This window comes from Oncorhynchus gorbuscha, linkage group LG21, assembly GCF_021184085.1.
Source record: "Oncorhynchus gorbuscha isolate QuinsamMale2020 ecotype Even-year linkage group LG21, OgorEven_v1.0, whole genome shotgun sequence".
Taxonomy (NCBI): domain Eukaryota; kingdom Metazoa; phylum Chordata; class Actinopteri; order Salmoniformes; family Salmonidae; genus Oncorhynchus; species Oncorhynchus gorbuscha.
The window spans coordinates 37,070,199-38,223,631 of record NC_060193.1 but is presented as its reverse complement, the minus strand read 5'-3'; the positions used below and the strand labels follow the sequence as shown (position 1 = coordinate 38,223,631).

The following is a 1,153,433-nucleotide window of genomic DNA, read 5'->3' as shown; positions in this document are numbered from 1 at the left end:
CTTAACCGTTATGTCATTCAGCCCTCGATAATCCACGCAGGGGCGCAGAGTACCGTCCTTCTTCTTAACAAAAAAGAACCCCGCCCCGGCCGGAGAGGAAGAAGGCACTATGGTACCGGCGTCAAGAGACACAGATAAATAATCCTCGAGAGCCTTACGTTCGGGAGCCGACAGAGAGTATAGTCTACCCCGAGGAGGAGTGGTCCCCGGAAGGAGATCAATACTACAATCATACGACCGGTGAGGAGGAAGGGAGTTGGCTCGGGACCGACTGAAGACCGTGCGCAGATCATGATATTCCTCCGGCACTCCTGTCAAATCGCCAGGTTCCTCCTGAGAAGTGGGGACAGAAGAAATGGGAGGGATGGCAGACATTAAGCACTTCACATGACAAGATACGTTCCAGGATAGGATAGAATTACAAGACCAATTAATAGAAGGATTATGACATACTAGCCAGAGATGACCCAAAACAACAGGTGTGAAAGGTGAACGAAAAATCAAAAAAGAAATAGTCTCACTGTGGTTACCAGATACTGTGAGAGTTAAAGGTAGTGTCTCAAATTTGATACTGGGAAGATGACTACCATCTAAGGCAAACATGGGCGTAGGCTTGTCTAACTGTCTGAAAGGAATGTTATGTTTCCGAACCCATGCTTCGTCCATGAAACAACCCTCAGCCCCAGAGTCAATCAAGGCACTGCATGTAGCACCCGAACCGGTCCAGCGTAGATGGACCGACATAGTAGTACAAGATCTAGATGAAGAGACCTGAGTAGTAGCGCTCACCAGTAGCCCTCCGCTTACTGATGGGCTCTGGCCTCTTACTGGACATGAATTAACAAAATGTCCATCAAATCCGCAATAGAGGCACAGGCGGTTGGTGATCCTCCGTTCCCTCTCCTTAGTCGAGATGCGAATCCCTCCCAGCTGCATGGGCTCAGTCTCAGAGCCAGAGGAGGGAGATGGTTGCGATGCGGAGCAGGGAAACACCGTTGATGCGAGCTCTCTTCCACGAGCCTGGTGACGAAGATCTACCCGTCGTTCTATGCGGATGGCGAGAGCAATCAAAGAGTCCACACTGGAAGGAACCTCCCGAGAGAGAATCTCATCTTTGACCACTGTGTGGAGTCCCTCCAGAAAACGAGCGAGCAGCGCCGGCTCGTTCCAGTCACTAGAGGCAGCAAGAGTACGAAACTCTATAGAGTAATCCGTTATGGATCGATCACCTTGGCATAGGGAAGCCAGGACCCTAGAAGCCTCCCCACCAAAAACTGAACGGTCAAAAACCCGAATCATCTCCTCTTTAAAGTTCTGGTAATTGTTAGAACAATCAGCCCTTGCCTCCCAGATAGCTGTGCCCCACTCTCGGGCCCGGCCAGTAAGGAGTGAAATGACGTAAGCAACCCGAGCTCTCTCTCTAGAGTATGTGTTGGGTTGGAGAGAGAACACAATCTCACACTGGGTGAGAAAGGAGCGGCACTCAGTGGGCTGCCCGGAGTAGCAAGGTGGGTTATTAACCCTAGGTTCTGGAGGCTCGGCAGGCCAGGAAGTAACAGGTGGCACGAGACGAAGACTCTGGAACTGTCCAGAGAGGTCGGAAACCTGAGCGGCCAGGTTCTCCACGGCATGGCGAGCAGCAGACAATTCCTGCTCGTGTCTGCCGAGCATGGCTCCTTGGATCTCGACGGCAGTGTTACGAGCGTCTGTAGTCGCTGGGTCCATTCCTCGGTCGGATCCTTCTGTCATGCTGGTGAATGAGGACCCAAAAGCGACTTGGCGAAAACAGAGTATTTAATCCAGAATAAACTTTACAAAACAAAAAGCATAATACTACACGTAAAGACGAGAACAGACTGGAGACTTGATCGAGAACTGCAGGTTGCCTCGGGAAGGCACTTGAACCTAGCAGACTCAGACACCTGCTCACCACGCAGCATCTGAGGGAAACACGACACGACAGGGCAAAACATAGACACAGCACGGTGAATTATAAATGAGGATCCGACAGGGCAGGTACGGGAAACAAGGAGTGAAATAGGGACTCTAATCAGGGAAAAGGATCGGGAACAGGTGTGGGAAGACTAAATGATGATTAGGGGAATAGGAACAGCTGGGAGCAGGAACGGAACGATAGAGAGAAGAGAGAGCGAGAGAGTGAGAGAGGGAGGGGGAGAGAGAGGGCTAGAAAGAGGGAAAGAACCTAATAAGACCAGCAGAGGGAAACGAATAGAATGGGAAGCACAGGGACAAGACATGATAATAAATGACAAAACATGACAAAATTAGATTTTATTTGATGATTGACAGTATTGTGAAAAAGTAGTTGCCCCCTTTCTGATTTTCTCTATTTTTTCATTTTTTTTATACTCAATGTTATCAAATCTTCAACCAAAACCTAATATTAGATAAAGGAAACCTGAGTTTATAATAACAAAAATAATAAGTATACGTATTTGATTTATTTAGTTAACTAAGTTACGCAACACCCAAAGCCCCTGTGTGAAAAAGTAATTGCCCCCTTTCACTCAATAACTGGTTGTGCCACCTTTAGCTGCAATAACTCCAACTAAACACTTCCTGTAGTTGTTGATCAGTCTCTCACATCACTGTGGAGGAATTTTGGCCCACTCTTCCATGCAGAAGTGCTGTAACTCAGCGACATTTGTGAGTTTTCAACCATGAACTGCTCGTTTCAAGTCCTGCCACAACATCTCAATTGGGATTAGGTCTGGACTTTGACTAGGCCATTCCAAAACGTCAAATATGTTGCTTTTTTTTAGCCATTTTCATGTATACTCGATTGTGTGTTTTGGATCATTGTCATGCTTCATGACCCCGCTGCACTTCAGCTTCAGCTCACAGACGGATGGCCTGGCATTCTCCTGTAGAATTCTCTGAAACAGAGCAGAATTCATGGCTCCTTCTATTAAGGCAAGTCGTCCAAGTCCTAAGGCAGCAAAGCATCGCTAAACCATCACACCACCAGCACCACGCTTGATCGTTGGTATGAGTTTCTTACTGTGGAATGCAGTGTTTGATATAATTAGACCCATCTCGCCCAAAGAAGACATAGTGATGAATCTACTAATTCATAAATGTGTTAGTTGGCAGGCATATTGATTGAGGTACAGTGCCTTCAGAAAATGTAGACTTTTCCCACATTTTGCTGTGTTACAGCCTGAATTTTAAATGATTTTGTGTCACTGGCCTATACACAATGCACCATAAGGTCAACAAAAAAATTAAAAGCTGAAATGTCTTGAGTCAATGAGTATTCAACCCCTATGTTATGGCAAGCCAAATATATATTCAGGAGTACAAAATATGCTTCACAAGTCACATAATACATTGCATGGAATCAGTAATAATAGTGTTTAACATGATTTCTGTGGGGGTTTAACAAAATACTAACCTAAATGACAGCGTGAAAAGAAGGAAGCCTGTACATAATACAAATATTCCAAAGCATGCATCCTGTTTGCAATAAGGCACACACAATATATGGCAAAGAAATTAACTTTATGTCCGGTATACAAAGCGTTATGTTACGGGCAAATCCAACAAAACACATCACTGGGTACCACTCTTCATATTTTCAAGCATGGTGGTGGCTGCATCATGTTATGGGTATGCTTGTCATCGGCAAGGACTAGGGAGTTTAAAAAAATAAAAATAAATAGAATAGAGCTAAGCACAGGCAAAATCCCAGAGGAAAACCTGGATCAGTGTGCTTTTCACTAGACACTGGGAGACAAATTCACCTTTCAGCAGGACAATAACCTAAAATACAAGGCCAAATATACACTGGAGTTGCTTACCAATAAGACATTGAATGTTCTGAATGTTATTTACAGTTTGAAGAGCTGAAGAGCTCAGTGACTTTCAACGTGGCACCGTCATAGGAATGGAAGGTCCCCGCAGCAATGTTCCAACATCTATTGGAATGTCTTCCCAGAAGAGTGGAGGCTGTTATAGCAGATAAGCGGGGACCACCACCATATTAATGCCCATGAATTTGGAATGTGATGTTCAACAAGCAGGAGTCCACATAATTTTGGTCGTGTAGTGTATTTCGGTTTTTCATTTTCAATTCATTTGCTAATATTTCTACATGTTTTTACTTTGTCATTATGGGGTTTTGTGTTTAATCCATTTTGAATTCAGGCTGTAAAACAAACTGTGGAATAAGTCAAGCAGTATGAATACTTTCTGAAGGCACTATATATTTCAGTTTTGAGTTATAAAGATTCTAGAACATTAAGGGTGAGGGCACTGTTCCCATACTGCTCCCAGTACACATTCACGCACTCACGCATGCACAAACACTGTTCCCAAACTGCTGGTAGCCAAATGCACACACAGAGTGATAGAGAAACAGTGCTCATGGGAGAGAGATGGAGAAAAGGGGATGAAGACAGACAGACAGACAGGGCTGCAGGGGAGGTCACATGGATTACACATGTGTGATGATGAGGGAGAAAGTGAAAAAAAGGTCTGCAGGAGTTTTGGCAAGTAAAGGGAGTTTTCTGTGAATCCTAAGGGGAATATTACTAGGAACTCTGCAACTGTGACGAGAGAAAGGGGTGAGCAGAAAATGAAAGAGGGAGTGTGGGGTGGGGGGAGCAGAGAGAGGGAGAGAGGTTAATAGTAGTGGAAGAACTCAGTCGGGACCAATGCCATAGTATTTATTTTTAGGACTGCACTAACATAGATAGACAGAGAGAAATAATGAGGGAAAAGAGAGGGGGAGGGAGGGAAAAAGAGAGGGAATGGAGAGCTGTTCCAGATGCCAGAGGAGTCTTATGACTGTATGTTCAGCGTGGCACATAGCTGCCTGGTGTTATGCGAGACCTCGCCATGTAGGGCAGAGCACTGGCAAGGAACCATACTAGTCAGTTGGTGCCAGCACTTGACCCAAAACCTGACACCATGCGTGCCAGCGACATTCACAACCCCAGTCATTCATTGGGTGAAGTTCTGAGAAACACTGAGGCCAGTCTTATATGGCAAACTGCAGCTGCTTGTGAGTGTCACATGAAATGTAACAGCGTATGTGCTGCAATAGCGGCCCGATGAAATATGGTTTGCCAATGGAACTATGCACATAGGAGCTTTGCAGACTCAATTTGTTTATTACAAGCTTCGAAACTTAATTATGGGTTATCAAGACAAAATTATATTGGCAGCGATGTAAACTGAAATGATTGATGTACTTGATGACAGAAATTGATTGAATATCAATCATTCATACGAATACGTATAAAATGTGTCCAATAACAATAAAATGCATGGAAAGCTGGATGGAATTCTGATTTTAAAAAGTACTCTGGGAGTAAGAAGATTTATTGTGAGAGTTCACCTGAGTTCCTCCAGGAATGGGAGGGACAGGGAGCTCAAATTCTGATGACTCACTGAACTCCTAGCATTTCACAGCCTATTTCACACAGAGAGAAGGGAGGTCCACAGGGCACTCTGGCCTAGCACTGCTGGATACTCTAGCCTTGCTATGTGGTTCCAAATTATGCTAAAAAATTAATACTCTTTAGCATTTTGCCTTAGCTTTCCATTTCCATTTTTAAGTTGCTTAAGAAGAGTTAGCTCAAATACCAATAAGTTAATAGGCATTTGAACTTACTCTTATGCAACATAAAAATGTGACATACTTGATATTTACGAATGCACTCCATCTCAAATAAAAACGGATTCCATGTCAAAGTTATTCTTAAATGTAAGACGCTAATATGGTAAAAATATGTAAAAATGGAACAGCTGAGGCTCTTCTCTGCCTATAGAAAGCAGTTAGTTGTGTTAAAGAAATCTGTATAAAGAGGGGGGAAATTGAAAGCTGTAAGCGCTCTCAGAACAGGCTCGTAAACGTTCCTACTTTTGTACCTAATTGCAGACTGTATCGCGACTGTAATTCAATGCCATAGGAGGTAGGAGTCACTTGATGCTTCCAAAATGGCACCCTTATTCCCTACATAGTATACTACTTTTGACCAGTGTGCACAAAGCCTGTCTTCTCTTGAGAGCCAGGTGTGCCTTCAGCGGCCTTTCTCAATAGCAAGGCTATCAAATCAAATTTTATTTGTCACATACACATGGTTAGCAGATGTTAATGCGTGTGGCGAAATGCTTGTGCTTCTAGTTCTGACAATGCAGTCATAACCAAAGAGTAATCTAACCTAACAATTCCACAACTACCTTATACACAGAAGTGTAAAGGGATAAAGAATATGTACATCAAGATATATGAATGAATGATGGTACAGAACGGCATAGGCAAGATGCAGTAGATGGTATCGAGTACAGTATGTACATATGAGATGAGTAATGTAGGGTATGTAAACATAAAAGTGGCATAGTTTAAAGTGGCTAGTGATGCATGTATTACATAAAGATGGCAAGATGCAGTAGATGATATAGAGTACAGTATATACATATACGATGAGTACTGTAGGGTATGTAAACATTATATTAAGTGGCATTGTTTAAAGTGGCTAGTGATACATTTTTTACATACATTTCCATTATTAAAGTGAGCTGGAGTTGAGTCAGTATGTTGGCAGCAGCCACTCAATGTTAGTGGTGGCTGCTTAACAGTCTGATGGCCTTGAGATAGAAGCTGTTTTTCAGTCTCTCTGTCCCTGCTTTGATGCACCTGTACTGACATCCCCTTCTGGATGATAGCGGTGTGAACAGGCAGTGGCTCGGGTGGTTGTTGTCCTTGATGATCTTTATGGCCTTCCTGTGACATCGGGTGGTGTAGGTGTCCTGGAGGGCAGGTATTTTGCCCCCGGTGATGCGTTGTGCAGACCTCACTACCCTCTGGAGAGTCTTACGGTTGTGGGCAGAGCGGTTGCCGTACCAGGCGGTGATACAGCCTGACAGGATGCTCTTGATTGTGCACCTGTAGAAGTTTGTGAGTGCTTTTGGTGACAAGCTGAATTTCAGACCTCACAACCATAAAGGGCAATATGTTCCATAACTGACTCAAGTATTTTTTGCCAGATCCTAATTGGTATGTCGAATTTTATGTTCTTTTATTGGCATAGTAGGCCGTTTTTGCCTTGGATCTCAGAACGTTAACAACTTTCTGGAAGTTACCTGTGGTGCTGATGTTTAGGCCGAGGTATGTATAGTTTTTTGTGTGCTCTAGGGCAATGGTGTCTAGATGGAATTTGTATTTTTGGTCCTGGCAACTGCACATTTTTTGGAACACCATTATTTTTGTTTTACTGAGATTTACTGTCAGGGCCCAGGTCTGACAGAATCTGCACAGAAGATCTAGGTGTTGCTGAAGGCCCTCCCTCCTTGGTTGGGGACAGAAGCACCAGATCAGCAAACAGTAGACATTTGACTTCAGTTTCTAGTAGGGTGAGGCCAGGTGCTGCAGACTGTTCTAGTGTCCTCGCCAATTCGTTGATAAATATTGAAGCGGGTGGCATAAGCTGCATCCCTGTCTCACCCCTCGGTCCCGTGGAAAGAAATTAGTGTTTTTTTTGTTGCCAATTTTAACCGCACACTTGTTTGTGTAGATGGATTTCATAGTGTCGTATGTTTTTCTCAACACCACTCTCTCCCCCACTCATGCACATACCCAAGATCCTTAGCCAATCAATAAAGCTTTGTATATCATCCATTGTTTCATTTCTGTCCTGAATTCCCTCTTACATCCCTGAAAGACCCCCAATGCAAAACTGCAATCAATTCGGAATGCATTGAGCATTAAGGGTAGGTAAGCTGTTTTAAAATGTTTACCCCCCACTACCTCTCTGTCTTTTCTCTCTCTCTCTTTGAACCCACTGCCCTTTGTTTTGAAGAGGTTGTGAAGGCTGCATAATCTGTGGTCTGGTCACTTTGTGTAGTCCCCCCATCTGGGTATTCATTCAAGATTGGCCTCATAGATTACAAGGATGCCCAAAGTCAAATAGCACTTTAAATGCAATTTGATTCCCCTGGAAAATCTATTGCCATAGCGATGCTCGTCATGGATCCAAATCCTGGTCATAGATTTCCAATGATATATGCGCTTGATATGCAGCACTCGTCCAGGCATGACGTTTGTTGTTGTTCATCTGAAGGCCACAATCACCTCCACTATAAAATGACTGGCCAGTGTACTAGCATTTGCACTGCTCCTGCAGTGAAGAATCGTTGTACTACTGAGTGCACATTTGATTTATTTAACTGTAACACTGGAGCTAGATGCTGAGTTTCTGGTTTTGGAAACATACAGATGGCATAGATTTTCTTGTGGCTCACTCTTCTACATTTCCTAAATGAAAACAAAAGAGTATGACTATGTCGTGTCTTTGGCTATGCCGGATTAAGTGATATGACATGCTATTCTATAAAATAATTTCTCCGTAATTAATATTACCTGATTGAGCTAATCATGTAAATGTATTTAACTAGAGTCGGGCACCACAAAATAATATTTATAGAGGTGTTATCTTCCAAATAAACTCTTAAAGACCTAGTAATATTTTACATCAATAGCAGTCAATATTAATCGTCATCTTAATTCAGTCTCATCTGAAAGTTGTAAATTCTTAGTTATCTGCACGAACCCTGGCTAACAAGTTGAATCAGCAATACAAAATTGGGTTTAATTATTTATTTACTAAATACCTAACTAATCACACAGAATTACAGATACACATATTTAAATCATAACTTGATTACAAATTACGTCAAAGGAAACCGTCCCTAGCGGGCGGAACAGATATGACAGCTGGTTACACAAAAGAAAAGGGGCTGAGTGGAAGAGTGGGAAGACTGAGGATCAAAGGGCGAAGCTGTGCTATCGTAAATACAGTATCTTATGCATTCTACATTACCGCCCATTTGGAAAAGGAAAATGCAATAAATATTTACTCTGAGCTGCGCTCGGTAGGTTGGTGGTACATGGAAGGCCATGTTGCCCAACCAAATCCTTTGAAGAATGTCTCTGCTGGGAAATTGAATACGTTGTAGTAACGTCGTTGTGTGGTAGCCGGGATACTCTGCCTGTTCCTTCCTAACCCTCATTTGCAGCAGCTGTTGCTAACTTAACGGCTCGGAGGTATCACTTCTGTAGTGAATAAGAGTTCAAAATTCATACCATTCGCAACCAAAGCTCACGCTGATGTTGGCTTCGTCTGTAGTTATTATCTGAACCATTCTGACATCAGACCGTCGTCATCCCGTTCTCGGAACAGGAAGTTATATTGTCGTCAAGGCTTTATATAGGAAGGGAGAGGAGGGCGTGTTTGAAAAGTTTTATAGCCCATGTCCCTTCACAGGGGCGGGCCACTGATTGAGCAGAGCCCTAACTTATGAAAACTAAAATTTCACATTTTAGAAGCTAAAATCACATTTCATCCCATCACAAATAATTTCATATTCAAACATTTAAATTGAACAACAATTCCATGTGAATCCAATAACTCTGATGTGTAGACTTTCCACTGTAGAGTTTATGTCATCTTATCATTGATGAGAATGTCTCAGATGACAACCGAACTGACATCATATTCATTAAGTACCACCGCATATGTTCAATTGGTCGGATTACCAGAATATAGTTAATTTCCCCCCACCTTCTGATGTTCCCAGAATCTCTATGTTAACCAAGGGTTTTGCAAATGTAACACCAATAGGGTAGAGAGAGGAAAAAGGGGGGGGGGTATTTATGACTGTCATAAACATACCCCCAGGCCAACGTCATGACAACTAACTGGAGAAGCCCACTAACCCGTAGAGGCACCTTTACATCTTCATTCATATACGAGGCCCCATTTAGCCTAGTGTTAATGTGTTAAGTGTTAAGCCATACGGGGCGGCAGGGTAGCCTAGTGGTTAGAGTGTTGGACTAGTAACCGAAAAGTGGCAAGTTCGAATCCCCGAGCTGACAAGGTACAAATCTGTCGTTCTGCCCCTGAACAGGCAGTTAACCCACTGTTCCTAGGCCGTCATTGAAAATAAGAATTTGTTCTTAACTGACTTGCCTAGTAAAAAAAATACATTGCTCATCTGTTCAAAGAAATTGTCATATTTTTTTATTTGTGAGTGTATTCAGTTGCTCTGTGTGATATTGGGTAACATAGCTGTGAAAGTGATGTCTCGCATCTGTCACAGGGAAGTGACTGAAGTCAAAGTTTTAAGTCAGCAAAACCCTACACTTCATAGGCTTATACCTTCCCTTCCTTCCTCCATCCTCTATGCATTAGAGCTGTAGTTCTCAACATGGGATATTAGCACCCCTGGGGTTACCGTTCTCCCTCACAGTTCAAATACGCCGGCCATGATGGGCATGAGCCAGATTCACTGACATGGCCTTTCCTTTCACCAGACTTTGGGTCATAAGGCTCCCAGCTAAGCTGGAAAAAAACATCCGCAGCTTTTCAAAGCTGTTTGCTTAGTGCCCCTCATGCTCTGGTGTGGATGATTGCATCACAATCCAGTCGACAGGATGTGGGAGTTAGAGCAACGGAAAAGCAATACCAGCTGTAGACTCCCCAGAAAATTAGTATTGTCTGAGTGTAACTAAGAATAATGCACTTATTCAGGCATAGTGTCTCAAAATCAGGCCCTGTATAAAAAAATAAGGCTTTCAAGAGCAAAATGTCTCATAGATACGTGGCCGTGACACATATACAGGAAGTTACTCACAATAACGTTATTCAGCTGTTATTACCACAATTACTAGTGTACTCAGGAGTATATAAGACCTACGACTCCCCCTGGTGGCTGAAACATTACACCTCAGACCAACTGGAAAGGATATTGAGCAGTAGCCTACTTTGACAAAGACATAATTGAAAGGAGGCCACTATAGTCACGTGCAGTGATCATTGTTTGTAATCTCCTCATCCCAAGGCTATTCCACATGAGTTTAGAGGAAGTATAGTGCAGAAGAATTATCATTGACATTCCAGAGATCAGTACAGTGCCTTGGCAACAGACTCCAGTGTTTTATTTTTTCCTCATGAGTATGTCAACTAGATAAGTCAATTTGTCAAGAGTGATGGTCTCAAATTTAGTTTGTATGATCAATAAGAAACACCTAACCCAAATAAAGGGTCCCCTTTAGCTATATATAGCATCATTCATTCTATGGACAAAGACCATTCAAGTGTTCAAGATCTCAGATCTTGGGGTCACTTAGCGATGTCCTTGTTTTTATAAAAAGCACATTTTTTTGTTCAAAATAACAAATTGATCAGAAATACAGTATAGACATTGTTAATGTTGTAAATGACTATTGTAGCTGGAAACGGATGATTTTCCTGTTTCTGGCCATTTTGAGCCTGTAATCAAACCCACAAATGCTGATGCTCCAGATACTTAACTAGTCTAAAGGACCGTTTTATTGCTTCTTTTATCAGCACAAGTTTTCAGCTGTGCTAACAATTGCAGATGGGTCCAATTGGCCTTTTAAAATGATAAACTTGGATTAGCTAAAATGCCATTAAAACACAGGAGTGATGGTTGCTGATAATGGGCCTCTGTACGCCTACGTAGATATTCCATATTTTTTATTTATTTATTTAAATCTGCCGATTACAGTTACAATAGTAATTTACAACTAATGTCTACACTAATTTCATGTTATTTAAAATATTTTTTTTGTCAGTGCTTTTCTTTGACCCCATACTTTTGAACCGTAGTGTATATTTTACTCAGTTGTTCCTGGGACAGGAATTGGACAGAGGACACTGTACACAAAATATCACAAATTACTACATTACAGGCTGGTGTATTCAACATTTATTTTGTCATTTTAAAAACCGTTGAGGATTCTCAAAATATAAATACCTCTCCCACACACACAATAAACTGTACACATGCGCTCACACACACACACACTTTCCCTCAACCCCACACACACTTTCACTCAACACAGGCACCTGTATTTGAATCTCAAAATGTGCAATCACAACAAAAGAACAATAAACTGCATCATTTGGTCTCCTTAAGTAGTCCACTCAACGACGGTCAGAGATTCCATCAATCTGGGGTGTATTCACTAGGAACCAAACGAGACAAAACTGGGAGGGACCCAAATTAATTTTCAAATAAGACTCATTTCAGTTGCAAAAAGTATTCTATAGCAAAACGTTTTGCACTAATGAATACACATTAAAAAAACACATTCAACCTGCTCGGGTCCAATGTCATAGCAAATAATTATGTAAATGAAGGGTCCATGATTGATCAAAGAGATTAGAAATTAAAGGGATGGGATAAACATGTCCACGACAGTAGATTTAGGATAGATGAGAATGGCAGAAAGGTATATACACTGAACAAAAATAAGCGCAACATGTAACGTGTTGGTCCCATGTTTCATGAGCGGAAATACAATATCCCAGAAATAAGCACAAAAAGTTTATTTTTCTCAAATGTTGTGCACAAATTTGTTTACATCACTGTTTGAGCATTTCTCCTTTGCCAAGATAATCCATCCACCTGACAGGTGTGGCATATCAAGAAGCTGATTAAACAGCATGATCATTACAAAGGTACAACGTGTGCTGGGGAAAATGAAAGGCCACTTAAAATGTGCAGTTTTGTTACATTATACAAAACCACAGATCTCTCAAATTTAGGGAGTGTGCAATTGGCATGACTGCAGGAATGTCCACCAGAGCAGTTGCCAAAAAAATGTAAAGTCCATGTTTTAGAGAATTTGGCAGTATATCCGACCGGCCTCGCAACCACGCCAGCACAGGACCTCCACATCCAGCTTCTTCACCTGTGGAATCGTCTGAGACCAGCAGCCCAGACAGCTGATGAAACTGTAGGTTTGCACAACCAAAGAATTTCTGCACAAACTGTCGGAAACCGTCTCAGGGAAGCTCATCTGCATGCACGTCATCCTCACCACGGTCTTGACCTGACTGCAGTTTGGCGTTGTAACTGACTTCAGTGGCCACTGGCACACTGGAGAAGTGTGCTCTTCATGGATGAAACCCGATTTTAACTGTACCGGGCAGATGGCAGACAGTGTGTATGGCGTTATGTGGGTGAGTGGTTTGCCGAGTGCCCCATGGTGGCGGTGGGGTTATGATTTCGGCAGGCATAAGCTACAGACAACACACACAACTGCTTTTTAAAGCAGTAATGAAGACCTTGAGGCCGATACATAAAGCTTAATAAAGAGCAGTGATACTAGCAAGAACATTGCGCAGGTTTCTTCTTTTTTCTCACCGATGGCAAGTTGAATGTCATGACAAGATCCTGAGGTCCATTGTCACTCCTGTTTCAGCATGATAATGCACAGCCCCATGTCACAAGGATCTGTACACAATTCCTGGAAGCTGAACATGTCCCAGTTCTTCCATGGCCTGCACTCAGACATGTCACCCGTTGTGCATGTTTGGGATGCCCTGGATCAACATTTAAGACAGCATGTTCCAGTTCCTGCGAATATCCAATAACTTTGCATAGCTATTGAAGAGGAGTGGAACAACATTCCACAGACTGCAATCAACAGCTTGATCAACTATGGGAAAGAGATGTTGCTCTACATGATGCAAATGGTGGTCACACCATATACTGACTGGTTCTGATCCACACCCCTACCTTTAAGGTATCTCTGACCAGATGCATATCAGTATTCCCAGTCATGTGAAATCCAGATTAGCGCCTAATGAATTTATTTTCATTGACTTTTCCTTTTATGTACTGTAAATCAGTACAATCTTTGAAATTGTTCCATGTTGTGTTTATATTTGTTACGTCTATATGGGAAGCAACTGATAGATACAATGTGCTTGGACTGGGGATGAATCAAATGTGATCAAAAACATCTGTTAAATCACTCCTGTCCAGTGAGTCGGTCTTTCATTCTTTGTATGGATAAGGGATGTAAAAACAAAAATAACTAATGGGAGAGTTAGCGGTCAAATTTCCTTTCCATATTGAGGGAGATTATTCTGATTTTGTTTATTGCCATGTTAGTTAGCATCAGTTTGTAGTCACTTCCCTTTTACAGATAGGCCCATCCGGAGAATGATGAACAGTCTGGTTTGCCCTTGTGCAAAACACTCCACTAAGATGCCTTGCCCAGTTCAATCTTCTTCTGGATGGCTTTTGCCGAGTGGTATATCAAGGAATCAATTAGTCCAGCCACTGGGAAAAAAGATGCAAGATAAAGCATTTAACATGACAAATATAGCTGGACCACCATCCAAAAGGCTCATTCCAACAAACTGTACTAGTGCCTTGCAAAAGTATTTCAGCCCCCTTGGCATTACTCCTATTTTGTTGCATTACAACCTGTAATTGAAATGTTTTTTATTTATTTGGATTTCATGTATTTGGACGTACACAAAATATTCCTAATTAGTGAAGTAAATAAAATTATGGAAAAGTGGTGCGTGCATATGTATTCACCCCCTTTGCTATGAAGCCCCTAAATAAAATCTGGTACAACCAATTACCTTCAGAAGTCACATAATTAGTTCAATAAAATCCACCTGTGTGCAATAAAAATATATATAAAAAAAAACATGTTCTGAAAGACCCCCCTTCCCCCAAAGTCTGCAACACCACTAAGCAAGCAGCACCATGAAGAGCAAGGAGCTCAAAACAGGTCAGGGTCAAAGTTGTGAAGTACAGATGGGGGTTGGGTTACAAAAAAATATCAGAAACTTTGAACATCCCACAGAGCACCATTAAGTCCATTATTTAAAAATTGAAATAATATGGCACCACAACAAACCTGCCAAGAGAGGGCCGCCCACCAAAACGCACGGACCAGGCAAGGACGGCGTTTATCAGAGAGGCAACAGACCAAAGATATCTCCGCTGTGGAGCTTTGTGGCTCCTTCAGGGTTTGGAGTATCTGTCCATAGGACCACTTTAAGCCGTACACTCCAGAGCTGGGCTTTACAGAAGAGTGGCCTGAAAAAAGCCATTGCTTAAAGACAAAATGAGAAACTCATTTTAGCAAACACCAAATGTGTTGTGGGAGACTCACCAAACATATTGGAGAAGGTGCTCTGGTCAGATGAGACTAAAAATTGAGCTTTTTGCCATCAAGGAAAAAGCTATGTATTGCACAAACCCAACACCTCCCATCACCCCGAGAACAACATCCCCACACTGAAACGTGGTGAGAGCATCATGGTGTGGGGATGTTTTTCATCGGCTGGGACTGGGAAACTGGTCAGAATTGAAGGAATAGATAGCGCAAAATACAGGGAAACCAGTTTCAGTCTTTCAGAGATTTGAGACTGGGAAGGAGGTTCACCTACCAGCAGGACAACGACCCTAAGCATACTGTTAAAGCAACACTCAAGCGGTTTAAGGGGAAACATTTAAATGTCTTGGAATGGCCTAGTCAAAGCCCAGACCCCAATCTAATTGAGAATATGTGGTATGACTTAAAGATTGCTGTATACCAGCGGAACCCATCCAACTTGGAAGGAGCTGGAGCAATTTTTCCTTGAAGAATGGGCAAAAATCCCAGTGGCTAGATGTGCCAAGCTTATAGAGACATACCCCAAGAGACTTGCAGCTGTAATTTCTGCAGAAGGTGGTTCTACAAAGTCTTGACTTTATGGGGGGGTGTGTGAATAGTTATGCACACTCAAGTTCAGTTTCTTTGTCTTATTTCTTGTTTGTTTCACAAAAAAAAATATTTTGCATCTTCAAAGTAGTAGGCATGTTGTGGAAATCAAATGGTGACCCCCCCTCCCCCTTAAAAAATAAATAAATACATTTTAACTCCAGGTTGTAAGGCAACGAAATAGGAAAAATGTCAAGGGGGTGAACACTTTCACAAGGCACTGTACCTCCAGTAGTGCACAGTATACACTACCTTCAAACTGAGAAAGCCATCACTAATTAAAAACAATATTAAAATGATTAAAGATGTATTGAGTGCCATGTTTGCTGCATTTGAAATATGGGATTGCAGAGGTGCCAACCTGTAAATACACCTCCTACAATGGCACACAGTCCTGTAAGAAAATGAGTGAATGATCTGAAAAAAAAGAGCAAAACACGTTTGATATAACACACAGCTTACCATTTAATCTGCTACGCAGACTTTCCATTGAGGGTCATGGACACCACACGTTGAACATCTCAAGCCAAAATTAATACGGAGTTGGTCCACCCTTTGCTGCCATAACAGCCACCACTCTTCTGGGAAGGCTTTCCCACTAGATGTTGGAACATTGCTGCGGGGACTTGCTTCCATTCAGCCACAAGCGCATTAGTGAGGTCGGGCACTGATGTTTGGCGATTAGACCTGGATCGCAGTCAGCATTCCAATCCATCCCAAAGGTGCTCGATGGTGTTGAGGTCAGGCCTTTGTGCAGGCCAGTCAATTTTTTCCACAGAAAAATCGACAAACCATTTCTGTATGGACATTGTCTTGTGCCATGCTGAAACAGGAGGGCTTTCCCCAAACTGTTGCCACAAAGTTGGAAGCACAGAATCATCTAGAATGTCATTGTATGCTGTACAGTTAAGATCACTGTACAGCATACACCTTCACTAGAACTAAGGGGCCTAAGCATGTGAAAAACAGTCACAGACCATTATTCCTCCTCCACTAAACTTTACAGTTGGCACTATGCAGTCGGGCAGGTAGCGTTCTCCTGGCATCCTCCAAACCCAGAATCGTCGGACTGCCAGATGGCGAAATGCAATTCATCACAAAAACGTGTTTTCACTGCTCCAGAGTCCAATGGTGGTGGGCTTTACACCACTCCAGCCAACGCTTGGCATTGCACATGGTGATCTCAGGCTTGTGTGCACGGCTACTAGGCCATGGAAACCCATTTCATGAAGCTCCCGATGAACAGTTCTTATGCCGACATTCCTTCCAGAGGCTCGGTATTGAGTGTTGCAACCGAAGACCGGCAATTTTTACACGCTACGTGCTTCAGCACTCGGCGGTCCCATTCTGTGAGCTTGTGTGGCCTACCACTTCTCAGCTGAGCAGTTGTTGCTCCTAGAAGTTTCCAGCTCTAGCAGGGCAGAAATTTGACAAACTGACTTGTTGGCATGGTGGCATTCTTTGACGGTGCTACGTTGAAAGTCACTGAGCTCTTCAGTAAGGCTATTCTACCGCCAATGTTTGTCTATTGGGATTGCATGGCGGCACGCTCAATTTTATACACCTGTCAGCAACGGGTGTGGCTAAAATAGCTGAATCCACAAATGTTAGTGTCCACACACACAGACACACACACACACACACACATATATATATACACACCAAATGATGTTTGAAGCTACCTACCTCTGTTTCTCTGTGAATTTGACCATCATAGGGGAGAGTTCATATAATACAAACACACCAGGTAGGCCCTGGTCTCCGATCAACCCATTGGCTACTTTCTCATGTCGCGTTACAGAGAATTGGTTTGTTTTAACCACCTGTAAGACAAGTAATACAACAAAGTCCTTGTTTGATGCCCAAGTACCTTAACATGTAAAAGGAAATATAAAATACAATTAACTTAATTTAATCTGATATAGCGATAAGATTAACTCTATGAAATACCTACATTTCATTGCTGTCATGTACAACATACTCACCTCTCCATCCCATTTCACATAGATGGTTGGGACAATCTTCACAAAGTACTGATACATCATGGAAGCTGGAATAAAACAAATAGATTTTTCTATCATTTGCTGAGGTCGAGCACATGTAGTCTGGACAAATGCAACATTCCACTCTGCATGAACACAAAGAGGTGCGATAGCTTTAACATCACATTATCTGGCTACAACACCACCTCAGCTAACTGTCGACTTAAAGTAATGGCCGCCTGCTAGGAAAGCATTTCAAACATCGAAAAAGAAAAGGTTGTCTTCAAGTGACTGATAACCATAGAATTAGAACTTAGGCACTATGCTGATAAAACCTATTCTTAGCGTGGTCATTAAAATATATATATATTTATTAATGACCACGCATAGATATTTCATATGGAACAAGGATATTTTGTATAGAAACTAAGAACTGGTTTAGTAGTCATATGCTGCTGGTGAGTCAACTTAATGCAGAAGGATTGTTACTCAATTACGAGGAGATATAGATCATTTTTTTTCTCGTTACAATATCCCGGTTACACTTAGAGTTCGCCATAGTCTTGATAGTACTCCATCTGTAACTCAGGTTGTTCAGAGGTGTAACAAGACCATGTCTTATTGAGATAACTGGATTAAGAGAGGGTGACTCTACAATGGGAAACATACGTTTCTCCTTGCTCCCTCAGAACAACAGATCTATAAGTGCTTTATTTCAAAGGGATTTTGTATCAATACCTTGTCACAATTTACTGGAATACATTTGTCAATAATATCTGTTGGAAAAAAAGTAATTATTACTACACAAATACCTGCTTGTTATTAAAGTCAGAGGCCTCAGAATTATTACCCGAAGAAACTCAAAAAAAAAAAGTCATTAACTGTACTTTGTGTTGAGCATCCAGAAAGAGTTCGGCATTTATATTGGCATTGTCAACATGTAAAGAAATTATGGAAAGATATCTATTGTTCTATAATTGTTAATACTCTTGATGACTTGTTTGTTATGGGAAAATGTGCTGCTCGGTTTCCTTAACTATAATAAGGATAAAGAAAAACAAGTATACATCTTAAATCTAAATTGTTCCAACAGCAAAATGTCATTCATAAATGTAAATTCACAAAAATATTAAACTTTTCCATGTTTTCTATAAGGAGTACATTAAGACCATTCTACTTCCAATAAGAAAGCTGTTAAAACAGTCAATACTTGTGTCTTAAGGGTTTTGTATAATCTGCAATTAGTTGTACCCCTAGCATATGTTATCATTGTCTGTTTGTATACTTGTATTTATGGCTGTCAGCCATTTTAAATAATAAGAATAAATTAAGACTTCCCTAGTTAAATAAAATATGTTCCTGCAAAAAACAAAAAAGTGTACACACATATCCTTTCAAGGTCTTCAAGGCCACACCAAGGTGACATGCTAACCAGTTAGCCAGCCAAAACGCAGCTAGCTGGGTAAACAGAAGCTTGAGATAAAAGTTTAAAAGTCTGCATGTAGCCATGCACGTCGCTACACATTAGTTAGCTACATATCAAAATCTGCTTTCGGTGTGCAAATAACGTTGCTAGCTAACTCCGCTAGCTTAGTTTGTCACTTAAACTTAGCCACTTGTAATCTGCTTTTACAGTACACGATTCAAATATCTAGCTGATAAATTTTTTATTTTATTTTTTTATTTTACCTTTATTTAACCAGGTAGGCTAGTTGAGAACATGTTCTCATTTGCAACTGCGACCTGGCCAAGATAAAGCATAGCAGTGTGAACAGACAACACAGAGTTACACATGGAATAAACAATTAACAAGTCAATAACACAGTAGAAAAAAAATGGTGCAGTCTATATACAATGTGTGCAAAAGGCATGAGGAGGTAGGCGAATAATACAGTTTTGCAGATTAACACTGGAGTGATAAATGATCAGATGGTCATGTACAGGTAGAGATATTGGTGTGCAAAAGAGCAGAAAAATAAATAAATAAACAGTATAAAAAACAGTATGGGAATGAGGTAGGTGAAAATGGGTGGGCTATTTTCCTATAGACTATGTACAGCTGCAGCGATCGGTTAGCTGCTCGGATAGCTGATGTTTGAAGTTGGTGAGGGAGATAAAAGTCTCCAACTTCAGCGATTTTTGCAATTTGTTCCAGTCACAGGCAGCAGAGTACTGGAACGAAAGGCGGCCAAATGATGTGTTGGCTTTAGGGATGATCAGTGAGATACACCTGCTACGGATGGGTGTTGCCATCGTGACCAGTGAACTGAGATAAGGCGGAGCTTTACCTAGCATGGACTTGTAGATGACCTGGAGCCAGTGGGTCTGGCGACGAATATGTAGTGAGGGCCAGCCGACTAGAGCATACAAGTCGCAGTGGTGGGTGGTATAAGGTGCTTTAGTGACAAAACGGATGGCACTGTGATAGACTGCATCCAGTTTGCTGAGTAGAGTGTTGGAAGCCATTTTGTAGATGACATCGCCGAAGTCGAGGATCGGTAGGATAGTCAGTTTTACTAGGGTAAGCTTGGCAGCGTGAGTGAAGGAGGCTTTGTTGCGGAATAGAAAGCCGACTCTTGATTTGATTTTCGATTGGAGATGTTTGATGTGGGTCTGGAAGGAGAGTTTGCAGTCTAGCCAGACACCTAGGTACTTATAGATGTCCACATATTCAAGGTCGGAACCATCCAGGGTGGTGATGCTAGTCGGGCATGCGGGTGCAGGCAGCGATCGGTTGAAAAGCATGCATTTGGTTTTACTCGCGTTTAAGAGCAGTTGGAGGCCACGGAAGGAGTGCTGTATGGCATTGAAGCTCGTTTGGAGGTTAGATAGCACAGTGTCCAATGACGGGCCGAAAGTATATAGAATGGTGTCGTCTGCGTAGAGGTGGATCAGGGAATCGCCCGCAGCAAGAGCAACATCATTGATATACACAGAGAAAAGAGTCGGCCCGAGAATTGAACCCTGTGGCACCCCCAGAGAGACTGCCAGAGGACCGGACAGCATGCCCTCCGATTTGACACACTGAACTCTGTCTGCAAAGTAATTGGTGAACCAGGCAAGGCAGTCATCCGAAAAACCGAGGCTGTTGAGTCTGCCGATAAGAATATGGTGATTGACAGAGTCGAAAGCCTTGGCGAGGTCGATGAAGACGGCTGCACAGTACTGTCTTTTATCAATGGCGGTTATGATATCGTTTAGTACCTTGAGTGTGGCTGAGGTGCACCCGTGACCGGCTTGGAAACCAGATTGCACAGCGGAGAAGGTACGGTGGGATTCGAGATGGTCAGTGACCTGTTTGTTGACTTGGCTTTCGAAGACCTTAGATAGGCAGGGCAGAATGGATATAGGTCTGTAACAGTTTGGGTCCAGGGTGTCTCCCCCTTTGAAGAGGGGGATGACTGCGGCAGCTTTCCAATCCTTGGGGATCTCAGACGATATGAAAGAGAGGTTGAACAGGCTGGTAATAGGGGTTGCGACATTGGCGGCAGATAGTTTCAGAAATAGCGGGTCCAGATTGTCAAGCCCAGCTGATTTGTATGGGTCCAGGTTTTGCAGCTCTTTCAGAACATCTGCAATCTGGATTTGGGTAAAGGAGAACCTGGAGAGGCTTGGGTGAGGAGCTACGGGGGGGGGGCGGAGCTGTTGGCCGAGGTTGGAGTAGCCAGGCGGAAGGCATGACCAGCCGTTGAGAAGTGCTTATTGAAGTTTTCGATAATCATGGATTTATCGGTGGAGACCGTGTTTCCTAGCCTCAGTGCAGTGGGCAGCTGGGAGGAGGTGCTCTTGTTCTCCATGGACTTCACAGTGTCCCAGAACTTTTTTGGAGTTGGAGCTACAGGATGCAAACTTCTGCCTGAAGAAGCTGGCCTTAGCTTTCCTGACTGACTGCGTGTATTGGTTCCTGACTTCCCTGAACAGTTGCATATCACGGGGGCTATTCGATGCTATTGCAGTCCGCCACAGGATGTTTTTGTGCTGGTCGAGGGCAGTCAGGTCTGGAGTGAACCAAGGGCTGTATCTGTTCTTGGTTCTGCATTTTTTGAACGGAGCATGCTTATCTAGAATGGTGAGGAAGTTACTTTTAAAGAATGACCATGCATCCTCAACTGACGGGATGAGGTCAATGTCCTTCCAGGATACCCGGGCCAGGTCGATTAGAAAGGCCTGCTCACAGAAGTGTTTTAGGGAGCGTTTGACAGTGATGAGGGGTGGTCGTTTGACTGCGGCTCCGTGGCGGATACAGGCGATGAGGCAGTGATCGCTGAGATCCTGGTTGAAGACAGCAGAGGTATATTTGGAGGGCCAGTTGGTCAGGATGACGTCTATGAGGGTGCCCTTGTTTACAGAGTTAGGGTTGTACCTGGTGGGTTCCTTGATGATTTGAGTGAGATTGAGGGCATCTAGCTTAGATTGTAGGACTGCCGGGGTGTTAAGCATATCCCAGTTTAGGTCACCTAACAGAACAAACTCTGAAGCTAGATGGGGGGCGATCAATTCACAAATGGTGTCCAGGGCACAGCTGGGAGCTGAGGGGGGTCGGTAGCAGGCGGCAACAGTGAGAGACTTGTTTCTGGAGAGAGTAATTTTCAAAATTAGTAGTTCAAACTGTTTGGGTATGGACCTGGCAAGTATGACATTACTTTGCAGGCTCTCTCTGCAGTAGACTGCGACTCCGCCCCCTTTGGCAGTTCTATCTTGACGGAAGATGTTATAGTTGGGTATGGAAATCTCTGAATTTTTGGTGGCCTTCCTGAGCCAGGATTCAGACACGGCAAGGACATCAGGGTTAGCAGAGTGTGCTAAAGCAGTGAGTAAAACAAACTTAGTGAAGTAAGATGTTTGATTTGTGTATATCTTGTTTCATCCATTGTTGCTATTGTCCTGGCTGGAAGAAGGTTGAGTAAATGGGGAAGTCAAGCGTGAGGTAATACAGTAGGGGGAGAGAGTTGTTCTAAAATACACTGCTCAAAAAAATAAAGGGAACACATCCTAGATCTGAATGAATTAAATATTTGTATTACTTTATTCTTTACATAGTTGAATGTGCTGACAACAAAATCACACAAAAATGATCAATGGAAATCAAATGTATCAACCCATGGAGGTCTGGATTTGGAGTCACACTCAAAATTAAAGTGGAAAGCCACACTACAGGCTGATCCAACTTTGATGTAATGTCCTTAAAACAAGTCCAAATGAGGCTCAGTAGTGTGTGTGGACTCCACGTGCCTGTATGGCCTCCCTACAACTCATGGGCATGCTCCTGATGAGGTGGCGGATGGTCTCCTGAGGGATCTCCTCCCAGACCTGGACTAAAGCATCCGCCAACTCCTGGATAGTCTGTGGTGGCGTTGGTGGATGGAGCGAGACATGATGTCCCAGATGTGCTCAATTGGATTCAGGTCTAAGGAACGGGCGGGCCAGTCCATAGCATCAATGCCTTCCTCTTGCAGGAACTGCTGACACACTCCAGCCACATGAGGTCTAACATTGTCTTGCATTAGGAGGAACCCAGGGCCAACCACACCAGCATATGGTCTCACAAGGGGTCTGAGGATCTCATCTCGGTACCTAATGGCAATCAGGCTACCTCTGGCGATCACATGGAGGGCTGTGCGGCCCCCCCAAAGAAATGCCACCCCACACCATGACTGACCCGTCGCCAAACCGGTCATGCTGGAGGACGTTGCAGGCAGCAGAACGTTCTCCACGGCGTCTCCAGACTGGCACGTCTGTCACATGTGCTCAGTGTGAACCTGCGTTCATCTGTGAAGAGCACGGGCGCCAGTGGCGAATTTGCCAATCTTGGTGTTCTCTAGCAAATGCCAAACGTCCTGCACGGTGTTGGGCTGTAAGCACAACCCCCCACCTGTGGACGTCAGGCCCTCATACCACCCTCATGAAGTCTGTTTCTGACCGTTTGAGCAGACATGCTCATTTGTGGCATGCTGGAGGTCATTTTGCAGGGCTCTGGGAGTGCTCCTCCTTACACAAAGGCGGAGGTAGCGGTCCTGCTGCTGGGTTGTTGCCCTCCTACGGCCTCCTCCACGTCTCCTGATGTACTGGCCTGTCTCCTGGTAGCGCCCCCATGCTCTGGACACTACGCTGACAGACAGGGCAAACCTTACAACAGCTCGCATTGATGTGCCATCCTGGATAAGCTGCACTACCTGAGCCACTTGTGTGGGTTGTAGACTCCGTCTCATGCTACCACTAGAGTGAAAGCACCGCCAGCATTCAAAAGTGACCAAAACATCAGGCAGGAAGCAAAGGAACTGAGAAGTGGTCTGTGGTCACCACCTGCAGAACCACTCCTTTATTGGGGGTGTCTTGCCAATTGCCTATAATTTCCACCTGTTGGCTATTCCATTTGCACAACAGCATGTGAAATGTATTGTCAATCAGTGTTGCTTCCTAAGTAAACAGTTTGATTTCACAGAAGTGTGATTGACTTGGAGTTACATTGTGTTGTTTAAGTGTTCCCTTTATTTTTTTGAGCAGTGTATATTGTTATGTATTCTCCACACATTCGTCCTCACAAGAACGTACTCAAGAGAATGCACTCGAAGCATGAGAATGTGGAGCACAGTAAACTGCATATTGAGAAACATCCATTGACTTCTCAAACCTCAGCCTGGTCTGTTTCACAAACGTTCCCAGGAAGTATTGATGTTGCGCCTCTGGCTTTAGAAACTCTGTGGCTATATGGAGCAATTTTAAATGGGATTCGTGATGGGTTTTGCAGTTGGGATGGCAGCTGGTGTCATGTTTGGAACATTTTCCTGTATAAGGTATGTTAGTGAAGTGAACAACTTACCTTATACACGTAGGCCTACACTGAAATTCAAGACATAGAAAGAATGCCATATTCTACTTGGGCATCACCGATTTCTTTACTATATCAGTTTTGATAAGACTATTGCAGCCATCCAAACTGCATATTGTAGATTGTTCAATAGAAGTCCATAGTGTTATGTGATTTTGTTCAAATGCTGTATCCTTACTTCCCTCAGGGTCGGCATGAGCGACAGAGAGTAGATGGGAGGAGTTGGGAAGATGATGATGCAGAGCAGAGGCATGTTTGGTAGATTCATGTCCATTGGGATGGACATCTGCTGCAGAGACCACCTCTACGGCACTTACTTATAATTACACAACGGGACTTTTGTAACAACTCTTATTCCCATGTCACAACTTCTCCATAGTTCTTGGACAAAGTATGTCAAACACTGATTTCAATTGCTGGTAGTAGGTCTAAGTCAAATGTTCGGTGTGGGGAATTTGACAAATGGGATAATTACTAACCTTGTGGAGCCGCAACATCAGTTCCATCCAAAGGATTGACGATACCAGGGTAGTCCCTCCCAAAGGATAAATGCTTGATCAAGTGAGTCATGTTGATCTGTAGGACACAAGAAACACAAATAAGCGCTTAAAGGGGTATGGATAACACTGCCTTGGAAAGACAATACTTAAACATTTTTTTAAGTACTTACGTTGTCTAGTCCAAAGCTCTGCAGATCATGAACTGAAATTAAAATGAGACAATATGTCAGTAATGCTGTGATCTGATAGAACATCAGTTACTGTATATGTTCTGTATACTCAGAGTATGAGGGTTTACTAGCCTCATCAAATCTACAGCTCTCCCATTGCATTTGAGGGCTGTGTGCTCAACAATAACTTGTAATGTGTTCTTGATTACTGCTTGTACCACTTCAATTAAAGATCAAACCAACAATCACATGCTGGTTATTCAAAAGGACAGTTTCAAATCAGTTAGAAGCAGCTTTGGTTGTCTTTACTAGCCTTTAAGTAACAGGGTGAATTCTGACAGACAACCTCTTCAAATACGAAGTTTCATATTTGACTGGACAATTTAGAAGGCAGTGATGTGAGGGGGATGTGGCCTGGGTGCCAGTCTGTTTGTGCCATCATGCACAAACATTTGAGCAGAAGTCCAGCCTCTCTCCTCCATGACCCGGAAACTGATGTGGTCGAGGAGAGTGTCAATTTGTTAGTAGATGAATGGATAGCCATCTTTCATCGAGAATAATGTGTATCCTACTAGAGTCCTTCACCTGAAGAGTTTGGATATCTTTGAAGCAGTTGTTTTTTCGAAGGAGAAAAGCATGCAAACATTTAAAAAACGACATCCTACATATACCTTTGTACATATAAAATATCATGCACAACTAACTAAATGTACTCACTTCACACATTTTGGGATTCAACCCCTGTAAACTTAATTTGCCTGATGACGCGTGAGAGGAGAAAAATTTAACACAAGCTCATTTTTCATCCACGTTCCTTCTCCTCGATTACCTTTGACTTTTGTTTCTCAAAAGGAGGCGAGAGAGGACGCAGGAGTTGAGCAAATCCAATTGAGAAAAGGCACGGTCATGCCAAACTTGGTCTTTGGCTGGACAAGGATAGCAATGGAGTAGGCAAGAACACAAAACAATCTGGGACCAGGCTGGGAGGGGGGGGGGTGATGTTTACTACAAAAATAAAAGCTACAAAATGATGGACTTACTTTCCACAGCGTGCACTGCAGAAAGAAGAGAGAAGAGTCACTATATGACGCATTTTGGGCTACACAGAAAAAGCCAGTCCTAAGAGGCTGGCCAAAGGCAATAAGCCTCTGAAGGGTATTTCACTGGTATTTCATTACGGCCAAATTCTTATCACAAGGAGATTGTCTGCTTAAAGGCAAAAACCAGACAGAGAGTAGTACTAGTCTACCGAATAAAATGGAAAATTAAAGCAGCTTTAGGCTGGTGAAGCATTTGCTCTAAGCTTCCGGTACATGTTGTTCATAATGACAAAGGACACATTTCAATGCCTCCAAGCAAGTTGAGAGACTAGTACTTAGGGCTTACAACTTCATCTGGTTTATGTACCATGTTACTTTATCAGCAATTGACAAATTCTTAAGGTAAATCCTATGAAAACAGTACCTTCTATTTTTCTTCAATCACAAATGCATACTTTTAAATTCATTTGGCCTGTCTTCACAGTAACAAAGGTTACATCAGTGACATTGTAGTAACTTTTGTCAAGAAGCTCATCAAGATGACACCAATTGAATTTAAAAAAATATCCATTGGCAAACCGATTGCAAACAAATTAATACATTTCACATCATTTAATTTTCAAAGAGTGTAAGTGTCAATGCAAAATAAGTATATTGGTGTTATTAGTAGGCAACATTTATGATAAAACAAGTGAGTCTATCAATTTACAATCAAAATGTTATTTATAAGTGGGGGGAAAATAGCTACTTAGTTTGACACATTTCACCTGTGCCACAAAGATGTCAGATGTTTTCATGAAATAAAAAATAAAGATACAATTAATGCCTAATGATTGATCCGGAGGAGGAAAGAATGGAAGAAGTCGAGAAAATGAAAGGAGTTATGAAAGAGAAAAAGACCATTTACCAAATGTTTCACTTCAGTGTTTAACTGGAAAGACTAGTAACGGATGCACTAGAAATGTCTTTACTGGTCTAGTGACAAAGTCTACACTACAAGAGGGTCTGTACCCAAATCTGGTCTGAGACAGACTGGTTTAATAAACCACAAGGTGTTTCTAGTAGCAAGTAAGCAATTTTAGAATTCGAACCCAAATCAGTCAACCTGCTTCATCTCTAAGCAATTCAGAGGATTGATAGAAAGCACAGAACTTCTATTTTCCTTAGGTAGATCATTGATATCAGGTCTTACCATGAACATGGGACTGCTGGAAACTCTTTCCAGGGGCAAAGTGGAAATTTCCTGCCACCTAACAACAAAAAAAGACAAATTGAAGAGTTCAGAAAAAAGTCTAACAATGAACGTAATATTTGCAGATTGAAAATGTATGAATGCATTAAAGCAACTCATAAAATATTACATCTCAGTGGCAGCACATTTCCATCCCTAATTTTATTTAACCACATCTAGAATTCTGTTCCCAAAAAGTGAAGATTAATTTCAAATCACGTTGTTTTCAACACTGTCTGACCATTTGAAAGCCAGGCAATTGAAATTCGAAACATTGTCAGCCATTAAATAAAACGCATTCCTTCTATGAAGTGTTACCAGTGTGTGAGTACTGACTATTTCTGATTATGAACTTATCCAAAGAGTCAGTCTAAGACTAGTTACCTTGTTGACCTCAAGAAAGCCATAAATCTGGCAGCCCTCGTTCTTCTGCTCCTGCATCTTCTGGCTGAAGCCCTCCCTCTTGCACTGCTCTATGGTGTCAGGGTTCTTGAAGGCCCAGCCCCGCCTGCGATACGCTTCCCGAACGTCATCACAGGTGTTACAGCACCTACAAAAAAGCAAAAGCATAAGTAATATGTCAATGTAACACGTACTATCACAATCACATTTTGGACAAAGGATTAGCTAATTTGGTGATAGCTTATGTTCTGCAAAAGAGTTCAGGACTCAAATAAATACAAGCTTTCATGGATTCTTTCTAACAAGTCCAATTTCACAGGAAAGGAATTGAAGCTATGAGATTGACAGGGAACCCTCATTGTCTGTCTTTGGTCATGGGAAGTATGATCTGTGAAGCCTGGGAAGGCATTCTGGAGGGCATTCCGGTTATGGAAACTCACTTCAAATCCTCTGTCTCTGCTCCATAGCAGCTTTCACACCGCTCAGGATCTAGCTTACTAGGGTCAAAGATTTCACCTTCCTCTTGTCCCAAATCTACATGAGAGATGACAAAACAATATCCACGACCCAGTGAAAACATGAACTATTCAATACAATTCATACATCTTATTTTCCCAAGAGGGAAAACCTATGCTGTATTACATGGTGTATAATGGTCTTCAAGTAATAGAACATAATTACAAGCAAGCTATTAGAAATATGGTTACCATGTTTCTCTGCCTCTGTAGTGACAGGATTGCCATCCTTGTCGAGCCTTTGCTTGAACAGGTTGTGTTCCACATCCAACTGCTGCTCTCCAGCAACATCCATGGCATCAATGCTGAGATCTGAAGGTCACGGTGATGTTACAAACGTCATATACTTCAACTGTGAAATCCCCATATTGCTTCATGCATAACCCCCCAAAAGATTACTTCAGATTTTACAGAAGCATTTTGTCAATTTCTGAAACTGTTTGATAATATCACAGAAAAACGCACATATAGGGGTTAATTGTGCAGGTGTAAGTTTGTCAAAATGTGATGATGCATGCTAGGTTTTCTAACGTTACTTACAGGCACACGGCATGTTAGGAAATATCACATTAATGTTGATTTTCAGTTTGTCTCCTCGTGATGTGTCCACAAACAATTCAGGATGGACCTGTGTTGGCAGAACAAACATTCATATTTTGCAAGTAATAAAACAGTAGTATTTAAAATGCGGACCGGGCCTCATAGATTAAGCAAACGTTATGACAGATGGCTAAATAATTATAACAGAACATAAGGTGATAGTGATGTTCCAATTATCCTCAAACAGGCTAGCCAAAGGGATTCGACTCGTTCATTTCTCTCGGTTGGAAAGGCCCTGTGCCGGAATGTGGACAGCCAGAGCTCAGCGCAGTAACGTTATATGGCTGGAAGAACCTACCTCAATCCCGAAATGATTAAAGTTGAATCGAGAAAATTGAAATAGTGCTAGTTTAAATAAACATCAGTTTTCGTCAGAATGCTAGGCTAGGTAATACCAAAGCAACAAACTGCATTCAACACTTCCGGTAGTTACTCAACCAAATGCTAGGTGTACCATTTTAATGGAATCTAATGGGTGTTATAGCATTAGCTAGCCTAGCATGCTGGCATAAACGGCAATTTAATTCAAATCTAGCAGTATTTCAATCTTCTCGAGTCACCTTTCACAATTTCGGGGTGAATATGTACAACGACATATTCCATCCCGTGATTGAGGTACATTATCCCAGCCTAACGTCATCATTGACAGCTGCTTTGAAGGACACAAATACAACATGCTGTATGCTATTAAGATCAGTGAAATGTGAGCTAAACTGACAACGGAGTGAAGAGCAGAAATCCCAACTAGCAAGCAAGTCACAGCAATTAAGAATATAGTGTGCGGGGGAGATTTTCAGCAACAACACCGGCATAGCACCATTCCGACTCAAGAGACAAATTAACTTGAGTATGATCCTTTTGGCTAGTCATTGCATTTCAGCACCATGTCCACCATTGGAATGTTGCGCATTCCCAGTTGCCCTGGTGGCAATGAACTACCTTTGATTACAAAAAAATATAATTGCAATGGGATCAGCTGAAAAAGATTTAATACCACTGTTATAAAGTATACAAACCACAATAATTGTGGCATGCAAAGTTGGCTAGGCTTGCTAGCTGTTATAGTTACTTGTTGTCATAGTTCTCCATTAGAATATCCTTCCGTTTACAAGTGTGATCCATACAGAACTAGCTTCTTACCCACATATTTGACTGGCACACTTAGCATGTTCCCTGACTATTTTTAGAAGATGTAACGTTACATTAACCTACCTCCTTAGTAAGATAATACTGCAACTCTGAGAAGAACAGGATCAACATGATGAGACCACTTATGATGGTGACTTCAAAAAGAGGAAAGAAAAAGTCAGAATATCACCAAATCCCATAGAATTTTTGCAAACTACATAGTAATATGTTCTGTTCTCTAGTCTGACAGATCTAGAATGCTAGTCCAAACACAGTGATCTTAGTCCTACTAACTAGCTACTGGGGACAGTATGTGTTCTGCAAGTAGCTAAGCGCTATCAAAAGTCTACCCAAAACCACTCACCCGTAGCTCCACCGCATGTTTTAATTCGGAAATCCTCAAGAGTTTTCGGATAGGCATCAAATTGTTTTAGTTTATGTAGTGTGTCCATCTTCTTTCACACCGTAGGCTTAAATAATTCCCGATACAAATCAGTTCTCAACATTTACTTCCGGTACACAAGGCATACATATTGAACCAATCAGCGCCAACCACGTGCGGCCCGTGAGTACCACCAAAGACGTTCTATTATTTTGACAAGATAGTCGAGTAACCAGTCTAACAATAGAGGAGTTGACGTACGATGCCTCCCGGCTGCCATGTTGGAAGACCACCGCATTAATTATTCGACAAACACAGCAGAGTAGCCTAGTGGTTAAAGTGTTGGACTAGTAACTGGAAGGTTGCAAGTTCAAATCCCCGAGCTGACAAGGTACAAATCTATCTTTCTGCCCCTGAACAGGCAGTAAACCCCCTGTTCCTAGGCCATCATTGAAAATAAGAATTTGTTTGTAACGGACTTGTCTAGTTAACTAAAAAATACACCAAACTGCATGGTAACAGTGCCTAAAACAAGTTGATTCATTTTGAGTAGTTGCCTGCAGGAAAGACAATGGGGAAAAAATCATGTTTACAGATTCCCTGCAATCATAAAACACCATTGGTGACACTAAGATAAGACTCAAGAACTGTCACAATAGCAAAGAAACCTTTTGCCCGTCAAGACCTGAACTCAGACAGCTGTCAGTAACGTAAACTCACTCACTTTTGTACATCACCTTGGTTACAATTGCCCTTAGTTTAGCGCCCAAAAAACGTAATACTTCCAGATCAACTGTAATGACAATACCATTGTTAAGCACAATTTCTCCCCTTTCCAACATAATCAATTACATGACCTAAACGCTGCCCGTTTCTGCATAATTAGAGAATGCAATGAGCCCTGTCGTGTCTTTTTAAAAATGGAGGGTGGGGAAGCGAAACTAATGTGTGACAGTGAGAAGGAGAAATGTTGTGTGGGAAAATTGCTTTTTTTCACTCGATCTGTCCAACTTATCACCTTATCACCTCTAAAATGTAAATAAAACACTATAAAGAGTTTATATAATGTGTGATTAACCTATTTGAAGGTTTGCGTCGAATTTGAATCGGGTTTTTAGGGCGGTGCTAAAGTGATCTTAGAAGTAAACAGCAGCTTTGAGAATGATGATCGCATGCAATGATGATGCAAAAAAATGACTAGGTATCCCCCTCTTACCCCCGTCACTGTCCATTTCTTGTTTTTAAAGGATGATAGAAGTGCAACACCTGGTGGTGAGAAATTGTAAGACAGAAATAGTTGCTTTATGCGTGCTGTACGTGTACGTTACGACATGACACGTCACGATGTAATGGAGGGTCCGTTTTTTCATCTTCTCTCCAATACTATAGAGCCATTACCATGTCGATCAACGCTTGAATAGAAACCTAGTTCACACCCCCAAGTCAACACAGTCGCTACAGTCCCATTAGTTTTCTTTGTAGCCTTGTGTGAATTTTGCGGTTGTGCACATTTGTACAGTATGGGCTGAGTTTACGTTAACTGGTCTGCTACGATCATTTCAACACTGTTAAATCAAGTCTGATCGATTTCGAGTTTAGTTTAGCTGTTAAAATAACCAGTTAACAACAACATTCAGTTATCCAAAATTAGCTGGCTAGATAGTTTGTAGTCTATCATCGCATTTGCAGACAAATGCAAGCATACTATTCCTAATGTTATGAGTAAATTGGATAGTGATAATTTAGGTTATTAATAAGCGCGTAGTGTCAGGGTTATAGGCTATATCTTACTTTGGTCCCAGCTCTCTGCAGGTCATTCACTAGGTCCCCCCCGTGTGGTTCTGGGATTTTTGCTCACCGTTCTTGTGATAATTTTGAGATCTTGCGTGGAGCCCCAGATCGAGGGAGATTATCAGTGGTCTTGTATGTCTTTCATTTCCTAATAATTGCTCCCACAGTTGATTTCTTCAAACCAAGCTGCTTACCTATTGTAGATTCAGTCTTCCCAGCCTGGTGCAGGTCTACAATTTTGTTTCTGGTGTCCTTTGACAGCTCTTTGGTCTTGGCCATCGTGGAGTTTGGAGTGTGACTGTTTGAGGTTGTGGAGAGGTGTCTTTTATACTGATAACAAGTTCAAACAGGTGCCATTAATACAGGTAATGAGTGGAGGACAGAGGAGCCTCTTAAAAAGAAGTTAAAGGTCTGTGAGATCTTGCTTGTTTGTAGGTGACCAAATACTTATTTTCCACCATAATTTGCAAATAAATTCAGTAAAAATCCTACAATGTGATTTTCTGGATTTTTTCCCCTCATTTTGTCTGTCATAGTTGAAGTGTACCTATGATGAAAATTACAGGCCTATCTCATTTTTTAAGTGGCAGAACTTGCACAATTGGTGGCTGACTAAATACTTTTTTGCCCCACTGTATATATTTAGTATTTTCTTATTTATACCTGTGTTTTGTTTTATTTGACATGTTTGATGTAGGGATGTAAGTTGTTGATCGATGATAATTTTGTATCATAAATAAATACAAAATAAAATGTCCTCAAAGATAGAAGGCAGGTGGGAGTTTGCGAGATTGGGTGGTACCATTCTAGCCAATGAGATGGCAGAAACGCACGTGAACAAATCATATCTTGTCACATGTCCTGACGACAACTAGTATAGACTTTACTGTGAAATGCTTCCTAACAATGCAGAGTTTAAAAATAATACAAAATAAAATAGTAACACAAGAGGAATAAAATACACAAGAATGGAGCTATATACAGGGAGTACCAGTACCAGATCAATGTGCAGAGGTACAAGGTTATTGAGGTAGATACAGTGAATAATTTTGCACGCCCAATTTTTCAGTTTTTGATTTGTTAAAAAAAGTTTGAAATATCCAATAAATGTCGTTCCACTTCATGATTGTGTCCCACTTGTTGTTGATTCTTCACAAAAAAATACAGTTTTATATCTATATGTTTGAAGCCTGAAATGTGGCAAAAGGTCGCAAAGTTCAAGGGGGCTGAATACTTTCGCAAGGCACTGTATGTACATGAAGGAAGGTTAACGACATGACATATAATAATAATAATGAGTAACATAACGAACAAAGTAGCAGCAGCAAGTTATGAGTGTAAAAGTGTGTGTGTGTGTGTAATGTGTATGATCTTGGAACAAGATGACGCCGAAGAACATAGCTGACGTTTTATGTTCTCCCAACTAAATGTGCTATTGTTGTTGTTTTTTTGCATTTTGTGTAACTTATTTTTTTACTTATTGTGTACATAATGTTGCTTATGACCGAAAATAACTTATGGACACCGCGGGCTGGATAAAACTTTTTCCTTTAACGAGTCCGACTGGAAGGATATCCTGCTTTCACTGGAAAAGTCCCAGATCCACTCCTTTTGTGTGAAGAAAAGATGCCGGAAAAGGGGTTCGCAGATCGGGCAACCTTCTGAGAATCAGTAGTCAAGCGAGTCAACTCCCACTGTCATCTGTTCTTCTTGCTAATGTGCAATATTTGGAAAATAAAATTGATAACCTATGATTAAGATTATCCTACCACGGGACATTAAAAACTAACATTTTATGTTTCACTGAGACGTGGCTGAACAAAGATACGATACAATATAGAGCTAGTGGGATTTTCCATGCACCGGCAGAACAGAGACGCTACCTGTGGGAAGACGAGGAGTGGGGGTGTGTCTCCGTTTGTCAATAACATCTGGTGCATGATGTCTAATATTAAATAAGTCTTGAGGTATTGCTCACCTAGGTAGAGTACCTTATGATAAGCTGTAGACCACACTATCTACCAAGAGAGTTTTCATCTGTATTATTCGTAGCTGTCTATTTACCACCACAGAACGAGCAGGGACTAAGACCGCTCTCAACCAACTCTATAAGGCCATAAGCAAAGAAGAAAATGCTCACCTCCTAGTGGCCGGGGACTTTAAAGCAGGCAAACATAAATTCGTTTTACCACATTTTACCTGCATGTCACATGTGCAAACCAGGGACAAAAAAATCATAGACCACCTTTACTCCACACACAGAGATGCATACAAAGCTCTTCCCAGCCCTCCATTTGGCAAATCTGTCCATAATTCTATCCTCCTTATTCCTGCTTACAAGCAAAAACTAAAGCAGGAAGTACCAGTGACTCACTCAATACAGAAGTGGTCAGATGAAGCGGATGCTACACTACAGGACTGTTTTGCTAGCACAGACTGGAATATGTTCCGGGATTTATCCAATGGCATTGAGGAGTACACCACCTCAGTCATTGGCTACATCAATAAGTGCATCGCTGACGTCTACACCGGATATGACGCTTGTCGAATGTGGCAGGGATTGAAAACTATTACGGACTACAAAGGGAAACCCAGGCTGCCCAGTGATGCGAGCCTACCAGACGAGCTAAATGTCTTTTATGCTTGCTTCGAGGCAAGCAACACTGAAGCATGCACAAGAGTACCAGCTGTTCTGGATGACTGTGTGATAACGCTCTCGGTGGCCGATGTGAACAAAACCTTTAAACAGGTCAACATTCACAAAGCACCTGGGCCAGACGGATTACCAGGACGTGTTCTCAAAGCATAGGCAGACCAACTGTCAAGTGTCTTCACTTTTCTTCACTGCACATTTTCCCTGACCTAATCTGTAATACCTACATGTTTCAAGCAGACCACCATAGTCCCTGTGCCCAAGGAAGTGAAGGTAACCTGCCTAAATGATTACCATCCAGTGGCACTCACGTCGGTAGCCATGAAGTGCTTTGCAAGGCTGGTCATGGCTCACATCAACAGCATCCTCCCTCACACCGTAGACCCACTCCAATTCGCATTCCTCCCCAACAGATCCACAGATGTTGCAATCTCAATCGCACTCTACACTGCGCTTTCTCACCTGGACAAAAGGAACACCTATGTGAGAATTCTGTTCATTGACTACAGCTCAGCGTTCAACACCATAGGGCCCACTAAGTTAAGGACTCTGAGACTAAACACCTCCCTCTGCAACTGGATCCTGGACTTCCTGACGGGCCACCCCCAGGTGGTAAGAGTAGGCAACAACACGTCTGCCACGCTGATCCTTAACACTGGGGCCCCTCACGGGTGTGTACTTAGTCCCCTCCTGTATTCCCTGTTCACCCATGACTGCATGGCCAAACACAACTCCTACACCATCATTAAGTTTGCTGATGACACTGCAGTGGTAGGCCTGATCACTGAAAACGATGAGACAGCCTATAGGGAGGATGCCAGAGAACTGGCAGTGTGGTGCCATGACAACAACCTCTCCCTCAATGTGAGCAAGACAAAGGAGTTGATTGTGGACTGTAGGAAATGGCGGGCCGAACAGGCCCCCCATTAACATCGACAGGGCTGAAGTGGAGCGGGTCGAGAGTTTCAAGGTCCTTGGAGTCCACATCACCAACGAACTATCATGGTTCAAACATACCAAGACAGTAGTGAAGAGGACACAACAAAATATTTTCCCCCTCAGAGGACTGAAAAGATTTGGCATGGGTCCCCAGATCCTCAAAAGGTTCTACAGCTGCACCATCGAGAGCATGGTTGCATCACCACCTGGTATGGCAACTGCTCGGCATCAAACCGTAAGGCACTACAGAGGGTAGTGTGAACGGCCCAGTACATCATTGGGACCAAGCTTCCTGCCATCCAGGACCTATCTAATAGGTGGTGTCAGAAGGCCCAAAAAATTGTCAGAGACTCCAGTCACCCAAGTTATAGACTGTTTTCTCTGCAACCACACGGCAAGCGGTACCGGAGCACCAAGTCTAGGACCAAAAGGCTCCTTAACAGCTTCTACCCCCAAGCCATAAGACTTCTGAGCAACTAAACTAATCAAATGTCCACCCAGACTATTTACATTGACCCCATCCCACCCCCTTTGTTTTTACACTGCTGCTAATCGCTGTTCATTATCTATGCATAGTCACTTTACAAATGAGCTCGACTAACCTGTGCCCCCGCCCATTGACTCGGTACTGGTACCCCCTGTATATAGCCTTGTTATTGTAATGTACATTTCTTGTGTTACTTTTTGATTGATTTAAAAAAACATTTTTGACTTTATTTAATTTAATTAATATTTTATTAACTCTATTTCTTGACTTGCATTGTTGTTTAAGGGCTTGTAAGTATACATATGTATTCGTCGCATGTGACAATTTGAAGGCCTATTGTAGGCGATTCTGGTAGGTTAATAAAAGCATGTTGTTCACAGCATAAACCAGCCTATTACCTCTGAAGTGCATTCATTTATTGGTGATGGATACTTTAACTGGATGTTTAGGCTACTGTTAAAGAGCTCACATAGGCTACTTCTCTGCCAGAGCACATGAAATAACTAGTCATACTGATGAGTTGGTAAGCGCGGTGTAAGCAATTCCCTTATGATGTCAAGTTACCTCCCTAAATATAGGCGGCGTGTCCATAAGGCCAGGGGAAGCTAAGCTTTCCCTAAAGTAAATTTGATTAAATTGCCAAAATGATATAGCCTAATTAGCCTACTCCTTTCTATACAGAAACAAATCAAATAATTAAAAATAGACTACTAAAGCATGATTTGGCCAAAGTGGATCATTAGCTTCTTACATTTTTGGTTATTGTTGTTGATTCAATCGCATTAACTACAGTTGGAAGGAAAGGCAGCGCGAGGAATTTAGGCAGCTTGTATGGCAAATACCAAATAGATGATTGTTGAACTGTGACTGTCAGTGAAAAGTTGAGGCCAGCCAAGCATATTGCTATTTTTCAAAACACAATCATGGGAAAACATAGTTTGCAAAGCAAATGGCTATTGCTGTAAAGAGAATATAATGAAAAGTCTCATCTGTCATTTAGTTATCAAAATAGTTAATTGAGCGAACAACAGTATAGCATATCTTATTGGCATAAGAAGAGAGCATCCGCCATATCCCCGGTGAGTGCGGACTGCGCATATTCACACTTGATAATTGTTGGGTCAGCGCCACTTAAAAGTTTGTTTTTGGACAATAATTTCCACCTCCTGTTAAGACGGACATATTCTATTTGTGTCTCCCCTTCTTGTAGTCCCAATATAAGGGAAGAACCGTAGGGTTTCATGTCACAATCTGTGAAGACTCAAAGCATTAACTCATGAATTATTAACAACTCAGGGAGTAAAACTATCAGGAATCAAGGTAAGTGTGAAGTAACAATGTTTATTATAACCACAGGGGCAGGCAAATGACAGGTCAAGGCAGGCAGGGGTCAATAATCCAGAGTAGGAGCGAAGGTACAGGACGGCAGGCAGGCTCAAGATCAGGGACAGGCAGAGTTCAGTAATTCAGAGGTGGAGCGAAGGTACAGGACGGTAGGCAGGCTCAAGGTCAGGGACAGGCAGAGTTCAGTAATTCAGAGGTGGAGCAAAGGTACAGGACGGTAGGCAGGCTCAAGGTCAGGGACAAGCAGAGTTTAGTAATTCAGAGGTGAAGCAAAGGTACAGGACGCAGGCAGGCTCAGGGACGGGCAGAATGGTCAGGCGGGTACAGGGTCAGGACAGGCAAAGGTCAAAAACCAGGAGGACGAGAAAAATAAAGGCTGGGAAAAGCCAGGCGCTGATAGGACGCACGCTGGTAAGCTTGACAAACAAGACAAACTGGCGCAGACAGACAGAAAACACAGGTTTAAATACCCAGAGGATAAGTGGGGAAGATGGGCGACAGATCAGGGTGTGACAGTACCCCACCCCCTCTAGGGATGCCACCCTGGATGATCAGCTTTCATGCTCAAGTCGTATTTACAAAGTTGTTGTGAAGATGGGGAGAGGTGTCTGTTATAAATACATGTTCTGAGTTTTGACACAAAGATCAACTGTACTAGTTGTTCAGGCTCTGGTCTTGTCCCGTCTTAATTACAGTCCGGTACCATGGTCAGGATCAGCAAAGAAAGACCTAGCAAAGCTGCAGCTTGCTCAAAACAAAGCATTAAGCCTTGCTCTTAACTGCACACACAGAACTAACATCAACATCACGCATGATAGTCTGTCAGGGTTGTGGAGAAATTTACTACGTCTCTTCAAGTCTTTTTAAGAAACATTTTTGTATTGAATATGCCTAACCACTCGTAGAATCAGTGCTTAATTTGAGCCCAGCACCATTCAGATTTGACTTGGTTTGTTCTGGCACCTATTTGCCCAGATCCGGTACCACTCGCGGCATGATTGATTTATTATTTCACTGTTCGCACTGTAGACCTTTTAATAAAAGCAATCAGTATTTAATCAAGTTGCCTCCCCATTTTTTTCTCAATGTGTTCCGGTACCTCAGAGTCACCCGGACTGCGTAGTCTATTTGTATACACTTCATGGAAACAGACATACCGTGTCATCATGGAATGCTCTGCCACCAGAGGTTACAGTTATGTATAGAGCCATACCCCACCAGACATGCCACTATGGGTTTCTTCAGAGTACAAGTCATCATGGAATGCTCTGCCACCAGAGGTTACTCAGTTATGTATAGAGCCAATACTCAGTTATGTATAGAGCCATGTCATCATGGACAGTTATGTATAAAATCAGATTTCATGTGTCGCTCAGTTATGTATAGAGCCAAGTCATCATGGAATGCTCTGCCACCAGAGGTTACTCAGTTATGTATAGAGCCATGTCATCATGGATTGATCTGTTACCAGAGGTTACTCAGTTATGTATAGAGCCATGTCAACATGGAATGCTCTACCACCAGAGGTTACTCAGTTATGTATAGAGCCATGTCATCATGGAATGATCTGCCACCAGAGGTTACTCAGTTATGTATAGAGCCATGTCATCATGGAATGATCTGCCACCAGAGGTTACTCAGTTATGTATAGAGCCATGTCATCATGGAATGCTCTGCCACCAGAGGTTACTTGGGCAAAAAGCAAGTTTAGCTCTAAAAAAACAGATAAAAATCATATTGTATTACAGCCTCTCTTTTTTTCTAAAGATCTAACTTAACTGTAATGTAAATAAGACTATGAATACATGAAGTGTGTAAATAGTATTTTTGTTGTCTCTTGGTGTCTTTCCTATATACACTGAACAAAAATATAAACGCAACATGTAAAATGTTGGTCCTATGTTTCTTGAGCTGAAATAAAAGATCCCTGAAATGTTCCATAAGCACAAAAAGCTAAATAATCATAACATTTAAAACTATATAAATATAAAAATAAGACTCATAAATATCAAAAAGTAAGAAAGTCAAATAGAAACTAATTTTAGTATATAAATACAATAAAATTATTATTTAATTATTACCCTATTGCTAGTTAAAAAGGTTAACTAAATAAAAATAATAATGGTAACACTATTACCCTATTGCTAACAAAAAACACAAATAAAACTAAATTGCACAAATCCTATATCACACAAATACAAACAGAACCTGATTATTACACATCGAACAAGAAACACAAACTGTCACACCCTGACCTGTCTTTGTGATTGTCTCCACCCCCCTGTGTTCTCTGTTTGTCTGTTGCCAGTTTGTCTTGTTTGTCAAGCCAACCAGCATTTTTGTGTCTCAGCTCCTGCTTTTCCCAGTCTATTTCTCACCCTCCTGGTTTTGACCCTTGCCTGTCCTGACTCTGAGCCCTTACTAAGACCATCACATTGTTCTGTCAGCTCCTCATTTTAGAGACTTTGGAAGGTTGACAGCACTCAAAAACTTCTCTCCCACATTTTCCAATGTGGAAAATCTTTCCTGAATGGCTAAGGTTGCAGCATCAACGACATTGAAAAATGTCACCTCCAGCTTCTTCAGGGCATCACTCAAAGGCTCATCGAATGATTATGAAAAATGCCGCTTTGTGGACCTCAGCCTATTCTGTTGTAGAATGGCCTCTACATTCATACCCTCGCAATTATCCTTGGCTGATGTTTGTGCAGTCATAAAGCCCATTGACCTGGAGCTGCTGAGACCTCTGTCTTTCTGAGAAGACTGACTGCAACATCCACATGCATACTGGGAGACTGCATCAGCTTGATCACATGTAGGATCTGGCTCAAGATGTCATACCACACCCCTGTACAGATGCTGAAGTGGTATAATGGCCCATCACTGTGTGGAGGCCGAGAACATGGTGTACAGTTTGGGTAAGATGCCAAAGTAACCTGTGGCATCGACAGAACTTTTGGCAGCATCAGCCACAACCAGGTTCAATGTGTGAGCCCCACATAGAGCTCTTGGATTCATTTCCAGGAGTCTGGCTTGGACACCTTTGTTTTTGCCTCATGAGGGGCCATCATCATAAGACTGATGCAGTCCTCAAAATAAAATAATTGCTCCTCTAATCTTTTGAGAATCAGGGATACCAAATGTTGGCCTGTGGACTCCATAAAATGTTCCTTTATGTGGGGCTTCTCCTTTCTAATCACAACTGGTCCAGCGTCGTCCGGGTTTGGCCTTCATTGTAAATAAGAATTTGTTAACGGACTACCCTAGTTGTCACGCCTTGGTCTTAGTATTTTGTGTTTTCATTAATTATTTGGTCAGGCCAGGGTGTGACATGGGTTTATTTTGTTGTATTTCGTATTGGGGTTTGTAGTATTTGGGATTGCTGCCGAGTGGGGGTGTTGTATAGGCTTGGCTGCCTGAGGCGGTTATCAGAGTCAGGTGATTCTCGTCTCTGATTGGGAACCGTATTTAGGTAGCCGGGGTTCACTGTATTTCGTGGGTGATTGTTCCTGTCTGTGTAGTTTCACCAGATAGGTTCACGTTCCGTTTGTATTTGTATAGTTATTTCATGTATCGCGATTGTTTCATTAAAGACATGAGTAACCACCACGCTGCATTTCGGTCCGACTCTTTCTACAAACGAAGAACGCCGTTACACTAGTTAAATAAAATAAAGTGATCAGCAGAGTGCACACGTTTTGATTAGTTTACAATTTAGTACTCTGGTGTTTGCCTGTCCCGCTAGCAAACAAAAGAGGAGAGAAGCGTGGTGTAGGTGCATTGCAGAATAACATTGTCACACGTAGTATCGGATTAAAACATGGTTTATTCAGTACACCAGTGTTAATTAAATATTTACACACCAAAGTGTAGAGATCCTACAACGTGACAGATCCACAACAGCACAAGAAGGTTGCAGGAACATACAATGACTCCGGTTGATAAATCCCCTCAAAAGAACTGGTTAACCACTATACAAGTGTCTCCCACCGTTGGGGTTACTGGAGTTGGGAAACACTAGACCACAACCTGGACACGTTTCGTTTGATTACAGTTCAAAACAAGTTGAGGTTGTGTTTACATCCTTCCCATTTGGCAGAGAATACCTCTTTTTGAAAAGACCCCCGTCAAGTGAATTAGGGCAACCATATCTTAAATGCATGTGAGGTTGTTTTTTTTAAATTAAAGATGGACAATTGCAAATCAGAGGGGTCAGAGTTCGAGCCGAGCAGCCAAATGGGCAGGCAGAATGCAACTGTCCAGGTCTTTACTTGGGGGGCCTGTAAGCAATCTTCCTGCTCTTCAGCACAGACCACCTGTGCCTCTTCATGTAATAGACCAGAGGGACCAAGATGGCGGAACCCATGAGCAGCTGGGGGAAGAAAGAGTTTGAGTGAATTGGATCACTCCAGTCTTTTAATTATTTTAAATGTTAGATACATATTAAATTAAATGCAATGAATATATGAAAGCACTACTTGTCATGTATTAAAACAGTGATCACCAACCCGTGATCTTAAAGGCATTCTTAGTCAATCACCAAACATTTCAGTAAAAAAAAAAATGATAAAGGCTTGCACTCCTATTTTTTTATTTGTCTTGCGCTGTTGGCGGTAGGTGCACTTGATTCAGAAGCCCGACGCATCAGGTAGGCAAAATGTTCCCATTTGTCTGAAGGGACAAACTCCACCTGATAAATCAAGTGTGCCTACTTCGCTGGGCAATTGGACAGCTCAAATCACTGTGCCTAAAGCTTCCACGACCCAAGAGCAAAGTTCGATACGAGCCTACATGAGATTTTATAACTAAAAACCATGAACAGAAAGAATAAAACATAGAGCTGCTGTTTATGAGTTCATGTTTAAGTTCTCAGCACTGTCATTGTTTTTATTCAAAACATAAAAATACACTTCTCCCTACTCACTCTGCAATTAATTATTTGCAGCTCGTCGTGTCCATTTGAATAAAGGAATAACATGAATTTGTGAATGAAGCAAAAATAAATGCGGTGAGACTCGAGTTTCACCATCAGGTGGAAAGTGTCCCCTCTCTGGCCAGTCTCACATGAGGAAAGGAGAGAGCGCTCTCCCTTCCTCTCAGCTGAGATGGACCATCAGATGCAAGTGTACCGTCTGTCCAGTAAAATAAAAAAACTAATCATTTATGCTCAGCCTCGCAAGTGGTATAGCAACTGATCTATTTTGTCATCAAAGCTTGAGTTTTGAAATATAATATGGTCTGAGAAGAACAATATTAGCAGGCCAAGCATAAATCATATTTAACCATCTACATTTGATAAACCCGACTGCATTTTATATTATAGTAACACCATTAAGTTACAAAATAATTACAAGGCATGCCTCAAGAGTCCCTGGGGTGGAAAAAGCAAGAGTATCTCACCAGCGCAAGTCAGGAACAAAGAAAAAGGAAGATAATGAATCTAAGCATCCAAGTTGTTTGGATTCAGAATCGGAATTGTTGACCAAAAGGATACTTTAAAAGTCAACTTCCAATGAGATAGACTTAGATGATGTAAAGACAACAGAACCTCTACTACCCAGAGGTATGACAAAAGGCGGTTGGTGAGATAATGCAGCATTCCTAATGCAGCAAAGGAAATTCTGGTATACAGTGTAAAGCAGTTGTGTCAAACTCATTCCCTGTAGGGCGTAGTGTCGGCAGATTTGTGATATTTCCTTTCAATGAAGACCTCTACAACCAAGTGAGGGGAATGATTGACTAATTAGTGACCTTAATTCATCAATGAAGTACAAGGGAGGAATGAAAATCCAAAGATCTTCGGCCCATATGCTGTGATAATGTAATGTAATAGACCTACTGCACAAACCTCATTCGTAGAGAACTGTTTTTATTAGGTTAATGTTGCATAGGCTTACATTTATCATGTTTTAAACAAAGAAATCTAAGCGGTAGATCTCCGCTTGCTTCTAGTGACCAATATATATATATTTTTTAATGAAATAAAGGAAGCACTACTGAGGCAAATCTCCTCTTTGGATTGCTTGACAGCAAGCAATAACCCACATAGATCTACCACTTCTCAAGAGTGCTAAGTGATTGTCATAAACAGTTGAAAGAGGTGTATTTACTAAAACCAAACGGAAGTAAATGGACCGAAATAAAGAGGGACAACCTGAATTTGAAAATAAACTTGTTTTCATCGGAAACGTTCTGCTACGGATTGCACTAATGAATACACCCCAGGTTGAGAATACATTTCTGATGCTAGTTCTATTACGCCAGAGGGCGGCGCCCCCTCCCAGCTTACCTTCAGGCCCATGCGTTTGCGCTGGTCATGCTCAGGCTCGGCTGCCCACCGGAGGAAGGTGCACACATCCTTGGCCACCTGGCTCATGGTGGCTGGGGTTCCTGTCACATAATGGAAGGCTTTACTTGCAATGATTGTAATATGTGGTTGTCTTATCTACCTTAGTTGAATGCACTGACTAAGTTGCTCTTGTTGAGAGTGTCTGGTAAATGACCAAAACAGAAAATGCCACTTTCACTATATCAAATCATAAGTATGACTCTATACAGACACCAGAATCTAGACATTCAGCCTGTCAGGTCAACGGTTAAAACAGAGTCCTAGGAGCACAAAGTATAAAAATTACTTTATGAATAGATTTATACATTATTTCAAGTTAGTGATCCCAAGGGGGAATTCTACTGACCGTCCTCAAATTCCAGGATCTCATTGTAGATAGGAGGAGCCATGCCAATGGCCTGGCCTGGAAAGTAGGGGTTGTAGTAGAGGCCCTCTCTCACCTCCACTCCAGCAGGGGGCTCACAGTAACCCGTCAGCAGGGAGAATACATAGTCTTCACCTCCATGTCTAGAGCAATGGAGAGAAACAACTTAGGACAAGGCAATCTAAGGTACGATATCATTGTATGATTAATAGGAGGAGTGTCTTGCTGTGGATTTACAAAAGTATATTATCCTGCTCCATAGACAGTAAAAACATATTTTGGGTAAGAAAAGGTGACAATATATTGTACCTTAAATCCAACGTTTAGTTTACTGTCGATATGACCCATCACCAGATACTCTGACGTTAGCAACAAAGTACCTGGCATTGACGATGTAGCTGAGATCTGGTGGCAAGGCTCCGCCGTTGGCCACACGGGCAGCCTCTGGGTTGGAGTATGGCTTGGGGAAGTAGTCGGAGAGCTTTCCTGGACGGGTAAACATCTCTCCCGACTCGTCAGGGCCATCCACCACCTCAATCTGAGCGGAGAACACAGACGGCGGTCAGTGACTTGAAGGACCAAGATGTCCCTAGAAACTGATCGGTTTGCATTTCCATAATGGTCAATGTTAGGACAGGGAAAACTGATCCTGGAACTGTGCTCAGGTGCAAGTTCTAGCCAGAGCAACTGATGAACACTCATCTATAAGGTCATGACCTAGTTTAATCTAATGGCCAAGGACATAGCCTTACCTCCTCAGCCAGAACCTTAACTTCAGCCTCTGTGTGCGACACTCCAACCAAGTTACGGAAGGCCAGGTACTCCATGCTATGACACGCTGAACACACTTGCTTGTACACCTGATATCCACGACGGATGCTGCAATATAACGAAACAGTTACAATCCATTTCAGCCAGTCCTCCTTGTGAGGCAAATATGATCTAGTATGTAATAACAAGATTCTGTAACACTACTTGACACCCAGTCATAACATGTTATGACACGGTCATTACCATGTGATAACAGTTGACGAACTTGTCATAACCCATTATAATATGGTCATAACACTGTCAACACATTTCTACCAGTTGTGACATATTGCGTTATTTTATGGCGGGTTATGAGACAAACATAGGAGTGTCAAAACCCACAACTTCCAACACAAGGTAAAACATTCCATTACACCATAGCCTAACAGTGTGTGTATATATAAACAAACTTTTTTTTTTTAATTGATCATATTAAATCATCGTAATTGAGCACACATCGATGTCAGACATGACCAACACAATGCTCTGTTGCTGATGGATGAATACAGGAGCAGATTTCAGGAGCAGGACAAGACACCCTCTTTGTGATTGATATCTGGGCATGTACGTGATAGGCCTATCTGGCTTATATGATTATGATGACCATAATGCTTTTTAACAGTGTCAGTTTATTTTCCATAAGTTAGTTAAAATATTATGAAAAAAACATGAGAATTCATTATAACAAAGGATTTAAGGAACGAACTTTCAAACGAAAGGAATCTTCTTGGCAGAAAAAAAAAAACTGTGTTTTGACTCTGTAGTAGGTGTCATAACCAGCCATAAAATAAAGCAATGTCACAACAAGTGTAAATATATGGTTCATGACAGTGTTATGGTCATATTATGAAAGGTTATGACAACTTACACCAGCTGTTATGACATAGTTATGACAGTCATAACATGTTGACACTGGGTGTCAAGTATTACTGAAGAATTCCTAAGAAAAATTATATTTCCCCAAAATGAACAGAAACAAAGTATCAAATTAAATGTTTCATTGCAAGCACCGGAAAAAGCCTACGTGATAACATTACTGTACAATGTTACATGCAATTACACAATTGTGTGTCCTTCTTGGTTAGGAGTTAGCTTGTACCTGCCGTGGTCAAGGGCTGACAACATGCCGCTGTGGGTCCAGGGGTAGTTGGGGGGGTGGAGCTCAAGGTCTGAGGCCTTAACAGACTGCTGTAGCATCAGAGCAACCCCAGCCCCACTGGTTGTCAACACACCAAACATTGTCAGGGCCACCTTCTTTGACCTGGGTAAACTGGCAAACGACATGTTGACCTGTCGAGGAAGAGAGTTGACATAAGATGACGAATGTTGCTCGCTACCGACACCCCCGGGGTTGCATAATTTGTCATCCAAAGCATCCATGTGAGGTGTTCTTCACAATAACTTTTGATGTGACCAAAATTACTTTAATATTGGGGTCAATCTTTGTTGGTTCATGATATCACTGAATAGGCATCTAATGTCAAGTCAAAGGCATACAGCCGAGTGGTTATGAAACTGCCCTTATACCCTGGGTCTCACAGACACCAAAGGAGTGAGACTTCTAGCATCACAAGTAGCAACATATACGCACAACTAGCTAGATAGCAGTGATTAATTTACAGATGCATGAAGTCAGAGCGATATCATATACTGGCTGGCAATAAATACCCTGCATATGGCCAACGTTAATGATAACCACACATTAACAAGTGTTGTCATGTAGTTAGGAAGACGTTTCCCAGTTTAGAGCCTCACCTATAGATAGTAGTGTATGTAGCCAGTCTCAAATCAGTCGTTTTTATAAATAAAATCTAGCTAGCTATGTCAATTCAAACTACACATCTGGCTCTGTAAACTAACGTTAGCCTGATACAATCACATTGCTGGATAGCTGGCTAACGTTACCTGGGTTTTGCTTTCCAGCTAGCTCCATAATGAGCTAACGTTACTTTTGTAATCAACCCGATTATGAAACGGCAAGAAAAGCAGACATTAGCTAACTAGACTGTTAAGGGAACCTGACATGGTATTACCCCCCCCATCAACTGGCGACGATCTATGTTCGAATGCTAACAAACACCCCAATACGATGTTCAATCTGCCATCGCTTCAAAATAGCAAGGATAACATACTGGGTAGTGCCTTAAGATGGAGCAAGCTAGCTCACATTAACGTTAGCATTGCACGAGTGACCTTGCCTGTTAGCTACAGTACTAGCTAGCTAACGTTACCCGGCTAGCGGTCAGAGTGGCTTTGAAAGTGTTATCTTTCCTACAAAAAAAGCAGGCAGAAGCGAGCATAATCCCAATACAGCATTGAGAGGATAAACATATCATACCCGAGGGGCCTTGATCGTTTTTGGCGTGCATAGTAGGGCTCTTCCAGTCCCCGACAACACGACCAGTCGTAGCGCCGCCATCTTCCTGCCTTTTCCTGCCTCGAAAGACAGCGTAACGCCAATTTATGTGAAGCCAGCCACAATTACGTCAGACATTGCGTTGCGCGTTATTCTGCCTGAGCCTGATTCTGGGATGTCACTAGTTACACACCGGCATAAACCCCGCCTATTTCTACAATTTATCTTATTGACATGGGATTTTAAACCTAACCTTAAATTAAGACCAAAAAGTACATTTATGTGTTTTTACGATATAGCCAATTTTGACTTGATGGCTATGGTAACTAGTGGAAACGCTGATTCCGTTGATGCCGCGTTCAAGACCATTACGAACTCTGAAATCTCCGACCTCAGCGCTGTCACGACAACTGGGAATTGGAAAAAACAAGCACCAAATGGGAGAAATATTTTGAATGGTCATCCAACTCGGAATTCCAAGTTGGAAACTCAAGAGTGCAAATTATACAATGACGTATCTTTTTCTTCTCTATTTTTCCACGGACCTACTATGCAGGCTTACATTTGTTTATGGGCATAATAGTACATGTGCATGTTGGTCCACTCCAAAATAATTTAACTCGTGCCATTTGATGAATGGAAATAAATAAACATCTGCTATAAAACAGGAATGCAGTGTAATGACATTCCCTGCTGACAAAAGTACATTTTTTTGTAGAAAGAAAAGCTGGGACACCTGAAAAGGGACTGAGATACGGGACCAGAGACAGAACAGGGAGCGAGACACCCCACTCGCTGTTTTTTCACCCATTTTTATAAATCATGAATAATGATGATTGATAAAGTTACAGAGGCATAATTATCACCCCCCCAAAAAAAAAAATATATATTGTAATGGTGAGAGGTTAGCATGTCTTGGGGGTAGCCTATGATATTTGTTCGTCTGTAACTTTGTCACTCATCATTATTCACAATTCAGTCATGTGTCACAACTATCATGATATGACCCAGATACAGACACGGGCAGCGGATAGTATAGCTCTTGGATAATTTATTATAAATACGGGTCAAGCAAAGGGCAGGTTGAGGGACAGGCAGAGGATTGTGATCCGGTCAGAGTCAGGCAGGTACAGGACGGCAGGCAGGCTCGGGGTCAGGGCAGACAGAATGGTCTGAACCAGGAAAAACAGAACTTGAGCAACAGGAAGACGGGAATGCACGCTGGTAAGACCTGACAAGACAACATGACCTGGCAACAGACTAACAGAGAACACAGGCATAAATACACATGGGAAAATGGGGCAGAGAGGCGACACCTGGAGGGGGGTGGAGACAAGCACAAAGACAGGTGAAACAGATTTGGGTGTGACATCATGATTATCCGTAATCATGGCTGCATCCACATTTATGTAGAATTCTTTAGAAACATATTCTATTCTTATTTACAATAAAAGTGACTCCAAAATTCCCTTATGATAAATGTCCATGGGATTCCGTATCGAAGTCATGGGATGTCAATGTTAGTTCATGGGACACTCATGAGTCACCATCAGAATACCATGTAAACTCATGGGGCCACCATGGCAGACCCATGAGATGCTATGGGGTACCTATAGGAGATCATGGGATACACATGGGACTCACAGGAACAGTCATATAGCACCCATGGGACCCCATGAGCTTTATATGTACAGTACCAGTCAAAAGTGAAGTAGCCTTATTCAACCTATTTAGCCCATCAGCAGGACGGTTGCAGTTAGTACTGTATATACAGTACCAGTCAAAAGTTTGGACACATCTACTCATTCCAGGGGTTTTCTTTATTTTCACTATTATCTACATTGTATAATAATAGTGAAGATATCATTGTAGAAAAGGCCCATGGAGTTGGTGGAATACTCCTTTAATTAATTGCCATTTACTCAGCTGGGCCAGGGGCGCTTTAATTAGGTCAGGTGGAAATGTCCTACAGATCTCAACTCTATAAAATGAGGAAATTGCCATCGCCTGATCTCGCTGCTTTCTCTTCCCTAAATCCATCTGATCCAGAAGTTCTGTGCGTCCATGAATCCACGTAAGTCCACCGACTCTTACCTTTCATCAGAATGATCTGTGGTGATCGGGAGAGTGGGCCATTCAGTTATTGTTTATAGTTATCACCGCGGAGCGCGGCTTGGAGCGCACGCTTGAAACATATTGTGTAATGTGAATTGTTAATAATGACTGCTATGATTTGATCTTTGATTATGAATTTGATTGTATACATGTTATTTGTTTCCTTTGTGATGCAGCACAGACTACCAGTAAATATACCACTTTATGGTTAAAGGAATTCCTGCCTCAGTCTCATACATTCCTCTGTCACCTGACACGTGACCACCTGTTCACCTTCACTGTCAGTCATCCTACCTGTCCAGCTACCCACACAGATTTCACTAATCTTTCAATCATGAAGTAACCAAAAAGTGTTAATTTAAGATTCTTCAAAGTAGCCACCCTTTGCCTTCATGACAGCTTTGCATTCTCGTGGCATTCTCTCAACCAGCTTCATGAGGTAGTCACCTGGAATGCATTTCAATGAACAGGTGTGCCTTGATCAAAGGGTATACAGAATATATCCCTATTTGGTAAAAGACAAAGTGCATATTATGGCAAAAACAGTTCAAATAAATAAGCAAAGAGAAACGACAGTACATCATTACTTAATGACATGACGGTCAGTCAATGCATAAAATGTCAAGAACTTTGAAAGTTTCTTCAAGTGCAGTCGCAAAAACCATCAAACGCTATGATGCAACTGACTCTCATAAGGGCCGACATAGAAAAGGAAGACCAAGAGTTACCTCTGCTGCAGAGTATAAGTTCAGTAGAGTTAACTGAACCTCAGAAATTGCAGCCCCAAAAACATATTCAAAGAGTTCAAGTAACAGACACATCTCAACATCAACTGTTCAGAGTAGACTGTGTTTTAGGCCGTCATGGTCAAAGCAAAGAAGAAACCACTACGAAAGGACAGCAAGAAGAAGAAGAAGATACTTGCTTGGGCCAAGAAACACGAGCAATGGACATTCGACCAGTGGAAATCTGTTCTTTGGTATGGAGTCAAATAGGAGATTTTTGGTTCCAACCGCCGTGTCTTTGTGAGGTGCAGAGTAGGTGAACGGATGATCTCCGTGTAACAGGGTTGGTTATGTTTCCACTTGCCTCTAAAGAAAGGTGTATTCTATGTTCAAGCATTTTTATTGGTTGGTTCAACTCTGATGACAATAAGGCATGTTGTGATTGGCCCCGCATGCAGATAGGGGGAGATCGCAAACGTCAGGTCTCCCCAGTATGAAAATGTGATGCAAGGGGTAGGTCACGTTCTGAATGCTCTTTTCTATTTTGCAATGTGTTCAAGTTTGCTGTACATTACTGATATATACATACAGTGGGGCAAAAAATTATTTAGTCAGCCACCAATTGTGCAAGTTCTCCCACTTAAAAAGATGAGAGAGGCCTGCAATTTTCATCATAGGTACACTTCAACTGTGACAGACAAAATGAGAAAAAAAATCCAGACAATCACATTGTAGGATTTTTTATGAATTTATTTGCAAATTATGGTGGAAAATAAGTATTTGGTCATCTACAAACAGGCTCTCACAGACCTGTAACTTCTTCTTTAAGAGGCTCCTCTGTCCTCCACTCGTTACCTGTATTAATGGCACCTGTTTGAACTTGTTATCAGTATAAAAGACACCTGTCCACAACCTCAAACAGTCACACTCCAAACTCCACTATGGCCAAGACTAAAGAGCTGTCAAAGGACACCAGAAACAAAATTGTTAGGAAATGGAAGACATACAAGACCACTGATAATCTCCCTCGATCTGGGGCTCCACGCAAGATCTCACCTCGTGGGGTCAAAATGATCACAAGAACAGTGAGCAAAAATCCCAGAACCACACGGGGGGACCTAGTGAATGACCTGCAGAGAGCTGGGACCAAAGAAACAAAGCCTACCATCAGTAACACACTACGCCGCCAGGGACTCAAATCCTGCTTAAGCCAGTACATGTCTAGGCCCGTCTGAAGTTTGCTAGAGAGCATTTGGATGATCCAGAAGAAGATTGGGAGAATGTCATATGGTCAGATGAAACCAAAATATAACTTTTTGGTAAAACTCAACTCGTCATGTTTGGAGGACAAAGAATGCTGAGTTGCATCCAAAAAACACCATACCTACTGTGAAGCATGGGGGTGAAAACAACATGCTTTGGGGCTGTTTTTCTGCAAAGGGACCAGGACGACTGATCCGTGTAAAGGAAAGACTGAATGGGGCCATGTATCGTGAGATTTTGAGTGAAAACCTCCTTCCATCAGCAAGGGCATTGAAGATGAAACGTGGCTGGGTCTTTCAGATTAGGATAGAAAACACTAGTTTCCAAAACTGTCAAAATATTGTCTGTGAGTATAACAAAACTGATATTCCAGGCGAAAACCTGAGGAAAATGCAACAAGGAAGTGCTGTTTTTCCTGAAAGCTCTCTGTTCCACTGCATGCCTTCCCTCCATTTAAAGGGATATCAACCAGATTCCCTTTCCTATGACTTCCACATGGTGTGAACAGTCTTTAGACATAGTTTTAGGCTTTATTTTGAAAAAATGAGCGAGTAAGATCACATCGTGTCAGTGGATGGCTGAGTGCCAGCAAAGTTTTGCATGCGCCAACAGAGTGGAGCAGACATTTTCTCTCTCTCTCCTATTGAAGAAGCTACAGTCCGGTTTAAATTTGATCGATTATATATTGTAAAAACAACCTGAGGATTGATTATAAAAAACGTTTGAAATGTTTCTACAAACCCTACGGATACTATTTGGAATTTTCGTCTGCCCCGTCGTGACCACTCAAGCCTGTGGATTTCTGAACATAACGTGCCAACCAAATTGAGGTATTTTGGATATAAAAATAATCTTTATGGAAGAAAAGGAACATTTATTGTGTAACTGGGAGTCTCGTGAGTGCAAACATCCAAAGATCATCAAAGGTAAGCGATTCATTTTATTGCTTTTCTGATTTTTGTGACCAATCTACTTTGCTGCTAGCTGTTTGTAATGTTTTGTCTGCTGAGAGAGATGTCCTTACATAAACGCTTGGTATGCTTTCGCCGAAAAGCTTTTTTGAAATCTGACACGCCAGGTGGATTAACAACAAGCTAAACTGTGTTTGGCAATATTACACTTGTGATTTCAATAAAATTAAATATTTGTAGTAATTTAATTTGAATTTGGCGCTGCAATTCAGCGGATGTTGACGAAAATGATCCCGCTAACGGGATGGGTGCGTCAAGAATTTAAGGAGGGAGCAGGTGGAAAAATAGTTTCCTAGGGGGAGCAGCAGAAGCATGACATTTAGAGTGGTAGAAAGTGACTTTAGTTGTGAATACAGAGGAAGAGAATGTGGAGGGGAGGGAGTGAAAGGATAATAGGTCCTCCGGAAGTCTAATTTTCCTCCATTTTAGCTTAGCTGCCCGCCACCCTGTTCTGTAAGCTCGCAAAGATTCACTCAGTCACAGAGCAGGAGGGGAGGGCCGTGCCAGCAGTGAGGAAAGGGGACAGCGCGAGTCATAGGATGCAAAAGGGAGGAGAGTAGAGTCAAAGAGGGAGAACCAGGAGACTGGAGGGAGAAGGATTTAGCAGCAGGGAGAGTGATAGGATGGAGGAGGAGAGTAGTGAGAGTGAAAGAATGAAGATTGCGACAGCGCATGACCATCTGGCTAAGGGTTGAGTGGTTAGGGTTGGAGGAAAGGAAGACAGGAAAGGAAACAAAGTAGTGATCAGAGTCCTGGAGGGGGGTTGCAGTGAGATTAGTAAGTGAGCAGCCTCTAGTAGAGATGACGTCAAGCCTATTGCTTGCCTTGTGAGTTGGAGGGGATTGGGAAAGGGTGAGATCAAAAGAGGCAAAGCGGGGAAAGAGATAAACAGATTAATCTAAGGCTGATGTTGGGAGGTCGAAGTTGCCAAGTACAAAGAGTGGTGAGCTATCATTAGGGTATTAGCTTATCAAGGTGTCAAGCTCATTGAGGAACTCTCCATGGGCACCTGGTGGGCGATAGATGACAACAATGTTAAACTTGAGTGGACAAGTGATGGTATGGAATTCAAATGAGGAGATGGACAAGTGAGAGAGGGAGAAAAGAGAAAATCTCCACTTAGGAGAAATGAGTAGCCCTGTGCCACCACCACGACGACCAGATGTTCTTGGACTATGAGAGAACTTATCCAGAAAAAGAGAGCAGTGTTCTCTGGGATGATCCATGCCTCCGTCCGGGCCAAAATGTTAAAGGACTGAAGGTCAGTTGACTGAGATGAACTCAGCATTCTTGACTACAGATCGGCAGTTCCAAATGCTGCCAGAAACCTGGAATTCCACATGGGTTGTGTGCGCAGGGTACACTAAATTAGAAGGCTTGCAGCCAAGGGGTGGGCGTCGGACGGGCCAGTTGTAGCTGCGCCGGACTGGCCAGTTGCAGAGGCGTTGGACGGGTCAGTTGCAGCTGCTGAAGTTGTGGCGGCAGGACTACGTAATAGGGGGTTTTAATACTTCATCCAAATTACACAACATACTATGAAAGGCATGGGAACGAAGCCCAAAACAAACACATACAACACAAACAGAGATGTAACCCAAACAAAAGAGTGAGGTTAAACCTCTAATAAATACACGGGACGAGACCTGTAATAACAATGAATGGGACGAGACCTGTAATAACAATGTACGGGACGAGACCCGTAATAACAACGAACGGGACGAGATCCGTAATAACAATAAATGGGACGAGACCCGTAATAACGATGAACGGGACGAGACCTGTAATAACAACGAACGGGACGAGACCTGTAATAACAACAAACGGGACGAGACCCGTAATAACAACGAACGGGACGAGACCTGTAATAACAACGAACGGGACAAGACCCGTAATTACGATGAACGGGACGAGACCCGTAATAACAATGCATGGGACGAGACCCGTAATAACAATGAACGGGACGAGACCCGTAATAACAATTGCACAAAACACCCAGTAGGAAAGCCGAAACAACAACACAGTTACTCACAGGACCAACGGACATGGAAACAATAACAGAACAGGACAATGGGGAACAGAGTGTACATATATACAATTACTAATCAAGGGAAATGGGAACCGGAACTGGTGCACGGAATGAGTAGCAGTAGGGGGGAATCCAGTAGGGGGGGAATAACAACGGTCATAAAAACAAAACCATTCATCAGTAATAAAGTCCCTCAATCATCTTTCTGAATTGCCCTAGAGGCACCAAAACATCAAAGAACATTTTGAAGATTGTTCTACAAATAAGCTGCAAAAAAACTCAAAGCTGATTTACTTAACTCAGCAGAGACCAAAGGAATTTCCAGAGTTAAGCATTGCTGAGACCGGATGTGGTAATTTGTGTCTAAAGTAAAAGGGCTTTATAAATGAGAACATAGCAATATATCAACCTACATAACATCAAAGTGGGCCAAACAACTTTCTGGTGGAGAATGCAGTGATGAGTACTAAAATTGTCGCCCGTAATAAATCGCAGTGTGCTATGATAAACTACAGCTAACGACTTTAATAAAGTGGAAGCTGTGTTCATATACAGTAGATGATGTCGCCATAATCTCGGTTGGACTGAATAATCTGCTTTCTACAATTGAGTGAGAGGCAGGACCTATTTCTATAGAAGCCCATTTTTTATTCTCAGCTGAAAACTAACTCATCAGCATGTTTTTTAAAAGACAGCTTTTCATCTATACAGATGCCCAGATATGCTTAAATCATCAGAGATACTTTCATGTGTTCTAGAGAACAACATATACTTAGTTTACCTGCATTCAATACATATTTCAGGTCAATAACGTTTTTCTGTAATAAAATGAAGGTAGACTGTAGTTCAGATAGAGACTGGTCAACCTTGGGGGCAATAGCAAATACATCGGCATTCAAGTGCAGGTTACAATTTTTTACAGACAAGTCGATATTGTTAACGTAAACAGTAAAAAGTACAGAACCCAGAACAAACCCCACCTTTTGTAATATCCAGGAAACCTGATTTTAACACCATCAGTAGATGCCCATTTAGTTCTATCTGTCAAGTTATTTTTAAACCAGTTACATGTAGCTTGGTCTAGGCCAATTGAGGAAAGCCTCTGAATTAGCAGTGAGTGACCAACAGTACCAAAAGTCTTTGACAGGTCAATGAAGAGGGCAGCACAATGTTGCCTTTTATCCATACAGTTAACCACATAATTTATAACTAGGGATAAAGCAGAGATAGTGCTCTTACCTTGTCTAAAACCAGACTGATGTATATTTAAAATACATTTCAAAGATAAGAAAGATGTTAGCTGAGAATTAATCAAGGATTCTAATATTTTAGCTTGCAAGAAAGTTTAGTAATAGGGAGATAATTATTTAGGTCACAGGGGCCGCCTTCCAAGCCTTGGGGATAGAACCAGATACAGTATAATCGTCAGGTAAAAGAATATGTGTTTATGATTCAAGCATATCAGCCTCGGTGGATTTTTTAAAACATAAATCGTAAGCAAGGCACCTATCACTTCACAAATTGTATTTATTTATTTTTACCTTTATTTAACTAGGCAAGTCAGTTAAGAACAAATTCTTATTTTCAATGATTGCCTGGAACAGTATGTTAACTGTTCCTAGGCCGTTCATTTAACTAATGTTAAATTGTCTAAATGAAAACCTAGAGGCTAGCAGAGGGAAGAGCTGTCGATTGACTGACTAGGGTCAATTAAACCACAGTTTCTCTCAAATAAAAAGCCTGCCGTGATAAAAGCATTACTTCAAATCAAATCAAAGTTTATTTGTCACGTGCGCCGAATACAACAGGTGTAGACCTTACAGTGAAATGCTTACTTAAAGGCTCTAACTCATATTGCAAAAAAGGTATTAGGTGAACAATAGGTAAGTAAAGAAATAAAACAACAGTAAATAGACAGGCTATATACAGTAGCGAGGCTACATACAGACACCGGTTAGTCAGGGTGATTGAGGTAGTATGTACATGTAGATATGGTTAAAGTAACTATGCATATATGATGAACAGAGAGTAGCAGTAGCGTAAAAGAGGGGTTGGCGGGTGGTGGGACACAATGCAGATAGCCAATGTGCGGACGCACTGGTTGGTCGGCCCAATTGAGGTAGTATGTACATGAATGTATAGTTAAAGTGACTATGCATGTATGATAAACAGAGTGGAGCAGCAGGGTAATAATAGGTGTTGGCGGGGCACACAATACAAATAGTCCGGGTAGCCATTTGATTACCTGTTCAGGAGTCTCATGGCTTGGGGGTAAAAACTGTTGAGAAGCCTTTTTGTCCTAGACTTGGCACTCCGGTACCACTTGCCATGCGGCAGTAGAGAGAACAGTCTATGACTGGGGCGGCTGGGGTCTTTGACAATATTTAGGGCCTTCCTCTGACACCGCCTGGTGTAGAGGTCCTGGATGGCAGGCATCTTAACCCCAGTGATGTACTGGGCCGCACACACTACCCTCTGTAGTGCCTTGCGGTCAGAGGCCGAGCAATTGCTGTACCAGACAGCGATGCAACCAGTCGGTTCGATGTTGCAGCTGTAGAACCTTTTGAGGATCTCAGGACCTATGCCAAATTCTTTTAGTTTCCTGAGGGGGAATAGGCTTTGTCGTGCCCTCTTCACGACTATCTTGGTGTGTTTGGACCATTCTACTTTGTTGTTGATGTGGACACCAAGGAACTTGAAGCTCTCAACCTGCTCCACTACAGCCTCGTTGAAGAGAATGGGGGCGTGATCGGTCCTCCTTTCCTGTAGTCCACAATCATCTCCTTAGTCTTGGTTATGTTGAGGGAAAGGTTGTTATTCTGGCACCACCCGGCCAGGTCTCTGACCTCCTCTCTATAGGCTGTCTCATTGTTGTCGGTTATCAGGCCTACCACTGTTGTGTCGTCAGCAAACGTAATGAGGGTGTTGGAGTTGTGCCTGGCCATGCAGTCGTGGGTGAACAGGGAGTACAGGAGGGGACTGAGCATGCACCTCTGGATGTGTTGCTACCTCCCCTCACCACCTGGGGGCGGCCCGTCAGGAAGTCCAGGATCCAGTTACAGAGGGAGGTGTTTAGTCCCGGGATCCTTAGCTTAGTGATGAGCTTTGAGGGCACCATGGTGTTGAACGCTGAGCTGTAGTCAATGAATAGCATTCTTACATAAGTGTTCCTTATGTCCAGGTGGGAAAGGGCCGTGTGGAGTGCAATAGAGATTGCATCATCTGTGGATATGTTTGGGCGGTATGTAAATTGGAGTGGGTCTAGGTTTTCTGGGATAATGGTGTTGATGTGAGCCATTACCAACCTTTCAAAGCACTTCATGGCTACGGACGTGAGTGCTACGGGTCTGTAGTCATTTAGGCAGGTTGCCTTTGTGTTCTTGGGCACAGGGACTATGGAGGTCTGCTTGAAACATGTTGGTATTACTGACTCAATCAATATTGAAAATGTCAGTGAAGACATCTGCCAGTTGGTCAGCACATGCCCGGAGCACACATCCTGGTAATCCGTCTGGCCCCACAGCCTTGTTATGTTGACCCGTTTAAAGGTCTTACCTTTAAAAAGGGACAGCAGGGTAGCCTATTGGTTAGAGTGTTGGACTAGTAACCGAAAGGTTGCGAGTTCAAATCCCTGTTCTGCCCCTGAACAGGCAGTCAACCCACTGTTCCTAGGCCATCATTGAAAATAAGAATTTGTTCTTAACTGACTTGACTAGTAAAATAAAGGTAAAAATAAAAATGTCGGCTACAGAGAATGTGATCACACAGTCATCCAGAACAGCTGATGCTCTCATGCATGCCTCAGTGTTGCTTGCATAGAAGTGATTTAGCTAATAATAATAATAATAATATATGCCATTTAGCAGACGCTTTTATCCAAAGCGACTTACAGTCATGTGTGCATACATTCAACATATGGGTGGTCCCGGGGATCGAACCCACTACCCTGGCGTTACAAGCGCCATGCTCTACCAACTGAGCTACAGAAGGACTGTCTGGTAGGCTTGTGTCACTGGGAAGCTTGTGGCTGTGCTTCCCTTTGTAGTCTGTAATATTTTGCAAGCCAGCCCTGCTACATAAAATGAGCGTCGAAGCTGGTGTAATTCAAATTAAATTACTAAAATTCAACATCCAAAGATCATCAAAGGTAAGCGATTCATTTTATTGCTTTTATGACTTTCGTGACCAATCTACCTTGCTGCTAGCTGTTTGTAATGTTTTGATTGCTGAGAGAGATGTCCTTACATTAACGCTTGGTTTGCTTTAGCTGCAAAGCTTTTTTTAAAAATTTGACACGCCAGATGGATTAACAACAAGCTAAACTGTGTTTTGCTGTGTTGCACTTGTGATTTCATGAAAATTAAATATTTTTAGTAATTTAATTTGAATTTGGCGCTCTGCAATTTAGCGGATGTTGACGAAAATGATCCCGCTAACAGGATGGGTGCGCCAAGAAGTTAAAGAAAAAGTATTCCTCCAGTACGGAGTGAGTAATCGTTGTCCTGATATCTAGAAGCTCTTTTCGGTTATAAGACACGGTGGCAGAAACATTATGTACTAAATAAGTTACAAATAACGCAATGTTTGCACTCACGAGACTCCCAGTTACAAAAAACATATTTTGTACATAATGTTTCATGAAATCACAAGTCAGTCAATCACATGCTGACACTAAGACCACACTCAATGAACTGTATATGGCTATAAGCAAAAAGGAAAATGCTCATCCAGAGGCGGTGCTCCTAGTGACCGGGGACTTTAACGCAGGGAAACTTTAATCCCTTATTATTATTATTTACCAGCATGTTAAAAGTGCAACCAGCGGGAAAACAACTCTAGACCACCTTTACGCCACACACAGAGACATGTACAAAGCTCTTCCTCATCCTCCATTTGGCAAATCTGACCATAATTCTATCCTCCTGATTCCTGCTTACAAGCAAAAACTAAAGCAGGAAGCACCAGTGACTTGGTCAATAAGAAAGTGGTCAGATGAAGGAGCAACCCAGGGATGTGTGTGCTTTGGGGACCTTTAACAGAATCATTAAGTTTGCCGATGACACAACAGTGTCGCCGACAACGACGAGACAACCTACAGGGAGGTGGTCAAAGACCTGGCCGTGTGGTGCCAGGACAACAACCTCTCCCTCAACATTATCAAGACAAAGGAGATGATTGTGGACTACAGGAAAAGGAGGACATAGCATGCCCCCATTCTCATCGACAGGGCTGTAGAGCAGGTTGAGAGCTTCAAGTTCCTTGGTGTCCACATCATCAACAAAGTAACATGGTCCAAGCACACCAAGACAGTCGTGAAGAATGCATGACAAAACCTATTCCCCCTCAGGAGAATGAAAATATTTGGCATGGGTCCTCAGATCCTCAAAAGGTTCTACATCTCCACCATCGAGAACATCCTGACTGATTGCATCACTGCCTGGTATGGCAACTTCTCAGCCTCCGACCATAAGGCACTACAGAGGGCAATGCGTATGGCCCAGTACATCACCGGGGCCAAGCTTCCTGCCATCCAGGACCTCTATACCAGGCGGTGTCAGAGGAAGGCCCTAAAAATAAGATTATTCTTACGATTATTCGTCCATTTACTTAGCTATATCAACTGCAGTTGTTCAATTACCAGTTTCTCTCTCTTTGATTTCTACTTCTCAGATGAGGGTGTTGTTTAGGTAAGGGTGGTATCTGTACAAAAACAAAACAGGCTCTTTTAAAAAAAAAAGTAGGACAATTAGACACCCTATAACCCACACATACACACTCGTGTATCGATCTGATTGATGGATTGTGTTGTGCAGTAAGCAGGCTCAGGTATATTACTGTGGCTCCTTCCACCTTCAAAGAATAAGAGGACCAACCATGGAGAATAGTAAGACACTTCATTATTTCTGTAACTACGCTACATTGTTTGTCCTTGTGTGTCTGTGCATGTTTTTAGTATAAAGTACTCTGCAGCCACTTAGTGTGGACACAGTCTCTCTCTTTCACTTTATCCCTTTCCTCTGTCGGTGAACCCCTCCCGCATCAGAGCTGGCTACATAGAGGGCACAGCATGATCAGAGGTGAGAGGTCAATTGGTCAGGTCAACAGGAAGTATTATTAAAGAGATGCTTTACATTGAAATACAGATAGAGATGTAGTAGTCCCAGAGCTAATGATCCAAGGTCAGTTTTGCATTTCACCTCCTGATGATTATGAAGACTGACAGTGTTAGAATAAAAAAAACACAAGGCTTAATCATTCTCTCTCTCTCTCCATCTGTCTGCAGGTATGTTTTGTTATGAGAGGATGCCAACCCCTACTCCTGTCATCGAAAATTAGATATTGAGATGAACCGGTTTCAGAGTATTTACATGATGGATAGGAAGTGTAGTGTACTGTTTTTTAAATTCCGTTTACAAATCAGCCTTGAACTAAATCATGTTTCTAGTCTATTTCATAGTTACAGTGTGTAACCATTGATGTCCCAGGACCGGGATTGGAAAACACGGTTGAAGTTTATAGTTGAAAACATACATGCAGGCACAGCATCATTCAAAGACTGGAGTTTAATACTCCTGGTATTGGACATGACTGAAAACTAATGCCTCACAGACATTCATACATGAACTGTACCTTTATTTGCCAAGGTAGAGTACATGATCAGTGAATATATTAAATGTACAGGCTACAATGTGGGGATCTCATGCTTGGTAATAACTACATGTATGTACGACTTGCATCCTTAACACAAAGTTATATTATATTCTACTCAATCCACAGGCTTCATTAATGTCATTCAGCTGCCTTGCATGGCAAATATCAGCAAGGCAAGCTTACAAAAATGTACATTCAATTTGCTGTAAATGCTTTAGCTTGCTAGTCTTTACATCCACTGTTTCACACGACAAAAGCCTGGTTTGCTGGTTGTTTCAGTAGTCTCGAAAACATTAATAACCTCTTATAGCTACCCCCCTACTTTTTTCAATTTCTGCCTGAAGACATACCCAAATCTAACTGCCTGTAGCTCAGGCTCAGAACCAAGGATATGCATATTCTTGATTTCATTTGAAAGACAACACTCTGAAGTTTGTGTAAATGTGAATTGAATGTAGGAGAATATAAAACAAAAGATCTGGTTTAGATAATACAATGAAAAAAACATATATATATATTTTTTTAAATTGTTGTATCATCATCTTTAAAATGAACAAGACAAAACAAACATTCAGATAGGATGATGGGGACAATTTCAGTGAAAAACATAAGACGGCAACAGTACATGTGCAAAGTTTCAAAATGATAACTTCCAAAATGAGTGTGCTACATGACATTTATCATGAAGTCCCCCAGGTGTCCCACACAAGTAGCCCAAATGTACCCAAGTGGCCAAATTGGTGAAGTTATACATTTTGAATGGAATAACTATATACAAAATACCAAAATGGTATTCTAACACACCCCCCAAAAATGGAGAAAAAACATATATATATACACTGTACATTTACAAAATAACACTTTCAATATTTGGAAGACCCTCAGTCCTCTACACAATATTGTGCTGCTGATGCCAGGTGCCATAGCAGTCTCTTTCTGCTGTAAAGCAGAGGGTCACCAAGCATGTGGTGCAGGTGTTGGGGGACTTCATTTTGCAAAGAACACAGCGACGCCTCCATGCTGTGCCCTTTTGGTCCTGAGGCACAGCCATGCCTGCAGAAATACATTTGGGCAGATGAACACCACTTGTGGCAGAAGCTGGATGAACCAGCCCCAGTGGGGGATGGACACCTTGGCACTGGGGGCTCCCATTCGGAGTCAGTGTCACTGTGAAAGAAAATGTTCAGTTAGAATAGCTTCACATATGAGCCCTGTATCAACAGGTATAATAAACAGATACAGTGGGGCAAAAAAGTATTTAGTCAGCCACCAATTGTGCAAGTTCTCCCACTTAAAAAGATGAGAGAGTTGTTTATTTCTGAAGATCACTTGAGCACCGCCCTAAAAACCGATTCAAATTCAACACAAACCTTCAAATAGGTATGAATGACACATTATTAAAACTCTATATAGTGTTTTATTTACATTTGAAAGGAGATAAGGTGATAAGTTGGACAGATCGTGTGAAATAAGCCATTTCCCCACATGACATCTCTCCTTTTCACTATCACGCAATAAGTTTCGCTTCCCCGCCCACCCTTTTTAAAAAGACCCGAAGGAGATCATTGCCTTCTTGAATCGTGCAGAGATGGGCATCATGAAGGTCTCATCATTGATTTTGTTGGAAAGGGGAGAAATTGTGCTTTACATTGGTATTGATATTACAGTTGATCTGGAAGTATTACATTTTTTGGCCGCTAAAATAAGGTCAATTGTACGGACCAGCGCAATGTACAGAAGTGAGTGAGTTTACGTTAGCTGTCTAGTGTTCGCTAGCTTGCTAAATATTGATTTTATGACAAAAAATATGCATCATCGTTTACCTCTACATTAACTAACATGTTCCACTCAACTGTACATTTTTTGCATGATTTGTTATGACGTTATAGTCACTTACATTTGCTTCAATCCTAGTATTTTTGTCAGCCATCTATGTTGAAGAAAGTCTGCAGCCTTGTGTCGCATACCGCCAAATTCATCATGGGAACCACGATATGATTGGTCATTGCCCAGTAGTCGAGGCTGGTGATTTGCATAAAGTTGGGAAATGTACTTTTAGACCGCCTCCCACGCCACGTTCGCTCCACCCAGTGGTCCCCCACCCACTCCACTTCTCACTGGTTTCCTTCCATTAAAAATGAATGGAAAGTGGTGTTTCACCATGCGGCACCACATGCAAGTGTACACGAAGGGTCACTGGACATGTTAGCTAGCTAGCTATGTCAACCGGGTACTTTCTTGTCTAGTCTTAGCTAGAATACTGATGTTTTACAAACAAAACACTAGCTAGCTAAATTAGCTACCTAATATCACATAGGCCAGAACCTAAACATATTGATTTAGCGAGCTAATATCACTTTGCTCTAAAAGTTACTGTCCCTAAGATACAGTAGCTAGCTAGCTGACATTAACATTAGCTGACGTTAACAGAGAAACTTTGACAACAACCACGACCAGAAATTAATTAGCAACTGCGATGAAATACACTACTACAAATAACGTTATAATAGCTACAATTACCTATTTTGAACTTTTTGAAATTTTCTCTGGCTGGCCGTTGGAAAGTCAGGCTACGAGGCAGGCTCGAGCTGCAAGGCAGACGGCTCGAGTAGCAGAGGCCACCACTGCTGGATCATGTGTTTTTGGTTCATTTAGAGGTAATGCTAGCTCCTTAAGGATCCCTTTAAATTTTTTTGTTGTTGCCTAATATGACATCCCCAAATCTGCCTGTGGCTAAGGACCTGAAGTAAGGATATGTATATTCTTGATACCATTTAAACATAAACAATTTGCAGTTTGTGGAAATGTTAAATTAATGTAGGAGAATATAAGACATTAGATTGGGTAAAAGATAATATAAAGAAAAATAATGACGTAAAAAAATATTTGAAAGGCCACAACATATTATTCCAGTTTAGGCGCAATTTCGAGTGTGTGTGCAAAGTTTTTAACTGATCCAATGAACCATTGCATTACTGTTCAAAATGTTGTATCAAGTCTACCCAAATGTGCCTAATTGGTTTATTGATACATTTTCAATCTTCAGTACATAACTGTGCACACTCTTCAAACAATAGCATGCTATTATTTTACTGCAATAGCTACTGTAAATTGGACAGTGCAGTTAAATTAACAATAATTTAAGTTTTATGGCCATATCAGATATACCTATGTCCTGGGAAATGTTCTTGTCATTTACAACGTCATGCTAATCACATTAGTGCACGTTAGCACAACCTTCCCACGGGGACGAAACCGATCCTATAGAGGTTTTAAGGATACTTCAGCAAGTATTGATGTTGGCAATTGAAGATACATGTATGCGGCCATTTGTTATGTTGAAAATTACAATCAAAGACTTGTAAAACAGACAGGAAATAGTATATGAGGCGTTATACAGTTGTAAGTCGGAAGTTTACATACACTTATGTTGGAGTCATTAAAACTATTTTTTAACTACTCCACAAATTTCTTGTTAAACTAGAGTTTTGGCAAGTCTGTTAGGACATCTACTTTGTGCATGACACAAGTATTTTTCCAACAATTGTTTACAGACAGATTATTTAACTTATATCACTGTATCAATTCCAATTCCAGCACAATTGTAGTGGGTCAGAAGTTTACATACACTAAGTTGACTTTGCCTTTAAACAGCCTGGAAAATTCCAGAAAATGATGCCATGGCTTTAGAAGCTTCCCATAGGCTAATTGACATCATTTGAGTCAATTGGAGGTGTACCTGGGGATGTATTTCAAGCTGACCTTCAAACTCTGTCTCTTTGCTTGACATCATGGGAAAATCAAAAGAAGTCCACCAAGATTCAGAAAAAATTGTAGACATCCAAAAGTCTGGTTCATCCTTGGGAGCAATTTCCAAACGCCTTAACGTACCACGTTCATCTGTACAAACAATAGTACGCAAGTACAGTGCCTTGCGAAAGTATTCAGCCCCCTTGAACTTTGCGACCTTTTGCCACATTTCAGGCTTCAAACATAAAGATATAAAACTGTATTTTTTTGTGAAGAATCAACAACAAGTGGGACACAATCATGAAGTGGAACGACATTTATTGGACATTTCAAACTTTTTTAACAAATCAAAAACTGAAAAATTGGGCGTGCAAAATGATTCAGCCCCTTTACTTTCAGTGCAGCAAACTCTCTCCAGAAGTTAAGTGAGGATCTCTGAATGATCCAATGTTGACCTAAATGACTAATGATGATCAATACAATCCACCTGTGTGTAATCAAGTCTCCGTATAAATGCACCTGCACTGTGATAGTCTCAGAGGTCCGTTAAAAGCGCAGAGAGCATCATGAAGAACAAGGAACACACCAGGCAGGTCCGAGATACTGTTGTGAAGAAGTTTAAAGCCGGATTTGGAAACAAAAAGATTTCCCAAGCTTTAAACATCCCACGGAGCACTGTGCAAGCGATAATATTGAATTGGAAGGAGTATCAGACCACTGCAAATCTACCAAGACCTGGCAGTCCCTCTAAACTTTCAGCTCATACAAGGAGAAGACTGATCAGAGATGCAGCCAAGAGGCCCATGATCACTCTGGATGAACTGCAGAGATCTACAGCTGAGGTGGGAGACTCTGTCCATAGGACAACAATCAGTCGTATATTGCACAAATCTGGCCTTTATGGAAGAGTGGCAAGAAGAGTAACACAGCTCATCACCCTGAACACACCATCCGCGCTGTCAAACATGGTGGTGGCAGCATCATGGTTTGGGCCTGCTTTTCTTCAGCAGGGACAGGGAAGATGGTTAAAATTGATGGGAAGATGGATGGAGCCAAATACAGGACCATTCTGGAAGAAAACCTGATGGAGTCTGCAAAAGACCTGAGACTGGGACGGAGATTTGTCTTCCAACAAGACAATGATCCAAAACATAAAGCAAAATCTACAATGGAATGGTTCAAAAATAAATAAACATATACAGGTGTTAGAATGGCCAAGTCAAAGTCCAGACGCTAGCTAGCTAGCTGCATGCAGCAGTTTTGACTTGTTAGCGCGATAGGTATGGGTGGGTGTTCCGCTCCAAATTGCTCAAACTCAACAACCATTGGGAAGCAACTATTTCGTTTTCCAAAAGAGCCTATACGCAAGAATAAATGGCTTGTAAACTGCCGGCGTAATTTTGTACCAACTCCACATTCCAGACTGTGCCAGGCAAGTTTATGGGTGACTAATGTTAACCTTTACTGGCTAGCTAACGTTAGCTAGCCGGTTCCGGTTGGAGCGAGTGGTCGCATCTGCACTTCGCTCCCGCGGGTAGTATAACTTTTTCATTATATTTCATTATAGCACAACGGTTTGATTTGTCTAATCTTAGCAATTTCTTCTCAGCTAGCTACATAGCCGTCTTTGTATCAAAGATAATTGCGTAATTATCGTATTTCGCCGTCCTAACGTAGTCTTCACTAGCCAGCTAGCTAACGTCCACTGATTAGCTGCACTGGAGAAACTATTACACTCAACTGAACGACTTGATTAGTGTAGTGTTAGCTAGCTACATAGCTGTCTTTGCTGTCTTCGTATCATCGTATCCAAGATAATTGTGTTGTTTAGGTTTAGAGTGTGTAGTCTTAGAGTGATTATCTTAATTTACCGAGGTTAGCTAGCCAGCTATTTGTCGTCCTTAACGTAGGTGACTCTGCTAGCTAGCCAACGCTAGCCAACGTCTTCTGTATAGAACTCAACAACCCGGTCGCATTCACAGGTAGTATCACATTTTCACTTCATTTCATTACAGTACAACGGTTTGATTTGTTTGATCGTAGCTAGCTACATAGCTAGCTACATAGCCGTCTTTGTATCAAAGATAATTGTGTAGTCTAGAGCGATTTTTCTAGGTTCGCTAGCCAGCTATTGTCGTTCTTTTAACGCAACGTAACGTAAACAACACTGCTAGCTAGCCAGCTAGCCCCCGAATAGCAACACTGCAGAAACTATTACACTCAACGGAACGACTTGATTAGTGTAGTGTCAACAACGCACCCACTGCCAGCTGGCCTACTTCAGCAGTACTGTATCATTTTAATCATTTTAGTCAATAAGATTCTTGCTACGTAGCTTAACTTTCTGAACATTCGAGACGTGTAGTCCACTTGTCATTCCAATCTCCTTTGCATTAGCGTAGCCTCTTCTGTAGCCTGTCAACTATGTGTCTGTTTTTCCCTGTTCTCTCCTCTCTGCACAGACCATACAAACGCTCCACACCGCGTGGCCGCGGCCACCCTACTCTGGTGGTCCCAGCGCGCACGACCCACGTGGAGTTCCAGGTCTCCGGTAGCCTCTGGAACTGCCAATCTGCGGTCAACAAGGCAGAGTTCATCTCAGCCTATGCCTCCCTCCAGTCCCTCGACTTCTTGGCACTGACGGAAACATGGATCACCACAGACAACACTGCTACTCCTACTGCTCTCTCTTCGTCCGCCCACGTGTTCTCGCACACCCCGAGAGCGTCTGGTCAGCGGGGTGGTGGCACCGGGATCCTCATCTCTCCCAAGTGGTCATTCTCTCTTTCTCCCTTACCCATCTGTCTATCGCCTCCTTTGAATTCCATGCTGTCACAGTTACTAGCCCTTTCAAGCTTAACATCCTTATCATTTATCGCCCTCCAGGTTCCCTCGGAGAGTTCATCAATGAGCTTGATGCCTTGATAAGCTCCTTTCCTGAGGACGGCTCACCTCTCACAGTTCTGGGCGACTTTAACCTCCCCACGTCTACCTTTGACTCCTTCCTCTCTGCCTCCTTCTTTCCACTCCTCTCCTCTTTTGACCTCACCCTCTCACCTTCCCCCCCTACTCACAAGGCAGGCAATACGCTCGACCTCATCTTTACTAGATGCTGTTCTTCCACTAACCTCATTGCAACTCCCCTCCAAGTCTCCGACCACTACCTTGTATCCTTTTCCCTCTCGCTCTCATCCAACACCTCCCACACTGCCCCTACTCGGATGGTATCGCGCCGTCTCAACCTTCGCTCTCTCTCCCCCGCTACTCTCTCCTCTTCCATCCTATCATCTCTTCCCTCCGCTCAAACCTTCTCCCACCTATCTCCTGATTCTGCCTCCTCAACCCTCCTCTCCTCCCTCTCTGCATCCCTTGACTCTCTATGTCCCCTATCCTCCAGGCCGGCTCGGTCCTCCCCGTCCCGCTCCGTGGCTCGATGACTCATTGCGAGCTCACAGAACAGGGCTCCGGGCAGCCGAGCGGAAATGGAGGAAAACTCGCCTCCCTGCGGACCTGGCATCCTTTCACTCCCTCCTCTCTACATTTTCCTCCTCTGTCTCTGCTGCTAAAGCCACTTTCTACCACGCTAAATTCCAAGCATCTGCCTCTAACCCTAGGAAGCTCTTTGCCACCTTCTCCTCCCTCCTGAATCCCCCCCCCCCTCCTCCCTCTCTGCAGATGACTTCGTCAACCATTTTGAAAAGAAGGTCGACGACATCCGATCCTCGTTTGCTAAGTCAAACGACACCGCTGGTTCTGCTCACACTGCCCTACCCTGTGCTCTGACCTCTTTCTCCCCTCTCTCTCCAGATGAAATCTCGCATCTTGTGACGGCCGGCCGCCCAACAACCTGCCCGCTTGACCCTATCCCCTCCTCTCTTCTCCAGACCATTTCCGGAGACCTTCTCCCTTACCTCACCTCGCTCATCACCTCATCCCTGACCGCTGGCTACGTCCCTTCCGTCTTCAAGAGAGCGAGAGTTGCACCCCTTCTGAAAAAACCTACACTCGATCCCTCCGATGTCAACAATTACAGACCAGTATCCCTTCTTTCTTTTCTCTCAAACTCTTGAACGTGCCGTCCTTGGCCAGCTCTCCCGCTATCTCTCTCTGAATGACCTTCTTGATCCAAATCAGTCAGGTTTCAAGACTAGTCATTCAACTGAGACTGCTCTCCTCTGTATCACGGAGGCGCTCCGCACTGCTAAAGCTAACTCTCTCTCCTCTGCTCTCATCCTTCTAGATCTATCGGCTGCCTTCGATACTGTGAACCATCAGATCCTCCTCTCCACCCTCTCCGAGTTGGGCATCTCCGGCGCGGCCCACGCTTGGATTGCGTCCTACCTGACAGGTCGCTCCTACCAGGTGGCGTGGCGAGAATCTGTCTCCTCACCACGCGCTCTCACCACTGGTGTCCCCAGGGCTCTGTTCTTGGCCCTCTCCTATTCTCGCTATACACCAAGTCACTTGGCTCTGTCATAACCTCACATGGTCTCTCTTATCATTGCTATGCAGACGACACACAATTAATCTTCTCCTTTCCCCCTTCTGATGACCAGGTGGCGAATCGCATCTCTGCATGTCTGGCTGACATATCAGTGTGGATGACGGATCACCACCTCAAGCTGAACCTCGGCAAGACGGAGCTGCTCTTCCTCCCGGGGAAGGACTGCCCGTTCCATGATCTCGCCATCACGGTTGACAACTCCATTGTGTCCTCCTCGCAGAGCGCCAAGAACCTTGGCGTGATCCTGGACAACACCCTGTCGTTCTCAACCAACATCAAGGCGGTGGCCCGTTCCTGTAGGTTCATGCTCTACAACATCCGCAGAGTACGACCCTGCCTCACACAGGAAGCGGCGCAGGTCCTAATCCAGGCACTTGTCATCTCCCGTCTGGATTACTGCAACTCGCTGTTGGCTGGGCTCCCTGCCTGTGCCATTAAACCCCTTCAACTCATCCAGAACGCCGCAGCCCGTCTGGTGTTCAACCTTCCCAAGTTCTCTCACGTCACCCCGCTCCTCCGTTCTCTCCACTGGCTTCCAGTTGAAGCTCGCATCCGCTACAAGACCATGGTGCTTGCCTACGGAGCTGTGAGGGGAACGGCACCTCAGTACCTCCAGGCTCTGATCAGGCCCTACACCCAAACAAGGGCACTGCGTTCATCCACCTCTGGCCTGCTCGCCTCCCTACCACTGAGGAAGTACAGCTCCCGCTCAGCCCAGTCAAAACTGTTCGCTGCCCTGGCCCCCCAATGGTGGAACAAACTCCCTCACGACGCCAGGACAGCGGAGTCAATCACCACCTTCCGGAGACACCTGAAACCCCACCTCTTTAAGGAATACCTAGGATAGGATAAGTAATCCCTCTCACCCTCTCACCCCCCTTAAGTTTTAGATGCACTATTGTAAAGTGACTGTTCCACTGGATGTCATAAGGTGAATGCACCAATTTGTAAGTCGCTCTGGATAAGAGCGTCTGCTAAATGACTTAAATGTAATGTAAATTAATCCAATCGAGAATCTGTGGAAAGAACTGAAAACTGCTGTTCACAAATGCTCTCCATCCAACCTCACTGAACTCGAGCTGTTTTGCAAGGAGGAATGGGAAAAAATGTCAGTCTCTCAATGTGCAAAACTGATAGAGACATACCCCAAGCGACTTACAGCTGTAATCGCAGCAAAAGGTGGCGCTACAAAGTATTAACTTAAGGGGGCTGAATAATATTGCACGCCCAATTTTTCAGTTTTTGATTTGTTAAAAAAGTTTGAAATATCCAATAAATGTTGTTCCACTTCATGATTGTGTCCCACTTGTTGTTGATTCTTCACAAAAAAATACAGTTTTATATATTTATTTTTGAAGCCTGAAATGTGGCAAAAGGTCGCAAAGTTCAAGGGGGCCGAATACTTTCGCAAGGCACTGTATAAATACCATGGGACCATGCAGCCATCAAACTGCTTAGGAAAGAGACGAGTTCTGTCTCCTAGAGATGAACGTACTTTGGTGCGAAAAGTGCAAATAAATCCCAGAACAACGGCAAAGAACCTTGTGAAGATGTTGGAGGAAACAGGGGCAAAAGTATCTATATCCACAGTAAAACGAGTCCTATATCGACATAACCTAAAAGGCCGCTCAGCAAGGAAGAAGCCACTGCTCCAAAACCGCCATTAAAAAAGCCAGACCACGGTTTGCAACTGCACATGCGGACAAAGATGCTTTTTGGAGAAATGTCCTCTGGTCTGATGAAACAAAAATAGAACTGTTTCACCATAATGACCATCGTTATGTTTGGAGGAGAAAGGGGGAAGCTTGCAAGCTGAAGAACACCATCCCAACCATGAAGCACGGGGGTGACAGCATCATGTTGTAGGGGCGCTTTGCTGCCCGAGGGACTGGTGCAATTCACAAAACAGAGGGCATCATGAGGATGGAATTTTATGTGGATATATTGAAGCAACATCTCAAGACATCAGTCAGGAAGTTAAAGCTTGGTTGAAAATTGGTCTTCCAAATGGACAATGACCCCAAGCATACTCCCAAAGTTGTGGCAAAATGGCTTAAGGACAACAAAGTCAAGGTATTGGAGTGGCCATCACAAAGCCACTCCCTGACCTCAATCCTATAGAAAATTTGGGGCAGAACTGAAAAATCGTGTGTGAGCAAGGAGCCCTACAAACCTGATTCAGTTACACCAGCTCTGTCAGGAGGAATGGGCCAAAATTCACCCAACTTATTGTGGGAAGCTTGTGGAAGACTACCTGAAACGTTTGACCCAAATTAAACAATTTAAAGGCAATGCTACCAAATACTAATTGAGTATATGTAAACTTCTGACCCACTGGGAATTTGATGAAAGAAATAAAAGCTGAAATAAATAATTCTCTCTACTATTATTCTGACATTTCACATTAAAATAAAGTGGTGATCCTAACTGACCTAAAACAGGGAATGGATTAAATGTCAGGAATTGTGAAAAACTGAGTTTAAATGTATTTGGCTAAGGTGTATGTAAACTTCCGACTTCAACTGTACGTGTATATACCTCGATTGTAAAATGTAATATTCAACTACCAAATAAGGCAATTTCCGCAATAGAGTGAATGTTGACTTGGTGATGTGAGGTCTTATTTTCAGGTGTAGCAAAAATGTGGCATGCAACCTTCGGTTGTGATGACAAAGAAACACTATTATCAAAGTTACACAGTTAGTGATAAAATTCATAACTTACCCGGTTGAGTTAAGCAGTTTTATTTTCTTCTGTCTTCTCAGAATGTACTACAGTCAAAAGTTCCATGCAGGAAAATGTTCAATGTCTTACAAATATGAGGTGTGCAAAATTAACACATTGAACATTAAGCAGATGCTTTTATCCAAAGCAACAGTATACATGCATTAATTTTCCATTTGTGGTCCCAGGAATCAAACACACAGTCACGTTTTGAGCGCCATTATTTCTTCCATTGACTTTCATGGTCGTTATTTATTTAGCTATTTTAATAGGCTATAGACTACATCTGTAACATTTGAATAGGCTGTTGAAATAACTCAACATGCATGGTTGTAGGCTGCATCAATCCTTCCGCCGAGGTAGCAGATGATCAAATACAATGATTCTACCTCCTAGACTACAACAACACTGCAATGAGGAATTCATTATTAGTAGTACACAATTATTGTCTAAACTGTAAACAGCAGTGATCTAGGTTCATTTGAATAACCATTCAAATGTCCTTTTGTGTTTCATGCCGAAATAAAGCCCTGATTATACAAATGTTTGGATCAGTTATGGGTTTATTCTCAACTGTTTACAAGGTCCAGAAAATTACATTAGGCTGTATCAGCGTTTACAGATAGGTCTACCATAGAAAAATAGGCTGTAGCCTATGACACTGAGATGTGCTGTCAGTCATGGATCATGTATCCCAAGTTGTCCTATAATTAACATGGCCACCAACATATGCCTGAAAATCGCTAATGTCATTATATTAAGCCAGGATTGGCCGAATGACAGAAATGAATAGAATTAGTGTGGTGTTCCCCCAAAAAATCTGTAGTAAAATTGAATTAATTTATAACATAGATTCTCTAGGATCCTTCTCCATCTAATACCATAATAGGTAGGATTTTCGCTTGCAAATGACCTTGCAAATTTGAAGTGAAATTATTACCTTAATTCGTTTTTTCATTCTTCCATCAACTGCCAAATATAGCCTTACTTCTGAAAAAGTTAATCAGCCCAGATATGATGAAGTGGACTCGGCCGAGTACCATTAGGCGGAACCCAGAGTAATATGATTATGCTGGAGCCTCAAACTGAATAGGCCAGAACCCACCATGTTGTCTGGGAAGGGCATCAGTGAAATAACTGTGAAAACTGTGGCTTCCTAATGGCTATTAGAAATGGAACAGATGGCAGCCTCCCGAGTGGCGCGGCCTGGGGTTCATCCCGACTGTGACCATAGTGCGGCGCACAATTGGCCTCTAGCAACTTCTTGTGGCGGACGCCTGCAAGCTGGTTTTGGTCATCAGTCGAGCAGTGTTTCCTCCGACACATTGGTGCGGCTTGCTTCCGGGTAAAGTGAGCAGTGTGTTAAGAAGCATCATGGCTTTGCGGGTAATGTTTCAGAGGACGCATGTCTCGACCTTCACCTCTCCTGAGCCCATTGGGGAGTTGCTGCGATGAGAGAAGATCGTAACTACCAAAAATGTCCTGAATTACCCAGAAACATTAACACAGCAGGGTTTCTAGGTAATGAATATATGAAATAGCCTCTAAATAGTTCCAATACGGTTTACATTATACCATACACTGAACACAAATATAAGTGCAACAATTTCAATAATTTAATTTAATTTAACAGTTCATATAAGGAATTCAGTCAATTGAAATAGATTATTTAGGCCCTAATCTATTGGTTTCATATGACTAAGAATATAGATAGGCATCTGTTGGTCACAGATACCTTAAAATAAAGTTAGGGGCGTGGATCAGAAAACCAGTCAGTATCTGGTGTGAACACCATTTGCCTCATGCGCATAGAGTTGATTGTGGCCTGTGGAAAGTTGTCCCAAACCTCTCAATAGTTGTGCGAAGTTGCTGGATATTGGCAGGAACTGGAACACACTTTCATATACATCGATCCAGAGCGTTCAAAACATGCTCAATGGATGACATGTCCATGAGAATGTAGGCCATGGAAGAACTGGGACATTGTGTACAGATCCTTGCAACATTATCATGCTGAAACATGAGGTGATGGCGGGGGATGAATGGCACAGTAATGACCTCGTCACGGTATCTCTATGCATTCAAATTGCCATCAGTAAAATCCAATTGTGTTCATTTTCCATAGCTTATGCCTGCCCATACCATACCCATTCAGCCCATACCATACCCATTCTGACAGTTTGTGCAGAGATTTTTCGGTTGTGCAAAGCCACAGTTTCATCAGCTGTCCAGGTGGGAGGTCTCAGACAGGTGAAGAAGCCAGATGTGGAGGTCCTGGGCTGGTGTGGTTACACGTGGTCTGAGTTTGTGAGGCCTGTGGGATGTACTGCTAAATTCTCTGGAGGTGGCTTATTGTAGAGAAATGAACATTGAACAAGAACATTCAATTCTCTGGCAATATAGCATGCCAATTGCACACTCCTTCAAAACTTGAGACATCTGTGGAATTGTGTTGTGTGACAAAACTGTATATTTTAGAGTGGCATTTTACGGTCCCCAGCACAAGGTGTACCTGTGTAATGATCATGCAGTTTCTTGATATTTCACACCTGTCAGGTGGATGGATTATCTTGGAAAAGGAGAACTGCTCACTAACAGGGATGTAACCAAATTTGTGCATAATATTTGAGAGAAATAAGCTTTTTGTGCGTATGGAAGATTTCTGGGATCTTTCTGGAATAAACACTTTACATGTTGCGTTTATTTTTTGGTTCGGCGTATTAATACCATCAGTGGGACTGCATTCCACATGGTATGCAAACCTGTTGCTAACTGAATGGTTAGAATATGCTACCATCTAGTGGCACACACTGCAAATGACATTTGTGCAAAGCCAAACACAAAGTGTTCCAATGTGAAGAATAAGAAAACCTTTTTGTCCACATAACATGGAAGTGCTTCAATGCACAGCCAGTCTTGCCCAAGCTGTCCCTCATGACTTTTTAAAAGTTAATCTTTATAACTAGGCAAGTCAGTTAAGCACACATTCTTATTTACAGCAAGTCTACCGGGGAACAGTGGTTAACTGCCTTGTTCAGGGGTAGAACAACAGATTTTTTACCTTGTCAGCTCGGGATTGGATCCAGCAACCTTTCGGTTACTTGCCCAACGCTCTAACCGCTAGGCTACCTGCCGCCCTATGATAGCAAGGACCACAATGGAAATAAGTCTGTAGTTAGTTGTACTCAATGAATGAGGCAATTTAATATATATTAATATGTCCAATAAAATACATTTCATGAATCAATTAATTCAGTAATAGTAGCATAGAAACCAGAAAAAAACAGGTTTGTTAAAACAGTGTAATACAAATGATAAAAATTCTGTATATCAACAATGAAAAGAACACACAAGTACATTATAAAAACCTTATAGCCACCTGCATCAAACTGTCCATTCTTGCTGCCCACATGATAACGGTGATGATAACTGTTTGGATGACAATTTTCATAAAATAAACAAACAATCCACAACATCTCATAATTTGGTAACAGTGGGGAGGAACGATTTACAGACAATTTTGACAAAAATAAACTATTCGATTCTCTGAAAATATTGCATCTTTTCTATTGATCTGTCAGTGTTCTGCTGATTTTTTTTCTTTTAAAAAGTCATTAAAATGATTAAAGGTTTAAAAGACAAACCTCTGGCATGGAAAAGACTGATGGATCACTGGTCTTACTGCCTTGTTTAGCAAGTGCTAAGGAACCATAGCAAACCATCTACATTGTATTCTTGCATAACAGACTCATAGGGATGTCTTGAAAAAGACTATCAATTGTTACAGTAAATGAGTGAAGAGGTGTGGAGTCAGGCGCAGAGAGCAAAAGATGTGGGAAAAACAACACGCTTTAATGTCCCGGAAACATAACATGTACAAAAGTGAAACACAAATGAACAGAAATATAAACGGACAGCGTGAAACCCAAAGCCAACAAAATACACTCAAACAACAAAACAGACGAACAAGCCCGCACGAAACAGAAGCGGGCTAAACAGACTATATATAACCCTATCCTAACAACCAAACTAGAAACAGGTGCAACCAATTAGAGAAAACTAAACGAACACAGAACAACGGATCGGAGATAGCTAGTAGACCGGCGACGACGACCGCCAAGCGCCACCCGAACAAGAAGGGGAGTCACCTTCGGTAATATTCGTGACAGTACCCCCCTCCTGACGCGCAGCTCACCCGCAGTCCAGAATAGCCGACGCCGGGGACCCCCGATGTCGGTGGGGACGACCCATGGGAGGCCGAGGCGCTGGGCGATAACAAACCTCATTTATCCGGATGGAGGCGATGGAATCGAGAGCCAGACCCTGACATGCCCAGGATGCTCAGGTTAGTGTAAACCCCCCTGCGTTAGAGAACCGATTAGCGAATGGGTCTAGAATATCCACCGCCCTCACCTGGACTCTCCACCGTTGTAGCACCGATGGAAACCCCTACACACCTGCCTGAACACTCATCAGACCACCCCTGTAGAGTTCCCTGTTTCCACGAAATCGTAGGATTATGAATAGCTTAGCCAGGGAATCCCCAGAACAACTGGAAACGCAGGCGTACTTCCTCTCAAATCACGATAAGGAACAAACTAACAGCCGCTCCTTGTGATTCCCCTGCGTAATCATCTCCAACGAAATTGTGGCTCTCTTCACCAGCCCTGACCCTAATGGTCGACATATCTAAAGACTGCACGGGAAAAGGGGGTTTACTTTTACTAACGGAATCCTCAACCTCTGAGCGAGTCCGCGATCTATAAAGTTTCCAGCTGCGCCTGAATCTACCAGTGCCTTATGCTGGAGAGAAGGAGAATAATTTAGGAAACAAATTAATAGGAACATGTGACCAACAGGAAACTCTGGGAGAGTGTGGTGCTTACTCACCTGGGGTGACCGATGAGTGTTCTGCCTGCCCTCATGATTCCCAGATGAATTCCTCCAGCACCGACCAGCGTGTGCCCTCTCCGGCCACAACTGGTACAGGAGGAGCTTCCTCCTCCGATCTCCCTTGACTTGTCATGGAAAAGTTGGCGGTACCTCCTAGCTCCATTGGGATAGGGGCAGGAGGATCAGGAGGTAAAACTGACAGGACCCTTTCAGAACGTCCACGAGCAGCTAGCAGATGGTCCAACCGGATCGACACGTCTATCAGTCCATCCAGGCCAAGTGTAGTATCCCGACAGGCCAACTCCCTACGGACGTCCTCTTTCAGGCTACACCTGTAATGGTCTATCAGGGCCCTGTCGTTCCACCCTGCTCCCGCAGTCAAGGTCCGGAACTCCAGTGCGAAGTCCTGCGCGCTCCTCGTCCCCTGTCTCAGATGGAACAATCTCTCACCCGCCACACGACCCTCTGGAGGGTGATCGAACACGGCCCTGAAACGGCGGATGAACTCCGGGTAGTTGTCTCAAATTAATAGGAATGAAACTGGGAGAGTGTGGTGCTTACTCGCCGAGTCGGGCCCATTCCAGACCGCATTAGCCCACTCCAGGGCTCTACCGGTCAGGCAGGTGATGAGGACCCCTACTCTCTCCTCCTCCGAGGGGGCCGGTCGAACGGTGGCCAGGTAGAGGTCTAATTGCAGCAGGAATCCCTGGCACCCTGTCGCTGCTCCATCGTAATTCCTCGGAGGCGTCATGTGCAGAGCGCTGGAACCGGATCCAGATGGGGGAGATGGTAGAGTTGCTTGTGGGAGGGTCGGTGGGGTAGTAGGGAAACCATTCCTCTCCCAACAATCCATCCTCTCCATCATCTGATCCATCGCTGATCCTAGGCGATGGAGGATGGATGTGTGATGATGGACTCTCTCCTCCATAGTGGGAAGAGGAGTGGTCGCTGCTCCTGCTGACTCCATATCGTGGTGCGGGCTTCTGTTACGGTAAATGAGTGAAGAGTTGTGGAGTCAGGCGCAGAGAGCAAAAGATGTGGGAAAAACAACACGCTTTAATGTCCCGGAAACATAACATGTACAAAAGTGAAACACAAATGAACAGAAATATAAATGGACAGCGTGAAACCCAAAAGCCAACAAAATACACTCAAACAACAAAACAGACGAACAAGCCCGCACAAAACAGAAGCGGGCTAAACAGACTATATATAACCCTATCCTAACAACCAAACTAGAAACAGGTGCAACAAATTAGACAAAACTAAACGAACACAGAATAACGGATCGGCGATAGCTAGTAGACCAGCGACGACGACCGCCGAGCGCCACCCGAACAAGAAGGGGAGTCACCTTCGGTAATATTCGTAACATCAATGTCTTGAAAAAGACTATCAAAGTGCTGCTTTTAATGTATTTGTGATCTAGTTTCGCAACTATTTTTCTGGTTTAAACTCTTTCTAGTTGACATATTAATAGTCTCTTAAGGTGTCTGTTAATATATGGCCTCTACAACTTTACAACAAATAATTCAAAAGAACATTCTAGGCTTTCAATACTCTTTTTGTACACCTGTGGAGTAATATCATGGCCATGTTGCAAGCTTGAGGTGGCCACCAAGTGGTTTGTATATGAAGTGCATGTACTGTACACACTGTAAATTTCCAGTTTGGTGATTATATAATGTTTCTTCAGGCACTGTCTCGTAATCAAATGCTGCTGAGGCAATAACAGAAGCTCAGGCTATACAAGGCGCCATTTGGGCAAACATGTACAAGAGAAAACATGGATAGCACAAAAATCCTCTCTGGATGACAAAAATAGTTTCCCCAAAGCTTAATAGCTGACAGTACACTTGGTCTCCACAACCCAGACCCACATCAGTGAGAACGTAGCAATGGAATGTAGGTTTGATGTTCAATCTGTACGTGAACAACATTAAGCAAATGAAGCACTTTACGAGTGATGTGTGGGTCAGGGTTGTCAAGAGAATGAAAATACAACATTAGCTACTTAACTTTCAGGAAACTCACCCCAGATTGGTGAGAATGCAAGTCAATAATAGGCATATGGGTCTAAAAACATACACTACCGGTTCAAAGGTTTGGGGTCACTGAGAAATGACCTTGCTATTCCAAGAGCACAACCCCCAAAAATTGTCCATTAAAATGACATCAAATTGATCAGAAATACAGTGTAGACATTGTAAATGTTGTAAATTACTATTGTAGCTGGAAACGGCCGATTTTTTATGAACTATCTACATAGGCGTACAGAGGCCCATTATCAGCAACCATCACTCCTGTGGCACGTTGTGTTAGCTAATCCAAGTTTATAATTTAAATGGCTAATTGATCATTATAAAACCCTTTTGCAATTATGTTAGCACAGCTGAAAACTGTTGTGCTGATAATAATAAGCTATAAAACTGTCCTTCTTTAGACTAGTTGAGTACTAGAGATGACTTAACAACTCATACCATCATTGAACACTACATGGAAATATCAATGATATACTAGAAGAAGACAACCAATACATGTATGTACACAATCAACTTCAATGACTGTTCTAACCTACATCAGAATCTTAATTCTACTTATCAGGATTTTCTGTTAATCTTCATGATAAAATAGTCTATATATTGAAACAAGAAAACATCTAAATTTGCTAAACATCACATATGGTCTCCTCGCGAGTGAAAGGATCCGGATTCTTCTATTACATCCAAGCCATGTATTTTGTATTCCACTGGTCAGAACTTAGGATTGGTCCATATATCACCATCTGAAGTGTCATTGATTTCTCCAGAGTCCTGTAAATGATAACTTTCAAACACGCAATCAAACACATCCGCCCAAAACTAACACTGTCACACAGGTGAAGGTAGCCCATAACACAGTAATCATAACACTTTTCCATCTTCCAAACACACTGTCAACCCAATTAGTCAGAGAAGTATCCACCCCTGAGTTTACTGCCAACTCGTGAACTAGGGTGTGTAAACCAGACAAGGCATTAGGTCCCCCAACCATACAGCTCAGGATGGACAGCTCACCTATAAAGCCCCACCCTCTTCTAGAAAACACATCATTAGCAAGAGTCAGACACACTTTCACTTCTATGAACAAGAACAGTGAATGACAGGTAAGGTAATCTTCATTCGAGAGATGGCCCCCAGAATTCAGTTAATTCCAGTTCTCCTCTCGAACACTGTTATTGCTCGACAGTGTCAGACAGTGTGGACAGTGTCTTACCCTCCCGCAGTGTGATATGAATCCGGGTAGTTCTTTCAGCTAACTGTCACCAGGAGTCCTTGGTATGGTCCCCCCAACAGGCCTCAGGGACTGGATTGAGTGACTTCACATGTAATTCACCTGTAGTGCATAAAATCATGGACATACAAGTTTGGTTAACAAACATTTTCTCATTTGTTCTATCTGATTATTTCTTTAACTTCTATACCTACTTGTTAGCTATTTTTATTTATTTTATTAGTTAATTATCCCGTATGTCACATCCTATCCTAGAACACAATTTACCCATCCCCCCTTTGTTACCTGGCTCTGCCCAGCTAACAACCTTGCCTACTCTAAACAATAACTTAGGTAAGATTAGTAAATTATCCTTATGTTTGACTTCATCACGTAGGAGCTCCCCTTTCATTTTCCACATGTCCAATTCTCCCTTGGGCGTCCATTCATGTCAATCCTGTACCAATTCTCTGTCAAGTGTCTTATCTACTTTAAGAAGTATCTGTGCTACTTATATATTTTCTTAAATATATATATTTACCGATTTAAACAGTAACCCTTTTCTCTCCTATCTCTCAAATACCACAGCTTCTCACTGTTTGACTGTATCTAAAATCATTGATTTTAGAAAAAACATGTCTATGAGTGGCAATCTCTAAAGTCCTTACATTTCCTTAATCAATTTATCTTAATCCTAACAACAATCCTAAATCATCACAGATGTCATATAGTCTGTTAAATTTAATACTATTTAAATAAAACTCCTAATAATCAAACAAAGCCAAAACTGTCACGACTCCGACCGAAGGTGGTTCCCCTTCCCGTTTGGGTGGCGCTCGGCGGTCGTCGTCGCTGGCCTACTAGCTGCCACTGATTATTTACTCCCTCTCCTTATGTGTTTATTGAGCGCACCTGTTTTGAGTTGGGTATAATTAGTGAGGCTTTATTAGTCAGCCGGCCCACCTGGTTCCTTGTGCGGGATTAATTATTGTGACCTTCTGTTTTGTGTAAACTTGTGTGCACGTCTATGGGTTACGTGTTTTCCCATTTCGTGGGTTTTGCTGGACAGTTTAAGTCCCCCTGTTTGGGGCGTTTGTTGTATTATACACCCTGTGTTTTCGTGGGGTTGGCTTATGTTGGCCGTTTTTTGTGCATTAAAGTAGCACTCCCCTGAACTCTCTTCTTCCTGTGCCTGACTTCTCACCCATCACACTCAGAACGTTACAAAAACAAATGCTAACCATATCAAATCCTTCCTACACTAATAAGCTCTTTCCTTCCGGGATCCTCAGTATTCTATCTGACAATAACATGAATTTAATATATGTTGCATAGTGTGGAATACCTTATCTACAAGTAATTTATCACCCCTAAGAACTGAAACGTATTTTTCTATGTAATTCCCTGCCCTATTAGCTTAATATATCTCCTATCCAAACCTCAATATATTTTATCTCCCCCTATTTATTCTCAATTATAAATAGGATTTTTTTTCTGTTGTAATACCAAGTCAATAATAGCCAATTCAAAAACTTCACAGCTAATATTGTAAAACAGAATCCTGAAACACTTTCTCATCACTGATTCAAACAATAATTCTAACCCCAAACTAAAACTCCATTATGATTAATTTAGCTTAAAACTAGTAACCCAAATGACCACAAATTCATTATACAAATGGCTCTCCCCTGAGGCTGATCAGACCCCAAAAGATAGCCATGATAAGGTCAATAGGTCATACCACCCTTTTATAGTCATGTTCCATACTACATTAGACATATTAAAGAACCTTAATGAATAAACAAAACTTCCAGGCCTTTTTCAATTTGGTCATTTATGGCCTCAATCTCACCCACTCTCCCCAAGATTATAATAATCTAAAAGTGAGACACCTAAACATCAATTTTCCCAGAAGAACACAAAACGCCTAACTAGCATTCATTATGCTACTTCACTTCAGAAACTCAAAAGTGAACTATAAACTAAACGTAATGATAATTCCCCTTTAACTCAAATCATGAATCATAAGATTTGACCTCTTGCGATGAGCAATCCCGTATCCGGGAGCATAATCATAGCCTCAAACGTATTAGCATAACGCAGCGGATATAAATACCCCTAGAAACTTTTCCTATTCATGAAAATCGCAAATGAAATGAAATAGATATATTCAAACACAAGCTTAGCCTTTTGTTAACAACACTGTCATCTCATATTTTCAAAATATGCGTTACAGCCAAAGCTTGACAAGCATTTGTGTAAGTTTATCATGGCATAATGCTATGCTAGGCTCTGCTGGCAGCAGGCAACATTTTCACGAAAATAAGAAAAGCAACCAAGTTAAATCATTTACCTTTGAAGAACTTCAGATGCTTTCACTCAGGAGACTCCCAGTTAGATAGCAAATGTTCCTTTTTTCCAAAAATATTATTTGTGTAGGCGAAATAGCTCCCGTTTGTTCATCATGCTTGGCTGAGAAATCGACCCTAAAATGCTACAACTATAACGCCAAACTTTTTTCAAAATTTGCTCCATAATATCGACAGAAACATGGCAAACGTTGTTTAGGATCCATCCTCAAGGTGTTTTTAACAAATATATTCGATAATATATCCGTCGAGGCAGTTGGTTTCTCATAAGAAGCGATTGGAAAAATGGCTACCTCAGTATTTTACACAAGGTTTTCTGCGGGAGACACCATGTGACCACATGCCATATATGGTCCCTTACAGCCATTCTTCAAGGGAAATGCCTAAAAAGACGTCGAAATGCTGTAGACACCTTGGGGAAAACGTGAAAAACGTAAGCTCATTCGTAGCTCATTCACAGCCATATAAGGAGTCATTGGCATGAAGCGGTTTAAAAAAATGTGGGCACTTCCTGGTTGGATTTTTATCTGGGTTTCGCCTGTAACATCAGTTCTGTGGCACTCACAGACAATATCTTTGCAGGTTTGGAAACGTCAGAGTGTCTCCTTTCCAAAGCTGTCAATTATATGCATAGTCGAGCATCTTTTTGTGACAAAATATCTTGTTTAAAACGGGAACGTTTTTCATCCAAAAATTAAAATAGCGCCCCCTAAATCCAACTGGTTAATGATAATCAGTATGTATTTCTCCTTTCTGGAAACCTCATCTATAGATGACTTTTGATCGGACATTAAATTTCACCCGTATACAATTATAAGCTCATTATAAACTATTGTTCCTTGGGACTTTCAACGTTAATATCTCATATCTCACTACTCCAGAATCGGTTTCCCTCTCCACCCCTTAGATATGAATTTCTTTCAGTAATAATTTATTCTCACCTGTTTTAATATATCTATCTGCTACTTTTCATAGTCAGACTACTTCCCATATACAGATAGACTACTTAGGTTAAAACTTTGTTTAGGTATGTCTTTTGAATTAATGGCTATCCTATTTGTACAGATCGACCGTCCCATCTAACAATACGTACTATATCTCACCCTTAAAAAATCTTTCGGCTTGTAAGACCAAAATTTATTAAGTCCTAGTTTAGTTTTGGTAGTGCACGTTACCACGAGTAATTTCAGACCTGTTTCCTTCCTAGCGATTTTGGTTAAAACACAAAGTAGACAGCCATTGTATTTGTTCAGAATATTCAAGCACCTATCATTGATTAAATCCAAACTCCTTTAGCACATTCAATCAAAAATATGTTAAATAATTCCTCCTAAATTCGAGAATAAAGACTATTTACCTTTGTCCTGTAGACTGGGAAAAGCAATGCCGGTTCGATTCCGTCACCTTCTCTGTCGCCTTCAGATCAATACCGGGCTGTTTTTCTAAACCTCAATCCAGAGGCCATGTCTTTAAATAACGAGTCAGACCCGTTTCCGTTTACGGCTTTCGGCTTTCCCTTCGGACGACAGAGGCAAGTTTGTGGAATCCACTCGAAGGACCAATTGTTACTGTAATTTAATTATGCTAATGTGCTTTCATTAATTGAAAACCCTTAATCTATTTAATGAGAATTTGTAAGATTCTTGTTTGCATAAAATAGACGGAGAGCAGTCTTTCAATAATAGGTAACAGAATTTATTCTCGGAGCGCGCTCCCACTTTACCACGAGCAACAGTTTATATACAAATCATGACGTCATTTCATTGTTTTAACAGAATCCCCTCCTCTCGACCGGGACAAAGTGATGTGAAAAGTTCATTCTAACTTACTAACACACTCCCAAGTAACTTTTGACCCCTCAACATTATCGATCACCACTGAGCTGACAGTTCTAATTAACAGAAAACCTAGGAATGCACTCACTGTCTTATCTAAAAACCCCAGAGCTAAGTTTCTGTAGGTTCAACCATAGGTTAACGACCTTATGTGTTTACACAGTCCACAACCCATTTGTTTCTTCCTAGTTGTAATGGTGTTCATTAACTTTAATTACTCCTTGTTCGTGTGACACAATCCCATCGTATGAACTCATATTGTTAATCAGATATAATAAAACAGAGTATAAGTTTACTTAGTTACAGTTCCATTTAAAATGATTTGTTCAGTCATTTAATCATAATTTTACCAAAAATTATGCATGAAGCCTTGAACGTACAGGTCCCTCCACCATTGCCTCCTGCCTCCCGTCCGGCTGATGACCCATCCCGTGCCCCCCAGGACCCACCCCTTGCCGTCCTGGACCAGATCCCCCTGAATTCATCCCAGGCTCCTGTCCTTGTCCTGTTGGGGCAGAGAAGAAGAGGAGGATGTGCCCCGGCTGTCCTTCCTGCCTCCAAGGCCTGCCCAAGAAAGTGCTGAGGTGAATAAAAAATACATAAATGGTAATTGGATATTTATATTGGGTCGAACTGGAAAGTTAATCTTCCAATTCTAGTAATTTTAACTCTTTCTTTAACTCCTCTCTCTTAAATGTAGCTGCTGGATTGGCAGGACGCTGTTTACCAGGAGCAGGTCCCAATTTCATCACAGACTTGCGTCCATGGTGGTACCCTCCCCAACCCCGGCCGGTCTACAATCAGCCACCCGCATCACCCGACCCCTTCTTTGCATGTACGCTGTTCCTCTGGATGCCCGTTTGTATGTGGGCATTCAAGCAGATATGCACCCAGCCTGGGTGTAACACCACCCTCACCAAGGCTGTGCTGTACAAGACTATCCGGAGGGTCTCGGACATCAAGGATTGGTATCTCCTGGCCACTGAGTACCTGGAGTGCCCTCGGTGTAAGAAGAACGTGGTGGGCTGGTCGCTGGACGTCTCGACCCTGCGCATCGCTGCCAGTTTCCAGCGATTCTGAACTACAGGTAAGTGTAGAATGCATTTTAAATTTTTATTTTCAGTGTTCATATACACAATTAGAATTAATTGTAGTAGTTTTTGTTCTTTGTTGTAGTAGTAGTACAGTACAATTGAGTAGACTAAATGTCCCTCACCCTTTTCTCACTGCCCCTCTCTCCAGGTGTTCCTGTGACCTGGCGGTTGTGGGAATGCTGAGGGAGCGCACTTTGGGGAACAGCATCACTCAGCTATACACCAAGCTGTGTGAGGGCCACCGCGAAGCCTGGATGCGGCGGTCTAAACAGTACTGCGGCGAGTGTAAGCACTTCCTTGCCTCGTGCGCCATCCGGCCACAGTTCCCACCACTACCAGAAATGCCAGTGGTGCCCTCACCCGTCTGGCTGCTGACCGTGTACAGCATGGATGTGCTTTTGTGGCTTGACAAGGTGAAGGCCAGGTTCACCTCTGTCTTTCGGCCCATCTTAAAGATGGACTCCACGAAGATGGTAACACTTGTCACACCATATTGAAAGTATACCATACTTTCATCCCCCTGCAACCCACTGACGCCCTCTCTCTTTACAGGTGACCAAGAAGCTCGCTGGTTACGCTTCGGACACGGGTGCTTGGGCCACAAATTGTGGGGAATGAACACAGGTGTGACAGGAAATATTCATAGCCTGTTATACATTAAAAAGTATTAGTAAGTTCATAGTATGTGAGGATCTTAAAACATCGAAGGTTAAAAAGATGCATTCAGTATTAGTTGATAGAGATTGATAACATTCATATAATGGTGTTAAAGTTAAAATCCGTCAAGCGTACATTTACATTACATTTAAGTCATTTAGCAGACTCTCTTATCCAGAGCGACTTACAAATTGGTGCATTCACCTTATGACATCCATTGGAACAGCCACTTTACAATAGTACATCTAAATCTTTTAAGGGGGGGGGGTGAGAAGGATTACTTTATCCTATCCTAGGTATTCCTTAAAGAGGTGGGGTTTCAGGTGTCTCCGGAAGGTGGTGATTGACTCCGCTGTTCTGGCGTCGTGAGGGAGTTTGTTCCACCATTGGGGGGCCAGAGCAGCGAACAGTTTTGACTGGGCTGAGCGGGAACTGTACTTCCTCAGTGGTAGGGAGGCGAGCAGGCCAGAGGTGGATGAACGCAGTGCCCTTGTTTGGGTGTAGGGCCTGATCAGAGCCTGGAGGTACAAAGGGTACGAATTGTGAGAGTAATGTGTAAACATTATATTGATTACTTTATTTTGTGGTGCCTAAAAGTGTTAATCTGTGATCTACGAAATGCTCTATGAGCCGGAGATCGATTGCTCTGGTCTCCACCCATATTCCTGGGGAAATCGCGGTCTTTGAGAAAATGACATCGTATCACTCTCGTGATTATTTCTCCCGTTTTCAGGTACTTTATTGATGATAAAAAAAGTAATTTAAATGTTATAACTCACTAACATGTCAAAAGTGTTTAAGGTGTGTCTTAGCAACATCTTGAGGAAGTTAGAGTTAAGTTTGAAGAGAGTAATATGAGCCCTGCTCGTTTGTAGCAAAGAATAGCATCGTACTGAGAGTAGCTGCCATTTTATATTGATTGTGAATGAACATGTGCGTTGTTAATAAGATATTTTTCTGTGTTACTTGTATAATGGTTTTTCTGTTGTTTTGTAATGTTACTTTTGTAAAATGATTGAACTAAAAGTTGAATTGAGAAAACGACATCGTATCACTCTCGTGATTATTTCTCCCCTGTTTTCAGGGGCGTAACACAGGCATGTCCTCAACTGTGTCCTCACTGCTGGTGAGGGCGAGGGCCTGCTAGCCACGGTGGCCGGCCTTCTGAAGCGGTACCGACTCGCTGGGATACCAGCCCCCCAGTTCATGTAGTGGACCGGGACTGTTGCTCCAGCAGGTCCAAGACGGTTGCCATGTTTGGGCTCCTGAGTGGCGCAGCAGTCTAAGGCACTGCATCTCAGTGCTAGAGGTGTCATTACAGACACCTTGGTTCGAATCTAGGTTGTATCACAACTGGCCGTAATTGGGAGTCCCATAGGGTGGCACACAATTGGCCCAGCGTTGTCTGGGTTTTGAGTCTCATAGCAAAGGGTCTGAATACTTATGTAAATGTGATATTTCATGTTTATTTTGAATACATTTGCAAAATAAAGCTGTTTTTGCTTTGTCATTATGGGGTATTATGTGTAGATTGATGAGGGGGGGAACAACAATTGAATCAATTTTAGAATAAGGCTGTAATGTAGCAAAATGTTGAAAAAGTCAAGGGGTCTGAATAGTTTCCAACTGCACAGTCGTCACGTGTTGCTGATGAAACCGAGGTTTATTTCCGAAGAGTGGCGGAGGGGATCAACTTCGGAACACACTCCTGACTTGAGTGATGCAATTCATGTTCCACTTTTAAATAAAACAATGAAATTCAAATGAACAAATTCCCCATGCCGTTTTACAATTTAAACTTGAGTAACAGTTGTTTTATTTGGGAGGTATTTCATCTGTTATGTGTCAAGTCACAAAATCAGACAAACAAATGCATGTAGAATATAATCAGGCAAGCATCTCCATGAATTTGTAAGAAATTGTGCAAATTTGGGATATCCCTTCGCTCTGAAGCCTGCAGCCTTGGTCGAAGTGGCTACACCCTTGAGAATTCACTCCCTCAGCTTTGGGACACTTGTGCAAATGAGTTGTGCAGGTGAGTATGAAAGTGCAAATGGAGAGCCAAGGGAAGGGGGTGATTTGGATTCAGCCATAGACAGAGGGTCTGCAGGGGCTAATGATTGGCCAGAAGGTCAGCTCTTGATGACTTCAGCTGATCAATTTACTGCTATGGATTAAAATGGGTGATCCAGTAGGCTACTCCAGAACAGGTTTCCAGTGTGCTGCACATGTCTACCTGTATGCTTCCAAAAAAAAACCCTCAAAAGCCTGTAATCTAGTCATCATTCATAGCCACTCATTCAACAAATGGAACATGATATGTTTTAAAATCACCCTGGTCTTTAATATCATGAAGAAAAAACAAATACAGAAACATATCAAAACAATTAGAAAATTATAGAAGAAAAATGTTGAACAAAATTAGTGCTTTCAAATAAATACTGTATATGTACACATAAAAATGGCATACATGAACATTCATGCTGGATCACATTCAACAAGCAGAGTGCATCACGAGAGTTCAGATTGTGAGGAATCTAGATCATATCTAATTTTCACTGGGTAGAGGGTTATCTGACTACATTTTTCTCAGATAAGACACTCCAGTAAACAGGTGTCTTATCCCAATATCTTTTTTCCTATAGTATTGCAAATAGTGACAATGCAGTAGTTAGGCCCATCAGATATCCATTGAGAGAAGAGTGCCAACTTACCAACATGTGGTACACAGTTATTGTAGGACAAAGTGTTAAGTGTATTAGTAAAACACAAAATAAAGGGTTTTGTTCATTAGGCACTAAACAGAATACAACATACTGGAACAGGTGAACTACTTGGACAATAAGAAATGCATTATATTTTTTACACATTTTCAGTTGCGCGCCCTAATGAACACGACCCAGATGTGGTGGCTGTTCCAGTAAACACTAGATTGACTGACAAGCCCCTGTGGTTTTCATGTTCAAGCGACGCCCTCTGCTGGTAAACAGCCTAAATGCAGAACTGTCTGGTTCCTGTGTACTCCATGTACCCAAAGGCTCACATCTGCTCAAGTCATGTGCTTGTTTTCAATGAGTGACAGCAATTCCTAAAAGCATAAGAAAGGAAATCCAGGAAAAAAACTATGACCAAATGAAGCAAAAGAAAAGGACAAGCAACATCATCACCTACCCGCCACAACAAGATTTGTCATCTACTCACTGGAGCGACAGAGCATGGAAAGAGCAAAAGGGATCCATCTTCCATCCCACCCTCGTCAACTCCATGTCTGCTCCATCCTTAATTTCTGTACCAGAAGTAACTTCAGATACACTATGGCTTTGGTCTATGGGGGTGGCAGGTGGTTGGTTGGTTGGGTGGGTGGGTAGATGTTTGCTTAAACGTAAGACCTCAGAAATAAGAACTCAAAGGGTGGGGTAATGTTCAGAGTCACTGACAGTCAGGTATGGGTCTGTCACCCATGTCCAATCCCTGCCTGCGTGCGTGTGAGAGTATGACGTCTACTTGAGAACCAGAGTGGCCTCGCTGCCGTCTTTCCTCTTCAGGTACAAGCCATGGGTCAGGTGGTGCTCTCGCCGCAGGTACGCGTAGAAGTAGTCCGACACCAGCAAGATCTGAGAAGAAACAAAGTAATATCCATCTGTGATTAGTTGAATTTCAACAGTTATAGGTACTGTACTCCCATCAAACTGATTTCACAGCTACAAGCTACAGTGGGGCAAAAAAGTATTTAGTCAGCCACCAATTGTGCAAGTTCTCCCACTTAAAAAGATGAGAGGCCTGTAATTTTCATCATAGGTACACTTCAACTATGACAGACAAAATGAGAAAAAAAAATCCAGAAAATCACATTGTAGGATTTTTAATGAATTTATTTGCAAATTATGGTGGAAAATAAGTATTTGGTCAATAACAAAAGTTTCTCTCAATACTTTGTTATATACCCTTTGGCAATGACAGAGGTCAAACATTTTCTGTAAGTCTTCACAAGGTTTTCACACACTGTTGCTGGTATTTTGGCCCATTCCTCCATGCAGATCTCCTCTAGAGCAGTGATGTTTTGGGGCTGTTACTGGGCAACACAGACTTTCAACTCCCTCCAAAGATTTTCTATGGGGTTGAGATCTGGAGACTGGCTAGGCCACTCCAGGACCTCGAAATGCTTCTTACGAAGCCACTCCTTCATTGCCCGGGCAGTGTGTTTGGGATCATTGTCATGCTGAAAGACCCAGCCACGTTTCATCTTCAGTGCCCTTGCTGATGGAAGGAGGTTTTCACTCACGAACATGGCCCCATTCATTCTTTCCTTTACACGGATCAGTCGTCCTGGTCCCTTTGCAGAAAAACAGCTCCAAAGCATGATGTTTCCGACCCCATGCTTCACAGTAGGTATGGTGTTCTTTGGATGCAACTCAGCATTCTTTGTCCTCCAAACACAACGAGTTGAGTTTTTACCAAAAAGTTATATTTTGGTTTCATCTGACCATATGATATTCTCCCAATCTTCTTCTGGATCATCCAAATGCTCTCTAGCAAACTTCAGACGGGCCTGGACATGTACTGGCTTAAGCAGAGGGACACGTCTGACATTTTGTCTGTCATAGTTGAAGTGTACCTATGATGAAAATTACAGGCCTCTCATATTTTTAAGTGGGAGAACTTGCACAATTGGTGGCTCTTACATCTTATATAACCTGTACATTTTAAACATTGCAACATAAAAAGTCTGGGAGCATCTCCAAACCATGTGTGGAATGGTTAGGCCTCCTCCTTTGAAATGATGTAATCTCAGGCAAAGTCAACCTGCACACTATCAGAGAAATTTGAAATATAATTCAGCCAAAGTGGTCAGCTAGCAAAACTGACCAGGTTGATCTCAGATTGTTTCTCTCAAAACTGACAGGCAGGTTTACCCCAATCTCACACCGGTCATCTAAATACCATTCACAACTACGAAAACAACATATGTTAACAGATCAGTTTTTATAAATAGTCTGCTCAAGTGTATAATTGATCAGACTGGAAAGTCTCTGAACAGGCTTCATCTGGGAATCCTTCCATAATAGTCCAAATGGCCAGAGTTGTGTGTGAACCTAAGAAGTGCCTTGTTTTGTTCGAACCAACACCGTCAAATTATGAATGACCCCCCCAAAACACCAGTATCGTCCTTTTCTGCTCCGGACATGAAAATAGAGTGTTTGTTCAGTCTTTGCGGATCCTGCTTATGTCCTTAGCTGAGAAGACCAGGAAGAAAAGTCTCAATGGACTAAAATGAGCTATTTTATCCCAAAGCGTCTTGCACCCAGTTTACCTGCCTCTCCATTAAACAGTGTTAGACAGTGATATCATAGTCATACTCTGACAGGTAACCAAAAACCTTGGTTTCTACAGAATATTCCAGAGCAGATGAATTAGTGAAGGACATGGTAGAGGACAAACAGTCCTGCATTCCGGTCCCCTCTGTAACTAAGTCTTCGCTCTGTATTACCATGATTTCAACTCCAGACAAGGGATTTGAGAGTGTTAGCTGACACTGAAGGAAAAGATATCTGCGGTTGTCAAATGCAAAAAGGCTGCCGTTTATTTAGAATGTCTATCTGTGAGCTTGGGAAGGTCCCCCAATAAGTCTACCTGTTTTACTGCCTCCACTATTCATTATAGGTGACATCATAAGCCTCTTTTACATACAAACTTGACAAATTCTGGTCCGTAGCCAGACTCACTGTATCACTGATCTTGGTGAGATGCCCCAGGGGTGCCATTTGGGTATAGCAGGCTGTGGCAGTTAACATACCCTAGCTCAAGACCAACAATGTTAAATATGATACTACTAGCATTTCAATCCCAAGGCAAAAGACTTGGCCATACCCAAGGACAGGGTCCCCAACTGATGGCCCGTGCGCCAAATTTGGCCCAAGGGTGGTTTTATTTGGCCCCCAAAGATGAGCAAAAAACATAGTTTTATTGTTGGACATAAGACTTTATAAACACCAGGAAATATTTACATTTGAGAAATCTGTTTCCAACTATTCCCACATATAAGAGAGCGACACGTGATTGTATACAAATGTAAGCAAGGTTTGAAATTATTATGTTTTTGTCAAACATATCTGTTTTGGCTTTGTGCGGTCAATTTGCAGTCTACAAATTATTTGTAATTATGTTTCGGCCCTCCGACCATCAGTTCAAGAAAGAAAAATGGCCTGTGGCTGAATCTAGTTGATGATCCCTGAAGTTGCCTGTCCCCATGCTAACTTACCCTTTGCTGCCTATGCCAGCCCACTCACCTGTGCCACATTGAAGAGCAGTGTGATGGCGTAGTAGAAGTTGGAGTTGGCGCTGCCAGCGTAGATCCAGAGGTGCCAGAGGACGGGGAACAAGGCGGAGCAAGCCAACAACACAACCGACACCAGAAATATATTTCTCAAGACTGGAAGACACAAGGAAAACAAAGACATCAAATAAATGGACAATATACAGTGTACAAAACATTAAGAACACCTTCCTAATATTGCGTTGCACCCCCCCAACCCCCTTGCAGTCAGAACAGCCTCAATTCGTCGGGGCATAGACTACAAGGTGTCGAAAGCAATGCTTTCCACAGTTGTGTGAATTTGGCTGGATTTCCTTTGGGTTGTGAACCATTCGAGACACACGGGAAACTGTAGTGTGAAAAACCCAGGAGCTTTGCAGTTCTTGACAAACTGGTGCGCCTGACATCTACTACCATACCCCGTTCAAAAGGCACTTAAATATTTTGTCTTGCCCAGTCACCCTCTGAATGGCACACATACACAATCCATGTCTCAAGGCTTAAAACCCCTTCTTTAACCCGTCTCCTCCCCTTCATCTTCACTGATTGAAGTGGATTTAACAAGTGACATCAATAAGGGACCATAGCTTTCACCTGGTCAGTCTCATGGGAAGTGCAGGTGTTCTTAATGTTTTGTACACTCAGTGTACTGAACAAGAAGACAAACACAACATGGTCCCACGACCAGACGGCCGACAGGGAGGAGGTGAGGGCCCTCGGAGTGTGGTGTCAGGAAAATAACCTCACACTCAACGTCATCAAAACTAAGGAGATGATTGTGGACTTCAGGAAACAGCAGAGGGAACACCCCCCTATCCACATCGATGGAACAGTAGTGGAGAGGGTAGCAAGTTTTAAGTTCCTCGGCATACACATCACAGACAAACTGAATTGGTCCACCCATACAGACAGCATCGTGAAGAAGGCGCAGCAGCGCCTCTTCAACCTCAGGAGGCTGAAAAAATTTGGCTTGTCACCAAAAGCATTCACAAACTTCTACAGATGCACAATCGAGAGCATCCTGGCGGGCTGTATCACCGCCTGGTACGGCAACTGCTCCACCCACAACCGTAAGGCTCTCCAGAGGGTAGTGAGGTCTGCACAACGCATCACCGGGGGGCAAACTACCTGCCCTCCAGGATACCTACACCACCCGATGTTACAGGAAGGCCATAAAGATCATCAAGGACAACAACCACCCGAGCCACTGCCTGTTCACCCCGCTATCATCCAGAAGGCGAGGTCAGTACAGGTGCATCAAAGCTGGGACCGAGAGACTGAAAAACAGCTTCCATCTCAAGGCCATCAAGACTGTTAAACAGCCACCACTAACATTGAGTGGCTGCTGCCAACACACTGATTCAACTCCAGCCACTTTAATAATGGGAATTGATGGTAAATTATGTAAAATATATCACTAGCCACTTTAAACAATGCTACCTAATATAATGTTTACATACCCTACATTATCCATCTCATATGTATACGTATATACTGTACTCTATATCATCTACTGCATCTTTATGTAATACATGTATCACTAGCCACTTTTAGCCCTCTGACGAACCATCAAACAGGCAAAGCATCAATAGAGATCTAAGATCGAATCGTACTACACCGGCACCGACGATCGTCGGATGTGGCAGGGCTTGCAAACCATTACAGAATACAAAGGGAAGCACAGCCGAGAGCTGCCCAGTGACACAAGCCTACCAGATGACCTAAATTATTTCTATGCTCACTTCGAGGCAAGTAACACTGAAACATGCATGAGAGTATCAGCTGTTCCGGACGACTGTGTGATCACGCTCTCCGCAGCCGACGTGAGTAAGACCTTTAAACAGGTCAACATTCACAAGACCACAGGGCCAGACGGATTACCAGGACGTGTACACCGAGCATGCGCTGACCAACTGGCAACCGTCTTCACTGACATTTTCAACCTCTCCCTGTCTGAGTCTGTAAAACCAACATGTTTTTTATTTTTATTTCACCTTTATTTAACCAGGTAGGCCAGTTGAGAACAAGTTCTCATTTACAATGTTCTCATTTACAGTGCTACAAAAACAGAGTTACACATGGGATAAATAAATGTACAGTCAGTAACACAATAGAAAAATCTATGTAGTGTGTGCAAATGTAGTAAGATTAGGGAGGTAAGGGAATAAATAGGCCATAGTGGCGAAATAATTACAATTTAGCATTAACACTGGAGTGATAGATGTGCAAATAGAGATACTGGGGTGCAAAAGAGCAACAACAAAAAATAACATGGGGCTGAGGTAGTTGGATGGGCTATTTACAGATAGGCTGTGTAGTTACAGTGATCAGTAAGCTCTGACAGCTGATGCTTAAAGTTAGTGATGAAGATAGAAGTCTCCAGCTTCAGTGATTTTTGCAATTTGTTCCAGTCATTGGCAGCAGAGAACTGGAAGGAAAGGCGGCCAAAAGAGGTATTGGCTTTGGGGATGACCAGTGAAATACCTGCTGGAGCGCGAGCTACAGGTGGGTGTTGCTATGTTGACCAGTGAGCTGAGATAAGGCGGGGCTTTACCGAGGGTAGTGCGTACGGCCCAGTACATTACTGGAGCCAAGCTTCCTGCCATCCAGGACCTCTATACCAGGTGGTGTCAGAGGAAGGCCCTAAAAAAATCAAGACTCAAATCAAAGACTCCAACCATAGACTATACTCTCTGCTACCGCACGGCAAACGGTAACGGAGCGCCAAGTCTATGCCCAAGAGGCTTCTAAACAGTTTCTAACCCCAAGCCATAAGACTCCTGAACAGCTGATCAAATGGCTACCCAGACTATTTGCATTGCCCCCCCCCGCCCAGTCACTTTAATAACTCCACCTACATGTACATATTACCTCAATTACCTCGAGTAAAACTGCATCATTGGTTAGGGCATGGAAGTAAGCATTTCACTGTAAACATAACTGATTTAAATGAGACATTCGCAGTTTCACTGTACCGGCCATGTGTACTTAAACTTGCATGGCTTAATCTTTGAAACAGATATGGTGAAATTTGTAAATCCAAGAAATAGCCATTTCCTTCAGTACGTACTACGAATGAGAAAAACGCAAATGTTCCTTCAACCTTTAAGCATGGGAATCTTCACCCCCAAAAATGTGACTACTTTAAAATAAAAAGTACAATAAAGCCTCTGAAATCAGGCCAAGCGCCTTTTGTTTAAAAGGTTAAACAAATATATACAAATAAAACTATCATAAAAATAGCACATGGGCGGCAGCGTAACCTAGTGGTTAGAGCGTTGGACTAGTAACCGGAAGGTTGAGAGTTCAAACCCCCGAGCTGACAAGGTACAAATCTGTCGTTCTGCCCCTGAACAGGCAGTTAACCCACTGTTCCCAGGCCGTCATTGAAAATAAGAATGTGTTCTTAACTGACTTGCCTGGTTAAATAAAGGTAAAATTAAAAATAAAACATGAGGCTAAAAGAGAGCAGGTCCAACTTAAGGGCATCCTGATCATCTGCTTTCCAGAGCCCACTCTGGTCTGTGTGGTTGTTGTATTTGTGTACCTGTTGTATTCGGCACGACAAATAACATTTGATTTGATCTAATAAACATGTTTACAAAACTCTCCTTGAGATCAGTAGGTACAAAAAGGAAGAAAGCGCTTTGAAAAGTGGGGAGGTCCTATCTAAACTTGTCCAATAAGTAATGCTTTTGTTCATCTTCTGTTGCAAAACAGTTTGCTATTGTGTGCCCTATCGAACACAACCCAAGGGTCATGGGAAGGAACCATAGAGAATGATAGCGGCCAAAGGCCATATTAGCATGGGCAGCTCCATTGAGGGCTTCCACCATTTTAATGTAGTCAACTGGGTGGGACTTCCAACTTCATTGGCTGATCCCTCCTGGTGACTGTTGGAATCATGTCCAAACAGGTCATCAGGAGGGATCAACCAATCGTGAAGAAGAAAATTGACTACTTTAAAATGCAGACAGCCTCAATGGCGCTGCCCATGCCGTCTCAGACGCTATAATGGCACAGATACAAAAATAAGTCCTCTATCTATCTCTATGGAAGGAACCACTCACATCTGTATAAGTGATTCCATGCAGGCAGGAAGGCCATGTAGAGGGCGATGTCGCCCACGGTGGGGTAGGACTTGAAGATGGAGATGATGGCAATCTGCATGAAGATCAGAAAGATCGGGTGCTCCCTGGGACAGAGAGAGGACAGCAGAGTGTTACTACTGTACGGCAGCAATTTTAAGACAAAATAATTTACAGGATGCATAGATGTCACTCGTTTAGATGGGATACATTATATACACACAGATGTGGTCTGTGTGGCACAGTAGAGCATAGCCGTTATAACAACGCTGGGGCCACCCACACCAAATGTATGCATGCACTACTGTAAGTTGCTTTAGATAAAATTGTATGTGCATTAATATACGTTAATACATGATGTTTGTTAGGTTCTAAGTTCTGGTTCAATGATCCAGACGAATACCAAAGAAAGCTCAGACTAGACCTATTCACCACACTGAGTTATGCAGCTGCAAGAAAACCATACAAAGTCTCAAGCAACTGTGTTTATAACGTCACACTTGGCCCCCCATCCCAACTAGACCCCCCTTTTGTGTCAAGGATGAACAATCGATCTCTGTTGCTGGGCAGGTGGTGCTATCATCCAAGCTTGAGTCCGGAACCTTCATACTCCTCAACGCCTCTCAAGGCTTCTTATCAGACAGGAAAGGCCTCGAGTTAGGAGAGTTCACATTCTTGCAGTCTACCGCTGTCCACTAGATAATTAATATACACAAAGAGCTTGAACCTAACACTACTTCCTATCCCTAATAATATATAAAAGTTCATTTCTATTAGGAGTATATAATGGTATAAATCAGTAAAGATATAAAATGGTAATTTACGATCTACCAGCTCTAACTCCAGACATATGGCTCCTATTCAACCCTAATGGAATCATTCTTGCCCTCAGAGACAGGCTCCCTTTGTACTTTCCTTCTACCCAAATACAATAAACAGAGCATTCCATCTAACACCTAACACTAGGCTAATTATACAATTATAAACAGGTGTAAGTCGCTCTGGATAAGAGCGTCTGCTAAATGACTTAAATGTAAATGTAAATGTTAAAATGGGCTCAAGTCCATATTCAACAATAATAATATACATAATAATACCCAGGAACATCAATGGAAATTACATCCACTGAAATGGAAATTAATGTATACTGAAAGAAATATATAAAGCACAACATGTGAAGTGTTGGTCCCATGTTTCATGAGCTGAAAAAAAAAAGATTACAGCAATGTCCCATATGCATAAAAATCTTATTTCTCTAAAATGTTGGGCACAAATTTGTTTACATCCATATTAAATGAGCATTTCTCCTTTACCAAGATAATCCATCCACCTGACAAGTGTGACATATCAAGAAGCTGATTAAACAGCATGATCATTACACAGGTGCACCTAGTGCTGGGGACAATAAAAGGCCACACTAAAAAGTTGAGGGAGTGTGCAATTGGTACGCCGACTGCAGGAATGTCCACGAGAGCTGTTGCCAGAGAATTCAATGTTTCTTCCATAAGCCGCCTCCAACGTCATTAAAGAGAATTTGGCAGTAAGTCCAACCGGCCTCACATTGCAAAACCACGTCTAACCGCGCCAGCCCAGGAACTCCACATCCAGTTTCTTCACCAGTGGGCTCGTCGGAGACCAATAATCCGGACAGCTGATGAAACTGGATTTGCACAACCGAATAATTTCTGCATAAACTGTCAGAAACTGTCTCAGGAAAGCTCATCTACGTGCTCATCGTCCTCACGAGGGTCTTGACCTGATTGCAGTTTGGCGTCGTAAACAACTTTAATGGAGAAGTGTGCTCTCCATGGATGAATCCCGGTTTCAACTGTACCAGGCAGATGGCAGACAGCGTGTACGGCATCGTGTGGGCGAGCGGTTTGCTGATGTCAACGTTGTGAACAGAGGTGGCAGTGGGGTTATGGTATGGGCAGACATAAGCTACTGGCAACGAACACAATAGCATTTTATCGATGTCAATTTGAATGCACAGAGATACCATGATGAGGCCCTGAAGCCCATTGTTTTGTCATTCTTCCGCTGCCATCACCTCATGTTTCAGCATGATAATGCAAGGCCCCATGTCGCAGGGATCTGTACACAATTCCTGGAAGCTGAAAATGTCCCAGTTCTTCCATGGCCTGCATACTCAGACATGTCACCCATTGAGCATGTTTGCAATGATCTGGATCGACGTGTACGACAGCGTGTTCCAGTTCCCGCCAATATCCAGCAACTTGGCGCAGTCACCGAAGAGGAGTGGAACAACATTCCACAGGCCACAATCAAAAGCCTGATCAACTCTATGCAAAGGAGATATTGCGGTGCATGAGGCAAATGGTGGTCACACCAGATACTAACTGGTTTTCTGATCCACGCCCCTACTTTTTTTACATTTCTGTGACCAAAAGATGCTTATCTGTTTTCCAGTCATGTGAAATCCATAGATTAGGGCCTAATTTATTTATTTCAATTGAGTGATTTGCTTATATTAACTGTATAGTAAAATCTTCGAAATTGTTGCATGTTGTGTTGATTTTTTTGTTCAGTATATTTTCTAGGTCTGATTTGTTTTCTAGGTCTGATTTGTCAGAAATGTTTGTTTTGATGAGTAGAAGTTGTACCTCTGTTGTTACACGGCAACAATCCAGGTGCAAGGTGATCACAACGTAGGCAAACATGATTACATAAAACAGCATGAAGCTTACGCAACTGTAAAGATTTGCAAACAAACCCCAACTGTGTTAATCTTATAATAGGCCTCAAAACAGGTCTAACTGTGTAACCTTACGTAACCATTGTAGACTGTGGGGCGGTGTTAGCTCAAATACACTGTTAACAAACAAATACATACAGTTGACATAATTGCAATGACCACAATCAGGTCTAATAATTCTAAGTACCTCAATGGGTATCTACATTGTGGTTACTAATTCATTAACCTGACTATTAACTACCACACAAGTGGTAGTATAATATCCACTTCATAGAAAGGAGACCAAACACTTGGGTGACATTTTCATCCGTGCAAAGAAACACCATAAACCTAATTGCAATCGGGCCATGTGATCTAATTTAAAACTTTTCTTCAACAATGTGCATTATAAGGAAGCAATTATTTAACTAGTTTATTGAACTGAGCAATGCGCATATATTGAAGAAATCTTTTAAATTAAAATCAGACTGCCAGATTATAATGAGGTTTACTGTATTTTCTCGCCACAGAACTGTGCTCTTTTTAATCACGAAAACAACTCCCTTATTCTCACTATAGTGTGAGTTAAAGAGAAGAGGGACTCACTTTAGCTTGATGGAGAGTGGAATGGTGTAGAAGAACACGTTGATCTGAAAGACGCAGATGAAGAAGAGGCGGAAGTGCTCAAACATCTCGGCAAAGAAGTACCAGAAGAGGCCTATGTTGGGGGTGAGGTCTGGAACGGAGAGGCTGGGGGGAACACATAAAGGAACACATAAAGGACACCTATTCATAACAGATATAGACTGATTAGTGAATCCTCAATGCACAAATGAACAGTAATTGTATGCTAAGGTCTACAACAACAAGCTGAAAAACACTCCCTTAGTAAACGTGTCCATCAGGGTTGGGGTCAATCCCATTTCAATTCGGTCAATTCTTGAATTGAAATTACCCCAACCCTGGTGTCACTCACATGAATCCGTAGACGGAAGACAGGAAGTCCCAGGAGCTGAGCAGGAAGAAGGACAGACAGACCATGACACATAGGCTGCCCAGGTACATGAAGGTGTACTGCGTTGTGAAGAGCCAGAAGCTGGATCTTTGCCAGTTCACTGGGATGTACAACCTCTGTGGGAAAGATAGAAACATTAGGGAGAGAATTAATGTTGCAAATGCTTAAAAGAATCACAGGCAGAATGTATCTAACATCTCAGAGTAGGAGGGCTGATTTAGGATCAGTTTTTCCTTTTATCTAGATCAGAATGAATAAGGTAACATGGACACAGAAGACCTGATCGTAGATTCATGTTCTACTCTCCTTAATTTGCACTGATGTGGAAAAGACTTGAAAGGTGGAAGCTCATTATTAGGCTGCCTGTGACCTGTTCAGTTCTTACAGATCAGTACAATGAAGTAGACGGGACAAGGATAGGACAGATTTTTGAATGTTCACCAGGGGTGCATCTCAATAGTCCAACTTGGCCGCATCTCTGTGACTCCTTCAAGTGCAATGAATTGAAAGCATAGGCTAGAAGCCATATTGTGGATGCCAATCAGCCTGCCCTACTTGGGCAGGTGAAAGTTCTCATGTCTATGCATATAAAGGAAAGGCGACAAGGGGAGGAAGACACTTTGGACTATAGTGACTGACCACATATCACTAACCACGTTTCAATCCGCAGGTCATAGTGTATTAAAAAAAAACTGCTGTGATGAAATAGGAAGACTCGGTATAATTTCAGAAATGTCTACAGAATGTTATTTTTGTGTCGGTACAACTAATTATGCTACAAACTGTGGTGGAAACTATGTATTGGACAATTGTTGATAGAATAACCTTGCCTGGCAAGCCAAACGGTACGCCACACCCGCGGAACAGGTTCTAACCGGTCTGACCGGTCCCAGAAAATGATGGGTTGGGCCATAGCAAAAACACCCGTGAGTAAAGCGGTGTTTTAAAAATGTGTCATTGGTTAGAGATGATACAATCACTGATTGCTTTATTTTGTACAAATCCCCTCATTTTGACGTCACCACAAACAACTTAAAGGGTGGCAGTCTCAAACTGAAGTATGAGCGAACATAGAATGACGGAAGAATTCAGTTTAGTCGTCAGGCAAAGATTAACCATCACGTCGAGGTAAATTTGCAGTCACACAATGCTACACTACATGACCAAAAGTATGTGGACACCTGCTCGTCGAACATCGGATTCCAAAATCATGGACAATAATACGGAGTTGGTCCCCCCTTTGCTGCTATAACAGCCTCCACTCTTATGGGAAGGCTTTCCACTAGATGTTGTAACACTGCTGCAGGGAGCTGCTTCCATTCAGCCACAAGAGCATTAGTGAGGTCGGCACTGATTTTGGTCGATTAGGCCTGGCTCATAGTCGGCGTTCCAATTCATCCCAAAGGTGTTTGATGAGGTCAGGGCTCAAGTTATTCCACACCAATCTCAACAAACCATTTATGTATGGACCTTTCTTTGTGCATGGGGGCATTTGGGGTGGCAGGTAGCCTAGTGGTTAGAGCGTTGGGCCAGTAACCGAAAGGTTGCTAGATTGAATCCCCAAGCTGACAAGTTAAAAATCTGTCGTTCTGCAAATGAACAAGGCAGTTAACCCACTGTTCCTATTTACAGAACGTAACTGTAAATAATCATTTGTTCTTAACTGACTTGCCTAGTTAAATAAAAGGTCAAATCTAAAAAATAAAAACACACTTAAAAAATTGTCATGCTGAAACAGGAAAGGGCCTTCCACAAAACTGTTGCCACAAAATTGGAAGCACAGAATCATCCAGAAAGTCATTGTATGCTGTAGCATTAAGATTTCCCTTCACTGGAACCAAGAGGCCTAGCTCGAACCAAGAAAAACAGCCCCAGACCATTATTCCTCCTCCACCAAACTTTGCAGTCGGGCAGGTAACATTCTCCTGGGGACCACTGATCCCTGTCACAAATTGGATGGAAACCTTGTGAAAAGTGAGGCAAACTTTAGTCTTTCAGCTGAGTGATACGAACGTACCTGTAGTAGGTATAGCAGTGCCGGGGCAAATAGTGTGAGGGGGTAGATTGACTGGTATGTCGCCAAGGCCAAGAATATCGCACTCATCAAGGAACTTCCTTCAATATCAGAGAATAATTTAGTTATTGACATGACAAGCAAATACATGGTTTGGGTCACACCAAAATAGTTTTTATTTTGTCATTTGTTGCTGTTCACATACCTTTTACTGTACAGAGAATGAAGAGTGCGATGACTGCATTGTTAAGCCCGCAGGTTGACTTTGCCACACAGGAGAGGATAGTGAAAGGGTTCAACAAGTAACTGCAGGGTGAGAGAGCGAAAACTAAAGGTCACCATTAAGTTGTAAACACTTTGTTTACCAAAACTGGCAGACACTCATAGGTTTCAAGGTGTAATTGAATGTCGACAGAGCTGTTTTTTAAGCTGACTATGTTGAGCCAGGTGGAGTAGGATGAAGTTAACCCTGGATTTTGGTCTAGTCAGTTTTATGTTTTCTCCTCTAATGGTTAAGGTTAGGACTGGGGAAAGTATGCTGATCCTAGATCTGTGCCTTCTCTGGTACTTACAACATGGCCACTTTCAGAGGGATGTAGTACATCTCTTTGGGGGTGCGGATGAGCTCCAGGCAGTCCAGAGGATAGCGCTCAGCCTCCAGGGCGTACTTCTGTTTCCTGAACTGGAGCAGAAACACACACCCCACTAGCCGTGTCACTACACCAAGTCTGTGTTGTTCCTGAACCCATAATGAAACAGCAAAGTCAAAAGTCTCTGGGATTCTTCAATATTGCAGTCGACTGCCGACTGACTGATCTACAAATCTCTTTGCATCATAAATAACTACTCACTATTATATGTAGATCAGTCAGTCACAATTTACCCAATCCCAGGATATCTTGAAACATAAAAAAGACGCCACATCACCCACCCTGTTAACATTAGACAATGACTGTGAAGGAATACTCCTGCCACATCCAACTTTAGTAAGTTTGTTTGATAAGTGAAAACATGTTTTGTAGTAGAAGACAAAATATAGCCAGGACGTGATACTCCTTTCAGTTTTTCCTGTTGTTTGAATTCACTGCACACTTGAGGAAGTGACTCGACTTATCAGACCCCTGTGTTTGTCACAACAGCTGACAACCAGATACGGGGGCGGCTTAGCAAACATTTAGCCTATGTTCTAAAATAGTAGGCCTATGTAGCAAATAGGCACAGTAAATATTTTTAGTAAGCAGTATTTATTAGGTCACAAACCAAGGCTTGTTGTTCCTGTACCCATAATGCAAGTGAAATGTCTAACACCCAATCCCAAGGCACCTTGAAGCACATTTTTAGGTCATGCAGACATGCATAATATCCCATGACACTGTACATCATCATGATCGGCATTATATTTATTTTGGCATTATTTGTCACTTACCACAGTCTTGTTGTAGTCCTTCACTGCTAGGTATAGTGCCACTGCAGTGAGTGCATCTGCCATCTATGGGGCAGGTTGAGAGAGGGAAGATAACACAATTGATGGATGTATGGATGGATTTGACCTTTGGGAATCAAACTCAAATGATGGTTTCTCGGTAGCATCCATGTATGTTCCAGCTAATTGTCTATGAGCAAAACTAGCAATCAAATTACACTGGACCCTCAATTTGATACAGGTATCAAATTGTATAGTGACATAATAGACAGTGTTATTACTGAATAAGTATATTTATTAAAGGTTGCACTCACCATAAACACAATCTCTGCATAATCAATAACAAAGTGAAAGAAGTATATAATGAGGGGCGTCTGAAAGAGATAAGATGACATCATGATTATACCACTTTGTGAATGTATTAATTTATGAAGCAACACATTGTGATAGAATGTTACTCGTTTAATGGAATCGAGAGGGGACTGACCTCATGGAACACATCCCCTGCATATGGAGATACTCCCAGGTCCAGGAGAGCCAGGCCTTCCACAACTACAAATAACAAACCATAAAATATCATCAACCTATGGAAACAAAATAATGTATAGGCTGTTGTGTCCACATTGTTCTCAACCATGATAGCTGGGGCTAGTTCTTTTAAGTCCAAAAACTGGTCCTGAACATTTTACATTTTGAGTGCAATATCAAAATTAAAGCCAAAGCTATCATAAGGCTTGACTTGCACTAGCTAGTCAGCTAGACTTGCACAAGCTAATGTACTGTCTGATTAATAATTAATATACCGCCCTGTCATTCCGTTTCTTTACAGGATATTGAGGTTAAAGACAATAGATAAAGGGAACAACAGCAAATTACATTGCAGCATGTATTAGAAAATACTGCAAACATGCATGAATCACTGTTGCAGTAGCTACCCATCCTTGCTTCTTGGCTTTTTAGTTAGCCTTCCATTGATTGCCATTCCAGAAGGCATCAAATCAAGTGTTGGTCACATAAACGTGTTCAGCAGGCGTTATTGCGGGTGTAGCGAAATGCCTGTAACTGCAAATACCATGATTTGGCAGCTAACTAGCTTTGATTATTCTCTGGCTTCCCATGTATTTTACTATATTCCTTTGTGGAATCACTAAAACTAGCAATACTAGAACTCTCAATTACACTTTTAGTGGTGCAGTCCAACCACCTATCTAGGTTTGCATAGCAAGCTAGCCGAGCGGGGTCATCATACTGACAAGCAAGCGCAAGACAGAACAGCAGCAATTCCCTACAAAGATAATCAATAAAACGCCTACCTCTTTTCCAGGCATTTAGTGGAGACACTACCTCAACTCTTTCTGGTATAAGCTCAGCTAAACTTGATCTAAATAACACTGCTCTTATTGTTACAGCTACAATTAAAAGCAGGGTTAAAGGAGCTGCCATCTTTGTTGGGAGGAAGAAGCCATCAGCGGCTCGTCAGCAACACTAACAAAGTAAGTCCGGGGTCACAGAATTTCGAACATTTTCTCAATAAAAGTCCCCCACGTAACAGTGGAAAAAATATCAATAAACCTGTATTTATTCATGATATATGAAACATAATTGTCGAAACATGAACAATGATTCATATTTGTTCATATTTAAGTGACATTTGCATTACATTTGGGTTTTAAAACATTTTCCAAGGTCAAAGAAATGCCCCAATGCTGGTTTATAAAGCAAAAACTATTCTAGGTGCTGCAGTAAAAGTATTGTAGGGAATCCTCAGTAAAGTCTATAGAATGTAAACTGAGTATACCAAACATCAGGGAGACCTTCCTAACATTGAGTTGCACACTTAATGTTGATTTTTGCCAGGTATTACCTAACCTACCATAATTAATCCTACCTCCTGGGGTGGTGGTAAAGGTGGTTGCACTTGGCTGGCAAAACTTAAAAAGCGGTCTCTCTTGTTTTCAAGCCTCCGACATGACTTAGTTGTTTGTTGGTGATGATGAATTAGATGTTTTTCATATAGCTGGTTTCACATGCCCCTTATTTGTGATTGGCCAACATTTGCATATAGTTTACGCATTGTTATTTAACGTGTATCTTTTTAACACGCAAAGACCCAAACAGCGTTCCATACCCTTTTGCCCTCAGACCAGCTTCAATTCGTCTGGGCATGGACTCTACAAGGCGTCAAAGGCGTTGAACAGGTTGGTGACCCCAACCAACCTCACTACTCACTGGACCCTTTTGATCACTCGACTAAGCATGCCTCTCCTTAATGTCAATATTCCTTGTCCATTGCTGTTCTGGTTAGTGTTTATTGGCTTATTTCACTGTAGAGCCTCTAGTCCTGCTCACTATACCTTATCCAACCTATTAGTTCCACCACCCACACATGCGATGACATCTCCTGGTTTCAATTATGTTTCTAGAGACAATATCTCTCTCATCATCACTCAATACCTAGGTTTACCTCCACTGTATTCACATCCTACCATACCTTTGTCTATACATTATACCTTGAAGCTATTTTATCGCCCCCAGAAACCTCCTTTTACTCTCTGTTCCAGTAGTTCTAGACGACCAATTCTCATTGCTTTTAGTCGTACCCTTATCCTACTCCTCCTCTTTTCCTCTGGTGATGTAAAGGTGAATCCAGGCCCTGCAGTGCCTAGCTCCACTCCTATTCCCCAGGCGCTCTCTTTTGATGACTTCTGTAACCGTAATAGCCTTGGTTTCATGCATGTTAACATTAGAAGCCTCCTCCCTAAGTTTGTTTTATTCACTGCTTTAGCACACTCTGCCAACCCGGATGTTCTAGCTGTGTCTGAATCCTGGTTTAGGAAGATCACCAAAAATTCTGACATTTTCATCCCAAACTACAACATTTTCAGACAAGATAGAACTGCCAAAGGGGGTGGTGTTGCAATCTACTGCAAAGATAGCCTGCAGAGTTCTGTCCTACTATCCAGGTCTGTCCCCAAACAATTTGAACTTCTACTTTTAAAAATCCACCTCTCTAAAAACAAATCTCTCACCGTTGCCGCCTGCTATAGATCACCCTCTGCCCCCAGCTGTGCTCTGGACACCATATGTGAACTGATTGCCCCCCATCTATCTTCGGAGCTCATGCTGCTAGGCGACCTAAACTGGAACATGCTTAACAACCCAGCCATCCTACAATCTAAGCTTGATGCCCTCAATCTCACACAAATTATCAATGAACCTACCAGGTACCTCCCCAAAGCCGTAAACACGGCACCCTCATAGATATCATCCTAACCAACTTGCCCTCTAAATACACCTCTGCTGTCTTCAACCAAGATCTCAGCGATCACTGCCTCATTGCCTGCATCCATAATGGGTCAGCGGTCAAAACAACCTCCACTCATCACTGTCAAACGCTCCCTGAAACACTTCAGCGAGCAGGCCTTTAGCATCAGCATTAGCATCGAACAGCCCCCTTGATATGCAGCTTTTCAGGGAAGCTAGAAACCATTATACACAGGCAGTTAGAAAAGCCAAGGCTAGCTTTTTCAAGCAGAAATTTGCTTCTTGCAACACTAACTCAAAAAAGTTCTGGGACACTGTAAAGTCCATGGAGAATAGTACACCTCCTCCCAGCTGCCCACTGCACTGTCAACACTGTCACCACTGTCACCACTGATAAATCCACTATAATTGGCGAATTTCAATAAGCATTTTTCTACAGCTGGCCATGCTTTCCAACCTGGCTACTCCTAACCCGGTCAACAGCACTGCACCCCCCACAGCAACTTGCCCAAGCCTTCCCCATTTCTCCTTCTCCCAAATCCAGTAAGCTGATGTACTGAAAGAGCTGCAAAATCTGGACCCCATATAAATCAGCCGGGCTAGACAATCTGGACCCTTTCTTTCTAAAATGAATTGTTGCCACCCCTATTACTAGCCTGTTCAACCTCTCTTTCATGTCATCTGAGATTCCCAAAGATTGGAAAGCAGCTGCGGTCATCCCCCTCTTCAAAGGGGGGGGGGGCACTCTTGACCCAAACTGTTACAGACCTATATCTATCCTACCCTGCCTTTCTAAGGTCTTCGAAAGCCAAGTCAACAAACAGATTACCGACTATTTTGAATCTCACCATACCTTTTCTGCTATGCAATCTGGTTTCAGATCTGGTCATGGGTGCACCTCAGCCACGCTCAAGGTCCTAAATTATATCTTAACCGCCATCGATAAGAAACATTACTGTGCAGCCATATTCATTGATCTGACCAAGGCTTTCGACTCTGTCAATCACCACATCCTCATCGGCAGACTCGACAGCCTTGGTTTCTCAAATGATTGCCTCGCCCGGTTCACCAACTACTTCTCTGATAGAGTTCAGTGTGTCAAATCTGAGGGTCTGCTGTCCGGACCTCTGGCAGTCTCTATGGTGGTGCCACAGGGTTCAATTCTTGGACCGACTCTCTTCTATGTATACATCAATGATGTTGCTCTTGCTGCTGGTGAGTCTCTGATCCACCTCTACGCAGACGACACCATTCTATATACTTCTGGCCCTTCTTTGGACACTGTGTTAACAACCCTCCAGGCAAGCTTCAAAGCTATACAACTCTCCTTCTGTGGCCTTCAATTGCTCTTAAATATAAGTAAAACTAAATGCATGCTCTTCAACCGATCGCTGCCTGCACTTGCCCGCCTGTCCAACATCACTACTCTGGACGGCTCTGACTTAGAATACGTGGACAACTACAAATACCTAGGTGTCTGGTTAGACTGTAAACTCTCCTTCCAGACCCACATCAAACATCTCCAATCCAAAGTTAAATTTAGAATTGGCTTCCTATTTCGCAACAAAGCATCCTTCACTCATGCTGCCAAACACACCCTTGTAAAACTGACCATCCTACCAATCTTCGACTTCGTCGATGTCATTTACAAAATAGCCTCCAATACCCTACTCAACAAATTGGATGCAGTCTATCACAGTGCCATCTGTTTTGTCACCAAAGCCCCATATACTACCTACCATTGCGACCTGTACGCTCTCGGTGGCTGGCCCTCGCTTCATACTCGTCGCCAAACCCACTGGCTCCATGTCATCTACAAGACCCTGCTAGGTAAAGTCCCCCCTTATCTGAGCTCGCTGGTCACCATAGCATCACCCACCTATGGCACGCGCTCCAGCAGGTATATCTCTCTGGTCACACCCAAAACCAATTCTTTCTTTGGTCGCCTCCCCTTCCAGTTCTCTGCTGCCAATGACTGGAACGAACTACAAAAATCTCTGAAACTGGAAACACTTATCTCCCTCTCTAGCTTTAAGCACCAGCTGTCAGTGCAGCTCACAGATTACTTCACCTGTACATAGCCCACCTATAATTTAGCACCAAACAACTACCTCTTTCCCTACTGTATTTATTTTATTTTATTTATTTATTTTGCTCCTTTGCAATCCATTATTTTTATTTCTACTTTGCAAATTCTTCCACTGCAAATCTACCATTCTAGAGTGTTACTTGCTATATTGTATTTACTTTGCGACCATGGCATTTTTTTTGCCTTTACCTCGCTTATCTCACCTCATTTGCTCACATCGTATATAGACTTGTTTCTACTGTATTATTGACTGTATGTTTGTTTTACTCCATGTGTAACTCTGTGTTGTATGTGTCAAACTGCTTTTCTTTATCTTGGCCAGGTCACAATTGTAAACGAGAACTTGTTCTCAACTTGCCTACCTGGTTAAATAAAGGTGAAATTAAAAATAAATTAAAAGTTGGCTTGATGTCCTTTGGGCGGTGGACAATATTTTGTCTTTCCCATTCACCCTTTCCCATTCCCCCTCTGAATGGTGGCAGGGTAGCCTAGTGGTTAGAGCGTTGGACTAGTATCTGGAAGGTTGCAGGTTCAAACCCCCGAGCTGACAAGGTACAAATCTGTCGTTCTGCCCCTGAACAGGCAGTTAACCCACTGTTCCTAGGCCATCATTGAAAATAAGAATTTGTTCTTAACTGACTTGCCTAGTTATAAAGGTAAAAACATACACAATCCATGTCCCACTAATAGAAGCATATTTAACAAGTCACGTAAGCAAGGGATCATAGCTTTCACCTGGTCAGTCATGGAAAGAGCAAGTGTTCTTAACATTTTGTACACACAGTGTATATAGTTTCATTTCATGGGGCACTGGATAATACAGAGTGTTGCTGGCCTTTTACTCCACCCATTCCATTGGACACAATGTGAATAACTGTATATGGAATACATATTGGCTTATAATGCAAAAACTATTCTAGGTGCCGCAGTAAAAGTCCCCCCCCCCCCGTCCCTGTCCCGTCCCTGTCCCGTCCCCCCCACGTAATACTCAGTATGGCCTGTAGAATATATACAGTGCTGTGAATAAGTATGTATTTGGTGTGTTTTGGTTGAAGGTAACATTCAGTATCAGAAATATGCAAAAATAGAGAAAATCAGAAAGGGGGAAAATATTTTTTTCACGCCACTGTATACGGTGTCATTTCATGGGGCTTCAAATAATGCTGAGTTTTGCTGGACTTTTACGCCGCCCATGACATTGGCCACAATGCAAATCACGTGCTTAGAGTAGAGTATATAGAAAAAAACTATTCTTTGTGCCAATGTAGAAGTGGGGAGTACTCAGTAGGGTCTGTAAAATCTAGATATGGTGTCATTTCATGGGGCATTGAATAATATAGTGTGTTGCTGGCCTTTTACTGTGGTCAAAAACAGCTTACAGCAAAAACTATTCTTTGTGCCGATGTTCAATTCTTAGGTTTTTCTTTCAGTAATTGCAGTGACTTGAATATCAGAATCCCAAAAGTTAGTTGTGTGTTGTTCAGATTTTATATTTCTCAACACTGATCCATCTACTTTAACGCCACTCTGTTCTGAGCAGCCAAACATTGGCGGTCGGCATTGGCTATTAATTCCCTGTGCACCTTATACGCGGCAGTTTTATGTAACGACAATGCAAGTTGCTCCCTTTCTGGTGTTTTTCTTCCTATCCTTTTCTGAGCGACTGAAAATGTATGATTTGGAAAATGTACTACACAGTAAGGATTGGACTTTTCAATATTTTCTGCAAATAGGCTTACCCATGAGAACCTTTTGAACTACCTACCACTTTTCTCATGAATGTACCCTCTCCCATTCACCACGAGTCAATATAAACACAACATTACTTGGAGTGTTATGCCTGTACCTTCAAATTAGCCTCATCTGCCAAAACACATTTCAGTGTATCCTTACTTATTTCATACAGCTTATCTGATTCAGTTTTCATAGAGCATACGATTTCCTGATCTAATATACCTCTATCACCACTTTTTATCTCTAAGTGGTAGTATTCATTCCCAATAGCTTGGGTGTCAGATTTGAGCTGCACCACTGACACGTCCTCACACAAACTCATAGCTACATAAAGATGAAAATCAGACGCAAGTTCTTTATCCTCAAAAGTTTGTACATTTAGCATATTGTTGCATACTGTTGTTGACGTTCCCTCGTTTAAGAGGTTTTGAACCTGAGCCTCATATACATTCTCTGTTTGTACCATTTTGTTTCATTTCACATTTTTGTCACTAAGAATTGAATGTACGAATGTGTCACTGTCATACTGGTATGACAGACCATAATTGTAGCACTCTTAGAAGCAGTTTGCTTCTGAACTAATCTGCTATTAATCTGTATTTGGCAAGGCAAGAGTGCATGAAGGTCATGTATGGAATGGCGTTTTATTTCACACTAGGGTAAGCAGTTTGTTTTTCCAACTGATATTCAACACAAAAATAGTTGATTAATTTATTGTTTTGGAATTATTATTACATGCATGATGAAATGTAGGCTGCTCGTCTATGAAAAGCCAACTGACATTTACTCCTGAGGTACTGACCGGTTGCACTCTCTACAACCACTGTGATTATTATTTGACCCTGCTGGTAATCTATGAACATTTGAAGAACAATCTGGCCTTAAATGACCATGTACTCTTATAATCGCCATCCGGGAGAGCCAGAAGAGAACTGGCCACCCCTCAGAGCCTGGTTCCTCTTGGTTTCTTCCTAGGTTCCTGCCTTTCTAAGGAGTTTTTCCAAGCCACCATGCTTCTACGTCTACAATTCTGGTAGCTGTACTTCTGTACAAAGTAATATATGTTGTCATCTAGTGGCGAATTTGGGTACTGTAGCTTTTAATTGGCTAACTTTTCATTGAGAGCCATTTCCTGTCAGAACAATCTGAGTGAAAACAACTGACAGACAAGCTCAATTTCAGAGGCTGGTAACTCCAATGAGGGCCTCATGAGATCCAGTTACATCATAGCGCTTGATGGGTTTTGCGACTGCATTTGAAGAAACTTTTAAAGTTCTTGAAGTTTTCCGTATTGACTGACCTTCATGTCCTGAAGTAATGATGGACTGTCGTTTCTCTTTGCTTGTTTGAGCTGTTCTTGCCATAATATGGACTTTTACCAAAAAAGGCTATCTTCTGTATACCACCCCTACCTTTTCACAACACAACTGATTGGCTCAAATGCATTAAGAAGGAAAGAAATTCTACAAATGAACTTTTAACAAGGCACACCCGTTAATTGAAATGCATTCCAGTTGACTACCTCATGAAGCTGATTGAGAGAGTACCAAGAGTGTGCAAAGCTGTCATCAAGGCAAAGGGTGGCTTTTTGAAGAATCTAAAATCTAAAATATATTTTGATTTGTTTAAGACTTTTTATTTCTACATGATTCCATGTGTTATTTCATAGTTTTGATGTCTTCACTATTATTCTACAATGTAGAAAATAGTAAAAAATAAAGTAAAACCCTTGAATGTAGGCCCGATTACCAACGATGATGAGACAGGGAGGAGGTGAGGGACCTGGAAAAGTGCCAGGAAAATAACCTCTCCCTCAACGTTAACAAAAAGAAGGAGCTGATCGTGGACTTCAGGAGACTACAGAGAGAGCACTCCCCTATCCATATCGACAGGACCGCAGTGGAGAAGGTGAAAAGTTCTTCGGCGTACTCATCACCGACAATCTGAAATGGTCTACCCACACAGACAGTGTCGTGAAGAAGCATCTCTTCAACCTCAGGAGGCTGAAGAAATTTGTCTTGGCCATTAAGACCGCCACAAACGTTTAAAGATGCACAATTGAGAGCTTCCTGTCAGGCTGTATCACCGCCTGGTATGGCAACTGCACTGCCCGCAACCGCAGGGCTCTCCAGTGGGTGGTGTGTTCTGCTCAACGCTTCACTTGGGGCACTCTGCCTGCCCGCCTGGACAACCACAGCACCCGATGTCACAGGAAGGCCAAAAATATAATCAAGGACATCAACCACCCGAGCCACTGCCTGTTCACCCCCTTACCATCCAGAAGGCGAGGTCAGTACAGGTGCATCAAAGCTGGGACCGAGAGACTGAAAAACATATTCTATCTCAAGGCCATCATATTGTTAAATAGCCATCACTAGCCAGCTACCACCCGGTTACTCAAGCCTGCACCTTAGAGGCTACTGCCCTATATACAGCCTTTAAAAGTTGTGAGCTTACATTGAGCGACTCAGAGGTTCCCAGCGTCACTGCTTCATTGCTCCAGACCACCGCAAGGGGGAGTTAGCGCACTCATTATGCATTTAGGTCCCAAGATTTTTATATGACCAATCACATTGAGTGGTTCCAATGACGATTTTGACTCGAGCCACCCATCCCTGGTGACATTCTTCAGCAACGATGGCTGACAAAAGCAAATGTTATGACATTATAATTACTTACGAGTCAAGAAGAACATGTACAAGTGAGAGGAATATGTTAATGTAGAGACAAACGATTGTGCAGATATTTTTTGTCATAAAGTTGATTTAAGAAAATCCCCATTTAGCAGGTTTTTTTTCCATTCATATCCAATACCAGGTGTATCAAACTCCATTCTTTGAATGATGCTGTGTCTGCATGTATGTATTACAATTATATACTTTAACAGTGTTTACCACTCCTGCTCCTCGGACATCAATGATTACACATTGTAAGTATGCAATAGACAAGAAACATGATTTAAGTAAAGGCTGATTTGTAATTCATATATACAGAAAGAAAACAGTACACTACACTTCCTATGCATATCTAACTCCCTTCATCTGCATTAATCTGAGAAGGTTCTCCCAGCCATGTGGATAATTGAAAACAGGGTAGCAAAGTTTGTTTGTCACCAGAGCGGTTTAGAGCATATCACTATTTGCCTGTGAATAACCAGACCTTCATACAAACTTGCTATGCTGAATTCTTGACTCATAACCAAAGGTGCTGTCATATCCTGCCAGCACGTCCACAAGCGAGCCACCCAGGAGGAGAATGACGCGTGGAAGAGGGCGAGATGGGAGTAACAATCCAGGCTATTTGTTCTGAGACCGGCATGATAATTTAATGAAACAAGCAGGGAGCAGGTTACGAACCCTCAACATTCTTGCCCAAAGTCCAGCACGCTATCAACGGTGCCCAAATGTATTAATTGGGGTTGGGGCCGATTGTGGTTAAAAATACTTTATCAATTGGAATCTTTAACAATTTAATTTTGAAAAAATTATTATTATTATTAGTTTTTCACAAGCGTAACAGGATGGGCTATTAGCTGAACAATAGACTGTTCAACCTTTACTAAAGAATTGTCTAATAGGTGTGAACACCCCCCCTCCCCAACTTGGAACAAATCGTTTGCATCTTCCTTTCCACATCTGCCTACATACGTTGAATGTTCGGAGAAAAAAAATACATACAGTATATACATATATATATATACACACACACACACTGCTCAAAAAAATAAAGGGAACACTTAAACAACACAATGTAACTCCAAGTCAATCACACTTCTGTGAAATCAAATTGTCTACTTAGGAAGCAACACTGATTGACAATAAATTTCACATGCTGTTGTGCAAATGGAATAGACAACAGGTGGAAATTATAGACAATTGGAAAGACACCCCCAATAAAGGAGTGGTTCTGCAGGTGGTGACCACAGACCACTTCTCAGTTCCTATGCTTCCTGGATGATGTTTTGGTCCCTTTTGAATGCTGGCGGTGCTTTCACACTAGTGGTAGCATGAGACGGAGTCTACAACCCACACAAGTGGCTCAGGTAGTGCAGCTCATCCAGGATGGCACATCAATGCGAGCTGTGGCAAGAAGGTTTGCTGTGTCTGTCAGCGCATTGTCCAGAGCATGGGGGCGCTACCAGGAGACAGGCCAGTACATCAGGAGATGTGGAGGAGGCCGTAGGAGGGCAAAAACCCAGCAGCAGTACCGCTACCTCCGCCTTTGTGCAAGGAAGAGCAGGAGGCGCAAATGCTCAAATGGTCAGAAACAGACTCCATGAGGGTGGTATGAGGGCCCAACACTGTGCAGGACATTTGGCATTTGCCAGAGAACACAAAGATTGGCAAAGATTGGCAAATTCGCCACTGCACAGATGTGCACTTCACAGATGAAAGCAGGTTCACACTGAGCACATGTGACAGACGTGACAGAGTCTGGAGATGCCGTGGAAACGTTCTGCTGCCTGCAACATCCTCCAACATGACCGGTTTGGTGGTGGGTCAGTCATGGGGAGGATTGGCATTTCTTTGGGGGGCCGCACAGCCCTCCATGTGCTCGCCAGAGGTAGCCTGACTGCCATTAGGTACCGAGATGAGATCCTCAGACCCATTGTGAGACCATATGCTGGTGCGGTTGGCCCTGGGTTCCTCCTAATGCAAGACAATGCTAGACCTCATGTGCCTGGAGTGTGTCAGCAGTTCCTGCAAGAGGAAGGCATTGATGCTATGGACTGGCCCGCCCGTTCCCCAGACCTGAATCCAATTGAGCACATCTGGGACATCATGTCTTGCCCCATCCACCAACACCACATTGCACCACAGACTGTTCAGGAGTTGGAGGATGCTTTAGTCCAGGTCTGGGAGGAGATCCCTCAGGAGACCATCCGCCACCTCATCAAGAACATGCCCAGGCGTTGTAGGGAGGTCATACAGGCACGTGGAGGCCACACACACTACTGAGCCTCATTTTGACTTGTTTAAGGACATTACATCAATGTTGGATCAGCCTATAGTGTTGTTTTCCACTTTAATTTTGAGTGTGACTCCAAATCCAGACCTCCATGGGTTGATACATTTGATTTCCATTTATAATTTGTGTGTGATTTTGTTGTCAGCACATTCAACTATGTAAAGAAAAAAGTATTTAATAAGAATATTTCATTCATTCAGATCTAGGATGTGTTATTTTAGTGTTCCCTTTATTTTTTTGAGCAGTGTATATTGGTCATGGCTCCCAAGTGGCGCAGCTCTTAAAGAGTGTGTGAATTTTTTCAGCTTTTTGTTAAAAATCGCGCAAAATTTCAACGTCCTGCTACTCATGCCAGGAATATAGTATATGCATATGATTAGTATGTGTGGATAGAGGAAGGAAAACTGTTCACAAAAAAATATATATATCCCTCCGCCAGTTGTCTGTATTGTCTATGGCAAGGGAAAATAGATAACGCCCAGTTTACAATTCCTACAGCTTCCACACGATGTCGCCAGTCTTGGCAATTGGGTTGAAGTTAATCCTTGGTGAAATGAAGAATACGCACTTCCTGTCATTGGGTACACCGGAGGAAGTTATGAAAGAGAGAATATCGACCATTATTTCAAGACCTGCTGCTATTGAATACAGATCGCCTCGTGATCAATTTGATCGATTATTAACGTTTACTAATACCTAAAGTTGGATTACAAAAGTAGTTTGAAGTGTTTTGTCAAAATTTATAGGCAACTTTTTTAATTTTAAAAATGACGTTGCGTTTTTGAAAGCTGTTTTTTCCTGGATCAGACGGGCTTCATAAATGGACATTTTGGGTATACATGGATGGATTTAATAAAAAAAAAAGACCCAATTGTGATGTTTATGGGACATATAGGAGTGCCAACAAAGAAGCTTGTCAAAGGTAATGAATGTTTTATATTTTATTTCTGCGTTTTGTGTAGCGCCGGCTACGCTAATTCTTTTGTTTACGTCCCCTTCAGGTATTTCGGGGGGTTGCATGCTATCAGATAATAGCTTCTCATGCTTTCGCCGAAAAGTATTTTAAAAATCTGACATGTTGGCTAGATTCACAACGAGTGTAGCTTTAATTGAGTACCCTGCATGTGTGTTTTAATGAAAGTTTGAGTTTTATCGAGTACTATTAGTTGTCACTCTGAAATTTCCCCTGATGTTGATCCCTGTACAGGGACAGCAGCCATAACAAGTTTTAAGGCAATGCATCTCAGTGCAAGAGGCTTTATTACAGTCCCTAGTTCGAATACAGACTGTATCACATTCGACCGCGATTGGGAGTGCCATAGGGCGACGCACAATTGGCCCAGCGTCATTCGGGTTTGGCCGGGTAGGCCGTCATTGTAAAAAAAGGTTTGTTCTTACCTGACATGCCTAGTTAAATAAGGTTGAATTGAAAAAACAACTGGCTGCAACCGCAGCGCAATCAATAGCAGGTGAACAGTGGCTGGTGCTGAAAATATAGCTAACTTGTTATGCAGGTGTTGCACACCAACAGATGGAGAAAACCTACACTAGTCGAGCAATTCTTCATTTTAATTTGACTTTACAAACAACAAGAGGACTTAATTGAAGTCTATTTCTTCAGAGCCTAGACCTATATAAAATAACTTAAGCCTCATTGCCTACCTCAGCCAGTTAACAGCCTAATGCTAAAGTAGGATTGCTTTTATTAGGCTGGTCCAAAATGTAGCATCCTACATAATAAACCAATAATTTAAAGACAAAAAGTATGCACGTTCGAACTAAAACAATGTAAATAATAATGAAAAGTGCACATTTGTAAATCCCAAACTCTAAAAGTAATTGGAAAGGTAGATCCAAATTATTTGTGACATTGTGGTTACAATAAAGAATGTAAACAATATGCTGTGTTTTTATTTACAGTATTGATGGACAGCTGGAGGCAATTTGAAAAGAGGTTTTCAAACACTTGTTTTTCACAAGTTTACTGTAGTACTGTAGCAGGTTTAGCCCATCATGTAAATGTTTCCTATTAGCAGGACAATATACTTTTTATAGCCTGGCTACTGTTGTGAGAATCCCTAAATGTGCAATGTATTTGATGCTTAAGTACTCTAAAGCGTTACATTTCTAACTCAAAACAGCAGTACAGTATTTCTTCATCAACATCTTTACACTTTCGTTAATATAATAATGAGAAAAAAGACATTCCAATGCAGATGTTTATTTAAACTACATTTTAGTCGCACTTCCAACCAGCTCCACAACTACAGGTAAAACCTTGCTGAGATGATCAATGTAATTGTTGCATCATCAACTTCTCCAGCCAGAACATCTTGATGGCCTTGACCAGTTCATCTTGGCAGTGTTACAGATGAATCTTTTCAGTTGATGCCAAAACAGTTTGATTGGGTTTCAATCAGGAGACCTACATGTAGAGATTAAAAACATATTTTTATATATACTGTAGGCCTACCAAAGGTGTTGTAGGTATTTTATTTAACCTTTATTTTACTACATAAAGTTCTACTTACTCTGCTGGCGTCTTGACCCAGTTTATGCCCTCAATTGCAATGCAAAACCCAGGTAAGCAGTGTGTGTTGTGTCATTGTCTGCATTTGGAGAAGACAAAAATACATTTAGCATAACAGCCAACATTAGGTACAATACTAGAAATATACTGTACATGTAAATAGACCTAAACGTAACAAAATATTGCTATAATTGTACCTTGAAAGAAATGTGGTCCCACAAACACCTCTCTGATATCGGGTCCAGCATATCTCTTAATGATTTCTCCCTCAAAGTAATCTCAAGCCATGGTACCTGAAAAAGGAAGCAAGAGTGAATTATTGCGGAACACATAACAGTCAGTGTTGTGTAGGCTACAATATTTCATGTACCCTTTGCTTTGTAAATATTCAAATGTATCACCGAAAATCAAATATGGGCTTGGTCCCTGGCGAGAAATTGCTCCCGACACATGGAGTTTGAGTGGATGATTTGGACTTGATCTTGCTTGCTTGATCTTCTTCATTTTTTTCTGTAGCAATTTTGAGCAAATTGCTCAAGCAGGACGCGAAGTTCTTTGTCAGATGAATCATTGTGTCGAAACAACAGAACAGTACAAAATAAGCGAACACACATGGTTAATGTTCTGATAATTTTATATATATATAAAACATATATAAAAAATATTTCCTACCCGAGCCTTTCCATAAGTCCACGTTTCTTAAACTGTCTTCTGTGATTAGAGCGATGTTGATGTTGTACCGTGATGCCAGCAGATTACAGACTGCTTTTGCCGATCGCTCATCATCGTCATTCATCAATGAGTCGATGGCCCAACACCACCATTCAATAATGAGCTGTTTATCTAAAATAATGACATTGTGACCAAAGAGAACAGACAAAATGGACATTGTTTTCATCAAGCCAGCTTCTTTCTATGGTGCTACCCGTTCCACCAAAACTAAAGGTATTTTGGTGTCAGTGCATTTTATAAAATAAAAAATGTGTAGGCCTCCCTCTGGTAGGTTCAACTTGGAAGGATTCTGCATGTTGCAACCCACCATAATAATGACCATCGGATGTCCTGGTTTGTGGATCATCATAACAGTCCCCCCCCCGGTGGTTTACCCTGGTAGGATTTCTGCAAGATGCAGATTACAACCAGAATGGACCTGGGAGGTCGGGCAGTGGCTCTTTGTTCCGGCCCGTCGTCCAGTTGATCCTAGTGGATCTAGGCAGTAACTAGTGCAGACGTTAATAATGCACAACACTCAGACAATACATCATTACATTTCCTCCCCAAACGAGTGGCATTGTGGCAATAACTGGTGGTTGTATGGGGAACTTGTTTATGGCTCTATCACTTCCTAAGTGTCAAAGGAAATCAAATAAAAATGGAATAAAAACATAAATAGACAATACTGAATACAAAATATATCTATCACACCGTAGTCATCTAATTTGGACTATGTTCTACATATGTCCAAGGTCTCTATCATGGCATTGTCTCTAATGTAATATCTAGGGGGATCCTACTTGAAGGTGGGTAGTTAAGGCACTTGGAAAAATGGCCCCTGAAGGCCAAAGCTTAAATTGGGGACATTACTGGGCTGACCTAGCGAATCTGGGAGAGGAGGCTGTGGATGGACCCCCTGATGGAGTTTCAGGATCTATTGCCAAAAAAATAGAATCGCTTCTGCCCCATGGGTGATCCTAGTATAAGACCTCATTAGGTCTTCCATTGCACATGTGCGCCTGTGTACGTAATAGGTATACACGCCAAGGGCCAGGATCAGACCAAGGATCAGGCTAACAGTCAGGATACTGTCCAGCACCATCCAAGAGCGGGCGACAGACCAATCTTTTGGTCTGTAGTCAGTTGGTTCAACTAAAAGTGCCTCATCCAGTACGCTAAGATCAACAGTCATTGGTCCTTCATACTAGATTTGTTTTGAATGGCTCGTGGTAGCTCAAGGGAATGCTTAGCAAAAGCAGCAGGCATTTCAATCTCTGCGTTTATCATGAGGTTGGGAAGTTGTTATTGAGCGAGTTTGTCTATGTGGATAATCGTCCTCTCTGGTACCTTAACAAAAACACTCTGGTTGGGGAGGTTCAGTTGGGGAGTTGAGTCAAGGCGTTGGTAAGTCATAGGGGCAGACGCGAACGGTGTGTTGACCAAACATCGGTTCCCTACCCCCTCCACGTGTGTGGCACCATCCCTTACTGTTAGTTTGGCTCTAGCGTTCTTTGCTGGTGATAGGCTTAAGACCACAAAGACGCTCTGACGATCGTTTTTCTTAGGACAGAGGTAGTGGACATCTTTGGTTAGAGAACACATTAGGTTAGGGGTGATATAGAAATCTTTTTTGTTTTCCTGATAAGCCACAACTGGGGGTGGGGCAATTTTTACGTGGGTATTGTCGGGCCAAAATCCTACATTTAGAACTGTTTTCAATCTATAGATATTCTCCTGTTCAACAACCGGCAGCATCAGTAAAAATCCCACTTCATTACGATCAACGTGTATTGGGATTGCCGACCCCAGACTATAGGCCACATCTGACTAACGGTCTTATCGTGGTTGTAGTAGCTGAGGTCAATATGTCGTGCACCATTGAGAGGGGCACTAGATATGAGGGGATTCTATTCATGGACAAGTGGTCCATAGAAGAGCTAACTTCACAGAGAAAATCCTCCAATAACAATCAAACCTATTGGGCATGGGCATAGTCATGGGTCATGACCTCTACCAGCTTTCCTACAAACAGGAGGGTTTTGTTTAGGAGAGTAGTGTTGGGGTGACCACCAGAAATGTGTCCTAGAGAGACTTTCCCACGTTTCATTCCCGTAGGGGTTCCGCTCGTGATTACGTCTGCTCTGTTGGTTTAAACCAGGGCGCAGAGTGTCACGATTAGCCAAAAGAACTCCATCCTACAGAAACGCATAATCAGAGATATTGTTGGATTATTTCAGTTATTTGCTTTTGTAAACGAAAATGTTTTGACACAATTTTTCTGGTTTTCTTATTTTGAATCAGCACAGCGCAGGGCAATATGAATAGAGACAACAACGTATGTATATCTTGTAGCTGGGAAGAGAAGAAAAGATGTTAAGTGCAACGTACTAATCTCCTGGAAGGGATCAGCTGAGGATACTTAAGAATTTTCTTCGTACCTGACTTTGCTAAATGTCTATCTATTCCGTGCTGGCTAGCACCCCTTCTATTCCCATAGGGGGAGTGTACATTTTGATTTGGTTCCTGTGGACCCACTTTAACGTGGCGTTTTGTCGACCTTTGTTGATTCTGATCTAAATGTCTATCACAGTCTTCCCCGCAGACAAAGGCAGACCGGTAATGAAGTCTACATAGGGGAGTGAGACCATTCGAAGGAATTTGGTTCGGTCTGATGATCTACAGGTGACAGCTTCACCACGATCTCGTGTGGCCCCGTCCAGTGGGGCAGGAGCTTTGTTGCGACACCTGCCAGTTTGGTGTATATGTAGTACCACACCTTATCCCCGAGCTCAAACACCTGGTGTGAGGCCTTTTTGTCGTAATAGGTCTTGTCACCTTCTGCACTTCTTTCCAACTTTCCTTCAGCGTATGCTGTGTCATTGGCCAACAAGACGGAACCAGTTTGTTGAGTTGTCTAACTGTAAGATGCCATTTACCTTTTGGCTTCAGAACAGACCACATTCTGCTGTGTTCACATTGGGCTGTGCCGTGGCGGAGATCTTTGTGGGCTATACTCAGCCTTGTCTCAGGATGGTAAATTGGTGGTTGAAGATATCCCTCTAGTGGTGTGGGGGCTGTGCTTTGGCAAAGTGGGTGGGGTTATATCCTTCCTGTTTGGCCCTGTCCGGGGGTGTCCTCGGATGGGGCCACAGTGTCTCCTGTCCCCTCCTGTCTCAGCCTCCAGTATTTATGCTGCAGTAGTTTGGGTCGGGGGGGCTAGGGTCAGTTTGTTATATCTGGAGTACTTCTCCTGTCCTATTCGGTGTCCTGTGTGAATCTAAGTGTGCGTTCTCTAATTCTCTCCTTCTTTCTTTCTCTCTCTCGGAGGACCTGAGCCCTAGGACCATGCCCCAGGACTACCTGACATTGCATTTACATTTAAGTTATTTAGCAGACGCTCTTATCCAGAGCGACTTACAAATTGGTGCATTCACCTTATGACATCCAGTGGAACAGTCACTTTACAATAGTGCATCTAAATCTTAAAGGGGGGGGGGGTGAGAAGGATTACTTATCCTATCCTAGGTATTCCTTAAAGAGGTGGGGTTTCAGGTGTCTCCGGAAGGTGGTGATTGACTCCGCTGTCCTGGCATCGTGAGGGAGTTTGTTCCACCATTGGGGGGCCAGAGCAGCGAACAGTTTAGACTGGGCTGAGCGGGAACTGTACTTCCTCAGTGGTAGGGAGTCGAGCAGGCCAGAGGTGGATGAACGCAGTGCCCTTGTTTGGGTGTAGGGCCTGATCAGAGCCTGGAAGTACTGAGGTGCCGTTCCCCTCACAGCTCCGTAGGCAAGCACCATGGTCTTGTAGCGGATGCGAACTTCAACTGGAAGACAGTGGAGAGAGCGGAGGAGCGGGGTGACGTGAGAGAACTTGGGAAGGTTGAACACCAGACGGGCTGCGGCGTTCTGGATGAGTTGTAGGGGTTTAATGGCACAGGCAGGGAGCCCAGCCAACAGCGAGTTGCAGTAATCCAGACGGGAGATGACAAGTGCCTGGATTAGGACCTGCGCCGCTTCCTGTGTGAGGCAGGGTCGTACACTGCGGATGTTGTAGAGCATGAACCTACAGGAACGGGCCACCGCCTTGATGTTAGTTGAGAACGACAGGGTGTTGTCCAGGATCACGCCAAGGTTCTTAGCGCTCTGGGAGGAGGACACAATGGAGTTGTCAACCGTGATGGCGAGATCATGGAACGGGCAGTCCTTCCCCGGTAGGAAGAGCAGCTCCGTCTTGCCGAGGTTCAGCTTGAGGTGGTGATCCGTCATCCACACTGATATGTCTGCCAGACATGCAGAGATGCGATTCGCCACCTGGTCATCAGAAGGGGGAAAGGAGAAGATTAATTGTGTGTCGTCTGCATAGCAATTATAGGAGAGACCATGTGAGGTTATGACAGAGCCAAGTGACTTGGTGTATAGCGAGAATAGGAGAGGGCCTAGAACAGAGCCCTGGGGGACACCAGTGGTGAGAGCGCGTGGTGAGGAGACAGATTCTCGCCACGCCACCTGGTAGTAGCGACCTGTCAGGTAGGACGCAATCCAAGCGTGGGCCGCGCCGGAGATGCCCAACTCGGAGAGGGTGGAGAGGAGGATCTGATGGTTCACAGTATCGAAGGCAGCCGATAGGTCTAGAAGGATGAGAGCAGAGGAGAGAGAGTTAGCTTTAGCGGTGCGGAGCGCCTCCGTGATACAGAGAAGAGCAGTCTCAGTTGAATGACTAGTCTTGAAACCTGACTGATTTGGATCAAGAAGGTCATTCTGAGAGAGATAGCGGGAGAGCTGGCCAAGGACGGCACGTTCAAGAGTTTTGGAGAGAAAAGAAAGAAGGGATACTGGTCTGTAGTTGTTGACATCGGAGGGATCGAGTGTAGGTTTTTTCAGAAGGGGTGCAACTCTCGCTCTCTTGAAGATGGAAGGGACGTAGCCAGCGGTCAGGGATGAGTTGATGAGCGAGGTGAGGTAAGGGAGAAGGTCTCCGGAAATGGTCTGGAGAAGAGAGGAGGGGATAGGGTCAAGCGGGCAGGTTGTTGGGCGGCCGGCCGTCACAAGACGCGAGATTTCATCTGGAGAGAGAGGGGAGAAAGAGGTCAGAGCACAGGGTAGGGCAGTGTGAGCAGAACCAGCGGTGTCGTTTGACTTAGCAAACGAGGATCGGATGTCGTCGACCTTCTTTTCAAAATGGTTGACTAAGTCATCTGCAGAGAGGGAGGAGGGGGGGAGGGGGAGGAGGATTCAGGAGGGAGGAGAAGGTGGCAAAGAGCTTCCTAGGGTTAGAGGCAGAAGCTTGGAATTTAGAGTGGTAGAAAGTGGCTTTAGCAGCAGAGACAGAAGAGGAAAATGTAGAGAGGAGGGAGCGAAAGGATGCCAGGTCCGCAGGGAGGCGAGTTTTCCTCCATTTCCGCTCGGCTGCCCGGAGCCCTGTTCTGTGAGCTCGCAATGAGTCGTCGAGCCACGGAGCGGGAGGGGAGGACCGAGCCGGCCTGGAGGATGGGGGGGCATAGAGAGTCAAAGGATGCAGAAAGGGAGGAGAGGAGGGTTGAGGAGGCAGAATCAGGAGATAGGTTGGAGAAAGTTTGAGCAGAGGGAAGAGATGATAGGATGGAAGAGGAGAGAGTAGCGGGGGAGAGAGAGCGAAGGTTGGGACGGCGCGATACCATCCGAGTAGGGGCAGTGTGGGAAGTGTTGGATGAGAGCGAGAGGGAAAAGGATACAAGGTAGTGGTCGGAGACTTGGGGGAGTTGCAATGAGGTTAGTGGAAGAACAGCATCTAGTAAAGATGAGGTCGAGCGTATTGCCTGCCTTGTGAGTAGGGGGGAAGGTGAGAGGGTGAGGTCAAAAGAGGAGAGGAGTGGAAAGAAGGAGGCAGAGAGGAATGAGTCAAAGGTAGACGTGGGGAGGTTAAAGTCGCCCAGAACTGTGAGAGGTGAGCCGTCCTCAGGAAAGGAGCTCATCAAGGCATCAAGCTCATTGATGAACTCTCCGAGGGAACCTGGAGGGCGATAAATGATAAGGATGTTAAGCTTGAAAGGGCTGGTAACTGTGACAGCATGGAATTCAAAGGAGGCGATAGACAGATGGGTAAGGGGAGAAAGAGAGAATGACCACTTGGGAGAGATGAGGATCCCGGTGCCACCACCCCGCTGACCAGAAGCTCTCGGGGTGTGCGAGAACACGTGGGCGGACGAAGAGAGAGCAGTAGGAGTGGCAGTGTTATCTGTGGTGATCCATGTTTCCGTCAGTGCCAAGAAGTCGAGGGACTGGAGGGAGGCATAGGCTGAGATGAACTCTGCCTTGTTGGCCGCAGATCGGCAGTTCCAGAGGCTACCGGAGACCTGGAACTCCACGTGGGTCGTGCGCGCTGGGACCACCATGAATAACATACAGCTGGCGTGTTATACATTGTAAAGGCAGGATAGAACAGCAGCCTCTGGTAAGACAAGGGGTGGCGGTCTATGTATATTTGTAAATAACAGCTAGTGCATGATATCTAAGGAAGTCTTGAGGTTTGCTCGCCTGAGGCAGAGTATCTCATGATAAGCTGTAGACCACACTATCTACCAAGAGAGTTTTAATCTACATTCTTCGTAGCTGCCTATTTACCACCACAAACCGATGCAGGCACTAAGACCGTGAGCTGTATATGGCCATAAGCAAACAGGATAACACTCCTAATGGCCGGGGATTTTAATGCAGTGAAACTTAATTCCATTTTACCTAATTTCTACCAGCATGTTAAATGTGCAACCAGAGGGGGAAAACTGTAGACTATCTTTACTCCACACACAGATATATGTACAAAGCTCTCCCTTGCCCTCCATTTGGCAAATCTGACCATAATTCCACCCTCCTGATTCATTCTTACAAGCAAAAATTAAAGCATGAAGCACTAGTAACTCCGACAATAAAAAAGTGGCCAGATGAAGCAGATGCTAAGCTACAGGACTGTTTTGATTGCACAGGCTGAAATATGTTCTGGGATTCTTCTAATGGCATTGAGGAGTACACCACATCAGTCACTGGCTTCATCAATAAGTGCAGCGATGACATCGTCCCCACAGTGACTGTACGTACATACCACAACTAGAAGCCATGGATCACAGGCAACATCCGCACTGAGCTAAAGGGTAGAGCTGCCGCTTTCAAAGGAGCGGGATTCTAACCCGGAAGTGTATAAGAAATCCCACTATGCCCTCCGACGAACCATCACACAGGCAAGGCATCAATACAGGACTAAGATCAAATTGTAATTCACCGGCTACCAGGATGTGCACTCAGAGCATGCGCTGACCAACTGGCATGTGTCTTTTACACAAAATGTATTTCAAGTCTTTTTTTCTACTGTGTTATTGACTTGTTTGTTTACTTCATGTGTAACTCTGTGTTGTTGTCTGTTCACACTGTTATGCTTTATCTTGGCCAGGTCACAGTTGTAAATGAGAACTTGTTCTCAACTAGCTTACCTGGTTAAATAAGTACCTCCAGGCTCTGATCAGGCCCTACACCCAAACAAGGGCACTGCGTTCATCCACCTCTGGCCTGCTCGCCTCCCTACCACTGAGGAAGTACAGCTCCCGCTCAGCCCAGTCAAAACTGTTCGCTGCCCTGGCCCCCCAATGGTGGAACAAACTCCCTCACGACGCCAGGACAGCGGAGTCAATCACCACCTTCCGGAGACACCTGAAACCCCACCTCTTTAAGGAATACCTAGGATAGGTTAAGTAATCCCTCTCACCCCACCCCCCCTAAGTTTTAGATGCACTATTGTTAAGTGACTGTCCCACTGGATGTCATAAGGTGAATGCACCAATTTGTAAGTCGCTCTGGATAAGAGCGTCTGCTAAATGACTTAAATGTAAATGTAAATGTAAATAAATAAATAAAAGGACAACATCCTCTCCCTCAACGTGATCAAGAATTAGGAGATGATCGTGGACTACAGGAAAAGGAGGGCCGAGCACACCCCCATTCTCATCAATGGGGCTGTATCAGAGCAGGTTGAGAGCTTCAAGTTCCTTGGCGTCCACATCACCAACAAACTAACATGGTCCAAGCACACCAAAACAGTCGTGAAGAGGGCACGACAAAACCTATTCCCCCTCAAGAGACTGGAAAGATTTGGCATGAGTCCTCAGATCCTCAAAAGGCTCTACAGCTGCACCATCAACAGCATCTTGACGGGTTGCATCACTGCCTGGTAGGGTAACTGCTCAGTCTCAGACCGCAAGGCACTACGGAGGGTAGTGTGTAAGGCCCCGTACATCACTGAGGCCAAGCTTCTTGCCATCCAGGACCTCTATAACTGGCTGTGTCAGAGGAAGGCCCTAAAAACTGTCAAAGACTCCAGCCACCCTAGTCATACACTGTTCTCTCTGCTACCGCAAGGCAAGCGGTACGGAGCGCCAAGTCTAGGTCCAAGCGGCTTCTAAACAGGTTCTACTCCCAAGCCATAAGACTCCTGAACATCTAATCAAATAGCTACCCAGACTACTATAGCTACCCCGTCCCCCCTCTGCTACTCTGCTGCTACTCTCTGTTATTATCTATGCATAGTCACTTGAATTAATAACTCTACCTACATGTACATATTACCTCAATTACCTTGTCTTACCGGTTTCCCTGCACATTGACTCTTGCACCAGTACCCCCTCTATATGGCCTCACTATTGTTATTTTTCTGCTGCTCTTTAATTATTTGTTACTTTTATTTCTTTTTTAGGTATTTTTCTTAAAACTGCATTGTTGGTTAAAAACTTCTTATGGCTGCAATCCCGTTAACGGGATGATATGAAAACAGCCCAATTTAAAACATCAAAAATCTCATAATTAAAAGTCTTCAAACATACATGTATCTTATACCGTTTTAAAGGTAGTTTTGTTGTTAATCCCACCACAGTGTCCGATTTCAAATAGGCTTTACGGCGAAAGCACCACAAACAATTATGTTAGGTGACCACCAAACCACAATCAAAAACAGCCATATTCCCAGCCAAAGAGGAGTCACAAAAGCACAAATAGAGATAAAATCAATCACTAACCTTTGATGATCTTCACCAAATGACACTCATAGGACTTCATATTTATCAAAATATGAGTTTACATTGGCGCGTTACATTCACTAGTTCCAAAAACATCCAGTGATTTTGCATAGCCACATCATTCAAACAGAAATACTCTTCATAAATATAGATGATAATACAAGTTATACACATGGAATTATAGATATACCTATCCTTAATGCAACCGCTGTGTCTGATTTCAAAAAAACGTTACGGAATAAGCAAACCATGCAATAATCTGAGATAGTGCTCAGAAGAAATAGTCACAATAGCCGCCATGTAGGCGTCAACATAAACAAGAAATTACATGATAAATATTCCCTTACCTTTGATGATCTTCATCAGAAAGCACTCCAGGAATCCCACAATAAATGTTTGTTTTGTTTGATAATGTCCGTTATTTATGTCCAAATACCTCCGTTTGTTAGCACGTTTGGTATACATATCCAAGCGCTCATTCTGGTCAGCGTTACGTCAGACAAAAACTTCAAAAAGTTATATTACAGGTCGAAGAAACATTTCATACTAAGTACAGAATGAATCATTAGGATGTTAACATATAGCTTCAATAAAGTTCCAACTGGAGTATTCCTTTGTGTCTTGATGGAATGCAAGTGGGAATGTGAGTGATCAGAAAATGGCTGACTGCCAGTCACCTGATAGATTCTGCTCTTATTCAGTCCCACAACACAGTAGAAGTCTCATTCACTTTTCTATAGACGGTTGACATCTAGTGGAAGCCCTAGGAAGTGCAACATCATTAATATCTCAAGGGGATTTCAATGGGAACCTTGGTGAATACATACCAAGCTCAGATTTCTCACTTCCTGTTTTGATTTCTCCTCAGGATTTTGCCTGCCATATGAGTTCTGTTATACTCAGACATCATTCAAACAGTTTTAGAAACTTCAGTGTTTAGGCAATACTAATAATAATATGCATATATTAGCAATTGAGACTGAGGAGCAGGCCGTTTACTTTGGGCAACTTATTCATCCAAGCTACTCAATACTGCCCCCAAGCCATAAGAAGTTTTAAGGGCTTGTAAGTAAGCATTTCCCTGAAAGGTCTACACCTGTGTATTCGGCGCATGTGACAATTAAAATTTAATTTGATTAATATGCTTTTAAGCCACATATTTGCCACATTTAGAGATTGCAGTGACATAACGTTCTAAAATGGTAGCTGTCCATGGTGCTGATATGTGTCTCTGTTCAAATGACAACATAAAGCTTCCTTTGACCTAGCTTTTTGTTCAAACTCACCTGTTTAGTATTATAGGGATTATAGTGAGTAGACTGGACCCTGGTTTTAGTGACACAATCTGACACAGTGCTATATTTGTACCGTATAGTGTCCAAGCAACCCACTTTAAGCTATTTTACCTCAGTGAAAGTCCAGTAACAGTCCATATTATTCAGAGCCCCCTAAAATGACCACATACAGTGGGGCAAAAAAGTATTTAGTCAGCCACCAATTGTGCAAGATCTCCCACTTAAAAATATGAGAGGCCTGTAATTTTCATCATAGGTACACTTCAACTATGACAGACAAAAATGAGAGAAAAAGAAATCCAGAAAATCACATTGTAGGATTTTTTATGAATTTATTTGCAAATTATGGTGGAAAATAAGTATTTGGTCAATAACAAAGGTTTCTCAATATACTGTGGTACAGGTATGCCCGGAAAAGAGGTAGATGTTTGTTTCACTGTAGCAAACTGCTGCTGCTTGTCTCGCGCTTGCTTGCTCAATATTGTCAGTGATAGCAGTTCAAGTCAGATTTGTTTTCAATTTATTCCATGTGTTTTGGATAGTGTCAGATGGGGGTCCAAGTAGTAGGCTATAGCGACACCAACCTTTGTGTGTGTACTTGGACAGGTTAAGGTCAAGTCTGAAATCACCATTGCATTGCTGTGAGTGAACCATCCAACAGATGTAGAATGTCTTGTATACTCCAGCTTGTCAATGTTTTGTAAGGAAAACTTACACTGCAGGTTAGGAGACAGAGGTTTTAAGGTTAGGAAAAGGGTTAGCGAAATTGCTCCTCACCTACTACGAAAATCACGTTTTATCAAAGTGGAGTGAAGAGTGTGTCCCACTTCCAGACAGCATCAAAAACCTATATTCCTCTTCATTACCAGTAGATGGCAAGATGGTATACAGTTGAAGTCAGAAGTTTACATACACTTGGGTTGGAGTCATTAAAACTCATTTTTCAACCACTCCACACATTTCTTGTTAACAAACTACAGTTTTGATGAGTCGGTTAGGACATTACTTTGTGCATGACACAAGTCATTTTTACAACAATTGTTTACAGACAGATTTCACTTCAATATATCCACAAAATGATGTGGATATATTGAAGCAACATTATCACAATTCCAGTGGGTCAGAAGTTTACATACACGAAGTTGACTGTGCCTTTAAACAGCTTGGAAAATTCCAGAAAATTGTCATGGGTTTAGAAGCTTCTGGTAAGCTAATTGACATAATTTGAGTCAATTGGAGGTGTACCTGTGGGTGTATTTCAAGGCCTACCTTCAAACACAGTGCCTCTTTGCTTGACATCATGGGACAATGAAAATAAATCAGCCAAGACCTCAGAAAAAAATTGTACCCCTCTACAAGTCTGGTTCATCCTTGGGAGCAATTTCCAAATGCCTGAAGGTACCACGCTCATCTGTACAAACAATAGTACGCAAGTATAAACACCATGGGTGTCAGGACCCGGTTACGAACTCAGGTCTCCGGTGGGAGAAACAGTCACTTAGTAAACTGAGCCACTAGTAGTCGGCAGAAACCAGAAGATGAGGCAGACACAGCAGTACTAGAGACTGTGATTTAATAAAGAGAAAAGGAAAAGTTCAGGCAAAAATATAAATCCACAACGTCAAAAGTAATTCCAAGAGAAAAAAAATGTATATCCTCCAAGACACAAGGAAAATCCACAAAGTGGTAAGAACAGCAGGGGGAAAAAAAATAAACAAGAACAAAACTAGAGTACCTCAAGAAAATCCAACTAGAGACACAAAAGTTCACAGCATGGCTGGGTGCTATCATACAGACACAGAGCAAAGAACTGAGGAACACTAAGGGTTTAAATGCATCCAAGGGAAATGAGGCACAGGTGCAACTAATAACTAGAACAAGGGAAAAACGAAAGGGTAAAAAAAGCACAATGGGGGCATCTAGTGACCAAAACCTGAACAATCCTGGCCAAATCCTGACAATGGGACCACGCAGATGTAATACCACTCAGGAAGGAGACGCGTTCTGTCTCCTAGAGATGAACGTACTTTGGTGCGAAAAGTGCAAATCAATCCCAGAACAACAGCAAAGGACCTTGTGAAGATGATAAAAACACAGGTACAAAAGTATCTATATCCACAGTAAAAACGAGTCCTATATCGACATAATCTGAAAGGCCGCTCAGCAAGGAAGAAGCCATTGATCCCAAACCGCCATAAAAAAGCCAGACTACGGTTTGCAACTACACATGTGGACAAAGATCGTACTTTTTTGAGAAATGTCCTCTGGTCTGATGAAACAAAAATAGAACTGTTTTGCCATAATGACCTTCATTATGTTTGGAGGAAAAGGGGGGAGGTTTGCAAGCCAAAGAACACCATCCCAACTGTGAAGCACGGGGGTGGCAGCATCATGTTGTGGGGGTGCTTTGCTGCAGGAGGGACTGGTGCTCTTCACAAAATAAATGGCCTTATGAGGCAGGAAAATTATGTGGATATATTGACATCTCAAAGTTAAAGCTTGGTCGCAAATGGGTCTTCCAAATGGAAAATGACCCCAAGCATACTTCCAAAGTTGTGGCAAAATGGCTTAAAGACAACAAAGTCAAGATATTGCAGTAGCCATCACAAAGCCCTGACCTCAATCCTATAGAACATGTGTGGGCAGAACTGAAAAAGCGTGTGCGAGCAAGGATGCCTATAAACCTGACTCAGTTACACCAGCTCTGTCAGGAGGCATGGGCCAAAATTCACCCAACTTATTGTGGGAAGCTTGTGGAAGGCTACCTGAAACGTTTGACCCAAGTTAAACAATTTAAATGCAATGCTTCCAAATACTAATTGAGTGTATGTAAACTTCTGACCCACTGGGAATGTGATGAAAGAAATAAGACCATTCTCTCTACTAATAAAACCATTCTCTCTACTATTATTCTGACATTTCACATTCTTAAAATAAAGTGGTGATCCTAACTGACCTAATACAGGGAATTTTTACTGGGATGAAATGTCAGGAATTGTTAAAAACTGAGTTTAAAGGTATTTGGCTAAGGTCTATGTAAATTTCCAACTTCAGCTTTATATATTTTCCACACTCTCCCATGCAGATAGTGGCAACAGGTGGATACTTTCAGATCAGGATTTGAGTCAATTCCTTTTTAATTAAATCAATTCCAATTCCAATTTTCCTCAATGGTTCTCTATAATGTTTCCATCCACAGTTTTATGCGCGTAAAGTCATGGCATATAAAACAAATTCACGACAGGTGTAATAAAAACATGAAGTGTCGATACAAGTTCATGAATGTCCACAGACAATTCGTTCTTTTGACATGGTGGGATATTTTTGTGTCTGTAAAATTAATTATGCGACAATTACAGTGGAAACTCCGTTATGTGTAAATATTGATATAATAAACCATCATGTTGAAGTAAACTTGGAGTCATGCGAGGATATGCTATGTGGTACGACCACTACGATGTGGAAAAGCAAAGAGTTTATAGGTAGATGAAATAAATTATGTTAATCTTAATGGTGATGAAGTGATATACGGTGATCAGCTTGATGATAATTTCCAATACATTTTGGGGTTTTATTTTAATGCTGGTGACATGATGATTGATGCTTGGCTATCAATTATCCACATCTCATCAAAACCTAGTCTGCCACTTTATCGGTGAACTGTTGTCTAGAGAGCTTGCACCAAAACCAGATTGGGCAAGTTTGTGGCAAAACCATCAGTAGAGTTAAAAATGTGATGGATCGCATTGAACTTCTGCTCTTTTTTCGGTCCCATGTAAACTAAAGCACAAAAAAATATTTGTATGTGCACTACATCATCACTCACAGCATTTTATCCGCAACAAGTCAGTTTGATGGAAAATGGGAGCAACAGTGCCATAATGGCTTTAAAATGAACTAATTTATTTTTTACTTTAACTTAAGTGATGCATGACGTCCATCATGCATGCATCTTAGGATGTTGCTTGTGACATAATCCATGTTTTTAACATGTGCAAATGGTGCCAATGCAGACAAGTGAGATCATTACACTGATTTGCGTCACATTTGAATGCAATAATTGATGCATAGAGTAGACACTGGATATTACACATGTAAACATCAAATCAACCAAATAACCAATCATTCAAACTTGATTGATTGGTCTATATATCGAAATATCTATTCTCTATATCATCCCTGGGATCTTGCAGTTTATTTTCACAGTTCTTGTCAGTCCATTTTTTTGTTTGGTACTCGGGTTACTGTACCAAAATATCACGGAATAGGTCATAATGAACTCAAGGATCTGTAAAAGAGTCATCGATATTAAAATAGGTCTGCTTATCAATGGTGTGAAATGTGCCAGCTCAAAACGTTATTGTAGAGAAAGTTATTGCAGAGAAAGAGAAAGTTACACAAAATAGGAACCTATATCAAGAATGAGATGAGTAATGTCAACAGCGATATGAATTTGTTTGGAGGCACCAGCCGAAGAGCTTTCTCCTTGAGTGTAAGACATCAGCTAAGCAGGCAATATAGTGGGATTACACCTGACACTACGCTGGTGGGTCCTAATCACTTCCTTGTCTTCCCAGTAAGAAGCTTATGAAGTTATTCCTCACTAATCATTTCACTTGTTTTTTTTCAAATATTTGAATGCTGTCCTCAAATATGGAAAGCAGTGCAATCCCCCTGCACCCTATTGTGAGTGTGACTTAAACTGCACCAAGCTGTTGCATTAATTGTCTTTTACAGTAATTTTCCACATGGTCTTTGCTTTGTTTGGATTGTTTGTTTGGAAAGTCAACACCATTATCTAGACAGGAAGGAAAGTCTGCTTTGCAGCAGGGTCCAAATAAGTGCCAACAGCTTAGTATAATTATTAGATAACATTTGTGGGTATTGGAGCTAATATGTTTTCGAAATTAGGCAAGTTAAGAGGTTGACAATGTGGTGATGTGTATGATTTTGGTTTTAAGTGACAATCAAGTCCTTATAAATGCAATAGCTTGGGACTATTTAGAATATTTTGAATGTGAGCTTGCAGTTATCAATGGTAGAAAAAGTGTTTGAAGTGAGATTACATCGTCTTATGTACGCAAGTTGGCGTCGGTCCTGTGTGACAGTCAAATGTCACACTATCTCGCGATGATGAGACTGGTGATGCAATATGCATGTATTCAGGAGCCAACTGTATGTAAGCATCACTAATTTAGTTACTCTACTCAAATATGTGTTTGATTGAGGCATATTGGGGTGTGAGGAATTAATTCAGCTGACCCATTCAGCAGCTCTGGCAGTTTTAATCAGAGGCAGTTCGCTGAACAAAATAAAAAATGAACTAAATGAACTACTCAAGTAAGTACAACAGATTGGCCAAATCAATTAGCTATTGGCAGGAGTGAGAGATGTTTTGTCCCCTTCTCCAGGGAAGCCCGACACAGAGGCACAGCTCCACAATTGTTATTTATATTTTCACTGCGATGTAGACAAATGGGGCACGTCTTTGTCACACTGAACAAAAACAGAGTTGGCGCTGTCAACTAATGAATTAGGCCTACTCATCAAAATAAATGGCAGAGAAGCTACCCCTTATTTGAAATTCTCTACCCTGTATTTATCCATTTCTGATTGCACTATTGTTGTGCTCAGACATGACGCACTGTTTTGCCCATGGATTCTGTAACACGAGCAAGTAATGACTTACATTAATTGTGTGCTTCATTGGTTATCTGTCTTCGGAAAATGTACCACGTTTATAGTTAATTGGGAATCACACGAGGTGCAGACCATCTTTAATGTAGAGGCAAGTACAGGGGACAGTGAGCGTGTACAGTAGAACAGAACGTCTGGTCTGGCGACTTTAGGATTACTAGAGAACAGATACTTCCTCATTGGCTGACAAAAGCCAACCCAACAGGTGTTCCAAGGTTTGTGGAGAATCGAATCTTGGAAAGGGATGAGGACAGAAGCTGCATCCAAAAATGTGTCCTGACCATCCTTGTGTCCATAATGTTGTCCGCTAGAGATAAATGTCAATTTGGCTGATGAGGAAAGCTTTTGTTCTGGCTATTAGGAAGTATCTATGTCCTACACTATTCAATGGATTCTGACATTTTGTCTAATTTCTATCGCTCTCATCCTCACCAATAATTTGCCTATAAAATTGGTTAGTAAAGGAGATCATTCTGCATGATTAGGAGGATGCATGGGATGTTTGAATATGCAGTATGGCAAACAAACAAACAAGACTGATCTTATAATCAGGTTACATCTAATCGCTTGCTTGTAGTGAGTGAGATCATGAGCATCTGATAATAAAGAAAGAGGGCATTGCAGGACACAGAGACAGATTTTAAATTAACTTTGAGCTGCAGTCCGTTTCAAAAGACAGCACAATTATGAACGTGAAACTGAAATTGAATTAAGGGATTAAAGCTTACTGTACTGCCAGATAAAATGAGCCCCTAGGACTGTGAATGATATAAAACCTACTTAATTGTTTCTCTCCAAATGAAACTATTATAAGGTTAATTTAGATTTTGTGCCAGTACAGTAACAACAGAGGACATAATTCCTGTGGAAGATTCTACCTTATGTCCTTCTCATGTGGTTTTAGCTTATTATTTTGTGGAAATGTGATAACAATGGAGAGACCAAGAGAAAGGGATAAAAAAGAGCTCAATTTAAATAGCAGGCTCAAGCAGTCTTCTTTAGGCGTCTCTGATTCTTTGGAAAAGAGGTGCACAAGTTCAATTCTCTGCAAGCAGGCACAGAGAATGATTAAATTGTTAAAAGTTTTCACATTCAAGCTGAACAAGCAATTTGCTAACCACCTCATTTGCCACCAGAACAAATTGCCTTGTATTTGTCAGCCTGCAGTCAAAGGCGTCGAGAACAGCAGGTCACGTCAGCTGGTATCTGACGCTTGTCTACTCAGACAACATTTTGGCAGATTTGCTGTGGTGGCTGTGCAGTGTTGTACAGCTTGAGGGGAGGGAAAAGCAATCGATGGAAATTGAAAGTCCAAATGAAGAGTTGATCACAAGCCGGGGTGCACCGTGGCTCTTTGTGGAGATTGACATTTCACCACGGTGCCAATCAGACAATCCGAGGCCTGCTAGATTAAAAGCTTGTACCAAATCGACCAGACGCCACCTGTGTAGGAACGGCAAGCCTCTTGGAAGTGATATATCAGTGAGGAGGCTGTCAGCTAATCGATAACCCCGCCGAGCCCACGGGTGGCCACTGCTGTCGGGGTCGTTTTTCAGACCGCCCCACTCGCTACGGCATCTTCTTACTGGCATTGCATTATAGCACCAGCCATCCAAGCACTTCGAGTCTCGGGTTTAGAACGGGATTAGGCAATAAAGATTCCCCAAATGTCAAGAGTGGGGCGGGCGAGGAGAGGAGAGGCTTTGGGGTGTGGTGGTTCTTGGTGAGGGGATGTGAAAGTCGCTGACTTGCTCACTTCTGAGGGCTTCCTGCTGGGACTTTAAGCATGAGGAGGCCCCTTACTGGCAGGAGATCAGTCATGAAGCTGGGTCTGATTCAGCATGTAAGACAAACACTTTAAATCTCTATATCTTAGTTTCCCCCCCATCAGTGGTTCAGGCTGTCTGATGTGTTGGGCACTGAGAACAACTTACTTTCTTTCTTTTTTCATCCTCTTTGAGGAGTTCAGCAACTCATAACTTCTCTCTTATTTTCACCTTTTCTCCATATTGATATTTGCCAAATAATTTAGCTGCATCCACTTCTGTTTGCTTAGAAGATAGGGCAATGATTTTTGTGTGTTTGTGACACAGACGATTTCAAGCAATTAGTTGTGAAATGTTACCCATGCTCTCATATTCCTCAAACACTTCCTGGTGGCACATCCACCATGATTCCCACTCGCCGTAAGAGGCAGCCACACATTACCAGATGGCATCGAAAAACAGCCAGCAGCGCCTAAACGAACTGAGAGATGATGGGCTATGTCTCAAATGGCACCCTATTCCCTATATAGTGCACTAGAGCCTGACCAAAAGTAGTGCACTATGTAGGGAATAGGGTGCCATTTGGGACAGAACCATGGAGATTGTGATGGGTGATGTGTTCCCTCAATGTGCCTCCTCCTGGACAGGGGCAGACCCCTTTTCTGCTGTTCCTCAGGCCGTGATCTCTGAACCGTGCAGCCAGGCTAATGTACTGTTTCACAGCTGTGTGTGTGTGTGGTGGGTGGCACTCCAGCTGAGTTTGTTTACCTCAAATGTGTTGATCTATCAGGGGTTGAGACCTTTGCCATCTTGAGCCACGTATAGACCAAAACACACACACACACCCTGTCTAAATGCAGCCTCACCCTAACACTTAAAGACGTCCTCCAGTGATTTTTGAACTTTTCCTTTTGAGTACCACAGTATGAGTCATAATACCCAGAAATTCATTTTTCCACCATACATTTTTCCATGGGCGATTTTAGAACTACTTCATATAAGGTCTATGTTTCGTGTAGGTTGATGTTTTAATAACTGCGCAAATCTCTCTCGGACACAGTAAATTGAGTACCACAGTATGAGTCATAATACCCAGAAATTCATTTTTCCACCATACATTTTTCCATGGGCGATTTTAGAACTACTTCATATAAGGTCTATGTTTCGTGTAGGTTGATGTTTTAATAACTGCGCAAATCTCTCTCGGACACAGTAAATTGTACCAATATATTCGCCTGTAAATCCCCCACAAAAATGAAAAGCTAATTTATCCACTGATGTGGCTATCATACAGAACTACACAATCTGTCACAAGCATTGACGTCATAACTCAAGGAGCTGATTGGGAAAACCTCCACATTTCTTAATGCAAACTCGCATCGACAAGTAGCAAGTAGATATTATAGCCTTTTTAGTTTATTGTGTAAATAATTGGTATTGTGTATTTCTCATGTGTATTCTTGTTTAACCTATTTTTATTACTAGGATTTGTTTAATCACACTGGCCTTCATAGCTAGCTAGCTAACCTTAGGTATCTCTGTCGATCAGAAGCAAGGATGGTTCTGTGCTATGTATTGTATTGTAACCAATACTCCGATAAGTACACGGGCATTTTATAATTGTCTGCCCTCTGTAAGCGAGAGGCATCGCTGGAGCTGTGTGATGAGGTAAACCCTGTTTGCTAGCTGCTAACAAGCTTTTTTATAGTTAGGTCAAAGATCTGTGGTTAGCTAGATGTTTATGAAAATTAGCTAGATAACCACTGTCTGTAGTTGTGTACAATGCACGTTGCCTTCCTTACAAGTAAAAAGAAAACCAGCGTAGGCTAGCATAATGACTGTTGTGACCTTTTGTTATTGATAAGTCCTTGTGAGCTAGCCAGATAGTTAACTCATGGTTTGTGTAGTCATACTTTTTCATGTTGTGACATGGTAGCTAATGTTAGCTCAGCAGGACAGGGATATAGTTAGCTAAATATTGCCTGGTAGCTAGTTAGGCAGCTTGGTTGGCTACATTAGCTAGCTAACGTTGCACCGTATCTCACTGTGGTTTAATCAGACTTTCCCGACAGGCAGTGACATGCTAGCAAATGTGCCTAACGTTAACACTAACTAGCTAACGTTAAATATGAAATATTCCTGCCCTGGTGACCTAGACGAACGAACTAGACTACACGAACGATGAGCTAATGTAACTAGGTAGCTAAACTTTAGCTGGCTAGATAGCGCACAAAGGACTTGTTGGCTTAATGTTTTCCCATAAAAAAACACAAACGGTTTTGTTCCTCGAGTGCATCTGTTGTACATGACTAATCAAATGGCCTGTGAAGTCAGTTATACATGTCAGCAGGGATGGAATTTAAGCTAGCACGAGCCTGTGTCTTTTCAGACTGGGCTAGTATACAATGTGCCAAACTAGCCTGACACAATAGTGAAATTTTGCATGTACAAACATTGCATGCCACATATTTAGGACCTGAATGTTACCCGGGCTAGTAGAAATTGGGGTCTGCTGGCCAATGTCCAAAATCCTTATTTTCCATCCCTGCATGTCAATCCCTTTCAGACGAGCCCCCTATCACTACTGGTCTTCCTCAGTGACCTCAGTGACCTTATAATTTTCCAATTGAGAATTAAAACCAGAAGTATCACAATACTTCTTTGTGCAGATCAAATCAAATTTATTTATATAGCCCTTCGTACATCAGCTGATATCTCAAAGTGCTGTACAGAAACCCAGCCTAAAACCCCAAACAGCAAGCAATGCAGGTGTAGAAGCACGGTGGCTAGGAAAAACTCCCTATAAAGGCCAAAACCTAGGAAGAAACCTAGAGAGGAACCAAGCTATGTGGGGTGGCCAGTCCTCTTCTGGCTGTGCCGGGTGGAGATTATAACAGAACATGGCCAAGATGTTCAATTGTTCATAAATGACCAGCATGGTTGAATAATAATAAGGCAGAACAGTTGAAACTGGAGCAGCAGCACGGCCAGGTGGACTAGGGACAGCAAGGAGTCATCATGTCAGGTAGTCCCAAGGCATGGTCCTCCGAGAGAGAGAGAAAGAAAGAGAGAAAGAGATAATTAGAGAGAGCACACTTAAATTCACACAGGACACCAAATAGGACAGGAGAAGTAATCCAGATATAACAAACTGACCCTCGCCCCCCGACACATAAACTACTGCAGCATAAATACTGGAGGCTGAGACAGGAGGGGTCAGGAGACACTGTGGCCCCATCCGAGGACACCCCCAGACAGGGCCAAACAGGAAGGATACAGCCCCACCCACTTTGCCAAAGCACAGCCCCCACACCACTAGAGGGATATCTTCAACCACCAACTTACCATCCTGAGATAAGGCAGAGTATAGCCCACAAAGATCTCCGCCACGGCACAACCCAAGGGGGGGGGCGCCAACCCAGACAGGAAGATCACATCAGTAACTCAACCCACTCAAGTGACGCACCCCTCCTAGGGATGGTATGAAAGAGCCCCAGTAAGCCAGTGACTCAGCCCCTGTAATAGGGTTAGAGGCAGAGAATCCCAGTGGAAAGAGGAGAACTATGTCTTGACCTGGTACAGTTCTCAATCAGGGACAGCTGTCTATCGTTGTCTCTGATTGAGAACCATACTTAGGTACCCTTTCCCTCACCTGTTTTGTTGGAAGTTAACTTTGTAGTTGTTCAGGGCACATAACCCAAAGCTGTAGTCTTAGAGTGATTATCTTAATTTACCGAGGTTAGCTAGCCAGCTATTTGTCGTCCTTAACGTAGGAGACACTGCTAGCTAGCCAACAGCTAGCCAACGTCTACCGAATAGAACTCAACAACCCGGTCGCATTCCGCTTCGCTCCACAGGTAGTATCACATTTTCATTTCATTTCATTACAGTACAACGGTTTGATTTGTTTGATCGTAGCTAGCTACATAGCTAGCTACATAGCCGTCTGTGTATCAAAGATAATTGTGTAGTCTAGAGCGATTTTCTAGGTTAGCTAGCCAGCTATTGTCGTTCTTTTAACGCAACGTAACGTAATCAACACTGCTAGCTAGCCAGCTAGCCCCCGAATAGCAGCACTGTAGAAACTATTACACTCAACGGAACGACTTGATTAGTGTAGTGTCAACAACGCAGCCACTGCCAGCTAGCCTACAAAGTCAACAATGCAGCCACTGCCAGCTAGCCTACTTCAGCAGTACTGTATCATTTTAATCATTTTAGTCAATAAGATTCTTGCTACGTAAGCTTAACTTTCTGAACATTCGAGACGTGTAGTCCACTTGTCATTCTAATCTCCTTTGCATTAGCGTAGCCTCTTCTGTAGCCTGTCAACTATGTGTCTGTCTATCCCTGTTCTCTCCTCTCTGCACAGACCATACAAACGCTCCACACCGCGTGGCCGCGGCCACCCTAATCTAGTGGTCCCAGCGCGCACGACCCACGTGGAGTTCCAGGTCTCCGGTAGCCTCTGGAACTGCCGATCTGCGGCCAACAAGGCAGAGTTCATCTCAGCCTATGCCTCCCTCCAGTCCCTCGACTTCTTGGCACTGACGGAAACATGGATCACCACAGATAACACTGCTACTCCGACTGCTCTCTCTTCGTCCGCCCACGTGTTCTCGCACACCCCGAGAGCTTCTGGTCAGCGGGGTGGTGGCACCGGGATCCTCATCTCTCCCAAGTGGTCATTCTCTCTTTCTCCCTTTACCCATCTGTCTATCGCCTCCTTTGAATTCCATGCTGTCACAGTTACCAGCCCTTTCAAGCTTAACATCCTTATCATTTATCGCCCTCCAGGTTCCCTCGGAGAGTTCATCAATGAGCTTGATGCCTTGATGAGCTCCTTTCCTGAGGACGGCTCACCTCTCACAGTTCTGGGCGACTTTAACCTCCCCACGTCTACCTTTGACTCATTCCTCTCTGCCTCCTTCTTTCCACTCCTCTCCTCTTTTGACCTCACCCTCTCACCTTCCCCCCCTACTCACAAGGCAGGCAATACGCTCGACCTCATCTTTACTAGATGCTGTTCTTCCACTAACTTCATTGCAACTCCCCTCCAAGTCTCCGACCACTACCTTGTATCCTTTTCCCTCTCGCTCTCATCCAACACTTCCCACACTGTCCCTACTCGGATGGTATCGCGCCGTCCCAACCTCCGCTCTCTCTCCCCCGCTACTCTCTCCTCTTCCATCCTATCATCTCTTCCCTCTGCTCAAACCTTCTCCAACCTATCTCCTGATTCTGCCTCCTCAACCCTCCTCTCCTCCCTTTCTGCATCCTTTGACTCTCTATGTCCCCTATCCTCCAGGCCGGCTCGGTCCTCCCCTCCCGCTCCGTGGCTCGACGACTCATTGCGAGCTCACAGAACAGGGCTCCGGGCAGCCGGAGCGGAAATGGAGGAAAACTCGCCACCCTGCGGACCTGGCATCCTTTCACTCCCTCCTCTCTACATTTTCCTCCTCTGTCTCTGCTGCTAAAGCCACTTTCTACCACTCTAACTTCCAAGCATCTGCCTCTAACCCTAGGAAGCTCTTTGCCACGTTCTCCTCCCTCCTGAATCCCCCCCCCCTCCTCCCTCTCTGCAGATGACTTCGTCAACCATTTTGAAAAGAAGGTCGACGACATCCGATCCTCGTTTGCTAAGTCAAACGACACCGCTGGTTCTGCTCACACTGCCCTACCCTGTGCTCTGACCTCTTTCTCCCTCTCTCTCCAGATGAAATCTCGCGTCTTGTGACGGCCGGCCGCCCAACAACCTGCCCGCTTGACCCTATCCCCTCCTCTCTTCTCCAGACCATTTCCGGAGACCTTCTCCCTTACCTCACCTCGCTCATCAACTCATCCCTGACCGCTGGCTACGTCCCTTCCGTCTTCAAGAGAGCGAGAGTTGCACCCCTTCTGAAAAAACCTACACTCGATCCCTCCGATGTCAACAACTACAGACCAGTATCCCTTCTTTCTTTTCTCTCCAAAACTCTTGAACGTGCCGTCCTTGGCCAGCTCTCCCGCTATCTCTCTCAGAATGACCTTCTTGATCCAAATCAGTCAGGTTTCAAGACTAGTCATTCAACTGAGACTGCTCTTCTCTGTATCACGGAGGCGCTCCGCACTGCTAAAGCTAACTCTCTCTCCTCTGCTCTCATCCTTCTAGACCTATCGGCTGCCTTCGATACTGTGAACCATCAGATCCTCCTCTCCACCCTCTCCGAGTTGGGCATCTCCGGCGCGGCCCACGCTTGGATTGCGTCCTACCTGACAGGTCGCTCCTACCAGGTGGCGTGGCGAGAATCTGTCTCCTCACCACGCGCTCTCACCACTGGTGTCCCCCAGGGCTCTGTTCTAGGCCCTCTCCTATTCTCACTATATACCAAGTCACTTGGCTCTGTCATAACCTCACATGGTCTCTACTATCATTGCTATGCAGACGACACACAATTAATCTTCTCCTTTCCCCCTTCTGATGACCAGGTGGCGAATTGCATCTCTGCATGTCTGGCAGACATATCAGTGTGGATGACGGATCACCACCTCAAGCTGAACCTCGGCAAGACGGAGCTGCTCTTCCTCCCGGGGAAGGACTGCCCGTTCCATGATCTCGCCATCACGGTTGACAACTCCATTGTGTCCTCCTCCCAGAGCGCTAAGAACCTTGGCGTGATCCTGGACAACACCCTGTCGTTCTCAACTAACATCAAGGCGGTGGCCCGTTCCTGTAGGTTCATGCTCTACAACATCCGCAGAGTACGACCCTGCCTCACACAGTAAGCGGCGCAGGTCCTAATCCAGGCACTTGTCATCTCCCGTCTGGATTACTGCAACTCGCTGTTGGCTGGGCTCCCTGCCTGTGCCATTAAACCCCTACAACTCATCCAGAACGCCGCAGCCCGTCTGATGTTCAACCTTCCCAAGTTCTCTCACGTCACCCCGCTCCTCCGCTCTCTCCACTGGCTTCCAGTTGAAGCTCGCATCCACTACAAGACCATGGTGCTTGCCTACGGAGCTGTGAGGGGAACGGCACCTCAGTACCTCCAGGCTCTGATCAGGCCCTACACCCAAACAAGGGCACTGCGTTCATCCACCTCTGGCCTGCTTGCCTCCCTACCACTGAGGAAGTACAGTTTCCGCTCAGCCCAGTCAAAACTGTTCGCTGCTCTGGCCCCCCAATGGTGGAACAAACTCCCTCACGACGCCAGGACAGCGGAGTCAATCACCACCTTCCGGAGACACCTGAAACCCCACCTCTTTAAGGAATACCTAGGATATGATAAAGTAATCCTTCTCACCCCCCCCACCTTAAAAGATTTAGATGGTCTATTGTAAAGTGGCTGTTCCACTGGATGTCATAAGGTGAATGCACCAATTTGTAAGTCGCTCTGGATAAGAGCGTCTGCTAAATGACTTAAATGTAATGTAAATGTAACATTCCACATTAGCTTCAGAGACCGCCGGAAGCTTCTGTTTACCACAGTGAGTGTTTGATTCAATATGTTCTATACCTTTCCTGGCTGGCAAAGTACCAGGATGTTGTCTGCTTTTGAATTTAGAGAATTTAAAATAAACTGAATCCATCTGAGAGGTTGCTTAAATGAAACTTTGATTAACTTGAAATTATAGTTTGTAAATTTGATTCACAGAAAACGAATGCAGTCTCTACCATATGAAACAGAACAGTCAATTAAATTGAATTTTAAAACTGAATGCAATATACACTCAAAATTTAGGAATTCAATGATTACATTTTTGTATTACAAATGATAAATTATGGAATTCAAATACATGTATTTTTTTGTACGATTTGATTTAATATTTTATAAACAATAAAAACATACACATGCACCGCCGTCACTTAGAAATGTCCTTGTTTTCCATGAAAACATACATGAAATGAATAGGAAATATAGGCAAGATGTTGACAAGGTTATAAATAATGATTTTTAATTTAAATAGTAATTGTGTCCTTCAAACTTTGCTTTCGTCAAATAACCCTCCATTTGCAGCAATTACAGCCTTGTAGATCTTTGGCATTCTAGCTGTCAATTTGTTGAGGTAATCTAAAGAGATTTCACCCCATGCTTCCTGAAGCACCCCCCACAAGGTGGATTGGCACTGTTTTGCTCCCACAACAGCTCAATAGGGTTGAGATCCGGTGACTGTGCTGGCCACTCCATTATGGACAGAATACCAGCTGACTGCTTCTTCCCTAAATAGTTCTCGCATAGTTTGGATCTGTGCTTTGGGTCATCATCCTGTTGTAGGATGAAATTGACTCCAATTAAGTGTCGTCCACAGGGTATGGCATGGCGTTGCAAAATGGAGTGATAGCCTTCCTTCTTCAAGATCCCTTTTACCCTGTACAAATCTCCCACTTTACCACCACCAAAGCACCCCCAGACCGTCACATTGCCTCCACCATGCTTGACAGATGGCGTCAAGCACTCCTCCAGCATCTTTTCATTTTTTTTTAATCTCACAAATGTTCTTCTTGTGATCCAAACACCTGAAACTTAGATTTGTCTGTCCATAACACTTTTTTCCAATCTTCCTCTGTCCAGTGTCTGTGTTCATTTGCCCATCTTAATATTTTCTTTTTGTTAGGCCAGTCTGAGATATGGCTTTTTCTTTGCCATGCTGCCTAGAAGGCCAGCATCCCGGAGTCGACTCTTTGGTGTTTTACGGGTACTATTTAATGAAGCTGCCAGTGGAGGACTTGTGAGGCGTCTGTTTCTCAAACTAGACACTAATGTACTTGTCCTCTTGCTCAGTTGTGCACTGGGGCCTCCCACTCCTGTTTCTATTGTGGTTAGAGACAGTTTGCGCTGTTCTGTGAAGGGAGTAGTACACAGCATTGTCCGAGATCTTCAGTTTCTTGGCAATTTCTCGAATGGAATATTCTTCATTTCTCAGAACAAGAATAGACTGATGAATTTCAGAAGAAAGTTCTATGTTTCTTGCCATTTTGAGCCTGTAATCAAATCCAGAAATGCTGATGTGCCAGATACTCAACTAGTCTGGATGTCATAAGGTGAATGCACCAATTTGTAAGTCGCTCTGGATAAGAGCGTCTGCTAAATGACTTAAATGTAAATGTAGTCAGGTCAGGTTTATTGCTCCTTTAATCAGTACATGTTTTCAGCTGTGCTAACATAACTGCAAAAGTGTTTTCTAATAAACCTTTTAAAATTATAAACTTGGATTAGCTAACACAACGTGCTATTGGAACACAGGAGTGATGGTTGCTGATAATGGGCCTCTTTTTCCATTTTGTTAATGATGACGGATTGATTGATTTCCAAGTATTTTTCAAGATGAGTGGTGAGAACAGAATCATCCAACCCATCGGATATCTCACTACATATGCCAAGTCTTTAAATATGCAGACAGACAGATTAAAAGTAAGTTTACATTGTAATACTTCTGACAGCCAACTCTCTATCTCTGCCCACAACTTCCAGACGTTATAGCATTACCAGAAGCCATAGATTATTGAGTCATTATTAGTTTAAAACTGAAGTCATGACTCTGCCATATAATTTGTGAATTTTGCCTCTTGTATAATACATTCTATACATTATCTTATACAGGATATGCATACATTTTTATAATTTTTTAAGTTATTTTGTTAGTTATGCTCCAACTTTCCCTCTATCTTGTGCTAACATCAGTTATTTTTAAGTCTTGGTTCCAATGTTTAAGATTTTTTCTAAGAGACTGTCAGTTGGATATGCTCTTTGCAGGGTGTTTTTGCACCTTGTATCCCCATGCACCATGTCAGGAGGATACCTGGACCACCTATTGAGATGTGCCTTTGTTATGTAAATCAGGTGTTAAGTGTGCTGAAAAGGAGTAGGACCTTAATGAATGCAAGCGCTCAAAAGTGTCCCTCTCATCTGACACTATGGAAGGAGTGAGTTGAGGGGTGATAAGCTTTCCTCATGGCCCTTGTTGTTCTCCCCGGGCTAGCCCTGTGCCATTGTCGGGCTGTGAAAGTAGACTCAGCTGCAACACCCCAGCTCAAACGGGATAATCTGCTAATCGTTTATCTGCTCAGGCACGGAGGTGGCTGCCTGTGTGTGTGATGGGCCCTTAATTATCGACGATGGAGTCTTTCGGCAGCGCAGGGCGACTGCAAGAGGAATTTTGGGCTGCAGGTTTCTCTTGCGCAGCAGCAGTGCTATTCCACCATGGCTGTAACCTTGTGTTGTATTGTGACACACCGGGTGACAAGTCTGGTGCCACCGCTCTTGTGATGCCACTGGTGCCGCTCGGTGAGAACTGTTGGACGCAACAATAGTGGAAATAATATTAAGGTAATGCCCGCTCTTAAAAACACTATTTTCCCTTCCATGATCTGTGCCTATTCAATGTTGAGCATCAGGGTGAGATGTCAACGCAACTTCATCAAAATCATGTCAAAATAACACCCGACAGTCGATTCAGACACTTTCCCATATTCCCATCCCTTCCGGGCTGTGGCATAACCTTGGGCAATAGACAGATGATGCGGGTGGCGGGCAACGTGCGTTGAGGAGCAGGAGCCTGGAGGTGCCGTGGGGAGAGGAGTGTCGGTATAGGAGGGGATTAGTATTAGAGAAAGGATTAGGCCATGGGTTGCTTCTAAGTGCTTGTTGTGTCCATCCTCAGCCATGGCATCGAATCACTGTGCCAAGTGATGAAGAAGCCTCTTTCTCATTGTCTCTCTCTCAGCAGAAGGTGTCTGAAATGACCAACCTTTTGGCACATGAATGGCTTGACCAAGCCACAAGATTATGTCTTAGGAGTGGTGCCAACTCTCCTTTTAACCTCTTGCTCTGTTGTCCAACACCTAACAACCCAGAGCCGGTCGACACACGTTCCTCTATGTATGGCACTAAGCTGCTGTGAGGAGTGTGTCTACTGGAGATAGTTTGGAGAGCTAGGTTTGTGGGTAAGCACCGGAAACCCCAGAAATAACATCCAGGTTTTAGCTGCAACCGACAACCTGAGATCGAAACCAGGTTGGTTATATAGGCCATGGCTGTGTTCACACAGATGAGTAGCTTCAGAGTTTGATGGAGGTTCAGTTGAAAAATCCATCTAAAGTTTCTCAAACAAACAGTTCCAATGAAAACCAGCTGTACAGCTCAGTTGTAGTATACAGAAGTTGTTATTGTGATAGTAAATGAGTGAGATCAAATAGACTACAAATACAAGCAATGGAACAATCTATTTCATTCACTTCTGGGCTGCAGTAGTACAATAACACACAATAGATTATCCACAAAATAGATACATGTGAAACAGTTGGAGAGCTGAAAAATGATTATTCAGTCGTTTTTTTTCCACCACAAAGTGAAGCAATGAACAGCCCCCCGAATGTTATTACTTCGCATTACTTAAAGTGAAGTCGGGATGAAATCAGATAAAAATGCTATTTACTTTTCATCTTCCCCTTTCATATTGCACAGGCAGGCGTTCCTCTCTCTCTATCTCTGCCTGTGTATGCGTTCGTTATTCTTTGCGGTAGCTAATGTGCTTCTACACCTGCATTGATTGCTGTTTTGGGTTTTAGGCTGGGTTTCTGTACAGCACTTTGAGATATCAGCTGATGTACGAAGTGCTATATAAATAAATTTGATTTAATGTTGCAGGCATAAAATGCTGACACAGAGGGTCGCAAAACCTGTTCAGTGGGATCACACTATCAGATGTGCTTTCAGGTAGAGCAAAAGGATGGCCTAACAACAGAGTGGGAGTTCCATAGGAAGTGTGAAGTTGGAGGGAAATGCCATACAAAGTATGTGTGCTCTGGGGTGACGTTTCCCTAGGTACAGATGTAGGATTAGCTTCCCCTCCCCTAAATCTAACCATAACCATTTTTATTACATTTTTTTAAGGATTCCCATTAGCTGACGCCATAACGTCAGCTAATCTTCCTAGGGTCCAACAAAGAACTAAAAAGACATTACAAATAATTACATTAAGACATAAAACATTTAACAAGTAGACGTTAGAGAATTAAAATACCTGACAGGTAATACATTTAAGATTCAGTGGGATTAAAGTGGGATTTAGTGTCCAGTCATACGGCCAATCGCATTAGATGTTGTTTTTATGGTTTTCTTGAAGGTGTATTTATATTTTGCCAGATAAATGTGATTTGGTAAAGAATTCCATTAAGTGTGATGTAGATTTGAGGAGATTCTTGGTCTGAGGGATGACCTGAACTTGCCTGTCTGGTGGTTACGTTTGTTGCTAGTGTGAGGTGGGAGAGACAATACTGTAATTGTAGCCGATTCTACACCACCATAAGTTTTAACCCTATTCTCAACAGGATGGCAGAAAATATTTTGACAGTGGATTTAGAAACAGATATGAAAAAAATATTCAATTGAACTTGGTCAACTCCCTCAGCCCTTTTTAAATGTTTAATGTTCTTTTTTAAAAACCTTTTCATTTAAATTGCCAACATCAAATAAAACATATTTATAGACATCAGCTTACATCAGCTGTTATCTCAAAATGCTGTACCAGCCTAAAATCCCCAAAAACAAGCAATGCAGGTGTAGAAGCACTGTGACTAGGAAAAACTCCCTAGAAAGGTCAAAACCTAGGCAGAAACCTAGAGAGGAACCAGGCTATGAGGGGTGGCCAGTCCTATTCTGGCTGTGCCGGGTGGAGATTATAACCGAACATGGAACAAGATGTTCAAATGTTCATAAATGACCAGCATGGTCAAATAATAATAATCACAGCAGTTGTCGAGGGTGCAACAAGTCAGCACCTCAGGAGTAAATGTCAGTTGGCTTTTCATAGCCGATCATTCAGAGTATCTCCACCGCTCCTGTTGTCTCCTAAGAGTTGAAAACAGCAGGTCTGGGCCAGGTGGACTGGGGACAGCAAGGAGTCATCATGCCAGGTAGTCCTGAAGCATTAGAGAGAGCATACTTAAATTCACACAGGACACCGAATAAGACAGGAGAAATACTCCAGATATAACAGACTAACCCTAGCACCCATACACAAACTACTGCAGCATATATACTGGAGGCTGAGACAGGAGGGGTCAGGAGACACTGTGGCCCCATCTGATGATACCCCCGGACAGGGCCAAACAGGCAGGATATAACCCCATCCACTTTGCCAAAGCACAGCCTCCACACCACAACAGCGATATCTTCAACTACCAATTTACCATCCAGAGACAAGGCCGAGTATAGCCCACAAAGATCTTCGATATGGCACAACACAAGGGGGGGGGGGCGCCGACCCAGACGGGAAGATCACGTCAGCAACTCAACCCACTCAAGTGACGCACCCATCCTAGGGACGGCATGGAAGAGCACCAGTAAGCCAGTGACTCAGCCCCTGTAATAGGGTTAGAGGCAGAAAATCCCAGTGGAAAGAGGGGAATCGGCCAGGCAGAGACAGCAAGGGCGGTTCGTTGCTCCAGAGCCTTTCCGTTCACCTTCACACTCTTGGGCCAGACTACACTCAATCATATGACCTACTGAAGAGATGAGTCTTCAGTAAAGACTTAAAAGGTTGAGACATGTGAGTCTGCGTCTCTCACATGGGTAGGCAGACCATTCCATAAGAATTGAGCTCTATAGGAGAAAGCCCTGCACCCAGCTGTTTGCTTAGAAATTCTAGGGACAATTAGGAGGCCTGTGTCTTGTTACCATAGCGTACGTGTAGGTATGTACGGCAGGACCAAATCGGAAAGATAGGTAGGAGTAAGCCCATGTAATGCTTTGTAGGTTAGCAGTAAAACCTTGAAATAAGCCCTTGCCTTAACAGGAAGCCAGTGTAGGGAGGCTAGCACTGGAGTAATATGATCAAATTCAATTAAAGTGGAACTGACAGCATTTTAGTAAAATTAAATCTTATTCATATCTGTTCATATACACCCCCAGGAAAAATATGACACCTTTTTCTGACAAGCGAGCTCTTAGATATGGACATTTTCAAAAATCCATAGAAAGTTTGGGAATGAAGTAGAGTAAGGCATTTGTGACACTTCTATAGCAATATGGAGTGGGAAAGCGGCCTTACGTTTGGACAATTAAAGTTGCACTATACAGAAATCGCTCTGCCATTCCCTGGTTGCTAAAACTCTAATAGTTCGCCTAAATTTAGTTTGTGACAAGATAAGCTATTATATTGTAGATCATAATTGTACTGTGAAATATAATTTCCATAACCAAAAATATTGTTGTTTCAGCTGTTTGAAGCTGGTCTACAAAATGTAAATGGCGAACATAGAACAGATCTACCGTTTCTTAGAATGATAGAGCTATAGCTTACATTTCTACCTGAATTTGATCGGGTCGCCCAAAAAGTTACATATTGCCACTTTAATCGACACTGCAGTATTAAAACCTAATAAAATCATACAGTTGAAGTCAAAACTTTACATACTTAGGTTGGAGTCAATAAAACGTGTTTTTCAACCACTCCACGCATTTCTTGTTAACAAACTTTAGTTTTGGCAAGTCAGTTAAGACATCTAACTTGTTAGGACATCTAACTTGTGCTTGACACAAGTAATTTTTCCAACAATTGTTTACAAACATTATTTCACTTATAATTCACTGTATCACAATTCCAGTGGGTCAGAATTGTACATACACTAAGTAGAATGTGCCTTTAAACATCTTGGAAAATTCCAGAAAATGATGTCATGGCTTTAAAAGCTTCTGATTAGGCTTATTGACATAATTTGAGTCAATTGGAGTGTACCTGTGGATGAATTCAGCCAAGACCTCTGAAAAATAATTGTAGACCTCCACAAGTCTGGTTCATCCTTGGGAGCAATTTCCAAACGACTGAAGGTACCACATTTATATGTACAAACAATAGTACACAAGTATAATCACCATGAGACCACACAGCCGTCATGCCGCTCAGGAAGGAGAAACGTTCTGTCTCCTAGAGATGAACGTACGGTGGTGCAAAAAGTGTTAATCAATTCCAGAACAACAGCAAAAGACCTTGTGAAGATGCTGGAGGAAACAGGTACAAAAGTATCTATATCCATAGTAAAATGAGTCCAATATCGACATAACCTGAAAGGCTGCTCAGCAAGGAAGAAGCCACTGCTCGAAAACCGCCATAAAAAAGCCAGACAACGGTTTGCAACTGCACATGGGGACAAAGACCGTACAAATGTCCTCTGGTCGGATGAAACAGACAGAACGGTTTGGCCATAATGTCCATCGTTATGTTTTGAGGAAAAAGGGGGAAGCTTGCAAGCCGAAGAACACCATCCCAACAATGAAGCACGGGGGTGGCAGCATCATTTTGTGGGAGTGCTTTGCTGCTGGTGGGATTGGTGCACTTCACAAAATACATGGCATCATGAGGAAGGACAATTATGTGGATATATTGAAGCAACATCTCAATACATCAGTTAAAGCTTGGTCGCAAATGGGTCTTCCAAATGGACAATGACCCCAAGCATACTTCCAAAGTTTTGGAAAAATGGCTTAAGGACCACAAAGTCAAGGTATTGGAGTGGCCATCACAAAGCCCTGACCTCAATCCTATAGAGAATTTGCGGGCACAACTGAAAAATTGTGTGTGAGCAAGGAGGCCTACACACCTGACTCAGTTACACCAACTCTTGTCAGGAGGAATGGGCCAATATCCCCCCCAACTTATTGTGGGAAGCTTGTGGAAGGCGCAAGTTAAACAATTTAAAGACAACGCTATCAAATACTTATTGAGTGTATGTAAACTTCTGACCCACTGGGAATGTGATGAAAGAAATAAAATCTTTCTCTCCACTATTATTCTGACATTTCACATTCTTAAAATAAAGTGGGGATCTTAATTAACTGACCTAAGAGGGAATTTTTACTAGGATTAAATGTCAGAAATGGTAAAAACTGAGTCTAAATGTATTTGCATAAGGTGTATGTAAACTTCCGACTTCAACTGTATCTTGTCCTGGACCAGAGTCTATGCAGACAGGTGCGCCATAGCCAATCAGAACTACAGTAGGCCTTAATGCAAATAATCCATTTGCCACACGGCCCTACCACCATTCACTTTGAACTGGACGGTGTGTTTACAGGCAATTGCAACAGCACAATTTTAAAGCATTAGATTGCATTCGCCGAAACCCACAAAATATACCTGATTTGAATTTCTGCAAATATGTAAATACCACAGGAGTCCTCTTAAATTTGGGAACGTTACAGTCCTATTGATCAAACAACCATGAAAAGGTAGGTTCTCTCTCCTTCAGCTATGTACATCAACAACCACAATATCTACAACCACAGCTAATGCTAGCCAGAGCGAGATGGGCTAAAATCTAACGAGGGAACATTAGATAAACCCTCAGTCTTTCAGCTAGTTAGGTGTCAAAATTGCACTGATAAACGACGGGGAATAGTAAGTAGCCGGCTCTTCCTTCTGCAACTGGCCTGCCAATGCATGCTTGTCCCGATCCACGTTTTGACAACTGAATGGGAACTTGCCTGCCCTTCCATTTAATCAACACCAAATACACTTGATTGACAACTAAGGGTGCGTTTGTAAATTGCCTCCAGTGTTACAGAATGCGCTCTGGGTCTTCAGTAAATTCAAAGTGTTGTCATATTTTCTGTTTGTAAATTCAGAGCATTTCGCTCTTGACACTAGATGCTCTGGCCGAGGCGTATGGTTGATCCAAGCATTTCTCACAATTACAGTGAAGCACCCAAGCTAACTGGCTGAAGTTGGCTTTCATGCTAGTTACTTCCAGACACAAATGCGAGAACACCTCACTGACAGTTTTACTCGCCTTTATTCAGACGAGAGTGCTCTGATATCGTAGTAGATGGCCAGAGATAATATATGAAAGCAAGATATATGCTAACTGGATAACAGTCATTCAAGTTCAGCATAGCTAGCTAGCAAAGCGATTCACCCTAAATGAGACTTGCATTTCTAGCTGTAGCCACCGAAAAACGTTATGAGGGGTAAAAAGTTGGTCACTGACCCTCTCTTCCAATGACATGACATCTTCCCAACAGCTAGCTAGTTAGCTAGCTAACGTTAGGCTCAGTGTTTTTAGCTTGCTAAATAAATACCTACATAAATAGATACTAGTATAATAGCCATGTTATCATTGCCCTAGCTTGTTTGATTGTACTGACATTCCCAGCCTTAGTGACATTCGTCTGTTTTTGTCCAGAATATTGAGCCATTGAAACTGAAACAGTGCATCACAAATAGGTGGAGGCAGCAAACAATGCTGCACCAGACAAGCTGTGATATACAACCTGATATTAATAATTTATGTACCAAGAAATGTATTGGTGAATTATATTAATCATGCATTGAACTGCATCCATATATTCTGGTAACAATGCCTTACTGTACATCATGGAATTTTGAGTCTAATAGAACCTGTTTTTGAAACCTCTTATGAAGTTGGTTTTGTAGCATGAACTGGGAATTTGATATTTTTCACTGACATGTTTGTCTGTTTCATACACTACACGACCAAAAGTATGTGGACACGTGCTCATCAAACATCTCCAAAATCGTGGGCATTAATATGGAGTTGGTCTCCCCTTTGCTCCTATAACGGTCTCCAGTCTTCTGGGAAGGCTTTCCAGTAGCTGTTGGACCATTGCTGCAGGGACTTGCTTCCATTCAGCCACATGAGCATTAGTGAAGTCGGGCACTGATGTTGGATGATTAAGCCTGGCTCGCATTCAGATTTCATCCCAAATGTGTTCGATGGGGTTGAGGTATGGGCTCTGTGCAGACCCAGTCAAGTTCTTCATACCGATCTCGACAAAACATTTCTGTATGGACCTTGCTTTGTGCACGGGTACATTGTCATGCTGAAACAGGAAAGAGCCTTCCTCAAACTGTTGCCACAAAGTTAGAAGCACATAATCATCTAGAATGTAATTGTGTGCTGTAGCGTTAAGATTTCCCTTCACTGGAACTAAGGGGCCTAGCTCGAACCATGAAAATCAGCCGCAGACCATTATTCCTCCTCCACCAAATTTTACAGTTGGCACTATGCATTGGGGCAGGTAGCGTTCTCCTGGCATCCACCAAACCCAGGTTTGTTAATCGAACTGCCAGATGGTGAAGCGTGATTCATCAATCAAGAGAAAGCGTTTCCACTGCTCCACAGTCCAATGGTGGCGAGCTTTACAGCACTCCAGCCGGCACTTGGCATTGAACATGATGATCTTAGGCTTGTGTGCGGCTGCTCGGCCATGGAAACCCATTTCATGAAGCTCCCGACAAAAAGTTATTGTGCTGACGTTGCTTCCAGAGGCAGTTTGGAACTTGGTAGGGAGTGTTGCAACCGAGGACAGACCATTTTTACGCACTACACGCTTCAGCACTCGGCGGTCCCATTCTGTGAGCTATTGTTGCCTACCACTTCGCGGCTGGGACGTTGCTCCTAGATGTTTCCACTTCAAAATAACTGCACTTACAGTTGACCAGGGCAGCTCTAGCAGGGCAGACATTTGACAAACTCACTTGTTGGAAAGCTGGCATCCTATGACGGTGCCACATTGAAAGTCACTGAGCTTTTCAGTAAAGCCATTCTACTGCCAATGTGTCTATGGAGATTAGATGGATGTGTTCAATTTTATACACCTGTCAGCAACGGATGTGGCTGAAACAGCTTAATCCACTAGTTTGCAGTGGTGTCCACCTATGTTTGTATATATAGTGCATCTGCAAATTAGTTAAAATTCTGTCAGCTCCACTTTAAGAACAAATTCTTATTTACAATGATGGCCTACCAAGAGGCAAAGTGCCTCTTGCGGGGACAGGGACTGGGCTAAAACATTTTAATGTAGAACAAAACACACGTCACGACAAGAGACTCAAACACTACATAAAGAGAAATCAGAAGCACATGACAAAACAGCATGGTAGCAACACAACATGACAACAACATGGTAGCAACACAACATGGCAGCAGCACAACATGGTAGCGGCACAAATATGGTACTAACATTTAGGGACAGACAACAGCACGAACGGCAAAAAGGTAGACAATACATCACACTAAGCAGCCACAAGACAAGTGTCAGTAAGTGTTCATGACTGAGTCTTTGAAGAGAATACAACTGTCCAGTTTGACAGTTTTTTGCAGCTTATTCCAGTCGTTAGCTGCAGCTAACTGAAAAGAGGAGCAAACCAGGAATGTGTGTGCTTTGGGGACCTTTAACAGAATGTGACTGGCAAAATGGGTGGTGTATGTGTAGGATGAGGGTTGCAGTAGATATCTCAGCTAGGGGGGGAGTGAGGCCAAAGAGGGTTTTATAAACCAGTGGGTCTTGCGCCGGGTATACAGACATACAGAGTAATATAGAGATGGCCTTTGTGGCAAATCTGATGGCCGAATGTTATAGAACAGCTAGCCACTCGAGAGCACCCTTACCTGCCGATCTATAAATTATGTCTCTGTAATCTAGCATGAGCCTTGGTTTCTCAAATGATTGCCTCCCTTGGTTCACCAACTACTTATCTGATAGAGTTCAGTGTGTCAAATCTGAGGGTCTGTTGTCCGGACCTCTGGCAGTCTCTATGGGGGTGACACAAGGTTAAATTCTTGGACCGACTCTCTTCTCTGTATACATCAATTATGTCGCTCTTGCTGCTGGTGAGTCTCTGATCCACCTCTACGCAGATGACACCATTCTGTATACTTCTGGCCCTTCTTTGGACACTGTGTTAACAACCCTCCAGGCAAGTTTCAATGCCATACAACTCTCCTTCCGCGGCCTCCAATTGCTCTTAAATATAAGTAAAACTAAATGCATGCTCTTCAACCGATCGCTGCCTGCACCTGCCCGCCTGTCTAGCATCACTACTCTGGACGGCTCTGACTTAGAATACGTGGACAACTACAAATACCTAGGTGTCTGGTTAGACTGTAAACTCTCCTTCCAGACCCACATCAAACATCTCCAATCCAAAGTTAAATCTAGAATTGGCTTCCTATTTCGCAACAAAACTCATGCTGCCAAACATACCCTTGTAAAACTGACCATACTACCAATCCTCGACTTCGACGATGCCATTTACAAAATAGCCTCCAAAACCCTACTCAACTAATTGGATGCAGTCTATCACAGTTCCATCCATTTTGTCACCAAAGCCCCATATACCACCCACCACTGTGACCTGTATGCTCTAGTCGGCTGGCCCTCGCTACATGTTCGTCGCCAGACCCACTGGCTCCAGGACATCTACAAGTCAATGCTAGGGAAAGCTCCGCCTTATCTCAGTTCACTGGTCACGATGGCAACACCCACCCGTAGCACGCGCTCCAGCAGGTGTATCTCACTGATCATCCCTAAAGCCAACACCTCATTTGGCCGCCTTTCGTTCCAGTTCTCTGCTGCCTGTGACTGGAACGAATTGCAAAAATCGCTGAAGTTGGATACTTTTATCTCCCTCACCAACTTGAAACATCAGCTATCTGAGCAGCTAACCGATCTCTGCAGCTGTACATAGTTACATTTACATTCATAGTAAATAGCCCACCCAATTTTACCTACCTCATCCCCATACTGTTTTTATTTATTTACTTTTCTGCTCTTTTAGACATCAATATCTCTACCTGTACATGACCATCTGATCATTTATCACTCCAGTGTTAATCTGCAATATTGTAATTATTCGCTACCTCCTCATGCCTTTTGTACACAATGTATATAGACTCTCTTTTTTTCTACTGTGTTATTGACTTGTTAATTGTTTACTCCATGTGTAACTCTGTGTTGTCTGTTCACACTGCTATGCTTTATCTTGGCCAGGTCGCAGTTGCAAATGAGAACTTGTTCTCAACTAGCCTACCTGGTTAAATAAAGGTGAAAGAAAAATTGGATATGTGCTGAGAGAAGGACATGACCTTTGATTTGGAGGTGTTCAGAACAAGGTTGTATTTAGACATAGCCTTTTTAAAACAAGTTGTTCCATTATGTTTAGAATTTGAATATAATTATTTGCTCTCTTTTTAGGCCTAAACAATAATGAATTTAATGTTGCTTATTGTTGCTTATTGACAATTTGGCATGCCACAATTTGGCATGCTCAGCCATAATGCAATTTGCAGTAGGCTTAGCCCCTATATCAGCCCCTATATCAGTGTGAATGCTATGTACTATATATATTTCCACATTGAAGGCATACAATTAATTACCTAGAACAATGTGGATTGCAAACAGGTTCAAGTTAACTAACATTTAGCATGGGATAGGTCTACATGTTGTGATTTTGTTTCTGTAAGCTGTTTAACAAACTATAACGGACTAACATTGAAATTGGAGTTGATTCCAAAGCAATAGATAAAAGACCATGAATGTGACTCACCACCTGGATTCGGTCTTGTGTAGCAAAATTTGAAATGGTGTTTTTTACATTACATAAATGTAGAGACTCAGACCTACAAAATTGTATATCATACACTGCATTTGAGGAACAATGGGAAAGTAATTCTCCTTTGAAAGTTGATAAATTGTAAACTCCCTTTTGAGAGAATCGCCTTTAAATGTTTTGTTATCTAGTGAAGAGCTCTTCTTTGTCTATACCCACATTCAGCATCGTTCATACCCTCACCCTAAGCTTTAGCCCCAACCATCTTGTTTACGTATCGAAGCGCACACTTGATTCTCTGGCCGATGATTTGTTTACCTCTGGATAATATGAAAACAGCCTAACCAGCTCTGTTGGCAACAATTTCATTATGCTTTTTTGTAGACGTTTACTGACACCGGCCATATTCAACGGGTGTTGTACACACGTTATGTAACATTAGCTAATGAGCTAGCCAACATTAGATAGTTAAACAACAATGAACAGTGCCAACAATTCCACAGTGCTCGGAGCTAACCAACCATGTTCAATGTTAGCTAGCTAACATTAGGCTCTAACTTGAACAGCACACAGCTCTGGGATACAAATAATAACGTCAGCTAGGGAGCCAGCCAGCTAACATTAGCGAGCTAGTTAACAGTACAGTTTAGCTTGAGACATAAACAACGTAAACAACGTACCTATCTAGGTAAACAAAGTGTAAGTTCACATGTCACATAACGTTAGATAATGAGCCAGCCAGCTAACGTTAACTAGTTAAACAATGAACAGTGCCAACAATGCCACAGTCCTGGGAGCTAACCAACCATGTTCAATATTAGCTAGCTAACATGAGGCTCTAACTAGAACAGAAAATGGCTCTGGGGAAAGGATAATAACATCAGCTAGCTAGCTAACAGTACACTTGATTTTAAAATGAAACCACTTTATGTCAAAATGAGAAAACATGTAATATCTGAAAATGTAACAATAGCTAGATATCTTACCTGTATACATCATCGTGCATTCCCTGTCAGGAATACCATGGCACGGTTGCCCTTAGTTTGATGATGTAATCCGGAGGTGTTTCCTTCATCTCTTTAGCTATCATAATCTGATTCCAATTATATCAAAACTTGATCCTCCAGAAAGTGGAGAGCCACACTTATGCAGCTCCACTACACAATCATTTTTTTTAAAGCCGCCTTGGACAGGATTACCAACACAGACTGACGAGCTTCTACAGCAAACCAATCCGAACTCATCTCTCGGGCATTTCCAGCCCACTCATTATCTCCAATCATGGCTAGTGGAAAGGTTGCTCACTTTTTCTGTGGCTTAACCAACAAGGCTCAACATGTTATGGATCATGTGCATTTTCGCAGCTTTTTGTTAAAAATCGCGCAACATTTCAGTGTCCTGCTACTCATGCCAGGAATATAGTATATGCATATGATTAGTATGTGTGGATAGAAAACACTCTGACGTTTCTAAAACTGGTTAAATCATGGCTGTGACTATAACAGAACGTGCGTTTCATCGAAAAGCGCAGGAAAATCTGATCACTGAAAATGGGAAAATATATCCATGCACCACTTGAACCTATTGTTGAATGGGAACCACATTAAATGGGGCCGAGGTTGCAATACCTACAGCTTCCACACGTTGTCAACACTCTTGTAATTTGCCTAGGATTTGTGTCTTGGTCAAACGGACACGAGGCAGCGCATTTCTTCCGGTCACCGACAGGATGTTTTGGTTGAGAAATATTTGGACATGATATCAGGACGTGGAGCTATTGAATATACATCGCCCCGTGATCATTTTGATACATTATTAACGTTTACTAATACCTAAAGTTGCATTATAAAAGTATTTCGAAGTGTTTTGTGAAAGTTTATCGTCAACTTTAAAAAAAAAAAAAAAATGACGTTGCGTTATCAAACTCAGTTTTTTCCTTGATTACACAGTCTTCATAGATCGATATCTAGGCTATATATGGACCGATTTAATCTAAAAAAAGACCCAATAGTGACGTTTATGGGACATCTAGGAGTGCCAAGAAAGAAGCTCGTCAAAGGTAATGAATGTTTTATATTTTATTTCTGCGATTTGGGTAGCGCCGGCTACCGCAAAATCTGTCGTTTTAGGTGATGTTGCAGTACTTTGGGGGTGTATGCTATCAGATAATAGCTTCTCATGCTTTCGCCGAAAAGCATTTTACAAATCTGACTTGGTGGATAGATTCATAACGAGTGTACCTTTAATTCAGTACCTTGAATGTGTGTTTTAATGAAAGTTTGAGTTTTATAAAAAACTATACGTGTCGCTCTTGAAATTTCCGCTGATTTGATCCTGACAGCGGAACCCACTCCCTAAAAAGATTTAACAATTGTATTTGTATTTACAGATGGCATACGAGTTTGTTATTAACCCTTTCACACGTACCATCACACGGGTGTGATCGTTCTACATTGGTCCCTGAAGCGTACGATCACACCCGTGTGTTTAGAACACTCATTTAGAATGCTCGTTGAGAACGGCAGTTTCGAATGACGCAACAATCAGCGTTTGAGCTGGCCACACTTTTTTCAGAAACTATTTACACAAACACAGTCCTTACAAAGTTATGTCCAGAATGTCAGCAGTTTATTTTTGGATGCATTGTTCAGATATTCACAGAAAAAGATATAGCATAACACAATCATCCTAACCAGAAAAAATGTAGGCTACATTTGTCCTAGCGCTGAGGAAAGATTGACCCAACACAAGCAGTCATATTTTCTAACTCTCGGCTGATGTAAACTACAATATGAATTAGCTAATAGCAATTACTGTATATAATTAATCACATCACGGGTGAGTGAGCTCACCATTGATCGAAATAACTAGGTAAAACACTTTATAGAAATCGAAAGTAATCCGACGATTAGTTTCAGCGAGCAGCCATGCATTTTTCCTCACAGAAACCTAAGATAATAAGAGAAGACGAGATGAGTTTGGTCTGTTTGTAGTATGCATGTTGAAGGGGTGTGTCAACTACCGTCGTTCACATCCCACCATTCATTTCCGGAAGTCCTCAAAAAATTAGTGAACTCTTACTCACCTCATTTTGTTATAACATCTTTGGTCAAACAGACGTGAATCCCAGAATGCATTGTATGTCAACAAACATTGCTTCACAGCTGGGATTAGCTTAGCTCATCATAATCAGTACAACCTTCAAAAAGGTATTTTACACACATAATATGTGCCCATTACAATCTGCAAGAATCGGAATGCATGATTTTTCACCTAGAATTGAAAACGTGAATAAAATCGTAAATACACAAATAATTACCACACAAAACATTTTCTGATAGTGATTTATTGATACAAGTAGCGCGTGTTGGCAGTCAACCAGTGTTGTTGCAGCCATGATACTATGCCTTAGAGATGGGGGTGGAAATGCAGTTGTTGTTCAGTCACTGCATGGATATTAAATATGGGTTATGCGTATTCAGTTTTTTGTCCTCTAGTAAAACAAGTTGTTGAACCAACTACCAGTACTGCAATAAAATAGATTAATATTACATATTGGCATATGTGTTTTCTTGCTGTGTTTTCATCCAGTACAACTGTTAAGGAGTGTACGTTAGCATACAAAAGCTGTCCTCATTCTTCAGCTCCAAAGATGTCCAGCTCCAGTTATGATATTGGCAAATAATGTTTCTGGTTTCTGAAAGTACAGAATAAAGAGGAAAGAGGAATTATTCATTAGAATACAATATAAGGATATAGCAATAAAACAATACTACAAAGAAGTAACATAATAAACACTGCTATAAAAAAATAGTTTATTGCATTCACAAAATCATAGATTTCAGTTATAACAGTAAGAAACAAACTTTTGAGCTCCACAAGGGGGCAAGGCAGGGCAGAACAGAGCTATGCTGAATAGACCAAATAAACAAACCATGGTCATATTATTTATTTATTTATTTAACTAGGCAAGTAATTTAAGAACAAAATATTATTTACAATGATGGCCTACACCGGCCAAACTCGGACAACGCTGGGCCAATTGTGCGCTGCACTATGGGACTCCCAATCACAGCCAGTTGTGATACAGCCTGGATTTGAACCAGGGTGTCTGTAGTGCCATAGACCGCTGCGCCACTTGGAAGTCATAAGGCCAGGGTAACTTAAAAATACAACACATGCTAATAGTTTTCTGACGCAACTAGCATCGTTTTACAGAGCTAATAGAATAATGTAGCTAGGTAAGCATGATTGACAATAACACCATAAAGGTTATAACATGTGTAACGTTACCTCACGTGTCCGCAGTTATAAGGAATATATTATGATCTACAGCTACAGCAGAAACCGCATACGGAAACTATTATTATAACTATTATAACGTAATAAGGCACTTACTTTGATGGAAACGCAGCCTGGATTTGAACCAGGGAGTCTGTAGTGACGCCTCTAGTACTGATGTGCTGTGCCTTTGACCGCTGCACCATTTGAGAGTCATAAGGCCATGGTAGCTTCAAAATGCAATACAAGATAATACTTCTCTGACACATTTAGCATTGTTTTACAGAGCTAATAGAAGAATGTGGCTTCATAAGCACGATTGACTATAACACCATAAAGGTTATAAAATGAGTAACGTTACCTCACGTGTCCGCGGTGATAAAGAATATACACAAATATATTATGCTCCATACATACAGTACGCTACAATAGAAATGTGGAATAGAAAATGTGAACACGTGTGCAGATCCTGTTCTGACGGGAGATGAGCAAATGTCTGCAGACGTGAACTGCACAAACAATTGGGAAGTGCTTGGGGAATTTTGTCCGTTTCAGAAATGTCCCAAAAATGTAATTATCCGCAAAAGTAAAAATGACTATTTTTATGTGAATGAATGAGGAGGCTGAACACACCTAAATTCAAACTGTTTTTAGAAAATAAAAACTTGTTTGAAAATCATTTGAAATTGAAGTTAAAACAACCTATAAATGTAAACAGGCTGTGTGCTTTAGTTTGAGGGCAGCGCGGATCAAATGTACTGTTACGTATCAATCACATTCTGGAATGGAGAGAACATTCTAACATCACGTGCATAAAAAAACTCACGCTGGGGCGACCGTTAGAGATATTTGGAACTCACGCATGAAAGGGTTAAGGCACATGTTCAAGAAGGCATTTCTGCCAAAAAACGCATTTTGACGTTTTACGTTCAAACAGCTCTCCTGTGAAGTCGTGACTTGCGGCATATGCCTAGTTTCCTGAATCGGGTCACAAATACACAACTTCAAGCAACCACATATTTAGCCATGGCGAATGTTCTGATTGGCCAGTGAGGGGCCAAGGCTCGAAACACCCATAACTTGTTTATTCAAGAAAACCAAACCCTTTCGCTCCAACGCCAGCAACTACCCCGATAATTGTGGTTGTGAAAATGGCTAAAATACTTATGACAATCCCGAACTTATAGCGCTCCTGTCAGCGATTAGATTTACCATTGCGTTAGGTTTGTTAAAATAGAGCCCAGAGGGTGAATGGCCAAGAAACAAATGTAAGTGCCTTTAGAACGGGGTATGTTAATTTGTGCCAGGCGCACAGTTTTGAGTGTGTCAAGAACTGTAATATTGTCACGCTCAACAGTCTCCCATGTGTATCAAGAATGGTCCACCACCCAAGGACATCAAGCCAACTGGACACAACTGTGGGAAGCATTTCAGAACATGATCTTTACTGTCCTAGATGAGTGTTTAAGTTCTGGTCAGATAACCAAAAAACAACTACTTTTTGGCTATTCAACACCCTAAAATGTGTAAAGGACACCAGCAGTATGATCTCTATTGTTGAATCTCTTGATCCTCTCCCTGAGAATACTTTGTTAGTTACTTTTGACGTTGAGTCGATATACACAAATATTCCACACGAGGGCGGTATTGAAGCTATGGAACATTTTCTTCCGCAACGTGATCCTAATGAACTACCTTCCAGTGCATGCATTATAACATTGACTGAACTAGTACTCACACACAACTACTTCATCTTTCTAAATTATTTCTTTATTCAGACGAAGGGTACTGCTATGGGATCCCCCATGGCTCCTAACTATGCTAATTTGTACGTGGGTTACATGGAGAAACAGTCTATTTTCAATCCTCTAAAAAAATAATTATTGCCTAACATCATTATTTGGAAATGGTATATTGATGATATTTTAGTTCTATGGAGGTGTGAATCAAAACGGCTACAGATGTTCCATGCTTTTCTTAACTCTTGTTCTGAGCATCTGAGATTTACTGATACACGTCAAATCAGTTCTTGTGTGAAGATAATGTTCTATACACTGATCTTTACAGGAAACCTACTGATCGTAATAGTTTGAGGGCTGATAGTTTTCACCCACTTCCCTTGAAACAGTTTGCCTTACATCCAATTCTGTCAAATCAAAAGAATTTGTAAAAAAAAAACAAATCAGATTTCGACAGATATGGCTAAGACGCAAAGAAAATTCAAGGAGAGGGGGTACAAAAATGGTCAGATTATACTGCCATTGATGAAATTAAAAACAAAACATGACCTTTTTCAAGGTCAGTCTCACCAAAAGACGCATGATTTCGTTCTAACTACCCGCTATTCAAAGTGCTCTGAACAAATTAAGGGAATCGTTCACAAATATTGGCACATTCTAAGATCCGATGATGGACCGAAAACACATTACCGATACTTTCCCTTGGTCGTATTCTCACGGGGCAGAAACCTCAGAGATCAGTTGGTTAACTCTGATTTACCACCCCAAGATATCCCTGCACAATGTGTATTTGCGCCCCTACTGGATGGAAACTACAAGTGTAGTGGCTGTGCTCAATGCAATGGCACTTATAAATGTAGATCCTTCAAACAGGGAAACAGATCCCAATTAAATATGCTCCACTAAGGCAGTTATTTATCTTATAACTTGTCCTTGTGGTAAAAATTATGTGAGTAGAACAAAGCGTGAATTCAAAGTACGTATGTCAGACCATTGTGGCACCATTTGGTGCAAAAACCTGAGTTACCCAGTTGCGGCCCACTTTTTGGAAGCAAACCACTCAATTTTGTCTCTACATTATATTGGCATCGAACATGTCACCCTCCCTAGGAGAGGGGGTGACCTCGACAATTTATTGTTAATACGAGAGGCTGCCTGGATCTTTAATTTAAAGACCCTTGCTCCCTTCGGTCTCAACGTAGACTTTGATCTGAAGCCATTCTTGTGATTATTGTGATTTTGCTATTGTAAATGTTTGCAGGCTTATGTAGCCAAATTGTATCTATGATCCTACGGTATCCATTTATGTGTTTTGTATGCTATTTTAATATATGAAAATTAACCAATGATATCAGGCCACACCCGGCCATGATTACTGACACCTTATAAATGAGTCACCCCGCAGTGTTTGTCATTATACCCTGATGAAGACAGCTGTCAAAATGTTGGACATACATTTTTTTGCATCTGAGCTCCTAGAGTGTACGGCGCTCCTTTGTTTTTTAAAGTGTTCCACTCCTCTAGCCAACACCTCACCTAAATAGGTGTGCGTTTCTTTCGCCTATGGAAGCATTGGAGTCAACACGGGCCTACATCCCTGTGGAACACTTTCGACATCTTGTAGAGTCCATGCCCGGACGAATTGAGGCTGTTTTGAGGGCAAAATGGCATGCAACTCAATATTCGGAAGGTTCCTAATATTTTGTGTACTCAGTGCATATGTGTATGTGTGTGTGTTTGTTTTCCTTCATTATCAGGACTACAATGTCTTAACAATTCACCTGAATGTCCTGAAAAGATAGGAAAACAATAACGTTTCCGAAAAGTCTGGAATTTGTTCAAATGCTAATTAAAATGTAAGGGTTAGGTTCAGGGTTTTGGAATTTAGGTTTATGGATTTGGGGGGTAGGCTTAGGTTTCAGGGTTAGGGAAAATAGGATATTTAATAAGCAAACATTTTCACACTCCAAAAAGTCCAGAATTGTCATGAAAAACGAAGGTGTGTGTGTGTGTGTGTGTGTGTGTGTGTGTGTGTGTGTGTGTGTGTGTGTGTGTGTGTGTGTGTGTGTGTGTGTGTGTGTGTGTGTGTGTGTGTGTGTGTGTGTGAATACATAGGCGTGTACAGTAGGCTTGGGCAGTATCCAGATTGTCATACCTTCACACTGACCTTGTGCTATACTTGGATAATCCGTAATACTGGCACTGAACACAAGGGGCGCTATTTTCAAACCCCACTGAGTCTCTGTAATCCGAAGTTAGAATAATATCTAAATACTAATTTGCACATTGCGAACATTTTATACAGTCTCTGACCTAAATTATTTCCAGGCCAGACAGCCCAGCTCATAAAGTTATACAAAGTAACTATAGTTTGCTGCACAAACAAAACAAATATTAGACAGCAAGGCTCTTGATCTAGGATGGGATGTTCTGCTGTTACCAAGCAAAGCTTGATTTTGGAAGAAGCTAACCACTTAGCTAGATAGCTACTAAATGCATAACTACAGAGCATTTAACACATTTTACACAGTTAACTTAATAGTTATAAGATATCTAGCTGGCAAACATTTAGTTGTGAATTCCATACTGTACCTAGATCACCTGGCTTGTGCTCCACAACAGTGAGTGACTCACAAGGCTCCGGTCGTTCATCATGGTGTGCTTGTAAACAAACACCACATGACGGGAGACAGCTGGTAATCTTCATAATGAAAAATTTTGACAGGTGAAATGAAGAATGCAATGCTCAAATCAAATCGGTCAAATACACATGGTAAGCAGATGTTATTGCGGGTGTAGCGAAATGCTTGTGTTTCTAGCTCCAACTGTGCAGTAATATCTAACAAGTAATATTTTACAATTTCACAACAATACCCACAGTACACACACGTCTAAAGTAAAGGAATTAAGAATATATAAATATTTGGACGAGCAATGTCAGAACGGCATAGACTAAGAAACAGTAGAACAGGATAGAATACAGTATATAAATATGAGATGAGTAATGCAAAATATGTAAACATTATTAAAGTGACTAGTGTTAAATTATTAAAGTGGCCAGTGATTTCAAGTCTAATATGCAAGTGATGGCTATTTAACAGTCCTATGGCCTTGAGATAGAAGCTGTTTTTCAGTCTCTCGGTCCCAGCTTTGATGCACCTGTGCTGACCTCGCCTTCTGGATCATAACGGGGTGAACAGGCAGTGGCTCAGGTGGTTGTTGTCCTTGATGATCTTCTTGGCCTTCTTGTGACACCGGTGCTGTAGATGTCCTGGTGGGCAGGCAGTGCACCTCCGGTGATGTGTATCACCCCCTTATGGGCAGTGCACTTGCCGTACCAGGAGGTGATACAGCCCAACAGAATACTCTACTCTACTCTGTAGAAGTTTGTGAAGGTCTTTGGGGCCAAAACAAATTTCCTCATCCTCCTGAGGTTGAAGAGGCGATGTTGCATTTTCTTCACCACATTGTTGGTGTAGAGGTCCTCAGTGGTGTGCACGGTGAGGAACTTGACACTTTTGACCCTCTCCACTGTTTCCAGTAGTCCACGATCATCTCCTTAATTTTGCTAACATTGAGGGTGAAGTTATTTTCCCGGTAGGAAGTCTTTGTTTTCAGTAATCAGTCCTCCCATTGATGTGTCATCAGCAACCTTGATGATTGAGTCGGAGACGTGCATAGCAACATTGTCAGGTGATCTGATCCTTAATTAGCCTCTGAAAGCGCTTTATGATGACAGAGGTGAGTGCTATGGGGTGATAATCATTTAGTTCAATTACCTTTGCTTTCTTGGGTACAGTAACAATGGTAGACATCTTGAAACAAATGGAGACAACCGACTGGGATAGGGAGAGATTGAATATCATCGCTGTTTGATGAAAACCTCTAAAATCCTCTAAAATCTCCAAACAAACTTTCAGGAAATTGAAAAAACTGCCATGTTTTCCCATAAAAATAAACATACAATTATAACATTTTAGAAGTTATTTTGAATATAGTTTCTTGGTCCTAGAGTCTTTAAATGTTCAGAGTACATTAAGGGGAGTTACTGCTTTCAATACATGTAAAAAAAAGAACATTGGCAAAAATGGAAATAAAACGTTTATCAGACAGCAACAATAACACTCCAGCCAGCTGGTTTGCGCATGCTCAGAGGATGCGGCTTGGGATGCCATCAAGGCCAGCAGTACGCGGCGTAGCTGGCGTTCCCTTTATAATCCATGATTGTCTGGAGTCCCTGTACTGTTGTTTTGCCTCAGATTGCCTTACAGAGGCCATAGCTGGTCTGTTTGTACATGTCCGTGTTCCCAGTCACCTTGCCTTGATTAAATGCTGTAGTTCACACTTTCAGTTTTCCTCAAGTGCTGCCATCTATCCACATTTTGGGGTTTGAATAAGTTCCCTGCCACCAGTATCTGGTGCATCTGGATCCCCTAACAGTGTTGGGTCCGCTACACCTGGGGCTATGAGGAAGGAGGTGGTGTACATCCAACACGATCATAAAGCCCCCACGTTTTCATGAAAACTGGACAGAGCAGACTCTCTAACAAAAGAGGAATGAATTGCAATGATAGAGGATCAGATGTATGCAAAACCGACTGAGAAAGAGAAGGCCAATTGGGTGTAGAATATTTTAGAAGGTGCAGCTTGTACTGATATCAAATATGTGCCTGTAGGGGAGAGGGAAAGTTGCTGTGATTTTCAACGTTTTGATGGAAATGTATGGTTGTTTGCATTCCCACATTTCTCTGCAGCACATTTTTTAATCGTAAGCAATGAGAGGGAAAGTCCTTGATGGCACTAAAGGATCAGGTTGTAAAAACTGATTAAAAAGCTAGTGTTAAATCTCAGAATGTCCTTGGTGATACATTTTGTGATGGTATCTGTGACCAGACCCTTGGTGAATGGCTGAGGGACAAAGTGAGCTCAAACCCTCCATGGACAATTTGTGACGTGAGGAAAGAAGCTGCCCAGTGGGTGGCATAGTAAAAAGGCAGGTCATTTAAATCCAAGTATAATCCGTTCTCTCCTGTGTCTAATGAGGCTACAGATGCAAACCAGTCTGAATATTCAGAGCTAAAAGCCTTCAATAAATCCCATCAGAGCCAGCTAGAAATTTTAATGAAGGCTCTTGGGTCCTCAAAAGCAGTGACAAACAGTGACCCCCATCCACCAGATTCAGAAAGAATCCAGATGGTAAACCAATTTGTTTCAGGGGTGACTAGGGTAGGATACAACGCATTACTGCTCAGTTTTCAATTAAAACTTTGCTCACCTTCAAAATGGCCACATTGAAGATTTGGGCTGGGTCTCAAAGCAGCAAATGGTTTAGAGATCCAATATATTGGTTACATTACCATATTGGGAAAGTGTATGCCACGCAGAGGTGTTCTGGGAGTTAGAGACCCTATTGACCAGCACACGAAAAGCAAGAAAATGTGGACCCCAGGATGAATGTGATTAACATGAGTTGTTTGAAAATTGCAATCGGAAGCTCCCGGGAGGAGATGAGCTTTCAGACACTGCTAGATGGCACAGGCAGTAGCTTTTCCATCCAAGGCCACAAGGTCAGGGTACAGGTTAAGGGTTCCAGTCACCAACGCTGGGTACTTTGATGTTGACTGACCCCTCACAGGGTTATCTTGTTATGGCTGCAATCCCGTTATTGGGATTGATATGACAACTACCAGTGAAAATAGAGGGCGCCAAATTCAAACCACAGAAATCTCATTACAATTCGTAAAACATACATGTGTCTCATACCATTTTAAAGCTATTCTCGTTGTTAATGCCACCAAAGTGTCCGATTTCAAATAGGCTTTTCAGCAAAAGCACTACAAACGATTATGTTAGGCCTCCACCAAACCACAATAGGCACAGCCATTTTCCAGCGAAATATAGCATTCACAAAAAGCAGAAATAAAGATAAAATGAATCACTAACCTTGAATTATCTTCATCAGATGACACTCATAGGACTTCAGGATACACAATACATGCATGTTTTGTTTGATAAAGTTCATATTTATATAAAAAAATCGGAGTTTACATTGGCATATTAGATTCACTATTTGCAAAAACAGTGATTTTGCATAGCCACATCGTTTCAACAGAAATACTCATCAAATATATTTATTTCATTTCATTTGGGATTTTCATGAATAGTTAACGTTGCGTTATGGTAATGAGCTTGAGGCTATAATTACGCTCCCGGATACAGGATTGCTCGTCGCAACAGGTTAAGCCCTTTCTGACGTCATTCCCAGCCTTCAAGATACCACAGATGTGTTGAACAATATAGGTTCAGCTTCCTTTTTAGTCACCATGGATGTGGAGTCTCTATACACCACCACTGAGCATGAACAAGGTTTGGAAGCCATGCACCATTTCTTGAGTACCCGGCCTGAAACGGAGATGCCTCCTACAGTCTTTCAGGACACTATTTCTAAACAGGTCAAAGGATGTGCCATCAGAGCTTACAGCCCTTTCTACGTTGGTTTGTACTTGGGTAAATGGGAAAATGACTTCATTTTGGATCCTTCTAATAAGCATTTCTTTGACCGGATTATATGGTGGGGACGCAATATTGATGATGTTTGCCTGTTTTGGCCCGGCTCAGAAGATGAACTTATTTCCTTCCACCAATACCTTAAACAACATTAACGCTAACATTAAACACCAACTCAGCAGATCTCTGCTATTTTCTGGCATTTGCCGGATGTTCACAGCAGGTTTTGCCAAGATGGCAGCACACCTCCACCAAGTAGTGGCCAAGCTGACCCCTCCAGGTAAAATGGGAAAGAACCCTAAGAAACCACTGGCAGTGGCTTGGACAACAGAATGCAAGGCATGTTTCCATCAGCTCAGACAAGCTTTGAACTCAGCACTTATTCTAGCTCTAAGATGTTCAACCTGTGATATTTTTTTAAATGCTTAAAAATATAAATTAATCTTTGGTAAAAAAAAATATATATAAATTATTTAAATTATTTGATTTTATTCTATTTCTATGTGACTTTTTGCAAATAATGTTTCAAAACATCCTTCTGTGGATGGCCTGTACATTGTGCACAACGTGAAATTGACAAAGGCATAGCAGCCCACCTGAGAAAGCACATGTGGTGAAGTGGCCTGTGTAAGTGGTGCAAGCTCAAACGAAAATTAGCTAGTTAGTCAAAGAAATCCAAAATGACGAGGTGGTTAGAATCAGGTTAGAGTTAAAGGAAAATGATGATTGTGATCTCCTAGAACCAGCAGAAGTAGTTCACAACCAAAAAAACAAAAAGTGAGGGGAAATTACAACAGTGAGTACTTAGCGCTGGGATTTACTTACACAGTCACGGAAGATGAACCGATGTCATCATGTGTGGTATGCACTGAAGTTCTCTCGAAGGCAGCCTTAATAGGAGCGAGAGAAACAATGGCCGCATTTGTCTATTACGCACAAATCACTCTGAGAGCCACCAGGTGACCACTTACGCAATGTTGTCGCTCACGCTCATTTTTCGAAATAAAAGCCTGAAACTATGTCGTGACACATTAGGGAAGCCATAGAAAAAGGAATCTGGTTGATATCCCTTTCACTGCTCAATAGGGACGCATAGGAACGCAGAGGTTTCTAAATAAGAGTCACAGACAATATTTTTACAGTTTTGGAAACTTTAAAGTGTTTACTATCCTAAGCTGTCAATTATATGCATATTCTATTATCTGGTCTTGAAAAATAGCCGGTTTACATTGGGAACGTTATTTTTCCAACCTCAAGAGGTTAAGAAGCCAACTGACCCGGTTGATATATTATCGAATAGATATTTGAAAAACACCTTGAGGATTGATTATAAAAAAGTTTGCCATGTTTCTGTCGATATTATGGATCTAATTTGGAATATTTTTTCGGCGTTGTCGATTTCTCAGCCAAAAGTGAAAAACAAACAGAGCTATTTCGGCTACAAAAATAATCTTTATGGAAAAAAGGAACATTTGCTATCTAACTGGGAGTCTCGTGAGTGAAAACATTTGAAGCTCATCAAAGGTAAATTATTTAATTTGATTGCTTCTCTGATTTTCGTGACCAAGCTGCCTGCTGCCAGCTAGGCATAATGCTATGCTAGGCAATCGATAAACTTACACAAATGTTTGTCTTGCTTTGGCTGTAAAGCATAATTAAAAAATCTGAGATGACAGGGTGATTAATAAAAGGCTAAGCTGTGTTTCGCTATATTTCACTTGTGATTTGATAAATATTAATATTGTCTAGTAATATTTATGTCTGTTGCATTATGCTAATTCGTGTCTGTTGATGACAATTCTCATGAGCGGTAGTTCCAAGAGGTGAAACCCGGCTAAGTTTTGTCGTCCCCTTGAGACTAAACATCGTGAATATATATCCAAGTCACTTTTTTGAAAACAAGCTCTGAGTTAACCTGTAGTGACACCCCATCCCGTGAACGGGAGCGTTGTCATCATCTGACACTAATTAGCATAATGCAACGGACATAAATCTTCCTAGAAAATATTCCCATTCATGAAAATCACAAGTGAAATATATTGGAACACAGCTTAGCCTTTTGTTAATCACCCTGTCATCTCAGATTTTCAAAATATGCTTTACAGCCAACGGTAGACAAGCATTTGTGTAAGTTTATCATAGCCTAGCATAGCATTATGGCTTGCTAGCAGCAGGCAACCTTGTCACGGAAATCAGAAAAGCAATCAAATTAAATAATTTACCTTTGATGAACTTTGGATGTTTTCACTCACGAGACTCCCAGATAGACAGACAAAGTTCCTTTTTTCCCAAAATATTATTTTTGTAGGCAAAATAGCTCCGTTTGTTCTTCACATTTGGCTGAGAAATCGCCCGAAATTGCGGTCACCACAACGCTGAAAAATATTTCAAATTCCAAAGCTCCATAATATCGACAGAAACATGGCAAACGTTGTTTAGAATCCCTCCTGTTTTTCTAATATCTATTCGATAATATATCCGTTGGGACAATTCGTTTTTCACTAGGACCGATTGGAATAAGGGCTACCTCTGTATTTTACGGGAGAATCTCTCTCGGAGCCACCATGTGACCACTTACGCAATGTGGCCGCCTATGGCTATTCTCCAACAGAAATGCGTAAAACGTCACAATGCTGTAGACACCTTGGGGAATACGTAGAAAGCGTAAGCTTGTTGATGGTACATTCACAGCTGAATAGGGAGTCATTGGAATGCAGCGCTTTCAAAACATGGGGCACTTCCGGATTGGATTTTTCTCAGGCTTTCGCCTGCAACATCAGTTCTGTTATACTCACAGACAATATATTTACAGTTATGGAAACGTTAGAGTGTTTTCTATCCAAAGCTGTCAATTATATGCATATTCTATTATCTGGCCCTGACAAAATATCCCGTTGAAAACGGGAATGTTTTTTTTCTCCAAAAAATTAAAATACTGCCCCCTAACACCAAGAGGTTAAGAGTAGAAAGAACTGTGTGATATGCATCAAATGGCAGCGATAACTCAACTCAAAAGCGGTGGAGGCAGAAGGATGTTTAGACATTGTTTGCAAAAAGTCGCCTCGCTTCGCGTTCTCAGGAAACTATGCAGTATTTTGTTTTTTATGGATTATTTCTTACATTGTTACCCCAGGAAATCTTAAGTCTTATTACATACAGTCGGGAAGAACTTTTGGATATAAGAGCAACGTCAATTTACCAACATTACGACCAGGAATACGACTTTCCCGAAGCGGATCCTCTGTTCGGACCACCACCCAGGACAATGGATCTGATCCCGGTAGCCGACCCAAAACAACGACACCGCAGAAGGGGCAGACGGAGCGGCCTTCTGGTCATGCTCCGTAGACGTGCTCATCTCTCACCGCTCCCGAGTATACTACTCGCCAATGTCCAGTCCCTTGACAACAAGGTAGATGAAATTCGAGCAAGGGTTGCCTTCCAGAGAGACAGAGATTGTAACATTCTCTGTTTCACGGAAACATGGCTCTCTCGGGATATGTTGTCGGAATCAGTTCAGCCACCGGTCTTCTCCATGCATCGCTCCGACAGAGAACACCTCTCTGGGAAGAGGAAGGGTGGAGGTGTATGCTTTAAGATTAACAACTCATGGTATAATCATATCAACTTACAGGAACTCAAAACCTTCTGCTCACACGACCTAGAATTCCTTATAATCAAATGTTGGCCATTTTAACTACCAAGAGAATTCTTGTCAATTATAGTTACAGCTGGGTACATTCCCTCTCAAGCGAACACCAAGACGGCCCTCAAGGAACTTCACTGGACTCTACTTAAACTAGAAACTATATATCCGTAGGCTGCATTTATCGCAGCTGGGGATTTTAATAAAGCAAATTTGAGAACAAGGCTGCCTAAATTTATCAGCATATTAATTGCATGACTCGCAGGGCTAATACTCTTGACCACTGCTACTCTAACTTCTGCGATGCATACAAAGCCCTCCCGCGCCCTCCCTTCAGAAAATCTGACCACGATGTCATCTTGCTCGTTCCATCTTATAGGAGGAAACTCTAACAGGATGTACCAGTGACGAGAACCATTCAAAGCTGGTCTGACCAATCGGAAGCCACGCTTCAAGATTGTTTTGATCACACGGACTGGACTATGTTCCAGTCAGCCTCAGAGAACAACATTGCCACCATTGCGGCTCGCTAACAAAGACGGCATCCTCCCCTCTCCTTCTCCGTGGCTGACGTGAGTAAATAATTTAAACTTGTTAAGCCTCGCATGGATGCTGGCCCAGACGGCATCACTAGCCGCATCCTCAGACATACGCAGAGCAGCTGGCTGGTGTGTTGATGGATTTATTCAATTGCTCCCTATCCCAGTCTGTTGTCCCCACATGCTTCAAGATGGCTACCATTGATCTTGTACCCAAGAAGGCAAAGGTAACTAAATTAAATTACTACCGCCCCGTAGCACTCACTTCTGTCATCATGAAGTGCTTTGAGATGCTAGTCAAGAATCATATCATTGCCACCTCACTGGCCACACTAGACCCACCTCAGTTTACATACCGCTCCGTGTTGAGGATCAGTGGGGTGGAGATGTTGTTACCTACCCTCACCACCTGGGGGCGGCCCGTCAGAAAGTTCAGGACCCAGTCGCACAGGGAGGGGTCAAGGCCCAGGGTCTCAAGCTTAATGACGAGTTTGGAGGGTACCATGGTGTTAAATGTTGATCTGTAGTCGATGAAAAATATTCTCACATACAGTGCCTTGCGAAAGTATTCGGCCCCCTTGAACTTTGCGACATTTTGCCACATTTCAGGCTTCAAACATAAAGATATAAAACTGTATGTTTTTGTGAAGAATCAACAACAAGTGGGACACAATCATGAAGTGGAACGACATTTATTGGATATTTCAAACTTTTTTAACAAATCAAAAACTGAAAAATTGGGCGTGCAAAATTATTCAGCCCCTTTACTTTCAGTGCAGCAAACTCTCTCCAGAAGTTCAGTGTCCCACTTGTTGTTGATTCTTCACAAAAAAAATACAGTTTTATATCTTTATGTTTGAAGCCTGAAATGTGGCAAAAGGTCGCAAAGTTCAAGGGGGCCGAATACTTTCGCAAGGCACTGTAGGTATTCCTCTTGTCCAGATGGGTTAGGGCAGTGTGCAGTGTGGTTGCTATCGCGTCATTTGTGGACCTATTGGGGCGGTAATATCCATTCTGTTTTTATGTAATTCTGTGTGATTATTTAGGTATTTAATAAATAAATAATTAAACCAAAGTTTGTATTGCTGATTCAACTTGTTAGCCAGGATTTGTGAAGATAACCAAGAATTCTACGATGTTCAGATGAGACTGAAATAAGGTGACGGTTAATATTGACTGCAATTGATGTGAAAGATTTCTAGGTCTTTAAGAGTTTATTCAGAAGATAACAGCGCTATAAACATTATTTTGTGGTGCTCTGACTTTCTAGTTAATTATCTACCTGATTACCTTAATCAGGTAATATTAATTACAAAAAAATATTTTATAGAATAGCATGTCATATCACTTAATCTGGCATAACCAAAGACACGACAGTGTGATAGAACCAAAGCTTGAATCACCTGATTCAGAATGCTGGATATTACATACTCAGAAAATGTTCTTGTTATAGTAATGACCTTACCAATTTTATTTACAATGTTATCTATATGTTCAGACAAGGATAAAGCTGTGTCCAACATGACGCCAAGTACTCTGGATAGATAGCTTTCCATCCAGGATAGAGCAGCAGACACCATTAGTGGAAAAATGCTAAAACTGACACACTCTAAACCTGTATGTCCAGGGGCCATCAAATCCAAAATGTCTGCTCGTTTCCCTCTCTCTTCGCTAGGCTACTGATCAGTTGCTTTATGTTGGCTCGCTAGAGTCCACATACCGTGTCTAATCAACAATTCCAAGTTCGGATTCCAATTTCTAAATAGGTTGCTGGCAAAAAAGGCAAGGAAGGAAACCAGTGGGTATTAATGGTCCTTCTGTAGCTCAGTTGGTAGAGCATGGCGCTTGTAACGCCAGGGTAGTGGGTTCGATCTCCGGGACCACCCATACGTAGAATGTATGCACACATGACTGTAAGTCGCTTTGGATAAAAGCGTCTGCTAAATGGCAAATGGCAATGGACTCATCAGGATCATGGAATCTGGGCGTAATGACTTAACTCATTAAGTGTAGCAACCATGTAATGTTCAATACCATTGGATTATTTTCGTACCAAAAACTAATGTCAATGGTTGCATCCTAAATGACACTATATTCCCTGTATAGTGCACTACTTTTGACCAGATCCATATTAGCTCTGGTCAATGTAGTGCACACTATATAGGGAAAAGGGTGCCATTTGGGACACATCCAATGTCCCATGTTTAGCATGTCTACAAATAACTTCAAACCAATTTGTCAGTCAACAAAAGCTATTTAAGAGATGATTTGGGCAAGAAATGCCAGAGATGCTAAATGAGGGACACTGACTTACATTGGGTTTTGGCCCAAAAATGCTAAAATAAGCAGTTGGTGGCATCAATAAACAAAGTGCGGATTGTAGTCTCCTCACTGATGAGTTGAAGAAAAGTCTGAAACCGATGCATTACCACTGATACTACAGTGGAAGTGCTGCTTTAAATAAATTGTACAGATCGGAAAATAAACTGAGTTAGAAACCATAATGGAAAAATCTGAGATTAATTTAAATATGTGTAACAGAGTTGAGATTGTACCGTATTCTCACTCCACAGCGTGAAATGTTGGTATCTTTTCTTTGGTGCAACTGGTTTGTACGTTGTCAAGCAGGGTGGTCGTGTCTGTTGGCAAGCAGACGATCACTCGTTCGACTGTCCACGGACAGGGACAGTGACAGTGAAGGATGTGATCCTGATAGCAGCACGGTGACACCTGTTACATAAGGTCACTATAACAGATAGTGGCAGTGTAATCTATGGGGGGAGTAATGTGCCAATCACAGCCATGGAAATGAATCTCATTAGCAGCGTGACTTAGTGCTACTTACAGGATCATTTGGTGGATAGTATTACAGGCATTCGAGGACATGGTCATGGAGTGGAGAACTTTGTCAATCTTGCCAATGCTTCACATAAGGCTGTCTTCTACCATATCGTTATTCAACTGCATAGGTGCGTGAGTTTGAAAATAAAAATAATAATAATCACCTTTACGATAAAGTATTGTATGCATCAATCATCGTATTTGCAGATTTAATGTAAGATAGCATACTGTTCCTAATTTGATGAGTAGATTGGATAGTCATAAGTTATTCAACAGACTCACTGTTTGCAAAAAAGACCATTCTGCTTTTCTTCTTTCTTTATACACATCCGAATCAAAAGAATTGGTCACATACACATGGTTAGCAGATGTTAATACGATTGTTGCAGCCACAGCTAGAGGGACATTTTTAAGGAGGATCCCGAGAAAAATATTTCCTTTTACATACACATTTCATGCAATTCTACGACACATTACTCTCCATAACTGGAGACAATAGCATCATTTTTAATACCACAAAAATGACATGGTAGGCTACTCTGCTGAGAATGACATACTGAGATAAATAAAAAATGACCTGGTTTTGAATGCAACAAGCTATTCGAGGCCTATGAAAAAGGGGAAACACATAATGTAGGCAATGGCGTCCATCTAGCCTGGTGGGGGAAAATTCTGTGTCCGAATACTCATACTAGCGTACTACATACTTAAAACTGTATACTATGTACTTGCAATACTGGAGTGGACAACATTATATATCTTTTTTTTAAATCCATTCGGATGTCCACATAGTCCTAAAGCGCACTGTTGCCTAATTTTGTATCACATTCCAATGATAAAACTGGGGGACAAAAATGCTATTTCAGAATGTGGGGGAGAGGGGGTATGTCCCATCCCCAGTGAAAGTTGCACCCTTGCACAATACTATTTAGCACATAGCATTTAGTAAAGAGTCGCCTATGCAGTAAGCCACAACCACAATGCAGTAATGAAGGCAGGTGGATTTTTCCAAAGTGCAGTAACTTACATAAATTAAATCAAATAGCTTAGTACACACACCAAATCCTCAAATGTTCAAATCAAAAGGTGCTTTGCAAATTCAGAACCGCTGGAAAGGAACACAATAATCAAAACCACTGATCAGAATGACCCATTCAGAAATCAAAATATGGTTAATTATTTAGTTTAAAAGCTCTGACGAAGGCCAAGAGAACAATAAATAGAAATCCACTGTTTTTTTACCGAGAACTTTCATTTTCAAAGAAAGATGTATCCTACGATGAAATACTCGTGATCATTTTAAGGAGAACAAAAACTACTCAGCCTATATTTAAACACCACCACAGAAGCTTCACTATTTGGCATCTTCCCATTTAAGTAGCCTAGTTGTGTTGTTTCCCTACTTGAAGAGAACTACTATAGGGCCTATAACTCACAGCCCAACTCTTCCAATGCACTGTGGAAAAGTGTGCATAGAATTCTACTAGATGAAGAGCCAAAATAAGTATAACATCCCGGCATTTAAACCATATTCGATTTTCATACCATAAAACAAAACGTTTTCGCATACTGAGTTTGCAGTATGCATCTCTATATCTAATTGATCAGCTGTGGTGAAAGCCAGAATCAATATGACATCCGGGCATTTAAACCATATTTGATTTTCATACCATAAAACATAACTTTTTCGCATACTGAGTTTGCTCTATATCTAATTGATCAGCTGTTTTGAAAGCCAGAATCAATATGACATCCGGGCATTTAAAGTATCTTTCTTTGTCGCCGCTCTTTTCAGCCTGATCTCATAGACTAGACATAGTAAATATCAATCCTGGACAGTGAAATTAGTATGGCATTTTATGTTTGGTTGGGGCGGATGTGTAGGCGTATAACGCAAACTTCCAGCAACCCAAAGCTTGCATGTTTAAATCTCATCACGGACAGCTTGAGCTTTTTTTAAACTAATTAGCAACTTTGCAACTACATATTACTTTTAAGCTACTTTGCAACTATTTAGTATGTTAGCTAACCCTTTCACTAACCCTAAATCTTAACACTAACCTTAATCCTAACCCTAAACCATAACCCCTAGCTTAGCTAATGTTCGCCACCCAGGTAACGTTAGCCACAACAAGTTGGAATTTGTAACATATCATACAAAAGGGATGGTAGACATCCACAAATGAATGCATAGAAATGCATACAAAATGGAACAAATCTTACTAATTGGATTGTCCTGGATTTACTTTTACGTTCTGTCTACCCCTGAGTCCAGGTTGCTCTTTTGTGTTTTTTCCAGAAATTTTCATGAGCCTATTTTTGATGATTTTCTCACATGTATTATTGGACAAGTCCAGGTAGTCCCTTCCTGTTTCAGTATGTTTGCTTCCATTTGGTGCCAAATTAACATGACTCAGGTCAAGGCCCTGTCTTACCCCTAGGGGGAGTGCCCCGGCACCCCATGTCAGCAGATCAAACGGGTCTACATGCCAAGGATTACTGCTCCTGGCTGATAGGATCTTGCCTGACTCAAATTGAATTCCTCCACTGCTCTATGTTCTCTACATACTTCAGTCTGAGATTGCCATCGTTGAAGTAATTTGTGGTGACGTCAACATGAGGGGTGTTGTACAAAAAAAAGTCATCAGCGATTGGGTATCAAAGCCAATGACGATTTTCAAAACGCTGCTTTACCCATGTGTATTCTTGCTCTGGCCCAGCCAATCAGTTGGTGGGACCAATCAGAATGTTTAGAATGTGTTTGCATTCGAGAAATTGTCAGGGAGGTACTCCGATCCAGATTCACTGCGGAGAATAAACTAACGTCCTTGGGTGTGGCGTAGCGTTTGGCCAGAGCAAGGAGTTTGAGTACACAGGCAAGACAGGAACCATGACACAAAAAAACGGCAACTGTTTATTTGATTACAAAATCATTTTTGGTTAAAAATATGATCTACCTTCACTTGCACCAGGTTGGGAGTGCATAACCAAGTGTTTATGGAAGTCAGACTCAATTGCATTTTACCAGTTACTTTTGACGTTTATTCCATTATTGACAGGCTCTTCTATTCTCGAAGATCCTGAGATGCCATTTCCTTCATTGAGTGCCTTCACGTTAGAGGACTCTTAATATCCGTCAAAGGTATTCATTACCCAGAGCCTACACTTAGCCGCCATGCCACCCAGCAGTGGAGTCGGGTGGGCCCTCATGCTCCCATCAGGAAAAAAGCCCACGTCTATATCAAAAGGCCACCGAGGCCGTTAGCATGCTATCATGCTCCGAGGGGATAATCTTGAACACATTAGTCATCCTATTAAATGGTTATGCAGGGCAAGTGTTGTTAAAGATTTTTAATTGAAAGAGAAGTCCATGGAGAGAGCAGGAAGTCCTTGTGATCATATTTTAGCCTCAATGGGGAGATTCCAGGATCATAGTAGTAAACAAATACTGGCCACATTAACCTGTTGGTGTGAAGTCTCGTGGAGTGGAATGAGTCATCGCCATTGGACAATGCGGTTCGGTGGGTCCAACTTTATATTGACTAATAGTGGCACGGCCCCAAATTATGATATTTTACTGCAAAAGTGGTTAAATTGATAGACATTGTGACACACACCCTTAAAACTTCTTAGGTCTCGGCCCCTTTTTTTCTCAATTTCCTGCCTGAATGACGTGCCCAAAGTAAACTGCCTGTTGCTCAGGCCCTGAAGCCAGGATATGCATATAATTGGAACCATTGGAAAGAAAATACTTTGAAGTTTGTCGAAATGTTAAAATAATGTTGGAGAATATAACACAATACATATGGTAGGAGAAAATCCATCGAAAAACCAACAAGTTAATTTTTTTGAGAGAGAGACCATCCTCTTACAATGGCAAGTACAAGGGCATACTGAAAATTAGCTCCAAAAAATTAGCAGTCTACGTTCAAGGTTGCAGGCTTGTAATTTCAAAAACAAATAAGAAATGTCAGTTTTAGTACAGGGACATAATCTTGGATATTTATATTTGCACGCGCCATGAAAAAAGCACACACCCGCTAAAATCTGTATCCTATTGAACATACATAGATATTATAGTTTGATTACAATTTAGGGTAACTGAGGAGTAAAGAGAAATGTATTTTGACTTGTTGAAACAAAGTTTAGGGGTAGATTTTCAGATTCCTTTCTCTGCATGTTGAATGAGTGGAGTACTCTTAATCGATGGTGCCAACTAAACAGACTTTTTGGGATGTAAAGAATGATTTTATATAACATAACGACACTACCTGTAATAGCTGGAACCCTTTGGATGACAATTCAGAGCAAGATTTTTTTTAAAGTAAGTGAATATTTCATCGCAATTTGTGAATTTATGAAACCTGTGCCGGTGGAAAAATATTTTGATGTGGGGCGCTGTCCTCAAACAATTACATGGCATGTTTTCCCTGTAATAGCTACTGTAAATCGGACACCGCAGTTAGATTAACAAGAATTTAAGCTTTCAAGCGATATAAGACACTTATTTTGTTATGCTGGTGAATGAGGACCCAAAAGCGACTTAACGAAAACAGAGTCTTTATTCCAGTATAAGACAAAAGTAATAATCCTGGATATAACAAGGAGAAAACAAAACAGGAAAAACTTAAATCCACTCGTAGTAGCGAGGACTGACTGGAGACTCGACCATAGACTGCAGGTTGCTTAGGGAAGGCACCGACCGTAGCAGACTAAGACACCTGCTCACACGCAGCATCTGAAGAAGACAAAACACGACAGGGCGAGACCAGGACACAGAACAGCGAACATCATACAAGGATCCGACAAGGACAGAAGCGGAAAACAAGGGGAGAAATAGGGGCTCTAATCAGAGGGCAAAATAGGGGACAGGTGTGAAAAGAGTAAATGAGTGAGTTAGGAGAATGAGGAACAGCTGGGAGCAGGAACGGAACGATAGAGAGAAGAGAGAGAGGGAGGGGGAGAGAGAGGGATAGAAAGAGGGAACGAACCTAATAAGACCAGCAGGGGGAAACGAACAGAAGGGAAAGCACAAGGACAAGACAATATATGACAAAACATGACAGTACCCCCCCACTCACCGAGCGCCTCCTGGCACACTCGAGGAGGAACCCTGGCGGCAACGGAGGAAATCATCAATCAGCGAACGGTCCAGCACGTCCCGAGATGGAACCCAACTCCTCTCCTCAGGACCGTAACCCTCCCAATCCACTAAGTACTGGTGACCACGTCCCCGAGAACGCATGTCCATGATCTTTCGTACTTTGTAAATAGGTGCGCCCTCGACAAGGACGGGGGGGGAGGGAAGAAGAACGGGGGCGCGAAGAAAGGGCTTGACACAGGAGACATGGAAGACAGGGTGGACGCGACGAAGATGTCGCGGAAGAAGCAGTCGCACAGCGACAGGATTGACGACCTGGGAGACACGGAACGGACCAATGAACCGCGGAGTCAACTTGCGAGAAGCTGTCGTAAGGGGAAGGTTACGAGTGGAAAGCCACACTCTCTGGCCGCGACAATACCTAGGACTCTTAATCCTACGTTTATTGGCGGCTCTCACAGTCTGCGCCCTGTAACGGCAAAGTGCAGACCTCACCCTCCTCCAAGTGCGCTCACAACGTTGGACAAACGCCTGAGCGGAGGGAACGCTGGACTCGGCGAGCTGGGACGAGAACAGAGGAGGCTGGTACCCCAGACTACTCTGAAACGGAGATAGCCCGGTAGCAGACGAAGGAAGCGAGTTGTGAGCGTATTCTGCCCAGGGGAGCTGTTCTGCCCAAGACACAGGGTTTCGAAAAGAAAGGCTGCGTAATATGCGACCAATCGTCTGATTGTCCCTTTCTGCTTGACCGTTAGACTGGGGATGAAAACCGGAAGAGAGACTGACGGAAGCACCAATCAAACGACAGAATTCCCTCCAAAACTGTGACGTGAATTGCGGACCTCTGTCTGAAACGGCGTCTAACGGGAGGCCATGAATTCTGAACACATTCTCAATGATGATTTGTGCCGTCTCCTTAGCGGAAGGAAGCTTAGCGAGGGGAATGAAATGTGCCGCCTTAGAGAACCTATCGACAACCGTAAGAATCACAGTCTTCCCCGCAGACGAAGGCAGACTGGTAATGAAGTCTAAGGCGATGTGAGACCATGGTCGAGAAGGAATGGGAAGCGGTCTGAGACGACCGGCAGGAGGAGAGTTACCTGACTTAGTCTGCGCGCAGTCCGAACAAGCAGCCACGAAACGGCGCGTGTCACGCTCCTGAGTAGGCCACCAAAACCGCTGGCGAATAGATGCAAGTGTACCCCGAACGCCGGGGTGGCCAGCTAACTTGGCAGAGTGAGCCCACTGAAGAACAGCCAGACGAGTAGAAACAGGAACGAAAAGAAGGTTACTAGGACAAGCGCGGCGACGCAGTGTGAGTGAGTGCTTGCTTAACCTGTCTCTCAATTCCCCAGACAGTCAACCCGACAACACGCCCATCAGGAAGTATCCCCTCGGGATCGGTAGAAGCCACAGAAGAACTAAAGAGACGAGATAAGGCATCAGGCTTGGTGTTCTTATTACCCGGGCGATAAGAAATCACGAACTCGAAACGAGCGAAAAACAACGCCCAACGAGCTTGACGCGCATTAAGTCGTTTGGCAGAACGGATGTACTCAAGGTTCTTATGGTCAGTCCAAACGACAAAAGGAACGGTCGCCCCCTCCAACCACTGTCGCCATTCGCCTAGGGCTAAGCGGATGGCGAGCAGTTCGCGGTTACCCACATCATAGTTGCGTTCCGATGGCGACAGGCGATGAGAAAAATAAGCGCAAGGATGGACCTTATCGTCAGACTGGAAGCGCTGGGATAGAATGGCTCCCACGCCCACCTCTGAAGTGTCAACCTCGACAATGAATTGTTTAGTGACGTCAGGAGTAACAAGGATAGGAGCGGACGTAAAACGCTTCTTGAGGAGATCAAAAGCTCCCTGGGCGGAACCGGACCACTTAAAGCACGTCTTGACAGAAGTAAGAGCTGTGAGAGGGGCAGCAACTTGACCGAAATTACGAATGAAATGCCGATAGAAATTAGCGAAACCTAGAAAGCGCTGCAACTCGACACGTGACCTTGGAACGGGCCAATCACTGACAGCCTGGACTTTAGCGGGATCCATCTGAATGCCTTCAGTGGAAATAACAGAACCGAGAAATGTGACAGAGGAGACATGAAAGGCGCACTTCTCAGCCTTCACGTAGAGACAATTCTCTAAAAGGCGTTGGAGTACACGTCGAACGTGCTGAACATGAATCTCGAGTGACGGTGAAAAAATCAGGATATCTTCAAGGTAGACAAAAACAAAGATGTTCAGCATGTCTCTCAGTACATCATTAACTAATGCCTGAAAAACAGCTGGAGCATTAGCGAGACCGAACGGCAGAACCCGGTACTCAAAATGCCCTAACGGAGTGTTAAACGCCGTTTTCCACTCGTCCCCCTCTCTGATGCGCACGAGATGGTAAGCGTTACGAAGGTCCAACTTAGTAAAGAACCTGGCTCCCTGCAGAATCTCGAAGGCTGACGACATAAGGGGAAGCGGATAACGATTCTTAACCGTTATGTCATTCAGCCCTCGATAATCCACGCAGGGGCGCAGAGTACCGTCCTTCTTCTTAACAAAAAAAAAACCCGCTCCGGCGGGAGAGGAAGAAGGCACTACGGTGCCGGCGTCGAGAGAAACAGACAAATAATCCTCGAGAGCCTTACGTTCGGGAGCCGACAGAGAGTATAGTCTACCCCGAGGGGGAGTGGTCCCCGGAAGGAGATCAATACTACAATCATACGACCGGTGAGGAGGAAGGGAGTTGGCTCTGGACCGACTGAAGACCGTGCGCAGATCATGATATTCCTCCGGCACTCCTGTCAAATCACCAGGTTCCTCCTGGGAAGAGGGGACAGAAGAAACAAGAGGGATAGCAGACATTAAACACTTCACATGACAAGAAACGTTCCAGGATAGGATAGAATTACTAGACCAATTAATAGAAGGATTATGACATACTAGCCAGGGATGACCCAAAACAACAGGTGTAAAAGGTGAACGAAAAATCAAAAAGGAAATGGTCTCACTGTGGTTACCAGATACTGTGAGGGTTAAAGGTAGTGTCTCATATCGGATACTGGTGAGAAGACTACCATCTAAGGCGAACATGGGCGTGGGCTTCCCTAACTGTCTGAGAGGAATGTCATGTTTCCGAGCCCATGCTTCGTCCATAAAACAACCCTCAGCCCCAGAGTCTATCAAGGCACTGCATGAAGCAGCCGAACCGGTCCAGCGTAGATGGACCGACATGGTAGTACAGGATCTTGATGGAGAGACCTGAGTAGTAGCGCTCACCAGTAGCCCTCCGCTTACTGATGAGCTCTGGCTTTTACTGGACATGAATTGACAAAATGTCCAGCAGAACCGCAATAGAGGCAAAGGCGGTTGGTGATCCTCCGTTCCCTCTCCTTAGTCGAGATGCGAATACCTCCCAGCTGCATGGGCTCAGTCTCTGAGCCGGAGGGAGGAGATGGTTGCGATCCGGAGAGGGGGAACACCGTTAACGCGAGCTCTCTTCCACGAGCTCGGTGACGAAGATCTACCCGTCGTTCTATGCGGATGGCGAGTGCAATCAAAGAGTCCACACTGGAAGGAACCTCCCGGGAGAGAATCTCATCCTTAACCTCAGCGTGGAGTCCCTCCAGAAAACGAGCGAGCAGCGCCGGCTCGTTCCAGTCACTAGAGGCAGCAAGAGTGCGAAACTCTATAGAGTAATCCGTTATGGATCGATCACCTTGACATAGGGAAGCCAGGGCCCTAGAAGCCTCCCTACCAAAAACTGAACGATCAAAAACCCGTATCATCTCCTCTTTAAAGTTCAGGTAATTGTTAGAACACTCAGCCTTTGCCTCCCAGATAGCTGTGCCCCACTCTCGAGCCCGACCAGTAAGGAGTGAAATGACGTAAGCAATCCGAGCTCTCTCTCTTGAGTATGTGTTGGGTTGGAGAGAGAACACAATATCACACTGGATGAGAAAGGAGCGGCACTCAGTGGGCTGTCCAGAATAACATGGTGGGTTATTAACCCTAGGTTCCGGAGACTCGGAAGACCAGGAAGTAGCTGGTGGCACGAGACGAAGACTCTGAAACTGTCCTGAGAGGTCGGAAACCTGAGCGGCCAGGGTCTCAACGGCATGACGAGCAGCAGACAATTCCTGCTCGTGTCTGCCGAGCATTGCTCCCTGGATCTCGACGGCAGTGTAACGAGAATCCGTAGTCGCTGGGTCCATTCTTGGTCGGATCCTTCTGTTATGCTGGTGAATGAGGACCCAAAAGCGACTTAACGAAAACAGAGTCTTTATTCCAGTATAAGACAAAAGTAATAATCCTGGATATAACAAGGAGAAAACAAAACAGGAAAAACTTAAATCCACTCGTAGTAGCGAGGACTGACTGGAGACTCGACCATAGACTGCAGGTTGCTTAGGGAAGGCACCGACCGTAGCAGACTAAGACACCTGCTCACATGCAGCATCTGAAGAAGACAAAACACGACAGGGTGAGACCAGGACACAGAACAGCGAACATCATACAAGGATCCGACAAGGACAGAAGCGGAAAAACAAGGGGAGAAATAGGGGCTCTAATCAGAGGGCAAAATAGGGGACAGGTGTGAAAAGAGTAAATGAGTGAGTTAGGAGAATGAGGAACAGCTGGGAGCAGGAACGGAACGATAGAGAGAAGAGAGAGAGGGAGGGGGAGAGAGAGGGATAGAAAGAGGGAACGAACCTAATAAGACCAGCAGGGGAAAACGAACAGAAGGGAAAGCACAAGGACAAGACAATATATGACAAAACATGACATATTTATGCCTAAATGTTTAATATCCATAATATATATGATGATTTGAATTGCGCGCTCTCCAGTTTCACAGGAAGTTGTCGGGACGCCTAGCCCTATTAACGCAAACAGTGCAGAATAATGCCTGGCTCAAATTTGGAATACAAGTAGTCAGCTGTCTGCCTTAAATACACAAACAAACAGCACTGGGATATCTTCATGTATCTTGTAAACCTGTAATCACACAGATACAACAGGCATAAATATCAACTATGAATATTTATGATGAATGCAAATTTCAATAGAGAACTTTCAAAGTCAAATGTGCTCTCTTTCAGTGCTGTATGGTTCTGCCTGACAAAAATGCACACAGTTAGATGTTTTTTTTAAATGTTGTGACATGTCTGAGAACAACCCCTTGCAGGCAATGAGCATCCCTGACCTTCCCAAGATGCTGGTCCTGCTGCCAATCTTGTAGAATGGGAGTGAAAAGTTGAAGTTGAGGAGAATGGTCCCCACTGCTGGAGATCCTGTCACTTCACACCATCAGAGATAGACTTCAATGACACCCTGTTTGGTTTACAAAGCACCCTGCCTATCCCCTCAGAGAAAGTTTTTTAAACTGTTCCTTAATGAGGAATTGTTGGAAAGTGTGGTGCAGGAAACTAACTGGTTTGCGCATTACCATATTACAGAAAACCCAAGGCTCTCTTCAAATGTATCAAAATTCAGAATGCCTTTAGCCTACTGAATATGTGACCGACTGGCTCAAATCGGTAGCAAAATCCTATTTTACATTGGATAAAAGTGGAGACTCAGAGCTACAAAATGGTATATTATCACTACAGTTGAGGGACAATGGGAAATTAATTTTGCTTTAAAAGTTGATAAACTTGTAAATGCACTTTTGAGAAAATGGTCTTCGAATGTTTTGGTTCTTTTTTTCTTAAGCGCACCCGACACGCAGGCGTCCCATCTAGCCATCTGGAAATGCAAATGCACTACGCTAAATGCTAATAGCACTCGTTAAAACTCAAACGTTCATTAAAACACACATGCAGGGTACTGAATTAAAGCTACACTCGTTGTGAATCCAGCCAACAAGTCAGATTTTTTAAATGCTTTTCGGCGAAAGCATAAGAAGCTATTATCTGATAGCATGCAACACCCCGAAAGAGCCGAAGGGGAGGTAAACAAAAGAATTAGCATAGCCGGCGCTACACAAAACGCAGAAATAAAATATAAAACATTCATTACCTTTGACGTTCTTCTTTGTTGGCACTCCTAGATGTCCCATAAACATCACTATTGGGTCTTTTTTTTATTAAATCGGTCCATACATACCCTAGATATCGATCTATGAAGACTGTGTGATCAAAGAAAAAACATCGTTTTAAAACGCAATGTCATTTTTTAAAATTAAAAAAGTAGACGATAAATTTCACAAAACACTTCGAAATACTTTTGTAATGCAAATTTAGGTATTAGTAAACGTTAATAATCTATCATGTCCGGATATTTCTCATCCAAAACATCCTGTCGGAGACCGGAAGAAATGGGCTGTCTCTCACTCGTTTGACCAAAAAACAAAGCCAAGGCAAACTATAACTAGTCAAGCGAATGTGTCTGAGATACGAAAAATAAAATCATACACATAGCGCTAGCTAGTGAGCCAGCCAGCTAATGTTAGCTAGCTCACAGTACACTTTCACTTGAAATTAAACCACTTTCTCTCAAAATTAGAAATGAGTAATATCTGAAAATGTAGCTAGCTAGACTATCTTACCTGTAGATATCATGTTTGGACGCGTGTCCTTGTCGGATGACATGATTGCCCTTAGTTTGAAAATGTCAGACAGGATTACCTGGACATACTGACCAACTCAAATAGACAGAAGCATGCTATATGGCAGACCAATCCAAACTCATCTCTCGGCATTTCTAGCCCATTCGTTATCTTAGCCAATCATGGCTAGCGGGAAGGTTGCTTCCTTTTTCTGTGGCTAAACCAACTAGGCTCGTATTTTTGTACATTTATTTGTATTTACAGATGGCATACAAGTTTGTTATTAAGGCACATGAAAGTTTACATGTTCGAGAATGTTGTGTTCTGAAAAAAAAACACATTTTGATCAACAACAAAAAAGTTTATGTTCAAGTGGCTCTCCTGTGAAGTAGTGACCAGCGACATACGCCTAGTTTCCTGAAATGGGTCACATATGCATATTTGTTTGCAGGTATGGAAATGAAAGAGAAGACTACTGTAGAAGGGAAAAAGGAAAGCTCTCAAAATATGTAAACCAATACCATCAGTGAAACGTATAGCTTCCTGGTCATGGTCCTGCTGATGGGGCTAGTAAAGAAGGGTTATGTGAGGGACTGCTAGACGATTGACCCCATGCTGCAGACCCCTTTTTCCCAACCCTTTTCTCCCAATACCGCTTCCTTGTCTTGCTGAGAGCGCTCCACTTTATCAACAACGCCATTGCCAACCTTGCCGACCCGATTCACACAATTATGAATATCCTGGGCAGCTTGACCAGGGCATTTGCTAGTGTTTGTGCCTCACAATGACTTGTGCATTGATTAGTCTCTCATGGCTTGGAAAGGGAGGCTTGAATTCCACCAATACTGTACATCCCATCAAAGCAACACAGATTTGGAGTCAAAGTCTTTATTTTACGTGAGTGTCTGACAGAATATGTACAGGACCTGATCTTCTACACCGGCAACACCACAGATATGCCAAGACCCTCAACATGCCTTATATCTGGGTCAGTGGTGATCATCAAGCTTCAGAAGGGGCACACTGTATTCGTAGACAGATGGTAGAGTAGCCCTACCCTTTTCCAGTACCATTTGAGGGAGAACACGGGCCTGTGGCACAAAGAGATCCATCAGGAAGTAGATGACTATTCAAAAAGAATAGTTCCAAACGGGCAGTGAACTGGCACGACAAACGCAATATCCATGTTCTGTCCAATGTGCTGTTATAAAAATTAATGTAATGGTAAAATGTATTTAAATGTATGACTTGTCAGCAGAGTAGGCTACCTTGTAATTTTATATCCTATTAAAAAAGTTTGTGCTAATATCTCCAGTCATGTAAAGTGTAATAGAATTGCATGAAATGTGTTCATAAAGACCAAGAAACGTATCTGTTATAGCCTAGGCCTACTCTACGCCACTACGCGCTCAGCGAGTCATTGAACAGTCTTTTTGGCAAACAGTGATTGAGTTATATTATTAGCGTAAATTATGATGATCCAATCTACTCATCACATTAGGAATTGTAGGCTATCTTACATACATTAAGTCTGCAAATGTGATGTTGTGTGCTTTACTATAAAGGTTCATTGTTATGGTGAAAATTAGCTTCCCCAAACTTTTCCCCAAATTCACGTGCTGCCTATGGCTACAGAAACACCGCCAGCCAAACATTACAGTATGGCTGGTGCACACCTGAATTAAATGGTAACTACTCAAAAAAAATCGACATTTCTCAGATTTTTCCCAGACATAAAAAAAATGCCACCCCAGAGGTAGTTTTAAGCATTTTTGTGGACGTACAACATTTAATGTTGTTGTTTATCAGTAAAAAATGTGTGATTTTGACAGCGAAAATCTGTTAAAACTGGGGGATATTACAGTCCTCCCAGTTGTTTTTGCTGCGGTATCATTTTGTTATCAAATATAGTTTTTTTCAAATTGTGCCCTCTAGAGGAGTTAGCAGAAAATAACACATGAAGGCCTCCCGGAAGGGCGCTGTACATTCAGAGACTCTGGGTTCGCGCCCAAGCTCTGACGTAACCGGCTGCGACCGGGAGGTCCGTGGGGCGACGCACAATTGGCCTAGCGTCTTCCAGGTTAGGGAGGGCTTGGCCGGTAGTCATGTCTTTGTCTCATCACGCACTCCTGTGGCGGACCGGGCGCAGTGCGCGCTACTCAAGGTTGGCACGGTGTTTCCTCTGACACATTGGTGCGGCTGGCTTCCGGGTTGGATGCACGCTGTGTTATGAAAAAGGTATTAGGTGAACTGTGGGGATGAGGTAGGTGAAAATGGGTGGGCTATTTACCAATAGACTATGTACAGCTGCAGCAATCGGTTAGCTGCTCAGATAGCTGATGTTTGAAGTTGGTGAGGGAGATAAAAGTCTCCAACTTCAGAGATTTTTGCAATTCGTTCCAGTCACAGGCAGCAGAGTACTGGAACGAACGGCGGCCGAATGAGGTGTTGGCTTTAGGGATGATCAGTGAGATACACCTGCTGGAGCGCGTGCTACGGATGGGTGTTGCCATCATGACCAGTGAACTGAGATAAGGCGGAGCTTTACCTAGCATGGCCTTGTAGATGACCTGGAGCCAGTGGGTCTGGTGACGAATATGTAGCGAGGGCCAGCCGACAAGAGCATACAAGTCGCAGTGGTGGGAAGTATAAGGTGTTTTAGTAACAAAACGAATGGCACTGTGATAAACTGCATCCAGTTTGCTGAGTAGAGTGTTGGAAGCAATTTTGTAGATGACATCGCCAAAGTCGAGGATCGGTAGGATAGTCAGTTTTACTAGGGTAAGCTTGGCAGCGTGAGTGAAGGACACTTTGTTGCGGAATAGAAAGCCGACTCTTGATTTGATTTTCGATTGGAGATGTTTGATATGAGTCTGGAAGGAGAGTTTGCAGTCTAGCCAGACACCTAGGTACTTATAGGTGTCCACATATTCAAGGTCGGAACCATCCAGGGTGGTGATGCTAGTCGGGCATGCGGGTGCAGGCAGCGATCGGTTGAAAAGCATGCATTTGGTTTTTACTAGCGTTAAAGAGCAGTTGGAGGCCACGGAAGGAGTGTTGTATGGCATTGAAGCTTGTTTGGAGGTTAGATTGCACAGTGTTCAATGACGGGCCGAAAGTATATAGAATGGTGTCGTCTGCGTAGAGGTGGATCAGGGAATCGCCCGCAGCAAGAGCAACATCATTGATATATACAGAGAAAATAGTCGGCCTTAGAATTGAACCCTGTGGCACCCCCATAGAGACTGCCAGAGGACCGGACAGCATACACTCCGATTTGACACACTGAACTCTGTCTGCAAAGTAATTGGTGAACCAGGCAAGGCAGTCATCCGAAAAACCGAGGCTACTGAGTCTGCCGAAAAGAATATGGTGATTGACAGAGTCGAAAGCATTGGCAAGGTCGATGAAGACGGCTGCACAGTACTGTCTTTTATCGATGGCGGTTATGATATCGTTTAGTACTTTGATTGTGGCTGAGGTGCACCCGTGACCGGCTCGGAAACCAGATTGCATAGCGGAGAAGGTACGGTGGGATTCGAGATGGTCAGTGACCTGTTTGTTGACTTGGCTTTCGAAGACCTTAGATAGGCAGGGCAGAATGGATATAGGTCTGTAACAGTTTGGGTCCAGGGTGTCTCCCCCTTTGAAGAGGGGGATGACTGCGGCAGCTTTCCAATCCTTGGGGATCTCAGACGATATGAAAGAGAGGTTGAACAGGCTGGTAATAGGGGTTGCGACAATGGCGGCGGATAGTTTCAGACACGTCAAAATGCTACAAACACGTCACAATGCTGCAGACACCTTGGAGAAACGACACAAAGGGCAGGCTCATTCCTGGTGCATTGACAGCCATATAAGGAGACATTGGAACACAGCGCCTTCAGAATCTGGGGCATTTCCTCTATGAAGCTTCATCTTGGTTTCGCCTGTAGCATTAGTTCTGGGGCACTCACAGATAATATCTTTGCAGTTTTGGAAACGTCCGAGTTTTGTCTTTCCAAGGCTGTCAATTCCATGCATTGTCGAGCATCTTTTCGTGACAAAATATTGCGCTCAAAACGGGCACGTCTTTTTATCCAATAATGACATAGCGCCCCCATAGGTTGAAGAGGTTAATAAGCACAATGTCTTGAGTAAAAGCCAAATTGGATTTATACCAAAACATCGCACAATCGATCATATTTACACCCTACAGTACACAGCCTGATAGATAAACATATACCAAAATAATACTAAAATGTACGTGTCACGGATTCCCCTGGTACTGCTGCTCATTCTGTGCACCAGTTCCGGAGGTCTATGTCACCGGCCTCTAGGTGTCACTGAACTGTTTCATTACACACACCAGGTTCGCATTTCCCCTGATTAGTAATGGAATATATGTGCCCTCTGTTCACCATTGTCTTGTCGGTTATTGTTCCTTAAATTTTCTCACAGACCAGATTTGCCCTCACGAAAAATGCCCCTTAGGTATTAATTTAGAATCCACTAAATGTAATTATTGGCGGAGAGTCACGTTATTGGCGGAGAGTCAGGCAGAGAGTGACCTGTTTAAAAAAAAACAATTATATTTGGAATGGCAAGCCAGACAAAATTAAAAGGGACTGTTGTCTCACCCCATGTTCAAGAATGGCCTTGTTTCTCTTTATTCAGATTACAACAGCTCACTTTTGGTTATTTGAAAATGAAATACTCTCCAAAATATCGTTATTTTTTAAAACAAGGACTTGAAAATGAGATTGTGAAATCTGCAAACAACGTTTCCAGTCCGAGAATGAGAATGGTAAATGACTGTAATTAATAAATTCATTCAATAGATTGGAATACAAAAGTAGCCATCCATCCACCCATTATTGTCATGTTTTGTCTTATATTGTCTTGTCATTTTGCTTTTCCTTCTGTTCGTTTTCCCCCTGCTGGTCTTTTTAGGTTCGTTCCCTTTTTTCTCTCTCCCTCTCTCTCTCTCTTCTCTCTATCGTTCCGTTCCTGCTCCCAGCTGTTCCTATTCCCCTAATCAATCATTTAGTCTTCCCACACCTGTTCCCTATCTTTTCCCCTGATTAGAGTCCCTATTTCTCCCCTTGTTTTCCGTTTCTGCCCTGTCGGATCCTTGTATATTGTTCACCGTGCTGTGTCTTTGTATCGCCCTGTCGTGTCGTGTTTCCCTCAGATGCTGCGTGGTGAGCAGGTGTCTGAGTCTGCTACAGTCAAGTGCCTTCCCGAGGCAACCTGCAGTTTATTATCGAGTCTCCAGTCTGTTCTCGTGATTACGAGTGAAATTGTTTCTTATGCTTTATTTACCGCTCCGATTTGTCTAGGAGTATTGCTATTTCCTTAAACTGGATTAAAGACTCTGTTTTCGCCAAGTCGCTTTTGGGTCCTCATTCACCTGCATAACAGAAGGATCCGACCAAAGAATGGACCCAGCGACTACAGACGCTCGTAACACTGCCGTCGAGATCCAAGGAGCCATGCTCGGCAGACACGAGCAGGAATTGTCTGCTGCTCGTCATGCCATGGAGAACCTGGCCGCTCAGGTTTCCGACCTCTCTGGACAGTTCCAGAGTCTTCGTCTCGTGCCACCTGTTACTTCCTGGTTTGCCGAGCCTCCGGAACCTAGGGTTAATAACCCACCTTGCTACTCCGGGCAGCCCAAGGAGTGCCGCTCCTTTCTCACCCAGTGTGATATTGTGTTCTCTCTCCAACCCAACACATACTCTAGAGAGAGAGCTCGGGTTGCTTACGTCATTTCACTCCTTACTGGCCGGGCTCGAGAGTGGGGCACAGCTATCTGGGAGGCAAGGGCTGATTGTTCAAACAATTACCAGAACTTTAAAGAGGAGATGATTCGGGTTTTTGATCGTTCAGTTTTTGGTAGGGAGGCTTCTAGGGCCCTGGCTTCCCTATGCCAAGGTGATCGATCCATAACGGATTACTCTATAGAGTTTCGCACTCTTGCTGCCTCTAGTGACTGGAACGAGCCGGCGCTGCTCGCTCGTTTTCTGGAGGGACTCCACGCAGTGGTTAAAGATGAGATTCTCTCCCGGGAGGTTCCTTCCAGTGTGGACTCTTTGATTGCTCTCGCCATCCGCATAGAACGACGGGTAGATCTTCGTCACCAAGCTCGTGGTAGAGAGCTCGCGTCAACGGTGTTTCCCTGCTCCGCATCGCAACCATCTCCCTCCTCTGGCTCAGAGACTGAGCCCATGCAGCTGGGAGGTATTCGCATCTCGACTAAGGAGAGGGAACGGAGGATCACCAACCGCCTGTGCCTCTATTGCGGATTTGATGGACATTTTGTCAATTCATGTCCAGTAAAAGCCAGAACTCATCAGTAAGCGGAGGGCTACTGGTGAGCGCTACTACTCAGGTCTCTCCATCTAGATCCTGTACTACTATGTCGGTCCATCTACGCTGGACCGGTTCGGGTGCTACATGCAGTGCCTTGATAGACTCTGGGGCTGAGGGTTGTTTCATGGACGAAGCATGGGCTCGGAAACATGACATTCCTTTCAGACAGTTAGACAAGCCTATGCCCATGTTCGCCTTAGATGGTAGTCATCTTCCCAGTATCGGATTTGAGACACTACCTTTAACCCTCACAGTATCTGGTAACCACAGTGAGACTATTTCTTTTTTGATTTTTCGTTCACCTTTTACACCTGTTGTTTTGGGTCATCCCTGGCTAGTATGTCATAATCCTTCTATTAATTGGTCTAGTAATTCTATCCTATCCTGGAACGTTTCTTGTCATGTGAAGTGTTTAATGTCTGCCATCCCTCCCATTTCTTCTGTCCCCACTTCTCAGGAGGAACCTGGCGATTTGACAGGAGTGCCGGAGGAATATCATGATCTGCGCACGGTCTTCAGTCGGTCCCGAGCCAACTCCCTTCCTCCTCACCGGTCGTATGATTGTAGTATTGATCTCCTTCCGGGGACCACTCCTCCTCGGGGTAGACTATACTCTCTGTCGGCTCCCGAACGTAAGGCTCTCGAGGATTATTTGTCTGTGTCTCTTGACGCCGGTACCATAGTGCCTTCTTCCTCTCCGGCCGCGGCGGGGTTTTTTTTTGTTAAGAAAAGGGACGGTACTCTACGCCCCTGCGTGGATTATCGAGGGCTGAATGACATAACGGTTAAGAATCGTTATCCGCTTCCCCTTATGTCATCAGCCTTCGAGATTCTGCAGGGAGCCAGGTGCTTTACTAAGTTGGACCTTCGTAACGCTTACCATCTCGTGCGCATCAGAGAGGGGGACGAGTGGAAAACGGCGTTTAACACTCCGTTAGGGCATTTTGAGTACCGGGTTCTGCCGTTTGGTCTCGCCAATGCGCCAGCTGTTTTTCAGGCATTAGTTAATGATGTTCTGAGAAACATGCTGAACATCTTTGTTTTTGTCTACCTTGACGATATCCTGATTTTTTTCACCGTCACTCGAGATTCATGTTCAGCACGTTCGACGTGTTCTCCAGCGCCTTTTAGAGAATTGTCTCTACGTGAAGGCTGAGAAGTGCTCTTTTCATGTCTCCTCCATTACTTTTCTCGGTTCCGTTATTTCCGCTGAAGGCATTCAGATGGATTCCGCTAAGGTCCAAGCTGTCAGTGAGTGGCCCGTTCCAAGGTCACGTGTCGAGTTGCAGCGCTTTCTAGGTTTCGCTAATTTCTATCGGCGTTTCATTCGTAATTTCGGTCAAGTTGCTGCCCCTCTCACAGCTCTTACTTCTGTCAAGACGTGTTTTAAGTGGTCCGGTTCCGCCCAGGGAGCTTTTGATCTTCTAAAAGAACGTTTTACGTCCGCTCCTATCCTCGTTACTCCTGACGTCACTAGACAATTCATTGTCGAGGTTGACGCTTCAGAGGTAGGCGTGGGAGCCATTCTATCCCAGCGCTTCCAGTCTGACGATAAGGTTCATCCTTGCGCTTATTTTTCTCATCGCCTGTCGCCATCTGAACGCAACTATGATGTGGGTAACCACGAACTGCTCGCCATCCGCTTAGCCCTAGGCGAATGGCGACAGTGGTTGGAGGGGGCGACCGTTCCTTTTGTCGTTTGGACAGACCATAAGAACCTTGAGTACATCCGTTCTGCCAAACGACTTAATGCTCGTCAAGCTCGTTGGGCGTTATTTTTCGCTCGTTTCGAGTTTGTGATTTCTTACCGTCCGGGTAGCAAGAACACCCAAGCCTGATGCCTTATCCCGTCTTTTTAGTTCTTCTGTGGCTTCTACTGATCCCGAGGGGATTCTTCCTTATGGGCGTGTTGTCGGGTTGACAGTCTGGGGAATTGAAAGACAGGTTAAGCAAGCACTCACGCACACTGCGTCGCCGCGCGCTTGTCCTAGTAACCTTCTTTTCGTTCCTGTTTCCACTCATCTGGCTGTTCTTCAGTGGGCTCACTCTGCCAAGTTAGCTGGTCATCCCGGTGTTCGAGGCACTCTTGCTTCTATTCGCCAGCGCTTTTGGTGGCCGACTCAGGAGCGTGACACGCGCCGTTTCGTGGCTGCTTGTTCGGACTGCGCGCAGACTAAGTCAGGTAACTCTCCTCCTGCCGGTCGTCTCAGACCGCTCCCCATTCCTTCTCGACCATGGTCTCACATCGCCCTAGACTTCATTACCGGTCTGCCTTTGTCTGCGGGGAAGACTGTGATTCTTACGGTTGTCGATAGGTTCTCTAAGGCGGCACATTTCATTCCTCTCGCTAAACTTCCTTCCGCTAAGGAGACGGCACAAATCATCATCGAGAATGTGTTCAGAATTCATGGCCTCCCGTTAGACGCCGTTTCAGACAGAGGTCCGCAATTCACGTCACAGTTTTGGAGGGAGTTCTGTCGTTTGATTGGTGCGTCCGTCAGTCTCTCTTCCGGGTTTCATCCCCAGTCTAACGGTCAAGCAGAGAGGGCCAATCAGACGATTGGTCGCATACTACGCAGCCTTTCTTTCAGAAACCCTGCGTCTTGGGCAGAACAGCTCCCCTGGGCAGAATACGCTCACAACTCGCTTCCTTCGTCTGCTACCGGGTTATCTCCGTTTCAGAGTAGTCTGGGTTACCAGCCTCCTCTGTTCTCATCCCAGCTTGCCGAGTCCAGCGTTCCCTCCGCTCAAGCGTTTGTCCAACGTTGTGAGCGCACCTGGAGGAGGGTGAGGTCTGCACTTTGCCGTTACAGGGCACAGACTGTGAGAGCCGCCAATAAACGTAGGATTAAGAGTCCAAGGTATTGTTGCGGCCAGAGAGTGTGGCTTTCCACTCGCAACCTTCCTCTTACGACAGCTTCTCGTAAGTTGACTCCGCGGTTCATTGGTCCGTTCCGTGTCTCCCAGGTCGTCAATCCTGTCGCTGTGCGACTGCTTCTTCCGCGACATCTTCGTCGCGTCCATCCTGTCTTCCATGTCTCCTGTGTCAAGCCCTTTCTTCGCACCCCCGTTCGTCTTCCCTCCCCCTCCCGTCCTTGTCGAGAGCGCACCTATTTACAAGGTACGTAGGATCATGGACATGCGTTCTCGGGGACGGGGTCACCAATACTTAGTGGATTGGGAGGGTTACGGTCCTGAGGAGAGGAGTTGGGTTCCGTCTCGGGACGTGCTGGACCGTTCACTGATTGATGATTTCCTCCGTTGCCGCCAGGATTCCTCCTCGAGTGCGCCAGGAGGCGCTCGGTGAGTGGGGGGTACTGTCATGTTTTGTCTTATATTGTCTTGTCATTTTGCTTTTCCTTCTGTTCGTTTTCCCCCTGCTGGTCTTTTTAGGTTCGTTCCCTTTTTTCTCTCTCCCTCTCTCTCTCTCTTCTCTCTATCGTTCCGTTCCTGCTCCCAGCTGTTCCTATTCCCCTAATCAATCATTTAGTCTTCCCACACCTGTTCCCTATCTTTTCCCCTGATTAGAGTCCCTATTTCTCCCCTTGTTTTCCGTTTCTGCCCTGTCGGATCCTTGTATATTGTTCACCGTGCTGTGTCTTTGTATCGCCCTGTCGTGTCGTGTTTCCCTCAGATGCTGCGTGGTGAGCAGGTGTCTGAGTCTGCTACGGTCAAGTGCCTTCCCGAGGCAACCTGCAGTTTATTATCGAGTCTCCAGTCTGTTCTCGTGATTACGAGTGAAATTGTTTCTTATGCTTTATTTACCGCTCCGATTTGTCTAGGAGTATTGCTATTTCCTTAAACTGGATTAAAGACTCGCCAAGTCGCTTTTGGGTCCTCATTCACCTGCATAACAATTATGGGCTATTCACAGGACAATAGACTCTTGCCAAGAAGGAGGGCAGGGGGAGAATTGTATCATCAATTTCTCAAGCCAAAACGTCTTGATGGCCTTCACCAGTTCATCTTTGCTTGTAGGCTTGGCTGAGTTACAGATGAATGTTTTCAGTTGAAGCCAAACAAGTTTGATTTAAATCAGGAGACCTACATGTAGAGATGAAAAAAACTATTTTTTTAGATATACAGTAGGCCTACCGTAGGTGTTGTAGGCCTTTTTATTTATTCTTTGTTTTACTACATAAAGGTCTACTTGCTGGCATCTTGGCCCAGTTCATGCACTCATTTGCAATGCAAAAGCTCAGTGGACAAAGGGCTGGACAACAGGTCGCACTGAAAAAAACGCATGGTTCCACAGAATACCAACTGGAATGGATTCCGAGGCAAATGTGGCTTACCAGTGAACCTCTGGGTGTTCATCATTAATACTGTGTCTCAGAAGTTTCTGTCCATGACTGATGCATCCCGAAAAAGAGTTAATGAGTACTTGAGGTCACCGAGAAAGTCTGGACATGACCTGCTCTCCCTTATGAAAGGAATTAGGCACTTTACCATGTTTACTATGTACTGTAGGCTATGTTTACTTGTCAGACTACACTGCCTAATAAACATATGCAGGCGGCTTCTCTCTTCAATATGATTTAAATGCGTTATTATCCAAATGTTTAAAGTGTGTGTGGGCGACCTCATGCAACAGCAAAATGTCGGATGAAGCATATACTGTACAGTACCTCTTCATCAACATCTTTATGCTTTCATTAATAAAATAATGATAAAAATACTTTGAAAAAGCAGACATTTCTTTCTTTATGGATCCATAACAAATTACTATGGGAATAAATATGACTGAATGACAGAAATATTGGAATAAAGTAGGCTAATGAAGGCAACAAATTGTTGCTTACTGGAACACCCAAAGTCATCCAATTATTATAATAGGATTTGAAGCAATAGCCTACCCGCGTGTGGTCAACTTTCAGCACCATTTCGCGCTGCTCTGAGACCAGCATGGGGACTGGTCTTGATAAATCAAGGAGATTTATCACTTAGCTAAAAAGTTGTGAAGAGATTTTTGATGTACCGATTCCATGGCACATGATTTATGAATAGACACACAATTTTCCGTTCCTCCTGAAAACCCTAATCTGCTCACTTAAATTAATAGAGATCCTGGTCATGGTGTTTCCGTATCTTGTTACAGCATGATCAAAGTGATAATGGACTATTAGCAGGACAGTATACTCTTCAACCTTTACAAAAGCAAAGCTCGGCTGGGTGTAAAAAAATAAATAATTCCAATTTGCAATGTATTGAAAGTACTCTAAAGTTGAACATTTTATCTCCAAACCTCATGCAACCGCAAAATGTTGGATAAAGCATATACTGTACAGTATTTCTTTATCAACATCTTTATGCTTTCGTTAATAAAATAATAGAAATACTCTTTCAAAATTAATGGAAGAGGCAAGTGGAGGGGGGAATTTTTTTTTCAAACACTGTTTTTCATAAGGGCTATTAGCAGGACAATAGACACGATGTGGTCCCAAAAACACCTCTCTGACATAGAGTCCAGCATATCTCTTGATGTCTTTGAAAGTCTCGCCAGCTTCAATCCATATCTGGGCATCCAGCACGCAAAGGTCTTTGTTTGTCAGAGGAATCATATATATTTGTCAGACGAATCAAAAAATAAATATATTGGTCATACTGGTCATGGCTCCCTAGTGGTGCAGCGGTCTAAGGCACGAGGCATCACTACAGTCCCTGGTTCGAATCACATCTGGCTATGATTGGGAGTCCCATAGGGCGACGCACAGTTAAATAAAGGCTAAATAAACATACAGTATATCCACAGTCAAACAAGTCCTATATTGAAATAACCAGAAAGGCCGCTCAGCAAGGAAGAAGCCACTGCTCAAAAACCGCCTTAAAAAAGCCAGATGTTTTGCAACTGCACATGGGGACAAAGATCATACTTTTTGGAAAAATGTCCTCTGGTCTGATGAAACAAAAATAGAACTGTTTGGCCATAATGACCATTATTATTTTTGAAGGAAAAAAGGGGGACGCTTGCAAGCCGAAGAACACCATCCCAACTGTGAAGCACGGGGGTGGCAGCATCATGTTATGGGGGTGATTTGCTGCAGGAGGGACTGGTGCACTTCACAAAAGAGATAGCATCATGAGGAGGAAACATGTGGATATATTGAAGCAACACCTCAAGACATCAGTCAGGAAGTTAAAGTTTGGTCGCAAATGGGTCTTCCAAATGGACAATGACCCCAAGCATACTTCCAAAGTTGTGGCAAAATGGCTTAAGGACAACAAAGTCAAGGTATTGGAGTGGCCATTACAAAGCCCTGACCTCATCCTATAGAACATTTGTGGTCAGAACTGAAAAAGCGTGTTCGAGCAAAGAGGCCTACAAACCTGACTCAGTTACACCAGCTCTGTCAGGAGGCATGGGCCAAAATTCACCCAACTTATTGTGGGAAGCTTGTGGAAAGCTACCCGAAACATTTGACCCAAGTGAATTTTTTTTAAGGCAATTATGCCAAATACTAATTAGGTGTATGTAAACTTCTGACCCACTGGGAATGTGGTGAAAGAAATAAAAGCTGAAATAAATCATTCTCTCTACTATTATTCTGACATTTCACATTCTTAATATAAAGTGGTGATCCTAACTGACCTAAGACAGGCAATTTTAAAGAAGGATTAAATGTCAGGAATTGTGAAAAACTCAGTTTAAATGTATTTGGCTAAGGTGTATGTAATCTTCTGACTTCAGAAGTGGAGGCTCCTCATAGGAGGAAGGGGAGGACCGTCCTTCTCAGTGAATTTCATACAAATAAAAGATAAAACTACACTAAATATATTAATGTCACTAAATAATTGATTAAAACTGTTTTGCATTGAAGGTCTACAGTAACCTAAACAGCACACTGTAGGGTAGCCTGAGGACAGCTATTTTCTCACCACCTTCCATATACTTACACAGTAATTATGACAACCTCTGGAGGACGTCCTCCAACCTATCAGAGCTCTTGCGGCATGAACTTTAATGTTGTCCACCCAATCAAAGGATCAGAGAATGAATGTAATACTGAAAAGGAACATTTTATGAACGTCTGAATTAGGGGTATGATTGAAGGTGATGTGCTGCTGTGCTCCCTACATGGTAGATGGCATCAGTGTCTGATTCATATATTTTGGTCAAGGTGTTTGAGACAGACTCGATGCAACCTGTGCTGAACGGAATACACATTGTCTCATTTGCATTAAAATTAGTTAATTATGCCTTGCACAGTGATGAGTTTGAACAGCCTGACTTGAACTCTAGGGGGTAACATACAATGATTATCAGATACAGGATACCTTTATGACGTCGACCTCCTTGAAATGGGCCAACAACAGAGTCCTATAACCAATGGTCTTTTAGCCTATATTTACTGTATTAATACACTGATTCATAATTTGATTATTATCTCAGGTCAAAATGTCAGGACAAGTCCACCGCCCAAGTGGAGAGTGTAATCCCTCAAAAGCATGAAGTAATCATAGTAATCATATATAAAATCATATTAATTATAAATCAACACACAGGATTAGCCTATACTTTTGTGTCTTGACTAATCAACTGAATGATTAAGCTATCCTTCAATAAGTATTTTGAAATCCACAATTTACTGTTTATGTAGCCAAATGTCTACAGATGTCAATGTATTCTCATGCCTCCCCTTTATTCTGCAAAATCTTGTCAAAGTCTTTGTAATCACAAATCTTGAAAAAGTATAAGTGAAATTGAGGATTGAAGTCAGTAAATAGCCTAGTATAAGCAACAGCTCACAGAGAGAGTAAGCCAGGGAGCAATAAATAGGCATATTTGTGCAATAATGAAGCATTCAATTTTACATCACAAAGAAATGGTAAATTGAACACAAAATAAATATTTTGCAATAGCCATCTCAGTCTCCGGACTTGAACCCCATTGAAAACGGGGTGGCAGGTAGCCTAGTGTTTAGAGCGTTGGGTCAGTAACTGAAAGGTTGCTGGTTCGAATCCCCGAGCTGACAAGGTTAGTTAGTCCACTGTTCCCCGGTAGGCCGTCATTGTAAATAAGAACTTGTTCTTAACTGACATCGCTAGTTAAATAAAAAAATATTAAAAAAATAATAATAACCTGTGGTTTGAATTGAAGAGGGCAGTCCATAAACGCAGATGAAGGCTATCAAGGATCTGGAAAGATAATTTATGAATGGCTTAAGAGCTCATAACATTTTTAGTAAAATGCTCAGTGCTGTTATCGTGCAAAGGGAGGTTTTGAAAACAGAGGTGCTAATAATTTTGATCCCTATGTGTTTATTTTGTATTTTTTATTACTTGTTAAACAAAATCTCGTTATTTGTCTTCTATTGTATTAGTATAAAATAATATAATTTCCCCCCAAAATATTAGCATACAATATGCATTGTATTATTTATTTTATACAATATTTGTTGCTTATCTTTATCAAGGGTGCCAATAAAATCTCACTTTTGACATAGGTTATCAAAGCGCGGGAAGCTTTCATTGGGCGCACGAAAGGCTACTCTTTTTTTAGGAAGCAGCCGCACTTTCGGCATCAGAAGTGAGTGTCAGCACTGGAGAAAGAATAGCTCGCACACTGTCACGTCTTTCTTCTGCCCCAGCACAGCGGAATATAAGACTCCAACACAGAGATAGAGGTTCAAACGTCGTGTCGGAGCGGCAGGTAGGCTTTAGGGAACGCGGGGACATCGGAATGTACTGCCACTCTCCTTGCTCTTCTCTATCTGTTCTCAACTCCGCTTGCCATCAGTTACTGATTGAAGTCATACAATCAACCGGGATTGCTGTCTACTGCCTTTCAGTAGGTCTACTCCCTCACTGCAATACCAATGCGAGGGTACTGTCAGTGTATACAGTCAGCGAGTAAACGGACGGGAGGCGCGCATGTAAAATAGTCACTGACAAAATGGACAAAGGGAACTACATCATTGCTTCGCTTCTTTTTCAACTGCTGGACTTAATATGTGGACAGTTCTTTCCAGGTAAGTGTATTCTTGTTTCTCGGAAGTGCTTAGAAGCCTATAGGCTACTTTCATCTCAGTAGAGTCTGCTTTGGAGATGGCGATACGCAGGGACTGTGGGCAGGTGCATGCGTAGGAGTTAATGCTGCGTCTCCAACTTTTATTTTCGAATATTGTAGGCTACATAATTGAACCCGCACGCACGTACGCTCCCAACACACGCACACGCACACACACACACACACACACACACACACACACACACACACACACACACACACACACACACACACACACACACACACACACACACACACACACACACACACACACACACACACACACACACACACACACACACACACACACACACACACACACACACACACACACACCCGGTATCAAAATGCACGCCCGTCAAGCACTTGTTACTCAAAGCGCAATTTGGGGAGCTTTTGGTCAAGATGTTTTTAACATGTAGCCTGGGCTATAAAACATGACATTGACAAAGTCGAGAATATTGACGTGTATCTGTAATGCAGACTCGTTATGACACAGATAGGCTAAACTATCCAACACATAACCATTACACAAAGCAGCGGTTTTAACGTGATAATAAGTAAACTACGCATAACGTTGAATAGGCTATACGTGGACCAACTCGAATAAACTCTGCTTTTATTTATTTTTTAAACAACATTTCACTATACACGAGGCCAATTCCTATAACCTAACCTAGGCTATGTACGGATATAATCTACCTCCCATATTCATACTCGCGATTCGAAATGAGGTTTTAATTGGAAATAAGTGAGACAGAACCATTGCTACATTGTGGTAAAAGTTTTCGTGGAAAATATATTTGTGCTGTAACCTATATTTAAACAGTTTAACATGACGGTAGTTGGACGAAATTTTTAAATAACTTGATACCACGGAACAGACTGCTGTCTCAGTCACCTTAGCTTTTTCTTGCTCTCAAACTGTATCTAGTTGAATATCTGATAGTAGGCCTAATGAAGAAAATCATTAAATACATGTAGGCCTTCTTCAAATCCACTGTTAATAAACAGAAAAACGAATCTAAATAAGAAAATAACATTAATAATCGTGATATTTGTGAACGTGGTTGAAATCCATAGATTGAAAGGCCAAATGTCAAAGATTTTATTTTATTTGTTTTACAATTTTTATCATACTTTTTCAGTGCCATTGACTTTCTTATCTCGTCTATGAGCAAGGCTACAACAAGTATTCATTCACTGGCTGTTATTTTCTGGGGGGTTTTCTGGTTAAATGAAAGTCAATGAATTATTTAGACCAGAACCTGCTGCTATTGCCTTGGGTGTCTATGGGACACACACTCAGTTAAGTTGACCGGAACTGACCATTTAAAAAAAATATCAATGACCAGAGTGAATTATCTTCATTTATCCACCATCTTCGGTGTTCATGAGTTTGATACGGTCTGCCTGCTGAGTTGTTCACCCGTAAGGTGGCGCTCTGGGCACATCATTATATTACATTCACCCACAAAAGAGGATCATGCGCGCAAGAGAACTTTACTAAACAGTCAAGGACAAAGATAGTTGTAAATCCGAGACTCGTGGAATACCCTTTCTTCATTAAAAAAAATTAAGGCAGTTTATTACTTACGTTTGTGGTTATTTATCGTAGAAATTGATGATCACACTTTATGGATTGGTGTCCATTTTATTTATTTCCGATGCATAACTTCATATGGATTTGGTGGTAGACTGATTTATTTTTTAAATCAAACTTAATTCTTGGACAAAGGCATGGAAACCTCTCTTTTGTTGGTAATGTGCATTAGTTACACAACTTTAATATATAATGTGCAGTAGGCCCTGCTGTAAATCAGGATATTCTGTGTAGATATTTATTTTATTTTTATGAATTGATATGTCATGCCAGTCAGTCATCTGCATTTCAGCACCACTCTCCCAAATAAGCAGAAGAACAGACAACCAACATTATTAATTTCAGTGGGAAATAGTAGTGTTGAATGCAGCCCATGGTGTTTTTTTCATTGGCCATTGCCCCTTTGCCAAGGAAAGAAATCTAGTGGAAAAATGTTGCTTCTCTGCATACATTACCAAGGGCTCCCCACTCCTTTGCATACATCATCCTGCAGCACCCTAACACCTGCATTGTAACAGGAGACATCAGTCACTCTGTATGCTGGAGAGGACACTCGCTCGCCAAGTGCTGCCAGACTAATGGTAATTCCAGGCTGATGCAGTGTCAGTGTTCAAGGCCCCTCTCGCCAGCTCTTCCATTTTAGGGAGCAGGTTCGTGTTTTTCGTCATAAATCTTGTTCTGGAAGCGGCTTTGCAAAGTGGTCACTAGCTGGCACAGCCACAAAGTCATAATATCTTAAGATTTTTAAACTAACCCTAACCTTAGGCATACTGCTAAAGCCAACCTTAAATTAAGACGAAAACGGCCATTGTTGTTTTCATAATTTTTTTTTTTTATATATATATATATATAGCCAATTTTGACTTTGCAGCTGGCCCCACTAAGGGAAAATCACTGTTCTGCCTCCAGGATAAAACTCATGACAATAAGTGTCAACCTGCTGTTAGGGAGGGACACATGTTGGCGGATTAGAGATAGTGTGTGTGTGTGTGTGTGTGTGTGTGTGTGTGTGTGTGTGTGTGTGTGTGTGTGTGTGTGTGTGTGTGTGTGTGTGTGTGTGTGGGGGGGGGGGTGTGTCTCCAGAGTATTCAGTTTGCTCCAGAGTATTTATAAACATTTCCTGTTAGGTTTTGTTGATATTCCACAATGGCTGAAGCCAAAAAGTAAAAGGGGTGTTATTTAGGATTGGTTTGACTTGGGATTTTATTTACATTGAACACAAATATGAACGCAACCATTTCAAAGACGTTACTGAGTAACAGTTCATATGAGGAAATCAGTCAATTTAAATAAATAAATTAGGCCCTATCTATGGATTTCACATGACTGGGAACACAGATACCGTACCTTAAAAAAAGTAGGGGTGTGGATGAGAAAACCAGTCAGTATCTGGTGTGACCACCATTTGCATCATGCAGCATGACACATCTCCTTTGCATAGAGTTGATCAGGCTGTTGATTGTGGCCTGTGGAATGTTGTCCCATTTGTCTTCAATGGTTGTGCGAAATTGCTGGATATTGGCGGGAACTGGAACACGCTGTGTACACGTTGATTCAGAGCATCCCAGACATGCTCAATGTGTGACATGTCTGGTTAATATACAGGCCATTGAAGAACTGGAGCTTTGTCAGCTTCCATGAATTGTGTCCAGATCCTTGCGACACGGGGCCGCGCATTATCATGCTTAAACATGAGATGATGGCGGTGGATGAATGGCACGACAATGGGCCTCAGGATCTTGTCACGGTTATATCTATGCATTTAAATTGCCATCGTAAAATGCAATTGTGTTCATTGTCCGTAGCTTATGCCTTCCCATACCCAGACTGCCACCATGGGGCACTCTGTTCACAACATTGGCATCAGAAAACTGCTCACTCACACAACGCCATACACGCTGTCTGCCATCTGCCTGGTACAGTTGAAACCGGGATTCATCCGTGAAGAGTACACTTCTCCAGCGTGTCAGTGGCAATCGAACGTAAGCATTTGTCCACTGAAGCCAATTACGACTGCAGTCAGGTCAAGACCCTGGTGTGGATGACGAGCATTCAGATGAGACGGTTTCTGACAGTTTGGGCAGAAATTCTTTGTTTGTGCAAACTCACAGTTTCATCAGCTGTCCGGGTGGCTGGTCTCAGATGACCCCGTAGATGAAAAACCTGTATGTGGAGGTCCTGGGCTGGCGTGCTTAAACGGAGTCTGCGGCTGTGAGACCAGTTAGACATACTGCCAAATTCTCTAAAACAACGTATGTGTAAGGGGTGCGTAATCGGTGGCAGGGAAATCAGACGCAGGATAGCAAACTTGGTAATAGCCAGAGCAGTTCAATAGCAAAACCCACAGAATAAAAATAACAAGAATAATTGGGTAACAAAACCCCGTCGCACACCAAACAACACGTGCACAAGCACTTACAATAAACAATGCTACACAAAGACATGGGGGGAACAGAGGGTTAAATACACAACAAATGATTGAGGGAGTTGAAACCAGGTGTTAGGAAAAACAAGACAAAACACATGGAAAATGAAAAGTGGATCGATGATGACTAGAAGTCCGGCGATGCCGAGCGCCGCCCGAACAAGGAGAGGACCCGACCGAGGCAGAAGTTGTGACAGTATGGTAGAGGAATTAACATTAAATTCTCTGGCAACAGCTCTGGTGGACATTCCTGCAGTCAGCATGCCAATTGTACACTTCCTCAAAACTTGAGACATTTGTAGCATTGAGTTGTGGCCGTTTACTGTCCCCAGCACAAGGTGCACCTGTGTGACGATCATGCTGTTTAATCAGCTTTTTGATATGCCACACCTGCCAGGTGGCTGGATTATCTTGGCAAAGGAGAAATGCTCACTAACAAGGATGTAAACACATTTGTGCACCCAAGTTGAGAGAAATAAGCTTTTTGTGTGTATGGAACATTTCTGGGATCTTTTATTTCAGCCCACGAAACATCTGACCAACACTTTACATGTTGCGTTTATTTCTTTGTTCAGTATAGTTATTTTTAATTTCTCTGTCGCTATACTTCCATAATTGTGCTTTATTCCACAGGTAGGCAAACATACACTTGAACTTTTAATTAGGTATTGTGATTGAATAACAATTTCAAAGAGGTCTGAATATTGTAATAGAAGATGGTTAAGGAAACTGGATTTCATCCAAACAAGAAATTGTGTCAAGCAATTCAACTGTGATTGCCCCAGAAAATGTAACTGGCAGTCACTCAAGCACTGATAGGGGAAACGACTACACCTCCAGAACTTCAGAGAGGGGGGAAATGTACTTCAAGTGGTCGAGAAATGAAACACCTGAGAGCACAAATGGGGTTGGGAGGCTGTCAGAGAGTTAATGAATTTCACACGCACACCTATCCTTTGGGCCTTTTAGAAAAAAAGGTTGAAAACAGTCAAAAAGGAGAAAAATATATCTGGAACATGATTTTTCCCAATCAATCCATGAGAACCTGTCAGTAGCCTAATTGTTTCTTTCAACTCACAGTTATCGTCTGGCCCCTTGTGTTGCCGTGGCTACAGCGGGTCAGCAGAGTGGCAGGAGCACTTTGTGACAAGCTGTCTGTCACTCACCGGTACTGTCTGTTTAGTATGCTCACCCACCCGGTCACATTCTCTCTTTTTTTTCCAGAGAAGAGAGCTGCATTTGCTGTGTGAGTGGATGGAGCTGTATTTGCCAGTGGTCTGCTTATCTGCATGACTGTGTCACCCTAATCCACAGCACTTATTCTATTTGCCTGACTAAATGACAGCTTAATCCAGGGGCAGGCCTGTGCCATAGGATGCTAAAGTGCAAGTCGCTTGAAGAATGTCTCTCTCTCTCTCTCTCTTTTTTTCAATGACATACTTAAAAGCTAGATATCATGCCTGAAAACCTTGTTGTGAAGCACAGGAGGAATGCCTGGTTTTATTGCTGACCGAGGCTCATATTCTTTGAGGTGAAAACCAGGGCCCGTATTTATAAAGTGTTTTAGAGTAGGAGTGCGGAACTATCTAGGATCAGTTTTGTCCTTTAAATCATAATTAGATTCATGATAGTACGGGGGGAAATTGATCCGTTGTACTGTCACCTGGGAATTGACAGAGCAGGTCAAGACATAAACCGTAATTTGAGCAAACACCTATCTCGCCATTGTTTGTGGTGTGAGAAAGGGACAAAGAAATTATCAAATTCTGACTGGCGAGGAAGTGACACACAATAGGACTATTATCTAAGAAAAAAACACAAACATTGTTTTCCTCTTTTTTCATGTGTTCTATTCCTACGCCATACAGTATGTGGACATTTTCTTATCAATTGATGGCGATTAGTATAGTTCTCACGTTAAAGAACCTGTTGGACTTGTGTTTGGATGTTATCAAGACTACACAGAAATACCAAATCATCCCTAAAGAGAGAACTCTAGTGTTGCAGCTAGCAGTTAATCAGCGACATCCATCTCATGCTATCATCTTACACTATACTGTGTCTTGCTGGAATTCTATTCAGAGAGGGAAACTAAAGCTGAGGATTTTAAGACCATACACAGGATCAATCTCCCCACACCTTGGGTGTTTTCCAAATGGCACCCTATTCCTTACATAGTGTACTAGTTTTAACCAGTGTCTATTGGCTCTCGTCAAAATTAGTGCAACTATATAGGAAATAGTGTGCTATTTGGGAAGCAGCTCTTCATTACACAGTAGCAGAAACTCTACTACTGAAATCAGAGTGGTGAGCTATAGGGAGATAGAGAGGGAGGGGGAGAGAGCAGGAGAGTGTGGAGGCAAGATAGGGAGAGGGAAGAGTAAGAGGGGAAGGTTCAGGTTAGATAGGAGGAAGAGAGTGTATGAGAGAGAATGGAGAATGAAAGGGATGGATAGACAGAACGAGAACGCTCCTCTGTGAAGACTCAAGAGACTGTGCCAGAATAAGGAAGGTCCCCCCGAGGCTGTGGAAGTTCTGCTTATGGTTTGCTCAACAATCCTCCAGCTCTCAAACAGGCGTCTTTCGACGTGATGTTTGCGAAGTGAGCCTTCAATTCTCCCAGGACTCACAGTACAGTAATCCAGCATCTGCCTCCCATCTCCACTCTGCTCTCCCGTCAGCTTTGACTCTTATCTTTCTTTCTTCATTGTCTCTCTTTCTCCTCATTTTTCTCTTTCTCCTTCACTTTCTCTCACCCACCCTCACACCAACAAATCCGCACCAACTAGCCAGATATCTTCATCGATAATGACATGCACCGTCATTTCTCCATCTCTCCTCCTCAAAGTTTGAGATGGATGGAGAAGTACATGCACATTCCCTTCCCCCATCGTAATTGTCAGGATCCATCAAAAATATTACCGTTAATTGGACAGAGAGGAAGAGAGGGTTAACGTAAATTCAGACTTGATTAATAGATAATTACTTCTGTCATCAACGGAAATAATTACCGGCAAATTGCTGCTCAGATTGGAAGCCTCAAACAAAAAGCTGCTGCACTGCCAGCCGTCTCTGCCTCTCCGTCAAACATTTATTTCAGATTTAGAGGGTAGCCATGGAAAAGTGCTCCTCATATTAGATTTTACAGGTACAGTGCACCAAAAAGTTGGTGACCACTGTATTAGTCTACAGTGCATTCGGAAAGCATTCACACCCCTTAACTTTTTCCATATTTTTTTCCATTATGGAATTATTCTAAAACGGATTAAATAAGAAACGTTCTTCATCAATCTACACACAATACTCTATAATGACAATGCGAAAACAGGTTTTTAGAAATGTTTATTAAATGTATTAAAAATAAAAATCAGAAGTACCTTATTTACATAAGTATTCAGACCCTTTGCTATATGACTCGAAATTGGGGTCAGGTGCATCCTGTTTGTTGATAATCCTTGAAATGTTTCTACCTATGGTAAATTCAATTGATTGGACATGATTTGGAAAGGAACACACCTGTCTATATAAGGTCCCACAGTTGACAGTGCATGTTAGAGCAAAAACCAAGCTAGGAGGTCGAAGGAATTGTCCGTAGAGCTCCGAGACACGATTGTGTCGAGGCATAGATCTGGGGAAGGGTAGTAAAAGAATTCTGCAGCATTGAAGGTCCCCAAGAACACAGTGGCCTCCATCATTCTTAAATGGAAGAAGTAATGAACCACCAAGACTCTCCCTATAGCTTGCCGCCCGGCCAATCTGAACACTCGGTGGAGAAGGGCCTTGGTCAGGGAGGTGACCAAGAACCCAAAGAGGTCCAGAATTTATCTGTGGAGATTGGGAGAACCATCCAGAAGAACAACCATCTCTGCAGCACTCCACCAATCAAGCCTTTATGGTAGAGTGGTCAGACAGAAGCCACTCTTCAGTAAAAGGCACATGACTGCCTGCTTGGAGTTTACCAAAAGGACCTAAAGGACTCAGACCATGAGAAACAAGATGCTCTGATCTGATGAAACAAAGATTGCACTCTTTGGCCTGAATCAGAGCATCACGTCTGGAGGAAACCTGGCACCATCACTACGGTGAGGCATGGTGGTGGCAGCATCATGCTGTGGGGATGTTTTTCAGCGCCAGGGACTGGGAGACTAGTCAGGATCGAGGGAAAGATGAACGCGGCAAAGTACAGAGAGATCCTTTGATGAAAATCTGCTCCACAGCTCTCAAGACCTCAGACTGGGGCGATGGTTCAACTTCCATCAGGGCAATGACTCTAAGCACATAGCCAAGACAACACAGGGGTGGCATTGGGACAAGTCTCTGAATGTCCTTGAGTGGCCCAGCCAGAGCCTGGACTTGAACCCATTATACCCAAGAAGACTTGAGGCTGTGATCGCTGCCAAAAGTGCTTCAACAAAGTACTGAGTAAAGAGTCTGATTACTTATGTAAATGTGATGTTTCTGTTTTTTATTTGTAAAAAACTGTGCTAAAATGGATAAAAAACTGTTTTTGCTTTGTCAATATGGGGTATTGTGTGTAGATTGATGAGGGGAAAAAACAATTGAATCCATTTTAGAATAAGGCTGTAACGTAACAAAATGTGGAAAAAGTCAAGGGGTCTGAATACTTTCCGAATGCACTGTATATAGACAATGGCCTATTATTATGTGTATTAACATATTGCTGGGCTATAATTTCAGTTTCTTTTGATGGTGTTTTAATTTGCAGTGTGTGACCTAATCTAGTTTGATTGGCCTCTGTGCCAGCGATTTAAACTAGAAAAGCAGTCTAATAAATACATTTCATATGCTGTTTACAGCAGCGGAATTGGAAATACCCCCAAAACACTTGAATGGTGTAGACTGCATTTGATAGCGAGGTCGTCAAAATTGGCAAAGGTGCAATCAATATAGAGGTCATTACACTTGATAAGGCCATTCCTCTGCCACAGCATGCAAGTTGAATCCAGTTTAGCTGGAAGGAAGAGGTGATTATGACATATAGGACATTGAATAAAGAAATCACAGAAATAAAAATGTTGATGGAGTTGAGTTCAAAGTTTAAGAGTACTGCTAACAATTGGATTGGATGTGTAGGTTGAAGCTGAGAGAGGAATACTGGAGGTGACTAAAGCTGGCAAAGAGAAACAGGAGTTGGCTTCTGTTGACACTAGTCAGTTTCTGGAGTGTGAAGCCAGTAAATAATGTGTTGTATATTTGCTGCTCAGTAATAATATAATGTATTAAGTTAGGAAGGGCTTGTCCTCCGTGTGTTCTATATCTCTGGAGGAATATTTGACTTGTTCTTGGATTCCCACCACCCCATCAAAAGGAAGATATAAGTTTAACCACTGAAATGAGAAAAGACATGGTTAGAAAAAGAGGGAGACATTGTAACAAATACAGAAATTGGGGCAATACATTTATCTTGATACAATTCACTTTACCAGCTAAAGTAAGGTGGAGAATATTCCATCTCTGAAAGTCCAGACATGTTAATAAGGGGAAATGAAGTTGTCATCATGGAGGGAAGACAAGGTACAGGTGATATTGATCCATAAATATTTAAAGCTAGACATGGTCAAACGAAATGGAATGGTATCCTGCGGAATGTGTAATAATAATTCATTAATAGTAAAACATTCACTTTGAGAATGTATTTTTATGACACGAACAAACACACCAAACCTTCACAGTAGATCCACTATATCCGGGACACACTGATCAGGATCTGATATATAAAAGCAAGTCATCTGCATACAAGGAAACTTTGTGTTCCAGTCCCCATTTGTAAATACTGTGTATTGAGGGTGTGACCTTTAGCATAATAGAAAGGGGTTCTATTGCCAGGGCAAATAACAGAGGGTACATTGGACATCCTTGGCGTGTGGCCCTTGACAATGGGAAACACTTTGAACGCAGTTTGGTTATACTGACGCCTTGAGTAATGAGTAAAACAATCAGATCAAGGAAATGAAGTTCACTCCAAAGCCACATTTTCCCAGTACAGAGAATAAATAGTCCCATTCTACCATGTCAAATGACTTCTCAGCATGTAAAGAGATAATTACTTCAGGAATGTCTGAAGATGCAGGACTGTCTGACATTGAGCAGATGCCGATTGATAGAAAAGGAGTGGCGACCCTAAATAAACCCTGTCTGATCCATTGATAGGAGGTCTGTCATAGTTGACTTTAATCGAGAGGCGAGCCGCTAACATTTTAACATCTGCATTCAAAAGCGAGAAAGGTCTGTATGAGCCACACTCGTATGCATCTTCGCCAGGTTCTCTATCAGAGATTGGGGTAGTCTGGTCCAGGCCATATTTGAAAATTTCAAGAAGGAGTGGTGCTAGTTTGGCAGAAAACTTATTGTAAAATTCGTTTGGCTAGCCATCTTGGCCACGGGATTTCCCTTGCAATTATTAATTTCAATGGGATTAACTATTTGAATACGTGAGGAAGTGTACATTCTGGGAATTAGCTGTGTGGCAGATTTGCACTTGAGCTGTTGAGCTAGAAGTCGATTAGCCTTTTCTCCATGCTTGTAAACAAAGCCACTTGCGTGGAGTAAATGCTCCTTAGTTTTATCTGTGGATAGTATATTGTACTGAGTTTGAAGAAAATTAAACAAAATAGCTGATTAATGGTATTCTGGAATTTGACCAACAATACGCTAAAGGCCTTTCTTTGTAACGTTCTGGTGATGGAAAGAAGTATTGTTAGTCTAGTTCCAGAATGGCATTAGTCATATGTTGTTTTTTTTCTGTTGTTTTTTGAGAAGAGAGTAATAGGAAATGAATTTCCCAAACCATAGTTGGAGAGATCGAATGTGATTTATTTGTCTCAATAAAGACATCAATTGTAATTAATTTTTTTGGGGAAAAAGTGAAGGGGTCTGAATACTTTATGAATGCACTGTTTATTTGAATGAAACAAGCCTCTCCAGAAGTCGAAAAAGTGACAATAGCAATCCAGCTCGGAGGACCTAATTGGCCGTTATGTTGTCGAAATGGGTGTCACAGCACTCATCGCCTTTGATCCCAGATGGTTCCCAGGGACGGGTCCACCTCCTGGCCTCAGTCACATCCACGAGAGGACATTGTGTCATCGTGGGGGGCACATTCAAAGATGCCCTTTTCTAACCTTTCCTGTTACCTCTTGTCAGGCCTTGAGAGACTTCATCGCTTAATTTATTGGCTTCTGAGGACTTGACAGTGCCGTGTCAGAAAGAAATGGTCTATTCTGGAAGCTCGTCTCATGCGGTTGCTCCTTTAGCTTCGCCAGGTGGAGCTTTTTAGCCACCAGTGATAGGCACGTTGTGAAGGAGAACAGTTTCCATCCATGCTTTGGCTTAGGTATGGTTCAGTATGAAGTTAAAAGTGCACACTCAGTTCACGCTGATCAGGGTGGTGTTTTTACTCATGGACTTTCTGGACCATGTCAATCTCCCTTGAACATGTTATTAGGCCCTATAACTGACATACTGTATAACCACCGTCTTCAAATAAGGGATCTCAAGAAGACAAACCAGTCAACCTTGTCTATGCGTCAGTTCTTTGGCTAACAAAAGGGGATTTGAAAAAAAAAAACAGTCTAACCCCCCTTTCTGAGGATTAAAGAAAGACAGCGGCAGACAAATAGGAGGGGAAAGTGAAAGTATTAAATTGCATTAAAGTCAATGTTAGCCCGGCAGAATGAAAGCTGGCAGTAATGAACTGGCTGAGCTCCTTCAAGACCTGGGGCTTTGTCGGAGTAATGCGCCTGGAAGGGTAACAAAGACCCCTTGTGCATTCTCTCCCTCCAGAGAGACCATTAACCTTTCCCCAGCATTCACACACACACTTCCCACAGACACTTCCTCTACCGCCAATGACCCGCTTTGTTTCTTCGCGGGAAGATTAAATGCCCCTAATTGGTTAGGCTAATGTCAATTTGTCGGAGTGTACTAATGCCTGCCATATTATTTAGTCCCTTGTGAAAAGGTCAGGCTTGGGCGCTCGTGTGCCCTGAGATATACTACTACACTACAGTAAGTCTCGACCCTGCCCTGTCACTGGGTAGAAAAAGAAACACTTGAAGTGAGTGTCTTTGTGAGTTCTGCCAGGACCGGTGATAAAGGTGACCAAAGCGTTGTTGTTGACACTGAAGCAGGTGCAGGCTTTGGCTGGAGTTACAAAAAAAAATCTTGTTCCATGTCATAAAGCCGTGAACACAAATGGGCGATATAAGAGGCATAACTAATTATCGCCCTGCTCCAGATTGGCGAGGCGTGATTTGCAGACAATTGCACAGTCTTGCACGAACTGGCACATTTTCTGGCTGGCGCTTGCATTGTTGCATTGTTGTTTTCCTTACAAATAATAACTTAGGACATGTGTGCATTCCTATCAATTTACGTGCCTTATTTTCTGTATATCGTGTTGTCATTTCTACTGTAGCATACAGTAGGTATGTATGTATGGAGCATAATGTATTTACAGTTTTATTCACGTTTTCAAGTACTGGTGACAAATAATTATTGCATTGATGGTAATGGACACCTATGATGTGTGTAAAATAATGTTTTGAAGGTTGTACTGATTATAATGAGCTAATGATAAGCTATTTGCAAGCTATGTGTGGTGCCATGTATGTTGTACCTAACATGGGTTTATTATGATTTTCTTTGAGCTAAGTTAGCATTAGCTAGCTAGCTAGTCATTCACCTTTCTCAAGACTATGTATTAATGCTACAATCTCCCGGTTTGACTCCGGTTAATTGAATGTTTTCATATGCTTTCTCGCAAGTGTAATGCCTTTAATTGTTTCAGTCTGTGTTTATATATATATATATATATATATATATATATATATATATATATATATATATATATTTTTTTTTTTTTTTAATTTTATTTATTTTATTTAAGTCCTTGGTTGGACACTGTTGTTGGCATATTTTTGTTGATATTTTTATATTTGTTTTTTTTTGGTCGTGTTTGCAGGATCGTTCCCATGCTGTCTTTATTGCAGTCGCGCTTTGGTCGCACTGCACCTGAGTATCAGGTTTTACTCCCTGTACATTTACATTTACATTTAAGTCATTTAGCAGACACTCTTATCCAGAGCGACTTACAAATTGGTGCATTCACCTTATGACATCCAGTGGAACAGCCACTTTACAATAGTGCATCTAAATATTTTAAGGGGGGGGGGGGGTGAGAAGGATTACTTTATCCTATCCTAGGTATTCCTTAAAGAGGTGGGGTTTCAGGTGTCTCCGGAAGGTGGTGATTGACTCCGCTGTCCTGGCGTCGTGAGGGAGTTTGTTCCACCATTGGGGAGCCAGAGCAGCGAACAGTTTTGACTGGGCTGAGCGGGAGCTGTACTTCCTCAGTGGTAGGGAGGCGAGCAGGCCAGAGGTGGATGAACGCAGTGCCCTTATTTGGGTGTAGGGCCTGATCAGAGCCTGGAGGTACTGAGGTGCCGTTCCCCTCACAGCTCCGTAGGCAAGCACCATGGTCTTGTAGCGGATGCGAGCTTCAACTGGAAGCCAGTGGAGAGAGCGGAGGAGCGGGGTGACTGTAGTTATGAACGTAGATGTTCGGGGACAAGGCATGGATCACGCCCCTAACACAACCCATGGGCTCAAAGTCTTGACCAACAGAAACCTTTTATTTTACTCTTGCTGTTTGTTAGATAGAGCTAATAGAGGATACAGGTGATCGATTTTTGACAGTAACACTGTTTATGATTGAGCTCAAACTATTTAAAATTGGTGTTGCGAATACTTATCTGTTAATAATTGGGAGCCCTCTTTTGTAGGTTATGTGACAGATGGTTAACCAGGAGTTTGATCTTATTTGGGTAAGCCTGCAGTCCGCCTTAAAGGTGAGCGTATGATAAATGTATTTTGCGCTGTTTTTGATGTATTATTATGAGGGTTTTGTGTAAGGTGGATGGGAGGGGGACGTTTTTTCTACTTCTCCTTCAATAGTATCCTGCCCAACTTTTTGGTACGTGCTTTTTTTAAATCACAGGATATGATTGGTGGTCTAATGCAGGGTTTTCATCTCTACTCCGGACTCAATTTAGTAATCTACATTTCAAATGACTGACATGTCAGATATTGGGGTGGGAGTTGCGGTCAGCTATTATGTTTACAAGCTGGAAAGTCAAAGCAATGAATGGCCCGGTTAAATGAGCTAGAGTATTAGCTTATCTTAAAAATGAAAAAAAAAACGATATAGCATTCCTAGAAGAAACATACAAGAATCTGTGAACAGCAGATCATGGTAGACTCCATAAAGCTTTGGTAGGACAAATATTTGATTCCAAATTCAATGCTAAGGCAACGGGAACAGCAATACTTATTCATAAGAAAGTACAATTTACTGCATATTGAGACAAATAAAATGCATTCCATCTCTCCAGTTACGCTTTGGGAAACACTTAAAGTTGTTCTTATTTCCTATACCTCTTTTCTCAAAAAACAACAGAAAATTAAACGACAACTACAGCTGATTAATGCCGCTCTGGAAGTAGACCAAAAATACTCATTTCCATCACCAGAATGTTACAAAGCAAGGCTTTTAATGTATTGTTGGTCTAATTCCAGAATAGCATTAATCAGCTCTTCAAACTCAGTAAATTGTACTATCCACAGATAAAACTAAGCAGCATCTACTCCTCGCAAGTGGCTTTGTTTATGAGCATGGAGAAAAGGCTGGTCGACTTCTAGCTCAACAGCTCAAGTACAAATCTGCCTCACATCTGATTCCCAAAATGTACAGTACCACACGTATTCTACCAGTTAATCCCATTGAAATTAATAATTGCAAAGTGGGAAATCCCCTGGCCCAGATGGCTACCCAATCAAATTCTGGCACCACTACTTCATGAAATTTTCAAACATGGCCTGGACCAGAGTACCCAGCAAAGATGCATATGAGTGTGGCTCATACAGACCTTTCTCGCTTTTGAATGCAGATGTTAAAATGTTAGCGGCTCGCCTCTCGATTAAAGTAAACTATGACAGACCTCGTATCAATGAATCAGACAGGGTTTATTTAGGGTCGCCACTCCTTTTCTAACAATCGGCATCTGCTCAATGTCAGACAGTCCTGCATCTTCAGACATTCCTGAAGTAATTATCTCTTTACATGCTGAGAAGGCATTTGACAGGGTAGAATGGGACTATTTATTCTCTGTACTGGGAAAATGTGGCTTTGGAGTGAACTTCATTTCCTGGATCTGATTGTTTTACTCATTACTCAAGGCGTCAGTATAAACAAACTGTGTTCAAAGTGTTTCCCATTGTCAAGGGCCACACGCCAAGGATGTCCAATGTACCCTCTGTTATTTTCCCTGGCAATAGTACCCCTTTCTGTTATGCTGAAGGTCACACCCTCAATAAACAGCATTTACAAATGGGGACTGGAACACAAAGTTTCCTTGTATGCAGATGACTTGCTTTTATATATCAGATCCTGATGAGTGCGTCCCGGATATAGTGGATCTACTGTGAAGGTTTGGTGTGTTTGTTCGTGTTATAAAAATACATTCTCAAAGTGAATGTTTTACTATCAATGAATTAGCATTACACATTCCGCAGGATACCATTCCATTTCGTATGTCCAAGTCTGGCTTTAAATATTTATGGATCAATATCACCCGTACCCTGTCTGCCCTCCCTGATGGCAACTTAATTCCCCTTATTAACTCATTTAAACTGGACTTTCAGAGATGGATTATTCTCCACCTCACTTTAGCTGGTGCAGTGAAATGTATCAAGATTAATGTATTGCCCAGATTTCATGTCCCTATATGTAATAATAACCTCTTCCTTCCAGCTACACTGGATTCAACTTTTAGGCTGTGGCAGAGGAATGGCCTCACCAAGTGTAATGGCCTCTATTGTGATGGTACCTTTTCCAATTTTGACGACCCCGCTATCAAATGCAATCTACACCGTTCAAGTTTTTTAAAATAGCTATTTCCACTGTTGTATACAAGTAGGCCTATAGGATAACATAATAACCTGAAAATGTCAGGCTGATGTGTATTTAATTTGTAACATTACATTTTTGTAACTCAATGACTTTTATTTTCTTTTAAGATGTGTTTGAAGGCATTCTGGCTGGGGGGGTGTTATGGGGTGAGGGAGGTTGAGGGGGGACAAAAAGGGGAAAATGTACAGTGTCTTAATGTTTTATTCTCCACAGACCATACCCCCTCCCCTCCCCCCTTTTTATCACGGAATACCGAAACTTGTATTATGGTCTCAATAAAATTATCCATAGCCTATACTATAGGCTATAGCCCTAGGCTATATAAAGACCATGCTCGGAGAAGCACAGGGCAAAGTTATATTTTGAAGAAAATGTACTTCCTTCCCGAGGTTTTGCTTCAAAGGTCTCTTTTACTAGGATGCCCGCACACGTTCATCCACTTGCAACATATTTCCAGCCTCCAAACAGTGGTGAATGGAAAGAGACATCTTTTACACAAAACACCACAAACTGCAGGCCTAATGACATTTGGCAATAGTCATTAGGCCAGAATTTATGTGTCCACTGCTGTCCGAGCACATCTCGGTGTGTCGGGCACTCATCTCTGCCTTGGCAAAATGTCAGTGTTCTCGTTGAACTTGAACAAATTGCCATCGATAAAATGCTACTGTTTTCATTGTCCGTATCTTATTCCTCCCAATACAATAATCCCACCGCCACCATGGAGCACTCTGTTCACAACATTGACATCAGCAAACCGCTCGGCCCGACACCATACACGTGGTCTGCGGTTGTTAGGCCGGTTAGACGTACTGCCAAATTCTCTGACATTTAATTAACTTTAAATTCTCTAGCAACTGCTCTGTTGGACATTGCTGCAGTCTGTACGCTCCCTCAAAACTTGAGACATCTGTGGCATTGTGTTGTGTGACAAAACTTCACATTTTAGAGTGGCCTTTTATTGTCCCCAGGTTTAATCAGCTTCTTGATATGCCACACCTGTCAGATGGATGGATTGTCTTGGATAATCTAGTCTTTGATAATGAGAAATGCTCACTAACAGGGGTGTAAACAAATTTGTTCAAAACATTTTAGAGAAATAACCTTTTTTTGTGGAAAGAACATTTCGGTGATCTTTTATTTCGGCTCATGAAACATGGGACCAACACTTTACATGTTGCGTTTATATTTATGTTCAGTGTATGTTGGTTGGTGATACGGGTTCGGACCCGCACTTTGAAAGCCATGATGTCAAGCTGAGTGAACAGCAGATATGTTTGGTGTTTTTGATGTTTGATGCTGTGGAACTTGGGGAATACCTCTGAGATTAGTAAATCCTGTCATGATCACTTGGTTGGTACAGGCGAGCACATCAGCGGTGAAGCAGGAGCTCGAATGATTCCTCTCTGTCTCATGGAAATAGTTGCAATGTTTTAGCTGTATATAGTCAGCTAACTAGTTGGTTGTTTTGTCTTGTTTTAACCCATGTAATTTACATGGAAACGGCCCAAGCTGCTTGCTATAGCTAGCTAACTAGCTGGTCTGTCATACAAGGAAAGTTGTGTGTGGCTGTACATTTGGGCTGTGCTTGCAAAGTCTCAACCTCAGCTGTCACTGTCACTAGCTGGCGATACTGACACCCAGCTAAATAGCCACCGAAATGGAGATTAGAATACTTTGTGTTTATCTTAGGTCATGGTTGCTAGGTACATGGAGAGGAGGAGGAAGGGGGAGAGGAGGAGGGAGTGGAAGAGGGAGAGCACACCAGAGAGCCTACATTTCCATGGAGTGACTCTGCCCCAAGTCCCACCATTCACCCTTGTACAATACAGCCTGGGCCCCTAAATCAAATCAAATCAAATCAAAATTTATTTGTCACATACACATGGTTAGCAGATGTTAATACGAGTGTAGCGAAATGCTTGTGCTTCTAGTTCCGACAATGCAGTGATAACCAACAAGTAATCTAACTAACAATTCCAAAACTACTGTCTTATACACAGTGTAAGGGGATAAGGAATATGTACATAAGGATATATGAATGAGTGATGGTACAGAGCAGCATACAGTAGATGGTATCGAGTACAGTATATACATATGAGATGAGTGTGTAGACAAAGTAAACAAAGTGGCATAGTTAAAGTGGCTAGTGATACATGTATTACATAAGGATGCAGTCGATGATGTAGAGTACAGTATATACATATGCATATGAGATGAATAATGTAGGGTAAGTAACATTATATAAGGTAGCATTGTTTAAAGTGGCTAGTGATATATTTACATCATTTCCCATCAATTCCCATTATTAAAATGGCTGGAGTTGGGTCAGTGTCAATGACAGTGTGTTGGCAGCAGCCACTCAATGTTAGTGGTGGCTGTTTAACAGTCTGATGGCCTTGAGATAGAAGCTGTTTTTCAGTCTCTCGGTCCCAGCTTTGATGCACCCAGCTTTTGATGTACTGACCTCGCCTTCTGGATGATAGCGGGGTGAACAGGCAGTGGTTCGGGTGGTTGATGTCCTTGATGATCTTTATGGCCTTCCTGTAACAACGGGTGGTGTAGGTGTCCTGGAGGGCAGGTAGTTTGCCCCCGGTGATGCGTTGTGCAGTCCTCACTACCCTCTGGAGAGCCTTACGGTTGTGGGCGGAGCAGTTGCCGTACCAGGCGGTGATACAGCCCGCCAGGATGCTCTCGATTGTGCATCTGTAGATGGTGACAAGCCGAATTTCTTCAGCCTCCTGAGGTTGAATAGGCGCTGCTGCGCCTTCTTCACGACGCTGTCAGTGTGAGTGGACCAATTCAGTTTGTCTGTGATGTGTATGCCGAGGAACTTAAAACTAGCTACCCTCTCCACTACTGTTCCATCGATGTGGATAGGGGGGTGTTCCCTCTGCTGTTTCCTGAAGTCCACAATCATCTCCTTAGTTTTGTTGACGTTGAGTGTGAGGTTATTTTCCTGACACCACACTCCGAGGGCCCTCACCTCCTCCCTGTAGGCCGTCTCGTCGTTGTTGGTAATCAAGCCTACCACTGTTGTGTCGTCCGCAAACTTGATGATTGAGTTGGAGGCGTGCGTGGCCACGCAGTCGTGGGTGAACAGGGAGTACAGGAGAGGGCAGTGACAGTGACAGGGTTTTGGACTGTTTTGGACAGGTTTCTTTTCATTCTTTCAGATGTGGTGTTTAATACCAACCTGTCCGCCACCACATCCAATTCACTGAATTGTTTTGAAACACTTTCTGAATATAATTATTATACAAAATAAATAAAAATGTAATTGCAAGTGTATTTAATTAACATTGTAAAATAAATGGATTCACATATAAGGTGTATAACTTAAGTTGCAACGCATTAACAAGCATTGCAAGGCATTATTCCAGGCATGATCAGAGAGGCCCTGGGGTGGAGAGACAAAGAAAGAGAGAGCGTATCTCACCACAGAATGTCAGGAACAAAGAAGAGAAAGAACAATGAATCTAAGACCTTTCATAACCATTTGTTTAGGTAAAAAAAATCTGAGTTGTTGACCAATAGAATACTGTTGAGTTAACCTACAGGGTGTAAAGGCAACCTACAGGGTGTAAAGGCAACTGAACGGGGGTTGTCAAGAGCAACACAGAGAAGGCTAAATTCCTGAGAAGACAATACATTTTTTTTGCAGACTTTTGAGTCACTTTGGGGGCTTGAAGATGACAATTCCCAATAACTACACTATATATACTACACTATATATACAAAAGTACTTGGACATCCCTTCAAATTAGTGGATTCGGCTATTTCAGTCACACCCGTTGCTGACAGATGTATACAATCGAGCACACCGCCATGAATATTGTCCTCTGGTCACATTTTTTATTATTTTTTAAATAATATGAGTGAGTAATTTAGTCAAATTTACTACAATTGAAATACTCTAGGTTTTTTTGCGTGTTGAGTGTTAATACTTTTTTGATAGTGAGTGAGACAATGGAAAACAAATGGAAAAACAAAATGAGTGTTATTCCTATTGAGATGAATGTGACGTGGTGCTCTTTAAAAGTAAGTCAACTTTGCTTTTGAGCTAGAGTGTGCCTGTTTGTTTGAAATGCGTGAAAAATGTGCTTTATCATCAACATTTCAATAATCTACAGCAGCATTCTAGAAATAAATTGTGTTCTGGACCTCATAATAACCCATATTCGAGTAATTTACATAGCTTACATTACAATTAAGGGTCAGGGGTGCAGCCACAGAGATGAACAGCGTATGGGTGCTCAAACTAGGCTAAAATCCAGAAGTCCTAATTCATTTAAACAGTCCATTTTAATTTTACTTTAGGTTTCAAGTTGTATTTATGCGCACCAAAGAAAAGAAATGAAAGACACAACAGTACAGATAAAAATAACGGGTATAAATGGTATTCAGGTGAGGATGGAAGCCCAAAAGCCCACCACAAATATAAGTACAAAAAAAAAAGTTTGTACAATCAGTCAAACAAAGCATATTAATTATAATTGTACATTATACTGTACACTCAGTATAAAATAAAAACCATTAGGCTACTAACAACAAGAGGGATTTGTGTTGGAGCCTATTTCTTCCTATTCAAGAAATAAGAGGTAGGCCTACTTGTTTGACAGACTGAATTATAGTCTGGAATATATAGATTTTGTCAGCCAATTCCTTCAATCACCATGCACTCCTTAAATACATTATCTCAGTGTCAGTGAAGAGCTTGGTGTGTTAAGTTAAAACCAGGACTCGAATTGAGGGCGTTTGTGAGGGTATTGTGGATTTTGTTAAAGAAAATTACTAAAAGCATAGGCCTACCCCTTGTTATGATAGACCTGGTTATATTAAGCGACCTATAAGGATGCTTTAGTCTGCAATACTAGAAACAAGCTGTAAAATTCCTGGGAAAGACGTGACTCCGATGCATATGGGATATGTTTGGTTTGTCTCTATGACATTCCGAGGCTATACAGTCATTGTAAGCCTTTGAATTAGAAATATGAGTTTGGCCACTGTTTGGTTTGAGGATCATGCAGTGAGATATGCATGCCTAGTTTGCCTAGTTTGTTAATATAACATGACAGATGCTCTTATATTTCCATGCGCTATTCACAGTCAACAGAAATCTATTTTCTGACAATATCATTGAATAAAATAGAATAAATTAGAAAATGATAGTTTCCCAAATGTAAAAAAGTGCATATAGGCCTACCTGATGATTTGCAGCTGCTGTGGTAAACAACTAATGCTTTTTCTCAAATTCATTGATGATCAGATACTTCAGTTGAAAGTGATTATGTTGCTCTCAATTTTTACAGTTCATAGACAACTTTAGCACTGTTTCAAACTTAGACTATCCTTTTTTTTAAACAATAGCCTGTATAGAAATCAAAATGTTTCCGGTGCTGCAGCATGCACTTAGTCGTTGCCATGCTCTGTTGAGGTATTTAAAAGAATTCTGCTTGTCTCCAGTCATGTAGAATTGCATGAAATGCGTTTACAAAAGGAACATCTGATGATAGCTATTATTATAATGAATATCCTTTCCTCCCAATCCTTGTCAGGGTGGTTTGTGAATCCACAACCTTCTGGCTACTTTGCCATGTAAATGCTTACAAAACGAATGCTTCTAAAACTGCATATCTAAGGCTCTGTGGTCTGACCTAGGAGTGAGGTTAAACGATAGGCATGTTCTCTGCTATCCACTATGTTTTAATTATTATTATGAAATATAGGTGAGTTTTTTCCCCCTAAGCATTCAAGGGGGGGGGGGTAAAAATATATTTTACTAAAGGGAGGGCCATCCAGGTCCAATTTTCTCCAGGTGTCCCTCATAAATAAGGTACAGTCCCTTACTCATTGCTAGTCGTCTGTCCTGAGTAACCACTGCACTTACTGGGAGTCTGGGCTGCATCATGTCAACCTACCCACTCATGCTACACAGAAGTTAACACACTTGGATAATGCAACACGGCTTGTATAAATGTCGCAACTGTTACTGTTTGCAAAACAATGTCCATTACAGGCCATAAAACTTTACAATTCAAGAAGATACCGGTAGCTTCCAGCTTTGTCGGCTAACTTTGCTTGCTAGTTTATAGCTTAAGCTAACATGAATTCACTACTCTCGTGATTGGTTTGTGATAATACGCAAACCATAATGCAAAATATGCTGATTTCAAAGCTGATTGTCACCAAAAACCAAAAACAATATTAATTAACTTCGTCTCCCTCACTTCATGTCTCTCATGTCTCTTTCACTGTGTGTGTGTGTTTGTGTAAAATACGTCACATTAGCTCTTACAGTGTCTTGCGAAATGTTTCACCCCCTTGGCATTTTTCCTATTTTGTTGCCTTACAACCTGTAATTAAAATAGATTTTTGTGTGTTTTGTATAATTCGATTTACACAACATGCCTACCAATTTGAAGATGCAAAATATGTTTTATTATGAAACAAACAAGAAATAAGACAAAAAAACTAAACTTGGGCGTGCATAACTATTCATCCCCCTTGGTAGTTTGTAGAGCCACCTTTTGCAGCAATTACAGCTGCAAGTCTTTTGGGGTATGTCTCTATAAGCTTAGCACATCTAGCGACTGGGATTTTTGCCCATTCTTCAAGGAAAAACTGTTCCAGCTCTTTCAAGTTGGATGGGTTCCACTGGTGTACAGCAATCTTTAAGTCTTACCACAGATTCTCAATTGGATTGAGTTCAGGGCTTTGACTAGGCCATTCCAAGACATTTAAATGTTTCCCCTTTAACCACTCGAGTGTTGCTTTAGCAGTATGCTTAGGGTCATCGTCCTGCTGGAAGGTGAACCTTCCGTCCCAGTCTCAAATCTCTGAAAGACAAACAGGTTTCCCTCAAAAATTTCCCTGTATTTAGCTCTATCCATCATTCCTTCAATTCTGACCAGTTTCCCAGTCCCATCCGATGAAAAACATCCCCACAGCATGATGCTGCCACCACCATTCTTCACTGTGGGGATTGTGTTCTCGGGGTGATGAGAGGTGTTGGGTTTGCACCAGTCATAGCTTTTTCCTTGATGGACAAAAAGTTAAATTTGAGTTTCATCTGACCAGAGTACCTTCTTCCATATGTTTGGGAAGTATCCCTCATTCCTTTTGGTGAACACCAATTTTTTTCTTTAAGCTCTGTGGAGTGTACGGCATAAGGTGTAGATAGATACTCCAATCTCCGCCTTGGAGCTTTGCAGCTCTTTGGTATCTTTGTTGCCGCTCTGATTAATGCCCTCCTTGCCTAGTCCGTGAGTTTTGATGGGTGGTCCTCTCTTGGCAGGTTTGTTGTGGTGCCATATTCTTTACATTTTTAATAATGAATTTATTAATGGTGCTCTGTGGGATGTTGAAAGTTTCTGATATTTTTTTATAACCCAACCCTGATCTGTACTTCTCCACAACTTTGTCCCTGACCTGTTTAGAGAGCTCCTTGGTCTTCATGGTGCTGCTTTCTTGGTGGTGCCCTTTGCTTAGTGGTGTTGCAGACTCTGGGGCCTTTCAGAATAGGTGTAGATATACTGAGATCATGTGACACTTATATTGCACACAGGTGGACTTTATATCACTAATTATGTGACTTCTGAAGGTAATTGGTTGCACCAGATCTTATTTAGGGGCTTCATAGTAAAGGGGGTGAATACATATGCATGCACCACTTTTCTCGTTTAGAATTTTTTTTAAACATTTTTTTTCTCATCTTACTTCACCAATTAGGACTATTTTGTGTATGTCCATTACATGAAATCCAAATAGAAATATATTTCAATTACAGATTGTAATGCAACAAAATAGGAAAAACACCAAGGGGGGGCTGTGAAGAGACAGCGCACAGTATCATAAAATAAGATATTGCTTCTTCAATGCACATTCTGTTGATCAGTACAATAAAGGAATTCACAAATGGAAGGGAAACAGATTATTTTTCATCTGTAGCCCCATGAAATTATCTAAAACAAGCTCAATAACTGCACATCATGCACACGCTGCTATTGAATATGCATTCACCTGTACTGTGATATAGGCCTAAGCTACTTGATTTACCCAGTTTATCAATAGAAATGTACCATTCAAAGAAATTATTTCCATTATGTTGTTATTTACACTGAACAAAAATATAATCACAACATTTTTAAAGATTTTACTGAGTTACAGTTCATAGAGATGGTTGTCCTTCTGGAAGGTTCTCCCATCTCCACAGAGGAACTCTGGAGCTCTGTCAGAGTGACCATCAGTTTCTTGGTCACCTTCCTGACCAAGGCCCTTCTCCCCCGATTGCTCAGTGTGGGCGGGCGGCCAGCTCTAGGAAGAGTCTTGGTCGAGCCAAACTTCTTCCATTTAAGAATGATGGAGGCCACTATGTTCTTGGGGACCTTTTAATGCTGCAGAAATTCCCCAGATCTGTGCCTTGACACAATCCTGTCTCGGTGCTCTACGGACAATTCCTTTGACCTCATGGCTTTGTTTTTGTTCTGACATGCACTGTGGGACCTTATATTGACAGGTGTGTGCATTTCCAAATCATGTTCAATCAATTTAATTTACCACAGGTAGACTCCAATTTGTTGTAGAAACATCTTAAGGATGATAAATGGAAACAGGATGCACCTGAGCTCTCATAGCAAAGGGTCTAAATACGTATGTAAATAAGATATTTTTGTTTCTTATTTGCAACAAATTTTCAAACATTTCTAAAAAACAGTTTTCGCTTTGTCATTATGGGATATATTAATGATAAAATATTTTTTTATCCATTTTAGAATAAGGCTGTAACGTAATAAAATGTGGAAAAAGTCAAGGGGTCTGAACACTTTCCGAATGCACTGTAATTTGGTCATTTTAGCATGAACAGGTTCATTTCATAAAGTACAGCAAGAAGAGAAGCTCTTGGTAAAGCTCTTGGTAAAATCCAAACGGTCTAAACCATCTGTTTTAAGAAGGGTGTAAAATCCAAGATGCACTAAATTAATTTGCTAAATGCCATGCTGATTTAAGTTGTTTAAATAGTACTTTCTCAAAATACGTTTAATCTGCAAAAATTACAATCTGATAGTTACAATTACAATCTGATAGTGGTGTGGTAGATACAGTCTGCTCTATAGCTCAGCTCAGGTGGCTACACACACACACACACACACACACACACACACACACACACACACACACACACACACACACACACACACACACACACACACACACACACACACACACACACACACACACACACACACACACACACACACACACACTAACATAAGGCCTCTCAGATTATAAAAGTCACCTTAGATCCAGCTCAGAGGCCCAGCTCCTGAGCTCCCATCAGCAGGAGATATTAATTAAAATGTTCAAATGTATGTGTTCCTGCCAACAAAAAAACGTGCATCAAATCAGACTGAACCTAACCGCATCAATTCATTCCCCTAATCAAACTGAATTGCACAGATTAGTTTCAAACTAAAATGTATCGTTCCTATCATATCGGAGCCAATGTATCTAGATGCGTATCGAATTGTTTATGAAAAGAGAGATGCACTTCCCTATTAAACTGGTATCGGTATCGAAGTCAAAATTCTGGTATCATAACAACACTTAAGTATTTATAAAAATGACAGATACCTAATGCTATTGTATATTTTATGCATTTAAAAAAATATATGTGAATAACGGTTTGCATATGAAACCGGGCAGGTTTATATACATGCTAATGTTTCCGGTTATTTCACATTCTAATGAAGACAGGCCTTGCCATGCTTGATATACTACTTCAAAGTGTACATTTACGTTGAGAAAAGTCTACCTCTGCCACTCAGAAGAGAGCTTTTGATCCTACTGAGATGAGTGACAGCTTCAATTGGACTGTTTTCACCTCCTTTTCAGTGTCCATGACTTTTCATACGAGACTGATGGCTATTAATTATACAAAATCAAAGTGTTGCAGGAGCACTGTCATTTTAAGTCACGCAGGTAAAACTTATTTTGCTTGAAAATGGTCAATTAGCACTTTGAGGTTGGGTTTTCGTGTGCATTTCTAGTGAAGTAAATCCATGATGCTCGAAAGTAAGAACTCATTGCATACCCATGCCTCATTTAGGAGCAGCATCTGTCTCAGAGTGGCAGCTAGAGTCACAAATAAAGTTAATTGTCACAATAGCTGTGAAGTGTTTTCTAACACGAGCAAATGTGCCCCCTTCCTGTTACCTATTGTTATCAGTTTATTTTCATTGCTTTGAATTAAGCGTCGAGCAAGCTGCCCAGTATATTATATTGTCAAGCGCACTTCATCCCATAGAATAAACTCAAGACCCCTTTTGAGGTCTAAAAACTAACTGAGGAACTTTGACTTGAGGGGGTTAAAGTTTGTGGCCATATCATGGTGCTGCTATGTTCCTATATTTCTCTCATCCCTACACAGGAGTATGTCAAAACTTTCCATTGTATTTTCCCCGAGTCTAATGGTGGTTTGGAGGTGCACCTGCAGACAAGAAAGTAGATGGAGATGTCGGGCTCATTATCTCCCCATCAGAACAAGGATCCTCTTTGATTAATGATGTTTGGGGGAATTGTCTCTCCTAAATCCCTTCTCTTTTGCACGGCAAAAACGTTGGCCGCTGGTGTGTCTTTGGGCTGCGTGCGTTTCTGACTGCCAGGGGCTGCCAATATTACATCCAGAACAAAGCATCTTGTAGACTTTAGTTTGACACGGATTCCACGGAGCACACGGCTACATTAAACAAGTTTGAGGACGTGAAGATCTGACAGGCTACGTAGTCAGTGTGAGAACAAAAACGGGAGAAGGAACCCCTGAATGTCATTGTGCGTTTAGTGCCAATGATGGCCTCATCTGTTGTAGTCACACAGATGTCAGAAGTGAGATCTGACTTGAAAGCTGATTTGGACCAGCTCCTTAAAGTTATCCAGCTGGAGATCCAGTGGAAGACCAAAGGCCTTAGGGTCTTGGCCTTTGTGTTGTATTCTGTTGTCTTGTAGCCTTAAAACCTACCTGTCGACATCAGGACAGGATATCAAAGGCTAGATCATATCCGCCCGAGTGGCACATCGGTCTAAGGCACTGCATCGCAGTGCTAGAGGCGTCACTACAGACCCAGGTTTGATCCCGGTCTGTATTACAACTGGCCGTGATCGGGAGTCCCATAGGGCGGCACACAATTAGGGCGGCACACAATTGGCCCAGCATGGTCTGGGTTAGTGGAGGGTTTGGCCGGGGGGCTTTGCAACTAGGCCGTCATTGTAAATAAGAATTTGTTCTTAACTGACTTGCCTCGTTAAATAAATAAAATAAAAATCCCGTGCTAATACTGAACACTATGCAATTTTAAACCGCCACAGCCGTGGAAGCTGATGAAAACACCATTATGATAATCAAACCAATCAGACCTGTTCGAACAGTACTAATTTGTTTCCCCTTAAGAACTCCTAATCTGCTTTTAAAGGTTTTCTTTTTTTATTCTATAAATATTTATGTTCGGCTGGTGGTTGGTCTCCCAAGACCCGGCTCAATACAGCTGCCATTATTGCCTTTCCCAACAAACAATTTATTTGATGGAACTCGTTGTGTTATATAGCCCTGCCAGACCCTCCCATAATGAGCACCCTAACTCTACCTGCCATAAACATAGCTTTATCCGGGTGAAGAAAGAGAGAACAACAGGGGCCGTCTGGATGTGAGGTGGGTTCTAATGGTACAATACCATTACCTCATCCGTTAACACAGCACCTCTTATTTTAAAGTAGCATTTCTAGCATGAACTGTCATGATTTCCGCCATTCGTCTCCATCCTCTAATGGCTCTGTAATGCTGTTGAACTGCCTCGCATATCTGTCAAGGGTACTAATTCTGAAGACACATTGACCAAGCCAACCATTTCTGGTTTTGCATGACTCGCAAGGGGATTCCTGTTGAACAAATGTGTGGTGCTGACATGTGTGATTTGGCGGATATAGGCGTTGTGTGAGTGTTAGGCATGGGGTCCAGAATACCCTGACTTTGTGATAGCATGAAATAAAACAATAACCCAATATGTATGTCCATGTTTTATGCACTGGTGGCTGAAAGTAAAACTGAATAATAAAGGAGAATGGGACGGATTTCCGGACAATAAAGGGGAGGGTTGGAGTGCTTCTGATAGGGTTCACTCCATCCACCGTGTCTGTGTTGGTGGCGTTGGCCATATGTAGCTCCTCTCTGTGCTTTAGAGAAATACCCAGCACAGACAAACTCCGGCAAGCACATACACACATATGCAGGCAAATGCGCACACACACATGCATGCACATTCGCATGTAGGCCATCACACACTCAGATGAACACACATGTGCACGCACACACAAACGCATACACACACAGCCCATGCAGTCAGTCTCCACACCCTCTCTCTCCCTCTATCCTCATCTCCTACTTATCAGCTCAGCCTTCAAAGTGGCTGCCACCTCTCCTCGGCTAAGCCTAATAGGGTATGAATGAGCTTCGGCGCAGTGCAAAGTGACGCCAATGCAGCATGGCCCTGACAGATATCATCATCATCATCAGCCTCATCACCATGATCATCACCATAACCCTCCTGCCAATCAGTCATCACCACACCGCCCACTGAGAGAGAGAGAGCGAGAGAGAGCATCCCAGCCCTCCACTGTCACCTCACCTAATCTAAACCCCACTACCCCGCCTCAAGGCACTGAGTCTGTCAGTTTGAAATGGGATGCATTTGCATAGTGGATCAACGTGGTCTCAAGGCAATTTGTATTATTGTGTACACAAATCTGTGGCACTCCATTTAGTATGATATGTTTCATTACAGTATGAATGGAATAGTCATACGATATCATACGAATTAGAGGACGTATGGTGTCATACGTTTTACCTGGTCGAACATTAGCATACGACTTGAATTATGTAATTTAGCATACATCTTGGAGGAAGTATAGTATTATATGTCTTCTCTGAGACCAGGTTGCTTGTTGCATCATAACAACAAAAGAGAATTATGCTGACAATTTATGTTGGTGGTTAGGTGAACTAACAACTAACTAACATGAAATTTACATAGCAAGTTAGGTGAACTGGGTTAAGTTTAGAATAAGGGTTAGCTAAAACGCTACAGTTGACCCCGACGTGATTCGAACACATACCTTTTTGAATTGCTAGACGGTCGTGGATAACACTTACCCATCCTCCCTACTTTTGTTTCTGTCTAAAGTAACTAGACCATTAGTACTGTAGGTATCATACGTCTTAGTGGTGCTCAGAAATACGTTAAGTATGTTTCGCATGGCTCCGAGGCCAGGCTGGGTGTATAAGTAACAGCTGTGTATGGTCAGCCCACAATCAGGAAGAATAGTCCAAAATCAAAACAGCCTGTTGAAAGACTAAATAATGTAATAGATAATTTACGCTAGCTAGACCCATTCACTCAGTTTCTATAGAGAAGGATCACATCAGATATTAGGGCAAAGAACACCACGCATAGCAATCAACTTCTTGTGTAACAGACCGAGCATATATTTCCCCCTTGATCAGAGTGAAAGACTTTTGAGTGTTTGTTCGACACCCATTCATGACATTCTCTGCGTCAATCTGACAGGTGATTAATCAACACTTCTTCTATTACAAACATGCTAGCCTGGCAAAGTAGCACCGTGCTAAATCAAATATTTAGAATGTTGAATTATTGAGTACAACAAGCACAAACTACAGCTGCTCCTCTTGCGCAGCCGTGGAATATGAACTTTGTTTTCAAAAGCCAATCCCATCCTCTCCTTTTCACTTCCCATGGCAGGTAAACAATGTCTGACTGTGTTAATGTTTGCCATCTGAAAGCTGATAATGTTTGTTGTCTGACAGCTGAGGCCTTGAAGGACCGGAGCTAGGTTGTGTTCATTAGGGCAAGCAAGGGAAAACATTTTGAAACGTCTTGCAATGGAAAATGCAAATGAGCCTTTCTTATTGTCCACGTAGCCCCTCCCCGTTTCAGTACATTTTCTTTTGTTTGGTGCAGACTAAAAACAACCCATGGTGTCATAGTCAGAAGAGTTTGAGTATGAATGTAATAGTGTAATTAAGACAGTCACAAACACTTGACTTTGGTATCTGAATAGCCTACCATCAGTTGATTGCACATTACAGATTAAAAGTAAATAATTCAAAGGATTCAGTATTGCTTGGAACACTTAGAACAATTTACAACTACTTCCATTAGGTATAGAGAAAAACATTTGTATCAAACATGTCGCTGGTATACTGTATGTTTAGACAGCCTACTTTCAGGCATCTGTTGTAACAGATAACATGTGAGTCATTCATTTTTTACCCCCACCTCTCTTCACATTATTACCACATTGTCAACTGCCTCCCTTAACTTCACAGCCCCCCAGCTTTGCTCTTACCAGCCAATTTCTCGCCTTACATGCACATAATTGCCCCAGTTTATCTGCTACGATACCCTGTCTGTCATTTCCCTTGCTGTGTGTGTTGCTAAACTAATCACTCTTTTAGCAACTCCCAAACAGACATTAGCCCGACAACAGAGACCTTAGCTAGCTAACGTGCTAAAGTGAATCTCTGAACAGACAGGGGGCTTCAGAACAAAATGTCACTTACTGAATGAATTGGATGGACCAATATAGTGGATGATTGTTTATTTTTTTGCTTTGGGGAGGGTTGTGTATGTTTTTTTTTATTGGGCATAGGGGAGGGTCTGTCACAAATATTACCGAAGGTGGCTCCCCTTCTTGTTCGGGTGGGGCTCGGCGGTCGTCGTCGCCGCCGGTCTACTAGCTGGCACCGATCCTTTGTTCCGTGTTCGTTTGGTTTTGTCTAATTGTTTTCACCTGTTCATTGTTTGGTTGTTAGGGTGGTGTTATTTAAGTTCGTTTAGCCCGCTTCTGTTTGTACGGGCTTGTTCTTCTGTATTTTGTGAGAGGTGTTAGTGTTTTGTTGGGTTTTCTCGCTGTCCTGGTATTTTTACCTAAGGGTAATTATTGTAGTAATAGTTACGCCTGTGTGGGTATAACTATTTTGTTCTTTTAGATTTTGGACATTAAAGCGTGTTTTTGCCCGCATCCTTTGCTCTCTGCGCCTGACTCCACACCCATTCACTCATTGAGCATTACAGGGTACTGCATTTTTACCCTTGCCTTTTATAGTCACCTTGCCAAATTTCCGCATCTGCTTGCATGTGCCTCCCCTATATCAAGGTGTTATGGTACGTTCCTTATGCACTATGCTTTTCCATGCACTAACTATTACTATACCACAGGTCAATATAGACTACCAGTCTAAGTGCCTATCCTGCCCTCTATCCATCATTCATAGTGACAATAGTAGTAAGTGGATTGTTTGTCAAGATCTGCAATAGGCTAACTAGCATTCATACCACACATAAAATAATTCAAAGCACAAATTTTCTATATAAATCCACATAACAAAGACGAATATCTGATAGAAAGAGGAGAGGCTAGGTTTGTCATTGTGCAGGAAAGAACAGTCAAGACATGAAAAGTTCCCCTATTGATCTTGTTAAGTGATTATGTTTAGGGATCTTGTTTAGGGGCAGTAATACAATTATCCTACCTAGACTAGCCTACAAAACCACAATACAATGAATAGTAACATCCGGCGCCGACAGAGATGGTCGCCTCGCTTCGCTTCTCTGGTAAGAAGAAGGGCGGGGTTGTATGCCTTATGATAAACGAGACGTGGTGTGATCATAACAACATACAGGAACTCAAGTCCTTTTGTTCACCTGACTTAGAATTCCTCACAATCAAATGCAGATGGCATTATCTACCAAGAGAATTCTCTTCGATCATAATCACAGTCGTGTATATTTCCCCCCAAGCAGACACATCGACGGCCCTGAACGAACTTCATTTGACTCTATGTAGACTGGAAACCACATATCCTGAGGCTGCATTTATTGTCGCTGGGGATTTAAACAAGGCTAATCTGAAAACAAGGCTCCCTAAATTTTATCAGCATATCGATTGATCATAGTTATTCTAACTTCCGCGATGCATATAAAGCCCTCCCCCGCCCTCCTTTCGGAAAAGCTGACCACGACTCCATTTTGTTGCTCCCAGCTTATAGACAGTAACTTAAACAACACTTTAAGATTGCTTCGATCTTGTGGACTGGGATATGTTCCGCATAGCGTCGAACAACAACATTGATGAATACACTGATTCGGGGAGCGAGTTATTAGCAAGTGGATTGGTGATGTCCTACCCACAACTTCTATTAAAACATTCCGCAACCAGACACCGTGGATTGATGGCAGCATTCGCGCAAAACTGAAAGCGTGAACCACTGCTTTTAATCAGGGCAAGGTGACCGGAAACATGACTGAATACAAACAGTGTAGCTATTCCCTCCGCAAGGCATTCAAACAAGCTAAGCGTCAGTATAGAGACAAAGTAGAGTCGCAATTCAACGGCTCAGACATGAGAGGTATGTGGCAGGGTCGACAGTCAATCACGGACTACAAAAGAAAAAACAGCCCCTGCTCGGACCACGATGTCTTGCTCCCAGACAAACTAAACAACTTCTTTGCTCGCTTTGAGGACAATACAGTGCCACTGACACAGCCCACTACCAAAACCTGCGGGCTCTCCTTCACTGCAGCCAACGTGAGTAAAACATTTAAACGTGTTATCCCTCGCAAGGCTGCAGGCCTTGGCATCCCCAGCCGCGTCCTCAGAGCATGCGCAGACCAGCTGGTTGGTGTGTTTATGGGCATATTCAATCAATCCTTCTCCCAGTCTGCTGTTCCCACATGCTTCAAGAGGGCCACCATTGTTCCTGTTCCCAAGAAAGCTAAGGTAACTGAGCTGACTACGGCCCCGTAGCACTCACTTCCGTCATCATGAAGGGCTTTGAGAGAATAGTTAAGGACCATATCATCTCCACCCTACCTGACACCACTAGACCCACTCCAATTTGCTAACCGCCCCAATAGGTCCACAGACGACGTAATCGCAACCACACTGCACACTGCCCTAACCCATCTGGACAAGAGGAATACCTATGTAAGAATGCTGTTCATCGATTACAGATCAGCATTTAACACCATAGTACACTCCAAATTCGTCATTAAGCTCGAGACCCTTGGCACTGCCCACCTGCTTCTCTACAGGGGCAAAAATGTCTCTCTCTGTTATCCGCCCACCACACCAGCCTAGACTAGCTCCAAGTAGAGCACCTGTGTAAAAACAATAGTTTATGTTGTTGGAAGCATTGTTTGGTTTGGGAGATAGTGGCTGATGAGGAGCTTTTCAAGGACAGTGGTGTGTTTGTGATAAATGTATTGGACATTTGACTCCTGAGGTGTTTGGTTCAGATCTGTAGTGGGGCTGTAGCCAGGGTGGCTGAGTTGGTTTATACAAGGTCATCTGCTCCCCCTCCGCTTTCAATGTTGAGGCCTCTATGTGTGTGTGTGTGTGTGTGTGTGTGTGTGTGTGTGTGTGTGTGTGTGTGTGTGTGCGTGATGTGAAAGCATCTGTCTGTGCCAGTTGTATTTTTTCCTCTTCTAAGAAAAACGGATGCTGTTCATATCAGCTCAGTTTGTGTGCGGGCACACTGTCCGCTCTGTGTCTGTACGAGTGACCTGAGGGGAGAAAAGGAGCACAGGTAATACATCACACATCAGGCTGTGCTGCTAGAATGCTGAAAGACACTAATTGCTTTGTGAATGTCACAGGGCTCCGGCTCCCAATGCTTTATTTCTGCCGTATGAATGTTGTTTAGCTCATTACTACGCAGAGGCAGCTGTTGTTGTTACTTATTCCCCATTATTAAAACAGAGCTGTTACTATTGGTTGTACTGAATGATCCTCTAATTACACAAGTTGCTTTAGTTGTTGTTGTTGACATTGTGAATATATTGTTTACATTGTGAACAAAGTCAATGTAGCTAGCTAGCTAGAGTTTCTTCTAGCTAGTAGGTTCTTGACTTCATAAATTTACACATTTAAGTCATTTAGCAGACGCTCTTATCCAGAGCGACTTACAAATTGGTGCATTCACCTTATGACATCCAGTGGAACAGCCACTTTACAATAGTGCATCTAAATATTTTAAGGGGAGGGGGGGTGAGAAGGATTACTTTATCCTATCCTAAGTATTCCTTAAAGAGGTGGGGTTTCAGGTGTCTCCGGAAGGTGGTGATTGACTCCGCTGTCCTGGCGTCGTAAAATAAATCTTAGTACAATAACCAGTGGTGTATAGTCAAGGCTATATGCAACCAAAATCAACTTTATTTCTTAATATTTCAATTCACAAGATAGAATGAACACATGGGTCAGCCATCGAGAATTTAAGCTCTGTAATTCTTTAGCTTGTCATTGGACGTGACGCAACGCGAGCCCAACACAGGAAGTACAGCAGAAATCTTTGATTTCAAAGGAAGCATTTCTCGATGGAGAAAGAGAGCGCAAAAGAGAGAGTGAGAAAAAGCGAGAGAGTGAGCCAGAGAGATGGGGAGTGAGGCGCTATTTGCATTCCAAACCTATTTGTTCTCATTACGCCCAGCCCCGCTTGGGAAGCCATCTTTGATTTTTCTGCCTGGCACCCGCAGGGCCCCCGCGCCATAGGACAAGGTCCCCGTCTCGCCTGGGCAATGCGGCCAAGCACTTAAATTAATTCATTAATAAAGCCTCTTAATGACTGCGAGCCCAACGGGCACGGCAAGGAAACAAAAGGTGGTGACAGATGACCTTGGCTCCCACCGCAGCAGCGGTGGGAGCCTGCTTGCTGGACCTGCTTGCTGCCGACAGGGATTTGCCTCTGTGTAGTGTGTGTGTTCCAGGGGTTTGCCCAGAGGGTGTGCGAGTGAACTGTATGCACTCCAGAGGTCTTAGAGCAGGGATCATCAACTAGATTCAGCCGCGGTCAGATTTTTTACAGTCCTTTATGTCCAACAATAAAACATTATTATTTTTTTAATTGCTCAGAAAACTTGGGGGGGGGGCACATAAAACCACTGCTGCTTGTGGGGGAACCCTGTCTGAGATTGTGTGTAGCTCCTACTGCTGCATCCTCCAAAGTTTAGAGGACTGGAGCTAAATCGAACCACGTATCTCTGTATGCTACAGTATCAGCCAGCTGTGTATCTTTGCATTTATCCAAGAAACTCTATCTACATTTCTATATATTTTAAGTGTGCATCTTTCATCGGTCTCTCTGTCTATTGGCAATCTTTCTGTCTGTCTTCATTTTTCTTTCCAACTCATTGGCTATTTCTAAGACAGCGTTTCCTGAGCAACACTCTTTACATAGTGAAAGACAGATGAAGCTCCATCTGCTGTAATTTCCACTGTCCACGGGAGAATGACAGTCTTAATTGGAGTCTGCAATAAAAATAGATAACAGAGCCTGAAAACAATGCAGGATTACTAAAGCCAGGGCAAGTATCTGGCGGCACTGACTGCACAGGATGCCAATGTTCTAAAGATACCTCCTGTTCTTGTTGGTTTGAACAGCAGCGGTGCCACAGTGGGGGGGGGTGTAGAGGCGGAGCACATTAGCAGAGAGACACATTCTCTTTATTCAACCTGTTTTGTATGTATATGAGGGTTGTGGGGGACCATGTTGTGGGCCTTAGGGTCAAGCCATGTGAGATTCCTTCCTCTCTGTTTTCTCGTAAAGGGATAGTGAGAAAGACTGCAGGCTACATGAACGGACGTCTCTGGTACAGGCCTTTTTTCATAATTTTTTTTCAAAGTGGACACCAGTGGTATAGGTGTCTGATCTGCATCGGATTGATGTTGTGTGTGCTGTGGGTTAAGTAGTTGGATGCGTTTTGTTTATAACTTTACGTCCATATATGTAATTCAGGCCTAATTCATGATATTACCTGTGAACCTAGGGTGGAGTGTTACGTCATGGTAGTGCTGAGCAATAAGTGCTTTTAAGGTTGTCTCTTATGTTACAAAAAAATGCATTATGGGTTCAGTGCTGTAACACAGAATAAAACAGTTGATGGTAGTGACAGCCGTTGCTAATTAGGCTCTAACCATTTATTTACATGACTACTTAAAATATTTTAGTTGTGTATTTCACATATTGGTTTTTGTATGACTTTGTTTCATGTATAAAACCCCCATAATAGTAGTGACTGCCCATTACATTTCCTTTATTAATAAGCCATTCTTTATTCACATATTTCAGTTGTGTATATTATATTTTTGTTGTTTGATGACGTATTTTATTCCAAGTCATTGTAATGATACTCAGGGAGAAAAAGGTGTAGATTCACACACAGAGCGCATCTGTAACGATTGTCTGTGGTGGAAGAAGGTGAGGACCAAAGTGCAGCGTGGTAATGGTTCATGTTTTTAATAAAATAACTGAACACTGAACAAAACAACAAGCGAACAGTCCCGTAAGGGGAATGAAAAACACTAAACAGGAAATAAACACCCACAACTCAGAAGTGAAACAGGCTACCTAAGTATGATTCTCAATCAGGGACAACGATTGACAGCTGCTTCTGATTGAGAACCATACCAGGACGAACACAGAAAATCCCAAATTATAGGGAAAAAAAGGACAGCCCACCCAACTCACGCCTTGACCATACTGAAACAAAGACATAAAAGAACTAAGGTCAGAACGTGAGAGTGTCAGGTGTTTATTTCACCTTTCACCAGGAATCGTGGTCGCAGGCAGGCAGTGGTTATACACAGGTAAGGAAACCAAAACAAGGACTGTAACTGGTTCTCACAAACGAGCTAGGACAAGGCTTAGTAGAGTCAAAGACAAACATTACCTCAAAGGCACAAACAGAATGAGCAAACTAAATAAGGAGCTGATGAGACCAGGTGAGTAACTAACACAGGTGAATTCAATGAACAAAAATGAAAGACAGGGCTATGTTCAAGAACACAAAGAAACAGGGCTACGCTCAAGAACATAACGAAACAGAACACAAGGTTGACCAAGAAAATAAATACAGAACTTCACAACCATCTCATCTCCAGCCAGTTATCTATCTCTGTGCTCCCCAAAGAGTCATCCTAAGTTCAGGCTAAGAGGCTAGCCTAGCTGCCTACCGTCTGATGAAATCACCATTTCAGTAGTTCGTCAAAGTAGAGAAGTCATACTTTTAAGACTGCTAAATGACATCAACTACAACAACTATTAATGCGCCGAATACAAATCAATTCAAATTTATTTATATAGCCCTTCGTTGATATCTGATATCAGCTGATATCTCAAAGTGCTGTACAGAAACCCAGCCTAAAACTCCAAACAGCAAGCAATGCAGGTGTAGAAGCATGGTGGCTAGGAAAAACTCCCTAGAAAGGCCAAAACCTCGGAAGAAACCTAGAGAGGAACCAGGCTATGTGGGGTGGCCAGTCCTCATCTGGCTGTGCCGGGTGGAGATTATAACAGAACATGGCCAAGATGTTCAAATGTTCATAAATGACCAGCATGGTCGAATAATAATAAGGCAGAACAGTTGAAACTGGAGCAGCAGCACAGTCAGGTGGACTGGGGACAGCAAGGAGTCATCATGTCAGGTAGTCCTGGGGCATGGTCCTAGGGCTCAGGTCCTCCGAGAGAGAGAAAGAAAGAAGGACGCACACTTAGATTCACACAGGACACCGAATAGGACAGGAGAAGTACTCCAGATATAACAAACTGACCCTAGCCCCCCGACACAAACTACTGCAGCATAAATACTGGAGGCTGAGACAGGAGGGGTCAGGAGACACTGTGGCCCCATCCGAGGACACCCCCGGACAGGGCCAAACAGGAAGGATATAACCCCACCCACTTTGCCAAAGCACAGCCCCCACACCACTAGAGGGATATCTTCAACCACCAACTTACCATCCTGAGACAAGGCTGAGTATAGCCCACAAAGATCTCCGCCACGGCACAACCCAAGGGGGGGGGGGGCAACCCAGACAGGATGACCACAACAGTGAATCAACCCACTCAGGTGACGCACCCCCTCCAGGGACGGCATGAGAGAGCCCCAGTAAGCCAGTGACTCAGCCCCTGTGATAGGGTTAGAGGCAGAGAATCCCAGTGGAAAGAGGGGAACCGGCCAGGCAGAGACGGCAAGGGCGGTTCGTTGCTCCATATAAATATACAACAAGTGTAGACTTTACCATCATATGCTTACTTACGAGCCCTTTCCCAACAATGCCATTAAAAAGTAAGAAAATGAACAAATACTGTAGATAAAAAGAAAACAGTAACACAATAAAATAACAATAAAATTACAATAATGAGGCTATATGCAAGGAGTGCAGGTACGGAGTCAGTGTACTGGGATACGAGGTAGTTGGGGTGATTGAGGTAATTACAGTCCATGACCAAATGTATGTGGACACCTGCTCGTCAAACTTCTCATGGGCATTACTATGTAGTTGGTCCCCACTTTTCTGCTATAACAGCTGCCACTCTTCTGGAAAGGCTTTACACTAGATGTTGGAATATTGCTGGGGGGACTTGCTTCCATTCAAACACAAGAGTATTAGTGAGGTCGGGTACTGATGTTGGGCGATTAGGCCTGGCTCGCAGTCTTCGTTCCAATTCATCCCAAAGGTGTTCGATGGGGCTGAGGTCAGGGCTCTGTGCAGGCCAGTCAAATTCTTCGACACCGATCTGGACAAGCTAATTCTGTATGGACTTCGCTTTGTGCACGGGGGCTCCCGAGTGGCGCAGCGGTCTAAGGCACTGCATCTCAGTGTAAGAGGCATCACTACAGTCCCTGATTTGAATCCAGGTTGTATCACATCTGGCCATGATTTGGTGTCCCATAGGGCGGAGCACAATTGGCCCAGCGTCATCCAGGTTTGGCTGGGGTAGGCCGTCATTGTAAATAAGAATTTGTTCTCAACTGATTTGCCTAGTTAAATAAAAAGATAACAAACCAAAAAATACACCAATTAAAAAAATTGGCACGCTAAAACAGAAAAGGTTCTTCCCCAAACTGTCTCCAAAGTTGAAAGCACAGAATCATTTAGAATGTCATTGTTTGCGTTAGCGTTAATATTTCCCTTCACTGGGACTAAGGGGCCTGAACCATGAAAAACAGCCCAATACCATTATTCCTCCTCTACCAAACTTTACAGTTGGCACTATGCATTGGAGCAGGTAGCGTTCTAGCCGCCAAACACAGATTAGTCCGTCAGACTGGTGATGGTGAAGCGTGATTCATCACTCCAGAGAACATATTTCCACTGCTCCAGAGTCCAATGGCGGTGAGCTTTACACCACTCCAGCCGACGCTTGCCATTGCAAATGGTGATCTTAGGCTTGTCGGCCATGTAAACCCATTTCATGAAGCTCCCGACGAACAGTTCTTGTGCTGACCTTGCTTCCAGAGGCAGTTGGGAACTTGTTAGTGAGTGTTGCAACCGAGGACAGATGATTTTTACGTGCTCTGCGCTTCAGCACTCGACCCCATTCAGCATTCGGCCCCATTCTGTGAGTTTGTGTGGCCTACCACTTCGCACCTGAGCCGTTGTTGCTCCAGGAAATTTCCGCTTCACAATAACAGCACTTAAAGTGGAACAGGGCAGCGCCAGCAGCGCAGAAATTTGACGAACTGACTTGTTCGAAAGGTGGTATACTATTACTGAGCCATGTTGAAAGTCACTAAGCTCTTCAGTAAGGTCAATCTACTGCCAATGTTTGTCTATGGAGATTGCATGGCAGTGTGCTCGATTTTATACACTTGTCCATAGCCAAATCCACTAATTTGAAAGGGTGTCCAAATACTTTTGTATATATAGTGTATAGTGTACAGTACATGTCAGTTTGGTTAAGATGAGTTGGACAACATGTTCCATAGAGGAATCTCTCTAGAGAAACTGTACAAACGGTGGTTGAGCGGACAGGAGAGAAAAAAAAGAAAAAGGTCGTAGTCAGTCAATTAGTTATTTAAAAATGCATTTGGTTAAACGTTTAGCTCTATGTCATGGTTATTCTGTGTTTCTGATGCTGTCATTCTCAGTCATGCCCCCCTCCCTTAGACCTGCCCCTCTAAACCCCCCAAATCTCAGCCAGTCCATCAATTGTCAGGCGGACCTAAATCAATTCACACTATCTGATCCCTGTCCTTCTGTCTGTCATCATGCTATCATCTTCTTCTTAATTGCTCTATTTTCTGTTCTCTAGCTTATTTTGGCCTCATTTTCCCTCTCCAACTTTCGTCTGCTACTCCTCACACCCCTCTAATCTCCCACTGCCCTCCCCTATTCAGTCCCATGTCCTTAAAGGCTAAATATTCCATTATCCAGCGAACTGCTAATATTCAATTTCTCTCAATCGTCCCTCTGTTCATTCATTCCTCACACTGCTTCCCGACGCTAACTGAGCTAATTGCCTCAAAGCTCAATTTTAAAAGGGGACCCAGCAGATTGTTAGCAATTGTTAGCTTTGCAGAGCAGCGAAAAGGTTAGGATACATTAGCATTTAAATTAGCTAGAGAGGTGAAGTTAAAAAAAAGGTATGTCTGAAGCTTTTGGTATGCTCTGATAGTAGAGTACAGTTCCTGATCTCACCTCTGTGTGTTTGTCTGGTCGGTGTGAGAGTGTGTGTCTGTGCGTTCGTATATGTGCAAGTGTTTTTTCTTTCTCAGCCATCCAGTATCTCTGCGATAATGTATGCATCTTGCGTTGTCTGTGCTCGTGTGTTTCTGCTCCCGATTGTGTTATGTTGGTTATTGGCAGGACATGAAGCGGTCTATCCCTGCTCCGCTGCTCCAACTGTTCCTCCTCAGCTCTCTCTGACTGCATCCCAAGGGGCACCCTATTCTGGTCAAAAGTAGTGCACTATAAAAGGAATATAAAGAGAAAGGCCATGTGAGATTTATCCTTTATCCTGTGACGGAGGTGTTTGGTGTACACAGGAGGTCTGATCAAAGCAGACATCAGGCCCGTGACAGGCCCACTGCCGCTGGAACTGACACCCCGCCTCCAGCCACATCCATCATCGTAAAGCATGGCAGTTGTTCGTCCGTGAGGAGGGAGATTTATATTATTAATCTCAAATCAAATCCTATTTGGCACATGCTTCATAATCAACAGGTGTAGACTAACAGTAAAACGCTTACTTACAGGTCCTTTTCCAACAATGCGGAGGTAAAGATAAAGATCGAAAATACAATAGTGAGACAATTAATAAATACACAGTACCGTAAATAACAATAACGAGTAAAAATAAAATGGCTAGATACTGCGAGTACCAGTACCAAGTGGATTATGCAGGTAGCTACAGTGCCTTGAGAAATTATTCACACCCCTTGGCATTTTCCATATTTTGTTGTGTTACAAGGTGGGATAAAAAGTATTTAATTATACAATTTTTTTGTAAATAATCGAATACATCTTGATTACATGAGTATTCAACACCCTGAGTCAATACATGTTAGAATTACCTTTGGCAGCGATTACAGCTATTAGTTTTTCTGGGTAAATCTCTGAGCTTTGCACACCTGAATTGTACAATATTTGCACATTTATTATTTTAAGACTAATTCAAGCGCTGTCTAGTGTGTTGTTGATCATTGCTAGACAGCCATTTTCAAGTCTTGCCTTAGATTTTCAAGACGATTTAAGTCAAAACTGTAACTAGGCCACTCAGGAACATTCAATGTCTTCTTGGTAAGCAACTCCAATCTATATTTGGAATGGTGTTTTAGGTTATTGTTCTGCTGAAAGGTAAATGTGTCTGTTGGAAAGCAGATTGAACCAATTTTCCTCTATGATTTTGCCTGTGCTTAGCTCTATTCCGGTCCTTTTTTAGGTCCTTTTTATCCAAAAAAACTCCCTAGTCCTTGCCGATGACAAGCATATGACAAGCCACATGATGAGGCCACCACCTTGCTTGAAAATATGAAGAGTGGTACTCAGTGATGTGTTGTGTTGGATTTGACCCAAACATAACACTTTGTATTCAGTAAAACATTTTTCATTTTAACCTTTATTGAAGAACATTTATCTGCCAATTGTTGGATCCATGTTTTGGAATATTTGAACTCTATTCAGGCTTCCTTCTTTTCACTCTTTAATTTAGCTTAGTATTGTGGAGTAACTACAATTTATTTGATCCATCCTCAGTTTTCTCCTATCACAGCCATTACTCTAGAACTGTTTTAATGTCACCATTGGCCTCATGGTGTAATCCCTGAACAGTTTCTTTCCTCTCCGGCAACTGAGTTAGGAAGGACGCCTGTATCTTTTTAGTGACTGGGTATATTTATATACAATTTATACACAATCCAGGCCTTTATGGTACAATGTCCAGACGGAAGCCACTCCTCAGTAAAATGCACATGACAGCCCACCTGGAATTTGCCAAAAGGCACCTAAAGGACTCTGACCATGAGAAGAAACAAGATTCTCTGGTATGATGAAACCAAGAAGTCTTCGGCCTGAATGCGAAGCATCACGTCTGGAGGAAACCTGGCACTATCCCTAAGGTGAGTTATGGTGGTGGCAGCATCATGCTCTGTGGATGTTTTTCAGCGGCAGGGACTGGGAGACTAGTCAGGATCCAGGGAATGTACAGAGAGATTCTTGATGAAAACCTGCTCCAGAACGACAACCCTTACCACACAGCTAAGACAACGCAGGAGTGGCTTGGGGACAATTCACTGAATGTCCTGGAGAGGGCCAGCCAGAGCCTGGACTTGAACCCAATCGAACATCTCTGGAGGGACCTGAAAATAGCTGTGCAGCAACACTCCAGAGAAGAATGGGAGAAACTCCCCAAATACTGGTGTACTTTAGATTGTAGCGCAATACCCAAGAATCAATTTTGTAATCGCTGCCAAAGGTGCTTCAACAAAGTACTGAGTAAAGGGTCTGAATACTAATGTAAAATGTGATATTTCCGTCAAAAAAAAATGTTTTGCTTTGTCATTATGGTGTATTGTGTGTAGATTGATGAAGGAAAAAACGATTTAACCCATTTTAGAATAAGGCTGTAACGTAACCTTGACCTTTTAACGTAACCTCCATATTTTGTTACAACCTTATTTTAAAATAGATTATATTTTTTCCCCTCAATCTACACACAATACCCCATGATGACAAAGCAAAAATATTTTTTGGGTAATTTTGCCAAATTTATAAAACAAACTATCACATTTACGTAAGTATTCAGACCCTTTACTCTGCATTTTTTTGAAGCACCTTTGACAGCGATAAAAGCCCTAAGTATTCTTGGGTATGACACTACAAGCTTGGCACACCTGTATTTGGGGAGTTTCTCCCATTCTTCTCTGCAGATCCTCTCAAGCTCTGTCAGGTTGGATGGGGAGCGTTACTGCACAGCTACATTCAGAGACTTGTCCCGAAGCCACTGCTACATTGTCTTGGCTGTGTGCTTGGTGTCGTTGTCCTGTTGGAAGGTGGACCTTTGCCCCAGTCTTACGCCCTGGAGCAGGTTTCATCACGGATCTCTCTTTACGTTTCTGTAACGTACCAAAATGTTGAGAAAGTCAAGCTGTGTGAATACTTTTGGCAAGTCGGTTATGACTTCTACTTTGTGCGTGACACAAGTAATTCTTCCAACAATTGTTTACAGACAGACATCATTTGAGTCAATTGGAGGTGTACCTGTGGATGTATTTCAAGACCTACCTTCAAACTCAGTGCCTCTTTGCTTGACATCATGGGAATATCAAAAGAAATCAGCCAAGACCTCATAAAAACAATTGTAGACCTCCACAAGTTTGGTTCATCCTTGGGAGCAATTTCCAAAAGCCTGAAGGTACCATGTTCATCTGTACAAACAATAGTATGCAAGTATAAACACCATGGGACCACGCAGCTGTCATACCTCTCAGGAAGGAGACTGAAAAAGCTACCTAAGTATGGTTCTCAATCAGAGACAACGATAGACAGCTGCCTCTGATTGAGAACCACACCGGCCAAACAACAAAGAAATACAAAACACAGAAAATGAACATAGAATGCCCACCCTAGTCACACCCTGGCCTAACCAAAATAGAGAATAAAAGCCTCTCTATGGCCAGGGCGTGACAGTGGAGGCTTGTAAGCTGAAGAACACCATCCCAACAGTGAAGCACTGGGGTGACAGCATCATGTTGTAGGGGTGCTTTGCTGCAAGAGGGACTGGTGCACTTCACAAAATAGATGGCAACATGAGAAAGGAAAAGTATGTGGATATTTTAAAGCAACATCTCAAGACTTCAGTCAGGAAGTTAAAGCTTGGTCGCAAATGGGTCTTCCAAATGGACAATGACCCCAAGCATAATTCCAAAGTTGTGTCAAAATGGCTTAAGGTCAACAAAGTCAAGGTGTTGGAGTGGCCAAAATTCACCCATCCTCTTGTGGGAAGCTTGTGGAAGAATACCTGTTTGACCCATGTTTGACCCAAGTTAAACAATTTAAAAGCAATGCTACCAAATACTAATTGAGTGTCTGTAAACTTCTGACCAACTGGGAATGTGATGGAAGAAATAAAAGCTGCAATAAATCATTCTCTCTACTATTATTCTGATATTTCACATTCTTACAATAAAGTGGTGATCCTAACTGACATAGGGAATTAGGGATAGGGAAATATCAGGAATTGTGAAAAACTTGAGTTTAAATGTAGTTGGCTAAGGTGCCATCTTCACAACTGTTTGGGTGCGTGTAGACCATGTTAATTCCTTAGTGATGTGGACACCGAGGTACTTAAATGGGGGCGTGCTCGCCAGTTCATTTCCTGTAGTCCACGATGAGCTCCTTTGTCTTGTTGACACTGAGATAGAGGTTGTTGTCCTGGTACCACACTGCCAGGTCTCTGACCTCCTCCCTATAGTCTGCCTCATCGTTGTTGGTGTTCAGTCCTATCCCAGTGGTGTCGTCAGTAAACGTGATGATGCGGTTGGAGTCATGTGATGCCACACAGTCATGGGTGAACAGGGAGTACAGGAGTGGACTAAGCACGCAACCCTGAGGGGCCCCCGTGTTGATGGAGCATGCATGATACATGTACACAGTCTGTGATGCAATATTTATTAGGATACTTGATGTGTTGGTAACTCAACACTTTGTGTTGAATGTAATGTAATACTTATACTTAGCAAGATTTTAACAGACAGCCACACAATTCCAACTGGGCACACACTGGTTGAATCAACATTGTTTCCACGTCAGAATAACTGACGACTTTACGAACGGTTAACACCTGTTGAATATGCCCAGGGTCAGTAAATGTCGGCAAAAAAGCATAATTACATTGTTGCCAGCAGCACAGTTACTGTCACCAATGCTCTGGATGACAAAAACAGGAGCGGTACATACTGTTATTGTCAAAGAAGCCCTTGGAACCGGCCACCTTTTGACGCACGCTCTGTGCCGTAGTTAAAAACATCACTTTTTTTCTCTAAGGCTTGCTTTTTGGAGCTTCTGCTTCAGAGAGAGGGTCTGCCTCCCAAATGGCACTCTATTCCCTACATAGTGCACTACTTTTGACCAGAGCACTATGGGCCCTGGTCAAATGTACTGCACTATGTAGGGGATATAGGGTGCCATTTGTTACGCAGATAGTGGGTTCAAAGTATAGGTTTATGCGAGGAGCATAAAGAGGTGAGCTGTGTAGAGTACTACATTGTGAATCATAATACCAATAAAACCTAGCTGTCAAGCACAGAAATTGTTCCAATTGTTTTTCCACCATTCATTTTTCCCATAGGGGATTTTAGAAACACTTAAAATAAGGAAATAATAAGTGTTTTGTGTAGGCCTACCCCGTCATGATGCTTTGATAACTCTCTCGGACAAGGTGACTTTTATCAATATATTCTCCTGTATTTACCCCCACAAATGTAAATGATAATTAGCTGCTGATGTGGCTCTCATACATAACTACAAATGCCCGTCTCAAGCTTCACATCACTCAGCAGGGCCATGATGATCTGGACGACTGCCAAATTGAGGCAAAGGTAAGAATATCTGGATTAACTATCTAATGTTAGGCAAAATTAGTCTGGCTAAATGACTACATTAGCCATCTATTTGTCTAGCCATTTAAAAGGCATGAAAAATTCATAAAAACTAGCTTAGCGTTCTTTGGCTTTTGAATTTAACTAGCTAGCTAACTTAAATGGTGAAGCTAGGGCTAGGTGTTCTTGATAATGTTTGTGCCTGTGGGTGAGGTGTGGGTAGCCTTCTTCAAGTACTACTTGAAGCTACACTAGCTAGCTGTATTATTTTTCTTCTAGCTTTTTGAACGGTTTCAAAGTTGGACTGATTAGCATCTTCTCTTGAGTCAATAGTGTGCTTACTTTACTGCAGGAAGATATTGATCTGTTTGCTGTTACCCCTTGGACAGCAGATCATTAGTATAGCTAGTAGGCAAGGTTACATTATGCAACATTATTTAGTCCTATCTGCTATGGTGGGTTTTAAATTAATTGGTATTCACACAAGTTTGTCGTTGAGGTAGAATTACTATCATATTGATGCCAAATTGCAAACCTTATTTGCACCTTCTCTATTTCAGGCCAATGGGTGTGCCTGAGTCTTATCACTAAGCTGTTTCAACCTGGAACACTATTCTCCTGCTTTGGTCTGTGTGTCATTGCAGGAAGTACTGTATAGCAGGGGTGTGTGAAAGGTTTTGTCACAGCCCAGCTATTACACCTAACTTTAATAATCAATATAACAAATCCCAGCGATGGGCTATGATTTGTAATCAGGACTGAACTGGGCTGGAACAGCCAGCCAGCTATTACACCTAACTTTAATAATCAATATAACAAATCCCAGCGATGGGCTATGATTTGTAATCAGGTATGAACTGGGGTGGAACAAACGCTTACACACACTCCTGACAGATCTGGAGCTGCCCACCCTTTTAGTTATTATTCTATACTATGGATATAACTTGAGCGCATGCTCCACTCTCAAGTTTAAGTTGAATTTTTGACTATGCAGCTGCAGACCAGAAGACCGCAGCCAAGGCAGCGCTGGACCACACCTGCCCTGTCTGTCAGGTTTGTAATATTGGTTGGTACTGTATGTGCCTTTAGGTTCCTCTCAATGTGTAGGCTATTGTATAGGCCTGTGTGATAGTCTTTCACATGTGTAGTAGTTTGTTGCTTCTTATTGCTTAGTTTACATTTGTGTCAACTTTGAATTCAGTCTAAGCCACAGATTAACTTCCTTTATTATGTACTTGACCTTTATAGAAGCAGGACCGAAGACATTCAAGCAGGACTTTGAGAGCAAGCATCTCAATATATACATTTTTTTACATTGGAATCAAAGACCCAAGAGTTTGAAAATTGTATATAATACACTACAGTTGAGGAACAAGGGGAAAGTAATTCTGCTTTGAAAATTGATAACCTTGTTACTTCACTTTTGAGAAAATGGCCCTTGAATGTTTTGGTAAACCTACTGGAGAGTTCTTCTTTGTCTACACCAATTCAGCATAGTTCACACCCTCTTAAGTCTTAGCCCCACCCATCTCTTGAGGGACTCACATGTGAGGCCATGTTCTAAACAACCAAAGATTTCAAGACTAATGGCTGGGTTATTCTATGGGTGTGTTTGTAAATTCAATCTGGAGTGTCAGAGTGCGCTCTGGAGTGTTGTCAGGTCGTCCGTTCGGAAATTCAGAGTGTTTCACTCTCGGAGCTTTCAGAGTGCACACTGGACTGTTGATACAAGCATTCTGACCTAACAATAGCAGTCAAGCACCCAAGCTCACTGGCTAACGTTGGCTAGCTTGCTAGCTATTTCCAGACACAAATGAGTGATCAGCTCACTCTGTGTAACCGCTCTCGTTTGTTGAATGAAGAGTGGACCAAGATGCAGCGTGGAAAGTGTTCATGATTTTAATATTCAAAAAACACTCAAACAAAATAACAAACGTGAAAACGAAAGCCAACAGTTCTGTCAGGCAAAAAACACGAAACAGAAAACAAGATCCCACAAAACCCAAAAGGAAAATTACAACTTATATGTGATCCCCAATCACAGCTGCCTCTGATTGGGAACAACACAAAGGCCAAAAACAAAGAGATAGAAAACATAGACTTTCCCACCCGAGTCACACCCTGACCTAACTAAACATAGAGAATAGAAAGAATCTCTTAGCGTCAGGGTGTGAAAGTACCCCCTCCAAAGGTGCGGACTCCGGCCACAAACCTGAACCTATAGGGGAGGTTCCGGGTGGGCATCTACTCTCGGTCGGGGCTCCGGTGCTGGACGCAGTCACCGCTCCGCTTGAGGCTCCCCCCACTTTGGTGGCAGGTGTTAAGACAGGAACAGTCACCAACAAAACCCAACACAAAACAGGCTACCTAAATATGGCTCCCAATCAGAGACAATGACTAACACCTGCCTCTGATTGAGGACCATATCAGGCCCAAACACAGAAACAGACAAACAAGACATATCCAACATAGAATGCCCACTCAGATCACACCCTGACCAAACAAAACATAGAACATACAAAGCAAACTATGGTCAGGGTGTGACAGTACCCCCCCCCCCCCCCAAAGGTGCGGACTCCGGCCGCAAAACCTGAACCTATTGGGGAGGGTCTGGGTGGGCATCTGTCCACAGTGGCGGCTCTGGTGCTGGACGTGGCCCCCACTTCACCATAGTCTTAGTCCGCCCCATTGTCCGCTTCCGTGGCCTCTTAACCACGGCGACCCTTCTAAATGAACCCGCTGGACTGAGGGGCAGCTCGGGACAGAGGGGCGGAAGCTCTGGCGCCTCTGGGCTGAGGGGCTCTGGCGCCTCAGACTCCGGCAGCGCCGGACAGGCGGGAGACTCCGGCAGCGGCGGGCAGGCGGGAGACTCCGGCAGCGCTGGAGAGGAGGGAGGCTCCGGCAGCGCTGGAGAGGAGGGAGGCTCCGGCAGCGCTGGAGAGGAGGGAGGCTCCGGCAGCGCTGGAGAGGAGGGAGGCTCCGGCGGCGCTGGAGAGGAGGAAGGCTCTGGCGGCGCTGGGCAGATGGCCAGCTCAGGCGGCGCTGGGCAGACGGCCAGCTCAGGCGGCGCTGGACTGAGGTGCTCTGGTGCCTCTGGACTGAGGGGCGGAAACTCTGGTAGCGCCGGACAGGCAGGAGCACCTGTGTTGATGGGACGGAGAGACAGCCTGGTGTGAGGTGCCGGCACTGGTGGTACCGGGTACTGGGGACACACACCTCAGGGCGAATGTCTTGCATACTACGCCAAATCAACTGCTCTCTCTCTTCACACTCCCCCAATTCTACTAACACCTCCTCGAGTGTCTCCTCATCTCCCATCCGTTCACTCTCCTCCATTCTGTCCAATAACTCCTCGACCCTCTCAGACTCAGCCCTCAGCTTCGCCGATAGCTACGACAACATCCATGGCTCCTTACGGTAAACAGGGGGAGTTGGCTCAGGTCTGGCTCCTGACTCTGCCACACTCTCCCTGTTCCTCACCCCCCCAAATACATTTTTGGAGCTGCCTCTCGGGCTTCCAGCCATTCTGCTGTGCTAGCTCCTCATATTGCCGCCTCTCTGCTTTCGCTGCCTCCAGCTCGGCTTTGGGGCGGCAATATTCCCCTGGCACTGCCCAGGGTCCTTTCCCATCTAGGATCTCCTCCCAAGTCCATTTCTCCAAATAGTGCAGCCTCTCCCTCTGCTGCTGATGCCTCTGCTGCTGCTGCTGTTGATCCTGCTGCTGCTGCTGTTTCTCCTCCTGCTGCTTTTTCTGCTGCCTCTGTTTACCACGCCGCTTGGTCCTTGGTTGGTGGGTGATTCTGTAACGGTTTTCTTCTGGTGAAAGAGAGGCGGACCAAAATGCAGCGTGGTTATTTTTATGGTCAGGGTGTGACAGGTGTTGATATAGCTGCGTTTAGGCATGGCTCCTTGTTCTAAGTCTGTTAATTGTGTTTCTCATTGTGCTGGAGTTGACCTAGTAATTTATATAAAATCTACCTTAAGCATCCAGTTTCTCCATTTGTAACCCACCCACCAAAATCACAATATGCTGCTTTACATGTTGTATTGTTTGTGCTGGCCTAATTCCTAAAATGGGATACAATGAAGAATCTGTTCGCTCTCGGATAGTAATAATAGTTAATATTGTGTTCTTCGATGTCCCAGGTGTGTGGCATTGATGAATAAATCATTTCATGTTTACTTCAAGTCAGATGCTTATATTTTATGTTATGCATATGTATGCATTGTTTGCTATTTAGATTTCATTAAAACAATGACATTGTTGGAGCTCAGGTGTTTGATTTGATCGATGGGTGACTTGGTGCATTCTTGTCAAACAAATATGCTTATTCATTTATTATTTAACAAGTTAGTTCTGAATTTCAAAAAATACAGTAGAGCATTCTGACACCATGAATTGAAATAGAGTTCAGTTCGTTCATATAGTTGTTAGAAATTATAAGGGATTAAATATAGACCTAAATGAGAAGAGGATCTGGTAATAAGGGTAGTTACCTTGTCCAAGAGAGATTTACAGGGTTATCAAAAAATCTCCACCTACATGAAACCTGGTTTGAAGTTGTTCTAAAATCCCCTATGGGAAAAATGATTAGTGAACTATTGAAACCATTTCCGTGTTTGACCGCTAGGTTTTATGGATATTATGATGCGTCCATTGTGGGGCTCTATAGATCAGAGCAGACACTGTGTTTGCACAGGAATTACCATCGCCATATGGTCATGCATTATACACTATAAAGCAAATTAACTCAGAAACAGGGAAAATATTTCTGAAACAAACTTGTGGTTAGTATGCAAATAATGTGTGTTACTGTTTATACAACTCATATGTATATTTGTTTATTCTACTGAAGCAATTAGTTGTGTGGTCCCTGCAATGTCTGTTTTCGAAATAATCTGTGGGTCATTAAGATTAAGGGCTCTATTTTCGCCTGGCGTTAAAGGCAGCACTAGTTTCAAAAGTATGTTTGTTTGCAATTTCGTCATGTAAAAACTGGCGCACTGGCATTTTGCAGCCCCGACGCCAGGTTTGGCAATTTACCTGTCTACCATCAGCACACTAATTTCAGGCAGCGCTGGTAGGGATTATTAGAACCAACCAAAAGCTGTTTTTAGTGGTAACGCAGTTACGAAACGTTGGTATATTACATTTTTTCATCTGAGCTCCTAGAGTGTGGCTCTCTTTTATTTTCAAACGCAGTTGTTTATGTCATGAATTTTGATAGCTGAAACCCAGCCTATCCAGACGAGACGCACAGTGCCCATATGCGCATTAAACAAGAGTAGCCTAAGGTGCTTTTTTTGCCTGTATAAATTGTATTTAAAAACCTAAGTTTTTTTCCATTTTGTTTTATTTGGTTAAAAACCAAGCATAGCCTCCCCTCCTCTCAATTAAGGCTTTTTTGTCATGCCCAATGCAATCGCAAAGTAGTCAATAATTTCGATAAAGGGTTTGACTCTTGAGACTGCCTGGAAATAAGACTTAATCACCAAAGCTTTATTAAACTATAACATTTGAGAGGACTAAAGCAGTGAGCTGACGTTCCCTTTTTATCTATGCATTGTAGGCACGCCCACATTATTTTATTTCATGCAGGTCCCATTATGGACATGCGTAAAACCCTCGCTATGATTTAGGCTACGTGTCCATGCCCATCATGAAATGTGACATGAGAACCTCCGTGAATACTGGTGAACCTCGTATTTAGAAGTTATCTGTAACAATTGCTTCCTTTCCGTTTCAAAAGTTCAAAACCCAAGCCCTTCCTTAGGCCTACTATATCGAAGGCTGGTTCAAAAGAAATCCGTGTCTTTTTTAGACTGGCGATTTTGATATCGTTATATTTTACATTTGTAATTGTTTAAAAAACAAACATATTGCTTGTTTTTCGTTTAATTTTATTACAACCAATCTTCTTACACCATGCCCAAACAGCGCGTCCGCGTGTGCCATCGTGCACAAATAGATTTTGTTCCCCCACAACAAACGCGACCATCACACGCAGGTTGAAATATCAAAACGAACTCTGAACCAATTGTATTACTTTGGGGATAGGTCGAAAAGCATTAAAAACATTTATGCAATTTAGCTAGCTAGCTTGCAGTTGCTAGCTAATTTGTCCTATTTAGCTAGCTAACTTGCTGTTGCTAGATCATTTGTCCTGGGATATAAACATTGAGTTGTTGTTTTACCTGAAATACACAAGGTCCTCTACTCCGACAATTAATCCACACATTAAACGGTCAACAGAATCCTTTCTAGTCATCTCCTCCTTCTAGGCTTTTTCTTCTTTGGACTTTATACATGGCGATTGGCAACTAACTACTTACTAACTTTCATAATAAGGTGTATTACCAAAACTGACCTCAGTTCATCTTTCAATCACCCATGTAGGTATAACCAATGAGGAGATGGCATGTGGGTATATGCTTCTAAAAGCCAATGAGGAGGTGGAAGAGGCAGGACTTGCATTGCATTCTGCATTACAGATAGAAGCAACTTCTATTTTAGTGCCTTGCAACGCAGATGCTTGTTGGCGTGTGTGAGCAGTGTGGGTGTAATGATTGAATAACATGTATGTGTACATTGTGTACAGATCTGTAAGATGGTTCTGGTTATCTTCATAAAACATAGGCCTATTTGGGAGCAGTGTAACGGTGAGTGGACATTCTCCCTTTCTATTTATACTGAATCTTTGTCCAGCTACTGTGAAAAGTTTGGATTTGCATACAACCCTCCATAGTCTGCGTTGTTTTAATATTATATGCCCACGGGGAGAAATGATGGTGCCTGTAAGTGTAACATAGCCTATTTAAAACAAGTTTACATTTTTATTTTATTTTAATTTTTATACCTTATCAATAATGAATTTCATCTTGCTTATTGACAATGTTTGCCATAATGCAATTTACAGTAAGCTTAGCATCTATATCAGTGTTAATGCTATTGAAGCCATGCAATTACTTAGAACAATGTGGAATGCAAATGGGTTCAAGTTAACATATTTACCATATTATTTTGTTTCTGTAAGCCATTTAACACACTATAAGGACTAACATTGGAATTGGAGTTGATTCGAAGGCAATACATAAAATACTGTAAACACGCAACTTGAAACAAACACAACAGTGCTTCCAGAAAGTTTTTTGTTACGTTACAGCATTATTAAAAAATGTATTAAAACACATGATTTCAGCAATCTACACACAATACCCCATAATGACAAAGCCAAAACGGCTTTTTAGAAATGTTAGCAAATGTATTAAAAATAAAACACAGAAATATATCTTATTTACATAAGTAATCACACCACTTGCTTTGCGGTCAGGTGCATCCTTTTTCCATTGATTATCCTTCAGTTGTGGAAACATCTCGATTGGAGTCTACCTGTGGTATATTTAATTGATTGAACATGATTTGAAAAGGCATACACCTGTATATATAAGGTCCCACAGTTGACAATGCATGCCAGAGCAAAAACCAATCCATGAGGTCAAATGAATTGTCCGAGACAGGTTTGTGTCGAGGCACAGATCTGGAGAAGGGTTCCAAAACATTTCTACAGCATTGAAGGTCCCGAAGAACACATTGGCCTCCATCGTTCTTAAATGGAAGAAGTATGGAACCACCAAGACCCTTTCTAGAGCTGGCTGCCCGGCCAAACTGAGAAATGGGGGAAAAAGGTCAAGGGGTCTGAATACTTTCACGTTCTGATTGGTCAGTGAGGGGCCAAGCCTCGACACACCTATTACTTGTTTATCCATCAAAACCTAGCTCTTTCGTACCAATGCCAACAAGTGCGCCGATAATTGTGAAAGCGAAAATAGTTAAAATATTGCTTACACACCCCTGAACCTATAGTGCTACCGCCTGCGTTTAGATACCATTCCGTTAGGTTTGTTACAATACAGCGTTTAGTCTGACTGACCACTCCCGCCCACAGCATGGAGAATGCAGACCGCGACTTAGTGATCTCTGCCGGTGCCTGCAGGTCCCACGGGAATGCCGCTCTCTATGCCATGTATTTGCATTGTGAGCAGTGTGACTGTGGCATATTTCAATTTCATTGGTTGGTTGGGATGAATTCATAATTTTGTGATTGGGCCACCCTAGAATCCAATGCAATACACACCAGGGCTGTGTCCCAAATGACACACTATTCCCCACATATTGCATCCTATGGGTCATCGTCAAAAGCAAATGCACAAACACTGTCTTTCTATGTTACCCTTCGCTGCCAAAGATGTGTCTGTCATCTATACCGAACATGTGGCCCCCTTACATTTCTCCACACATCCACTCCACAATTACAAGTTAATGAGATACTGTTTAATGCCAATTGTCCATTTACTTACATGCCCTCCTTCATTAGAAGATCACAGTGACTGCACAGCGGTGTGCCAGTCATGGAAAGGTTAATTGCAATGAACTGATAAATCGGACCTGACTTATTGATTCACAACCTTCTGCTGCTGCTCTCTGCTCTCCGTCTCTCCAAGTTAGTTTTTGCTCTCTGAATATTTAATCTGTTTTACTCAAGTTTCTGTTTAAGTTGGTTTAAAAGTTGTTTTTACAGTGGTTCACTTTCAAGGGGGAAAAAGAGAGGGAAGGGAAATGTAATTATATAGAACAAAATATGTATCTCAATACTCACTTCTAAATGGAAATGAACAACTCTTATATTTTTATTTATTTTTGATTTCACCTTTATTTAACCACATAGGCCAGTTGAGAACAAGTTCTCATTTACAACTGCGACCTGGCCAAGATAAGGCAACGCAGTGCGACAAAAAACAACATCACAGTTACACATGGGTAAACAAAAGTACAGTCAATAACACAATAGAAAAATCTATATACAGTGTGTGCAAAGAATGGAGTTAAGGCAATAAATAGGCCATAGTAGTGAAGTGATTACAATTTAGCAAATTAACAATGGAGTGATAGATGTGCAGATGATGATGTGCAAGTAGAAATACTTGTCTGCAAAAGAGCAAAAAATATGGGGATGAGGTAGGCAGTTGGATGGGCTATTTACAGATGGGCTGTGTACAGCTGCAGCGATCGGTAAGCTGCTCAGATAGCTGATGCTTAAAGTTAGTGAGGGAGATATGTTTCCAACTTCAGCGATTTTTGCAATTTGTTCCAGTCATTGGCTGCAGAGAACTGGAAGGAAAGGAGTCCAAAGGAGGAGTTGGCTTTGGGGATGACCAGTGAGATATACCTGTTGGAGCGCGAGCTACAGGTGGGTGTTGCTATGGTGACTAGTGAACTGAGATAAGGCGGAGCTTTACCTAGGAAAGACTTATAGATGACCTGGAGTCAGTGTGTTTGGCGACGAATATGTAGCTAGGGCCAGCTGACGAGAGCGTACAGGTCGCAGTGGTGGGTGGTATATGGGGCTTTGGTGACAAAACGGATGGCACTGTGATAGACTGCATCCAGTTGGCTGAGTAGAGTGTTGGAGGCTATTTTGTAAATGACATCGCCGAAGTCGAGGATCGGTAGGATAGTCCGTTTTACAGCATGAGTGAAGGGGGCTTTGTTTGCGAAATAGGAAGCCGATTCTAGATTTAATTTTAGATTGGAGATGCTTAATATGAATCTGGAAGGAGGGTTTACAGTCTAGCCAGTATTTGTAGTTGTCCACACATTCTACGTCAAAAAACCTTCCGGAGTAGTGATGCTAGTTAGGTGGGCTGGTGTGGGCAGCGATCGGTTGAAGAGCATGCATTTACTTTTACTATCATTTAAGAGCAGTTGGAGGCCACGGAATGAGTATTGTATGGTTTAGAAGCTCGTTTGGAGGTTTGATAACACAGTGTCCAAAGGAGGGCCAGATGTATACAGAATTTTGTCGTCTGCGTAGAGGTGGGTCAAGGAATCACCCGCAGCAAGAGTGACATCATTGATATATACAAAGAAAATAGAGTCGGCCCGATAATTTAACCCTGTTGTACCCCCATAGAGACTGGCAGAGGTCTGGACAACAGGCCATCCGATTTGACACATTGAAATCTATCTGAGAAGTAGTTGGTGAACCAGTCGAGGCAGTCATTTGAGAAACCAAGGCTGTTGAGTCTGCCGATAAGAATATGGTGATTGACAGAGTCGAAAGCCTTGGCCAGGTAGATGAAGACGGCTGCACAGTACTGTCTTTAATCAATGGCGGTTATGATATCGTTTAGTACCTTGAGCGTGGCTGAGGTGCACATGTGACCAGCTCGGAAACCGGATTGCACAGCAGAGAAGGTACGGTGGGATTTGGAATGGTCAGTTATCTGTTTGTTAACTTGGCTTTCGAAGACTTAAGAAAGGCAGGGCAGGGTGGATATAGGTCTGTAACAGTTTGGGTCTAGAGTGTCACCCTAGCAGAGACTTGTAGTTGACCTGGAGCCAGTGTGTTTGGCGACGAGTATGGAGTGAAGGCCATCCAACGAGAGCGTACAGGTCGCAGTGGTGGGTAGTATATGGGGCTTTGGTGACAAAACGGATGGCACTGTGATAGGATGCATCCAATTTGTTGAGTACATGGATTGTTTAAGTTTTGTAGGCTAGGCTACCTATTTCATTATTTAATTTTCGATCAAACCTTAACAGTCATTCTGATCAGTGGCTTAGATTATTATGTTGATTATTGTGTTGCCTTCCAGCAGTTCTGAATTTGCGATGCACCTGACTGTTCACGTTTTTCTATGCAATTTCAACATTTGAAAAGTGTCGGTGTGTGTACCAGGCTATTTGATTTCATGTATATGTTACAGCATTTTGCTTTCATTTATAAATATGTTGTAAGGGCAACAAATTATCTGTTTCTGTCTTCAGACCTTTTTAATAGTCTAGATGGTCTATATGGCCTACTACGATACAGGTCGAATGTGATAGTCTGTCTATAACCAGCCTGAGTAGGCCTATAACTCCATTCCTATTCTATTCAGAGTATAGAGAAATGAATCAAACTGGAAATGAGCTATTATCAGGCTTGTTTAATGCGATGTTTGTCTGGTGAATTTGGAAAAGTCAACCCGCACGCTGCCCCGCCCCACACACTTAGCCAGTATGGAGCTGCTACAGAGTTGTGAGCATACTGCATACTTTTTACTAAACAGAACTTGCTAAATAGAATGCGATGATGAGTAAATAGTATGCTAGTATGGGTATTTGGATACGGCCAGAGTCTATTATGGAAGAACAGAAAACTGTCTGCAAACAAAGGCAGGCCTTTTTATTCCATTTATCTATAACTGGCGTCCTCACTATCTTTCCTGCAATACAGTCAGTGAACTATGAAAGTAACAATGTTCAATGGTTGTACCAGTTTGAGTTATTTGTGTCACGGGCGGTAAATGTGACACCTGCCACACACAATTGTATAGGCGTTTCTGTTATTGCCGTCTTGCCGTTTCCCTGATTTCCAAACACATTTTATTTTCCCCTAATTCTTGTTGAATAATGTCAACGTTGCTTGGGAAATAAGATGCCCCCTATTCGACATGTGCAACATGTGCATTTCCATGTGAATGTGGGAGGCTTCTTGATTCTGATACAAATACAGAGAACAACCTTGGAATTCATAGAAATATCGAAGATGACTTCGTGCTCCACAATCAGGTAAATTTGCAAGTGGCACACCAGGCCAGTGCCAATTGAAAGCTACTGTCCCGAATGAAAACAATACTGGCCCGGGTCAAGATCTAACTGGAAAGCGAATTACACATTCATAATTTAAATAGCAGGTGATAATATCTAATTTTGCAGGCTGAGCAAGTAACCTATGCAGGATTCATACAGACATTGGCAAGTCATACCCATACTTGCCTTTGCCTTGACTTGCCTTGATGTTCCAAGATAGCGTAGCAGTAGGACGTGTGTGTTTGTCTTTGCCTTATCCAGTGTTGTATCCCGTGTAAATAGCCGGTCTTTTTAATTTGTATCTCACTTTCTATCTACGAACTAAATATTGTGGTACGGTTCTGCTATTTTTATTCCTTATAACTGGAACTTCCATCAGGAGATAGCCAGCTAACTAGCTACCAGTCTTTGTTAGCCATGGCTAGCGGTTTTCACCTTTTTCTCAGTCACCAGCCAGCCTTAACTCGGACAACACCTGCCAGTCTGCACAGCGCGATATCAACCCAGAGCATATCGGACTGCTTCTCTTACCAAATCAATGGATTCCTGCCTCTGTCCCAAAGCAAGCACCTGCTAGCCTTAAGCTAGCCTCGAGCTAGGCCCATATACCAGCTAATTCTAGGGCTACAATACCTCCTTTGCCAATTGGCCTGGACCCTTTATTGTCGACATGGAGCCCCGCCGATCCATCACGACTGGACTGCCGACGTGATCTCAACAGGCTATTCTGTTACGATATCGCCGAAGAACCGGCCCGCTAGCTTTTCTGAACACTGTGTCCCCTGCTCACCTAGCGTAGTAGTGACGACCGAATGGCACCCTGGTTCGCCTATTTCTGCTCTTTTGACCCTACGATCACTCGGCTACACAGCTGATGCCCCCCGGACTGTTTCAATAACATGGTACCTCATTTTTGTTTACCCGTCTCCCCCAGCCTCGAACTCAGGTCCTATATGTACCTAACTGACCCCCTCTGCCCATTCATCACCATTTACCCGTTGTTGTTTTAGCTGTCCTCATCAACACCTGTGATTGCTTTATGCCTCTCTCTAATGTCAATATGCCTTGTCTACTGCTGTCCTGGCTGGTTCTTATTGTTTATTTCACTGTAGAACCCTCCGTCCCGCTCAAAATGCCTTAGATGGCTCTTTTGTCCCACCCTACACACGTGGTGGAGGCTTAACTGGTGCCTCCAGATACGGAACCTCTCTCATCGTCACTCAACGCTTAGGTTTACCTCCACTGTACTCACATCCTACCATACCATTGTCTGTACATAATGCCATGAATCTATTCTACCACACCCAGAAATCTACTCCTTTTATACTCTGTCCCCACTGCACTAGAAAACCAGTTCTTATAGCCTGTAGCCATACCCTTATCTTACTCCTCTGTTCCTTTGGTGATGTAGAGGTGCTATCATTTGTTGACTTCTGTAACCGTAAAAGCCTTGGCTTCATGCATGTTAACATCAGAAGCCTCCCCCCTAAGTTTGTTTTAGTCACCGCTTTAGCAGACTCAGCCAACCCTGATTTCCTAGCCGTCTCTGAATCTTGGCTTAGGAAGGCCACCAAAATTCTGAAATTTCCATCCCGACCTACAACATTTTCCGCCAAGATAGAACTGCCAAAGGGGGTGGAGTTGCAATCTACTGCAGAGAGTTCTGTCATGCTATCCAGGTCTGTGCCCCAACAGTTCGAGCTTCTTCTTTTAAAATCCATCTTTCCAGAAATAAGTCTCTCACTCTTGCCGCTTGTTATAAACCCCCTCAGCCCCCAGCTGTGCCCTGGACACAATATGTGAATTAATTTGACCCCTTTTATCGTCAGAGTTCGTTCTGTCAGGTGACCTATTCTGGGATATGCTTAACACCTCCACAGTCATACAATCTAAGCTAGATGCCCTCAATCTTAAACAAATTATCAGGGAACCTACCAGATACAACCCTTAATCTGTAAACACAGGCACCCTCATATATATCATCCTGACCAACCTGCTTTCTAAATACACCTCTGCTGTCTTCAACCAGGATCTCAGCGACCACTGCCTCAGTGACTGCGTCCATAATGGTTCCACGGTCAAACAACCACCCCTCATCACTGTCAAATGCTCCCTAAAACACTTCAGCGAGCAGGCCTTTCTAATCGACCTAGCCCGGGTAGGGGATGCCTGGTTGTTCTTTAAAAGTGCTTTTCTCACCATCTTCATTAAGCATGCCCCATTCAAAAAATGTAGAACTAAAAACAGATATAGCCCTTGGTTCACTCCGGACTTGACTGCCCTTGACCAGCGCAAAAACATCCTGTGGCATACTGCATTAGCATCGAATAGCCCCCGCGATGTGCAACTTTTCAGGGAAGTTATGAACCAATATACACAGGCAGTTAGGAAAGCAAAGGCTAGCTTTTCCAAACAGAAATTTGCATCCTGTCGCACAAACTCAAAAAAATTATTGGACACTGTAAAATCCATGGAGATTATTAAGAGCACCTCCTCCCAGCTGCCCACTGCACTGAGGCTAGGAAACACTGTCACCACCGATAAATCTATGGTAATCGAGAATTTCAACAAGCATTTTTCTACGGCTGGCCATGTTTTCCACCTGGCTACCCCTACCCCGGTTAACAGCTCTGCACCCCCCCACAGCAACTTGCCCAAGCCTCCCCCATTTCTTCTTCACCCAAATCCAGATAGCTGATGTTTTGAAAAATCTGCACAATCTGGACCCCTACAAATCAGCTGGGCTAGACAATCTTGACCCTCTCTTTCTAAAATAATCTGTCGCAATTGTTGCAACCCCTATTACTAGCCTGTTCAACCTCTCTTTCGTATTGTCTGAGATCCCTAAAGATCGGAAAGCTGCCGCGGTCATCCCCCTCTTGAAAGTGGGAGACATTCTGGACCTTTATCTATCCTACCCTGCCTTGCTAAAGTCAATTTCACTGTTTATCCCCAAAGCCAACTCCTCCTTTGGCCGCCTTTTTTTCCAGTTCTCTGCTGCCAATGACTGGAACAAATTGCAAAAATCACTGAAGCTGGAGTCTTATATTTCCCTCACTAACTTTAAGCATCAGCTGTCAGGGCAGCTTACCGATCATTGCAGCTGTACACAGCCCATGTAAATAGCCCACCCAACTACCTCATCCCCATATTTTTTCTTCTTCTTTGCACCCCAGTATCTTTACTTGCACATTCATCTTCTGCACATCTATCACTTCAGTGTTTAATTGCCAAATTGTAATGATTTCGCCACTATGGCCTATTTATTGCCTTAACTCCCTAATCTTACTACATTTGCACACACTGTATGTAGATATTTATTTTGTGTTATTGACTGTACGTTTGTTTATCCCATGTGTAACTCTGTGTTGTTTGTGTCGCACTGCTTTGCTTTATCTTGGCCAGCTCACAGTTGTAAATGAGAACTTGTTCTCAACTGGCCTACCTGGTTAAATAAAGGTGAAATGTAAAAAAACTAATACAATAATTTACTGGTAGATGTCCTTAATTTGGAACATCTTTCCTACTCTTACCGCTGTAGGTCTTCAGTAAACTGCTCCAAGCGACAATCAGCTATTTAGCTGCTCACTCTCTGCCGAAATATTATTTATAGGCTATACAGTTGAAGTCGGAAGTTTACATACACATAGGTTGGAGTCATTTAAACAAATTGTACAACTACTCCACAAATTTCTTGTTAACAAACTATAGTTTTGGCAAGTTGGTAAGGACATCTACTTTGTACGTGACACAAGTATTTTTTCCATTAATTTTTTATTTAACTTATAAGTCACTGTGTCACAATTCCAGTGGGTCAGAAGTTTACATACACTAAGTTGACTGTGCCTTTAAACAGCTTGGAAAGAATTCTAGTAAACAATGTAATGGCTTTAGAAGCTTCTGATAGGCTAAATGACATAATCTGAGTCAATTGGAGGTGTACTTGTGGATGTATTTCAAGGCCTACTTTCAAACTCAGTGCCTCCTTGCTTGACATCATGGGAAAATCAAAAGAAATCAGCCAAGACCTCAGAAAGAAAATTGTAGACCTCCACAAGTCTGGTCATCCTTGGGAGCAATTTCCGAACGCCTGAAGCTACCACGTTCATCTGTACAAACAATAGTACTCAAGTACAAACATCATGGGACCACGCAGCCATCATACTGCTCAGAAAGGAGCTGTGTTCTGTCTTCTAGAGATTAACATATTTTGGTGCGAAAAGTGCAAATCAATCCCAGAACAACAGCAAAAGACCCTGTGAAGATGCTGGATGAAACAGGTACAAAAGTATCTATATCCACAGTAAAACGAGTCCTATATCGACATAACCTGAAAGGCCGCTCAGCAAGAAAGAAGCCATTGCTCCAAAACCGCCATAAAAAAGCCAGACTATGGTTTGCAACTGCACATGGGGACACAGATCATACTTTTTGGAGAAATGTCCTCTGATCTGATAAACAAAAATAGAACTGTTGACCATCGTTATGTTTGGAGGAAAATGGGGGAGGCTTGCAAGCCGAAGAACTCCATCACAACCGTGAAGCACGGGGGTGGCAGCATCATGTTGTGGGGGTGCTTTGCTGCAGGAGGGACTGATCCACTTCACAAAATAGATGGCATTGTGAGTAAGAAATGTATGTGGATATATTGAAGCAACATCTCAAGACATCAGTCACTAAGTTAAAGCTTGGTTGCAAATGGGTCTTCCAAATGGACAATGCCCAAAGCATACTTCTAAAGTTGGGGCAAAATGCCTTAAGGACAACAGAGTCAAGGTATTGGAGTGGCCTTCACAAAGCCCTGACCTCAATCCCTTAGAAAATTTGTGGGCAGTTAAATGAAATAGCCTAGTGGGCCACTGACGAGGATGATTGCCTGGCCCAGAGGGATTCGAAAACCTCCCCAGGCCAGCGGGCAGCCATGTAAGTCAAGCCCTGCCACCATGTGCCAACTACAAAATAAAGGAAGAGCAAGGATTGCTTTGGTCAGTATATTTTTTTTTTAAGCAGAGATACATAATAGTGACTCCCCCTCACTACTCAGTGAAGCATATATCCTCAATTGTCAATGTTAATTTGTAACTTGTGGAGTCATTTTTCACAACTACAACAGTATCCTTAGTTGAATGGAAAATGCATGTGTTTTCAATCATACACCCTAATAATGTAAGTATGTCATGATGACTTTCAACAAGATAGGGAGAATATCCTTTCAATATGTGAATAGCCTTATTTTATAAGTGCTATCACCAGAGGGAATCAGACATAAAATGTCAAACAAAAGGTAAAGTTAAGATTTTAGAAAGTTAACAACGTAAGAAGACAATATCAAGGTTCAGTAAGTAGAGAAATACATTTTTTTCTAGTTTTTATTCCCTGCTGAAATAACAGGTGCAAATGGCACAGGTGCAAACACTTTGTGACAAAGCTTTTCTCTAACAGGCCCATCAAGAGGTATATTTTGTGCTGGGTGAACAAACACTTACTGATTTTCCCTAATTTTATAATTCATTACAATCCAGTCTAATATTTGATCCAATAGCATACTGTTATTACTTAGGTCTTTGTGAGATAAAATCACAACCTGGGAGTTTGAGTTAACAAAACCCATTTGTTCCCATAGGATTAGCATTTTCTTCTTACTGAATTTTACCATCCTCATCAGAAAAAACATGTCCAGGATGACCCAAAACAGACAAATACAAGTAAAAACACAAACAAAATGTCTGACTAAAATAAACTACATTTCAGAAGGGTGGCTGTTTGATCAGACACAGTTTCACACTGTCTTTGTCTCTCAGAGGCTTCTTTAATAACGTGGTTCACATGGAGACCCGCAAGATCTGATGCCAAACATGGATGTGGGGCCTCCACAGATAAGCGCAGAACTCTTGATATAAATAGTATGTTGCATTTTAATGTGATGGCCCTCCTGATGCGGAGGGTGTAATGACTGTGAAATGCATCTGAAAGCCAGGGCCATTTTGCCTTGCCGCTTGATATAACAGCTTAATGATACATCCTGACTCCCAGTCAACAAGCGCTGAAGGAGCGGGGTGGTCAGGCTACAGCTGCCGAGATCCTCCCTCCCTCAAACCACCCACCACCCACCCTCACGCCAACTAGCCCCAATGAGATCTCTTTATTGATAATGGCACACACTGCCATCTCCATCTTGCCATATCTATTTTCTCTCCCCCGTTATATCTCTCTGTCTCTCTTTCCCTCTCTATACTCCTTCCTATCTCTTGGGCCCAGTAATCTATATGGATTTCGCTTATCGGATAGGATTAAATGCATAGAAATAAAATGAATAAAAAGGGAGTCCCCATTCAAGTCAATGATTTGTTTGTCATTCCAAAGACTTGAGGGGATGGATTGGGGCTAAAGCCCTGCGTCAGACTAGCGTCCTGTCCAGGGGTTTCACTTGTACATCAACCTGCCTCACGCTAGAGAAACAGGCTCATGCCCCCATGGGCCGTTCTGGCTCGGACAAGGCTTACTTGCCAAGGCCTACTTACTTTACTTAATATGTGGACACTTTGGCAGAAATGCTGAAATATGTGACTTGTTTCAGGAAACTAGGCGTAAGTCGCGGGTCACTACTTCACAGGAGAGACATTTGAACGTCAACAATTGTTTTAATCAAAATTAGTTTTGGGGCCAAAATGCCTTCTGGAACATGTGAACTTTCATGTGCCTTAATAACAAAATTGTATGCCATCTGTAAATACAAATAAAATGGTTAAATTACAAGCCTAGGTTGGTTTAGCCACAGAAAAAGTGAGCAACCTTCCCACTAGCCATGATTGGCTGAGATAGATTGGCCTGAACATGCCGAGAGATGAGTTCGGATTGGTCTGCCAGATAGCATGCTTCTGGCTATTTGAGCTGGTCAGTATGTGTAGGTAATCTTGTCTAAAGCGTCTTTAAAAAATATATTTTGCGTAGTAGAACTGCATAAGTGATACTCTCTACTTTCTCGGGGAACAAGTATTGAAATCAGAGGAATTAGATGGAGATGGAGAAAACATCTGTCTAGCTAGTTACATTTTCAGATATTACACGTTTCTAATTTTGACAAAGTCATTTTAATTTCAAGTTCAATCAATCAATCAATCAAATTTTATTTATATAGCCCTTCGTACATCAGCTGATATCTCAAAGTGCTGTACAGAAACCCAGCCTAAAACCCCAAACAGCAAGCAATGCAGGTGTAGAAGCACGTTCACGTGTACTGTTAGTTAGCTAGCTAACGTTAGCTGGCTGTCTCGCTAGCTTACGTTATGTGTATAATCTTATTATTCTTATCTCAGAGCAATTTGCTTTGCTAATTATAGCCTAATGTTAGCTAGCGAACATGGAACCTGGTTGGTTAGCTACCTGCAGATTCATGCAGGGTAGTAACATCACAAGTTGGGATTATGGTTCATTGTTTACCGAGCTAGCTAGCTCCATGTCTTAACAAAAGACTCCACTATGCAAGTAACAATTTCAATAGAATGTTAATGATGTCACTGGGACAACTGTTGATAGATGTAGCTGGTAAATTTGCTCTGGTTATCTACTCCGATTTCAGGGCACTCTCATCTGAGTGTGCCAGAGGGCAGAATAACTGACACATTTGCGAATGCTCAACACCTGTTGAATATGGCCGGTGTCAGTAAACATTGGCAAAAAAACGTAAATTGTTGCCAGCAGCACAGTTTCAGTCACCAAAGCTCTGGATATTATCAAAACAGCCTACCCAGCTGTTCTCTCATTTGTGTCTGGAAGTAGCTAGCAAGCTAGCCAACATTAGCTCGGATCAACCCTTAAAGAGATGGTTGCAGCTAAAGCTTAAGAGGGTGTGAATGATGCTGAATGAGTGTAGACAAAGAAGAGCTCTCCAGTAGGTACCAAAATACTCAAAGGCTTTAACCTCTTGCTCCTACCTGACACGCAGGCGTCCCATCTAGACATCTGGAAATGCAAATGCGCTACACTAAATGCTAATAGTACTAGTTAAAACTCAAACGTTCATTAAAATACACATGCAGGGTATTGAATTAAAGCTACACTCGTTGTGAATCCAGGCAACAAGTCAGATTTTTAAAATGCTTTTCGGCGAAAGCATGAGAAGCTATTATCTGATAGCATGTAACACCCCAAAAGACCCGCAGGGGACGTAAACAAAATAATTAGCATAGTCGGCGCTACACAAACCGCACAAATAAAATATAAAACATTCATTACCTTTGACCATCTTCTTTGTTGGCACTCCTAGATGTCCCATAATCACTATTGGGTCTTTTTTCCGATTAAATCGGTCCATATATAGCCTAGATATCGATCTATGAAGACTGTGTGATAAACGGAAAAAAATAGCATCTTATAACGTAACGTCATTTTTTTAAATTAAAAAAGTTGATGATAAACTTTCACAAAACACTTCGAAATACTTTTGTAATGCAACTTTAGGTATTAGTAAATGTTAATAAGCGATCAAATTGATCACGAGGCGATGTGTATTCTATAGGGGTACGTCTGGAAATAATGTCCGGGTAAATCTCAAAATATCCGGTCCGAGACCTGAAGAAATGGGCTGTCTCTTCTTCGTTTGACCAAGAAACAAAGCCTAGGCAAATGACAAGACTGTTGACATCGTGTGGAAGCTGTAGGAATTGCAATCTCGGCTCCAGTTAATTTGCTTTCCCATAGACAATACATGCAAGTGGCGCATTGATATATTTTCCAATTTTCAGTGATCAGATTTCCTGCGCTTTTCGATGAAATGCACGTTCTGTTATAGTCACAGCCGTGATTTAACCAGTTTTATAAACGGCTGAGTGTTTTCTATCCACACGTACTAATCATATGCATATACTATATTCCTGGCATGAGCAGCAGGGCGCTGAAATGTTGCGCGATTTTTAACAGAATGTTCGAAAAAGTAGGGGGTAGGAGTAACAGGTTAATCCAATGTAAAAAACACAATTGAAAATATTTCTACATAAAACCAAATCAAGGCGGTCGGTCACATATTGCAGTGTATACACCTTTGTTAATCTCTTGGAAAGGAATAGTTCAAATGCCAAATTGCCATGAATACGCTATCAGTGATCCCTCTTTAATCTGGGGAACATTGTTTCTTTTGATTAGAAGAACTGATGCCTTTTTAAAGTATTTTTAAAGACCAGTGCCTAGGATGTAGCAACAGCACTCGACTACTCTCAGACACACTTTTAAGATAAATGTAGGGGAACTTTCAAAATCTTCTCAAGACTTTGGAAGTTCTTTGCCTGTTATCATCAGAAACCCCAAGGATTTGCATTCCACTCTAATTAACACATTTGAACATCCAAATCTTACTTCCTTATACTGTGTCCGAACCCTTGAATTAAGAATTAGACAACTAGAGACGTGTAGCAAAACTGTCAAAAGAAATTAAAGCATTTCATTTGAATATTGTGTCTATTCTGAGAAGACTTTCTTCTTGTTTTCTTGTCTTCGCAAAAGCGTACAGTTTCAAGCCTTTCATGTTGTCAGCTTTGACAAATACGGACCAATCTTAGACTTGATGACATAATGGTTCACAATCATTTGTCTGATTAACTTATCTGTCAAGAGGTTTATGTTCCATCAAGTAGTTTCATTTTACTCATCACAATCAATACAGTCCATGATAGAAAAGGCCAACAACCACATCAAGCTTATATGGGTGGATGAGACTTCACACCACCTGGAGCAACTGACCATAATCAATACACTGTACTATAAAACAGTGGCACACCTTTCAGAAGGAACCAAAGGTCATTCATTGTCTATCGCAAAATACCTTATTTTAATAACTGTGTGTCATATTGAGACCAAGGGCTCTATTTTAACAAAGCTATCGTAATGTTAAATCTAAGTGCAGGTGGTAGCGCTATAGGTTCAGGGGTGTGTCAGAACGTACTCGCTGGCCAATCAAGCTCCATGGCGAAATATTTGGTTGCTTCAAGTTGTGTATTTATTTTATGTATTGCCTTGGAAACAACTGCAATTCCAGTGTTAGTCTGCGATACTTTGTTAAATGGATTACAACAACAAAATAACAAAATGTAGATCTATCTTTGATGAATATGTTAATTGTAGACCTATCTTTGCTCAGCAAGAACTTTGTGTCAGAGGAAACACCATACACCTGGTGACTGTGTCAGTGTGCATGCGCCTAGCCCGCCACAGGAGTCCCTACTGCGCGTTAGGACAATGACATATTGAGATATTGAGTGGGCTGAAAATGCCGAGAGATGAGTTCGGATTGGTCTGCCAGATAGCATGCTTCTGGCTATTTGAGCTGGTCAGTATGTGTAGGTAATCCTGTCTAAAGCATCTTTAAAAAATATATTTTGCGTAGTAGAACTGCATAAGTGTTGCTCTCTACTTTCTCGGGGAACAAGTTTTGAAATCAGAGGAATTAGAGGAATTTGATGGAGATGGAGAAAACATCTGTCTAGCTAGCTACATTTTGAGATATTACACGTTTCTAATTTTGACAGTCATTTTCATTTCAAGTTCAAGTGTACTGTTAGTTAGCCATACTTTGTTAAATGGATTACAGCAACAAAATAACAAAATGTGGATCTATCTTTGATAAATATGTTCAATGTAGACCTACCTTTGCTCAGCAAGCACTTTGTGTCAGAAGAAACACCATACACCTGGTGACTGTGTCAATTAACTTTCACCGGAATCGGCCCGAGCCCCAAGTGATACATTTGGGCCAAAAAATAACAATAACAATACTAAATAACAAGAGTTGATCATAAAAAACTAGCACAATCTTCACAATCTTCCACCGCTAATGCTCCAAATTCCCTAAAGGGTACCAGGCCTTCAAGCCTGAGCCTCCTTTGCAACATATTCCACGTCTTTGGAGCATAAAAACTAAAAGCCTCTCTCCCTAAATCAGAAGCCACCCTTGGAATACCTCCAGCACTATCCAATCTTGTGCTTTTGTACTGTATTTTATTGTTTTGACCGTGTGTGTTTTCATCTATCAGTCACTCTTGGATCTTAAATTAATAGTTAATGCAAACAAAACAAAATACATGCTATTTTCCAGTGACCTTGAAATTACTAGCCTGTTTTTAAATATATGTACAAGACCAGTCAAAAGTTTGGACACACCAACTCCAATTCCAGGGATTTTCTTTATTTGGACTATTTTCTACATTGTAGAATAATAGTGAAGACGTCAAAACTATGAAATAACACATATGGAATCATGTAGTAACCCAAAAATATATTTTAGATTTTAGATTCCTCAAAGTAGCCTCTCTTTGACTTGATGAAAGCTTTGCACACTTTGGCATTCTCTCAACAAGCTTCACGCGGAATGCCTTTCCAACAGTCTTGAAGGAGTTCCCACATATGCTGAGCACTTGTTGGTTGCTTTTCCTTCACTCTTTGGTCCAACTCATCATCAACCATCTCAATTGGATTGAGGTCAGGTGATTGTGGAGGCCAGGTCATCTGATGCAGCACTCCATCACTCTCCTTGGTCAAATAGCCCTTACATAGCCTGGAGGTGTGTTTTGGGACATTGTCCTGTTGAAAAACAAATGATAGTCCCACTAAGTGCAAAACAGATGGGATGGTGTATCGCTGCAAAATGCTGTCGTAGCCATGCTGGTTAAGTGTGCCTTGAATTCTAAGTAAATCACGACACTGTCACCGTCAACATTTTTCAGAATGACACAAATATTAACTTTCACAAAGTCTGCTGCCTCAATTTGTATGATGGCAATTTGCATATACTCCAGAATGTTATGAAGAGTGATCAGATGAATTGCAATTAATTGCAAAGTCCCTCTTTGCCATGCAAATGAACTGAATCCCCCAAAAACATTTCCACTGTATTTCAGCCCTGCCACAAAAGGACCAGCTGACATCATGTCAGTGATTCTCTCGTTAACACAGGTGTGTGTTGATGAGGAGAAGGCTGGAGATCACTCTGTCATGCTGATTGAGTTCGAATAACAGACTGGAAGCTTCAAAAGGAGGGTGGTGCTTGGAATCATTGTTATTCCTCTGTCAGCCATGGTTACCTGCAAGGAAACACGTGCCCTCATCATTGCTTTGCACAAAAAGGGCTTCACAGGCAAGAATATTGCTGCCATTAAGATTGCACTTAAATCAACCATTTCTCTGATCATCAAGAACTTCAAAGAGAGTGGTTCAATTGTTGTGAAGAAGGCTTTGGGGTGCCCAAGAAAGTCCAGCAAGCGCCAGGACCATCTCCTAAAGTTGATTGAGCTGTGGGATCGGGATACCACCAGTACAGAGCTTGCTCAGGAATGGCAGCAGGCAGGTGTGAGTGCATCTGCACACACAGTGATGCAAAGACTTTTGGAGGATGGCCTGGTATCAATAAGGGCAGCAAAGAAGCCACTTCCCTCCAGGAAACATCAGAGACAGACTGATATTCTGCAAAAGGTACAGGGATTGGACTGCTGAGGACTGGGGTAGAGTCATTTTCTCTGATGAATCCGCTTTCCGATTGTTTGGGGCATCCGGAAAAAAGCTTGTCCGGAGAAGACAAGGTGAGCGCTACCATCAGTCCTGTGTCATGCCAACAGTAAAGCATACTGAGACCATTCATGTGTGGGGATGCTTCTCAGCCAAGGGAGTGAGCTCACTCACAATTTTGCCTAAGAACACAGCCATGAATAAAGAATGGTACCAACACATCCTCCAAGAGCAACTTCTCCCAACCATCCAGGAACAGTTTGGTGACAAACAAATGCCTTTTCCAGCATGATGGAGCACCTTGCCATGAACAAAACCTCAATATTTTGGGACCATGGCCAGGAAACTCCACAGACCTTAATCCTATTGAGAACTTGTGGTCAATCTTCAAGAGGTGGGTGGACAAACAAAACCCCACAAATTCGGACAAACTCCAAGCATTGATTATGCAAGAATGTGCTGCAATCAGTCAGGATGTGGTCCAGCAGTTAATTGACAGCATGCCAGAGAGGATAGTAGAGGTCTTGAAAAAGAGGGGTCAACACTGCAAATATGGACTCTTTTCATCAACTTCATGTAATTGTCAATAAAAGCCTTTGACACTTATGAAATGCTTGTAATTATACTTCAGTATTGCATAGTAACACCTGACAAAAATATCTAAAGACACTGAAGCAGCAAACTTCGTGAAAATTAATATTTGTGTCATTCTCAAACCTTTTGGCCACGACTGTACTCGTCTGTGAATTCTTACAATTCACCCCACCACGCTCCTTCATTTTCTCTTACTTTTCTTCATGCGGATGACGGGGATTTGGGCCTTGTCTCGACAAAGCAGTATGTCCTTCCTGTCAGACTCATTAAAGAAAAAATCTTTGTTTAGTTTGTGAGTAATTGCTGTTCTGATTTCCAGAAGCTATTTTCGGTCAAATTAGTTACTAATGATACAAAAACAAAATAGCAGTTGGTTAGGAGCCCGTAAAACGCTAGCCATCACCTCGGGCGACATTATATGCCATTATAGTATTGTATAGCTTTGGAATCGTGAAATTACGTACTTTTGAGGAAAATAGGCACGTTTCTCGACATAAACACTGACTTTGAGAAGGGATTGCGTGACAATTATCTTAGCAATCGCGTGACGCGACATGACAACATGAACGCTCCCTTGGTCAACAGTCTGCTGGGTGGGGTGTTTAGATGTTACTTCATAAATTGGATTCCTATCTCGTTTCTATAATGTTTCTGGCAACGGCAGAAATGCAATGCACCCTGGACTAAAGAGGCAGACAAATAGGAAAAATGAGCTGGACTCTAAATTACACATTTCTCAAGGTAGAAATATTGCAAAAATATGATCAATAGCTCATTCGCGAGAAGACATTCTCCTGAGTTATGACATTGGCCAGTAATGAAATCCAATGGTGGAAAAACCACTCAGTTGTCATACTTGAGTAAAAGTAAAGATAACATAATAGAAAATGACTCAAGTGACTCCTTAAGTAGTACTTTTTACTTAGGTACTTTACACCACTGTTGAAATCGTACATGTATGATAGATGTTTTTGCGATCTAAAAGTTGTGTTAACTAACCTCCAGACGAGCTTCAATGCCATACAACTCTCCTTCCGTGGCCTCCAACTGCTCTTAAATGCAAGTAAAACTAAATGCATGCTCTTCAACCGATTGCTGCCCGCACCTGCCCGCCCGTCCAGCATCATTACTCTGGACGGTTCTGAATTAGAATACGTGGAAAACTACAAATACCTAGGTGTCTGGCAAGACTGTAAACTCTCATCCAAACTCACATTAAGCATCTCCAATCCAAAATAAAATCTTGAATCAGCTTCCTATGTCGCAAAAAAAGCATTTAGGTGGCGCTACAAAGTATTAACTTAAGGGGGCTGAATAATTTTGCACGCCCAATTTTTCAGTTTTTGATTTGTTAAAAAAGTTTGAAATATCCAATAAATGTCGTTCCACTTCATGATTGTGTCCCACTTGTTGTTGGTTCTTCACAAAAAAATACAGTTTTATATCTTTATGTTTGAAGCCTGAAATGTGGCAAAAGGTCGCAAAGTTCAAGGGGGCCGAATACTTTCGCAAGGCACTGTATCTGGCAAGGCAAGATTCTGTATTTTCACATAATATTGATGTTTATAGATTGCAAACAAGTTTTTTTATCAAGGAACATGAAAGTTCAAGAAGGCATTTCAGAAAAAAAAGACATTTAGCCTCTCCTGTGAAATAGTGACAGTCCATCACAGCTTTCTGTAACGGGTCACATTTGTTGGGGAGGAGAAAGGAAAGTGCCACCTTTCAGAGATTTGACCATTTTCCAGAACTTAGCTGACAGTCAGGGTGTTTACATAGTAATCAGATTTGGCCTTTTTGGCCACTGTTACTCATAGTAATAGTGATTACTATGAGTTGCCTAAAAGACTACCAAGGCCTAAGCAGCAGCTCTCTTGTGTATAACTTCAGATAAATCAGAAGTGAACGAAGCATAGAGCCCCACGTTGGAGGTGTCATAATACCCATGAAACATTTTTTGTATTTCTTTTTGATGTATTATTAAAAACAAACTGGGTTTCTGGTGGCACAGCTAGCGCTGCGATGCAGTGCATTTTGACACAATGCCCACTTAACACGGAAGCACCAATGCGTCAGAGGAAACAGCGTACACCTGGCAACTATGTCAGTGTGCACTGCATTTACATTTACATTTACATTTAAGTCATTTAGCAGACGCTCTTATCCAGAGCGACTTACAAATTGGTGCATTCACCTTATGACATCCAGTGGAACAGTTACTTTACAATAGTGCATCTAAATCTTAAAGGGGGGGGGGTGAGAAGGATTACTTATCCTATCCTAGGTATTCCTTATTAAAGAGGTGGGGTTTCAGGTGTCTCCGGAAGGTGGTGATTGACTCTGCTGTCCTGGCGTCGTGAGGGAGTTTGTTCCACCATTGGGGGGCCAGAGCAGCGAACAGTTTTGACTGGGCTGAGTGGGAACTGTACTTCCTCAGTGGTAGGGAGGCGAGCAGGCCAGAGGTGGATGAACGCAGTGCCCTTGTTTGGGTGTAGGGCCTGATCAGAGCCTGGAGGTACTGAGGTGCCGTTCCCCTCACAGCTCCGTAGGCAAGCACCATGGTCTTGTAGCGGATGCGAGCTTCAACTGGAAGCCAGTGGAGAGAGCGGAGGAGCGGGGTGACGTGAGAGAACTTGGGAAGGTTGAACACCAGACGGGCTGCGGCATTCTGGATGAGTTGTAGGGGTTTAATGGCACAGGCAGGGAGCCCAGCCAACAGCGAGTTGCAGTAATCCAGACGGGAGATGACAAGTGCCTGGATTAGGACCTGCGCCGCTTCCTGTGTGAGGCAGGGTCGTACTCTGCGGATGTTGTAGAGCATGAACCTACTGGAATGGGCCACCGCCTTGATGTTAGTTGAGAACGACAGGGTGTTGTCCAGGATCACGCCAAGGTTCTTAGCGCTCTGGGAGGAGGACACAATGGAGTTGTCAACCGTGATGGCGAGATCATGGAACGGGCAGTCCTTCCCCGGGAGGAAGAGCAGCTCCGTCTTGCCGAGGTTCAGCTTGAGGTGGTGATCCGTCATCCACACTGATATGTCTGCACCCTGCACGTCACAGGAGTGTGCGATGGGACAAGGAAATCCCTGCCGGCCAAACCCTCCACCAACGCTGGGCCAGGTGTGACAGAGCCTGGACTCGAACCCAGAATCTCTAGTGACCACAGTGCCTTAGACCACTGCGCCACCCGGGAGGCCACCCATAAAACATAGCGGACAAACAGGGAAATGGTTCCAATTATTTTTCTAATTTTAGAAACACTTAAAATAAGGGCTGTATTTCATGTAGGTTTACCCTGGCATTATGAGTTGGGATTATGGTTAATTGTTTAGCTAGCTAGCTACATGTCTAAAGATAAGACTCCACTATGCAAGTAACTATTTCAATGGAATGTTTATGATGTCACTGTGCTCTGGCTATCTACTCCGATTTCAGAGCACTCTCGTCTGAGTGTGCCAGAGCGCAGAATAACTGACGAATATAAAAACGCTCAACACCCATTGAATATGGCCAGTGTCAGTAAACGTTAGCAAAAAAAACGTAATTAAATTGTCGACAGCAGCACAGTTGCAGTAACCAACACTCTGGATAAAATAAAAACAGCCTAACCAGCACTGCTAGTGTGTGTAATATAGTCAGTGAGCTGTTCTGTCATTTGTGTCTGGAAATAGCTAGAATGCTAGCCAACATTAACCAGTTAACTTGGGTGCTTAACTGCTGTTGTTAGGCCAGAATGCTCCGATGAACCCTATTCCTCGGCCAGAGTGTCAGTTTGCGCTCCGAGTGCAAAACGCTCTGAATTTACTAACGTAACAGCCAATCTGACAACACTGTAAATTTACGAACGCCCAGAGCACACTCTGGCACTCTAGACTCAATTAATGAACAAACCCATAGTATCAACCAGCCTTTAGTCTTGACATTTTTAGCTGTTTAGTACATGGCCTCACTTGTGAATCCTTAAAGAGATGGGCGGGGCTAAATCTTAAAAGGGTGTGAACAATGCTGAATGGGTGTAGACAAAGAAGAGCTCACCAGTAGGTACCAAAACAATCAAGGGCCATTTTCTCAAAAGTGAGGTTACAAGTTTATCAACTTTTAAAGCAGAATTACTTTCCCCTTGTTCTTCAACTGTAGTGTATAATATACCATTTTCTAGCTCTGACTCTCTACTTTTATCCAATGTAAAAAACACTATTAGTAGTTTTGCTACATAATACCGAATCAAGCTGGTCGGTCACAAATACATCTCCTGCAGCGCATGAAATGCTCTACTTTTCCTCTGAACAGGGAAGCCTCCACGAGAAGAGACATAGTTTATCGTTAGCAGCAGTGGAATTGTGGTATGTAGCGTGTGATGGATATTCACAGTGTGCTTGTCCTCTCCACTCTACAAGCTAAGGTGGACGTGGGCATGCTAAGTTCAGGCCCATGTCAGGCCAACATGCCAGTGATGGCTGTCATAGGGATACGGGCCGTGGGCAGCCAGCTGAACCGGAGGCCTCTGCTCCGTTCCACTAGAGTGCATGAGTCTGCAGCCCCGGCCGACCCAGCCATCAATCACTCCCATCCCATCCCGACCCACCACACACCACTGAGGCCCTGCTCTTCTGGGTGGGGGGGCATCCTCTCCCAAACAACCTCCCCCAAACAATTACAGGACTATTTTTCATTTAGTACGACTGCTGCTCCTATCAGAACCTTTTGTGGGTTCAAAGTAAATTAGACTGTTTCTCTCTCTCTCCCTGACTCTTTGTCCTCTGCCTTTGAACAGTTCCAACCCTGAGTGCGAAGAGGAGAATTCGAAGACAAGTAGCCTGATTTCTTCCCCATTTTTTTCCCTTCCCATGTCCAATTTAAAAACATTTCCTGCAATGCTCATCTCTTACACCCCACATAACCTCCTGATCAGTCTGGAAGAGCACACCGATTTTCTGGTGTGGAGTGATTACCGCTGCAAATTCTGCCAGATAATAGGAAGAGATTAGAGATCATTAAACAGAGATAACAGTGGAGGTAATTCATATTGCCCTCGTGCCCAGTGACAAGAGAGAGGCATCTTCCCAGGTATTCTCTCGTCTCTCAATCAAGACAGATATCTACCTGCCTAAGGAGAAAATTACACATTCTTTCTTTCCCTTTTTGTCCCCCGTGGTGCAACTTCATCTCCATTGTCTGTTTTTCATAGTTTTTCAGCTGAACGTGATAGACTCAGGAGTCGGATATTGATTATATGCAGGCTTCGGCTGGAGAAGTACAACAATTATCATCTTGAGGTAGATTCAACTAGGTAAGTTCAACTAAAAGAGAAGGACACCATTTTTGCCATTATCTATATAACGGGTAATCAACAATATTTTGTCGGAATGGATGGTCGGAGGGCTGGAACATAATTAAAATAATTTGTAAACTGCAAATTGACCACAACTAAGACCCGAAATAAAATGTAGTTGAAAATAACCATAATTTCATACCTTGATTGCATTGAGACTAGATGTGGGAATACTTGGGAACAAGATTTCCTAAATTAAACACATGTTTTGTTTCGTCTTTTTTTTTTAACCCAAAACTAAAATCCCCCAAAATCTTGCCCTGTTGCAGACCACTGATCTATATCATTCATTCTATTAAAACTCAAACTGAGAAAGATTAGGTATCAAGTGCTAGTCTCTCAAAAAGTAAAATTACTTTCATTACGTTCTCTCATAGACAAAACAACAAAGCACCTTGAGAGGTCTGTACATGCAGCCATACAAACGTTTGCATGCACACACACTCTGCCGAGACCCAGGGGAGGTATACTAGCCTGCATCCTAATCCGTAGAGCTGGCCCCCTGTTGAGTCCCTCTCTGTCTTTGATATATCTGGGTATCTTAACTACCGTCCGTCTACTGGCCCTTGTGACAGCCGCATAATATAAATATCCAGCCGTCTGACTTGAGTAATGAGGCATAATAAATACTTCAGGATCTGGATACAGATGAAAAACAAGAGCAAGCCAAGTGATAGAGAGTTAAACAATAACACAGTAAAAGTCTACCTGTGAGGAAATAGCGGTTTTAATTTGTTCATTTTAAATGCACTTGAATCAGTCCCCGCGAAGCACATTGATTTGAGGGGAAGGCTGCCACTGTGTTGCGGTCCCAGGGAGACAGGAGATGCACTTCTTCCCCGGCTCCGTTTGGGAGTTGGGATGGACCGCTAATCTCTTACCCACCGTGCGGCTCCTTAGGTGTAGCAGTTAAACGGTTGAAGGAGGCTGACATGCTCTCCAGATATCAGCTACGACACAGAAATATCCAGCCCATTTAAGGCTTGGCTTGTTGTGCGTGAAGAATATGTTTCCTGACTCTTCCTAGTGCTCTTCCTCCATTCCGAGATGTCACGCTGACATCCCCAAAGTGGAATTGGAAATGTAGGTGTTAAGGAGAAATGTGAGAAAAATGGGCAAATCCAATAAGTGAATAAAGCACTCACAACATGCACACACATACACACACACACACAAGGAATATCATGCTCCTAAATACAAACACACAAAGTTCTGGAGGTGAATATTGCTTGAATACTCCGGGATGCATTCAGAGACTTCAAAGGTGAATGTACTGTAATAGATCACTTTTTAAAGTGTAAAATTGTTAGATATTGACGTGGCATCAACAACAGATGTGCCAAACCTTTGCGATGTCTACTACAGAACCTACCTTTCATACAGAGAAACACAAACGCAAAATGTTCTGGAGGCAATATTGTTTGAAAACCTTTAGATGCATTTAGAGACTACACTTATATGTCTATCTTTAGCTAACTTCATCATCAGCAACAACAACAGATGTGTCAGAACTTTGCAATAGATAGTGCCGAAATGGCCTTTCATACATAAGTTCTGTGAGAACTTCCTATTGCAACAACTTTGTGGAACGTTAGCTCTCTAGATAGCATTGACAACATTAAGTAACTTTCCAGAGGGTTGTTGATTCAAATTGTCATGAATGTATGCTATTCTGCTATTTGCAAATAACTTTAACTGATGTCCATCTAGCTTTCTATTAGAGGAAGCTAGCTAGCTGTATTTACTGTGTAATAGCATGACTTAGTATAAGTGAGAGGAGAGCGATAGAGAGAAAGGGGGAAGAGAGAGAGAGAGGGGAGGTATAGAGAGACAGAGAGAAAGGAAGTGGTCTGTGGAACAGAAAAGCAAGCGAGAGAGACTGAGACACAGATACAATGAGAGATAGAAAGAGAGAGACTGGAGTCTGTGAGTGAAGGCTGGCCTCTGATCATAGCTGTCTGCCCTTGCTATTCCTGATATATTCCTGAATATTCCATTTATTACCCGCCTTCAAGCCCCCACTAAAGCCTGCATTATGGATGACCATGGAACTGAGACTTGGTCATTCTCGAAGAGCCAGCCTTCGAGCACACCAAACCCCCTCGTTGATATTGTAGTGTCTCCCCCCTCTGTCTTGAGTTCTTTTTCAAGCCATGCGTGTACACAAATGTTGCTCTGTCGGAAGTGTTACCTACAGCTGCTGCTTTGGCAGACCTGAAATGAGGCTTAAGCTCGTGTATGAGATTAGGCTATTGATTTGTGTAACCTCAAACATAAAAGCTCTCCTTTTCAACAACTCCACATTGTGTTGTGCATAGGCCCTTAGCAGTGGTATATTGGCCATATTGTTTATTTATTTAACTAGTCAGTTAAGAACTTATTCTTATTTACAATGATGGCCTACCACGGACAAACCCGGATGACACTGGGCCAATTGTGCACCACCCTATGGGACTCCCAATCACAGCTGGTTGTGAAACAGCCTGTAGTCGAACCAGGGTCTGTAGTGATGCCTCTAGCACTGAAATGCAGTGCCTTAGACTGCTGTGCCACTCGAGAGCCCATATACCACACCACCTCAGGCCTTATTGCTTAAATATACACTGAGTGTTGAAAACATTAAGAACACCTACTCTTTCCATGGCATAGACCAGGCCTTGGTAAAGTCCGGACTGGCGGCCCCGACCTGATTCAGTACAGTCCGTGGAATCATGCTCAGATCACATAAAGAACTTGCGATGGTAAAGTTTAGAAAAACATATTTGTTATTCAAATTAAAAGCTCAATGAATGCTCGTCATTGTGGAATGATTTAACTCCCACTGTGTCACGGAGCTAGGAGTGATGGAGCTACCTTCGGTGGAAGTCATGACAGTAACCCCCCCCCCTGACAATAAAGACAGCAGAAAAGGAAAAGGGAATCGGTGGCAGCTAGTAGACCGGTGATGACGACCGCCGAGCGCCGCCCGAACAGGAAGAGGATCCAACTTCGGTGGAAGTCGTGACAGTAAACCCCCCCTGACGCTCGGCTCCTGCAGCGCGCCGACACAAGCCTCGAGGGCGATCCGGAGGACGAGGCACAGGGCGATCCGGATGGAGGCAGTGGAAATCCCTCAGCAGTGATGGATCCAATATGTCCTCCACCGGTACCCAGCACCCCTCCTCCGGACCGAACCCCTCCCTATCCACGAGGTACTGTAGGCCCCTCGTGGACAGGGAGGCCTCGCGTCTAGAGTCCAGAATGGAACGTACCGTGTATGCCGGGGGCCCCTCGATGTCCAGAGGGGGGCGGAGGGACCTCCGGCACCTCACCTTCCTGCAGGGGACCAGCTACCACCACCCTGAGGAGAGACACATGAAACAAGGGGTTAATACGGTAGTAAGAAGGGAGCTGTAACCTATAGCACACCTCGTTTATCCTCCTCAGGACTTTAAATGGCCCCACACACTGTGGCCCCAGCTTCCGGCAGGGCAGGCGGAGGGGCAGGTTTCGGGTTGAGAGCCAGACCCGATCCCCCGGTGTGAACACGGGGGCCTCACTGCGGTGGCGGTCAGAGCTCCTCTTCTGCCGCCCACCAGCTTGTTTGAGAGATTCCTGGACGACTCTCCAGGTCTCCTTTGTGCGCTGCACCCACTCCTCCACAGCAGGAGCTTCAGTCTGGCTCTGATGCCACGGTGCCAGGACCAGCTGGTAGCCCAACACGCACTGGAAAGGTGACATGTTCGTGGCGGAGTGAGTTCTGAGCCATCACCGCCCATGGGACATACCTCGCCTATTACCTGGCCGGTCCTGGCAATACGACCGCAGAAACCTACCCACATCCTGGTTCACTCTCTCCACCTGCCCTTTACTCACGGGGTGGAAACCTGAGGTCAGGCTGACAAGAGACCCCCAGACACTCCATAAACGCCCTCCAAACTCAGGATGTGAACTGGGGACCCAGATCAGAAACGATGTCTTCAGGCACCCAGGAGTGCCGGAAGACGTGGGTAAACGGGGCCTCCGCAGTCTGTAGAGCCGTAGGGAGACCGGGCAACGGGAGGAGACGGCAGGAAAAGCCGATCCACAACGACCAGGATCGTAGTGTTGCCCTGAGACTGAGGTAGGTCGGTGAGAAAATCAACCGACAGATGAGACCACGGCCGTTGTGGAAAGGGGACAGGCTGTATCCCTCTAGGCAGGTGTCTAGGAGCCTTACTCTGAGCGCACACCAAACAGGAGGAAACATAAAACCTCACTTTCTTAGCTAAGGTGGGCCACCAGTACTTCCCCCAAAGCCCCCGCACTGTCCTCTTAATACCCGAAGATTGTAGCGTACGGGCCCACCGAATCAATTGGTCACGAACACCAAGCGGCACGTACTGAAGACCCGCTGGACAATGTGGGGGCGCAGGTTCCGACCGTAATGCCCGCCCGATGTCCGCGTCCACCTCCCATACCACCTGTGCCACCAGACACGAAGCTGGAAGGATGGGAGTAGGGTCGATGGACTGCTCCTCGGTGTCATAGAGATGGGACAGTGCGTCGGCCTTAGTGTTAAGGGAACCTGGTCTATAGGAGATAGTGAACCTAAATCTGGTTTAAAAAAAACAAGGCCCACCTTGCCTGACGAGGATTCAGTCTCCTCGCTGCCCGGATATACTCCAGATTACGGTGGTCAGTCCAGATGAGGAAAGGGTGCTTGGCCCCCTCAAGCCAGTGTCTCCACACCTTCAGATCCTTGACCACAGCTAACAAGTCCCGGTCCCCCGCGTCATAGTTTCGCTGTGCCGGACCGAGCTTCCTCGAAAAGAAAGCGCAGGGGCGGAGCTTCGGTGGCGTGCCAGAGCGCTGTGATAGCACGGCTCCAACCCCAGCCTCGGACGTGTCCACCTCTACTATGAATGCCAAAGAGGGGACCGGAAGAGCCACCACGGGACCGTCGGTAAATGGCGCCTTCAGACAACAAAAGGCTCTGTTCGCCTTCGCGAACTACCTTAACCGCACCGGCCCCCCCTTCAGCAGTGAGGTAATGGAAGCCGCCACCTGGCCAAAATCCCGGATAAACCTCCGGTAGTAATTGGAAAACCCTAAAAACCACTGCACCTCCTTTACCGTAGTCGTAGTCGAAAAATTACGCACGGCTGTAACGCGGTCGCACTCCATCACCACCCTAGAGAAACCAATAAAGACATAGTCAGCAGAAAAGGAAAAGGGAATAGGCGGCAGCTAGTAGACCGGTGACGACCACCGCCAAACGCCGGCTGAACAGGAAGAGGAGCCACCTTTGGTGGAAGTCGTGACAATAAGTAATGAACGAGGACAGACAATGACTGACAGGCTGACACACGTCACAGCTACAAATAGTAGCTAGCTAGGGGGAAAACAATTTTTTCAAAGATTTCAAAGAAAAGTAAAGTAGACAATGAATGTAGGGTGTTGATGTATCAGGGAAAGCTGTGTGCAAAGAGAGCTTCGCTGTCTTGAAAGACTACAACTAGTCCCAACACTTCCAGACGAAGCATAAAGAGAGATATAGGAATATGTCTTCTGGGCAGAGGGCCAGTGCATCAAAAGAGTTGTTTTCTCAGTTGCAAAAGCAGCAAGGACTTTTCACAAAACTGCATTCAGCAAACGACGGAATTGTGAGAGCTAGCTCGTATGTACTGTCCCACCAAATTGCTAAACATAGCAAGCCATTCGCTGAGGGCGAATTCATTAAAGGATGTTTAATTGACTCCGCAGCAATACTTTTCACCGACAAGAAATAGCTGTTTGAAAATGTTTCCCTGTCAAGACGAACTGTGACACTGCATGTTGAGGACATCGCAGAGAAAATGGAATAACAGTTGAAAAACAAGGTAAAGGAGTTAATCTATTTCTTGCCCCTGGATGAGAGCAGTGATGCACGTAACATGGCACAGTTTTGATATTCTTACGAGGCGTAACCCCAGACTTTGAAATTACAGAGGAGCTTGCTTCAGTGTAGTCAATGAAGAGCACAACCACAGGGAAATATTTATTGGAGGAGGTTAATAAGTGTGTGGCAAAGCTGGGACAGAGTTTTGAAAAGTTATCCAGTATGACCACTGATGGGTGCCCAAATTTGGAAAAAGCATTGGCTTTTTGAAAAGGATACATGATCAAGTAGCTGAGCTGAACCCAGATCAGATTTTTTTCCCTGCGTTGCATTATTCATCAGAAGGTGCTCTGTAAATGGACCTGAAATCGAAGTTTGTTGAGTTTTTGCAAATTAAAGGAAAATTATGTGGATTTCCCTCAACTACAAGATAAAGAATGGTTGGCTGATTTGGCCTTCACAGTGGACATCATGGCCCTCATGAATGAACTGAATTTCAAACTACAAGAGAAGGGCCTTTTTGCTAATCAGATGTACAGCCTTGTCAAAGCCTTCAAGGAAAAATTACTCCTCCTGACCCTCCAAGTAGAAACCAACAGTCTCATCCACCTTCCGACACTACTAGTCAAAAGGAGAACATGGATGTGGTTTATTTCTGTGCATGTTAAAACCTCTTGAGTGTAGGGGGCAGTAGTTTGATGTTTAGATGAAAAACGTTCCCAAATTAAGCTGCCTATTTCTCAGGCTCAGAATCTAGAATGTGCACTTAATTGTCAGATTAGGATAGAAAACACTCTAAAGTTTCCAAAACTGTCAAAATATTGTCTGTGAGTATAACATAACTGCTATTTCATGTGAAAACCTGAGGAAAATTAAACCAGGAAGTGGCTTCTATTTTGAAAGCTCCATGTTTCATAACCTGCCTTCGCTCCATTTAACCAGATTCCTTTTCCTATGGCTTCCCCATGGTGTGAACAGTCTTTAAACATAGTTTAACATCTTATGGTATCGGGGAAGCTTGCGTCCCACTTGGCCTAAAGCCAGGGAAAATGCAGCGCGGCAAATTCAAATAAATTTATATAAAAATCTAACTTTCATCAAATCACACATGTAGGGATACTCAATTAAACCTACACTCGTTGTGAATCCAGCCAACATGTCAGATTTTAAAAAGACTTTTCGGCGAAAGCATAAGAAGCTATTATCTGATGATAGCACAACAGTAAACAAAGAGGGTAGCATATTTCAACCCTGCAGGCGCTACACAAAACACAGAAATAAAATATAAAACATGACGAGCTTCTTTTGTTGGCACTCCGATATGTCCCATAAACATCACAATTGGTCCTTTTGTTCGATCAATTTCATCCATATATATATACAAAATGTCCATTTATTTGGCGTGTTTGATCCAGAAAAAAACAGCGTCCAAAATGCGCAACGTCTCTACAAAATATTTCAAAAGTTGCCTATAAACTTTGCTAAAATATTTCAAACTACTCTTGTAATACAACTTTAGGTATTTGTAAACGTTAATAATCGATCAAATTGAAGACGGGTCTATCTGTGTTCAATAGAGGAAGACAACAAACCAAGCTACTTTTCAAGTCTTGCGCAACTCTCAACAGTGTTACGCAGTTCCTAGATGGCCGTACTTCTTCATTGCCGCAAATGAATAACCTAAACCAAATTCCAAAGGCTGGAGACATCCAGTGGAAGCGGTAGGACCTGAAAACAAGTTCCTAAGAAATATCGTTTGCCAATGAGAATATACTGAACCTAAAAACAAAAATTCTGAACTGTTAGTCCTCTGGGTTTTGCCTGCTACATAAGTTCTGTTATACTCACAGACATGATTCAAACAGTTTTAGAAACGTCAGAGTGTTTTCTATCCAAATCTACTAATAATATGCATATCTTATATTCTTGGCATGAGTAGCAGGAAGTTATAATTGGGCACGCTATTTATCCAAAAGTGAAAATGCTTCCCCCTATACTTTAAGTTAAGGCTTTTAATTTGAAAAAATGTGCGAGAAAGATCACATCGCGTCATTATATGGCTGGGTGCCAGCAGCGTTTTGTATGCGCAACAGCTTGGAGCAACCATTTTCTCTCTCTGAAGAAGCTACATTCCCGGTTGATATATTATCGATTATATATTGTAGAAACAACCTGAGGAGTGATTATAAAAAATGTTTGACATGTTTCTACGAACATTACAGATACTATTTGGAATTTTCATCTGCGATGTTGTGACCGCTCGAGCCTGTTGATTTCTGAACATAACGCGCCAACCAAATGGAGGTATTTTATAAAAATAATCTTTATGGAACCAAAGCAACATTTATTGTGTAACTGGGAGTCTTTTGAGTGCAAACATCCGAAGATGATCAAAGGTAAGCGATTTAATTTATTGCTTTTCTGACTTTCGTGACCAATCTACTTGGCTGCTAGCTGTTTGTAATATTTTGTCTACTGAGAGAGATGTGCTTACATAAACACTTGGTGTGCTTTCGCCGAAAAGCTTTATTGAAATCTGACACGCCCGTTGGATTAACAACAACCTACACTGTGTTTTGCTATAATGCACTTGTGAGTTCATGAAAATTCAATATTTTTAGTGATTTCATTTGAATTTGGCACTCTGCAATTTAGCGGTGGTTGACGAAAATCATCCCGCTAAAGGGAAGGGTGCATCAAGAAGTTAAAAATGTAAAATAAGTAGCATATATGGATGGGATTTACAGTAGAAATATCTGTCAACACAGTCATACACATTATGTATAACCCTGTAATATGATTCTGGCCCGCGATGTCAAAAATATATTCTAATGTGGCCCTCCATAAAAAATAATTGCCCTGACCAGGCATAGGTCTGGGTGAATCCAGGTCAAAGATATGATCCCTTATTGATGTCACTTGTTAATTCCACTTCAATCTGTTTAGATTAAGGTGAGGACACAATTGAGACATGGATTGTGTATGTGTGCCATTCAGAGGGTGAATGGGCAAGACAAAAGATGGAAGTGCCTTTGAACGGGGTATGTTAGTTGATACACTGATTTGTCTCAACATCTGCAACGCTGCTGGGTTTTTCATGCTCAACAGTTTCCCCTTGTGTTTCAAGAATGGTCCACCACCCAAAGGACATCCAGCCAATTTAACACAACTGTAGAAAGTCAACTTGGGCCAGAATCCCTGTAGAACGTTTTTGCCACCTTGCCACCATGCTCTGATGACTTGACGTTGTTCTGAATGCAACTCAATATTAGGAAGGTGTTCTTCGTGTTTTGTACATTCAGTGTGTCTTGATTAGATAAGTATTCACCCCACTGAGTCAATACATGCTATAATCACCTTTGGCACGATTACAGGTGTGAGTCTTTCTGGGAAAATCTCTAAGGGCTATACACACCTCAATTATGGTTGTTGATCCTTCCTAGAAAGACATTTTCCAGTATTGCAATAGATTTTCAAGACGATTTAAGTCAAAACTAACTAGACCACGCGGGAAAATTCAATATGGTCTTGGTAAGCAACTCTTGGTAAGCTGTGTGTTTTAGGTTCTTGTCCTGCTGAAAGGTCATTTGTCTCCCAGTGTCTGGTGGAAAGCAGACTGAACCAGGGTTTTCCTCTAGGATTTTGTGCTTAGCTCTATTGCATTGCTTTTTATCCTTAAAATCTGTATTGTCCTTGCTGATGACAAAACATACACATAGTGATGGAGCCCCCACCATGCTTGAAAATATGGTACCCAGTGATGTGTTGTGTTGGATTTGCCCATAAAATAACACTTTGTATACAGGACATAAAGTAAAATGTTTTGGCACATTTTTTTTGTTTCACTTTAGTGCCTTATTTGCTAATAGGATGCATGTTTTGGAATATTTGTATTCTGTACAGGCTTCCTTCTTTTCACTCTGTCAATTAGGTTAGTATTGTGGAGTAAATACACATTTCTTGATCCATCCTTAGGATAAAACTATCACAGCCTTTAAACTCTTTAACTGTTTTAAAGGCACCATTGGCCTCGTGGTTTCCTTCCTCTCCAGCAACTGAGTTAGGAATTACGTCTGTATCTTTGTAGTGACTGGGTTTATTGATACACCATCCAAGGTGTAATTTATAAACCCCATGCTTAATGGATAGTCAATGTATGATTTTTTTTTAAACTATCTACTAATAGGTGTCATGCTTTGCGAGGCATTGAAAATCCTCCCTGGTCTTTGTGGTTGAATCTGTGTTTGAAATTCACTGCTCGACTAAGGGACCTTTTAATTATCTGGGTGTGTGGGGTACAGAAAATAAGTAGCCATTCAAAAATCATGTTAAACTCCATTAGTGCACACAATGAGTCCATGCAATTATGTGACTTGTTAAGCACATTTTTACACCTGAACATATTTAGGCTTGCCAAAACAAAGGGGTTAAATACTTATTGACCGAAGACATTTCAGCTTTTAATTTTTAATTTCACTTTGACATTATGGGGTATTGTGTGTAGGCCAGTGACATAATAAAATCTACATTTAATCACTTTTAATTTCAGGCTGTAACACAATAACATGTGGAAAAATTCAAGGGGTGTTAATACTTTCTGAAGGCCCTGTAGGTCTTATGTAGGTTAATAGGAAACTCTGGAGCCATAGAAGGGGTTGGAACTGACACAAATAAATCAGGGCAGTAATGCATGATTGCTGGGGGAGAGGTGCACCGGTCTAAACCCATAAACACACACACTGGGTCTCATTGGTCCACTGGTGCCCAGAGGAACGCTTGCCCTTGTGTTCTTCTTGTGTTCCAGGCAAAACGCTGACCTGCTTTCACAACGTACTGCAGTCAACAGAATGACCCCAGGTGTGCCTCCCACACACACCTCTCCCCTCCCCCTTCTAACACACACACACACACACACACATAGAATCACATACGGACACCTATGCAGACACGGACGGACCCCCCCCCCCCCCAACCCCCCGCCCCACCCCCCCCACACACACACACAACCTGGAATTAATGCAAGCGCCCTTGCTGTCTGTTCAAGTCAGTCCAACCTTCCCTGAACCTATTCTGTTCAATTACAGACAAATCTGTCACTGCTTTTCGTCCCTCTGTCTCCCATACATGTTCTCACATTAGGGAGGTTTCGTTCATTACCCCTCTACAATGATGCGAAACCTAGGGGAGGTGAGATCTCAAGTGCCAACCCCCTGACAAATGTTCACCTGACACTCATCTGATGCCTGACTGAGCTGTCCAATAGGACAGCGATCAATCATTGTCAGAGGGAAACTCTGAGGAAAGTGAGCAAGACCGTAGGGACTTGTGTTGCATTTCCAATTCCGACCCGAGTCAGGGCGAATCGATACCCTAGCTGTGGGAATAGATAGCTAATCTAATTTTGATGAGAAGATAAGTCATGGATTAACTGGGCTGTGAGGTTTATGCGCCTCAACAGGTGAGGTTAACCCGGTTCAATCAGGGCTACGAGAGAGTCCCTAGCATACAGAGTGAAGAAGCATTGTTTTTGCGAAGTGGGCAAGCCAAACAAAAGTCAAGGCCTGGGCTGTGACAATGCTCACTTAGTGCTATGCTATGTTGAATTAATTTTTTTGTTTTTTGTTTCAAAGCAATGTAGCCTTTACACTACAGCGCATTACATTGATTGACGCTACATTGATATTGGCACCGCTAATAGGCTGTTGTTTGTTTCCGTAACCGATGGAACCTAATGACGGCCTGTAACCATAAATAACCCAGCAGCAACCTGCAGCATCCCTCTCCATCTGTGGAGCTGCTGCTGCTGTTGCATATGAAGGCAAGGCTGTCACATACATGGGAGGAATATCAAGTCAGAGCTGTAGCCATACAGGGTTCAGTGTTCTCTACTATTCTCACTCTCTCTCTCTCTCCCTCCCTCTCTCCCTCTCTCTCTCTCTTGCTTTCCCTCTCTCAGTGCTGGATACTTTAGCTAGGGATGGATAGAAGTGTGGGGTGGTGGATATTGTAACCTGAATGTTCTGTCTTGCTTTTCACCGACAGAGTGAATAGAAAGTTAGTGCATTCACCTTAAGTGTGGGACAACCACATATCACAGTCATAGACAGACAGACAAGTATGCCCACATATATACACACACCCACGAACACACACACACGTTAAAGTAATGTTCTACTTGTCAATGTTCCAAACAGGAAATTATCTGTTTTCTTAGCTAAACACAGGACTTGACTTGGGCAGGAGCTCAGCTGTTCTTTGTCTACACACATTCAGCATCATTGACACCATCTTAAGCCTTAGTCCCACCCATCTCTTTAAGGTTTCACATGTGAGGCCATCTAAACAGAGTGAATACGGTAGTGTAGTAAACAACTAAAGATTTCAAGACTAAAATTTGTGAATGTAGTAGGCCAAATACACTTTATCTAGTCCTTGGCCTATATCCCAAATCTGACTTTGGTGCAGGTGTGACCTTCCTGGTCCCGTCCCTCATGTGAGTAAGTCAACACAGGAAGGAGCCATGGATGGAGAGTTCATTATTTCCAAAGCTGCAATGATGGGACACACACAGTATAGATGAATGGTAAGTAGTCAAAGATGCATTTTCAAATTAGCTAGCTCTCTTTAAAGTTGGGAGCTAACATAAAACCACACATGGAAAACTGAGATTCAGCAAATAACATATAAAGAGTGGCTTATTTGAAAAAACGCCCTATATCAAATAAAATGTTTATTTGTCACATGCACAGGATACAGAAGGTGTAAACGGCACAGTGAAATGGTTACTTGCATAGTGGAGTCTTTCGTTTAGACATGTAGCTAGATAGCTAAACAATGAACCATAATCCCAACTCATAACACCATGCAGGTATCTGCAGGTAGTTAACTTCTTATGGTATAGAGGATGCTTGCGTCCCACTTGACCAAAAGCCAAGGAAAATGCAGCGCGGCAAATTCAAATAAAATGCTTTCAAACTTACATTATATCACACATGTAAGATACTAAATTAAAGCTACACTCGTTGTGAATCCAGCCAACATGTCAGATTTTAAAAATGCTTTTCGGCAAAAGCATAAGAAGCTATTATCTGATGCTACCCTCTTTGTTTACTGTTGTGCTATCATCAGATGTCAGTGAAGACACTTGACAGTTGGTCCGCGCATGCTCTGAGTACATGTGCTGGTAATTGTTGTTGTTGACCTGTTTAAAGGTCTTGCTCACATCGGTTACGGAGAGCGTGACAACACATGCATGCGTCAGTGTTGCTTGCCTCAAAGCGAGCTTAAAAGGCATTTAGCCCATCTGGTAGGCTTGCGGCACTGGGTAGCTCGCGTCTGGGTTACCCTTTGTAGTCGGTAATAGTATGCAAGCCCTGCCCTGCCACATCTGACTATTCAATCTTAGTCCTGTATTGACGCTTTGCCTGTTTGATGCTTCGTCTGAGGGTATAGCAGGATTTCTTATTGCGTCCAGATTGGTGTCACGCTACTTGAAAGCGCCAGCTCTAGCCTTTAGCTCGGTGCGGATGTTGCTGTTATCCATGGCTTCTGGTTGGGATATGTAGCATTTTCTTGTTTGCTTAAGGCCTCATAAAGCTTGTTGAGTGTGGTCTTAGTGTCAGCATGGTTTGTGGTAGTAAATAGACGGCTACGAAATATATAGATCATCTCTCTTGGTAGATAGTGTGGTCTACAACTTATCATGAGGTACTCTACCTCTGGCGAGCAGTACCTCGATACTTCCTTAATATTAGACATTGCTCACCAGCTGTTATTGACAAATAGACACGCACCACCACCCGTCATCTTGCCGCTGTAGCTGTTCTGTCCTGCCGATGCATGGAAAACCCAGCCAATTGTATATTATCCATGTCGTCGTTCAGCCACGACTCGGTGGAACATAAGATATTACGATCTTTTATGTCCCGTTTGTAGAAAACCAGCAAATCTAAGAAGCGGTAGATCTGTTCTATATGTGCTATTGATATGCTTCCAGTTTTTAAGTTGTATTTCTACGTCTTTTACTTTCAGTTTTACACATTAGCTTCAAAAACTTGAAAGAACAATGTTTTTGGTTATGGAAAATCTGTTTCACTGTGGTTTAGATGATACAATGATTCTCTTCACTATACTAGCTTATTTTGTCACAAACTAAAATGAGGTGAACTATTTCTGCATAGTGAAACTTTTAAGCTAATTTCCTGCAATTCTCCACATTTTGCCATGTCTTGTGTGTTTTCATGTGATATTTGAGTGACTCAAACAAAGACCAATCAGCAAAAAACATTAGCTGACATCGGCTAGTTGATCTGGAGATTTCTGACAAGTTATAAAGAGCTCTCTAAGGTCTGCAATGACTGACATAAGAGGAAAATAGCAAATACCACCTTGCATCCCACTTTCTGGGTTGCTTCTGAAGCTAAGGGTTGATCCTGGATGGGAGACCAGATTCTGCTGGAAGTGGTGTTGGAGGGCCAGTAGGAGGCACTCTTTCCTCTGGTCTAAAAACTATCCCAATTCCCCAGGGCAGTGACTGGCACTGCCCTGTGTAGGGTGCCGTCTTTCGGATGGGAAGTTAAATGGGTGTCTTGACTCTCTGAGGTCATTAAAGACCCAATGGCACTTATTGTAAGAGTAGGGGTGTTAACCCCAGTGTCCTGGATACATTCCCAAGCTGTCCCTCATACCATCATGGTCACCTAATCATCCCCAGCTTACAATTGGCTCATTCATCCCCTCCTCTCCCCTGTGACTGTTCCCCAGGTCGTTGCTGTAAATGAGAACGTGTTCTCAGTCAACTTACCTGGTAAAATTAAAAAATGGTGCTGTTTTTATGATTGTGTTTTATATATTTTTTATTTAGCACTACAACACTTCTCCATTTTTACTCACACTCTCTTCCTCCCTCCAATGTGACTGACCATGAGTCCAGTAAAATGAAATTAACAAGATATTCTATTTATGCCCCAATGTGCCTTGCAAATAATAGGCTACAGCAACTGACGTATTGCCAATTTAAAAACCTTGTTTCACTTTCTCATTATGGGCTGTTGTGTGTAGATCGGTGAGGAAAACAAATCCTTTAATACATTTTAGAATAAAGATGTAACGTAACAAAATGTGGCAAAAATACTTTCCGAATACAGTGGAAGGGATTCAGACCCCTTGACTTTTTCCATATTCTGTTACGTTACAGCCTTATACTAAAATATATATTTTTTATCCTCTGCAATCTACAAAGATTACCCCATAACAACAAAGCATTGTTTGCAAATGTATTAAAAATAAAAAACAGATACCTTATTTACATAAATATTCAGACCCTTTTCTATGAGACTCGAAGTTGAGGTCAGTTGCATCCTGTTTCCATTGATCATCCTTGAGATGTTTCTACAACATGATTTGAGTCCACCTGTGGTAAATTCAATTGATTGGACATGATTTGGAAGGGGACACACCTATCTATATAAGGTCCCACAGTTGACAGTGCATGTCAGAGCAAAACCCAGGTCGAACAATTTGTCCGTAGAACTCCGTGTCGAGGCACAGATCTGAGGAAGGGTACCAAAACATGTCTGCGGCATTGAAGGTCACCAAGAACACGGTGGCCTCTGTCATTCTTAAATGGAGTTTGGAACCATCAAGATTCTTCCTTGAGCTGGACCCCCGGCCAAACTGAGCTATCCGGGCAGGTGACCAAGACCCGATGGTCACTCTGACAGCACTCTAGAGTTCCTCTTTGGAGATGGGAGAACCTTTCAGAAGGACAACCATCTCTGCATCACTCCACCAATCACGCCTTTACGGTAGAGTGGCCAGACAGAAGCTACTCCTCAGTAAAAGGCACATGACAGCCCGCTTCGAGTTTGCGAAAAGGCACCTTAAGACTATCAGACCATGAGCAACAAGATTCTCTGGTCTGATGAAACCAAGATTGAACTGTTTGGCCTGAGTGCCAAGCGTCGCGTTTGGAGGAAACCTGGCACCATCCCTAAGGTCAAGCATGGTAGTGGCAGCATCATGCTGTGGGGATGTTTTTCAGCAGCAGGGACTGGGAGACTAGTCAGGATCGAGGAAAAGATGAACGGAGCAAAGTACAGAGAGATCCTTGATGAAAACCTGCTTCAGAGCACTCAGGACCTCAGACTGGGGTGAAGTTTCACATTCCAACAGGACAGTAACCCTAAGCACACAGCCAAGACAATGCAGAAGAGGCTTCGGGACAAGTCTCTGAATGGCTTTGAGTGGCCCAGCCAGAGCCCGGACTTGAATCCGATCTAAAAATCTCTGTAGAGATCTGAAAATAGCTGTCTAGCAACTCTCCCCATCCAACCAGACAGAGCTTGAGAGGATTTGCAGAGAAGTGTGCCAAGCTTGTACCATCATACCCAAGAAGACTCAATGCTGTAATCACTTTGTTTCAACAAAGTACTGAGTAAAGGGTCTGAATACTTATGTAAATGTCATATAGTGCATTCTGACATCACATGCATAAAACAACTAACACTGGGGATGACTGTTAGAGGTATTCACACACACGTGTGAAAATATATTATTTTCCCCTAACCCTACTACCCCTCCCCTAATTGGAGTAAACTAATGGACAACACCACTTAGGCTTCTACTTACAGCTTGTACATACTATATATATTTCATGGACGCAATGTATTTTACAAGTTATCATTTTGTTTTTAATCCCACCCTTCAGCTCCACTCAACCCCCCCCATCTATCTCTTAACACCATCCATTTTTTATTTCTATTTGCCATGTATTTTTCAACTGTGCTGTGATGTTTTACAAACATTCTGAACCTTTCTATTCTCGTAGTTTCTACAGATTGTAAATTAAAGATACATATTTTTGCTAAAAGTATCACCTGGTCGTGCTATCTGCAGGGTTAGCTCCAGGTAAATGTTACACTTATTCAACCATTCATGAACCTGCAAAGAAAAAAAGGTACATATGGACAGTAGCAAAACAAATTATCTACAGATTCGGTGTTTTCACAACAAAATCTGTAGAGCTGGGAATTTTTTGTATCCCTCATATATATAATGTTCTATTGGTTGCAAGAATTTTGTGTAATTTAAATTGAAAAATTATACGTTTTGAATCAGGCGTTGTTTTGCGTATTTGTTCATAAACCATGTGCCATGGAATCGGTACATTGAAAATCTCTTCCCAACTATTTAGCAATCTATATGGCACAGCTGTCAATTTTTTGGTCCTTAATTGAAACTGGTATACTTTTTTATTTATTTATTCTTCAACCAATTTTGGTCTTTAATGCAGGGCCAACAGAGAAGTTCCTTAGTTTTTCCCTCTTCCACTTGCCTCAAATAGGTAATCTGGGATATGACTAAAGAGTTAATCAGGAAGATTTTTCCACAAATATACACGATTTTACTACCATGGTAATGAAAATATGTATCTAATTTGGCTAACTTTCTATCGGGATATGTATAGCGAGAATGTCCACATCACCGTCAGACCATTTTATTGGTAAATTACACGGTAATGTAGAAAGTAGTATTTTTTTGTAATCCAAAACGTAATATAGTAATTAATTTAGTTGTAACTCAGAGAGGGTAGAACAAGTATCTAGATCCTCTATGAGGCTGTGGAGCGATCCAAATTGTGGATTTAAAAGAAAGCATGAATCATCAGTGTAAAATGACACCCAGCCATATAGCTGTACCATGATATTTGCATTGCTACTAAGTTAACCTCCAATTGTTCTCAACTATTCCACCCACTAAACTTTTGGCACTCATTTCCCTGCCTGTGTCAATTCCAAGCTGCACTGTTCATCAGATTCCTCTTCATAAACAATTTAACAATTGATAATGTTCTCACCCATCAAACTATTGTAAATGTATTCTTGTCTTTAGGCTAACTCTATTATATGTGTGGAATTAGTTTCGATATACTGTAGTTTAGGTGTAATTTCAATTGACCATCATCCTCTGTGCAGGCCTGATCGTTATAAAAAACTAAAAACATGCCCTCTTAAAAAAATGTAACCTTTATTTAACTAGGCAAGTCAGTTAAGAACAAATTCTTATACTTTGATTGTTATTTGAATCCGTTGTGTAGTGCTAATGCAAAAAACGAATTGTCCACCCAGGGCTGGCCCCAGGAGCGAGTTTGGGAAACCCTGGGTTATCCTGTAGGTAGACAATACTTTTATAATTTAGTGATGATTTGAGTTCCTACATTTTTGCTGGCCCTGCCATGAATGGATTTCTGCCTATGCCACACACACACACACACACACACACACACACACACACACACACACACACACACACACACACACACACACACACACACACACACACACACACACACACACACACACACACACACACACACACACACACACACACACACACACACACACACACACGCTGCAGTCTAAGGCACTGCTGACACCCTGGTTCAATTCCAGGCTGTATCACAGGACGGCGCACAATAGGCATTGTAAATAAGAATTTGTTCTTAACTGACTTGCCTAGTAAAATATTAAAAACACACACACCAATTTGTAATATACTATGGTTTGAAGAGGCGTGTCAGAGTTCGTACTCTCCCCCTCTCTAAAAGTTGTTACATAGGAAATGGAGCATATGGAACATACAGTGATGCCTTAGCGGCAGGTTTAATTGCTTTCATCCTAGCCAATAAAATGTCATATCAGCACAGCTGGGTCAATGGTAAACAGTAAAGCATCACAAACGCCCCTAAAAATCTGCTAAATATGTATTAGCTAGTTCCAGCGACAGAGAGCGAGTGCTTGTTTATTCCACAGCTACATGACTAACACATGACATATCTGTCTCACGGAGAGATGGGCAACCTGAGTAGTAGGAGGATAATTAAGTGTTTGTAGATACGGTTCTACATGAAGGTCACACACACAGGCATGGAGAGGCATACTAACACACACACAAACAAACACACACACTCTGCCGAGACCCAGGGGAGGTGTACTAGCTTGCATACTAATCGCACTGCTGGACCCCCGTTGAGTCCCTCTCTGACCCTGATATATCTGGGTGTCTTAACTACTGTCCACAGGCCCTTGTGAAAGCCGCATAATACACAGTTGAAGTCAGACGTTTACATGCACCTTAGCCAAATACTATATAATTAATTCCTGACATTTAATCCTAGTAATAATACCCTGTCTTAGGTCAGTTAGGATCACCACTTTATTTTAAGAACGTTAAATGTCAGAATAATAGTAGAGAGAATGATTTATTTCAGCTTTCATCACATTCCCAGTGGGTCAGAAGTTTACATACACTCAATTAGTATTTGGTAGCAATGCCTTTAAATTGTTTAACTTGGGTCAAATGTTTTGGATAGCCTTCCACAAGCTTCCCACAATAAGTTGGGGGAATTTTGGCCCATTCCTCCTGACAAAGCTGGTGTAACTGAGTCAGGTTTGTAGGTGTCCTTGCTCACACATTCTTTTTCATTTCTGCCCACAAATGTTCTATAGGATTGAGGTCCGGGCTTTGTGATGGCCACTCCAATACCTTGACTTTGTTGTCCTTAAATTTGGAAGTATGCTTGGGGTCATTGTCCATTTGGAAGACCCATTTGCGACCAAGCTTTAACTTCCTGACTGATGTCTTGAGATGTTGCTTCAATATATCCACATCATTGTCCTGCCTCATGATGCCATCTATTTTGTGACGTGCACCAGTCCCTCCTGCAGCATAGCATCCCCACAACATGATGCTACCACCCCCATGCTTCACGGTTGGATTGTGTTCTTCGCTTGCAAGCCTCCCCCTTTTTCCTCCAAACATAACGATGGTCATTATGGCCGAACAGTTCTATTTTTGTTTCATCAGACCAGAGGACATTTCTCCAAAAAGTACAAGCTTTGTCCCCATGTGCAGTTGCAAACTGTAGTCTTATGGCGGTTTTGGAGCAGTGGCTTCTTCCTTGCTGAGCGTCCTTTCAGGTTATGTCAATATCGGACTCGTTTTGCTGTGGATATAAATACTTTTGTACCTGTTTTCCTCCAGCATCTTCACAAGCAAAGGATTGCTGTTGTTCTGGGATTGATTTGCACTTTTCCCACCAAAGTATGTTCATCTCTAGGAGACAGAGACAACGTCTCCTTCCTGAGCGGTATGACGGCTGCGTGGTCCCATGGTGTTTATACTTGTGTACTATTGTTTGTACAGATGGACGTGGTACCTTCAGGCGTTTGGAAATTGCTCCCAAGTATGAACCAGACTTGTGGATGTTTACAATTTTTTTCTGAGGTCTTGGTTGTTTTGTTTTGATTTTCCCATGATGTCAAGCAAAGAGGCACTGAGTTTGAAGGTAGGCCTTGAAATACATCCACAAGTACACCTCCAGTCGACTCACATTATGTCAAATTGCCTATCAGAAGCTTCTAAAGCCATGACATAATTATCTGGAATTTTCCAAACAGTTTATAGGCACAGTCAATTTAGTGTATAATCTTCTGACCCACTAGAATTGTGATACAGTGAATTATAAGTGAAATAAATTGTCTGTAAACAATTGTTGGAAAAATTACTTGTGTCATGCACAAAGTAGATGTCTTAACCGACTTGCCAAAACTATAGTTTGTTAACAACAAATTTGTGGAGTGGTTGAAAAACGAGTTTTAATGACTCCAACCTAAGTGAATGTAAACGTCCGCCTTCAACTGTAAATACTCTATGTGCATATACACACTCACAAACCTGCTTGCATACTATCACACACACATACACACTTTGAGCAGAGTAGCAGAGAGAAGTGACACCAGCTGCCATATTGGAACACAACATCCTCTGATTTAAAATTTTACACCAATCCTTTTGGGAGTCTCCCAGTTCATGGTCTTTCAGGCAAGCATTTGCAGAGGGTGACATTGAACATGACTATGAATAAGTGTGTGTTTGTATTTGTGTAAGCACTGCTCCTTCCCCACCTGCCATCGATCGTAGATAATAATTACATGGATCATTGTGCAATTGCTGTTGCTGCAGGAGAGGTGAAGGCCAAATTAATTGCAAACAATCTTTAAAGGTATACTTTGGGATTTTGCTAATGAAGGCCTTTATCTACTTTCCCTGAGTCAGATGAACTCATGTATACCAAGTATACTTAGAGCATACAGATGTAGGATCTGAATTTGAGCCAGTTTGCTACAGCAGGAAAATGAGCCTGCAGCTTCAGGAATTGTGAATTATTATGTGGATTACATTTCATTGAAACAAAATGTTGCTACATTTTTTGTTCGGCAAAATCAAGTCTGACATTTTAAAGGGGAAATTACATACATTAAATCCTTTTTAAACTTTGAATACACTACAAATTTGCATTTCCTGCTGGGCAGGAAAATTCTCAGCAACAAAAGAGCGATCAAATTAAAATCTGTACAATAGTGTTGTTATGAACGTATAGTTTAGACAGTATTTAATTATTACAAGTCCTTCTGTAGCTCAGTTGGTAGAGCATGGCGCTTGTAACGCCAGGGTAGTGGGTTCGATCCCCGGGACCACCCATATGTAGAATGTATGCACACATGACTGTAAGTCGCTTTGGATAAAAGCGTCTGCTAAATGGCATATATTATTATATTATTATATTACTCAGATATTGAGGATGAAAAGTGCAGAAAAAGAAAAGAAAAGCAGATGAGGAAGTAGAGAAAGAGACTAAGAGTCAAATAAGAAAGGAGAGACAGAGAGAAAAATAAATAAGAAAGAGAGGGAGGGAAAGAGAGATATTGACAAAAGAGAGGATACTGAGTAGGAGGGAGAGGAGAAAGATAGCAGGAGACAGATAATCAAATTAGACCCGTGGAGAAGAGAGAGATAAAGAAAGACAGTGAGAGAGAGAGAGAAAGAGAGAGTGTGACAGCCAAGAACAAATCCCATAGAAGAGGGGGTGTACCTGCTGCCTGCTCTAATGAGGACCTGAGAGCGTGGCCAGTCAAGGCTCTTCACCCTCCACCCCAAGCCTCAGCTTGCACTGGGGTCAGCCACCCAGGGCCAGTCCCGGTCAAGATCTCCCCGCCTCAGCCACCTCATCCCCCCCAGCCTCAGCCCCACTACCTCCATCGGACTAGTTCCCTTTGACTCTGTTTATTTAATTATTTCGTCCGTATGGAGTCCGTAAGTGGTAGGACGGCTACTTAGAGACCCAATTACCACCGTAATCCCGCCAATCACAGGACAAATGGGGCATGAGGATCGAAATCAGCAAACAGTACAATAACCTATCGTTTTGTATCCTTCTTATCCCAGTGTTTACCGTTTATGGTCTTATTTTTTTAAACAATGGATTCCCAATTTCTACCTCTTTCTAAGAGACATTGAGCGAAACGTATTACACGTTCTGGAAAGACTTTGTGCCCAGTGACTCTGTGATAGGTTGGGAATGCACATTGGCCTCCCGAGTGGCAAAGAGGTGCTAGAGGTGTCACTACAGACCCTGGTTTGATTCCAGGCTGTATCACAACCGGCTGTGATTGGGAGTCCCATAGGGTGGCGCACAATTGGCCCTGTGTCGTCCGGGTTAGGGTTTGGCCGGTGTAGGCCGTCATTGTAAATAAGACTTTGTTCTTAACCGACTTGCCTAGTTAAATGAATGTTTTTTTTTAAAGATGCTAGGCAGTAGTGTCAGAGTAAAATGTGAAGATATTTAATGCTAGGGCTTCTGTGTTGAATGAATAGCATGACAATGGGCCTCAGGATTGCGTCACGATATATCTGTGCATTCACATATCTGGAAAGCAACAACATAGGATACGTGAGAGCTAGAAATGACACTTGTAGTGTTGTGTAGGTTGCTAGCTATGACTACTACCTTGTTGGAAGTTTCTGACTTCAGTGCTGCTAATAGAACTATAAAATGCTGTGGACTTTTCAGGAGAGGACTCCTGCTTTAGTGCTGTGGAGTAAGATGCTATGCAGTAGCTCCATCGCTAAAAGAGATGGATGTTTACATTCAATACCGCAGTGACCACACCAGTGCCATATGTACCATATTAATCAGAAAACTGCCTCTAAGCGAGGTGATCCATGGCTGTTATTTGCTATAACTCTCCTCTCTTGCACACTGAATACTGAATTATTTAGCTAATTGATTAGCAGGCCAACAAAGCTCAATTATTAAGGAGGTTGCTGAAACCAAGTCCTGCTTAGGGGCTGTAGCACCACTGACTGAACCCTAGCTGGACGTGTTCAAATACATATACACACACTAAAGACACACAAGAACACACACACATCCTCTATCACCACTGACATTCTCCAGGTCCCTTTTTTATTTTCTCTTTAAGACTAAAGTTTCATCTTGGCAAAGAAAGAGCCATCGCTGCCGTTCAAATTAAGGCGTTTGTTTCCGAGTCTTAAACATGGCTTTTTTCAGACTGGTCGATCATAGCCACTCACAACTTCTAACTGAGCCATCTCCTCTCTCTCTCTCTCTCTCTCTCTCTCTCTCTCTTTCAGCTAGTCCCCTTTCCCTCAATCACTCTCTCTCGCTCAGCTAGTCCCTTCTTTCTCTCTCTTTCTCTCTCTTTCTCTCTCTCTCTCTCTCTCTCTCTCTCTCTCTCTCTCTCTCTCTCTCTCTCTCTCTCTCTCTCTCTCTCTTTCAGCTAGTCCCCTTTCCCTCACTCACTCTCTCTCGCTCAGCTAGTCCCTTCTTTCTCTCTCTTTCACTCTCTCTCTCTCCCTTTCTCCCACTCGCCCTCTCTCTCCCCCTATTCTTGGTGAGTCTGAAAGGGATTCGAGGGCCTGTCTTTGGAGACAGCAAGCTGATACGGTGGCAGGTTTTTCCTCCCACTGACACTGTAGAGCTGGAGACAGCTCAGGCAGTTTCAAGCGACCCCGAAACTGTGTGTGTGTGCTGCCAAGGAGCTGAGCTCTCATTCATATTCATCCGGATAGATCCGCCAAGCGACTCTCCCTTTTCAGCTGCCTCCACAACCCCAGAGATGGATGAATGAGAGGGGGAGGGGGTGACACAGGGGACATAGTGGACTACACTGGGCCACAGCTTATTCCAGGGGTACCTTGACTGTGCAGAGACATTTGAGAATCATGCCTCATCCTGCTAGAGACAAATAAGAGCTGGGCTATGGTGCTCAAAGAAGTCCCCAAAAGGGAGCTAGCCAGAAAATAATGAAAAGTTGAAGTAAGTCCTCCAAAAATCACCCACAGAGAAGGTGAAAAATGAATAAAGCCTCCAGGGGCTCTCAGTCAAAGTTCATAGTAAAGTCAGCATACTTTCTTTCGAAGTGAATGAATCACAAATTCAAATCTAATGCTAATAAGTGGCTCTACTGCAGCAAAGCTGAGGCTGATACATTTTATTTGATCTTTATTTAACTCGGCAAGTCATTTGAGAACAAATTCTTATTTACAATGACAGCCTACCCCGGTCAAACCCTAACGACGCTGGGCCAATTGTGCGCCGCCCTATGGAATGTGATACAGCCTGGAATCAAACCAGTGTCTGTAGTGATACCCCTAGCACTGAGAAGCAATGCCTTGGACTGCTTAGCCAATCGGGAGCCCCTCCCACATTGCCCTAGCATTCAATATATTCACATTAGCGCGGGCCCTTGGGTGAGGCAAGGTTAGTCACTCTGCTGTGCCAAAATCTTATTGACTGAGTGTGAGGTCTGTAATGAGCCCAGGGCTAACCCCTTCACCCGCTGGGGCTCTGAGCTCTTAAACAAGGCTTTAGCATCCCTCTGATGCCACCACGCGTTTTCTTCAAGCTCGTGGGTGACAGGGTGGTGGCAGTGGGTAAAAGGGGGTATGGGGGGTGGTGGTAGTGGGGCTGTGAACAGAGTTTTTAAGTGGCTGAGGAGATATGGGCAGGCATGGTGTGACGGGCATTTACTGCAGCTAATTTGCTGAGTGACAGCTCATCTCTGAGGGCGCAGGGTGAAGAGGAGTCAGACGCTATCATTTAGAGTGTGACAAAGAGACACTGTAGCTCATTACTGTAACAGAAGGTGGGCTTAAAGAATCAACATTGGTGTTATTTTTAAGGACTCATACTTGGAGGAGAAAATGATGGTGAATAATATTTTTAATAGAGTGTGCAAATTGTTGCATGGTGTGTGTATTTGCATAGTAGTGATACAGTACATTACCAAAAGTAAGTGGACACCTGCTCATTGAACATCTCCTGATAAAATCATGGGCATTATTGTGGAGTTGGTCCCAACTTTGCTGCTTTAACAGCCTCCACTCTTTTGCAAAGGCTTTCCACTAGATGTTGGCCCATTGCTGTTCAATGGGGTTTAGGTCAGGGCTCTGTGCAGGCCAGTCAAGTTATTCCACACCGATCTCAAAAAAGCATTTTTGTAGTGATCTCGCTTTGTACATGGGGAATTGTCATGCTGAAACAGGAAAGGGCCTTCCCCAAACTGTTGCCACACATTTGGAAGCACAGAATTGTCTAGAATGTCATTCTATGCTGTAGCGTTAAGATTTCCCTTCACTGGAACTAAAGGACCTAGCTTGAACCATGAACAACAGCTCCCCTCCATTATTCCTCCTCCTCCTCAGATGGTGAGGCTTGATTCATCACTTCAGAGAACACGTTTCCACTGCTCAAGAGTCAAATGGCGGCGAGCTTTACACCACTCCAGCCGAAGCTTTGCTTGTGTGCGGCTGCTCGGCCATGGAAACCCATTTCATGAAGCTCCAGACAAATAGTTCTTGTGATGATGTTGCTTCCAGAGGCAGTTTTACCCACGCTACACGCTTCAGCACTCGGTTGTCCTGTTCTGTGAGCTTGTGTGGCCTACCACTTTGAGGCTGAGCAGTTGTCGCTCCGAGACGTTTCTACTTCACAGCTCTAGCAGGGCAGAAATTTGACGAACTGACTTGTTGAGGCCATTAAGGCCATTCTACTGTCAATGGTTGTCTATGGAAATTGCATGGCTTGTGTGCTCAATTTTTTTTTTACACCTGTCAGCAATGGGTGTGGCTGAAATAGCCAAATCCACTAAATTGAGTGTTGCCCACATGCTGTTGTATTACATAGTGTATGTGTGACTACATTTATTTAAATCTATCACCCTATGAAAGCACAAGAAACAGACATTTATATTTACATACTAGAGTGTGCTTTACTACACTTAGGTAATCATGTGCTTTACTACACTTAGGTAATCATTTTTCTAAGAGGAGAAAATGGCATTTTGTATAAACTCATTATTTTTATTAGTGCATTTTATGATCTGGGGTGCTGTGGTGAAACATTTGTCAATTCTAACCAGCCTGAGCAAGGACAGCCTTCATTGGGGGGGGGGGGACTAAACAGAAATGAAAAGAGGGATAGTGAAAAAGGTGGAAAAGACACTGAGAGAGACAGAGACAACATTGCTTTTCCACATCCCTTAGCCTGTGCTCTGATTGGCTGTGGGTGAGTGACCTGGTGGGAAGCTCTCTGGACCCTGTGCCTGTGTTTTCTGCTGGCTTGGCTTTATAAAACCCCCACTGTGTTTCGCAGAAGGCCCAATAACGAGCATCCAAGGACACACACTGTTCTTCTCCCCCTTACAAGCACAGCCAGACCCAAGGACAGTGGGGAAGTGTCATACAGGTACACACACAAACACACTGTATCCATTTCTGCCTTCACATATTTTCCTTTGCCCTCCTGTGGCCCCGCAACATTGGAAATTCATAGAAAAGCATCATCCCTGTGCCTAGTGCTATGTAAGGGATTTCTTGTTTGAAAGAATGACGGGTTTCCTTGTTGTGTATTAAAGGCAGAAAGAAGCTTGCTTTTCAGGCAGATTTCTTGTGGCCTTCCGTATCGTCTGTTCTTCCAATCCCTGGAATTAGGGGATCAGGACTGGCCTCCTATGAGGACACACCACCTGACTCACACAGGAGAGGAAAAGAGAGTCATTAATGCAAAGCTGCCATTTTAGTCGAGAAGTGGGATTAGTATGCAAATACTCAAATCAGAGAAGGGATAAAAAAAACGACTGACAACATGCATAAGTCTTGGAGGAAGAGTATTTTTACTGGGCTCGTACATTCCACACAACTTCTTAAATGGTTCGACATTGTGTAGTGTTTGTTACGTTAGTGAGTTCGGATCCAACTTCTGACAGCAATTGACTTTGTTAGTTGTATGGATGAGGCAGAGAGTCATGTTAGCATATTTACAGTACAGGTCATACATTCAGATCATTGAACTGGATTAATACAGGATTAACCCTTTCCAGGATTGTGTTCACTAGCCATGTTGCCTAGAGGCCAGTTAAGCCAGGTTATGGTTAAGAATGTGACAATTATTTACTGATACACTGTGAACTGAGATGTATCTCCAAAAGAGTATGTTTCATTCACATGAACCGTTATTGTCTTTGAAAAGGGTGCCTTTCAAAGCCTGAAGAGAGACGTAAAACTAAAGAAGCATTGTCTCATTAACAGTTCATTATGTTCTGCCAAAATTATATGTATGTATCCAGAAATTTACTTACCGTCCCTGAAGCCTGTTACGGACTGCTCATCAACCCAGCATGCTTCTTGTAGAGATGTTGACAGATTCCATTTCCAGGCAACTGTATTCTCTAGCATTTCTTATTGGACAAGTCCAGGTAGTTTCTCCCCATCTTCTTCCGTTTGGTGCATGAACACCAAACATGACCCAGCTCTGACCTGATTGAGCTTGGAGAGCCTCTGTCTGATGCCTGGCTACCTATCCTACCTACAGCCTTTTTCTCCCCCTCTCCGCAAGGTGATGGGTGGGGATAGATTGGCTTAGGGAAATGGATTGTGTGGAGTGAGCTGCCAAGGTTAAAATGTGTATGCAAATTGGAAAATGTAGAATTAGTAGGGGTTGAGGGGAGCATCTAAATTGAATGAGTCATGTGTGTTATTAGAAGCGCTCTGTGCCTTTTGTCTGCCTTGTCATCTTTCTTCTCTCGTCTAATTCAGTGCTATTGGCGAAGCTGGATTTATTTCAAATGGGATGTGTGTGTGAGTGAAAGCGAGTCTGCCTATGTGTGTGTTGAGTGTGTGTACAATATATGTATCTCACGCATTCAATCAGCCTGCTCCCTCTTGTGTTCTCAATCCTGTCCGAACGGATTGAATCCATTGACTTGTGTGTGTGTGTGTGTTTTCCTGAGCCATTCCAGGTACACAGTGACAACTAGAGAGGGGTCATTGGCAAGTTGTTTGTTGTTTCCACTCAAGCGGAAAAAAGACCACAAACAGTGGTCCCCATTGAGTCATGCATTCTCTAGTGAAACTAAGAATATGGCTGCATGGCATTTGTTAGGTCACATTTGTCCTAAATTGAGAGACACATTTTACATGACAAGACACTGTCCTGATATTCTGTATCTCAGTTTATTGCTAAATTAATGACAGCTATATTTGGCTATTGTGCATGCTTACTGGTGTGGAAATAATAGCTTTACCATCTGAGCCGTATACTAGCCTGCCTAGCTTGGAAATGCCGCCAGGGAGGGAAAATACTGAAAAAATGCACATGTTAGTAAACGCTGTAATTAAATCTTAGATGATGACAGTAAATTTAATGGGAGCTAACTAAGATCTTGTCTAAGTGAACAGAAAACAGACGCTTTAGCTGAGTTATCCCCCATTGGTGTATGACATGGTAGGTCCTGTCAGTTTGGATTACAGTGGTCTTAAATGTAAGGTTATAATGATCAAAGGGTCCAATTGGGGCTTCAAAATGGATTAAAGACTGGAATGTTTTAAAATTGGTAGAGGGTCTTGGGCCCTGAATTGGTTGAGTATGATCACAAGATGGATGTGTATGTTTGTGTTTATCAACACTAATTCTTCATTTATACAGAAAACACTTCATCAAATTAGCCCGGAAGAAAATCTGTCCAAAAAGCTTATTTTAAAAAGAGATATGTAAAGGTTACAGTAAGAAATTCAACATTCCATCATCACTCACCTTTAAATGTACTGTACAGTTGCCTACTTTCCATTTTCTTTACCTTTTCTACCACAATAACATTTCAAAACATATATGTCGAAATCAAATCAAATCAAATATATTTATATAGCCCTTCGTACATCAGCTGATATCTCAAAGTGCTGTACAGAAACCCAGCCTAAAACCCCAAACAGCAAGCAATGCAGGTGTAGAAGCAGCAAAGACCTCTTTGCTGATCGTGTCGTCATAAGCTAGCAACCTCACTATGTAGCCTCCCGAAATTGCAAAAATATTAATTTAATTATTTACAGTACAATCGTAATCTGACAGAAATATTAATTGCAGAGCACAGATTCCCAAATGAAATCCTGAGGTGCGAACACTTATCTTTTCTGTCAATTTTATGGGTGTAAGCAATGTCCTCTTTGCATGTAGAGACTGTGAACACACTCTACCATGCCTCTCAGTTCATTCAAACCTTACTGATGAAAGTGCTACAGGTGAAACTCAATTTTATAAACAACGTCTCCACAGAGAGCCTAAAGAAACGCAGCTGCTGAAAAACCTTCCCATTACAACTCACTGTCTAACTAGCCTTGGAGATGAAAAGCCCCCGTTTTTACGCTAGGTCCTCCCCTAGGAGCAGATGTGGGTGCAGGTTGTAAGCAGGAGCTTTAACTGATCATCCAAACTGTTACTTATCTGTTGTGGGCAACTTATCAATAATGTATCAAATTGGTAGGCAACATTAATTAGAGGAGATGAAGGGCTTCGGCGTGTTTTTCTCTCCCCCTCTGTGTCGGAAAATATCAGAACCGAGAGAGACATGTTGTTTGACACTATTGATATGGAGAGTGAAAAGTAATTTTTTTTGTATGGTGTCCATATTAGGACAGCCTCAATCTCAGCAGTGAGACTTGGATTTATTGACCACAAAGAGATAAATGTTTGGGACCCTTCAGAATGGAACAAAATGAAAAATATGTCTAACAAAAGGGCACTGACACAAACTCCCCTCTCATTTGAATGGAATGTGCTCTTAATTTCCCATTCAGTACACAGGCAAGTCATTAGCCGCCAATGAGTGTTTAGTACTTGGCTTATGCAATTTTACAAATTTGATTCAAATCTGAAAGCGAGCTTTGCATCAAACGATCCACGCATAAAAGCAGCTCAAAAACACAAAACATTTGTGTAATTGACAAAATAGATAATGCACAAAACCCCCAAGAATTCCCTTTGAATCCTCTCATTGCAATTAAACCACGCATCTCAAAGAGTACATTTAATTAGACCGAGTTTCATCTTGCTTTCTCAATCCATGGCTTCTGGCTAGCATAAAGCCTAATGCGCTGGAAAATAATTATTTAGTGGGGATGAAATAATGATGTGAGTATATGGCTTAATCGTGTTGACATATGCAACCCTACTCTTCTCTCTTCTCGTTGTGTCCTACAGGCAGCTGTTCATTTGAAGACCCCTACAGCAGCTGTGGCTACAGTGTGGCCCTCGGGACCAATGGCTTCGCTTGGGAGCAAGTCAACACTTGGGAGAGGCCCACCATGGACGCAGCTGTTCCCACAGGTACACAACGGGGCTTCCTCCTCCCTCCTATCCTGTGTTGCTCTGTCACCCGTGTGTGTGTGTGTGTGTGTGTGTGTGTGTGTGTGTGTGTGTGTGTGTGTGTGTGTGTGTGTGTGTGTGTGTGTGTGTGTGTGTGTGTGTGTGTGTGTGTGTGTGTGTGTGTGTGTGTGTGTGTGTGTGTGTGTGTGTGTGTGTAAAAATGGTCTATCATTAACTCGCTTTCGTCAGCTCATATTTCTTTCTTGTTCTCTCACTTATCACCTGGACGATTATATCTGTCTTTTGGCTCTCTTTTCTTCTTTCAGTCCCTTTCTTTCACTCTACCCCCCCTCCCCATCTCGCTCTCTTTCACCACATATCCATTGCTCAGCTCATGTCTGAGTAGACCGAGATGCATTGTGACACAATCTCAGCCACTCCAAAGTGATACTGTCAAACACAGATGGCAATCCGGCCGCCTGTCAGTCCGCCTCACTGATCACCTATGGTAGGGATGTCAGTGTCAGCTCCCTGGCTCCACGGGGTGCCAGCTAGGGTTACGCCACTGACTGACATTAATCCAGTTAGGAGTTGAACATACTGCGGCTACGTCCCGAATGCCCCCTATTCCCTACATAGTGCACCACTTTTGACCGTAGCCGTATGGGTCTCCCTATGGGCCCTGGTCAATGTGATATATGTATCACTGTAAAGAAAGTATCTTGTTCTGTGCTGACTGCTGAGCAAAGAAAATTGCAGATTCCACACAAAAAAGCATTTCTGAGCCTTTGGTGCAAATTCAGGTTGTGTACAAATCAAAGTGTAGAGAACAACATGATCAAAGTATTGTGTTTTCAGCATGGCAAAACTGTAACCTCGTAGATCAGGATGGTTCGTACGAGACTAGCAAAACAGGACACTTCAGACATATATATATATATATATTTTTTAAAGGGCGGTATGAATAAATCAACAAACAACAGGAAACGCCATCTGCCTTCTTATCCATGTCATCAGGGTAGGAGCGTCTAATCAAAGGAAATTGGGGCATCACTGTGTGTGTGTGTGTGTGTGTGTGTGTGTGTGTGTGTGTGTGTGTGTGTGTGTGTGTGTGTGTGTGTGTGTGTGTGTGTGTGTGTGTGTGTGTGTGTGTGTGTGTGTGTGTGTGTGTGTGTGTGTGTGTGTGTGTGTGCGTGCGCATGTTTTCCAGAGGTGTGGACTTGGGTCACAACTACTCAACTTGTAATAAAATAACTTGAGACTTCAGGACTCGGGACTCGACTTTGACTTGAGACTGATGACTATAACTTTAACCTTGGGGTTAGGGTTAAGGTTACGGTTAGGTTAAGGGTTAGGTTAGCTGAAATAGGATTTTGTATGGGAATACATTTTTACTCCCCAAAAAGACCAGAACATTCATGAAAACAAAGCTGTGTGTGCGTGCAAGAGTGTGCGTATGTGTGAGTGTGCACGTGTGTTAGTGCGTATCATGTGTCTGTGCCCCTCTCTGTGTGTCAACCACAACAAGCTGAGATGCAAGGAGGACAAGCATCTTCACTGATTGTGCATGGCATTTCATATAATATCCTGTTGAACAATGCCGGACACAGTGGGCTCTTCAAAAAAAAGGAGAGATAGAGAGAGCAGTGAGGCTCAGAGACTCAGGAGGGGCTCAGGTGGAAATGGAGCGATGTTGATTATTTCTCACAGGAGGGTTAATGAAGGAGGAAACTCTGCACTCATTCCTTTTTCCCTCCGAGGCTCATTGGTCATCCCCATCAGTGCGAGCCATCCTCCTTGTAACCAAAGCTCTTTCACCGCTTCAAAAGGAGTGCTATTCCGAGGGGATGGGTTCAGCTGTGGATTTTTGTGTGTTTGTTTTCTTCTCTTTCCTTTTGTAATGTCACGGGGTTCTTCTCATGTTGGGCCCCAGGATATTACCTGGAATGGGAGATCTGTTGGTGGAGTTAAGAAGAGGCTGAGCAGTCACGCAAAGTCTCTCAGACTGAACAAACTCATCGGCATATTTCTTGAAAGCCACGGATGACACGCTGAGTATAAAAGCCTTATCAGGTCTAAGCCCTTCTCCCGCGGTTTTCAACTAAACTTTCCCACTAATACTCCAGTGCTGATGCATTTTATGGTCAGTTAGAATAGAGGGGACCTGTCAACTCAAGGGGTTTCTGTCTTTTTAACTACTGAAACTGTAAGGACCAGTTTGCTGTACAGATATTACACCTAGTCCTAGACAAAAAAGAGCTTTCAATGGAAGTCCTCGAAAACATCTGTTTTCTGTTAAAACGATAAGAAACATCAATATACAATGCAGAATAATGGTCCTATTACATTTGCCTGCTAGGGCCGGGCAATGAAGTTATATCTACCGCAACCCTTTACAGACATAGAACGCAGCTTCAGTAACTTCTGCTTCGGTATAAAATGTTATGTATTTTTTCCCTAACAACAATTAACGTCGCTGATTTATGTGCTGCTGCGCAGAAGCTCAACATTATTTATTGACAGTTCTGGTTGCCGAGTGATGGACGTTAGTCCATCTTCAGAAGCCTCATTCCTTTGCCTGTTCATATCTCCAGAGAAGGTTTCCTGTCTGCATTTAAAATCCATAGTGTAGCCTACCCTAACATACCGACAAACAAACATGCCATAGCCAAGGCTCTTTTAAGGGGCCGCATTCCATTATGTCTTAAAAGGGTAGTCGAGAAAGGAATCCGGTAGCCTACCGTAATTTCATATTATGGGGCAAAAACAAAGAGTAGGCTACCCTGTGCTCGCAAGACTGGCCGAAGATACCTCTGTATCCCGGCAACATCGGTGCCATGAATAGGCTAAGATATTCTCCTCGCAACAGACCGAAGACTGAACAGACAGGGCAGGCAGGCAAGCCAGCACAAGGGAGAGAGAGGAGGGGCAGGCAGACACATGCTCATTTGTTTTAGTAATCTGCATCTCACAATCTCTTGTCTTGCATGCCTTTTGCCAATTCACCAAAGTATAGCAGTATCCTGCTATATTTGAATTACACAACTTTCCCAGGCCTTTATAGCCTATTGACTATAACACAGAAAATAATATGTTTTTTGATAACTGCACTGTGATTTTAATTAAGTGGGGGAAAAAAAACTAAACAACACTGTTTTTCTTAAATTTAAGAATCCCAACTTCACACCCATACTTTATCCACTTGAATAAAATACAAAATAGTAGCTATCAAGATGGAGATCATGGAGGTTATTTTTAATGAGTGCATTTCGCAAGTAGCTAGTTTGCATCAACTACCTTAACTAAAGCCACTGCAAAGGTTGTTGCCTGTTTTGAATCGGGATGTTTCGGCATTTCTACCTCGTGATTTGTTGGGAGAGACCCCAGATTTTTCTTGTTATCAGCGAAGGCAGTGACCTAGTTCCTCTATGCCAAAATAGTCCTGTAGTCACTGTGTTGCCTAGGGTCGGGTTTCCGAGACTACTCAAGGGAGGGAGATACTGTAACCAGTGTATGTGAGCGTTGTACTGCCTCTACTTGCTGGCCATCGCTTTTGGTATAGGCTCTCGCCTCTGCACCGTAGCAGCTATGGTTAGACTCCTTTTTAAACATCTCTCTCCCTCCCGCTACAAAAGCAGTATCTAGTGGAAGAGGTACAGGTAAACACCACTGCGATGTGACGTTTTTTTCGCTGTTGTCAGAGATTGACTGTCGAGTGAGAGTGGACAGGGAGTTTCTGAACTGTTGCATTCTCCGCCCCTTTGCGCATCTCTTGGAAATCTGCTCCAAAATCTGTCTCCATTATTACCTCTTCAAGTCGAGGTCTGGCTGAAAACAAATCAAAACCAATCACCAGAAGCATGGCTGAGGCCTGTCATTTTGATGTGACATATGTTTACTCCTCAGGGGAAACCAAAGTTTGAAGCCTTCTCTCCAATGCCAAAGGGCCCTGGGATTAGTAATGGACTTTTGAATTATAGGTTGTCAACAGCCCAGTTGCATTAATGCCATGTGTTATTGGTCTGTGCAAGGCTGATGAGTGTAAAGGGGTTAAATGGCTTGTCTATTTTTTTTGTTCTTGGTGATGATTTGAGTGCTCTTGTGTGGCTCAGAGACTTGATTGCATTTCTGATTTGAGGGTGGCAGGCGGGCTGGTGGTGGAAGTGGAGAGGGGGCCGCATTGGTAGGAAATTGACAGGGAATTGAGCCCCAGGCACTCTCTCACTTTCTCTCTCCTAGACAAAAGTGACCACTCCTTTTAAATGGAGGGAAAATGACTGTTCACCACACTCACAGGTCTCAACCAGACACGGTAGTAATGCTGATCAGATAGGCAGGACAGTTCACAACTGATCCCTGCTTCTTTAACATAATGGAGGTGGAGATACAGTCAAAGGTCAAATCGAATGGGTTGTTCATCGCCACCGAAGTTGGGAAGCCGCAGATCCACAGGGCCTCATCCCAGCTGGATTAAGTGTCACTCTCCCCAACGAGCACATTTTTTATGCAGATAAATGGATCATCACCTCCTGAGTAAATCCAGAGGTAGCTGTCATTGTAAGAGAGGGATGTACCTACCGTCGGTTTCCTAGGCAGTTTCCTGGGATAATTCCCTCCGCCCCGTTTTTCTTTGAATGTCGGTCTTAGGTCACCTATATGAGAGAGCTCACAGTCACTACGCCTTTTGGGGTTTGTCTGAGAGAGCAATACCATTTTATTTGGACACTGATTGATGACATTAAGACTCGACCTCTGCAAGTAAAAAGGCACAAACAAATTAGACTTGGGTGCCCTGGAACAGCTGATGCCGTTTGGTTTACTAATGAAAAAGAGGATTATAAATTAAAAAAATCTTACCCAGGCCAGGTTAAATCCAAAGGTAATGTCTGATTGTGTAAGGATTTCTTGGCTGTGACAGGGAAATGTTCTGAAATGTTCTCCAACAATTGCAAACGAGAGTTTCTATTGGACAAATTCAGATATGTTTATCCCCGTTTTGTTCTGTTTGCTTCCGTTTCAGAAATGTTTTTTTTTAACAGAATCTGTGGAATAAATACACCCCGATCACACGCAAACAATCATGCAGTACAGTCTACAGTCAGCATGCAATTTAGCAGTTACACCGGCTGGCCCCGTGGCAATAAATTAATAAACCAAAAGCTTACCTTGTCTTGGAAAAGTTCCAATGTTGGATAGCCATTGCCAGCTAGCTCACATAGCATCCCTCTCTGTTTGAGCTGGATGTTTGAGTAGGCTAAACTAGCTAGCTGCATTTGCTAGCTAACTAAGTGAAAGTATTTTTTAAAAACTAAATATGTGATTCACCACCTGGATTCGGTCTTATGTAGCAACATTTGAATTTCTGTTTCTACATTGGATAAACGTAGAGACTCAGAGCTACAAAATTGTATATTATACACTACAGCTGAGGAACAATGGGAAAGTAATTATGCTTTGAAAGTTGATCAACTTGTACACTCACTTTTGAGAAAACCATCTTTCAATGTTTTGGCACTACTATTGGAGAGCCCCTCTGCATGAATTTGCAGGTAGCTAACCAGCCAGGGTCTATGGCTATAACGAGTCAAGCAAATGTGTCTGAGATACAAAGAATAAGATCATACACAACGTTAGTTAGCGACCCACCAGCTAACGTTAGCTAGATAACAGTACACTTTAACTTGACATTAGGTTTATGCAATTTTACTAGGCGATACATTTTTTTTTAAAGCCTTGTTTGCCATGATTACCTAGACATACTCACCAGCTCCAATAGACAGACGTGTACTATATGGCTGTCCAATACAAGCTCATCTCTCGGCATGTCCAGCCCACTCTATCTCAGCCAATCATGGCTAGCGGGAAGGTTGCTGACTTTTTCTGTGGCGAAACCAACTAGCCTCGCAATTTAACAATTTTATTCATATTTACAGATAGCATACAAGTTGATATTAAGTCACATGAAAGTTCACATGTTTGAGAAGGCATTTCTGCCAAGAAACACCTTTTGATTAATTTTTTTTTTTTAAAGATCAAACAACTCTCCTGTGAAGTCGTGACTTGCGACATACGCCTAGTGTCCTGAATCAGGTCACAAATAGCTAGCTCTCTTTCTCTTTCTCTCTCTTGCTTCTTCTTCCTTTTTGAGGAAATGTATTTGTTCAAAACTGTTTGACTATTGTCTTGCTCTCTCTTTGAGTCAACTACTCACCACACTTTATGCACTAGCTGTAGCTTATGCTTTCAGTACTATATTCCTTCTCTGATCCTTTGATTGGGTGGACAACATCAGTTCATGCTGCAAGAGCTCTGATAGGTTGGAGGACATTCTCCGGAAGGTGACATAGGTTTTCTACTGAATTCAATGTACCCAGATGAGGACGGAAGCTTCGGCTACACCATGGTGCTACCCTACAGAGTGCTGTTGAGGCAACTGTAGACTATTGCAAAACAGTGGGTTTTAATCAATTGTTTGAAGACGTGAATATATTTTGTATAGTTGTATCTAAAAATATATATTTTTGTAACGATTCAGTATTTATATTTTTATGAAATTTGACAGGGAGGAGGGAATCATAACATGCATCAGTGTTGTTTACACATTCTCAGGCACTACTAAAGCAAAGTGGGCCCATCCTCAGAGGATGAACTCACTGCCAAGTAGAACCCTGTGGAGAAACCTCTGTTTGCAGCTATCTGCTGCTGGGCTCAGAGCACTCATTTACTTTCCCCTTTCATGTCATCACTCTGGGGACCTCACACCTCAGAGAATCCCCCCTCCCTATAATTTCTCTCTCACTCCCTCACTCTCTCTATTGCTCTTTCTTTCCTTCCTCTCTCTCTCTCTCTCTCTCTCTCTCTCTCTCTCTCTCTCTCTCTCTCTCTCTCTCTCTCTCTCTCTCTCTCTCTCTCTCTCTCTCTCTCTCTCTCTCTCTCTCTCTCTCTCTCTCTCCCTTCTCCACTATCCCTTAGTTCATCACACTCGATGTTGACATGTGGTTTTCACTCAAGAATGTTCGATGTGTGACTCCTCAGCTGACTTACTTACTGTACTGTACACTCAGTTGGTTTATTCTACATGGCTTGACTAATGTGTAGTTATGAGTGATGCACAACATTGAAGTGTTGGCATCAGCTAGATGTCAGTCAATCGTTCCCGTCTCTTGTGGCAACACCTCCATTTCTAATTTAGTTAAGCCCCTTTCTTCAGCCACGCGTGAACTCTTGCCTCACTTCCTGAGGGTGTCAAGACAGAAGACTCAGTTATGAATCGAGAGCATGGAACACTATTCAGCTATATTGGAATGATTGCCTTTTCAATCTCTCCAAGTGGACAAATGTGATACTTTAGCAATGTTTGATTTATTACTTAATATTAATTACACTTCGTCACAGCAAGCACACCCACAGTTCAGCCTGGTTGGAGGGATAGTTGTTGAATATCTTGATCTAACATCTGCTCATAAGTAATCTAACTCTGACAGACTATGGTTATAATATTCAAGATGACAGTAAATACAGGCATTCATTTTTCCACGTCCTACCCCTGGAGATGAACTGATAGCTTGATCAAACCTCCATCTATTCATTCTGAGTACCTTATTTCCATTGGCGACTTTGTGTTGTGAAGGGTGGCCTGTAGTCGTGATTCAATTCATTGGAATTGAATAGATGAGTTTCACAACAGATGAATTCCAGATGGATGTTGATGGTGAGATCAGATTTTTTTATTTTATTATAATAATAATTTCCGTTGCGTTGAAATACTAGTCAAAATAAGATAATGATAGTTGGTCCTGTACTTTTTACTATCTACATAAACAATATTGTTTCTTCTGTAATAAATGATAACCTCCACTTATGTTGTGTATTCTGTTGCCCCTTCTGTTAACAAGGCTATTTCAGAACAACAATCTGCATTTTTTTGCTTTACAGAAAGCCTTTGTTCAACTGAAATTGGTATATGTTATTTTACAAAAAGCTTCAAATGTATCTGACACTGAGACAAGACTGAGACACTAAATATGTGGTCTTGAGTCCGGATTCGAGACCAGGACCGGTATCGAGTTTTACGACACTGATTATTAGCCTAACTTATGACTATTGAATCTACTCATCACATTAGGAACAGTGATCTTACATTAGTTTGCAAAGGCGATGATAGATGCATGCAATACTTTATTATCAAGGTGATTTATTTTAGGATTTTATTTGAGCTTTCCCGAACTTGAAACACACGTGCCGTCACGTCTCTAAAGTTGGATGTTTTGGTGTCGCTAGGGCAGTACTGAGGAATGTTTGTTTTTCATTATCGTGTTTTGTAAGTTACTTTTCTTAAATTGCTTGTAAATTTTGTATGCTTTTATTGCATTGCAATTGTAAATATTGTGAATGTGTATGATTGTTTGCAAGGCTACCTTGTAAAAGAGGTCTTGGTGTCAGTAAACACAATTAAAATAAAATAATAGATATATTTTCTCAATTGAACTATCAAAGTATTTGAAAGCTAAACAAACACTATTTGAACCCATGTATATCATTCTATGGTTGTAGTTATGGAATCATTGTTAGAAAATATTTCATTAATTAATGTAGGCTCACTTCTGATGTGTGATATTAAGCTGGTGTGGTCAATTGACAACCCCCTTCTCATGACACAGAGAGATCCTGTTGTTTCCCCATCACCGTCGAGCCCATTTGATCAGGCCTATATTAGGCTTTGCAACCACCAGACCCTGAGCACTACTTCAATGAGGGGCTCTAACTCAAAGCATGTCCACTCCAGAGACTCTTCGGCTCTGCTGGGGACCTTAGGAGCTCACTGCATGACAAGCAATGAGATGCCAGCATTAGTATGCACCTCGCTCCGACTGCCCCGCGGCTATATCCCAACATATCTCTTATTTGGCACGAGGCTAAAGAGCCTCGGCAATCTCAAGTTGCCTGGGAAGAATGGGCAGCATAACTTACTAGGCCACCATTGTTAGACAAACAAAACCATTAAAAAGGCACCGCGTATGGAAGTAATGGGCCACCAGCGAGAGTGTAATATGTTTTAGGTTGAGGAAAGGATGTGAGAAAAAACCTATACGGATGTTTATCTATATGGGCTATCTAGATTGAATTGGATCCTTTATGTGTTCCCCCATTGGTTTATAGAGGTAGAGTACTTGTATATTATACTGATGATATGTTTTCTATTATTATATATTATATTATTATTAAATAACATAGTATTATGGGGCGATATAAAAAGAGCCATATCTCAAGGATTATTTTCTCCTTGCAGGAAACCAATGGAAGTATGTCTTCTCTGGTGTAATGTATCCTGAGTTGACCATCTCATTGCCTTAGATAGTCTTTTGTTGCTATCTACTTATACGTATGTTGCAATATACATTGAATATTTAGTGTCTTCATCAGTGGCAGAACCCCAACCAAAGGATATGTCTAAATAGATTGTCTCATGGCCATTAGTTGGCCGCAACAATTGTTTTCATTTGACTTGGAAGCCAATCTGAACCAGCCATAGAGACACAGTCAAAATGGCAAAGCAGATACCCTACTTAGCCATGCCTACTTACATTAATACAAGTGCGTTCCCCATAGCCTGCGCTAACGCTAACCCACTGCATCAGAATAAGTGCCAAACGAGTTAGTAGTAGCAACCCTGAGTGATACAGTGCTAGCGTAAATGCTTGATAGCTCTAATTATACATAATTACAGTTCTTGAAGTTACAGCCCCACATTAAGTAATTAAACAGAAAAGTAATGAACGTTAGTAAGCAGGATTCGTTTCTAGATATAGTTATGCTGTTATAGACAGATGGCTGTGCCTTAGCTGTCTCCATCACTGGCCTCTATGGAGAGTAGCGGCTGTGCCAAATTCTGTGCTGTTCTAAGTAACCGACTGGCTGTCTTGCAGTGCCCTTGTTTTAAAGAGGTCTGCATCTCCCCCCAGGTGAACAAGCACACAATTGTTTAATTCATTTCAACACTTAATTTCTTCAAACGTACAGAAGCATGCACACACACACAAACACACACACTCAGCTTGGATTTACAGTATACTTCAGCCACTGTTTTGGGATGAACAGCATATGATTTATAACTGTGCAAATATGACCTTATATACATTCTAGTTGTTATTCACGCATGGCTTTGTTGAATAAAATATTGTTATTATTAAACAAGCAATCTGTTTGATATACTATATGGCGTAGGAAATGTGTCATTTGGTAATGAGAACAAACAGCTCATTGCCGTCACTCAAACTGACACATTGATTATGGATGACAGCGGTCTTTTCATGTCATATGTTTCTTTAGAATAATTTATCTCCAACCCGAACCCATTTCACCAGTTCACAATAGTATTAAGAAATGTGCTTTCACATTTTTGCCCGAGGTAGAGTCTCCCACCATGTATTTATTCATTTAATCTCAAGTAGAGCAGTAGCAGATGAAAACATATTACAACTCAGTTCCTCTGTTTCACTGAATCAATCCAGGGTAGTGAAATAAATGCACAGTAACGTGTGGGACTTAAAGCGTGCTTAATGAAACAAGTCTTTGTAGCGCTGGCTATCGCTCTCTGCAATAAAGGTGACGCTTCGGCACAGAGTTATTAAAGGGAGCTTCTCCGTTCTCTCCGGAAGATTAGCATGACGGAGAGGAGATGGCGGGTGGAGGATTCGGGAATAGTGTTGGGAAGTAGCCTATTTCTGTGAGAGGGAAATACTCCAGGCAAGGCTAATGGACACCAGGAGCTCACCACTTTTACCTTAAACTGTACCACAGTACTCCCTAAATTGTGCACCACACCACAGGGACTACTGCATCATCAGTCATCACCATGACTCCATTGACACCATTGTGTGCCATCCCTCCATTCCCACAAGATATTTGTTGAGACAGTGGTGTGTTTTGGATGAATAAAGGGACACTTGAATGAAGTCAAAGCAGCCCTGAAAAGGAAACCCATCAAAATAAAATGCTTGGCTGGCTCCCTTATGACTTATCAGGGATCTAAAGTTCCAAACCTTAGGGGCAACAGGACAGGCTTTTTTCTACTAAAATTGTCTAAACATTTTTTTTAAATATTTAATTACTACAGATGCTCCCAGCTCCAAGATGTTACACAACAGACGCAGTATCAGTAGATGTTATACTACATCAATACGGTAAGGGAGCCAACAAGATGTTCAAGTGCTCCTCAATAATAGTAATTGTGTGGCATAACGAAACGGAGGCTCTCATACTTTTGTTCAGTTGTTTGCCTTTCCGCAGTCCACAGGGACCTGTGCTTATCTGCCGAAATAACATTGTGATTCCACCTGAGTGCTCTTTTGTCTGGCCTGTAATTCAAGCCATCGATGCCCTTTGTTGAATGTTAGCCTCTGTATGCATTTACCTTATGAGCCTTGGGGAACAATGACTAGCAGCTTATCTGAAAGCCCATTTGAGAGTTACCTTTTGCCTCAGATATTCTGTTGTTGGTCTAGGGCTGGAGCTGGAGCTGAGGCTTTGCTCTCTGTGTGGATGATATTGAATAGGCCTCATGAAGTTCAGTGACCTTTCTTAGCCAGTACACAGAAGGCAAGGTCTGTAGTTGTGGCCCCAATGCTACACCAGAATTCTTTATAATTCATATTTTATGTGTTCCTTGCATATTGAACCCAAGCTGGCGTCAAAACCTGAGTGGCGCAGCGGTCTAAGGCACTGTATCTCAGTGTTAGAGGGGTCACTACAGACCCTGGTTTGGTTCCAGGCTGTATCATAACTGGCCGTGATTGGGAGTCCCATAGGGCGGCACACAATTGGCCCAGCGTCATCCTGGTTAGGGTTTGGCCGGGGTAGGCCATCATTGTAAATAAAATGTTGTTTTTAACTGGCTTGCCTAGTTAAATTTAAAAAACATCATTCTTGAGGTGGCCTATAGCCTAGTTAATAATATAGTAAAATATTCACTTTCTGAGAACCTCATGCAATAATATTTACTGCACTACCTTACTCACTCTGTTTAGCACATGACCTCACATGTTAATCTTTAAAGAGATTGGTGGTGTTAAACCTGAAGGAGGTGTGAAAGATGATGAATGGGTGTAGACAAAGTAGAGCTCTCCAGTAGGTGTACCAAAATACTCAAGGGACATTTTATCAAAAGTGGCGTAACAAGTTTATCAACTTTCAAAGCAGAATTACTTTCCTATTGTTCCTCAACTGCAGTGTATGATGTACTATTTTGTAGCTCTGAGTCTGTACTTTTAACCAATGTACAAAAACACAATTTCAAATGTAGCTACATAAGACCGAATTGTGGTGGTGGGTCACATATTACAAGAGACGTCAAACATCCATTAATTTGCACATGCTCGGCTGCTTTGTGTTTCTGAATTTGTTTTTATTGCCAGTAAGTGACACATGTAGAGGACTGTTCAAATTAGACCAATCAAAAAGCCTCTCTTTCCTCTGTTCTCTGCTGTTTGACAGTATGTGAAACACACGTCAAAGCCATTGTTGAAAGCAGCCCACCATGAAATGGCCTTTCATCATTGTTCAGTGTCTTTTACCAACATCAAGACCAGTTCTAGAAACATACAAAATAGGCCTAAACAGTCTTCTATGTGTTCATCAGATAAATTCCAATTAGATATGAAGAAGCACCATTAACTGCTGAGAAGTCATTTGCATTTAAATGAGTAATACACAAATGTATATATGAGTCATTATATCCATTTTCAAGATAGAAAGTTCATGCTAGATAACGTCCATTATTTCCTACTCCACCTACAGCCCCCACTCTGTTCGTACAATTGACAGAACTGAAAAAAAGGAGATAGTTGGGGTTATTACTGCAATCGCCCATTTGAGAACAATCACAGTTTAATCAGAATGAAGTAGAGGCAGCAGGTAGCCTAGTGGCAGAACTAAACAGTTTTAGAAACTTCAGAGTGTTTTCTATCAAAATAGACTAATAATATGCATATCTTAGCTTCTGTGACTGAGTAGCAAGCAGTTTACTCTGGGCACCTTATTCATCCAAGATACTCAATACTGCCCCCAGCCATAAGAAGTTAACTGACTTGCCTAGTTAATTAAATAAAAATGTGAGTGTTCTTTGGTTGTTCCCATAGGATAACCCTTTTGGGTTCCATGTAGAACCCTCTGTGGAAAGGGTTCTGAACTTCAAAAGGGCTTTACCTGGAGCCAAAAACAGTTCTTCAAGGGTTCTCCTATGGGGACAGTCGTATAACACTTTTAGGTTCTAGATAGCACATTTTTTTCTAAGAGTGTAGACTTTATACTGTAATATCAAGGGATCCAATTCTTCCATCTTCTGACAAGCATGGGGGTAAGAAGCATTTGCTGTCCTCTTCCCCTCTCCATCAGTCCAATCTCCCCACCAGCGCTAAAAAGTGGGAGCCTGGCAAGGAGGTGCCATATCACTGTTCTGCATTCCAAAGTTAATCTTTGACAAGACAATTTCAGCAGGAGCTCAAGCGTTACTTCCGGAATGATCCTCAGGACTGCTCAGTGCTTAAGTCCCGGGCTTTATTTTTTAGAATCGCAGAGCGGCATGACTTAGGGAATGAGCCTTGAGGAGACAACTCTTCAAATGGTATTGATACGCAAACCCATTAAAAAGCCAATTACCCTGTACTTGTTTTATTACGCAGGGCTGCAGAAAGGGGAGCGTTATCGTAAAGAGTCAATATGAAAACAAAATAGCACCTCAGTTCTGTCATTAATCAACGCCTGGCGTGTGTGAAAGCTAATGTTTAATTCACAGCGACATAAATCACCAATGTAGAAACAATATTAAGCTTTATTATACTTTTATACTGAACAAATATATGTATGTTAAGTGTTGGTCTCATTTGTCATGAACTGAAATAAAAGATCCCAGAAATGTTCTACATGCACAAAAAGCTTATACATGTTGTGCACATGCTCAGGAATATTTATGTCTGTAATTGAACCCTTTTGTGGTGAAAAGCTAGTTCTGATAGGATGGGCCTGGCTAATTCCAGTGTGTGGAACTGGCTCCCAAGTGGGTGTGCCTATGCCCTCCAGGCCCACCCATGGCTGCGCCCGACCAAGTCATGTGAAATCCATAGATTAGGGACTAATTGATTTTTTTCAATTGACTGATTTTCTTCTATGAACTGTAACTCAATAAAATCTTTGTGATTGTTGCATGTTGCGTTCACTATACATGAATTTTACAGGGAGTGGTGATTGCACACAACACTTTCCATATCCTCACCTCTCCCTTGTGTCTCTGTGGCCATGCCTTTATGGATATAAAGCATCGGCAAAAACATGTTTACATCGTTAGCCTCTTGTTATTATCTCTGTATATCCAGGAGAGCTGGCAGAGATGGCAACATCGCAACTACCTTTTAGGAAACGTTTTATGTACTATTTACATTATTAGCTCAGGAAATGTTATGTGTTATACATTCAGCCAGGAAGAACTATTGAATAATTCGAGCGGCGGTAACTCACCAGAACTACCAGCATTACAACCAGGAATTTGACTTCCCTGGAGCAGATCCTCCGTTCACTCTCCCCAGAGCAATTTAACTTATTCCAGAGGCCAATCCAAAACATTGCAGGCAGAGCAGAGGCACTTGAGGCGGCCTGCTGGTTTGACATAGGAGGTGCACACACCACCCACCGCTTCCGAGTATATTACTCACTAATGTTCAGTCTTTGGATAAGTTGATGAGCTTATAGCAAGGATTTCTTTCCAGATAGACACCGGGGCCTGTAACATACTTTGTTTCACGGAAACATGGCTCTCGGAGTCGGTAAAGCCAGCAAGATTCTCAGTACATTGCACAGACAGGAATAAATATCTCAGAAGTGCGGAGGGGTGTGTTTCATGATTAAAGACTCATGGTGTAATTCTACAAAAATACAGTAACTCAAGTCTCTTTGTTCACCCGACCTAGAATACCTCACAATTAAATCCCTACCATTGTATCTCCCATTACCACAGCCGTTTACATCCCACCTGAAGCCGATACCTCAACGGTCCTCAAAGAACTTCACTGGACTTTATGCAAACTGGAAACCACAGATCCTGAGGCTGGATTTAGTGTAACTGGGAAGTACCCGTGCCTCGAACTATTCAACGCTGTTCTGACTAATCCACGCTTCAGGATTGTTTTGATCACGTGGACTGGGATATGTTCCGGGAAACTTGGGAAAATAATCTAGGCGCATACAGTGACTGAGAAACTGATAGATAAACAGGAGTCCCAATTCAACGGCTCAGACACAAGACGTATGTGGCAGGGATTACAGACAATCACGGACTACAAAAGGAAAACCAGCCAAGTCGAGACCGACGTCTTGCTTCTGGACAGGCTAAACACGACGTGAGTAAAACATTTAAACATGTTAACCCTCGCAATGCTGCCGGCCCAGACGGCATCCCTAGCTGTGTCCTCAGAGCATGCACAGACCAGCTGGCTGGTGTGTTTAAGTGAATATTCAATCTTTCCCTAATCCAGTCTGCTGTCCCCACATGCTTCAAGATGGCCATCATTGTTCCTGTACCCAAGAAGGCAAAGGTAACTGAACTTAATGACTATCGCCCCGTAGCACTCACCTCATCATGAAGTGCTTTGAGAGACAAGGATAATATCAGCTCTACATTACCTGCCACCCTAGACCCACTCCAATTTGCTTACCGCCCCAATAGATCCACAGATGATGCAATCTCCATCACTCTGCACACTGCTCTATCCTATCTGGACAAGACGAATACCTATGTAAGAATTCTGTTTATTCAACAACATACTACCCTCCAAACCCATCAGTAAGCTTGAGGCCCTGGGTCTGAACCCCGCCCTGTGCAACTGTGTACTGGACTTCCTGAAAGGCCGTCCCCCAGTGGTGATGGTAGGAAACATCACCTCCACCCCGCTGATCCTCAACACAAGGGTGCATGCTCAGCCCCCTCCTGTAGTCCCTGATCACCCACGGGACCACAGTGGAGAAGGAGGAAAGCTTCAAGTTCCGTGCCATACACATCTCTGACAAACTTAAATTAACCACCCACACAGACAGTGTGGTGAAGAAGGCGCAATAGAGCCTCTTCAACCTCACGAGTCTGAAGAAATTTGGCTTGTCACCTAAAACGCTCACAAACCTTTACAGATGCACAATTGAAAGCATCCTGTCAGGCTGTATCACGGTACAGTAACTGCTCCGCCCGCAACTGCAAGGCTCTCCATTGAGTGGTGGAGTTTGCCCAACGCATTACCAGGGGCAAACTACCCGCCCTCCAGGACACCTACAGCACCCGATGTCACAGGATGCTCAAAAAGATCAGCAAGGACATCAACCACCCAAGCCACTGCTTGTTCACCCTGCGATCATCCAGAAGGCGAGGTCAGTACAGGTGCATCAAAGCTGGGACTGAGAGACTGAAAAACAGCTTCTATCTCAAGGCCGTCAGACTGTTAAACAGCTGTCACTAGCACATAGAGGCTGCTGCCTATTGGCATAGACTAGACATCACTGGCCACTTTAAGGAATGGAAGACTAGTCACTTTAATAATGTTTACATATTTGGCATTACTCATCTCATATGTACAGTAGAATAATATAGAATACATTATATACAGTGGAGAGAGCAAGTATTTGATACACTGCCGATTTTGCAGGTTTTCCTACTTCCAAAGCATGTAGAGGTCTGTCATTTTTATCATAGGTACACTTCAACTGTGAGAGACGGAATCTAAAACAAAAATCCAGAAAATCCCATTGTATGATTTTTAAGTAATTAATTAGCATTTTATTGCATGACATAAGTATTTGATACATCAGAAAAGCAGAACTTAATATTTGGTACAGAAACCTTTGTTTGCAATTACAGAGATTATATGTTTCCTGTAGTTCTTGGTCAGGTTTGCACACACTGCAGCAGGGATTTTGGCCCATTCCACCAAACAGACCTTCTCCAGATCCTTCAGGTTTCTGGGCTGTCGCTGGGCAATACGGACTTTCAGCTCCCTCCAAAGATGTTCTATTGAGTTCAGGTCTGGAGACTGGCTAGGCCACTCCAGGACATTGAGATGCTTCTTATGGAGCCACTCCTTAGTTGCCCTGGCTGTGTGTTTCGGGTCGTTGTCATGCTGGAAGACCCAGCAACGACCCATCTTCAATGCTCTTACTGAGGGAAGGATGTTGGCCAAGATCTCGCGACACTTGGCCCAATACATCCTCCCCTCAATACGGTGCAGTCGTCCTGTCCCCTGTGCAGAAAAGCATCCCCAAAGAATGATGTTTCCACCTCCATGCTTCATGGTTGGGATGGTGTTCTTAGGGTTGTACTCATCCTTCTTCTTCCTCCAAACACGGCGAGTGGTGTTTCGACCAAAAAGCTCTATTTTTGTCTCATCAGACCACATGTCCTTCTCCCATTCCTCCTCTGGATCATCCAGATGGTCTTTGGCAAACTTCAGATGGGCCTGGACATGTGCTGGCTTGAGCAGAGGGACCTTGCGTCCGCTGCAGGATTTTAATCCATGACGGCGTAGTGTGTTACTAATGGTTTTCTTTGAGACTGTGGTCCTAGCTCTCTTCAGGTCATTGACCAGGTCCTGCCGTGTAGTTCTGGGCTGATCCCTCACCTTCCTCATGATCATTGATGCCCCACGAGGTGAGATCTTGCATGGAGCCCCAGACCGAGGGTGATTGACCGTCATCTTGAACTTCTTCCATTTTCTAATAATTGCGGCAACAGTTGTTGCCTTCTCACCAAGCTGCTTGCCTATTGTCATGTAGCCCATCACAGCCTTGTGCAGGTCTACAATTTTATCCCTGATGTCCTTACACAGCTCTCTGGTCTTGGCCACTGTGAAGAGGTTGGAGTCTGTTTGATTGAGTGTGTGGACAGGTGTCTTTTATACAGGTAATTGAGTTCAAACAGGTGCAGTTAATACAGGTAATGAGTGGAGAACAGGAAGAATTCTTAAAGAAAAACTAACAGGTCTGTGAGAGCCGGAATTCTTACTGGTTGTTAGGTGATCAAATACTTATGTCATGCAATAAATGCAAATTATTTACTTAAAAATCATACAATGTGATTTTCTGGAATTTTGTTTTAGGTTCCGTCTCTCACAGTTGAAGTGTACCTATGATAAAAAATTACAGACCTCTACATGCTTTGTAAGTAGGAAAACCTGCAAAATCGGCAGTGTATCAAATACTTGCTCTCCCCACTGTATATACTGTATTCTATATTATTCTACTGTATCTTAGTCACTTAATAATGGTTACATATCTTTCATTACTCATTTTGTTTGTATATACTATTTTCTATAGTATTCTACGGTATCTTAGTCACTTAATGTTTACATATCTGGCATTACTCATGTCATATGTATATACTGTTTTCTATCCTATTCTACTGTATCTCATTCACTTAATAATGTTTACATATCTGACATTACTCATGTCATATGTATACACTTTATTCTATACTATTCACATGAATCTTAGTCCATTCCACTCTGACATCGCTCGTCCATATGTATATAATCTTCATTTATTCCTGCTTAGATTGGTGTGTATTGGGTATACGTTGTGTAATTTGTTAGATATTATTTGTTTGATATTACTGCACTATCGGCGCTAGCAGCACAATAATTTTGCCACACCCACAATAACATTTGCTAATCCAGTGTATGTGACCAATCCAATATGACTTGATGAAAATGGTATGGATGTTTGAACTGATATTCTAAAGGTTGTATCAGACTATGGACGTGTCCCAAATGGCACCCTATTCCCTATACAGTGCAGTACTTTTGACCAGAGTTCTATGGATCCTGGTCAAAAGTAGTGCACTATACTGTACATTTGAAAAGGAATAGGATGCCATTTGGGACTCATCCTAGTAATGGTTGAGAGGAAAAAGAGATTGAGAGTACTGTAGTTAGTGGATGTGGACAGAGGAGGCCCTGTGTGTTCTGCTATCTGAGACCATCATCATGATGGCTGACCTCTGTGTTGGGATTGGAGCCAATGTCGCGCCACGGGCGTACCGCATCGCTCTTCAGCCGTGTACTGGGAGCCACAAAGGTAATTTTCGCCTCCCTGCGACTGTAATTCCCACTCCAGATAACAACATGGATGAGAATTTGTATTATCCCACTGACTGGGAAAAAGCACCAAGTCCTAAAACAGGATAAATGTATCTCAGCATTCCCTTCTTCCCACTCTAGGCTCCACAGCAACTGGGATCGTGGTGATAAATGTTGCCATGCAGGCATTCAGACAGTATCATTGCCACAATATATTTTCATTCCCAGTAGTGTTCAATGATAGATTGGTTTTGGCGAACAAATGTATGGAAGAAACTTCTCAACCATTGTGTAGGTGCCATTGATACTTTGATTGGTCGTTGATCTCCTATAGTTCAAGCCTATTGGGTAGATAACATCGAAGCAGGTGCTAATTTTATAGGCTTGAACCTTGGGGAGTTGTAGTCCCAGGCGTGGGTTGGGGATGTTATGCAGGTGAATGAGGACCCAAAAGCGACTTAACGGAAACAGAGTCTTTATTCCAGTCTTAAACAAAAGCGATAATCCTGGATATTATCTAGGTAAATGCAAAAACAGGAAAACTGAAATCCACTCGTCAGTAGAGAGGAACGACTGGAGACGCGACCACAGACTGCAGGTCGCTTCGGGAAGGCACCGGCCGTAGCTGACATTGACACCTGCTCACACGCAGCATCTGAAGAAGGTAAAAACACGACAGGGCGGAACAAGGACACAGAACAGCGAACATCAAACAAGGATCCGACAAGGACAGAAGCGGAAAACAGAGGGAGAAATAGGGACTCTAATCAGAGGGCAAAATAGGGGACAGGTGTGAAAAGAGTAAATGAGGTAGTTAGGAGAATGAGGAACAGCTGGGAGCAGGAACGGAACGATAGAGAGAGAGAGCGAGAGAGGGAGAGAGGGAGGGGGAGAGAGAGGGATAGAAAGAGGGAAAGAACCTAATAAGACCAGCAGAGGGAAATGAATAGAAGGGAAGCACAGAGACAAGACATGATAATCAATGACAAAACATGACAGGGGATGTCTTTCTCTGTGGCTTAACCAGAGGATTATCGACGCTGCATTGGCTAACTGTCAATGAGGATGAAGTGTGTTCCTCTTGTCCTTACCAATATTGTTGTCAGAGTTTCAGCCCCAGACTCAATTTCCTCATTGAGGTGTGACCAATGGATCTTTGTTGATGTTCTGTTTAGTAATGAGAGCTGAATGAGATGGGAAGTCGCTGTCTGCTTCGCAGTGAGACAAAAACAGTACAAGACTACGGAAACCGATCATTTCAAGAAACAATGATTTTAATATTTGGAGAATTTTGCATTTTTCAAACACCTGATACAGATTTTTCCTGCAATCTAGAGCCATAATAATTATGCTTAATTAAGTTTGGTGTCACTTAGAAATGTCCTTGTTTTTGAAATGTAATACCCTAAACATGGAGCGAGTGGTCGCATCTGCACGTCGCTCCAACGGACTATACAAACGCTCCTCACCGCGTGGCCGCGGCCACCCTACTCTGGTGGTCCCAGCGCGCACGACCCACGTGGAGTTCCAGGTCTCCGGTAGCCTCTGGAACTGCCAATCTGCGGTCAACAAGGCAGAGTTCATCTCAGCCTATGCCTCCCTCCAGTCCCTCGACTTCTTGGCACTGACGGAAACATGGATCACCACAGACAACACTGCTACTCCTACTGCTCTCTCTTCGTCCGCCCACGTGTTCTCGCACACCCCGAGAGCGTCTGGTCAGCGGGGTGGTGGCACCGGGATCCTCATCTCTCCCAAGTGGTCATTCTCTCTTTCTCCCCTTACCCATCTGTCTATCGCCTCCTTTGAATTCCATGCTGTCACAGTTACTAGCCCTTTCAAGCTTAACATCCTTATCATTTATCGCCCTCCAGGTTCCCTCGGAGAGTTCATCAATGAGCTTGATACCTTGATAAGCTCCTTTCCTGAGGACGGCTCACCTCTCACAGTTCTGGGCGACTTTAACCTCCCCACGTCTACCTTTGACTCTTTCCTCTCTGCCTCCTTCTTTCCACTCCTCTCCTCTTTTGACCTCACCCTCTCACCTTCCCCCTACTCACAAGGCAGGCAATACGCTCGACCTCATCTTTACTAGATGCTGTTCTTCCACTAACCTCATTGCAACTCCCCTCCAAGTCTCCGACCACTGCCTTGTATCCTTTTCCCTCTCGCTCTCATCCAACACCTCCCACACTGCCCCTACTCGGATGGTATCGCGCCGTCCCAACCTTCGCTCTCTCTCCCCGCTACTCTCTCCTCTTCCATCCTATCATCTCTTCCCTCCGCTCAAACCTTCTCCCACCTATCTCCTGATTCTGCCTCCTCAACCCTCCTCTCCTCCCTCTCTGCATCCCTTGACTCTCTATGTCCCCTATCCTCCAGGCCGGCTCGGTCCTCCCCTCCCGCTCCGTGGCTCGATGACTCATTGCGAGCTCACAGAACAGGGCTCCGGGCAGCCGAGCGGAAATGGAGGAAAACTCGCCTCCCTGCGGACCTGGCATCCTTTCACTCCCTCCTCTCTACATTTTCCTCCTCTGTCTCTGCTGCTAAAGCCACTTTCTACCACGCTAAATTCCAAGCATCTGCCTCTAACCCTAGGAAGCTCTTTGCCACCTTCTCCTCCCTCCTGAATCCTCCGCCCCTCCCCCCTCCTCCCTCTCTGCAGATGACTTCGTCAACCATTTTGAAAAGAAGGTCGACGACATCCGATCCTCGTTTGCTAAGTCAAACGACACCGCTGGTTCTGCTCACACTGCCCTACCCTGTGCTCTGACCTCTTTCTCCCCTCTCTCTCCAGATGAAATCTCGCGTCTTGTGACGGCCGGCCGCCCAACAACCTGCCCGCTTGACCCTATCCCCTCCTCTCTTCTCCAGACCATTTCCGGAGACCTTCTCCCTTACCTCACCTCGCTCATCAACTCATCCCTGACCGTTGGCTACGTCCCTTCCGTCTTCAAGAGAGCGAGAGTTGCACCCCTTCTGAAAAAACCTACACTCGATCCCTCCGATGTCAACAATTACAGACCAGTATCCCTTCTTTCTTTTCTCTCCAAAACTCTTGAACGTGCCGTCCTTGGCCAGCTCTCCCGCTATCTCTCTCTGAATGACCTTCTTGATCCAAATCAGTCAGGTTTCAAGACTAGTCATTCAACTGAGACTGCTCTCCTCTGTATCACGGAGGCGCTCCGCACTGCTAAAGCTAACTCTCTCTCCTCTGCTCTCATCCTTCTAGATCTATCGGCTGCCTTCGATACTGTGAACCATCAGATCCTCCTCTCCACCCTCTCCGAGTTGGGCATCTCCGGCGCGGCCCACGCTTGGATTGCGTCCTACCTGACAGGTCGCTCCTACCAGGTGGCGTGGCGAGAATCTGTCTCCTCACCACGCGCTCTCACCACTGGTGTCCCCCAGGGCTCTGTTCTTGGCCCTCTCCTATTCTCGCTATACACCAAGTCACTTGGCTCTGTCATAACCTCACATGGTCTCTCTTATCATTGCTATGCAGACGACACACAATTAATCTTCTCCTTTCCCCCTTCTGATGACCAGGTGGCGAATCGCATCTCTGCATGTCTGGCAGACATATCAGTGTGGATGACGGATCACCACCTCAAGCTGAACCTCGGCAAGACGGAGCTGCTCTTCCTCCCGGGGAAGGACTGCCCGTTCCATGATCTCACCATCACGGTCGACAACTCCATTGTGTCCTCCTCCCAGAGCGCCAAGAACCTTGGCGTGATCCTGGACAACACCCTGTCGTTCTCAACTAACATCAAGGCGGTGGCCCGTTCCTGTAGGTTCATGCTCTACAACATCCGCAGAGTACGACCCTGCCTCACACAGGAAGCGGCACAGGTCCTAATCCAGGCACTTGTCATCTCCCGTCTGGATTACTGCAACTCGCTGTTGGCTGGGCTCTCTGCCTGTGCCATTAAACCCCTTCAACTCATCCAGAACGCCGCAGCCCGTCTGGTGTTCAACCTTCCCAAGTTCTCTCACGTCACCCCGCTCCTCCGTTCTCTCCACTGGCTTCCAGTTGAAGCTCGCATCCGCTACAAGACCATGGTGCTTGCCTACGGAGCTGTGAGGGGAACGGCACCTCAGTACCTCCAGGCTCTGATCAGGCCCTACACCCAAACAAGGGCACTGCGTTCATCCACCTCTGGCCTGCTCGCCTCCCTACCACTGAGGAAGTACAGCTCCCGCTCAGCCCAGTCAAAACTGTTCACTGCCCTGGCCCCCCCAATGGTGGAACAAACTCCCTCACGACGCCAGGACAGCGGATTCAATCACCACCTTCCGGAGACACCTGAAACCCCACCTCTTTAAGGAATACCTAGGATAGGTTAAGTAATCCCTCTCACCCCACCCCCCCTAAGTTTTAGATGCACTATTGTTAAGTGACTGTCCCACTGGATGTCATAAGGTGAATGCACCAATTTGTAAGTCGCTCTGGATAAGAGCGTCTGCTAAATGACTTAAATGTAATGTAAATGTAATGAAAGAAAAGCACATTTGTTGTCCATTGAAATAACATCAAATTGATCAGAAATACAGTGTAGACATTGTTAATATTGTAAATTACTTTTGTAGCTGGAAAAAGCTGATTTGTTATGGAATATATGCGTAGGTGTAGACAGGCCCATTATCAGCAACCATCACTCCTGTGTTCCAATGGCACGTTGTGTTAGCTAATCCAAGTTGATCATTTCAAAAAGACTAATTGATCATTAGAAAATCCTTTTGCAATTATGTTAGCACAGCTTTAAACTGTTGTGCTGATTAAAGAAGCAATAAAACTGTCCTTCTTTCGACTAGTTGAGTATCTGAAGCATCAGCATTTGTGGGTTCGATTACAGGCTCAAAATGGCCAGAAACAAAACTTTCTTCTGAAACTCATCAGTCTATTCTTGTTCTGAGAAATTAAGGCTATTCCATGTGAGAAATTGCCAAGAAACTGAAGATCTCGTACCACGCTGTGTACTACTCTCTTCACAGAAGAGCGCAAACTGTCTCTAACCAGAATAGAAAGAGGAGTGTGAGGCCCCGGTGCACAACTGAGCAAAACTGAGCAAGAGGACAAGTACATTAGAGCATCTAGTTTGAGAAACAGACGCCTCACAATTCTTCAACTGGCAGCTTCATTAAATAGTACCTGCAAAACACCAGTCTCAATGTCAACAGTGAAGAGGCAACTCCGCTGGCCTTCTTGGCAGAGTTGCAAAAAAAGCCATATCTCAGACTGGCCAATAAAAAGAAAAGATGAAGATGGTCCAAAGAACACAGACACTGAACAGAGGAACTCTGCTTAGAAGGCCAGCATCCTGGAGTCGCCTCTTCACTGTAAATGAGTGTAAATGAGAACTTGTTCTCAACTGGCCTACCTGTTTAAATGAAGGTGAAATAAAATCAAATTAAAAAACAGCGTTGTACGAGATCTTGGATTGGGATGAGTTGGACCTCCAGATTGAAGGAAAAGCAGCCAACAAGTGCTCAGCATATGTGGGATCTTCTTCAAGGCTGTTGGAAAAGCATTCCAGGTGAAGCTGTTTGAGAGAATGCCAAGAGTCTGCAAAATTGCTATCAAGGCAAAGGGTGACTATTTTGAAGAATCTAAAATATATGTTTCACTTTTATGGTTTCAGCATGATTCCATATGTGTTATTTCATAGTTGTGATATTTCCACTATTATTATTCAATGTACAAAATAGTAAAAATAAACAAAAACCCTGGAATGATTAGGTGTGTCCAAACTTCAACTAAATATTCTTCTCTGCAGCCTTGCTAAAAGCTGGGTAAAATATTGAAAGGAATGTGAGTCTTATTCAGTACATTTAGTTATTGCTTGCTTTTCAAAAAATCGTATAACCTTGCCAGACATGTCAGCTTAGATAGTTAGCCAAGCTGGCTACTCTAACTTGATTGATAGCCTGAAATGGTTTCTTGCTATCTAGTTATGAGGTTGGGAGATTGGAAACCTACTTTGCATTCATTCGGAAAGTATTCAGACCCATTGACTTTATCCACATTTTGTTATGTTACAGCCTTATTTAAAAATTGATAAAATTATTATTTTATCCTCATCAATCTACACACAATACCCCATAAAGACAAAGCGAAAACAGATGTTTGCTAATTTTTTTACAAATAAAAAACATAAATACCTTATTTACATAATTATACAGACCCTTTGCTATGAGACTCGAAATTGAGCTCAGGTGCATCCTATTTCCAATGATCATCCTTGAGATGTGTTATGCAGGTGAATGAGGACCCAAAAGCGACTTGGCGAAAACAGAGTCTTTAATCCAGTAAAGGAAATATGCAATACTCCTAGACAAATCGGAGCGGTAAATAAAGCATAAAAAACAATTCCACTCGTAATGACGAGAACAGACGGGAGACTCGATCATAAACTGTAGGTTGCCTCGGGAAGGCACTTGACCGTAGCAGACTCAGACACCTGCTCACCACGCAGCATCTGAGGGAAACACGACACGACAGGGCGATACAAAGACACAGCACGGTGAACAATATACAAGGATCCGACAGGACAGAAACGGAAAACAAGGGGAGAAATAGGGACTCTAATCAGGGGAAAAGATAGGGAACAGGTGTGGAAAGACTAAATGATTGATTAGGGAAATAGGAACAGCTGGGAGCAGGAACGGAACGATAGAGAGAAGAGAGAGAGGGAGGGAGAGAGAAAAAGGGAACGAACCTAAAAAAAGACCAGCAGGGGGAAAACGAACAGAAGGAAAAGCAAAATGACAAGACAATATAAGACATAACATGACAGTACCCCCCCACTCACCGAGCGCCTCCTGGCGCACTCGAGGAGGAATCCTGGCGGCAACGGAGGAAATCATCAATCAGTGAACGGTCCAGCACGTCCCGAGACGGAACCCAACTCCTCTCCTCAGGACCGTAACCCTCCCAATCCACTAAGTATTGGTGACCCCGTCCCGAGAACGCATGTCCATGATCCTACGTACCTTGTAAATAGGTGCGCTCTCGACAAGGACGGGGGAGGGGGAGGGAAGACGAACGGGGGTGCGAAGAAAGGGCTTGACACAGGAGACATGGAAGACAGGATGGACGCGACGAAGATGTCGCGGAAGAAGCAGTCGCACAGCGACAGGATTGACGACCTGGGAGACACGGAACGGACCAATGAACCGCGGAGTCAACTTACGAGAAGCTGTCGTAAGAGGAAGGTTGCGAGTGGAAAGCCACACTCTCTGGCCGCAACAATACCTTGGACTCTTAATCCTACGTTTATTGGCGGCTCTCACAGTCTGTGCCCTGTAACGGCAAAGTGCAGACCTCACCCTCCTCCAGGTGTGCTCACAACGTTGGACAAACGCTTGAGCGGAGGGAACGCTGGGCTCGGCAAGCTGGGATGAGAACAGAGGAGGCTGGTAACCCAGACTACTCTGAAACGGAGATAACCCGGTAGCAGACGAAGGAAGCGAGTTGTGAGCGTATTCTGCCCAGGGGAGCTGTTCTGCCCAAGACGCAGGGTTTCTGAAAGAAAGGCTGCGTAGGATGCGACCAATCGTCTGATTGGCCCTCTCTGCTTGACCGTTAGACTGGGGATGAAACCCGGAAGAGAGACTGACGGACGCACCAATCAAACGACAGAACTCCCTCCAAAACTGTGACGTGAATTGCGGGCCTCTGTCTGAAACGGCGTCTAACGGGAGGCCATGAATTCTGAACACATTCTCGATGATGATTTGTGCCGTCTCCTTAGCGGAAGGAAGTTTAGCGAGGGGAATGAAATGTGCCGCCTTAGAGAACCTATCGACAACCGTAAGAATCACAGTCTTCCCCGCAGACAAAGGCAGACCGGTAATGAAGTCTAGGGCGATGTGAGACCATGGTCGAGAAGGAATGGGAAGCGGTCTGAGACGACCGGCAGGAGGAGAGTTACCTGACTTAGTCTGCGCGCAGTCCGAACAAGCAGCCACGAAACGGCGCATGTCACGCTCCTGAGTCGGCCACCAAAAGCGCTGGCGAATAGAAGCAAGAGTGCCTCGAACGCCGGGATGACCAGCTAACTTGGCAGAGTGAGCCCACTGAAGAACAGCCAGACGAGTAGAAACAGGAACGAAAAGAAGGTTACTAGGACAAGCGCGCGGCGACGCAGTGTGCGTGAGTGCTTGCTTAACCTGTCTTTAATACCCCAGACTGTCAACCCGACAACACGCCCATAAGGAAGAATTCCCTCGGGATCAGTAGAAGCCACAGAAGAACTAAAAAGACGGGATAAGGCATCAGGCTTGGTGTTCTTGCTACCCGGACGGTAAGAAATCACAAACTCGAAACGAGCGAAAAACAACGCCCAACGAGCTTGACGAGCATTAAGTCGTTTGGCAGAACGGATGTACTCAAGGTTCTTATGGTCTGTCCAAACGACAAAAGGAACGGTCGCCCCCTCCAACCACTGTCGCCATTCGCCTAGGGCTAAGCGGATGGCGAGCAGTTCGCGGTTACCCACATCATAGTTGCGTTCAGATGGCGACAGGCGATGAGAAAAATAAGCGCAAGGATGAACCTTATCGTCAGACTGGAAGCGCTGGGATAGAATGGCTCCCACGCCTACCTCTGAAGCGTCAACCTCGACAATGAATTGTCTAGTGACGTCAGGAGTAACGAGGATAGGAGCGGACGTAAAACGTTCTTTTAGAAGATCAAAAGCTCCCTGGGCGGAACCGGACCACTTAAAACACGTCTTGACAGAAGTAAGAGCTGTGAGAGGGGCAGCAACTTGACCGAAATTACGAATGAAACGCCGATAGAAATTAGCGAAACCTAGAAAGCGCTGCAACTCGACACGTGACCTTGGAACGGGCCACTCACTGACAGCTTGGACCTTAGCGGAATCCATCTGAATGCCTTCAGCGGAAATAACGGAACCGAGAAAAGTAACGGAGGAGACATGAAAAGAGCACTTCTCAGCCTTCACGTAGAGACAATTCTCTAAAAGGCGCTGGAGAACACGTCGAACGTGCTGAACATGAATCTCGAGTGACGGTGAAAAAATCAGGATATCGTCAAGGTAGAAAAAAAAACAAAGATGTTCAGCATGTCTCTCAGAACATCATTAACTAATGCCTGAAAAACAGCTGGCGCATTGGCGAGACCAAACGGCAGAACCCGGTACTCAAAATGCCCTAACGGAGTGTTAAACGCCGTTTTCCACTCGTCCCCCTCTCTGATGCGCACGAGATGGTAAGCGTTACGAAGGTCCAACTTAGTAAAGCACCTGGCTCCCTGCAGAATCTCGAAGGCTGATGACATAAGGGGAAGCGGATAACGATTCTTAACCGTTATGTCATTCAGCCCTCGATAATCCACGCAGGGCGCAGAGTACCGTCCTTTTTCTTAACAAAAAAAAACCCCGCCCCGGCCGGGAGGAAGAAGGCACTATGGTACCGGCGTCAAGAGACACAGACAAATAATCCTCGAGAGCCTTACGTTCGGGAGCCGACAGAGAGTATAGTCTACCCCGAGGAGGAGTGGTCCCCGGAAGGAGATCAATACTACAATCATACGACCGGTGAGGAGGAAGGGAGTTGGCTCGGGACCGACTGAAGACCGTGCGCAGATCATGATATTCCTCCGGCACTCCTGTCAAATCGCCAGGTTCCTCCTGAGAAGTGGGGACAGAAGAAACGGGAGGGATGGCAGACATTAAACACTTCACATGACAAGAAACGTTCCAGGATAGGATAGAATTACTAGACCAATTAATAGAAGGATTATGACATACTAGCCAGGGATGACCCAAAACAACAGGTGTAAAAGGTGAACGAAAAATCAAAAAGAAATAGTCTCACTGTGGTTACCAGATACTGTGAGAGTTAAAGGTAGTGTCTCAAATCTGATACTGGGAAGATGACTACCATCTAAGGCGAACATGGGCGTAGGCTTGTCTAACTGTCTGAAAGGAATGTCATGTTTCCGAGCCCATGCTTCGTCCATGAAACAGCCCTCAGCCCCAGAGTCTATCAAGGCACTGCATGTAGCACCCGAACCGGTCCAGCGTAGATGGACCGACATAGTAGTACAGGATCTAGATGGAGAGACCTGAGTAGTAGCGCTCACCAGTAGCCCTCCGCTTACTGATGAGCTCTGGCTTTTACTGGACATGAATTGACAAAATGTCCAGCAAGTCCGCAATAGAGGCACAGGCGGTTGGTGATCCTCCGTTCCCTCTCCTTAGTCGAGATGCGAATACCTCCCAGCTGCATGGGCTCAGTCTCTGAGCCAGAGGAGGGAGATGGTTGCGATGCGGAGCAGGGAAACACCGTTGACGCGAGCTCTCTTCCACGAGCTTGGTGACGAAGATCTACCCGTCGTTCTATGCGAATGGCGAGAGCAATCAAAGAGTCCACACTGGAAGGAACCTCCCGGGAGAGAATCTCATCTTTAACCACAGCGTGGAGTCCCTCCAGAAAACGAGCGAGCAGCGCCGGCTCGTTCCAGTCACTAGAGGCAGCAAGAGTGCGAAACTCTATAGAGTAATCCGTTATGGATCGATCACCTTGGCATAGGGAAGCCAGGGCCCTAGAAGCCTCCCTACCAAAAACTGAACGGTCAAAAACCCAAATCATCTCCTCTTTAAAGTTCTGGTAATTGTTAGAACAATCAGCCCTTGCCTCCCAGATAGCTGTGCCCCACTCTCGAGCCCGGCAGGTAAGGAGTGAGATGACGTAAGCAACCCGAGCTCTCTCTCTCTAGAGTATGTGTTGGGTTGGAGAGAGAACACAATATCACACTGGGTGAGAAAGGAGCGGCACTCCGTGGGCTGCCCGGAGTAACAAGGTGGGTTATTAACCCTAGGTTCCGGAGGCTCGGCAGACCAGGAAGTAACAGGTGGCACGAGACGAAGACTCTGGAACTGTCCAGAGAGGTCGGAAACCTGAGCGGCCAGGTTCTCCATGGCATGACGAGCAGCAGACAATTCCTGCTCGTGTCTGCCGAGCATGGCTCCTTGGATCTCGACGGCAGTGTTACGAGCGTCTGTAGTCGCTGGGTCCATTCTTTGGTCGGATCCTTCTGTTATGCAGGTGAATGAGGACCCAAAAGCGACTTGGCGTCTTTAATCCAGTAAAGGAAATATGCAATACTCCTAGACAAATCGGAGCGGTAAATAAAGCATAAAAAACAATTCCACTCGTAATGACGAGAACAGACTGGAGACTCGATCATAAACTGTAGGTTGCCTCGGGAAGGCACTTGACCGTAGCAGACTCAGACACCTGCTCACCACGCAGCATCTGAGGGAAACACGACACGACAGGGCGATACAAAGACACAGCACGGTGAACAATATACAAGGATCCGACAGGACAGAAACGGAAAACAAGGGGAGAAATAGGGACTCTAATCAGGGGAAAAGATAGGGAACAGGTGTGGAAAGACTAAATGATTGATTAGGGAAATAGGAACAGCTGGGAGCAGGAACGGAACGATAGAGAGAAGAGAGAGAGGGAGGGAGAGAGAAAAAAGGGAACGAACCTAAAAAGACCAGCAGGGGGAAAACGAACAGAAGGAAAAGCAAAATGACAAGACAATATAAGACATAACATGACAAGATGTTTCTGCAACTTGATTGGAGTCCACCTATGGTATAATCAATTGATTGGACATGATTTGGAAAGGCACACCCCTGTTTATATAAGGTCCCACAGATGACAGTGCATGTCAGGCCAAAACCAAGTCATGAGGTTAAAGGAATTGTCCATAGAGCTCCAAGACAGGATTGTGCCGAGGCACAGATCTGGGGAAGGGTACCAATACATCTCTGCAGCATTGAAGGTCCCTAAGAACACAGTGGCCATCATTCTTAAATGGAAGAAGTTTGGAACCACCAAGACTCTTCCTAGTGCTGGCTGCCATGCCAAACTGAGCAGTTGAGGGAGAAGGGCCTTGGTCAGGGAGGTGACCAAAAAGTCAAGGGGTCTGAATAAATTCCAAAGGCATTGTATCTAACTACACACTTAGCGGGTGTTCTGAGGCAGTCATGAACTTAGGTTCCAAGATGCTTTTGGGAAACCTGGCCCAGGTCAGCGGAATGGAAACAATGGACAATGCCTTTCACTTTTTTATTAATGGGCGAATGAACTCCAGGACGGCAGGATTATAAATTGATTGCATTTCATTGTTGAGACAGCTTTCATGTCAATTGTTATCAGATGAGCTTTGCTTATAATTTATTTGAGGGTGTTATTAGTTTGCCTCTTCCTTTCACACTTTGCTGCAGCAGGGTAGCCTAGTGGTTAGAGCGCTAGACTAGTAACCAGAAGGTTGCAAGTTCAAATCCCGAGCTGACAAGATATAAATCTGTTGTTCTGCCCCAGAACAGGCAGTTATGCCACTGTTCCTAGGCCGTCATTGAAAATAAGAATTTGTTCTTAACTGACTTGCCTAGTTAAATTTAAAAAACTGATTAGAGGCTGCTATGATCTTCCCTGGTGTTTTGGCTGCTTTTAAGTTAAAAAACACTCACCTTTGAGTAGTGCTGTGCAGCAGATTTGGTTGTGAAGTGTTCAATTTGCAGAAGCCTGGCCCTGACTGGAGCAGTTGCCACCGAGTGAGGCCTCACCATTGAACCGATTAAGGCTGTGCTTTGTTCCTGGAGAAAGATAAAATAATGCAGTCTCGGTGTGGTTTCAGAACCAAGATCTATTTTTCTTTTCTCAAACATAGTGATAAAAACCTATTTCTATGCCGGCTGATATCAAGGTAAAAATGTACTTCTAGACAAGCTTTCACAAGCATTTTGTTGTTTTTAAAAACTGACAAGAAGTAAAGGAATTCTAGACTTGTATTTTATGAAACAATTATGAAAAGAACATCAATAAGAATAAGTAACTATTTGAAAATAAACACTCACCAAAATTGAACTTGTGTATTTGCCTTTCTTTTGTTCAAATGTCTAGAAACTCAATTGAATGTAACAGAGCTAAGAGTTGAATTACATCTCTTAATGGAATTGGTGTCCGTGACCATGCAGATCTAAAATCATTGTTGGAATTATTAGCTATTTAAATATCCCATTAATGAAGGTAACCATTAACTGTCAACATTTGACAGTAGTTGTAAACAAATACATGAATATAACACATTGTACACACCTTCCAGAAAAATGTACACAATATCAATACCCAGGGCCAAACAAAAGACCCCCCCCCTTCTCTATAATTATATGTGACTAAATGAATGACCTTTTATGCTTTTAAAAGCTTTTCCTCCCAGTTGAACTGGAAGTCAATTTCTCCTTAATACCAAAGTTGTTGTGTTTACAAGCAATACATTACTGTATTAATCAAGAGGTAAATTGAGGTTTAGAAACAGGCAGAGCGTAACTGCAAGAGGGAGGCACTGGTGTTGGCGACTCGATCAAGCTATTTGCATTCAGGCGCATTGCTGTACCAATTATTGATTTCCCACTTATCAGATTAGCCGAGGACCCCCGGGGTGTTGATCCTCACCCCTGTCTAACAGCATCATAGTAGCCAGCTTCCAATAAGAGAAGGTCAACGAGGCTGTCTGGCGTGCTATTGAAAAGGCCAAGTGAAATTCCTACACTAAGCCTTCGGGCTTGTTGTCTCGCGCCCTTCATTTTCCTCCTGTTACTATGGGATATGTGTAAAACATAGTGGACGATGCCCTATTGCTGTGATGAAGAAAGGAATGTAGTGACAAGCAGCGGGAAACTGTGAACGAATGTGTGTTGGCATTGCCCCAGATGAAGCTGGATGGCAATAATTAGGGCATGGCGAGGGGAGAGGAAGCGAATCATGCAGGACCATTACACATCGAGGACAGGGAACATATGGGGTCCACCCTGCGTGGCTCTGTGGCGTCAGCCCGCCACGGCTGCCTTTGCCGTGGAGGCGGAGTGTGAAGGGACCGGGGAATTGGGCATGTTAAATGTGTGAAATGGGCTGAGGCCCATTGGCATGGGCTGGGAATGCACTCTCCTTTCCCTGGGACCCTGGACAGGCCCCTGAGTGGGGGTGTAGCCAGGGTGTAGTAGAGCAGTTCTACGGGAGAGTGGTCTGAAATCCTTTGAAACAGAAGAGGAGAAAGAGGAGGAGCTGCACTGTTTAAACCCCAGCTGCTCCACGGCTGGGCTGCTGGGTGGCAGCTGACTGTCCCCACTCTGTCTCAGATTTACAGCTTCGCTGTTGAACGCTTTTTTCTATGTTTCCAGTGCACTGGCCTTCCGAGGTACACTGCAGATTATTCAACTAATCTAGAACCAGGGTAAATAGGGGGCTTTAATTGTCAGGATTTTTTTTGTAATGTCCAGAACCAGATTTAACACCATCTGTAAATACACACTGTGTTCTGTCCGTTAAATAATTTTCTAACCAGCTACACGCAGCTGGTTCAGGCCAATTATATAAATCCTCTGAATTAGTCATGAGTGATCCACAGTGTTAAAAGCCTTAGACAGGTTTCTTCCTATACAATTAATAACATAATTTAAAACTATAGTAGCAGGAGAGATGGTGCTATGACCAGGTCGGAAACTTGAGTAATGTTAATTTAGAATACATTTCATAGTTAAAAAGATCTAAGATAAGTATTTATCAAGGATTCTAAGATTCTAGGTAGGCAAGAGAGTTTGGAAATGGGGCGATAATTATTTAGGTCACACGGGTCATTTATAGGGGCCACCTTCCAGACCCTGGGGATGGATCCAGAAACCACCTTCAGGTAATAAATATGTGTTTGAGTTTCCGCTATCAGTGGAACAACAAGCTGTAGCAAGAAAGGATCAAGCAAATCTGCCCTAGTGAACTTTTTTTTCGCACATCAATCTTAAGAAAGGCATCTAGCACATCACAAATACATTAAAAAAAAGATATTCACTAGGAGTTGACTGATCTTCCATTGAGCCAAAGTCTGACACAATTTGCTTAAGCAGGGAAGGAGAGGAATTTCCACACTTCAGTGCATTTACTGTTTTCCAAAATATAGAAGGATCAGCAGAGTCTGAGATAGAACATAGAATGTAGCTTGATTTAGCTTTCTTAAATGAGGAAGTGCATCTATTTCTCGATTGCCTAAAAGCTGCCAATCATTTACTGAATCAGTTTTTCTAGCCTTGGTCCAGGCCTGATTTCTCACCATAATGAGATCGGAAAGTTTTACAGAGAACCACGGATTAGTTATATTTTAAACTCTATGGCGTGTTTGTCTGCCAGAGATATACAAATATCTAGAGCCAATTCAGGGTCAGGCATGCAGCTTATAGAGGAAATCATATCCTGAAGGGACGACTCCTGTGGAGAATCAAAATGAATAAATATCCTAATTAATGAGGATCAATGTTTTTCTGTTTTGTATCTCTAATACATGCATTAGGAAAGTGACACCAAAACACCACTCGATTAAGTACTTGTGGGGGCTATTTGTAAAAATTAGAGAGAAGTTTGATGGGTTTCTTACATTAATCTGTGTAGGTTTGGAGATTAGTTTAGCGAGAAGGAGGAGATTCTACCCAAATTGGGGTATAAATATTACCACTGTTGGAAATGTGTTTTTGTCATTTCAGTTGTTCGATCCTTTGGGGTGAATAAACTTGGCTTTCATAGAGTCCCTCGACCTTAACCAAACCAGGTTAAAGGTTCTAAGTACTCTGAAATTGTATCAACAGCATCCACCAGTACAGAAGGGAGTGGTAAATCCCTGCTACAAACAAACACTAAAACATTTTGGGGATAGTGACAGTTAGAGAACATGATTGCCACTCGGCCCACCTATGGCTATTGTCTTATCATCGCCAATTCTTATTCCTTGTCTTTATATTGCAGCAAAAGGAGCATGGACATTGAGAAAGAAGCTGTTTAAAACAGTCATGATGTTTGGTACGATATTTCTGAGCTGGTGGTGGTTGGTACTGTAGTTGCTCGAGGGCCTCTCCCCTTGCATAGCCAGTGTGGACCCATTCCCAAAGCTCTTCTAAAATCTCAATATACATCTATCTGCCCTAAACAAATCGCTCTTTTTACTCACCGGTTGATTGTCTTAATGGCTGCCCATATTACTATTGATCTGAATACCCCGTGACCGATAGGCCTTTTATTTTTACTCTGCCCTTTTCTCCACAGTTTCAACAGCACACCTGGGGAATAAATATGTACTTTATTGCACTTATATCCGTGTGTATGGGAGTAGGTGGGCCTCAAACCTACTATTAGAAATATATGATATTCTTATTTACAATAAAGTGAAACGGTTGACCTGATATGGATGAAAATATTCTCAAATTAAAGCTGACAGTCTGCACTTTAACCTCATAGTCATTGTATCATTTCAAATCCAAAGTGCTGGAGTACAGAGCCAAAACAACAACAAAGTTATCACTGTCCCAATACTTTTGGAGCTCACTGTACATGGGGTGCAGGGAATAAAAGTCCAAAAGTTCAAATCATTATATTAAATACAATTTCCATGAAAATTCCATAAAATATATTTTCAACAATGTTCAGATCCCTGAAACTTGTTTACCTCTGGCCATGGTTTGCTAACATTTTCATATCAACAAAATATGTCCCTTTCATAGATTTTCACATCTCTCATGTTCATTTTGAAATTCTCTCCATATGATCCCCATGGTTCTTCGACCATGTGAAACTTGTGATGACATTTAACACCCCCAGTATTTCAGGTAGACACTTCTAGAGGTTAAAAGGTGCCCTGGTTTACATTCATCACATTGGCTGTGTGTTGATGCTGGAGGGAGGCTGTGTTCTGTGTGTGTGCACGTTTGTGTTTGTGTGAGTTTTTGTGTTTCAAATTTAATGTTTTATTAGTTGTATATACGGGATACACATGGGTATACAGCGTCCAATGAAATGTTTACTTGAAGGTTCATTTCACGACAATGCAACAGCAATAAGAAATAATCAAATATATGAACATGGACGTACTGTATGTGTGTGTACACTTGAGCCGGTGTGTGTGAATCTGTGAGTATATTTGCGTGCATGTGTGTGTGAGTCAGTGTGTTGGCAAGATGGGGTTGGCAAGAGTGCTGATGTAAAATGGTGGTGGCTGAGGCAAATAAGACATTTTGTCAGCCTAGATTCCGGACCCAAGGTTGGGATGATTGATACTGTATCTCCTCTGTGCATAACCCATTGATGTGCTTCAGATACTTTTGGTGATGAATCGTCTGATTCCGCATGCCATCCTATGGCCCTAGCCACATTAGGAGACGCCATTTATCATTGGCGAGTTAAAAGGTTTCTGACAAAATTTGCCTAGGAAGAGGTTGTCGTTATTTCAACCCTGTCATTTACTCTCCACTGACACATTTAAGTTCTCATTTGTGTCAGGGAATTCATTATGGTTTCAAGGGGAGCTGCCCTTGCTGCTAATGTGCTAATGTTCTAGTAATTATTATTATTAGATCTATTTTTTACCTTTCTTTAACTAGGCAAGTCAGTTGAGAACAAGTTCTTATTTACAATGACGGCCTACACTGACCAAACCCGGACGAAGCTGGGCCAATTGTGCTCCACCCTATGGGAGCCCCAATCACGGCCTGTTGTGATCACTAGCCACTTTAAACAATGCTACCTTATATAATGTTACTTACCCTACATTATTCATCTCATATGCATATGTATATACTGTACTCTACAACATCGACTGCATCCTTATGTAACACATGTATCACTAGCCACTTTAACTATGCCACTTTGTTTACTTTGTCTACACACTCATCTCATATGTATATACTGTACTCGATACCATCTACTGTATGCTGCTCTGTACCATCACTCATTCATATATCCTTATGTACATGTTCCTTATCCCCTTACACTGTGTATAAGACAGTAGTTTTGGAATTGTTAGTTAGATTACTTGTTGGTTATCACTGCATTGTCGGAACTAGAAGCACAAGCATTTCGCTACACTCGCATTAACATCTGATAACCATGTGTATGTGACAAATAAAATTTGATTTGATTTGATTTGATTTGTGATACAGCCTGGATTTGAATGGAAGCCAAGGGGCGACCCTTGATAAGTGTATCAGTTAGAATCAGGTAATCATCTGGGTCAAGTATTCAAGATAAATTACATAATTCCTTTCATGGAATGGTCTCCCGAGTTGGTCTACAGCGATTATGATTTCAAAGTGTCCGGAGACAATTTTTGTAATAACTCATCCTAATCGTCTAATTGTCACACTCGGGAAGAAAAGTCTTTATGATTCAAGCCACATGCCTTATGCCAGAACTCTCCCAGCACTATTTGCCCACTGTAGAATAGCCTACTGCCAAATCTGAGTCAAGCTATAAAACCACATACGCTCGGTATGTATGTGGGTGTATGTTGTTTTACATCAGAGTAGTGGATATATTGCAAGGCACACAAGCCAGAATATTGCCAGGGTGGACATTTGCCTGGCTTGATGTTCAGTTATCAAAGCAACATCCCTGAGAATATATCACCCCAATATATTCTTTGTTATTCCAGCAGCACGTCTTCTCACACCTATTCATCCCTCTTCCTGTCTAAATCTCACCCATTTTACACTACTTTTTATCTCTCTGCTCTCTTGCTTTCTCGTTCTTCTCTCCCTGCAGATTTCAATAATATTTTACAGTACAAGTACAATAGTTCACTGTAGCAGTAGTTGTTCCTCAGACATTCCTCATACTTCATGGGTCTGGGTTCAAATAGTGAGTTAAAATAGTATGTGTTTTCTTTCAAATACTTTTGAGCCATTGATTGAGCCTGCCTATAGTGCTCTGTCAAGTGCAGCTCAAGTATTTGAAAGAATACAAATAATATTTGAACCCAGGTCTGGTAGAAAACAAATCGGTCTGTTCTCGGCAGGAAATACTCCTCCTCGTCTCAGCTCACGTCTTGGTTCTTTCTCGTCCCTGATAGGTTCTTTTATGGTGGTGAACGGCTCCGGCCGGGCGTCGGGACAGAAGGCCCACCTGCTCCTGCCTACCCTGAAGGAGAACGACACCCACTGCATCGACTTCCACTATTCTCTATCCAGCCGCGAAGGCTCCAGTCCCGGGGCACTCAATGTCTACATTAAGGTGAACGGCGGCGCCCAGGGTAACCCTGTGTGGAACGCCTCTGGCTCGGTGACCGAGGGTTGGGTCAAGACCGAGCTGGCCATCAGTACCTTCTGGCCCAACTCCTATCAGGTGAGGGGAGAGCTTCAGTGTTCACACATACATCTGTGAGGTGCTCATTAGGGGCCACAATGCATTTTTTAACATAAAGACTGTATTCTTCCGTTTGCAATATGTTTAATATGTTCATGACACTGTGATCACACCAACCATAGGCATACTCAATCCACTGTTCAGAACCGGTGTGTGGTAGGCCTATTGCTGGAAATGTGATTTCTTAATAATATTTTCGTTGAGATTGATATTGCCTGTCTTACCTGTGTGATGAGGTTCGACAACTGAGTTATTTCCTAATGTAACCCAATTAGTTTATTTGCAGCCTTCTTAGCTAGCCAATAGGGTTAAGAACTTGAATATAAATGATTTTTGACTAACAGGAATACTCATGCCCTGCCATCTATTTCTCGCCCTGAAAGTCCTCGCGTTCATTACTGCTTATTTGCCGACCTTTTTAAGACAGTTGTTCACTCCATGAACAAGATTGCATCCCCAATGGCACCTTATTCCTTATTTAGTGCACTACTTTTGACCAGGGCCCATGGCATTGGAGACACAATCCAAGTTTTAAAGGCAAAGCTGAAACACTGCAATGGTAATTAGTTCTCTCTCTAGAATATGATCAGTATGCTAATTTTCATCTGCTGGAGCTTTCCACGCAGAGGCAACCTTTGTGCACCGCAACTTTCATCCAATTTGACTGAAATGGCCCTCAATGAGTCTATTTCATTCTATTTTCAGTCCTCAACTCTCGCTGAAATGGGTCGCCAAAAATGACTTCAGTGGGGAGTTTAGTCACCCCGGCGACAATTATCTTGGCAAACCATCTCACTGCAAATGGCCAAGTTAAATAACCTTTGAGGGAAAATTATTTTAGGTCCCCACACACCTCTCTCTCTCTTATGCAATCCACTTTCACAAACACTTTCTCTCTCCCTCTATCTCTTTCACTGTCTGACTCTCTCTTACTGCCTCTCTCTGTCGCCCCTTCATCTCTTTCTCTTTCTCTGTGCAAATTAAATAAAATGTCAATAGATACATTTTTCAGTTAATGGAATTCAGTTCTTTGATGTGGAAAGTAACCTTGTAGTTTTTGAATTTTGCAAGCTTTTTGAATGGTCCTCAATGGGCAAAAACGTAGCGCAATGGTCTTCAGTGCAAAACTTAATGAAAGGCCTCTGGCAGAAGTAGAATTCATATCTTATATGACCACGCTTTTCATGAACTTTAGGATATAATCATTAAGACCATTCAAAAGAGCAGGGAAATTAACAGGGAAGTATGATGTAGGAACACGTCACTTGCACAGGGTATTGCATAACTTAATTACCTTGGTGAGTATTGTGTATTGTGAATATTTTGTTTTAGCTCTAGCTAAATATTGACTTAGTCCGTAGGCTAAGGCAGGGATTTTCAAAGTTGGGTTCACAGCGAGATACTGCAGGGGGTCTGAAATTAATTCATACAATTTCGAAAAATACTTATAGGGATATTTTTATATGAAAAATATTATTTTTATGAACACCGCTAGCTACAACAGAATACCATCATGGATACCATGTTCATGTCTCTGCGTCCAGTATGAAGGAAGTTAGACATAGTTTCACGAGCCAATGCTAACTAGCATTAGTACAATGACTGGAAGTCAACAGGAACAGTTTGCATGCTAGCTGTTCCTGTTCATCTGACTCTGGGGAAGTAGATAAATGGCTTCATTGCCAAAAGCTCTAACTGTCCCTTTAATATGGAGAAAATCACAGTCATTTGAGCTAATTACAGGATTTTGTCTGTATAGAAATTTCTGTGGTAGTTTTCAAGATGGAAAAACTGTTTCAGTGACTACTTAAATGACCAAAGCCAGATAGTAAGCATAAAAAAGATATTGAACTACAGTATATACAGTGCATAGAGTTGCAGAAAACTGCCAAGCTGTCTCTCAGCTCCATGCCAAACTGTGTAGAATTATTACATTTACAGCAGAAACATGTTCTCCCCGCCGCCAAGATACCTTTATACACTTCCTCTTCCAATGACCTGTGGGGAGGTCAAAATAATGAAACTGTCTACCAAATCTATTCATTTTGATTAAGTATACCATTATCTTTCACGTGATGCTAAGATGCAACTTATTTTTTGCTATCATATGATGGGAAAATCGAATCCTTCTGTTCACCTGATTTAGAATTTTTCACAATCAAATGTCGACCGCATTATCAACCAAGAGAATTCTCTTGATTATAATCACAGCCGTATATATTCCCCCCCAAGCAGACACATCGATGGCTCTGAACAAACTTTATTTGACTCTTTGCAAAGTGGAATCCATACATCCTGAGGCTGCATTCATTGCAGCTGGAAATTTTAACAAGGCTTGTCTGAAAACAAGACTCCCTAAATTGTATCAGCATATCGATTGCTCAACCAGGGCTGGAAAAACCTTGGATCATTGTTACTCTAACTTCCGCGACGCATATAAGGCCCTGCCCCGCCCTCCTTTCGGAAAAGCTGACCACGACTCCATTTTGTTGATCCCTGCCTACAGACAGAAACTAAAACGGGAGGCTCCCACGCTGAGGTCTGTCCAACGCTGGTCCGACCAAGCTGATTCCACACTCCAAGACTGCTTCCATCACGTGGACTGGGATATGTTTCGTATTGCGTCAGATAACAACATTGACGATTACGCTGATTCGGTGTGCGAGTTCATTAGAAAGTGCGTTGAAGATGTCGTTCCCATAGCAACGATTAACACAGTCCCTAACCAGAAACCGTGGATTGATGGCAGCATCTGCGTGAAACTGAAAGCGCGAACCACTGCTTTTAATCAGGGCAAGGTGACTGGTAACATGACCGAATACAAACAGTGCAGCTATTCCCTCCGCAAGGCTATCAAAAAAGCTAAGCGTCAGTATAGAGACAAAGTAGAATCTCAATTCAACGGCTCAGACACAAGAGGTATGTGGCAGGGTCTACAGTCAATCACAGACTACAAGAAGAAAACCAGCCCAGTCACGGACCAGGATGTATTGCTCCCAGGCAGACTAAATAACATTTTTTTGCCCGCTTTGAGGACAATACAGTGCCACTGACACGGCCTGCAACGAAAACATGTGGACTCTCCTTCACTGCAGCCGAGGTGAGTAAAACATTTAAACGTGTTAACCCTCGCAAGGCTGCAGGCCCAGACGGCATCCCCAGCCGCGCCCTCAGAGCATGCGCAGACCAGCATGCGCAGCTGGCCGGTGTGTTTACGGACATATTCAATCAATCCCTATACCAGTCTGCTGTTCCCACATGCTTCAAGAGGGCCACCATTGTTCCTGTTCCCAAGAAAGCTAAGGTAACTGAGCTTAACGACTACCGCCCAGTAGCACTCACTTCCGTCATCATGAAGTGCTTTGAGAGACTAGTCAAGGACCATATCACCTCCACCCTACCTAACACCCTAGACCCACTCCAATTTGCTTACCGCCCAAATAGGTCCACAGACGATGCAATCTTCAAGGCGCTTCAAGGCGCTGACGCCTCTTCAACCTCAGGAGGCTGAAGAAATTCGGCTTGTCACCAAAAGCACTCACAAACTTCTACAGATGCACAATCGAGAGCATCCTGGCGGGCTGTATCACCGCCTGGTACGGCAACTGCTCCGCCCACAACCGTAAGGCTCTCCAGAGGGTAGTGAGGTCTGCACAACGCATCACCGGGGGCAAACTACCTGCCCTCCAGGACACCTACACCACCCGATGTTACAGGAAGGCGATAAAGATCATCAAGGACAACAACCACCCGAGCCACTGCCTGTTCACCCCGCTATCATCCAGAAGGTGAGGTCAGTACAGGTGCACCAAAGCTGGGACCGAGAGACTGAAAAACAGCTTCTATCTCAAGGCCATCAGACTGTTAAACAGCCAACACTAACATTGAGTGGCTGCTGCCAACACACTGACACTGACTCAACTCCAGCCACTTTAATAATGGGAATTGATGGGAAATTATGTAAAATATATCACTAGCCACTTTAAACAATGCTACCTAATATAATGTTTACATACCCTACATTATTCATCTCATATGCATATGTATATACTGTACTCTATATTATCTACTGCATCCTTATGTAATACATGTATCACTAGCCACTTTAAACTATGCCACTTTGTTTACATACTCATCTCATATGTATATACTGTACTCAATACCATCTACCGTAGAGCCTATGCTGCTCTGTACCATCACTCATTCATATATCTTTATGTACATATTCTTTATCCCCTTACACTGTGTACTGTGTATAAGACAGTAGTTTTGGAATTGTTAGGTCGATTACTTGTTGGTTATTACCGCATTGTCGGAACTAGAAGCACAAGCATTTCGCTACACTCGCATTAACATCTGCTAACCATGTGTATGTGACAAATAAAATTGGATTTGATTTGATTTGTCCTCGCTCGAGAAATTAATAATGACCGAGGCCACCCGTGTCTGAAACGCACACCAGGCAGAAATAGCCCTGCTTTGGCCAAACGCTCAAATTTCTCAGATTTCTATAATTAGCTTTATCATCCCTCATACAGAAATGTATTCGCTTACGTTACCCACTGACTATGTTAGCGAACAACACGGAGGCGGGGGAATCTTCAGCACACACACACACAATAATGCTTGTCTAGCACTCCAAAAATGTGTACAATAACTTGGTATATTATGTAATCTGTTTTTCAATTTTATACAGGCTGAATCAAAATGAAAGCCTCATTCTATTTTATATTCCTATCAGGGGACTCCAATTATGTCGTGTCTTTGGCTATGCCGGATTAAGTGATATGACATGTTATTCTATAAAATAATTTCTCCATAATTAATATCACCTGATTGAGCTGATCATGTAAATGTAATTAGAGAGTCGGGCACCACAAAATAATATTTGTAGAGCTGTTAACTTCCGAATAAACTCTTAAAGACCTAGTAATATTTTACATCAATAGCAGTCAATATCAAGCGTCACCTTAATTCAGTCTCATCTGAAAGTTGTAAATTATTTTATCTGCACAAACCCTGGCTAACAAGTTGAATCAGCAATACAAAATTGGGATTAATTATTTATTTACTAAATACCTAACTAATCACACAGAATTACACATACACACAATTCATCATAACTTGATTACAAATTACGTCATAAAGGAAAACGTCCCTGGCGGGCGGAACAGATATGACAGCTTTTTACACAAAAGAAAATTGCTGGGTTGAGTGAAAGAGCGGGAAGACTGTGGAACAAAGGGAAGAATCTGTGCTATCGTAAATACAGTACCTTATGCATTCTATATTACCGCCCATTTGGAAAAGGAAAATGCAATAAATATTTACTCTGAGCTGCGCTTCAGTAGGTTGGTGGTAGATGGAAGGCCGTGTTGCCAAACCGAGTCCTTTGTCCTTTGAAGAATGTCTCTGGTGGTCAATTGGACACGTTGTAGTAATGTCGTTGTGTGGTAGACGGGATACTCTGTCTGTTCCTTCCTAACCTGCGTTTGCAGCTGCGATTGCTAACTCAACGGCTAGGAGGTATCACTTCTGTAGTGAATAAGAGTTCAAGGTTCATAGCATTCGCAACCAAAGCTCATGCTGATGTTGGCTTCGTTCTGTAGTTATTATCTGAACCATTCTTACATAGGATCGTCGTCCTACCTCCCCGGAACAGGATGTTCTATTGTCGTCAAGGGCTTATATAGGAAGGGAGAGGGGGCGTGTTTGAAAAGTTTTATAGCCCATGTCCCTTCACAGGGCGGGCCACTGATTGAGCAGCCCTATCTTATGAAAACCCACATCTCACATTTTAGATTCTAAAACCACATTTCATCCAATCACAAACAATTTCATATTCAAACATTTAAATTTAACAACAATTCCATGTGAATCCGATAACTCTGATGTGTAAACTTTCCACTGTAGAGTTTATGTAATCTTTTCATTGATGAGAATGTCTCAGATGACAACCGAGCTGACATCATAATCATTAAGTACCACCGCATATGTTCAATTGGTCGCATTACCAGAATATAGTTAATTTCCCCCCACCTTCTGAGGTTCCCCAAATCTCTATGTTAATATGGATAGGGGAGACGCTAGCGTCTCAACTGGCCAATTACCAGGGGAAATGCAGAGCGCCAGATTCAAATAAAATGCTATAAAATTCAAACTTTCATTAAATCACACATGTAAGATACTCAATTAAAGCTACACTCGTTGTGAATCCAGCCAACAAGTCAGATATTAAAAATGCTTTTCGGCGAAAGCATAAGAAGCTATTATCTGATGGTCTGCACCCATCTGCACCAGCAGTAAACAAATGAGCTAGCATAGCAGGCGCTACACAAAACGCAGAAATAAAATATAAAACATGCATTACCTTTGACGAGCTTCTTTCATTGGCACTCCAGTATGTCCCATAAACATCACAATTGGTCTTTTTTTTATTAATTCCGTCCATATATATCGAAAATGTCAATTTATAAAGTGCGTTTGATCCAGAAAAAAACAGTTTACAAAATCCCAACGTCATTACAAAATATTTCAAAAGTTGCCTATAAACTTTGCCAAAATATTCCAAACTACTTTTTTAATACAACGTTAGGTATTTTTAAACGTTAATAATTGATCAAATTGTAGACGCGGCAATCTGTATTCAATACAGGAACAAAAAGAAACCAGCACTGCTTTTCACGTCTTGCGCAACTCACAAAAGTATCCAGACAGATAGATTAAAACTCACAAAAGTATACAGACAGATAGATTAAAAGTAAGTTTATATTGTAATACCTCTGATAGCCAACTTTCTAGCTCCTCCCACAATTTCCAAACATTATAGAACTCCTAAAAAGCATAAATTATTGCGTCATTATTCATTTTACGTATGAGTCATGACTCTGTCATTGTGCTGTAGAATTTGGGAACTCTGTCTCCTGTATAATACATTGCAAATTAGTTTATACTGGATTAAGAGTACATGTTCATTAACTGTAACATTGTTAGTTATGCTCCAATTTTATCTCCATTTTATGCCAGCATCAGTTCTTTTAAAAATCTTGGTTCCAATAATTTATATATTTTTTAAGAGATTGTCAGTTGGATATGCTCTCTGCACATTTTATTTTATTGTATTTATTTCACCTTTACTTAACCAGGTAGGCAAGTTGAGAACAAGTTCTCATTTACAATTGCGACCTGGCCAAGATAAAGCAAAGCAGTTCGACAGATACAACGACACAGAGTTACACATGGAGTAAAACAAACATACAGTCAATAATACAGTATAAACAAGTCTATATACAATGTGAGCAAATTAGGTGAGAAGGGAGGTAAAGGCAAAAAAGGCCATGGTGGCAAGTAAATACAATATAGCAAGTAAAACACTGGAATGGTAGTTTTGCAATGGAAGAATGTGCAAAGTAGAAATAGAAATAATGGGGTGCAAAGGAGCAAAATAAATAAATAACTTAAATACAGTTGGGAAAGAGGTAGTTGTTTGGGCTAAATTATAGGTGGGCTATGTACAGCTGCAGTAATCTGTAAGATGCTCTGACAGTTGGTGCTTAAAGCTAGTGAGGGAGATAAGTGTTTCCAGTTTCAGATATTTTTGTAGTTCGTTCCAGTCATTGGCAGCAGAGAACTGGAAGGAGAGGCGGCCAAAGAAAGAATTGGTTTTGGGGGTGACTAGAGAGATATACCTGCTGGAGCGTGTGCTACAGGTGGGAGATGCTATGGTGACCAGCGAGCTGAGATAAGGGGGGACTTTACCTAGCAGGGTCTTGTAGATGACATGGAGCCAGTGGGTTTGGCGACGAGTATGAAGCGAGGGCCAGCCAACGAGAGCGTACAGGTCGCAATGGTGGGTAGTATATGGGGCTTTGGTGACAAAACGGATTGCACTGTGATAGACTGCATCCAATTTGTTGAGTAGGGTATTGGAGGCTATTTTGTAAATGACTTCACCAAAGTCGAGGATTGGTAGGATGGTCAGTTTTACAAGGGTATGTTTGGCAGCATGAGTGAAGGATGCTTTGTTGCGAAATAGGAAGCCAATTCTAGATTTAACTTTGGATTGGAGATGTTTGATATGGGTCTGGAAGGAGAGTTTACAGTCTAACCAGACACCTAAGTATTTGTAGTTGTCCACGTATTCTAAGTCAGAGCCGTCCAGAGTAGTGATGTTGGACAGGCGGGTAGGAGCAGGTAGCGATCGGTTGAAGAGCATGCATTTAGTTTTACTTGTATTTAAGAGCAATTGGAGGCCACGGAAGGAGAGTTGTATGGCATTGAAGCTTGCCTGGAGGGTTGTTAACACAGTGTCCATAGAAGGGCCGGAAGTATACAGAATGGTGTCGTTTGCGTAGAGGTGGATCAGGGACTCACCAGCAGCAAGAGCAACCTCATTGATGTATACAGAGAAGAGAGTCGGTCCAAGAATTGAACCCTGTGGCACCCCCATAGAGACTGCCAGAGGTCTGGACAGCAGACCCTCCGACATCTTCAGTATGTACCCACTGTTCCTCTTTAGTGTATTCAATGTTGTAAGTATAAGCCTCGGGTATTGAGGAGATACAATTCCAAGTCTGGAAGGTTAAATAAATCAACCCTCAGATATAGAAAGATGTAAAACTTTCCTTTTTATTCTATTAATTTTATTTGCCCATATAAATGCTTATGACCGAGCATACTTTTTTTTAAAGAATGTCTTCGAAGGGGTAATTGGTATTACTGAAAATAAATACAAAAACTTTGGCAGCCATGCCATTCTAAAGAGTTTTATTCTACCTGTAAGATTTATGGGAAGATTACTATATTTAATTAAATCAGCTTTCATATTGTTGAGTAATGGAATAAAGTGATCTTTAAATATTTGTTGTGACTTATTAAGCATCCTAAGTATTTCATATTTTTCATGGTCCACTTAAAGGTGAGTTATTCATTTTCCTTTTGCCATTTTCTTAGTGTTTTCCTCATTAATTTTAGAACCTGAGAACCTGAGTATTATGAAAAGATTTTTAGCAAAGGGGGCATTGAGTTTTAAGTATTGGTTAGGCATATCAGGAGATCATCTGCAAGCAAATACATTAATTTTATATTGAATTTACCAATACTGTTACATTTGAGGCCTGTCTTATTATATTATTTGTGCAATTGTATCAATTGCCAGTGCAAACAGGAGGGGAGAGTTAGGACATCCCTGTCTTCTGCCCCTTTCTAAAGCAATTTCATTAGATTATGTATTATTTGTGTACATTTTTGCTTTAGGATATTTATACAATATTTTATTAACTGTATTATTTCAGCTAGATAGTTGAAAGCTTCCAAAGTTTTGAATAGAAAATGTCATTCCAGACGATCAAAAGCGTTTTCGCACCAACAGCCATTATTGATAAATCTGTATCTTGTTTTTTTTGCGTATTGTATTAAATTGAAATCCTGTTATATTGATATGCATCAAGTGTGCTAATATTTTTGCCCATTCTATTGCTTCCAATATGTGTTATTATTTTGTCACAATTTATTAAACTAATGGGTCTATAATCATCAGGGGACTCTCCAGTTTTTCCTGTTTTTAATATAACTTAAATAATGGTTTGCAACATTGAATTAGGAAGTACATAATTAAGTGACGTGTGTTGTCATTTGTGTCAATAGGGGGGCTACATTGTCCCAAAAAGTTGAATATAATTCTATGGGAAAGCCATCCATTCCTGGTGCTTTTCTCTGTGCACATGTTTTAACAATATCTAATATTTATTCTTGGGCTATCTCTGTTTTTAATTATTATTTTTGTCTACTGCTGGTTGCTTCAGAGTTGTTGAGTCTAAGAAGGCTATGGTTTAATTCTGATTTATATACAATTTCATAGACACTTTTACAATAGTATTACAGTAATACATGTTTTTGTATCGGCATCTTTTACAATTATAACTGGTTTAGCATGTATTTGTTTTGTGAGAGCTGGGAATCTGATAACTTAAAGCCATTGAATGCTGAAAGGAGCAGACACAGAACTGAAAATGTAATGTCAGAGACTGCAGAAAGACGGGACTGAATACCTAATGTCAGAGAACACTGAGAAGGAGAAGAGAATGTGCTGAACACTTTTCTTGAAGGAAGAGAAGGCGGAATTTAGGTGAGTAAGTGACCAGTCTTCGTTGGAAATGTAGGGGAGTACCTACTGCCATGGCGGTCAAGTCATTTGGAAAATTATGACATCTTGAGTGAGAGCCGTGGCCTCCCTCATACTATGTGGCACAATGTTCCCCACGGTCACGGGAGCACGGCACTTGTCACAGGGCCAATGACCCCTCTGCACCCAGTGGTCTCCTTGGTCCAAAACTGCTTTTCTCCAGCAGCCAGCCTGGCAGAGGCAACAAGGCCAGACTGACAGAGAAAGAGGTAGAGGTACCCAGTCAGTTTGACAAACATTTACATATTTTACATTTAAGTCATTTAGCAGACGCTCTTATCCAGAGCGACTTACAAATTGGTGCATTCACCTTATGACATCCAGTGGAACAGTCACTTTACAATAGTGCATCTAAATCTTAAAGGGGCGGGGGGGAGGGAATACTTATCCTATCCTAGGTATTCCTTAAAGAGGTGGGGTTTCAGGTGTCTCCGGAAGGTGGTGATTGACTCCGCTGTCCTGGCGTCGTGAGGGAGTTTGTTCCACCATTGGGGGGCCAGAGCAGCGAACAGCTTTGACTGGGCTGAGCGGGAGCTGTACTTCCTCAGTGGTAGGGAGGCGAGCAGGCCAGAGGTGGATGAACGCAGTGCCCTTGTTTGGGTGTAGGGCCTGATCAGAGCCTGGAGGTACTGAGGTGCCGTTCCCCTCACAGCTCCGTAGGCAAGCACCATGGTCTTGTAGCGGATGCGAGCTTCAACTGGAAGCCAGTGGAGAGAACGGAGGAGCGGGGTGACGTGAGAGAACTTGGGAAGGTTGAACACCAGACGGGCTGCGGCGTTCTGGATGAGTTGAAGGGGTTTAATGGCACAGGCAGGGAGCCCAGCCAACAGCGAGTTGCAGTAATCCAGACGGGAGATGACAAGTGCCTGGATTAGGACCTGCGCCGCTTCCTGTGTGAGGCAGGGTCGTACTCTGCGGATGTTGTAGAGCATGAACCTACAGGAACGGGCCACCGCCTTGATGTTGGTTGAGATCGACAGGGTGTTGTCCAGGATCACACCAAGGTTCTTAGCGCTCTGGGAGGAGGACACAATGGAGTTGTCAACCGTGATGGCGAGATCATGGAACGGGCAGTCCTTCCCCGGGAGGAAGAGCAGCTCCGTCTTGCAGAGGTTCAGCTTGAGGTGGTGATCCGTCATCCACACTGATATGTCTGCCAGACATGCAGAGATGCGATTCGCCACCTGGTCATCAGAAGGGGGAAAGGAGAAGATTAGTTGTGTGTCGTCTGCATAGCAATGATAGGAGAGACCATGTGAGGTTATGACAGAGCCAAGTGACTTGGTGTATAGCGAGAATAGGAGAGGGCCTAGCACAGAGCCCTGGGGGACACCAGTGGTGAGAGCGCGTGGTGAGGAGACAGATTCTCGCCACGCCACCTGGTAGGAGCGACCTGTCAGGTAGGACGCAATCCAAGCGTGGGCCGCGCCGGAGATTCCCAACTCGGAGAGGGTGGAGTGGAGGATCTGATGGTTCACAGTATCGAAGGCAGCCGATAGATCTAGAAGGATGAGAGCAGAGGAGAGAGAGTTAGCTTTAGCAGTGCGGAGCGCCTCCGTGATACAGAGGAGAGCAGTCTCAGTTGAATGACTAGTCTTGAAACCTGACTGATTTGGATCAAGAAGGTCATTCAGAGAGAGATAGCGGGAGAGCTGGCCAAGGACGGCACGTTCAAGAGTTTTGGAGAGAAAAGAAAGAAGGGATACTCGTCTGTAATTGTTGACATCGGAGGGATCGAGTGTAGGTTTTTTCAGAAGGGGTGCAACTCTCGCTCTCTTGAAGACGGAAGGGACGTAGCCAGCGGTCAGTGATGAGTTGATGAGCGAGGTGAGGTAAGGGAGAAGGTCTCCGGAAATGGTCTGGAGAAGAGGGGAGGGGATAGGGTCAAGCGGGCAGGTTGTTGGGCGGCCGGCCGTCACAAGATGCGAGATTTCATCTGGAGAGAGAGGGGAGAAAGAGGTTAGAGCACAGGGTAGGGCAGTGTGAGCAGAACCAGCGGTGTCGTTTGACTTAGCAAACGAGGATCGGTTGTCGTCGACCTTCTTTTCAAAATGGTTGATGAAGTCGTCTGCAGAGAGGGAGGAGGGGGGGGGAGGGGGAGGAGGATTCAGGAGGGAAGAGAAGGTGGCAAAGAGCTTCCTAGGGTTAGAGGCAGATGCTTGGAATTTAGCGTGGTAGAAAGTGGCTTTAGCAGCAGAGACAGAGGAGGAAAATGTAGAGAGGAGGGAGTGAAAGGATGCCAGGTCCGCAGGGAGGCGAGTTTTCCTCCATTTCCGCTCGGCTGCCCGGAGGCCTGTTCTGTGAGCTCGCAATGAGTCATCGAGCCACGGAGCGGGAGGGGAGGACCGAGCCGGCCTGGAAGATAGGGGACATAGAGAGTCAAAGGATGCAGAGAGGGAGGAGAGGGTTGAGGAGGCAGAATCAGGAGATAGGTTGGAGAAGGTTTGAGCGGAGGGAAGAGATGATAGGATGGAAGAGGAGAGAGTAGCGGGGGAGAGAGAGCGAAGGTTGGGACGGCGCGATACCATCCGAGTAGGGGCAGTGTGGGAGGTGTTGGATGAGAGCGAGAGGGAAAAGGATACAAGGTAGTGGTCGGAGACTTGGAGGGGAGTTGCAATGAGGTTAGTGGAAGAACAGCATCTAGTAAAGATGAGGTCGAGCGTATTGCCTGCCTTGTGAGTATGGGGGGAAGGTGAGAGGGTGAGGTCAAAAGAGGAGAGGAGTGGAAAGGCAGAGAGGAATGAGTCAAAGGTAGACGTGGGGAGGTTAAAGGTTAAAGTCGCCCAGAACTGTGAGAGGTGAGCCGTCCTCAGGAAAGGAGCTTATCAAGGCATCAAGCTCATTGATGAACTCTCCGAGGGAACCTGGAGGGCGATAAATGATAAGGATGTTAAGCTTGAAAGGGCTGGTAACTGTGACAGCATGGAATTCAAAGGAGGCGATAGACAGATGGGTAAGGGGAGAAAGAGAGAATGACCACTTGGGAGAGATGAGGATCCCGGTGCCACCACCCCGCTGACCAGAAGCTCTCGGGGTGTGCGAGAACACGTGGGCGGACGAAGAGAGAGCAGTAGGAGTAGCAGTGTTGTCTGTGGTGATCCATGTTTCTGTTAGTGCCAAGAAGTCGAGGGACTGGAGGGAGGCATAGGCTGAGATGAACTCTGCCTTGTTGACCGCAGATCGGCAGTTCCAGAGGCTACCGGAGACCTGGAACTCCACGTGGGTCGTGCGCGCTGGGACCACCAGATTAGGTGGCCGCGGCCACGCGGTGTGGAGCGTTTGTATGGTCTGTGCAGAGAGGAGAGAACAGGGATAAACAGACACATAGTTGACAGGCTACAGAAGAGGCTACGCTAATGCAAAGGAGATTGGAATGACAAGTGGACTACACGTCTCGAATGTTCAGAAAGTTAAGCTACGTAGCAAGAATCTTATTGACTAAAATGATTAAAATGATACCGTACTGCTGAAGTAGGCTAGCTGGCAGTGGGTGCGTTGTTGACACTACACTAATCAAGTCGTTCCGTTGAGTGTAATAGTTTCTACAGTGCTGCTGTTCGGGGGCTAGCTGGCTAGCTAGCAGTGTTGATTACGTTACGTTGCGTTAAAAGAACGACAATAGCTGGTTGGCTAACCTAGAAAATCGCTCTAGACTACACAATTATCTTTGATACAAAGACGGCTATGTAGCTAGCTATGTAGCTAGCTACGATCAAACAAATCAAACCGTTGTACTGTAATGAAATTAAATGAAAATGTGATACTACCTGTGAATGCAACCGGGTTGTTGAGTTCTATTCAGAAGACGTTGGCTAGCGTTGGCTAACTGTTGGCTAGCTAGCAGAGTCTCCTACGTTAAGGACGACAAATAGCTGGCTAGCTAACCTCGGTAAATTAAGATAATCACTCTAAGACTACACACTCTAAACCTAAACAACGCAATTATCTTGGAACGAAGATACGAAGACAGCAAAGACAGCTATGTAGCTAGCTAACACTACACTAATCAAGTCGTTCAGTTGAGTGTAATAGTTTTCCCAGTGCAGCTAATCAGTGGACGTTAGCTAGCTGGCTAGTGAAGACTACGTTAGGACGGCGAAATACGATAATTACGCAATTATCTTTGATACAAAGACGGCTATGTAGCTAGCTGAGAAGAAATTGCTAGGATTAGACAAATCAAACCGTTGTGCTATAATGAAATGTAAAAGTTATACTACCTGCGGGAGCGAAGCGCCGATGCGACCACTCGCTCCAAACCGGAACCGGTTTCAAAGGCTGTGGCATAGGCTGAGGCAGCCAGGCCAGACCAATGACAGCTGGACAGGTGTAGGAGAGGGAGGAGAGGAAGGGATTTGATAGAGATTGCAGCAAGCTGAGTGACTGAGCAAATTACATCTGTAAAAGTCTGGTCATTTAGTTGTGAAGTTAGACATGCTCAGCATGTGAGAAATAGTCATTATCCTAGGTTTGACTGAGTTGGAAACTCAGCAAAAAAAAAGAAACGTCCCTTTTTCAGGACCCTGTCTTTCAAAGATAATTCGTAAAAATCCAAATAACCACATTGTAAAGGTGTTAAGCACTGTTTCCCATGCTTGTTCAATGAACCATAAACAATTAATGAACATTCACCTGTGGAACAGTAGTTAAGACACTAACAGTTTACAGACGGTAGGCAATTAAGGTCACAGTTATGAAAACTTAGGACACTAAAGAGGCCTTTCTACTAACTCGGAAAAACACCAAAAATAAAGATGCCCAGGGTTCCTGCTCTTCTGCGTGAACATGCCTTAGGCATGCTGCAAGGATGCATGAGGACTGCAGATGTGGCCAGGGCAATAAATTGCGATGTCCGTACTGTGAGGCGCCTAAGACAGCGCTACAAAACGGACAGCTGATCATCCTCGCAGTGACAGACCACGTGTAACAACACCTGCACAGGATTGATACATCCGAACAGCACACCTACGGGACAGGTACAGGATATCAACAACAACTGCCCGAGTTACACCAGGAACGCACAATCCCGCCATCAGTGCTCAGACTGTCCGCAATAGTATGGGAGAGGTTGGACTGAGGGCTTGTAGGCCTGTTGTAAGGCAGGTCCTCACCAGACATCACTGGCAATAACGTCACATATGGGCACAAACCCACTGTCGCTGGACCAGACAGGACTGGCAAAAAGTGCTCTTCACTGACAAGTTGCGGTTTTGTCTAACCAGTGGTGATGGTCGGATTCGGGTTTATCGTGGTAGGAATGAACGTTACACCGAGGCCTGTACTCTGGAGCGGGATCGATTTGGAGGTGGAGGGTCCGTCATGTTCTGGGGCGTTGTGTCACAGCATCATCGGACTGAGCTTGTTGTCATTGCAGTCAATCTCAACACTGTGCGTTTACCGGGAAGACATCCTCCTACCTCATGTGGTACCTTTCTTGCAGGCTCATCCTGACATGACCCTCCAGCATGACAATGCCACCAGCCATACTGCTCGTTCTGTGCATGATTTCCTGCAAGACAGGAATGTCAGTGTTCTGCCATGGCCAGCGAAGAGACCGTATCTCAATCCCATTTAGCACGTCTGGGACCTGTTAAATCGGAGGGTGAGGGCTAGGGCCATTCCTCACAGAACTGTCCGGGAAGTTGCAGGTGCCTTGGTGGAAGAGTGGGGTAACATCTCACAGCAATAACTGGAAAATCGGGTGCAGTCTATGAGGAGGAGATGCGCTGCAGTACTTAATGCAGCTGGTGGCCACACCAGATACTGACTGTTACTTTTGATTTTGATAACCCCCTTGTTCAGGGACACATTATTCCATTTATGTGGAACTTGTTCAGTTTATGTCTCAGTTGTTGAATCTTGTTGTGTTCATACAAATATTTACACATGGTAAGTTTGCTGAAAATAAATGCAGTTGACAGTGAGGGTATGTTTAGTTTAGTTTGACTATAGTTTGACTATCAGGTGTAATGGAGTGATCAGTCAGGTTTATGTGTAATGTAGTTATCAGTCAGCTTTGGATGGACAGCTGGAGGCAAATTTGTGTGTTCACATCAGGGTATGATAGCGCTGAAAAAATATGGCCGTAGCCTAACCTTCCCAAGAATCCATCGAACATATCACATCTGTATCATACACGCAACAGATCAGTGTACTGTCCACACGGTCTGTTGTTTTTGTTTCATACATTATTAATCATGTTGACAAGGGGTTCGGAACATTACAGCTGCCTTGCTGCCCCAAACAAGTTCTTGAAGAAACTCTGCAAAGACAGGAATGTCTCCTTGGTGACAATTTTGACTTGCTGTGAGAGCAACCTAGACTCTTTAAAATAGAAGGGATTCACCCTAACCGCAGGGGTTCCAGGATTACCTCCATCAACATACATTTTTTGGCACCCATCCCCAGATCTGTGCCTCGACACAATCCTGTCTCATAGCTCTACGGACAATTCCTTCGACCTCATGGCTTGGTTTTTGCCCTGACATACTCTGTAAACTGTGGGACCTTACATAGACAGATGTGTGCCATTTCAAATCATGTCTAATCGATTGAATTTAACACAGGTGGACTCCAATAAAGTTGTAGAAACATCTCAAGGATGATCAATGGAAACAGGATGCACCTGAGCTCAATTTTGAGTCTCATAGCAAAGGGTCTGAATAATTATGTAAATAAGGTATTTATGTTCTGGAATTGTAATGCATCTGCAAAAATGTCTACAACCCTGTTTTCACTTTGCCATTATGAGGTATTGTGTGTAGATTGATTTATTATTATTTATTTTTTAATTAACTAAGCAAGTCAGTTAAGAACAAATTCTTATTTACAATGATAGCCTACTGGGGAAGAGCGGGTTAACTGCCATATTCAGAACAACTAATATTTACCTTGTCCGCTTTGTGATTTGATCCAGCAGCCTTTCAGTTACTGGCCCAACTCTCTAACAACTGATTGATTGCATCATTATTGGTCTTTTGTGTGAAGTATTGATGTGTTGAAGGTACCAAACTGTCTGTTCAAGTAGTTTGCACACGTTTTGGACACTCATATGTACAATACAATACAATACATGCAAGCAGTGGTCTCTTCACAGTCCCCCTTGTCCAGAACAGAGGCTTGGAAATGCACAGTATTAAATAGAGCCATGACTACATGGAACTCTTTGCCACCCCAGGTAACTCAACCTAGCAATAAAACCAGTTTCAAAAAACATAAAAACACACATACTGCACAAAGGGGACTGTGAAGAGACAGCCATTTTATATATCTTGAATAGTATTTTGCACTGCACTATGTATTAGACCTAGATATTGTGTGTATGTACTGATATGTATGTGTGATATTTTATGTCTGTATTTCAGTTCTTTAGTATGTCCAGGGTTGGATAGGTTAATTTCTAAAATGTAATTCATTACAGTTACTAGTTACCTGTCCAAAATTATAATCAGTGATGTAACATTTGGATAACCCAAACTCAATAATATATCTGATTACATTCAGTTACTTTTAAATTACTTTCCCCTTAAGAGGCATTAGAAGAAGACACAGGATAAATCAATGTTAAGGTTTACATAGCTGGCCATATATGGATGTCAAATTTTGCTTTTGTCTATCACAAGTGTGAACGTTTGAGCATGTCCATTAGGACTATGGATTTTTTAAAATTAGCATGAATTATATTGAGCAATAAAAGCTCAATGTTTATTCCATAGGCTTGGATCCGCACTATTGCAGCTGTTGCAAGAGCACATTTTTCACTGGCTGTCCACTGGTTTCAAAAACATTGATTGGGTTTAGATTTGTACACAGCCTTCCACAACAACCACAATCCGTAAGGTGCCAATAACGACATGAGAGCGCAGCAGTGTGGTTCACATCAATGGCCTATGTAGATATCAATAATAAGTGATAATAGACTATACCACTACTGGCATCATTACCTCCAAGCAAATAGTCTACGGCCATTCTCATCGACGGGGCTGTAGTGGAGCAGGTTGAGAGCTTCAAGTTCCTTGGTCTCCACATCACCAACAAACTAGAATGGTCCAAACACACCAAGACAGTTGTGAAGAGGGCACAACAAAGCCTATTCCCCCTCAGGAAACTAAAAAGATTTGGCATGGGTCCTGAGATCCTCAGAAGGTTCTACAGCTGCAACATCGAGAGCATGGTTGCATCACTGCCTGGTACGGCAATTGCTCGGCCTCCGACCGCAATGCACTACAGAGGGTAGTGCGTACGGCCGAGTACATCACTGGGGCAAAGCTGCCTGCCATCCAGGACCTCTACACCAGGAGGTGTCAGAGGAGGGCCCTAAAAATTGTCAAAGACCCCAGCCACCCAAGTCATAGACTGTTCTCTCTACTGCCGCATGGCAAGCGGAACCGGAGTGCCAAGTCTAGGACAAAAAGGCTTCTCAACAGTTTTTACCCCAAGCCATAAGACTCCTGAACAGGTAATCAAATGTCTATCCGAACTAGCTACCAGCTATCAGTCAGATAACCACTACTAGCGGTCATCAGCTAACCTTTAGCTCGGAAAGCTCTCGCCAGTTCGTACAACGCGTTTCAAACCAGAGAATAATGGACCTATTTTTCTCTCCATATCCCCGAATTCCTACCACAAACTCTAAACCTTTTAATCTGGATCATCACAGCTAGCTAACCTCAACCCGGGTTAACTACTCCTGGCTAATGTTTCTGTCCTGGAGCTAGCACCACCTAGCCTGGGGCTAGCCCATGCTAGACCCATCTCCCGGCTCACTCCTGGGCTACAATATCCGGACCCCTTCTACTGCCGGTACGGGGCACGGAACCCCGCCGATCCTCTACGACTGGAATACAGACATAACCTGCCCGAGGATTCCAACAGGCACCTCAGGCGCGACGCCCGCTGAAGGCCCATTCTGATAACCTGCTAGGCCTGCTAGCTACTTGGAACCCTACCTCCAGGACTGGTCTATCGACGTCACCGCACGAAGAGGCAAAAACAGACTTACTCCCATCGCGACGTCCCCCAAAGGCTAACTTGCTAGACCTGGTCTACTAACTGCAAACTTGCCTGCCCCAGTCTGTTAACTGCTAGCCCCTGGTAACTGCTTGCTTGCTAAAAACGGTCTGCTAACTGCTTGCCTGCTAACCCGGTCTGCTAACTGCTAGCTTGTTTAGCCCCGGCCTACTAACTGTTAGCATCGGGATGCTAACTGTCTGAATCGCCGTGGACCCATATGTTCGATTGACTATGCATGCCTCTCTCTAATATCAATATGCCTCGTCCATTACTGTCCTGGTTAGTGATTACTGTCTTATTTAACTGTAGAGCCTCTAGCCCTGCTCGATATGCCTTAACCAACCATATTATCCCACCTCCTACATATGCGATGACATCACCTGGTTTAAACGTCTCTAGAGACTATATCTCTCTCATCATTACTCAATGCCTAGGCTTAACTCCAATGTACTCAAATCCTACCTTACCTTTATCTGTACACTACGCCTTGAATCTGTGCTATCGTGCCCAGAAACCTGCTCCTTTTACTCTCTGTTCCGAACGTGCTAGATGGCCAGTTCGTATAGCCTTTAGCCGTACCCTTATCCTACTTCTCCTCTGTTCCTCTGGTGATGTAGAGGTTAATCCAGGCCCTGCAGTGCCTAGCTCCACTCCCACTCCCCAGGTGCTCTCATTTTTAAACTTCTGTAACCGTAAAAGACTTGGTTTCATGGTAACATTAGAAGCCTACTCCCTTAGTTTGTTTTACTCACCGCTCACTGTCTTAAACGTGTCTGAATCCTGGCTTAGGAAAACCACCAAAAACCTTGAAATCTCCATCGATAACTATAACATTTTCCGCCAAGATAGAACTGGGGGCGGTGTTGCAATCTACTGCAAAGATAACCTGCAGAGTTCTGTATTACTATCCAAGTCTGTACCCAAACGATTCGAGCTTCTACTTCTAAAAATGCACCTTTCAAGAAACAAGTCTCTCACTGTTGCCGCTTACTATAGACCTCCCTCTGATCCCAGCTGTGCCCTCGATACCATACTGTATGTGAATTGATTGCCCCCCATCTATCTTCTGAGCTTGTGCTATTAGGTGACCCAAACTGGGACATGCTTAACACCCCAGTCATCATACAATCCAAGCTTGATGCCCTCAATCTCATACAAATTGAACATACCAGGTACAACTCCAAATCCGTAAACACGGGCACCATCATTGATGTAATTCTAACTAACTCGCCCTCCAAATACACCTCTGCTGTTTTCAATCAAGATCTCAATGATCACTGCCTCATTGCCTGCATCCGTAATGGGTCTGCGACCAAACGACCACCCCTCTTCACTGTCAAAATCTCCCTAAAACACTTCTGCGAGCAGGCCTTTCTAATTGCCCTGGCCGGGGTATCCTGGAATGACATTGACCTCATCCCGTCAGTAGATGATGCCTGGCTATTCTTTAAAAGTGCCTTCCTCAACATCTTAAATAAGCATGCCCCATTCAAAAAATGTTGAACTATGAATAGATATAGATATTCTTGGTTCACTCCAGAACTGTCTGCCATTGACCAGCACAAAAATATCCTGTGGCGTTCTGCATTAGCATGGAATAGCCACCGTGATATGCAACTTTTCAGGGAAGGTAGGAACAAATATACACAGGCAGTTAGGAAAGCTAAGGCTAGCTTTTTCAAACAGAAATTTGCATCCTGTAGTACTAACTCAAAAAAGTTCTAGGACACTGTAAAGTCCAAGGAGAATAAGAGCACCTCCTCCCAGCTGCCCACTGCTCTGAGGCTAGGAAAACTGTCACCACCGATAAATCCACTATAATTGAGAATTCCACAAAGCATTTCTCTACGGCTGGCCATGGTTTGAGCCTGGCTACCCCTACCCCGGTTAACTGCCCGGCACCCTCCACAGCAACCCGCCAAAGCCCCCACCATTTCTCCTTTACTCAAATCCAGATAGCTGATGTTCTGAAAGAGCTGCAAAATCTGGACCCCTACAAATCAGCCGGGCTAGACAATCTGGTCCCTCTCCTTCTAAAATGATATGCTGGAATTGTTGCAAGCCCTATTACTAGCCTGTTCAACCTATCTTTCATATCGTCTGAGATTCCCAAAGATTGGAAAGCTGCCATGGTCATCCCCCTCTTCAAAGGGGGTGCCACTCTAGACCCAAACTGCTACAGACCTATATCTATCCTACCCTGCCTTTCTAAGGTCTTCGAAAGCCAAGTTAACAAACAGATTACCGACCATTTCGAATCCCACCGTACCTTCTCCACTATGCAATCTGGTTTCAGAGCTGGTCATGGGTGCACCCCAGCCACGCTCAAGGTCCTAAATGACATCATAACCGCCATCGATAAGAGACCTTACTGTGCAGCCGTATTCATCGACCTGGCCAAGGCTTTCGACTCTGTCAATCACCACATTCTTAATGGCAGACTCGACAGCCTTGTTTTCTCAAATGATTGCCTAGCCTAGTTTACCAACTGCTTCTCTGATAGAGTTCAGTGTGTCAAATCGGAGGGCCTGTGGCAGTCTCTATGGGGGTGCCACAGGGTTCAATCCTCGGGCCGACTCTCTTCTCTGTAAACATCAATGATGTTGCTCTTTCTGCTGGTGATTCTCTGGTACACCTCTACGCAGACGACACCATTCTGTATACTTCTGGCCCCTCTTTGGACACTGTGTTAACTAACCTCCAGACAAGCTTCAATGCCATACAACCCTCCTTCCATGGCCTCTAACTGCTCTTAAACGCAGGGAAAACTAAATGCATGCTATTCAACCGATGCCGGCCCTCACCTGCTAACCCATCCAGCATCACTACACTGGACGGCTCTGACTTAGAATATGTGGACAACTACAAATACCTAGGTGCCTGGTTAGACTGTAAACTCTCCTTCCAGACTCACATTAAGCATCTCCAATCCAAAATTAAATCTAGAATCGGCTTCCTATATCGCAACAAAGCATCCTTCACTCATGCTGCCAAACATGCCCTCATAAAACTGACCATCCTACCGATCCTCGACTTCGGGAATGTCATCTATAAAATAGCCTCCAGCACTCTACTCAACAAACTGGATGCAGTCTATCACAGTGCCATCCGTTTTGTCACCAAAGTCCCATACACTACCCACCATTGCGAACTGTACGCTCTTGTTGGTTGGCCCTCGCTTCATACTCAACGCCAAACCCACTGGCTACAGGTTATCTACAAGTCTCTGCTAGGTAAAGCCCCGCCTTATCTCAGCTCACTGGTCACCATAGCAGCACGCACTCGTAGCACTCTCTCCAGCAGGTATATCTCACTCATCACCCCCAAAGCCAATCCCTCCTTTGGTCGTCGTCTTTCCTTCCAGTTCTTTGCTGCCAATGATTGCAACGAACTGCAAATATTTCTGAAGCTAGCTTTCACTAGCTTTAAGCACCAGCTGTCAGAGCAGCTCACAGATCACTGCACCTGTACATAGCCCATCTGTAAACAGCCCATCTATCTACCTACCTCATCTCCATACAGTATTTTTTTTATTTATCTTGCTCCTTTGCACCCCAGTATCTCTCCTTTGCACCCCAGTATCTCTACCCGCACATTAATCTTCGAAACATCTACCATTCCAGTGTTTAAATTGCTATATTGTTACTATATACTGTATATTGCTATATATATTGCTTCGCCACCATGGCCTATTTATTGCCTTAACTCCCTTATCTTACCTCATTTGCGTTCACTGTACATAGACTTTTTGTTTTATTTTGTTATACTGTATTATTGACTGTATGTTTTATTTATTCCATGTCTAACTGTGTTGTTCTTTGTGTCAAATTGCTATGCTTTATCTTGGCCAGGTCGCAGCTGCAAATGACAACTCAACTAACTGTTCTCAACTAGCCTACCTGGTTAAATAAAACATAGTCACTTTAACCATATCTACATGTACATACTACCTCAATCAGCCTGACTAACCTGGTGTCTGTATCTAGCCTTGCTACTGTATGTTACCTCGCTACTGTTTTTCACTGTCTTTTTACTGTTGTTTTTAATTCCTTACTTTCCTATTGTTCACCTAATACCTTTTTTGCACTATTGGTTAGAGCCTGTAAGTAAGCATTTCACTGTTGTATTCATGACAAATTCTATTTGATTTGATTTATTCAAGTTGGATAGTGTTTGAATGCCGACAGCAGTCGCACCATTGGAAGACACAGCTTGGACTGTAACCTACAAAAGTCTATTCGTGCTCTTTTCCCGCGATCCATCAAACCCATTTGGTGCGTCATCATAGTGGTCTCTGACTTGCGCCTTTTTTCAATGCTGATTTGAATGTCATTGAGAAAACAGAGAAGTGTCAAATATTTTTTTCCGCAAACATTCTTTCTGAATCCTCTTGCTCCTACCTGGCACGCAGGCGTCCCATCTAGAGATCTGGAAATGCAAATGAGCTACGCTAAATGCTAAAAGTATTAGTTAAAACTCAAACTGTTATGCAGGTGAGTGAGGACCCAAAAGCGGTTTAACAGAAACAGAGTCTTTTAATGTCCAAACACAGGGAAGACATAGATCCTCTTCAGATGTATCGATTGACAAAATAGACAACCCGCAGAGAGGGCGACAAATAAATAATAAAGTCCTCTGATCTTTACAGGAGAGTCCCCTTCTAGCAGCAGAGGAGAATAGCAGGGTTAGCGGCAACTGACTGCTGGTCTCTCCGGGTAGGCGCGGGTTGTAGAGGACAGAGGTACCTGATCACACGTAGCATCTGATGAAGAGGCAGATTACGACAGGACGGGACAAGGGTGAAGCAAACGAGAATCTGACAAAGACAGAAGCAGAAACAGAGAGAGAAATAGAGACCTAATCAGAGGGAAAAAGGGAACAGGTGGGAGAGGGTAAACGAGGTAGTTAGAGGAGATGAGGAACAGCTGGGGGAAGGAAAGGAAGAGAAGGTAACCTAATACGACCAGCAGGGGGAAACGAAGTGAAGAGAAAGAACAGGAAAAAGACATAACATGACAATACATGACAGTACCCCCCCACTCACCGAGCGCCTCCTGGCGCACTCGAGGAGGAAACCTGGCGGCAACGGAGGAAATCATCGATCAGCGAATGATCCAGCACGTCCCGAGATGGAACCCAACTCCTTTCCTCAGGACCGTACCCCTCCCAATCCACTAGGTACTGATGACCACGGCCCCGAGGACGCATGTCCAAAATCTTACGGACCCTGTAGATAGGTGCGCCCTCGACAAGGATGGGGGGGGAGAGGGAAGACGAACGGGGCGCGAAGAAAGGGCTTAACACAGGAGACATGGAAGACCGGGTGGACGCGACGAAGATGTCGCGGAAGAAGAAGTCGCACTGCGACAGGATTAATGACCTGAGAAATACGGAACGGACCAATGAACCGCGGGGTCAACTTGCGAGAAGCTTTCTTAAGGGGAAGGTTTTGAGTGGAGAACCATACTCTCTGACCGCGACAATATCTAGGAGTCTTAGTCCTACGCTCATTAGCGGCTCTCACAGTCTGCGCCCTATAACGGCAAAGTGCAGACCTGACCCTCTTCCAGGTGCGCTCACAACGTTGGACAAAAGCCTGAGCGGAGGGGACGCTGGACTCGGCGAGCTGGGACGAGAACAGAGGAGGCTGGTACCCGAGGCTACTCTGAAAAGAAGATAGCCCGGTCGCAGACGAAGGAAGCGAGTTGTGAGCGTATTCTGCCCAGGGGAGCTGTTCTGCCCAAGACGCAGGGTTACGAAAAGAAAGACTGCGTAAGATGCAACCAATAGTCTGATTGGCCCATTCTGCTTGACCGTTAGACTGGGGGTTAAAACCGGAAGAGAGACTAACGGAAGCCCCAATCAAACGGCAAAACTCCCTCCAAAATTGAGACGTGAATTGCGGACCCCTGTCCGAAACGGAGTCTGACGGAAGGCCATGAATTCTGAAAACATTCTCAATGATGATTTGTGCCGTCTCTTTAGCAGAAGGAAGCTTAGCGAGGGGAATAAAATGAGCCGCCTTAGAGAACCTATCGACAACCGTTAGAATAACAGTCTTCCCCGCTGACGAAGGCAGTCCGGTAATAAAGTCTAAGGCGATGTGAGACCACGGTCGAGAGGGAATGGAAAGCGGTCTGAGACGGCCGGCAGGAGGGGAGTTACCGGACTTAGTCTGCGCGCAGTCCGAACAAGCAGCCACGAAACGACGCGTGTCACGCTCCTGAGTGGGCCACCAAAAACGCTGGCGAATGGTAGCAAGCGTACCCCGAACTCCGGGGTGGCCGGCTAACTTGGCAGAGTGAGCCCACTGAAGAACGGCCAGACGAGTAGGAACGGGAACGAAAAGAAGGTTCCTAGGACAAGCGCGCGGCGACAGAGTGTGAGTGAGTGCTTGCTTTACCTGCCTCTCAATTCCCCAGACAGTCAACCCGACAACACGCCCCTCAGGGAGAATCCCCTCGGGGTCGGTGGAGGCTACTGAAGAACTGAAGAGACGGGATAAAGCATCAGGCTTGGTGTTCTTAGAGCCCGGACGATAAAAAATTATGAACTCGAAACGAGCGAAAAACAGCGCCCAATGAGCCTGACGCGCATTAAGTCGTTTGGCAGAACGGATGTACTCAAGGTTCCTATGGTCAGTCCAAACGACAAAAGGAACAGTCGCCCCCTCCAACCACTGTCGCCATTCGCCTAGGGCTAAGCAGATGGCGAGCAGTTCGCGGTTTCCCACATCATAGTTACGTTCCGACGGCGACAGTCGATGAGAAAAATACGCGCAAGGGTGGACCTTGTCATCAGAACGGGAGCACTGGGAAAGAATAGCTCCCACGCCCACCTCTAACGCGTCAACCTCGACAATGAACTGTCTAGAGACGTCAGGTGTAACAAGGATAGGTGCAGATGTAAAACGCTTCTTGAGGAGCTCAAAAGCTCCCTGGGCAGAAATGGACCACTTAAAGCACATCTTGACAGAAGTAAGGGCTGTGAGAGGAGCTGCCACCTGACCGAAATTACGGATGAAACGACGATAGAAATTTGCGAAGCCGAGAAAGTGCTGCAGCTCGACGCGTGACTTAGGGGCGGGCCAATCGATGAAAGCTTGGACCTTAGCGGGATCCATCTTAATTCCTTCAGCGGAAATAACAGAACCGAGAAATGTGACGGAGGAGGCATGAAAAGAGCACTTCTCAGCCTTCACATAAAGATAATTCTCTAAAAGGCGCTGGAGGACACTTCGAACGTGCTGAACATGAATCTGGAGTGACGGTGAAAAAATCAGGATATCGTCAAGGTAAACGAAAACAAAGATGTTCAGCATGTCTCTCAGTACATCATTCACTAATGCCTGAAAGACAGCTGGAGCGTTAGCGAGGCCGAACGGCAGAACCCGGTATTCAAAGTGCCCTAACGGAGTGTTAAACGCCGTTTTCCACTCGTCCCCCTCCCTGATGCGCACGAGATGGTAAGCGTTACGAAGATCCAACTTAGTGAAAAACCTGGCTCCCTGCAGGATCTCGAAGGCTGAAGACATAAGGGGAAGCGGATAACGATTCTTAACCGTTATGTCATTCAGCCCTCGATAATCTACGCAGGGGCGCAGTGTCCCGTCCTTTTTCTTAACAAAAAAACCCCCCGCTCCGGCGGGAGAGGAGGAGGGAACTATGGTACCGGCGTCGACAGCTACAGACAAATAATCTTCGAGAGCCTTACGTTCGGGAGCCGACAGAGAGTATAGTCTACCCCGGGGGGGAGTGGTTCCCGGAAGGAGATCAATACTACAATCATACGACCGGTGCGGAGGAAGGGAGGTGGCCCTGGACCGACTGAACACCGTGTGCAGATCGTGATATTCCTCCGGCACCCCCGTCAAATCACCAGGCTCCTCCTGTGAAGAAGAGACAGAGGAAACAGGAGGGATAGCAGACATTAAACACTTCACATGACAAGAGACGTTCCAGGAGAGGATAGAATTACTAGACCAATTAATAGAAGGATTATGACACACTAGCCAAGGATGGCCCAAAACAACAGGTGTAAAAGGTGAACGAAAAATTAAAAAAGAAATGGTTTCGCTATGATTACCAGAGACAGTGAGGGTTAAAGGAGGTAGTTAGAGGAGATGAGGAACAGCTGGGGGAAGGAAAGGAAGAGAAGGTAACCTAATACGACCAGCAGGGGGAAACGAAGTGAAGAGAAAGAACAGGAACAAGACATAACATGACAATACATGACACAAACGTTCATTAAAATACACATGCAGGGTATTGAATTAAAGCTACACTCGTTGTGAATCCAGGCAACAAGTCAGATTTTTAAAATGCTTTTCGGCGAAAGCATGAGAAGCTATTATCTGATAGCATGTAACACCCCAAAAGGTCCGCAGGGGACGTAAACAAAACAATTAGCATAGTCGTCGCTACACAAACCGCACAAATAAAATATAAAACATTCATTACCTTTGACCATCTTCTTTGTTGGCACTCCTAGATGTCCCATAATCACTGTTGGGTCTTTTTTTCGATAAAATCGGTCCATATATAGCCTAGATATCAATCTATGAAGACTGTGTGATAAACAAAAAAAAATAGCGTTTCATAACGTAACGTCATTTTTTTTAAATTAAAAAAGTCAACGATAAACTTTCACAAAACACTTCGAAATACTTTTGTAATGCAACTTTAGGTATTAGTACACGTTAATAAGCGATACAAATTCATCAGGAGGCGATGTAAATTCTATAGGTGTCCGTCTGGAAAAAATGTCCGGATATTTCTCAACCAAAACATCCGGTCGGAGACTGGAGGGAATCGGTTCCCTTGATTCGGTTTGACCAAGAATCAAAGCCGAAGCAAATGACAAGACTCTAGACATCGTGTGGAAGCTGTAGGTACTGCAACATGTAATCCGTTACTCCCGTTACGCCCCAACCCTGATTATGTCATGTTTAATGTGGAACCCAGTAAGTGTAGGTCATGCTTTTGTAGCGGCTAATGGGGATCCTAATAAATACCAAATACAACTGGTGAGAGGAATGGCCGAGAGAGAGAAGGGTAAAGTAGCCTAGATGCAACAATATCTGCAACAAAATCTGCAACAAAATCTGCATGTGTGACATACAGTTGAAGTCAGAAGTTTACATAGACTTAGGTTGGAGTCATTCAAACTCGTTTTTCAACCACTTTACACATGTCTTGTTAACAAGCGATAGTTTTGGCAAGTCAGTTAGGACTTTGTGCATGACACAAGTCATTTTCCCACAATTGTTTACAGACAGATTATTTCACTGTATCACATTTCCAGTGGGTCAGACGTTTACATACACTAAGTTGACTGCGCCTTTAAACAGCTTGGAAAATTACAGAACATGATGTCATGGCTTTAGAAGCTTCTGATGGGCTAATTGACATAATTTGAGTCAATTGGTACCTGTGGGTGTATTTCAAGGCCTACCTTCAAACTCAATGCCTCTTTGCTTGACATCATGGGAAAATCAAAAGAAATCTTCCAAGACCACAGAAAAAAATTGTATACCTCCACAAGTCTGGTTCATCCTTGGGAACAATTTCCAAATGCCTGAAGGTATCATGTTCATCTGTACAAACAATAGTACGTAAATATAAACACCATGGGACCACTAAACCATCATACCACTCAGGAAGGAGACGCATTCTGTCTCCTATAGGTGAACGCACTTTGGTGCGAAAAGTGCAAATCATTCCCAGAACAACAGCAAAGGACATTGTGAAGCAGCTGGAGGAAACAGGTACAAAAGTATCTATATCCACAGTAAAACAAGTCCTATATTGACATAACCTGAAAGGCCGCTCAGCAAGGAAGAAGCCACTGCTCCAAAACTGCCATAAGACTACAGTTTGCAACTGCACACAGGGACAAAGATTGTACTTTTTGGAGAAATGTCCTCCGGTCTGATGAAACAAAAATAGAACTGTTTTGCCATAATGACCATCGTTATGTTTGGAGGAAAAAGGAGGAGGCTTGTAAGCCGAAGAACACCATCCCAACCGTGAAGCACGTGGGTGGCAGCATCATGTTTTTTGGGATGCTTTGCTGCAGGAGGGACTGGTGCACTTCACAAAATAGATGGCATCATGAGGAGGACAATTATGTGGATATATTGAAGCAACATCTCAAGACATCAGTCAGGAAGTTAAAGCTTGGTCGCAAATGGGTCTTCCATATTAACTATGACCCCAAGCATACTTCCAAAGTGGTGCAAACTGGCTTAAGGGCAACAAAGTCAGGGTGTTGGAGTGGCCATCACAATGCCCTGACCTCAATCCAATGGAACATTTGTGGGCAGATCTGAAAAAGTGTGTGCAAGCAAGGAGTGGCAATATTTCGTGAATGAATTGGCAATATTTCCAGAATAAACTCAAAAATAGGTATTTCATGAATAAAGTCAACATTTTGAGAATAAAGTCGACATATTGAATATAAAGTTGCAGCTATATTTCAACATTAATGTAGGGGATTTGGTTAATCGCATGTCTCCTTGGCTCCCTGTTTTTTCACCTTTATTCAACCAGGTAGGCTAGTTGAGAACAAGTTCTCATTTGCAACTGGAACCTGGCCAAGATAAAGCATAGACATTCGACACATACAACAGCACAGAGTTACACATGGAATAAACAAAACACAGTCAATAACACAGTGGAACAAACAAAACAAAGAGTATATATACAGTGAGTGCAAATGAGGTAAGATAAGGGAGTTAAGGCAATAAATCAAAACCAATAAAGCATTTTTTGTCACATACACATGGTTGGCAGATGTTAATGCGAGTGTAGCCAAATGCTTGTGCTTCTAGTTCCAACAATGCAGTAATAACCAACGAGTAATCTAACCTAACAATTCCACAACTACTACCTTATACACACAAGTGTAAAGGTATGAAGAATGTGTACATTAAAATATATGAATGAGTGATGGTACAGAACGGCAAAGGCAAGATGCAGTAGATGGTATAGAGTACAGTATACACATATGAGATGAGTAATTTAGGGCATGTAAACATTAAATTAAGTGGCATTGTTTAAAGTGGCTCATGCATTTTTACATCAATTTTTCCATTATTAAAGTGGCTGTAGTTGAGTCAGTATGTTGGCAGCAGTCACTCAAGGTGGCAGTTTAACAGTCTGATGGCCTTGAGATGGAAGCTGTTTTTCAGTCTCTCGGTCCCTGCTTTGATGCACCTGTACTGACCTCGCCTTCTGGATGATAGCGAGGTGAACAGGCAGTGGCTCGTGGTTGTTGTTCTTGATGATCTTTATGGCCTTCCTGTGACATCGGGTGGTGTAAGTGTCCTGGAGGGCAGGTAGTTTGCCCCCGGTGATGCGTTGTGCAGACCTCACTACCCTCTGGAGAGCCTTACTGTTGTGAGCGGAGCAGTGATACAGCCTGACAGGATGGTCTCGATTGTGCATCTGTAAACGTTTGTGAGTGCTTTTGGTGACAAGCCGAATTTCTTCAGCCTCCTGGGGTTGAAGAGGCTCTGCTGCCCCTTCTTCACGACGCTGTCTGTGTCGGTGGACCAATTCAGTTTGTCCAAGAAACTTAAAACTTACTACCCTCTCCACTACTGTCCCGTCGATGTGAATAGGGGGGTGCTCACTCTGCTGTTTCCTGAAGTCCATGATCATCTCCTTTGTTTTGTTGACATTGAGTGTGAGGTTATTTTCCTTATACCACACTCCGAGGGCCCTTACCTCCTCCCTGTAGGCCATCTCGTCGTTGTTGGTAATCAAGCCTACCACTGTACTGTCGTCTGCAAACTTGATGATTGAGTTGGAGGCGTGCATAGCCACGAAGTCATGGGTGAACAGGGAGTACAGGAGAGGGCTCAGAACGCACCCTTGTGGGGCCCCAGTGTTGAGGATCAGCGCCCTCTTGAAGCATGTGGTAACAGCAGACTGGGATAAGGATTGATTGAATATGTCCGTAAACACACCAGCCAGCTGGTCTGCGCATGCTCTGAGGACACGGCTGGGGATGCCGTCTGGGCTTGCAGCCTTGCGAGGTTTAACACGTTTAAATGTTTTACTCACGTCGGCTGCAGTGAAGGAGAGTCCACAGGTTTTGGTAGCAGGCCATGTCAGTGGCACTGTATTGTCCTCAAAGTGAGCAAAGAAGTTGCTTAGTCTGTCTGTGAGCAAGACATCCTGGTCCGCGACGTGGCTGTTTTATTTTTTGTAATCCGTGATTGACTGTAGACCCTGCCAAGTACCTCTTGTGTCTGAGCCGTTGAATTGCGACTCTACCTTGTCTCTACACTGACGCTTAGCTTTTGATTGCCTTGCGGAGGGAATAGCTACACTGTTAGTATTCTGTCATGTTTCCGGTCACCTTGCCCTGGTAAACGCAGTGGTTCAGTTTCATGCGAATGCTGCCATCAATCCACGGTTTCTGGTTTGGGAATGTCTTAATAGTTGCTCTGGGTATGACATTGCCGATGCACTTACTTTCTTGGCACTTTCACTGATTGCTAAAAGAACTGGGGCTGGAGTCCCAGGGCTGGAGTCCCAGGGCTGGGGTCCCTGGAGTACTGGAGTCCCAGGGCTGGAGTCATTGGGCTGGAGTCCATACATGGTTGATTTAGGTGCAATCTTACTGGCAGCAATATCTTTGCCTGTGAAACCCTTTTTGTGCAAACAATGATGTCGGCACGTGTTTCCAAGCACCACCCTCCTTTTGAAGCTTCCAGTCTGTTATTTGAACTCCATCAGCATGACAGAGTGATCTCCAGCCTTGTCCTCGTCAACACTCACGCTTGTGTTAACGAGAGAATCACTGACATGATGTCAGCTGGTCCTTTTGTGGCAGGGCTGAAATGCAGTGGAAATGTTTTGGAGGAATCAGTTCATTTGCATGGCAAATGGCATTTGCAGGGACTTTGCAATTAATTGCAATTAATCTGATCACTCTTCATAACATTCCGGACTATATGCAAATTGTCATCATACATACTGAGATAGCAGACTTTGTGAAAATTAATATTTGTGTCATTCTCAAAACTCTTGGCCACGACTGTATACTGTATTTTAGTAAATGTCATTCCAACATTGCTCATCCTAGTATTTTTATATTTCTTAATTCCATTATTTTACTTTGATATTTGTGTATTCTTGTGAATTGTTAAATACCTCTGCACTGTTTGAGTTAGGAACACGACACCCGCAATAACAATTTGATTTGATTTGTAATGCACGCTGCTATTGGACTCTGGACTAGTGGAAACGCATTCTCTGGAGTGAACAATCACACTTCACCATCTGGCATCCCGACAGACAAATCTGGATTTGGCGGATGCCAAAAGAATGCTACCTGCCCTATGCAATGCATGGTGCCAACTCTAATTTTTGGTGGAGAAGAAATAATGGTCTCGGGCTATTTTTCATGGTTTTAGTTCCAGTGAAGGGAAGTGTTAACGCTACAGCATACAATGACATTTTAGACAATTCTGTGCTTCCAACTTTGTGGCAACAGTTTGGGGTCGGCCCTTTCCGGTTTCAGCATGACAATGCCCCTTTGCAGATAGCGAGGTCCATACAGAAATTGTTTGTCGAGATTGGTGTGGAAGAACTTGACTGGGCTGCATAGAGCCCTGACTTCAACCCCATCGTAGTCTGACAATGCACCATGGCCGTTAGAATGGTATTGCTTTGGGGATACCGTGTGTGTATGTGTTTGTTTGTGTGTGATGCCTGTTTGAACAAGTGTATTAGACTCCCCCCCCCCCCCACACACACACACACACACACACACACACACACACACACACACACACACACACACACACACACACACACACACACACACACACACACACACACACACACACACACACACACACACACACACGCGCACACACACACACACCTGTATACACACACAACCCACCTGTCTCTTCCTATGTATGTAACCAACCACACAAAATACCTCATCCGAATGTGTTTCCTCCTTCTGAAAATAATCTGTGGCACAACTTCTTCCAGGTCCTAATAGGCCTACTTATAATAATGTGGTTATCATGTGCTAAAAGAGAAAGGATTTCCTTGTTACTAAAGCCAATTTTAAAGTATAATTTCACCAGGTTATCTAACTGTCGACATTTCAACAGTGGCACACACAGCAACAGGAAGCCAGGGAGTTAACCAAATCCACTACTTTAATCTTTAAGTATAACTGTAACTTTATTCTCTAAATTTTGACTTGATTCTCGAAATGTAATTGAGATAATTCTCGAAATATTCCCACTTTTTAAAGTACAATCCATACAAGAACGGAAACGATCAAAGTACCACCATCCATCCACATGTATTTATTATTTCTGTTCACTTGGTGCTAATACTCTTCTGTACAACACCCCATAATGTCAGTGATATTGTGTTTTGAGAAAATTTAATAAATTATTAGAAAAGTAAAAGCTGAAATGTCTTGATTCAATAAGTATTCAACCTTGGAAAGGTTGGAAAGCCTAAAAAACTTCAGGAGTAAAAATGTGCTTAACAAGTCAGACACTAAGTTGCATGGACTAACTCAGTGTGCAATAGTGGTGTTTAACAGGAGTTTTGAATGACTACCGCATCTCAGTACCACACACATACAATTATCTGTAAGGTGAAGTAATTAATTACACTTTGGATGGTGTATCAAGACACTCAGACACTACAAAGATAAAGGTGTCCAACCTAACTCAGTTGATGGAGAGGATTTCATCATGAGGGCAATGGTGATTTTAAACCAGTTACAGAGTTAAATGACTGTGATTAGGAGAGAACTGAGGATGGATCAACAACATTTGAGATATGCCATAATATCAACCTAAATGAGTGAAAACAATGCATCCTGTTTGCAATAAGGTACTAAAGTAAAACTGCAAATAAAATGGCAAAGAAATGACTTTTTAGTCCTGAATACTGTGCAAAGCATTATGGTTGGAATCAAATCCAACACAACACGTCACTGAGTACCACTCTTCATATTTTTAAGTATGGTGGTGGCTGCATCATGTTATAGGTATGCTTGTCATTTGCAAGGACTAAATAATTTTTGGGGTGATAAAATCAAATGCATAGAACTAATATAATATAATAATAATAATATATGCCATTTAGCAGACGCTTTTATCCAAAGCGACTTACAGTCATGTGTGCATACACAGGCTAAGTCCTAGAGAAAACCCTGGTTCAGTCTGCTTTCCAACAGACACCAATACGTCTTTCTGCAGGACAATAATGGAAAACACAAGGCCAAATATACACTGTTACTTACCAAGACAACATGGAATAGTCCTGAGTGGTCTAGTTACAGTTTTGACTTAAATCGTCTTGAAAATATATAGCAAGACTTGAAAATAGCTGTCTAGCAATGATCAGCAACCAATTTGACAGGGCTTGAATCATTTATTTAAGAATAATAGGCAAATATTGTACAATTCAGGTGTGGAAAGCTCTTAGAGACGTACCCAGAAAGGCTCACAACTGTAATAACTGCCAAATATGATTCTAACATGTATTGACTCAGGGGGTTATATTATAAAATAATATTAATGTTTAATTTTCCATTAATACAAAAATGCATATACACTAGTGGTCAAAAGTTTGGGGTCACTTAGAAATGTCCTTGTTTTTGAAAGAAAAACACATTTTTGTCCATTAAAATTACATCAAATTGATCAGAAATACAGTGTAGACATTTTTTTATGTTGTAAATGACTATTGTAGCTGGAAATGGCAGATTCTTTAAAAGGAATATCTACATAGGCGTTATCAGCAACCATCACTCCTGTGTTCCAATGGCAAGTTGTGTTATCTAATCTAAGTTTATCATTTTAAAAGGCTAATTGAGCATTAGAAAATTATTTTGAAATGATGTTAGCACAGCTGAAAATTGTCATGCTGATTAAAGAACCAATAGAATTTTCCTTCTTTAGAACAGTTCAGTATCTGTAGCATCAACATTTGTGGGTTCGATTACAGGCTCAAATTGCCAGAAACAAAGAATTTCTTCTGAAACTCGTCAGTCTGTTCTTGTTCTGAGAAATGAAGGCTATTCCACGTGAGAAATTGCCAAGAATCTGAAGATCTCGTACAACACTGTGTACTATTCCCGTCACAGAACAGCTCAAACTGGCTCTAACCAGAATAGAAAGAGAAGTGGGAGGCCCTGGTGCACAACTGAGCAAGAGGACAAGTACATTAGAGTGTCTAGTTTGAGAAACAGATGCCTCACAAGTCCTCAACTGGCAGCTTCATTAAATAGTACCCGCAAAACACCAGTCTCAACGGCAACAGTGAAGAGGTGACTCCGGGATGCTGGCCTTCTAGGCAGAGTCCCTCTGTCCAGTGTCTATTGGCCTGTCAGAGATATGGCTTTTTCTTTGCAACTCTGCCTAGAAGGCCAGCATCCTGGAGTCGCCTCTTCACTGTTGACGTTGTGACCGGTGTTTAACATTCTGTATAAAATGCTTCCCATTTAGTTATTTCCAGCAAACCTAACCTATTATGAGCAAAGCAACAACCTTGGAGGCTTTTTGCTATGACTAAAACACCTGACTATACCTGTGTAGGGAGGCTCCTCTCCCCATCCAACCCTCTCTCTTGTCCTATTTATTTATTTGACCTAGGCAAGTAAGTTAAGACACATTCGTATTTACAATGACGGCCTAGGAACAGTGGGTTAACGTCCTTGTTCAGGGGCAGAACGACAGATTTTTACCTTTGTCAGCTCAGCTTGATGAGCATGCTGAGCTGAGCCAAGCCAAGCTGTACTGGGCCGGCCTGGTTACACATCAAACATAGTTGTGGTAACGTGCTGGAAAGGACAATGTGAAAATATAATATCAGATTCGGGTTCGGGTTGGCCCTATAATGTGAAATGCGTATTTGTCTCTATCTGGCCACAGAGACCTGAAGCCCTGAGTCCCTCTTCCCAGTCTGGCAGCCTTCACCGAGAGCCCTGTGTGAGCCCCACATGTCCCGAGCACATGGCACTGCTCTACTGGCCTGCACATTCTGCCAGGCCCATATGTGAACAGCAGCAGCAATCCGCCTGTATTGTTTGTTAATTATTACTTGAATATATTGCTGCAGCTGTCCCAATGGAAAGAGCTGCTGTCATTTTGAAGGGTGTGTAGTTAGAGATGGTGAATGTTGTTGACAGCATTGTGGATGCCATTCTTACAGGGTGTCCAGTTGAGTTTTGTAGGGGTAACGAAAAATGCCTGTACAAATTGTGTTTGTCCTCTCTCTCCCCACTCCCATCTCTCCCCATCTCTCTTCCTCTCCACCTTTGCGGTAGGTGATATTCGAGTCTGTATCCGTACAGGGCCATCCAGGGTTCATCGCGGTGGACGAGGTCCGAGTGTTGGCCCACCCATGCCGTAAGTGACACTACCCCATGGAGCATCATCTGGTCTCACACTCCTGTCTAGCAGGCTGTGTGTGCGTATGTGTGTTTGGGAGTGGGGGACACACAGACCAAGGGGAGTAGAGGGAGGATGAGGTAGATAGTGGAGCACAGAAGAAGGAACAAACTCAGGGCCTTCATCATTCAAAGCTGACAGAATGTCTTTGCCTCACATCTTTGGACTCCTCCAAGGCACTCAGTGTCCTAGATGTGTTCTCTTTCTTTCTTTCTTTTTCTGTACTTAGACTTAGAGCTTTCCCTGGGAATTAGGACAGAGCACTCAGTGCTGAATTCAAATAAGATTAGGAAGTAAAGGTAAATAAATTGCAGAGTAAAGGAATCCAGTCGACTTTTTTCTTCAATGGGGGAAATTAACGTCAAGATAAATTCTCGTATTGAAATGATCAATGAATACACTATTAGGCCTACATTTCTAGGCGCGGTGAAAATGAGATTAGGAGATGCCGTTGCAATGCCGTTTCAATGCCATACAGAGCAGTCTCGGTTCATTTGCTTTTCAGCTGGACATTAGTGTGCACTGAGCACACCAGGGGAGTGAATTCTACGGAAGGGAAGGAAAGGTGACCTGAAATCTTAACTTTAGATTTTAGAATGAAAAGAAAAAGCACACTGTTTTGATGGTAATTTAATGTTGTGTGCAATTGTTTTCTTTATTCCTCACATAACTCAGCTTTCTCAATTACTCAATGCATGTCAGACAGTTGATACAGTATGTGTTTGTGCTTATGCATGCCTAGTCATTGTATTGAGAGTGTCTCCCGCCCCTTTGCAGGGAAAGCGCCTCACTTCCTGCGGCTGCAGAATGTGGAGGTGAATGTGGGCCAGAACGCCACCTTCCAGTGTACCGCCGGGGGGAAGTGGTCACAACACGACCAACTGTGGCTACAGGCGAGTTGCTTCCCTTCGGTCCATTATAGATGTCATCCATCTTATCCCTCTCACCTTAAATCTGCAATCTTTAATTAGAAAAATAACAGATGGCAGCCATGCCTGAGGGATGGGGCTGGAGAAGTAACCAATCTCAAATTCATAGATGTAGCTGTGGATGCATCCACCTTTAGTGACTAGCTTCTGTAGCTTTTTCAATCATGTAGAATACACAGGACATTTTAGTTGATTTCTGTTGCAATGTTATGACCCCATCCTTGTGAAATGACACTTACAGCATGGTCCAGTTCTTTGCTGTACTTGCACAAACACTGTAATGGTATAAACTCTGTGGGGATATCCATACAATCTGTGCCCTGAGTATAAAGTGTTGTTTTGATATGGATGACTGCCTCTCTATCAGCCATCTATACTGCACTAGCATGTTTTCATCTTATAGTAATGGAATTTGCAATGGAGTAGTATCCAGGGCAGAAAAAAAGTGTCAGGTACATGCTAGAATAAATTACTTTTGGGAGGTTGTTATAGTCGAGTTGATATCGTAAGGAAAAAGTGTTGTGAAAAAGTTGCAGTTTCTGACATTAACCATACCGCTGGTTTCTTTGGTTAACAGATTTGAATGTCCATATGTGGAGTTTGTCCTTTTTTTACCATACCGACGTGATAATGTGACTAATGTGTTAGTAAGAAAGTGTCTGTCTCTCTCTCTCTCTACAGCAGTGGAATGGTAAAGACACAGCCCTCATGGTGACGCGGGGTGGTGAACCACCGGCGTTTCTCAGCCACCGTCAGCGTCGGGGACACATCTCAGAGAAGCACCAGCCGCTATCGCTGTGTCATCCGCTCAGATGGTGGCTCTGGGGTCTCCAACTACGCAGAGCTAATCGTCAAAGGTACGGCTAACGTACTAACGGCTTACCTGCTAAAAGCGAGCAGGTATAGGCTAACGGCTAGACTACCGGCTAGGCTAACGCTAGGCTACCCAAATACCAGGCTATTACCAGTCAGTCAGAACTCCGCTGGGTTCCTCCACAGTCATCTGAGCAGCAAACCCCTCATTATTTCAGCCACCATCAGCAGTGTGCATTACATTCCACTATTTCCCCCTTCTCCCATTTACTAATGCATACTAACTTCACCTTGAACAGAAAAAAAGAGAACATTTTGGTTAAGGGAGTGGAAAACAAGGGTTTCTTCACAGATAGTGTTGACTGCTGGGTGGTCAAATCAATCCAAATCAAAATCAAATCAAATGTATTTATATAGCCCTTCGTACATCAGCTGATATCTCAAAGTGCTGTACAGAAACCCAGCCTAAAACCCCAAACAGCAAGCAATGCAGGTGTAGAAGCACCGTGGCTAGGAAAAACTCCCTAGAAAGGCCAAAACCTAGGAAGAAACCTAGAGAGGAACCAGGCTATGTGGGGTGGCCAGTCCTCTTCTGGCTGTGCCGGGTGGAGATTATAACAGAACATGGCCAAGATGTTCAAATGTTCATAAATGACCAGCATGGTCCAATAATAATAAGGCAGAACAGTTGAAACTGGAGCAGCAGCACGGCCAGGTGGACTGGGGACAGCAAGGAATACTCAGGTAGTCCTGAAGCATGGTCCTAGGGCTCAGGTCCTCCGAGAGAGAGAAAGAAAGAGACAAAGGGAGAGAGCACACTTAAATTCACACAGGATACAGAAGTACTGGAGGCTGAGACAGGAGGGGTCAGGAGACACTGTGGCCCCATCCGAGGACACCCCCGGACAGGGCCAAACAGGAAGGATATATCCCCACCCACTTTGCCAAAGCACAGCCCCCACACCACTAGAGGGATATCTTCAACCACCAACTTACCATTCTGAGACAAGGCTGAGTATAGCCCACAAAGATCTCCGCCATGGCACAACCCAAGGGGGGGCGCCAACCCAGTCGTTGGGTATTGTCGGATGGGCGGGTGGGCACACTCTCCGCTTTCTTCTGAGAAAGAGTGGATTAATTGACAGTGCACTGTAAATAATCTGAAATAGCCTATATATCACTTCTCCCCTCAGAAAGGAGCACTTCTTGATAGAAAAACATGCTTCCCCCTCCTCTCTCGCTCTTTTCCTCCCTCCCTCCTCCCATCCTGTCCAGATTCAGCCAGCCATTGTTCCTACCCCAGGTGGTTTACCTAGCCAAACAAACCTTTAATGCTGATATTTAACCGCTAATCTGGTACTTTGATTCCCGCTCAGTGCCTATATGTGTGGGGAACAGGGGCACGATGGCCCTGCTTAGCAGAAGCTAGCACTAAATCACTCCTGTGATGCACCTGGAAGCAAGAGTAGACTGCCTAACCTTGAGTTGTTTGTGCACCTGGTTTCTTGGCTCAGACCTGTGGGCCTATAGCCAGGGGCCTTTGTAGTGCATCAGAACTGGATCGGTGCACCTCAGCTGGACTGGAGGCTATTAAATCCAGGCCTTGTGGCTACTGTGTCCACTGGTCTCATCCTTGGTGTTTGATTAGCATCCTTGGTGTTTGAGAGTTGATTAGCTCAGAGTTTCCCAAATTTGGTCCTGGGTTAAACGTTTTGTGGAATGGCGTGAACAATGTATTACTCAGCCTCATCATACATACAGTACATTGACTAAATTACTTGTGGAACAACACACTCAGTGCAACCTAGGAAGAAACCTAGAGAGGAAACAGGCTCTGACGGGTGGCCAGTCTTCTTCTGGCTGTGCTGGGTGGAGATTCTAATAATACTTGGCCATTAGGCCAGATTGTTCTTCAAGATGTGCAAAAGTTCATAGATGACCAGCAGGGAAAAATAATAATAGTGTTAAGTGTTCCTTGTTTCTATTGGTACAGCAAATGGAAGTGGTTAATTGACACAGGTGTTTCCATTCAGTAATTGTGTCACCTACCATCTTAAAGTACACTACCGGTCAATAATTTTAGAACACTTACTCGTTCAAGGGTTTTTCTTTATTTTTACTGTTTTCTCCTTGTAGAATAATATTGAAGACATCAAAACTACAAAATAACACATATGGAATCATGTAGTAAACAAAAAAAGTGTTAAACAAATCAATATATATATATTAGATTCTTCAAAGTAGACACCCTTTGCCTTATTGACAACTTTGCACACTCTTGGCAACCAGCTTCATATGAAATGCTTTCCCAGCAGTCTTGAAGGAGTACATGCCACATATGCTGAGCACTTGCTGGCTGCTTATCCTTCACGCTGCGGTCCAACTCATCCCAAACCATCTCAATTGGGTTGAGGTCAGGTGATGGTGGAGGGCAGGTCATCTGATGCAGCACTCCATAACTCTCCTTGGTAAAATAGCCCTTACACAGCCAGGAGGTGTATAAACAAATGATAGTCCTACTAAGCGCAAACCAGATGGGATGGTGTATCGCTGCAGAATGCTTGAATTGTAAATAAATCACAGACAGTGTCACCAGCGAAGCACCCTCACACCATAACACCTCCTCCTCCATACTTTACGGTGGGAAATACACATGTTGAGATCATCCGTTCACCCACAACGCATCTTACACAGACACGGCGGTTAGAACCAAAAATCTCCAATTTGGACTCCTGACCAAAGGACAAATTTCCACCGGTCTAATGTCCATTGCTCATGGTTCTTGGCCCTAGCAAGCCCTTTCTTCTTATTGGTGTCCGTTAGTAGTGGTTTCTTTGCACCAATTCAGCCATGAAGGCCTGTATTCACACAGACTCCTCTGAACAGTTGATATTATTCCTGAAGGCAGTGCTATCAGTCCTATTTTGTTCAATATTATGATTAACGATGTGTCTTCGAATGTAGTAGGGGTATTGGGGCTTCCCTATGCTGATGATGGAAGAGGGGAAGGAATGTCTCTCATGTGACCAAATTTATTCAACAAGCTATAGTGGATGTTGAAAGATCAAATCAAAGTAACACAATAAAATTACATTTCAATAACAAGGCTATATGCAGGGGGTACCGGTATCGAGTCAATGTACAGGTTAGTCGACGTAGTTTGTACATGTAGGTTGGGGTAAAGTGACTATGCATATACTGTAGATAATAAACAGCGAGTAGCAGCAGTGTAAAAACAAAGGTCAATATAAATAGTCCAGTGGCCATTTGATTAATTGTTCAGCAGTCTTATAGCTTGGGGGTAGAAGCTGTTTAAGGCGCCTTTCGGACCTAGACCTGGCACTCCAGTATCGCTTGCCGTATCAGAGAGAACAGACGAGTCACCCGATTCAACTTGTCAACCAATCATCAAGCCCTCAATGAGTTGAATGAGGTGTGTTTATCCAGGGCTACAAGGCAAATGTGTTATGTTAGGGGTACTGGAGGACCAGGGTCGGGAAACACTGGAATAGACCATAGAAATGGAATGCCATAATAGCTCTGGGGCAGCTGACGTTGTACAAAAGGTTTTTATGCTCCTTGTCCTATCTGTGGTTGTACTCTACACAATCATATTTTCATTTACTAGGTAAAGTGTAGGCATATTGTCGTTATAAGCAAATCAATATGATAGCTTATTTATAGCGGAAAATGTTTTTTTTTTTTGTATTGCAACACAAATATATCTTAAGCTGGTCATGTATGTGCAATGTCCACATGTACAGTGTCTTGCAGAAAGTATTCACACCCCTTAACTTTAAATGGATTAAATTGGGATTTTGTATCACTGGCCATAATGTCAAAGTGGAATTATGTTTTTAGAAATGAATTAAAATGAAAAGCTGAAATGTCAGTAAGTATTTAACCTCTTTGTAATGACAAGCCTAAATAAGTTCAGGAGTAACAATTTGCTGATCAAGTTACATCATAAGTTGCATGGACTCACTCTGGGTGCAATAATAGTGTTTAACATGATTTTGTGAATGACTACCTTATCTCTGTACCCCACATGAGCAGCGTGCAGTGGATTTCAAACACAGATTCAATCTCAAAGACCAGGGAGGATTACAATGCCTCACAAAGAAGGGCACCTATTGGTAGATGGGAAAAAATAAAAGCAGACATTAAATATCCCTTTGAGCATGGTGAAGTTATTAATGACATGTTGGATGGTGTATCAATACAGCCAGTCACTACAAAGATACAGGCGTTCTTCCTAACTCAGTTGCCGTAGAGGAATGAAAACATTCAGGGATTTCACCATGAAGGCCAATGGTGACCTTGAAACAGTGACAGAGTGTAATGACTGTGATAGGTGAAAACTGAGGATATATTAACAACATTGTAGTTACCCCACAATTACTAACCTAAATGACAGAGTGAAAAGATGGAAGCCCATACAGAGTAAACTTATTCAAGAACATGCATCCTATTTGCAAGAAGGTACTAAAGTAAAACTGCAAAAAATGTGGCAAAGAATTGTACTTTATGTCCTGTATACAAAGTGCTTTGTTTGGGGCAAATCCATCACATCACTAAGTACCACTCATCATATTTTCAAGCATGGTGGTGGCTGCATCATGTTATGGTTATGCTTGTCATCAGCAAGAACTAGGGAGTTTTTAAGGTTAAAGATAAATGGAATAGAGCTAAGCACAGGCAAAATCCTATGGGAAAACCTTGTTCAGTCTGCTTTCCAACAGACACTGGGAGATTAACGTACCTTTCAGCAGGACACTAGCCTAAAACACCAGGCCAAATATACACTGGAGTTGCTTACCAAGACAACATTAAATGTTCCTGAGTGGCCTAGTTACAGTTTTGACTTAAATCGGCTTGAACATCTATGGCAAGATTAGAAAATGGCTGTCTAGTATCAACCAACTTAAATCATGTGCAATAATAATGTGCAAATATTGTACAATCCAGGTGTGCAAAGCTAGAGGCATACACAGAAAGACTCACAGCTGTACATGCACTGCCCCAGTGGTGTGAATAGTTATGTAAATTAGATTTTTTTTAATGTTCAATAAATTAGCAAATGTCTCTAAAAACATGTTTTAACTTTGTCATTATTGTGTGTAAATGGGGTGAAAATGTGAAAGTCAAGGGGTATGAATAATTTCTGAAGGCACTGTAGCTACACCTGTAGGCATTTTATTTGGGGATTTGTCCCCCAGGAAAGATCTAACAGCAGACATACGGAGAGAAACAAAACTAGACCAGTATAGAATATTGTGTTGACAGCTAAGCTCGCATTCAACTCACAGTTGTTGACATTGTTTCAGCGGTAACATGTCTTTACATGAGCTGATTAAACTTAGTTGCAAGCTTCTTTCGTAGCACGGTGTTGTAGAACGAGTCTCTCATGAAACACATTCCAGACACGGGTACATCTTGCTATCTTGGCATAACAGTGAAATGACAGTGAAATATCAGCTAGCTAGATAGGCTAGCCAGCTGCAGCTATTGCCAAGCTAAGCTAGCTAGCTGCTGTCAGGTTGGTTAAACACAAGGTCAACACAGGCTTTAGCCAACACCTATAAATGAATGAGCAAATCAAGTCTTCCACTTTAAAATGTCTCTCCATAGCAAAGCTAGCTTATGGAGTGAACAGTATTCTGTACCAGTACCCTCTGTACTCTGTACCGGTACCCCCTGTATATAGACTCGTTACTGTTATTTTGTTTCTCTTGAATTGCTTTTTCTTTTTTCTATTTTCTCCTTTTATATATATATATATATATATTATTTTATTTTCATACTTTCATACTACAGTTTATTTAGTAAATACTTGAACACTTATTTTTCTTCAAACTGCATTGTTGGTTAAGGGCTTGTAAAGTAAGCATTTCTCTGTAAGGTCTACCAGTTTTATTCGGAACGTGACAAATGACAATTTTATTTGACTTATTCATAATAAAGGTTACATGGAGAAAATCTCTGAAATAAAAATGGATGTGCCTCCCTTCAGAGAAATATATTTGACCTAAATCCCCCATTAATGCACTTCTTTTTAGAAATGGTTCTTCATCCTGTAAGCATTAGCTGTCAACAAAATCAGGTTTATAGTGCACAGGGCTGCGGGCCAGAAAGTTGTGGGTTCGCAGACCACCGTGGACAACAGTAGGGGTGGAAAAAGCTCCTTTATACAAAACACATTGCATGAATCTATCATGGTGTTTGCAAGTCTGAGAAGAAATGTGCCTTTTATAAAAACTTCATGCAATTCTACGTCATTTTTACATATAAGCACAATCTTTTATAATACACACAAATTACCAAAATTACAGGCTAAGAATGGACAGCTCACTGGTCACCATAGCAACACCCACCCATAGCACAGGCTCCAGCAGGTATAGTTCACTGGTCATCCCCAAAGCCAACAACTCCTTTGGCCGCCTTTCATTCCAGTTCTCTGCTGCCAATGACTGGAATGAATTTCAAAAATCACTGAAGTTGGAGACTTGTATTTCCCTCACTAACTTTAGCATCAGCTGTCAGAGCAGCTTACCGATTGCTTCAGCTGTACTCAGCCCATCTGGAAATAGCCCATCTAACCAACTACCTACCTCATCCCTATATTTGTTTTTGTTTTTCTACTTTTTTGCAGACCAGTATTTCTACTTGCACATCCTCATCTGCAAATCTATCACTTCAGTGTAAATTGCTAAATTGTAATTACTTCGCCACTATTAGGCCACTATTACCTCCTTATTACCTCCTTACTTCATTTGCACTTCATTTGCACACACTGTATATATATTTTTCTATCGTTATTGACTGTACGTTTGTTTATCCCGTGTGCAACTCTGTGTTGTTGTTTTTGTCCCACTGCTTTGCTTTATCTTGGCCAGTTGTAAATAAGTACTTGTTCTCAACTGCCCTACCTGGTTAAATAAAGGTGAACATTTAAAAAATAAAAAATAAAATGAGGGATTATTGAATTCACTCAGTGTCACGGAACCAATACGCAGCGTGGTTGAAGTTCATGTTTTTTTAATAAGAAAAACTATACATGAACAAACTACAAAACAATAAATGTGAAAACCCGAAACCAGTCCCGTGTGGTACAAACACTGACACAGGAGACAATCACCCTCAAAACCCAACACCAAACAGGCTACCTAAATATGGTTGCCAATCAGAGACAATGTCTCTGATTGAGAACCATATCAGGCCAAACACAGAAACAGACAAACTAGACACACAACATAGAATGCCCACTCAGATCACACCCTGACCAAACAAAACATAGAAACATACAAAGCAAACTATGGTCAGGGTGTGACAGTACCCCCACCCAAGGTGCGGACTCCGGCCGCAAAACCTGAACCTAATGGGGAGGGTCTTGGTGGGCATCTGTCCGCGGTGGCGGCTCTGGTGCTGGACGTGGCCCCCACTTTACCATAGTCTTAGTCTGCCACATTGTCCACTTCCGTGGCCTCCTAACCACGGCGACCCTTCTAAATGACCCCACTGGACTGAGGGGCAGCTCGGGACAGAGGCGCAGCTCCCTACTGGCTGACGACTCTGGCAGATCCTGGCTGACTGGCTGCTCTGGCAGATCCTGGCTGAATGGCGGTTCTGGCTGCTCCATGCAGACTGGCGGCTCTGGCTGCTCCATGCAGACTGGCGGCTCTGGCTGCTCCATGCAGACTGGCGGCTCTGGCTGCTCCATGCAGACTGGCGGCTCTGGCTGCTCCATGCAGACTGGCGGCTCTGGCTGCTCCATGCAGACTGGCGGCTCTGGCTGCTCCATGCAGACTGGCGGCTCTGGCTGCTCCATGCAGACTGGCGGCTCTGGCTGCTCCATGCAGACTGGCAGCTCTGGCTGCTCCATGCAGACTGGCAGCTCCATGCAGATTGGCAGCTCTGGCAGCTCCATGCAGATTGGCAGCTCTGGCAGCTCCATGCAGACTGGCAGCTCTGGCAGCTCCATGCAGACTGGCAGCTCTGGCAGCTCCTTGCAGACTGGCAGCTCTGGCAGCTCCTTGCAGACTGGCAGCTCTTTGCAGACTGGCAGCTCCTTGCAGACTGGCAGCTCTGGCAGCGCTGGACTGGCGGGAGATTCCGGCAGTGCTGGAGAGGAGGAAAGCTCTGGCAGCGCTGGACAGGCGGGAGACTCCGGCAGCGCTGGAGAGGAGGAAGGTTCTGGCAGCGCTGGACAGGCGAGGCGCACTGTAGGCCTGATGCGTGGTGCTGGCACTGGTGGTACTGAGCCGAGGGCACGCACAGGAAGCCTGGTGCGGGGAGCTGCCACCGGAGGGCTGGTGCGTGGAGGTGGTACTGGATAGACTGGACCGTGCAGGCGCACTGGAGCTCTTGAGCACCGAGCCTGCCCAACCTTACCTGGTTGAATGCTCCCGGTCGCCCTGCCAGTGCGGCGAGGTGGAATAGCCCGCACTGGGCTATGCAGGCAAACCGGGGACACCTTGCGCAAGGCTGGTGCCATGTAAGCTGGCCCAAGGAGACACACTGGAGACCAGATGCGTAGAGCCGGCTTCATGGCACTTGGTTCAATTCCCACTCTAGCCCAGCCGATATGGGGAGCTGGAATGTACCGCACCGGGCTATGCACCCGCACTGGGGACACCGTGCGCTCCAAAGTATAACACGGTGCCTGCCCGGTCTCTCTAGCCCCCCGGTAAGCACAGGAAGTTGGCGCAGGTATCCTACCTGGCTTCGCCATACTCCCTGTGTTCCTCCCCCCAAGACATTTTTGGGGCTGACTCGCGGGCTTCCATCCGCGTCGCCGTGCTCGTGTCTCCAACTCCATTCTCCTATAATCCTCCTCGCACTGCTCCAGCGAATCCCAGGCGGGCTCTGGCACTCTCCCTGGGTCGACCGCCCACCTGTCTATTTCCTCCCAAGTAATATAGTCCATACTTCGCTGCTCCTGCTGCCGCTGCCTGTCACCACGCCGCATGGTCCTGTTGTGGTGGGTGACTCTGTCACGGGATCCTGTTGTTGAAGGAGAGGTGTACCAATACGCAGCGTGGTTGAAGTTCATGGTTTTTTAATAAGAAAAACTATACATGAACAAACTACAAAACAATAAATGTGAAAACCCGAAACCAGTCCCGTATGGTACAAACACTGACACAGGAGACAATCACACACAAAATCCAACACCAAACAGGCTACCTAAATATGGTTCCCAATCAGAGACAATGACTAACACCTGTCTCTGATTGAGAACCATATCAGGCCAAACACAGAACCAGAAACTAGACACACAACATAGAATGCCCACTCAGATCACACCCTGACCAAACAAAACATAGAAACATACAAAGCAAACTATGGTCAGGGTGTGACACTCAGAAGTCTTTTTGACTCTGTCGTCTGTAAAATGATAAAGGTAGATGGTGAAAGTCAAACTGGGCTCAATGTTTGGGGTGGTGTTGGCTGTTTTTTATTGGATGTTGAGTTGAGAACAGGAGCTATCGGCATCATCTGTCTCTCCCCAGCATGCACTCTGTGTGTGCTTGCACGCGTGCATGTGTTTGGGTGCGTGCCAGGGAGTGGGTGTTTCTGTGCTGTCTGTGCTGGCAGCTCAGGTGTTCATCAGCCAAGGGAATTCTAGGGTGCCAACGCAGCGCTGATGTACAACAAGAGAGACCTGCGTGTGTCCAAAAAGCGATGTAGGAAGCCTGCCACACAATATGCCTCATCGCTTAATGTGCTAAGTGGAACATGGATTAATTAATATATTGTGCAGCCAGTTGAGACGACAGGAAATCTGGACCTGTTATGATATTGCAAAGCTTTATTAGCTGTATTAGTTTACGTGTCCTGATTTTAATGATAACATGACAATCATGACACTGTGCTATGAGTCATAGGGTTGGGGCAGTTTGCAGTTTAACCTCTAGCGTTGAGCAATCCCGTATCCGGGAGCGTAATCATAGCCTCAAGCTCATTACCATAACGCAACGTTAACTATTCATGAAAATCGCAAATTAAATTAAATAAATATATTGTCTCACAAGCTTAGCCTTATGTTAACAACACTGTCAACTCAGATTTTCAAAATATGCTTTTCAACCATAGCTACACAAGCATTTGTGTAAGAGTATTGATAGCTAGCATAGCATTAATCCTTGCATTCAGCAGGCAACATTTTCACAAAAACAAGAAAAGCATTCAAATAAAATAATTTACCTTTGAAGAACTTCGGATGTTTTCAATGAGGAGATTCTCAGTTAGATAGCAAATGTTCAGTTTTTCCAAAAAGATTACTTGTGTAGGAGAAATCGCTCCGTTTTTTCATCACGTTTGGCTAAGAAAAGAATCAAAATGAGGTCTCTACAACGCCGAACTTTTTACCAAATTAACTCCATAATATCGACAGAAACATGGCAAACGTTGTTTAGAATCAATCCTCAAGGTGTTTTTCACATATCTATTCGATGATAAATCATTCGTGGCAGCTGTGTTTCTCCTCGAAGCAAACAAAAAATACACGCAGCTGGAGATTACGCAATAATTGCAACGGAGGACACCTCTCAGCTTGCACTGGCCTACTGGGTGTAGGCCTATGTTTCCTCATTCTCCATCTTCCTCTTCAGCATCAACGCCACGTTTGTGTAACCAGAAGGCTCAAGTTTCAGTGTTTTTGTCACGCTGGCTACATTTGGATACGATGTAGGCTAGTCTATGTGTTTTGACCAATTTGTGAAAATCCTGATTTATTTTTGGCCTACTGTATGTCAGGTGTTGATTTATTTATCATAGCCTAGTATTCCTATGAATAGGCCTGCATTAATGAAGAAGGCCCAGAAGAAGGTCCTACATTTGTTTTATGAAGTGTTTTGTTAATTTGAACCTGTTCTATTTTTAAAATCAAATCAGTTTATTTGGCACGTACGCCGGTATGTGTGTGTGTGTAAGTAAAGACATAAAACAACAGTAACAAGACATTTGAAAATATCAGTAGCAAGGCTATATACAGACACCGGATAGTCAGGCTTATTGAGGTAGTATGTACATGTACGTATGGTTAAAGTGACTATGCATAAATGATGAACAGAGAGTAGCAGTAGCGTAAGGGAGGGTTGGCGGGTGGTGGGACACAATGCAGATAGTCTGGGTAACCATTTGGTTACCTGTTCAGGAGTCTTATGGCTTGGGGGTAAAAACTGTTGAGAAGCCTTTTTGTCCTAGACTTGGCACTTAGGTACAGCTTGCCATAGTAGAGAGAACACTCTATGGCTGGGGTCTTTGGCAATTATTAGGGCCTTCCTCTGACACCACCTGGTGTAGAGGTTCTGGTTGTCAGGCAGCTTTGCCCCAGTGATGTACTGCGCCGTACGCACTACTTTCTGAAGTGCCTTGCGGTCGGAGGCCAAGCAATTACCATACCAGACAGTGAGGCAACCAATGCTGCAGCTGTATAACCTTTTGAGGATCTCAGGACCCATGCCAAATCTTTTTAGTTTCCTGAAGGGGAATAGGCATAGTTGTTCCCTCTTCACGACTGTCTCGGTGTGTTTGGACCATTCTAGTTTGTTGTTGATGTGAGCACCAAGGATCTTGAAGCTCTCAACCTGCTCCACTACAACCCCATCGATGAGAATGGGGGCGTGCTCGGTGCTGCTTTTCATGGAGTCCACAATCATCTCCTTAGTCTTGGTTACGTTGAGGGATAGGTTGTTATTCTGGCACCACTCGGCCAGGTCTCTGACCTTCTCCCTATAGGCTGTCTCGTCGTTGTCGGTGATCAGGCCTATCACTGTTGTGTCGTCTGCAAACTTAATTATGGAGTTGGAGTCGTGCCTGGCCATGCAGTCGTGGGTGAACAGGGGGTACAGGAAGGGACTGAGCACGCACCCCTGGGTAGCTCCAGTGTTGAGGATCAGCATGGCAGATGTGTTGCTACCTACCCTCACCACCTGGGGGCGGCCCGTCAGGAAGTCCAGGATCCAGTTGCAGAGGGAGGTGTTTAGTCCCATGTTTCTTAGCTTAGTGATGAGCTTTGAGGGTACTATGGTGTTGAACACTGAGCTGTAGTCAATGAATAGCATTCTCACATAGGTGTTCCCTTTGTCCAGGTGGGAAAGGGCAGTGTGGAGTGCAATAGAGATGGCATCATCTGTGGATCTGTTTGGGTGGTATGCAAATTGTAGTGGGTCTAGGGTTTCTGGGATAATGCTGTTGATGTAAGCCATTACCACCCTTTCAAAGCACTTCATGGCTACGGACGTGAGTGCTATGGGTCTGTAGTCATTTAGGCAGGTTGCCTTTGTGTTCTTGGGCACAGGGACTATGGTGGTCTGCTTGAAACATGTAAGTATTACAGACTCAATCAGGGAGAGGTTGTCAGTGAAGACACCTGAGAGGTCAGCACATGCCCGAAGCACACATCCTGGTAATCCGTCTGGCCCCGCAGCCTTGTTTATGTTGACCTGTTTAAAGGTCTTACTCACATCGGCTACGGAGAGCGTGATCACACAGTCGTCCGGAACAGCTGATGCTCTCATGCATGCCTCAGTGTTGCTTGCCTCGAAGCAAGCATATAAGTGATTTAGCTCGTCTGGTAGGCTCATGTCACCGGGCAGCTCACGGCTGTGCTTCCTTTTGTAGTCTGTAATAGTTTGCAAGCCCTGCCACATCCGACGAGCGTCGTAGCCAGTGTAGTATGATTCAATCTTAGCCCTGTATTGACGCTTTGCCTGTTTGATGGTTCGTCGCAGGGCATAGCGTGATTTCTTGTAAGCTTCCGGGTTAGAGTCCCGCACCTTGAAAGCGGCAGCTCTACCCTTTAGCTCAGTGCGAATGTTGCCTGTAAATCCATTGATTCTGGTTGGGGTATGTACGCACAGTCACTGTGGGGATGACGTCCTCGATGGACTTATTGATAAAGCCAGTGACTGATGTGGTGTACTCCTCAATGAATCCCGGGAACATGTTCCAGTCTGTGATAGCAAAACAGCCCTGTAGTTTAGCATCTACTTTATCTGACCACTTTTTTATAGACTGGTGCTTCCTGCTTACATTTTTGCTTGAAAGCAGAAATCAGCAGGAATCAGGTGATTCAGGTTCTTTCAAAACCCCAACGACATAAAAAACATTTAAAACAAGACCTAGCTTGAGAGATGATCATTGACTTTATTGCTTTAGAGTAAGTATAGATTTTTAGGCTAATGAATGATAACGAATGCAATAAGAAAATGTATGATTTTATATATAATACACATATACACCTTAGAACAGCACATGATTCTGTCTGGTTTTATATGCTTTAGAATGACCCTTCTGGTTTTGCTGGGAAATACTGGGTAACCAGGAGAAAAGTGATTTATTTTCCGATTGGAAAATATTAATTTTTGAGGGGTTGGGTTTCCTCCAGTGGTCGGGAACCAATAAGCCATGCATTTAAAAATAATATGACAGGGTATTAGCTTTAAAACTGCCACTTTTTCTCTCAACCTCATGGCAAAGTGTGTATAATAGCAGGAAATTTGTTCTAAGCCAGCAACCTTTTCTCTCAGCCTCATGGCAAGCCCTAATGAACATTTAATATGTTCCGGGTTCATTCAAATGTGTTAGATTGTAACCTGTAAATGCATTTCAAACCAGCTTTTGAACCTGCACATACTTGGTTAAAATATGTTTAAATGACATTGCAACACAATTTAATGCAATACATCCATTTCAAATATTTTTTTGCAATATAAGCTACACCTTTCCATGGCTATACATGGAACTGTCACACTAAAAAACGTATTTTAAAGTAAAAATGTATCCTCTGTGGATTTACTATTTAAAAACAATTCAAGAGGGTTGAAAGAATACTTTTTTTAAAATCAATGGAGTCTTAAGAACCTGTCATCACATTGGAATAACATTATCAGTCTTGAACTCATATGAACTGACAAACATGAATGACTTCTGTGACGTGTGAGACAGTGATATCTATGATGCTAACGTTTACTAGTAATGACAGCTACTGAGCCATTCTCTTGACAGATGCTGTCATAATATGGACACTGCAATTATGGGCTGTATGACAACCACTTGAAGTGCCGAGCTATCGTCCTTTCACACCAATGCTCAGCACAATCATAATGACCTGTGTGTGTGTGTCTTTACACATCTGTGTGTGCCGTGTTTGCATGCACGTGTGTGTATGTGTCGTTCTTTCATATGTGTGCGTGTCAGGCACTGTACGTGACACGTTCCACCTGTCTCCCTAACCATGTCCTCTGGGCTCCCCCAAGGCGCTCTCCTGTAGTTGAATATCCAGCACCAGGTCAGTCAGTTAAGTCATCTTTCATGTGAAGGGGGCAGTGGAGGCATAAGAGAGAATAATTCAGTGGAGCCATGACTCATTTATTAATAGGTGGTGGGGAAGTCCCTATTGGCCCTCGTCAAAAGCATTGCACTTTAAAGGGAATAGGGTGCCATGTGGGACGCAGGCAAGGAGAGGAAGAGAAGGGTTTGTTGCAGACCTTGACAGTTACCTCCCCCCATCTGCAGAGAAGTGATGGTAGAGATCTACAGCATGTGATATGTCAAGACACTATGACATCGTAACCTTTCAGTACTCCAACCATAGAGATCCTATTACTGTACATTACTAATTATTACTATGAGTATTCTAATTCCTAATTCTATGACTCCAACATACTCCTCTTGTACACTAGATACTTTTCTGGTGCTGCATTCCATAGTAGCTGTAGATATTTGTTTAAAATATGTGACTCACCACCTGCATATGGTCTTATGTAGCAAACTTTAAAATATTTTTTTTACATTGGATAAAGGTAGAGACTCAGAGCTACAAAATGGTATATCAGACACTGCATTTTTGATGAGCAATGGGGAAGTAATTCTGCTTTGAAAGTTGATCAACTTGTAAACTCACTTTTGAGAAAATGGCCTTTGAATATCTTGGTATCGAGTGAAGAGCTCTTCTTTGTCTACACCCATTCAACAGCGCTCACACCCTCTAAAGCTTTAGCTTGACGCTCTGGCCAATGATTTGTTTACCTCTGGATAACATGAAAACCCTAACCAGCCCTGCTGGCAACAATGTAATTGCGCTTTTTTGCCAACGTTTACTGACTGTACACTTTAGCTTAAGACATGTAGCTAGCTAGGTAAAAAATTAACCTAGCTCGGTAAACAATGTGTAAGATCACACATCACGTAACGTTAGCACCTTTATTTAACCAGGTAGGCCAGTTGAGAACAAGTTCTCATTTACAACTGCGACCTGGCCAAGAGAAAAGCAAAGCAGTGTGACAAAAACAACAAGAGTTACACATGGAATAAACAAACGTACAGTCAATAACACAATAGAAAAATATGTATACAGTGTGTGCAAATCAAGTGAGGAGGTAAGGCAGTAAATAGGCCAATAGTGTCAAAGTAATTACAGTTTAGCAATTAACACTGGAGTGATAGATGTGCAGATGAGGATGAGAAATTAGAAATACTGGTGTGCAAAAGAGCAGATAAACAAAAACAAATATGGGGATGAGGTATGTAGTTGGTTGGTTGGTTGGATGGGCTATTTACAGGTGAGCTGCAGCGATTTGTAAGCTGCTCTGACAGCTGACGCTTAAAGTTAGTGAGGGAGATATAAGTCTCCAACTTCAGTGCTTTTGACAATTCATACCAGTCATTGGCAGCAGAGAACTGGAAGTTAAGGCGGCCCAAGGAGGTGTTGGCTTTGGGGATCACCAGTGAAATATACCTGTTGGAAAACTAATGAGCCAGCCAGCTTGCGTTAGCTTGTTAAACAACAATGAACATAGTGCCAAATCATGTCGTTACTACCCTGCATGAATCTGTTGGGAGCTAATCTACCAGGTTCATTGTTAGCTTGCTAACATTAGGCTCTAACCGGCAAAGCAAACGGCTCTGGGATATGAACAATAACATCATAGACATAACATGTAGCTAACTAGCTAGGTAAACAACGTGTGAGATCACACAGGTAACGTTCGCTAACGAGCCAGCCTAAACAACAATGAGCATTGTGTCAAATCATGTCGTTACTACCCTGCATGAATCTGTTGGGAGCTAATCTACCAGGTTCATTTTTAGCTTGCTAACATTAGGCTCTAACCGGCAAAGCAAACGGCTCTGGGATATGAACAATAACATCATAGACATAACATGTAGCTAACTAGCTAGGTAAACAACGTGTGAGATCACACAGGTAACATTAGCTAACGAGCCAGCCTAAACAACAATGAGCATAGTGCCAAATTCTGTCGTTACTACCCTGCATGAATCTGTTGGGAGCTAACCAAGCAGGTTCAATGTTAGCTAGCTAACATTAGGCTGTAACTAGCAAAGCAAACGGTTCTGGGATACGACTAATGTCATACAAGTAATGTTAGCTAGGGAGCCAGCCAGCTAATGTTAGCTAGCTAGCTAACCGTACACTTTAGCTTGAAATGAAACCACTTTCTGTCAAAATTAGAAACGTGTAATATCTGAAAATGTAGCTAGCTAGCCTCTAGTGACTCCCCATCCCACATGAGGGAGCATAATCATCGACTGACACTAATTAGCACAACGCAACGGACATAAATATTCCTATAAAATATTCCTATTCATGAAAATCACAAGTGAAACATATTGAGACATAGCTTAGCCTTATGTTAATCACCTTCTCATCTCAGATTTTCAAAATACGCTTTACAGCCAAAGCTAGACAAGCATTTGTGTAAGTTTATCGATAGCCTAGCATAGCATTTTGTCCAGTTTGCAGCAGGTAACTTGGTCACGGAAATCAGAAAAGCAATCAAATTAAATCGTTTACCTTTGATGAGCTTCGGATGTTTTTACTCACGAGACTCCCAGTTAGATAGCCAATGTTTCTTTTTTCCAAAAATATTATTTTTGTTGTTGAAATAGCTCCATTTGTTCTTCACGTTTGGCTGAGAAATCGCCCGGAAATTGCAGTCACGAAAATGCCAAAAAATATTCCAAATTAGCTCCATAATATTGACAGAAACATGGCAAACGTTGTTTATGATCAATCCTCAAGGTGTTTTTCAAATATCTATTCGATAAATCAACCGGGACTGGTGGCTTCTTAGTAGGACAGAGAGAAACAATGCCCGCATTTGTCCTTTACGCACCAAACACTCTGATAGACTTCAGCTGACCACTGACACAATGTTGATGTTCAGGCTCATTTTTCATAATAAAAGCCCGAAACTATGCATTGTGACACTAGACACATTAGGGAAGCCATAGGAAAAGGAATCTGGTTGATATCTCATTCACTGCTCAATAGGGACGCATAGGAACGCAGAGCTTTATAAATAAGAGTCCCTTCCTGATTGGATTTTTCTCAGGCTTTTGCCTGCAACATCAGTTCTGTTATACTCACAGACAATATTTTTTACAGTTTTGGAAACTTTAGAGTGTTTTCTATCCTAAGCTATCAATTATATGCATATTCTAGCATATTGTCCTGACAAAATATCCCTATTATTACGGGAACGTTATTTTTCCAAAAATGAAAATACTGCCCGCTAGTCACAAAAGGCTAGACAATATTACCTGTATGCATCATCATGCATGATGGACGTGTCTCCCTGTCACGGATGACATCCCACGGTTTCCTTTAGTTTGAAGATGTGATCTGGAGAAAGGTGTTTTCCCTTTATCTCTTTAGCTCTCATAATCTAATTCCACTGATTACAAATCTTGATCCTCCAGAAAGTGGAGAGCAACACTTATGCAGCTTTTTTTTTTTTAAAGCTGCGTTCGACAGGATTACCAACTCTGACTGACCAGTTCAAATAGACAGAAGCCTCTATATGGCAGACCAATCCCAACTCCTCTCTCGGCATGTACTGCCCACTCATTATCTCAACCAATTATGGCTTGTGGGAAGTTTGCACCCTTTGTCTGTGGCTTAACTAACAAGGCTCGTAATTTAACAATTGTATTCGTATTTACAGATGGCATACAAGTTTGTTATTAAGGCACATGATTAAGGCACATTATTAAGGCACATGTTCCAGAAGGCATTTCTGCCCAAAAACGCATTTTGCTTTAAAAAAAAAAATGTTCAAATGGCTCTCCTGTGAAGTTGTGACTTGCGACATATGCCTAGTTTCCTGAAATGGGTCACATATATCCACAATTCCATTTCCAAGTATACCTTTTTCGAAATATACATCCTGGATAGAAATCTTCATTAATTATATTTTAATTTCCGTACTTGTTAGAGCAAGTCACAGAGATGATAGGCTGCTGAAACCGTTTATGTTGAGGAAGAGCTTGGGTCTTTCCAGGTAAATGTTGATGCTCTACTTGTAACTGTAAGTGGTTTGCACATCTCCTTTCCACAAGCCATTTAAAGTTGCTTTAGTTGACTTTCAGCAAATATATAAATGGCATGAACCAAATTCACTTGGACTGCGGCTTGATGGGCGCTCATTTAGCTGACAGTAAGAAGCTCAGTAAATTCTCTCTCTTATCCATCTCACTCTCTCTCACTCACTTTGTATCTCACACTCCCCCCCGCTTCTTGCCTTCTCTCTATCCCTCTCTCTCTGTGAAGTAAGTAAAAAACACAGAATATAATTCCTCCCTTGGTTCGTGCACTCAGTACCTCCCTGTGAGTCCACCATTGCTTATCTGGTGCAGCTGACCAGATCATCAGTCTGAGTATATGGGGGCCCCTGCAGAGAAGTAGAAGGCCACTAGAGGTGGGGCCAGAGGTGTGCCCCCACTAAAACTGTGATGGTGGGGGTGGCTAGGGAAGCAAAAGAGAAAGAGTGAAGCTGTCATGGTGTGATGGCGAAATGGGGAGGCCTACGTTATCTCCAAGGAGACAGCCCAGGAAGACCGCATTACCAGAGGATTTGGGGCTGTGCTGCGGCGCGCTGAGGCAGGAAGCAGCCTGTGAAGAGGCTGAGTTACAGAGATGGATTAGAGAGCCAAAATACTTCAGGGGAGATAAGCAGCCAGCCCAAGAGTTAGCACTTCAAACAGTGTGTGCCAGTTTATTTATTTGTGTGTGTGTGTGTGTGTGTGTGGGGTGGGGGTGGGGGGTCTTTTCCCCCTGCAGCAGTCCTGACCACACAGTAACTACTTCAAAACAGCTCATATATTTTTCAGCCTGTATGTTTTCACCCTTGTGCCAAGAGAGAGTAGGTCTATCTTATTTGTCTTCTGGGAGTAGAGAGTGACTGTGTGCGGATGTGTTTGGATGTGTGGACAGAGATGGGTTTGGCGTGTGTGGGAGTGTTTGGCGTGTGTGGGAGTGTGCGTGTGCGCACATGTACCCCACATGAATAAATTCTATCGTATTCACTGTAGTGTTTTTGCGGACATTGCTGGAGTATACTGTAGTATTTTGAGTTTGCTATAGTTTAAATACTGTAGTAAAAAAATACTATATTCAAATAAAATGTTATTGGTCGCATACACAAATTTATCAGATGTTATTATGGGTGTAGCGAAATATTTGTGAAAATTAGGAGCCAGGAACCAAGCGACCATGTCTATCGGTGAAATCTTGTATTAAAAAGGATTAAAGGATTACATTTATTTTTATCGTCAATTGCACACAAGGTCCAACTGAAACACTTCTGCTTTTAATCCAACCCCTCTGAATCAGAGAGATACAGGGGGCTGCCACTTTGGGCACCTGGGGAGCTGTTGTTGTGGGTTAACTGCCATGCTCAAGGGCAGAGCGTCAGATTTTCACCTTGTCAGCTCAGGGAATCGAACTAGCAATCTTTTGGTTACCGGCCTAATGCTCTAACAATTACTATAGTAATTACAGTAGTGTTTTTGCAGACTGTAATACATTGTAGTATTCAGTGGCGAATAGTGACTATAGGACCTAGGCCTTCAGCGGGACCAAAAATCTTCCAATACATTGTATCAAACAAAAAAATCAAGAAAATAACAGAAAACATAGCATCACTTAATGTGCCAGACATTAGATCTTCTGTATTCAGACCGTTCTAGTTCTTTTAATGACATCATGAATGAATCTGTCACGCTCGTCATAATGATTGGACCAAGATGCAGCGTGGTATATTTCCATCCTTTATTTTGGAAATTAAAACTTCAAAGAACAAAATGAACAAACCGTGAGGCTAATAATAATGCTGACTGGCAACTATATCTAGACATGATCCCACAAAGCACAATGGGAAAATGGCTACCTAAATATGATCCCCACTCAGAGACAACGATAAACAGCTGCCTCTGATTGGGAACCATATCAGGCCACCATAGAAATACAATTCCCCTAGATAACCCACCCTAAATCACACCCTGACCCAACCAACATAGAGAATAAACAGCTCTCTATGGTCAGGGCGTGACAGAATCAAACCGGCCTAGCCACGCTTCTGGCTGCCGCACACAGAGACAGAACCGGCATGGCTACAACATGGCAGACACACAGCATAAAATATTGCACCGTTTACACAATTTATGGTAGCCAACACAACTATCACACTATCACCAATAGCAACAACAACCGTGTCACATCAAAGGTGACAGGCTCATGTTGCTGAAAGGACAGTGACTGTAATACCTGTGCACTCCATGGTGCTGAAGGAGAGAAAATTGTGGTCAAACACATAGAGACGGTTGATTGACAGGCGACAGCAGTCACACACAGCAACAAATTATGTTAAAGAATAAGCAGCCCATTCACTCCAGTAGGCTCCATGAAATCATACCAATACTTAAGCATAACCATTTCGTGTCCAAAATGAAATGAACAAACCAGCTATTATTTCCTAATGCAAATATATTTTATAATGTTCATCACACTAATCGTTGATCTAAAGTTGAAATGCAACAATGTTTCACAGTCATTATTTTCAAAGAGATAGCTAAACGCTGCAACAAAAAGCAGTCACTCACCAGATTATGATCATTTGTAAACAAAGTTTGAAAGTTAATCTTGAAAAGGGTGATGCTAACAAATTAGCAACAACATTCACCTTGAAGTTGAAACAGCTGCTGCAGCCGCCATTGTCATTTTCACACTACTACAACACACGCTAGCCAACATTGCCACACTACAACACACGCTAGCTAACATTGCCACACTACTACAACACACGCTAGCCAACATTACCACACTACTACAACCCACGCTAGCTAACATTGCCACACACCTACAACACACGCTAGCTAACATTGCCACACCACTACAACACACGCTAGCTAACATTGCCACACTACTACAACACACGCTAGCTAACATTGCCACACTACTACAACACATGCTAGCTAAAGTTACTAGCATTCACATTGAAAACCACTGATTATTTCCTCTTTCGCTCTCTTCTTCTTCTTCTTCAAAGTGTTATGGAAGACTACAACCTATTAGTGTATTGACGCCACCTAATGTATTGGCTGTTTATCAGCTTTGTTATTCTGTGTTATGAATTCATTACCTCTTGCGCTCTTCGAGAAGGCCTAGACCCATCACTTTTCTTTAAATGGTCCCACCCATTGCAAGTCAAAAGGTGATTGGTTCATTCCACTGTCACTCCTAAATTCTGCTCTAATACAGTTGAATGGCAGAGGCCTTCTGGCCAGCTTCTTAAGGCCTAGCCATTGGCTGGCTGAGCAAGCTAGAGTTTTCTGCCCAGTATTAACCCTTTTCTTTCCAACACAAAATTTAGACATGAAATCTGAAAATTATTACAATTATTGTACAGATTATATAGATATTAAATATACATTTAATTACAGAAATATATATGTTTTATAAATCCTTAGGCCTTTTCTGGCCTAGAAGGTACTGATGGTTCCCCACTGGTAGTATTTACTTTAGTATTTTTGCGGACTGTAGTATTTACTGTAGTGTTTTTACAGACTGTAGTATACTGTAGTATTTACTGTAGTGTTTTTGCAGACATTACTGTAGTATTTATTGTAGTTCTTTGTTTGATTATCTTTGACATAGAAGCGGTGGCTTTCTCCTTGAGGAAAACTACACATTTTCCATAACCTGTGGGTGGGTAGGACTGGGATCTGAACAGATCCTCTATTGTTTTCTATAACCTGTAGGGAACACAATAATGCACACAGCATATATTTGGCATGCAGATTCCTCCCTTACAAATTGGGATATGGGGAGGGGAATAGGCAGGGTATATGAAAATTAAATAATCAAATCAAACTTTATTTGTCACATGCGCTGAATACAAGTGTATACCTTACCGTGAAACGCTACTGACAAGCCCTTGCCTTAATCAAAAGGCAAGGCATCACGAAGGCCAGGGGGGGGGGGGAGAATATATCTGAGTGAGGTTATACAATGATATAGTGAGAGAGAGAGGTAAAGAGAGTGGATATTACTAAAGTTAAAAACTGTAGTGTTTTGTGAACTGCAGAGTTTATGCAGACATTACTGTAGTATTCTACAGTATACAACAAAATGTTATAGTAAATACTAAACATGATCAAGGGATACTACAGTGTGCAGTATAGTATTATACAGTATGCTACAGTTTACTACAGAATGCTATAGTAAGTACTGTTGTATTCTATAGTAAACTGTAGTATTTTTTCATGTGAATGTGTGCGTGCACAGGAACCATTCCCATGGTTCCTGTGGGGGAGTCATCCCCCTGGGATAAACATTTCATTGCCTCTCTACCTGTACCTCACTCCTTTTGAATACAAGTGGATGCTTTTTTCTCTACTTTCTCTACTCTCTTTTAGTATATCATTGTATAACCTCACTCAGATATATTTTTCTCCCTGGCCTTTGTGTTGCCTTGCCTTTTGATTAAAGCATTCTTTGTGGGCATGCACTGGAAAGTAACATCACAGGCAACAAAGGCATTAGCCGAGGTGCGCATATACTGAATACAATACAATCCGTTCCCACAAATACATATCCAATCACCATATAATGCAGATAAGACTCCATGTTTCCTCCACAAAGGTCAAATCATAGCACTACCGATATAAATAACAATGCATAGCCTATCTAATGCTGATTCCAGCACATTCAAAAAGTGGGGCTCAAGGTATGCTATGATACCAATTCAGAACATGCTGCTATTTGAGAGATATACCAGAGATAGTACAATTCCTGGTGGCGTGTTGTTCCACTACCTTAAATTACCCCCTCTCAGATCCTCAAGCTGTTATCAGCTCTCATTAAAGATGGAGGGAGACAGTCCCTGGAAAAATCATAAAATAAATTGATTTAATCAGCAGAGCACTCTGAGGGCCCACTCCTGGGTGGCGAGGCGCTCCCTTCAGTGTGCTGCACATGAAAGCAGTGGGGTCTATCGGTGTGCCTCCGCAGAATTTAGAGAGCTGAAAATAGGCTTGTGGTGATAATGATACTGGGAAGCTAGTAGTCTTGTCTAATGACGTTTCAACGTGCATCTCCTCAATTTTCTCGATCACTCTCTTCTTTTTTTGCAAGTGCAAGGGGAAAAACAGATTTAGGTCATTGTTGTCTCACAGCTAACAATTCCTTTTTCTGGTATATGTTTTCCTCCCCTTTTACCTCTGTCTTCCTTCCTGTGCCAACTGGGGCTTGATCTGAAACCTTGAGATTGTTAAAGCTTCACGGAATATCCCCAATTTACCAACTCAGTAACACTTTACACGTTATCTGGCTATGGTTATATTATAATATGACAAGTTATAATATGGTCATAACACTGTCATGGCACATATATTTAGACCTGTTGTTTTTAAAACATAATTATTTTATTTTATGGCTGGTTATGACACCTACATAAGTGTCAAAACTCACAAAACCTACCACACAAGGCAAAACATTCCATTACACCATAGCCTATGTGTCTACAGTATGTTTATGTAATATACTTTTCATTACAACAAAACAAAGGTTTTAAGAGACAACATTTCAAACGAAAAGGAAACTTCTTGGCAGGGAAAAAACTATTATGTCATAACCAGCTTTAAAATAATGCAATATATGTCACAACAGGTGTAAATATATGGGTCATGACAGTGTTATGACCATATTATGACAGGTTATGACAAGTTATGTCAGCTTTTATTATTATGAAATGTTTATGACCGTGTTGTCAGAAACTCCCCACAGTGTGCCAGGTGATAAAGATGAGGGCAAACAGGACCTTGGTCTCGCCTGATTTTTCCCCTGAATGCACCCGAAACACACACTGATAGCCGTTGTGTGGTTTGCCCATGCTGCAAAAATATCAAAACGGAAGTGAAATGGAAGTGGAAATGGAAGTTAACCCCATTGAGCGGAGAGCTTTCAATAAGGGCCACAGTTGGCCGGATACCTCCCAGAGAGGATGCAAGGATGCAACACCCGCCAACAGTGGTGGTAGACGACAACAGTCACTTGGCCCTTTCCTCTCTCTTGTCCTCTTAAATGGGAATTTTTGCCTTTTATTCATGTACCTATCTGGCTACTTTTATCACACCAGATACATTCGCCATGCACAACCAAAGCAAAACGACACCATGTGCCGTCTTTGCTCTCACCAACCCTGTAAACATTGCATCACCTGTTCCCTGTTAGCACGTGTTCACTGTACCATTTGTAATGATGACTTACCTGGATGGCATATTTTCATAATTACGCACTGTGCCAGAAATCACTCAGACTCCAACGTCTGTGCATCTTTCTGATGGGCGGTGCCGCGGCATAGTTCAAATGGCCCCAGCCAATGAGGAGTGGCGGTGAGAACATGCTGCTGATAGGGTTGCGCTGACACAGGCCTTTGCACGTACCAAAGAAATGAAGTAGTGCACCTTTATTAATGGAAGGGAGGAAAAGCAATGCTTTATGATCATCCTGCACCTTCCCGAGACACCATGTCCCTGAGATGAATAGGAGCCCGATGATAGATGAGGCATTTACTCCCAAGAATGCAAGCACAATGCATATTGTAATGGCCCCCCGAAAAAGTTTGAGAGACAATACTTTGCTTTAGAGAGCAGACCATTATTCTTCCATAAGGAACTGGCAAAGATTGACAAAATACTTTTCCCAAAAACGTTATGATGGATTAGAACAGCAGATTTAAACCCCATGATGATAGCATAGTTAGGACGTTTGAACGCTCTCCATGTCACCCTACCGGTGGTATTAACGTTAATTTCATCATTATAACTTGGGCCCAGTTTTTCCGGCGGGTCACATAGTCAGGCCAAAATTTTGGCCTTAGCTCTAAACTGACTTTCTTAACCTGCAGTATTACAGTGTCCATATTAGGACAGCCGTAGCAACTCCTTCTGAGACTGGCTTATTATGGACACCATACAAGTCAACTATTACCTAATTTCTCTTTAGTCATAGAGTAAACTCTCCTTGAGTATGACCTCAATGCATCTGTAACTTCTTCAGTTTCTGTCTACAGTCTGCAGTCTTTCCAACCATGGAGGAGCTAAATGTGGCCTGGTAATCTGGCTTAGTTGATTACATGGGAACACACACTGAGCAACACCCTCTAATGGGGGACTGGGTCCGCTGCTGCTACGCATGGCTGGGTACCTTCACGGGTGGTCTCCCATGCTCAGACGAGGATTACTACCCACTCCTCTGCTTTACTCCTCTTCCGCCTCTCTCTCTCTCCCTGTCTTTCTGTTTGTTAGCCTCCCACTCTCCCTCTCTCTCTGTCTCTCTCTCTCTCTTTTATCAAATCAAATCAAATTTATTTATATAGCCCTTCGTACATCAGCTGATATCTCAAAGTGCTGTACAGAAACCCAGCCTAAAACCCCAAACAGCAAGCAATGCAGGTGTAGAAGCACGGTGGCTAGGAAAAACTCCCAAGAAAGGCCAAAACCTAGGAAGAAACCTAGAGAGGAACCAGGCTATGTGGGGTGGCCAGTCCTCTTCTGGCTGTGCCAGGTGGAGATTATAAAAGAACATGGCCAAGATGTTCAAATGTTCATAAATGACCAGCATGGTCTAATAATAATAAGGCAGAACATTTGAAACTGGAGCAGCAGCACGGTCAGGTGGACTGGGGACAGCAAGGAGTCATCATGTCAGGTAGTCATGGGGCATGGTCCTAGGGCTCAGGTCCTCCGAGAGAGAGATAGAAAGAGAGAATTAGAGAGAGCATATGTGGGGTGGCCAATCCTCTTCTGGCTGTGCCGGGTGGAGATTATAACAGAACATGGCCAAGATGTTCAAATGTTCATAAATGACCAGTATGGTCGAATAATAATAAGGCAGAACAGTTGAAACTGGAGCAGCAGCACGGCCAGGTGGACTGGGGACAGCAAGGAGTCATCATGTCAGGTAGTCCTGGGGCATGTTCCTAGGGCTCAGGTCCTCCGAGAGAGAGAAAGAAAGAGAGAAGGAGAGAATTAGAGAACGCACACTTAGATTCACACAGGACACCGAATAGGACAGGAAAGGTACTCCAGATATAACAAACTGACCTAGCCCCCCAACACATAAACTACTGCAGCATAAATACTGGAGGCTGAGACAGGAGGGGTCAGGAGACACTGTGGCCCCATCCGAGGACACCCCCGGACAGGGCCAAACAGGAAGGATATAACCCCACCCACTTTGCCAATGCACAGCTCCCACACCACTAGAGGGATATCTTCAACCACCAACTTGCCATCCTGATACAAGGCTGAGTATAGCCCACAGAGATCTCTGCCATGGCACAACCCAAGGGGGGGCGCCAACCCAGACAGGAGGACCACATCAGTGAGTCAACCCACTCAGGTGATGCACCCCTTCCAGGGACGGCATGAGAGAGCCCCAGTAAACCAGTGACTCAGCCCCTGTAATAGGGTTAGAGGCAGAGAATCCCAGTGGAAAGAGGGGAACCGGCCAGGCAGAGACAGCAAGGGCGGTTTGTTGCTCCAGAGCCTTTCCGTTCACCTTCCCACTCCTGGGCCAGACTACACTCAGTCATATGACCCACTGAAGGGACCCACTGAAGGGAAGGGATGAGTCCTCAGTAAAGACTCATCCCTGGGTAGGCAGACCATTCCATAAAAATGGAGCTCTATAGGAGAAAGCCCTGCCTCCAGCTGTTTACTTAGAAATTCTTGGGACAATTAGGAGGCCTGCGTCTTGTGACCGTAGCGTACGTGTAGGTATGTACGGCAGGACCAAATCAGAGAGATAGGTAGGAGCAAGCCCATGTAATGCTTTGTAGGTTAGCAGTAAAACCTTGAAATCAGCCCTTGTTTTGACAGGAAGCCAGTGTAGAGAGGCTAGCACTGGAGTAATATGATCAAATTTTTGGGTTCTAGTCAGGATTCTAGCAGCCATATTTAGCACTAACTGAAGTTTATTTAGTGCTTTATCCGGGTAGCCGGAAAGTAGAGCATTGCAGTAGTCTAACCTAGAAGTGACAAAAGCATGGATTCATTTTTCTGCCTCATTTTTGGACAGAAAGTTTCTGATTTTTGCAATGTTACGTAGATGGAAAAAAGCTGTCCTTGAAATGGTCTTGATATGTCCTTCAAAAGAGAGATCAGGGTCCAGAGTAAAGCCAAGGTTCCTTCACAGTTTTATTTGAGACGACTGTACAACCATTAAGATTAATTGTCAGATTCAACAGACTCAGATTCAACAGACAACAACTCTTTGTTTCTTGGGACCAAAAGCATCTCTGTTTTGTCCGAGTTTAAAAGTAGAACGTTTGCAGCCATCCACTTCCTTATGTCTGAAACACATGCTTCTAGCAAGGGCAATTTTGGGGCTTCACCATGTTTCATTGAAATATAAAGCTGTGTGTCATCCGCATAGCAGTGAAAGTTAACATTATGTTTTCGAATAACATCCCCAAGAGGTAAAATATATATTGAAAACAATAGTGGTCCTAAAACGGAACATTGAGGAACACCGAAATTTACAGTTGATTTGTCAGAGGACAAACCATTTACAGAGACAAACTGATATCTTTCCGACAGATAAGATCTAAACCAGGCCAGACCTTGTCCGTGTAGACCAATTTGGGTTTCCAGTCTCTCCAAAAGAATGTGGTGATTGATGGTATCAAAAGCAGCACTAAGGTCTAGGAGCACGAGGACAGATGCAGAGCCTTGGTCCGATGCCATTAAAATATAATTTGCCACCTTCACAAGTGTCGTCTCAGTGCTATGATGGGGTCTAAAACCAGACTGAAGCATTTCGTATACATTGTTTGTCTTCAGGGAGGCAGTGAGTTGCTGCGCAACAGCCTTTTCTAAAATGTTTGAGAGGACTGGAAGATTCGATATAGGCCGATAGTTTTTTATATTTTTTGGCTTTTTCAAGAGAGGCTTTATTACTGCCACTTTTAGTGAGTTTGGTACACATCCGGTGGATAGAGTGACGTTTATTCTGTTCAACATAGGAGGGCCAAGCACAGGAAGCAGCTCTTTCAGTAGTTTAGTTGGAATAGGGTCCAGTATGCAGGTTGAAGCTTTAGAGGCCATGATTATTTTCATCATTATGTCAAGACGCAGATTTAAAGAGGAGTCCGTAAATTGCTTTCTAATAATCATAATCTTTTCCTGAAAGAAGTTAATGAATGTATCACTGCTAAAGTGAAAGTCATCCTCTCTTGGGGAATGCTGCTTTTTAGTTAGCTTTGCGACAGTATCAAAAAGGAATTTCAGATTGTTCTTATTTTCCTCAATTAAGTTAGAAAAATAGGATGATCCAGCAGCAGTAAGGGCTCTTCGGTACTGCACGGTACTGTCTTTCCAAGCTAGTCGGAAGACTTCCAGTTTAGGGTGGCGCCATTTCCGTTCCAATTTTCTGGAAGCTTGCTTCAGAGCTCGGGTATTATCTTTCTCACTGTCATTCTCTCTTATCTCTCTTATACGGAGCCGTTCAATGCACTGGAAGCCCTGTGTCTCTTGTGAATAATGTCACAGGGTATCAGGGCTGCGCTGGTTGAGTGGAGAGCAGGGTAGCATGCAGCGAAGGGGAATATGGGAAAGAGTGAGGCACTTCACCTCATTAGATGCAATGCTCTCGCAGGCATTCAGTTTAGTTCGGATACAATTTACCTCTGGCAGAAGGGTACCACTCAAGTTTGGTTTTGATTTCACTTTGTGAAAGTGTTTGATAATAACCAGTTTACATACATTGTTATTGTTACACAGTTTGCATGCTCCATGGCACTCATTCATAACTGTCCATATCATGCTGCCAATTCATGCTCCCTTAAAACCACCATTATCTATCACAGGGGTTCCCAAAATGTTCTCACACACAATCCCAAATTGACATCAGGAAATTGCAATGACCTCAATCATTTATCCACATACATTTGGGAACCACTGACCTAGTCCTATATTCTAATCTCCATTGTCCTCTCTCTCTCTCTGCCCCCTCAGCTCCCCCCACGCCCATTGCCCCTCCGGAGCTCTTGGCGGTGGGGGCCACCTACCTGTGGATCAAGCCCAACGCCAACTCCATCATCGGGGACGGACCTATCATCCTGAAGGAGGTGGAGTACCGCACCACCACGGGCAACTGGGCCGAGACCCACATCGTGGATGCCCCCACCTACAAGCTTTGGCATTTGGACCCCGACGTGGAGTACGAGATCAAGGTTCTGCTGACCCGGCCAGGCGAGGGAGGCACGGGGCCCCCGGGACCTCCACTCATCACCCGGACCAAGTGTGCTGGTGAGTGGAACAATGTGGTTTCTTTGTCGGTGTTGTGTTTCTGTCTGTGTTCTATTATGTTCAAGTGCTCGTCTTTATTTAGGTCCCATTAGCTGATGCCTTAGCGACTGCTGGTCTTCCTGGGTTCCTTCTAACTAGAGAATAATTAACAATCTGTGTGGATTTCTACTGCTCATCTTTCAGTGCTGTATACATTGGGCTCCTATTACCAGATATTTCCTCTTTGATGATGGGAGCTATATTCCATTATCTAATTGAAGGTTATCGAATTCATCACAAGTGAGACTTGGAAAAGGAGAACCAAATAGATTTTTCCTTGCAACAGTGAATCAATGACTTCACTGTGCACCACCTGCCTCCATAAGGTCCACCCCACCATCGGCTTCTGAAGTTCACACTTCCTGAATCATCCGAGACACTCCGTTTGCATCCCAAATGGCACCCTTTTCCCTTTATAGTGTACTACTTTTGACCAGGACGCATAGGGTAGGTGGTAGACATTTTTGTTGTTGTAATTATTGGCCCAGTGGGTAGCGTATGCAGCTTGCAGAAAGACACACTTCATTTAATAAAGTGACTGCTAATCAGATCAACCCTGTGTGTGCGTGTGTATGAGAGAGACTGTGTGTGTGCAACTGTGTCTGTATGTGACTGTTTGCATGTGTGTGTGCGTGCAATGGCTCCTGTGGGGCTCTGATGGGGAATGGTAATTGAGGTGAGCAGATGAGCAGCCGTGGGAAGTCTCTGTTCTCCAGGTGAGAGACATGATGAAGGAGCTGCGTGTGGCAGCGCGAACACAGTGGGGAAGCACCAATGATCTGGAGAAAATGAAGCACTGTTAGTGTCCCCTCTCTCTTTTTCCCTTTTCTTTCTCTCTGCACCTTTCTCTTTCTCCTGTGCTTTCGCTCTTTCTTCTTTTTCTGTTGAATTCTCTCTCCTTCAATTTAGTCTCTATACTTTCTGGCAGTTTTCTTCTCTGTGTTCCTATAATCCTTATCTCTCTTTCTCTTATTCTCTTTGTCTACTTTGCTTTGAATTCTCTCTCTCTCTCCATTGAGTCTGTATTTCTTAATCTCTCTCTCTTCTCTATTTCCCCCTGTTCTTTCCCTCTCATTACCCGCTGCTTTACTCAACATCTCATTCTTGTTCTCCGTCTGGAAAACTGATTGGATATAAGGGCAGAAGGCGAGACCCAGATGCAGACAAAGGAGACAGATGGTTGGAGTCTTTGTTGTTTATTTCATCCAAAATGAGTAGGTAAGGGAATGGCCGTGGACAGGCAAAAGGTCAAAACCAGAGTCCAAGAGGTAAAGAGCGGCAGACAGGCTGGATGTCAGGGCAGGCAGAAGGGTCAGGCAGGTGGGTACGGAGTCCAGAAAAAACAGGCAAGGGTCAAAACCGGGAAGACTAGAAAAAGAGAATGGAGAACAGGAGTATGGGGAAAAACACGCTGGTTGACTTGAAAGCATACTAGACAAATTGGCACAGAGAGACAGGAAACACAGGGATAAATACACTGGGGAAAATAAGAAACACCTGGAGGGGGTGGAGACAATCACAAGAACAGGTGAAACAGATCAGGGCGTGATGTTGGATTTGCAAAAACTCATCAATGTAAGGGATTTTTTTTTTTTTTTTACACAACGTTTAATCTTTATTCAATGACAGGGTGATATTCTTGGGTTGATTCTAAGTTGAATTCCCATTAGTTGACAACTCAACCAAATGTAAATCAAAACTTGATGTTGAACTGACGTCTGTGTCCAATGGGACAGTTGCTGCCTTCTCAAACCTTTTGAAGTTTATGCAGTGTGAATATGTCTGGGAGTGTGTCTGTGTGTGAATCTGCCAATGAATGTCTGTCTCCAATCTTCGGCCTTTGTATTTTTGTATGTTGGTGCTGTGACTATGTGTGTTCAAGGTACTTTGCGCTACTCTAAGTTCCTCTGTGTGTGTGTATGCGTCTGTGTTTACGTGCTCACATTTGTGTGCGCGTGTCTTTGTGTGGTCCTTTGGCAGCCACCATCGCTCTCTGTACCAGTAAACAATTTAGCTAGGTGAAAATGATGTGTTATAGTGGTTCCCTGCAACCGGCTCTGTAGGTATCCACCACACCGCCACCCCCCCCCCCCCACACACACACACTCCTGGGCTCCCTGTCTCAGAAGCCCCATTCCCTCTCAGCGGGCTTCCACAGCACTTCTTGCCTGATGAAATGCTCCCAATTCCAGCTGACAGACACTATCTGATCTGTGCCACCGCCAGCCGCAGCCGTTTGCATTATGCTAATCCAGGCCCATGTAAAAAGTGCTTTCTCGCTAATGTACAGCTACGGGCGGTGGCATTCACTGTGACATTCATCAGGCATGTGTGGAGTAGACGCTGCACCACACATTATCACTGTCAAAGGCAAAGGCAATGAACAGAGCCCTCCTGGAGGAAACTGTAGAAGATGTCAGCTCTGAATGGAGCCGGAATGGAGGCTGAACGGAACACGCAGAAATCGATACGGTCCGCATGAAGAGGAGTTTGTAATACATCCCCAAACAGGCTAAAAAACAAGAAGAGGACCTTTCTTGGGTTGTGAGCCGACCACTCTCGGACCAGTTACAGATTGCCCAGTCACTTTGATTGGGCTGTAGAAGCTAACCTGAGAACAGTGTTGACAAGGGGGTAGATCTTTCTGTTACAGTAAGCTACGCAGTGCTGCATCTCAACTCGGTTCAGGCTCTGATAATGTGTTCCATCCAGAAGATGTTGGTCCTCAGCCTAAGTTACATGAATCAGAACAAACCCTGCTTGACAGTGTCTAACTACCACACAATTCTGGTGTGTTTCATGTAAGCTGAAGATCGGACACTGTTCGAGATGTCCGAGTGCACGAAGATGAGTCAGAACCAATAGACAAATTACGCTGCTTGGGCATTTGCGTTTGTGCACAAGTCTGTGTGTGTGTGTGTGTGTGTGTGTGTGTGTGTGTGTGTGTGTGTGTGTGTGTGTGTGTGTGTGTGTGTGTGTGTGTGTGTGTGTGTGTGTGTGTGTGTGTGTGTGTGTGTGTGTGTGTGTGTGTGTGTGTGTGTGTGTGTGTCTACCTGCGGCCCAGATCAATATGGAAGAGGCTGCCTCTTTTCATCATATCAGAGTCAACCAGGAGGGAGAGAGAGAGGATGAAGAGGGAAGGGTGAGGAAGGAGGGAGGGAGGGGAGACAGCGGGGGCAGAGTGGAGGTGATGTGGAACAAAGGTGCTGCTGGCCGCGGCTCAATAGCTCTGTACTGTAACTCCTCTGTGTACTGGGCTAGCTTGGCTGTGTGAAGTGCAGCAGAAAGAAACATATGTTTTCTGAAGTGTCGGCCGCCGTGTTTACCTGTCAGAGAGATCTCGTGCCGGGATGGGGGGTGTAGAGAGGAGAAGGGCCTCATAAATGCTCAGGGGCCCACTCGCTTGTCTGCCTGGCTGATTTTGAGTGTTGGCAGCCTGCAGCGCTTGAGTGGGCTTTGTCGTGGCACAGCAGGGCCGAGGGGGAAACACAAAGCACACATTGCTATTCACGTCGACATCCTCCAACACCTGGGTGTATGGCCATTACAGTGGATGTACTGTTATCTTATTACATTCAGGTCAAATTCAAGACCCATTTACTACTCTCCGCCAGGCAGTTGTGGAGTAAGTACCACATTTTCATACTTGAGTAAAGGTAAAGTTACGTTAATAGAAAATGACTCAAGTAAAAGTGAAAGTCACCCTGTAAAATATTACTTGAGTAAAAGTCGCCTAAAAGTATTTGGTTTTAAATGCACTTAAGTTTTAAAATAAATGTCATTTCTAAAAATATTTATAAACAATATAATTGGACCAGTTTCCTGTCCTGTTGAGCATTCAAAATTGAATGACTACTTTTGGCTGTCAGCGAAAATCTATGGAGTAAAAATTACATTATTTTCATTAGGAATGTAGTGGAGTAAATGCTGTCAAAAATATAAATAGTAAAGTACAGATAGCCCATAAAATACTAAAGGAATTTACACCACTGCCACCAGGTGACGATGAGGGACGTGACATCTTTGGCTCCCAGCGTGTCGCTTCATCTCATGTGTCATCCCGCCGACTGGCACACATTCTTCCACCCGGCCCTAACACCCGCGGTGGCAAAGTGTGTTCGACTCGTTAGGAGGTGGACTGAAGATGCCTTTAATCCATTTTGCACTGAGCGTGAATGATCTATAAACTATAGACCTCCGCTTGACTGTCAACCAAACAGGATTTATTCTTATTGTCTTTCCCCTCACGTTGCGATAAATCTACCCCCTGTGCGTTGGAAGATGAAGGTGATAATGTGCTTGTGAGAGCTGTGGTGGCAAGAGTTCATCTTACTCATCCTTCAGTCTCTCTCTCTCTGTCCTTGGCTGGTTGCCCCGAAAATACCCACCTACACATGTTCCCCCCTCCTGGAGGATCAAATGGACACTCTCCAATAACCGGATGTTCTGTTTTATTAGGTAAATCCCAACCATGAAGAAGTTTTGGAAAATGTTCAAATTGACATTGGATAATTTTTAATATTCTGATGAAAAAATGGCCTCGTAGCTTCCTAAACTCTAGTGTTAAGTTTGAAGTTTCTGGGTTTCTTAGAGTTCCGGCACATTTAATGATTTATATGGCTCTCTCTTTAGACTACCATGCTTTAGTGCTTTCTATTACCATTGCCCTTCATAAGCTTTTCATAGATGATGGGCAGTGGACCGTTGTCTGGCCTAGAATTCATGCCGAGCCCAAATGCATGGTTTTAAAGGACAACGCTACTGTTAATTTGTTTGCATTATTTCTGGGCAAGGAGAAGATGACTTTGCTCCAAGGCTGGTCTCCTGGGCCAGCATTAATCTTTCCGCTCGCCATGATCTGAGAAGAGGACTTTGCAATATAACATTTTTCTCCAACAGTTCTTTCTCTCCTAAGTCGACGCTGCTACTGCCACAGAGGGGTTGTCCTGCCACACATGCACACACTGACACGTGCACGCTCGCACATACACGGACACACTTTCTTCACAGGTCACTCATCTCCCTTCAGGGAGTAGTGAGGAAGACATGGAGGAACGCTCTGATGATCTGGGGGACGCAGCCTCTCCTGGATTGATCACTCTTTAAAACACCTTCCCTCCTCTGTTAACTGACTGAATATTTATGAGGCAAGATCTAATGTGTCTCCTGGCTTATGTCCTCACACTATTAAGAGATGGGTATTTGATTTACCAGCAGGATATATGACTTTCCTTTACTTCCTTGCCAACTGCAGCTTTTTGATTTAAAAGACTCAAGCTTTAAAAACAACCTTTTGTACCGGGGAAGGGACAGGGATATTTTAAACAAAAAAAATGTTTGAATCAAAATGAGTTAACATACTGCAATTCTCATCAAATTGTGATGAGGACAATGGGACAATGTGCTGTTGTAGTGAAAGAAACATGAAATAAAGCTACTCACACAGCATAGAGTCTTTTCACCAATGACATCTTGTTTTATGTCTAACCTAGCACTCAAGATGTGCTTGTGGGCCTTGTCAAGAACTTCAAGACTATCAAAAGCCATGTCAAATATCCTTATAATGCAAGAAAGACAATAAGCCAAGTGTCGTCAAGGACTCGACCAGGGAGGCCCATTGAGATCAGCTAATCCTTGCTTTTTCTTCTTTACATGGAACGTTAAGGGATTTAAGGCACCATATAAACAACATAGGTTTTTTTTTTTAAACACTGACGCACCAGTCAACACTGATCGGCCACTCAAACTGGGCCCAAGTTAATCAGAAAGGCTCTTCACATGCTGAAAGGACTCTATTTCTACTTTCACCTTCCCCTCTGCTCCCCCCTCTCTCTCTCTATGGGGCTTATAATGACAGGCCTGAGGATAAACCCCACTGGTACAGCTTGGTAATAAAGGCTGTGTTTGTGTGTGTGTCTGTACACGTGTGCGTGTGGTAATGAAGAGGGTAAGGGAAAGCTCTTCAGAGAGAGCTGATGCCTGACAAAGCATGTTTCACGTTTCCTTTCACAGCACGTCTCACAGACACACACACACACAGCACGGCAATATATTGAATTCCAAGTGTGTGCTTAATGTGTGCATGTATGTCATGCGTATGTGTGATTGTGATGATGGTACAGGGGGAATTGGGGGAAGCTCATATGTGTATGCATGAGCATGTACAGTACCAGTCAAATTTGGACAAACCTACTCATTCAAGTTTTTTTTCTACATGGTAGAATAATAGTAAAGACATCAAAACTATGAAATTACACATATGGAATAATGTAGTATCCAAAATAGTGTTAAACAAATCAAAATATATTTTATATTTGGTATTATTCAAAGTAACCACCCATTCCCTTGATGACAGTATTGGACACGCTTGGCATTCTCTCAACCAGTTTCATGATGTAGTCACCTGGAATGCATTTCAATCAACAGGCATGCCTTGTTAAAAGTTCATTTGTGGAGTATCTCTCCTTCTTAATGCATTTGATCCAATCACTTATGTTGTGACAAGGTAGGGTTGGTATACAGAAGATAGCCCTATTTGGTAAAAGACCAAGGCCATATCATGTCAAGAACAACTCAAATAAGCAAAGATATACGACAGTCCATCATTACTTTAAGACATGAAGGTCAGTCAATCCGGAAAATTTCAAGAACTTTGAAAGTTTCTTCAAGTGCCTGTCTCAAAATCCATCAAGCACTATGATGAAATTGGCTTTCATGAGGACCACCACAGGATAGGAATACCCAGAGACACCTCTGCTGCAAAGTTCATTGACTGCACCAGATTTGCCAGTTCTTACTGTGAGATGTTACCCCACTCTCCCACCAAGGCACCTGCAAGTTCCCAGACATTTCTGGGGGGAATGGCCCTAGCCCTCACCCTCCAATCCAACAGTTCCCAGATGTGCCTGTGTCTGTGTTATTTTGCCCATCTTAATCTTTTCTTTTTATTGGCCAGTCTGAGATATGGTTTTTTCTTTGCAACTCTGCCTAGAAGGCCAGCATCCCGGACTCACCTCATCACTGTTGACATTGCTGCCCGTTGTGGATTTGTGAGGTGTCTGTTTCTCAAACTAGACACTCTAATGTACTTGTCCTCTTGCTCAGTTGTGCACTGGGCCCTCCCACTCCTCTTTCTATTCTGGTTAGGGAGCTGTTCTGTGAAGGGAGTAGTACAGTATCAGTATGATTAGAGGGACAATAGAGTGCTGAGTACCAGGCAGTTAGCCAGTTTGGTAGGCTACTAATGACCATAAGCAGCATCAGAGTGGAATTTGACTGCAGTCATGAGTCGTGACTACCAGTGTGGCGGTAATACTGTACCCTAACCAAAATATACAGTATATCCCAATCTCTAATCTCTTTAAAATGTATGTCTTACATCCTGGAAATGTTATATAAGATTTGACATAGGCTGATTGAATTTGATGTCTGCCATCAATTGAGACGCAAAGATTAAGTTGATATGAAACTAAGCTCTTCAGAAGCAGCAAGGGCAGTCAAATTCCCTCTATGACAGATACTTTACATTGATTCATTTTGGAAGAATTACAATCATAGCTTGGTATAGGTTTTTGGGCATTGTCAAAGACTCACCCAAATAGAGATGAATGTCATTGAGAATAAGTTTTGAGTGCAATCTGAGACTAAGATAAAGTGCAAAAAATTAATACTCCTATATTTATCCTGAAGACTAATTAAATGTCCAATCAGATTGTCTGTACAATCCATTTCCTTTGAAATCCTTTTGTATCCTGTTCCTATTTATTGAACATAAACACCTTTTTCTATTTAATTTATATCTCATGGGGGTCAATGTTGTAATCTGGGTCTATAGGTTATAAAATTGTTTTGTTTGGTAACAGGGCTTATAAATAAAATAATTATGAATAAAACAAATCAATATATTAACCACTACATACAAATCCAAAGCTTTTTATCATAAATACAAGTATCTGTCCCTGTGTAAGAACCTTTATTAAAAATCAATAACAGATAGGATTACAGCTCCTGCTATGCAATTGTACTTAAAATGGTCTCATATTCAATAATTAGTTGTTTTTCTGATACCACATTCTGTCTGTCTTTCTGCCTGGAAGTGTGTGGGTGTTCTATTAAAACATTTATGAGAGTAGGGACAGTGAATATAATCGTTGCAAATGGCTATACGACTGAAACCCTTCCTCAAATAATCATTTAAAAATGCATCACACGTACCATAGTGTAACAGTTGTAATCAACACATCCCTCAGCTGCTAAGTGTAGACATAGCCACAGGAAGTAGGGGTGCTGGAGGCAGGGCCGCCGGAAAACGTGTGGAGAGGCCTTTTTTTATTTCCTTTAATAAAATATATTGATGCAAAGCATTGAAAAGAGGGGCAAATCTCTGTTTTTTAGACCGATTTGCCTCATGATACATGCACACTGAGTGTACAAAACAGGAACACCTCATTTTTCCATAACATAGACTGACCATGTCATGCAGGTGAAAGAGGACCCAAAAGCGACTTAACAGAAACAGAGTTTATTCAAGTCCAAACAGAAAACGACAAATCCTGAATCCTTAACAGGAAATGTCCAAACAGGGAATAACAGAAATCCTCTAGTCTGTAGAGGGGAATAACAGGAGAAGCGGCCACAGACTGCAGGTCGCTTCGGGTAGGCGCAGGCCGTAGCTGACAGAGACACCTGCTCACACGCAGCATCTGATGAAGGCAAAAACACGACAGGACAGGGCGATACACAATCACAGCACGGTGAATTCTAAACAAGGAACCGACGGGACAGGAACGGAACACAAAGGAAGAAATAGGGACTCTAATCAGGGGAAAGGATCGGGAACAGGTGTGGGAAGACTAAATGATGATTAGGGGAATAGGAACAGCTGGGAGCAGGAACGGAACGATAGAGAGAAGAGAGAGCGAGAGAGTGAGAGAGGGAGGGGGAGAGAGAGGGATAGAAAGAGGGAAAGAACCTAATAAGACCAGCAGAGGGAAACGAATAGAATGGGGAGCACAGGGACAAGACATGATAATAAATGACAAACATGACAGTACCCCCCCACTCACCGAGCGCCTCCTGGCGCACTCGAGGAGGAATCCTTGCGGCAACGGAGGAAATCATCGATGAGTGAACGGTCCAGCACGTCCCGAGACGGAACCCAACTCCTCTCCTCAGGACCGTAACCCTCCCAATCCACTAAGTATTGGTGACCCCGTCCCCGAGAACGCATGTCCATGATCTTATGTACCTTGTAAATAGGTGCGCTCTCGACAAGGACGGGAGGGGGAGGGAAGACGAACGGGGGTGCGAAGAAAGGGCTTAACACAGGAGACATGGAAGACAGGATGGACGCGACGAAGATGTCGCGGAAGAAGCAGTCGCACAGCGACAGGATTGACGACCTGGGAGACACGGAACGGACCAATGAACCGCGGAGTCAACTTACGAGAAGCTGTCGTAAGAGGAAGGTTGCGAGTGGAAAGCCACACTCTCTGGCCGCAACAATACCTTGGACTCTTAATCCTGCGTTTATTGGCGGCTCTCACAGTCTTCCCCGCAGACAAAGGCAGACCGGTAATGAAGTCTAAGGCGATGTGAGACCATGGTCGAGAAGGAATGGGGAGCGGTCTGAGACGACCGGCAGGAGGAGAGTTACCCGACTTAGTCTGCGCGCAGTCCGAACAAGCAGCCACGAAACGGCGCGTGTCACGCTCCTGAGTCGGCCACCAAAAGCGCTGGCGAATAGACGCAAGAGTGCCTCGAACACCGGGATGACCAGCTAACTTGGCAGAGTGAGCCCACTGAAGAACAGCCAGACGAGTGGAAACAGGAACGAAAAGGAGGTTACTAGGACAAGCGCGCGGCGACGCAGTGTGCGTGAGTGCTTGCTTAACCTGTCTTTCAATTCCCCAGACTGTTAACCCGACAACACGCCCATAAGGAAGAATCCCCTCGGGAACAGTAGAAGCCACAGAAGAACTAAACAGACGGGATAAGGCATCAGGCTTGGTGTTCTTGCTACCCGGACGGTAAGAAATCACAAACTCGAAACGAGCGAAAAACAACGCCCAACGAGCTTGACGGGCATTAAGTCGTTTGGCAGAACGGATGTACTCAAGGTTCTTATGGTCTGTCCAAACGACAAAAGGAACGGTCGCCCCTCCAACCACTGTCGCCATTCGCCTAGGGCTAAGCGGATGGCGAGCAGTTCACGGTTACCCACATCATAGTTGCGCTCAGATGGCGACAGGCGATGAGAAAAATAAGCGCAAGGATGAACCTTATCGTCAGACTGGAAGCGCTGGGATAGAATGGCTCCCACGCCTACCTCTGAAGCGTCAACCTCGACAATGAATTGTCTAGTGACGTCAGGAGTAACGAGGATAGGAGCGGACGTAAAACGTTCTCTTAGAAGATCAAAAGCTCCCTGGGCGGAACCGGACCACTTAAAACACGTCTTGACAGAAGTAAGAGCTGTGAGAGGGGCAGCAACTTGACCGAAATTACGAATGAAACGCCGATAGAAATTAGCGAAACCTAAAAAGCGCTGCAACTCGACACGTGACCTTGGAACGGGCCAATCACTGACAGCTTGGACCTTAGCGGAATCCATCTGAATGCCTTCAGCGGAAATAACGGAACCGAGAAAAGTAACGGAGGAGACATGAAAAGAGCACTTCTCAGCCTTTACGTAGAGACAATTCTCTAAAAGGCGCTGTAGAACACGTCGAACGTGCTGAACATGAATCTCGAGTGACGGAGAAAAATCAGGATATCGTCAAGATAGACAAAAACAAAGATGTTCAGCATGTCTCTCAGAACATCATTAACTAATGCCTGAAAAACAGCTGGCGCATTGGCGAGACCGAACGGCAGAACCCGGTACTCAAAATGCCCTAACGGAGTGTTAAACGCCGTTTTCCACTCGTCCCCCTCTCTGATGCGCACGAGATGGTAAGCGTTACGAAGGTCCAACTTAGTAAAGCACCTGGCTCCCTGCAGAATCTCGAAGGCTGATGACATAAGGGGAAGCGGATAACGATTCTTAACCGTTATGTCATTCAGCCCTCGATAATCCACGCAGGGGCGCAGAGTACCGTCCTTCTTCTTAACAAAAAGAACCCCGCCCCGGCCGGAGAAGAAGAAGGCACTATGGTACCGGCGTCAAGAGACACAGACAAATAATCCTCGAGAGCCTTACGTTCGGGAGCCGACAGAGAGTATAGTCTACCTCGAGGAGGAGTGGTCCCCGGAAGGAGATCAATACTACAATCATACGACCGGTGAGGAGGAAGGGAGTTGGCTCGGGACCGACTGAAGACCGTGCGCAGATCATGATATTCCTCCGGCACTCCTGTCAAATCGCCAGGTTCCTCCTGAGAAGTAGGGACAGAAGAAACGGGAGGGATGGCAGACATTAAACACTTCACATGACAAGAAACGTTCCAGGATAGGATAGAATTACTAGACCAATTAATAGAAGGATTATGACATACTAGCCAGGGATGACCCAAAACAACAGGTGTAAACGGTGAACGGAAAATCAAAAAGAAATAGTCTCACTGTGGTTACCAGATACTGTGAGAGTTAAAGGTAGTGTCTCAAATTTGATACTGGGAAGATGACTACCATCTAAGGCAAACATGGGCGTAGGCTTGTCTAACGGTCTGAAAGGAATGTTATGTTTCCGAACCCATGCTTCGTCCATGAAACAACCCTCAGCCCCAGAGTCAATCAAGGCACTGCATGTAGCACCCGAACCGGTCCAGCGTAGATGGACCGACATAGTGGTACAAGATCTAGATGAAGAGACCTGAGTAGTAGCGCTCACCAGTAGCCCTCCGCTTACTGATGGGCTCTGGCCTCTTACTGGACATGAATTAACAAAATGTCCAGCAACTCCGCAATAGAGGCACAGGCGGTTGGTGATCCTCCGTTCCCTCTCCTTAGTCGAGATGCGAATCCCTCCCAGCTGCATGGGCTCAGTCTCAAAGCCAGAGGAGGGAGATGGTTGCGATGCGGAGCAGGGAAACACCGTTGATGCGAGCTCTCTTCCACGAGCCCGGTGACGAAGATCTACCCGTCGTTCTATGCGGATGGCGAGAGCAATCAACGAGTCCACATCTGAAGGAACCTCCCGGGAGAGAATCTCATCCTTAACCACTGCGTGGAGTCCCTCCAGAAAACGAGCGAGCAGCGCCGGCTCGTTCCACTCACTAGAGGCAGCAAGAGTGCGAAACTCAATAGAATAATCCGTTATGGACCGTTCACCTTGGCATAAGGAAGCCAGGGCCCTAGAAGCCTCCCTACCAAAAAACTGAACGGTCAAAAACCCGAATCATCTCCTCTTTAAAGTTCTGGAACTTGTTAGAGCAATCAGCCCTTGCCTCCCAGATAGCTGTGCCCCATTCTCGAGCCCGGCCAGTAAGGAGTGAAATGACGTAAGCAACCCGAGCTCTCTCTCTAGAGTATGTGTTGGGTTGGAGAGAGAACACAATCTCACACTGCGTGAGAAAGGAGCGGCACTCAGTGGGCTGCCCGGAGTAGCAAGGTGGGTTATTAACCCTAGGTTCTGGAGGCTCGGCAGGCCAGGAAGTAACAGGTGGCACGAGACGTAGACTCTGGAACTGTCCAGAGAGGTCGGAAACCTGAGCGGCCAGGTTCTCCACGGCATGGCGAGCAGCAGACAATTCCTGCTCGTGTCTGCCGAGCATGGCTCCTTGGATCTTGACGGCAGTGTAACGAGCGTCTGAAGTCGCTGGGTCCATTCCTTGGTCGGTTCCTTCTGTCATGCAGGTGAAAGAGGACCCAAAAGCGACTTAACAGAAACAGAGTTTATTCAAGTCCAAACAGAAAACGACAAATCCTGAATCCTTAACAGGAAATGTCCAAACAGGGAATAACAGAAATCCTCTAGTCTGTAGAGGGGAATAACAGGAGAAGCGGCCACAGACTGCAGGTCGCTTCGGGTAGGCGCAGGCCGTAGCTGACAGAGACACCTGCTCACACGCAGCATCTGATGAAGGCAAAAACACGACAGGACAGGGCGATACACAATCACAGCACGGTGAATTCTAAACAAGGAACCGACGGGACAGGAACGGAACACAAAGGAAGAAATAGGGACTCTAATCAGGGGAAAGGATCGGGAACAGGTGTGGGAAGACTAAATGATGATTAGGGGAATAGGAACAGCTGGGAGCAGGAACGGAACGATAGAGAGAAGAGAGAGCGAGAGAGTGAGAGAGGGAGGGGGAGAGAGAGGGATAGAAAGAGGGAAAGAACCTAATAAGACCAGCAGAGGGAAACGAATAGAATGGGGAGCACAGGGACAAGACATGATAATAAATGACAAACATGACAGACCAGGTGAATCCAGGTGAAAGCTTTGATCCCTTATTGATATTTTCTCTCTGAAAAATGTACTTAATTTATTCTGATTGTCGTAAGGGTCCATGATTTTGTCCACATAGGGCATCTGAACACACAAAATAAATGTTGATGATTTTCATAAAATTTTGTACACCTGTAGTGTTCCCGGTCAAAAATGACCAGTCATTAGAAATGAATGGGTGAGACGATAATTAGTGTATACAATTGAGTTCAGGCACATGCCCATTCATCAAATGGACACACTTCCTCTCCCAGACCCCCACATGCATGTTTGTTTGAGCACACACACACGCGCACACACACACACACCTCACTCCCCTTCTTGGCTTCCATGGCAACCCCCACGGGAACCTTTCCCCAATATAATCTTTCCCCCATGGGAACCACACCTGTTGGCATTCTCACAAACAATCGCTACATTGTTTCAATAATATATAAAACTTTTCTCGCATCTCTGGTGTATAAAGCCTTTTTGAGGCCTTGCTCACAATTCATTCTGTGGCAGCACAATGACCAAACGATATACTGTATGTGAGGCTCTTGATCATATCTTTGATCATGACACTGGTGAGGAGGACAAAGGCCAGGAAACTGACAGTGAAGATGCATTAGAGGAGGAAGTGTCAGAAGTTGAAGACAACACAGATTATGATCCAGACCAAGAGACAACCGATGTGGAACAATCCAGTGATGAGGAAGAGGGCCCTGCTGAGGTTGTTACATTGCAGTGATGAGGAAGAGGGCCCTGCTGAGGTTGTTGTTACATTCTGGGTCAAAAATGGGAATTTGTCCGGGTCTTCATCCCCACCTGAGAGGAGAGGTCGGCTGTCAGCTGAAAATGTTATCAGGATGACTCCATTGCCAACGAGATACGTTATATCCCGGATTGATGACATAAAATCCTGCCACTATTTGAACATTTTAAATGGTTTCAAAACAAACGTCCTTGTTAGACATTAACACAAAGTAGTCTGTGATAAATAGCACAATATGTTTCATCTGATTATTTGTTATAGTCAAAATAATCCATACATTATGCTTTTGTTACTCAAAAATGAGTTGAATGAGCTCAGGTCAATGAGGCCTACAGGCCATAAACAGCAAATAGAAGTTCAAAACTTGTAATCTTCACAAGAACTTAAGTTGATAAAAAGATCCAACACAACATTAAGTGATAATATATGTATTATTATGGATTTATAATCCGATATAATGGGGGCGGTCATTTTGGACCGGGGACACATAATTAATTAGTTAGTTAATTAATTAATTAGTTAATTAATTAACATGAAACGAACACAACAGGAGGGTTAAATCCACTTCAATCAGTGTATATGAAGGGGAGGAGACATGTAAAATAAGGATTTTTAAGCCTTGAGACAATTGAGACATGGATTGTGTATGTGTGCCATTCAGAGGGCGAATGGGATAGACAAAATATGTAAGTGCCTTTGAACGGGGTATGCTCAATAGTTTCAAGACTGGTCCACCACCCAAATGACAACCAGCCACCCTGACACAACTGTGGGAAGCATTGGTGTGGTATAGCACACCATATTACTTACATGTATACAACTTATATAAGGACAGAACATGAGACGGAGTAGAAACTAATGTGGGCATTGTTTAATGCGTTTCACAGGACAAAAAATTCCAAGCATTGCAATGTATGTAAACAGGGGTGCGTTACTGGTGCCCTAAAGCGACAAACTTACACACAACATATACACAACATATTCCTCCACTTTAATTTTGATGCCTCATACGGAAAAAGTAAATATTCACTGTTTTATATATTATTATCTTTTTAACATAACTGTTCTCTTAATGTAAATACATTAACTTTTCAGAATAACCTTTTCTGAACTATGGAAATAGGGTAGACTGCCTCAGTTCCCAGACTTAACCCTGGGGTGTATTCTGCCCCAATGTCGGAGGTTAGTTTGAACTAAATAGTCAACCTGTCAAGGGGTCGTCTTTCTCTTGCAAGGTAATGGCGACATAGAGGTGAGTCTACCTAGAGTCACATTGTCTCTGAGTCTGAGTGGTGATGGTGTATGCCCAGACTGGGGTGCAATAGTACCATGAGTAAGCACTCTGGCTGGTTCAGGTGAGTCTGGAGCACTTTCCAAATGTGTAGGTTCAGGTAATGGCTCTTAGTCATAGTAGGTCTCCAGTAGCTGATCTTTTTTGTTTGTCACTTGACATTAGTCATTTCTGTCGTCTCTGTTCCTGGCAACAGTTGAGCCACGTATCTTCTCCAGATGATTTTCTCTGGTGTGTGAAGGGCCTGTTTGTGCAACCACTGTGGCTGGTATCCACTTTGGACCTTTACAGTAGTTCCAAGCAAAAACTCTCTCTCCATCTCTGAAGCTTTTGTCTTTTGCTTTGCTCCGTCTCTCTACCTGTGCTCTCGGTTGTGTCTATACGACCTGTTTAGTCTTTGGAGGTCAAGGTTGTAGCATAGGGAACGTTTCTGTAGGTCAACAGGAAGGTGTTTATGCATCTATTGAGGGACCCGTTCCCTTGTGATGATTTTAAAGCTTGCTTCATTGTCTGGACAAATCTTCCAGCAAGCCGTATCTCTACCGCTCCTGCTGCCTCTAGAGAGTTGAAAACAGCAGGTCTGAAACAGGTAGGATGTCCGGTGAACAGGTCAGGGTTCCATAGCCGCAGGCAGAACAGTTGAAACTGGAGCAGCAGCATGGCCAGGTGGACTGGGGACAGCAAGGAGTCATCAGGCCAGGTAGTCCTGAGGCATGGTCCTAGGGCTCGGGTCCTCAGAGAGGGAGAAAGACGGAGAGAAAGAAAGAAAGAGAGAAAAATAGAGAGAGCATACATAAATTCACACAGGAGACCGGATAAGACAGGAAAAATACCCCAGATATAACAGACTGACGCTAGCCCCCCGACACATAAATTACGGCAGCATAAATACTGGAGGCTGAGAAAGGAGGGGTTGGGAGACACTGTGGCCCCTTCCGACAATACCCAATAATGATGTCAGCTGACTCACATTCTGTGGGGATGGAGCCTTCACTTTTAATGGTGCCTTGTGGAGCCCCGAACTGCATCCTGTCACCCCAGGTACTCTATAGAATGCCGAAAAAACGTGCATTTTTCCTTCCGGACCCTCAGACTGTACTGTAGTGGAGTGTCCAGGTTTCTCAGGTGCTCCTGCTTGTCATTGCCGGTGAATAGTTGAACATCGAGGTAACATTGGACCCGGTGTGCCCGCTCAGTATCCGTTCCATAGCTCTCTGAAACAAGGCCTGGAGCTGAGGTTATTCCAATAGGAATCGTCTGGTACCGTCTGGTACCTGCACTGTCCTTTGTGAGTCACTATGGACAACAGTGACTCTTGGTCCACATGCATCTGTAGATAGGCCTGTCTATCTTACTGAATTTCTGTCCTCCAGCTAAACCAGAAAAGTGGTTGTCAATGACGGGAGTAGAAACTAACGTGGGAATTGGTTAATGTGTTTCACAGGCCAAAACATTCCAAGCATTTCAATTTACATAAGCAAAGTGCCCTAACAAGAAAAACTAGAATATCAGTATACTAGAATTGTGGTGTGGTGCCAGGAAAATAACCTCTCACTCAACAAAACAAACAGGAAACAGCAGAGCGAGCACCCCCCTATAAACATCAACGGGACCGCAGTGGAGAAGATGGAAAGCTTCCTCGGCATACACATCACTGACAAACTGAAATTAAAGGTGAAACAGCGCCTCTTCAACCTCAGGAGGCTGAAGAAATTTGGCATGGCATCTAAAACCCTCACAAACTTTTACAGATGCACACTTGAGAGCATCCTGTCGGGCTGTATCACCACCTGATATGGTAACTGAACCACCGAAACCGCAAAGCTCTCCAGAGGGTGGTGCGGTCTGCCCAACGCATCACCGGGGGCAAACTACCTGCCCTCCAAGACACCTACAGCACCCAATGTCACAGGAATGCCAAAAAAGATAATCAAGGACAACAACCACCTGAGTCACTGCCTGTTCACCCTGCTGTTGTCCAGAAGGCAAGGTCAATACAAGTGCATCAAAACAGGGAACGAGAGACTGAAAAACAGCTTTTATCTCAATACAATCAGACTGTTAAATAGCCATCAATAGCACATTAGAGGCTGCTGCCTATATACATAGACTCAAATTCACAGGCCACTTTAATAAATGGAACACTCGTCACTTTAATCATGTTTACATATTTTGCATTACTCATATCATATGTATATACTGTATTATATTCTGCTGTATCTTAGTCTATGCCACTCTGAAATTGCTCATCCATATATTTATATATTCTTCATTCCATTCCTTTTCTTTAGATTTGTGTGTATTTGGTATATGTTGTGAAATTGTTAGATTCTACTGCACTGTCAGAGCTAGTAGCACAAACATTTCACTACACCTACAACAATGTCTGCTAAACACGTGTATGTGAGCAATACAATTTGATTTGACAACCATTTGAGTCATGGACCAGCATCCCTGTGGAATGTTTTCGACACCTTGTAGAGTCCATGCCCCGACGAATTGAAGCTGTTCTGAAGGCAAAATGGGGTGCATCTCAATATTAGGAAGGTGTTCTTAATGTTTTATACACTCACTGTACTGTACCATTAATGGTCCTCCTAATATTGCGCAATCCGTATGTCTCTTCTTTGGACTGGGTCGTTTTTTATTGCTCTCAATTTGTTACTGTCAGAGTAGCCACTCATTTCGGTCATTTCTGCGTTATTACAAAATATTCTGTTAATGTCTGCTATCATGTAAATTACGTAGAATCACATGAAATACGTCTAGAAAAAAACTAAAAATAATCTAAAAGCGCCTCTTCTCAACTGTATTCCCTTACACAAATGTGATTATAGATGCATGCAAGGTTTTATTATATAGAAGATTTCCCTCTCCTCTTATGTACTTCACCTGTCTCAACCCTCAACTGTTTACACAAGACGAAGTCTGGTAAGGAGCATCTCTGAGAATGATGAAGATACGATGAGAAAGCTTTTACAATGACACAGTGACAATGGCACCAACAAAGAAATGTTTTTTTTAAATTAGAGAGCATTTGATAAAATGTTGGTCACATATGTCATCCTGCTCTGGTTCTTTGTTCTGAAACGAACAATTTCTAGTTCATTAAAGACCTGTGTTTCGTCTGAGGCTGAGGTCTCGCCATGTTAAAGGGTCTCATTTCCCCCTAAAATCAGCAACATCAATAACACAATCTAATAGCTCAGTCCCTTCAACTGAAACATTACGATGCCCCTGTTAGACACAATAGGTAACTCTGCATTGAAAATGTATCATTCACGCATATTTGGGAATATCTAAGAAATAGGGAATCCATATTGTGTCTTTAGCATCTGGACACTCTTCTTTTTTCCATCACGGACGAGATTAGTGATCGCTCCTCTTTTTTTGTTGTGCAAGAACATGGCACTCTGCCTTGTTTGATGTCTCTGCGGTCTATCAAAACAAGCTGATCATTGAATAGGGTCCATCAGAATGAGATCAGTTCTGTATACAAAACAGCGCTAGCACCCAGCAGGACACTGCTTTAATAAGTTTAATGTAGCCATGGCACGGCGTTTTGGGCAGTAAGTGTCATGCAGGTGAAAGAGGACCCAAAAGCGACTTAACAGAAACAGAGTTTATTCAAGTCCAAACAGGGAATAACTGAAATCCTCTAGTCTGTAGAGGGGAATAACAGGAGAAGCGGCCACAGACTGCAGGTCGCTTCGGGTAGGCGCAGGCCGTAGCTGACAGAGACACCTGCTCACACGCAGCATCTGATGAAGGCAAAAACACGACAGGACAGGGCGATACACAATCACAGCACGGTGAATTCTAAACAAGGAACCGACAGGACAGGAACGGAACACAAAGGAATAAATAGGGACTCCAATCAGGGGAAAGGATCGGGAACAGGTGTGGGAAGACTAAATGATGATTAGGGGAATAGGAACAGCTGGGAGCAGGAACGGAACGATAGAGAGAAGAGAGAGCGAGAGAGTGAGAGAGGGAGGGGAGAGAGAGGGATAGAAAGAGGGAAAGAACCAAATAAGACCAGCAGAGGGAAACGAATAGAATGGGGAGCACAGGGACAAGACATGATAATAAATGACAAACATGACAGTACCCCCACTCACCGAGCGCCTCCTGGCGCACTCGAGGAGGAATCCTGGCGGCAACGGAGGAAATCATCGATGAGTGAACGGTCCAGCACGTCCCGAGACGGAACCCAACTCCTCTCCTCAGGACCGTAACCCTCCCAATCCACTAAGTATTGGTGACCCCGTCCCCGAGAACGCATGTCCATGATCTTATGTACCTTGTAAATAGGTGCGCTCTCGACAAGGACGGGAGGGGGAGGGAAGACGAACGGGGTGCGAAGAAAGGGCTTAACACAGGAGACATGGAAGACAGGATGGACGCGACGAAGATGTCGCGGAAGAAGCAGTCGCACAGCGACAGGATTGACGACCTGGGAGACACGGAACGGACCAATGAACCGCGGAGTCAACTTACGAGAAGCTGTCGTAAGAGGAAGGTTGCGAGTGGAAAGCCACACTCTCTGGCCGCAACAATACCTTGGACTCTTATTCCTGCGTTTATTGGCGGCTCTCACCGTCTGTGCCCTGTAACGGCAAAGTGCAGACCTCACCCTCCTCCAGGTGCGCTCACAACGTTGGACAAACGCTTGAGCGGAGGGAACGCTGGACTCGGCAAGCTGGGATGAGAACAGAGGAGGCTGGTAACCCAGACTACTCTGAAACGGAGATAACCCGGTAGCAGACGAAGGAAGCGAATTGTGAGCGTATTCTGCCCAGGGGAGCTGTTCTGCCCAAGACGCAGGGTTTCTGAAAGAAAGGCTGCGTAGTATGCGACCAATCGTCTGATTGGCCCTCTCTGCTTGACCGTTAGACTGGGGATGAAACCCGGAAGAGAGACTGACGGACGCACCAATCAAACGACAGAACTCCCTCCAAAACTGTGACGTGAATTGCGGGCCTCTGTCTGAAACGGCGTCTAACGGGAGGCCATGAATTCTGAATACATTCTCAATAATGATTTGTGCCATCTCCTTAGCGGAAGGAAGTTTAGCGAGGGGAATGAAATGTGCCGCCTTAGAGAACCTATCGACAACCGTAAGAATCACAGTCTTCCCCGCAGACAAAGGCAGACCGGTAATGAAGTCTAAGGCGATGTGAGACCATGGTCGAGAAGGAATGGGGAGCGGTCTGAGACGACCGGCAGGAGGAGAGTTACCCGACTTAGTCTGCGCGCAGTCCGAACAAGCAGCCACGAAACGGCGCGTGTCACGCTCCTGAGTCGGCCACCAAAAGCGCTGGCGAATAGACGCAAGAGTGCCTCGAACACCGGGATGACCAGCTAACTTGGCAGAGTGAGCCCACTGAAGAACAGCCAGACGAGTGGAAACAGGAACGAAAAGGAGGTTACTAGGACAAGCGCGCGGCGACGCAGTATGCGTGAGTGCTTGCTTAACCTGTCTTTCAATTCCCCAGACTGTTAACCCGACAACACGCCCATAAGGAAGAATCCCCTCGGGATCAGTAGAAGCCACAGAAGAACTAAACAGACGGGATAAGGCATCAGGCTTGGTGTTCTTGCTACCCGGACGGTAAGAAATCACAAACTCGAAACGAGCGAAAAACAACGCCCAACGAGCTTGACGGGCATTAAGTCGTTTGGCAGAACGGATGTACTCAAGGTTCTTATGGTCTGTCCAAACGACAAAAGGAACGGTCGCCCCCTCCAACCACTGTCGCCATTCGCCTAGGGCTAAGCGGATGGCGAGCAGTTCACGGTTACCCACATCATAGTTGCGCTCAGATGGCGACAGGCGATGAGAAAAATAAGCGCAAGGATGAACCTTATCGTCAGACTGGAAGCGCTGGGATAGAATGGCTCCAACGCCTACCTCTGAAGCGTCAACCTCGACAATGAATTGTCTAGTGACGTCAGGAGTAACGAGGATAGGAGCGGACGTAAAACGTTCTTTTAGAAGATCAAAAGCTCCTGGGCGGAACCGGACCACTTAAAACACGTCTTGACAGAAGTAAGAGCTGTGAGAGGGGCAGCAACTTGACCGAAATTACGAATGAAACGCCGATAGAAATTAGCGAAACCTAAAAAGCGCTGCAACTCGACACGTGACCTTGGAACGGGCCAATCACTGACAGCTTGGACCTTAGCGGAATCCATCTGAATGCCTTCAGCGGAAATAACGGAACCGAGAAAAGTAACGGAGGAGACATGAAAAGAGCACTTCTCAGCCTTTACGTAGAGACAATTCTCTAAAAGGCGCTGTAGAACACGTCGAACGTGCTGAACATGAATCTCGAGTGACGGAGAAAAAATCAGGATATCGTCAAGATAGACAAAAACAAAGATGTTCAGCATGTCTCTCAGAACATCATTAACTAATGCCTGAAAAACAGCTGGCGCATTGGCGAGACCGAACGGCAGAACCCGGTACTCAAAATGCCCTAACGGAGTGTTAAACGCCGTTTTCCACTCGTCCCCCTCTCTGATGCGCACGAGATGGTAAGCGTTACGAAGGTCCAACTTAGTAAAGCACCTGGCTCCCTGCAGAATCTCGAAGGCTGATGACATAAGGGGAAGCGGATAACGATTCTTAACCGTTATGTCATTCAGCCCTCGATAATCCACGCAGGGGCGCAGAGTACCGTCCTTCTTCTTAACAAAAAGAACCCCGCCCCGGCCGGAGAGGAAGAAGGCACTATGGTACCGGCGTCAAGAGACACAGACAAATAATCCTCGAGAGCCTTACGTTCGGGAGCCGACAGAGAGTATAGTCTACCTCGAGGAGGAGTGGTCCCCGGAAGGAGATCAATACTACAATCATACGACCGGTGAGGAGGAAGGGAGTTGGCTCGGGACCGACTGAAGACCGTGCGCAGATCATGATATTCCTCCGGCACTCCTGTCAAATCGCCAGGTTCCTCCTGAGAAGTAGAGACAGAAGAAACGGGAGGGATGGCAGACATTAAACACTTCACATGACAAGAAACATTCCAGGATAGGATAGAATTACTAGACCAATTAATAGAAGGATTATGACATACTAGCCAGGGATGACCCAAAACAACAGGTGTAAACGGTGAACGGAAAATCAAAAAAGAAATAGTCTCACTGTGGTTACCAGATACTGTGAGAGTTAAAGGTAGTGTCTCAAATTTGATACTGGGAAGATGACTACCATCTAAGGCAAACATGGGCGTAGGCTTGTCTAACGGTCTGAAAGGAATGTTATGTTTCCGAACCCATGCTTCGTCCATGAAACAACCCTCAGCCCCAGAGTCAATCAAGGCACTGCATGTAGCACCCGAACCGGTCCAGCGTAGATGGACCGACATAGTAGTACAAGATCTAGATGAAGAGACCTGAGTAGTAGCGCTCACCAGTAGCCCTCCGCTTACTGATGGGCTCTGGCCTCTTACTGGACATGAATTAACAAAATGTCCAGCAACTCCGCAATAGAGGCACAGGCGGTTGGTGATCCTCCGTTCCCTCTCCTTAGTCGAGATGCGAATCCCTCCCAGCTGCATGGGCTCAGTCTCAAAGCCAGAGGAGGGAGATGGTTGCGATGCGGAGCAGGGAAACACCGTTGATGCGAGCTCTCCTCCACGAGCCCGGTGACGAAGATCTACCCGTCGTTCTATGCGGATGGCGAGAGCAATCAAAGAGTCCACATCTGAAGGAACCTCCCGGGAGAGAATCTCATCCTTAACCACTGCGTGGAGTCCCTCCAGAAAACGAGCGAGCAGCGCCGGCTCGTTCCACTCACTAGAGGCAGCAAGAGTGCGAAACTCAATAGAATAATCCGTTATGGACCGTTCACCTTGGCATAAGGAAGCCAGGGCCCTAGAAGCCTCCCTACCAAAAACTGAACGGTCAAAAACCCGAATCATCTCCTCTTTAAAGTTCTGGAACTTGTTAGAGCAATCAGCCCTTGCCTCCCAGATAGCTGTGCCCCATTCTCGAGCCCGGCCAGTAAGGAGTGAAATGACGTAAGCAACCCGAGCTCTCTCTCTAGAGTATGTGTTGGGTTGGAGAGAGAACACAATCTCACACTGCGTGAGAAAGGAGCGGCACTCAGTGGGCTGCCCGGAGTAGCAAGGTGGGTTATTAACCCTAGGTTCTGGAGGCTCGGCAGGCCAGGAAGTAACAGGTGGCACGAGACGTAGACTCTGGAACTGTCCAGAGAGGTCGGAAACCTGAGCGGCCAGGTTCTCCACGGCATGGCGAGCAGCAGACAATTCCTGCTCGTGTCTGCCGAGCATGGCTCCTTGGATCTTGACGGCAGTGTAACGAGCGTCTGAAGTCGCTGGGTCCATTCCTTGGTCGGTTCCTTCTGTCATGCAGGTGAAAGAGGACCCAAAAGCGACTTAACAGAAACAGAGTTTATTCAAGTCCAAACAGGGAATAACTGAAATCCTCTAGTCTGTAGAGGGGAATAACAGGAGAAGCGGCCACAGACTGCAGGTCACTTCGGGTAGGCGCAGGCCGTAGCTGACAGAGACACCTGCTCACACGCAGCATCTGATGAAGGCAAAAACACGACAGGACAGGGCGATACACAATCACAGCACGGTGAATTCTAAACAAGGAACCGACAGGACAGGAACGGAACACAAAGGAATAAATAGGGACTCCAATCAGGGGAAAGGATCGGGAACAGGTGTGGGAAGACTAAATGATGATTAGGGGAATAGGAACAGCTGGGAGCAGGAACGGAACGATAGAGAGAAGAGAGAGCGAGAGAGTGAGAGAGGGAGGGGGAGAGAGAGGGATAGAAAGAGGGAAAGAACCAAATAAGACCAGCAGAGGGAAACGAATAGAATGGGGAGCACAGGGACAAGACATGATAATAAATGACAAACATGACAGTAAGAATTGCCCATCAAACACGGGGGCCCGCATCAAGGCAATAACTCGTACATAATTGCCAGATCTCGTAATTGCCCTGAGTGAATTGTTCCTAGGCAACCTCCCTTCAACATCATCATCTCAATTTGAGCATGGAGAGGAGAGAACTTTGACCTGAATGATGGACAGGAAATAAATGGGGTTTGAAAGAAAAGATGAGCTGCGCCTGTCAGTCAGAAAATGTCATTCAAGAGCTTTTTTGTCATACTCAATATATTTAGTTATGATTCTTAGATAAATTAAATGAAATACAATTGCAGAACAGTGCGTTTTAATCAATTATTTGGTGACAAGTGAATATATTTAGTATAGTGTTATTTAACCCTTATTTAACTAGGGAAGCCAGTTAAGAACACATTTTTATTTACAATGACGGCCTACCAAAAGGCAAATGACCTCCTGTGGGGTTGGGGGCTTCGGATAAAAAAGTAGGACAAAACACAAATCATTACAAGAGAGACACCTCAACATTACATAAAGATAGACCTAAGACAACACAACACACATGACAACACAGCATGGTAGCAACACAACATGACAACAACACGGTTGCAACACAACATGGCTGCAGCACAACATGGTACAAACATTATTGGGCAGAGACAACAGCACAAAGGGCAAAAAGGTAGAGACAACAATACATCCACGAAGCAGCTACAAGTGTCGGTAAGAGTGTCCATGATTGATTCTTTCAATGAAGATATGGAGATAAAACTGTCCGGTTTGAGTGTTTTTTGCAGCTCGTTCCAGTTGCTAGCTACAGCGAACTGAAAAGAGGAGCGACCCAGGGATATGTGTGCTTTGGGGACCATGAACAGAATGTGACTGGCAGAAGGGGTGTTGTATGTGGAGGATGAGGGCTGCAGTAGATATCTCAGATAGGGGGAGTGGGTCCTAAGAGAGTTTTATAAATAATCATAAACCAGTGGTTCTTGCATCGGGTTTACAGAGATGACCAGTTTATCCTCTACAGAATCGGTGACCCTACAGTTGATGCTAACGTGCGCTAACGTGCACTAATGTAACTAGAATGACGTTGTAAGTAACAACTTTCCAGGACATAGACATGTCTTATATACAGTTGAAGTCGGAAGTTTACATACACCTTAGCCAACTACATTTAAACTCAGTTTTTCACAATTCCTGACATTAAATCCTAGTAAAAATGCCCAGTCTTAGGTCAGTTAGGATCACCACTTTATTTTAAGAATGTGAAATGTCAGAATAGTAGAGTGAATTATTTATTTCAGCTTTAACTTCTTTCATCACATTCCCAGTGGGTCAGAAGTTTAAATACACCCAATTAGTATTTGGTAGCATTGCCTTTAAATTGTTTAACTTGGGTCAAACATTCCACAAGCTTCCCACAATAAGTTGGGTGAATGTTGGCCCTCCTGACAGAGCTGGTGTAACTGAGTCAGAGCTGGTGTAACTGCTCACACACACTTTTTCAGTTCTTCCCACAAATGTTCTATAGTATTGAGGTCAGGGCTTTGTGATGGCCACTGCAATACCTTGACTTTGTTGTCCTTAAGCCATTTTGCCACAACTTTGGAAGTATGCTTGGGGTCCATTGGGAAGACCCATTTGTGACCAAACTTTAACTTCCTCAATGATGTCTTGAGATTTTGCTTTCAATATATACACATTATTGACTTGCCTCATGATGCCATCTATTTTGTGAAGTGCATCAGTCCCTCCTGCACCAAAGCACGCCCACAACATGATGCTGCCACCCCCGTGCTTCACGGTTGGGATGGTGTTCTTCGGCTTGCAAGCCTCCCCCTTTTTCCTCCTAACATAATGATGGTCATTATGGCCAAACAGTTCTATTTTTGTTTACATTTACATATTTACATTTAAGTCATTTAGCAGACGCTCTTATCCATTTCTTATCTTATTTCAGGTTTCTGTTTCATCAGACCAGAGGACATTTCTCCAAAAAGTACAATCTTTGTCCCCATGTGGAGTTGCAAACCGTAGTCTGGCTTTATTATGGCGGTTTTAGAACCGTTGCTTCTTCCTTGCTGAGAGGCCTTTCAGGTTATGTCGATATAGGACTTGTTTTACAGTGGATATAGATACTTTTGTACCTGTTTCTTCCAGCATCTTCACAAGGTCCTTTGCTGTTGTTCTGGGATTGATTTGCACTTTTCGCACAAGAGTTCCTTCATCTCTTGGAGACAGAAGGCGTCTCCTTCCTGAGCGGTATGACAGCTTCGTGGTCCCATGGTGTTTATACTTGCGTACTATTGTTTGTACAGATGAACATGGTACCTTCAGGTGTTCAGAAATTGTTCCCAAGGATGGACCAGACTTGTGGAGTTGTACAATTTTAGGTTTTGGCTGATTTCTTTTGATTTTCCCATGATATCAAGCAAAGAGGCACTGAGTTTGAAGGTAGACCTTTAAATACATCCACAGGTACACCTCCAATTGACGCAAATGATGTCAATTAGCCTATCAGAAGCTTCTAAAGCCATGACATAATTTTCTGGAATTTTCAGTCCTCCTCTGGGTACAATTATTTCAATACAAAACCTAGGAGGCTCATGTTTCTCACCCCTTTCCATAGACTGACACGGCAATTATGACAGCTTCCGGAGGATGTCCTCCAACCTATCCGAGCTCTTGCAGCATGATCTTGCATGTTGTCCTCCCAATCAAAGGCTCAGAGAATGAAACTAGTACTGAAAGCTACAGCTAGCTAGCAATGCAGTGCATAAAATGTAGTGAGTAGTTTACTGAAAGAGAGAGCAAGACAATAGTTGAACCGTTTTCAACATGTTATTTTCTCCAAAAATGAAGGAGAAGCTAGAGAGCTAGCTATATTTCATTGTGCTTTTTTTCCACTTTCACCTTCAGTTACTTAGCTAGCAAAAGCAGCTAGCTGCTTCAGCCTACTCAGACACAATCAAACAGAGTGGAATGCCATTTTAGCTAGCTGGCTGTGGGTATGCAACACTGGAGCTATTCCAAGTCAACGTAAGCTTTTGATTTTATTCATTTATTGCCACTGTATTTGCATGTGATTAGGGGTGTATTCATTCTACCGATTCTGTTGAAAACTTTCCTTAAACGAAAACCGGGGATAAACGAAAGGGGGATAAACATACCTGAATTTGTCCAATAGAAACTCTCGTTTGCAACTGTTGGACAAATAATTACACCCTAGATCAGCTAGATGCAGTCAAGAGTCTGCAAGGTGGTATAGAATGTGTCATTGTCTGTCACCTTGATGACTAAACATGTTATCTCGACCTGTGGACCTACGTTGTAAACTTTCATTCATAGGCTAGGTTGTAGCAACCTCATGATGACACATTTTGAGGATCATGTACTGTAGTAACCTAAACCTATCGATGTTACATTGAGCTGAGTTAATGGAATATGAATGACAGTCATCCAACATGCTGTAATAGAAATAAGGCTATGCTCATTAGAAAAATAACCGTCCTCCCTAATTTTAAACGGCACCGTCCGCCACTGATTTGTACCATATGTTTTACTCATTAATTAGCATATAGCTTGTATGGAGCTTGATGGAAATGACAACAAATCCCAGTCCAGATCCGACAAGTACTTTATTTTCTCCCGGTAATTTGCGTGCGTCAAAGCACAGCCTATTCTTGACCAATGATGTATATAAACCCAGAATTTCTGGTGCTATGTATTGGCCATTGAGAGAAAGCCACTGGTCAAACATATTTTCACTCATCAGTAGCAGCATTACTCCATAGGAATGAATGGAATTCTACATTATTTCAATAAAATGTTTCAAGGACAAAATAACATGTATTTAAGTATTTTGTTGTTGTAGTCAGGACAGTAACATTAGCTCACATAATATGTATAATTAAAAAGCATGGGGACAATGTAGGAGGAGTACCAAGGGTTTATACACAGCACTGTTCTCGACCCATCTAGCCAGCACTCAGAGTAGGCAGCCAGCTACAGCACATGGTCATTGAAAAGCACTTTGAAACCCAGAATATTTTTCCCACCAACGGTGTCACTTATTTTTATTTATAACTCTAAAGATAAAAGGTTGGTCAGAAATGGCTGACATGCAGATGCCCCTTTCATTGTGTGGTCAAAGTTCAATTCAGCGTGCAGACCATTCCTGACACCTTCCAACGTGTCTCTAGTTCTTGAGGGGAGAACAAACAATAGGGTACTTCTCAACCAAAGCGTAGGATTAGCCTCTCTTGGAATGATGTGACAGACACCTATTGTTGGGTGGAAATATACTTTTCTCCATATCTGACTAATATTTCCTTGAGTTTAAAGGTTGGAAAAAACATGGGCTACTTGGCGTGTTCCTCAAATGTTATTCACAAAAGGGTCAAATTAATTGACCTTACCATGTTGACCTGACGCTGCTTGTGCTCCCTACATCCTCTCGATTTGGGGGCATCCGCGAACCCTCCAAACAAGCTCCACATTTTCAACATTGTGCAACTCATTCTAGTATGTGAGGTATTTTTTTAAACAACTGAATAATGCTGTTTTTGGGTAATTATGTTGCTTCGAGTCCAATTTGTTAGCACTTCCACAAATAACTTTGAAAATAATGGCAGATATTTGCAGCGGAGGACAAAGTAATGACCGTTGCCATGGCAATGTCAAATGCGGACGACTTTTTGATTAGCGCATAATAAGAGTCCCATTGGCCTTTGAGGTGAGGTCACTGGGTAAAGAAAGGACTGACAAAATTATGTGGGGGAGGAATAACAACATGGTAACCTTTTCAGTATTTTATTAAAACGTCAATTAAAATGTATGTTGGCGCCACGCAATGCCAGGAGGGAGCCAGTGTGGCAGGAGCCTGTGCTTTGCTACACTCTCCCCCCAAAAATTATTAACAGTCATGTCACTCCTCCATACTGTTCTGTCAGCACTTTCCACTGACTTCCACAAGCCACTGTCCTCCACTCTCAGTTAGATCATCTCATTAGCAGAGAAATTTAAAATGACAATGAACATGATGCAGTCATGGTTTAGAAAGGATATTTTGTCCTGAAATGGTGTTATCCATGATTCTGTGTTGGAGGTTGTGTGATAAACTGCAAGTTATTGTAGGTATCTTGACAAGCTTGAGAGTGTGTGGTACTAAATCTTAAACCAAATGTACTTTTTTGTGAAGAGATGAGCCTAACGTAATTTACATGCATATGCCTGCATGCCTACACCCACACACTAACACACACACACGGACCCTCACACACATGCACACACACACAAAAATTGCAAGAAATTCCTGTTCAAACCAGAAAAGCTATTTAAAAGCATATAATACCTGTGCAAAAAAATTGGACACTTTATTAATTGACAAAATAAGCACTAATGTTTTATTTTTGTGTTTGTTGCAATTTATTAAACTCAAATTTCTTTCACCACACTATTTTGTTGATGTAGCCTAGAATTAAGGTAGCCTAGGCCTATGAAGCACTATTGGCCGATTGGTAAAATATTAAGAGGTCTAGTGAAATTACATTTGTTTTAGCCTACCTTCGACCGGAAGATGTCAGGCAGCTTGTTGGCCCTTTTCTCTCACTTGGCCTAGGCTTGATCAATTGCCAGCAAATCGGACCAGAAGCCCATCCTGCTCCGCTTTTGTCAGTGTAACATCATGAAACAATGTTACAAATGTCTATTTCATCGATCGCTTTTGTGGACACAGTGTATCAGCTGTTTTGTGATTAACAACAGTTTATATTTGAGCCTCTGCCTGTGCCAAGCGTTTGTGGATATTTGAATGTGAGGTGGAGATCAGACATTGTCTACGGTAACTGCGTCGAGAGGTTGTGTTTTGTGGCGATAGGTAGCTTAGTGGTCAGAGTGGTCGAATAACCGAGCTTGCAAGGTGAAATATCTGTCAATGTAGGCTTGAGTAAGGCACTTAACCCTAATTTGCTCCAGGGATGCTGTACATACTATGGATGACCCTGTAAAACAACACATTTCCCTGCACCTATCTGGTGAATGTGGCAATAAAACACATTTTTACCTGCACATATAGTAAGAAATTGGATTTATAGAAGCCATGCATGCAGGCCAAGGGATGTTCTCTATTGGGGACTTTATGTTGAGGAAATATGGTAGGCTGCTAGGGTTGTGTATGGTCTAATGTATGAATAATGCCGGAAAGTTGATGCGTCTCACATGCATATTTAGTATTGTTGCATCTTGGTTAATTGACCCTTCTAATGATCCATTCACCAGTTGTGATATGTTTGAGGGATGCTTGGGGAGAGTAGGCTATGGCCTTCTTTTAGCGCTGATCTGTATAACCTACTTGTATAACCTAACTAACCTACTACTTGCCTCTACTTGCTGTTTGCAATGGCATGGTAGGAGAACCCGTTGCACGCAGGGCTTTGAATTTATGACAACTTTGCAATTAGGTGTTCTTTACCATTTGGCCATCATATATGCCACCAATGCTCCTTCACTGCACTCTATACTACTCTGTAAGCTGGTTATCTCTGTGTACCCGTCGCAAGATGCACTGGTTTATGCTCATTTATAAAATGGTCTTATGCCTCACTCCCTTCTATCTGAGATATCTACTGCAGCTCCACATACACCACCGTTCTGCCAGTCACATGCTGTTAAAGGTCCCCAAAGCACACACATCCCTGGGTCGCTCATCTTTTCAGTTCGCTGCAGCTAGCGACTGGAACGAGCTGCAACAAACACTCAAACTGGACAGTTTTATCGCCATCTCTTCATTCATAGACTCAATCAAGGGCACTCTTACTGACAGTTGTGGCTTCTTCGCATTATGTATTGTCTCTACCTTCTTGCCCTTTGTGCTGTTGTCTCTGCCCAATAACGTTTGAACCAGGTGTTGTGCTGCTACCGTGTTGTGCTTTCACGTTTTGCAGCCTTTTGATGTTGTTGTCTTAGGCCTCTCTTTATGTAGTGTTGTTGTGTCTTGTTGTGATGTGTGTTTTGTCCTATATTTTTATAGGCCTTTTTCCTTCCGGTAGGCCATCATTGTAAATCCGAATGAGTTAAATAAAAGTTATATAAAAATGTGAAAAAGGCCTATGGCAGGCTACAACAGCACACACATTCACACATACACACTGAGCGTTGATGATTGATCATGCAGATAGCAGAGCAGGTCGCAGAGAAACCACATTTAGACATTGCATATAATTGAACAGTTCCATTTCACGTGACGCTGTTCATAGAAATAATGTATTCTAATTTACAGGTTTCTCAACATTATTTATCCTGGGAAATGAGAATGGGTTTTGGCGGGAAATCTCGGTTTCTCGGTTCCCACTATTAAACCTTAATGTGAACACACATGTTTGCCTCCAGCTGTTCATCTCCCCCTCCCCCCGCACACTCACACACTGTCTCCTAGTGGTTTGATGAACAGATCCCCTGTGGTAGACAAAAGTCACTTCATATTTTCTCAATTGCCTGTAGTGTGTCTGGTTTGAGCTTTGAAATAAGTTTAGACGAAGGTTCAGATGTAAATTCAGATGTAACACAACACAGGCCACGGGTCTGCTCCACAGTGGCGATTTTAGCATGTAAATCTTGGTGGGACAACCCCCCCCCCCACCACCAAGTCATTAGGCTAAACAGTATTCTAAATTAGGAGGGGGAAAGGTACCAAATGATTAGGCTGAGGCACATGGGCTACTAACAGCTTACTACACAACATACACTTAGTATTACTTTCTTAGCTACCATATACATATCTCCCTTGAATAATTTATGCAGCAGCATACATTACATTTTTGGACTTGTTGTGCTGTGCTCACTTGAACAGGGAAGTGGAGTGGTGGTCCTCGTGGGCAAATTCTGTCATGAAAGTCTGGCATTCTCTGGAAGTATGGTGCTTTCAAGACAGCTGGGAACTCAGGAAAAAACAATGTTGAATCATGACGTCAGTGATCTTCAGGTCGGAGCTCTAGAAAGAGGCCTGAGTTTCCGACTTGCAATTCCGGGTTGGATGACCATTCAAAATAAAATAAAACATTTAGTTCCCAGTTGTTTTGAACTCACTGAAGTCTGAGATTTCCCAGTTCCGAGTTTCCAGTTGTTCTGAATATGGAAGCAGTCATGCTGAATTGACCGCATACATGTTTGTCCTTTTAAGCTTGGAAAAGAGACCCTTAAACCCAGATTTGGACCACACACCCACTCCACTAAATAGCAGGCTAGTGATTGCTTTGCAATGCTTGCACTTGGCCTCTGATTCCTTCCTAACCACTCATTGTTGAATTTGCAATATTTAATTGTCAAGATCACCCCGTAGATTTTGCAGCAACGTAGTATCCCCATGAGTGACAGAACACTGAACCAATCACGGCGCAACTAGAAAACATTACCAACCCCTACGCTCCCTATTTTCCACTGGCTGCCCCACCACCACAGAAAGCACTGAGCTAGACTGAAACACCTGCATTTTGGAGCTGCCTTGCTGCTTTATTAACTACATTTTGTAAAACTGTATTTGCAAACTGATATGTGACACGTATTAATGTCAACATAACATGCAAAACAGGCACACAAAAAAAGCTCTGCCCCACCTGCCCTGAATGAGGGGTCGCCGCTAATCCTCCATTTCTTTGAACCAGTGTTTTTACCTCATTACTGAAATAAAGACTGCTTCTACAGAGCCTCGCCATCAAGCACCCAGCATCCACTTCTTCCGATAACAGATTAGCTTACAAGGGCAAACAGGGTATACTAATGTTCAAAGTTTTCCCAGGTTCATACATACAATATACACATTTGTTTGTTCTCCCACACTCTAACTGAGAGAGTGAGGGTACCTGAGAATCTATCTGTGGACATTTGATGTATCATGATCTTCATTGTGAGAAGTCATTACTGGGGGAAGCAGCAAGTGAAGTGTTGTTTTCCTCCAGCAAGGCTAAATTATTGGAAAGAGTGCCAGTTTGATTGATTCTGAGGGGAAGGGGGATTGCTTTCTCAGCACGCAGACTCTACTGGAGGGAAAGCGTAATAATATCCAGAAGGATCTCTCAATACAGACCTTTTTGGGGAAGGGTTGGGCAGAAGGAAGGCAGCAGCAGTGCTGGTGGAGGTAAGGTGATACAATGCTAGCTGTGTAGTCTCTGTCCCATCAGTCTATACTCTGCTTCCACCCCAATTTAGATTGCCTCTCTCTATCCCTCCCCCCACCACCACCATTCTTTTGTTTTGAAGTTGTTCATTTTGGAAGAAGAATACACACCGCTTCTCATTTTTTGTTATATTATCTTCCTCTTCCGCCGTGTTTCGGTTGTCCCCCCCGAAAAAAACCTTGTTTCCACATCTCTCTTTTCTACCAAATGTAGTTGGTGCTGCACACTTGGGCAGGACTCTGAGCCCGTGTGCTATATGGATCTCGTTAAAAAAAGAGAGCAATTGAGGGTTATTGAGCAGCTACTGAATAGAGCGGTGCACTTTTAATTATGAGAAACCAACCTTTTTCATTAGGACCCTTAGCTGTTTCTAAACGCTGTAGCAATGCTTAACGGAGAAATCCAGCCCTGAGAATGATATTGCCAATATATGACATAAAAGGAGCACAAAGATCTTGAATACTATCTAGTCCTCACCTTCAATATTAAATTTTCTTGGAATCTCAATAAAACGGCACTTTTGATGCGTGTCAGTCAAATCTTAACATAATCTTATCTCTATACAAGTACAGTTCATTTGAAAAGTATTCAGAACCCATTACTTTTTTGAAATTGTGTGAAGTTACAGCCTTATTCTAAAATTGATTAAATTGTTGTCTTTTTCTTCATAAATCTACACACAATAACCCATAATGACAAAGCAAAAACAGGTTTTTAAACATTTTTGTAGATTTATGAAAAGAAAAGAAATATCACATTTGCATACATATTCAGACCCTTTACTCAGTACCTTTGGCAATGATTACTGCCTTGAGTCTTCTTGGATATGCCACTACAAACTTGGCATACCTGGATTTGGGAGAGAGAGTTCAAGGGAGAGAATTCAAGGGAGGCGGGGAGAGAGAGACAGCTGCATTTTGAAACATGCTTTTAAAAAATGATAGATTTGAAGTTAGATCAACTTGGATTTCTTGGGAGGGACTTATGCAGGATGCTACCCTCCACAGCATGGCCTTCGTTCCATATCAAAACTAAAAAATAACTACAATATAATTTTGGACAAAATTACTTGGAGGGATTACTGGACTCCTTTTTCCAAGATATACAGGGGGTGCTCTGGCAAACAAACAGCAGAGACCTGAGAACACCATCCAACCTGGAACTGAGTGAGTAGTGTTTGGTCTGATGCTATTTTGAAAGCTAAAAAGAAGGGAAAAAATGAAATAAATGAAAGATAAAGTACATTACAATGATATATTTTACTTTATGGGGACGCAATGCTGAGTTAAAGGCTGCCAGGCTTGCTAGGACAGACCAGATCCAACTTCAATTAGCACTGAGGTGTGAAGTGAGAGGCATCGAGGCCTTTGCGCACAACACGTGGCAGGAAGGAGTCTCTCGCAGTCTGCCCCACCCAAATCCAGAGGCCTTTGAAGCCCCCTCCCACTGTTCAGAGACCGTCTACTGACATTTTCTACAATAAATAAAAGCTTCTCCCAAGTTGGTGTGACACCTACTCCCATTGCCTGCTGCACTGCTGCTTGGATTCCACCTGGCAATCTGTTCACCGTCTTCCCTGGCCTGTCTCCCCATCTGGTACAGGTACCTACCCCACACCCCCCTTCTCTTCTGAGATTCCCTTGCCTCCAGCACACATGCACTGTTGGGGCAAGTGTCTCTGAACTTACAATGGCTAGCCCCAATTAAATTTTTTCTTGTGCATTTTGCTATGTGCCTCATGACTCCTGCATGCTTTGTTGACTATGAACTTTCTTGTTAACCCAACTGTGGGACAAACAATGTTACGATCTAGTTGCCATCTAATGCACATTCAAATGTCATAAATCAACAGTGCAGAGCTCTCTCTGTCCTCTGCCGTGCCTTGATTGTATTACTGCTGATGATATCTGGAAATGTGCATGTACATCCTGGCCTTGGCATACGTATACTCAGGCTGACTGGCCCTCATTCAGGCAAATGAGAAATAAGTGCACTCAGGCTATCCAGAATGCCAAAGTTAATTACTTTAAGGAAAAGTTCTCTCTGTGGTTCTAACCCCAAGAAGTTCTGGAAAACGTTTTATGACCTGGAGAATAAACCTTCCAGCTTCCTATGTCCCTTAATGTTGATGATGTGGTTGTTACTGACAAGAAGCACATGGCTGAGCTCTTTAATCACCACTTCATTAAGTCAGGATTCCAATTTGACTCAGCCATGCCTCCTTGCCCATCCAACATTTCCTCAACTCCCACTCCTTCTATTGCAACGAGCTCCGATGATCCTCCCTCTTTTTCCCCTGCCCAGCTACAAAGTTTCTCCCTGCAGTCGGTCACTGAGTCCAAGGTGATAAAGGAGATCCTTAAACTTGACCCCAAAGTAAACATCTGGATCAGATGGTTTAGACCCTTTCTTCTTTAATAAGGTTGCTGTCCCTATCATCGCCAAGCCTATCTCGGACCTTTTTAACCTGTCTCTCCTCTCTTGAGAGGTTCCCATTGTTTGGATGGAGACACATCACTGCACTCTAAACTCTGTAAACTGGTCATCTCTGTATACCTGTTGCAAGACCCACTGGTTTATGCTTATTTATAAAACCCTCTTAGGCCTCACTCCCCCCTATCTGAGATATCTACTGCAGCCCTCATCCTCCTCATACAACACCCGTTATGCCAGTCACATTCTGTTAAAGGTCCCCAAAGCACACACATCCCTGGGTCGCTCATCTTCTCTGTTTTGCTGCAGCTAGCGACTGGAACTAGCTGTAACAAACCATGAAACTGGTCAGTTTTATCTCAATCTCTTCATTCAAAGACTGGATACTCTTACTGACAGTTGTGGCTGCTTTGTGTGATGTATTGTCGTCTCTACCTTCTTGTCCTTTGTGCTGTTGTCTGTGACCAATAATGTTTGAACCAAGTTTTGTGCTCCTTCCATGTTGCGCTGCTAAAAATCCCCAGGGTAATTTTCGTGTTGGAAGGTGAACCTACGCCCCAGTCTGAGGTCCTGAGTGCTCTGGAGCAGGTTTTAATGAAGTATTTCTCTGTTCTTTGGTCCGTTCATCTTTCCCTCGATCCTGACTAGCCTCCCAGTCCCTGCCGCTAAAAATCCCCACAGCAAGATGCTGCCACCACCATGCTTCACAATAGGTTTGGTGCGAGGTTTCCTCCAGATGTGAATCTAGGCATTCAGGCCAAAGAGTTCAAACTTTATTTCATCAGACCAGAGAGTCTTGTTTCTCATGGTCAGTGAGTCTTTAGGTGCCTTTTGGCAAACTCCAAGTGGGATGTCCTGTGCCTTTTACTGAGGAGTGGCTTCGGTCTGGCCACTCTACCATAAAGGACTGATTGGTGAAGTGCTGCAGAATTGTTTGTCCTTCTGGAATGTTCTCCCATCTCAACAGAGGAATTCGGGGTTCTATCAGGGTACCCATCAGGTTCTATCAGGGTGACCATTGGGTTCTTGTTCACCTCCCTGACCAAGGCCCTTCTCCCTAGATTGCTCAGTTTGGCCGTGTGGACAGCTCTAGTAAGAGTGTTGGTGGTTCCAAGCTTCTTTCATTTAAGAATGATGGAGGCCACTGTGTTCTTGGGGACCTTCAATGCTGCAGAAATTACCCTTCCTCAGATCTGTGCCTTGACACAATCCCGTCTCTGAGATCTACAGAGAATTATTTAGACCTCATGGCTTGGTTTTTGCTCTGACAAGCACTGTCATCTGTGGGACTGTATATAGACAAGTGTGTGCCTTTCCAAATCATGTCCATTCAATTGAATTTACCCCAGATGGACTCCAATCAAGTTGTAGAAACATCTCAATGATGATCAATGGAAACTCGATGCACCTGATCTCAATTTTGACTCTCATAGCAAAGGGTCTGAATATTTATGTAAATAAGGTATTTCTGTTTTACATTGTTTTGAATTTTGAAAACAATTCTAAAAACCTGTTTTCGCTTTGTCATTATGGTTTATTGTGTGTAGATTGATGAGGGAAGAAATATATTGAATCCATTTTAGAATATGGCTGTAACGTAACAAAATGTGGTAAAAGTCAAGGGGTCTGAATACTTTCCAAATGCCCTGCACATGCCACAGACATAAATACATTTTAAATACCTAGAAATCATTTTTGACTCTGACATGTCTGTCACAAAACAAATATGAAAAGTATATGGAACAGTCAAACGCAACCTGGTAAATTTCTAATTTATCAGAAACCAAATTTCAATAGATGCTGCTAAGCTGTACCTGCACTCAATGATTTTGTCCCATCTCTCATACTGTATCACAACCTGGTTCCAAACTAGTCTCAAAACAATGAAGCAACTTCAAAAACTCAATAAGCAAACTCTGAATGTGTTGGTCAAAAAAACAAACACCTATCACCAATGCAATATCATAAAAAAATACAACCTACTGAGCTTCTTATACCTTGCTGACATTGCTCTGTTGTTTAAGATCACTCATGACCTTGCCACACCACCTCTTAAGCAACTGGTTACATATTGCAAGGACAATACCAGGATGACAAGAGCTTTAACCAGAGGGAACCACTCATCTCAGGTTAGGTCCACTAAATTTGTCCAGACAGCTTTTTCAATCAGAGCGTTTGGATTATGGGACACCCTGCCAGTCAGTGTGAGAGAGTGCAGTACCTTTGCTATCAGTCATGTGACATTAAGATATTCTGACTCTTAAGATGTCAGACACTGTAGGACCAAGGGACATTTAAACTCTGGTGCAATATTATCTTTATATTTTCTGTTGTTTTATATTTATATTTTATTATATAGAGAATGTTATATTGTAGCATTGTCATTTTTAATGGTACCTTTATTTAACTAGGCAAGTCAGTTAAGAACAAATTCTTATTTTCAATGACGGCCTAGGAACAGTGGGTTAACTGCCTGTTCAGGGGCAGAACAACAGATATGCACCTCGTCAGCTTGGGGATTTGAACTACAGATCAAAATGAGCTATCTAGCTAAATCAGGTGCAATGCATTTGGACATGGTCCCTGACAAATAAATAAATAAACCGCCAGTTCAGGCAAATGAATCAATGGCTGTATTGATTGGCAGGGCTGTGAAAGGAGTCTGCTGGAGTAGTGAAAGAGTGTCAGGGAGCCACCGGCGTAGAGCCCAGCAGGTAACTAAGGTCAAATGCATGCTCCTCTCCACTACTCTTCCTCCCTAATTGTTCTCTACTCTAAAGGGTGACCTGTGGCCGGGAAATGGACAGTCCAGCCAACACAGTCACTTTAGCAGTCAGGAAGTGCACATAATCTTTGACAGATGCCCTTCAGCCTCTCCAGCCCTAACAAACCACCAGGAGGTTGTCTGTTTGTGTGTGCGTGCGTGCGTGTGTGCGTGCATGTTAGAGTAATGTATGTGTGTATGCTTACGCATGTGTGTTTGTTAGAGTTGCACTCATATGCCCTCATTAAACTGAGATAGCAAACTTCAAATGATGGGGGTTTAGAATGGCACAGGTTGTGGATGGAGGCTTTTTTGTCATGGGGTGGAAGTGCTGGGCTACTGTAATAAAGGTCAAAAAACTCATTTGTGATTCCTCAAATAAGTGGGGCTGGATTTTTCCTGCATGCTATGTGCACTCATGCATAGACCCACGCATTGCAATATTAGCTTCCCATAAGGGCTTGATGAAAGTGTAGGCTACAGAGATCTATTGAGTTGTTAAGAGCATGTACTGTAGCCTAGTCTATAACGTGACTCAAAGTTACTCAAACAAATCTAGGTTCCATGCTCCACTGGAAAACACAGTGCACTGGTGTGTTCTGGTATTGCACCAAGGTTGCAACCCTTGTCAATACCTCTCACTCAATACCTCTCACTCAACACGACACAAAAACATTGGATTCCGTGTGCTTTCACCGGCCCTTACATGTAAACGCCATTCGACCTTGTCCTGAGTGTATCCTCAGTTCTAATTCGCTAGCAGGCATCAATCTCTCGGTTTCTCAAACAAAGATGGACAAAGTCCCACTACCACATACATTTTGTTGTTTGACTATTGGTTTTAAGTGAGAGGGAATTGTTGAACATTGCAGTACCTGCTGAGGTACAATAGCTGTCGTGAAAAAATAAAGAGAGGAATTCTCGAAGCGTTGGCAATTGAAGAGATGATATGACCTAAGACAGGGAATTTGTACTCGGATGAAATGTCAGGAATTGTGAAAAACTGAATTTAAATGTACAGTTGATGTCTGAAGTTTACATACGCCTCAGCCAAATAGATTTAAACTCTGTTTTTCACAGTTCCTGACATTTAAACATTCCCTGTCTTAGGTCAGTTTGTGAAATATCAGAATAATAGTAGAGAGAATTATTTATTTCAGCTTTTATTTCTTTCATCACATTCCCAGTGAAAAACGAGTTTTAATTACTCCAACCTAAGTGTATGTAAACTTCCAACTTCAACCGTATTTGGCTAAGGTGTATGTAAACTTCCGACTTCAACTGTATGTAAATGTGATATTTCAATTTTAAATTGGAATACATTTGCAAACATTTCTAAAAACCTATTTTTAGTTTGTTATTATGGGGTATTGTGTTTAGATTGGTTAGGGGGAAAACGATTTGATCCATTTTAGAATAAGGCAGCAATGTAACTAATGTGGAGAAGGTCAAGGGGTCTGAATTCTTTCCAAATGCACTGTATCTGTTGGGGTTTGATCTTGTCTTTAGGAGGCTTTTGCTACTGAATATTGGGGGCACTGAGGCCATTATGGAGCATTCATATTCCCTTCATAATCATTGCGTTAATAATTTAATTAGCGTGCACTGTTATACTTTAGAATGTAGATATTGAATAATCACAATTTTGGGGTTTTTGGTTCATACAATACAGCCACATCAGATAACATTTCCATCTTCCATTTGTGTCTTGGGGTTGTGATTATTTGTTGTTTGTTGATCCAGGGCTGTGGGTTAAAAGAGCTACCTCTGCAAAATGACTGTGGACATAGTGTTAAGGTGGCGGGAAACGGCTTTAGAGTCCAGAAGCACTTTTGGGCCTACTACTTCACTGCTGTGCTTTGTGGGTTGCATTTGTCCCTCCAGTCCCTAAGGATAAAAGCCAGTGGTATCCTAGCCAATGACATTGACTGATCCTATTTTTATGTTTCTGTCTTTTTCTCTCTCCTTGTGCTGTTTACAGTACCCACACAGTTGGATATTGTGGGCACCCATTGATATGTTTATTGTTAGCAATTTCCACTTTGCTCTTTTGAGGAGCGGCCGTATGAATGTGGCGGAGTGTCAGCAGGGAGAACCGGGGCCGGCATTAAGATTGATTTCCATCCCCCCCCTTTTCTTCTTGACGGAGCTCCCCAACGTCTGCGATTAATAATTCCCCGCTCAGCGATCACCGGTGCTGCTACCCTGAGCCCCGCACCCCTATCTGTGGTGGAGTCGGCCCACCCATGGCATAGCAAACCTCCCCAGTGCCCCTTCTCAGTGTGTGCCAACCACTGCGACTGCCATGCACCCTGATAAATTACATTTGAGTCATGTGTAATGCTAGCCGTCTTCTCTCCATCCCTCCCTCCCTCCTTCGCTCGGATTGGGGTAGATGAATGAGAAGATCTGGAGCAGGAGGAAGATGTAAGATAATTAATTAAAACAATCCATTATTTGTCAAGATTTAGAGCAACTCAGGAGATGCCTTCATTGACTTAATTAACGACAAAAGCAAAGTTATAACTCAGGCTTCGCCGATTTAGGAAGATCCCCCTATTGGATTTTCCAGTCTGAAATTAGCAATGTTCTTGGAGCTGCTTTCCGAAATGAATCCAGATTAGCCTTAGATTAGCCTTAATCTGGGTTTTTGTTGTTCAGCATTATTCTCTATCACAGGGCTGTCCCTAGCCTTTTGGGGGCCCTAAGCAAGATTTGGTTGGGCCCCCTCACCTTGGAACCCTTGTTGATGTCAGAGAGAAATTTTATTTCCCTCAATTCTCACATTTTGCCATGGGCCAAAGAGAAAGATTAGCAATTTTATTACACATTTCATGCAATTGTATTCATTTTGCCATGGGGCAGAGATATTTTTTTCTTCTGTTTTACAGCTAATGTCCTTTAATTCTACCCATTTTGTCATGGGTAAAGATTTTATTTTTTCAGTTTTAAAGCTAATTTCCTGCAATTCAACACATTTTACCGTAATTTATGCCATGTTAATATATCAGAGTGAGAATGACTAACACAATCAATGGGGCTCCCCTGGAGGTCAGGACCCCTGGGTAAATTTGATTTCTTCAAATTGGTTAGACTAGAGCTGGTTAGACTAGCTACCAATCTAAAAATTGTTAACTGACATGGCTAATTGAGTGACTTTCAGTGACTGACAACAAGAGAAAAACTGCTAATGCACAAACGAATGTCAAAATTGCTTACTCTCAAAAGTAAGTTGAGACCCCGATATATGCCTGGGGCCGGCCCTGCTCTATCAGTTCCAGAAATTGGACTATAGCCCATTGTAAATCTACTGTGAGGCCTTGTTGTGCATGTCTTGCATGCATAAGTCTATTTCAAGGACTTTGTTAGCACGAGAAAGCCGTCTAGTACTGTGTTTTGTATTTTGAGTTCTGTGCATTATGTAATGCATGAAAAAGTAAATTTACCGGTAGTTATTTTGATCGCTGTCTTAGTTTACCACAACTGCAATGCATGGAGCCTGCTGGTCTCCTTTCTTCAGACTCCATCAAAAAGTAAGTAACATTGTATTGGATCACAAAACAATAAGCTGTTGCATAGTTTATGCATAGTTGCTTCTTTGGATGATGCTATTGATAAGATTCAAGGGGTTTTTAACCCATAAGAGTCTGAGCCCTGTCTAAGCCGGGGGAGGGCGTGTCTACTAAGCTATATGGAAATGTTTTAAGATCATACCAAGGATCATTTTGCTATTTGATTTTGAATTTTAAGACCCCTTGAAGTATCCAAAAAAGAAAAAGTGTATAATATTTGATTAACTTTTTGGGGGACCTTACTGCTATTAGACCATACACATTGAATATAGTAGTCCCCCCCCCCCCAATTTTTTGAAGGAAGTTTGTTCTGAAGTGTTTATCCTATATCTGAGTGACATAAGAAAGATCAGGAAGCATTTGCGAAATCACGTATCTCTAGCTTAAACTGACAGATGTCTATTTATTTATTAGGCTGATTAGATTTCCGCACGAGCGCTGACATCGATTTTAATAGTTTTTAAACAACCAAAAGGTTCAAGTGCTCAGCAGCCAAATGCCATTTGTTTGTGCACTTAGCTTTGGCTTGTCCAGATTAAACGACCAGATTTCATCTTGGAAAATTAGACAAAGCCTGTAAATATCAACTCCCACCCAGACGCACTGAAACAGAACAAAAATGGAAAGGCAGACTCGTCTCCCACCATCTTATGTGATTTAGCCATTGTTATTAGCCAATCTAGGGGAATTAGACTGACCTTGAAGCTAAAGAGCTTTGTCATGCTTTCAGGCATGATGTACAGTATCGACTTCACCATGATACTCGCAACATATGGAAGATTCTGCTGTGATAGCCCAACGATCACCCATGTGGGGGTTAGTGGTTAGTGGAGATTTACAGAAGGCAGACAACTTGAACAAAGTGTATGATATATTGTGTCTGTTTCTGATCATCACTGCTAAATAACTAACTCTATAATACATCAATAGCAGTTCAAGTTTTTTTCTTCATGTGACTCAATGCTGCCCAACACGGCTCATCATGTGAAATCCATGTGTTAAGTCTTGAACTTCCTGTTCAATCAGTTACAGGATCCCAAGAATACTAAGACAAATACTAATACCATTACTAAGGCAGTTCCTCTTAATTTGCCAATGGTTGGAATCACAAACTCTAACTCTTGTTCCTCTCTTTCGCCTTCTCCCTTCAGACCCAGTCAACGGGCCTCAGAATGTCAATGTAGTGGACATCCGGGCCCGCCAGCTCACCCTGCAGTGGGAGACGTTTGGCTATGCCGTGACGCGCTGCCACAGCTACAACCTGACCGTGCAGTACCAGTACGTGTTCAACCAGCAGGAGTTTGCGGCCGAGGAACTGATCCAGACGTCGTCCCACTACACCCTGCGGGGTCTGAGGCCCTTTGTCACCGTTCGCCTTCGCCTGGTCCTTGCCAACCCTGAGGGCAGCAAGGAGAGCGAGGAGATCGTGAAGCAGACGGAGGAGGATGGTGAGTGTCAGTGTTTCTGTCTTTAGAGTGGTATTGTCCTGGTTCCACTGTCTTGTCCTGTTCCTAGTTCAAATACATGCATGGGGTGTACTGTAGACATGCTACAAATTACACTAGTCTGCTAGCCCAAGGCTAGTACTTTTTTGACCAAGCTAGTTGAACATGTGCCAAACTAGCCTGCCAGGCCACTAAAATTGTATCATATGTCACAGATGTTTGACCCAAATGTTACCTGGGCTAATATTATAAATGGAGGTCTACTAGCCTGGCTAGCCAGCACCCAAATTCCATCCCTGCACATGCCAGAAATATGGCACTTTTCATTCCAGTAAACTGTCATCCTGTTCTGAGCAAGGCCAAAATGTCAAAATAAATGTTTTTTTAAACTAGGATAGATCATGAGATGGCTTAAAATAGCTGCCATATTATATTATGTTATATCATGTTGTTCAATCCATTTACATGTTTTCAAGCAGACAATGCTTTGCAGTAAAGGCACTAGATTGAAGGAACTGCAAGCTAATGGAAATATAGTAAGACCTCAATTGTTCCACTAATTAATACCACAATTATGATTGGTTACACTTGTAATAACTGTATAATGAGCACTGATTATAGCCCTAACTATTAAAAATCCAATATGACCACAGCATGTATTAATGAGCACAAATGAATACATTGTATGTGTATGACTGGATGTAATGTATAAACTACAACTCAGCAGACTTTGCTATTATCGATGCACTATGATGTCCTCATTCCATAAAGACTTTGGTAATGCACCCATAATGAACCCTCATTTATCATTGAGGGTGCATTATGTTCTTTAATCAAAACAGCCCCAACCTCCAACGGGGTCCCAAACTAGTTGAGAGTAGCAACACTGTGTTCATTGTTTTTAGCTAATAATATTTCATCTCTGGGTTGTAATTTTTGTTCTTAGCGGTGCTAATTGCACTTCTATGGAAATTACTTTAGTTTTATAGAGCTATGCACCGTCTCACAAATATGATTTCAATTTTAAAAGGCCCAATGCAGCCGTTTTTATCTCAATATCAAATCATTTCTGGGTAAAAATTAAGTACTTTACTGTAATTATTTCCAATCAAAATGTTCAAAAATTTCCCAAAATAGCTTCTTAGCAAAGAGCAATGTCTCAAGCAAGTATTTTGCTAGGACTGTCTGTGAGTGGTCTGAGTGGGGAGGGGAAAAACTGAATACTAGCTGTTACTGGCAGAGATGGTTTAGAACTCTTTCTTATTGGTCTATAAACATATTTACTGCCTGCTGATGTCACCATGCATTCCAAAACTCCATCCCACCAAAACAGGCTGATATTTCAGGTGATCTTTTCAAACAGCTCTTACACTAAAAGGGCATTATTCTAATTTCCACAATGTCATATTATTATTCCAACCTCATAATGTGGAAATATATATACTGAACAAAAACATAAATAGAACAGGTAAAGTGTTTGTCCCATGTTTCAAGAGCTGAAATAAAATATCCCAGAAATTGTACATGTGCACAGAAAAACGTATTTCTCTCAAATTTAGAGCACACATTTGTTAACAAAATTAGATAGAAAGCTTTTAAAAAAAAGATAATCCATCCACCTGACAGGTGTGGTATATCAAGAAGCTGATTAAAAATTATTATCATTACACAGGTGCACCTTGTGCTGGGGGCAATAAAAGTCCACTCTAAAATATGCCATTTTGTCACACAACACAATGCCATAGATGTCCCAATTTGATGTAGCGTGCAATTGGCATGCTGAGAGCAGGAATGTCCACCAGAACTATTGGCAGAGAATTTAACGTTCATTGCTCTACCATAAACCGCCTCCAACGGAGTTTTAGAGAATTTGACAGTATGTCCAACTGGCCTCAAAACCGCAGACCATATGTAACCATGCCAGCCCAGGACCTCCACATTTGGTTCTTCATCTGAGGGGGTGCTGAGGTGTATTAAAGCCTTTTTTTGCTGGGAAAACTAATTCTGATTGGCTTGACGGGGCGGGGAGGACCACCCATGGCTGCACCCTTGCCCAGTCATGTGACATCCATAGATTAAGGCCTAATAAATGTCACATTTCTATTGACTGATTTCCTTATGTGAACTGTAACTCAGTTAAATCTTTTACATTGTTGCATGTTGCGTTTATATTTTTGTTCATTATATAAAACACAGGAAAATCCCGTTCGACTGTACTGGGCCTTTTAAAAGGTTCCTCTTTCCCGTCGCTGATGAAACTGAAGTACACTACATGCACAAAAGTATGTGGGCACATCTTCAAATTTGTGGATTATGCTATTTCAGAAACACCCGCAGATGAGAATGGAGCCGGAGGGGATGGCTGCCGTTCTATGGGCTCCTAACCAATTGTACTATTTTGTGTGTTTTTTCACATTGTTTGTAACTTATTTTGTACATAATGTTGACGCTACCGTCTCTTTTTGCCCGAAAAGAGCTTCTGGATATCAGAACAGCGATTACTCACCTCAAACTGGATGAAGATATAATAATATAATATTATAAGGATATAATATTGCTCCCAGACAAGGCCGCATCATTCGCATGAAGAAAAGAAGGAAATACAGGGGGCGCAGGTCGGGGTGCTTTGTGAGAATTTGTCGGCGAGTGTGTAACCGGCTTCTACCCTACGTTCTATTGGCCAACGTGCAAATCACCGGAGAATAAACTGGTTGAGCTCCGTTCGAGCTAAACAGTTGGCTGGGTTTTCTGTGCATCGGCAGGACAAAACAGCTACGTCCGGTAAGACGAGGGTTGGGAGTCTGTGTCTATTTGTCATTAAAAGCTGGTGCGCAATGTCGGATATTAAGGTAGTCTTGAGGTATTGCCACCACAAACGAACGCTGGCTCTAAGACCGCACTCAACAAACTGTATAAGGCCATAAGCAAACAAGAAAATGTTCATCCAGAAGTGGTACTCCTAGTGCCCGGAGACTTTATTGCAGGCAAACTTAAATCCGTTTTACCTAATTTCTACCAGCATGTCAGATGGGAATAAAACTCTAGACCACCTTTACTCCACACACAGATATATGTACAAGTTCTCCCTCGCCCTCCATTTGGCAAATCTGATCGTAATTATATCGTACTGATTCCTGCTTACAAGCAAAAACTAAAGCAGAAAATACCAGTGACTCGTTCAATACAGTGGTCAGATAAGGCGGATGCTACCCTAAAGGACTGTTTTGCTAGCACAGACTGAAATATGTTCCGGGATTCATCCAATGGCATTAATGTACATGTACATATCCCAACCAGAAGCCATGGATTACAGTTAACATCCGTACCGAGCTAAAGCTACCACTTTCAAGGAGCAGGACACTAATCCGTAAATGTATAAGAAATCTCGCTATGCCCTCAGATGAACCATCAAACAAACAGGCAAAGTATCAATACAGGATTCAGGTTGAATCCTACTACATCGGCTCTGACTCTTTTCGGATGTGACAGGGCTTGCAAACTATTACAGACTACAAAGGGGAACCCAGCCGCGAGCTGCCCAGTGACACGAGCCTACCAGATCGCTTTGAGGCAATCAACAATGAAACATACATGAGAGCACCAGCTGTTCTGGACTTTTGTTCAATTAATTCCGTCGATATATATCCAAAATGTCCATTTATTTGGCGTGTTTGAGCCAGAAAAATACCGGTTCCAACTTGCTCATCGTGACTACAACATATCTCAAAATTTTCCTGTAAACTTTGCCAAAACATTTCAAACTACTTTTGCAATACAACTTTAGGTATTTTTTTACGTAAATAATCAATAAAACTGAAGCTAGCTTTCTGGTCACGCGCCTCTATCTAACAGTACACTTCAAGTGACCCTCGTTCAAGATGGCCGTACTTCTTCATTACACAAAGAATAACCTGAACCAATTTCTAAAGACTGATATCCAGTGGAAGCGATAGGAACTGCAAGAAGGTTCCTTAGAAATCTGGATTCCCAATGAAAACCCATTGAAATGAGTGACCTCAAATACAAAAATCTGAATGGTTTGTCCTCGGGGTTTGGCCTGCTAAATAAGTTATGTTATACTCACAGACATATTTCAAACAGTTTTAGAAACTGCTGAGTGGTTTCTATCCAAATCTACTAATAATATGCATATCTTATCTTCTGGGGATGATTAGCAGGCAGTTGAATTTGGGCATGCATTTCATCTGGACGTGAAAATACTGCCCCCTGTCACCAAGAAGTTAAACAGGTCAACATTCACAAGGCCGCAGGGCAGATGGATTACCAGGACATGTACTCAGATCATGCTTGGACCAACGGTCAAGTGTTTTCACTGACATTTTCAACCTCTCCCTGACTGAGTCTGTAATACCTACATGTTTCAAGCAGACCACCATAGTCTCTGTGTCCAAAGAATGACTACCTCCCTAATTGACTAACGCCCCATAAGCAGTCATGTCGGTAGCCATGAAGGTGTGTGTGCTCCCTATTCACCCACAACTGCGTGGCCAAGCATGGCTCCAACACCATCATTAAGTTTTCTAATGACACAACGGTGGTAGATCTGATCACCGACAATGATAGGGACGTGAGAAAGACAGAGGATATGATAATGTACTACAGGTAAATTGGGGTGGCAGGGTAGCCTAGTGGTTAGAGCGTTGGACTAGTAACCGGAAGGTTGCAAGTTCAAACCCCCGAGCTGACAAGGTACAAATCTGTCATTCTGCCCCCGAACAGGCAATTAACCTACTGTTCCTAGGCCATCATTGAAAATAAGAATTTGTTCTAATTGGTTAAATAAAGATTTTTTTAAAATAGGGTCGAACACAGCCCCATTCACATCGACGGGGCTGTAGTGGAGCGGGTGGAAAGTTTCAAGTTCCTTGGTATCCATATCACTGTCATGATGTTGTTATTGTTAATGTGATGACATGCTATTTATCAAATAATTAACTATGTTTATACGTGATTAAATGAATCCTGTAACCATTAACTCAGTAACCTGGTGCACCATGGGAAAGTTTGTTAATGAGTTACCGTTTCCCAAATTCACTCAAATAATATCAGAATCAATTTCATAGCAATTTCATAATTCATTCATTTCCTCATCAGTCTCATTCTGAATGTCGCATAATTCATAAATCTGCATTACCCGTGTATCACTAATCATTCCGTGCCACACAAAATGAGTTGATTATTTATTTACTAACAAGCTAAATGATAACATAAGATGCACATACACAAACCTTCTCGGTTATTGGTTAGAACTTAATACAATGGCAACAGGTCCCTAGCGGACCAACACAATATGACACGTGTTACACAAGATGGAGATTTACAGAGAGAGAGAGAGAAAGTACAATAGAGAAATTCAACACTTGGATACATTTGTAAACTATGCTTAGTTTCAGCCCTAACACCTTGCCCCGAACTGCCGCTCTTATGGCTAAAAAGTGTAATGCATTTATTTACGTGTTGAATGTCTCCGTTGGGTATCTTTTTGTGGGCTGAGTTCTGCTTAGTGGGAAATATTTGGCAGACGCCTTGTTCTTTCATCTTCAGGTGTAAGTCTCTGATTGCCCACACGATGTCACAATGTCCTTTCGCTTAGTTGTATGTTTCCTTGCACTCGTTCTGTGAGTGAGCTTCTGAGTGGGCTAATCAGCCATGTCGACGAACTCAGCATTGGTATGAGGGCCGTGTAGACAATCGATGACTTGAAAAGATATGCCAGAGGGTCCTGTTTAAATTCACCTTCCTAGATACAGTACTTAGAAGAACTACTCAACCATGAACCTGATTGTTTTGGGGTCGAGACTAATTGTGGACCTTTGCTGCAGCTCGCGGTCCTCTAGTCAAGTATGTAAATTCTTAACTCACATGTTCTATACCCCAGAGTAGAAAGGGTGTGTCAGTCTTTATGACACACTCTCTGGATTCCGTGGGGTGAAGCTAGTCACAAGGCAATGTATTAGAATTAGCTATGATCTCTTATGGACAACTAAAATCACATTCTTATCATCACCAAAACATTATTTTTCATCTGGATATTCTCTAAATCAAAATCAAATCAAATGTATTTATATAGCCCTTCTGACATCAGCTGATATCTCAAAGTAATGTACAGAAACCCAGCCTAAAACCCCAAACAGCAAGCAATGCAGGTGTAGAAGCACAGTGGCTAGGAAAAACACCCCAGAAAGGCCGAAACCTAGAGAGGAAACAGCCTATGAGGGGTGGCCAGTCCTCTTCTGGCTGTGCCGGGCGGGTGGAGATTATAACAGAACATGGCCAAGATGTTGCAATGTTCATAAATGACCAGCATGGTCAAATAATAGTAATCGCAGTGGTCGTTGAGGGTGCAACAGGTCAGCACGGCCAGGTGGACTGGGGACAGCAAGGAGTCATCATGCCAGGCAAGGAGTCATCATCCTGAGGCATGGTCCTACACAACATAAAGTATGTAAACATCACATACACATTATGAAAACTCCTAAAGTTACATTTTTTTCATTATAACATCCTCATTTAACTTTAATTCATAAAATAGACATTAATTTTCATATTCCATCCATCATTGTTACCACGATTTTGGCTGATGAAATATATTGTCGCAAAGTCCATTTATTTAATGTTCTGTAGTTTTTGGCTGTAAACTCTTCCTAAGGCATACAGACATTCCGATCTCTCACATTAGAGAACAGAATGGACTTGGGATGCTGCCTTATAATTTACAATGGGCGTGAGGTGATAAACCCCCCCATCAATCACTCTATACCTCTCCCCCTCTGCGGGAGGGAGAGATATTTCTGTAGAACTGTGATCCACTGTAACCTGATCCTCACAGTCCAGTCATGACAGTAGCAACAAACTACCATGGCCCAAACACACCAAGAAAGTTGTGAAGAGGGCACAACCACACCTTTTCCCCCTCAGGAGACTGAAAATATCTTATCCTCAAAATGTTCTACAGCTGCACCATCTAGAGCATCCTGACCAGTTGCATCACCTCCTGGTATGGCAACTGCTCGGCATCCGCCCGTAAAGCGCTTCAGTGTGCACAGCCCAGTACATCACTGGGGCCAGATGTGGAGGTCCTGAGCTGGCTTGCTTACACGTGGTCTGCGGTTGTGAGGCCGGTTAGACACACTGCCAAATTCTCTATGACAACGTTAGAGGCGGCTTATGTAAGATAAATTAACATTTAATTATCTGCCAACAGCTCTGGTGGACTTTCCTGCGGTCAGAATGCCAATGGCACACTCCTTCAAAACTTGAGAAATATGTGGTATTGTGTTGTGTGACAAAACTGCACATTTTAGAGTCCGTTTATTGTCCCCAGCACAAGATGTAATGATCATGCCACACCTGTGAGGTGGATGGATTATCTTGGAAAATGAAAAATGCTCACTAAGAAGGATGTAAACAAGTGTGTGCTCACCTTTTGAGAAAAATACACATTTTGTGTGTATGGAACATTTCTGGAATCTTTTATTTCAGCTCATGAAACATGGGACCAACACTTTACATGTTATGTTTATATTTTTGTTCAGCTTATGTTTTGAGGTTACGTATAGCTTGTTAGCACTTAGAGCACACCGATTGGTGTCAACCTTGTAAGGCGTTAATTTCACTTTTTATCAGGCATTAAAACAAGAAGAAATTAATCGTAGATGGATCTTGTATATTTCAGAGACCCTAGAGGGTATTTTTTAATGTATTTATGCTATTTATGTCCATTGTAGCAAGTCTACAAACAGAAATCAACAATACCTCTGAAAAAAGCATTTGTTTCATAGTTATTTTTTAAGATTGAAATAAAAGCTCTCTCTCTAAAGTAAGATAAATCGCCAGTAAAATCATCATTTAATCATGACTGTTTTAAATCTACTCAAGGACATAATTTATTTTCTAATAATATATTATTTAACCATCCAGGGTACACTCAAAGACTATGTCAAATGTGGAACAACATATATTGAGAGCTCTCCTCCCTCTTCTGTTTTTGAATAATTAGAGCTAACAAAGATTTCTAACATGTAAAAATGTCTCTTTGGTGGAATCACCATGGTTATTTGGTTGTGTGTTGGGTTGGGATGCTGACTGGACATGACAAATATCTTTCAGCCAAGTACATTCGATGTATCGTTGACAACACAATACTAAACCCTGGCGTCGCTGCTGTCTAATCTGGTTATAAATGGAACATTACTAAACAAACTAGTAAGTACTGTATTGCATGAATAATCCTATATTGATCTAAGACTAGGATCCACGATAAATGCCTTGATCATTGTCGACAACAATAGACCAAAAAAAACATTACAGTAAAATACATTTGGCAAAGTGTACATGTGTGATCTAAAGTAAATGGAAACAATTAGTATGAACTGGGTGACTCAAATCTTACCACTAAACTCCCAAATCTAATATGCTTCTTGTTAGCAGGGAGTTTAAGATAATGAGATTCACTGTTCTTTCTACCCTAAAGCTTGGCAATGTGCAAAAATAGTCCAGTTCCCCTTCCCCTATCACTCCATCCCTCTATCCCTCAATCTGCCCTGTTGAGGGAGCTAATGCCAACACTGTTCAAGACCAGCTGTAACATCTGCTTCCAGCTCACACTCTCAAACACGTAGATCCCATGAACGCAGCTCACTTTCCAGCTCACACTCTCAAACACACAGATCCCCTGAACGCAGCTCACTCTCCAGATCCCAATAACCTGAATTCTGATCACATGTTCACACACCTGTATGTCATTATCACACACTATTTAGTTCACTTTTCTCTGCACACTATCATTGTGAGGTATTGTTGGTTCTGTGACACACCTTTCAGAGCAGTTATCTACCTATTGCCTGATCGTTACTAGCCTTTTCCCTGCCTGTACTGTTGCCTTTATGGACTCCCGGTGAATGACCTTCTGCCTGCCCCTGGACCCAGCTACCTGCCTCTTCTGGTGGTCCTTTACAATAAACAGCTGCTGCGCCCTGCACTTGAAACCAGCTCTCTGTTTCCCATCATGTACATTACACCAGCCACATTCTTTTCATCTGCCATGCCAAATTATTAAGGTAGTGTGAAGTTGGACAAAATGGCCTTTTAACAAAGGTATTATCAGGACTTTCGTCCAGTCATCAGACTGCATAAATTAATATCAAATCAAAGAGTCAGGGTTGAGCACTGAGGATGTTTCCCTTGACCTCTCCCTTGACCTCTGCTCACTCAATTAGTCCTGGGGTTAAGCCACCAGCGCTGTCTTCCCACTTCCCCCATTTAGATGAGTTAATGCTTGAAAAGTAATTGTAACATTGTTTATATCAAAACAAATGTATTTATCACATACAAGTGTCCAGCAGATGTTATTGCGGATGTAGTGAAATGCTTGTGCTTCTAGCTCCGACAGTGCAGTAATATCTAAGAAGTGATATCTAACAGTTTCACAACATATACCTAAAATACATGTAAATCTAAGTAAGGAATGCATTAAGAATATACATATTTAGTACCGTTCAAAAATGTGGGGTCACTTAGAAATGTCCTTGTTTTCCATGAAAACATACATGAAATGATTTGCAAAATGAATAGGAAATATAGTCAAGACATTGACAAGGTTAGGAATAATGATATTTAATAAATAAATAATAATCCTCAGTTTGCAGCAATTACAGCCTTGTCGACCTTTGGCATTCTAGTTGTCATTTTGTTTAGGTAATCAAAGATTTCATCCCGTGTTTGATGAAACACCTCCCACAAGTTGTATTGGCTTGATGGGCACTTCTTACGTACCATACGGTCAAGCTGCTCCCACAACAGCTCAATAGGGTTGAGATGACTGTGCTGGCCACCCAATTATAGACAGAATACCAGCTGACTGCTTCTTCCCTAAATAGTTCTTGCATAGTTTAGAGCTGTGCTTTTGATCATTTTCCTGTTGAAGGAGGAAATTGTCTCCAATTAAGCGCTGTCCACAGAGTATGGAATGGCGTTGCAAAATGGAGTGATAGCTTTCCTTCTTCAAGATCCCCTTTACCCTGTACAAATCACTTTACCACCACCAAAGCACTCCCAGACCATCATATTGCCTCCAACATGCTTGACAGATGGCGTCAAGCACTCCTCCAGCATTTTTTTTTCTGCGTCTCACAAATGTTCTTCTTGTGATCCGAACACCTGACAATTTGATATGTCTGTCCATAACACTTTTTTTCAATCTTCCTCTGTCCAGTGTCTGTGTTATTTTACCCATCTTAATATTTTCTTTTTGGCTTTTTCTTTGCAACTCTGCCTAGAAGGCCAGCATCCCGGAGTCGCCTCTTCACTGTTGACATTGAGACTGGTGTTTTGCGGGTACTATTTAATGAAGCTGCCAGTTGAGGACTTGTGAGGCGTCTGTTTCTCAAACTAGACACTCTAATGTACTTGTCCTTGCTCAGTTGTGCACCGGGGCCTTCCCACTCCTCTTTCTATTCTGCTTAGAGACAGTTTGCTCTGTTCTGTGAAGGGAGTAGTACACAGCATTGTATGAGATCTTCAGTTTCTTGGCAGTTTTTCGCATGGAATAGCCTTCATTTCTCAAAACAAGAATAGACTGACGTGTTTCAGAAGAAAGTTATTCGTTTCTGGCCATTTTGAGCCTGTAATCGAACTCACAAATGTTGATGCTCCAGATACTCATCTGGTCTAAAGAAGGACAGTTTTATTGCTTCTTTAATCAGCACAACAGTTTTCAGCTGTGCTAACATAATTGCAAATGGGTTCTCTAATGATCAGTTAGCCTTTTAAAATGATAAACTTGTATTTAGCTAACACAACGTGCCATTGGAACACAGGAGTGATGGTTGCTGATAAATGGGCCTCTGTACGCCTATGTAGATATTCCATAAAAAATCAGCCATTTCCAGCTACAATAGTAGTTTACAACATTAACAATGTCTACACTGTATTTCTGATCAATTTGATGTAATTTTAATGGACAAAAAAAATGCTTTTTTCTTTCAAAAACAAGTGACCCCAAACTTTTGAACGGTTGTGTATTGCAGAGCGGCATTGAACTAAGATAGTGGCATGGTATAGAGTACAGTTTACACATATGAGATGATTAATGCAAGATACGGATACATTATTAAAGTGGCTGGTGTTTCATTTCCTTAAAGTCGCCAGTGATGCGTAATCGATGTCTATAGGCAGCAGCCTCTGATGTCCTGGAGATGGCTGTTTAACAGTCAGTGGTGTAGTATTGAAGATAATACAGTATGTACGTACATATGAAATAGGTGATGCCTATATGTAAGCACAATTTAAATTTGACCAAGATACCGTAGAATAGTGTGGAGTGCAGTTCATACATACAGTATGAGATGAGTAATGCTAGATTTGGAACATTATTAAAGTGGCTAGTGATCCATTTCTAAAAGTGGCCAGTGACTCCTAATCTATGTCTGTAAGCAGCCGCCTCTGATGTGCTAATGATGGCAGTTTAGCAGTTTGATGGCCTTCAGCTAGAAGCTGTTTTTCAGTCTCTCGGTCCCAGCTTTGATGGACATGTACTGACCTCGCCTTCTGGATGATAGTGGGGTGAACAGGCAGTAGCTCCGATGGTTGATGTCCTTGATGATCTTTTTGGCCTTCCTATGGAATCAGTGCTGTAGGTTTCTAGGGGGGCGGGAAGTTTGCCCCAAGTATTGCGTTGGGCAGACCGCACCACCCTCTGGAAAGCTTTGCGGTTGTGGGCAGCGGTGCAGTTGCCGTACCAGGCGGTGACACAGCTTGACAGGATGCTCTCAATTGTGTTTCCTACCTTCACCACCTGGGTGCGACCCGTCAGGAAGTCCAGGGCCCAATTGCACAGGGCGGGGTTCAGACCCAGGGCCCCGAGCGTAATGATGAGCTTGGAGGATACTACGGTGTTGAATGCTGAGCTATAGGCATTGAACAGCATTCTTACATAGGTATGCCTCTTGTCCAGATGGGACAGCGCAGTATGCAGTTGGATGGCGATTGCATAATCTGTCGATCTATTGGAGCGTTAGGCAAATTGAAGTGGGTCTAGGGTGGCAGGTAAGGTGGAGGTGATGTGATCCTTGACTAGTCTCTCAAAACACTTCATGATGATCGAGGTGAGTGCTATGTGGCGATAGTCATTTAGTTCAGTTACCTTTGCTTTCCTAGGTCAAATCAAATTTTATTTGTCACGTGCGCTGAATACATCAGGTGTAGACCTTACAGTGAAATGCTTACGAACAGGTACAGGGACAATGGTGGCCATCTTGAAGCATGTGGGGACAACAGACTGGGATAGGGAGAGATTGAATATATCTGTGAACACACCAGCCAGCTGGTCTGTGCATGCTCTGAGAATGCGGCTAGGAATACCATCTGGGCCGGCAGCCTTTTGAGGGTTAACACGCTATAATCTCTTAATCATGTCGGCCATGGAAAAGGAGAGCCCACAGTCCTTGATATCGGGCTGCGTTGGTTGCACTGTATTATCTTCAAAGCGAGCGAAGAAGGTGTTCAGTCTGTCTGGAAGCAAGACGTCGGTGTCTGCGACGTGGCTGCTTTTCCTTTTATATTCAGTGATTGTCTATAGACCCTGCCACATACGTCTCGTTTCTGAGCCATTGAACTTGGACTCAACTTTGTCCCTATATTGACATTTAGCCTGCTTGATTGCTTTGCAGAGGGAATAAATACACTTAGTATTCTTCCATATTCCCAGTCTTCTTGTCCTGGTTAAATGTGGTGGTTCACGCTTTCAATATGGCACGAATGCTCCCATCTATCCACGGTTTCTGGTTGGGGTAGGTTTTAATAGTCACAGTGGGTACAACATCTCCTGTGCACTTCCTGATAAACTCATTCACTGTATCGGTATATGTGTCGATATATTTATAATATGTACAGTTATCATAAGTTTGATTGAGAAGGAACAAAGTGTTGATATTTTATTTTGATGATTTTGAGTGTGCCGTTGTGTGCTGTAATGTCTGAGATACAACGTTGTTGAATGGTTCAATTGTTCTCAATCAGACCGTGGCGTTGTGAAACTGTACTGCCTAATCAATGTGTGTGTGTGTTCTTTAGTGCTCAAACCTGCTTGCCTGCTTTGCTTGAACATGCCGTCACTCCTTCGTGTCTTTACATTTCTCCAGTTCCCGGCTCCGTTCCAATGGAGTCCACCCAGACCGGACCATACGAGGAGAAGATCTTCATGCAGTGGAAGGCACCTAATGAGACCAATGGTGTCATCACGCTATACGAGGTGAGTGACATCAACACAGTCACCCGTGTTATCATGGCAGCTGCTAACAGAGTTATTTTCTCACTTCCTCAGCACACAAACATTGTGACTCACCACCTGGATTCGGTCTTATGTAGCAACATTTGAAACATTTTTTTTTACATAGGATAAAATGAACGACTCAGAGCTACAAAATGGTACATCAGACACTGCATTTGAGAATGGGAAATGGGAAAGTAATTCTGCTTTGAAAGTTGATCAACTTGTAAACTCACTTTTGAGAATATGGTCTTTGAATGTTTTGGTATCTAGTGAAGAGCTCTTCTTTGTCTACACCCATTCAGCATCATTCACACCCTCTTAAGCTTTAGCCCTGCTCTCGGGGCGCACACCTGACGCTCTGGCCGATGATTTGTTTACCTCTGGATAACATGAAAACAGCCTAACCAGCTCTGTTGGCAAACATTTCAGTACTCTTCTTTGTAGACGTTTACTGATACTGGCCATATTCAATGGGTGTTGTACACACGTCATGTAACATTAGCTAACCAGCTAAACTGCCAATGATGCCACCACAGTGCTGGGAGCTAACCAACCAGATTCAATGTCAGCTAGCTAACATTAGGCTCTAATTAGAATTGCAAACTCTGTTCTGGGTCCTGGAATACGAATAATAACTCTGCTAGTCAGCTAGGGAGCCAGCCAGCTAACATTAGCTAGCTAGCTAAGAGTACACTTTAGCTTGAAATGAAATGCCTTTCTGTCAAAATAGAAATGTGTAATATCTGAAAATGTAACTAGCTATCTTACCTCTATAGATCATCATGTATGATGGACGCATGTCCCTGTCAGGAATGCCATGCCACGGTTGCTCTATCTCTTTAGCTATCATACTCTAATTCCACTGATTTCAAAACTTGATCCTGCAGAAAGTGGACAGCAAAACTTTTGGAGCTCCACTACACAATACATAAAAAAGCCACGTTCAACAGGATTACCAACAGACTGACGAGCTGAAATAGACAGAAGCCTTCGACAGTGGTTCCTCCTTTAAAATTTGCACGGTGGGACTTAAAGGTACCCAGCGTCACGGCTTCATTGCTCCAGACCACCACAAGGGGGAGATAGAGTACTCATTATGCATTTGGGTCCCAAGGTTTTTATATGACCAATCATATAGAGTGGTTCCAATGACTTGTGGCGTTCTTCAACAAAGATGGCTGACAAAACATTACGGTGGAATCAGATGTAAGATGTTATAGTTGTTGTATCAACTTCAAGTCTGAATGGCATTAATGAAGCCTATGAATTGAGTAGAATATAATAACTTTATTGTGCCAAGGATGCAAGTCCTATATACATTTTACAGATCCCATATGTTTTGTCTTGTTATTCTATTAGTTGCAAGAATTTGTATAGTAATTAAATTGAAAAACTTGGATGTTTTGAATCCGGCGTTGTTTTGCGTATCAATTCATAAACCATGTGCCATGGAATGGGTACATCAAAAATCTCTAAAGAACTATTTTGCAATTTATATGGCACAGCTGTCAGTTTATTGGTCCTTAAATGAAATTGGTATATGTTTTTATTTATCACACTTTTCTTTAAGCATTTATGTTCTTTAATACAGGGCCGACATACAAGTTCCTTACTTTTTTCGCCTTCTACTTGCCTCTTCCATTTATATGGTAATGCTGCAATTAAATGGTTGTAATTTTGGGTAGAGCATTTCCACATGTCTGTGTTAGCTGCATGTGTGACAACTCCACCAGTCCTTATTATGATATCATTCACTAAAATTATACATTTTTTATTCATTTCTTTCTGGTGTGAAAAGTGCAAATCAATCCCAGAACAACAGCAAAGAACCTTGTGAAGATGCTGGAGGAAACACGTGCAAAAGTTTCTATATCCACAGTAAAACGAGTCCTGTATTGGCATAACCTGAAAGGCCGTTCAGCAAGGAAGAAGCCACTGCTCCAAAACCGCCATTAGAAAAGCCAGAATACGGTTTGCAACTGCACATGTGGACAAAGATTGTACTTTTTGAAGAAATATCGTCTGGTCTGATGAAACAAAAATAGGACTGTTTGGCCATAATGACCATTGTTGTGTTTGAAGGAAAAAGGGGGAGGCTTTCAAGCCAAAGAACGCCATCCCAACAGTGAATCACGGGGGTGGCAGCATCATGTTGTGGGGGTGCTTTTCTGCCGGTGGTACTGGTACACTTCACAAAATAGATGTCTTCATGAGGAAGGACAATTATGTGGATATATTGAAGCAACATCTCAAGCCATCAGTCAGGAAGTAAATGGGTCTTCCAAATGGACAATGACCTCAAGCATACTTCCAAAGTTGTGGCAAAATGGCTTAAGGACAACAAAGTCAAGGTATTGGAGTGGCCATCACAAATCCCTGACCTCAGTCCAATAGAAAATGTGTGAGCGGAACTGAAAAAGCATGTGCTAGCAAGGAGGCCTACAAACCTGATTCAGTTTCATCAGCTCTGTCAGGCAGAATTGGCCAAAATTCACCTAACTTATTGTGGGAAACTTGTGGAAGGCCCAAAACGTTTGACCCAAGTTAAATAATTTAAAGGCAATGCTACCAAATACTAATTGAGTGTATGTACCCCTCTGACCCACTGGGAATACGGTGAAATAAATAAAAGCTGAAATAAATCATTTTCTCTACTATTATTCTGACATTTTACATTCTTAAAATAAAGTGGTGATCCTAACTGACCTAAGACAGGGAATTTTTACTAGGATTAAATGCCAGGAATTATGAAAAACTGACTTTAAATGTATTTGGCTGTGTGTACAGTGGGGCAAAAAAGTATTAATCAGCCAGCAATTGTGTAAGTTCTCCCACTTAAGACGAGAGAGGCCTGCAATTTTCATCATAGGTACACTTCAACTATGACAGACAAAATAAGAAAAAAAATCCAGAAAATCACATTGTAGGATTTTTAATGAATTTATTTGCAAATGATGGTGGAAAATAAGTATTTGGTCACCTACAAACAAGCAAGATTTCTGGCTCTCACAGACATGTAACTTATTCTTTAAGAGGCTCCTCTGTCCTCCACTCGTTACCTGTATTAATGGCACCTGTTTGAACTTGTTATAAGTATAAAAGACACCTGTCCACAACCTCAAACATTCACGCTCCAAACTCCACTATGGCCAAGACCAAAGAGCTGTCAAAGACACCAGAAACAAAATTGTAGACCTGCACCAGGCTGGGAAGACTGAATCTGCAATAGGTAAGCAGCTTGGTTTGAAGAAATCAACTGTGGGAGCAATTATTAGGAAATGGAAGACATTCAAGACCACTGATAATCTCCCTCGATCTGGGGCTCCACGCAAGATCTCACCCCGTGGGGTCAAAATGATCACAAGAACGGTGAGCAAAAATCCCAGAACCACACGGGGGGGATCTAGTGAATCACCTGCAGAGAGCTGGGCTCAAAGTAACAAAGCCTACCGTCAGTAACACACTACGCCGCCAGGGACTTAAATCCTGCAATGCCAGACGTGTCCCCCTGCTTAAGCCAGTACATGTCCAGGCCCGTCTGAAGTTTGCTAGAGAGCATTTGAATGATCCAGAAGAAGATTGGGAGAATGTCATATGGTCAGATGAACCAAAATATAACTTTTTGGTAAAAACTCAAATCGTCGTGTTTGGAGGACAATGAATGCTGAGTTGCATCCAAAGAACACCATACCTACTGTGCAGCATGGGGGTGGAAACATCATGCTTTGGGGCTGTTTTTATGCAAAGGGACCAGGATGATTGTATCGTGAGATTTTGAGTGAAAACCTCCTTCCATCAGCAAGGGCATTGAAGATGAAACGTGGCTGTGTCTTTCAGCATGACAATGATCCCAAACACACTGCACGGGCAACGAAGGAGTGGTTTCGTAAAAAACATTTCAAGGTCCTGGAGTGGCCTAGCCAGTCTCCAGAGCTCAACCCCATAGAAAATCTTTGGAGGGAGTTGAATGTCCGTGTTGCCCAGCAACAGCCCCAAAACATCACTGCTCTAGAGGAGATCTGCATGGCAGAATGAGCCAAAATACCAGCAATAGTGTGTTAAAACCTTGTGAAGACTTACAGAAAACGTTTGACCTCTGTCATTGCCAACAAAGGGTATATAACAAAGTACTGAGATAAACTTTTGTTTATTGACCAAATACTTATTTTCCAACATAATTTGCAAATAAATTCATTAAAAATCCTACGATGTGATTTTCTGGATTTCTTCTCTCATTTTGTCTGCCATAGTTGAAGTGTACCTATGATGAAAATTACAGTCCTCTCTCATCTTTTTAAATTGGAGAACTTGCACAATTGGTTGCGGACACAGGATAGTATTTCAATGAGATACTTAATTTTAACCAGTGGAGAAAGTGAAATGCTTTATTGAAAGAAGTTCATTATCCAGGTGTTATAAATACATAAATGCATTATAATTATGATAATTGTAATATTTTAAATACAAGTTCAATCTGTACTTCAGTGCACATATGGTGTGCATTATAAAACAAGGAAGAAAGACGAGGTGGGGAGAGAAGTGTAGAAGACAGAAAGGGAAAGAGGTGAGTACAGTGGCAGACAGCATATGAATCATGAATTACAGTGCTACCCTAATATTCTCTCAGTTCATCACAATTGAGGTTTCTCCTAACCAGCCTTGGGCCCCCAGTTGGCCTGAAGGTTATCTTAAGAGTGGGTGAGGTGGCAATGATGGGACTAGCTTCCTCTCTCACTTCAAAACATACCTGCAGACGAGAGACAGATGGATAGAGAGAGATTATGAATAACCTTTGACTGTGTCCGAATAAAAAAAAACAGTCATTATAATCATCAGGAGGTCAAATGTAAAACTGACCTTGGATCATTAACTCTGGGACTACTACATCTCTGTCTGTATTTCAATGCAAAGCATCTCTTTAATAATACTTCCTAATAATTCATATTTAATAATACTACATCTCACATCTGATCATGCTGTGCCCTCTGTGTCAGCCAGATCAGATGGGGGAGGGGTTCTACCAAAACAGCTGATATAACCTAGAGGATTTAGGGAGAAGGGGGAGCGGGATGAAGTGATGGAGAGAGACTGTTATTGTGTGTGTGTGGTCTCTTATTATATTATTATATATATTACTTTATGCTGAAAAACAGACACATGAGGACAAACAATAGAAGATACTGTATGTGACATTTTCGACCCCTTGGTCAGCTCGCTCTCTGAAAGTGAAGAAAACAGCTTATTTTTATAGATGTAACAACAATAACTGAAATATGACCGTTCAATCTAAAGCAGCAGAGCTCGGTGTGAAAACCCACCTCCTATCACAGACCAGATTTGCCCTAATGACCAAGGGGTAGCTTGCTACTCAATGTAATAAAGTAATTACTTTTCAAATAAGTAAGCTACGCTGTCCTTACGAACCACATAGCATATCATTACAGAAGTATGTACCGGTTAGCTAGCTACATAACGTTAGTAGTTATACATCAAACTTGACAGTATATTAACTATAGGCTATCTAACTACCCAACGTTAATTGACTTGATTATTCTCATCATTCTTAGCTTAGCTAAATGGTATAGTTATTGTGCTTTCTCAATGGACATTCAGGTGCTTCGTAAATTTGTTCTAGCTAGCTACAGGCTTAAAAACGGCTTAAGAATGTTGGCTAAACTGGAACACTAGTGCGAGACCATAGCAAATTAATGGAATCGAACGTTCGCAGAGCCTGTTTCGACGGGACTGATGCTCCATGAAAAATGTATCCCTTTTTATTTATCTGTTCATCGGACAAAACTGAAAAAAACAACTTGTGTAGAAAGTAAACATCCGCACCTCGATGGTGTCAACTGTGCTTAGGTCTGCGTAATGAAAAAATAGGGAACAAATAAAAACTCCTGACTATTTCTGGTCTAGCGATCGATGACAAATAAGTTTGTTGCCCAGACTTACATAATTACAAAATATTAAAATGGTGCCCGTGTAACAGTTTTGCTTCCATCCGTCTCCTCTTTTCCTCTACCGAGGCTTGAACCAGGGACCCTCTGCACACATACACATCGTTACACATCGCTCCACGAAAGCCGCGGCACTTGAAGAGTAAGGGGAACAACTACTTCAAGGTCTCAGAACGAGTGACGTCACTGATTGAAACGTTAATAGCGGGCACCCTGCTAACTAGCTAGCCATTTCACACTGGTTACACCAGACTTGAAAAAAAATCTAAATATACATATTGTGACGTATTTGGCGAAATAGACAGCCTATATTTCCCCCATAGGAAACAATGGGAAAACCACAGAGTTCCAATATTATTTTTGTAAATGTTTTAACTATAAAACAACATGAGCAGATCTCATTGCCAACAATAGCGAAGCAGGCATTGTGACATTGAACAATAAGCTGGGAATAGAACATTCAGAAGGCGAGTGCACAATAGGAACTGGCAGGGTGAAAATGCACTAAAATAAGGCCAGTTATTTCAAAACAACGGCAAGCAGCTGGGAAATATGGTCATATTATGAAACTGGGCTCCACGGCGGATGCAATGAACCAGTTTTTATCAGAATATAACATTGTTAAAAATGTAATGTGTCCAGCCTACTATCTACACGGATCTCGTCTGAGTGTACCAGAGCGCAGAATAAATACTTTACGAGCCCTCAACACCCGTTGAATATGTCTGGTGTCAGTAAATGTTAGGAAAAAAACGTAATTAAATTGTTTCCAGCAGCACATCTACAGTCACCACTCTGATTAACATGAAAACTGCCTTACCAGTTCTGCTAGGGCGAGTAAAATGGTAAGAGTGGTCTCATTTGTGTCTGGTAGTAGTTAGCCAACGTTAGCTTGGGTATTCGACTACCGTTGTAAGGTCAGAACAGTCAAATCAACCCTACTCTTCGGCCCAAATGTCCAGTGTGCCCTCCGAGAGCAAAACGGTCTGAATGTAGAAACACCTACTTCGAGACACAAATGAGACCACTCTTACCATTTTACTCACCCTAGCAGAGCTGGTAAGGCAGTTTTCGTGTTAACCAGAGTGGTGACTGTAAATGTGCTGCTGGAAACAATTTAATCAAATTCTCTGGTAATGCCAAAAGGGATACTATCAAATGCTTCTCAAAGATGCCCTCTAGTGATAAAACTAGCAATAACTAGCACTACAGAAGAAATGGCTGAGAATTAAATGACGTGCCACAGAATGCTGCTGCCGCAGTATAACTTTAAAGAAGGAACCACTGTATATGGCAGACCAATCCGAACTCATCTCTCGGCATGTCCAACCCACTCATTATCTCAGCCAATCATGGATAGTGGGAAGGTTGCTCACTTTTGCTGCGGCTTAACTAACAAGGCTCGTTATTTAACAGTTTTATTCGTATTTACAGAAGACATAAAACATTGTATTGTGCACATGAAAGTTCACATGTTCGAGAAGGCATTTCTGCCCCAAAACGCATTTTGATTTTTTTTTAAATAATTAAGTTCCAACGGCTGTCCTGTAACTTGTGACATACACCTTGTTTCCTGAATCGGGTCACAAATACGCTCACAATTCTATCCTCACCCCCCACGACACTATAGGTTTTACTCATATTTCACACAACATGTCTTACTCATATTTGCCAGCTCTCAATTCAATTCATGAATTTCACAAATTCACAACTAAGTGTAACAAGGGTATTTATAGTCCCACCTTATCTTCAGCATACCACCCTGCATTAAACTGCTGGGTTACATCTGAAGCAGGGTCGGTCCTGGATTGTAGACCATACTGCTGGAAGTGGTGTTGGAGGGCCAGAAGATGGCACTTGCCTCTGGTCTAAGGAGATCCCAATTCCACAGGGATGTAGGATGCCGTCCTTAGGATTGGATGTTAACACTAGAAGCACATGGCATCGAGGGAACCACCTTTGAGCCAGTGACGATTATTTTGGACATCAACATTCTAATAAATATATTTCATATATTTGTTTTAATTAAACAATTCTTATTTACAATAACAGGAACAGTGGGTTAACTGCCTTGTTCAGAGGCAGAATGACATATTTTGTCAGCTCAGGGGTTTGATCTAGCAAACTTTCGGTTACTGGTCCAATACTAACCACTAGGCTACCTGCCACCCCCATATATGCTATCTCAACACGTAATCATTTGGTTGTGTTTATGAAGGTCTTAAGTAGCATTAGAATAGAAAATAAAATGTATTTCAAAGAACAAAATTGAATTTTAGTTAGTTAATGTAACTGGGCTATACACAGTCACAGCTACCAAAGGTTTTACAGCACCTACTCATTCAAGGGTTTTTCTTTATTTGACTGTTTTCTACATTGTAGAACAATAGTGAAGACATCAAAACTATCAAATAACACATGGAATCATGTAGTCAAATCAAATCAAAATATATTTTATATCGGAGATTCTTCAAATAGCCACCCTTTTCCTTGACAGCTTTGCACACTCATTTGTTTTGAGTCAACTCTCAGCTCTCCTATTGTTAAACAGATTTCCTGATTCTCTGTGGTCAATAAAATCCATTAGGTAGGTGTGTTAACCCCGTTGTCCTGGACAAATTCTCATCCATTTCCATCATTTCCACCTAATCATCCCCCTTAAATTCTAATTGACATACTGTATATCACTCCCACCTCTCCACCATGCTAACTGATGTGTGGTGAGTGTTCTGGCACAAACATGGTGGCTGTGCATCACCCAAGGTGGTGCTATACATTGGTTTCCCTCCTTACTTAAAGAGTTTTTAATGCCTAAGAGAAAAAGCGTTATATAAATCCAATCAATAATTATTAATCTGGCAGTTATTAAGACTCCAAAATGGTAGACTTGTAAATCTTGTGGTCTAGCCAGAGTTACTTTCTGACAGAGATGAGTGGTAGATAATTGGTTTGCAGATTTGCGTGTATTTTCCCCTGGACCACAGTGCTGTAACAGTAGCTAGGCCTTGAGAAGGTTTTAAGTATATGCAGGGAAAAGCTTAGGGATCGAAGCACTATAAAGGCTTAGGTTGAGTGGAGTCATTCCTGAACCGTTGTTTTGAAAGGTAGACTGTATTCACCTTGAAGTAGACTGCAGTCCATGGACAGTCCATGCGAATGAGGTATTGATCTGCCTTTACATTTTTTTTCCTTTATGAGATCTGAAAACTAAATTAACATGGTGGTCCTTTTAAATGCATGTTTGTGTGGGTGAAGCGGAGAAGGACAAACAAAAGGCCCGTTCTACCTTTTATTCAGTGGGTCTGAATCTGGGGTCGACTTTCAATTTACAGGTAGCTTTTGTTACCGAGCCGACATCATTAATATGAAATTAGTCTCTCGCCATCTCATCCATAACAGGATTGATAGAATTTGTTAAACACATTGAGTCTGGTACAATGCGTTCCCATTTGCTGTAATTGCCTATAATTACCCCTATTGATTGGATTAAAAGCCTCCGACGGCATCATCTGGGAGATCTGAGGATCCAGAAGAGTCTTCTCTCGCTTTCAGGCCTTGGGCAAATTAGACTAGGGACAATATCCTCGAAAATGGGAGAATAGAGAAGGCAGTGAGGGGCGGGGGAGGATGTTGATAGGTGGGCGAGGGGCGGAGGGCGCAGGTGAGGAACCCTTTGGTGATGGTAAACACACTAATATGCATAGAGATGTGACACTGTTCAGAGAGGCCTGTACTGTAGCAGTCTAGTATGAACCAACAGACAGGCTTCACACGATTCCACAACGGTCACGACAACCCAAAGTTCTTAAAGGTTACTGTCACAGGCAACGGTAACTATACTAAACTGTGCACAAAACAAAAGACTACTCATGGAAGTCCACATCGGTTGGATTTTGACATTGATAAAGATGTGAAAAGTACTCAAGACTCACCGACACTGCTCCTGTAAGCCCACAGCCCTCTAATATTAACAGAAAATAAAGACTAATGAAGGGAGGTTTACAGACCTGACACTGATTGTGCCCTTGTCAGCCCCTTACGAATTGATTAATAAAACACACGTCGCTATATCAATCTCCAGCAGTATTATCCCCCCTCCTTCAAATCACATTTTATTTATCACATGCGCCGAAAACAACAGGTTAACCAACAATGCGGTTTTAAGAAAAAAAGAGTTAAGAAAATATTTACTCAATAAATAAAAAAGAGCAACAATAAAATGACAATAACGAGGCTATATACAAGGGGTACCGGTACCGAGTCAATGTGCAGGGCTACAGGTTAGTCGAGGTAATTGAGGTAATATGGACATATAGGTAGGGGTAAAGTGACTATGCATGCTGTAGATGATAAACAGTGAGTAGCAGCAGTGTAAAAGAGTGTGTGTAGGGAGGGGGGTCAATGCAAATAATCCAGGGAGCATTTGATTAGCTGTTCAACAGACCCTGCTGGTCATCGATTGACATTTGAACATCTTGGCCATGTTCTGTTATAATCTGCACCCGGCACAGCCAGAAGAGGACTGGCCACTCCTCATAGCCTGGTTCCTCTCTAGGTTTCATCCTAGGTTCCGGCCTTTCTAGGGAGTTTTTCCTAGCCACTATGCTTCTACACCTGCTTTGCTTGCTGTTTGGGGTTTTAGGCTGGATTTCTGTACTGCACTTTATGACATCAGCTTATGTAAGAAGGGCTTTATAAATACATTTGATTGATTGAGGGGTAGATTGAGGGGGCTTGGGGCTAGAAGCTGTTAAGAAGCCTTTTGGACCTAGAGCTCCGGTACGACTTGCCGTGCGGTAGCAGAGAGAACCCGTCTGTGACTAGCGTGGCTGGAGTCTTTGTGAATTTTAAGGGCCTTTCTCTGAAACCTGGATGAAGGAAGTTTTGCCTCAGTGATTTACTGGGTCGTACGCATTACGCTCTGTAGCACCTTACGGTTGGAGGCAAAGCAGTTGTCATAACAGGTGGTGATGCAACCAGTCAGCATACTGTAGACCTTTTTAAGGATCTGAGGACCCATGCCAAATATTTTCAGTCTCCTTTAGTTTTTGTTTGTAAGCAGGAATCAGGAGGAGAGAATTATGGTCAGATTTGCGAAATGGAAGGCGAGGGAGAGCTTTGTACTCATCTCTGTGTGTGGAGTAAAAGTGGTCTAGAGATTTTTTTCTTCTGGTTGCTACATGCTGGTAGAAATGAGGTAAACAAATTTGTCCTCGGCCACTAGGAGTGCTGCCTCTGGATGAGCATTTTCTTGTATGCTTATGGCCTTATTACAGCTCATTGAGTGCTGTCTTACTGCTAGCATCGGTTTGTCGTGTTATAGAGACAGATACGAAAAATATAGATCAAAACTCTCTTGCTACATAGTGTGGTCTACAGCTTATTATGAGATAATCTACCTCAGGCGAGCAAAGCCTTGAGACTTCCTTGATATTAAATTAAGCTCACCAGCTGTTATTGACAAATAGACACAGTCCTCCATCCCTTGCCAACTGTTTATTATCCATGTTGTCGTTCAGCCCCGACTCGGTGAAACATAAGATATTACAGTTGTTAATGTCTCGTTGGTAGGAAAGTCTTGAACGAAGCTCACCCAGTTTATGATCCAATGATTGCACGTTGGCCAATAGGACGAATAGTAGAGGCGGGTTACCCACTCGCTGACAATTGCTGTTATGATATCCAGAAGCTATTTTCGGTCATACGTGAGGGTGGCAGAAACATTATGTACAATATACATTACAAGCAACGCAAAAAAACACACAAAATAGCTCAAATGGCAGCCATCTCCTCCGGCACCATTGCCTCTTGCTCTGATTCCTGCTCACTAGACATATCTTCTGACCTAATCAAAGCACAGCAGCCACACCGAGAGGTCACAACACGTTTGTAATCCATACTAGTACCAGGTTTGTGTTCAGTAGGCACGAAACGGGAACAAATGCTCTGAAAGTGGGTGAAACAGGGAGGTGCCCTTCGTACATCAGCTGATATCTCAAAGTGCTGTACAGAAACCCAGCCTAAAACCCCAAACAGCAAGCAATGCAGGTGTAGAAGCACAGTAGCTAGGAAAAACTCCCTAGAAAGGCCAAAATCTAGGAAGAAACCTAGAGAGGAACCAAGCTATGTGGGGTGGCCAGTCCTCTTCTGGCTGTGCTGGGTGGAGATTATAACAGAACATGGCCAAGATGTTCAAATGTTCATAAATGACCAGCATGGTCCAATAATAATAAGGCAGAACAGTTGAAACTGGAGCAGCAGCATGGCCAGGTGGACTGGGGACAGCAAGGAGTCATCATGTCAGGTAGTCCTGGGGAATGGTCCTAGGGCTCAGGTCCTCCGAGAGAGAGAAAGAAAGAGAGAAGGAGAGAATTAGAGAACGCACACTTAGATTCACACAGGACACCGAATAGGACAGGAGAAGTACTCCAGATATAACAAACTGACCCTAGCCCCCCGACACATAAACTACTGCAGCATAAATACTGGAGGCTGAGACAGGAGGGGTCAGGAGACACTGTGGCCCCATCCGAGGACACCCCCGGACAGGGCCAAACAGGAAGGATATAACCCCACCCACTTTGCCAAAGCACAGCACCCCACACCACTAGAGGGATATCTTCAACCACCAACTTACCATCCTGAGACAAGGCTGAGTATAGCCCACAAAGATCTCCACCATGGCACAACCCAAGGGGGGGCGCCAACCCAGACAGGAAGACCATATCAGTGAATCAACCCACTCAGGTGACGCACCCCCTCCAGTGACGGCATGAGAGAGCCCCAGTAAGCCAGTGACTCAGCCCCTGTAATAGGGTTAGAGGCAGAGAATCCCAGTGGAAAGAGGGGAACCGGCCAGGCAGAGGGGAACCGGCCCTCATGTTTTTTGTTTTTTTTTACCCCTTTTGATAACACTTTACTCGACGCCCAACGTCATAACACTTTATGACATGGTCATAAGAGCTGACATATCTTGCCATAACCTGCCTTAATATGGCCATAACACTGTCATGACACATATATTTAGACCTGTTGTGACATACACTTCATGACCAAAAGTATGTGGACACCTGCTCGTCGAACATCTCATTCTAAAATCATCAACATTAATACGGACTTGGTCACCCCTTTTCTGCAGTAACAGCCTCCACTCTTCTGGGAAGGTGTTCCACTGTATATTGGAACATTGCTGCAGGAACTGTTTTCCATTCAGCAACAAGAGCACTAGTGAGGTCCGGCACTGATGTTGGGCTATTAGGCTTGGCTCGCAGTTGGCGATCCAGATCATCCCAAAGGTGTTCAATGGGTTTGAGGTCAGGGCTCTGTGCAGGTTAGTCAAGTTCTTCCACACCGATCTCGACAAACCATTTCTGTATGATCCTCACAAAGTGCACGGGGAATTATCATGCTGAAACAGGAAAGGGCCTTCCCCAAACTGTTGCCACAAAGATTGAAACACAGAATATCCTTGTATGCTGTAGAGTTAAGATTTCCCTTCACTGGAACTAAGGGGCCTAGCCAAACCATGAAAAACAGCCCCAGACCATTATTTCTCCTCCACCAAACTTTACAGCTGACACTAGCATTCTCCTGGCGCTGCCAAATCCAGAAAATGCGTTTCCACTGCTCCAGAGTCGAATGGTGTCAAGCTTTACAGCACTCCAGCCAACTCTTGGCATTTCGCATGCTGATCTTAGGCTTGTGTGTGACTGCTCGTCCATAGAAACCAATTTCCTGAAGCTCCCGTTAAACAGTTCTTGTGCTGACGTTACTTCAAGAGGCAGTTTGGAACTCGTTATGGAGTGTTGTAACCGTCGACAGACAATTTGTATGCGTTTCAGCACTCGCCAGTCCCGTTCTGTGAGCTTGTGTGGCCTAATACTTTGCAGCTGAGATGTTTTTCTTCCTAGATGTTTCCACTTACAGTTGACTGGGGCAGCTCTAGCAGGGCAGACATTTGTCAAACTGACTTGTAGGAAAGGTGGCATCCTATGACGGTACCATGTTGAAAGTCAACGAGCTCTTCAGTAAGGCCATTCTACTGCAATGTTTGTCTATGGAGATTGCATGGCTGTGTGCTCCCCCAAAAATTCAGCAACATGTGGCTGATTGACAAATTAACCATATACAATGTTGAGTTCAGTTTACAAACACACCATCTGACTTTTCGCAGCAAGGAGGGATCTATTGTTAGCCAGCTAGCTGACATGCTCACCATGGTTAGTAGTCAAACAGAGACTTACATGCACCATGACGAAAACCTCATTAATAAGCAACCATCAGTTCCTGTGACCTCTATTGACTTCTAAGCTCCATTAATGGTAGAACATCAGCGGTGTGACGACGGGTTCAAGCAAAGTGTGATGGCAGGGTTCAAGCTCTGAATTGCACACACAAACACACCTGCGCACATACACATACACACACACAGACTCACGTGCATACACACACACACGGACACTCACAGATCAATGTGTGAGTACATAAACACAGCCCCCCACTGAGAGGACCGTCACCGGATGTCAGGTTGAGGATGTGTTCCTTTTGATCACACGCACACACACACACACACACGCACACGCACACACACACACACACGAACGCACACACACACGCACGCACATGCACACGCACACACACACACTCACACGAACAGACTTCGCAATCACAGCTCCTTTCTTGTACTATCGAGTCATCAAGGGTTTTCAGAAATGAATTGCCTTCGCTGACAAAAAAGAGAAAGGGAAGATATGAAAGATGCACTGAGGGGAAACAAAGAAGACGTAATAACTTTGCATTAATCAATGCTGAAGAGTCTGTTTGGGGTGGCTTTTCTTCTGTAGTGTACTCCCTTGCTTTTTGCCTAACATTATCTGTATGCAAATGCGGGATGTGTAAATACTTGAGCACTTGAATGCTTTGTGTAAGTCATTGATCTTTGTTCTGTTGAATTTGTAGCACACACTGTTGTAATGTTTTGATGACACTGTCCCCACTCCTCGTCAGACTCGTCAGTCTTTTGGGTGTGTGAGGGGATTTGACGAAAGCAGAAGTCGTTTTTGTGTGAATAGAACTCCTTTTCTTACCTTTGACAACCAGGGAACAACGTTACAGCCTGTATTCAGAGGCAGAGAATGTGGTTTTGCTCTGATGCTTGAAGCCCAAAGTTTTTTTCCCATTCAGATGAATAGGAGAACATACTCTCCCCTCCATATATATATTTGGACAGTGAACCAAAGTTTTTACGTTTGTCTCTATTGGATTTGGATTTGTTTCATATGATGCACCTTTTATTGAAGGGTGTTCATAGATATCTGTTTTACCATTTAGAAACAAAAGCACTTTTTGTATTTAGTCCCCCCCATGTAAAGGACAATTTCACCTATAGGGTATTAAAGTATTAAAGTAAGTTTAGTATTTAGTCCCATATTCCTTGGTTGCAGTGACTACATCAAGCTTTTTACTCTACAAACTCGTTGGATGCATTTGCAGTTTATTTTGGTTGTGTTTTGTAGTAACTGAATGGTGAATGCTAACTGGAGTAATTTATAAGTGGATAATATGTTTCTGAACACTTTAAATAAATAATCAATTATCCTGAATGAATAATGATGAGTGAGAAAGTTAGAGGCTTCTCAACATTACCATTAACAGGGGAAGGTTTTGTTTGGGGGGGGGGTGTATGATCATTGTGCCTCTGTAACCTTCTCATTCATCATTAATTCATTGATTCATGATTATCAATAATCATGGAAGCATCCACATGGATGTACTGTAGAAGTGTTCAGAAACATTTTGAATTCTTACTTACAATACAAGTGACTCCAAAGTGGCACAACACATTATTCACCATTCAATTCCTATTGTGCAAAACATGATCCAAAACACAACTTAAAAATGCTAACCTCCCCTGTTATTGATAATGTTGTTAGCATGTTTGTTTGTAGCCTCTAACTTTCTCACTAATCATAATTCATTATTCATTTAGGATATTTCTTAGTCATTGCGTTGTCAGTATTATTTTAGAAATGTTCAGAAACATCTTATCTACTCACTTAGAAAGAAAATTACTCCAGTCATTATTCACCATTCAGTTCCTATTGGGTAAAACCTAATCCAAAACACAACCAAAATAAACTGCAAATGCATCCAACAAGTTGATAAAGTCAAACACTTGATGTAATCCACTTTTGAGCACTTTAGTGAATTTGTCCAAATACTTGTTTCTTCAAATACATCAAATGCTTTAATTCCTAAACAGTGTAACAGATATGTGTGAAAATATACTCAAATAAAAGCTGAAATGATGTACTGCCGCCTAATATGAAACATTCTATCTGAAATCTAAAATGCTGGATAATAAAAACACATGTAAAATGTTAACTTCACTATCAAATACATATGGAGGTGAGTATACCTTTCTATTTCCATGAAAGCAAACATGAAATGAGTTGCAAAATTAATAGGAAATATATTCAAGAAATTCACAAGATTATAAATAATGATTTTTAATTTAAATAATAATTGTGTCCTTCAAACTTTGCTTTCGTCAAATAATCTTCAATTTGCAGCAATTACAGCCATGCAGACCTTTGGCATTCTATTTGTCAATTTGTTGAGGTGAATCTGAAGAGATTTCACCCCATGCTTCCTGAAGCACCTCCCACAAGTTGGATTGGCTTGATGGCACTTCTTACGTACCCTACGGTCAAGCACAACAGGTCAATAGGGTTGAGATCTGGTCACTGTGCTAGCCACTCCATTATAGACAGAATACCAGCTGACTGCTTCTTCCCTAAATAGTTATTGTATAGTTTGGAGCTGTGGTTTGGGTCATTGTCCTGTTGTAGGAGGAAATTGGTTCCAATTAATCACTGTCCACAGGCTATGGCATGGAGTTGCATAATGGAGTGATAGCCTTCCTTCTTTAAGATTCCATTTTCCCTGTACATAGCTCCCACTTTACCACCACCAAAGCACCTCCAGACCATCACATTGCCTCCACCATGACAGATGGCGTCAAGCACTCCTCTAGCATATTTTCATTTTTTCTGCATCTCACGAATGTTCTTCTTTGGGATCCGAACTGGTTAAATTTAGATTTGTCTGTCCATAACACTTTTTTTCCAATCTTCCTCTGTCCAGTGTCTGTGTTCTTTTGCCCATATAACCTTTTATTTTTATTGGCCAGTCTGAGATATGGCTTTTCCTTTGCAACTCTGCCTAGAAGGCCAGCATCCCGGAGTCGCCTCTTCACTTTTGATGTTGAGAATGGTGTTTTGCAGGTACTATTTAATGAAGCTGCCAGTTCAGGATTTGTGAGGCATCTGTTTCTCAAACTAGACACTCTAATGTACTTGTCTTCTCGCTCAGTTTTGCACCGGGTCCTCCCACTCCTCTTTCTATTCTGGTTAGAGCCTGTTTGCGCTGTTCTGTGAAGGGAGTAGTACACAGCATTGTACGAGATCTTCAGTTTCTTGGCAATTTATCACATGGAATAGCCTTCATTTCTTTGAACAAGAATAGATTGAAGAGTTTCAGAAGAAGGTTATTTGTTTCTGGACATTTTGAGCCTGTAATCGAACCCACAAATGCTGATGCTCCAGATACTACTTTAATCAGCACAACAGTTTTCAGCTGTGCTAACATAATTGCAAAATAGTTTTCTAATGATTAATTACCCTTTTAAAATTATAATATTGGATTTGCTAACACAACGTGCCATTAGAACACAGGAGTGATGGTTGCTGATAATGGGCCTCCTTTTTTCCATAAATAAACAGCCGTTTCCAGCTCCAATAGTCATTTACAACATTAACAATATCTACAATGTATTTTTGATCAATTTGATGTAATTTTAAAGGACAAAAAATGTGCTTTTCTTTCAAAAACAAGGATATTACTATGTGACCTCAAACTTTTGAAAGGTAGTGTATATTGGTGAAAAGTACATTTTTAGAACAGTACTGTAAATTTACCCCTGGCAAGCCTGTATCAGGTTTATTAAAATCTGAGCCTGGAGTTCTGGAGTACTGCTGGTTTTCTGTTCTATTTGATAATTAATTGCACCCGCCTTGTGTCCATGGTCTAAATCATTCCCTGGATAGAGGGGTAGAATGAAAATCACCAGTGGAAATGACTTCAATGTCCAGATTAGAATTTGTCTGGTCTATGTGGTCTTTAAAAAGAAAGAAAAATGGCACCGACAGAGAGGGCTGCCTCACTTGTAATTCTTAGGAAACATTGCATTATTTTCTGTATTATTTCTTACATCATTAGCCCAGAAAATCGTATGTGTTATTACATACAGCCAGGAAGAACTATTGAATATCAGAGCGGCGGCAACTCACCGAGACTACCAGCATTACGACCAGGAATATGACTTTCCCGAAGCGGATCCTTTGTACCCAGGGCAATTGAACTTATTCCAGAGGCTGACCCAAAACAACTCCGGCAAAGTAGAGGGATTCTGAACGGTCTTCAGGTCAGACTTAGAAGGCGCACACACCAAATACCGCTTCTGAGTATATTACTCGCTAATTTTCAGTCCCTGGGTAACAAAGTTGGCGAGATCAGGGCAATGGTTTCTTTCCCGAGAGACATCAGGAATTGTAACATACTCTGTTTCACGGGAACATGGCTCACTCGGGATATCCCTGTCGGAGTTGGTCCAGCTATCTGGATTCTCAGTTCATCGCGCCGGGAAGAAGAAGGGTGGGGTGTGTATGTTTCATGACTAATGACTCATGGTGTAATTCTAATAACATACAGGAACTCAAGTTCTTTTGTTCACCCGACCTAGAATACCTCACAATCAAATGCCGAACGTATTATTTCCCAAGAGAATTATCTTCGGTTATTGTCCCAGCCGTGTATATCCCCCCTAAAGCCAATACCACGACTGCCCTTAAGGAACTTCACTGGACTTGCAAACTGGAAACCATATATCCTGAGGCTGCATTTATTGTATCTGGGGACTTCAACAAAGCAAGTTTGAGGAAAAGGATACCTAAATTCGATCAGCATATTGACTGCCCCCAACCCTCAACCATTTTTATTCCAACTTCCGGCATGCATACAAGGCCCTCCCCCGCACTCCTTTCGGAAAATCTGACCACGACTCAATTTTGCTCCTCCCTTCCTAAAGGCAGAAACTCAAACAAGATGTACCCGTGCTAAGGACTATTCAACACTGGTCTGACCAATCAGAATCCATGTTTCAAGATTGTTTTGATCACGTGGGCTGGGATATGTTCCGGGGAGCTTCAGAAAATAATATTGATGTATATACTGAGATGGTTACTGAGTTTATAAAGAAGTGTATAGGAGATTTTGTACCCGCTGTGACCATTAAAACCTACCCTAAGCAGAAACCCTAAGCAGAAACCGTGCAGAAACCGTTGGCAGCATTTACTCAACACTGAAAGCACGAACCACTGCATTTAACTTCTTGCGTCGAGCAATCCCGTATCCGAGAGCGTAATCATAGCCTCAAGCTCACTACCATAACGCAACGTTAACTATTCATAAAAATCGCAAATGAAATGAAAGAAATATATTCACTCACAAGCTTAGCCTTTTGTTAACAACATTGTCATCTCAGATTTTCAAAATATGATTTTCAACCATAGCTACACAAGCATTTGTGTAAGAGTATTGATAGCTAGCATAGCATTAAGCCTAGCATTCAGCAGGCAACATTTTCACAAAAACAAGAAAAGCATTCAAATAAAATCATTTACCTTTGAAGAACTTCGGATGTTTTCAATGAGACTCTCAGTTAGATAGCAAATGTTCATTTTTTCCAAAAAGATTATTTGTGTAGGAGAAATCGATCCGTTTTGTTCATCACGTTTGGCTAAGAAAAAACCCAGAAAATTCAGTCACTACAACGCCAAACTTTTTCCAAATTAACTCCATAATATCGACAGAAACATGGCAAACATTGTTTAGAATCAATCCCCAAGGTGTTTTTCACATATTTATTCGATGATAAATCATTCATGGCAGTTGGGTTTCTCCTCAGTAGCAAACAGAAAAGTACTGCAGCTGGAGATTACTCAATAATTGTGACGGAGGACACCAAGCGACCACCTGGTAAATGTAGTGTCTTATGGTCAATCTTCCAATGATATGCCTACAAATACGTCACAATGCTGCAGACACCTTGGGGAAACGACAGAAAGTGTAAGCTCATGCGTGAGCCATTCACAGCCATATAAGGAGTCATTGGAACACAGCACCTTCAAAATCTGGGGCACCTCCTGTTTGAAATTTCATCTTGGTTTCGCCTGTAGCATCAGTTTTGTGGCACTCACAGACAATATCTTTGCAGTTTTGGAAACGTCAGAAACGTTTCTTTCCAAAGCTGTCAATTATATGCATAGTCGAGCATCAATTCGTGACAAAATATCTTGTTTAAAACGGGAACGTTTTTCATCCAAAAATTAAAATAGCGCCCCCTATATCCAAGAAGTTAACCATGGCAAGGTGACTGGGAATATGGCAAAATACAAACAGAGTAGTCATTCCTTCCTTCTGCAAGGCAATTAAACAGGAAAAACATCAGTATAGAGACAAAGTGGAGTCGTAATTCAATGACTACAGACAATCTACAGACAATCACGGACTAAAAAAGGAAAACCAGCCACAACGCGGACACCGACGTCTTGTTTCCGGACAAGCTAAACATGTTATTTGCCTGCTTTGAGGATAACACAGTGCCACCGAGGTGGCCAGCTTACCAAGGATTGTGGGCTTTCCTTCTCCATGGTAAGACATTTAAACGTGTTCACCCTCGCAAAGCTGGCAGCCCAAACGGCATCCCTAGCCGCATCCTCAGAGCATGCGCAGACCAGCTGGATGGTGTGTTTATGTACATATTCAATCTCTCCCTATCCCAGTCTGCTGTCCCCACATGCTTGCAAGATGGCCACCATTTTTCCTTTACCCAAGAATACAAAGGTAACTGAACTAAATGACTATAGCCACGTAGCACTCACTTCTGTCATCATGAAGTGTTTTGAGAGACTAGTCAAGGATCATATCACCTCTACCTTACCTGTCACCCTAGACCCACTTCAATTTGCTTAGCGCCCCAATTGGTCAAAAGACGATGAAATCGCCATCACACTGCACACTTGCCCTATCCTATCTGGACAAGAGGAATACCTACGTAAGAATGCTGTTCATTGACTATAGCTCAGCATTCAACACCATAGTACCCTCCAAACTCGTCATTAAGCTCGAGACCCTGGGTCTCGACCCCGCCCTGTGCGGTGGTGAAGGTAGGAAACAACATCTCCACTTCGCTGATCCTGAACACTGGGGCCCCACAAGGGTGCATGCTCAGCCCCCTCCTGTACTCCCTGTTCACCCATTACTGCATGGCCATGTACGCCTCCAACTCAATCATCAAGTTTGCAGACGACACAACAGTAGTAGGCTTGATTACTAACAATGACGAGACAGCCTACCAGGAGGAGGCGAGGGCTCTGGGAGTGTGGTATCCGGAAAATAACCTCTCACTCAACGTCAACAAAGTGAAGGAGATTATAGTGGACTTCAGGAAACAGCAGAGGGAGCACCCCCCTATCCACATCAACGGGACCGAAGTGGAGAAGGTGGAATGTTTTAAGTTCCTCGACTTACATATCACTGACAAATTGAAATGGTTCACCCACGCAGACAGTGTGGTGAAGAAGGCACAACAGCCCTCCAGGACACCTACAGCACCCAATGTCACAGGAAGGCCAAAAAGATCATCAAGGACTACAACCACCCGAGCCACTGCTTGTTCATCCCGTTATGATCCAGAAGGCGAGGCCAGTATACCGAGAAACAGAAAAACAGCTTCTTTCTCAAGGCCATGAAACTGTTAAATAGGCATCAATAGCACAGAGAGACTGCTGCCTCCTTGAAATCTTTGGCCATTTAATAAATGGAACAATAGTCACCTTAATAATGTCACTTTAATAATGTTTACATATCTTGCATTACTCATCTCATATGTATACGTATACTGTATTCTATACTATCTACTGTATATTAGTCTATGTCGCTCTGATGTTGCTCGTCCATATATTTAAATATTCTTAATTTAATTCCTTTACATACATTTGTGTGTATTAGGTATTTGTTAGATATTGCTGCACTGTCGGAACTATAAGCACAAGCATTTCGTTAGCACAACCATCTCATGGATAAGTGACATAACCAACGGATAAAACAGTTGATTTTGCATTACGAGTTCTGCCCTTCTATTCTAAGCCAACTGTGTACGTAGCAGTCGTCAAATGACAGCTCTTCTCTTGTCTCTCAATATGCAGTGCTGTACATACAAATAAAATCAATATGTCTCCAAATCCACACAGAATCTTCCTTTGTCGTCTCGCATCACTTTGTGACAGTTCTCTGGCGTCAATACTTTCCCCTCCCTTTTCACCTTTCCCTAGACGCACAGTACGGTAAATGTGTGCAAGCTCCCCTAGCCAATACTGTAAGGACCACTGTTACATCCAAGTATCCAGTTGTACCCTCATGGGATGTTGTTTGTAACATGTTAAATGCTATGTAACAGATGCTACAAACAGCACCCCATTTGCCCCTGTATCCCAGTGACAACGGAGAGATGGATGGACAAGTTGTGCAACTTCACACCGGCTCCACTCAATTACAGGCCTGCCTTTTAACTGTTCGCTAATGGCCTGAGTGAAGTGGATTTGCTACCTTGCCCCGAGCTGGTAGCCATATAGCAGCTGTGTCACCTGCCCCTACTGCAGCTAGTCAGCCACCCTAACTCCAAAGATAAACGTGCCCAGGCAGACAATGTGGTTCTGCGTGGTTGGTTAGACCATGGTGCTGGTAACGCCTAGCTCGTATGTTAAATTCCTGCAGGGATCACATACACTTCCTAAAAATGTATGCACTCACGTATTGTGAGTCACTCTGGATAAATGTGTCTTTTAAATGGTATATTTTATTAGCTGTATATTATAGAGACCTATTATTTCCTCCCCACATTGTAGTCTCTCTTTCGCCAAATGCATCAGCATCATTCCCTCTTGATTTGTATCTAGTGTGACACTGAAAAGGCTTCATATACAAGATAACTGAATGGACATGAATGGATAATGGAAGGCCATTGATTGCATTGTAGCTTTTGAAACTGTCCTCTCCTTTGTCCCGGAGGTGGAAACATTTATAGATTGATATTGCGATTGAGGCCATTGTTGCTATGGCATTTTGTAGGCTTTTCATTGATTGCGGGGGTTCTGAAGCAATATATATTAATGTCCCAACAATTGAAGCGACCATCCTGTTCTTGAATGTCCTTATTTCAAAAAAAATAAAAAATAAAATTATATTTATTTGGTTTAGCCCATTTCAATTTGTAGGGCATACTGTATTATATAGATGTTTTATTCAGACCAAACTTGTCACTAACAAAAGTTAAAGTTGAGTAAGAAACTATGAACCAATTGAAATCTCAAACATCAAACAACAGCAGTAACGGAAACTTTCCCCAAACTCTGCCATTAAACAAAAAGACACATTGCCCTGTGTCTTTTGCTTTTATTTATGTGTGCTGCTGTTTGGTACAGCGTCCTTATTTATTGGCATCCATCTCTCGTATCGGCGACGAGTTATTCCACAGACGTAGTCTCTCCATTATCCACAGTGCAGTGCCTCAGTGGGCTTCTGCTGTTTCATTGGGCAGTAAACTACCTCTGCTTTATTACGCCTCCCTGCTGAGTATATCAACCAACGAGAAGGAGAGCCAGAGGAATACGCATTCACACCCAAACTAAAGCAACAAATATTTGGGGATAATATTTTACAAGTCTGAGTAAGAGGCTCCATGAATAAATATTGATTTCAGGTATTTATTATGAGCAATGCAGTCTCACTGCAGACCTGGCGGGTATAAAATGGAAGGGTGTTGATGGCAGTAGGACTTCCTGAGTCAATGTGCTGTGTTGCTGCCTGAAATTCCACTATAAATACACTGCTCAAAAAAATAAAGGGAACACTTAAACAACACAACGTAACTCCAAGTCAATCACACTTCTGTGAAATCAAACTGTCCACTTAGGAAGCAACACTGATTGACAATACATTTCACATGCTTTTGTGCAAATGGAATAGACAGCAGGTGGAAATTATAGGCATTTAGCAAGACACCCCCAATAAAGGAGGGGTTCTGCAGGTGGGGACCACAGACCACTTCTCAGTTCCTATGCTTCCTGGCTGATGTTTTGGTCACTTTTGAATGCTGGCGTTGCTTTCACTAGTGGTAGCATGAGACGGAGTCTACAACCCACACAACTGGCAGTGCAGCTCATCCAGGATGGCACATCAATGCGAGATGTGGCAAGAAGGTTTGCTGTGTCTGTCAGCGTAGTGTCCAGAGCATGGAGGCGCGACTAGGAGACAGGCCAGTACATCAGGAGATGTGGAGGAGGCCGTAGGAGGGCAACAACCCAGAAGCAGGACCGCTACCTCCGCCTTTGTGCAAGGAGGAGCAGGAGGGGCACTGCCAGAGTCCTGCAAAATTACCTAGACCTCATGTGGCTTGAGTGTGTCACCAGTTCCTGCAAGAGGAAGGCATTGATGCTATGGAATGGCCCGCCCATTCCCCAGACCTGAATCCAATTGAGCACATCTGGGACATCATGTCTCGCTCCATCCACCGACGCTACGTTGCACCACAGACTGTCCAGGAGTTGGAGGATGCTTTAGTCCAGGTCTGGGAGGAGATCCCTCAGGAGACCATCCTCCACCTCATCTGGAGCATGCCCAGGCGTTGTAGGGAGGTCATACAGGCACGTGGAGGCCACACACACTACTGAGCCTCATTTTGACTTGTTTTAAGGATATTACATCCAAGTTGGATCAGCATGTAGTGTGGTTTTCCACTTTAATCTTGAGTGTGACTCCAAATCCAGACCTCCATGGGTTGATAAATTTGATTTCCATTGATTATTTTTGTGTGATTTTGTTGTCAGCACATTCAACTATGTAAAGAAACAAGTATTTAATAAGAATATTTCATTCATTCAGATCTAGGTGTTATTTTAGTGTTCCCTTTATTTTTATGAGCAGTGTATATCACAAATGTCATTTTTCACTAATGTTTGTATCCAATGCAAGGACTGGTGACAGCAGATAGAACCTCGATGGCAATGGGGACAGTCTATTGAAGCACAACAACAAGGAAATATATATGCCATGCATTCAATAGTGGATGCTTGTCAACTCAAACGAATGCCTTAAATGCTCAGTGTTGTGAACCAGTTAACCTAAACTTTATTGCATAAATTATAGCTAGGAAAGGAATTAGGAAACCACGTCTACAGGAAGGCTCCATTTGTTTCAGTTTCAGTTCCTTTACGACTCTTTATCGAGCTTGGAAATCCTGCAAGCCATTAGTGGCTTGATGAGGACTTATGCTAATCAGTCTAGATTAGCCAGCAGCCTTTAAAACACCCCCATGACGTCTGACAGATGCTGAAGTCTGACTCACCCTAGCTCACTGTCTCACACAGCCAAGGACCACCAATCACACACCCAAAGTCTATACGGCTAGAGACCCATATTCATATTGCATAATTTTGGCCCAGCTTTGTCTGGAGGTCCACAATGACATTTCAAAAAGGCTTATATAGGACACGGCTCTGGATGACCCCGCCCACATACACAAACACACACACTCCTAATCATTACTGTTTTTTTTTGCTTTCTGGGCTTGTCTTGCCCCAACTGCTTATTTGCCTGTGGTCAGTGCAACACGGTCTCGGGACATCGCCGGATCCAGCACTTACCATGAAAGCCTTTCAAGCAGCGACTGGCCTAGCTGCCAGCAGGCACTAAGCTGTCAATTGGTTTGATTTGAATTGTATAATGGAGTTGTGATCTGTGAAACATCAGTCTAAAATGTTTTTATTGCCCGCAACCCTGTAGACATCAATTTACACAAACATCAATCTCCACCGGTAAAAAAATAAAAACAATACAGGCCATGTGTTTGGATGTTTGTGGTTATGGAAGCGCTGCCTGATTGTTTTGACGGCGTCAATATTTCTGTTGTAATGTATTGCCAGTATTTCATTGCCCTGACACTCAGCACTGTGGAGATAATTCAAATGGAAACGGAAACTCACTGGTAGGACCAATAGAACTGACATTGCCATTATATTCTCCTTCACTATTGCAAAACAATGCATATGCCCGAAAATGACAATATTGTGTGCTGTTGATAGAAATAATTCCTTAAATCACATACTATTTTGGGGTTTGGTATCAATTAGGCAACCACCGTGTTTACAACCCATACACATAGCAATATGTTTACCTTTCTATCCTGCATTTCTGCTCTTCCTTTCTACTTACAGTAGGACAGCTTGTCACTATGGACTATCAAACCATTTAAGATAACGTTTGCAATGTTGGTCATCCTGAATGACGGTGTATCAGAAAGCATTGAAAAAAGAAGCTTGCAGGCCCACATTTGTGAATGACCGGCTCAAATTGGTCTTATGTAGCAAAATTTGAAATTGCGTTTTTTACATTGATTACTCAGAGCTACCAAATGGTATATCATACACTGCATTTTTTAGGAACAATGGTGAAGTAATTCTGCTTTGAAGGTTGATAAACTCATTTTTTAGAAAAGGGCCTTTGAATGTTTTGGTACCTACTGGAGAGCTCTTCTTTGTCTACACCCTTTCAGCATTGTTCACACTCTCTTAAGCCAGCCCCACCCATTAAATTACGCTTACCCAGATACACTTGTCTAAATTGATGGGACATCTGAAGAAATTACAGTGGGGAGAACAAGTATTTGATACACTGCCGATTTTGCCGGTTTTCCTACTTACAAAGCATGTAGAGGTCTGTAAATTTTATCATAGGTGCACTTCAACCGTGAGAGACAGAATCTAAAACAAAAATCCAGAAAATCACATTGTATGATTTTTAAGTAATTAATTTGCAATCATTCGCAAGTCGTGACTTATCTAGACCTGAGCCAAAATCCTAATCAAACATGGAACCAGGTCATGTTGTTGTTCACTTTATCATCTCTGGTAAAACCACACCATATCAAAAACAATCTAAGTTTATTTGTCACATGCACAGGTACAGTGAAATGGTTACTTGCATATTTGCATAGTAGCGATATCAAAAATAAGAATGTGTCCAGATAAAAAATATTATTTAAATATCTTAGAATTATTAGATGATGCTTACCCAGAAAACACATGTCGAAAAGTATGTCGAAAAGTATACATTTAGCAAAGTGGATGGGTTACTGTTGTTTACAATAGATGGCCATTACCAACCGCAGACACATCTGGCTAACTTGATGGGTAATGTAATCATTTGACAAAGTGGAGTCTTTTGTTTAGACATGTAGCTAGCCAGCTAAACAATGAACCATAATCCCAACCCATAACTACAGTACAAACTGATTGTCATGTAGTATGCATATGCAAGTAGCTAAAGCTAACCAACTAGGTTCAATGTAAATGGGATTCTGAGATATAAATAATATTACTAGACAAATCATACACGTAACGTTAGCTAGCGAGCCAGCAAGCTAACGTTCACTAGCTAGCGAACAGTAGGCTTTAACTTGCAATGAAAATTAATTTCTGACAAAATTAGAAATATATAATGTCTAAATATTTTGCTAGACTCTTACATGGGTGAATGCTTCATGGCAGCATGTTTTTTTCCATGGTTTGTAGCTACAGCTTGTTTGGCCCGTTGTGTCAAGTACCTCTGGTTCACACTGACCATGTGTATAAAGTAGTCCATCACAACTATTTCACACTGATGATTGTCAATAGAGCCAGCTAAATTCAAGATAGCAATGTTGTTGAGAGCAGTAGCAACACTTTTGTAGTTATTCATGGCTAACGTTATATCTTTCAAAAAAAGCCATGGTAGCAAGGATTATCTACACATACTGAGCAGCTCATGTTATAGACAGAAGCGTGGTACATGGCCAACCAATCAGAACTCATCTCTCGGCATGTCCAGTCCATCCATTATCTAAGCCAATCATGGCTAGCAAGAAAGTTCCTGTTTTTTTCCGTGGCTAAACCAACTTGGCTCGAAATTGAACAATTGTATTCGTATTTACAGATGGAATAGAAGTTTGTTATTAAGGCACATGAAAGTTCACATGCTCCAGAAGGCATTTCTGATAAGAAATGCATTTTGAATAAAACTCCTCTCCTTTTGAAGTTGTGACATGCGACATACACCTAGCTGCTTGAAACATTTATGTAAATTCTAGGGACACAACGTTGGTATGAACCAACTGTGTTTAATGCCTTTGAAGGCTATTATTGAAATGGTCTGTTATTAGTGCTTATAGGATGTTTTATAATGCACTATACTGCATGATAGAATGCCAATTTAAATACATTTTGTTCATATGATATAGAGTGGGTTGCACCAACATGGTTTAAATTAATCTAGGATTAGAGCTCATCTAGGTTTTGTAAATATAGGTTTATAATTAATCAGAGATGTGTTGCACCACTTAATTTTGAATCTGGATCAGTAAATCTATGATGTTCAGATTTGAACTATGATTAGTGACATGTTACACCAATATATGAGGTATTTCACGAGTTGAAACGAAGTTGCCAGCCTATTTGACAAATGAGGCCACAAAGTTGCTGTTCCTTGATAAAATAATAGCAATGTAGCACTACTGCAACTCCATTGTGAAAAGTTATTATGGGTTGGCCGATTTGAAATAAAATCTGTTATGTGCCAGTAGTAGACAAAAAACTTGTTCTTTAGCTAACGTTAGCTACTGTAGCTAGCTAGTTTATAAACCAAGCTAGTTAGCATACAATATAACGTGTTATTGTCATTATTTAACGTTATTTAGCCCTTTATTATTTGTTTGCTAGCCAAATGATCAGTGCATGTCAAAGAAGTTCACATTTCTCTGCTTATGAAAAAAAAATATTGTTGGAGCTGATGGGGGAATTTACTAAGATAGAGGATAAAAAGACTCAACATGACTTTCAAAAAGATGGAAGACCCCATGGCCATATTATGCAATAGATTTAATGGATTGACACGGTTTTAAGAGAAGAGGGACCCAAATCGGATGAAGGCGTGCTGGAAAAATTTCAAAGAGAAAGCCAAAAAGGATGCGGCAGAGGAGAGGCAGGCAGTCTATTGCCCCTTGTACACCTAAGAATCTAGCTCTCCTGTAAAATCCAGCTGCTGTTTCCTCTGTAGGATTCAACCATATGTACTGATTCGTCAGACCAGCAATACCACTGGACACTCGGACTACAATCCTGCAGATGGTTGACTTGTGGAGTCCAAAAAGATCCCCATCCACCATTTGGAAACATCCAGTTGCGTAGAACTGTAGGGCCAACAGGAGCTGAAGTAGTGGGGGTACAGCCACGTTCCTATCACTCCAAAGCTTAATGGTTTGTGCAACCTTCCTTCCCAGTTGCATTACAGAGTCTTTGGAGAAGTGGTATCTCCTTGAAAACTCATCATTATCATAAAACTCAGGATTCAAATTGTCTCTAATTATTCTGTGAGGAACTGTAGTTTTGGTTTCTCCACAGATCTGCTGCCATTTATCAGTTAAACCACCTCAAGTGGCAGTTCAGAATTAACCTCCAATCTAAGTTTATATAAACTTAGATAAATGTATTTTTCTTAAGTAATTTACACCTCTGATTAAATCCATCCTCAATAATTTAAATGGAGTTGTTTTTAGGGGTATCTGTACTTTACTATTTATATTTATGACTACTTTTACTTCACTACATTCCTGAAGAAAATGATACTCCATACATTTTCCCTGAACCACAAAAGTGCTTGTTACATTTTGAATGCTTAGCAGGATAGAAAATGGTCTAATTCACACACTTATAAAGATAACATCCCTGGTCATCCCTACTGCCTCTGATCTGGAGGACTCACTAAACACAAATGCTTTGTTTTTAAATTGTGACCCTGGCTATCCATAAAAATAAGAATAAATTGTACCGTCAGGTTTGCTTAATTATTTTAAATTATTTGTACTTTTACGTTTACTTTTGATACTTAAGTATATTTAAAACCAAATACTTTTAAACTTCTACTTAAGTAGTATTTTACTGGGTGACTTTCACTTTTACTTGAGTCATTTTCTAATAATGTATCTTTACTTTTTTCAAGTATGAAAATTGAGTACTTTTTCCGCCACTGAATTTAATTTAACTATGATTAATTTAAAACTATGTTTAACATTTGGTGCAACAAGATTAATATATAAACCCTTGATTTGACTCAGTTTAAGAGTTACTCCATGTTGCTGCAACCCACCCATAGTGTTACCTTTTTCTCTCTGCTCTTACAGATCACCTATAAGGCTCTGAGCTCCTTGGACCCCAGTGCAGACCTGACCACCCAGCGCGGCAGGGTGTTCAAGCTACGCAACGAGACCCATCACCTGTTTGTGGGGCTCTACCCAGGCACCACCTACTTCTTCACCCTCAAAGCCAGCACCAACAAAGGTTTTGGACCCCCTGTTACCACCCGCATCGCCACCGAGATAGCAGGTGAGTGAGACCTGTTCAGAGCAGATAGTCTTAATAGTGGTATTACGTTGGTATCAGAAGTTCACATACATACAACAGCAAGCACTACTGTAACAATGTACGCTGAGAGCCGGGAAGCAAGTTCAATTTGTTTTAATAAATAAATAATGTTTTAATAAATAAACACAACTAAATACAAAACAAGAAACACAAACAACGCACAGACATGACACTGGAACAGAAACAGGAGCAATGATGACTTGGGAGGAAACAAAAGGGAGTGACATATAAAGGGCAGTTAATCAAGGAGGTGGTGGAGTCCAGGTGAGTGTCATTATGTGCAAATGTGCATAATGCCTGTGACAGGTGTGCGCCATGACGAGCAGCCTGGTGACCTAGAGGCCGGAGAGGGAGCACAGTTGACAACTACAACAGAAATTACGTGCACCATTGTACCGTAGCAGTTTTGTTCTCCTTTTCCCTTTTTGTATGTTGTATGAAAGTAAAAAACAAACGCTGTGACATTGTAAAAGGCTAAGTTTAAAAAAAATATATTTTAGAACATGGCTCGAACACCTGACTAAGACTTGTAAGGCCAGTATATTATTGTTCATTTTTTAAATGGAAACACCTCAGTAAAACAGTGACCTTTCACATGTCTATCTAGGGATCGCATGCTGGGAATGATTCATAAAGTAGTGTGAGTTTCAATGTAGAAATTAAGCTAGAGTAGAATAATATATTTATACGCTGAGATAAAACAAAGTTGGGGATGAAGAAAATCACGTGGTTGGCACGTTATTGACAACGTACCCCACATACAGTACACCGAATGTAGCAATCAAACATTGTTCATCATTGTGCACCATTCATTTGAACCATGTCATTCCTGACATTCATAGATAGAAATGGTGTAACACAAGCATGAAGGATTTGTCTTCTTATCTCTGAAAGTAAACATTCCCTGTCTCAGTTGTCAGTCATCCAATAGACTAGAGCCTTGACGGCCTGGAGCATCAACACCTTTCTCTTTGATTCCTGAACGAATTGGCATTTCTAATTCCAGGCTTGGTTTATCTAATCAATGTTGTCCAATGAATGTTTTGGAGATAATGAAGACGTGACATTTTAAAGAGATGGCACTATCGTGACGTGTATAGGGCAAGGCTTTCACACCAACATGCTTGTGTTAGGATACATCTTTAAAAAGGTCAATCTTTAGCAATGGCTTTATGGACAATATTGACTTAGGCCAATTCCATAGTCTATTTACTGTTACTGTATGCCATACTCCGTTCTGGATTAGCTTCAGCAATCACAGGGCTAAATCCATTATTGCCATGATGTGAGGGGACCAAGTGCATTTTAAAGATAGGAATTCAACAGGGTTTTGTTCATTAAGAAACAAGAGTAATGAACACTTGCCCACTTGCCCTAATGAACACTTACTTGATCTCATCCCCTCTGAATCTTTCCCCACCAGCCCCATCGATGCCGGAATACGAGACAGACACGCCCCCTCTGAACGAGACGGACACCACCATCACAGTTCTGCTGAAGCCTGCCCAGTCCAGAGGAGCTCCCGTCAGGTACCACACTATGACATCACTTCCTGTCAAAAGTTACATGTCCAAGTGTCTCTATTTTCGAAGTGTTAACTTCATCTTAGTCTGCTTCAAATGTGAAAACGCTGGCATAAAGCCTAACTCACACATTTTTTAGCATGGCATTATGGAGGTGTCAGATTTACAAAATAATGGTGTGTGGAAAGAATTTATATTAAATTGTATATATTGATTGTTTTAACTGCTTATCTGCACACTAAGAAATTAATTTGTTCATACACAACACATGATACAATATAGTTTTATTCGTTTTTCGTTCTGTATATATTTCGTACATATTTTAATCTCACTTTCCAACTAGAGCTGAATATACTCTCCTGCAACCCGCATCACCCAATGTGGTACGGATCTGCTTTTTCTATACTTTACTTTAGAACCGGAACCCCCATCAGAAGCTAGCCAGCTAACTAGCTACTAGCTAGTACTCAGTTAGCCATTGCTAGCGGTCTTCAAAGCTAACTAGGACACCAGCGCGACATCAACCCAGAGCACATCAGACTGCTTTTTCTCCGGATTCCTACCGCAAGCTCTGAACCTTTACACCGGATCATCGCAACTAGCTAGCTGCAATCCGAGTGGCTACTCCTGGCTAACGTCTCTGTCCCAAAACAAGCACCAATTAGCCTTGAGCTAGCCTCGAGCTAAGCCCATCTCCCGACTAGCCGAAGAGGCCCAACAATACCTCTTTTGCCAATTGGCCTGGACCCTTTACTGCCGACACGGAGCCCCGCCGATCCATCACGACTGGTCCGCCGACATAATCGTCCGAGGTGGTTTCAACAGGCTTTTCCGTTGCGACATCGCCAAAGATCCATCTGCTGGCCAAGGCCCGCGAGCTTTCTGAAACACTGTGTCTCCAGCTCACCTAGCGTACTAGAGCACCTGTAGCATACTCCTGGGCTACAATTACCCGGGCCCACGACCGGTCTGTCGATGTCACCGCATGAAGAGGAATAAACAGACTCACCCCATCGCGACGTCCCCCCAAAGGTTAACTCTCTAGCCCTCGCTATCTCCCTGCTTGCTAATTCGGCCTGCTAACGGCTAGCTTGTCTAGCCCGGGCCTACGAACTGTTAGCTTGTTAGCACAGGCCTGCTAACCATCTGAATCACTGCATCCCAAACTCTCTGAACCCATTTACTTTCTATCTCTTTTTGATTTTTATTTTGTTTATACCTTCCGGAAACTTGCCTCACCCACTGTGGTACGGAATCGCTGTTACTTTTAATTTTAATTTTATTTTTATGACACACTCAAGAACCTCCAGACGCTAACCAGCTAGCTAGCTACAAGCTATTTAGTCATTGTTAGTTTAAAAATAAAAATAAAAAAAAACCTGGATAACACTCGCCAGCCCAGCCCCCTGCCCCATCCACCGCTGCCCCCTGGACACTGATCTCTTGGCTACATAGCTGACGCACACTGGACTGCCCATTAATCACGGTACTCCACTCTGCTTGTTTGTTTTATCTGTCGGCCCAGTTGCCTAGTCAACGCCATTTTACCTGCTGTTTGTTGTGCTAGCTGATTAGCCTCGCCCACTGTTTTTAGCTAGCTTTCTCAATTCAACACCTGTGACTACTGTATGCCTCGCTGTATGTCTCTCCCAAATGTCAATATGCCTTGTATACTGTTGTTCAGGTTAATTATCATTGTTTTAGTTCACAATGGAGCCCCTAGATCCACTCTGCATACCCCTGTTACCTCCCTTGTCCCACCCCCCACACATGCGGTGACCTCACCCATTACAACCAGCATTTCCAGAGATACAACCTCTCTCATCATCACCCAGTGCCTGGGCTTACCTCCGCTGTACCCGCACCCCACCATACCCCTGTCTGCGCATTATGCTCTGAATATATTCTACCATGCCCAGAAACCTGCTCCTCTTATCCTCTGCCCCCAACGCTCTAGGCGACCAGTTTTGATAGCCTTTAGCCGTACCCTCATACTACTCCTTCTCTGTTCCGCGGGTGATGTGGAGGTAAACCCAGGCCCCGCATGTCCCCAGGTACCCTCATTTGTTGACTTCTGTGATCGAAAAAGTCTTGGTTTTATGCATGTCAACATCAGAAGCCTCCTCCCTAAGTTTGTTTTACTCACTGCTTTAGCACACTCTGCTAACCCTGATGTCCTTGCCGTGTCTGAATCCTGGCTCAGGAAGGCCACCAAAAATTCAGAGATTTCCATACCCAACTATAACATCTTCCGTCAAGATAGAACTGCTAAAGGGGGAGGAGTTGCAGTCTACTGCAGAGATAGCCTGCAAAGTAATGTCATACTTTCCAGGTCCATACCCAAACAGTTTGAACTACTAATTTTGAAAATTACTCTCTCCAGAAACAAGTCTCTCACTGTTGCCGCCTGCTACCGGCCCCCCTCAGCTCCCAGCTGTGCCCTGGACACCATTTGTGAATTGATCGCCCCCCATCTAGCTTCAGAGTTCGTTCTGTTAGGTGACCTAAACTGGGATATGCTTAACACCCCGGCAGTCCTACAATCTAAGCTAGATGCCCTCAATCTCACTCAAATCATCAAGGAACCCACCAGGTACAACCCTAACTCTGTAAACAAGGGCACCCTCATAGACGTCATCCTGACCAACTGGCCCTCCAAATATACCTCTGCTGTTTTCAACCAGGATCTCAGCGATCACTGCCTCATCGCCTGTATCCGCCACGGAGCCGCAGTCAAACGACCACCCCTCATCACTGTCAAACGCTCCCTAAAACACTTCTGTGAGCAGGCCTTTCTAATCGACATGGCCCGGGTATCCTGGAAGGACATTGACCTCATCCCGTCAGTTGAGGATGCATGGTCATTCTTTAAAAGTAACTTCCTCACCATTTTAGATAAGCATGCTCCGTTCAAAAAATGCAGAACCAAGAACAGATACAGCCCTTGGTTCACTCCAGACCTGACTGCCCTCGACCAGCACAAAAACATCCTGTGGCGGACTGCAATAGCATCGAATAGCCCCGTGATATGCAACTGTTCAGGGAAGTCAGGAACCAATACACGCAGTCAGTCAGGAAAGCTAAGGCCAGCTTCTTCAGGCAGAAGTTTGCATCCTGTAGCTCCAACTCCAAAAAGTTCTGGGACACTGTGAAGTCCATGGAGAACAAGAGCACCTCCTCCCAGCTGCCCACTGCTCTGAGGCTAGGAAACACTGTCTCCACCGATAAATCCATGATTATCGAAAACTTCAATAAACACTTCTCAGCGGCTGGCCATGCCTTCCGCCTGGCTACTCCAACCTCGGCCAACAGCTCCGCCCCCCCCGTAGCTCCTCACCCAAGCCTCTCCAGGTTCTCCTTTACCCAAATCCAGATAGCAGATGTTCTAAAAGAGCTGCAAAACCTGGACCCGTACAAATCAGCTGGGCTTGACAATCTGGACCCGCTATTTCTGAAACTATCTGCCGCCAATGTCGCAACCCCTATTACCAGCCTGTTCAACCTCTCTTTCATATCGTCTGAGATCCCCAAGGATTGAAAGCTGCCGCTGTCATCCCCTCTTCAAAGGGGGAGACACCCTGGACCCAAACTGTTACAGACCTATATCCATCCTGCCCTGCCTATCTAAGGTCTTCGAAAGCCAAGTCAACAAACAGGTCACTGACCATCTCAAATCCCACCGTACCTTCTCCGCTGTGCAATCTGGTTTCCGAGCCGGTCACGGGTGCACCTCAGCCACACTCAAGGTACTAAACGATATCATAACCGCCATCGATAAAAGACAGTACTGTGCAGCCGTCTTCATCGACCTCGCCAAGGCTTTCGACTCTGTCAATCACCATATTCTTATCGGCAGACTCTACAGCCTCGGTTTTTCGGATGACTGCCTTGCCTGGTTCACCAATTACTTTGCAGACAGAGTTCAGTGTGTCAAATCGGAGGGCATGCTGTCCGGTCCTCTGGCAGTCTCTATGGGGGTGCCACAGGGTTCAATTCTCAGGCCGACTCTTTTCTCTGTGTATATCAATGATGTTGCTCTTGCTGCGGGCGATTCCCTGATCCACCTCTACGCAGACGACACCATTCTATATACTTTCGGCCCGTCATTGGACACTGTGCTATCTAACCTCCAAACGAGCTTCAATGCCATACAGCACTCCTTCCGTGGCCTCCAACTGCTCTTAAATGCGAGTAAAACCAAATGCATGCTTTTCAACCGATCGCTGCCTGCACCCGCATGCCCGACTAGCATCACCACCCTGGATGGTTCCGACCTTGAATATGTGGACATCTATAAGTACCTAGGTGTCTGGCTAGACTGCAAACTCTCCTTCCAGACCCACATCAAACATCTCCAATCGAAAATCAAATCAAGAGTCGGCTTTCTATTCCGCAACAAAGCCTCCTTCACTCACGCTGCCAAGCTTACCCTAGTTAAACTGACTATCCTACCGATCCTCGACTTCGGCGATGTCATCTACAAAATGGCTTCCAACACTCTACTCAGCAAACTGGATGCAGTCTATCACAGTGCCATCCGTTTTGTCACTAAAGCACCTTATACCACCCACCACTGCGACTTGTATGCTCTAGTCGGCTGGCCCTCACTACATATTCGTCGCCAGACCCACTGGCTCCAGGTCATCTACAAGTCCATGCTAGGTAAAGCTCCGCCTTATCTCAGTTCACTGGTCACGATGGCAACACCCATCCGTAGCAGCGCTCCAGCAGGTGTATCTCACTGATCATCCCTAAAGCCAACACATCATTTGGCCGCCTTTCGTTCCAGTACTCTGCTGCCTGTGACTGGAACGAATTGCAAAAATCGCTGAAGTTGGAGACTTTTATCTCCCTCACCAACTTCAAACATCAGCTATCCGAGCAGCTAACCGATCGCTGCAGCTGTACATAGTCTATAGGAAAATAGCCCACCCATTTTCACCTACCTAATTCCCATACTGTTTTTTATACTGTTTTTATTTATTTATTTTTCTGCTCTTTTGCACACCAATATCTCTACCTGTACATGACCTGATCATTTATCACTCCAGTGTTAATCTGCAAAACTGTATTATTCACCTACCTCCTCATGCCTTTTGCACACATTGTATATAGACTGCCCATTTTTTTTCTACTGTGTTATTGACTTGTTAATTGTTTATTCCATGTGTAACTCTGTGTTGTCTGTTCACACTGCTATGCTTTTATCTTGGCCAGGTCGCAGTTGCAAATGAGAACTTGTTCTCAACTAGCCTACCTGGTTAAATAAAGGTGAAATAAAATAAAATAAAATAAAAATGACAGTGCAGTTAATGCTTAGGCCTAATTGCACAGGTTTTTACTAAAGTAGTACCCCTTTCTTTCTCAAAAAAGATAAGTTATAAGCACAGAATTCAATTCATATTTATCTCGACCTTGAAATGGTTCACCGAAGTCCACAGAATCTCCTAAATTAAAAACGGAATTATTGTTCTTCCTGTGGGTGTTTTGAGGTATTAGAAGCAGTCATTCATATAAGTGCAATTTGTATGCAAAATGCATTAAGGGGATCAAGTTCAATTTGTATTGTTGTTGGCAGAGCAACACAGTTCTTTTAAAAGTTTCATCGCATTTAGTTCCAGTTTTGAAAACATAGCCTTGACAAAACAGACACGACATCCTCACTTATGCCAATTCAACACTACTGGCCGTTGGCTTGGAACAACAGCTTAACCGCTTTAGGAACATCAATCGCAAGCAGTTTGTTGACATTCATGAAAATATGGTTAGTGTGTGCATATTGAAATAGGACATTTTATGCTCAACCTAACAACTCAGAAGGAAACTATTTCCCAGTGTTAACCGAATCCCTCAATTGCCCTTACGGGCTAACATTTGGTCAGAAAGAAAATGTTTATGTTTGCTATTGGGCTAACAATATTTCCAGGCCTTGTGTAGAATTATAGAATTGAAAATTCTAAAGGGAATAATACACTTGTGAAATTGCTAAATAGGAATTTAAATCTAAGTGGGTATTTACAGTATTCTATAATATAATATACATGCTATATTACATTTTCTGATTCATCAACTACTAAATCCTTTCGTAAAACACTTCAAATATTCCCCTAAGTGTATAAGGTTCATTGCCATATTTCAAATTACATTGTATTTGTCACATACACCAAATTCAATGGGTGTTAACTTGCTTACGATCTCTTCACAACGATGCAGAGTTTAAAAATTATACTTAAAAGAAAAATAGTAACAGAAGAGGAATAAAATACACAAGAATGGAGCTATATACAGGGAGTACCAGTACCAGATCAATGTGCAGAGGTATGAGGTATTTGAGGCAGATATGTACATGAAGGCAGGTTAGTGACGAGGCATCAGGATAGATAAAAATAAGGTATTTGAGATAGATAGGTACATGAAGGCAGGGTAAAGTGACTAGGCCTCAGGATAGATAATAATAAGGTATTTGAGGTAGATATGTACATGAAGGCTGGGTAAAGTGACTAGGCATCAGGATAGATAATAATAATAATAAGAGTATGTGAGTGAGTGTATATATAGTCTCGTGAGTGTGCATAGAGTCAGTGCAAGATAGAGTTAGTGCAGATAAATGTTGTTTTATGCTGAAAACAAGTCATTACTTTGGAAATAACAATAGACTACATGTCACATACTGTACAGATAATGCTTTAAAAAGTATAATGGTCTCTAGAACATAAAAGCTTTGCTTTAATGAAAATGTTTACCAAAAAAGCTCATGACAAGATCAGCCGGGGTGTTGTTACATCCATCCTGCACATACGGATGCAACTAAGCCTTTTTTCTAATGCACTTGTTTGGTCTCTGAAAGCCATTAGTTTGAAATTGATATTTTCTGTCAGAGAAAAGTCCACGCTCCTTTGGTCATCAGCAATTATCCCATATGAAAGATGCCAAATTAGAGTCTAGGATAATTTGCCCTAGTCCTTCACTGAAACATACATTTCCCTAATTGCATATAATTGTGAAGTGTGTTCTTGGCATAGATGGACATAATTGCGGACAACCACTATAGCGCCCCAGGGCTCAAAAGAAGTCCTTATCCATTCATGAACCCCAGAGCAGAAACAAACCCTCCACTCATTATCTTCCTCTCCATTGACAGGGCCTTTAAAAAAAAGCCAGTTTAAAGACCACTCCCTCTGGCTCCTCACTTCTAATTAGGGGTAGATTTCCCTCTACTGGTCCCTCACAGAAATGACTGCCCAATAGAAGTGCTGCCCCCAGACAAGTCTGTATTTATATGTTGGTTTCTATTCTAAATTTAAAGTAAATAACATATCCTAATCCATGGAGTTACCTTTATTTTCCAAAAGGTCACCAAACATTATATATTTTTTGGTTAAAAGTCCACATCTTCAGCAGGTGATGTAATTCACACTGGAGAAATGAACGTACTAATCGCAAAGCAAATTGAAAGTTTGAAATGTTGTCAATTTGGAGTGGTATGAATAGTTGATTGGAGCTTAAGAGAGAACAGCAGTAAGACTCTCTGGTCAGATAAACTTTGTATATAGTTTTAAACTGACCCGACACATACAACAAACCCATTCTGAATGTAAAACACTATGTATATATTCAGACATTAGGTAGTTCCTTATTAAATGCAATTGTTTTTATTAATTCATTTTTAAATCAATATTTAACTAATTTCTTATGGAACCTGGGGTCGAGTTAAGGGCCGTATGTATCAATTGTCTTAGGGTAGGAGTGCTAACACAGAATCAGGTACACCATGTCCATGTAATCTTACTCATTGTGTTCTAAAAGACCAAACTGATCCTAGATCACCACTACTACTCTGAGACGCTTCATACAGTGCCTTCAGAAAGTATCCACCACCCTTGACTTTTTCCACATGTTGTTGTGTTACAGCCTGAATTTAAAATGTATTAAATTGAGATTTTGTGTCACACACACAATACCCTTCAATGTCAAATTGGAATTATGTTTTTTGTAATTTTTACAAATGAATTCAAATGAAAAGATGAAATGTCTTGAGTCAATAAGTATTCAAGCCTTTTGTTATTGCAAACCTTGATAAGATGAATGGTGCACGGTGTGCAATAATAGTGTTTAAGAAGATGTTTTTTAATGACTCATCTCTCTACCCCACACATATAATTAGCTCTAAGGTCCCTCAATCTAGCAGTGAATTCCAAACACAGATTCAACAACAAAAAAATGGGAGGTTTTCCAATGCCTCACAAAGATGGGTGGAAATGTTTAAAGCAGACATTGAATAGCCGTTTGAGCATGGTGAAGTTATTAATTACACTTTGGATGGTGTATCAATACACCCAGTCACTACAATGCTACAAGCGTCCTTCCTAACTCAGTTGCCAGAGAGGAAGGAAACCGCTCAGGGTTTTCACTATGAGGCTATGGTGAAGTTATTTTTATTTATTTTATTTTTTTCACCTTTATTTAACCAGGTAGGCAAGTTGAGAACAAGTTCTCATTTACAATTGCGACCTGGCCAAGATAAAGCAAAGCAGTTCGACAGATACAACGACACAGAGTTACACATGGAGTAAAATAAACATACAGTCAATAATACAGTATAAACAAGTCTATATACAATGTGAGCAAATGAGGTGAGAAGGGAGGTAAAGGCAAAAAAGGCCATGGTGGCAAAGTAAATACAATATAGCAAGTAAAACACTGGGATGGTAGTTTTGCAATGGAAGAATGTGCAAAGTAGAAATAAAAATAATGGGGTACAAAGGAGCAAAATAAATAAATAAATTAAATACAGTTGGGAAAGAGGTAGTTGTTTGGGCTAAATTATAGGTGGGCTATGTACAGGTGCAGTAATCTGTGAGCTGCTCTGACAGTTGGTGCTTAAAGCTAGTGAGGGAGATAAGTGTTTCCAGTTTCAGAGATTTTTGTAGTTCGTTCCAGTCATTGGCAGCAGAGAACTGGAAGGAGAGGCGGCCAAAGAAAGAATTGGTTTTGGGGGTGACTAGAGAGATATACCTGCTGGAGCGTGTGCTACAGGTGGGAGATGCTATGGTGACCAGCGAGCTGAGATAAGGGGGGACATTACCTAGCAGGGTCTTGTAGATGACATGGAGCCAGTGGGTATGGCGACAAGAATGAAGCGAGGGCCAGCCAACGAGTGCGTACAGGTCGCAATGGTGGGTAGTATATGGGGCTTTGGTGACAATTACACTCTGGAGGCTGAGACAGGAGGGGTCAGGAGACACTGAGGCCCCATCCGAGGACACCCCCGGACAGGGCCAAACAGGAAGGATATAACCCCACCCACTTTGCCAAAGCACAGCCCCCACACCCCTTGAGAGATATCTTCAACCACCAACTTACCATCCTGAGACAAGGCTGAGTATAGCCCACAAAGATCTCCGCCATGGCACAACCCAAGGGGGGGGCGCCAAACCAGACAGGATGACCACATCAGTGAATCAACCCACTCAGGTGACGCACTCCTTCCAGGGACGGAATGAGAGCCCCAGTAAGTCAGTGACTCAGCCCTTGTAATAGGGTTAAAGGCAGAGAATCCCAGTGGAAAGAGGGGAACCGGCCAGGCAGAGACAGCAAGGGCAGTTTGTTGCTCCAGAGCCTTTCCGTTCACCTTCCCACTCCTGGGCCAGACAACACTCAATCATATGACCCACTGAAGAGATGAGTCTTCTGTAAAGACTTAAAGGTTGAGACCGAGTTTGCGTCTCTGACATGGGTAGGCAGACCGTTCCATAAAAATGGAGATCTATCGGAGAAAGCCCTGCATCCAGCTGTTTGCTTAGAAATTCTGGGGACAATTAGGAGGCCTGCGTCTTGTGACCATAGCGTACGTGTAGGTATGTACGGCAGGACCAAATCAGAGAGATAGGTAGGAGCAAGCCCATGTAATGCTTTGTACGTTAGCAGTAAAACCTTGAAATCAGCCCTTGCTTTGACAGGAAGCCAGTGTAGAGAGGCTAGCACTGGAGTAATATGATCAAATGTTTTGGTTCTCGTCAGGATTCTTGCAGCCTTATTTAGCACCAACTGACGTTTATTTAGTGCTTTATCCGGGTAGCCGGAAAGTAGAGCATTGCAGTAGTCTAACTTAGAAGTGACAAAAGCATGGATTAATTTTTCTGCATCATTTTTGGACAGAAAGTTTCTGATTTTTGCAATGTTACGTAGATGGAAAAAAACTGTCCTTGAAATGGTCTTGATATGTTCTTCAAAAGAGAGATCTGGGTCCAGAGTAACGCCTAGGTCCTTCACAGTTTTATTTGAGACGACTGTACATCCATTTAAGATTAATTGTCAGATTCAGCAGAGGATCTCTTTGTTTCTTGGGACTTAGAACAAGCATCTCTGTTTTGTCCGAGTTTAAAAGTAGAAAGTTTGCAGCCATCCACTTCCTTATGTCTGAAAGTGTTATGCTGGTGAATGAGGACCCAAAAGCGACTTATCGAAAACAGAGTCTTTATTCCAGTATATGACAAAAGTAATAATCCTGGAAAAATCAAGAAGAAAACAAAACAGGAAAAAACTTAAATCCACTCGTAGTAACGAGGACAGACTGGAGACTCGACCATTGACTGCAGGTTGCTTCGGGAAGGCACCGACCGTAGCAGACTAAGACACCTGCTCACACGCAGCATCTGAAGGAGACAAAACACGACAGGGCGAGACAAGGACACAGAACAGCGAAACATCATACAAGGATCCGACAAGGACAGAAGCGGAAAACAAGGGGAGAAATAGGGCTCTAATCAGAGGGCAAAATAGGGAACAGGTGTGAAAAGAGTAAATGAGTGAGTTAGGAGAATGAGGAACAGCTGGGAGCAGGAACGGAACGATAGAGAGAAGAGAGAGAGGGAGGGGGAGAGAGAGGGATAGAAAACGGGAACGAACCTAATAAGACCAGCAGGGGGAAACGAACAGAAGGGAAAGCACAAGGACAAGACAATATATGACAAAACATGACAGAAAGACATGCTTCTAGCAAGGGCAATTTTGGGGCTTCACCATGTTTCATTGAAATGTACAGCTGTGTGTCATCCGCATAGCAGTGAAAGTTAACATTATGTTTTCGAATAACATCCCCAAGAGATAAAATATATAGTGAAAACAATAGTGGTCCTAAAACGGAACCTTGAGGAACACCGAAATGTACAGTTGATTTGTCAGAGGACAAACCATTCACAGAGACAAACTGATATCTTTCCGACAGATAAGATCTAAACCAGGCCAGACCTTGTCCGTGTAGACCAATTTGGGTTTCCAATCTCTCCAAAAGAATGTGGTGGTCTTGCAGACGACATTGAATGTTCCTGAGTGGCATAGCTACAGTTTTTTCAAAAAAAATGAAATGTCTTGAAAATCCACGTCATGACTTAAAAATGGCTGAATAATGTGCAAATATCGTACAATTCAGGTGTGCAAAGCTCTTATAGACTTCCCCAAAAAGTCTCGCAGCTGTAATCACTGCCAAGGTGATTCTAACATGTGTTGACTAAAGGGGTTGAATACCTATGTAATCAAGATATATTACTGTTTTCTTTTTCTTACATTTTTTAAAATGTTAGAATTGTGCTTCCACTTTCACATTACATAGAATTTTGTGTAGATTGTTGTCAAAAAAATTACAATTAAATAAATGTTATTCCCACCTTGTAACACAACAAAATGTGGAAAAAGTCAAGCAACGTGAATACTTTCTAAAGGCACTGGTCAGACCTCTGATGATGACCCTTGGCCTTTTCCCTATGTTCCTCCCCAGTGTCTACCAGCTGGTGGTGAAAGAGGAACGCAAGCAGAAGGTGCGGCGGGCAGCCGACGCGCAGGAGTGCTTCCCCGTCCCCGTCAGCTTCAAGAATGCCTCCATCTTGGATTTGCCCCACTACTTTGCGGCGGAGCTCCCGCCCACCTACCTGACTGTGGTTCAGCCCTTCACCGTAGGCGACAACAAGACCTACAACGGCTACTGGAACCCCCCCCTCTCTTCGTCCAAGAGCTACAGCATTTACTTCCAAGCCCTGAGCAAAGCCAATGGGGTGAGCTGTCATACCTCCTTTTAATTAAGATCCATCACTGTTCAATGTCCATCGCTGTTGTATGTTATCCAGATACAGATTACGGTTGTCACACTACCAGTATCACCATACTCAGAAGTATCATGACAAGCAAACAAAACATGAAGCAGACTTAATTTTGAGAGAAAAACAGTCATTTTGTGAACAAACAGCCTTACTGTCATTTGGAGTCATTTTCCAAGCTATAAGACATTTACATAAAGCAGGTTTTTAAAAGACTAAAGTGTTTAGCTTACTTTGTGTTATCCTCTTTGCCATAACACATTTAGTATTGTAGTATCATGATAATGGTATTGTGACAACCCTAATACAGATGGGGTTTTCTTTTTCAATGGAATGTCTTTGTTCAGCCTTTTAGTGAATAATGAAAGACCACATTTATCCCACGCTATCTTGAATCACATCAAGTTCAGTTTTTGAAGGTGTAATTTACTACGGGGTGCGTGCTCCCCTTATTTCTGGTTTGAAGTACAACTAAGTTGATTTATGATCTAGTAATACATACCTATCAGCCAATTGAATGTACAGTAAAATTGCAAAAGGGATGTGTCACATCCTGGAGAGACGAAGCAGGAACGGGGAGTCAAACATTTAATAATGAACGGACATGGAACGAGACCGGAACAGCGCCAGCAAACTGGTAAACACAGACAAAAAAACGATCAATGCAGCAGCGGGGAACAGAGCAGGGAACAGAGCTGGGGAACTGACAAATATAGGGGAGGTAATAAACAGGTGATGATTGAGTCTAGGTGAGTCCAATATCGCTGATGCGCGTGACGAGGGAACGCAGGTGTGTGTAATAGACGGCAGGAGTACGTGATGCAGGGCAGCCTGGCCCCCTCAAGCGCCAGGAGGAGGTAGAGCGGGAGCAGACGAGACAGGATGTACATTAGCATTTGCCTGTTCTTCTTTGTTTCTTTGTTTGTCTTCTCAGTGTGCCTGAGCGGGGGTCACATTGACTTCATGATTTCATTGTATCTCAGTCAATTCAATCTATGAGTTATAGGCTCAGTGAGTCTTTTTGAGTCTTTTTGATAAAGTTATTGCATAAAATATGGATTTAGCTTGGTAGTTTAGACCTGCCATCAAGAATAAGGCATTTATTTCACGTCTCTCGTTCCTTAATCTGTTTCTCTTTTCACTTAAATTGTCCCCCATTACATTCAGGTTAGATACCAGAAATGTAAAATCATGTGCGGCTGTCTCTCCGTGGCTTTAAAGTATGCCAGCCCATCATTATTATTTAATCTAATGGTTTTTCCATTTAGCTATTGTCAGATTTGTAAATGCTCATTGTAAACCGCCGCTACTCACTTATACTCTCCATCTTTCAGTAGACTACATAGTGTACGTACTGTCGGTACTGTGCATATTCCCTTACCCGCTACTACAGCATGAAATAACCATGTGATTTGAGTTGTTCATGATGGCAGCACTGCTTGGATCCCTAGTTTGCTCATCAAGTCTCCTTTCACGGGTGGCATCCCTAAGTTGCCATTCTTTCATCCTTTCATTGTGCCAATTAGAAAGCATGCACATCAAATGAGACCGAGCAGGCTTTTCCGAAGCTATGCGATGCCACCCAAGTGCCCCGACATAAAAGACAAGAAAATACATTGCCTAAGGGTGGAGAGTTTAAGTCTGGAAAGAGAAATAGGGGAGGGAGAGAGAGAGAGAGAGATAGTGAGAGAAAAGAGGGTCGAGGGAGGCTTTTCCTCCCAATACAGACGAGCTGTCTGCTGATTCCTCAGCCAGGGCGGGTGCCAACTACAGTCGCCAACTCTCCTGGCACTGCCAATTGCGCTCGAAACAATCCCCGCTCTGGCCTCTCAAGTCCCCCAGGCTTCTTTCTTGAGTACAGGCTGCTTGTCCTACACAGTAGTGGCTAGGAGGGCGGCCATATTGACAGACTGGTCATATTTGCGTCAGGATTTGGTCCCCCCAGGATATGATGTTAAGGCTTGACAATTAAGACACAACACACCTTCTCCATTTCCTGTAGTACCAACCAGACGGAAGCAAATTAAGAACATTTTCCGTGTGCTTTTGCCCAACATCTAGAATTTTGAACATGGAGAAACTATATGCTTACGCAGCAGTATTCAGGTGCTTTCAAAGTGGCACAAAGCAAAGAGCTGAACCTGAACAGTGACACAGAAAGATGGGAGAGAAATGGAACAAAGCAGGTGGCACTTTGATAAAATGGCCTCCAAATGCAGCCTTCCCCTTGACAGGTAAAAAGGCTCACGTCGGCCATGCAGCCTCAAAATAACCACAGTTCCCCCAAAGTGGAGGGCAGGAGTTGTTTTTCGTATGACAGTGGGTGTCAATCAGATTTGATTCCCCTGTACTCGGCACAAAACGGGAAGCGCATCCATCAGAAGGAGCACTCCCTGTAAAAACCAGAGTGCCTTACCCCATTGTCCCGTGGCAGACAGACAGACTGCGTCCGAGACCACCCAGACTCTCACACTCAGTAATGATGTCAATGCTTTGGCCTGTCACCAAAGGTAGTTTAACTGAGTCAAAATTAAATGTGCTCTTCTCTCCTTGCCCCCTCTTTAACACTGTTTCAGTTCTGACTGTATCTGAAGATACTCACCTTCAAGCCAATCAAAGATCCTATTACAAATTCTTCGGTCACGTACGTTTCCTTTCGGGTCAGGCCCAAATTATTGTCTCTTGCTATGTGAACGTGTCTGCGTGTTTATTTATTTATATACTAATGAGATATTCTGAGTCATAGTGTTTTGGGGGGGATGGAGAAGGAGTTTCCTTTTATTCTGTCTTACTTGTTTTTGTTCAGTTCTTAAGTGGCATAATTATCATATAATTTCAGAAGAACAAAAGTACCACATTTTGCTTCAATGCTTATCTTTAGTGTTAGTTCCTGGAAAGTCGCATGACATGTCAGACCACAGTTTAGACTGATGATGTGAGCGTGTTAGGACTCTGGGGCAGTCTGTGTCTTCTACAGTGGTTCCACCAGCTGCACCACAGGGACTTGGTATTCAGCTCAGGCTAGCACTGTTAGCCACAAGATGTGTACCAACTCCCAACTAGAGACCTGCATCTGCAACTCAGCCTTAAAAAAGCAGCATTAATAAATCCTCTAAAGGATCAGACACTAAAAAAAAGAATTGCCTAAAATGACAAACCCAAGTCTAACTGCCTGTAGCTCAGAACCGGCAGCAAGGATATGCATATGCTTGATACCATTTGAAAGGAAACACTTTCCATTTTCTGGAGATGTGAAATTAATGTAGGAGAATATAACACATGAAATCTGGTAAGATATAATACAAACAATAAAACATCCATTTTATATTTGGTTTTTGTTTCATCATTTTTGAAATGCAAGAGAAAGGCCATACAATAATATTACATTTTATGCGCAATTTAGATGTTGTCCACTAGATGGCAACAGTGTGTGTGCAAAGTTTCAGAATGATCCAGTGAGGCATTGCAATACCGGACAATATTTTGCAAGTCTGCCCAAATGTGCCGAATTGGACAATTGATACATTTTCAAGTACATAACTATAGAGAACATACAAAATGATATGATAATACAACATTTCATTTACACACTACCAGGATTGTCATACATGATGGATCATTAGCTTATGCACTAACTTTCAGACATCTAGATGGCTGGGCAGGGTGGGTGTCGAGCCAGAGACAGCAGGGGTTTAAACTGTAGAACCCAGTTCCTACATTTGACTATAAAAATTGATTTTATCAAACAAAACTATGCTGCATTTTATCTCTGGGACCCTCAGGATGACAAATCAGAGCAAGATTACTGAATGTAAGTACATTATCTATCTTCAGAGATGAATGTATCTAACCAGTTGCCGTGATATATGTTTTTTGTTGTGCACTCTCCTCAAACAATACCATGGCATTTTTTCAATGTAATATCTACTGTAAATTGGACAGTGCAGTTCAATTAACAAGAATGTAAGCTTTCTGCCCATAGAAGACATGTCTATGTCCTGGAAAGTTTGCTGTTACTTACAACATCATGCTAATCATATTATCGCACATTAGCTCAACCGTCCCGGTATAGGGACAGCGATCCCGTAGAGGATTTATAAACAACAATCCTTAAATAACTTTCTAACTATCGGAAAGAATATAAATTGACCCTACATTTATTAAGTCTACTGCTCATACTCTTGAGGCTTGCTCATTACCATCTTGTTGTAAAAAATATACAGTAAAATTACTGTATATACGTTACAGTAGTGCCACGACTACAACGTTACTCTACATATCTTACAGTAGTGCCAAGGACTACAACGTTACTCTATATACGTTACAGTAGTGCCACAACTACAACGTTACTCAATATACGTTACAGTAGTGCCTCGACTACAACTTTACTCTATATACGTTACAGTAGTGCCTCGACTACAACTTTACTCTATATACATTACATTAGTGCCACAACTACAACGTTACTCAATATACGTTACAGTAGTGCCTCGACTACAACTTTACTCTATATACATTACAGTAGTGCCTCGACTACAACTTTACTCTATATACATTACAGTAGTGCCACGACTACAACTTTACTCTATATACATTACAGTAGTGCCACGAATACAACGTTACTCTGTATACATTACAGTAGTGCCACGACTACAACTTTACTCTATATACATTACAGTAGTGCCACGACTACAACTTTACTCTATACACATTACAGTAGTGCCACGACTACAACGTTACTCTGTATACATTACAGTAGTGCCACGACTACAACTTTACTATATATACACATTACAGTAGTGCCACGACTACAACTTTACTTTATATACATTACAGTAGTGCCACGACTACAACGTTACTCTATATACATTACAGTAGTGCCACAACTACAACGTTACTCTATAAAGGTTACAGTAGTGCCACGACTACTTGCCTCTCGATTGAAGTTAGTCGATTCTTGTTTCCTCCTCTTCCGCTCCTCTTCAATACTCCCCGATCCCTATTCAAGAAGTTAATTTCACAGGGATTCTTACACAAGCCATATCAGGAGCTCTATCTCAGGATCATCTAAGAGATGTACTCTCTTTCTCTCTGTACCCTGTCCCTTTTCACGTACAGGTCATAGAAATGGAACAAGAGTACTAATAACTCAAAGATATAGGCAAGCTCTATTATTATTACCCTCTATTTGCATGTTTTTATCAGCTCCTGGCCTTTCTTTCATTTCTATCACATTTATTTTATACGCTTGCCTGATGCTGATATGCGGTTTCAACTCCCCCCGAAGTTCAGTGGATGTGTCTGGGTTATGATATGCTGGAAGTGTATGTGCTTGTGTGTGGAGTATGAATCTCTTCGAACCTCAGCAGATGCTTTTATCTCAAGAAAGAGACATGTTAAAGTGCACTCATTATTACACTCAGACGTCTGTCACTGACTAACTTGACTTAGTCCCTTTGGTTTATTTTGGAGTTTAGGGCGTTCACCATAGCTCTTGACCACACTCTTCTCTGGGCAAGGGCTTTTACTTCATTCAAATCAAATCAAATCAAATCAAATCTATCTCAGGATCATCTAAGAGATGTACTTTTACTTCATTGAGTTCTTAGAGTGGACATCTCCAGTTGTATTTTGGCCTTCCCTGCTTTCTATTTTGTTGTGAGTTGTAGTCCTTTGCCTGTTTTGTTACATTAATTGTGTTTTTGAGTGTGTGTCCAATTCACCTCCATGTCCTTCTCCTGATCAGTCTGTCACGGTATATTTTTTTAGTATTATTTTGTAGGTTCAATGGGTGTTTACAGTAGTTAATTGTATTTGGCACTAATATTGGCCAGTTTCATTCCCTTTATTGACAAGTTTAGCATGTTGTGTATCTGTGTTTGTCATGATCCTCGTAGAGAGGAGACCAAGGCGCAGCGTGATATGAATACAAACTTACAAAACAACAAATGTGACACTATATATAAATATATAAACATTGCAGACACAGGCAACTAGACATAGACAATAACCCACAAAATACCCAAAGAGGATGGCTGCCTAAATATGGTTCCCAAACAGAGACAACGATAAACACCTGCCTCTAATTGAGAACAAATCTAGGCAACCATAGACATATATAAACACCTAGATGGTACACAACCCCATTAACCTACAAAACCCCTAGACAGTACATAAAACACATACATCACCCATGTCACACCCTGACCTAACCAAAACAATAAAGAAAACAAAGAATACTCAGGTCAGGGTGTGACAGTACCCCCCCCACAAAAGGTGCGGACTCCGGCCGCAAAACCTAATATAAAGGGGAGGGTCTGGATGGGCCTTTTTCATGGTGGTGGTTCGGCTGCAGGACGTGGACCCCGCTCTACCTCAGTCTTGGCCCACTTAGGTGGCGCCTCTGGAGCGGGACCCTTGCAGCGGACCCCGGACTGAAGATCATCGTAGAGGGCGTCACTGGACTGAAGAGCGGCTCTGGCAGCTCCGGACAGGAGGGAGATTCCAGCATTGCCAATGCCGTGACGGCAGCTCCTGGTTGGCTGGTGGCTCTGGCAGCTCCTGGCTGGCTGATGGCTCTGGCAGCTCCTGGCTGGCTGACGGCTCTGGCGGCTCCTGGCTGACTGACGGCTCTAGCGACTGGCGGCTCCTGGCTGACTGACTGCTCTAGCGACTCTGGCGGCTCCAGGTTGGCTGATGGCTCTGGCAGCTCCTGGCTGGCTGATGGCTCTGGCAGCTCCTGGCTGGCTGACGGCTCTGGCGGCTCCTGGCTGACTGGCTCTAGCGACTCTGGCGGCTCCTGGCTGGCTGACGGCTCTGGCGGACCCTGGCTGGCTGAAGGCTCTGGCGGCTCCTGGCTGGCTGACGGCTCTAGCGACTCAGGCGGCTCCTGGTTTGCTGATGGCTCTGGCATCTCCTGGCTGGCTGACGGCTCTGGCGGCTCCTGGCTGACTGACGGCTCTAGCGACTCTGGCGGCTCCTGGCTGGCTGACGGCTCTGGCGGCCCCTGGCTAGCTGAAGGCTCTGGCGGCTCCTGGCTGGCTGACGGCTTTGACGGCTCCGGACAGGAGGGAGACTCTGACGGCTCAGGACAGGAGGGAGACTCTGGCGACTCAGGACAGGAGGGACACTCTGGCGGCTCAGGACTGGAGGGAGACTCTGGCGGATCCGGACTGGAGGGAGACTCTGGCGGATCCGGACTGTGACCCGTCGTGGTAGGTTCCGGACTGCGACCCATTGTGGTAGACTCCGGACTGCGACCCGTCGTAGTAGGTTCCGGACTGTGACCCGACGTAGGAGGTTCCGGTCTGCGGCCCGTTGTAGGAGGTTCCGGTCTGCGGCCCGTCGTATGAGGTTACGGTCTGCGGCCCGTCGTAGGAGGTTCCGGTCTGCGGCCTGTCGTAAGGAGGTTCTGGTCTGCAGCCCGTCGTAGGAGGTTCCGGTCTGTAGACTGTTGCCAGATGCTCTGGACTGGGTACTGTTGCCGGACGCTCTGGGCTGGGTACTGTAGCCGGACGCTCTGGACTGGGTACTGTTGCCAGACGCTCTGGACTGGCGAGGCGACTGTAGGCCTGGTGCGTGGTGCCGGCACTGGTGGTACCGGGCTGGGGACACGCACCTCAGGGCGAGTGCGAGGAGCAGGAACAGGGAGTACTGGACCCTGGAGGCGCGCTGGTGGCCTGGTGCATTGTGCCGGCACTGGTGGTACCAGGCTGGAGACACGCACCTCAGGGCGAGTGCGGGGAGAAGGAACAGGTCGTACTGGACTGCCAAGTTGCACTATAGGCCTGGTGCGTGGTGCCGGCACTAGAGGTACCGGGCTGGGGACAAGCACCTCAGGGCGTGCGAGGGGCAGGAACAAGGAGTACTGGATCCTGGAGGCGCACTGGTGGCCTGGTACGTGGTGCCGGCACTGGTGGTACCGGCCTGGAGACACGCACCTCGGGGCGAGTGTGGGGAGGAGGAACAGGGCATGCAGGGCTCTGGAGACGCACAGGAAGCCTTGTGCGTGGAGTTGGCACTGGTGGTACTGGGCTGGGGACACACACCTCAGGGCGAGTGCGGGGAGCAGGCACAGGACGTACTGGGCTGTGGAGGTGTACTGGAGGTCTGGAGTGGAAAGCTGACACAACCCGTCCTGGCTGGATGTTCATTCTAGCCCGGCCAATGCGAGGAGCTGGAATATAGCGCACCGGGCTAGAAATGTGCACTGGAGACACCGTGCGCATCTCTGCATAACATGGTGCCTGACCAGTTACACGCTCCCCACGATAAGCACGAGGAGTTGGCTCAGGTCTCCTACCTGACTTTGCCAATCTCCTCGTGTCACCCCCCCAAAAAAATATTGGGGCTGCCTCCGTGCTAGCCGTGTACCCTTATATGTTTGTCGTTCCTCCATTCTTCTGTATCCCTCCTCGCACTGTTCCAAAGAATCCCATGCAGTCTCTGGCACTCTCCCTGGTTCGATCGACCAACTCTCAATCTCATCCCAGGTTATTACCCATTCGTCCTTCTCCCGGGTCCATTTCTCCATTAAGAGTTGTTCCTCCCAATCACGCTGCTTGGTCCTTTTAAAACATTTTATTTATTTATTTTAACTTTATTTAACTAGGCAAGTCAGTTAAAGAACAAATTCTTATTTTCAATGACGGCCTAGGAACAGTGGGTTAACTGCCTGTTCAGGGGCAGAACGACAGATTTGTACCTTGTCAGCTTGGGGGTTTGAACTTGCAACCTTCCGGTTACTAGTCCAACACTCTAACCACTAGGCTACCCTGCCACCCTAAGGTGGGTTATTCTGTCACGATCATCGTAGAGAGGAGACCAAGGCGCAGCGTGATATGAATACATCTTATATATTTAATGAAGAAAGAACACTAAATCAAACTTACAAAACAACAAACGTGACGCGATATATAAACAGTGCAGACACAGGCAACTAGACATAGACAATAACCCACGAAATACCCAAAAAGATGGCTTCCTGAATATGGTTCCCAATCAGAGACAACGATAAACACCTGCCTCTAATTGAGAACCTAACTAGGCAACCATAGACATATATAAACACCTAGTTGATAAACAACCCCATAAACCTACAAAAAACCCTAGACAATACAAAAACAATAAAGAAAACAAAGAATACTCAGGTCAGGGCGTTACAGTGTTTAACATCTTTTTCATTCCATTTATGTGCTCAGATAATACCAGATGTAAGCTCTGTAAACGTTGTAACAGATTGATGGGGGGGAAAAAAGAAAATAAAAAACTATTGAGACTTGGCTATCCAACGTACTCCAACCCCTCATTCTACTGACTGGGGTAATTTTGACCCTAGAGACATATTTCTGATCATAGCCCAAGGGTGGTTAATTCAATTCTTCAAATGTGTCATGACTTTGTCAATCAACTTGTTCTCAATACATTTAAATCATTGTTTAGTTTTTCTGTATCAAAATGGACTTAAAAAAAAAATCTAGTTCTTTGAGGTAATTTGGATCCCAGCCAAAAACACCTAATTCCACCTAAATAGGACCTTTATCTGAATCTAGGTTTCTCTGGAGACATACTGACACGTTACCAGAGGGTGGAGGGGGACCTGTACCAGTAATTATGAACAGATAGACAGATCACCAGCATTTACATTTACATTACATTTAAGTCATTTAGCAGACTGATCCGTCATCCACACTGATATGTCTGCCAGACATGCAGAGATGCGATTCGCCACCTGGTCATCAGAAGGGGGAAAGGAGAAGATTAATTGTGTGTCATCTTCATAGCAATGATAGGAGAGACCATGTGAGGTTATGACAGAGCCAAGTGACTTGGTGTATAGCGAGAATAGGAGAGGGCCTAGAACAGAGCCCTGGGGGACACCAGTGGTGAGAGCGCGTGGTGAGGAGACAGATTCTCGCCACGCCACCTGGTAGGAGCGACCTGTCAGGTAGGACGCAATCCAAGCGTGGGCCGCGCCGGAGATGCCCAACTCGGAGAGGGTGGAGAGGAGGATCTGATGGTTCACAGTATCGAAGGCAGCCGATAGATCTAGAAGGATGAGAGCAGAGGAGAGAGAGTTAGCTTTAGCAGTGCGGAGCGCCTCCGTGATACAGAGAAGAGCAGTCTCAGTTGAATGACTAGTCTTGAAACCTGACTGATTTGGATCAAGAAGGTCATTCTGAGAGAGATAGCGGGAGAGCTGGCCAAGGACGGCACGTTCAAGAGTTTTGGAGAGAAAAGAAAGAAGGGATACTGGTCTGTAGTTGTTGACATCGGAGGGATCGAGTGTAGGTTTTTTCAGAAGGGGTGCAACTCTCGCTCTCTTGAAGACGGAAGGGACGTAGCCAGCAGTCAGGGATGAGTTGATGAGCGAGGTGAGGTAAGGGAGAAGGTCTCCGGAAATGGTCTGGAGAAGAGAGGAGGGGATAGGGTCAAGCGGGCAGGTTGTTGGGCGGCCGGCCGTCACAAGACGCGAGATTTCATCTGGAGAGAGAGGGGAGAAAGAGGTCAGAGCACAGGGTAGGGCAGTGTGAGCAGAACCAGCGGTGTCGTTTGACTTAGCAAACGAGGATCGGATGTCGTCGACCTTCTTTTCAAAATGGTTGACGAAGTCATCTGCAGAGAGGGAGGAGGGGGGGAGGAGGATTCAGGAGGGAGGAGAAGGTGGCAAAGAGCTTCCTAGGGTTAGAGGCAGATGCTTGGAATTTAGAGTGGTAGAAAGTGGCTTTAGCAGCAGAGACAGAGGAGGAAATTGTAGAGAGGAGGGAGTGAAAGGATGCCAGGTCCGCAGGGAGGCGAGTTTTCCTTCATTTCCGCTCGGCTGCCCGGAGCCCTGTTCTGTGAGCTCGCAATGAGTCGTCGAGCCACGGAGCGGGAGGGGAGGACCGAGCCGGCCTGGAGGATAGGGGACATAGAGAGTCAAAGGATGCAGAAAGGGAGGAGAGGAGGGTTGAGGATGCAGAATCAGGAGATAGGTTGGAGAAGGTTTGAGCAGAGGGAAGAGATGATAGGATGGAAGAGGAGAGAGTAGCGGGGGAGAGAGAGCGAAGGTTGGGACGGCACGATACCATCCGAGTAGGGGCAGTGTGGGAAGTGTTGGATGAGAGTGAGAGGGAAAAGGATACAAGGTAGTGGTCGGAGACTTGGAGGGGGAGTTGCAATGAGGTTAGTGGAAGAACAGCATCTAGTAAAGATGAGGTCGAGCGTATTGCCTGCCTTGTGAGTAGGGGGGGAAGGTGAGAGGGTGAGGTCAAAAGAGGAGAGGAGTGGAAAGAAGGAGGCAGAGAGGAAAGAGTCAAAGGTAGACGTGGGGAGGTTAAAGTCGCCCAGAACTGTGAGAGGTGAGCCGTCCTCAGGAAAGGAGCTTATCAAGGCATCAAGCTCATTGATGAACTCTCCGAGGGAACCTGGAGGGCGATAAATGATAAGGATGTTAAGCTTGAAAGGGCTGGTAACTGTGACAGCATGGAATTCAAAGGAGGCGATAGACAGATGGGTAAGGGGAGAAAGAGAGAATGACCACTTGGGAGAGATGAGGATCCCGGTGCCACCACCCCGCTGACCAGAAGCTCTCGGGGTGTGCGAGAACACGTGGGCGGACGAAGAGAGAGCAGTAGGAGTAGCAGTGTTGTCTGTGGTGATCCATGTTTCCGTCAGTGCCAAGAAGTCGAGGGACTGGAGGGAGGCATAGGCTGAGATGAACTCTGCCTTGTTGGCCGCAGATCGGCAGTTCCAGAGGCTACCGGAGACCTGGAACTCCACGTGGGTCGTGCGCGCTGGGACCACCAGATTAGTGTGGCCGCGGCCACGCGGTGTGGAGCGTTTGTATGGTCTGTGCAGAGAGGAGAGAACAGGGATAGACAGACACATAGTTGACAGGCTACAGAAGAGGCTACGCTAATGCAAAGGAGATTGGAATGACAAGTGGACTACACGTCTCGAATGTTCAGAAAGTTAAGCTTACGTAGCAAGAATCTTATTGACTAAAATGATTAAAATGATACAGTACTGCTGAAGTAGGCTAGCTGGCAGTGCCTGCCAGCAGAGATACAGCTCTCCATGTACTCACCTAAGATTGTACTTTTCTATATCACGTATCATATGGCTATGTACAAAACCAAAATGACCCTATTTTCGTGCATTTTAAAATCTGCCATGGGTATACTTGATAAAACTGCAATACAGAACTCAGCTATGCTCAGAAAGCTGTGTAGGTGAGTATTCCCCCCAAAAAGTAGTTATTTTAGAGCAAATCTAAAAAAGTATTTATTTGAATCCAGGTTTCTCTGGAGACATAATATGAAGTTAGAGGTTGGCGTGCTGGAGAACAAGCTCCGTTTGTTCTTCACGTTTGGCTGAGAAATCGCCTGCAAATTGCAGTCACGAAAACGCTGAAAAATATTCCAAATTAGCTCCATAATATCGACAGAAAAATGGCAAACGTTGTTTACAATCAATCCTCAAGGTGTTTTTCAAATATCTATTCGATAATATATCCACCGGGACAATTGGTTTTTCAGTAGGACCGATTGGAATAATGGCTACCTCTGTATTTTACGCGAGAATCACTCTGAGAGCATCAGGTGACCACTTGCGCAATGTAGCCGCTTACGGGTATTCAACATAAATGCGTAAAACTATGTCACAATACTGTAGACACCTTGGGGAATACGGAGAAACAGTAATCTGGTTGAAAGCAATAGGGAAGCATTGGAACGCAGCGCTTTCAAAACATGAGGCACTTCCGGATTGGATTTTTCTCAGGCTTTCGCCTGCAATGTCAGTTCTGTTATACTCACAGACAATATTTTTACAGTTTTGGAAACTTTGGAGTGTTTTCTATCCTAAGCCGTCAATTATATGCATATTCTAGCATCTTGTCCTGGCAAAATATCCCGTTTACTAAGGAAATGTTATATTTCCAAAAATGAAAATACTGTCACCTAGTCACAAAATTAACTAGGCGCTGAAAAGTAGCAGGTGCATTACACATTCCAAAGGGCATCACAGTGTATTGTATGAAGTTATCAGGCGTAACGAAAGCCGAGATGTCAGAAGCTTGAGATGTCAGAGGCACCTGCCAATAACCTTTTAGCAAATCTAACTTACTTACATAATTAGCAGAGCCAACTCTATCAATGCAGTCATCTAAGCGATGTAGAGGAAAATATTCAGACTTTGTAACGGCATTTACGTGACGATAGTTCGTACACATGCGGGACGTACCTCAGGCTTAGGAACGAGAATGCACAGGGAACTCCAGGAGCTGTTACTGGGTTTTGCCAGTAAAATGACACACACGGGAAGAACGTCTACCATCTGGGGTCTTTATCACATAATTGGTGTCACATAGTTTATTTTCCACAAGATATGGCCCAGACAAATGTGCCAACAGAGGTGAGCCAGGGATTGGCAACAAAACTAAAAAAACTAAATGTGTGCCCCTGGTGCAAGAATGGCCAACAGGCTCTTTGTCATAATGTATCTTCATGCGTTTTTGAAACAAGGAGAGAGACTTTGGAGCTGACGCACATGCGGCCTTCAGTCTTTCCAGTATCTTACTGACATAATACAACATATTTAGTGGTGCTACTGGGTGTAGGAGATAGGATATGTTCCTTCAAAACATTTAGCAGACCCCGTGGGGTGTGTCCAAAAACAAGGTCCGCAGGGCTGAACCCTAAGGACTTTTGTATTGTTTCCCTGATAGCAAATAGGACAAAGGGTACCCCCTTATCCCAATCGGTACTGATAGCCATGTAATACTTGTGTAGCATTGCCTTTAGCGTTTGATACCAGCGTTCGGGGGACTGTTGACTCTCCGGATGATATGGACTGGAGACCTGATGAGAAATATACAGCATCTTTAACACATTTGAGAACAGTTTTGACATAAAGTTAGTTCCCTGATCAGTCTGGATTACTTTAGGGAGTCCAAACGTAGAGAAGAACTTCACTAGTGCCTTCACCACAGTCTTAGCTGTTATAATACGGAGAGGGATAGCCTCTAGGTATCAAGTAGCACTGCACGTTATTGTTAGTAAGAACTGGTTACCTGACCTGGTTTTTGGCAACTGACCTACACAAACGATTATCACTCGTTCAAATGGTTCCCCCACCACGGGAATCGGGCAGAGAGGTATACGGGGAACTGTTTGATTCGCTTTCCCAGTGAGTTGACATACATGACATGTTTTACAAAATTGAACCACATCAGACTTCAAACCTGGACAGAAAAAATGTTGAAGGACTCAGTTATAAGTCTTTGTGATCCCCAAAAATCCGGAACACGCCTGGTCATGGGGGAGTGAGAGCACCTGCTGTCAGAACGGTGTAGGAACAACCACTTGACACACTTCACTCCAGTCACTAACACAGTCATGAGCTGCCCATTTACGCATCAAAACTCCTGCTTCCATAAAGTAGGCGGTCTCCCGAGTGTTAGCTTCCTCAGTGGAAATTACCGAAGCAAAACACTTACGAAGATCAAGTTGTAGAAATATCTCAAGGATGAGCAATGGAAATAGGATGCACCTGAGCTCAATTTTGAGTCTCATAGCAAAGGGTCTAAATACTTATGTAAAGAATCCTGTTTTTCCTTTGTCATTTTGTGGTATTGTGTGTAGATTGATGAGGAAAACATGTAATTGAATCAATTTTAGAATAAGACTGTAATGTAATACAATAAAGGGGTCTGAATACTTTCTGAATGCACTGTTTTTGTTCTGACATGCACTGTCAACTGTGGGACCTTATATAGCCAGGGCCTCCCGAGTGGCGCAGTGGTCTAAGACACTGCATCTCATTACAAGAGGCATCACTGCAGTACCTGGTTTGAATCCATGATTGGGTGTCCCACAGGGTGGTGCACCATTGGCCCAGCGTCGTCCGGGTTTGGCCGGGGTAGGCCGTCATTGTAAATAACAATTTGTTCTGACTTGCCTAGTTAAATAAAGGAAAAAATTAATAAATGTAATAAAACTTTTTTTTTTAAATCTCTTGTGAATGAAGGCTAGCATGTGCATGCAGCAAGGTAAGAAACAGTGCATGCCTTTATTTTCTAGCCTAGCCAATTGGCCTATATGTTTTGATAAGGTTTGTATCACAACTAAAGTGGCCAAACAACTTCTTAAAATTAAACACACTCCTCCACTTTACAATCAGTGTAGAGCCTAATTGGCATACATAGGCGGTGTGTGAGTTTCAAGTTTGGGCAAGATATATTTAACCATAAAAATACTAATTTTATTGATGTATTTGTATTTATTTTTCAGCTTTAATATTGCAGATAGATTCTATCAACATAATTGTCTGCATCATTCCTAATCCTCCATATATTGTTTTGTAAATATACAGTGCATTCGGAAAGTATTCAGACCTCTTGACTTTTTACCAATTGTTTTGAAACGTTACAGCCTTATTCTAAAATGGGTTAATTTGTCCCCCCCCCCCAATACCCCATAATGACAAAGAAAAAATGGGTTTTTAGAACGTTTTGAAAATGAGATACAGAAATATCTCATTTACATAACTATTCTCACCCCTGAGTCAATACATTTAATTTTCAATACATTTTCCAACATTTCTAAAAACATGTTTTCACTTTGTCATTATGGGGTATTGTGTGTAGATTTTCAAATGCATTAAAAATAAAAAACTGAAATATCACATTTACATAAGTATTCAGACCCTTTGGCACGATTATGGCCTCAGAGTCTTCTTGGGTATTACACTACAAGCTTGGCACACCTGTATGTGGGGAGTTTCTACCATTATTTTCTGCAGATCCCCTCAAGCTCTGTCAGGTTTGATGGGGAGCGTCGCTGCTCAGCTATTTTAAGCTATTGTAAGGTATTCTTCATACTATAAAATAATAACAAATAATGCCACAGAATTCTAAGCAAATCCTGTCTGCTAAATGAACTAGTTTAGCCCACAGCCATATGGCATAGACATTTCATGGTCTAACATAAGGACAACTCAGAGTATGCTATTCTGTTCTTCTAAAATATACAACAGCTTCTTCAGACCTGTCTAAAATAAATCATTGGTTTATTGTGATAGTGTAGGCTATATTAAATGGATTTATTAGACTTTTTTAAATGTAGATGTTACAAAGGTTAGCATCAGTGTCTTGTAGGCTATGTGTGGAAGACCAGGAGATGCTAAACGTATATACTTGTATGATCCGCTCGTCGTCCCCTTATGCTATAGTTTGTACATCTCAATTGTCATAGAAACCACATTTGTTAAATCAAGTCAGCCATATCAGCTATGTTTTTTTTAAAGGCAGTAAATGAGGCTGAATTGTTTTGCTGCCAGACAAGGCACCGCTGCTAGCCAGCTGTAGCAGTGGTAAGGTGTTGGGACTTTACTGTTGGGATAGCTTTTTGTAGGCTTTATAAGTATGTACAGTTTGTGGGCACCATTTGTCACCATTATAGTGCAATTCGTGAATTGTTTAGTGTTGTGTATTGGCTTTGCTGGAATGTTTTCTATTTTGTTTGCTCCACCAAGATTTATTCAAACCACTTTGTACATGACCTGTAGCTACACGCCTTCCTGGTCTCATATGTTAATTCTTAACACAGTTTTATATAGCTCATTCAAAAGGGGTGGTTCGTGAGGCTGACACGCTCTCTTATCTCACTCAAGGGGCAGTGACTTCTCACTTGTACAAAGTTATAGAAACAAATGTATCTTATAGTATCTAAAATCACATGCCTCTCTTAACAAAAACACTCATAATTTTTCATATTTCATACACAACATAGAGGATGGAGATGTCGTACATGTAGTATGTATATATTTCAAGTTACAGTATTTCCTTTATAACATTTTTAATGACAACAAAATAACAACCGAAATGACATTATTATTCTTTAGATCGGCTCTAACCATTCCTCACGTACTACGTTAGAAACATTGTTACAGTATTCGCTTTAGAACGTGTTAGAGTTTCGGCAGGAGAACGTCTGTGAAACAAAGGCACATTCCTGTGTGAATTTGGAGAGGGAGATAGCTGAAAAGGTTTGAACTGTCAAACCCAACCCCCTCTGTGGGTGAGAGAGGATCTGATCTGACCCATCTGGATCCTCACAGGACAGTCTTTACAATGACAAGAGTGTGCAAAGCTGTTATCAAGGCAACTTTATATATATATGTATATATATATTACTCCGGACTTCAACATTGATTATCCTAATATTTCTATATTTCTTAATTCATTCATTTACATTTTTGGATTTCTGTGCATTGTTAGATATTACTGCACTGTTGGAGCTAGGCCACAAGTTTTTCACTAGACCCACAATAACATCTGTTAAATATGTGTATGCAACCAATACAATTTGATTTGATTTTGGTATTCCCAGGCATTATCCCATCCAAGTTCAGGGTGGTATGGCCACAAATCAAATCAAATTGTATTTGTCACATGCGCCGAACACAACAAACTTGCCGTGAAATTCTTATTTAACCGGTGCTGTACTGCACCGCTGTAACTCTGCATTGTGTGTGGTTGATTGAGACTATAGACGTGGACTTTGGAGATCAGGTAGTTTTAATTCATAAGAATTCACTTTCTGCTACCTGCATCTGCATCCAAAAGGAAATAAAAACATTTGTAGAGCACATATGTTCTGTGAATCATCGCCTCTTTCTCTCATAATGCATCAAAATGATTTTTGAATACAAAAATTGGTACAGGCTCTCCTTATTATACATAACATATTTTACATAGATAAAACCACATACCTGCATCCAAAAGAAAATAAAACATTTGTAGAGCACATGCAGTATGTTCTGACAATCGTTGCCTCTTTCTACAACAGATGCACAATAGGAGGGACTGGGATCATTCGAGGAGCTAGCCATCGTTCACACATACAATAGCTTGCTAATACCTTAGCTAGCTAATAACCACATGTTGAATTCAGAATGTTGATATCATCCTAAAAAGTACAATTACAAGTGCATCTTAACAATTACCATCCACTTATGAGTAACCTCTAAATATATAACATTATTCATGAACAAAACACTGTGTGTATGACTTTGTGCTTAAAAGAATCAAACTTTTCTGAAGATGACAGAAAAAGTGTGCCTACCTCTCATAATGCATCAAAATTATTTGAGCACAAGCACGCAGGGCAAAACGTAAGTACACACTCCCCTACTCCCAGGATGTAGGCATGCATAATAACAAATCAACATGACATATTCATATATGAACCTGGTGAAATTTACAGGGTACTTTAACAACTGTTCCACTTACAACCAAGTAACCAAAAATGCAGTTCAAGAAGTAGAGTTGAGAAATTTTTTACTAAATAAAATAAAATAACAATAAAATATCAAAATGATAACGAGGCTATATACAGGGGGTACTGGTACCGAGTCAATGTGCAGAGGTACAGGTTAGTCGAGGTAATATGTACATGTACAGTAGGTAGGGGTAAAGTGACTTTGCATAGATAATAAATAGCGAGTAGCAGCCGTGTTAAAACAAGGGGGATCAATGTATATAGTCAGGGTGGCATTTGTATTAGTTGTTCAGCAGTCTTATGGCTTGGAAGCATATGACAAACAGGTTTCCTACTAATTATTTGACTCATGTTTAATTCTTACTGTGTTTTCAAGCCAAATCTAAGATGCATTGAGGTAGCCAACTAACTTCAGCTTGCCTGCTTCGCTAGAATTATAGTGATAATGATTAGCTTTCAAAATATACATACTCAGATACATAACCAGCAGTCTCTAGCTATACTCACAACCACTGGTCGCGGGTATGATCGTTGTCAGCCTGCAGAAGTGGTAGCGTTGGATGCGATCTTACCATCTAGCAAGACTGTGGGAACTGCATTGGCAGTATGGAGCACATCTTCACAAGGTTGAAGTTGGGAGACAGCTAACAAAGCTAGCGTTACTTGTGCAGACTCAGGGACCGAAAAATTCCAATCACCTATTGCATATGGTAGGGTCCTTGCAAAGGATATGCACTGCCAACTACTACTAATTATACTGCTACTGCTACTACTACACTAACTCCAATAATAATCTAACTCAAATCTAGTGGATACTATGCCAGTACTAAAACGATACTGAATATGCTAATTAATGGAAAATCAGTAAAAGGCTGTTCATTCGGTCTCAAAGAGGATGATTTGCATGTGGAACTTGGCCTTTATACTGTGTTTGGGCAAAAGGTGGCATGGATAGTTGACATATTTGTAATCCAAAACCAACCTTAATTTACTCGTTGTGATGCACTGAGGTACCAAAATTATCATATTTACACTTTGTAGTCAATTGACACTAGAATACATGTTTTCAAAGGGATTTGTAGGTTTGACATACATTTTTATTTAACTGTAATAAACTGTAATTTTGATAAAATAAGTCTTCTTTTTTCAGATAACATTGTATAAATGTCTTATGATGTTTTGATGAGAATTAATTTGATATTTTGCTATGATTGTTACTTTTTCCAATAGTTTTATATGACCCCAGTTGGTTATACATGCATGTAAAATATGTTTGTAGTAATGAAGGATAACAAAGTCTTTTCAATTCACACATATTTTTATAAATCCTCCAACTCCACATAGCCTTAGCTGACTGATAAAATGTGAAAACGAGATGTAATACTCACAGAGGATTTTTTAAAAATCAATGTGATTATTTGAAAAAGCAAAGTGTCTAATGCCTGTCATATTTGGTTTAATAATTTGCCCTAATCCAGCGAAGGCTTGTCACTCAAACTCAGTGAATCGGTCAAATAATGGATTTTACTGCCTGGAGTGACATATTTTTTCCTCCTCCTCTACTAGCCCGGAATCATCCTAAAAAAGTGCTTGACAGTTTGTCACTGCCTTATTGGACTAGAGGGGCAAAAGGCAAAGCTCAGCTGTCACTTTGTTTAAGTGATGTACTCCTGTTATTTAAGCCTTGTCAGCTTGCCTGATGAAGCTTGGAGTATATATATAGCCTTGCACTGGTATATAGCCTTGCACTGGTCACCTCCCCACTCTTCTGTCTGTCTGCTCGTTTATCCAAGACGCTGTTGAGCTTTCTTTACAGAGCAAGAAAATGAGAAACAGGTAAAAAATTAAAAATGAGTTTTGGAAAAGTTAGTTCAGTAGTGTTATTGTTATGATTGACAGTCTGATGTTGGGTGTGTCTTGTCCTGGGATACTCAGTCAGTGTCATGATACCCTGGAGGTTTTGTCTCGTTCCCAGTTTGTCCCAGGGACTCCCCCAAGGACTTATTTAGGAAGTTATTTGGACGTTCCGTCATGATCCCCTGATTGTCCCAGGTCCCAAACCATTATAAGTAAAGTGGCATCGGGGTTTTAAGGTAAGTGGTACACTGTTCAGCTATAATAGTGTAAAAATCTCTAAACAATGACAATGATATTTGACATGATCACTTAGTACACATTTTTCAACATGACCCCATCTGGTATTTGAATGTACAACCTCTGGATTTTGGGTATTCTGCTCTTTCTGCTGTGCCACAAAGTCTGCAGAATTTCAGAAGTCTACTACACATTCATTACCTATAATACATATTTGCACTTAACAAAATTGTGCCATCTGCACTAAATCTGCACTAATTATCAGTTAATCTATGGAGCAAAAAGTTCATTATATTCTTTAGGAATATAGTGAAGTAAAAGTAGTCAAAAATATAAATAGTACAGTGAAGTACAGATAACCAAAAAATGACTTAAGTTGTACTTTAAAATATGTTTACTTAAGTATTTTACACCACAGCAAATTGTGTCAAATTTGTAAGTTGAAAACATTGTTAAAAGCTCTGTTTGTTTGTGTGTGTGTCTCTACAGTGGTTCGTGCTTTAAAAGTTGCAGCCTACTGCAGCACAGCTTACGTGGTGCGCAGAATTCTATGGCATGTTATTTAAGTGCCAACCTCTGGTACCATGCTAGTTAGTGCTAGTCTGACCACCAAAGGGCATCTTTGAGAAGTGCAGACCTCACTACCCTCTGGAGAGCCTTACGGTTGTGGGCGGAGCAGTTGCCGTACCAGGCGGTGATACAGCCCGACAGGATGCTCTCGATTGTGCATCTGTAGAAGTTTGTGAGTGCTTTTGGTGACAAGCCGAATTTCTTCAGCCTCCTGAGGTTGAAGAGGTGCTGCTGCGCCTTCTTCACAATGCTGTCTGTGTGGGTGGACCAATTCAGTTTGTCTGTGATGTGTACGCCGAGGAACTTAAAACTTACTACCCTCTCCACTACTGTTCCATCGATGTGGATAGGGGGGTGTTCCCTCTGCTGTTTCCTGAAGTCCACAATCATCTCCTTAGTTTTGTTGACGTTGAGTGTGAGGTTATTTTCCTGACACCACACTCCGAGGGCCCTCACCTCTTCCCTGTAGGCCGCCTCGTCGTTGTTGGTAATCAAGCCTACCACTGTTGTGTCGTCCGCAAACTTGATGATTGAGTTGGAGGCGTGCGTGGCCACGCAGTCGTGGGTGAACAGGGAGTACAGGAGAGGGCTCAGAACGCACCCTTGTGGGGCCCCAGTGTTGAGGATCAGCGGGGTGGAGATGTTGTTGCCTACCCTCACCACCTGGGGGCAGCCCGTCAGGAAGTCCAGTACCCAGTTGCACAGGGCGGGGTCGAGACCCAGGGTTTCGAGCTTGATGACGAGCTTGGAGGGCACTATGGTGTTAAATGCCGAGCTGTAGTCGATGAACAGCATTCTCACATAGGTATTTCTCTTGTCCAGATGGGTTAGGGCAGTGTGCAGTGTGGTTGAGATTGCATCGTCTGTGGACCTATTTGGGCGGTAAGCAAATTGGAGTCGGTCCAGGGTGTCAGGTAGGGTGGAGGTGATAAGGTCCTTGACTAGTCTCTCAAAGCACTTCATGATGACGGAAGTGAGTGCTACGGGGCGGTAGTCGTTTAGCTCAGTTACCTTAGCTTTCTTGGGAACAGGAACGATGGTGGCCCTCTTGAAGCATGTGGGAACAACATACTGGGATAGGGATTGATTGAATATGTCGGTAAACACACCAGCCAGCTGGTGTGCGCATGCTCTGAGGGCGCGGCTGGGGAAGCCGTCTGGGCCTGCAGCCTTGCGAGGGTTGACACGTTTAAATGTTTTCCTCACTTCGGCTGCAGTGAAGGAGAGTCCGCATGTTTTAGTTGCGGGCAGTGTCAGTGGCACTGTATTGTCCTCAAAGCGGGCAAAAAAGTTATTTAGTCTGCCGGGGAGCAAGACATCCTGGTCCGTGACGGTGCTGGTTTTCTTTTTGTAATCCGTGATTGACTGTAGACCCTGCCACATACCTCTTGTGTATGAGCCGTTGAATTGAGATTCTACTTTGTCTCTATACTGACGCTTAGCTTGTTTGATTGCCTTGCGGAGGGAATAGTTACACTGTTTGTATTCGGTCATGTTTCCAGTCACCTTGCCCTGATTAAAAGCAGTGGTTCGCGCTTTCAGTTTCACGCGAATGCTGCCATCAATCCACGGTTTCTGGTTTGGGAATGTTTTAATCGTTGCTATGGGAACGACATCTTCAACGCACGTTCTAATGAACTCGCACACCGAGTCAGCGTATTCGTCAATGTTGTCGTCTGACGCAATACGGAACATATCCCAGTCCACGTGATGGAAGCAGTCTTGGAGTGTGGAATCAGATTGGTCGGACCAGCGTTGAACAGACCTCAGCGCGGGAGCTTCTTGTTTTAGTTTCTGTCTGTAGGCAGGGATCAACAAAATGGAGTCGTGGTCAGCTTTTCCGAAAGGAGGGCGGGGCAGGGCCTTATATGCGTCGCGGAAGTTGGAATAGCAATGATCCAAGGTTTTTCCAGCCCTGGTTGCGCAATCGATATGCTGATAAAATTTAGGGAGTCTTGTTTTCAGATTAGCCTTGTTAAAATCCCCAGCTACAATGAATGCAGCCTCCGGATATATGGACTCCAGTTTGCAAAGAGTTAAATAAAGTTTGTTCAGAGCCATCGATGTGTCTTGCTTGGGGGGGAATATATACGGCTGTGATTATAATCGAAGAGAATTCCCTTGGTAGATAATGCGGTCTACATTTGATTGTGAGGAATTCTAAATCAGGTGAACAGAAGGACTTGAGTTCCTGTATGTTGTTGTGGCCACACCACGTCACGTTAACCATAAAGCATACGCCCCCGTCCCTCTTCTTACCAGAAAGATGTTTGTTTCTGCCGGCGCGATGCGTGGAGAAACCAGCTGGCTGCACCGTCTCCGATAGCGTCTCTCCAGTGAGCCATGTTTCCGTGAAGCAAAGAACGTTACAGTCTCTGATGTCCGTCTGGAATGCTACCCTTGCTCGGATTTCATCAACCTTGTTGTCAAGAGACTGGACATTGGCGAGGAGAATGCTAGGGAGTGGTGCACGATGTGCCCGTCTCCGGAGTCTGACCAGAAGACCGCTTCGTTTTCCCCTTTTTCAAAGTCGTTTTTTGGGGTCGCTGGCTGGGATCCATTCCGTTGTCCTGGGTGAAAGGCAGAACACAGGATCCGCTTTGCGAAAGTAATATTCTTGGTCGTACTGATGGTGAGTTGACGCTGCTCTTATGTTTAGTAGTTCTTCTCGGCTGTATGTAATGAAACCTAAGATGACCTGGGGTACCAATGTAAGAAATAACACGTAAAAAAACTGCATAGTTTCCTAGGAACGCAAAGCGAGGCGGCCATCTCTGTCGGCACAGGAAGTGACTCAGAGCAGTGCGAAACGGTGCTAAAATAATTGTAGGCTATTGCTTCAAATCCTATTGCTTCTAACTTCAATATGCTCTTTAAATAAATAAGACCTACACCACTTTTAACAGCACATTACTCAACTCTAGTGAGACTCATGCCACCTACGGTAGGCCTACAGTATAACGAAAAATATGATGTGATTCTCCGCCAATAACTACATATTGGAGGATTCTAAATGCAAACCAAAAGCCACCTCATTGGTCTCCCGGTGGCGGCCGGCATGGGTATCTGTAGCAACGCATTTTGCATTGCCGTGTCTTAGACAGCTGTGCCACTGGGGAGGCCCTGTATCAAAATACAGAGAGGTGTTGGTAAAGGTATATTGTCCTGCTAATAGCACATAATGGGCTATTATAATACTGTATATGGTGTCCAGGTGAGGATAACCAAAACATTTATTTATTAAAGACTATCAGAAAGAATGTTGGTACTTATTTATTTCGATCCAAAGCCATGAATGAGTGAGTCACTCAGCTTTGTGTAGGTGCCGCTATATGACTGTGCCATCAACTTGATAATATATAACGATAAGTGAGCGATTGTAATCTGAATAAAGTTTTCGAGGGAGAGAAACACTGGGCCAATTGTGCTCCACCCTGTGGAACTCCCAACCACGGTCGGATGTGATGCATAATAATACTTTTTGGGGTATTATTTGTTTTGTCTTTTCTGGTGGATTAAACTGAAATTGCAACCAATCACGGGCCGGTTATGATACAGCCAACCTAACTTAGAAATACATTTGACGATAGAATTCTCCCCCTACCCTCCTTCTAGGCAAGACCATTGTCCAACTACCTGCTAATAGCCATAATAGGGCTGTACAATGTAAACATTGTTTGAAACCGGTGTTTGAAAGAGTATTTTCCAGTAAGCAACAATTTGTTTACTTTCATTAGACAACTTGTTTCCAATATTTCTGTAATTCAGTGATATTTATTCCCATTGTAATTCGTCATGAATCCATAACTAAATAAACATGGTCATTTTAAAAGAGTATTTTTATTATTATTTTATTAACAAAGCATAAAGAGGCCATTATTAGTTACATTGTTTTAGTTTGAATGTGCAGACTGGCACTAAGAACAACGGGAACGTTTCCCTAGTCACCACCATTATTAATGCAATGTCCCTTAAAGTGCTGCCCCCTTCCTCCTCCTCCCTTTCCCATGGGCTAGGGCCATCTTCTGTGCACGGCTCTGCGACCCATCCTGTGCCCCCTGCCCTCGTGCCTTGAACCTTGTGCGATTTCAGTGGATACAGATGGTGAACTGCAAAGCAATCCCAATGTGCGCCACTCGGGAGCCATGACCTATATGACCAATAAATATTGTCCTGCTAATAACAGGGTCAATAATATATCTGTGAGAATATTCAAGGGGCTTTTATATAATTCTAAATGAATAATAATAATAATCTCTTTGTTTAAAAAATAACAATATTTTGGCGAATATTTTGTTTTCAAATAATGTAAAATGAGCGAGAAAAAGGCCATTCTTGAACATGGGGTGAGACATTGTTACTAATTTGTAAATAAAGTCAGTTTGTTATTTAGAATGATTTATTTCGGTTTTTAGAGGGCAAGAAACCAAAAACCTACAGTCATCTCATGGGTCACCCAGTTGAGGGGGGCATGGGTATTGAACCAGCATCTGTAGCAACACAGCTTGCACTGCTATGCAGTAACAGTGCATTGGGCACTGTAGGCGCTGTACAACGTGACCGGTCTGGAGTGGGCTACACTACTACAGTAAGAGAAAAATAATCCTAACAAAATGAAATACTAAAAACCTTAGTGTAGCAAAAGTTTTAGTAAGTAATACTGAGGTTGTGCACAATTATCAGATTTTATTTAGGTTTATGCCGCCCACTCATTGTCAGTTAGAGACACAGTAGGACCCAAAAGCATAATCAGTGCTCTAACGCCCTCTGTGCTGATCTGGAGCATTGAAGTGTTGACGCAGGGTACCGTACTAAACCACAAAGTACCGCAGCATAATCGCAAAATTTTTAGTGGAGCAACCACTGTACCATTACCAAAAGACAAGAGCTGTGAATTGATCATTGGTCCACCAATCAGGGCCTTGATGGACCACGTGCCTTGGGGAGAACGTTTCTTTGAGACCATCATGTGACGTCCCCTGGACAAACCGGGAAAGAGACAAAAAATTCCAAAGTCCCTTTGAGAACGTTCCCAGGGGGACCATCACATGACGTCATGTGAACTAGTCAAATGAAAGTCCTGGAACGTCCTAAAAAGGTCCTGACATGATCCTCAGTGACATCCTGGGAACTTACAGGGAACTAGACAAAGGTCCCCTAGAGAACGTTCCCTTGGGACCATTATGGGATGTTCTCGGTACGTCAGAGGCATAACGTCATGCCAAAACTCTCAAGGGACTTAATGGGAACGTCACCGAATGTCCTCAGGACGTCCCTGTATGCTGGGATGGTTTGATCAAAGTTTATTTAACATGACCATTTGCAGTGAAAAATTATTTACCAAGATTGGTGTTGCCATGGTAACTAATCTCCTCACTCTGAGGTCCATTTGGGGACCTATTTTAGAGATGGCTGAGGACTGGAAATAAAGGGATGGGGGATATTGAGATAAGGGGAGGTAAAGAGAGAAAGGGACGGAGCAAGAGAAGCAGAGAGGGTGATGAACGATTGCAGCATCTGTGTGGCTGTGTGACAGGCCCTGAGCTACCATGTTGGCTCTGTATAGATCCTTTTACGGACCCTTTCGCTAATAAAAGACTGACAGCCAGCCCTGAGTGCAGCACACACACAGATATGACAATTATTTATCTCAATGATAGATGTCGTTTCAGTGGTTGGTTTAGCGTTTCGCTAATAGCTTTCTCCACACGAAGTCTGGGACGTAAAGCCATCCACCCTATATATAGGGCTAGGTTTTCCTAACTTCATGTGAAATCCGAGTTTAAAGTTGGAGAGAAATAGCTTTATTTAATCAAATGCTATAATGGTGCTATAAGAACATAAAGTAGGACTACTGGTAAAATGCACACGAGGGGGTACTTACGGGGTATGGTAACCCAAAATGATTGAGACCCTCAACTGATCTTGTGGATGCCATTTGGAGCACAAATGCCTTTACTGCTTTAGGGGTCAGCAGTTTTTAAGTGTACACAGTATTATGACTGAAATGTCTGTATTTCTGAACCCTTTCCCCATTCCCATTCTTCTCTTGTGCCGTCTTGTTGTACTTCAGCCCCAAGTCCAGTGGAACGTGACAAGAGTGATGGACATCACTGTGTTGGGACAATATAATTGAACAACTATGTCTGTCTCTGTCTTCTCAGGAAACCAAAATCAACTGTGTGAGACTGGCTACTAAAGGTATGAGAACTCTTCTTATATTTTCCATGCGTAGGAAGTAAATTACTTGATGCAATGAAATCAGAGATATACATGTTTAACAACGACTCGGCCCAATGAATGCAAATTGTATTGAGAGTGGTATATGTACACCTGCATAGAGGTAGACTTTCCGTATTTTAAAGGCATACGTGACCACAAGCCCCACAATCTTTTCAGTGTTGAGCCTGCATGGTTTCGGTCTATACAGTCCAAGATTCTGTGCAGCTTTTCTTTTTCTCTCCATTCCACTTCTTTTCTTTTCTCCGAACCATCTTTATAAAAGAACACATTAAGGATCAGTAGTATCGTAGGACAACCTCCATTAATATAATGGATGGTGACAAAAACTAAAAACGGGTTCACGCATTTCACCATTTAATTATTATGTTTGATTTCCTCCCATTTTCTTTTTAAGTTGCTGCTTATTTTTTTAGACATACATACAATTGGGCATTGACGATAATCTTCTTATTTAGTTGTAAATTTTCCTGTTTTCTTTTGTCTGTGTCAAACATTTATCCTCATCAGTGGGCTCTTTCCTTTCTTTTCTCTTACCATCCTTCTGTTATGAATTGAGCTCTTTACAGTGATTAGAGTCTATACTTGTAGACACACTGATTGTGTGTCTGCTTTGGAAAATACATGCATTTTAAACCTTGTGACCCTTCATCTGTTCAAGTACAAATAGACGGCTTGATTATTTCAATATGAATGGATTTTATAGTTTTATACTTTATAGAATCAAATAATAATAATTGTTAACATGGGATTCTTGAGCTGCTTGTTCGCTAACACCAAGGAAATGTTGCTGAGATTGAGGCTGTCCTAATACGGACACCATAAAAGTTGAGGTCCAATTTTGGATCGAAACTGCCACTAAGTTCAAACATATTTTGTGTTCTTTTCCATTTTTTACTCCATCTCCTTTTATCCTTCTTCCAGTCAGAATCAACAGTTAATACCAATGTTTGCATTCCAATGTCCCATTCACATGCACTGAGAATCAAACCTCTAAAATATTCCTCTGAAGTAGATTTTTAGAGCAGAAGATGCTATTAGAAGCACTTCTACTATTTGGCCTTTTTCCTTTAATGGAAGCTATCAGAAGCTTGTTGAAATTAATATATTCAACCATCTATATATACTGTATAATCATACTGCCCATAGTTTTCTTCAAGGTGTTTTAGCAATAGTACTTGATTTTTTTCCTACTACTGTGCTAAATGTGAAATTGAAACGGTGAAGGCGACTTTTTTAGAAACATTTTCTTTGTTTCTTTTTTCTCTCATGCATGCTGACCGGGAATTATAAACCTTGTTCTTAGTGGTAATAGGTAGGGGACAAAATACCACGCCGTACATACTTGTCATCCCCAGTGAAGGTGATTATTGCTCGATAGACAGATTTCTTTCTTCTGTTATTTTACAGACATTACTTTGGTTGTTCCCTCCTACTTCTTCTGTTTGTATTTTTTATTTTCTCTCTTTCCTCATCTTAATGCATTTGTTTGCATGTCTGGTCCACAAAAGTGTAGCTGGCTGTCATTGATTCCATTGAGACTAATGTAGATTGGTGCCATAAGTATGTATGGTTATCGTCCCTTATTATTGTCATTGTTTGTTTGTTTATTTAAAAATCCCTGACATTTGTTGGACCCATAGTTGTCTTGTAGTTTTGCTCATGGATGTATTAATCTTTTCGGCTGATTTGAATATGTATCTATTTTTCCGTTATACATTTGGTAGAAAAACAGATATAGACACAGCTTAAACACAAATATCTGACAAAAATTTGGTTATTTGCATCTACCACGATCTCTTTATGATTGTCATTTTTCTTTTCTCGTGGCAAGAACATTATTTTGTACTTTTTTATCATCCAAATGCCATATGCAAAAATTGTTCACTATAACTGTAAAGCAAGACCGTAAATTAAGTTATTCAGTTATCATGCCAAATTCTCAAATGTCTGAACTTTATTTTCAAATATTTAGGTCTAACTTACTACAAGGAACGCATACAGTGTAATTATTACGTTACAATAGGGATGAGTCGAGATAAGCTCTAGTATGTCTCTGAGCAAAACATCCAAAAGCTTGACACATTATGTCAACCCCCTCCCTTCCTTTCCAAATTTAGTCTGCATTTACTCACCCAAACATCCTCCATACAACTGTTGTGCAACCTGCCTATGCTCCACCCTCACTGTTTGTCACCGGTCCGCTCCCTGAATGGAACATCATACCAGTTAGCTACTCTCCTGTCTGGCTAGATATAGACCAATGACCTGTGGTTGTAATGTCTATACACCCCATTTCTACACATCTTTGCCATAATCCACAAGGAATCATGTTCTAATCTTGTTCATCCATATATTGTCTGTGAATGTCAACTATCATTTAGATGTGCCATACAGATTTACACATTTAACATAGAGATTGTGTATGTAGAGTTTTTGCTTCTTGTGTCATGCTGTGTTGTGAGGAAATATGAGTTGCTTGCCATGTGTGTGCACTTCAAAAGGATGAGGTACAATACCTCCTCCCCCACCTCTCCCCTCTCCATAACTCCAAACCTTATCACAGAGTACAGCTTGCTTGCTCTTGATTCAGAGGAAATGCTGTTTTCTCCAATGGGGCTGGTGCCCATGTATATATGTGTTGCTTTGTGTCACTGTGTTTGGTGTTGCTTTACTTAGCATTGGAGCTTTGCATGGAGATCTGACTGCATACACTTAACATGGTCAGGAAAGTCTGACCGTGTATAGTGTATGCAGACATCCCAACCCGGTATCTAGTCGGTAGACTTTGTGAGGTGTTGCCTTATGCTAAGTTTGCCCTTATACACTTCGATGAGTTTCCATCTACCTCAATGTGACGTGACAAAATGTTCAATGGCCGTGACTTAAATGAGAAAACGGTTGCTGGAAATCACTTTCTGGTGTCAAGGGAAAAGAACATCCAGGTTAGATGAACAAGTTGGCAATAAAGACAGTGTGGAGAATGAACAAGACAATTTTAATTGTACAGAATACATTTTATTGACATCTGTTTGGTATTTACCTTTGAGCACACCCAGCAAACAGGGGACATCCAAAGGACATTCGACAACGTTCTCATTAGGTCGCTTTAAGGGTTTCGGCGAGACGTTATCCCACTGACATTCTAAGAATGTTCTAGGGAAATTACATTATCCTAGGGACCATTGCAGTATGTTCATCACAGGTCCCAGTTGGTCGCAGTATAACATTATAATAAGGTATTTTGATTATGAAAAGGTTCCTATTTGGTTCTGATAAAATGTGGGACATCCATGTGACATTCAATGACCACAAGGGGATGTTTCATGATGGTCAAGGGGAAGTCGCATGATGGTCCCAAGGGAAAGTTCTTGGGGGACATTTGGCTAGTTTCATGTAAACCCCTACAACTCATCCAGAACGCCGCAGCCCGTCTGGTATTCAACCTTCCCAAGTTCTCTCACGTCACCCCGCTCCTCCGCTCTCTCCACTGGCTTCCAGTTGAAGCTCGCATCCGCTACAAGACCATGGTGCTTGCCTACGGAGCTGTGAGGGGAACGGCACCTCAGTACCTCCAGGCTCTGATCAGGCCCTACACCCAAACAATGGCACTGCGTTCATCCACCTCTGGCCTGCTCGCCTCCCTACCACTGAGGAAGTACAGTTCCCGCTCAGCCCAGTCAAAACTGTTCGCTGCTCTGGCCCCCCAATGGTGGAACAAACTCCCTCACGACGCCAGGACAGCGGAGTCAATCACCACCTTCCGGAGACACCTGAAACCCCACCTCTTTAAGGAATACCTAGGATAGGATAAAGTAATCCTTCTACCCCCCTTAAAAGATTTAGATGCACTATTGTAAAGTGGCTGTTCCACTGGATGTCATAAGGTGAATGCACCAATTTGTAAGTCTCTCTGGATAAGAGCGTCTGCTAAATGACTTAAATGTAAATGTAAATGTAAGTTATCAGGACATTATGTCAGGACCTGTTTAGGACGTTCTCAGGACTTTCATTTTACTAGTCATTAGTACTTTATTAGGATCCCTATTAGCTACTGCTAAAGCAGCAGCTACTCTTCTTGGGGTCCACACAAACATAAAGCATGACATAATACATAACATTAATAGAGAAGTACAGCACAAGGACGTAACTACATACAGTTGAAGTCATTTTTCCAACAAATGTTTATAGACAGATTATTTCACTTAAAATTCACAGTAAGTTTACATGCACTAAATTGACTGTGCCTTTAATAACCTCTTCGGGCTAGGGGGCAGTATTTTCACGTCCGGATGAAAAGTGTGCCCAAAGTAAACTGCCTGCTACTCAGGCCCAGAAGCTAGGATATGCATGCAAATGGTGGAGTAGATAGAAAACACTCTAACGTTTCTAAAATGGTTTGAATAATGTCTGTGAGTATTACAGAACTGATATGGCAGGCCAACACCTGAGAAAATCAATCCAGGATTTTTTTTGTTAGAGGTAACAGTGTTTTCAATGGGATTTCTATGTAGATCTAGATTTCTAAGTGCACTTGCTTGCAGTTCCTATGGCTTCCACTGGATGTCAACAGTCTTTAGAAATTGGTTGATGTTTTTCCTTTGAGAAATGAAGAAGTAGGGCTATTCAGAACGAGGGTCGAGTCTAGTGTACTGTTTGTTAGGGTTGAGCGAACTGAAAGCCTGCTCCACTTTGTTTTAGTCCGGTATTGAACACAGTTTATCCCGTCTTATATTTTATTGATTATTTACGTAAAAAAATAGGAAATGTTGTATTAGGAAGGTTGTTTGAAATGTTTGGAACAAGTTTACAGGTAACTTATTAGATATTTTGTAGTCATGTTGCGCGAGTTGGAACCAGTGTTTTTCTGGATAATGGACATTTTGGAGAAATAATGACGTAATTTATCGAACAAAAGGACCATTTGTGATGTTTATGGGACGTATTGGAGTGCCAACAAAAGACAATCTTCAAAGGTAAGGCATGAATTATATCGTTATTTCTGTGTTTTGTGATGCGCCTGGCGGGTTGAAATATGAATGTCATGTGTTTGTTTTGTGGAGTGCTATCCTCAGATAGTCGATTGGTTTGTTTTCGCCGTGAAACCTTTTTGAAATCTGACACATTGGCTGGATTAACAACAAGTGTAGCTTTAATTAACCGTAACATGTTTAAACAGCTTGGAAATTTCCAGAAAACTATGTCAGGGCTTTAGAAGCTTCTGATGGGCTAATTGACATAATTTGAGTCAATGGGAGGTGTTCCTGTGGATGTATTTCAAGGCCAACCTTCAAACTCAGTGCCTCTTTGCTTGACATCTTTGCTTGAAATCAAGAAAAAGAAAAAAGATATCAGCCCCCCCAAAAAATTGCAGACCTCTGGATCTTACTTGGGAGGAATTTCTAAATGCCTGAAGCTACCACGTTCATCTGTACAAACAATAGTACGTAAATATAAACACCATGGGACCATGCAGCTGTCATACCGCTCAGGAAGGAGACACGTTCTGTCTCCTAGAGATGCACATACTTTGGTGCGAATAGTGCAAATCAATCCCCAAACAACAGCAAACGACCTTGTGAAGGTGCTGAAGGAAACAGGTATAAAAGTATCTATATCCACAGCAAGGAAGAAGCCACAGCTCCAAAACCTCCATAAAAAAGCCAGACTATGGTTTGCAGCTACACCTGGGGACAAAGATTGTACTTTTTGTAGTAATGTCCTCTGGTCTGATGAAACAAAAATAGAACTGTTTGGCCATAATGACCATCGTTATGTTTGGAGGAAAAAGGGGAGGCTTGCAATCCGAAGAAAACCATACCCTGCCGTGAAGCACAGGGGTGGCAGCATCATGTTGTGGGGGTGCTTTGCTGCAGGAGGGACTGGTGCACTGGGTCTTCCAAATGGACAATGACCCCAAGCACACTTCCAAAGTTGTTTCAAAATAGCTTAAGGACAACAAAGTCAAGGTTTTGGAGTGGCCTTCACAATGCCCTGACCTCAATACTATATATAATTTGTGGACAGATCTGAAAAAGCTTGTGCGAGCAAGGAGGCCTACAAACCTGACTCAGTTACACCAGCTCTGTCAGGAGGAATGGGTGGGAAGCTTGTGGAAGTCTACCCGAAATGTTTTACCCAAGTTTAACAATATAAAGGCAATGCTACCAAGTACTAATTCAGTGTATGTAAACTTCTGACCCACTGGGAATGTGATGAAAGAAATAAAAGCTGAAATAAATCAGTTTCTCTACTATTATTCTGACATTTCACATTCTTAAAATAAAGTATTGATCCTGACTGACCTAAAACAGGGGATTTTTACTAGGATGAAATGTCAGGAATTGTGAAAAAACTGAGTTTAAATGTATTTGGCTAAGGTCAACTTCCGACTTCAACTGTAAATGTAAAATAAGAATACACACTTTAAAACATTTATGACTTCGCCTTCCATGCATCATGTACTCAGGGTAATGTCAATACTGCAGACATTCATTTTACCGTATATTTCATCCTTTGCTCTACTGTTACAATTGCTTTGTCTAAGGAGGTACTGATATCCTAATCTCATAGCAACCGTAAATGCAAAGATCCAAATTACGATCAGTTGATCGCAAGGGTACATTCTCTGGGGGAGCTATGTCAAATATTATAGAGAAGAATAATAGATACAAATAATAACACGAGGAATAAATACACAATGAGTAACGATAACTAGGCTACATACACTGGATATCAGTTGAGGTCCAGGGGTACGAGGTAATTGAGGTAGATATGTACAGTACATATAGGTATAGGGGTGAAGTGACTAGGCAACTTTGTGAACAAATCAAAATTCTAATCAAATTGTATTTGTTTCGTAAACATTAAGTGTAGACTAACAGTGAAACGCTTACAGTAGTTACAGGCTCTTCCCAATAATGCAAAGACAATAAATAAAATGAGAAATAAACATGAATAATAAATAATAATATATATGTACACATTACCAGTCCAAAGTTTCGACACACCTTCTCATTCAAGGCTTTTTCTTTATTTTTTACTGTTTTCTACATTGTAGAATAATAGTGAAGACATCAAAACTACGAAAAAACACATATGGAGTCATGTAGTAACATACAAAGTGTTAAACAAATCCAAATATATCTCTTTAAAGATGCCACACTTTACCTTGATGACAGATTTCCACACTCTTGGCATTCTCTCAACCAGCTCCCCTTGGAATGCTTGAAGGAGTTCCCACATATGCTGGGCATTTGTTGGCTGCTTTTCCGTCATTGCGGTCCAACTCATCCTAAACCATCTCAATTGGGTTGAGGTCGGGTGATTGTGGAGGCCATGTCATCTGATGCAGCACTCCATCACTCTCCTTCTTGGTCAAATAGCTCTTACACAGCCTGGAGGTGTGTTGGGACATTGTCCTGTTGAAAATCAAATGATAGTTTCACTAAGCGCAAACCAGATGGGATGGCGTATTGCTGCAAAATGCTGTGGTAGCCATATTGGTTAAGTGTGCATTGAATTATAAATAAATCATTAAGTGTCAATAACAAAGCACCCCCACACCATCACACCTCCTCCTCCATGCTAAATGGTGGGAACTAAAGATGTGAAGATCATCCGTTCACCTACTCTGTGTCTCACAAAGACATGGCTGGAACCTAAAATCTCAAATTTTGACTCATCAGACCAAAAAACAGATTTCCACCGGTCTAATGTCCATTGCTCGTGTTTCTTGGACCAAGCAGGTCTCCTCTTATTATTGGTGTCATTTAGTAGTGGTTTCTTTGCAGAAATTCAACCATGAAGACCTGATTTACTCAGTATCCTCTGAACAGTTCACGTTGAGATGTTACTTTGAACTTTGTGAAGCAATGATTTGGGATGAAATTTCTGAGGCTGTTAACTCCAATGAAGTTATCCTCTGCAGCAGCGGTAACTCTGGGTCTTCCTTTCCTGTGACGGTCCCCATCAGAGCCAGTTTCATCATAGTGATTGATGGTTTTAGTTCTTGAAATGTTTCATATTGACTGGCCTTCATATCTTAAAGTAATGATGGAATGTTGTTTCTCTGCTATTCTTGCCATAATATGGACTTCGTCTTTTACCAAATCTTTTGTATACCTTGTCACAGCACTGATTGGCTCAAACATATTAAGGAAGCCGGGAGGCCGCGTTAAGAAATTTCACAACTTAACTTTTAAGAAGGCACACCTATTAATTAAAAGGGGGTGCTGATAACCGTACAACACCTGGAATGGTGACAGGCCTGTGGTAGAACACTGGAGAGTGTTGTGTGTGTACTCCAAGTGGCGTGGTTGGCAGACACACAGCACCGTAAGGTGGTCTCTAGATCCTGGTTCACCCGCTCCATTTGGCCATTGGACTGAGAGTGATATCCCAAGGACAGACTGGCTGATGACCCCAGAAGAGTACAGAATGACCTCCAGAATCTCTCTACCATGCCCTCACTACAGTCTCTATACCCCAGGACACCGGTGTGAGGTTGAGCGACCTGGGGATGATGGATTCAAGTGGCCGATCCTCACTGGAGCTGGGAAACTGTCAAGAAAGGGCATGTGGCTTCACGTTCACGGACGCTAAGATAACGTGGATCTGAACTGAGTGAAGAAGAGATCTCAATGAGCCTGCCGGGGACTGAGGCGTTTAGCCTCCTGGATGTAGGCTAGGTTCTTGTGGTCAGTCCAAAGGTGTGTTCCGAACCCTCCAACCAGTGCAGCCACTCCTCCAAAGGCAGTTTGACCGCAAGAAGCTCCCGATTTCCGATATCATAGTTTCTCTCCACTTTATTTTGAGAATGTGAAATGTCAGAATAATAGTGGAGAGAATGATTTATTTAAACTTTTATTTCTTTCATCACATTCCCAGTGGGTCATAAGTTTACATACACTTAATTAGTATTTGGTAGCATTGCCTTTAAATTGTTTAACTTGGGTCAAACATTTCGGGTAGCCTTCCACAAGCTTCACACAATAAGGTTGGGTGAATTTTGGCCCATTACTCCGGACAGAGCTGGTGTAACTGAGTCAGGTTTGAAGGGCTCCTAGCTCGTACACACTTCTTCAGTTCTGCCCACACATAGCCACTACAATACCTTGACTTTGTTCTTCTTAAGCCATTTTGCCACAACTTTGAAAGTATGCTTGGGGTCATTGTCCATTTGGAAGACCCATTTGCGACTGAGCTTTAACTTCCTGACTGATGCATTACATTTACATTTACATTTAAGTCATTTAGTAGACGCTCTTTTGGTGCATTCACCTTAAGACATCCAGTGGAACAGTCACTTTACAATAGTGCATCTAAATCTTAAAGGGGGGGAGGGTGAGAGAGATACTTATCCTATCCTAGGTATTCCTTAAAGAGGTGGGGTTTCAGGTGTCTCCGGAAGGTGGTGATTGACTCCGCTGTTCTCCGCTGATGCCTTGAGATGTTGCTTCAATATATCCACGTTATTTTCCTGCCTCATGATGCCATCTACTTTGTGAAGTGCACCAGACCCTCCTGCAGAAAAGCACTTACACAACATGATGCTGCCACCCCTGTGCTTCACGGTTGGGGATGGTGATCTTTCGCTTGCATGCCTCCCCCTTTTCCCTCCAAACGATGGTCATAATGGTCAAACAGTTCCATTTTTGTTTCATGAGACCAGAGGACATTTCTCCAAAAAGTACGATCTTTGTCCCCATGTGCAGTTGCAAACCGTAGTCTGGCTTTTATATGGCGGTTTTGAAGCAGTGACTTCTTCCTTGCTGAACAGCCTTTCAGGTTATTTACATTTACATTTAAGTCATTTAGCAGACGCTCTTATCCAGAGCGACAGGTTATGTCGATATAAGACTTGTTTTTACTGTGGATATAAATGCTTTTGTACCTGTTTCTGTCATGTTTTGTCATTAATTATCATGTCTTGTCCCCGTGCTTCCCCTTCTATTCGTTTCCCTCTGCTGGTTATTAGGTTCTTTCCCTCTTTCTATCCCTCTCTCTCCCCCTCCCTCTCTCACTCTCTCGCTCTCTCTTCTCTCTATCGTTCCGTTCCTGCTCCCAGCTGTTCCTATTCCCCTAATCAATCATTTAGTCTTCCCACACCTGTTCCCGATCCTTTTCCCTGATTAGAGTCCCTATTTCTCTCCTTGTTTTCCGTTCCTGCCCCGTCGGATCCTCATCTATAATTCACCGTGCTGTGTCTATGTTTTGCCCTGTCGTGTCGTGTTTCCCTCAGATGCTGCGTGGTGAGCAGGTGTCTGAGTCTGCTAGGTTCAAGTGCCTTCCCGAGGCAACCTGCAGTTCTCGATCAAGTCTCCTGTCTGTTCTCGTCTTTACGAGTAGTATTATGCTTTTTGTTTTGTAAAGTTTCTTTCTGGATTAAAAACTCTGTTTTCGCCAAGTCGCTTTTGGGTTCTCATTCACCTGCATAACAGAAGGATCCGACCAAGGAATGGACCCAGCGACTACAGAGGCTCGTAACACTGCCGTCAAGATCCAAGGAGCCATGCTCGGCAGACACGAGCAGGAATTGTCTGCTGCTCGCCATGCCGTGGAGAACCTGGCCGCTCAGGTTTCCGACCTCTCTGGACAGTTCCAGAGTCTTCGTCTCGTGCCACCTGTTACTTCCTGGCCTGCCGAGCCTCCGGAACCTAGGGTTAATAACCCACCTTGCTACTCCGGGCAGCCCACGGAGTGCCGCTCCTTTCTCACCCAGTGTGATATTGTGTTCTCTCTCCAACCCAACACATACTCTAGTGAGAGAGCTCGGGTTGCTTACGTCATTTCACTCCTTACTGGCCGGGCCCGAGAGTGGGGCACAGCTATCTGGGAGGCAAGGGCTGATTGTTCTAACAATTACCAGAACTTTAAGGAGGAGATGATTCGGGTTTTTGACCGTTCAGTTTTTGGTGGGGAGGCTTCTAGGGCCCTGGCTTCCCTATGCCAAGGTGATCGATCCATAACGGATTACTCTATAGAGTTTCGTACTCTTGCTGCCTCTAGTGACTGGAACGAGCCGGCGCTGCTCGCTCGTTTTCTGGAGGGACTCCACACAGTGGTCAAGGATGAGATTCTCTCTCGGGAGGTTCCTTCCAGTGTGGACTCTTTGATTGCTCTCGCCATCCGCATAGAACGACGGGTAGATCTTCGTCACCAGGCTCGTGGAAGAGAGCTCGCATCAACGGTGTTTCCCTGCTCCGCATCGCAACCATCTCCCTCCTCTGACTCTGAGACTGAGCCCATGCAGCTGGGAGGGATTCGCATCTCGACTAAGGAGAGGGAACGGAGGATCACCAACCGCCTGTGCCTCTATTGCGGATTTGATGGACATTTTGTTAATTCATGTCCAGTAAGAGGCCAGAGCCCATCAGTAAGCGGAGGGCTACTGGTGAGCGCTACTACTCAGGTCTCTTCATCTAGATCCTGTACTACTATGTCGGTCCATCTACGCTGGACCGGTTCGGGTGCTACATGCAGTGCCTTGATTGACTCTGGGGCTGAGGGTTGTTTCATGGACGAAGCATGGGTTCGGAAACATAACATTCCTTTCAGACAGTTAGACAAGCCTACGCCCATGTTTGCCTTAGACGGTAGTCATCTTCCCAGTATCAGATTTGAGACACTACCTTTAACTCTCACAGTATCTGGTAACCACAGTGAGACTATTTCTTTTTTGATTTTTCGTTCACCTTTCACACCTGTTGTTTTGGGTCATCCCTGGCTAGTATGTCATAATCCTTCTATTAATTGGTCTTGTAATTCTATCCTATCCTGGAACGTATCTTGTCATGTGAAGTGCTTAATGTCTGCCATCCCCCCCATTTGTTCTGTCCCCACTTCTCAGGAGGAACCTGGCGATTTGACAGGAGTGCCGGAGGAATATCATGATCTGCGCACGGTCTTCAGTCGGTCCCGAGCCAACTCCCTTCCTCCTCACCGGTCGTATGATTGTAGTATTGATCTCCTTCCGGGGACCACTCCTCCTCGGGGTAGACTATACTCTCTGTCGGCTCCCGAACGTAAGGCTCTCGAGGATTATTTATCTGTGTCTCTTGACGCCGGTACCATAGTGCCTTCTTCCTCTCCGGCCGGGGCGGGGTTCTTTTTGTTAAGAAGAAGGACGGTACTCTGCGCCCCTGCGTGGATTATCGAGGGCTGAATGACATAACGGTTAAGAATCGTTATCCGCTTCCCCTTATGTCATCAGCCTTCGAGATTCTGCAGGGAGCCAGGTGCTTTACTAAGTTGGACCTTCGTAACGCTTACCATCTCGTGCGCATCAGAGAGGGGGACGAGTGGAAAACGGCGTTTAACACTCCGTTAGGGCATTTTGAGTACCGGGTTCTGCCGTTTGGTCTCGCTAATGCGCCAGCTGTTTTTCAGGCATTAGTTAATGATGTTCTGAGAGACATGCTGAACATCTTTGTTTTTGTCTATCTTGACGATATCCTGATTTTTTCACCGTCACTCGAGATTCATGTTCAGCACGTTCGACGTGTTCTACAGCGCCTTTTAGAGAATTGTCTCTACGTAAAGGCTGAGAAGTGCTCTTTTCATGTCTCCTCCGTTACTTTTCTCGGTTCCGTTATTTCCGCTGAAGGCATTCAGATGGATTCCGCTAAGGTCCAAGCTGTCAGTGATTGGCCCGTTCCAAGGTCACGTGTCGAGTTGCAGCGCTTTTTAGGTTTCGCTAATTTCTATCGGCGTTTCATTCGTAATTTCGGTCAAGTTGCTGCCCCTCTCACAGCTCTTACTTCTGTCAAGACGTGTTTTAAGTGGTCCGGTTCCGCCCAGGGAGCTTTTGATCTTCTAAAAGAACGTTTTACGTCCGCTCCTATCCTCGTTACTCCTGACGTCACTAGACAATTCATTGTCGAGGTTGACGCTTCAGAGGTAGGCGTGGGAGCCATTCTATCCCAGCGCTTCCAGTCTGACGATAAGGTTCATCCTTGCGCTTATTTTTCTCATCGCCTGTCGCCATCTGAGCACAACTATGAGGTGGGTAACCGTGAACTGCTCGCCATCCGCTTAGCCCTAGGCGAATGGCGACAGTGGTTGGAGGGGGCGACCGTTCCTTTTGTCGTTTGGACAGACCATAAGAACCTTGAGTACATCCGTTCTGCCAAACGACTTAATGCCCGTCAAGCTCGTTGGGCGTTGTTTTTCGCTCGTTTCGAGTTTGTGATTTCTTACCGTCCGGGTAGCAAGAACACCAAGCCTGATGCCTTATCCCGTCTGTTTAGTTCTTCTGTGGCTTCTACTGATCCCGAGGGGATTCTTCCTTATGGGCGTGTTGTCGGGTTGACAGTCTGGGGAATTGAAAGACAGGTTAAGCAAGCACTCACGCACACTGCGTCGCCGCGCGCTTGTCCTAGTAACCTCCTTTTCGTTCCTGTTTCCACTCGTCTGGCTGTTCTTCAGTGGGCTCACTCTGCCAAGTTAGTTGGTCATCCCGGTGTTCGAGGCACTCTTGCGTCTATTCGCCAGCGCTTTTGGTGGCCGACTCAGGAGCGTGACACGCGCCGTTTCGTGGCTGCTTGTTCGGATTGCGCGCAGACTAAGTCGGGTAACTCTCCTCCTGCCGGTCGTCTCAGACCGCTCCCCATTCCTTCTCGACCATGGTCTCACATCGCCCTAGACTCCATTACCGGTCTGCCTGTGTCTGCGGGGAAGACGGTGATTCTTACGGTTGTCGATAGGTTCTCTAAGGCGGCACATTTCATTCCCCTCGCTAAACTTCCTTCCGCTAAGGAGACGGCACAAATCATTATCGAGAATGTGTTCAGAATTCACGGCCTCCCGTTAGACGCCGTTTCAGACAGAGGTCCGCAATTCACGTCACAGTTTTGGAGGGAGTTCTGTCGTTTGATTGGTGCGTCCGTCAGTCTCTCTTCCGGGTTTCATCCCCAGTCTAACGGACAAGCAGAGAGGGCCAATCAGACGATTGGTCGCATACTACGCAGCCTTTCTTTCAGAAACCCTGCGTCTTGGGCAGAACAGCTCCCCTGGGCAGAATACGCTCACAACTCGCTTCCTTCGTCTGCTACCGGGTTATCTCCGTTTCAGAGTAGTCTGGGTTACCAGCCTCCTCTGTTCTCATCCCAGCTTGCCGAGTCCAGCGTTCCCTCCGCTCAAGCGTTTGTCCAACGTTGTGAGCGCACCTGGAGGAGGGTGAGGTCTGCACTTTGCCGCTACAGGGCACAGACTGTGAGAGCCGCCAATAAACGCAGGATTAAGAGTCCAAGGTATTGTTGCGGCCAGAGAGTGTGGCTTTCCACTCGCAACCTTCCTCTTACGACAGCTTCTCGTAAGTTGACTCCGCGGTTCATTGGTCCGTTCCGTGTCTCCCAGGTCGTCAATCCTGTCGCTGTGCGACTGCTTCTTCCGCGACATCTTCGTCGCGTCCATCCTGTCTTCCATGTCTCCTGTGTCAAGCCCTTTCTTCGCACCCCGTTCGTCTTCCCCCCTCCCGTCCTTGTCGAGAGCGCACCTATTTACAAGGTACGTAAGATCATGGACATGCGTTCTCGGGGACGGGGTCACCAATACTTAGTGGATTGGGAGGGTTACGGTCCTGAGGAGAGGAGTTGGGTTCCGTCTCGGGACGTGCTGGACCGTTCGCTTATTGATGATTTCCTCCGTTGCCGCCAGGGTTCCTCCTCGAGTGCGCCAGGAGGCGCTCGGTGAGTGGGGGGGTACTGTCATGTTTTGTCATTAATTATCATGTCTTGTCCCCGTGCTTCCCCTTCTATTCGTTTCCCTCTGCTGGTTATTAGGTTCTTTCCCTCTTTCTATCCCTCTCTCTCCCCCTCCCTCTCTCACTCTCTCGCTCTCTCTTCTCTCTATCGTTCCGTTCCTGCTCCCAGCTGTTCCTATTCCCCTAATCAATCATTTAGTCTTCCCACACCTGTTCCCGATCCTTTTCCCTGATTAGAGTCCCTATTTCTCTCCTTGTTTTCCGTTCCTGCCCCGTCGGATCCTCATCTATAATTCACCGTGCTGTGTCTATGTTTTGCCCTGTCGTGTCGTGTTTCCCTCAGATGCTGCGTGGTGAGCAGGTGTCTGAGTCTGCTAGGTTCAAGTGCCTTCCCGAGGCAACCTGCAGTTCTCGATCAAGTCTCCTGTCTGTTCTCGTCTTTACGAGTAGTATTATGCTTTTTGTTTTGTAAAGTTTCTTTCTGGATTAAAAACTCTGTTTTCGCCAAGTCGCTTTTGGGTCCTCATTCACCTGCATAACAGTTTCCTCCAGCATCTTCACAAGGTCCGTTGCTGTTGTTCTGGGATTGATTTACAGGTGATTTACAGGTAGGCCTTGAAATACATCCACAGGTACACCTCCAATTGACACAAACAATGTCAATTAGCCTATCAGAAGCGTCTAAATCCATGACATCATTTTCTGGAGCTTTCAAATCTGTTTAAAGGCACAGTCAACTTGGTGTGTGTAAACATCTGACACACTGGAATTGTAATACAGTGAATTATAAGTGAATTAATCTGTCTGTAAACAATTGTTGGATAAATTACTTATGCCATGCACAAAGTAGATGTCCTAACCCACATTTGTTAACAAGAAATGTGTGGAGTGGTTGAATAACGAGTTTTAATGACTACAACCTAACATGGAATCCAAACGGCTGCGTGCATGCGCCATCATGCGCTTTCGTGCATACATTTATCCCCCCCCCCACACCAAACGTGATCGCGACACGCAGGTTAAAATATCAAAACAAACTCTGAACCAATGACATTAATTTGGGGACAGGTCAAAAATCATTAAACATGTATGGCAATTTAGCTAGTTAGCTTGCACTTGCTAGCTAACGTTAATTTGTCTGATTTAGCTAGCTTGCTGTTCCTATACTTATATGATGATCGCATCTAAGCTTTCATTGTATTACCACGACTACCGGCAAAACAGTTAGACTTTCAGTCACGCACTTGGGTATAACCAATGAGGAGATGGCACGTGGGTACCAGCTTCTATAAACCAACGAGGAGATGGGAGAGGCAGGACTTTCAGCTCGATCTGCGTCAGAAATAGGAATGAGTTCTATTTTAGCCTTTGGCGTCACAGACGCTCGTTGGCACGTGCGAGCAGTGTTGGTGCAATAATTGAATAACATGGATTTCTAAATGTATTTTGCAACGCTCGCACACGCGAAGTGTCCGGTCTGGTCAGCATGTGAGTGTATGTAAACTTCTGACTACAATTGTATATATACATTTCTTAAAAATATACATTTTCCTTTATTATTTTCCACTAACATTACCACCCCTCCCCTAATTGGAGTAAACTAAATGAACAACTATAGTTAGGCTTCTACTTCCAGCTTATACAGTACATACTATATGCATTTTACGGACACAACCTATTTTACAATAGTTACATTTTGTTTGATTTAACTCCTGTCCTTCCTCTACCCTCAACCTCATCTATCTCTATCTATCTCTTAACATCTTCCATATTGGATTTCTACTTGCCATATATTTTTCAACTTTGCTGTGATGTTTCACAAAAGTTCTGAACTTTTCTGTTCTCATAGTGTCATTGATTGTAAATTAAAAATATATTTTTTTGCTAAAAGTATTATTATATTATTGATCGATTGACTATGCATTTTAATGCCTCAAGCCTCTTGCTGTAATGGGTTAGATTTTGGCCTGACAATTCCAGAATTCGCTGAAAAAATATATAATCGGGTCTATTTCGCACTATTTGACCAGGCCTATGTCTAGTATGGTCTGTATCAAGTGAAAGATTTTTTTATCAAAAAAGCAAGTAGATATCATGTTTCTGTCAACACATGCGTGGCAAGGACAACTCAAATGATCCTGTTTTTATGCCTACAGAAGCCTGTTGAAATGCTCTTTGTTGAGGACAAGTTTTCAGTTCTGGACGGAACATTGATCATAACTTGAGGTATACATTGTAAACAAATCAGATAAATGTAGGGCATGTTCTTTTTATCCAAACTGGAAAATAAATAAGTCAGATAATGGCTTTTAAAGCCTTTAAATTACTGCGTGTCCTTCTGACCTAAACATTAGTGTTGACATTTTGTTTCCCGACTCCTAGTCTTGGTACCAATAGCATTGTGCATTGTTTACAGTGCCGATTAATCACATTAATCTGAGTCCATCTGACAACGCTGCAGTGCTCAAATTGTAATTCCGTTAGAGGCACTCAGCATTGCTGCTCTAATCTCACAGGGCTGCCGCATGTTCTGCCAGACAATAGCCCCCCATGCAGCGCTGTTTCCTCTGAAATCCCATCGCTGCCACCAGTGTCACTCATCTCTGCCACCCTTATGTAATCCAACAGCCCACATATGCGCTGTTAATAAAGTTTGATATCCTCTTTCCATTTTGATGCATTACAGGGGATCTCACGAAATGTGAGCAATTAATGTGGCAGGCTGTGGAATCAATCTATCCCTCTATGGATGAGCTTAAATTTTAATATCATGGGTTTTAGTCATAATTCCTATTTGATACCTAATTTTTACCTCAGCCCAAAGTAAAAAGCTTTACATATTTCTTTTTAGCCAAACATCCATGTCTGTGGGCGTGCAGGAATGCACAGGGAGAATTTAATCATGGGAAGATTACAATTTTGATGATGATGGATCAAGGGGTTCTGTATAAGTTACCAAATCACTCAAGTCTTACGGGAACCCTGCAATTAAGAATTCAGTTTTGCAATATTCTTTAGAACAACAGATATCCTCATAAAATTACAACTCAAGATGGGTATCAAAAAAGCTTCGTTGTAGGTTGTGATAATTTTCACTGCATCTCTTGTTTTGTCCTTGGGAACTGCAGGCATAATGGGCCTAGATATACACTATATTTTTTATATTGTTTGTATTGTTCATGTGAAAAAATACAACCTATGTCTATGACATAATATTCCCATGAGTATAGGGGAGATGATTGGACGGTCAGAGCCCTGTTAAGTATGTCTGATTGTTGGACAGCTCTGGTGGTATCAAATCAGAAACTGGGTTAGAACAGCCAGATAGGGGGACTAATGTTACATTATGACCTTTTGAACCCAATCAGCTTTTGGCAGGTTGACGGCGAATCAGGTTGCAGAGTAAAATGACAGAGACACATAGCCATTTTAACAGAATCACTTGAGGAAGGATGCATACCATATGCCATTAAGCTCTTCGATACACACAAATATAGTGTCTTTATTGTATACGGTAAACTGAATTGTGTGTTTTTCCCTTTTCCCATTTTTAGGTTAAGTCTATGTAGTTTACATTCAAAGTCATTTAAAATGTATGTTAGTAAGTGTACCCCTTATGTACAATTTAGCCACTTAAGTGACTATGCTGAGGTTAAGGTTCACCGGCTGTGAATATATTTGTCCGGAAAGGTAATGCTACAGTAGGGCTTAGAGAGTCCACACAGATGGTTTATAGCTTTGAGTAATGTTATGGCCTGGCACTGAGAGAACGGTCAGAAAAGGATGCTCAACCTTTGTGACGCCTGATCTGAGTTTGGGCGATATAATGAGGCCTCAGACCTTGAGTCTTTGGTGAGTGTTACGGACTCTGTGGAGAACGTTGCTGTCTACCCCTTTGTGTGCACAATGTCTTTAATAAACATTCAAAATACAGTCGTGGTTGGCTTTATCCTTTGAATCCAGCATTTCCACACCTGAACAATCTAAATTACTAACACCAGATCCTGCAAAGTTAAGGGTTTATGTGAGCTACTGTAAGTCATTGATCTTTGGATAGTACAATGTTCAGTATACCTGTGTGTAGAAATAAAGAAATATGCAAAGATATACCTCAAACTGTTTAAAACTTATGTGTCAAACGGACATTTTTTCAATCAATAGTTCAGTAAATTGAAGTCCAAGACATGCCAGGGTTACATTCTTAATCTGTTGGTTCAAAGGATATTTTGTAAAAAAGGATATGTAAAAGAGAGGCAAGAAATATGACACCCACACATTAGAATGAGTCTACTACTGTGCTTTAATTGTTTATTTGTTTATCAAGGTTGCTAATTCATTTCATCATGTTTACAAAAGCCTTTCAAATCAAATAATATTGTAATAGTCACCTTTCGCCAAATACAACAGGTTACAGACCTTACAGTGAAATGCTTACCTATGAGCCCCTAACCAACAATGTACTTAAAAAATATATATAAACAGTGAGGAGAACAAGTATTTGATACACTGCCGATATTGCAGGTTTTCCTACTTACAATCCATGTAGAGGTCTGTAATTTTTATCATAGGTACACTTCAACTGTGAGAGACGGAATCTAAAACAAAATCCAGAAAATCACGTTGTATGATTTTTAAATAATTAATTTGCATGACAGAAATATTTGATCACCTACCAACCAGTAAGAATTCCGGCTCTCACAGACCTGTTAGTTTTTCTTTAAGAATCATTGCTGTTCTCCACTAATTACCTGTATAAAAGACACCTGTCCACACACTCAATCAAACAGACTCCAACCTCTTCACACTGGCCAAGACCAGAGAGCTGTGTAAGAACATCAGGGATAAAATTGTAGACCTGTACAAGGCTGGGATGAGCTACAGGACAGTAGGCAAGCAGCTTGGTGAGAAGGCAACAACTGTTGGCGTAATTATTAGAAAATGGAAGAAGTTCAAGATGACGGTTAATCACCCTCGGTCTGGGGCTCCATGCAAGATCTCAGCTCGTGGGGCATCAATGATCATGAGGAAGGTCAGGGATCAGCCCAGAACTACACAGCAGGACCTGGTCAATGACCTGAAGAGAGCTGGGACCACAGTCTCAAAAGAAAACCATTAGTAACACACTGCGCCGTCATGGATTAAACTCCTGCAGCGCACGCAAGGTCCCCCCGCTCAAGCAAGTGCATGTCCAGGCCCATCTGACGCTTGCCAATGACCATCTGGATGATCCAGAGGAGGAATGGGAGAAGGTCATGTGGTCTGATGAGACAAAAATATAGCTTTTTGGTCTAAACTCCACTCGCCGTGTTTGGAGGAAGAAGAAGGATGAGCACAACCCCAAGAACACCATCCCAACCGTGAACTATGGAGGTGGAAACATCATTCTTTGGGGATGGTTTTCTGCAAAGGGGACAGGACGACTGCACCGTATTGAGGGGAGGATGTATTGGGCCAAGTGTCGCGAGATCTTGGCCAACATCCTTCCCTCAGTAAGAGCATTGAAGATGGGTCGTGGCTGGGTCTTCCAGCATGACAATGACCCGAAACACACAGCCAGGACAACTAAGGAGTGGCTCCGTAAGAAGCATCTCAAGGTCCTGGAGTGGCCTAGCCAGTCTCCAGACCTGAACCCAATATAACATCTTTGGAGGGAGCTGAAAGTCCGTATTGCCCAGCGACAGCCCCGAAAGCTGAAGGATCTGGAGAAGGTCTGTATGGAGGAGTGGGCCAAAATCCATGCTACAGTGTGTGCAAACCTGGTCAAGAACTACAGGAAACGTATGATCTCTGTAATTGCAAACCAAGGTTTCTGTACCAAATATTAAGTTTGCTTTTCTGATGTATCAAATTATTATGACATGCAATAAAATGCTAATTAATTACTTAAAAATCATACAATGCAGTTTTCTGGATTTTTGTTTTAGATTCCGTCTCTCACATTTGAAGTGTACCTATGATAAAAAAAATTACAGACCTCTACATGCTTTGTAAGTAGAAAAACTTGCAAAATCGGCAGTGTATCAAATACTTGTTCTCCCCACTGTACATATGAGATGAGTAATAGTAGGGTAGGGTATGTATACATTATATAAAGTGGCATTGTTTAAAGTGACTAGTGATACATTTATTACATCCTATTTTTTATTATTTAAGTGGCTAGAGATTTGAGTCAGTATGTTGGCCGCAGCCACTCAATGTTAGTGATGGCTGTTTAACAGTCTGATGGTCTTGAGATAGAAGCTGTTTTTCAGTCTCTTGGTCCCAGCTTTTATGAACCTATACTGACCTCGCCTTCTGGATGGAAGCAGGGTGAACAGGCAGTGGCTCGGGTGGTTGTTGTCCTTGATGATCTTTATGGCCTTCCTGTGACATCGGGTTGTGTAGGTGTCCTGGAGGGCAGGTAGTTTGCCCCCAGTGATGCGTTGTGCAGACCTCACTACCCTCTGGAGAGCCTTTCGGTTGTGTGTGGAACAGTTGTCATACCAGGCGGTGATACCTGCTCTCGTTTGTGCATCTGTAAAAGTTTGTGAGTGCTTTTGGTGACAAGCCAAATTTCTTCAGCCTCCTGAGGTTGAAGAGGCGCTGCTGCTCCTTCTTCACCACGCTGTCTGTGTGGGTGGACCATTTCAGTTTGTCCGTGATGTGTAAGCCGAGGAACTTAAAACTTTCCGCCTTCTCCACTACTGTCCCGTCGATGTGAATAGGGGTGTGCTCCCTCTGCTGTTTCCTGAAGTCCACAACCACTCCTTTGTTTTGTTGCTCTTGAGTGAGAGGTTATTTTCCTGACACCACACTCCGAGGGCCCTCACCTCCTCCCTGTAGGCCGTCTCATCATTGTTGGTAAGCTCGTTGAGAGAATGCCAAGAGTGTGCAAAGCTGTTATCAAGGCAAAGGTTGACTACTTTGACGAATCTAAAATATATTTAGAATTGTTTAACACTTTTTTGGTTACTACATGTTTCCATGTGTTATTTCATAGTTTTGATGTCTTCAATATTATTCTACAATGTGGAAAATAGTAAAAATAAAGAAAATCCCTTGAATGAGTAGGTGTGTCCAAACTTTTGACTAGTACTGTATATTCAATTAGGTCTACTTAACATTCATTTATGGTGTTTGTTTGTTTAAAAAAAATCGAATAAATGAATTTATATCAGACCTCAATGCACCTCCTGAAAAGTCTTCCTGGAGTAAAAGTAACATCTATAGACGTTGAACATACAGTAGAAGCAGCATGTTGTGGTACCCAATGTCTCCAAACAGACAGCAATACTAGCGTGTACTTCCCGTAGTCTTTGTATTGTTCAAAGGAAGCATTTTGAGTTCTGGTTACTTTTGTAAGCTATGGAAGAAGCTGGGAATAGCTAGCAGTACTATACACTCGCTCAACCTATCCATTCTCTCCCTCACTGTTGTTCACTGTATGTCCAAGCTACTTCAACAACCCATGCTACCATTTTCCTGCATGTCTTTCTCAAATCATTGGTTGTTCAACATTAGTGCACTGTATGTCCTCTGTGTTTTAGTGTGGTGCAACTGCTCTGTAAGATGAAAAGCCTGTTGAAAATAACAACTCATACGTATTAACTCAACCACAAATACTTTGATGCAAGAGAAAAAGACCTTACTGAAACTTGTGTATTTCCAGACGTTTATTTGCACGTTGATTTCCACCATTCATCTGTCCTGTGTGAGAAGCACCCTTTCACAAGTTTGCTAAATCTTAATTTATCTTGTAATCGTTTGGAGTTTATCGATCAGGATATAGCTAACATTTCCGCCAATACCCGTAACAGCAACACTATACCTAATCATCTTTTCACTTTTCACCAAAATTAATGTCTCCCTTGCATTAGTATTAATGACCCTGCCATTTCTTTGCATGACTTTGTGATCCTGTATTTAAACAAAAGAAAGGTTCTCTCTTTACTATGGATGTTTGTTTCTATGTGTTTGCATCTATTTGTCCGTCTGTATGTATGAGCGTGTAAGCGTGTACTCGCATAAGTGTTTTTGTGTGCACATATACGTGTATGTGAGTGTGTATGTGTGTAAGTGTGTGGTTAGAGTGTGCGCGTGTGTGTGTGTGTGCACTGTCTACAACATGTGTGCAAATGTGTGTGTGCAGATGTGTGTATACGTGCATATGTGTGTGTATTATTGCATATGTGTGGGTGAGTGCGTTTTGTGTATGTGTTTGTGTGTGTATGGAGGATGGTTGCCCCAGGGTAAACTCCCTCCTCCTCTCTGTGATGTGTCTGTGCCTGTTTCTAGGCGCGTCCACCCAGGACTCGGACGCTGTGGAGCCCGAAAAGCAGGTGGACAGCAACGTCAAGATGGCTGGTGTCATCGCAGGCATCCTCATGTTCGTCATCATCCTACTAGGAGTGGTTCTCACCTTTAAACGCAGGTAAAGAGTGGTCGAGAAACTCCTACTGTGTCCCCGATGCTGCAAGTGGAAATATGTCAGCTACTATAGTACTAGTGGCCTCACACCATAGTGTGACCCAATGTCCCATCCGCAATATGACTAGAATACTTCTAAGGCCTCTGTTGAGCTGAAGTACCATTGGGACTAACTCAGAAGGAGGAAGGTATGTTTTTAGGGGGGCTACGGACACACGCAGCTTTCTATGTCTTGTTAACATGCACACTGGCTTACTTCCATCACATCTCTGTCTCCTTCCTGTCTCTTGCTTTCCTGAACTACCCTAATCACATACTGCCCATGCCATTTTGCTATGCTCGGACCCACAGTTTAAAACAAATCTATAATTTCAAAATGTGTCGCCTAATTACTCCACATATACAGAGAGGAATTAAACTTTGAAATATCTTACTACTGTACTTCATGACCATTAATTTGTGTCATATAGGAGTAGGCTATGCTGTTGAGACAAAATTGCATGTCACAATCACCATTGTTCTTGAAAATAAATTATTATAATTTCATGAATAAAAATGAATAAACAATCAACAATTAATACATGCAATCATAAATACATCATATTTTAATATTTGTTAACATTTATAAACAAGGCATATATGAATTGGCAACCAATCTGGAGACAAAATCGTGGGTTTTACAGGGCCTTGGGCTAACTATGCTAAATGGACAACTGGAAACCAATACTCCCATAAATAGTTAAGACCGCTAGGCAGCCAAGCCACCCGTGGAGGATATAGATTGTGGAGAGGGAGAAGAAGTGCCTAGGCTTCGATATCCTAAGACGCCTGGCATGGTGGATCATCTATATTTCATTCTTGCAACCTAGATAGTTCGGGGGCAATGTTTTTTAAATTGCAGTGTTTTACATGGCTTTTAGCCACTATCAATTATTTGTGGAGAAAACCTGTTGGAAGCGAGTACACTGTCCATTTAATCTTCCAAAGTTGTGTTACACATGTTTTAGAGATTTCCAAATGGACTTAGTTTTTTTTTTACTAATAACATACGAATGAATTGAATGGACAGGCAAATACTTAATGGTGATTTTATGTTTTCCTGCCCTGTAGTTTCAGCCCTTAGGACTCTAACAGCACTGTCAAATGTGCTTTTCAAAAAGTCCCAGATAAAAACCCTTAAATAATTCATGGTGAACTCACAAAATTGTAGCATTTTGTATCTGAGCTGAGAATACCACTAGCAAGGTAGTGGGGGAGTCACTGTCTATTTTAATTGTTATCAGACTAAGACTACTGTTTCTGTAACAAGATTGGAGCTGGAGAACTCCACAGTGCTTCTCAACAGTATTTCAGAGAATTATGGAAACTGAAAGCTTTTTCTCTTGGCGTTTATTGCTGTTTTTTTTTGCTCCCAAGCTTTTTTTCTTGAGGAACATCAGGCATTTAGGATTATAAAGTAGAGGTTTATTAGAATGATGGATCATAAAATACACCATCAAACCAGCACATTGCAGTGGTGTGATGGTGTATGCTCACATATACAGATACCCTTCATGTGCAATCAGTGATTGAGAGCCAGACCAACCCCTGCCAGGGCACAATCCGAATCTCCATTTGGACAGGTGCACATGTTGACCCAGTACATTTTTGTCAAAAACCTGTCTGCCTCTGCCAGGATGCTAAAACTTGGCTGCAAGTGGATCGTTCAACAAGACAATAACCCCAAGCACATATCAAAATCGACAAAGAAATGGTTCATTATCCACAAAACAAACATTTTGCAACGATCATCTCAGTCACCAGACTGTGGTTTGAATTGAAGAGGGAATCCATAAGCGAAGACTAAGGATATCAAGGATTTCAGTCATTTTTTGCTCATCTTTATCAAGGGTGTCAATCATTTCGGACCCCACTGAATGTTCGCATGACAAAATGTCTTAACATAATCTGTGCCAGTAGTCTACATGTTCACATCCATCACTGTTGTTTGCCCTTTTTCTAACACTAGTCTCACGCCCATGTCTCTTATCTTCTTCCTCTTCCTCTTTTGGCCTGCGCCTGCTAGAGAGATACACACATGGAGAACTCTGAGTGTGGGGTATTGTATGTTTATTTTCAGCTACGCATTTTAAGATCGTGCCTCACCATTGTTTTTTTTACCCATCTGTGATCAGATATGTAATTCATTTCCGACACATGCACGAAAATTCACGAGGCCATTACTTTTGGATACTCTAACAGTCACTGTCGGTTGCACCATTTGGGATTTCTATATTTTGTCTGCGTTACTGTGATTGTACAAAATACCACTTAATGTCAGTCGTATTCGTTGATTTATTTGTATCTTGCCTCATGCATTGTCAGTTGATTATTAGATACATTATCTGCAATGAGATATTCCATAAAAGGATCAAATTGACCAGCCATAGGATTAACTTAGAGATTGCATTATCATATTAAATGTTCATTATCAGAGTGAATTGTATGCCTTGCATTGTAAGTACACCTTTCAATAAGGTTTTTATTGTTTGATTTACATAAATCCCCCTGGCGCAACAATGTACCGCTCTTACAGCTACTTTTTGCTACTTTACCCACCAAGTGGAGGGTTTAAAACTCAGTTCCATGTCAAATGAGTCATTATTTTCCACAAAAAAATGCCACTACCTCTTTTGAGTGGAGCACCAATTCAGATTCATTAAGCATTCACCATCACAGCACGTTTGTTTGCTGATTGGGTTGTGTTCATTACTGTAAGCTATACACAAACACACATGCTATTCACATAACTATGGTGTGTGTCTTTGTGGTTCAACTAGAAGCTGTATGTTACAGTGAGACGATCCTCTAATAATCTAAAGCTATCAATTGAATCGTGTCAAAAAAGTAAATGATACACAGCATTTGCAACACCTGCCAAATCACAGCAGTAAGAAAATGCTCCTTACTGTAATATCTCTCAATAAACAAAATCTTAAAATAGCCCCATGCCAACTCATTTCCAAAACAAGTTTCAGCAGCCACGTTTCCTTTAGCAGATCCCATCACTTTACTATTAATCATTTGTTCCGCTTTCGAATTATCTTTAATACCACTTCAGTTCAGACAATGTACCTTTCAGAGCATGAAGACATTAAAACGGGTAACCAAAGACAATTAGTAATTTATTGGTGCCCGGGTGCAGCAAAGGCTGTTAACATGTTGAACTCCCCGCAAGTCCATCCAGTCATGGGCTGAGTGAGTTAAGTGTCCATTCAGTCGCAGCCAGTCCCAGTCCATTAGCCACTCATTGCCCATTCATGCAGTGTTCTTGTAGCAGCAGCGAATCTCGCCCTTGTCTACTGATACAAGGTTGAGGCCCTTCCTGAGTTGTGACATGTGGACCTTTTTATAAATAATGGACTGGCAGAAGGGTAAACATCTGATGATGGTCCACACATGGCTGTGGTGTCAGCTATTGGTTGTCAGTGGGGACATGGACACACACACACATACACATACACAAACATGTATGACACACACACTGTCTGCCTTCAGGCCAAGCAGCTGTTGTCTTCCAGGGGGTCTCGGCAGCCTTATCTGTGTGTGTGTGTGTGTGTGTGTGTGTGTGTGTGTGTGTGTGTGTGTGTGTGTGTGTGTGTGTGTGTGTGTGTGTGTGTGTGTGTGTGTGTGTGTGTGTGTGTGTGTGTGTGTGTGTGTGTGTGTGTGTGCGTGTGCGTGTGCGTGTGTATGCATGCATTTGTGTGTGTGTGTGAGCGCATTTGTGTGTGTGTGTGTACGTGCGTGTAATGTGTTCCGGACCATTGCTCCCCAGTCTGTGTGCTGGGATAGCCATGCAGAGAGAATGACATTCCCACACACAGATGTGAGAGCTGGGGTGTTTGCACAAACGGGTGATGGGGGAGGATAATGGACCACAGTGGACATAGCTGACAGAGATAATTGAAATCCCTAATGTTAGACTACCAATGCATCATAGCCATTAGGTATGGCAAGATATAATCATCATTGATGCAGTCACCCAATGGTTGATCTAATATCTGATCTATACAAAGTATCAGTGTAGATGAATGCCATTAAATAAGATCATGCAGCGTGCTGTAGATCTACAGGAGGTACAGAGAGAGGTATTTGGTACAACACCATATCGAATATAAGAGTGTAGTCTTTTACTGAGATTCATTCTGTGTTCAGTGAAAGATTGTTAATCTGGTTTATGTTTTTGTCATTGGATTTTGCTCATCCATCTAAATGTGTCTGTGCATGCCTTTAATTCACATGAATGCATTTGCATGTGTACGTATAACGTATGTGTGTGTGGTATAATGAAACATGTTCACAATTGATATGGATGCGTAGTGTGTGTAAGTGTGTGCGTGTTTGCTTGTGTGCGTGTGTTTATACAGCAATGGTATTTGAGTGTCATGTTTAGATAGTACAACCTTTAAAGTTGTTACTCCTATTTGACAGCAACCACCATTCATAATGGATTACCAGATATGTCAATTGCCAGATACAGTAATTCGTTCACGGTAACCTTTAAAGCAGAGTTTTTTGCGTGAACGTACACCGAGAATACAAAACATTAAGAACACCTACTCTTTCCATGACAGACTGACCAGGTGAATCCAGGTGAAAGATATGATCCCTTATTGACGCCACTTGTTAAGTCCACTTCAATCAGTATAGGTGAAGGGGAGGAAGACAATTGAGACACATTATGTATGTGTGCCAGAGGGTGAATGGGCGAGACAAAATTATTAAGTGCCTTTGAACCGGGTATGGTAGTAGGTGCAAGGCACAGCGGTTAGTGTCAAGAACTGCAACGCTGCTGAGTTTTTCACACAACAGTTTCTCATGTGTATCAAGAATGGTGCACCACCCAAAGGACATCCAGCAAACTTAACACAACTGTGGAAAACATTGGAGTCAACATGTTGTTTAGTCAATGCCCCAATGGATTATGGCTGTTCTGAGGGAAAAGGGGGGGTGCAGCTCAATATTAGGAAGGTGTTCCTAATGTTTAGTATTCCCAGTGTACTGTATACCGTCGCTCGCTATAGGTGGGTAAGGGTTAAATCAATGTCATTGTAGATATTGTATTCCTCCACATATACGCAGAATGCATTTCATAACAAATTTATAATCAGGTATTTGGAGCCCAAAATAATTATGCAGCTCTCGTGCAGTGGTGCATTGAGAGGCATTGTGCAGTTTTACGACGATGATATTTATTGCTGCTACCTTTGACTGCCACAGCTCTAGCTCTCACTTCTCTTTATTAATATCATAAGAACAATGTCAGCAGCCCTTTTAAAAGGCCCTTGAAATAAGATAGCAGAAGGGGTAGATCGTGGCTACATGTGTGCCTGGCGGTATCGACTGTTCCCAAAGTAGAAGATTGACACAGCTCTATCTCGCTCTATAAGGAAGCCTTCTCATTAAATTGCCTTTTTACTACCATCACATCCAATTCAGACAGCTGCTATCTGTATTTTAATTTAAAACAAAAGTTTGGGAAGAATCAAACTTAAAAGTGTTATCTTCTCACTCTTTCGACATATAAGTGTTGTCTCCTCTTACAGTTCATCAATTTGCATCTGGGATGGTTTAGGCCTGTAATGGTTGAGTCTGCCTTCACACCATTTGGCTCAGGTTTTTAGATTAGATAGACACTCACACGTTTTAAGGGAAAAGGAGGAAAAACCCTATGTTCTCTGGTCCAGATATACAGGATCTGCATACCAGACATACAGGATCTGCATACCAGACATATCATGTGTCCCGTGTAGTGGATTAAAATGTTGGAGATATCTGTAATCTAATTCCACCACTACTTCTCATATTGTACGAGATCTTAATCCCGCCTCACATGAGCTCATAGTGAAAACATCAGTGAACCATTTCAGTGAACACATTTACAGCAGTGGGCTACATCATGTTTCTTGGTAGTCTTAAATCTACTTTGAAACAAAAGTATACACCTCACACACATGGTTATGAGTTTTAAAAAGACACCTGTACCATGTCAGATATAGAGTTGAAATGTATTAAATGTTTAGTTTGCGTCCCAATATTACACTTTATATACATCCCGGAAGACTGAAATATAACGTTACCGTTTGACATAGGAACACCGGATAGTCGGATGTTTTAATAGATTTTTTATTCATTCTGAAAGGATGAAAAATATGAATAACATTCCACCTATGAGGCCACCAGGCACTTTGACTGCAGGAAAGGGCATCCAGGACTATCAAACAGAGGACAGGTTTGAAGAGAAATTGAATCCAATATTATATCTGACTGCAGCACATACTGTAGGTCTATAATGTTGATTCCATTAAGGCATATTGGATATCTACGTGTCTTAATCCTTGTTTCTTCATAGTAATAGGGGCAATCATACAATTGTCAAAATGTCATGGCCAAATCAACTCAATAATTAGTTTAATGTTACTTAAAAGGTGATTTGGCCATTTAAAAAATGTCACAGTTCCCCCTATGACTTCCATTGATTGTTAGCTAGTTTAGCTGTGGATAAAGTTAGCTGAAGTGTATGCCTGTCTAAAAGAAAACCGATCCATAGATTACATTTTCTCCTAGCCCAGAGACTACATTTCAAATTGAGGAACCATCTAATATCAAGTTGTAAACTCCTGAAATTCCCCTTTAGTGTAGTAAGTGGGTATCAATTGTACCAAAAAAAGACTATGCTAAACACATCACTGCTTATCATAAACAGACCAGTGAAGAGTTGCTTTCAATGCTGTAGGTATTTGTCACACACATTTACTCATTTTGATATTTTCAATATCAACATGTTTTAGGAACTACAAACCCTTAAAACAAACAACAGATACCATCTGCTTTTCAGTCACAAATCTCTGCTTGCCAATTCCTTCAACGCTCTCTGCATGTCATTTGTGAATGTTCTACCTCTCAAAAGAGACTCACACACCACGCATACTCTAATTTCCACGCTCAGGTTTGACATCGTTCCTATAGTGGTCAAGGTGTCAAGCGTTGCTTTTTCTCTCCATCTCACGAAACAGAATGGCAGAACAGTATGTCATTAAAACATCCCCCTCCCCCTCTTTTACTCTCACTCCTCCTCCCATCCCCACTCTCCTATTTCTCTGTTCTCCCAGACTCTCATTGTCTATTCGGACAATTCCATCTCTCTCAAGGAGTTTCAATTTGATGGGAAGCCAGATGTGCTATTTATTCTTTAAATTTGGGTGAATTATTAATGAATTATTTAAATATGTATTGTTTGGGGTATATTTATTTTATAAAATGGCACCAGGAGTTTGAGTAGAGTACTGTTGCAACTATATAGGAGCACCAGTCCAGCCTTTACTATAGACAGGTGGTCCGTAGGCACTTGCAGAGCTCAATGGGAGAGTTAGTTTAACTGGATTATAGACAGACAGTCCCAGTCCAGCAGCACATCAATGTCTTTAACCCGTTCTTGACATTTTCTCCATCAGCTCTCCTAGACGTGGGTATTAAAGAACTAACTAATGCAATCTGTTTGTCCTTTTTGGGTGCTAAATTTTCTCCCACTGGTCTACCTTCATGCTTCAGAAGAAATGCATATTCCTACTCTTATTACCTGTAAGTAGCATTAAGGAAATACCCTTTCCCAATGTGATGTTTCTCTTTTTTTATTATCCTCACTTATTTTGTTTCTTGTTTCTCATGTTCTTGTATTACTAAACCACTGAAAACCTATTTTAATTAAGCCCTATAGACACGCAATTGTCCAGTTACGGTTTATGAAACAATTGAAGACAGCAAACTCTACAACTAGAGAATTAGGTTTAGATTATTTAACTGTAAGGCTTTTTTCATGGTCAGTTATGCTGCAAGAAAAAATATTACTTCAATACCAAGTATTTTCTCAATCAGACATGCCATGATGGACAAAGTATCTCAACACCTACACAAATAATATTCATGCATAGCCCCCCCCCCCGCCCCAATAAAATATTTTCCTGTAAAATATTGTCCTGTGTACCCATGTCTAATGTTAATGTAAGCCTATTGTAACTCCTAGTCCCCATTTCGCAAAGCCTTATGTAAGTTTAGACCTAGTTCCTGCAAAAGCTACTTTCCTATCTTCACCGAAAATGCTACACTGCATTAGACAGATCTAAATGTTCAGTTCCTAACATAGCAGAACAGGCATCATGAAGACTTAAAACTGCCTGAGATCTTTGACCTCAAAGAAATTACTTCTTTACGCTTAATCTATGCAATTAAATTGATGGCTATTACAATTTCACACTGGATGAATTGTTTAGTTTGCTTAGTACAGAATGTGCAGAAGTGTGGCTCTGGGATGTTGACCAGGCATGTAAAGGATTTAAAGTGTTTCAGAATCCACAGTTCTGCTTCTGCAGCTGTATGTATTTTTCCCTTTTCCTCAAAACTCTTGCAATATAGATGAAAGTTTGTTGTTGACTCCCAGTGGTCATTGCCTGGAGCTTACTCTTGAGCAGCTGCCATGCAGGTTGAGTAGAAGGCCCACAGGCTAGTACAGGCCACAACACAGATACACTACCCGGGTGTGTAGTTCAACCAACATTTCCCTACTCACATGACCTATATGAGGATGCACTGTAGGCCACTTGTTTCTTTTCGTCCCCTGTTAATATTGTTTCAATGTCAGTGCAATTAAGGCTTTCACTAATTTGAGTCTTATCTTTGGAGTCCTACAGTTATTCCCAGAAACTACCACACTAGCCTCAATCTCTACTCTAATCTTAATTAAATAATCTATTATTTAGCTTGAAAACAGCAAAAATGTTTTAAATCACCAAGTCAGTCTTACTTTCCAATGCCATGAGATAAGCGACAACACAAGAAAACTGAGGACTTAATTCACACACTAACTCTTCCCGAAAGGCATTCCTTCAGACCTGTCTCCCTCTCCTATGTGTGTGTGTGTGTGTGTGTGTGTGTGTGTGTGTGTGTGTGTGTGTGTGTGTGTGTGTGTGTGTGTGTGTGTGTGTGTGTGTGTGTGTGTGTGTGTGTGTGTGTGTGTGTGTGTGTGTGTGTGTGTGTGTGTGTGTGTGTGTGTGTGTGTGTGTGTGTGTGTGTGTGTGTGTGTGTGTGTTGCATGTTGACCATGCTGTAACATACCCATCCTGCTAAAGCGCATGCTGACACTCACCTCACCATCACGGCTGGCTGCTTACTCACTGTCTCACAAAGGGGTTGTGTAGTGAACATTTGCAAAACCGAGCTTGATATGTTTCTTGGTGAGCATTCGTTGTGTCCTCTGTATGCATGATGAGACAAAGGTAATAACGTACCCGCTTTCCCGCTTTCGAATCAACAGGATTCACATCGTTAGCATGATGTGGCAGATGTCAGAAGCAGATAAGATCGGATATTTGTGTATGAGCAATGATATAACAGTGTCATGTAGCCTACTACCACATGCTTTAACATGTGGGATAGACATGAGTAGCTTAATTGCCTGACCTTTATCACAGGTGTCACAAAGTTAGATCATCCATTCAAACTCTGGCTACCACTTGACTGTTTATGACAACTGTTTAAATCATGGATGGGTAACTCCAGTCCTCGGGGGGCCTGATTGGTGTCACAGGTTCATCTCAGCCCCAGCTAACACACCTGACTCCAATAATCAACTAATCATGATCTTCAGTTTAGAATGCAATTGGTTTAATCAGCTGTGTTTGCTAGGGATGGGGGCAAAAAGTGACACCAATCCGGCCCCCGCGGACTGGAATTCCCCATCCCTGATTTGTCATAAGCAGTCAAGTGGAAGTCAGAGTTCGAATGGACGATCTAACTTTGTAGCTCCGCTACAGACATTTTATTGGGCTAGTACAATATTTCAAGATTAGATACAAATATTGTACTAGCCTAATAAAATGTGGCGGAGCAGTCATTTGTGGAGACAATAGAAGGCCAGACAGACAGTGCAGAGATAAGTTATAAGTGGATAGATACACAGAGGAACAATTGGTATGGCACACTAGAGAGCAGGCTGTATTAAAGCTGATATGTGGCCTTTACTGCCAGCTTTCTTTTTCTCCCTTCTCTCTACCTCACTACACTTTCTATTCCCTCTCTACTTCACTCCCTACATAAAACTAGCATCTCCCTCCCCCCCTATCTGTCAGCCTTTTAGACTATTTACAGAAAATCTTTCTTCCTTCCGCCTCTGTCATTCACTCTCTCTCTTTTATAGTAGAACCCCATGTCCAAATCTCCCCTACTCTTCTTTCTGTCCCACCACTTTCTTCCTCTGCCCACTTTCAAAGTAAGAATAGCAAAGTTGCCACTATAGCCACCAATCAATACTTGAAATTTGAAGCCTACTACCACAGCTGTACAAGTACATTGTAGGTTGTAGGGAAGGTCTGCCTGAAATGATGAGAGCAAAATTATTACAGAATGAATATTTCAGAGGGCTCCCTCTGTGACATCAAAGTAAAAACACATCACATGTCCACCACCATTCACACACACCCACACTTACTTCACATACAAACATTCATGCTCGTGCTCGCTCGCACATTCTTGCACATTCAGACACAGCTCCATATTGCCACTATATTAAGACCTGGAAACGTATGTGGGGGGAAAACGGTGCCTACAGATATGACCATCCTGTTATTGCTTCTTGACTCCGAGGTTTTGCTGATGCAGCGTTTGCCTCTGTCCTTAACCCCAGCTGCTGAGGAAGCAAAGGACTACATTTGTTTGCAAATGGAAACTGTCCTGACTATCATGCTTCCATATTCCACAAGGCCTGTCCTGTTTAAAGACTGCTCATAAATGACAGAATTTCCCAAACAAATTCTGTTGAATGCCTTTATCTGCAAGAGATAAAGCGTCCTTCCAAGTCATTTTCATGGGATATTTATTTATGCAACGCTCATCAACAGGCCTTATAGAGCGCTAAACCTTTGTAATAACTCAAGCCTTGTCTGTCCAACTTGGGAAGCAAATCGAGGAGTATTAAACTACACTGCAGTTATTAGTCAATCCCACCACCATGGAGTCTGTTGAAGGTCGTTATAGAGGTAACAATGATTATATACTGTAGTCTCAAACTCATCTTTGAAACAGACTGACTAACAGTGAAGTATTTGTTAGAATATAGCCCTTTGAGCTCGAGTAAAATGGTAGGCAACTGTTGTTTTTTATTCCTTGAGGAACAGTCCAATTAAGTGCCTGATTTGCTTTGTTCCACATGGCAAGCTTCTGACTTTGAAACCCACAAGTTTCTTCATAATATCATTGAGACATCCAAAAACGCTGAGAAAACGAATAATTTTCATCCAAACGAATGATTGGCCAAATCTGCTATCAGTCACTATGACTATGAGGCCTGCAATGGTCAGGAATGGTTCTATTCCACAATCACAGGCCAGTAAATAGTGATTTCACCACATGGAATAAATCATTGCAGATTATTGAACAGAACACACATTTTTGCTTTAAACGCAACAAATAGCCCACATTATTTAGCTGCAAAATACTAGATACTCAACAGTGCATAACATGGCCACTCTTCACTTTTTACTCCTTTACCTTTATTTAGTAGTACAAGTTTGTTGTATGATTTCTTTGTAGTTCAACTACACCATTATCTGGTCTCTGAGTGACACTGTTTGTTTTGGGTGGCGGCTTAAGGAAACTGGCCAAAAAACAGAAGGAGACAGCCAACAGCAGCACCCAGCGTGAGATGGGGCCGGTGGGCACGGCTGACAAGAGCACCACCAAAGTCAGCACTCTGCACAAGGACGACCCTTTCTCCACCAGCAGCCAGGACCTCAATGGTTTCAGTGAGTCAAACAGGATCTATTAATAAAATTGCAAAATTCCCAAAGTTCCTCAGAAGTTTTTCAGAATACCAGTCTGTACCAATTCCTGTCAGTCCTAGCCTGTTTTCTCTCTGGTCTCTCTTCCCTCTGTTCCACTCCTATTACCCTAATTTACATGCATGGTGTTACCCTTGTCTGGAGTTTAATTCGCACTTAATCTCACATTTTCGTGTGCTGTTCTGTTTTCTTTAAAGGTTATCTCCTTTAAAGTCTGCTTTGTGTCCTCCTTTGATCACCACATAATAATTAGCCAGGCAGCTGTTGGTTTAACAGCTGGTTTGTCATTCTCACCGTCTTTACCATACTGGATGACCATATTCATGTAAAGTGCAACATATCCTCAAATACTTCAGCATTAAACCATAGTGCACTTAAGAGTCACATCTCAGAATACAACATTAGAGGTGGGTTGCAAACACTTCAATTCAGTGTAATCTGAATCCACCAACGTATTATGGCTCTGTTTACAAGGTTCTTAGGCACCCACCCCGATACAGCGGTAATGACCATGAGTGGATGCCAATTGCTCTTCTCCAAATGGATTCCATTTTTAGCTCCAAATCAAGTTACTGAAAATACTTTTCAATAACACACTTCAGCGAAAGGCGAATAAGGTTTGACCATTTTCTCCAAGCTGTAGGTGTGGTCCAGCCTGCTGTGTGGCAGTAGTAATTACGAGGGCCCTCTCAGAAGCTTTTTCTGGAGAAAAGGTCACATTGGCTTCTGGGAAGAGATTCATTTGAAAGTCCAGGTCAGCTAGAGAGAAAAAACGTCTAAACTAATATGTACAGTAATTGCCTTCATCACACTGTCCATACTTCACCTCTGCATCTAACCCAACTACGAAAATTCCCTATTAGCTTTTAAAACTTAAGAATAAAAGGAGAATGTGCCATGTATGTTATTTCTGTAATGATTCTGTGAGGAAACAAGTCCATCGTTAACTGATTTGTACTATTTTGGTCATCATGTATTGTGTCAGTTCCCAAATCCCCTGAACGTCCAATTTCTCTTTTAGTTTTTTGATATAATTAGGGGTTTACCTTCACATCTTCAAAACTCAAGCATAGACTTTTTTCTAGTATGGCACACATAAAGAGGCCATGAGTAACTTGATCAAAAAAAGGCCGTCGACTGGGATATAGGTGGCACTGTTATAAGCAGTTTCACTTAAACACTCATATCCACCGCCACATTTGACCTATAGATTGAATGGAGGCGTCTTTCCACATGCTGAACAAATTTGCCTCTAGGATCCATAAGGTCCGTCAGGATAGGTTTTCCTCCATCTTGGACATTTTTGAAAACTTTTGAAAAATGTATTCTCTTGAACCATAAGTCTAAATAAAACCAAATTCTGTATGTAGGCCCATGGTACATACTATAAGTTAGTGTGAGAAAAGCTTTGGTTAAGATTGCTGACTTAGTGATAAACCAGAAGATCAGATATTACGTGTCCATTTAAATCCACTTCACAATGGCTTATCAACTTAACTTTTTAGGGTCATCAAAGACATTGCCATGGTGAACCAAGTTAAGGTGAACATTAACATCTTTAAAAAAAGGAAATTATTAACAATTAACTTTAACTATGTAATGCTAATGCTTTAAAACTAAAAGTCAGATTCCCTTCAAATGTGGTTTCATCACAATAGTCCCTAAAGAGTTTGAGAAAATAACATTGATGCATTCAAAGACGGCCACACTATACCAGTAGATACATATTAGCAAATGCGCTAATATACTAAACATACAGTGCCTTGGGAAAGTATTAAAACCCCTTGATTCTTTCCACATATTGTTGGCAGCCTTATTGTATTAAAGTAGATTTTTTTAAATCTACACACAATACCCAATAATGACAAAGCAATAACAGGTTTTTACATTTTTTTGCAAATGTATAAAAAAATCAAAAGTGAAATATCACATTTACATATGTATTCAGACCCTTTACTCAGTACTTTGTTGAAGCACCTTTGGCAGCGATTACAGCCTTGTGTCTTCTTGGGTATGACGCTTTAAGCTTGGCACACCTGTATTTGGGGAGTTTCTCCCATTCTTCTCTGCAGATCCTCGCAAGCTCTGTCAGGTTGGATGGGGAGCGTTGCTGCACAGTTATTTCCAGGTCTCTCAAGAGATGTTGGATCGGGTTCAAGTCCGGGCTCTGGCTGGGCCACTCCAGGACATTCAAAGAATGGTCCCAAAGTCACTCCTGCATTCTTTTGGCTCTGTGCTTAGAGTCATTGTCCTGTCTCCCAGTCGTTGTCGCTGAAAAACATTCCCACTGCATGATGCTACCACCACAATGCTTCACTTTAGGGATGGTGCAAAGTTTCCTCCAGACGTGACGCTTGGCATTGAGGCCAAAGAGTTCAATATTGGTTTCATCAGACCAGAACATCTTGTTTCTCATGGTCTGAGTGTCTTTAGGTGCCTTTTGGCAAACTTACAGTGTAACAGTTGTTAAAGTACTATGTGAATTTCACCAGGTTCATATATGAATATGTCATGTTGATTTGTTATTATGCATGCCTACATCCTGGGAGTAGCGGAGTGTGTACTTACGTTTTGCCCTGCGTGCTTGTGCTCTAATCATTTTGATGCATTATGAGAGGTAGGCACGCTTTTTCTGTCATCTTCAGAAAAGTTTGATTATTTGAAGCTCAAAGTCATACACACAGTGTTTTGTTCATGAATAATGTTGTATATTTAAAGGTTACTCATAGGTGGATGGTATTGTTAAGATGCACTTGTAATTGTACTTTTTAGGATGATATCAACATTCTGAATTCAACATGTGGTTAATAGCTAGCTAAGGTATTAGCAGGCTATTGTATGTGTGAACGATGGCTAGCTCCTCGAATGATCCCAGTCCCTCCTATTGTGCATCTGTTGTAGAAAGAGGCGAAGATTCTCAGAACATACTGCATGTGCTCTACAAATGTTTTATTTCCTTTTGGATGAAGGTATGTGGTTTTATCTATGTAAAATATGTTATGTATAATAAGGAGAGGCTGAACACATTTTTGTACTCAAAAATCATTTTGATGCACTATGAGAGAAAGAGGCGACGATTCACAGAACATATGTGCTCTACAAATGTTTTTATTTCCTTTTGGATGCAGATGCAGGATGCAGAGAGTGAAATCTGCTTAATTAAAACTACCTGATCTCCAAAGTCCCACGTCTATAGTCTCAATCAACCACACACAACACTGACTTATAGCGGTGCAGTACAGCACCGGTTACAATAGCAGGCTGTCATGTGCCTTTTACTGAGGTGTGGCTTCCGTCTGGTCACTACCATAAAGGTCTAATTGGTGGAGTGATGCAGAGATGGTTGTCCTTCTGGAAGGTTCTCCCTTCTCCACGGAGGAACCCTAGAGCTCTGTCAGAGTTACCATTGGGTTCTTGGTCATCTCCCTGACCAAGGCCCTTATCGGATTGCTCAGTTTGGTTGGGTGGCCAGCTCTGGGAAGAGTTCCAAACTTCTTTCATTTAATAATGATGTAGGCCACTGTGTTCTTTGGGACCTTCAATGCTGCAGAAATGTTTTGGTATCCTGCCCCAGATCTGTGCCTCGGAGCTCTATGGACAATTCCTTCGACCTCATAGCTTGGTTTTTGCTCTGACAACTGTGGGACCTTGTATAGGCAGGTGCGTGCTTTTCCAAATAATTTCCAATCAATTGAATTCATCACAGGTGGACTCCAACAAAGTTGTCGAAAAATCTCAAGGATGATCAATGGAAACACGATGTACCTGAGCTCAATTTCAAGTGTCATAGCAAAGGGTCTGAACCTGTTTTGCTTTGTCATTATGGGCTATTGTGTGTAGATTGCTGATGGAATTGTTTTATTTAATACATTTTAGAATAATGCTGTAACGTAACAAAATGGAAAAAGTCCAGGGGTCTGAATACGTTCCCGAAGGCACTGTACTTTGTTTTTGGGATGGGGCATTTCTGTTTCTGGGAGATGCTGAGATAATGCAAATACCCTTCCGTAGGATATATGGAGTGCAGGCTTATGGGGTCAATTTGAATTCAAAATGAAATGTATTGTAAAAATGAAATATTAAGTTTTAAAAAATGTATAGAATTGTAAGCAAAAATAATTTATATCAAAAGCAAAACAAACAAACTGGCAAGCAAGTTATTTTAGAGAGCGCAAAACTAATTTAAAAGCAAGAACAAATGATTTGAAAACTAATGCTAATATAGTTTTCAGGTATACCTCTCCAACTATTTTTATATAACCGTTATTTAACTAGGCAAGTCAATTAAGAACACATTATTTACAATGACGGCCTACACCAGCCGAACACAGATGGTATGGGCCAATTTTGCACCTCCCAATGACGGCCTGTTGGGATACAGCGTGGATTCAAAACAAAGGTGTCTGTATTGATGCCTGTAATTCTGACATGCAGTGCCTTAGACCACTGCGCCACTCTGGAGCCCCAACAACCAACCATATTGAATCCCTTTCACCTATGCTATTGCCTGCAGTTACTACATGTAATGGCTAAGCTTCCTTAAACTAAAAAGGCCACTTCTATAAATGTGTAAATACAGGTTTGGTTCCTTACTCGTTTCCATAGATAAAGCGAGAGTTGCTGATGTAGTTCAAATGTGTTTAGTACTCACAAGTTAATTGTCCATTGTTTGTCACATAGATTCCAGGTTGGTAGGTAGTGAAAGAAAGGATTATAATTCAGATTACGTTAAACAGATTTCAAGTGATTTGATTGGCAAAAGGTAAAATCCCAGAGTACAAAATATAAGTAGGAACATGCTAATTAAATCCAAAAGAAATGGGAGCAACATCCAAATGAAATCCAAACAAAAGAAACAGTAGAAAACTGAAGCTCTACTAGGCATCTTTCATCAGGTGCAATGACCTGTCCTACTGAGTTACTGACAACATCTTTACCCTTAACCCCTTCATTCTGCATTTTACAGGCAAACTATAGGTGTCACAATAGCATCCATAAAATGTTATGCAGGTGAATGAGGACCCAAAAGCAACTTGGCGAAAACAGAGTCTTTAATCCAGTAAAGTAAATCTACAATCATAAAGCATAATTCCACTCGTAATGACGAGAACAGACTGGAGACTCGATCATGAACTGCAGGTTGCCTCGGGAAGGCACTTGAACGTAGCAGACTCAGACACCTGCTCACCACGCAGCATCTGAGGGAAACACGACACGACAGGGCGATACACAGACACAGCACGGTGAACAATAGACAAGGATCCGACCGGGCAGAAACGGAAAACAAGGGGAGAAATAGGGACTCTAATCAGGGGGAAAGATAGGGAACAGGTGTGGGAAGACTAAATGATTGATTAGGGGAATAGGAACAGCTGGGAGCAGGAATGGAACGATAGAGAGAAGAGAGAGAGGAAGGGAGAGAGAAAAAGGGGAACAAACCTAAAAAGACCAGCAGGGGGAAAACGAACAGAGGGAAAAGCAAAATGACAAGACAAAATAAGACAAAACATGACAGTACCCCCCCACTCACCGAGCGCCTCCTGGCGCTCTCGAGGAGGAACACTGGCGGCAACGGAGGAAATCATAGATCACAAACGGTCCAGCACGTCCCGAGAAAGAACCCAACTCCTCTCCTCAGGACCGTAACGAAAAACGATAAAAAGGGAAACTAGGGTACTACTCAAAAAAAAAAAAAATGAGACACGGGTAGAAAACTGAAAGCTTTAGAGCAAACAGGACCAAACAGGCCAGGAGAGTAACAACTAGGGACAGACTGAGACACAGCAAGGGCAGGAACAAGAACAGGAGAGATGCGATGGCAGGGAACAGACTGAGACCCAGCAAGACCAGGAGCAGAAGCAGAAAAAAAATTACCAGACTTCTTCTGCGCGCAGTCTGAACACGCAGCCACGAAACGGCGCGTGTCACGCTCCTGAGTAGGCCACCAAACCCGCTGGCGAATAGAAGCAAGCGTACCCCGAACGCCGGGATGGCCAGCTAACTTGGCAGAGTGAGCCCACTGAAGAACAGCCAGACGAGTAGAAACAGGAACGAAAAGAAGGTTACTAGGACAAGCGCGCGGCGACGCAGTGTGCGTGAGTGCTTGCTTAACCTGTCTCTCAATTCCCCAGACAGTCAACCCGACAACACGCCCAACAGGAAGGATCCCCTCGGGATCGGTAGAAGCCACAGAAGAACTAAAGAGACGGGATAAAGCATGAGGCTTGGTGTTCTTAGTACCCGGGCAATAAGAAATAACGAACTCGAAACGAGCGAAAAACAACACCCAACGAGCATGACGCGCATTCAGTCGTTTGGCATAACGGATGTACTCAAGGTTCTTTTGGTCAGTCCAAACGACAAAAGGAACGGTCGCCCCCTCCAATCACTGTCGCCATTTGCCTAGGGCTAAACGGATGGCGAGCAGTTCGCGGTTAGCCACATCATAGTTACGTTCCGACGGTGACAGGCGATGAGAAAAATACGCACAAGGGTGGACCCCATCGTCAGTATCGGAGCGCTGGGACAGAATGGCTCCCACGCCCACCCCCGACGCGTCAACCTCAACAATAAACTGTTTAGTGACGTCAGGTGCAACAAGGATAGAAGCGGATGCAAAACGCTTCTTGAAGAGATCAGAACAACAATCATACGACCGGTGAGGAGGAAGGGAGTTGGTTCTGGACCGACTGAAGACCGTGCGCAGACCATGATATTCCTCCGGCACTCCTGTCAAATCACCAGGTTCCTCCTGAGAAGAGGGGACAGAACAAACAGGAGAAATAGCAGACATTAAACACGTCACATGACAAGAAACGTTCCAGGAAAGGATAGAATTACTAGACCAATCAAAAGAAGGATTATGACACACTAGCCAGGGATGACCCAAAACAACAGGTGTAAAAGGTGAACAAAAAATCAAAAAAGAAATGGTCTCACTATGGTTACCAGATACAGTGAGGGTTAAAGGTAGTGTTTCATATAATATACTGGGGAGAGGACTACCATCCAAGGCAAACATGACCGTGGGCTCCCCTAACTGTCTGAGAGGAATGTCATGTTCCCGCGCCCAGGTTTCGTCCATAAAACAGCCCTCTGCCCCAGAGTCTATTAATGCACTGCAGGAAGCTGCCGATCCGGTCTAGCGTAGATGGACCGGTAAGGTAGTACATGTACTTGACGGAGAGGACCGTCTAGTAGCGCTTATCAGTCGCCCTCCGCTTACTGATGAGCTCTGGCCTTTAACTGGACATGAAATGACAAAATGACCAGCGGAACCGCAATAGAGACAGAGGCGGTTGGTGATTCTCCGTTCCCTCTCCTTAGTCGAGATGCGAATACCCCCAGCTGCATGGGCTCAACACCTGAGTCAGTGGGGAAAGACGGTAGTGTCGGAGAGAGGGGAGACACAGTTAACGCGAGCTCTCTTCTATGAGCTCGGTGACGAAGATCTACCCGTCGTTCAATGCGAATAGCGAGTTCAATCAAAGAATCCACGCTGGATGGAACCTCCCGAGAGAGAATCTCATCCTTTACCTTAGCGTGGAGTCCCTCCAGAAAACGAGCGAGCAACGCCTGCTCGTTCCAGTTACTGGAGGCAGCAAGAGTGCGAAACTCTATAGAGTAATCCGTTATGGATCGATTACCTTGACATAGGGAAGACAGGGACCAGGAAGCTTCTTTCCCAAAAACTGAGCGATCAAAAACCCTTATCATCTCCTCTTTAAAGTTCAGATAATTGTTAGTACACTCAGCGCTTGCCTCCCAGATAGCTGTGCCCCACTGCCGAGCCCGACCAGTAAGGAGTGATATGACGTAGGCAATCCGAGCTCTCTCTCTTGAGTATGTGTTGGGTTGGAGAGAGAACACTATATCACACTGGGTGAGAAAGGAGCGGCACTCAGTGGGCTGCCCAGAATAACATGGTGGGTTATTAACCCTAGGTTCCGGAGGCTCGGAAGAACTGGAAGTAGCTGGTGACACGAGACGAAGACTCTGATACTGTCCTGAGAGGTCGGAGACCTGAGCGGCCAGGGTCTCAACGGCATGCCGAGCAGCAGACAATTCCTGCTCGTGTCTGCCGAGCATCGCTCCCTGGAACTCGAGAGTAGAGTAGAGAGAATCCATAGTCGCTGGGTCCATTCTTGGTCGGATCCTTCTGTTATGCAGGTGAATGAGGACCCAAAAGCAACTTGGCGAAAACAGAGTCTTTAATCCAGTAAAGTAAATCTACAATCATAAAGCATAATTCCACTCGTAATGACGAGAACAGACTGGAGACTCGATCATGAACTGCAGGTTGCCTCGGGAAGGCACTTGAACGTAGCAGACTCAGACACCTGCTCACCACGCTGCATCTGAGGGAAACACGACACGACAGGGCGATACACAGACACAGCACGGTGAACAATAGACAAGGATCCGACCGGGCAGAAACGGAAAACAAGGGGAGAAATAGGGACTCTAATCAGGGGGAAAGATAGGGAACAGGTGTGGGAAGACTAAATGATTGATTAGGGGAATAGGAACAGCTGGGAGCAGGAACGGAACGATAGAGAGAAGAGAGAAAGGAAGGGAGAGAGAAAAAGGGGAACAAACCTAAAAAGACCAGCAGGGGGAAAACGAACAGAGGGAAAAGCAAAATGACAAGACAAAATAAGACAAAACATGACATAAAAGGCTTCTAATATACAAATTTAACATAATGAACAGTTTACATACATTCCTGTACAATAATAAGCATTTTCTATACATGTATAAATATTTCATAAATCAACCATAGTAAGTTCAATACATTTTCTTTCTAACACTGCCTTTGGTTAGGTCGGCTAGTTTTGGAGTGGCGGTTCATTCTAACCCAACGGCTTGAGACAAACACTTTTTGCCTTGTCTCCATTCGTCTACATGGTTGCTGACTGCGCTTTGCTACCACTGACAAAAATTGTGAAGATTGGCCTTCCGTTTTTGTAATAACCACAAAAAACAGATACCATGGGAGAACCTATTCATGTAAGTAAATACGTTTTGAAAATGTAAAAAAATGATGTACTATTAGCTAAATAGCTGGCTAGCTGGCTACCTACAGTAGGCCACTTTGTAGGCTAACTCCACTGAGCTGCTCGCTAGTTAACTTTACACACTGTTTAGTGAATTGTCATCCACTAGCTAACTTCCTATTAGCTAGCTATCTTGATGTAATCATTGTTAATTAAAAACACAGTCTACAAAGGCATTTGTAGATGACAGTGAAATTGCAGCTCCAGATGTCAGTAAAGAGACAGTTTAGGCTAGTACTGGATGGGGCAGGTAATTTTCTGAGGACATTAGGAAAATATTCTCCAGTTCCAGTCCCTAGAGGGGAAAACTAGAGATAGCAACATAGTATTCAGTGCTGTCTTATTTGAGTATAATGAAAGCCTGTTACTTTGTTTTGTTTTCTGTCCTCAGATATGGAAAGCTGTGAAAGCATGTTTGCAGATTAAAAGAGATCGGTTCCAATGAATGTCTCACGAGACTAAGGGTATATACTATATCCCATGGACTATACTATGCAGAGGTGTAAAGTACTTAAGAAAAACATACTTAAGTCATTTTTGGGATATCTTTACTTTATTATTTATAGTTTTGTCAACTCTTACTAAACTGCATTCCTAAAGAAAATAATGTACTTTCTACCCCATTCATTTTCCCTAACACGCAGAAGTACTTGTTACATTTTGAATGCTTAGCAGGATGGAAAAATGGTCTAATTCACACACTGAAAGAGAAAATCCATGGTCATCCCTACTGCATCTGATCTGGCTGACTTACTAAACACAAATGCTTTGTTTGTAAATTGTGTCTGTGTATAGGAGTGTGCCCCTGGCTATCTGTAAATTTAAAAATCAAGAAAATCGTGCTGTCTGGTTTGCTTAATATAAGGAATTTGAAATTATTTTTACTTTTGATACTTAAGTATATTTTAGCAATTACATTTACTTTTAAGTATATTTAAAAGCAAATACTTGTAAAAACTTTTACTCAAGTAGGATTTTACTGGTGACTTTCACTTTTACTTAATAAATCATTTTGAACTAGTGTCAATATTGATTCATCACAATCCTGCAATAAAGAGGGCAAGGGGTTATGTCTCCAATGTCAATGTTTGTGTCGTATTCTCAATTGAACTTTTCCTTTTTGTTTAGCTGTAATGTCGCCAATCTATTTTATTCGATCGTTTGTCTCTCTCAGTATATCAGCCATGTGAATGCATTTTTCATCTTATCATATGGCATGCATCGCCAATGCAGCCATAGGCCTACATGGCATTATTGACTTTATGGGCAGGTGCTATGCACCCCTTGTCATCTGAAGCAGAGAATAGCTAAGCGCACATATTGTTTACTTGTGGAGCTATATGTTCTCAATTTAAAATGATACCAGAAGACAATGTATGAGGAAGACCATACTCCAGATTTTATACATGCCTTTTAAATGCTGACATATGCTGTGACGTGGTAAGGTTGGACCAAGGTGCAGAGAAGAGACCAGACGAGGAATCAGTGGTTTAAGGATAAACATAATGCTTACTGAGAAACGATAGCCGCAGGATCGGAGTACACTTGAAAAAGATTGTTTAAAAAATAAACACTAAGTCTCTCTCTCTCTCACACACACACACACACACACACACACACACACACACACACACACACACACACACACACACACACACACACACACACACACACACACACACACACACACACACACACACACACACACACACACACACACACACACACACACACACACACACACTAAACAATTCAAGCTTCTGCAAAGGACCACAGAAAACTCACCTCTTTTAACAGGGACACAATCATGAAATAATAAGACACACCTGAGTCCAATTATAGTCTCTAGGGCGGTCTCTGCCGGCCTCTGGTGCCAGGAGGAACCATGACATATGCAATGGTTTAGTACAAATCCAACCCTTGTAATTTGGGTGCAGTATGAAAATAAGGAGATGACAATTAGGTTGCAGGAGATGAACATTACAGGCAACATATTATGAGGTTAATTGTATTCATATTAGCAATCTTGCAGCTGTGTTCGTAGATAGAACAACCATAAACTATGTATCACTGATCCTGGATAAGCTAGAGACTGAGCTAACATAGCTAACATTTTAGGTAAATAATATGCTCTTTTATCCACATTTATTTTTACATGACTGTGAAAACCAGCATGCTGCAGCACATTTCAATGGGTAAATAGCATTCTAAAATGTTGTTTGTTATCAGTTCTTGTTTTGTTTAAATTTTTAGGGCTTTTTAGGGCTTTTTACCTCTGTGTATCCTGCTTTTTGATTGGTTTAGAATTAACCTTCACTCCAAAACTAGTGGACCTAACCAAAGGTGGTAGCTGCAGGCAAATGTGCCAAAATTCACAATCAAATAAACTGGCTGTGAAAACAAAGAAACAGATGGTGAAAACAAAGTACTGAATAACCTAGCGAAAGTCAGTAACAGCAGGCTTGAGCGTAGGCGAAAAGGATTGAATAGGTTTTGTTGTTGGAAAGGTTTACCTTTATCACTATTAAATAACTGTTTCTTGAGTTTTTATTTTGCTTTGAAATTATTTTCTTGCAGGTATTTGTTTTTGCATTTGATATAATTTTGGGGGTTAACAATTCTATAAATGTTGCTTTATGTTTTTTATCTCAACATTCATTATTTCACTTTTCCCTCAAAATATAATTGTTACATTTTCAACTTCAATGTATTTTATTTTGAAGTAGTAACTACCAACTTCAATGACCTTTAACTTAAAATGAAAACATACCCGCTTGCTAGCTAGCTACAGTGTTTGAGTCATGTCAGGATACTATAGCAGTAACTATTGATCAAAATATTTAAATTATGTAGACAAACGTCGTGAAGTATTGCGATTAGTATATCTGTATAATCACATATTATTGCCCTATCTTGTGGTCTGAACATAGGGAAAGTCTGCAAAATTAGAAACTGGAAATGTATTACAACTGTGAGAGTTGTAACGGCGTTCGTCTGTTGAAGGAGAAGCGGACCAAAATGCAGCGTGGTTGTCACTCATGTTCTTTAATGAAGAATCGACGATACATGAAATAACTAACAAATACAAAACAACAAACAGAACGTGAAAACCTATACAGCCTGTCTGGTGAACAACTACACAGAGACAGGAACAATCACCCACAAAATACACAGTGAAACCCAGGCTACCTAAATATGGTTCCCAATCAGAGACAACGAGAATCACCTGACTCTGATTGAGAACCGCCTCAGGCAGCCAAGCCTATTCTAGACACACCCCTAATCAGCCACAATCCCAATGCCTACAAAAAAAACAATACGACAACACAATAAACCCATCTCACACCCTGGCCTGAACAAATAATTAAAGAAAACACAAAATACTAAGACCAAGGCGTGACAAGAGTGTATTTTTTTGAATACTAAAGTGGAGTGTGACAAATGAGATTTAAATCTACATGGTAATGTTTGACTAATTGCACATAAAGGAATATTTCTACATGATTAGAGTGCTTGCTGTGTTATCCAACTGATCTTGTGTGCCTTCTGTCATCCTGTGAACTAAAATCCATAATTTCCCATCTAATTTGGTCATATATCAATGAAGAGAAAGTCTCTTGAGACATGACAAAAAAATCCCTGCTCCATCACATGCAGATGTTGGATCTTAATATGACCAATTTCATCCAGGAGGATAATGATCCTGCAGCAGGAGGATTTGAAAGGATATTTCATATTTAGGATGTCATAAGGTGAATGCACCAATTTGTAAGTCGCTCTGGATAAGAGCGTCTGCTAAATGACTTAAATGTAAATGTAAATGTAATTTAGAATCACCACCAGAGGCAGCTGGAAGCAGTGTTTGTAGGCTATACAATAACTTAGATTGCAGGTCTACTGGGCATCCATTCAAGTAGCCTATGTAAGCTACACGCAGGCTACAACACGTCTCATGTGATTATGTGGATTATAATAAATTGACAATATTTGTAGTGAGTAGATGCATTTTTTGTATTTCTGAGATCAATTGTTTTATTATATGTTCAAGGCAAGCATGAGGCAAAATAAATGTTTGTCTCAGACGCATGTGTGGTCCAGCGGGTACAGCAGCTGACAAGGGCACATCTATGGGTTCAAATCTGGCCCACTACTGACCTTTGAATTTTTGGAACTAGTCATTTCCAAACTGCGCAAAAATATAAACACAACATGCATCACATAAGGAAATATGAACCGTCAGACAATCCCACAGGTGATGAAGCCGGATGTGGAGGTGCTGGGCGGTAGTGGCTACACGTGGTATGCGGTTGTTATGCCAGTTGGACGCCCTGCCAAATTCTCTAAAATCATGTTGTAGGCAGCTTATGGTAGAGAAAATAACATTAAATTATCTGGCAACAGCTCTGTTGGACATTCCTGCAGTCAGCATGCAATGGCATGCTCTCTCAAACATTGAGACATCTGTGGCATTGTGTTGCGTGTCAAATCTGCACATTTTAAAGTGGCCTTCTATTGTACTTCGTCATGATCAAATCAAAGTGTATTTGTCACATGCCCCGAAAACAACAGGTGAAATGCTTACTTACAGTACAAGCCCTTAACCAACAATGCAGTTTTAAAGAAAATATCCCCCCCCAAAAAAAGTAAGAGATAAGAATAACAAATAATTAAAGAACAGCGGTAAATAACAATAGTAGGGCTCTATACAGGGGGCACAGAGTCAATGTCAATGTGCAGGGCCCCCGGTGTCGAGTTAATTGAGGTAATTATGTACATGTAGGTAGAGTTATTAAAGTGACTATGCATAGATAATAACAAAGAGTAGCAGCAACATGGAGGGGGGGGCAGTGCAAAAAGTCTGTGTAGCCATTTGATTAGCTGTTCTGGAGTCTCATAGCTTGGGGGTAGAATCTATTTAGGAGCCTCTTGGACCTAGACTTGGTGCTCCGGTACCGCTTACTGTGTGGTAGCAGAGAGAACAGTCTATTACTAGGGTTGCTGGAATCTTTGAAATTTTTAGGTCCTTCCTCTGACACAGCCTGGTATAGAGGTCATGGATGGCAGGAATCTTGGCCACGGTAATGTACTGGGCCGTAAGCTCTACCCTCTGCAGTGCCTTGCGGTCGGAGGCCGAACAGTTGCCATACCATGCAGTGATGCAACCCGTAAGGATGCTCTCGATGGTGCAGCTGTAAAACCTTTGAGGATCTGAGGACCCATGTCTCCTGAGGGGGAATATGTCTTGTCGTGCCCTCACCACGACTGTCTTGGTGTACTTGGACCATGTTAGTTTGTGGTGATGTGGACGCCAAGGAACTTGAAGCTCTCAACCTGCTCCACTACAGCCCCATTGATGAGAATGGAGGCGTGCTCGGTCCTCATTTTCCTGTAGTCCATAATCATCTCCTTTGTCTTGATCACTTTGAGGGAGAGATTGTTGTCCTTGCACCACACGATCAGATCTCTGACCGCCTCCCTATTGGCTTTCTCATCGTTGTCGGTGATCAGGCCTACCACTGCTGTGTCATCAGCAAACTTAATGATGATGTTGGAGTCGTGCCTGACCGTGCAGTCATGAGTGAACAGGGAGTACAGGAGGAGACAGAGCATGCACCCCTGGGGGGCCCCCGTGTTGAGGATCAGCATGGCAGATGTGTTGTTAGCTACCCTTACCACCTGGGGATGGCCTGTCAGGAAGTCCAGGATACAGTTGCAGAGTGAGGTGTTTAGTCTCAGGATCCTTCGCTTAGTGATGAGCTTTGAAGGCACTATGGTGTTGAACTCTGAGAACTCTAGTCAATGAATAGCATTCTCACATAGGTGTTTCTTTTGTCCAGGTGTGAAAGAGCAGTGTGGAGTGCAATAGCGATTGCATCATCTGTGGATCTGTTGGTGTGGTATTCAAATTGGAGTGGGTCTAGGGTTTCTGGGATCATGTTGTTGTGAGCCATGACCAGCTTTTCAAAGCATTTTATGGCTACAGATGTGAGTGAGATATGAGTGCTACACGTCGGTAGTCATTTAGGCAGGTTACCTTAGTGTTCTTGGGCACTATGGTGGTCTGCTTTAAACATGTTGGTATTACAGACTCAGACAGGGAGAGGCGACTCGCTTCGACTTGCCTCGAAGTGAGCATAGAAGTGATGTAGCTCGTCTGGTAGGCTTGTGTCACTGGGCAGCTCTCGGCTGTGTTTCCCTTTGTACTCTGTAATAGTTTGCAAGCCCTGCCACATCTGACGAGCGTCGGAGCCGGTGTAGTATGATTTGATCTTAGTCCTGTATTGGCGGTTTGCCTGTTTGATGGTTTGTCGGTGGGAATAGCGGGATTTCTTATAAGCTTCCGGGTTAGAGTCTCGCTCCTTGAAAGCAACAGTTCTACCCTTTAGCTCAGTGCGAATGTTGCCTTTAATCCATGGCTTCTGGTTGGGGTATGTACGCACAGTCACTGTGGGGACGACGTCCTCGATGGACTTATTAATAAAGCCAGTGACTGTTGTGGTGTACTCCTCAAAGCCATCGGAAGAATCCCGGAACATATGCCAGTCTGTCTAGCAAAGCAAACCTGAAGTTTAGCATCTCCTTCGTCTGACCACTTTTTTATAGACCAGTCACTGGTGTTTCCTGCTTTAGTTTTTGCTTGTAAGCAGGAATCAAGAGGATAGAATTATGGTCAGATTTGCCAAATGGAGGGCGTGGTAGAGCTTTCTATATCTCTTTGAGTGGAGTAAAGGTGGTCTAGAATTGTTTTCCTCTGGTTGCATGTTTAACATACTGATTTCAGTTTCCCTGCATTAATGTCCCTGGCCACTAGGAGTGCCGCCTCTGGATGAGCGTTTTCCTGTTTGCTTATGGTGGTGTACAGCTCATTGAGTCGGTTTTAGCGCCAGCATCGGTCTGTGGTGGTTTGTAGACAGCTACAAAAAATACAGATGACAACTTTGTAGGTAACATCTGATATCTGTACATCTAAGTATGCAAAGCCTCCAACACAGAATGTTCTCCCTCTCATATCAGTATTCTTCCTGTACAACATCTTATTCATTATTCCTCCCTATCATTATTTATGGAGTGTAATGTGGCCATCAGAATAGGATAGTACCAGGGGTGTTGGGCACTGTTTGTACCTAATGAGGCAGAGAAAATTGCCAACGCAGCATGGGGATCTAATATTTACAGGGACGCAGGTAAATAACCTTTTCTCTTATTGCATTCTCGTGAAACATCTTTTGCTGTTATCTCGTCTACATTGCTGCGAAAGCACTTTTCACGTGCAGTTAGTACTGTAAAGTTTAGCATCTTTGCTACATTAGCATACAGTATGCATAAATCCATGAGATTTTATCTTTGAGTAGAGGAGATACTGTTGCGCATTAGCATGTATAAAGCACATCGTCAGAGTGAGATGAAGGAGCTAGTCTGTGGATAAATGGTTTGCATAGCAGTATGTAATATCATGTCGATTATTGTAAAAACTCCATGTGTCAGAATCCCATTTGTCCGCATTTCGTGTTTGATAGGCTTGTAATGTGAGTTGTTGAAGGTGAGATCTCATCTCTTTCACCATATGGTGCCGTTTTCTGAACCCATCATGGTCTGCTCACTTGTGGTACATACATTGCTCTTTCTCACTTCTCACTGTCTCCTTTGGGATAGTTGGTTAATGTACTGTAGACTCACCTTATTCTAGAGACTTACCTGCATGTCTGTCTAATTAACCTTTATTTAACCAGGAAAATACCCTTTGAGTTTCGAAACCTCTTTTGCGAGGTGGACATGGTCAGCAGGAAGTAGTCCGCGTGTAGATAGAAAGAGCACAATACAATACGATACATTAAAAACAATCACAATAGTCAACAACATTTTCCCCTATCAGAGCATTAAAATCAACAAGCGATACCCTCTCCTGCAGTAGAGAGAGTGCATTGTGTCTGGATATTGCATCCTGTTTGCTGTGTTGCTGTGTCTTCGAGGTCTTTAACATCTCCCCCTTGTGTTTCTTCCCTCAGCATCCCCCTCTCCCTGCTCCTTCTCTGTGCAAGGCAAAACCCTGCAAAGCAAATCCCTTTTGAATTCCTACTACTCAGGTACAGCCATACCACTCGGAAGACGCCTGCTTTGTAGTGTATCTACATAAAAGGCAATGCGATATTGCTCTTTCTGGTCTCTTCAAAGTAGAACATGTTGAGAAATCAAACTATAGATTGTAACATTTTTTAGGGTGTACATTTGTGATGCTTGGAGTTCAATATTCACTGTGTCTTCTTCTTTTCCTGTGTCGTGACTGTCTGTAGTGTCGAAGGAGGCTGTTGCAGTCCCTGCAACAGCATCAATCGGTAAGAATCTTCTCTCCATCTATTCTTGCATCTTCTTCCATTATCTTGCTTTCACTTTTCATAGGTGTAGTTTAGATATCTGGTAATGGTTTTAACATACAGAAATTCAATACACACATTATTTTCACTCATATCACATTGAAGACCATTTGCCATGACCACTGAAATAACAGCATGTTAACAAGATACTACAACAATACATAACGTAGTATAATAATAATAATATGATATATATAATAATATAATAATAATAATACTAATATAATAATAAATATTATTATTATATTAACGTAGTATAACTATTTATGCAAAACAGACAGCACTCCCAGTGGGGATCTAATATTTACAGGGACTCCCAGTGTCAGGCCATGGCCATGCTGCTGGCCCAGGGCAGGCTGGCATAGGTCTAAAAAGAGATCTTCTGCCACTGCCCATAATTACACAGGAGTATGATGAGATCAGATCTAGTGTGTTGCAGCCGGTTGAATACTAATGGACCGGATGTTGCCCCTTCAGTTTACAGACGGCCAGATTGAAATGTCAAATCCATTTCTGACTCTTTTTCACTCTCTCCCTTTCCCCTCCACCTCTTTCTCGAGGCAGATTGACCACCTCTTTGCCATGTAGATTTGCTGAATGCTGAAAATATGCTTTTTGGTGCTTTGGTATAGAGGTAGATCCACTCTCAGCTGTTTCTCCACCGCCTCCTCCTCAACTGGCAGCATCTCTCTCCAATTCATTGGTTTATGTGCTCCAATTCTAGAAGGTTGTTGACGGTATCCCCACCTGTAATTGGTCACCACCTGGTGCATGTTCTGCATACATTTCGTATACCCACGGTTCCACACGGTTGACACACAAAAAAAATCAGCTGGCGGGTGGAATGAAAACATTCTTTCAAACAGTGGGTTGGCTCGCGGTTCAAAACAATTATATTGTGGGTTGGAATTTTTTTAAATCAAAATAATATTTGTTTTACAAACCCAGGAGCTTGTTGTGTTGCATTGGGATGCGAATTCCATTCTGTGAGCAGTGAGGCAGACATATAGGCTACCAGCCACACACACAGTGGATTGTGGACCTGTCCATTAGTTGTGTGGTGCTGAAACATATGTTTAATCCCTCCACGTGAGAATACGTTGCCAAATGTACTTTCTCTGGCTAGCCTAGCTCACGCGGAAATGGCTAACGTAGGCCTAATCGGAAGAAATATAAAGAAAGGTTATGAAATACAAAATCCTGGAAACAGGTGCGGTGTGAGTGAAATCCCTGGTTTGGTTTGGAAGGATTTTGGAGACATTGTGGACAAGGACAACAACACGATAGATGGACAGACAGCCAAGCAAAAAGTGAAAGCAGGTTTTTGTGTATGATAGGCTAATTCAGTTTATTATCAATTAAATATGTTAATTCAGCCTTTCGTTAATTTAGTCCATACGCAGGCCATATCAAGTTTAAAATGTTGCGCTGGTATACGTTTGAGTAGCCTAGACTATAGTCTATGAAATACATGTATTTTTGCAGCCTATATTCGATTCTGGGAATTTTTTATTTAAGTTTCAATTAAACTATTTGATTATCTTCACAGTATTGAATATAAAGGTCTTGTTTTGTTATGTCAGCTATAGGTTTTCATTAGGTAAAAAGGCTAATTAGAAGGCCCTTTTTTTCAGAGCGATTTGAGTTGTTAATGTGCCGTATCTCATTGTAAAAAAAAAGTAATGGCATGGTTTCATTCTATACAAATGTTGAATAAACATGCAGACAAATTAATTCACGTAGGGAGTGGAATAATAGCCTACTGCTCTGGAGTCATAAAAAGTAAATATATCTGTTATTTGGACGGTCACTGATCATCTCTCGGAAAACAATTATACGTGGGTGGGACGGGTTGAGGAGAAAAATCTGTCATGATATCGGATATCAGGTGGTGCTCGGGAATTTATGTGGCCGGCGTGGGTCGGGTGCGGCTCCAAATAATGGACTACTTTGTGGTATATCTTCTGTTTGGTCTAAGTCAGGTTTTTGTTGATGACTTTTGTTTAACGGAGCAGATGTTTTGTTTTGTCTGCCTACCCCGGGTACTGTAAGATACTGTAAACACGCGGTTTGATCTCAAGGCTGTCTGTAAAATATACTTTCTACTGACCCGTGGATCAAAGGGAAGGAGTGGTGATCAGCTGGGTCCTGAAGGTTTTAGATGTTCAGTATTGTTATTCTTGCTTTAGAAGTATCCCTCAGAGCCTCAATCTCATAACTATGTATTTTAAACATTCAGTATTGTTACTCCCGCTTTAAAAGTAGTCCCCTGAGGCCCTCATTCTCTAATATTGCACTGAATATTCTAAATGGTATCCCCTAAGACTCCTAGAGAGTCTTTGTTCACCCAATTCATATCCACCAAGTGGGACTACATGTACTTTGATTGAGATTTTAATGTATTCAAGTGTTTATATCAAAGTTATAACTGAAGTAAGGGACAGTGAAGGTCTGAGCCTACCATATATCCTCTTCTCGGTAACTGGTGGCAGTCAAAGTGTTCCTTCCTCAAGCACTGTTGTTGACAGAGAAAATCACAGTAATGGCCGACAGACCCCCTTCTTCACTGGACGGGGGAGAGAAAGCCAGCACTCAGCAAACAGAGCCAAGCCGGGGGAAAAATAATCTTGTCAAACATTACAGCAGGCAGGGAAGCAAGCAAGTCCAAAGTGAAGGCAACATTTATTGATTTCAGCAATACATTTGTACTGCGAGACATCTGTAAATTACCCATAGTACAGTACATTCCATAATCATCTAGTTTCAGTCAATAATTTAGCTTTGCCTATTCATTTTAGTCTGACACTGTTCTGCGAACGCCAAGCAAAAAGGAAAATAAATAGGGATGAGAGGGAGAAGCAAGAGGTCTTACTGTGGAGGAAGGAGCTTCGAAAAATCCATACTCTCATGTAAAGCTTGGCTTAATTTAGCTCTCTTTGTATATCAGCTTAGGTGTTTCTTTTGGGATGCAAATAGGCATCATTTTGTGAACATTACATTCCAATCATTGACACAGTTTCCTTAACTGTTTTGGAGAAATCATGAGACCACAGCTGTTCAATGTGCATGCTTGCATGCTTAGCTAGTAGTAGTGGTGTGACCTTGAGTCAATTCACTGTATATTGATCATGGGCCAGTTTATAAAGTGGCACGTAATATTGTTTGCTGCCACTGCAGGCAGTCTATTAGATATGACTGATGATGCTGTACATTTCCATTTTTCCTCTGCTTCTCTATCTTTGACTTAGTCATATGCATTTTAGCCGCTCTGCAAGTGGGCAGCGTCTTTAGATGTGACTTGTTATCAACACCAAGTAATCAATGCTTCACCAGAGACCAAAGAAGACAGACAGCGAGAAGGAGAGGCTGGAGAGAGTCTGTATCCTGTCAGCCGTGTTCTGTCTGTGGGCTGGGCTGTGGGGTGTCAGGCATTTCATTTTTTTATGAGCATGGCCTTATTTCTATTACAGCATATTGGATGACTGACATTCATATTCCATTCACCTAGCTCAATGTAACATTGATAGGTTTAGGCTACTACATTATTTTGCACTATACCCATCATGAGGTTGCTACAACGAGTCTACAAATGAACGTTTTTAACGTAGCTGCACAGGTGGAGAGACAAATAGGAGTAATCAAGGTGACGGACAGTGACACATTCAACACCTTCTTGCACGGTCGTGCCTGCATCGAGCCGATCCGGGGTGCTTAAGCATTAGTCCAAACAGTTGCAAAGCATTCCATTTAGCAACTAAAGCAAAAGTTTATATTGGACAAATTCAGGTAGTTCCTTCCCCATTTTGTTTCATTTGCTTCCGTTTAAGCAACATTTTACAATAGAATCAGCAGAATGAATACACCCCTGATCACCTGCAGACACAGTTCACTTTCATAGCAGCCACATACCGCATCATCAGTTTGCTCGTTGTATAATCCCTTCTCACATCTACATGCTCTCTTCCTCTCACCTTCAGTGCACAACACAACAGCTGTTTGTGACCAGGCACAAATACCTCTCCAAGCCAAACTTTCATACCATGAGCACTAACCTCTACACAGCCTACATCGTTGTTACCATATTAACGCTATAGTAAAAAAACTGGAACTAATGCATTAGTAAACCCACAATCCAGTCCATGTGTGCATCACGCAGTACAGTGTACAGAAAGCAGTTTAGCAGTAACACCGGCGTGCTCCGGTGTAAATGATTAAAACCGAGCTTACCTTGACTTGGAAGTGTTGCCGTGTGGGATAGCCATAGCCAGCTAGCTAACATACATAGCATTCCTCTCTGTTTGTCAGGTTGTTGAGTAGGCAAAATTAGCTGCATTAGCTAAAAAAGTTAAAGGTAAACTAAAAAGGAAAGAAATACAAAGAAATATAGCTAGCTCTCTGTCTCTCTCTCTCTCTCTCTCTCTCTCTCTCTCTCTCTCTCTCTCTCTCTCTACTGTATCTTCTTGATTCTTAAAGAAATTAATTTGTTTGAAACTTGATCAACTATTGTCTTTTTCTATCTGTGAGTCAACTACTCATCACGCTTTACACACTGCATTGCTGACTAAGTGCATTTGGAAAGTATTCAGACCCGTTGACTTTTTTCACATTTTGTTACGTTACAGCCTTATTCTAAAATTGATTAAAACATTTTTTTCCTCTCATCAATATACAGGTACACACAATACCCCATAATGACAAAGCAGTGTTTTAGAAATGTTTGCAAATGTATACAAAAATAAATACAAATATATCACATTTACGGAAGTATTCAGAGCCTTTGTATTGAGACTCAAAATTTAGTTCAGGTGCATCCTGTTTCATTGATCATCCTTGAGTTATTTCTACACTTGATTGGAGTCCACTTGTGGTAAATTCAATTGATTGGACTCAGCTGTCTATATAAGGTCCCACAGTTGACAGTGGATGTCAGAGCAAAAACCAAGCCATGAGGTCGAAGGAATTGTCCGTAGAGCTCTGAGACGGGATTGAAAATGAAATGAATCCATTTTAGAATACGGCTGTAACGTAACAACATGTGGAAAAAGGGAAGTGGTCTGAATATTTTCTGAATGCATTCAGTACTAGATTAATTATGATCCTTTGATGTCAGTTCATGCTGCAAGAGCTCTGATTAGTTGGAGGACCTCCTCCGGAAGTTGTCATAGTTACTGTGGAAGTCTATAGAAGGGGGTAAGAACGATGAGCCTCCTATGTTTTGTATTGAAGTCAAAGAACCCAGAAGACAGAAAATAGCTGTCCTCTGGCTCCACCATGGTGCTACCCTAGAAAGTGCTGTTGAGGCTACTGTAGTTAATTGGTGACGTGAATATTTTTAATATAGTTTTATTTAAAAATTATAACTTTTTTTAATTTAATGGAATTAAATTAATGGATTGCACTGAGTAGGATGGTCCTCCCCTTCCTCCTCTGAGGAGGCTTAACTGCTGCTGAAGTGAGGGCTTCAGTTTCACAGGCAGTGGAGAACTTTCATAGGGCTGGAAGGAAGATCCCATTCTGGGACTAGCCCAACTCTGCTGTTTATCCACCAGCAGCACCAGATCTAGCGTTAAGAATACTGTTACATTTGGGTGTGCCGAATGAAATCCATAGATCATTGTGTATTAGTGTAAACAAAATGGTATTGCTATGATATCCAGCAGCAGAGTAGATGCCTATGCTTCCAGTAGACATGAGTTGGTTGAGAATGCATCTATCCACTACATCATTTACATTCTGTCATTCATATCTCTACATGCAGAACATGGCTATCACGTCTGCCAAAACCAGAGGAAGCTAAAGTTCTTCATATGCATTGGCTTATCAAAAATGCCATGTTTGAACATTTGTCAGCAAAAGACCTGTTCTTGAGGATGGAACCTGGTTCATGTTAAAAGAAGGGCATTTTTGGTTCCTAGTAAGCTTGATATTCCTAAGGGCTTTAGAGAATGATTCAATTCTACGGTTGGAATATCATTGCAAATTATTTAAAATCTTCTCCAGACATATTCTTTAGAATGGATGTACATTTGAGGTCATTTCAAATGGAATTATCTTGTCCCGACTCAAAGAGTTGTCCAATATATTTTGTTATGGATGGTAATTATTGCTAATGGTCTGGAGCAGCGTTGTTGCGATAATGTTGCATTGCCGATAATTGAGCTTAATGCGAATTCAACACTAACCATTAGTCTGCACCTCAGGGAAGAACTGCACACTAAAATTCTGAAATGAATTCAAAAGCAATGGCCTTTATCCGAACAACTTCTGCAAAACAGGATGTTCATTTTGAGACATTGTAATTTTATCTAAGCTCCCATAGTATCTCTGAGCATCATATTGTACTCAATGTATTTTTTTGCTTGGAAATAATATTTCTCAGTATGGCGTGTTACACGCCCTGCACCCACATAACCTGAGCCAAGCTTTCCTGCCTTTCTTTACAACAGAGCAATATTCACGACAGAACAACCTGCTCTCTGTGAAACCTCTTTATTTCTGATACAACTTTTCTGCCATGTTTGGCATTCAGATTACTGTAGAAGGAAGGAAAGTCACCCTAGTCATAACAGCTTCTACTCCCAAGCCATAAGACTAAACAATTCATCAAATGGCCTTCCGGACTATTTACATTGAACCCCACCCCCCTTTATTTTTACACTGCTGCTACTCGCTGCTTATTATCTATGCATAGTACTTTAATCCTTCGTACATGTACCGAATTACCTTGACTAACCTGAACCTCTGCACATTGACTCAGTACCTGTACCCCCTGTATATAGCCTCATTATAGTTATTTTATTGTGTTACTTTTTATTACATTTTTACTTTTATTTATTTAGTAAAAACTGTATTTATTGAACTGCATTGTTGGTTAAGGGCTTGTAAGTAAGCATCTTACGGTAAGGTCTACCTGTTGTATTCGGGGGCATGTGACAAATACAATTTGATTTGACGAAAGAACAGACATTTCCTGAAAGGTCATTGACTCTGTCTAACATGCCAATGTGTGTGTGTGTAAGTCCTGTATTTCTCACTTACCCAAGGCATGTGATCACATGGAGCCAAGATCAGTGCTCATGCATCTGTGAGCCATGATAATGAAGTCATGAAAAGTACATGTTCTCAAGCAACAAAAACTTCCCTCTGAGGTCAATAAATGAAATGATTAATGATTAGCATGAAGATATTGTAATCTAAGTTACAGGCAAGAAGACACATTGTGAATACATTTCATAGCTGACTAAATGCATTTTTGACCTTCAAACCTCAAGCATTAGCCACTCGATATGTCAGTAGCTTTTGATGGGATTGAGTCTCTTTATTGGTAATATTTACAACATAATAAATCCTCAGGGCTGCCACTTTAAGATATGTTCTTGTTGTGGAGACAAAAACAAACTAATAATGAATTAGGTATGGTCTGAATAGGCTGTAGAGGGCACACTTTGGGTAGGATTAAGTGGACCTCTACCATCTCTACTGTAAAGTCAGTACCTGCTCCCTTTCCTATGGCTAAGCCTCTCTCCTTACCCACCTCCATGTAAGCAGATGCTAAAGCTAAAACAACGTAACCACATTACATGCCGGTGTTTATCTCCATCTCCCATCAGTAATAATTATGGAGAAATGGAGCGATGGGAAATGGAGATGTGTGAGTAATGAGCAGAAATGTAAACACAGCCCAGATAGAACATTACCACGAAACAACATTAATTAGAGTGATGAGACTGTGCTCCGGTTGCCAATCAGAACATGCTCCATGGCTAAACGCACTGAGTATACAAAACATTGCTGTTTCCATGACATAGACTGGCCAGGTGAATCCAGGTGAAGGCTATGATCCCTTATCGATGTCACTTGTTAAATCTACTTCAATCAGTGTAGATGAAGGGGGGGAGACAGGTTAAACAAAGGTTGTTAAGCCTTGAAACAATTGAGACATGGATTGTGTATGTGTGCCATTCAGAGGGTGAATGGGTATAACAAAATATTTAAGTGCCTTTGAATGGGGTATGGGTGCAAATGCCAGGCACAAGGGTTGGGGCCAGAACAGCAATGCTACTAGGTTTTTCACACTCAACAGTTTCCCATGTGTATCAAGAATGGTCCACCACCCAAATGACATCCAGCCAACTTGACACAACTGTGGGAAGTATTGGAGTCAACATGGGCCAGCATCCCTGTGAAACGCTTTCGACACCTTGTCGTGCCCATGCCCTGATGAATTGAGGCTGTTATGAGGGTAATAGGGAGTGCAATTCAATATTTGGAAGGTGTAATTAATGTTTGGTATATTCAGTCTATGTAGTTGCTTCAGTATTTTATGTATTACATTGTCATCAACTACAATTAGAATGTAAGTCCATTATAGCCTCGTTTGTTAATTAAATAGCCTGCCCTATATTTGCTAAATATGTTGAACATGTTTACAGTCCACATTATTCTAATTGCATTACTTTAATATTGAAATACTGTACATTGTTAAAAGTAGGCTATAGCATTCACATTGATGAAGTGACTTCTGAAAGTATTCATTCTCCTTGACTTATTACACATTGTGTTACAAGCTGTTCCACACAATACCCCATAATGACAAAGTGAAAATATGTTTTTAGAAAATGAAATACAGAATTATATAATTTACATAAGTATTCACACCCCTTAGTCAGTACTTTGTAGAAGCACCTTTGGCGGCCATTAGAGCTTTGAGTGGTCTTGGGTATGCATTGGGACACCAAATAAGATTTTATTCTTATTAACTGACTTGCCTAGCTAAATAAAATGAAATCAAATAAAAAAAATGTGTCTATCAGCTTTCCACATCTGGATTTGGGGATTTTCTCCCATTCTTTCTTTCAGATTTTCTCAAGCTCTGTTAAGTTAGATGAGGAGCGGCCATGAACACCAATCTTCAAGTCTTTCCACAATTTCCTTTGATCATCCTTAAGATGTCACTGAAACTTGATTGGAGTCCACCTGTGGTCAATTGAATTGTTTGCACATGATTTAGAAAGAAACACACCTGTCTCTTTAAGGTCCCACAAATGAGAGTGCATGTCAGAGCAGGTACTAAACCATGAAGTCCAAGTAATTGATCTTAGATTTTCAAGATAAAATTGTGATATGGCATATATCTGGGGAAGGGTATAAAACCAATACTCCTAGATTGTTGAACGTTTCAAAAAGCCCAGTGGTCTCCATCATTGGGAAATAGAAAAAATATGGAACTACTCGGACACTGCCTAGAGCAACCGGGCAAGAAGGACCTTGGTCAGGGAGGTGACTGTCACGCCTTGGTCATTGTATCTTGTGTTTTTGTTATATGTTTGGGTAGGCCAGGGTGTGACATGGGTTTATATGTTGTATTTCGTATTGGGGTTTGTATTAATTAGGAGTGTGTATTAGTAGGGGTGTGTCTAGTTAGGCTTGGCTGCCTGAGTCAATTACTAATTGGAGTCAGCTGATTCTCGTTGTCTCGGATTGGGAACCGTATTTAGGCAGCCTGAGTGCGCGTTGTATTTCGTGGGCGATTGTACCTGTCTTAGTGTTAGTCACCAGATAGGCTGTATTAGTTTCATTCGTTTGTTGTTTTCTTCTTCCGTTATTTCATGTACCGTATTAGCTTCATTAAAAGTCATGAGTAACCTACATGCTGCATTTCGGTCTGACTTTCTACAAACAACAGACAAAGATCATTACAGAATCACCCACCACCATTCACAGACCGAGCAGCGTGTGAACTGGCAGGAGCTAAAGGAGGATGATATGGACGGCAGAAGCAGGGATTATACGACGTGGGAAGAAATCGACAGGTGGGCAGCCGACCCAGAGCGAGTGCAAGAGCCCGCCTGGGATTCCCTGCAGCAATGCGAAGAGGGCTATACACGTATGGAATCGAGAAGGAAATCATTGCTATACAGAGTGAAAATTGAAGGTAACAGGGGAAAGCGCAGAGAGAGAGTGGCTGAGTCAGGAAACAGACCTGAGCCTACTCTCCCTGTTAATCGTGAAGAGCAGTTGCAATGGGAGAGAATGCATCATTTGGAGATTTGGACATGGGAGGAGGAATTAGACGGTCAAGGACCCTGGGAGCAGCCGGGAGAATATCGGCGTCCCAAGGAGGAAATAGAGGCAGCTAAAACGGAGAGGCGTATGTATGAGGAGGCAGCACGACGACGCGGTTGGAAACCGGAAAAACAGCCCAAAAAAATTATTGGGGGGGAGCTAGAAGGGAGAATAGTTATGCCAGGTAGGAAACCTGCGCATACTCCCTGTGCTCACCGTTGGGCTAGAGAGACCGGGCAGGCACCGTGTTACGCTATGGAGCGCATAGTGTTTCCAGTGCGGGTGCAGAGCCAGCTGCGACACATACCAGCCCTTCCTATTGGCCGGGCTAGAGTGGGCATCGAGCCAGGTAAGCTTGAGCAGGCTCGGTGCTCTAGAGCTCCAGTGCGCCTGCACGGTCCGGTCTATCCAGAGCCACCTCTACACACCAGTCCTCCGGTAGCAGCTCCCCGCACCATGCTTCCTGTGCGTGTCCTCGCGCCAGTACCACCAGTTCCAGCACCATGCACCAGGCCTCCAGTGCGCCTCGCCTGTTTAGCGCAGCCAGAGCTTTTCTCCTCTCCTGCGCTGCCGGAGTCTCCTGTCTGTCCAGCGCCACCAGTGCTCCCAGTCGGCCCAGCGCGTCCAGTGCGCATCGCCTGTTCAGCACAGCCAGTGCTTTTCTCCCCTCCTGTGCTATCGGAGTCTCCCGCTTGTTTAGCGCAACCAGAGCTGTTCTCTTCTCCTGCACTATCGGAGTCTCCCGCTTGTTTAGCGCAACCAGAGCTGTTCTCCTCTCCTGCGCTGCCAGAGTCTCCTGTCTGTCCAACGCCACCAGTGCTCCCAGTCGGCCCAGCGCGTCCAGTGCGCCTCGCCTGTTCAGCGCAGCCAGAGCCTTTCTCCTCTCCTGCGCTGCCGGAGTCTCCTGTCTGCCCAGCGCCGCCAGTCGGCCCAGCGTCACCAGTCTGCCAGGATCCGCCAGAAGTGCCAGTCTGCCAGGATCCGCCAGAAGTGCCAGTCTACCAAGATCTTCTAGATCGGCCAGACAACCTTAATCATCCAGGTCCACCAGCCAGCCAGGATTTACCGGAGCCTACTACCTGCCTGAGCTTCCTCTCAGTACTGAGCTTCCTCTCAGTACTAGGCTCCCTCTCTGTACTGGGCTCCCTCTCAGTACCGAGCTCCCTCTCAGTACCGAGCTTCCTCTCAGTACCGGGCTTCCCCTCAGTACCGGGCTTCCCCTCTGTCCCGGGCTGCCCCTCTGTCCCGGGCTGCCCCGCTGTCCTGAGTTGCCCCTCTATCCTGAGTTGCCCCTCTATCCTGAGTTGCCCCTCTGTCCCGAGTTGCCCCTCTATCCCGAGTTGCCCCTCTATCCCGAGTTGCCCCTCTGTCCCGAGCTGCCCCTCTGTCCCGAGCTGCCCCTCTGTCCCGAGCTGCCCCTCTGTCCCGAGCTGCCCCTCGGTCCCGAGCTGCCCCTCAGTTATGTGGGGATCAGGGTGAGGACTATTAGGCCATGGTCGGCGGAGAAGGTGGATTATCCTAGGACGCGTAGGGGAGGAACTAGGACATTTATGGAGTGGGGTCCACGTCCCGAGCCAGAACCGCCACCATGGACAGACGCCCACTCGGACCCTCCCTATGCTCTTGAGGTGCGTCCCGGAGTCCGCACCTTAGGGGGGGGTTCTGTCACGCCTTGGTCATTGTATCTTGTGTTTTTGTTATATGTTTGGGTAGGCCAGGGTGTGACATGGGTTTATATGTTGTATTTCGTATTGGGGTTTGTATTAATTAGGAGTGTGTATTAGTAGGGGTGTGTCTAGTTAGGCTTGGCTGCCTGAGGCGATTCCTAATTGGAGTCAGCTGATTCTCGTTGTCTCGGATTGGGAACCGTATTTAGGCAGCCTGAGTGCGCGTTGTATTTCGTGGGCGATTGTACCTGTCTTAGTGTTAGTCACCAGATAGGCTGTATTAGTTTCATTCGTTTGTTGTTTTCTTCTTCCGTTATTTCATGTACCGTATTAGCTTCATTAAATTCATGAGTAACCTACACGCTGCATTTCGGTCTGATTTTCTACAAACAACAGACGAAGATCATTACAGTGACCAAGAACCCAATGACCGCTCTGACAGAACTACAGAGTTCCTTGACTGAGATGGGAACCTGCCAAAAGGACAACAGTCCCTACAGTACTTCACCAATCTGGGCTTCATGAGAGAGTGGACAGAAGGAAGCCGCTCCTTAGAAAAAGGCACATGACAGTACGCCTGGATTCTGACTCTGAGCACATAAGGCAAAATATTATGTGGTCTAATGAGACAAAAAAGTAACTCTTTGGACTGAATGCAAAGCGCTATGTCTGGAGAAAACCAGGCACAGCTCATCACACGTCCAAATCCATCCCTACAGTGAAGCATGGTTATGGCAGCATCATGCTGTGGGGACTGGAATATTAGTAAGGATAAAGGGAACAATGAATGGGGCCAAATCAAATACAGGAAATCCTTGATGAGAACCTGCTTCAGAGTGCACACGACCTTAGACTGGTGGCAAATATTTACGTTCCAACAGAACAATGACCCCAAGCATACAGCCAAAGCAACGCTGGAATCAATAATGTGAAATTCTTTGAGTGGCTCAGCCAAAGCCCAGACTTGAATCCCATTGAAAATCACTGGAACCACTTACAGATTGCTGTTCATCTCCACCATATAACTTAACAGAGCTTGAGAAACTCTACAAGGATGAATGGGAGAAAATCCCCAAATCCAGATGTGCAAAGCTGATACAGACATACCCAAGACACCTCAAAGCTCTAATCGCCGCCAAAGATGCTTCTACAAAGTATTGACGAAGGGGTGTGAATACTAATGGAAATGAGATGTTTCCATATTTAATTTTCAATTAATTTGCTAACATTTATAAAAACAGGTTTCTTTGTATTGGGCTACTGTGTGTAGCTGGGTGAGAAAAACAATCTATGTAATACATTTTGAATTCAGTATGTAACACAACACAATGTGGAATAAGTCAAGGGGTGACTAGACTTTCTGAGGGTACTGTGTAAGGGCTAGGCCTATACTGTAAATTGCAGTCTGGATGTGCCAAATGTAGTCAATAAGCAATATTAAATTCACTATGCTATTGATAAGGCTTAAAAATAATGTAGAATTCTAATCAAATTCTAATAAAAACAAAACAACTTATTTTAAATAGGCTATAAATACATTTACAGGCACCATCATTTCTCCCGGGGGGTGTATAATACAGACAATACCATTTAGACTATGGAGGGTTTTACGAACATCCAAACTTTTCACAGGAGCTGGAAAAAGATCCAGACAATGGAGGGTTATGTGACTGACTGTCTCAATTCACATTTGAAATGGTGTTTTTTACATTGGATAAAAGTAGAGACTGTAGTGTATGAAATGTTATAAAATACTACAGTTGAGGAACAATGGGAAAGTAATTCTGCTTTGAAAGTTGGCCCTTGAATGTTTTGGTAAAGCTATTGGCGAGCTCTTCTTTGTCTACACCCATTCAGCATAAATTGCTCCCTCTTAAGCCTTAACCCCACCCATCTATTTAAGGATTCACATGTGAGGCCATGCAGTAAACAACCAAAGATTTCAAGACTAAAGGCTAGTTTATACTACGGCTGTATTTGTAAATTCAATCTGGAGAGCCAGAGTGCTCTCAGAGTGCGCTCTGGACATTCGTAAACTAAGAGCGTTGTCAGATTGTCTGTTTGTAAATTCAGAGCATTCAGAGAGCACACTGGATGCTCTGGCTGAGGAGTAGGGCTGATCCAAGCGTTCTGACCTAAAAACAGAACTCAAGTTAACTGGCTAACATTGGTTAGCTGTCTAGCTACTTCCAGACACAAATGAGAGAACAACTCACTCTGACCATTTTACTCACCCTAGGAGGGGTAGTTAGGCTGTAACTGTGCAAGTTTGACAATTGGCTCTCCTGTGAAGTAGTGACGCGCTACATGCTTAGTTTCCTTAAATGAGTCACATATGCACATCCAAACTTTTCACAGGAGCTGGATAAAGATCCAATATAAAGAGAAAGGGGGAATATCCACTTACTATTATACTGCTTGCAAAATGTAATGTTTAATAGACATCATGGAACCATCTTACAGATCACATTAGCACTTCTCCAGAAATAGCTGAATAAATTGCATTGCATTCAACCCATGTACGTTCTCGTCATAAACTCTTGGACGGTGAATATTTCTAATAAGTTTTTTTATTTTTATCAAATGAAATGAAAAATAATGAAACTGTTTTTTAAACCAGCAACAATATAGATAGGGCCGGGTCAGCAGCATGATATCATAAATCGCATCTCTCGTTTCATTGCACTGTTGGCACAGTGCACACACAGGCCTAAATGCAGGCTTAAATGGAAGGAGAATGAAACGAGTCACATTTGAATGAAAGAAAACAGATTTAATTGAAACTACCAAATGTCAGTTTTTAACAATATACATATTTTATACAATATTCTGCCCATATTTATATTTTTGGAGGAATTGTATAAACTGATTTTGTAGGTATAGTATGGTATAGGCCTACATAGGCTACTGTAAAATCGAAACACCCTAACATGTCGTTATTTAGCGAAAATATCAGCAAAACATCGTAAATAATAAAGACCAGGATCAGCACCTTTTCATCAATAAAAGGTCATGCATAATCTCAAAATGCAGTGGTCAAAGGATGTAGTATCTGTGCTCAAAGATGCCCTCTGGTGGTAAAATTGATCATTAAGGGCAAGTACTGTAAAGCGCTGAACACTACCACAGCATACCACCCTATACTGCAACTTTTAAATGAGGAACCACTGTATGTGCAAGGCAGATTCTCTCAAAAATCTGCTGTTGATTTGACAGTATAGGAGGACTGAATCGTTTGGAGAAGTGTGTCTTTGGTAATCGGACAAGGGGTGATCTTTGATAATGGGGATGGATAGCCTACTTAAACAAGCAAAATACAGGTACTGTATGTTAATTGTGAATAATGAAAAATAGTGAGGGCAAAGCACTCTCAGTACACCATTAAAACCCTTTATTCATAGGCTACTTTTGACTAATGGCCAGGATAAAAAGACGCACATATGCGATGCTGCTAAACCAGCCTTGATCAAGGGGAGGGTAGGATATGCTTGGTGTTTAATAGTTGTGTATGTTTCTTTTGTGATGACAGGTAGCCTAGTGGTTAGAGCGTTGGGGCATTAACTGAAAGTTTGCTAGATTGAATCCCCGAGCTGACAAGGTAAAAATCGGTCTTTCTGCCCTTGAACTAGGCCGTCATTATAAATAAGAATGTGTTCTTAACTGACTTGCCTAGTTAAATAAAGGTTAAAATAATAAAAAGAAAAAAATCTTAATGATATTCACCTGTACAAAAGGCACATCTCTCCTTCCATGGGCAATGTGCGCCATGACTGAATAGGCTACACTTCCACTCTCAAAATCCAAGCTATTATCAACTGCATTACTTTTAAGACCTGCTTTTTGTGGGTCTTAAAACTTACCAAAAGCGCTGCCTGAAATTATCACTTTTGCACTTGTTTTTAAGGACATACCTTAATCATTGCCACCCCTCCCACCTCGCAAGCAAGCTGATGTTAGACAGGTAAATTGCCAAATCTGGCATGAGGGCTGGAAAATGCCAGTGTGTCAGTTTTGACACAACGAAATTGAAAACTAACGTGAATTTGAAACTTGCGCCTCCTTAGAGCCAGTCGAAAATAGAGCTCTAAGTGTGTAATTAAGATGCAAATATCCACATGAATAAAACACGGGTGATTTTAGCCTACAACATTTGCAATGGTACTTTAGGTATTTCATGCTTGTAATATGGAGAATGTCTCTGCCACTCATCTCCTGATTCCTCTTCTTAATGGACTCATTAGAAGCAATGTACTACTTCAAACTCACCAATCCTAATCTTAGGAAGACTCAATTACAAGAATGTATTTCAAGTAGTAAAGCAAAGTGTCTCTTGGATTATCCATTTAACTTTGAATATCATCATTAATGACTGAGTAGCAGCGAGATAAAGGAAGGCTGTTGTCTGGAAACAGGGTCTGTGGAGAGTCAACTGTTAGAGTTGGAAGATCGCATGCTTTTAAAGTTTTTCAAGACCTGCAGAGAGCTAGAGAGGTCTCCACTGAAAGAAATCAAATCAAATCAAATTGTATTGGTCACATTAACCTGTTGAGCAGATGTTATTGTGGGTGTAGCGAAATGCTTGTGCTTCTAGCTCAGACGATGGAGTAATATGTAACAATTACACAACATATACACACAAATCTAAGTAAAGGAATGGATTTAAGATATACAAATATATGTATGAGCAATGTCAGAGTGGCATAGAATAAGATACAGTAGAATAGTATAGGATAGAGTATATACATATGAGATGTGTATTGCAAGATATGTAGACAGTGACTAGTGTTCCATTTGTTAAACTGGCCAGTGATTTTAAGCCTGTATATACTGTAGGCAGAAGCCTCTATGTGCTTCTGGATCATAGCGGGGTGAACAGGCAGTGGCTCGGATGGTTGTTGTCCTTGATTATCTTTTTGGCCTTCCTGTGACATCGGGTGCTGTAGGTGTCCTGGAGGGCAGGTAGTTTGCCACGGGTGATGCGTTGGTGCAGACCGCACCACCCTCTGGTGAGCCCTGTGGTTGCGGGCAGGGCCTCGAGCTTAATGATGAGCTTGTAGGGTACTATGGTGTTGAATGCTGAGCTTTAGTCAATGAACAGAATTGTTACATATGTATTCCTCTTGTCCAGATGGGACAGGGCAGAATGCAGTGTGATGGCGATGGCTAAATCTGTGGATCTATTGGGGCGGTAAGCAAATTGAAGTGGGTCTAGGGTGGCAGGTAAGGACGAGGTGATATGATTCTTGACTAGTCTCTCAAGGCACTTTATGATGACAGGAGTGCTACGGGGCAATAGTAATTTAGTTCAATTAACTTGGCTTGGGTACAGGAACAATGGTGGCCATCTTGAAGCATGTGGGGACAGCAGACTAGGATACTGAGAGATTGAATATGTTCGTAAATACACCAGCCAGCTGGTCTGGGCATGCTCTAAGGATGCGGCTAGGGATGCCGTCTGGGCCGGCAGCCTTGTGAGGGTTAACACGCTGAAATGTCTTACTCACATCATCCACAGAGAAGGAGAGGCCACTGTCATTGGTTTCGGGCCACATCGGTGGCATTGTGTTACCCTCAAAGCAGGCAAAGAAGGTGTTTGGCTTGTCTGGAAGCGAGACGTCGGTGTCCACGACGTGGCTGTTTTTTCTTGTGTAGTCGGTGATTGTCTGTAGACCCTGCCACATCGTGTCTGAGCCGTTGAACAGTGTATTCGTCAATATTATTCTCGGATGCTACCCGGAACATATCCCAGTCCACGTGATCAAAACAATCTTGAAGCGTGGATTCTGATTGGTCAGACCAGCGTTGAATAGTCCTTAGCATGTGTACTTCCTATTTGAGTTTCTGTCCATAGGATGGGAGAAGCTAAATGGAGTCGTGGTCAGATTTGCCCGAAAAGAGGGCAGGGGAGGGCCTTCTAGGCATCCCAGAAGTTGGAGTAACAGTGGTCGAGTGTTTTAGCAGCGCGAGTACTACAGTCAATATGTTTGGGAGAACAACATTTCATGAAAACAAGAGATTTCATTATATTAAAATGAGTTCCATTGCATCCTTCTTACACAGACTGACCGCTATGTGGTTCAATGCTAACCCAAATATCACAGAGTAAGTGGATACTGAGTGTGTTCTCCTTGTTCTACAGACAGCAGCCATAGTGAGTTGGCTCAGCCATCGTTGACCATCCAGACGTACCCATACGGGGGCTGTGAGTCAGTAGAGATGTCCTACCAAGCAGGCCAGTTCCAGCCAGCCATCCGTGTAGCCGACCTCCTCCAGCACATCACCCAGATGAAGTGTGGCCAGGGCTACGGCTTCAAGGAAGAGTATGAGGTAAGAATGGTTAGTACTGTTTTATCAACATTGCAGTGAATTCTAAGTGTGGTTTTTGACATGAGGTCGCGTCAATGTGGCCAGGAACTGTCCAATATCGTCAGTTTGCACTTTTACAAGACGTCCTATTGTTGTTTGCGATCTGTTTGAGTTGATTTGATTCCTTGCCCCATGTGCATTACCATTAGCTCACATCTCTGTTTGAATGATATGATGACATCTAATTTGCACTTTCCCTCTTTAGAATAAGGGAAACACATCAAATATTTATTGAAAATCACATTTAAAAACATCATTAGTATTCTCTGAAATATTAAACAGACTTCCAACCAATCCTATTGATCAATGGCTCGACTCGTCTTGGAATATGATTTTTTTATTACTCGGCATTGCATCTTAAGTCCAGTAAAGTATTTAAATTTGAAGGTGGCACAAAAGTGACATATAAGATAAGGTATGTGGCATAATACAATTAAATATGCCCACAGTCATATTCCTAATGCCAAATCACTCCTCCAATTATTTTTCATTTTCTCCTGAGAGTGAAAAGCATGGAACTATCAATATTACTGCAGATATACCTATTTACCTATACATAGCTGGTTTAGACTTTTTTTTAAGTACGATGAGTTGCGCTGGATAAGAGTGCCTGCTAAATGACTCAGATGTGAATGTAAAAATAACTCTAGCAGAGATGGGACCAAGTCACAAAAACGTCTCATGTCGCAAGGTCCAAGTCTCAAGTCGAGTCCCAAAAAGATTGGGTCAAGTCTTGAGTCAAGCCCAAATCGTGCATTCTACAGTAGATGTGGACCGATTATGATTTTTCAACGCCGATACCGCTACCGATTATTGGGGGGCCAAAAAAAAACAGATACCGATTAATCGGCCGATTTAAACATTTTTTTATTTGTAATAATGACAATTACAACAATACTGAATGAACACTTATTTTAACTTAATATAATGCATATCAATAAAATCAATTTAGCCTCAAGTAAATAATTAAACATGTTCAATTTGGTTTAAATAATGCAAAAACAAAGTGTTGGAGAAGAAAGTAAAAGTGCAATATGTGCTATGTAAGAAAGCTAACATTTCAGTTCCTTGCTCAGAACATGAGAACATATGAAAGCTGGTTCCTTTTAACATGAGTCTTCAATATTCCCTGGTAAGAAGTTTTAGGTTGTAGTTATTATAGGAATTATAGGACTATTTCCCTCTATACCATTTGTATTGGATGTTCTTATAGGCACTTTAGTATTTCCAGTGTAACAGTATAGCTTCCGTCCCTCTCCTCGCTCCTCCCTGGGCTCGAACCAGCAACACAATGACAACAGCCACCATCGAAGCAGCGTTACCCATGCAGAGCAAGGGAAACAACCACCCCAAGGCTCAGAGCGAGTCAAGTTTGAAAAACTATTAGCGCACGCTAACTAGCTAGCCATTTCACTTCAGTTACACCAGCCTCATCTCGGGAGTTGATAGGCTTTAAGTCATAAACAAGCCTCATCTCGGGAGTTTATAGGCTTGAAGTCATTAACAGCGCAATGCTTGACGCACAACGAAGAGATGCTGGCAAAATGCACGAAAGTGCTGTTTGAATGAATGTTCTGCCTACCACCGCTCAGTCAGATACTTACATACTTGAATGCTTGTATGCTCAGTCAGATTATATGCAACGCAGGACACGCTAGATAATATCTAGTAATATCGGCGCCCAAAAATACCGAACTTTATGAAAACGTGAAATCGGCCCTTAATTAATCGGCCATTCCGATTAATCGGTCGACCTCTAATCCACAGTAAGAGCAAGTCAAGTTAAGTCGAGTCAAAATCTTTTTCAAGTTTCAAGTCAAGTAAAATAAATCTATACATGCAATTACTTTTTCAACTACTACTAACCTTTGTCTATTTATTGAGGCTACAAGACAGCCCTTTTCATTATTTTCTCTACAACACAAAAACATGTAATAATTAATGTTGACAACAAATTCCAAATGCAACTAAATTATACATTTCAAGCAATTTTGACATGCTAAAAGACCAATAGGCATATGCTAGTAATTGTTACTTGATGCCCCATTGCTGGTGATCTTGCAAAGTAAATGGTTAATTTACTTGATCACCCAAAAGTTGTTTTTTTAATATTAATTTATGGCAATCGTCTCTCACTCCAATTTGATGTTTGTGCTGCACCCGATCCTATAGCTGTACAGCAAATCAGCAATCTGCTCGCCAGCTCACTGGTTTTCAAACTGTTTTTTGAGACCCCCAAAAAGGAATGTTTCAAAGCTTGCGACCCCCACACACGCACATGCGCACAATCACTGCGCAAATGTCATTACAGCCATAAACAGTGATGCACAAGATACATAAGTAAACTTTGTTTTACTCCTGCATTTTGATCTGAAAGTGATTCATGTTAGCCGTCGATATCGAGTAGGGATATCATGTCGTATTACCACTCCTCTGGATTCCAGAGCAAGCAGGATGGCATGGCCTAACTGTCAGCAGCGGAGGGTGGAGGGTGCAGGCTCGGATGGGAAACATGATCCGTCTGTAGCCTTTTTCTTCCTCACAAATATCATAATTAATTGGCCAGAATATGTTAAACCTTCATTCCCTAAGTATTGAGGTTGTGCAATGTTACAGCTATCTTTAAACATATTGCCAGTACCACCACTGAGGTATATAATTATAACCCAACCACACTAGGCCTATCTGAAATATGAAGATGATCAATGAAATCACCAGATTAGCGTCCATAGCAGATTGCTAAACAGTACTTTCTATGGATAATATTACATTTACATTACATTTACATTTAAGTCATTTAGCAGACGCTCTTATCCAGAGCGACCTACAAATTGGTGCATTCACCTTATGACATCCAGTGGAACAGCCACTTTACAATAGTGCATCTACATATTTTAAGGGGGGGGGGTGAGAAGGATTACTTTATCCTATCCTAGGTATTCCTTAAAGAGGTGGGGTTTCAGGTGTCTCCGGAAGGTGGTGATTGACTCCGCTGTCCTGGCGTCGTGAGGGAGTTTGTTCCACCATTGGGGAGCCAGAGCAGCGAACAGTTTTGACTGGGCTGAGCGGGAACTGTACTTCCTCAGTGGTAGGGAGGCGAGCAGGCCAGAGGTGGATGAACGCAGTGCCCTTATTTGGGTGTAGGGCCTGATCAGAGCCTGGAGGTACTGAGGTGCCGTTCCCCTCACAGCTCCGTAGGCAAGCACCATGGTCTTGTAGCGGATGCGAGCTTCAACTGGAAGCCAGTGGAGAGAGCGGAGGAGCGGGGTGACGTGAGAGAACTTGGGAAGGTTGAACACCAGACGGGCTGCGGCGTTCTGGATGAGTTGTAGGGGTTTAATGGCACAGGCAGGGAGCCCAGCCAACAGCGAGTTGCAGTAATCCAGACGGGAGATGACAAGTGCCTGGATTAGGACCTGTGCCGCTTCCTGTGTGAGGCAGGGTCGTACTCTGCGGATGTTGTAGAGCATGAACCTACAGGAACGGGCCACCGCCTTGATGTTAGTTGAGAACGACAGGGTGTTGTCCAGGATCACGCCAAGGTTCTTAGCGCTCTGGGAGGAGGACACAATGGAGTTGTCAACCGTGATGGCGAGATCATGGAACGGGCAGTCCTTCCCCGGGAGGAAGAGCAGCTCCGTCTTGCCGAAGTTCAGCTTGAGGTGGTGATCTGTCATCCACACTGATATGTCTGCCAGACATGCAGAGATGCGATTCGCCACCTGGTCATCAGAAGGGGGAAAGGAGAAGATTAATTGTGTGTCGTCTGCATAGCAATGATAGGAGAGACCATGTGAGGTTATGACAGAGCCAAGTGACTTGGTGTATAGCGAGAATAGGAGAGGGCCTAGAACAGAGCCCTGGGGGACACCAGTGGTGAGAGCGCATGGTGAGGAGACAGATTCTCGCCACGCCACCTGGTAGGAGCGACCTGTCAGGTAGGACGCAATCCAAGCGTGGGCCACGCCGGAGATGCCCAACTCGGAGAGGGTGGAGAGGAGGATCTGATGGTTCACAGTATCGAAGGCAGCCGATAGGTCTAGAAGGATGAGAGCAGAGGAGAGAGAGTTAGCTTTAGCGGTGCGGAGCGCCTCCGTGATACAGAGAAGAGCAGTCTCAGTTGAATGACTAGTCTTGAAACCTGACTGATTTGGATCGAGAAGGTCATTCTGAGAGAGATAGCGGGAGAGCTGACCAAGGACGGCACGTTCAAGAGTTTTGGAGAGAAAAGAAAGAAGGGATACTGGTCTGTAGTTGTTGACATCGGAGGGATCGAGTGTAGGTTTTTTCAGAAGGGGTGCAACTCTCGCTCTCTTGAAGACGGAAGGGACGTAGCCAGCGGTCAGGGATAAGTTGATGAGCGAGGTGAGGTAAGGGAGAAGGTCTCCGGAAATGGTCTGGAGAAGAGAGGAGGGGATAGGGTCAAGCGGGCAGGTTGTTGGGCGGCCGGCCGTCACAAGACGCGAGATTTCATCTGGAGAGAGAGGGGAGAAAGAGGTCAGAGCACAGGGTAGGGCACTGTGAGCAGAACCAGCGGTGTCGTTTGACTTAGCAAACGAGGATCGGATGTCGTCGACCTTCTTTTCAAAATGGTTGACGAAGTCATCTGCAGAGAGGGAGGAGGGGGGAGGGGGAGGAGGATTCAGGAGGGAGGAGAAGGTGGCAAAGAGCTTCCTAGGGTTAGAGGCAGATGCTTGGAATTTAGAGTGGTAGAAAGTGGCTTTAGCAGCAGAGACAGAGGAGGAAAATGTAGAGAGGAGGGAGTGAAAGGATGCCAGGTCCGCAGGGAGGCGAGTTTTCCTCCATTTCCGCTCGGCTGCCCGGAGCCCTGTTCTGTGAGCTCGCAATGAGTCGTCAAGCCACGGAGCGGGAGGGAGGACCGAGCCGGCCTGGAAGATAGGGGACATAGAGAGTCAAAGGATGCAGAAAGGGAGGAGAGGAGGGTTGAGGAGGCAGAATCAGGAGATAGGTTGGAGAAGGTTTTAGCAGAGGGAAGAGATGATAGGATGGAAGAGGAGAGAGTAGCGGGGGAGAGAGAGCGAAGGTTGGGACGGCGCGATACCATCCGAGTAGGGGCAGTGTGGGAAGTGTTGGATGAGAGCGAGAGGGAAAAGGATACAAGGTAGTGGTCGGAGACTTGGAGGGGAGTTGCAATGAGGTTAGTGGAAGAACAGCATCTAGTAAAGATGAGGTCGAGCGTATTGCCTGCCTTGTGAGTAGGGGGAAGGTGAGAGGGTGAGGTCAAAAGAGGAGAGGAGTGGAAAGAAGGAGGCAGAGAGGAATGAGTCAAAGGTAGACGTGGGGAGGTTAAAGTCGCCCAGAACTGTGAGAGGTGAGCCATCCTCAGGAAAGGAGCTTATCAAGGCATCAAGCTCATTGATGAACTCTCCGAGGGGACCTGGAGGGCGATAAATGATAAGGATGTTAAGCTTGAAAGGGCTGGTAACTGTGACAGCATGAAATTCAAAGGAGGCGATAGACAGGTGGGTAAGGGGAGAAAGAGAGAATGACCACTTGGGAGAGATAAGGATCCCGATGCCACCACCCCGCTGACCAGAAGCTCTCGGGTGTGCGAGAACACGTGGGCGGACGAAGAGAGAGCAGTAGGAGTAGCAGTGTTATCTGTGGTGATCCATGTTTCTGTCAGTGCCAAGAAGTCGAGGGACTGGAGGGAGGCATAGGCTGAGATGAACTCTGCCTTGTTGGCTGCAGATCGGCAGTTCCAGAGGCTACCGGAGACCTGGAACTCCACGTGGGTCGTGCGCGCTGGGATCACCAGATTAGGGTGGCAGCGGCCACGCGGTGTGGAGCGTTTGTATGGTCTGTGCAGAGAGGAGAGAACAGGGATAGACAGACACATAGTTGACAGGCTACAGAAGAGGCTACGCTAATGCAAGGAGATTGAATGACAAGTGGACTACACGTCTCAAATGTTCAGAAAGTTAAGCTTACGTAGCAAGAATCTTATTGACTAAAATGATTAAAATGATACAGTACTGCTGAAGTAGGCTAGCTGGCAGTGGCTGCGTTGTTGACTTTGTAGGCTAGCCGGCAGTGGCTGCGTTGTTGACACTACACTAATCAAGTTGTTCCGTTGAGTGTAATAGTTTCTACAGTGCTGCTATTCGGGGGCTAGCTGGCTAGCTAGCAGTGTTGATTACGTTACGTTGCGTTAAAAGAACGACAACAATTATCTTTGATACACAGACGGCTATGTAGCTAGCTATGTAGCTAGCTACGATCAAACAAATCAAACCGTTGTGCTGTAATGAAATGAAATGAAAAATGTGATACTACCTGTGGAGCGAAGCGGAATGCGACCGGGTTGTTGAGTGCGGAAGTTCTATTCAGTAGACGTTGGCTAGCTGTTGGCTAGCTAGCAGTGTCTCCTACGTTAAGGACGACAAATAGCTGGCTAGCTAACCTCAGTAAATTAAGATAATCACTCTAAGACTACACGCTCTAAACTACACAATTATCTTGGATACGAAGACAGCAAAGACAACTATGTAGCTAGCTAACACTACACTAATCAAGTCGTTCAGTTGAGTGTAATAGTTTCTACAGTGCTGCTATTCGGTAGACGGTGGACGTATGCTAGCTGGCTAGCTGCTGGGCAGATAGCAGTGTAGACTACGTTAGGACGACGAAATACAAGTTGCAATAGAAGTGCTGATATTAACGTAATGTAAGTAGGCTACTCTGTTTTTGCCAGACAAAACCTGAGCAAATGAAACAAGGGCTTTCTGGTCACTAATCTGAATATGTGCACCTGCCTTTACACACTAATGACGATGACTGGTCATTGGTCAACAGTCAAGACACACAACTTTTTGGTTCTGAAGCACAGATTCAATGTTTATGATCGAATAAGCAAAGGTATAAATACAAAATACAAATGATAAAAAATATTTTTCCCATTCAGTTTCATGAGTTCTTCTTCTTATTCTTATTCATTTCATATCCTGAGATTTTAGCGTATTCTGAAAATATTGTATATTTTATCAAATATTATATAGGCCTAATTCAATTGGTGCTAATTCCCCACCTGAGGAAGTGGAAACTCAAAACACATAAACTAGGTCGCTACCTCTAAATTGAACATCTACTGCTAGTAGCCATGTATTAATCTACTGTACGATGGCAGATTTCACACGCTCTGTATTTCAAAGCCATATCAGATAACTTGATTGTAAAACAGTGTGCTTTGAGCTCAATAATGATTGTTGAGAAATACATTATATTATACATACAGAAAGTGGAGACTCCTCTCTTTATTGTGGAGAATTTTTTCCCCCACATTTGGTGTTTTTTCCCCGCAATTTAATTTTGAAATGTTATACAATCATGATGGGCACATGAGGGAGAGAGAGAGTGTGAGAAGCTCGCTCATTATAGCAGCCCCAGCGAAACGGCCTGGCACAGCAGAATATTGAGGATAATACACTTTACTGTTTAACAAATTCAGGATTTTATCTGCCCCAAAAATGGGACAATTGGATTGAGGTGACCAGATAGAATGGTGTAGCTTGCACCAATGCGTCCAATTCAAAATGTAACTCGCACAGGCAAGTTAAAGGGTCGCAAAATGCGACTAAATAGTCTGGAGCCCTGACAGTTGTCTATTCCCACTTGTATTAACTTTCCCTTTCATTAAAAAAGTCAGCCTTCCGGCAACACACTGCTGTGGGTAGTCGATTATTGTGTCTACATCTATAGACAGGTCTTCTAGAGAAAGCCATTCCTAAGGCTCTGTAATACAATACTTTACTGATACTCTTACTGTTATGGTAAAATAAGTCAATTAAGTGTTTCTTCCTCTTCTTGGTACATAAGGGCCAAAATTCATAGTGTAGGAAAGGAAGAATTTTAGAGCTTTGTTAAGGTTAAGGTTGTGAAGGTTCTATTCAACTTCTTTGCTGTAGGACTCCAGTAGCTTCCTGTCTTTAAAATGAGATGCATTGCCTTTTCCCTCACTCACTGTGCCTGCACTGATAAAGCCAGCAATTGAGCCTGTTATTTAAAGGGTCATCCATCTGCAGGGATATTTTATAACGCCTTTTTGTTATCACTTCCCCCTCTAACCTGATTTGCCTCACATTTTCAGCACCTATCCCATTGCAAATTAAGTTGGCACTCCTTTGGCACTTATATTTTACTCGCTGCCTGTGTGTCCATGCTTGCTTATAAAATATAAAGGTCGTATTTTTTCATACGGTCGATGGGGAATGTCAATAAATTGGCATGCATTCCCGAACATGACTTGTGGCTAGTGGATCGTGAATGCGGGCGGAGAATATCTTCAGAGACATACATTCAGTGCTTTCTATTATGGTGAAGACGTTTTTTCATGTTTTCATTTGTGTTCTGTCATTATGTGCTCCAGTATCGTTTATGACTTGTTCAACGGTTGTGTGGGGGTTGTGAACCTGCGCGTGTGTGTGTTTGTGTGTGCATGTGTGTGTGTGCGCGGGCATGCATTTGTATGTGCGTGAGTGTGTGTGTGTGTGTGAAATAGATAGCATGTGAAAGAGAATGAGAAGGAGACAGGACTAAAGAGAGCTAGAGAAAAAGGGAGGGAGGGTGGGAGAGATAAATAGATATCTGAGGACTGATTAAAGGCGATAACGGCCACCTGTGTGTGTTTGTCAGCATAATCGGTCTATTACTCACATCCTGACAGATGCACTGAGAGAGGGAGACAGCCCTCACTGGCACAAACCACACACATGGATGGGCCCACATAAACAAACAGGGGAACGGAGCACTTAACATGGACATCTAGAGACACAAAGAACAAGGAGAGGACTAATTGAATCAAAGTCAAAAGCATTTGGACATTTGGTCGCCGTCATAAAGGGACCCGACCTCAATCGATAGCACATTGGTTTGAGATAGAACCCTCTACCACCTTCTCTGTGTGTGACATTGTATGCTAACAATGGATGGAACCCAAATGGCATCCTATTTCCTTTATAGTGCACTACATTTAAAGGGGAATGGAAACACTATGATTTAGAACGCCACCCTATGGGCAGATGGGAGAATTGGACGAGGTGTATGGTGTCTCATCCCTGCGCGTGTCATTTCTTGCATAAGGCGCGCATAGCTAGAAGCAAAGGAATTGAAGAAACGTTTGAATAAAACCAGTTCATTTAGTAAATCGAGCCTAGCCTAAAACATATACCAAATGCCTGCGCCTTATGTAAAAATAGTATTAGTGAGCTTGTCCACTTTAACAACAGGTTCAAGCGTAACCAGATAAACTACTTTCAGTGCGCACTAATCCCATGTCCCTGACGCAAGAGTAGTGACTTCAACTAGCCTTGGCTACAATCTATTGGAAAGTAATGGTAACTACACTGAGTAGCTAGTTGTCAAAGTAGACTATAATAAATGGCATATATGGCATATAATAACTATAATAACTATAATAATATATGCCATTTATCCAAAGCAAACTGGGTACATGACAGTGGAAACAGATCATAGAAACAGGATTACAATGTTGATATCATGGATGGTCAGTCCTTGCATCTATAGCACTGTCTGTGAATTTCAGAGTGGTTACATTTCTCCAGCCCCATCCCTCAGCTTTTTACAGGAAAAAAAGAGCAGGGAGACACTTTGTTAATTAACATGCAAATTAAAGACACACCAAAGTATGTTACAGATACTATAACAATGTTACATCACTCATACAGTTAGTGAATACACAGCATCCAGTACAGCAAACAATCAATCACTCAAATGTATTTTACCAAAGCCCTTTTTACATCAAAATAATAACCACAGTGGTTATAGAGTGTGCAACAATTCAACACCTCAGGAGCAAATGTCAGTTGGCTTTTCATAGCTGAGCATTCATAGGTTGAGAGAGAGAGTCGAAACGGCAGGACCGAGACAAGGTAGCACATCCATTGAAAAGGGTAATAAAAAAGCTATGGTAAAACATTTACACTTCGATTCCCTTTATGGATGGGTGTATCTTTGAATTCGCTGTTGAATGGCCTGCTACTTCTCCATTTTCGGAGCACCACCCCACTCCCCCAAAGTGATCGATAGTATTTCTTGGTTTGCACTGTGATGATTGTGATTCTGAGCTCTCAGGTTCATACAGCGAGCTCTGGTCTTCACTGATCTCACTCTCCGTCAGCTCCATCTGTGGCGTAGAGGGGCAAGACTCTGTTGTATACTTATGGTCGTGAGCACAATCTAGCTGAGGCAGCTGTCTATCGTTGTCTCTGATTGGGGATCATACTTAGGCAGCCTTTTTTCCACCTTTAGTTCATGAGATCTTGCTTTTGTATAGTTGCTGTGTTAGCGCTACAAAATGTTACATTCGTTTTTTTTTGGTGTTAATCAAATAATGAAAGATGTACACTTACAACGCTGCACCTTGGTCCAATTCTTCTCTAAACGATTGTGACAGGTGGACCTCTTCTTCACCGCAGCACATGAACACTGTGGCACCAAGGGGTCAGTTTGGCATGCTGTACTAACCATTCTTCCCTGTTGGTAGAAAACAATTAAGGCATCTATTAGTCTATAGTTATATTCAAGAATATACTTGAAATAAACAATAGCCTTAGAAATAACATGGATTTGCATGTCATCCTGAAAACAAACGTTTTATTAAGACAAGATAACCCAGATATATCAGTCGGCATTGACAAGATACCTGTCATGTAGGCTTTGTCACCACACACACTAACGGCGTTCGTCTGTTGAAGGAAGAGAGTCGGACCGAAATGCAGCGTGTTGGTTACTCATGACTTTAATGAATGAAAACGTAACATGAAATAACTCATAAATACAAAACAACAAACAGAACGTGAAACTTATTACAGCCTATCTGGTGAACACTACACAGAGACAGGAACAATCACCCACGAAATACAAAGCGAAACTCAGGCTCCCTAAATACGGTTCCCAATCAGAGACAACGAGAATCACTTGACTCTGATTGAGAATCGCCTCAGGCAGCCAAGCCTATACAACACCCCTAATCAGCCGCGATCCCAAATACTACAAACCCCAATATGAAAAACAACATATAAACCCATGTCACACCCTGGCCTACCCAAACATATAACAAAAACACAAAATACAATGACCAAGGCGTGACACACACAGCAAATACAGGGACATTTATTTTATTCTGTAATTTGTATCATAGGTACACTTCAACTGTGAGAGACAGAATCTAAAACAAAAATTCAAAATATCACATTGTATGATTTTTAATTTGCATTTCTCAAGTCTCAAAATGGCAACCTATTCCCTATAGAGTGCAGGACCAATAGGGCTTTGGTCAAAAGTAGTACACTATATAGAGAATAGGGTGCCATTTGGGACGCTGGCCAAAACTAGGGCTGGTTAATGGCCCCACAGTAAAAGGTATCTGTTGATTAACAAAAGGTCATAGAGCACCCATGGAGTACCCACTCACAGGAACTGCATAAATGCACTAGCATCCAGGAGTACTCACAATCAGCGTCTCTTTTAATGTACATTTTCAAAGGTTTGGTTGAGTTGTTTTTGCAACTATGTACTGTATGTGAGCATGCCTGTCTGTGTATGTATTGCTCTGAACATGAGCCTCTCTGTGTTCGTTTGTGTGTGCATGCGTGTGTATATGTTTGTGCTTGTGTGTTGTTTGTGTATGTCCACACGCAAGAGTGTGTTTATGCATTCGTCCATTTGTCTTTATGCGTGTGTCCTTGCACGTGTGTATGTGTGTGATGATGAGGCTGTGGGGGAGGCAATGCTTCCTCTGCCCTATGGGTTTTCATTTCTCTGCGTACAGAGACCCTCTCTCCCTCCCACACCCCTGCCTCTATCTTATCACATCACCACCGTCTACCAGGGGACGAGAGTGTGGGAGTTCTCCCTCTTCACTTTCTCTTTCCTCTCTCTTTTTCTTTTTCAAGAATATTAATATTCGCAAAAAACTACAGATTGGAGATGAGAGGGATTGCATTAAGGGCATTTTCTTTTTCTTTTTGAAAAAAAATCAGCAATCCCCTGACCGTAAAGTAAAAGGGAAGTTGAACGTTTTACCGCAGGCGTGCAATTATTCACCTCACTCCCACTTGCTCTCATTATCGGACAGGAAACGATGGATAGATAAATACTAGCCAGAGTGAGCCATCGGACTGCAACACACTGGCATAGAGGCCCGGATCGTGTTCATTAGGTCATGCAGCAGAAACACAAGCATTACTGAAGTCCAGGTATGGAGGGGCCCTGTTGAGTTCTGCTTTCTTTGGTGCCTGATGAACATGACACTGAAATCTTTGTTTCTAAACGCTCAAACACAGGTGTTGCCAGAGATACCCATTATTACATGAGTCATGGATTTGGGGTTGATTGGTTGATTTTATTGTTTTTATTTGACAGTTTATTTGACAAACGCATATTACACACAGTTCATACATTTTACAAACTTGACAGGGATAACACAAAGTGAATGACTAATTTTCATTGCGGTACAGACATAGATGTATTACAAAGATACAGATAGTAATCTGCCAGCTTTTGACATTGTTTATGAAATATGTTCTGGTCAGTATAGCTTTAAGTTGTTGCTTTAGTTTGTTCCACTCATCTGCGCTGGTATATAGAAAGGTGTTCTTACCTGATAGACTCTTTAAATTTGAAACAGTCAATATCAGTCTTAAATAATTGGATAGGTACCTGGGGCTGAGGCAGTAAAAATTATGTGGACAAGAACAAGTTGAAAGATAGTTGCAAGCAGCAATGCCGGGGTTCTGCTGTGGGCCTACCGTGCCACCATCATGACAAATTGGACACGTTGCCCTAGGATGAGCTACTATTGTACTGTTTACCACAATTGACAAATATCAGAACTCAAAATCAAACTGACCATGCAATTTGTGTTTGATGCATCTTTGACATTATTTTTTATGATGTTCACTATATTAAATGTATTTTCCAGAATCACTGCACTAAATTTGGCATATAGCATCTATGGATATACATATTCAAACCCAATATATTTCAAGATTAGCTGAAACAATATGGCCGTCAATTAACTTGCATTAATGTTTTCTCCCGTCCAACAGTGCCACCATGCAGCCACACTGAACCACACTTTACAGGATAGCTAGACTCATATCCCTGAGCATGTGTGCAAACTTTCAGCACTCTTTCATCAAACTGATCAAGAGATACTGTATAAACATGTGCCCATTGTAGCACCGCCATGCGGTCGATCTGAATGTCCTTGCGTATGTTGAGTCTTGACAGTGTTATAAATCGGATTGATATGTTATGTGCCAGACCATGTGAATGTTTGTTGTTTGAGATACTGCCCTGGAAAATATTACTTTGGGAGACTTTAGTCAATAGATCTATTGATGCCAAGTATCAAGTTTTATACAGATTCAGTACCAAAGTAGTGTTTTAAGTGTTTTTACAAAATTCTAAGTGGCGGAAAATCCGTAATGGCGGACTTCATGGTACCTTCAGGGAAATGTGTTCCTTGTGAGGAGAGGGACCTATGTACCGAATTTCACGACACAGGATGAGGGGTGTGAGCTTTCAACATTTGCTTGCTAAAGCACCAGCATGTGGCCAATTGGCGTGGCATCGCATGAGATGGTGTGACCCAAGCAAGGTTGCACCCACCTAGGACTTACCATCTCACAGGAATTGACATATTTCCACAAACTTTTTGCGGAACTGGAATAATAATAATAACGGCAACAAATACATTAGTGTTTCTCCAGCTTCACTGCTGAACCCCTAGTGAATACAACCCTTTGCTCTATAGACAGCCAGCCTAGCTGCAAAGGAATCTGAACTCTGAGTGTTTAGCTATCATTTTATTTTATACATTCTTGCCTTATTCATTAATTTATTATTCATACATTTCCTAATTAGGGTTGACTCCTGAACCCTTTGTCATGCAGGTGAAAGAGGACCCAAAAGCGACTTAACAGAAACAGAGTTTATTCAAGTCCAAACAGAAAACGACAAATCCTGAATCCTTAACAGGAAATGTCCAAACAGGGAATAACAGAAATCCTCTAGTCTGTAGAGGGGAATAACAGGAGAAGCGGCCACAGACTGCAGGTCGCTTCGGGTAGGCGCAGGCCGTAGCTGACAGAGACACCTGCTCACACGCAGCATCTGATGAAGGCAAAAACACGACAGGACAGGGCGATACACAATCACAGCACGGTGAATTCTAAACAAGGAACCGACAGGACAGGAACGGAACACAAAGGAAGAAATAGGGACTCTAATCAGGGGAAAGGATCGGGAACAGGTGTGGGAAGACTAAATGATGATTAGGGGAATAGGAACAGCTGGGAGCAGGAACGGAACGATAGAGAGAAGAGAGAGCGAGAGAGTGAGAGAGGGAGGGGAGAGAGAGGGATAGAAAGAGGGAAAGAACCTAATAAGACCAGCAGAGGGAAACGAATAGAATGGGGAGCACAGGGACAAGACATGATAATAAATGACAAACATGACAGTACCCCCCACTCACCGAGCGCCTCCTGGCGCACTCGAGGAGGAATCCTGGCGGCAACGGAGGAAATCATCGATGAGTGAACGGTCCAGCACGTCCCGAGACGGAACCCAACTCCTCTCCTCAGGACCGTAACCCTCCCAATCCACTAAGTATTGGTGACCCCGTCCCCGAGAACGCATGTCCATGATCTTATGTACCTTGTAAATAGGTGCGCTCTCGACAAGGACGGGAGGGGGAGGGAAGACGAACGGGGGTGCGAAGAAAGGGCTTAACACAGGAGACATGGAAGACAGGATGGACGCGACGAAGATGTCGCGGAAGAAGCAGTCGCACAGCGACAGGATTGACGACCTGGGAGACACGGAACGGACCAATGAACCGCGGAGTCAACTTACGAGAAGCTGTCGTAAGAGGAAGGTTGCGAGTGGAAAGCCACACTCTCTGGCCGCAACAATACCTTGGACTCTTAATCCTGCGTTTATTGGAGGCTCTCACCGTCTGTGCCCTGTAACGGCAAAGTGCAGACCTCACCCTCCTCCAGGTGCGCTCACAACGTTGGACAAACGCTTGAGCGGAGGGAACGCTGGACTCGGCAAGCTGGGATGAGAACAGAGGAGGCTGGTAACCCAGACTACTCTGAAACGGAGATAACCCGGTAGCAGACGAAGGAAGCGAATTGTGAGCGTATTCTGCCCAGGGAGCTGTTCTGCCCAAGACGCAGGGTTTCTGAAAGAAAGGCTGCGTAGTATGCGACCAATCGTCTGATTGGCCCTCTCTGCTTGACCGTTAGACTGGGGATGAAACCCGGAAGAGAGACTGACGGACGCACCAATCAAACGACAGAACTCCCTCCAAAACTGTGACGTGAATTGCGGGCCTCTGTCTGAAACGGCGTCTAACGGGAGGCCATGAATTCTGAATACATTCTCAATAATGATTTGTGCCGTCTCCTTAGCGGAAGGAAGTTTAGCGAGGGGAATGAAATGTGCCGCCTTAGAGAACCTATCGACAACCGTAAGAATCACAGTCTTTCCCGCAGACAAAGGCAGACCGGTAATGAAGTCTAAGGCGATGTGAGACCATGGTCGAGAAGGAATGGGGAGCGGTCTGAGACGACCGGCAGGAGGAGAGTTACCCGACTTAGTCTGCGCGCAGTCCGAACAAGCAGCCACGAAACGGCGCGTGTCACGCTCCTGAGTCGGCCACCAAAAGCGCTGGCGAATAGACGCAAGAGTGCCTCGAACACCGGGATGACCAGCTAACTTGGCAGAGTGAGCCCACTGAAGAACAGCCAGACGAGTGGAAACAGGAACGAAAAGGAGGTTACTAGGACAAGCGCGCGGCGACGCAGTGTGCGTGAGTGCTTGCTTAACCTGTCTTTCAATTCCCAGACTGTTAACCCGACAACACGCCCATAAGGAAGAATCCCCTCGGGATCAGTAGAAGCCACAGAAGAACTAAACAGACGGGATAAGGCATCAGGCTTGGTGTTCTTGCTACCCGGACGGTAAGAAATCACAAACTCGAAACGAGCGAAAAACAACGCCCAACGAGCTTGACGGGCATTAAGTCGTTTGGCAGAACGGATGTACTCAAGGTTCTTATGGTCTGTCCAAACGACAAAAGGAACGGTCGCCCCCTCCAACCACTGTCGCCATTCGCCTAGGGCTAAGCGGATGGCGAGCAGTTCACGGTTACCCACATCATAGTTGCGCTCAGATGGCGACAGGCGATGAGAAAAATAAGCGCAAGGATGAACCTTATCGTCAGACTGGAAGCGCTGGGATAGAATGGCTCCCACGCCTACCTCTGAAGCGTCAACCTCGACAATGAATTGTCTAGTGACGTCAGGAGTAACGAGGATAGGAGCGGACGTAAAACGTTCTTTTAGAAGATCAAAAGCTCCCTGGGCGGAACCGGACCACTTAAAACACGTCTTGACAGAAGTAAGAGCTGTGAGAGGGGCAGCAACTTGACCGAAATTACGAATGAAACGCCGATAGAAATTAGCGAAACCTAAAAAGCGCTGCAACTCGACACGTGACCTTGGAACGGGCCAATCACTGACAGCTTGGACCTTAGCGGAATCCATCTGAATGCCTTCAGCGGAAATAACGGAACCGAGAAAAGTAACGGAGGAGACATGAAAAGAGCACTTCTCAGCCTTTACGTAGAGACAATTCTCTAAAAGGCGCTGTAGAACACGTCGAACGTGCTGAACATGAATCTCGAGTGACGGAGAAAAAATCAGGATATCGTCAAGATAGACAAAAACAAAGATGTTCAGCATGTCTCTCAGAACATCATTAACTAATGCCTGAAAAACAGCTGGCGCATTGGCGAGGCCGAACGGCAGAACCCGGTACTCAAAATGCCCTAACGGAGTGTTAAACGCCGTTTTCCACTCGTCCCCCTCTCTGATGCGCACGAGATGGTAAGCGTTACGAAGGTCCAACTTAGTAAAGCACCTGGCTCCCTGCAGAATCTCGAAGGCTGATGACATAAGGGGAAGCGGATAACGATTCTTAACCGTTATGTCATTCAGCCCTCGATAATCCACGCAGGGGCGCAGAGTACCGTCCTTCTTCTTAACAAAAAGAACCCCGCCCGGCCGGAGAGGAAGAAGGCACTATGGTACCGGCGTCAAGAGACACAGACAAATAATCCTCGAGAGCCTTACGTTCGGGAGCCGACAGAGAGTATAGTCTACCTCGAGGAGGAGTGGTCCCCGGAAGGAGATCAATACTACAATCATACGACCGGTGAGGAGGAAGGGAGTTGGCTCGGGACCGACTGAAGACCGTGCGCAGATCATGATATTCCTCCGGCACTCCTGTCAAATCGCCAGGTTCCTCCTGAGAAGTAGGGACAGAAGAAACGGGAGGGATGGCAGACATTAAACACTTCACATGACAAGAAACGTTCCAGGATAGGATAGAATTACTAGACCAATTAATAGAAGGATTATGACATACTAGCCAGGGATGACCCAAAACAACAGGTGTAAACGGTGAACGGAAAATCAAAAAGAAATAGTCTCACTGTGGTTACCAGATACTGTGAGGGTTAAAGGTAGTGTCTCAAATCTGATACTGGGAAGATGACTACCATCTAAGGCGAACATGGGCGTAGGCTTCTCTAACTCTCTGAAAGGAATGTCATGTTTCCGAACCCATGCTTCGTCCATGAAACAACCCTCAGCCCCAGAGTCTATCAAGGCACTACATGTAGCACCCGAACCGGTCCAGCGTAGATGGACCGACAAAGTAGTACAGGATTTTGATGGAGAGACTTGAGTAGTTGCGCTCACCTGTAGCCCTCCGCTTACAGATGAGCTCTGGCTTTTACTGGACATGAATTAACAAAATGTCCAGCAACTCCGCAATAGAGGCACAGGCGGTTGGTGATCCTCCGTTCCCTCTCCTTAGTCGAGATGCGAATCCCTCCCAGCTGCATGGGCTCAGTCTCAAAGCCAGAGGAGGGAGATGGTTGCGATGCGGAGCAGGGAAACACCGTTGATGCGAGCTCTCTTCCACGAGCCCGGTGACGAAGATCTACCCGTCGTTCTATGCGGATGGCGAGAGCAATCAAAGAGTCCACATCTGAAGGAACCTCCCGGGAGAGAATCTCATCCTTGACCACTGCGTGGAGTCCCTCCAGAAAACGAGCGAGCAGCGCCGGCTCGTTCCACTCACTAGAGGCAGCAAGAGTGCGAAACTCAATAGAATAATCCGTTATGGACCGTTCACCTTGGCATAAGGAAGCCAGGGCCCTAGAAGCCTCCCTACCAAAAACTGAACGGTCAAAAACCCGAATCATCTCCTCTTTAAAGTTCTGGAACTTGTTAGAGCAATCAGCCCTTGCCTCCCAGATAGCTGTGCCCCATTCTCGAGCCCGGCCAGTAAGGAGTGAAATGACGTAAGCAACCCGAGCTCTCTCTCTAGAGTATGTGTTGGGTTGGAGAGAGAACACAATCTCACACTGCGTGAGAAAGGAGCGGCACTCAGTGGGCTGCCCGGAGTAGCAAGGTGGGTTATTAACCCTAGGTTCTGGAGGCTCGGCAGGCCAGGAAGTAACAGGTGGCACGAGACGTAGACTCTGGAACTGTCCAGAGAGGTCGGAAACCTGAGCGGCCAGGTTCTCCACGGCATGGCGAGCAGCAGACAATTCCTGCTCGTGTCTGCCGAGCATGGCTCCTTGGATCTCGACGGCAGTGTAACGAGCGTCTGAAGTCGCTGGGTCCATTCCTTGGTCGGTTCCTTCTGTCATGCAGGTGAAAGAGGACCCAAAAGCGACTTAACAGAAACAGAGTTTATTCAAGTCCAAACAGAAAACGACAAATCCTGAATCCTTAACAGGAAATGTCCAAACAGGGAATAACAGAAATCCTCTAGTCTGTAGAGGGGAATAACAGGAGAAGCGGCCACAGACTGCAGGTCGCCGGGTAGGCGCAGGCCGTAGCTGACAGAGACACCTGCTCACACGCAGCATCTGATGAAGGCAAAAACACGACAGGACAGGGCGATACACAATCACAGCACGGTGAATTCTAAACAAGGAACCGACAGGACAGGAACGGAACACAAAGGAAGAAATAGGGACTCTAATCAGGGGAAAGGATCGGGAACAGGTGTGGGAAGACTAAATGATGATTAGGGGAATAGGAACAGCTGGGAGCAGGAACGGAACGATAGAGAGAAGAGAGAGCGAGAGAGTGAGAGAGGGAGGGTGAGAGAGAGGGATAGAAAGAGGGAAAGAACCTAATAAGACCAGCAGAGGGAAACGAATAGAATGGGGAGCACAGGGACAAGACATGATAATAAATGACAAACATGACACCCTTAGCTAACATGGGCTAAGAAATTATAGCATATAGCTTGTGTGTGTATATATATATACACAACAGACTGGAACTATTGAACTACTCTGCATATAGTAAGAACTTGAATGAAAGGAAAAATTTGACTGGCTGAACTTTCTTGAACAAGCATCCGCCTCTTTGTATTATCGTCAGTTTGGAACACAGAGGGAATCACAAAAGCCAAGCTGTAACCAGGGGCGCTCTCTCCTCCAAGAGTGGCAAAGCAACATGTTTTAATCATGTTTCATGAGGACCATTTTCTCTTTCCATCTTTTCTCTCTTTCTCTCTCTTGCACTGTCTGTGTCTTGAAGGCTGCAGTACTGAGCCATTCATTTGTGTCTTGAACTTTTTTACATTCTCTGCCTTTGATCCCAGTGTTTGTGAGCTCTCGTCTGGCTTCCGCTGTGAATGCTGTTATCTGTCAAGGGAGTATCTGGTCAAATCAGCCTCTAAAGTCCATTGCGCATGAGATGGCACTGTCGAGCAAGATGAAAAATAATCGAGAAAGCAAACACTGAGTCGAGAGTGCAGAGGATGGGTCACGCGAAAAGAGGATGAGTGCCGCGAGCGCACAGACCAGTTGAGAAAGAAATTTGGTTGAGAGAACAGGATGTTCGGCGAGAGGGCTCACTTTGGGCGAGCACAATATTATTGCTGCTGATCAAAAATGAGTTAATGACCACAACAATATAGATCTGTATGCAAGGAAACATGGTTCAAATGTGTAAAACCATTTAAAATCATCATTGTCAACCAACAACAGTCACTTGTCTTGACACATTTGGGTTTCAATTGATATTTTTCCTGGATTGGATTTCAGGCTAGCGGGAAGGGGGCTTTGAGGTGGGTCACTTTCACTGGTGTGATGGAAGAGCTAACAAATGCTTGCCCTTGGCCAGTCCAGTGTTGTGTCGAGTGATTGGTTGAGTCTTCTTGGGTACATGATGTCAAACAGATGTGCTTCAGAGCTGTCTGTTTAGCTTGCGAGCCAGCTTGAAAAGTAAGCACCAAATGACTTGGTAAAACCAGCTTCAACTTGATATATAAGCAAGGTAATTGGGAAATAAGTGAAATAGCTATATTATACCTTGAGTGGAATCTACTTAGGTCTAGCTAACACAATGTGCCATAGGAACACAGGAGTGATGGTTGCTGATAATGGGCCTCTGTACGCCTATGTAGATATTCCATTAAAAATCAGCCAGATCCAGCTACAACAGTCATTTACAACATTAACAATATCTACACTGTATTTCTGATCAATTTGACGCTATTTTAATGGACAAAAAACATGTGCTTATCTTTCAAAAACAAGGACATTTCTAAGTGACCCCAAACTTTTGAACGGTAGTGTATGTGCTTAGTTGTGTAAGGCACAAGATGAGTTTGGGAACACCCATGAGCCCAAAACCATTGGAAGAACATGGTCGTCAAGATCAAAGGTGACTCACAGGTCCTATCTTGGCATCCCCCGCCTTGTAGGTGTATTGGTCTAGGGCGATGAAGTAGAAACCTGAATCCATCCTTGTCAGACATATGTTATCTACACACACACTGACCCATGTCCTGAGAACAACTGCAGTGAGAGAGGGAGTAAAAATGCAATGTCAGGAAATGTCATATGCAGAATCGAATTGGAGTTGAAAAGTTTGTTTTGTATTCAAGGTAACAGTCAATTTTATGACTGCTGCTGTATCAAATGAGGCAACTATTGATAATCCTTTCGCAAAATAAGTGATAACATACTATGTGGGACTGAGCCGAGCTATACCAATCCATGCCACTCGTCAGTCAGCATGGCTCTGTATTGAACAATGCCTCCATACAACGTCAAAGCAATTAGAGGAACTCTCAGTACCACTAATGATTAAGTTACGGGCAATGCTGCCGGAGCACGGAGGTGTGGCGCTCCCTCACGTTTTTCCAATTTGAAAATACACAGAGCTGGTATATAACTATTTCTGGAAAATTAATTCTTATACATTCTAAATAAAGTATATTTAATTACCCGTTCTTCTCTGATGGTGGAGAGATTGATGAAGAACTGTAGGCTAAGTGTGTGTGGACTGCGGAGGCCCGTCTGAGGCTTGATCACTTTGGCCAATTAGGATGTTGATTTCTTTTTTTATTCACTTTGTCTGCCTTGATGTTCATAGAACTCCATGGACCCCCTCTTGCGCAGTGGAACCCAGAACGACATGTGACCAGGCGACACCGTTCTGCTGAGGATGCCAAAACCAGAGTGGCTGTAGCCCTGCTTGGGATATTTAGCCTACATTGGCTATTAGTTGAGACGCAGGCCCCGTTCTAGCTTGGTATCATGCCTACTCCCGCTCTCCCTCCCTGGCGCTTGAGGGCGCCAGGCTGCCCAGCACTACGCACTCCTGACACCATCATTACGCATGCCTGATCCCCTCGTCACGCGCATCAGCGATTCATTGCACTCACATGGACTCAATCACTTGTGTTATTTCCTTCCGTATATCTGTCTGTTCCCCGCTTCAGCGTTGATTGTCGTATGTCTTTGTTTTACCCGGTTCTGACGCTGTTCCTGTCCTGTTCCATGTCAGTGTAAATTAAATGTTCACTCTCCGTACCTGCTTCTCATCTTCAACGTCGGTTCTTACACTTGGTATGTCAGGGTGTGCAATTGTAAATGGGAATTCAAAATCAAATCAAATGTATTTATATAGCCCTTCGTACATCAGCTGATATCTCAAAGTGCTGTACAGAAACCCAGCCTAAAACCCCAAACAGCAAGCAATGCAGGTGTAGAAGCACAGTGGCTAGGAAAAACTCCCTAGAAAGGCCAAAACCTAGGAAGAAACCTAGAGAGGAACCAGGCTATGAGGGGTGGCCAGTCCTCTTCTGGCTGTGCCAGGTGGAGATTATAACAGAACATGGCCAATATTTACATTTTCATTTAAGTCATTTAGCAGATATTTAAATGTTCATAAATGACCAGCATGGTCAAATAATAATAATCACAGGCAGAATAGTTGAAACTGGAGCAGCAGCACAGCCAGGTGGACTGGGGACAACAAGGAGTCATCATGCCAGGTAGTCCTGAGGCATGGTCCTAGGGTTCAGGTCCTCCGAGAGAGAGAATGAGAGAAAGAGAGAATTAGAGAGAGCATACTTAAATTCACACAGGACACCGGATAGGACACGAGAAGTACTCCAGATATAACAAACTGACCCTAGCCCCCTGACACATAAACTACTGCAGCATAAATACTGGAGGCTGAGACAGGAGGGGTCAGGAGACACTGTGGCGATGGTATCCGATGATACCCCCGGACAGGGCCAAACAGGAAGGATATAACCCCACCCACTTTGCCAAAGCACAGCCCCCACACCACTAGAGGGATGTCTTCAACCACGAACTTACCATCCTGAGACAAGGCCGAGTATAGCCCACAAAGATCTCCGTAATGATGGAAGTGGGCCAAGCTGGAGGTAATCATGCATTTCGGTTATAGTTTGAGATGCATGAGTACACCACAACAAAAACCTCATTTTATGGCTGTTTTAAAATGAATTTCCAGCGATTCTACATAGTAATTTATGTTTGCTACTTGCACAATTGATTTGATAGCATGTTTAAAATGTGCAAGTAGTTCACCCCTCTGTTTTCTTTTATTCTGTAATATGGTATATTGTAACGATGTGTTCAAGCTGATGAAATCAACGTTTATTTATGATACAGTGTGTAAGCTACTCAATACATTGAACTGCCTAATCTACCTGCAATAAAGTTATTGCAAACAGTGCAAACATGATTAGCATGGAGATGCAGTTCGGATGTTTCACCAGTAATGAAGAATTATCATTCACGATTGACAGTGACGGCCTATTTTGAAATTAGGTCGCTTAAGCCTGACTTGTTGTTTGAGGGCATTACAAATATACAATTTCCTTTAGAAAATATGTGCGGGCATAGGCAGACATTGCAGTTGGAGGATGACAAACTTTGGTTAAGGAAATTATAAACCATTATAGCGCTACAACACTGGTTGCTATGCAGAAAGAAGTACTTGGAATAGAGAGGACTACTGTATGTCCTATCGCTGTCAGCTAAGCTAGGCCTGCATGGAGAGAGAGAGAGAATATGGTTAGAGGCCATTCTCTTTTATTGTAATTGCTCAAAAACTGCCAGAGTTAGACTGTATCTCAAAGTATGCAGTTAGCGGTTTACAATATTGGCTATTTAGTTTGGAGTTTAATCTCGCTTGGCTCTCCCTCAACCCATCTCAATCAGGGATGTCTTCCACAGTGAGAGCCTTTCCTGTCTGTTCTCCTCACCCTGCCTCTCCCCCCTCTGCCACACTTTCCCAGTAATGCTGGTCTTCCAAGTCCTCCTTCTCTACTAACCCCTCATTAAAATAGCAAGCTAGCTAAAATGCTCTTGGTTAAACCAAAGATACCAATCATTTTTATGTGGTTAAACATTAGCTAGCTAACCTAGCCTGCCTAATCAATAGCCTGCTTTAATAACAGAAGACCAAATAACTACACTTTGTCTCTGCAAACACCACATTTCACTGCCCCTATCTGGTGTATGTGGCAATAAAACATCTTCAATATTGAAGTCATAGTTGATCAACTTAGTTGGTTAAGTTCTCTACTGAAAAACTTAATTTAAGGTAAGGGTTAGGGACGTATTGATATTTACATAATGGTTATATGCAGGAACATGGAGTAAGGTCATGCCTTTTCAATTTCAGCCAAGGGGAGGGTTTAGTATTTTTTTAAATCTAGTCCAGTGGAGGGTGATGAAATTTCAATATTTCTCAGTGTTTTAGAATGAGTTGCTTGTTAGGCCACACAGTGCATTCGGAAAGTATTCAGATCCCTTCACTTTTTCCACATATTACATTAGAACCTTATTCTAAAAAATATATGTTTTAAGTCCTCATCAATCTACACACACTATCCAATAATGACAAAGTGAAAACAGGATTTTAGAAGTGTTAGCAAATGTATAAAAGAGAAATAACATATTTATATAAGTATTCAGACCCTTTGCTAAAATATGAGACTCAAAATTGAGCTCAGGTGCAACTTGTTTCCATTGATCAGCCTTGAGATGTTTCTACAGCTTGATTGGAGTCCACCTGTGGTGAATTAAATTGATTGGACATGATTTAGGAAGAAACACACCTGTCTATATAAGGTCCGACAGTTGACAGTGCATGTCAGAGCAAAACCTATACCAATAAGTTAGAACTTAATGTTATAAGGCATATCTGGGGAAGGGTATAAAACAAATATTCCTAGATTGTTGAAAGTTTCAAAAAGCCCAGTGGTCTCCATCAACTGCCTATACATTCTCACAGTTAACAATGAGTCATTAGTAAAAAAACAAGCCATAAGGTTGAAGGAATTATCCGTAGAGCTCCGAGACAGGATTGTGTCGAGGCACAGATCTGGGGAAGGGTGCCAAACAATTTCTGCAGCATTGAAGATCCCCAAGAACACACTGGCCTCCATCATTCTTAAATGGTGTTTGGAATCACCAAGATCATATTAGAACCTCGCCACCCGACCAAACTGAGCAATCGGGGGGAAAAGGGCCATTGTCTGGGAGGTGACCAAGAACCCGATGGTCACTCTGACAGAGCTCCAAAGTTCCTCTGTGGAGATGGGACAACCTTCCAGAAGAACAACCATCTCTGCAGCACTCCACCAATCAGGCCTTTATGGTAGAGTGGGCAGACGGAAGCCACCCCCCAGTAAAAGACATGACAGCCCGCTTGGAGTTTACCAAAAGGCACCTCCTAAAGGACTCTCAGACCAGGAGAAACTCTTTGGCCTAAATGCCAAGCATCATGTCTGGAGGAAACCTGGCAGCATCCCTACGGTGAAGCATGGTGGTGGCAGCATCATGCCTTGGGGATGTTTTTCAGTGGCAGGAACTGGAAGACTAGTCAGGATCGAGGGAAAGATGAACGTACCAAAGTACAGAGAGATCCTTGATGAAAACCTGCTCCAGAGCGTTCAGGACCTCATACTGGGGTGAAGGTTCACCTTCCAACAGGACAACGACCCTAAGCACACAGCCAAGACAATACAGGAGTGCCTTCGGGACAAGTTTCTGAATGTCCTTAAGTGGCCCAGTCAGAGCCCGGACTTGAACCCAATCGAACATCTCTGGAGAGATCGGAAAATAGCCCCGGGACCACCCATATGTAGAATGTATGCACACATGACTGTAAGTCGCTTTGGATAAAAGCGTCTGCTAAATGGCATATATTATTATTATTATATATTAGATGTGCAGCAACGCTCCCCATTCAATCTGACAGAGCCGGAGAGGATCTGCAGAGAAGAATGGGAGAAACTCCCCCAAATACAGCTTGTAGCTTGGCACACCCAATAACTCTCAAGGTTCTAATCTCTGCCAAAGGTGCTTCAGCAAAGTACTTATTAAATGTTCTGATGTCATATTTCTGTTTAAAAAAAAACATTTTTGCTTTGTCATTATGGGGTATTGTGTAGTTTGATGAGAAAAGTAAAACAGAAAGGCTGCAACGTAACAAAATGTGGAGAAAGTCAAGGGGTCTGAATAATTCCCAAATGCACTTTATACTGATGCCACCCCTCATCTCTGATTCTCCGCTGTGCATGAAATATCAATTGCGCCTATAAGCTATTTAGTATGATCTCAATCAAATGATACATAGCCTACAGACTATAGGCTACGAAGTGCATGTTCGGAGAAGCACAGATCAAGTTATATTCCTTAAACAGCTGTCGGGATGGTGTAAATAAAACTAGGCTGCATTACACACCGTATTGGATATTCCAACCCTGAGCCCAGCATGCTCTGGTCTTGCTGCACATTTTTTGGTGTGCTTCTTAAGCAATTGCTGTGCTGGGTAGGGCGACGGGGTTAGTTCAGGAGGAGTCAAAAGTTTACTCAGAATTTCTTGTTGTCGATTAGTGCATTTTTGGGACTAGATCTATCTTGCGTGTGGACTAGCCTATATTCTATTCAGTCTGCGAAGTAGAGCGTGAAGATGAGAAGCTTGCTAATACCATAATTGAATTTATTAAAAACAATATGTTTCCTGCCAATGATGTATTTATTTGATTTAATTATTTACAAACAGGGACAGTTTCGTTGCAAACAAGACACACTGATCTGGAATTAGAGAAATATATGATAAGATGGACGAATGCACTTATCTCTCTGTCCATTCTTAGCCCCTAATTCCAGTAATTTGTTTGCGCTAATATGTAAAATTACACAGAGTTGCATAAAATTTTTATAAAAGGCATTTTTTTCTTGGACCTGCAAATACGATGATAGATTCATGCCATGCTTTTACTAAACGCAGCAACAACAAAAAACATCCCATTTTCAGGACCCTGTTTTTCAAAGATAATTCGTAAAAATCCAAATAACTTCACAGATCTTCATTGTAAATGGTTTAAACACTGGTTCCCATGCTTGTTCAATGAACCATAAACAATTCATGAACATGCACCTGTGGAATGGTCGTTAAGACACTAACAGCTTACAGACGGTAGGCAATTAAAGTCACAGTGAAAACCTAGGACACCAAAAAGGCCTTTCTACTGACTCTGAAAAACAGCAAAAGAAAGATGCCCAGGGTCCCTGCTCATCTGCGTGAATGAGCCTTAGGCATGCTGCAAGGAGGCATGAGGACTGCAGAAGTGGCCAGGGCAATAAATTGCAATGTCCATACTGTGAGACGCCTAACACAACCCTACAGGGAGACAGGACGGACAGCTGATTGTCCTCGCAGTGGCAGACCACGTGTAACAACAGCTGCACAGTATCGGTACATCCCAACACCACATCTGCGGGACAGGTACAAGATAGCAACAACAACTGCCTGAGTTACACCAGAAATGCGCAATCCCTCCATTAGTGCTCAGACTGTCCACAACAGGCTGAGAGAGGCTGGACTGAGGGCTTGTAGGCCTATTGTAAGGCAGGTCCTTACCAGACATCACCGACAACAACGTTGCCTATGGGCACAAACCCACCGTCGCTGGACCAGACAGGACTGGCAAAAAGTGTGCTCTTCACTGACGAGTCGCGGTTTTGTCTCACCAGGGGTGATGGTCACATTAGCGTTTAGCGTCGAAGGAATGTGCGTTACACCGCGGCCTGTACTCCGGAGCGGGATTGATTTGGAGGTGGAGGGTCCATCATGCGAAGAGCACGGATCTCAATCTCATTGAGCACATCTTGGACCTGTTGGATCGGACGGTGAGGGCTAGGGCCATTACCCCAGAACTGTCCGGGAACTTGCAGGTGCCTTGTTGGAAGAGTGGGGTAACATCTCATAGCAAAAACTGGCAAAGCTGGTGCAGTCCACGAGGAGGAGATGCACTGCAGTACTTAATGCAGCTGGTGGCCACACCAGATACTGACTGTTACTTTTGATTTTGGCCTCCCCTTTGTTCAGGGACACATTATTCAATTTCTGTTTGTCAGATGTATGTGGAACTTGTTCAGTTTGTATCTCAGTTGTTGAATATTGTTATGTTCATACAAATATTTACACATGTTAAGTTTGCTGAAAATAAACGCAGTTGACAGTGAGAGGACGTTTCTTTTTGTGCTAAGTTTATAATGGAGAACTTTCCACCCCTACTCTTGTCCATGGTGTTCTGCAAACCCACAACCTTCTGGCCCGCAGCCCTGTGCATCACAGTTCCTGTGTCGCCCTTCAATGTTGACAGGACGAAGAACAGTTTCAAAAACTGCTTATCTAAGGCTCTGGTCTGTCCAAGAAGTGAGGGTAAACGGTAGTCATGTTCTCTACTATGCACTTTGTTTTAACTATTATTTTGGGTATACTGTAGGGGAGGGTCACTTGGTTTTTTCAATCGTTCAGGGAGGGCTTACGTAAAATATATTTTTCTGAAGGAAGGGCCATCCATTTTCTCTTCAGAGAGGTCCGATGTAACCCTTATTTCAGTCCCTTAGGCATAATATAATCAGAGTGGTTAAAGTTAGGGTTAGGTTTAAAATATTTTCAGAAGATAAATGTTGAAATAGGTGGGGTTTAGCCATAATAATTATTACTCTGTGGCTGTGTTAAGTAGTGATGATTATACAGATGTAAAATATTGCCATTTGGAGAGGAAGATTTTTGGGTGCAAAAGGAGAAATTCATGTGGGAATGCAGTTTATTTGTGAGAGTAACCTCCGAGTCTTGTAGTAAGTAAATCTGCAAAACAAAACAAAAATCTCTGCTCTCTAATTAATATTTTGGTGCAACAATGATGTTCTGCTCGCTCAAAGTCACACTTGCATCTGAAGTTTAATTTGCGCGTCCTGCTGCCCTCGATCACATTCTGCTCTCTCGATTGGTCTGTGCGCTCGCGGCACTCATCTTCTGCTCGCTGGACCCATCCTCTGTGCTCTCGAATCAGTGTTTGCTTGCTCAATGTTTCATCTTGCTCGACAGCACCATCGCGCACGCAATGGACTTTAGAGGCTGATTTTACAGCATAATAGATGCCCCTGTAAATTTGGCTTTGCTTTGTTCCGGCTGTGTCCTGGCTGTTTCTTTCAGGGGGGGCTTGCCGTCAGCCTGCCAACACACAAACTAAAAGCTTTATTCCATGGTGAGTCCAAGCACAGGAACCTATCTGATTAATTAAATGGAAAGTTAGTCTGACCGCCCAGTCATAGTACATTACTTTTGACTAGAGTCCATAAGGCTCTGGTCAAAAGTAGTGCTCAATGTTCAGAATATAGTGCCATTTGGGATGCACACTTTGATTACTAATGTAGGCTTGCCATTGTAAAACCATAGAGTTCCTGTATTAATAACAAGCATTCAATTTCAACCATCTGTCATGGTGAAGTCCAGGTTGAGTATGCATTAAAAATGCCACAAATCCATCTATTTTATTTATGCACAGTAATTATGCTGTCAGGTTGAAGGGAATGCCACAGGTCTATTTCAGTGCAAAGCTCTTTCTAGAGTTGCTTGATTAGATGAGAAACGTCCAGAAGTACACTAAATGGTAAAATATTGTGGACACCTGCTTGACAAATATCTCATTCCAAAATCATTGTCATTAATATGGAGTTGGTCCCCCCTTTTCTGCAAATATTTCTGCTACAACAGCATCCACTCTTCTGGGAAGACTTTCCACTACATGTTGGAACATTGCTGCGAGGACTTGCTTCCATTCAGCTACAAGAGCATTAGTGAGGTCGGGCACTGATGTTGGTCTGACTCGGAGTCGACGTTCCAATTCATCCCAAAAGGTGTTTGATGGGGTTGAGGTCAGGGCTCTGTGCAGGCCAGTCAAGTTCTTCCACACCGATCTCGACAATCTATTTCTGTATGGACCTCGCTTTGTGCACGTGGCATTGTAATGCTGAAACAGGAAAGGGTGTTCCCCAAACCATACCCCGTTCATTCTTCTGCCAATGTTTGTCTATGAAGATTGCATGGCTGTGTGCTCAATTCTATACACCTGTCAGCAACGGGTGTGGCTGAAATAGCCGAATCCACTAACCACTAAGGGGGTCTACAATTTATATAGAGAAACAGAAAGCTCTGAGAATATACCCATCAATCATCCTCAGTGTGTCTTGCTGTAAAGTATATCTGTTAGTGCAATTTCTGAGTGGTGTGGACCTGAGCCAGTGTTGGCGAGTAAGCTCTATTTCACGCTCAGGAAGAAGACAGATGTACCATGATGGAGTAGAATTCTCAGGGTCTTTACTCTCACCGCTGCCAGTGTTGTTACAGAGGGCAGAGAGAGAGCCATTTATGCTACGGCCAATCACGACAGAGTTGGGCAACAGGATATTACAGCTCTAACAGGAAGTAATCGGAGGGAGTGGATTACAGACTTCCCTCAGAAAGCATTCACCTTTGACCTTAAAAATAAACTCCCTGTTTGTGGACAAGACAGTAAATCCATTTTTCAGTGGACTGGGAAATGAGGAATCAACGTCTGGTAAATGGGTCAAATGGTATGTTGTTGTCTGCAAGTGAAGCTGTGCAAGAGAAAGCTTGTTGTATCGGCAGTTTAGCATAGATATCCTTTAATGCATGCTAAAGGACAATTCTGCATTAATTAGGCGGCGGTGACATATTTGCCCCTATGTTTTTTTATACAGGAATGCAAAAATAGCACACAGTCCATATGGCCTCCCTTGAGCAGCCTGTTAACCACACAAACACTCTCTTCTTAGCCAATTTCAGCCATCAAGCGTGCCACTTTACATTTTCTGTACAGTTGAGATGATCCAGCGAAGGACAAACAACTCCATTTTAGTTGCATTGCACTTTGTTAGGTTCTCTGTACATTTGAGTGTATCCAAAGTAGGACAAAACAACTACATTTTTGTCACATTGCATAGGACTTCATTAGGCCCCTATAAAATTGGAGAACATTGGCAGATTCACGGAATCCAGAAATTAAAAATGCAATTCTATAATATTCAAAAATGTATTGAACTTAGTAGAACATTCATGAATTTGCCAAACATTATCATAAGACATTAACAAAATGCATCAGTGACTCAGTGAAATATTTTGTTCTCCCCCCTGAACAAGGCAGTTAACCCATTGTTCCCAGGTAGGCTGTCATTGTAAATAAGAATTTGTTCTTAACTGATTTGCCTTAATTAAGCAAATGTAAACAGGAAGGCCCCCTGTCTGTTTGTCTACCACCTTGTGTAGCCATTAGCATTGGTGTTAATGTAATGACAACCCTCTTCCAGTAAATGGAAAGGCTTTCCAAAAAAACCTTCTCAATTTTGCCAGAATGATATCATGGTTATTTGCATCAATCCAGTGGCCATTTGTTTTGCAAACTTTGCAATCACATGAGCGCTACAGAAACATTGCTAACCAAACAATGGTCACTGGCTGGTGCACTCTTGCAATTAAAGGGTAACTACAGAGAAAAATCGAATGTAAAAAATGTTACTTAGAACATCCAAGCGAAAACCTAATAAGATTGAAAAACATGAACCTGGATGAACAAAACAGAGAACTAAATACAAAAAAATATAGATAATGTCAGCTCATATTTATTGCAGTGCTTCTGACAAACTGTATATTTGAATCTTCATCCTTCTCAATGTCTCAGTCATAAACATCTACTAAAAGCCATCTTTTCTGCCACGGTTTACTATCTGTCAATTTATTCCTAGTTGTATGTACACACAGTTGAAGTTGGAAATTTACATATACCTTAGCCAAATACATTTAAACTCAATTTTTCACAAGTCCTGACATTTTATCTTAGTACATTCCCCGTTTTAGGTCAGTTAAGATCACTGCTTTAATTTAAGAATGTGAAATGTCAGAATAATAGTTGAGAGTGATTTATTTCAGCCTATATTTCTTTCACCACATTCCCAGTGGGTCAAACATTTACACACACTCAGTCAGTATTTGGTAGCATTGCCTTTAAATTTTACTTCCACAAGCTTCCCACAATATGTTGGGTGAATTTGGCCCATTCCTCCTGACAGAGCTGATGTACTGTAACTGAGTCAGGTTTGTAGGCCTCCTTGCTCGCACACACTTTTTCAGTTCTGCCCACAAATTTTTCTACAGGATTGAGGTCGGGGCTTTGTGATGGCCACTCCAATACCTTGACTTTGTTGTACTTACGCCATTTTGCCGCAGCTTTGGAAGTATGCTTGGGGTCATTGTCCATTTGGAAGACCCATTTGTGACCAAGCTTTAACTTCCTGATTGATGTCTTGAGATGTTGCTTCAATATATCCACATAATTGTCCTACCTCATGATGCCATCTATTTTGTGAAGTGCACCAGTCCCTCCTGCAGCAAAGCACCCCTAAAACATGATGCTGCCACCCCTGTGCTTCACAGTTGGGATGGCGTTTTACGGCTTGCAAGCATCCCCATTTTTCCTCCATACATAACATAACGATGGGCATTATGGCCAAACAGTTCAATGTTTGTTTCATCAGACCAGAGGACATTTCTCCAAAAAATACGATCTTTCTTTCCATGTGTAGTTGCAAACCATAGTCTGGCTTTTTAATGGTGGTTTCGAGCAGTGGCTTCTTCCTTGCTGAGCGGCCTTTCAGGTTATGTCGATATAGGACTCGTTTTACTACGCATATCGATACTTTTGTACCGGTATCCTCCAGCATCTTCACAAGGTCCTTTGCTGTTGTTCTGGGATTGATTTGTGCTTTTCACACCAATGTACGTTCATCTCTAGGAAACAGAACGTTTCTCCTGCCTGAGTAGTATGATGGCTGCGTGGTCCCATGGCGTTTACTTGTGTACTATTGTTTGTACAGGTGAACGTGGTACCTTCAGGCGTTTGGAAATTGCTCCCAAGTATGAACCAGGCTTTTTTCAAAATAAAATATTCTGAGGTCTTGGCTGATTTCTTTTGATTTTCCCATGATGTCAAGCAGAGGCACTGAGTTTGAAGTTAGGTCTTGCTATACATCCACAGGTACACCTCCAATTGACTCCAATTATGTCAATTAGCCTATCAGAAGCTTCTAAAGCCATTTTCCAAGCTGTTTAAAGACACAGTCAACTTAGTGTATGTAAACTTCTGACCCACTGTAACTGTGATACAGTGAATTATAAGTGAAATACTCTGTCTGTAAACAATTGTTGGAAAAATTGTCCACAAAGTGTTATCCACAAAGTAGATGTCCTAACCAACTTGCCAAAACTATAGTTTGTTAACAAGAAATGTGTCGAGTGGTTGAAAAATGAGTTTTAATGACTCCAACCTAAGTATATGTAAACTTCCGACTTCAACTGTATCTACCTACCTTGTACCTTGGTCTGAGAGTCCTTTGGGTGCCTTTTGGCAAACTCCAAGCGGGCTGTCATGTGTCTTTTACTGATGAGTGGCTTCCTTCTGCCCACTCTACCATAAATGCTGGATTGGTGAAGTGATGCAAAGATGGTTGTCCTTCTGGAAGGTTCTCCCATCTCCACAGAAGAACTCTGGAGCTCTGTTAGAGTGACCATTGGGTTCTTGGTCACCTCCCTGATCTTGGCCCTTTTCCCCCGAAATGCTTGTTCGGGTGGCTAGCTCTGGCTCTCGGAAGAGCCTTTGGTGGTTCCAAAGTTCTTCCATTTAAGAATTATGGAGGCCACTGTGTTCTTGGTTACCTTCAATGTTACAGATATGATTTGGTACCCTTCCCCAGATCTGTGCCTCAACATAATCCTGTCTCGGAGCTCTACGGCCAATTCCATAGACCTCAAGGCTTTGTTTTTGCTCTGCCATGCACTGTCAACTGTGTGACATTATATAGACAGTTGTGTGCCTTTCCAAATCATGTCCAATGAATGTAATTTACCACAGGTGGACTCCAATCAAGTTGTAGAAACATCTTAATGGATGATCAATGGAAACAGGATGCACCTGACCTCAATTTCAAGTCTCATAGCAAAGGGTCTAAATACCTATGTAAATAAGGTATCTGTTTTTTTTTTTATACATTTGCTAAAAATTCAAAAAAACTATTTTCGCTTTTTCATTATGGGTTATTGTGTGTAGATTGATGAGGCACAAAAAGATTGAATCAATTTCGAATAATACTGTAACGTAACAAAATGTGGAAAAAGTCAAGTGGTCTGAGTACTTTCTGAATGCACTGTATTCCATTCCAGCCATTACAATGAGCCTGTCATCCTACAGCTCCTCCCACCAGGATCCTATAATATACTGATATGCCTATTAATGAGGTATTCAATATATAGTATATGGTTAGCAGGCGAGTCCTAACATGGTCCATTAGTGAAAAGTGAACAATACATGATGAGCAAGACTCTTTTCATCAACAAGTTCTTTGAGTCAACAAATCAAACAATTTCAAACAGAGAGTTTGTGGCTGGAGGAATGGTACCTTTCAAGTAGTATTGACTTTCTGTTTTTTAATTAACACGTAAAACGTTCATCTTGTTATGCTACATTTCACTGTATCATAACAAAGTTATGTCAGTAATCATTGTTTTACATTTTACAACCCTTTTGCATACTGGTTCCTCCAATGTTAGCAGTTTTATACTGTATGTTCTCAAGTAAGTTGTTATTTTGACAGCAAGGTTGTTATTTTCACTGTGTGCGTGTGTGTGTGTGTTTGTGTACACACTCTGGCCTGCAGCAATGTTTGATAGTGTATGATGTGATTTCAGGGTCTGACGGAAGGACAGGCGGCCCCATGGGAGACTGCCAAGAAGGATGAGAACCGCAACAAGAACCGATATGGCAACATCATCGCTTGTGAGTACCGAAGTGACACAGATACTGAGCTAGACAAGGGTGTTTGGTGGATTTGCTCAAGCCTTTTCAGAGCTCAGGAGTCTCCTGTTCTCATGGTAGACTTGCTTGACCTGAGGCCGCCTTTGACATCACCAGACTGGAGGGTATGTGTGTAGAGGGCATCTCATAGGCCCCAAAACCACACTTAGCAAAATTGGCTACATCACCCTCACCATTGATTGACACCATCGTCTCCTCTTCCCCATACACACGCAACCTTGCCCCCATTCTGGACTCTACCCTATCCTTTGACCACCACATCCGACAAACTGTTAAAAATTGCAATTATTCCACCTCTGCAATACTGTCAAAGTCAGGTCCTCCTTCTCCCATCCTCCTGCTGAAGTCCTCATCCATGCATTCGTCACCTCTCGTCTGGACTACTGCAACTCACTACTTTCCGGCATCAACGCAAGCTCCCTCCATAAGCTCCTAATGACTTCTCACCCACACTAAGTCCTGGCATCACATCACCCCCGCCCTCTGTGAACTCCTTGTTTCTGTGAACGCCACTGTCTCCTTTTTATATATATTTTTGTATTTATCTAACCATTATTTAACTGGGCAAGTCAGTTAATAACAAATTGTTATTTAGAATGATGGCCTACCTTCTGATCCTCCTTCTGACCTACAAAGCCCTTCAACACCTTCAGTGACAGGGCCTTCTCCAGGGTTACTCCAAGGCTCTGGAACTCCCTCCTTCCAGCCATCCGTGAATCTGAGTCTAAAGCCCCACCTCTTCACCTTGGCCAACCCCTAAGCTCCCCTGACTCTCTCCCACACACACACAAAACCTGCTCGCTCACTCATACAGTGACACATCACAATCTTTTCCCTTCTTTATAAGAACTTTATTTGTATTGTGCTTTTCCATACAAATAACAAACTGCTTCACATCATAAAATAATTAAATTAAAGTAATAACAAAAACAAGTGGAAGGAGGAATACCAATTTTTTTAAAGATACCTAATTCAAATCATGCATTCAAATCGTATTTTTACTGTAAGTGTATCTTCAGGAGGCACATAAAAAGGTGCACTGAATCTGCATGCCTGATATCCTCTGGCAGACTATTCCAAAGTCTAGTAGCAAATGGCCAGTCTCCTTCCATTTTAGTCCTGGAATAGTCAACAGTGCCCTGCCAGAGGATCTTATGCTGCATCCTGGCTCTTAGGGATGTAAAATGTCTAAGATATAGGATGGGGCTTATCCAAGCCTAGCCTTAAACGTGATGAATACAAATGTTTTGTTTATTCTAAAAGTGACTGGTAGCCAGTGCAGAGAAGCTGAAAAAGTGGTTACATGTTTACATTTCCTGGTGCCTGTGAAAAGCCAAGTATTTTCAACTAACTGTAAACGATGGAGTGATTTCTGGCTGAGATAGGTATACAAAGAGTTACAGTGATCTAGGTGTGAGGAAATAAAAGCATCATACATTTCTTCAGATCATGGACTGAGATAAAAGACTTGACTTCAACTTTATTTCTTAGATGATAAAAGCAATACTGGACAACCTTTTTTACTTCCAGCTCGAGGTTTCGGTCAGGGTCAAAGAAGACATCAAGGATTCTGGCTGTAGGCTTTGCATTTGTTAACAAATGACCACGCTTATCTACAATCGGAATTCTAGCATATTGAGGGGAAAAAATACAACAACCCCTGATCTTTTCATTATTAAGCTGGAGAAAATTGTCAGACATCTAATATCTGATGTCAGCAAGACACTAGTGAAGGGCAGCTACACTAGATTGGTCACTGGGTCTGATTGGTAAATAGAAAGAGAGATACCTAGTCAGTTTTACAACTGAATACCTTCAACTGAAATGTGTCTTCCACATTTAACCCAGCCAGAGAGGTACGGGGGACTGCCTTTATCGACATCCACTTCTTAGGCGACTGCATAGCAGTGAAACTGTGTGTTATGATTGCGGATGATGTCACCAAGGGGTAGCATACACAGGAAAAATATGATCGGGCCCAGAATTGACCCCCGAGGGACACCATAGTGAATAGGTGCTGGGGACGATACTGAACCACTCATGCTCACTAAGAAACGTCTGCCACATAAATATGACCGGAACCAGCCAGAGATTCCCACCCACCTCTCCAGCCAGTCAACAAGGATAATATGATCAATAGTGTCAAACTGAGATCCCCAAAAAACTAGAATCGAGCATTCAAAGGCATTGACAGCCAACACAAGGTCATTACTCACTTTCAATAAAGCGAGGTTGGGTTGTTTAAGGACTGATTGGACCAGACCAGTTTTAAAGTAGGCTGTTCAGGGAAATATTTACAATAGATAGAAATTTTGGGTCAACAGTAGGCATAACATCTTTCAGTAGTCAAGTAGGGACCACTTCCAAGGGGTATCAAGCAGGGGCAAAAATGCTCCTGCAAGGAGCAAAAGGAAGTAGTAGACGGTCTCAGAGTAGTTGCCTCAAGTCCCTCCTGACCAGAAAAGCTAGTATGGTGCCAGCTACTGTCATTCTGGGATCGAATCATTTCTATATTTTCTGTAAATAATTGTAAAAACAGTTTGCAGAGATCAGGGGATGCGAGCCTGTCACTTTTAAGTGTGGGGCACTAACAACATGCTCAATTGTCTCAAACTGAATTTTTGAGTTGTGGGAATCCTCAGAGATCAGGGTAGAGAAGTGATTTACTTTTGCATTCTTAACAGTAACATTGAAATTTCTCATCAGATCCTTCATTATCTCATAAAAGCCTGGTCGTTAGAGCATTGCGCCAGTAACCGAAAGGTTGCTGGATCGAATCCCTGAGCTGACAAGGTAAAAATGTGTCATTCTGCCCCTGAACAAGGCAGTTAACCCACTGTTCCCCTTTGGGCTGTCATTGTAAATAAGAATTTGTTCTTAATTAACTGACTTGCCTAGTTAAATAAAGGTTCAAATCAAAATGTTTGCAGGTCTTCCGTTTACATTTAGCCTTTCTAAGTTAAATTTTTAAAGCACAAGTGTGGTAATTTAACCAGGTTGAGACACTGACAGACACATTATTATTGGTTTTAACTGGTGCCACTGAGTCTAAAGTAGCCTGACATATATAATTGAAACTATTCACCAAATCTTTATTGTGAAGGCAACTAACAGGGTCAGTGGTGCCGGATAGAAAAGCATGTGTAAGTGTACTAGCGGTTGTGGAGCTAATGATGCGAGAACGAGTGGTGACAGAAGCATTTTTTGGAGGAGGAAAAAGCATTTTAAAAACAATGAAGATGGTCAGAGACACACATCAATAGTTTCCAAGTTATTACTATTCAGACCATAGAACAGTACAAGATCAAGAGTATGGCCTTTGTTGTGTGTAGGCCCTGTGGCATGTAGCAATAAGTTAAAGGATTCTAACAGGTTAAGAAACTCCCCTGCTGGTGCATAGCTTGGGCAACCCGCAGATCTCGAAGAATAATAACCCTGCCATATTTTGGCGTAACCAAAGAAAGCGGAGAATTCTACACTAAAATATACAAGATGGGCTGTTTCTTGTAGAGAAATAAAATCCTCAGGTTTAAGCCAAGTCTTAGTTAGCATGAAAATATCAATGCCATTGTAAATAATAAAATCATTGCATATGAACAACTTATTATTTAGAGATCAATGAACAATTTATTATTTAGAGAGGATGACAAGGTATTACAGAGTTATTGAGGGGAGTTAGAAGGAAAATAAACTAGGTTACTTACAGTAGCCCTAACCTGCAGTCAAATACCCAAATCTCCCTCTAGTGACCTCGTGGGTGGCGTGTTATTCATATTTTTCATAATGAATAAACCTGTCAAAAAAACTGCCGGAAATCTGGTGTTTCAATGTCAAACAGTTTTCTTATATTTCAGTGCTCTGCAATGTATATAACGTGTAATATTGGGATGCAAACTCAAACTTGCATACATTTAAACTCTATATCTGACATGGTATAGGTGTCTTCGTATTTAAGTGCTTAATCAGGTGTGTGAGGTCTATAAATCAAATCAAATCAAATGTATTTATATAGCCCTTCGTACATCAGCTGATATCTCAAAGTGCTGTACAGAAACCCAGCCTAAAACCCCAAACAGCAAGCAATGCAGATGTAGAAGCACGGTGGCTAGGAAAAACTCCCTAGAAAGGCCAAAACCTAGGAAGAAACCTAAAGAGGAACCAGGCTATGTGGGGTGGCCAGTCCTCTTCTGGCTGTGCCGGGTGGAGATTATAACAGAACATGGCCAAGATGTACAAATGTTCATAAATGACCAGCATGGTCGAATAATAATAAGGCAGAACAGTTGAAACTGGAGCAGCAGCACGGCCAGGTGGACTGGGGACAGCAAGGAGTCATCAAGTCAGGTAGTCCTGGGGCATGGTCCTAGGGTTCAGGTCCTCCGAGAGAGAGAAAGAAAGAGAGAAGGAGAGAATGAGAGAACGCACACTTAGATTCACACAGGACACCGAATAGGACAGGAGAAGTACTCCATATATAACAAACTGACCCTAGCCCCCCGACACAAACTACTGCAGCATAAATACTGGAGGCTGAGACAGGAGGGTTCAGGAGAGTAAAGGGTCTGAATACTTATGTATACGTTTAGAAGGCATCATGTAAATGTTACTACTTAGCTTCGGCTGTTGGAGGTCCTGACGAACCGTGTCCAGATCAAAGCGTCCGGAGTGAAAAGGTTGAGGGAAAAAAACTAAAATATAAACGGTAATTAAAAAGTAAAAACCGTAAAGTTGTCAGGTAGCAAAATAGCTACAAATAGCTACAAAACGCACAGCAACTCGTAAACAAGTCTGAAAATTGTGACCGGAAATGACATCTATCACTCTAAAGCAAAAGCATCCTATACTTTTGTTTCAAAGTGGATTTGTTTAAGACAACCCAAAAACACTCTGTCTGACCTTGATTTAGCCCACTGCAGTAAAATGTTAACCGTACTATGGGACATAGTATGCTCTCCGTGTCCTCTGTTGCTAATTATGACAGGGAGGACTGGAGCACTACCAGACCCAAATAAATCCTAGAACCCCTGTGGTTAGTGTGAATCTCGTCTCTCTTAAAAAGTGCTGGTTGCTCCCACATCAAATCAAAATTGTCACAAAACGAGACATTCCTGTTGTTGGCAAGTTTCTTCAGGTACGTGTTTAGGGCAACAAGGCGGCTGAAACATTTTGCACTCCTTTGAAAGCACGGGCAGGGGCCAGAAATAATTATTCTATACCCTGTACAAGCTAAAATAATTTTGTAGTTCTCCCTCCTTTCCTCAGATTGCATAACACGGAGGTCGTTAAAAACGAAGAGTTACGAAGTTGTTAATATTAAAGTAGTTGGCCAGAACCTTGGGCAGGAGGGAGTGTTGGATACGGGTTTCCAGACCGTAGGCAGGCCAACATCTTCCACCACTGAGCTGCCCACAATGAAGGTGGTCGTGATGGAATATGATTGGGAAGGAAGAGGGGGAGACTGATGGGACTGCCTCGGGCAGGGGGATGGAGACTTCGAGCCAGGCTAGCCTTGACTGACCTTCATGTCTTAAAGTAATGATGGATTGTAATTTCTCCTTGCTTATTTGAGCTGTTATTGCCATAATATGGACTTGGTCTTTTACCAAATAGGTTTACCAAACCACCCCTACCTTGTCACAACACAAATGATTGTCTCAAATTCATTCACAAGGAAAGAAATTCCACAAATGTACTTTTAACAAGGCACGCCTGTTAATTGCAATGCATTCCAGGTGACTACCTCATGAATGTGGTTGGGAGAATGCCAAGATTTTGCAAAGCTGGGTGGCTACTTTGAAGAATCTCAAATATAACATATATTTTGATTTGTATAACACTTTTTTGGTTACTACATGATTGCATATGTGTTATTTCATAGTTTTGATCTCTTCGCTGTTATTCTACAATGTAGAAAATAGTACAAATAAAGAAAAATCGTGGAATTAGTAGGTGTGTCCAAACTGTTGTACAAACATTATGAGCTAAAGATGAAAACCTTTCCTACGAGAATTATTATATAATTTATTGGCAGACTATGACTTTCCAAATCGCCCAAGGCTGCTATTTGTAAGGTACATTTTAAGTGAATGTTATGATTTTTAACCATTCCTGAACCTGTTACCAGAAACAAGTTACATAGGGGCAATACCAGAATAAATGATCTAGTGATTCTGTCTCTAGTGATTAGCTAAGCTTTTTAATGGGATACTGGGACACAAACTTGCGGTACAAAGTATCCACGTCACGGAAACCGTAGGTAGAAATGACACAGTTAACAGCTTTTGGAAATAATCAAAGAATGAAAAAAAACAAGCAAAAGTTGTACTAGAAGAGAAGGACCGGTACAATAATGCATTTCTTATTGGACTGTGTTTTTTGGACAAGAAGATTAATTTGTGAAATCCATTTGTAATATCGAGGACTGTGAAAAAAACAATGGTAAAGGTGGATTCGATCAAAGTGACTAGAAGAGGCCTTGTTTTGTTTTCGTTAAAGAACAGAAGAAGTGTGTACTGGATCTGGAAAAATTGTCCATGCCAGAAGCAACATGTTCTGATTATCGGAGCAGAGCGCCAGCCAAAGGAGTTATACAGTACATTCCAAAGTATTCAGACTTCTTGAATGTCTTCACATTTTGTTACGTTACAGCCTTATTCTAAAATTGATTCAATTGTTTTTTCCCCTTATCAATCTACACACAATACTCTATAATGACAAAGCTAAAACACATTTTTAGAAATGTTTGCATATTTATTAAAATAAAACAACGTATACATAAGTATTCAGACCCTTTACTCAGTACTTTTTTGAACCAACTTTGGCAGCGATTACGGCCTTGGGTATGACGCTACAAGCTTGGCACATCTGTATTTGGGGAGTTTCTCCCATTTTTCTCTGCACATCCTATCAAGCTCTGTCAGGTTGGAAAGGGAGCGCTGCTGCACAGCTATTTTCAGGTCTCTCGAGACGTTCTATCGGGTTCAAGTCCGGGCTCTGGCCGGGCCACTCAAGGACATTCAGAAACTTGTCCCAAAGCCACGCTTGCGTTGTCTTGGCTGTGTGCTTAGGGTCGTTGTGCTGTTGGAAGGTGAACCTTCGCCCCAGTCTGACGTCCTGAGTGCTCTGGAGCAGGTTTTTATCACGGATCTCTCTGTACGTTTCTGTAACGTAACAAAATGTGGAAAAGGGGAAGGGGTCTGAATACTTTCCGAATGCACCGTAGCTGGGGTCTTGCTGGATATAGATGACCAGTACCTTAGTCAGAAAATCCCAGGAGTAGTCAGTGCACATCGCCAGACCCAGATGGTAAATGGAAGAAAGGAGAAAAGCCTATTGATATTATTGTTGTTTGAGGAGACTCTACCTGAATATGTGAAACCTTTACATGTGAGGTATGCGGCGAGAGCATTTGTGTCCAAACCATTAGGGTGGGAATTGTAAAGGATCATTTGGTTACGTTTCAAATGTTTGCAGATGAGAGAATTATAGTATTGAAGAATCTGTCAATGGAAAATGTTGCAATTGTGGTGGAGATCATACTCCAGACATCCTTGTGTTAGGGTGAAAGATGTCAAGGTGTCAAGGATCAGGGCTGTGCAGCAGATTTCCTATGTGGAGGTGGTGGAGAGACCAAGCAGCGTGATTAGGAGGAACAGCGTGGATGGAGAAATGGAGCCGGGAGAAGGACAACCTGGGAGGAGATTGAGAGTTGGTCGATCGATCCAGGGAGAGTGCCAGAGCCTGCATGGGATTCTTTGGAACAGTGCGAGGAGGGACACAGGAGAATGGAGGAACGGCGAAGATATAAGGGTACACGGCTAGCACGGAAGCTCGAGAGGCAGCCCCAATAAAAAAATGTGGGTGGGGGGGGGTACACGAGGAGATTGGCTAAGTCAGGTAGGAGACCTAAGCCAACTCCTCCTGCTTACCGTGGGGAGCGTGTAACTGGTCAGGCACCGTGTTATGCAGAGATGCGCACGGTGTCTCCAGTGCGCAGAATGAGCATTATATAGCTTCACGTTCGGTTTGTTGTTTAATATAGTTAAGTGTTCTTCGTCATTCATTAAAAAGTATGCATTCTAATCACGCTGCGCTTTGGTCTCCTCACTACGATGATCGTGACACAACCAGCCGTGATTGGGATTTTTTTTATTCATTTTTTATTTCACCTTTATTTACATTTACATTTACATTTAAGTCATTTAGCAGACGCTCTTATCCAGAGCGACTTACAAATTGGTGCATTCACCTTATGACATCCAGTGGGACAGTCACTTAACAATAGTGCATCTAAAACTTAGGGGGGGGGTGAGAGGGATTACTTATCCTATCCTAGGTATTCCTTAAAGAGGTGGGGTTTCAGGTGTCTCCGGAAGGTGGTGATTGACTCCGCTATCCTGGCGTCGTGAGGGAGTTTGTTCCACCATTGGGGGGCCAGGGCAACGAACAGTTTTGACTGGGCTGAGCGGGAGCTGTACTTCCTCAGTGGTAGGGAGGCGAGCAGGCCAGAGGTGGATGAATGCAGTGCCCTTGTTTGGGTGTAGGGCCTGATCAGAGCCTGGAGGTACTGAGGTGCCGTTCCCCTCACAGCTCCGTAGGCAAGCACCATGGTCTTGTAGCGGATGCGAGCTTCAACTGGAAGCCAGTGGAGAGAACGGAGGAGCGGGGTGACGTGAGAGAACTTGGGAAGGTTGAACACCAGACGGGCTGCGGCGTTCTGGATGAGTTGAAGGGGTTTAATGGCAAAGGCAGGGAGCCCAGCCAACAGCGAGTTGCAGTAATCCAGACGGGAGATGACAAGTGCCTGGATTAGGACCTGCGCCGCTTCCTGTGTGAGGCAGGGTCGTACTCTGCGGATGTTGTAGAGCATGAACCTACAGGAACGGGCCACCGCCTTGATGTTGGTTGAGAACGACAGGGTGTTGTCCAGGATCACGCCAAGGTTCTTGGCGCTCTGGGAGGAGGACACAATGGAGTTGTCAACCGTGATGGCGAGATCATGGAACGGGCAGTCCTTCCCCGGGAGGAAGAGCAGCTCCGTCTTGCCGAGGTTCAGCTTGAGGTGGTGATCCGTCATCCACACTGATATGTCTGCCAGACATGCAGAGATGCGATTCGCCACCTGGTCATCAGAAGGGGGAAAGGAGAAGATTAATTGTGTGTCGTCTGCATAGCAATGATAAGAGAGACCATGTGAGGTTATGACAGAGCCAAGTGACTTGGTGTATAGCGAGAATAGGAGAGGGCCAAGAACAGAGCCCTGGGGGACAGGTAAGCTAGTTGAGAACAAGTTCTCATTTACAACTGTGACCTGCCCAAGATAAAGCAAAGCAGTGCGACACATACAACAACACAGAATTACACATGGGAGTCCCATAGGGTGGCACACAATTGGCCCAGTGTCGTTAGGGTTTGGCCGGGGTAGGCTGTCATTGTAAATAGTCATTTGTTATTTACCTGACTTGCCTAGTTAAATAAAATAAATAAATACAATTATATCTGCAGCAGAGAAGTTTTTTGGGGCTCCAAGTCCTCCCGGCAGAAGCACTGCAAGGACTATTTTTGATAGGACATGTACCACCCTTTCAGGAGTCTTTTGAGCTGGTGTAGGGACCTGATTAGAATGAGTTTTTCACAGAAAAGCAGGTTGATTTTGTTTAGTTCATTAATTTTTTTATAGTTTGTTTGATATTTGATTTATTTTCACCCACATTATTTCCTTTTTTGGGATCCTTTGGGATCCTATTATTCACCCACACAGTAGGTGACTGAATGCACATCAAATTGTTGCAGACGACATTATACCATAGAAGAAGACGAATCCATAGCTATAAAATGTCAAACGTTCACCACGTTGATGGCGTCTTTAAGCCTTCTCTTTGTTTCCTGCTGTTTGTCTGGTTGTTGTCTTAGTTTCTACAATTGTAAAGCGACTTTGGGTCATTGTAAAGTGCTATCGAAGTCCCATGTATTATTATTAAACATGCTCTACTCCTTTGCAAACAAAAGGTCTCGCAGTTAATACTGGCTTATACCCTTTGAAATTATCAGATTTTTCCCCCCATAAGAGAACGACATTTTCAACCCTCCGACAAGTTGTTTTAATTATACCGCAGTCTTTGAAAACAGTGCTGTCTACAGTATTATGTCATTTTGTTAGAGAACCCAAGGCTCCTAATGCGATACAAGAGTAGCATATTGCCCCAATGACATGAATACTTTTTTATTAAGGGTTTAGATGTTGCTGGCGAGACACTTCTTACAAGTGAAGGCTTTTAAATGAAAACTTTCTCTAAAATGAAATAGCCTGTCATATGCTGATAGCCAACAGGAATTATGATAAATTTTCTATTAGTAAAAGTGTTTTAATTACATGAGCTTGTAATGGAAACTGTCCATCTTACTGCATTCTTGTACAAATGCTTCATATCTCATTACGTTTTTTGAAAAAACACTGAGAAAGTACGGTAGGTATCTTCATTTCACATGATAAGTCTGCCAAGAGTGATCCACAGTTAATTGTTGGACCCAAAATATGCTTTTTTGGAAAGTTTCACTCTGCAAACTTGAACAGTCACTCTGTATAAGAGATTGTCATCTTTTCTGTCTGGAAAATTCAGAATGTCTTCTATTTCCCCTCCTCGCCTCTTATTTTGAGACATTTAAATGGATAATTTGAGTAGAAGTTTTGATGGAAAGATGATTTTCCTCCAACCCGTGCCAACCAGGCTTCTACTCAAACATCCACACAGTATCTAACGAAAATGTTAATCATTACTAAGCTCTCCCTCCCAGCCACTCACGCTGCCCGATTACCTATGACAATTTATGGAACTGCGAGGAGAACGGTGAACACTTTTAATTATAGGCAGCTGTTCCATTCCATTTCTTCTGTATACCCCCCCCCCACACACTGTGTAAACATAAAGCCCCCCATATGGTCATTTAGAATTCAGCAGACTCGACTACCAAAATAAAAAGTGTTATTGGCAAACATTTACATATCAGAGAGTCTGGAGGAATCGGCGGCAAACCTGTGAATCAGAACTGCCTACAGGAACCTATCAAACAAATATTTTCAGATTCCTTTGTTCTTTTCATTTTATTTTCCTCTTGTCCAGAATAGTCCCTTGCTGTAGCGTGTCAGTTGTTTTAAGTAAGAACAGCTCTTAAGTTACAAAAATGTTTGCTTATTTATTGGAAACAAAGCACATTTGATACATCCCTGTGGGAATTTCAGAGATGCTTGCTGACCGGATGGTTTATATTTAATTACAATGGAGTGCTGTGGTTGTTATTGATAGTAGGTTTTCAAAGTGGACCGCAGCTCCCATGTTGCCGTTGGGTCAATCAAGATAATTTGATATTCATTATCATTACAATTATATCCTCTCTCTCCAGGAAAAGCAATCGAGAGGGCTTTACCTGATGCAATCTGCTTCAGACATGAACCAATACCGCACTATTGCCCAATGACTGGGTCAACAACACAACCTCAACTGAGGTATATGATTGTAGAACATTTTATTACACAAACTGTCACTCACCAGAGTGTGTTTTGGATCATGTGTAACACTGTCAGAAGGTGCCTTGCCAAGAAGTGCTTCCTGAATAGTAATTGTCCCAGTTGTTAATTTCCATTAAAAAGAACACAGATGTATCCGACACTCTTGACGGCTTGCCGATAGTTGATTCCCTTCAAGTTGGGCTTCATGTGTGTGTGCACGTCTGTCAACGCGTAGGCTCTTTGCAAGTCACTCATATAACTGCCATTCATTCCCGGCACGTAACATTGAAGTATCTTCAGAGGTTGCCTTGAAGTCGTTGCCTTAGAAATCCTCTGATGTATTGACTGAATACTGAGATTAGAATTCCCTTGACTCACTTCCCCAATGTTTACTGGGTGCTTTTTTGCACCTGGCATCAATGTAAAAAAATACAACTCTTAGGAAGCATTGATAAAATATCCATAGCAGACAGTAAATAGGACCTAATTGAGTGAGGTTATGAAACTCTTGGTATTAACAACTGTATGATGTAACTGAAGTATAATTACGAGATATTATGATTAATAGCTTGTAATTTCTGTTTATTTAAATTGCATTTTTCACCTTTATTTAACCAGGTAGGGCAGTTGAGAACAAGTTCTCATTTACAACTGCCAAGATAAAGCAAGCAGTGCAACAAAAAACAACACAGAGTTACACATGGGATAAGCAAAAGTACAGTCAATAACACAATAGAAAAGTCTATATACAGTGTGGGCAAATGGAGTAAGGAGGTAAGGCAAAAAATAGGCTAATAGTAGCAAAGTAGTTACACTTTAGCGAATTAACACTGGAAAGATAAATGTGCAGATGATGATGTACAAGAAGAATACTGGTGTGCAAAAGAGCAAAAAAAGTAAATAAAAACAATATGGGGATGAAGTAGGTAGTTGGATGGGCTATTTACAGATGAGCTGTGTACAGCTGCAGCGATCAGTAAGCTGCTCAGATAGCTGATGCTTAAAGTTAGTGAGGGAGATATTAGTCTCCAACTTCAGCGATTTTTGCAATTCGTTCCAGTCATTGGCAGCAGAGAACTGGAAGGAAAGGCGGGGATGACTAGTGAGATATCGTTGAAGTCGGAAGTTTACATACACTTAGGTTGGAGTCATTAAAACTCGTTTTTCAACTACTCCACAAAATCCTTGTTAAAAAATTATAATTTTGGCAAGTCGGTTAGGATATCTACTTTGTGCATGACACAAGTCATTTTTCCAACAATTGTTTACAGACAGATTATTTCACTTAAAATTCACTGTATCACAATTCCAGTGGGTCAGACGTTACATACGCTATTTGACTGTGCTTAAAACAGCTTGGAAAATTCCAGAAAATAATGTCATGGCTTTAGAAGCTTCTGATAGGCTAATTGACATAATTTGAGACATTTGGACATGTAACTCTGGATGTATATCATATCTATCTACATACTCATTGCCCCTTTGCTTGATATCATGGGAAAACCTAAATAAATCAGCCAAGACTTCAGGAAAAAAATAGTAGACCTCCACAAGTCTGGTTCATCCTTAGGAAAAATTTAAAAACGCCCGAAGGTACCATGTTCATCTGTACAAACAATAGTAGGCAAGTATAAACACCATGGGACAAGAAGCCATCATACCGCTCAGGAAGGAGACGTGTTCTCTCTCCTAAAGATGAATGTACTTTGGTGCAAATCAATCCCAGAACAACAGGACCTTGTGAAGATGCTGCAGGAAACAGGTTCAAAAGTATCTATATCCACAGTAAAATGAGTCCTATATCGACATATCCTGAAAGGCCACTCAGCAAGGAAGATGGCACTGCTCCGAAACTGCCATTTAAAAAAAAACAGACTACGGATTACAACTGCACATGATGACAAAAATGTTACTTTTTGGAGAAATGTCCTCTGGTCTGCTGAAACAGAAATAGAACTGTTTGACCATAATGACCATCGTTATGTTTGGAGGAAAAAGGGTGAGGCTTGCAAGCCGAAGAACACCATCCCAACTGTGAAGCAAGGGGGTGGCAGCATCATGTTTTGGGGGTGCTTTGCTGCAGGAGGGACTGGTGCACTTCACAAAATAGATGACTTCATGAGGCAGGAAAAGTATGTGGATATATTGAAGCAACATCTCAAGACAAGTTATAGCTTGGTCGCAAATGGGTCTTCCAAAGGGACAATGACCCCAAGCATACCTCCAAAGTTGTGGCAAAATGGCTTAAGGACAACAAAGTGAATTGGAGTGGCCATCACAAATCCCTGACCACAATCCCATAGAAAATGTGTGGGCAGAACTAAAAAGTATGTGCGAGCAAGGAGGCCTACATACCTGACTCAGTTACACCATCTCTGTCAGGAGGAATGGGCCAAATTCACCCAACTTATTTTGGGAAGCTTGTGGAAGGCTACCCGAAAGGTTTGACCCAAGTTAAACAATTTACAAGCAATGCTACCAAATACTAATTGAGTTTATGTAAACTTCTGACCCACTGGGAATGTGATGAAAGTAATAAAATCTGTAATAAATCATTCTCTACTATTATTCTGACATTTTATACTCTTAAAATAAAGTGGTGATCCTAACTGACCAAAGACAGTTCATTTGTACTAGGATTAAATGACAGGAATTGTGAAAACTGAGTTGAAATGTATTTGGCCAAGGTGTATGTAAACCTCCAACTTCAACTGTATACCTGCTGGAGCGTGTGCTATGGGTGGGTGTTGTTATGGTGACCAGTGAGCTGATATACGGCGGAGCTTTTCCTAGCAAAGACTTATAGATGACCTGAAGCCAGTGGGTCCGGCGACGAATAGCCAGAGGGCCAGCTGACGAGAGCATACAGGTCGCAGTGGTGGGTGGTATATGGGGCTTTGGTGACAAAATGGATGGAACTGTGATAGACTGCATCTAGTTTGCTGAGTAGAGTGTTGGAGGCTATTTTGTAAATTACATCGCCGAAGTCGAGGATTGTTAGGATAGTCAATTTTACTAGGGTATGTTTGGCAGCGTAAGTGAAGGAGGCTTTGTTGCGAAATAGGATGCTGATTCTAGATTGAATCTTGGATTGGAGATGTTTAAAATGAGTCTTGAAGGAGAGTTTACAGTCTAGCCAGACACCTAGGTATTTGTAGTTGTCCACATATTCTAAATCAGAACCGTCCAGAGTAGTGATGCTAGTCGGGCGGGCGTGTGCGAGCAGCAATCTGTTGAAGAGCATGCATTTAGTTTTACTAGCGTTTACGAGCAGTTTGAGGCCACGGAAGTAGTGTTGTATGGCCTTGAAGCTCATTTGGAGGTTTGTTAACACAGTGTCCAACGAATGGCCAGATGTATACAGAATGGTGTAGTCTGCGTAGAGATGGATCAAGGAATCACCCGCAGCAAGAGCGACATCATTGATATATACAGAGAAAAGAGTCGGCCCAAGAATTGAACCCTGTTGTACCAACACAGAGACTGCCAGAGGTCCAGACAACAGGCCCTCCAATTTGACACACTGAAATCTATCTGAGAAGTAGTTGGTGAACCAGGCGAGGCAGTAATTTGAGAAACCAAGGCTGTTGAGTCTGCTGATAAGAATACGGTGATTGACAGAGTCGAAAGCTTCGGCCAGGTCGATGAAGACAGCTGCACCGTACTGTCTTTTATCAATGGCAGTTATGATAAGGTTTAGTACCTTGAGCGTGGCTGAGGTGCACCCGTGACCTGCTTGGAAACCAGATTGCACAGCGGAGAAGGTATGGTGGGATTCGAAATGGTCAGTGATCTGTTTGTTAACTTGGCCTTTGAAGACTTTGGAAAGGCAGGGCATGATGGATATAGGTCTGTAACAGTTTGGGTCTAGAGTGTGACCCCTTTGAAGAGGGGGATGACCGCGGCAGCTTTCCAATCTTTAGGAATCTCAGACGATACAAAAGAGAGGTTGAACAGACTAGTAATAGGGGATGCAACAATGGCAGAAGATAATTTTAGAAAGAGTGGGTCCAGATTGTCTAGCCCAGGTGATTTGTATGGGTCCAGGTTTTGGGACAAAAAAGATATCTGAGGCATGTTGAGTGGGGCTAGGTGCTCCGCAGTAAAATAAAACAATGATAACTACCCTAAACAAAAGTATACAAGGCATATTGACATTAGAGAGAGGCATAAAGCAATCACAGGTGTTGATTTGTAGAGCTAGCTAAGACAACAATGGGTAAGACAACAACAGCTAATCAGCTAAGACAACAACAGTTAAAATGGCAATGAATGGGTAGACAGGGTCAGTTAACTACACACAGGGCCTGAGTTCGAGGCTGGTGCCGACAGATAAACATAAATGGAGTACTGTGATTAATGAACAGTCCAGCAGGCATCCGCTATGTAGCCAGGTGATCATAGGGTCCAGTGAACAGCAAAAGATGAAACAGGGAAGCCGTTAGGTAGTCGTTACGACGCTAGAAAGCGGGGGCACGGCGTTCTTAAAGTTAACAGGCCAGGGCTAGCAGAAGCATCTTCACTGACGTCCAACAAAAGCCGGTTGAGGGCACATCAGACGGAACTACGTCGGCAGACCAGTCGTGATGGATCGGCGGGGCTCCGTGTTGACAAAGGTTCCAGGCGAATTGGCAAAAGAGGTATTGTAGCTGGAGTAATTTTGTTTGCTTGCCGGGAGATACGCCTGGCTCGAGGCTAACTGGTGCTAGCTTCGGGACAATGGCGTTAGTCACTATAGCCACTCGGTAGCAGCTTACTAGCTGCGGTGATCCGAGGCAAAGGACCAGAGCTTACGGCAGGAATCCGGTGATGTAGTGGCTTCTAGTCGTGCTAAGAGCTACAATGTGTGACAATAATAGAGAAACTAATAGAGAAAATAGTTTGTATTTATTTAAAGGATATCAATGATCCTTAGACTGTCTAGTTTACAAAAAAGTCTGATATAACCTACAGTATATTTTAACAGTACATTTCAATATTCCCTGTTGGGCAAACACCTCCCTTCCCCTCTCCTTGCTATATATTCTACCTCCACTGTTAACCGCTCCCCATCTGGATGACACTTGACCAAACATGGGCTTCTCGTTGAACAGGATCAAAGTAAACAGTTAGCGTTGTTGATGAAACCCTCAGCATCTCTCAGGTACACCTCGAGGCAGAGTCTAATCTCTGAGCTGCCGAACAGGATTAAATCGGATCAGTCGACTACCAGCATGCTTTGCGGGACAATCAGCTTGGAAATAGCATTCTGCCTGTTTGACAGCAGAAACTCCAGGAGGGCTGACTTTAACAGGCTATTAAAGTCCATAATGCGTTCAGCCACATTGACAGTTTAGTGGCAATGTATAAACTCTCTGGAAACTACATAGGCTTTAGTGATGAATGGAGCTGGGACATACCACTCGTTACACAGACAAGCCAGGTCCCCTCAATCAGCAATTCATTTTGACGCCGCTGTGTTTTTAAACATGCCATACCTTTTCACTGTAGTCCTAGACCAGGCATGGACAACTGGCGGCCCATGTCCTTGGATCAATTTGTTTGTGCATCAGCAGTTTCTTTTTGTAAAGTCAGTCACTGATAGTCACTCAATTAGCCCATGCCAGTAAAATGTTTGTAGATTGGTAAATTAGTCTAGTAGCTAGCTATTTAAACTTGTAGTAGGCTTTTTCATGGGGGTCCCCCATTAACAGGGGGTCTCTCACTCACTCTCACTCAGATTTCATGTTAAAAACTGCAAACATTTCTCTCTACTCTATGGCAAAATAAGAAGATTTTCAGGAAATTAGCTGTAAAACTACATTTTCTTCCCGGCCCCATTGCAAAATGTGTAGAATTGCAGCAAACATGCATTAAAAGGGCAACATTTCTTTATGCTCCATGGCAAAATGTGTAGAATTGCACAATGTTAACTTTTGCCTAATTTAGAATGTGAAATGGTGATTATGATATTCTGTAGGTCTCAGAGACAGAATTTTATAGACAGCAGACAAAGACGATAGAAATTTAGTATACAAAATCAGATATGCCTTCCACTCAAGTTCATATGGACCAAGCTGCTCCCCAGAATTCCAGTTCTTGAAAAGTCCAAAGTAAACAAGCCCCTGCAACAAACTTTTCCAAGAAACAGTAAAAAAAAGACGACAGAGCAGCAAAAGAGAATCAATAGTTCAGCCAAGGACTCGGTAGCATAAATCAGTAATGAGTTCAGGACCCCTCTGTATGAGGAATGGGCTTTATTGGGAGGGTGCTTGAGGCGTATGGTGCTCAAGGCATATGATTGTTATAGCCTGGAGGCTTGTACAGGGAAACCTTGTGTGAGCGGGGTACTGTGTGGCGCCAAGAACGTCCTGCCTCCTTCACACAACCCTCTTCCAGCCGTCATCCAGGATCCTGGCTTGGGTGTGTCAGGGCTGGAATGAAAGACCCAGTAATCCTGCTCAGTAATCCTGATGGAGAAGATGATGAATATTTTACCATAGGTAAGATGCTCTTACAGATGGTCAAACTATCAACAAACTATATGTTGATAAGCAATTGCTTGCTGCGGTTACGGTTAGGTTTAGAATAAGGGTAAGGGTTAAGGTTAGAGTTAGAGTAAGGGTTCATTTTAGGGTTAGGGATAGTTAGTTTACATTCTATTTATAGTCTGTAAATAGTCTGTAGATCATCAACAGATTAGGGTTGAATATTTTCCCGTGATTTTGCAAATGTTCCATCCTGAGAATAAATCACTTTTCTCCAAGGTAACCCAGTATTTCCCACCAAAACTGGAATTGTCATTCTAAAGCAGAAAATATGTCTGGATTTGAATAGAGCTAGACAATACAAATTTAGTTTACAAAATCAGAAATGCCTTCTACTCAAGACCAAACTGCTCCCCAGAATTCCAGTTCTTGAAAAGTCCAAAGTAAACAATCCCTTGCACCAAACTTTTACAAGAAACAGTGAAAAATATGACAGAGCAGCAAAAGAGAATCAATAGTTCAGTCGAGGAGTCAGTAGCATGAATCAGTAATGAGTTCAGGACCCCTCTGTATGAGGAATGGGTTTTATTGGGAGTATGCTTGAGGCGTATGGTGCTCAAGGCATATGAGTGTTCTATCGGCATGACAATTCAAACCGGATGCCACCTGAGCCTGATGAGCGATACATTGAAGCCCAAATGATTGTGCCATTATCCAATACAGCATATATAATATACTGTATATGCTACCGCATATGACACATGACTGGAAAACATAAAAGCCCATAGGTGTAGCTATGCTCTCTTGGGTAAATAAATTAAAAGGTCCAGTAGGCTAACAATTTTGAGTGTGACTGTATTGCTGTACTTTATCATATTATACTGTATTATAATGACTGGAATTGCGCACCTCATTCAAACCAGGAAGCGGTGAGAGAACATGGGATAATAGTCCAGGAAATGTATCCTACAAAGTTACAATTATAGGCTAGTAAATGTGATTTTAATTTTGAAATTTAAATGTTTTATAATTAGTAGGCTGATGCATATACAGTGGGGATAACAAGTATTTGATAACCTGCTAAATTGGCAGTGTTTCCTAATTGCAAAGCATGTAGAGGTCTGTCATTTTTATCATAGGTACACTTCAACTGTGAGTGACGGAATCTGAAACAAAAATCCAGAAAATCACATTGTATGATTTTTAAGTAATTAATTAGCATTTTATTGCATGACAGCAGTAAGAATTCTGGCTCTCACAGACCTGTTAGATTTTCTTTAAAAATCCCTCCTGTTCTCCACTCATTACCTGTATTAACTGAACCTGTTTGAACTCGTTACCTGTATAAAAGACACCTGTCCACACACTCAATCAAACAGACTCCAACCTCTCCACAATGGCCAAGACCAGAGAGCTGTGTAAGGACATCAGGGATACAATTGTAGACCTGCACAAGGCTGGGATGGGCTACAGGACAATAGGCCAGCTGCTTGGTGAGAAGGCAACAACTGTTGGCGCAATTATTAGAAAATGGAAGAAGTTCAAGATGACGGTCAATCACCCTCGTTCTGGGGCTCCATGCAAGATGTCACCTTGTGGGGCATCAATGATCATGAGGAAGGTGAGGGATCAGCCCAGAACGACATGGCAGGACCTGGTCAATGACAGTCTCAAAGAAAACCATTAGTAACACACTATGCCGTCATGGATTAAAATCCTGCAAAGCACGCAAGGTCCCCCTGCTCAAGCCAGCGCATGTCCAGGCCCGTATGAGGTTTGCCAATGACTATCTGGATGATCCAGAGGAGGAATGGGAGAAGGTCATAGGGTCTGATGAGACAAAAATAGAGATTTTTGGTCTAAACTCCACTCGCCATGTTTGGAGGAAGAAGAAGGATGAGTGCAACCCCAAGAATACCATCCCAACTGTAAAGCATGGAGGTGGAAACTTCATTCTTTGGGGATGCTTTTCTGCAAAGAGGACAGAACGACTGCACCGTATTGAGGGGAGGATGGATGGGGCCATGTATCGTGAGATCTTGGCCAACAACCTCCTTCCCTCAGTAAGAGCATTGAAGATGGGTCGTGGCTGGGTCTTCCAGCATGACAACGGCCTGAAACACACAGCCAGGGCAACTAAGGAGTGGCTCCGTAAGAAGCATCTCAAGGTCCTGGAGTGGCCTAGCCAGTCTCCAAACCTGAGCCGAAAAGAAAATCTTTGGAGGGAGCTGAAAGTCCGTATTGACCAGCGACAGCCCCGAAACCTGAAGGAACTGGAGAAGGTCTGTATGGAGGAGTGGGCTAAAATCCCTGCTGCATTGTGTAAACCTGGTCAAGAACAACAGGAAACGTATGATCTCTATAATTGCAAACAAAGGTTTCTGTACCAAATATTAGGTTCTGCTTTTCTGATGTATCAAATACTTATGGCTGTCATGTTTTGTCTTATTTTGTCTTGTCATTTTGCTTTTCCCTCTGTTCGTTTTCCCCCTGCTGGTCTTTTTAGGTTCGTTCCCCTCTTTCTCTCTTCCTCCCTCTCTCTCTTCTCTCTATCGCTCCGTTCCTGCTCCCAGCTGTTCCTATTCCCCTAATCAATCATTTAGTCTTCCCACACCTGTTCCCTATCCTTCCCCCTGATTAGAGTCCCTATTTCTCCCCTTGTTTTCCGTTTCTGCCCTGTCGGATCCTTGTCTATTGTTCACCGTGCTGTGTCTGTGTATCGCCCTGTCGTGTCGTGTTTCCCTCAGATGCTGCGTGGTGAGCAGGTGTCTGAGTCTGCTACGTTCAAGTGCCTTCCCGAGGCAACCTGCAGTTCTTGATCGAGTCTCCAGTCTGTTCTCGTCATTACGAGTGGAATTATGTCTTATGATTGTAGATTTGCTTTACTGGATTAAAGACTCTGTTTTCGCCAAGTCGCTTTTGGGTCCTCATTCACCTGCATAACAATGGCATGCAATAAAATGCAAATGAATTACTTAAAAATCATACAATGTGATTTTCTGGATTTTTGTTTTAGATTCCGTCTCTCACAGTTGAAGTGTACCTATGATAAAAAATTACAGACCTCTACATGCTTTGTAATTTCTAATGGAATCAATTGAGATGTTTTGTCTCTGGCCTACACACAATACTCCATCATTTTTAAAGTGGAATTATTATCATTTTTACAAATGAATGAAGAATGAAAATGAAACGGCTCTTGAGTCAATAAGTATTTAACCCCTTTGTTATGACATGCCGAAATAAATTCAGCAGTAAAAAATATCTTAAGTCACATAATTACTTGGATTGACACACTCTGTGTGCAATAATAGAGTTCAACATGATTTTTAAATGACTACCTCATATCTGAACCCCACATATACAATTATCTATAAGGTCCCTCAGTCGAGCAGTGAATTTCAAACACAGATTCAACTACAAAGACCAGGGAGGTTTTACAACGCGTCGCAAAGAAGGGCTCCTATTGGTAGATTGGTAAAAAAAGAAAAGCAGACATTGAATATGCCTTTGAGCATGGTGAAGGTCTTAATTACACTTTGGATGGTGTATCAATACACCCAGTCACTATAAAGATACAGGCGTTCTTCCTAACTCAGTTGCAGGAGAGGAAGGAAACCGCTCAGGGATTTCAGCATGAGACCAATGGCGACGTTAAAATACTTAGTTATTGGCTGTGTTAGGAGTGAACTGAGGATGCATCAACAACATTGTAGTTACTCTACAATACTAACATAATTGACTGAGTGAAAAGAAGTAAGTTTGTACAGAATAAAACATATTCTAAAACATGCATCTGTTTGCAACAAGGCTGTTATGCAGGTGAGTGAGGACCCAAAAGCGACTTAACAGAAACTGAGTTTATTAAAGTCCAAACAGAGATAACATAATCCTCAATCCTTTACAGGAAATGTCCAAACGGGGAAAACATAAATCCTCTAGTTGTTGAGGGGAATTGCAGGATAAGCGGCAACAGACTGCAGGTCCCTTCGGGTAGGCGCGGGCCGTAGTGGACAGAGACACCTGCTCACACGCAGCATCTGATGATAAGGCAAAACACGACAGGAAGGAACAAGGACACAGCAAACAGCAAACAAGAATCCGACAAGGACAGAGGCAGAAACCGAGAGAGAAATAGAGACCTAATCAGAGGGCAAAATAGGTGACAGGTGTGAGAGAGTAAACGAGGTCGTTAGGAGAATGAGGAACAGCTGGGAGCAGGAACGGAACGATAGAGAGAGAGGGATAGAGAGAGGGAAAGAAACCTAATAAGACCAGCAGGGGGAAACGAATAGAAGAGAAAGCACAGGAACAAGACATGACAATATATGACAATACATGACAAAGGCACTAAAGTAATAGTGTTATGTTTGTGGAAAATCCAATATATCACATTACTGAGTATCACTCTCCATATTTTCAATCATAGTTTTGGCTGCAATATGTTATGGGTATGCGTGTAATCGTTAAGGATTGAGGGTTTTTTTCTAAATAAAAAATAAACGGATTGGAGCTTAGCACAGGCAAAATCCTAGAGGAAAACCTTGTTTAGTCTGCTTTCCGTCAGACACTGGGAGATGAATTAACCTAAAACACAAGGCCAGATCTACACTGACATTAGAAGACACTGAATGTTCCTGAGAGGCCGAGTTACAATTTTGACTTAATCTGCTTGAAAATCTATGGCAAGACTTGAAATGGTTGTCTAGCAATGATCAACAACCAATTTGACAAGGATTGAAGAATTATTTAAAGAATAATGGACAAATAATGTACAATCCAGGTGTGCAAAGCTCTTAGAGGCTTACCCAAAAGGACTCACAGCTGTAATCGAAGCTAAAGGTAAATGTATTGACTCAGGGGTGTGCATACTTATGTAATTTAGATATCTCTGTATTTAATGTTCAATAAATTTGCCAACATATCAAAAACATCTATTTTTAACAGGATTATCTATTTTGGATGCAATTTGAATGCAATTAATGGAGAGCGAAAGATTGCGAGAAAATGCTTGCGTATTAACTAATTTAAAGCAATGATATTCAAGTGATTGGCTCCTTTAAAACTCTGCTGCTGCAATAATTAACAAATAAGGTGACCCCTGAAAGCCAGATGGAGATGGAGATAAATTAGACGTGCATTCAGTCCTTATATTACTGTAGAATAGATTATGCTGATGAAAATGTAGGCCTACCAGTCACAAGAAAAAGTTATTATTATGCGATGCGTTGTGAACTGCGCTCCCTACCCTGAGCGTTGATGATTGATCATGCAGATAGCAGAGAGGCCATAGAGAAGCCAGATTTCGTTATCACATATAATTTAACAGTTCCATTTCATGTCATACTGTTGATATAAATAATGTATCATAATTTACCGGTTTCTCACAGTTATTTATCCCTGGAAAAGTGAGTGTGTTTGGTGGGTAAATCTCGGTAACCCATTTCCGGGATTCAACCTTACTACAGATGGACTATCCAAATAAAGTGTTACCCTGGCCAGTCCATCCCCAGCCAGCATCCATACCTGAGCATCCAGTCACTGCCCAATTATATGCACCACTCTGGGCACAGATTGAGGAGAGGTCACCCTTAGACAGGCTTTTGTTGTGACAGCTGACACAGTCTTGTTTAGTTACCTCTGTCTCTCTGCGTGCCATGCATCTGTGGCAGGGTGCATGCAGATGGTCTCCTGGCTTTAGGGGGTTATGTGAGAAGAGAGGTAGAAAGGGGAAAGAGGAGAGTCGCTCGGCCGACCAACAGAATGTTAGTTTTTAACCTTCGTTGCCCAGTAAAGAGAGATCAGAATGAAAATAACCCCGGATTATGGGCCAATATCTATGATAAGTGCAGATATGAATCTATCCTCATCAATATATGCCTTGCTGGCTGCTGGGCCTTTCAACCAAATCAGTCATGAGACATGCTGCGGTGCCAGCACATTTGCACTTCACACAGATCAAAGTGAGACAAAAGCAGTGTGTTACCCATCCTCCCATCATCATCATGTCCTTTCCTCTAACAGTCCTCGCCACCACTGCCATCACCATCACTCACTTCATTGCCAAGAGGAAGCCCTGTGGACTCACAATGAAGATTTAACATGTCAAAATTACAGTAATGGGTCATGTGTTTGTGGAGAGATAGGAAGATTTTGAGGATGAAGTAACTAATTCAATCATGCAGTGAGATTAGTCATGTTCTCTGTGTAAGGACCTAGTGGCGCTTTTGGCAGTTTCGAGATGGAAATCGTTTCGCTGACAAAGAGGAAGAAACATGTCTCTGTAATCGGTACCATGGGTTTAATATACTACACAGAGTGACTGATGCTTATACGGTGCCTACAAATGGGTATTTTGCCATTAGAATACTACAAATCAGTCTCTCTCCCAAGGGTGTGTTATGCATATAATCTGTGGTAGCAGCACCTGTGTACTAAATGGCATCCTTTTCACTATTTAGTGCACTACTTTTGACCAGGGCTATGTAAGGAAGTAAGGTATAGGGTGCCATTTGGAGCACAGGCGTAGTCCTCAGACATGGTGTTCAGGTGTTGTTGTGTGAACCTTAAATGGGTAAATGTAACTTTAGGCTTGCTCTTTGTGAATATTTGACCCCACAGATGACCACACTCGTGTCAGACTGCAACTGCTAGATGGAGACCCCCACTCGGACTACATGAATGCCAACTACATAGACGTAAGTATGAGGCAGCGGAGACGTGAAGGAAATGGACTGCTACTTTTTATCATAATGTCTTATTTTCACTCCAGATCTTTACTAAGATACAATCAAACATTGCACAGAGCATAATGGGTACTGTAGTAGATCATGCTGCTATGTGCCTCTATTTTATTTTTTATTTAGCCTTTATTTAAGTAGGCCATTCAGTTAAGAACAAATTCTTATTTACAATGACGGCTAAAACCTAACCCGGACGACGCTGGGCCAATTGTGCGCCACCCTATGGGACTCTCAATTGCAGGCGGTTGTGATGCAGTCTGGAATTGAACCAGGGTCTGTAGTGACGCCTCTAGCACTGAGATGCAGTGCCTTAGTTGGCATATTATCTGCTGCAAACACAACGCTTCTGAGCATGTATTTGATGTTCTTTGAATGAAAGCATCCTGCAATGACGATAATGACAATGTCCATATGATTGTCTCTATTATGCTTAGGGGGCTGTGAATGCCCTGCACTTCGAGAAACGTCATCAGTATAAGTCGGCATTACAGCTGTATCTATAATCATGTCATCAAGCCCCATTTCCTCTAATAAAACAATGACGGTCGATAGTGCCAGGATCCGCTGGTAAAATTGACTGTTATGCCTGGCTTTAGCCCTAGGAGCCTCGACTGTGTTGATTGTTAATTTATCTAACTAACAGTGGTTGCAATAGTATGAATATGAAAATGTGATTTTTTTCACTCACGTTCCCACTTGATATGATTAAATGACAATGTCATATTAATGATATGAAATTGATATATTAATTTAAACAAGGCAATTTGTCTCGATGGAACAATATGACAGAATTGCCTATTATTTTGGCGGATAGGAAAATGAAGAGGCTCGGATTTGATCTTATTTGAAAAGGAACTTGCGCTGTTACAGTACACCTTAGGGTTTTCTTTTTTCTCTTCTCTTTCTCACAGGGGTATCATAGACCAAGACATTACATCGCCACACAAGGTAATTACATTGGATGGAGGGGAGATCTGTAAAGACAGTAGACAGCTGGAAAAGTGTTCCCAGATGTAGGGGAGGTAATTACTTGGTTGCCCTATAAAAAGAAAAACACAGTTAAAGCCAATAACAAACTTAAGACACCATTCCTTTAGTACCATAAAAAAATCGGAGCTTATCTTAAATAGATCGTGGGCATGGTTGTGCAGTGGATAAGTTGCTCTTCTTCTGGGATCAGATAATGAAGGATGAGACGGTGATGTCAAGATTCTTCAGAAAGTATAACTGCATTGTGAAGCCAATGGAAACTAATGACACAATTCAAACACTTGGCTCCTATGTGTACTTCCCGGTTCCTGTTATGATCTCTGTCCAATACTTCTTGATAATATCCTTGCTTTCTTTTCTCCTTCCAGGCAGTGGTGACAAAAGTACCCAATTGTCATACTTTAGTAAAAGTATAGATACCTTTATAGGAAATTACTCAAGTAAAAGTGAAAGACACCCAGTAAAATACTGCTTGAGTAAAAGTCTAAAAGTCTAAAAGTATTTGGTTGTAAATATACTTCGAAAGCCTCGAAAGTAAAAGTATAAATCATTTTAAACTCCTTATATTAAGCAAAGCAGATGGCACCATTTTATTTTGTATTATTTTATTTACGGATAGCCAGGGGCACATGCCAACACTTATTTACAAAAGATGCATTTGTGTTTAGTGAGTCTGCCAGATCAGAGGAAGTTGGGATGACCACATGTTCTCTTGAGAAGTGAATTAATTGGATCATTTTCCTGTCCTGCTATGTCATGTTTGTCATTTATTGTCATGTCTTGTCCCTGTGCTCCCCATGCTATTCGTTTCCCTCTGCTGGTCTTGTTTGGTTCTTTCCCTCCTATCCCTCTCTCTCCCCCTCCCTCTCTCACTCTCTCGCTCTCTCTTCTCTCTGTCGTTCCGTTCCTGCTCCCAGCTGTTCCTATTCCCCTAATCATCATTTAGTCTTCCCACACCTGTTCCCGATCCTTTCCCCTGATTAGAGTCCCTATTTATTCCTTTGTGATCCGTTCCTGTGCCGTCGGTTCCTTGTATTGTATTCACCATGCTGTGATTGCGTTTCGCCCTGTCCTGTCGTGTTTTTGCCGTGATTGTGTATCACCCTGTCCTGTCGTGTTTTGTGCCTTCATCAGACGCTGCGTGTGAGCAGGTGTCTCAGTCGACTACGGCCTGCGCCTACCCAAGCGACCTGCAGTCTGTGGCCGCTTCTCCAGTTGTTTTCCCCTCTACAATCTAGAGGATTTCTGTTATTCCGTTTTGAACATTAATAAACTCTGTTTCTGTTAAGTCGCGTTTGGGTCCTCGTTCACCTGCATGACAGAAGGAACCGACCAAGGAATGGACCCAGCGACTTCAGACGCTCGTTACACTGCCGTCGAGATCCAAGGAGCCATGCTCGGCAGACACGAGCAGGAATTGTCCGCTGCTCGCCATGCCGTGGAGAACCTGGCCGCTCAGGTTTCCGACCTCTCTGGACAGTTCCAGAGTCTACGTCTCGTGCCACCTGTTACTTCCTGGCCTGCCGAGCCTCCAGAACCTAGGGTTAATAACCCACCTTGCTACTCCGGGCAGCCCACTGAGTGCCGCTCCTTTCTCACGCAGTGTGAGATTGTGTTCTCTCTCCAACCCAACACATACTCTAGAGAGAGAGCTCGGGTTGCTTACGTCATTTCACTCCTTACTGGCCGGGCTCGAGAATGGGGCACAGCTATCTGGGAGGCAAGGGCTGATTGCTCTATCAAATTCCAGAACTTTAAAGAGGAGATGATTCGGGTTTTTGACCGTTCAGTTTTTGGTGGGGAGGCTTCTAGGGCCCTGGCTTCCTTATGCCAAGGTGAACGGTCCATAACGGATTATTCCATTGAGTTTCGCACTCTTGCTGCCTCTAGTGAGTGGAACGAGCCGGCGCTGCTCGCTCGTTTTCTGGAGGGACTCCACGCAGTGGTTAAGGATGAGATTCTCTCCCGGGAGGTTCCTTCAGATGTGGACTCTTTGATTGCTCTCGCCATCCGCATAGAACACGGGTAGATCTTCGTCACCGGGCTCGTGGAAGAGAGCTCGCATCAACGGTGTTTCCCTGCTCCGCATCGCAACCATCTCCCTCCTCTGGCTTTGAGACTGAGCCCATGCAGCTGGGAGGGATTCGCATCTCGAATAAGGAGAGGGAACGGAGGATCACCAACCGCCTGTGCCTCTATTGCGGAGTTGCTGGACATTTTGTTAATTCATGTCCAGTAAGAGGCCAGAGCCCATCAGTAAGCGGAGGGCTACTGGTGAGCGCTACTACTCAGTCCTCTTCATCTAGATCTTGTACTACTATGTCGGTCCATCTACGCTGGACCGGTTCGGGTGCTACATGCAGTGCCTTGATTGACTCTGGGGCTGAAGGTTGTTTCATGGACGAAGCATGGGTTCGGAAACATAACATTCCTTTCAGACCGTTAGACAAGCCTACGCCCATGTTTGCCTTAGATGGTAGTCATCTTCCCAGTATCAAATTTGAGACACTACCTTTAACTCTCACAGTATCTGGTAACCACAGTGAGACTATTTCTTTTTGATTTTCCGTTCACCGTTTACACCTGTTGTTTTGGGTCATCCCTGGCTAGTATGTCATAATCCTTCTATTAATTGGTCTAGTAATTCTATCCTATCCTGGAACGTTTCTTGTCATGTGAAGTGTTTAATGTCTGCCATCCCTCCCGTTTCTTCTCTCCCTACTTCTCAGGAGGAACCTGGCGATTTGACAGGAGTGCCGGAGGAATATCATGATCTGCGCACGGTCTTCAGTCGGTCCCGAGCCAACTCCCTTCCTCCTCACCGGTCGTATGATTGTAGTATTGATCTCCTTCCAGGGACCACGCCTCCTCGAGGTAGACTATACTCTCTGTCGGCTCCCGAACGTAAGGCTCTCGAGGATTATTTGTCTGTGTCTCTTGACGCCGGTACCATAGTGCCTTCTTCTTCTCCGGCCGGGCGGGGTTCTTTTTGTTAAGAAGAAGGACGGTACTCTGCGCCCCTGCGTGGATTATCGAGGGCTGAATGACATAACGGTTAAGAATCGTTATCCGCTTCCCCTTATGTCATCAGCCTTCGAGATTCTGCAGGGAGCCAGGTGCTTTACTAAGTTGGACCTTCGTAACGCTTACCATCTCGTGCGCATCAGAGAGGGGACGAGTGGAAAACGGCGTTTAACACTCCGTTAGGGCATTTTGAGTACCGGGTTCTGCCGTTCGGTCTCGCCAATGCGCCAGCTGTTTTTCAGGCATTAGTTAATGATGTTCTGAGAGACATGCTGAACATTTTTGTTTTTGTCTATCTTGACGATATCCTGATTTTTCTCCGTCACTCGAGATTCATGTTCAGCACGTTCGACGTGTTCTACAGCGCCTTTTAGAGAATTGTCTCTACGTAAAGGCTGAGAAGTGCTCTTTTCATGTCTCCTCCGTTACTTTTCTCGGTTCCGTTATTTCCGCTGAAGGCATTCAGATGGATTCCGCTAAGGTCCAAGCTGTCAGTGATTGGCCCGTTCCAAGGTCACGTGTCGAGTTGCAGCGCTTTTTAGGTTTCGCTAATTTCTATCGGCGTTTCATTCGTAATTTCGGTCAAGTTGCTGCCCCTCTCACAGCTCTTACTTCTGTCAAGACGTGTTTTAAGTGGTCCGGTTCCGCCCAGGGAGCTTTTGATCTTCTAAAAGAACGTTTTACGTCCGCTCCTATCCTCGTTACTCCTGACGTCACTAGACAATTTATTGTCGAGGTTGGCGCTTCAGAGGTAGGCGTGGGAGCCATTCTATCCCAGCGCTTCCAGTCTGACGATAAGGTTCATCCTTGCGCTTATTTTCTCATCGCCTGTCGCCATCTGAGCGCAACTATGATGTGGGTAACCGTGAACTGCTCGCCATCCGCTTAGCCCTAGGCGAATGGCGACAGTGGTTGGGGGCGACCGTTCCTTTTGTCGTTTGGACAGACCATAAGAACCTTGAGTACATCCGTTCTGCCAAACGACTTAATGCCCGTCAAGCTCGTTGGGCGTTGTTTTTCGCTCGTTTCGAGTTTGTGATTTCTTACCGTCCGGGTAGCAAGAACACCAAGCCTGATGCCTTATCCCGTCTGTTTAGTTCTTCTGTGGCTTCTACTGATCTCGAGGGGATTCTTCCTTATGGGCGTGTTGTCGGGTTGACAGTCTGGGGAATTGAAAGACAGGTTAAGCAAGCACTCACGCACACTGCGTCGCCGCGCGCTTGTCCTAGTAACCTCCTTTTCGTTCCTGTTTCCACTCGTCTGGCTGTTCTTCAGTGGGCTCACTCTGCCAAGTTAGCTGGTCATCCCGGTGTTCGAGGCACTCTTGCGTCTATTCGCCAGCGCTTTTGGTGGCCGACTCAGGAGCGTGACACGCGCCGTTTCGTGGCTGCGTGTTCAGACTGCGCGCAGAAGAAGTCTGGTAATTTTTTTCTGCTTCTGCTCCTGGTCTTGCTGGGTCTCAGTCTGTTCCCTGCCATCGCATCTCTCCTGTTCTTGTCCCTGCCCTTGCTGTGTCTCAGTCTGTCCCTAGTTCTCATTTTTTTTTTAGAGTAGTACCCTAGTTTCCCTTTTTATCGTTTTTCGTTACGGTCCTGAGGAGAGGAGTTGGGTTCTTTCTCGGGACGTGCTGGACCGTTTGATCTATGATTTCCTCCGTTGCTGCCAGTGTTCCTCCTCGAGAGCGCCAGGAGCGCTCGGTGAGTGGGGGTACTGTCATGTTTGTCATTTATTGTCATGTCTTGTCCCTGTGCTCCCCATGCTATTCGTTTCCCTCTGCTGGTCTTGTTTGGTTCTTTCCCTCCTATCCCTCTCTCTCCCCCTCCCTCTCTCACTCTCTCGCTCTCTCTTCTCTCTGTCGTTCCGTTCCTGCTCCCAGCTGTTCCTATTCCCCTAATCATCATTTAGTCTTCCCACACCTGTTCCCGATCCTTTCCCCTGATTAGAGTCCCTATTTATTCCTTTGTGATCCGTTCCTGTGCCGTCGGTTCCTTGTATTGTATTCACCATGCTGTGATTGCGTTTCGCCCTGTCCTGTCGTGTTTTTGCCGTGATTGTGTATCACCCTGTCCTGTCGTGTTTTGTGCCTTCATCAGACGCTGCGTGTGAGCAGGTGTCTCAGTCGACTACGGCCTGCGCCTACCCGAAGCGACCTGCAGTCTGTGGCCGCTTCTCCAGTTGTTTTCCCCTCTACAATCTAGAGGATTTCTGTTATTCCGTTTTGAACATTAATAAACTCTGTTTCTGTTAAGTCGCGTTTGGGTCCTCGTTCACCTGCATGACATGCTAGGCATTCAACATGTAATGAGTACTTTTGGGTGTCTGGGAAAATGTATGGAGTAAAAAGCACACTGCTCCAAAAAATAAATAGAACAATTAAACAACACAATGTAACTCCAAGTCAATCACACTTCTGTGAAATCAAACTGTCCACTTAGGAAGCAAAACTGATTGACAATACATTTCACATGCTATTCTGGACAGGTGGAAATTGTAGGCAATTAGCAAGACACCCCCAATAAATAAGTAGTTCTGCAGGTGGTGACCACCTACCACTTCTCAGTTCCTATGCTTCCTGGCTGATGTTTTGGTCACTTTGAATGCTGGCGGTGCTTTCACGCTAGTGGTAGCATGAGATGGCACATCAATGCGAGCTGTGGCAAGAAGGTTTGCTGTGTCTGTCAGCGCAGTGTCCAGAGCATCGAGGCGCTACCAGGAGACAGGCCAGTACATCAGGAGATGTGGAGGAGGACGTAGGAGGTCAACAACCCAGCAGCAGGACCGCTACCTCCGCCTTTGTGCAAGGAGGAGCAGGAGGAGCACTGCCAGAGCCCTGCAAGATGACCTTCAGCAGGCCACAAATGTGCATGTGTCTGCTCAAACGGTCAGAAACAGACTCCATGAGGGTGGTATGAGGGCCCGACATCCAGAGGTGTGGGTTGCGCTTACACCCCAACACCGTGCAGGACGTTTGGCATTTGCCAGAGAACACCAAGATTGGAAAATTTGCCACTTGCGCCCTGTGCTCTTCACAGATGAAAGCAGGTTCACACTGATCACGTGACAGACGTGACAGAGTCTAGAGAAACCGTGGAGAACGTTCTGCTGCCTGCAACATCCTCCAGCATGATGGTGTGGGTTCCTCCATGTGCTTGCCAGAGGTAGCCTGACTGCCATTAGGTACCGAGATGAGATCCTCAGACACCTTGTGAGACCATATACTGGTGCGATTGGCCCTGGGTTCCTCCTAATGCAAGACAATGCTAGACCTCATGTGGCTGGAGTGTGTCAGCAGTTCCTGCAAGCGGAAGGCATTGATGCTATGGACTGGCCCGCCCGTTCCCCCGACCTGAATCCAATTGAGCACATCTGGGACATCATGTCTCGCTCCATCCACCAACGCCACGTTGCACCACAGACTGTCCAGGAGTTGGCGGATGCTTCAGTCCAGGTCTGGGAGGCGATCCCTCGGGAGACCATCCACCACCTCATCAGGAGCATGCCCAGGCGTTGTAGGGATGTCATACAGGCACATGGAGGTCACACACACTACTGAGCCTCATTTTGACTTGTTTTAAGGACATTACATCAAAGTTGGATCAGCCTGTAGTGTGGTTTTCCACTTTAATTTTGAGTGTAACTCCAAATCCAGACCTCCATGGGTTGATCAATTTGATTTCCATTGATCATTTTTGTGTGATTTTGTTGTCAGCACATTCAACTATGTAAAGAAAAGTATTTAATAAGAATATTTCATGCATTTAGATCTAGGAAGTGTTATTTTAGTGTTCCCTTTATTTTTTTGAGCAGTGCACATTATTTGCATTAGGAGTGAAGTAAAAGTTGTCAAAAATATAAATAGTAAAGTACAGATACCCCAAAAACGACTTAAGTAGTACTTTAAAGTACTTTTACTTAAGTACTTTACACCACTGCTTCCAGGCCCCATGCAGGAGACTGTGAGAGATTTCTGGAGGATGATCTGGCAAGAGAATTCTGGCAGTATCGTCATGGTTACGAACCTGGTGGAAGTGGGCAGGGTGAGTTCATCAAAGCGGATTTGAAAGGTGTTCGAAGAGTACTAATCTGGGGACACTTATGACGTTATTGCAGAACCATCAACGTTCTAAACATGTTCAAAATAAATCAACAACAAATGACTTGTTTTGTTTTCAATGCCATTCAATTAGGCAACTTTGTATATTATGACTATAATATCAACCACAGAAATAGAATGAAATGATTGGTCCTGTGTAATATTTGTTCTGTCCATTTCAGGAGCACTTTTGTCTGACCTTTGCACTCCAGAAGCAAAAGTCCCAAACAGCCTCTTGAAGAGACAAGGATTTGACCATGTATGTTTCTCTTCCCAGGTGAAGTGCGTGAGGTACTGGCCTGACGAGACTGATGTGTACGGAGATATCAAGGTGACACTGATCGAGACAGAGCCACTGGCCGAGTACGTCATTCGCACCTTCACAGTCCAGAAGGTAAACCGACTAAGTCAATAACCATTCTCTCTTGTTTTGTTTTCATTCATTCCAACCAAACGGATTTACATTTGTGGTTGACTGCAAGGTGAAGCTATGTTGTTCAACTGGGAAATGAGAGTATAATTGAACACTAGTAATCAGTAAGGATTTGCATTGAAAGAAGCACAATATAATTGGTATGCAGGATTCAGAATTCGACACCATTGTTCTGTTAGCTCTCTTTGAAAGGCAAACATCAGAGAAACAAGCTTTGATAGTCTTGAAATTCATCTTTTGTGGCTCTGTAAAAGCCGCTTAAGCAGACAACACAACAGCTTGTAGTCAACGAATTTTGCATGCAATTAATCCATCAGTTTTACAAGAAAGCCAAAGTTCCTTTTAACCTTCTCACACTCTCCATTTGAATGGGAAACAGGACTTTGTCATTACTATCACACCACAACCTTAATTCCCGGGCCTTAAAAAGCAGTGCACAGTGATGGGTTCATGCTTCGTATGCTTTCAAATATAACGTATTAAATCATTTGAATTGTGTCAAATAATGAGCTCTGAAATTATGAAAAGCATTATTAATGACGAATCCAAAGGGATTATTTTTACTGCACCACACAGATATATTTTAAAGCATGTACACATACACAGACTTCAATCTGTTGAAAATAAAATAAAACAGAGCCCACTGGATTGGCAAACGTGGACATAGTTTACCCCCGATTTACACCGTTACCACCTTCAATACTGCACCTGTTGACCCAATTGTCCATATACTCCAAACAGGCGAGATATTTTAACTGCAGTGTTGAAGTATTATGTGGGCTTTGCCGGCATATCAACGCTGGCATGAAGGGATTAAAGAGTTAACCAACCCAAATGGCAATTACGCACTTAGCATTAGAAATGAAGCACATTAGTATATTAGGAGCCTCATTAGCTACTGTACATGTAGCAGCAACTCTTCCTGGGGTCCATATAAAACATAGAAATGCATGACAAAGTACAGAACAGTAAAAGACCAGAACATTTAAAATAAAAAATTACAATTAATAAGAGTATATATATAGGAAAGACACTAAGAGATAACAAAAATACTATTGACACACTATTCATATAAACATATTCTTATATACAGTGCAGTTAAATGAGAGTTAAACAGGAGTGGAGGTGTGAAGCCTGTGATCAGTATTACTACTGTAGCCCAGTGTTATACTATACTCTAAATGGCCACTTTCCAGTTTCTGCACATCCACACCCATTATGTGCTGTTGCCTTGGCTGATATACTTATTGGAGGGTTCTATTTCAATTATATTGTTTCGATATCTCCCTTTATGAGAATTCACTCTAGCAGATTTTCTAAAGCCTTGTTCACATTGGAAGTTTGAAGTGACTCAAATCATTTTCTTTGCCTGTCTGATTCTAATCTGTTTATTTCCTGCAGTCTGAACAGCCAAAAATCACATGGAATCAGTTATTTCAAACCACCTTCAAATCTGGTTCCTGGCCATGTGACTTGTTTATGAATGGTCAAATCTGATGAATTTTGTTATGCAGGTGAATGAGGACCCAAAAGCGACTTAACGAAAACAGAGTCTTTATTCCAGTATTAGACAAAAGCGATAATCCTGGATATTATCTAGGTGAAAGCAAACACAGGAAAACTGAAATCCACTCGTCAGTAGAGAGGAATGACTGGAGACGAGACCACAGACCGCAGGTCGCCTCGGGAAGGCATCGGCCGTAGCTGACAATGACACCTGCTCACACGCAGCATCTGAAGAAGGCAAAACACGACAGGGCGGAACAAGGACACAGAACAGCGAACATCATACAAGGATCCGACAAGGACAGAAGCGGAAAACAAAGGGAGAAATAGGGACTCTAATCAGAGGGCAAAATAGGGGACAGGTGTGAAAAGAGTAAATGAGGTAGTTAGGAGAATGAGGAACAGCTGGGAGCAGGAACGGAACGATAGAGAGAGAGAGCGGGAGAGGGAGAGAGGGAGGGGGAGAGAGAGGGATAGAAAAAGGGAAAGAACCTAATAAGACCAGCAGAGGGAAACGAAATAGAAGGGAAGCACAGAGACAAGACATGATAATAAATGACAAAACATGACAAATTTGCCCTCAAGTGGTTTTAGACTGTTATTCAGCATATCTTGTTGCTTGCTAGCTACTCTGTCGACAGTTTGACAAGAACATGTGGTAGCTAACTAGCTTGTTAATTGTTTACAAACAAATGTGAATGTGCTAGAAAGCTAAACAGCTACCTAGCTAGATAATTGACTGCTGTGGCTAGCCAAAAATGACCTGTTGTTAAAGGACTCTTTCTGAAAGCTGGACCATGTTATCCTTTGAGGCTTTAAAGGTGTTCTTACCCTATGATTACGAACATTCAAAGCAACTGGGAAGCATCCATGGCAGGCATTGTTGTCACTTTAGCTTGTACATAACTTCTAAGTGATAGGAAGCATAAGCACCACCACCAATTTGCCTACAACACTGCACACATAGCCGTCGTTTCTATGACAACTGGAGTAGCCTTGTCAGCAAACTAATCTTAACGCTACAGCATTCTAAACGATTCTGTGACTTCAACTTTGTGTCAACAGTTTGTGGGAGGTCCTTTCCGGTTTCAGCTTAATAATGCCCCCATGCACAAAGCGAGGTCCAAACAGAAATGTTTTGTCGAGATCGGTGTGGAAGAAATTCACCTTTCCGCATAGAGCCCTGAATTGGAAGACTGACTGCGAGCCATGCCTAATCGCCCAACATCAGTGCACAACCTCACTTACATACTGACCACACCGCTCGCGTCGCATGTGAAATAAATGTACACATACATGTTATTCGATCATTGCAACCACACTGCTCGTGCGCGTCAACGAGTGTCTGCGTGGCCAGGCGCTTAAATTGAAATTGGTTCTATTTGTAATGTTCAACCAAAACATGCGGACTCTCCTTCACTGCAGCCGAGGAGTGTAAAACATTTAAACGCGTTAACCCTCGCAGGGCTGCAGGCCCAGACGGCATCCCCAGCCGCGCCCTCAGAGCATGCGCAGACCAGCTGGCTGGTGTGTTTACAGACATATTCAATCAATCCCTATCCCAGTCTGCTGTTCCCACATGCTTCAAGAGGGCCAACATTGTTCCTGTTCCCAAGAAAGCTAAGGTAACTGAGCTAAACGACTACCGCCCCGTAGCACTCACTTCCATCATCATGAAGTGCTTTGAGAGACTAGTCAAGGACCATATCACCTCCACCCTACCTGACACCCTAGACCCACTCCAATTTGCTTACCGCCCAAATAGGTCCACAGACGATGCAATCTCAACCACACTGCACACTGCCCTAACCCATCTGGACAGAGGAATACCTATGTGGAATACCTATGTGAGAATGCTGTTCATCGACTACAGCTCAGCATTTAACACCATAGTACCCTCCAAACTCGTCATCAAGCTTGCGGACGACACAACAGTGGTAGGCTTGACTACCAACAACAACGTGACAGCCTACAGGGAGGAGGTGAGGGCCCTCGGAGTGTGGTGTCAGGAAAATAACCTCACACTCAATGTCAACAAAACTAAGGAGATGATTGTGGACTTCAGGAAACAGCAGAGGGAACAGTAGTGGATGGAACAGTAGTGGAGAGGGTAGTAAGTTTTACACATCGGCGTACACATCACAGACAAACTGAATTGGTCCACCCACACAGACAGCATCGTGAAGAAGGCACAACAGCGCCTCTTCAACCTCAGGAGGCTGAAGAAATTTGGCTTGTCACCAAAAGCACTCACAAACTTCTACAGATCACCGCCTGTATCACCGCCTGGTACGGCAACTGCTCCTCCCACAACCGTAAGGCTCTCCAGAGGGTATTGAAGTCTGCACAAAGCATCACTAGGGGCAAACTACCTACCCTCCAGGACACCTACACCACCCGATGTTACAGGAAGGCCATAAAGATCATCAAGGACAACAACCACCCGAGCCACTGCCTGTTCACCCCGCTATCATCCAGAAGGCGAGGTCAGTACAGGTGCATCAAAGCTGGGACCGAGAGATTGAAAAACACCTTCTATCTCAAGGCCATCAGACTGTTAAACAGCCACCACTAACATTGAGTGGCTGCTGCCAACACACTGACTCAACTCCAGCCACATTAATAATGGGAATTGATGGGAATTGATGTAAAATATCACTAGCCACTTTAAACAATGCTACTTAATATAATGTTTACATACCTTACATTATTTATCTCATATGTATACGTATATACTGTACTCTATATCATCTATTGTATCTTTATGTAATACATGTATCACTAGCCACTTTAAACTATGCCACTTTGTTTATATACTCATCTCATATGTATATACTGTACTCGATACCATCTACTGCATCTTGCCTATGCCGCTCTGTACCATCACTCATTCATATATCTTTATGCACATATTCTTTATACCTTTACACTTGTGTGTATAAGTTAGTAGTTTTGGAATTGTTAGCTAGATTACTCGTTGGTTATTACTGCATTGTCGGAACTAGAAGCACAAGCATTTCGCTACACTCGCGTTAACATCTGCTAACCATGTGTATGTGACAAATACGATTTGATTTGAAGTCCAGCCTCTCCCATCTCATCATTGGTTTATAGGAGCATATACCTACGTGCCATATCCTCATTGGTTTTTAGGAGCATATACCCACATGGGTGATTGAAAGATTAACTGAGGTCCTCACTCCAGTCGGTTGTAGTAATGCACAGTAAAGTTGGTTGCCAACCGTCATATAAAGTCCAAAGAATAAAAAGAAGCCCGAAGGAAGGGGAGATGATGAGAAACTAAATTTGGTTTACCGTTTTATCTGTGGATGAATTGTCGGGGTAGTGGACTTTGTGCATTTCAGGTAAAAAGTTGCACGTGGACGTAGGCATGCACAATGGCGCATGCGTCCGGTTTGGTCAGCATGTTATGCTCTTGTTGCTGAATGGAAGCAAGTCCCCACAGCAATGTTCCAATATCTAGTGGAAAGGCTTACCAGAAGAGTGGAGGCTGTTATAGAAGCAAAGGGGGGAAAAACTGCATAATAATGCACATGATTTCGAAATGAGATGTCAGATTAACAGGTGTCCACATACTTTTGTTCATGTTGTGTATTTCAAAGAAATAGGTTCGATATCTCACTGAACGGGGATGTAGACTTCCCTCATAATGCAGAGATGTTCTCTGAAGCCAGACTAGTCCCAAAAATATCACCACTCATCTCGCAGTCTCTGTGCAGGCCAGTCAAGTTCAGTCAAGACCTCGCTTTGTGCACAGGGGCATTGTCATGCTGAAACAGGAAAGGTCCTTCCCCAAACTGTTGCCACAAAGTTGAAAGCACAGAATTGTATAGAATGTCAATGTATGCTGTAGCGTTAAGATTTCCCTTCAATAGAACTAAGGGGCCGAGCCCGAACCATGAAAATCATCCCCAGACCATTATTCCTCCTCCACCAAATGTTATACTTGGCACTATGCATTCGGGCAGATAGTGTTCTACTGGCAACCGCCAAACCCAGATTTGTCCATCGGACTGCCAGATGGTGAAGCGTGATACATTATAGAATGTGTTTCTACTGCTCCAATGGAGGCGAGCTTTACACCACTCCAGCTGATGCTTGGCATTGCACATGGTGATCCTAGGCTTGTGTGTGGCTGCTCGGCCATGGAAACCCATTTCATGATGCTCCCGACAAAGAGTTATTGTGCTGACATTGATTCCAGAGGCAGTTTGGAAGTAGGGAGTTTTGCAGCCCAGGACAGACGATTTAAACTCGCTTCAGCACTCGGCGATCCCGTTCTGTGAGCTTGTGTGGCCTACCCCTTCACGGCTGAGCAGTTGTTGCTCCTAGATGTTTCCACTTCCCAATAACAACACTTACAGTTGCCCGGAGCAGCTCTAGCAGGGCAGAAATTTGATCTTGACTTGTTGCAAGGTGGCATTCTATGATGTTGCCACGTTGAAAGTGACTCTGCTCTTTAGTATGGGCCATTCTACTGCCAATGCTTGTCTATGGAGATTGCATGGTTGTGTGCTCAATTTTATACACCTGTCAGCAACGGGTGTGGCTGAAATAGCTGAATCCACTCATTTGAAGGGGTGTCCACATAATTTTGACCATGTCGTGTAGAACTATGATCTATGATAATATGAATGAGATCTCTCCCTGCTTTCCCCTGCTCTCAAGAGCTCAAGGAAGAGAGGCATGCATAAAAATGACAGGAGGTTGGACGAGTGGTGTGTTATGAAGAGGAGAGGGGCTCACCTCATTCGCCGCTCAACCTGTCTGTCTCCAAGAGTAGCTGTGATTGGTACTTCAGTTAGAAAATCCACTGGAGCAAATCCCCATAATGTGAAATATATCACTCATATTATCATATGACGAGTTTATACAAGTAACCCTACATTTTGGTATCATGCCACGTGCCTAGCAGAGTGAGAACCACTCACCTTCTACTCTGCTGAGTTCATGTTGCCATGGCAAACACGATCTAGAACCTACCTACCTTCCTCACAATCTTTGATTTACTACACATTGTGGCTTTGTTGTGTCACATCTTAGATCTTTACTCCTTATCTACTCGTATTGATTTCGTAATGTAATTTGAACATCAGAGGAAAGGAAATCAATGGTCTCCCAGCTATCAAATCCCTTTTGTTTTGTTCCCTCAGTAGTTACCCATACACACAAGTTGTCATAATGTACTTTTTTTAAAGAAACCAATCAGTAGCTATTTCTATTCAGTTGTTGAGCCGGAATGGGAGCCCGTTTGCCCTACAGTTTCGATGTTCACTGTAAACCTACATGGCGCTGGAATGTATAACAGCTGTTTTACTGACCAATTCTGTTATTTTGTGTTTTTTTTTGTGCAGATCTTAACTTCTTTTGTACATAATGTTTCCAACATCGTTTCCTATGACCGAAAATAGCTTCTGGACATCAGAACAGCAACCACTAACCTAAATCTGGATAAAGATTTCTACTTCAAAGAGTCAACGGCACAGAACATACTGCTCACCCCAGACCAGGCCCTAATCCCTGACAATCGGTAGAGAAAGAGACAACGATATAGAGGCCAACGAGCAGGTACACTGATGAAAGTACAGAGGAGAGTAAATAATCCACCTGTACATTGCATTCAATTGGTGAATCATTGGAGAACAAACTGGACGAGCTCCGTTCGAGACTATCCTATCAACGGGACCTGAAGAACTGTAATATCCTGTTTTTCTCGGAAACTTGGCTGAACAAGGACATGGATAATATTATAGCTGTTTTTCCTATAAGTCAGCAGGAAAGTAAAGGCAGCATCGGGCAAGCTCAAGGGGAGTGGTGTGGGTCTCTTTGTTAGCAACAGCATGTGTGATATCTCTAATATTAAGGAAGTCTCGAGGTTCTGCTCACCTGTAAGAATACCTCATGATAAGCTGTGGACCATGCTATTTACCAAGAGAGTTATCATATTTTCATCACATCATACTCATATTTTACGTAGCTGTTTACCACCCCAAACCTACGCTGGCACTAAGACCACACTCAATGAAGTATATAGAGCCATAAGCAAACAAGAAAATACTAATCTAAAGGTGGCAGTGGCCAATGATTTCAATGTAGGAAAACTTAAATCCATTTTACCTAATTTCTATCATTTCGTTCACCTGTGCAACTAGAGGTGAAAAGCTCTACATCACCTTTACTCCACACATAGAGAGGCAGACAAAGCTCTCCCACGCCATTTGGCCAATCTGAACAAACAACTGAAGTCGGAAGTTTACATACACTTAGGTTGGAGTCATTAAAACTCGTTTTTCAACCACTCCACAAATGTCTTGTTAACAAACTATCTACTTTGGGCATAACAGAAGTCATTTTTCCAACAATTGTTTACAGACAGATTATTTCATTTATAATTATCTGTATCACAATTCCAGTCGGTCAGAAGTTTACATACACTAAGTTGATTTTGCCATTAAATAATATATAGTAATATATGCCATTTAGCAGACGCTTTTATCCAAAGCAACTTACAGTCATGTGTGCATACATTCTACGTATGGGTGGTCCCGGGGATCGAACCCACTACCCTGGCGTTACAAGCGCCATGCTCTACCAACTGAGCTACAGAAGGACCATGCATCTTGGAAAATTCCAGAAAATGATGTCATGGCTTTAGAAGCTTCTGATAGACTAATTGACATAATGTGAGTCAATTGGAGAAGTATCTGTGGATGTATTTCAAGGCCAACCTTCAAACTCAGTGCCTCTTTGCTTGACATCATGGGAAAATCAAAAGAAATCAGCCAAGACCTCAGAAAAAAATTGTAGACCTCCACAAGTCTGGTTCATACTTGGGAGCAATTTCAAAACGCCTGAAGGTACCATATTCATTTGTACAAACAATAGTACGAGTACGCAAGTATAAACACCATGGGACAACGCAGCCGTCATAACGCTCAGGAAGGAGCCGCGTTCTTTCTCCTAAAGATGAACGTACTCTGGTGCGAAAAGTGCAAATCAATCCCAGAACAACAGCAAAGGACCTTGTGAAGATGCTGGATGAAACAGGTGCAAAAGTATCTATATCCACAGTAAAATTAGTCCTATATCAACATAACCTGAAAGGCCGCTTAGCAAGGAAGATGCCACTGCTCCAAAACTGCTATAAAAAAGCCAGACTACGGTTTGCAAACTGCACATGGGGACAAATATCATACTTTGGTCTGATGAAACAAAAATAGAACTGTTTGGCCATAATCACCACCGTTACGTTTGGAGGAAAAAGGGGAAGGCTTGCAAGCCGTAGAACACCTTCCCAACCGTGAAGCACGGGGATGGCAGCATCATGATGTGGGGGTGCTTTGCTGCAGGAGGGACTGATACACTTCACAAAATAGATGGCATCATGAGGAAGGAAGATTATGTGGGTATATTGAAGCAACATCTGAAGACAGGAAGTTAAAGCAAATGGGTCTTCCAAATGGACAATGACCCCAAGCATACTTCCAAAGTTGTGAAAAAATGGCTTAAGGACAACAAAGTCAAGGTATTGGAGTGGCCATCACAAAGCCCTGACCTCAATCCTATAGACAATTTTTGGGCAGAACTGAAAAAGCATGTGTGAGCAAGGATGCCTAAAAAACTGACTCAGTTACACCAGCTCTATCAGGAGGAATGGGCCAAAATTCACCCAACTTATTGTGGGAAGCTTGTGGAAGGCTACGATGTTGGGAAGCATTTCACTCTTAGTCCACAAGTGTTGTTTACAAAGCATGTGATGAATACAATGTGGTTTAATGCCTATATTTGAGCCTCCATTTTGTTGTCAGCCCACAGTTTATAAAATAATATATGCCATTTAGCAGACGCTATCCAAAGCGACAAACGGTCATGCATACATACATGTTTCATAGGAATCGACTGAGCCAAATAGGACCAATGTTTTCAGGAAGTCCACTGTGTATGTCTCTATTTGAGCCTCCATATTGTTTTTTTTTCAGAAGGGCCACCATGAGATTCGGGAGATCCGTCAATTCCACTTCACGAGCTGGCCTGACCACGGTGTGCCCTGCTACGCCACCGGCCTCCTAGGCTTCGTCCGCCAGGTCAAGTTCCTCAACCCTCCCGATGCCGGCCCCATCGTGGCCCACTGCAGGTACATACTGACCATGCTGGGTGGGTCAAATAACACAGGACTACTGGGATGACATATTCATCACTCATGGCTTTCGTATGTGTATTTATGTATTCCTTTTTCATCAGATAAGTTGACTCTGAACATATTAATTCAGTATGTCAACGGCCTGTGCGCTACAAGACTATTAGCCTGCTGAACAAAAGCCTAGGTTCAAGGTTCTAACTCAAGTCTTCAGGTCTCAGACGCATTTCCCTGTCACAGTAATGGGTTTCGAACAGCCTCCATTACATGACTGCTTAGTAACTTGCTGTGGAATCAGACAGCAGAGTTCATTCCCAAACTATAGGGCAAGAAAAAATAAGGGGGCTGATTAATGGAACTATACTCTCGGATTCAGGTAACTCGCAAATACCTGCACACTCTCTTTGACTACCACCTCCTACTACCCCACAGGCCCATGCACTGTCCAGATCCCCACAGAAATAACCACCACAGTAGCTGGGAGCTGTCACTTTCATCTTTAGTGAATGAGCGAGAGCGATGGGAGACTAAGGCCTCTCTCTCTGCTCTCTCTCCTCCACCCTTCCGCATCCCACTCAAACATCCACCCCTTGAGACCGAGGCATTTACATGTAGCTCAGACAGGCAAAGGGGGAGAGGTGGAGGGAGGCTAGGGGGAATGGGGAGAGGGATGGAGGGAGGGAGTGCATGTACACAATGAGATGTGACATGGAGAGGCTGCTAAGTGGCAAAAATGCAATTTCACTTTTGGCTCGGGTCTCTCAAAACAAAGCAGATGTGACTAAGACTTTTTCAGAGTGGATTAACTCAAGTGTCCAGCACTGTGCTTTCTGCTCCCATGAAGCACGGGGCACCTTTCTACCTCTCATACATCCAAGGACGAGAATGGAAGAGACTATGGCAAATGTTATACTGCCACTTTATTCCCTGCCCCTTCTGATCTTTGCACTCTCATACATTGGATTGATGACATTAAACTTCAAGGATTGTTAGGGAAAAAGGAGGGTTCACACCTGTCGAGGGAGAGTGACATCCACCATATAATCTCTGATATCCCGACCTTGGAGAAACGTAAGGCTTAGCAGCACTTAGCAGCAGGGGAGAACAACTGGCAGTCGCCCTGGAATGAGACGAGGAACACAATGTCCTCATTGTAATTATGGCACATAAATCATCAAATACATTTTATAAATGTTATAACAACCCATCTATACTAAAAGGAGGGACAAATTACACGACTGCAACTTGTAAAACGTTACTGTCTGGTAGCTAGCAACTTATGCTAGCTAGCTACCTAGCATTTTTCAGTTTATAGTAATTTAGACATCCAGTTAGCTAACCAGCTAATACTAGCTTTAACTTGCTCACTAGCCATTAATAATCTACTAGCTAATCAAACATATGTTTTTGTTATCAATTAACTCTACTACAGGCTAAACATTTTTCCTTACCTTTACAGAGGTGACAAAAATGTAAAAACCAATGTCAATCACAAATGTATTCTACTTTAGCTAGATACTGTACTACCCATGCTCACTGGCAAGTTTCTTTCCTGCCCCCCAATTTTGACAATGCTTTAAGTAGTCATTGTTTAGTTAGGAACTCCTCTCACCTGGTTGTCTACGTCTTAATTGGACACAAATTGAAAGGAAATAACCAAAACCAGCAGACACGCAGCTCTCCAGGAATCAAAGATGGATTCAGTTAAACCTGTGGATCCAGGTGTGTTTGGGCAGTCAGTACCATAAATAAATAAAGTCATTTCTAGACAAAAGCCATCTCTCTCTCTCTTACTGTGTCTTATCCTTTGGAACATTTTAGAACCATTCAGTTTAGTGCATTTGTGGCACAACTCATGAGTGAGTGGCTTGTGTCTCTTTGAGCACTTTCGCTGTCTGTCGTCATCCATATCACCAGGGATGTAAATGAGCTGTCACAGTACCATATTGAATTCTCTGCTCCTACAGCAGAAGATAATAGGGAAAGAAAGAGAGGGAGGAGATTAGAATTTACAGGCTGTGCTAAGGGCCATTATATACGTGCTGAAGGGCAAGTGGGGGGGAATCACCATGGCATCTCCAGTGGTCTCTGCTGCGGTTAGATATGGCAATAATCAATGGGTGGGAGTGTAGCAAAGGTAAGCTGGTAGTATTATGAACATATTGAATAGCTAGTTTTCTCTGTCTGTAACGTCACTTGGGGTGAGTAAGTTGCTAGTGTTGAGAGAGAGAGAGAGAGAGACTCTGTGTATAGTGCTGCAGGAGTCTCTTAGTTTGAGTCAGGATTTACATACCTAGAATGGAAAAGGCTAGATGGAGAGGGGTGCTAGGGTTTTGCATAGGTGTTTTTGCAAGGTGTTCGTAAAATTATACAAAACTGTAAATGGTGGACAACCCTGTCACTGGTTAGTTTTAAATACTACTACTAGTGTTAAAACTACTCTTTACAAAAGCCTTTATTCTGTCTCATCTAAAGATGTTTGTAATCCTCATAGCAAGACTACTATAACCATGTCTATGTGCAAATTCGCTATAACCATAGACATAGGTAAGATATCTATTGGTTTTGCTAGCTAGATAGCCACTGGGCACAGACGTCAGTTCAACGTCTAGTTTTGATTTACAATTGGTTAAGTTGTCAACTAATGTGAATTGTATGTGAAATCAAAATAGAATGTCACCCTTTCATTGGATTTAGGTTAAACGTTTTTGGGGAAAAAATACTAAATTCCCTTACGTTGATGACTTTTTGCAAATCCAATCACTTTTTTCGTGTTGATTCAACATCATCACATATAATTTTTTGGTTGAAATGACGTGGAAACAACATTTACTGAACCAGTTTTTGCCCAGTGGGTACTGCTGTGACTAGCTAACTTCAATGCAAATGTATTTAGTGAGCATTGAATAAGATAAACAACAGGAAGCTAGCTAGTTAACCATCTGTAGGAACAGGAAGTTTATTTTACTAGCAAGCAAATAAGCATTTGTGGTCAGCACTGACCTACTAGGTAATCATAACAGCTAGAACAGAAATGGGAGAGCTCTCACCGGCTTCATATCCATTGCACAGCAACATATTTTTAAGTATTTCTGAGTTTGCTAGCGAGCTCAATAGCCAGCTAGCTAAATAGCAAAGTCCTGTCTGTAGGTGGCCACCCGCTAGGTAGGTAATGTTTATTAGTTGTCAAATTCACAAATTCACTGGTGTCGCAACATAATAAATACAAATACAACTGAAACCGTCAGCCATAATGCCATGTGAAAGTATCTGATGCAAACTAGCCACTTGTGAAATACAGTCCTTAAAAACATCCTCCATCTTGCTAGGTCCTGTGTAGCTCATTTGGTAGAGCATGGCTCTTGCAAAACCAGGTTTATGGGTTTGTTTCCCATGGGGGACCAGTAAGAATTTTTTTGCATTTACTACTGAAAGTCGCTAAACTTTGGCCCACAGAGCGTAGGCCCCCATTGACAGCCTGCAGAGTAATTTCACATTTCCTGGGGCACTCCTTGGCCGAAATCCCCCTGCCAGGACCCAGTTGTTTGCCGCTCTCACCATTAATCACCGGCAGCTGACAGGCTGTCTGACAGGTTGCCGAGTTACTGAGTGGCCCCCAGCTCCTGAGATCCGGAGCTGGGACCTGTCAGAATGCTGCCGTGTGAATGATGGCTAAGCAGCCCCCCTCTTACCTCTCCTCTACCTCTTCTCCACCACTATCTCCCTTCCATCACAACTCCTTCCCTCCCTTGCTCCATCCCTCCCTCACAGCCCGTTCTGCTGGGTGTGTTTCCTTAACTCCTAACACCGGGGAAGGGGGAAATAGCTCTAACCCCTACCTGTCACTTGCAGAGGTTGATGGAGTGTGCTAGTTGTCTTCACCATAAGGCAGTCCTGCCTCTTTTGGCTAACTGTGGGAGCGCAGCGCGGTTCAACATATGTTTATCATAGGACATGTGTCTTCATGTGTCGCTGCCGCCACTAACTGTGGCAGGTCAATTACAGAGGATAGATTAGGAACTGCACACTCCAAAAGGGTTCTTTGGCTGTCCCCATAGGAGAACCCTTTGTTCTCTTGTTCCAAGTAGAACCCTTTTTGGTTCCAGGTTGAACCCTTTGTAGAAAGGATTCTTAATGGAACATAAAAGGGTACGAAAAAGGGCTCTTCAAAGGGTTCTCCAATGGGGAGAGCCAAATAACCCTTTTAGGGTCCAGATAACAAACAAAAAATTGAAGAGTGTACTGTAAAGACAAGGCCTTACTGGAGACATTGATTACATTTTAAATATATATACTGTATATTTCACCTTTATTTAACCAGGTAGGCCAGTTGAGAACAAGTTCTCATTTACAACTGCAACCTGGCCAAGATAAAGCAAAGCAGTGCGACACAAACAACAACACAGAGTTCCACATGGAATAAACAAAAGTACAGTCAGTAACACAATAGAAAAAGTCTATATACAGTGTGTGCAAATGGCGTAAGGAGGTAAGGCAATAAATAGACCATAGTAGCAATGTAATTACAATTTAGCAGATTAACACTGGAATGGTAGATGTGCAGATGATGATGTGCAAGTAGAAATACTGGTGTGCAAGTAGAAATACTGGTGTGCAAAAGAGCAGAAAAGTAAATGAAAGCAATATGGGGATGAGGTAGGTAGTTAGATGGGCTATTTACAGATGGGCTGTGTACAGCTGCAGCGATCAGTAAGCTGCTCAGATAGCTGATGTTTAAAGTTAGTGAGGGAGATATAACTCTCCAACTTCAACGATTTTTGAATTCGATCCAGTCATTGGCAGCAGAGAACTGGAAGGGAAGGCAGCTAATGTCATGCAGGTGAAAGAGGACCCAAAAGCGACTTAACAGAAACAGAGTTTATTTAAGTCCAAACAGGGAATAACAGAAATCCTCTAGTCTGTAGAGGGGAATAACTGGAGAAGCGGCCACAGACTGCAGGTCGCTTCGGGTAGGCGCAGGCCGTAGTTGACAGAGACACCTGCTCACACGCAGCATCTGATGAAGGCAAAAAACACGACAGGACAGGGCGATACACAATCACAGCAAAAACACGACAGGACAGGGCGAAACGCAATCACAGCATGGTGAATACTAAACAAGGAACCGACGGGACAGGAACGGAACACAAAGGAATAAATAGGGACTCTAATCAGGGGAAAGGATCGGGAACAGGTGTGGGAAGACTAAATGATGATTAGGGGAATAGGAACAGCTGGGAGCAGGAACAGAACGATAGAGAGAAGAGAGAGCGAGAGAGTGAGAGAGGGAGGGGGAGAGAGAGGGATAGAAGGAGGAAAGAACCAAATAAGACCAGCAGAGGGAAACGAATAGAATGGGGAGCACAGGGACAAGACATGATAATAAATGACAAACATGACAGTACCCCCACTCACCGAGCGCCTCCTGGCGCACTCGAGGAGGAATCCTGGCGGCAACGGAGGAAATCATCGATGAGTGAACGGTCCAGCACGTCCCGAGACGGAACCCAACTCCTCTCCTCAGGACCGTAACCCTCCCAATCCACTAAGTATTGGTGACCCCGTCCCGAGAACGCATGTCCATGATCAGTGTACCTTGTAAATAGGTGCGCTCTCGACAAGGACGGGAGGGGGGAGGGGGAAGACGAACGGGGGTGCGAAGAAAGGGCTTAACACAGGAGACATGGAAGACAGGATGGACGCGACGAAGATGTCGCGGAAGAAGCAGTCGCACAGCGACAGGATTGACGACCTGGGAGACACGGAACGGACCAATGAACCGCGGAGTCAACTTACGAGAAGCTGTCGTAAGAGGAAGGTTGCGAGTGGAAAGCCACACTCTCTGGCCGCAACAATACCTTGGACTCTTAATCCTGCGTTTATTGGCGGCTCTCACCGTCTGTGCCCTGTAACGGCAAAGTGCAGACCTCACCCTCCTCCAGGTGCGCTCACAACGTTGGACAAACGCTGAGCGGAGGGAACGCTGGACTCGGCAAGCTGGGATGAGAACAGAGGAGGCTGGTAACCCAGACTACTCTGAAACGGAGATAACCCGGTAGCAGACGAAGGAAGCGAATTGTGAGCGTATTCTGCCCAGGGGAGCTGTTCTGCCCAAGACGCAGGGTTTCTGAAGGAAAGGCTGCGTAGTATGCGACCAATCGTCTGATTGGCCCTCTCTGCTTGACCGTTAGACTGGGGATGAAACCCGGAAGAGAGACTGACGGACGCACCAATCAAACGACAGAACTCCCTCCAAAACTGTGACGTGAATTGCGGGCCTCTGTCTGAAACGGCGTCTAACGGGAGGCCATGAATTCTGAATACATTCTCAATAATGATTTGTGCCGTCTCCTTAGCGGAAGGAAGTTTAGCGAGGGGAATGAAATGTGCCGCCTTAGAGAACCTATCGACAACCGTCAGAATCACAGTCTTCCCCGCAGACAAAGGCAGACCGGTAATGAAGTCTAAGGCAATGTGAGACCATGGTCGAGAAGGAATGGGGAGCGGTCTGAGACGACCGGCAGGAGGAGAGTTACCCGACTTAGTCTGCGCGCAGTCCGAACAAGCAGCCACGAAGCGGCGCGTGTCACGCTCCTGAGTCGGCCACCAAAAGCGCTGGCGAATAGACGCAAGAGTGCCTCGAACACCGGGATGACCAGCTAACTTGGCAGAGTGAGCCCACTGAAGAACAGCCAGACGAGTGGAAACAGGAACGAAAGGAGGTTACTAGGACAAGTGCGGCGACGCAGTGTGCGTGAGTGCTTGCTTAACCTGTCTTTCAATTCCCCAGACTGTTAACCCGACAACACGCCCATAAGGAAGAATCCCCTCGGGATCAGTAGAAGCCACAGAAGAACTAAACAGACGGGATAAGGCATCAGGCTTGGTGTTCTTGCTACCCGGACGGTAAGAAATCACAAACTCGAAACGAGCGAAAAACAACGCCCAACGAGCTTGACGGGCATTAAGTCGTTTGGCAGAACGGATGTACTCAAGGTTCTTATGGTCTGTCCAAACGACAAAGAACGGTCGCCCCCTCCAACCACTGTCGCCATTCGCCTAGGGCTAGCGGATGGCGAGCAGTTCACGGTTACCCACATCATAGTTGCGCTCAGATGGCGACAGGCGATGAGAAAAATAAGCGCAAGGATGAACCTTATCGTCAGACTGGAAGCGCTGGGATAGAATGGCTCCACGCCTACCTCTGAAGCGTCAACCTCGACAATGAATTGTCTAGTGACGTCAGGAGTAACGAGGATAGGAGCGGACGTAAAACGTTCTTTAGAAGATCAAAAGCTCCCTGGGCGGAACCGGACCACTTAAAACACGTCTTGACAGAAGTAAGAGCTGTGAGAGGGGCAGCAACTTGACCGAAATTACGAATGAAACGCCGATAGAAATTAGCGAAACCTAAAAGCGCTGCAACTCGACACGTGACCTTGGAACGGGCCAATCACTGACAGCTTGGACCTTAGCGGAATCCATCTGAATGCCTTCAGCGGAAATAACGGAACCGAGAAAAGTAACGGAGGAGACATGAAAAGAGCACTTCTCAGCCTTTACGTAGAGACAATTCTCTAAAAGGCGCTGTAGAACACGTCGAACGTGCTGAACATGAATCTCGAGTGACGGAGAAAAAATCAGGATATCGTCAAGATAGACAAAAACAAAAATGTTCAGCATGTCTCTCAGAACATCATTAACTAATGCCTGAAAAACAGCTGGCGCATTGGCGAGACCGAACGGCAGAACCCGGTACTCAAAATGCCCTAACGGAGTGTTAAACGCCGTCTTCCACTCGTCCCCCTCTCTGATGCGCACGAGATGGTAAGCGTTACGAAGGTCCAACTTAGTAAAGCACCTGGCTCCCTGCAGAATCTCGAAGGCTGATGACATAAGGGGAAGCGGATAACGATTCTTAACCGTTATGTCATTCAGCCTCGATAATCCACGCAGGGGCGCAGAGTACCGTCCTTCTTCTTAACAAAAAAGAACCCCGCCCCGGCCGGAGAAGAAGAAGGCACTATGGTACCGGCGTCAAAGACACAGACAAATAATCCTCGAGAGCCTTACGTTCGGGAGCCGACAGAGAGTATAGTCTACCTCGAGGAGGAGTGGTCCCCGGAAGGAGATCAATACTACAATCATACGACCGGTGAGGAGGAAGGGAGTTGGCTCGGGACCAACTGAAGACCGTGCGCAGATCATGATATTCCTCCGGCACTCCTGTCAAATCGCCAGGTTCCTCCTGAGAAGTAGGAACAGAAGAAACGGGAGGGATGGCAGACATTAAACACTTCACATGACAAGAAACGTTCCAGGATAGGATAGAATTACTAGACCAATTAATAGAAGGATTATGACATACTAGCCAGGGATGACCCAAAACAACAGGTGTAAACGGTGAACGAAAAATCAAAAAAGAAATAGTCTCACTGTGGTTACCAGATACTGTGAGGGTTAAAGGTAGTGTCTCAAATCTGATACTGGGAAGATGACTACCATCTAAGGCGAACGTGGGCGTAGGCTTATCTAACTCTCTGAAAGGAATGTCATGTTTCCGAACCCATGCTTCGTCCATGAAACAACCCTCAGCCCCAGAGTCTATCAAGGCACTACATGTAGCACCCGAACCGGTCCAGCGTAGATGGACCGACAAAGTAGTACAGGATTTTGATGGAGAGACTTGAGTAGTTGCGCTCACCTGTAGCCCTCCGCTTACAGATGAGCTCTGGCTTTACTGGACATGAATTAACAAAATGTCCAGCAACTCCGCAATAGAGGCACAGGCGGTTGGTGATCCTCCGTTCCCTCTCCTTAGTCGAGATGCGAATCCCTCCCAGCTGCATGGGCTCAGACTCTGAGCCAGAGGAGGGAGATGGTTGCGATGCGGAGCAGGGAAACACCGTTGATGCGAGCTCTCTTCCACGAGCCCGGTGACGAAGATCTACCCGTCGTTCTATGCGGATGGCGAGAGCAATCAAAGAGTCCACATCTGAAGGAACCTCCCGGGAGAGAATCTCATCCTTAACCACTGCGTGGAGTCCCTCCAGAAAACGAGCGAGCAGCGCCGGCTCGTTCCACTCACTAGAGGCAGCAAGAGTGCGAAACTCAATAGAATAATCCGTTATGGACCGTTCACCTTGGCATAAGGAAGCCAGGGCCCTAGAAGCCTCCTACCAAAAACTGAACGGTCAAAAACCCGAATCATCTCCTCTTTAAAGTTCTGGAACTTGTTAGAGCAATCAGCCCTTGCCTCCCAGATAGCTGTGTCCCATTCTCGAGCCCGGCCAGTAAGGAGTGAAATGCGTAAGCAACCCGAGCTCTCTCTCTAGAGTATGTGTTGGGTTGGAGAGAGAACACAATCTCACACTGCGTGAGAAAGGAGCGGCACTCAGTGGGCTGCCCGGAGTAGCAAGGTGGGTTATTAACCCTAGGTTCTGGAGGCTCGGCAGGCCAGGAAGTAACAGGTGGCACGAGACGTAGACTCTGGAACTGTCCAGAGGTCGGAAACCTGAGCGGCCAGGTTCTCCACGGCATGGCGAGCAGCAGACAATTCCTGCTCGTGTCTGCCGAGCATGGCTCCTTGGATCTCGACGGCAGTGTAACGAGCGTCTGAAGTCGCTGGGTCCATTCCTTGGTCGGTTCCTTCTGTCATGCAGGTGAAAGAGGACCCAAAAGCGACTTAACAGAAACAGAGTTTATTTAAGTCCAAACAGGGAATAACAGAAATCCTCTAGTCTGTAGAGGGGAATAACTGGAGAAGCGGCCACAGACTGCAGGTCGCTTCGGGTAGGCGCAGGCCGTAGTTGACAGAGACACCTGCTCACACGCAGCATCTGATGAAGGCAAAAAACACGACAGGACAGGGCGATACACAATCACAGCAAAAACACGACAGGACAGGGCGAAACGCAATCACAGCATGGTGAATACTAAACAAGGAACCGACGGGACAGGAACGGAACACAAAGGAATAAATAGGGACTCTAATCAGGGGGAAAGGATCGGGAACAGGTGTGGGAAGACTAAATGATGATTAGGGGAATAGGAACAGCTGGGAGCAGGAACGGAACGATAGAGAGAAGAGAGAGCGAGAGAGTGAGAGAGGGAGGGGGAGAGAGAGGGATAGAAGGAGGGAAAGAACCAAATAAGACCAGCAGAGGGAAACGAATAGAATGGGGAGCACAGGGACAAGACATGATAATAAATGACAAACATGACAGCTAAAGCAGGTGTTGGCTTTGGGGATGACCAGTGAGATATTCCTGCTGGAGCACCTGCTACGGGTGGGTGTTGTTATGGTGACCAGTGAGCTGAGATAAGGCGGAGCTTTACCTAGCAAAGATGTATAGATGACCTGGAGCCTGTGGGTCTGGCGACGAATAGCCAGAGTGCCAACCGACGAGAGCATACAGGTTGCAGTGGTGGGTGGTATATGGGGCTTTGGTGACAAAATGGATGGAACTGTGATAGACTGCATCTAATTTGGCAGCATGAGTGAAGAATGCTTTGTTGCGAAATAGGAAACCGATTCTAGAATTAATTTTGGATTGGAGATGTTTAATATGAGTCTGGAAGGAGAGTTTACAGTCTAGCCAGACACCTAGTTATTTGTAGTTGTCCACATATTCTAAGTCAGAACAGTCCAGAGTAGTGATGCTAGTCGGGCAGGCGTGTGCGGGCAGCAATCAGTTGAAGAGCATGCATTTTGTTTTACTTCTATTTAAGAGCAGTTGGAGGCCACGGAATGAGTGTTGTATGGCATTGAAGCTTTAACAGTGTCCAAAGAATGGCCAGATGTATACAGAATGGTGTCGTCTGCGTTGAGATTGATCAAGGAATCACCCGCAGCAAGAGCAACATCATTGATATATACAGAGAAAATAGTCGGCCCGAGAATGTAACCCTCTGGTACCATCACAGCAACTGCCAGAGGTCTGGACAACAGGCCCTCCGATTTGACACACTGAACTCTATCTGAGAAATAGTTGGTGAACCAGGTGAGGCAGTCATTTGAGAAATAGTTTCTCTCTTTCTCTTTCTCTCTTCCCCCTCTCTCTCTCTCTCTCTCTCCAGTGCCGGGGCTGGAAGGACAGGCTGTTTCATAGCTGTGGACATTATGCTGGATATGGCCGAGAACGAGGGTGTGGTGGACATCTTCAACTGCATCCGCGAACTGCGCTCACAAAGGGTTAACATGGTGCAAACCGAGGTTGGTGAAGAAATGTACTGATTAGCTTGTGTGTGGATAGTGGGTAAAGAAGAGGGCAGTACTCTATCATAGTTGAAGCATTAGTCATTACAGTGCCCTGCAAAGGAAGTAATGATACATAATGACGCATAATGGTACAAAAAAATGGTACAGTGTTTAAAGTGCAGTTAGCCAAATAGCATAGCATTAGCCATCCTTATACCTAGCGTTAATATGGTATTTTTAGGTTATCATTAGCCATTCACATGTTATTTTGTTCAATGGTACTGATAGTAGTTACTAGCAGTTACACAGTTAACATTAGACATCCTCATACCAAGTGTAAAGGGAGTGCAACCAACGTTCAAAGTCACAGCAAGTCTGTTAGCGTAGCATTTTCCATCGCCATGGTAAAGGGTTAAAAAGGCTCAAACAGTAGTCTGCTATGGCTAGTCTTTCCCAGACAATCACCAGACTGATCCTATGCCGTAACCCACTGCCCACAGTTAGTTGTTCTGCGTGAAATTTTCAGCAGGCATATTTTAAAGTGAGTCCTATGGAGGGGCACTGTAAAGCATAGAAATAGGATATTGTGAAGCTTAGACATGATAATGTAAAGTCAGTCATATGCAGGGAGAGTCTAAAGCATAGAAATGTTATCCCCAGACCTTGAAACCAGATTCTATTTCTATGGTCTATAAGCCTGGGCCTTATCTGCCAGACAGGCCATTCCAGGCTATTAGGGTTACATTTTCCAGTGGATCATGCAGTCAGTGATGAAACAGTGGTTCTTAGTGGAGAAACAACACCTGTGAGATAATGTGTGTGTGTTTGAGATCAACTACATTGCAGTCGGGTCAAACAGAATCACTGATCTACAAATCACCTTGCGTCCAAACTAAGTACTTATTTTATAAAGATGAACAATTCTGTCATTCTCATCTTTCTCAAACTACTCCCCTCAAATACTCTGAGTGCTACTTCAATGTCAATAGTGAGAACGACAAAAGGGCTACTAGTAAGTATGCATCAGTATTCTCCATAACTACTACTGTTTCATTAATTTATGTGTACCTACTAGACTGATATACATTGTATTTTCTCAACGACTCTGCGACTTGCAACCATTCGTACAAACCATCAGCATGCGTGATATCACTACTGATCAAATGTGTGTGGAGTCTCCTCAGATATATTTCCCAAGTCAGGCGAGCCGAGCTACCTCTGGAGAGTTCTCAGTCATGCATCTTCCATCCCAATGATCCTATTAATATTAAATACATGCTGAATAATAGATAACTTAGTTCGCACACATTTTCATTCTGTGAATGAGTTTTGCAAGTGTGTTTGCTAAGTGTGGGTTACGACCGTGGGAGTTTTGCAGTCACCCTTAAATAACGGTAATACAACAACAACCTCATGTTGTTCTCCACATTACCTTCTCTGGTAAAACACACACCATATCAAATACAATCTAGGTTTATTTGTTTCATGCACAGGATACAGAAGGTGTAAATCATACAGTGAAGTGGTTATTTGCATCGTATAAATAATAAAAAAACAGAACGTGTCCAGATTATAAATGTTTTATAATTATTAGATGACACTTACCCGACACACTTGTCTAAATTGATGGGTCATGTGAAAAAAATGTTACATCCATCCCCAGCCACAACTAGCTAAGTGGATGGGTCACTATTTTCTAGATATGTACACGTTCATGAAATACAATAGATGGCTGTAATCACCCCCAGACACACCTGGCTAATTTGATTGCTAGCTAAACAATGAACTGACGTAATACCAAATCATACTACCACCAATACAAACTGATTGTCATAGCTGTAGTATGAATCTGCAGGTAGCTAAAGCTAACCAACTAGGTTCAACGTTATTTTGCTAGCTAACATTAGGCTATAACTAGCAATGCAAATGTATTTCTGATTTGCATAATATTACTACAGAGATCATACACATAACGCTAGCTAGCGAGACAGCATGCTAACGTCCGCTAGCTAGCCAACAGTACGCTTTAACTTACAATGAAAATGACTTTCTGACAGAATTAAAAACATGTATAATATCTGAAAATGTATCTAGACTCTTACCTGTATACATGGATGAATGCTTCTTCACGGCAGACTTGGCCAGGGTCGTGTCAAGTCATTCCGGCTCACACTGACTGTGGCATGTATGAAAAGTAGCACATCACAACTTCTTCCAACTGATCTGTCAATAGCATCTGCTAAATTTAGGGCATCCATGTTGTTGAGAAAAGTAGCACGGCTTTTTAAGTTCTCAATGGCTAACGTTATACATTTGTAAAAACAAGCGGTAGAAAGGATTATCAACGCATACTGAGCAGCTCACATTGTTGTAGGAAGCATGCTACCTGGCAGACCAATCCAAACTCCTTTCCCGCCATGTCCATAACATCCATTATCTCAGCCAATCATGGCTAGCGGGAAGGTTCCTGGCTTTTTCCGTGGCTAAACCAACTAGGCTCGTAATTGAACAATTTGTTTTGTATTTACAGATGCAATACAAGTTTGTTATTAAGGCACATGAAAGTTCACATATTCCAGAAGGACTTTCTGCAAAACTAAATGCATTTTGATGAAAAAATGCCTCTCCTGTGAACAGTTATATATCAATATATCAATGGTGGCTCCTCAGAGAAAGAAGGGGAATACCATCCTACACTGTGAATTTCATAAAAATACAAATTGTGAAACATTAAAAAATATATATCCTATTTTCTGTCCGCTGTGTACATTGACTTCAATACAAAACCTAGGAGGCTCATGGTTTTAATAATTTCAAACTAAATCTGACCTTGTTACATGCACCAACAAGGTGCCAATACCATCAAATCCACATGTAAAATCAGGGTTGATAAATAGACTAGGACCTGGTACAATAATTGTAACAAGGCACACCCTGTCAGTCATTTTCAATTCGTTTATTTCTATGACCTGTCTTAAATGTGAATATGTTAAAGGCCCAGTGCAGTTAAAAATATGATTTCCCTGTGTTTTATATGTACAATGACTTGTACAATGACTTCAGATAGTATTCAGATCCCTTGACTTTTTCCACGTTTTGTTACATTACAGCCTTATTCAAAATTTTTAGAACAAGGCAGTCTACACACGACAATCTTCATCAATCTACACAAGACAACCCAAAATGACAAAGTAAAAAAAGTACTTTGTTGAAGCGCACTTGGCAGCGATTACAGCATTGATTCTTCTTGGGTATGACTCTACAAGCTTGGCACACCTGCATTTGGGGAGTTTCTCCCATTCTTCCCTGCAGATGATCTCAAGCTCTGTCAGGTTGGATGGGGAGGGTTGCTGCACAGCTATTTTCAAGTCTCTACAGAGATGTTAGATTGGGTTCAAGTCCGGGCTCTGGCTGGGCCACTCAAGGACATTCAAACTTGTCCCGAAGCCACTCCTGTGTTGTCTTGGCTGTGTGCTCAGGGTTGTTTCCTTTTGGAAGCTGAACCTTCGCCCCAGTCTGAGGTCCTGAGCACCATGGAGCAGGTTTTTATCAAGGATCTCTCTGTACTTTTCTCCGTTCATCTTTCCCTCAATCCTGACTAGTCTCCCAGTCTCTGCCGCTGCAAAACATCCCCACCGCATGATGCTGCCACTACCATGCTTCACCTTAGGGATGGTGCCTGGTTTCCTCCAGACGTGATGCTTGGCATTCAGGCCAAAGAGTTCAATCTTGGTTTCATCAGACCAGAGAATCTTGTTTCTCATTTTCTGTAAATCTTTAGGTGCATTTTTGCAAACTACAAGCGGGCTGTCATGTGCCTTTTACTGAGGAGTGGATTCCACTCTACCATAAAGGCCTGATTGTGGAGTGCTGCAGAGATGTTTGTTCTTCTGGAAGGTTCTCCCATCTACATGGAGGAACTCTAAAGCTCAGCCAGAGTGACCATCTTGTATTTGGTCACCTACCTGACCGAGGCCCTTCTCCCCCAATTGCTCCGTTTGGCCAGGCGGCCAGCTCTAGGAAGAGTCTTGGTGGTTCTAAACTTCTTCCATTTAAGAATGATGGAGCCCACTGTGTTCTTGGGGACCTTAAATGCTGCATACATTTTTTTAGGTACCCTTCCCCAGATATGTGCCTCGGCACGATGCTGTCTCCGAGCTCTACGGTCAATTCCTTCTACCTCATGGCTTGGTTTTTGCTCTGACATGCACTGTCAAATGTGGGACCTTATATAGACAGGTGCCTTTCCAAATCATGTCCAATCAATTGAATTTACCACAGGTAGACTCCAATCAAGTTGTAGAAACAGCTCAAGGATGATCATTTGAAACAGGATGAATCTCGTAACAAAGGAGTACTTATGTAAATAAGGTATTTCTGGTTTTTATTTTTAATACATTTTCAGAAAGAAACCGGTTTTTGCTTTGTCATTTGGTGTATTGTGTGTAGATTCCTGAGTTTAAAAAAAATGTATTTAATACATTTTAGAATAAGGCTGTAACATAACAAAATGTGAAAAAAGTCAAGGCGTCTGAATACTTTCCGAAGGCACCGTACCCCCCCCCCCGGGCCTTACTGCTTAATTAAGTATATCCTATGTAACTACATTGTTCTTACTTGACACTTGATTCAGTATACCCTTTGAGCCAGGTAATAACACAGAAATGAACTCATCTAAAATAACCAGTAGTTAATCACAAGGTGTGTTTGCATGGTCCTAGCCTATTTACATCATCAGAGCAACCCTGGTATTACTGGTGGATTTGATGGTAATGGCACCATGTAGTTACATGTAACTATGTGTAACATCAGTAATTATATATGTGGAATAACCTTCAACAAGTGGATGTGTAATTACTCAGTCATCCAACTGTGTTCTTACTAATACCACTACCTATAACTACTATGTTGGTACTATAGTTATTACTGTGTAGTTGCATAGTAATAGTGGCAACTTAATGTAAAGTGTTGCCGACAACTAATTATGGTTTTGTATATCAGTGTACAAGCAGTCAGAGTTGGACTTGTTACCTGTATGTTCTGCTCTGTTCTCGAAACATTTCAACAGTACATGTGGATTGAGTCTAGTGAATAGGGTCCAACTAGTTGTTGAAGTGCTGTAAATAAAGTGTCCTTTTGTGTGTTGATGTTGACCTGAAGGGTAGAAATACATGAACCTCTTTTGTCATGTCATGTTATTTTAAGTCATCTCATGTTATGTATTGTGTCCTACCCCAGGAGCAGTATGTCTTTGTCCACGATGCCATCCTGGAAGCCTGCTTGTGTGGAAACACAGCCATCCCAGTCTGTGAATTCAGAGCCATATACTACAACATTATCAGACTGGACCCACAGACCAACTCTAGCCAAATTAAGGACGAGTTTCAGGTTAGCTCTCTCCACTCCTGTCTGTCTGTCTGTCTGTCTGTCTGTCTGTCTGTCTGTCTGTCTGTCTGTCTGTCTGTCTGTCTGTCTGTCTGTCTGTCTGTCTGTCTGTCTGTCTGTCTGTCTGTCTGTCTGTCTGTCTGTCTGTCTGTCTGTCTGTTTGTCTGTCTGTCTGTCTGTCTGTCTGTCTGTCTGTCTGTCTGTCTGTCTGTCTGTCTGTCTGTCTGTCTGTTTGTCTGTCTGTTTGTCTGTCTGTCTGTCTGTCTGTCTGTCTGTCTGTCTGTCTGTCTGTCTCTCTGTTTTCCTCTTAAGAGGTATGACATTCACCTTTACCTCCTAAAATGGGTGACATTTTCCTTCTCCAAGAACAAGGCTTTGTAGCTACCGTTAGGAGGCAGTATGAATTCGGCAGCTAAGCACTTGTGCTCCGTATTCTCTCTGAGATTAATATCCCATCACCGTATCAAGCACAGGTCTCAGATCTGTAATCTGTCTCATAATGTATGATGCATATCTCTCTATCGCACTCCCAATCTCAATATCCCTCATTCTCCCTCATACATAAGTTATCTGCAGCCTTCGCTTCAGTGAAGTATTTGCACTTGTTGAAGGCACTGACTACCAGTAATGCTGTTATGTTGGAATATGGAAATCAAAGAAAATAGGGGCAGATTATTTATTTTTGTGGGTTTATTTACTCACCAATTCGTTCTCCACTACTAGTCTGGGCAGTTGATTCAAGGCTATGTCATTGTGAGTGTTGCAGAGGAGGTGGTTTGGTGAATAACGCTAGCGGAGGGAGAAACCTTGCCTGAGACCTGAATACTTGTGTTAGTTCCCAGAGACTAATGTAATGCTTATATGCTTTAGCTTAGAAGAATATTGTACTATAGTATTGCAAACATCTCGGGTTGAAAGGTAATACCCAGTAGGTTACAAAAACGTCACGTGTCAAAGATGAAAATAGTCAGCAAGTCTTGTTAAGACCATGTAGGTTTCTTTAAAAATAAAATGTTAAGACCTGATAAATAATTGTAAAAATAACGTGTTCGCTCTCCCAGACTCTGAACATCGTGACTCCCCGGGTTCGGCCTGAAGACTGTAGCGTGGGACTGCTCCCCCGGAACCACGACAAGAACCGCAGCATGGACGTCCTGTCTGTGGATCGCTGCCTGCCTTTCCTCATCTCTGTTGATGGAGAGTCCAGTAACTACATCAACGCTGCCCTCATGGATGTAAGTTAATCTCTCTCTCGCTCTCTCTGTCTCTCAACCACTGGTATTGTCCCAAGGTGCAAACCCTGCCAATCTGGCACTCTATAGCCAGACTCAAACAAACGCTCAAAGATTTAAAATACTATTTGCAACAACGGCAGACAACAACGGCAGACAATAACAAGTACAGAGGTGGAGCTAAATAAAGCCAGCGGTGCCTTTCCCTGACCCGGCCTGCCTGGCAGCAGCATAATGATCTGTAGCTGGATTTCTCTTGTCAATGCATTACGGCCCAAGGTTAACACCGTCCGTGGGAGTCCGCCTGGTTTGGCTCTTTGTCCTTCGCCACGAGTTGATCAGGCATTGGAGTCCCTCTCTCTTTCTCTCTCTGTCTCTCTCACCTTCTCTACTGAGGGCTGAAGTGCTGTGTTATTGATTTTTTTTTACAGAGCCATAAACAGCCAGCAGCCTTCATCGTAACCCAGCACCCGCTGCCCAACACGGCCGCCGACTTCTGGAGGCTGGTCTTCGACTACAACTGCTCCTCGATAGTCATGCTCAACGAGATGGATGCAGCGCAGGTGTGTATTGTTCACCCTCTGGGTTCGCATACACACAGGCATGTGTGCACACACATATATGTGCATGTAAACATACGCATGCACACACGTAGACACATACACACACAGTGACTTTGCTTATCTCTTTGACTATCGGTCTGCCGTGGGGGTCTTACACATGCTCTATTGTTCTCTGTTCATCTCCATCTATCTCTCTATTCCTCCATTTTCATCTCCTCCTCCGGGTCTCAAACACACAGTTTTATAGGGCAAGATAAGCTACTCCTTTCTGCGCCAGGGGTTTAACTATCCGTCATAGCTGCCAGAACCCTCAGACAGACACCTAGATTGAAGCTCAGCAAAGGCCTATTGACGTGAGGGTGAACTCGTTTTAAGAGGTTGGAGCCTTTCAAAAGTACTAGACTGGAGGATAGCCTTAGCTGTAGGTGTACCGTGCAGAGGCTAATATGGTCAAGGCTTTTGCTGTGTGTGCATTGATTCCACCCAGCATGATTCCACCCAGCATGTTAGCAATGTTTTTCTTTTCTCGTACTTGTATGACCTTGCATTTGAAGTCAATAATGGTTAGTTGGAGATGGCTTTGTTCAAATGGCCAAAGCAATGTGTAGTTTATTTAATGTTTTCAGTACGTTCCAATGGGTAGAATACTCTATTTCAACAACAGAGTCCACAACAGCATGTGATGTAGCAAGGCTCAGGCCATATAAATAGAATTACTAGAACGGACATTCCCAGTCAAGTACATTTTCTGTGATTGGTGCACCGGTGGCCATATTAAATGTATAAAGCAGGAATAATTAATTATATTTCTATGGCTAACTTCCTCTTTTCTCCCTAGCTTTGCATGCAGTACTGGCCCGAGAAGAGCTCCTGCTGCTACGGCCCCGTCCAGGTGGAGTTCATCTCAGCCGACATCGATGAAGACATCATCAATCGCATCTTCAGGATCTGCAACATGGCCAGGGTCTGTATCACAATAAAGAAAGTATGGTGGCAAACCAGGTTTTAAAATGAATAGGGAACACTGTATAGGTGACTTATTATTATCAGTCATAGAAACTAGAATCTATGGCTGTAGGACTTTATATGGTTCTGCTCGTTTTCTCTCATAGGTCACAAACTGTTACATCCCATAGGTCACAGACCAGCATAAAAAAAGAAACAGATGCTCAGATGCCAGATGTGCGACTGTACATTTGTCTTGCCTCCACTCCTACAACACTGTTGTTTAAATCGCGAGGACACTGTCTTGTCAGTTAGACTCCTTCAAATGTCAACCTAATTGCTTGTGCCATGCACACCACATACCCATGTCAGACCTGGGTTAAGATACTATTCCAACTAATTTATAACACTCCAGCTGTGTTTGAATGAGCTTGCCTGGCAAAATGGAGCAAATAGAGAAGTCCCAAAAGTGAAAACCAAATCAATTTGGCACTCCAAGCAAGCTAAAGAAAATGCTCAAAGCCTGTGAAAGATTTCCAATAGTATCTGAACCCGGGTCTGCCAATTGGGATGACGCTAACAGACAGGCCAAGCCTGGCAGCACCATGGCGGGTTCAGACTGGTTCCATTGGAGGGGCTATATTTACACTAATACTCATTAGACACCATTAAATCACTGCCACTTGAATCCCTGTGTTTGTGGCACTCGGTTACTCCTTCCTCTCTCCTCTCTCTCTTGCTTGCTCATGGCCCCCCACTTTAACCAGCGGAGACGGCAGGCTTCGCTAGGCAGCTAATCAACACTTAGCTCCGTGATGGTGCAAAAATCCACAGGGGTGGTGTCTCCAATTTACCATGAAATGGTTCCATCGCTACCGCGAGAAGCACATGACACGGCTCCTGTACGACAAAATGAGCCTCTCCATTGTTCCCAGCATGGGCATGGAGCCAGATAACGTCTTTGTTGTGGTTGCCAGTCGTTGGCTTGTTGGCTCTGCTCTGGCTAAGGGAAGGAAAGTTGAGTCCAAATACACTGGGAATGGATGTGCTTCTGATGAGGAGCTCAGTGCGTCAGCAGTTCATTAATGACTTGAGTGGCTGAGTGGTTTATGTTTGCAGTGGACACAGAGGTAAACTCGATCCCCCTTCAAATTGGGCGAAGTCCATCTACCAATTTTGATGATGGTTATAATGAGGAGGAAGATTAGCTTGCTAGTAGTTGATGATTGTGCTAAGGATGATGAGGATACTATCTGGCATGTTGTCCATGATGATGATGATGTTGACCACAACAACGATGATGATGATAATGGCATTAAGTTATGATTCTTTGGCAGCCCCAGGATGGCTACCGTTTGGTGCAGCATTTCCAGTTCATCGGCTGGCCGGCCTATCGGGACACGCCCCTGTCCAAGCGCTCCATCTTACAGCTGGTGAGACGTCTGGCCAAGTGGCAGGAGCAGTACGACGGGGGAGACGGACGCACCGTGGTCCACTGCCTGTGAGTAACTGAGGGCCTGGCTCAAAGGTCTTTGTATTATGTTGTCGATATCAGATTCACACGTCCATGGAAGTTGTATAGTCATACGGTTGTCCATAGTAGAACAGTAATGTCCATGGCATTTGTATGCTGATATGGTGTCCATATTAGGACAGTCACACTTCCATGAAAGTTGTATTTCCATACGGTGTCCATATCAGAACACAGTTCTTTACTCATACAGTGTCCATACGTGGATAGTCACGTGCCCATGGAATTTGTATACAGGGACATTGTGTATGAGGACGTTTAAACCAGACAGGATGTGGAGGGGTAGAACTATACTATACTATACTCTCAGACAGGAAGACAATAGGGAATGTGCTTTATGAATGTATCTATCACTGCTCGCTCCCACAGTGCTGTTTCCTATTAGAGCAGGGGTACTCAACTACTATTTGAGAAGGTCTGGTCACACATATTTCTTAGATGGCAAAGGTTATTGGCATAGTAACAAACCTCGACCAATGTGACCCCAAACTGTTCCAACCACTCTTGTTGGCAGAGAGAAAATGTTGCCGTTTTTTAAGCTCATTCCATGCAATTCTACACATTTTGTCATCGGGCGGAGAGAAAATGGAGCAGTTTTAAAGATAATTTCCTAAAATTCTACACATTTTGCCATTGGGCAGAGAGAAAGGGGAGCAGATTTAAAGCTAAGTTCCTACAATTTTACAAATTTTGCCATGTCTTATGTGTTTATTAATATCTGAGTGACTCAACAAAATCAATGGGTGCCTCCTGGGGATCGAAGCCCCTGGGAACATAATTTGGCCATAACTACAATATTTAGATAGCTAGTTAGCCTAATTTACCCATCTAACATGGCCAGTAGTTAATCAACTGGACATTTATCGCAGGTTAAGATAGCTCTCTAAGGTCTGTCAGTGAAGGACATTGCGAGAGGAAAACTGCCCATGCACTACCAAATTTCGAAATTGTACATTGTGCGTTCTGCTATTACAACTCTCAGCAGCATTAAGATAAAAACCTGACTGAATCCCACTGACCAAATTTTTTTTATGTCGGGAGTCCTGGATTAAGACCGCGATCCGCTATTTGAGTATGGCTGTTCTAGAGTATATACAAATCAAATCAAATCAAATGTATTTATATAGCCCTTCGTACATCAGCTGATATCTCAAAGTGCTGTACTTAAACCCAGCCTAAAACCCCAAACAGCAAGCAGGCTAGGAAAAACTCCCTAGAAAGGCCAAAACCTAGGAAGAAACCTAGAGAGGAATCAGGCTATGTGGGGTGGCCAGTCCTCTTCTGGCTGTGCCGGGTGGAGATTATAACAGAACATGGCCAACATGTTCAAATGTTCATAAATGGCCAGCATGGTCAAATAATAATGAGGCAGAACAGTTGAAACTGGAGCAGCAGCACAGTCAGGTGGACTGGGGACAGCAAGGAGTCATCGTGTCAGGTCGTCCTGGGGCACGGTCCTTGGGCTCAGGTCCTCCGAGAGAGAGAAAGAAAGAGAATTAGAGAGAGCATATGTGGGGTGGCCAGTCCTCTTCTGGCTGTGCCGGGTGGAGATTATAACAGAACATGGCCAAGATGTTCAAATGTTCATAAATGACCAGCATGGTCAAATAATAGTAAGGCAGAACAGTTGAAACTGGAGCAGCAGCATGGTCAGGTGGACTGGGGACAGCAAGGAGTCATCATGTCAGGTAGTCCTGGGGCATGGTCCTGGGGCTCAGGTCCTCCGAGAGAGAGAAAGAAAGAAGGAGAGAATTAGAGAACGCACACTTAGATTCACACAGGACACCGAATAGGACAGGAGAAGTACTCCAGATATAACAAACTGACCCTAGCCCCCTGACACAAACTACTGCAGCATAAATACTGGAGGCTGAGACAGGAGGGGTCAGGAGACACTGTGGCCCCATCCGAGGACACCCCCGGACAGGGCCAAACAGGAAGGATATAACCCCACCCACTTTGCCAAAGCACAGCCCCCACACCACCAGAGGGATATCTTCAACCACCAACTTACCATCCTGAGACAAGGCTGAGTATTGCCCACAAAGAGGCGCCAACCCAGACAGGATGACCACAACAGTGAATCAACCCACTCAGGTGACGCACCCCCTGCAGGGACGGCATGAGAGAGCCCCAGTAAGCCAGTGACTCAGCCCCTGTAATAGGGTTAGAATCCCAGTGGAAAGAGGGGAACCGGCCAGGCAGAGACAGCAAGGGCGGTTCGTTGCTCCATAGCCTTTCCATTCACCTTCCCACTCCTGGGCCAGACTACACTCAATCATATGACCCACTGAAGAGATGAGTCTAAAGACTTAAAGGTTGAGACCGAGTTTGCGTCTCTGACATGGGTAGGCAGACCGTTCCATAAAAATGGAGCTCTATAGGAGAAAGCCCTGCCTCCAGCTGTTTGCTTAGAGATTCTAGGGACAATTAGGAGGCCTGCGTCTTGTGACCGTAGCGTACGTGTAGGTATGTACGGCAGGACCAATTCAGAGAGATAGGTAGGAGCAAGCCCATGTAATGCTTTGTAGGTTAGCAGTAAAACCTTGAAATCAGCCCTTGCTTTGAGAGGAAGCCAGTGTAGAGAGGCTAGCACTGGAGTAATATGATCAATTTTTTTGGTTCTAGGCAGGATTCTAGCAGCCGTATTTAGCACTAACTGAAGTTTATTTTGTGAAATTAGAGCATTGCAGTAGTCTAACCTAGAAGTGACAGAAGCATGGATTAATTTTTCTGCATCATTTTTGGACAGAAAGTTTCTGATTTTTGCAATATTACGTAGATGGAAAAAAGAGAGATCAGGGTCCAGAGTAACGCCGAGGTCCTTCACAGTTTTATTTGAGGCGACTGTACAACCATTAAGTTTAATTGTCAGATTCAACAGAAGATCTCTTTGTTTCTTGGGACCTAGAACAAGCATCTCTGTTTTGTCCGAGTTTAATAGTAGAAAGTTTGCAGCCATCCACTTCCTTATGTCTGAAACACATGCTTCTAGTGAGGGCAATATACAATATACAGAGGATGGAAAGTCCTTTGAGACTTTTCTATGACTCTCAACCACACTATTTCTGTTGTGTGGGTCTTTTTCAGATAAGCACCACTGTATGTCGCATTAATAAATGCATCGAAGACATCATCCCCACAGTGACCGTACGTACTTACTCCAAAAAGAAGCCATGGATTACAGGCAACATCCACACTGAGCTAAAGGGTAGAGCTGGTGATTTCATGGAGCAGGACTCTAACCCAGACATTTATAACAAATCCCTCTATGCCCTCTGACGAACCATCAAACAGACAAAGTGTCAATACAGGACTAAGATTGAATCCTACTAAAACAGCTCCGATGCTCATCGGATGTGGCAGGGCTTGCAAATGATTACGGACTACTAAGGAAACCGTGCTCTCGGTGGTACAGCTGTAGAATGTTTTGAGGATCTGAGGACCCATGCCAAATCTTTTCAGTCTCCTGAGGGGGAATAGGCGTTGTTGTGCCCTCTTCACAACTGTCTTGGTGTGTTTGGACCATAATAGTTTATTGGCTATATGAACACTGTCTGTCACCTTGATTACTCAAAATTCTCTCGACCTGTGCACCTATGTTCATAGGCTAGGTTGTAGCAACCCATGATGGGTACAGTGAACATTTTTGTATCATGTAGTAGCCTAAACCTATCAATGTTACATTGAACTGGGTGAATGGGATATGAATGAATGTTGTCATAGAAATAAGGCCATGCTCAAAAAAATATAATTGTCCTCCTTCATCTTAAACGGCACCAACCACCACTGTCCCCCTTTATTTTGATTTGGTAGGGGGACGAAATGACAAGAATATAACTGTCAAATGTAAACTGTGCCCAGGTGAGAAACACATCTCCACTGCTAGATATACAACATCCAATCTCTTGAAGCATCTGCAAAAGTAACACGCTTGTCTACCTCATCCAAACAACCAAGGCTTGATTTCAATCATTCAGGAGGACAGGCTGTAACCCAGCGAGAGCTGAACAAGCTAGTTGCTTTGTATGTAGTAGAGCAAATGCTTCCCTTATCCACTGGTGTATAGGCCAACATAACGTAACGTTGACAATGTTTACGTTGACTGAGGATGTGCAATGTTTTGGTTTAAAACAAAATTAATATAACAAAAGTAATATTAGTGGAACTCATTGCTGTTCCCAGGGAGTCATAAATAAAGTAATAAAGAAGTAATGAGTAATGGGTAATATATAACAATTGTTTTGTAATGACCACAACACTGGTGCTAATATGGACACTGTAATTATGACTTGTCTCAGCCAGAGGCATTAGAGCATTTTCGGTGCCCCAGGAATGAAAAAGAAAGTTTGAGGGAACCAATCAAAGCTCAACACATTCAGAAGCACATTTCTGTGTGAATACTGTTTTTACAACGTCCTCCTATCCAAACCAGTGTGTCAGCTCTCCCTCGCTGACTACTTGAGTCACGTCATCAAGACTAGCGCAGACCCTAATTCCTCCTCCACTGATCACCATAATGGTAATAGCAATGGTTTCATAATGTGTATTACCTTGAACATGTTGGTGGAAATACTTCAGTGGGCGGCAATGAGTCCCTTCAAGACCCTTCAATAGTACTTTTCAGAGATAGTGCAGAGTTTGATTTTGGTTGAGTGGTCAACCATTCCTCATCTTTTCCAAATGCCCCTCATCCTCTCTCTCATGTTTTATGTTTATGTATCACAAAGGTTCTAGTTGAAACCAAATGGTTAGAGAATTATTAGAGTATTTTCATCATTAATGGTCCGACTTTTGAGTGGTAAGGCATGCAGAATATTGTATGCAGGGGATAACAGGGGCTTGAGGCTTCCCTAATATGGACTTCGTAATACCCACATGGGCTTAAGCTCAGTCTATGTGGATTGGATAGGAGATGGGCTACAGTAGTTTTGCTGTTGGGTTAGATCGTGGGTTTTCCTCTATGTTTTAATGATTTGCCAAAGTACAATGTGTTACTTAAGTTCAGTCTCACGTCCTGCTATACTGTACATGGTACACCTCTCACATTAATGAAATATATTCAATAAAGTAATACATCATATAGATTGGTTCAGAGATATTGTAAAAGGGGCTGTTACAACGTAGTTTTTATGACCATATATCAAAACATTGTGCATCCCAATGGGTGATTCTGATCGACTCTCTTTACCTGCTCTCTTTTACCTTCTCTCCCTCTTTCTTTAGTCTCTCCCTCTTTCTTTAGTCTCTCCCTCTTTTTTAATTTTTTTTTCTTTTACCTGGGGCGGCAGGGTAGCCTAGTGGTTAGAGCGTTGGACTAGTAACCGAAAGGTTGCAAGTTCAAATCCCCGAGCTGACAAGGTACAAATCTGTCGTTCTGCCCCTGAACAGGCAGTTAACCCACTGTTCCTAGGCCGTCATTGAAAATAAGAATTTGTTCTTAACTGACTTGCCTAGTTAAATAAAGGTAAAAATTAAATTATCTCTCCCTCTTTCTTTAGTCACTCCCTCTTTCTTTAGTCACTCCCACTTTCTTTACCTCTCCCTCTTTCTTTACTCTCTCCCTCTTTCTGTAACTGTCTCCCTCTTTCTTTACCCTCTCCTTTACTCTCTCCCTCTTTCTTTACCCTCTCCTTCTTTACTCTCTCCCTCTTTCTTTACTCTCTCCCTCTTTCTTTACCCTCTCTTTCTTTACCTCTCTCCCTCTTTCTTTACCTCTCTCCCTCTTTCTTTACCTCTCTCCCTCTTTCTTTACATCTCTCCCTCTTTCTTTACCTCTCTCACTCTTTCTTTACCTCTCTCCTTCTTTCTTTACTCTCTCCCTCTTTCTTTACCTCTCTCCCTCTTTCTTTACTCTCTCCCTCTTTCTTTACTCTCGCCCTCTTTCTTTACCTCTCTCCCTCTTTCTTTACCTCTCTCCCTCTTTCTGTAACTCTCTCCCTCTTTCTGTAACTCTCTCCCTCTTTCTTAACTCTCTCCCTCTTTCTTTACCTCTCTCCCTCTTTCTTTACCCTCTCCTTTACTCTCTCCCTCTTTCTTTACCCTCTCCTTCTTTACTCTCTCCCTCTTTCTTTACTCTCTCCCTCTTTCTTTTCTCTCCCTCTTTCTTTCTTTACCTCTCTCCCTCTTTCTTTACTCTCCCTCTTTCTTTACCTCTCTCCCTCTTTCTTTAACTCTCTCCCTCTTTCTTTACCTCTCTCCCTCTTTCTTTACCTCTCTCCCTCTTTCTTTACTCTCTCCCTCTTTCTTTACCTCTCTCCCTCTTTCTTTACCCTCTCCTTTACTCTCTCCCTCTTTCTTTACCCTCTCCTTCTTTACTCTCTCCCTCTTTCTTTACTCTCTCCCTCTTTCTTTACCCTCTCTTTCTTTACCTCTCTCCCTCTTTCTTTACTCTCCCTCTTTCTTTACCTCTCTCCCTCTTTCTTTACCTCTCTCCCTCTTTCTTTACTCTCTCCCTCTTTCTTTACCTCTCTCCCTCTTTCTTTACTCTCTCCCTCTTTCTTTACTCTCTCCCTCTTTCTTTACCTCTCTCCCTCTTTCTTTACCTCTCTCCCTCTTTCTTTTCTCCCTCTTTCTTTACCTCTCTCCCTCTTTCTTTACCTCTCTCCCTCTTTCTTTACCCTCTCCCTCTTTCTTTACTCTCTCCCTCTTTCTTTACCTCTCTCCCTCTTTCTTTACCTCTCCCTCTTTCTTTACCTCTCCCTCTTTCTTTACTCTCTCCCTCTTTCTGTAACTGTCTCCCTCTTTCTTTACCCTCTCCTTTACTCTCTCCCTCTTTCTTTACCTCTCTCCCTCTTTCTTTACTCTCTCCCTCTTTCTGTAACTCTCTCCCTCTTCTCTAACTCTTCCTCTTTCTTTCTCTCCCTCTTTCCTCTTTCTCCCTCTTTCTTTACCTCTCTCCCTCTTTCTTTACCTCTCTCCCTCTTTCTTTACTCTCCCTCTTTCTTTACCTCTCTCCCTCTTTCTTTACCTCTCTCCCTCTTTCTTTACTCTTTCTTTCTCTCCCTCTTTCTTTACCTCTCTCCCTCTTTCTTTACCTCTCTCCCTCTTTCTTTACCTCTCTCTCCCTCTTTCTTTCTCTCCCTCTTTACTCTCTCTCCCTCTTTCTTTACTCTCCCTCTTTCTTTACCTCTCTCCCTCTTTCTTTACCTCTCTCCCTCTTTCTTTACCTCTCTCCCTCTTTCTTTACCTCTCTCCCTCTTTCTTTACTCTCTCCCTCTTTCTTTACCTCTCTCCCTCTTTCTTTACCTCTCTCTTTACTCTCTCCCTCTTTCTTTACCCTCTCCCTCTTTCTTTACCCTCTCCCTCTTTCTTTACCTCTCTCCCTCTTTCTTTACCTCTCTCTCCCTCTTTCTTTACCTCTCCCTCTTTACTACTCTCTCCCTCTTTCTTTACCTCTCTCCCTCTTTCTTTACCTCTCTCCCTCTTGATTTCCCTCTCTCCCTCTTTCTTTACCTCTCTCCCTCTTTCTTTACCCTCTCCCTCTTTCTTTACTCTCTCCCTCTTTCTTTACTCTTTCTCCTCTCTTTCTTTCTCTCCCTCTTTCTTTACCTCTCTCCCTCTTTCTTTCTCTCTCTCTTTCTTTACTCTTCCCTCTCTTTACCTCTCTCCCTCTTTCTTTACCTCTCTCCCTCTTTCTTTACCTCTCTCTCTGATTTACCTCTCTCCCTCTTTCTTTACCTCTCTCCCTCTTTCTTTAACTCTCTCCCTCTTTCTTTACCTCTCTCCCTCTTTCTTTACCTCTCTCCCTCTTTCTTTACTCTCTCCCTCTTCTTACTCTCTCTCCCTCTTTCTTTACCTCTCTTCCCTCTTTCTGTAACTCTCTCCCTCTTTCTGTAACTCTCTCCCTCTTTCTTTACTCTCTCCCTCTTTCTGTAACTGTCTCCCTCTTTCTTTACCCTCTCCTTTACTCTCTCCCTCTTTCTTTACCTCTCTCCCTCTTTCTTTACTCTCTCCCTCTTTCTGTAACTGTCTCCCTCTTTCTTTACCCTCTCCTTTACTCTCTCCCTCTTTCTTTACCCTCTCCTTCTTTACTCTCTCCCTCTGTCTTTACTCTCTCCCTCTTTCTTTACTCTCTCCCTCTTTCTTTACTCTCTCCCTCTTTCTTTTCTCTCCCTCTTTCTTTACCTCTCTCCCTCTTTCTTTACCTCTCTCCCTCTTTCTTTAACTCTCTCCCTCTTTCTTTACCTCTCTCCCTCTTTCTTTACTCTCTCCCTCTTTCTGTAACTGTCTCCCTCTTTCTTTACCCTCTCCTTTACTCTCTCCCTCTTTCTTTACCTCTCTCCCTCTCCTCTTTACTCTCTCCCTCTTCTTTACTCTCTCCCTCTTTCTTTACCTCTCTTTCTCCTCTCTTCTTTCTTTACTCTCCCTCTTTCTTTACCTCTCTCCCTCTTTCTTTACCTCTCTCCCTCTTTCTTTACCCTCTCTTTCTTTACCTCTCTCCCTCTTTCTTTACCTCTCTCCCTCTTTCTTTACCTCTCTCCCTCTTTCTTTACCTCTCTCCCTCTTTCTTTACCTCTCTCCCTCTTTCTTTACTCTCTTTTCCTCTTTCTTTACTCTCTCCCTCTTTCTTTCTCTCCCTCTTTCTTTACCTCTCTCCCTCTTTCTTTACTCTCTCCCCTCTCTCCCTCTTTCTTTACTCTCTCCCTCTTTCTTTACCTCTCTCCCTCTTTCTTTACCTCTCTCCCTCTTTCTTTACCTCTCTCTTTCTTTACCTCTTTCTTTACTCTCTCCCTCTTTCTTTACTCTCTCCCTCTTTCTTTACCTCTCTCCCTCTTTCTTTACCTCTCTCCCTCCTCTTTCTTTACCTCTCTCCCCTCTTTCTTTCCCTCTTTCTTTACTCTCTCCCTCTTTCTTTACCTCTCTCCCTCTTTCTTTACTCTCTCCCTCTTTCTTTACTCTCTCCCTCTTTCTTTACCTCTCTCCCTCTTTCTTTACCTCTCTCCCTCTTTCTTTACCTCTCTCTCCCTCTTTCTTTACCTCTCTCCCTCTTTCTTTACCTCTCTCCCTCTTTCTTTACTCTCTCCCTCTTTCTTTACCTCTCTCCCTCTTTCTTTACCTCTCTCCCTCTTTCTTTACTCTCTCCCTCTTTCTTTACCTCTCTCCTCTTTCTTTCTTTACTCTCTCTCTTTCTTTCTCTCCCTCTTTCTTTACTCTCTCCCTCTTTCTTTACCTCTCTCCCTCTTTCTTTACTCTCTCCCTCTTTCTTTACTTTCTCTCTCCCTCTTTCTTTACTCTCTCCCTCTTTCTTTCCCTCTTTCTTTACCTCTCTCCCTCTTTCTTTACTCTCCCTCTTTCTTTACTCTCTCCCTCTTTCTTTACCTCTCTCCCTCTTTCTTTCTTTACCCTTCTCTTTCTTTACCTCTCTCCCTCTTTCTTTACCTCTCTCCCTCTTTCTTTACTCTCTCTCCCTCTTTCTTTACTCTCTCCTCTTTCTTTACCTCTCTCCCTCTTTCTTTACTCTCTCCCTCTTTCTTTACCTCTCTCCCTCTTTCTTTACTCTCTCCCTCTTTCTTTACCTCTCTCCCTCTTTCTTTCCCTCTTTCTTTCTCTCCCTCTTTCTTTACTCTCTCCCTCTTTCTTTACCTCTCTCCCTCTTTCTTTACCTCTCTCCCTCTTTCTTTACTCTCTCCCTCTTTCTTTACTCTCTCCCTCTTTCTTTCTCCTCTTTCTTTACTCTCTCCCTCTTTCTTTACTCTCTCCCTCTTTCTTTCTTTACTCTCTCCCTCTTTCTTTACTCTCTCTCCTCTTTCTTTACTCTCTCCCTCTTTCTTTACCTCTCTCCCTCTTTCTTTACCTCTCTCTTTCTTTACTCTCTCCCTCTTTCTTTACCTCTCTCCCTCTTTCTTTACTCTCTCCCTCTTTCTTTACTCTCTCCCTCTTTCTTTACTCTCTTTCTCTTTCTTTACTCTCTCCCTCTTTCTTTACTTTCTCTCTCCCTCTTTCTTTACCTCTCTCCCTCTTTCTTTACCTCTCTCCCTCTTTCTTTACCTCTCTCTCCCTCTTTCTTTACTCTCTCTCTCCCTCTTTCTTTACTCTCTCCCTCTTTCTTTACCTCTCTCCCTCTTTCTTTACCTCTCTCCCTCTTTCTTTACCTCTCTCTCCCTCTTTCTTTACCTCTCTCCCTCTTTCTTTACCTCTCTCCCTCTTTCTTTACCTCTCTCCCTCTTTCTTTACCTCTCTCCCTCTTTCTTTACCCTCTCCCTCTTTCTTTACTCTCTCCCTCTTTCTTTACTCTCTCCCTCTTTCTTTACTCTCCCTCTTTCTTTACCTCTCTCCCTCTTTCTTTACCTCTCTCCCTCTTTCTTTACCTCTCTCCCTCTTTCTTTACCTCTCTCCCTCTTTCTTTACCTCTCTCCCTCTTTCTTTACTCTCTCCCTCTTTCTTTACCTCTCTCCCTCTTTCTTTACCTCTCTCCCTCTTTCTTTACTCTTTTCTTTCCCTCCCTCTTTCTTTACCTCTCTCCCTCTTTCTTTACCTCTCTCCCTCTTTCTTTACCTCTCTCCCTCTTTCTTTACCTCTCTCCCTCTTTCTTTACTCTCTCCCTCTTTCTTTACTCTCTCTCTTTCTTTACTCTCTCTCTTTCTTTCTTTCCCTCTCTCCCTCTTTCTTTACTCTCTCCCTCTTTCTTTACTCTCTCCCTCTTTCTTTACTCTCTCCCTCTTTCTTTACTCTCTCCCTCTTTCTTTACCCTCTCCCTCTTTCTTTACTCTCTCCCTCTTTCTTTACTCTCTCCCTCTTTCCTCTCTTTCTTTACTCTCTCCCTCTTTCTTTCTCTCTCTCTTTCTTTCTTTCTTTACTCTCCCTCTTTCTTTACCTCTCTCCCTCTTTCTTTACCTCTCTCCCTCTTTCTTTCCCTCTTTCCTCTTTCCCTCTTTCTTTCTTTACCTCTCTCCCTCTTTCTTTACCTCTCTCCCTCTTCTCCTCTTTCTTTACTCTCTCCCTCTTTCTTTACCTCTCTCCCTCTTTCTTTACTCTCTCTCCCTCTTTCTTTACTCTCCCTCTTTCTTTACCTCTCTCTTTCTTTACTCTCTCTCCCTCTTTCTTTTTCTTTACCTCTCCTCTCTTTCTTTACCTCTCTCCCTCTTTCTTTACCTCTCTCCCTCTTTCTTTACTCTCTCCCTCTTTCTCTCTCCCTCTTTCTTTCTCTCCCTCTTTTACCTCTTTCTCCCTCTTTCTTTACTCTCTCCCTCTTTCTTTACTTTCTTTCTCTCCCTCTTTCTTTACCTCTCTCCTCTTTCTCTCTCTCCCTCTTTCTTTACCTCTCTCCCTCTTTCTTTACCTCTCTCCCTCTTTCTTTACTCTCTCCCTCTTTCTTTACCTCTCTCCCTCTTTCTTTACTCTCTCCCTCTTTCTTTACCTCTCTCCCTCTTTCTTTCTTTACTCTCTCCCTCTTTCTTTACTCTCCCTCTTTCTTTACCTCTCTCCCTCTTTACCTCTCTCCCTCTTTCTTTCCCTCTCTCTTTCTTTACCTCTCTCCCTCTTTCTTTACCTCTCTCCCTCTTTCTTTACCTCTCTCCCTCTTTCTTTACTCTCTCCCTCTTTCTTTAACTCTCTCCCTCTTTTCTTTACTCTCTCCCTCTTTCTTTACCTCTCCCTCTTTCTTTCTTTTTACTCTCTCCCTCTTTCTTTACCTCTCTCCCTCTTTCTTTACTCTCTCCCTCTTTCTCTTTACCCTCTCCTTTACTCTCTCCCTCTTTCTTTACCCTCTCCCCTTTCTTTACTCTCTCCCTCTTTCTTTACTCTCTCCCTCTTTCTTTACCCTCTCTTTCTTTACTCTCTCCCTCTTTCTTTACTCTCCCTCTTTCTTTACCTCTCCCTCTTTCTTTACCTCTCTCCCTCTTTCTTTACCTCTCTCCCTCTTTCTTTACCTCTCTCCCTCTTTCTTTACCTCTCCCTCTTTCTTTACTCTCTCTTTTACTCTCTCCCTCTTTCTTTACCTCCTCCCTCTTTCTTTACCTCTCTCCCTCTTTCTTTACCTCTCTCCCTCTTTCTTTACTCTCTCCCTCTTTCTTTACTCTCTCTCCCCTTTCTTTCTTTACCTCTCTCCCTCTTTCTTTACCTCTCTCCCTCTTTCTTTACCTCTCTCCCTCTTTCTTTACTCTCTCCCTCTTTCTTTACCTCTCTCCCTCTTTCTTTACCTCTCTCCCTCTTTCTTTACCTCTCTCCCTCTTTCTTTACCTCTCTCCCTCTTTCTTTACTCTCTCCCTCTTTCTTTACTCTCTCCCCTTTCTTTACCTCTCTCCCTCTTTCTTTACTCTCTCCCTCTTTCTTTACTCTCTCTTTCCCTCTTTCTTTACTCTCTCCCTCTTTCTTTACTCTCTCCCTCTTTCTTTACCTCTCCCTCTTTCTTTACCTCTCTCCCTCTTTCTTTACCTCTCTCCCTCTTTCTTTACCTCTCTCCCTCTTTCTTTACCTCTCTCCCTCTTCCCTCTTTCTTTACCTCTCTCCCTCTTTCTTTACCTCTCTCCCTCTTTCTTTACCTCTCTCCCTCTTTCTTTACTCTCTCCCTCTTTCTTTACTCTCCCTCTTTCTTTACCTCTCTCCCTCTTTCTTTACCTCTCTCCCTCTTTCTTTACTCTCCCTCTTTCTTTACCTCTCTCCCTCTTTCTTTACTCTCTCCCTCTTTCTTTACCTCTCTCCCTCTTTCTTCTCCCTCTTTCTTTACCTCTCTCCCTCTTTCTTTACCTCTCTCCCTCTTTCTTTACCTCTCTCCCTCTTTCTTTACTCTCTCCCTCTTTCTTTACCTCTCCCTCTTTCTTTACCTCTCTCCCTCTTTCTTTACTCTCTCCCTCTTTCTTTAACTCTCTCCCTCTTTCTTTACCTCTCTCCCTCTTTCTTTACTCTCTCTTTCTTTACCTCTCTCCCTCTTTCTTTACTCTCCCTCTTTCTTTACCTCTCTCCCTCTTTCTTTACCTCTCTCCCTCTTTCTTTACCTCTCCCTCTTTCTTTACTCTCTCTCCCTCTTTCTTTACCTCTCTCCCTCTTTCTTTACCTCTCTCCCTCTTTCTTTACTCTCTCCCTCTTTCTTTACCTCTCTCCCTCTTTCTTTACCTCTCTCCCTCTTTCTTTACCTCTCTCCCTCTTTCTTTACTCTCTCCCTCTTCTTTCTTTCTTTTCTCTCTCTCCCTCTTTCTTTACCTCTCTCTTCTTTCTTTACCCTCTCCCTCTTTCTTTACTCTCTCCCTCTTTCTTTACCTCTCTCCCTCTTTCTTTACTCTCTCCCTCTTTCTTTACTCTCTCCCTCTTTCTTTACCCTCTCCTTTACTCTCTCCCTCTTTCTTTACCCTCTCTTTCTTTACTCTCTCCCTCTTTCTTTACTCTCTCCCTCTTTCTTTACCCTCTCTTTCTTTACCTCTCTCCCTCTTTCTTTACTCTCTCCCTCTTTCTTTACTCTCTCCCTCTTTCTTTACCTCTCTCCCTCTTTCTTTACTCTCTCCCTCTTTCTTTACCTCTCTCCCTCTTTCTTTACCTCTCTCCCTCTTTCTTTACTCTCTCTCCCTCTTTCTTTACTCTCTCCCTCTTTCTCCCTCTTTCTTTCTCTCTCCCTCTTTCTTTACCTCTCTCCCTCTTTCTTTCTCTCCCTCTTTCTTTACTCTCTCCCTCTTTCTTTCCCTCTTTCTTTACTCTCTCCCTCTTTCTTTCTCTCCCTCTTTCTTTACTCTCTCTCTTTCCTCTCTTTCTTTACCCTCTCTCCCTCTTTCTTTACTCTCTTTCTTTCCCTCTTTCTTTACCTCTCTCCCTCTTTCTTTCTCTCTCCCTCTTTCTTTACCTCTCTCCCTCTTTCTTTACTCTCTCCCTCTTTCTTTACCTCTCTCCCTCTTTCTTTACTCTCTCCTCTTTCTTTACTCTCTCCCTCTTTCTTTACCCTCTCTCCCTCTTTCTTTACTCTCTCCCTCCTTTACTCTCTCCCTCTTTCTTTACTCTCTCCCTCTTTCTTTACCCTCTTTCTTTACTCTCTCCCTCTTTCTTTACTCTCTCCCTCTTTCTTTACCTCTCTCCTCTTTCTTTTCTCTCCCTCTTTCTTTACTCTCTCTCTTTCTTTACTCTCTCCCTCTTTCTTTACTTTCTCTCCCTCTTTCTTTACTCTCTCCCTCTTTCTTTACCTCTCTCCCTCTTTCTTTACTCTCTCCCTCTTTCTTTACTCTCTCCCTCTTTCTTTACCTCTCCCTCTTTCTTTACTCTCTCCCTCTTTCTTTACTCTCTCCCTCTTTCTTTACCTCTCTCTTTCTTTCCCTCTTTCTTTACTCTCTCCTCTCTTTCTTTCTTTACTCTCCCTCTTTCTTTACTCTCTCCCTCTTTCTTTACTCTCTCTCTCCTCTTCTTTCTTTACCTCTCTCCCTCTTTCTTTTCTCCCTCTCCCTCCCTTTCTTTACTTTCTCTCTCCCTCTTTCTTTACCTCTCTCCCTCTTTCTTTACCTCTCTCCCTCTTTCTTTACTCTCTCCCTCTTTCTTTACCTCTCTCCCTCTCTCCCTCTTTCTTTACCTCTCTCCCTCTTTCTTTACTCTCTCCCTCTTTCTCTCTCCCTCTTTCTTTACCTCTCCCCTCTCTCCCTCTTTCTTTACCTCTCTCCTCTTTCTTTACTCTCTCCCTCTTTCTTTACTCTCTCCCTCTTTCTTTACCTCTCTCCCTCTTTCTTTACCTCTCTCCCTCTTTCTTTACTCTCTCCCTCTCTCTCCCTCTTTCTTTACCTCTCTCCCTCTTTCTTTACTCTCTCCCTCTTTTTTACCTCTCTCCCTCTTTCTTTACTCTCTCCCTCTTTCTTTACCTCTCTCCCTCTTTCTTTACTCTCTCTTTCCTTTCTCTTTCTTTACTTTCTCTCCCTCTTTCTTTACTCTCTCCCTCTTTCTTTACTCTCTCCCTCTCTACTCTCTCCCTCTTTCTTTACTCTCTCCCTCTTTCTTTACTCTCTCCCTCTTTCTTTACCTCTCTCCCTCTTTCTTTACTCTCTCCCTCTTTCTTTACCTCTCTCCCTCTTTCTTTACCTCTCCCTCTCTTTTCTTTACTCTCTCCTTTCTTTACCTCTCCTTTTACCCTCTTTCTTTACCTCTCTCCCTCTTTCTTTACTCTCTCCCTCTTTCTTTACCTCTCCCTCTTTCTTTACCTCTCTCCCTCTTTCTTTACCTCTCTCCCTCTTTCTTTACTCTCTCCCTCTTTCTTTACTCTCTCCCTCTTTCTTTACTTTCTCTCCCTCTTTCTTTACCTCTCTCCCTCTTTCTTTACTCTCTCCCTCTTTCTTTACCTCTCTCCCTCTTTCTTTACCTCTCTCCCTCTTTCTTTACCTCTCTCCCTCTTTCTTTACCTCTCTCCCTCTTTCTTTACTCTCTCCCTCTTTCTTTACTCTCTCCCTCTTTCTTTACTCTCTCCCTCTTTCTTTACCTCTCTCCCTCTTTCTTTCCTCTTTCTTTACCTCTCTCCCTCTTTCTTTACCTCTCTCCCTCTTTCTTTACTCTCTCCCTCTTTCTTTACTCTCTCCCTCTTTCTTTACCTCTCTCCCTCTTTCTTTACCTCTCTCCCTCTTTCTTTACCTCTCTCCCTCTTTCTTTACTCTCTCCCTCTTTCTTTCTTTACTCTCTCTTTCTCCCTCTCTTCTTTACTCTCTCCCTCTTTCTTTCTTTCCCTCTCTCCCTCTTTCTTTCTCTCCCTCTTTCTTTACTCCTCCCTTTCTTTACCTCTCTCCCTCTTTCTTTACTCTCTCCCTCTTTCTTTACCTCTCTCCCTCTTTCTTTACCTCTCCTCTCTTTCTTTACTCTCTCCCTCTTTCTTTACCTCTCCCTCTTTCTTTCTCTCTCCCTCTTTCTTTACTCTCTCCCTCTTTCTTTCTCTCCCTCTTTCTTTACTCTCTCCCTCTTTCTTTACTCTTTCTCTCCTCTTTCTTTCTCCCTTTACTCTCTCCTCTTTCTTTACCTCTCTCTCTTTCTTTCTCTCCCTCTTTCTTTCTCTCCCTCTTTCTTTACCTCTCTCCCTCTTTCTTTACCTCTCTCCCTCTTTCTTTACCTCTCTCCCTCTTTCTTTACCTCTCTCCCTCTTTCTTTACTCTCTCCCTCTTTCTTTACCCTCTCCCTCTTTCTTTACCTCTCTCCCTCTTTCTTTACCTCTCCCTCTTTCTTTACCTCTCTCCCTCTTTCTTTACCTCTCTCCCTCTTTCTTTACTCTCTCCTTTCTTTACCTCTCTCCCTCTTTCTTTCTCTCCCTCTTTCTTTACTCTCCTCTCTTCTTTACTCTCTCCCTCTTTCTTTACTCTCTCTTTCCTCTCTTTCTTTACCTCTCTCCCTCTTTCTTTACTCTCTCCCTCTTTCTTTACCTCTCTCCCTCTTTCTTTACCTCTCTCTCTTTACTCTCCCTCTTTCTTTACTCTCTCCCTCTTCTCTTTCTTTACTCTCTCCCTCTTTCTTTACCTCTTTCTCCCTCTTTCTTTACTCTCTCCCTCTTTCTTTACTTTCTCTCTCTCCTCTTTCTTTACCTCTCTCCCTCTTTCTTTACCTCTCTCCCTCTTTCTTTACTCTCTCTTTCTTTACTCTCTCCCTCTTTCTTTTTCCCTCCTTTCTCTCCCTCTTTCTTTACTCTCTCCCTCTTTCTTTACTCTCCTCTCTCCCTCTTTCTTTACTCTCTCTCTCCTCTCTCCCTCTTTCTTTACCTCTCTCCCTCTTTCTTTACTCTCTCCCTCTTTCTTTACTCTCTCCCTCTTTCTTTACTCTCTCCCTCTTTCTTTACCTCTCTCCCTCTTTCCTCTCTCCCTCTTTCTTTACTCTCTCCCTCTTTCTTTACTGATTTCTCCCTCTCTCCCTCTTTCTTTACTCTCTCCCTCTTTCTTTACCTCTCTCCTCTTTCTTTACTCTCTCCCTCTTTCTTTACCTCTCTTTACCCTCTTTCTTTACTCTCTCCCTCTTTCTTTACTCTCTCTCTCCTCTCTCCCTCTTTCTTTTCTCTTTACTCTCTCCCTCTTTCTTTACTCTCCTCTCTCTCTCTCTTTCTTTACCTCTCTCCCTCTTTCTTTACCTCTCTCCCTTTACTCTCTCTTTCTTTCCTCTCTCCCTCTTTCTTTACTCTCTCCCTCTTTCTTTACTCTCTCCCTCTTTCTTTACTCTCTCCCTCTTTCTTTACCTCTCTCCCTCTTTCTTTACCTCTCTCCCTCTTTCTTTACCTCTCTCCCTCTTTCTTTACTCTCTCCCTCTTTCTTTACCCTCTCTTTCTTTACCTCTCTCCCTCTTTCTTTACCTCTCTCTACCTCTCTTTCTTTACTCTCTCCTCTTTCTTTACTCTCTCCCTCTTTCTTTACCTCTCTCCCTCTTTCTTTACCTCTCTTTCTTTACTCTCTCCTTTCTTTCTTTCCCTCTTTCTTTACTCTCCCTCTTTCTTTACCTCTCTCTTTCTCTCTTTCCTCTCTTTCTTTACCTCTCTCCCTCTTTCTTTACTCTCTCTCTTTCTTTCTTTCTTTACCTCTCTCCCTCTTTCTTTCTCTCTCCCTCTTTCTTTACTCTCTCCCTCTTTCTTTACTCCTCTCTCCCTCTTTCTTTACCTCTCTCCCTCTTTCTTTACTCTCTCCCTCTTTTTCTTTCTCTCTCCCTCTTTCTTTACTCTCTCCCTCTTTCTTTACTCTCTCCCTCTTTCTTTACTCTCTCCCTCTTTCTTTACCCTCTTCTTTACCCTTCTTTCTCTCTCTTTCTTTACTCTCTCCCTCTTTCTTTACTCTCTCCCTCTTTCTTTACTCTCTCCCTCTTTCTTTACCTCTCTCCTCTTTCTTTCTTTCTCCCTCTTTCTTTACTCTCTCCCTCTTTCTTTACCTCTCTCCCTCTTTCTTTACTCTCTCCCTCTTTCTTTACCTCTCTCCCTCTTTCTTTACTCTCTCCCTCTTTCTTTACCTCTCTCCCTCTTTCTTTACTCTCTCCCTCTTTCTTTACTCTCTCCCTCTTTCTTTACCTCTCTCTCCCTCTTTCTTTACCTCTCTCCCTCTTTCTTTACCTCTCTCCCTCTTTCTTTACCTCTCTCCTCTTTCTTTACCTCTCTCCCTCTTTCTTTACTCTCTCCCTCTTTCTTTACCTCTCTCCCTCTTTCTTTTTCTTTACTCTCTCCCTCTTTCTTTCTCTCTCCCTCTTTCTTTACCTCTTTCTTTCTCCTCCTCTCTCCCTCTTTCTTTACTCTCTCCCTCTTTCTTTACCTCTCTCCCTCTTTCTTTACTCTCTCCCTCTTTCTTTACTCTCCCTCTCTACCTCTTTCTTTACTCTCTCCCTCTTTCTTTACTCTCTCCCTCTTTCTTTACCTCTCTCCCTCTTTCTTTACTCTCTCCCTCTTTCTTTACTCTCCCTCTTCTTTACTCTCTCTTTCTTTACTCTCCCTCTCTCCCTCTTTCTTTACCTCTCTCCCTCTTTCTTTACCCTCTCCCTCTTTCTTTACTCTCTCCTCTTTCTTTACCTCTCTCCCTCTTTACTCTCTCCCTCTTTCTTTACTCTCTCTTTCTTTACCTCTTTCTTTACTCTCTCTCTTTACCTCTCCCTCTTTCTTTACCTCTCTCCCTCTTTCTTTACCTCTCTCCCTCTTTCTTTACCTCTCTCCCTCTTTCTTTACCTCTCTCCCTCTTTCTTTACTCTCTCCCTCTTTCTTTACCTCTCTCCCTCTTTCTTTACCTCTCTCCCTCTTTCTTTACCTCTCTCCCTCTTTCTTTACCTCTCTCCCTCTTTCTTTACCTCTCTCCCTCTTTCTTTACCTCTCTCCCTCTTTCTTTACTCTCTCCCTCTTTCTTTACCTCTCTCCCTCTTTCTTTACCTCTCTCCCTCTTTTTCTTTACTCTCTCCCTCTTTCTTTACTCTCTCTCCTTTCTTTCTCTTCCCTCTTTCTTTACTCTCTCCCTCTTTCTTTACTCTCTCCCTCTTTCTTTACTCTCTCCCTCTTTCTTTACTCTCTCCCTTTCTTTACCCTCTCTTTCTTTACTCTCTCCCTTTCTTTTCTCTTTCTTTACTCTCTCCCTCTTTCTTTACTCTCTCCCTCTTTCTTTACTCTCTCCCTCTTTCTTTACTCTCTCCCTCTTTCTTTACCTCTCTCCCTCTTTCTTTACCTCTCTCCCTCTTTCTTTACTCTCTCCCTCTTTCTTTACTCTCTCCCTCTTTCTTTACCTCTCTCCCTCTTTCTTTACCTCTCTCCCTCTTTCTTTACCTCTCTCCCTCTTTCTTTACCTCTCTCCCTCTTTCTTTACTCTCTCCCTCTTTCTTTACCTCTCTCCCTCTTTCTTTACCTCTCTCCCTCTTTCTTTCTCTCCCTCTTTCTTTACTCTCTCCCTCTTTCTTTCTTCTCCCTCTTTCTTTCTCTCTCCCTCTTTCTTTACCTCTCTCCCTCTTTCTTTACCTCTCTCCCTCTTTCTTTACCTCTCTACCCTCTTTTCTTTACTCTCTCCCTCTTTCTTTACCTCTCTCCCTCTTTCTTTACCTCTCTCCCTCTTTCTTTACTCTCTCCCTCTTTCTTTACCTCTCCCTCTCTCCCTCTTTCTTTACTCTCTCCCTCTTTCTTTACCTCTCTCCCTCTTTCTTTTACTCTCTCTCTTTCTTTCTTTCCCTCTTTCTTTACTCTCTCCCTCTTTCTTTACTCTCTCCCTCTTTCTTTACCTCTCTCCTCTCTTTCTTTACTCTCCCTCTTTCTTTACTCTCTCCCTCTTTCTTTACCTCTCTCCCTCTTTCTTTACCTCTCTCCCTCTTTCTTTACTCTCTCCCTCTTTCTTTACTCTCTCCCTCTTTCTTTACCTCTCTCCCTCTTTCTTTACTCTCTCCCTCTTTCTTTACCTCTCTCCCTCTTCCTCTCTTTCTTTACTCTCTCTCCTTTCTTTCTTTCTCTTTCTTTCTCTCTCTTTCTTTCTTTCTCTCCCTCTTTCTTTACCTCTCTCCCTCTTTCTTTACCTCTCTCTCTTTCTTTCTCTCCTCTCTTCTTTCTTTTCTTTACTCTCTCCCTCTTTCTTTACTCTCTCCCTCTTTCTTTACTCTCTCCCTCTTTCTTTCTCTCTCTTTACTCTCTCCCTCTTTCTTTACTCTCTCTTTCTTTCTTCTCCCTCTTTCTTTACTCTCTCCCTCTTTCTTTACCTCTCCCTCTTTCTTTACTCTCTCCCTCTTTCTTTACCTCTCTCCCTCTTTCTTTACTCTCTCCCTCTTTCTTTACCTCTCTCCCTCTTTCTTTACCTCTCTCCCTCTTTCTTTACCTCTCTCCCTCTTTCTTTACTCTCTCCCTCTTTCTTTACTCTCTCCCTCTTTCTTTACCTCTCTCCCTCTTTCTTTACCTCTCTCCCTCTTTCTTTACCTCTCTCCCTCTTTCTTTACTCTCTCCCTCTTTCTTTACTCTCTCTCCCTCTTTCTTTACCTCTCTCCCTCTTTCTTTACTCTCTCCCTCTTTCTTTACTCTCTCCCTCTTTCTTTACTCTCTCCCTCTTTCTTTACCTCTCTCCCTCTTTCTTTACCCTCTTCTTTACTCTCTCCCTCTTTCTTTACCTCTCTCCCTCTTTCTTTACCTCTCTCCCTCTTTCTTTACTCTCTCCCTCTTTCTTTACTCTCTCTCCTCTTTCTCTCTCCCTCTTTTCTCTCTCCCTCTTTCTTTCTCTCTCCCTCTTTCTTTACTCTCTCCTCTCTTTCTCTTCTCTTTACTCTCTCTCTTTCTTTACCTCTCTCCCTCTTTCTTTACTCTCTCCCTCTTTCTTTACTCTCTCCCTCTTTCTTTACCTCTCTCCCTCTTTCTTTACTCTCTCCCTCTTTCTTTCTCTCCCTCTTTCTTTACCTCTCTCCCTCTTTCTTTACTCTCCCTCTTTTCTACTCTCCCTCTTTCTTTACTCTCTCTCTTTCCTCTTTCTTTACCTCTCTCCCTCTTTCTTTACCTCTCTCCCTCTTTCTTTACCTCTCTCCCTCTTTCTTTACCTCTCTCCCTCTTTCTTTACCTCTCTCCCTCTTTCTTTACTCTCTCCCTCTTTCTTTACTCTCTCCCTCTTTCTTTACCTCTTTCTTTCTCTCTCCCTCTTTCTTTACCTCTCTCCCTCTTTCTTTACCTCTTCCCTCTTTCTTTACTCTCTCCCTCTTTCTTTTTCTTTACTCTCTCTCCCTCTTTCTTTACTCTCTCCCTCTTTCTTTACTCTCTCCCTCTTTCTTTACTCTCTCCCTCTTTCTTTACCTCTCTCCCTCTTTCTTTACTCTCTCCCTCTTTTTCTTTACTCTCTCCCTCTTTCTTTACTCTCTCCCTCTTTCTTTACTCTCTCCCTCTTTCTTTACTCTCTCCCTCTTTCTTTACCTCTCTCCCTCTTTCTTTACTCTCTCCCTCTTTCTTTACCTCTCCTCCCTCTTTCTTTACCTCTCTCCCTCTTTCTTTACTCTCTCCCTCTTTCTTTTCTCTCCCTCTTTCTTTACTCTCTCTCTTTCCTCTTTCTTTCTTTACTCTCTCCCTCTTTCTTTACCTCTCTCTTTCCCTCTTTCTTTCTTTCTTTACTCTCTCCCTCTTTCTTTACTCTCTCCCTCTTTCTTTACTCTCTCCCTCTTTCTTTACTCTCTCCCTCTTTCTTTACCTCTCTCCCTCTTTCTTTACTCTCTCCCTCTTTCTTTACTCTCTCCCTCTTTCTTTACTGTCTCCCTCTTTCTTTCCTCTTTAACTTCTCCCTCTTTCTTTACCCTCTCCTCTTTCTTTACTCTCTCCCTCTTTCTTTACTCCCTCTTTCTCTCTCTCTTTTTCTTTACCTCTTTCTCCCTCTTTCTTTACCTCTCTCCCTCTTTCTTTACTCTCTCCCCTTTCTTTCTTTCTCTCTCCTCTTTTTCTTTACTCTCTCCCTCTTTCTTTACCTCTCTCCCTCTTTCTTTACTCTCTCCCTCTTTCTTTACTCTCTCCCTTACCTCTTCTTTACTCTCTCCTTTCTTTCTCTCTCTTTCTTTACTCTCTCCCTCTTTCTTTACCCTCTCTCTTTCCTCTCTTTCTTTCTTTCTTTACCTCTCTCCCTCTTTCTTTACTCTCTCTCCCTCTTTCTTTACTCTCTTTACCCTCTCTTTCTTTACTCTCTCCCTCTTTCTTTACCTCTCTCCCTTTCTTTCTTTACTTTCTTTACTCTCCCTCTTTCTTTACCTCTCTCCCTCTTTCTTTACCTCTCTCCCTCTTTCTTTACCTCTCTCCCTCTTTCTTTACTCTCTCCCTCTTTCTTTACCCTCTCTTTCTTTACCCTCTCCCTCTTTCTTTACTCTCTCCCTCTTTCTTTACTCTCTCCTCTTTCTTTCCTCTTTCTTTACCTCTCTCCCTCTTTCTTTACCTCTCTCCCTCTTTCTTTACCTCTCTCCCTCTTTCTTTCTCTCTCCCTCTTTCTTTACCTCTCTCCTTCTTTCTTTCTCTCCCTCTTTCTTTCTCTCTCCCTCTTTCTTTACCCTCTCCCTCTTTCTTTCTCTCTCCCTCTTTCTTTACTCTCTCCCTCTTTCTTTACTCTCTCCCTCTTTCTTTACCTCTCTCCCTCTTTCTTTACCTCTCTCCCTCTTTCTTTACCTCCCTCTTTCTTTACCTCTCTTCTTTCTTTACCTCTCTCCCTCTTTTTCTTTCCCTCTCTTTCTCCCTCTTTCTTTACTCTCTCCCCTTTCTCTCCCTCTTTCTTTCTCCCTCTTTCTTTACTCTCTCCCTCTTTCTTTACTCTTTCTCTCCTCTTTCTTTACTCTCTCCCTCTTTCTTTACCTCTCTCCCTCTTTCTTTACTCTCTTTCTTTCTCCCTTTCTTTACTCTCTCCCTCTTTCTTTACCTCTCTCTCTCCCTCTTTCTTTCTTTCTCTCCCTCTTTCTTTACCTCTCTCCCTCTTTCTTTACTCTCTCCCTCTTTCTTTACTCTCTCCCTCTTTCTTACCTCTCTCCCCTTTCTTTACTCTCCCTCTTTCTTTACTCTCTCCCTCTTTCTTTACTCTCTCCCTCTTTCTTTACTCTCTCTCTTTCTTTACCTCTCTCCCTCTTTCTTTACTCTCTCCCTCTTTCTTTACCTCTCTCCCTCTTTCTTTACCTCTCTCCCTCTTTCTTTCCTCTCTTTCTTTACCTCTTTCTCCCTCTTTCTTTCTCTCTCCCTCTTTCTTTACCTCTCTCCCTCTTTCTTTACCTCTCTCCCTCTTTCTTTACTCTCTCCCTCTTTCTTTCTTTCTTTACCTCTCTTTCCCTCTTTCTTTACTCTCTCCCTCTTTCTTTACCTCTCCCTCTTTCTACTCTTTCTTTACTCTCTCCCTCTTTCTTTCCCTCTTTCTTTACCTCTCTCTCTTTCTTTACCTCTCTCCCTCTTTCTTTACCTCTCTCCCTCTTTCTTTACTCTCTCCCTCTTTCTTTACCTCTCTCCCTCTTTCTTTACTCTCTCCCTCTTTCTTTACCTCTCTCCCTCTTTCTTTACCTCTCTCCCTCTTTCTTTACTCTCCCTCTTTCTCTCCCTCTTTCTTTACTCTCTCCTCTTTCTTTCTCTCCCTCTTTCTTTCTCTCCCTCTTTCTTTACCTCTCCTCTCTTTACCCTCTCCCTCTTTCTTTACCTCTCTCCCTCTTTCTTTACCTCTCTCTCTTTCTTTCCCTCTTTCTTTACTCTCTCCCTCTTTCTTTACTTTACCTCTCCCCTTTCTTTACTCTCTCCCTCTTTCTTTACCTCTCTCCCTCTTTCTTTACCTCTCTCCCTCTTTCTTTACCTCTCTCCCTCTTTCTTTACTCTCTCCCTCTTCCCTCTTTCTTTACCCTCTTTCTTTACTCTCTCCCTCTTTCTTTACTCTCTCCCTCTTTCTTTACTCTCTCCCTCTTTTTACTCTCTCTCTTTCTTTACCTCTCTCCCTCTTTCTTTACCTCTCTCCCTCTTTCTTTACCTCTCTCCCTCTTTCTTTACCTCTCTCCCTCTTTCTTTACCTCTCTCCCTCTTTCTTTACCTCTCTCCCTCTTTCTTTACTCTCTCCCTCTTTCTTTCTTTACTCTCTCCCTTTCTTTTCTTTCCCTCCTTTCTCTCCCTCTTTCTTTACCTCTCTCCCTCTTTCTTTACTCTCCCTCTTTCTTTACCTCTCTTTCTTTCTCTCCCTCTTTCTTTACCTCTCTCCCTCTTTCTTTTTCCTCTCTCCCTCTTTCTTTACCTCTCTCCCTCTTTCTTTACCTCTCTCCCTCTTTCTTTCTCTTCTTTACCTCTCTCCCTCTTTCTTTACTCTCTTCTTTACTCTCTCTCTCTCCTCTTTCTTTACCTCTCTCCCTCTTTCTTTACCTCTCTCCCTCTTTCTTTACCTCTCTCTCCTCTTTCTTTACTCTCTCCCTCTTTCTTTACCTCTCTCCTCTTTCTTTCTTTACCTCTCTCCCTCTTTCTTTACTCTCTCCCTCTTTCTTTACTCTCTCCCTCTTTCTTTACCTCTCTCCCTCTTTCTTTACTCTCTCCCTTTCTTTCTTTCTTTACCTCTCTCCCTCTTTCTTACTTACTCTCTCCCTCTCTCCCTCTTTCTTTACCTCTCTCCCTCTTTCTCTCTCCCTCTTTCTTTACCTCTCTCCTCTTTCTTTTCTCCTCCCTTTCTTTACTCTCTCCCTCTTTCTTTACTCTCTCCCTCTTTCTTTACTCTCTCCCTCTTTCTTTACTCTCTCTCTTTCCTCTCCCTCTTTCTTTACTCTCTCCCTCTTTCTTTACTCTCTCCCTCTTTCTTTACCTCTCTCCCTCTTTCTTTACCTCTCTCCCTCTTTCTTTACCTCTCTCTCCCTCTTTCTTTACCTCTCTCCCTCTTTCTTTACTCTCTCCCTCTTTCTTTACCTCTCTCCCTCTTTCTTTACCTCTCTCCCTCTTTCTTTACTCTCTCCCTCTTTCTTTACTCTCTCCCTCTTTCTTTACCTCTCTCCCTCTTTCTTTACCTCTCTCCCTCTTTCTTTACCTCTCTCCCTCTTTCTTTACCTCTCTCCCTCTTTCTTTACTCTCCCTCTTTCTTTACTCTCCCTCTTTCTTTACCTCTCTCCCTCTTTCTTTTACTCTCTCCTCTTTCTTTCCTCTCCCTTTCTTTACCTCTCTCCCTCTTTCTTTACCTCTCTCCCTCTTTCTTTACCTCTCTCCCTCTTTCTTTACTCTCTCCCTCTTTCTTTACCTCTCTCCCTCTTTCTTTACCTCTCTCTCCCTCTTTCTTTACTCTCTCCCTCTTTCTTTACTCTCTCTCCCTCTTTCTTTACCTCTCTCCCTCTTTCTTTACCTCTCTCCCTCTTTCTCTCCTCCCTCTTTCTTTACTCTCTCCCTCTTTCTTTACTCTCTACCTCTCCTCTTTCTTTACCTCTCTCCCTCTTTCTTTACCTCTCTCCCTCTTTCTTTACTCTCTCCTCTCTTTACTCTCCTCTTTCTTTACTCTCTCCCTCTTTCTTTACTCTCTCCCTCTTTCTTTACCTCTCTCCCTCTTTCTTTACTTTCTTTCTCTCTCCCTCTTTCTTTACCTCTCTCCCTCTTTCTTTACCTCTCTCCCTCTTTCTTTACCTCTCTCCCTCTTTCTTTACCTCTCCTCTTTCTCCCTCTTTCTTTACCTCTCTCCCTCTTTCTTTACCTCTCTCCCTCTTTCTTTACTCTCTCCCTCTTTCTTTACCTCTTCTTTACTCTCTCCCTCTTTCTTTACCTCTCTCCCTCTTTCTTTACCTCTCTCCCTCTTTCTTTACTCTCTCCCTCTTTCTTTACCTCTCTCTTTCTTTACTCTCCCTCTTTCTTTACCTCTCTCCCTCTTTCTTTACTCTCCCTCTTTCTTACTCTCTTTCTTTCCCTCTTTCTTTACCTCTCTCCCTCTTTCTTTACTCTCTCCCTCTTTCTTTACTCTCTCCCTCTTTCTTTCTTTCTCTCCCTCTTTCTTTACTCTCTCCCTCTTTCTTTACCTCCTCTTTCCTCTCTCCCTCTTTCTTTACTCTCTCCCTCTTTCTTTACTCTCTCCCTCTTTCTTTACCTCTCTCCCTCTTTCTTTACCTCTCTCCCTCTTTCTTTACCTCTCTCCCTCTTTCTTTACCTCTCTCCCTCTTTCTTTACCTCTCCCTCTTTCTTTACCTCTCTCCCTCTTTCTTTACTCTCTCCCTCTTTCTTTACTCTCCCTCTTTCTTTACCTCTCTCCCTCTTTCTTTACTCTCTCCCTCTTTCCCTCTTTCCTCTTTCTTTACTCTCTCCCTCTTTCTTTACTCTCTCTCCCTCTTTCTTTACCTCTCTCCCTCTTTCTTTACCTCTCTCCCTCTTTCTTTACCTCTCTCTCTTTCTCTCTCTCTCTTTCTTTACTCTCTCCCTCTTTCTTTACCTCTCTCCCTCTTTCTTTACCTCTCTCCCTCTTTCTTTACTCTCTCCCTCTTTCTTTACCTCTCTCCCTCTTTCTTTACCTCTCTCTTTACCTCTTTCTTTACTCTCTCCCTCTTTCTTTACTCTCTCCCTCTTTCTTTACTCTCTCCCTCTTTCTTTACCTCTCTCTTTCTTTACCTCTCTCCCTCTTTCTTTACCTCTCTTTCCTCTCTTTCTTTACTCTCTCCCTCTTTCTTTACCTCTCTCCCTCTTCTTTCTCTCCCTCTTTCTTTACCTCTCTCCCTCTTTCTTTCTCCTCTCTTTTTCTTTACTCTCTCCCTCTTTCTTTACTCTCTCTCCCTCTTTCTTTACTCTCTCCCTCTTTCTTTACTCTCTCCCTCTTTCTTTACCTCTCTCCCTCTTTCTTTACCTCTCTCCCTCTTTCTTTACTCTCCCTCTTTCTTTCTCCTCTTTTCTTTACTCTCTCCCTCTTTCTTTACTCTCTCCCTCTTTCTTTCTCTCTCCCTCTTTCTTTACCCTCTCTCTTTCTTTACCTCTCTCTCTCCCTCTTTCTTTACTCTCTCCCTCTTTCTTTACTCTTCCCTCTTTCTTTACTCTCTCCCTCTTTCTTTTACCTCTCTCCCTCTTTCTTTACCTCTCTCCCTCTTTCTTTACTCTCTCCCTCTTTCTTTACCTCTCTCCCTCTTTCTTTACCTCTCTCCCTCTTTCTTTACCTCTCTCTCCCTCTTTCTTTACCTCTCTCCCTCTTTCTTTACCTCTTTCTCCCTCTTTCTTTACTCTCTCCCTCTTTCTTTACCTCTCTCCCTCTTTCTTTCTCTCTCCCTCTTTCTTTACTCTCTCCTCTTTCTTTACCTCTCCCTCTTTCTTTACTCTCTCCCTTTCTTTCTTTACCTCTCTCCCTCTTTCTTTACTCTCTCCCTCTTTCTTTACCTCTCTCCCTCTTTCTTTACCCTCTCCTTTACCTCTCTCCCTCTTTCTTTACCTCTCTCCCTCTTTCTTTACTCTCTCCCTCTTTCTTTACCTCTCTCCCTCTTTCTTTACTCTCTCTTTCTCCCTCTTTCTTTACCTCTCTCCCTCTTTCTTTACCTCTCTCCCTCTTTCTTTACCTCTCTCCCTCTTTCTTTACTCTTTCTCTTTCTTTCTTTACCTCTCTCTCTCCCTCTTTACTCTCTCCCTCTTTCTTTACCTCTCTCCCTCTTTCTTTACTCTCTCCCTCTTTCTTTACTCTCCCTCTTTCTTTACCTCTCTCCCTCTTTCTTTACCTCTCTCCCTCTTTCTTTACTCTCTCCCTCTTTCTTTCTCTCTCTTTCTTTACTCTCTTTCTTTACTCTCTTTCTCCCTCTTTCTTTACCTCTCTCCCTCTTTCTTTACCTCTCTCCCTCTTTCTTTACCTCTCTCCCTCTTTCTTTACCTCTCTCCCTCTTTCTTTCTCTCCCTCTTTCTTTACTCTCTCCTCTTTCTCTTCTTTACTCTTTCTTTCCTCTCTCCCTCTTTCTTTACCTCCTCTCCCTCTTTCTTTACTCTCTCCCTCTTTCTTTACTCTCTCCCTCTTTCTTTACCTCTCTCTCTTTCTCTCCCTCTTTCTTTACTCTCTCCCTCTTTCTTTACTCTCTCTCCCTCTTTCTTTACTCTCTCCCTCTTTCTTTACTCTCTCCCTCTTTCTTCTTTCTTTACCTCTCTCCCTCTTTCTTTACCTCTCTCCCTCTTTCTTTACTCTCTCCCTCTTTCTTTACCTCTCTCCCTCTTTCTTTACCTCTCTCCCTCTTTCTTTACTCTCTCTCTTTCTTTACCTCTCTCCCTCTTTCTTTACCTCTCTCCCCCTTTCTTTACCTCTCTCCCTCTTTCTTTACCTCTCTCCCTCTTTCTTTACTCTCTCCCTCTTTCTTTACCTCTTTCTACCCTCTTTCTTTACCTCTCTCCCTCTTTCTTTACCTCTCTCCCTCTTTCTTTACCTCTCTCCCTTTCTTTCTTTCCCTCTTTCTTTACTCTCCCTCTTTCTTTACCTCTCTCCCTCTTTCTTTACCTCTCTCCCTCTTTCTTTACCTTTCTCTCCCTCTTTCTTTACTCTCCTCCCTCTTCTTTCTTTACCTCTCTCCCTCTTTCTTTACCTCTCTCCCTCTTTCTTTACCTCTCTCCCTCTTTCTTTACCTCTCTCCCTCTTTCTTTACCTCTCTCCCTCTTTCTTTACTCTCTCTCCCTCTTTCTTTACCTCTCTCCCTCTTTCTTTACCTCTCTCTCTTTCTTTTTCTTTACTCTCTCCCTCTTTCTTTACCTCTCTCCCTCTTTCTTTACTCTCCCTCTTTCTTTACCTCCCTCTTTCTTTACTCTCTCCCTCTTTCTTTACCTCTCTCCCTCTTTCTTTCTCTCCCTCTTTCTTTACCTCTCTCCCTCTTTCTTTCTCTCCCTCTTTCTTTACCTCTCTCCCTCTTTCTTTACCTCTCTCCCTCTTTCTTTACTCTCTCCCTCTTTCTTTACTCTCTCCCTCTTTCTTTACCTCTCTCCCTCTTTCTTTACTCTCTCCCTCTTTCTTTACCTCTCTCCCTCTTTCTTTACCTCTCTCCCTCTTTCTTTACCTCTCTCCCTCTTTCTTTACCTCTCTCCCTCTTTCTTTACTCTCTCCCTCTTTCTTTACTCTCTCCCTCTTTCTTTACTTTCTCTTTCCTCTCTTTTCTCTTTCTTTCTCTCTCTCTTTCTTTACTCTCTCCCTCTTTCTTTACCTCCCTCTCCCTCTTTCTTTACTCTCTCTCTTTCTTTACCCTCTCCCTCTTTCTTTACTCTCTCCCTCTTTCTTTACCTCTCTCTCTTTCTTTCTTTCTTTACCTCTCTCCCTCTTTCTTTACTCTCTCCCTCTTTCTTTACTCTCTCCCTCTTTCTTTACCTCTCTCCCTCTTTCTTTACCTCTCTCCCTCTTTCTTTACCTCTCTCCCTCTCCCTCTTTCTTTACCTCTCTCTCCTCTTTCTTTACCTCTCTCCCTCTTTCTTTACCTCTCTCTTTCTTTCTTTCTTTACTTTTTACTCTCTCCCTCTTTCTTTACTCTCTCCCTCTTTCTTTACCTCTCTCCCTCTTTCTTTACCTCTCCCTCTTTCCTCCCTCTTTCTTTACCTCTCTCCCTCTTTCTTTCTTTACTCTCTCCCTCTTTCTTTACCTCTCTCCCTCTTTCTTTACCTCTCCCTCTTTCTTTACCTCTCTCCCTCTTTCTTTACTCTCTCCCTCTTTCTTTACTCTCTCCCTCTTTCTTTACTCTCTCCCTTTCTTTCTTTACTTTCTCTCCCTCTTTCTTTCTTTCTCCTCTTTCTTTTTACCTCTCCCTTCTTTCTTTACCTCTCTTCTTTCTTTACTCTCTCCCTCTTTCTTTACCTCTCTCCCTCTTTCTTTACCTCTTCTTTACCTCTCTCCCTCTTTCTTTACCTCTCCCTCTTTCTTTACTCTCTCCCTCTTTCTTTCCCTCTTTCTTTACCTCTCTCCCTCTTTCTTTACCTCTCTCCCTTTCTTTACTCTCTCCCTCCTCTCTCCCTCTTTCTTTACTCTCTCCCTCTCTCTCTTTCTTTACTCTCTCCCTCTTTCTTTACCTCTCTCCCTCTTTCTTTACCTCTCCCTCTTTCTTTACTCTCTCCCTCTTTCTTTACCTCTCTCCCTCTTTCTTTACCTCTCTCCCTCTTTCTTTACTCTCTCCCTCTTTCTTTACCCTCTCTTTCTTTACTCTCTCCCTCTTTCTTTACCTCTCTCCCTCTTTCTTTACCTCTCTCCCTCTTTCTTTACTCTCTCCCTCTTTCTTTTCTTTACCTCTCTCCCTCTTTCTTTACTCTCTCCCTCTTTCTTTACTCTCTCTCCCTCTTTCTTTACTCTCTCCCTCTTTCTTTACCTCTCTCCCTCTTTCTTTACCTCTCTCCCTCTTTCTTTACCTCTCCTCTTTCTCCCTCTTTCTTTCTTTACCTCTCTCCCTCTTTCTTTACCCTCTCCCTCTTTCTTTACTCTCTCCCTCTTTCTTTACTCTCTCCCTCTTTCTTTACCCCTCTTTCTTTCTCCCTCTTTCTTTACCTCTCTCCCTCTTTCTTTACTCTCTCCTCTTTCTTTCTTTACCTCTCTCCCTCTTTCTTTACTCTCTCCCTCTTTCTTTCCCTCTCCCTCTTTCTTTACCTCTCTCCCTCTTTCTTTACCTCTCTCCCTCTTTCTTTACCTCTCTCCCTCTTTCTTTACCTCTTTCTTTCTCTCCTCTTTCTCTTTACTCTCTCCTCTTTCTTTACCTCTCTCCCTCTTTCTTTACCTCTCTCCTCTTTCTTTACTCTCTCCCTCTTTCTCTCTCTCCCTCTTTCTTTACCTCTCTCCCTCTTTCTTTACTCTCTCCCTCTTTCTTTCTCTCTTTCCCTCTTTCTTTACCTCTCTCCCTCTTTCTTTACCTCTCTCCCTCTTTCTTTACTCTCTCTCTCCCTCTTTCTTTACCTCTCTCCCTCTTTCTTTACCTCTCTCCCTCTTTCTTTACCTCTCTCCCTCTTTCTTTACCTCTTTCTTTCTCCCTCTTTCTTTACTCTCTCCCTCTTTCTTTACCTCTCTCCCTCTTTCTTTACTCTCTCCCTCTTTCTTTACCTCTCTCCCTCTTTCTTTACCCTCTCCCTCTTTCTTTCTCTCCCTCTTTCTTTACTCTCTCCCTCTTTCTTTACTCTCCCTCTTTCTTTACCTCTCTCCCTCTTTCTTTACTCTCTCCTTTCTCTTTCTTTTTTACCCTCTCCCTCTTTCTTTACTCTCTCCTTCTTTACTCTCTCCCTCTTTCTTTACTCTCTCCCTCTTTCTTTACCCCTCTCTTTCTTTACCTCTCTCCCTCTTTCTTTACCTCTCTCCCTCTTTCTTTACTCTCTCCCTCTTTCTTTACCTCTCTCCCTCTTTCTTTACCTCTCTCTCCCTCTTTCTTTACCTCTCTCCCTCTTTCTTTACCTCTCTCCCTCTTTCTTTACTCTCTCTCCTCTCTTTCTTTACCTCTCTCCCTCTTTCTTTTACTCTCTCCCTCTTTCTTTACCTCTCTCTCTTTCTTTCTTTACTCTCTTTACCTCTCTTTCTTTACTCTCTCCCTCTTTCTTTACCTCTCTCCCTCTTTCTCTTCTTTACCTCTCTCCCTCTTTCTTTACCTCTCCCTCTTTCTTTACCTCTCTCCCTCTTTCTTTACCCTCTCCCTCTTTCTTTACTCTCTCCCTCTTTCTTTACTCTCTCCCTCTTTCTTTACCTCTCTCCCTCTTTCTTTACTCTCTCCCTCTTTCTTTACTCTCTCCCTCTTTCTTTACCTCTCTCCCTCTTTCTTTACCTCTCTCCCTCTTTCTTTACCTCTCTCCCTCTTTCTTTACCTCTCTCCCTCTTTCTTTACCTCTCTCCCTCTTTCTTTACTCTCTCCCTCTTTCTTTACTCTCTCCCTCTTTCTTTACTCTCTCCCTCTTTCTTTACCTTTCTTTCTCTCCCTCTTTCTTTACCTCTCTCCCTCTTTCTCTCTCTCCCTCTTTCTTTACCTCTCCTTTCTTTACCTCTCTCCCTCTTTCTTTACCTCTCTCTCCTCTTTCTTTACTCTCTCCCTCTTTCTTTACCTCTCTCCCTCTTTCTTTACTCTCTCCCTCTTTCTTTACCTCTCTCCCTCTTTCTTTACCTCTCTCCCTCTTTCTTTTACTCTCCCTCTTTCTTTACCTCTCCCTCTTTCTTTACCTCTCTCCCTCTTTCTTTACCTCTCTCCCTCTTTCTTTACCTCTCTCCCTCTTTCTTTACCTCTTTCTCCCTCTTTCTTTACTCTCTCTCTTTCTTTACCTCTCTCCCTCTTTCTTTACCTCTCTCCCTCTTTCTTTACTCTCTCCCTCTTTCTTTACTCTCTCCCCTTTCTTTCTTTCTTTCTTTACTCTCCCTCTTTCTTTACCTCTCTCCCTCTTTCTTTACCTCTCTCCCTCTTTCTTTACTCTCTCCCTCTTTCCTCTCTTTCTTTACTCTCTCCCTCTTTCTTTACTCTCTCCCTCTTTCTCTCTCTTTACTCTCTTTCTTTACCTCTCTCCCTCTTTCTTTACTCTCTCCCTCTTTCTTTACCTCTCCCTCTTTCTTTCTCTCTCCCTCTTTCTTTACCTCTCCCTCTTTCTTTCTTTCTCCTCTTTCTTTACTCTCTCCCTCTTTCTTTACCTCTCTCCCTCTTTCTTTACCTCTCTCCCTTTCTTTCTTTACTCTCTCTCTTTCTTTACCTCTCTCCCTCTTTCTTTACTCTCTCTCCTCTTTCTTTACCTCTTTCTCCCTCTTTCTTTACTCTCTCCCTCTTTCTTTACCTCTCTCCCTCTTTCTTTACTCTCTCCCTCTTTCTTTACCTCTCTCCCTCTTTCTTTACTCTCTCCCTCTTTCTTTACCTCTCTCCCTCTTTCTTTACTCTCTCCCTCTTTCTTTACTCTCTCTCCCTCTTTCTTTACTCTCTCCCTCTTTCTTACTCTCTCCCTCTTTCTTTACTCTTCCCTCTTTCTCTCTCCCTCTTTCTTTACCTCTCTCCCTCTTTCTTTACTCTCTCCTCTTTCTTTCTTTACCTCTCTCTTTCTTTACTCTCTCCCTCTTTCTTTACCTCTCCCTCTTTCTTTTTACCTCTCTTCTTTACTCTCCCTTTCTTTCTCTCTCCCTCTTTCTTTACCTCTCTTCTTTCTTTACCTCTCTCCCTCTTTCTTTACTCTCTCCCTCTTTCTTTACCTCTCTCCCTCTTTCTTTACCTCTCTCCCTCTTTCTTTACCTCTCTCCCCTTTCTTTACTCTCCTCTTTCTTTACCTCTCTCCCTCTTTCTTTACCTCTCTCCCTCTTTCTTTACTCTCTCCCTCTTTCTTTACCTCTCTCTCCCTCTTTCTTTACCTCTCTCCCTCTTTCTTTACCCTCTTTCTTTCTCTCTCCCTCTTTCTTTACCTCTCTCTCCTCTTTTTTACCTCTCTCCCTCTTTCTTTACCTCTCCTCTCTCTCTCCCTCTCCCTCTTTCTTTACCTCTCTCCCTCTTTCTTTACCTCTCTCCCTCTTTCTCTCTCCCTCTTTCTTTACTCTCTCCCTCTTTCTTTACCTCTCTCCCTCTTTCTTTACTCTCTCCTCTTTCTTTACTCTCCCTCTTTCTTTACCTCTCTCCCTCTTTCTTTACTCTCTCTCCTCTCTTTCTTTACCTCTCTCCTCTTTCTTTACCTCTCTCCCTCTTTCTTTACCTCTCTCTTCTTTACTCTCTCCCTCTTTCTTTACTCTCTCCCTCTTTCTTTACCTCTCTCCCTCTTTCTTTACTCTCTCCCTCTTTCTTTACTCTCTCCCTCTTTCTTTACCTCTCTCCTCTTTCTCTTTCTTTCTCTCTCCCTCTTTCTTTACTCTCTCCCTCCTTTCCCCTCTCTTTCCCTCTTTCTTTACCTCTCTCCCTCTTTCTTTACCCTCTCCCTCTTTCTTTACCCTCTCTCTCTTTCTTTACTCTCTCTCTCTTTCTTTACTCTCCCTCTTTCTTTACCTCTCTCCCTCTTTCTTTACTCTCCCTCTTTCTTTACCTCTCTCCCTCTTTCTTTACTCTCTCCCTCTTTCTTTACCTCTCTCCCTCTTTCTTTACCTCTCCCTCTTTCTTTACCTCTCTCCCTCTTTCTTTACCTCTCTCCCTCTTTCTTTACCCTCTCCCTCTTTCTTTACCCTCTCCCTCTTTCTTTACCACTCTCCCTCTTTCTTTACCTCTCCCTCTTTCTTTACCTCTCCCTCTTTACTACTCTCCCTCTTTCTTTACCTCTCTCTCTTTCTTTACCCTCTCTTTCTTTACCTCTCTCCCTCTTTCTTTACTCTCCCTCTTTCTTTACCTCTCTCCCTCTTTCTTTACCTCTCTCCCTCTTGATTTACCTCTCTCCCTCTTTATTTACCTCTCTCCCTCTTTCTTTACCTCTCTCCCTCTTTCTTTAACTCTCTCCCTCTTTCTTTACCTCTCTCCCTCTTTCTTTACCTCTCTCCCTCTTTCTTTACTCTCTCCCTCTTTCTTTACCTCTCTCCCTCTTTCTTTACTTCTCTCCCTCTTTCCTTACCTCTCTCCCTCTTTCTTTACCCTCTCCCTCTTTCTTTACCCTCTCCCTCTTTCTTTACCTCTCTCCCTCTTTCTTTACCTCTCCCTCTTTCTTTACCTCTCTCTCCCTCTTTCTTTACCTCTCCCTCTTTACTACTCTCTCTTTCTTTACTCTCTCTCTTTCTTTACTCTCCCTCTTTCTTTACCTCTCTCCCTCTTTCTTTACCTCTCTCCCTCTTTCTTTACCCTCTCCCTCTTTCTTTACTCTCTCCCTCTTTCTTTACTCTCTCCCTCTTTCTTTACCTCTCTCCCTCTTTCTTTACCTCTCTCTCCTCTTTCTTTACCTCTCTCCCTCTTTCTTTACCTCTCTCCCTCTTTCTTTACCTCTCTCCCTCTTTCTGTAACTCTCTCCCTCTTTTCTCTCTCCTTTCTTTACTCTCTCCCTCTTGCTTTACCTCTCTTCCTCTTGCTTTACCTCTCTCCCTCTTTCTTTCTTTTCTGTAACTCTCTCCCTCTTTCTGTAACTCCCTCCCTCTTTACTCTCTTTCTGTAACTCTCTCCCTCTTGCTTTACCTCTCTTCCTCTTTTTTTACCTCTCTCCTTCTTTATTCTCTCCCTCTTTCTTTACTCTCTCTTTTCTTTTACTCTCCCTCTTTCTTTACTCTCTCCCTCTTGCTTTACCTCTCTTCCTCTTTCTTTACCTCTCCTTCTTTACTCTCTCTCTCTTTCTTTACTTCTCTCTCTCTTTACCTCTCTCCCTCTTTCTTTACCTCTCTCCCTCTTTCTTTGCCTCTCTCCCTCTTTCTTTGCAGTTTTTACCCCCAAGCCATAAGACTACTGAATGGCTAATCAAATGTCACCCCGGAATACTTGCAAACCCCCCCACTACGCTGCTGCTACTCTCTGATATTATGTATGCATAGCCAGTTTAACAACCCTACCTGCATGTACATAATTATCTCAAATACCTTGACACCGGTGTGCCTACACATTGACACATTGACTCTGTACCGGTACCCCCTGTATATCGGCCCGCTATTGTTATTTACTGCTGCTCTTTAATTTGTTATTTGTTTTTCACATCTCTTACTTTAGAAAAAGTTATTTTCTTAAAACTGCATTGTTGGTTAAGGGCTTGTAAGTAATCATTTAACTGTTGTATTCGGTGCATGTGACAAATAAAATGTGACTTGAGGTGACAAACAAAGTGTGTGCACGAACAGCCGGGAAATCCTTGCTGAAGGCCAAAACAGACGAAAACGTCACATAACGTTGTCATAATATATGCACAAACTGTTTCCGCAATGTTTCTGATGGGAAGCATGAGGACGCCTGTATTCCCTCTCTGTCCCTTACACTGCCCCTCCATCGATCTCTCTCTTCATCTCTCTCCCTCTTCATTTACCTCTCTCCATACCTTGTTCTCGGTCTCATTCTCTCCATCTTCCTTTGGCCTTTTCTACCTTTCTGTCCCTCTTCCTCGCTCTCTATGCCCCTTTCTCATCCCTCTCTTTACATCTCTTTTAACGGTTCTCTCTTTCCCATTTATCCACCTTTCCTTACATATCTTTTAACCTCTCTCTCCAACAGGATGGGTGGTGGACGTAGCGGTACCTTCTGTGCCATCTGCAGCATCAGTGAGATGATCCAGCAGCAGAACATTGTAGATGTGTTCCACACCGTCAAGACCCTGAGGAACAACAAATCCAACATGGTGGAGACTATGGTACGTTCCACTGACCAGTGGCCTGACCACTGACCTGTATAAGTGGCTTGAGGAGGGTTTATGAGTACCTATCAGCAATATAGGACACACACTCAGGACACACAGTTGTGGCTGTATTGGACAGGTTCAAGACCATACACAGACGGGAGACACGGCCACAGAGACGCACGCACACGCATGTACGCACACACATTCTCAGGCTGATGACTTGCTATTGCAGGTGTTGTGTTAACAGATGTCTCTACGCCTTCTCATATAGCCTCAGAAACCAGATGCTTCATTTGACAGATCCATCTCAGGATGGGCACAGCTGTTCGCTTAGAATTGAAGTAGATTTTGGTGCAAAAGACAACTACTGTAATAAAAAAGTTAAGGGTGACGTTGAAGATACCGTTTTAATAGTCCATGAAATTTTTATGAAATACAATTTGATTCTCTTTCTTTTTTTATTGAGTGTTATACCAAAGCATTGTTTAATACACTTTTCTGATTGGCTAGAAGGGCATTCTAGAATGGACATTAAAACCAGAAAACGGGACACCTTGCAATCACGACACAATATGCCCCTACACATGAAGATCGTACTTGCTATAAAGTTATAGAAAGCTAAACCAACAACTACACAAACTGATATTGGATACATTTTAATACAGGTCCAACAAAGAAAAAACGTAGCTATGTTTTTGCAGAAACATCTTCTTGGAGCATTTGATACCTAAGGTGGTGAGTGATGAACATGAATTTCTCCTGTCCCCTCCGTATCTAAAGTTGTCAAATCCTCCAACACATTTCTAGTTTGATCTGTTGGTGAAGAAAGCTTGTCTGTTTATCTGAAGCATTGATGGTTTTTGCGACTGCACTTGAAGAAACACTTGAAGAAACTTGAAAAGTTCTTGAAATTTTCCATATTGACTGACCTTCATGTCTTCATGTATACCACCCCTTACTTAGTTTTCTTTTTGCTTATTTGAGCTGTTCTTGCCATAATATGGACTTGGTATTTTACCAAATAGCATCCCTACCTTGTCACAAAACAAATGATTGGCTCAAACGCATTAAGAAGGAAAGAAATTCCATAAATGAGCTTTTAACAAGGCACACCCGTTAATTGAAATGCATTTCAGGTGACTACCTCTTAAGCTGGTTGAGAGAATTCCAAGAGTGTGCAAAGCTGTCATCAAGGAAAAGGGTGGCTACTTTGAAGATTTTCAAATATAAAATATATTTTGATGGAACACTTTTTTGATTACTACATGAATTCATATGTGTTATTTCCTATTTTTGATGTCTTCATTATTATTCTACAATGTAGAAAATAGTAAAAATAAAGAAAAACCCTGGAGTAGCTGTGTCCAGACTTTTGACTGGCACTGTATATACAGTGCATTTGAGAAGTATTCAGAATTTTTATTAATTTTTTTTTTTTTTTTAAATCCTCATCAATATACACACAATACCCCATATTGACAAAGCGAAAACAGTTTTTAAATAATTTCCGAATGTATACAATAATTAAAACGGGAATATGACATTTACATAGTTATTCAGACCTTTTACTCAGTGCTTTGTTGAAGCACCTTTGGAAGCAATTACAGCCTTGAGTCTCCTTGGGTATGACGCTGCAAGGTTGGCACACCTGTATTTGGTGAGTTTTTCCCATTCTTCTATGCAGATCCTTTCATGCTCTGTCAGGTTGGATGGGGAGCGTCGCTGCACTTCTATTTTCAGGTCTCTCCAGAGATGTTCGATCAGGTTCAGGTCCAGGCTCTGACTGGGCCACTCAAGGACATTCAGAGACTTGTCCCGAAGCCAGCTGTGTGCTCAGAATCATCCTTTTGGAGGTGAAACTTCGCCCCAGTCTGAGGTTAAACGCTGGTCATGGCTCAGATCAACACCATCATCCCAAAAACCCTAGACCCACTCCAATTGGCATACCACCCCAAAAGATCCACAGATGACACTATCTCTATTGGACTTCACACTACCCTGAACAGCTGATCAAATGGCTACCCGGAATATTTGCATTGCCCCCCCCTCCTACCCTTTTTTATGCTGCTGCTACTCACTGTTTATTATCTAAGCATAGTCACTTTACCCCTACGTACATGTACATATTACTTCGACTAATCTGCACCACCACACATTGACTTGGTACTGGTACCCCTTGTATATAGCCTTGTTATTGGTATTTTATTATTGGCCTTTTATTTTTGTAACTTTAGTTTATTTATAATATTTTCTTAAATCTTGTTTTTCTTCAAACTGCATTGTTGGCTGGTTAAGCACTTATAAGTAAGCATTTCATGATAACGTTTACACCTGTTGTAATCAGCCTATGTGACAGATACATTTGAATTTGATTTGAGGTTCTGAGCTCAATGGAGTAGGTTTTCCTCAATGATCTCCCTTGACTCTGTTCATCTTTCCTTTGATCCTGACTAGTCTCACAGTCCCTGCCTCTGAAAAACATCCCCACAGCATGATGCTGCCACCACCATGCTTCAACTTAGGAATGGTGCCAGGTTTCTTCCAAATGTGACACTTGGCTTTCAGGCCAAAGAGTTGAATCTCGGTTTCATCAGACTAGAGAATTTTGTTTCTCATGGTCTGAGAGGCCCTTAGGTGCCATTTGACAATCTCCAAGTGGGCTGTCATGTGCCTTTCACTGTGCTTCCGTCTTTACCATATACCAGATGGTTGTCTTTCTGTAAGGTTCTCTCATCTCCACAGAGGATCTCTGGAGCTCTGTCAGAGTGACCATTGGGCTCTTGTTCATCTCCCTGACCAAGGCCATTTCCCCCGATTGCTCAGTTTTGTGGCCAGCTGTAGGAAGTGTGGTCAGCTGTAGGAAGAGTCTTGGTGGTTCAAAACTTATTCCATTTAATAAGAATGATGGAGGCCACTGCGTTCTTGGGGACCTTCAATGCTGCAGACATTTTTTGGTACCCTTCCCCGGATCTGGGTCTCTACACAATCCTGTCTACGCACAATTCCTTTAACCCCATGGCTTGGATTTTGCTCTGATATGCATTGTCAGCTTCAGGACCTTTTATAGACAGATGTGTGCCTTTCCAAATCATGTCCAATCAATTGAATTTATCACAGGTGGACTCCAAGCAGGTTGGTGAAGGATGATCGATGGGAAAAGGATGCACTTGAACTAAATTTTGAGACTCATAGCAAAGGGTCTGAATGCTTAAGTAAATACGTTTTTTCTGTTTTTTTATTTGTAATACATTTGGAAAAACATCTAAAAACCTGTTTTCGCTTTGTCATTATTGGGTATTGTGTGTAGATTGATGAGGAAAATCTTTGATTTAATCAATTGTTGTAACGGTTTTCTTCTGGTGAAAGAGAGGCGGACCAAAATGCAGCGTGGTGGTTATTCATGTTTAATTTATAAAGACACTATACATGAATAAACTAACAAAAACAATAAACGTGCGAAAACCTAAACAGCCCTATCTGGTGCAAACACAGAGACAGGAACAATCATCCACAAAACCCAACACAAAACAGGCTACCTAAATATGGTTCCCAATCAGAGACAATGACTAACACCTGCCTCTGATTGAGAACCATATCAGGCCAAACATAGAAATAGACAAACCAGACACACAACATAGAATGCCCACCCAATTCACGTCCTGACCAACACTAAAACCAGGAAAACACATACGAACGATGGTCAGAACGTGACAATTGTAGAATAAGGCCGTAACATAATTAGGATAAAGGGAAGTGGTCTGAATACTTTCTGAATGCACTGTATATATTTATATCGGTAAATGTTTGCTTTGTATTGTTTTCTTTGGCAGCAGTGGTATAAGCAGGATGAACAGCTTAAACAAATGCAACGGAATAAACGTTGGTGTTATTCTGGCTCCAGACTGTCCTTCTGTAGCTCAGTTGGTAGAGCATGGCGCTTGTAACGCCAGGGTAGTGGGTTCGATCCCCGGGACCACCCATACGTAGAATGTATGCACACATGACTGTAAGTTGCTTTGGATAAAAGCGTCTGCTAAATGGCATATATTATTATTATATATTACTGTGTAGCCATTGCTAGTTGGTTAGCTAGCAGCAAGCAAGGGATAAGAACGTTGCCACTGGGCATGGCAACGGAACATAAAGAACGAACGACTAGTTTGCATCCATAAATATCAAACATAAAGAACGAACGACTAGTTTGCATCCATAAATATCAAATCTCTGCTTGTGTTTCCTTTTAAATAATGATAAAAAATGAATCAAATTTCTGACAGATTGGTAATATGACAATCATGCCAATGACTGACTAGTGCTCTGTCTTTATTTCCCTTTTCTAGGAACAGTACAAGTTCTGCTATGAAGTTGCTCTGGAGGCCCTTAGCTCATTCTGAGAGAGCAACGTTGCCTCTCGTGTCTGTGGGACACAGTGCTGACACTGCAGACACCAACCCATATGAGGCAGTGGATGTGTGTGTGACCACACACATGTGAAACTCTATAATGAAGAAAAAACATCCTCCACACTGGGGTTATGTGTGCGCTTTTGCAAGACTGGGACCCCTTTCGCTTGTATAAAGAAAAAATGGAATGAAAACCTTTAAACACAGCTTTCCTTCTCTTTCTTCAATGTCCATCTTGGACTGTGATGTGATCTTGTACAGTAATTTCCTTTTTAGATATATGCCTTGAATTTTATTCCCTCAGTGTAAAAATACAAACCAAGAAAATAAACTGACATGGCTTCAGCTGATGGGGATAAAAAAACACACACACAAAAACAACACAATCAGATTAACAAACAGAACCGATACAGACGAAGACAAATGCAAGATGCGAAGATTTGAACTCTACCTGGCTTTGCACCTCTTTTTAAAGAATATTAATAACGACTGTATCATATATTTCCCCCTTGTTTTAACAGACACAAAATGGCAGATATTTTTTGTAATTCTTTGGATTTTGTGGTTCCTGCAACTCCTTTACATCCATGTGCACACGCTGGTTTTCTCACATTCGCAAAGTGACATTTTTCTTTTGGTATTGTGGCATGTTCTCATTCTCTTGTCCCATGGCTCTTGTGCTGTGCAGACAATCATGAATTATTCTGGGCCCGGTTTTCAAAAGCATCTTAAGGCTAAGATGTGTTTGGGAATCCGGGCCCTGGTTTGCTGCATTGAAAATGAGAGAAGAGTCAGTCAACACTTGAGCATTCTATGCTGGCTCTACACAGTATTCATCAAAACTTATTTTACATTCATGTGTTTTGGAATTTCCACTGTATTTTGCACTACTTTACCTTCAATCCCATTTTAAAATGGTGTCATGTAGGGGAGACTAGGGGCAATCGTAACAGGGAGCAATTGTAACACGTTGCATTTCTCCAAACAGAAACAAGCTGGAGTGATGAAACACACACAGTACATTTAGGTTATGTCTGAAAAGTTACAGCCAGATATCTCACTATATTCACTTTTAATGGGCAAATGTTTGTTTTTCAGGGATGAAAGTAGTTTTTTCCACCGGTTGTATTTTTATAATACTGCATTAGCATTAGTGTCCAAAATTCAAACTATCATAATTTTCATCACTATATGTGGACTAAACATTGACATGAATGACATGTCACTATTGTTGTCTCTTCCTAGGCACATGACGTTTTGTCATGGCTGCTGGGTTGGGGGCAATTGCCAATTGTAATTCAGTGTTAAAATGACCCTGAGCCAAGCAGCCAAATTATGAAAACGAGTGATTTTAACTTTAAGATTGTATGAATTATACAAATAACTTCAAATAGCCGTGGTGTCCTGCAGAGTGCCACAGCAATTATAAACAGATATAATCTGGAAACCATCATATTATTCAGATATTTTGAGAGGAACCAAATGGCCATGCACAAACATGGGTGTTACTGTAATTATTGTTTACATACAAAACAATATTCATATTTATTGAAAAATCATTACTTACGTCTATGATAATATGATAACTTAAAAAACATTCATGTTTATGAATTAAGTGAATTTATTTTGTTTATTTTTTAGGTGTTACATTTGACCCCAGCTACTGTTACAATTTCCCTTGACACAGGGCACATGTAATGTCCGGACCCTTTTGGATTACAATCAATATTGTGATCTGACGGTCATTATGTACAGACATATACATGGAATGAATGAAAAATTAAAAAAAGAGTAAAATGCAAACATTTTTACAATTTCCCCAGTCTCCCCTAATTTGGTCGACAGTGCCATACTCACGTCTTTAAACATATACAATTTTAACGGAATTGTGTAGAAACATATCAGCCTAGGGATAGAGTGGGATAACATTCTATTAATGTGCACCTCAAGCTTGTCACGCACTGTAGCAGCCCCCACCCTACTGTTTCCCAGTCTCAGGATTTGGATAAGGAGACTTTGTTTTTCATCCCTGTCCATTCTTGCGCTCATATTCTACTTCATAAGAGCAGTTTGGCTTATTGTGAGGCTGTCCTAATATGGACCCCGTAACCGTGTCCTGCCATTACTCTCCGCCCATGCATCTCATGCATACTGTTTGGGGAACTTCGGATTGTCTTCATCCTCACTAGACATGGAAACAGAATCCATCTGAGATTGTGAATCCAACTCTTGACTCGGGGGGGTTTCAAGTAGAGAGCTCCAGTCGACAATGCTGCTTTTGAAGGCAGCGTTTGCAGCATTTGCAGAAATCGTATTCAAGGCAAATGCTGCAGATGGCTCAATTGGAAACTATCTTTAAATGTCAAGCTTGCTATAGAGAGTTTTGGATTGAATCCCGGCCTGGGATTTTTGCACGGGTTTTATGTCCATTGAACAGTTGTAGTACAGTATTGTACAGGGCTTTGTCAGAAGAATGTTTTGCTGAACATGGACAGTCACTTACAGTATGAGGTGTAGAAGAAGTATTGTGTCAACACACAGCATAGTTGTATTATTAACATGCAGCCGTTTGGTGACGGGAACACAGAGAAACAGTGTTGGAATTCTAATGTCAATGTTGTTTGTTTTGCTTTTCATATTTCCACTGTCGATATTATATTTCGTTTTCCTCATTTTTTTTCTCTTGAATTTGTTTTAAAAAATGTTGTCTAGCAAAGTGATATTTAGATCTGGTGATGAAATTGCCATGGTTGTTTTGTTGTTTAAAAATGTGGTTACATCAAATAAAGGGACCAAAATGTTGAACAAATTATTTTATTATTATTTTTAACACATTTTATCAACCAATTTACAACTATTGATATTATCTAAAGTAAATATCAAGCCTACATTACAGTAGGATTGTGAAGGTGAAAGGTCAATCTCAGGAATGATCAAGCAAAATACTGATGAATCAAGATCCGAACGTCCTCCCATTTAACTATTTATTCCCAGACTCCACATTCATATGTATGAGCACATTTGCATATGCATCAATGACAGAAATGCACCTTGGCATTATCCTTATCAATCACGGCTAACTGAGTCCTAAGAGAGCCTCTATGCTTGTCATTTTAGATCCCGTCATATGTGTGTGGACAGAGTGTTACACAGTAGACATATACGGACACATGCAAATGAACTCTAATCACATCCATTTAACGTTATAAATGTTGCGTACGCACAAAATATGCCATATGCGTGCACCAGTTTTCAGCAAATGTTGACATGAGAATTTGACTTGACGTGAGAATGTGCTTATCCACTTTAGACCACGCGTGCGCAGTGTCTAGTGGTTGAAGTCTTGCATTGCAAGAAGGTAAAAGTAGTCTAGAAGTAGCCTTGTACAAATGGGGAATATATGATGACACTCTTATTTATAACAAAAGAACAGGTAGGCCTAGCTAAATATCAAGACATAAAAATATGCAATAATTTGCCTTCAGTGAGAAGAGCTAAAATCTATATATATTTTATTCTATAATAACTAGAAATCTGCAAATATTTCCCTCTAAGCTTTTTTTATTTCCATGATCATTAAAGAAGGCTACTCGCGAAATAGCCTATAGGCCTACAGTATTTAGGATAGGCTACCATTCATCCTATCTCTCATTTAATTGGACTCTACAAGGTGTCAAAATCATTCCACAGGGATGCTGCCCCATGATGATCCCAATGCTTCTCACAGTTGTGTCAAGTTGGCTGGACGTCCTTTGGTTGGTTGACCATTCTTGATACAGTGCCTTGCAAAAGTATTCACCCCCCTTGCCGTTACTCCTATTTTGTTGCAGTACAACCTGTAATGTAACTAGATTTTTATTTGGATTTCATGCAATGAACATACACAAAATAGTCCAAATTGGTGAAGTGAAATTAAAAAAGTAACTTGTTTAAAAAAATTCAAAAAAATATAAAACGGAAAAAGTGGTGTGTGCATATGTATTCAACCCATTTGCTATGAAGAGCCTAAATTAGATCTGGTGCAACCAATTAACTTCAGAAGTCACATAATTAAATAAAGTCCACCTGTGTGCAATCTAAGTGTCACATAATCTGTCACTGATCTCAGTAGCCTAGTGGTTAGAGCGTTCAACAGGTAACCGAAAGGTTGCAAGATCGAATCCACGAAGTGGCAAGGTAAACATTCTGTCGTTCTGCCCCTGAACAAGGCAGTTAACCCACTGTTCCTAGGCCGTCATTGAAAGTAAAAATTTGCTCTTAACTGACATGCCTAGTTAAATAAAGGTAAAATTTAAAATATATACACCTGTTCTGAAAGATCCTAGAGTCTGCAAGGGGCACTACCAAGCAAGCAGCAAGAGCAAGGAGCTCTCCATACAGGTCAGGTACAAAGTTGTGGAGAAGTACAGATTCGGGATGGGTTATAAAAAAATATCAGAAACTTTGAACATCCCACAGAGCACCATTAAGTTCATTATTAAAAAATGGAAAGACCTTCCAAGAGAGGGCCGCCCACCAAGAGGGCCGCCCACCAAAACTCACGGACCAGGCAAGGAGGGAATTAATCAGAGAGGCAACAAAGAGACCAAAGACAACCATGAAGAAGATGCAAAGCTCCACAGCAGAGATTGAAGTATCTGTCCACAGGACCACTTCAAGCCGTACACTCCACACAGAAGAGTGGCGATAAAGAAATAAGCAAATATGTTTGTTGTTTGCCAAAATGTGGGCGACTCCCCAAAGATATGGAAGAATGGAAGAAGGTACCTTGGTCAGATGAAACTAAAATTGAGCTTTTTGGCCATCAAGGACAAAGCTATGTCTGGGGCAAACCCAACACCTCTTATCACCCCGAGATCACCATCCCCACAGTGAAGCACGGTGGTTGCTGCTTCATGTTGTGGGGATGTTTTTCATCGTCAGGGACTGGGAAACTGGTCAGAATTAAAGGAATGACAGATGGTGCTAAATACAGGGAAATTCTTAAGGGAAACCTGTTTCAGTCTTCCAAAGATTTGAGCCTGGGATGGAGTTTCACCTTCCAGCAGGACAATGACCCTAAGCATACTGCTAAAGCAACACTCAAATGGTTTAAGGGGAAACATGTAAATGTCTTGGAATGGCCTAGTCAAAGCCCAGACCTCAATCCAATTGAGAATCTGTAGTATAACTTAAAGATTGCTGTACACAAACGGAACCCATCCAACTTGAAGGAGCTGGAGCAGTTTTGCCTTGAAGAATGGGCAAAAATACCTGTGGCTAGATGTTCCAAGCTGATAGAGACATACCCCAAGAGACTTGCAGCTGTAATTGCTTCAAAAGGTGGCTCTATAATCTATTGACTTTGGGGGGGTGAATAGTAGTGCACGCTCAACTTTTTTTTTTGTCTTATTTTTTTCACATCTGCAAAGTGGTAGGCATTTTGTGTTAATAAAATTATATAAACCCCCCAAAAATTGAATTTAATTACAGGTTGTGGGATAACAAAATAGGAAAAATGCCAAGGCGGGTGAATACTTTCCCAAGCCACTGTACACACGGAAAACTGCTGAGCATGAAAAACCCAGCAGCGTTACAGTTCTTGAAACAAACCGATGCGCCTGACATCTATTACCATACCTCGACTAAAGGCACTTAAATCTTTCACCCTCTGAATGGCACACAATCCATGTCTAAATTGTCTCAAGACTTAAAAATCCTTCTTTAACCTGTGTCCTCCCCTTCATCTACACTGATTACATTATTAAGGGATCATAGCTTTCATCTGGATTAACCTGATCAGTCATGTCATGGAAAGAGTAGGTGTTTTTAATGTTTTATATACTCAGTGTATATCATAACCATTGCAGAATATATTCCTCACCATTTCTGGCCATGAAGAGTGGAGATTCCCGAAGTAGCCATACAACAAATTACCGTGCACAATTATGAGTGAAGAGGTGTGGAGTCAGGCGCAGAGAGCAAAGATGTGGGAAAAACAACACGCTTTAATGTCCCGAAACAATACATGTGAAAATACAAATGAACAGAAATATAACCGGACAGCGTGTAACCCAAAATACAACAAAATACACTCAACCAACAAAACAGACGAACAAGCCCGCACGAAACAGAAGCGGGCTAAACAGACTATATATACCCTATCCTAACAATCAAACTAGAAACAGGTGCTACCAATTAGACAAAACTAAACGAACACAGAACAACGGATCGGCGATAGCTAGTAGACCGGCGACGACGACCGCCGAGCGCCACCCGAACAAGAAGGGGAGTCACCTTCGGTAATATTCGTGACAGTACCCCCCTCCTGACGCGCAGCTCCCGCAGCGCGCCGACGTCGGCCTCGGGGACGACCCGGAGGCCGAGGCGCTGGGCGATCCGGGCGGAGGTGATGAAATTCACTCAACATGGATGGGTCTAGAATATCCCTCGCCGGAACCCAGCACCTCTCCTCCGGACCGTACCCCTCCCAGTCGACGAGGTACTGCAAGCCTCTCACCCGGCGTCTCGAGTCCAGAATAGCTCGTATCTTGTACGCCGGGGACCCCTCGATGTCCAGAGGGGGTGGAGGAACCTCCGGTACCTCATTCTCCTGCATGGGACCAGCTACCACCGGCCTGAGAAGAGACACATGAAATGAGGGGTTAATACGATAATACGAAGGAAGTGATAATCGATAACAAACCTCATTTATTCTCCTCAGGACTTTAAATGGCCCTATACACTGCGGACCCAGCTTTCGGCAGGGCAAGTGGAGAGGCAGGTTACGGGTCGAGAGCCAGACCCTGTCCCCAGGTGCAAACACGGGGGCCTCACTGCGGTGACGGTCAGCGCTCTTCTTCTGCCTTATACTAGCTTGGCGTAATGACTCCTGGACTGCCCTCCAGGTCTCCTTAGAGCGCTGTACCCACTCCTCCACCGCAGGAGCCTCAGTCTGGCTCTGATGCCACGGTGCCAAGACCGGCTGGTACCCCAACACGCACTCAAATGGTGACATGTTGGTAGAAGAGTGGCTTAGTGAATTCTGGGCTATTTCTGCCCAGGGAATATATCTTGCCCACTCGCCTGGCCGGTCCTGGCAATACGACCGCAGAAACCTACCCACCTCCTGGTTGACTCTCTCCACCTGACCATTACTCTCCGGGTGATACCCTGAGGTAAGGCTGACCGAGACCGCCAGACGTTCCATAAATGCTCTCCAAACACAGGAGATAAATTGGGGGCCCCGATCAGAAACTATATCCTCGGGCACCCCGTAGTGCCGGAAGACATGGGTGAAAAGAGCTTCCGCAGTCTGTAGGGCCGTAGGGAGACCGGGCAATGGGATAAGACGGCAGGACTTAGAGAACCGATCCACAACGACCAGGATAGTAGTGTTACCCTGAGAGGGGGGAAGGTCAGTAAGAAAATCCACTGAAAGATGGGTCCACGGCCGTTGTGGAATGGGAAGAGGTTGTAATTTACCTCTTGGCAGGTGTCTAGGAGCCTTACTCTGGGCACACACCGAACAGGAGGAAACATAGAATCGCACATCCCTCCTCAAAGTGGGCCACCAGTACTTCCTCTCAAGACCTTTCACGGTCCTATAAACACCTGGGTGACCCGACGAGGGTAGACAATGAGCCCATCGAATCAATTGATCACGAACAGCCAGCGGCACGTACCTACGACCCTCCAGACACTGTGGAGGCGTAGGTTCCCCCCTTAGTGCCCGCTCGATGTCCGCGTCCACATCCCATACTACCGGTGCCACCAGCTTAGCTGCCGGAATGATGGGAGTAGGATCGATGGACCTGTCCTCAGTGTCGTAAAGTCTTGACAGCGCGTCAGCCTTAGTGTTGAGGGAACCTGGTCTATATGAGACGGTGAAATTAAATCTGGTGAAAAACATGGCCCACCTTGCCTGACGAGGATTCATTCTCCTAGCTGATCGGATATACTCCAGGTTACGATGGTCAGTCCAGATAAGGAAAGGGTGCTTAGCCCCCTCAAGCCAGTGTCTCCACACCTTCAGGGCCTTAACCATAGCCAACAACTCCCTATCCCCCACATCATAATTCCGCTCCGCTGGCCCGAGTTTCTTAGAATAAAAAGCACAGGGGCGGAGCTTCGGTGGCACACCCGAACGTTGTGAGAGCACAGCTCCAACCCCAGCCTCGGATGCGTCCACCTCTACTATAAACGCCAAAGAAGGGTTCGGATGTGCCAACACCGGCGCTTTAGTAAACATCGCCTTCAACTTATGAAAAGCTCCGTTCGCCTCTGCTGACCACTGTAAACGCACCGGTCCCCCCTTCAGCAGTGAGGTAATAGGGGCAGCTATCTGACCAAAACCCAGGATAAACCTCCGGTAGTAATTGGCAAATCCCAAGAACCACTGCACCTCCTTTACCGTGGTCGGAGTCGGCCAATTACGCACGGCCTTAACGTGATCACCCTCCATTACCAAACGAGAGCTAGAAATACGATAACCCAGGAAGGAAACTGATTGTTTGAAAAACTCACATTTCTCCGCCTTCACATACAGGTCATGCTCCAGCAGTCGTCTAAGAACTTTACGCACAAGAGATACATGCGCAGTGCGTGTAGCGGAGTAGATCAAAATATCGTCAATATAAACCACTACACCCTGTCCATGCAGGTCTCTGAGTATTTCATCCACGAAGGATTGAAATATAGCTGGAGCATTCTTTAAACCGTATGGCATGACGCGATACTCATAATGGCCCGACGTAGTACTAAATGCAGTTTTCCACTCATCTCCCTTCCGAATACGCACCAAATTATAAGCACTCCTGAGATCCAGTTTAGTGAAGAACTGCGCTCCGTGAAATGATTCCACTACCGTAACAATGAGAGGTAGTGGGTAACTAAAACCCACTGTGATGGAATTTAGACCTCTATAATCAATACACGGACGCAAACCACCATCTTTTTTCTTCACAAAAAAGAAACTCGGAGACAGGTGACATGGAGGGCCGAATGTACCCCTGTCCCAGAGCCTCGGTGATATAATTTTCCATAGCCACCTTCTCCTCCTGAGACAAAGGATACACATGACTCCTGGGAAGTGCAGCGTTAACCTGGAGATTTATCACGCAATCCCCCTGCCTATGGGGTGGTAATTGGGTCGCTTTCTTTTTACTGAAAACGATAGCCAAATCATCATACTCAGCTGGAATGCGCACGGTGGAAACCTGGTCTGGACTCTCCACCATTGTAGCACCGATGGAAACCCCTACACACCTGCCTGAACACTCATCAGACCACCCCTGTAGAGTTCCCTGTTTCCACGAAATCGTAGGATTATGAATAGCCAACCAGGGAATCCCCAGAATAACTGGAAACGCAGGTGAATCGATAAGGAACAAACTAATTGGCTCCTTGTGATTCCCCTGCGTAATCATCTCCAACGAAATTGTGGCTTTCTTCACCAGCCCTGACCCTAATGGTCGACTATCTAAAGAGTGCACGGGAAAAGGGGGGTTTACTTTAACTAACGGAATCCTCAACCTCTGAGCGAGTCCGCGATCTATAAAGTTTGCAGCTGCGTCTGAATCTACCAGTGCCTTATGCTGGAGAGAAGGAGAATAATTTAGGAAACAAATTAATAGAAACATGTGACCAACAGGAAACTCTGGGAGAGTGTGGTGCTTACTCACCTGGGGTGACTGATGAGTATTCTGCCTGCCCTCATGATTCCCAGATGAATTCCTCCAGCACCGACCAGACGTGTGCCCTCTCCGGCCACAACTGGTACAGGAGGAGCTTCCTCCTCCGATCTCCCTTGATGCGGTACCTCCTAACTCCATCGGAATAGGGGCAGGAGGATCAGGAGGTAGAACTGACAAGACCCTTTCAGAACGTCCACGAGCAGCTAGCAGATGGTCCAACCGGATCGACAGGTCTATCAGTCCATCCAGGCCAAGTGTAGTATCCCGACAGGCCAGCTCCCTACGGACGTCCTCTCTCAGGCTACACCTGTAATGGTCTATCAGGGCCCTGTCGTTCCACCCTGCTCCCGCAGCCAAGGTCCGGAACTCCAGCGCGAAGTCCTGCGCGCTCCTCTTCCCCTGTCTCAGATGGAACAATCTCTCACCTGCCGCACGACCCTCTGGAGGGTGATCGAACACGGCCCTGAAACGGCGGATGAACTCTGAGTAGTTGTCTCTTGCCGAGTCGGGCCCGTTCCAGACCGCATTAGCCCACTCCAGGGCTCTACCAGACAGGCAGGTGATGAGGACCCCTACTCTCTCCTCCTCTGAGGGGGCCGGTCGAACGGTGGACAGGTAGAGGTCTAATTGCAGCAGGAATCCCTGGCACCCTGTCGCTGTTCCATCGTATTTCCTCGGAGGCGTCATGAGCAGAGCGCTGGAACCGGATCCAGATGGGGCAGATGGTAGAGTTGCTGGTGGGAGGGTCGGTGGAGTAGTAGGGAAACCATTCCTCTCCCAACGATCCATCCTCTCCATCATCCGTTCCATCGCTGATCCTAGGCGATGGAGGATGGATGTGTGATGTTGGACTCTCTCCTCCATAGTGGGAAGAGGAGTGGTCGCTGCTCCTGCTGACTCCATATCGTGGTGCGGGCTTCTGTCACAATTATGAGTGAAGAGGTGTGGAGTCAGGCGCAGAGAGCAAAGATGTGGGAAAAACAACACGCTTTAATGTCCCGAAACAATACATGTACAAAGTGAAAATACAAATGAACAGAAATATAACCGGACAGCGTGTAACCCAAAATACAACAAAATACACTCAACCAACAAAACAGACGAACAAGCCCGCACGAAACAGAAGCGGGCTAAACAGACTATATATACCCTATCCTAACTGTCATGTTTTGTCTTATATTGTCTTGTCATTTTGCTTTTCATTCTGTTCGTTTTCCCCCTGCTGGTCTTTTTAGGTTCGTTCCCCTTTTTCTCTCTCCCTCTCTCTCTCTCTTCTCTCTATCGTTCCGTTCCTGCTCCCAGCTGTTCCTATTCCCCTAATCAATCATTTAGTCTTCCCACACCTGTTCCCTATCTTTTCCCCTGATTAGAGTCCCTATTTCTCCCCTTGTTTTCCGTTTCTGCCCTGTCGGATCCTTGTATATTGTTCACCGTGCTGTGTCTTTGTATCGCCCTGTCGTGTCGTGTTTCCCTCAGATGCTGCGTGGTGAGCAGGTGTCTGAGTCTGCTACGGTCAAGTGCCTTCCCGAGGCAACCTGCAGTTTATTATCGAGTCTCCAGTCAGTTCTCGTGATTACGAGTGAAATTGTTTTTATGCTTTATTTACCGCTCAGATTTGTCTAGGAGTATTGCTATTTCCTTAAACTGGATTAAAGACTCTGTTTTCGCCAAGTCGCTTTTGGGTCCTCATTCACCAGCATAACACTAACAATCAAACTAGAAACAGGTGCTACCAATTAGACAAAACTAAACGAACACAGAACAACGGATCGGCGATAGCTAGTAGACCGGCGACGACGACCGCCGAGCGCCACCCGAACAAGAAGGGGAGTCACCTTCGGTAATATTCGTGACACCTATTATATAGGCTATTATAATTTCAAGTTTTTGCTCGATGCAGATGACAGGGTGTGTGGTTTATAACATACAGTAGAACAGACAGTTCATTTTTTGCATTGAAGTGTATAGGCAACCACTATAAATTGGGCTACTGTAGTTTTAAAAAAATCCAATTTGACATTATTTCAGTATTCAGTGCAGCATATTTCGTTTTTCAAAAATGTAAATGGAAAATATTATTGCATTCAAGCGATCTGTTTACAGGTCCACACCTTTTTTTCAGATACAGCAAATGTCATTGCAAAATAAAACTGGTGTATATTTTTTAAATTTTACCTGTTTTACGATAGGACTGATTTATAATGGGCGTGTGCCAAGTTTACAAATCTCTATATTTTGGTGTGTGTGAAGTCTTTCCAGAAATGGGACTAAAGCCCAAACTAAATGGGATGGTGCATTGCTGCAGAATGCTGTGGTAGCCAGGCTGGTTAAGTGTGCCTTGAATTCTAAAGAAATCACAGACAGTGTCACCAGCAAAGCACCACCAGACCATAACACCTCCTAATTCCACTGATTTCAAAACTTGATCCACCAGAATTTGGAGAGCAACACTTTGGCAGTTCTAGTATGTGATATCTCTGTAAAAAGCCACTTTAGAAGGGATTGCTTATACATACTAACCACCTCATGTTATAGACAGAAGCGTGCTACATAGCAGACCAATACAAACTCATCTCTGGGTATGTCCAGTCCAACCATTATCTCAGCCAATCTGTCTTTTCCGTGGCTAAACCAACTAGGTTCGTAATTGAAAAATTGTATTCATATTTACAGGTGACATGAAAGTGGGTTATTAAGGCACGTGAAAGTTCACATGTTACAAAAGGCATTTCTGCCCCCCAAAAATTTAAGTTTACATTCAAATGCCTCTCATGTGAAGTAGAGACACACCTATTTTCCTGAAACGAGTCACATATGTGAGTGGCTGGTCTTGTGTGATAAACCATTCCTTTCCTTATTATCCCTACATTATCCCTAAGTTCTAAACGGCGATAGAAAGTGTAGGCTAAGACATGTTTTTATGTTCATTTGGATGAAGGGATTTATAGCTTATCAGTCTAATTGAGATGCAGAGAAAATAATATCACGCAGTGTTTGAACTTCTAACGGGGCTGCATGAACTTCTGCATGGGATTTGTTGAGTTATAAAGTTGGGAGGATTCGTTTGCCTACGATGGCAGTGTCCGAGATAAGCTGACACAAGTAGCCACTTGTGGATTTGACAGCTAGCACGGATCTGAAAGAATCTAACCCTAAGGCCTAAATTCAATTAGTTTCATCACTAACCTGCAATTGCTGACAACTTCATTGTTTTTGTTTAGGCTATGTCAGAGGTGTAACTGTGTTGGAGCTGTCAAATCGGTGAGCGACTGTTCTTGTCGTCATTGTCACGCATTAGACCTTCAAAGTAGACCTTCAATCAGTTCAGCGCAGGCTAATTGAGTGACTGTCAGTGACTGCCATAAAAAGAGGAAATCTGCTGATACACTACCAAATTTAGAAGTTGCACCTTGTGTATTCAATTATTGTAACTCTCAACAATAAGTTGAGAGCCCCTACTGGCCGGCACTGGGAAGAACATTACATTATGATCTTGCAGTGGGTGCTTGATACCAGGTAGGGGAACATGTGAGATTTGTAAACAACTCTACCGCTTCAATTTTACCCTCAAATGTCTACCTAACTAGAGTATTCAATTGAATGATACAATATCCTCTGGATGTCTCACTGTAACTATCTGGCACTTGGAGTGAAAGGACATGCTTGCTAAATTGTCATAATAAAGCTATTATTATTTATTATTATTTATTATATTAATGATCGCTCCAAGTGAATCCATTTTGGAGACTTGCGTAATTCTTTACTTTTTGTGTTTCATCAAATGATTATAGAAGTTGAATATGAGAGAGGAAAAGGGGAGTTTGTTGTTGAATAAATTGCTTGCCCCCTGTCAGTGAGCCCTTGATAAACCAATGCTGAGTCTGTGTCCCTAATGGCATACTATCAGCCTTGGTCAAAAGTAGTGCACTATATAAGGAATAGGCTGCCATTTGGAATGCAACCCTTTATGACAGGTTGGCTGAAAGGAGCTTCATGGGAGATAATTAATTCCTGCTGAAATCAAGGGCTTGACTCCATTAGAATTTAAAACAGTGCTGTCCCATTAATAATCCACCATCTCAAACCTGTGGTTTTATGTGAAGTGGAGAGAGCAGTATAATTCCACGAATAGTGAGTCAAAAGGAAGTTTACGCTCATTTGACAAGTCTGATCATTGCCCTAACGCATTAACATCTGCTAACCTGGTTTGCACCAATTGGAGAAGTGAATGCACACCCATAATTACTTGGATGTCATTTACAGTGCCTTCAGAAAGTATTCATACCGCTGGACTTTTCCCACATTTTGTTGTTACAGGCGGAATTTTAAATGGTTTAAATTGAGATTTTGTGTCACTGTCCTACACACAATACCCCATAATGTCAAAGTGAAATTATGTTTTTAGACATTTTTACAAATTATTTCAAAATGATAAGCTGAAATGTCTTGAGTCAATATGTCACACCCGGCCATAGAGAGGCTTTTTTTTCTCTATTTTGGTTAGACCAGGGTGTGACTAGGGTGGGCATTCTAGTTTCTTTATTTCTATGTTTTTTATTTCTTTGTGTTTGGCCGGGTGTGGTTCTAAACCAGAGGCAGCTGTCTATCATTGTCTCTGATTGAGAATCATATTTAGGTAGCCTTTTTCCCACCTGGGTTTGTGGGTAGTTGTTTTCTGTTTTGTGTCTGCACCAGACAGAACTGTTTCGTTTTGTTTCACATTTAACATTTACATTTAAGTCATTTAGCAGACGCTCTTATCCAGAGCGACTTACAAATTGGTGCATTCACCTTATGACATCCAGTGGAACAGTCACTTTACAATAGTGCATCTAAATCTTAAAGGGGGGGGGATACTTATCCTATCCTAGGTATTCCTTAAAGAGGTGGGGTTTCAGGTGTCTCCGGAAGGTGGTGATTGACTCCGCTGTCCTGGCGTCGTGAGGGAGTTTGTTCCACCATTGGGGGGCCAGAGCAGCGAACAGTTTTGACTGGGCTGAGCGGGAGCTGTACTTCCTCAGTGGTAGGGAGGCGAGCAGGCCAGAGGTGGATGAACGCAGTGCCCTTGTTTGGGTGTAGGGCCTGATCAGAGCTTGGAGGTACTGAGGTGCCGTTCCCCTCACAGCTCCGTAGGCAAGCACCATGGTCTTGTAGCGGATGCGAGCTTCAACTGGAAGCCAGTGGAGAGAACGGAGGAGCAGGGTGACGTGAGAGAACTTGGGAAGGTTGAACACCAGACGGGCTGCGGCGTTCTGGATGAGTTGAAGGGGTTTAATGGCACAGGCAGGGAGCCCAGCCAACAGCGAGTTGCAGTAATCCAGACGGGAGATGACAAGTGCCTGGATTAGGACCTGCACCGCTTCCTGTGTGAGGCAGGGTCGTACTCTGCGGATGTTGTAGAGCATGAACCTACGGGAACGGGCCACCGCCTTGATGTTGGTTGAGAACGACAGGGTGTTGTCCAGGATCACACCAAGGTTCTTAGCGCTCTGGGAGGAGGACACAATGGAGTTGTCAACCGTGATGGCGAGATCATGGAACGGGCAGTCCTTCCCCGGGAGGAAGAGCAGCTCCGTCTTGCCGAGGTTCAGCTTGAGGTGGTGATCCGTCATCCACACTGATATGTCTGCCAGACATGCAGAGATGCGATTCGCCACCTGGTCATCAGAAGGGGAAAGGAGAAGATTAGTTGTGTGTCGTCTGCATAGCAATGATAGGAGAGACCATGTGAGGTTATGACAGAGCCAAGTGACTTGGTGTATAGCGAGAATAGGAGAGGGCCTAGAACAGAGTCCTGGGGGACACCAGTGGTGAGAGCGCGTGGTGAGGAGACAGATTCTCGCCACGCCACCTGGTAGGAGCGACCTGTCAGGTAGGACGCAATCCAAGCGTGGGCCGCGTCGGAGATGCCCAACTCGGAGAGGGTGGAGAGGAGGATCTGATGGTTCACAGTATCGAAGGCAGCCGATAGATCTAGAAGGATGAGAGCAGAGGAGAGAGAGTTAGCTTTAGCAGTGCGGAGCGCCTCCGTGATACAGAGGAGAGCAGTCTCAGTTGAATGACTAGTCTTGAAACCTGACTGATTTGGATCAAGAAGGTCATTCAGAGAGAGATAGCGGGAGAGCTGGCCAAGGACGGCATGTTCAAGAGTTTTGGAGAGAAAAGAAAGAAGGGATACTGGTCTGTAATTGTTGACATCGGAGGGATCGAGTGTAGGTTTTTTCAGAAGGGGTGCAACTCTCACTCTCTTGAAGACGGAAGGGACGTAGCCAGCGGTCAGTGATGAGTTGATGAGCGAGGTGAGGTAAGGGAGAAGGTCTCCAGAAATGGTCTGGAGAAGAGGGGAGGGGATAGGGTCAAGCGGGCAGGTTGTTGGGCGGCCGGCCGTCACAAGACGCGAGATTTCATCTGGAGAGAGAGGGGAGAAAGAGGTCAGAGCACAGGGTAGGGCAGTGTGAGCAGAACGAGCGGTGTCGTTTGACTTAGCAAACGAGGATCGGATGTCGTCGACCTTCTTTTCAAAATGGTTGACGAAGTCGTCTGCAGAGAGGGAGGAGGGGGGAGGATGATTCAGGAGGGAGGAGAAGGTGGCAAAGAGCTTCCTAGGGTTAGAGGCAGATGCTTGGAATTTAGCGTGGTAGAAAGTGGCTTTAGCAGCAGAGACAGAGGAGGAGAATGTAGAGAGGAGGGAGTGAAAGGATGCCAGGTCCGCAGGTAGGCGAGTTTTCCTCCATTTCCGCTCGGCTGCCCGGAGCCCTGTTCTGTGAGCTCGCAATGAGTCATCGAGCCACGGAGCGGTAGGGGAGGACCGAGCCGGCCTGGAGGATAGGGGACATAGAGAGTCAAAGGATGCAGAGAGGGAGGAGAGGAGGGTTGAGGAGGCAGAATCAGGAGATAGGTTGGAGAAGGTTTGAGCGGAGGGAAGAGATGATAGGATGGAAGAGGAGAGAGTAGCGGTGGAGAGAGAGCGAAGGTTGGGACGGCGCGATACCATCCGAGTAGGGGCAGTGTGGGAGGTGTTGGATGAGAGCGAGAGGGAAAAGGATACAAGGTAGTGGTCGGAGACTTGGAGGGGAGTTGCAATGAGGTTAGTGGAAGAACAGCATCTAGTAAAGATGAGGTCGAGCGTATTGCCTGCCTTGTGAGTAGGGGGGAAGGTGAGAGGGTGAGGTCAAAAGAGGAGAGGAGTGGAAAGAAGGAGGCAGAGAGGAATGAGTCAAAGGTAGACGTGGGGAGGTTAAAGTCGCCCAGAACTGTGAGAGGTGAGCCGTCCCCAGGAAAGGAGCTTATCAAGGCATCAAGCTCATTGATGAACTCTCCGAGGGAACCTGGAGGGCGATAAATGATAAGGATGTTAAGCTTGAAAGGGCTGGTAACTGTGACAGCATGGAATTCAAAGGAGGCGATAGACAGATGGGTAAGGGGAGAAAGAGAGAATGACCACTTGGGAGAGATGAGGATCCCGGTGCCACCACCCCGCTGACCAGAAGCTCTCGGGGTGTGCGAGAACACGTGGGCGGACGAAGAGAGAGCAGTAGGAGTAGCAGTGTTGTCTGTGGTGATCCATGTTTCCGTTAGTGCCAAGAAGTCGAGGGACTGGAGGGAGGCATAGGCTGAGATGAACTCTGCCTTGTTGACCGCAGATCGGCAATTCCAGAGGCTACCGGAGACCTGGAACTCCACGTGGGCCGTGCGCGCTGGGACCACCAGATTAGGTGGCCGCGGCCACGCGGTGTGGAGCGTTTGTATGGTCTGTGCAGAGAGGAGAGAACAGGGATAAACAGACACATAGTTAACAGGCTACAGAAGAGGCTACGCTAATGCAAAGGAGATTGAATGACAAGTGGACTACACGTCTCGAATGTTCAGAAAGTTAAGCTACGTAGCAAGAATCTTATTGACTAAAATGATTAAAATGATACAGTACTGCTGAAGTAGGCTAGCTGGCAGTGGGTGCGTTGTTGACACTACACTAATCAAGTCGTTCCGTTGAGTGTAATAGTTTCTACAGTGCTGCTATTCGGGGGCTAGCTGGCTAGCTAGTAGTGTTGTTTACGTTACGTTGCGTTAAAAGAACGACAATAGCTGGCTAGCTAACCTAGAAAATCGCTCTAGACTACACAATTATCTTTGATACAAAGACGGCTATGTAGCTAGCTATGTAGCTAGCTACGATCAAACAAATCAAACCGTTGTACTGTAATGAAATGAAATGAAAATGTGATACTACCTGTGAATGCGACCGGGTTGTTGAGTTCTATTCAGAAGACGTTGGCTAGCGTTGGCTAGCTGTTGGCTAGCTAGCAGAGTCTCCTACGTTAAGGACGACAAATAGCTGGCTAGCTAACCTCGGTAAATTAAGATAATCACTCTAAGACTACACACTCTAAACCTAAACACTAAATCACTTTGTTATTTTGTCTCAGTTTGAATATGTGATCCTGAACACGTACCGCGCTGCGCTTTGGTCCTCTTCTTCAGATGAGCGTTACACAATAAGTATTTTAAAACAGCTACAATATCTGTGATAGGAGAAAACTGAGGATAGATCTAAAACATTGTAGTAACTTCACAATACAAACCTAAATGACAGAGTGAAAATAAGGAAGCCTGTACATTTTCTTTCTCACCCATCTACGCAGAATACCCCATAATGACAAAGTGAAAACATGTTTTTAGAAATGTTTGCAAATTTATTGAAAATTTAAATGCAGAAATATCTCATTTACATAAGTATTCACACCCCTGAGTCAATACATGCATTTCATTTTCAATACATTTTCAAAGATTTCTAAAAACATGTTTTCACTTTGTCATGATCAATTTCTAAATCAATTTAATCAATTTTGAACTCAGGCTGTAACACAACAAAATGTGGAATAAGTCAAGGGGTGTGAATACTTTCTATACGGTCAAAACCTTAATGTGTAACTGGACTATGCCTTAAACATATTGTAACTTTATATTGTCTTTTGTTTGTGGCCCATGGTATATCCAAACTTATGTTAGACTTTACCATTTTCACTAGGCAACCTTAGGATAACATTTCTAAGAAGTTGTAAGAACTCTCCAGTTGTACCTTGAATCTAATGAGGGAGGGGTAATAAATAAGCATAGCCTACCCATTGTATATTCTCTTCTCAGTCTCAAGAGCTAATGAACCGCCTGAGGTTTTTGTTAATTTCTCATGCGTACATTTTTACCAACCCTGTGATCACTAAAAGTGTGAATTGTGAAGTTAAAAATATTTTGGGGGGGGGGGTAAAAAGCTTACTGCTAGCTAGCCAGGTTCAATTTCATTACTCAGTCTCTCAATGGCAAAAGTTATTTTGTTTCAATCTGGTCTGTCTTACAAACTATAGAGAATGGACGGTTAAAGCTTTTCAGCTGCCTAGCTATTATTTATTATACATACAGTGCCTTTAGAAAGTATTCGCTCCCCTTGACTTTTTCCAGATTTTTTTGTGTTACAAGGTGGGATTAAAATGTATTTATTTGTCATTTTTAGTCAACGATCTACAAAAAATACTCTAATGTTAAATTGTAAGAATTATTATTATTTTTTATAAATGGAAAATAAAAATAACATATTTTCATTAGATAAGTGTTCAACACATTATTCAGTAGCAAAACACCAGTATCAACGTCAACAGTGAAGAAGCAACTCGGGGATGCTGGCCTTCTATCTAGGCCAAGTTTCTCTGTCCAGTGTCTGTTCTTTTGACCATCTTAAACTTGTATTTTTATTGGCCAGTCTGAGATATGGCCTAGAAGGCCAGCATCCCAGAGTTTCCTCTTAAATGTTGACATTGAGACTGGTGTTTTTTCGGGTACTATTTAATGAAGCTGCCAGTTGAGGACTTGTGAGGGGTATGTTTCTCAACTAGACACTAATGTACTTGTCATCTTGCTCAGTTGTGCACCGGGGCCTCCCACTCCTCTTTCTGTTCTGGTTAGAGCCAGTGTCCGCTGATCTGTGAAGGGAGTAGTACACAGCGTTGTGCGAGATCTTCAGTTTCTTGGTCATTTCTAACATGGAATAGCCTTCATTTCTTAGAGCAAGAATAGTGGTGTACTAATGTGTTGTATGATATACTGTAATTGCCTTAACCTTTTGCGACTAGCAAACCCATATTCAGGAGCGTAATCATAGCCTCAAATGCATTAGCATAACGCAGCGGACATAAATACCACTAGAAACTTTTCCTATTCATGAAAATCACAAATTAAATGAATAAAATATATTCAAACACAAGCTTAGCCTTTTGTTAACATCACTGTCATCTCAGATTTTCAAAATATGCGTTACAGCCAACGCTAGACAAGCATTTGTGTAAATTTGTCATGGCATAATGCTATGCTAGGCTCTGCTGGCAGCAGGCAACACTTTCACGAAAATAAGAAAAGCAACCAAATTAAATCATTTACCTTTGAAGAACTTTGGATGCTTTCACTCAGGAGACTCCCAGTTAGATAGCAAATGTTCCTTTTTTCCCAAAATATTATTTTTGTAGGCAAAAAAGCTCCCGTTTCTTCATCATGCTTGGCTGAGAAATTGACCGAAAAATGCTACTACTATAACGCCAAACCTTTTTCTAAATTAGCTACATAATATCGACAGAAACAAGGCAAACGTTGTTTAGGATCTATCCTCAAGGTGTTTTTAACAAATATATTCAATAATATATCCGTCGAGGCAATTGGTTTCTCATAAGAAGTGATTGGAAAAATGGCTACCTCAGTATTTTATGCAAGATTTTCTGCGGTAGACACCATGTGACCACATGTTATATATGGTCCCTTACAGCCATTCGTCAATGGAAATGCCTAAAAAGACGTCACAATGCTGTAGACACCTTGGGGAATACGTGAAAAACGTAAGCTCATTCGTAGCTCATTCACAGCCATATAAGGAGTCATTGGCATGAGGCGGTTTCAAAAAATGCGGCACTTCCTGGTTGGATTTCTATCTGGGTTTCGCCTGTAACATCAGTTCTGTGGCACTCACAGACAATATCTTTGCAGTTTTGGAAACGTCAGAGTCTTTTCTTTCCAAAGCTGTCAATTATATGCATAGTCGAGCATCTTTTCGTGACAATATATCTTGTTTCAAATGGGAACGTTTTTCATCCAAAATGTTTAATAGCGCCACCTAGTCGCAAGAAGTGAATCTTGTTTGTACCCAAGGAATTAAAAGGGACCCTTAATAAATACATACAAATACATAACAATCCAAGTCGGAAACTCTGGCATCTTTTTAGAGCTCTGACTTTCCAACCTGAAGATCACTGACGTAATGATTTGACCTTGTTTGTCTGTTTGTCCAGTTGTCTAGAAAGTACCATAAGCCCAGACGACCAAGATTTTGAATGCCCATGAGGGCAATTCTTTTATTTAATTAATATTATTCCCTAGAGTCAGATGAACTTCTGGATACCATTTTTGTCTCTGCATGCAGTTTGACATAAGTTGCAGATAGTGCTAGCTCAATTCCTAACTAGCGTTAGCACAATAACTGGAAGTCTATGGGTATCTGCTGGCATGCATGGGTATAATGCATGCATCACAGTGTCAGAAGAATCCCAAATGTTCCCATGGTATCTTAGCACCGATGCATCCTGAAAAAATAGAATATATGAGTAGTCTGCTAATATACATTTTGGGACTTTCTACATTTTTGAGAATAGACCCATAATTTATCCAAATAGTTGCATAATCAGGCTTAGTCTATATGCAGGTATTTCAGCAGAAAACAAAACATGATGTTTGAGCTGTCATTCAAATGAGCCTGCCTCATTTCAATTTACAGCCTATAGACAATTGTGTGCTCACAATTGATGTGTTCCTCATATTACTGTTGTTGTTGTAGCTAAGACAGAGATCAAGGGGGAGATCAAGCTGATCCTATTTGTTATAGGCCTATTTCTATTTTGCCCAGTTTTTCAAAAGTGTTTGAAAAACTTGTCAATAATCAACTGACAGGCTTTCCTGATGTCTATAGTATTCTCTGGGTGTGCAATCTGGTTTCCACTCAGGTTATGGATGTGTCACTGCAACCTTAAAGGTCCTCAATGATGTCACCATTGCCCTTGATTCTAACCAATATTGTGCTGTTATTTTTATTGACTTGGCCAAAGCTTTTGATACGGTAGACCATTCCATTCTTGTGGGCCAGAATACTAGTGTCTCTGAGTCTTTGGGATGGTTTGCTAACTACCTTTCTCAAAGAGTACAGTGTATAAAGTCAGAACATCTGCTGTCTCAGCCACTGCATGTCACCAAAGGAGCACCCCAATGCTCAATTCTAGGCCCCACGCTCTTCTCAATTTACATCAACAACATTGCTCAGGTTGTAGGAAGCACTCTTCCATTTATATGCAGATGCTACTGTCTTATACTCAGCTGGCCCCTCCCCAGATGTTGTGTTAAATGCTCTAAAACAAAGCTTTCTTAGTGTCCAACAAGCTTTCTCTACCCTTCACCATGTTCTGAACACCTCCAAAACAAAGGTCATGTGGTTTCTTAAGAATAATGCCCCTCCTATCACAGGTGTAATTACTACCTCTGAGGGTTTAGAGCTTGAGGTAGTCACCTCATACAAGTACTTGGGAATATGGCTAGACTGTGCACTGTCCTTCTCTAAGCACATATCAAATTTGCAGGCTAAAGTTAAATCTAGACTTGGTTTCCTCTATTGTAATCGCTCCTCTTTCACCCCAGCTACCAAACTAACCCTGATTCAGATGACCATGCTACCAATGCTAGATTATGGAGACATAATTAATAGATCGGCAGGTAAGGGTTCTCTCGAGCGGCTAGATGTTCTTTACCATTCGGCTATCAGATTTGCCAACACTGCTCCTTATAGGAAACATCACTGCACGCTATACTCCTCTGTAAACCGGTCATCTCTGTATATGCGTCACAAGACCCACTGGTTGATTCTGTTAAAGGTCCCCAAAGTGCACACATGCCTGAGTCACTCTTATTTTCAGTTCGCTGCAGCTAGCAATTGGAACGAGCTGCAGCAAACACTCAAACTGGACAGTTTTATCTCAATCTCTAAATTCTAAGACTCAATCATAGACACTCTTACTGACAGTTGTGGCTGCTTTGTGTGATGTATTGTTGTCTCCACCTTTTTGCCCTTTGTGCTGTGGTCTGTGACCAATAATGTTTGTACCATGTTTTGTGTTGCTACCATGTTGTGTTGCTACCATGTTGTTGTTATGTTGTGTTGCTACCACGCTGTGTTGTCATGTGTTGCTGCCTTGCTATGTTGTTGTCTTAGGTCTCTCTTTATGTAGTGTTGTGTTGTGTCTCTTGTTTTGATGTATGTTTTGTCCTATATTTATTTGGTATTCTTAATCCCAGGCCCCCGTCCCCATAGGAGGCCTTTTGGTAGGCTTTCATTCTAAATAAAAAAGTGTTGTTAACTGAGTTGCCTAGTTAAATAAAGGGTCAATTTAAAAAAGTTGAATAATTAGGTAGAATAAAAAGCTGAGGTCTAGTCAATACGGAAGCTTTGCAAAAAATGAAAGACAGGGCTACGTTCAAGGACAGAACAAAGCAGAACACAAGGTTGACTAAGAAAATAAATACAGTACCTTACACGTCCAAAGTACACTCTGCAGGACCGATTTGTAAAATATCTGTAACATACAGCAATCAACATTAAAATGGTTCAGTTTGTGTAGAAAATAATATAATTTGCTGTAGTTTCTTTGTCTATGCAATGGTACAGTCATTGAATTTCAGTTTCTCTATCTTGATTCCCAGGTATTTATGTGGTCAAAATATTGACTGATTCCCTGTTGATATTTGCAGTGGGTAGTGCGATTTTATGCCTTCTAAAGTCAATTTACATCTCTTTTGTTTTCTTAACATTTATTTTAAGAAAGTTATCTGTACACCACTGGATGAATGTATCTTAAAAAAAAAGTTAGAGGTGACGACCAGAAACCAGTCAGTATCTGGTGTGACCACAATTTGTCTCATGCAGAGCGACACATCATCTTCGCATGGAGTTTATCGGACTGTTGATTGTGGCCTGTGGAATGTTGTCCCGCTCCTCCTCAATTGCTGTGCGCAGTTTCTGGATATTGGTGGGAACTGGAAAACGCTGTCATACACGTCGATTCGGAGTATCCCAAACATGCTCAATGGGTGACATGTCTGGTGAGTATGCAGGCCATGAAAGAACTGGGACATTTTCAGCTCCCAGAAATTGTGTACAGATCCTTGTGACATGGGGCCATGCAATATCATGCTGAAACATGAGGTGATGGGGGTGGATGAATGGCATGACAATGGGCCTCAGGATCTCGTCACGGTAGCTCTGTACATTCAAATTGCCATCGATAAAATGTTACTGTGTTTGTTGTCCATAGCTTACGCCTGCCAATACCATAACCCCACCACCACCATGGGGCACTCTGTTCCCAGCGTTGACATCAGCAAACCGCTCGCCCACACAATGCCATACACGGGGTCTGCGGTTGTGAGGCCGTTTGGACGTACAGCCAAATTCTCTAAAATGACGTTGGAGGTAGCTTAAGGTAGAGAAATGAACATTCAATTATCTGGTAAATTAGGTTGGGTTTATCGAACTGTTGCTACAGACAACCAACAATTATTTACAATTCATTGAAAGTCGTTGCGGCTTGGGTCTAGGTTGAGCGCTTGTTGATGACATCACTCGCAAGGCACTTCTGTCGCCACGGAAATTATGTTGTGACTGGGGGTGACGGAGAAAATCGTTTGTGTCATTTAGAAGGAAAATGCGTGCAATTATTGTTTTGAGTCACTTTTCAGAAGTTGATAATTTCAAAATACATTTTTAAAAATAGCTGTAAGTCGTCAGGGTAGTCAGGAAAGATGCTAAAAATTAGCAGCATATTCGCTTGGTGGGCATCATTGATTTGTGGCGTTTATTTGGACTGTATTTGGCTATGAGAAAGGGAGATCTGAATGTCTGAATCTTAAAACATAGTGATAATGGATTCTGATGGTTATTGATTCCTGGTTTGATTGTTTAAGTAACACCAGTTAATTTGAGCAGGAAAGTTTATGTAGTCTAACATTATAATCTGTTTCCATTATGTGGAACAATGTTAGGGTATTAATGTTGAAAAGCAACCGCTATAGTAAAAAGCAATTGCATATATTTTGGGAAATTAGCTAGGTTGAATTTGGTTATTTGAGCTTTTCCCCTGATACATAGACATCTGTAACAGGGGCAAGTTGTTGTTTCTTGAGGAACATGCAGACTGTGTTTTGTTTTATTGAGATGTAAACATGAGTCTCTAAGTAATATTGTCATCTGAAGCATTAAGGTAGGGAGTTTTTGTATAGTTTGTTTTTTGCTGATTAAAGTGGTTTGTTTATTTGGTTGCTGTTTATTGTTTATTTTAGTTGATTTAACTTAATTAAGCATTGTATTCTGGTGTGTTTAAGTAGGGTTCCTTCTTCCAGGACGGATGGAAGTTATCTAAAATATGTAAGTTGAAGGAGCCATGGGAGAATACGTTTACATTTTTATTAAATATCTGGGATTAAATTACTGATTTCTTACACTGAGAAATGTACGACATTTGCGACAGAGGGAAAAAGTAATACATTAGATAATATTGTTTTCAGGTTAATTGTATCTAAGGGTAGCATGTTTACTTAAGTATACATATACATTGACGTTGTTTAAATCTTATGATTAATGATTTGAGGAATTATCATTCGGTTTGGTTTATAGTTCACTTTTGAGTTTCTGAATCGATGTGGCATAGTGAATGCTAGTTAGACTTTTTGTGTTCTTCTGGGAGAATGGGAGTTTTATTGTCTCTCTTTTAGATGTTTCCTGGGATTATAATCTTGGGTAGAGTGGGTGAGATTGAGGCCATAAACGACTAAATTGAAAAAGGCCTGGAAGGTTTGCAAATATACACACATAAAACATTTGTTAGGACTATTTGTTTTAGTGCAAATGTATTTTAAAGAGGCACGCTCACATATGGAACTTTATTTTATTTTATGAGTTTTAATTATACAAGTGATTTTTATTTATTTTAAGGATAAAGGGTTCTTTATTAACCAGGATGTGGGTATGTTTCTGCGGTCTTATTGTCAGGACCGGCCGGGGGAGTGGTTGGTTTTCATCCCCTGGGCAGAGATGGCTCAAAACTCTCTCCGCCACTCCTCCACTAACCTGTCTCCGTTTCAGTGTGTACTAGGTTATCAGCCGGTTCTGGCACCATGGCATCAGAGCCAGATTGAAGAACCTGCGGTGGATGATTGGTTTCGGCGCTCGGAAGAAACCTGGGACGCAGCGCATGTACACCTGCAACGGGCCATCAGCCGACAGAAGATGAGTGCCAACCACCACGCAATAAGATCCGAAACCTGCCCCTTCGCCTGCCCTGCCGGAAGCTGGGTCCGCGGTTTGTGGGGTCATTTTAAGTCCTGTAGGCAACTGAACGATGTTATAGGTTTAAACTTCCCCCTGATTATCATATTAACCCCTTGTTCCATGTGTCTCTCCGCAGGCCGGTGGTGGCTGGTCCGCTCCAGCAGTCTGAGGTGCGGGATGTTCCTCCGCCCCCTCTGGACATCAAGGGTGTCCCAACGAATACTGTGCGGGCCATCATGGACTCTAGGCGTCGGGCCTTCAGAACGTCGTGGAGTGGGAGGGGTATGGTCCGGAGGAGAGATGCTGGGTGCCGTTGGAGGACATACTGGACCCTTCCTTACTACAAAAATGTAATCTTCTCCACCCAGATCGCCCTGTGCCTTGTCCTCCGGGTCACCCCTGAGGCCGGTGTCGGCGCGCTGCTGGAGCCGCACGTCAAGGGGGGAGTACTTTCACCGACTTTAAATCCTCATTTGTTTTTCCATTTGTTATGTCTTGACTGTACACACCTGGTTCCCATTATGTTATTATTATTTCCCTATTCAACCCTCTGATTCTCATTATGTTTTGTGCGTGATTGTTCCTGTTATTTGTTAGTCTTGTGTTAGGGTTTGTTATCCCTACGTTGATTTATTGTACTGTTTATTTTTCCAGAGTAAATTATGTTATTTTTACTCAGTTCTGTTTCCTGCACTTGACCCCGTCCTCACCTATACATCGCTGACTCCGACAGTGGCAGGGAAATCAGGCGCAAGAGAACAAACTTGGTATAAACAAACTCCAAAACAACCAAAAGAACAAAGTGGGTAGAAAACCCCTCGCATACCAACACAAAATAGCACATCAAACAAAGCAATCTCCGACAAGGACATGTGGGGAAACAGAGGGTTAAATACACAACATGTAATTGATGGGATTGGAACCATGTGTGAAGGAAGACAAGCAAAAACCAATGAAAAATGGATCAGTGATGGCTAGAAGGTTGGTGACGTCGACCACCGAACACCGCCCGAACAAGGGGAAGGACCCGACTTCGGCGGAAGTCGTGACAATGTATACATATATGATAAATATTACCCCACTACAGGCTGTTTAAAATAAACTTTGCCCAATTGTTTTTATAGCCAACATACCGAATCCTATGTGAAAGCAGTACAACATATCATGCAAAATGTTCTGTAGTGATTACTATGTTGAAGGTGAAAAATAAAAAATTGTTAGTCTGATGTGTGTACTGAGGATCATCCAGATTCTGCACTTATTAATTTGTTTATTCAGGTTATTGACAAACATGCACCTATTACGAAAAAGATGAAGCAAAAGGAGTGACTAAGTCTGATTGCACATCTGATTGGCATACTTGATAAATTATGTGACTAAACAGAACAAAAATAAGAAATTATATTATGAAAGTAAGAAATTATATAAGTATAATGGAAAACAACTTGTGTACTTTAAATTAAACTATGGGCAGAAAGACTAATTCACAAAACTGTTGACGTTGCCAATTATTTGAATGAGAAGTGGGCAAATTCATGCATGAAATGCCAATAACGAACTGAGCCATCATAATGCATAAAATACCTAATCATGAAAGAAAAGCACTATAAATGTTAAAGTTCATGGGAGAGGTGGAAAATGTATTGCTTACCATCAATAATGAGAAACCACCTGGTAATGTCAATTTAGATGGAAAGCTACTGAGGATGGTAGCGGACTATGTTGCCACTCCTATGTCATATTGGTATTTGTCGTATATGCTATTTTATATGGATGGATCCCCATTAGCTGTTGAAAAAACAGCAACTACTCTTCCTGGGGTCCACACAAACATGACATATATACCTTTATTTAACTAGGCAAGTCAGTTAAGAACAAATTCTTATTTACAATGACGGCCTATGAACAGTGGGTTAACTGCCTTGTTCAGGTGCAGAACCAACATTTTTACCTTGTCAGCTCAGAGATTCGATCTAGCAACCTTTCGGTTACTGGCCCAACTCTCTAACCGTTAGGCTACCTGCCGCATTGACTAATGATTGGCTGAAAGAAATTGATAAGACAATTGTGGGAGCAGTATTGGTAGACTTCTGTGCAGCCTTTGATATTATTGACCATGATCTGTTATTGGAATTTAAAAAAAACTTTACATCTATTACATATTGTGGATTGTGGTTGAAAACCATCTACACTCTCACCATAGTATAACCCTTTTTGGTTCCAGGGATCTACCTGGAACTGTCGTAGCTGAATCAGAATTAGTTAGGTAACAATGATAAATAAGCTGTTTTATTTACTTACATAATATGCTTATGTGAGATAGTCACTTGGGGCCCAGAGAGGGGAGAGGTCAGGATTGTCTTCATATTTGAATGTGTCTGTAGCTATTCCTAAACCATGTGAAGGGCTCCACCATGTCTGTACTCCAGTCACTCCCTCCTTTTCCCATTGGGGGGAGGAGTATGGCAGTGTCTGGAACCGTTGTATTATCCCTCTGATGTTGCATGAATCTTGACCTAGTATATGACCTAGAGGCTCACTCCCCTCTGTGAGCTTGCCCAGAAGGGGGTGTATTTGAGATGGGAGTATCTAGAATTGACAATTGATATATGCCATTATAAACCCTTTGCCACACAGGCCTGCAATCATTCACGTTGAACTAGACTGTGAGTTCAGGCAATGACTTTAGATTTTCAAAAGCCAATAAAATACACCTGAATGATTTCTGCAAATAAGCATCCTTTTTTCAGGATCCTGTCTTTCGAAGATAATTGGATTTTTACGAATTAGCTTCACAGATCTATAATGTAAAGGGTTTAAACACTTTCCCATGCTTGTTCAATGAACTATAAACAATAAATGAACATGCACCTGTGGAACGGTTGTTAAGACACTAACAGCTTACAGATGGTAGGCAATTAAGGTCACAGTCATGAAAACTTAGGACACCAAAGAGGCCTTTCTACTGACTCTGAAAAACACCAAAATAAATATCCCCAGGCTCCCTGCTCATCTGCGTGAACATGCCTTGGGCATGCTGCAAGGAGGCATGAGGACTGCAGATGTGGCCAGGGCAATAAATTGCATTGTGCGTACTGTGAGATGCCTAAGACAGCGCTACAGGGAGACAGGACAGACAGCTGATCGTCCTTGCAGTGGCACACCACGTTTAACACCTGCACAGGATCGGTACATCTGAATATCACACCTGGACAGGTGCAGGATGGAAACAACAACTGCCCGAGTTACACCAGAAGGGTGGGGGCTTGTAGGCCCATTGAATGGCAGGTTTTCACCAGACATTACCGGAAACAACCAGGGGTGATGGTCGGATTCACGTTTATAGTCAAAGTAATGAGCGGTACACAGAGGCCTGTACTCTGGAGCGGGATCGATTGGGAGGTGGTGGCTCCATAATTGTCTGGGGTGGTGTGTCACAGCATCATCGGACTGAGTTTGACGTCATTGCAGGCAATCTCAATGCTGTGCATTACAGGGAAGACATCCTCCTCCCTCATATGGTACCCTTCACGCAGGCTCATCCTGACATGACCCTCCAACATGACAATTGCACCAGCCATACTGCTCGTTGTGTGTATGTGATTTCCTGCAAGACAGGAATGTCAGTGTTCTGCCTTGGCCAGCGAAGAGCCCGGATCTCAATCCCATTGAGCACTTCTGGGACTTGTTGGGTCGAAGGGTGAGGGCTAGTACCATTCCCCTCAAGAAATGTCTGGGAACTTGCAGGTGCCTTGGTGGAAGACTGGGGTAACATCTCACAGCAAGAACTGACAAATCTGGTGCAGTCCATGAGGAACTGCAACACTTCATGCAGTTGGTGGCCACACCAGAGACAGTTAATTTTGATTTTGACCCCCCCCCCTTTGTTCATGGACACATTATTCCATTTCTGCTAGTCACATGTCTGTGGAACTTGTTCAGTTTATGTCTCAGTTGTTGAATCTAGTGTAAATATTTGTAAGCAAATAACATGTTAAGTTTTCTGAAAATAAAAGCAGTTGACAGTGAGAGGACTGTTTCTTTTTTTGCTGAGTTGATGTAGATACCACAGGAATCTTCTTATAGTAAATAGCATTTTGTGCTCCGAGTGTTCAGAGTGCACACTGCAGTCCCCAACAACAAAAAATCTTGCTCAACCGAAAGTCATCTGTATAGATTAGATTGGTTGAAAGTTTGAAGTGTATTTTTCCATTTATAGACACACCCTATGTGTTTAAATAAAATAGTCTATTTGCATTGAGCTTGTCTGATGCTTAAGATTGAGGTTTGATTAAATAAGACAAATGCCTTAAGACGGAGTCTTGCAAGCTGAAGAAGACAATCCCAACCGTGAAGCACGGGGGTGGCAGAATCATGTTGTTGGGGGTGCTTTGCTGCAGGAGGGACTGGCGTACTTAACAAAATAGATGGCATCATGAGGATGGAATATTATGTGGATGGAATATTATGTGGATATATTGAAGAAACATCAAGACATCAGTCAGGAAGTTAAAGCTTGGTCGCAAATGGGTCTTAAAAATGGACAATGACCCCAAGCATACTTCCAAAGCTGTGGCAAAATGACTTAAGGACAACAAAGTCAAGGTATTGGACTGGCCATCATAAAGCCCTGACCTCAATCCTATAGAAAAACTTGAGGGCAGAACTGAAAAACCTTGCATGATCAAGGAGGCCTACAAACCTGACTCAGTTACACCAGCTCTGTCAGTAGGAATGGGCAAAAATTCACCCAACGTATTGTGGGAAGCTTGTGGAAGGCTACGTGAAACGTTTGACCGAAGTTAAACAATTTAAAGGCAATGCTAACAAATACTAATTGAGTGTATGTAAACTTATGTCCCACTGGAAATGTGATGAAAGAAATGAAAGCTGAAATAAATCATTCACTCTATTATTCTGACATTTCACATTCTTACAATGAAGTGGTGACCGTAACTGACCTAAGACAGGGAATTTTTACTAGGATTAAATGTCAGAAATTGTGAAAAACTGAGTTTGACTAAGGTGTATGTAATCTTAACTTCAACTGCATACACATACATAGTATCTAGATCAAGGTTGTGGGGTTTCCACGTCACCAAGTTCAATTAACAGAACAGGCACCAGTAGCACAAATAGAATGCTACTGGTGCCAAACACTCCTTGGCTTAACGACTCACTGTCTTGCCTTGTTGGTGCAGGAAATCCATATACAGCTTGGGGGTGGAGCCAGCGATCTGCAAGATCTCTCTCCTCAATTACCACACACACACACACACGCACACACACACACACACACACACACACACACACACACACACACACACACACACACACACACACACACACACACACACACACACACACACACACACACACACACACACACACACACACACACACACACACAACAAAGCGCTGCAACCCAAACCAAGAGCGAGGTGTAAACCTTTAATAAATGCACGAGACAAGACCCGTAATAACAAGTGCACACTAACATGCAAGCCGATACAACAGACCACAGGTGGTCACAAGATCAAAGGACATGGACCAAAAGTCAACAAGGACAATGGGGAACCGAGGGCACATATATACACATACTAATCAGGGGGAATGTGAACCAGGTGTGTGTGATGAGACAAGACAGTCCAGGGTTGGTTGTAAATGATCCAATTCAGTGACTCCTCGAAGACCGGTGAAGTTGTCCTCCAGAGCTGGTGAACGGAATGAGCAGCAGTACCAGGGAAATTTGTGACAATGTAATTTAATTTATAATAACGTCTTCATATCTCACATGTCATGTGGAGGTTAATCAAAATTCTATCAATGTAAATTATAATAATTCAAACCTAAAAAGTAACTTCTATTGCCATTGCCAACTATGTAAAAATAGCCTACAGAAAGACAACAAATAAAAACATTGCAGCCTGCAGGTAGAAAATATCCTGATAAAAATGAATATCCTATAAATCACATTGGCTACACATGGTCTGTCTGCAACAAACATGAAGCATTGTGGGTCCAGCCCGAAGCTTGTGCTAGCGAAATTGCAACATTGCATAAAATATTCTGGGCTTGGGACAGACAGAGCTGTAGGCTATTTGTGCAAGTGATAAGAAGCATTGCTTGACTTGGGCAGGAGCTCAGTATCAGCACCTCAAATGTTCTACTGCTTGAGCTCCTGTTCCTCTTATAGAACGTTCACTCAAAAGTATTGTGGAGCTCCTGCACCTAAATATAAACAGTACCAGCACCCAAAATGAGGACCGAAACCTATTTCAGTCCAAGTTAAGCACTGATGAGAAGTAATCAGGTAGGCCTATTTTATAACATTTCCACTGGATCAGAGCATGACATTTTTCAGTTTCATGCTGAGTGGTTATGGCAAGGGATAGAGCGGGAAAGATTTTTCAAATACATTGAGGAACTATTGTAATTTTCTATAGAAGTAAAAACAGATTTAGCTTGCTTGCTGTTTGAGGTGAAGAAAACATTACTTTGAGAAGCTCCACAGGTCATTAGTGGTGGTGTATTAAGACAATCAGAAATACTATTAGATCGCCAAATGGCACATTTATATGCTTACATTTGCGCGCAGGCCAGGTAGCCTATCATTTCAAATCAAATTGGATTTGTCACATGCACCGAATACTACAGGTGTAGTAGACCTTACCATGAAATGCTTACTTACAAGCCCTTAACCAACAATGCAGTTCAACAAATTGGTAAAACATTTCTTTACTAAATAAACTAATGTAAAAAATAAAATACAAAGTAACACAATAAAATAACAATAACAAGGCTATATACAGGGGGTACCGGTACCGAGTCAATGTGCCGGGTACAGTTTAGTCGAGGTAATTTGTACATATAGCTAAGGCTAAAGTGACTATGCATAAATAGTAAACAGCGAGTAGCAGCAGTGTAAAAACAAAGGGGTAATGTAAATAGTTGTTAAACAGTCTTATGACATGTGAGTAGAAGCTGTTAACTTCTCTAGGGTAGGGGGCAATATTTTGAAAAGCATGCCTAAATTAAACTGCCTTCTACTCAGGCCCACCCAGAAGATATGATATGCATATAATTAGTAGATGTAGTAGACTTTATCGAACAAAAGGAACATTTATTGAATAAATGAATGTCTTCTGAGTGCAAACATATAAAGATCATCAAAGGTACATTATTAATGTTATCTCTATTTTTGACTTGTGTAACTCTTCTACTTGGCTGGTTACTGTTTGTAATGATTTGTCTGCAGGGCTATGTTCTCAAATAATTGTAAGGTATGCTTTCGCCGGGAAGCATTTTTTAAATCTGACACCATGGTTGGATTCACAAGAAGTTAATCTTTAAACCAATGTAAAATAGTTGTATCTTTTTCCCAAAAGATATAATTTGTAAATAATTGGCCCTCTGTCTGGGACTCACCCACAAACAGGACCAAGCCTGACCTGCTGAGGAGTGACGGACTCCATCCTAGCTGGAGGGGTGCTCTCATCTTATCTACCAACATAGACAGGGCTCTAACTCCTCTAGCTCCACAATGAAATAGGGTGCAGGCCAGGCAGCCAGCATAGTGGAGTCTGCCACTAGCACAGTCAATGTAGTCAGCTCAGCTATCACCATTGAGACCGTGTCTGTGCCTCAACCTTGGTTGGGCAAAACTAAACATGGCGGTGTTCACCTTAGCAATCTCACTAGGATAAAGACCACCTCCATTCCTGTCATTATTGAAAGAGATCATGATACCTCACATCTCAAAATAGGGCTACTTAATGTTAGATCCCTCACTTCCAAGGCAGTTATAGTCAATGAACTAATCACTGATCATAATCTTGATGTGATTGGCCTGACTGAAACATGTCTTGAGCCTGATGAATTTACTGTGTGAAAAGGGGCCTCACCTCCTGGCTACACCTGGCTTCCATATCCCCCGTGCATCCCGCAAAGACAGAGGTGTTGCTAACATTTACTTTCTACCACTCTAAATTCCAAGCATCTGCCTCTAACCCTAGGAAGCTCTTTGCCACCTTCTCCTTCCTCCTGAATCCTCCTTCCCCTCCCCCCCTCTCCTCCCTCTCTGCAGAAGACTTCGTCAACCATTTTGAAAAGAAGATTGACGACATCCGATCCTCGTTTGCTAAGTCAAACGACACCGCTGGTTCTGCTCACACTGCCCTACCCTGTGCTCTGACCTCTTTCTCCCCTCTCTCTCCAGATGAAATCTCGCGTCTTGTGACGGCCGGCCGCCCAACAACCTGCCCGCTCGACCCTATCCCCTCCTCTCTTCTCCAGACCATTTCCGGAGACCTTCTCCCTTACCTCACCTCGCTCATCAACTTATCCCTGACCGCTGGCTACGTCCCTTCAGTCTTCAAGAGAGCGAGAGTTGCACCCCTTCTGAAAAAACCTACACTCGATCCCTCCGATGTCAACAACTACAGACCAGTATCCCTTGTTTCTTTTCTCTCCAAAACTCTTGAACGTGCCGTCCTTGGTCAGCTCTCCCGCTATCTCTCTCAGAATGACCTTCTTGATCCAAATCAGTCAGGTTTCAAGACCAGTCATTCAACTGAGACTGCTCTTCTCTGTATCACGGAGGCGCTCCGCACCGCTAAAGCTAACTCTCTCTCCTCTGCTCTCATCCTTCTAGACCTATCGGCTGCCTTCGATACTGTGAACCATCAGATCCTCCTCTCCACCCTCTCCGAGTTGGGCATCTCCGGCGCGGCCCACGCTTGGATTGCGTCCTACCTGACAGGTCGCTCCTACCAGGTGGCGTGGCGAGAATCTGTCGCCTCACCACACGCTCTCACCACTGGTGTCCCCCAGGGCTCTGTTCTTGGCCCTCTCCTATTCTCGCTATACACCAAGTCACTTGGCTCTGTCATAACCTCACATGGTCTCTCCTATCATTGCTATGCAGACGACACACAATTCATCTTCTCCTTTCCCCCTTCTGATGACCAGGTGGCGAATCACATCTCTGCATGTCTGGCAGACATATCAGTGTGGATGACGGATCACCACCTCAAGCTGAACTTCGGCAAGACGGAGCTGCTCTTCCTCCCGGGGAAGGACTGCCCGTTCCATGATCTCGCCATCACGGTTGACAACTCCATTGTGTCCTCCTCCCAGAGCGCTAAGAACCTTGGCGTGATCCTGGACAACACCCTGTCGTTCTCAACTAACATCAAGGCGGTGGCCCGTTCCTGTAGGTTCATGCTCTACAACATCCGCAGAGTACGACCCTGCCTCACACAGGAAGCGGCGCAGGTCCTAATCCAGGCACTTGTCATCTCCCGTCTGGATTACTGCAACTCGCTGTTGGCTGGGCTCCCTGCCTGTGCCATTAAACCCCTACAACTCATCCAAAACGCCGCAGCCCGTCTAGTGTTCAACCTTCCCAAGTTCTCTCACGTCACCCCGCTCCTCCGCTCTCTCCACTGGCTTCCAGTTGAAGCTCGCATCCGCTACAAGACCATGGTGCTTGCCTACGGAGCTGTGAGGGGAACGGCACCTCAGTACCTCCAGGCTCTGATCAGGCCCTACACCCAAGTAAGGGCACTGCGTTCATCCACCTCTGGCCTGCTCGCTTCCCTACCACTGAGGAAGTACAGTTCCCGCTCAGCCCAGTCAAAACTGTTCGCTGCTCTGGCTCCCCAATGGTGGAACAAACTCCCTCACGACGCCAGGACAGCGGAGTCAATCACCACCTTCCGGAGACACCTGAAACCCCACCTCTTTAAGGAATACCTAGGATAGGATAAAGTAATCCTTCTCACCCCTCCCCCCTTAAAATATTTAGATGCACTATTGTAAAGTGGCTGTTCCACTGGATGTCATAAGGTGAATGCACCAATTTGTAAGTCGCTCTGGATAAGAGCGTCTGCTAAATGACTTAAATGTAAATGTAAAAATGTAATTTACGATAGCAATTTAAATTTACAAAAAAAAGACGTTTTCATCTTTTGAGCTTCTAGTCATGAAATCTATGCAGCCTACTCAATCACTTTTTATAGCTACTGTTTACAGGTGTTATGCAAGTGAATGAGGACCCAAAAGCGACTTAACGAAAACAGAGTCTTTATTCCAGTATTTGACAAAAGTGGCTCTAATCAGAGGGCAAAATAGGGGACAGGTGTGAAAAGAGTAAATGAGGTAGTTAGGAGAATGAGGAACAGCTGGGAGCAGGAACGGAACGATAGAGAGAGAGCGAGAGAGGGAGAGAGGGAGGGGAAGAGAGGGATAGAAAGAGGGAAAGAACCTAATAAGACCAGCAGAGGGAAACGAATAGAAGGGAAGCACAGAGACAAGACATGATAACCAATGACAAAACATGACAGTACCCCCCCACTCACCGAGCGCCTCCTGGCGCACTCGAGGAGGAACCCTGGCGGCAACGGAGGAAATCATCAATCAACGAACGGTCCAGCACGTCCCGAGATGGAACCCAACTCCTCTCCTCAGGACCGTAACCCTCCCAATCCACTAAGTACTGGTGACCACGTCCCCGAGAACGCATGTCCATGATCTTCCGTACCTTGTAAATAGGTGCGCCCTCGACAAGGACGGGGGGGGAGGGAAGACGAACAGGGGCGCGAAGAAAGGCTTGACACAGGAGACATGGAAGACAGGGTGGACGCGACGAAGATGTCGCGGAAGAAGCAGTCGCACAGCGACAGGATTGACGACCTGGGAGACACGGAACGGACCAATGAACCGCAGAGTCAACTTGCGAGAAGCTGTCGTAAGGGGAAGGTTACGAGTGGAAAGCCACACTCTCTGGCCGCGACAATACCTAGGACTCTTAATCCTACGCTTATTGGCGGCTCTCACAGTCTGCGCCCTGTAACGGCAAAGTGCAGACCTGACCCTCCTCCAGGTGCGCTCACAACGTTGGACAAACGCCTGAGCGGAGGGAACGCTGGACTCGGCGAGCTGGGACGAGAACAGAGGAGGCTGGTACCCCAGACTACTCTGAAACGGAGATAGCCCGGTAGCAGACGAAGGAAGCGAGTTGTGAGCGTATCCTGCCCAGGGGAGCTGTTCTGCCCAAGACGCAGGGTTTCTAAAAGAAAGGCTGCGTAATATGCGACCAATCGTCTGATTGGCCCTTTCTGCTTGACCGTTAGACTGGGGATGAAAACCGGAAGAGAGACTGACGGAAGCACCAATCAAACGACAGAACTCCCTCCAAAACTGTGACGTGAATTGCGGACCTCTGTCTGAAACGGCGTCTAACGGGAGGCCATGAATTCTGAACACATTCTCAATGATGATTTGTGCCGTCTCCTTAGCGGAAGGAAGCTTAGCGAGGGGAATGAAATGTGCCGCCTTAGAGAACCTATCGACAACCGTAAGAATCACAGTCTTCCCCGCAGACGAAGGCAGACCGGTAATGAAGTCTAAGGCGATGTGAGACCATGGTCGAAAAGGAATGGGAAGCGGTCTGAGACGACCGGCAGGAGGAGAGTTACCTGACTTAGTCTGCGCGCAATCCGAACAAGCAGCCACGAAACGGCGTGTGTCACGCTCCTGAGTAGGCCACCAAATCCGCTGGCGAATAGAAGCAAGCGTACCCCGAACGCCGGGGTGGCCAGCTAACTTGGCAGAGTGAGCCCACTGAAGAACAGCCAGACGAGTAGAAACAGGAACGAAAAGAAGGTTACTAGGACAAGCGCGCGGCGACGCAGTGTGAGTGAGTGCTTGCTTAACCTGTCTCTCAATTCCCCAGACAGTCAACCCGACAACACGCCCATCAGGAAGAATCCCCTCGGGGTCGGTAGAAGCCACAGAAGAACTAAAGAGACGGGATAAGGCATCAGGCTTGGTGTTCTTATTACCCGGGCGATAAGAAATCACAAACTCGAAACGAGCGAAAAACAACGCCCAACGAGCTTGACGTGCATTAAGTCGTTTGGCAGAACGGATGTACTCAAGGTTCTTATGGTCAGTCCAAACGACAAAAGGAACGGTCGCCCCCTCCAACCACTGTCGCCATTTGCCTAGGGCTAAGCGGATGGCGAGCAGTTCGCGGTTACCCACATCATAGTTGCGTTCCGATGGCGACAGGCGATGAGAAAAATAAGCGCAAGGATGGACCTTATCGTCAAAATGGAAGCGCTGGGATAGAATGGCTCCCACGCCCACCTCTGAAGCGTCAACCTCGACAATGAATTGTTTAGTGACGTCAGGAGTAACAAGGATAGGAGCGGATGTAAAACGCTTCTTGAGGAGATCAAAAGCTCCCTGGGCGGAACCGGACCACTTAAAGCACGTCTTGACAGAAGTAAGAGCTGTGAGAGGGGCAGCAACTTGACCGAAATTACGAATGAAACGCCGATAGAAATTAGCGAAACCTAGAAAGCGCTGCAACTCGACACGTGACCTTGGAACGGACCAATCACTGACAGCCTGGACCTTAGCGGGATCCATCTGAATGCCTTCAGCGGAAATAACAGAACTGAGAAATGTGACAGAGGAGACATGAAAGGCGCACTTCTCAGCCTTCACGTAGAGACAATTCTCTAAAAGGCGCTGGAGTACACGTCGAACGTGCTGAACATGAATCTCGAGTGACGATGAAAAAATCAGGATATCGTCAAGGTAGACAAAAACAAAGATGTTCAGCATGTCTCTCAGTACATCATTAACTAATGCCTGAAAAACAGCTGGAGCATTAGCGAGACCGAACGGCAGAACCCGGTACTCAAAATGCCCTAACGGAGTGTTAAACGCCGTTTTCCACTCGTCCCCCTCTCTGATGCGCACGAGATGGTAAGCGTTACGAAGGTCCAACTTAGTAAAGAACCTGGCTCCCTGCAGAATTTCGAAGGCTGACGACATAAGGGGAAGCGGATAACGATTCTTAACCGTTATGTCATTCAGCCCTCGATAATCCACGCAGGGGCGCAGAGTACCGTCCTTCTTCTTAACAAAAAAAAACCCCGCTCCGGCGGGAGAGGAAGAAGGCACCACGGTACCGGCGTCGAGAGAAACAGACAAATAATCCTCGAGAGCCTTACGTTCGGGAGCCGACAGAGAGTATAGTCTACCCCGAGGGGGAGTGGTCCCCGGAAGGAGATCAATACAGCAATCATACGACCCGTGAGGAGGAAGGGAGTTGGCTCTGGACCGACTAAAGACCGTGCGCAGATCATGATATTCCTCCGGCACTCCTGTCAAATCACCAGGTTCCTCCTGAGAAGAGGGGACAGAAGACACAGGAGGGATAGCAGACATTAAACACTTCACATGACAAGAAACGTTCCAGGATAGGATAGAATTACTAGACCAATTAATAGAAGGATTATGACATACTAGCCAGGGATGACCCAAAACAACAGGTGTAAAAGGTGAACGAAAAATCAAAAAGGAAATGGTCTCACTGTGGTTACCAGATACTGTGAGGGTTAAAGGTAGTGTCTCACATCTGATACTGGGGAGAAGACTACCATCTAAGGCGAACATGGGCGTGGGCTTCCCTAACTGTCTGAGAGGAATGTCATGTTTCCGAGCCCATGCTTCGTCCATAAAACAACCCTCAGCCCCAGAGTCTATCAAGGCACTGCATGAAGCAGCCGAACCGGTCCAGCGTAGATGGACCGACAAGGTAGTACAGGATCTTGCTGGAGAGACCTGAGTAGTATCGCTCACCAGTTGCCCTCCGCTTACTGATGAGCTCTGGCTTTTACTGGACATGAAATGACAAAATGTCCAGCAGAACCGCAATAGAGGCAAAGGCGGTTGGTGATCCTCCGTTCCCTCTCCTTAGTCGAGATGCGAATACCTCCCAGCTGCATGGGCTCAGTCTCTGAGCCGGAGGGAGGCGATGGTTGAGATGCGGAGAGGGGGAACACCGTTAACGCGAGCTCTCTTCCACGAGCTCGGTGACGAAGATCTACCCGTCGTTCTATGCGGATGGCGAGTGCAATCAAAGAGTCCACGCTGGAAGGAACCTCCCGGGAGAGAATCTCATCTTTAACCTCAGCGTGGAGTCCCTCCAGAAAACGAGCGAGCAACGCCGGCTCGTTCCAGTCACTGGAGGCAGCAAGAGTGCAAAACTCTATAGAGTAATCCGTTATGGATCGATCACCTTGACATAGGGAAGCCAGGGCCCTGGAAGCCTCCTTACCAAAAACTGAACGATCAAAAACCTGTATCATCTCCTCTTTAAAGTTCAGATAATTGTTAGAACACTCAGCGCTTGCCTCCCAGATAGCTGTGCCCCACTCCCGAGCCCGACCAGTAAGGAGTGAAATGACGTAAGCGATCCGAGCTCTCTCTTTTGAGTATGTGTTGGGTTGGAGAGAGAACACAATATTACACTGGGTGAGAAAGGAGCGGCACTCAGTGGGCTGCCCAGAGTAACATGGTGGGTTATTAACCCTAGGTTCCGGAGACTCGGAAGACCAGGAAGTAGCTGGTGGCACCCCTAGGTGGCACGAGACGAAGACTCTGAAACTGTCCTGAGAGGTCGGAAACCTGAGCGGCCAGGGTCTCAACGGCATGACGAGCAGCAGACAATTCCTGCTCGTGTCTGCCGAGCATTGCTCCCTGGATCTCGACGGCAGTGTTGCGAGAATCCGTAGTCGCTGGGTCCATTCTTGGTCGGATCCTTCTGTTATGCAAGTGAATGAGGACCCAAAAGCGACTTAACGAAAACAGAGTCTTTATTCCAGTATTTGACAAAAGTGATAATCCTGGATATTATCAAGGTGAAAACAAAACAGGAAAACTGAAATCCACTCGTCAGTAGAGAGGACAGACTGGAGACTCGACCATAGACTGCAGGTTGCTTCGGGAAGGCACCGGCCGTAGCAGACCTAGACACCTGCTCACACGCAGCATCTGAAGAAGGTAAAACACGACAGGGCGAGACAAGGACACAGAACAGCGAACATCATACAAGGATCCGACAAGGACAGAAGCGGAAAACAGAGGGAGAAATAGGGGCTCTAATCAGAGGGCAAAATAGGGGACAGGTGTGAAAAGAGTAAATGAGGTAGTTAGGAGAATGAGGAACAGCTGGGAGCAGGAACGGAACGATAGAGAGAGAGAGCGAGAGAGGGAGAGAGGGAGGGGAAGAGAGGGATAGAAAGAGGGAAAGAACCTAATAAGACCAGCAGAGGGAAACGAATAGAAGGGAAGCACAGAGACAAGACATGATAACCAATGACAAAACATGACAACAGGCCTCCTGGGTCATATACAGCGTTCCTCATTGAGTTCCCTGAATTCCTATCGGACCTTGTAGTCATACAGATAATATTGTAATCTTTGGTGACTTTAATATTCACATGGAAAAGCGCACAGACCCACTCCAAAAGGCTTTCGGAGCCATCATCGACTCAATGGGTTTTGTCCAACATGTCTCTGGACCCACTCACTGTCACAGGCATACTCTGGACCTAGTTTTGTCCCATGGAATAAATGTTGTGGATCTTAATGTTTTTCCTCATAATCCTGGACTATCGGACCACCATTTTATTACGTTTGCAATTGCAACAAATAATCTGCTCAGACCCCAACCAAGGAACATCAAAATTTGTGCACAGAAAATACCCGAGCTCTGAAGCAAGCTTCCAGAAAATTGGAACGGAAATGGCTCCACACCAAACTGGAAGTCTTCCGACTAGCTTGGAAAGACAGTACCGTGCAGTACCGAAGAGCCCTTACTGCTGCTCGATCATCCTATTTTTCTAACTTAATTGAGGAAAACAAGAACAATCCGAAATTCCTTTTTGATACTGTCGCAAAGCTAACTAAAAAGAAGCATTCCCCAAGAGAGGATGGCTTTCACTTCAGCAGTTATAAATTCATGAACTTCTTTGAGGAAAAGATTATGATTATTAGAAAGCAATTTATGGACTCCTCTTTAAATCTGCGTATTCCTTCAAAGCTCAGTTATCCTGAGTCTGCACAACTCTGCCAGGACCTAGGATCAAGAGAGACGCTCAAGTGTTTTAGTACTATATCTCTTGACACAATGATGAAAATAATCATGGCCTCTGAACCTTCAAGCTGCATACTGGATCCTATTCCAACTAAACTACTGAAAGAGCTGCTTCCTGTGCTTGGCCCTCCTATGTTGAACATAATAAACGGCTCTCTATCCACCGGATGTGTACCAAACTCACTAAAAGTGGCAGTAATAAAGCCTCTCTTGAAAAAGCCACACCTTGACCCAGAAAATATAAAAAACTAATCGGCCTATATCGAATCTTCCATACCTCTCAAAAATTTTAGAAAAGTCTGTTGCGCAGAAACTCACTGCCTTCCTGAAGACAAACAATGTATACGAAATACTTCAGTCTGGTTTTAGATCCCATCATAGCACTGAGACTGCACTTGTGAAGGTGGTAAATTACATTTTAATGTCATCGGACCGAGGCTCTGCATCTGTCCTCGTGCTCCTTGACCATAGTGCTGCTTTTGATACCATCGATCACCACATTCTTTTGGAGAGATTGGAAACCCAAACTGGTCTACACGGACAAGTTCTGGCCTGGTTTAGATCTTATCTGTCGGAAAGATATCAGTTTGTCTCTGTGAATGGTTTGTCCTCTGACAAATCAACTGTAAATTTTGGTATTCCTCAAGGTTCTGTTTTAGGACCACTATTGTTTTCACTATATATTTTACCTCTTGGGATGTTATTCGAAGACATAATGTTAACTTTCACTGCTATGCAGATGACACACAGCTGTACATTTCAATGAAACATGGTGAAGCACCAAAATTGCCCTTGCTAGAAGCATGTGATTCAGACATAAGGAAGTGGATGGCTGCAAACCTTCTACTTTTAAATTGGGACAAAACAGAGATGCTTGTTCTAGGTCCCAAGAAACAAAGAGATCTTCTGTTGAATCTGACAATTAATCTTAATGGTTGTACAGTCGTCTCTAATAAAACTGTGAAGGACCTCGGCGTTACTCTGGACCCTGATCTCTCTTTTGAAGAAGATATCAAGACCATTTCAATGACAGCTTCCCATCTACATAACATTGCAAAAATCAGAAACTTTCTGTCCAAACATGATGCAGAAAAATTTATCCATGCTTTTGTCACTTCTAGGTTAGACTACTGCAATGCTCTACTTTCCGGCTACCCGGATAAAGCACTAAAGAAACTTCAATTAGTGCTAAATATGGCTGCTAGAATCCTGACTAGAACCAAAAAATTTGATCATATTACTCCAGTGCTAGCCTCCCTACACTGGCTTCCTGTCAAAGCAAGGGCTGATTTCAAGGTTTTACTGCTAACCTACAAAGCATTACATGGGCTTGATCCTACCTATGTCTCTGATTTGGTCCTGCCGTACATACCTACACGTAGGCTACGGCCACAAGACGCAGGCCTCCTAATTGTCTCTAGAATTTCTAAGCAAACAGCTTGAGGCAGGGCTTTCTCCTAATAGAGCTCCATTTTTATGGAACGGTCTGCCTACCCATGTCAGAGACGCAAACTCGGTCTCAACCTTTAAGTCTTTACTGAAGACTCATCTCTTCAGTGGGGCATATGATTGAGTGAAGTCTGGCCCAGGAATGGGAAGGTGAACGGAAAGGCTCTGGAGCAACGAAACGCCCTTGCTGTCTCTGCCTTGCCGGTTCCCCTCTTTCCACTGGGATTCTCTGCCTCTAACCCTATTACAGGGGCTGAGTCCCTGGCTTACTGGACCTCTCTCATGCCGTCCCTGGAAGGGGTGCGTCACCTGAGTGGGTTGATTCACTGATGTGGTCATCCTGTCTGGGTTGGCGCCCCCCCTTGGGTTGTGCCATGGCGGAGATCTTTGTAGGCTATACTCAGCCTTGTCTCAGGATGGTAAGTTGGTGGTCCCTCTAGTGGTGTGCTTTGGCAAAGTGGGTGGGGTTATATCCTTCCTGTTTGGCCCAGTCCGGGGGTGTCCTCGGATGTGGCCACAGTGTCTCCTGACCCCTCCTGTCTCAGCCTCCAGTATTTATGCTGCAGCAGTTTATGTGTCGGGGGGCTAGGGTCAGTTTGTTATATCTGGAGTACTTCTCCTGTCCTATTCGGTGTCCTGTGTGAATCTAAGTGTGCGTTCTCTAATTCTCTCCTTCTCTCTTTCTTTCTCTCTCTCGGAGGACCTGAGCGCTAGGACCATGCCCCAAGACTGCCTGACATGATGACTCCTTGCTGTCCCCAGTCCACCTGGCCGTGCTGCTGCTCCAGTTTCAACTGTTCTGCCTTATTATTATTCGACCATGCTGGTCATTTATGAACATTTGAACATCTTGGCCATGTTCTGTTATAATCTCCACCCGGCACAGCCAGAAGAGGACTGGCCACCCCACATAGCCTGGTTCCTCTCTAGGTTTCTTCCTAGGTTTTGGCCTTTCTAGGGAGTTTTTCCTAGCCACCGTTTTTTTACACCTGCATTGCTTGCTGTTTGGGGTTTTAGGCTGGATTTCTGTACAGCACTTTGAGATATCAGCTGATGTACGAAGGGCTATATAAATACATTTGATTTGATTTGATTTGTTGGGGCGGTATGCGAATTGGAATGGGTCTAGGATTTCTGGGATGATGGTGTTGATTTGAGCCAGCCTTTCAAAGCACTTCATGGCTACTGGCGGTAGTCATTTCGGCAGGTTACCTTCGCTTTCTTTGGCACAGGGACTATGGTGGTCTTCTTGAAACATGTAGGTACTACAGACTCGGTCAGGGAGAGGTTGAAAATGTGAGTGAAGACACTTGCCAGCTGGTCTGCACATGCTCTGAGTACACGTCCTGGTAATCCGTCTGGCCCATGGCCTTGTGAATGTTGACCGGTTTAACCTGTTCACATCGGCTTCGGAGAGCATGATCACACAGTTGTCCGGAACAGCTGGTGCTCTAATGCATGCTTCAAGATGGCGTAGCAGTCAGACGTCTTTGTATTTTGTCCTGTCGTGTCCCTTGTATATACCTTTTTACATCTTTTTCTTCGCATATCTTTTAAAAATATTGTCCTAAACCTCAACTTCTATACAGTCTCCTGCAACCTGCCTCACCCAATATGGCGTGGATCTGCTTTTTTTCTAAAGTATTTTGATTTACTTCAGATCTGGAATCCCTCAACTGAAGCCAGCCAGCTAACTACCTACCAGCTATCAATTAGCAAACCATTGCTAGCGGTCATTAGCTAACCTTTAGCTCGGAAAGCTCTCGCCAGTTCGAACAACGTGACTCAAACCAGAGCATAACGGACCTATTTCTCTCCATATCTCTCCAAAATTTGAACATTTTCATCTGGATCTTCGCAACTAGCTAACCGCAATCCCAGGTGACCACTTCTGGCTAGCGTTTCCATCCCGGAGGAAGCACCAATTAGCCTGATGCTATCCCGGACAGAGCTCCTGTGCTAGCACCGAAGCCCACTCCTGGGCTGCAATATCCGGACCCCTTCTACTGCCGGTATGAGGCACGGAACTCTGCCAATCCTCTACGACTGGAATACCAACATAATCTGCCCCAGGATTCCAACAGGCCCCTCAGGCGCAACGCCCGCTGAAGGCCCATTCTGCTAACCTGCTAGGCCTGCTAGTAGGAACCCTACTAATTCCACGATGGGTCTATCGACGCCACCGCACAAAGAGGCAAAAACAGATTTACCCCCATCGCGACGTCCCCCAAAAGCTAACTTGCTAGCCCCTGTCTGCTAACGGCTAGCTTGCCAGCCCCGGTCTGCTAACTGCTAGCTTGTTTAGCACTGGCCTACTACCTGTTAGAGTGTTAGCATCGGCCTGCTAACTGTCTGAATCGCCGTGTCCTTTGTCAGCCCAACCACTCACTGGACCCATATGTTCACTTGGTTACGCATGTCTCTCTCTAATATTAATATTCCTCGTCCATTACTGTCCTGGTTAGTGATTGCTGTCTTATTTCACTGTAGAGCCACTAGCCCTGCTCAATATGCCTTAACCAACCATGTTATCCCACCTCCTACATATGCGATGACATCACCTGGTTTAAACGTCTCTAGAGACTATAACTGCCTCATTGCCTGCATCCATAATGGGTCTGCGACCAAACGACCACCCCTCATTCTGCAAGCAAGCCTTTCTAATCGACCTTCACGGGGTATCCTGGAATGACATTGACCTCATCGGGTCAGTAGATGATGTCTAGCTATTCTTTAAAAGTGCCTTCCTCACCATCTTAAATAAGCATGCCCTATTTCAAAAAATTAGAACTAGGAATAGATATAGTCCTTGGTTCACCCCCCAGACATGTCTGCCCTTGACCAGCACAAAAACATCCTGTGGCGTTCTACATTAGCAACGAATAGCCCCTGTGATATGCAACTTTTCAGGGAAGTTAGGAACAAACATACACAGGCAGTTAGGAAAGCTAAGGCAAAAATTTTCAAACAGAAATTTGCATCCTGTAGTACTAACTCAAAAAAGTGCAATCACTTCCTCCCAGCTGCCCACTGCTCTGGGGCTAGGAAACACTACCGATAAATCCACTATAATTGATAATTTCAATAAGCATTCATCTACGGCTGGCCATGCTTTCCACCTGGCTACCTCTACGCCGGACAACTGCCTGGCACCCTCCACAGCAACCCGCCAAACCTCCCACCATTTCTCCTTTACCCAAATCCAGATAGCTGATGTTCTGAAAGAGCTGCAAATTCTCTAGACCCAAACTGCTCCAGACCTATATCTATCCTACCCTGTCTTTCTAAGGTCTTCAAAAGCCAAGTTAACAAACAGATTACCAACCATTTTGAATTCCACCTTACCTTCTCCGCTATGCAATCTGGTTTCAGAGCTGGTCCTGGGTGCACCTCAGCCACGCTCAAGATCATAACCGCCATCAATAAGAAACGTTATTGTGCAGCCGTCTTCATCGACCTAGCCAAGACATTCGATTCGACTCTGTCAATCACCACATTCTTATTGGCAGACTCGACAGCCTTGGTTTCTCAAATGATTGCCTCAACTACTTCTCTGATAGAGTTCAGTGTGTCAAATCGGAGGGCCTGTTGTCCGGACCTCTGGCAGTCTCTATAGGGGTACCACAGGGTTCAATCCTTGGGCCGACTCTCTTCTCTGTTTTCATAAATGATGTTGCTCCTGCTGCTGGTGATTCTCTGATACACCACTATGCAGACGACACCATTCTGTATACTTCTGGCCCCTCTTTGGACAGTGTGTTAGCTAACCTCCAGACGAGCTTCAATGCCATACAACTCTCCTTCCGAGGCCTCCAACTGCTCTTAAACGCAAGTAAAACTAAATACATGCTATTCAACCGATCACTGCCCGCACCTGCTCGCCCGTCCAGCAACACTACTCTGGACGGCTCTGACTTAGAATACGTGGACAACTATACACTACCTATACACTACCCACCATTGCGACCTGTATGCTCTCGTTGGTTGGCCCTCGCTTCATACTCATCGCCAAACCCACTGGCTACAGGTTATCTACAAGTCTCTGCTAGGTAAAGCCCCGCCTTATCTCAGCTCACTGGTCACCATAGCAGCACCCACTCGTAGCACGTGCTCCAGCAGGTATATCTCATTGGTCACCCCCAAAGCCAATTCCTCCTTTGATCGTCTTTCCTTCCAGGTCTCGGCTGCCAATGACTGGAACGAACTGCAAAAATCTCTGAAGCTGGAGACTCATATCTCCCTCGCTAGCTTTAAGCACCAGCTGTCAGAGCAGCTCACAGATCACTGCACCTGTACATAGCCCATCTGTAAACAGCCCATCTACCTACCTACCTCATCCCCATACTGTATTTATTGATTTATCTTGCTCTTTTGCACCCCAGTATCTCTACTTGCACATTCATCTTGTGCACATCTACCATTCCAGTGTTTAATTTCTATATTGTAATTACTTTGCCACCATGGCCGATTTATTGCCTTAATTCCCTTAACTTACCTCATTTGCACACACTGTATATATACTTTTTGTTTTCTTTTGTTCTACTGTATTATTGACTATGTTTTGTTTATTCCATGTGTAACTCTGTGTTGTTGTATGTGTCGAATTGCTATGCTTTATCTTGGCTAGGTCGCAGTTGCAAATGAGAACTTGTTCTCAACTGGCCTACCTGGTTAATTAAATAAAGGTGAAAATAAAAAAATAAAAAAATTGTTGCCTGCCTTGAAGTGAGCACAAAAGGCATTTAGCCTTTCTGGCAGGCTCGTGTCATAGGGCAGCTCACGGCTGGGTTTCTCTTTGTAGTCCATAGTAGTTTGCAGCCCTGCCACATCCGACGAGCGTCAGATACAATATTAGTCCTGTATTGGCGTGTTTCACTATTTGATGGTTCGTCTGATGGCATAGCGGAATTTTTATAAACTGATGTTTCCTGTAATCCATTGCTTCTGGTTTTGATATGTACCTACGGTCACTGTGGATGATGTCGTCGATGCACTTAGTGATGAAGCCGGTGACTGAGGTGGTATAGTCCTCAATGCCACTGGATGAATCCCGTAACATATTCCAGTTTTTGCTAGCAAAACAGTCCTGTAGTGTAGCATCCGCGTCATCTGACTACTACCTCTATGCGTGCGCATCCTTACTTGACATTGACAGGAGCGCTCCGAATAAAAAAAGACAAAGACTAAATTGACAAAACTCGTAAATGAAATGAAAAAAAAATTAACTTGTTTCTCACAAGTGTAGCATAGCTTGTGCACTCTGTAAACAATGTGTCCACTCGGACAATGAGAACAGGAAGACTGCAATAATACTATTGAATGCATTATAATAAATTACCATAACCAAAGGAATTAACATTGTAGATAAGGAATTAATGGTAAATGTAATACTGGTGATATATGTAATTGGGAATTGATATACACTAACAATCAAACACAGCAGAAGTCAGGGCATTCATTCTTCTTGTTCTTCATGGAGCAGTGCAGAGCTTTTGTCAAGGAAGTGAGTTTGTGTTTATAAAGGATATACCGCCCCCACCTACCGTCAACCGATCATGTGAATGCGGCTCTATACAGAGCCTTCCTCAATGTTACAAAATTTGGGTGGCGCATGGCGATGCGGTACAGAGCTCAATTTGGCCTTTGCATGCATCTGGATGCTACACAGTTGCGTCACACCCTCCCTAGGGAGCCTCCGACCACATTAATTGAAAGCATAAATTGGCATTTAGTCTCGGCCTCCGCAATGGATAAGTTCACTGGGCGCAAATATAAAGTACCAGTCAAAAGTTTGGACACACCTACTCATTCAAGGGTTGTTCTTTATTTTCCTATTTCCTACATTGTAGAATAATAGTGAAGACATCATTTCAATTAACAGGTGTGCCTTGCTAAAAGCTAATTTCTTGAATTATTTCCTTCTTGATGCATTTGAGCCAATCAGTTTTGTCGTGACAAGTTAGGGTTGATATACAGAAGATAGCCTACTTCTGCAAAATACCAAGTCCATATTATAGTAACAACAACTCAAATAAGCAAAGACAAATGACAGTCCATCATTACTATAAGACACTTCAGACATTCCGGAAAATGTCAAGATCTTCACGTGCAGTTAAAAAAAACAATAAAGTGCTATGATGAAAGTGGCTCTCATGAGGACCGCCACAAGAAAAGAATACCCAGAGTTACCTCTGCTGCAGAGGATAAGCTAAATCGAATTAACTGCACCTCAGATTGCAGCCCAAATAAATGCTTCACAGAGTTCAAGTAACAGAAACATTTAATGAACTGAATGGTTCATTTTATGAACTGAATGGGAGTGAAGGACCGTTGGTGAAGCTCCATATGACACATTTTTTTGTTCGTTTCATATAAACAGAATAGTGAAACTATTTGCATGAGCATATGTTATTGTATGATTGCTGATATGTGGCTCTGTTCACATCAGGGGAACTGAGCAGAAGTCAACGACCTTGGTGGAACTCCACATGATTATGCATAGTATTGACATGTGAAGGAAAGACCAAGGACACACTGCAGTATTGCATTTAACATTATGATGATTATGCATGGAATGTTAAGGCATAAGTGCATGAATGTGCATATTCTTGTTTAAAATGTATGTAATAATGTCCTTGAGTTGTTCTTGTCTATTAATGTCCTGTATTATTTCATGTTTCATATTTTGTGTTGACCCCAGGACGATTAGCTGATGCTTTAGTAGTAGCTAATGGGGATCCTAATAAAATACCAAATTGGGAGAGGACTAACTTTCCCTGTTTTACAAATCCCATGGGTCTCATAGTTACATGGAGTTTCAACTGCACTGCCACCGACTGTATTGCAGAGGACTATCTCAACACATAAAGAACAGATTCATTAGTTGGCTAATAAGAACCAACTTTTCTTGCAGAAACGTCTCTTGCAGAAAATTATCCATCAACATTAATTGCATATTGTACAGCAGAAACAATACATAAATAGATTTGAACAGGTATTGTTTTAATCATTTCATCAATTTTGTTTTGCGATTTCTCACGATGACATCTCAACTTGCGATATTCAGTTCAAAAGGGGGGAAAAGTAGCTGTTGAGAAGAAATGAGATTACTTATCTGTCAGCATGCAGCACGTACAATTATTACAAGATCTATAACTCAATTCCAATGACAGATTAATAGTGGGAGTAGAAAGGATTTTATAGTGCAATAATTAAAAGTGAACAAGAAGATTAATCATTTTCAGATCCCGTCGTTAACAATACAGAGCCAATCTACAGGGGAACACGCGTGTGTGAGAGAGAGATTGAGAATTTCTTTAATGAGGTTGTATTTCAGTTGTTTCTGGTTCCTGGTTCCCCATCCCCACTACTGGAATGATGGCCCCAAATGTCATTATTAAAATTGTGGTGGTCCACAAGAGTGCTCCTTTTCCATACCTTAGACCACTCCCCTAGCAGAAAGGAGGATAGGAGAAGATGGAGATAAAATGTCAGCATCTACACAAAACAAATATTGTGGATGGGGAATGGTACAGGAATTCTGCAGATGCTGTGATATGGAATACCCAGAACCCTAACCTTGAATCCTAACCCAACTGCTAAAGAAATTGTATAATTGGAAAACATGCAGGCAAAATGAAAACATACTTCCCGAAAAATGTGATTAAAAACTTAATGATACTGGGGAGGTGAATCAACATCATATAAACATATTTTAATGTCATTCTTCCCTCCTAGATACCGTAATTTGGGTTGAGCTAGCCATTCAATAATTCACATTGCTATCTCTGCTGCAGAACAGTTTTGAAGGTGTTTTTGTGGATATTGGGGAGAGCTAGCTAGCCTAATTAGCACTCAGGGGTAAGTGCAGTTGATGCCCCACAACCAAGCTCAAATTCTTCCCACAAAGCAGAGGCTAACGTTGATACACTGTGTTAGATAATGATCTTAAGGTCTGCTATGATGCTAGTTACTTAGATCAGAGCATTATGCGTTAGCATATGTGTGCTAAGACTTCAAAGAGTCTTGTTTGAGATGCTGATGTAGTCTAGTGGAAGCCCATGGGGGTTCCAAGTGCATGTACAGTGTTTGTAGTGGGATGTGAATATCTTTAGGACCAGTCATCTAAATGAATGTAAGTCAATTACAAGTCAGTGTGCTTAGTTACCTTTGTAGATTGAACAATTATGCCATAATGAGAGGGAGTGATAATCTACTAGAAACCGATTTTGTCCAGTCAAATTCAAGGTCTGTTTTAAAAATACACTTCTACTTGCTCTAAAAGCACTTTCCAGATACAATTCATCCACAGGTGGTACATACGGTAAGAATATCCTCCAAGAAAAATATCCTGGTTTGATTTCTTCTGTCCAATTTAGCATAACAACAAAAGTTAACCAAATCACAAAGCACTTAATACACGTAATACTTAATACATAATACAGTGGAGATTAGAGGAAAAGTTTCACATAAATCTCTCACTGTCAAACCGCTCTACAATACAAGGGGGTTTGGACCCCGTTTTATCACCAGAACAGTGACAAGAAACAGAGTGATGATGTAACACAGCTGAGTCACAAGACAACAAGACATTAAATTCCTTCACAACCACACAGCCAGAGAGTGTCAGGTGATCAGCATGACTAATACCGATGGTGAATCACAATAGGTTTTGCATTATACTCAATGAATATCAATCTTCTTAAAGGGATAGTTCAGGATTATCTACTTCCCAAGAGTCAGATAAAAGGGCTTCATTGCCAAAATCCCAAACTATTCCTTAAGCCATGTACAAGGCACATTCATGCTTGATTACGGATATTCAAATGACTCACCTAAAATAGCAAATATTTATAGAGATGAAACTGTTTGGCTTAGGTGCTTAGAGGATTCTGTCAAACTTTCATATGATCATGGTTCCATGTCTCTGCACTTTTTTTTGTCATATTTCCCACCACTTTATGTAATGTGGTCAGTATTGCTGTTGTTAACATGGATGTATGGGGACTTAATGTAATATTCTGTATGAGCTAGACCTGGGATAACTATGGTTTTAACTATGCATTGTGGAAAACATGTAACGGTTCTCTTGTGGTGAAGGAGAGTCGGACCAAAATGCAGCGTGTATATTGCGATCCATGTTTAATAAACAAACGTAAAACACGAATCAATAACAAACACTACAAAACAAAGAACGTAACGAAAACCAAAACAGCCTATACTTGTGTACACTAACATAGAGACAGGAACAAGGACACTAAGGACAATCACCCACGAAACACACAAAGAATATGGCTGCCTAAATATGGTTCCCAATCAGAGACAACGATAAACACCAGCCTCTGATTGCGAACCACTTCAGACAGCCATAGACTTAACTAGAACACCCCACTAAGCTACAATCCCAATACCAACACACCACATACAAAAACCCCATGCCACACCCTGGCCTGACCAAATAAATGAAGATAAACACAAAATACCTTGACCAGGGCGTGACAAAATAACTATTTTTGGTGGGGGAACAAATAGTTACTTTGGAGGTGTCTACCACTATTTGAATACAGATCCCCAAAAAGTACTACTTAAAAAATATATTTGAATACAGATCTCAAGAAGTGACAAAGTTTTGTTACTTTTAGCATTCTCAGTAACACTTAACATGAAACTTTTCTTGTGTATGTGTAATAAAACTGTAAATATCTTTGGAGCAACATTTCATTAGCATGTGTTTACATAATACTTTTTTACATAATACATTTTAATTGCATTGCAATGAGCTACTGTTGCAACTGTTCCTTAATCTACTTATGTACCAACTCAATTGTTATGCATTTTCAAAGCAATTACCTATGTCCTATGTAACAACAATGTTGCTATTGTAATAATCACAGAGTGTACACATGTATAATTCCATTCTAGTCTATATGCTGTATTAAGATTCATATGTAAGAGCCCTCCAAACCATGTGCTTATGACCAAATATTTTGACTAATTCAACTAACTGTTTCAGTTTTTGGTTCTTCATCAAATATTTGGCAGCAATCAACATTTTTTTTTTTACAAATAACTTGCATATATCCCAATACCCTCACATATTAATTGGTTTTCTGAGACCTGTATTCGAATATCAAAGAAAATAGTTACCTTTTAGTTTAAACTATATATAAACAATTTTTGATTACCTCGGGTAATTGAAAAGTTGGTATTTTCAAATAAACTACAAAATATAAATATTTTATGCATAGGTCTGGTATGAGCTTATTTTTCTACTAAGTACTGTAGTCTCGGCACTGTCAGTTCGACTGAAAGCATGAACTAACCACCGCCACTTATTATTTTTAGCTTCCCAATAAATATGTCACTCTTGAAAGACGCCACATCCCGCAATTACAGCCCCTTCAGAAAGTATTCACACATATTGACTTTTTACACATTTTGTTGTGCTACAGCCTGAATTTAAAATGGATTAAATTGAGATTTTTTGTCACAGGCCAACACACAATACTATGGAACGATATTTGGGTCTTTGTGTGTCAAAAAAGATACACTTCAAATAACAGTATTTTTGACGCGTCAAATAAGCATTTAATTGACATGTCAACTAACACAATTCCATTAAAGAATGTTACGTGTGCTGAATTTGCACGTGCAAGCCAAGCGCCACCATTACGATCATGGTCAAAGCTGTATAATACTGCGTCGGTAATAAAGCATTATTTGTTCAACCGAATGGGAAAACGTTGTGTGAGTATTTGAAATTAGATCAGGATCATACGAGCATGATTAAAAATGTTTGCAAATATCTTTGATACCCAGAAGTTGCTAATAACATCCGTATCTAGCTAGCTTTAGCTAGCACCAATGTAACAAGCCTGAAAACAGCTACCAGTAGAAACTGCAGTCATTTTCAATATTCTTAGCAATTATTTAAGAATCCACGTTAGTAAGTATTAGCTAGGTAGCCACTTGTTGTTCTCCTATTGAAATAACTAGCTAGCCAGCTACTTAACCCTGTTTCCCACGTTATAATGTTATAAACAGCCAGTTAGCTTCATCTGGCTAGTACAGCTTGACCGGACCGGGCTATGTGTTTTAAATAAGGATTAGCCACAATAATAGAATTTGCGTTTCATCTTCCATCTTTGAAAGTGGTGCAGAAGGTTACAATTGGTGGAATCATGCCATATTTAGACTAGATGTTAAACAAGGTTGGAGTGTTGCAATGTGGAGCAATGAAATGGTGTATAAGTCTACTTAAGTGACACCCACAGAACACAACTGTGATCTCCGCATGTGTGGTTCCCACCATGAAGCATGGAGGAGTAGGTGTGATGGTGTGGGGGTGCATTGCTGGTGACACTGTCAGTGATTTATTTAGAATTCAAGGCCCAGTTAACCAGCATGGCTACAACAGCATTCTGCAGCAATATGCCATCCCATCTGGTTTGCGCTTAGTGGGACTATACTTTGTTTTTGAACAGGACAATAACCCTAAACACACCTCTAGACTGTGACTTGGCCTTCACAATCACCTGACCTCAACCCAATTGAGATGGTTTGGGATGAGTTGGACAGCAGAGTGAATTAAAAGCTGCCATCAAGTGCTCAGCAAATCAAATCAAATTCTATTTGTCACATGGTTAGCAGATGTTAATGCGAGTGTAGAGAAATGCTTGTGCTTCTAATTCCGACAATGCAGTAATAACCAACGAGTAATCTAACCTAACAATTCCACAACTACTACCTTATACACACAAGTGTAAAGGGATAAAGAATATGTACATAAAGATATATGAATGAGTGATGGTACAGAACGGCATAGGCAAGATGCAGTAGATGCTATAGAGTACAGTATATATACATATGAGATGAGTAATGTAGGGTATGTAAACATTATATTAAGTGGTATTGTTTAAAGTGGCTAGTGATACATCAATTCCCATCAAATTCCATTATAAAAGTGGTTGGAGTTGAGTCAGTATGATCTCAATCGTTTATCTGTAGAAGTTTGTGAGTGCTTTTGGTGACAAGCCAAATTTCTTTAGCCTCCTGAGGTTGAAGAGGCGCTGCTGCGCCTTCTTCACAACGCTGTCTGTGTGGGTACTAATTCAGTTTGTTCGTGATGTATACGCCGAGGAACTTAAAACTTACTACCCTCTCCACTCGTGTCCCGTCGATGTGGATAGGGGGGTGCTCCCTCTGCTGTTTCCTGAAGTCCACAATAATCTCCTTTGTTTTGTTGATGTTGAGTGTGAGGTTATTTTCCTGACACCACACTCCGAAGGCCCTCACCTCCTCCCTGTCTCGTCATTGCTGGTAATCAAACCTACCACTGTAGTGTCATCCTTAAACTTGATGATTGAGTTGGAGGCGTGCATGGCCACGCAGTCGTGGGTGAACAGGGAGTACAGGAGAGGGCTCAGAACGCACCCTTGTGGGGCCCCAGTGTTGCGGTTCGGCGGGGTGGAGATGTTGTTACCTACCCTCACCACCTGGGGGCGGCCCGTCAGGAAGTCTAGTACCCAGTAGCACAGGGCGGGGTCGAGACCCAGGGTCTCGAGCTTGATGACGAGTTTGGAGGGTACTATGGTGTTAAATGCTGAGCTGTTAAATGCTGAGCAGCACTTGATGACGGAAGTGAGTGCTACGTGGCAGTAGTCCCTTAGCTTTCTTGGGAACAGGAACAATGGTGGCCCTCTAGTACCTTAGCTTTCTTGGGAACAGGAACAACACACCAGCCAGCTGTTCTGCGCATGCTCTGAGGATGCGGCTGGGGAAGCCGTCTAGGCCTGCAGCCTTGCGAGGGTTAACACGTTTAAATGTTTTATTCACGTCGGCTCTCAAGGAGAGTCCGCAGGTTTGGTAGCGGGCCGTGTCAGTGGCACTGTATTGTCCTCAAAGCGGGCAATAAAGTTATTTAGTCTGTCTGGGAGCAAGACATCCTGGGTCATCCTGGAGCTGGTTTTCTTTTTGTAATCCGTGATTGACTGTAGACCCTGCCACATACCTCTTGTGTCTGAGCCGTTGAATTGCGACTCTTTGTCTCTATACTGACGCTTAGCTTGTTTGATTGCCTTGCGGAGGGAATAGCTACACTGTTTGTATTCGGTCATGTTTCCGCTCACCTTGCCCTGGTTAAAAGCAGTTGTTTGCGCTTTCAGTTTCGTGCGATTACTGCCATCAATCCACGGTTTCTGGTTTGGGATGGTTTTAATCGTTGCTGTGGGTATAACATCGTCAATGCACTTTCTAATGAACTCGCTCACCGAATCAGCGTATTCGTCAATGTTGTTGTTGGACGCAATGTGGAACATATCACAATCCACGTGACCGAAGCAGTCATGAAGCGTGGAATCAGATTGGTCGGACCAGCGTTGAACAGACCTGAGAGCGGGAGCTTCTTGTTTTTAGTCTCTGTCTGTAGGCTGGAAGCAACAAAATGGAGTCGTGGTCAGCTTTTCGGAAAGGAGGGTGGGGGAGGGCCTTATATGCATCGCGGAAGTTAGAAAAACAATGATCCAGGGTTTTACCAGCTCAGGTTGCGCAATCGATGTGCTGATCGAATTTAGGGAGTCTTGTTTTTAGATTAGCCCTGTTAAAATCCCCAGCTACAATGCAGCCACAGGATATGTGGTTTCCAGTTTACATAACAGTCAAATAAAGTTAGTTCAGGGCCATTGATGTGTCTGCTTGGGGGGGGGAATTTATACGACTGCGATTATAATCGGAGAGAATTCCCTTGGTAGATAATGCGGTCGACATTTGATTGTGAGGAATTCTAAGTCAGGTGAACAGAAGGACTTGAGTTCCTGTATATTGTTATGATCACACCATGTCTCATTAATCATAAGGCATACCCCCCCCCCCCCGCCCCTCTTCTTACAGAAAGATGCTTGTTTCTGTCGGCGCGATGAGTGAAGAAACCAGCTGGCTGCACCGACTCCATTAGCGTCTCTCGAGTGAGACATGTTTCCGTGAAGCAAAGAACGTCACAGTCTCTGATGTCTCTCTGGAATGCTACCTTTGCTCGGATTTCATCAACCTTGTTGTCAAGAGACTGGACATTGGCCAGTAGTATGCTAGGGAGTGGTGCGCGATGTGTCCGTTTCCGGAGCCTGACCAGAAGACCGCCTCGTTTGCACCTTTGGTGGGAACTCTTTATAGGGCTCTTTATTACTCAATTTAATGCAAAATAGATGGGTTAGAAGAACGCACCTATCACCACTCCTCAGGTTAGCTCTCTCCTCACAGGCCTCTTCATTTGAGCCTGTTTGACAGGGAGAAAGTAAATTATATTAATGACTTTTCCAGCACCATTGACTCATTCTATCAGGTAGATAGTGGACCCAGCTCAAATGTTACTGATGGTCCTGTAGTATTGGTTCACCATTCACAGAGTGCTCATTATACTATAGGATACCTGCCTAGTTCTCACAAAGCCTTGCCATAAAGTCAATAGTATATCCTGATTGCTCAAAGGGATAATAAGCCTGAATGAGTTAACTAAGGTTTGAATCAATCACGTACATGTTCTAGATACATGCTAAGTATATGCAGTATATGGAGGTTTTTTTATGCTCTTCGAGACTTGAATGAGTTTGATGCTATACGGCCAAAGCAGTTTTAGATACACTATATATACAAAAGTATGTGGACACCCCTTCAAATGTGTGGATTTGGCTATTTCAGCCACACCCGTTGCTAACAGTTATATAAAATAGAGCACACAGCCATGCAATCTTCATAGACAAATATTGGCAGTAGAATGGCCTTACTGAAGAGCTGTGACTTTCAACGTGGCACCGTCATAGGATGCCACCTTTACAACAAGTCAGTTCGTCAAATTTTGTGGGTGGGGATGGTTGTGAACGATGCTGAATTGGTGTAGACAAAGAAGGGCTCTCCAGTAGTGGTTCCAAAACATTCAAAAGCCATTTTCACAAAAGTGAGTTTACACGCTGATCAACTTTCAATGCAGAATTACTTTCCTGAGTATCTACTTTTATCCAATGTAAAAAACACAATTCCAAATTTTGTTACATAAAACCGATTTGAGCCGGTCAGTCACATACTCTATCACCTACAGATGCAAGAAAACGTATGTGAACCCTTTAGAAATACCTGGATTTCTGCATAAATTGCTCATAAAATTTGATCTGATCTTCATCTAGGTCACAACAATAGACAAACACAGTCTGCTTAAACAAATAACACACAAACAATTATACGTTGTCATGTCTTCATTGAACACACCGTGTAAACATTCACAGTGATGTGAACTGCTCTCTTGATGTCATGCCGCAGCATCTCAATCGGGTTGAGGTCATGACTCTGACTTGGCCATTCCAAAAGGCATATTTTCTTCCGTTGAAGCCATTCTGTTGTTGATTTACTTCTGTGTTTTGGGTCATTGTCTTGTTGCATCACCCAATTTCTGTTGATCTTCAAATGGCGGACAGATAGCTTAACATTCTCCTGCAAAATGTCTTAATAAAGATAGGGCTGACTACTGCCCCCTTTGGAGGAATTGCGTGCCCATAGTAAACAGAAAGAAAATCTGTCCAAAATTGCTAATATATGCATATAATAATTATAATTGAGTAGAAAACACTCTAAAGCTTCTAAAACCGTTCAAATTATGTCTGTACGTAAAGCAGAACTTTCAGGGCAGCCATTCTCCCAAACTCTCTCTTGTCATCATGAAAGTTGGGCCAACTTTGACGTCATCGCCCCCACCCTTCCCAACCAGCTACAGATCTGGGAACAGTTTCTATCTATTCAGCGCGCGATGTCTGCTTTCAGAGGGGCCTGTCATTGTGAGAATCGCGCGCTCCCTCCACTTTTGGCGGGCTGAAACTTTCAGGTCACGCGAAAATACATGCACTTTGATGCGCGCGTCGGGTCCAGAGCTCTCTTTCTTCCAGTATTGACCAAACGATGTCTGTTTGTCTGTTCGAGCTAAGGATTGGTTTGCATGTTCAGAACATGCTAAAGCTTGATTCTGCACTTAGTTTGACCAGTTTTGTCGACATATAATATGTAATTTTGAAGTTTTGATGCGCATCCACTAGAATTTTGGCTGCATTTCAGACGGAATTTGTCGTGTTTGATAGCCCAAAGACACAGACTTGAAAACCAAACGCAGTTTTTGGTAAGTATGACTACTTCCACGGCTTATGATCGAAGAACATCAAAGGTAAGGGAATATTTATGTGGTTATTTTTGTGTATCTGTGGAGTCCAACATAGAGAAGACATAATGCTAATGTGTGAACGCCGTCTCATATTATAGCCTAGTGAACGAATTCTGTAACGTTAAAAATAAATGTAACACAGTGGTTGCATTAAGAAGAAGTGTATCTTTCTATCTATATGTAGAACATGTATATTTAGTCAAAGTTTATGATGTGTATTGCTTGTTATCTGACGTTATCTGCCGGAGCGATCATCATTTCTCCGGACATTTGAGTAACATTTTTTGAACATTGCGTCATTGTAAACAGAGATTTATGGATATAAATAGCATATTATTGAAAAAAACATAAATGTACTGTGTAACATGTCCTATTACTGTCATCTGATGAAGATTTTCAAAAGGTTAGTGAATTATTTTTCTTTGAATCCTGCGTTTGTTGATTGCATATTTTGTTCAACTTGGCTATTCAAATTAACTGTGTCTTTGGTGGTGGTTTGACATAAATATGTGCTATGTTTTCGCCGTAAAACATTTTAGAAATCTGACTTGCTGGCTGGATGAACAAGGTGTTTATATTTAATTTGAGCTATTGGTTAAATATTTCTAAGAATATTTTTGCATTCCATGCGCCACCGTTCCAGCTGAACGTGGGAGGGGTTGTTCCCAAACGGGAACCCTACCCCGTCAACAGGTTTTAATAAACTTGGGAATTTGTTTTTCCGTCAATAATAGCAAGCTGTCCAGGCCCTGAGGCAGCCCTAAACCATGATGCTCCCTCCACCATACTTCACAATTGGGATGAGATTTTGATGTTGGTGTGCTTACCTTTTTTCCCCACACATAGTGTTGTGTGCTCCTTCCAAACAACTCAACTGTAGTTTCATCTGTCTACAGAATATTTTACCAGTATCACCGTGGAACATCCAGGTGCACTTTTGCAAACTGCAGACGTGCAGCAATGTTTTTTCTTGTGAATAGCAAACTTTGTGTTTTTTATAGGGCAATGCAACTCTAACCAACATCTCAAATCTCGTCTCATTGATTGGACTCCAAGTTAGCTGACTCCTGTGTCCAATTAGCTGTTGGAGAAGCCATTAGTCTAGGGGTTCACATACTTTTTCCAACCAACACTGGAAGATTACATACACCTTAGCCAAATACATTTAGACACTGTTTTTCACAATTCAGGAAATTTAATCCTAGTAACAATTCACTATCTTAGGTCAGTTAGGCTCACCACTTTATTTTAAGAATGTGAAATGGCCCATTCCTCCTGACAGAGCTGGTGTAACTGAGTCAGGTTTGTAGACCTACTTGCTCGCACACTTTTTCAGTTCAGCCCACACATTTCTATAGGATTGAGGTTAGGGCTTTATGATGGCCACTCCATACCTTGACTTTGTTGTCCTTAAGCCATTTTCCACACCTTTACAAGTATGCTTGGAGTAATTGTACATTTGGAAGACCCATTTGCGACCAAGTTTTAACTTCCTGACTGATGTCTTGAGATGTTGCTTCAATATATCCACATAATTTTCCTACCACATGATGTCATCTATTTTGTGAAGTGCATCCGTCCCTCCTGCAGCAAAGCACCACCACAACATTATGCTGCCACCCCCGTGCTTCACGGTTTGGATGGAGTTCTTCGGCTTGCAAGCCTCCCCCTTTTTCCTCCAAACATAATGATGGTCATTATGGCCAAACAGTTCTATTTTTGTTTCATCAGACCAGAAAACATTTCTCCAAAAAGTATGATCTTTGTCCCCATGTGCAGTTGCAAACCGTAGTCTGTCTTTATTATGGCGGTTTTGGAGCAGTGGCTTCTTCCTTGCTGAGTGGCCTTTCAGGTTATGTCGATATAGGATGCGTTTTACTGTTGATATAGATACTTTTGTACCATTTTCCTCCAGCATCTTCATAAGGTCCTTTGCTATTGATTTGCACTTTTCGCACCAAAGGACATTCATCTCGAGGAGACAGAATGAGTCTCCTTCCTGAGCGGTATGACGGCTGCATGGTCCCATGGTGTTTATACTTGTGTGCTATTGTTTGTACAGATGAACATGGTAAAAAATTCAAAAGGCACTCACACATCTGAGCAAACCTTTTGCAGGTGCATGGCAACAGTTGAACAAGATGAATGAAAAAGGAGACCGCACACTGCTCTTGATAGTATCACTGATCTTTAATAAGTGTACATACATGGTACCTTCAGGCGCTCGGAAATTGCTCCTAAGGATGAACCAGACTTGTGGAGGTCTACAACTTGGCCAATTTCTTTTGATTTTCCCATGATGTCAAGCACAGAGACACTGAGTTTGAAGGTAGGCCTTGAAATACATCCACAGGTACACCTCCAATCGACTCAAATTATGTCAATAAGCATATCAGAAGCTTCTAAATCGATTACATTTTTCTGGAATTTTTCAAGCCGTTTCAAGGCACAGTCAACTTAGTGTATGTAAACTTATGACTCACTGTAATTGTGAAACAGTGAATTATAAGTGAAATAATCTGTACATAAACAATTGTTGAAAAATTACTTGTGTCATGCACAAAGTAGATGTCCTAACCGACTTGCCAAAACTATAGTTTGTTAACAAGAAGGTCAGCATCCCAGAATCACATCTTCACTGTTGACGTTGAGACTGGTGTTTTGCAGGTACTATTTAATGAAGCTGCCATTTGAGAACTTGTGAGGCATCTGTTTCTCAAACTATACACTCTAATGTACTTGTCATCTTGCTCAGTTGTGCACCGAGGCCTCCCACTCCTCTTTCTCTTCCGGTTGGAGCTCAGTTTGCGCTGTTATTTGAAGGGAGTAGTACACAGCATTGTACCAGATCTTCAGTTTCTTGGCAATTTCTCTCATGGAATAGCCTTCATTTCCCCGAACAAGAATAGATTTACAAGTTTCAGAAGAAAGTACTTTGTTTCTGGCCATTTTGAGCCTGTAATCAAACCCATAAATGCTGATGCTCCAGATAGTAAACTAGTCTAAAGAAAAGCCTGTTTTATTGCTTCTTTAAATCAGAACAACAATTTTCAGCAGTGCTAACATCATTGCAAAAGGGTTTTCTTATGATCAATTAGACTTTTAAAATTATAAACTTTTATTAGCTAACACAAGGTGTCATTGGAACACAGGAATGATGGTTGCTGATAATGGGCCTCTTGTACACCTATGTAGATATTCCATAAACAATCAGCCGTTTCCAGCTACAATAAACATTTACAACATTAACAATGTCTACACTGTATTTCCGAACAATTTTATGTTATTTTAATGGACAAAATGTGTTTTTCTTTCAAAAATGAGATAATTTCTAATTAACCCCAAACGTTTAAATGGTAGTGTATATACAGTACCAGTCAAAAGTTTGGACACACCTACTTATTCAAGGGTTTTTCTTTATTTTTGCCATTTTCTACATGGTAGAATAATAGTGAAGACATCAAAACTATGTAATAACACATATGGAATCATGTAGTAACCAAAAAAGTGTTAAAGAAATCAAAATATATTTTAGATTCTTCAAAGAAGCCACCTTTCTCCTCCTTGGTCAAATAGCTCTTAAACAGCCTGTTGAACAACAAATGATAGTCCCACTAAGTGCAAACCAGATGGGATTATCATGACACTAGGCGAGACCCAAATGCAGACACAGGAGGCAGATGGTTGGAGTTTAATATGTTTAATAAATCTACCGGGAATAAGCAAAATAATGGTCGTTGGACAGGCAAAAGGTCATAACCAGATCAGGGTCACGGTCGTCATAAATAGGAGACCAAGGCGCAGTGTGGTATGCGAACATACAGTGCCTTGCGAAAGTATTCGGCCCCCTTGAACTTTGCGACCTTTTGCCACATTTCAGGCTTCAAACAAAGATATAAAAATGTATTTTTTTGTGAAGAATCAACAACAAGTGGGACACAATCATGAAGTGGAACGACATTTATTGGATATTTCAAACTTTTTTAACAAATCAAAAACTGAAAAATTGGGCGTGCTAAATTATTCAGCCCCCTTAAGTTAAAATACTTTGTAGCGCCACCTTTTGCTGTGATTACAGCTGTAAGTCGCTTGGGGTATGTCTCTATCAGTTTTGCACATTGAGAGACTGACATTTTTTCCCATTCCTCCTTGCAAAACAGCTTGAGCTCAGTGAGGTTGGATGGAGAGCATTTGTGAACAGCAGTTTTCAGTTCTTTCCACAGATTCTCGATTGGATTCAGGTCTGGACTTTGACTTGGCCATTCTAACACCTGGATATGTTTATTTTTGAACCATTCCATTGTAGATTTTGCTTTATGTTTTGGATCATTGTCTTGTTGGAAGACAAATCTCCGTCCCAGTCTCAGGTCTTTTGCAGACTCCATCAGGTTTTCTTCCAGAATGGTCCTGTATTTGGCTCCATCCATCTTCCCATCAATTTGAACCATCTTCCCTGTCCCTGCTGAAGAAAAGCAGGCCCAAACTATGATGCTGCCACCAGCATGTTTGACAGTGGGGATGGTGTGTTCAGGGTGATGAGCTGTGTTGCTTTTACGGCAAACATAACGTTTTGCATTGTTGCCAAAAAGTTCAATTTTGGTTTCATCTGACCAGAGCACCTTCTTCCACATATTTGGTGTGTCTCCCAGGTGGCTTGTGGCAAACTTTAAACAACACTTTTATGGATATCTTTAAGAAATGGCTTTCTTCTTGCCACTCTTCCATAAAGGCCAGATTTGTGCAATATACGACTGATTGTTGTCCTATGGACAGAGTCTCCCACCTCAGCTGTAGATCTCTGCAGTTCATCCAGAGTGATCATGGGCCTCTTGGCTGCATCTCTGACCAGTCTTCTCCTTGTATAAGCTGAAAGTTTAGAGGGACGGCCAGGTCTTGGTAGATTTCAGTGGTCTGATACTCCTTCCATTTCAATATTATCGCTTGCACAGTGCTCTTTGGGATGTTTAAAGTTTGGGAAATCTTTTTGTATCCAAATCCGGCTTTAAACTTCTTCACAACAGTATCTCGGACCTGCCTGGTGTGTTCCTTGTTCTTCATGATGCTCTCTGCGCTTTTAACGGACCTCTGAGACTATCGCAGTGCAGGTGCATTTATACGGAGACTTGATTACACACAGGTGGATTGTATTTATCATCATTAGTCATTTAGGTCAACATTGGATCATTCAGAGATCCTCACTAAACTTCTGGAGAGAGTTTGCTGCACTGAAAGTAAAGGGGCTGAATAATTTTGCACGCCCAATTTGACAGTTTTTGATTTGTTAAAAAAGTTTGAAATATCCTATAAATGTCGTTCCACTTCATGATTGTGTCCCACTTGCTGTTGATTCTTCACAAAAAAATACAGTTTTATATCTTTATGTTTGAAGCCTGAAATGTGGCAAAAGGTCACAAAGTTCAAGGGGGGCGAATACTTTCGCAAGGCACTGTAACTGTTTAATTAAAGAGAGAACACTGAACAGAACTAAACAAAACAAACCGTGAATCAATATCGCTAGAGCATGACAGGCAACTAAACATAGAATAACAACCCACAAACTATCCAAGGAATATGGCTACCTAAATATGGTCCCCAATGAGAGACAACAATAAACAGCTGCCTCTGATTGAGAACCAATCTAGGCAACCATAGACATATAAACACCTGGACTAGAAAAACCCCATGAACATGCAAAAAACCCAAGACAATACATGACTACACAAACCACCCTTGTCACACCCTGACCTAACCAAATAGTAAAGAAAACAACAATAACTAAGGTCAGGGCATGACAGTACCCCCCCCCAAAGGTTCGGACTCCCGGCCGCAAACCTCAACCTATATGGGAGGGTCTGGGTGGGCATCTGACCTTGGTGGCGGCTTTGGTTCTGGCCGCCGCCCCCCTTCTTTACTCTGAGTCCGCTTTTGTATCACTGATCGTTGGATCATCGTCGGAGGCTCTGGACTGTGGATCCTTGCCGTAGGACCCGGGCTGGGGACCCTCACTGCGTGGACCATCGCCGGATGTTCTGGACTGGGGACCGTCGCTGGAGACCCCGGACTGGGGACCGTCGCTGGAAACCCCGGACTGGGGACCGTCGTTTGAGGTTTCAGACTGTGGCCCGTCGTTGGAGGTTCCGGACTGTGGCCTGTCGTTGGAGGTTCCGGTCTGTGGCCCATCGTTGGAGGTTCCGGTCTGTGAATCGTTACCGGACGCTCTGGATTACCGAGGCGCACTGTAGGCCTGGTGTGTGCTGCCGGCACTGGTGGTCCCGGGCTGGGGAAACGCACCTCAGGGCGAGTGCGAGGAGCAGGAACAGGGCGTACTGGACTGCCAAGGTGCACTATAGGTTTGGTGCGTGGTGCCGGCACGGGTGGTACCGGGCTGGGAACACACACATCAGGGCGAGTGCGAGGAGCAGGAACAGGGCATACTGGACCCTGGAGGCGCACTGGAGGCCTGGTGCGTGGTGCCAGAACTGGTGGTACCGGGTTGGAGACACGCACCTCAGGGCGAGTGCAGGGAGGAGGAACAGAGCATACTGGACCCTGTAGGCGCACTGGAAGCCTGGTGTGTGGTGTCAGCATTGGTGGTACTGGGCTGGTGACGCACACGTCAGGGCGAGTGCGGGAAGGAGGAACAGGACGTACTGGACTGTGGAGGCGTACTGGAGGTCTGGAGTGTAGAGCTGACACAACCCGTCCTGGCTGGATGTTTATTTTTGCAGGGCGCTGGCACAGGACGTACTGGGCTGTGTAGACTCACCGGAGACACAGTACGCGAAGCCGGCGCAGGATATCCTGGTCCAAGGAGGTACACTGGAGACCAGGAGCACTGAGCCGGCACCCTCCTTCCTAGCTGGATGCCCATTCTAGCCTGGCCAATGCGAGTAGCTGGAATAGAGCGCACCGGGCTAGAATAGGGCACTTGAGACATTGTGCATTCTACCGTATAACACGGTGCCTGACCAGTAACACGCTCCCCACAGTAAGCAAATTGTTTTATTGGGGCTGCCTCTCGGGCTTCCGTGCTAGCCGTGTACCCTTATATCATCGCGGTTCCTCCCGTGCTACTCCACCTACCTCCATGGTAGGTGATCCTCTCCTGCCAGTATTTTCTCCCACGTCCAGGATCCTTTACCGTCCAGTATTTCATCCCATGTCCATGCTGTCTGCTCCATAAAACGCTGCTCCTCCTTTTCACACTGCTTGGTCATTTTATGGTGGGTTGTTCTGTCACAGTCATCATAAAGAGGAGACCAAGGCGCAGCATGGTAAGCGAACATAACTGTTTAATTAAAGAGAGAACACTGAACAGAACTAAACAAAACAACAAAACGAACCGTGAAGCAATATGGCTAGAGCATAACAGGCAACTAAACATAGAATAACAACCCACAAACTATCCAAGGAATATGGCTACCTAAATATGGTCCCCAATCAGAGACAATGATAAACAGCTGCCTCCGACTGAGAACCAATCTAGGCAACAACAGACATTTAAACAACAAGACTAGGGAACCCCATAAACATACAAAAAACCCTAGATCATATAAAACTACACAAACCACCCTTGTCACACCCTGACCTAACCAAATAATAACAAAAAATGAAAGATAACTAAGGTCAGGGCGTGACAATGAGAGTCCAGGAAGTACGGAGCGGCAGGTGGGCTCGAGGTTAGGGGAGGCAGAATGGACAGGCAGGCGGGTAATGAGTCCAGAACAGGCAAGGGTCAAAACCGGGAGTACTAGAAAAAGGAGAAAAGGCAAAGCAGGAAAACGGGGAAAAATGCTAGTAGGCTTGGACATAAAAGGTGAACTGGCACAGAGAGACAGGAAACAGGGATAAATACAACAACAACAAAAAGCGATACCTGGAGGGGGTGGAGACAATAACAGGTGAAACAGATCAGGGTGTGACAGGAATGGCGTATCGCTTCAGAACGCTGTGATAGCCATGCTGGTTAAGAATTCTAAATAAATCACAGATAGTATCACCAGCAAAGCACTCCCACACCATCACACCTTCTCCTCCATGCTTCACTGTGGAAACCACGCATGTGGAGATCATCCATTATCCTATTCTGCATCTCACAAAGATAAGGAATTTAGAAACAAAATCTCAATATTCTGACTCATCAGACCAAAGGACAGATTTCCACCAGTCTAATGTCCATTGCTTGTGTTTCTTGGCCCAAGCAAGTCATTTAGTAGTGGTTTCTTTGCAGAAATTTGACCATGAAGGCCTGATTCACGCAGTCTCCTCTGAACAGTTGATGTTGAGATATGTCTGTTACTTAAACTCTGTGAAGAATTTATTTGGGCTGCAATCTGAGGTGCAGTTAACTCGAATAAACTTATCCTCTGCAGCAGAGGTAACTCTGGGTCTTCTTTTCCTGTGGCGGTCCTCATGGGAACCAGTTTCATCATAGCTCTTGATGGTTTTTGGGACTGCACAAATATTCCGTATTGAATGACCTTCATGTCTTTAAGTAATGATGGACTGTTGTTTCTCTTTGCTTATTTGAGCTGTTCTTGCCATAATATGGACTTGGTCTTTTACCAAATAGGGCTATCTTCTGTATACCACCCCTAACTTGTCACAACACAACTGATTGGCTCAAGCTCATTAAGAAATAAAGATATTTCACAAATATATTTTGAACAACCTCAGGAAGCTGGTCGAGAGAATGCCAAGAGTGTGCAAAGCAGTCATCAAGGCAAAGGGTGGCTACTTTGAAGAATCTATAAGAAAAATATATTTTCGTTTGTTTTTACTCTTTTGGGATAGGGGGCAGCATTTTCACTTTTGGATTAATAGTGTGCCCAGAGTGAACTGCCTCCTACTCTTTCCCAGATGCTAATATTGGCGTATTATTACTAGTATTGGATGGAAAACACTCTAAAGTTTCTAAAACTGTTTAAATGATGTCTGTGAGTATAACAGAACTCATATGGCAGGTGAAAACCTGAGAGAAATCCAACCAGGAAGTGGGAAATCTGAGATTTGTAGTTTTTCAAAGCTTGGCCTACCGAATACACAGTATATATGGAGTCAAGTTGCACTTCCTACGGCTTCCACTAAATGTCAAATGTCTATAGAAACTTGAATGAGGATTCTACTATAAAGGAGTGGCTCAATAGACCTGTTTGACTCAGTGGTCTGGCAGAGTGTCTCGGGCTTGTGACGCTTACTCCCGACAGAGTTACCTCTCGTTCCAGTGCTTTTCTTAGACATAGGAATTCTGCGGTTGGAACATTATTGATGTTTTATGTTAAAAACATCCTAAAGATTGATTCCATACATTGTTTAACTTGTTTCTACGACCCGCAACGCAATGTTTAGAGTTTTTGTCTGGATGAAGTGCTCACCCTCATGAAGATGGATTACTGGGCTGAACACGCTAATAACAAGTGGATATTTGGACATAAATGATGGACTTTATGGAACTTTATGGAACAAATCAGTCATTTATTGTCGAACTGGGATTCCTGGGAGTGCCTTCTGATCAAGATCATCAAAGGTAAGTGAATATTTATAGTGTTATTTCTAACTTCTGTTGACTCCAAAATGGTGGATATTTCTCTGGCTGGATTGGGCTCTGAGCACCATTCTCAGATTATGCTTTTTCCGTAAAGTTAAAAAGAAATTGGTTTCTTTGTCTCCCTCCCTTAATTGGAATCTTTAATCTTTTAATCTTTTTAATCTTTTCCCTTAATTGGAATCTGACAGAATCTGACAGAGTCTGACAATCTGGAATCTGAGAATCTGACAGGATCCCGGGACATGTAGTAGCGTTCACAGCAACTGAGCCCAACTGATCTGCAGGATCCAAAATCAAAGAGTCAAACTTTACAAAAACAAAAACCGAGCTCTCTCGTTCAGCATTCAACATACGTTGCGCCTCTGTGGACGTCGTTGTTCTCATTGGTTTTCCTGTAGCTCAGTAGATGACATTCATGGGTTCATGCATGTTGATGACATTAGTTCTGTGTGTGTAGTTATGGACAAGGCGTGCTGCTTTCTTTTGAGCAAACTGCAGCTTTGCTAGGTCTTTCTTTTCTGCACCTGACCATATTACTGGACAGTAATCAAGATGGGAAAGATCAGAGCCTGAACAACTAGTATAGTTGATCTTTGTGTCAAAAATGCAGAATATCTCTCCCCATCTTCACTACAATATTGTCAATATGACTTGACCATGATAATTTACCATCCAATGATACTCATAGGAGTTCAGCTTCTTCATCTTGTTCAATGGTCACACCATTTAAACACAACTCCATTTGAGGTTTGGGTCTAAGAGAATACATTGAACCAAATACAATGCTTTTGTTTTAGATGTATTTGAGACCAGTTTATTGTTAAAGGGTAGGAAGCATGAGTTTTACTCACCAAGTCTTATGACCCGTTTATGACTTAGAAGCCGTTTAGAAGCGTCTTGGACCTAGACTTGGCGCTCTGGTACCGCTTGCTGTGCGAAAGCAGAGAGAACAGTCTATGACTAGGGTGGCTGGAGTTTTTGATAATTTTTAGGGCCTTCCACTGACACCACCTGGTATAGAGGTCCTGGATGGCGGGGAGCTTGGCCGCAGTGATGTACTTGGCCGTTCACACTACCCTCTGTAGTGCCTTGCGGTCGGAGGCCGAGCAGTTGCCTTACCAGGCAGTGATATAACCAGTCAGGATGCTCTCGATGGTGCAGCTGTAGAACCTTATAAGGATCTGAGTACCCATGCCAAATGTTTTCAGTCTCCTGAGGGGGAATAGGTTTTGTAGTGCCCTCTCACGACTGTCTTGGTGTACTTGGACCATGTTAGTTTGTTGATGATGTGGGCACTAAGGACCTCCTCCCTACAGTCTATCTCATTGTGTCGTCGGGAAACTTAATGATGGTATTTGAGTCGTGCCTGGCCATGCAGTCATGGGTGAACAGGGAGTACAAGAGGAGACTGAGAACGCACCCCTGAGGAGCACCCGCGTTGAGGATCAGTGTGGCAGAAGTGTTGTTGCCTACACTTACCACCTGGGGGTTGCCTGTCAGGAAGTCCAGGGTCCAGTGGCAGAGGGAGGTGTTTAGTTCCAGGGTGCTTAGCTTAGTGATTGCTTCATCTGTGGATCTTTTGGGGCGGTATGCAAATAGGAATGGGTCTAGGGTTTCTCGGATAATGCTGTTGAAGTGAGCCATGACCAGCCTGAGTGCAGGCGTGACGTGAGTGCTACGGGTCAGTAGTCATTTAGGCTGGTTTCCTTAGTGATATTGGGCACAGGGACTATGGTGGTCTGCTTGAAACATGTTGGTATTACAGACTCTTTCAGGGAAAGGTTGAAAATGTCAGTAAAGACACTTGCCAGTTGGTCAGCGCATGCTCGGAGTACACATCCTGGTAATCCGTCTGTGAATGTTGACCTGTTTAAAGATCTTACTCACATCAGCGACAGAGAGCGTGATCACACAGTCATGCGGAACAGCGGTTTTGCTTGCCTCGAAAAGCGAATATAAGCAATTTATCTCAATTGGTAGGCTTGCATCACTGGGCAGCTCGCGGCTGTGCTTCCCTTTGTAGTCTGTAATAGTTTGCAAGCCCTGCCACATCCGAAGTGCGACGGAGCCGTTGTAGTACGTTTCAATCTTACCATTCAAGTCCTGTCTTGAAAATTTGTAGTACAATTCAAGTACGATTCAAGTCTTGTATTCAAATCAAATCAAATTTTATTTGTCACATACACATGGTTAGCAGATGTTAAATGTGAGTGTAGCGAAATGCTTGTGCTTCTAGTTCCGACAATGCAGTGATAACCAACAAGTAATCTAACTAACAATTCCAAAACTACTGTCTTATACACAGTGTAAGGGGATAAGGAACATGTACATAAGGATATATGAATGAGTGATGGTACAGAGCAGCATACAGTAGATGGTATCGAGTACAGTATATACATATGAGATGAGTGTGTAGACAAAGTAAACAAAGTGGCATAGTTACAGTGGCTAGTGATACAAGTGTTACATAAGGATGCAGTCGATGATGTAGAGTACAGTATATACATATGCATATGAGATGAATAATGTAGGGTAAGTAACATTATATAAGGTAGCATTGTTTAAAGTGGCTAGTGATATATTTACATCATTTCCCATCAATTCCCATTATTAAAATGGCTGGAGTTGGGTCAGTGTCAATGACAGTGTGTTGGCAGCAGCCACTCAATGTTAGTGGTGGCTGTTTAACAGTCTGATGGCCTTGAGATAGAAGCTGTTTTTCAGTCTCTCGGTCCCAGCTTTGATGCACCTGTACTGACCTCGCCTTCTGGATGATAGCGGGGTGAACAGGCAGTGGTTCGGGTGGTTGATGTCCTTGATGATCTTTATGGCCTTCCTGTAACAACGGGTGGTGTAGGTGTCCTGGAGGGCAGGTAGTTTGCCCCCGGTGATGCGTTGTGCAGTCCTCACTACCCTCTGGAGAGCCTTACGGTTGAGGGCGGAGCAGTTGCCATACCAGGCGGTGATACAGCCCGCCAGGATGCTCTCGATTGTGCATCTGTAGAAGTTTGTGAGTGCTTTTGGTGACAAGCCGAATTTCTTCAGCCTCCTGAGGTTGAATAGGCGCTGCTGCGCCTTCTTCACGACGCTGTCAGTGTGAGTGGACCAATTCAGTTTGTCTGTGATGTGTATGCCAAGGAACTTAAAAGTAGTTACCCTCTCCACTACTGTTCCATCGATGTGGATAGGGGGGTGTTCCCTCTGCTGTTTCCTGAAGTCCACAATCATCTCCTTAGTTTTGTTGACGTTGAGTGTGAGGTTATTTTCCTGACACCACACTCCGAGGGCCCTCACCTCCTCCCTGTAGGCCGTCTCGTCGTTGTTGGTAATCAAGCCTACCACTGTTGTGTCGTCCTCAAACTTGATGATTGAGTTGGAGGCGTGCGTGGCCACGCAGTCGTCAGTGAACAGGAAGTACAGGAGAGGGCTCAGAACGCACCCTTGTGGGGCCCCCGTGTTGAGGATCAGCGGGTAGGAGATGTTGTTGCCTACCCTCACCACCTGGGGGCGGCCCGTCAGGAAGTCCAGTACCCAGTTGCACACGGCGGGGTCGAGACCCAGGGTCTCGAGCTTGATGACGAGCTTGGAGGGTACTATGGTGTTGAATGCCGAGCTGTAGTCGATGAACAACATTCTTACATAGGTATTCCTCTTGTCCAGGTGGGTTAGGGCAGTGTGCAGTGTGGTTAAGATTGCATCATCTGTGGACCTATTTGGGCGGTAAGCAAATTGGAGTGGGTCTAGGGTGTCAGGTAGGGTGGAGGTGATATGGTCCTTGACTAGTCTCTCAAAGCACTTCATGATGACGGAAGTGAGTGCTACGGGGCTATTGACACTGTGCCTGTTTTGATGATTCGTCTGAGGGCATTGTGGTATTTCTTGTAAATGTCTGGGTTAGAGTCCCTCTCCTTGAAAGTGGCAGCTCTCCCCTTTAGCTCATTGCTGATGTTGCCTGTAATTCATGGCTTCTGGTTGGGGTATGTACTGTGCTGACTGGAGGCACATCTTAAACTTAAGGCACAATTATGCATTTAAAGCAAAGCAGCATGGAATGAATAGGCAGCATTATCAGGCATGAGGCTCGAGAGTATGCCTCCTTCCCCACCCGTTTCCAACTAATATGAGTTACGTGAAGTCTATGTAAAGTATGATGGGAATGACTACTGTACTGTGGTCACTGTGGGGACGACGTCATCGATGCACATATTGATGAAGCCAGTGACTTATGTGGTGTACTCCTCAATGCCATCGGAAGAATCCAGGAACATATTCCAATCTGTGCTAGCAAAACAGTCTTGCAGCTTAGCATCTGCACCATCAATCTCCTGTTCAGGATAGAAAGAGAGGAAAATCCAGGCCTCCAACAGTACTATGTGGAGAAGTGGAACAAGAGATTGGGCTATGAGATAGCATCCAAAAATGTAGCCAAGTCAGTTTACAGGGGAAATAAGCAGTACGACAAGATAACTTATGGGTCAGAGTTTCAGGAAGGCAGCAGGGTCCTTGTAAGGAACATGAGAGAAAGGGGAGGGCCAGGCACTGGGAAGATAAAGTATGTCATCTTGGCCTGCTATGATAAAGACATTCAAGTGTTGAAGGCTTAACCCGAGGGTGGGAGAGGTAGGATAAGACTACTCCATCAAACCCTGCTGTTGCCATGTGACTTCCTACATGTAGCTGACATCCCAGAACAACCTTAGAGCAAAGACCGAGTTAAAACAAGATAGTAAGAGAACAAAACAGAGGCCCCATGTGACACAGAAACATCAAGGAAGAGTCTGATGATGAGATCCAGACAGGACTACTTACCTGGTCGTTCACTGAGCCACCATCTCCAACCACACTGAAACCCACAGCATGTGTTCCATCCTCAGAGCACACCTGAAGTACAGGAGAGGTGTCAGTTGTCACAAATGGCTGAAGAGAAACTGGAGTCGAACTCAGTTGGAGAAGGAGCGGAAAGGGTGCTGGCCACAGGAAACATGGATGAGAGTCAGGATACAGGAGAGGACTCTGAACCTGAAAATGGACACCTAAAGATGATAGAACACAGGTCACGGTATCCAAAAGAGATTGGAGACAGCCAGAGATTCTAACTTATAAAACTCTTGCGCACCGTCAGCCAAAGAAATATGAATGAACTCTGATTGGAGACCTTGGTCAATTAAATAGACTTGACAATTCTCAAAGACTGATTCAAAAGTGTGAATACCTTGTCCTTGACCATTTGAATCAGAGACACTATACATTCAGTGCCTGGTGACCGAGGAAGAGGATAGTACAAATAGTTGGCCGGTCAAGGGATGTTTTTTGGTTATTAACAGTACAAATGCATTTAGCATACCATTATGGGAAATTTGATTAAGTCAGGCAGTAGGCTACCATAATGGTCCTTTATGTCAGTAACAGCACGTATAAAGGAAAATGATTGCTGTGGGAAAAAGGGTAACACCTTTCTGTCTATGTGGAACAGTTTAATTGTTCATTATTGAGTTCCCGGTGTAATGCCAAAAAGTAGTTGAAGGTACAATTTACATACGCCTTTGCCAAATACATTTAAACTCAGTTTGTCACAATTCCTGACATTTAATCCTCGTCAAAATGCCCTGTCTTAGGTCAGTTAGGATCACCACTTTATTTTAAGAATGTGAAATGTCAGAATAATAGTGTACACAGTCATTTATTTCAGATTTGATTTATTTCATCACATTCCCAGTGGGTCAGAAGTTTACATAGACTCAATTAGTATTTGGAGTATTGCCTTTAAATTGTTTAACTTGGCTAAAACGTTGTGGGTAGCCTTCCACAAGCTTCCCACAATAAGTTGGGTGAATTTTGGCCTATTCCTCCTGTCAGAGCTGGTGTAACTGAGTCAGGTGTGTTGGCCTCCTTGCTCGCACACGCATTTTCAGTTCTGCCCACAAATGTTCTATAGGATTGAGGTCCGGGCTTCACCTCTTGAGATGGGATGTTGCATCAATATATCCACATAATTGTCCTACCTCATGATGCCATCTATTTTGTGAAGTGCACCAGTCCCTCTTGCAACAAAGCACGCCCACAACATGATGCTGCCACCCCCATGCTTCACAGTTGGTATGGTGTTCTTCGGCTTGCAAGCCTCCCCCTTTTTCCTCCAAACATGATGGTCATTATGGCCAAATAGTTCAATATTTGTTTCATCAGACCAGAGGACATTTCTCCAAAAAGTATGATCTTTGTCCCCATGTGCAGTTGCAAACCGTAGTCTGGCTTTTTTTATGGTGGTTTTGGAGCAGTGGTCTATTCCTTGCTGAACGGCCTTTCAGGTTATGTCGATATAGGACTCGTTTTATTGTGGATTTGAATACTTTTGTACCTATTTCCTCCAGCATCTTCACAAGGTCCTTTGCTGTTGTTCTGGGATTGATTAGCACTGTTCGCATGAAAATACGTTGATCTCTAGGAGACGGAATGTGTCTCCTTCCTGAGCGGTATGACGACTGCGTGGTCCCATGGTGTTTATACTTGCGTACTACTGTTTGTGCAGATGAACGTGGTACCTTCAGCCATTTGGAAATTGGTCCCAAGGATGAACCAGACTTGTGGAGGTCTACCATTTTTTTCTGAGGTCTTGGCCGATTTCTTTTGATTTTCCCATGATGTCAAGCAAAGAGGCATTGAGTTTGAAGGTAGGCCTTGAAATACATCCACAGGTACAACTCCAATTGTCTCAAATGATATCAATTAGCCTATCAGAAGCTTCTAAAGCCATGACATCATTTTCTGGAATTTTATAAGCTGTTTAAAGGCACAGTCAACTTAGTTTATGTAAACTTCTGACCCACTGGAATTGTGATACAGTGAATTATAAGTGAAATAATCTGTCTCTAAACAATTGTTGGAAAATTACTTGTGTCATGCACAAAGTAGATGTCCTAACCAACTTGCCAAAACTTTAGTTTGTTCACAAGAAATTTGTGGAATGGTTGAAAAACTAGTTTTAATGACTCCAACCTAAGTGTATGTAAAATTCCAACTTTAACTGTATATACTTGTGGTGGTGAGAACATGTTTTTTTTTGTCTGAATACAGCTGTGTCGACCCTTTGGAAGAATTCAACTTGGTTAAACTTGTCTAGTGTCTGTGAGTTAACAACCTAACACCTAATGGATCAACAACATTGTAGTTACTCCACAGTAATAACATCAATTACAGAGTAAAAAGAAGGAAGCCTGACAGAGTTAAAATTTTCCTAAACATGCTCCTGTTTGCAATAAAGCACTAAAGTAATACAGCAAAAACGGTGGTAAAGAAAATAACATTTTGTCCTGATTAAAAAGTGTTATGTTTGGGGTAAAATCCAACACAACACATCACTGAGTAACACTTCATATTTTCAAGCATGGTGGTGATTAGATCATTATACAGTGGGGCAAAAAAGTATTTAGTCAGCCACCAATTGTGCAAGTTCTCCCACTTAAAAGATGAGAGAGGCCTGTAATTTTCATCATAGATACACTTCAACTATGACAGACAAAATGGAGAAAAAAATCCAGAAAATCACATTGTAGGATTTTTAATGAATTTATTTGCAAATTATGGTGGAAAATAAGTATTTGGTCAATAACAAAAGTTGATCTCAATACTTTGTTATATACCCTTTGTTGGCAATGACAGAGGTCAAACGTTTTCTGTAAGTCTTCACGAGGTTTTCACACACTGTTGCTGGTGTTTTGGCCCTTTCCTCCACGCACATCTCCTCTAGAGCAGTGACACAACTCATGAAAATTAATGACTATCCTACGAAAGGAAATGTATTTTCCTCTCGGCTCCCCATTGGTGGCCCCAGATCAAGCGGACCAGGAGAGGAGCGGCCTGCTCCCAGTGTCCCTAATTCCTATGTATTAAGGTAGTTGTTGTTAACTTGGGAACCTGGAAAACCTTAAGGAGGCTCAGAAATTGCTGAAATATACATGTTCATATTAGATGCATTGAAATGAACTAGTTGGGCTCGCCACAGATTTTGTGAAAGTTGATATTAGTGAATTCATCTTGGGTCACTTTCCTAAACTAAGACAAAGGCATCAGCAATTGTTGAGTAAGGAATTGTGATGTGTTGTCTGCTCTTTAGCAGACTGCACAGGAATGGGAGATCTTTCCTCCTAATCAGTCTTACAATTTGTAAACAATAATCTTTATATTGCAAGATTTATATTTCCATTCATTATTTATCCAAACAACCACCATTTGCGAGTAATTTTCTAAGAAAAAAATGCTTAATTTCAAACAATCATGCATGACATGCGTCAACTAACAGATATATTTCCAAAGGAGGGAAAACAGCAATTACATCTTCAATGGGTGTTTAACATTCTGGAGTTGCACGGCTTATCACACCATGGCATGATTATTCATAGCAAGCAGCTTTTCGATACTCACAGTAGGTTCACACTGGATTTGTTGATGAGGAATACTATTAGAGGAATTACTGTTTCCGAGAACAAGCGTGTACTAGGGAAAGTGATGAGCAACCAACCAAATGTGACGGGAGGCTATGGACTAATTCCTGACCTTTTATATTGAAACAAAGATGTGCTGCATTATTTAAATGTGAAGCGATAACTACCATAATTCTTGTTTCCTTTGTTCAGGATTTTAATTCATATATTGTCATGCTGAGTGTTCTGTTGAGTGTAACTGCAATATAATACTAACTATAGTCATCCACTTATTACGTACCAGTCTTTGTATTATTTTTACATAACACATTGTCAAAACTAATCTGATAGGCGTGATAGATACAATGCATTTACACTCATTGAACTCAACTGTTCAGTAATATCACGTCTCACCCCTGACCCCAATGACACATCACTTTCAAATCTCAAACAAATTCAAATGATGAACTGCAATTTTTTAAATTAAGTATGCAAAAAAGTATCGCTGCATAACTCAACTAACACTTCCAAATGTTTCGCTGAGGTATCAGCACGAGTAAAGCTGTCAGTTACCACTAAACTCTTAAACCAGCAGAGAGATCACACACAAGTGAAGAAAACGTGTGACTATTCCCGTTTCGTTTTGTGTGTGTGCCCATGTGAAAGTGATTTATTTCTCATTTAATCAGGTTTGGCAGAGCCGTGCACACGAGTGCCATTTACTATATTTATAGGCTGAGGCGAATCCCTGCGACCTGTCTTACAGCTGGAAAGAGGAGATAGGAACTTCAAACCTGAGGCCCATATGGGCAGCCTCTCAATCTCATTCGACACTACAGTGCCCCACAAAACATTGTCAACACAATCCCCGCTGTATTAGAGCCTGTGTCTACGTCCCAAATGGCAAATATCTAGTGCTCTAGGTTAGAAGTAGTACACTATGCAGGGTATAGTGTGCCATTTGGGATGCAAATCCCATATGTATTTCTCTGCATTTCCCTGATTCTGATTGCAGGGGAAGTGCAGGTGATTCCACAGTCTTGTTGTTTGTCAGTTCCCCTGATTTGACATATTCTAGCTAGCCAAGGAAGAAGATGCATGGAACCCAAAGGATGCCTGCGCTGACTCTATAACTGAGATGCCAGAGAGAGAAAGAGTAAACTCAATGCGCTGTCACAAGGACATGAGACTCAAAGACAGTTATGAAGCATTTTATATGTTCCACTGATGCAAGGTCTGTGGCTGTAAAATGGATATACACCGAGTGTAAAAAACATTAAGGATACCTTCCTAATATTGAGTTGCACCCCCCCCCCCACAGTGTATACACACCGAACTAAAATATAAAAGTGATGTGTAAAGTGTTGGTCCCATGTTTCATGAGCTGAAATTAAAGAGCCCATAAAAGATTTCCATTGCCACAAAAAAGCTTATTTCTGCACAGATGTATTTACATTCCTGTTTGTGAGCATTTCTCCTTCGCCAAGGTGGGTGTGGGATATCAAGAAGCTGTTTAAACTGCATGGTCATTACACAGGTGCACCTTGTGCTGGTGACAATACAAGGCCACCTTAAAATGTGCAAAGTGCCCCATGGTGGCGGTGGGGTTATGGTATGGGCAGGCATAAGCTACGGACAACAAATACAATTGCATTTTTTCGATGGCAATTTCAATGCACAGAGATACCGTGATGAAATCCTGAGGCCCATTGTCCTGGCATTCATGCTCCATCATCACTTCATGTTGCAGCATGATAATGCATGGCCCCATGTCACAAGGATCTGTACACAATTCCTGGAAGCTGAAAAGGTCCCCTTTTTCATGGCCTGCATACTAACCAGACGTCACCCACTGAGCATGTTTGAGATGCTCTGGATCGACATGTACGACAGCGTGTTCCAGGTCCTGCCAATATCCAGCAACTTCGAACAGCCATTGAAGAGGAGTGGAACAATTGCGAAGGAGATGTGTTGGGCTGCATGAAGCAAATGGTCATCACACCAGATACTGGTTTTCTGATCCATGCCACTACCTTTTTTTAAAGGTATTTGTGACCAACAGACACAGTACATATCTGTATTCCCAGTCATGTGAATTTATTTCAATTGACTGATTTCTTTATGAACTGTAACTCAGTAAAATCTTTGAATTTGTCGCATGTTGCATTTATATTTTTGTTCAGTATATACAGTGCATTCAGAGAGTATTCTGACCCCTTGACATTTTCTACATGTTGTTACATTACAGGCGTATTCTAAAAACATCCTCATCAGTCTACACACAATACAATCCACACAATTCTGCAAATGTATATATATATATATTTAATAAAAAACGGAAATATCTTATTTACATAAGTATTCAGACCCTTTGCCATGAGACTTGAAATTGAGCTCAGGTGGATATTTGTTTTATTGTTAATCTTTGAGATGTTTCTACAACTTGATTGGAGTCCACCTATGGTAAATTCAATTGATTGGACATGATTTGGAAAGGCACACACATGTCTATATCAGGTCCCACAGTTGACAGTGCATGTCACAGCAAAAACCAAGCCATGTGTCACGACTTCTGCCAAAGTTGGTTCCTCTCCTTGTTCGGGAAGTGTTCAGCGGTCGAAGTCACTGGTCTTCTAGCCATCATCGATCTATTTTTCATGTTCCATTTGTTTTGTCTGGTAGTCGCTTTCACCTGGTTTCAATTCCCTAATTACATGTTGTATATGTTCCCTCTGTTTCCACCATGTCCTTGTCGGGAATTGTTTATTGTAAGTACGTGTGCTTTATGTGACTGGTGCGATACGGGTTCTTGTGCCCATGTGTTTTGTTACCTTTGTATGCCGGTAGTTATGTACATTAAACGGCTCCGGCCATTTACCAAGTTCTGCTCTCCTGCATTTGACTTCCATGCCACCAGTTACGGACCCCTTGAGACCATGAGGTTAAAGGAATATTCAGTAGAGCTCCAAGACAGGATTGTGTCGAGGCACAGATCTGGGGAAGGGTACCAAAACATTTCTGCAACATTGAAAGTCCCCCAGAACACAGTGGCCTCCATCATTCTTAAATGGAAGAAGTTTGGAACCACCAAGACTTATACTGGCAGCTCGGGCAAACTGAGCAATCAGGGCTGATTGGGCTGATAGTCACTCTGACAGAGCTCCAGAGTTCCTCTGTGGAGATGGGAGAACCTTCCAGAAGGACAACCATCTCTGCAGCACTCCACCAATCAGGGATTTATGGTAGTGGCCAGATGGAAGCCACTTCTGAGTAGAAGGCACATAACAGCCCTCTTGGAGTTTTCCAAAAGGCACCTAAAGACTCTCAGACCATGACAAACAACATTCATTGGTCTGATGAAACAAAGACTGAACTATTGTTATTCTTTTTTTAAATGTACTCTTTTTTTCTCCCCAATTTCAGTCTTGTCTCATCACTGCAACTCCCCAACAGCATTGGGAGGCGTAGGTTGAGTCATGCGTCCCCTGAAACATGGCTTGCCAAACCGCGCTTAACCTGGAAGCCAGCCGCACCAATGTGTCAGAGTAAACACCCTGCCCGCCACAAGGCGACACTAGAGCATCATGAACCAAGTAAATCCCCCCCCGGCCTAACACTCCCCTAACTTGGACGATGCTGGGCCAATCGTGCATCGCCATATGGGACTCTTGATCAAGGCCCGGGATCGAACCTGGGTCTTTAGTGACACCATTCTTGAGGCCCAAGACCAAACTCTTTGGCATGAATGCCAAGCATCACGTCTTGAGGAAACCTGGCACCATCCCTACGGTGAAGCATGGTGGTAGTAACATCATGCAGTGGGGATTTCTTTTAGCGGCAGGGACTGGCTCCAGAGCGCTCAGGGCCTCAGACTGGGGCGAAGGTTCACCTTCCAAACAGTCAATGGCCCTAAGCACACAACCAAGACAATGCAGGAGTGGCTTCAGGACAAGTCTCTGAATGTCCTTGAGTGTCCCAGCCACAACCTGGACTTGAACCCGATCAAACATCTCTGGAGAGACCTGAAAATAGCTGTGCAGAGACCCTCCCCATCCAACCTGACAGAGCTTGAGAGATTCTGCAGAGAAGAATTGGAGAAGCTGCCCAAATGCAGGTGTGCCAAGCTTGTAGCGTCAAACCCAAAACGATTTGAGGCTGTAATCATTGCCAAAGGTGCTTCAACAAAGTACTGAGTAAAGGGTCTGAATACTTATGTAAATGTAATATTTCTAAAAACCTGGGTTTCCTTTGTCATTATGGGGTAGTGTGTGTGGACCGATGAGGGAAAAAAACATAATTTAATGCATTTTTGAATAATTCTGTAACATAACACAATGTGGAAAAAGTCAAGAGGTCTAATACTTTCAGAATGCACTGTATGTACCCAGCAGTTGAACATATTTACTGAGCAAGCTTATGGCTCAGCATTTTCACACTTTATTTGGATAGCTCATCTACAGACTATCAATAACATTTCAACTAACTATGTACTAATCCTAGCCCTAACCAAACCCCTAAATTAAGGATCCGACCCTTTTATTCAATATTTGCCTAAAATGACATACCCAAATCTAACTGCCTGTAGCTCAGGACGTAAAGCAAGGATATGCATATGTTTGAAAACATTAGAAAGGAAACACTTTGAAGTTTGTGGAAATGTGAAATTAGTAAAGGTGAATATAACGCATTAGATCTGGTAAAATATAATACAAATATATATTTTTTTATTTCCATCTTTGAAATGCAAGAGAAAGACCATAATGTATTATTCCAGGTTAGGTACAATATTAGATTTTGGCCACAAGATGGCAGCAGTGTATGTGCAACGTTTTAGACTGATCCAATGGACCACTGAATTTCTGTTAAAAATGTTGTATCAAGTCTGCCCTAATGTGCCTAGTTGGTGTATTGGTACATTTTCAAGTTAATAACTGTGCACTCTCCTCAAACAATGGCATGGCATTCTTTCACTGTCATAACTACTGTAAATTGGACAGTGCAGTTAGATTAACAATAATTTTAGTTTTCTGCCCATATCAGATATGTCTATGTCCTGGGAAATGTTCTTGTTATTTACAACCTCATGCTAATCACGAGTCTACATTAGCTCAAACATCCCGCGGGGAGGACACTGATCCCGTAGAGGTTATTAACCCTTATACTAACCCTTATTCTAAACCTAACACTAGCCATAATCTAAGCAGACAGTTGTTGTTCAAAAGATATCTTATACTAAACTTAACAAAAAAAGAAATGTCCCTTTTTCAGGACCTTGTCTTTCAAAGATAATACGTAAAAATACAACTAACTTCACAGATCATCATGTAAAGGGTTTAAACACTGTTTCCAATGCTTGTTCAATGAACAATAAACAATAAATGAACATGCACCTGTGGAACGGTGGTTAAGACACTAACAGCTTACAGATGTTAGGCAATTAAGGTCACAGTTATGAAAACTTGGGACACTAGAGAGGCATTTCTACTGACTCTGAAAAACACCAAAAAGAAAGATACCCAGGGTCCCTGCTCATCCGTGTGGATGTGCCTTATGCATGCTGCAAGGAGGCATGAGAAGGCATGAGGACTGCAGATGTAGCCAGGGCAATAAATTGCAATGTCCGTACTGTGAGTTGCCTAAGACAGCGCTACAGGGAGACAGGACGGACAGCTGATAGTCCTCGCAGCGGCAGACCACGTGTAACAACACCTGCACAGTATCGGTACATCCGAACATCACACCTGCGGGGCAGGTACAAGATGGCAACAACAACTGCCCGAGTTACACCAGGAATGCACAATCCCTCCATCAGTACTCAGACTGCCCGCAATGGGCTGAGTGAGGCTGGACTGAGGGCTCTTAGGCCTGTTGTAAGGCAGGTCCTCACCAGACATCACCGGCAACAACAAACCCACCGTCGCTGGACCAGACAGGGCTGGCAAAAAGTGTGCTCTTCACCGAGTCATGGAGCGTCTATCATGGTCTGGGGCGGTGTGTCACAGCATCATCGGACTGAGCTTGTTGTCATTGCAGGCAAACTCAACGCTGTGCGTTACAGGAAAGACATCCTCCTCCCTCATGTGGTACGCTTCCTGCAGGCTCATCCTGACATGACCCTCCAGCATGACAATGCCAACAGCCATACTGCTCATTCTGTGATTTCCTGCAAGACAAGAATGTCACTGCTCTGCCATGGCCAGCGAAGAGCTCGGATCTCAATCCCATTGAGCACGTCTGGGACATGTTGGATTGGAGGGTGAGGGCTAGGGCCGTTCCCCCCCAGAAATGTCCTGGAACTTAAAAGTGCCTTGGTGGAAGAGTGGGGTAACATCTCACAGCAAGAACTGTCAAATCTAGTGCAGTCCATGAGGAGGAGATGCACTGCAGTACTTAATGCAACTGGTGGCCACACCAGATACTGACTGTTACTTTTGATTTCGACCCTCCGTTTGTTCAGGGACACATTATTCCATTTCTGCTAGTCCCATTTCTTTGTAACTTGTTCAGTTTGTCTCAGTTGTTGAATCTTGTTATTTTCATACAAATATTTACACATGTTAAGTTTGCTGAAAATAAACGCAGTTGACAGTGATAGGATGTTTCTAGAGCATCTACAGATGGACAATACAGACTATCCAAATAAAGTGTGAGACAAAATATTTCCCTTTGCCACACCATATGTTGTGTCAAAGTCCTCATCGTCCGTCCAAATTACTGTCGAGGTAAGCATTATGGATGGACCATCCAGTTCACATTTCAGTTCTTACTAAACATAAATACAGTACATTTTTCATCCAAATGCATTTCTCACAATCACCTGCAAAGCATGTTATGCCTTGTTTACGTGAGTGTCTTGTATAGTCTGACATTGTTGGCTGTCTGTAGCTTAAAAGGGCAACTCTTCCACTTTTAACATTGGTTTTGGCATTATGAAGTATTTAGTGATGTCCAACACAGTTTGTGCTTGCCTACGGAGCTGTGAGGGGAACGGCACCTCAGTACCTCCAGGCTCTGATCAGGCCCTACACCCAAACAAGGGCACTGCGTTCATCCACCTCTGGCCTGCTCGCCTCCCTACCACTGAGGAAGTACAGCTCCCGCTCAGCCCAGTCAAAACTGTTCGCTGCTCTGGCCCCCCAATGGTGGAACAAACTCCCTCACGACGCCAGGACAGCGGAGTCAATCACCACCTTCCGGAGACACCTGAAACCCCACCTCTTTAAGGAATACCTAGGATAGGATAAGTATTCCCTCCCCCCCCCTTTAAGATTTAGATGCACTATTGTAAAGTGACTGTTCCACTGGATGTCATAAGGTGAATGCACCAATTTGTAAGTCGCTCTGGATAAGAGCGTCTGCTAAATGACTTAAATGTAATGTAAATGTGTAAATTCATGATTCCATGTTTATTAGTGATGAGCAAAGCTGGAAATTTTTACGGGATTCTTCTGTTGAAGGAGAGGAAACGCAGCGTGGTTATTTCGATACATCTTTAATAAAGATGAAAATAGAACAATATACAAAAATAAGAACCGTGAAAAACCAAAAACAAGAACCGTGAAAAACAGCCCTATCTGGTGTAACAAACACAAAGACGGGAACAATCACCCACAAACCCCAACACCAAACAGGCTACCTAAATATGGTTCCCAATCAGAGACAATGACTAACACCTGCCTCTGATTGAGAACCATATCAGGCCAAACACAGAAACAGACAAACTAGACACACAACATAGAATGCCCACTCAGATCACACCCTGACCAAACAAAACATAGAAACATACAAAGCAAACTATGGTCAGGGTGTGACAAAAATTGCTTCTCTGTGACAATTTCAAGTAGGATCCCTGAGATGACTAATCAAAGAAATGATGGACAGTCATTTCCAGCTACCTATATAACATGTCTGTAGTTTTATGTTTTTTTTTACCTTTATTTATCTAGGCAAGGCAGTTTTTAAAAAATCTTATTTTCAATGACTGCCTAGGACCAGTGGGTTAACTGTCTTGTTCAGGGGCAGAATGACAGATTTGTACCTTGACAGCTTGACACGCCTGTTTTCATCTAATAACATCTGTAAATATGTTTAAAAGATGCTCAAACACCTATACAATGATATTTATAGTCAGCTTACTCCAATATGTTTTTGTTGTTTAAGGATCAAACTCACATTATTCCATTTGGCAAAACCACTCCCACGATCACTGTTGCAGCTCTGGCAGCCATTGCACCATTTCCAAAGACTATATTTTCGTATTTTTGTAATTACTTGTAAACGTAGTACTTTTTATTAGTTCCAATAGGCCTACCGTGTTATGGGATGGTTGCTTGGACAGTCACTAAAGGCTTTATTTGGCTGTTATTTGTCAAAGCACTTTTCTTTGACACTTTTTAAAAACACACAGAAGCAGCAGGGTTAGCAACTTGCTAATGTTAGCACCAAAGATACAGCAGGATTCAATCATGAAAATACAATTCCGTAGTGATTTGTCTTAAATGTAATAATAAATGTTGCGTTCTAATAGACCTACATGTTGTTTTGACTGTTGTTTAAGACCGTCGCTAAGATTAAACTCAGCTGTTATTGCTGCAAACATGCTTGCTAACCAGCATCAGACACAGTAACTTATAGGTCGTTATCATCTCATTTTAAATTATTCTTGACTGTAATGCAGTTGATTGGTGACAATGACATGAACACAGATGTATATTCCAGCCTGATATTCATGCAAAAATTGTAATATGACTACAACTCAAAAGTAATCTGAAATGCACTCATAACTTATGACATGAGCTTTGTGTTTGCTTGCTAGCCAGCTAAGCTAACTGCAGGATAACTAGACAGAGCATTGTATCATGGGAGATGAAATGCAGCGGAATTATAGTATACTGTAGATGAGGGTGATGCAGAAGCTTAAAGAATGACAAAAACTAGGAATCCTGTAGTATAACTAAAAAAACGTAAAACATCAAAATGTGTATCACATCTTACAGTAGTGCATAAATACTAACAGCATAATAACTGGTTATAAAGTGGTGGCTTTGGTTCAAGGGTTTAAGATAGACCAGTGTGGGGGATTGGCCAATAATATGATGAAAGCTACCTCCACGATAGTGTCCTCCATAGGACAGCCTTGGAACAGTGACAAGTCGAGTGATTCTGACAAAAACACCATGTGACTCCTAATGTGGACACCATACACCACACGCAAGATGTGAGGAAGGGTCTCTTGGCTTTGCTGTTGTTAGTGCTGTCTATATCTTATTCACAACCATGGATAGCAGCCATACGAAATCTGTCTTTTCCTTGTGGAACGGCTGACATCATAAACCTTACTATAGGATAGGTGAAGCACAATTAATTTCAGATTCAGTGAGATCATCCGAAAGTACCAACGACATAGGTTATAGAAGATGACGTAACAACAATCATGAAATGGATAATACATTACAATTAAAATCAAAGGGGAGTCCTAAAATCAAAACGGAGTCCGTTAGAATCGCAAACATTTGTACACATTACATCATAAAGCACATAGGGCTAAATAGCCATGATGTCACTGTAGAAAGCAATGTTTCATATTTATGTCCCAATAATTATGTCCAATAATGATTTTGTGTATTTATTCCGCCATAAGAGTTTAGCACTACAAAGACACCATTTCCATTCCCTTTTATAGAGTCTAATACAGGGCTTGATATCTGGCCTTGCACCGATATTGTCAGCCTCTGCCCAGCCACTGCAGCCAGCACACAGGCGGGGGGTTGGTAACGTCTGGCACGCAGGCCCACCTGTATAGCACTGGGCTCAGGCCAGATTGCAACTGTGGTGTATACACAATACTGTGGGGCCACCTGAGCCTCACTGTCCCACGCCTGTCACACACACACACACCTCTCACTCGCCAGGCACTGCACTGCTCCTGACAATAGGATTATAGAGAGCTAGGACTCAGAATGGAGAACTAGTTCTTACGGTGTCTTTTGATCATCAAGGCATTCAATTCAGTTTTTTTTTAATTATAGCTACATTTTCTGATATTATCCGTATGAAAGTTAGTAAAAAGGAAGGATAGTGGGAATCCACAAATTACGTAACAATATCTTTATTATAGATATACTAAGTGCAAAAGCATGTCATAACATTAATTGGAAATGGTGCGATAAGGATAAGGACATAGTGTCACGCCTGCTCCCGCTCCTCGAGCGCCAGACTGCCCATCATTACGCACACCTGTCACCATCATTACGCGCATCAGCGCTTCATTGGACTCACCTAGACTCCATGAGTTTATTAATTGCCTCCTCTATATCTGTCTATTCCTCAGTTTGATCCCCGTGTCAGCATTAATGTCATTAATATTTCCTTGTCCAGAGTCTTTTGTTTCATGCCTGTTATTTATTAAATGTTCACTCCCTGTACTTGCTTCTCGTCTCCCAGCGTCTGTCCTCACACATAGATTAAAATTAATGTGTACTTTGTCAAGTGCTGCACACACATATTGGTTGAAGGGAAGCACTGAAATTCTGATCTCGTTGGACTTATTGTGAAAACATCAAATGCACTCACTCATCAAGCTTGACATTGAGATGAGCAATTTGTTACTGACTGAGTAACAGCCTCATAATATGAGAGGGAACATAATATAAGAGTTAAACCAATCCTGTAGGGACTAGATTTGAAAACATCACACAGCTGCTCATTGTCTGAAATCTATGATTCGTTTTTTGCATTTTCCTTTCATTGCACCTGCCTCACATCCCAGAAATTAATATACAATTTACACCTTTGGCATTTGCAAAACATCACACATTTTAATCTGGTTCATCTTCATGACCAACATTATGCCACTACACATACGTTTGAGCCAGTCAAAACATAGCTGTTTTAATTTGCCAAATTCCTAGCCTGAAAATGTAGAGCAAGCAGTGGTGCAAAAACTATCTATGCACACAAGCAGTCAACAATCCTACCACTTGTTGTTTGTCTAAGTAGTTCTCCTTGTCTCATGAGACCCATCAGACCATTCTGGTAGTAAATGAGTTAAGGTGTGGTGATGTAGATGGATTGAGACTATGTGATGGTGTTGACACATGCATTCCATGTGACCTATCAGACCTGTATGTAAAAGATTGCACATCTTTCCAGGTAAAAGTATCTGAGTTAAGTGTGGTGAAAGAGCTGACTGGGGTTGGTGTGACGGTGTTGACGTGTGAAGGCGGCTGGAATGATAGACGGCGATGTTTGAGTGGGACAGACAAGGACAAATAGTAAGGAAGAGGAGATAGTCAAGCAGTAGTCAAGCTATCACTCACAGGACATCTCCGGTGTGTGAGGTAATCCTCCACCTGACACCTCCTCCGCTCATAAATCTCCCTCCATTACTGGCACTGTGAGATTTATGGACTGGGACTTGACAACAACAATGACTGGGTGGTGTCGAGATACCCGGAGTTAAGCGGCGACTGAGTGAGGAGTTATTTGGTTTTGCACGTGTTGTTGTTATGGAAAACAATGCTTGAAGCAGCAAGGACGCTATTCACTAGATATTAATGCGGTACACTGACGTTCTACAGCCTATTTCTGTGTGACATGTTTTACATTTTCGTGTTCTATTCATGAATTACAAGGACATGTAAGATTCTTGCACATTTGTCATCTCACTAAACAGTACAATGCTTGTTCATCTGAACAGGCATTATTGTGAAAGAAACCAACAAGATAATTACACATACACATACTGGATGTCATAAGGTGAATGCACCAATTTGTAAGTCGCTCTGGATAAGAGCGTCTGCTAAATGACTTAAATGTAATGTAAATGTATATTAGTGTATTCTATGAAACATTCACCATGTATTTAGCCACATACCTTAATTACACCATGTATTTAAAGCTGCATTATCCTCCGTAATGATCTGAAGTGCAATAATCAGACTGTTCAGGCACTGTACTGTGATGTGTTGTTTGAAAGTACTCCATTGTGTGGAAAACCTTGAAAGAGCCCTAGACACGCATAGGCCTGTCTCAGTGTTTTCCCACTAGTGCCGGCTGTCGGCTATACAGCTGATTGCAGTCATTTTCAGCCTGGTACTTTTTCCAATTACAGTTGAAGTTGGAAGTTTACATACACTTAGGTTGGAATCATTAAAACTCGTATTTCAACCACCCCACAAATTTCTTGTGAATTAACAAACTATAGTTTTGGCAAGTCAGTTAGGACATCTACTTTGTGCATGACACAAGTAATTTTTCCAACAATTGTTTACAGACAGGTTATTTCACTTATAATGCACTTTATCACAATTCCAGTGGGTCAGAAGTTTACATACAGTTAACTGTGCCTTTAAACAGCTTGGAAAATTCTAGAAAATGATGTCATGGCATTAGAAGCTTCTGATATGCTAATGGACATAATTTGAGTCAGTTGGAGGTGTAACTGTGGATGTATTTCAAGGCCTACCTTTAAAATCACTGCCTCCTTGCTTGACATCATGAAAAAATCTAAAGAAATCAGCCAAGACCTCAGATTTTTGGTTCATCCCTGGGAGCAATTTCCAAACTCCTGAAGGTACCATGTTCATTTGTACAAACAATAAGTAGGTATAAACACCATGGGACCACGAAGCCATCATTCCACTCAGGAAGGAGATGCGTTCTGTCTCCTAGAGGTGAACGTACTTTGGTGTGAAAACTGGAGGAAACAGGTACAAAAGTATTGAAATCCACAGTAAAACGAGTCCTATATCGACATAACCTGAAAGGCCGCTCAGCAAGGAAGATGCCACTGCTCCAAAACCGCCATAAAGAAGCCAGACTACGATTTACAACTGCACATGGTGACAAAGATCGTACTTTTTGGAGAAATGTCCTTTGGTCTGATGACACAAAAATAAAGCTGTTTGGCCATAATGACCATTGTTATGTTTGGAGGAAAAAGGGGGATGCTTGCAAGCCCGAAGAACACCATCCCAACCGTGAGGCACGACTGTGGCAGTGCTTTGCTGCAGGAGTGACAGGTGCACTTCACAAAAGAGATGGCATCATGAGGCAGGACAAGTATGTGGATATATTGAAGCAACATCTCAAGACATCCGTCAGGAAGTTAAAGCTTGGTCACAAATGGGTCTTCCAAATGGACAATGACACCAAGTGTAATTCCAAAGTTGTGGAAAAATGGCTTAAGGACAACAAAGTCAAGGTATTGTTTTGGCCATCACAAAGCCATGACCTCAATCCTATAGAACATTTGTGGGCTGAACTGAAAAAGCTTGTGCAAAAGGAGGCCTACAAACCTGACTCAGTTACACTAGCTCTGTCAGGAGAAATGGGCCATTTCACATTGTTAAAATAAAGTGGTGAGCCTAACTGACAATAGACAGAGAATTGTTACAAGGATTAAATGTCAGGAATTGTGAAAACCTGAGTTTAAATGTATTTGGCTAAGTTGTATGTCAACTTCCAACTTCAACTCTATATTTGATTCTGGTCACTTTGAGTTAAATCTCACTATCACTCCATCAATGAGTAATGATGTGAATATTTTTTTTTTCTGCAAAGAATTGTATTGGGTGGGCCGCGTTATTTTGAGCCACCTATGAACAAACAATAAAAATAGAATTAAAAAAATAATTAAAATTTATGTTTTTTTCGTGATGGAAAAACCTTTTCTGTCTAAACTTAAACCAGATGTAAAGTATGTATAAAATACAATTGACCCTATATATTTTTAGAGCACTAACAATCACCAAAATAAAAGCTAGACAGTCAGAGAGAATCTAAAATTCAAAAAATTATGCTTTCAGGAGTATTTTTGTCATGGCATGTGGTCCCCATTGATTTATTTGAATACTGTTTGAGTCACTCAGATAGCATAAGCCATTGCAAAATGTGTAGAATTTCAGGAAATTAGCTTTAAAACTGCCATTTGTTCTCTAAGCTTTGTGGCAAGATGTGTAGAATTGCAGGAAATGTGCTTTAAAACAGCTAAAGTTTGTCATTGAGGTCAACAGAAGGGCCTCAAATGTTTGGTCGGTGACCGCAACATTGGTCACTCCCATGGCCACATCCACCACCTGAGCCACATTTTGATCCAGAGAAAAACCTGGAATTGCACCAGAAAAACAACGGTGTGTGAAAACTGCAATCATAGATCCATGCTATCATAAGCCAGAGGTCACTGTGTAGAATACAAATGAAAGGAATAACAACTAGTTATCATTTAGATAATAAATACTAGTTGTGTGAGCATGTGGATGGCATTTGGCTTAAACATTTGCATACTATGATGATCAGATGTTAACTCAATTTAAATCTGCATCCAAGATGACCTATTTGAAAACAAAACTACTGTAATAGCTGAATAATAATGCAATGGCTTCCCGGAACCTGCATGCATGTACTGTAGGATTACATACTGTACATGTTGTGCATGCAATTCCACAAAACGTCATTTACTTCCTGAAACTTGAATTTCATAAAGTCAGGAAAGACAATGAAACCCAGCTTATTTATATTCAAACCCTATTCACATTTCTGCAAAATGCATACAACCACACACCATACTCTTCAGGGACCCTCAGTCCAATTTCACCTCCCTTTTCCACAACCAAACCGTAAAATCAAACTGCTTTTTCTTGTTCTCTGTTTGAAGTACTTCCCCTTCCCCAATTCACTTCTGAGCCTCACTGTCGGGCATGAGGTAGCATTGCAATCCCATCTATATTTATAGCTTCCTAATACTCTCCCAAAGAAACAATAATGGATACTGAGGGGAGAGCTGTTGATTCCAGTCTCATTATTATTTTCCCATCACCCATACCACTGGGGAGCCTGGGTCATTGCTGAGTGGAATGGCTCTCAGTAACCGCCCTGGTTTTGATGGCACCACAGCTGAGGAGAGGGTGGGTATTTATTTTACCTTTATTTTGCTAGGCAAGTCAGTTAAGAACAACTTTTTATTTTCAATCCCGGCCTAGGAACAGTGGGTTAACTGCCATGTTCAGGGGCAGAACAACAGATTTTTACCTTGTTAGCTCGGGGATTTGATCTTGCAACCTTTCAGTTACAAGTCCAACGCTCTAACCACAAGGCTATCTGCCACCCCGATGGGGCTAACCCAATAGCAGTGCATTGAAACCCAACCAGGAGACTGCCGTCGCATAGTAATGAAACCAGAGCGGTGGATGCCGGCCTGGTGGCGGGAAGCACCTTTTCACCTAGAAATTCGCCAGGCGTTTTATTTCCTGTTTTGCAGAGCGCCTTCATTCTCATGTCACAGATAGCCCATAATAAAACTTTCACCTGTGTAATATAGCTGCCTCTGTGTTCCAGATAACTGGATCTGTGGGAAGGAAGAGTATCTGTTATAATTATTTTTGAGATGTAGTGAATTCACACTGCATAAAGAGAAAATAACCTACCACAAATACTGATGTATAATCATTTTAAAATGACATTTTGATTTAATGTTTAATTGAGTTGTCAACCAATGTGACAATTTATTCAAAATATTTTTGTCCGGTGAGACCATGTCTTACCATGTAATATACAAAATCATGTCCCTCCTAACTACATTGAGGGACATAGAGCCTTATAAATATGATTGTTGTTTCAGGAAAAAGAGGGGGAATGGGGCTGGAGAAATGTAGCCACTCTCAAATTCAAAGACTATGGATGCAAGGACTGACCATCCATGATATCTAAATTATAGTTTTAACCATGTTTTTAGGCTATACAGTCTTTGTTTACATTTGCTCTGTTTACAAACATTGGAGTAAAACCAACTTATATATTGGGTTCTTATGGGGTACGACAGTTGAACTAAGCTCATGAGGAATAAGTTATATTCTTTAATGGGTACCTTAATCTATAAATCCAAAAATGCATGTAGCATTTGCTGATTGCCCCTTTAAGTAAGGACCTTCAGGTTCAAGCAAAATGAGCTATTATAACTAATAATCTTAAAAACAACTTACAGCCAATTATCTTCTTCAAGTATACAACCTTTAAAGCAAGTATTAATGGCCAATAAAGCACACCTGAAAGCAATGGTCGTAATGTAGGCAATTAGAGCCAAAGCAATACAATGCGTTGTCTGTCCATCTTTACCAGGCAGCCTATCAGGCAGCCTTTCCATATTGTTGCTGTGATTATCATCATTGGAAGAGTGGCAAATAATGACAGCAATGTTCTGTGAAATGGTTCAATTAGTCCGGATCTGGGCCACGCTATTCTACTACCCCAAGCACCACAGATAGTGTAGCGTCCCCTGCACTAGGATAGATTGCCATACTTATCCTCCAGAAAATGACTCATCGTCCAAAAGTCAAGCCCATTGCACCATTTCCCAGACAAGGTGCACAACTCCTCTCTAAGGGGTCACCCAAGTGTGAGTCATAAGCTGCCAATGAGAATGTGGAGCTGTATGGAAATCACAGTCACTGTCCTGGCCTTTTATGACCTCTAAACCAGAGTGGCAAGGAGGAGGCCAGCCTGAGCTGTCATTGTCCTCAGTCAAGCTATTAGTTTATGTGTGAAAGAGCCAGACTCTGGCCAGGGCTGAACCAATCAGCCAGTCAGTTCACTCTCCAGAATCGATGATGAGTGGTGTTCTATGGAATGGGTCGTAGAGGCCAACTTCCTCCCTCTCTGGTGGCATCTGACCAGAGTCTGTTTTTAACTCCATTGGCTGACCTCCATGAGTATCAATCTCAGCCACCATCTGTGGAGCCTGCAGCGTCTTTAGTCCTCTACCACTACACACACACAAGCATAAACTTATATTCACACACAAACACATGCATGCGTACCTCGCGCACACACACACAGGCATATGCTGCATATGACACTGTAAACACATGCTAGAACAATTAATTGTCTGATTAATCAGATAAAATAATACCACTTAACTCAAATACATTTTGAATCTCCCAAATAATATTTTTTAAAAGCACCCTCTAAAAAGAAAATGTAAATTGTCAAATGTAATTTTCAATCAATAAACTGGTGGTTTGAATCCTGAATTCTGATTGGACGAGCAGTGTTCCAAGCCGTGCTGTATTGGCCATCACAGGCACCCTATGCCTGTGTCGTGTCTTTGGCATCATTAAAGTGAAGACCTATTTTATCAAATCAATTTCTGTAATTATTATTACGTGATTAAACTAATCATGTAAATGTAATTAACTAGGAAGTCCAGGCACCAAGGAAAATCCACAGATTACAAAGCTATACTTTTCCTAATATAACTTTTCAGATATTTTAATATCTGATCAAATAGTCTTCTAATTAATTAATCATTCCTTACCTCACGTTAGTCTCATTCCGAACGTCGTAAATCGTTGGTTATCTGCACAAACCCAATCTTTACTATAAATCATCCATACATCAATTGTCTTAATCATTTATTTAACTAACTAAATAATCACAGGAATGCTTAATCAAACAACAATATATATGGTTACAGTGAAATGATAGGGGATGTGGGAAGGTCGGGTGTAATGGCGTTCGTCTGTTGAAGGAGAGTCGGACCGAAATGCAGCGTGTTTGTTACTCATGATCTTTAATGAACGAAAACGGAACGATACATGAAATAACTCAATACTAAAACAACAAACGGAACGTGAAAACGAATACAGCCTATCTGGTGAACACTACACAGAGATAGGAACAATAACCCACGAAATACAAAGCGAAACTCAGGCTCCCTAAATACGGTTCCCAATCAGAGACAACGAGAATCACCTGACTCTGATTGAGAATCGCCTCAGGCAGCCAAGTCTATACAGCACCCCTAATCAGCCGCGATCCCAAATACTACGAACCCCAATATGAAAAACAACATATAAACCCATGTCACACCCTGGCCTACCCAAACATATAACAAAAACACAAAATACAATGACCAAGGCGTGACAGCGGGAAAGACAAAATACACTATACAGTTGATAATTATATTCATTGAAGTGCTAATCCTTTGCACATGAACGCTCACTCATTCGGGAAATATTGCAATCAATATATATATTTACGCTCAGTGTGTCTTCATGATCTCTGTTAGAATCATCCGTCTTTCTGTTGGAAAGTTCATCTGAACTTCTCTTTGCGTCCCTGGAGACTTTCGTGGATAGAAATGGCTACTTCAGGTATGCTTGGAATGGCTACTTCAGGCTAACTGAGGTATGCTTGGTCTGCAGTGGGCTTCTCCAGGTTTGGTTTATATTCAGAACAGCAGAAAAGGGCTGTCCCATGACTCCAGATCAAGAGAGAGTCTCCTCCAGGAATTTATGACCTGAGATAACAGAGCCCGGGTGTAGGGGGAAGAGAGAGGTGGTGAGAGGTGAGAGAGAGAGAGAGAGTTGGTGCTTGCTATATCCAAAGAAGTCCACGTAATGACACCTGCTAACACTTCTATTCTATCTGAATTATCACTGCACCACCATAATCATTTTATCATGTACACACTGCAGTCCAAATCATTCATTGTATTTCTCAACTTGCACATTATTTACCCTAGCTTCTAACCTAGCATTTAGTTTGGTACAGCGGGGGTTAATATAAGCTGTTATATAAGCTGTTTGCCTGTCTGTGTCACACCCTGGCCTTAGAGAGCCATTTTATTCCTCTATTTGGTTGGGTCAGGGTGTGATGTGAGGTGGGCATTCTATGTTTTCTTTTCTATGTCTATGTCTATGTTTTGGCCGGGTATGGTTCTCAATCAGGGACAGCTGTCGATCATTGTCTCTGATTGGGAATCATACTTAGGTATCCCTTTTCCCTCCTTCAGTGTGGGTAGTTAACTTTGTTTGTGGCACTAAAACCCTGTAAGCTTCACGGTTGTTCATTTTGTTTCTTGTTTTGTTGGCGTCATTCCAAAATAAAAAGGAAAACGTACACTCACCATGCTGCACCTTGGTCCACTTCTTACGACGACCGTGACAGTCTGACCTCGGAAGAATTGTTTCACTTTTGAAATGGGAACTCCCCTGGAGCCTACTGTAGAGAGCGTTGAATGGGTGTTCCACTCATCAACGTCATTATTATATTAGTATGAATATATCCAAGTAAATGCCAATAGAAAAAAGCTCAAAAGAAAATGCAGCTAGTGTACAGTCATTCCAGGTGCAATGTTTGATGTGACCAAGTTAGCTGCATTTACTAGCTATGTCTATCGACAGTTGTTGCAGTGACATCATGAACATTCTATTGAAATGGTTACTCGCATAGTGGAGTCTTTTATTTTGACATGTAGCTAGCTAGCTAGCTAAACAATGAACCTTAATCCCAACTCACAACATTACTACCCTGCATGAATCTGCATGTAAGTAACCAACCAAGTTCATGTTAGCTTTAACTAGCAATGCAAATGACTGAGATACAAACAATATTACTACACAGATCCTACACATAACGTTAGCTAGCGAGCCAGCCAGCTAACATTAGCTAAATAGCTAACAGTACACCAACTTGAAATGAAAACAATGTAGATAGCTAGACTATCTCAACCATACACATGGATAGACACTTCTCCCTCTGTCACGGATGTTATGGTTGTCCCAAATTTGAAGATGTAATCAGGAGAAACGTGTTTTATACAACATCCTTCACTGTGTTCTCTTTTTGACACCCTCTGCATATTTGCAACCAAACGCCAGAATTTTCTCCATCTCCTTAGCTATCTACTCAAATTCCGCCCGGAATTCCACTGATTTTCAAAACACTTTTGCAGTTCTACTATGTGATATCTTTTCAAAAGCAACGTTAGAAAGGATTACCTGTGCGGAATATGGGAATATGACCAGAACTCACTTCGACACTCCTCCACCAGGCCGACACCCTTCCAATGTATCCTGGGATATCAGCTGGCCCTGGCTCCATGGACCCAGCTCGGGCCCTTCTCGGGCCGGTGGTACCAGGTCCCCTGTCTGCTAAATAAACTAGTGTAACCCACAGCCATATGCATAACCAGAAGAGAACCTAACTGGGGTGGGCAACTCCAGTCCTCTGGGTACTGATTGGTGTCACACTTCTTCTCCATCCCTAGGCAACACAGCTGATTAATCCAATTGCATTCCAAACTAAATATCATGATTAAGTGATTATTGGAGTCAGATGTGTTAGCTTGGGCTGGGGCAAAACTCTAGGACTGGAATTGCCCACCCCTGAGTCCTAACATAAGGACAAATAAGAGTATGCTATTCTGTTCCTCTGAAATTTACTACATTTTCTTCATAGCATGTCCTCTTTAGACCTCTCTAAAATAAATAATGGATTTATTGTGAAGGTCTAGGGTATATTATATGGATTGATTAGACTTAAAATGTAGATGTTCCAAAGGTCTGCATCAGTGTAGAAGGCAAGAGCTGCTAAATGTCTTTATATTAATGTTAATTAATGGCCAATTATCATGAGACCTGCAGCTATTTGCCTGACAATCACTGGCTGACAAAATGTTGTGAACGCCACAGCCCTACCCACTCCACTTCAATGGCTATGCGAATTTGCTGGATATTGGCAGGAACTGGAACACGCTGTCGTATATATGTCGATCCAGAGCATCCCAAACATTTTCAATGGGTGACGTGTCTGCTGAATATGCAGGCCATGGAAGAAATGGGACATTTTCAACTTCCAGGAATTGTATACAGATCCTTGCGGCATGGGGCCCTGCATTATCATGCTGAAACATAAGGTAATGGTATGAAAATGGGCCTTAGGATCTCGTCATGGTTTAACTGTGCATTCAAATTTCCATTGATACAACGCAATTGTGTTTGTTGTCTGTAGCTTATGCCTGCCCATACCAGAACCCCACCACCACCATGGGGCACTCTGTTCACAACGTTGTCAAACCGCTCACCCACACAATGCCATCTGCCCGGTACAGTTGAAACTGGGATTCATCCGTGAAGAGCACACTTCTCCAGCGTGGTAGTGGCCATCGAAGGTGAGCATTTGCCCGCTGATGTCAGTAACAATGCCAAACTGCAGTCACGTCAAAACCCTGGTAAGGTCTACGAGCAAGCCAGATGAGCTTCCCTGGGACGGTTTCTAACAGTTTGTGGAGAAATTCACACAGTTTCAACAGCTGTCCGGGTGCTGGTCTCAGATAATGAAGCTGGATATGGAGGTCCTGCGCTTCCGTTGTTATACATGGCCTGTTGTGAGGCCAATTGGACGTACTGCCAACTTTTCTAAAATAATATCTATCTTAGAGAAATTAATATTACTCTGGCAACAGCTCTAGTGGACATTCTTGCAGTCAGCATGCCAATTGAAAGCTCCTTCAAAACTTGAGACATCTGTGGTATTGCGTTGTGTGACAAAACTGCACATTTTAGAATGGCTTTTTAGTGTATCCGGCACAAGGTGCACCTGTGTAATTATCATGCTGTATAATAAGCTTCTTGATATGCCACACCTGTCAGGTGGATGGATTATCTTGGCAAAGGTGAAATGCTCACTAACGGATGTAAACAATTTTTTGTTTGTATGGAACATTTCTGAGATCTTCTGTTGTAGCTCATGAAACATGGGACGAACACTTTACGTGTTGCGTTTATACTTTTGTTCAGGATATTTCATAACCCTTGAGCCGTTGCATTGGCCTTGCCATTGGTGAAGGAGATAAATGAGTCTAAATGTTGCCCCCCCTCTCGTTCCATTAGCTTTTTCCCATTCATTTTGCCAATAGGGTCATTTTCGAAACCAGATGAAATAAGGTCTGTGTTTCATGTAAAATGATATTTTGATAACTGTATGGATCTCTTTTGGACAAGGTGACCTTTACCAATGTATATACCTCAAATTACTCTCAAAAGAGTGTAGACATCAAGCAAGGCTATAAATCCCTGCTGGAAGCTCCGACACTGTCAGCAACTATCCACACAATCAGAGGCGTTCTTGTCAACCCAATGCGATTTGCATAGGCTAATTATTCAGTCTAATGACAAAAAAAAACATTCCGTCCTCTTTATCTCTGTCTTTGCTAGACACTGAATACAATAGGTAGCTAGTTTTAGCAGACCAATATAGTTTTAGTTACTTGTTTGTTTAGCTACAGTAGTTGTCGACTGTGGTGTCTATATCAGACCTGATATCCTTTGTCGAGGACAAGCTAAAGGTATTGTATGGGGAGAAAACCACTATAGGTCTGGGCATGTGGAGGAGTGCAGCTCCGGGGGAAACTTATCGCATTGGTCAGGGCCAGCATGAAGGATAACGTTTACCCTATGTTGGTGAGTGTAGCTATTAGGTCAAATTTGAGCATTTTAGCAATAGAATGTGCTCTCATACTTGTTGGCATAAAAAGCTGTCAACATTCTAGAAGGAAAGATCCACATAAATACTCCGTATGTTTAAATCTACACAGATAATTTGATATGAAACGGATTATGGCAATAGAACGAGTATGGCATGATCTTAATCAGCTTAACCTCTTCAACCTATGGGGGCGCTGTGTCATTATTGGATAAAAAGATGTGCCCGTTTTAAGCGCAATATTTTGTCACAAAAAGATGCTTGACTATGCATGGAATTGAGAGCCTTGGAAAGACACAACTCTGACGTCTCCAAAACTGCAAAGATATTATCTGTGCGTGCCCCAGAACTAATGCTACAGGCGAAACCAAGATGAAGTTTCATACAGGAAATGGCCCGGATTCTGAAGGTGCTGTGTTCCAATGTCTCCTTATATGGCTGTGAATGCGCCAGGGATGAGCCTGCACTTTCTGTCGTTTCCCCAAGGTGTTTGCAGCATTGTGACGTATTTGTAGGCATATCATTGGAAGATTGACCATAAGAGACTACATTTACCAGGTGTCCACCTGGTGTCCTCCGTCGAAATTATTGCGTAATCTCCAGCTCCATGCGCGTTCCATTTTCTTCAGAGGAGAGTGTCGACTGCCACGAATGACTTATCATCGATAGATATGTGAAAAACACCTTGAGGATTGATTCTAAACAACGTTTGCCATGTTTCTGTCGATATTATGGAGTTAATTTGGAAAAAAGTTTGCGTTGTAATGACTTAATTTTCGTTTTTTTCTTACCCAAACATGATGAACAAAACGGAGCGATTTGTCCTACACAAATAATCTTTTGGGAAAAACTGAAAATTTTCTATATAACTGAGAGTCTCCTCATTGAAAACATCTGAAGTTCTTCAAAGGTAAATGATTTTATTTGAATGCTTTTCTTGTTTTTGTGAAAATGTTGCATGCTGAATGCTAGGCTTAATGCTATGCTAGCTATCAATACTCTTGCACAAATGCTTGTTTAGCTATTGTTCAAAAGCATATTTTGAAAATCTGAGATGACAGTGTTGTTAACAAAAGGCTAAGCTTGAGAGCTAATATATTTATTTCATTTCATTTGCGATTTTCATGAATAGTTAACGTTGAATTATGCTCATGAGCTTGCGGCGATAATTACACTCCTGGATACAGGTTTTTTTCGTAGCCAAACGTGATGAACAAAATGGAGCGATTTCTCCTACACAAATAATATTTTGGGGAAACTAAACATTTGCTATCTAACTGAGTCTCCTCATTGAAAACATCTGAAGTTCTTCAAAGGTAAATAATTTTATTTGAATGCTTTTCTTGTTTTTGTGAAAATGTTGCATGCTGAATGCTAGGTTTATTGCTATGCTAGCTATCAATACTCTTACACAAATGCTTGTTTAGCTATTGTTCAAAAGCATATTTTGAAAATCTGAGATGACAGTGTTGTTAACAAAAGGCTAAGCTTGAGAGCAAATATATTTATTTCATTTCATTTGCGATTTTCATGAATAGTTAACGTTGCGTTATGGTAATGTGCTTGAGGCCATAAATAGGATCCCAGATACGGGATTGCTCATCGCAACAGGTTAAAACATGTTGGTATTACAGACTGGGACAGGGAGAGGTTGAAATTGTCAGTGACGACACTTGCCAGTTGGTCAGCACATGCTCGCAGTACACGTCCTGGTAATCCATCCGTCCCTGCGGCCTTGTGAATGTTGACCTGTTTAAACGTCTTACTCACATCAGCTGCGGAAAGCGTGATCACACAGTCGTCCAGACCAGCTGGTGCTCATGCATGATTCAGTGTTGTTTGCCTCAAAGCAAGCATAGGAGTAGTTTGGCTCGTGTCACTGGGCAGCTCTCGGCTGTGCTTCCCTTTGTAGTCTGTAATAGTTTGCAAGCCCTGCCACATCCAACAAGCATCGGAGCCGGTATAGTACGATTCGATCTGAGTCCTGTATTAATGCTTTGCCTGTTTGATGGTTCGTCTGAGGGCATAACAGGATTTCTTATAAGCTTCTGGGTTAGTGTCCCGCTCCTTGAAAGCGGTAGCTCTAGCCTTTAGCCCGTGCGGATGTTACCTGTATTCCATGGCTTCTGGTTGGGGTATGTACGTACGGTCACTGTGTGGACGACGTCATCGATGCACTTAATGATGAAGCCAATGACTGATGTGGTGTACTCCTCAAAGCCATCGGAAGAATCCCAGAACAGATTCCAGTCTGTGCTTACAAAACAGTCCTGGAGCTTAGCATCTGCTTCATATGACAATTTTTTTATTGACCAGGTCACTGGTGCTTCAGTCTTTCATTTTTACTTGAAAGCAGGATAGAATTATAGGGAAAGCTGTGTACACATCTTTGTGTGTGGAGTAAAGGTGGTCTAGAGTTTTTTTCCGCTCTGGTTGCACATTTAACATGCTGATAGAAATTTGGTGAAACGGAGTTAAGTTTCCCTGCATTAAAATCCCCGGCCACTAGGAGCACCGCCTCTGGATGAGCGTTTTCCTGTTTGCTTATGGTGGAATTAAGCTTGTTGAGTGCGGTCTTAGTGCCGGCATCGGTCTGTGGTGGTATGCAGACAGCTACGAAAAATACAGATGAAAACTCTCTAGGTAGATAGTGTGGTCTACAGCTTATCATGAGATACTCTACCTCAGGTGAGCAAAACCTTGAGACTTCCTTAGATATCGTGCACCAGCTGTTGTTTATTAATATACATGGTCCGGCTCCCCCCTGTCTTACCAGATGCCTCTGTTCTATCCTGCCGATAGTAGTCATTCAGCAACGAATCCGTGAAGCACAAGATATTACATTTTTCAATGCCCCATTGTTAGTTTAATCTTCCTCGTAGGTAGTCGATTTTATTTTCCAATGATTGCATGTTAGCTAGTAGAACGGAAGGCAGTGGGGATTTATTTCGATCGCCTACGAAGTCTCAGAAGGCAGCCCGACCTCCGACCTCCTTCCTCTTTTTCTCTGTTTTCTCTTCACGCAAATGACAGGGATTTGGGCCTGTTCCCAGGAAAGCAGTATGTCCTTCACGTCGGGCTCGTCGGACTCGTTAAAGGAAAAAAAAGCTTCTGCCAGTTCATGGTGAGTAATCACTGTTCTGATGTCCAGAAGTTATTTTCGATCATAAGAGGCGGTAGCAGCAACATTATGCACAGAATAAGTGAAACAAATATTTACAAACAACGCAAGAAACGAACAAAAAACACATTCGTTTACGAGCACATAAAATGTCAGCCATCTTCTCCGGTGCCTCTGTGAGTGCTACAAATGTGATCTTCTCCGGTGCCTCGATACAAGTAACCTCAAGCTGATGCCATGGATGTGTTACTCATTTTAAGGTTGAATGTTACATTAGCTTGTAAGATAGTAAATAAAAGGCTGTATTACAAAAGTAATATTGAATTGTGTTTGGTTGACAATACAACTAAATATCAACATTTAAAGGAGATGTCTCTATAGCTTGAATAGTTCCATGTGAGCCACTGGCTTAATCCCATTTAATATACATTTTAGGTTGAGTTGGAGACGTGAATCCAACATGTGAACTTGTCAAAGCTAATAGATAGCCATTTCTTGTGTTTCAGAAGTGATTTTGAATTGTGTTTGGTTGTCAACTCAACCAAATATCAACATATGAAGGAAATGTATCTTCTGCTTGTTTTGTTACATCTGTGCCACTGACTTAGTTTGTCTTAAATTCCAGTTTGTCTACTAATTCATAATTTATATGTTGGATTCATGTCTCCATCTCAACCAAAAATCTAAGTTAAAGGATAGGGCTAAATCAAATCAAACTTTAAATGCAACTTACGAAACATGACTATGAAAAACAAACATCAATCCTCAGTAAAAAAAAAGGTAATCAACAGGCCTTCTGAACTGCCCTGGCGGCATCAAAACATCCAACTTTAGAGAGTTCTGGAGATCTACCTACCTCACCGGAGACCACATTTGAGGCAATTTCCAGTCTATTCGGAAAGTAAACTGAAGATAGTTGGAATTGGAATTTCTGAATGGACTGGAATTTAAATGGAATTGACACCAAACCTGGTGTAGCCCACAGGGATCTCCAGTTAGCCATCTCTGAGACCAGGTCTGGTAGCTCGTACGTCTGTAGGTTAACAATGAAGTAAGGTACGGCAGAAGTTTGTGCAAGAGGGCTTTATAAACAAAAATAGTACATTGCATCGATCTACGAGACTTCAGAGAGGGCCAAACTACTTTCCGATACAGAAAGCAATGATGTGTTCTGAACCTGTCACCAATGATAAACTGCGTCCAATGGTTTCAATACAATGGCAGCCCCATTCACCTCCATAATTAAGACTTTTCTTTGTGGGGTTTAATTCAATGGGCTGATTTTTCTTTCTGCGGAATAGAGCTTTTATGGGGAATCAATTCAGATTCAAGAGATAAATTGTGACCAAAGTCCTTTAGAGAATATAAAACCATACCTAAGGTCTTCATGTACTGCAGGCATCTGTATTACTCAATATGCACTTATAGGCACTGATTCGCTTATTCACAGTCAACAGTGTAGTGCCACTGGAACTCTGAGGGCAGACTGAGACTGTGTTTCAAAAGGCACCCTATTCCCTGCTGCCATCAAACATCAAATTATGCCATCAAATGTGAGACCAGGTTGCTAAAATGTGAGACCACACTGGAGGGCTCATGACATGTGAGAATTATGACCAAGACTCAAGAACCTTGAAAGGTTACAGTTGGGTAATAACTCCTTTATGGTTAAGTTAAGGGAAGCAAGTTAACCGGGCTGGCCCTACCAATAAGTGACATTAGTCACTTAGGGCTCCATGGCCGCTAGGGACTCCCCACCCAACTCAGTCGGGGTCTCAACTTACCGTTTGGTGGTACATCAGCAGTTTTTCTATTTTTATGCCAGTCACTAACAGTCACTCAATTAGCCCATGTTAGCTAAAATGTTTTAGACTGCTAGGTTAGATAGTCTCGTCAGCTATCTAAACCATGGAGCAATCATGACCTGAATCTCGGGAACTGTTGAGCCTCCCCCGAAGCATTTCTGTGGGAAAACAACCCATAGAGTTGCGTCCTGTTTTTGTTTCTCCTCAAAACAGGCCTACAAGGACTCAATAGCAGAGCCAAACAACTATGTAGGCAAAACTGGCTCATCCAAATGCATCTGCCTGTCCCTCTCAAGAATCCAGGTCAACTCAACCAGAGGTGGCAATGAGCCACCACCCTCGCCACCATACTTTCCTCCACAGCCAGGATAGTACAGCGGGACAGTTGCAGTACAAAATCAGCTGTAGCATGCATTTAGTTGATAAGCTCAGAAAGCGGCTTCCTCTCCTCCACATTCTTACACTGAATTCAAACCGACTGCGCGCGTGCGCCATCGTGCATCGATTTATTTTGTCCCACCACATCAAACGCGATCACGACATGCAGGTTCAAATATAAAAATAAACTCTGAACCAATTACATTAATTTGGGGACAGAAAGCATTAAACACTTGCACTTGCTAGCTAATTTGTCCTATTTAGCTAGCTTGCTGTTGCGAGCTAATTTGTCCTGGGATGTAAACATTGAGTTGTTATTTTACCTGAAATGCACAAGGTCCTCTACTCCATCAATTAATCCACACATAAAACGGTCAACCGAATCGTTTCCAGTCATCTCTCATCCTTCCAGGCTTTTTCTTCTCTGGACCTTATATTGTGATTGGCGATCTGCCTCACAAATAAAACAGACTTCTATTTTAGCCCTTGGCAACGCAAAAGCTCGATGGTGCACACGCGCATTGTGGGTGCAATAATTTAATAATATAGATTTTGCAACGCTCGCGCACACGATGAGAGCGGTGTAGTCAGTCTGTTGTTCAGCTCCTGCAGCAAATTGCTATGATACATTTGCAGCTAGTTTTTTTTTTTTTTTTTTTTTTTTTTTTTTTACAGGGACAGTGCACATTAATCAACGTTTCAGTAAAAGTGCCGGTTTTAGCCAGCCGGCTAATTTTCAACCGCAGTCCCTGGGCAGGTTATTAAAAACAATTACAATATAGACAATAGCACCATAGAACAAGCAAGACATAGCAACATAGGACAAGAAAGACATAGCATACAGACAGAGCAACATAGAACAAAAAGCAGCAAAACAAAATTCATAAAAGCAACAAAGTGTTTCCACACCTCACAAGCTACAGACAACAGACAACATGGAAAGCAGCAACACACAGCTAGGGACCATGTTCACAAATCTGATTGACCTTTAGCCAGGTCTTCAAGCATTTTGTGAAAGTGTGATATGTGGTGCAGTTATGTGTGTCTGATGGCAGTGTATTCCAGACATGGGAAGCTCTCACAGAGAATGCAGATTTACTAAAGGTGCTTTTCCTTAGGGGAACTATACAGTCACCTCTCATGGCAGACCTTGTGGATCTGCAGCCATATGTCTGGGTTTTCTGTTTAACAAAAATATTGAGTGGAGGGGGAGCCAGGCCATTTAGGATCTTGAATACAAGACATGCGTCCTCCTCTAGTGAGAGGAGCTATAGGAGGACGGGCTCATTATAATGGCTGGAATGGAATAAATGGAACGGTATCAAACATATGGAAACCACATTGACTCTGTTACAATTATTCCATTCTAGCCATTACAATGAGCCCGTCTTGCTATAGCATTTCTCACCAGCCTCCTCTGATCTGCAGCATTTAACGAATGGGCATCACACCCTGGTACACTTTTTCCAGCTGATCCATCGAGAACCGCCACTGTTTATTCGGAAGCATTGAGCTAGGATTAGCCTCCTTGTTTTCCTCTGGAGCTAAGTATCTCGCCAGTTGTTCTGCCATTGACAGTGTACAAATGAGTCCCGAACCCTCCATTCATAACATTTATTTAAAATGTTTGTCATTTATCAGACGCTCTTATCCAGAGGATACAGGAGCAATTGGGGTCAAGTGCCTTGCTCAAGAGCACATTCAACAGATGTTTTATGTTGTCAGCTTGGGGATTTCGAACCAGCAACCTTTTACTTGCCTGCCACCTTGAACTCTGTGCTCTGGCTCGGTCACTCAAGGACATTCAGAGACTTGTTACAAAAGCCACTCCTGAAATGTCTTGGATTTGTGCTTAGGGTCACAGATTTTCATCAAGGAGCTCTCTGTACTTTGCTCCGTTCATCTTTCCCTCGATGTTGACTGGTCTCCCAGTCCCTGCCGCTGGGAAACATCCCCACAGCATGATATTGCCACCACCGTGCTTCATCTTAGGGATGGTGCCAGGTTTCCTCCAGATGTGACGCTTGGCATTCAGGCCATCATCAGACCAGAGAATCCTGTTTCTCATGGTCTGAGAGTCTTTAGGTGCCTTTTGACAAACTCCAAGCCGGCTGTCATGTGCCTGTTACATGTGCCTTTTACCATAAAGACCTGATTGGTGGAGTGCTGCATAAATGGTTATCCTTCTGGAAGGTTCTTCCATCACAACAGAGAAACTCTAGAGAACTGTCAGTGACCATCGGGATATTGGTCACCTCTCTGACCAAGTCCCTTCTCCCCCGATTGCTTAGTTTGGCAGGGCACCCAACTCTAGGAAGTCTTGGTTGTTCTAAACTTCTTTCATTTAAGAATGTTCTTGTGGACCTTGCATGCTGCAGAAATGTGTTGGTACCCTTCCCCAGGTCTGTGCCTCGACACAATCCTGTCTCGGAGCTCTACGGAAATTCCTTTGACCTCATGACCTGTTTTTTTTTACATTCACTGTCAACTTGTATAGACAGGTGTGTGTGCCTTTCCAAATCATGTCCAATGAATTTAATTTACTACAGGTGGACTCCAATCTTGTTGCAAAAATGTATAAAGGATGATCAATGAAAATAGGATACACCTGATCTCAATTTCAAGTCTCATAGCAAAGGGTCTGAATTCTTATGTAAATAAGGTATTTTTTGTTTTATTTATTTTTTAATTTGCAAAAAAGTCTAAAAACCTATTTTCACTTTTTCATTATGGAGTACTGTGTGTAGAATACTGAGGATTTATTTTTATATAATCCATTTTAGAATAAGGCTGTAACATAACAAAATGTGGAAAAAGTCAAGGGATCTGAATACTTTCTGAAGGCACTGTGCATGTGATGTGAACCACTGGGATGGTGACCAAACGTGACACTCGATCGGTCTCATTTTCTTGAGTAACAACAGAGCTAGCTGTTAAATCAAGCTCTTGGCAAACCTCAGTAGGGAGAAGAGCAAAAACATCTTGTCCCCAGTGAAAAGCCTTCAAAGCAGTTATTTGCTGTTCTTTCAATTAAGTTATGCCCTACAGTTCTGATATAACTGCTGCTATAGCAGCATCTACACCAACCTCCTCAAGAGCAGCCATTGTTGTTATGATTTTCAAACTTTGACTAAAGGCACTTCTCGTTGTCGGTATGAATGTAACCACCCCCACAAATTATCAGAGGACGCTGATTGGTCCGACCATATGGTGGACGGAAGGGAGGGGCTAAAACAGCTTGAATCTGGTTGTGAACAGACTGTAGCCGCGTAGAGAAACAGAATGTAAGCTCACTAGATCAGGATTATACGTAGGAGGCTAGGTTGCCTTTAGCTCATTGGCATAATCTTTAAACATGGGTTAATGACGCTGCACAGCTCCAGGGACAGCAGGTAAATACCTTTCCCCAAACCTAGAGGAACTCTGCTGCAGTGGAGAAAATGGCCAATCTACCCCAGGTGACCTGCTGCCCTATGACACAGCTCCATCAAAAGTGCATTAACCACCAATTGTTCAGTCTCCCCCGCAGAATCCAAAGCTTTAGGCTGCCTCAAACTGACGTCGTCCGATTCACACTCTAAAGCTGATCAGGGGTAGTATATCATCCCCGGAATCCTGACTCTCACACATATCAACTCCGATCCACCCCAGGCAAACAAGACAGCACTAGTGAGTATCTTTCATTTTCATTGAGAAACCACATGCCGTAGGGCACGGTCGGAGGTTCAAACTCTGCTGGTTAGCATTTTTTAACTTACTCTCACCACTGGCCATCTTACTCATGTAAGGAAGCATTGCCCACGCTAGCAGTGTAGAAAGTAGTGGATTTTTAACAATCACAAATCCTACCAAAGCAAGGAAGTATTAGCTACACAAGCAGAGCAGAAAGTAGTTAGCTTTTAGCAAACACAAAACACGATACCAAAACACACAACTCTAGAGGATCAAGTACTCTCTCCCCACTAACAGACTCCAAAGTTGGAGGCAAATCTCATAGTCTTCGTGTACTTGAACAATTTCTAAATTGCGAGCTGAAGAGCAAACAATTTAGTAAATGAATGCCAGGAAGGGGGGGCTTCCGAAAGCGGGATCGGCATCAATTGGCCAGTTGGGCGTGATTTCAGTTGAATATGATTGGTCGTTGACTGTCCCATAGTACAGTATGTTATGTCAAGTAACCAACTGAAAGGGAACAGATTTGTGAGATTTAAGCTGCAATATGTAACTTTTTGGGCGACCTCACCAAATTCAAATAGAAATGTGTGTTATGGATCAGTCATTCACATTGAAAGCAAGTCTAAAAGGAGCTGCATGGTCAATCCGACGTCGGCATTGGCCGTGCAGCAGGTACGGTAATAAGGCATCTGCAGAAGTCAGGGTATTCATTCTTCAAATAAAATTTTATTGGTCACATACACATGGTCAGCAGATGTTAATGGGAGCGTAGTGAAATGCTTGTGATGGCCATTTTATAGCATGTGGGGACAGCAGACTGGGATAGGGAGAGATTGAATATGTCCGTATACACACCAGCCAGCTGGTCTGCGCATGCTCTGAGGAAGCAGCTAGGGATGCCATCTGGGCCAGCAGCCTTGCGAGGGTTAACATGTTTAAATGTCTTACTCACGTCGGCTTCACAGAGCTTTTGCGAAGGAAGTTGTCAAGGAAGTGAGTTTGTGTTTATACAAGACCTCCCTTCCCCCACCTACTGTCAACCAATCATGTCAATGGGGAGCTATACGGAGCCCTCCGCATTGTTACAACATTTGGGAGGTGCACGTTGCGGCATGGAGCTAAATTTGGCCTTTGCATGCCTCCGGAGGCTCCGCAATTGCAACGCACCATCTATATGGAGTCTCTGAACACATTTTTGGATTAAGCAGAAATGGTATCCTAGAAGCCGTACATCTGTTCCATGTGTACTATTTCTATGCTTTCCGCTCTGGTTTCATTTTTGCATGTTATTTTCGTTTTGTTACACCAGCTTCAAACAGCTTTTGGTTTTGGAAAAAATATTTCACAGTGGTTTAGACTGTATAATGATTCTCTGCACTATACTTGCTTGTTGTGTCACCAACTGAAATTAGGCGAACTATTAGAATTTTAGCAACCAGGAAGTGGCAGACAAATGTCTGCATAGTGCATCCTGTTGCGACTCTAGGGGCAGTATTTTTTATTTTTGAAAAAAAAACGTTCCCGTTTTAAACGGGATATTTTGTCAGGACAAGATGCTAGATTATGCATATAATTTAATAACGTTTCCAAAACTGTAAAGATATTGTCTGTGAGTATAACAGAACTGATGTTGCAGGCGAAAGCCTGAGAAAAATCCAATCCGGAAATGCCCCAGGTTTTGAAAGCGCTGCGTTCCAATGAGTCCCTATTGAGCTGTGAATGTGCCATCAACGAGCTTACGCTTTCTACGTATTCCCCAAGGTGTCTACAGCATTGTGATGTAGTTTAACGCATTTATGTTGAAGAATAGGCGGCCACATTGCGTAAGTGGTCACATGGTGGCTCCGAAAGAGATTCTCACGTAAAATACAGAGGCAGCCATTACTCCAATCGGTCCTACTGAAAAACAAATTGTCCCGACGGATATATTATCGAATAGATATTAGAAAAACACCTTGAGGTTTGATTATAAACAACGTTTGCCATGTTTCTGTCAATATTATGGAGCTAATTTGGAATATTTTTCGCCATTTTTGTGACTGCAATTTCCGGGCGATTTCTCAGCCAAACTTGAAGAACAAACGGAGCTATTTCGCCTACAAACATCATTTTTGGGGAAAAAATGAACTTTGGCTATCTACCTGGGAGTCTCGTGAGTGAAAACACCCGAAGTTCATCAAAGGTAAACGATTTAATTTGATTGCTTTTCTGATTTGTGACAAGGTTACCTGCTGCTAGCAAGGCATAATGCTATGCTAGGCTATCGATAAACTTACACAAATGCTTGTCTAGCTTTGGCTGTAAAGCATATTTTGAAAATCTGAGATGATAGGGTGATTAACAAAAGGCTAAGCTGTGTCTCAATATATTTCATTTGTGATTTTCAGGAATAGGAATATTTTCTAGGGATATTTATGTCCATTGCGTTATGCTAATTAGTGTCAGGCGATGATTACGCTCCCGGATCCGGGATGGGGAGTCACAAGAAGTTGGCTCCAATCAATCTGTATCTACACCGTTACAGATTGAGCGATAGAAATGTACAGGTAATTTCCAATTGAGTTGAAATATGCAGCATTTAATGTGAATGCATTGAACATTGCTTTTAAATTTCAATCACACTACAGATCGATACAGAGCCCTTAGAGAAAACTATAACATTCCTAGATCCTTGGATATTTGAGGGCTGTGTTTTTAGTTCAATCATTCCCACTAACACAGGATAGTAACTACTAGGGAGAATTGTCAAGCATGGAGAAAAATCTGCGCTGATTGCACTCTAACCCTTCATAGCAGCAGAATCAACCTACAAAAACAGACCTGCCCATTACGCAGCACCTCAGACTTGTTTACATGATCCAACACATTGCCAATGTTATGTTGAAAGAAATTTTGGCCCCTGAGCCCTAAATCAAGTGTTCACTTGCTGAAGTGTTTGATAGTGATCACTCTAGTCTGCCATTGTTTTGAGCAATATTAGAATTGAGACGATGCACATTTGCATCCCAAATGCTACTTGTCAATATTCCAAGATGAAAAACTCGGAAGCATCGTGTGTCCCCTCTGCAACCGGTTTTGTAGCATGATTCACAATGAAGCCCCGCAGACAGATGCACATGGTAATAGTGTCACACCCTTATGTGTTTCACCTGTCTTTGTGCTCGTCTCCACCCCCCTCAGGGTGTCTCCCACCTTCCTCATTATCCCCAGTGTATTTATACTTGTGTTATCTGTCTGTTGCCAGTTAGTCTTGTCAGGTCTTGCCAGCGTATTTTCCCATCTCTGTGCTTTCTCAAGTTCTGTTTCCTAGTTTCCCCGGTTCTGGCCATTCTGCCTGCCCTGACCCCAAACCTGCCTGTCTGATTCTCCGTTGTCAGGGAAAGAGGCAGTCTACGCAGTGGATTTTTGCACGTTGGCAGCTGAGAGTGCCTGGAACCCAGAAGCATTGTTCGACATGTTCCTTCACGGATTATTGGAGGTGATCAAAATGAGCTCACAGCCCGGGAGCTGCCCATGGACCTTGACTCCCTCATAGCCTTGACCATCCAGATAGATAGGTGACTTCGAGAACATAGGAGGCAGAGGGAATCTGTGCCCTGTCACCCTCTCTCGCCCTCGGTTCCCACCTTGCCTCCGAAACATCCCGGAGACCCCATGTCCGAGTGAACCCAACATCACCCGAATTATCTTGTGAATCATAGAGGGCTGTTGACTCACCTCCTTCGGAGTCCATGCACCTGTGCAGGGCTAGAATATCTTTGGCTGAGAGTTTACACCAACTCCACACCCAGAGCTGGCTATATTGTTGCGCTATGGGACATCTCCTAGCTACCTTACCATCAAAAACCCAGCCTCATCAAGAAGGCGCGAGAACTCTGGTGGGCCATAGGGAGAACTTTTCCTCTCCCCTTACTCGCATCCCTTTCTATACCATCCTGCTGAGGGGGAACCAGTCGAAATCTCTTCGGATACTGATAGACTCTGGGGTCGATGAGTTTTTGGACGCTATCCTGGCGTCCGAGGTGGGCAATCCCACTCAGCCCCTCTCCATTCCCATGGACTTTAGAGAACTGGACGGTCTGTGTTGTGTAATGAGACTCTTCACTTGACACATTTCATGAAACTACTTATTGCAGTTACTAATAAGCATGCACCCATTAAGAAAATTATTGTAAAAACTGTTAAAAACATGTTGAACTTGACAAGTATAAACAGCCTATAGATAATTAGCAGGCAGTGCGTGTTAACTGTCCTGTTGCGTAATAATCACAGTTTGGAACAGTGAGTGCATTCTGATATCACGTGCACAAAACTCTCACTGGGGCGACCGTTAGGTAGAACTCACGAATAAAAAGGTTACCAAACAATTTCAGTGGCATTATTATGTACCAAATATAGTACAATGACGTGAATGGGTTAATGTGCCTGCTAGCAAGCTTTACTGACAAACACAAAGATAGAACTTAGCTTGTGATTTGGGGCACTGAAACAGCGTGTAGCTTGTCCTTTATATACGATAGTTTGACAGCTTGCTGATTATTTGTAGACGTGTTCTCAGAAATCAGTCCCTACTTAACAGCATGTTTCTAAGCAATGTTGAATCAGATAAGTCCAGCAGCTGCCTCGATTCTGTCTGCAATGATTAGTTTTCATGCAAATGTTTTAACTTCAGAATTACTGCACAAAACACCTTGCACGACTAAGACCTCCCAAGCAAACACATCAAAATTAAGTACAGATTTCTTAATTTATCTTCGATAATGCCACCCCTCCAGACTGAGGTAAAGATGGGCCTGTAACAGATTCTTATAAACATTCTACAGTAGGGCTGTACATTTTTACAGCAGTTATTTGCCTGGGTGTTTACATACAGACACCAATTGCGTATCATCCAGGAAGTACTAAGCAGAAAGTTTGGAGTGGTGATGTAGCACTTCAATTTTTTTATACTTTTTTTAAAAAACACTTAGTTATACATTTGATATTTCAAAGACACTGTCAAGATGTTGCCCTGTTGTATGAGGTTTATGACCCCCATAAATACCTTTTCCCCCCTTCTCTCCACCCTACAGAATGGACTCCCGGAAAGCCCTTCATTAACATAGAGAATATGGTAACATCAAAAGGTTGGGGAAAGGTACAATATTTCTGTAGTCCAACCAGTTGAAAGTGTGCGTTGGTACTAAGAGAATATAATGTCAGATCAGTTGGTGTCTGGGACATTATATTTGACTTTGAGAACATAAAATGTATCTTGGAAAGTGTAGTTATCAGATTCACATGGGATTGTTGTGCATTGAAATATGAAACTATGTGAAAATATTACATTTAATTTTAGCTTCTAAATGAGATAATTGTTTTCATAAGTAAACTATGCTCAGTCAGTGGCCACGCCCAAGTTAACAGACATTGGTTGAGAACTAGGAAACACGCCCTTCTCTCCACCAATACAAAAGCCTGTTGACGGAAGTCAATCTTAGTTCCCGACGACACGAGGACTGGTATCCATATGTTTAACAGGGCTAATTTCAACTTGGAGGTGACGATCACCACACTGGAGGGATTAATTTCTACTAGACCAGCCAGAATTCAGCATGAGCCGATTATGGCAAAATAGTATGAAGTTTGAACTCTTATTCACTAAGGAAGAAGTGATACATTCTAGAAGTTAAGTTATCAGCTGCAAACGTATGTTGCCTAGGAAAGGACATACAATCTCCTAATAACGAAAGGGTACAATGTATCCGCCCTACAACACTACGACCATACAGATTCTACAAAGGACAATGGCAATCTCTGCTGGGCAAACCGGACTTCCATCTTTGACCCATCTATCGAAGCGCAGCTCAGTTTAAATGTATATCTTGCATTTTCCTTTTCCAAATGGGCGGTTATTAGAATGCATAAGATTTTGTATTTACGGCAGCATAGCTTTTCAAGGTCCAATAGAGACTCAATCCCCTTTGTCCCTCAGTCTTCATGTTCTTTGATTCAAACCCAACCTCCTTTCTTTGTGTAACTAGCCGTCATAACGGTTTCATCCGCTAGGGACTTTTATGATATGATTAGAAATCGATGTATGATCCATCCTGTGTATATGTAATTCTGTAGATATTTAGTAAATAAATAAGCCAATTTCTTTATTGCTGATTCCACTTGTTAGCCAGGGTTAACTAACCTCTTAGAACTACCCCTCTTAGAACTACCCCTTCAGCAACCGCTGAATAGCATAGCGCAACAGTCAAAAAATATTACTAGAAAATATTCATATTCATGAAATCACAAGTGAAATATTTTGAAACACAGCCTTTTGTTAATCACCCTGTCATCTCAGATTTTGAAATTATGCTTTACAGCGAAAGCAATACAAGCGTTTGTGTAAATTGATCGATAGCCTAGCATAGCATTATTTCCACATAGCATCAGGAAACTTGGTCACGAAAATCAGAAAAGCAATCAAATTAACCGTTTACCTTTGATGATCTTCGGATGTTTTCACTCATGAGACTCCCAGAAAATGTTCCTTTTGTGTTGTGAATTCCGTCTCATTCCATTTTCGACGACACATTCCAGGTAAATAACCCACACAAAACGTGACTTTTCCAGTCATGTTTGGTTTCATTGCAATCAACTGGTTTGTTTGTAACACAACCAGACTTGATGGGCCATTTCGCGGGACGTATTGACTGAAAGAAACCGATTTGAAGACAACAAGTAATGACATCACTGTGCACCAATTATATGACCACTGTTTTGTTGAATGACTGTATTTTATCCCAATGACCATTGATAGTCTTGAAATCTAGCTAGGTAGATAGCCAATGAGCTGACGTAAACGGCAATATGCAATGGTTGTGTGTTGGAAGACCAACCCATGTCGTAAACTCCGGCATAAAGAGTGTCATTCGCTATTGAAGTTTTATTCCGGAAGGAGCTACGCATTTTACGCAAAGCATTGTTTTGGTAAACGCGCAGATTCAGCTGTTTATACATCAATCAGTATAGTGACTAAGTCAGGGAAAGCTAAATCTATGTCTAGAAATACAGATGTACACACAATTTTAGAAGACATTGATCAGATGAGTGAGATAGAGATTGTTGTAGGACGATTCATTTTGCGATTCCCAAGTGGAGGAATATTTTTTGAACGGAGAGGACACCGTTGTAGCCACTGTGTATAATCTGTAATGGTGCCTGCAGAAGAGGAACAATGTCACCGTTTTAGACTGGTAAGTTCTTCTCAGGCTAATGCCCTTGTTTGAAATTAATAATATAAAATATTTTGTGATTTATTTTAATTTTAGAAGCAATATATTAAAAAAAAGATTTTATGAACTGTGATGAAATGATGTAATGAAAAGTGATGAAATGTGTCTGCCGCCCCACCACACCCCAACCCACATTAAATAGCCTATTAGAGGCTGTTGAGGGGAGGGCAGGCCCACAACAATGGCCAAAGTGAAATGGAGACAGTAGATACAGCTGGTTTGTTGTAATATAATAAAGACAGTAGATCTAGCTGAAATGATATAATATAAAAGAGACAGTAGATCTAGCTGGTCTATAATAATATATTCAACCTTATGTTTCCTGTACTCTTTCTATATATATATATATATATATCTGTTTATTATGAGCTGAGCCCTAGGACCATGCGTCAGGATTACCTGGCATGATGACTCCTTGCTGTCCCCAGTCCACCTGGCCTTGCTGCTGTTCCAGTTTCAACTGTTCTGCCTGCGGCTGTGGAACCCTAAACTATTCATATTTACTCTTGAGGTGCTGTCCTGTTGCATCCTCTACAACTACTGTGATTATTATTATTTGACCCTGCTGGTCATCTATGAACGTTTGAAAATCTCGGCCATGTTCTGTTATAATCTCCACCCGGCACAGCCAGAAGAGGACTAGCCACCCCTCATAGCCTGGTTCCTCTCTAGGTTTCTTCCTAGGTTGTAGCCTTTCTAGGGAGTTATTCCTAGCCACCGTGCTTCTACAACTGCATTGCTTGCTGTTTGGGGTTTTAGGCTGGGTTTCTGTACAGCACTTTGAGATATTAGCTGATGTACGAAGGGCTATATGAATAAATTTGATTTCATAGAGGACTGAGGGTCTTCCAAATATTGAAAGTGTGTAAATAGTTACCCATGTTATTTTGTAAATGTATATATTTTTTTCTTCATGTTTTTTTCCCAATAGTTTTATCACCATTTTTTGGGGGGGGGGTGTGTTAAAAATACAATTTTGGCATTTTGTATATAGTCATTTGTTTCAAAATGTATACCTTCACCAATTTGGCCACCTGGGTACATTTGGGCTACTTACATTTACATTTTACATTTAAGTCATTTAGCAGACGCTCTTATCCAGAGCGACTTACAAATTGGTGCATTCACCTTATGACATCCAGTGGAACAGTCACTTTACAATAGTGCATCTAAATCTTAAGGGGGGGGGGAATACTTATCCTATCCTAGGTATTCCTTAAAGAGGTGGGGTTTCAGGTGTCTCCGGAAGGTGGTGATTGACTCCGCTGTCCTGGCGTCGTGAGGGAGTTTGTTCCACCATTGGGGGGCCAGAGCAGCGAACAGTTTTGACTGGGCTGAGGGGGAGCTGTACTTCCTCAGTGGTAGGGAGGCGAGCAGGCCAGAGGTGGATGAACGCAGTGCCCTTGTTTGGGTGTAGGGCCTGATCAGAGCCTGGAGGTACTGAGGTGCCGTTCCCCTCACAGCTCCGTAGGCAAGCACCATGGTCTTGTAGCGGATGCGAGCTTCAACTGGAAGCCAGTGGAGAGAACGGAGGAGCGGGGTGACGTGAGAGAACTTGGGAAGGTTGAACACCAGACGGGCTGCGGCGTTCTGGATGAGTTGAAGGGGTTTAATGGCACAGGCAGGGAGCCCAGCCAACAGCGAGTTGCAGTAATCCAGACGGGAGATGACAAGTGCCTGGATTAGGACCTACGCCGCTTCCTGTGTCAGGCAGGGTCGTACTCTGCGGATGTTGTAGAGCATGAACCTACAGGAACGGGCCACCGCCTTGATGTTGGTTGAGAACGACAGGGTGCTGTCCAGGATCACACCAAGGTTCTTAGCGCTCTGGGAGGAGGACACAATGGAGTTGTCAACCGTGATGGCGAGATCATGGAACGGGCAGTCCTTCCCCGGGAGGAAGAGCACCCATGTTATGCAGGTGAATGAGGACGCAAAAGCGACTTGGCGAAAACAGAGTCTTTAATCCAGTAAAGTAAATATTCAATCATAAAGCACAATTCCACTCGTAATGACGAGAACAGACTGGAGACTCGATCATGAACTGCAGGTTGCCTCGGGAAGGCACTTGACCGTAGCAGACTCAGACACCTGCTCACCACGCAGCATCTGAGGGAAACACGACACGACAGGGCGATACAAAGACACAGCACAGTGAACAATATACAAGGATCCGACAGGGCAGAAACGGAAAACAAGGGGAGAAATAGGGACTCTAATCAGGGGAAAAGATAGGGAACAGGTGTGGGAAGACTAAATGATTGATTAGGGGAATAGGAACAGCTGGGAGCAGGAACGGAACGATAGAGAGAAGAGAGAGAGGGAGGGAGAGAGAAAAAGGGGAACGAACCTAAAAAGACCAGCAGGGGGAAAACGAACAGAAGGAAAAGCAAAATGACAAGACAATATAAGACAAAACATGACAGTACCCCCCACTCACCGAGCGCCTCCTGGCGCACTCGAGGAGGAATCCTGGCGGCAACGGAGGAAATCATCAATAAGTGAACGGTCCAGCACGTCCCGAGACGGAACCCAACTCCTCTCCTCAGGACCGTAACCCTCCCAATCCACTAAGTATTGGTGACCCCGTCCCCGAGAACGCATGTCCATGATCCTACGTACCTTGTAAATAGGTGCGCTCTCGACAAGGACGGGAGGGGGGGAGGGAAGACGAACGGGGGTACGAAGAAAGGGCTTGACACAGGAGACATGGAAGACAGGATGGACGCGACGAAGATGTCGCGGAAGAAGCAGTCGCACAGCGACAGGATTGACGACCTGGGAGACACGGAACGGACCAATGAACCGCGGAGTCAACTTACGAGAAGCTGTCGTAAGAGGAAGGTTGCGAGTGGAAAGCCACACTCTCTGGCCGCAACAATACCTTGGACTCTTAATCCTACGTTTATTGGCGGCTCTCACAGTCTGTGCCCTGTAACGGCAAAGTGCAGACCTCACCCTCCTCCAGGTGCGCTCACAACGTTGAACAAATGCTTGAGCGGAGGGAACGCTGGACTCGGCAAGCTGGGATGAGAACAGAGGAGGCTGGTAACCCAGACTACTCTGAAACGGAGATAACCCGGTAGCAGACGAAGGAAGCGAGTTGTGAGCATATTCTGCCCAGGGGAGCTGTTCTGCCCAAGACACAGGGTTTCTGAAAGAAAGGCTGCGTAGTATGCGACCAATCGTCTGATTGGCCCTCTCTGCTTGACCGTTAGACTGGGGATGAAACCCGGAAGAGAGACTGACGGACGCACCAATCAAACGACAGAACTCCCTCCAAAACTGTGACGTGAATTGCGGGCCTCTGTCTGAAACGGCGTCTAACGGGAGGCCATGAATTCTGAACACATTCTCGATGATGATTTGTGCCGTCTCCTTAGCGGAAGGAAGTTTAGCGAGGGAATGAAATGTGCCGCCTTAGAGAACCTATCGACAACCGTAAGAATCACAGTCTTCCCCGCAGACAAAGGCAGACCGGTAATGAAGTCTAGGGCGATGTGAGACCATGGTCGAGAAGGAATGGGGAGCGGTCTGAGACGACCGGCAGGAGGAGAGTTACCTGACTTAGTCTGCGCGCAGTCCGAACAAGCAGCCACGAAACGGCGCGTGTCACGCTCCTGAGTCGGCCACCAAAAGCGCTGGCGAATAGACGCAAGAGTGCCTCGAACACCGGGATGACCAGCTAACTTGGCAGAGTGAGCCCACTGAAGAACAGCCAGACGAGTGGAAACAGGAACGAAAAGAAGGTTACTAGGACAGCGCGCGGCGACGCAGTGTGCGTGAGTGCTTGCTTAACCTGTCTTTCAATTCCCCAGACTGTCAACCCGACAACACGCCCATAAGGAAGAATCCCCTCAGGATCAGTAGAAGCCACAGAAGAACTAAAAAGACGGGATAAGGCATCAGGCTTGGTGTTCTTGCTACCCGGACGGTAAGAAATCACAAACTCGAAACGAGCGAAAAACAACGCCCAACGAGCTTGACGAGCATTAAGTCGTTTGGCAGAACGGATGTACTCAAGGTTCTTATGGTCTGTCCAAACGACAAAAGGAACGGTCGCCCCCTCCAACCACTGTCGCCATTCGCCTAGGGCTAAGCGGATGGCGAGCAGTTCGCGGTTACCCACATCATAGTTGCGTTCAGATCGCGACAGACGATGAGAAAAATAAGCGCAAGGATGAACCTTATCGTCAGACTGGAAGCGCTGGGATAGAATGGCTCCCACGCCTATCTCTGAAGCGTCAACCTCGACAATGAATTGTCTAGTGACGTCAGGAGTAACGAGGATAGGAGCGGACGTAAAACGTTCTTTTAGAAGATCAAAAGCTCCCTGGGCGGAACCGGACCACTTAAAAAACGTCTTGACAGAAGTAAGAGCTGTGAGAGGGGCAGCAACTTGACCGAAATTACGAATGAAACGCCGATAGAAATTAGCGAAACCTAGAAAGCGCTGCAACTCGACACGTGACCTTGGAACGGGCCACTCACTGACAGCTTGGACCTTAGCGGAATCCATCTGAATGCCTTCAGCGGAAATAACGGAACCGAGAAAAGTAACGGAGGAGACATGAAAAGAGCACTTCTCAGCCTTCACGTAGAGACAATTCTCTAAAAGGCGCTGGAGAACACGTCGAACGTGCTGAACATGAATCTCGAGTGACGGTGAAAAAATCAGGATATCGTCAAGATAGACAAAAACAAAGATGTTCAGCATGTCTCTCAGAACATCATTAACTAATGCCTGAAAAACAGCTGGCGCATTGGCGAGACCAAACGGCAGAACCCGGTACTCAAAATGCCCTAACGGAGTGTTAAACGCCGTTTTCCACTCGTCCCCCTCTCTGATGCGCACGAGATGGTAAGCGTTACGAAGGTCCAACTTAGTAAAGCACCTGGCTCCCTGCAGAATCTCGAAGGCTGATGACATAAGGGGAAGCGGATAACGATTCTTAACCGTTATGTCATTCAGCCCTCGATAGTCCACGCAGGGGCGCAGAGTACCGTCCTTCTTAACAAAAAAAAACCCCGCCCCGGCCAGAGAGGAAGAAGGCACTATGGTACCGGCGTCAAGAGACACAGACAAATAATCCTCGAGAGCCTTACGTTCGGGAGCCGACAGAGAGTATAGTCTACCCGAGGAGGAGTGGTCCCCGGAAGGAGATCAAGACTACAATCATACGACCGGTGAGGAGGAAGGGAGTTGGCTCGGGACCGACTGAAGACCGTGCGCAGATCATGATATTCCTCCGGCACTCCTGTCAAATCGCCAGGTTCCTCCTGAGAAGTGGGGACAGAAGAAACGGGAGGGATGGCAGACATTAAACACTTCACATGACAAGAAACGTTCCAGGATAGGATAGAATTACTAGACCAATTAATAGTAGGATTATGACATACTAGCCAGGGATGACCCAAAACAACAGGTGTAAAAGGTGAACGAAAAATCAAAAAAGAAATAGTCTCACTGTGGTTACCAGATACTGTGAGGGTTAAAGGTAGTGTCTCAAATCTGATACTGGGAAGATGACTACCATCTAAGGCGAACATGGGCGTAGGCTTGTCTAACTCTCTGAAAGGAATGTCATGTTTCCGAGCCCATGCTTCGTCCATGAAACAACCCTCAGCCCCAGAGTCTATCAAGGCACTGCATGTAGCACCCGAACCGGTCCAGCGTAGATGGACCGACAAAGTAGTACAGGATATAGATGGAGAGACCTGAGTAGTAGCGCTCACCAGTAGACCTCCGCTTACTGATGAGCTCTGGCTTTTACTGGACATGAATTAACAAAATGTCCAGCAAGTCCGCAATAGAGGCACAGGCGGTTGGTGATCCTCCGTTCCCTCTCCTTAGTCGAGATGCGAATACCTCCCAGCTGCATGGGCTCAGTCTCTGAGCCAGAGGAGGGAGATGGTTGCGATGCGGAGCAGGGAAACACCGTTGACGCGAGCTCTCTTCCACGAGCCTGGTGACGAAGATCTACCCGTCGTTCTATGCGGATGGCGAGAGCAATCAAAGAGTCCACACTTGAAGCAACCTCCCGGGAGAGAATCTCATCTTTAACCACTGCGTGGAGTCCCTCCAGAAAACGAGCGAGAAGCGCCGGCTCGTTCCACTCACTAGAGGCAGCAAGAGTGCGAAACTCAATAGAGTAATCCGTTATGGATCGATCACCTTGGCATAGGGAAGCCAGGGCCCTAGAAGCCTCCCTACCAAAAACTGAACGGTCAAAAACCCGAATCATCTCCTCTTTAAAGTTCTGGTAATTGTTAGAGCAATCAGCCCTTGCCTCCCAGATAGCTGTGCCCCACTCTCGAGCCCGGCCAGTAAGGAGTGAAATGATGTAAGCAACCCGAGCTCTCTCTCTAGAGTATGTGTTGGGTTGGAGAGAGAACACAATATCACACTGGGTGAGAAAGGAGCGGCACTCCGTGGGCTGCCCGGAGTAGCAAGGTGGGTTATTAACCCTAGGTTCCGGAGGCTCGGCAGGCCAGGAAGTAACAGGTGGCACGAGACGAAGACTCTGGAACTGTCCAGAGAGGTCGGAAACCTGAGCGGCCAGGTTCTCCACGGCATGGCGAGCAGCAGACAATTCCTGCTCGTGTCTGCCGAGCATGGCTCCTTGGATCTCGACGGCAGTGTTACGAGCGTCTGTAGTCGCTGGGTCCATTCTTTGGTCGGATCCTTCTGTTATGCAGGTGAATGAGGACCCAAAAGCGACTTGGCGAAAACAGAGTCTTTAATCCAGTAAAGTAAATATTCAATCATAAAGCACAATTCCACTCGTAATGACGAGAACAGACTGGAGACTCGATCATGAACTGCAGGTTGCCTCGGGAAGGCACTTGACCGTAGCAGACTCAGACACCTGCTCACCACGCAGCATCTGAGGGAAACACGACACGACAGGGCGATACAAAGACACAGCACGGTGAACAATATACAAGGATCCGACAGGGCAGAAACGGAAAACAAGGGGAGAAATAGGGACTCTAATCAGGGGAAAAGATAGGGAACAGGTGTGGGAAGACTAAATGATTGATTAGGGGAATAGGAACAGCTGGGAGCAGGAACGGAACGATAGAGAGAAGAGAGAGGGAGGGAGAGAGAAAAAGGGGAACGAACCTAAAAAGACCAGCAGGGGGAAAACGAACAGAAGGAAAAGCAAAATGACAAGACAATATAAGACAAAACATGACAACCCTGGTGTGTGGGACACCTGGGTGACTTCATGATAAATGTCATGTAGCACACTCATTTTTCAAGTTATCATTCTGAAACTTTAAACATGTACTGTTGCCCTCTTATATTTTTACTGAAATTGTCCCCCATCATCCTATCTGAATGTTTGTTTTATCTTGTTCATTTTAAAGATGATACAACAATACAAAAAACCGTATTGTTTTTTTCATTGTATTATCTAAACCAGATCTATTGTGTTATATTCTCCTGCATTCAATTCACATTTACACAAACTTCAGTGTTTTCTTTCAAATCATACCAAGAATATGCATATCCTTTCTTATTGGTCAGAGCTACAGGCAGTTAGATTTGGGTATGTCTTCAGGCGGAAATTGAAAAAAGTAGGGGTGTAACTCTAACGGGATCGGTGTCCCTAAACCGGGACAGTTGTTTCTCAATATGAGACAATGTGAATAAAATGACGTTATAAATAACAGCCATCTCTCCAGGACATAGACATATCTTATATGGGCAGAAATCTTAAATGAGTGTTAATGTAACTGCAGTGTCCAATTTACAGTAGCTATTACAGAGAAAAAAATACCATGATCTTGTTTGAGGATAGTGCACAACAACAAAGCACTTCTATCACGGCAACTGGTTTGATACATTCCCCTCTGAAGGTAAATCATGTATTCATGCATTCAGTAATCTTACTCTGATTTGCAATCCTGAGTGTCCCAGAGTTAAAGTATTGTGTAGTTTTGTTTGACAATTTCAATTTTTATATTCAAATGTATGAACTGAGTTCTACAGTTTTACCCCACTGCTATTTCTGGCTCCACACCCACCCCGCCCAGCCATCTAGATCTGTGAAGGTTAGCATCTCTTCTGTAGGGAAGCTAATGATCCATCATCTATAACATGTCTGTAAACTTAAATTATTTTTACCATCATAGCATTTTGTTATGTTCTCTATAGTTATGTACTTGAAAATGTATAGTAGTGACGTATTTCTTTACTGGATCAGTTTGAAACTTTGCACACTGCTGCCATCTTGTGGTCAACATCTAAATTACACCAATAATCCTACATCACTGTATGGCCTTTCACCTGCATTTCAAAGATAATGCAACCCCCTCCCCCCCATATTTTGGTTTGTATTATTTTTTACCAAATCTAATGTGTTATATTCTCCTACATTAATTTTCACATTTCCACAAACTTCAGTGTTTCCTTTCAAATGGTATCAATAATATGCATATCCTTGCTTCAAGTTCTGAGGTACAGGCAATTAGATTTGGGTATGTCATTATTGAAAAAAATGGTCAGATCCTTTTAAGCACAGTGATAACACCAAAAATATCTGGCATTGTATTCCCGTTTGCACTTTACTTTTAAATGGTTGAAAGTGCAGTTATAGACACTTGGGTGACAACTAAACCAAAAATCAGACACTGTTTTTCCACAGAAATTTGGTTGTGTTTTAGATGCTTGAAAGCATAGTGAAATGTAACTAACCTTTGGCTGTCTTTTTGAGTGGGTTGTAATCTCACTGATCAACGTCTCAACCAAATGTTACCCAATTATCCACATTGAAATGACATGGTTTGCCCAGTGGGTGTTGTATGTGTTTATTGAGTTAAAATGGAAATATTGTAAATTGGTATGATCGTGTAAATGCAGGGCTCCCTCATAAAATAAGCATTGGTCTCAATTGGATTTCCCTGTTTAAATAAAAGGTAAATTAAAAAAGATGTATATAAATAATCAACGAGAAAGCCAGTGTTATAAATTCTGTTCAAGAAGGGAACAGTCCAATGTCTCATGAGGATACAAAATCTAAGACAAGCGGGAGGAAGATCGATCATTAGTATTAGCAAAGCTATTCGCTCTTTTGATTTTGGCCATCAATAGAAAAGGGTGAAAGGGGAGGTGCATCATCTGTGTTAGGGGAGGGTTTGGCCGGGGGGGCTTTATTTGGCTCATCGTGCTCTAGCGACTCCTTGTGGCAGGCTGGGCACCTGCAGGCTGACTTCAGTAGTCAGTTGAAAAGTGTTTCCTCCGACACATTGGTGCAGCTGGTTTCCGGGTTAAGCGAGCAGGTGTTAAGAAGAGAAGTTTGGCGGGTCATACATCAGAGGACAAATTACACAAATAAAGAAATAGAGCTAGAGAACATTCTCAGTCATATGGCAGCAGGACTGAGGCTATATGAAGAATGCAGTGTATGTCTGTGAGAGTGGAAAAGGGAAGGATTTCACCACAGATGCAAGTGGAAACAGATAAGTCACATGGAGTAAAAACTTTAAGCATCCGGTTGGAACCTTCACTCACCAACAAACATATGGTGATGAGTGGAAGTCCAGTGGCGAGCAGTGTGAGAAGATGGAGCTTTGATGAAACTTGGTCAACATAATTGTCTCATCGATGAAACATTAGATCTATAATTTTCTGTTCCCAAAACTAAAATTTGTTTACGAACAGAGTGCACTAAGTTTTGTAGACTTCAGAGTTGGCATTCCCTAACGGAAATATGCAAATACATGCTCAAACGCTTTCAGTATCTTTTGATTTGACAACTTGATGTTAGATGGTTCCTGAATGTAGCCTATGGGCCAGAAAAACTGTAGTTTTAGCCATGTTTTGAGGCCATACAGTGTTTTAAAGCTTATATTTAGGATTCTGATGGAGTTTGACAGTTGAACTAACCTCATAAGGCATTCAATAAGTTATCAATACATAGCCTATATATCATTTAATCTATAAATCCAGAAATGGATATAGCAACTTCAGAATGCCACTCCACATGGCCATAACATTTTGGCAATTTGGCCATAACATTTTGACAATTTGGCCATAACATTTGGACAATTGCTCACATGCCTCTATCGCTCCTATAGATTTTTAGCTTGCGGTGGCTAATGTTGGCTGAAGTTTGTATTGGATGTTTAGAGAAAACCAAACGCAGGATTAGAGTTTCTCTTGGCCCATAGACTACTTTATGTGTGAGGAAGTTGTAAAATCCTGAACTTCCCCTTTAGCGGAGGAGAAATAAAAAAGGGAGTGAGTAGCATAAAGGCATCAGTGTTTGACCATATGCCAGAGCTAGACTGGGTGGATATCGAAAAACAGTAGTAGTACCTGTTATGTTCAAGCATCCACCTCGAGCTCTAAATCAACATTGAGAGACTAATACTAGATTAAACTCAATAGATAACTCCCCCCATCCCTCCTATATTTACTGAAGGCCTTTTTCACTCTCTCTTCACCTTATATACCTCATGTTCAACATTACATTCAAGGATGGATAGGGAATTATGGGGTGAGGGTGAGCTTGATGTCACATTAAACAAGACAGATAACACTCTTACCTAAATCCCATCAGTAGAGCAGTTTTATAAGAATCAGATTAGAAGGATCTAATAATTGGGTTTAATGCTTTTAAGTGGAGGGAAATGGATGCTGCCACTGTTTGGGGCGATTAAAGATTCCCTGTGTGACTTTCAAACATGTAACTGTGGCAGATTGCCCGTGGTGGATGAAGAGAAATATATAAACTGTTAGTTTTAGAATGTCAAACACATCAGCTGGTAGCAACTATCAATGTTATCAAACAGAACAGACATAATGTACGATGTTGAAAGCATGTATAGTCAAATCAAGCAAGCGTAGACATGAAATCAATTAGGGTCAATTCCTAACTTCAGAATCACTTTGCCAATAATCAGTCATTGATGTAAATGGGAGAATCCAGTTCCAACTTCTCCTTAACACCTTACTTGTTTCCCACTGCCTGTGTGACAGAAAAACTATTAGAAAAGTAAACGATCAGGTGTGTAGTAGGTGCAAGCGAATATCCCTTTCTTTGAAGTACAAATATATCAGTAATAGCTTTGAGGATTAGTGCTGGGGATAATCATGTAATTGGTATAATGATCATTTGCAGCCCCAGTAAATGGTAAACCCAGTGACCCAATGAAGATTAGAAGTTTCACTGTGTAGTTTCATTTGCAAACGCAGCTCACTAGAAGACATATTGCACAGAGTGTGTGATATCTCTCAGAGAATAGGAGAAAAAACTGTAATCATCTTGGATTGATGTCGTACACTCATTAAAAAATGGTTTCAAAAGGGTTCTTCGGCTGTCCTCATAGAGGAACCCTTTTTGGTTCAAAACCCAAAAGGTTTATATCTGGAACCAAAAGGGTTCTTGAAAGGGTTCTCCTACGGGGACAGCCGAATAATCTTTTAAGGTTCTAGATAGATACCACCTTTTTTTCTAAGAGCGCCAAGGTCTGGGAATAACAATTACGGGCTTTTGTCCACTATGTTGACTATTAAAAAGTATTCATAGAGCCATCATAATAGTTCCAATACATCTGTTTAATTCGTAATTATGGTCGTTCATGTGAAAGAATTTCAAAAGTATTCTACAAACCTATCCATCCCCAGCCACTTCAACAGTGGCGTGTATAAGTAGAACTCAATGTGTCATGGTGGCTTCACTGCTCTTATTTGGATCTTTCTTCTATGCTGGTGAGTTATTATATATTTCATTTGTTTTTGCATCTGTCTGTGCCAGCCGGCCCATTGTCTCTGGCGGCAGGTTGTGTTAGCGAGGGCTCTCCTCATTAGTAACCTTAGCGGAGAGGAGAGGCCTGGCTTTATGGGCTCTAATTACCTCGTCTCTACCCCTCAGACTCCACGTTGACACCTTTGAGCTCCCCTTTAGTCTTTTAACACAATCAGATCTTCCAGTCTTGGATGACTTCCCTTGGATAAGGAGTCAGCCAATCTGCCTAAATTAATCCACCGGTTCAAGGTTGCAAGAGGTCCCTGATGACAGAACTAGAAAGCATTACTCGGATCTAGCTGACTTTCTAAATAAAATAACAAATTGTTTGCTGAACTGTAGAGGAAAAACAAAGAGACGATATCCTCATGATAATTGTCAAATGTCTTGAGATAATAAGTATTCAACCCCTTTGTTATGGCAAGCTTAAATAAGCTTCGGAGTTAGAATGTGCTTAACAAGTCATATAATAAGTTTCATGGACTCACTCTGTGTGCAATAATAGTGTTTAACATGATTTTTGAACCTCATCTCTGTACCCCGCATGTACAATTGTCTGTAAGATCTCTCAGTCGAGCAGTGAATTTCAAACACAAAGACCAGGGAGGTTTTGCAAGGACTTGCAAAGAAGTCATAAAAAAAGCTGACATTGAATATCCCTTTGTGCATGTTAAAGTTATCAATTACACTTAAACCCATTGTTTTCTCCCCAATTAGTTAGTCTTGTCCCATCGCTGCAACTCCCGTGGGGACTAGGGGGATACGAAGGTTGGGAGCCCCCAAACACGACCCTTACAATCTGCATTGCTCGCTTAACCCGGAAGCCAGCCACACCAATGCGTCGGAGGCAAACCCTCACTCCGGTCAAACCCTCACCTAACCCGGATGATGCAGGGCCAATTGTGTGCTGCCTCATGGGTATCCTGGTCATGGTCGCTGTGACACAGGATCGAACCCGGATCTGTGGTGACGCCTCTAGCACTGATCAGTGCCTTAGACCGCTGCGCCACTTGGGAGGCCATTAATGAAATGTTTGATGATGTATCAATACACCCAATGTGTTTAATGGCTGTGATAAGAGAAAACAACATAGTTACTCCACAATACTAACCTAAATGACAGCGTGAAAAAAGGAAGCCTGTACAGAATAAAATATATTTCAAAACATGCATCCTGTTTGCAATAAGGCACTAAAGTAAAACTGCTAAAAAAATGACAAAGAAATGTACTTTTTCTCCTATATAAAAAGCGTTATGTTTGAGGGAAATACAACACATCACTGAGTACCACTATTCATATTTTCAAGCATGGTGGCGGTTGCATCATGTTATGGGTATTGTCACGTCCTGCATTTTGGTCCAATCTTGACTACTCTTCCTCAGACGAAGAGAATCATTACAGAACTACCCACCAAAAAAGGACCAAGCAGCGTGGTAACAAGGAGCAGAGGGTTCTGGAGTCCTGGACTTGGGAGGAGATACTAGACGGTAAGGGACCCTGGGCACAGGCTGGGGAATATTGCCACCCTAAGGAAGAACTGGAGGCAGTGAAAGCTGAGCAGCGGCGATATGAGGTAAGGCAGCGCAACAGGCACGAGAGGCAGCCCACAATTTTTTTTGGGGGGACACACGGGGTGATTGGCAGAGTCAGGCAATAGACCTGGGCCAACTCCCTGTGCTTACCGAGAGAGGCGTAGCACTGGTCATGCACCGTGTTATGCGATAAAGCACACGGTGTCGTCAGTGCGCGCTGATAGCCCGGAGCACTATAGGCCAGCCCCCCGCAAGTGCCATGCGAGAGTGGGCATCCAGCCAGGGCTTGTTGTGCCAGCTCAGCGTATTTGGTCTCCGGAACGCTGTTTCGTTCCAGAGTATCCCGCGCCGGCGCTGCGTGCTGTGTCTCCGGGGCGCTGGGAGGGTGCAGTTCACCCGTGCCAGGAGAATGTGGGCATTGAACCTAAAGGAGAGGTGCGATTGGTATGCACCAGATCTCCAGATTTCCCCCACAGCCCGGTTAAACCTGTGTCTGCACGCTGGAGGGTCCGGGCTAAAGTAGTCATCCAGCCTGGAGGAGTGGTACCAAGGCTGCGCACAAGAGCTCCAGTGCTCCCCCACAGCCCGGTCCATCCGGTGCCTCCTTCACGCACCAGGCCTCCTGTAGGTCTCCCCAGCCTGGTGGGTCCTGTGGCAGCCCCACGCACCAGGCTGTCTATCCGTCTCCTCCCTCCAGAGTCTCCCTCCTGTCCGGAGCCGCCAGAGCCATCCGTCACTCCGACCAAATACTTATTTTTCGACATAATTTGCAAATAAATGCATAAATCCTACAATGTGATTTTCTGGATTTTTTTTTTTTTTGTCTGTCATAGTTGAAGAGAATCGTTACAGGTATGCTTGTCATCAGCATGGACTTTATGATAAAAATGAATAAATGTAAGCAAATGAGAAATCCTAAATGAAACCTGGTTCTGTCTGCTTTCCATCAGACACTGGCAGACAAAATCACCTTTCAGCAGGACAATAATCTAAATCACAAGGTAAAATATACACTGGTGTTGCTTACCAAGATGATGCTGAATATTCCTGATAGGCCTAGTTACAGTTTTGACTTAAATCTGCTTGAACATCAAGAGCAAGTCATGAAAATGGCTGTCTAGCAATGATCAACAACCAACTTGACAGAGCTTGAATGATTTTTTAAAGAATAATGTGCAAATATTAACATTCCAGGTCTGCAAAGCTCTTAGAGACTTACCCAGAAAGATTCACTGCCAAAGGTGATTCTAACATGTATTTACTCAGGGGTTTGAATACTTATGTAAATTATATATATCTGGAGGCTTCCGGTATGGCGCAAAGCTGGTCAGTCGCATCTATTTCAGCTCCACTACAAATTTGAAATAAATCCTGAAATAAGTTCACCCTTAAGCTTAATGTACCAGGAAAGGCAGTAATAGTTTATTAGCTTCCAAAACCCACAATTCCGACAAAGAAAAGTCACACCAAAAAGCCTGACATAACGAGAGAAAGTTTAGAGTCTGAAGACGAAGGCGCCGTGCTAGCTGCATGTGCTAGTGGTGGAAGCAGGACTGAGGCAACAAACACTTGCAGTGCCGTTAGCTCCAAAGATATCCTCAAGGCCATCAAAGATATGAATGCAGAATTGTCTATCAAATTCTTAAATATACTGTCTGTGGTGGACAACGTTAAAAAGGAAGTAAAAGCATGTGCTGGGCAAATCACTCAGGCTGAGGTACACATCTCTGGAACCGAAGACAACATTATAGCCCTGCAGGAAACAACCACAAGCAGCAGAAACTCTTCGACAGTGTCAAGCAGCGGATATGGGCTAAGGCTATCCGGTATGGAATCATCTTTCCAGCGAGCCTGAGGGCCTCCCACGGCGATCATTCCTACATTTGTTTAAACACCAGCCGAGACGGAGCAGTTTCTTGAGAAGCTAGGCAAAGGTTCGGAAGCGGAGCAACACTGGAGAAGAGGCAATAGTAACGTAAAGTTAAACTTTGACCCATTTTTTTTTACATTTTTCGACTGTTGCTTTCAATTTTGTCTAAACAGGTATTTAAAGTTTGAGCCAGTTCACCGTGTTATAATTTATCTAGTAACATAGTGGTGCTGTCTATTGAACTATAACAACATGGCCAGTTTACAAGTAAGCCTTATTATAATTTTATGTACAATGAAACTTTGCTTTTATGCATCGGAACGTCCTGGTGTTCTATTTTGGACTATATGAGGGTAGATCACAGTGGTCTTAATATTCTGGCTCACTCCTGGTATTTTGTTTGTTTCTTTGTTAAATGGTGAACATAATATAATGTAATGACAAGTGGCGGGTAGAAGGTATACAGAGGGGGAAAAAACGCAGAGATGTGTGTGGATCTGTTGATTACCTTAGACGGAGTGTCACAGAGGGGGAGGGGGAGGTCTGTTAGAGACTTTGGGGTAAGAGGGTTAATCACACGTTCGTGGTTGATTGTTAGGCATGTGTTTATGTACAATGACGTGCTTTAAAGCGTCCCTTGTGTTTTTGTTTATGGTGGTAACAGAGGTCTATTGGTATTTAGGCTGATCCAATGTGCTCTTATGGAGCAATGTTCTAGTTTTCCTGGTAAATTTGATGACTGATAGTGTTAAGGTTAAATTTACATCATGGAACTGTAGGGGATTAAATCAAATCAACAAAATAAAACACTTAATAAGTAGATTAAAACAACTTCAGGCTATATTTTTACAAGAATCACATCTATTATCTGGCAACATTCCTAAGATATGCAAGAGGATTTATTATTCTTATCCATATTATCCATATGGGAGCAATTCATGGGGTTGGAGCGAGCGGTCGCATCGGCACTTCGCTCCGCAGGTAGTATAACTTTTCATTACATTTCATTACATTTCATTATAGTACAACGGTTTGATTTATCTAATCTTAGCAATTTCTTCTTAGCTAGCTACATAGCCGTCTTTGTATCAAAGATAATTGAGTAATTATCGTATTTCGTCATCCTAACGTAGTCTTCACGTCACTGCTCTGCCCAGCAGCTAGCCTGCTAGCAAACGTCCACCGATTAGCAGCACTGTAGCACTGTAGAAACTATTATACTCAACTGAACGACTTGATTAGTGTAGTGTTAGCTAGCTACATAGCTGTCTTTGCTGTCTTCGTATCCAAGATAATTGTGTAGTTTAGAGTGTGTAGTCTTAGAGTGATTATCTTAATTTACCGAGGTTAGCTAACCAGCTATTTGTCGTCCTTAACGTAGGAGACTCTGCTAGCTACATAGCCGTCTTTGTATCAAAGATAAGTGTGTAGTCTGGAGCGATTTTCTAGGTTAGCTAGCCAACTATTGTCGTTCTTTTAACGCAACATAACGTAAACAACACTGCTAGCTAGCCAGCTAGCCTCCGAATAGCAGCACTGTTGAAACTATTACACTGAACGGAACGACTTGATTAGTGTAGTGTCAACAACGCAGCCACTGCCAGCTAGCCTACTTCAGCAGTACTGTATCATTTTAATCATTTTAGTCAATAAGATTCTTGATACGTAAGCTTAACTTTCTGAACATTCGAGACGTGTAGTCCACTTGTCATTCCAATCTCCTTTGCATTAGCGTAGCCTCTTCTATAGCCTGTCAACTATGTGTTTGTCTATCCCTGTTCTCTCCTCTCTGCACAGACCATACAAACGCTCCACACCGCGTGGCCGCGGCCACCCTAATCTGGTGGTCCCAGCGCGCACGACCCACGTGGAGTTCCAGGTCTCCGGTAGCCTCTGGAACTGCCGATCTGCGGCCAACAAGGCAGAGTTCATCTCAGCCTATGCCTCCCTCCAGTCCCTCGACTTCTTGGCACTGACGGAAACATGGATCACCACAGACAACACTGCTACTCCTACTGCTCTCTCTTCGTCCGCCCACGTGTTCTCGCACACCCCGAGAGCTTCTGGTCAGCGGGGTGGTGGCACCGGGATCCTCATCTCTCCCAAGTGGTCATTCTCTCTTTCTCCACTTACCCATCTGTCTATCGCCTCCTTTGAATTCCATGCTGTCACAGTTACCAGCCCTTTCAAGCTCAGTTGGTAGAGCATGGCGCTTGTAACGCCAGGGTAGTGGGTTCGATTCCCGGGACCACCCATACGTAGAATGTATGCACACATGACTGTAAGTCGCTTTGGATAAAAGCGTCTGCTAACTGGCATATATTATTATATTATCATTTATCACCCTCCAGGTTCCCTCGGAGAGTTCATCAATGAGCTTGATGCCTTGATAAGCTCCTTTCCTGAGGACGGCTCACCTCTCACAGTTCTGGGCGACTTTAACCTCCCCACGTCTACCTTTGACTCATTCCTCTCTGCCTCCTTCTTTCCACTCCTCTCCTCTTTTGACCTCACCCTCTCACCTTCCCCCCCTACTCACAAGGCAGGCAATACGCTCGACCTCATCTTTACTAGATGCTGTTCTTCCACTAACCTCATTGCAACTCCCCTCCAAGTCTCCGACCACTACCTTGTATCATTTTCCCTCTCGCTCTCATCCAACACCTCCCACACTGCCCCTACTCGGATGGTATCGCGCCGTCCAAACCTTCGCTCTCTCTCCCCCGCTACTCTCTCCTCTTCCATCCTATCATCTCTTCCCTCTGCTCAAACCTTCTCCAACCTATCTCCTGATTCTGCCTCCTCAACCCACCTCTCCTCCCTTTCTGCATCCGTTGACTCTCTATGTCCCCTATCCTCCAGGCCGGCTCGGTCCTCCCCTCCCGCTCCATGGCTTGACGACTCATTGCGAGCTCACAGAACAGGGCTCCGGGCAGCCGAGCGGAAATGGAGGAAAACTCGCCTCCCTGCGGACCTGGCATCCTTTCACTCCCTCCTCTCTACATTTTCCTCCTCTGTCTTTGCTGCTAAAGCCACTTTCTACCACTCTAAATTCCAAGCATCTGCCTCTAACCCTAGGAAGCTCTTTGCCACCTTCTCCTCCCTCCTGAATCCTCCTCCCCCTCCCCCCCTCCTCCCTCTCTGCAGATGACTTCGTCAACCATTTTGAAAAGAAGGTCGACGACATCCGATCCTCGTTTGCTAAGTCAAACGACACCGCTGGTTCTGCTCACACTGCCCTACCCTGTGCTCTGACCTCTTTCTCCCCTCTCTCTCCAGATGAAATCTCGCGTCGTGACGGCCGGCCGCCCAACAACCTGCCCGCTTGACCCTATCCCCTCCTCTCTTCTCCAGACCATTTCCGGAGACCTTCTCCCTTACCTCACCTCGCTCATCAACTCATCCCTGACCGCTGGCTACGTCCCTTCCGTCTTCAAGAGAGCGAGAGTTGCACCCCTTCTGAAAAAACCTACACTCGATCCCTCCGATGTCAACAACTACAGACCAGTATCCCTTCTTTCTTTTCTCTCCAAAACTCTTGAACGTGCCGTCCTTGGCCAGCTCTCCCGCTATCGCTCTCTGAATGACCTTCTTGATCCAAATCAGTCAGGTTTCAAGACCAGTCATTCAACTGAGACTGCTCTTCTCTGTATCACGGAGGCGCTCCGCACTGCTAAAGCTAACTCTCTCTCCTCTGCTCTCATCCTTCTAGACCTATCGGCTGCCTTCGATACTATGAACCATCAGATCCTCCTCTCCACCCTCTCAGAGTTGGGCATCTCCGGCGTGACCCATGCTTGGATTGCGTCCTACCTGACAGGTCGCTCCTACAAGGTGGCGTGGCGAGAATCTGTCTCCTCACCACGCGCTCTCACCACTGGTGTCCCCCAGGGCTCTGTTCTGGGCCCTCTCCTATTCTCGCTATACACCAAGTCACTTGGCTCTGTCATAACCTCACATGGTCTCTCCTATCATTGCTATGCAGACGACACACAATTAATCTTCTCCTTTCCCCCTTCTGATGACCAGGTGGCGAATCGCATCTCTGCATGTCTGGCAGACATATCAGTGTGGATGACGGATCACCACCTCAAGCTGAACCTCGGCAAGACGGAGCTGCTCTTCCTCCCGGGGAAGGACTGCCCGTTCCATGATCTCGCCATCACGGTTGACAACTCCATTGTGTCCTCCTCCCAGAGTGCTAAGAACCTTGGCGTGATCCTGGACAACACCCTGTCGTTCTCAACTAACATCAAAGCCGTGGCCCGTTCCTGTAGGTTCATGCTCTACAACATCCGCAGAGTACGGCCCTGCCTCACACAGGAAGCGGCGCAGGTCCTAATCCAGGCACTTGTCATCTCCCGTCTGGATTACTGCAATTCGCTGTTGGCTGGGCTCCCTGCCTGTGCCATTAAACCCCTACAACTCATCCAGAACGCCGCAGCCCGACTGGTGTTCAACCTTCCCAAGTTCTCTCACATCACCCCACTCCTCCGCTCTCTCCACTGGCTTCCAGTTGAAGCTCGCATCCGCTACAAGACCATGGTGCTTGCCTAAGGAGCTGTGAGGGGAACGGCACCTCAGTACCTCCAGGCTCTGATCAGGCCCTACACCCAAACAAGGGCACTGCGTTCATCCACCTCTGGCCTGCTCGCCTTCCTACCACTGAGGAAGTACAGTTCCCGCTCAGCCCAGTCAAAACTGTTCGCTGCTCTGGCCCCCCAATGGTGGAACAAACTCCCTCACGACGCCAGGACAGCGGAGTCAATCACCACCTTCCGGAGACACCTGAAATCCCACATCCTTCTCACCCCCCCCCCTCCTTTAATATTTAGATGCACTATTGTAAAGTGACTGTTCCACTGGATGCCATAAGGTGAACGCACCAATTTGTAAGTCGCTCTGGATAAGAGCGTCTGCTAAATGACTTAAATGTAAATGTAAATTATATTCTTATCCATAAATCCATTCCATATCATACATTGCAAACAAGATGTGGTCCCGCTGGCAGATATTATCATTATTATACAGGGTACCTTGCTGTCCGAGCAGTTGAATTTAATTAATGTGTATGGTCTCAACGAAGATGACTAAATTCTTTAATGATTTGTTTATAACTTTTCCACACTTGTCTGATTTCTTTGAATTGTCCCATGATGTCAAGCAAATAGGCACTGAGTTTGAAGGTAGGCCTTGAAATACATCCACATGTACTTCTCCAATTGACTCAAATGATGTCAATCAGCCTATCAGAAGCTTCTAAAGCCATTACATATTTTCTGAATTTTCCAAGCTGTTTAAAGGCACAGTCAACTCAGTGTATGTAAACTTCTGTATCACAATTTCAGTGGGTCAGTGAATTATAAGTGAAATAATCTGTCTGTCAAAAATTGTTGGAAAAATTACTTGTCATGCACAAAGTAGATTTGTGCTTGCCAAAACTATAGTTTGTTCACAAGAAATTTGTGGAGTGGTTGAAAAACAAGTATTAATGATCCCAACCTAAGTGTATGTAAACCTCCGACTTCAACTGTATATATTTAATTGGCCAGATTAGCATTCTGAAAAGTCCTCCCAAAACTGTTGAATCTATTTCAGGACATTCCCTTGCCTCCGCCGCCATACCTCTTTACAAGGCTTAAAAGACGTCCACTTTATTTAATTGGAATAACAGACGTCCCAGAGTTCACTTGTCCTTATTGTACCTATGGTATGACAGAGGGTGGCTCCATTAACCTATTATCCAGTGGTACTACTGGGCAGCTCAGCTTTGCACTGCTATGTACTATTTTACCTCTGAGTCTCTCCCTTCGTGGATGGAGATTGAAATGTCTTAAATTGTACTCAAGTTACCCCTTAACCTCTACATTTACTCAGCTGAAATCAAGACACTAAAAAATATGTGTAATACGATCAACGTTTGGTATGAGGTGCGGAAGTTCCTTGGTGAAAATGTATTCTCTGTCATGTTTTAGTACTATCTGGGGAAACCACAGTTTCACTCTTGGGAGAGCTGATCTGGGTTTCCAACTATGGGCCAGCAAGGGTTTAAGGAACGTTTGAGACCTGTATAAAGAAGGTATTTTTATGTCATTTGAAGAACTCATATCAAAATATTACATTCCTAGAATTTTTTTTTAATATTTGCAACTATGGAGCTTCCTCATGACTGCCCAAAACCAAAACCTAACAGAACCCCATCTGTCCACTTTAGAAAATACGATCTCAACCCATTGTAAGGGTAGAATTTCAGCACTATACAATATGCTAGGGTCTGGCCCAACCGAATCCTCTGCGCACAAACTGAACTCTTGGAAGGAAAATATTTGGGAGGACATGGAGTGGAGTAGTATATGTACTAAGGCTCAGACACAGACTGTGAATATTCAGCTAAAACAATTGCAATACAATTGGTTGATGCGAACATATGTAACCCCTGCTAAGTTAAATAAGTTTAATAGTACAATTCCAGATATATGCTACAAGTGTAATCACTCTAAAGGGAGTCTGTTTCATTGTCTGTGTGTCTGTGAGAAAATTCTAGATTTTTGGAAGGAGGTATCACATATGATATTACATTACATTACATTTAAGTCATTTAGCAGACGCTCTTATCCAGAGCGACTTACAAATTGGTATCTCAAATAGTATCAGTAAGTGTCTCTCCATCCCAAAGTGTTTATCCTGGGGTTGTACCCAATCATTCCTCATCTAAAGAACCAAATAAAAACACCTATAGATATGTGATTGTTGCAAGCAAAATGCTTGATAGCTCTTGCCTGGACAAGTGTGAATAGGCTTTGTGTCGCCCAATGGCTTAGGGAAATGTATTGCCTAGCAATGGAAAAGATAACATATACGGTTGTTAACAAGACACTTTTGAAGAGGTTTGAGGTCCATTTTTGGATTTTGTTGAGCAGAGCGATGTGGGTGAAATATTGGCTAATGAAGGGAACTCTGGGTAGTGTACTATGCTTTGTGTGCATGTAGGGTGGTGGTGAGAGATATCCGATTGGCTTGTGGCACTGTGTTTCATCTGAAATTTGTCCCAATTATGTTCTATCCTATTGGATCAGACCACTGTAAAATGTAATTTTGGTGGTTTTATACTTCTGTAACACTTTTGTTTTTTATTAGTTTTATCATTTATATATTTAAAGGTTTTGTTGCTGTTAACTTTTGATGTGCTTTTTGCTGTTATTTTTTTAATGTAATATTTCTGCTTATATATGTCTTGTTAAAGAAAAATCGAAAAACATATTGTTAAAACAAATTTTTGGTTGATATCTGTATTTCATTTTCAATAAATTTGCTAACATTTTTAAAAACATGTTTTGACTGTGTTATTATGGGTATATTGTATTACGTATGTATTATATTGTATTATTATGGGGGTATTGCATGTAGATTTTATTGATTTGAATTCAGGTTGTAACATAACAAAATGTGAAAAAATTACTTTCTGAAGGCACTGTAAGTGAATCCCTATGAAATTGTGATTTGTCCAAATAATCAGTGGCACAAAACCAGAACAACTATTCATCATTATCCGTTGCGTCTCACAGTCCTAGGACATTTTTATATCTGTCAATGAAGTATTGTGGTTTAACTTTCCCTGAGTTTATCATACCAATGAGGAGGTTTACCAATCTGAATGAGAAACAAATCATGCTGGACTGCATGCAGTCTTTAAAAAAAACATGTTTTTTCTTTCAACTTATCCTCTGTGCCTTTCTCTGTAGTAGAATCCTGACTGTCACTGTGGGGGTGACGTTATCGATACACTTATGATGAAGCCAGTGACTGATGTGGTGTACTCCTCAACAACGGACTGCAATAGCATCGAATAGTCCCCGCGATATGCAACTTTTTGGGGAAGTCAGGAACCAATACACGCATTCAGTCAGAAAAACAAAGGCTAGTTATTTCGAGCAGAAATTCGCATCCTGTAGCTCTAACTCCAAAATGTTATGGGACACTAAAGTCCATGGAGAACAAGAGCACCTCCTCACAGCTGCCCACTGCACTGAGGCTCACCACTGATAAATCCATGATCATCAAAAATGTCAATAAGCATTTCTCAACGGCTGGCCATGCCTTCCTCCTGGCTACTCCAACCCCGGCCAACAGCTTCGCCTCCTCCGCAGCTACTCGCCCAAGCCTCCCCAGCTTCTCCTTGACCCAAATAGAGACAGCAGATGTTCTGAAAGAGCTGCAAAACCTGGACCCGCACAAATCAGCTGGGCTAATCAATCTGGACCCTCTCTTTCTAAAACTATCCACCACCATTGTTGCAACCCCTATTACCAGCCTGTTCAACCTCTCTTTCATATCGTCCGAGATCCCTAAAGATTGGAAAGCTACCATGGTTGTCCCTCTCTTCAAATGGGGTGACACCCTAGACCCAAACTGTTACAGACCTATATCCATCCTGCCCTGCCTATCTAAAGTCTTTGAAAGCCAAGTTGATAAACAGATCACCAACCATTTCGAATCCCACCGTACCTTCTCCGGTGTGCAATCCGGTTTCCAAGCCGGTCACCGGTGGACCTCAGCCACGCTCAAGGTACTAAACGATATTATAACCACCATCGATAAAAGACAGTACTGTGCAGCAGTCTTCATCGACCTTGCCAAGGCTTTCGACTCTGTCAATCACCGTATTCTTATCGGCAGACTCAATAGCCTTGGTTTTTCTAATGACTGCCTCGCCTGGTTCACCAACTACTTTGCAGACAGAGTTCAGTGTGTCAAATCAGAGGGCCGCTTTTCTCTGTATATATCAATGATGTCGCTCTTGCTGTGGGCAATTCCCTGATCCACCTCCACGCAGAGAACACCGTTCTGTATACTTCTGGCCCTTCAGTGGACACTGTGCTAACTAACCTCCAAACGAGCTTTAGTGACATACAACACTCCTCCCGTGGCCTCCAACTGCTCTTAAACTCTAGTAAAACCAAATGCATGATTTTAAACTGTTCGCTGCCCACACCCGCCTGCACGACTAGCATCACCACCCTGGACGGTTCCGACCTAGAATATGTGGATAACTATAAATACCTAGGTGTCTGGTTTGACTGTAAACTCTCCTTCCAGACTCATATTAAACATCTCCAATCCAAAATCAAATCAAGAATTGGCTTTCTATTTTGCAACAAAGACTCCTTCACTCACGCCGCCAAACGTACCCTAGTAAAACTGACTATCCTACTGATCCTCGACTTCGGCGATGTCATCTACAAAATAGCTTCCAATACTCTACTCATCAAACTGGATACAGCCTATCACAGTGCAATCCATTTTGTTACCAAATCACCTTATACCACCCACCACTGCGACGTGTATGCTCTAGTCAGCTGGCCCTCGCTACATATTCGTCGCCAGACCCACTGGCTCCAGGTCATATATAAGTCTATGCTAGGTAAAGCTCCCTCTTATCTCAGTTCACTGATCATGATAACAACACCCACCCGTAGCACACGTTCCAGCAGGTATATCTCATTGATCATCCCCAAAGCCAACACCTCATTTGGCCGCCTTTCCTTACAGTTCTCTGCTGCCAGTGACTGGAACCAATTGCAAAAAAATCACTGAAGTTGGAGACTTATTTCCCTCCCCAACTTTAAACATCAACTATATGAGCAGCTAACCGATTGCTGTAGTTTGATTTCAGCTTTCTGCGATCACTGGTGGTGAAGAATTGTCAGTACATTTCTTGAAAAAATTATTAGGTGGCACCCAAACGTGGGTCACGTTAAGACATCCAGCCAGTCGCAATTGACTGGATATTGATGTCTCATTCAATTGAACTAATAAGTTGAATTGACAGATCTCTTTTCAGGTGGATCTTTTAAATAATATCCAAATTGATTTGGTTTTCTACAATGTGAATTTTGAGCAATACTCTCAGGTTAGTTAAACCTTAATTCACAAATAGCCTATACAGGTTTGATTTATCATTAAAATAGATCAATCAGTAAAATGTGCTTTTGCACAGGAAGTCCCGCCTCCATGTGGCTCTGGCCAAAGGGAGAGGTGAACCTAGTGGGGAATGTAACCTAACATTTAAACTACTGTTTACGCCAGACACTTTACACCAGACAATCCTAATTGCTTGGATATCATCGGCTCATTCAATTTAATAAGTTATTGAATACCTTTTTAGCATTTTAAACTTTGCAATAGTAACCTAGATGAACAAACTTCCCAGATTAAGTAAAGTTTAATTCCCAGATAGCCTATCCAGGTATGATGAATTATTATCATTGATTAATTAATTCAATTTGCTTTTGTAAATTCATTCACGTCCAACTCCCACACTACTGGTACAGTACTGATGGTTCATTAACATCTATAAATAGATTCAAATCATCTTTGCAGCTTCCAACATATTTTAAAACCAAACTTTGTAAAATGAGGAAAACCATTTTTCCTTTCAAATGTTCTAATAATGTGCAAGCTATCAGAGGGGGTAGTCGCCACTTGCCCGCTAATTAGCGAACCTCTACCAATGTATGGATTGATCTCTGAACTCAGCAGCGATTACCGACCCTAATTATGACATTAGTGGAAAACAGCAGACATGGCGAACAACGCTCTCCAAAATCAACCATCGGGCGCAGGCCTCGTAAAGGTTCTTTCCAGTCTAGCCCTGATGTCTTGCCATCTGAGATTGGAATCAGTCCAATACCCAGTGCACAGCTGAAGCACGAACAGGTAACAGTAGACATAAAAAGGGACAGGAGGAGAGAACCGGAAAACCAATGACAAATGCAGAAAAGGGTACAATTTTGCTAGCTATGGAACTGCGTTTGAAAACTGAACAATTAAATGTAATTGCAAAAACGTATGAACAATCACAAACCCTTCAACAAAATAGTCTTCTACAGGAACAACTCAATTTAGCCAAAACTAAATACGATGCTATCTACACCAAACTAGACACATCTGACGAGTTATATACAAAGAGGAATGCTCAACTTGATAACATGCATGTGGTTTTGTTGAACGTTACTGTAACGGATTTCCTCCTCTTCGTCTGAGGAGTAAGGATCGGACCAAATCGCAGCGTGGTAAGTGTCCATATTGATTTATTCAAAATCTCAACTGGACACTGGAACAAAATAATAAAGGTGAAATATACAAAACCGAAACAGTACCGTGTGGCCCAAACACTCACATGGGAACAAACACCCACAAACCAAAAGTGGAACCCAGGCTACCTAAGTATGATTCTCAGAGACAACTAACAACACCTGCCTCTGATTGAGAACCATACTAGGCTGAACACAAAAACCAACCTAGAAAAACAAACAGACTGCCCACCCCAGCTCACGTCCTGACCATACTAAAACAAAGAAGAAAAAAAAACAGAACTATGGTCAGAACGTGACAGTTACTCAAAGTACACTACTTAAAATGCTGCAGACTAAAGACAGTCAGTTAAGGAACACAATGACTAAGTTGGGATGACAAATCAGCAGGACTCTGAAGTCGCTGACCAAATGAATGATGAGAGAACTCAAGTAATGAAGATAGAAATCAATTCAAATCAATATTTCTAAGCAAGCAGAAGAAATCTCATCACTGAATCTCTCGCTCTGTATTCAAGACCTCTATCTGCAAACCATAACAGATACATTTGAGACCGAAAGGAGCAAGTGCGACACTCATGTGTACAAAATCAGTACCATCTGGAGGAAGTCCAGAATGTAAGCTCGCAACATTTAAATGAGGAAACAGTATTTTTCTTTTTACCTCTTGAGATGAGATTTTTTTTTTTTAGTTAACACTTGACAAATTATGACATAGTACGTTATCACACGTTCATAACTATGATGCTGGGTGTCAAGTAAAATTTTACAGTTTTTTTTATTAAGTTCAACATGTTCTCGTCTTGACGTCTTGAGACGTGTGTGTGTGTGTGTGTGTGTGTGTGTGTGTGTGTGTGTGTGTGTGTGTGTGTGTGTGTGTGTGTGTGTGTGTGTGTGTGTGTGTGTGTGTGTGTGTGTGTGTGTGTGTGTGTGTGTGTGTGTGTGTGTGTGTGTGTGTGTAAAAGTTGGAAGTGCCTATAAACTGGGTAAAAATTGCCACGCTGCTGGGTTTTTCATGCTCAACAGTTTCCCATGTGTATCAAGAATGGTCCACCACCCAAATGATATCCAGACAACTTGACACAACTGTGGGAAGCATTAGAGTCAACATGGGCCAGCTTTCGACACCTCGCAAAGTCCATGCCCTGATGAATTGAGGCTGTTCTGAAGGCAAAAGGGGGTGCGACTCAATATTAGGAAGGTGTTCCTAATGTTTTGTACACTCCATTTATAATTGAATACCTTTCCACACCAGTTGAATTACCATGTACAATGTCCCTTTCTGACATTTTCAAAAACTATTGATCACCAAAGCTCCCTTAACTATCATTCAAGCTTGGGCAAATAATGTGATTATTGTGTCAAACTTCACAGCCATGGTGGTGCTGTTTTTTGGATGGGAATGTTAAACAATGTCCTGACTCTCTATGGTCACTAAAGACCCAATGGGACTTATTGTAACAGTAGGGGTTTTAATGCCACTGTCCTGGCTAAATTCCCAATCTGGCCCGTATACCATCATGGCCACCTAATCATCCCCAGCTTATTCATCCCCCCTCTGTAACTATTCCCCAGGTTGTTGCTGTAAAGCGAATGTGTTCTCTTTCAACTTACCTGGTAAAATAAAAATGCATACAAAAAAAACATGGGTCGGTGGAATCGATTCTAAAAATTCAATTATTAAAATTATGGTTAATTATTTTCTCAATTCAAATTACTATATTATTAATATGATATATCATCTATCCAAATGATTATATATATTATATATATATATATATTATTATTATATATATTATATATTATTATACAGGTATCTACCAAAGTAAAGGAAACACCATCATAAAGTGCTGTAATAGGGTGTTGGGACACCACGAGTAAGAACAGCTTCAATGCACCTTGCCAAAGATTCTAATAAGTGAAATATTTTGTAGTGACGTTGCGCATTTTGGAAGCTGTTTTTTTCTGGATCAAACGCACCAAATAAATTGACATTTTGGATATATATGGATGGAATTAATCGAACAAAAGGACGAATTGTGAGGTTTATGGGACATATTGGAGTGCCAACAAAAGAAGCTCGTCAAAGGTAAGGCATGTTTTATATTTTATTTCTGCGTTTTGTGTAGCTCCTGCAGGGTTGAAATATGCTACCCTCTTTGTTTACTGTTGTGCTATCATCAGATAATAGCTTCTTATGCTTTTGCTGAAAAGCCTTTTTAAAATCTGACATGTTGGATGGATTTGAGTATCTTACATGTGTGATTTAATGAAAGTTTGGTTTTTATATAAATTCATTTGAATTTGCCACGCTGCATTTTCCCTGGTTTTTGGCCAAGTGGAACGCAAGTCATGGATACTAATGTTTATTTCAACATTCCAGACATAGGTATTTTGGGAGATTTAGGAACTCCTTTGTCCCCCCATAAGCACTGCCTACTGTGCACTTCAAAATGTATGATGTATGGATGACTCATAGTGAAGACTGGGTTTGTGCAGATGACCAACAATTTACGACATTTACGACATTTGGAATGAGACTAATGTGAGGTTGGTGCCCCGACTTTTCGGGGCACCAAGGATTACATTTACCAAGTAATTACATTTACCTGATTAGTTAACCTCTTGAACCTCTGGGGGCAGTATTTCATTTTTGGATGAAAAACGTTCCCGTTTTAAACAAGATATCTTGTCCCAAAGATGCTCAACTATGCATATAATTGACAGGTTTGGAAAGAAAACACTCTGACACTTCCAAAACTGCAAAGATATTGTCTGTGAGTGCCACATAACTGATGTTATACAGGCGAAACAGAGATAAAAATCCAACCAGGAAGTGCCGCATTTTTTGAAACCGCCTCATGTCAATAACTCCTTATATGGCTGTGAATGAGCTACGAATAAGCTTACATTTTCCACGTATTCCCCAAGGTGTCCACAGCATTGTGACGTCTTTTTAGGCATTTCCATTGAACAATGGCTGTAAGGGACCATATATAGCATGTGGTCACATGGTGTCTCCCGCAGAAAATCTTGCGTAAAATACTGAGGTAGCCATTTTTCCAATCGCTTCTTATGAGAAACCAATTGCCTCGACGGATATATTATTGAATATATATATATGTTAAAAACACCTTGAGGATGGATCCTAAACAACGTTTGCCGTGTTTGTCGATATTATGGAGCAAATTTTGAAAGAAGTTTGCCGTTATAGTTGCAGCATTTTCCGGTCGATTTCTCAGCCAAGCATGATGAAGAAACAGGAGCTATTTCGCCTACAAAAATAATATTTTTGGGAAAAAGGAAAATTTGCTATCTAACTGGGAGTCTCCTGAGTGTAAGCATCCAAAGTTCTTCAAAGGTAAATGATTTAACTTGGTTGCTTTTCTTATTTCCGTGAATGTTGCCTGCTGCCAGCAGAGCTAACATAGCATTATGCCATGATAAACTTACACAAATGCTTGTCTAGCGTTGGATGTAATGCATATTTTGAAAATCTGAGATGACCGTGTTGTTAACAAAAGGCTAAGCTTGTGTTTGAAATTATTTCTTTTATTTAATTTGCGATTTTCATGAATAGGAAAAGTTTCTAGGGGTATTTTTGTCCGCTGCGTTATGCTAATGCGTTTGAGGCTATGATTACGCTCCCGGATACGGGTTTGCTCGTCGAAAGAGGTTAAATCTCATGGCTCCTAAGGAGGGGGCAATTGGCAACGGTCTGGTTTCAGTCACTGATAAGGTAGGACAGCCATGGAGTAGGATGGAGTGAGGAATTCGGCCTGAGGTCAGGTCAGATGAAGTGAGGAGGAACAGTCAGTCCTGTCACACACATATATTTCCTTGCCCATGAAGGTTCTAGCAGGAGGCGGAGCCACGACTATACCAGCGAGGGGAACCAATTAAGTTCCTGGCTAGCAACAGAGATGCATTAGCTGTCTAGATGTGCAAGGAGTTGACCCCGCCTAGTAGGAGAGTATAAATATATGCTTGTGTAACACAATTTGAATTTCTGTTTTTACATTTTTTTTATTTTTTACATTGGATAAAAGTAGAGACTCAAAGCTACAAAATGGTATATCATAAACTTCATTTGAGGAACAATGGGAAAATAATTATGCTTTGAATGTCGATAAACTTGTAAACTCACTTTTGAGAAAATGACATTAGTGTTTCGTGAGAGAGCTCTTCTGCTCTTCTTTGCCTACACCGATTCAGCACCGTTCACACCCTCTTCAGCTTTAGCCCAACCAATCTCCTTGTGTTCAGAGAGCACGCTTGACACTCTGGCCGATGATTTGTTTACCTCTGGAAAACATGAAAACACCCTAACCAGCTCTACTGGCAACAATTTCATTATGCTTTTTTACCCATGTTTACTGATATCGGCAATATTCAACGGGTGCTGAAAACTTTAGCTTAACCTCTTGCTCCGATCTGACATGCAGGCGTCCCATCTAGACATCTGGAAATGCAAATGCGCTACGCTAAATGCTAATAGCACTCGTTAAAAATCAAACGTTCATTAAAATACACATGCAGGGTATTGAATTAAAGCTACACTCGTTGTGAATCCATGGCAACAAGTCACATTTTTAAAATGCTTTTCGGCAAAAGAATGAGAAGCTATTATCTGATAGCATGTAACACCCCAAAAGACCCGCAGGGGACGTAAACAAAATAATTAGCATAGTCGGCGCTACACAAAACGCAAAATAAAATATAAAACATTCATTACCTTTGACCATCTTCTTTGTTGGCACTCCTAGATGTCCCATAAACACTATTGGGTATTTTTTTCGATTAAATCGGTCCATATATAGCCTAGATATCGATCTATGAAGACTGTGTGATCAACGAAAAAAATAGCGTTTTATAACGTAACGTCATTTTTTAAAATTAAAAAAGTTGACGATAAACTTTCACAAAACACTTCGAAATACTTTTGTAATGCAACTTTAGGTATTCGTAAACGTTAATAAGCGATCAAATTGATCACGAGGCGATGTATATTCTATAGCTGTACGTCTGGAAATAATGTCCGGGTAAATCTCAACCAAAATATCCGGTCGGAGACCTGAAGAAATGGGCTGTATCTTCTTCGTTTGACCAAGAAACAAATCGTAGGCAAATGACAAGACTGTTGACATCGTGTGGAAGCTGTAGGTATTGCAACCTCGGCCCCATTTAATGTGGTTCACCTTTATCAATCGGTTGAAGTTGCGCATGGATATATTTTTCCATTTTCAGTGATCAGATTTTCTTGCACTTTTCGATGAAACACGTTCTGTTATAGTCACAGCCGTGATTTAACCAGTTTTATAAACGTCTGAGTGTTTTCTATCCACACATACTAATCATATGCATATACTATATTCCTGGCATAAGAAGCAGGGTGCTGAAATGTTGCGCAATTTTTAACAGAATGTTCGAAAAAGTCGGGTGTAGGAGTAACAGGTTAAGACATGTAGCTAGCTACATAGATAAACAATTAACCTGGCTAGGTAAACAACATGTAAGATCACACACATCATATCACGTTAGCTAACGAGCCAGCCACCTAACGTTAGCTAGGGAGCCAGCCAGATAACACTAGCTAACAGTACACTTTAGCTTGAAATGAAACCACTGTCTGTCAAAATTAGAAATGTGCAATTTCTGAAAATGTAGCTAACTATACTACACATTGTCTCCCTGTCACGGATCCATGCCACAAATGTTCGAAGACGTAATCCGGAAACAGGTGTTTTCCCATCTCTTAGCTATCATACTCTAATTCCACTGATTTCAAAATTCGAACACTGACTGAAAAGTCTGTCACTGGCTGCGGCAGCGTTTGGTACACTAACACACACACATTCATTGTGCCACCCTGCTCAATTATCAGCTACGTTAACTTGCGTGTCGACCCACATTGTTAACTTCTCTATCTTAGTACATGCATTCCACACGTTATTCTTACCAAATCAAATCAAATTTTATTTGTCACATACACATGGTTAGCAGATGTTAATGCGAATGTAGCGAAATGCTTGTGCTTCTAGTTCCAACAATGTAGTGATAACCAACAAGTAATCTAACTAACAATTCCAAAACTACTGTTTTATACACAGTTTAAGGGGATAAGGAATATGTACATAAGGATATATGAATGAGTGATGGTACAGAGCAGCATACAGTAGATGGTATCGAGTACAGTATATACATATGAGATGAGTGTGTAGACAAAGTAAACAAAGTGGCATAGTTAAAGTGGCTAGTGATACATGTATTACATAAGGATGCAGTCGATGATGTAGAGTACAGTATATACATATGCATATGAGATGAATAATGTAGGGTAAGTAACATTATATAAGGTAGCATTGTTTAAAGTGGCTAGTGATATATTTACATCATTTCCCATCAATTCCCATTATTAAAATGGCTGGAGTTGGGTCAGTGTCAATGACAGTGTGTTGGCAGCAGCCACTCAATGTTAGTGGTGGCTGTTTAACAGTCTGATGGCCTTGAGATAGAAGCTGTTTTTCAGTCTCTCGGTCCCAGCTTTGATGCACCTGTACTGACCTCGCCTTCTGGATGATAGCGGGGTGAACAGGCAGTGGTTCGGGTGGTTGATGTCCTTGATGATCTTTATGGCCTTCCTGTAACAACGGGTGGTGTAGGTGTCCTGGAGGGCAGGTAGTTTGCCCCCGGTGATGCGTTGTGCAGTCCTCACTACCCTCTGGAGAGCCTTACGGTTGAGGGCGGAGCAGTTGCCGTACCAGGCGGTGATACAGCCCGCCAGGATGCTCTCGATTGTGCATCTGTAGAAGTTTGTGAGTGCTTTTGGTGACAAGCCGAATTTCTTCAGCCTCCTGAGGTTGAATAGGCGCTGCTGCGCCTTCTTCACGACGCTGTCAGTGTGAGTGGACCAATTCAGTTTGTCTGTGATGTGTATGCCGAGGAACCTAAAACTAGCTACCCTCTCCACTACTGTTCCATCGATGTGGATAGGGGGGAGTTCCCTCTGTTCCCTTAGCTTTCTCCAAAACTCTTGACCGTGCCGTCCTTGGCCAGCTCTCCCGCTATCTCTCTCTGAATGACCTTCTTGATCCAAATCAGTCAGGTTTCAAGACTAGTCATTCAACTGAGACTGCTCTCCTCTGTATCACGGAGGCGCTCCGCACTGCTAAAGCTAACTCTCTCTCCTCTGCTCTCATCCTTCTAGATCTATCGGCTGCCTTCGATACTGTGAACCATCAGATCCTCCTCTCCACCCTCTCCGAGTTGGGCATCTCCGGCGCGGCCCACGCTTGGATTGCGTCCTACCTGACAGGTCGCTCCTACCAGGTGGCGTGGCGAGAATCTGTCTCCTCACCACGCGCTCTCACCACTGGTGTCCCCCAGGGCTCTGTTCTAGGCCCTCTCCTATTCTCGCTATACACCAAGTCACTTGGCTCTGTCATAACCTCACATGGTCTCTCCTATCATTGCTATGCAGACGACACACAATTAATCTTCTCCTTTCCCCCTTCTGATGACCAGGTGGCGAATCGCATCTCTGCATGTCTGGCAGACATATCAGTGTGGATGACGGATCACCACCTCAAGCTGAACCTCGGCAAGACGGAGCTGCTCTTCCTCCCGGGGAAGGACTGCCCGTTCCATGATCTCGCCATCACGGTTGACAACTCCATTGTGTCCTCCTCCCAGAGCGCTAAGAACCTTGGCGTGATCCTGGACAACACCCTGTCGTTCTCAACTAACATCAAGGCGGTGGCCCGTTCCTGTAGGTTCATGCTCTACAACATCCGCAGAGTACGACCCTGCCTCACACAGAAAGCGGCGCAGGTCCTAATCCAGGCACTTGTCATCTCCCGTCTGGATTACTACAACTCTCTGTTGGCTGGGCTCCCTGCCTGTGCCATTAAACCCCTACAACTCATCCAGAACGCCGCAGCCCGTCTGGTGTTCAACCTTCCCAAGTTCTCTCACGTCACCCCGCTCCTCCGTTCTCTCCACTGGCTTCTAGTTGAAGCTCGCATCCGCTACAAGACCATGGTGCTTGCCTACGGAGCTGTGAGGGGAACGGCACCTCAGTACCTCCAGGCTCTGAACAGGCCCTACACCCAAACAAGGGCACTGCGTTCATCCACCTCTGGCCTGCTCGCCTCCCTACCACTGAGGAAGTACAGCTCCCGCTCAGCCCAGTCAAAACTGTTCGCTGCTCTGGCCCCCCAATGGTGGAACAAACTCCCTCACGACGCCAGGACAGAGGAGTCAATCACCACCTTCCGGAGACACCTGAAACCCCACCTCTTTAAGGAATACCTAGGATAGGATAAGTAGTCCCTCTCACCCCCCCCCTTTAAGATTTAGATGCACTATTGTAAAGTGACTGTTCCACTGGATGTCATAAGGTGAATGCACCAATTTGTAAGTCGCTCTGGATAAGAGCGTCTGCTAAATGACTTAAATGTAAATGTAATGTAAATGTTTCCTGAAGTCCACAATCATCTCCTTAGTTTTGTTGACGTTGAGGTTATTTTACTGACACACACTCCGAGGGCCCTCACCTCCTCCCTGTAGGTCGTCTCGTCGTTGTTGGTAATCAAGCCTACCACTGTTGTGTCGTCCGCAAACTTGATGATTGAGTTGGAGGTGTGCGTGGCCATGCAGTCGTGGGTGAACAGGGAGTACAGGAGAGCGCTCAGAACGCACCCTTGTGGGGCCCCCGTGTTGAGGATCAGCGGGGAGGAGATGTTGTTGCCTACCCTCACCACCTGGGTGCGGCCCGTCAGGAAGTCCAGTACCCAGTTGCACAGGGCGGGGTCGAGGCCCAGGGTCTCGAGCTTGATGACGAGCTTGGAGGGTACTATGGTGTTGAATGCCGAGCTGTAGTCGATGAACAGTATTCTCACATAGGTATTCCTTTTGTCCAGGTGGGTTAGGGCAGTGTGCATTGTGGTTAAGTTTGCATCGTCTGTGGACCTATTTGGGCAGTAAGCAAATTGGAGTGGGTCTAGGGCACATATGTCAGAGTCAAGGCCCGCGGGCCACATCCGGCCCGCGAGAAGGTTTTTTCGGCCCCTGGGATGATCTTGATTTATTATTAGAACCGGCCCGCAGACCGCAGCAAGCCGGCAGCCCGCAGATCTTTTACACGCACCAATACTACATTTCCCACAATGCAACGGTGACGCACCGAGCAGTAGGCTGCTTCATTTCAATATTTATTGGCACAGCAGTTGTCAGCATCACAGTAAAATTAACTTTCAGATACCCATCAAAAATGGCAAAACGGAAGGTGGACACTGAGAACCGGGGGTTTCAAACAAGGTGGGAGTCGGAGTATTTGTTCACGGAGGTAGCTGGAAAACCTGTGTGTCTTCTGTGTGGAGAAAGTGTGGCGGTACTGAAAGAGTATAATCTGAGACGACATTATGAAACGAAACACGCGGACAAAAACAAGAATATGGACATGGAACAAAGGCTACAAAAGGCAGAGGAATTAAAACGAGGCCTCAAATCTCGACAGGCTCTGTTCAAAAAAGCCAAATCACAAGGCCAGGCTGCTGTCAAGGCCAGTTTTATTTTGGCAGAAGAGATCGCTAAATCAGCCCGGCCATTTACGGAGGGGGATTTCATCAAAAACTGCATGATTAAAGTTTGTGACGAAGTTTGCCCAGAAAAAGGCAACTCTTTTTAAATGTGAGTCTGAGCAGAAACACCATTGCCGAGAGAGTAGACCAGTTGTCCATCAATCTAAAAGAGCAGCTTGTGAAAAAGGGAAAAGATTTCATTGCATATTCCTTGGCTGTGGATGAGAGCACCGACATTTCTGACATTGCCCAGTTGTCAATTTTCATCCGCGGAGTGGACTCCAGCCTAAGCGTGACAGAGGAGTTTTTGGCTTTACGTCCTATGCATGGCACAACTACGGGGCATGATTTGTATGAAGAGGTGTCAAGATGTGTAAATGAGATGGAGCTGCCTTGGGAAAAACTCGTGGGTTTGACAACCGACGGAGCACCTGCGATGTGTGGACACAGGAGCGGACTGGTGGCAAAGATACGGGAAAAGATGCAAGAGGAAAACGCGACAGGTGAGCTGACAGCTTATCATTGTATCATACACCAGGAAGCGTTGTGCGGTTCAAGGCATTTCTGACGGAGTTAGAAACGGAGCATGGTGATTTGCCTTATCACACAGAGGTGCGATGGCTAAGCCAGGGAAAGGTGCTTCAAAGATGTTTCGAGCTTCGTGAGGAGATTTGTCTGTTCTTGGACAGCAAAGGGAAAGACACAACACAACTCCGAGACTAAATGTTTCTGTGTGAAATGGCTTTTCTGTGTGACATTACGAGTCATCTGAATGCAATGAACTTGCAGCTGCAGGGTCGGGATCGTGTCATCTCTGATATGTACAGTACAGTGAAGGCATTTAAAACCAAACTGACTCTGTGGGAGACTCAGATGCGGAAAGAAAATTTGAGCCACTTTCCCAGCTGCCAGACCATGAAAGAGAAGCTCTCTACCAGTGCGTTCCCGAGCGCACAGTTGGCTGATAAAATAGGTATGCTTGCCGCTGACTTTCGACGCCGATTTGCTGACTTTGAAGCACAAAAAGCAGGTTGGAACTGCTCGGTAACCCATTTGCTGTTGACGTGGAAAGCTCACCACCAAACCTCCAAATGGAGTTGATTGACCTCCAATGCAATGATGCACTGAGGGCAAAATATGCGGCAGTGGGTGCTGCGGAGTTCGCCCGTTTCCTCCCGACACAATGCCCCAGCTGCGCATCCAGGCTGCTCAAACGTTGTCTATGTTTGGCAGCACATACCTGTGTGAACAACTGTTTTCTTTGATGAACTTGAACAAAACATCACACAGAAGTCGACTTACTGCTGAACACCTCCACTCAATTCTGAGGATTTCCTCAGCTCAGAGCCTTACCCCGAACATTGATGAACTTGTGGAAAAGATGGGACACCACCAAGTATCACCCTCAACCTCAAACAAGTGAACATTACTGTGCAATCACATATTTAGAGTTTTTACTCAGTTCAAGTTTAAAAGTTAAAGTTTAATATTTGTTTTCACTGCATGTTACTTCTCCTTAAACAAAGTGTTGTTTTTGATTAATAGATTTTTGCACTTTATTTTATTGTATTTCAATCCAATTATATTTTTAAAATATTTCAGTTGAGTGGATGATAGAAAATTGCTATTATTGTTTTTTTCTTTGAAGTAAATTTAGCCCACTTTTGCTAAAATAGAAAATATAGGCTACTGATGGTGCCTTGAATACCGGTTTCTTTCATTTAATGTTCATGTTATGGGGATTTTTATATAAAGGAAATTTGTCTTTTGTGTCTGTTGAAAATTAAAGATTACTGACAGAGCCATAAGAAAATATTGCTTTATTTATCTGATCATATTGGAATATATTTGTTAGGTTTTCAGTAGGTTCAATTAGGTTCACTAGACTATATGCGTCATTTAAAAAATTTTCAATGAACATTCGAACAGTCCGGCCCTCGGCTTGTAGCTAAATTTTTTATTTGGCCCTCCGTCCATTTGACTTTGACACCCCTGGTCTAGGGTGTCAGGTAGGGTGGAGGTGATATGGTCCTTGACTAGTCTCTCAAAGCACTTCATGATGACGGAAGTGAGTGCTACGGGGCGGTAGTCGTTTAGCTCAGTTACCTTAGCTTTCTTGGGAACAGGAACAATGGTGGCCCTCTTGAAGCATGTGGGAACAGCAGACTGGTATAGGGTTTGATTGAATATGTCCGTAAACACACCGGCCAGCTGGTCTGCGCATGCTCTGAGGGCACGGCTGGGGATGCCGTCTGGGCCTGCAGCCTTGCGAGGGTTAACACGTTTAAATGTCTTACTCACCTCGGCTGCAGTGAAGGAGAGACCGCATGTTTTCGTTGCAGACCGTGTCAGGGGCACTGTATTTTCCTCAAAACGGGCAAAAAGTTATTTAGTCTGCCTGGGAGCAAGACATCCTGGTCCGTGACTGGGCTGGATTTCTTCTTGTAGTCCGTGATTGACTGTAGACCCTGCCACATGCCTCTTGTGTCTGAGCCATTGAATTGAGATTCCACTTTGTCTCTGTACTGACGCTTAGCTTGTTTAATAGCCTTGCGGAGGGAATAGCTGCATTGTTTATATTCGGACACCTTGCCCTGACTAAAAGCAGTGGTTCGCGCTTTCAGTTTCATGCGAATGCTGCCATCAATACATGGTTTCTGGTTAGGGAATGTTTTTATCGTTGCTATGGGAACGACATCTTCGACGCACGTTCTAATGAACTCACACACCGAATCAGCGTATTCGTCAATATTTCCATCTGACGCAATACGAAACATGTCCCAGTCCACGTGATGGAAGCAGTCTTGGAGTGTAGAGTCAGCTTGTTCTGACCAGCGTTGGACAGACCTCAGCGTGGGAGCCTCTTGTTTTAATTTCTGCCTGTAGGCAGGGATCAACAAAATGGAGTCATGGTCAGCTTTTCCGAAAGGGGGGCGGGGCAGGGCCTTATATGCATCGCGGAAGTTAGAGTAACAATGATCCAAGGGTTTACCACCCCTGGTTACGCAATCGATATTCTGATAAAATTTAGGGAGTATTGTTTTCAGATTAGCTTTGTTAAAATCCCCAGCTACAATGAATGCAGCCTCCGGATAAATGGTTTCCAGTTTGCAAAGAGTTAAATAAAGTTCGTTCAGAGCCATCGATGTGTCTGCTTGGGTGGGGGGGGGGGGATGTATACGGCTGTGATTATAATCGAAGAGAATTCTCTTGGAAGATAATGGGGTCTACATTTGATTGTGAGGAATTCTAAATCAGGTGAACAGAAGGATTTGAGTTCCTGTATGTTTCCTTCATCACACCATGTCCCGTTAGTCATGAGGCATACGCCCCCGCCACTCTTCTTACCAGAGAGATGTATGTTTCTGTCGGCGCGATGCGTGGAGAAACCAGTTGGCTGCACCGCCCTGGATAGCGTACCAGTAACAGTTTATGGTATAAAGAATGTACAGACAAGTGTTCATGTTTAATTTAAGCAACGTTTATTGTACTTATCAATGTTAAGGATGAGCGCGTTGTTTGTTTGGTTCGTTTCCTCTCTCTCCATCTCTGTAGCTTCCGAGTATGCTGGGATAAGGACCAGAGCTACGCTACGGCAGACTTTATAGTGCCTGTCCCGAATGGCTTGTTTATGTAAATGGCCATATTGAAAAGACACCATGTCAGTAGTGATGTGATTTTGTAAATGTTATATAGGTATATTGTATCATGAAAAACGTTTGCAATGTATATAATTATGTTTGCCTGAATGGAAAATGAAGGTAATTGCTTAATTAATTAGTGCTGGGTATGTTCTCATGGGAGGGGCTTACCATACAAAAGGAGCCTCTCTTTCAGTTCAAGGGGGGAACCATTTTGGATTGAGCTGTGGATGGGGCAGCATTGTTTTGAGCTGTCCCATAATGGATACTTTGGATGGCAGTACTGTTGTTTTTCTTCCGGATTCACTATGTAAATAAACAACTTTGCACAGAAGAACATTTGCGGCTCTGCCATCTTGTTATTTGATAGAGGTTACGTTTTTTAGTTTAGCCTTCTGGCCTACTCTACGGGACACACTTATGCAGCTACATTTAAGAAAAAGCTATGTTAGACAGGTTTACCAACACAGACTGACGAGCTCAAATAGACAAAAACCTTCCATATGGCAGACCAAACCTAACTCATCTCTCTGCATGTCTCTCACCGAAACATTATCTCAGCCAATCATGGCTAGTGGGAAGGTTGCTGTATTTTTATGTGGCTTAACCAACTAGGCTCGTAATGTAACCATTTTATTTGCATTCACAGATGACATACACGTTTGTTATTAAGGCACAAGAACGTTGACATGTTCAAGAAGACATTTCTGCCAAAAAATGTTTTACGTTCAAACTGCTCTCCTATGAAGTCGTGACATACACCTAGTTTCCTGAATCGGGTCACATATGTCTTTGGCTTTGCAGCTGTATGACCCAGTGGGTAAATAAACTTGGTTTGAGCTTTTTCCTAGTCGTCCATTTGAGTTTCTACTCTGTTTGTCAGAACCTAACACTAGGTAATGTATTATATACCATAGAACAAGCCATACCATCCCTGAGAATTGTGAAAGGAAGCCACAAATACTCATTATACATCTTAGATTTTAAGAACATACACTGAACAAAAATATAAACGCAACATGCAACAATTTTTTGCAAAAAGATTTTACTGAGTTGCAGTTCATACAAGGAAATCAGTCAATTTAAATAAATAAATTAAGCCCTAATCTATGTTTTTCACATGACTGGGAATACAGATATGCATATGTTGACCAAAGATACTGTACCTTAAAATAAGGTAGGGGCATGGATCAGAAGAACAGTCAGTATCTGGTGTGACTACCATTTACAGTGTCTTGCGAAAGTATTCGGCCCCCTTGAACTTTGCGACCTTTTGCCACATTTCAGGCTTCAAACATAAAGATATAAAGATATTTTTTTGTGAAGAATCAACAACAAGTGGGACACAATCATGAAGTGGAACGACATTTATTGGATATTTCAAACTTTTTTAACAAATCAAAAACTGAAATATTGGGCGTGCAAAATTATAACATGGCTATTCAACACATTGAAACCTGCTTTCAATGAAAGAACTTCATTGGATGAGACGTTGGGGTTAACCTAGTTCATGTGATATATTGCTGCAATTATAGCTGTTTCTGTCCCCATCGTTCACAGGTGTTGAGTCCAAATTATGGACAATGGAAAAGATGTATCCAGGTAAAGCAGTGGCTGAGCAGCATGCCACCCTGCATCCCACTGCTGGCTTGCTTCTGAAGCTAAGCAGAGTTGGTCCTGGTCAGTCCCTGGATGGGAGATCAGATGCTGCTGGAAGTGGTTTTGGAGGGCCAGTAGGAGGCACTCTTTCCTCTGGTCTTAAAAAATAAAATAAAATGCTCCAGGGCAATGATAGGGTGCTGTCTTTTGGATGGGGTGTTAAACTAGTGTCCTGACTCTCTGTGGTCACTCGAGAACACATGACACTTATTGTAAGACTAGGGGTGTTAATCCCGGTGGCCTTACATCTGGGCCTTATATCATCCCCAGTTTACAATTGGCTCATTCATCATTATTCTCCAGGTTGTTGCCGTAAATGAGAATGTGTTCTCAGTCAATCTTCCTGGTTAAATAAATTAAATGAAGCAGCTCAATTAGTGATACTAGGAGAAATCTAATAAAAATGCACATCAGTATTAAGATTGATGAGAATATCTTTTGCCATGAGAAAAGCATTTGTAGGCTACACTAAAATTGCTGTATGTACATAACCAAGTGTATTTATTTAGTGTTTCTGGCACTCTGTATACATTAAGGATAGCTCATTCACAAATGTAACCTATATATCAATCCCTAATGCATATAGTAAACAGAGTTGTAAAGAAGAAATAGTAAACACATCATACACAATGTAAGTTTTTCAGCCAAATGCTTCAAATCTGCCCTATGCTGCAAATTGAATGGAGACAGTCTGCCCCTCCCTAAATCCCAAAATCTATGCATAGTGTGACCGCTTCGGTTACAAGAGTTACAAAACCTAACTGGATAGTTGGTCCTACTTTGAAATGTGCAGGAGGATTTCATCTGCCTAGGTTTCAACAGCGCCAGACCATATGCTCTTCCCTTTTACAGAAATCACAAGCTTTGGGCTGTGTGGGATTATCCTCTGTACCGGTTTTAATAGTTGCAGTTGGGGTAATTTTGGGAGCTTGGCTCACCCACATACTAGAGAGTAGCGTGGACGCGCACACCACACCCGTAGGTGGGACTGACTGTGCGTCCATCCTGATATCCATATCAATTTACTTGGGTGACCATTTGTGCTCTGTTCCAACAACACTCGCTGTGTGTCATACAAAAAGGACTGTAAATTCAGACAGAAACGCCTGTGTTTTGCACTCTGAGGTCCTCTCGGACCTCACAGGGAATCAATTATGTTCACTGCTAGTATGCCTTGTCGCAATTCGGTTTTGCTCAGTAAAAACACAGCAAGCTCTAGAATTAGCATCCTCTTGATGTTTTCTTTATGCCAATACTGAAAAATGTCATGCCTAGTTGAATCAAATGAGACATTTTTTTCTTTTTTATCAGCTTTTGAGACAAATCATTGATACGGGTCAGGGAGTCTAATGGAATAAACGCACATTTTGTCCAATTGAGCCGTAAGGTCGCTAAATAATATTTAACAATAACAAAGCGTCTCCCTGCCGCTGTTTTGGCTCTGATCAGGCCCTACACCCAAACAAGGGCACTGCGTTCATCCACCTCTGGCCTGCTCGCCTCCCTACCACTGAGGAAGTACAGTTCCCGCTCAGCCCAGTCAAAACTGTTCGCTGCTCTGGCCCCCCAATGGTGGAACAAACTCCCTCACGATGCCAGGACAGCGAAGTCAATCACCACCTTCCGGAGACACCTGAAACCCCACCTCTTTAAGGAATAACTAGGATAGGATAAAGGAATCCTTCTCTAACCCCCCCTTTAAGATTTAGATGCACTATTGTAAAGTGACTGTTCCACTGGATGTCATAAGGTGAATGCACCAATTTGTAAGTCGCTCTGGATAAGAGCGTCTGCTAAATGACTTAAATGTAAATGTAAAAGCTGAGGGATGGAGCTGGAGAAATTTAACCACTCAAATTCATAGAGCTATGGCTAATATAACAATTATAGTTTTAACCATGTTTTGAGACTTGTTTGTTTACATTTACGTTGTTTACAAACATGGAGTAAAACAAGCTTATATTTTGGGTTCGACAGTTGAACTAAGCTCATGAGGCATTTATAAGATACATTTTTCAAAACTCAATGGGTACATATAATTAATTTAGCAACGTCAGAGTGCCACTTACAGTAAAACCATGTGCAATCAAGTATTATGCATTTAGCTGACTAAGATCAAAACATGGTAAGTTTTGCATTCGCTTCTCATTAACTATTATTTAAGAATTTGTAAATTGAAAACAATTCACATACAAGGCATAAAATTACAAGGCAATACATGATTTACATGTAAACATGATCAGAGAGGGAGAGAGAGAAATAAGTCATAGCCAAAAGGCCATGCCCCAAAGCTCATGGTAGAGTAGAGAGAAATAAAGAGAGAGTGGATCTTTGCATAGCAGTTCAGGAACAAAAAGAGACAATGGAATCTACAACCCTTTTATAACCATTTGACCATGTTCAGATTCAACCAACACCATTACTGTTTAGTTAACTTCCAATCAAATATCAGACCTACTGGATGTGAAGACAACTGGGGGGAAGGGGGAGTAGAGAAACACAGAGAATGCTGAATTTCTGAGAAGACAAAAATTATTGCATAGTTTTAATAAAAATGAGGTTGGGCTGGGGCACCACTATGGTACAGTTGAATTGACTTGAACAGTAAACATGTTGGATGAGGTTAGCTGATGTATTTTCTTTCGGTCAGTAACACCAAGGTGCTGCAATTTGCAAACTGAAAATAACCATGCTTCGAGATCTCCATTTTGACTATACTCCCAACGGTAATATTGCATATCTATGCAGATGTCAAGAAGAGTGGAGTGTACCTGACTACACAAGCGGCAGTGAGTAAACACAAAACAAAAGATTTCACGTTTTCAGATGTTTTTAGTGACTGTGGCCTTCTCGTCCACAAGCCGTTCAGGCAACAGGGTGGTTCATTCAGAGGCGACACTCCTAGTGGCAGGGGACTTAAAATCAGTTTTTACCTCATTTTTATCAGCATGTTAAATGTGCAACCAGGGGGAAAGAAATTCTAGACCACCTTTACTGCACACACAGAGACGCGTACAAAGCTTTCCCTCGCCCTCCCTTTGGCAACCTGACCATAACTCTATCCTCCTGATTCCTGCTTAAAGCAAAAATTAAAGCAGGAAGCACCAGACTAGGTCTATAAAAAAAGTGGTCAGATGAAGCAGATGTTAAACTACAGGAATGATTTGCTAGCACAGACTGGAATATGTTCCGGGATTCACCACATCAGTCACTGGCTTTATCAGTAAGTGCATCGAGGACGTCATCCCCACAGTGACTGTACGTACATACCCCAACCAGAAGCCATGGATTACAGGCAACATTCACACAGAGCTAAAGGGTAGACTGACTGCTTTCAGGGTGCAGGAATCTAACGCGGAAGCTTATAAGAAATCCCGCTATGCCCCCGACGAACCATCAAACAGGCAAAGCGTCAATATAGGACTAAGATCGAATCGTACGACACCGACTCTGACGCTCATCGGATGCGGCAGGGCTTACAGACTACAAAGGGAAGCACAGCCGAGAGCTGCCCAGTGAATCGAGGTAAGGTAACACTGAAACATGCGAGAGAATCAACTGTTCCGGACCACTGTGTGATCACGGTCTCCGCAGCTGATGTGAGTAACACCTAACAACTTCTTGAGTGTAGGGGGCAGTATTTTCGTTTTTGGAAAAAAAGAAATCGTACCCATTTTAAAACAGCCTATTTCTCAGGCCCAGAAACTAGAATATGCATATAATTGTCAGATTAGGATAGAAAACACTCTAAAGTTTATAGAACTGTCAAAATATTGTCTGTGAGTACAGAACTGATATTGCAGGCAAAAACCTGAGGAAAATCCAACAAGGAAGTGCTGTTTTTCCTGAAAGCTCTCTGCTCCATTGGATGCCTTGCCTCCATTTAAAGGGATATCAACCAGATATTCCTTTTCCTATGGCTTCCTCAAGGTGTGAACAGTCTTTAGACATAGTTTCAGGCTTTTATTTTGAAATATGAGCGAGAAAGAACCCATCGCATCAGTGGATTGCTGGGTGCCAGCAGAGTTTTTCATGCGCAACAGCCATTTTCACTCTCTCTTTCCTATGGAAGAAGCTACATTCCGGTTGGCATATTATCGATTATATATTGTAAAAACAAGAATTGATGGCACAACAGTGATAGGCCTGATCACCAACAACGATGAGACAACCTATAGGGAGGAGGTCAGAGACCAGACCGTGTGGTGCAAGGACATCAACCCCTCCCTCAATGTGATCCAGACAAAGGAGGTGATTATGGACTACAGGAAAAGGAGGGCCGTATACGCCCCCATTCTCATCAACGGGGATGTAGTGGAGAAGGTTGAGAGCTTCAAGTTCCTTGGCATCCACATCACTAACATGGTCCAAGCACACCAAGACAGTTGTGAAGAGGGCGCGACAAAACCTATTCCCGTATGGAAGCTGAAAAGATTAAGCATGGGTCCTCAGATCCTCAAAAGGTTTTATAGCTGCCTCATCGAGAGCATCAGGACAGGTTGCATCACTGCCTGGTATGGCAACTGTTCGGCCTCTGACCACAAGGCACTACAGAGGGTAGTGCATACGGCCCAGTACATCACCGGGGCCAAGCTTTTTGCCATCCAGGACCTCTATACCAGGAGTATCAGAGGAAAGCCCTAAAATTGTCAAAGACTCCAACTACCCTAGTCATAGACTTCTCCCCTCTGCTACCACACGGCAAGCGGCACCGGAGCGCCAAGTCTAGGTCCAAGAGGCTTCTAAACAGCTTCTACCCCCAAGCCATAAGACTTCTGAACAGCTAATCAAATGGCGACCCATACTATTTGCATTGCCCCCCCCATGCTGCTGCTACTCTGTTATTATCTATGCATAGCCACTTTAATAACTCTACCTACATGTACATAATTATCTCAATTACCTCGACGCCGGTGCACCCAGCACATTGACACATCGTACCAGTACCCCCTGTATATATCCCCGCTATTGTTATCTACCTCTGCTCTTTAATTATTTGTTATTCTTATCTTTTACTTTTTTAGGGATTTTCTTAAACTGATTGGGGTTCTAAGTCAGCATTTCACTGTAAGGTTATATTCTGTTGTATTCGGCGCATGTGACAAATAAAAATGTGATTTTATTTGGTTAAATATTGTGGCAACCTGTAGTCTCTTGTGGCAGTATGGCCTCACTGGCAGAGTGTCACGCCCTGGCCTTAGTTACCTTTGTTTTCTTTATTATTTTGGTTAGGTCAGGGTGTGACATGGGGGATTTGTGTTTTTGTCTGGTCTAGGGGTTTTGTATGTTTATGGGGTGTTGACTGGTCTAGGTGTTTATGTAAGTCTATGGTTGCCTAGATTGGTTCTCAGTTAGAGGCAGGTGTTTATCGTTGTCTCTGATTGGGAACCATATTTAGGCAGCCATGTTCTTTGGGTATTTTGTGGGTGATTGTTTGTGTTTTTGTTTGTTTCACCACATGGTACTGTTTAAGTTTCCGTTCGTTTCCCGTTTATTGTTTTTGTATCAGTTGTGTTCATGTTGAGTATTTCTTATTAAAATAACCATGGACACTTACATTGCCGCATACTGATCCTTCTCGTCTCTCCTCTCCTCTCCTCTTCAGACGAAGAGGAGGAAAACCGTGACACAGGATGTCCGCAACTCTCCTTCTGAGGAGTCTGTGGAAGGAGTACAAAACACTAGTAGAGTAGGCTCGCTGTCTCTTCCTACCTGCTCCACTTGAATGAGGTCCAGCCTGCACTCTTGTGCCAGTCAGTTGATTAGGGAATGCCTTACAGGTGTGCTGATTAGTAATCATGGACAGGTGTGTTGGGTGAGCAGCGCTGTGGGTCTGTCTTCAGCTGGCCTGGTGCTGAAGGTAGTGCAGCCTTCCACAGTGTTGAACTGAGTGCCACTGTCCTGCAGCGAGTGCCACTGTCCATGGTTCTGAAGTGAGCGCACCTGTCTCCTGTGCTGATGTGAGTGTATATGTCCATGGTCCATCAGTCACACCTATGCCCATGCCACTCACGGTGCCACAGCAGGAGACTTAGAATGAAAAGAAAAGAAATATCCTGAATATTACCTCCCTTGAACACTCAGCCAAGTCTTAGTGGTTCAATTTATCTCAAATCTCTGAGTCTGTCGCAGTATGGCAGAGAGAGAAAAGACATCAACTCAGCCCACCTTCTCTGGCTGTTAATACCATTTCACTTTGATATCCTACTTGCAGCTCAGAGCTCTCTCTCTCTCTCTCTCTCTCTCTCTCTCTCTCTCTCTCTCTCTCTCTGAGCCCCTCTGACATTAAACTTTCATAGTTTCCAAGTTTCCAGTGGAGCTGTTTGGAACACAAATAAGAAACTCTTAGTGGATGCACCTACAAATCTCTCCATTCAACACACATACTGTAGACACGTTCTGAGTCACTGAATTAGAAGAAGACAAATGGGAATTTCACTTATGGCTTATCCCGGTAATGCTTAGAGAAGATCTTATGTTGTGTTATTGAAGTGTTGTGGTTGCAGGTTCACTTGGCACATGTAAAGCCTTTTATTTTGGGGTGTTGCTATAGGCCACCAAGTGCTAACAGTCAGTATCTAAATAAAATGTGTGAAATGCCTGATAGTGTATGTGATGTAAACAGAGAGGTCTACTTTCTTGGGGACTTGAATATTGACTGGTTTTCATCAAGCTGTCCACTCAATAGGAAGTTTATTACTGTAACCAGTGCCTGTAATCTGATTTAGGTTATTAATCAACCTACCAGTGTGTTTACAAACACTACATGAACAAGATCATCCACATGTATCGATCACATTTTTACTAATACTGTAGAACTTTGTTCTAAAGCTGTATCTGTACCCATTGGATGCAGTGATCACAATATAGTTGCTATTTCCAGGAAAGCCAAAGTTTCAACAGCTGGGCCTAAAATAGTGTATAAGAGATCATACAAAATATTTTACTGTGACTCTTTATGTGGATGATGTTAAAAACATTTGTTGGTCTGATGTGATTAGTAATGAGGAGCATCCAGACGTTGCACTTGATGAATTTATCCAATTACTGGTCAAACTAAGTAGAGAATAAATTTTCAGGATGTTATTTTCATTTATATCCAATAACGTTCCAACCGGAGCATTTGTTTTTGTCTACAGAGTCATGGAACGCAGGCGTAATGTGTACAACCAGGAACTAACATTCTGACAGGCCACTGACTTATTCCCCTCCCATCCGGTCATACTTTACACTAGGGGCTTCATTTCATGTTCTACTGACTGCTGACATCTAGTGGAAGGCATAGGAAGTGCGAACAAATCCATATCTTGTTTGGAAGTGAATAGGCAATGAGTTGAAATTTGACCATTCCTAGAATTTCCACTTCCTGTTTGGAAATTTGCCTGCCCTATGAGTTATGTTATACTCACAGACATAATTCAAACAGTTTTAGAAACTTCAGAGTGTTTTCTATCCAATAGTAATAATAATATGCATATTTTAGCACCTAGGACAGAGTAGGATGCAGTTCACTATGGGCATGCAATTCATCCACAGTGAAAATACTGCCCCCTATCCCTAATAGGACACGGATTGTTAGAACTGTTAGAACTGTTAACCTCTTGCTCCTACCTGACACGCAGGCGTCCCTTCTAGACATCTGGAAATGCAAATGCGCTACGCTAAATGCTAATAGTACTAGTTAAAACTCAAACGTTCATTAAAATACACATGCAGGGTATTGAATTAAAGCTACACTCGTTGTGAATCCAGGCAACAAGTCAGATTTTTAAAATGCTTTTCGGTGAAAGCATGAGAAGCTATTATCTGATAGCATGTAACACCCCAAAAGACCCGCAGGGGATGTAAACAAAATAATTAGCATAGTCGTCGCTACACAAACCGCACAAATAAAATATAAAACATTCATTACCTTTGACCATCTTCTTTGTTGGCACTCCTAGATGTCCCATAATCACTATTGGGTCTTTTTTCGATTAAATCGGTCCATATATAGCCTAGATATCGATCTATGAAGACTGTGTGATAAACGAAAAAAATAGCGTCTTATAACGTAACGTCATTTTTTTTTATTAAAAAAGTCGACGATAAACTTTCACAAAACACTTGAAATACTTTTGTAATGCAACTTTAGGTATTAGTACACGTTAATAAGTGACCAATTTGATCACGAGGCGATGTATATTCTTGAGCTGTCCGTCTGGAAATAATGTCCGGGTAAATCTCAACCAAAATATCCGGTCGGAGACTGGAAGAAATGGCTTGTCTCTTCTTCGTTTGACCAAGAAACAAAGCCTAGGCAAATGATAAGACTGTTGACATCGTGTGGAAGCTGTAGGTATTGCAAACTCAGCCCCATTTATTGTGGTTCGCCTTTATCAATGGGTTGAAGTGGCGGATGGATATATATTTCCATTTTCAGTGATCAGATTTTCCTGCGCTTTTCGATGAAACGCATGTTCTGTTATAGTCACAGACGTGATTTAACCAGTTTTATAAATGTCTGAGTGGTTTCTATCCACACATACTAATCATATGCATATACTATATTCCTGGCATGAGCAGCAGGGAGCTGAAATGTTGCGCTATTTTTAACAGAATGTTCAAAAAAGTAAGGGGTAGGAGTAACAGGTTAAGGCTCCATGGATTGATGAGGAATGTAAAAACTGTATGGTTGAAAGAGATGGGGCAAAAGGAGAAGCTAATTTCAGTGCAGCCTTTGATATTGTTGGCCATAACCTGTGTTTGAAAACAACTTGTGCTGTGGCTTTTCAACCTCTGCCATATTGTGTATTCAAAGAGATATCTATCTATCTATCTATCTATCTATCTATCTATCTATCTAATAGAACTCTAATAGATTTCCTTAATGTCAAACATGTAAAGTGTGGTGTACCGCAGGGCAGTGCTCTAGGCCCTCTACTCTTTTCTATTTTTACCAATGACCTGCCACTGGCATTAAATACTATGCATGCCAGTCTCTCTTGAATAAGAGTTGAGGAGAGCCTGACTGCATCACTTCTTTTATAAGAAACAATGTGTTGAAAATCCCAAATTGTTTTCATAGTCAACTTACACACAGCTCTGACACCCTCACTTATCCAAGCAGACATGCCACCAGGGGTCTTTTCATAGTCCCCAAATCCAGAAGAATTCAAGAAAACGTACAGTATTATATAGAGCCCAAATTGCATGGAACTTCCTTCCATCTCATATTGCTCAAATAAACTTCAGACCTGGTTTCAAAAAACAGATAAAGCAACACCTTGCGGCACAATGCCTCTCCTCTATTTTACCTAAATAGTTTGTCTGTATGCATTGATATGTGCCTTTTAAAAATGTTTATGTAGTTCTGTCTTTGATCTGTTCTTGTCTATTGATCTGTATTATGTCATTCTGTATTACGTCATCCTGTATTATGTTTCATGTTGTGTGTGGACCCCAGGAAGAGTAGCTGCTCATTTTGCAACAGCTAATGAGGATCCTAATAAAATACCAAATACCAAATTCATTATGAAATGGATATTCATAGGAAGTGTGACCAAATGTTGTCATTTGACCACCATGAAGGAGACACAACCCCCAACATTAAATACCAAACAAGTTAATATTAAGGTCTATTTACCTGAATTTCCGCCTGACTGACGTGCCCAAAGTAAACTGCCTGTTACTCAGGCCCAGAAGCCAGGATATGCATATAATTGGTAGCATTGGATAGCAAAAACACTTTACATTTTCTAAAAATAAATAAATAATGTCTGTAACTATAACATAATTCATATGGCAGGTGAAAATACAAAGAAAAACCAAACAGAATCTTATAATGGAATGCTATTGTTCCTATGTAATTCCGGCTCTCAGATTGCAATTCTTATGCTTCCACTAGATGTCAACAGTCTTTATTCAAGGTTTCAGGCCTCCAGAACATTATCAGTCTTTCGGTACGCGAGGAAAAGGGCGCGTGTTTACTCATTTTACTTTCCTTTTGAACATACTACTTTCGGTATGAAATATTATAGTTTATTTACATTTTAGAGTACCTGAGGATTAAATAGAAATGTCGTTTTACTTGTTTGGGAAAAGTTTAGTGGTAGCTTTTTGGATTCCTTTGTCTGCATTTTGAACGAGTGGATTACTGAAATAGATGGTGCCAACTAAACAGACTTTTTGGGATATGAAGAAGGATTCTATCTAACAAAACAACCATTCATGTTGCAGCTGGGACTCTTGCGATTGCAAATAGAGGAAGATTTTCAAAAGCAAGGGATTTATTTAATCGCTATTTGTGATTTTGTGAGCCTGTGCTGGTTGAAAAATATGTTGATGTGGGGCGCCATCCTCGGACAATCGCATGGTATGCTTTCGCTGTAAAGCCTATTGTAAATCGGACAACACAGTTAGATTAACAATAATTTAAGCTTTTAAATGATGTGAGATACTTGTATGTTCATGAATGTAGTATTAAGATTATTTATTTGAATTGCACGCCCTCCAATTTCACCGGATGTTGTCTACTGGTGTCCCGCTGACGGGACGTCTATCCCTAATGGAGCTACTTCAAAACCAAGTCATACCCGACTGCATTCTGTAAAAGGCAATTACAGTGTCCATTAGGACAACCTCAATCTTAGCAGGACTAAAAAGTTGAGGCTGTCCTAATATGGACTCCATATGACATACACAACTATGTCCATTCTGTGGGGCGGCAGGTAGCCTAGTGGTTAGAGCGTTCCCCGAGCTGATAAGGTAACAATCTGTCATTCTTCTCCTGAACAAGGCCCACTGTTCCTAAGCCATCATTGAAAATTTGAATTTGTTCTTAATTAATTGACTTGCTTAGTTAAATAAAGGTTTAAAAAAATAAACATTCAGCAGAATACAAGTAAGATGTGAAACTAAGAAGACCATTCACCAGTGATTTTGTGAAGCCTGTGCTGGTTGTGGGAAAGTCGGTCCGGCTCCCCAATGTGGGGTTGTCTCCACAGCCAATGTTAATGAATCATCCTATGAACATATAAACAAGTGACCTGCAGTTGAAGTGGAAAGGAAACATGCCCATCTGTTATTGTCTCCATAGTGAGAAGTTTACCATATGGGTTTAAAGAGATATGCCTCTCACTGGCATTGGGCCTAGTCTACAGAAGTAGTTTGGATGAATCTCTGTCTATTTAGCTGCATTAAACTTGCAAATAAGTGCCACAGCCTAGATCCTACGTTGTCAATGGATAAACATAGAATTAGCAACAGTTCTCTATAGTATTCCTATGACCTTACTGATGTTACTTTGGTTTTTATTTGTTCATTAGACAACGACAAAGTAGGGCATGTTTAGCAATTACAAAGTACAAGACTCATTTACAATTTTTTTTACTCACACTAAAAAGTGCTAAAAAACTATTATCGTATTAGACATAGACAGGTACACTCAAAGTCACTTAAAACCTCTTAGATGTAAAGTCCTCTGTTTAGGGGGACCTGCGTGGTTCTGGTACCGACTGACATTTTCGCTTAGAAATCAATCTGTGGACACCGTAGCATTGAGCAATAGCCCTGGCGTGAGTGATAGCACCATTGCATTGAGCGATATCCCTGGTTCCCACGGACACAGTAGTATATTTGTTTGTGCCTGTGTGACTTTGGATGTGAAATCTGAAACCACTTGAAGCTGGGATGTCCCTCCTGCCATTTAATTTGCTCTTCCGACTGTCCATCAACTCCTGGCTGAAACCTATGTCATGCCTGCAATCCTTACATCGTTGTGCAGCAGTAGAGAGTGGTTTCATCACAAAGGCACATTCAGAGATCGATTTATAGCTACTCATCGAAAATAATTTGGAGATTTTTAACAAAAAACACTTTCTGTTCATCATACACTGTAGATGGCAAAATTAATATGAGATGAAAGGAGAGTTCCTAACGAGTTCAGGAGTCTAAGCTAGATCTTTGTGTGACGTTCACAGCGTTCAGAGCAGACGTTTTGATCAAGTGAGACCTGCACATTTTCTCTAACACTGCGTAAAAATATGTACTATACAGTTATAAGGAAGATGAAATCTTAAGAGTTAGTGGTTTTATAATTTGACTATACTATGTTTAGAAAACGTATAAGACATTTCAAGCCCAATTCATACAGTTTTGTTAAATTGGAAATATGTGATATAAAATATGCAAGATTTATATTTCATATTTGTACAGTGTACTTGAGCTTGTGTTCTCAAAAGTGACTACACCTCAGCAATTTGCAAAAGAATTACCAGAAAAGTGAGATTTTAATTATTAGTTAGTTATTGTTTGAGGTCCTCTCATGGTAAATAATTACTTTTGAGGATGACGTGGATTACATTTTAGATGACATAGGTACATAGTTACGCATGATCGTTGTAACATTAGGTACTGTTAAATGCCGTTTTGAAACAATACTGTTTTAAAGTGCTTCATAACATATCACACAGTTATCACACATATCACACAGTTAAGGTTAGTCAGCTACTGTCATAAGCTTTTCCTTCTTATGACTGGCTTTTCCTTATGACAGCTCATGAAGACGTTCAAGTTTACCCTCGTAAAGGCCTGAATTTCACTCCGATCAGTCATGGGATTGTTAGAATGCGATCTAGGTCTTAATCACTCCTGTTGTTGATTAATCTGGGAGAAGAGGGTCAAAGGAATGTAATTATTCACCCCATCCCATGAGCACTTGGGTGGCCTAACCTAGAGCTGAGGAATGATTAATCACGGGTCTCACTGTTGAATGTCCATCTGCTCTGCTGCAGTAGCCAAACATTTATCATCCTGGGCGAAGCCTCCTTGACTCGAATCAAGATTACAATGTAACACAACTCATTCTGTGACAAGGATGGCGCAGTCTCAGCGAAGGAGAAAGAAACAGGATTAGTTAAAGCTATGTGTCTTTACGTTGAGACGGAGTAAGCCAATGGGTCGACAAGATGCCGAAAAGGGCATTATGTCGAACCTTACATCTGAAATGAAGCTAGCTAACAGATTTGCTAAGCTTAAAACTAAATCAATGTCAGCTAATTGATTAATCACTTGAAATTGATTTGGATTTAGAACTCAAACAAACGTATCAACACTACAGTCCAACAGATGTCCCGTGTAGTGTCTCCACTTGCTGTAGTTGTAGTAGGGCCAGGAGAGGCACAGAAAATACCTCAATATTTATTAATCTTCTGTGGTTAAAACTCCCTCCATTGCAGTTTGACTGGCAGAATAGTTCAAGGACCATATCACTTCCACCTTGCCCGAAACCCTAGACCCACTACAATTTGCACACCATCCCAACAGATCCACAAATGGCGCAATCGCTCTTGCAGAGCACACCACCCTATTCCACTTGGACAAGAGGAATATCAACAGGGCATTTGGAAAGTATTCAGACCACTTGAATTTTTCCACATTTTGTTACGTTACAGCGGATTTAAAAAAAGAAAATCTTCATAAATCGACACACGATACCCCATAATGACAAAGCAAAAACAGATTTTTAGAAGTATTTGCAAATGTATTCAAAATAGAAAACTGAAATATGACCTTTAACTCAGTACTTTGTTAAAGCACCTTTGGCAGTGATTACAGCCTCAAGTATTCTTAGGTATGACGCTACAAGCTTGGCACACCTGTATTTGGGGAGTATCTCCCATTCTTCTCTGCAGATTATTTCAAACTCTGTCAGATTGGACGGGGAGGGTCGCTGCACAGCTATTTTCAGGTCTCTCCAGAGATGTTAGATTGGGTTCAAGTTCAGGCTCTGGCTGGGCCACTCAAGAAATTCAGAGACAACACAGCCACTCCTGCGTTGTCTTGGCTGTGTGCTTAGGATCATTGTCCTGTTGGAAGGTGAACGTTCGCCCTAGTCTGAGATCCGGAGCGCTTTGGAGCAGGTTTTAATCAAGGATCTCTCTGTACTTTGCTCCGTTCATCTTTCCCTTGATCTGACTATTTTCCCTGATGCTGAAAAACATCCCCAAAGCATGATGCTGCCACCACCCTGCTTCACCGTAGTGATGGTGCTAGGTTTCTTCCAGACATGATGCTTGGCATTCAGGCCAAACAGTTCAATCTTGGTTTCATCAGACCAGAGAATCTTGTTTCTCATGGTCTGAGTCCTTTAGGCACTTATTGGAAAACTCCCCTGTCATGTGCCTTTTACTGAGGAGTGCCTTCTGTCTGGACACTCTACCATAAAGGCCTGATTCGTGGAGTGCTGTAGAGATGGGTGTCCTTCTAGAAGGTTCTCCCATCTCCACAGAGGAAGTCTGGGGCTCTGTCAGTGGCCAGCTCTAGGAAGAGTCTTCGTGGTTCCCAAACTTCTTCCATTTAAGGATGATGGAGGCCACTGTGTTCCTGGGGACCTTCAAAGCTGCATAAATGTTTTGGTACCCTTCCCCAGATCTGTGCACCAACACAATCCTGTCTCAGATCTCTACGGACAATTTCTTTCTACCTCATGGCTTGGTTTTTGCTATGACATGCATTGTCAACTGTGGGATCTTATATAGACAGGTGTGTGCCTTTCCAAATCATCTCCAATAAAGTTGTAGAAACCTCTGAAGGATGATCAATGGAAACAGATGCACCTGAGCTCTGTTTTGAATCTCAAAGAAAAGGGTCTGAATACTTATGTTTTAAGATGTATATATTTATTTTATATTCAATCCCAAAACATATTTTTGCTTTGTCATTTTTGGGTATTTTGTGTCGATTGATGAACAAATTTATTTGATCAATTTTAAAATGAGGCTGTAGTGTAACAAAATCTGGAAAAAGGGAAGGGGTCTGAATACTTTCCGAGTGCACTGTATGTGAGAACGCTGTTCATCGACTACAGCTCTGCTTTCAACAGCCGAGTGGCCTCCATGCTTGTCACTAAGCTCAGGGCCCTGCGTCTCCCTGTGCAACTGGGTCCTAGCATAGGCAACAAATCCTCCGCCACGCTGATCCATAACACAGTGGCCCCACAAGGATGTGTGCTCAACCCCGTCCTGTACTCCCTGTTCTGCATGACTATGCACTCCAACTCAATCATCAAGCTTTCCGACACCGTGATGAAGAAGGCGTAACAGTGCCTCTACAACCTCAGGCAGCTGAAAAAATGTGTCATGGCCCCTAAGACCATCACAAACTTGCACAGATGCACCATTGAGAGCATTCTGTCGGGCTGCATCACCACCTGGTATGGCACCTGCACAGCCCTCAACCACATGGCTCTCCAGAGGGTGGTGCAGTAAGCCCAACGCATTACTGGGGTGCATGCTGCCTGTCCTCCAGGACAATTACAGCACTTTGTGTCAAAGGAAGGCCAAGAATGTCAAGAATGTTCGTCATGATGAAGGCCAAGAATGTTCGTCAAGGACCTCAGTCACCCGAGGTATGGTCTGTTCACTCTGACACCATCTAATCAGACTGTTGAACAGCCATCACTAGCCTGCTACCTGCCTGGTGCTCTGCCCTGCACCTAGAGACTAATACTCTATGTATATAGTCATTGAATGCTGGTCACCTTATATTCTGTATATATACACATTTGTTTACTCACTGTATGCTATATTCTTGACATTGCTCATCCCAATGTACCTACTACTGTACATAACATTTTCTTTCCAAATTTTATACTGTCTATACAGACCACGCATTTACTGTATATTCTGGATTCTGACACATGCTCACTCTAATATATCTACTCTGGATTGTTCATTGGACTCTGTTATTTCTAGATTTTTTGTTAAGTTTAGTTTGAATTGTATTTGCAAGACATTTTACTGCACTTCTGAGTTAGTAAACCAAGCATTTTGCTGCACCTGCTGTACTACCTGCAAATCTGTGTATGCAACCAATAAACTTCGATTTGAAGTTCTGGATAAGAGCGTCTGCTAAATGACTTAAATGTAAATGTAAATGAAATATGCTGGACTGGTTCAATATATCTGCCTTTTTTCCAGTGCATGGAAACTCAAGGTCCCTCCCTCCCTTCTGCTTGAAAATGACTGCACGTCATATGAGTCAAAATCTCAGGACCAGGATACAAAGCTCCTGCCAAAAGAGACAGGGAAACATAGCCACTCAGCTACCTAATGAGGACATTGAGTCCAGTCTGTCAGTCAGATGTTTGGGTCTGCTGACTCCACTGTCCCACAGCTCCCAGCTCTCTACTGTTTCTACAGCACAGGCACGTCTGCAACAATGTTTAAAGTCAGTAAAGTAATGCAAAAGTGCATCTAGTGCAGGTAACTTGAGCCAATTGCAGTCTACATTGTTAAAATAATCAAGACAATCTAGTGCTTATATGTTTAAATTAGCATACAGTAATAATAATAATAATAGTTACAAAATGTTAAAAGTTACCATACAGTAAATGTTGAATTTAAGGTAGTTGAGTGACCAGTGGCATCATTGTGTGGGTCCACTCTCTACCTTTGAAGTACACATTTTGTGTGTGTGTGTGTCATTTTGGGTTGATTCAGAGCCTTGGTGAATAAGTCAAAGACAGTACAGTATGAAGATTGGCAGATACTGCTTCTCCAATAAAAATCCGGGTCACACTTGCAGGCGATGTCATGGCAATGTTGGCTAGCTTATGCTCATGCATAGAAACACATCATCGGGTCTAACGGTTGTCTCGCGCTGAACTGCGCAGGCGCACGCAGGAACTCCTTCAATATAAAGTTGTTTTTGACGAAAATGAAAACATGTCAGTTTGTCACTTGTTTTTATTTATTTTATTTTTACCTTTATTTAACTTGGCAAGTCACGATGTTGGAGAAAAAACAAGACATTGGCTCTAATCTAGTTTATTGCCTTTAGATTTCGAGAAAAATAACAACTAAGGAAGAATTTTTCACTTCTCTCATTCACTTGTCAAACCCCAAACCCCAGCCTGGTCTGCTTGGTCTGTTTCGCGAGCATTCCCCCGGAAGTCTCGAGGTGTTGCACCTCTGGGTTTAGAAACTTTTTTGATCGCTCCCTTTTGAAATCGAAACAATACCAAAAACTGAATGTGACCTTGAGACCTTGTGTGAAACAGGACAAATACAAGCACCTCCAATTTGACCTTTTGAGTAATGCATTGTAACCCAAGTCTAATTTATAATGGTCAACCGGAATACAAACTTGCACTCAGGGAAGTGGACTACGGCTATGTTCTTGTTATCTTTAAGCTTGAGGTGAGCCCAGCAGAGAATGCAGGGTTAACGTAGTTTCCAGCTGCTTATTTTGTGTTAATACAAATAATGGTCAGTAAGCCTTAAAGACCATTGAGGATTCTGCAATCTACCCTTCTGATTCCGAAAGGGCCGGATTGAGACGTTAATTTCTCCTCTTTCCCAGAATATTTTCACCCCTCACTGAGAAAGGTGAGCAGGACGCATCCTCGTCCTCGATCTCCAGAGGCAGAATGACATAGAGAGAGAGAGGGACAGAGATGAGAAGAGAGAGAGAGGGAGAGAAAGAGGACAGCTGTTTGTGTTTTCTTCTTTATTTACTTCAAATTATTACTTTGAGCCTCGGAGAGGGTTGACAGGAATCTCTGGGATCAGGCTTGTCGTAAATTCCTCTCGAAGTTGAAGGGAAATGGCACAGTTGGGTTCGGTGCTAGGGTTTAGGGACTTTAATTAGGATTTGTCAGATTAATGCTTCTCCCTCGTTTGAGTAGAGGCTCAAGTGTGTCAGTCTGTGCTGTGCAGTGAGGGGAGTGAAGACGGCCGGGCACAGAAGGACCCTTCTCTGACAGACGGGCCAGGCAGAGCGGTCATACAGATATTAAATATCAATACTCTCCTGACTTAGTCTCTCAGTCTGCAGTCCATGAATTTTAATACACTCGCTGATCAAGTGAGATGCAGAATGGTTTAAAACTGTGTTGAACTTGCATTAAATTAGTCCACTGAGAAATTAGGGAAGGCATTATTTTATCATTCAAGACCAAATGTTAATATCAGTTTGTCCCTCATCCATGTGTTTGGGAGCTGTTGGCATTTTTTTACAGTATGAGATTTCAACTCTGCAAGCAGGTGAGCAAAGTTTTGTTAGTATCACACTGTCTCCCCCTGCTGGAGGGAAATGGAAACGAGAATTGAAAATTCTAAAATCTCTTATTCCTTAATTTGGCTGGAGCTAATAGAAATTAATCAGTTTGTGAATCTAATCTAATTAATTGTCTTTAATGATGAATTACAATTAAGAAGTTGTTTTAACTGTTTTGCCAATAATCAAGAGTATTTTTAATAATATTTTTAAAATCTAGTCGAAGGTTTGGCAAAATTAATAGATCTGGGAATACCAAGCCTTTGTTAACCATATTCCCATGTTGAAAAAACCTGGAATCAAGGCTAGAAAGTATCAAGTGCAGTAAGATTACAGATACTGTAACCTTAAGACTCAGTAATCACTAATTGCTATACAATTGAATTACAAACAGTCAAGAACTCATTCAGTAGTGAGTTGAATAACAAGTAGTGTGGTGGTATTCGCTAAAACTTGCACTGCTTTTGCTCTCCATTACTTAATCATTGGTCGGGTACATTTTGAACCACACATTTCTCAAAGTGAGGCAAATCTGATCAAAGTGCAAGTCCCTTCTCCTCACTCGATTGCTGATCACATGGTGTTTACAGTATGTGCCATTTTCCTCATCTAAAGCTGAATGAATTCCATCTCAGAAAAACACTTTCCAAATCCATAAACAGTCTCTCTCTCTCTCTAATTCGTGCATTTTTGTGAACATACGACTGAAATCTTGCACAGAGAACAAAGTGCATGAGAATTCAAATTCATAATAAGGCATTCCTCAAAACAGAGATCATCAAATATTAACTGACAAAATCAAAGGGCTAGGTCTTTGTTCCCTCCTTTACATGTCCAGATGTGTAGGAAGCTTGAGCAATTACATCACAGGTGTGTCAGTGAAATGTGGCTCTTTTTCAGCTTGAGCTCTCATCTGACAGGGTGCACGCTAACCGTAACCCTGTGTGCACCTCAAGGTGTTTCAAACTCTCTTTTCGGGGAGGTTGTCATCTACAGTCTTCATGCTCAGAATTTGTATTGAACTTTCTTTTAATCTTCTCCAAACTTGATGGCATAAGCATATCGCTGCGCTCCATGCATGGCTGTAGAGCAGAGAGAGTGAACAAGAGAGAGGGAGAGATAAAGGGAGAGGGAGCACAGACAGACAGGACCAGTGAACAAACAGGCAGGAGACAGAAATGCAAGCAAGCTCTGTTGCCCCAGCTTTGCAATCACATCTTTCCTCCTTTTCAAGCTTTACTCACAGCACCAGGAGATAATCTCACAAAGCTGTTTTCAAAGCCATACTCTCCTCTATCAAAAGAGCCACAAACAGAGACATTATCCCCCACTTCAAAAACAACTGGAGAGTTGTTTTAGAGGTGTTAGCATTGTGTGTATAGCATAGATGAAAATACACAGCCAGCACGTTCACTCATAAATGTGAAATATTGAGTACAAATGGGTGCGAACTAGAAATGTAAAGTCATTTCCAATTGAGCCGACAAATGACAAAATACATATATACAAAACACCATAAAGATCAATTTATCAAAATAAAATACTAAATACTTGTATATTGTAACGTGTTTAAATAAAATGGCAAAATATATTTGCATGTCGACGTGCCGAACAGCAACAACACTAAGTAACGTTTACAAAACATTTTTTGTTGCTATGACTGTCATATGTTGTTGTTGTCATGTTTTGTCATATATTGTCTTGTCATTATGCTTTCCCTTCTGTTCGTTTCCCCCTGCTGGTCTTATTAGGTTCGTTCCCTTTTTCTATCCCTCTCTCTCTCCCTCCCTCTCTCTCCTCTCTCTATCGTTCCGTTCCTGCTCCCAGCTGTTCCTCATTCTCCTAACTCACTCATTTAGTCTTTTTACACCTGTTCCCTATTTTGTCTTCTGATTAGAGTCCCTATTTCTCCCCTTGTTTTCCACTTCTGTCCTTGTCGGATCCTTGTCTATTGTTCACCGTGCTGTGTCTATGTATCGCCCTGTCGTGTCGTGTTTCCCTCAGATGCTGCGTGGTGAGCAGGTGTCTGAGTCTGCTACGTTCAAGTGCCTTCCCGAGGCAACCTGCAGTTCTTGATCAAGTCTCCAGTCTGTTCTCGTCATTACGAGTAGAATTATGCCTTTTGATTGTAAAGTTACTTTACTGGATTAAAAACTCTGTTTTCGCCAAGTCGCTTTTGGGTCCTCATTCACCTGCATAACAGTTGTTTATCTACCTTAGTTGAGCAAGTTACTCTGGATAAGAGCGTTTGCTAATGACCAAAATGTAAATGTGAAAAGGAACTGCAAAGCACACTGGGTATTGTTATTGGCCTTGTATTTGGGGAGGAGCTTATTAGAATAATACTCAGCATGCTTTGCAATTGTTCATTTTTTGCACTTATATTAAATTTTGTCACCTTAGCAGATGCTCTAATTTAGCTACATGAGACAACAACATATCACAATCATATAAAGTACATTCATTAGTCAATGTCCACAAAATATTTCACAGTATATTATCCAATACCAAAGTGATAACACTAGCTTACTGTGAGTTAGGGTTGGGTGTTTTGGACAAGTTTCAACAACAAAGAAATGATGTCAAGCCCTGTGTGGTAGGAATAGTCTAATTACTCTGAATGTCACTAGTGTGCTTCTCTACTGTGAATTTCCCTACTCCATTCTTTACTGCTCAATTTCCAATAGGTCTACTCGTTGCTGAGGAATGAATCCTTATCCCATCAGTACTAGACAGTAGATGGCAGTGATTATAACATGCTGGCAACTTTGTCTCTTTATAAAACATTGTTAACTTTCATGCCTGGAATGTATCCATTTGCACAGACCATAAAAGCTCACATACTGTAGAGGCAACAGGTCTTTCTATCTAAATATTTGAAATTTGACCTATTCCACCAGATAGGGAAATCATAAATCAGACAGTCACTGATAAGATTACAGCAAAATTAGCTACCTGCCGTTAGCTTGTTAGCCTATCAGACATCATGATGCTGCCACAAATGAATGTTCATGTTCATTCTAGTAATCTAATAGAGAGCAATAGTAATGGTGTCTTTTGTTGAAGCCTTTTTGTAGGCACTAACTCCGCCATGGTTTGTTTGAGCAAGCCTCTGGGAATTTTTTGTTGTTGTTGGGATAAATGCTGAAAATAAGCTCTGTGGTAAACACAAGTTTAGAAGATCTTATACATTTGGTTCTATGAGATAATCTTCATCAGCTAACTTCACTTTGTGAATTTGTAAGCATTTATGTAATATTTTTTAAATATAACGCACATAAAGGCTTCATAATTCATAAAGGTCATGTTAACTGACTGATATTATCTCATAGAACAAAACATATAAGATCTCATAAGCATGTGTTAACCTCAGAACATATTTACAGCATTTATCCCAAAACCCAGTTTCCCAATTCAGTTTGTAGTAGTAACGGCTGAACAAACCAGAGGTAATTAATTTCCGGGTATTAGGACTACAAGCTGGCGGTCTCTATTGCTAATTCATTCTATGAAGAGCGTCTTTTTTCAACTAACCGAACACAACATGAGTCACGTGGAGTAGCTAATAGCTAGGTTGGCTATTGAAATGTTGCACTGTCTAAGCTTCCGCCAGACAGTCTAATTAAATGTTGATAACATTACTATCAAAGTCTGACATTATCTATTAACGACCATCTAACGACTTATAATTTGTTAATAACTAACATTAGCTTGCTATCCACGACCTGTTCGATAGCTAGCTAGCTACATAGCCAATGCTATCCTGTAGCTACCTACTGTAGCTAGATACATACCATCTGTGAAAATACTGCTACAAATACCAAGAAACCCATTTTGATTGAGATCTTCACTTTGAACACAAACATGTTATTCTGGCACAAATTTCACATGTTTAACTTAATACACACGTTGCTCGCAGACAAACAGGAAAATGTTAATTTGTTGAATATAGCCGACATTTACAAATATAAATACTGTAGGTTGAACTTTTTCTCATTGTGATAACAATGCACAAGTACATTTGAGTGGCTATTTACAAATGCCAAACACAATTACCATATTTTAAGCATCATAACATGCACAAGTGACTCAAATAATTCCCATGGATCCAATAACACACTTTCTCTCTTTTGTGCTTTCGAAACCTCTTATCGCTCATGTTAATGGCCCTGTATAACTCAGTTTAACTGTGTCCTTTTCCATCACTCTATAGCAGACGTATCCTACCAGGACAAGTGAACAAAGTTAATACACAACCAGAAATTGAATTTAAGTGATTAGTTGATGTACAGGCAGATTGTCATATTTGACAATTATAAAATCATTCAAACCCAAGGAATCAACAGCTCTCTTTCTTTCTCCTGATGTCTCTGTCCCTCACTAAATTCACTCCACTGTCTTGCATTCAGATGACCCTGTATATCTAATACCTTTTCAATCTACAGCAGTGAGTAGTAACACAGCAAACCTTTATAGCACTTGTTGATTTAATGAATAAGCCCTATTTTCAAATTCCAGTGTGTGTGTGTGTGTGTGTGTGTGTGTGTGTGTGTGTGTGTGTGTGTGTGTGTGTGTGTGTGTGTGTGTGTGTGTGTGTGTGTGTGTGTGTGTGTGTGTGTGTGTGTGTGTGTGTGTGTGTGTGTGTGTGTGTGTGTGTGTGTGTGTGTGTGTGTGTGTTTATATATGCAGGACCAGTCAAAAGTTTGGACAAACCTACTCATTCAAGGGTTATTTATTTATTTGTACCATTTTCTACATTGTAAAATAATAGTGAAGACATCAAACTATGAAATAACACATATGGAATCATGTAGTAACCAAAAAAGTATTAAAATATATTTTAGATTTTAGATTCTTCAAAGTAGCCACCCTTTGTCTTGATGACAGCTTTGCACACTCTTGGCAATCTTCAACCAGCTTCACCTGGAATGTTTTTCCAACAGTCTTGAAGGAGTTCCCACATATGCTGAGCACTTGTTGTCTGCCTTTCCTTCACTTTGCGGTCCATCTCATCCCAAACAATCTCAATTAGTTTGAGGTCAGGGGATTTTGGAGGCCAGGTCATCTGATGCAGTACTCTCCTTCTTGGTCAAATAGCCCTTAAACAGCCTGGAGGTGTGTTGGGTCATTGTCTTGTTCAAAAACAAATGATAGTCCCACTAATCACAAACCAGATGTGATGGCATATCGCTGCAGAATGCTGTGGTAGCCATGCTGGGTAAGTGTGCCTTGAATTCTAAATAAATCATGACAGTGTCACCAGCAAAGCACCCCCACACCATCACAGCTCCTCCTCCATGCTTCACGGTGGGAACTACACATGCGGAGATCATCCGTTCACCTACTCTTGTCTCACAAAGACATGGTGGTTGGAACCAAAAATCTCAAATTTGGTTTCATCAGACCAAAGGACAGATTTCCACCGGTCAAAGTGGTGGTTTCTTTGCAACAATTCGATCATGAAGGCCTGATTCACGCAGTCTCCTCTGAACAGTTGATGTTGAGATGTGTCTGGTACTTGAACTCTGTGAAGCATTTATTTGGGCTGCAATTTCTGAGGATGGTAACTTTAATGAACGTATCCCCTGCAGCAGAGGTAACGCTGGGTCTTCCTTTCCTGTGATGGTCCTCATGAGAGACAGGTTCATCATAGCGCTTGATGATTTTTGCGACTGCACTTGACAAAAATGTCAAAGTTCTTGAAATTCTCTGTGTTGTCTGACCTTTATGTCTGAAAATAAGGACTGTCGTTTTTGCCATAATATGGACTTGGTCTTTTACCAAATAGGGTATCGTCTGTATACCACCACTACCTTGTCACAACACAACTGATTGGATCAAACACATTAAGAAGGAAATAAATTCCACACATTAACTTTTAACAAGGCACAACTGTTAATTGAAATGCATTCCAGGTGACTACCTCATGAAGCTGGTTGAGAGAATGCCAAGCATCTGCAAAGCTGTCATCAAGACAAAGGGTGGCTACTTTGAAGAATCTCAAATATAAAATATATTTTGATTTGTTTATCACTATTTTGGTAACTACAGTGGCAAGAAAAAGTATGAACTCTTGGATTTAATAACTGGTTTACCCTCCTTTGGCAGCAATAACCTCAACCAAACATATTCTGTAATTGCGGATCAGACCTGCACAACGGTCAGGAGGAATTTTGGACCATTACTGTTTACAAAACTGTTTCAGTTCAGCAAAATTATTGGGATGTCTGGTGTGAACCCCTCTCAAGGTCATGCCACAGCATCTCAATCAGGTTGAGGTCAGGACTCTGACTAGGCCAGTCCAGAAGGCGTATTTTCTTCTGTTGAAGCCATTCTGTTGTTGATTTACTTCTGTGTTTTGGTTTGTTGTCCTGTTCCATCACCCAACTTCTGTTGAGCTACAATTGATGGACAGATAGCTTTACATTCTCCTTCAAAATATCTTGATAAACATGGGAATTAATTTTTCCATCGACAATAGCATGTAGTTCAGGCCCTGATGCAGCAAAGCAGCCCAAACCATGATGCTCCCTCCACCATACTTTACAGTTGGGAGGAGGTTTTGATGTTGCTGTTCTGTGTCTTTTTTTCTCGACACAATGTTGTGTGTTCCTTCCAAACAACTCAACTTTTAGTTTCATCTGTCCACAGAATATTTTGCCAGTAGCGCTGTGAAACATCCAGGTGCTCTTTTGTGAACTTCAAACGTACCACAATGTTTTTTTGGACAGCAGTTGCTTCTTCCTTGGTGTCCTGCCATGAGCACCATTCGTGTTTAGTGTTTTACATGTCGTAGACTTGTCAACACCGATGTTAGCATGTTCTAGAGAACCTTAAAATCTGTAAGTCTTTAGCTGACACTCTAGGATTCTTCTTAACCTCACTGAGCATTCTGCGCTGTGCTCCTGCAGTCATCTTTGCAGGACGGCCACTCCTAGGGAGAGTAGCAACAGTGCTGAACTTTCTCAATTTATAGACAATTTGTCTTACATTGCCTGATTGACTGATGAACATCAAGGCTTTTAGAGATACTTTTGTAACCCTTTCCAGCTTTATGCAAGTCAACAATTCTTAATCTTAGGTATTCTGAAATCTGTTTGTTTCATGTTTGTTTCATGTGAATAGCAAACTCACATTTTGTGAGTGTTGTTTATATTGCAGGGCAGCTCTAAACAACAACTCCAATCTTGTCTCATTGATTGGACACCAAATTAGCTGACTCCTAACTCCAATTAGCTTTTGGATAAGTGATTAGCCTAGGGGTTCACATACTTTTTCAAACCTACGCTGTGATGTTTAAATTATGTATTCAATATAGACAAGAAAAATACAACAATTTGTGAATTTTTAGTTTAAACCACACTGTATTTGTCTATTGTTGTGACTTAGAGGAAGATCAGATTTATGTAGAAATCCAGGTAATTTCAAAGGATTCACATACTTTTTCGTGCATATCTGTTATTTCATAGTTTTGATGTCTTCACTATTGTTCTACAATGTAGAAAATAGGTGTCCAAACCTTTGACTGGTACTGTATAGCTGTGTTCGAATACTCATACTAACCGCACTAACCATACTATTTGTGACGTAAATTTGCTATATACTATGCGTATTGTTCATATTACGGATACAGTTAGTATGCCAAATGTTTCCGGATGTCGTACTGCATTAGCCAAAATATGAAGTATACAAGCAGTGGCCCATAATGTCATTCTTTCGTTTTCAGATTTGAAGAAAATATGCAGCCGAAGTTCAACGAGAGCGGATGCAAATTCATTACTTTAACTAATTATGACAAATGTTAAAACCTCTACAGGATCGGTGTTCCCCCGTGTGACTGTTGAGCTAACATTGGCTAATGTGATTAGCATGAGGTTGTAAGTAACAAGAACATTTCCCAGGACATACACATTTCTGATATTGGCAGAAAGCTTACATTCATGTTAATCTAACTGCACTGTCCAATTTACAGTATCTATCACGGTGAAAGAATAACATGCTCTTGTTTGAGGAGAGTGCACAGTTCTAAACCATAAAATATATTAATAAACCAATTAGGCACATTCGGGTAGTCTTGATACAACATTTTGAACAGAAATGTTCATTGGACAGTCAAAACTGTTACCAGATCTAATGTGTTATATTCTCCTATTGTCCTAAAAAAAGGTGTGGATCCTTAAATTAAGAAAATGTTGAACAATGTAATAAAGTAATTACTAACTAGACTTTTTACAACTTCGGGTGTGTTCTTAAACTCAATCTGGAGTGCCAGCGGGTGTTGTCAGATTGTCTGTTTGTAAATTCAGAGAGTCAACGGCATCAACTTCCAGTAGATAGGCAAAGCTCTAGTACGCTCATCTGAAAGGATACCGTTAATTTAGATTATACTAAAAGCAACTAATAGTATATACTCATTAAGTATGTAGTATACAGGATGTTGTATGGCTATATAGCATCTACTGTATGAATGCATATCTTCAAATGCACTATTTTTCAAAACTCTCACTGAAATAATATGGTCACTATGAGCCAATTAACTTGTTTGAATGGTTTTTCCTGGCCAACATCTCCACAATGTGGCCAACCTCAACTATATTTTACAAGTTAGCTAGACTTATATCATTGAGCATGTGTGCCAAATTTCATCACTCTGAGTCAAACAGAACAAGATATATAAAAATGTACCCTTCATAGCACCACCGTGTTAGTGGGACCAACACTCTCCGGACAGTTTATTAGGTACACCCATCTAGTACCGGGTCAGACCCCCCCCCCATTGCCTCCAGAACAGCCTGAATTATCCAGGGCATGAATTCTACAAGGTGTCGGCGTGAAAACATTTGTTGCTCAATTGGTATCAAGGGATCTAACGTGTGCCAGGAAAACATTCCCCACGCCAGTACACCACCGCCATCAGCCTGTACCATGCAGGATGGGTCCATGTCATAATAATAATACATTTCATTTGGGTTATCTCAAAGCTCTGCTAGGGAGAAAAAAATCAAATGAAAGCAGCATACAATTATTTGGTGTATTGACCTTCACATTCACTGTGTTCTACTTTCATTTTATACTTTGTTTATACTGTGTGTAAATAAATAAAACTCAATGTCCAATTAAGAGTAAAACATTTCAAGGAAAGTTGGGAGAAAGAGAAATACAGTATATAGTTCTTGAATGGGTAACTGTGTTTTTCTGGCCTTGCCATGCATAATGAATAAAGTGATGCAGTTAAACTCTCCAAAAGTCAGACAGTCATGCCAGGGCCGAGGATGTGGTCCTCTGGAGACAGGCAGGGGACTGGGGGCAGCAGAAATGTCTGCTCTCCAAGCTCAGCATGGAATATAGACATTCCAGACTGTGCAGAACACCTTACAAAGCTGCAAATTAGAGACTATTGCTACTTTGAATAACACTTGAATAAGGCTAAATATTATGGCAGACAGGCAGGCAGACACCGTCAGTTGTCTTAACCATTAAGCTTCAACACTAACTTTGGTTGATGCCCTAGCACACCATTCTAACCTTGAATGTCAAAATCAACCCCCATCTCTTACTCCTAAGACACTTGTGGATATCTGATAGGCCGTCTGTGTTGCTTTGTTCTGAACACCTCCTTTCATTAAAGCCAGGGCTCGCTTTCCTCTCTGGCAACTGAGTTGCCACCACTGAAATTAGAGGTGTAATGTGGCCTGAAATGATTGTTTGTCATTGCTGTGGAATTGACCTCCACATGAAAAGTCATCCAACATTCATAAAAGAAGAAGTGAGCTCATTTGTCCTGGACTACCCATTGCCCTTATTGGTATCTATGGCATTATTGATTTACTAAACCGCTGTGGGCTTCTATTCATAAAGGGAAGCTTATGCATTGTGTAATCACATAGTGCCACACGCTTTAGTCTAACCCATTTATTAAGCAAGAGAAGTGATTGACCTTCTTAAAAGTAAACTGCCCCTTAGAACCTCTTCTCTGGTTTTAAACAGGTTATGTGGCATCGATATGAGTCACAAACATAAATTACTGTGTCAACATTGACTACAAATTGTAAATAAGGTAATTTTGGTCATAAAGTCAGTCTCGTCCAAAACAGAGTTTTGTAAGTGAGTTTGTTACAATTTACTGGAGGGTTGTGTATGGATTACTTATGTGCTCTTTTGCCAATGATGCCCAATTGCCCAGAGACAGCACGACGTGGTTCTCCCCCAGCTGCCATGTGGACATTTGTTGTCATGTATGTATTTGGGTGCAACGCAAGCACCTTCACCTCGGCAAGTAGGACAATACATGCGACACGGTCACTTCTGCTTCCTGTCTATCGTGAAATCACTGGTGTTGGTGAGTACATTAGCCAAGTAGATAGCTGTTACTTTTGGTTATACAACATTATTTCATAATGCTAGCGAGCCAGGCTAGCTATGATACTGTAAAAGGCTGCGTCTTTCGAATCCGGTATCAGGAAGAATAAAAGTCTGTTCTTATACTGTGATAGACATAGGCCAACAGACGGGTTGGAACTATCACAGGAGAGGCTGAGCGTGGTTTAGACTTGCTCAACCTATCGCAGGCACTCAGGCTAGTCACAGCCTCTTGGCGCATCTTGGAGTCCACCCTCTGTCGATGTATAGATTCTTACTGTTCTGGTATCACACCTAGTTATAACAGTTGCTCAGTTCCTGCTAGTGTTGTTCAGTATTTTTCCATCTCAGTTAAACCTCGTGATGACCACCCCTCCCTATACCTGATTAACCACAACTTTGTAACATGCAGCAAGTCACACCATGTGATCAATATTGTCACACACACAGACAGGCAGGGCAAATGTAGCAAACAGTACACCGCTTTGCAACATGCAAGTCACACCATGTTGCTCAGTTCTTGTCAAACACACACACACACACAGACAAAGACAAAGCAGCTGCTGTTCAAACAATTCAATCTTACGTAATATGGTAGCGGGTTATAGAGCATAAGCATAAATTCTCACAATACCACAGATGAAAGGGGAATGATACTAGTGTAGCATGCCATAGGAAGATGTGCATAGCTCATGTTAGCTAGCTACCTTGCTAACAACAGCTAACTGTAACCCATTGTCATTTCGGGTCAATACAGGGCAGGCACTTGGATACTAGCTTGCTAGCTAATCATAGGATGTAGCCAGCTTGCTTTCAATAATGTTTAAACTCGAACTGGCTACCTACCGTTAACTAGCTATAGTTAGCTAATGCACTTCTGTTCATCGCGCTGTAACGTGCAATTGAACTTATTTAACCTGTTGCGACGAGCAATCCCGTATCCGGGAGCGTAATTATAGCCTCAAGCTCATTACCATAACGCAACGTTAACTATTCATGAAAATCGCAAATGAAATGAAATAAATATATTGGCTCACAAGCTTAGCCTTTTGTTAACAACACTGTCAGATTTTTAAAAATGCTTTTCAACCATAGCTACACAAGCATTTGTGTAAGAGTATTGATAGCTAGCATAGCATTAAGCCTAGCATTCAGCAGGCAACATTTCCACAAAAACAAGTAAAGCATTCAAGTAAAATCATTTACCTTTGAAGAACTTCGGATGTTTTCAATGAGGAGACTCAGTTAGATAGCAAATGTTCAGTTTTTCCAAAAATATTATTTGTGTCATGATGGCTTGCAGTGATGATGCAAAAAAATAAATGCCTTCAGTTGTACAATTGACTATTGACTGTCCCTTTCTTGATTTTAATCTGCGAGAGAAGCACTACACCTGATGGAGAGAGGCTGTACGACACAGAATTAGTTGCATTATGCATGCTGTACGTCATGCCACCACACAATTTAACATACAGCATCGGAGGGGTCAGTTTTTCAACTTTTCTCCAACAATATTGGGCCATTACCATGTCAATAAACGCTTGAATAGAAACACACACACACACACAGCAAGGATGGAGTGACAAAGTGCGGTGCTTAAAGACACACAGAGCCTGCAATGGTATTTCCATATTCTCTAGGCCGTGCTGAGTTCAACGAGATGCCCCGTTTGACCGTAGTTCGCTCTGAGTGCAGCGACCGTGAAAAAAGTAGGCTCAAAATGAAGCCTGGCCCGAAATGTAATTTGCTTTTGAGTGACAGTGAGAGAACCGTTAGGGTGAGAAGCACAATTGGACCTCAGGTACGTTCCTGAGGTCCTCCCGATCTGTGCAAGCCTAAACTTGACTGTGTGGCATTAACCCTTAACAGTTAATAAGGGTTTTTTGATCTCACAGATTACAATGACATCTCTCCCCATAGGAATACATTGCCTGCTCCTCTAAAGTCAAGCTGATGCCTATGTGGGTTATGAATGCCTTATGAACCTGTCTTCAATGACAGTCCATCAGGACACCATGAGGTCTACCTGTGTCGATTATAAGCTTCCTGAAGCAACCGGAAGTTGTTAAAATCACCCTAAACGTGTTTTTCCATACCCAACCAGCAGTTTGTGATAAATAGTGCATTCAACCCTGTGTAAATCAGTCAGTTCTTAACGTAAACACTTAAAACCCAGGATTCTGTAAAGGCATACTCCAATCAGGATATGAGTTGACTTGCCAACTGGAAGGGCCTTAAAAAATGTTTTATTTTACCTTTATTTTACTAGGCAAGTCAGTTAAGAACCAATTCTTATTTTCAATGACGGCCTAGGAACAGTGGGTTAACTGGGGTTGTTCCGAAGGGTTAAAAAAGTCAGATCTTTTCAAAACTTCATATGTGTGATTAGGCAACCCACATGAACTGTAAATCAGTCATTTCTCCCATAAAATTTCAAAGAAAAACTAAATCACACACACACACAGCTTGGAAGGACGGACATATTGGGGTGTGTAGAGACAGACAGTGCCTGCAATAGTTACCTTTGTTCGAGCTAAAAAAGAACCGTCAGACCTAGAGTTCTGAAACATTACAAACCTGTTCGGGACCTCAGCGCGATAGTGCGTGCTGAGTTGCGTGGCTCTAGAAGGTTCTCGGCAGGGCTTTCTCCTATAGAGCTCAATTTTTATGGAATGGTCTGCCTACCCATGTAAGAGACGCAAACTCGGTCTCAACCTTTAAGTCTTTACTGAAGACTCATCTCTTCAGTGGGTCATATGATTGAGTGTAGTCTGGCCCAGGAGTGGAAAGGTGAACGGAAAGGCTCTAGAGCTACGAACCGCCCTTGCTGTCTCTGCCTGGCCAGTTCCCCTCTTTCCACTGGGATTCTCTGCCTCTAACCCTATTACAGGGGCTGAGTCATTGGCTTACTGGGACTCTTTCATACCGTCCCTAGGAGGGGTGCGTCACTTGAGTGGGTTGAGTCACTGATGTGATCTTCCTGTCTGGGTTGGCGTCCCCCTTGGGTTCTGCCGTGGCGGAGATCTTTGTGGGCTATACTCGGCCTTGTCTCAGGATGGTAAGTTGGTGGTTGAAGATATCCCTCTGGTGGTGTGGGGGCTATGCTTTGTCAAAGTGGGTGGGGTGATACCCTTCCTGTTTGGCCCTGTCCAGGGGTGTCCTCAGATGGGGCCACAGTGTCTCCTGACCCCTCCTGTCTCAGCCTCCAGTATTTATGCTGTAGTAGTTTATGTGTCGGGGGCTAGGGTCAGTTTGTTATATCTGGAGTACTTCTCCTGTCCTATTCAGTGTCCTGTGTGAATTTAAGTGTGCTCTCTCTCTTTATCTCTTTCTTTCTCTCTCTCGGAGGACCTGAGCCCTAGGACCATGCCTCAGGACTACCTGACATGATGTCTCATTGCTGTCCCTAGTCCACCTGCTGGCTGCTGCTCCAGTTTCAACTGTTCTGCCTTATTATTATTGGACCATGCTGGTCATTTATGAACATTTGAACATCTTGGCCATGTTCTGTTATAATCTCCAACCGGCACAGCCAGAAGAGGACTGGCCACCCCACATAGCCTGGTTCCTCTCTAGGTTTCTTCCTAGGTTTTGGCCTTTCTTGGGAGTTTTTCCTAGCCACCGTGCTTCTACACCTGCATTGCTTGCTGTTTGGGGTTTTAGGCTGGGTTTCTGTACAGCACTTTGAGATATCAGCTGATGTACGAAGGGCTATATAAATAAATTTGATTTGATTTGATTTTGATTTGAGGGGAACGGCACCTCAGTACCTCCAGGCTCTGATCAGGCCCTACACCCAAATAAGGGCACTGCGTTCATCCACCCCTGGCCTGCTCGCCTCCCTACCACTGAGGAAGTACAGTTCCCGCTCAGCCCAGTCAAAACTGTTCGCTGCTCTGGCTCCCCAATGGTGGAACAAACTCCCTCACGACGCCAGGACAGCGGAGTCAATCACCACCTTCCGGAGACACCTGAAACCCCACCTCTTTAAGGAATACCTAGGATAGGATAAAGTAATCCTTCTCACCCCCCCCCCGTCCCCCTTAAAAGATTTAGATGCACTATTGTAAAGTGGCTGTTCCACTGGATGTCATAAGGTGAATGCACCAATTTGTAAGTTGCTCTGGATAAGAGCGTCTGCTAAATGACTTAAATGTAAATGTTAATGCAATTAGGGTCTTGCTCGGGCACCAAATGACATCGAGCTGAAACTTGGGATTCGGGGTTGCCTCACATAGGCCTACACATAATGCCATAACTGGACCCGCAGCTAGAATGTAACTATGTGTTTTACGTTTTTATTACGGTTTGAACAGAAGACATTGTGAATTTTGTGCCAGCTCTAAAGTATGTGATAGTTGGCTTCTAAACGAGTTGGAAAAAGTGGGTTTGGTGTGAGTTTGTATCCGTTTGGTGTCAGAATGATATCTAATTGACTGATGGACGGTGACTTGCTGGTGACTGCAATATGTTTAAACAGTGAGGTACCATCACCAAAGTGACATTCTGAACAACCCTAACGAGCGATGGAAAGGAACAACTATCACTGCCCGGCCATCCTGTGTTCATCAGGCCAGTCAAATTTGCATTCCTGCAGGATTTTTGAGCATGACAAATTCGTGATGGTACATGACAAATGGACATAAAATGCTGACTTGGCATTTTCAAATCTTTTATATTGCATTTGGACATTTCTTTTGGCATTTGGCCCAAAAAATGTGACTTTTGACTTCCTATGAAATCATATTGCAAATGGACAAAACTAATATGCCTTATGCACAAGTAAAAAAAATAAAAAAAATAAATTATGATAATACAATTTGACAAAAGTATATTCATACTGTTCTTACACATGATTCATTGACAAAAAATTTAAAGAATTTTGAAAAACGGTCCAGAAAGCACTCTTTTAAGGGGGTGATATGTTTTTGAAAAAATGTTCAGTTTTTCAAATTTTTGCTTTTGGATGTTGACTTGTGTTACATTTGCAATATGAAAAACCATGGTGGAGCACACTCACCATTTTTTTGCAGTGTTACACTTGGCATTTGCAATCAACTTTGAACGAAACGACGCCGAATTGAGTGGTATTGTACACCGTGTATATGGTTTGTCCAGTGCCAATGACTTCTCATTAATTTTGTCCATTTCAGGGGGGTGTTCCCTTACATAAGTATTCACCACACCCCTGAGTCAATACATTGTAGAAACACATTTGGCAGTGATTACAGAAGTGAGTCTTTCTATGAGCTTTCTGCACCTGGATTGTGCAACATTTGCCCAGTATTCTTTTCAAAATTCTTCAAGCTCTGTAAAATTGGTTGTTGATCATTGCAAGACAACTATTTGCAGGTCTTGTCATAGATTTTCAAGTAGATTTAAGTGAAAACTGTAACTCAGCCACTCAGGAACATTCACTGTCTTCTTGTTAATTATGCAACTCCAGTGTAGATTTGGCCTTCTCAGCAAACAAAAGTGTATTTTAATTGTTTCCAGTAGCACAGTTAGTCACCAATCAGCTCTGATAGTGTGAGTAAAATGCTCTGAGTGGTCTCATTTGTGTCTGGAAGTAGCTAGCAAGCTAGCCAACGTTAGCTTGGGTGCTTGACTGCCGTCGTAAGGCCAGAACGTTCAAATCAACCCTACTTCTAGGCCCGAACGTAACATTCTCATTATGCAGACATAAGCACAGTTGACACCATGTAGGTGCGGATGTTTACTTTCTACACAAGTTGTTTTTTTCCAGTTTCGTCCTACGAACAGATTGTAATGGTAAAATAAAAAGGGAAACATTTTTAAGGGATTTCTAAGTATCACGCCAGTCAAAACAGACTCTGCTAACATTCGATTCCATTAATTTTCTATGGACTCGCGCTAGTGATCCAGTTTAGCCAACATTCTTAAGCCGTCTTTCAGCCTTGGGTGAATTTTGACTCGTTCTATTGTTCAGCCTATAGATAGCCAGAGAGAATTTACGAAAGCACCCGAATGTCCAGTGAGAAAGCACAATAACTATAACATTTAGCTAAGCTACGAATGATGAAAATAATCAAGTCAATAAACGTTGGGTAGTTAGATAGCCTGTAGTTAATATACTGGCAGGTTTGATATATAATCACTAGCTTTAGGTAGATAGCTAACATACCGGTACATACTGCTGTAATGATATGCTATGTGGTTCGTAAGTGTTACGACTTATATAAAGGGTGTGGTGGAGGAGTCAAACGCAGAGAGCAGGTAATATCGTACGTGAATATATTTATTCCAACGACAGCGGAGACATGGACATGCCAACACTAGGGCTTATGAAACCAACCGTCCAAAATACACAGGACTAAAACTGTCCGGAAAATAATGAGATAACACTTATACACCAACACCAAAATAACAGAGAACAAGCCCGAACAAATACCCAGCGGGCCGAGTGCCCTTAAATAGCCTACAAACAACACTAACTCAAACAGGTGTACCCAATTAAACCCAATAAACAGAAACAAATGGAAAGGGAATCGATGGCAGCTAATAGGCCGGCGACGACGACCGCCGAGCGCCGCCCGAACAGGCACCATCTTCAGCGAGATTCGTGACAGTACCTCCCCCCCCTGACGAGCGGCTCCAGCTGCGCGCCGACCCGGCCTCGAGGACGACACGGAGGGCGGGGCGATCCGGGTGGAGGTGGTGGAAATCCCTCAAGAGGGAAGGATCTAAAATGTCCCTCGGGTACCCAGCACCTCTCCTCCGGACCGGTCCTCCCAGTCCACGAGGTACTGCAGGCCCCTCACCCGGCGTCTCGAGTCCAGAATAGCTCGTACTGTGTACTTCGGGGACCCCTCGATGTCCAGAGGGGGTGGAGGGACCTCCAGTACCTCACCGTCTTGTAGGGGACCAGTTACCACCGGCCTGAGAAGAGACACATGAAACGAGGGGTTAATGCGATAGTAAGAGGGAAGTTGCAATCTATAACACACCTCGTTTATCCTCCTCAGGACTTTAAATGGCCCCACACACTGCAGCCTCAGCTTCCGACAGGTCAGGCGGAGAGGCAGGTTTCGGGTCGGGAGCCAGACCCTGTCTCCTGTTGCGAACACCGGGGCCTCACTGCGGTGGCGGTCAGCGTTTCTTTTCTGCCGTTCACTGGCCTGCCTGAGAGAATCCTGGACTGCCCGCCAGGTCTCTCTAGAGCGCTGTACTCACTTCTCCACCACAGGAGCTTCGGTCTGACTCTGATGCCACGGAGCCAGGACCGGCTGGTAGCACAGTACGCATTCGAATGGCGACATGTTCGTGGATGAATGACGAAGTGAGTTCTGGGCCAACTCTGCCCACGGGACGTACCTCGCCCATTCTCCTGGCCGGTCCTGGCAATACGAACTCAGAAACCTACCCACTTCCTGGTTTACTCTCTACACCTGCCCATTACTTTCAGGGTGATAACCGGAGGTAAGGCTGACCGAGACCCCCAGACGCTCCATAAACGCCTTCCAAACCCGGGACGTGAACTGGGGACCCCGATCAGATACGATGTCCTCTGGAACCCCGTAGTGCCGGAAGACATGGGTAAATAGAGCCTCTGCAGTCTGTAGGGAAGTAGTGAGACCAGGCAATGAGAGGACATGGCAGAACTTAGAGGACCGATCCACCACGACCAGAACGGTAGTGTTCCCCTGAGATGGGGGAAGATCAGTAAGGAAATCTACCGAGAGATGGGACCATGGTCGTTGTGGAACCGGGAGGGGTTGTAACTTCCCTCTAGGCAGATGCCTAGGAGCCTTACTCTGAGCGCATACCAAACAGGAAGAGACATAGAGCTTCACATCCTTAACTAAGGTGGACCACCAGTATTTCCCCCTAAGACCCCACACTGCCCTATCAATCCCCGGATGACCCGAAGATGGTAGTGTGTGAGCCCACCGAATCAATTTATCACGGACACCAAGCGGCACGTACTCACGACCGGTCGGACACTGTGTAGGCGCAGGTTCAACCCTCAATGTCCACATCCACCTCCCATACCACCGGGGCCACCAGCCGAGAGGCTGGAAGGATGGGAGTGGGATCGATGGACCGGTCCTCGGTGTCATCGAGATGGGACAGCGCGTCGGCCTTAGTGTTAATGGAACCTGGTCTATAAGAGATCGTAAATCTAATGCATGTAAAGAACATGGCCCACCTAACCTGACGCGGATTCAGTCTCCTCGCTGCTCGAATATACTCCAGATTGTGGTGGTCAGTCCAGATGAGGAAAGAGTGTTTAGCCCCCTCTAGCCAGTGTCTCCACACCTTCAGGACAGCGGAGACATGGATATGCCAACACTAGGGCTTATGAAACCAACCGTCCAAAATACACAAGACCAAAACTGTCCGGAAAATAATGAGATAACACTTATACACCAACACCAAAATAACAGAGAACAAGCCCGCACAAATACTCAGCGGGCCTAGTGCCCTTAAATAGCCTACAAACAACACTAACTCAAACAGGTGTACCCAATTAAACCCAATAAACAGAAACAAACGGAAAGGCAATCGATGGCAGCTAATAGGCCGGCGACGAGCACCGCCCGAACAGGAAGAGGCACCATCTTCGGCGAGATTAGGACAGTGTAGCTAACAAATTGTCAGCCAACATAACGTGTAAGGTAAATTATTTGAAAAATAATTACTTCATTACATTGAGTAGCAAGCTACCCCTTGGTCATTAGGGCAAATCTGGTCTGTGATAGGAGTGGGGGTTTTCACACTGAGCTCAGCTATTAGACTATTCTTTACTAAAGTTTGAATAGTCTATTGTTCAGCTATTAGCCCTCCACCCCAACTTGCAACAAATTGCTGTTCCCATCTCATTCCTTTCCCTCTTCCACGTGTCATCATTCTGCTCCTAAGTGGCTCGCTTGTGGGCATGCTGGCAGGATATGGCACCATCTTTGGTTGTGCGTCAAGAATGCTGCATACAGTAGCACGTTTGTATGAAGGTGTGGTTATTCATAGGTAAATTGTTATATGTTATGGAGGTACATTTGGGTCTTTTTGTCGAGAGCAAAACTTTTTTTTTCAATCAAAAATAATTGTTCAAAGCGGACACCTACAAAGATGGCATCTCAGGTTATGCAGCACTGGGCTGTATTGACGTATCCTAAAAATGACATCTGCTGCTTTAGATTGAACGGTCATATCTCAGTTATTGTTTTCATATCATAAAAAATAAGCAGTTTTTTTACTTTTAGAGAGCGAGCTGACCAAGGGGTAGAAAATGTAGATATTGCCAGATGTTCATTGTCTGAGGAACAGGCTGTGGAAGCTTTATTGCCCGGCAAAAGTGTCCATAACCAGAGGTAATTAAACTGTTCTGTGTTCTCACGAGAGTGCTCTGAAATCGGAGTAGATAGCCAGACTGAATTTACGAACGCACCAGAAATTGTTACTTGTATAGTGGAGACTTTTGTTATGACATGTAGCTAGCTAAAGAATGAACCATAATCACAACTCATGACGTTACCACCCTGCATGGTTAGCTACCTGTAGGTAGCTAACCAACCAGGTTCAATATTAGCTAGCCGAGCAAATGGCTCTGAGATAAGAATAATAAGATCATACACGTGACGTTAGCTAGTAAGCCAGCCAGCTAATGTTAGCTAGCTAACAGTACACTTTAACTTGAAATTAAACCACTTTCTTACCCATATACATCATAAATGGACGCGTCTCCTGACAGGGATGCCATGGTTAGAAGATGTAATCCGAAGATAGGTATTTTCTGCATCTCCTTAGCTATCATACCCAAATTCCACTGAACTCGGTTCTCCAGTAAGTGGAGAGCCACACTTTGGCAGTTTTACTACGTGATACAGGATTACCAATACATACTGACCAACTCAAATAGACAGAAACGTGCTATATGGCAGACCAATCCAAACTCATCCCTCGGCATGTCCAGCCCAGTCATTATCTCAGCCAATTTTCAAAGAAAAATGTGGCTTTTTCTGTGGCTAAACCAACTAGGCTCGTAATTTAACAATTGTATTCGTATTTACAGATGGCATTCAAGTTTTTTATTAAGGAAAGTTCCATGTTCGAGAAGGCCTTTCAGCCAAAAAACACATTTAGATCAAAACAAAGGTTACGTTCAAACGGCTCTCCTGTGAACAGGCGAATACGCCTAGTTTCCTGAAGCGGGTCACATATGGAATCATGTAGGTACCAAAAAAAGTGTTAAACAAATCAAAATATATTTGATATATATATTTTATATTTATATTTGAGATAATTCAAAGTTTCCACCCTTAGCCTTGATGACAGCTTTACAAACGCTTGGATTTCATGAGGTAGTCACCTGGAATGCATTTCAATTAACAGGTGTGCCTTGTTGAAAGTTAAATTGTGGAATTTCTTTCCTTCTTAATGCGTTTGAGCCAATCAGTTGTGTTGTTACAAGGTAGGGATGCTATACAGAAGATAGCATTATTTGGTAAAAAACCAAGTCATATTTTGACAAGAACAGCTCAAATAAGCAAAGGGGAACAACAGTCCATCATTATTTTAAGACATGAAGGTCAGTCAATCTGGAAAATGTCAAGAACTTTGCAAGTTTCTTCAAGTGAAGTCATAAAAACCATCAAGTGCTATGACGAGGCCTGAGTTAACCCAGAGTTAACCTCTGCTACAGAGGATAAGTTCATTAGAGTTAAACACCTCAGAAATTGCAGCCCAAATAAATGCATCATAGAGTTCAAGTAACAGACACATTTCAACATCAACTGTTCAGAGGAGACTGCATGAATCAGGCCTTCATGGTCAATTTGCTGCAAAAAAAACACTACTAAAGGAAACCAATATGAAGAAGAGACTGGCTTGGGCCAAAAAAAACATGGGCAATGGACATTAGACCTGTGTCAATCTGTCCTTTGGTCTGGAGTCCAAATTAGAGATGTTTGGTTCCAACATCCATGTCTTTGTGAGATGCAGAGTAGGTGAACAGAGGATCTCCGCCTGTGTGGTTCCTAACGTGAAGCATGGAGGAGAAGGTATGATGGTGTTGAGGTGCTTTGCTGGTGACAACGTCTGTGATTTATTTAGAATTCAAGGCACACTTAACCGGCATGGCCACCACAGCATTCTGCAGGGATACGCCATCCCATCTGCTTTGAGCTCAGTGGGACTATCGTTTTTTTAACAAGACAATGACCCAACACACCTCCAGGCTGCGTAAGGGCTATTTGACCAAGAAGGAGAGTGATGGAGGGCTGCATCAGATGACCTGGCCTCCACAATCACCCTATCTCAACCCAATTGATATGGTTAGGGATGAGGTGGTCCGCAGAGGGAAGATGCTCATCATATGTGGGAACTCCATTATGACTGATGGAAAAACAATCCAAGTTAAGCTAGTTGAGAGAATGCCAAGAGTGTTCAAAGCTGTCTTTAAGGCAAAGGGTGGCTACTTTGAATAATCTAAAATGTATTTGATTTGTTTAACACTTTATTGGTTAGTGCATGATTCCATATGTGTTTTTTCATAGTGTTGATGTCTTCATTATTATTCTACAATGTAGCAAATAGTGAAAATAACAACAACAAAAAACTTGAGTAGGTGTGTCCAAACTTTTGACTGGTACTGTATGTGAAGTATGGTTAATTCTACATGGAACTGTTACATTTGAAAGTTATCCAAACACTTTGTTTAGAAAAGCTACATGTTCAGCAATTACACTCCTCTCATATTACTCTGTAGGCTACTCAATCAAATGTATTTATATAGCCTTTCTTACATCAGCTGATGTCACAAAGTGCTGTACAGAAACCCAGCCTAAAACCCCAAACAGCAAGAAATGCAGGTGCAGAAGCACAGTGGCTAGAAAAAACTCCCTAGAATGGCCAGAACCTAGGAAGAAACCTAGAGAGGAACCAGGCTATAAAGGGTGGCCAGTCCTCTTCTGGCTGTGCCGGGTGGAGATTATAACAGAACATGACCAAGATCTTCAAATGTTCATAGATGGCCAGCAGGGTCAAAATAATAATAATCACTGTTGTTGTCGAGGGTGCAACAGGTCAGCACCTCAGGAGTAAATGTAAGTTGGCTTTTCATAGCCGATCATTCAAAGTATCTCTAGAGAGTTGAAAACAGCAGGTCTGGGCAGGTAGCACGTCCGGTGAAAAGGTCAGGGTTCCATAGCCGCAGGCAGAACAGTTGAGACTGGAGCAGCAGCACGGACAGGTCAGTTAGTAAATATTTTCTTGCATTGTTGGTTAATAAGGGCTTGTAAGTAAGCATTTCAAGGTAAGGTCTACAACTGTTGTATTCGGCGCATTTATTTGATTTTAGCTAAGGTCAGCTTGGCTTGGAAGGTCAGCGCAGGCTTTAGCCTACACATATAACTGAATTAGCTGACCATCTTGAGATGGTGAGTCAGTCAGAAGGGGAGAAGTCCTTAACTTCAAAACTTTGTACTCTCCATAGCAAAGCTAACTTAGCTTACTCGCTACTGCCCTTGTTTGTTGTGATTGAGAGGCAAAGACACACCCAAGAAAATTCATATCAAACCACACCCACAAGACAACTCTTGCTTGGATATAGTCATGGCCGCTACCATTTCTTAATAATGATCATTGATGAAAAATGAATGCCAAATCAAGAAGTGCAGTCACCCTTTAAGGGTGTAGATTCAGGAGTGTGCCACAGCCTTTAGTGTTTCTTTTCTCAGGTGTGGATTTTCTGTTGGCACCAAAATATCAGAACATTTTACTGCATGTTGCTAGGATAAGCATTAGTAAAACATATTTAGGGTTTGAGCCTAAGCAAACAGATTTTGAATGCTGTATTAGGTGCTCATTAAAAATAGATAAGCCAATTCCGCTCAAGATGGACCCAAATGTAGCGACGAGGCTAAGGCCTAGGAGTCTGCCCAATTTCACTGGAGAGTGGAGTGAAGCACTTTGGATCTTTATATGAGATTAAATATTTAATAGAGCTATGTTCCTCATTAGCAAGAAATTTCATTGAATGTATAGTTATACAGTTGAGCCTATCTTGTAAATAGTTTGCATATGGTAATAACAACGTAAATATATTATTTATGAACAACCACATGTAAAGTTTTTTTGGGGGGGCAACATTTAAGTTGCCCTTGTGCTACGAGTTACTCAACTACTTTGGTAACCAGTATAAAACTACCCCTCTTTACATGGTTTCATATGAATAATTCATGTAGGGTGACTTTGTACTGAGTGACCAGTTTCCCCTACGTCCCATATTGAAATGCAGACTGTTTACAATAACACTGTTTTTAGCTAAAGTTGTTACAGTATCGTGTGATGCAGTCTCATTTGTCCAAACTGTTTGTCATATGAATTTGCTTTGAGTCAGTGGTGCCTGCATCATAAAGGACCTTGTCTTTTCCAATGACAATGGGCTCGTGCCCTCTATCTCAGTTCCCCACTCCCTTGACCCTTGTCACTCACAGCTTTCAATGACAGCTGGCTCACCATGAATAAGGAAAATACTTCAGACCTTATTAACCATGCCTAATGAAGCACTGTCCTTGATTAAAGACAGAATTTGATGATATCAACTTGAAGTATTGTTTTTTAGCTTAAATATTATGAGAACCACATTTTCAACAGTTATTATGTGCAAAGATAATTAATTGTTAAGTACAGATGGCATGGCATGAGTCTGTAATCTATCAATCATTGACCCATCCAATACTTGGTGACTCGTATGTGTGAGTACACTTTTGAAACGTCATGTAATAGCTGAAAGCGCCAAAGAAGCAGGAAGAGGATATGTAGTTTGTTTAGACTGAACTGGGAGCATGGCGCTCTTTGTGGTAATGCTACAGAGGCTCCTACCAGATAGGGCATTTATCAAACAGACCTTATTCCCCATTTATCCCCAGGCTAATGACAACACACTTCTCTAAATGGCAGGTTAAGAGTAGCTGTGTGAAATAGAAACATACATCGCTTTGGTAGCTGTCTCAACAGCAGAAAAATCTTCCGTTATCAGTCAAATAAATTTATTTATAATGCCCGTTTTACATCAGCCAATGTCACAAAGTGCTGTACAGAAACCCAGCCTAAAACCCCAAACAGCAAGCAATGCAGATGTAGAAGCACAGTGGCTAGAAAAACTCCCTAGAAAGGCAGGAACCTAGGATGAAACCTAGCGAGGAACCAGGCTCTGAGGGGTGGCCAGTCCTCCTTTGGCCAGGTTGAGATTATAACAGTACATGGCCAAGATGTTCAAAGGTTCATAGATGACCAACAGGGTTAAATAATAATAATAATCACAGGGGTTGTAGAGGGTGCAACAGGACAGCACCTCAAGAGTAAATATGAACAGTTTAGGGTTCCATAGCCGCAGGCAGAACAGTTGAAACTGGAACAGCAGCAAGGCCAGGTGGACTGGGGACAGCAAGGAGTCATCATGCCAGGTAGTCCTGACGCATGGTCCTAGGGCTCAGGTCCTCCGAGAGAGCGAAAGAGAGAATTAGAGAGAGCATACTTAAATTCACCCAGGACACCGGATAAGACAGAAGTAGTACTCCAGATATAACAAACTGACCCTAGCCCCGACACATAAACTACTGCAGCATAAATACTGGAGGCTGAGACAGGAGGGTTCAGGAGACACTGTGGCCCCATCCGATGAGACCCACAGACAGGGCCAAAAAAGGATATAACATCACCCACTTTGCCAAAGCTCTACACAATATTGTGCTGCTGAGGTATTATAGACCTGCTACATCTACTGTCTCTTTTATATTATGACATTTCAGCTAGATCTACTGTCTCTATTATATTATGACAGACCAGCTGTATCTACTGTTTCCATTTCACTTTGGCCATTGATGTGGTCCTCCCCTCTCCTCAACAGCCTCAAATAGGCTATTTCATATGGGTTGAGGTGGGGCGGCAGTCACACGCATTTCATTTCGTGACATTACATGTTTATATTTTGCTTCTACAATTTAAAAAAAATCACAAAATAATATTTTATATTATTAATTTCAAACAAGGGCATTAGCATGATAAGAACTTACCAGTCCAAAATGATGTCCTCTCCCGTTAAAAAATATTCCTCCACAATCGCTAAATGAAGCGTCCTACTACAATCTCTCTCACCTTCCCAATCAATTTATTCTAAAATTGTGTGTACATCTGTATATCTAGACTTAGATTTAGCTTTTCCTGACTTAGTCGCCATAATGATTGATATATAAACAGCTGAATCTGCCCGTTTACCAAACAATGCAATGCGTAATATGTGTTTCTCCTTCCGATATGAAAGTTCAATAGCGAATGACTCACTTTACGCCGGAGCTTACTACATGGGTTGGTCTTGCAACACATAAACATGGCATATTGCCGTTTAGCTCAGCTCATTAGCTATCTACCTAGCTAGATTTCAAGACAATCAGTGGCCATTGGGTTTAAAAGACAGTCAATCAACGAAACAGCAGGCAAATCATTGGTGCACAATGATGTCATGACTTGTCTTCAAATCGGTTTCTTTCAGTCAATACATTTACATTTACATTTAAGTCATTTAGCAGACGCTCTTATCCAGAGCGACTTACAAAATACGTCCCGCGAAATGGCCCATCACGTTTGATTGTGTTACAAACAAACCAGTTGATTGCAGTGAAACCAAACATGACTGGAAAAGTCACGTTCTGTGTGGGTTATTTACCTGGAATGTGTTGTCGAAAATGGAATGAGACGGAATTCACGACACAAGCGGTTCACAAAATGTTTCGTGTTAGGCTATAAAAATGTTTTTAATCAAACAAAAGATCATTCATTTTGTAACAATGAGCATTGGAATTGCAAACAGATGAAGATCGTCGATTTATTTTAATGCAGTGTGTGAGTATGTTACGCCTGTGCTGGTATAAAAATAAAATATGGGACTCTATGCTCAGATAATCGCATCGTATTCTTACGCAGTGAATCATTTTTTAAATCTGACCCGCTACCGGGTTCTGTGAGCAGGGTGTCACGCCTTGGTCATTATATTTTGTGTTTTTGGTATATGTTTGGGTAAGCCAGGGTGTGACATGGGTTTATATGTTGTGTTTCGTATTGAGGTTTGTAGTAATTGGGATTGTGTATGATTAGGGGTGTGTCTAGTTAGGCTTGGCTGCCTGGGGCGATTCTCAATCAGAGTCAGGTGCTTGTCGTTGTCTCTGATTGAGAACCGTATTTAGACAGCCTGACTTTCGCGTTGTATTTTGTGGGTGTTTGTTCCTGTCTTAGTGTTGTAGTCACCAGATAGGCTGTAATAGGTTTCACGTTTCGTTTGTTGTTTTCATATACAGTTATTTCATGTACCGCGATTATTTTCATTAAAGTCATGAGTAACCTACACGCTGCATTTCGGTCTGACTCTCTTCATACAACAGACGAACGTCGTTACACAGGGAGGTTAAGGTAAAGACTTCAAACTCAGGATTCTGTAAAACGTACCACAATGAGGATATGTGTTTACTTATAGCTTCCTGTGCCAACCGGAAGTGCCATAATTGGTGCCACAGGGGCTGTTTCGAACGGTTAAAAAAGTCAGATCTTCCCAAAACTTCATATGTGCGATTAGGCAACCCTCATGAACTGTAAATCAGTCATGACTCCCGTAAAATTTAAAAGAAAAACTAAATCACACACACGCACAGCTTGGAAGGAAGGACACATTGGGGTGCGTAGAGACAGACAATGCCTGCAATAGTTAACTTTGTCCGAACTATTAAAGAACCGTCAGACCTAGAGTTGAAACATTAGAAACCTGTTCTAGACCTCAGGTCGGTAGTGCGTGGTGAGTAACGTGGCTCTAGAAGGTTCTTGGACCGAAAAACAGCCTCGTACATTTGTAATAACTTCAATTCATTTTTGCATCACGAAAATGCCGACATTTAGAAATGTCCCACAGTCACAAGACTAGGTGCATCGGCCCATAAAGACAGACCCCAACATTTCTGTCCAATAGCTCATTCAAGGACCCCGTAGCAAGTCATGGGAAAAAGTGGATTTTCTGCACCAATTAAGGTCTTGCTCGGGCACCAAATGACCTATCGATCCGAAACTTGGGATTCGGGGTTGCCTCACATAGGCATACACATAATATCAGAACTGGACCTGCAGCTAGAATGTAACTACGTGTTTTATGTTTTTATTATGGTTTGAACAGAAGGTGTTGTGAATTTTGGGCCAGCTCTGAAGTATGTGATAGTTGGCTTCTAAACGAGTTGGAAAAAGTGGGTGTGGTGTCAGTTCGTATCAGTTTGGTGTCAGAAGGATATCTAATTGACTGATGGATGGTGACTTGCTGGTGACTTTTGTCCATTTGCAATATGTTTAAACAGTGAGGGACCATCACCACAGTGACATTCTTAAATCAAACCCAACGAGAGATGGAGAGGAACCAGAATCACTGCCCAGCCATCCCGATTTCATCCGGCCAGGCAATTTCGCATTCCTGCACGATTTTTGAGCATGCCAAATTCCTGATGGTAAATACCCATTGAACCCATATTGCAAATGCACGTGCATTTGAAATATGATTCAAGAGTGAAAAATAATTCACCAAATGGACATGATGAAATCAAACACAACAAGCGATGGAGAGGAACCACTATCACTGCCCGGCCATCCTGTGTTCATCAGGCCAGTCAATTTTGCATTTCTGCAGGATTTTTGAGCATGACAAATTTGTGATGGTAAATGCCCATTGAAACATATTGCAAATGCACGTGCATTTGCACATGCATTGAAAGACGGTCCAGAAAGCACATTTGTAAGGGGGTGATCAGTTTTTCCAAATTTTACTTTTGGATGTTGACTTGTGTTACATTTGTAATATGAAAAACCACAGTGGAGCGCACTCGCCATCTGTTGGATTTTTAAATTGTTACACTTGGCATTTGCAATCAACTTTGAATGAAACCACGCCGAATTGAGTGGTATTGGACACCGTGAATATAGTTTGTCCAGTGCCAATGACTTCCCATTCATTTTTGTACATTTCAGGGGGGTGTTCCCTTACAGTCGCGGAGCCAGGGCAACCACCACGTAATTGGTTGAAGTCCCGAATGAGTTCCAGATCCAGGATGTACCGGGCAGGCACCCACGCTCGCTCCTTGGGCCATAGCCCTCCAAGTCCACCATGTACTGCAGGGTGCCTCAGACCCGACAGACGCCTGACAGTGTAGGCTGGGCAACCATCGACAAGATGAGGGGGCGGAGGTGTGGGGGGGGAAAAGGGACTGGTCCTTACCAGCTTGAGATGGGAGACATGGAAGGATGGACAGAACCTCATAGACCTGGGAAGCTAGAGATGATAGGTGACCAGGTTGATATGACTCAGGATCTTGAATGGTCCAATGTAGCATGGAGCGAGCTTCTGCGAGTCCACCTTTAAGGTAAGATGACGGGTGGAAAGACACACTCGTTTACCCGGTCGGAGAAGCCGAAGAGGCCTTCGGTGCTGGTTTGCCTGGTGTTGGTGTCGGGCAGATGAGTGGAGCAAGGAAGATTGTGCTCTGAAACCAGGTGCGGCGACATCGTTGAATGAATGCCTCGGCAGATGGCACCCACACTTTGGCTTGTTGTTCAGGAAACAGGAAGGGGGGAACCCAAAATTTGCTCCAGTTGCTGGCCTGGCTGGAGACGAAACAGCAGAGGAACTTCTCCAGCTCCTTGTTGGCCCGCTCCATTTTCCCCTTCGACTGTGGGTGGAACCCCGAGGAGAGACTCACCGATGCCTCCACCTGGGAGCAGAAGTATTTCCAATAGTGTGCGACAAACTGCGGGTTAGGGCCGTGAGAGGCGCTGCCGCCGCACCAAAGTTCCATATAAAACACCTGTAAAAATTGGCAAACCCGAGGTACCTTTGGGCTTGTTTGAGCGAGGTGGGACAGGGTCATTCAATGACCGCCCTCACCTTAACAGGGTCCAATTGGATGCTGCCGGTAGAGATAATGTGGCCCAGGAAAGAGACTTGGGATACATGGAATTCACACTTCTCTAATCTTGACGTTTAGTTGACTCTGCAGGAGTCATCTCAGGACTTGGCGGATGTGCAGGATGTGTTCTGGAAAGATCTTGGAGAAGATCAGGATGTGGTTGAAGTAAACAAAGACTAACTGATTCAACATATCTCTAAAAGTGTCATTGACTAATGCTTAGAAAACTGCCGGTGAGTTTGATAATCCGAATGGCATGAGTAAATACTCATAGTGGCCCTAGGGGTATTTTAAGGAAGTTTGCCATTCATCTCATTTCCTGATTCTCATCAGATTGTAAGCGTTGTGGAGATCCAGTTTGGTGAATAATTGGGCCCACTGGGCCAGCACCAAGGCGGCGGACATAAGGGGTAGGGAGTAAAGGTTCTTCATCGTGATCCTGTTCAGCCCTTGGTAGTCGATGCAGTGACGTAGATCTCATCCTTCTTTCTCATATAGAGGAACCTGCACCAGCTGTGGATGTTGAGGAGCAAATTAAACCTGCCTCCAGTGACTCCCGGATGTAATTGTCCATGATTGCAGCTTCAGGGATCGAGAGGGAGTAAAGACGCCCCCGAGTAGGGGTGTAGCCGGGTAGTAGTTCTATGGCACAGTCGTATGGAAGACACACGACTTGAAACCAAACGCTCTTTTGGGTAAGTATAGGTCCTTCCACTACTTCTGATCAAAGACCATCAAAGGTAAGGGAATATTTACGTGGTAATTTTGTGTTTCTGTTGACTCCAACATAGCGGAGAAATATTGCTAATGTCTGAGCGCCGTCTCAGATTATTGAAAAATGAACGATTTCTTTAACGTTAAAAATAAATGTGACAAAGCGATTGCATTAAGAAGCAGTGTATCTTTCTAACTATATGTAGAACATGTATATTTAGTCAAAGTTTATGATGTGTATTGCTGTTATCTGGCGGAGTTATCAAAAATTCTCTGGACATTTTTGTAGCATTTTTTGAACGTGGCGTCAATGTAAACAGAGATTTATGGATATAAATTGCATATTATTGAAAAAAACATAAATGTACTGTGTAACATGTCCTATTACTGTCATCTGATGAAGATTTTCAAAAGGTTAGTGAATTATTTTTCTTTTAATCCTGCGTTTGTGATTGCATCTTTTGTACGACAAAATGGCTATATATTGGCTGTGTCTTTGGTGGTGGTTTGACATAAATATGTGCTATGTTTTTGCTGTGAAACATTTTAGAAATCTGACACGCTGGCTAGATGAATAAGGTGTTTATCTTCCATTTGAGCTATTGGACTTGTTAATGTGTGGAGGTTAAATATTTCTAAGAATATTTTTGCATTCTGTGCGCCACTTTTTGAGTTGAGGGGGTGTGGGGGGTTGCCCTTGGGGAACCTGTAGCGTGAACAAGTTAAGGATAAACATAATACTTTACTGGGAAATGGTAACGGAAGGATCACAGTAACACTGGGAAAACAACAAACACTAAGACTCAAAAATCTCACTCAGGAGACAAATGCACATAGCACACAATTGAAGCTTCAGCAAAGGACAACAGAAAACACACGTGGGAAACAGGGAAATCATAATGAGTAAATTGGACACACCTGAGTGTTGTTAATGTCTCTAGGAAGGTCTCTGCTGCCCTCTGGTGACAGGTGGAACCATGACAGAAGGGGTGTCTACAATTTGGTATATATACTATATCATGATTGCTCTGCAAGTGTGAATTCAAATTCAATGTGTGTCATGTGGCTCAATGTTAATGCTATTTGTTGTTTTGTTTGATCCTTTGTTGCTTTACAGACATCTACGTGCATTGGCCTGGCCGTGCATATGATGCAAAAGTATTGGCCAACTCTGATATCTACCAGTTGGCGGAAGACAGAGGTGGCTACCTATTCCCCAGAGGTATTACTACTCTTGTGACTGAATTGACGACAGTACGAGACGCACTATTTTTATGTGAAACTGTGAAATTGATTACATGTTATCATTCCATAGAAATCAAGGGTTGTGAATGGAGTATAGGTTCTAGTCCACCTTATTGGAGACCCTGCATACCGCCTGAAGACGTGGCTGGTGAAAGGTAACACCAACCGATGAACAAAAAAAATGTCAACAAATGTTTGAGTTCCGCACACGTTGTGGTGGAGAACGGCTTTGGACGTCTCAAGGGATGCTGGAGATGCCTGATGAAGCGTAATGATGTGGACATTCACATCATGTCTGACATTGTCGTGGCCTGCTGCATCCTGCATAATGTGTGTGAGCTGAACAAAGAGCAGATCCTGCCAGAGTGAGGAGTTCAAACGTCGATTAGTAGCAGAGGCTGATCTGGTGTGATATTTGCTTGTCTAGGTTCATGTCAATTACTGTGTATACCCATAGATTAAGAATTAGTACCAATACATACCTCGAGCCGAGTACAACCGTCTTATTCTAACAGGACCCCAAAATATATATTTTTAATGGTTTAAGTTCTCTCGCATATTACTGGTGATCTGTATCTTTTCATGTCATGTTCACATAGGCTGTACCAATCCGTAAAATTTTAATCTAAAATGTATATTGTATGTATTGTCCTTTGGTACGACATTACCTTTTATTGCAGTAAGACTGAAACGATCTGGTTTAGAAGATTTTATTTTAAGTTATCAATAGAACACAGTAATAAAATAAACAATAATAAAAAAATGGTTTTGCATGAAATTGTAAAGGAAAATCACAGAAAGGAAAAAGTGATCACAGAAAAAAACGTGTGCAATAAAAGTTATTTGTGCATTTCTTTTTTAATTCAAGCTACAGTAGAAATAATACGAACTTTGTACTATCTTCAACTACTGTTACTACAAGTTCTAATATGTGGATGGGGGAGTGAAGGCCAAGTCCTGCTCCAAGTTGGACATCGATATGCTGTATGGCAAAGTGTTACTGCCAAGCATTGCATCCGAAGCGGACCGTCCGTGGTAATTGTGCCAACTGCTGTAGGCTAGCTGTACAAAAGGCTGCTGCCACATTTGGTTGACAAGGTCGTGAAACATTCTCTCCTGTGAGGCTTGCAATGCCCGCTGCCAGGTGTGATTCTCTGCCTGGGCCTCTTTTTTTGCCAACAGAGCCTTCTCCTGTAGCTTTTCCTCATGGAGTCTATCAGTCGACTGAGCTCCACCTCTTGTTTCCGGTAGGCCTGGTCCATGGGCTCCATGTTGGCTGGAAATGTTTCCGCCATCTCCTCAGAGGCCACCTCAATTATAGTCTTTGCACTCTTTTTGGAGGATGTACTATTAGCAGTGTCTGGTAAGATTGTGTTTATGTATACACTGACTCAGTGATTGGGTTCATTAGGACTTGCATAGACTATGTTGTTCCCCTGTGGCGATTAAAATAAAAAAATGTGGATAGATGGCAGCATTTGCCCCCAAAACTAAAAGTGCAAACCATCGTATTTTACCATGGCAAGGTGACTGGAAACATGGACGTGTACAAACAGACTAGCTACGACCTCCGTAAAGCAATCAAGACGCAAAACGACAGTACAGGGACAAAGTGGACTCGCAATTCAATGGCTCAGACACGAGACATATGTGGCAGGGACTCCAGACAATAACGGATTATGAAGAGAAAGCCAGCCACCGATGCCTCACTCCCTGACAAACTAAAATCTTTCTTCACTTTTCTTTGAGGAAAACAACATTGAGCCGCCGAGATGGGCCCCCACGCTTGCGAGGACTTTGTGTTCTCGTTCTCCGTGGCCAAAGTGAGTAAGTAATGTAACCATGCTGACCCCTGCAAGGCTGCCAGCCCAAACTGCATCCCAAGCCATGTCCTCGGAGCATGTGCAGAGCAGCTGGCTGGAGTGTTTTACGTACATATTCAATCTCTCCATATGCCAGTATGTTGTCCACACTTTCTTCAATATGTCCACCAATGTTTCTGTACCCAAGAAAGCGAAAGTAACTGAAATAAATGACTCACCCCGTAGCACTGACTTCTGTCATCATAAAGTGCTTTGAGAGGCCAGTTATGGACCATTTCACCTTCACCTTACCCACCACAATTTGCATATTGCCCCAACAGTCGCCTTTGCACTGCACATTGGCCTATTCCACTTGGACAAGAGAAAAACCTAAACGAAGAATGCTGTTCATCGACTACAGCTCAGCCTTCAACACCATAGGTCCCTCCAAGCTCATCACTAAGCTCAGGGCCGTGGGTCTGAACCCCTCCTGGATTTCCTCACATAAAACGTGCAAAAACATGATAAAGTACAGAATAATAATAGACAAGAACAAGGAGGTGAGAGCCCTGTAAAATAACTTCTCCTTCAACGTCAACAAAATTAAGGAGCTGATTGTGTACTACAGGAGACAGCAGAGAAAGCACGCCCCCATCCACATCAACGGGGCCGCAGTGTAGAGGGTCAAAGGCTTCAAGTTCCTCTGCGTGAAATGTTCCCTTCTCACCTCAGGAGGCTGAATAAATTTGTCTTGGCCCCTAAGAACAAACTTCTACAGATACACTAGTGACAGCATCCTGTCGGGCTGTATCACCGCCTGGTATGTCATTTGCACCCTCCGAAACAACAGGGCTCTCCAGAGGCTGGTGCAGTCTGCCCACCGCATCACGGTGGGCACGCGATGTCCAAGTCCAAGTCCAAGTCCAGGAAGATCATCAAGGACCTCAGCCAACCAAGCTAAGTCCTGTTCACCCTGCTACCATCTAGAAGGTGGAAACAGCACACTTACATCAGCGCTGGGACCGAGAGACTGAGAAAAAGCTTCTATCTCCAGGCCATCAGATTGTTAAACATAAAACACTGTACAGCCTCCGCCCAGTACCCTGCCCTGAACCTGAGTCACTGTTCTAGCTGGCTTACCTCCTGGTACTCCACCATGCACCGTAGAGACTGCTGCACTATGTACAGAGTCATTCAACTCTAGTCACTTTAATAATGTTTACATACTGTTTCACCGACTTTATATGGGCCTTCAGAACGTATTCACACGCTTGACTTTTTCCTAAAAACATTAAGGAGTAAAAATGTGCTTAACAAGTCATAATAAGTTGCATGGACTCACTTGGTGTGCAATAGTAGTGGTTAACATGATTTTTGAATGATAGAATTAGAAGATGGGTGAAGTTATACATTACACTTTGGATGGTATCAATATACTCAGTCACTCTACAAAGATACAGGTGTCCTTCTTAACTCAGTTGCAGGAGACGAAGGAGACCGCTCAGGGATTTCACCTTGAGGCCAATGGTGACTTTAAAACAGTCACAGAGTTAAATTAATGGCTGTCATAGGAGAAAACTGAGGATGGATCAACAACAATACTAACCTAATTAGCAGGGTCAAAAAAAAGGAAGCCTGTACAGAATAACAATATTCCAAAATATGCAACAAGGCATGAAATTAATATCGCAAAAAAAATTGGCAAATCAATTATCTTTTTGTCCTGAATACAAAGTGTTATTGTCACGCCCTGCCTTTAGAGAGCTGTTTTATTTCTCTATTTGGTTAGGACAGGGTGTGACGTGGGGTGGGCATTCTATGTTTTGTATTTCTGCGTGTTTGGCCGAGTGTGGTTCGAGGCAGCTGTCTATCGTTGCCTCTGATTGGGAATCATACTTAGGCAGCCTGTTTTGCCACCTTAGTTGTGGGTAGTTGTCTGTGTTATAGTGGCCTGTATAGCACTAGTCAGCTTCACGGTCATTTTTTTTTTGTTGTTTCTTGTTTTGTTGGCGACATTTATAACATTAAAAGAAAATGTACGCTCACAACGCTGCACCTTGGTCCGGTCATTTCCCTGACGACGTTCGTGACAGTTATGTTTGGGGCAAATCGAATACCAGACATTACTGAGTAACACTACATATCTTCAACCATAGTGGTGGCTGCATCATATTATAGGTATGCTTGTAATCGTTTATCGTCTTTCAGGATAAAAAATAAACCTAATCATTAAGCTTTCCACTAGACACTGGGAGATGTATTCACCTTTCAGCTAGACAATAACCTAAAACACTGGAGATGCTTACCAAGAAGACGGTGAATGTTCCTGAGTGGCCGAGATACAGTTTTGTAATGTTGCACAATCCAGGTTTGGAAAGCTCTTAGAGACTTACCCACAAAGGTGCTTCTACAAAGCAACGACTCAGGGGTGTGAATACTTATGTGCATTTGGGGGTGCATTTGTCAGGCCGTAGGGCATTACCCTGTATTCGTAGTGCCCGGTGCTGATGCTGAAGGCGGTCTTCCATTCTTTTTTATTTCACCTTTATTTAACCAGGTAGGCCAGTTGAGAAGAAGTTCTCATTTACAACTGTGACCTAGCCAAGATAAAGCAAAGCAGTGCAACAAAAACTACAACACAGAGTTACACATGGGATAAACAAACGTACAGTCAAAAACACAATAGACAAATCTATGTACAGTGTGTGCAAATGTAGTAAGGTCAGGGAGGTAAGGCAATAAATAGACCATAGTGGCGAAATAATTACAATTTAGCATTAACACTGGAGTGATGGATGTGCCTCTCTGATGCGCACCAGGTTGTAGGCACTGTGTGAATCCAATTTGGTAAAGTACTGAGCACCGTGCATCTGTTGATCACAGTGAGTATGAGAGGCAGGGATAACTGAATTTAACAGTAGCCTTATTCAGTATCCGGTAATCGATACAGGGGTGGAGACCTCCCTCCTTCTGGACGGATGGAGGAATCCTTGGGCCAGCGCCTCCTGGACGTGGGCCTCCATGACTTCGGACTCTGCATGCGAGAGAGAGTAGATGTGCCCCCACGGGAGGGTAGAATCAGACAGTAGGTTGATAGTGCAATGGCATGGGTAATGAGGGGTCAGGCACGTGGCAAGAGTCTTCGAAAAGGCCACCTGTACTCCTCTTTATGGCCTGGTCCAGACTTTCCACGAAGGTGGCACAGATTTACACAGAGAGACACCTCCCCGGACACTCCTGCGACCAACCCAACAACCTCCTCTCTGTCCACGATATACTAGGATTATTCAACTGTAGCCAAGGGAAACCTAAAACTGCAGGGCGTGCAGGAAAGTGTAAGATGATGAAAGTGATCCATTCATGGTGGTTGTGAGTAACTGTGAGGGATATGGGAATTGTGGTCTGGCGTACCAGTCCTGTTCCTAGGGGACAGTTGTCTAGGGCAAGGACTGGGATAGGGGGTTGTAAAGTGACAAGAGGAATGTGTAATGATAAGGCCACTGACCGGTCTAGGAAATTGCCTGTAGCACCTGAGTCCACCTGAGGGCAGGAATCAGTTGGGGTCCCGGATAGTCAGGGAAGGTGATAGGGAGAAGGACGGGCTGAGTGGACAGAGAGGAGCAAGGCACATCCACGCCTACCTGGGAAGGTGCAGGAGCGCTCCTCGGACTGTCACTTCCTCTCCTGGTTCTCCTTCTGGGACAGGTGTTCCAGGGGTGGTCTGACTCCCTGCAGTAGGAGCAGAGACCGTTTTGATGGTGGGATTGACGTTCCTCAGGGGGAAGGTGCATCGTGCCCATCTCCATGGGCTCAGTCTCGCTGGAGGTTCCTGGGAGGGACCCAAACCACCGGAATGGGCGATGACAGGCACACATGAGATTATGCAGGTGGATGACCACGGCGATGAGCTGCGCCAGAGGGTATACTGTGGGAAAGAGGGCAAGCAAAGTTATTGAGAGGCCCTTCAAGAAATCTGGCCATGCTCCAAGGAAAAACGAGCTTTCAATTGAAGAACTTAAGTAGCCTATGTAAACAGAAACATTAAATAATCTCTGCACAGTAAGCATGCATTTGTGTGTGTGTGTGTGTGTGTGTGTGTGTGTGTGTGTGTGTGTGTGTGTGTGTGTGTGTGTGTGTGTGTGTGTGTGTGTGTGTGTGTGTGTGTGTGTGTGTGTGTGTGTGTGTGTGTGTGTGTGTGTGTGTGTGTGTGTGTGTGTGTGTGTGTGTGTGTGTGTGTGTGTGTGTTTGTTTGTGTATAATCTATAAATGGCTTGTATTTCAAGGGTCTTAATAACACAAACCATAGGTGTACCTTGAGGATTAATTCTGGATATAATATTATATAATTATACACTGCAAATGAGAGGTGGGAGGGAAATAATCAGGTGTGATAGGGGCTTAGAGACTCCCACCTTCCATGATTTTCATTTGAAAGCAAACACTTGTGTCAAATCTCCAAGGACAGCGGGCAGATCTTGAAAGGTTTTGTTATGAGCATGCATTTACATCACACTGACAGAATTCCTCACATCAACTGTGTCCTTGCATTAGTACTTAGCAGGAGGACAGGGGCAGAAAAATGCAGCATGATTCATAGGCTCATATGTAAAAATTATATTAATAATGTCTATTCTCATAAATTAGTACCTTGAGCCTTCCTGATATGCTGAATGAGAGTGCTAATTTTAAGGGAGGATTTATTTTGTGTTTTTATAGCATTTTGGCTTCATTTTTAGCAGATAGAGGGCCACCATTTTCATGTTATGCCCTAAACAAATTAATTGATATACTTCTCCTAACTGAATCAATTTCACTCGCTTTAAATCAGATGCCAATTTTTGGGACTCTTTCAAAAAAGCTGGCTTAAGTCACAGAGGGAATGTTAAAGACACAGCTATACCAGATGGAAAACAATCAGTGAGCTTTAAAATGAGAAGAGTGCATGGCGTTCGTCCTGAAGAGATGTCTCCAAGGAAAGTCTAGGTTTGCTAGATGTTTACTTTTCTATCACTTTTCAGTGACAAATTTGGGTCCTACTTTACATTCCAGCAAGCTAGCAAGCAGGTAATAACATGGAAATAACTATGTATTTACTAGGTAATTAGGTAGTAATTGCCATTAGTTACAAGTAAAAGTTACCATGTTGTTTCCCCCCAAATGTTTTGTATTTCTTTGTGTTTTTGGCTGAGTATGGTTCCCAATCAGAGGCAGCTGTCTATCGTTGTCTCTGATTGGGGATCATATATAGGTTGTCATTTTCCTTTTGGGTTTTGTGGGATCTTGTTTTCTGTATAGTTTGTTTTGCCTTTGTCACGACTTGGTCATTGTATTTTGTGTTTTCGTTATATATTTGGTCAGGCCAGGGTGTGACATGGGTTTATGTTATTGTATTTTCATATTGGGGTTTGTAGTATTTGGGATCGCGGCTGATTAGGGGTGTTGTATAGGCTTGGCTGCCTGAGGCGGTTCTCAATCAGAGTCAGGTGATTTTCGTTGTCTCTGATTGGGAACCGTATTTAGGTAGCCTGGTTTCGCTTTGTATTTCGTGGGTGATTGTTCCTGTCTCTGTGTAGTTTCACCAGATAGGCTGTATTTAGGTTTCACGTTCCGTTTGTTGTTTTGTATTTTGTAATAGTTATTTCATGTATCGCTTTCTTTATTAAAGACATGAGTAACCACCACGCTGCATTTCGGTCCGACTCTCTTTCTACAAACGAAGAACGACGTTACAGCCTTACAGAACTGTGCGCTTTTGTTTTTGTCGTTGTTATTTTGCTTTTGGTGTCATCAATAAAAAGAACGATGTACATCTATCACGCTGCACCTTGGTCCGGTCATTCCAAAAATGAGATCCGTAACAATAATAATACTAATAATAATAGATGTGGCCTAAAGACCAGATTAAATTGACAATAGTCTGATGGGTGATAATATTATCAGAGAATGAAGAGACTGTTAACCTGCACAGTGTGCACTGACAGCGTGCATTGACAAAGACATGCAGAGCTTACCAACTAGCACTTCTTCCATATCATCCTACAGAGGTCCATGCAGGCCAGATGTTTTGAATGCAATACCCGATCAGTAAGAGCAGATTCCAAGGTTTCTAATGAACCAATTTTTTACCAAACAACTGTCCAAATGCGTGGATTGTGATTGTTAAAAATATTACTTTTTTATAGAATAACCATGGCTCAGTACATTCTTCATGTGAGTAAGCTACTGGTGACAATCAGCAATAGCCATGTTGGATATTCCATTATAGTCTTACTGTAAATATGTGTGTTGACTGTGGTAGGGCAGGGCCTGTGATGTCTGCTCAACGAACAAGTTGATTTTATTGGTATGGTGCAGCCAAAGATTGGCATGGCACAGCCATAGCCTTGGCTACTAGCCACAGATAAATAAATACATTGCCTTGTATCATATTTTTTATGAGCTTCCTAAATTAAATATTAATGGATTTATTTATGATTGTGGGTATCAACACTAGAAAGGCAGAGATTCATAATGACAAAACTAATTTAAATGTTTAAGTACTGCCATTTTAAAAGTTATTCCCGCCTTGTCCTTGACTTTTCCTTCATAACTCTACATAACACACTGTAGATGTTAGAATCTTATTATCTCATCCATAACTGGAGTAATAACCAGTTTAATGTTTTCCCCGGCCTGCTCTGCTCCTTCTCCGATAGTTGAATGTGCCATGCCCAGTTGATAATCACCTCAATTATTGCCTCAAATGTCACGACTTCCGCCGAAGTTGGTCCCTCTCCTTGTTCAGGCGGTGGTCGAAGTCACCGACCTTCTAGCCATCGCTGATCCTCTTTTCATTTTCCTTTGGTGTTGTCTTGTCTTCCATCACACCTGGTTCCAATCCCATCAATTACATTTTATGTATTTAACCCTCTGTTCCCCCTCATGTCCTTGTCGGTGATTGTTTGTTGTAAGTGCTTGTGCACGTCTGTCCTGGTGTGCGGCAGGTTATGTACCCATTATTTTGATTGTTCTGTTTTTCCGGTGGGTTCTTTGTTATTAAACTGCGCCTTTTGGAAACACAGTTTTTGCTCTCCTGCGTCTCACTTCTCTGCCGCCAGTACGCACCTCTTACATCAAAACTGATCTTAAACTATACCAAAACCAAATTCACCCATATAACAACGGATTAAATAATTGAAGTGTAGTGTGATGGGAGAGAAAATGGGATATTGGGTGAGTTGAGTGAGAGGAAACAAAGGATGAATAATTATGTATTCACCATTTGTGAATGAAAAACAGGACGGGCCATTCTATTGTATTCATCTATTCTAACTACCCTATATCAGTCCACCGAATGCAAGAAGTCTTATTAGTCTACTGTAGGCTAACTTGGAGTAGTGAGAGCTTGGCTACACAGTGAGAGCGCATGTAATTATCAATTACAAGACCAAGATGAATGATGAGATAGCGTTGCTACAAGATCTGAATGAAAACGACTCAGATAGCAGGGAAGGATCATGACATCTCTGATGATTATTATTCTGATTCATGCTGAACGGCTTTCTGGGAAAGGATCCATAGTGGGCAGCAGGTTATGCTTTCGATCAGATGGAACTGCTGTACTAGGTGAAAGGAGGAACTTGCTGTCTACCTGTTGCTGTGTTCAACAACATCCTAGTCTCACTTCATCATGAGTCTACATGTGGGTAAAGATTCTATGTGAGCAGCAGCAAAGATTCTATGTGAGCCATTGAGCGAGCCAAATTGCACACAGCTCCCAGGGAGGAGAAACTGCAAGGGGTGCAGATGCACTCAGAACAGAACCCATGACACCTGTTTCAGCTGCAAGCGACTTGTTTGTGTGAAGTGTTGCAATCAAGTGAAAGTGACAAAGATTTGTTGAGACCGTTAGAACAAGCAAAATAAGTGCAACTGTTGCACACCATATTGTATGTGCAAGCGACGCCACAAATAATGTGTCCAAAAAAATGGACAATAATAGACTGCTTTTGACGCAGTCATATTGCGCTGATTTTCACTATTCACAAGAACGCTTGGCGCCTATACTGATGTTTACGCTACTGATATTTTCTTAATTGACCACGTGTCTTGCAGTTTGGGTATGTTATTTTTTTTCATTTTTACATATAGCCTGCAGTCACAAAAATGAATGAAAATGTTATGTTATTTCAAATATTTATAGTTCATATTCTAATGTTACAGTACACCTTCCTAAACACAACCAAATGACTTTGGCACGAAGGGGGGGTTCAATGAGGCTGTCACGCCTTGGTCATAGTATTTTGTGTTTTCGTTATATATTTGGTCAGGCCAGGGTGTGACATGGGTTTTGCGGCTGAGTAGGGGTGTAGCATAGGTTTGGCTGCCTGAGGCGGTTCTCAATCAGAGCCAGGTGATTCTCGTTGTCTCTGATTGGGAACCGTATTTAGGTAGCTGGGGTTTCACTGTGTATTTTGTGGGTGATTGTTCCTGTCTCTGTGTAGTGTTCACCAGATAGGCTGTAATTAGGTTTTCACGTTCCGTATGTTGTTTTGTATTTGTATAGTTATTTCATGTATTCGCTATTCGTCATTAAAGAACATGAGTAACCACCACGCTGCATTTTGGTCCGCTTCTCCTTCAACAGACGAACTCCGTTACAGAGGCCAGGCGTTTCTAGATAAATTTATTTATTAGACTGGTGGCTATTGGTACTCCTCGAGTCCCAGCTATTCTATCCTACTGTTAAATATGCATATCATGGCGATTTGAGGATGAAATGCTCAGAAAGCTTTTTGTCTTTTATGATGTTTGTCGGAAAGTACTGCAACAGTGTAAAATACATATATTTAGAAGAGTAAACGATAGGTGGGTTCAAGGTTTTTATTGAAATTAAGTTACTGAAATGACAAATTTGAAAACCGTCAGATTGACCATCTTGGCGGTTCTAAAACAAGTATAAAATACTTTACAACTGATCAACTTTAAAGGGATAGAATCCCTTTATCTACTTCCCTAAGGTCATATGAACTTGTGGATACCATTCATAGCTAATGTTGTGATAGCTAATGTTAGTGGAATGAATGGAAGAGCATGGGAACAGCTAGCATGCTTGCTGTAGACATCCAGTCATCAATCTAACACTAATTCGCAATGGCTCCTGCAACTACCTCGAACTTCCTTCATACTGGACACAGTGCATTCCACACTGTGTTAAGTTACAGTTAAGTTAAGTTACAGCCGTATTCTAAAATTGATTAAATGAAGAAAAAAAATCCCCCTCAATCTACACACAACACCCCTAATGACAATGCGAAAACAGATTTATAGAAATATTTACACATTTATTAAAGATAAAATACAGAAATAGTATTCAAACCATTTGCTATGAGACTCAAAATGAAGCTTATGTGTATCCAAAAAATGTCTGCAGCATTGAAGATCCCCAAGAACACAGTGGCCTCCATCATTCTTAAATGGAAGAAGTCTGGAACCACCAAGACTCTTCCTAGAGCTGGCCGCCCAGCCAAACTGAGTACTCAGTGGAGAAGGGCGGGTTGGTGACCAAGAACCCGAATGGTCACTCTGACTGATCTCCAGAGTTCCTTCTGTGGATATGGGAGAACCTTCCAGAAGGACAACCATCTCTGTAGCACTCCACCAATCAGGCCTTTATCGTAGAGTGGCCAGACGGAAGTCTCTCATCTGATGAAACCAAGATTGAACACTTTGGCCTGAGTGCCAAGTGTCACGTCTGGAGGAAACCTGGCACCATCCCTACGGTGAAGCATGGTGGTGGCAGCATCATGCTGGGGGGATGTTTTTCAGCAGCAGGGACTGGGAGACCAGTCAGGATCTAGGGATAGATAGAGGAAAGTACAGAAAGATCATTGATGAAAACATTCTCCAGAACGGACCTCAGAGTAGGGGCGAAGGATCACCTTACAAAGGACAAGACAATTCAGGAGTGGCTTTAGGACAAGTCGCTGAATGTCCTTGAGTTGCCGAGCCAAAGCCAGGACATGAACCCGATGTAACATCTCTTGAGAAAGCTGAAAATAGCTGTCCATCAACACTCCCCATCCAACCTGACAGAGCTTGAGTGGATCAGAGAAGAATGAGAGAAATCACTAAATACAGGGCTGTAATCACTGCCAAAGTTGCTTCAACAAAGTACTGAGTAAAGGTTCTGAATACTTATGTCAATGTGATATTTCATAGTTTTTTTTATACATTTTCAGAAATGTCTTAAAACCTGTTTTTGCTTTGTCATTATAGGGTATTGTGTTTAGATGGACGAGGGAGAAAAACTATTTAATGAATTTTAGAATAAGGCTGTAACGTAACATAATGTGGAAAATGTCAAGGGGTCTGAACACTTTCCAATTGCACTCTACATAAAAATAGTATCCACAAGCTCATGTGAAGTAGATAAATTGGGCCGACCAACCAGTGCTTCCGCACATTGGCTAACTGGGCTATCTACATTGTGTCCCGCCACCCGTCACCCACCAACCCCTCTTTTACGCTACTGCTACTCTGTTCATCATATATGCATAGTCACTTTAACCCTATCTACATGTACATACTCCTACCTCAATCAGCTTGACTAATCCCCCAACGTTTTTACATACCATGACATCAGCAATATGATAGCTAATGTTAACCCTGTGTTTAACCCCTTTCATCTATGTTAATGCCAAGGGCTAAAAGTAGCTGCCTAGGTTTTAGCTACAAGTTAGCCGGTTAACTAGCTAGCAAGCTAACTATCTTACAGGGTTGTGTAGTTTACTTTCTAAATGTAATCTGTTAGTTACTAGTCACCTCTCAAATTGTAATCAGTAATGTAACTTTTTGATTAGTCAAACTCAGTAACGTAATCTGATTACTTCAGTTACTTTTAGATTACTCTTCTCTTGAGAGGCGCAGGTTAGTAGCTGGCACAGCCACAAAGTCATAAAATAAGCTTTTAAACCTAACCCTAACCACACTGCTAACCTAACCTTCAATTAAGTCCAAAAAATAAAAAAAATGTTTTCATTCATTTTTAAAATAGGCTATAACCAATTTGACATCTACTGCAGGATAATTCAATGTTATAATTTACATAGCTGGTCCTAAAAGGATGAGGCATTTTACTTTGTTAAATAGGCTTTTTCTAACCCATTGCTTTTTACTACAGATCAAATCAAATTTTATTTGTCACATGTTCCGAATACAACAGGTGTCGACCTTACCATGAAATGCTTACTTACAAGCCCCTAACCAACAATGCCATTCAAGAAATAGACTTAAGAAAGTATTTACTAAATAAACTAAAGTAAAACATTTTATAAAATGTGGCGGGGGGCAATGTAAATAATCCGGGTAGCCATTTGATTAATTGTTAAGCAGTCTTATAGCTTGGGGGTAGAAACTGGTAAGGATCCTTTTGGACCTAGACTTGGCACTCCGGTCCCGCTTGCCTTGCGGTAGCAGCGAGAATAGTCTACGACTTGGGTGACTGGAGTTTTTGGTAGAAAATTACAACATTATGTTTTAATACTGTTTATTAATTGAATAGCTTTGATGAGTACTGTACTCTCTCATCTGTGTCTCTGTGGACTGAGTTGGGCCTCTGGGGCTTGGAGCTTGGCGCTGGCAATTGATTTATGATGGATTTGTGATAAAACCTACAGCCTGCATTCCATAGAATGAGTTGGTGTTTGTGACCTGAGATAGAGATAGTCTGGAGGAGTTAAACAACACCTGGTGGACATAACTCACAAGATGAACCAAAGATTGCTTGTGATGCCCCGAGCTGAAGGGGAGGAGTGGAACCAACTATGACTGAGTATTTTCAGGTCTACTATATAAGACCTCTGTATTGTCTTGTAGGGTTGAGCTCTCAGTCCCATACTCCAGAGTGTGTGACTGACCAGCTTCATTATTGCAATTCTTAATATAAAATAAAGATTGATTGTTTGAATAAATAACAAAGACTCTCTCACTTAATAAAGAATTTTCCACAAAAAGTCTTTGACAATTTTTTGGGCCTTCCTCTGACACCGCCTAGTATGCAGGTTCTGGATGGCAGGAAGCTTGGCCCCAGTAATGTATTGGGCCGTACGCACTATCCTCTGTAGCGCCTTAAGGCTGAATGCCGAGCAGTTGCCATACCAGGTGGTGATGCAACTGGTCAGGATGCTCTTGATAGTGCAGCTGTAGAACTTTTTGAGGATCTGGGGACCCATGCCAAATCTCTTGGGGGGGAAAAGCTGTTGTCGTGCCCTCTTACCGACTGTCTTGGTGTGTTTGGACCATGATAGTTTGTTGGTGATGTGGACTCCAAGGAACTTCAAATTCTCAACCAACTCCACTACAGCCCTGTTGATGTTAACGGGGGCCTCTTCAGCCCTCCTTTTCCTATAGTCCACAATCATCTCATTTGTCTTGTTCACATTGAGCTTGTTGTGGAAAATTATTAAGTGAGAGAGACTTTGTTATTTCTTCAAACAATCGATCTTTACCTGTTGAGTGTAGGGGGCAGTATTTTGATGTTTGGATAAACAACGTACCCAAATGAAACTTCCTATTTCTCAGGCCCAGAATCTAGAATTTGCATAAATGATCAGATTAGGATAGATAGCACTCTAAAGTTTCCAAAACTGTCAGAATATCGTCTGTGAGTATTACAGAACTGATACTGCAGGCGAAAACCTGAGGAAAATCCAACCCGGAAGTGCTGTTTTTCCTGAAAGCTCTCTGTTCCATTGCCTGCCTTCGCTCCATTTAAAGGCATATCAACCAGATTCCTTTTCCTTTTCCTATGGCTTCCACATGTTGTGAACAGTCTAGACATAGTTTCAGGCTTTTATTTTGAAAAATAAGCGAGAAAGATCACATCGCGTCATTGGATGTCTGGGCGCCAGCAGCGTTTTGCATGCGCAACAGCTTGGAGCAGACATTTTCTCTCTCTCTCCTATTGAAGAAGCTATCGTCCGGTTGAAATATTATTGATTATATATTGTAAAAACAACCTGATGATTGATTATAAAAAATGTTTGACATGTTTCTACGAACTTTACGGATGCTATTTGGAATTTTTGTCTGCCCGGTCGTGACCACTCGAGCCTGTGGATTACTGAACATAACGCACCAACCAAATGGAGGTATTTTGGATATAAAAATAATATTTTTGGAACAAAAGGAACATTTATTGTGTAACTGGGAGTCTCGTGAGTGCAAACACCGAAGATTATCAAAGGTAAGAGATTTAATTTATTGCTTTTCTGACTTTCGTGACCAATCTACTTTGCTGCTAGCTGTTTGTAATATTTTGTCTGCTGAGAGAGCTGTCCTAACATAAATGCTTGGATAGCTTTCGCTGTAAAGCTTTTTTGAAATCTTAGACGCCAGGTGGATTAAAACCTGTTGAGGCTCCACTCGAGTCCCCCCCCCCGTTCAGCTGAAAAGGTGGCGCAGGGAATGCAAAAATATTGAACTTCCACACATTGACAAGTCCAATACCGGAAATGAAAGATAAACACCTTGTTCATCTACCCATCATGTCAGATTTTTTAAATGTTTTACAGCGAAAACACAACATGTATTTATGTTAGACCACCACCAAACCAAAGAAAAAATGTAGCCATTTTTTCCAGCCAAAGATGAAATCACAAAAGCAGGATTAGAAATAAAATCAATCACTAACCTCTTGAAAATCTTCATCAGATGACAGTCATATGACATGTTATACAGTACATTTATGTTTTGTTCGATAATATGCATTTTATATCCACAAATCTCGGTTTACATTGACGCCATGTTCAGAAATCCGGAGGAATTATAGAAAGCTTTGACTAAAGATACATGTTCTAAATATAATTAAAGATACAGTGGTTCTTAATGCAACCGCTGTGTCAGATTTTTTTTAAACGTTACGGAAAAAGACTAACATTGCAATAATCTGAGACGGCGCTCAGACGTAACAATATTTCTCCGCCATGTTGAAGTCAACAGAAATATAAAATAACATAAATATTCCCTTACCTTTGATCTTTCATCAGAATGTAGTGCAAGGAGTCCTAGTTCCACAATAAATCGTTTTGTTCCATACTGTCCAATACTTGTGTCCAAGTAGCTGCATTTGCTATCACTTTCAGCTCACATGCCCAAAAACTGACCAGGATAACTTGGTCCAGGATAACTTGCATGAAAACTTCCAAAAGATATATTCCAGGTCGAAAAAACTGGTCAAACTAGGTACAGAATTCATCTTCAGGATGTTATCATCATATGTATCCAATAAAGTTCCAACCGGATCATTCGTTTTCATCTGGGGCTGATTGGAACAGCCGTAGCACTCACAGAGAAATGCACCACAGCAAAATGGCATTCTCTTGCGACACCGACTATTTTCCCTTACATTAGGTCAAAGTTCACAGCAAATGCTCCATTACACTTTCTACTGAATGAGGACATTAGTGGAAGGCGTAGGAAGTGTTTCCAGATCCATAACTTGTTGGGAAGGGAGGGGGCGATGACGTCAAAGTTGCCCCAACTTTCAGAATTTCAAAACTTGTTTGGAAGATTGCCTGCCCTATGAGTTCAGTTATACTCACAGACATCATTCAAACGGTTTTAGAAACTTCAGAGTGTTTTCTATCCAATAGCAATAATAATATGCATATATTAGCAATTTTAGGACCGAGTTTGATGCAGTTCACTATGGGCACGCAATTCATCCAAAGTGAAAATACTGCCCACTATCCTCAACAGGTTTAACAACAAGCAAGCTAAGCTGTGTTTTGATATATTGTACTTGTGATTTCATGAAAATGTAATATTTTTTGTAATTTATTTTGAATTTGGCGCTCTGCAATTCAGCGGATGTTGACAAATGATCCCGCTAACGGGATGGGTGCATCAAGAAGTTAAGAATTGCAATAATGAAGCTAGTCGGTCACACACTAGAGTGTGGAACTGAGAGCTCAACTGTGGCAGACCAGGGGGTTGGGTCAAAATGTATAAACAGATGAGACACGGACAGAGTAGGATTAGCTCAGTTTCAAAGGTGTTTATTAAAATAATAGTCCAAAAGAAAATGATAGGTCTTCCCAAGCGACCCTCACCGGGATACCGTCTTCTGGGCTCCGGGTATTGCTGTATCCTGTGGGGATCAAAAACTGAACTCCCTCCTGTTACCTCTTGTACCATCCCCAACTATACGGGAGTCCTTTCCTCCCCCAGGCTCTCCCCTGTGTGCTGCCCAACTGGCAGCTTTATGGGACTTGTACTGCTGGTGAGCAATCAGCGCTTGATTACTCACCACAATCCCCAATCAGCCCCAATTAGTTCTGGCCGGAGAGCCCATCGAGACGTGGCACATCTAGCAGATGGAGCCATCGCCTCGTGATGTATACTCCATCTGTCACCAGGCCTCGACTAGTCTCTCCCTGGTGGCTGACCTGCTGTGCGCCACACAACCTTACAAGACAATACAGAGGTCTTATAAAGTAGACCTGAAAATACTTTGTGAAGACCCTCCCACACTGTCTGCCGAAATCTTTCTCTTTGCTCTTGTTTTCCTTAATAGGATGTTGGTGGGCGGGGATGGCAGGGTCCTCAGTGAAATGGGACACACCTGGGCTCCATGCATCCATTTTGGTTGTGGCATTTTTGTGGCTATTTGGTTTGTTTGTTTGAGTGAGAGTGAGAGTGAGAGTGAGAGTGAGAGTGAGAGTGAGAGTGAGAGTGAGAGTGAGAGTGAGAGAGAGCGAGAGAGAGAGAGAGAAAGAGAGAGAGAAAATGACATTCTAGCTATTTTTTTAATTATTTCAGTGTTCATAGAAATCTTTGTGCCTACTTTAGCACCCATGAAAACACTCAGCAATGTTCTCTCCTGCGGGGACAAATAAGACAACAGCTACTGGAGAGAATGAGAACAAGGCTAAGCACTGTAGTCAACAACGAGCCAGTGGACCTTGAACTTACATTGGCAAGAGCAGCTACAGACTATGTTGACATTCCTCTGGAATTTATTTCTGGCCTACAGATGACCGGAAATCCTCCACATCCTTCAGAAACTGTCAGTCATTTGGGGTCATCATGGGCGGCCACGCCTCGAAATGGACCATGATAGAGTTTTCTAGGCGCATCACTGGCCATCAGATGTCTATCCTAGCTCCAAGGAGTTTGAATGAGAACACTTTACAGACAAATGGAAGAACACAACCTCTCTGTCTGATCACGCCATTCACAAATGTCAAATGAGGTGCTTGATCAGCGTGTGTGTCATGTTTTGTCTTATATCATCTTGTCATTTTGCTTTTCCTTCTGTTCGTTTCCCCCTGCTGGTCTTATTAGGTTGTTCCCTTTTTCTATCCTCTCTCCCCTCCCTCTCTCTCCTCTCTCTATCGTTCCGTTCCTGCTCCCAGCTGTTCCTATTCCCCTAATCATCATTTAGTCTTCCCACACCTGTTCCCGATCCTTTCCCTGATTAGAGTCCCTATTTATTCCTTTGTGTTCCGTTCCTGTCCCGTCGGTTCCTTGTTTTGTATTCACCATGCTGTGATTGTGTTTCGCCCTGTCCTGTCGTGTTTTTTGCCTTCATCAGATGCTGCGTGTGAGCAGGTGTCTCTGTCTACTACGGCCTGCGCCTACCAGGTGGCGACCTGCAGTCTGTGGCCGCTTCTCCAGTTATTCCCTCTACAGACTAGAGGATTTCTGTTATTCCCTGTTTGGACTTAAATAAACTCTGTTTCTGTTAAGTCGCTTTTGGGTCCTCTTTCACCTGCATGACAGAAGGAACCGACCAAGTAATGGACCCAGCGACTTCAGACGCCGTTACACCCGTCGAGATCCAAGGAGCCATGCTCGGCAGACACGAGCAGGAATTGTCTGCTGCTCGCCATGCCGTGTGAGAACCTGGCCGCTCAGGTTTCCGACCTCTCTGGACAGTTCCAGAGTCAACGTCTCGTGCCACCTGTTACTTCCTGGCCTGCCGAGCCTCCAGAACCTAGGGTTAATAACCCACCTTGCTACTCCGGGCAGCCCACTGAGTGCCGCTCCTTTCTCACGCAGTGTGAGATTGTGTTCTCTCTCCAACCCAACACATACTCTAGAGAAGAGCTCGGGTTGCTTACGTCATTTCACTCCTTACTGGCCGGGCTCGAGAATGGGGCACAGCTATCTGGGAGGCAAGGGCTGATTGCTCTAACAAGTTCCAGAACTTTAAAGAGGAGATGATTCGGGTTTTTGACCGTTCAGTTTTTGGTAGGGAGGCTTCTAGGGCCCTGGCTTCCTTATGCCAAGGTGAACGGTCCATAACGGATTATTCTATTGAGTTTCGCACTCTTGCTGCCTCTAGTGAGTGGACGAGCCGGCGCTGCTCGCTCGTTTTCTGGAGGGACTCCACGCAGTGGTTAAGGATGAGATTCTCTCCCGGGAGGTTCCTTCAGATGTGGACTCTTTGATTGCTCTCGCCATCCGCATAGAACGACGGGTAGATCTTCGTCACCGGGCTCGTGGAAGAGAGCTCGCATCAACGGTGTTTCCCTGCTCCGCATCGCAACCATCTCCCTCCTCTGGCTTTGAGACTGAGCCCATGCAGCTGGGAGGGATTCGCATCTCGACTAAGGAGAGGGAACGGAGGATCACCAACCGCCTGTGCCTCTATTGCGGAGTTGCTGGACATTTTGTTAATTCATGTCCAGTAAGAGGCCAGAGCCCATCAGTAAGCGGAGGGCTACTGGTGAGCGCTACTACTCTGGTCTCTTCATCTAGATCTTGTACTACTATGTCGGTCCATCTACGCTGGACCGGTTCGGGTGCTACATGCAGTGCCTTGATTGACTCTGGGGCTGAGGGTTGTTTCATGGACGAAGCATGGGTTCGGAAACATAACATTCCTTTCAGACCGTTAGACAAGCCTACGCCCATGTTTGCCTTAGATGGTAGTCATCTTCCCAGTATCAGATTTGAGACACTACCTTTAACCCTCACAGTATCTGGTAACCACAGTGAGACTATTTCTTTTTTGATTTTCCGTTCACCGTTTACACCTGTTGTTTTGGGTCATCCCTGGCTAGTATGTCATAATCCTTCTATTAATTGGTCTAGTAATTCTATCCTATCCTGGAACGTTTCTTGTCATGTGAAGTGTTTAATGTCTGCCATCCCTCCCGTTTCTTCTGTCCCTACTTCCCAGGAGGAACCTGGCGATTTGACAGGAGTGCCGGAGGAATATCATGATCTGCACACGGTCTTCAGTCGGTCCCGAGCCAACTCCTTCCTCCTCACCGGTCGTATGATTGTAGTATTGATCTCCTTCCGGGGACCACTCCTCCTCGAGGTAGACTATACTCTCTGTCGGCTCCCGAAGATAAGGCTCTCGAGGATTATTTGTCTGTGTCTCTTGACGCCGGTACCATAGTGCCTTCTTCTTCTCCGGCCGGGGCGGGGTTCTTTTTGTTAAGAAGAAGGACGGTACTCTGCGCCCCTGCGTATTTATCGAGGGCTGAATGACATAACGGTTAAGAATCGTTATCCGCTTCCCCTTGTGTCATCAGCCTTCGAGATTCTGCAGGGAGCCAGGTGCTTTACTAAGTTGGACCTTCGTAACGCTTACCATCTCGTGCGCATCAGAGAGGGGACGAGTGGAAAACGGCGTTTAACACCGTTAGGGCATTTTGAGTACCGGGTTCTGCCGTTCGGTCTCGCCAATGCGCCAGCTGTTTTTCAGGCATTAGTTAATGATGTTCTGAGAGACATGCTGAACATTTTTGTTTTTGTCTATCTTGACGATATCCTGATTTTTCTCCGTCACTCGAGATTCATGTTCAGCACGTTCGACGTGTTCTACAGCGCCTTTTAGAGAATTGTCTCTACGTAAAGGCTGAGAAGTGCTCTTTTCATGTCTCCTCCGTTACTTTTCTCGGTTCCGTTATTTCCGCTGAAGGCATTCAGATGGATTCCGCTAAGGTCCAAGCTGTCAGTGATTGGCCCGTTCCAAGGTCACGTGTCGAGTTGCAGCGCTTTTTAGGTTTCGCTAATTTCTATCGGCGTTTCATTCGTAATTTCGGTCAAGTTGCTGCCCCTCTCACAGCTCTTACTTCTGTCAAGACGTGTTTTAAGTGGTCCGGTTCCGCCCAGGGAGCTTTTGATCTTCTAAAAGCAACAGGTTTAACAACAAGCAAGCTAACGTTTTACGTCCGCTCCTATCCTCGTTACTCCTGACGTCACTAGACAATTCATTGTCGAGGTTTAACGCTTCAGAGGTAGGCGTGGGAGCCATTCTATCCCAGCGATTCCATGAAAAGGTTCATCCTTGCGCTTATTTTTCTCATCGCCTGTCGCCATCTGAGCGCAACTATGATGTGGGTAACCGTGAACTGCTCGCCATCCGCTTAGCCCTAGGCGAATGGCGACAGTGGTTGGAGGGGGCGACCGTTCCTTTTGTCGTTTGGACAGACCATAAGAACCTTGAGGACATCCGTTCTGCCAAACGACTTAATGCCCGTCAAGCTCGTTGGGCGTTGTTTTTCGCTCGTTTCGAGTTTGTGATTTCTTACCGTCCGGGTAGCAAGAACACCAAGCCTGATGCCTTATCCCGTCTGTTTAGTTCTTCTGTGGCTTCTACTGATCTCGAGGGGATTCTTCCTTATGGGCGTGTTGTCGGGTTGACAGTCTGGGGAATTGCCCAACTGGCGGAAAGACAGGTTAAGCAAGCACTCACGCACACTGCGTCGCCGCGCGCTTGTCCTAGTAACCTCCTTTTCGTTCCTGTTTCCACTCGTCTGGCTGTTCTTCAGTGGGCTCACTCTGCCAAGTTAGCTGGTCATCCCGGTGTTCGAGGCACTCTTGCGTCTATTCGCCAGCGCTTTTGGTGGCCGACTCAGGAGCGTGACACGCGCGTTTCGTGGCTGCGTGTTCAGACTGCGCGCAGAAGAAGTCTGGTAATTTTTTTCTGCTTCTGCTCCTGGTCTTGCTGGGTCTCAGTCTGTTCCCTGCCATCGCATCTCTCCTGTTCTTGTTCCTGCCCTTGCTGTGTCTCAGTCTGTCCCTAGTTCTCATTTTTTTTAGAGTAGTACCCTAGTTTCCCTTTTTATCGTTTTTCGTTACGGTCCTGAGGAGAGGAGTTGGGTTCTTTCTCGGGACGTGCTGGACCGTTTGATCTATGATTTCCTCCGTTGCCGCCAGTGTTCCTCCTGAGCGAGAGCGCCAGGAGCGCTCGGTGAGTGGGGGGTACTGTCATGTTTTGTCTTATATCATCTTGTCATTTTGCTTTTCCTTCTGTTCGTTTCCCCCTGCTGGTCTTATTAGGTTCGTTTTTTCTATCCCTCTCTCTCCCCCTCCCTCTCTCTCCTCTCTCTATCGTTCGTTCCTGCTCCCAGCTGTTCCTATTCCCCTAATCATCATTTAGTCTTCCCACACCTGTTCCCGATCCTTTCCCCTGATTAGAGTCCCTATTTATTCCTTTGTGTTCCGTTCCTGTCCCGTCGGTTCCTTGTTTTGTATTCACCATGCTGTGATTGTGTTTCGCCCTGTCCTGTCGTTTTTTTGCCTTCATCAGATGCTGCGTGTGAGCAGGTGTCTCTGTCTACTACGGCCTGCGCCTACCCGAAATGCGACCTGCAGTCTGTGGCCGCTTCTCCAGTTATTCCCTCTACAGACTAGAGGATTTCTGTTATTCCCTGTTTGGACTTAAATAAACTCTGTTTCTGTTAAGTCGCTTTTGGGTCCTCTTTCACCTGCATGACAGTGTGAGGTCCATCAAAGCCAGGATGCCCTATGCTGGGTACAGATTGGTGAAAAGTCCATATTCTATCAATGGGGCACCCTGTGTAATGCCATAGAGTGAAATCATCAATGCATCGGGAGGAATTTTTATCAAGGATGATCCACCTTTTGACCAATCTTATTAGCACTGAAAAAAATCTGACGTGAAAAGATCTGATGTGATTGGACAAAAGGCCAATTAGTGGAAAAACGCTGCCATAGACACCAACCATAAACTGATGAGTTGAGCCCCTCCCAACTCTCATTTCGTCCCTCACAGATTCCCCATAGGCTAAATCTTGTTTCTCAACATAAACTTGTATTAGCTTTTTCTCTCCTTAGATTCAACATTGTTATATTTGGGGGAATCAAGGGTTTCTCTAGGAGGGTAAGTGTAAGTAATCTATTGTCAACCAAACCTAATTGCTTATTTTTGTCTAGGTCCTGTATCTCAACACTGCTGCCAACAACAACGCTGCAACTGCATTTTATGTTTTATTGGAGGGGGTCACCAGATCTGGATGGCTATCAAGGTAAAAAATGATTTCCGTAGGGTGGCCAACAATAAAATCCTATATTTCCCATATGGAACACTTTATCTGGGTTTGAGATTTTATTCTCTGCTACCCAGCCCCTGCTCTGTCTCTCAACTAGAACTTATATTTACAAAAAACTTTGTACCAGAAGTCCAGGATTTGCAAGAACGTATGGATTAACTTTATTAAGTAGATTGGATATGATACTTTTTTGTCCAAATAATTAAATTGAATGATATTTAGCCAATTAAAACAGGTACAGTGGGGCAAAAAAATATTTAGTCAGCCACCAAGTTCTCCCACTTAAAAAGATGAGAGAGGCCTGTAATTTTCATCATAGGTACACTTCAACTAAAAAATCCAGAAAATCAGATTGAAGGATTTTTAATGAATTTATTTGCAAATTATGGTGGAGAATAAGTATTTGGTCACCTACAAAAGTTTATCTCAATACTTTGTCATTGCCAACAAAGAGTATATAACAGAGGTCAACCGTTTTCTGTAAGTCTTCACAAGGTTTTCACACACTGTTGCTGGTATTTTGGTACAAATTAGACTGGCAGTAGACGTCAGTTGGCAAGCGTCAATTAGGTGACAATGGCTGTGTTTACACAGGCAGCCTAATTCAGATCTTTTTTCCACTAATTGTCCTTTTGACCAGTCACATCAGAATGTTGCACATCAGATTTTTTTAAAGAGCTGACGTGATTGGGCAAAAGACCAATTGGGCTGAATTGGGCTGCCTGTCTAAACACACCCAAATTAGTAATCCGTTTTAGAGTGAAACATTTAAAAGAGCCGGATTCTGCCCAGGCGTTCTCTGATAAATGTAATGTATGATGCTGAACAGGGCTATACACTGACCTTTTTACAAGGAGCACGTTTGGGACTAAGTTGAAAAATGTAGACGCACACAAATTTAGGAGCACAATTAAAAATAATTAAGATAATAAAGCTAGAATCCTTCATTTTTCCGGGCACACTGGTGCTCTGAAATAAAAATTATAGGTCGCACAGCAAACTATGTATGTGTATATATATGAGTAAAATTATTGAACTGTAGAGCCCTGCTAAAGAGACAAATTTGAATAAACTACTCAGACCTATCCATTGTTTAATGTTAATTTTGAATCTACTCTCAATCCATCACTACAAAAATGACCAATTATAGAATATTTAAGTTTGTTTGTGCCCCAGCACGGATAAGATGTTATCTAGCCTCTAGAAATCCATTTAAACACAAAAATATGGGTGGCTTTAGAAAGTTGTCTGTCAGAAGTTGTACAATATCAATTTACTATCTGTATATCCCAACACATGGCATTTGAGGGGGCCATCAATTATATAAAACTTTTTAAAAAGTGTTCAAAAACTGGAAATCAAGGGAATCAAATGCACTATTATCTGAATATTGAAAGGGTGTGGGTGAAAGAGAAGAGTGGTGCAGTTGAACCCTTTGATGCATACCAACACACGGGTGTGATCATTCTACAGTGGTACCTGCAACATACGCTCAAACCGATATTAATAGAATGCTTATTTTGAACGTCCAATTTCGATTGATGCAATAGTCAGCGTTTGAGCTGGCAACACTGTTTTTTTCTTCTTCACGTAAACATTTTTCACAAACACAGTCCTTACATCATTATGTCCGGAATGTGACCAGTTTAATTTTGGAAGCAATGTTCAGATATTTACAGAAGTGGCGACAGCATAACACAATCATCCAAAATGGAAAATATAGGCTACATTAGTCCTAGGGCTAACTGAGGAAATATTGACAAAACACAAGCGGTCATATGTAGCTAACTCTCAGTTGACAGAAACCATAATATGAATTAGCTAATAAAAATTACAATTTACAATTCATCACATCACGGGTGAGCTCACCATTGATCGAAATAAAAACACTTGCTAAAAATCAAAAGTAATCCGACGATACGTAGTTTATGCGTGCCGCTATGGTTGTTTTTTTAGGTCAATCAAAGATAAGAAGATGAGACATGCATGCATGTTGAAGGGGGTGTGTCGTTTAGCATCATTCATTTCCCTTCATTCACTTCCGGAAATGTACTCAAAGATGAGTGATTCAGTCCCTTTTTCAGGACCCTGTCTTTCAAAGATAATTCCTAAACATCGAAATAACTTCAAAGACCTTCATTGTAAAAGTTTAAACGACCGTTCCACAGGTGCATGTTCATTAATTGTTTACGGTTCGTTGAACAAGCATGGGAAACCGTGTTAAAACCTCTTATGACTCCCCATCCCGGATCCAGAATCGTGACTACGGCTCAAGCTCATTACCATAACGCACAATGCGAAAAAATATTCCTAAAAATATTTAACCTCCACACATTAACAAGTCCAATAGCTCAAATGAAAGATAAACATCTTGTTAATCTACCCAGCAAGTCAGATTTCTAAAATGTTTTACGGCGAAAACATAGCTCATATTTATATTAGATCACCACCGAAACAAAAGGAAAGCGGCGGCCATTCTGTCCCAGAAAAAAATCTAATTTAAAAGTAGGATTAAAAAATAAATAATTCACTAACCTTTTGAAAATCTTCATCAGATGACAGTAATATTACATGTTACACAGTACATTTTTTTTTTCAATAATATGCCATTTATATCCGTAAATCTCAGTTTACAATGACGACATTTCAAAAAATGCTACTCAAATGTCCGGAGAAATGATGATAGCTCTGACAGATAACGTCAGATAACAAGCAATAAACATGACTAAATATACATGTTCTACATATATTTACAAAGATACACTTCTTCTTAATGCAACCACTGTATTACATTTATTTTTAACGTTACAGACATCGTTCACTGGGCTATACTATGAGTCGGCGCTCAGAAAGTAGCATTATGGCTCCTCTATCTTGAAGTCCACAGAAACCCAAATTTACCACATAAATATTCCCTTACCTTTGCTGTTCTTCCATCAGAAGACCTGGAAGGAATTATACTTACCAAAAACAGCGTTTAGTTTTGCAGTCTGTGTCTTTCGGTTCTCAAACACGACACATTTCGGTTGAAATGCAGCCAAAAGTCAAGTGGATGCCCACCAAAACGTCAAAATTACATATTATATGTCGACTAAACTTGTCAAACTATGTTCATAATCAAGCTTTAACATGTTATAAAGGTGTACAGCAATCGTGAGGACGAACAGAAACACATGCATCATTTAATCGATCTTGGAAAAAAGACAGGACCCGAGCAGAGCGCGCATGAGAGTAACCTGTTTTTTTGCGTGACCGAAAGGTTTCGGCCCGCCAAAACTCTTGTGAGCGCGCGATTCTCACAATGAGAAGCCCCATTGGAAGCAGACATCGCGCTGAAGACAAAGAGACTGTTCCCAGACCTGTAAGTGCTTGGGCAGGGTGGGGGTGAAGACGTCAAAGTTGGGCCAACTTTTATGATGACAAGAGAGAGTTTGGGAGAATGACTGCCCTGAGAGTTCTGCTTTACATACAGACATAATTTAAATGGTTTTAGAAGCTTTAGAGTGTTTTCTATTCAATAATATTTTTTATTTGCATATATTAGCAACTTTTGACAAAAAAAAAATCTGTTTACTATGGGCACGCAATTCCTCCAGAGGGGGCAGTAAACAGCCCTATCCCCAACAGGTTTTAAGACACGAACAGCTTACAGATGGTAGGCAATTAAGATCACAGTTATGTGTACTTGTTTTCATAACTGTGACCTTAATTGCCTACCGTCTGTAAGCTAGTACAGTTATGAAAACTAGTAAGCCAGTACACTAAAGAGTTATTTCTACTGACTCTGAAAAATACCAAGAGAAAGAAGCCCAGGGTCTCTGCTCATCTGCGTGAACGTGTTTTAGGCATGCTGCAAGGAGACATCAGGACTGCAGATGTAGCCAGGGCAAAAATTGCAATGTCCGTACTGTGATGTCCGTACATCATCGGACTGAGCATGTTGTCATTGCAGGCATCTCAAAGCTGTGCGTTACAGGGAAGACATCCTCCTCCCTCATTTGGTACTCTTCCTGCAGGCTCATCCTGACATGGCCCTCCAGCATGACAATGCCACCAGTCATACTGCTCGTTCTGTGCGTGATTTCCTGCAAGACAGGAATGTCAGTGTTCTGCCATGGCCAGCGAAGAGCCTGGATCGGAATCCCATTGAGCACGTCTGGGACCTATTGGATCAGAGGGTGAGAGCTAGGGCCATTGCCCACAGAAATCGCTGGGAACTTGCAGGTTCCTTGGTGGAAGAGTGGGGTAACATCTCACAGCAAGAACTGTCAAATCTGGTGCAGTCCACGAGGAGAAGATGCACTGCAGTACTTAATGCAGCTGGTGGCCACACCAAATATTGACTGTTAATTTTATTTTTACCCCCCTTTGTACAGGGATACATTATTCAATTTCTGTTAGTCACATGTCTGTAGACCTAGTTCAGTTTGTCTCAGTTGTTGAATCTTATATTCATACAAATATTTTTTAAAGTTTGCTGAAAAGTAAACGAAGTTGACAGTGAGAGGACATTTATTTTTTTTGCTGAGTTTAGCTTAGCATTAGCTCATCATAATCAGTACAACCTTCAAAAAAGTATTTTATACACATCATGTGTCCATTACCATCTATGCAAAAATTGAAATGAGTGATTTGTCACCAGTACTTGAAAACGTGCTTAAAAACAGTAAATACATTATTCTCCATACATACATATGGCATGCCACAGTAGAAACAACAACACAATATACAGAAAATAAGGCATTTACTTTGACTGGAACGCACACGTCTGAAGTTATTATTTGTAAAGAAAACAACAATGATGGCAATGCAAGCACCAGCCAGGAAATGTGCCATGGGGAAAAATGTTGTGCTACACTGAGCAAATGTCTGCATACTTGATCTGGGGAAACACTAGGGAGGTGCTTGGGCTCTCATCAAAGAGAGAAGTTTCTACAGACAAATTGCTCACAAAAGTGAAATGAGCTACCGTAATTTCTGCACTATAAGCCGCTACTTTATTCCCACACATTGAACCTCACGGTTTATACAATGACGCGGCTAATTTATGGATTTTTCCCGCTTTCACAAGATTCATGCCGCCAAAAAACTGAGCACCGTCACATAAATGTGACGTAAATCGAGCGCGCTCAAACTTCCCATCATTCTGATTACGGTAGTAATTTTGTCACCCTCATCATGGCAAGTTGAAGGCGATAAATCTGGCTGTTGGAAAAGGAAATAGAGCTGCTGCATGGGAGCTTGGCCTTAATGAGTCGATGATAAGACGTTGGAAACAGCAGCGTGAGGAACTGACTCAGTGCAGAAAGACAACAAAAGCTTTCAGAGGGAAGAAAAGCAGATGGCCCAAAGTATTTGCAGCCACTCGACATCAGTAAATCGTGCATTTAAGCTGGCGCTCCTTGTTCAGTGGGAGGCTTGGATGACAAGTGGGGAGAAATCCTTCACTAAAACGGGCCGCAGGCGAAGAGCATCTTATGGTCAAGTCTGCCAGTGGGTCCTGACAGCGTGGAGCATTGTCAAAAAATCTACTATCATCAACGGGTTTTGAAAGGCTGGACTGCTGCGTGTTGAAGGGGCATAATGAGCTCAGCGGGGTATTTGCCTCCGGATGAAAGTGACGGCGACAATGAAAACGATCCAACATCGGATGAAGCAATTGTTAGGCTATTCAACTCCGACACCGAAGGATATGACTTCAGTGGTTTCAGTGCACAGGAGGAGGAAGATAGTGACCAATGACTTTCTTGGTAGGCTACGGTTTTAATTTTTGTTACAAGCCGTGTTTCGTTAAAGCCTATTTATTTTTGAGGGCGTTGTTTTTCGCTCGTTTCGAGTTCGTTATTTCTTATTGCCCGGGTACTAAGAACACCAAGCCTCATGCTTTATCCCGTCTCTTTAGTTCTTCTGTGGCTTCTACTGTTCCCGAGGGGATCCTTCCTGTTGGGCGTGTTGTCGGGTTGACTGTCTGGGGAATTGAGAGACAGGTTAAGCAAGCACTCACGCACACTGCGTCGCCGCGCGCTTGTCCTAGTAACCTTCTTTTCGTTCCTGTTTCTACTCGTCTGGCTGTTCTTCAGTGGGCTCACTCTGCCAAGTTAGCTGGCCATCCCGGCGTTCGGGTACGCTTGCTTCTATTCGCCAGAGGTTTTGGTGGCCTACTCAGGAGCGTGACACGCGCCGTTTCGTGGCTGCGTGTTCGGACTGCGCGCAGAATAAGTCTGGTATTTTTTTTTCTGCTTCTGCTCCTGGTCTTGCTGGGTCTCAGTCTGTTCCCTGCCATCGCATCTCTCCTGTTCTTGTTCCTGCCCTTGCTGTGTCTCAGTCTGTCCCTAGTTGTTACTCTCCTGGCCTGTTTGGTCCTGTTTGCTCTAAAGCTTTCAGTTCTCTACCCGTGTCTCATTTTTTTTTTTTGAGTAGTACCCTAGTTTCCCTTTTTTTCGTTTTCCGTTACGGTCCTGAGGAGAGGAGTTGGGTTCTTTCTCGGGACGTGCTGGACCGTTTGTGATCTATGATTTCCTCCGTTGCCGCCAGTGTTCCTCCTCGAGAGCGCCAGGAGGCGCTCGGTGAGTGGGGGGGTACTGTCATGTTTTGTCTTATATTGTCTTGTCATTTTGCTTTCCCTTCTGTTCGTTTTCCCCCTGCTGGTCTTATTAGGTTTGTTCCCTTTTTTCTCTCTCCCTCCCTCTCTCTCTTCTCTCTATCGTTCCGTTCCCGCTCCCTGCTGTTCCTATTCCCCTATCAATCATCTAATCTTTTCACACCTGTTCCGTATCTTGCCCTCTGATTAGAGTCCCTATTTCTCCCCTTGTCTTCCGTTTCTGTCCTGTCGGATCCTTGTATATTGTTCACCGTGCTGTGTCTTTGTATCGCCCTGTCGTGTCGTGTTTCCCTCACGTGGTGAGCAGGTGTCTGAGTCTGCTACGGTCAAGTGCCTTCCCGAGGCAACCTACAGTTTATGATCGAGTCTCCAGTCTGTTCTCGTCATTACGAGTGGAATTGTTTTTTATGCTTTATTTACCGCTCCGATTTGTCTAGGAGTATTGCATATTTCCTTTACTGGATTAAAGACTCTGTTTTCGCCAAGTCGCTTTTGGGTCCTCATTCACCTGCATAACAGCAACTCCCCTCCAAGTCTCCTTTTTGATACTGTGGCAAAGCTAACTAAAAAGCAGCATTCCCCAAGAGAGGATGACTTGCACTTTAGCAGTGATAAATTCATGAACTTCTTTGAGGAAAAGATTATGATTATTAGAAAGCAAATTACGGACTCCTCTTTAAACCTGCGTATTCCTCCAAACCTCAGTTGTCCTGAGTCTGCACAACTCTGCCAGGACCTAGGATCAAGAGAGACGCTCAAGTGTTTTAGTACTATATCTCTTGACACAATGATGAAAATAATCATGGCCTCTAAACCTTCAAGCTGTATACTGGACCCTATTCCAACTAAACTACTGAAAGAGCTGCTTCCTGTGCTTGGCCCTCCTATGTTGAACATAATAAACGGCTCTCTATCCACTGGATGTGTACCAAACTCACTAAAAGTGGCAGTAATAAAGCCTCTCTTGAAAAAGCCAAACCTTGACCCAGAAAATATAAAAAACTATCGGCCTATATCGAATCTTCCATTCCTCTCAAAGATTTTAGAGAAGGCTGTTGCGCAGCAACTCACTGCCTTCCTGAAGACAAACAATGTATACGAAATGCTTCAGTCTGGTTTTAGACCCCATCATAGCACTGAGACGGCACTTGTGAAGGTGGTAAATGACATTTTGATGGCATCGGACCGAGGCTCTGCATCTGTCCTCGTGCTCCTAGACCTTAGTGCTGCTTTTGATACCATCGATCACCACATTCTTTTGGAGAGATTGGAAACCCAAATTGGTCTACACGGACATGTTCTGGCCTGGTTTAGGTCTTATCTGTCGGAAAGATATCAGTTTGTCTCTGTGAATGGTTTGTCCTCTGACAAATCAACTGTACATTTCGGTGTTCCTCAAGGTTCTGTTTTAGGACCACTATTGTTTTCACTATATATTTTACCTCTTGGGGATGTTATTCGAAAACATAATGTAAACTTTCACTGCTATGCGGATGACACACAGCTGTACATTTCAATGAAACATGGTGAAGCACCAAAATTGCCCTCGCTAGAAGCATGTGTTTCAGACATAAGGAAGTGGATGGCTGCAAACTTTCTACTATTAAACTCGGACAAAACAGAGATGCTTGTTCTAGGTCCCAAGAAACAAAGAGATCTTCTGTTGAATCTGACAATTAATCTTAATGGTTGTACAGTCGTCTCAAATAAAACTGTGAAGGACCTCGGCGTTACTCTGGACCCTGATCTCTCTTTTGAAGAACATATCAAGACCATTTCGAGGACAGCTTTTTCCATCTACGTAACATTGCAAAAATCAGAAACTTTCTGTCCAAAAATGATGCAGAAAAATTAATCCATGCTTTTGTCACTTCTAGGTTAGACTACTGCAATGCTCTATTTTCCAGCTACCCGGATAAAGCACTAAATAAACTTCAGTTAGTGCTAAATACGGCTGCTAGAATCCTGACTAGAACCAAAAAATTTGATCATATTACTCCAGTGCTAGCCTCTCTACACTGGCTTCCTGTCAAAGCAAGGGCTGATTTCAAGGTTTTACTGCTAACCTACAAAGCATTACATGGGCTTGCTCCTACCTACCTCTCTGATTTGGTCCTGCCGTACATACCTATACGTACGCTACGGTCACAAGACGCAGGCCTCCTAATTGTCCCTAGAATTTCTAAGCAAACAGCTGGAGGCAGGGCTTTCTCCTATAGAGCTCCATTTTTATGGAACGGTCTGCCTACCCATGTCAGAGACGCAAACTCGGTCTCAACCTTTAAGTCTTTACTGAAGACTCATCTCTTCAGTGGGTCATATGATTGAGTGTAGTCTGGCCCAGGAGTGGGAAGGTGAACGGAAAGGCTCTGGAGCAACGAACCGCCCTTGCTGTCTCTGCCTGGCCGGTTCCCCTTTTTCCACTGGGATTCTCTGCCTCTAACCCTGTTACGGGGGCTGAGTCACTGGCTTGCTGGGGCTCTCTCGTGCCGTCCCTGGGGGGGGGGATGCGTCACCTGGGTGGGTTGATTCACTGTTGTCGGCCTGTCTGGGTTCCCCCCCCCCCCTTGGGTTGTACCGTGTCGGAGATCTTTGTGGGCTATACTCGGCCTTGTCTCAGGATAGTAAGTTGGTGGTTGAAGATTTCCCTCTAGTGGTGTGGGGGCTGTGCTTTGGCAAAGTGGGTGGGGTTATATCCTTCCTGTTTGGCCCTGTCCGGGGGTGTCCTCGGATGGGGCCACAGTGTCTCCTGACCCCTCCTGTCTCAGCCTCCAGTATTTATGCTGCAGTAGTTTATGTGTCGGGGGGCTAGGGTCAGTTTGTTTATCTGGAGTACTTCTCCTGTCCTATTCGGTGTCCTGTGTAAATCTAAGTGTGCGTTCTCTAATTCTCTCCTTCTCTCTTTCTTTCTCTCTCTCGGAGGACCTGAGCCCTAGAACCATGCCCCAGGACTACCTGACATGATGACTCCTTGCTGTCCCCAGTCCACCTGGCCATGCTGCTGCTCCAGTTTCAACTGGCCTGGGCCCTAGGACCATGTCCCAGGACTACCTGACATGAGGACTCCTTGCTGTCCCCAGTCCACCTGGCCATGCTCCTGCTCCAGTTTCAACTGTTCTGCCTTACTATTATTCAACCATGCTGGTCATTTATGAACATTTGAACATCTTGGCCACGTTCTGTTATAATCTCCACCCGGCACAGCCAGAAGAGGACTGGCCACCCCACATATGCTCTCTCTAATTCTCTCTTTCTTTCTCTCTCTCGGAGGACCTGAGCCCTAGGACCGTGCCCCAGGACTACCTGACATGATGGCTCCTTGCTGTCCCCAGTCCAACTGACTGTGCTGCTGCTCCAGTTTCAACTGTTCTGCCTTATTATTATTTGACCATTTATGAACATTTGAACATCTTGGTCATGTTCTGTTATAATCTCTACCCGGCACAGCCAGAAGAGGACTGGCCACCCCACATAGCCCGGTTCCTCTCTAGGTTTCTTCCTAGGTTTTGGCCTTTCTAGGGAGTTTTTCCTAGCCACCGTGCTTTTACACCTGCATTGTTTGCTGTTTGGGGTTTTAGGCTGGGTTTCTGTACAGCACTTTGAGATATCAGCTGATGTACGAAGGGCTATATAAATAAATTTGATTTGATTTGATTTGATTTGCCCACTACCTTGTATCCTTTTCCCTCTCGCTCTCATCCAACACCTCCCACACTGCCCCTACTCGGATGGTATCGCGCCGTCCCAACCTTCGCTCTCTCTCCCCCGCTACTCTCTCCTCTTCCATCCTATCATCTCTTCCCTCCGCTCAAACCTTCTCCAACCTATCTCCTGATTCTGCCTCCTCAACCCTCCTCTCCTCCCTCTCTGCATCCTTTGACTCTCTATGTCCCCTATCCTCCAGGCCGGCTCGGTCCTCCCCTCCCGCTCCGTGGCTCGATGACTCATTGCGAGCTCACAGAACAGGGCTCCGGGCAGCCGAGCGGAAATGGAGGAAAACTCGCCTCCCTGCGGACCTGGCATCCTTTCACTCCCTCCTCTCTACATTTTCCTCCTCTGTCTCTGCTGCTAAAGCCACTTTCTACCACGCTAAATTCCAAGCATCTGCCTCTAACCCTAGGAAGCTCTTTGCCACCTTCTCCTCCCTCCTGAATCCCCCCTCCTCCCTCTCTGCAGATGACTTCGTCAACCATTTTGAAAAGAAGGTCGACGACATCCGATCCTCGTTTGCTAAGTCAAACGACACCGCTGGTTCTGCTCACACTGCCCTACCCTGTGCTCTGACCTCTTTCTCCCCTCTCTCTCCAGATGAAATCTCGCGTCTTGTGACGGCCGGCCGCCCAACAACCTGCCCGCTTGACCCTATACCCTCCTCTCTTCTCCAGACCATTTCCAGAGACCTTCTCCCTTACCTCACCTCGCTCATCAACTCATCCCTGACCGCTGGCTACGTCCCTTCCGTCTTCAAGAGAGCGAGAGTTGCACCCCTTCTGAAAAAACCTACACTCGATCCCTCCGATGTCAACAATTACAGACCAGTATCCCTTCTTTCTTTTCTCTCCAAAACTCTTGAACGTGCCGTCCTTGGCCAGCTCTCCCGCTATCTCTCTCTGAATGACCTTCTTGATCCAAATCAGTCAGGTTTCAAGACTAGTCATTCAACTGAGACTGCTCTCCTCTGTATCATGGAGGCGCTCCGCACTGCTAAAGCTAACTCTCTCTCCTCTGCTCTCATCCTTCTAGATCTATCGGCTGCCTTCGATACTGTGAACCATCAGATCCTCCTCTCCACCCTCTCCGAGTTGGGCATCTCCGGCGCGGCCCACGCTTGGATTGCGTCCTACCTGACAGGTCGCTCCTACCAGGTGGCGTGGCGAGAATCTGTCTCCTCACCACGCGCTCTCACCACTGGTGTCCCCCAGGGCTCTGTTCTTGGCCCTCTCCTATTCTCGCTATACACCAAGTCACTTGGCTCTGTCATAACCTCACATGGTCTCTCCTATCATTGCTATGCAGACAACACACCTTTAATCTTCTCCTTTCCCCCTTCTGATGACCAGGTGGCGAATCGCATCTCTGCATGTCTGGCAGACATATCAGTGTGGATGACGGATCACCACCTCAAGCTGAACCTCGGCAAGACGGAGCTGCTCTTCCTCCCGGGGAAGGACTGCCCGTTCCATGATCTCGCCATCACGGTTGACAACTCCATTGTGTCCTCCTCCCAGAGCGCCAAGAACCTTGGCGTGATCCTGGACAACACCCTGTCTTTCTCAACCAACATCAAGGCGGTGGCCCGTTCCTGTAGGTTCATGCTCTACAACATCCACAGAGTACGACCCTGCCTCACACAGGAAGCGGCGCAGGTCCTAATCCAGGCACTTGTCATCTCCCGTCTGGATTACTGCAACTCGCTGTTGGCTGGGCTCCCTGCCTGTGCCATTAAACCCCTTCATCTCATCCAGAACGCCGCAGCCCGTCTGGTGTTCAACCTTCCCAAGTTCTCTCACGTCACCCCGCTCCTCCGTTCTCTCCACTGGCTTCCAGTTGAAGCTCGCATCCGCTACAAGACCATGGTGCTTGCCTACGGAGCTGTGAGGGGAACGGCACCTCAGTACCTCCAGGCTCTGATCAGGCCCTACACCCAAACAAGGGCACTGCGTTCATCCACCTCTGGCCTGCTCGCCTCCCTACCACTGAGGAAGTACAGCTCCCGCTCAGCCCAGTCAAAACTGTTCGCTGCTCTGGCCCCCCAATGGTGGAACAAACTCCCTCACGACGCCAGGACAGCGGAGTCAATCACCACCTTCTGGAGACACCTGAAACCCCACCTCTTTAAGGAATACCTAGGATAGGATAAGTAATCCCTCTCACCCCCCCCCTTAAGATTTAGATGCACTATTGTAAAGTGACTGTTCCACTGGATGTCATAAGGTGAATGCACCAATTTGTAAGTCGCTCTGGATAAGAGCGTCTGCTAAATGACTTAAATGTAAAATGTAATGTAAATGTTTTCAGTTCTTTCCACAGATTCTCGATTGGATTCAGGTCTGGACTTTGACTTGGCCATTCTAACACCTGGATATGTTTATTTTTGAACCATTCCATTGTAGATTTTGCTTTATGTTTTGGATCATTGTCTTGTTGTTCCATCAGGTTTTCTTCCAGAATGGTCCTGTATTTGGCTCCATCCATCTTCCCATCAATTTTAACCATCTTCCCTGTCCCTGCTGAAGAAAAGCAGGCCCAAACCATGATGCTGCCACCACCATGTTTGACAGTGGGGATGGTGTGTTCAGGGTGATGAGCTGTGTTGCTTTTACGCCAAACATAACGTTTTGCATTGTTGCCAAAAAGTTCAATTTTGGTTTCATCTGACCAGAGCACCTTCTTCCACATGTTTGGTGTGTCTCCCAGGTGGCTTGTGGCAAACTTTAAACTACACTTTTTATGGATATCTTTAAGAAATGGCTTTCTTCTTGCCACTCTTCCATAAAGGCCAGATATGTTTAATATACGACTGATTGTTGTCCTATGGACAGAGTCTCCCACCTCAGCTGTAGATCTCTGCAGTTCATCCAGAGTGATCATGGGCCTCTTGGCTGCATCTCTGATCAGTCTTCTCCTTGTATGAGCTGAAAGTTTAGAGGGACGGCCAGGTCTTGGTAGATTTGCAGTGGTCTGATACTCCTTCCATTTCAATATTATCGCTTGCACAGTGCTCCTTGGGATGTTTAAAGCTTGGGAAATATTTTTGTATCCAAATCCGGCTTTAAACTTCTTCCCAACAGTATCTCGGACCTGCCTGGTGTGTTCCTTGTTCTTCATGATGCTCTCTGAGCTTTTAACGGACCTCTGAGACTATCACAGTGCAGGTGCATTTATACGGAGACTTGATTACACACAGGTGGATTGTATTTATCATCATTAGTCATTTAGGTCAATATTGAATCATTCAGAGATCCTCACTGAACTTCTGGAGAGAGTTTACTGCACTGAATGTAAAGGGGCTGAATAATTTTGCACGCCCAATTTTTACGTTTTTGATTTGTTAAAAAGGTTTGAAATATCCAATAAATGTCGTTCCACTTGATGATTGTGTCCGACTTGTTGTTGATTCTTCACAAAAAAATACAGTTTTATATCTCTATGTTTGAAGCCTGAAATGTGGCAGAAGGTCGCAAAGTTCAAGGGGGCCGAATACTTTCGCAAGGCACTGTATACCATTTGGGTCCTGTAATAATGATATCAGACCTTTTTCTTGCGTGTCTGATAATCTACCATTTATATAGGAGTGGTTAAAACATGCTAATAATGTTACTCTGAGTATATCAAAACAGTTTGGTATACTTCCACTGGTATGCCATCCAGCCCTGGAGTTTTCCCACCCTTAAAGGCCCCAATTGCATCAAGAAATTCCTCCTCTGTAATTTGGCCTTCACATGAGTCTTTCTGTAGAGATGTTAATTTTTTCATTAGTCTTTGGAAAAAAATCCATACAATTATTTTCAGTTAGTGGAGATTAGGGAGACTGAAATGAAAACATTTTCTTGAAGTACTTTACTTCCTCTTTCAAAATATAATTCGGTGAATCATGCGTGACTCCATCATTTGTAACAAGTTTTAATACATTTTTTGGGTAGCATTTCTATATTGAAGATTGAAAAATAATTTGGTGTATTTTCCACCATATTCCATCCAGTTCGCTTTATTTTTATAATATTTTACACTGGATCTTTCTTGAATAAGTTCCTCCATTTCTTTTTGTTTTTCCTCTAACTTATTCTGTGCCTCTATGGTACAGTTTTTATTGCTAACCTAACTGTACTGTTAGTCCTAAAATTTAGTTTATTTATATGGACTCTTTTGATCTAAAATACTTTTGTTTTATAGATGAGTACGGAATTGCATGGCCTCTAAAGACACTTAAGTGTCCCATACAATAAGGGGATCTGCCGTACCTATGTTATGTCTGAAAAAGTCAGTTATATATTATTCTGTCCTAGTTCTAAATGATTTATCATCTAGTAGGCTTTGATTACATTTCCAATATCCTCGCCCACGTGGAAATTCTGTAAGAGTAATATATATACCAATTATGTGATGATCCGACTGCATTCTGTCCCCTATCAACACTTGTTTAACATTTGGTGCCAGAGAGAATGGCATAATAAAGTAGTCAAGACGACTAGCTTGATTATGCCTCCGCCATGTAGATCTCACTAGATCAGGGTATTTAAGTCTCCATATATCCACTAATCCAGTATATCCATGACATTCATGATTTCCTTAAGTGCCTGAGGGTGATAGTTTGTAGTAGTGTGATTTCCTTTCCGGACCGTATTGAAATCTCACACCATAATAATATAGTCTAGTGTATTCCTTGTAGAGTTGATAAATTCTTATATATATTTTCAAAGAAGCTTGGATCATCATTTTTAGGACCGTATAGGTTAATAAGCCATATCTGTTTATTGTCCAGTAATATATTTAAAATAATGCATCTACCTTGATGATCCGATTGGATAATTTGCATATCTGGATCGAAATTACTGTTAATTAAAACCATCACCCCTTTTGAATTTCTTTGCCCATGGGACAAATATATTTCACCCCCCAGTACTTTTTCCACAAGACGTCATCTAAAATTGTTGAATGGGTTTCCCTTTTAGCCAACTGATCGCCTTTTCCTACTATCTGCTAGGCCATGACAATTGTAACTGGCTATACTTATTACTTATTTCACCATTTACCATAATGAGACAACTTTCAATTCTATTTATCAAAATATATGTTTATAAACGTACCATTAAAAAGTAACATGATGATTGAGTGTCTATATAGCTGTACCATGACATTTGCATTGCTACTAATTAAACCTCCAATTGGTCCCCACTATTCCTCCCTCTAAAAGCCCTCCTCATCCTGAGTTGGGTTGTCATCCCAATGCCCGGCAGACCACCCCCGACCCCCCGTATCCCATAGCCCTGAAAAGACTGGGATCCATCCTTCGAAAAGAGCACACACTGCCATTTACAGAACAGAAGTAGTATATATATATATATATTTTAACAATCCTGTTTCTTATTTTCCATAATTAGCTACTAATATTTGTAGTAATGTAGGCAATTTATGAGAAGGATTTTACCTCTCACTAGTCTAGGCGTTATCAAAATTACAATATTACAAGCAATTGTTATATTAGCAAACAGTTGTTGTGAATTATCCTCTACTGTCCCTAACATATTTTACTCCTTCGCAACAGTTGTGGGATACACACATACACTCATACACACTCAACCCTTTCCCCCCACACAACCATAGACTCACATTCTCAACAGTTGCACCATCCAAGAGCCCAACTCAAGAAAGGTCTTGATTTACAAACGCATTTACAGTTGCAGCTGTATGAGAAGGCCTGCAAGACCGTGCAAAAAAATGGGCAGAAATGGAGAGATTTTATGAACCATTGTCACATCCTAGATGTGGCAGGTCAAATGTACACCTTTTCCCTGAAACACCCACAACACAGTCCCCCGTATTGACCATGTTCCCAAGCATCTCCATGCAGTCAGACTTTTGATTTTGTGCAACCAGGGCCACAATAATATACCCCCTCTCTGAATGTCCGAGTGTGATCCCCACCCCATGGGTTAGTGCAGCAAGTGTTGCCAGCACTGCCACTGCCTGGGTGGGGGCACCCCACCGGAATCCCCACTGGCTAGGTACAAGGTCGTCAAGGTTCTAATTAGCAGCTTTGAGAATTCCCTTGTATAGTATGCTCTCCCTTTAGGGGGCTTTGGCTTTGCAGGACCAACCCTACCAAGCAGGCTCAGAATCTTGAGGGGAGGCAGTGCTGCTCTCGGTCTCTGATCGCATTTTGGCTGCATACAGACCGCTTACAGCAGGCCCATAAACAGTTAGTGACTTCTTCTTAGTATCTGAGTCATTCAGGTGGGTGTCTAGGGTAAAGGGTTGTGGACCGTTCCATCAATATAAGATCATAAATAACTCAATTAGATATGATTTATTTTTAAAATGTAGTTCCCCATGATAGGACAATAAATTAAATGTATAATAAAAAATAGAAAAAAAACTGTTCCACCATGATAGGACAATAACATTATAAAAAGTATATCCATCATCTGAACAACATTGAAAGCTCTCTCACACCCCCGCTCACAGCAATACATTGGTTCTGGGATATGCAACCATTTCATTTCTCACTCAATGCACACTTTCCACCAAATAAAATAAATAAATAAAACACACCACCCACACATACTGTGCCTTCTGCTTACTGAGTTTTTATCTTCACCATGTTGAATAAGTGCTTGTGTGTTCCAATTAGCAATTAGTTATATTTGAAGATATGTAGAAAATCTATATTTTTTTATTGTGTTTCATTATTTTCCTCGTCTATGAGAACTTTGTAATTTTTAGTGGTCTGTGTCTCTAAACAACTGGTTATCAATATATAGTTTGACGACGAGAGATACTCGTTTCCCTTTTAATCTATTTTCTTTGAAAATTGGATACAGAACTATTCGCCGTTCTACAATTTCCTTCGGGAACTGATCATTCATGCCAATTTTGGTCCCAGCAAGTCTTTTAACCATTATTTTATCTTTAAAGGAAGCAGATTTGGCAACGATTGGGCGTTCATACCTCTGCCCTCTCTGTCCTAAGCGGTGTACACGTTCTAGTTGGATTTTGTTGATAGCTTCGCGTGGAATCTGAAGCGCTGTAAGGAGGAACTCTAACTACAGATTCAGGAACTTCTTCATCTTTCTCTTGGATACCTGTAAGTACAAGATTCTCTCTCGTGGATCTAGTCTGTATGTCAGGTAAGGCTTCTCTCAGAACGGTGTTCTCCTTTTTAAAGGTCTTTCACTTCGGTTTCAATCTTATTGACTGTCCCTTTTAGCTTCTGTGTTTCCTTCTCCAATGTCGCAGCTTTTTCATCACTCATCTCGAGGCTTGCCTTCAACTCTTTTATATCGTTACTGACTAATTCAAGTATACCCAGTTTGTGATTTATTGACTTTAACAGATCGGTTTCGACCTTTACCATTCCCGGTGGTAAAAATATTAAATTGTCTGTGTCTGTAGAAGAGTCACGTTTTCGTTTAGAAATCGGTTCCCCCGTCTTACTCTCCATCATGTTTGTGTGTTGCTTGTTTTCGTAATATTTGTCGATAAATGTCTCTAGTCCTTAGATTTGTTTTGTGTTATTATCGAGATTGAAGGTTATTACCCACCAGATTGTGTAGTGTTTATTCTAACTTGCCGATATTCAATATTACGTTTTTATCTTGAGGTGCTCTACATAACTTTGTTCAGTCCGCCATTACCTGTCTCAGTCCCGCCTTCTACCTTCCTCCCAGTAAGACTCTAGGGTTAGAGAAAACACAGTAAAAGAGACCAAACAAATTCACAGTGGATGGTAACACCACCAGAATCAGAATCATTTATGAACATGAAAATAAACTTGTTCATTCCATCAGTCCTGGAAGAAAGAAAATAAACATGTATTTAGTTTTCACTATGCTACATTTGAATCAGTCCTAAAAATTCTTAAATCATTAGTCAGGTTTACTGCATCTTGGGCAGAAAATCTTAATAAACACATGCGTATACATACGTATACAATGTTCTGCTTTCCCCTATTGCAAGGATTACAGTATTTTTCTATTACTAATCTCTGTTGGATATTCACTTTCTGCTTCAATATTTATTAAATGTCTATTATTTTAGGATTCGTATGTAATGCTTTGGAGGGATCAATATGTATTAACTGGGTTCTCATTCCCCAGTAGATGTCACACTCAGTCCATAATAAGTCTGGCACCTGAGACAGCATAGAGGGAAAAGATGCAGTCTCCATTTTGCCTACATACAAAATTGGTTTAGAACATCATCATTTGGGATATCAACGAAAATGCCATCGGGAGTACAATGTTTTGTTAACAGAAAATCATATTCAACATTCATTGGTTCTATTTAACAGGGTATGGGCTTATTTCTAAATGCATTACCAGGGTGAATGAAATCTCCTAAGCTTAGTTCTATAGTTCTATTGGTTAGGGGTAACTCAAGTGCTGTACAACTCTTATCATACAAATGATCCATAAAGGGACCACTCTGAACATTCCTCAGAATACCTTATCACCTCTCACGTACGTCTACGTGTGGGTGTGCTAGTTGTATTTTATTATTATTTGTTTTCTATTCTTCATCAAATCATCACAATAAACCATTATACTCAATATTACATTACTTTATCTCGAGTAAACCATTATACATGTGTTACATCACAAATTCCTCCTCTAGACTAGTTATATTCATACAGGGTATTAGATATTTACACTAGTTCTATTTATTTAACAGCATATTTGAAAATGGTTCTCTTTCATATCTCCATATGTAAATGTTATACATCAAACTCCACTGATCCGCCACGTTATCCTCATACAATCTATAGTCATGTTATCCTCAGAGACATGTTATCCTCATTACCAATAAGATATGTTATCCTCTGAGATTTATGACACATGTTATACTCTACCTGTAGATCCAATGACGGTGTATGAGAGACCCATAGATAATGTTACCAGTCAGCTCACGCAGAACTGGAAAACTCAGGTTGTGGCATTCATTCACCTCTTTCACAAGTTAGCTCGTCCCCTGACAGCTCTCATTTACTCAATACTTAATAGCTTATTATCCAAATTCCAATCTTAATAGTAATAATTTCAATCTATTTGTTATGCAAATTTCAAATCAACCACATTTCAATCAGCTTAACATGTCATATCTCACAACTTTCATATCCACATTCCCTCAGTACTATTCCCAAACACACTCTGTAATCTCCTCATTACCCACTTAAAAAATACCTTATTTTTTTAGTGGCTGCAGACCAAAAGGACATTTCTTCTAAATGCCTATAGACAGCTGTCAGCAGGGCATTACATGGTACCATTACACTACCCACAAAACACAGATGGGAAAAGGCTACCTAAGTATGGTTCTCAATCAGAGACAACGATAGACAGCTGCCTCTGATTGAGAACCACTCCCGGCCAAACACACAGAAATAGAAAACATAGAACACAAAACATAGAATGCCCACCACAACTCACGCCCTGACCAAACCAAAATAAAGACATAAAAAGGATCTCTAAGGTCAGGGCGTGACAACTTCCGTCGTCTTTCCTTCTCATTCACACCCTTTTTTCTGTCGTCACTAGTTACCACACCCACAAAGTCATAAACCCTGCCCATTTAAAAAAAAAATGTATCTACTTAAAATGTCACTTTAAACTTAACCTAATGCTTAACCTTAAATGAAGATCAAAAAGCTTTTGCTTCCATTAATTTTTACGATAACCAATTTCAACTTGTGGCTGTGCTATCTAGTGGAAACCCCTTGCTCTTCTTCTTCGTTGGGGTTTTACAGTGGACTAAGTCCAAAGAATTTGATTGCCGCCCGATACTGTGTGGGATAAAAAATGTAATAGTGGATAATAAAACAAATCTCATTAACTACCCTAAAATCCCTAATCCAACTGCTCCCTCCTGTCAATTATCCATGTCTGGTCCCTACACAGGAGCCTGGGAAGGCGTCACATCTTCTGTCGCCAATAACCCTTGCAAATCTTCTGCTGTGAATTCCTGAAGCACCAGATACTTTTCTGCTGCATCCACAATAGAGCTTGTCAACTTGTGGTCCTAAAAAACGGAAATTTGTTTCCCTGGTTCGTTCAGCCATTCCTAGGGGGGAAATTCATTGGGAAAGAATGGGGTTTTGGGATAAAGGCCAAAAATAAAGTCTGAGGTTAACACAAGCTTAGGAGATCTGAGTTGGTCATTTTACATGACATTTAAATATTATGAAGCACTTATGTGCTTGTTTTGATTAAATAAATGCTTCAAAATTCACACAAAGTGACATTAGCTGATGAAGGTTACCTCATAGATCTTATACATTTTGTTCTCAAGACTGTGTTTACCACAGACCTTATTTCTGGCATTTATCCCAAAATCCTCAAAAAAACCTACTAAAAAACCTAGCTAATGAGCCATGGTGGAGTTAGTGCCTACAAAAAGAAACCATTGCTATTGCTCTCTATCAGAGATCTGTAAGATTCTCAAGATTCTCATGTCTCTGCCCTAACAATGGGAGTCGTTGTCCCAAAGGCTGGAAGGCAGGCAACAAGCTTAAATCCAAAATATGCCCATAGAAATGCATTGGAATTATTGTTGACAGATTTTAGCAAAACCTATCGCTTTGCCTCTTCCTCTCTGTCTCTATGATGACCAATTTCTTTGACATGAGCAATACAGTTTTTCGCTGATGCAATGAACGCCACAAAATCCACTTTCTTTAGATTGACAAATATTCACTATGGGCTGTGGTGCATCCAATACCATGTCTTCAACACTAATGTCACTAGCTCCCTCAACTATTTTAATTGCCTCCGCATAGGAAAGCCTTTATCTTCTTCGGTGAAAATCTACAAAGGGTGAAATCCAAAACTGAAATGGAAAAAACTAAAACTTTGAACCTCCTCAAACATCTGAGAAACTAAATACAAAACAAAAAAGTCATCCTCAGTCATTCAAAATTCACTTAGAGCCCTATACAGACCTGGGGACCTGAGAGGATGAAACTGCTTCAGCCAGTACTCTGTGAAGTTCCTCTCCTGTGACATCCTTCAATCCCAACAAGCGTTCAGCTGCAGATATGATGATATCAAAATGATTGAGATCTTATCCACTCCGGCAGTGCAGTTTATCACCATAGCAATACATGCCAGAATGTTAACCATTTTTACCACAAGAGTATCTCGATAATGCACCTGGCGAATGGCACCCACAGCACTAGACTGTGGTGTCTCCTCCATTGCAAATGATGTGGCAACCGATATACACCATGGCAACACTTTATTTTACTCTTTTCGCCGCCTCGGCATAAAGAGACAAGATAGACAGTCCTTACCCTGTCAATCGCAGCCTCCTTCTCCCTTACAGGGCACTCACAGTGCATGTTTCCCACCATAATTCCAACATTCGTTATCCTCCACTACTGCATATCCAATGTTCTACAAACACTCAACACATGCCTCCACTGGATAATTCCCAATAACCCATCTTGACATGTGAAGGGAGAGACTCCTCATCAAAAAACTGTAGCACAGACAGACTATCCTCCTTTTTTCCAGAGACCATACAGACAATCAACGAACACCAACTACTTCAGGAATGTTCTGCTGAAATCATCTCAAGCTCAACTTCCCGAGAGACCCCAGCAATAACGCCCTTAATTGGTGCCCGGCTCCAGAAATTGAAGAAAGTCACCTCTTTCTCCTTTGATACTGGAGAGGTGCAACGCATGCTCCCTTTGCTGTTCCAACACACAGAACATCAAAACAATTCCACTTCTGGTCACCCAAACGGACTCAACATTACACAACGTTTTCTTCACCATCTTGGAAACCACATACGGATCTCCCGGGTACATATTCTTATCAATAGCGATCAAACTACATACTGTGAAGCAGTAGTCTTATCAATTGACTTGTTTTCCATGGTTATTTTAGCTCTCTTTGTCCATCCTAGTTCTCATCAACTTCTTCACTATCATCTTTGCTCAGTGCTCTACTCTGGAGTTCGAAGCATGACACTTCAGATTTACAACTCTTGCGATGCCCACGGCCTCCTTCCTCTGTTCCACAGACACACAATTAATCAGGACAAGCCCACTCCTGGTCACTCTAATTCAGGGGTTCCAAACCTTTTTTGGCCCACAACCCCATTTTGATATTTGAAAATTCTCCCAACCCGAACCATATGAAAAAAATGTATACTTTTTTATTTGGGGCTATGGCAGTCAGTTGAAAAACATTATAATATGTCTAATCGTCTTCTCAACTCCCCATCACATACTTTTTAAAAAAGGGCTATGAAAGTCAATTATAAATTAGTCTGAGATACACATCTAACCTGGATCGATATTTGATTTTAATGCAGACGAGAGCACCTAAATCCAGCTTCACACAGATATGAGCTGGCAAAGCCAGAGGGATAACTGTGCACAAAATCTGTTTTCTCCAGCAGGTGTTTTTTTCTGGGGGTTTTTGCTCACCAACCAAGGAGTTTTTGTATGGAGGTCAATGAGTGTCGAAATGTAATGGCTTAACGTTTTGTAATGCTTAGGTTGTTCCAAGTGTAATGATATAAGTAGGACACGTGACATTCTGGCAACTTAGAGAAAAAACTATTTGCATGGTCGTCACTAATTATCACAACCACAAAGTCATACATCCTGTTTATTTCAACAATTTATTTTCTTAAAATGTGATTTGAAACCTAAACCTAACCTTAACCACACTGCTAACCTTATGTCTAACCCTAACCTTAAATCATTTTCTCGGAATATCTGAATTCATTTTCATTCATTTTTACGAAATGGTGCTGACGCTGTGGGACAGCTTGGAAGGAAGGACGTCACTAAATCATGAACTAATTGATCTGATATAAGGCAGAGCCAAGAGTACAGGCATGTCTTGTTAGGGGAGCTGTGCTTTGAAGAACATTGTGCTTGTAGCCTTTGCAAGTATGCTCATCAGGTTGTCGTTCTCTGCTGGGTAGGGCAGTCGGTGACAAAGACAGGTATTGAGGTGGAATTTGTGGAACCAGATAACATAGTGGGATTGCTTGGAGTAAGAGCCATCTCCATATTTTTTGGGAAAAGACCGTGCTGCACGTTGTAGTGTGTTCTTGGACATGTGAATCAATTAGCTAAGCTTTATCGGTGTTTGTAAGCAGAGCAAGCTGCAAGGGTAGTGCGCTCCTATATTCTGTGTAACTAAAACCTACAGTGATTCCGAGTATAGCCTAGTTGTTGTTCCTGTACTGTTTGTAGCCTATTCAGTGCATGTGTGGGTCTCTGGACCGTATGTAGACTATTATGCACTTGTGCAGTGAATTTGAATGTTGTACAGTTGCATTTCATTGGGCTAGGTCCAGTTTGCAGCGAAGTAGTAGTAGTAGTACAACCTTGGATGTTCAGGCCTCCTTAACCATATACGTCACTAGTGTGTGTAGTGTCACTTTTAGCACTTTATCACACTTAATAGCCTGTGTCCCTTCTTACACTGAACCCAAACTGGCTGCGTGCGTGTGCCATCGTACAAACATTTATTTTGTCCCCCTACACCAAACGCGATCACAACACGCAGGTTAAAATATCAAAACAAACTCTGAACCAATTACATTAATTTGGGGACAGGTTGAAAAGCATTAAACACATATGGCAATTTAGCTTGCACTTGCTAGCTAATATGTCCTATTTAGCTAGCTTGCTGTTGCTAGCTAATTTGTCCTGGGATATAAACATTGAGTTATTTTACCTGAAATGCACAAGGTCCTCTACTACGACAATTAATCCACACATAAAACGGTCAACCGAATCGTTTCTAGTCATCTCTCCTCCCAGTTGTTTTCATCTTTGAACTTATATGGTGATTGGCATCTACACTTTCAACCGGCAAAACAGTTAGTCTTTCAATCACCCACGTGGGTATAACCAATGAGGAGATGGCACATGGGTACCTGCTTCTATAAACCAATGAGGGGATGGGAGAGGCAGGACTTGCAGCACGATATGCGTCAGAAATAAGAATGAATTCTAATTTAGCCCTTGGCAACGCAGACGCTCGTTGGTGGGTGCAATAATTGAATAACAGATTGTTACATTTATTTTGCAACGCTCGCACACGTGGAGCGAGCGGTGTAGTCAGGGTATTAGGGTCATTGCAGCACTGATGATTGGTTTACAGAGACTGCAGAAATGTAGTAGGTCACCTAGCATTTCATGCATGCTGTCTTATGAAATTCTGTAGTTAATAAATAAAGGTAATGGTTTTCTATATTTGTGTTGAGTATTGGTGTCCTGTGCTTTGTTGGTGCACCATACTTTTAAAACAAAGGTTGTGGCAGCGTCACACTACTCTGCTCAATCCAGCACTTTCCCCACCTCTCGGGTGGCCTAGCGAGCTGTATTATACATTTTGCCAATTTTGATTTGTAGCTGTGGTAACTAGTGGAAACCGATGTGCCTGTTGTTGACATGAATATCTGCCCTCTCATTGGCTAGAACGGTCCCACTTGCCTCCTCCCAACTGCCTTCGATTTTTGAAGACATTTATTTGCATTGTTAGAGCGCCACTAGAGTATCTGGTCAATATAATGGATAATCTGTGCTATTCTCAAGAACAACCAGGCTCCTATCTGAGAAGCATGTCAAGGTAATTATCTATACCATCAGGCAATTTTTTTTTCATGTATTTTTTAATTGAACCTTTATTTAACTAGGCAAGTCAGTTAAGAACAAATTCTTATTTACAATGACGGCCTAGGAACAGTACCTTGTTCAGGGGCAGAACTTGTTATGCAGGTGAATGAGGACCCAAAAGCGACTTGGCGAAAACAGAGTCTTTAATCCAGTTTAAGGAAATAGCAATACTCCTAGACAAATCGGAGCGGTAAATAAAGCATAAAAAACAATTTCACTCGTAATCACGAGAACTGACTGGAGACTCGATAATAAACTGCAGGTTGCCTCGGGAAGGCACTTGACCGTAGCAGACTCAGACACCTGCTCACCACGCAGCATCTGAGGGAAACACGACACGACAGGGCGATACAAAGACACAGCACGGTGAACAATATACAAGGATCCGACAGGACAGAAACGGAAAACAAGGGGAGAAATAGGGACTCTAATCAGGGGAAAAGATAGGGAACAGGTGTGGGAAGACTAAATGATTGATTAGGGGAATAGGAACAGCTGGGAGCAGGAACGGAACGATAGAGAGAAGAGAGAGAGAGAGGGAGAGAGAAAAAGGGAACGAACCTAAAAAGACCAGCAGGGGGAAAACGAACAGAAGGAAAAGCAAAATGACAAGACAATATAAGACAAAACATGACAGTACCCCCACTCACCGAGCGCCTCCTGGCGCACTCGAGGAGGAATCCTGGCGGCAACGGAGGAAATCATCAATCAGTGAACGGTCCAGTACGTCCCGAGACGGAACCCAACTCCTCTCCTCAGGACCGTAACCCTCCCAATCCACTAAGTATTGGTGACCCCGTCCCCGAGAACGCATGTCCATGATCCTACGTACCTTGTAAATAGGTGCGCTCTCGACAAGGACGGGAGGGGGAGGGAAGACGAACGGGGTGCGAAGAAAGGGCTTGACACAGGAGACATGGAAGACAGGATGGACGCGACGAAGATGTCGCGGAAGAAGCAGTCGCACAGCGACAGGATTGACGACCTGGGAGACACGGAACGGACCAATGAACCGCGGAGTCAACTTACGAGAAGCTGTCGTAAGAGGAAGGTTGCGAGTGGAAAGCCACACTCTCTGGCCGCAACAATACCTTGGACTCTTAATCCTACGTTTATTGGCGGCTCTCACAGTCTGTGCCCTGTAACGGCAAAGTGCAGACCTCACCCTCCTCCAGGTGCGCTCACAACGTTGGACAAACGCTTGAGCGGAGGGAACGCTGGACTTGGCAAGCTGGGATGAGAACAGAGGAGGCTGGTAACCCAGACTACTCTGAAACGGAGATAACCCGGTAGCAGACGAAGGAAGCGAGTTGTGAGCGTATTCTGCCCAGGGGAGCTGTTCTGCCCAAGACGCAGGGTTTCTGAAAGAAAGGCTGCGTAGTATGCGACCAATCGTCTGATTGGCCCTCTCTGCTTGACCGTTAGACTGGGGATGAAACCCGGAAGAGAGACTGACGGACGCACCAATCAAACGACAGAACTCCCTCCAAAACTGTGACGTGAATTGCGGACCTCTGTCTGAAACGGCGTCTAACGGGAGGCCATGAATTCTGAACACATTCTCGATGATGATTTGTGCCGTCTCCTTAGCGGAAGGAAGTTTAGCGAGAGGAATGAAATGTGCCACCTTAGAGAACCTATCGACAACCGTAAGAATCACAGTCTTCCCCGCAGACAAAGGCAGACCGGTAATGAAGTCTAGGGCGATGTGAGACCATGGTCGAGAAGGAATGGGGAGCGGTCTGAGACGACCGGCAGGAGGAGAGTTACCTGACTTAGTCTGCGCGCAGTCCGAACAAGCAGCCACGAAACGGCGCGTGTCACGCTCCTGAGTCGGCCACCAAAAGCGCTGGCGAATAGAAGCAAGAGTGCCTCGAACACCGGGATGACCAGCTAACTTGGCAGAGTGAGCCCACTGAAGAACAGCCAGACGAGTGGAAACAGGAACGAAAAGAAGGTTACTAGGACAAGCGCGCGGCGACGCAGTGTGCGTGAGTGCTTGCTTAACCTGTCTTTCAATTCCCCAGACTGTCAACCCGACAACACGCCCATAAGGAAGAATCCCTCGGGATCAGTAGAAGCCACAGAAGAACTAAAAAGACGGGATAAGGCATCAGGCTTGGTGTTCTTGCTACCCGGACGGTAAGAAATCACAAACTCGAAACGAGCGAAAAATAACGCCCAACAAGCTTGACGAGCATTAAGTCGTTTGGCAGAACGGATGTACTCAAGGTTCTTATGGTCTGTCCAAACGACAAAAGGAACGGTCGCCCCTCCAACCACTGTCGCCATTCGCCTAGGGCTAAGCGGATGGCGAGCAGTTCGCGGTTACCCACATCATAGTTGCGTTCAGATGGCGACAGGCGATGAGAAAAATAAGCGCAAGGATGAACCTTATCGTCAGACTGGAAGCGCTGGGATAGAATGGCTCCCACGCCTACCTCTGAAGCGTCAACCTCGACAATGAATTGTCTAGTGACGTCAGGAGTAACGAGGATAGGAGCGGACGTAAAACGTTCTTTTAGAAGATCAAAAGCTCCCTGGGCGGAACCGGACCACTTAAAACACGTCTTGACAGAAGTAAGAGCTGTGAGAGGGGCAGCAACTTGACCGAAATTACGAATGAAACGCCGATAGAAATTAGCGAAACCTAGAAAGCGCTGCAACTCGACACGTGACCTTGGAACGGGCCACTCACTGACAGCTTGGACCTTAGCGGAATCCATCTGAATGCCTTCAGCGGAAATAACGGAACCGAGAAAAGTAACGGAGGAGACATGAAAAGAGCACTTCTCAGCCTTCACGTAGAGACAATTCTCTAAAAGGCGCTGGAGAACACGTCGAACGTGCTGAACATGAATCTCGAGTGACGGTGAAAAAATCAGGATATCGTCAAGGTAGACAAAAACAAAGATGTTCAGCATGTCTCTCAGAACATCATTAACTAATGCCTGAAAAACAGCTGGCGCATTGGCGAGACCAAACGGCAGAACCCGGTACTCAAAATGCCCTAACAGAGTGTTAAACACCGTTTTCCACTCGTCCCCCTCTCTGATGCGCACGAGATGGTAAGCGTTACGAAGGTCCAACTTAGTAAAGCACCTGGCTCCCTGCAGAATCTCGAAGGCTGATGACATAAGGGGAAGCGGATAACGATTCTTAACCGTTATGTCATTCAGCCCTCGATAATCCACGCAGGGGCGTAGAGTACCGTCCTTTTTCTTAACAAAAAAACCCCGCCCCGGCCGGAGAGGAAGAAGGCACTATGGTACCGGCGTCAAGAGACACAGACAAATAATCCTCGAGAGCCTTACGTTCGGGAGCCGACAGAGAGTATAGTCTACCCCGAGGAGGAGTGGTCCCCGGAAGGAGATCAATACTACAATCATACGACCGGTGAGGAGGAAGGGAGTTGGCTCGGGACCGACTGAAGACCGTGCGCAGATCATGATATTCCTCCGGCACTCCTGTCAAATCGCCAGGTTCCTCCTGAGAAGTGGGGACAGAAGAAATGGGAGGGATGGCAGACATTAAACACTTCACATGACAAGAAACGTTCCAGGATAGGATAGAATTACTAGACCAATTAATAGAAGGATTATGACATACTAGCCAGGGATGACCCAAAACAACAGGTGTAAAAGGTGAACGAAAAATCAAAAAAGAAATAGTCTCACTGTGGTTACCAGATACTGTGAGGGTTAAAGGTAGTGTCTCAAATCTGATACTGGGAAGATGACTACCATCTAAGGCGAACATGGGCGTAGGCTTGTCTAACTGTCTGAAAGGAATGTCATGTTTCCGAGCCCATGCTTCGTCCATGAAACAACCCTCAGCCCCAGAGTCTATCAAGGCACTGCATGTAGCACCCGAACCGGTCCAGCGTAGATGGACCGACATAGTAGTACAGGATCTAGATGGAGAGACCTGAGTAGTAGCGCTCACCAGTAGCCCTCCGCTTACTGATGAGCTCTGGCTTTACTGGACATGAATTGACAAAATGTCCATCAAATCCGCAATAGAGGCACAGGCGGTTGGTGATCCTCCGTTCCCTCTCCTTAGTCGAGATGCGAATACCTCCCAGCTGCATGGGCTCAGTCTCTGAGCCAGAGGAGGGAGATGGTTGCGATGCGGAGCAGGGAAACACCGTTGACGCGAGCTCTCTTCCACGAGCTTGGTGACGAAGATCTACCCGTCGTTCTATGCGGATGGCGAGAGCAATCAAAGAGTCCACACTGGAAGGAACCTCCCGGGAGAGAATCTCATCTTTAACCACTGCGTGGAGTCCCTCCAGAAAACGAGCGAGCAGCGCCGGCTCGTTCCAGTCACTAGAGGCAGCAAGAGTGCGAAACTCTATAGAGTAATCCGTTATGGATCGATCACCTTGGCATAGGGAAGCCAGGGCCCTAGAAGCCTCCCTACCAAAAACTGAACGGTCAAAAACCTGAATCATCTCCTCTTTAAAGTTCTGGTAATTGTTTGAACAATCAGCCCTTGCCTCCCAGATAGCTGTGCCCCACTCTCGAGCCCGGCCAGTAAGGAGTGAAATGACGTAAGCAACCCGAGCTCTCTCTCTAGAGTATGTGTTGGGTTGGAGAGAGAACACAATATCACACTGGGTGAGAAAGGAGCGGCACTCCTTGGGCTGCCCGGAGTAGCAAGGTGGGTTATTAACCCTAGGTTCCGGAGGCTCGGCAGACCAGGAAGTAACAGGTGGCACGAGACGAAGACTCTGGAACTGTCCAGAGAGGTCGGAAAACTGAGCGGGCAGGTTCTCCATGGCATGACGAGCAGCAGACAATTCCTGCTCGTGTCTGCCGAGCATGGCTCCTTGGATCTCGACGGCAGTGTTACGAGCGTCTGTAGTCGCTGGGTCCATTCTTTGGTCGGATCCTTCTGTTATGCAGGTGAATGAGGACCCAAAAGCGACTTGGCGAAAACAGAGTCTTTAATCCAGTTTAAGGAAATAGCAATACTCCTAGACAAATCGGAGCGGTAAATAAAGCATAAGAAACAATTTCACTCGTAATCACGAGAACTGACTGGAGACTCGATAATGAACTGCAGGTTGCCTCGGGAAGGCACTTGACCGTAGCAGACTCAGACACCTGCTCACCACGCAGCATCTGAGGGAAACACGACACGACAGGGCGATACAAAGACACAGCACGGTGAACAGTATACAAGGATCCGACAGGACAGAAACGGAAAACAAGGGGAGAAATAGGGACTCTAATCAGGGGAAAAGATAGGGAACAGGTGTGGGAAGACTAAATGATTGATTAGGGGAATAGGAACAGCTGGGAGCAGGAACGGAACGATAGAGAGAAGAGAGAGAGAGAGGGAGAGAGAAAAAAGGGAACGAACCTAAAAAGACCAGCAGGGGGAAAACGAACAGAAGGAAAAGCAAAATGACAAGACAATATAAGACAAAACATGACACCTAAAGCCCATTCTGGTGGGAAGCTACAATAAGCTACCAAGTGCTAACAGTCAGTATCTGGATAATATGTGTGAAATGCTTGATAGTATATGTGATATCAACAGAGAAGTATATTTTATGGGTGCTTTAAATAGCCAGTCTATCATCAAGCTGTCCACTCAGGAGAAAACTTCAAACTGTAGCCAGTGCCTGCAACCTGGACCAGGTTGTCAGTCACCCTACCAGGGTATTTACAAACAGCTCAGGAATGAAATCATCAACATGTATTGATCACATTTTTACTAATGCTGCAGATATTTGCTTAAAAGCAGTATCCAGACCCATAGAATGTAGTGATCACAATATAGTAGCCATATCTAGGAAAACCAAAGTTCCAAAGACTGGGCCTAATATAGTGTATAAGAGGTCATAGCAGAAGTTTAGTAGTGATTCATATGTTGATGTAAATAATATTTGCTGGTCTGTGGTGTGTAATGAAGAGCAACCAGACGCTACACATTTATGAAACTACTTATTCCAGTTACTAATAAGCACGCACCCATATTGATAAAATAAATGTATAATTTTTGATAATGATATCATAAATAGGACTGGTGGAGTAATGTCGCACATGCAGCTAACACAGACATATGGAAATGTCTGCTCTACCCAAAATGTCAACCAATTAATTGCAGCATTACCACAAAAATGGAAGAGGCAAGTAGAAGGGGAAAAAAGTAAGGAACTTGTATGTCGGCCCTGTATTAAAGAACATAAATGGTTAAAGAAAAGTGTGATAAATAAAAACATATACTCAATTTAAGCCTACTAGAGAGCGTGTGCCCTCAGGCCTGGAGGGAAGCTAAAGTAATTCCGCTACCCAAGAAAGTCGAATCAAATCCAATTTTATTGGTCACATATACATGGTTAGCAGATGTTAATGCGAGTGTAGCAAAATGCTTGTGCTTCTAGTTCCGACCATGCAGTGATATCTAACAAGTAATCTAACAATTTCACAACTACTACCTTTTACACACAAGTGTAAAGGAATGAATAAGAATATGTACATATAAATATGGATGTGCGATGGCCGAACGGCATAAGCAAGAAGCAGTAGATGGCATAGAGTACAGTATATCCATATGAGATGAGTAATGTAGGGGTCGACCCAGTTGCACAGGGCGGGGTCGAGACCCAGGGTCGAGCTTAATGAAGAGTTTGGAGGGTACTATGGCGTTAAATGCTGAGCTGTAGTCAATGAACATCATTCTTACATAGGTATTCCTCTCGTCCAGATGGGTTAGGGCAGTGTGCAGTGTGATTGCGTCGTCTATGGACCTATTGGCGCGGTAAGCAAATTGGAGTGGGTCTAGGGTGTCAGGTAGGGTGGAGGTGATATAATCCTTGTCTAGTTTCTCAAAGCACTTCATGATGATGGAAGTGAGTGCAACGGGGCGATAGTCGTTTAGCTCAGTTACCTTAGCTTTCTTGGAAACAGGAACAATGGTGGCCCTCTTGAAGCATGTGGGAACAGCAGACTGGGATAGGGATTGATTGAATATGTCCGTAAACACACCAGCCAGCTGGTCTGCACATGCTCTGAGGACGTGGCTAGGAATGCCGTCTGGGCTGGCAGCCTTGCGAGGGTTAACATGTTTAAATGTTTTACTCACATTGGCTGCGGTGAAGGAGAGTCCACAGGTTTTGGTAGCGGGCTGTGTCGGTGGCACTGTATTGTCCTCAAAGCGAGCAAATAAGTTGTTTTAGTTTGTCTGGGAACAAGACATCGGGGGCTGCGACGGGGCTGGTTTTATTTTTGTAGTCCGTGATTGACTGTAGACACTGCCACATAGCTGACCAATCAGCCTGTTACCAACCCTTAGTAAACTTCTGGAAAATTATATTGTTTGACCAGATACAATGCTTACTCACAGTTTTTTTTTAAAATACAGATTTCAGCATGCTTAAAGTGAAGGACACTCAACAAGCACAGCACTTACACAAATGACTAATGATTGGCTGAGGGAAATTGATGATAACATAATTGTGGGGGCTGTCTTGTTAGATTTCAGTGCAGCTTTTGACAATATCGATCATAGTCTGCTGCTGGAAAAACTTGCGTTATGGCTTTACACCCCTGCTATAATGTGGATAAAGAGGTACTTGTCTAACAGAACACAGAGGGTGTTCTTTAATGGTAGCCTCTCTAATATAATTTCCCAGGGTAGCTGTTTAGGCCCCTTGCTTTTTTTCAATTTTTACTAACGACATGCCACTGACTTTGAGTAAAGCCAGAGTTTCTATGTATGCGGATGGCTCAACACTATACACATCAGCTACTACAGCGACACTCAACAAAGAGCTGCAGTTAGTTTCAGAGTGGGTGGCAAGGAATAAGTTAGCCCTAAATATTTATAAAACTAAAGGAATTGTATTTGGAACAAAACCCTAACTAAACCCTAAACCTCAACTAAATATTGTAATAAATAATGTGGAAATTGAGCAAGTTGAGATGATTAAAATGCTTGAAGTAACCCTAGATTGTAAACTTTCATGGTCAAAACATATTGATGCAGTAGTAGCTAAGATGGGGTCTGTCTATAATAAAGCGATACTCTGCCTTCTTAACAACACTATCAACGAGGCAGGTCCTACAGGCCCTAGTTTTGTCACATCTTGACTACTGTTCAGTTGTGTGGTCAGCACTGCTGGCCCTTGAATGTACACAGAGAGCTAATATTAATAATATGCATGTCACTCTCTCCTGGCTGAAAGTGGAAGAGAGATCGACTTCATCACTACTTTTTTTTTACGAGAGGTATTGAAATGTTGAATACACCCAGCTGTCTGTCTAAACTACTGGCACACAGCTCGGACCCCACAAGACATGCCACAAGAGGTCTCTTCACAGTCCCCAAGTCCAGAACAGACTACGGGAGGCACACAGTACTACATAGAGCCATGACTACATGGAACTGTATTCCATATCAAGTAACTGACGCAGGCAGTAAAATTAGATTTAAAAAACAGAAGAAAAGAAAACCTATTGGAACAGCGGGGACTGTGAAGCAACAAACACTGGCAGAGATACATGCACGCACACACTCACGCACGCACACACACACACACACACACACACACACACACACACACACACACACACACACACAGACACACAGACACACACACACACACACACACACACACACACACATTTAGTACTGTAGATATGTAGTAGTGGTGGAGTAGGGGCCTGAGGGCACACAGTGTGTTGGGAAATCTGTGAATGTAGTGTAATGTTTTTTTTAAAATGTATAAACTGCCTTAATTTTGCTGGACCCCAGGAAGAGTAGTTGCTGCTTTGGATCCATAATAAATACATATACTGGTTGTTACGGCTTTCTTCTGTCGAAGGAGAGTCGGACCAAAATGCAGCGTGGTTAGTTCGATACATCTTTAATAAAGAAAAAAAACACGAACAATACAAAAACAACAACCGGAATGTGAAAACCTATACAGCCTATCTGGTGACAACTAAACACAGAGACAGGAACAATCACCCACGACATACTCAAAGAATATGGCTGCCTAAATATGGTTCCCAATCAGAGACAACGATTAATCACCTGACTCTGATTGAGAACCGCCTCAGGCAGCCATAGACTATGCTCGACATCCCACAAAAACCCCATGACAAAAACACACCACAATAACCCATGTCACACCCTTGCCTGACCAAATAAATGAAGACAAACATACATTACTTCGACCAGGGCGTGACACTGGTGATGTACTGTACTGTCACGCCTTGCTCATTGTATTTTGTGTTTTTGTTATATGTTTGGGTAGGCCAGGGTGTGACATGGGTTTATATGTTGTGTTTCGTATTGGGGTTTGTATTATTTGGGATTGCGGCTGATTAGGGGTGTGGTATAGGTTTGGCTGCCTGAGGCGATTCTCAATTAGAGTCAGGTGCTTATCGTTGTCTCCGATTGGGAACCGTATTTAGGCAGCCTCAGTTTCGCTTTGTATTTCGTGGGTGTTTGTTCCTGTCTCTGTGTTGTAGTCACCAGATAGTCTGTAATTAGTTTCACGGTCCGTTCTGTTGTTTTTGTAATTTCAGTTATTTCATGTACCGCTATTCTGTTCATTAAAGTCATGAGTAACCTACACGCTGCATTTCGGTCCGACTTTCTTCATTCAACAGACGAACGCCGTTACATGTACCAGTAAAAAGTTTGGAAACACCTACTCATTCAAGGGTAAATATTTATTTGGACTATTTTCTACATTGTAGAATAATAATGAAATGACATATTGAATCACACAGTAACCAAAAACAAGTGTGAAACAAATCAAAATATATTTTTTAGATTCTTCAAAGTAGCCAGCCTTTGCTTTTGACAGCTTTGCATACTCTTGGCATTACCTCAACCAGCTTCACCTGGAATGCTTTTCCAACAGCCTTGAAGGAGTTCCCACATATGCCGAGCACTTGTTGGCTGCTTTTCCTTCACTCGCAGTCCAACTCATCCCAAACCATCTCAGTTGGGTTGAGGTCGGGTGTTGAGGCCAGGTCATCTGATGCAGCACTCAATCACCCTCGTACTTGGTCAAATAGCCCTTACACCACCTGGAGGTGAGTTGGGTCATTGTCCTGTAGAAAGACAAATGATAGTCCCACTAATCACAAACCAGATGGGATGGCGTACCGCTGCAGAATGCAAGTGTGCCTTGAATTCTAAATAAATCACTGACAGTGTCACCAGCAAGCAACCCCACACCATTACATCTCCTCTTCCTGCTTCACGGTGGGAACCACATATGCGGAGATCATCCGCTTACCTACTCTGCGTCTGAAAAGGACATGGAGGTTGGAAGCAAAAATCTCAAATTTTGACTATAGGACGGACTTCCACCGGTCTAAAAATGTGGTGTTCATCTGCCCAAATGTATTTCTGCAGGCATGGATGTGCTATGGCACCTGGCATCAGCAGCATAATATTGTGTAGAGGACTGAGGGTCTTCCAAATATTGAAAGTGTTATTTTGTAAATGTGTGTTTTTTTTCATGTTTTTTCTCCATTTTTTGGGGGGGAGGGGGTGTTAGAATACCATTTTGGTATTTTGTATATAGTTATTCCATTCGAAATGTATAACTTCACCAATTTGGCCACTTGGGTACATTTGGGATACTTGTGTGGGACACCTGGGTGACTTCATGATAAATGGCATGTAAACACACTTTTTTTGGAAGTTATCATTCTGAAACTTTGCACAAGTACTGGAGGCAGGGCTTTCTCCTATAGAGCTCCATTTTTATGGAACGGTCTGCCTACCCATGTCAGAGACGCAAACTCTGTCTCAACCTTTAAGTCTTTACTGAAGACTCATCTCTTCAGTGGGTCATATGATTGAGTGTAGTCTGGCCCAGGAGTGGGAAGGTGAACGGAAAGGCTCTGGAGCAACGAACTGCCCTTGCTGTCTCTGCCTGGCCGGTTCCCCTCTTTTCACTGGGATTCTTTGCCTCTAACCCTGTTACGGGGGCTGAGTCACTGGCTTGCTGGGGCTCTCTCGTGCCGTCCCTGGGGGGGGTGCGTCACCTGGGTTGGTTGATTCACTGTTGTGGTCGGCCTGTCTGGGTTCCCCCCCTGGGTTGTACCGTGTCGGAGATCTTTGTGGGCTATACTCGGCCTTGTCTCAGGATGGTAAGTTGGTGGTTGAAGATTTCCCTCTAGTGGTGTGGGGGCTGTGCTTTGGCAAAGTGGGTGGGGTTATATCCTTCCTGTTTGGCCCTGTCCGGGGGTGTCCTCGGATGGGGCCACAGTGTCTCCTGACCCCTCCTGTCTCAGCCTCCAGTATTTATGCTGCAGTAGTTTGTGTCGGGGGCTAGGGTCAGTTTGTTTATCTGGAGTACTTCTCCTGTCCTATTCAGGTGTCCTGTGTGAATCTAAGTGTGCGTTCTCTAATTCTCTCCTTCTCTCTTTCTTTCTCTCTCTCAGAGGACCTGAGCCCTAGGACCATGCCCCAGGACTACCTGACATGATGACTCCTTGCTGTCCCCAGTCCACCTGGCCATGCTGCTGCTCCAGTTTCAACTGGCCTGGGCCCTAGGACCATGTCCCAGGACTACCTGACATGAGGACTCCTTGCTGTCCCCAGTCCACCTGGCCATGCTCCTGCTCCAGTTTCAACTGACCTGAGCCCTATGACCGTGCCCCAGGACTACCTGACATGATGGCTCCTTGCTGTCCCCAGTCCACCTGACTGTGCTGCTGCTCCAGTTTCAACTGTTCTGCCTTATTATTATTTGACCATGCTGGTCATTTATGAACATTTGAACATCTTGGTCATGTTCTGTTATAATCTCTACCCGGCACAGCCAGAAGAGGACTGGCCACCCCACATAGCCCGGTTCCTCTCTAGGTTTCTTCCTAGGTTTTGGCCTTTCTAGGGAGTTTTTCCTAGCCACCGTGCTTTTACACCTGCATTGTTTGCTGTTTGGGGTTTTAGGCTGGGTTTCTGTACAGCACTTTGAGATATCAGCTGATGTACGAAGGGCTATATAAATAAATTTGATTTGATTTGATTACTGTTGCCCTCTTATGTTTTTCACAGAAATTTCCCCATCATCGTATCTGAATGTTTGTTTTATCTTGTTCATTTTAAAGATGATACAACAATAAAAAAAAATGTATGTTTTGTTTTATTTTCATTGTATCTAAACCAGATCTATTGTGTTATTCTCCTACATTCAATTCACATTTACACAAACTTCAGTGTTTTCTTTCAAATGGTACCAAGAATATGCATATCCTTGGTTCTGTGCCTGAGCTCCAGGCAGTTATGTCTTCAGGCGGAAATTGAAAAAAGTAGAGAGGTAGCTCTAAGAGGTTTTAACTGACTTCCCTCGTTAAATAAAATATACCACCACTACCTTGTCACACCACAACTGATTGGCTCAAATGCATTAAGGAAGGAAGGACATTCCAAACTAACAAGGCACACTTCATTGAAATGCATTACAGGTGACTACCTTATGAAGCTGGTAGAGAGAATAGTGTGTCATCAAGGCAAAGGGTGGCTACTTTGAAAAATCTAAACTATATTTTTGTTTCTTTAACACTTTCTTTCATCATATTCCCAGTGGGTCAGAAGTTTACATACACTCAATTAGTATTTGGTAGCATTGCCTTTAAATTGTTTAACATGGGTCAAACGTGTTGGGAAGCCTTCCACAAGCTTCCCAAAATAAGTTGGGTGAATTTTGGCCCTTTCCTCCTGACAGAGCCTCCTTGCTCGCACACGCTTTTTCAGTTCTGCTCACAAATTTTCTATAGGATTGAGGTCAGGGCTTTGTGATGGCCACTCCAATACCTTGACTTTGTTGTCCTTAGGCCATTTTGCCACAACTTTGGAAATATGTGTTGTGTCTTTGGCTATTTTTATTTTATTTCACCTTTATTTAACCAGGTAGGCTAGTTGAGAACAAGTTCTCATTTGCAACTGCGACCTGGCCAAGATAAAGCATAGCAGTGTGAACAGACAACACAGAGTTACACATGGAGTAAACAATTAGCAAGTCAATAACACAGTAGAAAAAATGGTCAGTCTATATACAATGTGTGCAAAAGGCATGAGGTAGGCGAATAATACAATTTTGCAGATTAACACTGGAGTGATAAATGATCAGATGGTCATGTACAGGTAGAGATATTGGTGTGCAAAAGAGCAGAAAAGTAAATAAATAAAAACAGTATAAAAACAGTATGGGAATGAGGTAGGTGAAAATGGGTAGGCTATTTACCTATTGAATATGTACAGCTGCAGCGATCGGTTAGCTGCTCGGATAGCTGATGTTTGAAGTTGGTGAGGGAGATAAAAGTCTCCAACTTCAGCGATTTTTGCAATTCATTCCAGTCACAGGCAGCAGAGTACTGGAACGAAAGGCGGCCAAATGAGGTGTTGGCTTTAGGGATGATCAGTGAGATACACCTGCTGGAGCGCGTGCTACGGATGGGTGTTGCCATCGTGACCAGTGAACTGAGATAAGGCGGAGCTTTACCTAGCATGGACTTGTAGATGACCTGGAGCCAGTGGGTCTGGCGACAAATATGTAGTGAGGGCCAGCCGACTAGAGCATACAAGTCGCAGTGGTGGGTGGTATAAGGTGCTTTAGTGACAAAACGGATGGCACTGTGATAGACTGCATCCAGATTGCTGAGTAGAGTGTTGGAAGCCATTTTGTAGATGACATCGCCGAAGTCGAGGATCGGTAGGATAGTCAGTTTTACTAGGGTAAGCTTGGCAGCGTGAGTGAAGGAGGCTTTGTTGCGGAATAGAAAGCCGACTCTTGATTTGATTTTCGATTGGAGATGTTTGATGTGAGTCTGGAAGGAGAGTTTGCAGTCTAGCCAGACACCTAGGTACTTATAGATGTCCACATATTCAAGGTCGGAACCATCCAGGGTGGTGATGCTAGTCGGGCATGCGGGTGCAGGCAGCGATCGGTTGAAAAGCATGCATTTGGTTTTACTCACGTTTAAGAGCAGTTGGAGGCCATGGAAGGAGTGCTGTATGGCATTGAAGCTCGTTTGGAGGTTTGATAGCACAGTGTCCAATGACGGGCTGAAAGTATATAGAATGGTGTCGTCTGCGTAGAGGTGGATCAGGGAATCGCCCGCAGCAAGAGCAACATCATTGATATATACAGAGAAAAGAGTCGGCCCGAGAATTGAACCCTGTGGCACCCCCATAGAGACTGCCAGAGGACCGGACAGCATGCCCTCCGATTTGACACACTGAACTCTGTCTGCAAAGTAATTGGTGAACCAGGCAAGGCAGTCATCCGAAAAACCGAGGCTGTTGAGTCTGCCGATAAGAATATGGTGATTGACAGAGTCGAAAGCCTTGGCGAGGTCGATGAAGACGGCTGCACAGTACTGTCTTTTGTCGATGGCGGTTATGATATCGTTTAGTACCTTGTGTGTGGCTGAGGTGCACCCGTGACCGGCTCGGAAATCAGATTGTACAGCGGAGAAGGTACGGTGGGATTTGAGATGGTCAGTGACCTGTTTGTTGACTTGGCTTTCGAAGACCTTAGATAGGCAGGGCAGGATGGATATAGGTCTATAACAGTTTGGGTCCAGGGTGTCTCCCCCTTTGAAGAGGGGGATGACTGCGGCAGCTATGCCGGATTAAGTGATATGATTTTATAGAATAGCATGTTATTTCTCTGTAATTAATATTACCTGATTAAGCTAATCCTGTAACTGTAATTAACTAGGAAGTCGGGGCACCACAAAATAATATTTATAGAGCTGTTATCTTCCGAATAAACTCTTAAAGACCTAGTAATATCTTACATCAATATCAGTCAATATTAATCGTCACCTTATTTCAGTCTTATCTGAAAGTTGTAAATTCGTGGTTATCTTCATGAACCTTGGCTAACAAGTTGAATCAGCAATACAAACTTTGGTTTAATTATTTATTTACTAAATACCTAAATAATCACACAGAATTACATATACACAGAATGCAAATTATGTCATACAGAAAACGTTCCTGGTGGACGGAGCCGACATGACGGCTGGTTACACAAAGGAAAGGGGGTTGCGTTTGAGTGAAAGAGCGGGAAGACTGAGGAACAAAGGGAGAAGCTATGCTATCGTAAATATAGTATCTTATGCATTCTAAATTACAGCCCCTTTGGAAAAGGAAAATGCAATATTTACGCTTCGGTAGGTTGGTCGTAGATGCTGGTCGTGCTGCCCAACAGAGATCTTCCTGTCCTTGGAAGAATGCCTCTGGTAGTAAACTGAATACGTTGCAGTATCGTCGTTGTGTGTTAGACTGGACCCGTCGTCCGTCCTTTCCTAGCCTACGTTTAGAGCAGCCGCTGCTAGCTCAACAGCTAGGAGGTATCACTTCTGTAGTGAATAAGAGTTCAAAGTTCATACCATTCGCAACCAAAGTTCACGCTGGGGTTGGCTTACCTCTGTAGTTGACATGTTAGTACTTTTAACGTGGGACCGTCGTCCTCAGAACAGGTTATTATCTGAATCCTTCTGACATCGGACCGTCGCTCTAATGTACCCGGAACAAAAAGTTATATTTTTGTAAAGGGCTTATATAGTGGAGGGAAAGAAGGGTGTGTTTCATAGTTTATAACCAATGTCTCTTCACAGGGGCGGGCCACTGATTGAGCAGAGCTTTAACCTTATGAAAACCCAATTATTTAATTTGGAAGCTAAAATTACATTTAATCTTTTCACAAATAGTTTCATATTTATACATTTATATTGCACAACAATTCCATGTGAATCTGATAACTATAATGTGTAGACTTTCCAGGATACAGTTTGTTATTCTATCATTAATAAGAATGTCTCAGATGACAACCGAACTGACATCATATTCATTAAGAACCAACACATATTTTCAACTGGTTGGATTACCGAAATATGGTTACTTTCCCCCCAACTTTTGATGTTCCCCAGCTCGCTATGTTTAACAAAGGCTTTTCAAGAGGCCTTCAGTAGAGTCAAGAGAGGAAAGGGAGAAAGGGATTTATGGGGGGAGTCATAAACCTTGTCCACAGGCCAACATCATGACATATGCTTGTGGTCATTGTCCATTTGGAAGACCCATTTGCGACCAAGCTTTCACTTCCTGATTGATGTCTTGAGATGTCACTTCAATATATCCACATAATTTCCCACCCTCATGATGCCATCTATTTTGTGAGGTGCACCAGTCCCTCATGCAGCAAAGCACCCCCAAGCTTCACGGTTGGGATGGTGTTCTTCGGCTTGCAAGCATCACCCTTTATCCTCCAAACATAACGATGGTCATTATGGCCAAACAGTTCTATTTTTGTTTCATCAGACCAGAGGATATTTCTCCAAAAAGTACGATATTTGTCCCCATGTGCAGTTGCAAACCATAGTCTGGCTTTATATGGCGGTTTTGGAGCAGTGGCTTGTTCCTTGCTGAGCGGCCTTTCAGGTTATGTCGATATAGGACTCGTTTTACTGTCGATATAGATATTTTTGTACCATTTCCTCCAACATCTTCACAAGGTCCTTTGATGCTGTTCTGGGATAGATTTGCACTTTTCGCACCAAAGTACGTTCATCTCTAGGAGACAGGACGCATCTCCTTCCTGAGCGATATGACGGCTGCGTGGTCCCATAGTGTTTATACTTACGTACTATTGTTTGTACAGATGAACCTTCAGGCGTTTGGAAATTCCTCCCAAGCATGAACCAGATGTCTTGGCTGATTTATTTTGATTTCCCATGATGTCAAGCAAAGAGGAACTGAGTTTGAAGGTAGGCCTTGAAATACATCCACAGGTAAACCTCCAATTGACTCAAATTATGTCAATTAGCCTATTAGAAGCTTCTAAAGCCATGACATAATCTTCTGGAATTTTCCAAGCTGTTTAAATACACAGTCAATTTAGTGTATGTAAACTTCTGACCCACTGGAATTGTGATACAGTGAATGATAAGTGAAATAATCTGTCTGTAAACAATTGTTGGAAATATTACTTGTGTCATGCACAAAGTAGATGTCCTAACCGACTTACCAAAACTATAGTTTGTTAACTAGAAATGTGTGGAGTGGTTGAAAAACGAGTTTTGATGACTCCAACCTAAGTGTATGTTTACTTCTGACTTCAACTGTATGTGTCCAAACTTTTGACTGGTACTGTATGTAAATAAGATATGTTCTTCTTTTCAGTTTTCGTCTTGTCATTATGGAGTGTTGTGTTTTTTATTTAATCAATTTGAGAATAAGGCTGTAATGTATCAACATGTGTATAAAGGGAAGGGGTCTGAATACTTTCCGAACGCACTGTGTAGCAAACAAAGGGTCAATGCACGGGCATCTCGGCCCTCACAGCTAAGGTCCATGTGGAGAGCATAAGCTGGGAAGTTTAAGTTCTTCAGTCAGTTTCCTTTTGATTGCTAGCAATAGCATAAATTAGTTTAACAGTTATCTGACAAAAGTTATTGATGATGTGAGTTTCTGTGCCTCTGCCTCCCCACACACTGTTTTCACCATATCAATTACAGCTGGTAATATCGATCTCTGCTATAGTGTGGTTTCATAGCGTAGTGGGCCTAGCCATTCACCGTGGGAATGATTCCAGTGCAATGGTCAAATGACTCCTTTTCCCCTGATCTAAGGGAATGTCTGGTTGAAATTCATCTTTCAGATTTGAATAACTTTCATTTAGATTTTTAAGGTTAACCACATAACGATTGAGATAAAGCCAATATTATATTTTTTTGTATACATTTATTTTGAGGATTTAGGAAATTCTCCTGTGACTCACATATTGCCGCGATCCATAGCTCGGGAACAGGTTTGCTAATTTCTCCAGGTACAGTCTGTCAGTTACGTGTCCTCGGAACACTGTTTTACCATTTGTGTTCACTTGTAGCAGACAAAGGAAAAGTATCTCTGCCTGTCGTCCATGATAATTTTTTGTGAAGTGTCCGAGTGTTGGGTTACGGTTGCTGAGCTTTGATTGGACAATCACTGTTCAGGAGCGGAGATTAGCAAAGGGTAAATTAAGTAGTTTACTGTGATTGTTTTCAATTAAATGCAGTGCATTCATAACCTAACCATTATGAAACTTCCATTTGATAAAATAAGCCTCACATGGCAAATTAGCCATTACATTTTTTAATGACCAAATTCAACACCGACCTCCATAGAAAAATTCCTCACGTCAGCTTATTTTCGTGGACAGATTTTGGACTGAGTAAAACCTCTTGCATCGCCTTTTCCTCTCTGGTTTAACTAGTAGCTAGCAGATGGTTGATCATATGGGCAATGCCTACTCCCGAGCTTCTCGCTTAAACTAGCTGCTGTTAGCAGTATGTTGAGAAATGAATACCCCTTCACTTGATGAAAGTTGAAAGTAATCTTTTATTGTACAATAAAAGATCACATACCATGTTCTGAGTTATGTGATTGGTCCACAAGGGAATATTGGAGCTAGTTCAACAATTATTTTTTATCCACAACTCTGTTAATGTAGCTTACATCAGCCAGTACTTTTCTTTTGAAGCATGATGTTCCCACCCACGGTGCACTTTGTTCAATGTAGCTTTACAGTAAACCCATTTAGTGAACACTGGCTTTGACTGTATGAGCTGAAAACGAAGGTCCTAATCTGTCAGTGGTCCTTATGCAAGCAGCTGTTGAACAGAAACTTGAAGCATGCATGCAGACACACACAGAGTGGTCTGCCATCTCTGCAACTTGGATTGTGGTCATTTTCATGGCCTATATATCCAGCATGTCCAGGCATGCAATCACAACACACATAGCATGGCATTGGAAAGCCAGAGCCTGCATCTTTCCTCTGACATGCAAATACATAACAGAATTGATGAATAGGGCCTGGCGCCTAGTGTCTGACCTGACTGCAGAAATAGGTTATAGTACAATTCAGTCCAAAGTTCAAAGAAACAATTGATCCCATCCCAATGACCCACAATCTATGGCACATGTTAAGTGCGTTATACCTTTTCAGGAAAAGTTATAACATTTATGTATTTTAAACTATTCTTGCCACAGGTGATGGCAAAAAAAATACAACAAACATTCTAAAATGTGAAAAGGGCCAGCAAGCCTTAGAAGCGTGACTGTCTTCCCTCTGAACCCTTTAACGTTACTACACACCAGGCATAAACATGAAAATGCTTAGACAAGACTTGTACAATAAATACATATGAGATACATGACTTGAAATCAATCTGACCGTTCCATAAATTATCAAAGACTAAATGAAAAGAAAACACAGTAAAATGATTTCATGAAGTGAAGACTGAATAAATATTAATTGACATTCAACCGTAGTCACATACTGCACCAATTAGTTGTTTTTCAAGTTTTCACATAAAAGCAAAGTAATAGAAAATTGGTGTGGGCTGGTGTCTTGAGTTCTAATAATCTACTTTATATTACTCAGCCAATGGTAGTGGAATATTGGATCCAACATGCAGAATAGGTCTACAATTGGATGAGCATTGGTTTTAACATCACATCCACTTCAGTTGTATACATACCATGCACCATTGAGGTGTATACGAAAACTGAAAGCCTGTTAAGTGAATATAAGCATGTGAAAAGCTTGTTGTTTGATTGAAACAAGGGGACCCTCAGACATGACCAATCAGGAATTGCATGGCACCCTTCACATTGATTACATTAGATATGATTGGAATAGGTTCAGGGATGTTTCTGCACTAGTACTTCAGCCTAGATGTAATAAATTATGTAAATCAAACCAAATCTCAGAGGCACTGATGAGAAAACAGGAATAATTCATTGTTCTCCATTGTGCTTTGGAAGATTGTTTGAGTCACTTCATGGAGTAAGTGAATTGGACCATAAAGATAACTTTGAAGAAAATCTTTCAATCACTGCAGTGACTGATACCAGCAAATGGCCAAATGCTGGTTTTGCACATTACCAAAATATGTACGCATACAACTGAAGGGGCATTTAAAACAAAATAAACAACATTATTTTGATATATAACTTCCAATATGGAGATGTAACAAAACATCTATATATCTATATAAATATATATATATATCTATATCTATATATATATCTATAAATATATATATATATATATAAATATATATATATATAATATATAACACTAGCTAAATAAGGCATTTTACTTTTAATATAATCAACTAAGTTTAAAGAAAAATGTCATATTTGGTGAAAGTTTGGCAAAACAAATTAATTGTATAGTCACAAGTTGTGACAAGGCAACAATAACATGTCTTCCAACAAAGAAAGATGACGCTAGAGCAAGAGATCAAAATACAGCTCTAGAACAAAACGTCACCCATGGGACAGGTTGTGCAAGTGTGCGCATGCATGTACGCACACACAAATAAAAGCTTAATAGACAGAATACAGGTAAACATTCACCAAAAGGACACTTTTCTAATATGATTTTTTTTTCACAAACAAAAAGAGAAGTCAAGTTGTTACACTTAGAAGCCAAGTCTAAAACATATACCCCAAAAAACAGACCCTGTTGTAAAATGGAGAATAAAATCAGCTTTTGCATCCATTTAGTGTAGTACATTATGTTAAATACAATAAACACTGGTACTGATTTTGCCATTTCCCCCCAACGTCAAGGGACATAATGGAGAAAACTAAACATGTGGTGTGCATGTAAACAAAAGGAACAGCAACATACAGCTAAATAGATTGACATTTTTTAACATTCTGAGTATGACCTAGTCTACAGGAGTTTTAAATGCTTATAAGGGAAGAAAAGGAGACCACGAAGCCTTTAAAACAATGAGGCACTCTGCCACTGCTTTACATACAGTATCTGTGATCAAACAACTAACTTTTCCCTAACACTGGAAAGGCGGATGGGAATGGACATATTATATTTATATTTTGCACATCCCCCACCACCCCTTTCTCTTAATGAAGTACCCTCTGTGTGCTTGTCCCTCACCAGTGAGGCACCGGCGCTCTCAACAGAGCCCTCTGTGACAGACTGTCTATGGTACCTCTTCACTGCTCCCACACTGACACAGATGATCACATCCCAAAGTGACTTTGTGAGATTATATATTTTAAAGCATTATCAAAACTCAGGATTAGTCTTTGCCTTTTTTTTTTTTTTTTAGTGGCTGTCGTACTGAATATGTGTTCTCTCGATTGGTTATACTAGCATCATTGTTTCTCTAAATCTGTTATACGCAGTGTTGTTTGTCTATTTTCCCTTTAAAAATGTTTTACATAGCAGTAACAAGACAAACAAAATAGGGATGGACAAAAGCTGTCCTATTCAGAACTTCTTAGCAGCAGTTATGCTACTAATCAAACTTGGGACTGCAAGTTACCTTGCATGAATTGATATAACAAGTACTATATTCAACACATTTTAAAGGACCTTCAAATAAAATTGCTATTAGTTTTAGGCTTTCGGGACATTAAACAACTTTAATGGGATATTCACATTCCTTAATTAACACCCATCAAGGAAACTGAGTGGACAGTAATCACTAAACGGCTACATCGTTCTTGGTTGTGATCATTAGGCACCAAATGGATAAAAAACGGACTGAAAAAGGGTGGGACTACTTGATAAGAAACACATTTTCATTTTCCATTGAAACTGTTTGACAATGTTCTCCATTGCATGCCCTAATGAACACAACCCACAATCTTTATCCTCTTCAGTCAAACAGGCTCCAGGCTTTACCTTTTTGCAACCAGGACATACCAGGCTTCTAAATGATGTAGCAGACCGTCAAGGATGCTTGAATTGTTATAACCATGTAACAACATTGAGTAATTCCTCCCTTCGCAAGTGTGTGTTTGCATCTCTTTCATGAAGTTCTTGAATGGAGCATGTGTGGGCATATATAAGATAATCACAAATTTGCTACAGGGCAGATCCATAAAAAGTGGATAACAAAAGTATTTACATACAAATGAAGGTACTTACACACCACAAACTTAAAACTGTTGCACAGTAAGAAAGCGGTGGGAGAAGAATTATTTTGTGAAGTCTACTCTGCCCCCATTGACACGCTCTCCTCCTCAGGCAGTTTTTCCTCCTCCATCAAGCTAATCTCCATTGTTCCTCTCTCCTCTTCAACGCTATTCTTGGGGTTTACCTCTGGAGGATCATGGGAGTCGTGTCCCGTGCCCTCCTCCTGAATGCTGTCCTCCGTCTGCTCCCTGTCCTCTGGCCCAGCCTGGCCAGCCGTTCTCTCCCCAGTCTGGCCATCACTGTGTTTTTTCGGAGGCCCACTGTCCGTCTGTAAGTGGCTGTGGCTGCCTGCGTCCACCACCACCACCCCTTCCTCCCTTGTTCTTTTCTTCTTCATATTTGGGCTGCTGGAGGAGTCTGCAGGCGGCATGCCTGGCAGCGCCATGACGCCCCCGTGCGGGAGGAACATGTGAGGGTACAGCAGTCCATGGGACATCCCCGGGATGAGGAAAGGGTTGAAGGCCTGGTGGCTGCCACTGCTGGTCGCTGTGGTGGTGGTGATGGCCGCAATGCTGTGGCTGCCCATCGCGCCCTGCTGCTTTTCCTCCCTCTTTCTCTCTGTGCCAGGCTGAATGCCGGAGCCCTCGGCCCCTGTGCTCGAAGATGCCTGGCCGGGGCCTCGAGAGGGGCTACTGGCCGCTGAGGAGGAGGCCGCAGTGGTGGTAACTGCAGCCGTGGAAGAGGAGGTGGAAGCGGAGCAGGTGGGCGGCAAACCCATCAGCCCCTGAACGCTGAACATGTGGGGGGCGCCATGTACGCCGTGGAGCATCATAGGCAGCATGCTCAGACCATTCTTTGATTCTTCACCGGCGGACACAGCAAAGCCATGGGGGAATCCCATCAAGCCTGTGAGTGGGATGCCCTGGACATTGCGGAGGTTCTGGAGGCTGACCAGGTCCATGCTGCCGATCAGGCCGCCGTTCATACAGAGCGGGCCCATGGGAGACTCGGAGAGGAGGGGCTTGGGCATCTCGCTGCGGGGACGACGGCCCCGGCGGCGGGGCCCCTGGTCGCGGCACACGGGCTCAGTGAGGATGCGGGTGAACTTGCCCTCAGGAAGAAAACCCTGGAAAAACAAGGCATTAGCTTAAGGAAAATGCAGGGATGTTTTTGAAGGACATCTGTAATCTGTGAGGCAGTAGGTTCTGACAACTGCACTATTCAAGATGAGTAAATGTCTAATTAAAAATGGAAACATTCTAATGAAACTATTTGATGGGGCATTTATGTGGATATGAGAGAGTGAAAATGCCATGCTACTCACAGAGTGTTTCACTACATCTGCCCAGTCAGGTGCCACGCAGTACTCAGTATTTGCATCCAGCCATCGTGAAAGCTCCTTGATTGCTGGAGCCATAGCACCCCCAAGCTACAGCACAGAAGAATACAACCCTCAATGAGTTCTTGTACACACACACACATAGCATAAATATAAATGATGCATTTGTGTATAATTCAGGCAAACGTTACATGTAATTCAAATTTTGTTAGGCTATGTCTTAAAGAATTGTATTCAATCAATGTGAAGGAGCACAGTTGGGTGGGGAGAAGCATCTTCATTCACCTGATAACCACTGCAAAGAAATGCCAGTAGCTAGGCTTTTAAACATTTGGCGAAATAATTAAGCGAATATTGTAATTGTAAGTACAAATAAAAAGCCCTTTGTCGTATAATAACTTTTCATTTACCCAATCATTTTTTTTATATTGCAGAAAGAATGTTGCTTCCAATGTAATTGTCTGCATCATTTCCAATCCCCCATATTTTTGGGGTAAATATATATATCCATACACGCATATATATATATATATATATATATATATATATATATATATATATATATATATATATATATATATATATATATATATATATATATATACACACACACACACATATATACATACACATATCTATATAGACATACATACTTTTTTAAAGAATATACCTTTATTATTATTCCCCGCAAACCCTACTGCCGATCCCCCAATTGAAGTAAACTAATAAACACTTCTGCTTCTACCTTCAATCCATACACATTCTACAGACACAGTCTACTTTACAATAGTTCTCTCTTGTTTGTTCTTAGTCCTTCCTCTATTTCTGATGTCCATCCAGTCTAATTTCTATTTGTAACTATCCTATTTCACAAAGTTCCGAACCTATATATATTTTACAGATCCCATATAATTTACATTGTTTATCTTGTTATTAGTCCCACCCTTCAGCTCCATTCAACACCTCCCATCTGTCTCTCAACAGCATCCATTTCGGATTTCTACTTGCCATATATTTTTCAACTGTGCTGTGATGCTTCACAAAAGAATTGAACCTTCCTATTCTCATTGCTTCTACAGATTGAAAAATAAAAATATTTTTTTAAACTAAAATAATTATTAAATTATTGATTGATTGACTATGGATTTTCAAATCACACAGTATTGCTATCTGTAGTGTTAGTTCCATCCCATTTTTACCTCTGTCGATGCTTTTGTCACAAAAATGATTGGGTTAAACAGCAAATACCCACGCATGGTGTAGCCAACAACTCACAGACAGCGTACAGTAGGTGAGATTATTGATAAGAACAAGATTTATTTGTCAACTGGCATTCATGGTCAAATTGCTGCAAAGAAACCACTACTAAAAGACACCAATAATAAGAAGAGACTTGCTTGGGCCAAGAAACACGAGCAATGTACATCGGTGGAAATGTCATTTGGTCTGATGAGTCCAAATTTGAGATTTTTGGTTCCAACCGCAGTGTCTTTCTGACATAGAGTAGGTGAACTCCGCATGTGTGGTTCCCACCGTGAAGCATGGAGGAGGAGGTGTGATGTTGTGGGGGTGCTTTGCTGGTAACACCATCAGTGATTAGTTTAGAATTCAAGGCACAGTTAACCAGCATGGCTACCACAGCATTCTGCAGCAATACACCATCTCATCTAGTTTGCGCTTAGTAGGACTATCATTTGTTTTTCAACAGGACAATGTCCCTACACACCTCCAGGCTGTGTAAGGGCTATTTTACCAAGGAGGAGAGTGATGGAGTGCTGCATCAGATGACCTGTCATGCACAATCACCTGACCTCAACCCAATTGAGATGGATTGGGATGAGGTGGACCGCAAGGTGAAGAAAAAGCAGCCAAGTGCTCAGCCTATGTGGGAACTCCTTCAAGACTGTTGGAAAAGCATTCCAAGTGAAGATGGTTGAGAGAAATACCAAAAGTGTGTAAAGGTGTCATCAATGCAAAGGGTGGCTACTTTGAATAATCTCAAATATATTTTGATTTGTTTAACAGTTTTTTGGTTACTACATGATTCCATGTGTTATTTCATAGTTTGGATGTCTTCACTATTATTCTATAATGTATAAAATAGTAAAAATAAAGAAAAAACCCTTGAATGAGTAGGCGTTTCCAAACTTTTGACTGGTACTGTATCTATTTCACCGACCCCAAATATTATCCACCAATCAAACATATTTTGTTTACAAAAAATATAAAAGTTTCCCCACAATTTGCAGTTTCCATCAGGTACAGTACTCTCATAAAAATGGTGGGATGGAAACATGGTTAATGTCAGTGATGTTATGTGTGCTTGTGCATCAGTGTTCGGTGTGTGCGTTTGAGTCAAAATAGTTACCCTGCGGCCAGTGCTCCTGTGGACCACTGGCACCCTCTCCTCCCCTGTTAGGGAGTTGACATCCAACTTGGTGGGGTCTTTACAGCGATGCCGCCTCTGCTTGGGCCGCTCCACAAAGCTGTGCAGAATCGCTGAGCCAGGAGACTGAAACCCCAGATTTGGCAAGAAAAGCACACTACTCCAAATGATATTCACTTACTTTAAAACATACTATAAAACCAAACTATAAAACCAGCTGGTGAGTTGAACCATTCGTAACAGAAACGTTCTCAAAGTTCACAAGTTTTTCAGAAATCCCAGTTTCCTCCTGCTTATTCCCTTTTGGATCCAGGAATCATCAAACTGGGATTTCACTAAAGTAAAGGGAATTTGAAGAATGGATAAGATGAATGTGCATGGAGGATCAACTCACCGGTGCGAAAGTGGGCACCTCCATGCTACAGTTGGGATTCTGTCGCAGCCATTCCATCAAGCCATTGTTGGCAGCCTCTCTGTCGATGGCCACCACCTCTGACAGGGTGGGGGTGGAGGTTCCCGGGGGGCGCTCAGGTGGGGAGGAGGTAGACGACACTGCAGAATGGCTGGTGACTTCTACCCTGCCCTGTAGAGGAAAAAAACACAGGGAAACAAATAGATGTATTTGATTCCCAACTCAACACTAGTATGAAGTGCTTGTGATTAGTGTTGCACAGTATAACGAAACTCGATACTAGAACAATACTAGAACATGAAAAACTGCTTGTTACTTTCAGTACTTCTGTCAAATATGTCTCATGTCGTGTACTGATTGAGAGGACCAAGTCTGTCTATCATTGCAGCTGATGTCCCGTACCTCATGCCTGCACCACTTACTCATTGCTAGAGCAGAGTGTCTAGGCAGCACCATGTTAGCTCTCCACTCAAGCTGCACAGAAGTTAACACACTTGAATTATTTTGAAACTAAAGATATCGGTAGCTTCCAGCTTTGTAGAATAACTTTCTATGCAAGTCACAGCTGAACTGACAACCATTCACAATCCTAATACTATGGGATATAAAAAATATAAAAACACAAAATATGCTGATTTCAAAACTTGTCAACAAAAACGTAATGAACTCACAACAATCTCTCACTCACGTCCAAAGATACTGTAGCAAACCTGACTTATAAAGCTGTGCTTTTGTAGCACAGTCGATTTCCGCAGGGCTAACGGCAAGAATGTTGAGGGTTCTTGCCGGATTCCCTGCCTGTTTCATTACATTGGTGTCAGAAGTGAAACTGCGAAACTCAAAAGATGCCCAACTATTGAACAGAGCAATCGCTGAGGTTATCTGTCTGGATTAAATGCCATTCTGTGACTATGGCTAATACGCCTTTTCTGCCATGGTATCGTTTTGGTATCAAGTACAACACTACTAGTGATACGCTATAGTACAACCTTTATTGCAAATTAATTGCCTCCAAGCACCAAACCACAAGAGTCAACTGTATTGTCCTTCCCCCTGAATTTGGTAAGGGGACAGGTCCACAGTAATTATCATCAAAACCAGGTGGTGCAGAAAGTAGTACCATTAAGCTGGCTCTTTTTCTGTTCACAAAACCAAAATAAATTTTGACTTGACAAACCTGTTTTTCCTGCACATGCATTCCTCTGCTCTTGACAAACCCGATATCAACCGCCTCCACGTTTCTCCGTCTGCCTCTCCTCCGGCGCATGATTGCGTCGTCACACCTCAGGTTGCCATTGACAATTTGGCCTGTGACGGGGTGGATGAGACCTGCCTGCAGGATCCCGGCCATGTCCTTCCCCACTGAACCGTGCATGGCACTCATGGCGGGCAGTTTTCGGGCAACGGGGTGGACCTGGTGACTCATGTGGCCTACAGTGGCTGCTGCGTCGCCCCCAATGCCCAGATCCCCGGCCTTGGAGAGGTCCATGGCCGCCTCCTGCCAGCCGTTGAGCAGCAGCGCCCCACCACTGTTCGACACGGTTACAGGCATATTCTCCCCTGTGTGGCACTGCTTACTGAGCACCTCTGCCTTGTATTCAAACGCACGCCTACTCCGCTTTAGGTCAGGCAAATAGGGCGGCGCCACCAGCCTCTCCTGTAAGAGAGGCAAGGATGTCAACCTCCAGCCTCCCTGGCTGCATTCTCCGGCATCTCTTGACTTGTACTGAACAGGATGGAAATGGAAGAGTGGAAAAATATTAATGAATACCGACAATAGACTGGCGAATATCCACAAAAACGTCACAAAAGAAGGATTTCAACACCGATGGTTATGAAGGCACAGAAGATGAACATGGGCTAGTCACCTTGGGAAGGCGGGTTACAGGAGGGGCTGGGATGTTGAAGTTAAGGCTCTGGGATGGCTGTACCCTGGCTGAAATGAAGCCAGCCCTCTGGTGCACAATGTTAGGCACACAGGTGTTTGCCAGAGAGCTAGGGGAGTCATACTGCTGGCTGGAGGAGGGCCACTTCCCCTTCAAGATGGCGTGACAGATGCTGTCCAGGCGGTTGATGATCACCCGATCCTGCAACGCAAAGGAGCACAAAAAAGTACCACGCATTATTCCCCTGGATCCCAGTATATGGCTTAGCTGCAAAGTCAAAATTGGCTATATCGTGAAAATGTATACTACATTATAATAGGTATGTGGACACGTGCTCGTTAAACGTCTCATTCCAAAACCCTTGGCATTAACATGGAGGTGGTCCCCACTTTGCTGCTAGAACATCCTCCATTCTTCTGGGAAGGCTCTTGTGGCTAAATGGAAGCATTAGTTAGGTCGGGAACTTATTTTGGGGGGTTATGCCTGGCTCAGTCGGCGTTCCAATTCATCCCAAAGGTGTTCGATGGGGTTGAGGTCAGGGCTCTGTACAGGCCAGTCAAGTTATTCCACACCGATCTCGACAAACCATTTATGTATGGACCTTGGTTTGGGCACGGCAGCATTGTCATGCTGAAATAGGAAAGGGCCTTCCCTAAACTGTTGCCACAAAACTGGATGCACAGAATTGTCTAGAATGTCATTGCATGCTGTAGCGTTAACACTTCCCTTCACTGGAACGAAGGGGCCTAGCCCAAACCATGAATAACAGCCCCAGACCACGATTCTACATCCACCAAACTTTACAGTTGGCACTATACATTTGGGCAGGTTGCGTTCTCCAGGCATCCCACAAACCTAGATTCGTCCATCAAACTGCCAGATGGTGAGGTAAAGACATCACTCCAGAGAATGCTTTCCACTGCTCCAGCCGACGCATGGAATTGCACTCGGCCATGGAAACCCATTTCATGAAGCACCCGACGAACAGTTCTTGTGCTGATGTTGCTTCCAGAGGCCGCTAGGAACTCGGTAGTGAGTGTTGCAACCCAGGACAGACCATTTTTACACGCTACGCACTGCAGCACTCGGCGGCCCGGTTCTGTGAGCTTGTGTGGCTCTAGCAGGGAAGACATTTGACAAACTGACTTGTTGGAAAGGTGGCTTCCGATGACTGTGCCATTCTTCTGTAAGGCCATTCTACTGCCAATGTTTGTCAATGGAGATTGCATGGATGTGTGCTCGATTTTATACACTTGTCAGCAACGGTGTGGCCGAAATAGCCAAATCTACGAATTTGAAGCGGTGTCAGCTTTTGGTCTTAATTAAACATAAGGTTATGGAAATGTGTCTAAGGATCCGTTTGAAAATCTGATTTTGGGAGAAATTGTTATACCCGAATCAGATAGTGTCAACCAATTCCCCTGGGCTAACATGAAATGGAAACTTTTCAAGGCAGTTGGCAGGTCAACTCGCCATGTACCATACCTTTGGCCACTCGGAGAAGGAGTAGAGGGCTTTTTCCTGCAGCAGCTGGGCGATGGTGGGCTCCCGCGCGTCCTGCAGACTGTCAGGCATCTCACACATGGACATGGGGACGGCAAACTGTGCCACCTCCACATAGCTGTCCACTACAGAGACTGTGGAGAGAGACAGTGACACAGTGCACAACACAAGATCTCAACTACAGGGCATCTGGAGAAGGTGGTAGAAACCAAAAGCCAAAGCAATTTTTTTTCATATTTTTTTTTTCTGTTATATGAGTCCATCTTAACAGCTGTCTACCTGTAGGCTACCTAGAGTTTTTTCCATATACATACAGTACCCATCAAAAGTCTGGACACACCTACTCATTCAAAGGGTTCTCTTTATTTTTGCTATTTTCTACATTGCAGACATCAACTATGAAATAACACATATGGAATCATGTAGTAACCAAAAAAGTTTAACAAATAAAAATATATTTGAGATTCTTCAGAGCAGCCACCCTTTGCCTTGATGAATACTCTTGGCATTCTCTCAACCAGCTTCATGAGGTAGTCACCTGGAATGCATTTCAATTAACAGGTGTGTCTTCTTAAAAGTTAATTTGTGGAATTTCTTTCTTTCTTAATGTGTTTGAGCGTCATTTGTGTTGTGACAAGGTAGGGGTGGTATACAGAAGGTATACAAAGACTAAGTCCATATTTTGGCAAGAACAGCTCAAATAACCAAAGAGAAACAGTCCATCATTACTTTAAGACATGAAGGTCAGTCAATGCGCAAACATTTCAAGAACTTTAAAAGTTTCTTCAAGTGCAGTCCCAAAAACCAAAAAGCGCTATGATGAAACTGGCTCTCAGGAAGATCGCCACAGGACAGGATATGTTCATTAGAATAACAGCACCTCAGATTGCAGCCCAATTAGGCCTCCGTGGTCGATTTGCTGCAAAGAAATCGCTACTAAACAACACCAATAAGAAGAGACTTGCGGCCAAGATACACGAGCAAAGGACATTAGACAAGTGGAAATCTGTCCTTTGGTATGATGAGTCCAAATTTGATATTTTTGTTCCAACCGCTGTGTCTTTGTGAGACGCACATGGGGTTCCCACCGTGAAGTTGTGATGGTGCTTTGCTGATGAATGTCAGTGATTTGTTTAGAATTCAAGGCACACTTAACCAGCATGGCTACCACAGCATTCTGCAGCGGTACGCCATCCCATCTGGTTTGGGCTTAGTGGGTCTATCATTTGTTTTCAGGAGAATGACCCGACACACCTCCGGGCTGTGTAAGGGCTATTTGACCAAGAAGGAGAGTGATGAACTGCTGCAGCAGATGACCTGGCCTCCACAATCACCCGACCTCAAACCAATTGAGATGGTTTGGGATGAGTTGGACCACAGAGTGAAGGAAAAGCAGCCAACAAGTACACAGCATATGTGGGAACTCCTTCAAGACTGTTGGAAAAGCATTCCAGGTGAAGCTGGTTGAGAGAATGCCAAGAGTGTGCAAAGCTGTCATCAAGGCGAAGGGTAGCTACTTTGAGGAATCTAAAATACATTTGATTTGTTTAACATTTTTTTGGTTACTACATGATTCCATAGGTGTTATTTCATAGTTTTGATGTCTTCAACACTATTCTACAATGTAGAAAATAGTTTTTTTTTAAATAAAGAAAAACCCTTGAATGAGAAGGTGTGTCCAAACCTTTGACATACGTACGTACAAGACAGACGTACAGACAGACGTACAGACAGACAGACAGAACCTTATTTTTGTCCAGTTCATATCACTATTTTGGATGCATGTAAAACTACCTTCATTACCTGGAGTTTGGGGCCTCTCCTCCTTGATCTTGTCCTTTACCTCCAGCAGCACCTCTGTCTGCTCCAGTTTGGGCGTGAGGACAGTCCTGTCAGGCTCCAGTATGTCTGACTTGCTCTCAGAGCTCTCTGGGTCCAGAGGGAACTCAAGTTTGATCTGTGACACTCCAGCCACACGTGGGGACAGTGGTGGCTCAGGCTGGGGCCTAGGGACTGAGGAGGATGGGGGCAGAGTATATGTAGCGTCAACAGTGGGGAGTGTGTGTTCGCTTAAAGTGCTCTCTGCTTCGGCCGGCCCCTCGAAGGCCGCTTCTGGATCTACGTCGTACTGCTCCAACGGCCCTGTGAATGGTCCTTCTGGTGCTTTGTCTTTACCGAAGTCTTCCAGAGAACCATCCACTGGGTCCTTCTCCTGGGAATCCATGGGCGATATCTCCAAGGGTTCTTCAGCCTGTCCCTCCACTAGCCCTAAGGGCGTGTCCCTTTCTAAAGTCTCTTCTCCTGGCCTCTCTAGAGCCACCTGACATGACTCCACTGGAGAGCCCATTCCCATCCCATAGCAGGGCTCCTCTTGGAGAGTGTCCTCGCATGGTATACATGAGGTGTCCAGGCCCTGCTCCAGCCCCACCAGACTAGGACTGTCCACAGACATCTCCTCTTTGTCAAACTCAAAGGACACATCCCTCTCTGCCTCCCTCTCGTCGGGGCTGGGCACGTGGGCGACAGTGTCAGAGTCACTCAAATTCTCTTCTGACTGCTCGACATCACCCTGGTTGTGGTGGTGGGGGTGCAAGGTCATATGGGACAGCGACAGGTGCGGAGGGGTGGTGTAGGAAGGAAGGGGGCTGGCGGAGAGGTTTGTGTGCTCTGCAGCAGGCTCCTCCTCGCTCACGTCAATGTTCTTGAACAGCATGAAACTGGAGGGCAGCGGCTCCCCTGGGTCGCTCCGGGATGAGGCTATACCTAGGCAGTCGTCAAGCACTCCCCCTGCTCCGTCCTCCCTTCCCCCGTCTCCTGGCTGCTCCTCTGTGTCCAGGAACTCTGTATCAAGGTCTGGTGCCCCCAGGATGGGGTCGGCCTCGTTGAACATGCCCACGACATCTGCTGTGCCTGTGTGGTCAGTGCTATCCCAGGGCACCTGCAGCTCCTGTTCCAGCTCCAGCAAGGGGGCCATAAGGCCATTCTCTTCCGAGGAGCCCACCAGCACGTCGCTGCGCAGCTTGCCTGAGATGATCGGGTCCATGTCGGCCGACTGCTCGCTGGTCAGCTCCCCCTGCACACCATACGAGTTGAGCATGCTCTGGCCGCCCTGCGCTGAGTTGAAGGGGAACCCATTGAAGGCCTCCTTGGTAGACTTACCATGGAGGGAATCTGAGGCCAGGCCCTCATGCTGCAGTGATGCCAGTTCCAATGACTCATCCAGAGGGGGGCAAACCAGGAAGCCCTCCCTTGGCCCAGACACCATACCTAGGCTGCCACCGGGGCCCGTGCCCACTATCTCTGGCGGGTGACCGTGAACGTTCGGGTGAGAATGGAAGTGGATCGAAGAGGGGATGGCTTGGTGACCGTACTCCGGCGGCTGGGGAGAGTGGCATTGGCTGAGGCCTGTCTCATAGATGCAGCAGGGGTGGTGGTGCGGTGAGGGGGCCATGCCTGCGTGGTGCACACTGGGTTGGTAGCCCTGGTGATTCTCGTTCTGGACGTAGTTGCGGTGGGCCTCCAGGAAAGATAGCTGCGGGTCGTTAAGGATGTAGTAGTCAGTGCGGCTGAGGCCGTGGCGGGCCGCTCCAATCAGGAGGTCGCGGTCGTGCTTGCCACACTCCCACCACACAGGCAGGTAGAGGCTGGGCCGACACAGCTGCAGCCGCGGGCCCAGCAGTGGGTGGCGCAGCACCTGCTCTCTGACCTTGCGCAGCAGCTCGATGCGGTAGAGGGTACGTGCTGCTCGCTCCTCTGTGATGGGCTCCACAAACAGGTTGTGGTCCAGAGGCCCTGACAGACAGATGGACGGCTTACTTTCGTATAAACAGTATAATTAAAATCACACCATTGCAATGTCACTACTACAGTATAAATAATACTAATCATGTCAAATCTACCACCATGCTTTTCAAAGCACAGCTAAAATAAGCTAAATAGTGAACTATCCCTTTAAGACACATTCCTTTGGCATAGATGATTGTTAAAGGCTGAGTAAGTCGTTTTAGAAGGTTGGGACGCATTACTAACCAACAACCGTTGCAAATCCCAATAAAAATACATCACGTAATTACTTTCCTTGCTTTGTCTAACTACACTATCTTGAATATAGTAAATACGTTTTGTGGTTCAGAGTGCAGTATTTATTTAGTTTCATAAAACAAAGTACGCAAGCAAGTTTCTCACTGGCTTTAGTCAGAGGGAGTAAGTATCAAGTGCAGGGTGGTTGCCAAGAAACACGTGCCACCGGAAGGGAGTACACGTCAGCATAGCACTACAAATCCAATGACTCCAAGCTAGATTTGGGACGAACAATTAGCGTGAAAATTGGTCCCTTTCAGCCCGAGTGGTGCAGTGGTCTAAGGCATTGCATCTCAGTGCTAGAGGGGTCACTGCAGGCCCTGGTTCAATTCCAGGCTGTATCACTACCGGCCGTGATTGGGAGTCCCATAGGGCGGTGCACAATTAGCCCTGCGTCTTCCGGTTTGGGTTTGGCCAGGATAGGCAGTCATTGTAAAATAAATATTTGTTCTTAACTGGCTTGCCTAGTTAAATAAAAGGTTTAAAAAAGTCCATTTCCAGTTTGCTTATTTTTTTGTGCAGTGCGAACCCAACTGAGACCAGGTACACTTGTCATTATCCCCACACCACTAGACTACTGCAACAACATAAACCCTCACATTGATGCCACAAAAGAGAGTGTGTGTAGTTTCTGGATATTGATTAGCGATGGTCAAGGACGCACAAAAATTCCAAAGTGTGGAGTTTTTAGTTCAGATGATTTGTTTATAATATATGTGATCGTACACTTGGGAGGCAGGCCCACCCACTGGGGAACCAGTCCCAGCCAACCAGAATTGAGTTTTCCCCACAAAATACCTTTATTACAAACAGAAATACTCCTCAGCACTTTACATGTTGCATTTATATTTTTGTTCAGTGTACATTATGGCATTCCCTAGGGTGACAGATTCTGGTAACTTTCCAAAAATTCTGAGGCTATCCAGAAATCCTGGTTGGAGGATTCCTAATTTCCGGTTATTCCCTTCTTATTGCACCTTTAAGGGCAAGCTCTCTTGCATTGCCTCTTGTTGCGTCGTTACCTTCGTCCTTCCTGGTGGGCAATCTGCAGGCGGTGCGGCACATGGACACAAAGCTACTGAAGTATCTCTCCAGGCTCTCGTCGGTCTTCCTCTCCAACCGGGCAAAGGAGCGGAAAGGACTCCAGTTGAATGCTTTCTTCTCCGGGTCGTACACCACACCGAACGACGACACGGTGCGGTAGAAATCTGCTTGCTCACGCCGTGTCCACCTGCTCACAAAAAAAAAGGCCTACCATTAACCTTTGATCAGGGGGGCATGCACTGACATGTGACTGCAGTACACGGAAGCCACAAGTCAGTTGTGGGTATCATACACAAAAGCAGTCTGGTTCCAGTAAATCATTTCCCCATTGAAGTCAAATATCTTAATCCAAATAATGTTACATTAGGTCTTTGACATGCACCATCTTTTAGGGGCATAGACAATGGAACCAGTCCAATTCCTCCTCTAGCCTCTTGAAGGATATGTTTTGTGAAAGGTAAATAGTGATAGTTCCACCTAGCTTATTGGAGAGCTAGCAGGAGACATCCTCGTATTGATATAACCATGCCTTACATATCGGTGAACATAGAGGGGGGGAAGGAGCTCGGAACCGAAAGGGAATGGGACCGAGCAGCACATAACGTAGGGGATCAATGGCATCACCCACCTTTGCTCTGACATCATCACCCACCTTCTCTGCCACTCCAGGAAGAGAGGGTCAGGTTCGGCGGCAGCCACCGTGCAACGCCTAATCTCTTCCCCCAGCTGCCAGGACATCGTCCCCAGGCCTGCCCTCAGCCCTTCAGGTAGCAGGAAGTCGTGGCGCAGTGGCTCGCGCCGCATGAAGCGCTGGTAGGCCGTGATGAGGCGACGTAGCCTGGCCGTAAGGGCAGGGCCGGCCGGCCACAGAGGGCGACCCTTTAGCTCCATGCCCTCCTGGCCAAAGGTCTCCTGGACCATCTCCACTGAGAGTGTGTCTGCAAAGTAACAGCATCAGATCTATGCTTGTTAATCATATGCTTTTTATGACAAATTCTTACAATTAGGTGAAAAATATATTTTTGACAAAATTACATTACCTTCCTCGTAGAATAACCCACAGGAACACTTGCAGAAAATGAACTAGGTGGAACTTGGAGTTGGCAAAACCACTATAATCTTATGCACTCACAGATTCTCCAGTTTGTAAGGTGTTTTATGCAAAAATGCAAGCTGAAAGGTAGATGAACACTCACCTTGACCAACACTGTCATGCTTGTCCATTGCATCATTACTGGAGCTGGTTTCATCCTTTTGGAGAAAAAAATAGACGATACATCACAACTCACCCTTTTTAGATATTAAATAATTGAATCCTTCATTTTCATTTAGCCGAGTCACTCGAGAGTCCATACCTTATTATCAACCTTTTCCACTCTTCCCTCCTCCTGATTGCATTCAGGATCATCTTTCACATCATCACTTTTGCAAGCACTAAACATTAACAATCAAGATAAAGACCACAAATTTAAATCACTTGCTCCATCACCAGACTCAGCATGACCACTCAGGATTTATTAATATATTTAGGGGAACTAGATCTAGGTATTGCTGATACATTCAATTTTGGGGCTTAAAGCCATTGGTTGACATTCACATTTGTACACAGCACCTGAGATTAGGTACTGTGGATATTACTGTATGCTGTTTTTTTGGGGTCAATCCTTTAAAATGAGAATTGTGCCCTACGGTAAGGCTGGGGGTGGTTTCTTGCCTGTCAGTGAGGTCAGCCACTACCTCTCCTCCACTCTGCTCGGCTGAGAGCGCCGTGACGTCAGGCATGCCCACCCGCTCCAAGAAGCATAGCTCTGAGTCGGCCCGCATGGCATTGTATCGCTCATACCCTGAGGAGACACACCAGGAGCCAGGGTTACTGAGCGCAGATGGTGATGATGGAAGTGGCTTTAGACTAAAATGTATGATCAATTAATCAATGACCAATAACTGATATATGGTAGGCCATTAATTACCAATCCTGATCCAAGATTTACAGAGCGAGCTTCAGGCTTAAAACCTGACTCGGCTAATCGACTGATCAGCAGGACTTTTAGTTGATTCAGGTGTTTTAGTGCTGGAACCAAACTTGCACACCCTGAGATTCTCTAGGACCAAGGTTGATGTAAGATCCTTTGGAATTGATCAAATGAGGGCCTTGATAAGCAGGAGACCCCAGACTAAAGGATTACCGTGTTTGTGCACTCCTAAGAGGAGAGACTTATCCGCCTCTGCATCCCACCAGCCTGCTGGGATCTCGATGTAGTCAATATCAGGGAGTGCCACCTCCAGTTTACTGCACAGATTACACACACAAACAAATCAGCAATTTACTTTGGGCTGGTTTCCCGCTGGTTTTCCGCACAATATTGTCCTACTTCTGGATTAAAAAGCATGCTCAATGGAGAATCTGCAATGAAAGTGCTTTTGAGTACAGGAATAGGCATCATCTGGGTTCAAGGAACTAGCCCTTCATGTATCAACAAGTTCATCAGTGTATATAGGAAGTGGCATGATTAATGGGTGCCCTCATGGTGCCCACTCTGTACCTGGCATGGATGCCCTCCAGGGACTGAGCAGCAGTTTCTCCCAGGACCTCCGCCTTGAGGTAGTACAGCATCCTCACCCTCAGAAGTACCCTTGGCACAACACAACACTCGTCGTTCTGTTATTGGACACAGCAACTGTTTTACCAGGTGCAAAGTTTGCACCAGTTTTTTCAGGAAGCTAAAACATAAAACTTTAAAAAAAGAGCAAATGCAAAGTAAATCTAGCATAAAACTCCCTTGGCTTCAGCACTTCAAATCATCATTTCAAACAATCTAGATTTTGTACGTTTCTTTTCAAGCTCGACTTGAAAAGTAGATTTAACAACCTTAGGAATCCTATTAGTCAGTGGAGAACATGACGAGGTTCACCAACAGCTGAAGGTAAATTGTGAGTAATGGGGACTCACTTGTTGCAGTGCTGCTTGAGGTGTTTCTTGTAGCTGTCATCCTGTAGCACTACCTCTGGGTTGCAGTTGACAAGCCAGTCTGCATGCTTCATCTCGGGCACGCTCAGCTGGTTCTTTAGCTTCTTACCCTTGCGTCCCCTGGGCACTGGGGCGGACAGGCCTGCTTGTGGAAAGATATTGTTTGAGCAATACCAAGCAATCATCGAACATCAAGCAATCATCAGTAGCACACCAGTCCACATTAAAGCACATATTTGGGGATCAGCGTTGGAGCTATGGCTACAGTTATTTGGAGTCATCAAAGCACTCAAATTAACAAAAGGTGAGGATTGCTTTTTGTTGTTGTTATTACTTCATTGTTAAGGGATAGATGGAGTCGATACAAGATGTAGTACGAGTAGTACAAGATGCTGAGCAAGGGTTCAAGCCCCTAGGGGCCATTCAGTCAGGAATCTGCTTTATAGACCACAATGAGAAACTCTGGCACTACGAGTTGCTTTTTAGACCTTGATTATTAATTTGAGTGTTGTCAACATAACTAGCCATTTTGCCAGTCCTCTTTCCTCCACACGGCCATATGAGTGAATGGCAGCTTGTTTGGAGGGGATTTAAGTGAATCTCTCACCAGAATGGTTCTGAAGGTCTTGTTTATGGCCATCTTTGGCAGGTGTGATGAGGTCCCAGATAAAGCTCTTGATCTTGTCATCGCCCATGTAGTGACGCACACAGTAGACCAGCAGTGCCCGGCAAAGCACCTCCATGTCATGCTCAGCCAGTTGCCACTTGAAGCGCCCGTGGGTTAGGATGTCCTTCCAGCGACCCCAGCTGTGTGGACACACGCAGAGATGGAGCGGGTGGCATGAGCACAGATACACCACAAAAAAGTGTCAAGAGTCGCTGGGATACAATAAATAAATCTGTACTCCAATGTAGCCTACTGCAGTAGGCTCTCATCGAGTCCCCACCTCTCCTTGAATACCCCCAGCCAGTGCCACATACAGTTGCAGCCAAACATATTGGCACCCTTGCACTTTTCTTAAAGAATTCCATATTTTTTTTTTTTTTAAGTTTTAAAAATTGCTTACAATTTTACTTTTGAAAATTAAGACAAATGGACAAAATGACTGGCACCCCGGAGCTAGTACCTGGCTGCAGAGCCTGCATTTCTGGCCCACTTTTAAGCAGCAAACTTCTCGAATTCCTCAATGTTTGAGAGGTGCCCTCCACCAACTGCTGTTTTCAGCTCTTGCCATAGGTTATGGATGTGATTCAGATCTGGACTCTTTGCTGGTCACTCAAGAACAGTCCAGTGCTTCTTCTTGAACCATTCAAGTGTGCTTCTAATGTGTGTTTAGTTTGTTTTGTCCTGCTAGAAGACCAACCTTCAACAGAGACCTAGTTTTTGGACACTGGGCTGAACATTGCACTCCCAAAAACATTTATAATATGCAGATATCATGAGGTCTTGTAGACTTTCAAGGCCCCCAGTACGAGAGGCAGCAAAGCAACCCCACAGCATTATCGCACTTCCCCATGTTTGATTGTAGGGAGGGTGTTCATTTCTTTGAAAGCTTAAATTTGGTTGTTGGTTATAGGAAGAACCCACAAATGAAGGAGAAGATATATCCTGATTGAACTTCTCAAAACCCACCTAAACAAGCCTAAATCCTGGGAAAAAATGTTGTGGACCAATGAAACATAATTAGAGCTCTTTGGCAATACAGATCAGCTGCCGATGACCAAATGAAGCATTCAATGAAAATAACACCCTCCCTACAATCAAATATGGGGAAGTTTGATAATGCTGGTGAGTGGTGAGGAGTTGACTGAAAAGAGAGAAAGACAATAGTTGAACAGTTTTGAACAGATTAATTTCTTTAAAAATGAAGCAAGAGGGCGGCAGCTATATTTCGTTGTATTTCTTATTTTACTTTCACTTAGCTAGCAAAAGAAGCTAGTTTAGTCTACTCAAGCACCCGGCTCCAACATAGAGGGATGTTAGCTAGCTGGCTATCCAACATAGGAACTCTTAGGTGATAGGAAAAGGTGAGCAGAGAGCTCATAGACGCGAGAAGGAATTATAGCTACAACGATCAAAGTGATCATGCTGTATGACTGCTCTGAAAGTTTGCGTGTGATTGGAGGTGTATTCATTCCACCGAATCTGTTTAAGAATGTTTCTTAAAACAGAAGCAAACGGAACGAAGCAGAGATAAACATACCTGAATTTATCCAATAGAAACTCATTTGCAACTATTGGACTAATGATTACGCTCTAGATCAGCTGTATGCAGGCAAGAGTGTGCAAGGCGTTATTGAATGTGTCACTTTCTGTCAACTTAATTTCACACATTTCGACATTTGCACCTATGTTATAAACTTTCATTCATAGGCTAGGTTGTAGCAACCTCATAATGGGTATAAGGAAAATTTTAGTATCATGTAGTAGCCTAAACCTGTTGATGTTACATTGAGCTTGGTGAATGGAATATGAATGACAGTCATCCAATATGCTGTAATAGAAATAAGGCCATTCTCATTAAAAATAATAATCGTCTTCCCTCATCTTAAACGGCACCGACCACCAATGCTATGGACAGATCTGAAAACAGCAGTTGGTGGAGGGAACCCCTCAAACATTGAAGAATTACAGCAGTTTGCTGCTGAAGAGTGGGCCAAATTGCAGCACAATCAGTGAAGGATACAGGAAGTGTTTGTCTGCAAATATCTTTGGCAAAGGCTAGCTTCAAGGTGCCAATAATTTTTCCAATTTTTTAATTTTTCTAACTTAAGGTAAAATAAAATATAATTGATTCTGCAATGTTTAAAATCCCCTAACAAGGTGTGGAGACCAAAGAAATAGGATATTCTTTAAAAAAGGTCCAATGTAGCCATTTTGATCTCCATATCAAATCATTTCGGGGTAACAATTAAGTACTGAGCGGGGAGGGGAAAACTGAAAACGACCCGTTATTGGCAGTGGTTTGGAACCCTCTTTTCTATGGGTCAAAACTCCATCCCACCAAAACAGGCTGAAATTCCAGGTGTTCTTTTCAAACAGCTCTTACAATAAAAGAGCTGGACAAAACAGATAAAACACTTAAAAAATCACGTTTTGGACTGCACTGGGCCTTTAAAAATAAGTGCAGGGGTGCCAATATATTTGGCAGGGACTGTATTTGATGTACTCCACAACTAGCACACCTGATTCGACGAATGAGGGGCTTGGTGATTAGTTGACCAATTGAATCAGTTGTGCTAGTCCCGGAATATGTCAAATAAATGGTACTGACTGGGGGTTACTCAATAATATAATAATAATATATGCCATTTAGCAGACGCTTTTATCCAAAGCGACTTACAGTCATGTGTGCATACATTCTACGTATGGGTGGTCCCGGGAATCTCCGCAGTAGCCAGTAAGAGTGCGGACTAAGGTACAATTTGAGGGTACTTAAGCCAGTGAGAGAGCACTTACATTTCACAATAATAATAATAATTATTAATAATAATAATAATTATTACAGTATGGCACAGTGAAAGTGTGACTGGGGAATGTTAGATGTGATAAAATAACCCGAATATGAGCAGGTTCTTCTCGACGCGGAAGCATTCGGCGCGGAGGTAGCGTCTGTTCCTCTCGCTGAAGCGGCGGGTGCGACAGGGCCTCTCTTCTGAGTCGCTGTCCAGCTCAGAGAACTCCATCAGCTCGTCGTCTTCGAACGAGTTGTAGTGACGAGTCTGCTTCCTCACACGAGGTGTATCAATCACCAGGCTCTCCTGTGAGGGAGATTTTAGGTTTTATGGACACACAGTTCATCTAGCCGTACAGACATTATATGAACCCATGCACAGCACAGTACACACACCCCAAACACATGCCATACTGTGTACGGATGCCAAACAAATCCATGCGCAGAAAAGTCAAGATGTAGGCCTATACATAAGTGTACACAAACTGCTAAAACCACATACTCAGGCCCCAAAAAACGTACATTACTAACATACAGTTGAAGTCGGAAGATTACATACACTTAGGTTGGAGTCATTAAAACTCGTTTTTCAACCACTCCATAAATGTCTCGTTAAAAAACTATAGTTTTGGCAAGTCGGTTAAGACATCGGCTTTGTACAGACAGATTATTTCACTTATCATTCACTGTATCACAATTTCAGTGGGTCAGAATTTTACATACACTAAGCTGACTGTGCATTTATACAGCTTGGAATTTTCCGGAAAATGATGTCATGGCTTTAGAAGCTTCTGATTGACTCAAATGATGTCAATTAGCCTATTGGAGGTGTACCTGTGGACGTGTTTCAAGGCCTACCTTCAAACTCAGTGCCTCCTTGCTTGACATCATGGGGAAATCAAAAGAAATCAGCCAAGACCTCATAAAAAAATTGTAGACCTCCACAAGTCTGGTTCATACTTGGGAGCAAATTCCAAAAACCTGAAGGTACCAAGTTCATCTGTACAAACAATAGTGAGCACGTATAAACACCATGGGACCACACAGCCGTCATACCGCTCTGGAAGGAGACGTATTCTGTCGCCTAGAGATGAACATACTTTGGTGCAAAAAGTGCAAATCAATCCCAGAACAACAGCAAAGGACCTTGTGAAGATGCTGGAGGAAACAGGTACAAAAGTATCTATATCCACAGTAAAACCAATCCTATATCGACATAACCTGAAAGGCGGCTCAGCAAGGAAGAAGCAACTGTTCCAAAACTGCCATAAAAAAGCCAGACTATGGTTTGCAACTGCACATGGGGACAAAGATCGTAGTTTTTGGAGAAATGTCCTCTGGTCTGATGAAACAAAAATAGAACTGTTTTGCCATAATGACCATCTGGAAGAAAAGGGAAAAAGGAGGAAAAAGGGAGATGCTTGCAAACCGAAGAATGGGGGTGGCAGCATCATATTGTGGGGGTGCTTTGCTGCAGGAGGGACTGGTGCACTTCACAAAATAGAAAATTATGTGGATATAATTGAAGCAACATCTCAAGACATCAGTCAGGAAGTTAAAACTTGGTCGCAAATGGGTCTTCCAAATGGACTATGACCCCAAGCATACTTCCAAAGTTGTGGCAAAATAGCTTAAGGACAACAAACTCAAGGTATGGAGTGGCCATCACAAAGCCCTGACCTCAATCATATAGAAGATTTTTGGGCAGAATTGAAAAAGCGGATGTGAGCAAGGCGGCCTACAAACCTGACTCAGTTACACCAGCTCTGTCAGGAGGAATGCGCCAACTTATTGTGGGAAGCTTGTGGAAGGATACCCAAAACATTTGACACAAGTTAAACAATTTAAAGGAAATGCTACCAAATACTAATTGAGTGTATCTAAACTTCTGACCCACTGGGAATGTGATGAAAGAAAAAATAAATAATAATAATTCTCTATTATTATTCTGACATTTCACATTCTTAAAATGAAGTGGTGATCCTAACTGACCTAAAACAGGGGATTTTTACTAGGATTAAATATCAGGAATTGTGAAAAACAGTTTAAATGTATTTGGCTAAGGTGTACGTAAACTTCCCACGTCAACTGTACACACACACACCCCCCTCTCTGGGGCACAAAATACATACGCAGCACACTAACACACACATTAACACACACACTAACAAACACACACACTAACACACACACACACACACACACACACACACACACACACACACACACACACACACACACACACACACACACACACACACACACACACACACACACACACACACACACACACACACACACACACACACACACACACACACACACACACACTGCAAGCTGTAATACACACCACACAGAATTAATTAAACTGCAGCCTCTCCTCCCTCTGCTTCACATGCTGCTTTTTCCTCACTCATTAATGCAACACATCTCTTCGACAGAGTGACGAGTGCCAGATATTTAAACTGTTTCGCAAGGCCTCTTCCCCCTTCTTTTCTAGCCCGCATTCGAAGTTATCTGCAGGGACATGCGGGACCGGATATTCCCTGGTCAGGGATAACCGGTAGCCCCATAGAGCCCTTCCCTAGTTCCCCTCCCTTCCCCTTACCTTCTCTGCTTTGGAGTCAATCTCCAGCTCTGTTATTTTGGCCCATTTCTGCCAGAAGTTGGGATCGTCCAGGGAAATGTCAGTTCTGTTTCCAGAAGACACAAAGCTGGCCTGGAAATGACAAGGAAAACAAAAGCGTGCACACACATCAACCTGGCTGGATCTATGCGAGTAACATACACAGATGTGCTGAGAAACCTGTTAAGGCGTGAAATCAGACGTTGGTGAGAGTTGCATCTCCCTTTCACCACACACTCAGGGGAAACTGAAACTTGTGGTGACTGGCTAACATGTCATTCTTCCGATAGTTACAGACTACCTGGATTGTGATAGTTTTAGGATTAAGGTTTAATCTATAAGGGAGGGGTAGAGTTTACCTTGGCAAAGGTAAAACCCTTGACACTCAAACTTAAATTTCCTCATTGTAGTTGAGCACAATGTTATCAAATCTCAAACCATGACCATCCAGCAAAGTAAAAGACTAAGGTTGAAGGGTAAGGTTTATAATTGAGTTACCCTTGTCAAATGTGGAGCTCTGTCAGGATGGTGATGGTCAAGATATGGGTCAGGGGTTAATGGTCTGAGGTATAAGGGTTTACCTTGGCGAAGATGGAGCCCTTGTCCTCTGTCTGGATGGTGATGTTCTGGGTATTAGTCAGGGGTTAGAGGTCAGAGGTATAAAGGTTGGGGTTGCCTACCGTCTTGATATTGACAGTCTGGATATTAGGGTAAGGGGTTAAGAGGTCAGGGATATAAGGATCAGTGTTAACCTTGGCGAAGGTGGAGCCCTTGCCCTCTGTCTCGATGGTGATAGTTTGGGTGCGGCGCTGCAAGATCTGGTCGATGTCCTCCTCACAAAACTTGGAGCCCTCGTCCTCCTCATCCATCAGTGCGCCATACGCCCCCTTCCTCAGCAGGTCCTCCACCTCAATCTTGGTCATCTGCTGCGCCTTTAGGACACCATGCCACCCCCCCGTTAGTTGGCAGCCAATAGCAACAGCTCTCAGAGTGTCAAAGCTGACATGCATACCTATATAATGTTGGTACATGACGTAATGACGCCATATAAAATTTTGAGCAACACGTGAAACACAGCATTCCTAACCTAGCCCACAATGTCTGCTGTGTGGATCGAGCAGTCATTTGAAAGAGTAAGAACATTTCAGCGAGACAACTCAAAGGCGAAATCCATTTACGCCAAGATAATGGGATTCATTGCCCTTGACAATCAACCGTTCTCTGTTGTTGGTGATGTTGGCTTTCACCGACTGGTCAAGCACCGGTACACAATACCAAGTGCTCTATTTTTCAGATGTTGCCCTACCGGAGTTACACAGTAATAGCGTCACTGCTATTAGCTTCACGACTGACATTTGGACCAGCGATATCAGCCCCATGAGCATGCTGAGTCTGACAGCACAGTGGGTTGTCGAGGATTTCATACTGAAGAAAGTCATATTGCAGGCTCATGAATGTGCTGGTTGTCATACAGCTACTGCCATTTCAATGACATTTGAGAACATGTTTGAAACTTGGAAACATGAACCGACTAGCTAGCTCCATTCAAAAAACTGACTTGAGAAATAAGCTCATCAACTGCGCCTGCAGCAGACGTGATACCCTCGGTCATGGCATTGAAACGCCTGCTGAACATAACTGCCGACACAGGCTGTGAACAAGCGAATCGGTGGCATTCTCTCTTTACTGTGTCGCCTCGATGCTATGTACAAGGCCCGCTACTTCGATGCAGACAAGAAACAGAGTTTACGTGAAATATAACATACACAGCTGGACAAGATGGAAACAGACACAGTGATAGTGAGCACCGAGGAAGAGAGGCCACGGACACACAGAACTGAAACTTCACTGTTTGACATGTATGATGAAATCCTGGTTGAGAATGAAACTGAACAAATGAACAATTAAACAGCACAGCAATTAAGTGAAAGAAATAGGTTTTGATTATGTTTACTGGTAATGGGGACATGCGTAAATGCCAACAAAATAACTTTTTGGTTAGTGTGGTGTGTGTGTAACCTTTATTTAACTAGGCAAGTCAGTTTTTATTTACAATGACGGCCCGGACAACGCAGGGCCAAATGTGTGCCGCCCTATAGAACTCTCACATCCGTCTGTGATTGGTACAGCCTGGATTCGAACCAGGGAATGTAGTGACGCATCTTACACTGAGATGCAGCGCCTTAGACCGTTGCGTCCATGTGTGTGTGTTAACTATTTAACTGTACTAGAATGCTTAAAAAGGCTGCTAAAATTGTAAATATCGAATTTGTTATTTTTCCGCAGTTCATATGTGGTATTCGGGAACCTTGGGATGTCCCTTCAATCGAATACAGCAGTTCTTAGCCTTAGGGTCCATGCTATTTGGGAACCTTGGGATGTCCATACCTCAAGTATAAATGTAAAATGGTTACGTTTAGTGTCAGTTTAGGGTAAGGACATCCCAAGGATTCCGGATCGCAGTGACTGTTCATAGAGTGAGAGAGTAGCACGGTATTTGAGAGCTCGGCGGAGACACAGACATTCATTTAATTATTTATTTTTTTCAAGCTGCAGAAGCGATTTTCGCATGTCTGCCCAGATAGTTTCCTTAGAGGCGCTTAAAATAATTACCAAGATGTCCTTGATCCAATTGAGGAGTAAGTAGGCTATATTTAAGTTGTGATATGGTAAGGAAATATTTAGGCCTACTGTGTTAAGGCACATTTGGTTTATTTGAAAATATTTTTTTGTACATAATGATTTGTTAACGTATTGTCGAAAGTACGTAGGCAATATTATTTACTGTGTAGATAGCGGAGTAGGCAAGTGTACAATAACGTCATTTAATGTGCTCAAATTATTTATTTAACGGATGAATTTAATTGTAAATGAGAATACACACGTGGTGCTATAGGATATAAATATTTTACATTGTAATACATTACCCCGACATGCCATTGGGTGATGGAGCTATGGGTTTATTTTCCACTGTCACTAGGCCGATACAGTCACACTCAAACTGAGACGGGGATTGTGAGGTTCTGTGTTATGCACTATAGTCGTTACCATATCATATGTGATTGAATATTATTTTCTGTTGCCTTGTGTGGGTGTATGTGTTATGCAACATAGCTGACTTGAGACATTGTTAAGAACTCAAACTTAACAATAACAGAAACCAGATATGTGATAACAGTATCTAGGGAATGAGCACATAGATACTCTACACAGCAACAGATACATCTATCAACTGGATAGCCCGGGGGCTGGTACCAGCTCGTACGCCAACAATCAACGATAGGCTGGGTGAGTCTAAACCACGCCCAGTCTCTACTCTGTGACAGGCCGGTTCGGAAGCAGGATTTACCTCTGTTCAAATAACAACAGAATGCAGCAAGTGACTGAAGAAAGAAAATATTAGTTTGCATCCCTGTTTGTTACATTACAGCCTTATTCTAAATCAAATTTTCTTCAGCAATCTACACACAATATCCCACCTCGAAATTGAGCTCAGATGCATCCTGTTTTCATTGACCATCCTTGAGATGTTTCTACAACTTGATTGGAGTCCACCTAGTAAATTCAATTGATTGGACATGATTTGGAAAGGCACACACCTGTCGATACAAGGTCCCACAGTTGACTATGCATGTCAGAGCAAATATCAAGCCATGAGGTTGAAGGAATTGTCCGTTGAGCTCCGAGACAGGATTGTGTCAAGGCACAGATCTGGGGAAGGGTACCAAAACATTTCTGCAGCATTGACGGTCCCCAAGAACACGGTGGCCTCCATCATTTTCAAAATGGAAGAAGTTTGGAACCACCAAGACTCTTCCTAGAGCTGGCCACCCGGCCAAACTGAGCAATCGGGGGAGAAGGGCCTTGGTCAGAGAGGTGACCGAGAAACCGATAGTCACTCTGGCAGAGCTCCAGAGTTTCTCTGTGGAGATGGGAGAACCTTCCAGGAGGACAACAATCTTTGCAGAACGCCGCCAATCAGGCCTTTATGGTGGAGTGGCCAGGCGGAAGCCACTCCTCAGTAAAAGGCACATGACAGCCCGCTAGAGTTTGCCAAAAGGCACCGAAAGAGAGACAGACCATGACAAACAAGATTCTCTGGTCTGATGAAACCAAGGTTCAACTCTTTGGCCTGAATGCCAAGCGTCACATCTGGAGGAAACCTGGCACCATCTCTACGGTGAAGGATGGTGATTGCAACATCATGCGTTGGGGATGTTTTTCAGTGGCAGGGACTGGGAGACTAGTCAGGATTAGGGGAAAGATGAACGGAGCAAAGTACAGAGAGTTCCTTGATGAAAACCAACTCCAGAGCGCTCAGGACCTCAGACTGGGGCAAAGGTTCACCTTCCAACAGGACAACGACCCCAAGCACACAGCCAAGACAACGCAGGAGTGGCTTCGAGACAAGTCTTGGAATGGTCTTGAGTGGCCCAGCCAGATCCCAGGCTTGAACCAGATCAAACATCTCTGGAGACTTGAAAATAGCTGTGCGGCGACGCCCCCCATCCAGCCTGACAGAGCTTTGGAGGGTCTGTAGAAAATAATGGGAGAAACTCCCCAAATACAGGTATGCCAAACTTGTAGAGTCATATCCAAGAAGACTCAAGGCTGTAATCACTGTCAAAGGTGCTTTAACAAAGTACAGAGTCCTTATGTAAATGTGATATTTCGGTGACATTTTTAATACAGTGCTCAAAAAAATAAAGGGAACACTTAAACAACACAATGTAACTCCAAGTCAATCACACTTCTGTGAAATCAAACTGTCCACTTAGGAAGCAAGACTGATTGACAATACATTTCACATGCTGTTGTGCAAATGGAATACATTTACATTTAAGTCATTTAGCAGACGCTCTTATCCAGAGCGACTTACAAATTGGTGCATTCACCTTATGACATCCAGTGGAACAGTCACTTTACAATAGTGCATCTAAATCTTAAAGGGGGGGTGAGAAGGATTACTTATCCTATCCTAGGTATTCCTTAAAGAGGTGGGGTTTCAGGTGTCTCCGGAAGGTGGTGATTGACTCCGCTGTCCTGGCGTCGTGAGGGAGTTTGTTCCACCATTGGGGGGCCAGAGCAGCGAACAGTTTTGACTGGGCTGAGCGGGAACTGTACTTCCTCAGTGGTAGGGAGGCGAGCAGGCCAGAGGTGGATGAACGCAGTGCCCTTGTTTGGGTGTAGGGCCTGATCAGAGCCTGGAGGTACTGAGGTGCCGTTCCCCTCACAGCTCCGTAGGCAAGCACCATCGTCTTGTAGCGGATGCGAGCTTCAACTGGAAGCCAGTGGAGAGAACGGAGGAGCGGGGTGACGTGAGAGAACTTGGGAAGGTTGAACACCAGACGGGCTGCGGCGTTCTGGATGAGTTGTAGGGGTTTAATGGCACAGGTAGGGAGCCCAGCCAACAGCGAGTTGCAGTAATCCAGACGGGAGATGACAAGTGCCTGGATTAGGACCTGCGCCGCTTCCTGTGTGAGGCAGGGTCGTACTCTGCGGATGTTGTAGAGCATGAACCTACAGGAACGGGTAGTTGAGAACGACAGGGTGTTGTCCAGGATCACGACAAGGTTCTTAGCGCTCTGGGAGGAGGACACAATGGAGTTGTCAACCGTGATGGCGAGATCATGGAACGGGCAGTCCTTCCCCGGGAGGAAGAGCAGCTCCGTCTTGCCGAGGTTCAGATTGAGGTGGTGATCCGTCATCCACACTGATATGTCTGCCAGACATGCAGAGATGCGATTCGCCACCTGGTCATCAGAAGGGGGAAAGGAGAAGATTAATTGTGTGTCGTCTGCATAGCAATGATAGGAGAGACCATGTGAGGTTATGACAGAGCCAAGTGACTTGGTGTATAGCGAGAATAGGAGAGGGCCTAGAACAGAGCCCTGGGGGACACCAGTGGTGAGAGCGCGTGGTGAGGAGACAGATTCTCGCCACGCCACCTGGTAGGAGCGACCTGTCAGGTAGGACGCAATCCAAGCGTGGGCCGCGCCGGAGATGCCCAACTCGGAGAGGGTGGAGAGGAGGATCTGATGGTTCACAGTATCGAAGGCAGCCGATAGGTCTAGAAGGATGAGAGCAGAGGAGAGAGAGTTAGCTTTAGCAGTGCGGAGCGCCTCCGTGATACAGAGAAGAGCAGTCTCAGTTGAATGACTAGTCTTGAAACCTGACTGATTTGGATCAAGAAGGTCATTCTGAGAGAGATAGCGGGAGAGCTGGCCAAGGACGGCACGTTCAAGAGTTTTGGAGAGAAAAGAAAGAAGGGATACTGGTCTGTAGTTGTTGACATCGGAGGGATCGAGTGTAGGTTTTTTCAGAAGGGGTGCAACTCTCGCTCTCTTGAAGACGGAAGGGACGTAGCCAGCGGTCAGGGATGAGTTGATGAGCGAGGTGAGGTAAGGGAGAAGGTCTCCGGAAATGGTCTGGAGAAGAGAGGAGGGGATAGGGTCAAGCGGGCAGGTTGTTGGGCGGCCGGCCGTCACAAGACGCGAGATTTCATCTGGAGAGAGAGGGGAGAAAGAGGTCAGAGCACAGGGTAGGGCAGTGTGAGCAGAACCAGCGGTGTCGTTTGACTTAGCAAACGAGGATCGGATGTCGTCGACCTTCTTTTCAAAATGGTTGACGAAGTCATCTGCAGAGAGGGAGGAGGAGGGGGAGGGGGAGGAGGATTTAGGAGGGAGGAGAAGGTGGCAAAGAGCTTCCTAGGGTTAGAGGCAGATGCTTGGAATTTAGCGTGGTAGAAAGTGGCTTTAGCAGCAGAGACAGATGAGGAAAATGTAGAGAGGAGGGAGTGAAAGGATGCCAGGTCCGCAGGGAGGCGAGTTTTCCTCCATTTCCGCTCGGCTGCCCGGAGCCCTGTTCTGTGAGCTCGCAATGAGTCATCGAGCCACGGAGCGGGAGGGGAGGACCGAGCCGGCCTGGAGGATAGGGGACATAGAGTCAAAGGATGCAGAAAGGGAGGAGAGGAGGGTTGAGGAGGCAGAATCAGGAGATAGGTTGGAGAAGGTTTGAGCAGAGGGAAGAGATGATAGGATGGAAGAGGAGAGAGTAGCGGGGGAGAGAGAGCGAAGGTTGGGACGGCGCGATACCATCCGAGTAGGGGCAGTGTGTGAGGTGTTGGATGAGAGCGAGAGGGAAAAGGATACAAGGTAGTGGTCGGAGACTTGGAGGGGAGTTGCAATGAGGTTAGTGGAAGAACAGCATCTAGTAAAGATGAGGTCGAGCGTATTGCCTGCCTTGTGAGTAGGGGGGGAAGGTGAGAGGGTGAGGTCAAAAGAGGAGAGGAGTGGAAAGAAGGAGGCAGAGAGGAATGAGTCAAAGGTAGACGTGGGGAGGTTAAAGTCGCCCAGAACTGTGAGAGGTGAGCCGTCCTCAGGAAAGGAGCTTATCAAGGCATCAAGCTCATTGATGAAGTCTCCGAGGGAACCTGGAGGGCGATAAATGATAAGGATGTTAAGCTTGAAAGGGCTGGTAACTGTGACAGCATGGAATTCAAAGGAGGCGATAGACAGATGGGTAAGGGGAGAAAGAGAGAATGACCACTTGGGAGAGATGAGGATCCCGGTGCCACCACCCCGCTGACCAGAAGCTCTCGGGGTGTGCGAGAACACGTGGGCGGACGAAGAGAGAGCAGTAGGAGTAGCAGTGTTGTCTGTGGTGATCCATGTTTCCGTCAGTGCCAAGAAGTCGAGGGACTGGAGGGAGGCATAGGCTGAGATGAACTCTGCCTTGTTGGCCGCAGATCGGCAGTTCCAGAGGCTACCGGAGACCTGGAACTCCACGTGGGTTGTGCGCGCTGGGACCACCAGATTAGGGTGGCCGCGGCCACGCGGTGTGGAGCGTTTGTATGGTCTGTGCAGAGAGGAGAGAACAGGGATAGACAGACACATAGTTGACAGGCTACAGAAGAGGCTACGCTAATGCAAAAGAGATTGGAATGACAAGTGGACTACACGTCTCGAATGTTCAGAAAGTTAAGCTTACGTAGCAAGAATCTTATTGACTAAAATGATTAAAATGCTACAGTACTGCTGAAGTAGGCTAGCTGGCAGTGGCTGCGTTGTTGACTTTGTAGGCTAGCTGGCAGTGGCTGCGTTGTTGACACTACACTAATCAAGTCGTTCCGTTGAGTGTAATAGTTTCTACAGTGCTGCTATTCGGGGGCTAGCTGGCTAGCTAAACAGTGTTGATTACGTTACGTTGCGTTAAAAGAACGACAATAGCTGGCTAGCTAACCTAGAAAATCGCTCTAGACTACACAATTATCTTTGATACAAAGACGGCTATGTAGCTAGCTATGTAGCTAGCTACGATCAAACAAATCAAACCGTTGTACTGTAATGAAATGAAATGAAAATGTGATACTACCTGTGAATGCGACCGGGTTATTGAGTTCTATACGGAAGATGTTGGCTAGCTGTTGGCTAGCTAGCAGAGTCTCCTACGTTAAGGACGACAAGTAGCTGGCTAGCTAACCTCGGTAAATTAAGATAATCACTCTAAGACTACACACTCTAAACTACACAATTATCTTGGATACGAAGACAGCAAAGACAGCTATGTAGCTAGCTAACACTACACTAATCAAGTTGTTCAGTTGAGTGTAATAGTTTCTACAGTGCTGCTAATCGGTGGACGTTTGCTAGCTGGCTAGCTGCTGGGCAGAGCAGTGAAGACTACGTTAGGACGACGAAATACGATAATTACGCAATTATCTTTGATACAAAGACGGCTATGTAGCTAGCTAAGAAGAACTTGCTAAGATTAGACAAATCAAACCGTTGTACTATAATGAAATGTAATGAAATGTAATGAAAAAGTTATACTACCTGCGGAGCGAAGTGCCGATGCGACCGCTCGCTCCAACCCGGAAGTAGTTGAGCGAGGTGGAAATTATAGGCAATTAGCAAGACACCCCCAATAAAGGAGTGGTTCTGCAGGTGATAACCACAGACCACTTCTCAGTTCCTATGCTTCCTGGCTGATGTTTTGGTCACTTTTGAATGCTGGTGGTGCTTTCACTCTAGTGGTAACATGAGACAACCTACACAAGTGGCTCAGGTAGTGCAGCTCATCCAGGATGGCACATCAATACGAGCTGTGGCAAGAGGGTTTGCTGTGTCTGTCAGCGTAGTGTCCAGAGCATGGAGCCACTACCAGGAGACAGGCTAGTACATCAGGAGACGTGGAGGAGGCCGTAGGAGGGAAACAACCCAGCAGCAGGACCGTTACCTCCGCCTTTGTGCAAGGAGGAGCAGGAGGAGCACTGCCAGAGCCCTGCAAAATGACCTCCAGCAGGCATGTGCATGTGTCTGCTCAAACGGTCAGAAACAGACTCCATGGGGGGGGTATGAGGGCCCGACGTCCACAGGTGGGGGTTGTGCTTACAGCTCAACACCGTGCAGGACGTTTGGCATTTGCCAGAGAACACCAAGATTGGCAAATTCGCCACTGGCGCCCTGTGCTCTTCACAGATGAAAGCAGGTTCACACTGAGCACATGTGACAAACGTGACAGTCTGGAGACGCGGTGGAGAACGTTCTGCTGCCAGGAACATCCTCCAGCATGACCGGTTTGGCGGTGGGTCAGTCATGATGTGGGGTGGCATTTCTTTGGGGAGCCGCACAGCCCTCCATGTGCTCGCCAGAGGTAGCCTGACTGCCATTAGGTACCGAGATGAGATCCTCAGACCCCTTGTGAGACCATATGCTGGTGCGGTTGACCCTGGGTTCCTCCTAATGCAAGACAATGCTAGACCTCATGTGGCTGGAGTGTGTCAGCAGTTCCTGCAAGAGGAAGGCATTGATGCTATGGACTGGCCCGCCCGTTCCCCAGACCTGAATTCAATTGAGCACATCTGGGACATCATGTCTCGCTCCATCCACCAACGCCACGTTGCACCACAGACTGTCCAGGAGTTGGCGGATGCTTTAGTCCAGGTCTGGGAGGAGATCCCTCAGGAGACCATCTGCCACCTCATCAGGAGCATGCCCAGGCGTTGTAGGGAGGTCATACAGGCACAAGGAGGCCACACACACTACTGAGCCTCATTTTGACTTGTTTTAAGTACATAACATCAAAGTTGGATCAGCCTGTAGTGTAGTTTTCCACTTTAATTTTGAGTGTGACTCCAAATCCAGACCTCCATGGGTTGATAAATTTGATCTCCATTGATCATTTTTGTGTGATTTTGTTGTCAGCACATTCAACTATGTAAAGTAAAAAGTATTTAATAAGAATATTTCATTTATTCAGATCTAGGCAGTGTTATTTTAGTGTTCCCTTTATTTTTTTGAGCAGTGTACATTTGCAGGAATTTCTAAAAACCTGTTTTTGCTTTGTCATGTAGATTAATGAGGGGGGAATTTTCTTAATGAATTTTAGAACAAGGCTGTAACGTAACAAAATGTGGAAAAAGTAAATGCAATGTACGTGAATTTGTTGCAATACTTTTGGTCCCCTAATTTGGGTAGATTATGTACAAAAAGTTCTGTAATTTCTCATCGGTTCACCTTCAACTTAAAAAATGAATCATTTCAATGAGCCAAAGCAACAACAAAAAATATGTCGCTGTCCCAATACCTTTGGAGCTCACTGTATACAAAGACAATCCAGAAGTCATCCTTCATAGTATAACCTAGTCCTAGATCTGTTTGTGCTGGCATGACGATGGGACGATGAAAATAGGAGTTGGCAAGACAGCACAAACATATGGGACCAGGCGATCATAGCAGTCACTCACCCCATTGAGGCTGCCCTTTCGATTAATGTCCTGCAGCACAGCCTTGTCTAGACCCAGCTTCAAACTGGCTTTATCAAACATCTCCCTCTCATAGGAGTTCCTGGTGATCAGCCTGTACACTTTCACTGCTTTACTCTGGCCGATGCGGTGGCAGCGAGCTTGGGCCTGGCAGGGACACAAACAGAGCAGTTTCACACACACGGCTTGAAACAGTTACTTTACACTGTCATTCAAAGTTTAAAGTACACTGAAATGCCTTTCTTGCAAGCACTAAATACATCAACGCAGTAATCAATATCAATGTAGTACAAAAAAAAAGTAGAATAAAAATATGAACATTGTGTGAGTAATATTTTTCCTTTATACCATTTCATACTGCATGCCCACATGAAATAGCTATTATACCATTTCATAACGTATGAAATTGTATCCAAAGTAGTGAGTGCATACACATACAGTGGTGTACCCAGAGGGAATCAAACCAATAATCCTGACATTGCAAGCGCCATTCACTATCAACTGAGCCACACGGGACAACATGAAAGCATGAAATCAGGAAATGAGTATAACACTTCTTAGTCCAGTACTAGGTTTTTAGTCCAGTACTAGGTTTTTAGTCCAGTACTAGGTTTTTAGTCCAGGACTAGGTTTAGTCAAGGTCCGGAAAGTGGTGCTGAACTTTGTGTTGTCTAACCTGTAGGTCGTTCTGGGGGTTCCAGTCCGAGTCGAAGATGATGCAGGTGTCTGCAGCGGTCAGGTTGATGCCCAGGCCCCCAGCACGGGTACACAGCAGGAACACAAAGCGGTCCGAGTCCACCTTACAGAATCTGTCGATCGCTGCCTGGCGCAGGTTACCCCTCACTCTGCCGTCGATGCGCTCATAGGTGTACCTAGAACCAGACATATAACTTATGAACATACTGTAGCAACATCAACCGAACGACCTCGTCAAGAGGTTCGGATCTCTTAGCGTAACGGTGAAGGTGTTGGGCTGACAGTCTCTGGAACCAGGTTTGAGTACTGGTCGGGCTACCCCCGAATTCGCTACAATACATACAGTACATATTATGTATTCAAACATATTCATTCATACTGTGTTTTCATTTAGATGTTTTTGTTGTTGCAATATTCATATTGTATCTCCAATTAAAATGCTTGGTCACCTCTTACACTGTATATTCTAGTTAAAATCTCCTACGGATCATAGATATCCTGTAAAAATGTGTGTCTAACACAGATTTATCATTATGTTATAAAATCACAGCCATTAATATTGATATACACATGTGTCTTTCCTGTTGTTCTTGGAACTGTCCAGCAAAATCATATATTTTTCCCAACTTGATAAACTCAACACAATTGCAGTCTTGGTCCGACTCTTTTTAGACTAGAGCTGAGGCTGAGGGGGATTGTGATGTGCGCACACAGAGCAGAGCTTGAGCCCAGTCCAGCAACCCCAGACCCATCCCCAGCCACGTTCTCAACTCTATCCTCAGCCCCAACCTAACCTCCTCTGGATGAGGTAGTCCTCCAGGATGTCCAGGCAGCGCACCATCTGGGAGAAGACCAGCACCTTGTGGCCGCCAGCAATCAGCTTTGGCAGCAGCTTGTCAATAAGCACCAGCTTCCCCGCTGCCTGAATCATGGCCTGGAGCTGGAAGTCCCAAGCATCAGGGCTCTGGGTTTTCCTGAAGCTATCCAGGATCTTCTCCTCCGCACCTAGACATGTCCAGAGAAGATAAGGGAGAAAAAAGGTCTACTTAAAATGCATTGTAGAGAACCTTGTGAAGGTCAGAGAAAATCGGTATGAAGCCATTTCCATAAAGTCAGGGTGGAATAAAACTGAGTCCATATATAAAGGACTCTACAGGACTATGGATGCTAGAAGGAATACAGGTCAGGTCACGAGCCGTCAACTCGTTTTATAATTAACCTGTTTGTGGTAGGGGGCAACATTTCTACCCAAACTGAACTGCCTCCTACTCTGTCACAGATCCTAATATATGCATATTATTATTAGTATTGGATAGAAAACACTTTGATGTTTCTAAAACTGTTTGAATCATGTCTGTGAGTATAACAGAATTTATTTAGCAGGCGAAACCCTGAGGACAAACCATTCAGATTTTTCTTTTTTTAAGTCACTGTCTTTTCAATACGTTTTCATGGGGAATCCAGAATTCTAATAGACTTTCCTGCAGTTCCTACCGCTTCCACTGGATGTCACCAGTTTGTAGAAATTGGTTGAGGTTTTTCCTTTGTGTAATGAAGACGTACCACAGCTCAGAACGAACGTCAGTTCATGTGTACCTTTTGATAGAGGTAACCAGAAAAGTAGCGTCAGTTTGTTTTGCTCCTGTATTGAACACAGATCATTCCGTCTTCAATTTGATCGATTATATACGTTTAGAAATACTTAAAGTTGAATTACAAAAGTAGTTTGAAATGTTTTGGCAAAGTTTACAGGTAACTTTTGAGATATTTTGTAGCGACATTGCGTAAGTTGGAAGCGGTGTTTTTCTGGATCAAACGCGCCAAATAAATGGACATTTTGGATATATATCGACAAAATTAATCGAACAAAAGGACCATTTGTGATGTTTATGGGACATATAGGAGTGCCAACAAAATAAGTTTGTCAAAGGTGAGGCATGATTTATAAATTATTTCTGCGTTTTGTGTCGCGCCTGCAGAGTTGAAATATGCTACTCTCATTGTTCACGGTTGTGCTATCGTCAGATAATAGCATCTTATGCTTTCCCCCGAAAAGCGTTTTTGAAATCTGAAATGTTGGCTGGATTCACAACCGAGTGTAGCTTTAATTTGCTATCTTGCATGTGTAATTTAATGAAAGTTCGATTTTTATAGAAATGTATTTTCCCTGGCTATTGGCCATGTGGGACGCAAGCTTCCCGCCTACCCCAGAGAGGTTAACATTTTATTATGAACTATGAACTACGAACATTTGTAGAGCGTGTGTGTGTACGTGTGATGCGTGCTTTCATTTGTGTGTCCACACGTCACCTTTGATCAGGTAGGGGTGGTTGCAGCACTTGCGCAGCTCCATCATGGTGTTGATGAGGTTGGGCATGTTGTGCTGGTTGGCCCCCTTGGCCAGGAAGGTGAAGTTCTTTTCCAGGATGGCCCGGTAGTACTTCTTCTGCATGTTGGTGAGCTCCACCTCGATGATGGTCTCCTCCTTGGGCGCCAGGTTCTTCTCCACGTCATCCTTCAGCCGCCGCAGCATCATGGGCTTTAGGATGGCCTGAAGCTTCTTCACCTGGAGGAAGAGGAGATCAGGGTTGGTGTAAATTCCATTTCCAATTCAGTCAATTCTGGATGTACATAAATTGACTGAATTAAATTAAAATTGACTCCGACCTTGGGGGAAGAGGACAGAGGTGGTCAGGATCTGATGGTCTGCAGTAATGATACTTAGCAATATGTTAAGTTTAGACAACCAAGAGGCAAGTAGCCTAGCAGTTAAGAGCGTTGGGCCAGTAACCGAAAGGTTGCTGGTTCGAATTCCAGAGTCAACTAGGTGAAAAATCTGTCGATATGCCGTTGAGCAAGGCACTTAACCTTAAATGCTCCTGTAAGTCCCTTTGGATAAGGCAGTCTGCTAAATTATTAGAATAAATGTATAAAATTGCCGTAGACACAACAATAACTTACAGTGGCGCAACTCATAACAATATGTTTAAATTATCTGCAGAAGAAACAATTTGATAACATGGATTTAACAACTACTTGATGATGTAAAGTGCAGACTTTGTTTTGTTCAGTAGCATTAGTAGTAGTAGTAGTCATTAAGTGTATGATACAACGTTTAAAAGGAAATTGCTTACGAGTAAGAATCAACATTCCCATGGATGCCTGTATATTCCCATTGAAAGTTTCCTATATATTCCTGTAAATTCCCAAGGAAAGTTACCCACTTTTCCCCAGTTTTTCCACCCTAAAAGGGTACCCCTGAGAAAATCACCTGTTCCTCAGTCTTCAGATCTCCAAACTCCTCCAAGAAGAGGCTCTCTGAGGGGAACTGTAGGGGCTCCAGGAAGTTGAGCAGACTAAAGAGCTCCTCCACTGAGTTCTGCAGGGGGGTGCCTGTCAGGAGGACCTTGTGTTCCTACAGGAGTTAGGGTTTATAGTTTTTGTTCATGACACTCAAAGACAACTTGGTATGCATCATCCGACTCAGAGATCCTACTCTGGCTGATTACAATTTTTATGTTTCTGCTGTACTTCCCTCTTGACCAAGGGGGGGCATCCATGCTACTATCAGCCTTGGCTGGTGCTGAACTGAATTGACTACAAAGTACAATGCAGATGGTCAAGAGTTAGCTAGCTACCCCCTCACCAGGTTCATGAGCTTGAGGCCCTCCAGGAGTTTACAGTTGCGGTTCTTGAGGCGGTGAGCCTCATCGATGACCACGCAGCGCCAGTGGATCTTCTTCAGCTCCGGACAGTCGGCCATGATCATCTCAAAGGTGGTGATCACTCCGTGGAACTTGTACCCGCCCAACACTACATTTCCCTATACACAGAGAAAGACAAAGGAGGAAGAAAAGGAAAGATTGAGGGGAAAATAAAACATTTCACCAATTATTTACACTGCTTTAAAACCGATGAATGCCGTGCATTTTCCCTACAGGAAGGCAGAAGCAAAAACAGTTCTGGCCATAAATAAGTGTAATCCTACCATGGTAAAATCAAGACAATTTCAGTGGCAACACATTGCGGTCCTCCATGATCAAATAACCAAATGCATAATATTTGTCATTCCGATGTGCATTCCATAATGCCAGGCGTTCTCTTTGAAGTTGTTCCATCTTGGAACGCTAGAAGACAATAATCAAACCTGCAATTGTGTTTGCTGCCACACGGCACTCTGTGTCCCCTTCACCACAGCAATCATTCAGTTAAGATTTCTTCAGGCCTGAGCTGGAAGTGGGTCACGGACATTGCTCATCCATTAAAGCTCTCCTCCATTACTTCAAACACCTTACCTGGAGACTACTTCCTTAACATGAGTTCGTTAAAACCATTTGAGAAGCATGGAGTGCAGATATTGTCAGTACCATGGAAACACATTTACCGAGATACGAGTAGCAAGGTTCTGCTACGTTCTCTAATGAGGGTGGAAAATTCACTTTTCGGTCCTCCGGCCACTGTGGCAGGTAGATTTTAAAAATCTACCAGCCATTCAGATTTCTTTACCAGCCCAAATATTTTTGCGACATAATTACACCTCCCAAAAAACAAATACGGATGAGCATGCTTTGTTTTTCTAAAACAAGAAGTAATTGCTTCATTTCATTTAATTTTTGTGACCCGAGTCTTTTAACCAATGTATGTTAAAATAAATCATTTAGATACAGTAGTAAAAACAGAAACAGTTCTACAACTAAATATTAAGAATCAACAAAATGCCTACCCTGCCACAAAAGGCTGAGTGATATGGCTTATTTATTATAGTTCAGGGCTCTATTCTGACATTTTTTCTACAAGGATTACATGTAGAAATGAAGCACACAAATACAGAGAAGAACTGAAGTATGAGTGTTTAAATGATAATAAATTACTAAAGGTTAATGAATATACGTTATTAAGAGTGATCCATGCTCAAATCAAGCACAATCATTAGGTGAGAATATTTTGGTTGCCCCTTTAAGGGATGGGCCATTACCGTGGTAACTTGGGCACTCGCTGGTCTATGATGAAGAAAATCTCCAACTGTGATGTTTTCCAAGCAGCAGACAGTTGCAGAAAACTCAAACGGACATTGAAAGAAACACGAGGACAAAGTCCCACTATAGTTGCCTTTATTGTCAATTTGACCAGCGGCGACCAATCATTCAGGGCACACCTGTTTAGCTAAAACATTTTTAAAAATATATATATATTTTATTGTTATACAAATAAATAGCCAGTTTTCCATGTTATTCTGGCATTAATTTGTGTCACATCTGTTTGCAAACAATGTAGGGGAAAAAAATCATCCTTAAGCCACATACAAACATTGTCTCTGAGTAAGGCAGCTCCAAAAAGCAGGTGTTTCAGCCGAGCTCAGTGCTTTGTCACTCATTGGGACACTACATCACTGTAGAATTTATAGCGAGAGCTAAGCAGTTCAAGCCCCTTTGGGTGCTGCCATAGATTTACAGTAGAAATGCCCGTCAAGAAGGCTCAAGGTCATTGGCCACAGATAAATGACATCAAATCACATTATATCTACCGTATCTTTGATTGTGCTGAGCATGTCAACATCATACTTTCAAAATCTTAGCTAGCTAGACAAGCAGCCATCATTATAAATCATTGCAAAGGGTCGGAGATTTTCCATGGAAAGTTAAGCCCGGTAATTTTTCTTAAATTCAGCAAAAAAAGTTAGCTAATAACAGTGGAGCACCCCCTTATCCACACCGAAGGGACAGCAGTGGAGAAGGTGGAATGTTTTAAGTTCCTGGGCGTACACATCACAGACAAGCTGAAATGGTCCACCAACACAGACAGTGTGGTGAAGAAGACGCAACAGCGCTTCTTCAACCTCAGGAGGCTGAAGAAATTTGGCTTGTCACCCAAAACCCTGACAAACTTTTACAGATGCACAATCAAGAGAATCCTGTCAGGCTGTATCACAGGCTCTCTAGAGGGTGGTGCGGTCTGCACAACGCATCACCGGGGGCAAACTACCTGCCCTCCATGACATCTAAAGATTGAGAAACAGCTTCTATCTCAAGGCCATCAGATTGCTAAACAGAAATCACTAACTCAGAGGCTGCTCCCTACATTGAGACCTAAATCACTGGACACTTTAATAAATGGATCACTAGTCACTTTAAACAATGCCGCTCTAAATAATGCCACTTTAATAAATGTCTACATATCTTACATTACTCATATCACATATAAATACTGTATTGAGACCCAATCACTGGACACTTTAATAAATGGATCACTAGTGACTTTAAACAATGCCACTTTAATATTGTTTACATATCTTACATTACTCATATCACATGTATATCCTGTATTTTATACCATCTACTGCACCTTGCTTATGCCGCTCAGCCATCGCTCATCCATATACTTATATGTACATATTCTCATTCACCCCTTTAGATTTGTGCATTAGGTAGTTGCTGGGAATTGTTAGATTACTTGTTAGATATTACTCCACTGTTGGAACGAGAATCACAAGCATTTCGCTACACTCGCATTAACATCTGCATGTGACCAATAAAACTTGATTTGAACCTTTTTTGTGGGATACACAAGGCAGTTATAGGTCTTGTGGCATATTTTGGTTAAACTAGCCCTAATTCAATGGAATTGCAACCCTCTGCATGCACAGTGCATTGTTCCATCACATGTGCAGTGCACTCTTCCATCACATGTACAGCTAACTAATGAGATGATATTGAGCCTACACTACAACACTGTCTGAGCCAAGGACTACATGCTTTCTGGTAAGTTTTGATTACAATACTGGGTGGGGTAAATATATTTTATATGACATACATGATTTTTGTTAACTAGTAAATAGTAGCCTACAGCAAAGTGTGTTTAAATCATTTGTAATTTGTTAACAATTTCTGCTAGTTAGTTTTTGCTACCATGTGGGTTTTGGCTTGATTGAGCCTGCAAACTGTTGAGTGGTAATTCACCTGTTTCCATACATGTTTCATTTTAAAACATTTATATTACAAAGGAGTTGCTTAATCTAACTACTTAACTATTTAACTCTACATGGAACTGTATTTTTCTTTTTTAAATAAACATTCTAATCTCTACAGCAAAATGCCACGGTCACTATCTGATGTGTGGAAACATTTCACAGCAGCTAATGTAGAAGAAAAAGCTGTGTACATTTGCAAATACTGTGCCAAATCATTTGTGAAGAATACAACAAAGATGCAGAATAATCTGGCCAAGTGCATAAAGTTCCCTCAGCGCTCACAACAAGAAACCTCTCACAAAAGTTCCTCTACTTCTATTCGAGGTGAAAATGATGAATCAGACACCTTATCGATAGCAACAGCTCATGGCCCTCCTGGAATCAGAAGTTTTTTTTTAACTTATTGGAAATACGTAGTCAGAGAAATGCTGATGAATGTCTTGCTCGAGCTGTGTATGCAACTGTTTCACCTCTGATGCTCACAGACATTGTGTATTGGAAGATATTTCTGAATGTTCTTCGCCCAGCATACACCCCTGCAACTAGACATGCTTTAGAGTTCAACAAAGTTCAAGTGAAGGTCAAGTAAATCATAGAGAAAGCAGACCATTGCAATCATCTCTGATGGGTGGTCGAATGTTCATGGGCAAGGAAAGATTAACTACATCATGTCCAACTCTCAACCAGTATTCTACAACAGCACAGACACGGGACAGACACACCAGTCTCTACATTAATGACTGCCTTTAGCTCATCTGCAATGACCTTGGACCACAGAAGGTATTTGCACTGGTGACAGACAATGCTGCGAACATGAAGGCTGCTTGGTATAAAGTGGAGGACTCCTTCCCTCACATCACACCCATTGGCTGTGCTGCTTATGCATGGAATCTGCTCCTCAAGGACATCATGGCACTGAAAACAATGGATACAATCTACAAGAGAGCCAAGGAAATGGTTAGGTATGCGAAAGGTAATGAAGGTATAGCAGCAAAGTGAGAAGAATAAGAGCACCGCATTGAATCTGCCCAGCAACACCCATTGGGGTGGTGTTGTCATCATGTTTGACAGTCTCCTGGAGGGAAAGGAGTCTCTCCAAGAAATGGCCATATCAGTGTCTGCTGATATGGACAGCCCCATCAAGAGGATCCTCCTGGATTATGTATTTTGGGAGAGAGTGGTAAGAAGCCTGAAACCTATAGCCATTGCATGGATTGAGGGAGACAATGCCATCCTGTCTGATTTTCAGACTCTGCTTGCAGATGTAAGAGAACTAAAAACACAAGCATTTCGCTACACTCGCATTAACATCTGCTAACCATGTGTATGTGACCAATAAAATTTGATTTGAAATCCGTACTGCCCTGCCTACTTCACTGTTGCTCCAAGCAGGGAAACAGCAGTTCTGAAATATATCAAAAAGCGTGAAGACTTCTGCCTGAAGCCCATACTGGCAAGAGCAACCTGTCTGGTTCAGAGATCAACAAGGCCTATGGTGTCATCAATACCGTGTCTCGCCATCTTTGACTGGATGAGGGCAAGGTTCTCGGCAGTCTGGCGAAGTACACTTCCAAGCAAGGGCTTTGGGATGGAGATGCAATATGGCAGTCGTGCCAACATATCTCATCAGCCACCTGGTGGAAGGGACTTGTGGATCTGAGGCTCTTTCCCCGGTTGCCTCCATCATCCTCCAAATCCCACCAACATCAGCCACCACCATAATTTGCAAATAAATTCATAAAAAATCCTACAATGTGATATTCTGGATTTTTTTTCTAATTTTGTCTGTCATAGTTGAAGTGTACCTATGATAAAAATTACAGGCCTCTCATCTTTTTAAGTGGGAGAACTTGCACAATTGGTGGCTGACTAAATACTTTTTTGCCCCACTGTATGCCCGTTAATTCCCATATATTCCCACAGAAAGTGTCCACCTCTGAATAATCCCCATAATGTGCAACCCTACAATTCATGTCGACAATCTACTAGAAAATCATTTGCAATCCTTGTCATATGAAGGGAAATTATAGATCAAACAAACGTGTTCTTCGGTCATTGGAAATAAACATTACACAACAAGACGAATGAGTGGTATGGAAGGAATCAGTTACTAACTGCGAGAGTTGCAAAGCAATCAATATTTGACTTCCCCTGACTGCTGTATTCGGTAGAGAGTGTGTGTGGTCCAAGTCTGGGTTTAAACCCCTAGTCGATTTCCGCGGGCCCAGCGCATTCGGAAAGTATTCAGACACCTCGACTTTTCCCTCATTTTGTTTAGAGCGTTAGAGCGGTGGACGAGTAACGAAAGGTTGCAAGATCGAATCCCCGAGCTGACAAAGTAAAAATCTGTCATTCTGCCCCTGAACAAGGAAGTTAACTCACTGTTCCTAGGCTGTCATTGAAAATAAGAATTTGTTCTTAACTGACTTGCCTAGTTAAATAAAGTAAAATAAAAATTACATTCTAAAATGGATAAAATCAATTCCCCCCCCTCAATCTACACAAAATACCCTATAACGACAAAGCGTTGCATAAATATTCAGACCCTTTGCTATGAGACTCAAAACTGAGCTCAGGTGCCTCCTGTTTCCATTGATCATCGTTGAGATATTTCTACAACTTGATTGGAGTCCACTTGTGGTAAATTCAATTGATTGAACAAGGTCCCACAGCTTGACAGTGCATGTCAGAGCAAAAACCAAGTCATGACGTCGAAGGAATCGTCCGTGGAACACCGAGACAGGATTGTGTCGAGGCACAGATCTGGGAAGGGTACTAAAAAAAAAACAGGACTACGACCCTAGCTTCTGGACAAATCTCTGAATGTCCTTGAGTGGCCGAATTGAACATCTCCAGAGAGACCTGAAAATAGTTGTGCAGAGACACTCCCCATCCAACCTGACAGAGCTTGAGAGGATCTGCAGAGAATGGGATAAACTCCCCAAATACAGGTGTGCCAAGCTTGTAGCGTCATACCCAAGACTCGAGGCTGTAATCGCAGCCAAAGTACTGAGTAAAGGGTCTAAATACTTATGTAAATGTGATATTTATGTTTATTTGTAATACATTTGCATGTTTTATTTTTATAAAATGTTTTTGCTTTGTCATTGTGGGGTATTGTGTGTAGAACTGGTGAGGAAAAAATATATAAAAAAAAAGGTCCATTCTAGAATAAGGCTGTAACGTAACAAAATTTGCAAAAAGTCAAGGGGTATGAATACTTTCCAAAGGCACTGTACATCCAGCAGACAAGCAAAGGCTCACCCTTCTGTCTTCTGAAGATTCATACATATACACAGCTTCTGTTTGACCCATAGGGAAAAAACACATTACATCTGCATATCTTGTGTAGATTCAAACACACGTACACAGTGGTGCAATTTCATGCATACACATTCAATGGCTCACCTCAGGAACCTTTGCATTTTAGTATGCATGCACACTGCATCTGTCCAGCATAGTCTCACATCCACACATACCCTCACACATGCACACACCATTGTCTCACCTGCTGGGCCTGCTAGGTACATCTCGCAGCTGCCTACTGTCTCACACACACAGACCATGTTTTCTCACCTGCTGGTCCTTGTGATACATCTCGCAGCTGCCTACTGTCTCACACACACAGACCATGTTAGCTCACCTGCTGGGCCTGCTGGGTACATCTCGCAGCTGCCTACTGTCTCACACACACAGACCATGTTAGCTCACCTGCTGGGCCTGCTGGGTACATCTCACAGCTGCCTACTGTCTCACACACACAGACCATGTTAGCTCACCTGCTGGTCCTTGTGATACATCTCGCAGCTGCCTACTGTCTCACACACACAGACCATGTTAGCTCACCTGCTGGTCCTGCTGGGTACATCTCACAGCTGCCTAATGTCTCACACACACTGAAAGATTAGTGGAATCTGTGTGGGTTGCTGGACAGGTAGGATGACTGACAGTGAAGGTGAACAGGTGGTCACGTGTCAGGTGACAGAGGAATGTATGAGACTGAGGCAGGAATTCCTTTAACCATAAAGTGGTATATTTACTGGTAGTGTGGATTCATGGACGCACAGAACTTCTGGATCAGATGGATTTAGGGAAGAGAAAGCAGCGAGATCAGGCGATGGCAATTACCTCCTTTTATGGAGTTGAGATCTGTAGGACATTTCCACCTGACCTAATTAAAGCGCCCCTGGCCCAGCTGAGTAAATGGCAATTAATTAAAGGAGTATTCCACCAACTCCATGGGCCTTTTCTACAGCCACCCCGGAAATTTGTTAATTTCCACATTCCTCAAAAAGGCTCATTGCTCCCCGTCCTCTATCATCTCAGGGAGAGGAATCAGTCGGGCAACTGGCCGGATATATGTCCGGTTCTTCACCTGGATTTCCACTGATCTAACACGACCATCGGTCCCAGGCATGGTCTTAGTTATACGGCCCACCGGCCAGGAGGCTCGAGGCAGCTGAGGGTCCACCATCATTACTACTTGGCCAGTTTCCAGGCTGGCCATTTCTCTCCGCCATTTCCCTCTGTGCTGTAGACTTGGTAGGTAATCCCGAATGAATCGGGCCCAAAAATGGTCAGCTAAGATTTGGCTGTGTCGCCACCGGCGTCTGCCTACGAGGTTGGTATCAGCACACATGGCTTGAGGAAGTGACGCATCTCGGCGTCCCATCAAGAGCATATTCGGTGTAACCGGATCGGGGTCAGCGATGTCTGCAGAGAGATATCCCAAGGGTTTGGAGTTCAGAATCCCTTCCACCTCTATCAGGACAGTCCTCAAGACAGTTTCAGTGACAGTTTGGTCCCCTAGTACGACTCGTAAGGCCGTCTTTACAGATTTGATCTCTCGCTCCCATGTTCCTCCAAAATGAGGAGCGCCTGGAGGGTTAAATTTGAATGAGATTTGTTGGTCCATCAGCTGATCCTGGAGGCTGGGTTCCATGGCTTGGAAGGCTTCCTCCAACCTGGCTTCTCCTGCCTTGAAGTTCGTACCTCTGTCAGCCAGGATCTCGTAGGGTTTCCCCCTTCGGGAGATAAACCGCCGTAGGGCCATGAGGAAGGCTTCCGTATCCAAACTCTCCAGTAGGTCCAGGTGGACACATCTGGTTGTCATACACTTGAATAGAATGCCCCAGCGCTTTTCCACACGACGACCTAACTTGATCATCAAGGGGCCGAAGCAATCTACTCCTGTTGACCAGAAGGGTGGTTTAAGGAGGCGCAAGCGAGCAGGGGGTAAATCTGCCATTTTGGGCACTGTAGCTCCGGCCCGCCATCTCTGACATTCTACGCAGGCGTATTGGTGCTTACGAATGGCTCCTCGTCCTCCAATTATCCAGTACTTCCGCCTCATCTCCCCATAGATCCTCTCTGGCCCTGGGTGGAGAAGCCGCTCATCATAACTCTTGATGAGGAGCCTGGTAAGAGGGTGTCTGGAGTCGAGGATAATTGGGTGGATAGCATCTGGGTCCAAAACCTCCGCTTGGCGCAGCCTCCCTCTGACTCTGATCACTCCAAGGATTGGATCATATTCTGGGGCAAGAGAGAGAAGACGGCTGCCCTTAGCCACTTCCCTACCGGCTTTCAGAGCTTTTAACTCCTCAGGGAAGCTAACTGCTTGTGCTTGCTGGAGGAGTAGTATCTCTGCCGCGAGGGAGGTAGGTATAGAAGCCACCCCATCTGAGGTCTGGTTTGTGGCTGTGATCAGATCCGGCAGTGTTTGGGATTGTGTTAGGTCAGGGAGAGCCGTTGTTGGTTCCGTAGAAATGCTGTAGCATTGGGCAGACTTCCTTAACTCATGAGCTTCAGTCGGTCGCGGAGGGGCCGCACGCCTGGGGGCTGTCGGCCACTCGTTCTCTGGTTGGGACAAGAATGGTGGTCCCAAGCTCCAGCGATGGGGTTTAGCCAATTCCTTAAGGGTTTTACCTCTAGTAATGTCATCAGCAGGATTGTTTATGCTATCAACATACCTCCAGTCCTGGACTTCTGTTAGGTCTTGGATTTCCGCAATGCGAGTCCCGACAAACACCTTATACCTGCAGGACTCCGACTTGAGCCATGTCAATACAGTGGTCGAATCACTCCAGTAGATGATCCTTTGGATTGGCAAGGTGAGCTCGGCTCGCAAGGTAGAGGCCAACTGGGCTCCGGAAAGGGCAGCACTGAGTTCCAGCCTAGGCATTGACAACTGCTTCTTGGGTGCGACCCTGGACCTGGCCATGACAAAGGAGACATGGGTGTGGCCTGCCTTATCCTCCACTCTAAGATAGGAAACCGCCCCATAAGCTCGCTCCGAAGCGTCACAGAACACATGCAGTTCCAGGCATGATCCCAGTTGGTCAACACAGGATGGTACATAACATCTTGGCATTTGGACATCAGAGAGCTCCGTTAACTCAGTTTCCCAACAGATCCATCGTTCCACTAGGTCAGCTGGGTGGATTGGTTCATCCCAGTCCCTCTTGGTCTGCCACAGGTCCTGGACTAAGACTTTGGCCCGTGTTGTGTATGGCAGGATATACCCAAGGGGATCGTATTGACTGGCCAGGGTCCGATAGATGGTGCGCAGAGTGGGGGTTTCGGTACTCGGGGATGAGCGGTGCTTATACCCCAGGGTATCCGGTAGGCAGCTCCACCTCAGTCCTAGAGTGGGCTCTTCTGGGTTAGCACCAGACTGCGTTAGCCATAGTTCACTGCTACTGGACCTAGCTTGTGGCGGGAGGTGCTGGATAACCTCCGCTCTGTTACTAGCCCACTGTCGGACCTCAAATCCCCCTTTGGACAGGAGATTCCGCACTTTATCAAGGAGTGATTTCGCTTCAGCTGTGGATGGGATGCTTTGTAAGCAGTTATCCACATAGAAGGCATTTTCCCCTGAATCCAATACTTCTGGGTCACTGTCTGGATGCTCCCGTGCGTGTCTCTGCAGAGCGTATATGGCACAGCAAGGACTGCAGGTGGTGCCGAATGGGAGTACCTGCCATTCATAGATTGTGGGCTCTGCATCTCGTTCCATATTTCGCCATATGAACCGGAGCAGTGTGGTGTCGGAAGGCAGTAAACGAATCTGATGAAACATGGCTTTGATGTCTCCACTGATGGCTGTAGAGTGCTGCCGGAACCGGAGAAGGACACCGAGCAAGGAAGGACCTAAGGTTGGTCCGGGGAGTAGACAGTCATTCAGGCTTTGACCAGCTGCTTGGAATGAACAGTTGAAGACAAGTCTATACTTCCCACCATGTTGCTGGATAACATGGTGAGGGAGATACCAGGATTCACGGAGTGCGTTTCCCTCTTCATGAGCTGTCACTTCAGTGACGTAGCCTGCCTTCACAAGGTTATGAATCTCTCGGTTATGAACTTCTGCAAGCTCAGGATTCTTCACCAGGCGTCGCTCTGTTCCACGCAGTAGTGGGAGTACAGCCCGTGTCGTGGTTGCCAGAGAAGGATGGTTGGGCACCCGTAGCAGTGGGGTTGCATACCTGCGAACGCCATCCATTTCAGTGGTGGTGGTGCTCTTCTCCAGGAGGTCTAATGCATAGGAGTCATTTTTCGAGCGAGTGACCTCCTGTAGCTTCCGGTTGGAGAAGGTGTCCATCTTCCATAGCATCTCAACATTCCGAAGGAGGTCAGTGGCTGCATCTGGATTGCTTCTGGTGAAGAGGACTTGCTGTGACTGTACAGCTTGGGTGGAGAGAAGTAGATGGGATGGACCTTGCACAGCCCAACCCAAGGATGTATGGACAGCAATGGGTCCTCCTTCTGGTCCAGCTCGTATAGGCTCAGTCGGGGTGACGAGATGTGGGTGGTCTGACCCAATCAGGATAAGTGGTGCTACTCTTGCCAGGTTAGGAAGAGGCAATCCTCGTAGATGAGGATATTGTTTCTGTAGAACACTTACCGGGCAGGAGTGCTCTGCGAGATTCAAGCCATCTGCCGTGAAGGCATTGGTGATGTTATAGGCCACGCCCCTGTTTCCTGAAGGTGAAATGCTGAAGGTTACAGCAGAGCCTTTCATTTGGATAACATCGTGTCGCACCGTTCTGAGATTAAGGGTCTCGGGGGTCCCTTCCAGGTTAAGCTGACGGGTGGCCGCTGTGAGAATGATTGTTCTTTCTGACCCATCATCTAGAACGGCGAATGTATCAATGCTTCTCCCTTCACTTTGCAGAGTGACCTTGACCACCTTCAACATGACCCTTGGAGATCGGTTCTGCTGGTCGAGATACAGCTCCTTTGCAGCTCCTACCATGAGCATACTCTGCTCCTTCTTTGCTTGGGGAAATAGATCATGCAACACGGTGAGATGGATTTCTTTACAGCGGTTGCAGGGTTTCCTCAATGTGCAGGTCTCCACCTTATGGCTACGGGCACACTTGTAGCATCGCTCGCCTGAAGTGATCCAGGCCTTCAATTGAGTTTGAGTGAGCTTTTTTACTCTGGGGCATGAGCCAAGGAAGTGCCCCTTAATATTGCAATATGGGCAGTAAGGCTGGAATTTGATGTTCTTGCTCTTGAGAGGGTCTTTTCCCAGGTTCCTCTCCGGCCTCACTATTTAAGTACATGGTAGTGGGATTTGGCCTGTTCTGTCCCTGCTGGCGTTCAAACTCCTTCCTTCCCCCTGTGGCTATGGCGGAGATTGTGGCCTGGTGAGCGATGCTCTTCGCCTTTGCCTTCACCTCCAACCATGTGGCCAGGTCTCTGAGAGCATAGGTGCTTCTCGAGCCCTCTTTCAGGATGCCCTTATTCAAACAATGTTCAATGAAACTGTCTCTGAGGTACACTGGAAGTTTTTTGAGAAGCCTGTCCACGTGGGAGCCACATTTAAGCTCGTTCCCGTCTTCTCCTTCAACGGATTGGAGCATCGCGGTCAGGGATTGGACAGCCAGGGAGAATTCTTGGAAGGCAGCATGGTCTCCCATTTTAATTGGCGACGTGTTCAGGATGTTGTTTAGTTCATTCTGGACTAGCTGACGTGGCTCACCATATCTCGCCTTCAGGGCCTGGAGAGCTGTCGTGTATGGTGTTGCGGAGTGCATAAAGGATTGGGCCAGCCTGTATGCACTTGGAAACCGCAAATGATCCATTAGTACTTGGTATTTGTAGCGTTCTGACAGATGACCGTGAATACCCAGTAGACTCTCCAATGCCATTTCCAAAAGGACAAATTCACTCTCCTTTCCGTTTTCAAAGTATGGCAGTTTGGGTCTGGGAATTCCATAGGCTGAGGCTACTAGAAGTTTCATAATGTTGGCTCCCTCTTCTGGTTGCGTGAAGGATAAACCCGGGACTTCTGATGAGCCCACTGTGGCCTCATTGGGCCGGTCACCTACTGTCCCAGACCCACCATTTGTGGCAGCCGGAATTGGGCGAGAGCCCTCCGACCTGTTGTTTGAGGACTGGCCTGGCCCTGGATGAAAGGAACGATTTGCCTTGGTTGGTAATTGGCGGAAAGGCGAAGGAGTGATGCTTTGTCCAGATGGAGGAATGCTAACTTGTGTCACTGGCATAGAGGGCGTTGGCGGAGCGGCCCGTCTCCCGTGCTCCGTGTTGGCTGTTGACCCCGGAGCCTCCGATGACTGTGTGCCATGCTGTACCAGAGGGGCAGATTGGGAAAGAAAGGCAGACAGTTCAGGTCCATGTGGAGGGGTGGTCAGGTCAACTCCCTGTTCGTTCCTCTCCAGGAAGGATGAGACCATCCGTGCCTCTTCTAATTCCCTTCTGGCTTGACGGTGCCGTCGCTGCTGTGCCAGGTCCTTGGCAATGAATTCCCTTTCCTGTAGAGCTCTACGGGCCTGCACATCCAATTGGTGACATCGTTCGTCAGCCTGTCGTTCCTCCTCAATCTGACGCTCAATTTCCTCCAAAGCTAATAGTTTCATCCTCTCTTGTAGGACAGCGTTCTGTGAATTGCTGAGGGCTAGTGAATGGCGGCTGCCATGGCCACTTCCAAAGGGGTATCCACTGGTCGAACTCCCACTCCGTCTAGAGTGCTTCGACGATTTCCCATTAGTTAAGGGGTGAGCGGAGCCTGCCTCTGGAAGCTGGTCGACCTGTGCAGTGGGAGTTACCTCTTCCATAGGTTCCTCACGTAGACCACTTTCCTGCTCCAAAGCAGTTTCCGGTCCTTGGCTCAGAGGGGATGGTTGATGGCTGAAACATATAGTTGATCCATCAACTCTTTGAGCTCTGGTGGGCTTGCCCTTTGATGTCGGAACCTCGACCACATAGTCCTTAAGATAACCAGGTGCTTGCCTGGTTCTTCTGGTGCTCCTGGTAGTTGAGGATGAAGCCTTTGTTGCTTTAGGCTTAGCTCCTGGATATTTCCTTTGTTCCAAGACCTTTCCCTCAGCTGCTCTCTCCTCCTCTCTTCTTCCTTCCAGTGGAGACAATTCTTCCCTCTCCGCCTCCATTTCCTTTTCACCTGTCTTTGGTTCAGTCATCATCCGGCTCAAAGGACCATTGAAAGATTAGTGGAATCTGTGTGGGTTGCTGGACAGGTAGGATGACTGACAGTGAAGGTGAACAGGTGGTCACGTGTCAGGTGACAGAGGAATGTATGAGACTGAGGCAGGAATTCCTTTAACCATAAAGTGGTATATTTACTGGTAGTGTGGATTCATGGACGCACAGAACTTCTGGATCAGATGGATTTAGGGAAGAGAAAGCAGCGAGATCAGGCGATGGCAATTACCTCCTTTTATGGAGTTGAGATCTGTAGGACATTTCCACCTGACCTAATTAAAGCGCCCCTGGCCCAGCTGAGTAAATGGCAATTAATTAAAGGAGTATTCCACCAACTCCATGGGCCTTTTCTACACACACAGACCATGTTAGCTCACCTGCTGGGCCTGCTGGGTACATCTCACAGCTGCCTAATGTCTCACACACACAGACCATGTTAGCTCACCTGCTGGTCCTTGTGATACATCTCGCAGGTGCCTACTGTCTCACACACACAGACCATGTTAGCTCACCTGCTGGTCCTTGTGGTACATCTCATACTGGTGGATCATCTGGCGGCTGATCTGGCTGCCGTGGTAGACAATGACGTTGATCTCAGTCCAGGTGCGGAACTCCCTCTCCCAGTTGGTGATGGTGGAAAGGGGGGCGATGATGAGGAAGGGTCCCCGCAGGCCCATGGAGAACATCTCAAAGAGGAAGGTGATGGACTGGATGGTCTTCCCAAGGCCCATCTCGTCAGCCAGGATGCAGTTCTTCCTGTATAGGAAGAGTCGGGAAAACATGGTGATGTCAAACACACAAAAATATTTTCATCAAAGAAAACTAAAAGGGGTGAGGGGTGACATTCAGTGGCCTGCTGAGGGAGAGTAGAGCTAATCTCCGAACCTAGAACCAAATCCCATGAGTGCCTGCCTGCCAACTCGGTTTGATTTTGGGGGGGCTGAGGTTTTCAAATCTGTACTGAACGGAAGTAACAGATAAGTACCAACTGTCATGAAGCCTCTGCCAAAGCCAGTCCCCAGCACCTTCCCAAGAAGCCCACCTGTTTACAATCCAGGCTGCACAGAATGACAACATGTCATGGAGGCATCTGATGTTTTGGATGCAAATATTTCACAGGTTAGTAGTGCAAAGTTAATCCACCACCGCACCAGAAGATATCATCCCCATCTCAAATTTGACAGATTAAATGTTAATAGTCTGTCACAAGAGTCTCCCCCTTTTGATCATGCCTGGTTTCAATATGTTACTAGTCTATCTAGGATGCTAACTGTCCAAAGATGTATGAAGGAGGCATGGCGTTTTATGACAGAGGAATTTCACCACGTGCTTTTGCAGCATGTGCTATTCACCATGTGTTAACATATGTTTTGGGTCTTTGATTTGAGTGAGTGAGTGAGTGAGTGAGTGAGTGAGTGAGTGAGTGAGTGGGTGAGTGAGTGAGTGAGTGAGTGAGTGAGTGAGTGAGTGAGTGAGTGAGTGAGTGAGTGAGTGAGAAACAATTACAGAGGCATTTGTGTGAACAGTAACCTGTTCGGTAGTATTATAATGTAAGAGTTTGGTAGTATTATAATGTAAGAGTTCTAAACTTCAACATTCAAAAAAGTATTTTACACACATCATGTGTCCATTACAAACTATGCAAGAATCGGAATGCATAATCTGTCACCAGTACTTGAAAATGTGTAAATAAAACAGTAAATGCATTATGCTCCATACATACGGTATTCTTACAACAGAAACGACAACACAATATAGAGAAAATAAGGCACTTACCTTGATTGGAACTCACATGTCCAATGTTATTATTTGTAAGGAAAAAAAGAAATCAAGGCAATGTGAGCACCAACCAGAAAATGTGCCAGGGGGAAAAAAGTTTGTGCTAGACTGTGCAAATTCCTGCATACTTGATCTGGGGTAACAATAGGGAGGTGCTTGGGCTCTCATTGAAGAGGGAATGCCTGCTCTTTGCAGATAACCTGTGCCTGCTGTCAGCCACAGCACATGACCTATAGCAGAGCCTGGACCTGCTAGAGTAGTACTGCCAGACCTGGGCCTTGGCAGTAAAATATTGATTTTCCAGAGAAGATCCAGATCTCCAAGTACAAATACATAAAGAATTGCACAGACTACAATTACTTTGGTTTAAAAATAAACTCAACTGGACACCTAAATGAGGTGAATGAACACAGGGTATTCTACACCATTAAAAATTAATTAAAATTGAAATACCAATTAAAATTTGGACAAAACAAATTGAATGTGTCAATGAACCAATTGCACTTTATGGCAGCGAGTTGTGGAGTACACTTGCAAAACAAGATTTCACACGATGGGACAAACACCCCACTTTAACCCTGCATGCAGAGTTCTATTAGATTCTCCTACATGTCCAGAGGAAATTTAGGCCAATAGCCACAAGTAATAAAAAATAACTCTCATAGCATTACCAAGCCCTGCAATGCAAGATCTCAGCAAAGACAAGAGTCCACTTATCCAGCTGGTCCTGGTGTTGAGTTCACAAACCTGTTCAACGAGCACACTGAAGCCTCAGGACCAGAACAGCCAATCAATCAGAATAAACCAAATTACAACAAAGTCAAAACAAAACTACATTACCTATTGGGAAACAAGCACAAATAAAATGTCAGTGCTATCTGGCCCCAAATTGACAGTACACCATGGCAAACTATTTGACCATGGTGACTGATCAAAACCTTAGAAATACGTATTTCCTCACACATCAAATCAGATTTTATTAGTCACACACGACAAATACAACAGAAGACCTTACAGTGAAATGCTTACTTACGAGCCCCTAAACAACAATGCAGTTAAAAAAATATATATGGATAAGAATAAGAGATAAAAGTAAGATGTAATTAAAGAGCAGCAGTAAAATAACAATAGCGAGACTATATACTGAGGGATACTGATAGAGTCGATGTACGGCGGCACCGGTTAGTTGAGGTAGTATGTACATGTAGGTAGAGTTATTAAAGAGACTATGCATAGATTGCAACAGAGTAGCAGTGGTGTAAAGAGGGGGAGGGGGTGAAATGCATATAGTCTGGGCAGCCATTTGACTAGATGTTCAGGAGTCTTTTGGCTTGGGGGTAGAAGCTGTTTAGAAGCCTCTTGGACCTAGACTTGGTGCACCGGTACAGCTTGCCGTGCGGTAGTAGAGAGAACAGTCTATGACTAGGGTGGCTGGAGTCTTTGACAATTTTTAGGGCCTTCCTTTAACACCGCCTGGTATAGAGGTCCTGGATGGAAGGAAGCTTGGCCCCAGTGATGTACTGGGCCGTTCGCACTACCCTCTGTGGTGCCTTGTGGTCGGAGGCCGAGCAGTTGCCATTCCAGGCAGTGATGCAACCAGTGCTCTCGATGGTGCAGCTGTAGAACCTTTTGAGGATCTGAGGACCCATGGCAAATCCTGAGGGGGAATAGGTTTGGTTGTGCCCTCTTCACAACTGTCTTGGTGTGCTTGGATCATGTTAGTTTGTTGGTGATGTGGACACCAAGGAACTTGAAGCTCTCAACCTGCTCGACTGGAGCCCCGTCGATGACAATGGGGGCGGGCTCGGTCCGCTTTTTCCTGTAGTCCACAATCATCTCCTTTGTCTTGATCACGTTGAGGGAGAGGTTATTGTCCTGGCATGAGTGAACAGGGAGTACAGGAGGGAACTGTGGGGGGCCACTGATGGGCCACTGTGTTGAGGATCAGCGTGGCGGATGTGTTGTTACCTACCCTTACCACCTGGGAGTGGCCCGTCAGGATGTCAGTCAGTTGCAGAGGGAGGTATTTAGTCCCAGGGTCCTTCGCTTATTGATGAGCTTTGAGGGCACTATGGTGTTGAACGCTGGGCTGTAGTCAATTAATAGCATTCCCACGTGTTCCTTTTGTCCAGGTGAGAAAGGGCAGTGTAGAGTGCAATAGAGATTGTATCTGTGGATCTGTTGGGGACGCTATGCAAATTGGAGTGGGTCTAGGGTTTCTGGGAAAATGGTGTTGTGAGCTATGACCAACCTTTCAAAGCACTTCATGGCTAGATGTGAGTGCTACGGGTCGGTAGTCATTTAAGCAGGTTACCTTAGTGTTCTTGGGCACAGGCACTATGGTGGTCTGCGTAAAACATGTTGGTATTACAGACTCGGACAGGGAGAGGTTGAAAATGTCACTTGCCAGTTGGTCAGCGCATGCTCGCAATACACATCCTGGGAATCCGTCTGTTGACCTGTTTAAAGGTCTTAATCACATCGGCTGCGGAGAGCGTGATCACAGTCTTCCAGAACAGCTGGTGCGCTCATGCATGTTTTAGATTGTTTTTAGTGGTGGATTACTACCTGAGCAGTAAGTCTACTATTCATGGGGGGGACTATGTATATATTTGGGGGAGGAGGAGTTTCAGTTTTCTTACCTGTTGTACCAGTTGAAGAGCAGCCAGTTCATTCCCTCCAGCTGGTACTCTCTCAGCTGGTTCCCGTTTCGATAGTCTTTGGATTTGTCCAGCTTCTGCCACTTGTCTGGCTGAGGTCTTTCCTACTCAGAGTGCACACACACACACACACACACACACACACACACACACACACACACACACACACACACACACACACACACACACACGGATTGGCAATCTCAATTAACAGCATCACACACACATTGAGGTCGACTGGACAGGTACACGTACTGCGCACGCCCACAAATGCACAGAATACCTGACCAACTCTCATAGTCACACACAGACACATCAAAAGCTACTCTTCAAAAACAGAACATCCAATTCAGACACATTGCTGATTGTTAATTAAATTTTTAAACAAAGGAACAAATGTTGTAAATTACAGGGGAAGGAGTTACTCTTTCCCACTCACCACAAATTTGAATTCAGGGATTCTCTTGATCTCCTCAAACTCCCGAATCTTCACCGGGTCCACATCTTCCTGAAGCTCCCATGTAGCCTCCTCATAGGACAGGGAGCACCACTTCACCAGGTAGTGTGTCACCTCCTGTAAACACACACATGCATGCATGCACGAGAACACAGCGAGACAGTGACAGTCAATGAGTCAGACACACAGACACACAATTAGCCAGTGAGTCAGTCAGATACACTGACTGAAGCACGTGTGTCCAAACACACAAACACCCCTCACTTGTGGTGAGCAACTGGCTTTCCCTGACTCACCTCTCCTGTCTCTGTGTCTGTAGTGATGGCCACCTCCAAAACTCTATCCACTTCTATGTAGTCAGGGTTAAAGAGGTCTTCATTCGGCTACATGGAGGAGTAGACAATCAATATCATCCTTTTCATGTGATTCCTTACATAGCTATGGATTTATTATTTTATGTCATATGAAAATGTATTGAATGACTACAATGGGACAGTTTTTTTATTTGTAATGGTGTACATTTGTACTTCGCAGAAAACAAAATATATGTTTGATGCTAAATACAGATACCACTACAAATAAAATCCACTATTGCAGCTTAGCCATACAGTACATTTTCATATGACATAAAAAAAAATATTTTTTATATACATAAAATCATGAAATTATGTCAGAAGAACATAAGAGTAGCCTCACCTCAACAAATATGTGCTTCATTTGGGCATGCTTAGTCCTGAAGCGCTTGATTTTTTGCTGGATGCGAGGGTCCTTCTCCAACTCCTCCAATGTTGCCCATTTACAATGCAGGTAGGAGCTATGAGCAAAAGTGGTAGGATGGTTCAATTAAAATATTCAAGGGGCAAGGGGTACATTGACCTTCAACTTTATTGAAATTATAGTAATTAGGCAAAAGGGTGCAAAAGCAGTTTGCACACCTACTCATTCAAGGGTTTTTCTTTATATTTAATATTTTCTACATTGTAGATGAATGTGTTAAACAAGATTTTTCAAAAGTAGCCACACTTTGCCTTGATGACAGCTTTGCACATTCTTGGCATTCTCTCAACCAGCTTCATGAGGTAGTCACCTGGAATGCATTTCAATTAACAGGTGTGCCTTGTTAAAAGTAAATTTGTGTATTTATTTCCGTATACATTTCCTGAGCTTTCTTATATCTCTCAGATATACAGTATGACAGACACTTCAAAACATACTTCCTTTTGATTTTTTTTGTACTATCCATTTTCCCAGGTATGAATGTAATCTTCAATGTGTTTATATGGGCTAATTGCAGTAAGGCCAAATGTTTCATCAAATAATTTGTAGGTCTTTTTTTATACCTACATGGGTCCTACATTTCAAAATCAAATAGAAAAATGATCCATGGAATGACTATCTTAAAACAATCCATATGTTAGCTTAGTAGACCCCCCTGTCCACAGTGTGGACTCTTAGAGGTTAAAAAGCAATCCCACAGTTTAAAACATCAAGTGGCAGATTTAAGAACATAGAAATACATTGAACACAGCTAAACATGTGAAAAAGCTAACTTTGAAAGGTGCAGCTGTGAAAACCTTGAGTGCTCGAACATGCGTCATACACACCAAAAAAACAGACCGTCTGTTGACAGACCGACCATCTGTTATCAAAGAGACCAATGTTATTGGGGTCTTCCACCTAGCTACTGTTAAGCACACTTACAAATTTCTGTACTTGACATAGAACTCCTCCGACTCCTCAGTTGTATCCTCAGGGGACGCCTCAAAAGAAGAGGGAAAAAAACATCAAATAATCTTATCCACGCACACCTTGTTGCTAGTGTCTGTGTGTCTGTGCTTGTTAATGTCAGGCGGCAGGCATACCTCTTTCTTCACAGTTCGAACCGACAGTATTTTCTCAATAATGTTTGCCTCATCTTCAGGGGGCTCCTGCGACAGAGGGAGAGGGGGCATTACTCACACGAGGTTAAAAAAATACAAGTGTGTGCTTGGGCTTACTGAGGGGGACACTGAAACAGCAAGCAAAGACATCAGGATGCATTGCAGCTTTGATTTTGCTCAACAAGTCAGCAACATCTCCTCCTTTATACTGATGGACATAGACAGATGGACAGATATAAACTCAGCAAAAAAAGAAACATCCTCTCAACTGGATTGATTTTCAGCAAACATGTGTAAATATTTCTATGAACATAAGAAGATTCAACAACTGAGACAAACTGAACAAGTTCCACAGACATGTGACCAACATAAATTGAATAATGTGTCCCTGAACAAAGGGGGGGGATCAAAATCAAAAGTAACAGTCAGTATCTGGTGTGGCCACCAGCTGCATTAAGTACTTCAGTGCATCTCCTCCTCATAGACTGCACCAGATTTGCCAGTTCTTGCTGTGAGATGTTACTCCACTCTTCCACAAAGGCACCTGCAAGTTCCCGGACGTTTCTGGGGGGAATGGCCTAGCCCCCACCCTCCGATCCAACAGGTCCCAGATGTGCTCAATGGGATTGAGATCCGGGTTCTTCGCTGGCCATGGCAGAACACTGACATTCCTGTATTGCAGGAAATCAAACACAGAACGAGCAGTATGGCTGGTGGCATTGTCATGCCGGAGGGTTATGTCAGGATGAGCCTGCAGAAAGGGTACCACATGAGGGAGGAGGATGTCTTCCCTGTAACGCACAGCATTGAGATTGCCTGTAATGACAACAAGCGGAGTCCGATGATGCTATGACAAACCGCTCCAGACCATGACACTCCAGAGTACAGGCCTCGGTGTAGTGCTCATTCCTTCGACAATAAATGCGAATCCGACCATCATCTCTGGTGAGACAAAACCGCGACTCGTTAGTGAAGAGCACTTTTTGCCAGTCCTGTCTGGTCCAGCGATTGTGGGTTTGTGCCCACAGGCGACGTTGTTGCCGGTGATGTCTGGTGTGGACCTGCCTTACAACAGGCCTACAAGCCTTCAGTTCAGCCTCTCTCAGCCTATTGCAAACAGTCTGAGCACTAATGGAGGGATTGTGTGTTCATGGTGTATCTCAGGCAGTTGTTGCCATCCTGTACCTGTCCCGCAGGTGTGATGTTCAGATGTATCGATCCTGTGCAGGTGTTACAGGTGGTCTGCCACTGTGAGGACGATCAACTGTCTTAGGTGTCTCACAGTACGGACATTGCAATTTATTGCTCTGGCCACATCTGCAGTCCTCATATCTCCAAGCATGGGTAACAGTGTTTAAACCCTTCACAATGAAGATCTGTGAAGTTACATGGATTTTTACGAATTATCTTTGAAAGACAGGGTCCTGAAAAAAGTTTATATACACACACACAACAAAATATATATATATATAAATATATATATAAAAATATAAATATATATAATAAATAATATAAATATATATATATAAATAATATAAATAAATATATAAATAATATAAATATATATATATATATATATAAATAATATAAATAAATATATATAAATAATATAAATATATATATATATAATATATATATATTAGATATATAATTATATAATATATTTATATATATTATTATATATATAAATAATATAAATATATATATAAATAATATAAATATATATATAAATAATATAAATATATATATATAAATATATATATAAATAATATAAATATATATATATATATATATTTATATATTTATATATATATATATATATATATATATATATATATATATATATATATATATATATATATATAAATAATATACGGGAGGCAGGCAAATACTTTTCACTGAGCAGTGTAAAGGCAGATTGACAAGGGTGAGACAATTAATTGTAATTGATCTTAATGTTCTTTTGTTGTTTGCAGATGTACTATCCTTCTGACCCTATGCAGCCAGGTCCCATCTACTTTTTAACTTCTCACAAGTTTGGCTTATTTGGTATCTGCTGTGAAGGAATACCACAAGTCAACTACTTGATTGATGGTCTGTCATCCAGCAAAGGCAGCAGCGCAGTCATTAACTACATGCACCATTTCTTCAGCAAATATGGAGTTGGGGAAACACGTGTGGACCTGAATTGTGATAACGGCAGTGGCCACTGGTGCTTCTGCCTCATCAAGTAGTACCAGCACTTCAGGTGAATATCATTTTTCATTGCATTGTATGAGGTTATTCTTCTTATCTAAACCTGGGAGGCGAATTGATGTTGTGCAAGGTTGTAATGTCTTTTTTTCCTGTTTTACAGCTTCAATGTTCTTGAGCCTGATGTTGTCGCCAAGGATCGTTCAGACTCAGTCGGGACCAGGATTCAGCTGCTGCGTAACACTGACATCCTTCCTCCCAGAGATGGGTCTGCCTGTACAAGCACCACCTGGACCGGACACAGCTAGACAAACTCATCTTTTTGAGACGATCAGAGAGTTTTGCGCCAAAGAGCCTATGGACATCACATGCCCTGCACCAAAATCATGGGCAGGACAGAAACAGGCTCTCCGAACACATATTCCCTTGTTCATGCGTGTTTCGGACTGACCAGTCATCAGCACTACATGCACTGCCTCTATTCAAATGACTCTCTCTTAAGAAACACTCACACACACCATACATTGTTATTTATCCTGCTGCTCAGCCACTTCACCCCTGATTGCTTTTATTTATTTTACCTTTATTTAACTTCTTTTGGGCAGGTGGGACGGTAGCATCCCACCTGGCCAACATCCAGGGAAATTGCAGAACTTTCATAAAATCACAAGGGTAATACATCAAAATAAAGATTAACTTCTTGTTAATCCAGCCACTGTGTCAGATTTACCTAAGGCTTTACGGCGAAAGCAAAACATGTGATTATCTGGGGACAGCGCCCCGCATACAAACACATGAAAAACATATTTCAACCAGGCAGGTGCGACACAAAAGTCAGAAATAGCGATGTAAAAAAATGCCTTAACTTTGATGATCTACTTCTGTGGGCACTCCAAAAGGTCCCAGTTACATCACAAATGGTCCTTTTGTTCGATAATGTCCTTCTTTATATGCATAAAAACTCAGTTTAGCTGGCGCACTTCAGTCAATAATCCAGTTTCCCTCCATCAAAATGCATACAAAATGAATCCCAAACGTTACTAATAACCTTTTCCAAACAAGTCAAATAACGTTACTAATCAAACCTTACGTACCCTAATAATTGAATAAACGATACAATTTAAGACGGAGAATCGTTATTGTCTTTACCGCAGAAAAATACCAAAAAAGGCACTCTCTTCAACACGCTTGGAAACACTACAGCCAAAATGGGAGCCAACTAGAAAAACTACAATTTCTGGCTCATTTTTCCAAAAAGCAGCCAGAAAATCTTTCTAAGGACTGTTGACATCTAGTGGAAGCCCTGGGAACTGCAATCTGGGAGGACTTACATTTACATTTACATTACATTTAAGTCATTTAGCAGACGCTCTTATCCAGAGCGACTTACAAATTGGTGCATTCACCTTATGACATCCAGTGGAACAGTCACTTTACAATAGTGCATCTAAATCTTAAAGGGGGGGGTGAGAGGGATTACTTATCCTATCCTAGGTATTCCTTAAAGAGGTGGGGTTTCAGGTGTCTCCGGAAGGTGGTGATTGACTCCGCTGTCCTGGCATCGTGAGGGAGTTTGTTCCACCATTGGGGGGCCAGAGCAGCGAACAGTTTTGACTGGGCTGAGCGGGAACTGTACTTCCTCAGTGGTAGGGAGGCGAGCAGGCCAGAGGTGGATGAACGCAGTGCCCTTGTTTGGGTGTAGGGCCTGATCAGAGCCTGGAGGTACCGAGGTGCCGTTCCCCTAACAGCTCCGTAGGCAAGCACCATGGTCTTGTAGCGGATGCGAGCTTCAACTGGAAGCCAGTGGAGAGAACGGAGGAGCGGGGTGACGTGAGAGAACTTGGGAAGGTTGAACACCAGACGGGCTGCGGCATTCTGGATGAGTTGAAGGGGTTTAATGGCACAGGCAGGGAGCCCAGCCAACAGCGAGTTGCAGTAATCCAGACGGGAGATGACAAGTGCCTGGATTAGGACCTGCGCCGCTTCCTGTGTGAGGCAGGGTCGTACTCTGCGGATGTTGTAGAGCATGAACCTACAGGAACGCGCCACCGCCTTGATGTTGGTTGAGAACGACAGGGTGTTGTCCAGGATCACGCCAAGGTTCTTAGCGCTCTGGGAGGAGGACACAATGGAGTTGTCAACCGTGATGGCGAGATCATGGAACGGGCAGTCCTTCCCCGGGAGGAAGAGCAGCTCCATCTTGCCGAGGTTCAGCTTGAGGTGGTGATCCGTCATCCACACTGATATGTCTGCCAGACATGCAGAGATGCGATTCGCCACCTGGTCATCAGAAGGGGGAAAGGAGAAGATTAATTGTGTGTCGTCTGCATAGCAATGATAGGAGAGACCATGTGAGGTTATGACAGAGCCAAGTGACTTGGTGTATAGCGAGAATAGGAGAGGGCCTAGAACAGAGCCCTGGGGGACACCAGTGGTGAGAGCGCGTGGTGAGGAGACAGATTCTCGCCACGCCACCTGGTAGGAGCGACCTGTCAGGTAGGACGCAATCCAAGCGTGGGCCGCGCCGGAGATGCCCAACTCGGAGAGGGTGGAGAGGAGGATCTGATGGTTCACAGTATCGAAGGCAGCCGATAGATCTAGAAGGATGAGAGCAGAGGAGAGAGAGTTAGCTTTAGCAGTGCGGAGCGCCTCCGTGATACAGAGGAGAGCAGTCTCAGTTGAATGACTAGTCTTGAAACCTGACTGATTTGGATCAAGAAGGTCATTCAGAGAGAGATAGCGGGAGAGCTGGCCAAGGACGGCACGTTCAAGAGTTTTGGAGAGAAAAGAAAGAAGGGATACTGGTCTGTAATTGTTGACATCGGAGGGATCGAGTGTAGGTTTTTTCAGAAGGGGTGCAACTCTCGCTCTCTTGAAGACTGAAGGGACGTAGCCAGCGGTCAGGGATGAGTTGATGAGCGAGGTGAGGTAAGGGAGAAGGTCTCCGGAAATGGTCTGGAGAAGAGAGGAGGGGATAGGGTCAAGCGGGCAGGTTGTTGGGCGGCCGGCCGTCACAAGACACGAGATTTCATCTGGAGAGAGAGGGGAGAAAGAGGTCAGAGCACAGGGTAGGGCAGTGTGAGCAAAACCAGCGGTGTCGTTTGACTTTTCAAAATGGTTGACGAAGTCATCTGCAGAGAGGGAGGAGGGGGGGGGGGAGGATTCAGGAGGGAGGAGAAGGTGGCAAAGAGCTTCCTAGGGTTAGAGGCAGATGCTTGGAATTTAGAGTGGTAGAAAGTGGCTTTAGCAGCAGAGACAGAGGAGGAAAATGTAGAGAGGAGGGAGTGAAAGGATGCCAGGTCCGCAGGGAGGCGAGTTTTCCTCCATTTCCGCTCGGCTGCCCGGAGCCCTGTTCTGTGAGCTCGCAATGAGTCCCCCTCCCCCCCTTAAAATATTTAGATGCACTATTGTAAAGTGGCTGTTCCACTGGATGTCATAAGGTGAATGCACCAATTTGTAAGTCGCTCTGGATAAGAGCGTCTGCTAAATGACTTAAATGTAAATGTAAATGTAATGAGTCATCGAGCCACGGAGCGGGAGGGGAGGACCGAGCAGGTCTGGAGGATAGGGGACATAGAGAGTCAAAGGATGCAGAGAGGGAGGAGAGGAGGGTTGATGAGGCAGAATCAGGAGATAGGTTGGAGAAGGTTTGAGCAGAGGGAAGAGATGATAGGATGGAAGAGGAGAGAGTAGCGGGGGAGAGAGAGCGAAGGTTGGGACGGCGCGATACCATCCGAGTAGGGGCAGTGTGGGAGGTGTTGGATGAGAGCGAGAGAGAAAAGGATACAAGGTAGTGGTCGGAGACTTGGAGGGGAGTTGCAATGAGGTTAGTGGAAGAACAGCATCTAGTAAAGATGAGGTCGAGCGTATTGCCTGCCTTGTGAGTAGGGGGGGAAGGTGAGAGGGTGAGGTCAAAAGAGGAGAGGAGTGGAAAGAAGGAGGCAGAGAGGAATGAGTCAAAGGTAGACGTGGGGAGGTTAAAGTCGCCCAGAACTGTGAGAGGTGAGCCGTCCTCAGGAAAGGAGCTTATCAAGGCATCAAGCTCATTGATGAAGTCTCCGAGGGAACCTGGAGGGCGATAAATGATAAGGATGTTAAGCTTGAAAGGGCTGGTAACTGTGACAGCATGGAATTCAAAGGAGGCGATAGACAGATGGGTAAGGGGAGAAAGAGAGAATGACCACTTGGGAGAGATGAGGATCCCGGTGCCACCACCCCGCTGACCAGAAGCTCTCGGGGTGTGCGAGAACACGTGGGCGGACGAAGAGAGAGCAGTAGGAGTAGCAGTGTTGTCTGTGGTGATCCATGTTTCCGTCAGTGCCAAGAAGTCGAGGGACTGGAGGGAGGCATAGGCTGAGATGAACTCTGCCTTGTTGGCCGCAGATCGGCAGTTCCAGAGGCTACCGGAGACCTGGAACTCCATGTGGGTCGTGCGCGCTGGGACCACCAGATTAGGGTGGCCGCGGCCACGCGGTGTGGAGCGTTTGTATGGTCTGTGCAGAGAGGAGAGAACAGGGATAGACAGACACATAGTTGACAGGCAACAGAAGAGGTTACGCTAATGCAAAGGAGATTGGAATGACAAGTGGACTACACGTCTCGAATGTTCAGAAAGTTAAGCTTAAGTAGCAAGACTCTTATTGACTAAAATGATTAAAATGATACAGTACTGCTGAAGTAGGCTAGCTGGCAGTGGCTGTGTTGTTGACACTACACTAATCAAGTCGTTCCGTTGAGTGTAATAGTTTCTGCAGTGTTGCTATTCGGGGGCTAGCTGGCTAGCTAGCAGTGTTGTTTACGTTACGTTGCGTTAAAAGAACGACAATAGCTGGCTAGCTAACCTAGAAAATCGCTCTAGACTACACAATTATCTTTGATACAAAGCTCTGTAGCTAGCTACGATCAAACAAATCAAACCGTTGTACTGTAATGAAATGAGATGAAAAATGTGATACTACCTGTGAATGCGACCGGGTTGTGAGTCTATTCGGTAGACGTTGGCTAGCTGTTGGCTAGCTGTCGGCTAGCTGTCGGCTAGCTGTTGGCTAGCTAGCAGAGTCTCCTACGTTAAGGACGACAAATAGCTGGCTAGCTAACCTCGGTAATTAAGATAATCACTCTAAGACCACACACTCTAAACTACACAATTATCTTGGATACGAAGACAGTAAAGACAGCTATGTAGCTAGCTAACACTACACTAATCAGGTCAGACTTGGCCTTATAATAAAAGTGATAGCCATTGAAAATAGTGGTAGGATGAAATTCTTGTTTTTGGCATGGTTTGTCCTCAGAGATTCGCCTGCCATATCAGTTCTGTTATACTCACAGACCACAGTTTTAGAAACGTTAGAGTGTTTTCTATCCAAATCTACCAATTATATGCATATCGTAGCTTTTACTTTTAGCTCGCTTTTCGGACTTCAAAATACTGCCCCCTACCCAAGAGAGGTTTACCAGGTAGGCTAGTTGAGAACAAGTTCTCATTTACAACTGCGACCTGGCCAAAATAAAGCAAAGCAGTTAGACACATACAACAACACAGAGTTACACATCTATAAGTACCTAGGTGTCTGGCTAGACGGTAAACTCTCCTTCCAGACTCATATTAAACATCACCAATCTAAAATCATATCTAGAGTCGGCTTTATATTCCGCAACAAAGCCTCCTTCACTCATGCCGCAAAACTCACCCTAGTAAAACTGACTATCCTACCGATCCTTGACTTCGGTGACAAAATAGCTTCCAATACTCTACTCAGCAAACTGGATGCAGTTTATCACAGTGCCATCCGTTTTGTTACTAAAGCACCTTATACCACCCACCACTGCGACCTGTATGCTTTAGTCGGCTGGCCCTCGCTACATATTCGTCGCCAGACCCACTGGCTCCAGGTCATCTACAAGTCCATGCTAGGTAACGCTCTGCCTTATCTCAGTTCACTGGTCACGATGGCAACACCCACCCGTAGCACGCGCTCCAGCAGGTGTATCTCACTGATCATCCCTAAAGCCAACACCTCATTTGGCCGCCTTTCGTTCACGTTCTCTGCTGCCTGTGACTGGAACGAATTGCAAAAATCGCTGAAGTTGGAGACTTATCTCTCTCACCAACTTCAAACATCTGCTATCTGAGCAGCTAACCGATCGCTGCAGCTGTACATAGTCTATCGGTAAATAGCCCACCCAATTTGACCTACCTCATCCCCATACTGCTTATATTTATTTACTTTTCTGCTCTTTTGCACACCAATATCTCTACCTGTACATGACCATCTGATCATTTATCACTCCAGTGTTAATCTGCAAAATTTTAATTATTCGCCTACCTCCTCATGCCTTTTGCACACAATGTATATAGACTCTTTTTTTTCTACTGTGTTATTGACTTGTTAATTGTTTACTCCATGTGTAACTCTGTGTTGTCTGTTCACACTGCTATGCTTTATCTTGGCCAGGTCGCAGTTGCAAATGAGAACTTGTTCTCAACTAGCCAACCTGGTTAAATAAAGGTGAAAAAAAAACACATGGAATAAACAAACATACAATATATACTGTATTATTGTCTGTATGTATACAACTACGACGTCTTTCAATATCGTTATTGATAGTGTACATACTGTATATTTTATTTATATTGACACCATATCTGATATTGCTACTATACAAGTAACATATTGGGCTGTACTGTTTACACCTTCTGTAGAGACCCAATCACTTGATACAGTTGAAGTCGGGAAGATTACATACACTTAGGTTGGAGTCATTAAACTTGTTTTTCAACCACTCCACTCATTTCTTGTTAACAAACTATAGTTTTTGGTAAGTCGGTTAGGATATCTACTTTGTGCATGACAAGTAATATTTCCACCAATTGTTTACTGATTATTTCACTTAAAATGCACTGTATCACAATTCCAGTGGGTCAGAAGTTTACATACACTAAGTTGCCTGTACCTTTAAACAGCTTGGAAAATTCCAGAAAATGATGTCATAGCTTTAGAAGCTACTGATAGGCTAATTGACATAATTTGAGTCAATTGGAGGTGTACCTGTGGATGTATTTCAAGACCTACCTTAAAACCCAGTGCCTCTTTGCTTGACATAATGGGAAAATCAAAACAAATCAGCCAAGACTTCAGAAAATACAATTGTAGACCTCCACAAGTCTGGTTCATCCTTGGGAGCAATTTCCAAACGCCTGAAGGTACCATGTTCATCTGTACAAACAATAGTACGCAAGTACAAACATCATGGGACCAAGCAGTCATCATACTGCTCAGGAAGGAGACGCGTTGTCTTCTAGAGATGAACATACTTTGATGCGAAAAGTGTAAATCAATCCCAGAAAAGCAGCAAAGGCCCTTGTGAAGATGCTGGAGGAAACAGGTACAAAAGTATCTATATACACAGTAAAACGAGTCCTATATCGACATAACCTGAAAGGCCGCTCAGCAAGGAAGAAGCCACTGCTCCAAAACTGCCATAAAAAAGCCAGACTACGGTATGCAGCTGCACATGGGGACAAAGATTGTACTTCTTGGCGAAATGTCCTCTGGTCTGATAAAACAAAAATAGAACTGTTTGGCAATAATGACCATCGTTATGTTTGGAGGAAAAAGGGGGCGCTTGCAAGCCAAAGAACACCATCCCAACCGTGAAGCACGGGGAGGTAGCGTCATGTTGCGAGGATGCTTTGCTGCAAGGACAGACTGGTGCACTTCACAAAATAGATGGCATCATGAGGAAGGACAATTATGTGGATATATTGAAGCAACATCTCAAGCCATCAGTCAGGAAGTTAAAGCTTGGTCGCAAATTGGTCTTCCAAATGGACAAGCATACTTCCAGAGTTATGACAAAATGACTTAAGGACAACAAAGTCAAGGTATTGGAATGGCCATCACAAAGCCCTGACCTCAATCCTATAAAATAGTTGTGGGTAAAACTGAAAAAGCATCTGTGAGCAAGGAGGCCGACAAACCTGACTCAGTTACACCAGCTCTGTCAGGAGGAAGGGGCCAAAATTCACCCAACTTGTTGTAGCAAGCTTGTGGAAGGCGACCCAAAATGTTTGACCTAACTAAGTTAAAGCAATTTAAAGGCAATGCTACCAAATACTAATTGAGCGCATGTAAACTTCTGACTCACTGGGAATGTGATGAAATAAATAAAAGCTGAAATAAATCATTCTCTGCTATTATTCTGATATTTTACATTCTTAAAATAAAGTGGGGATCCTCACTGACCTAATACAGGGAATTTTTACTGGGATTAAATGTCCAGAATTGTGAAAAACGGATTTTAAATGTATTTGGCTAAGGTGTATGTAAACTTCCGACTTCAACTGTATATACAATTAATATTGATCTGTGTGGTCGTAACATACCAGACTCACTAATCACAAATGCTTTGTTTGTAAATTATTTCTGAGTGTTGGAGTGTGTCCCTGGCTATCCATCAAAAAAAATATTTAAAAAGGGTCCATGTGGTTTAAGGAATTTGAAATGATTTATACTTTTGATACTCAAGTACATTTTAGCAATTCCATTTACTTAAGTATTTTTAAAACCAAATACTTTTACTCAATTAGTATTATACTGGGTGACTTTTACCTTAAATAGAAAATTACTGAAGTATCTTTATATCTGGGCATTTTCTGTTAACCTGGAATTTTTCCTTATTCTAGGATAGTACTTTTACTACTTTTAGTCTTTAATCTTTCCTACACTTCTCACTGTTTAGCACATGACCTCACATGTGAATCCTTAAAAAGATGGTGGGGCTGGCTAAAGAGGGGATGAACAATGCTGAATGAGTGTAGACAAATATAGAGCTCTCCAATAGGTACCAAAACATTCAAAAGACCCTTTTCTCAAAAGTGAGTTTACAAGTGTATCAACTTCAAGCAGAATTACTTTCCCATTGTTCTTCAAAAATGCAGTGTATGATATACCATTTTGTAGCTAAGTACTTTTTACCAATGTAAAAAAAAAAGCCATTTCAAATGTTGCTACATAAAACCAAATCCAGGTGGTGAGTCACATCTTAATTTGTTTTATTACAAATGTATTATATTGTTGAGATTATTACCATTATTATCAGTTATCAGCTATATAATTAATATTGATGCTAATATGATTAGAATGAATCATGTTATATACAGTACCGTGAAAAAGTATTTGTTGATTCTCAATTTTTGCATATTTTTTATACTGTATGTTACAGATCTTCAACCAAATCCTAATATTAGTTAAAGAACCGGGATTTACAAATAAAAAAAGATAATTATTTTATTAATTAACAAAAGGTTACACAATACCCAATTCCCCTTTGTGAAAAAGTAATTGCCCCCTTACACTCAATAACTCGTTGTGCCACCTTGAGCTGCAATGACTGCAACCAAACGTTTCCTGTGGTTGTCTCTCACATCATCATTGAGGATTTTTGCCTCCCTCTTGCATGCAGAAATGCTTTAACTCAGCAAAATGTGTGTTTTCAAGTATGAATCGCTCGTTTCCATTCCATTCCAAAACTTCAATTGTATTTATTTTTAACCACTTTCATGTAGATTCAGTTTTGTGTTTTGGATCATTTTCTTGCTGAATGTCTCAGCTGCGCGTACGCTATGGCCACAAGACGCAGGCCTCCTAATTGTCCCTAGAAGTTCTAAGCAAACAGCTGGAGGCAGGGCTTTCTCCTATAGAGCTCAATTTTTATGGAATGGTCTGCCTACCCATGTGAGAGACTCAACCTTTAAATCTTTACTGAAGACTCATATCTTCAGTGGGTCATATGATTGAGTACAGTCTGGCCCAGGAGTGTGAAGGTGAACGGAAAGGCTCTGGAGCAACGAACCGCCCTCGCTGTCTCTGCCTGGCCGGTTCCCCTCTTTCCACTGGGATTCTCTGCATCTAACCCTATTACAGGGGCTGAGTCACTGGCTTACTAGGGCTCTTTCATACCGTCCCTAGGAGGGGTGCGTCACTTGAGTGGGTTGAGTCACTGATATGATTTTCCTGTCTGGGTTGACGTCCCCCCTTGGGTCGTGCCGTGGCGGAGATCTTTGTGGGCTATACTCGGCCTTGTCTCAGGATGGTAAGTTGGTGCTTTGGCAAAGTGGGTGGGATTATATCCTTCCTGCTTGGCCTTGTCCGGGGGTGTTATCGGATGGGGCCACAGTGTCTCCTGATCCCTCCTGTCTCAGCCTCCAGTATTTATGCTGCAGTAGTTTGTGTCGGGGGGCTGGGGTCAGTTTGTTATATCTGGAGTACTTCTCCTGTCCTATCCGGTGTCCTATGTGAATTTAAGTATGCTCTCTCTAATTCTCTCTTTCTTTCTCTCTCTTGGAGGACCTGAGCCCTACTAGGACCATGCCTCGGGACTACCTGACATGATGACTCCTTGCTGTCCCCAGTCCACCTCCAGTTTCAACTGTTCTGCCTGTGATTATTATTATTTGACCATGCTGGTCATTTATGAACATTTGAACATCTTGGCCATGTTCTGTTATAATCTCCACTCGGCACAGCCAGAAGAGGACTGGACACCCCACATAGCCTGGTTCCTCTCTAGGTTTCTTCCTAGGTTTTGGCCATTCTAGGGAGTTTTTCCTAGCCACCGTGCTTCTACACCTGCATTGCTTGCTGTTTGGGGTTTTAGGCTGGGTTTCTGTATAGCACTTTGAGATATCAGCTGATGTATGAAGGGCTATATAAATAAATGTTATTTATTTGATATTTGAATCTACATGCAATACTCCATAATGACGAAGTTTTTAGATATTGCAAATGTAGAAAAAAAAATAAAACACATACGTATTCAGATGCTTTACACAGTGTATTGTTGAAGAACCGTTGGCAGGGATTACAGCATCGAGTCTTCTTGGGTATGACGCTACAAGCATGGCACACCTGTATTTGGGGAGTTTCTCCCATTCTTCTCTGCAGATCCTCTCAAGCTCTGTCAGGTTGGATGGGGAGCGTTGCTGCACAGTTATTTTCAGGTCTTTTGGCAAACTCCAAGCGGGCACTGCCTTTTACTGAGGAGTGACTTCCGTCTAGCCACTCTACCATAAAGGCCTGATTGGTGGAGTGCTGCAGAGATGGTAGTCCTTTTGGACGGTTCCCCCATCTCCACAGAGGAACTCTGAAGCTCAGTCAGAGTGACCATTGGGTTCTTGGTCTCCTCCCTGATCAAGACCCTTCTCCCCGATTGCTCTGTTTGGCCGGGTGGCCAGCTCTAGGAAGAGTCTTGGTGGTTCCAAACTTCTTCCATTTAAGAATGATGGGGGTCAATGTGTTTTTGGGGACCTTCAACGCTACAGAAATGTTTTGGTACCTTTCCCCAGATCTGTGCCTCGACAATCTTGTCGTCTCGGAGCTTTGTACAATTCCTTCGACCTCATGGCCTCATTTTTTTCTCTGACATGCACCATCAACTGTGGGACCTTAGACAGGTGTGTGCCTTTTCCAACTCATGTCCAGTCAAATGAATTTACCACAGGTGGACTCCAATCAAGTTGAAGAAACATCAAAAAATCTGAGCTCAATTTTGAGTCTCATAGCAAAGGGTCTGAATACTTATGTAAATAAGGTATTTATTTTTTCTATTTTTAAATACATTTGCAAAAAAAATCTAAACCTGTTCGCTTTGATATTATGGGGCATTGTGTGTAGACTGATGAGGAAAATGTTTTATTTAATCCATTTTTAGATTAAGGCTGTAACGTAACAAAATGTGGAAAAAGCCAAGGGGTCTGAATACTTTGCAAATGCACTGTAGGAAGAGGAATATTAGAATGTGTAGAGAATCAACGTGGTAGCGCAATCAATTTAAAAAATAAGTTTAAGTGATCACCTATTCGAATGTAAGAATTACTTGATGTCCTCTAATGTAATCTTAATTGAAAGCACAGCCTTAAAAAAGCTTCCAGAGTGGTGCAGCGGTCTAAGGCACTGCATCTCAGTGTTGCAGTGTCACTACAGCCTGGGGTTCGATCCCAGTCCCATAGGGTGGCGCACAATTCTCCCAGCGTCGTCCAGATAAGGGAAGGGTTTACTTGGCTCCACGCGCTCTAACAACTCCTTGTGGCGGGCCGGGCGCATGCAAGCACACTTCGGTTGTCAGTTGAACGGTGCTTCTTCCGACACTGTGCAGCTGGCTTCCGGGTTAAAAACCTGTTAGGGCTAGGCTGAATACTGCCCCCTTTGGAGGAATTGCGTGCCCATAGTAAACAGAAAATAAATCTGACCAAAATTGCTAATATATATAAAGCTTCTAAAACCGTTCAAATTATGTCTGTATATAAAGCAGAACTCTCAGGGCAGCCATTCTCCCAAACTCTCTCTTGTCATCAGGAAATTTGGGCCAACTTTGACGTCATCGCCCCCACCCTTCCCAACCAGCTACGGATCTGGGAACAGTTTCTATCTCTTCAGCGCGATGTCTCCTTTCAATGGGGCGTTTCATTGTGAAAATCGCACGCTCCCTCACCCTTTGGCGGGCTAAAACCTTCGGGTCATGCGAAAATACATGTACTCTCATGCGTCGCGTCTGGAGCTCTCTTTGTTCCAGGATTCACCAAACGATGTCAGTTTGTCTGTTTGAGCGGAGAATTGTTTTGCACGTTTATAACATCCTAAAGCTTGATTCTGCACTTAGTTTGACCAGTTTAGTCTACATATAATATGTAATTTTGAAGTTTTGATGCGCATCCCCTAGAATTTTGGCTGCATTTCAGCCGGAATTTGTCCCGTTTGATAACCCAAATACACAGACTTGAAAGCCAAACGCAGTTTTTGGTAAGTATGACTCCTTCCACGACTTCTGATCGAAGAACATCAAAGGTAAGGGAATATTTATGTGCTAATTTTGTGTTTCTGTGGACTCCAACATAGCGTAGACATATTGCTAATGTCTGAGCGCCGTCTCATATTATTGCCTAGTGAACGAATTCTGTAACGTTAAAAATAAATGTAACACAGCGGTTGCATTAAGAAGCAGTGTATCTTTCTAACTATATGTAGAACATGTATATTTAGTCAAAGTTTATGATGTGTATTGCTTGTTATCTGACGTTATCTGGCGGCGCTATCATAATTTCTCCGGACATTTGAGTAGCATTTTTTGAACACGCCGTCATTGTAAACAGAGATTTATGGATATAAATTGCATATTATTGAAAACAACAAATGTACTGTGTAACATGTCCTATTACTGTCATCTGATGAAGATTTTCAAAAGGTTAGTGAATTATTTTTATTTTAATCCTGCGTTTGTTGATTTCATCTTTTGTTCAACATGCTATTCAAATTAGCGGTGTCTTTGGTGGTGGTTTGACATAAATATGTGCTATGTTTTCGCTGTAAACCATTTTAGAAATCTGACTTGCTGGGTAGATGAACAAAGTGTTTATCTTTCATTTGAGCTATTGGACTTGTTAATGTGTGGAGGTTAAATATTTCTAAGAATATTTTTGCATTCTGTGCGCCATCTTTTGAGTTGAGCGTGGGGGGGGTGCCCTATAGGAACGTGGTAGTGTGAACAAGTTAAGCGAGCAGATGTTAAGAAGCACGGTTTGGCGGGACATGGGGGTAAAAAATCTTTAAAAAATAATAACAGCTGACTGATTTAGTCATTATATAAACATTCTTGATAGTAGTGGAAATTAACAATCGTTGACCTTGGCTTAGCCGTCAGCCTATTACATACTTTGCCAATTCAATGTACCCGGTCCAAAACTCGTGAGAGGACAACTTCTTGCCCCAGGACCTCTGAAACTTTCAGACATTAATTTAACGACATTAGATCTGTCTTCAATATTTATGAACTGTAAATATTTGAACAGCGAGACTTGTCTATGGTGTCGGTGAGAAACTTTTTTTTGTTCTCCAGCAACGTGTACCTTTCCTCCAGGGCAACAATTCTGTCATTGTAGCCCGACAGACGCTGTTCGCCATTCATGATCCGTTGGCCATAGCCGTCGATGGTCTTGCGAACGCCATCTAGAGTAGCTGATATCAGGACCAAAACAGTGTCTATTGTCCCTTTGAGTTCCGAGACCATCATGATGTGTAGTTTGCCCAAGTCGGCAGGTAGGCCTGGTGCAGGGTTGTCAGACATCTTAGTCATCTCCGCCATAGGTGGCGCAATCTTAGTCATCTCCAGCAGAGAGATTTCGTTCAGACGGTCTTTGTGAGTTGTGAGCCATTTGAGTAAGAAGTTGCGTTCGACGTTAGAAAAAGTAAATCCTACTAGTAGTGAAAAGTACAGGAGCTACCTCACGTTACTCCATCATATTAATCCAGAAGCCAATACATAATACCCGGAAGCCTCCAAATAAAACATTCTAGCTATTAGTATGAATATTCGGACAAGGCCAAAGATAAAGAACGAGATGGTTACCTCAGCCTGCCAAGTGAGAGTGGCAGCGTTGAGGGCAGGGATACGGCCCGTCCCCAGCACGGCAATAGTCTCCCCGTCGTCATCCACCACCTTGAAGTCCAGGTCCTCATTGTACTTCCTGCGCTTCACCTGTCGCCCCGAGCGACGCTTCTATGAGAGAGAGTTTACATTAAGTGCCTTCATGTCAAGCATTAGCTACTGCACATAGAGTACCAGTCAAAAGTTGACACCTACTCATTCAAGGGTTTTTCTTTATTTTCTACATTGTAGAACAGTGAAGAAATAAAAACTATGAAATAACACATATGGAACCATGTAGTAACCAAAAAAAACAATTTTCCTTTCCTGTGGTGGTCTTCATGAGAGCCAGTTTCATCATAGCGCTCAATGTTTTTTGCGACTGCACTTGAAGGGTTCTCTCTTTGAGCCAATCAGAATATAGCCCTATTTGGAAAAATACCACGTCCATATTATGGCAAGAACAGCTCAACTAAGCGGAGAGAAATGACAGTCCATCATTGCTTTAAGGCATGAAGGTCAATCAATGTGGAAAATTTCAATAACTTTGAAAGTTTCTTTAAGTGCAGTCGCAAAAAACCCATCAAGCGCGATGGTTAAACTGGCTTTCATGAGAACAACCACAGGAAAGGAAGACCCAGTGTTACCTCTGCTGCAGAAGATAAGTTCATTAGAGTTCCCAGCCTCAGAAATTGCAGCCCAAATAAATGCTACAGAGATCAAGTAACAGACATCTCAACATCAACTGTTCAGAGGAGACTGTGTGAAATTGTTGTAAAGAAACCTCTACAAATGGACACCAATAAGAAGAAGAGACTTACTTGGGCCAAGAAACATGAGCAAACGGACATTAAACTGGTAGAAGTTGGCTTTTGGTCTGATGAGTCCAAATGTGAGATTTTTGGTTCCAACCGCCATGTCTTTGTGAGACGCAGAGTAGGTGAACGGATGGTCTCCGCATGTGTGGTGCAGCATTCTGCAGCGATATGCCATCCAATCTGGTTTGCGCTTAGTGGGACTATCATTTGTTTTTCCACAGGACAATGACCCAACTCACCTCCAGGCAGTGTAAGAGCTATTTGACCAGGAAGGAGAGTGATGGAGTGCTGCATCAAATGACCTGGCCTCCACAATCACCTGACCTCAACGCAATTTAGATGGTTTTGGATGAGTTGGACCGCAGACGGAAGGAAAAGCAGCCAACAAATGTTCAGCATATGTGGGAACTCCTTCAAGACTTATGGAAAAGCATTCCATGTGAAGCTGGTTGAGATAATGCCATGAGTGTACAAAAGCTGTCATCAAGGCAAAGGGTAGCTACTTTGAAGAAAACATATTGATGTTTAAGACTTTGTGTGTTAGTTCATAGTTGATGTATTCACTATTATTCTACAATGTAGAAAATAGTAAAAAATAAAGAAAAACCTTTGAATGAGCAAACTTTTGACTGGTACTGCGCTCACAAACATGCATTTTTGTTAACCAAATTGGCAGAACTGGAGTAATAATGAACGGCAACAAATAGGGTTTCACCAGCGTCACCGCTGAACCCCTGATTCGTGGGGTCAAAATCTTGATTTCCTGTTTTGTAATCGTGTTTCCACACTAGGAGCTCGAACCAACACTGGAATTGTGAAAATTATAAACATTGCTTTTTTTTTGTTCTTTGCCTGGAACTCATCCTTTTCAGGTTTTGGCCCAGAGCATGACATCACAATCGGATTATTCTGACCTATTGATCATTTTTCTTGCATTTATTTTTTATTTTAACCTTTATTTAACTAGGCAAGTCAGTTAACAACAAATCTTATTTTCAATGACGGCCTAAGAACAGTGGGTTAACTGCCTTGTTCAGGTTGCAGAACGACAGATTTTTACCTTGTCAGCTCGGGGATTAGATCTTGCAACCTTCCTAGTCCAACGCTCTAACCACTAGGCTTCCTGCCGCCTCCACTTTGAGAGTGAGACTGTTTGTTTTTTGTTTGTTTTTTACAGAACATTGTACAAATGGAAGCAACATGCGGAATTGTGAGAACAATTTACATATAAATACAGAAAATGGCAATACTAACAAAAATACATTAAACAAAAATAGGCAAAAACTATGTATTTGTCAACAAACCATGGGCTGGGATGGCTAATACTTTGATATGCTAGAGTCTAGACAATCCGATCTGCCAATCAGGGCTGTGTATGGAAATATATTTCAAATTTGTATCAACACGCCCACAAGATTAGACTGAGCGTTTCAATGGCAAAAAGAAGCTCAGGGTAATAAGTGAGAAAAATACTGAGTTAGTTTCATGAAATAAACAAGTGATTTATTAGACACAGTGATAAAAAAATGTAATCAAAAGACTGCAAGGAGGCTTTAGAGAAGCAAGTGTCACTCAGTCTGCTCTTGCCCCGACCTGTCAGTCTGTTCCTCACCGTGTTGTCGAGGGGATCGATGCTCTCCTCTCCCCTGATGGCCAGCGCGGACAGGAAGGCCACATTATCTCTCTCCCCAGCCTCCTGGACAACTGCCTCGCTTTTCCGCTTGCCCTTTTTCTTCTTCTCCGCTGGGACCGGCCCTTGGAAGACTTGCTCTCTGTAGAGACACAGCAGGGTTGGCACCATAGAAACAGAAGTCCACCAGGGAGTGTTCGTAATCTGCACTCAACTGACCAGAGGGGTCACATGGCGGCATTGTGCGTTTATCACCTTAGCACCTCACATCTCAGGAGGTATACTAGCAGAGAATACAAAAGCTAGATACAGTACATTCGGAAAGTATTCAGACACCTTGACTTTTTCCACATTGTTACGTTACAGCCTTATATAAATAAAATGTATTATTATTATTTCCCCCAGCTACACACAATACCCTATAATGACAAAGCAAAAACTGGTTGAAAAATGTTGCAAATGTATTAAAAATACTTAAACTTAGTCAGAATACTTATGTAAATGTGCTAAGTATCCGGGCTGGGCCACTCAAGGACATTCAGAGACTTGACCCGAAGCCACTCCTGCGTTGTCGTGGCTGTGTGCTTAGGCTTGCCCTGTTGGAAGGTGAACCTTCGCCCCAGTCTGAGGTTCAGAGCGCTCTGGGGCAGGTTATCACTGATCTCTCTGTACTTTGCTTTGTTCATCTTTCCCCGATCCTGACTGGTCTCCCAGTCCCTGAAGAACATCCCCACAGCATGATGCTGCCACCATCATGCTTCACCATAAGGATGGTGCCAGGTTTCCTCCAGACGTGACACGACATTCAGGCCAAAGCGTTCAAGCTTGGTTTCATCAGACCAGATAATCTTATTTCTCATGGTCTGGGAGTACTTTAGGTGCCTTTTGAAAAACTTCAAGTGGGCTGTCATGTGCCTTTTACTGAAGAGTGGATTCCTTCTGGCCACTACCATCAAGGCCTGATTGGTGGAGTGCCGCAGAGATGGGAGAAACTTCCAGAAGGACAACCATCTCCACAGAGGAACTCTGGAGCTCTGTCAGAGTGACCATTGGGCAGCCAGCACTAGGAAGAGTCTTGGTGGTTCCAAACTTCCACTTAAGAATGATGGAGGCCACTGTTTTAGGGGACAGTCAATACCACAGAAATGTTTTTGTAAACGTCCCCAGATCTGTGCCGCAAAACAATCCGGTCTTGGAGGACTACGGAAAATTCTTTCGATCTCTTGGCTTGGTTTTTGCTCTGACATGCATGGGCCCTTATATAGACAGGTGTGTGCCTTTCTAAATCATGTCCAATCAATTGAATTTATCAGAGGTGAAGTCCAATCAAGTTGTAGAAACCAAGGATGATCAATGGAAACAGGATGCACCTGATCGCAATTGAGTCTCATAGCAAAGGGTCTGAATACTTTTGTAAATAAGGTTTATTTTATAGATTTGCAAAAGTGGTGCTTTGTGTAGATTGAGGAAAAAATGATTTAACCCATTTTAGAATAAGGCTGTAACATAACAAAATGTGGAAAAAGTCAAGGTCTGAATACTTTCTGAATAAGTGGGCAATGTTTTTTTTCATGGCAATGTTTATTTTCTAACGTCCTTTTTTTGGGAACACAGAGGTTTAAAAAGGTTCCCCACAGTTTTCATCTCAAATCCACCCGTTCTGCAGAACGATTAAGAAAATGCCTCCCACTCCGTTACTGAAATGCCAAATAGCAAAATTCTGTGGTCTAGATATTAGCACCGAACGAATATCTCCCTAGATCCCATAACAAAGGTTCAATGACATGGGTCAACTTGGGAAATTTCACCTTTGGGGAAAAAAATCTAAACATCTCTAACTAAAGCCATACAAAGTTGATTTACTTGTTCAACAGATTTCATTTTGTGAGGTAAGTGAGCCATTTTTTTTATTTTCTTAACCCCAACCTCACAAGGTTTTGTACTGACTTGACCAATACATTTTAGAATGTCAGTCACAGGGACCACAGTATAAGTCCTGGTCAGGGTCATTAGTGTCAGGAGTTGGCTAGCACCTTTGAAAGCCTGTCCCAGCTGACTTTTAGGCACAGTTCGTTAAATCAGAGACATAGATCTGCCATTTTTTTTTGATTGTAGTCTACCTATAGTAGTATATATATTCTATTTACCTTGAATTCTACATTTAACCTTCTCAAGTATGAGTTTCAAATATGTAACCCAGCAAGATTTTTTTTTTTTATCTGTGCAACTGTTAGGACAGTTAACCAGCGCTGCCCTCAAACCAAGGAACGCTACTTGCTGATTATCTACACTGAACAAAAATGCAACATGTAAAATGTTGATCCCATGTTTCATGAGCTGGAATAAAAAGACCCAGAAAATATTCGGCACAAAAAGGTTCAAGTTGTGCACAAATAAAATTTTATTAGTCACATACACGTGTTCAGCAGATGTTATTGTAGGTGTAGCAAAATGCTTGTGCTTCTAGTTCCGACAGTGCAGCAATATCTAACAATTTCACATACACCCAATAAAACACAAATCTAAGTAAGGAATGGAATTAATAATATATAAAATATATAGACCAGCGACATAGACTAAGATATAGTAGAATAATATATACACATGAGCTGAGTAATGAAAGACATGTAAACATTAAAGTGGCCAATGATTTCAAGTCTGTATATAGGCAGCAGCCTCTCGTGCTAGTGATGGCTATTTAACAGTGATGGCCTTAAGACTGAAACCTCTGTCTTTTTCCCAGCTTTGATGCACCTGTACCAGGTCTTCAAATCAAATTTTATTGGTCACATACACATGGTTAGCAGAGGTTATTGCGAGTGTAGCGAAATGCTTATGCTTCTAGATTCAACAGTGGAGCAGTATCTAACAATTCAACAATACGTAATACACACACAATCTAGTAAAGGAATTGGATAAGAATATATAAATACATGGATGAGCAGTGACAGAGCGGCAAAGACACAATAGATAGGATACAGTATATACATGAGTCATGCGAGACATGTAAACATTAAAGTGACTAGTGTTCCATTCATTAAAGTGGTCAAAGATATCACGTCTGTCGGTAGGCAGTCGCCTCTGTGCTAGTGATGGCTGTTGATCAAATCTGATGGCCTTGAGATAGAAGCTGTTTTTCATTCTCTCGGTCCCAGCTTTGATGCACCTGTACTGACCTCGCCTTCTGGGTGATAGCTGGGTGAACAGGCAATGGCTCGGTTGGTTGTTATCCTTGATGATCTTTTTGGCCTTCCTGTGACATCGGGTGGTGTAGGTGTCCTGAAGGGCAGGTAGTTTGCCCACGGTGATGCGTTGTGCAGACCGCACCACCAACTGGAGAGCCCTGCGGTTGTGGGCGGTGCAGTTGCTGTACCAGGCGGTGATATAGCCCGATAGGATGCAGTTGATTGTATACCTGTAAAAGTTAGTGAGGGTTTTCGGTGACTAGCCACATTTCTTCAGCCTCCTGAGGTTGAAGAGGCGCTGTTGTGCCTTCAGCACTCCGTCTATGGAGGTGGACCATTTGAGTTTGTCGGTGATGTGTACACCGAGGAACTTTTTTTATTTATTATAAAAATGTCACCTTCTCCACTTCTGTCCCGTTGATGTGGATTGGGGGGGTGCTCCCTTTGCGGTTCCTGAAGTCCACGATCATCTCTGTTTTGCTGACATTGAGTGGGAGGTTATTTTCCTGACACCACACTCGAGGGCCCTCAACTCCTCCCTGTAGGCAGTCTCATCGTTGTTGGTAATCAAGCCTAACACTGTTGTGTCATCTGCAAACTGATTGAGTTGGAGGAATGCATGGCCCATGCAGTCGTGGGTGAACAGGGAGTAGAGGAGGGGGCTGACAACGCACCCTTGTGGGGCCCCAGTGCTGAGGATCAGCGGAGTGGAGATGTTTCCTACCTTCAACACCTGGGGGCGGCCCGTCAGGAAGTCCAGGGTCAAGACCCAGGGACTCAAGCTTAATGATGAGTTGAGGGTACAATGGTGTCGAATGCTGAGCTGTAGTCAATGAACAGCATTCTTACATAGGGCAGTGTGCAGTGTGATGGCGACTGCATCGTCTGTGGACCTATCGGAGCGGTAAGCAAATTGAAGTGGATCTAGGATGACCGGTAAGGTGACGGTGATATGATCCTTGACTAGTCTCAAAAGCACTTCATGATGACAGAGATGAGTGCTACAAGGCAACAGTCATTTAGTTCCATTACCTTTGCATTCTTGGGTACAGTAACAATGGGGGCAATCTTGAAGCATTTTTGGGACAGCAGACTGGGATAGGCAGCGATTGAATATGTCTGTAAACACACCAGCCAGCTGGTCTGCACATGTTCTGAGGACACAGCTAGGGATGCCATCTGGGTCGGCAGCCTTGCGAGCGTTAACACATTTAACCTCTTGAAGCTAGGGGGCACTATTTTTATGTTTGGAAAAATAACATTCCCAAAGTAAACGGCCTATTTCTCATGACCAGCTGCTAGAATATGCATATAATTGACAGATTAGGATAGAAAACAATAAAGTTTGTAAAAATGTAAAAATATTGTCTGTGGGTATTATAGAACTGATATTGCAGGTGAAAGCCTGAGGATAATCCAATCTAGAAGAGCCTCTTATTTTGAAACCTCTGTGTTCCTATGCGTGCCTGTCCTCCATTTAAAGGGATATCAACCAGATTCCTTTTTCTGTGGCTTCCCTAAGGTGTCAGTCTTTAGACATAGTCCCAGGCTTTTATTTTTAAAAATGAGCATGAAGGATCACATTGCGTAAGTGGAGAGGTTGGGGCTCTCAGAGTGAGTTGGTGTGCAAATTGAGTAAACCGGCCATTGTTCCTCCCACTGTTATGTTGAAAGCTACACACACAGTTGATATATTATCGAATATATATTTTAAAAACTACCTGAGGAATGATTATAAAAAACGTTTGACATGTTTCTGTGGACATTATGAAGAACATTTGGAATTTCTGTCTGCGTTGTCGTGACCGCTCTTTCCTGTGGATTTCTCAACATAACGCGACAAACAAACGTCGGTATTTTGGGTATAAAAATAATCTCTATGGAACAAAAGGAACGTTTGCTGTGTAACTGGGAGTCTCGTGAGTGAAAACATCCGAAGATCAAAGGTAAACGGTTAATGTGATTGTTTTTCTGATTTTCGTGACCAAGCTTCCTGATGCTAAGTGTACATAATGCTATGCTAGGCTATCGATAAACTTACACAAATGCTTGGATTGCGTTCGCTGTAAAGCATAATTTCAAAATCTGAGATGACAGGGTGATTAACAAAAGGGTAAACTGTGCTTCAAAATATTGCACTAGTGATTTCATGGATATGAATATTTTCTAGTTATATTATTTGACTGTTGCGCTATGCTATTCAGCGGTTGCAGACAAAAATTATCCCGCTACAGGGATTGGTAGCGTCAAGAAGTTAAATGTCTAACTCACGTCGACCACAGAGAAGGAGAGCCCACAGTCCTTGGTACAAGCTGCGTTGGTTGCAATGTTATCCTCAAAGCGGGCAAAGAACGTGTTAAGCTTATCCGGAAGCAAGAAGTCAGTGTCCAGCGACACTGCTGGTTTTCCTTTTGTAGTCAGTGATCGTGTGTAGAGCCTGCCACATACGTCCCGTGTCTGAGCCATTGAATTGCGACTCTAATGTCTCTATACTGACATTTTTGCCTGTTTGATTACTTTGGAGGGAATTCCTACTCTGTAATTCGTCCATATTCCCAAATCACCTTACCATTTTTAAATGCAGTGGTTCGCACTTTGTTGTGCAAATGCTGCCATCTATCTAAGGTTTCTGGTTAGGGTAGGTTGTAATAGTCACAGTGGGTATAACATCTCTTATACACTTCCTGGTGAACTCCGTTGCCATTTTAGTGAATATTATTCTCTGAAGTTTCCAGGAACATATCCCAATCCGAGTACTCAAAACAATCTTGAAGCTTGGATTCCGATTGGTAAGACCAGCATTTGAATAATCCTTAGCATGTATACTTCCTGTTTGAGTTTCTGCCTATTGGAAGGGAGGAGCAAAAGAGTGTCATGGTCAGATTTGCCAAAAGGAGTGTGGGCGAGGGCCTTGTATGCATCCCGGAAGTTGGAGTAACAGAGGTCTAGTGTTTTAGCAGTGCAAGTACTACAGTCGATATGCTGATAGAATTTAGGCAGTCTTTTCCTCAAATTTGCTTTGTTAAAATCACCAGTTACAATAAATGCAGCCTCGGGATGTATGGTTTCCAGTTTTAATTAAGTCGAATGAAGTTCCTTTAGTTCCTGTATGTTATCACAATTACACGGTCATGACGTTGGCCCGTGGGTAAGGTTTATGACCCCCCCATAAATACCTTTCTCCCTTCCCTCTCTCTCTTGACTCTACTGAAGGACTCTTGAATAGCCTTTGTTAAACATAGAAAGTCTGGGAACATCAAACAGTGGGGGGAAAGGAACCATACTTCGGTAATCCAACCAGCGGAGAATATACGTTGGTACTTAAAAGGGACAAGGAAGATCTCTGTTGGGCAACACGGCCAGCATCTACGACCAACCTACCGAAGCGCAGCTCAGAGTAAATATTTATTGCATTCTCCTTTTCAAATGGGCGGTAATTTAGAATACATAAGATACTGTATTTTGATAGTCTTCCCGCTCTTTCACTCAAGCCCAACCCCCTTTGTGTAACCAACCGTCATGTCGGCTCCGTCCACCAGGGTCCTACAGGGACGTTTGCATTCTGTGTATATGTAATTCTGTGTGATTTAGGTATTTCGTAAATATTTTGTAAATAAATAATGGCAGTAAATAAATACAATGGCAGTCAAGCACCCAAGCTCACGTTGGCTAGCTACTTCCAGACACAAATGAGACCACCGACCATTTTACTCGTTCTAGCAGAGCTGGTTAGGCAGTTGTGTTAACCAGAGCGTTGGTGACTAACTGTGCTGCTGGAAACAATTTAATTACGCTTTTTTGATGACATTTACTGACACCGGCCATATTCAATGTGTGTTGAGCGATCGTAAATTCATTATTATGCGCTCTGGTACACTCAGACGAGAGTGCTCTAAAATCAGAGTAGATAGCCAGAGCGACTTTACAAAAGCACCTGAATGTTCATTGAGAACGCACAACAACTATACATACCACTTAGCTAAGCTAAGAATGACGGGAATAACCGAGTCAATAAACATTGGGTAGTTAGATAGCCTATAGTTCAAATACTGGCAAGTTTGATGTATTAACTACTAACGTTAGGTAGACAGCATATTGCAGCAGTATGTACCGGTATGTTAGCTATGTGGTTCGTAAGGACAGCGTAGCTAACAAACCATGAAATGTAAGGTAACTTATTTGAATAGAAATTTGATTGAGTAGCAAGCTACCGTGAGGAGGTGTGCTATCAACTGCAGCTTGAGCCCAATTTTGGTGCACAGTCAATATTGCTCTGGACTTCGGGCAAGAAGGTTTAGGGTTCGAAGTCGTGCACAATTATCAGTTTATTATTTGCTTTATATTGCCCATTCATTGTCAGTTAGAGACACAGTAGTGCAATGGGACCCAAAAGCATCATCAGTGCTCTCACTCCTCCTTGGTCATTAGGGCAAATCTGGTCTGTGATAGGACAGGGGTTTTTCACACCTAGCTCGGCTATTAGACTATTCTTTAGTAAAGATGACTAACTTGTTCAGCTATTAGCCCCCCTCCCCAACTTGCAACAAATTGATGTATATTTGTAGAGACTAAAACTTTATTTTCAAACAAAAATAATTGTTCTGAAAACAAACAAAATAGGAGTAATTAAAAAATGTAAAACAATGTTGCAATCTAATCATTTGTAATAGAGCGCAAAACTTTATGCATTTTAATACCACAAAAATATTGAAAAAAAAAAGTATTTGAAAACAAAACTCAATTTAATTTCACTATTAACCACCCTCCATTTTGGCAATTTTTGGAGTGTCAGTTTGGCTACAAACAATACTGTTCGGCCTTTCTTTCCGACACAAAGGAAGTCATAGCAGACACTTACAAAGGACTGCGTGATGATGGCATCTCAGGTAAGCAGCACTGGACATTCTTCCATCCAACTTCTACATAGCTAGTAGTTAGCTCCTAGATTTGGCATGGTTCCCCAGATCATCAAAAAGTTCTACAGCTGCACCAGAGAGCCTGGTTGCATCACCGCCTGGTATGGCAACTGCTCGTCATCTGGCCGTAAGGCGCTTTAGGAGATAGTAGTTAGCTCCTACGATTCAGTGTCGGTTCATAACATTCTACTATATTACACATACATACTGTAGAATGATAAATCATGCAATTATTATTCTCAAGCTAACCAAAAACATTTAGCTACGAATGCCTGTGCTCACCATTTTCAGTTGAATTCATCTAACCTTTCACAGCAACTCATAAGCAGGCCATGTCCTATTTGTTTCAAAGTCGATATTTTCTTACAGAAGGATAAAAGAATATAATATGTCTGCCAGAGAATGCTATTCTGATGTGTCAGATGAAGAGTTAGACCAGAAAGTCGGGGCCATTAAGGCAAGGAAGTCCCATCTGGGCTTTAGAATGGTCAAAGGAAGTCTCCAAGCAATAGGCCATCGTGTAAAATGGCGAAGTGTTAGGGAGTCTTTGCTGCGTATATATGGTGCAGGTATCATTGCCAGAATGATCCAGCTGTGTTGCATTGCTGAGCAAAAATACTCTGTACCTGCTCCCACTGTATATTATTTTGTATGCATATTGCATATTTCCCATCACACAATAAACAACCACAATACCAGTCTGCTGTTAAACTTTCTGTGCTGTATTGACATATGCTGAAAATTACATCTGCTGCTTTAGATTGAACGGTCATATCTCTGTTATTGTTTTAATATCTACAAAAATTAGCTCTTTATTTACTTTGAGTGTGAGCTGATCAAGGGGTCAAAAATGTAGATATTGCCAGATGTATGTTCACTGTCCGAGGAACAATAGGAGCAATAGTGTCCATAACCAGAGGTAACTCAATTGTTCGGTGTTCTTTTTCTCTCTTCCTATCTTGTTGTACATGGAACCTGTCTTAATTATTAAATTTTAAAAACCTTAAGATGTCAGCTGCCAATTTAAAGATTTACACCACAAAAAACTCAGCCATTTTCACAGGACTATCAATCAACTGTCGCTGCCAAATGTATCGTCACTAATACACATTTGTTTATTCTGAACATTCCAGATTCAGCAGGTGGAGGACCTGCTTTATCAGGAGGAAAATCTGGAATCTGACATCCCATGCCCCTTGTCTACTGAGAATCTGCTGTGCTGCAACAACAAGTGAACCCTACCACTGACTCATCTTTTGGTCAGGACATATACATGCTCTTTGATTAGTTATGAGTCTCCAGCCTTTTTAGGTGCGGTTATCCCACACTATGTAGGATATTGTTTTAGCCTCAGTGCCGCTGTTGATAATGGCAAACACCTGTATTTTTTGGAGGAGGGTGAAAGGATAAAGAGCAGGCCCAGCTGAACATTTGCTTCCCCCATAATGTTTTGTCAGCCATCTTTGCTGAAGAACGTCATGGGAAGTATTTATTTTATTTATCTGTATTTATTGAGATTTAAATGTTTTTTTAGAGTGAAGTACATCGAAAAAATCAAGAGAAAACTGCAAGACTCAATAGAAGACAAAACAAGGAACAAACTAAACAAGACAGGCTTTTGAAAAATTAACTATTTTTTTTCATAAAATTGTACAGTTATCTTAGCTAGGTGAATTGCTAGCAGAATTGTTTACTTGTTGCTAAGCAGTTGCTAGGGACTCTCCTGGAAGAAGCTAGTTAGCTTACAAAGAATAACAACAAAAAATATCTAGTTAACAGAAGAAAGGAAGACAAAATAAGGACAAAAGAAGGACAGAAGAAAAAGGAAAAGAAAGAGGACAACAAAGTGAAACAGTCAGCACTTCTATTGCAACTTCGTATTTCGTCGTCCTAACGTAGTCTACACTGCTATCTGCCCAGCAGCTAGCCAGCTAGCAAACGTCCACCGTCTACCGAATAGCAGCACTGTAGAAACTATTACACTCAACTGAACGACTTGATTAGTGTAGTGTTAGCTAGCTACATAGTTGTCTTTGCTGTCTTCGTATCCAAGATAATTGTGTAGTTTAGAGCGTGTAGTCTTAGAGTGATTATCTTAATTTACCGAGGTTAGCTAGCCAGCTATTTGTCGTCCTTAACGTAGGAGACACTGCTAGCTAGCCAACAGCTAGCCAACGTCTACTGAATAGAACTTCCGCACTCAACAACCCGGTCGCATTCCGCTTCGCTCCACAGGTAGTATCACATTTTTCATTTCATTTCATTACAGCACAACGGTTTGATTTGTTTGATCGTAGCTAGCTACATAGCTAGCTACATAGCCGTCTGTGTATCAAAGATAATTGTGTAGTCTAGAGCGATTTTCTAGGTTAGCTAGCCAGCTATTGTCGTTCTTTTAACGCAACGTAACGTAATCAACACTGCTAGCTAGCCAGCTAGCCCCGAATAGCAGCACTGTAGAAACTACTACACTCAACGGAACAACTTGATTAGTGTAGTGTCAACAACGCAGCCACTGTCAGCTAGCCTACAAAGTCAACAACGCAGCCACTGCCAGCTAGCCTACTTCAGCAGTACTGTATCATTTTTAATAATTTTAGTCAATAAGATTCTTGCTACGTAAGCTTAACTTTCTGAACATTCGAGACGTGTAGTCCACTTGTCATTCCAATCTCCTTGCATTAGCGTAGCCTCTTCTGTAGCCTGTCAACTATGTGTCTGTCTATCCCTGTTCTCTCCTCTCTGCACAGACCATACAAACGCTCCACACCGCGTGGCCGCTGCCACCCTAATCTGGTGGTCCCAGCGCGCACGACCCACGTGGAGTTCCAGGTCTCCGGTAGCCTCTGGAACTGCCGATCTGCAGCCAACAAGGCAGAGTTCATCTCAGCCTATGCCTCCCTCCAGTCCCTCGACTTCTTGGCACTGACAGAAACATGGATCACCACAGATAACACTGCTACTGCTCTCTCTTCGTCCGCCCACGTGTTCTCGCACACCCCGAGAGCTTCTGGTCAGCGGGGTGGTGGCATAGGGATCCTTATCTCTCCCATGTGGTCATTCTCTCTTTCTCCCCTTACCCATCTGTCTATCGCCTCCTTTGAATTTCATGCTGTCACAGTTACCAGCCCTTTCAAGCTTAACATCCTTATCATTTATCGCCCTCCAGGTCCCCTCGGAGAGTTCATCAATGAGCTTGATGCCTTGATAAGCTCCTTTCCTGAGGACGGCTCACCTCTCACAGTTCTGGGCGACTTTAACCTCCCCACGTCTACCTTTGACTCATTCCTCTCTGCCTCCTTCTTTCCACTCCTCTCCTCTTTTGACCTCACCCTCTCACCTTCCCCCTACTCACAAGGCAGGCAATACGCTCGACCTCATCTTTACTAGATGCTGTTCTTCCACTAACCTCATTGCAACTCCCCTCCAAGTCTCCGACCACTACCTTGTATCCTTTTCCCTCTCGCTCTCATCCAACACTTCCCACACTGCCCCTACTCGGATGGTATCGCGCCGTCCCAACCTTCGCTCTCTCTCCCCCGCTACTCTCTCCTCTTCCATCCTATCATCTCTTCCCTCTGCTCAAACCTTCTCCAACCTATCTCCTGATTCTGCCTCCTCAACCCTCCTCTCCTCCCTTTCTGCATCCTTTGACTCTCTATGTCCCCTATCTTCCAGGCCGGCTCGGTCCTCCCCTCCCGCTCCGTGGCTTGACGACTCAATGCGAGCTCACAGAACAGGGCTCCGGAAGGCCGAGCGGAAATGGAGGAAAACTCGCCTCCCTGCGGACCTGGCATCCTTTCACTCCCTCCTCTCTACATTTTCCTCCTCTGTCTCTGCTGCTAAAGCCACTTTCTACCACTCTAAATTCCAAGCATCTGCCTCTAACCCTAGGAAGCTCTTTGCCACATTCTCCTCCCTCCTGAATCCTCCTCCCCCTCCCCCCTCCTCCCTCTCTGCAGATGACTTCGTCAACCATTTTGAAAAGAAGATCGACGACATCCGATCCTCGTTTGCTAAGTCAAACAACATCGCTGGTTCTGCTCACACTGCCCTACCCTGTGCTCTGACCTCTTTCTCCCCTCTCTCTCCAGATGAAATCTCGCGTCTTGTGACGGCCGGCCGCCCAACAACCTGCCCGCTCGACCCTATCCCCTCCTCTCTTCTCCAGACCATTTCCGGAGACCTTCTCCCTTACCTCACCTCGCTCATCAACTTATCCCTGACCGCTGGCTACGTCCCTTCCGTCTTCAAGAGAGCGAGAGTTGCACCCCTTCTGAAAAAACCTACACTCGATCCCTCCGATGTCAACAACTACAGACCAGTATCCCTTCTTTCTTTTCTCTCCAAAACTCTTGAACGTGCCGTCCTTGGTCAGCTCTCCCGCTATCTCTCTCAGAATGACCTTCTTGATCCAAATCAGTCAGGTTTCAAGACTAGTCATTCAACTGAGACTGCTCTTCTCTGTATCACGGAGGCGCTCCGCACCGCTAAAGCTAACTCTCTCTCCTCTGCTCTCATCCTTCTAGACCTATCGGCTGCCTTCGATACTGTGAACCATCAGATCCTCCTCTCCACCCTCTCCGAGTTGGGCATCTCCGGCGCGGCCCACGCTTGGATTGCGTCCTACCTGACAGGTCGCTCCTACCAGGTGGCGTGGCGAGAATCTGTCTCCTCACCACGCGCTCTCACCACTGGTGTCCCCCAGGGCTCTGTTCTAGGCCCTCTCCTATTCTCGCTATACACCAAGTCACTTGGCTCTGTCATAACCTCACATGGTCTCTCCTATCATTGCTATGCAGACGACACACAATTAATCTTCTCCTTTCCCCCTTCTGATGACCAGGTGGCGAATCGCATCTCTGCATGTCTGGCAGACATATCAGTGTGGATGACGGATCACCACCTCAAGCTGAACTTCGGCAAGACGGAGCTGCTCTTCCTCCCGGGGAAGGACTGCCCGTTCCATGATCTCGCCATCACGGTTGACAACTCCATTGTGTCCTCCTCCCAGAGCGCTAAGAACCTTGGCGTGATCCTGGACAACAAACTGTCGTTCTCAACTAACATCAAGGCGGTGGCCCGTTCCTGTAGGTTCATGCTCTACAACATCCGCAGAGTACGACCCTGCCTCACACAGGAAGCGGCGCAGGTCCTAATCCAGGCACTTGTCATCTCCCGTCTGGATTACTGCAACTCGCTGTTGGCTGGGCTCCCTGCCTGTGCCATTAAACCCCTACAACTCATCCAGAACGCCGCAGCCCGTCTAGTGTTCAACCTTCCCAAGTTCTCTCACGTCACCCCGCTCCTCCGCTCTCTCCACTGGCTTCCAGTTGAAGCTCGCATCCGCTACAAGACCATGGTGCTTGCCTACGGAGCTGTGAGGGGAACGGCACCTCAGTACCTCCAGGCTCTGATCAGGCCCTACACCCAAATAAGGGCACTGCGTTCATCCACCTCTGGCCTGCTCGCCTCCCTACCACTGAGGAAGTACAGTTCCCGCTCAGCTCAGTCAAAACTGTTCGCTGCTCTGGCTCCCCAATGGTGGAACAAACTCCCTCACGACGCCAGGACAGCGGAGTCAATCACCACCTTCCGGAGACACCTGAAACCCCACCTCTTTAAGGAATACCTAGGATAGGATAAAGTAATCCTTCTCACCCCCCCCTTAAAATATTTAGATGCACTATTGTAAAGTGGTTGTTCCACTGGATGTCATAAGGTGAATGCACCAATTTGTAAGTCGCTCTGGATAAGAGCGTCTGCTAAATGACTTAAATGTAATGTAAATGGGAAGCACTCAATATGATTGGTCATATAACAATCTTGGGACCAAAATGCATAATGAGTACTCCAACCCAACTCCACCCCTTGTCTGGAGCAATGAAGCTGGGTATTTATTTTTATTTTACCTTTATTTAACTAGGCAAGTCAGTTAAGAACAAATTCTTATTTTCAATGATGCCCTGTTCAGGGGCAGAACGACAGATTTTTACCTTGTCAGCTCAGGGATTCGATCTTGCAACCTTTCGGTTACTAGCCCAACGCTCCAACCACTCGGCTACCTGCCGCCCCACCTCTAAGTCCTGCGGTGTAAGCTCGCAACTTTTAAAGGAGGAACCACTGTACAATTTTCTGGGCTAACAATGTAGGAAACACATACAAAAACAAAATACTGCAAAGTTTCCTAAGAACTAGAAGCGAGGCAGCCCTCTGTCGGCGCCATCTACACATTTTTCACATCCCGGTTAGTGAGTATTTCTCCTTTGCCAAGATAATCCAATCACCTGACAGGTGAGGCATATCAAGAAGCTGATTAAACAGCATGATCATTAGAGGTGCACAGAGTGCTGGGGGCACTAAAAAGGCCACTCTTAAATGTGCAGTTGTCACAACACAATGCCACATGTCTCAAGTTGAAGGAGCGTGCAATTGGCATGCTGACTGTATGAATATCCACCAGAGCTGTTGCCAGAAGATTGTGTTCATAAGCAGCCACAAGTCATTTTAGATAATTTGGCAGTACGTCCAACCGGTCTCAGAACCGGAGACCCAGTGTAACCACTCCAGCCCAGGACATCCACACCTGGCTTCTTCACTTGCGGGATCATCTGAGACCAGCCACTGGTGCAGCTGATGAAATGGAGGAGTATTTGTCTGTAAGCCCTTCTGCGGGGAAATAAAAATCATTCTGTCTGGCTGGGCCTGGCTCCCCATGGCTGTGCCCCTGCCCAGTCATGTGAAATCCATGGATTAGGGCCTAATGAATTTTAATTGACTGATTTCCTTATATGAAAATTGTTGAAATAGTTGCATGTTGCATTTATATTTTGGTTTCCTATAGTAATTGCTATTATCCAATTCATATTATGGTTTCTGTCAGGACTAACGTAGCCTACAGTTTCCGATTTGGATTTAGAATGGCATTATACTGCTGCTACTTCGGTGAAAGTCTTAACATCTGCATCCAAAAATAAACTGCGTACAACTGACTGTTGCGTCGATCATAACTAGACATTCTAATCAGACCGGTTTGAGCATACGCAGTAGGGACCACTGTAAAATCATCACACCTGTGTACTCGTACATGTCAAAGGGTTAACATCTCCCACTACTATAGAGGAGTTAGCTGACAACATCACGGAAACGATATGCACGTGTCACTGGGGCAGAAGTACATGAGTTGTGATTCTGGATAGCCCGATAGTTGCCAACAATGACAAGAAACTGCCATGTGAGGAATCGTAAATTACTAATTTAAGATAGTTTCATCTTGTTCTTGATACCATGTCTTGTGTTTTGGCAGATTTCATGTCAATGCTAATATGGCTCAAATTCGCTAGCTAGTTAACAAACAATGTATTTGAGAGACAACAAGTGCTCATTGTATAAAATGTATATGTTTTTAATAAACATTGTTGACATGTAAACTACAAACAGTCTGTTTTTCCCTCAAAGTTGCGCACGCATCTGTTTTGTTGGTAAAGTGGCACACTGGTCTAAGACACTGCATCTCAGTGCAAGAGGAGTCACTGCAGTACCTGGTTCGAATCCAGACTGCATCACATCCGGCCGTGATTGGGAGTCCCATAGGGCGGCGCACAATTGGCCCAGCGTCGTCCGGGTTTGGCCGCCATTGTAAATAAGAATTTGTTCTTAACTGACTTGCCTAGTTAAATAAAAATATTTTTAGACAGATTAAGCAAGCATACACATTTTCTTCAGGAAATGTACTGTTCCTAGTTTTAGTCATATGGAGTTGCAATGTCCCACAAATTCAATACCCAAATCAACTTGATATCTACAAAACAAGTTTTGCAGCTACATAATCCAAAAGGTACAGAAAAAAATCTAAATTAAATTTGAGATTTACAAATGATTTTTTTGAGCCGCATGATTCTATTCATCATGATTGAACCAAATTCCAACTACTACAATGAAATCAGCAATTTTGTCAAAAATAGTTTCATATGAATCATCGATTATGTATTTTTTATTAGAAATGTTGGGGAGAAATGTGAAGCGGGGAGCCATTAAACAGTCAAATCAACTTTGTTAGGAGTTAGAGTTAAAGCAGAGTAACAGCAGGGGTTCTGACTTCTTGTAACCCACCTAAATTATTTTAATAGGATTATTCCGCACTAGACAAACACAACCATGTCTCTAAATACAACCAAGATTTTACCGGCTAACCACCCAAGAGAACCTGGTTGCGACACACCATTGGAAAATCACAGTGAATGCACTGTGGTCCTTCTGTAGCTCAGTTGGTAGAGCATGGCGCTTGTAACGCCAGGGTAGTGGGTTTGATCCCCGGGACCACCCATACGTAGAATGTATGCACACATGACTGTAAGTCGCTTTGGATAAAAGCGTCTGCTAAATGGCATATATTATTATATTATATTATACTAGTGATCAAAAGCCCCTCACCTGGGTTTGCGGCCCCTCTGTCTGGGAGGAGAGGGGGCGCTCTTGCATTCTGAAGGAGGATGGGGCAGGGCCTGCACCTTGGGTTTTCTCCCTCTCTTCACCTCTTTTGGTGCCTTCACCTTCCTGGGCTCCTTGAAATTGCGCAGCAGCAGCTCCTTCCCTTCTTTCTGCTCCCTCTTTTTATTTGGTTTCATGTCTCTCTCCAAGCCCTTGTGGGGCGAGCCTGGCAGTGCCTGGCAGCACTTGTCTTTTTTCTTTTGTTTCTTCTTCTTCTTCGCCCACCGCCCGCCCCCTCCATCGTCCTCCTCGCTGTTGAGGGGTGACGAGGGGGCGCAGGGGCTGACCGAGCTCGCCTCGCCCATCCTGGGGTGCTTGGAGTTGGCCATGCAGTGATTGGTCTGACCACCACCAAGGTCCCTGATCTGGTCCTTAGAGCCCAAGGTACCCCTGGGAAATGGAGTTTGTGCATTTTGGGCAGTTGCATTAGAGGCTGCTGTAGCTGGAGTGTACTTTTGTAAGGGGGTGGTGGACATCTGGAAAAGAACAAGAATGGTGCAATGAAGATACAGAAAGATAAAGGGCTAGGGAAAAAAATGCAGGTCATGCCTCTATCTTGCAGTCATAATGAGAGTGAATGGTCGTCACAGGGCGTACATCTGAAAATGTAAACAATGTTTGCCAATGTTCAGAATCACATTACACAATGGCAACAAAAATCAACAAAACTTGGGCTTTCTTTGAGTAAAGTCTCAATCAAATTCTCCACATATTAAAACCCTAATATAGTGACAAATCTTTCCGTGTTAAATTAGAGGGTAAACCCAAAGTCTGCAAATCCCCCGATATTTAACGGCATGCTCAGAATTCCATTAAGGGTCTCCATGTTCCTCGATCCCTTCCTCAAAACGCACATCTGGGCTGTCATAATGCAGTTCAATTCTATGGATAAACAAACTCCACAAGAAAACTTCCCCATGACGCATTTACATTTACATTTAAGTCATTTAGCAGACGCTCTTATCCAGAGCGACTTACAAACTACTCCTTGAAATGCAAGCAGTCAGAGGGCATGTGCTGGTTTACCGATACAGCAAAGTTGTGCACAATACTAATAAGCCAACGCATGTTCATAGGACCCCAGAACCTTTGGACAAGTGTACGCTCTCTACACCTGATGAGAGCAGTGCAATAGGTATAGACCTCTCCCAACAGTGACCACAAAATTATAGATTTAGGTGAGAATGCATCATTTGAACGGAAAGTCTCCATCGGATATATTTTGTAATCAAGTGAGTGCAGTTTGGTTTAAAAAAAAGACGCAGTTAGGTGGAGGATGAAAGTCTGTGAAAACAATTTTATTAGCATGGCATTGCAAACTGGGTATGAATGAAGATTAGAGTGAAGAAATATGAAATAAAAGGCCCCGTACAGCTGTGTTGAAATCCATAAATAATTTCTGGGTAACAATAAATACAAATAAATAGAGCCAAATGGTAAAAACAAAGTACCAAAAAACAATTTCCCGCCCCTCCAATTTCTCAAGCAAGCATTTTGCCAGGACTATCTGGGAGTGGCCTAAGATGCAGAGCGGGGGAGGGGACCAGCCCAATAGTTACAATGGAATAGTAATTCCCGATCCACACTGTGGAGCATGTTGCATCAAATCAGTGCAAAATGAGAGATCTCTAAGCTGAAAACAAGTTGGCAGAGACATTTGAAAGTGTCTTATTGGTCTACTGCATTTACATTTACATTTAAGTCATTTAGCAGACGCTCTTATCCAGAGCGACTTACAAACTGCATTATTCTTTCATGTAGCTGTTCCAATAGACTTGCTAGCTGTTCCCATAGACTTCCAGTCATTGCGCTAACGGCAGTAAGCAATTGCACTTCAAACCACATGCAGACGTAAAAATGGTATCCATGAGTAAAGTAGAAAAAGGGCTGGGGGTTCTACTAAGCTAACATATGGAATTGTTTAAGAGTCATACAAAGGATCATTTAGCTTTTTGATTTAGAATTTTAAGACCCCTTTTAGGTTAAAAAAATATATATATATTTGATGAAACATTGAATTTGTCCTTACTGCTATTAGCCCATAGAAATGCATTGAATAAACTGATTCATTCATGGAAAAATAGTTTTTTTTTATAAAGATGTATCATAAGGAAGTCTCAGTCCTATATCTGAGCAATATGAAAGTTCAGGACATTTTCTATACTTTTTACCCATATTAAATCAATGAATCTAGGATTACAGGGACTCTCCACAACTACATTCAATGTGCAGGACAAAATTGATTAAGTTGGAGCTCTTCTGTCTGCATTAACAAGGACAACACACAGGTCTTTCCATCATTGTATGATTTTTTGTGTTTGCAAATTAACTCTAGCTTACGGACAATGTGATAAAGCGAAGCACCCGAGTGAGTTGTGGTGGTGAATTACGCAGTTACTTTCCAAAACGGATGACACAAACAACGGGAATCGTTATCCTTTTCATGCCCTGCCTCCAATCCACTTATCGATATCTGAACAAGAGAGCCTCATCGAAATGGCAATAAGCGGTTCTGGGAAAATGTTATTTATATATCAGAAGACACTGCGAGATTTCTGGATTGGGCTGCGCTCAGTTTCTTGCCTTGGCAAATCGCGCTGTTAAGACACTGATGCCCTTTGCAACCACATACCTATGTGAGAGTGGATTCTCGGCCCTCACTAGCATGAAAACTAAATACAGGCACAGACTGTGTGGGAAATGATTTAAATCCAAGACTCTCTCCAATACAAGATTGCAGAGTTATGTACATCCTTTCAAGCACACCCTTCTTTGTGGTGAGTTATTCACAATTTTCAATGAACAAATAAAGTTTTATATTTAAGATGGCTAATAAAGAGTAAAATTTGTGATTATTATTTGCGCCCTGGTCTTATTTGTGCCCTGTTGTGACAAACTCACACAATTCTTATGTTTAAGAAATGTATTGTATAGTGTCTGTGGCAGGCTTACAATAGCAAAAACAACTTTGAGTGTGCGCTGACCCTGGTGCTTGAGGTGGTACGCAGCTGGAGGTTAAATGTTTGAAGGGGTATGGGACTATAAAAAGTTTGGGAACCACTGGACTATAGACTTGATATTGAGGGAATGCTGGCTAAACTCAATTGGCAACTATACTGTAATTATACTGTAATGAGTTTGTCAGCTAATAATTTGAATGTCTCGATTATCAAATTGACCGGCATGAATTCATGTGTAGTAGTAGAACTTGTGCTCGCAGATACTTATAGTCCGTGACAAGGACCAGGTTTGTTGAAAACTGTCAAGGTATGTAATTGTGGTAAAGGTTTGGGGTACCCGATGTCCCCAGTTTTTTGGGGTGGCCCAGATTAATATTTAAATTCTGATGGGTGGAACATTATTTGAGCCATGACATTTTTACACAAGTATGAACAAGAGCTAAATCAAGCCAGTTAGTGAAGGTCATACACAGAAAAGCTCGGCATTCATCACCAGGATGTCTTAGTCTGACCCAATCTGTTCCTCTATGCTTTTGTGTTCATAGTGTGCTACAAAATGTTAAGCACTTTATGTAACTATAATCAAGAGTAATGCTAAGATGTACACAGTAACAAATACAAAATTAGTCCCAGAAAGCATTATTTTTTAAATATTTTTTTTTAAAAACACCTATTGTTTGAGAAAAATCATTGATTTAATATAGCAACACTAATTGTATTCATGAGAATTAGCAGCATATCACATCCCAGTAGAGAAGTTTGTGTAAAAGCAGATATGGCACACTTCATGTGATAAGGGCTATATTGGTGCAGTCCCATTTTGAGCAACATGTTATTTATAAACCAAGGTTGAGGACATGTGGAGGGGCATATGGGACAACTCATGCACAGGAGGATAATAATGTCAATGAATCAGACTCCCAGTGCCGGGAATCAGGGCCGTCGCCCTGGAAACAGGCTCTGTATCAAGCAGCAACGTAAACATGCCGTCTCTATGGTAACCCTTTTGTTGCCAGCTGACAGGACTATTTGACATTTCATCCATTTTGCACTTAGACAGATGCTACCTATAGCCTGCCACCCTGCTTTGGTTAACAGCTGCTTTCCCCAGTCTTCAGGCTGAACAATCAAAAGGGAGAAAGTCAACCACAAAATATGATAGTCAGTCTCTCAAAAATAGAGCTCTTAATGAGTTTTGTGACATTGAAAACAAGTTCAGCATTCATCTTGCCTATAGAAAGAATGCTTATTTTTTTACATGAAGAGAACATAAAAACAGATCATGATGTAAATGACACCTCTCCAAGTGAACCGACCTAACACTCATACAACGTTCACCAACTTGCAAACAATGGACAGGACAAGGCTGCAAACAGACAAACTAGTAGCGCAAAGATTGAATAAGACAGAAAAGCCATGGACATGTCTTACTCCAAAATCACAGGAACATTCCTTCTCACCTTGCTCCATACCAACTCCTTTCATGCCTTATGTCTGTCACGATCCCTGTCAAATCCTAGTGTAGTAGTCCACAGTGTAACCCTCATCCAGGTTCCCATCTCCAGAACCACAGAGCTGCTGGCACATTGTCCTGAGGCTTCATGGCTCTACATTTCCCATGCACCTTCATTTGCGACTGCACGCACGGCGCCCAGTGACGTGCTGCAGTGTACACGCTTGCCAGCCAACTCGGTCAACCACAAACAAGCTGCCTGCAATCAAATTCCCTATGAATCAATACAGTCTTCCGAGCTGCTGAACACCACAGATGCAGTCAAGTCAATGCTTCCCTGTGCCTTCTCCCTAAAAACACTGACACCTATCCAGCAGAAATTGTAAGGCTGCTGCCATAGGACGCTTGAGGACTGGGCATCATTCAAATGTAACCTCTCAGGAGAAGCATGGGGCTGCAGGGTGGTTTGGGCAGGGAAATCCAGAGAGGAGTGCCAGAATGAATGCAAGCTCATGGGAGAGCAACATTTTTCTTCCCATGTGAAAGGGGAGGGCATAAAGTGGTGGGCATGGGTTGAGGCAGTTTCTGAGCAAGAAATAAATGAGAAACAAAAGAGACTAAGTGAGATGGACAAGTGAAACAGTTGAAACTGCAGTTGTTCCATGTACACAAAGCTTGAGTGTTGCCTGTATGGTTCATACACAGGCTAACAATACCAATGCATCTGATACACTTCTGAGGGAGGTAATTTGTCCATTTAGGGGACCGCTTTTGGCCCCCTGAGGTAAAGATTAGGTGTCTTAAAAAAGGGATACAACTTGACATGATTTTTGCACTTAAACTTGGCTGTAGTCACTTACTGACAGTTTTTGGATATATTTCGATTCAGGTAGTGAAGCACCAATTACATTTTTGGCCGATAACGATATTTTTCTTGCAAAAAATAAAAACGATACCGACATTTAAAGCATTTTAGTACAGTTAAATAGTTACACACACACACAGGGATCTAAGGAACTGCATCTCAGTACAAGAGGCGTTACTACAGTCCATGGTTCAAATCCAGGCTGTATCACGTCAGTCCCATAGGGCGGCGCACAACTGGTCCAGTGTCTGCGTGTAGGCGGTTAACGTGAATAAGAATTTGTTCTTAATTGACTTGCTAAATTAAGGTTACACACACACCAACAAAATAACTTTTTGGTTTGTATCTATGCATGTCCCCATTACCAGTAAAACAGTCAAAACCTATTTCTTTCACTTGTTTCGTTGTTCAGTCGTTTCATTCTCAACTAGGATTTCTATGGAGACATGTCAAATAAGCTTGTTGACCAATCAGGACCTGAATATGAATGCACGTCACAATTTTACACGTTCATTCATTTACATAGTTATTACACATTGATTAGACTGTCACTCGTATTTCATATGTCACAATTATTTTAGCAATACATATGCTATGATGCTGGTAAAGTTGTCTCATGCACCAACAGTGCTAGCTCATGGATGCAAACAACGTTCTTCCCCAAAATCATAGCAAAACGACCATTAGCTAGCTACCTATACAGCTAGGTGTCATCTAAAATAACCCTAAATTATAAGACAGTTCTTCTTTGATTAATGGTGGGAGGACCCATCTATGGGAAGCAAGCCACAAGGATTAGCCACAATAGCAGACTTTGCAGTTTGCCTTCAAAATAAAAAGTATGTCATTGACAGTGAAGCAAATGAATAGAAATGATCTAATAGATCATGCTAAAACGAGGTTGGAACGTTATATATGTTTACGGACATATCCCAGTATGCTGTTCCCACATGCTTCAAGAGGGCCACCATTGTTCCTGTTCCCAAGAAAGCTAAGGTACCTGAGCTAAAAGACTAATGCCCCGTAGCCCTCACTTCCGTCATCATGAGCTGCTTTGAGAGACTAGTCAAGCACCATATCACCTCCACCCTACCTGACACCCTAGACCCACTCCAATTTGCTTACCGCCCCAATAGGTCCACAGACGACGCAATCGCAATCACACTGCCCTAACCCATCTAGACAAGAGGAAAACCTATGTAAGAATGCTGTTCATCGACTATAGATCAGCATTTAACACCATAGTACCCACAAACCTCGTCATTAAGCTCCAGACCCTGGGTCTCGGCCCCGCCCTGTGCAACTGGGTCCAAGACTTTCTGACGGGCCGCCCCCAGGTGGTGAAGGTAGGAAACAACATCTCCACCCCGCTGATCCTCAACACTGGGGCCCCACAAGGGTGCATTCTCAGCCCTCTCCTGTACTCACTGTTCACCCATGACTGCATGGCTATGCACACCTCCAACTCAATCATCAAGTTTGCAATTACCAACAACGACGAGACGGCCTACAGGCAGGAGGTGAGGGCCCCCGGAGTGTGGTGTCAGGAAAATCACCTTACACTCAATGTCAACAAAACATAGGAGATGCTCGTGGACTTCACGAAACAGCAGAGGGAGCAGCCCCCTATCCACGTCGACGGGACAGTAGTGGAGAAGGTGGAAAGTTATGTTCCTCTGCATAAACATCACAAACAAACTGAAATGGTCCACCCACACAGACAGCGTGGTGAAGAAGGAGCTGCAGTGCCTCTTCAATCTCCGGAGGCTGAAGAAATTTGGCTTGTAACCAAAAACAAACTTTTACAGATGCACAATCGAGAGCATCCTGTCGGGCTGTATCACCACCTGGTACGGCGACTGCTCCGCCCACAACCGTAAGGCTCTCCAGAAGGTAGTGAGGTCTGCACAACGCATCACAGGGGGCAAACTACCTGCCCTCCAGGACCCCTACACCACCCAATGACACAGGAAGGCCAAAAAGATCAAAAGGACAACAACCACCCAAGCCACTGCCTGTTCACCCCGCTATCATTCAGAAGGCGAGGTCAGTACAGGTGCATCAAAGCTGGGACCGAGAGACTGAAAAACAGCTTATCTCAAGGTCATCAGACTGTTAAACAGCCATCACTAACACAGAGGCTGCTGCCAACATACTGACTCAACTCTAGCCACTTAATAATTGAAAAAAGGATGTAATGTGTCACTAGTCACATTAAAACAATGCCACTTTATCTAATGTTTACATACCCTACATTACTCATCTCATATGTACAGTGGGGAGAAAAGGTATTTGATACACTAACGATTTTCCTACTTACAAAGCATGTAGAGGTCTGTAATTTTTATCATAGGTACACTTCAACTGTGAGACGGAATCTAAAACAAAAATCCAGAAAATCACATTGTATGACTTTTAAGTAATTAATTAGCATTTTATTGCATGACATAAGTATTTGATACATCAGAAAAGCAGAACTTAATATTTGGTACAGAAACCTTTGTTTGCAATTACAGAGATCATACGTTTCCTGTAGTACTTGGTCAGGTTTGCACACAATGCAGCAGGGATTTTGGCCCACTCCTGCATACAGAACTTCTCCAGATCCTTCAGTTTTCGGGGCTGTGGCTGGGCAATACGGACTTTCAGCTCCCTCCAAAGATGTTCTATTGGGTTTAGGTCTGGAGACTGGCTAGGCCACTCCAGGACCTTGAGATGCTTCTTACGGAGCCACTCCTTAGTTGCCCTGGCTGTGTGTTTCCGGTCGTTGTCATGCTGGAATACCCAGCCACGACCCATCTTTAATCCATGACGGTGTAGTGTGTTATGAATGGTTTTCTTTGAGACTGTGGTCCCAGCTCTCTTCAGGTCATTGACCAGGTCCTGCCATGTAGTTCTGGGCTGATCCCTCACCTTCCTCATGATCATTGATGCCCCACGAGGTGAGATCTTGCATGGAGTCCCAGACCGAAGGTGATTGACCGTCATCTTGAACATCTTCCATTTTCTAATAATCGTTCCAACAGTTGCTGCTTGCCTATTGTCCTGTAACCCATCCCAGCGTTGTGCAGGTCTACAATTTTATCTAACCTCATTGCAACTCCCCTCCAAGTCTCCGACCACTACCTTGTATCCTTTTCCCTCTCGCTCTCATCCAACACCTCCCACACTGCCCCTACTCGGATGGTATCGCGCCGTCCCAACCGTCGCTCTCTCTCCCCCGCTACTCTCTCCTCTTCCATCCTATCATCTCTTCCCTCTGCTCAAACCTTCTCCAACCTATCTCCTGAATCTGCCTCCTCAACCCTCCTCTCCTCCCTCTCTGCATCCTTTGACTCTCTATGTCCCCTATCCTCCAGGCCGGCTCGGTCCTCCCCTCCCGCTCCGTGGCTCGATGACTCATTGCGAGCTCACAGAACAGGGCTCCGGGCAGCCGAGCGGAAATGGAGGAAAACTCGCCTCCCTGCGGACCTGGCATCCTTTCACTCCCACCTCTCTACATTTTCCTCCTCTCTCTGCTGCTAAAGCCACTTTCTACCACTCTAAATTCCAAGCATCTGCCTCTAACCCTAGGAAGCTCTTTGCCACCTTCTCCTCCCTCCTGAATCCTCCTCCCCCTCCCCCCCCCCCCTCCTCCCTCTCTGCAGATGACTTCGTCAACCATTTTGAAAAGAAGGTCGACGACATCCGATCCTCATTTGCTAAGTCAAACGACACCGCTGGTTCTGCTCACACTGCCCTACCCTGTGCTCTGACCTCTTTCTCCCCTCTCTCTCCAGATGAAATCTCGCGTCTTGTGACGGCCGGCCGCCCAACAACCTGCCCGCTTGACCCTATCCCCTCCTCTCTTCTCCAGACCATTTCCGGAGACCTTCTCCCTTACCTCACCTCGCTCATCAACTCATCCCTGACCGCTGGCTACGTCCCTTCCGTCTTCAAGAGAGCGAGAGTTGCACCCCTTCTGAAAAAACCTACACTCGATCCCTCCGATGTCAACAATTACAGACCAGTATCCCTTCTTTCTTTTCTCTCCAAAACTCTTGAACGTGCCGTCCTTGGCCAGCTCTCCCGCTATCTCTCTCTGAATGACCTTCTTGATCCAAATCAGTCAGGTTTCAAGACTAGTCATTCAACTGAGACTGCTCTCCTCTGTATCACGGAGGCGCTCCGCACTGCTAAAGCTAACTCTCTCTCCTCTGCTCTCATCCTTCTAGATCTATCGGCTGCCTTCGATACCATGAACCATCAGATCCTCCTCTCCACCCTCTCCGACTTGGGCATCTCCGGCGCGGCCCACGCTTGGATTGCGTCCTACCTGACAGGTCGCTCCTACCAGGTGGCGTGGCGAGAATCTGTCTCCTCACCACGCGCTCTCACCACTGGTGTCCCCCAGGGCTCTGTTCTAGGCCCTCTCCTATTCTCGCTATACACCAAGTCACTTGGCTCTGTCATAACCTCACATGGTCATCCAGAACAGAACGCCGCAGCCCGTCTAGTGTTTAACCTTCCCAAGTTCTCTCACGTCACCCCGCTCCTCCGCTCTCTCCACTGGCTTCCAGTTGAAGCTCGCATCCGCTACAAGACCATGGTGCTTGCCTACGGAGCTGTGAGGGGAACGGCACCTCAGTACCTCCAGGCTCTGATCAGGCCCTACACCCAAATAAGGGCACTGCGTTCATCCACCTCTGGCCTGCTCGCCTCCCTACCACTGAGGAAGTACAGTTCCCGCTCAGCCCAGTCAAAACTGTTCGCTGCTCTGGCTCCCCAATGGTGGAACAAACTCCCTCACGACGCCAGGACAGCGGAGTCAATCACCACCTTCCGGAGACACCTGAAACCCCACCTCTTTAAGGAATACCTAGGATAGGATAAAGTAATCCTTCTCACCCCCCCCCTTAAAATATGTAGATGCACTATTGTAAAGTGGCTGTTCCACTGGATGTCATAAGGTGAATGCACCAATTTGTAAGTCGCTCTGGATAAGAGCGTCTGCTAAATGACTTAAATGTAAATGTAATGGTCTCTCCTATCATTGCTATGCAGACGACACACAATTAATCTTCTCCTTTCCCCCTTCTGATGACCAGGTGGCGAATCGCATCTCTGCATGTCTGGCAGACATATCAGTGTGGATGACGGATCACCACCTCAAGCTGAACCTCGGCAAGACGGAGCTGCTCTTCCTCCCGGGGAAGGACTGCCCGTTCCCTGATCTCGCCATCACGGTTGACAACTCCATTGTGTCCTCCTCCCAAAGCGCTAAGAACCTTGACGTGATCCTGGACAACACCCTGTCGTTCTCAACCAACATCAAGGCGGTGGCCCGTTCCTGTAGGTTCATGCTCTACAACATCCGCAGAGTACGACCCTGCCTCACACAGGAAGCGGCGCAGGTCCTAATCCAGGCACTTGTCATCTCCCGTCTGGATTACTGCAACTCGCTGTTGGCTGGGCTCCCTGCCTGTGCCATTAAACCCCTTCAACTCATCCAGAACGCCGCAGCCCGTCTGGTGTTCAACCTTCCCAAGTTCTCTCACGTCACCCTGCTCCTCCGTTCTCTCCACTGGCTTCCAGTTGAAGCTCGCATCCGCTACAAGACCATGGTGCTTGCCTACGGAGCTGTGAGGGGAACGGCACCTCAGTACCTCCAGGCTCTGATCAGGCCCTACACCCAAACAAGGGCACTGCGTTCATCCACCTCTGGCCTGCTCGCCTCCATACCACTGAGGAAGTACAGCTCCCGCTCAGCCCAGTCAAAACTGTTCGCTGCTCTGGCCCCCCAATGGTGGAACAAACTCCCTCACGACGCCAGGACAGCGGAGTCAATCACCACCTTCCGGAGACACCTGAAACCCCACCTCTTTAAGGAACACCTAGGATAGGATAAGTAATCCCTCTCACCCCCCCCCCTTTAAGATTTAGATGCACTATTGTAAAGTGACTGTTCCACTGGATGTCATAAGGTGAATGCACCAATTTGTAAGTCGCTCTGGATAAGAGCGTCTGCTAAATGACTTAAATGTAAATGTTATCCCTGATGTCCTTACACAGTTCTCTGGTCTTGGCTATTTTGGAGAGGTTGTAGTCTGTTTGATTGAGTGTGTGGACAGGTGTCTTTTATACAGGTAACGAGTTCAAACAGGTGCAGTTAATACAGGTAATGAGTGGAGAACAGGAGGGCTTCTTAAAGAAAAACTAACAGGTCTGTGACAGCCGGAATTCTTACTGGTTGGTAGGTGATCAAATACTTATGTCATGCAATAAAATGCAAATGAATTACTTAAATCATGCAGTGATTATCTGGATTTTTGTTTTAATTTCCGTCTCTCACAGTTGAAGTGTACCTTTGACAAAAATTACAGGCCTCTACATGCTTTGTAAGTAGGAAACACTGCCGATTTTGCAGGTTATCAAATACTTCTCCCCACTGTATATACTGTACTCTATACCATCTACTACATCTTGCCTATGCCGTTCGGCCATCACTCATTCATATATTTTTATGTACATATTCTTATTCATTCCTTTTCACTTGTGTGTACAAGGTAGTTGTGAAATTGTTAGGTTAGATTACTTGTTAGATATTACTGCATGAACGGAACTAGAAACACAAGCATTTCGCTACACTCGCATTAACATATGCGACAAATAAAATTTGATTTTGATTTTTTTTTTATCAACAAAAGACATTGTTAATTTGACAAAAATCTGTTGAAATCATACTGGATGTATTATACTTTAGAATTACATTGGGGACATACTTATTTCACTGTACAGCCTTACCTATGGCTTGTGGATCAATGACATGGGGCATCAGTCTACTCAGTGACACCCAGAGAACATTAGCATCTTAGCTCGTATTGCAGGACTCAAACAACTGAATTAAACACTATTCCATAGGGAAAAAAATACTCTGTGGATGTTTTGGAGTCTGATAAGTCTGACGTTGGGAAAAAAAATACTGTTATTGAGTAGACAGTTACCCCATTTCATTGAACCCCAATCCTTAGGTAAAGCTGTAAAGTGCAATATGAATGTCAATACCGCTGACTGGGGAGGTGATTTCACAGTAAGTCCTGCGATAAGAGCTACAACACTAATATTAGCGTAAACTCTTCACAGTTGTGTTCTGAGGGTGTCACCGAGTAGACTGATGCCCCATTTCATTGCTTCACATTCCAACCTTGTTTAACATTGTCTAAATAGGGCATGATTCCACCAATTGTAACCTTCTGCATCACTTTCAAAGTGGTACTTTTATTTTGAAGGAAAACCGCAAATTCCACTATTGTGCCTAATACTTATTGTGGTTAGCTACACAACACATAACCCGGTCAGGTTGAGCCTCACTAGCCAGATGAAGCTAGCTGGCTGCTTATAAACATTAGCTTTGGGCAACAGGATTAAGTAGCTGGCTAGCTATTTATTTTCATGAACTGAAGTTCAATTTCAATAGGTGAACAACAAGTGGCTAACTAACTAATACTTACTCACAAGGATTCCTAAATCATTACTAATAGTGAAAATGACTGCAGTTTCTACTGGTCGTATCTTGGTACCAAGCTAAAGCTAGCTAGCTACCCCAGAAGATGCGGTTGAACAAAATGCTTTATTACCAACGCAGAATTGTAAACGCATCGTTCGTGGCAGGTGTTTGCAGATTTTTTTGTACAGCTTTGACAGTGTTACTGATAGTAGGTGGAGCTTGGCTTGCACGTGCAAATTCAGAACACACAACATTCTATACTAAAACCGTGTTATTTGACGTGTCAAAATAAAAGCTTATTTAACGTGTCAAATAGTGTTGACGTGCATCTTTGACAAGCAAAGACCCAAAAGGCATTCCATAGTATGTCGTGAAGCTATTACTGTGCAACATAGGGCAACATCTGAATGGTGCACTTGGTCACGTTAGTGTGTGCCGGTGCACGACCAGTCGTAAAAGCCAACATCACCCACGACAGAGAACAGTTGATTGTCAAGGGCAATGAATTCCATTATCTTGCCGTTAACGGATTTTGCCTTTTGAGTTGTCCCGCTGAAATGTTCTTACGCTTTCAAATGACTGCTCGATCCACACAGCAGACATTGTGGGCTAGGTTAGGAATGCTGTGTTGATCATATAGCGCAAAATTTTACGTGGCGTCATATTAGGTATGCATTTCAGCTATGACATCGGTTTTTCACATCTGTGTTAAACTAGACATTGGGCCGATACCGATGTTGCCGTTTTTAGCTAATATCGGCTGATTCCGATATATTATGCACCCCTAGCTTTTGGTATTTATAATGTTGTCATACACATTTTCTGTATGAATGAGGCCCTAAAACACACCTTGGAGGGTTTGGGGTATCTAAGGATGAGTCCCAATTCTCCACACTTCACTAAAAGTGTGTACTTGCAGACTTCTGCCCAATCCCAAATTGAGCACTAAGCAAGGGATACCCAAACTGATCCTCCGGACCACAAGATGTGCACATTTTTGTTTTTGTCCTAACACTACACGGCTGAGTCAAGTTTTCAAAGCTAGACAATTAGTTTATTATTTGAATCAGCTGTGCAGTGCTAGGGCAAAAACCAAAACATGCACCCCTTGGGGTCCCGAGGACAGAGTTTAGGAAACCCTGCCCTTGCGGAGATCTGAGGATTTGACAGGTATAAGCAATATGGAGAAACTTCCACCTAGCCTGAGTGGGCAGGGTGGCACTATTACCATTACCACTATTGCTTACACCTATCAAATCCTCTCAGATCTCCACAAGCGCATATGGCGCATGGTTTACAAGCCCATTTGGGATTGAGTCTTTCTGGCAAGGATTTTTACAATAGTGGAAATACACTCCAGCCAATAGCCAATATATCCAGCTAATATTACAAAAAGTATAGGTACACATAAATCACGTACTAAAATTGACACCCTTGAAAGAGATTAGCAAAAATGTATAATTAAAATACTGAGCTGTACTGCATGCTCAAATGTTGGGAAATTATATTTTATGCTCCACTGAACAAAAATATTTTTAAAAGGAAACATGCAACAAATTCAAAGACTTTACACACACAGTCACAGATACCTTAAGAAAATTAAAATGACATCCAGAAAACCAGTCAGTATCTGGAAACCACAATCTGCCTCATACAGTGTGACATCGCCTTCAATATTTCCTTGATCAGGCTGTTGATTGGGGCCTGTGGAATGTGCCGTGCATTATCATGCTGAAACATGTGGAAGTGTATGAATGCCACAACAATGGGCCTCAGGATCTCATCACGGTATTGCTGTGCATTCAAATTGCCAACGATAAAATGTATTTATGTTAGTTGTCCATACCATAACCCCACGGTTCAGTCTTCACAACAGCAAACCACTCGCCCACACACACTGTCTGCAATCTTCCCAGTACAGTTGAAACCGGGATTAATCTGTGAAGAGCACACTTCTCCAGTGTTTCTGACAGTTTGTGCATAAGGTCTTTGGTTGTGCAAACACAGTTTCAGCTGTCCAGGTGGCTGGTATCAGATGATCCCACAGGGGAAGAAGCCGGATATGGAGGTCCTGGGCTGGCGTGCTTACATGTGGTCTGCAGTCGCGAGGCCAGTTGACATAAAACGACATTGCCTGAAAATTGAATGTTAATTTCTCCACCAACAGCTCTGGTGGACTTTCCTGATGTTGGCACGCCAATTGCACACCTCTTCAAAACTTGACATTTGTGACAAAACTGCACATTTTAGAGAGGCCTTCATTGTCCGCAACACAAGGTGCACCCATGTAATGATCATCCAGTTTAAATCCGCTACTTGATAATCCAGCCACCTAACAGGTGTGGCATATTTTGGCAAAGGAAAAATGCTCATTAAGCAATGGAAACAATTTGTGCACAAAATTAGAAAATTAAACTTGTGTATGTTTTTAATCTACACCAAAACCACCACTGGTTTGTGTGTGTGGCCAAAGAGCTCTAAAGCCTTCTCTAACCTGATTGCACTCCATTGCTTGTTTTTTTTGTCCTTGGGTGAGTCTGAACAAACATTGAATAACTTTCCTTTATGCATAAATTAAAGCTATTCAAAGTTGGTTTAGAAAGGCTCAAATGACCAAAAAAAAGGAGCGCAATCAGGTTTGTAACTGAATGCAACATTTTTGGGTAGGAGTAAGAGTTAAGAAACGGTGTGTATATCATTAATTACAATGACCATTGAACAGTAAATCCTGCAAACAATGGCTTTTAAACAAATTATTTTAGTCATTACAGAATGAGCCTTCAAAATTAAGCCTATCTGTGGTTTAGAATGAAATGCTGCCATTAACAAGAATCTCACGAACCAGCACTCCAAGAGGACTCCAAGACTAACGAACAGAGTCATGTGTATGGCCTGCGTTCAACACCAACTCAACAAAAGATGAGCAGAGAGACTGTGCTCTTATTGTATGTGAAAGTGTGATGAGTCAGAATCGTAGGTCTGACTCATCATTCAATTCCATTTGCGATGGAACTTAGGATCATAAATAACAAGCCACTTCGGCAACTCAAGGCTGAGTGACAGTGTTACTCTTGATTTACATATCTACTTTTATATTTCAAGGTTGCTGAAAACATTTGTCAACAATGTATTATGTTCTAATATGTATGTATGCATGTATGCATGCATGTATGTAACCGTTCAAAAGTTTGGGGTCAATTAAATTCCCTTGTTTTTTGTCCATTAAAATAAATTGGTCAGAAATATAGTGTAGACATTGTTAATGTTGTAAATGACTATTGTAGCTGGAAACGGCTGATTTATGGAATATCTATATAGGCGTACAGAGGCTCATTATCAGCAAACATCACTCCTGTGTTCCAATGGCACATTGTGTTAGCTAATCAAAGATGATCATTATAAAAGACTAATTGATCATTAGAAAACCCTTTGCAAATGTTAGCACAGCTGAAAACTGTTTGATTAAAGAAGCAATTAAACTGACCTAGAAGGCCAGCATCCCAGAGTCACCTATTCACTGTTGACGTTGAGACTGGTGTTTTGCAAGTACTATTTAATGAAACTGCCAGTTGATGACTTGTGAGGCGTCGGTTTCTCAAACTAGACACTAATGTACTTGTTCTCTTGCGCACCGGGGCCTCCCACTCCTCTTTCTATTTTGGTTAGGGCCAGTTTGTACTGTTCTGCGAAGGGAGTAGTACACAGCGTTGTACGAGAACTTCAGTTTCTTGGCAATTTCTCACAGCCTCTAATCGAACCCACAAATGCTGATGCTACTGATACTCAACTAGTCTAAAGAATGCCAGTTTTATTGCTTCTTTAAATCAGCACTAATCAACCATTTTCATCTGTGCTAACATAATTGCAAAGGGGTTTCTAATGACCAATTAGTCTTTTAAAATGGTTAACATGGATTAGCTAACACAACATGCCATTGGAACACAAGTGATGGTTGTTGATAATGGGCCTCTGTACACCTATGTAGATATTCGGGTTTTTTTAAAAGCTGTTTCCAGCTACAAGTCATTACAACATTAACAATGGCTACACTGTATTTCTGATCAATTTGATGTACTTTTAAATGTTTCAAAAACAAGGACATTTCTAAGTGACCCCAAACTTTTAAACAGTAGTGCATGTACACGTAGACAAGCATGCAAGTCAAAAAGATACAAACCTGTTTGTCCTTCTTTTGTATTTTCATATTTCTCTTCACCTTCACTGCATCTATGACACAGAAATAAATATCTTTATTGAAGTAAGAAAAAAAAAGAAAAAATACACTAACCTCAGCAGGACCTGGTCAAATTATTTGCAAGGGCGGAAAGAGTTCATAGTTAAAAAATAAAAAACAGGAGATAATTGGTTAGTCACCTTTCTCCATTGATAGAATTGTTACAATAAACCAAGGCTCTTTTACACACATTCCATCTAGGCCTACATGATTAGGCACCATGAGCAATTCCAATGTAGCTAAGGCACTTATGATTGTCAGGTGACAACTAGTCTCAGCTATATGTGAAAAAAAAGTGCCCCTACAAGTTAGACATTTGCAAGTTACCTTGAAAGTGATGAGCCAAACTAGCCTACTCCTTCCTGACTCTACTGGATACAGACTAAACTCACTAAACCCGAATGCACTATTGTTTAGCCAAGAAAATCAGACACAACGGTGTTCTTTCATAGCAAACGTCATTTGGGACACATTGTTTGTTTACAAACGAACCTCAAGTGGTTTTAGATTTGTATAATGTGTGACATGTAATTGTTTATGTTTATTTTGTAGTATATCATTTGTGCTTTTATTTTTGCGGACCCTAGGAAGAATAGCTGTGACTTATGCAACAGCTAATTTGGATCCAAATAAACTGCAGGTGGCGAGGGGAGCTGCCTACTTTACCTGTGCGACCAGGGGCTTTGTTTTCTGTTAGACCTGGTGTAGTTGCGCGGCATATTGGCTCCACCAAAATTCCACAGGAATAATCGACCTACCTGCGGGAACGTGTCTCAGTTTCATGGCAAAGACTTGAGCTGGCTATCATGAAGTAGCTAGTAGACTGTAGAACTTAACTGCTACAAGTTGCCTGGCAAATTGAAGTTCTTAGCTAACTTATATGATTAAGAAAGCGTTATCAATTCATCTACCAAAAACAACACTAACCGTTACGTCGGCGGCGCCGTGTCCTATTTATATTAGCAAGGTATCGAGCTAGCCAGCCTGCTAACTAATGTCACTGCAATGATGTTATATATTCCAGTCCTTACACGTGTGAACACCCCCTTAAAAACCTCGCAGAGACATCGCCGCTACCCCTCAATATGACTTCACCTACCTGGGCAACACGGGTCAGAGCATCAGTTGCCGAACACTGGGCTTTCTCTGCATTTATTTCCAAGGACACAAAAACGCCATGACAGTTTAGAAAAATGCATTTAAAAAAATAGACTGGGTGTGAGATGGGGAGGGGGGCCTCCGTGCAATTTCTTAATCCTCATAAAGCAGATGAGTTCATTCATGAGAGATGCACAAGTTTGAGACTCACCAACCACCGCACCACAACACAGGACCCTGCAATACAACACATATTAAAAACAGTTAAAATACCTACTTACCTAAAATGGCTACTGCAGCAGCCAAAATACAAACAGCTATTATTTGGTGAAGTTTAGCGCTGGCCGCCTGCTACAACAGCCAAAATAATTGGACCCGTAACATTCTATTTTTCATTGGCTGCACCATAGTGCAGCTGGGTCGATGGATATTTCCATTGGTCCTCCAGCTGTCAAACAAGGAGTGCCGTTCTAAGTTTGTCTGAGAGCTACATACTGCAAACACCATTGGGCACATTTAGTTACCGTTGATGTGAACCTTCTTGTGATTGGTTGTATTCTACTACTTTGCTTACCATAAAACCGCACGAAAACCTCATTTTTCGGTCATGAGAGTCCCTCGGTTTTACTCTTTGGCCGTGTAGTTTAACACGCATTTGTTTTATTCCTGGTCTCAATTCTGTAAAGATCTAGTGGTTTTATATTTCTTCTTCCTTGTGTAACAGTATAGCCTCCAGCCCTCTCCTCTTTTCCCTTACCTGGGCTCGAACCAGAGACCCTTTGCACACATAGACATCGTTACACATCGCGCCACAAAAGCCGCGGGGAACAACTACTTCAAGGTGTCAGAGCGAGTGACGTCACATATTGAAACGCTATTAGCGCGCACCCTGCTCATTAGCTAGCCATTTCACATCGGTTACACTTGCATCTTCCAATCATGAAAGTATCTTGACATTTTTTAGATAGTATGTATACAATTTGAGACACTATCTTGAAATCCTGACTATTCTATTTCTACATTTTTTAGATAGTATGTCAAAAATGTGATACTAATCTAAAAGAAAATTGAGATACGTTAGTCAGAATTTCAACAAATCTTATCAATTTTGACTAACGTATTTTGAAATGTTTAGATAGTATGTAAATAATTTGATATACTATTATTACATTTAGAGATACAGTGGTTCCTCAATTCAAAATGTTAAGATTATGCCAAGGCACTGGTAGAGCAGTGGCGATTTTAAATGTAAAACTCCCAACACAAAACAACACTAAACCATTCATTAACTTGGGGCGGCAGGGTAGCCTAATGGTTAGAGTTCAAACCCCCAAGCTGACAGAACAACAAATCTGTCGTTCTGCCCCTGAACAGGCAGTTGTTCCTAGGCCGTCATTGAAAATAAGAATTTGTTCTTAACTGACTTGCCTGGTTAAATAAACGTAAAATAAATATAGCTATTTGTTCAGCACTTTTGAAATGGACAGCAACAGAATTCAGACCATGGGCCATTTTTACAGTATTCTCCCTGTACACCAAGTCATAACTGTAGGATAAATAAAGGGAGCATATAGGCAGACAATGAAATCTCTTACAATATAATCGACTGCATCCTTATGTAATACATGTATCACTAGCCACTTTAACTATGCCACTTTGTTTACATACTCATCTCATATGTATATACTGTACTCGATACCATCTACTGTATCTTGCCTATGCTGCTCTGTACCATCACTCATTCATATATCCTTATGTACATATTCTTTATCCCCTTACACTGTGTATAAGACAGTACTTTTGGAATTGTTACTTAGATTACTTGTTGGTTATTACTGCATTGTCGGAACTAGAAGCACAAGCATTTCGCTACACTCGCATTAACATCTGCTAACCATGTGTATGTGACAAATAAAATTTGATTTGATTTGAATATTCAATGATTACATTTCTCTAAAACAGGCTATAGGCTACATGTGCACCACTAACTTCTAACAGCCTACTACACAATGAAAGTATTACTTTCTTAGGGACAGTATACAGTGCATTTGAAAGTATTCAGACCCCTTGTCTTTTCCCACATTTTGTTACATTAGAGCCTAATTCTAAAATGGAATAAATGCATTTTTTACCTTGTCAATCTACCCACAATATCCCATAATGACAAAGTGAAAACAGGTTTTTAGACATTTCTGCAAATCTATTAAACATAAAAAACAGAAATACCTTATTAAATAAGTATTCAAACCCTTTGCTATGATACTCGAAATTGAGATCAGGTGTATCCTGCATCCATTGATCATCCTTGAGATGTTTCTACAACTTGATTGGAGTCCGCCTGTGGTAAATTCAATTGATTGGACATGATTCGGAAATGCACAATCCTGTCTATATAAGGTCCCACAGTTGGCAGTGCATGTCAGAGCAATAACCAAGCCATGATAATAATGAGGTTGAAGGAATTGTCCATACAGTTCCGAGACAGGATTGTGTCGAGTCACAGATCTGGGGAAGGCTACCAAAACATTTCTGAAGCATTAATTGACACCAAGTACACAGTGGCCTCCATAATTTTTAAAGGAAGAAGTTTGGAACCACCAAGACTCTTCCTAGAGCTGGCCATCAGGCCAAACTTAGCATTTGGGGAAAAAGGGCCTTGTTCAGGGAGGTGACCAATATCCCAATGGTCACTCTGACAGAGCTCCAGTTCCTCTGTTGAGATGGGAACCAATCTCTGCAGCACACCACCAATCAGGCCTTTATGGTGGAGTGACCAGACAGAAGCCATTCCTCAGTTAAAGGCACATGACAGCCAGTTTGGAGTTTGCCAAAAGCCACCTAAAGGACTCTCAGACCATGAGAAACAAGATTCTCTGGTCTGATGAAACTAAATCAAATTTGCGCTGAATACAACAGGTGTAGACCTTACAGTGAAATGCTTACTTACAAGCCGTTAACAATGCAGTTTTAAGAAAATACCTAAATAAAATGTTAAAAACTAAGAGAAAAGAATGATAAATAATTAAAGAGCAGCAGTAAATAACAATAGCGGGGCTATATACAGGGGGTACCAGTACAGAGTCAATGTGAGGGGGGAACCGGTGTCGAGGTAATTGAGGTAAATGTACATGTAGGTAGACTGTAGCAGCAACGTAGAAGAGGGTGGGGGGGGGTGCAAGTAGTCCAGGTTGCCATTTGATTTGCTGTTCAGGAGTCTTATGGCTTGGGGGTAGAAGCTGTTTAGAAGCCTCTAGGACCTAGACTTGGCACTCTGGTACCACTTACCATGCGGTAGCAGGGTGAACAGTCTTTGACTAGTGCGGCTGGAGTCTGACAATTTTTTAGGGCCTTCCTCTGACACTGCTTGGTATAGAGGTCCTGGATGGCAGGAGCTTGACCCCAGGGATGTACTGAGCTGTACGCACTACCCTCTGTAGTTCCTTGCGGTCGGAGGTCGAGCAGTTGCCATACCAGGCAGTGATGCAACCTGTCAAGATGCTCTCGATGGTGCAGCTGTAAAACCTTTTGAGGATCTGAGGACCCATGCAAAATCTTTCCAGTCTCCTGAGGGGGAATATGGTTTGTCGTGCCCTCTTTATGACTGTCTTGGTGTGCTTGGACTATGTTAGTTTGTTTGTGAGGTGGACGCCAAGGAACTTTAAGCTCTCAACATGCTCCACTACAGCCCAGTTGATGAGAAAGGTGCTCTTTCCTCAATTTCCTGTAGTCCCCGATCATCTCCTTTGTCTTAATCACATTGAGGGAAAGGTTCTTGTCCTTGCATCGCATGGTCAGGTCTCTGACCTCCTCCCTATAGACGTTCTCGTTGTTTTCAGTGATCAAATACTACCACTGTTGTGTTATCAGCAAACTTAATGATGGTGTTGGAGTCGTGCCTGGCCGTGCAGTCAGGAGTGAACAGAGAGTACAGGAGGGGACTGAGCACGCACTCCTGAGGGGCCCCCGTGTTGAGGATCAGCATAGCAGATGTGTTGTTACCCTACCCTTACCACCTGGGGGTGGCCAGTCAGGAAGTCCAGTATCCGGTTGCAGAGGGAGGTGTTTAGTCCCAGGGTCCTTAACTTGTTTGGGATAGGGGACAGTATTTTCATGGCCGGCTGAAAAGCGTGCCCAAAGTAAACTGCCTGTTACTCAGGCCCAGAAGCTAGGATATGCATATACTTGGTAGATTTGGATAGAAAACACTAAAGTTTCTAAAACTGTTACAATTATGTCTGTGAGTATAACAGAGGGGCGATACGGGGCGTAACCCCAAGGAAAAACCATACCAAAAAAATAATAATTCAGCTTACCACTATTTTCAATGGCTATCACTTTTATTATAAGGCGAAGTCCTCCTAGATTGCAATTCCTAGGGCTTCCACTAGATGTCAACAGTCTTTAGAAAGAGTTTCAGGCTGGTTTTTGGAAAAAATGAGCCATGGTTTGCTTTCGCCATAAAGCCTTTGAGAAATCTGACACAGTGGCTTGATTAACAAGAAGTTAAGCTTTATTTTGATGAATTACACTTGTGATTTTATGAAAGTTAAATATTTATAATACTGTAGTTTGAATTTCGCGCACTGCAATTTCCCCAGATGTTGTCGAGGTGTCCCGCTAGCGGCACGCCTTTCCCAAAACTTAATGATGAGTTTTGAGGGCACGATGGTGTTGAATGTTGAGCTGTAGTCAATGAATAGCATTGACATAGGTGTTTCTTTTTTCCAGGTGTGAAAGGGCTGTGTGGAGTGAAATAGCGATTGCTATATCTGTGGATCTGTTGGTGCGGAATGCAAATTGGAGTGGGTCTAGGGTTTTTGGGATAATGGTGTTGATGTGAGTCATGACCAGCCTTTCAAAGCGTTTCATGGCTACAGACATGAGTGCTGCGAGTCGGTAGCCATTTAGGCAGGTTACCTTAGTATTCTTGGGCACAGGGACTATGGTGGTCTGCTTGAAACATGTTGGTTTTACAGACTCAGACAGGGAAAGATTGAAATTATCAGTGAAGACACTTGCCAGTTGGTCATCGCATGCTCTGAGTACACGTCCTGGTAATCCATCTGGCCCTGCGGCCTTGTGAATGTTGACCTGTTTAAAGGTCTTACTCACATCGGCTGCGGAGAGCGTGATCACACAGTCATCCGGAACAGCTGATGCTCTCATACATGTTTCATTGTTACTTGCCTCGAAGCGAGCATAGAAGTTATTTAGCTCGTCTGGTAGGCTTGTGTCACTGGTCAGCTCTCGGCTGTGCTTCCCTTTGTAGTCTGTAATAGTTTGCAAGTCCTGCCACGTCTGACGAGCGTTGGAGATGGTGTAGTACGATTCGATCTTAGTCTTGTATTGATGCTTTGACTGTTTGATGGTTCGTCGGAGGGCATTGCAGGATTTCTTATTAGCTTCCGGGTTAGAGTCCCGCTCCTTGAAAGCAGCAGCTCTACCTTTAGCTCAGTACATATGTTGCCTGTAATTCATTGCTTCTGGTTGGAGTATGTATGTACGATCACTGTGGGGACGACCTCCTTGTTGCACTTTTTAAAGCCAGTGACTGATGTGTTGTAGTCCTCAATGCCATCGAAAGAATCCCAGAACATATTCCAGTCTGTGCTAGCAAAACAGTCCTGTAGCTTAGCATCTGCTTCATCGAACCATTTTTTAAAAGACAGTCACAGGTGCTTCCTGCTTTAAATTGAGCTTGTAAGCAGGAATCAGGGGGATAGAATTATGGTCAGATTTGCCAAATGGAGGGTGAGGGACAGCTTTGTACTCATCTCTGTTTGTGGATTAAAGGTGGTCTAGAATTTTTGCACATTTAACATGCTGATCGAAATTAGGTAAACCTGATTTGTTCCCCTGCATTAAATTCCCCGGCCACTAGGTGTGCCGCCTCTGGATGAGCGTTTTCCTGTTTGCTTATGGCGGTAAACAGCTCATTGAGTGCGGTTTTAGTGCCAGCATTGGTCTGTGGTGGTTTGTAGACAGCAACGAAAAATACAAATGAAAACTCTCTTGGTAGATAGTGTGGTCTACAGCTTATCATGAGATACACTACCTCAGGCAAGCAACACCTTGACACTTCCTTAGATATCATGCACCAGCTGTTGTTTACATATACAGTGGGGAGAACAAGTATTTGATACACTGGCAGATGTTGCAGGTTTTCCTACTTACAAAGCATGTAGAGGTCTGTAATTTTTATCATAGGTACATTTCAACTGTGAGAGACGGAATCTAAAACAAAAATCCAGAAAATCACATTGTATGATTTTTAAGTAATTAATTAGCATTTTATTGCATGACATAAGTATTTGATCACCTAACAACCAGTAAGAATTCCGGCTTTCACAGACCTGTTAGTTTTTCTTTAAGAAGCCCTCCTGTTCTCCACTCATTACCTGTATTAACTGCACCTGTTTGAACTCGTTACCTGTATAAAAGACACCTGTCCACACACTCAATCAAACAAACTCCAACCTCTCCACAATGGCCAAGACCAGAGAATTGTGTAAGAACATCAGGGATAAAATTGTAGACCTGCACAAGGCTGGGATGGGCTACAGGACAATAGGCAAGCAGCTTGGTGAGAAGGCAACCGCTGTTGGCGCAATTATTAGAAAATGGAAGAAGTTCAAGATGACGGTCAATCACCCTCGGTCTGGGGCTCCATGCAAGTTCTCACCTCGTGGGGCATCAGTGATTATCAGGAAGGTGAGGGATCAGTCCAGAACAACACGGCAGGACCTGGTCAATGACCTGAAGAGAGCTGGGACCACAGTCTCAAAGAAAACCATTAGTAACACACTACACCGTCATTGATTAAAATCCTGCAGCGCACGCAAGGTCCCCCTGTTCAAGCCAGTGCATGTCCATGCCCGTCTGATGTTTGCCAATGACCATCTGGATGATCCAGAGGAGGAATGGGAGAAGGTCATGTGGTCTGATGAGACAAAAATAGAGCTTTTTGGTCTAAACTCCACTCACCGTGTTTGGAGGAAGAAGGATGGGTACAACCCCAAGAACACCATCCCAACCATGAAGCATGGAGGTGGAAGCATCATTCTTTGGGGATGCTTTTCAGCAAAGGGGACAGGATGACTGCACCGTACTGAGGGGAGAATGGATGGGGCCATGTATCGCGAGATCTTGACCAACAACGCTGGGTAGATGAACAAGGTGTTTATCTTTCATTTGAGCTATTGGACTTGTTAATGTGTGGAGGTTAAATATTTATAGGAATATTTTTGCATACTGTGCGCCACCGTTTCAGTTGAGCGGGGGGGGGGGGGTGGTACCCCCTGGGGAATCTGTACCATTAACAGGTTTTAAAAACCATTTAAAAAATATGCTACTGGTAACCCTCTCAGATAACCAGGTGCATGGCTGTTCATTTGCAATGTCTTGCAATGGGTATTTACCATCACGAATTTGACATGCTCTAATATACTGCAGAAATGCCCAATTGACTAGCCCGCTGAACTCGGGATGGCCGGGAAGTGATAGTGGTTCCTTTTAGAGATCGACCGATTATGATTTTTCAGCGGCGTTACCGATACCGATTATTGGAGGACCAAAAAAGCCGATACTAGTTAAACAGCCATTTATTTTTTATTTTTTTATTTGTAATAATGACAATTACAACATTACTGAATAAACACATATTAGACTTAATTATAACATAATAACACACAGAAAAACAAGCCTTTGGTCATTAATATGGTCGAATACGGAAACTATCATTTCGAAAACAAAGCGTTTATTATTTCAGTGAAATACGGAACCGTTTGGTATTTTAACTAACGGGTGGCATCCCTAAGTCTAAATATTCTTGTTAGATTGCACAACCTTCAATGTTATGTCAAAATTATGGAAAATTCTGGCAAATTAGTTCGCAATGAGCCAGGCTGCCCAAAATGTTGCATATAACCTGACTCTGCGTGCAATGAACGCAAGAGAAATAACAAAATTTCACCTGGTTAAGTACTTTGCTTTCTCTTTCAATTTATCATATACATATCATTGATAGTATCTACATGTATTGATTTCTTATTGTGGTGGGAATGAGCTTCCATACTTTCACTCCATCATTACAGCATTGAATAAAAAACAAAGTAACAATCCAGTCTTCGCTCATGTTTTATTCCCGGATGTGAAATTTCCTGGAGTATAACACGTTGGCATTTTGCAGTATTTAATCAGCAAATTGTCTCTTCTCAGGCAACTTCTGTGAAGTCTTCAGATTGTTGGTGACAGAATTTGTCATTGTAAGCTGTTGTGAGCTACAAGCAGTGGTGTACTTAAGTCGTGATATGGGGTATCTGTACTTTACTTTACTATTAATATTTTTTACAACTTTTACGTCACTACATTCATAAGGACAATTATGTACTTTTTACTCCATACATTTTCCATGACACCCAAAAGTACTCGCTACATCTTCAATGCTTAGCAGGACAGGAAAATGGTCCAATTCACCAATTCTACAGAAAATCCCTGGTCATCCTTACTGTCTCTCATCTGGCAGACTCACTAAACACACATGCTTCATTTGTAAATTATGTCTGAGTGTTGAAGTGTGCCCCTGGCTATCTATAAATGTTATTTACAAATTATGTCATTTGGTTTGCTTAATATAAGGAATTTGAAATTATTTATACTTTTACTTTTGATACTTAAGTATATTTAAAACCAAATAGTTTTACTTTCACTTTCGCGTGAGTCATTTTCTATTAACCTCTTGAAGCTAGGGAGCACTATTTTTACGTTTGGAAAAATGATGTTCACAAAGTAAACAACCTTTTAAATTGACAGATTAGGATAGAAACCACTCTAATGTTTCCAAAACTGTCAACATATTGTCTGTGAGTATAACAGAACTGATATTGCAGGCGAAACCCTGAGGAAAATCCAATCAGGAAGTGCCTCTTATTTTGAAACCCTTCTGTTCCTATGTATGCCTATCCTCCATTTAAAGGGATATCAACCAGATTCCCTTTTCTATGGCTTCCCTAAGGTGTCAATAGTCTTTAGACATATTTTTCAAAATAAAAGCATGAAACTGAGCGTGAAAGATCACATTGCATAAGTGGATAGGTGGGGGCTCTCTGAGTGAGTTTTTGCGCTACAGAGTAAAGCGGCCATTGTTCCTCCCGCTATTATTTAAAAACCTACACACTCGGTTGATATATTATCGAATATATATTTTAAAAACTACCTGAGGAATGGTTATAAAAAAATGTTTGACATGTTTCTGTGGACATTATGGAGAGTATTTGGAATTTCCGTCTGCGTTTTCCTGTGAATTTCTGAACATAACGTGACAAACAAACGGAGGTATTTAGGGTTTAAAAATAATATTTATGGAACAAAAGGAACATTTGTTGTGTAACTGGGAGTCTCGTGAGTGAAAACATCCGAAGATCATCAAAGGTATACGGTTAATTTGATTGCTTTTCTGATTTTCGTGACCAAGCTTCCTGATGCTAAGTGTACATAATGTTGTGCTAGGCTATCGATAAACTTACACAAATGCTTGGATTGCTTTCGCTGTAAAACATCATTTCAAAATCTGAGACGACAGGTGGATTAACAAAAGGCTAAACTGTGTTTTGCAATATTGCACTTGTGATTTCATGAATATGAATATTTTTAGTAATATTATTTGACTGTTGCGATGCTATTCAGCGGATGCTGACGAAAATGATCCCGCGACAGGGATGGGTAGCGTCAAGAAGTTAAGGTATCTTTCCTTTTACTCAAGTATGACAATTGGATACTTTTTTCATCACTGCCTACATGTATCATTCAGTCATTAAACTTGTGTAGGACCATCTGTATGGTGAGGTGTCCTGATTACCTGGCTTGAATGCTAAGGTGGGAAGATGTTCAAGATGTTCAATGGCTAGCACAGTTCACTTCAATTATTTTACGTGACTTTCTTTTGGCCTTTTAGGCTATAGAGGTCAGGTGAATAAACCAGGTGAATAAGATAAATCAGTCAGTTGAATAAGCTAGGTGAATCACGTGAATACAAATATAGCCCATGCCCATCTTGACATCAGGTAGGAATAGTAGATTGAGGTCTGTCGTCCTATTCCAGCTTTCATTCATCGTACCACTGTTATTACAAATCTTGGTGGAACCACTTACAGGACTTAATAGTGCATGACTTATCCTCTGAGTTTCAATCAAACAAGCATAACTGGCATCACTGTGCTATCTTAGTATATAGCGCTGCCTCCCTTAAATTGCCTATGACTTGGCTTAACCAGGGTCCTCTACCTTGCCAACACAGGTGGCCACCCGCTTGACAATGTATGAACTGATTGAGCTATAGGAAAAGGATCCTGTTTGATAGCTCAATTGGCAATATTTCAAGCTAGCTGTGGAGTGAGCTTAAAACCTCTTTGGGACAGGTGGGGCGCTAGCATCCAGTGAAATTGCAGAGCGCGAAATTCAAAATACAAAATTTGTAATATTAAACATTCATGAAAATACAAGTGTCTTACATCATTGAAAAGCTTAACTTCTTGTC

At 43.1% G+C, this 1,153,433-nt stretch overlaps 5 protein-coding genes across 12 annotated transcripts; 1 reads left to right on the top strand and 4 right to left on the bottom strand.

Moving 5' to 3' along the window:
- Window positions 1-12,969: 12,969 nt before the first annotated feature.
- Window positions 12,970-30,488, bottom strand: LOC124008173 (endoplasmic reticulum-Golgi intermediate compartment protein 3-like). Of its 2 annotated transcripts, XM_046319248.1 has the most exons (14): window positions 30,327-30,488; window positions 30,047-30,117; window positions 28,775-28,862; window positions 28,427-28,546; window positions 28,160-28,253; window positions 27,702-27,867; window positions 27,279-27,336; window positions 26,087-26,101; window positions 25,047-25,078; window positions 24,856-24,952; window positions 17,551-17,615; window positions 17,252-17,388; window positions 15,927-15,982; window positions 12,970-14,124 (listed from the first exon to the last, which is right to left on the bottom strand). In XM_046319248.1, exons 1-14 carry the CDS (start codon window positions 30,412-30,414, stop codon window positions 14,045-14,047), a joined length of 1,167 nt encoding a protein of 388 aa, XP_046175204.1. In that variant the 5' UTR covers window positions 30,415-30,488; the 3' UTR covers window positions 12,970-14,044. The 2 variants fall into 2 exon arrangements, with proteins under 2 accessions (XP_046175204.1, XP_046175205.1); XM_046319249.1 differs by lacking the exon at window positions 26,087-26,101.
- Window positions 30,489-41,366: 10,878 nt separating this feature from the next.
- On the bottom strand, window positions 41,367-47,576 carry LOC124008567 (cytochrome c1, heme protein, mitochondrial-like). The gene is made up of 7 exons (XM_046319941.1): window positions 47,420-47,576; window positions 46,181-46,371; window positions 45,024-45,150; window positions 44,652-44,809; window positions 44,254-44,414; window positions 43,848-43,948; window positions 41,367-41,930 (listed from the first exon to the last, which is right to left on the bottom strand). The coding sequence occupies exons 1-7, from the start codon at window positions 47,498-47,500 to the stop codon at window positions 41,826-41,828; spliced, it is 924 nt and encodes a 307-aa protein (XP_046175897.1). The 5' UTR covers window positions 47,501-47,576; the 3' UTR covers window positions 41,367-41,825.
- A 41,012-nt stretch (window positions 47,577-88,588) lies between these two features.
- Window positions 88,589-105,300, bottom strand: pigu (phosphatidylinositol glycan anchor biosynthesis, class U). Its single transcript, XM_046319992.1, has 12 exons — window positions 105,128-105,300; window positions 104,302-104,366; window positions 104,129-104,188; window positions 103,818-103,880; window positions 102,964-103,073; window positions 102,597-102,697; window positions 102,395-102,492; window positions 100,339-100,493; window positions 99,969-100,112; window positions 96,650-96,774; window positions 92,554-92,696; window positions 88,589-89,880 (listed from the first exon to the last, which is right to left on the bottom strand). The coding sequence occupies exons 1-12, from the start codon at window positions 105,255-105,257 to the stop codon at window positions 89,767-89,769; spliced, it is 1,308 nt and encodes a 435-aa protein (XP_046175948.1). The 5' UTR covers window positions 105,258-105,300; the 3' UTR covers window positions 88,589-89,766.
- Window positions 105,301-204,344: 99,044 nt separating this feature from the next.
- Window positions 204,345-757,998, top strand: LOC124008536 (receptor-type tyrosine-protein phosphatase T-like). The gene is given in 34 exon segments (XM_046319881.1): window positions 204,345-204,761; window positions 311,059-311,184; window positions 349,204-349,475; window positions 386,014-386,095; window positions 386,915-387,030; window positions 387,748-387,786; window positions 387,788-387,923; window positions 417,208-417,501; window positions 460,964-461,260; window positions 474,418-474,527; window positions 504,900-505,101; window positions 506,564-506,669; window positions 518,440-518,713; window positions 545,847-545,883; window positions 568,901-569,036; window positions 576,623-576,652; window positions 580,715-580,866; window positions 597,965-598,042; window positions 598,250-598,291; window positions 616,202-616,389; window positions 650,958-651,045; window positions 675,679-675,755; window positions 676,712-676,748; window positions 683,754-683,851; window positions 684,185-684,301; window positions 693,847-694,001; window positions 705,084-705,219; window positions 710,443-710,592; window positions 711,651-711,824; window positions 712,253-712,384; window positions 713,223-713,348; window positions 714,667-714,830; window positions 750,663-750,798; window positions 755,127-757,998. Coding segments are annotated over 34 exon segments (4,437 nt in total). The 5' UTR covers window positions 204,345-204,685; the 3' UTR covers window positions 755,181-757,998.
- A 270,200-nt stretch (window positions 757,999-1,028,198) lies between these two features.
- LOC124008509 (chromodomain-helicase-DNA-binding protein 6-like) lies at window positions 1,028,199-1,143,669 on the bottom strand. 7 transcript variants are annotated; one of them, XM_046319829.1, is made up of 40 exons: window positions 1,143,474-1,143,669; window positions 1,143,111-1,143,136; window positions 1,142,901-1,142,947; window positions 1,141,745-1,141,794; window positions 1,124,747-1,125,279; window positions 1,108,195-1,108,354; window positions 1,105,747-1,105,896; window positions 1,089,130-1,089,195; window positions 1,088,969-1,089,027; window positions 1,087,964-1,088,081; window positions 1,087,564-1,087,650; window positions 1,087,250-1,087,384; window positions 1,086,793-1,086,914; window positions 1,082,884-1,083,127; window positions 1,068,587-1,068,763; window positions 1,068,212-1,068,355; window positions 1,067,251-1,067,506; window positions 1,065,735-1,065,945; window positions 1,064,921-1,065,116; window positions 1,064,227-1,064,391; window positions 1,054,232-1,054,411; window positions 1,053,462-1,053,572; window positions 1,050,958-1,051,160; window positions 1,048,006-1,048,205; window positions 1,047,381-1,047,540; window positions 1,046,974-1,047,063; window positions 1,046,617-1,046,720; window positions 1,046,145-1,046,274; window positions 1,045,786-1,045,864; window positions 1,045,627-1,045,681; window positions 1,045,059-1,045,368; window positions 1,044,409-1,044,617; window positions 1,041,110-1,043,098; window positions 1,039,289-1,039,440; window positions 1,037,786-1,038,004; window positions 1,037,095-1,037,643; window positions 1,035,900-1,036,088; window positions 1,035,488-1,035,631; window positions 1,033,105-1,033,209; window positions 1,028,199-1,032,906 (listed from the first exon to the last, which is right to left on the bottom strand). In XM_046319829.1, exons 4-40 carry the CDS (start codon window positions 1,141,769-1,141,771, stop codon window positions 1,031,857-1,031,859), a joined length of 9,078 nt encoding a protein of 3,025 aa, XP_046175785.1. In that variant the 5' UTR covers window positions 1,141,772-1,141,794; window positions 1,142,901-1,142,947; window positions 1,143,111-1,143,136; window positions 1,143,474-1,143,669; the 3' UTR covers window positions 1,028,199-1,031,856. The 7 variants fall into 7 exon arrangements, 6 of the variants coding, with proteins under 6 accessions (XP_046175785.1, XP_046175787.1, XP_046175786.1 ...); XM_046319831.1 differs by lacking the exons at window positions 1,142,901-1,142,947; window positions 1,143,111-1,143,136; window positions 1,143,474-1,143,669 and adding exons at window positions 1,142,468-1,142,559; window positions 1,143,181-1,143,216; XM_046319830.1 differs by lacking the exons at window positions 1,143,111-1,143,136; window positions 1,143,474-1,143,669 and adding an exon at window positions 1,142,468-1,142,559 and having other exon boundaries at window positions 1,142,901-1,143,071.
- Window positions 1,143,670-1,153,433: the final 9,764 nt, after the last annotated feature.

Excerpts from the sequence above, each read along its gene's own strand:
- LOC124008173 (XM_046319248.1), bottom strand. The coding sequence starts at position 30,414 with ATGGACACACTACATAAACTAAAACAATTTGATGCCTATCCGAAAACT. Across the intron at positions 28,254-28,426 it reads TACAGAGGCAGAGAAACATG|ATTTGGGACAAGAGGAAGGT; the intron begins GTAACCATATTT and ends TCTCTCATGTAG. Across the intron at positions 17,389-17,550 it reads ATGTGAAATGGGATGGAGAG|GTGGTTAAAACAAACCAATT; the intron begins GTGAGTATGTTG and ends CTTGTCTTACAG.
- LOC124008567 (XM_046319941.1), bottom strand. The coding sequence starts at position 47,500 with ATGGCGGCGCTACGACTGGTCGTGTTGTCGGGGACTGGAAGAGCCCTA. Across the intron at positions 43,949-44,253 it reads GATCCTGGAATTTGAGGACG|GAACCCCAGCCACCATGAGC; the intron begins GTCAGTAGAATT and ends ATTATGTGACAG. Across the intron at positions 41,931-43,847 it reads GCAAACGCATGGGCCTGAAG|CTGCTCATGGGTTCCGCCAT; the intron begins GTAAGCTGGGAG and ends TTCTTCCCCCAG.
- pigu (XM_046319992.1), bottom strand. The coding sequence starts at position 105,257 with ATGGCAGCTCCTTTAACCCTGCTTTTAATTGTAGCTGTAACAATAAGA. Across the intron at positions 104,367-105,127 it reads ACTAAATGCCTGGAAAAGAG|TTGTGGAAGGCCTGGCTCTC; the intron begins GTAGGCGTTTTA and ends TGTTATTTGTAG. Across the intron at positions 102,493-102,596 it reads CATTCTCTGTACAGTAAAAG|GAAGTTCCTTGATGAGTGCG; the intron begins GTATGTGAACAG and ends CTGATATTGAAG.
- LOC124008509 (XM_046319829.1), bottom strand. The coding sequence starts at position 1,141,771 with ATGAAAATACAAAAGAAGGACAAACAG. Across the intron at positions 1,105,897-1,108,194 it reads TCGATCCCCTCGACAACACG|AAGCGTCGCTCGGGGCGACA; the intron begins GTGAGGAACAGA and ends TCTCTCTCATAG. Across the intron at positions 1,033,210-1,035,487 it reads ACAGGAGCACTGGCCGCAGG|CTTGGGGGTGCTATGGCTCC; the intron begins GTAACTATTTTG and ends TCTGTGCTGTAG.